Genomic DNA, 1,106,172 nt, shown 5'->3' with positions numbered 1-1,106,172 from the left:
GGGGGTGGAGTCTGTCTCTGTGAGAAGTGATCTCAGCGAGTGTGAGAGGACCTAGATGATGGAGAGTGTGATGAGGTTGAAGTATTATGGGTGGAGCTGCACATGGGGGGCGGTACTACAAAGGTCATCATTGGAGTCTGTTATAGGCCTCCCAGTGTTAATGAGGAGGTGGAGACTACGCTCCTCCCACAGATGGAAGGGGCGGGGACAGTGATAATAACCAACCCCAACTAGGAATGATGCTCGGCTGGACCTGGTCATAGAGGGCCAAACTAGGAATGATGCTCTGCTGGACCTGGTCATAGAGACCCCAACTAGCAATGATGCTCTGCTGGACCTGTGTCATAGAGGCCCCAACTAGGAATGATGCTCTGCTGGACCAGTGTCATAGAGGTCCCAACTAGGAATGATGCTCTGCTGGACCTGGTCATAGAGGCCCCAACTAGGAATGATGCTCTGCTGGACCTGTGTCAAAAAGGTCCCAACTAGGAATGATGCTCTGCTGGACCTGGTCATAGGGGCCCCAACTAGGAATTATGCTCTGCTGGACCTGGTCATCTCCAACCATGCAGAGATTATTATGAATGTCCATATACAGAACATCTGGGTAGCCGTGACCATAACATGATTTCATTTATTGTTAGCTGTAAACAGCGAGCACATACGGGGAGAATAAAAACGTTCAACTTTAAGAGAGCTAATTCTCCAAGGCTGAGAGCTGCTCTCCAAGACTTAGAATGGGAGGAATATTGGCATCGATGAACACAACACAGAAATGGGAGTTCTTCACAAAGACTGTATGACCTGGATTTACTATTGTGCCTGGGCGCATGTCCGTGGGCGTCTCCTGTGTGTGGAGTCGTCTGACAGCCGGCACTCGGTGGCGTCTCCTGTGTGTGGAGTCCTCTGACAGCCGGCACTCAGTGGCGTCTCCTGTGTGTGGAGTCCTCTGACAGCTGGCACTCGGTGGCGTCTCCTGTGTGTGGAATCCTCTGACAGCCGGCACTCGGTGGCGTCTCCTCTGTGTGGAGTCCTCTGACAGCCGGCACTCGGTGGCATCTCCTGTATGTGGTGTCCTCTGACAGCCGGCACTCGGTGGCGTCTCCTGTGTGTGGAGTCCTCTGTGTGTGGAGTCCTCTGACAGCCGACACTCGGTGGCGTCTCCTGTGTGTGGAGTCCTCTGACAGCCAGCACTCTGTGGCGTCTCCTGTGTGTGGGGTCCTCTGACAGCCGGCACTCGGTGGCGTCTCCTGTGTGTGGAGTCCTCTGACAGCCGGCACTCGGTGGCGTCTCCTGTGTGTGGAATCCTCTGACAGCCGGCACTCGGTGGCGTCTCCTGTGTGTGGTGTCTTCTGACAGACGGCACTCGGTGGCGTCTCCTGTGTGTGGAGTCCTCTTACAGCCGGCACTCGGTGGCGTCTCCTGTGTGTGGAGTCCTCTGACAGCCAGCACTCGGTGGCATCTCCTGTGTGTGGAGTCCTCTGACAGCCGGTACTCGGTCACGTCTCCTGTGTGTGGATTCCTCTGACAGCCGGCACTCGGTGGCGTCTCCTGTGTGTGGAGTCCTCTGACAGCCGGCACTCGGTGGCGTCTCCTGTGTGTGACAACCAGCACGTCCGTGGGCGTCTCCTGTGTGTGGAGTCGTCTGACAGCCGGCACTCGGTGGCGTCTCCTGTGTGTGGAGTCCTCTGACAGCCGGCACTCAGTGGCGTCTCCTGTGTGTGGAGTCCTCTGACAGCTGGCACTCGGTGGCGTCTCCTGTGTGTGGAATCCTCTGACAGCCGGCACTCGGTGGCGTCTCCTCTGTGTGGAGTCCTCTGACAGCCGGCACTCGGTGGCATCTCCTGTATGTGGTGTCCTCTGACAGCCGGCACTCGGTGGCGTCTCCTGTGTGTGGAGTCCTCTGTGTGTGGAGTCCTCTGACAGCCGACACTCGGTGGCGTCTCCTGTGTGTGGAGTCCTCTGACAGCCAGCACTCGGTGGCGTCTCCTGTGTGTGGGGTCCTCTGACAGCCGGCACTCGGTGGCATCTCCTGTGTGTGGAGTCCTCTGACAGCCGGCACTCGGTGGCGTCTCCTGTGTGTGGAATCCTCTGACAGCCGGCACTCGGTGGCGTCTCCTGTGTGTGGTGTCTTCTGACAGACGGCACTCGGTGGCGTCTCCTGTGTGTGGAGTCCTCTTACAGCCGGCACTCGGTGGCGTCTCCTGTGTGTGGAGTCCTCTGACAGCCAGCACTCGGTGGCATCTCCTGTGTGTGGAGTCCTTTGACAGCCGGTACTCGGTCACGTCTCCTGTGTGTGGATTCCTCTGACAGCCGGCACTCGGTGGCGTCTCCTGTGTGTGGAGTCCTCTGACAGCCGGCACTCGGTGGCGTCTCCTGTGTGTGACAACCAGCACTCGGCAGATCTTTATGGACTCTCATTGGATTTCCTTAGTTCTAGTGATTCTATTTTTGTTTCTTATCCTTTATAATTATTTCTGTGATGATTTTACTTATTTCAATATTTATTTTGACAGCTGAATGTAAAAATAAAGGTCTGCAAAAGTAAAAAAACTGTGTGGGGTCCCCCCTCCCATCCATACCAAGCCCTTCAGGGGTCCCCCCTCCCATCCACACCAAGCCCTTCGGGGGTCCCCCCTCCCATCCACACCAAGCCCTTCGGCTGTCCCCCCTCCCATCCATACCAAGCCCTTCAGGGGTCCCCCCTCCCATCCACACCAAGCCCTTCGGGGGTCCCCCCTCCCATCCACACCAAGCCCTTCGGGTCTGGTATGTATATTAATGGGTAACTCTACGCCGAAATAACAAAAAACAGTGTGGGGTTCCCCCAAAAATTCATACCAGACCCTTATCCGAGCATGCAGCCTGAAAGGTCAGGAAATGGGGAGGACGAGCGAGCGCCCCCCGCCCTCCTGAACCATACCAGGTCACATGCCCTCAACATGGGGGGGTGCTTTGGGGCAGGGGGGCTCACCCCCAAAGCACCTTGTCCCTATGTTGATGGCGACAAGGGCCTCTTCCCCACAACCCTGGCCGGTGATTGTGGGGGTCTGTGGGTGGGGGGCTTATCAGAATCTGGAAGCCCCCTTTAAAAAGTTTAAAGTTCAAGTTTAACAAACTTGACTGATTGATGTCACCAAGGAACCTTGATTAAGGTCATCAAGAAATCTTAACTGATGTCACCAAAGAACCTGATTGATTGAGGTCAGCAAAGAACCTTGATTGATTGATGGCACCAAGGAAAGTTGATTGATGTCACCAAGGAAACTGGATTGATGTCACCAAGGAAAGTTGATTGATGTCACCAAGGAAACTGGATTGATGTCACCAAGGAAAGTTGATTGATGTCACCAAGGAAACTTGATTGATGTCACCAAGAAATCTTGATTGATGTCACCAAGGAAAGTTGATTGATGTCACCAAGGAAACTTGATTGAGGTCACCAAGGAAACTTGATTGCTTGATGTCACCAAGGAAACTTGATTGATGTCACCAAGGAACCTTGATTGAGGTCACCAAGGAACCTTGATTGATGTCACCAAGGAACCTTGATTAATGTCACCAAGAAACCTTGATTGATGTCACCAAGAAACCTTGATTGATGTCACCAAGGAACCTTGATTGATGTCACCAAGAAACCTTGATTGATGTCACCAAGAAACCTTGATTGATGTCACCAAAGAACCTTGATTGATGTCACCAAGAAACCTTGATTGGTGTCACCAAGAAAACATGATTGATTGATGATGTCACCAAGAAAACTTGATTGAGCTCACCAAGAAAACTTGATTGATTGGTGTCACCAAGAAAACTTGATTGGTGTCACCAAGGAACCTTGATTGCTGTCACCAAGAAAGAAAACTCCATTAGTGTAGCATCACTGATGTCACCAAGAAGAAAATTCCACAAAGTTAGAAAGCTAGCAAACAAATAAGTAGACTTTTTTCTTCAGAGCTGAAGCATCCAACCACTTAAGATAATAGCAAAAAACAGAAGCTTGCTGGGAGCAGAAGGGGTTACACAGGGACTGGCTTATAGGTGTTCTGTTTGCTCGTGTCCAATACTACTGAAACTCAGTTCCCGGGCATTTTGGTGCAAGCCCTGCAGCCCATTGAAGACACAGGGACTTTTGGAGACATCAAGCCATGAACAACGCCATGGACTCTTGCCTCACAGAGGTATGACTGGGCAGCCACACTACTATAGTTAGCTAGGGGGAAAGATGTTGTTCATATTGAACTGTACACTGCAACCCATTCAGTGAAGGATCCTGGTGTGAAGGTATTCAAAGGGGTGAATAATGTTGGTTCTGGTGCATCTAAAGAACACGGGTGTGTATCGCACTGAGGGGTATAAAGTGACATTGTTATAAAAGGGTTGACTCGGCAAGACCAGGAGAGGAGTGTAGTTGCTATGGGTAACCAAGTGAAGGAACAAGCTACAAGCAACCAATTGTTAGGTGTGGTACCTGGTAAGGTGACATGTCCTCTGGTAGCGAGGGGCTCATTGTCTGGCTCCCTCTCTAGCGGTCGGCATCCAACAGAAACAAGATCCAAACTCCCCATTACAGAAATCTATGTCCTGGTCATGAGGTACGGGAAGGAAGGAGCATGCATGAGGTCCATGCTAGGTGCATGGTGGGACTCCATTCTGTTACTGGGAGTGAGGTAACAGAGGTACACTGGACTGGTGGAGTGGGCACAGGCTCAGCACGTCCCTCCTAATACAACATACAAGATACAGCATGTAGTGTCATGAGACAGGTCGCTTTTCAGAGGAACTCTGTGCTTTAATTCCCGCATTCAGTGAAGGTTCATCTCCAAGTCGGGGAACTGCCTTAGTGTTTGACTTTTCACATGACTGCGATCTCCACCTGGTCTCCGGACATCAATGAGCATGCTCCACCCGAAAGCGAGCAGGGCAAAGATGACCCTGCCCATAGGCGGCAGTATAACCTGCCTCCTGTGTCCCTCAATGGACAAGAAAGGAAAATACCTTAGTAGCTTAGAAGAAAGCTAGAGCCCCTGTCAGATTTTTATTTCTGTGCTCCTTGTAGAGTTCCCCTGACTTCCTGATTGGTAAATTGTTGTCAGGAGGACAGGAAGTGTAGGAAAATCTCTCAAAGGAGCCCCAGATAGTAAAAACCTGACAGGAGTTCTAATCCTTCCCCACTACATCCACAATTAATGGTTTGGTCTCCATTTGTAATTTAAATCTGCTTGACCCAGCCTACCTCTATGGTTACACCCTGAGTAGTAAGCCGGCCAAAACCCCGGACACCCCCCCCACCCCCCCCCCACACACACATTCACCAGGATACAAATCATTGTCATGTATTGTGTGTTAGAAGGAACAGACACCTCTGATTGTGGACGGAGGTCTGATCTGACCCTATTTAATAAACACAACACAACTGACTCCATGTAACCCGTCTGTCCAGTCACATCATCGATATATCGTGTCGTATACAATAAAGATTGTATCATTTGTGTCGGTGACTTTGTGCCGGGATAACATTGGTACTGTTGAAAAGCTAAGCGGTTATATAATGGGGATAGCTGGATCTGTGAGGTGCATTCATAGGCTTGCTGAGCGGATGTTTATACAAGATGGCTGCCGGGCCCCTCATCCAGGAAGATGTCCCTTGGTGGGGAAATATCTTCTTATCTTCCAGGATTGTCCTCAGACACTCACTCATTACTCTTCTGGCCCCAGATAATATTAACAACAGAAAAATGACTCAAAATTCACCACAGAGAGGTTTCGCCCTTCTTATTGTACAAAAAAAATAAACAGGTTGAGTAGTTTGAGTCCCCCTAGAAGTCCACTTCCCCCTCATACAGGAGGATTCCACTGAACACTGTCAGAGGCTCATCAGAATGAGCCAACTTTCCGGTCACCAGGTCAATGCAGACGGTGTCACCCGCACTCAGCTTGTTTTCTACGAGGGGCTTCTTCTCCAGGCTTTCTGGTTGGTAGCCCTCAGAGTCCACTCTGGCAATGCCCAAGTTGGATTTGGAGAGCACAGCTTCAATCTTTTCATCTTTGTAGCTAGTCAAGATGGTACTAAAGAAGTACATGCCTTCTATTGGGGCAGTGAAGATACCTGGGAAGAAAACGAACATGGCTAGTTTGGGGCAATTCACCACAATATCTCTTCCTCTCCAAACCACCACAGACAAGGACTTGCAGAAAATAATGTGGCCTGTACAAGGAAATAATCAGCCACTACTGCAACTCTTTATATAAGGTAGGCCACACCCACCACTGCAACTCTTTATATAAGGTAGGCCACACCCACCACTGCAACTCTTTATATAAGGTAGGCCACACCCACCACTGCAACTCTTTATATAAGGTAGGCCACACCCACCACTGCAACTCTTTATATAAGGTAGGCCACACCCACCACTGCAACTCTTTATATAAGGTAGGCCACACCCACCACTGCATCTGTTTATATAACATAGGCCACACCCACCACTGTCATTCATTGGGTCAGACAAAGTGTTTGCACCTGATGAATCCTCTTCCCACCTGCGGTAACCCTTGGTATACAGGCCCCACAAATCAGAGTCAGAAAGAAAGCCACAGTGACGTGTACCTGTGCAGCATACAACAGAACATTGAACAGGGATGTGAAGGGAACCCTATTGGTAATATTTCTTGGCCCTATGGGCACAATTCCCTCCAGATTATCGCATGAGTTAAGGCAGTCACATGACCACATCTCGCATGCAATACTGAAAATGTCAATTCACTTTTGCTAGTATGCGGCATTTCCCATAAATTGGAAAAACACTCAGGAAATCAAACATAAAAAGGCCTCACACCGCGGTCACATCAAAGCCGATTTAGAAATTGTGCGATGTACAGTGAAGATGTCGATTTCCTCACGATTTGCAAGACATCTGACACCGATATCTATGCAAATCGCCACAAATGTAGTCCATGTACTACTACAAAAATCAGTGTCAGAAACGCACCCATGTGACCGCTCTAATAGCAGACAATAGGGTGCGACTTGGCATATGATTTTCAAACCAACAACCCTAGCGTTGTGAGGCAGCAGTGCCAACCACTAATCCACGGAGCTGTGACACTAATCCTGCCTGTATATCTGTGGTGTGAATCAATCCTAGGTCCCTGGGCAAGGTCAGTGTAACTACCAGATATGTCCCATGTGACACAAATGTTGTGCTATGTTACCAATTCACATGTATGTTGGTTCTATGTATCCCAATACAAAGGATTACAATACTAATACAGGCGTACCTCGGGGTCCCAACGCCTCAGGGAATGTAATTTTCGGTTTACGAATGAAAATCCATTGAAAATAATGCCTCGGTGGACGGAGTGCGCATGCGCGGCCGACGGGACGGACATGTCCCCATGAGGCTCCGTCTCCCCGTCGGGTGATGGCGCATTACAACAGCAGGTCCTGGCCCGCAACCACTCAAAGGGGATCCGATCCCCATGGCAACCACCCCGGGGTCCGATCCGCCTGGGTCTGAGGCAGATCCTCAGCGTCAGGCCGTGGGAATCTGACAGGGGACTGTGTCCCCACTGTGAGCCGGCCATAAGCCTGCCCACCGCTGCACACAGCATACCGCGGTTGCGGTGAAGAGAGAGAGAGCAGGAGGGGCTGAGCACAGTATAACAGCCCCCCCCCTTAGCAAGCAGCAAAATGGTTAAAGGGGCACCCCGGCATCAGGTCCCCCCATCGACCAAAACTATTAAAGAGGCCTTGGCAAAGGCCTCCACAAAGATGGCCGCCGCTCCAACACGTGGAAGCAAGCAAGCAGCAGGGGCATATGCAGCCCTACAGGATCCGCAGCCCAGCCATCCCTGCACGTCTGAGGGTGAGTCCAACAATGAGACAGATGCCCCTGCACAAGCCCTGACACCTGACCTTACACCCCCTGACCTTTTATCATGATTTGAAAAAATGCTACACAAAGCTTTGAAGCAAACCTCGGACCGCATCACTGCCACGCTATCTAGGGAAATCCGTGAGCTAGGACAGCGCACTGCGGACCTAGAACAGAGGGTAGATGGTCTTGATGCTTCGCTTCAGACGCTTACGGATGACCTTGATCTTCTGCGTGACGAAAACGCTACATTATTAACACGACTGGAGGACTTTGAAAACTGAGCACGGCGCTCAAACCTGCGTATCCGTGGCCTTCCGGAAACGATTGTTGATGTCCAATCAACGATAACAGTTTTGTTCCAAGAGCTTGCTCCACCTATCCCAATTGACAGATTAGAATTGGATAGATTTCACAGGGCGTTAGCACCACGACGCGCGGATGGTCCACCACGCGATATTATAGCCAAGCTCCACTTTTTCCGTACCAGGGAGCAACTCCTGCAGGCTGCCGTAATGCAGAATCTCTACAGTTCCAAGGTCATACCTACCAATTGTTCCAAGATCTATGCCCATCTCCAAGCGCAGGGCAATGAAACCCCACCTACAAGTACTCCAACACCACGCTATACAATATAGGTGGAGCTTCCCCTTCGCAGTGCGTTTCCGATACCAGTCCCGAGATTACACCTGCAAGACTCCAGAAGACCTTTTAGACACCCTACGGATCCTGCAACTACATTCCCCAGCGACGTCTTCAGAAAACGCCAAGCGGAGGTCCCTCTCCACAAGTGCAGTTGAAGGTCAACTCAATTTCCACAAGCGGGGACGTTTTTCGTCTCCGGGCCTACCTTCGCAAGATACCATGGACTGAACAATATTCCATGCTTATTTTTCTTTTTCCTTTTTTTTCGCCACATGCATCGTAAGGTGTACTTGTTTAGTTATCACCATGGCGGTTACCACCGTAGTTATCCACTCTACCTTTCCCTGTTAAATTTTGGTTGCCCCAATATCTGGGGATTGTTCTACACCCCCCCTCCTGAGCTCCACTGTAGTTTATATTTGGGATCCTGGGTTCTGGCGGTTTGAGATACCATACCCTTACACCAACGTTATCCAACTAGCACTACTAGTGCCGCCTGAGTCTAGGACCCCTGATTTTCTTGAATGTTCTTTTTATACACCAGCTTTTTTTTTTTCTCTATCGGGACCTAGCCACCATTTATTAAATACGCAGCTGTCACCCTCACGGTCCGCGTACCTGCACACTCCACCCTAGCCCCTGTGTTATTGGTTATTTAATAACACTTGGGCTATTGTTCCCTGGCCAACCCTGATTCAGGGTGTCCTTAGGGAACCCACCTTTTAGGCCACAAATGGCCTTCTACACCCCTTCTTACCTGTTACCTTTCTCATACCGTACCCCTCCTCCTTCCTTCCAACATGACTCCATGACTTCGCACAACACGCTTCGCAACGCTCTCATCCCCTGCGGGCCTGTATCCACATATCAGCAGCATAGTACCACATGGACTTTGTATAGCCAGGCGCTGGGCAGTGCGAACTCCGCGTGTAGGCTCATGGATATCTCTGCAAGCCACTACCGACCTGAACTGTATCTGGATGGATGTGTTTTAATAAAGATCGTATCGGGCCCATTCAGATACAGACTGACACTGTTTAATCTAAGGGATGCTTGTACAGACAATGTACATACTACTAGGAGATGATAGTATGTAAAGGATGGGAAGTTCGCTCTCCACAGAGAGCTTATGGGGGAGTATTCCAGTATAGATAAGAGGAAAGGCTACACTCCAATAAGGATGTATATTCTGTGTATGGACAGTCCCTATACATTGTTGTGTGGGAGGGGATTGACCTGACCCTCATGTGGGGGAGCGTGTGTGTGCTTTTAATAAAACAGGAGTCTGGGGTTAGAGCCAGTCTCAGAGTGAATTAAAACTGCAACCTGAGAGTGTCATGTGATCATTCCTGGGTAACGGGAGCTCCATGTTCTCCACATATCAACAGAGCTAAACCAGTTGGAGGAGCAGGAATCGTGGAGTTAAGCTGCAGTCACGGTAAGCACGGTAAGCAAAATTCACATAGCTTTATGGGGGATTGCTGCGCATCCAACTGCGGGTACTCATGGTAAGGAAAAATTTGTTAAAAGCAAATTTCCAAGACACTCCACTGAGGAGGTCACTAAGGTCTTCTCAGAAGCACGCCTCACCACTTGCCCCTTTGACCCTGTCCCCACACAACTCCTCTGGTCACCCTCCTCCTCCATCCTATGCTCCCTCACCCACATCTTCAATCTCTCCCTCTCTACTGGTGCATTCCTCTCCCCCTAAAGCACACGCATATCACTCCCATACTCAAAAAACCCTCCCTGGACTCCACCGACCTGAACAACCTCAGACCCATCTCCCTGCTGCCATTTATTTCCAAACTCCTCGAGCACTTAGCCTACAATCGCCTAAGCGCCCACCTCACTGACAACAACCTCCTCGATCCACTACAGTCTGGCTTCTGTCCCCTACACTCCACCGAAACCGCCCTACTCAAAATCACTAACGACCTGCTAACCGCCGAAACTAATGGCCATTACTCAGTCCTCTTACTCCTTGACCTTTCTGCGGCCTTCGACACAGTTGACCACCCCCTCCTCCTTAATAAACTACACTCCCTCGGCATCAGAGACTCCGCTCTCTCCTGGCTCTCATCCTATCTATCCCAATGTTCCTTCAGCGTTTTCTATAACGCTACCACCTCCCCCTCTCTGTTGGGGTCCCCCAAGGCTCTGTCCTCGGGCCCCTTCTCTTCTCCATTTACACCTCCTCCTTCGGCAAACTGATACACTCCCACGGCTTCAACTATCACCTCTATGCCGATGACATGCAAATTTACCTCTCCACCCCTCGCCTCACCCCTTCAGTCTCTGCCCGTATCACCCACCTACTGAACGACATATCAGACTGGATGTCGCTCCATTTCCTCAAATTGAACCTTTCCAAAACCGAGCTTGTGATTTTCTCCCCAGCCCGCGCCCCCCACCCTCTCCTTCACGACCAACAACGCCACCATCAGTCCCACCCCGCAAGCCAAAGTCCTAGGTGTCACTCTAGACTCAAACCTGTCCTTCAAACCCCATGTCCAATCGTTGGCAAACTCATGCAGGATCCACCTCCGCAACATCTCCAAAATACGTACTTTCCTAACCCCAGACACTACTAAACAACTCGTTCACTCCCTTATTATCTCACGTCTGGACTACTGCAACTCCCTTTTCACTGGCCTCCCTCATCACAGACTATCCCCGCTTCAGTCTATCCTGAACTCAGCGGCCAGACTCATCCACCTTACCAACCACTCCGCCTCTGCCACCACCCCCCCTCTGTCATTCCCTCTACTGGCTCCTGATTGCCCAACGCATTAAATTCAAACTACTAACACAGACATACAAAGCCATTCATAACGCTGCCCCAAACTAACTCACCGACCTGATACCCAAATACCACCCTACCCGTAATCTTCGCTCCTCACAAGACCTCCTACTTTCTAGCTCCCTGCTCTCAACCTCCCATACATGACTTCAGGACTTCTCCAGGACTTCCACCATCCTCTGGAACTCACTATCCCAATCCATCAGACTGTCACCTACCCTCCTCACCTTAAGGCACACCCTGAAATCCCATCTCTTCAGGGAAGCCTACCCCACCCTCACCTAACAGCCAATCCCCTCCACTCCTCCTACCACTGCATCACCCACAGCCACTTCCTCCTGTACCACTATTCCCTCCCTCCTATTATTATTATTATACAGTATTTATAAAGCACCAATAGTTTGCTCAGCGCTGTACATTACAAAGGGGGACAGAACATGTGACAGAACAATACCAATACAATGCAATACATGAGGGGATCGAGGGCCCTACTCTTTCGAGCTTACAATCTAGGAGGGAGGGGATGGTCGCACAGGAGGAGATAGCTGTGGGGGATGGAGTGGTAGGAAGAATGGAGGAGGTCGGCAAGTTAGCAGAGGGTTGGGGTAGGCTTCCCTGAAGAGATGGGTTTCAGGGTGCGCCTAAAGGAGAGGAGAGTAGGTGATAATCTGATGGGTTGGGGCAGGGAGTTCCAGAGGATGGGTGACACCCTGGAGAAGTCCTGGAGGCGGGCATGGGAGGAGGAGACCAGGGAACTAGAGAGAAGGAGGTCTTGTGAGGAGCGGAGTGTGCGTGCTGGGCGGTACTTGGATATTAGGTCAGTGATGTAGTTCAGGGCAGTATGGTGGACGGCTTTGTACGTTAGTGTTAGGATTTTTAATTTGATCCGTTGCGCAATCGGAAGCCAGTGGAGGGATTGGCAGAGGGGGGTGGAGGACACTGAATGGAGGCCAGTGGAGGGATTGGCAGAGGGGGGTGGCGGAGACAGAGCGGTTGGAAAGGTGAATGAGTCTGGCAGCCGTATTCAGGATCGACTGAAGCGGGGATAGCCAGCGGCGAGGCAGGCCAGTGAGGAGGGAGTTGCAGTAGTCGAGTCGTGATATGATGAGGGAGTGGATGAGCTGTTTAGTGGTTTCTGGGGTTAGGAACGTGCGGATTTTGGCGATGTTGCGGAGGTGGAGTCTGCACGAGTTTGTTAAAGATTGGACTTGGGGCTGGAAGGATAGGTTGGAGTCCAGAATGACACCAAGTACTCTGGCCTGCGGGGCGGGTTTGATGGTGGCATTGTTGGATGTGATGGAGAAGTCAATGGGGGGTGGTGTCCGGGCTGGAGGGAAGACAAGAAACTCGCTTTTGGAGAGGTTCAGTTTAAGGAAGTGGAGCGACATCCAGTCTGATATGTCGCTCAGTAGGTGTGTGATTCGGGCGGAGACCGAGGAGGTGAGGTGGGGGGTTGAGAGATAGATTTGTGTGTCGCCGGCATAGAGGTGGTAGTTGAAGCCGTGAGAGTGTATGAGTTGGCCAAGGGAGGAGGTGTAGATGGAGAAGAGAAGGGGCCCAAGGATGGAACCTTGAGGGACCCCAACAGAAAGGGGGAGTAAGGGGGAGGTGGTAGCATTATAGGTAATGCTGAAAGAGCGTTGTGACAGGTAGGATGGAGCCAGGAGAGAGCAGAATCTCTGAGGCCGAGGGAGTGTAGTTTTTTGAGGAGGAGGGGTTGGTCGACTGTGTGGAAGGCCGCAGAGAGGTCAAGGAGTAGGAGCACTGAATAGTGGCCATTAGCTTTGGCGGTTAGCAGGTCATTGGAGAGTTTGAGTAAGGCAGTTTCGGTGGAGTGTAGGGGACGGAAGCCAGACTGTAGGGGATCGAGGAGGTTGTTGTCGTTGAGGTGAGAGCATAGGCGGGTGTAGACTAGGCGCTCAAGGAGTTTAGATGTAAATGGGAGATGGGTCTGAGGTTGTTCGGGTCATTGGGGTCCAGGGAGGGCTTTTTAAGTATGGGGGTGATGTGTGCATGTTTCAGAGGGGAGGGGAAAGTGCCGGAGGAGAGGGGGAGATTGAAGATGTGGGTGAGGGAGCGTAGGATGGAGGGGGAGGGAGGTTGTAGGAGTTGTGAGGGGATAGGGTCGAGGAGGCAGGTGGTGAGGCGGGCATCAGAGAGGATCTTGGAGACTTCCTCGATGGTAGTAAGGTCAAAGGTGCGGAGTGTTGGGGGAGCTTCAGTATGAAGAATGTAGGGTGGGGAAGTGGAGGTCAGAGCAGTGGTGAGGCCGTGGGAGAGGGGTGATGAAGGGGTAGCTGAGTGAAGGGGAACGGGGTTGGAGGGAGTTTGAGCAGCAACGAAGTCCCTGCTGGTTATGTCGAGGGGGAGGGAGGATGAGGGGGTAGCTGTGTGAGAGGGGACAGGTTGAGAGGGCATGTGAGTTGCGGCGATGTCCTTGCGGATTGTGTCAGTCTTGTTTTTGAAGTGATTGGCAATCTCAAGGGCAGTGAGTGAGGTGCTGGGTGGAGGTGGGGGTGGCGAGAGTAGAGAGTTGAAGGTGGAGAAGAGTCGGTGAGGATTTGAGGAGAGGGCCTTGATGAGGGTCAGGAAGTAGGCTTGTTTGGCTGTGTGGAGGGAGGAGGTGTAGGTGTGGAAGGCAGATTTGTAGCGGGTGAAGGCGTGTTGGGATTTGGTTTTGCGCCATAGTCGCTCCAGGGCACGACTGTGTCGTTTGAGGGTTTTGGTGTGATCAGTGTGCCAGGGCTGGAGCGGTCGGGGTTTGATGTTGCGTGTGGTTAGAGGCGCTAGTGAGTCAAGGGCTGTTGACAGCGTGTTGTTGTAGGCAGTCATAGCCAAGTCGGGGCAGGACAGGGGGAGGATGCTGTCATGGAGTTGATCAGTTGCAGAGTGGAGGGGGCAGGGTTAAGGTTGCGGAGGTTACGGCTGGTAGTAGTGTGACATTTGGAGGGGTAGGCGTTGGAGGACGAGGAGATAGAGAAGGTAATAAGGTTGTGGTCAGAGAGAGGGAAGGGGGTTTTAGTGAGGTTGTGGGGAGCGCAGCGGTTGGAGAAGACAAGATCAAGGATATTACCGTTGGAGTGGGTGGTGGATTGTATGCACTGTGCAAGTGCAAAGGAGGAGGTTAAGTGGAGGAGATGGGATGTGTCCGGGTTGTCGAGGTTGACAGGGATGTTGAAATACCCAAGGATGATGGTGGGTAGCTCAGAGGAGAGGAAGAAGGGTAGCCAGGAGGAGAAGTCATCCAGGAAGCAGGATATGGATCCAGGAGGCCGGTATATCACAGCAATCTTCAGGGGGGTTGGGGAGAATAGTCGGACGCAGTGGGCCTCGAAGGAGGAGAAGGATAGGGAGGGGGGGTTTGGGAGGACTTGGAAGGTGCTCTGTGGTGACAGGAGCAGACCAACCCCACCACCTTTACGACCGTTAGGCCTGGGTGAGTGGGTCCAGGTGAGACCTCCGTAGGAGAGTGCAGCAGGGGAGGTAGAGTCAGTGGGCTGGATCCAGGTTTCTGTGATCGCTAGGAGGTTGAGGGAGCGGGAAACAAAGAGGTTGTGGATGGCGGTAAGCTTGTTGCACACCGATCGGGCGTTCAGGAGTGCACATGAAAACAGGGGGGGAGATTTAGGGAGCAGGAGGACAGATACTAAGTTGTGGGGGTTGTGGCGGGACGTGGAGGTGGGAGGGTGTTGTGCGGGTGAGGGAGGTGGTGGAGGGCCAGGATTCGGGGAGATGTCTCCCGCGGTTAGGAGGAGGAGAAGGGTGAGAAAGGTGGCATGGGAGCGGGATGTGCAGGAGCGTGAGAAACTACTAGTGGAGGTGTTCGGGTCAGTGGGAGAGTGGAGTAATAGGAGGAGGTGGTGGGTGCCGTTGAGGGGTGAAGGAAGCAGTGAGGACACAATATACAATTGTTTGGGAGGGGCAGAGGGATATAGTGAATGGATTTTGGGAATGGAGGAGAGGAAAATGAGAAGGAGGAGAGGAAGAGGCATTTTGGGGAGGTGATGAGAGCAATAGTAGGGAGATGATAGCAATGAGGGGGAGATGTACAAGTTTTGGGGTGGAGCAGAGGGGTAAAGAAATGAGATTTGGGAACAGAGGATAGTAATATGATAAGGAGAAGAGGGGCGTATTATATAAAGGTACACGGAGTGGGACTCAGGCATGTAAGAGATGTTTCCCAGGGTGTTTGCTTGCAGTCTGTCCAGCGTGCAGTAGAGTTTCTTGCTGTTGTGTCTTCCTGCTGCTGAAGTTCTCCTGCTTTAGTTCAACTGCTGTGTTTAACTGCATCCCACTCCTTCAACACAGCACTCAATCAGAAGCAGCACCCCCATCAGAGACTGTGCCCCCCATCAGTGATCTCCCCCCATGAGCTGATCTAAATTTATAGGGAGATGCTCAAATGAGCATTCAACTCCACCCCAATTAGAAGCTGATAAGGATCACATGAATAGTGGGGGATGTTTCATTGGGAACAGGCTACAGTCATAAACCTGAGTGCAGCTGGAGGTGAGGAATGGTCAACATACACAAATATAAATACACCATTTGTTCTGAATTTAACAGGAGTCAATGCGTTTTCCTAGTTAAGAGCGGAGATAGGAGATAGATGCATTTACCCAGAGGAAAGAGCAAATAACAACAAAGGGCCAGAAGAGAACTAGGGAAATGAGGAAATAGAATTTGTTTCCCTAAAACTTGCTTAGCTTATGTATATATTGCTGACCATCAGATTTACAGAGCTATATTTCTTTTTACATAATTCGGACAACCCCTTTAAGGTTTTTTTAGGCATGTTATATCTTAAATGCACTTATGTGAATTAATAGTAATTTGGACTTTAAATTTGGTTAAAAACCCATAATATAAAAAAACCCGAAAAATTATTATTTTTTTATAAATTTGAAGACAATTTTGCAGTTTGAGGCAAATCATGACGTCTAAGAGTTTTTTCAATATTTTATTTGTTTTTCAATATTTTTTTATTTGTTTTCAGCACACCAAAATACATGGAAATTAGATGAAAATAATCAAACAGCTTTTTAGTCGCAGACCTGTGTAATAAGTAAGACACACAACAAGTAAAGCCCAACTTCAGCTAACGCTTCTACAGCAGTTACAGCAACAGGTTCTCTATAAGGTCCAACCCCCCATATGAATGACAACTGACAGTTGTGAGCACCCCCAGCAGTGTTATAGGATTTGCCCCAACCCCTCCAACTGCCATTTTTCCCTAAACACTTAGTCTTCAAAAGGAAGTACAAAAAAAAAAAACAATCTACTGGGAGGGACAACAAAAAATTAAAACAATGGGAGACTCAGAAAAAACAAAGCCTGCTCTGCTAATGACAGATTTCATTATTAATGTCATTAGTGATTTTGCCCATAGTTACACTTTGGTGCCAACGTTGTAATATTTCCAGGGAGAAGAAGTTTTCTTTACAAACTTTATACCAAAAAGAGATGTGTGCACTCAGAGTGATTACTGTGAACCCCAATCAGAGGAATGTCAGTCCCCCGGAAGAAGTGGTAGGAATATGACCGCACACTCAGCACTTTGTAAGTTCAGATCTCTGGCAGTTGTATTGTGTGATTAGTCTATGGAGAGGAGTAATAGCTGGAAAGAGAAAACATGGAACAAGGATTTCTGATCTTCACCTGATGGAATCCCATTTGGCAGAACCACATGGAACACAAGTGGCCAGCTGGGCTTACGTTTTACTGCTGAATACATCCCCTAAATCAGCAGTAACTCAGTATTGGAAGGCCTGCATCAGCTTGGGATGTTGTTTTCTCACTGAACAGAGACTTCTTTCTAGCTGGTGTCACAGTCGCAGACCTGCCTAAAAGGTTGTCATCCATGAGATGATATCCTACAACCTCACAAACACCCACTTTCCTCTCTATGATCACAATCTCATCACCTTCACAGTCTCCTCATCATCAAACACTTATCCCTCCAAGCAGCAATCACCTGCAGAAACCATCACAACTTGAACCCTTCTCCTTTCCACTCTGCAACTGACCAACTCTATGACAGAATCTCTCCCCTGACCTGGCCATTGCATTCTATAACAGTTCACTTTCATCCACATTAGACTCACTTGCTCCTCTAACCACATGAAGCATCAGGCCCCGACCATTACAACCTTGGCAGACTGACAACACCAGAGATCTTAAACGACATAGTCGTGTGCTGGAGCGAATGTGGCATAAAACCAAATCTCACCAAGCATTCACCCGATATAAATCTGCTTTCTTCACATACAATTCCTCCCTCCATGCTGCCAGACAAGCCTACTTTGTCACTCTCATCAATAGCTTGTCATCCAGTCCTCGTTGTCTCTTCTCTACTTTTAACTCTCTACTTTCTCCACCTCCACGTAGTACCTCACTCACTGCTCACGAGATTGCAAATCACTTCAAAAACAAGATTGATGCAATTCATAGGGGCATCTCCACTGCACAGACATCCATCCCACTTAGCATACCTTATACTAAACCTCCCTCAACACTTTCCTCTTTTGACCTTGCTACTACCGAAGAGGTCACTAAGGTTCTCTCAGAAGCCCGTCTCACTACCTGCCCCCTGGACCCTATCCCCTCTCGACTCTTCCGGTCACCCCCCTCTTCCCTCATCTGCTCCCTCACCCACATCTTCAATCTCTCCCTCTCTACCGGCGTATTCCCCTCACCTCTAAAGCATGCGCACATCACTCCCATACTTAAAAAATCCTCCCTGGACCCCACCAACCTGAACAACTTAAGACCCACCTCCCTGCTCGTTTACTTTTAAACTCTTAGAACGCTTAGTCTACAATTGCCTGAGCTCCTCCCACCTCACCGACAACAACCTTCTTGACCCTTTACAGTCTGCCTTTCGCTCACTACACTCCACTGAAACTGCCCTACTAAACCTCACTAATGATCTACTAACTGTTAAAACCAATGGCCACTACTCCGTACTCATCCCAACCAATGGCCACTGCTCCGTACTCATCCCAACCAATGGCCACTACTCCGTAGCCATCCCAACCAATGGCCACTACTCCGTAGCCATCCCAACCAATGGCCACTACTCCGTACTCATCGCAACCAATGGCCACTACTCCGTACTCATCCCAACCAATGGCCACTACTCTGTACTCATCCCAACCAATGGCCACTACTCCGTACTCATTCCAACCAATGGCCACTACTCCGTACTCATTCCAACCCATGGCCACTACTCCGTACTCATCCCAACCAATGATCACTACTACGTACTCATCCCAACCAATGGCCACTACTCCGTACTCATTCCAACCCATGGCCACTACTCCGTACTCATCCCAACCAATGATCACTACTCCGTACTCATCCCAACCAATGGCCACTACTCCGTACTCATCCCAGCCAATGATCACTACTCCGTACTCATCCCAGCCAATGATCACTACTCCGTACTCATCCCAGCCAATGATCACTACACTGTACTCATTCCAACCTATGGTCACTACTCCATACGCATCCCAACCAATGGCCACAACTCTGTACTCATCCCAACCAATGGCCACTACTCTGTACTCATCCCAACCAATGGCCACTACTCCATACTCATTCCAACCAATGGCCACTACTCCGTACTCATCCCAACCAATGGCCACTACTCCATACTCTTACTACTTGACCTCTCTGCAGCTTTTGATATGGTTGACAAATCCCTTCTCCTCAAAAAACTCCACTCAGTTGGCCTCCAAGACTCTGAACAAGCTCTGCAATAGGTAGGAGAACCAGGAGAGAGCAGAGTTAACTATAACTCTGCCTCCTCCTCTTCACTCCCTCTTTCCATAGGGGTACCTCAAGGTTCCGTTCTTGGACCCCTACTCTTCTACATCTACACCTCCTTCCCCTACTGCCATGGTTTTAAGTACCATCTCTATGCTGATGACACACAAATCTATATTTCTACTACTCACCTCGCCCCTTCAGTCTCCTCTCTCATTACTAACCTACTAAGCGACATATCAGAATGGATGTCACTCCACTTCCTCCAACTCAATCTTAACAAATCTGAGCTCTTAGTATTCCCCCCCAGCCTGTGCCCCCTCCCTGACTTCTCCATCAAGACCAATAACACAACCATCAGTCCCTCCCCCCATCAAAAAATGTCAAAACTCAGTTCATCCGATCATTACATTCCAGTTTGCTCACAGATTTTAGTTTGTTTCTTTTAAAGTAACATTTTAACTTTTCCCTTCTTCTCTAGCTTGTGGGATGACATTGGGGATGTGAAACAAACCTGTGACACCTGAAACTTCTTTAATATTCCTTTTCTTCCAGAATTTAATCAATGCAGAAATTTATGAAACCTCCGGTGATAGATTAGACTGGCATTAACTATAAAACTTTGTCACATTGAGAGCATTAAAATGGCTTCTCTCCAGTGTGCCTCCTCTGGTGTTTCATAAGATCTGACTTATATGTAAAAGCTTTATCACATTCAGAACACTGATATAGCTTCTCTCCAGTGTGAACCCTCTGGTGTCTGATAAGATTTAACTTCTGAGTAAAAGCGTTATCACATTCAGAACACTGATATGGCTTCTCTCCAGTGTGTATCTTCTGGTGTCTGATAAGATTTGACTTCACAGTAAAAGCTTTATCACATTCAGAACACTGATATGGCTTCTCTCCAGTGTGAATCCTCTGGTGTGGGATAATATGTGATTTATCTGTAAAAGCTTTATCACATTCAGAACACTGATATAGCTTCTCTCCAGTGTGAATCCTCTGGTGTGTGATAAGACTTGACTTCACAGTAAAAGCTTTATCACATTCAGAACACTGATATGACTTCTCTCCAGTGTGAATCCTCTGGTGTGTGATAAGATGTGACTTCAATGTAAAAGCTTTATCACATTCAGAACACTGATATGGCTTCTCTCCAGTGTGAATCCTCTTATGTCTGAAAAAATTTGACTTCTTTATAAAAGCTTTATCACATTCAGGACACTGATATGGCTTCTCTCCAGTGTGAATCTTCTGGTGTCTGGTAAGATGTGACTTCTGTGTAAAAGCTTTATCACAATCAGAACACTGATATGGCTTCTCTCCAGTATGAATCCTTTGGTGTCTGATAAGATCTGACTTCCGTGTAAAAGCTTTATCACATTCAGAACACCGATATGACTTCTCTCCCTTGTGAACCTTCTGGTGTGTAATATATTTTCTTTCCATTGTAAAATCTCCAAATAAGAAGTAGTTTGAAATGACTCCTCTTATTTATACTTAGTTGGACTTTATTGTAAAGTCATTGTCACTTCCAGAACACTGAAATTACTTTTCTCCTGCTGGATCAATGTGGAAGAGGATCCAAACCATGACTTTTAGAACACAGATATGACTTGTATCCCGTGTGAATCCTCCAGTGAACTGCAATAAAGACTTTCAGTCAATTAAGACATCCATATGTCTTGTTTTCCATGTGACTCAGCTGTATTCATGAAGACCAACATGACCGAAAACTTGGTTCATCAATCCACCTGTACAAAAAAAAAAAAAGAATTTTATATAAAGCTAATGGCCACTATTCAGTGCTCCTACTCCTTGACCTCTCTGCGGCCTTCGACACAGTTGACCACCCCCTCCTCCTCAAAATACTACACTCCCTCGACCTCAGAGATTCTGCTCTCTCCTGGCTCTTATCCTACCTGTCACAACGCTCTTTCAGCGTTACCTATAATGCTACCACCTCCCCCTCACTCCCCCTCTCTGTTGGGGTCCCTCAAGGCTCTGTCCTTGGGCCCCTTCTCTTCTCCATCTACACCTCCTCCCTTGGCCAACTCATACACTCTCACGGCTTCAACTACCACCTCTATGCCGACGACACACAAATCTATCTCTCAACCCCCCACCTCACCCCCTCGGTCTCCGTCCGAATCACACACCTACTGAGCGACATATCAGACTGGATGTCGCTCCACTTCCTTAAACTGAATCTCTCCAAAACCGAGTTTCTTGTCTTCCCCCCAGCCCGAACCCCACCCCCCATTGACTTCTCCATCACATCCAACAACGCCAATATCAAACCCGCCCTGCAGGCCAGAGTACTTGGTGTCATTCTGGACTCCAACCTATCCTTCCAGCCCCAAGTCCAATCTTTAACAAACTCGTGCAGACTCCACCTCCGCAACATGCAGACTCCACCTCCGCAACATGCAGACTCCACCTCCACAACATCGCCAAAATCCACACGTTCCTAACCCCAGAAACCACTAAACAGCTCATCCACTCCCTCATCATATCACGACTTGACTACTGCAACTCCCTCCTCACTGGCCTGCCTCCCCGCTGGCTATACCCGCTTCAGTCGATCCTGAATACGGCTGCCAGACTCATTCACCTTTCCAACCGCTCCGTTTCCGCCACCCCCCTCTGCCAATCCCTCCACTGACCTCCACACCCCTCTGCCAATCCCTACACTGGCTTCCGATTGCGCAACAGATCAAATTTAAAATCCTAACACTGACGTACAAAGCTGTCCACCATACTGCCCCGAACTACATCACTGACCTAATTTCCAAGTACCGCCCAGCACGCACACTCCGCTCCTCACAAGACCTTCTTCACTCTAGTTCCCTGGTCTCCTCCTCCCATGCCCGCCTCCAGGACTTCTCCAGGGTGTCACCCATCCTCTGGAACTCACTTCCCCAACCCATCAGATTATCACTCTCCTCTCCTTTAGGCGCACCCTGAAAACCCTTCTCTTCAGGGAAGCCTACCCCCTGCTATCTTGACCGACCTCCTCCACTCTTCCTACCACTCCATCCCCCACAGCTATCTCCTCCTGTACCACCATCCCCTCCCTTCTAAATTGTAAGCTCGAAAGAGCAGGGCCCTCAATCCCCTCATGTTTTGCATTGTATTGGTATTGTTCTGTCACATGTTCTGTCCCCCTTTGTAATGTACAGCGCTGAGCCAACTATTGGCGCTTTATAAATACTGTATAATAATAATAATAATAATAATAAAGGGCTACATAAAGTTGCTTTCTATTTTTAATGCTCATTACGAAATACATCTTATGAATAGAAAGAATATGTACAGCATTATCTACAGTATTTTTTAATCAAATGCTTTTATTAATAAAGTTTCTAAGTGCGCACAGTATTCCCAACATTCAGCCCAGACAATGGAGTCATACATTCTCACGTATAGGCAGTTGTGGCACTGTTACAGATCATACAGAACAATAACTTGCTTTGTCTATGGTGTCACTTTTACCTTTTATAAACAAATGAACAGAGAAAAGAAGAAACAGCCTAGAACAATTCAGCTGTACACGGCAAGTAACTCCCCCCAGTACATACAGTTGTGTTCAAAATAATAGCAGTGTGATGATAAAAGTGACTAAAGCTGAAAATCCTTCTAATAGCTTTTATTTCCATCCACACAAATGCATTGGGAACACGACACATTCTATTCCAAATCACAACATGAAGAAAAATATATCAAATTTGTGTTGTTCCTCTAAAAAAAATGGAAGAAAAGTGAATATTAGACGGTTCAAAAAAATCGCAGTGCTTGTATTCTTCTTTACAAACTCCAACATTCACTATATAAACTGAGAAATGTTTGAAGATTTTGCTTTCCTTTGAATGACTTCATGAATATTTGGTTGTAGTCGCACTGTTTCTGAGAACTGCTGTACATCTGTGTTGCATGGAGTCCCCCAACTTCTGGCCCCTGTGATCAGGTATTCCAGCCCAGGATGATTGGACCACATTCCACAGTTCTTCTCTATTTCTTGGTTTTGCCTCAGAAACTGCATTTTTGATGTCACCCCACAAGTTTTCTATTGGATGAAGATCCGGGGATTGGGCTGGCCACTCCATAACGTCCATCTTGTTGGTCTGGAACCAAGATGTTGCCCGTTTACTGGTGTGTTTGGGGTCGTTGTCTTGTTGGAACACACATTTCAAGGGCATTTCCTCTTCAGCATAAGGCAGCATGACCTCTTCAAGTATTCTGATGTATTCAAACTGATCCATGATCCCTGGTATGCGATAAATAGGCCCAACACCGTAGTATGAGAAACATCCCCATATCATGATGCTTGCACCACCATGCTTCACTGTCTTCACAGTGTACTGTGGCTTGAATTCAGTGTTTGGGGGTCGTCTGACAAACTGTCTCCGCCCACTAGACCCAAAAAGAACAATCTTACTTTCATCAGTCCACAAAATGTTGCACCATTTCTCTTTAGGCCAGTCAATGTGCTCTTTGGCAGATTGTAACCTCTTCAGCACACGTCTTTTTTCCAACAGTGGGACTTTGTGGGGACTTCTTGCAGATAGCTTGGCTTCACATAGGCGTCTTCTAATTGTAACAGTCCTCACAGGGACCGTCACACCTTCTTTCATCTTCCTGGAGCTGATTGTTGGCTGAGTCCGCCCCATTTTGGCTATTCTTCTATCCATTCCAATGGTAGTTTTTCGCTTTCTTCTACGTCTTTCAGGTTTTGGTTGCCATTTTAAAGCATTTGTGATCTTTTTAGCTGAGCAGCCGATCATTTTCTGCACTTCTTTATATGTTTTCCCCTCTCCAATCAACTTTTTAATCAAGGTACGCTGTTCTCCTGAACAATGTCTGGAACGACCCATTTTCCTCAGAATTTCAGAGAGAAATGCACTGTAACCAGCATGTACAACATTTGCTGCCTTCCTTCCTTAAATAAGGGCAATAATTGCCACCTGTTTATCAAAGAATGAATGACCTCACTAATAGAACTCCACACTGCTATTATTTTGAACACGCCCCTTTCAATGAGTGATTCAATGACACAGAATCAGCAGCATGCATGTCATGATTTTTGGGTCTGTTGGATTTCTATTACTCTACTACACCTGCTAGGAAATTATTTGCCATGTAGAAATATAATTTCTACCAAAAACTGTGATTGATCCGGTTAGTGATGTCTGACTGCTATTATTTTGAACACAACTGTACATAGAAAGCTGACACCGTTCAATGAGGCCCGTGTCTACAGGATCATACCCCAAGTATCAGTCTCCCATGTAGTCACCATTCAGTAGGATACAACTGGCCGTTCTCCTTCTATGGGGCTAAAAGAGCTAAGATTTTAAAAGCCTATGAAGAACTAACTAGGAGTGAGCAAGGAGTATCCAGCCAGTGCTGCCAGACATACATCTCCTGGGAGAATTACAATGTTGGTAAGTTAGTTTTCACATGTTAATGTGGAGATCACCTGCTCAATTCACTGGTGTCTGCTGGGAGTTTGAGATGATAGCCAAGATCGGGATATTTTTTATGGTCAAGCAGCCTCACTATTGCTATATGACTTGTAATAGGAGGAGGTGTAAATAATTCCTCCTCTATTGAGACCAAGAGGCACACCCGAGGAATATTGAACACCAACATTACAATACTGGTCATATTGTTCCACTTTTTGAATAATTTTGGACATCTCCAAAACGTGTATCAAATCCTCGACAACACCACTACAATTGGGGTCATAAGGGGAAATCCCTCCTGTCCTAGCTGAACAATTGAGCTGGAGTCCTGAAAGATCTATGCAAAAGAAATGACTGAGTTTCTGTGAAGAGGACAGAGAGATGAGAGGTATGGAGGTCACAATCACCTCCCACCACTCTCTCTTATTTTCTCTGTTTCCCATTTCTTTCTATAAGTCTTCGGTAAGAGTCAAAAGATGGGAATAAATAGATGAGAGATCATGCCTTTCCCACTGGTGTCATCTGAAGCCCATTAACAAGTGTGAGAGTGATGTGAAATCTGTATCTGATGGAAGTAGCAACCGATGGATGGGATCTAATGTGTCTACTAAGTCCCACCTGGTAAGATGTTGAAGTTGGGCAGCTATAATATAAAGTCTAACATTTGGTATTGCTAGGCCTCCTTGGTCTTCACCATACTGTAGAGTAGTGAGTTTGATTCTAGCTGACGGCTTCTTCTAAATGAGTTCCCCAAACTGGGAGTCTATACTGGAGAACCACTTACGAGGTGTCCACATGGGAGAATTGTGGAGTATATAGAGGAATTGTGGGGTCCATATCTTCTCTTGTTCATAGATGTTATTGGAAAGAGATAATAGTTTTATGTGTTTCCAGTGCCGGCATCTTCAGTGTGGGCACCCAGCTGTAACAGCTTGCGGCTTCATAGCCGGGTGCCCACTGAGCATGTGCGAGTATCTCTGTGCTTTGTGAATGGTCCTGTAGTCTTCTAGGACCTTTCATGTGTCCCAGAAGACTACAGGGAGGGAGGGGGGAGGACAATGTCCGCTTCTGATCACCTAGGTGATTGCAGCAGAAGTGGGAGCGGGTACCTGCCAATTTTGGTTACCCCCCCAAAAGGTGCCAGTGGGGTCCTTAACCACTTGCCTACCAGGCACTTATATCCCCTTCCTTACCAGGCCAATTTTCAGCTTTCAGTGTTGTCGCACTTTAAATGACAATTGCGCGGTCATGCAACATTGTACTCATATGAAATTTTTATAATTTTTTTTCACACAAATAGAGCTTTATTTTGGTGGTATTTACTCCCCGTTGGGTGTTTTATTTTTAGTGCTATAAACAAAAAAAGAGCAAAACATTTGAAAAAAAAGTTCTTTGTTTCTATTATAAAATTTTGCAAACAGGTCATTTTTCTCCTTCACTGATGTGCGTTGATGAGGCGGCACTGATGGGCACTGATAGGCAGCACTGATGGGCACTGATAGGCGGCACTGATTACACGGATTAGAGACTAACCGTTTTTATATTTCATGTATGCACTTTGAAACGTCAACTTGGGACGTTTATCACATCTATACTCCACCATACGCCTCAGTGCGTGCATTTATTTATGTCACTATAATTGATATGGAGATCATAGTTGGTCACTTTTATATTATCCATTGTATCTAGATACATTTCATTCATGATATTTATGATTTTACATTTTTTTCATACCTTTAGCGCTGCATGTGTTTTATTTATTATTGATTAGAGGGTTTTGAGGTTCTTACCTTTCATGCCAGCTGCTCCATTTCTATATTTATCCAGCGCTCATTTTATCTTATTGGATGAGGCAGCACTGATGAGCTGGCACTGTTAGGCGGCACTGATGAGCTGGCACTGTTAGGCGGCACTGATGAGCTGGCACTGTTAGGCGGCACTGATGATGGGAACGGATAGTCACTGATAGGCAGCACTGGTGGGCACTGACAGGCGGCACTGATGAGCTGGCACTGTTAGGCGGCACTGATGATGGGCACCACATGTGAAGGTGGGTAACTGCTTCATAGCAGCCATGGAAACAAGTCAGGGATTAGTATGGAATGAATGCAGTAATCTGGGCAGGGACCAGGTACCTGAGGGGAGAGGTCTTTCCTATAGGCAGCACTGGTCACACATATATATATTAGGGCATCAACTCTTGTCAGCGTCAGCTCTGAGGAAAGGGACACGTCCCCGAAATGCATCAGCAGGCTGACAGCACAACCAGTCGGACTCTCTGACATCAGTTTGGGCCATCACTGTGGCTTTTTAGGCTTTTTCATGTACATATTCTGTGATTATGTTTTTTGTCTTTTTTATTTTTTTTTTTTAAATAAAGCTTGGATAATGCGCTAGGTGTTTGCACCGCCTGTGTGACTTTTTTCTTTTTTACCAGAGCATGAGAGTTTTGTGGTTAGTCTCCATGGCTACTATATTTTGGGAGGATTTCCAAATGTAGATTTAAATCCCATTCCCACTTGGATGTATATGGTATGAAGTGTAAGGTGGTAGAGCTGGTAGCTGTGTATATAAGGTGGAAATCAAACCTCTGATATGGGGGTCACATTTACATACGTGTTCAAACCTTGTCATGTCTGGGAGGGAGGGGGTTGGTGTGTAAGTAGGAGGAACAAAAGTGATTGATCTGAAGATATCTAAAACTTTCAGGTCTAGATATTTTGTGGGAGTCACATAGGGTTTGGAAGGGTATAAAGGAGTCTGGTGTTGAACTAGACTAGCTCTAGGACAAGCATGAAAAGAAGATGGAGGCGTCCATGCCGGATAAAAGCCTGGATGGAGGAGGTATGCCATGAGTGGGTTATGGGGTGACTGTAAGGTGTATCAGAACTTAGACTGTCCCAGATAGATGGGTAGTGTTGAGTAATTGGGTGTTGGAGTGAGCGATGGTCTCTGGAGTGTAGCCATAGTAAATTGGCAACTGATAAGGGGTCACAATCTACTGACTCTATAGTGACACATGGGGGGGGGGGTCACTTTTACTGCGTGATATTTAGGGAGTTGAGCAAGATGTGCAGCTTGGAAATATTTTGCAAAGTTCGGAAGCCCCAGACCACTCTAAGTTTCGGTGAGGTACGGATAGACCTGAGCAGATGCAGTTTAATAGTGCCCCATACATAAGTGGTGCCGTGACACTAATATGCAGAGGAAAAAGGAAGGTATATATATGGGTAGGACCCAAAAAAGATATAATATTTTGGAAAGAATTGTCATTTTTTACAACCGTGATACAACCCATCCATGAGAGGGGTAGTCTGGACCAGGATGTCATAATATTAGTAAGGTGTGTTAACATAGGAGGGTAGTTAGTAGAATATAGAATATTGAGGTCTGCCATCAGCTTGGGTCCTAAATCAGGAATATATTGACTGGACCAAGAGAAGGGTGGAGGACGTTGTAGTTGTGACACAGTTAAGGAGGGTAGAGAGATATTAAGAGCTGTAGACTTTTTGGGATTCACAACCAGGTCCGAAATCACTGCAAATTGGTCCAGGCATTGGAGAAGGTTGGGTGCTGAGATCAAAGGAGAAGACATGAAGAGGAGATTGTCATCAGAGAAAAAGCATAACTTATGATGATGACCGCCAAGTTCTAATCCTTTAATATTTGTGTTAGTTCTTATCAGCTGTGCTAAAGGTTCATTCGCTAGAAAAGGAGGGGGGGGGGCAAGGGGCAGCCTTGCCTCATTCCCCTTTGTATGGAAATAAAGTCTGACTTGTAACCCACGTACCTCAAGTAAGCCCTTGGGGGGGTGTAAAGGGGTGATATCCATTGGAGTCAAAGGCTTTTTTTATGTCTAAGGAAAGGAAACAGCCGGGTATGCGGCGTATGCAAGCTGCATGTTCTAGCAAAATCACTCTGTGGTCTCGGCTTGGCAGTGGGGGGTTAAAACCCATCTGATCCTTGTGTATCAAGGTGCCTATGATGGAGTTCAGCCATGCAGATAGGATTTTTCTAGGATTTTAACATCCAAGTTAAGAAGGAAGATTGGTGTGTAATGAAGCCATGTGGTGTGATCTGATTGGGGTGCAGGTAGCATAGAAATGACTGCTGTTAGGGAGTCTGAGCAGAAAGAATAACCTTTGAGTAAGGCATTAAATGCATTAACCAATAAAGGTGGAAGGAGGTTAGTAAATATTTGGAATATAGGGCTGTAAGCTGTCTGGGCCAGGCCGCTTATTAGACTTTAGGGACTTGATGGAGTTCGGGACCTCAAGTTCTGTAATAGGTGTTTCCAGGGAAGAACATTGAGAAGCTGAGAGTGTTGGTAGAGATAGGCTTGAGAAAAGTCCAGTGGCCTGCGATTCATCATAGGAGCCGGTCTCAGAGTATAATTCTGCTAGATGTTTGTGGAAGACCTGTAATATTTTATTAGGATGGCTGGTGTGTGAAGTTTTTGTAATCTTTAAATGGACAAGTCTGTGTGTGTGGTCTGAGGTTCGCAGTCCCAGGGCTAGAAAAGTGTCAGGTTTGTTTGCGTTCATATAATGTTCATGCCTGGATTGGCGTAGAATTTTTTCATCTGATTCTGTCAAGAAAACACCTATTTCTAGCCTGGACTTGTCCAGGACAATCTATGAGAAGGTGAGGGGTCTGATTGGAAGGCTTTGTTGGCCTGGTGAAATGAGGTTTCTAAGCGGTGATGGATTGCTCGCTGTCCTTTCTTGAGATGTGAGGCTTGGCTGATACAGGCTCCTCTAATTACAGACTTATGGGCTTCCCAAAAGGTCAGGAGAGAGATGTCATCAGTTGTGTTATGTGTCAGGTATTCTTTGATGGCTAGTTCAATGTCCAGTCTGTGGGATGGGTGGGCCATTTAGACTCCATGTAGTGCTAGTTTGTTGGGGTACTAAGGAGGAGAGGGTCAAGAGGACAGCTTTGTGACCAGTCCAGGGGTAAGGTATGATGATTCAGGATAGGAGGGCTGGGGACATACCTCTAGTCAGAAATTTATGGTCAATGTGGAAGAAAGTTTTCTGTGGATATGAGTAGTATGTATAGTGTCTTCTAGCTGGGTTAGCTTCTTGCCATGTGTCTATGAGAGAGCGTTGTTGGAGTTGTTGCTGGAAGGAGGATGTGGATGGATAAGAGGTTATGGGGGTGTCACGGTATGGGAGCCTGCCAATTATTAATCCCCTTATTAATGCCTTGTATCACATGCCCTCAGAGTCCTGCTCTGTATTGTTCCAATTGTCCCCTGTGTCACTGGCCAAATGGTCTAATTAAATTACTCTGGACCCCTCCTCCCTTCCCCCTCATGCCAAATTCCTGAACTCTCTGGACAGGACCCATTGCCATGGTAACCCGACAGGAAGTATCCGGTTACCAGCTCAATACTTAAGAGAGAGCAAGGAAACCCCCCCCCCCGTGTGTTCTCCTGGCTGTGTGTGAGAGGTAAGGCTGTGCTGAGCGCCAGCTCCCCGTCCTCCTCCTCATCTCCTGGACTGTATGTGCTGCCTGGAATCCCTGCTCGGCTGTCCCCGTGAATCTGCCTGGATCTATCCCCTGCCTGGACTGAACCCCTTGTTCTCCGTGAGTACCTGCTTCCCCACTGTTACCTGAACTGTTACGGTGGTGACTCCAGGCACCCCTCTCCTGTGTCGGACTACCCCTGTTACAGGGACACCCCCTTGGCTCTCCTAGTGGACTATAAGTGGGTGGGGACCCTCGTTACCCTTTAGTGGCAAATCCACCCTGTCTGCCACCCCCCGTATTGAAGGACTGCCGTCTGTTTGTCTCAATAAAGCTTTGTGCATCGGTCATCCTCTCTGTGTGTTCTGTCCTGCCTTTCCTCCGTCACAGGGGGATTTGTCTAAAAAGGGATAAACTAGCTGATTGGAATTGCCACATAGTAAAAGTGTACCTAATTTATGGGAATCTATTACTTGTAGCAAATGGGAGTTATAATTACAATTGCTGCATAGTATGAAGCTATAGTGACCTCTGAGGTCAAGGAGGTGACCCATTAGAAAATATAATGGCTCTCTGGGTCCCAGATCCCTGCCTTGGGTGTAAAGGGAGTAGAGCAGTGGAAAGCTTTGAGTACACCTGTGTGTTTAGTTGCGGCAGAAGCCATATAAACCTGTGGGTAGGAAGAGCTGAGATATTTTGGCATATGGCTGGCACTGAAATGAGTCTCCTGCAGGCACACCCCATGTGCTTTGGCAGAGGCAAAGGATTTGAAGGCCTTCATTTTTTTATTCCCCGAACATTCAGGGTACGTATATTTATTGGAGCCATGATAAAGGACAGATGCAAAGCTGATTGTAGGTGTTGCATCATGGCGAGATCATCACCCCTGGGACAGGAATAAGAGAAAGAAAGGAAAAAAGAGGAAGAAGCAAGGTTAGTAAAGAGAGAAATGTCTGACAAAACAGGTCAGGAGGCCAAAAGGCCATGATGTGAAAACAGGTAGGTTGTCCATCTGTCTATGTCACTGGGATATAAATGGACGGGAAGAAAACAGTCCTGGGCAGGCCCAACTCGGGCTACCAAGGAAAATGTGGGGGAGCAGTGAACATCTTCAGAAGCCAAAGAGGCCAAAAAACAGGATATTAAACATCTGTTGTATAGAGGAGTCAGGCCAAGGATAGACTATTGGGATGAAGATGTCAGCCTGCAGATATAAGCAGTTGGTAAGTGTATGCATTGTTCAAAGAGGCTATGCTTGGCTGGGTATCATGGGCATTAAACAGCATTAGACCACAGCTGGATGAAAGGGTGATCCGTTTGTTATTTTGTTGTCCAGCTATTAGTAGAAGGTTTAGCTAACAGCATTGAGCTGTTAGTTGCAAAAATTGTAGAATTATACTACATATATATTTTGTTTACAAACGTTTTTATTTTTTAAGAAATAGACTTCAAAATGGCATTACAGCTTCAAATAGAATATACAAGAGAAACAAGGAACAACTGCAGTATTCATTTCAAAGTTGAAATTATGTAGAATAAAGGGAAAAAGAGAAAAGAAAAAAAAGAGAAAAGAAATTTAGTACATGAGCAATATAGGTAGAGAGGTAGGCAGAGTTATAAAACGATCAACAAAGTAACTCAATCAATCAAAGCATAAATGGTCCTTATTGATCTAGTAAATGCCTGTGAGTTCTCCAAAGTTCCCATTTTCTGTCAAAAAATGCATCTTATCCAATAGAGTATAATGAATTCTCTCCATGAGCATCACCGCATCAACTCTGCAGAACTGTGGTCAACGGTACTGTGAGGGATTTCCAATGTAGGGCAATAGCCCATAGGGTGGATATACAAATGCTATGGATTAGCCTCATAACCTCAGTCTGAACTCCCGAGATAGGGGCTCCCAGTAGGCAGGACTGCATAGACAGATGCACCGCAGCACCTGCCACTGCAGAGGCAACTTCAGAACCTTTGCGTCACACCAATGAGAGGCTTGGGCAGGCCCAAAATATATGCACTAGAGTATCAGCAAGGCCACAGCCCCAGAAACAAAGGTGGGACATCCCTGGATACATGGCGTGTAGTCTAGATGGGGTATGATACCATCTGGTTATTACTTTGAGGGCCGTCTCACGGACAGAAAGATCTAGAGCTCTTACACACATTATCCACCATGGAATCCCAATCCTCATCAAAAAAAGTGACATCACTATCAGCCTCCCATTTCTGTCTATAAAGAGGGGGTGAGGGAAAGAAAGGAACCATAAATTGGCGATACAAATCTGAAATAAGACCCCTGCCCCTAGGAGAGTCACGGCTAATACATTCAAAAAATGAAATCGGAGATGAAGACGTAAGACCAAAATGTGAATTAAAAAAATATTTAATCTGTCGATAATGATAATATTCACAAAGCAGAATACCAAAAAGTATGCGTAGCATCTCAAAAGTGATACAAGATCCTCCTCTCTGAAAGTCAGATAACCTAATAAAGGACCTATCATACCACCAACGGAATACCTGTGAAGATGAGAATGCTGCAATAAAATTTGGGTCACCAAAAAATGATGAACCTGGTGAGACAGGGGAGACAAGATTCAATTTAAGTTTATAACGGGACCAAAACATCAATGATTGGGCAACAATGGAGTTATAGAGCAATAACGAGCGGGGGGGGGGGGGGTATTTTGGACCATAATACACCTGGTAAATAGAAAGGATGTATAGACTGAGATTCAAATCTGATCCATGGGACCTGGGAAGTAATAGTCACCCATTGTGATAGCTGTGCGAAACGGGCTGACAGGTAGTAAAGCCAGAAATTGGGGAGACCAAGGCCTCCCACCCATTGTGACCGGTAGAGGACCGATGAAGTAAAATGAGGGCGTTTGTTACACCAAATAAAATTATTAATAATCCATTGAAAGCGATCTAAGAACGTTTATGAGACAGGGATTGGGAGTGATCTAAATAAAGTAATTTAGGGAAGACATTCATTGTTACTGCCGTGACTCTGCCCAAGAATGAGATAGGGGATCCATGCCAGATCTTCAATAGAGGTGAGAGGTGTGACACACATGGTGGCCAATTAGCAGCAAATAATTTTGAGTATCTGGGGGTGAGGTTTATACCTAGGTATGAAATCTGATCTGTGGTTCAACGAAATGGAAAAGAATTGCGGAGAGATGCACCCAGGGAATCAGGAACATTAATAGGCAGAACTACTGATTTAGTACAATTTACAGTAAGACCTGATACTGTTACAAAGTCATTCAATAATGAGCAGAAGTCAGGCAATGACACCAACAGTTTAGTAAGGAAAAGCATAACATCATCTGCATACATACAAATTGTGAAATGTGAACCAATAATGGGGAACCAGAAATGTCTGAGTGTGATTATTGCAATTGCCAAGGGTTCCAAAACAAGCGCCAATAATAAGGGTGAAAGAGGACAACCCTGACGGGTACCTCCGCCTAGTGTACAAAATACAGAATTGCAGCCTGGAAGTCTTATTCTTGTTTTGGGGGGAGTCATACAAAGCATGTACACCAGACAGAAATTCATCACTAAAGCCCATCTTCTGCAGTAATGAAAACAAGTATGGCCAGAGGACACTATCAAAGGCCTTGTTAATGTCCCGGCTCAGCAACAAAACTTCTTTAGAATGCAAATTGACGTCCTAAATAACATTTAATGTGAGAGGAATATTGTCCGTGATAAGTCTGCCTGGGATAAATCCCGATTGGTCTGGTGAGACCAAAGAGGAGATAATAGGGGCCAACCGATCTGCCAGAATGTGGCTAAATATTTTCAGATCATTGTTCATCACTGAGATTGGTCTATAGTTTTGAGGTAAATGATGGTCTTTCAGGGGTTTAGGTAATAGAGACAGGTTAGCCAAGAGTATCTCCTCAGGAAACCTACCGCCCTGCAAAACATCATTGAATAATGACATCAAAGAGGGAGCCAATGTAGGAGCAAAATGTTTATAATAACTGGCCGTGAACCCATCAGGGCCGGTGCTGTGGAAGTTCTGAGTGCGCTAATCACACAGGATATTTCCTTCAAAGTGCATGGGGCATTGAGAGAGGATATCTGAGAGGGTGAGAGAACAGGGAGGGGTATAGAATCAAGCCATGAGCCATTTAAGGAAGCAGAAGTTGGTTGCGGGGGAGCTAACAGGGTGGAATAAAATTTTTCAAAAATACCCAGGACTTCACGAGGAAGAGAGGAGATACTGCCGGATTTAGTACGTAACTTGTAGATATGTGGGGGTCGTATTGAAAGGTTTAATTTAAAAACCCTACTAGAGTAAAACCTTTTCTTACTCTCTGGGAATGTCCTCTTGTTATGGGCTGTACATTCCAGAGCCTCCTCGAGACCTGGACCAAAAAGATTATCACCAATAAAGGGTAAGGCACAAAGGTGCAGTTTGAATGCTGAGTTCCCTGCCCAGGTTTTTAACCAAAATGCCCTTTTAGCTGAATTCACTAGGGCAGAGTTTTGAGCCGCTAGCTTAACTGATTTGGCCGAGGCATCCACAAGGAAACCAACTGCTTTAAACAGCAAAGGAAATTATTTATTTATTTCAGGTACTTATATAGTGCTGTCAGTTTACGCAGCGCTTTACATATATATTGTACATTCCCATCAGTCCCCGTCCCCGAGGAGCGTACAATCTAAGGTCCCTAACTCACATTCATACATACACATACTAGGGACAATTTTGACATCAGCCAATTAACCTACCAGCATGTCTTTGGAGTGTGGGAGGAAACCGGAGTACCCAGAGGAAACCCATGCAGGCACAGGGAGAACATGTAAACTCCAAGCAGGTGGTGCCGTGGCTGGGATTCGAACCAACAACCCGAGTACTGCCAGATGGAAGTGCTAACCATTTAGCCACTGTGCTGCCCTATATTTCACGATTTGCTGCCTGGAGGTTCCTGCCAAAAGATGCGACTAACTGGGTAAGCCAGCATTCCAGATTTCTGGTGACACAGGTAGACGATAAAGTTGGCCTAAAGCTGATGGAAGTGGAATACCAGGCCCTGCGGAGTAAGACTTCACCCCTCTTATACATAGGGTCCTTCATGGCCCCCATATCTTCAAATGCTAAGTCCATCCTTTTAGAAACTTTAGATAAGGGGGTGTCTAATTTCTGAACCTTGTTCCATTGCTGGGACCCGTTATCCTAAAAAGGAAACCTCGTTTCAAGGTTACTTGAGAAAAAGGGTCTCCTCTCAGGGCTTTCCCATTCCTGCCTAATGGTATCAACCAGGGAACTATGGACTGGAAAGACACTAGTCTTTCTAGCATGCAAACCTTGATACATGAGGTCATGCTTAGATAGGCAAACATCCTCCTCCTCGATCTCTAAGGTTTTGTAGATAACTTTAAGGAGGTCGTCCACATCTTCCAGGGGCAATTTGTTCCTGAAACCTCTGGAGGAGCAAACTTCACCATCCTCCTCTTATGAGCATGAATCTACTCGTGAGGAAGCAAGAGACCTAAGATCCTCCTCCGGGTCCTCCCCCCCTCTTAATGCACCTGCTACCTACAAACCCACCGATTGGGTCCAAGGATCCAGTGGCGACTGCATTTTTCCAATGGGGATCTAAAGGATACACTACCACCTCCCCCCTCTCTGTTGGGGTCCCTCAAGGCTCTGTCCTTGGGCCCCTTCTCTTCTCCATCTACACCTCCTCCCTTGGCTAACTGATACACTCCCACAGCTTCAACTACCACCTCTATGCCGACGACACGCAAATCTATCTCTCGACCCCTCGCCTCACCCCTTCAGTCTCCGCCGAATCACCAGCCTACTGAACGACATATCAGATTGGATGTCACTCCACTTCCTTAAACTGAACCTCTCCAAAACCGAGCTCCTAGTCTTCCCCCCAGCCCGGACCCCACCCCCCACTGACTTCTCCATCACGCCCAACCATGCCACCATCAAGCCCACCCCGCAAGCCAGAGTACTTGGTGTCATACTAGACTCCAATCTATCCTTCCAGCCCCAAGTCCAATCGCTAACAAACTCAAGCAGACTCCACCTCCGCAACATCGCCAAAATCCGCTCGTTCCTAACCCCAGAAACCACCAAACAGCTCATCCACTCCCTTATCATATCACGACTCGACTACTGCAACTCCCTCCTCACTGGCCTGCCTCGCCGCTGGTTATCCCCGCTTCAGTCAATCCTGAATACGGCTGCCAGACTCATCCACCTCACCAACCGCTCCGCTTCTGCCACCCCCCTCTGCCAATCCCTCCACTGGCCTCCACCCCTCTCTGCCAATCCCTCCACTGGCTTCCGATTGCCCAACGGATCAAATTCAGAATGCTAACACTGACGTACAAAGCTGTCAATAGTTCTGCCCAAACTACATCACCGACCTAATATCCATCTACCACCCAAAACATATGTTTTGCTCCTCACAAGACCGCCTTCTCTCTAGTTCCCTGATCTCCTCCTCCCATGCTCGCCTCCAGGACTTCTCCAGGGCATCACCCATCCTCTGGAACTCCCTACCCCAATCCATCAGACTATCACCCACTCTCCTCTCCTTTAGGCGCACCCTAAAAACCCACCTCTTCAGGGAAGCATACCCCACCCTCTGCTAACTGCCGATCTCCTCCACTCCTCCTACCATTCCAACCCACAGCTTTTCCTCCCATACTACTATCCCCTCCCTCCTAGATTGAAAGCTCCAAGGAGCAGGGCCCTTGAACCCCTTGTGTATCACATTGTATTGTTATTGTACTGTCTCATGTACTGTCTCCCATTGTAATGTACAGCGCTGAGCGAACTGTTGGCGCTTTATAAATACTGTATAATAATAATAATAATAAAAGGATTGAAATGTAGACAACATGTCATCCTTAATGGAGGTGAGCACTTTATGGCAGGCTGTAAATGACTTATCCTTAATTAGGCTAGCCACACAATTGCAGCATAAGGGTTTTTCCCAAGCTGAACCCAATTTAGCTGCACAAACTGCACACTTCTTCTTGGGGGTCTGACTCTGCACCTTGTCCTGGGCTTTAACATACAATGAGCAAGAAAAGACACAATACAGAAAATAATCATCACAGGGCCCCTCATACAAAACCACTGTGCTGGGGGAGCAAGAAAAGGTAGTGTGCCCACCAGGGTCAGCAAGAGGGATCAGAGTCCCCAAGCTTACCTTAGAGGAGCCAGTGCCTGAAGGACCAGAGTCTGCCTGAGAAGTGCCAGCGCCTTCCATCCATCCCTCTTGGTGTAGAGCCAAAGGCTCTGCTGGGTCTGTACACAAGACTGGCTGCAGTGCTAATATGGAGACTGGAACCACGAGTCTCCGGCGCCTGTCAATGACGTCACCGCAGCCGTAACTTCCGGTTCCTGAACAGCACCCAGAAGTTGCGGGTACTTGCACGCCTGCTTGGCAGTCACTCTGCCCCATTGTGCATCGGATGCTGGAGCCCCCCCCCCCTCGGGAAGGACAACGACAGGCATCAAAGGTCCTGGACCCCTCATGACACCCCCGATGATGGTCATCATCCACTGAGGCATGGAAGGACATCAGGAGCGCAGCCCCACTTTTCCTGAAGGGATTGCGTTGAGCAGGAGGAAGTAAGCCAGACCAGGATCCACCAGCAACCTCTAGGGCCCAGGACTTCCAGACAATCAGTTCCTTGATGACTGCACCCATCCTTGCAGAGGAAACACTAAAAACTCAGGAGGGAGGCCTGGTGGTCCGCCTTTTATAGTACTGTGCTTATGTGTTTCCTGTCCCAGAGGGAGGAGCTCTGTCTCAGGAAGGCTGTCCTGGAGGACGTTTGGAGAAATGAACATTAGAATAACTGAGAGACAAAAGCCAGAAATAGATCAGTGGCTGCATGCACGCCTCATTGTTAGGCTGCAGGTAGAGAGGCAGAGATGAGGCAGGATTTATCATGAAATACAAATTAAAGTGTATTATTATCAAAACAGCCAAGAATATTTCACAAGGTCTGAAAAGTATGTAAGTCATCGAGTTATTCCCCAATTTAAGAAGAAGAGCATAACTGCAGGTAGTAAATGTAAGGGAGGAGTTGCAGATGATACGATGGTGGGTAGTATGTACAGGAGAGGAGTGCGGGGGGTATGACAGTGATCGGTATGTACAGGAGAGGAGTGCGGAGGTATGACAGTGATGGGTATGTACAGGAGAGGAGTACGGAGGTATGACAGTGATCGGTATGTACAGGAGAGGAGTACGGAGGTATGACAGTGATCGGTATGTACAGGAGAGGAGTGTGGAGGTATGAAAGTGATGGGTATGTACAGGAGAGGAGTGTGGGGGGTATGACAGTGATGGGTACGTACAGGAGAGGAGTGTGGGAAATATGACAGTGATGGGTACGTACAGGAGAGGAGTACGGAGGTATCACAGTGATGGGTACGTACAGGAGAGGAGTGTGGGAGGTATGACAGTGATGGGTATGTACAGGAGAGGAGTGTGGGAGGTATGACAGTGATCGGTATGTACAGGAGAGGAGTACGGAGGTATGACAGTGATGGGTACGTACAGGAGAGGAGTACGGAAATATGACAGTGATGGGTACGTACAGGAGAGGAGTACGGAGGTATGACAGTGATGGGTACGTACAGGAGAGGAGTACGGAGGTATGACAGTGATGGGTACGTACAGGAGAGGAGTACGGAGGTATGACAGTGATGGGTACGTACAGGAGAGGAGTACGGAGGTATGACAGTGATGGGTACGTACAGGAGAGGAGTACGGAGGTATGACAGTGATGGGTACGTACAGGAGAGGAGTACGGAGGTATGACAGTGATGGGTACGTACAGGAGAGGAGTACGGAGGTATGACAGTGATGGGTACGTACAGGAGAGGAGTACGGAGGTATGACAGTGATGGGTACGTACAGGAGAGGAGTACGGAGGTATGACAGTGATGGGTACGTACAGGAGAGGAGTACGGAGGTATGACAGTGATGGGTACGTACAGGAGAGGAGTACGGAGGTATGACAGTGATGGGTACGTACAGGAGAGGAGTACGGAGGTATGACAGTGATGGGTACGTACAGGAGAGGAGTACGGAGGTATGACAGTGATGGGTACGTACAGGAGAGGAGTACGGAGGTATTACAGTGATGGGTACGTACAGGAGAGGAGTACGGAGGTATGACAGTGATGGGTACGTACAGGAGAGGAGTACGGAGGTATGACAGTGATGGGTATGTACAGGAGAGGAGTACGGAGGTATGACAGTGATCGGTATGTACAGGAGAGGAGTGTGGGGGGTATGACAGTGATGGGTATGTACAGGAGAAGAGTACGGAGGTATGACAGTGATGGGTACGTACAGGAGAAGAGTACGGAGGTATGACAGTGATGGGTACGTACAGGAGAGGAGTACGGAGGTATGACAGTGATCGGTATGTACAGGAGAGGAGTACGGAGGTATGACAGTGATGGGTGTGTACAGGAGAGGAGTACGGAGGTATGACAGTGATCGGTATGTACAGGAGAGGAGTACGGAGGTATGACAGTGATGGGTGTGTACAGGAGAGGAGTACGGAGGTATGACAGTGATCGGTATGTACAGGAGAGGAGTACGGAGGTATGACAGTGATGGGTATGTACAGGAGAGGAGTACGGAGGTATGACAGTGATCGGTATGTACAGGAGAAGAGTACGGAGGTATGACAGTGATGGGTACGTACAGGAGAGGAGTACGGAGGTATGACAGTGATCGGTATGTACAGGAGAGGAGTACGGAGGTATGACAGTGATGGGTATGTACAGGAGAGGAGTACGGAGGTATGACAGTGATGGGTATGTACAGGAGAGGAGTACGGAGGTATGACAGTGATGGGTATGTACAGGAGAGGAGTACGGAGGTATGACAGTGATGGGTATGTACAGGAGAGGAGTACGGAGGTTTGACAGTGATGGGTATGTACAGGAGAGGAGTACGGAGGTATGACCGTTCCCAGGGAGGAGTATCTCAGGAAGGGTCTATACTCCACCATAACTCTGGTTCTCGGAGTGTCAGGTCCCAGCGGGTTCTCCTGGTGTCTCTCCTGTTATTCTGTCTCGGACACATCAGAGGAACATGGTGGGAGATCGGCCTGAATGTCCTTCCTAGGAGGGAATACCGGAGCCATTCTGAGGCCCATTTAATGGCCGGCAATGAGGAGGAAACCAACACTGAGAAGTAGATGCTGAGATATATACAGCACGGGGCAGCACAGTGGCTGAGTGGTTAGCACTTCCACCTGGCAGTACTCGGGTTGTTGGTTCAAATCACAACCATGGCACCACCTGCCTGGAGTTTGCATGTTCTCCCTGTGCTTGTGTGGGTTTCCTCTGGGTACTCCAGTTTCCTCCTACACTACAAAGACATGCTGGGAGGTGAATTGTCTCCGGTCTAAGTCGTCCCTAGTATGTGTATGTATGAATGGGAGTTAGGGCCCTTAGATTGTACGCTCTTCGGGGGCGGGGACTGATGGGAATGTACAATATAGATGTAAACTGACGGCGCTATATAAGTACCTGGAATAAATAATAATAATACACCCAGATCATCGATGACGAGGAGGAAGGTTCGGTCACAGATGATTGGTCCGTCTATAGCAGGGCCAGGAGCCGGGACCAGGAATAGGAGATCCACCTGACTTACCCGTGTGCTCTGACATGGAGGAGATCCCATGCTGGCCCTATGGTGGCCGTGTGTTCAGGATGGAGACCGACAATCACAGGACCTTCTGGAAGCCGATCTAAAATGGCTGATGGGAGGAACGTGTTCCCGGGACAGGAAGTGACACAAACAGGAAGTGACACAGACAGGAAGTGACTCCAGACAGATTTATACAGAGGCTGCAGCATGGAGAGCAGACACTAGATGGTGCTGGTCCAAAAATAGCTGAATAGCATAAAACAGGGGAAAAAAATGAAAAACAAAAGACGATGGCGGCTCGTAAACTTCTATTGTCAATGTATGCACAGTTATCACATTGCAGTGGATTAGATCTCCCTCCATTTTGTTGTAGCCCACCTGTCCTTCCTCCAGCGGCCATTTTCCCTTAGTCTAATACAATGTAGGTACAGTTATACACATTACAGTGCAGTGGATTAGATCTTTGTCCTCCATTTTGTTGTAGCCCACCTGTCCCTCCTCTGGCGGCCATTTTCCCTTAGTCTGAAAAGAATGCTGGCACATTTTGTCCCCTGATATTAGACATTAGCCGGGTGATTGTATACACACAGCGGGCAGATCTCAATCAATGTCACCCACTAGTCTATACTGTCACGGGGTTGGCCAGCCAATCATGTGGCTCCTATTCTGTCCTTCCAATGACCATTCCTAGTACATAGGACTCATCTTCCATACTACATTCATGATACAACAAGATGGAAACTCCCAATATACAGAGAAAATCTCCCATAAAATACATAGAAATCACATCTGCCCTAAAGAGCCATAAACATAAGAAGATTGCCCCCGACGCCCCCAGATTCATCTACAATACTAGCCAAGGTGTCATTGGTCCCCCTAATACACGGATAGTACCCCAATCCTGCATTCATACATGTGACAATACACCATGGATTCCTCCCGCTCTATATTATGTCTCCATACAAATCAGTCGCCATCCAATCCATCCATCTCACAAAAGCTCCAATACCCAGCAAATGTTTCCGTCTCCTCCTAGTAATAACCATGTGATCTCCATGAGAATAAAGCGCCAATTTGTGTCCTTATCCCCTCCCCCTACGCAGGATGTACACCCCTTCATGGCCACACCTCTTTATGTAACTGACAATTGCGCGGTCGTGCAACGCTGCACCCAAACTAAATATCCGTCCTTTCTTCACACAAATAGAGCTTTCTGTCGGTGGGATGTCATCACCTGCGCGCTTTTTATTTTTCACGCCATAAACAAAAAAAGACCAAAAATTTGGAAGAAAAACAATATTTTGTACTTTCGGCTATAAAATATATAAAGTAACCTCAAAGTTAGTTATAAATTTCACCAAAATGTCTCCCGCTCCATGTTTATGGGAAAAGGACCCCAATAAGTGGATATTGATTGCTGTGTGTGACCGTTATATCATCTGCAGACTATGGGGAGATCATGGGGTGTACACAGCTTGTACTTCTCACTGCACAGCACATTTCTGGGGGGCTAAGACACCAGGACACCCCCAATACCAGGACACCCCCAAATACCAGGACAGGACACCCCCAATACCAGGACACCCCCAATACCAGGACACCCCCAATACCAGGACACCCCCAATACCAGGACACCCCCAAATACCAGGACACCCCCAATACCAGGACACTCTCCAATACCAGGACAGGACACCCCCAATACCAGGACACCCCCAAATACCAGGACATGACACCCCCAAATACCACGACACCCCCAAATAGTAGGACAGGACAACCCCAATACCAGGACACCCCCATATAACAGGACATGACACCCCCAAATACCAGGACACCCCCAATACCGGGACATCCCCCAATACCGGGACATCCCCCAATACCAGGACACCCCCAAATACCAGGACACCCCCAATACCAGGACACCCCCAAATACCAGGACGGGACACCCCCAAATACCAGGACAGGACAAACACCCCCAAATACCAGGACGGTACAAACACCCCCAAATACAAGAGCAGTATAAACACCCCCAAATACCAGGACGGTACAAACACCCCCAAATACCAGGACAGCACAAACACCCCCAAATACCAGGACAGGACAAACACCCTCAAATACCAGGACGGGACACCCCCAAATACCAGGACAGGACAACTACCCCCAAATACCAGGACGGTACAAACACCCCCAAATACCAGAGCAGTATAAACACCCCCAAATACCAGGACAGGACCAACACCCCCAAATACCAGGACAGCACAAACACCCCCAAATACCAGGATAGTACAAACACCCCCAAATACCAGGACAGCACTAACACCCCAAATACCAGGACAGGACAAACACCCCCAAATACCAGGACAGCACAAACACGCCCAAATACCAGGACGGGACAGTACACACCCCCTGTGACGGGGGTAGGCAGGATAGTACAAACACCCCCAAATACCAGGACAGGACAGTACACACCCCCTGTGACGGGGGGGGGGGGCAGGACAGAAGACACAGAGCAGCTGATAAACACACAAAGCTTTATTGAAAGATGACAATCACTCAATTGGGGTCAGCAGGTAGCGTCTCAGTGCCTAGTGTAGGGGAAGAGCAGGGAGAGGGCCCAAAACAATTGTAATCCGGCCCCAGGGGGCAAAGTCAGAGTCTCTGGCAGTTTGTAATCCAAACAGGGAAGAGAAAGGGGGGAGAGTTCATGGACAGTCCATAGGGGAATAAAACGGGTGCAGACACTCACGGGTCCAGCAGGGATGTCCTGGCTCACAGCAGACGACAGCAGGGGGCGACCCTCCTCAGCACACAGCAACAGCGGGTAATCCGGGCCCCAGAGAATTAGAGTATAGGGGGGCCCACAACAGGCAGTCCTATCACACAGCAGCAGCGGATAATCCGGGCCCCAGAGTATTCAACAGAGTATAGGGGGGCCCACAACAGGTAGTCCTATCACACAGCAGCAGCGGGTAATCCGGGCCCCAGAGTATTCAACAGAGTATAGGGGGGCCAATAACAGGTAGTCCTAGCACACAGCAGCAGCGGATAATCCGGACCCCAGAGTATTAGGCAGAGTATAGGGGGGCCCACAGCAGGCAGTCCTAGCACACAGCAACAGCGGGTAATCCGGGCCCCAGATTATTAGGCAAAGTATTGTGGGGCCCACAACAGGTAGTCCTAGCACACAGCAACAGCGGGTAATCCGGGCCCCAGAGTATTAGGCAGAGTATAGGGGGGCCCAAAGCAGGCAGTCCTAGCACACAGCAGCAGCGGATTATCCGGGCCCCAGAGTATTAGGCAGGGTATCGTGGGGCCCAAAGCAGGCAGTCCTAGCACACAGCAGCAGCGGATAATCCGGGCCCCAGAGTATTAGGCAGAGTATCGTGGGCAAACTAAAAAATCCCAGCGCCAATCAAAGAAAGTGTACAATTATGCAGCTGTGCACCAGTGAAAACCACCAATAATGAATAACACAAAAAAAACAGCGCAAAAATTAAATAAAAAACAATCACAAATAAATGTAAAAAATATATATATAATATTTCAAACATAAGTCCTTATTCCCAATTCCCAAAAGTAGCCTCAAAGGCGTGCGTTCCAAATACCGGAAGTGACGTTGGACCACACGGTATTTGGAACGCACGCCGTCTTTTGCGGTTCAAGCGGCCATCTTAGAGGTGGAAAGCTGGTCATCCTCTACAGTGATTCTTAAAGCGTGAGATCCCTATATTTACAATTTGGAATCTTGTTCCTTTGAAGCCTTTGAGGCTACTAAACAAGGCCTGTTATTGTATGAAACATGTGAGTGTCCTTATTCTATGGATTTCTATGGTATTGAGTGGCAGGATTACACTATGTAGCCTTTCTTTCCTTGCACATGATTGAGGATTCCATGGAGAAGTAGAGTGGAGTCGATTAAATATATAAATTGTGCCGCGCTCCTGTGTATAAATAATTACAATATTCACTATTTCAAATGACAATCCAAAGTAAAAAAAAAAAAAATATGAAAAAATAATAAAATGATATATATACTTATATGTAGTGTATAAAATACAATTATCTTCTGCTTATAACACCATAAATAAATACCGCATACTGTGCTGGTGACAATAGTAAATAGTGATAGTGATAAAAACAATATATATATAAAGTGCTCATAGACAGTCCTCTTTCAATGTAAATTATGATGGTGCAATGCCGCTCCCATAATCCACTGCAGTGTGATTTTATTATGCCTCACCTCAGGTTTTGCCTTAAAAAAAAGGCAAAACTAGCTTTTTGTCCTTATAGGACTGCTGGGATGATCCTGGAGTGGAGTCGATTGCTGTATCTAAGCAGGGTGAAGAAGGAGATTTGAGTTCCTCTTGAGGGGCTATAGGATCCCTTATATCCTATGAGGCTTATTACTCCCCTCCATCTGGTGAGTGCGGTCAATATGATGTGTCACGTGGTGATCAGGTGGAAGCACATTTTGGAACATTGTCTTGAAAATCCTTTTGGGAAAATAAGGACTTATGTTTGAAATAGTATATATATATATTTTTTTTTTGCACAGAGTATCGTGGGGCCCAAAGCAAAGCAGTTCTAGCACACAGCAGCAGCGGATAATCCGGGCCCCAGAGTATTAGGTAGAGTATAGGGGGGCCCACAGCAAAGCAGTCCTAGCACACAGCAGCAGCGGATAATCCGGGCCCCAGAGTATTAGGCAGAGTATCGTGGGGCCCAAAGCAGGTAGTCCTAGCACACAGCAGCAGTGGGTAATCTGGGCCCCAGAGTATTAGGCAGAGTATCGTGGGGCCCACAGCAGGTAGTCCTAGCACACAGCAACAGCAGGTAATCCAGGCCCCAGAGTATTAGGCAGAGTATTGTGGGGCCCACAGCAAAGCAGTCCTTGGAGTATGGCAGCGTGCCCAGCAGGTAATAATACTGTAAATCCCGGGTAATACTGCAGAGTGTCAGCGAGTAATAATCCTCCCGATCCCGGTATTACTGCAGAGTGTCAGCTGGTAATAATCCTCCTGATCCCGGGGTCTTTGCAGAGTGGATGTGGGGGTCTTGCCTCCCCGCAGACCTCCCAGCTGCTGTGTAGCGGACAGAACGACCTGGGACGCTCCCCACCGGCCTTCTCAAGACCAGTGTAGGACGCTCCCAGTCATCCTGGCAACCGTGGGGCGGCTTCCGCATTTCCCGGCAACAAGGCACACCCCCATGACACAGGCGACGCTCACGAGAGTACGGCCTTTGTCAGTCGGCGAGTGCAGGAGCGGGAAACTCCTGTGCCAGCGCTGTACTCACCAGGGCCACGCGGCGTTGGGCTGACTGCCGCGGCCTGGAATATCCCTGCGGGGGGTCCGCCCCTTCTCCTGCTGGATGGCTGGAGAGGTGTGAACCTCACCGCAGGGAACTATCTCTCCCCCTCCAGCTGCTCTGGATAGAGACAGAGAGGTGACAGGAGTCACACCTCTCATCCTGGATGGCGGGGCTTCAAAGGGCCGTGACATGATGAGAGGGGGGAGAGGTGGGTGGAGCTGAGAGGAGGGAGAGGTGGGTGGAGCTGAGAGGGGGGAGAGCGCACAGCCTGGCACACCGTGACACTTGAGTTTGGTGTTGGGTCTGGTATGTTGGTTGGAGGAGGAAGCTTGACACTGGAGATCTCGTCACAAATTGTGTCCATCTTCTTGAAGTGACTGGCAATCTCCTGTGCAGTAAGTAAGTTGGTGGGCGGAGGCAGTGGGGGGCGGAGTAAGGAATTAAGGGTAGAGGAGAGTGACGAGGATTGGATGAGAGGGTCTTGATGAGAGTTGTAGTAGGTTTGCTTAGCAGCATGGAGGTTGGAGTTGTATTTGAGGACAACATGGAGCGGGAGACATTTTGGCCGAAATTTATAACTAACTTTGAGGTTACTTTATATATTTTATAGCCGAAAGTAAAAAATATTGTTTTTCTTCCAAATTTTTGGTCTTTTTTTGTTTATGGCGTGAAAAATAAAAAGCGCACAGGTGATGACATCCCACCGACAGAAAGCTCGATTTGTGTGAAGAAAGGACGGATATTTAGTTTGGGTGCAGCGTTGCACGACCGCGCAATTGTCAGTTACATAAAGAGGCGTGGCCATGAAGGGGTGTACATCCTGCGTAGGGGGAGGGGATAAGGACACAAATTGGTGCTTTATTCTCATGGAGATCACATGGTTATTACTAGGAGGAGACGGAAACATTTGCTGGGTATTGGAGCTTTTGTGAGATGGATGGATTGGATGGCGACTGATTTGTATGGAGACATAATATAGAGCGGGAGGAATCCATGGTGTATTGTCACATGTATGAATGCAGGATTGGGGTACTATCCGTGTATTAGGGGGACCAATGACACCTTGGCTAGTATTGTAGATGAATCTGGGGGCGTCGGGGGCAATCTTCTTATGTTTATGGCCCTTTAGGGCAGATGTGATTTCTATGTATTTTATGGGAGATTTTCTCTGTATATTGGGAGTTTCCATCTTGTTGTATCATGAATGTAGTATGGAAGATGAGTCCTATGTACTAGGAATGGTCATTGGAAGGACAGAATAGGAGCCACATGATTGGCTGGCCAACCCCGTGACAGTATAGACTAGTGGGTGACATTGATTGAGATCTGCCCGCTGTGTGTATACAATCACCCGGCTAATGTCTAATATCAGGGGACAAAATGTGCCAGCATTCATTTCAGACTAAGGGAAAATGGCCTCCGGAGGAGGGACAGGCAGGCTACAACAAAATGGAGGCGGGAGATCTAATCCACTGTAATGTGATAACTGCACAAACATTGATAACAGACTAAGGGAAAATGGCCGCCAGAGGAGGGACAGGCGGGCTACAACAAAATGGAGGACGAAAATCTAATCCACTGCACTGTAATGTGATAACTGTGTTTTTATTCATAACAGAAGTTTACGAGCCGCCATCATCTTTTGCTTATCAGGTTTTTCTCTGTTGTTTTATGCTATTCAGCTTTTTTGGACCAACACCCTCTAGTGTCTGCTCTCCATACTGCAGCCTCTGTATAAATCTGCTGAGTCACTTCCTGTTCAGTGTCACCACATCCAGGTCACTTCCTGTCCTGTGTCACTTCCTGTCCCGGGAACACTTTCCTCCTTTCGGCCGTATTAGATCTGCTTTCAGAAGGTCCTGTGATTGTCGGTCTCCATCCTGAACACACGGCCACCATAGGGCCAGCATGGGATCTTCTCCATGTCAGAGCACACGGGTAAGTCAGGTGGATCTCCTATTCCTGGTCCCGGCTCCTGTCCGTGCTATAGACGGACCAATCATCTGTGACCGAACCTTCCTCCTCGTCATCGATGATCTGGGTGTATTATTATTATTTATTCCAGGTACTTATATAGCGCCGTCAGTTTACATCTATATTGTACATTCCTGGAGCCTGTCCCCATACAACTCCTCCGGTCACCCCCCTCCATCATTCGCTCCGTCACTCACATCTTCAATCTCTCCCTCTACTGGCGCATTCCCCTCCCCCCTAAAGCATGCGCACATCACCCCCATACTCAAAAAGCCCTCCCTGGACCCCACAAACCTGAACAACCTCAGACCCATCTCCCTGCTGCCACTCACTTCCAAGCTCCTTGAGCACTTCGTCTACAATCGCCTGAGCGCCCACCTGTAACATACATGTAAGATTTGAGTGGATAAAGATTTGATCAGTAGAAATATGGAATCGTAGCCATAACAGGTGGAATGGATAGGATATGATCGATAGGCTGAAAGCCGGGCTTCTGGGATGTGACATGAAGGTGCAGACTGGAGTAGATGAGGCCACGCCCTCTCATTGTAAAGGTGTGTTCAGGAACAGTCTGGTCATTAAGGATGTATATTGAGCCCCTGGGCAGTAGGGAAATGAATGGTCATCAATGGATCTGGGATACAGATGTGTATGTATACACAATGACTCCATAGGCCTTACAGACTCAATCATCATTTAGCATGAGTCTAAAGCCCCGCCTCCTGGAGGTGACACTTCTTGTGTGTCAATCAGGTTATCACTTTCTGGGGAAACAGGTTTGGAGTTAAATGACAGCAGACTGTCTGCCTGAGGTGGAAAGCTCTATAGGTAATATTCACATCAAAGAAGTATGTTTCATCTCTCATAAAAGCTGAAATATTAGTTGCAGAGATATGAACATACTCCCTTCTTGTAGGCCATTCTGTGCGCTGCACTTGCATATGAAAATCATAGTTGTGGCTTGGGGGGAAAAGCCAGGAAAACGCAGGAAACGGTTAGGTGACGCTGGGTCGCGACCATTGAACAGTGTTTGGTACTGTCGTGATCGGGCTGATGCACTAGTGTCAGAAATCCAATCCCCGACTTGGTGTTCAGGCCAGTCTTGGCCCAATTGGACTTGGGCAGGTCAGCATCCACAGCATATTGTGGGCAGATGCAAGAGCCGCCCCCCATGGTCGGTTGGCCGAGGACTAATGTCCCGCCTATGTCCTAATCCGAATATATTGATTACACGGACATTTGGACACTTGTGATTCATATGGAGCTGGTTCGATTGACCAATGGATTGCTAAGTTTCTGGCTTGCTCCCTGTTGCGGCCGCAAATGCGCATCTCGATTAGCTAGTCGCTGTGGGCATGGCGTGTGAGGGACACGTGACAGGGTGATCGTTGACAGATCCTTGACACCACCTCACTGATAGCAACCCCTACAGTCTGGCTTCCGTCCCCTACACTCCACCGAAATCGCCCTACTCAAAATCACCAACGACCTGCTAACCGCCAAAGCTAATGGCCACTACTCAGTGCTACTACTCCTCGACCTCTCTGTGGCCTTCCACACAGTTGACCATCCCCTCCTCCTCCTTAATAAACTACACTCCCTGGGCATCAGAGACTCCGCTCTCTCCTGGCTCTCCTCCTATCTATCCCAACGCTCCTTCAGCGTTACCTATAACGCTACCACCTCCCCCTCACTGTTGGGGTCCCCCAAGGCTCTGTCCTCGGGCCCCTCCTCTTCTCCATCTACACCTCCTCCCTTGGCAAACTGATACACTCCCACAGCTTAAACTATCACCTCTATGCCCATGGTACACAAATCTACCTCTCCACCCCCCACCTCACCCCTTCAGTCTCCGCCCGTATCACGTACCTGCTGAACGACATATCAGACTGGATGTCGCTCCATTTTCTCAAATTGAACCTTTCCAAAACTGAGCTCCTGATTTTCCCCCCAGCCCGCGCCCCCCCCATCCTTTCCATCACAACCAACAACGCCACCATGAATCCCACCCTGCAAGCCAAAGTCCTAGGTGTCACTGTAGACTCCAATCTGTCTTTCCAACCCCATATCCAATCCCTGGCAAAATCATGCAGGCTCCACCTCCGCAACATCTCCAAAATACGTTCGTTCCTAACCCCTGACACTACTAAACTACTCGTTCACGCCCTTATTATCTCACGTCTGGACTACTGCAACTCCCTCCTCACCGGCCTCCCTCATCACAGACTATCCCCGGTTCAGTCTATCCTGAACTCAGCGGCCAGATTAATCTACCTCACCAACCACTCCGTATCTGCCACCCCCCTCTGTCATTCCCTCCACTGACCACTCAGTGTCCTCCACCCCTCTCTGCCAATCCCTCCACTGGCCTCCACTTAGTGCCCTCCACCCCCCTCTGTCATTCCCTCCACTGGCCTCCACTTAGTGCCCTCCACCCCCCTCTGTCATTCCCTCCACTGGCCTCCACTCAGTGTTCTCCACCCCCCTCTGTCATTCCCTCCACTGGCCTCCACTCAGTATCCTCCACCCCCCTCTGTCATTACCTCCACTGGCCTCCATTCAGTGTCCTACAACCCCCTCTGTCATTCCCTCCACTGGCCTCCATTCAGTGTCCTCCACTCCCCTCTGTCATTCCCTCCACTGACCTCCACTCAGTGTCCTCCACCCCCCTCTGTCATTCCCTCCACTGGCCTCCACTTAGTGTCCTCCATCCCCCTCTGTCATTCCCTCCACTGGCTCCCAATTGCCCAACGCATAAAATTCAAACTACTAACACTGACATACAAAGCCATTCATAACTCTGCTCCAAACTACCTCACCGACCTGATGCCCAAATATCACCCAACCCGTAATCTTTGCTCCTCACAAGACCTCCTACTTTCTAGCTCCCTGGTCTCCTCCTCCCACGCCCGACTGCAGGACTTCTCCAGTACTTTCCCCATCCTCTGGAACTCTGTAGACTGTCACCTACCCTCCTCACCTTTAGGTGCACCCTGAAAACCCATCCCTTCAGAGAAGCCTACCCAAGCCTCACCTAACAGCTGATCTCCTCCACTCCTCCTACCACTCCATCCCCCACAGCCACTTCCTCCTGTACCTCTACCCCTCCCTCCTAGATTGTAAGCTCGAAAGAGCAGGGCCCTCGCCCCCCTCATGTATTGTATTGTTACTGTATTGTCTCATGTTCTGTCCCCACTATAATGTACAGCGCTGAGCAAACCCTTTAGCGCTATATAAATACTGTATAATAATAATAATTCCTATCAATCCCCGCCCCCGAGGAGCGTACAATCTAAGGTCCTAACTCACATTCATACGTACACATACTAGGGAACACTTAGGAGACAATTCACCTCCCAGCATGTCTTTGTAGTGTAGAAGGAAACTGGAGTACCCGGAGGAAACCTACGCAAGCACAGGGAGAACATGCAAACTCCAGGCAGGTGGTGCCATGGTTGGGATTTGAACCAACAACCCGAGTACTGCCAGGTGGAAGTGCTAACCACTCAGCCACTGTGCTGTACCTTGCTGTATATATCTCAGCATCTACTTCTCAGTGTTGGTTTCCTCCTCATTGCTGGCCATCATTTGGGCCTCAGAATGGCTCCGGTATTCCCTCCTAGGAAGCACATTCAGGCCGATCTCCCACCATGTTCCTCTGATGTGTCTGAGACAGAATAACAGGAGAGACACCAGGTATGTATGGGAGAGGGGTGAGATGCTGGGAGGGATATTTATGGGGAGGGTGAAAAGCTGGGCGGGGATATGTATGAGGGAGGGGTGAGAAGCTGGGAGGGATGTGTATGGGGGATGGGTGAGATGTTGGGGAGGACTGTGTATGGGGGAGGGGTGAGAAGCTGGGAGGGGATATGTATGGGGGAGGGGTAAGAAGCTGGGAGGGATGTGAATGGTGGGAGAGGGGAGAAGATGGGGATTAATGTATATGGGGGAGGGGTGAGAAGTTAGGGAGGGATGTGTATGGGTTAGGGGTGAAAAGCTGGGGAGGGATGAGAAGCTAGGAGGGGATAAGTATGGGGTAGGGGTGAGAAACTGGGAGGGATGCGAATGGTGGAGGGGTGAGAAGTTGGGGAGGGCTTTTGTGACGGGAGTCACTTTGGGTGCGGGGCCCATGGAACAGCTCACTTTGAAGAGGTGGTGAGATCCCTGTCTCAGCTCCCCATATCCCTCTTATGTGTAAGTCACTCTGTGCCTGTTAGGGGTTCAGGGTGAGATGTCCTGACATTGTGTAAACATGTATAGGTGGGGTGGGGGGTTGTTTATTGTTTAATGCCATGTGGTTGCATCCCATTGTTCTATTGTCTGTCTGGCTTAGGAGCAAACTATTATGGGATGTATGTGTTTGTGTGTATTAGCTTAGTGGGGGGCGGGTCTCCAGCAGCCCTCCCTCCTGATAGGACTGTCTGCTGGTGTGAAGTTTTAATACCTGTGTGTCTCTTGTTACTAAATGTAGATTGCCCCGCCCTGTGTCATTATGCAGGGTGGGGGGACTGTCCCGAGTGTATATACAGTCAGGTCTATAAATATTGGGACATGGACACAATTCTAACATTTTTGGGTCTATACACCACCCCAATGGATTTGAAATGAAACAAACAAGATGGGCTTTAACTGCAGACTGTCAGCTTTAATTTGAGGGTATTAACATCCAAATCAGGTGAACGGTGTAGGAATTACAACAGTTTGCATATGTGCCTCCCACTTGTTAAGGGTCCAAAAGTAATGGGACAATTGGCTTCTCAGCTGTTCCATGGCCAGGTGTGCGTTATTCCCTCATTATCCCAATTACAATGAGCAGATAAAAGGTCCAGAGTTCATTTCAAGTGTGCTATTTGCATTTGGAATCTGTTGCTGTCAACTCTCAAGATGAGATCCAAAGAGCTGTCACTATCAGTAAAGCCATCATTAGGCTGAAAAAAACAAAACAAACCCATCAGAGAGATAGCAAAAACATTAGACGTGGCCAAAACAACTGTTTGGAACATTCTTAAAAAGAAGGAACGCACCGGTGAGCTCAGCAACACCAAAAGACCCGGAAGATCACGGAAAACAACTGTGGTGGATGACCAAAGAATTCTTTCCCTGGTGAAGAAAACACCCTTCACAACAGTTGGCCAGATCAAGAACACTCTCCAGGAGGTAGGTGTTTGTGTGTCAAAGTCACCAATCAAGAGAAGACTTCACCAGAGTGACTACAGAGGGTTCACCACAAGATGGAAACCATTGGTGAGCCTCAAAAACAGGAAGGCCAGATTAGAGTTTGCCAAACGACATATAAAAAAGCCTTCACAGTTCTGGAACAACATCCTATGGACAGAGGAGACCGACATCAACTTGTACCAGAGTGATGGGAAGAGAAGAGTATGGAGAAGGAACTGCTCATGATCCTAAGCATACCACCTCATCAGTGATCATGGTGGTGGTAGTGTCATGGCGTGGGCATGTATGGCTGCCAATGGAACTGCTTCTCTTGTATTTATTGATGATGTGACTGCTGACAGAAGTAGCCGGATGAATTGTGAAGTGTTTCGGGAATATTATCGGCTCATATTCAGCCAAATGCTTCACAACTCATTGGACGCTTCACAGTGCAGATGGACAATGACCCAAAGCAGACTGCAAAAGCAACCAAAGAAGTGGAATGTTCTGCAATGGCCAAGTCTATCACCTGACCTGAATCCGATTGAGCATTTCACTTGCTGAAGACAAAACTGAAGGGAAAATGCCCCAAGAACAAGCAGGAACTGAAGACAGTTGCAGTAGAGGCCTGGCAGAGCATCACCAGGGATGAAACCCAACGTCTGCTGATGTCTATGCGTTCCAGACTTCAGGCTGTAATTGACTGCAAAGGATTTGTAACCAAGTATTAAAAAGTGAAAATTTGATTTATGATTATTATTCTGTCCCATTACTTTTGGTCCCTTAACAAATTAAAGCTGACAGTCTGCAGTTAAAGCACATCTTGTTCGTTTCATTTCAAATCCATTGTGGTGGTGTATAGAGCCAAAAATGTTAGAATTGTGTCCATGTCCCAATATTTATGGACCTGACTGTATATTGTATCTGTGTTTAAATAATGTAGTCTACCTCCTGGTTTACTTCAGGACTGGTGTCTAGTCTTGTATGGGCGGCTGTGGTGTCTGTGGTCGGTGTTCGGAGGGGGAAGCGGTATTCTAACGGAAGTACTCAAGCGCAGTCTGGGTCGGTTCCGTTACAGCTGTGTATGGTGTAGGGGCAAGATGCTAAGGAAGATATATATGGGGGAGGGGTGAGAAGCTGGGGAGAGATGTGTATGGGGGAGGGGTGAGAAGCTCAGAAGGGATGTGTATGGGGGAGGGGGTGAGAAGCTGGGCAGTGATATATATGGGAAGTGGTGAAAAGTTGGAAGAGGATATGTATGAGGGAGGTTTGGGAAGCTTGGGGGGATGTGCATAGGGGAGGGATGTGTATGGGGGAGGTTTGAGAAGCTGGGGGAGATGTGTATGGGGGAGGGGTGAGAAGCTGGGGAGGGATGTGTATGGGGGAGGGGTGAGAAGCTGGGGAGGGATGTGTATGGGGGAGGGGTGAGAAGCTGGGGAGGGATGTGTATGGGGGAGGGGTGAGAAGCTGGGGAGGGATGTGTATGGGGGAGGGGTGAGAAGCTGGGGAGGGATGTGTATGGGGGAGGGGTGAGAAGCTGGGAAGGGATGTGTATGGGGGATGGGTGAGAAGCTGGGGAGGGATGTGTGTGGGGGAGGGGTGAGAAGCTGGGGAGGGATGTGTGTGGGGGAGGGGTGAGAAGCTGGGGAGGGATGTGTGTGGGGGAGGGGTGAGAAGCTGGGGAGGGATGTGTGTGGGGGAGGGGTGAGAAGCTGGGGAGGGATGTGTGTGGGGAAAGGGTGAGAAGCTGGGGAGGGATGTGTATGGGGGAGGGGTGAGAAGCTGGGGAGGGATGTGTATGGGGGAGGGGTGAGAAGCTGGGGAGGGATGTGTATGGGGGAGGGGTGAGAAGCTCAGGAGGGATGTGTATGGGGGAGGGGTGAGAAGCTGGGGAGGGATGTGTATGGGGGAGGGGTGAGAAGCTGGGAAGGGATGTGTATGGGGGAGGGGTGAGAAGCTGGGGAGGAATGTGTGTGGGGAAAGGGTGAGAAGCTGGGGAGGGATGTGTGTGGGGGAGGGGTGAGAAGCTGGGGAGGGATGTGTGTGGGGGAGGGGTGAGAAGCTGGGGAGGGATGTGTGTGGGGGAGGGGTGAGAAGCTGGGGAGGGATGTGTATGGGGAGGGGTGAGAAGCTGGGGAGGGATGTGTATGGGGGAGGGGTGAGAAGCTGGGGAGGGATGTGTATGGGGGAGGGGTGAGAAGCTGGGGAGGGATGTGTATGTGGGAGGGGTGAGAAGCTGAGGAGGGATGTGTATGGGGGAGGGGTGAGAAGCTGATGAGGGATGTGTATGGGGGAGGGGTGAGAAGCTAAGGAGGGATGTGTATGGGGGAGAGGTTAGAAACTGAGGAGGGATGTGTATGGGGGAGGGGTGAGAAACTGGGAGGGATGTGTATGGGGGAGGGGTGAGAAGCTGGGGAGGGATGTGTATGGGGAAAGAGTGAGAAGCTGGGGAGGGATGTGTATGGGGGAGGGGTGAGAAGCTGGGGAGGAATGTGTATGGGGAGGGGTGAGAAGCTCAGGAGGGATGTGTATGGGGGAGGGGTAAGAAGCTGGGGAGAGATGTGTATGGGGGAGGGGTGAGAAGCTCAGAAGGGATGTGTATGGGGGGGGGTGAGAAGCTGGGCAGTGATATATATGGTAAGTGGTGAAAAGTTGGGAGAGGATATGTATGAGGGAGGTTTGAGAAGCTGGGGGAGATGTGTATGGGGGAGGGGTGAGAAGCTGGGGAGGGATGTGTATGGGGGAGGGGTGAGAAGCTGGGGAGGGATGTGTATGGGGGAGGGGTGAGAAGCTGGGGAGGGATGTGTATGGGGGAGGGGTGAGAAGCTGGGGAGGGATGTGTGTGGGGGAGGGGTGAGAAGCTGAGGAGGGATGTGTATGGGGGAGGGGTGAGAAGCTGAGGAGGGATGTGTATGGGGGAGGGGTGAGAAGCTGAGGAGGGATGTGTATGGGGGAGGGGTGAGAAGCTGAGGAGGGATGTGTATGGGGAGGGATGAGAAGCTAGGGAGGGATGTGTATGGGGGAGGGGTGAGAAGCTGGGGAGGGATGTGTATGGGGAGGGGTGAGAAGCTGGGGAGGGATGTGTATGGGGGAGGGGTGAGAAGCTGGGGAGGGATGTGTATGTGGGAGGGGTGAGAAGCTGGGGAGGGATGTGTATGGGGAAAGAGTGAGAAGCTGGGGAGGGATGTGTATGGGGGAGGGGTGAGAAGCTGGGGAGGAATGTGTATGGGGAGGGGTGAGAAGCTGGGGAGGGGTGAGAAGCTCAGGAGGGATGTGTATGGGGGAGGGGTAAGAAGCTGGGGAGAGATGTGTATGGGGGAGGGGTGAGAAGCTCAGAAGGGATGTGTATGGGGGAGGGGTGAGAAGCTGGGCAGTGATATATATGGTAAGTGGTGAAAAGTTGGGAGAGGATATGTATGAGGGAGGTTTGAGAAGCTGGGGGAGATGTGTATGGGGGAGGGGTGAGAAGCTGGGGAGGGATGTGTATGGGGGAGGGGTGAGAAGCTGGGGAGGGATGTGTATGGGGGAGGGGTGAGAAGCTGGGGAGGGATGTGTATGGGGGAGGGGTGAGAAGCTGGGGAGGGATGTGTATGGGGGAGGGGTGAGAAGCTGAGGAGGGATGTGTATGGGGGAGGGGTGAGAAGCTGAGGAGGGATGTGTATGGGGGAGGGGTGAGAAGCTGAGGAGGGATGTGTATGGGGGAGGGGTGAGAAGCTGAGGAGGGATGTGTATGGGGAGGGATGAGAAGCTAGGGAGGGATGTGTATGGGGGAGGGGTGAGAAGCTGGGGAGGGATGTGTATGGGGAGGGGTGAGAAGCTGAGGAGGGATGTGTATGGGGGAGGGGTGAGAAGCTGGGGAGGGATGTGTATGGGGAGGGGTGAGAAGCTGGGGAGGAATGTTTATGGGGGAGGGGTGAGAAGCTGAGGAGGGATGTGTATGGGGAAGGGGTGAGAAGCTGGGGACGGGTATGTATGGGGGAGGGGTGAGAAGCCTGGGACGGGTATGTATGGGGGAGGGGTGAGAAGCCTGGGACGGGTATGTATGGGGGAGGGGTGAGAAGCCGGAGACAGGTATGTGTGGGTGTTCTATCTCTCCAATCTAAGCATTGATAGTGTGATCTCTGTAACTTACAGTTGTGATGAGATGGTGATAACTTCATCCTCAGTTGGATACCACAGTCTGTGACTCCATCGATAAGACATCTTGTAGATCTTGTGAAGTTTCTTCCATAAACTGAGAGAATCTTACAACAATGAACATTCGATCGGTCAAAAGATCATAATGTTTCTGCTTCTTGCCATGAGGCTAGAACTGCAATGCATTTCTGGGAAAGGGGGAGGGGCTATCTATACAACATTAAACCAAATAAACTTTAGTTCAAGTCCAATATAAATAATGAAGATCCTTTCCGGGAACATCTGCAAAACAAGAGGGAAGGGAAGAACAAAGGAAAACAATGCAAACATTCAGCATAATACTTGCAGATGTTGGTGTGGAAAGTCCAGGCTGAGACATGGAAATCCATATTCAGAGGAGAAGGCAGCAACATGCACCTTCCTTCTTACCTCCCTGTAATTCAGGTGGATGACTTGTCTTCCTCTTTGGTTCCTTTATAGGCCTGAAGTAAAGGTGTGCAGAACCTTCTTTCATGACTCTAACTTCTACCTTGCGTACCTTTCCATCGTTACTTGGCATAGTCTTTGTAATAAGAGCCATGGGCCAATGGTTACCATGGGAATCTGTCTCCTTCAAAACAACTACGTCTCCCACTTGTAGATTGGGTTTGCTAGTTTGCCATTTATTACGACTTTGAAGGGTAGAAAGGTACTCCATCTTCCAGCGATTCCAGAACACATTAGCAAGATGTTGAACCCGTCACCATTGATGCTTGTAAATGTTGGGGTAATCAAGTTCCTCTGTGGGAATAGTGGCTACCCCAGTTTTTTGGGTAAGAAGAGTGGCTGGAGTGAGCAACACTGGGAACTCGGGATCTGAGGACACAGGGACCAATGGCCTTGCATTGATTATAGCGGACACTTCTGCAAGAAGAGTGACTAAGATTTCATGAGTAAATTGAGAAGTTTTCTGGTCCAGTAGCATAGAGTCCAGGATCTTTCTTGCAACTCCAATCATGCGTTCCCAAGAGCCTCCCATGTGAGGAATGAGGTGGGTTGAGTTCCCATTTACACTTATTGCCATTCAAGAAGATCTCTATCTTTTCTGCTCCTGTAAAATGAGTCCCACAGTCAGATCTCAGGGACTTTACAGGTCCTCGTACAGAAACAAATCTTCTGAAAGCATTAATGATACAAGAAGAGTCCATTGATTCTATCACATCAATGTGCACTGCACCAATGCTCAAGCAAGTGAACAGCACAGCCCATCGCTTATTGTTAGCAACTCCGCCACGAGTTCTGCGTGTAACAACAGTCCAGGGGCCACATATGTCCATGCCAACATTAGTAAATGGTGCTTCAGTGCTTAATCAGTCAGCTGGCAACTCTGCCATTTGTTGTTGGGAAGCGGGAGTCTGACTGAAATACCCTAGTGCATTCGGGGTCCGGTTCCGTTACACTTCCCTCTTAGTTTTTGACACTTGATGCATTTGAGGAGTATGGACGATATACACCTTTTCATCCGGACGATCCAGAAACCTGCAGACCTTACTGCTCCCTCAGGAAAGTGATGACCTTGGTGCTGAACTTGCTCATGGAAATGTCTAACACAGCAGTAATGTGATGACGTCCTTGAATAATGAGGGGATTTATCTCTTCTCTGGATGAATCGGATCTTCCAATGTGACCACCGACTCACAATAGCTTGTTGTGATCAATTTCTGGAATTCATTTGCACAGAGAGCTATCCTTAGGTTGAGTCCTTTTGATATGTTAGCAATCTCTTGTGAGTACACTTCATGTTTGACACATTGAATAATGACCCTTTCTGCTTGAAGGACCTCCTCCATTGTAGGGGGGGGGCTTTACAGATGTGCCAGTTGTGACACTTTTTTCAGTGCTAGAGCTGTTTTCAAACTGATGAGCAATGTGAACAAGACGTGCAATGGCTCGTACAACAGAGGACCACTTAGAAAAACATTCAAAACGGTGAGGACTCAGCCCTGCCCTTGCTTTCATAGAGGTGTTGAGTGTGATGGTAACAGCTCTGATTTCCTTATCATATTCCGGATGAACCAGTTCAAAGGTGGAATTTGTTGAACTTGAGATAAGTTTATCATTCAAGAGTACTGGTGGATATAGCCAAGATGTGTCCAGAAATGCAGTGGTAGGTACTGCATGACTGCCGCTGTCAGCAGGGTTGAGGCTAGTTGGAACATAGTGCCATTGTTCAGGTGTAGAGAACTTCGTTATGCGTTCCACTCTGTTGCCGACATACATGTAGAACTGTCTGTGCGATTGTGTATATATACTAGCATTATTTTGCTGTCTGTATAAAAGTCAAAGGAGTCTATTTCAACATCTGTGTCAAGTTTTATGAGCTCAGCAATTTCCACAGCTGACACAGCTGCACTAAGTTCAAGCCTTGGAATAGTATGTGCATGTTTTGGTTTGAGCTTGGTCTTGCCCATGATAAATCCTACACCCACTTTACCGCTGGGATCCGTAGCTCGAAGATAAGCCACCGCAGCAAGGGCTTCATTGGATGCATCAGAGAAGACATGAATCTTTCTTCTGGTGGCATTCTTTAAGGATGCTTGTGTGTAAGAGCGTGGTATCTGGGGGAGTTCTAATTCTTTTAGAGACTGTTTCCAGGATTCCCACCTTTGTGGTTTCTCCTTGGGTAAGGGCGTATCCCAGTCTGAGCTTTCAGAAGTAAGTTGTCTCAGCAGTATCCTACCCTAAATGGTGAACGGTGTAATGAAACCTAAGGGATCATAAATGCTGTTCACTGTAGAAAATACTCCTCACTTTGTGAAGGGCTTGTCACAGGCTGATGCTTGAAATGTGAATGTGTCTTGTTTAACATTCCAAAGCAATCCAAGACAGCGCTGTGTAACAGGTCAGATCCTAGTTGGAATTTCTTCACACTGACAGCATGATCATCAGAAGGAAAGGCTATCATGATCTTGTCAATGTTAGAGATGATTTTGTGAAGTCTGAGGTTCGCAGTGGCAAGCATGTTCTGGGTTCTACTAAGAAGGTCAATAGCTTCTTCTTCATTGGGCAGAGATTTGAGTCCATCATCTACATAGAAATTAATTTCGACGAACTATCTTGCATCAGATCCAAATTCTTTCTCACCCTCTTGAGCTGTTTTCCTCAGTCCATAAATTGCTACTGCAGGAGAAGGACTGTTACTGAAAACATGTTCCTTCATTCGGTAGTCTATGACTTCATTGTTGGCATCATTATTGCGGAACCTGAGGAAGTTTCTGTAGTCTTCGCAGACGATGAAACAGTGGAACATCTGCTGAATGTCAGCCATAACAGCAATTTGCTCTTGTCTGAAGCGAAGTAAAACTCCTATGAGATTGCTGTTCAGATTAGGCCCAGTGAGAAGATTGTCATTGAGGGAGACACCTTCATGATGAGCACTTGAGTCAAAGACCACCCTAATCTGATCAGGATTGCGAGGATGGTAGACGCCAAAGCATGGTAGGTACCAACATTCTTCTCCTTCTGTAAGAGGAGGTGCAGGCTCAGCATGATCTCTCTCAAACACTTTCTGCATAAAGTCCACAAAGTGCTTTTTCATCTCAGGCTTCTGGTTCACACTGCGATTTAAAGAAACCGTGATTCTGCATGTACCTGTTGTTTGGTAGTCTCTTTCTTGGGGTACAAAATGGTAGAGGTGCTACTAACTATTGGAATCATCTTGGTAGAGCTCTTTACTCATGGTTTTCAAGAATTCTTTGTCTTCTATGGTAGCTGCCAACTCAATATCTTTAGTGGTTACCTCAGACACTGTGTTGCTGATGTTGTCATCCCAGAGATTAAGAACTTTCTTATTGTCTTGTATGATGGGCCGTTGTGCACCTTTTTTCAAACAGTCTTTCTTTCACGATATATTTATGTGGTCATTGTGCAGAACAAGTTGTTTGTCCATTTGACAGGACATGTGGTTTAAGGGGAAGAGACTGAGTAGGACCTCCTGTCCTGGTCTAGGCAGACATTGCCTATGATGACCCATCCTAGGTCCAGACATTGAGCATATGGTACATTGTGTGGACCGTTGATTTGATGACTAACTTTGTGCACCCTTAGAACTGAGCTCTTAATATTCCCTCCAGCCCGTGCCCCCTCCCCTGACTTATCCATCAAGATCAATAACACAGTCATCAGTCCTTCCCCTCATGCCAGGGTACTTGGTGTAATCCTAGACTCCCATCTGTCCTTTCAGTCCCAAATTCATTCACTGTCCAAATCTTGTAGACTTCACCTCCGCAACATCTCCAAGATACGGCCGTTCTTAACCTCAGAAACCACTAAGCAACTTATTCACTCCCTTGTTATATCTCGCCTTGACTATTGTATCTCCCTCCTCATTGGCCTACCTCATCGCAGGCTATCCCCTCTTTAGTCTATCATGAATGCTGCTACCAGACTCATCCACCTTACTAACTGTTCTGTATCAGCCACCCCTCTCTGCCAATCCCTCCACTGGCCTCCAATCAATGTCCTCCATCCCTCTCTGCCAATCCCTCCACTGGCTTCCATTCAGTGTCCTCCATCCCTCTCTGCCAATCCCTCCACTGGCTTCCCATTGCCCAACAGATAAAATTCCAAACAATAACAATAACATATAAAGCCATTTATAACTCTGCCCCAAATTTCATCACCTATCTTGTTTCCAAATATCACCCAAACCGTACTCTGTGCTCCTCGCACGACCTCCTGCTCTCTAGCTCCCTTGTCTCCTCTTCCCATGCTCCTCTCCAGGACTTCTCCAGAGCTTCCCCCATCCTCTGGAACTCTCTTTCCCAATTTAGCGCCTACTCTGCTCACTTTTAGGCGATCTCTGAAAACCTATCTCTACAGGGAAGCCTATCCTGCCCTCAGCTAATAATGGAATCTTTTACTCTTCCAACCAGTCCATCCCCCACAGTTACTACCTTTTGTACCACTAGCCCCTCTCTCCTCGATTGTAAGCTCCTGGGATCAGGCCCTCCTATCCCTCTTGTATTGAACTGTATTGTTGCTGTATTGTCTCCCATTATATTGCTTGATCTGGGCGCTCCCCGCCTTGTTTTGCCTCAGGAAGATTGTTTGTGAGCGTAGCAGAGTTGTGCGAATATTGATGAAGAGCTTGCACATGGTCATCACGGTCACACTCTATACATTTGATCGCTTTACAGTCCTTTGCAAAGTGTTCCGTGGAGGCACAGCATTTGTAGCAAACCCCAAATTTCCTCAAAAGTTCTTTACGTTCTTTGAGAGTTTTCTTTCTGAAGCCGATACATTTCTTAAGTGGATGTAGTTTGTTATGTATTGAACATTGGCGAGTTGGGTCCTCAATTCTCTTGTTTTGATCAGTCTTTTCAAGAACTGTAGCAGGTGCAGGTAGATCATTAGTCCTTTTCACTAACGCTGGATATCTACGGTCTCCGTGAGACATAAGTGTGTTCATAGGTCTTGGAGAGAGTGTACGGAGAAGGTTTGAGTCCCCATATGAGAAACTTGGGTCATTCTCAGTGTCTGCAATTCTTCTGATGAACTCACAGAAGTAGGAAAAAGGAGGAAAGGCAACTCTATATTATTCCTTATACTTTGATCCAAGCGCTGCCCATCTTTCTTGTATTCCATATGGTAGCTTGAGAAAAATAGGTTTGATGCTATGAGAGGTGTCAAGATAACTGAGACCAGGTAAGTTGATGTCAGAATTAGCAAGTTGAAGCTCTAATAGAATATCACGGAGTTCTTGAAGATTGCCATTAGCAGACATCCATGGAAAGCTTTGCAACCTTTTGAATAAAGCATCTTCAATGGCCTCTGGGCTGCCAAAGATATGTTCAAGTCTGCCCCAAGAAGCATTAAGGCCTGCAGCAGGGTTGTCAATATGAACTGTTTTGAGCCTCTTGATGCGTTCAGTAGACTGGGGACCTAGCCATCTGATGAGTAGATCTAATTCCTCAGTGGCATTGATGTCTAGGTCACTCATTGTGGCCTTAAAGTGGATTTCTAGCCTCTGTAATTTTCAGGCTTGTCATCAAACTTGGTGAGGCCTGTCTTAACAAGTTCTCTGAGGAGCATGTATTTAGCAAACTTTGACATGTCCGTGTTTTCTGATTTTGGGTGCATGACTGCAGGTGGAACAGAGTTGGTTGTGGCGGTGGACTTACGTGGAGTGACTTGGCAACATATGTTGCTGCTAAGTCATTCAGTACCAGCACTGGCTTAAAGTTCATTGGCATGTTTGTAGAGTAGTGCATTTGCTAGGAGGTACTGTGTTAGTGCCAAAGTATGATGGACGGTCTATTAAATACACACCAGTGTCTGCAGCTATCTGAGATGTTGCAGTCTGATGTATTGGAGGATATAAGGGAAAATTGTCTTGAGGTACAGTAGGTGCAGAGAAGAGACTGCTGTGACAGAAAGTTGACGTTCTGGAGAGGTGTGTGAAGAATCTGAGACATAAGATACAACTGAGTGTCTGGAACTGTTGTCTCTTTCGTTTTCACGAGCGGCTTGTTCTAAGACCCTTAACCTTTCCATGGCTGTGGCATGCTCACATTGTTTTTCCAAAACTTCCATTTCTGCCTTTTGCTGTGTGGCTTCAGCTTCTTTCTCTGCTTTCTGATGTGCGGCCTGAGCCTCCATTTCTGCTTTCTTTTGGGTGAAAGCTGCCTGAATTTTAGAAGCTTCAGCATCAGCACGGGCTTTTATTAGTTGTTGACTGAGTGTAGAAGACCTTGATTGTATGGATTTGGAAGATCTTGAGGAGCATCTAGTAGATGGAGAGCGATAAGATCTGGATTCATGGAGCTGTGTTATTCTCACTTCTGCCTTTGTCTTTGTTTGCACCACTACATTGTCTCTTTCAAGATTGAGCGCCTCAAAACTCATTAATTCTTCCAATGACCTTTGAGTGTTGTACCACTTTAGGAGAGCAATAGATTTAACACACAGTCTTTGATAATTCTCATAAGCAACATTCAATTGCTGGATAGCACTTTCTAGTTGTAATGGCTCATGAGATTGTTGGGAGGCAGCAGACAGGCATTTAACAGTATTAGTCCATAAGTCATTAATATTAGACAGCAATTCTAACTTGTCAGCATGAAGATTCTCTTGAATTTTCCAGGATGGTTTTTTTAAGCGTTTTGTATAATTCAGGGTTTAAGTCCTGCTCTGGATGAAGCGCTGATTGTGGTTGTGTATTAGTTTCCCCAGACTGTATATTACTTTTCTGAAACATCATGTTAGCAAGGAGAGGGGTTGATAGAAAGTTTACAGAGAAATGTATCAATTTTTCTGTGGGTGAGTTCAGGTTTCCTAGGCAATGATTGCAGAAAGGTTTTCTTTCACTTATAATTTCACAGACAAGCCATGTGCTAATGCATACAGATGCAGTGTATAAACTTGCAGTTGTAAGACATTCACATCAATAATTTGTCCTGACACTCATGGGTGTTATGCTGAGATATACTTGCAGACATGTACAGGCTTGTGTAGAGATGGTGGCACTCTCTGTAGCTGCTATATCCATCTATATAACATCTCACTGTGTGCAGATAGCAAGGATCCTGTGAAGACATTTCACTGATCTGTTGACTGTTCTGTCTCTCCAATCTAAGCATTGAAAGTGTGATCTCTGTAACTTACAGTTGTGATGAGATAGTGATAACTCCAATCTCAGTTGGATACCACAGTCAGTGACTCAATCGAGATGATCTCTTGTAGATCTTGTGAAGTTTATTCTATATACTAAGAGAATCTTACAACAATGAACATCTGATAGGTCAAAAGATCACAATGTGCTCTGAGACATGAGGCTTGCTGAAATGCATTACTGGGAAGGGGGGTGGGCTATCTATACAGCAGGAACTGAACCAGAGGAAAGGGAGGAGCAGAGACAAAATATAGAGAACACTGAAAGGCATATGACAGTCATGTGAAACATGATAGACATCCTGGTCCAAACTACCCCTCTCATGGATGGGTTGTATCACGGTTGTAAAAAATGACAATTCTGCCCAAAATATTATACCTTTTTTGGGTCCTACCCATATATATACCTTCCTGTTTCCTCTGCATATTTGTGTCACCCCACCACTTATGTATGGGGCACTATTAAGCTGCATCTACCCAAATCCATCCGTACCTCACCGAAACTTAGAGTGGTCTGGGGCTTCCGAACTTTGCAAGATATTTCCAAGCTGCACATCTTGCTCAACTCCCTAAATATCACGCAGTAAAAGTGACCCCCTCCCCCCATGGGTCACTATAGAGTCAGTAGATTGTGACCCCTTATCAGATGCCAATTTACTATGGCTACACTCCAGAGACCATCGCTCACTCCAAAACCCAATTACTCAACACTACCTGTCTATCTGGGACAGTCTAAAGTTCTGATAAAAACATGGAATCATGTCTGTCCCGCTAGGGGAGGGGTTATATGGGGCAGGGCCAGTGGAAGCTCTGTGATTGGCTGTGGGGGGGTCGGTTGGCTCTGAGGACACTTTCCAGCTCTCGGGATGTTGGCTTTGCTCAGCTGTCTACACAATTCTGAAGAGGGGCAGTAATATACTGCAACAGAGGCTTTACCACCCCCCACTGCAGTCTGACCACAGAGCGGGGGCAGCACAGGGTCCCCCCACTTCCCATAGACTTCTCTTATGTCCCTCATTTTTGGTGCCTTTTCTGAAAGTTCACCAAAGATGCCGCATGCAGGACTGCGGGGGAGGGGGGGTCAGAAAATGCATCAAAAACTCGTGATGTCATAGAAACCTATGGGGCATGGCGCGTACATTGGGCAGACCGCAGGGGGCAGTGTGAAAGCATTCTTATGTTTCTCCATGAAGGTCTAAGGGCCAGCTCACACTTGCTTTGCCCTCTGAAGAGTGATTTGGTTTTGGATCGCTCTTCAGAGGGCACATTACAGGCAGGGAGGTGTCATTATATGGCCTCCACACCTTCTGCTTGAACCCCTTCAGCCCCGCCCTGGCCTACCACACCCGCCCCATTTCCTGGAATCGGTGACATTGGCTGGGCCCGCTGATAGTGACAGTGGTGTCATTCCTGCCGCCGCACATAAACCCCCCTGGCTGAAAGGGGGGAGCAGGTCCATGGAGGTATAAGTGTGGCTGACCCTCGGGGTAGTACCGCCCCCCAATGAGCCCTGACTGTCCTGTCCCCATAATACAGCTTAGCCCATTCTCTGCTCTCCTCCCCCATCCCCCTCCCCCATACACTCTTCTCTTCTCCCGGACTGATCCCGCCATGTTTTCTCTGATCTCATACACGGTACAATCTGATTGGACAATCTCTTCTAGAATGACGGAAACTGTGTAATATGAGGACAAAGCTCAGCCAATCATTGTCTTTGTATCCAATCTGGCCTGTCCTTGTCCAATCAGATTGTACTGTGTATGGTCCCCTCCCATCCCCCACAGTCTCTATGAAGCCTGAACACAGGCCCCTCCCATTCTGTCATCATTCCATTACCATCCCCTGCACCGAAATGGGGGGTGTCCAGCAGGCGGTACTGCTCACCACAGGACATTCTTTCCTTCCAGTGACACCACCAACACAGGACATTCTTTCCTTCCAGTGACACCACCAACACAGGACATGCTTTTCTTCCAGTGACACCACCACCACAGGACATTTATTTCGTTCCAGTGACACCCCCAACATAGGACATTTATTTCCTTCCAGTGACACCAACACAGGACATACTTTCCTTCCAGTGACACCAACACAGGACATTTATTTCCTTCCAGTGACACCACCAACACAAGACATTGCTTTCTTTCCAGTGACACCTCCAACACGGGCCATTTCTTTCCTTCCAGTGACACCACCAACACGGGACACTTCTTTCCTGCCGGTGACACCACCAACACGGGACACTTCTTTCCTTCCGGTGACACCACCAACACGGGACATTTCTTTCCTTCCGATGACACCACCAACACGGGACATTTCTTTCCTTTCGGTGACACCACCAACACGGGACATTTCTTTCCTTCCGGTGACACCACCAACACGGGATATTTCTTTCCTTCCGGTGACACCACCAACACGGGACATTTATATCCTTCCGGTGACACCACCAACACGGGACATTTCTATCCTTCCGGTGACACCACCAACACGGAACATTTCTGTCCTTCCGGTGACACCACCAACACGGGACATTTCTGTCCTTCCGGTGACACCACCAACACGGGACATTTCTTTCCTTCCGGTGACACCACCAACACGGGACATTTCTTTCCTTCCAGTGACACCACCAACACGGGACATTTCTTTCCTTCCAGTGACACCACCAACAGAGGACATTTCTTTCCTTCCAGTGACACCACCAACACGGGACATTTCTTTCCTTCCAGTGACACCACCAACACAGGACATTTCTTTCTGCTGATTGTCTCTCTGTGGAAACCAATCATTCTCATCCAGGACTCTCTGGGTTTTCTCTATGGAAGAAACAAATACAGAGAGAGGTGAGCTGAGAGAGAACTCCACTTCTTTCAGTGTTTAGTCCCCGGTCACATGGGGTGTCACTCGGCATGCCATTTCCATGCTATGCTTCTTGCAGATCACAAGTCGCCCCCTACTGCCCACAATGACGGGTCATATCGGGGGGTGTGACTTGGTGGGAGTCGTAGCGATTTCTAAAGTCATCCCTGCACTACTATTGGTGGGATTGGCATAGACATCGGTGTCACTCCTGAAATCGCCATTTCCCCCGACTTGGAAATCGTACGACTTCACTGTAAGCTGGATGTGACCGGGGGGTTAGAGGACAAAACCGGGAACTCCGCAAATGAGGCGTCCCACCATGATTAGTGACACCATCTTTCCTTCTTTCTCTTTCCCTCTCAATTCAATGAGCTTTATTGGCAGGAACAAATGACATTGTAGCATTGCCAAAGTAGTTTGTATGGGAAGAGGGGAAATATAAAGGGGGAGGGGTCCATGGGAAGGATTATGAAGTCCTCAGTGTTTGATGTCCCTCTCAGTCTGTGGCATGGTGTCACATGTGGTGCAGCTATTTCCCCCATTGGCTCCTCTTCTCCCAGTAGAATTTGGAGTTTCCTCCTTTCTTCTATAGAAGTGAAGTCCGGGATGAGAGCGGAGAGTCTCTGGAAGTGAGTGTCCCTCACTGATGAGTACTTGGGGCCCCGTACTGTCCTCCTCCCTCTCTCCCCCCAGGTCCCAGAGGATGGCGGCCCATTCACAAAGTGCAGTGCGATTGGCCCATGAGCAGGAGGAAACCGGCTGTGGGGAGTCATGAGAAACGTGCAGTTCCTGGTGTGACCGGAGCCTGACCAGAAGAGTGATGAGAGATATGATCAAATACAATCTCATTACCTCCTCTGCTCACACTTCCAGCAACGTCTCCTCTATAATTCCTCCCACATGGAGCTTGCTGCTTGTGCCTGACATCACTTCCTGCCTGTGCCTGACCTCACTTCCTGATTGTGCCTGACCTCACTTCCTGCCTGTGCCTGACATCACTTCCTGTCTCTGTATATGTGTGATCACCACCTTGTGGAGCTCAGAAGAACGGCATCCTGATAAATGTAAGAAAATGAAACCAAACTGTAGGATGAGAGGAAGATTTATTACCTACTTCAGCTCCAGAATGTTTTACCCCCTTCATGACCAGGGAATTTTTTTTTTCTGTTCAGCACTGCACTACTTTAGCTGACAATTGTGTGGTCATGCTACACTGTACACAAGTTTCACTGATATAAATAGAGCTTTCTATTGGTGATATTTGATCACCACTGGGGGGGGGGGGGGTTATTTTTTAATTTTGAAAACAAATGATATCTTTTACTTTGTTGCCATGGGGATATGTGGAATTACACCCCAAAACACATTCTGCTACTTCTCCCCAGTATGAGGACACCCCAAGTGACAGACTTTCTGGCAGCCTTTCCACATACAGGTCCCAAAATCCAATGACCACTTTAAGGAGGCTTAGGCAACCATCTTGGGGTGGTAAAATATGAACCTGCAGCCACTTGCTGGGGATTTGGATTTTTAACAATGCTGCAGACGTGTTATTTCCCCCCACACTGCCCACCGCTATACAGCCGGGAGTGTGAGGACTTTAGTAAATCCGAATGTCGGCTGTCATGTGGAAGTGATACAAGTGGCTGTGAAGCCGCCTATCATTCCCACCATTAAGATGTGCCCCTCCCCATGACACCATGTTGGACAGCAGAGCCATGTGCTGCCATGGTGGGTGTCACTGGGAAGGACAGAGGGAGCTCAGCGGACCTCCTATACACAGACCAGGACATGACATGTACATTGGGGTGCCTACATAGGAACACAGTGATCCCCAAACACGTTACATATCAGCGCACACGCCGGAGGGAGAGCAATGATTGGAGCACCAGTGCTCCTGTGTAACTCTATACTGATGACCTGGAGGGGCTATTAAAGCGTTCCAAGTGCACACAGTGTTACGGCTTGACATGTTGGGAATCCCATTTCCTCGGCACAACCTCATCTTTTATATTTCACCAGAAAATAGGTCATGAATTGCATTTATGTGCTCAGAAATAAACGTTACTATATTGTTCCTGAAATGTTGCCTTTCATAAACTGTTGTGCTAATATCATGTAATATAGAAAATGACAACTCCCAACATTGTATTATATAGGGTGTCTGCTATCAAAGAATACATCAGATTTGGGGTTTTGTGATCTTCAGGACTAAAATGATTTTTAAAAGGTGTAAACAAAGAACAAAAAATGTCCCCAGGACTCCATGGACCCCTTCATTCCACGCCGTCTCCAGGAACCGGGAAACCACAGAGAAGCCAAGTGTCCCCCGACTTCCTCTCCAGGCTGGGATGTCACTCTGGTTGGCACCACCTACAGGGGAAGAAGCAGACTGCACCGGCCTACATCTGCTCTATGCTTTCTCTGATCAGGATGGCGGCCATTTCTCCCTAAACACAGAGCGCCCTAAAGGGGGGCGGTAAACGTAGTGCAGCATTGAGCCCCGTCCAGCTGTAGTGTAGACTTTGACAGGCTGCAGGCAGCGGGGCTGGACGCTGTACCTGTGCCTACCAGGTGTATTATAATGCCAGCATTGCACCCACAGGGGCCGGACCCCCCATGTACAAGGGGCCTAAGAGATACCATCAGCTGGTGTCCCATTCCACCAGACTCCTAGAACTGGAAGAGAACATTTTTGGGGGGATGTGTTGTAGAAGAACCCAGACCACGGTATTGTGCTGTGAAAATATCATCCAACTTTATTCATCATATATATGTGACACTTTAACAATGGAAGGAAAGAGATAGATTGTTTACATTTCAAGGATCTATTTATACCATTTATATCATCTATTATAAGAAATGATTAACATATGACACACCCCTCATTAATACCAGCCCCGCCCACTTATGTAACCATCAATCACACTACACATTGTACATATCTCTGCACACACCAGAGGGAGAGGAATAACTCGAGGGCCATCATTCATGGTTCACTATATAAACTGATGACTGTAAAGGCATTTAAAGCCTCACCTATGGACAATATTTGGTACTGAAGTTTGTCACCATTTCACAAGCACATGACATTTTAAAGCTTGACATGTTTGGTATCTATATACTTGATGCCAACCTCATCTTTCATTTTTCTTCAAATTGGGTCACATATTGTGTTTTTCTGAACTGGAATTATTGTTAGTGTTTTTTTACTGAAAATATGCATTTCATAGACAGCTGCGCTAATATTGTGAAACAAAAAATTGTAACCACCACCATTTTATTCTCCAGGGTCTCTGCTTTCAGAAAATAAAACACAATATTTAGGGGCTTTAAATAATCTTCTGTTCTAACAATGTGAATGTAATCATGTGCATAAACAAGCAAAATCAACTGGCAGCGAAAGACACAACAGCAACAATGTATACAATTATCATCAAATCTATAGTAGCAACTAATGGCCTAAGAAGCAAAGCCGCCATATTACTCAACCAAGTAAGTTCCAACTAAACCCATCCAAGAAAATGGATCCCACTTCCCCCCACCCAGGTGACTGTTGGAACTCCTTTACCTTGTGTAGATATCTCCTTCTGAGATCCTCATGATCTAATATAAATGTACAACACTCTCTGACACCAGTTTGTAGGCTCCGCCTTGATCTTCCGAGAGATAGTCAGCCGCCATGCAGTTCTGTGACACCACCTTAGGTGATGGAGCCACTTCTGCTGTCAGCTCTGCTATACCATCAATGGTGTCATTGGTTATCTGATCCATGACTCCAGTACACCGGTTCATCTTACTTATCTTAGATTACTTAGATTCCCCATCCCGTCTATGAAGGGCTCACTGCATAAAACATCTCCACTCCAGAGAAAATGTTTCCTCTCACTGGAAGGCCAGGGGAGTATTGGGAGAAATTGAGGCTTTCCCTTACAGATATGGGGGAGGGGCAACATAACCTAAAGTACAGCTATGGGTGGAATTGAAGGGAAGCCATTTTAGGGTGCTCCTTCCACACAAAAAGCAATGCATCTGGAAGGACTAGGAATCCATTGGACCAATGGGGATTAAACATTCTGCAATACATTGAGACACCATGAAATGTTACTGGCCTCTGATTGGCTTTCCTATTGTTAGTGAAGTGAGACTCCCCTTGTCGGTGTCATCAATGGAAAGAAACCATGTGAAATGTTTCCCCCAAATCCAAAAAGGTGACCCCCCTGGGTAGGTAGCCATCCTACTATTCCTAAAAACTAAAAAACTAGTAGTTGGAAGTCAATATAAAGCACTTTATACTGTTTTTAATTGATTATATATATATATGTACGTATTTTGTATTTTTTCTATTTTTGTATATGCATTTTGTAATAAATTTTGGATTAGACCTTATTGTTAAAAGTAAATGTGACCGACTTCCCTGTTGCCAATTACATGCACAGTCTATATAGCCGACGTATACAGGGTTGTTAAACAGTGGATATAACCATTACATGTTTTCACACAAACAACATCACAATTAGCAACATTGTCTCAATTTGACCAATACAGCTGTCCGTAATGATAGCTATAAAGGTTTGACCCCAAAAAGATGGCTGCGACCATACATACTTCAAGAAAATGGCGCCAAACTATTATAAAAGAAGTCCAGGCAAGGTGATTGTCCTATCACATCCCCCGGAAGAAGCCACGTGACCCTGTGGCGCAACGCATTGGGGAGGGGCTTTGACGTCACCACGGCAACCCAACTTCAGTAACGGCAGGTATAGACAGTGTGTGTAGACACACGGAGGAAGCCTGTCACATCCGCATTTAGCGGTTTTATCTATTACAAAGCGCATTGAAATGATTGACATGTGAGGTCATATAGAGGGCATTAAATAAATCTTTTTATTAAAACGATAAGGCACCAAATATCTCTTCTTTCTTCCACTATACTAACGAGGAGAAAAATAGGGAGATGGAGCCACATCCAGCATCAGAAGGAAGCAGAGATCATCATGTCCATACAAGCACTTTAGAAGTGACCAATCCAGGAAAACCCAGGGGAGGTCCAAAGGATCTCATCAATACAAACCTCTTAAAAGCTGTGTCAGCCCAGCAATAGGCTAACAAGAAGGTGAGCCCATAAAAGGGTCAATATTCAAGCAAGGATTTATTTCTACAGTTCCTTATATACAGCAATTACTATTGTGGACACGAATAGAATACTCCGCTATTATTCATAGACTTTGGACACCATTTCATTTTTACATTCTTTTTCATCTTTTCATTTTCAAAATTTTGTGATTATATTTCATTTATATTTTTTATTTTTATTTATGTTTTATATATTTTTCTATTATTCATATTTATTATTCATTTCTTATTTAAAAACAAAAATTCACACATATATATCCAGAAAATCTTTTTTCTGTACTTTATAAGGATTTCTCTTATTTTTTCATATGTGAATTATTCATGATAAAATCCAGCCAGTGTTTATTAATAACAATCTAATATATAATTTATATAGATATACCTTATTGTAAGGGCGCGGCCCTATCTATTAACTTACATTTTATCATCCTACTATTCCTGATAGGAGTTTGTAGTCCCTGCTACTACAGGAAACATGCGGGCGATCATTTACACCTTTTACAGCAGGACAGTAAATATCAGAACACAATTCAAACATCAGACCAACAGCAGGAAGTCTGCTAACTGAATGTGTAATGCAATCTGTCATTAGCATTCCCAGAGTTCCCTCTGCAACATAGTTGTATCAGCTGTTGGTCCTGTCTGTACATCTGTTATTTTCCCACCTTCTGTAACAGGGTGACAACCCTGATCATTCTGCAGGAACATTACACAGCAGCGTTGTCACCCTGTACAGGGAAGTCTTAGATAGATTATAAGTAAGACACACAACAAGTAAAGCCCAACTTCAGCTAACGCTTCTACAGCAGTTACAGCAACAGGTTCTCTATAAGGTCCAACCCCCATATGAATGACAACTGACAGTTGTGAGCACCCCCAGCAGTGTTATAGGATTTGCCCCAACCCCTCCAACTGCCATTTTTCCCAAAAGACTTGGCCTTCTACAGGAAGTACAAAAAAAATCTACTGGGAGGGACAACAAAAAAATAAAACAATAAGAGACTCGGAAAAGCAAAACCTGCTCTGCTAATGACAGATTTCATTATTAATGTCATTATTGATGTTGCCCATAGTTACACTTTGGTGCCAACGTTGTAATATTTCCAGGGAGAAGAAGTTTTCTTTACAAACTTTCCACCAAAAAGAGATGTGTGCACTCAGAGTGATTATTGTGAACCCCAATCAGAGGAATGTCAGTCCCCCGGAAGAAGTGGTAGGAATATGACCGCACACTCAGCACTTTGTAAGTTCAGATCTCTGGCAGTTGTATTGTGTGATTAGTCTATGGAGAGGAGTAATAGCTGGAAAGAGAAAACATGGAACAAGGATTTCTGATCTTCACCTGATGGAATCCCATTTGGCAGAACCACATGGAACACAAGTGGCCAGCTGGGCTTACGTTTTACTGCTGAATACATCCCCTAAATCAGCAGTAACTCAGTATTGGAAGGCCTGCATCAGCTTGGGATGTTGTTTTCTCACTGAACAGAGACTTCTTTCTAGCTGGTGTCACAGCCGCAGACCTGCCTGAAAGGTTGTCACCCATGAGATGATATCCTACAACCTCACAAACACCCCCTTTCCTCTCTCTGATCACAATCTCATCACCTTCACAGTCTCCTCATCTTCAAACACTTATCCCTCCAATCAGCAATCACCTGCAGAAACCTTCACAACTTGAACCATTCTCCTTTCCACTCTGCAACTGACCAACTCTATGACAGAATCTCTCCCCTATCCTGCCCTGACCTGGCCACTGCTGTCTACAACAGTTCACTTTCATCCGCATTAGACTCACTTGCTCCCCTAACAACATGAAGCATCAGGCCCCGACCATTACAACCTTGGCAGACTGACAACACCAGAGATCGTAAACGACACAGTCGTGTGCTGGAGCGAATGTGGCGTAAAACCAAATCTCACCAAGCATTCACCCGATATAAATCTGCTTTCTTAACATACAATTCCTCCCTCCATGCTGCCAAACAAGGTTCCTCAGAAGCCCGTCTCACCACCTGCCCCCTGGATCCTGTCCCCTCACAACTACTATGGTCACCTCTTCTTCCATCCCTTACATCTTCAATCCCTTGCTCCCTTAATCTTCAATCTTTCCATCTCTACTGGTGCCTTCCCCTCCCCTCTAAAGCATGCGCACATCACTCCCATACTTAAAAAGCCCTCCCTGGACCCCACCAACCTGAACAACTTAAGACCCGTCCCCCTGCTCTTGTTTACCTTTAAACTCCTAGAACGCTTAGTCTACAATCGCCTGAGCTCCCACCTCACCGACAACAACCTTCTTGACCCTTTACAGTCTGGCTTTCGCTCACTACACTCCACTGAAACTGCCCTACTAAAACTCACTAATGATCTACTACCTGCTAAACCAATGGCCACTGCTCCTTACTCTTACTACATGACCTCTCCACGGCTTTTGATACGGTTGACCATCCCCTCCTCCTCAAAAAACTCCACTCTCTTGGCCTCCAAGACTCTGCTCTCTCCTGGTTCTCCTCCTACCTATCGCAGTGCTCCTTCAGCAATACCTTTAACTCTGTCTCCTCCTCTCCACTCCCTCTTTCTGTAGGGGTTCCTCAAGGTTCTGTCCTTGGACCCCTACTCTTCTCCATCTACACCTCCTCCCTTGGTCACTTGATAAACACCCATGGCTTTAAGTACCATCTCTATGCTGATGACACACAAATCTATCTTTTTCCTCCTCACCTCACCCCTAAAGTCTCCTCTCGCATTACTACCCTACTAAGTGACATATCGGCATGGATGTCACTCCACTTCCTCAAACTCAATCTTTCCAAAACTGAGCTCTTAGTATTCCCTCCAGCCCATGCCCCCACCCCTGACTTCTCCATCAAGATCAATAACACAATCATCAGTCCCTCCCCTCATGCCAGGGTGCTAGGTGTAATCCTAGACTCCCATCTGTCCTTTCATTCCCAAATCCAATCGCTGTCCAAATCTTGTAGACTTCACCTCCGCAACATCTCCAAGATATGGCCGTTCTTAACCTCGGAAACCACTAAGCAACTTATCCACTCCCTTGTTATATCTCGCCTTGACAATTGTAACTCCCTCCTCATTGGCCAAACTCATTGCAGGATATCCCCTCTTCAGTCTATCATGAATGCTACTGCCATCATCCACCTTACTTACCGTTCTGTATCAGACACCCCTATCTGCCAATCCCTCCACCCCTCTCTGTCAATCCCTCCACTGGCCTGCATTCAGTGTTTTCCACCCCTCTCTGCCACTCCCTCCACTGGCCTACACCCCTCTGCCAATCCCTCCACTGGCCTCCACTCAGTGTCCTCCACCCCTCTCTGCCAATCCCTCCACTGGCCTACACCCCTATCTGCCAATCCCTCCACTGGTCTCCACTCAGTGTCCTTCACCCCACTCTGCCAATCCCTCCACTGGCCTACACCCCTCTCTGCCAATCCCTCCACTGGTGTCAGGGATCGCGGCCCCCCTCCCGGAGCATGCGCACTGGAGGCAGATCATGCCGGGACACAGGCACTAGGTCCCGGCGAGCCACGGCTGACAGGATGCCGCGCATGCGCAGTAGGAGCCGTGGGCACGCCTCAGGTGTCCAATGACAGCCGGGGGCGCATCCTGGCCGGCCAATGACAATGCAGGGCGCACTATTTAAAGATGACCTGCACTGTCACAGATTGCCGCAAGGTCTATCTGTGATCATGAGTTCCTGTACCTGTTAAGTGACCCTGATTGACCCTGACTACGCTGCCTTCTCCTGTGATTTGACCCAGATTGCCCTGACTACTCTGCCTTCTCCTACTCTGACCCCCCGGCTTGTCTGACCATTCTACGGACTGACTTACCCTGCTGACCCTGCGTGTGACCTGACTACTCTTCGCCTGCCAATTCGGTACTCCACTTACCCCCTCGGGACCACGGCCCGTGACCACCCTGCTAGGTCCGCCATCCTCTTCACATCTGGCTCTCCCGGTACCTGCATACGTCCCCGGAGGCTTCCTCTGCCACTGGTGGGCCTGCTCGGAGGTCGTGACCTGGCCCAGGTCTGTTACAAGTCCATCCCCACCATCTGGGGCCCTGGTGAAAGCACAGACCGGGCTTAGACTCCACGCTCTGGGTAGGTCTGTCAGCTGGCAGCCTGAGGCACCACCTGGCAGATCCTAACAACTGGCCTCCATTCAGTGTTCTCCACCCCTCTCTGCCAATCCCTCCACTGGCCTCCGCTCAGTGTCCTTCACCCCACTATGCCAATCCCTCCACTGGCCTCCGCTCAGTGTCCTCCACCCCTCTCTGCCAATCCCTCCACTGGCTTCCCATTGCCCAATGAATAAAATTCAAAACATTAACAAAAACATATAAAGCCATTTATAACTCTGCCCCAAATTACATCACCAATCTTGTCTCCAAATATCACCCAAACCGTCCTCTGTGTTTCTCGCACGATCCCCTGCTCTCTTGCTCCCTTGTCTCCTCCCCCCATGCTCGTTTCCAGAGCTTCCCCCATCCTCTGGAACTCTCTACCCCAATTTATCAGACTATCGCCTACTCTGCTCACTTTTAGGCGATCTCTGAAAACCTCTCTCTTCAGGGAAGCATATCCTGCCCTCAGCTAATAATGGAATCTTCTACTCTTCCTACCAGTCCATCCCTCGCAGTTACTACCTTTTGTACCACTAGCTCCTCCCTCCTAGATTGTAAGCTCCAAGGAGCAGGGCCTCCTATCCCTCTTGTATTGAACTGTATTGTTGCTGTATTGTCTCCCGTTATATTGTAAAGCGCTGAGCAAACTATTGGCGCTATATAAATCCTGTATAATAATAATAATATTAATGAGAGATGAAATGTGGAAAGCAGGCATTGATAATGGGAGAGGAGATGGAACGTAATGGGAGGATTGGACAAGGTGGGCTTAGCTGGAGACCTCAAACCTGGCTGATCAAGTATCAATAGTCAGAAGAACCTGGAATGGACTCTCCCACTGAGGCTTCAGAGACTTGGTAAGATGACAATAGACCCCATCCTAGTCTCTGGTACTGAGGCAGTGCTGGTCATGTATTACCTCAGGATCCAGAAATGAAGAAAATGCTTGGAAACACAACTCAGTTGGTGAATCATGAAAATGCATTGCATGTTCATTCAAAGCTCCATAAAAAAAGATAAAGATGAGAATCATGAGGGAAGCTGTTCAGTTATTGATGCTTATCTTAAAAAGATTGTCAAAAGATAAAATATTCAAATCCCTTCTAGTTGTGTATTGATGGAGATAAGCCCTAAACTCAGTTCATCCAATCATTACATTCCAGTTTGCTCAGATTTTAGTTTGTTTCTTTTAAAGTAGCATTTTATCTTTTCCTTTCTCTAGCTTGTGGGATGACATTGGGGATGTGAAACTAACTTGTGACACCTGAAACTTCTTTAATATCCCTTTTATTCCAGAATTTAATCAATGCAGAAATTTGTGAATCCTCCGGTGATAGATTAGACCGGCATTAACTGTAAAAGTTTTATCACATTCAGAACACTGATATGGCTTCTCTCCAGTGTGAATCCTCTGGTGTCTGATAAGATCTGACTTCTGTGTAAAAGCTTTATCACATTCAGAACACTGATATGACTTCTCTCCAGTGTGAATCCTCTGGTGTGTGATAAGATTTGACTTCTGTGTAAAAGCTTTGTCACATTCAGAACACTGATATGACTTCTCTCCAGTGTGAATCCTCTGGTGTCTGATAAGAGCAGACTTTACTGTAAAAGCTTTATCACATTCAGAACACTGATATGGCTTCTCTCCAGTGTGAATCCTCTGGTGTGCGATAAGATGTGACTTCACTGTAAAAGCTTTATCACATTCAGAACACTGATATGACTTCTCTCCAATGTGAATCCTCTGGTGTGTGATAAGACTTGACTTCTCGGTAAAAGCTTTATCACATTCAGAACACTGATATGGCTTCTCTCCAGTGTGAATCCTCTGGTGTGTGATAAGATCTGACTTCACTGTAAAAGCTTTATCACATTCAGAACACTGATATGATTTCTCTCCAGTGTGAATCCTCTGGTGTCTGATAAGATGTGACTTCACTGTAAAAGCTTTATCACATTCAGAACACTGATATAACTTCTCTCCAGTGTGAAGCCTCTGGTGTGTGATAAGATGTGACTTCTGAGTAAAAGCTTTATCACATTCAGAACACTGATATGACTTCTCTCCAGTGTGAACAATCTGGTGTCTGATAAGATGTGACTTCCGTGTAAAAGCTTTATCACATTCAGAACACTGATATGACTTCTCTCCAGTGTGAATCCTCTGGTGTCTGATAAGATGTGACTTCTGAGTAAAAGCTTTATCACATTCAGAACACTGATATGACTTCTCTCCAGTGTGAATCCTCTGGTGTGTGATAAGATGTGACTTCCGTGTAAAAGCTTTATCACATTTAGAACACTGATATGGCTTCTCTCCAGTGTGAAATCTTTGGTGTATTATAAGGTCTCTCTCGCTTATAAAAGTTTTGCCACATTCAGAACAATGATATGACTTCCCTCCATTGCAAGCCTTCTGGTGTGTGATATATTTTCTCTCCATTGTAAAATCTACAAACAAGTAGTTTGAAATGACTCCTCTTATGTATACTGGGGTTGGACTTTATTGTAAAGCCATTGTCACTTCCAGAACACTGAAATTACTTTTCTCCTGCTGGATCAAAGTGGAAGAGGATCCAAACCATGACTTTTAGAACACAGATATGACTTGTATCCCGTGTGAATCCTCCAGTGAACTGCAGTAAAGACTCTCAGTCAATTAAGACATCCATGTGTTTTATTTTCCATGTGACTCAGCTGTATTCATGAAGACAAAAAAGTCCTAAAACCTGGTTCATCAATCTACCTGTAGAGAAAGAAAAAAGAATTGTATATAAAAGGGCTACATAAAGTTGCTTTCTATTTTTAATGTTCATTACTAAATATATCTTATGAATAGAAAGAATATGTACAGCATTATCTACAGTATTTTTTTAATCAAATAGATTGTATTAATAAAGTTTCTAAGTGCGCACAGTATTCCCAACATTCAGCCCAGACAATGGAGTCATACATTCTCACGTATAGGCGGTTGTGGCACTGTTACAGATCATACAGAACAATAACTTGCTTTGTCTATGGTGTCACTTTTACCTTTTATAAACAAATGAACAGAGAAAAGAAGAAACAACCTAGAACAATTCAGCTGTACACGGCAAGTAACTCCCCCAGTACATACATAGATATCTGACACCGATCAATGAGGCCCGTGTCTCCAGGATCATACCCCAAGTATGGGTCTCCAATGTAGTTGGTCTCAGAGACTCCGCTCTCTCCTGGCTCTCCTATCTATCACAGCGCTCCTTCAGTGTTACCTATAACGCTGCCACATCCCCTTCACTCCCTCTCTCTGTCGGGGTCCCTCAAGGTTCTGTCCTCGGACCCCTCCTCTTCTCCATCTACACCTCCTCCCTTGGCCAATTGATAAACTCCCACGGCTTCAACTACCATCTCTATGCCGATGACACACAAATCTATCTCTCTACCCCTCACCTCACCCCCTCAGTGTCCAATCACATCACCAGCCTACTAAGTGACATATCGGACTGGATGTCACTCAACTTCCTCAAACTCAACCTTTCCAAAACTGAGCTTCTAGTATTCCCCCCAACCCGTGCCCCCCCCCCTCCCGACTTCTCCATCAAGATCAGCAACACTATTATTATTATTATACAGTATTTATATAGCGCCAACAGTTTGCTCAGCTGTACATTATAATGGGAGACAGTACACGGTGGATGAGTCTGGTTGCAGAATTCAGGATAGACTGAAGCGGGGATAGCCTGTGTTGGGGTAGGCCGGTGAGGAGGGAGTTACAGTAGTCAAGTCGTGATATAATAAGAGAGTGAATGAGTTGCTTTGTAGTTTCTGGAGTTAGGAACGTGCGTATTTTGGAGATGTTAGAGAGGTGGAGTCTGTATGAATTTGTCAGCGATTGGACCTGGGGCTGGAAAGACAGATTGGAGTCTAGAATGACACCTAGTACTCTGGCTTGCGGGGTGGGACTGATGGTGATGTTGTTGGTCCTGATGAAGAGGTCAGGGGGGCACGGGCTGGGGGGAAAACTAGGAGCTAGGTTTTGGCAAGGTTTAATTTGAGGAATTGGAGTCTGATATGTCCAGTCTGATATGTCCTTCAGAAGGCTAGTGTTACAGCTAGTGATTCAGGCGGAGACTGGAGGGGTGAGACGGGGAGTAGAGAGATAGATTTGAGTGTCATCATCATACAGATGGTAGTTGAAGCCGTGAGAGTGTATCAGTTGACCAAGGGAGGAGGTGTAGATGGAGAAGAGAAGGGGCCCGAGGACAGAACCTTGAGGGACCCCAACAGAGAGGGGGAGGTGGCAGCATTATAGGTAACACTGAAGGAGCGTTGTGATAGATAGGAAGAGAGCCAGCCAGGAGAGAGCGGAGTCTCTGAGGCCAAAAGAGTATAGTTTTTTGAGGAGGAGGGGGTGGTTGACCGTGTCAAAAGCTGCAGAGAGGTTGAGGAGTAGTAGCACTGAGTAGTGGCCATTGGCTTTGGCGGTTAGCAGGTCATTGGTGAGTTTGAGTAGGGCGGTTTCGGTGGAGTGTAGGGGACGGAAGACAGATTGTAGGGGATTGAGGAGGTTGTTGTCGGTGAGGTGGGAACTCAGGTGATTATAGACTAAGCGTGCAAGGAGTTGGGATGTAAATGGCAGCAGGAAGATGGGTCTTAGGTTGTTTAGGTCAGAGGGATCCAGGGAGGGTTTTTAAAGTATGGGAGTGATGTGCGCATTCTTCAGAGGGGAGGGCAATGTGCCAGTAGAGAGGGAAAGATTAAAGCTGTGGGTGAGGGAGCGTAGGATGGAGGAGGAGGGTGATCGTAGGAGTTGTGTAGGGACAGGGTCAAGGGGGCAGGTGGTAAGGTGAGCTTCAGAGAAGAGCTTAGTGATTATCAGTCCCACCCCTCATGCCAGGGTACTAGGTGTCATCCTAGACTCCAATCTGTCCTTTCAGCCCCAGGTCCAATCACTGACAAACTCATGTAGACTTCACCTCCGCAACATCTCCAAGATACGGCCGTTCCTAACCTCGTAAACCACTAAGCAACTCATTCACTCCCTTATTATATCACGCCTTGACTATTGTAACTCCCTCCTCACTGGCCGACCTCATCGCAGACTATCTCCACTCCAGTTCATCATGAATGCTGCTGCCAGACTCATTCACCTTACTAACCGTTCTGTATCAGCCACCTCTCTGCCAATCCCTCCACTGGCCTCCACTCAGTATCCTCCATCCCTCTCTGCCAATCCCTCCACTGGCTTCCAATTGCCCAGCGGATTAAATTGAAAACACTAACACTGAAGTATAAAGCCGTTCATAACACTGTCCTCAACTACATCACCGACCTTGTCTCTAAATACCACCCAAACCGTACTCTCCACTCCTCGCAAGACCTCCTACTCTCTAGCTCCCTTGTCTCCTCCTCCCATGCTCATCTCCAGGATTTCTCACGGGCTTCACCCATCCTCTGGAACTCCCTACCCCAAGCTATCAGGCTATCGTCTCCTCTGCTCACTTTTAGGCGCACTCTAAAAACTCATCTCTTCAGGGAAGCCTACCCCGACCCCAGCTAACTACTGGAATCCCCTACTCCCCCAACCACTCCATCCCCCACAGCTAATTACCTCTTGTACCACTATCCCCTCTCTCCTAGATTGTAAGCTCCAAGGAGCAGGGCCCTCTAATCCCTCTTGTACTGAACTGTATTGTTACTGTACTGTCTCCCTCCATAAAGTAAAGAGACCAAGAGGCACACCCGAGGAATATTGAACACCAACATTATAATACTGGTCATATTGTTCCACTTTTTGAATAATTTTGGACATCTCCAAAACATGTATCAAATCCCCGACATCAACACTACAATTGGGGTATTAAGGGGAAATCCCTCCTGTCCTAGCTGAACAATTGAGCTGGAGTCCTGAAAGCTCTATGCAAAATAAATGACTGAGTTTCTGTGAAGAGGACAGAGAGATGAGAGGTATGGAGGTCACAATCACCTCCCACCACTCTCTCTTAGAGTCAAAAGACTGGAATAAATAGATGAGAGATCATGCCTTTCCCACTGGTGCCATCTGAAGCCCATTAACAAGTGTGAGAGTGATGTGAAATCTGTATCTGATGGAAGTAGACACCGATGGATGGGATCTAATGTGTCTACTAAGTCCCACCTGGTAAGATGTTGAAGTTGGGCAGCTATAAAATAAAGTCTAACATTTGGTATTGCTAGGCCTCCTTGGTCTTCACCATACTGTAGAGTAGTGAGTTTGATTCTAGCTGACGGCTTTTTCTATATGAGTTCCCCAAACTGGGAGTCTATACTGGAGAACCACTTACGAGGTGTCCACATGGGAGAATTGTGGAGTATACAGTTGAAACTCGAAAAATTAGAATATGGTGCAAAATTTCATTCATTTCAGTGCAGCAACTGAAAAGGTGACACTAATATATGAGATAGACTCATTACATGCAAATCAAGATAGTTCAAGCCGTGATTTGTCATCATTGTGATGATTATGGCTTACAGCTCATGAAAACCCCCAATCCACAATCTCAGAAAATGAGAATATTGTGAAAAGGTGGAATATTCTCGGCTCAAAGTGTCCCACTCTAATCAGCTCATTCAGCCATAACACCTGCAGAGGGTTCCTGAGCCTTTAAATGGTCTCTTAGTCTGGTTCAGTAGAAATCACAATCATGGGAAAGACATCATCACTGACACCCTCCATAAGGAGGGAAAGCCTCAAAAGATAATTGCAGAAGAAGGTGGATGTTCCCAAAGTGCTGTATCAAAGCACATTAATAAAAAGTTATGTGGAATTGAAAAGTGTGGAAGAAAAAGGTGCACAAGCAGCAGGGATGACCACAGCCTGGAGAGGATTGGCAGGAAAAGGCCATTCAAAAGTGTTGGGGACTTTAACAAGGAGTGGACTGAGGCTAGAGTCAGTGCATCAAGAGCCACCACACACAGACTGATCCTGGACATTGTCTTGGAAATTCGCTCTAACGAATTTCTCCTTACCGTGAGTACTCGCAGTTGGATGCGCAGAAATCCCCAATAAAGCTGTGCGAATCTCGCTTACCACGACTGCAGCTAAACTACACGATTCCTGCCCTTCCAACTGATTTAACTTCTGTTGAAATGTGGGGGATGGAGCTCCCTATACCCCAGAATGATCACACAACACTCTCAGGATGCTGTTGGAATTCACATAGAGGAAGTTTTCATTCTCACCCTCTGGTTTTATTACAAATACACACACGCCCCCCACATGAATAAAGTCAATCCCCTCCCACAGAACAATGCAATGGGGAGTGCCTATACACAGGATGTACATTCCGATTGGAGCATAGCCTTTCCTATTATCTATCACTGGTCCTCCCCCATGAGCCCTCTGAGGTCAGCAGACTTCCTCCCCTTCCCCCCATGAGCCCTCTATGGAGGGCATACTTCCTGTCCTACTAGCTCCTATTGGTATGCAAATTCCTTGTACAAGCATTCCCTAGAAACATCAGTCTGTACCTGGATGGGCCCAATACGATCTTTATTAAAACACATCCATCCGGATACAGTTCAGGTCGGTAATGGGTTGTAAGATATGCATAAGCCTACACGCGGAGTTCACACCGCTTGGCGCCTTGCGTTATGAAGTCCATGTGGTACTATGCTGCTGATATGTGGATACAGGCCGGCGGCATTCGCATCGATTGCCGTGGTGGTATACACGCCGGTCTATAAGCGCAGATCTGCTATCTCATCCATTACCGAGCTGAGTACTGTAATACATACATTGTACATGCGCATGGCCCAATTGCAGCCTTCAGAGCTTTAATTATACACACCAGAGACATATGAATAACACGAATATATGACACATTTAAAGTTCAACCAACAATACAAAATTTCCATGACAACATGAACTTCAAATGTCGTATTCCTCTTGTCAAGCCACTCCTGAACAACAAACAATGACAGAAGCATCTTACCTGGGCTAAAGAAAAACAGACCTGGTCTATTGATCAGTGGTCCAAAGTCCTCTTTTCTGATGAGAGCAACTTTTGCATCTCATTTTGAAACCAAGGATACCGAGTATGGAGGAAGAATGGAGAGGCCCAAGGACCCCGAGTATGGAGGAAGAATGGAGAGGCCCAAGGACCCCGAGTATGGAGGAAGAATGGAGAGGCCCAAGGACCCCGAGTATGGACGAAGAATGGAGAGGCCCAAGGACCCCGAGTATGGACGAAGAATGGAGAGGCCCAAGGACCCCGAGTATGGAGGAAGAATGGAGAGGCACACACTGCAAGATGCTTGAAGTCCAGTGTGAAGTTTCCACAGTCTGTGTTGATTTGGGGAGCCATGTCATCTGCTGGTGTTGGCCCACTGTGCTTCATTAAGTCCAGGGTCACCACAGCCATCTACCAGGAGATTTTGGAGCACTTCATGCTTCCTTCCGCAGACGAGCTTTATGGGGATGCTGACTTCATTTTCCAGCAGGACTTGGCAACGCCCACACTGCCAAAATCACCAAAACCTGGTTCAATGACCGTGAGAAAGATGAGAGATATGAGACGGAACAATGCAGAAGAGCTGAAGGCCGCTATTGAAGCATCCTGGTCTTCCATAACACCTCAGCAGTGCCACAGGCTGATAGCTTCCATGCCACGCCGCAATGAACCAGTAATTGCTGCAAAAGGGGCCCAAACCAAGTACTGAGTACATATGCAGCTTCTACTTTTCAGAGGTGCGATATTGTTCTATGTACAATCCGTGTTTTATTGATTGCATGGAATATTCTCATTTTCTGAGATTGTGGATTTGGGGTTTTCATGAGCTGTAAGCCATAATCATCACAATGATGACAAATCACGGCTTGAACTATCTTGCTTTGCATGGAATGAGTCTCATATATTAGTTTCACCTTTTAAGTTGCTGCACTGAAATCAATGAATGAATGCACCAGATTCTCATTTTTCTTGTTTCACCTGTATACCCTGATCCCACAGATCACCTACCTCCCCCATATCCCAAAGATCACCTACCTTTCCCATATACACCCAGATCCCATGGATCACCTACCTCCCCTGCACTCACATATCCCACAGATCACCTTCCTGCCCATATACATGCAGATGCCACAGATCACCTACCTCCCCCATATACACAAAGATCCCACTGATCACTTACCTCCCCCATACACTCCAAGTTCCCATAGATCATCTACATCCCCCATGTGCACTCAGATCCCCTACCTCCCCCATATACAGACAGATCACACAGGTCACCTACCTCCCCATAATCACCCAGATCCCTCAGATCAGCTACCTCCCCCATATACATCCAGATCACCTACCTCCCCCATATACACCCAGATCCCACAGACCACCTACCTCCCCCATATACACCCAGATCACCTACCTACCCCATATACAGACAGATCACACAGACAACCTACCTCCCCATATACACCCAGATCCCACAGATCACCTACATCCCCATATACACCCAGATCCCACAGACCACCTACCTCCCCCATATACACCCAGATCACCTACCTACCCCATATACAGACAGATCACACATATAACCTACCTCCCCATATACACCCAGATCCCACAGATCACCTACATCCCCATATATACCCAGATCCCACAGATCACCTACCTACCCCATACATACACAAATCCCATATATCACCTACCTCTCCTTATACATCCAAATCCCAGAGATCACCGACCTCCCCCATATACACCCAGATCACCTACCGCCCCCATATACACCCAGATCCCACAGATCGCCTACCTCTTCCATATACACCCAGATCCCACATATCACCTACCTCTCCCATACATACACCCAGATCATCTACCTACAACATATACCCAGATCACCTACCTACAACATATACCCAGATCCCACAGATCACCTACCTCTCCCATACATACACCCAGATCATCTACCTACAACATACACCCAGATCCCACATATCACCTACCTCTCCCATACATACACACAGATCACCTACCTACAACATACACCCAGATCACCTACCTCCCTAAAACATAACCAGATCCCACAGATAACCTACCTTCCCCATACGCACGTACCTACTCCATATAAACCCAAACCCCACAGATCATCTACCTTCCCATATACACCCTCCACCCCTCTCTGCCAATCCCTCCACTGGCCTCCATTCAGTGTCCTCCACCGCTCTCTGCCAATCCCTTCACTGACCTCCACTCAGCGTCCTCCGCCCCTCTGCCAATCCCTTCACTGACCTCCGCCCCTCTCTGCCAATCCCCTCCCTGACCTCAGCTCAGCATCCTCCACCCCTCTCTGCCAATCCCTCCACTGGCCTCCACCCCTCTGTGCCAATCCCTCGACTGGCTTCCAGTAACCCAACCTATAAAATTCTAAATACTAACCACAGCATACAAAGCCGTCCACAACCCCGCCCCTAGATACCACTCAAAGTAAAACCAGGAAATAGACTGCTTTATTTTAACACAGACACAAGATATAAACATTCAAGGGAACAACCCACCTCCCTGCATATGGACACAGGACAGGGCAAACCACATCTAGAAACCAGAGACACATCAGCAGACACCCCCCACCAAGCCAATACACAAACACATACATCCCATAATAGTTTGCTCCCAAGCCAGACACACAATAGAACAATGGGATACACCACATGGCAGTAAACAATGAACAACCCCCCCACCCCACCTATACATGTCTACACAATATCAGGACATTCCACCCTGTACCCCTAACAGGCAAAGGATGACTTACACATAAGAGGGATATGGGGAGCTGAGACAGGGATCTCCCTACTCCTCCAACGTGAGCTGTGTTCCATGGGCCCCCACCCAAAGTCACTCCCATCACAGGAAGCACCTACAACAACAAATGGCAGAGTTGCCAGCTGACTGATTAAGCACTGAAGCACCATTTACTAATGTTGGCATGGACATATGTGGCCCCTGGACTGTTGTTACACGCAGAACTCGTGGCGGAGTTGCTAACAATAAGCGATGGGCTGTGCTGTTCACTTGCTTGAGCATTGGTGCAGTGCACATTGATGTGATAGAATCAATGGACTCTTCTTGTATCATTAATGCTTTCAGAAGATTTGTTTCTGTACGAGGACCTGTAAAGTCCCTGAGATCTGACTGTGGGACTCATTTTACAGCAGCAGAAAAGATAGAGATCTTCTTGAGTGGCAATAAGTGTAAATGGGAACTCAACCCACCTCATTCCTCACATGGGAGGCTCTTGGGAACGCATGATTGGAGTTGCAGGAAAGATCCTGGACTCTATGCTACTGGACCAGAAAACATCTCAATTTACTCATGAAATCTTAGTCACTCTTCTTGCAGAAGTGTCCGCTATCATCAATGCAAGGCCATTGGTCCCTGTGTCCTCAGATCCCGAGTTCCCAGTGTTGCTCACTCCAGTCACTCTTCTTACCCAAAAAACTGGGGTAGCCACTATTCCCACAGAGGAACTTGATTACCCCAACATTTACAAGCATCAATGGCGACGGGTTCAACATCTTGCTAATGTGTTCTGGAATCGCTGGAAGATGGAGTACCTTTCTACCCTTCAAAGTCGTAATAAATGGCAAACTAGCAAACCCAATCTACAAGTGGGAGACGTAGTTGTTTTGAAGGAGACAGATTCCCATGGTAACCATTGGCCCATGGCTCTTATTACAAAGACTGTGCCAAGTAACGATGGAAAGGTACGCAAGGTAGAAGTTAGAGTCATGAAAGAAGGTTCTGCACACCTTTACTTCAGGCCTATAAAGGAACCAAAGAGGAAGACAAGTCATCCACCTGAATTACAGGGAGGTAAGAAGGAAGGTGCATGTTGCTGCCTTCTCCTCTGAATATGGATTTCCATGTCTCAGCCTGGACTTTCCACACCAACATCTGCAAGTATTATGCTGAATGTTTGCATTGTTTTCCTTTGTTCTTCCCTTCCCTCTTGTTTTGCAGATGTTCCCGGAAAGAATCTTCATTATTTATATTGGACTTGAACTAAAGTTTATTTGGTTTAATGTTGTATAGATAGCCCCTCCCCCTTTCCCAGAAATGCATTGCAGTTCTAGCCTCATGGCAAGAAGCAGAAACATTATGATCTTTTGACCGATCGAATGTTCATTGTTGTAAGATTCTCTCAGTTTATGGAAGAAACTTCACAAGATCTACAAGATGTCTTATCGATGGAGTCACTGACTGTGGTATCCAACTGAGGATGAAGTTATCACCATCTCATCACAACTGGAAGTTACAGAGATCACACTATCAATGCTTAGATTGGAGAGACAGAACACCTATACATAGCCGTCCCCGGCTTCTCACCCCTCCCCCATACATACCCGTCCACGGCTTCTCACCCCTCCCCCATACATACCCGTCCATGGCTTCACACCCCTCCCCCATACACACCCCTCCCTCATATGTACCCGTCCATGGCTTCTCACCCCTCCCCCATACATACCCGTCCACGGCTTCACACCCCTCCCCCATACATACCCGTCCCCGGCTTCTCACCCCTCCCCCATACATACCCGTCCCCGGCTTCTCACCCCTCCCCCATACATACCCGTCCCCGGCTTCTCACCCCTCCCCCATACGTACCCATCCACGGCTTCACACCCCTCCCCCATACGTACCCATCCACGGCTTCACACCCCTCCCCCATACATACCCATCCACGGCTTCTCACCCCTCCCCCATACATACCCGCCCACGGCTTCACACCCCTACCCAGCTTCTCACCCCTCCCCCATACATACCCGTCCCCGGCTTCTCACCCCTCCCCCATACATACCCGCCCACGGCTTCACACCCCTCCCCCATACATACCCGCCCACGGCTTCACACCCCTCCCCGGCTTCTCACCCCTCCCCCATACATACCCGTCCCCGGCTTCTCACCCCTCCCCCATACATACCCGTCCCCGGCTTCTCACCCCTCCCGCACACATACCCGTCCCCGGCTTCTCAACCCTCCCCCATACATACCCGTCCACGGCTTCACACCCCTCCCCCATACATACCCGTCCACGGCATCACACCCCTCCCCCATACATACCCGTCCACGGCTTCACACCCCTCCCCCATACGTACCCGTCCCCGACTTCTCACCCCTCCCCCATACATACCCATCCCCCACTTCACACCCCTTCCCCATACATAGCTGTCCCCGGCTTCACACCCCTCCCCCATATGTACCCATCCCCGACTTCTCACCCCTCCCCCATACATACCCGTCCACGGCTTCTTACCCCTCCCCCATACACACCCGTCCCCGGCTTCACACCCGTCCCCCATACATACCCATCCCCGGCTTCACACCCCCTCCCCCATACATACCCGTCCACGGCTTCAAACCCCTCCCCCATACATACCCGTCCCCAACTTCTCACCCCTCCCCCATACATACCCGTCCCCGACTTCTCACCCCTCCCCCATACGTACCCGTCCCTGGCTTCTAACCCCTCCACCACATATATCTGTCCCTGGCTTCTAACTCCTCCGCCACACATATCCGTCCCTGGCTTCTAACTCCTCCCCCACACATACCCGTCCCCGACTTGTCATCCCTCCACCACACATACCCCTCCCCCATACACATCCCTCCCAAGCTTCTCACCCCTCCCCCATATATATCCCCTCCCAGCTTCTCAAACCTCCCTCATAAATATCCCTCCCCAGCTTCTCACTCCTCCCCCATATACATCCCTCCCAAGCTTCTCACTTCTCCCCTATACACATCCCTCCCCAGCTTCTCACCCCTCCCCCATATATATCCCCTCCCAGCTTCTCAAACCTCCCTCATACATATCCTCTCCCAACTTTTCACCACTTCCCCATATATATCCCTTCCCAGCTTCTCACCCCCTCCCCCATACACATCCCTTCTGAGCTTCACACCCCTCCCCCATACACATCTCTCCCCAGCTTCTCACCCATCCTCCATACATATCTTCCTTAGCTTCTTGCCCCTCCCCCATACACAGCTGTAACGGAACTGACCCCAGACTGTGCTTGATTACTTCCATTGGAATACTGCTTCCCCCTCCGAACACCAACCACAGACACCACAGCCGACCATACAAGACTAGACACCAGTCCTGAAGTAAACCAGGAGGTAGACTACATTATTTGAACACAGATACAAGATATATACACTCAGGGGACAATCCCCCCTCCCTGCATAATGACACAGGGCGGGGCAATCTACATTTAGTCACAAGAGACACACAGGTATTCAAACTTCACACCATCAGACAGTCCCATCAGGAGGGAGGGCTGCTGGAGACACCCCCCACCAACCAATACACACAAACACATACATCCCATAATAGTTTGCTCCCAAGCCAGACAAACAATAGAACAATGAGATGCAACCACATGGCATTAAATAATGAACAACCCCCCCACCCCACCTAGACATGTCTACACAATATCAAGACATCTCACCCTGCACCCCTAACAGGCACAGGATGACTTACACATAAGAGGGATATGGGTGCTGAGACAGGGGTCTCCCCACCTCTCCAAAGTAAGCTGGGTTCCATGGGCCCCGCACCCAAAAGCCCTCCCCAACTTCTCACCCCTCCACCATTTGCATCCCTTCCCAACTTCTCACCCCTCCCCCATACACATCCCTCCCAGCTTCTCACCTCTCCCCCATACACATCCCTCCTCAACTTATCACTCCTCCCCATATACAATAATCCCCATCTTCTCCCCTCTCCCCCCATTCACATCCCTCCCAGCTTCTCACCCCTCCCCCATACATATCCCTCCCAGCATCTCACCCCGCTCCCATACATACCTGGTGTCTCTCCTGTTATTCTGTCTCGGACACATCAGAGGAACATGGTGGGAGATCGACCTGAATGTCCTTCCTAGGAGGGAATACCGGAGCCATTCTGAGGCCCATTTAATGGCCGGCAATGAGGAGGAAACCAACACTGAGAAGTAGATGCTGAGATATATACAGCACGGGGCAGCACAGTGGCTGAGTGGTTAGCACTTCCACCTGGCAGTACTCGGGTTGTTGGTTCAAATCCCAACCATGGCACCACCTGCCTGGAGTTTGCATTTTCTCCCTGTGCTTGCGTAGGTTTCGTCCGGGTACTCCGGTCTCCTCCACTCTACAAAGACATGCTGGGAGGTGAATTGTCTCCTAAGTTGTCCCTAGTATGTGTATGTATGAATGTGAGTTAGGGCCCTTAGATTGTACGCTCCTTGGGGGCGGGGACTGATGGGAATTATTATTATTATACAGTATTTATATAGCGGCAGAAGGTTTGCTCAGCGCTGTACATTATAGTGGGGACAGAACATGAGACAGTACTGTAACAATACAATACACGAGGGGTGCGAGGGCCCTGATCCTTGGAGCTTACAATCTAGGAGGGAGGGGATGGTGGTACAGGAGGAAGTGGCTGTGGGAGATGGAGTGGTAGGAGGAGTGGAGGAGATTGGCAGTTAGGTGAGGGTGGGGTAGGCTTCCCTGAAGAGATGGGTTTTCAGGGTGCGCCTAAAGGTGAGGAGGGTAGGTGACAGTCTGAAGGATTTGGGAAGGGAGTTCCAGAGGATGGGGGAAGTCCTAGTGAAGTCCTGCAGTCGGGCGTGGGAGGTGGAGACCAGGGAGCTAGAAAGTAGGAGGTCTTGTGAGGAGTGAAGATTACGGGTTGGGTGGTATTTGGGTATCAGGTCTGTGAGGTAGTTTGGGGCGGAGTTATGAATGGCTTTGTATGTCAATGTTAGTAGTTTGAATTTAATGCGTTGAGCAATTGGGAGCCAGTGGAGGGAATGACACAGGGGGGTGGAGCCAGTGGAGGGAATGACAAAGGGGGGTGGAGGACACTGAGTGGAGGCCAGTGGAGGGAATGACAGAGGGGGGTGGAGGACACTGAGTGGAGGCCAGTGGAGGGAATGACAGAGGGGGGTGGAGGACACTGAGTGGAGGCCAGTGGAGGGAATGACAGAGGGGGGTGGAGGACACTGAGTGGAGGCCAGTGGAGGGAATGACAGAGGGGGGTGGAGGACACTGAGTGGAGGCCAGTGGAGGGAATGTCAGAGGGGGGTGGAGGACACTGAGTGGAGGCCAGTGGAGGGAATGACAGAGGGGGGTGGAGGACACTGAGTGGAGACCAGTGGAGGGAATGACAGAGGGGGGTGGAGGACACTGAGTGGAGACCAGTGGAGGGAATGACAGAGGGGGGTGGCAGAAGCAGAGTGGTTGGTGAGGTGGATGAGTCTGGTCGCTGAGTTCAGGATAGACTGAAGCGGGGATAGTCTGTGATGAGGGAGGCCGGTGAGGAGGGAGTTGCAGTAGTCCAGACGTGAGATAATAAGGGAGGGAACGAGTAGTTTAGTAGTGTCTGGGGTGAGGAATGAACGTATTTTGGAGATGTTGCAGAGGTTGAGCCTGCATGAGTTTGCCAACGATTGGACATGGGGTTGGAAGGATAGGTTTGAGTCCAGGGTGACACCCAGGACTTTGGCTTGTGGGGTGGGATTGATGGTGGCGTTGTTAGTCATGATGGAGAGTATGGGAGGGGGGCACAGGCTGGGGGGAAAATCAGGAGCTCGGTTTTGGAAAGGTTCAATTTGAGGAAATGGAGCAACATCCAGTTTGATATGTCGTTCAGTAGGTGGGTGATACGGGCGGAGACTGAAGGGGTGAGGGGTGGAGAGGTAGATTTGTGTATCATGGGCATAGAGGTGATAGTTGAAGCCGTGGGAGTGTATCAGTTTGCCAAGGGAGGAGGTGTAGATGGGGCCCGAGGACAGAGCCTTGAGGGACCCCAACAGAGAGGGGGAGGTGGTAGTGTTATAGGTAATGCTGAAGGAGCGCTGGGATAGATAGGAGAACCAGGAGAGGGCGGAGTCTCTGATGCCAAAGGAGTGCAGTTTATTAAGGAGAAGAGGGTGGTTGACGATGTCGAAGGCCGCAGAAAGGTTGAGGAGTAGGAGGACTGAGTGGTGGCCATTAGTTTTAGTGGTTAGCAGGTCGGTGATTTGAGTAAGGCGGTTTCGGTGGAGTGTAGGGCCGTTTCGGTGGAGTGTAGGGTGGTTTCGGTGGAGTGTAGGGGACGGAAGCCGGACTCTAGGGGATCGAGGAGGTTGTTGTCAGTGAGGTGGGTGTTAGGCGATCCTAGACTAAGCGCTCAAGGAGCTTGGAAGTAAATGGCAGCAGGGAGATGGGTCTGAGGTTGTTCAGGTCGGTGGGGTCCAGGGAGGGTTTTTTGAGTATGGGGGTGATGTGCACATGCTTTAGGGGGGAGGGAAATGCGCCAGTAGAGAGGGAGAGATTGAAGATGTGGGTGAGGGAGCGTAGGATGGAGGGGGAGGGTGACCGGAGGAGTTGTGTGGGGATGGGGTCAAGGAATGTACAATATAGATGTAAACTGACGGCGCTATATAAGTACCTGGAATAAATAATAATAATACACCTAGATCATCGATGACGAGGAGGAAGGTTCGGTCACAGATGATTGGTCCGTCTATAGCAGGGACAGGAGCCGGGACCAGGAATAGGAGATCCACCTGACTTACCCGTGTGCTCTGACATGGAGAAGATCCCATGCTGGCCCTATGGTGGCCGTGTGTTCAGGATGGAGACCGACAATCACAGGACCTTCTGGAAGCCGATCTAAAATGGCTGAGAGGAAAAAAAGTGTTCCCGGGACAGGAAGTGACACAGAACAGGAAGTGACACCGAACAGGAAGTGACTCCAGACAGATTTATACAGAGGGTGCAGTATGGAGAGCAGACACTAGATGGTGCTGGTCCAAAAAAACTGAATAGCATAAAACAGGGAAAGCTATCAAGTTATCTCATTACAGTGGATTAGATCTTTGTCCTCCATTTTGTTGTAGCCCGCCTGTCCCTCCTCCGGCGGCCATTTTCCCTTAGTCTGAGATGAATGCTGGCACATTGTGTCCCCTGATATTAGACATTAGCCGGGTGATTGTATACACACAGCGGGCAGATCTCAATCAATGTCACCCACTAGTCTATACTGTCACGGGGTTGGCCAGCCAATCATGTGGCTCCTATTCTGTCCTTCCAATGACCATTCCTAGTACATAGGACTCATCTTCCATACTACATTCATGATACAACAAGATGGAAACTCCCAATATACAGAGAAAATCTCCCATAAAATACATAAAAATCACATCTGCCCTAAAGGGCCATAAACATAAGAAGATTGCCCCCGACGCCCCCAGATTCATCTACAATACTAGCCAAGGTGTCATTGGTCCCCCTAATACACGGATAGTACCCCAATCCTGCATTCATACATGTGACAATACACCATGGATTCCTCCCGCTCTATATTATGTCTCCATACAAATCAGTCGCCATCCAATCCATCCATCTCACAAAAGCTCCAATACCCAGCAAATGTTTCCGTCTCCTCCTAGTAATAACCATGTGATCTCCATGAGAATAAAGCGCCAATTTGTGTCCTTATCCCCTCCCCCTACGCAGGATGTACACCCCTTCATGACCACGCCTCTTTATGTAACTGACAATTGCGCGGTCGTGCAACGCTGCACCCAAACTAAATATCCGTCCTTTCTTCACACAAATAGAGCTTTCTGTCGATGGGATGTCATCACCTGTGCGCTTTTTATTTTTCACGCCATAAACAAAAAAAGACCAAAAATTTTGAAGAAAAACAATATTTTGTACTTTCAGCTATAAAATATATAAAGTAACCTCAAAGTTAGTTATAAATTTCAGCCAAAATGTCTCCCGCTCCATGTTGTCCTCAAATACAACTCCAACCTCCATGCTGCTAAGCAAACCTACTACAACTCTCATCAAGATCCTCTCATCCAATCCTCGTCACTCTTCTCTACCCTTAATTCCTTACTCCGCCCCCCACTGCCTCCGCCCACCAACTTACTTACTGCACAGGAGATTGCCAGTCACTTCAAGAAGATGGACACAATTCGTGACGAGATCTCCAGTGTCAAGCTTCCTCCTCCAACCAACATACCAGACCCAACACCAAACTCAAGTGTCACGGTGTGCCAGGCTGTGCGCTCTCCCCCCTCTCAGCCCCACCCACCTCTCCCCCCTCTCATCATGTCACGGCCCTTTGAAGCCCTGCCATCCAGGATGAGAGGTGTGACTCCTGTCACCTCTCTGTCTCTATCCAGAGCAGCTGGAGGGGGAGAGATAGTTCCCTGAGGTGAGGTTCACACCTCTCCAGTCATCCAGCAGGAGAAGGGGCAGACCCCCCGCAGGGATGTGTCCGGCCGTGGCAGTCAGCATGGCCCCGGCAAGTACAGCATGGGATCAGGAGTTTCCTATGCCTGCACTCAGCGACTGAAAAAGGCTGTGCTCTCGTGAGCGTGGCCCATGTCATGGGGGTGTGTCTCGTTGCTGGGCAATGCGGCACGCCACCCCACGGTTGCTAGGATGACTGGGAGCATCCTACACTGGTCTTAAGAAGGCCGATGAGGAGCGTCCCAGGTCGTTCTGTTCACTACACAGCTGCTGGGAGGTCTGCGGTGAGGCAAGACCCCCACAGCCACTCTGCAAAGACCCCGGGATCGGTAGGATTATTACCAGCTGACACTCTGCAGTAATACCGGGATCGGGAGGATTATTACCAGCTGACACTCTGCAGTATTACCCGGGATTTACAGTATTATTACCCGCTGGGCACGCTGCCATACTCCAAGGACTGCTTTGCTGTGGGCCCCACAATACTCTGCCTAATACTCTGGGGCCCGGATTACCCACTGTTGCTGTGTGCTAGGACTACCTGTTGTGGGCCCCCCTATACTCTGCCTAATACTCTGGGGCCCGGATTACCCGCTGTTGCTGTGTGCTGAGGAGGGTTGCCCCCTGCTATCATCTGCTGTGAGCCAGGACATCCCTGCTGGGCCCGTGAGTGTCTGCACCCGTTTTATTCCCCTATGGACTGTCCATGAACTCTCCCCCCTTTCTCTTCTCTGTTTGGATTACAAACTGCCAGAGACTCTGACTTTGCCCCCTGGGGCCGGATTACAATTGTTTTGGGCCCTCTCCCTGCTCTTCCCCTACACTGGGCACTGAGACGCTACCTGCTGACCCCAATTGAGTGATTGTCATCTTTCAATAAAGCTTTGTGTGTTTATCATCTGCTCTGTGTGTTCTGTCCTGCCCCCCCCCCCCCGTAACAGGGGGTGTGTACTGTCCCGTCCTGGTATTAGGGGGTGTTTGTCCTGTCCTGCCTACCCCCATCACAGGGAGTGTTTGTACTGTCCTGGTATTTGGGGATGTTTGCACCATCCTGGTATTTGGGGGTGTTTGTCCTGTCCTGCCTACCCCGGTCACAGGGGGTGTGTACTGTCCTGTCCTGGTATTTGGGGGTGTTTGTACCGTCCTGGTATTTGGGGGTGTTTGTACCGTCCTGGTATTTGGGGGTGTTTGTACCGTCCTGGTATTTGGGGGTGTTTGTACCGTCCTGCCTACCCCCCGTCACAGGGGGTGTGTACTGTCCTGTCCAGGTATTTGGGGGTGTTTTTCCTGTCCACTACTGTCACAGGGGGTGTGTACTGTCCTGTCCTGGTATTTGGGGGTGCTTGTCCTGTCCTGCTTACCCCCCATCACAGGGGGTGTGTACTGTCCTGGTATTTGGGGGTGTTTGTCCTGTCCAGGTATTTGGGGGTGTTTGTCCTGTCCTGCCTACCCTCCGTCACAGGGGGTGTGTACTGTCCTGTCCTGGTATTTGGGGGTGTTTGTCCTGTCCTGCCTACCCCCCGTCACAGGGGGTGTGTACTGTCCTGTCCTGGTATTTGGGGGTGTTTGTCCTGTCCTGCCTACCCCCATCACAGGGAGTGTTTGTACTGTCCTGGTATTTGGGGGTGTTTGTACTGTCCTGGTATTTGGGGGTGTTTGTCCTGTCCTGCCTACCCTCCGTCACAGGGGGTGTGTACTGTCCTGTCCTGGTATTTGGGGGTGCTTGTCCTTTCCTGCCTACCCCCCGTCACAGGGGGTGTGTACTGTCTTGTCCTGGTATTTGGGGGTGTTTGCCCTGTCCAGGTATTTGGGGGTGTTTGTCCTGTCCACCCCAGTCACAGGGGGTGTGTACTGTCCCGTCCTGGTATTTGGGGGTGCTTGTCCTGTCCTGCTTACCCCCCATCACAGGGGGTGTGTACTGTCCTGGTATTTGGGGGTGTTTGTCCTGTCCTTGTATTTGGGGGTGTTTGTCCTGTCCTGCCTACCCCCCATCACAGGGGGTGTGTACTGTCCTGTCCTGGTATTTGGGGGTGTTTGTACCGTCCTGCCTACCCCCCGTCACAGGGGGTGTGTACTGTCCTGTCCTGGTATTTGGGGGTGTTTGTACTGTCCTGCCTACCCTCCGTCACAGGGGGTGTGTACTGTCCTGTCCAGGTATTTGGGGGTGTTTGTCCTGTCCACCCCCGTCACAGGGGGTGTGTACTGTCCTGTCCTGGTATTTGGGGGTGCTTGTCCTGTCCTGCTTACCCCCCATCACAGGGGGTGTGTACTGTCCTGGTATTTGGGGGTGTTTGTCCTGTCCTGGTATTTGGGGGTGCTTGTCCTGTCCTGGTATTTGGGGGTGCTTGTCCTGTCCTGCCTACCCCCCGTCACAGGGGGTGTGTACTGTCCTGTCCTGGTATTTGGGGGTGCTTGTCCTGCCTGCCCTCCATCACAGGGGGTGTTTGTACCGTCCTTATTTCAATGACCTCATTCTTCTCATGACTGCACTGTGTCTGGTATGGTGCTCTGTATATATATATAGTAAAGCATATAAACACTTCATACGTTAGGGACAGGGGCGTATTTACCGCAAACAAGGCGCTTGCCTTGGGCAGCATTTGTTAGGGACTCATGTGACAGGTGACAGAAAATGGGGACCAAGTGAGCTCAGCCATGGGATGGGAGAGAGTCTGTGGGCTTCTGGAGGGTGTAGAGGCCGACTCTGGTTCCCACACATGGGTGACACTGGGGATGGCTGGCTGCTTTATTTCCGGAGAGGTGCAGGTGAGTGCTAGAAGAACGCATCTCTAGAAAAGAACTATGAACTGTTTTGTCTCATAAACAGTGAAAGAAGTGGAGTTCTCTCTCAGCCGACCTCTCTCTGTGTTTGTTTCTCCCATAGAAAACCCTGAGAGTCCTGGATGGGAATGATTGGTTTCCCGTTTCCACAGACAGACAATCAGCAGAGCTCTGCATACAAAGAGTGGCGTTTTCTCACCGAGAGATGAAGAGATTTTGTCTCTTAGTTATAAAACTGGTTGGTTGGCTAATGACTGCAAACAGAGAAAGATTTGGGATTTGTTTCTGCTTCAACAAATGCCTGAATTAGTTCCAAGCAGGGGCGGACTGACAACTCATGGGGCCCCCGGGAAACAGGAGATCATGGGGCCCCTGGGAAACAGGAGATCACGGGGCCCCTGTGTCCTTGCCCACACTCAAAAAAGCCTATAAAAAAGGTACCAGGAGCATTTCATGGGGCCCCCTACTGACCCCGGGCAGTGCCCGAGTGCTGGAATGGCCAGTCCGCCCCTGGTTCCAAGTTACAAAAAGCAATGGAGCCGTGAAAAAAGCAAAACTTGGACAAAGACCAGAGACTCTGTTTGCTGACTTCTCCGGTAATGATGATGAGAGAAGTAAATGTATTTCCTATTCCATCCTGAGAACATGGAGGCGGGGCCTACAGCTTTCTGCAAATACTACAGGAATATTACAAAGGACGGTGTCAGCAAGGGCCGGCAGACCAAGGTCAGGGATGAGGAAGATGAATGTGCGGTACTCTCCCTGAACATATACCACAATGGCACCATCAGGGCACAAGGCACCCAGGAAAATTAGAGGTCTTCCCCTAAATTAAAGATCAGGCCAACATCTAGAAGGTACAACAACTGGCCACTGCCCCAGTCTATAACTGGCCTTCACAGGAACACATGGAAGGGCGACGCATGTCAGACAATAAAAGAGAACAATTCCCAGCTCAACGTACCAACCAGCCTGCAAACAAACCGCATTGTCCTGTCTAACAGTATGTGTTACACACAGGGGTTCAGTTAGCACACATTTACAAATACATGTAGAAGCTGCACAGCCTCTTTGCTGCACCCCGATATTCTGCACTTCCTAACTCTACACATTTTGAGAGCCCCCATAGTAGAGGCACATGTATTGGATGGATAGACCGAGGGCAGGTGAACCTGAGGGAGCCCACCCCTCCTTAAAGGTACAGGAGCGCACTGGACACCCAGCATATAGCACAATGGCAGCTAAGGTGTCCAGTGCGCCCCCCTCACCAACATCTAGAAGGATCTACAAACTTCAGATACAAATTGTGAGGAAAGATGCCAACTGAGACATTGTCCAAAGACATGCCTGCCTCATGTCCCAAATAGCAATGCCCCCCAACTCCTCATAGACTGCTTACCTCATATAGGGAGAGACATTGTACAATACATGGAATGACTTTATAGACAGGTGACATAAATGTAAGGCAGCCCATACATGCTGGGATTTTCTTTCCTGCAACCATGGAAAATGACTTGATTCCCCTATCCACATAGTAAGTATTGATGGGGCAATCCATCCCGTGGAGCGATTGTGTTCTCCCAGTGGCACTCCCAGCGTCTTGTAGGATAGACACAGGTCTGTCCTACAAGAAATTCCACCTACAATGTAACTATTCCAACAAGAAAATACTCAATTGATGGAAGAGACAATGACCCTGAAAACACAAATGCAGCTCCACAGTCAGGAAGACAAAGTGCCCCTCAAGGAACAACAGACCGGTGAGACTAATCAATGTCCAACAATGACCAAGACAAAGACCAGCGACAGCCAAGACAAGTCCGATAATCCTGAGACCACAGACAGACAATCACCAAACCACAAGAACAGACAACATACTCCTGAAATTGTCCTAATAATAGACTCCAATGGGAAATATCTAAACACCAAACGGCTCTTCCCAGGAAGAAGAGTCTCCAACATTCACCGTTCAACAATTGAATAATTAGTAGGAGTCATTAATAATCCATATTTCACCAACACCAAACATCTCATCATACACACAGACCCTAACATCATCCAGGGACAACAGGAAGTCATCGCCCACAAACTGTCACAACTAGCAGACATTGCACAGCAAAAATGTCCCCATTCCAAAGTAATCCTGTCCTCCCGACTTCTGAGGAAGGACACACCAAACACCATAATCCAACGTATCAACACAGAGCTGGCAGACAAAACCAGGTCAGAGCCTGCCATTCACCTGGCACACCATCCCTCCATATACCCCAACACCTGCTACACACCAGTCTCTTGCTGTTTCATCACATCAGCAGCAGTGCACCACAAGGACCAGCCAGCCTGCTCTGTTTATAGACCTGCTCAAGGTATGTGCTCTTGTTCCTGAACATTCTGCAGTCAGCACATCTGAACTGATTGCCCCGCTATCTGCTCCTGGCCTGACATGATCACCGGCCTTATCAATAAGACGCGGTCCCAAGGTGAATAAGACCGGGATCAATAAATTATCATCTTCTTGAGGAGCAGAAGACTTAAAGCGGAGCTCCACCCAAAAGGGGAAGTTCTGCTTTAAGGACTGCTCCCCCGCTCCCCATTAAGGATTGGCACCTTTGGGGGCGGGGGGAGGAGCGGTACCCGAATTTGACAGGTACCCGCTCCCACTTTCGGTCTTATCACCTGGGTGTTCAGAAACGGAAGGTGTCCTCCCTCCCTGAAGTCTTTTGGGACATGTGACAGGTCCCAGAAGACTACAGGACCATTCATGAAGCGAAGCACTACTCGTGAATGCACAGTGGGTACCCGGCTGTGAAGCCGCAAGCTATCACAGCCGGGTGCCCACACTGAAGATGCCGGCCTCCTGGAATACAGGACAACTGGTGAAACAGGCTGAGGGGGACACACCGCGGGACCGAGCGACAGGTAAGTGGCTGATTTTTAGAAGTCAGCAGTTACAGTTTTTGGAGCTGCTGACTTAGTTTTTGACAGGGTGAGGGGACTCCACTTTAAGCTGACCTCTCCACCATCACCTACGTCCTGGATTTTACCGGATGTGTGGGGCAAGAGCGAGGTATATCACCCTTGAGGCCACAATATACACAGAGTCCTATGTTGTGTTATAATCACAGATATGAACCCATCACTCATCAATGTCCTTACAGTGGTAGACTATGTCATCACAGATACGAGGCCTTCACTCATCAATGTCCTTACAGTGGCAGACTATGCCATCACAGATGTGAACCCTTCACTCATCAATGTCCTTACAGAGGTAGACTATGCCATCACAGATATGAACCCTTCACTCATCAATGTCCTTACAGTGGTAGACTATGCCATCACAGTTACGAACCCTTCACTCATCAATGTCCTTACAGTGGTAGACTATGCCATCACAGATACAAACCCTTCACTCATCAATGTCCTTACAGAGGTAGACTGTGCCATCACAGATATGAGGCCTTCACTCATCAATGTCCTTACAGTGGTAGACTATGCCATCACAGATACAAACCCTTCACTCATCAATGTCCTCACAGAGGTAGACTGTGCCATCACAGATATGAGGCCTTCACTCATCAATGTCCTTACAGTGGTAGACTATGCCATCACAGATGTGAACCCTTCACTCATCAATGTCCTTACAGTGGTAGACTATGCCATCACAGATGTGAACCCTTCACTCATCAATGTCCTTACAGTGGTAGACTTTGCCATCACAGATATGAACCCTTCACTCGTCAATGTTCTTACAGAGGCAGACTATGCCATCACAGATGTCAACCCTTCACTCAATGTCCTTACAGTGGTAGACTATGCCATCACAGATATGAGGCCTTCACTCATCAATGTCCTTACAGTGGCAGACTATGCCATCACAGATGTGAACCCTTCACTCATCAATGTCCTTACAGAGGTAGACTATGCCATCACAGATATGAGGCCTTCACTCATCAATGTCCTTACAGTGGTAGACTATGCCATCACAGATACGAACCCTTCACTCATCAATGTCCTTACAGTGGTAGACTATGCCATCACAGATACAAACCCTTCACTCATCAATGTCCTTACAGAGGTAGACTGTGCCATCACAGATATGAGGCCTTCACTCATCAATGTCCTTACAGTGGTAGACTATGCCATCACAGATACAAACCCTTCACTCATCAATGTCCTCACAGAGGTAGACTGTGCCATCACAGATATGAGGCCTTCACTCATCAATGTCCTTACAGTGGTAGACTATGCCATCACAGATGTGAACCCTTCACTCATCAATGTCCTTACAGTGGTAGACTATGCCATCACAGATGTGAACCCTTCACTCATCAATGTCCTTACAGTGGTAGACTTTGCCATCACAGATATGAACCCTTCACTCGTCAATGTTCTTACAGAGGCAGACTATGCCATCACAGATGTCAACCCTTCACTCAATGTCCTTACAGTGGTAGACTATGCCATCACAGATATGAGGCCTTCACTAGTCAATGTCCTTACAGTGGTAGACTATGCCATCACAGATATGAACCCTTCACTCGTCAATGTCCTTACAGTGGTAGACTATGCCATCACAGATATGAACCCTTCACTCGTCAATGTCCTTACAGTGGTAGACTATGCCATCACAGATATGAACCCTTCACTCATCAATGTCCTTACAGTGGTAGACTATGCCATCACAGATATGAACCCTTCACTCGTCAATGTCCTTACAGTGGTAGACTATGCCATCACAGATATGAACCCTTCACTCATCAATGTCCTTACAGTGGTAGACTATGCCATCACAGATATGAACCCTTCACTCGTCAATGTCCTTACAGTGGTAGACTATGCCATCACAGATATGAACCCATCACTCGTCAATGTCCTTACAGTGGTAGACTATGCCATCACAGATATGAACCCTTCACTCGTCAATGTCCTTACAGTGGTAGACTATGCCATCACAGATATGAACCCTTCACTCATCAATGTCCTTACAGTGGTAGACTATGCCATCACAGATGTGAACCCTTTACTCGTCAATGTTCTTACAGAGGCAGACTATGCCATCACAGATATGAGCCCATCACTCGTCAATGTCCTTACAGAGGTAGACTATGCCATCACAGATATGAGGCCTTCACTCATCAATGTCCTTACAGCGGTAGACTATGCCATCACAGATACGAACCCTTCACTCATCAATGTCCTTACAGTGGTAGACTATGCCATCACAGATATGAGCCCATCACTCGTCAATGTCCTTACAGAGGTAGACTATGCCATCACAGATACGAGGCCTTCACTCATCAATGTCCTTACAGCGGTAGACTATGCCATCACAGATACGAACCCTTCACTCATCAATGTCCTTACAGTGGTAGACTATGCCATCACAGATATGAGGCCTTCACTCGTCAATGTCCTTACAGTGGTAGACTATGCCATCACAGACATGAGGCCTTCACTAGTCAATGTCCTTACAGTGGCAGACTATGCCATCACAGATATGAACCCTTCACTCATCAATGTCCTTACAGTGGCAGACTATGCCATCACAGATAGGAGGCCTTCACTCATCAATGTCCTTACAGAGGTAGACTATGCCATCACAGATATGAACCCTTCACTCATCAATGTCCTTACAGTGGTAGACTATGCCATCACAGATATGAGGCCTTCACTCATCAATGTCCTTACAGAGGTAGACTATGCCATCACAGATATGAGCCCATCACTCGTCAATGTCCTTACAGAGGTAGACAATGCCATCACAGATATGAGGTCTTCACTCATCAATGTCCTTACAGCGGTAGACTATGCCATCACAGATATGAACCCTTCACTCATCAATGTCCTTACAGTGGTAGACTATGCCATCACAGATATGAGGCCTTCACTCACCAATGTCCTTACAGTGGTAGACTATGCCATCACAGATATGAACCCTTCACTCGTCAATGTCCTTACAGAGGTAGACTATGCCATCACAGATATGAGGCCTTCAATCGTCAATGTCCTTACAGTGGTAGACTATGCCATCACAGATATGAACCCATCACTCATCAATGTCCTTACAGAGGTAGACTATGCCATCACAGATATGAGGCCTTCACTCATCAATGTCCTTATAGAGGTAGACTATGCCATCACAGATATGAGGCCTTCACTCATCAATGTCCTTACAGTGGTAGACTATGCCATCACAGATATGAACCCTTCACTCGTCAATGTCCTTACAGTGGCAGACTATGCCATCACAGATATGAGGCCTTCACTCGTCAATGTCCTTACAGTGGTAGACTATGCCATCACAGATTTGAACCCTTCACTCATCAATGTCCTTACAGAGGTAGACTATGCCATCACAGATGTGAACCCTTCACTCATCAATGTCCTTACAGAGGTAGACTATGCCATCACAGATATGAGGCCTTCACTCGTCAATGTCCTTACAGTGGTAGACTATGCCATCACAGATGTGAACCCTTCACTCATCAATGTCCTTACAGAGGTAGACTATGCCATCACAGATATGAGGCCTTCACTCAATGTGCTTACAGAGGTAGACTATGCCATCACAGATATGAACCCTTCACTCATCAATGTCCTTACAGTGGCAGACTATGCCATCACAGATATGAGGCCTTCACTCATCAATGTCCTTACCGTGGCAGACTATGTCATCACAGATACGAGGCCTTCACTCGTCAATGTCCTTAAAGTGGTAGACTATGCCATCACAGATATGAGGCCTACACTCCTCAATGTCCTTACAGAGGTAGACTATGTCATCACAGATGTGAAGCCTTCACTCGTAAATGTCTTTTCGGTGGTAGACTATGTCATCACAGATATGAACCCATCACTCATCAATGTCCTTACAGAGGTAGACTATGCCATCACAGATATGAACCCCTTCACTCATCAATGTCCTTACAGTGGCAGACTATGCCATCACAGATATGAACCCTTCACTCGTCAATGTCCTTACAGTGGCAGACTATGCCATCACAGATATGAACCCTTCACTCGTCAATGTCCTTACAGTGGCAGACTATGCAATCACAGATATGAACCCTTCACTCGTCAATGTCCTTACAGTGGCAGACTATGCCATCACAGATATGAGGCCTTCACTCATCAATGTCCTTACAGTGGCAGACTATGCCATCACAGATATGAGGCCTTCACTCATCAATGTCCTTACAGTGGCAGACTATGTCATCACAGATATGAACCCTTCACTCATCAATGTCCTTACAGTGGCAGACTATGTTATCACAGATATGAACCCATCACTCATCAATGTCCTTACAGAGGTAGACTATGCCATCACAGATATGAGGCCTTCACTCGTCAATGTCCTTACAGAGGTAGACTATGCCATCACAGATATGAACCCATCACTCATCAATGTCCTTACAGTGGTAGACTATGCCATCACAGATATGAACCCTTCACTCATCAATGTCCTTACAGTGGTAGACTATGCCATCACAGATATGAGGCCTTCACTCATCAATGTCCTTACAGTGGTAGACTATGCCATCACAGAAATGAGGCCTTCACTCGTCAATGTCCTTACAGTGGTAGACTATGCCATCACAGATATGAACCCTTCACTCGTCAATGTTCTTACAGAGGCAGACTATGCCATCACAGATGTCAACCCTTCACTCAATGTCCTTACAGTGGTAGACTATGCCATCACAGATATGAGGCCTTCACTAGTCAATGTCCTTACAGTGGTAGACTATGCCATCACAGATATGAACCCTTCACTCGTCAATGTCCTTACAGTGGTAGACTATGCCATCACAGATATGAACCCTTCACTCATCAATGTCCTTACAGTGGTAGACTATGCCATCACAGATATGAACCCTTCACTCGTCAATGTCCTTACAGTGGTAGACTATGCCATCACAGATATGAACCCTTCACTCGTCAATGTCCTTACAGTGGTAGACTATGCCATCACAGATATGAACCCTTCACTCGTCAATGTCCTTACAGTGGTAGACTATGCCATCACAGATATGAACCCTTCACTCGTCAATGTCCTTACAGTGGTAGACTATGCCATCACAGATATGAACCCATCACTCGTCAATGTCCTTACAGTGGTAGACTATGCCATCACAGATGTGAACCCTTTACTCGTCAATGTTCTTACAGAGGCAGACTATGCCATCACAGATGTGAACCCTTCACTCAATGTCCTTACAGTGGTAGACTATGCCATCACAGATATGAGGCCTTCACTCATCAATGTCCTTACAGTGGTAGACTATGCCATCACAGATATGAACCCTTCACTCATCAATGTCCTTACAGTGGTAGACTATGCCATCACAGTTGTGAACCCTTCACTCATCAATGTCCTTACAGTGGTAGACTATGACATCACAGATATGAGGCCTTCACTCATCAATGTCCTTACAGTGGTAGACTATGCCATCACAGATGTGAACCCTTCACTCATCAATGTCCTTACAGTGGTAGACTATGCCATCACAGATATGAACCCATCACTCGTCAATGTCCTTACAGTGGTAGACTATGCCATCACAGATATGAACCCTTCACTCGTCAATGTCCTTACAGTGGTAGACTATGCCATCACAGATGTGAACCCTTCACTCATCAATGTTCTTACAGTGGTAGACTATGCCATCACAGATATGTGCCCATCACTCATCAATGTCCTTACAGTGGTAGACTATGCCATCACAGATATGTGCCCATCACTCATCAATGTCCTTACAGAGGTAGACTATGCCATCACAGATACGAACCCATCACTCATCAATGTCCTTACAGTGGTAGACTATACCATCACAGATATGAACCCATCACTCATCAATGTCCTTACAGTGGTAGACTATGCCATCACAGATATGAACCCATCACTCATCAATGTCCTTACAGTGGTAGACTATGCCATCACAGATATGAACCCTTCACTCATCAATGTCCTTACAGTGGTAGACTATGCCATCACAGATATGAGGCCTTCACTCATCAATGTCCTTACAGTGGTAGACTATGCCATCACAGAAATGAGGCCTTCACTCGTCAATGTCCTTACAGTGGTAGACTATGCCATCACAGATATGAACCCTTCACTAGTCAATGTTCTTACAGAGGCAGACTATGCCATCACAGATGTCAACCCTTCACTCAATGTCCTTACAGTGGTAGACTATGCCATCACAGATATGAACCCTTCACTCGTCAATGTCCTTACAGTGGTAGACTATGCCATCACAGATATGAACCCTTCACTCATCAATGTCCTTACAGTGGTAGACTATGCCATCACAGATATGAACCCTTCACTCGTCAATGTCCTTACAGTGGTAGACTATGCCATCACAGATATGAACCCTTCACTCGTCAATGTCCTTACAGTGGTAGACTATGCCATCACAGATATGAACCCTTCACTCGTCAATGTCCTTACAGTGGTAGACTATGCCATCACAGATATGAACCCTTCACTCGTCAATGTCCTTACAGTGGTAGACTATGCCATCACAGATATGAACCCATCACTCGTCAATGTCCTTACAGTGGTAGACTATGCCATCACAGATGTGAACCCTTTACTCGTCAATGTTCTTACAGAGGCAGACTATGCCATCACAGATGTGAACCCTTTACTCGTCAATGTTCTTACAGAGGCAGACTATGCCATCACAGATATGAACCCTTCACTCAATGTCCTTACAGTGGTAGACTATGCCATCACAGATATGAGGCCTTCACTCATCAATGTCCTTACAGTGGTAGACTATGCCATCACAGATATGAACCCTTCACTCATCAATGTCCTTACAGTGGTAGACTATGCCATCACAGATGTGAAGCCTTCACTTGTAAATGTCCTTACAGTGGTAGACTATGCCATCATGTCCTCCTCCTCCTAGACCTCTCTGCGGCTTTTGACACAGTCGACCACCCCCTCCTCCTTAATAAACTACTCTCCCTTGGCATCAGAGACACCGCTCTCTCTTGGTTCTCGTCCTATCTATCCCAACGCTCCTTCAGCGTTTCCTACAACGGCGCCACCTCCTCTTCCCTCCCCCTCTCTGTTGGGGTCCCCCAGGGCTCTGTCCTTGGACCCCTTCTCTTCTCCATCTACACCTCCTCCCTTGGCAAACTCATACACTCCCACGGCTTCAACTACCACCTCTATGCTGATGATACTCAAATCTACCTATCCACCCCTCACCTCACCCCCACATTCTCCGCCCGCATCACTCACCTCCTAAACGACATCTCTGACTGGATGTTGCTCCATTTCCTCAAACTCAACCTCTCCAAAACCGAGCTTCTCGTCTTTCCCCCTTCCCGTGCCCCCCCCCCCATCCTTTCCATCACTACCAACAACACCACCATCAATCCCGCCCAGCAAGCCAAGGTCCTTGGCGTCATTCTGGACTCAAACCTTTCCTTCCAACCTCATGTCAAATCACTCACAAATACATGCAGGCTCCACCTTCGCAACATTGCCAAAATACGCTCCTTCCTTACCCCAGACACCACTAAACTACTCGTTCACTCCCTGATTATCTCACGCCTTGACTACTGCAACTCCCTCCTCATCGGCCTACCCCAGTGCAAACTCTCCCCGCTTCAGACCATCCTGAACTCAGCTGCCAGACTCATCCACCTCACCAGCCGCTCCACCTCTGCCACCCCCCTCTGCCTCTCCCTCCACTGGCTCCCCATTGCCCAACGCATTAAATTCAAACTGCTCACTCTGACCTATAAAGCCATTCACAACACTGCCCCTAACTACCTCACTGACCTGATTCCCAAGTACCACCCTACCCGTACCCTTCGCTCTTCACAGGACCTCCTTCTATCTTGCTCCCTGGTCTCCTCCTCCCATGCACGACTGCAAGACTTCTCCAGGTCCTCCCCCATCCTCTGGAACTCACTACCCCAATCCATCAGACTGTCACCTTCCCTCCTCACCTTCAGGCGCTCCCTGAAAACCCACCTCTTCAGGGAAGCCTACCCCACCCTCACCTAACAGCCGCTGCCCTTCCCTCCTCCTACCACTCCATCCCCCACAGCCATTTCCTCCTGTACCTCTACCCCCTCCCTCCTAGATTGTAAGCTCGAAAGAGTAGGGCCCTCTTACCCCTTGTGTGCTGTTTGTAGTTACTGTACTGTTTCATGTATTGTCCCCCCTCTATTGTACAGCGCTGAGCAAACCCTTTGGCGCTATATAAACTCGATAAATAAATAAATAAATAAATAACCCTTCACTCATCAATGTCCTTACAGTGGTAGACTATGACATCACAGATATGAACCCTTCACTCATCAATGTCCTTACAGTGGTAGACTATGCCATCACAGATATGAACCCATCACTCGTCAATGTCCTTACAGTGGTAGACTATGCCATCACAGATATGAACCCTTCACTCGTCAATGTCCTTACAGTGGTAGACTATGCCATCACAGATGTGAACCCTTCACTCATCAATGTCCTTACAGTGGTAGACTATGCCATCACAGATATGAGGCCTTCACTCGTCAATGTCCTTACAGAGGTAGACTATGCCATCACAGATACGAACCCATCACTCATCAATGTCCTTACAGTGGTAGACTATGCCATCACAGATATGAACCCTTCACTCATCAATGTCCTTACAGTGGTAGACTATGCCATCACAGATATGTGCCCATCACTCATCAATGTCCTTACAGTGGTAGACTATGCCATCACAGATATGTGCCCATCACTCATCAATGTCCTTACAGAGGTAGACTATGCCATCACAGATACGAACCCATCACTCATCAATGTCCTTACAGTGGTAGACTATGCCATCACAGATACGAGGCCTTTACTCATCAATGTCCTTACAGTGGTAGACTATGCCATCACAGATATGAGGCCATCACTCATCAATGTCCTTACAGTGGTAGACTATGCCATCACAGATATGAACCCATCACTCATCAATGTCCTTACAGTGGTAGACTATGCCATCACAGATATGAACCCATCACTCATCAATGTCCTTACAGTGGTAGACTATGCCATCACAGATATGAACCCATCACTCATCAATGTCCTTACAGTGGTAGACTATGCCATCACAGATATGAACCCTTCACTCGTCAATGTCCTTACAGTGGTAGACTATGCCATCACAGATATGAACCCTTCACTCGTCAATGTCCTTACAGTGGTAGACTATGCCATCACAGATATGAACCCTTCACTCGTCAATGTCCTTACAGTGGTAGACTATGCCATCACAGATATGAGGCCATCACTCGTCAATGTCCTTACAGTGGTAGACTATGTCATCACAGATATGAACCCTTCACTCATCAATGTCCTTACAGTTAATCCACAAACATCTATCAGACCACAACCAACTACTTCTATATAAAATAAATCTTCAAACAAACCATCTCTAAACCTCCAGACTTATGTCTGCAACCTGCCACTATTATTTAAATGGTCCAAACAAACAGTCTACCACAAAATGCAGAAAGGTAACTGAAACTGAAAACAAAAAAACTGCCAGAAAACTACACCTATGAGGTAAGTGCACGAGGTGTGAACCCGGCAGCAAAGAACCTCCATAAAATATCACACACCATTGTAGAAACATCCCAGCTGAGAAAAGTCATCCACAAGAAACCATCCAACAAACAACCCAATAAATGGATCAACAGAGAATACAAAGCATTAAGGAACACCTTACAGACTGTCCATGGCATCCTACAGCAAGATACAAACACTGAGACCCCGACGACACCGACCTAAGGAGGGCCCATGGCATCCTATGGCATCCTACAGAAAGATACAAACACCGGGACCCCGACAACACCGACCTAAGGAGGGCCCATGGCATCCTACAGAAAGATACAAACACCGAGACCCCGACGACACCGACCTAAGGAGAGCCCATGGCATCCTACAGAAAGATACAAACACCGGGACCCCGACGACACCGACCTAAGGAGGGCCCATGGCATCCTACAGAAAGATACAAACACCGGGACCCCGACGACACCGACCTAAGGAGGGCCCATGGCATCCTACAGAAAGATACAAACAAATCCTTCCATAAATGTCCAAATCTCCCAGGAATAGAGATCTCATCTTACTAAACAAATCTGCTGCACCCGGACATAGGCTTTAGTTTTCTGTACCAGAGGTGACGGCACCTTATCAGGTAAAGTATCTGCTGGAAAATATAAAGATCCCCCTCCCCCCACTACTGACCTACCTGGTGGGAAGGGTGGTGGTTTCTGTATCTTAGGTAATGTATATAATAGCAGTGTAATGGGATGTTGTGTCCATAAATCCTCTGAAATATCCTTTGAAATGCCCCCCTTCCTCAGCCCTCCATCTAATATAGATCTCAATGTTCTCTGTAGACCTAATACAGGGTCACCTGACAATTTCTCATATACATGTAAATCAGATGATTGTCACATGACCTCATTGTCATCATATGCTGTGTCCAGAATGACAACCCATCCCCCTTATCAGCTGGCTTCATTGTTATATCTCCCCTTGCTGCTAATGATGACAATGCACCTTTCTCCTCAATGGTCCCATGATTAGGACATGACCCCATAGTTCCTGATTATAGACTGTCATACTTTACCATCCAAATGAAGGAACATTTCTGCTGCTGCATATGTAGTGGGTGGTGGAAACTTCCATTTTGTGTGTAAACCTCAGACAGACCTACTCAGTGGTGTGACTACAGATGATCCCTCAATATGGCCTCTCCAGGAATAATGTCCCTTCAATCTAATATTCCTGAAACATCTATACAAGTCCTGTGCCAACAAAACGTCATGATACCTTTAGGGCTAAAGCCCAAACCTTTCCCCAGAAGGTCCATCTTACCCAATGTCAGTCCAGCGGAGGTGAAGGTGACAATTCCGTCTATTCCTGTTGATGATGAATCATCTGTTGGGATGGTTGGATGAGTGGGAGATCCCTTGTTGCAGTGTTGGTGTTTCCTACCTCCCCTATGGCCGGATCTCTGCCGTTTCCTTGATTCTGATGGACAAAACGAGGCCAGTGTTGTCCCTCTATAGATCCTAATAAAGCTCCACCAGCAGAGGAGGGAAGTGATGGCTCAGAGGCTGTAGAAGAAGGTCTAGTGAGCAGTCTAGATGGACGAGGTGAGTCTTGTGTAGGTGGTGCTCCAAGAGTACGCCTGATTAGTAGACGTTTAGATGTTGGACTCCTTCAGCTGCTCGGCTGACAATGCAGACTGCAGTGTAGACTCCACCTGTGTGATCTGTACAGCCAGACCAGCTTCTTCCTTCTGGAGAAATGAGAACAATGGAGCTTTTGTTTAGGACTTGTGCAAACAGACCATTGGACTCCTCCCTGTCCGCAAACAGACCATTGGACTCCTCCCTGTCCGCAAACAAAGCTGGGTTCAGTTGGCCTCCCAGCCCCCTTGGAATACGCGGTGCTGTCTAATGTTCAGCTAAAGTTCTGCCATGTCACCCCAATGACCCTTGTCTTCTCAGGAGGATTTAGATCTGGTGTTATTTCCCCCCAAGAAAACCTCCATCTCCTCCACTAAAGACACCCTCTCTCCCCCACTAAAGACACCCTCTACACTGAGATCACCTCTTACCCATCATTTCCTGCACTAGGGGACACCCCTCCCCCTCTTACATGGAGCTGCAGTCGGAAACAGACAAGAAGCTGAAGAAGAAATGTCTGGAGAGATCAGGATGGAAGAAGCCATAGAGGGAGACTACTGGGGTCACAGCAGCTATTGAAGGGAGAGAGGGGAACCATGGGGGGGCAATGTGGTGTCACTAAGTGGGGGGGTACCATGGGGGGGCAATGTGGTGTCACTAAAAGAAAAGGAGAGAGGAACTATGGAGGACAATGTTGGGTCATCATAATGGAGGGGAGGAACTATGGAGGGCAATGTGGGATCATCATAATGGAGGGGAGGAACTATGGAGGACAATGGGGGGTCATCATAATGGAGGGGAGGAACTACGGAGGACAACGTGGGGTCATCATAATGGAGGGAAGGAACTATGGAGGACAACGTGGGGTCATCATAATGGAGGGAAGGAACTATGGAGGACAACGTGGGGTCATCATAATGGAGGGGAGGAACTATAGAAGACAACGTGGGGTCATCATAATGGAGGGGAGGAACTATGGAGGACAATGGGGGGAGTCATCATAATGGAGGGGAGGAACTATAGAGGACAACGTGGGGTCATCATAATGGAGGGGAGGAACTATGGAGGACAACGTGGGGTCATCATAATGGAGGGGAGAACTATGGAGAACAACGTAGGGTCATCATAATGGAGGGGAGGAACTATGGAGGACAATGTGGGGTCATCATAATGGCGGGGAGGAACTATGGAGGACAATGGGGGGGGTCATCTTAATGGAGGGGAGGAACTATGGAGGACAATAGTGGATCATCATAATGGATGGGAGGAAAATGGGAGGGTCATTCCAGAAACGTCTTCCATCATCTTTTCACTGCTAGAAACGTCTTCATTCCGGAAACGTCTTCCATCATCTTCTCACTGCTGGAAACGTCTTCATTCCGGAAACGTCTTCCATCATCTTCTCACTGCTGGAAACGTCTTCATTCCGGAAACGTCTTCCATCATCTTCTCACTGCTAGAAACGTCTTCATTCCGGAAACGTCTTCCATCATCTTCTCACTGCTAGAAACGTCTTCATTCCGGAAACGTCTTCCATCATCTTCTCACTGCTAGAAACGTCTTCATTCCGGAAACGTCTTCCATCATCTTCTCACTGCTAGAAACGTCTTCATTCCGGAAACGTCTCCCATCATCTTCTCACTGCTAGAAACGTCTTCATTCCGGAAACGTCTTCCATCATCTTCTCACTCCTGGAAACGTCTTCCATCATCTTCTCACTGCTAGAAACGTCTTCATTCCGGAAACGTCTTCCATCATCTTCTCACTGCTAGAAACGTCTTCATTCCAAAAACGTCTTCCATCATCTTCTCACTGCTAGAAACGTCTTCATTCCAAAAACGTCTTCCATCATCTTCTCACTGCTAGAAACGTCTTCATTCCAAAAACGTCTTCCATCATCTTCTCACTGCTGGAAACGTCTTCATTCCGGAAACGTCTTCATTCCCCATGAGGCTGTATTGTGTGTGCAGAGCGTCCCCACACCTTGTATGATATGACACAGAGCCCCGCCCACAGCATTCTATAGACGAAAGCAAGCTCCGCCCTGTGTCCTAACTCATTACACCGCACAACAGCGCCCCCCCCCCCCCCCACTGCACACCAGAGAACACGCATTCTACACACAATACCATGGGCTGTGTGCTGGGAATGAGCCCAATGAGTCCTTACACCCCCTCCCCCATACATACCCATCCTTGGCTTCTCACCCCTCCCCCATACATACCCGTCCCCAGCTTCTCACCCCTCCCCCATACATACCCATTCCAGACTTCTCACCCATCCCCGGCTTCTCACCCCTCCCACATACATACCCGTCCTTCGCTTCTCACCCCTCCCCCATACATACCCGTCCTTCGCTTCTCACCCCTCCCCCGTACATACCCGTCCCCGGCTTCTCACCCCTCCCCCATACATACCCGTCCCCGGCTTCTCACCCCTCCCCCGTACATACCCGTCCCCGGCTTCTCACCCCTCCCCCGTACATACCCGTCCCCGGCTTCTCACCCCTCCCCCATACATACCCGTCCCCGGCTTCTCACCCCTCCCCCATACATACCTGTCTTCTCACCCCTCCCCCATACATACCCGTCCCCGGCTTCTCACCCCTCCCCCATACATACTCGTCCTTCGCTTCTCACCCCTCCCCCATACATACTCGTCCTTCGCTTCTCACCCCTCCCCCATACATACCCGTTCTTCGCTTCTCACCCCTCCCCCATACATACCCGTCCTTCGCTTCTCACCCCTCCCCCATACATACCCGTCCTTCGCTTCTCACCCCTCCCCCATACATACCCGTCCTTCGCTTCTCACCCCTCCCCCATACATACCCGTCCTTCGCTTCTCACCCCTCCCCCATACGTACCCGTCTTCTCACCCCTCCCCCATACATACCCGTCCCCGGCTTCTCACCCCTCCCCCATACATACCCGTCCCAGGCTTTACACCCCTCCCCCATACATACCCGTCCACGGCTTCTCACCCCTCCCCCATACATACCTGTCCTCGACTTCTCACCCTTCCCCCATACATACCCGTCCACGGCTTCTCACCCCTCCCCCATACATACCCGTCCCCGACTTCTCACCCCTCCCCCATACATACCCGTCCACGGCTTAACACCCCTCCCCCATACATACCCGTCCACGGCTTCACACCCCTCCCCCATAAATACCCGTCCCCGGCTTCTCACCCCTCCCCCGTACATACCCGTCCCCGGCTTCTCACCCCTCCCCCGTACATACCCGTCCCCGGTTTCTCACCCCTCCCCCGTACATACCCGTCCCCGGCTTCTCACCCCTCCCCCATACATACCCGTCCCTGGCTTCTCACCCCTCCCCCATACATACCCGTCCCCGGCTTCTCACCCCTCCCCCATACGTACCCGTCCTTCGCTTCTCACCCCTCCCCCATACGTACCCGTCCCCGGCTTCTCACCCCTCCCCCATACGTACCCGTCCCCGGCTTCTCACCCCTCCCCCATACGTACCCGTCCCCGGCTTCTCACCCCTCCCCCATACGTACCCGTCCCCGGCTTCTCACCCCTCCCCCATACGTACCCGTCCCCGGCTTCTCACCCCTCCCCCATACGTACCCTTCCCCGGCTTCTCACCCCTCCCCCATACATACCCCTCCCCCATACATACCCGTCCCCGGCTTCTCACCCCTCCCCCATACATACCCGTCCCCGGCTTCTCACCCCTCCCCCATACATACCCGTCCCCGGCTTCTCACCCCTCCCCCATACATACCCGTCCCCGGCTTCTCACCCCTCCCCCATACATACCCGTCTTTGGCTTCTCAACCCTCCCCCATACATACCCGTCCCCAGCTTCTCAACCCTACCCCATACATACAAGTCCCCGGCTTCTCCACCCCTCCCCCCCCTACATACCCGTCCTTGGCTTCTCACCCCTCCCCCATACATACCCATCCTTGGCTTCTCACCCCTCCCCCATATATACCAATCCCCGACATCTCACCCCTCCTCCATACATACCCATCCCCGACTTCTCACCCCTCCTCCATACATACCCATCCTTGGCTTCTCACCCCTCCCCTATACATACCCGGCCCCAGCTTCTCACCCCTCCCCCATACATACCTATCCCCGACTTCTCACCCCTCCTCCATACATACCTATCCTTGGCTTCTCACCCCTCCCCCATACATACCCGGCCCCAGCTTCTCACCCCTCCCCCATACACATCCCTCCTCAGCTTCTCACCCCTCCCCCATACACATCCCTCCCAGCTTCTCACCCCTCCCCCATACACATCCCTCCCCAGCTTCTCACCCCTCCCCCATACACATCCCTCCTCAGCTTCTCACCCCTCCCCCATACACATCCCTCCTCAGCTTCTCACCCCTCCCCCATACACATCTGACATTCAGTTCCCAGAGCTCACCATCCTTCTCCCAAAAAATGATCCAATAGATCACCTACCTCACCTGTATGACCCAAATATCATCTACCTCCTCCACAAACAGATCCAAAAGACTACCTACCTCCCGGAACACAGATGACCCAACTCCCCAACAACCAGAGAGTTCCCAGACTACCTACCTCCACTGCACTCACAGATCACCTACCTCCCCTTCCCTCACAGATCACCTACCTCCACTGCACTCATAGATCACCTACCTCCCCTGCACTCACAGATCACCTACCTCCCCTGCACTCACAGATCACCTACCTTCCCCCATATACACCCAGATCCCACAGATCACCTACCTTCCCATATACACCCAGATCCCACAGATCACCTACCTCCCCCATATACACCCAGATCCCTCAGATCTCCTACCTCCCCCATATACACCCAGATCACCTACCTCCCCCATATACACCCTGATCCCACAGACCACCTACCTCCCCCATATACACCCAGATCACCTACCTCCCCCATATACACCCTGATCCCACAGATCACCTACCTCCCCCATATACACCCAGATCCCACAGATCACCTACCTCCCCCATATACACCCAGATCCCACAGATCACCTACCTCCCCATATACACCCAGATCCCACAGATCACCTACCTTCCCCCATATACACCCAGATCACCTACCTCCCCCTCATACATACCCAGATCACACATATCACCTACCTCCCCATATACACCCAGATCACCTACCTCCCCATCACCTACCTTCCCATATACACCCTCCACCCCTCTCTGCTAATCCCCTCAATGACCTCCACTCAGTGTCCTCCACCCCTCTCTGCCAATCCCCTCACTGACCTCCACCCCTCTCTGCCAATCCCCTCACTGACCTCCATTCAGTGTCCTCCACCCCTCTCTGCCAATCCCTCTACTGGCCTCCATTCAGTGTCCTCCACCCCTCTCTGGCAATCCCCTCACTAGCCTCCATTCAGTGTCTTCCACCCCCCTCTGCCAATGCCTCCACTGACCTCCATTCTGTGTCCTCCCCCTCTGCCAATCCCTTCACTGACCTCCATTCAGTGTCCTCCACCCCTCTCTGCCAATCCCTCCACTGACCTCTGCTCTGTGTCCTCCACCCCTCTCTGCCAATCCCCTCACTGACCTCCACTCAGTGTCCTCCACCCCTCTCTGCCAATCCCCTCACTGACCTCCATTCAGTGTCCTCCACCCCCCTCTTCCAATCCCTCTACTGGCCTCCATTCAGTGTCCTCCACCCCTCTCTGGCAATCCCCTCACTAGCCTCCATTCAGTGTCCTCCACCCCCCTCTGCCAATCCCTTCACTGACCTCCATTCAGTGTCCTCCACCCCTCTCTGCCAATCCCTCCACTGACCTCCGCTCTGTGTCCTCCACCCCTCTCTGCTAATCCCCTCACTGACCTCCACTCAGTGTCCTCCACCCCTCTCTGCCAATCCCCTCACTGACCTCCATTCAGTGTCCTCCACCCCCCTCTGCCAATCCCTCTACTGGCCTCCATTCAGTGTCCTCCACCCCTCTCTGGCAATCCCCTCACTAGCCTCCATTCAGTGTCCTCCACTCCCCTCTGCCAATCCCTTCACTGACCTCCATTCAGTGTCCTCCACCCTCTTTGCCAATCCCTCCTTTGACCTCCGCTCAGTGTCCTCCACCCCTCTCTGCTAATCCCTTCACTGACCTCCATTCAGTGTCCTCCACCCTCTCTGCCAATCCCTCCTTTGACCTCCACTCAGTGTCCTCCACCCCCTCTGCCAATCCCTCCACTGGCCTCCATTCAGTGTCCTCCACCCCTCTGCCAATCCCTCCACTGGCCTCCACTCAGTGTCCTCCACCCCTCTCTGCCAATCCCTCCACTGGCCTCCATTCAGTGTCCTCCACCCCCCTCTGCCAATCCCTCCACTGGCCTCCAATCACTGACCTCCACCCCTCTCTGCCAATCCCTTCATTGGCCTCCACTAACCCAATGTATAAAATTCAGAATACTAACCACACCTTACAAAGCCATCCACAACCCCGCCCCCGGCTACATCACCAACCTCATCCACAGATATTGCCCACATCGCCCGCTCCTCCCAAGGCATCTTCCTCTCTGGTTCTCTCATCGCCTCCTCCCTCACTCACCTCCAGAGCCTCTCCCATCCTCTGGAACTCCCTACCCCAGTATGTCCGGTCAGCCCCCACCCTGTCTGCCTTTAGGTGATCTTTGTAAACTCACTTATTCAGGGAAGCTCACCCCACCCCCACCTAAGGACTGTACTTGGTTTACCTCCACCAGACCATCCCCCGCAGCCATCACCTTCTGTACCACCTCCCCCTTCCTCTAGATTGTAAGCTCCACGGGCCGGGCCCTCCTATCCCTTCTGTACTGAAATGTATTGTAATTGTACCGCCCCCCTTATATTGTACAGCGCTGCGCAGACTGTTGGCGCCATATCCATCCTGTATAATAATAACAACATGGTGGGAGATCGGCCTGAATGTCCTTCCTAGGAGGGAATACCGGAGCCATTCTGAGGACCATTTAATGGCCGGCAATGAGGAGGAAACCAACACTGAGAAGTAGATGCTGAGATAGATATATATATATATATACATGTATACACGCAGATCGTCTATAGCCGGGACCAGGAATAGGAGATCCACCTGACTTACCCGTGTGCTCTGACATGGAGAAGATCCCATGCTGGCCCTATGGTGGCCGTGTGTTCACGATGGAGACCGACAATCTAAAATGGCTGAGAGGAGGAAAGTGTTCCCAGGACAGGAAGTGACACAGACAGGAAGTGACACAGACAGGAAGTGACATTCCCAGGAAGTGACACAGACAGGAAGTGGCATTACAAGGAAGTGACACAGACAGGAAGTGACACGTACAGGAAGTGCCACAGACAGGAAGTGACACAGACAGGAAGTGACACAGACAGGAAGTGACTCCAGACTGATAATACAGAGGGGGCAGTATGAAGAGCAGACACTAGATGGTGCTGGTCCAATTAGATAAACAAAATATAAAAACAAAAATTGATAAAAGAAGAGAAAAAAGGGGAAATGTGTGAAAGGAACACAGAAAAAGGACAAAGCACAAACCCCGCTGGGACTCCATGCTGTCCGCGCTGAACTGTTGGGGAACCAAAACAGTAAAAGGATGAAAATAACAAAGAAAAATCAATCAGAGGACAGAGCGGTGAGCGGGTTGTTGCTATTAGTGACGAGGTGAGCTGCGCTGTGTCCCGGATACAACACACGCCCACGGCGACTAGCTATCTCTGAGTGATCCTAAAGGGTCTGGATCAGAACTGGCCAGCAGATCGCCCTGCAGATCCACTTCATCCACTGGCCACCGACTTCCTACTGGAAGGGTACAGCAAACCTGTCATTGTGTTCTGTCATCATCTTCAGCCCCTGGCCATCTTCACCTGGTGGGTCTCTATTAGTTACCGCACCCAGATGTTTGAGCCTGGCATAAGGTCGTTCCTGGGTGATCGGTCAATGTTCCCCCATCATCCTGCAGACCTTCCTCTGCTGTGCACAGCAATGAATCCTCAATCATGATACTCATAGCTGTGGGGACAAAGGATAAATCCACAGAAGACTTTATTCCACCAGAAGTCATCCTCTGACCCGTGCCACACCCTTCTACTCTGTCCTCCTCAGCAGGATGTCTGTCAGCACAACACCTGAGCTCCTCCGGGCCAACATCAGATCTATCAGCCTGGAAGTCCTCAGTGATGTCAGCTGCAGCTCCTGAGGTGGAAGACACTGATTGGGCTGAATTTGCCCCAACATCCTGCAGACTTCACTCTGCAACACACAGAAATGAGTCTGCACTGGCAGCACCCGTGACTGTGGTGACAGAGGGGAAAGAGACAGGAGAAAGGATTCCACCAGGGGTTGTCCTCCGACTCACGTCACACACCAGGGCTTGTCCTCCGACCCACATCACACACCAGGGGTTGTCCTCTGACCCACGTCACACACCAGGGCTTGTCCTCCGACCCACGTCACACACCAGGGGTTGTCCTCCGACCCACGTCACACACCAGGGGTTGCCCTCCGACCCACGTCACACACCAGGGCTTGTCCTCTGACTCACGTCACACACCAGGGGTTGTCCTCTGACCCACATCGCACACCAGGGGTTGTCCTCCGACCCACGTCACACACCAGGGGTTGTCCTCCGACCCACGTCACACACCAGGGGTTGTCCTCCGACCCACGTCACACACCAGGGGTTGTCCTCTGACCCACGTCAAGCACCAGGGGTTGTCCTCTGACCCACGTCACACACCAGGGGTTGTCCTCTGACCCACATCGCACACCAGGGGTTGTCCTCCGACCCACGTCACACACCAGGGGTTGTCCTCCGACCCACGTCACACACCAGGGGTTGTCCTCCGACCCACGTCACACACCAGGGGTTGTCCTCTGACCCACATCAAGCACCAGGGGTTGTCCTCTGACCCACGTCACACACCAGGGGTTGTCCTCTGACCCACATCACACACCAGGGGTTGTGTTCCGACCCACGTCACACACTTCTACCCCGTCCTTAGCCGACCTTCTGTTGGCACAACACCTGAGCTCCTCTGGGCTGGCATCAAATATATCCACCTCTGGAAACTCAGTGCCGTCAGCCGCAGCTGCTGAGGGAGTAGAGTCAGATTTAAACCCTCACCGTATGGTCCCTCCTCTGTGCTTCACAGTCCAGGATCCAAAATGGCAGTACTGGTATCTGTGGTGACAGGGGAGCAGACAAAAGAAAACTTCCTCCCACAAGGGGATAGAGGCACACAATACGGGTCTATACTAGGACTTACTGAAACACAATGTGCCTCTTCACCAGGTACTTCAGAAGAACATTCTATTTCTTTACAAATGGGTAAAAAAACAAATTCCTGTTGCCTGTACATCCTCATCCTGCCATCCACTGCTGGTGGTCCCTCAGCCAGAACCCCAAGATCCTTCTCTTCTGCCATCAATTATTACAGCCTCAAGGGACTCAGAGCTATCTGCCACAGGTGCCAGGTGGACAACATTCTGAGGAGACCTCAGGCTCTTTGGGCCAGGTTCAGAGGGGTCTGACCTGAACTGATCAGCTCCCTCTTCAGACAGTTCCTCTGTAGCAGTGGGCAGGGGCCAGGGTGAGGATGACTGGTGGGCGCTGAGGGTCCTCACTGCAACAGAGGGAGGGTCTGCACTGCACACTTCTTGATATTTTACATCACACAACACATTGTCAGTTTCAGAGTCTGTTGTGGTTTTAAGTTCTTCCCCAGACCTTGACTCTAGAGAACCACTAGGGCCAGGACCTGGTACATGGTCATTCACCCCCTGACCCTCCCCAGAATTCTCAATGTGCACTGAATCACTCAACAGTACGTTACGTGAATCCGGGGCCTCAGGTGGAGATGTAGACCTCAGAGGGGCTGACTTTGGCTTGTTTTGGGCTACCAACTCCCCCAGGTCAGTACCCGACAGTATGTTAGTGGCATCTGTAGTTAGCACAGAAGTGACTCCTCCAACCCCACCCCTGTGATAACTGTGGCTTCCTTTGTAAACACATCCTCACAACTCCCCAATCCTGGAAGAGCTAGGACATCCTCAGGACCCGTATCTCAGAGTCCAGCTGAAACATTGTTACCTGCTGTAACAGGCTGCATGCTATCCACATGGCCTCCTTCATTGGTGGGATCTGCTCTGCCCACTTCTGTCACTTGACTTTCAGATTTTTGGATCAAAGAAACACAAGCCATAGGCACAGTAGGGATGGCTCCTCCACTCCGTATGACAACCATGGCTTCCAGTAAGATCACAGCTCAACTACCCTACCCCTACATTTATGTTACACCCCTCCCCCTCTCTGAGCTACAAGAATATGTATGACACCCCTACCCCTCTCTGAGCTACAAGAACATGGAGGACACCCCCTCCCCCTCTCTGAGCTACAAGAACATGGAGGACACCCCTCCCCCTCTCTGAGCTACAATAACATGAAGGACACCCAGCCCCCTCTCTGAGCTACAAGAACGGACACAGACAAGAAGCTGAATGAGAAACTTCTGGAGAGATCAGGAAAGAAGGGGGGCAATGGAGGGGGGTACAGGAGGACACTGGGGTTGGAGGAAAGGAACCATGAGGGGGCAATGTGGTGTCACTATGGGGGGAGCGGCAGTATAGGGAAGATCAAAAACAATCAGCTGATGGAGAACTTTTCACACAGGACGTCCTAAGAGAGAAACATTATAATCCCCCATACAGTGAAGGAAATGCATATTCGCTCCCCGGCTGATGCTGAACATTCGCCCCTCACACAGAAATGATCGGTCTAACAATGGAATGTTCGGTGTAACACTGAGAGACAGAATACAACAACAAATTCAGCAGAAATGCGTCTAACAAATGATGACTGATCTGCATGTTCATGAGGGAAAGAAGGATTTGATCCCCTATCATTCAGCAGGATTTCTGGCTCCCAGGTGTCTCTCATACAGGTAACAAGCTGAGATTGGAAGCAATCTCTTAAAGGGAGTGCTGCTAATCTCATTGTGTTCCCTGTATAAAAGACACCTGTCCACAGGAGCAATCAAACCATCAGATTCCAAACTCTCCACCATGGCAAAGACCAAAGAGCTGTCCAAGGATGTCAGGGACAAGATGGTAGACCTACACAAGGCTGGACTGGGCTACCAAACTATGGCCAAGCAGCTTGGTGAGAAGGTGACAACAGTTGGTGCAATCATTCACAAATGGAAGAAACACAAAACAAGTGTCAGTCTCCCTAGGTCTGGTGCACCATGCAAGGTCTCACCTCGTGGAGTGTCAATGATCATGAGAACAGTGAGGGATCATCCCTGAACTACACGTGAGGATCTTGTCAATGATCTCCAGGCAGCTGGGACCACAGTCACCAAGAAAACAATTGGTAACACACTACGCCGACAAGGACTGAAATCCTCAAGAAAGCACATGTCCAGGCCCATCTGAAGGTTGTCACTGAACATCTGAATGATGCAGAGGAGGACTGGTGGGAAGTGTTGTGGTCAGAGGAGACCAAAATCCAGCTCTTTGGCATCAACCCAACTCGCCGTGTTTGGAGGAGGAGGAATGCTGCCTATGACCCCAAGAACACCATCCCAACTGAGAAACATGGTGGTGGAAACATTCTGCTTTGGGGGTGTTTTTCTGCTAAGGGGACAGGACAACTGCACCGCAACAAAGGGATGATAGACGGGGCAATGTACCATCAAATCTTGGGTGAGAACCTTCTTCCCTCAACCAGGGCATTGAAAATGGGTGGTGGATGGGTGTTCCAGCATGACAATGATCCAAAGCACACGGCCAAGGCAACAAAGGAGCGGCTCAAGAAGAAGCACATTAAGGTCCTGGAGTGGCCTAGCCAGTCTCCAGACCTTCATCCGATTGAAAATCTGTGGAGGGAGCTGAAAATTTGAGTTGCCAAACGTCAGCCACCAAACCTTAAAGACTTGGAGAGGATCTGCCAAGAGGAGTGGGCCAAAATCCCTCCTGAGATGTGTGCGAACCTGGGGGCCAACTCCAGGAAACGTCTGACCTCTGTGATGGCCAACAAGGGATTTGCCACCAACTACTAAGTCATGTTTTGTGAAGGGGATCAAATCCTTCTTTCCCTCATGAACATGCAGATCAGTCATCATTTGTTAGACACATTTCTGCTGAATTTGTTGTTGTATTCTGTCTCTCAGTGTTACAGCGAACATTCCATTGTTAGACCGATCATTTCTGTGTGAGGGGCGAACATTCCATTGTTAGACCGATCATTTCTGTGTGAGGGGCGAACATTCCATTGTTAGACCGATCATTTCTGTGTGAGGGGCGAACATTCCATTGTTAGACCGATCATTTCTGTTTGAGGGGCGAACATTCAGCATCAGCCGGGGAGCAAATACACATTTCCTTTACTGTACATTGTATTATCCCTCCAACTGTATTGTATTACCCAGGAGGAGGGAGGGCTGTTGGAGGAACCCCCCCACCAAGCCAATACACAAACACATACATCCCATAATAGTTTGCTCCCAAGCAAGACACACAATAGAACAATGGGATGCAACTACATGGCATTAAACAATCAAAAAACCCCCCACCCCAATATTAGGACAGATCACCCTGCACCCCTAACAGGCACAGGGTGACTTACACATAAAAGGGATATGCGGAGCTGAGACAGGGGTCTCCCCACCTCTCCGTGGGCCCCCCACCCAAAGTGACTCCCATCGCAAATTGTTTTTTTTTTTAATTTCAAAACTGTTTTTGTTTATAGCACCAAAAATAAGAAGCGCACAGGAGATTAAATACCAAAAAAAGCACTATTTGTGTGAAAAAAGTGCATATATTTAATTTATGTATTGTATTGCACGACCGCGCAATTGTCAGTTAAACTAGCGCAGCGCTGTATAGCAAAAAAAAAGTCATAAATTCCATGATCTCCCCATAGTCTGCAGACGATATAACGGTCACACACAGCAATCAATATCCACTTATTGGGGTCCTTTTCCCATAAACATGGAGCGGGAGACATTTTGGTGAAATTTATAACTAACTTTGAGGTTACTTTATATATTTTATAGCTGAAAGTACAAAATATCATTTTTCTTCAACATTTTTGGTCTTTTTTTGTTTATGGTGTGAAAAATAAAAAGCGCACAGGTGATGACATCCAACCGACAGAAAGCTCTATTTGTGTGAAGAAAGGACGGATATTTAGTTTGGTTGCAGCGTTGCACGACCGCGCAATTGTCAGTTACATAAAGAGGCGTGGCCATGAAGGGGTGTACATCCTGCGCAGGGGGAGGGGATAAGGACACAAATTGGCGCTTTATTCTCATGGAGATCACATGGTTATTACTAGGAGGAGACGGAAACATTTGCTGGGTATTGGAGCTTTTGTGAGATGGATGGATTGGATGGCGACTGATTTGTATGGAGACATAATATAGAGCGGGAGGAATCCATGGTGTATTGTCACATGTATGAATGCAGGATTGGGGTACTATCCGTGTATTAGGGGGACCAATGACACCTTGGCTAGTATTGTAGATGAATCTGGGGTCGTCGGGGGCAATCTTCTTATGTTTATGGCCCTTTAGGGCAGATGTGATTTCTATGTATTTTATGGGAGATTTTCTCTGTATATTGGGAGTTTCCATCTTGTTGTATCATGAATGTAGTATGGAAGATGAGTCCTATGTACTAGGAATGGTCATTGGAAGGACAGAATAGGAGCCACATGATTGGCTGGCCAACCCCGTGACAGTATAGACTAGTGGGTGACATTGATTGAGATCTGCCCGCTGTGTGTATACAATCACCCGGCTAATGTCTAATATCAGGGGACAAAATGTGCCAGCATTCATATCAGACTAAGGGAAAATGGCCGCCAGAGGAGGGACAGGCGGGCTACAACAAAATGGAGGGAGATCTAATCAACTGTAATGTGATAACTGTACTAACATTGTTTTAGACTAAGGGAAAATGGCCGCCGGAGGAGGGACAGGCGGGCTACAACAAAATGGAGGAGGGAGATCTAATCCACTGCAATGTGATGTGTATAACTAAGAGAACATTGATATCAGACTAAGGGAAAATGGCCGCCAGAGGAGGGACAGGTGGGCTACAACAAAATGGAGGGAGATCTAATCCACTGTAATGTGATAACTGTGATAATAGAAGTTTACGAGCCGCCATTCTCTTTGGTTTTTCAGTTTTTTTTCTCTGTTGTTTTATGCTATTCAGCTTTTTTTGGACCAGCACCATCTAGTGTCTGCTCTCCATACTGCAGCCTCTGTATAAATCTGTCTGGAGTCACTTCCTATTTGTGTTACTTCCTGTCTGTGTCACTTCCTGTCCCGGGAACACTTTCCTCCCATCAGCCATTTTAGATCGGCTTCCAGACGGTCCTGTGATTGTCGGTCTCCATCCTGAACACACGGCCACCATAGGGCCAGCATGGGATCTTCTCCATGTCAGAGCACACGGGTAAGTCAGGTGGATCTCCTATTCCTGGTCCCGCCTCCTGTCCCTGCTATAGACGGACCAATCATCTGTGACCGAACCTTCCTCCTCGTCATCGATGATCTGGGTGTATTATTATTATTTATTCCAGGTACTTATATAGCGCCGTCAGTTTACATCTATATTGTACATTCCCATCAGTCCCCGCCCCCGAGGAGCGTACAATCTAGGGGCCCTAACTCACATTCATACATACACATACTAGGGACAACTTAGGAGACAATTCACCTCTCAGCATGTCTTTGTAGTGTGGGAGGAAACCTGAGTACCCGGAGGAAACCCACACAGCCACAGGGAGAACATGCAAACTCCAGGCAGGTGGTGCCATGGTTGGGATTTGAACCAACAACCCGAGTACTGCCAGGTGGAAGTGCTAACCACTCAGCCACTGTGCTGCCCCGTGCTGTATATATCTCAGCATCTACTTCTCAGTGTTGGTTTCCTCCTCATTGCCGGCCATTAAATGGGCCTCAGAATGGCTCCGGTATTCCCTCCTAGGAAGGACATTCAGGCCGATCTCCCACCATGTTCCTCTGATGTGTCCGAGACAGAATAACAGGAGAGACACCAGGAGAACCCGCTGGGACCTGACACTCCGAGAACCAGAGTTATGGTGGAGTATAGACCCTTCCTGAGATACTCCTCCCTGGGAACGGTCATACCTCCGTACTCCTCTCCTGTACATACCCATCACTGTCATACCTCCGTACTCCTCTCCTGTACATACCCATCACTGTCATACCTCCGTACTCCTCTCCTGTACATACCGATCACTGTCATACCTCCGTACTCCTCTCCTGTACATACCCATCACTGTCATACCTCCGTACTCCTCTCCTGTACATACCCATCACTGTCATACCTCCGTACTCCTCTCCTGTACGTACCCATCACTGTCATACCTCCGTACTCCTCTCCTATACATACCCATCACTGTCATACCTCCGTACTCCTCTCCTGTACATACCGATCACGGTCATACCTCCGTACTCCTCTCCTGTACATACCCATCACTGTCATACCTCCGTACTCCTCTCCTGTACGTACCCATCACTGTCATACCTCCGTACTCCTCTCCTGTACGTACCCATCACTGTCATACCTCCGTACTCCTCTCCTGTACGTACCCATCACTGTCATACCTCCGTACTCCTCTCCTATACATACCCATCACTGTCATACCTCCGTACTCCTCTCCTGTACTTACCGATCACTGTCATACCTCCGTACTCCTCTCCTGTACATACCCATCACTGTCATACCTCCGTACTCCTCTCCTGTACATACCCATCACTGTCATACCTCCGTACTCCTCTCCTGTACATACCCATCACTGTCATACCTCCACACTCCTCTCCTGTACATACCCATCACTGTCATACCTCCGTACTCCTCTCCTGTACATACCCATCACTGTCATACCTCCGTACTCCTCTCCTGTACATACCCATCACTGTCATACCTCCGTACTCCTCTCCTGTACATACCCATCACTGTCATACCTCCGTACTCCTCTCCTGTACATACCCATCACTGTCATACCTCCGTACTCCTCTCCTGTACATACCCATCACTGTCATACCTCCGTACTCCTCTCCTGTACACACAGATCACTGTCATACCCCCCACACTCCTCTCCTGTACATACCCATCACTGTCATACCTCCGTACTCCTCTCCTGTACATACCCATCACTGTCATACCTTCGTACTCCTCTCCTGTACATACCCATCACTGTCATACCTCCACACTCCTCTCCTGTACATACCGATCACTGTCATACCTCCACACTCCTCTCCTGTACATACCGATCACTGTCATACCTCCACACTCCTCTCCTGTACATACTACCCACCATCGTATCATCTGCAACTCCTCTCTTACATTTACTACCTGCAGTTATGCTCTTCTTCTTAAATTGTGGAATAACTCGATGACTTACATACTTTTCAGACCTTGTGAAATGTTCTCGGCTGTTTTGATAATAATACACTTTAATTTGTATTTCATGATAAATCCTGCCTCATCTCTGCCTCTCTACCTGCAGCCTAACAATGAGGCGTGCATGCAGCCACTGATCTATTTCTGGCTTTTGTCTCTCAGTCATTCTAATGTTCATTTCTCCAAACGTCCTCCAGGAGAGCCTTCCTGAGACAGAGCTCCTCCCTCTGGGACAGGAAACACGTAAGCACAGTACTATAAAAGGCGGACTGCCAGGCCTCCCTCCTGAGTTTTTAGTGTTTCCTCTGCAAGGATGGGTGCAGTCATCAAGGAACTGATTGTCGAAGTCCTGGGCCCTAGAGGTTGCTGGTGGCTCCTGGTCTGTCTTACTTCCTCCTGCCTGACGTGATCCCTTCAGGAAAAGTGGGGCTGCGCTCCTGATGTCCTTCCATGCCTCAGTGGATGATGACCATCGGGGATGTCCTGGGGGGTCCAGGACCTTTGATGCCTGTCGTTCTCCTTCCCGTGCGGGGGGGGGGGGGGGGTGGCTCCAGCATCCGATGCACAGTGAGGCCGTGACTGCCAAGCGGGCGTGCGCTTAGCCGCAACTTCTGGGTGCTGTCCAGGACCCGGAAGTTCTGGCTGCAGTGACATCATCGATGGGCGCCGAAGACTCGTAGTCCCAGTCTCCATAGCGACACTAGCATCTGGTTAGGCAGCCAGTCTGGTGTACAGACCCAGTAGAGCCTGTGGCTCTACACCAAGAGGGATGGATGGAAGGTGCTGGCACTTCTCAGGCAGACCCTGGTCCTTCAGGCACTGGCTCCTCTAAGGTAAGCTTGGGGACTCTGATCCCTCTTGCTGACCCTGGTGGGCACACTTCCTTTTCTTGCTCCCCCAGCACAGTGGTTTTGTATGAGGGGCCCTGGGCTGATTATTTTCTGTATTGTGTTTTTTCTTGCTTATTGTAGGTTAAAGTCCAGGACAAGGTGCAGAGTCAGACCCCCAAGAAGAAGTGTGCAGTTTGTGCAGCTAAATTGGGTTCAGCTTGGGAAAAACCCTTATGCTGCAATTGTGTGGCTAGCCTAATTAAGGATAAGTCATTTACAGCGTGCCATAAAGTGCTCACCTCCATTAAGGATGACATGTCTACATTTCACTCCTTTAGATCCCTGTTGAAAAATGCAGTCGCCACTGGATCCTTGGACCCAATCGGCGGTTTCGGAGGTAGCAGATGCATTAAGAGGGAGGGAGGACCCGGAGGAGGATCCTAGGTCCCTTGCTTCCTCACGGGTAGATTCAGGCTCATAAGAGGAGGATGGTGAAGTTTGCTCCTCCAGAGGTTCCAGGAACAAATTGTCTCTGGAAGATGTGGACGACCTCCTTAAAGCTATCTACGAAACCTTAGAAATCGAGGAGGAGGATGTTTGCCTATCTAAGCATGACCTCATGTATCAAGGTTTGCATTCTAGAAAGACTAGGGTCTTTCCAGTCCATAGTTCCCTGGTTGATACCATTAGGCAGGAATGGGAAAGCCCTGAGAGGAAACCCTTTTTCTCAAGTAACCTTAAAAGGAGGTTTCCTTTTTAGGATAACGGGCCCCAGCAATGGAACAAGGTTCAGAAATTAGACACCCCCTTATCTAAAGTCTCTAAAAGGACAGACAGCATTTGAAGATATGGGGGCTCTGAAAGACCCTATGGATAAGAGGGATGAAGTCTTACTCCGCAGGGCCTGGGATTCCACTTCCATCAGCTTTAGGCCACCTTTATCGGCTACCTGTGTCACCAGAAATCTGGAATGCTGGCTTACCCAGTTAGTCGCATCTCTCGGCAGGGACCTCCAGGCAGCAAATCCTGAAATAATTTCCTTTGCTGTTTAAAGCAGTTGGTTTCCTTGTGGATGCCTCGGCCAAATCAGTTAAGCTAGCAGCTTGAACCTCTGCCCTAGTGAATTCAGCTAAAAGGGCATTTTGGTTAAAAACCTGAGCAGGGAACTCAGCATTCAAACTGCACCTTTGTGCCTTACCCTTTATTGGCAATAATCTTTTTGGTCCAGGTCTCGAGGAGGCTCTATAATGTACAGCCCATAAGAAGAGGACATTCCCAGAGAGTAGGAAAAGGTTTTACTCTAGTAGGGTTTTTTGTCAAAAAACACATGCCCAGCAGGCTAAGGAGGTAAAGCCTAAGAAACATTGGACAGGGCACAGGAATAGGGGAAGAGGAGGAATCTTGTTCAATCCTCCTCAAGGCCCACCAAGTGTCATCTCAATGAATTGAACGTCCCAATGGAAAGGAGACTGGGGACCTTTCTCCCTCAGTAGGCTTCAATCTTCTCTAAACTGTACATCCTGGACTTGATCAAGAAGGGGTACAGGTTGGAGTTCAACTTCAGTCCCCCCGCCAGGTATCTGGTAACCCACCTTCCCAAGGATCGGGAAAGGGTGCAGGCCCTGCGTGTCCTAATTGGGGACCTGGTAGATCAGCAGATCCTTACCAGAGTTCCTCGGGACGAGCAGGGCAGGGCATGTTATTCCCATGTGTTTGTAGTAAAAAAACCCTCGGGCACGTGACCCTGAGAGCAGATTTATCATTATTAAAGGCACCCCCTCGGGTCGTAAACTCACGATCGCTAATGTCTATGCACCAAATTCGGCACAAGCATCCTTCTTTTCTCGAATTCAAAATTCTTGATAGGTTTCTATCCCCTCGTTTATTGGTGGGAGGTGATTTTATTTGGTAGCTAATCCCCTTTTAGACCAAAGCTCGTCCTCACCATCCTCCCAGGCCTTCCCAAAATCCATTACCAAAAAATTAGACACACTTCAACTGGTAGACTCCTGGAGGGCACATAATGTAGGAGCTAGAGATTATTCATTTTACTCCCACCCACATGACTCTTATGCTAGACTAGATTATATCTATTGCTCCCCCATTCTGCTGGCTAACTCTAGGAAAGCTTGCATTCATTTAAGCCCCTGGTCAGATCATAATATTATCGCGCTGTCTATCACTTTTATAGGTCTAGCCCCTACTCCCTACTCCTGGAGACTTAACGACTCTATGCTTACGGATACTAACACCCGCCATGAAGTAGTTACTTCCATTCAAGAATACTTTCAGTCAAACACAACTCCTGATATCTCCCCGGCCATCTTGTGGGTAGCCCATAAGGCGGTCCTGCGAGGCCACCTTATTTCCATGGCTTCTTCTAGAAATAGAGAGCGATGGAAACAAATTCAGAAACTTACCCGAGAATTAGAATCACATTATAGGGCTCATGATGGCAATCCATCTCTCCGTAATAAACCTTGATATCGCAAAAGCGTCTAGAACTGAATACTTTACTTTCCCAGAAAACTGAAAAAGCTCTACGTTGGTCAAAGGCCTCCTTTTTATTACATAGTAATTCAGCGTCTACTATGTTCGCATGGAAATTAAACCATTCAATACGACCCCCACATATCTACAAGTTACGTACTAAATCCGGCAGTATCTCCTCTCTTCCTCGTGAAGTCCTGGGTATTTTTTTAAATTTTTATTCCACCCTATTAGCTCCCCCGCAACCAACTTCTGCTTCCTCAAACGGCTCATGGCTTGATTCTATACCCCTCCCTGTTCTCTCACCCTCTCAGATATCCTCTCTCAATGCCCCATGCACTTTGAAGGAAATATCCTGTGTGATTAGCGCACTCAGAACTTCCACAGCACCGGCCCTGATGGGTTCACGGCCAGTTATTATAAACATTTTGCTCCTACATTGGCTCCCTCTTTGATGTCATTATTCAATGATGTTTTGCAGGGCGGTAGGTTTCCTGAGGAGATACTCTTGGCTAACCTGTCTCTATTACCTAAACTCCTGAAAGACCATCATTTACCTCAAAACTATAGACCAATCTCAGTGATGAACAATGATCTGAAAATATTTAGCCTCATTCTGGCAGATAGGTTGGCCCCTATTATCTCCTCTTTGGTCTCACCGGAGCAATCGGGATTTATCCCAGGCAGACTTATCACGGACAATATTCCTCTCACATTAAATGTTATTTAGGACATCAATTTGCATTCTAAGGAAGTTTTGTTATTGATAGTGTCCTCTGGCCCAGGGGCGGACTGACCATTCCAGCACTCGGGCAATGCCCAAGGGCCCAGGGTCAGTAGGGGGCCCCATGAAATGCCCCTAGTACCTTTTTATAGGCTTTTTTGGGTGTGCTTTGAGTGTGGGCAAGGACATAGGGGCCCCATGATCCTATATTGCCCGGGGGCCCCATGAGTTGTCAGTCCGCTCCTGCTCTGGCCATACTTGTTTTCATTACTGCAGAAGATGGTCTTTAGTGATGAATTTCTGTCTGGTGTACATGCTTTGTATGACTCCCCCCAAAACAAGAATAAGACTTCCAGGCTGCAATTCTGTATTTTGTACACTAGGCGGAGGTACCCGTCAGGGTTGTCCTCTTTCACCCTTATTATTGGCGCTTGTTTTGGAACCCTTGGCAATTGCAATAATCACACTCAGACATTTCTGGTTCCCCATTATTGGTTCACATTTCACAATTTGTATGTATGCAGATGATGTTATGCTTTTCCTTACTAAACTGTTGGTGTCATTGCCTGACTTCTGCTCATTATTGAATGACTTTGTAACAGTATCAGGTCTTACTGTAAATTTTACTAAATCAGTAGTTCTGCCTATTAATGTTCCTGATTCCCTGGGTGCATCTCTCCGCAATTCTTTTCCATTTCGTTGGGCCACAGATCAGATTTCATACCTAGGTATAAACCTCACCCCCAGATACTCAAAATTATTTGCTGCTAATTGGCCACCATGTGTGTCACGCCTCTCACCTCTATTGAAGATCTGGCATGGATCCCCTATCTCATTCTTGGCAGAGTCACGGCAGTAACAATGAATGTCTTGCCTAGATTACTTTATTTAGATCACTCCCAATCCCTGTCTCAAAAACGTTCTTAGATCACTTTCAACGGATTATTAATCATTTTATTTTGCGTAACAAACGCCCTCGTTTTACTTCATCGGTCCTCTACCGGTCACAATGGGTGGGAGGCCTAGGTCTCCCCAATTTCTGGCTTTACTACCTGTCAGCCCGTTTCGCACAGCTATCACAATGGGTGACTATTACTTCCCAGGTCCCATGGATCAGATTTGAATCTCAGTCTATACATCCATTCTATTTACCAGGTGTATTATGGTCCAAAATCCCCCCCCCCCTCGTTTTTGCTCTATAATTCCATTGTTGCCCAATCATTGATGTTTTGGTCCCGTTATAAACTTAAATTGAATCTTGTCTCCTCTGTCTCACCAGGTTCATCATTTTTTGGTGACCCAAATTTTATTACAGCATTCTCATCTTCACAGGTATTCCGTTGGTGGTATGATAGGTCCTTTATTAGGTCATCTGACTTTCAGAGAGGAGGATCTTGTATCACTTTTGAGATGCTACGCATACTTTTTGATATTCCGCTTCGTGAATATTATCATTATCGACAGATTAGACATTTTTTTAATTCACATTTTGGTCTTACGCCTTCATCTCCGATTTCATTTTTTGAACGTATTAGCCGTGACTCTCCTAGGGGCAGGGGTCTTATTTCAGATTTGTATCACCAATTTTTGGTTACTTTCTTTCCCTCACCCCCTCTTTATAGACAGAAATGGGAGGCTGATAGTGATGTCACTTTTTCTGATGAGGATTGGGATTCCATGATGGATAATGTGTGTAAGAGCTCTAGATCTTTCTGTCCGTGAGGCGGCCCTCAAAGTAATAACCAGATGGTATCATACCCCATCTAGACTACACGCCATGTATCCAGAGACATCCCACCATTGTTTCTGGGGCTGTGGCCTTGCTGGTACTCTAGTGCATATATTTTCGGCCTGCCCAAGCCTCTCATTGGTGTGGCACAAACATTCTGAAGTTGCCTCTGCAGTGGCAGGTGCTCCGGTGCATCTGTCTATGCAGTCCTGCCTACTGGGAGCCCCTATCTCGGGAGTTCAGACTGAGGTTATGAGGCTAATCCATAGCATTTGTATATCCACCCTATGGGCTATTGCCCTACATTGGAAATCCCTCACAGTACCATTGACCACAGTTCTGCAGAGTTGATGCGGTGATGCTCATGGAGAGAATTCATTATACTCTATTGGATAAGATGCATTTATTTGACAGAAAATGGGAACTTTGGAGAACTCACAGGCATTTACTAGATCAATAAGGACCATTTATGCTTTGATTGATTGAGTTACTTTGTTGGTCGTTTTATAACTCTGCCTACCTCTCTACCTATATTGCTCATGTACTAAATTTCTTTTCTCTTTTTCCCTTTATTCTACATAATTTTACCTTTGAAATGAATACTGCAGTTGTTCCTTGTTTCTCTTGTATATTCTATTTGAAGCTGTAATGCCATTTTGAAGTCTATTTCTTAAAAAATAAAAACGTTTGTAAACAAAAAATATATATTTAGTATAATTCTACAATTTTTGCAACTAACAGCTCAATGCTGTTAGCTAAACCTTCTACTAATAGCTGGACAACAAAATAACAAAAGAATCACCCTTTCATCCAGCTGTGGTCTAATGCTGTTTAATGCCCATGATACCCAGCCAAGCATAGCCTCTTTGAACAATGCATACACTTACCAACTGCTTATATCTGCAGGCTGACATCTTATTCCCAATAGTCTATCCTTGGCCTGACTCCTCTATACAACAGATATTTAATATCCTGTTTTTGGCCTCTGTGGCTTCTGAAGATGTTCACTGCTCCCCCACATTTTCCTTGGTAGCCCAAGTTGGGCCTGCCCAGGACTGTTTTTTTCCCGTCCATTTATATCCCAGTGACATAGACAGATGGATAACCTACCTTCTTTCTCTTATTCCTGTCCCAGGGGTGATGATGTCTCCATGATGCAACACCTACAATCAGCTTTGCATCTGTCCTTTATCATGGCTCCAATAAATATACTTACCCTGAATGTTCGGGGAATAAAAAAATTAAGGCCTTCAAATCCTTTACCCATGCCAAAGCACATGTGGTGTGCCTGCAGGAGACTCATTTTACTGCCAGCCATATGCCGAAATATCTCAGCTCTTCCTACCCACAGGTTTATATGGCTTCTGCCGCAACTAAACACACAGGTGTACTCAAAGCTTTCCACTGCTCTACTCCCTTTACACCCAAGGCAGGGATCTGGGACCCAGAGAGCCATTATATTTTCTAGTGGGTCACCTCCTTGACTCAGAGGTCACTATAGCTTCATACTATGCCCCAATTGCAGTCGTAACTCCCATTTTCTACAAGTAATAGATTCCCATAAATTAGGTACATTTTTACTATGTGGCAATTCCAATCAGCTAGTTTATCCCTTTTTAGACAAATCCCCCATAACCTCTTATCCATCCACATCCTCCTTCCAGCAACAACTCCAACAACGCTCTCTCATAGACACATGGCAAGAAGATAACCCAGCTAGAAGACACTATACATACTACTCATATCCACATAAAACTTTCTCCCACATTGACCATATATTTCTGACTAGAGGTATGTCCCCAGCCCTCCTATCCTGAACCATCATACCTTACCCCTGGATTGGTCACAAAGCTGTCCTCTTGACCCTCTCCTCCTTAGTACCCCAACAAACTAGCACTACATGGAGTCTAAATGGCCCACCCATCCCACAGACTGGACATTGAACTAGCCATCAAAGAATACCTGACACATAACACAAGTGATGACCTCTCTCTCCTGACCTTTTGGGAAGCCCATAAATCTGTAATTAGAGGAGCCTGTATCAGCCAAGCCTCACATCTCAAGAAAGGACAGCGAGCAATCCATCACCGCTTAGAAACCTCATTTCATCAGGCCAACAAAGCCTTCCAATCAGACCCCTCACCTTCTCATAGATTGTCCTGGACAAGACCAGGCTAGAAATAGATGTTTTCTTGACAGAATCAGATGAAAAAGTTCTACGCCAATCCAGGCATAAACATTATATGAACACAAACAAACCTGACACTTTTCTAGCCCTGGGACTGCGAACCTCAGACCACACACACAAACTTGTCCATTTAAAGATTACAAAAACTTCCCACACCAGCCATCCTAATAAAATATTACAGGTCTTCCACAAACATCTAGCAGAATTATACTCTGAGACCGGCACCTATGATGAATCGCAGGCCACTGAACTTTTCTCAAGCCTATCTCTACCAACACTCTCAGCTTCTCAATGTTCTTCCCTGGAAACACCTATTACAGAACTTGAGGTCCCGAACTCCATCAAGTCCCTAAAGTCTAATAAACGGCCTGGCCCAGACAGCTTACAGTCCTATATTCCAAAATATTTACTAACCTCCTTCCACCTTTATTGGTTAATGCATTTAATGCCTTACTCAAAGGTTATGCTTTCTGCTCAGACTCCCTAACAGCAGTCATTTCTATGCTACCTGAACCCCAATCAGATCACACCACATGGCTTCATTACACACCAATCTCCCTTCTTAACTTGGATGTTAAAATCCTAGAAAAATCCTATCTGCATGGCTGAACTCCATCATAGGCACCTTGATACACAAGGATCAGATGGGTTTTAACCCCCCTCTGCCAAGCCGAGACCACAGAGTGACTTTCCTAGAACATGCAGCTTGCATACGCCGCATACCCGGCTGTTTCCTTTCCTTAGACATAAAAAAGCCTTTGACTCCAATGGATATCACCCCTTTACACCTCCCCAAGGACGTACTTGAGGTATGTGGGTTACAAGTCAGACTTTTTTTCCATACAAAGGGGAATGAGGCAAGGCTGCCCCTCCCCCCCCCTCCTTTTCTAGCGAATGAACCTTTAGCACAGCTGATAAGAACTAACACAAATATTAAAGGATTAGAACTTGGCGGTCATCTTCATAAGTTATGCTTTTTCTCTGATGACAATCTCCTCTTCATGTCTTCTCCTTTGATCTCAGCACCCAACCTTCTCCAATGCCTGGACCAATTTGCATTGATTTCGGACCTGGTTGTGAATCCCAAAAAGTCTACAGCTCTTAATATCTCTCTACCCTCCTTAACTGTGTCACAACTACAACGTCCTCCACCCTTCTCTTGGTCCAGTCAATATATTCCTGATTTAGGACTGTAACAGAAGCGTAGGCAGGACAGAACACATGAAGAAGATGGGGAACACACAAAACTTTATTGAACTCTGAAAGACAATCAGAACAGTGCATGGCACTCCGCGACATGTGGCTCGTAGGGACACCCACAGTAAGTGGGCTCATGGGGACTCAACGGGACACTAGCTGTGGAGTCTGGCCTAGCACAGCTCCCACCCAGCTTTCTAGGGTCATCGGTGCACACAACAGGGACAGTTCAGGACACGGGGAAGGTTGGTGCGCACATCAGGGACCGTTCAGGACACGGAGGGGGTCAGTGCGCACAACGGACAGTTCAGGACATGGGTAGTCTGTGCACGCAACAGGGACAGTTCAGGACACGGGTAGTCTGTGCGCACAACAGGGACAGTTCAGGACACGGGGGAGGTCGGTGCGCACAACAGGGACAGTTCAGGACACGGGTAGTCTGTGCGCACAACAGGGACAGTTCAGGACACGGGTAGTCTGTGCGCACACCAAGGGCAGTTCATGGTTTCAAGGGACACTCACGGTAGGCGACTTGCTGATGCTCAGCAGCAGGCAGCTCTCAGGGAGGTAGGCGACTTGCGGACGCTCAACAGCAGGCAGCTTCCAGGGACCCTCAGCAATGGATGGCGGCCCTCACAGGGGCCAGCTTCTCAAGGGACAGCAGCGATTGTCAGTCTAGCGATCAGCAGCAGGAGCCCTCACAGCGGCCAGCTCCTCCAGGGTCTTAGCGATCAGCAGCAGGGGCCCTCGCAGCGGCCAGGAACAGCAGCGGGGGTAGCATGGCTGCGGGGTCTGACCTTAGAACAGGGGGGCTCATGCAGAGCGCTCAGCGGGGATGCCTGCGTAGGCCCGGTCCCCACCCTGACCTCCCACGACAGCAGTGGCGGCGGGCCAAGGGAGAGCGGCCGGACGGCATTAGGAGGAAGGGAGAGAGAGAGCAAGCCTGGTCTCACGCTGGCGTTTTTAAAAGCCGCGCACAACCTTTCCTCGTTGCAACGGCCGGCCCAGCGCCGCATTGCCGGGGTAACGAGGCATGCCCCCCTCACTCCAGCCACGCGCAGGGAGCGGGGCTTTTGTCTCTGGCGGGGTGCCGAGCGCGGGAAGCCCTGCACCTGCCGGGGACACACAGAGACCTCCCAGCGGCCCCCCGCCGGGATTTCCTGGTGAGGGGGGGTCTCAGTGGTCCCCTCCCTTCATCCTGCTTCACGGCTGTGTGCGGCGAGTGGAAAGAGAGTGAGCCGGGCGCACGTGACACTGATTCCCACCTCTCACAGGATGAGAGGGGGGAGAGGTGGGGAAGCTGCAGTGAGGGAGAAGAGCAAGCCTGGCACACCGTGACAAAGACCCAAGCTGATGGCAGACCTCAATATTCTATATTCTGCTAACTACCCTCCTATGTTAACACACCTTACTAATCTTATGACATCCTGGTCCAAACTACCCCTCTCATGGATGGTTGTATCACGGCTGTAAAAAATGACAATTCTGCCCAAAATATTATACCTTTATTGGGTCCTACATACAGTCAGGTCCATAAATATTAGGACATCAACACAATTCTAACATTTTTGGCTCTATACACCACAACAATGGATTTGAAATGAAACAACAAAGATGTGCTTTAACTGCAGACTGTCAGCTTTAATTTGAGGGTATTTACATCCAAATCAGGTGAACGGTGTAGGAATTACAACAGTTTGCATATGTGCCTCCCACTTGTTAAGGGACCAAAAGTAATGGGACAATAGGCTTCTCAGCTGTTCCATGGCTAGGTGTGTGTTATTCCCTCATTATCTCAATTACAATGAGCAGATAAAAGGTCCAGAGTTAATTTCAAGAGTGCTATTTGCATTTGGAATCTGTTGCTGTCAACTCTTAAGATGAGATCCAAAGAGCTGTCACTATCAGTGAAGCCATCATTAGGCAGAAAAAAAAACAAACCCATCAGAGAGATAGCAAAAACATTAGGCGTGGCCAAAACAACTGTTTGGAACATTCTTAAAAAGAAGGAACGCACCGGTGAGCTCAGCAACACCAAAAGACCCGGAAGACCACGGAAAACAACTGTGGTGGATGAGCGAAGAATTCTTTCCCTGGTGAAGAAAACACCCTTCACAACAGTTGGCCAGATCAAGAACACTCTCCAGGAGGTAGGTGTATGTGTGTCAAAGTCACCAATCAAGAGAAGACTTCACCAGAGTGAATACAGAGGGTTCACCACAAGATGGAAACCATTGGTGAGCCTCAAAAACAGGAAGGCCAGATTAGAGTTTGTTAAACGACATCTAAAAAAGCCTTCACAGTTCTGGAACAACATCCTATGGACAGATGAGACCGACATCAACTTGTACCAGAGTGATGGGAAGAGAAGAGGATGGAGAAGGAACTGCTCATGATCCTAAGCATACCACCTCATCAGTGATCATGGTGGTGGTAGTGTCATGGCGTGGGCATGTATGGCTGCCAATGGAAATGCTTCTCTTGTATTTATTGATGATGTGACTGCTGACAGAAGCAGCCGGATGAATTGTGAAGTGTTTCGGGAATATTATCGGCTCATATTCAGCCAAATGCTTCACAACTCATTGGACGCTTCACAGTGCAGATGGACAATGACCCAAAGCAGACTGCAAAAGCAACCAAAGAGTTTTTTATGGGAAAGAAGTGGAATGTTCTGCAATGGCCAAGTCAATCACCTGACCTGAATCCGATTGAGCATTTCACTTGCTGAAGACAAAACTGAAGGGAAAATGCCCCAAGAACAAGCAGGAACTGAAGACAGTTGCAGTAGAGGCCTGGCAGAGTATCACCAGGGATGACACCCAGCGTCTGGTGATGTCTATGCGTTCCACACTTCAGGCTGTAATTGACTGCAAAGGATTTGCAACCAAGTATTAAAAAGTGAAAATTTGATTTATGATTATTATTCTGTCCCATTACTTTTGGTCCCTTAACAAGTGGGAGGCACATATGCAAACTTAATTCCAACACCGTTCACCTGATTTGGATGTAAATACTCTCAAATTAAAGCTGACAGTCTGCAGTTAAAGCACATCTTGTTCGTTTCATTTCAAATCCATTGTGGTGGTGTATAGAGCCAAAAATGTTAGAATTGTGTTGATGTCCCAATATTTATGGACCTGACTGTGTGTGTATATATATATATATATATATATAATGTCACAATATAGGTGCTGCCAGGGTGCCCAAATCTGTTATATCTCCCTCCCAAATATAATACATTTCAGCCCCTCAAATAAAGTGCATTCCAGTCCCAGTTTCATTAGCCAGTTTCCCCCACTTCCCTTAGCACATTGCAATTTAATTAATAAAGCTCAGCTCCCATTTCAGTAGTTGTTTCCCCCCCTGTCAGGATGACCTTCCCCCCCTGCTACCTCTCGTCCTGCCGCGGGTCTTTGAAGCCGAGCCATGCAGGACAAGAGGTGCGGCTCCTCTCACCTCCGCCACTATCTTCTCCCCATCCTGCGAGGCCTTAGGGGAAAAGAGAGTGAGGTTCACACCTCTCTGCGGAGAGGTTCTGGACCTCGGTGTCAGAATGACGCCGCATGGTCCCGGGAAAGGCCTTGATCACGAGAGCACGACGCATGTCCAGGGGGCGTGCCTCGTTGCCGAGCAACAAGGCTCACCGCCCACCACTGCCAGGACGACCGGGAAGCGACCTGCATCGATTTAAGAGACTGATGCCGGGCTCTTCCTGGTCATTCATTTCGCTGCCAAGCCACCGAGGGATCCCAGATGAGGCGGGACCATCGTGGCCACTCTGCATAGACCCCCAAGGATAAGGGGAGCCTCCATAAGCTGCTGCTCTGCACTCCCCAAAGCTAAGGGGGAGAACCACGCCAGCTGCCCATCACAAGCCCCAGAGAAGGGGGAAACCTCCACAAGCTGCCACTCTGCAAGCCCCAAGGATAAGGGGGAGAACCACACAAGCTGCCCACTGCAAGCCCCAAGCTAAGGGGGAGAACCGCACCAGCTGCCCACCGCAAACCCCAGAGAAGGGGGAGACCTCCACAAGCTGCCACTCTGCAAGCCCCAAGCTAAAGGGGAGAACCACACCAGCTGCCCTCTGCAGGCATCGAGGACTCGGGGGGATTATTACCACGGACTATGCCACGCATACTCCGCTTTCAGGGCAAGTACCTGATATCATACTACCTTGCTCCCCTGTAGACCCGGGCACCCCTGTCAGATCTGTGAGTGTATGCTCCCCTGTTTTCCCTGAACTGTTCTTGTACTCCCTCTCCTCCTCCCTGTTTGGATTACAAACAGCTGTAGAGACTTAAACTTTGCCCCTGGGGCTGGACTACAATTATTTTGGGCCCTCTCCTTGCTATTTCCCATACTGAGCACTGCCACCCCCCTTGCAATCTCCCATTGAGTGCACATCTTGCTCAACTCCCTAAATATCACACAGTAAAAGTGACTCCCTCCTATGGGTCACTATAGAGTCAGTAGATTGTTACCCCTCATGAGTTGCCAATTTACTATGGCTACACCCAAGAGACCGTCGCTCACTCCAACACCCAATTACTCAACACTAACCATCTATCTGGGACAGTCTAAAGTTCTGATACACCTTACAGTCACCCCATGACCCACTCATGGCATACCTCCTCAATCCAGGCTTTTATCCGGCATGGATGCCTCCATCTTCTTTTCATGCTTGTCCTAGAGCTAGTCTAGTTCAACACCAGACTCCTTTATACCCTTCCAAACCCTATGTGACTCCAACAAAATCTCTACATCTGAAATGTTTAGATATCTTCAGATCAAACACTTGTATTGCTCCCACTTACACATGAACACCTCTGTCCTAGACATGACTAGGTTTGGACCCCCATGCCAGACTTGATTTCCACCTTATATGCACAGTTACCAGCTCCACCACCTTACACTTCCTTACCATATGCATCTAAGTGGGAATGGGATTTAAATCTTCATTTGAAAACGATTGGGCAGACATATGGTCTGCTGCAAAATCCTTCTCCCAAAATATAGTTGCTATGGAGACTAACCACAGCACTCTCATGCACTGGTACCTGGTCCCTGCCCAGATCGCTAAATTCATCCCTAATCCATGACTTGTTTATGTGGCTGCTCTGAAGCAGGTATCCACATGTGGTGGACCTGCCCAGTTGTTCAAACGTATTGGTGCAAAATATTCCATATGCCTGTAGTTCTTTATGAAGAAGTTACAGTATATATATCCATCCGGCCACTGCCTCATTTAATAACAAGCCCCAAGAAGTATACCTTATGATGCGGCTCCAAGCTATGGATGGAAGGAAAGGGATCACCCCACCGGCAAGTGAGAAGAGGGGAGCATGAGTCAGAGCGATTCCAGTGTCAGCCAATACAAGTAAAGGGATGGATGCAGTGTGACCAAGCCCAAGTGGGCGGGGTGAAATGCATCAGAAGGCGTGGCTAGAATGGCAGCTGAGGCCATTCCTCAACACTGGACTGGGATCAGTTGACCAGCGTCCATTCCTTTACTTGCGTAAGGCCCAAGAAGTGACACACTGGCAATTCAAACTACTCCTGTAGGTCACCATCACGGCTTAGCAAACCATAACGAAGGCCTGGAAATCCCCCCACCTCAGTACCACTGAAACTAAGAATAGCGTCACTCGAGCCACGATACATGTCAAAGTAGAAGCCGTCCTATTAGACAGAGTGCATAAAAATGAACAACTATGGCAACCATGGGTTGACCATTTCCTACCCTCAAACTCTGATGAAACCTTACTCTCTTTGTAGTCCTGAGTCCATTAGGTAACCCACTACTCAGTTGCTGCTCTATACAGGCACACACCCTCCCCCCTGGGGACCTCCTCTCCCCCCCCTTATCTGTACCCCTTTCTTCACTACTCTTGCTCTTATCTCTCCATTGCTCTCTTCCTTTTCACCTTTCCTCTCATTAGCTCTTTATCCCTTATGGGGTTTTCCCAATTGGGGCAACCTACACTATCAGTTTGAATTTTCAGTGAGGCGGACAGGTCACCCACTCGTCTGCCACTGGTATCTGCATACAGGTTGAAGTACTAAATCTATACTCCCACTGTGACATGCAAAAGTTGTTTCATCAGAAAAGAGGATTTGGACCACTGAGCAACAGACCAGGTCTGTTTTTCTTTAGCCCAGGTAAAACGCTTCTGATGTTTTGTTGTTCAGGAGTGGCTTGACAAGAGGAATACGACATTTAAAGCCCATGTCCAGGATCCGTCTGTGTGGTAGCTCTTGATGCACTTACTCCAGCCTCAGTCCACTCCTTGTGAAAGTCCCCAACACTTTTGAATGGCCTTTTCCTGACAATCCTCTCCAGGCTGCGGTCATCCCTGCTGCTTGTGCACCTTTTTCTTCCACACTTTTCCCTTCCACATAACTTTCTATTAATGTGCTTTGATACAGCACTTTGGAAACATCCAACTTCTTCTGCAATTCCCTTTTGAGGCTTTCCCTCCTTATGGAGGGTGTCATTGATGGTGTCTTTCCCATGATTGTGATTCATACTGAACCAGACTGAGAGACCATTTAAAGGCTCAGGAACCCTTTGCAGGTGTTATTGCTTAATTAGCTGATTAGAGTGGAACACTTTGAGCCGAGAATATTGCACCTTTTCACAATATTCTCATTTTCTGAGATTGTGGATTTGGGGTTTTCATGAGCTCTAAGCCATAATCATCACAATGATGACAAATCACGGCTTTGCATGTAATGAGTCTATCTCATATATTAGTTTCACCTTTTAAGTTGCATTACTGAAATAAATGAACTTTTGCACGATATTCTAATTTTTCGAGTTTCAACTGTATACTCCACAATTCTCCCATGTGGACACCTCGTAAGTGGTTCTCCAGTATAGACTCCCAGTTTGGGGAACTCATTTAGAAGAAGCCGTCAGCTAGAATCAAACTCACTACTCTACAGTATGGTGAAGACCAAGGAGGCCTAGCAATACCAAATGCTAGACTTTATTTTATAGCTGCCCAACTTCAACATCTTACTAGGTGGGACTTAGTAGACACATTAGATCCCATCCGATGGTGTCTACTTCTATCAGATACAGATTTCACATCACTCTCACACTTGTTATTGGGCTTCAGATGGCACCAGTGGGAAAGGCATGATCTCTCATATATTTATTCCAGTCTTTTGACTCTTGCCGAAGAATTATAGAAAGAAATGGGAAACAGACAGAGAAACAGAGAAAATAAGAGAGTGGTGGGAGGTGATTGTGACCTCCATACCTCTCATCTCTCTGTCCTCTTCACAGAAACTCAGTCATTTCTTTTGCGTAGAGCTTTCAGGACTCCAGCTCAATTGTTGAGCTAGGACAGGAGGGATTTCCCCTTATGACCCCAATTGTAGCCGTGATGTCGGGGATTTGATACATGTTTTGGAGATGTCCAAAATTATTCAAAAAGTGGAACGATATGACCAGTATTATAATGTTGGTGTTCAATATTCCTCGGGTGTGCCTCTTGGTCTCAATAGAGGAGGAATTATTTACACCTCCTCCTATTACAAGTCATAGAGCAATAGTGAGGCTGCTTGACCATAAAAAATATTCTGATCTTGGCTATCATCTCAAACTCCCAGCAGACAACAGTGGATTGAGAAGGTGAACTCCACACTAACATGTGAAAAATGAACTCTCCAACATTGTAATTCCCCCAGGAGATATATGTCTGGCAGAACTGGCTGGATACTCCTTGCTCACTCCTAGTTAGTTCTTCATAGGCTTTTAAAATCTTAGCTCTTTTAGCCGCATAAAAGGAGAACGGCCAGTTGTATCCTACTGAATGGTGACTACATTGGAGACCCATACTTGGGGTATGATCCTGTAGACACAGGCCTCATTGATCGGTGTCAGCTATCTATGTATGTACTGGAGGGAGTTACTTGCCGTGTACAGCTGAATTGTTCTAGGCTGTTTCTTCTTTTCTCTGTTCATTTGTTTATAAAAGGTAAAAGTGACACCATAGACAAAGCAAGTTATTGTTCTGTATGATCTGTAACAGTGCCACAACTGCCTATACGTGAGAATGTATGACTCCATTGTCTGGGCTGAATGTTGGGAATACTGTGCGCACTTAGAAACTTTATTAATCAAATCTATTTGATTAAAAAAATACTGTAGATAATGCTGTACATATTCTTTCTATTCATAAGATATATTTAGTAATGAACATTAAAAATAGAAAGCAAGTTTATGTAACCCTTTATATAGAATTCTATCTTTTTTTCTTTCTCTACAGGTAGATTGATGAACCAAGTTTGTGGGACATTTTGGTCTTCATGAATACAGCTGAGTCACATGGAAAACAAGACATATGGATGTCTTAATTGACTGAAAGTCTTTACTGCAGTTCACTGGAGGATTCACACGGGATACAAGTCATATCTGTGTTCTAAAAGTCATGGTTTGGATCCTCTTCCACATTGATCCAGCAGGAGAAAAGTAATTTCAGTGTTCTGGAAGTGACAATGGCTTTACAATAAAGTCCAACCCCAGTATACATAAGAGGAGTCATTTCAAACTACTTGTTTGTAGATTTTACAATGGAGAGAAAATATATCACACACCAGAAGGCTTGCAAGGGAGAGAAGCCATATCAGTGTTCTGAATGTGGCAAAACGTTTACAAGTGAGAGAGACCTTGTAGTACACCAAAGAGTTCACACTGGAGAGAAGCCATATCAGTGTTCTGAATGTGATAAAGCTTTTACAGGGAACTCAGATCTTAACAAACGCCAGAGGATTCACACTGGAAAGAAGTCATATCAGTGTTCTGAATGTGATAAAGCTTTTACACGGAAGTCATATCTTAACACACACCAGTGGATTCACACTGGAGAGAAGTCATATCAGTGTTCTGAATGTGATAAAGCTTTTACACGGAAGTCACGTCTTATCAGACACCAGATTGTTCACACTGGAGAGAAGTCATATCAGTGTTCTGAATGTGATAAAGCTTTTACTCAGAAGTCAGATCTTATCACACACCAGATGATTCACACTGGAGAGAAGCCATATCAGTGTTCTGAATGTGATAAAGCTTTTACACGGAAGTCACATCTTATCACACACCAAAGGAGTCACACTGGAGAGAAGCCATATCAGTGTTCTGAATGTGATAAAGCTTTTACTCAAAAGTCAGATCTTATCACACACCAGATAATTCACACTGGAGAGAAGTCATATCAGTGTTCTGAATGTGATAAAGCTTTTACAGTGAAGTCACATCTTATCACACACCAGAGGATTCACACTGGAGAGAAGCCATATCAGTGTTCTGAATGTGATAAAGCTTTTACAGGAAAGTCAGATCTTATCAGACACCAGAGGATTCACACTGGAGAGAAGTCATATCCGTGTTCTGAATGTGATAAAGCTTTTACACAGAAGTCACATCTTATCAGACACCAGAGGATTCACACTGGAGAGAAGCCATTTTAATGCTCTCAATGTGACAACTTTTACAGTTAATGCCGGTCTAATCTATCATCGGAGGATTCACAAATTTCAGCATAGATTAAATTCTGGAAAAAAGGAATATTAAAGAAGTTTCAGGTGTCACAAGTTAGTTTCACATCGCCAATGTCATCCCACAAGCTAGAGAAGAAGGGAGAAGATAAAATGTTACTTTAAAAGAAACAAACTAAAATCTGAGCAAACTGGAATGTAATGATCGGATGAACTGAGTTTAGTGCTTATGTCCATCAATACACAACTAGAAGGGATTTGAATATTTTATCTTTTGACAATTTTTTTAAATATAAGCATCAATAACGGAACAGCTTCCCTCATGATTCTCATTCTTTATCTTTTTTATGGAGCTTTGAATGAACATGCAATGCATTTTCATGATTCACCAACTGAGTTGTGTTTCCAAGCATTTTCTTCATTTCTGGATCCTGAGGTAATACATGACCAACACTGCCTCAGTACCAGAGACTAGGATGGGTTCAATTGTCATTTTACCAAGTCTCTGAAGCCTCAGTGGGAGAGTCCATTCCAGGTTCTTCTGACTATTGATACATGATCAGCCAGGCTTGAGGTCTCCAGCTATGCCCACCTTGTCCACTCCTCCCATTACATGTTCCATCTCCTCTCCCATTATGAATGCCTTCTTACCATATTTCATCTCCTCTCATTATTATTATTATTGTTATTATATAGGATTTATCTGGCGCCAACAATTTGCTCAGCGCTTTCAATATAATGGGAGACAATACAGTTCAATACAAGAGGGATAGGAGGGCCCTGCTCCTTAGAGCTTACAATCTAGGAGGGAGGGGCTAGTGGTACAAAAGGTAGTAAATGTGGGGAATGGACTGGTAGGAAGAATATAAGATTCCATTATTAGCTGAGGGCAGGATAGGCTTCCCTGAAGAGATAAGATTTCAGAGATTGCCTAAAAGTGAGCAGAGTAGGCAGTAGTCTGATAAATTGGGGTAGAGAGTTCCAGAGGATGAGGGAAGCTCTGGAGATGATCACGGGAGGAGACAAGGGAGCTAGAGAGCAGGAGGTCGTACGAGGAGTGGAGAATACGGTTTGGGTGATATTTGGAGACAAGATTGGTGATGTAATTTGAGGCGGAGTTATAAATGGCTTTATATGTTATTGTTAATGTTTTGAATTTTATCCATTGAGCAATGGGAAGCCAGTGAAGGGATTGGCAGAGAGGGGTGGAGGACACTGAGTGGAGGCCAGTGGAGGGATTGGCAGAGGGGGGTGGAGGACACTGAGCGGAGGTCAGTGGAGGGATTGACAGAGGGGGGTGGAGGACACTGAGTGGAGGCCAGTGGAGGGATTGGCAGAGGGAGACAGAGGACACTGAATGGAGGCCAGTGGAGGGATTGGCAGAGGGGGGTGGAGGACACTGAATGCACTCCAGTGGAGGGATTGGCAGAGAGGGGTGGCTGATACAGAATGGTTAGTAAGGTGGATGAATCTGGCAGCAGCATTCATGATAGACTGAAGAGGGGATAGCCTGCAATGAGGTCGGACAATAAGGAGGGAGTTACAATAGTCAAGGCGAGATATAACAAGGGAGTGAATAAGTTGCTTAGTGGTTTCCAAGGTTAAAAACGGCTGTATCATGGAGATGTTGCGGAGGTGAAGTCTACAAGATTTGGACAGTGATTGGATTTGGGACTGAAAGGACAGATGGGAGTCTAGGATTACACCTAGAACCCTGGCATGAGGGGAGGGACTGATGATTGTGTTATTGATCTTGATGGAGAAGTCAGGGAGGGGGCACAGGCTGGAGGGAATACTAAGAGCTCAGTTTTGGAAAGATTGAGTTTGAGGAAGTGGAGTGACATCCATGCCGATATGTCGCTTAGTAGGGTAGTAATGCGAGAGGAGACTAAAGGGGTGATGTGAGGAGGAGACTGAAGGGGTGAGGTGAGGGGTAGAAAGATAGATTTGTGTGTCATCAGCATAGAGATGGTACTTAAAGCCATGGGAGTTTATCAAGTGACCAAGGGAGGAGGTGTAGATGGAGAAGAGTAGGGGTCCAAGGATGGAACCTTGTTGGACACCTACAAAAAGAGGGAGTGAAGAGGAGGCGGCAGAGTTGTAGGTAATGCTCAACAAGCTCTGCGATAGGTAGGAGGAGAACAAGGAGAGAGCAGAATCTTGGAGGCCAAGAAAGTGGAGTTTTTTGAGGAGGAGGGGTTGGTCAACAGTATCAAAAGCCGCAGAGAGGTCAAGTAGTAAGATATGGAGTAATGGCCATTGGTTGGGATGAGTACGGAGTAGTGGCCATTGGTTGGGATGAGTACGGAGTAGTGGCCATTGGTTGGGATGAGTACGGAGTAGTGGCCATTGGTTGGGATGAGTACGGAGTAGTGGCCATTGGTTGGGATGAGTACGGAGTAGTGGCCATTGGTTGGGATGAGTACGGAGTAGTGGCCATTGGTTGGGATGAGCACGGAGCAGTGGCCATTGGTTGGGATGAGTACGGAGTAGTGGCCATTGGTTGGGATGAGTACGGAGTAGTGGCCATTGGTTGGGATGAGTACGGAGTAGTGGCCATTGGTTTTAGCAGTTAGTAGATCATTAGTGAGTTTTAGTAGGGCAGTGTCAGTGGAGTGTAGTGAGGGAAAGCAAGACTGTAAAGGGTCAAGAAGGTTGTTGTCGGTGAGGTGGGAGGAGCTCAGGCGATTGTAGACTAAGAGTTCTAATAGTTTAGAGGTAAATGGCAGCAGGGAGATGGGTCTTAAGTTGTTCAGGTTGGTGGGGTCCAGGGAGGGCTTGTTAAGTATGGGAGTGATGTGCGCATGCTTTAGAGGGGAGGGGAAGGCACCAGTAGAGAGGGAAAGATTGAAGATGTGAGTGAGGGAGCATAGGATGGAAGAAGGTACTGGGTGGAGGATGTAGGATATCATCTCATGGGTGACAACCTTTCAGGCAGGTCTGCGGCTGTGACACCAGCTAGAAAGAAGTCTCTGTTCAGTGAGAAAACAACATCCCAAGCTGATGCAGGCCTTCCAATACTGAGTTACTGCTGATTTAGGGGATGTATTCAGCAGTAAAACGTAAGCCCAGCTGGCCACTTGTGTTCCATGTGGTTCTGCCAAATGGGATTCCATCAGGTGAAGATCAGAAATCCTTGTTCCATGTTTTCTCTTTCCAGCTATTACTCCTCTCCATAGACTAATCACACAATACAACTGCCAGAGATCTGAACTTACAAAGTGCTGAGTGTGCGGTCATATTCCTACCACTTCTTCCGGGGGACTGACATTCCTCTGATTGGGGTTCACAATAATCACTCTGAGTGCACACATCTCTTTTTGGTGGAAAGTTTGTAAAGAAAACTTCTTCTCCCTGGAAATATTACAACGTTGGCACCAAAGTGTAACTATGGGCAAAATCAATAATGACATTAATAATGAAATCTGTCATTAGCAGAGCAGGCTTTGTTTTTCCGAGTCTCCTATTGTATTATATTTTGTTGTCCCTCCCAGTAGATTGATTTTTTTTGTACTTCCTGTAGAAGGCCAAGTCTTTTGGGAAAAATGGCAGTTGGAGGTGTCGTGGCAAATCCTATAACACTGCTGGGGGTGCTCACAACTGTCAGTTGTCATTCATATGGGGGGTTGGACCTTATAGAGAACCTGTTGCTGTAACTGCTGTAGAAGCGTTAGCTGAAGTTGGGCTTTACTTGTTGTGTGTCTTACTTATAATCTATCTAAGACTTCCCTGTACAGGGTGACAACGCTGCTGTGTAATGTTCCTGCAGAATGATCAGGGTTGTCACCCTGTTACAGAAGGTGGGAAAATAACAGATCTACAGACAGGACCAACAGCTGATACAACTATGTTGCAGAGGGAACTCTGGGAATGCTAATAACAGATTGCATTACACATTCAGTTAGCAGACTTCCTGCTGTTGGTCTGATGTTTGAATTGTGTTCTGATATTTACTGTCCTGCTGTAAAAGGTGTAAATGATCGCCCGCATGTTTCCTGTAGTAGCAGGGACTACAAACTCATATCAGGAATAGTAGGATGGGTACCTACCCAAGGGGGTCACCTTTTTGGATTTGGGGAAAACATTTCACATGGTCTCTTTCCATTAATGACACAGACAAGGGGAGTCTCACTTCACTAACAATAGGAGAGCCAATCACAGGCCAGTAACATTTCATGGTGTCTCAATGTATTGCAGAATGTTTAATCCCCATTGGTCCAATGGATTCCTAGTCCTTCCAGATAACATTTGCTTCTTGTGTGGAAGGAGCGCCCTAAAATGGCTTCCCTTCAATTCCACCCATAGCTGTACTTTAGGTGATGTTGCCCCTCCCCCATATCTGTAAGGGAAAGCCTCAATTTCTCCCAATACTCCCCTGGCCTTCCAGTGAGAAGAAACATTTTCTCTGGAGTGGAGATGTTTTATGCAGTGAGCCCTTCATAGACGGGATGGGGAATCTAAGTAATCTAAGATGAGTAAGATGAACCGGTGTACTGGAGTCATGGATCAGATAACCAATGACACCATTGATGGTATAGCAGAGCTGACAGCAGAAGTGGCTCCATCACCTAAGGTGGTGTCACAGAACTACATGGCGGCTGACTATCTCTCAGAAGATCAAGGCGGAGCCTACAAACTGGTGTCAGAGAGTGTTGTACATTTATATTAGGTCATGAGGATCTCAGAAGGAGATATCTACACAAGGTAAAGGAGTTCCAACAGTCACCTGGGTGGGGGGAAGTGGGATCCATTTTCTTGGATGGGTTTAGCTGGAACTTGGTTGAGTAATATGGTGGCTTTGCTTCTTAGGCCATTAGTTGCCTCTATAGATTTGATGATAATTGTATACATTGTTGCTGTTGTGTGTTTTGCTGCCAGTTGATTTTGCTTGTTTATGCACATGATTACATTCACATTGTTAGAACAGAAGATTATTTAAAGCCCCCTTTTATTTTCTGAAAGCAGAGACCCTGGAGAATAAAATGGTGGTGGTTACAATTTTTTATCACACAATATTAGCGCAGCTGTCTATGAAATGCATATTTTCAGTAAAAAACACTAACAATAATTCCAGTGCAGAAAAACACAATATATGACCCAATTTGATGAAAAATGAAAGATGAGGTTGGCATCAAGTATATAGATACCAAACATGTCAAGCTTTAAAATTGGCATGTGCTTGTGAAATGGTGACAAACTTCAGTACCAGATATTGTCCATAGGTGACGCTTTAAAAGCCTTTACAGTCATCAGTTTATATAGTGAACCATGAATGATGGCCCTCGAGTTATTCCTCTCCCTCTAGTGTGTGCAGAGATATGTACAATGTGTAGTGTGATTGATGGTTACATAAGTGGGCGGGGCTGGTGTTAATGAGGGGTGTGGTATATGTTCATCAGTTTCTTAGCATCCATGATATAAATGGTATAAATAGATCCTTGAAATGTAAACAATCTATCTCTTTCCTTCTGTTGTTAAAGTGTCACATATATATGATGAATAAAGTTGGGTGATATTTTCACCGCACAATACCGTGGTCTGGGTTCTTCTACAACACCCCCCCCAAAAATGTCCTCTTCCAGTTCTAGGAGTCTGGTGGAATTGGACACAAGCTGATGGTATCTCTTAGGCCCCTTGTACATGGGGGGTCCGGCCCCTGTGGGTGCAATGCTGGCATTATAATACACCTGGTAGGCACAGGTACAGCGTCCAGCCCCGCTGCCTGCAGCCTGTCAAAGTCTACACTACAGCTGGACGGGGCTCAATGCTGCACCACGTTTACCTCGTGTTTAGGGCGCTCTGTGTTCAGGGAGAAATGGCCGCCATCCTGATCAGACAAAGCATAGAGCAGATGTAGGCCGGTGCAGTCTGCTTCTTCCCCTGTAGGTGGTGCCCGACCAGAGTGACATCCCAGCCTGGAGAGGAAGTCGGGGGACACTTGGCTTCTCTGGGGTTTCCCGGTTCCTGGAGACGGCGTGGAATGAAGGGGTCCATGGAGTCCTGGGGACATTTTTTGTTCTTTGTTTACACCTTTTAAAAATCATTTTATTCCTGAAGATCACTAAACCCCAAATCTGATGTATTCTTTGATAGCAGACACCCTATATAATACAATGTTGGGAGTTGTCATTTTCTATGTTACATGATATTAGCACAACAGTTTATGAAAGGCAACATTTCAGGAACAATATAGTAACGTTTATTTCTGAGCACATAAATGCAATTCATGACCTATTTTCTGGTGAAATATAAAAGATGAGGTTGTGCCGAGGAAATGGGATTCCCAACATGTCAAGCCGTAACACTGTGTGCACTTGGAACGCTTTAATAGCCCCTCCAGGTCATCAGTATAGAGTTACACAGGAGCACTGGTGCTCCAATCATTGCTCTCCCTCCGGCGTGTGCGCTGATATGTAACGTGTGTGGGGGTCACTGTGTTCCTATGTAGGCACCCCAATGTACATGTCACGTCCTGGTCTGTGTATAGGAGGTCCGCTGAGCTCCCTCTGTCCTTCCCAGTGACACCCACCATGACAGCACCAGGCTCTGCTGTCCCACATGGTGTCAGGGGGAGGGGCATATCTTAATGGTGGGTGTGGGAATGATAGGCGACTTCACAGCCACTTGTATCACTTCCACATGACAGCCAACATTCGGATTTACTGAAGTCCACACACTCCCGGCTGTATAGCGGTGGGCAGTGTCGGGGAAATAACACGTCTGCAGCATTGTTAACAATCCAAATCCCCAGCAAGTGTCTGAAGGTTCATATTTTACCACCCCCCATCCTGGCACCCTAAGATGGTTGCCTAAGCCTCCTTAAGGTGGTCATTGGATTTTGGGACCTGTATGTGGCAAGGCTGCCAGAAAGTCTGTCACTTGTGGTGTCCTCATACTGGGGAGAAGTAGCAGAATGTGTTTTGGGGTGTAATTCCACATCTCCCCATGGCGTGTGCCAGAAATAGCTCATTAAATGACAACTTGGTGTAAATAGATTTTGTTTTTCATTTTCCAATAACTTATGGCAAACACTGTAAATGTTCCATGGACACAACATGCCTCTCAGCACATACCTTGGGATGTATCCTTCCCATAAAGGGGACATTTGGGGGTGTTTGTAAGGTCCGGGCATTTTACTGCCTCAAGAAATGTGATCGGCAGTCAGAAAGTAACAGCGACGTAAAAGCTGCATAAATTCCATTCTATATCCCATAGTTTGTAGACGCCATAACTTCACACAGACCAATCAATATCCATGGATTCAGCTATGCTTCTACCAAAGACACGGAGCAGAATACACGTTGTACTACATGTATGAAGAAATCTGATTTTATGGTGCCACGGATCCAACCCAGACGCACACGCCCACAGTGACTAGCTAACCAAGGCGCGCACGTGCAGCCATGACTTGGGGTAAGAGGGAATAAGGGGGAGTTAATCTGAATATATATACATATATAAGACCAGCCGTGATATACTATCACAGCCCGCACTACCTCTGGCCACCACTGGAGGGAGACTCCACTCCAATTCAACTGTCTGACCACACACACAGACAGACATGAATTTTATATACAATCTGGTGCACAATAAGGGTTGAGGAGCAGCCTAGCAATTAACACCCTTCTAGGATTCCTCCAGCTATCCTACAAGCTAGAACCCCGGTGTTAGTCCCTCTTCCACTGTCCACACACCCCCACACCAGACACACAATAAACGGTAGCTTGCCACCACCCAACAGTTTTTGACTGGCCTGCTGGGCCACCACACACACACAGATCTCCGTCTGGCAGACCTGTCACCCTTACAATATGCCAACACGCAGTGCAATTGCATCCAGATTGGCAAGGAACTTGACCGAGTATATAAAGACACTTCAATACAATACAATCTAATCTCTCCGGAGATATGAGCTCGAGCTTAAATACCCAGAAGTCACTTATTAATTTTATGATTTAATATCCTGAAAGTGGTCAGTGCATAAAATATGTACAAAGTATAAAAAGTTACAAATAATACACAAAATACAAGAAGACACACAATTGGCTATTGACTATAAAATAAACGGGAATAAAACAGAAATAAAACTTTTACCCAGAGTCATCCTGCGACTGGAGCAAGTCAGAGAAAGTCAGCAATCCGTCAGTCAATAGAACGGGCTTCATACGAATCACCACGTCCATATCTCAGGGTCCTCAATTTATGGGAATATGGACTTAGGCTGGACTTTACTCCTTGGCCAATCAACTTTGGGGGGGTGTTCCTGTACCAGACCACAGGACATTCTGGGTAGTGAAGTGCCCAAAGTCGATTGGACCAGGAACGGTTTGAATCACCATGTCAAGGACTGAATTTCCGACACCAGCGCATCAGTCCGATCGCGACAGTACCAATCACTGTTCAGGTGTAGCAATCAGGCACCCTAAAACCATTTCCTGCATTTCTCTGGGACCCCACATAGGCCACAAATATAGTTTTACATGCAGATGTAGCCTACAGGGTGTCCAATCAGAAGGAAGTATTTTCATTTTTTATGAGAGATGAAACATATTCCTTTGATCTACTGATATACTTCAAAGCTCTGGTCTCCCGCTGTGTCATGAAGCCAACCCGTCTAGAGCCATTTCCTTCCAGGTTTCCCAGGAGGTGACAAATCTTATTGGCACTTAGGTGTCACTTCCAGCCTGAGGAAGCTGCTCTGTCTTTTCAGATGCTAATGGGTGGGCACATGTCTCTGAGTACCTATGACTGAATATATGACTCAATACATCTTTAATAACAAGGAATGAAACTAAATTTACAATTACATATTACTACTGATCACATCTCAGCTACTCAAATCTACATTTATGTCACATCAATTCTGAACACATATTATTATAACATGGAATGCTAAATCTACATTGTCATATTTTCTACAGATCACATCTCAGCTACTCACATCTTACATGCACGTTACATATGGGATATGTTTTATAACAAAGTAGAAAATATAATTTTTTTCAGAATTAAAAATAAAACCCCCAGTAGTGTTTAAATACCACCAAAAGAAAGCTCTTATGTTAATTTAATTTGTGTACAGTGTTGCATGACCGCACAATTGCCAGTTAAAGTAGTGCAGTGCTGAACAGCAAAAAAATGCCCTGATCATGAAGGGGGTAAAACTTTTTGGAGCTGAAGTAAGTAATAAATCTTGCTGTCATCGTACGCAGTTTGGTTTAATTTTCTTACATTTCTCAGGCTGCCGTTCTTCTGAGTTCCACAAGGTGGTGATCACACATATACAGAGACAGGAAGTGATGTCAGGTACAGACAGGAATTGATGTCAGGCACAGATAGGAAGACATGTAAGGTAGAAGCAAGAAGTGATGTCAGACAGGAAGTGATGTCAGGTACAGACGGTAAGTGAGGTCAGGTAGATTCAGGAAGTGAGGTCAGGTACAGACAAGAATTGATGTCAGGCACAGACAGGAAGTGATGTCAGGAAAAAACTGGAAGTGATGCCAGGCACAGACGGGAAGTGAGGTCAGGCAAAGACCGGAAGTGATTTTGAGCACAGATGGGAAGTGATGTCAAGTACAGAAGGGAAGTGATGTCAGGCACAGACAGGAAGTGAGGTTAGGTATATTCAGGAAGTAAGGTAAGTTACAGACAAGTGATGTCAGGTACAGACAGGAAGTGATGCTAGGCACAGACAGGATATGAGGTCAGGTATATTCAGGAAGTGAGGTCAGTTACAGACAGAAAGTGATGTAAGGTACAGACAAGAATTGATGTCAGGCACAGACAGGAACTGATGTCAGGTACAGACAGAAAGTGATGTCAGGAACAGACGGGAAGTCATGCCAGCCACAGACGGGAAGTGAGGCAGGCACAGACAGGAAGTGAGGTCAGGCAAAAACATAAAGCTATGGTGGGCACAGATGGGAAATGAGGTCCGGCACAGACAGGAAGTGATGTCCTGAACATACAGGAAGTGATGTCAAGCAAAGACAGGAAGTGATGTCCGGCACAGAAAGGAAATTAGGTCAGGTATATTCAGGAAGTGAGGTCAGTTACAGACAGAAAGTGATGTGGGACACAGGTGCGAAGTGATGTCAGGCACAGACAGGAAGTGAGGTCACATACAGACAAGAATTGAGGTCAGGTACAGACAGGAAGTGATGTTAGGAACAGATGGGAAGTGATGCCAGGCACAGATGGGAAGTGAGGTCACGCACAGACAGGAAGTGATGTCAGGCACAGATGGGAAGTGAGGTCAGGCAAATACATAAAGTGATGTTGGGAACAGGCGGGAAGTGAGGTCGGGCACAGACAGATAGTGAGGTTGGGCTCAGACAGGAAGTGAGGTTAGGCACAGGCAGGAAGTGAGGTCAGGTATATTCAGGAAGTGAGGTAAGTTACAGTCAGAAAGTGATGTCAGGCACAGAGAAGAAGTGATGTCAGGCACAGACAGGAAGTGATGTAATGTACAGACAGGAAGTGATGTCAGGAACAGACCGGAAGTGAGGTCAGGCAAAGACAGGAAGTGATGTCAAGCACAGACGGGAAGTGATTTTGGGTACAGATGGGAAGTGATGTCAGGTACAGACAGGAAGTGAGGTCAGGTATATTCAGGAAGTGTGGTAAGTGACAGACAAGAAGTGCTGTGAGGTACAGACAGGACGTGATGTCAGGCACAAACAGGAAGTAAGGTCAGGTATATTCAAGGACTGAGGTCAGTTAAAGACAGAAAGTGATGTAAGGCACAGACAGGAAGTGAGGTCAGATACAGACAGGAAGTGAGTTCGGGCACAGACAGGAAGTGATGTCCTGAACATACAGGAAGTGATGTCAGGCAAAGACAGGAAGTGATGTCGGGCTCAGACAGGAAGTGAGGTCAGATATATTCAGGAAGTGAGGTAAGTTACAGACAGGAAGTGATGTCCGGCACAGGTGCAAAGTGATGCCAGGCACAGACGAGAAGTGAGATCAGGCAAGGACGGGAAGTGAGGTCAGGTAAAGACATAAAGCGATGGCGGGCTCAGACGGGAAGTGTGGTCAGGCACAGACAGGAAGAGATGTCAGGCTCAGACAGGAAGTGAGGTCAGGTATAATCAGGAAGTGAGGTAAGTTACAGACAGAAAGTGATGTAAGGTACAGACAAGAAGTGGTGTTAGGCACAGACAGGAAATGATGTCAGGCACAGACAGGAAGTGATGTCAGGCACAGACGGGAAGTGATGTCAGGAACAGACAGGAAGTGATGCCAGGCACAGACGGGAAGTGAGGTCAGGCAAAGGCAGGAAGTGAGGTAAGTGACAAACAAGAAGTGATGTCAGGTACAGACTGGAAGTGATGTCAGGTATAATCAGGAAGTGAGTTAAGTTACAGACAGAAAGTGATGCAAGGTACAGACAAGAAATGATGTTAGGCACAGACAGGAAGTGATGTCAGGCACAGACAGGAAGTGAAGTCATGTGAAGACAGGAAGTGATGTCAGGCACAGACGGGAAGTGAGGTCAGGCAAAGGCAGGAAGTGATGTCTGACACAGACGGGAAGTGATGTCAGGCAAACACAGGAGTTATGTCAGGCACAGGCAGGAGCAGAGCTAAGTGACAAAAAGAAGTGATGTCAGGTACAGACAGGAAGTGATGTCAAGCACAGACAGGAAGTGAGGTAAGTGACAAACAAGAAGTGATGTCAGGTACAGACATGAAGTGATGTTGGGCACAGACAGGAAGCAAGGTCAGGCACACACAGGAAGTGACGTCAGGCACACACAGGAAGTGACATCAGGCACAGACAGGAAGCTCCATGTGAGAGGAATTATAGAGGAGACATTGCTGGAAGTGTGAGCAGAGGAGGTAATGAGATTGTATTTGATCATATCTCCCATCACTCTCCCTTGTGTGACACCATATTTCTCTGTCCCTCTTTGCCCTGTAAATGTCCCTCTTTTCGGTGTGATGTACACACAGACATATGAACAGACAATAGAACGGCCCAAAGTCTTCATATGGCTCTCAGATTTCCCTCAGATTTCACATTATTTCCCGTATTGAAGTGAAAACTCGGATAGAAAAGTAATAGTGAGATCAGACATAAGTGGGTGTCACTGATCACATTGTCCCCAAACGTCACCCCAGATAAACGTTTTCCCGGTCAGGCTCCGATCACACCAGGAACTGCATGTTTCTTATGACATCCCACATGTGCGGTTACATGCATTCGCAGACTGGTTTTTTGCTCCCAGAGTCACATTTATGTGCATTGCGTTGTGTTTACTCACATTTACATGCGTTTATGCGCTCACAAAATCAGAAGCTTAAAGTGGTTGTCAAGATTCAGAATATTTAAATAACAAACATGTCAAACTTACCTGCTCTGTGTAATGGGTTTGCACATAGCCACCAGGATTCTCCTTTTCTCAGATCCCCCCCAGCGCTCCAGGCAAGATGCTTACTCTGGGGCACTCATATGTTCTCGCTCCCGAGCCACCTCTATGTAACTATGAGAAGCACAGAGCACGGTTTGACCCACCCCCACTCCCTCCTCACTGGCTGTGATTGATAGCAGTGGGAGACAATGGCTCCCACTTCTGTGTCTCAGCCAAAGAGGAGTCAGAGACCCCGGAGAACTTCTATTTTTGTGCACAGTGCTGGATCGGGATCAGATGAGTATAAGGGGGAGGAGCATCACACTGAAGGTAAAAATCTTCAGCCTCTAGATCCTCCCCCTTTAACCCCTCGCCTACTGGGCACTCTCACCCCCTTCCTGTCCGGGCCAATTTTCAGCTTTCAGCGCTCTCGCACTTTGAATGACATTTGCGCGGTCATGTAACATTGTAACCATTTGACATTTTTATCATTTTTTCACAAAAATAGAGCTTTATTTTTGTGTTTTTTAACCACTTGAGCCCCAGAGGATTTACCCCCCTTAATGACCAGGCCTTTTTTTGCTGTTTGGCGCTGCACTAATTCAAATGATAATTGCGCGGTCATGCAATGCTGTACCCAAACAAAATTTACGTCCTTTTCTTCACACAAATGGAGCTTTCTTTTGGTGGTATTTGATCACCTGTGCGCTTTTTATTTTCGGCGCTATAAACAAAAAAAACACGAAAATCTTGAAAAAAACCCAATTTTTTCTACTTTCAGCTATAAAAAATATATCGTAAACTCAAAGTTAGTCATAAATTTAAGCCAAAATGTATTCTGCTACATGTTTTTGGTAAAAAAAATCCCAATAAGTGTATATTGATTGCTTTGTGTGAACGTTATAGCGTCTACAAACTATGGTATAGATACTGTAATTTATGCCTTTTTTTGCTATACAGCGCTGCACTAATTCAAATGATAATTGCGCGGTCATGCAATGCTGTACCCAATCGAAATTTACGTCCTTTTTTTCACACAAATAGAGCTTTCTTTTGGTGGTATTTGATCACCTGTGCGCTTTTTATTTTTGGCGCTATAAACAAAAAAACACGAAAATCTTGAAAAAAAAACAATTTTTTCTACTTTCAGCTATAAAAAATATATCGTAAACTCAAAGTTAGTCATAAATTTCAGCCAAAATGTATTCTGCTACATGTTTTTGGTAAAAAAAATCCCAATAAGTGTATATTGATTGCTTTGTGTGAACGTTATAGCGTCTACAAACTATGGTATAGATACTGTAATTTATGCCTTTTTTTGCTATACAGCGCTGCACTAATTCAAATGATAATTGCGCGGTCATGCAATGCTGTAACCAATCGAAATTTACGTCCTTTTTTTCACACAAATAGAGCTTTCTTTTGGTGGTATTTGATCACCTGTGCGCTTTTTATTTTTGGCGCTATAAACAAAAAAACACGAAAATCTTGAAAAAAAAACAATTTTTTCTACTTTCAGCTATAAAAAATATATCGTAAACTCAAAGTTAGTCATAAATTTCAGCCAAAATGTATTCTGCTACATGTTTTTGGTAAAAAAAATCCCAATAAGTGTATATTGATTGCTTTGTGTGAAAGTTATAGCGTCTACAAACTATGGTATAGATAATTTGAAATTTACACAGCTTTTACTTTCTGACCGCCCATCACATCTCTTGAGGTGCTAAAATACCAGGATAGAACAAACACCCCCAAATGACCCCTTTTTGGAAAGCAAATCTCAGGGAGGGGGAGGGGGGGCCATTTTCTCCCGCTGCTTGTAAAGGCAATTCTGCAGCTAATTAACCACTAGGAATGCTTTTACATGAAAGCCCATTTCCGGCTGAAAAAAATAAAACCAGGATGATGCCTGCAGCTGCAGGCATCACCCTGGTATAACCATTCAAAGTCCAGTGATGTACCAGTACGTCACTGGTCCTTGTTGGGTGTATATGCTATGTTCTTTTTTTCTTTATGCAGCCTGTGGGCTGAATGAAAAAAAAGAGAAGAAATCTCTGCCAGAAAAAGTGTGTGGTATGCCCACCATTAGAAACCTCCCTCAATCCACCCACTTCTAATGGTGGGCACATATGAAATGTGCCAACAAATATAAAATATATATGCCGAAGCATGGGGGCCATCCACCCACTGGCCACCCCAGGCCCCCATGCTTTGGCATATATTTTCTTTTTTTTAACTGCGGATGAAAAATCTCATCCGACAGCACTGCACACACATACTTATGTCTATTCTGAAAGCAAGACCCTGTTGCTGTCAGAATAAACAGGTCAGTGCTGCAGTTTGACGTTCCTGCAAAGAAATCAACAAGGGTTAACAATAAAACATAAACTCAACAACTTTATAATGAAAAGTGTGTGGTGGTATGCCCACCATTAGAAACCTCCCTCAATCCACCCACTTCTAATGGTGGGCACATATGAAATGTGCCAACAAATATAAAATATATATGCCGAAGCATAGGGGCCATCCACCCACAGGCCACCCCAGGCCCCCATGCTTTGGCATATATTCTCTTTTTTTTAACTGCAGATGAAAAATCTCATCCGACAGCACTGCACACACCTACTTATGTCTATTCTGAAAGCAAGACCCTGTTGCTGTCAGAATAAACAGGTCAGTGCTGCAGTTTGACGTTCCTGCAAAGAAATCAACAAGGGTTAACAATAAAACATAAACTCAACAACTTTATAATGAAAAGTGTGTGGTGGTATGCCCACCATTAGAAACCTCCCTCAATCCACCCACTTCTAATGGTGGGCACATATGAAATGTGCCAACAAATATAAAATATATATGCCGAAGCATAGGGGCCATCCACCCAGTGGCCACCCCAGGCCCCCATGCTTTGGCATATATTCTCTTTTTTTTAACTGCGGATGAAAAATCTCATCCGACAGCACTGCACACACCTACTTATGTCTATTCTGAAAGCAAGACCCTGTTGCTGTCAGAATAAACAGGTCAGTGCTGCAGTTTGACGTTCCTGCAAAAAAATCAACAATGGTTAACAATAAAACATAAACTCAATAAAACAACTTTATAAGGAAAAGTGTGTGGTGGTATGCCCACCATTAGAAACCTCCCTCAATCCACCCACTTCTAATGGTGGGCACACATGAAATGTGCCAACAAATATAAAATATATATGCCGAAGCATAGGGGCCATCCACCCACAGGCCACCCCAGGCTCCCATGCTTTGGCATATATTCTGTTTTTTATAACTGCGGATGAAAAATCTCATCCAACAGCGCTGCTCACGCTGACTTATGTCTATTCTGAGAGCAAGTTCCTGTTGCTGTCAGAATAAACAGGTCAGCGCTGCAGCTGAAAGCATTCCTGCAAACAGAAATGGTTAACAATAAAACAACAATAAATCAGTGAAAGTCGAACAATCACAAAAATGACAACAACAAAAAAAACTATAACTATTTTTGGTTTTTACATTTTTTTATTTTTTTGGGGGGTATTTGTACTTTTATTTATTTTTTTTATTTTTTTTAACTTTTTTTTCCAAACTTCAAACATTTAAACAGCTGGTAGGGTCTCTCCAAATGCGATAGCCAGTTTCCTGACTACCGAACATCTTTTGAGACCCTGTGTAAATGTGCCCTGATCTGTGCCGTGCTGTACCCTATACTAATAGTTCACTAGTGTATGGTAGAGGCGGAAGCAGGGCTTGATGCAGAGGCCAGGTTGGCCAGGACAGGAGGGACAACAATAGCGGCTGTCACGCCTAATTCCACGTTTGCTGCAGACACGACATCTTTTTTGGGGTCTTCTTTGGGTTGGGGTACCAGGAATGGTATCGAGAAAATGTCTCTCATGCAGACGGCTAACTGCATCTGGGAGAGGGATTTGGGGCACAGCACCTTCTGGATACAAAAGGGCCCTGATGTTCTCTAACTGGAAATTTAGGTATGATCCACTATGTCCAGTTGCTTTATAGAGAACAAAAGCATTATATAGAGCCAATTGAAATAAATAAACTGACACTTTTATGTACCAGCGTTTGGATTTTCGGGAAACTAAATACGGCTGCATCATCTGGTCATTGAAGTCCACCCCTCCCATGTTAAGGTTATAATCGTGGACACAGAGGGGCTTCTCAACAACACCAGTTGCCGTGGTAATTTGGACGGTCGTATCTGCATGAATGGAAGACAGGAGGTAAACATCCCGTTTGTCCTTCCACTTCACTGTGAGCAATTCTTCATTTCTCAAGCAGGCTTTTTCCCCCTTTTTAAGACGGGTATTTACAAGCCGTTGGGGGAAGCCTCGGCGATTAGATCGCACAGTGCCACATGTGCAAATTCCCAAATTGAACAAATGTCTAAATAGTGGCACGCTTGAATAAAAATTGTCCACGTATAAGTGGTACCCCATGTGGAAATAGGATGACGCCAAGTCCCAAACTATCTTGCCACTGCTCCCCATGTAGTCTGGGCATCCGGGGGGCTCCAAGTAACTATCTTTTCCCTCGTAAATCCGAAACTTACATGTATAGCCTGTTGCCCTCTCACAGGTCTTATACATCTTGATCCCATATCTGGCACGCTTGCTGGGGAGATATTGTTTGATTACAAGGCGGCCAGAATATTGAATGAGGGACTCATCGATGCAGATGTTTTTCTGGGGAGTATACACATCTGCAAATTTTTGGTTAAAGTGATTTACGAGGGGCCGAATTTTGTGGAGCCGGTCAAATTCAGGGTCACCCCGAGGACGACTGAGTGAGTTGTCGTAGAAGTGCATAAAACGCATTATACTCTCATATCTATGCCTGGCCATGGCAGCAGAGAACACGGGCATGTGAACAAGAGGGTCGGTGGACCAATACAACCGCAATTGATTTTTATCATTAATGCCCATGTTGAGGGTTAGGCCCAAAAAAACTTTAAATTCGGAAACCGTAATGGGTTTCCATGCGAATGGTCTGGCAAGGTTTGAATTTGGGTTGGCGGCGATAAATTGGCGTGCATATAAATTGCTTTGATCCACAATCAATGCATAAAGATCTTCTGTGAAAAACAGCTCAAAAAAATTAAGGGGAGTATTTAAATTTGCTGTTTCCACCTGAATTCCGGGTTGGGCAGTGAATGGGGGAAGTACGGGTGCTGCAGAATTTGTGGGCTGCCAATCGGGATTTGCAAGCACATCCGGAAGGACACTAGGGGCTCTACGGGCCTGTCTGCGAATTCTTGGTGGCCGCGGGACACTACTTGTGCTCGCCACCGCACCAGCTTGTACTGCACTTATGGGACTCGCCACGTCACCAAGTGATACTGCAGTGCTGGTATGCCTACGACCAGGACGTACTAGGCCGCTGGTGCTCGCCAGTTCACCAAAAGATACTGCGGCACTAGTACTGGCACTCTGCTGCATATGAGAGTCATCATGCATTTGTACCACCTCAGCAACCTGTGAATGGGATCGGGTACGCCTGACCTTAGCAGGGACCACTTCCTCGTCGCCTGAGCTAGCTGTCAGGGTGCCGCTGCTGTCTATAGGTTCGTATTCTGAGCCTGATTCTGCCAGTGAGTCTTCCCCTTCGCTCTCACTTGACATGCTCAGAATCCTATAGGCCTCTTCACTAGTGTACCTTTGCTTAGACATTTTGGCCACTAAATTTACAGGTACCTAGTGCGACTCACGGGAAAAAGAGCGCCTGGCTGTCAGGGACTGCTTGAACCGCTACAAAAAATTTACCGACAAGTGCTAACAGATATCAGGCCTGATTCTGTGAACACTGCGGTTTTGTGTGTAATATGTATCAAGTGACAGTTATCTACTGACACTGCACTTGCCGGGGGAGAAGGGGGGGGCGTAGGGGCTAAACGCAGGTGCTGGCAGGTGTTGGGGCTGATCCCGCTAACACTGCGTTTTTGGGGATACTAAAGTAATGTGAATGCTGGTATAGCGCTGATCTGATCAAAGATATTGATCCAATCAGACACTATACTAGCAATGAAGGTTTAGCGTGCAAGTAAGCGTGTTCCTGGCAATCAAGGGGTCAAATGTGATTATCTGTGTACTAGCGGGCAAACTGGTGCTATCTGGGAGGGGCGCTAACACTATTGGAAGTCGCTAGCGACACTGATACAGTGATCAGTAAAAATTGGTTCACTGAGCAGTGACACTGGTGACAGGGCAGTGAAGGGGTCAACTCAGGGGGGAGGGGGGGGGGGCGATCAAGGGGTTAGACGGGATCACTGGTGTATTAGCGGGCAATCTGGCGCTATCTGGGAGGGGCGCTAACACTAACGGAAGTCGCCAGCGACACGGATACAGTGATCAGTAAAAATTGGTTCACTGATCAGTGACACTGGTGACAGGGCAGTGAAGGGGTCAACTCGGGGAGGGGGGGGGGGCGATCAAGGGGTTAGACGGGACTACTGGTGTATTAGCGGGCAATCTGGCGCTATCTGGGAGGGGCGCCAACACTAACGGAAGTCGCCAGCGACACTGATACAGTGATCAGTAAAAATTGGTTCACTGATCAGTGACACTGGTGAGAGGGCAGTGAAGGGGTCAACTCAGGGGGGGGGGGGGCGATCAAGGGGTTAGACGGGACTACTGGTGTATTATTGGGCAATCTGGCGCTATCTGGGAGGGGCGCTAACACTATCGGAAGTCGCCAGCGACACTGATACAGTGATCAGTAAAAATCGCTTCACTGATCAGTGACACTGGTGACAGGGCAGTTAAGGGGTTAACTGGGGGGGTGGGGGGGGAAATTAAGGGGTTAAATGGCTTTATTGGTGTACTGGGGGGCAAACTGGCGCTATCTGGGAGGGGCGCTAGCACTATTGGAAGTCGCCAGCGACACTGATACAGTGATCAATAAAAATCGCTTCACTGATCAGGTACACTGGTGACAGGGCAGTGAAGGGTTAACTGGGGGGGGGCAATCAGGGGGTTAAATGTGTCCTAGAGTGTGTTCTAACTGTTAGTGTAGTGTTTTACTCACGTTTAAATGTCTCTTCTTCTCTGTCTGGAACGGAATGTGTCCAGGCAGAGAAGAATGACATCATATCCTGCCCTGTGTAAATATCAACACAGGACAGGATAGGACAGGGACCGATCATCCGATTTCAGCCAGAAATCACTGGCTGAAATCTAATGATTGATCCCTCCTGGATCGAATCGGATCACCCGCGGGTCGGCGGGCGCGCGCGCGCGCCCCCTGCCCGCGAAAGTGTCGGGAGCGCGGAACCCGTTTTTAAACGTGGTTTTGCGCTCCACTGCCGCCCTGCACACGTATAAACACAGTGGCAGGGCGGCAAGCGGTTAATCACCATTGGGGGGGAGGGGAGTTATAAACAAAAAAAAATAGAAAAACATTTGAAAAAAAGTTTTGCTTTGTTTCTATTATAACATTTTGCAAACAGGTAATTTTTCTCCTTCACTGCTGAACTCGCCCCTGGGGGTGCGCTGGAGGGCATGTTCTGGAAGGACATCATATGATGCCCTCCCAGAACTGGGTAACCAGGGGTATAGCGTGGTCACAAAGTGGTTAAAGGCTTATCAATCCCACATCTCAATCTTTAATGTGCACCTGTATGGAGATCCCTCTTTGGATGTGATGATCCCTCTGCACTGTGCTGGACCGGTGGATGCCTAATTGGAGGAGCAGCTGCTGCAGCTATATAACCCAGGCATAAAACAACACAAACAGCACAAAATAATTTGTTAAACTGCTAGATCAATATGAAAAAATATGAATAAATAATATAAAAGTCCCACTCCAACATTCGTGAAGAAAAATATAATAAATTAAAAATAAATAAAATTAAAAAAAAAAAAACTTCATAAATATTCAGAAAGTCCTTTTTCCAAAGATATGTGCTTCCACCAAGAATTTGTGCTCAAACCAATATATACCGCACTCACCAGATTATGGTGATAAAAATGCCTTTTAGGTATTTTTGGGCTCCTAGACCCTTATGTCTCCAGATCTCCACTCCACCACAGGAAAGCTTTCCTTCAATCTCCAAGACCACCAAATTCCACTTCCCAGAGACACTCCATGCAATGTAGGAGAGACAAAATAACCTGGTGTAATACTGCAACACCCGGCTATATCACTCATCAAATACCAGGCCACTCACATCTTCAAAGATAAAAACCAGCATTTTAATTGTACAAATGGAATCCACAATCGTCACAAACTCCAGGGTAGTTTTCAGAGATCCCACAGTCAGCAGCAGAGGACAGCATGAGAAATCTCCACACAGAAGATGGCCCCCTGGAACGCAGCACACCGGCGTGCGTTCCACTCCCCGAAGTGATGTAGTACGTAGGACAGCGGAACCGGAAGTGCCAGAGACAGCACAGCGCCGTTTATATATTAAATACAGGATCCTCCCCTTTTATCTGATAGGTCATATACAAAATAGGAAAACCTTTATAGCTGTCATCCTCTACTATCGTGGGGTCTCTTTACATTGCGCCTTAGTTAGTATTGCATACATTTCAAGGGCACTCATTTTCTAACACCAAAAACTTTGCAATTACCAGAACCACCAACCTGCCGCCAACGTAACTGTGATGATGATGATGATGATGATGGTGATTTTGATGTAGAATCTAACATGTTGCTACAGAGGTTTAGAGAAAAAGGTTATAGAGAGGAAGTTCTGACCGACTCATTGAAACAGTTGAAAAAAATAAAGAGAGAAGACCTATGACGGGAGTGACTTTTGGGGGTGGGGGGACCCCTGTCTCCGCTCCCCATATTCCCATTATGTGTGAGCCACCCTGTGCCTGTTAGGGGTACAGGGTGGAATGTCCTAGTGTTGTGTAGACATGTATAGGTGGGGTGTGGGGGTTGTTCATTGTTTACTGCCATGTGGTTGTTCCATTGTTCTATTGTGTCTTGCTTGCCAGCAAACTATTATGGGATGTATGTGTTCCTGTATTGTCTACTGCCACCTGGTGTATCCCATTGTTCTATTGTGTGTCTTGGTTTGGTGGGGGGTGTTTCTGGCATCCCTTCCCCCTGATGGGACGGCCTGCAGATGTGTTTCCTGTTACTGGTTGTATTTCCCCGCCCTGTGTATATATCTTGTGTTTGTGGTAAAATAAAGCAGTTCACTTCCTGTCTTAAGAAGCCTGGTGCTGCCTCGTATGGTCAGCGATGGTGTCCGTGGATAATGTTCAGACAGGGAAGTCTAATGGAAATACCCTAGCGCAGTCGGGGTCCGGTTCCGTTACAAGACCTATTACAAAAGAAGGTAAAAGAAAATAATAAAGGGGATCTGGCCTTTATCACAGGTTATTCTAACCAATTCATATTAATGGAGATTATCATCAAGAATCACTGGCCTATTCTAAAAAGGGATGAGGTATTAAATAAGCTATTACCGAATAAACCGATTTTTATCTATAGAAAACCACCAACGTTAAGGAATAGATTGGTAAATAATGTTCCTGATGCACCATTGAGGTTGTCAACCTTTTTGGACAGGGTTGGTTTCTTCAAATGTGGAAGATGTCTGGCATGTAAAAACATGAAAGGTGATAGGAATAGGAGTTATACTAATTTTCAGTCATGCTCTAATGGACTGTCTTATAAAATTAAAGAATTTATTTCCTGTGATAGTACTTATGTTACCTACTTACTGGAATGTCCTTGTCATTTCCAGTATATAGGGGGAACCACTAGGAAATGATGTACAAGACTAGGAGAATTAGAAATATTAAAAAGTTAATAGTTAGTGATAGTTTGTCACATCACTATAGAATGTTTCATAATAGAGATCCATCATCTTTAAAGTTTTTGTGCTATTTGTGATGACTTTTGGACTGTTTATTAAGAAAAATTATATTATCCCAAATTGGGAATCCTAGCTGACTGTCAGGGGTTAACATCCTAGGTGGATTTCCAGTAACCTTATAAGAAATTACAAAAAACAACGAGTGAAAGAAATTTGAGATACAATGAGGCTAAAACACCACTATTTGAATGTCTGCAGGTGATCTAACTGTCAGAGCTTGGGATTGAACCTGGGCCTTCTGTGGTGATAAGCAATGTTCCTTCTCACTGAGCCACCTGGAATGCTGGACAGGTCCCTTGACAATTCTTTGGATGATCCTGCCTCGTTCCTGTTTCTCTTGAACCTTCAACTCCTTGTCCCTCCCATGAACTTCCTATAAAAGCCATGTCCATACACTTCCTCCTTGCCAGATAATTGTGCCTTACAGACAATATCCCGCTTATCGTTCCTGCTGCTGTCTACATCTTCGTTACCGACCTTTGGCATGCTACTGACTACGATTCTGCCTCATCCTAATCTACTACCATCTGTGACCGACCCTGGGCTTGTGACTGACTCCGCTTCCGTTTGATCCCTAAACTGTTTGATCCGCTATTGGTTTCCAGTTTGCTCATTCCCTGGTGGGGTGATTCTGAGATCTGCAACCTGGCATTCACACGCAGCCAAATCCATCTCCACCATTAGGAGCTCTGGGGAAGACCGGTGGATGCTTAGACCCCGCACCTCAGGTGAGCGTGCATCATTCCCAGGGGGACCCGCTGGTGTACTTATCCTGCTGCTTTCAGGTAAGCATTACACTGCTTTAGCAACGGGTCTCTGAACCTGACCCAGACCGTGACACAAACACAGATACCAGAATTGACAATTGTGGCATTAAGACCTTATTGTTTATAGCTCTCACAAAACCTTGGAAAGTGTGTGATTACCAAACAAAACCTCTGAACTGTCACAATCGGCTATTGAATACTGAGGTTTAACTCCAGTCCATTCTGTTTACCCTCATTCTCACACAATAGTGCAAGTAACTAGAAGTTTTCTCTGTCGCATATCCTCGAACCGTGCATTAAAACATAAAGTGAAAGTTGGGTCATTTAAAATATAAAGCTTGGTATATATCAACAGAAACATTATCAGAAAGTATATTACCAACACTTTTCCATCAAGGGAAAATCTATTCGATAAAGTTGGGTACTGCATCCCACTCAACTGAAGATTGAAGTGATAAAATATAAGATGGTTTGTGAATTGGGTCATTTCTATATTTCCAAAGGAAATCAGCTATTCCAATACAGTTCATATATCAGAAAAATGAGAAACCAAAAAGACATAAAGACATACTGTTTATATCAAAGGGCGAGCCATCATCAAGACCACCAATTAATTTGTAATACCTGACTGTCCCCAGTGGATAGGTTAGGAACATCTCTGGGTAAGCAAACTTCTCAACCAACCAACAAGTCCAATCAACAAGCCTGTTGGGAGGTCCCTCGGAACAAAGGACTAGTATGGTATAAAATGCCAAACACTTCAAATTGAGAACAATCTTCAAGACTTCTAAAATACTACTTCTTAAAAATTTCAAAACTACTTCTGAAAACTTCTGAACTTCCAACAACTTCTGATCTGCTAAAAACTTCTGCTACAACTTCTAAACTACTTCTTATCTACCCTGTTGCTACTATATACTGCACTATACATACTTGCTACCTGCGGCCATTTTGAGGAGAATTTCCAGCTGCCATTTTGTTTTGAGGACCATTTGAAGGAAAAAGATTTACACCAGAGACGCTGATGCTCATTTAAATTCTGGTGCCTGACTGCCCAGAACATTTTCTTTTCCCAACTGCGTCCCACTGGGAGGCCTCAAAATCAAGATTCTGGGAGTGGTGAGACTGTGCTAAAATACTGCAATTTCTTTGATATTTGAAACTTATTAAGATTTACAACATTTTATTGTAGGGGTAGGAATGTATTAAGGCTCTCTGAACAAAAATGAATGTAACTGTTTGAGTATTGGTATTGAGGTTATATACTGCATACTAAGTGATTTGTAGTGTTGTTGTGGTGCTAATTACACTGTTCAACAGGTAAAAAGTTTTGAGCATAAAATTAGCTAATCTTACATAATTTTGGGGTGCTGAAAACGAAAATGACCCTAAAAAATGTTGATTGGCTCTAGTTTCCATGATATATTCACCCATCTAATGACGTAAGCCATTCAAAATTATGATGCAACTTCAGCTGCATATTGCGCAATTGATACTGGTGACCAATAGAAAATGTCATGTATACTGAGATGATGCAATATTAGCCTTTAATTGCATCACTTCACTGCATAAAAGCTGCAGTATCTGTAGCTGATTGGAGTTCGTCTTTACATTTCGTTTTCTGCTTATATAGGCTACTCAGTAATGCCTCGAACTTGTGTGAATAAAGCAGATAATTTCTGCTATATCTGCGGTGAAATAACTTTTATCTCACAAAAAAGGAGGATAACAGGAATGATTAAGAAAGCCTACAACTTGTATTTTGGCTGCAAGATAGGAGACCAGGACAAGAGCTGGGCACCACATATATGCTGCAATTCTTGTGGGACGGCACTGGAGCAATGGTTGAATGGAAAAAAGGCATCTATGCCTTTCGCTGTGCCAATGATTTGGAGAGAGCCAACAGATCATGTTAGTAATTGTTACTTTTGTATGGTGCCTCCAATTGTAAAAGGGCTAAATAAGAAGAAAAAGTTATCTGTGCACTATCCAAATATTCCATCGGCAATACGTCCAGTTCCTCATGGAGAGGGGCTACCAATTCCTAAAGCACCAGAATCCTTCGTGGTTGAGTCAAGTGAGGAAGAACCTGAAGCGTGTAGTCACGTGCAGTTGTAAGAGATAGCCCTTTCCTCGAATACAAGAGAAAAGCCAAGAGAAGCAAAACCGACACAAACTGAAGACAAAACTAGTGAGAATCCTAAGTATTAAAATGATTCAACTTAGCTTATGGCTATAATTTTTCTTGGTAATCCTATGCAATATATTATGCCATTTAGGCTGTTATGTAGTCAATATCACTTGCTTTATATTTGTGGAAAGACATCTATCTATATAATTATTGTGCATTATGTAGTCATTACGCCTATAGTAGAAAACTTTCCGTTTACAGAAAAACTAGAGCCAATTGACAAATTTCATTGTTATATTTGAACTCAGAATGTGAAATTCATTAAGAAATGGATCCTTTTGTTTCCAAAACTGGCAAAAAATAAAAATTTATTGAACAGTGTTATCAGAGATACTTTCTTATTTCCCTACGGCCGCGGGAAATCGGAAATAATATCTGAAGCACTATAGGTTGCAACTAACCTCTCAAAATGTTGTTTTCCCTTATCTGATAATCATATTTTGTATGATAACATAGATATTAGCGTATTATATCTTTCATTGTGTGTACGAGTATATTCATCACCAGTATTTTGCGTTTGTATTAAGATATATATAATTATTTGTACATAAATGTATTTATCAAAAAGGCAAATTTTGTGTATATGGCACAAAATCATATTGGTGAAAGAACTCAAGGTATATTATTAAGTGGTGATCAAATTATTAAGGTGTCCAAATTATTGGTTTCTTAAATATTTGCCGTATTTTAACAGCTGGAGGCACTGCAATATTTATTTTAAGGGAGAGGACACCGCCTTAATTATTTAGAATAAAATATTACCTACAGTGGGGCAAAAAAGTATTTAGTCAGCCACCAATTGTACAAGTTCTCCCACTTACAAAGATGAGAGAGGCCTGTAATTGGCATCATAGGTAGACCTCAACTATGAGAGACAAAAGGAGAAAACAAATCCAGACAATCACATTGGCTGATTTGGAAAGAATTTATTTGCAAATTATGGTGGAAAATAAGTATTTGGTGAATATGAAAAGTTCATGTCAATACTTTGTTATATATCCTTTGTTGGCAATGACAGAGGTCAAACGTTTCCTGGAAGTCTTCACAAGGTTGGCACACACTGTTGCTGGTATGTTGGCCCATCCTCCATGCAGATCTCCTCTAGAGCAGTGATGTTTTGGGGCTGTCGCTGGGCAACACGGACTTTCAACTCCCTCCAAAGGTTTTCTATGGGGTTGAGATCTGGAGACTGGCTAGGCCACTCCAGGACCTTGAAATGCTTCTTACGAAGCCACTCCTTTGTTGCCCGGGCGGTATGTTTGGGATCATTGTCATGTTGGAAGACCCAGCCACGTTTTATCTTCAATGCCCTTGCTGATGGAAGGAGGTTTGCACTCAAAATCCATGGCCCCATTCATTCTGTCCTGTACATGGATCAGTCGTCCTGGTCCCTTTGTGGAGAAACAGCCCCAAAGCATGATGTTGCCACCCCCATGTTTCACAGTAGGTATGGTGTTCTTTGGATGCAACTCAGCATTTTCTCTCCTCCAAACACGACAAGTTGTGTTTCTACCAAAAAGTTCTATTTTGGTTTCATCTGACCATATGACATTCTCCCAGTCCTCTTCTGGATCATCCAAATGCTCTCTAGCAAACTTCAGATGGGCCCGGACATGTACTGGCTTAAGCAGGGGGACACGTCTGGCACTGCAGGATCTGAGTCCCTGGCGGCGTAGTGTGTTACTGATGGTAGCCTTTGTTACATTGGTCCCAGCTCTCTGCAGGTCATTCACTAGGTCCCCCCGTGTGGTCCTGGGATTTTTGCTCACCGTTCTTGTGATCATTTTGACCCCACGGGGTGAGATCTTGCATTGAGCCCCAGATTGAGGGAGATTATCAGTGGTCTTGTATGTCTTCCATTTTCTAATTATTGCTCCCACAGTTGATTTGTTCACACCAAGCTGCTTGCCTATTGCAGATTCAGTCTTCCCAGCCTGGTGCAGGTCTACAATTTTGCTTCTGGTGTCCTTCGACAACTCTTTGGTCTTCACCATAGTGGAGTTTGGAGTGTGACTGTTTGAGGTTGTGGACAGGTGTCTTTTATACTGATAACAAGTTCAAACAGGTGCCATTGATACAGGTAATGAGTGCAGGACAGAGGAGCCTCTTAAAGAAGAAGGTACAGGTCTGTGAGAGCCAGAAATCTTGCTTGTTTGTAGGTGACCAAATACTTATTTTCCACCATAATTTGCAAATAAATTCTTTCCAAATCAGCCAATGTGATTGTCTGGATTTTTTTTCTCATTTTGTCTCTCATAGTTGAGGTCTACCTGTCAGGAGCCACCGTGGCATGTGGCTCGGTGCAGGCACAGTGTGCCGGCTCGCACTGGTGTACGGGCACTAGGTCCTGGCCGGCCGCGGCGGAGACAGAACTTGCACATGCGCACTTGGGGCCGCGGGTGCGTGCCTGGCACCAATGACAGCGCAGGGCGCAGTATTTAAATCCGCTCTGCGCTGACCGTTTGGTCTATCCAGTGTTCCTGCTCCTGTATTCGTTGGTATTTGATCGTTGCTGACCCGGATTGTCCCTGACCGTGCTGTACTCTCCTGCTCTGACCCCTGGATTGCCTGACCTCTCTCTTGGATGCCCCTAATTTGCTCTGACCTCTTGTTGCTGACCCAGCGTGTGACCCGACCATTCTCTGCCTGCGGCCTTGTACTGCGCTGCCCCCACGGTTACCGACTCGGCCTGTCTGACCATGCTTCTGCTCATCCATCCGTCCTCCTTAGGCCCATCCACCTCTTCACATCAGGCTCTCAGTGTGCGGATCCCTCTACCACGGGTGGGTGTACTCAGGGGCCGTGACCTGGTCTCGGTCTGCTCCAAGTCCATCCCCACCATCAGGGGCCCTGGTGAACAAGCAGACTGGGACTAAGACTCTGTGCTCTGGGGAACCATATTCCATGGATTGCTAGAGGTACTGCAAGGTGGTTCATTACATTACCTATGATGCCAATTACAGGCCTCTCTCATCTTTTTAAGTGGGAGAACCTGCACAATTGGTGGCTGACTAAATACTTTTTTGCCCCACTGTAAACCACCACATATTGACAAAAAAAAAATGCCATGGAGAGGGGGTGATATGGTGAAATGTGTTTCCCAGAATGAAACTAAATGGATATACCAAATGGGTACATTAACACCCAAAGGGTTAAATGTAGACATTGATATAAACTGTTTCTTGTCTAATTGGTAAAAGCTATATCGGAGTGCATATTTTATTTTACCTCATTTTATTCTTAGTTTAATAGAAGTATAATATATATTTCTTATTTATTTTATTATTATTTTGTTTTTATATATTTTTAATTTTTATATTTGTATTTATTTTTATTTATTTTTCATGCAAATTTTTTCTTTTTATTATTATTTTTATATTTTTGTTTTTGTATTTTGATTTAAATGATTTTTTTTAAATTATTGTTTAATTTTAGCTTATTAGATTTTTTTTATTGTAAAAGGATAGAGTTAAAACTGGCAGGTTGGTGGTTCTGGTAATTGCAAGGTTTTTGGTGTTAGAAAATGAGTGCCCTTGAAATGTATGCAATACTAACTAAGGCGCAATGTAAAGAGACCCCACGATAGTAGAGGATGACAGCTGTAAAGGTTTTCCTATTTTGTATATGACCTATCAGATAAAAGGGGAGGATCCTGTATTTAATATATAAACGGCGCTGTGCTGCATGTGTGCTGTCTGTGATAACACCCATGGGAGGGGCAAAACGCATTGACGCACTTCCGGTTCTGCTGTCCTACGCACTACGTCACTTCCGGTGAGTGGAACGCACGCCGGTGTGCTGCGTTCCAGGGGGCCATCTTCTGTGTGGGAGATTTCTCATGCTGTCCTCTGCTGCTGACTGTGGGATCTCTGAAAACTACCCTGGAGTTTGTGACGATTGTGGATTCCATTTGTACAATTAAAATGCTGGTTTTTATCTTTGAAGATGTGAGTGGCCTGGTATTTGATGAGTGATATAGCCGGGTGTTGCAGTATTACACCAGGTTATTTTGTCTCTCCTACATTGCATGGAGAGTCTCTGGGAAGTGGAATTTGGTGGTCTTGGAGATTGAAGGAAAGCTTTCCTGTGGTGGAGTGGAGATCTGGAGGCATATTATAAGGGTCTAGGAGCCCAAAAATACCTAAAAGGCATTTTTATCACCATAATCTGGTGAGTGCGGAATATATTGGTTTGAGCACAAATTCTTGGTGGAAGCACATTTCTTTGGAAAAAGGACTTTCTGAATATTTTATGAAGTTTTTTTTAAACATTTTTTTATTTATTTTTATATTTATTATATTTTTCTTCACGAATGTTGGAGTGGGGCTTTTATATTATTTATTTATAATTTTTTCATATTGAACTAGCACTTTAACAAATTATTTTGCGCTGTTTGTGTTGTTATATTAATTTTTTGGTGTAGGTTTACACTTATGTACAGTAGCATTTAATTTGGAATTATATTACATTTTTTGGCGCTGGTGATTTATGTTTTTATATAACCCGGGCAGGCCACCTCATGGATATTTTATTAAATTTTTGCATTTTTCAAAACCTTGTGATAAAAATTAGATCTGCAAAATACCGTGCCTTTGATCAAATACTTTGGGGTGTCTACTTTCTAAAACAGGGTCATTTGGGAGGTGTTTGAACTTTCCTGGCAATTCAGGACCTCTGAAACTGGGATAGGTAGTAAGGAAGCGAAATATGACCTTTGAAAGCCTGAAGGTGGTTATTAAATTTTGGACCCCTGTACGTGGCTAGGCTTCCAAAAATGCTCTCACATGTGGTATCCCCAGGAGAAGTAGCAGAATGTGTGTTCGGGGTGTATTCCACATATATCCATGGCTTGTGTGAGAAATATCTCATCTCTGACAACTTTGTGTTAAAAAAAAAAAAATGTTTTTTGTAATTTTCTATAACATTTTTGGCAAAAAATAAAATCTTCCATGCACTCAACATGCCTCTCTGCAAATACCTTGTGGGGTCTACTTTGCAAAAAGGAGTCACCCCACATCCCATATACAAGGGGCCTAAGAGATACCGTCAGCTTGTGTCCCATTCCCCCAGACCCCTATATCTGGAAGAGGACATTTTTGGGGGGATGTGTTGTAGAAGAACCCAGACCACAGTATTGTGTGGTGAAAATATCATCCAACTTTATTCATCATATATATGTGACACTTTAACAACAGAAGGAAAGAGATAGATTGTTTACATTTCAAGGATCTATTTATACCATTTATATCATCTATGCTAAGAAACTGATTAACATATGACACACCCCTCATTAATACCAGCCCCGCCCACTTATGTAACCCTCTAAACATCCAAATCCCTGTAACTTCCCAGAAGACACTTTCATCTTTTATCCATAACAAGCTGATTGGGTACAAGAGAACCCCGAGCCCCTCCTGCTCATTCCCACACAACAAGTCCATGTCACCATCTACAAGGTGAGAGGACCTGAAGGAGAACAAGACTATGACCACCAGGACCATCGCCTGACTGAAGCCATGCTCACATTTCTTTCTAATGCTGCTTCTATGGTCTACTCAGATACAGATTTGGCAGATGTACAATCGTGTCTTCAAGGAGCTGATCAAACATGATCTGTGCTTGGCCATCTTTTTTGGGGACCAGAGGTGACATTAGGGGTCTGATAGACCTCTTGTGTTTCTTTAAAGAGGATCTGTGACCAGCAATATGTTATCACATGCGAGGCTATTAACCCCCTATATGGCAATAATAAAGTTCAGAGAAAGAAAAGTGTAAAGTAACACACTGTAAATGAAAAAACACACAAAACACATTTTAAAGCCCCCAGTTCCCGTATACATGAGCAATTGCAAGGGTTGGGTGCGGTTATGTAGGAAAACATCAATCACACTACACATTGTACATATCTCTGCACACACCAGAGGGAGAGGAATAACTCTAGGGCCATCATTCATGGTTCACTATATAAACTGATGACCTGTAAAGGCTTTTAAAGCTTCACCTATGGACAATTTCTGGTACTGAAGTTTGTCACCATTTCACAAATACGCACAATTTTTAAAGTTATACTTGATGCCAACTCAATATTTTATATTTCACCAAACAAACTGGGTCATATATTGTGTTTTTTGAGCATTAAAATGAACTTTAGTGGGATTTTTTACAGAAAATGTGCATTTCATAATGCACACTGTGGGCAGCACAGTGGCTAAATGGTTTGCACTTCCGCCTGGCAGTACTCGGGTTGTTGGTTCAAATCCCAACCACGGCACCACCTGCCTGGAGTTTGCATGTTCTCCCTGTGTCTGTGTGGGTTTCCTCCAGGTACTCCAGTTTCTTCCCACACTACAAAGACATGCTGGTAGGTGAATTGGCTCCTGTCTAAATTGGCCCTAGTATGTGTATGTATGAGTGTGAGTTAGGGATATTAGATTGTACACCCCTTGAGGGTTAGGGACTGATGTGAATGTACAATATATATGTAAAGTGCTGCGTAAATTGACGGCGCTATATAAGTACCTAAAATAAATTTGATAAACAGCTGAGCTAATATCCTATGACATAGAAAATGTCAACTACCACCATTATATTCTCCAGGGTCTCTGCTTCAGAAAATAAAACATGTTTGCGGGTTTCAAGTAATCTTGTGTTCTAAAATGTGAATGTAATCATGTGCATAAAAAAGCAAAGCCACCATATTACTCAAACAAGTTCCAACTAAACCCATCCAAGAAAATGGATCCCACTTCCCCCCACCCAGGTGACTGTTGGAACTCCTTTACCTTGTGTAGATATCCCCTTCTGAGATCCTCATGATCTAAAATAAATGGACAACACTCTCTGACACCAGATTGTAGACTCCGCCTTGATCTTCTGAGATAGTCAGCCACCATGCAGTTCTGTCACACCACAATAGGTGATGGAGCCACTTCTGCTGTCAGCTCTGCTATACCATTAATGGTGTCATTGGTTATCTAGTTATCTATTCCCTCCTAGATTGTAAGCTCCAAGGAGCAGGGCCCTCAAATCCATCTTGTATTGAACTGTATTGTTGCTGTATTGTCTCCCGTTATATTGTAAAGCTCTAAGCAAACTGTTGGCGCCATATAAATCCTGTATAATAATAATAATCTGTTCCATGACTCCAGTACACTGGTTCATCTTACTTATCTTAGATTACTTAGATTCCCCATCCCGTCTATGAAGGGCTCACTGCATAAAACATCTCCACTCCAGAGAAAATGTTTCTTCTCACTGGAAGGCCAGGGGAGTATTGGGAGAAATTGAGGCTTTCCCTTACAGATATGGGGGAGGGGCAACATCACCTAAAGTACAGCTATGGGTGGAATTGAAGGGAAGCCATTTTAGGGTGCTCCTTCCACACAAGAAGCAAATGTTATCTGGAAGGACTAGGAATCCATTGGACCAATGGGGATTAAACATTCTGCAATTATATTTAGACACTATGAAATGTTACTGGCCTGTGATTGGCTCTACTATTGTTAGTGAAGTGAGACTCCCCTTGTCGGTGCCAGTAAATATCAAAACACAATTCAAACATCAGACCAACAGCAGGAAGTCTGCTAACTGAATGTGTAATGCAATCTGTCATTAGCATTCCCAGAGTTCCCTCTGCAACATAGTTGTATCAGCTGTTGGTCCTGTCTGTAGATCTGTTATTTTCCCACCTTCTGTAACAGGGTGACAACCCTGATCATTCTGCAGGAACATTACACAGCAGCGTTGTCACCCTGTACAGGGAATTCTTAGATAGATTATAAGTAAGACACACAACAAGTAAAGCCCAACTTCAGCTAACGCTTCTACAGCAGTTACAGCAACAGGTTCTCTATAAGGTCCAACCCCCCATATGAATGACAACTGACAGTTGTGAGCACCCCCAGCAGTGTTATAGGATTTGCCCCAATCCCTCCAACTGCCATTTTTCCCAAAAGACTTGGCCTTCTACAGGAAGTACAAAAAAAACCCAATCTACTGGGAGAGACAACAAAAAATAAAACAATAGGAGACTCAGAAAAGCAAAACCTGCTCTGCTAATGACAGATTTCATTATTAATGTCATTATTGATTTTGCCCATAGTTACACTTTGGTGCCAACGTTGTAATAATTCCAGGGAGAAGAAGTTTTCTTTACAAACTTTCCACCAAAAAGAGATGTGTGCACTCAGAGTGATTATTGTGAACCCCAATCAGAGGAATGTCAGTCCCCCGGAAGAAGTGGTAGGAATATGACCGCACACTCAGCACTTTGTAAGTTCAGATCTCTGGCAGTTGTATTGTGTGATTAGTCTATGGAGAGGAGTAATAGCTGGAAAGAGAAAACATGGAACAAGGATTTCTGATCTTCACCTGATGGAATCCCATTTGGCAGAACCACATGGAACACAAGTGGCCAGCTGGGCTTACGTTTTACTGCTGAATACATCCCCTAAATCAGCAGTAACTCAGTATTGGAAGGCCTGCATCAGCTTGGGATGTTGTTTTCTCACTGAATAGAGACTTCTTTCTAGCTGGTGTCACAGCCGCAGACCTGCCTGAAAAGTTGTCATCCATGAGAGGAGATGAAATGTGGAAAGGAGGCATTGATAATGGGAGAGGAGATGGAACATGTAAAGGGAGGTGTGACATAAATGTAAAGATTTGAGTAGCTGAAATGTGACCTGTAGCAATATGTAATTGTAAATTTAGTTAATTCCTTGTCATTAAAGAAATAAGGTATTCGGAGACAGATGGTCATCAATTAGCATCTGAAAGGACCTAGCTTCCTCTGGAAGTGGCACCTGGGTGCTAATAAGATTTTCTCACCTATATGTAATCAGACTTTGCCATCTTCCTGAAGCTTAAAAGAGAAACGCAGACATTTCGGCTTCATGACACCAAGGGGGCTCGGAGCTGTCTAGGGAGCTCTAAAAGTATATACATACATCAAAAAAGTATGTTTCATCTCTCATAAAAGCTAAAATATTAGTTGCAGAGAGATGAAAATACTTTCTTCTGATGGGGCACTCTGTAGGCTACATCGGCATATAAAACTATATTTGTGGCCTATGTAGAATGCCAGGAAAATGCAGGAACTGGCTATGTGGCGCTGGAGTGTGATAGCAGAGCAGTGATTGGTACTGTCGGGATCAGACTGATGCACTGGTATCGGAAATTCAATCCCCGACTTGTTGATTCAAACCGGTCTTGGTCCAATTGATTTTGGGCAGTTCATCACCCAGAACAGCCTGTGGGCGGGTACAGGAACACCCCCCAGAGTCGATTGGCTAAGTACTAATGTCCAGCCCTCATCCATAACCTAACTGCCGATCTCCTCCATTCCTCCTACCACTCCATCCCCCACAGCCACTTCCTCCTGTACCACTATCCCCTCCCTCCTAGATTGTAAGCTCGAAAGAGCAGGGCCGTTGAACCCCTCGTGTATTGTTTTGTTACTGTACTGTCTCATGTACTGTCTCCCACTATAATGTACAGCACTGAGCAAACCTTTTGGCACTATAGAAATACTGTATAATAATAATAATACATAGCCCCATAAATTGAGGATCTGGACATTGTAATTCATATGGAGCTGGTTCAATCGACTAACGGATTACGGATTCTCTGACTTGCTCCAGTCGCAGGATAAATCTTGGTAAAAGTTTTATTTCTGTTTTTTATTCCCTTTTATTTTATAGTGAATAGTCAATGTGTGTCTTCTTGTATTTTTTATAACTTTCTATACTTTGCACATAGTTTATGCCCCACCCACTTTCAGGATATTAATCTTAAAATTAATAAGTGATTTCTGGGTATTTAAGCTTGGGCTCCTATCTTCGGAGAGATTATTATTATTATACAGTATTTATATAGCACCAAAAGGTTTGCTCAGCGCTGTACATTATAGTGGGGGACAGTACAGTAACAAAACAATACATGAGGGCCCTGCTCTTTCGAGCTTACAATCTAGGAGGGAGGGGATAGTGGTACAGAAGGAAGTGGCTGTGGGGGATGGAGTGGTAGGAGGAGTGGAGCAGATCGGCTGTTAGGTGAGGGTGGGGTAGGCTTCCCTGAAGAGATGAGTTTTCAGGGTGCGCCTAAAGGTGAGGATTGTAGGTGGCAGTCTGATGGATTGGGGTAGTGAGTTCCAGAGGATGGGGGAAGTCCTGCAGTCGGGCGTGGGAGGTGGAGATCAGGGAGCTAGAAAGTAGGAGGTCTTGTGAGGAGCAAAGATTACGGGTAGGGTATTTGGGTATCAGGTCGGTGAGGTAGTTTGGGGCAGCGTTATGAATGGCTTTGTATGTCAGTGTGAGTAGTTTGAATTTGATGCCTTGGGCAATCGGGAGATAGTGGAGGGAATGACAGAGGGGGGTGGCAGATACAGAGCGGTTGGTAAGGTGGATGAGTCTGGCCGCTGAGTTCAGGATTGACTGAAGTGGGGATAGTCTGTGATGAGGGAGGCCGGTGAGTTGGGAGTTGCAGTAGTCCAGGCGTGAGATAATAAGGGAGTGAACGAGTAGTTTAGTAGTGTCAGGGGTTAGGAATGGATGTATTTTGGAGATGTTACGGAGGTGGAGCCTGCATGAGCTTGCTAGCGATTGGACATGGGGTTAGAAGGACAGGTTTGAGTCTAGAGTGACACCTAGGACTTTGGCTTGCAGGGTGGGACTGATGGTGGTGTTGTGGGTTGTGATAGAGTGGGTGGGGGGGAGGTCGCAGGCTGGGGGGAAAATTAGCTCGGTTTTTGGAAAGGTTTAGGAAATGGAGCGACATCCAGTCTGATATGTCATTCAGTAGGTGAGTGATACGGGCGGAGGATGAAGGGGTGAGGCGAGGGGTGGAGAGGTAAATTTGTGTGTCATCGGCGTAGAGGTGATAGTTGAAGCCGTGGGAGTGTATCAGTTTGCCAAGGGAGGAGGTGTAGATGGAGAAGAGAAGGGGCCCGAGGTCAGAGCCTTGGGGGACCCCAACAGAGAGGGGGAGGTGGTAGCGTTATAGGTAACGCTGAAGGAGCGTTGAGAGAGATAGGAGGAGAGCCAGGAGAGAGCGGAGTCTCTGATGCCAAGGGAGTGTAGTTAATCGAGGAGGAGGGGGTGGTCAACTGTGTTGAAGGCCACGGAGAGATCAAGGAGTAAGAGGACTGAGTAGGGGCCATTAGCTTTGGCGGTTAGCAGGTCATTGGTGATTTTGAGTAGGGAGGTTTTGGTGGAGTGTAGGGGACGATTAGATTGTATTGTATTTTAGTGTTTTTATATGCTCGGTCAAGCTCATTGCCAATCTGTATGCAATTGCACTGCATGTTGGCAGATTGCGTGCAGATTGTAAAAGGTAACAGATCTGCCACACAGTGATGTGTGTGTGGTGTCCCAACAGACCGTTCTGTGGATAAACTGTTGGCTGGTGGCCAGCTACCGTTTGTGGTGTGTCGGTGTGTGGACAGTGGAAGAGTGATTAACACTGGGGTTCTGTAGGATAGCTGAAGGGATCCTAGAAGGGTGTGTGATTGCTAAGCTGCTCCTCAACTCTAATTAGTGCACCAGATTGTGTATAAGATTTGTATCTGCCTTTGTGTGTATTTAGCTATCCGGATTGGAGTGGAGTCTCCCTCCGGTGGTGGCCAAGAGGTAGTGCAGGCTGTGAAAGTGTATCATGGCCGGTCTTATATTCTGTTTTATTTTTTTTACATAATGTTTATTAGCAAATTACAAGGCATTTAAAATATACACTAAGTACATAGTAATACAGTGTGATAGAAAAAAGAGAAAATGCAATATATCACAATGGGCAAAAGCCATACATAGAGAGATGGTTAGGAAAACAAACAATTACAAATACAACAATTGCATAGCAAGTGATTTAAAATAAAGGTGTCTGGGGAGGGAGGAATAGTGGAGGAGGAATTGGACTGGAGAGAAATCGAGAGGTAATGTAGATACTGTCAAAGTTATCTGATGAACCTCCTGCCAGCAGGATTGGATACTTGGGCATGACCACCAGATATGGTGGAAAGACCCATCTGGTGCCCCAAATCTCCAACACTTGTTAGGCAGAGAGGGATTGTAGTAATGGATTCTAGAAGGGGTACGGTACCAACGGGAGGCCAGTTTGTAGCTGTTTTCTTGCGTTGATATGTAAATATTTGTATGTAAATATTTGATCCGAGTCCAAAGAGGAGAAATCTGTTTCCAGGTCCCTGCTCTAAGCTCTGCAGGGGGGGGGGTGCGTGTGTGTCATAATTCCCACCTCCAACTAGGAGGAGGTAGACTAATGAAATCAGATGCCTCTGGGGTTCGGTTTTAGAGCAAATAGATTCAAAGGGGGTAAGAGAACGGGTCCATTTATGACGGTGTTCATGTGTTTGCAAAAAGTGCCTGATTTGGAGGTAAGCCCAGAAGGGGAATGTACGATCTCTCATGCTGTCCACCAATGAAGAGTAAGGTTTCAATCGGCCCTTTTAGAAAAAGTGTTCAGCCTTCATCTGGCTACGTGGCCAATGTTGGGATAGAAAGGTCTTATGCATTCCTGGATGGAAGTCGGGATTTAAGCTGAGAGAGGTTAAGGGGTTAGGAGCATCCGAAATGGAGGCCAACTTGCAGGTCAAAGGGAAGAATTTCAGAGTAGATCCCAACAATGGGTGTGTGAGGAGGGCCTGAGGTGTGTGCTTTGCAAGAAGCCAAGGGATCGATGCTATAGGGAAGGGGGAAAATGAGTTCTCTAAATTCACCCAAGCTTTGGTGGTCGAATGAACGTGCCAATCAATAACTCTAGAAAGATGGCAAGCCCAATAGTAACGTTGTAGGTCAGGGAGTCTGATCCCTCCCTTAGATCTAGGGAGAACCAATTGTGAATACAAAATGCATGGACGCTTGTGAGTCCAAAGAAACAATGAGCACATTCTTCTACATGAGGTAAAAAAAGGCATGTGGTAGTTGAATAGGTAGGGTTTGAAAAAGATAGAGGAGGTGAGGGAATACGTTCATTTTGAGTATGGCAGCCCTCCCGGACCATGAGAAGCAAGGATGGTGCCACTTCGTAAGGTCGTCCTGAATTGATCTGAGAGCTGTGACAAAGTTTTTGGCATATAGGTCATTTAGGTAACGAGTGAGCTGGATACCTAGATAAGTGAGGGCCTCCTTTTCCCAATGGAACGGGAACCGGGATTGGCAAAACAATACCATGTCAGAGGAGAGAGTGATGCTAAGGGCATAGGACTTAAAATAATTAATTTTGAGATTCAAAAGATATTGAAAGAATGACAAGTCTTTCAGCAGATTGGGCAAGGAGGTTTGAGGATCCGCTAAAAACAGTAGGATGTCGTCTGCATAAGCAGCAATTTTGTATTCTTGAGCTGTTGCAGTAATGCCTTTGATGTCAGGATTCAAATGGATTTTGTGTAACGGTGGTTCTAATGATAGTACAAAGAGGAGCAGGGAGAGGGGACGCGTCCCATTCCCGAGGAGGAAGGGGTTCAATAGGTGGCCATTCACTCGAACCTGTGCCATTGGGCCAGAATAGAGGGCCATAATGAAGTTAAGCATTTGTTCTTTCAGACCGATCGCCTGCAGGGACGCCTTCAGATAGTCCCATGCCACTCTGTCAAAGGCCTTCTCCACATCCAAAAAGAGGAGGAACCCAGGGGTATTAGATATGTGAAGCCAGTGGAGGAGGTGAAGGGCCTTGGTGGTATTATCTCTTGCTTCTCTGCCAGGGATGAAACCCACTTGATCTAAGTTGATCAAGGAGGGGAGTAAGGGAAGGAGACGATTGGCAAGAATTTTTGCAAATATTTTGAAATCTACGTTCAAGAGGGATATGGGCCTATAATTGGATACCAAAGTTGCATCTTTATCCCCTTTGGGTATGACTGTGATGTGCACTTCTAAGAGGCGATGTTGTGGTGGGGGGGATGAGAAGAAGGTATTTAAGGCAGCGAGGAAAGGGTCGCTCAGGATGTCAAGAAATTATTTGTGGTAAGCTGCAGCAAAACCATCAGTATCCAGGCTCTTACCAGGTTTCAGTTGTTTGACAGCTCGCTGAAGCTCATCAGACATAATGTTTTGTTCTAAGGTTTCTGCCGTATCCTCAGGAAGTGCGGTGGGACTATAAAGATGAAGAAAGTCAGATATCAGAGGGGCCCTGGGTGTAACGGCGTTTTAAAACTGCTTGAAATGAGAAGCAATGTAGATGTTTGATGAGGCAACAGCACCATCCAGACCCCTGATTTTGTGGACTGTCATGCTCAACTTTTTTTTTTGAAGGGCTCTAGCTAGAAAACTCCCACTTTTATTCGCAAATTCATAGAATAGCTTTTGTGACAAAATATATCTACCTTTGGCTGCCTTGCCCACTTCAGTCAGGAGCTGAGAACGAGCAGGCGTGAGTTCAGTCAGTGTCAACACGGCTTGAGTATTGGATTCTATCTGTAAGAAGTTGTAGATGCTCTTGTCTGTCTCGTTTACATTTCATGGCTATGGCTATGAGGACTTCGCGTATGACACATTTATGTGCCTACCATTGCGTTAGAGAGGAGGTTTCTGAAGTTTGGTTTGTTGAGAAATAGTTAATTTGGAACAGATCTCAGTTTCAGTTGCTATGTCGGATAGAAGGGAAGTGTCCAGTCACCAGAACTTAGAGCGGGAGTGTTTTTTGGGGAAACGCAATGTCGTGGTCATGGTGGTGGTCCGAGAGAACCATCGGTTCTATGGAGGTGACGTGGAGGAGTGAGAGATCTACTTGCAATAAGAAAATGTATTCTATTCTGGAATATTTGTTGTGCCGTGGAGAAAAGAATGTGTAGTCTTTGACATTAGGGTTAAGCAGTCGCCAGGAATCATGGAGTTGTAGGTCCTGTAGGTGAGTGCAAATCCACCTAACAGCTTTGTATAGTAAAAAGGAGCTACCTGAGGAGGAGTCCAATAATGGGCATAAGGGGACATTCAGATCTCCCCCCAGAATCAGCATGCCTGTCTGGAAGGAGGAAAGGGAGGCAGTGATCGAGCGGACAAAGAATACCTGCTTGGTATTGGTAGCGTAGAGATTTGCAAGCGTGATGGGCCGATTAGCAAAAGTGCCTTTTAGAAACAAGTATCTGCCTTCGGGGTCCGGGAGTGAATCTGAAATTGTCAAGGGGAGGTGTCTTGCTATCAGAATGGCCACGCCCTTCAATTTAGCCAAAGGGTTAGCGGCATGATAAACAGTTGGGAAGCACGAGTTAAAGAGCTTGGGGATGGAATCTTGACAAAAATGTGTCTCTTAAAGAAAGAGGACATCCGCTCTTTGTATAAATATAGGTACTTTTCCAGACAACTGTCCTGATGGAGAGTTGGAGGAGGTCATGTCCAAAGTGTCGTGAATAATAAGCCTGGTGGACACTGGGAGTAAGGGAAGCGGGGAAGGATTGGAGAAGGAAGGGAGGGAAGGGGAGAAAAAGAAAAAAAAAACAAGAAGGGGGGGGAAGGAGGAGAGAGAGAGAAAGGAAAAAGAAAGTTGTCATTAAAAGGAAGTATTAACCGGCGGGAGGAATAGACCAGCTAGTCCACTTGTGAATGGGAGAGAAGGGTGAGAGAGGGGACAAGAAAAAAAAGGGGTAGAGGGAGAGAAAGTGAGGAGGGAAGGAGAAGGAGGAGAAAAAGGAAGTAGCCGGCTGAAGTCAGTAAGAGCTCACTGAGCCCACTGTGTGGGAAACGAGGTGAGTGTAGAACCAAAATGGGGGAGCCTGCCGCCTGGTGGATCCTGAGAAAAATAAGATGTGGGGACTGTAGAGGAAGGGAGAGGGCAGGGCAGTCAAGTCCATAAATATTGGGACATCGACACAATTCTAACATATTTGGCTCTATACTCCACCATAATGGATTTGAAATGAAACGAACAAGATGTGCTTTAACTGCAGACTGTCAGCTTTAATTTGAGGGTATTTACATCCAAATCAGGTGAACAGTGTAGGAATTACAACAGTTTGCATATGTGCCTCCCACTTGTTAAGGGACCAAAAGTAATGGGACAGAATAATAATCATAAATCAAACTTTCACTTTTTAATACTTGGTTGCAAATCCTTTGCAGTCAATTACAGCCTGAAGTCTGGAGCACATAGACATCACCAGACACTGGGTTTCATCCCTGGTGATGCTCTGCCAGGCCTCTACTGCAACTGTCTTCAGTTCCTGCTTGTTCTTGGGGCATTTTCCCTTCAGTTTTGTCTTCAGCAAGTGAAATGCTCAATCGGATTCAGGTCAGGTGATTGACTTGGCCATTGCATAACATTCCACTTCTTTCCCTTAAAACACTCTTTGGTTGCTTTTGCAGTCTGCTTTGGGTCATTGTCCATCTGCACTGTGAAGCGGCATCCAATGAGTTGTGAAGCATTTGGCTGAATATGAGCAGATAATATTCCCGAAACACTTCACAATTCATCCGGCTGCTTCTGTCAGCAGTCACATCATCAATAAATACAAGAGAAACAGTTCTATTGGCAGCCATACATGCCCACGCCATGACACTACCACCACCATGCTTCACTGATGAGGTGGTATGCTTAGGACCATGAGCAGTTCCTTTCCTTCTCCATACTCTTCTCTTCCCATCACTCTGGTACAAGTTGATGTTGGTCTCATCTGTCCATAGGATGTTGTTCCAGAACTGTGAAGGCTTTTTTACATGTCGTTTGGCAAACTCTAATCTGGCCTTCCTGTTTTTGAGGCTCACCAATTGTTTCCATCTTGTGGTGAACCCTCTGTATTCGCTCTGGTGAAGTCTTCTCTTGATTGGTGACTTTGACACACATACACCTACCTCCCAGAGAGTGTTCTTGATCTGGCCAACTGTTGTGAAGGGTGTTTTCTTCACCAGGGAAAGAAATCTTCGGTCATCCACCACAGTTGTTTTCCGTGATCTTCCGGGTCTTTTGGTGTTGCTGAGCTCACCGGTGCGTTCCTTCTTTTTAAGAATGTTCCAAACAGTTGTTTTGGCCACGCCTAATATTTTTGCTACCTCTCTGACGGGTTTGTTTTGTTTTTTCAGCCTAATGATGGCTTGCTTCACTGATAGTGACAGCTCTTTGGATCTCATCTTGAGAGTTGACAGCAACAGATTCCAAATGCAAATAGCACACTTGAAATGAATTCTGGACCTTTTATCTGCTCATTGTAATTGGGATAATGAGGGAAAAACACACACCTGGCCATGGAACAGCTGAGAAGCCAATTGTCCCATTACTTTTGGTCCCTTAACAAGTGGGAAGCACATATGCAAACTGTTGTAATTCCTACACCGTTCACCTGATTTGGGTGTAAATACCCTCAAATTAAAGCTGACAGTCTGCAGTTAAAGCACATCTTGTTTGTTTAATTTCAAATCCATTGTGGTGGTGTAAAGAGCCAAAAATGTTAGAATTTTGTCGATGTCCCAATATTTATGGACCTGACGGTATAGAACTTATATGCAAAGTTAGATAAGGTGGTGTAGCAGCCGTTCCCCGACAGAATGGGTAAGTTGTGATGTCTTAAGAAAGATTTGGAACTAAATGTATAAGGAATAACAGCAGTGAGAGGGATAGATGTTTGGGTATCACACACAGCGGTTTAGGGCAGGTAGATATCACATACGCGAGGGTGAGTGTACTGTAGGCTAAAACGTGAACTAGGAAAACCAAAATAGCAGACCAGGTATCAAACGCTCTGAGGTAGAGCTACAGGTGGCACTCCCCGCCCCCCCCCCCCAGGAGGAGGGCAAGCAGTACCACCATCTACCTAAGGCATTGGAGGTTAGATACATAACAATAACGATAACTTAGGGCGACCAGAATGTGAAAAATGACCAATTAGGCCGCCAGCATACAAGGCACTACACATTACATGAAGGGGAGGAAACAAAGGCAAGAAAACCATGAAATGTATCAGCATAGGCTCAGAAGGCATCAAGGGAGTCGAGCAGCACCTCAAATAGGTCTGGAGAGAGTGCCTAAGCACGCACCTGCAGGGGGAGAGGGATGGAAGGGAGCGGCCAGTGTCAAAGGGCCTGCTTAGGAAGATTATAGGCCTAGCACTATACGTGAGCATGGGATGGATGGAGATGCAAAAGTAGTAAAGGGATTACCAAACTCTTAAAGGGGATTACCATCCAGGGAGCCTATGGAGGTGATACTCGCTCACAGGTATAAAACAACAATGCAATAACACAAAGGAAAAATCCATGAGTCCCAATCCAAGTAGACTTGACAAGGGCCTCGTGGAAGGAGCTTAGAGGAAATGGAGACTCAGATGGAAGTCAGGTGGTTGCAGTCTAAGGTAGTAGTGGCAGTGCCACAGGGAGGCTTGCAGAGAAGAGAGGCAAAGTGAGACGGATCGTGGCGGATGGGCGAGGAATTGGAAGGCAGGGGGTTGCAGAGTGAGATCCAGGGAGCCTCCAAAAAGGTGTACAGATGATTGTATGCCGGAGTGTCAGGAAGTACAAGCTGGAGCAGGTTTGGGAGGGCTTTCAGGGTGGGGATTCTGAGGCCCCTAAGGGTAGTATCAGAGGAACAGGAGTTTTCCCGATAAACTTCGGAGGTGAGGTGTGATGTTCAGAAGCTGGTAGTAAGTTGGTAATGTGTTGTGGATGAGAGGGGCAGGAGCGAGAGGAGGTGCAGAACTCCTAAGCATCACAGCGAGACCTTCTGTGTGCAGGAAAAGCCATTGGGCTGGATGTGGTAGTAGAGCCCCTTTTGTGAGGTCTTGGAGGGGTCGAGGGAGCAGAGCGGCGTCGACAAGAAAGGTGGCCTTGCCACTTCATTGCACTGGTTTCCGGTTCCAGTTTCTGCGGCAGAAGGGATCTGCATATTCCTGTACCAGTCAGGAAGGTCCAGTAATGGTATTTCCAGAGCAGCACAGAAATTGAGCAATTCCTCTGGGAACCGCAGATTAGCAGTGCGCCCGTGCGGAAAGGCAGAAGGGGAATCGCCCCCTGTAGGGTATGTTGTGGGATCGGAGTGAGTCCATTAGGGGGCGGAGTTCTCTTCTTTGTTGTAGGGTCAGAGTGGAGAGATCAGATGTATTTCTGACCCCCGATACAAAAGGCGTCTTCTTTCTCTGGCGCATCTGTGGATATCTTTAAATGGAAAACTGGACAACATACTATGTCTCTTGGGGGAGGGTCGGTATCTCTGCCCCTGGGTTGGAGTTATCTATGTGCATGATCCATGTCAATAGGCGTCACAGGCAGGCGGGCCCAGCAGGTCATTAAAGAACGCCATGACTGTTCTTGAAATTTCGTTTGGTTCTACAGATTCTGGTACACCACGGATTCTGATGTTATGCCTGCGTCCACGATTGTCTAAATCCTCAATATGTCTATAGAATTCACGGATGCTTGAAGCGAGGGAGGCGATCATCTGCTGTAGTTCCACTATTGCGTCTGCGTTTTGTTTGGCAGAGAGTTCCACCCCTTCTAATCTGGTGCCCAGGGAGTGGAGGTCATCACGTAGGTCAGTAAGGGCAGTAGTGAATGTTATTTTAATGTCAGCTGCCACAGCATGTAGGTCTCTCAGCGATAAGGCATGAGATTCAGAGAGATCATGCTGTGGGACAGAGTCTGATGCTGTGCTCCGTGGAATGGCTGCAGAGGGGGAGAGGGGGATAACTGTGGTCTGTCCCTCTGCTGGGAGTGGAATAGCTCCTGTATATGCCGTGCTGACTGCTGATTAGGGACCCGTGGGGAGCAGGACCAGGCTCCAGAGGTGTTCCGGTCCGCTTTACCCATGTTTGTCTGCCCTGTGCTCACCCGATCCTCCATGCAAGGAAGCAGGATGTCTCTGGCCGGTGGGAGCTCCTAGCTTAAGCGGCCATCTCGGATCGCGGCAGAACATGCTCCCTCATACTGTTTTATATATTCAAAGTTAAGTCCCCCTTATTCCCTCTTACCCCAAGTCACGGCCGCACTTGCGCGCCTCGGTTAGCTAGTCGCTATGGGCAAGGCGTGTGGGTAAATCCGTGACAGGAGGATTGGAGAAGGTGAGCTTAGCTGGATACCTCAAGCCTGGCTGATCATGCATCAATAGTCAGAAGAACCTGGAATGGACTCTCCCACTGAGGCTTCAGAGACTTGGTAAGATGACAATAGAACCCATCCTAGTCTCTGGTACTGAGGCAGTGTTGGGCATGTTTTACCTCAGGATCCAGAAATGAAGAAAATGCTTGGAAACACAACTCAGTTGGTGAATCATGAAAATGCATTGCATGTTCATTCAAAGCTCCATAAAAAAGATAAAGATGAGAATCATGAGGGAAGCTGTTCAGTTATTGATGCTTATCTTAAAACAATTGTCAAAATATAAAATATTCAATTCCTTTCTAGTTGTGTGATTGATGGACATAAGCACTAAACTCAGTTCATCCAATCATTACATTCTAGTTTGCTCACAGATTTTAGTTTGTTTCTTTTAAAGTAACATTTTCTCTTTTCCAGCTTGTGGGATGATATTGGGGATGTAAAACTGAATTGTGACACCTGAAACTTCTTTAATATCTCTTTTCTTCCAGAAAATAATCTATGCTGAGATTTGTGAATCCTCCGGTGATAATTAGACCAACACTAACTGTAAAAGTTTTGTCACATTGAGAGCATTAAAATGGCTTCTCTCCAGTGTGAATCCTCTGGTGTCTGATAAGATTTGACTTATGTGTAAAAGCTTTGCCACATTCAGAACACTGATATGGTTTCTCTCCAGTGTGAATCATCTGGTGTCTGATAAGATGTGACTTCCTTGCAAAAGCTTTATCACATCCAGAACACTGATATGGCTTCTCTCCAGTGTGAATCCTCTGGTGTGTGATAAGATGTGACTTCTTTGCAAAAGCGTTATCATATTCAGAACACTGACATGGTTTCTCTCCAGAATGAATCATCTGGTGCATTATAAGCTCCCTCTTGGTTGTAAAAGTTTTGCCACATTCGGAACACTGATATGGCTTCTCTCCAGTGTGAATCATCTGGTGAGTGATAAGATGTGACTTCCTTGCAAAAGCTTTATCACATTCAGAACACTGATATGGCTTCTCCTCAGTGTGAATTCTCTGGTGTCTGATAAGATGTGACTTCTTTGCAAAAGATTTATCACATTCCGAACACTGATATGGCTTCTCTCCAGTGTGAATCCTCTGGTGTATTATAAGCTCCCTCTTGGTTTTAAAAGTTTTGCCACACTCAGAACACTGATATGGCTTCTCTCCAGTGTGAATCCTCTGGTGTTTGATAAGACTTGACTTCTGTGTAAAAGCTTTATCACATTCAGAACACTGATATGGTTTTTCTCCAGTGTGAACAATCTGGTGTCTGATAAGATGTGACTTCTCTGTAAAAGCTTTATCACATTCAGAACACTGATATGGCTTCTCTCCAGTGTGAATCTTCTGATGTGTGATAAGATGTGACTGCACAGTAAAAGCTTTATCACATTCAGAACACTGATATGGCCTCTCTCCATTGTGAATCATCTGGTGTGTTTTAAGATTTGCCTTCTGTGTAAAAGCTTTATCACATGCAGAACACTGATATGGCTTCTCTCCAGTATGAACTCTATGGTGTACTATAAGGTCTTTCTTGCATGTAAAGGTTTTGTCACATTCAGAACAAGGATATGACTTCTCTCCATTGTGAACCTTCTGGTGTGTGATATATTTTCTCTCCATTGTAAAATCTCCAAACAAGTAGTTTGAAATGACTCCTCTTATGTATACTTGGGTTGGACTTTATTGTAAAGCCGTTATCACTTCCAGAACACTGAAATTACTTTTCTCCTGCTGGATCAATGTGGAAGAGGATCCAAACCATGACTTTTAGAACACAGATATGACTTGTATCCCGTGTGAATCCTCCAGTGAACTGCGATAAAGACTTTCAGTCAATTAAGACATCCATATGTCTTGTTTTCCATGTGACTCAGCTGTATTCATGAAGACCAACATGACCGAAAACTTGGTTCATCAATCCACCTGTACAAAAAAAAAGTTAGAATTCTATATAAAAGGACTACATAAAGTTTCTTTCTATTTTTAATATATATATATATATATATATATCTTATGAATAGAAAGAATATGTACAGCATTATCTACAGTATTTTTTTTAATCAAATAGATTTTATTAAGAAAGTTTAAGTGCGCACAGTATTCCCAACATTCAGCCCAGACAATGGAGTCATACATTCTCATGTATAGGCAGTTGTGGCACTGTTACAGATCATACAGAACAATAACTTGCTTTGTCTATGGTGTCACTTTTACCTTTTATAAACAAATGAACATAGAAAAGAAGAAACAGCCTAGAACAATTCAGCTGTACACAGCAAGTAACTCCCCCCAGTACATACATAGATAGCTGACACCGATCAATGAGGCCCGTGTCTATAGCATCATACCCCAAGTATCAGTCTCCAATGTAGTCACCATTCAGTAGGATACAACTGGCTTGTTCTCCTTCTATGGGGCTAAAAGAGCTAAGATTTTAAAAGCCTATGAAGAACTAACTAGGAGTGAGCAAGGAGTATCCAGCCAGTTCTGCCAGAGAGACATACATCGCCTGGGGGAATTACAATGTTGGTAAGTTCGTTTTTCACATGTTAATGTGGAGATCACCTGCTCAATCCACTGTTGTCTGCTGGGAGTTTGAGATGATAGCCAAGATCGGGATAATTTTTATGGTCAAGCAGCCTCACTATTGCTATATGACTTGTAATAGGAGGAGGTGTAAATAATTCCTCCTCTATTGAGACCAAGAGGCACACCCGAGGAATATTGAATACCAACGTTATAATACTGGTCATATCATTCCACTTTTTGAATAATTTTGGACATTTCCAAAACGTGTATCAAATCCCCGATATCACCACTACAATTGGGGTCATAAGGGGAAATCCCTCCTGTCCTAGCTGAACAATTGAGCTGGGGTCCTGAAAGCTCTATGCAAAAGAAATGACTGAGTTTCTGTGAAGAGGACAGAGAAATGAAAGGTATCGAGATCAAAATCACCTCCCACCACTCTCTTATTTTCTCTGTTTCTTTGTCTGTTTCCCATTTCTTTCTATAAGTCTTCAGCAAAAGTCAAAAGAGTGGAATAAATATATGAGAGATCATGCCTTTGCCACTGGTGCCATCTGAAGCCCATTAACAAGTGTGAGAGTGATGTGAAATCTGTATCTGATGGAAGTAGCAACCGATGGATGGGATCTAATGTGTCTACTAACTCCCACCTGGTAAGATGTTGAAGTTGGGCAGCTATAATATAAAGTCTAACATTTGGTATTGCTAGGCCTCCTTGGTCTTCACCATACTGTAGAGTAGTGAGTTTGATTCTAGCTGATGGCTTCTTCTAAATGAGTTCTCCAAACTGGGAGTCTATACTGGAGAACCACTTACGAGGTGTCCACATGGGAGAATTGTGGAGTATATAGAGGAATTGTGGGGTCCATATCTTCTCTTGTTCATAGATGTTATTGGAAAGAGATAATAGTTTTACAAGGAGCTGATAACAATGTGATTGCAGGACTCACCAACAGTAAGTCAGAAGGGGTACAAGCCTTAGAGGTAACGTACAGGTTGTAATTTGTACAGTACAAACAATATCTTCATACATTAAAGTGGAGTTCCAGTGAAAATAAAAAAAAAAAAATAAAAGTCAGCAGCTGCAAAAACTGTAGCTGCTGACTTTTAAAAGACAGATACTTACCTGTCCCTCGATCTCGTGGTGTCCTCCCCGCAGCCTGTTTTACCGGCCGCCCTGTGTTCTCAGCGCCAGCATCTTCAGTGTGGGCACCCAGCTGTGACAGCTTGCGGCTTCATGAGCGAGTATCTCTGTGCTTTGTGAATGGTCCTGTAGTCTTCTAGGACCTGTCATGTGTCCCAGAAGACTACAGGGAGGGAGGGGGAGGACAACTTCTGTTTCTGATCACCTATGTGACTGCAGCAGAAGTGGAAGTGAGTACTTGTCAATTTCAGGTACTCCCCCCCTCAAAAGGTGCCAGTTCTTATTGGGGAGTGGGGTCCTTAAAGCAGGACTTCCCCTTTTGGGTGGAGCTCTGCTTTAACTTAAGCAAGAGATAACAGTGCTATAGTATCAAGGGAGGAGTGAATGTAGAGACTGGCACGTTATATACTCTATAATATCATTTCTGGTACTCTCACAGTGGGAGTATAGATTTAGTACTTCAACCTGTATGCAGATATCAGTGGCAGACGAGTGGGTGACCTGTCTGCGTCACTGAAAATTCAAACTGATAGTGTAGGTTCCCTCAATTGGGAAAACCCCCATAAGGGATAAAGAGCTAATGAGAGGAAAGGTGAAAAGGAAGAGGGCAATGGAGAGATAAGAGCAAGAGTAGTGAAGAAAGGGGTACAGATAAGGGGGGAGGAGAGGAGGTCCCCAGGGGGGAGGGTGTGTGCCTGTATAGAGTAGCAACTGAGTAGTGGGTTACCTAATGGACTCAGGACTACAAAGAGAGTAAGGTTTCATCAGAGTTTGAGGGTAGGAAATGGTCAACCCATGGTTGCCATAGTTGTTCATTTTTATGCACTCTGTCTAATAGGACGGCTTCTACTTTGACATTTATCGTGGCTCGAGTGACACTATTCTTAGTTTCAGTGGCATTGAGGTGGGTGGATTTCCAGGCCTTCGCTATGGTTTGCTAAGCCGTGGTGGTGACCTACAGGAGTAGTTTGAATTGCCAGTGTGTCACTTCTTGGGCCTTATGCAAGTAAAGGAATGGATGCTGGTCAACCAACCCCAGTCCAGTGTTGAGGAATGGCCTCAGCTGCCATTCTAGCCACACCCTCTGATGCATTTCACCCAGCCAACTAGGGCTTGGTCACACTGCATCCATCCCTTTACTTGTATTGGCTGACACTGGAATCGCTCTGACTCATGCTCCCTTCTTCTCACTTGCCGGTGGGGTGATCCCTTTCCTTCCATCCATAGCTTGGAGACACACCATAAGGTATACTTCTTGGGGTTTGTTATTAAATGAGGCAGTGGCCGGATGGATATATATACTGTAACTTCTTCATAAAGAACTGTAGGCACATGGAATATTTTGCACCAATACGTTTGAACAACCGGGCAGGTCCACCACATGTGAAGGTGGGTATGTGGTGGGTAACTGCTTCAGAGCAGCCACGAAAACAAGTCAGGGATTAGGACGGAATGAATGTAGCAATCCGGGCAGGGACCAGGTACCTGAGGGGAGTGGTCTTTGCTGTAGGCAGCACTGGTCGCACATATATATATTAGGGCATCAACTCTTCAGCTCTGAGGAAAGGGACACGTCCCCGAAATGCATCAGTAGGCTGACCGCACCACCAATTTGACACTCTGACATCAGTTTGGGCCATTGTGACGAACTGTCCCTTTCTGATAACATTTTGCCCTTTTTGTTCTGGTTTTCTCCCCTTGTTAAGTGGTCTTCCCATTCTCCCCTTGGTAAAGCTGTATATGTTTAGCAGCTGTTATGTAGACAGGCATTCTACACTGTTTGTTTAGGGAAATGTGACCTTGTAGTCTTTCACTTCTATAGAGTTCATTGTCAAGGTCCTACCTTTTCCCAGAGGTTATGCTGCTCCATGTGCTGGCATCCATCTTGGGTTTCTGCAGAGCATGGTGGGAGTCTTTTATGCCTTCAGTCCTCTGCGGTCCATCCCCCAGAGGGGTGTGGTTGATCACATATAAGCCTGTTGTCCGCACGTGCTCTTTGTATTCGTGTCTTGTGTGTTGGTGTTGCAACAAGCTCTGTTTATACTCTCGTGGCTCTCCTGGAAACTGACTCAGCTTTTGACTAGACTATTCTCTGTGTTTTCCATTTATCTGACCTCCTGTTGCTGAACCTGGCCTGTGACCTGTTATTCTTGTCTACCGTTCTGTTCCGTTTGTCTCGTTATTATCGACCCGGCGTGCCCGACTACGCTATTGTCTTATCTGGTTCCTACCAGCTACATGCCATTGGCGGTGACCATTACCACAGTTGGGGTGTCTCGGGGGCCGTGACCTGGTCCCTGGCTGCATCAAGTCCATCCCCACCATCAGGGGCCCTGGTGAAGGGCAGCCTGGGATTTAGACTCCGCGCCCTGAGGGACTCCGGTCTGTGGGTGGTGGTTGTCGTCAGTCGGTGCGTGACCCTGCCATTAGGCCTGCCTGTCCGTTCCACAGCTCCTGCCCTGACAGTTAATACTGTATTGTTGTGTTGTAGGGTTTTGTTGTGGGTGGGGAAAACCCGGTGCCAGGCTGTCTGGTGGGGGTGAAGCTGTATATACTGAACTCTGTTCAATAAAGATTGATTAATTTCACCCTACACGAAGTTCTGACTCGTGGTTTGGGATAGCGGGAAAGGATTGGTTTTGAGCTCTAATACATGCCTTGACAGAACACTGGAAGTCTAGCAGGACAATGGGACCATTGGCTAAGACACATCGCTTTGCACGAGGAAGCCTAGGCGGAATGGTTCTGCCACAATCATCACTGTGGCTTTTTAGGCTTTTTCATGTACATATTTTGCGAGTAGGTTTTTTGTCTTTTTAAATTAAGTTTGGATAATGCGCTAGGTGTTTGCACCGCCTGTGTGATTTTTTTCTTTTTTACCAGAGCATGAGAGTTTTGTGGTTAGTCTCCATGGCTATTATATTTTGGGAGGAGGATTTCCAAATGTAGATTTAAATCCCATTCCCACTTGGATGTATATGGTATGAAGTGTAAGGTGGTGGAGCTGGTAGCTGTGTATATAAGGTGGAAATCAAACCTCTAGCATGGGGGTCATATTTACATATGTGTTCAAACCTGGTGATGTCTGGGAGGGAGGGGGTTGGTGTGTAAGTGGGAGGAACAAAAGTGATTGATCTGAAGATATATAAAACTTTCAGGTCTAGATATTTTGTGGGAGTCACATAGGGTTTGGAAGGGTATAAAGGAGTCTGGTGCTGTGAAATTGTAAGTTTGAACTAGACTAGCTCTAGGACAAGCATGAAAAGAAGATGGAGGCATCCATGCCGGATAAAAGCCAGGATTGAGGAGGTATGCCATGAGTGGGTTATGGGGTGACTGTAAGGTGTATCAGAACTTTAGACTGTCCCAGATAGATAGATAGTGTTGAGTAATTGGGTTTTGGAGTGATTGACGGCCTCTTTGGTGTAGCCATAGCAAATTGGCAACTGATAAGGGGTCCCAATCTACTGACTCTCTAGGGACCCATGGGGGGGGGGTCACTTTTACTGCATGATAATTAGGGAGTTGAGCAAGATGTGCAGCTTGGAAATATTTTGCAAAGTTCGGAAGCCCCAGACCACTCCAAGTTTTGGTAAGGTACGGATGGACCTGGGTAGATGCAGTTTAATAGTGCCCCATACCTAAATGGTGGCATGACACTGTAATATGCAGAGAAAACAGGAAGGTATATATATGGGTAGGACCAAGGTATAATATTTTGGGCAGAATTGTCATTTTTTACAACCGTGATACAACCCATCCATGAGAGGGGTTGTTTGGACCAGGATGTCTGTCATGTTTCACATGACTGTCATATGCCTTTAAGTGTTCTCTCTATTTTGTCTCTGCTCCTCCCTTTACTCTGGTTTAGTTCCTGCTGTATAGATAGCCCACCCCCCTTCCCAGTAATGCATTTCAGCAAGCCTCATGTCTCATGAAGCAGAGCACAGTATGATCTTTTGACCTATGTTCATTGTTGTAAGATTCTCTCAGTATATGGAATAAACTTCACAAGATCTACAAGACATCATCTTGATTGAGTCACTGACTGTGCTATCCAGCTGAGATTGGTGTTATCACTATCTCATCACAACTGTAAGTTACAGAGATCACACTTTTAATACTTAGATTGGAGAGACAGAACAGTCAAAAGATCAGTGAAATGTCTTCACAGGATCCTTGATATCTGCACACAGTGAGATGTTATATATAGAGATGAGCGAATTATTCAAAAATTCGATTTGGCTGATTCGGCGAATTTCAGGAAGAAATTTGATTCGATGCGAATTTATTCGCTACGAAGTTAACTTATAAAAAGGGTTTCTAGGCTTCAGAGAGCCTTTAAATTAGTGCAGAACACTGTACCTTTAATTTAAATGCCCTTGGAGATGAGGAAGGAGAAGGAGAAGGATGAGAAGAAGGAGAAGGAGAAGGATGAGAAGAAGGAGAAGGATGAGAAGAAGGAGAAGGATGAGAAGAAGGAGAAGGATGAGAAGAAGGAGAAGGAGAAGGATGAGAAGATGGAGAAGGAGAAGGATGAGAAGATGGAGAAGGAGAAGGATGAGAAGATGGAGAAGGAGAAGGATGAGAAGAAGGAGAAGGAGAAGGATGAGAAGAAGGAGAAGGATGAGAAGAAGGAGAAGGATGAGAAGAAGGAGAAGGATGAGAAGAAGGAGAAGGATGAGAAGAAGGAGAAGGATGAGAAGAAGGAGAAGGAGAAGGATGAGAAGAAGGAGAAGGAGAAGGATGAGAAGAAGGAGAAGGAGAAGGATGAGAAGAAGGAGAAGGATGAGAAGAAGGAGAAGGATGAGAAGAAGGAGAAGGATGAGAAGAAGGAGAAGGATGAGAAGAAGGATGAGAAGAAGGAGAAGGATGAGAAGAAGGATGAGAAGAAGGAGAAGGATGAGAAGAAGGATGAGAAGAAGGAGAAGGATGAGAAGAAGGATGAGAAGAAGGAGAAGGAGGAGAAGAAGGAGAAGGAGAAGGATGAGAAGAAGGAGAAGGATGAGAAGAAGGAGAAGGATGAGAAGAAGGAGAAGGATGAGAAGAAGGAGAAGGATGAGAAGGATGAGAAGAAGGAGAAGGATGAGAAGAAGGATGAGAAGAAGGAGAAGGATGAGAAGAAGGATGAGAAGAAGGAGAAGGATGAGAAGAAGGATGAGAAGAAGGAGAAGGATGAGAAGAAGGATGAGAAGAAGGAGAAGGATGAGAAGGATGAGAAGAAGGAGAAGGAGAAGGATGAGAAGAAGGAGAAGGATGAGAAGAAGGAGAAGGATGAGAAGAAGGAGAAGGATGAGAAGAAGGAGAAGGATGAGAAGAAGGAGAAGGATGAGAAGAAGGAGAAGGATGAGAAGAAGGAGAAGGATGAGAAGAAGGATGAGATCACACTTTTAATACTTAGATTGGAGAGACAGAACAGTCAAAAGATCAGTGAAATGTCTTCACAGGATCCTTGATATCTGCACACAGTGAGATGTTATATATAGAGATGAGCGAATTATTCAAAAATTCGATTCGGCTGATTCGGCGAATTTCAGGAAGAAATTTGATTTGATGCGAATTTATTCGCTACGAAGTTAATTTATAAAAAGGGTTTCTAGGCTTCAGAGAGCCTTTAAATTAGTGCAGAACACTGTACCTTTAATTTAAATGCCCTTGGAGATGAGGAAGGAGAAGGAGAAGGAGAAGGATGAGAAGAAGGAGAAGGAGAAGGATGAGAAGAAGGAGAAGGAGAAGGGTGAGAAGAAGGAGAAGGAGAAGGGTGAGAAGAAGGAGAAGGAGAAGGATGAGAAGAAGGAGAAGGAGAAGGATGAGAAGAAGGAGAAGGAGAAGGATGAGAAGAAGGAGAAGGAGAAGGATGAGAAGAAGGAGAAGGATGAGAAGAAGGAGAAGGATGAGAAGAAGGAGAAGGATGAGAAGAAGGAGAAGGATGAGAAGAAGGATAAGGATGAGAAGAAGGAGAAGGATGAGAAGAAGGATGAGAAGGAGAAGAAGGATGAGAAGAAGGAGAAGGATGAGAAGAAGGATGAGAAGAAGGAGAAGGATGAGAAGAAGGATGAGAAGAAGGAGAAGGATGAGAAGAAGGATGAGAAGAAGGAGAAGGATGAGAGGAAGGAGAAGGATGAGAAGAAGGAGAAGGAGAAGGATGAGAAGAAGGAGAAGGATGAGAAGGAGGAGAAGAAGGAGAAGAAGGAGAAGGATGAGAAGAAGGAGAAGGATGAGAAGAAGGAGAAGGATGAGAAGAAGGAGAAGGATGAGAAGAAGGAGAAGGATGAGAAGAAGGAGAAGGAGAAGGATGAGAAGAAGGAGAAGGATGAGAAGAAGAAGGAGAAGGATGAGAAGAAGAAGGAGAAGGATGAGAAGAAGAAGGAGAAGGATGAGAAGAAGGAGAAGGATGAGAAGAAGGAGAAGGAGAAGGATGAGAAGAAGGAGAAGGAGAAGGATGAGAAGAAGGAGAAGGATGAGAAGAAGGAGAAGGATGAGAAGAAGGAGAAGGATGAGAAGAAGGAGAAGGATGAGAAGAAGGAGAAGGATGAGAAGAAGGATGAGAAGAAGGAGAAGGATGAGAAGAAGGATGAGAAGAAGGAGAAGGATGAGAAGAAGGATGAGAAGAAGGAGAAGGATGAGAAGAAGGAGAAGGATGAGAAGAAGGAGAAGGATGAGAAGAAGGAGAAGGATGAGAAGAAGGAGAAGGAGGAGAAGAAGGAGAAGGAGGAGAAGAAGGAGAAGGAGAAGGATGAGAAGAAGGAGAAGGATGAGAAGAAGGAGAAGGATGAGAAGAAGGAGAAGGATGAGAAGAAGGAGAAGGATGAGAAGAAGGAGAAGGATGAGAAGAAGGAGAAGGATGAGAAGAAGGATGAGAAGGATGAGAAGAAGGAGAAGGATGAGAAGAAGATCAGTTCTGTGACAGTTTCTGTCTATTTCTGACAGTTCTGTGACATTCACTCCATACAGCGGTTTCAACCGCTGTATGGAGTGAATGTCACAGAACTGTCAGAAATAGGCTATTTCTGACAGTTCTGTGACATTCCCTCCATACAGCGGTTGAAACATTGTATCTATTTGTTTCCATAAATGGATCCATTTATGGAAACAAATAGATACAATGTTTCAACCGCTGTATGGAGTGAATGTCCCAGAACTGTCAGAAATAGCGGAGCTCTGCAGATACACTTAGCGGAGCTCTGCAGATACACTTTTTGCCGGCTTGGAATTCTTCTTATTTTCATCCTACTTCTTCTTCTTCTTCATCCTCATCCTCTTCTTCTTCTGAGGATGAGGATGAAGAAGAAGAAGAAGTAGGATGAAAATAAGATTAATTCCAAGCCGGCAAAAAGTGTATCTGCAGAGCTCCTCTAAGTGTATCTGCAGAATAGAAGAGCTCTGCAGATACACTTTTTGCCGGCTTGGAATTATTCTTATTTTCATCCTACTTCTTCTTCTTCATCCTCATCCTCTTCTTCTTCTTCTGAGGATGAGGATGAAGAAGAAGAAGAAGAAGAAGTAGGATGAAAATAAGAATTCCAAACCGGCAAAAAGTGTATCTGCAGAGTTCCTCTATTTCTGACAGTTCTCTGACAGCTCCTTCACATGTACAGCGGTTGAAACATCTGTTTCCGAATGAAAACATCTGTATCCTAAATGGAAACAAATAGATACAATGTTTCAACCGCTGTACATGTGAAGGAACTGTCAGAGAAATGTCAGAAATAGCGGAGCTCTCTGCAGGGACACTTTTGCCGGCTGATCGGGAAAAATCCGATTCGCGCACCCGAAGTAGGCAAATATTCGGATTCGACGCAAATCAAATTTTTCCTGAAATTCGTATCGAATTCCACTTCGCCTGGTTCGATTCGCTCATCTCTAGTTATATAGATGGATATAGCAGCTACAGAGAGTGCAGTCATCTCTACACACGCCTGTACATGTCTGCAAGTATATCTCAGCATAACACCCATGAGTGTCAGGACAAATTATTGATGTGAATGTCTTACAACTGCAAGTTTATACACTGCATCTGTATGCATTAGCACATGGCTTGTCTGTGAAATTAGAAGTGAAAGAAAACCTTTCTGCAATCATTGCCTAGGAAACCTGAACTCACCCACAGAAAAATTGATACATTTCTCTGTAAACTTTCTATCAACCCCTCTCCTTGCTAACATGATGTTTCAGGAAAGTAATATACAGTCTGGGGAAACTAATACACAACCATAATCAGAGCTTCATCCAGAGCAGGACTTACACCCTGAATTATACAAAAGAGAAAAACGCTTAAGAAAACCATCCTGGAAAATGCAGGAGAATCTTCATGCTGACAAGTTAGAATCGCTGTCTAATATTAATGACTTATGGACTAATACTGTTAAATGCATGTCTGCTGCCTCCCAACAATCTCATGAGCCAATACAACTAGGGGGCGCTATCCAGCAATTGAATGTTGCTTATGAGAATTATCAAAGACTGTGTGTTAAATATATTGCTCTCTTAAAGTGGTACAACACTCAAAGGTCATTGGAAGAATTAATGAGTTTTGAGGAGCTCAGTCTTGAAAGAGACAATGTAGTGGTGCAAACAAACAAAGACAAAGGCAGAAGTGAGAATAACACAGCTCCATGAATCCAGATCTTATCGCTCTCCATCTACTAGATGCTCCTCAAGAGCTTTCAAATCCATATAATCAAGGTCTTCTACACTCAGTCAACAATTAATTAAAGCCCGTGCTGATGCTGATGCTGAAGCTTCTAAAATTCAGGCAGCTTTCACCCAAAAGAAAGCAGAAATGGAGGCTCAGGCCGCACATCAGAAAGCAGAGAAAGAAGCTGAAGCCACACGCCAAAAGGCAGAAATGGAAGTTTTGGAAAAACAATGTGAGCATGCCACACCCATGGAAAGGTTAAGGGGCTTAGAACAAGCCGCTAGTGAAAACGAAAGAGACAACAGTTCCAGACACTCAGTTGTATCTTATGTCTCAGATTCTTCACACACCTCTCCAGAACGTCAACTTCCTGTCACAACAGCCAAACTACTCAAAGTCTCTTCTCTGCACCTACTGTACCTCAAGATGATTTGCCCTTATATCCTCCAATACATCAGACTGCAGCATCTCAGCTAGCCGCAGACACTGGTGTGTATTTAATAGACCGTCCATCATACTTTGGCACCAACACAGTACCTCCTAGCAAATTCACTACTCTACAAACATGCCAATGAACTTTAAGCCAGTGCTGGCACTGAATGACTTAGCAGCAACATATGTTGCCAAGTCACTCCACGTAAGTCCACCATCACAACCAACTCTGTTCCACCTGCAGTCATGCACCCAAAATCAGAAAACACGGACATGTCAAAGTCTGCCAAATACATGCATCGCAGAGAACTTGTTAAGACAGGTCTCACCAAGTTTGATGACAAGCCTGAAAATTACAGAGGCTGGAAATCCACTTTTAAGACCACAATGAGTGACCTAGACATCAATGCCACTGAGGAATTAGATCTACTCATCAGATGGCTAGGTCCCCAGTCCACTGAACGCATCAAGAGGCTCAAAGCAGTTCATATTGACAACCCTGCTGCAGGCCTTAATGCTGCTTGGGGCAGACTTGAACATATCTTTGGCAGCCCAGAGGCCATTGAAGATGCTTTATTTAAAAGGTTGCAAAGTTTCAAGAACTCCGCGATATTCTATTAGAGCTTCAACTTGCTAATTCTGACATCAACTTACCTGGTCTCAGTTATCTTGACACCTCTCATAGCATCAAACCTATTGTCCTCAAGCTACCATATGGAATACAAGAAAGATGGGCAGCGCTTGGATCAAAGTATAAGGAATAACATAGAGTTGCCTTTCCTCCTTTTTCCTACTTCTGTGAGTTCATCAGAAGAATTGCAGACACTGAGAATGACCCAAGTTTCTCATATGGGGACTGTAACCTCCTCAGTACACTCTCTCCAAGACCTATGAACACACTTATGTCTCACGGAGACCGTAGAGGTCCAGCGTTAGTGAAAAGGACTAATGATCTACCTGCACCTGCTACAGTTCTTGAAAAGACTGATCAAAACAAGAGAATTGAGGACCCAACTTGCCAATGTCCAATACATAACTAACCACATCCACTTAAGAAATGTATCGGCTTCAGAAAGAAAACTCTCAAAGAACGTAAAGAACTTTAGAGGAAATTTGGGGTTTGCTACAAATGCTGTGTCTCCATGGAACACTTTGCAAAGGACTGTAAAGCGATCAAATGTATAGAGTGTGACCGTGATGACCATGTGCAAGCTCTTCATCAATATTCGCACAACTCTGCTACGCTCACAAACAATCTTCCTGAGGCAAAACAAGGCGGGGAACGTCCAGATCAAGCAGCACCCACCACCCCAGTGTTCTCTACATGTACAGAGGTCTGAGGAGAAGGATTCTGTGACAACTCCTGTGCAAAGATATGATTGGTCCGTGTATACCCCAAAGGTCAACCTGAAAAGGCCATAAGACTGTATACTATTCTGGATGATCAGAGTAACAGATCTCTTGCAAGAACTCAGTTTTTTGAACTGTTGAACATAAGTGGAGATGCTCTGCCTTATACTCTAAGCACTTGTTCCGGCACTACAGAAGTCTTAGGTAGAAGAGTCAGTGGTCTTGTAGTTGCTCCTCTGAATAACAATGTGGAAATATCTTTGCCCACTATCACTGAGTGCAACCAGATTCCAAACACCAAAGAGGAGATCCCTACTCCTGAAGCTGCTTATCACCATTCTCACTTAAAGCACATAGCCAGCCAAATACCAGCCCTCAATGAAAGTGCCGATATCCTGCTGTTACTCAGCCAAGACATTATAATTATTATTATACAGGATTCATATAGCGCCAACAGTTTGCTCAGCGCTTTACAATATAACGGGAGACAATACAGCAACAATACAGTTCAATACAAGAGAGATAGGAGGGCCTGATCCCAGGAGCTTACAATCTAGGAGAGAGGGGCTAGTGGTACAAAAGGTAGTAACTGTGGGGGATGGACTGGTTGGAAGAGTAAAAGATTCCATTATTAGCTGAGGGCAGGATAGGCTTCCCTGTAGAGATAGGTTTTCAGAGATCGCCTAAAAGTGAGCAGAGTAGGCGCTAAATTGGGATAGAGAGTTCCAGAGGATGGGGGAAGCTCTGGAGAAGTCCTGGAGAGGAGCATGGGAAGAGGAGAAAAGGGAGCTAGAGAGCAGGAGGTCGTGTGAGGAGCGGAGAGTACGGTTTGGGTGATATTTGGAGACAAGATAGGTGATGAAATTTGGGGCAGAGTTATAAATGACTTTATATGTTATTGTTATTGTTTGGAATTTTATCTGTTGGGCAATGGGAAGCCAGTGGAGGGATTGGCAGAGAGGGATGGAGGATATTGATTGGAAGCCAGTGGAGGGATTGGCAGAGAGGGGTGGCTGATACAGAACGGTTAGTAAGGTGGATGAGTCTGGTAGCAGCATTCATGATAGACTAAAGAGGGAATAGCCTGCGATGAGGTAGGCCAATGAGGAGGGAGATACAATAGTCAAGGCGAGATATAACAAGGGAGTGAATAAGTTGCTTAGTGGTTTCCGAGGTTAAGAACGGCCGTATCTTGGAGATGTTGCGGAGGTGAAGTCTACAAGATTTGGACAGTGAATGAATTTGGGACTGAAAGGACAGATGGGAGTCTAGGATTACACCTAGTACCCTGGCATGAGGGGAAGGACTGATGACTGCGTTTTTTTTTTTTTAATTTAAATATTTATTAAATTTTTCATATAAATACAAATACCCAAAAAAAGGGAAACAATTCACATATAAATAGGCATTTATAACATTAAACATTTATAACATTTCTACCTTTCCCCTACTAAAGAAAAAAAAAACTCTTTTATTTCCCATCCCACTACCCTCCCCTCCCACCCCTCACCCCCCCTCCTCCCCCCTCTGCAGACTCCAGCCCAATCTACTCTTTTGAGGCTTATTAATTTTTTTTACTAACACCCTAGTTCATATTTTCCTATATTTCTCTTTCAATCCTGCTCTTTCCCATTTTTCCCATCTCCTAAGATAGACTCTCATCCTATCTTCCTGCATATGGTATGATCTTTCCATTCTAGCTATCTGGTTTACTCTATTAATCCAATCTTCCTCCTTCGGTACCTCAGCTTTCCGCCAAAACTTGGGTATCAACCCTTTCGCCGCGTTCAAGAAGTACCAGATACCTGAGTCTTTATATTTATTTACAGATGTCTCCACATTGTGTAAGAGGCATGTCGTTGGGTCCAACCCTATGTCAATTTCGGTTATTTCTTTAATCAATTTGACTATTATCTTCCAAAAAGCCTGGATTTTCGGACATTCCCACCATATGTGAAACGCCGTGCCCATCTCTCCACATCCTCTCCAACACACATTTGAGTTTTCCCCATTCATCTTGTGCTCTACACACGGTGTAATGTGCCATCGTGTCACGCATTTATAATTAACCTCAACTTCTCTCATACTAACATTATCGTGTATCAATCTAAACATCTTTCTCTGTCTATCTTCATCAAACCCAACTCCCATATCTCTTTCCCATTTTGTGATAAAAGTTAGCTTTGTGTTTGTGTCTAATTCTGTGAGTATTCTATACACTTTTGAAATACCGTGCTTCCCATCCCTTCGTGTCTCTAACAACCTTTCAAACATATTCCACTCCTGTTTTATTCTTAAAGGTTTCGGTAGATTTCCAATAAAACATTTCAATTGATGATATTTCCACTCATCTATTCTAATAAAAATATCTCCCTTCTTCTCTATTAAATCTTTAAGTGGTCTCAATTCCCCCCCCACCAGAACATCTCTCAGTTGGGTATCCTCCTTTCTAAACCATCTCCCTGATATCTCACTCTTTCCCGGGGGAAAATACTCAGAGTTTGTGAGAGGCATTAATATAGAATTAAATTCCCATTTCATGTTTTTATGTAAATTGTCCCATATCCTAAGGACATTTAAAGTGTAAATACTTGTGCTTTCTTTAATTCCCCTGAACTGTGGTGGGACCCATATCATCTGGTTCAGTCTAATGCCACTAAGATCGTTTTCAATTGTTACCCAACTTTTCCCCTTATGGTTAAATGTCCAGTCAAAAATTCTTGCTAGAACCACTGCTTTATAGTATCTCTTGACATCTGGTAGACCCAATCCCCCTTTCTCTTTAGTCCTACTCAATGTTTCATATGCTATTCTGGGTTTTTTATTCTTCCATATGTATCTTGTTAACATTTTTTTCATTATCTTAAAGAAGGCTTCTGGGATTTTAATTGGTACCATTTGAAATCTATACAATATTTTGGGCATAATTACCATTTTGACTAGGTTTATACGTCCTATCCAGGATGGGTTTCCTCCTTCTAGTCTTTTTAAATCTTCCCTGATCTCGTTTATCAAAGAGATAAAGTTTAATCTATACAAATGCTTAGAAGAGGCAGTGAGTTTTATTCCTAGGTATTTTATCTCTTTTTCTCTCCATATAAAGGGGAATTCTTTTTGTAGTTTTTCTTTTTCATTCTTTGATATATTAATATTCAGAATCTCTGTTTTCGTTGGATTAATTTTTAAATTTGATAGTTCACCGTACTCCTTCAGGATCTTCATTATATTTGGGAGAGTTATTCGGGGATTCCCCACATAGAACAATAAGTCGTCCGCAAAGGCCGCTACTCTATGTTCTATGGATTCTATCTGAATTCCCTTTACCGATCCACTATTTCTTATTATTGACAACAGAGGTTCGAGTGACAATACATATAGCAGGGGGGACAGTGGGCAGCCTTGTCTTGTACCGTTAGACATTCCAATGGGTTCTGATCTCTCCCCATTTACCGTGATGATTGCAGTAGGCTCCCTATATAATTTACTTATCCACTCTCGCATTCTATCACCTATCCCCAACACTTTTAAGTTGTCCATCATAAAGCCCCAGTCCACTCTATCAAATGCCTTCTCTGCATCAATTGACAAGAGCACCACCGGGGCTTTCCCTTTTCTACTTTTCTGAATAAGCATCAGGGTTCTCAAGCCGTTATCTCTACCTTCTCTCCCCGGTACAAAACCCACCTGGTCTCTATGGATCCATTCAGGCATCAAATCCCTCAACCTGTTTGCTAACACCTTTGCATACAGTTTAGTGTCAGTGTTCAATAATGAGATAGGTCTGTAGCTGGAGCACTGAGATGGATCTTTTCCCTCCTTATGAATAAGTACCACATGGGCCTGTAGGGATTCTCTCCTCACTTCCATCCCACCTCCCAGAGCATTCATATATTTCTCCAGCTTGGGTAGCAGTACTTCACTAAATTTCTTATAGTACTTGACTGTATAGCCATCCGGGCCTGGGCTTTTCCCCCCCCCTGTGCTTTTTAATGCTATTTTAATTTCTTCCTGGGAAATTTCTGCGTCTAGGGAGTTCAACTGTGCTTCGCTTAGTTTTGGTAATCCCGCATTTTTTAAGTATGTCATCTTTTTTTTATTAATTCCCTCTTGAGCATCTTTTAGAGGGCCTTGGGGACTAATATTATATAACTTTTTGTAATACTCCGTGAACACTTTAATAATCTCTTTATTTGAGTGGACCAACTCCCCCTTTGAACTTTTTATCTTTTCTATATAGTTCCTGTTTTTCTTTTTATTCAAAGCTCTCATTAGATATCTTCCTGGTCTGTCTCCCCATCTATATCTCTCATTCAGAACCCTGTTGTATACTCTTCTCTTCTCCTCATCCATCAACCTCTCTAGCTCATCTTTTTTATCCAATAGCTTCTGTCTCGTATCTTTTGTTATTTTCTTCTTATGTATCTGCTCCAAGTCCAATATTTGATGACTGCGTTATTGATCTTGATAGAGAAGTCAGGGGAGGGGGCATGGGCTGGAGGGAATATTAAGAGCTCAGTTCTAAGGGTGCACAAAGTTTGTCATCAAATCAACGGTCCACACAATGTACCATATGCTCAACGTCTGGACCTAGGATGGGTCATCATAGGCAATGTCTGCCTAGACCAGGACAGGAGGTCCTACTCAGTCTCTTCCCCTTAAAACACATGTCCTGTCAAATGGACAAACAAATTGTTCTGCACAATGAACACATAAATAGATCATGAAAGAAAGACTGTTTGAAAAAAGGTGCACAACGGCCCATCATACAAGACAACAAGAAAGCTCTTAATCTCTGGGATGACAACATCGGCAACACAGTGTTCGAGGTAACCACTAAAGATATTGAGTTGGCAGCTACCATAGAAGACAAAGAATTCTTGAAAACCATGAGTAAAGAGCTCTACCAAGATGATTCCAATAGTTAGTAGCTCCTCTACCATTTCGTACCCCAAGAAAGAGACTACCAAACAACAGGTACATGCAGAATCACGGTTTGTTTCTTTAAATCGCAGTGTGAACCAGAAGCCTGAGATGAAAAAGCACTTTGTGGACTTTATGCAGAAGGTGTTTGAGAGAGATCATGCTGAGCCTGCACCTCCTCTTACGGAAGGAGAAGAATGTTGGTATCTACCATGCTTTTGTGTCTACCATCCTCGCAAGCCTGATCGGATTAGGGTGGTCTTTGACTCAAGTGCTCATCATGAAGGCGTCTCCCTCAATGACAATCTTCTCAATGGGCCTAATCTGAACAACAATCTCATAGGAGTTTTACTTCACTTCAGGCAAGAACCATTTGCTGTTATGGCTGACATTCAGCAGATGTTCCACTGTTTCATCGTCCACAAAGATTACAGAAACTTCCTCAGGTTCCGATGGTACCGCAATAATGATGCCAACGATGAAGTCATAGACTACCAAATGAAGGAACATGTTTTTTGTAACAGTCCTTCTCCTGCAGTAGCAATTTATGGAATGAAGAAAACAGCTCAAGAGGGCGAGAAAGAATTTAGATCTGATGCAAGACAGTTCATTGAAAGGAATTTCTATGTAGACGATGGACTCAAATCTGTGCCCAATGAAGAAGAAGCTATTGACCTTCTTACTAGAACCCAGAATATGCTTGCCACTGCAAACCTCAGACTTCACAAAATCATCTCTAACAGCGACAAGGTCATGATAGGCTTTCCTTCTGATGATCATGCTGTCAATGTGAAGAAATTCCAACTAGGATCTGACCTGTTACACAACGCAGTCTCGGATTGCTTTAGAATGTTAAACAAGACACATTCACATTTCAAACATCAGCCTGTGAGGAGTATTGTCTACAGTGAACAGCATTTATGATCCCTTAGGTTTCATTACACCGTTCACCATTCAGGGTAAGATACTGCTGAGACAACTTACTTCTGAAAGCTCAGACTGGGATACACCCTTACCCAAGGAGAAACAACAAAAGGTGGGAATCCTGGAAACAGTCTCTAAAAGAATTAGAACTCCCCCAGATACCACGCTCTTACACCCAAGCATCCTTAATGAATGCCACCACAAGAGAGATTCATGTCTTCTCTGATGCATCCAATGAAGCCATTGCTGCGGTGGCTTATCTTCGAGCTATGGATCCCAGCGGTAAAGTGGGTGTAGGATTTATCATGGGCAAGACCAAGCTCACACCAAAACCTGCACATACTATTCCAAGGCTTGAACTTAGTGTAGCTGTGTTAGTTGTGGAAATTGCTGAGCTCATAGAACTTGAAACAGATGTTGAAATTGACTCCTTTGACTTTTATACAGACAGCAAAATAGTGCTAGTATATATACACAATCACACAAGACGGTTCTACGTGTATGTCGGCAACAGAGTGGAACGCATAACGAAGTTCTCTACACCTGAACAATGGCACTATGTTCCAACTAGCCTCAACCCTGCTGACAGCGGCAGTCGTGCAGTACCTACCACTGCATTTCTGGATACATCTTGGCTATATCCACCAGTACTCTTGAATGATAAACTTATCTCAAGTTCAACAAATTCTACCTTTGAACTGGTTCATCCGGAATCTGATAAGGAAATCAGAGCTGTTACCATCACACTCAACACCTCTATGAAAGCAAGGGCAGGGCTGAGTCCTCATCGTTTTGAATGTTTTTCTAAGTGGTCCTCTGTTGTACGAGCCATTGCACGTCTTGTTCACATTGCTCATCAGTTTGCAAACAGCTCTAGCACTGAAAAAGTGTGTCACAACTGGCACATCTGTAAAGCCCACCCCCCCTTCCCCACACACACACACACCTTTGAGGAGGTCCTTCAAGCAGAAAGGGTCATTATTCAATGTGTCAAACATGAAGTGTACTCACAAGAGATTGCTAACATATCAAAAGGACTCAACCTAAGGATAGCTCTCTGTGCAAATGAATTCCAATAATTGACCACAACAAGCTATTGCGAGTCGGTGGTCGCATTGGAAGATCCAATTCGTCCAGAGAAGAGAGAAATCCCCTCATTATTCAAGGACGTCATCACATTAATGCTCTGTTAGACATTTCCATGAGCGGGTTCAGCACCAAGGTCACCACTTTCCTGAGGGAGCAGTAAGGTCTGCAGGTTTCTGGATCGTCCGGATGAAAAGGTGTATATCGTCCATACTCCTCAAATGCATCAAGTGTCAAAAACTAAGAGGGAAGTGTAACGGAACCGGACCCCGACTGCACTAGGGTATTTCAGTCAGACTCCCGCTTCCCACTTCCCGCTTCCCAACAACAAATGGCAGAGTTGCCAGCTGACTGATTGTCAGGGCTCCAGGGTATGACCAGAGGTATGTGAGCTGACGCAGGGAAATGCAGGCTTCAGGTATGTTATGAACAATAAGACAATTTATTAAAGACTAACAATACAAACATAATACAGTGCAAACGAACCAAACCACCCACAGATAACAATATATACAATGCAAGCGTCGTCAGGCAGGCCGGGTCAATAACAATCGGGCAGGTAGGAACAGGAGGAGCAGGCAGAGAGTAGTCAGGTCATGAGCCGGGTACAGCAACTAACGGGCAGGTAGATACAAGGGGTCAGGCAGAGAATGGTCGGGGTCACAAGCCAGGGATCAAACAGGAGAAGTCAGCAGAGGTCCGGATCAGGCAGGGTCAGCAACGAATCAGACAGGGACAGGGACAGGAATGCAGGTAACAAGGTACAGGGGCCCAGGAAAACACACACCAAGGCAGAGACTGCAGGTCTGGCCATCCCTTAAATACACCTGCATAATCAACTTCAGATGTTTGGCTGGCTGCAGGGTTGAGTCTCTGATTGCTGGGAGCACCCGCTGGCCAGCCCTGGTACTGAAGCCCACAAGGCAGGTGAGTCCCACCATTACTGGCAAGTCCATTCCTGAGAGAGGGTGTGTTGCACTTGTCTGCTGAGCTCCAGAAAGGCCCGAGAAGCCTGGGGCTAAAGTGCCCTGCCCAGCCCAGGCAGGATGGCGGATCCTGGGCCTGGGTCCAGCGAGGAGAAGGCCCTGGAGGGGCCTAGTACCGGCCTCTCTTTTCCACCAGTAGAGGACCTGGGAACGGCCCCTAGGAAGGGGGAAGTTTATTCTACCTACCGGGACCATGTGGCCGCTCGGGCCAGGTTAATAGAGAAGAAGGAAGCCAAGCTCCAGAAGCTGACTCTGGAGCTAAAGAAGCTCCGGTCATCCTACGACCGTGTATGGTCTACTAAGCGGCAGGCCATGAAACCGGACCTGGAGGCGCTGGAACTTTGTGTGTCACAGTAGGGGAGGTATGTGGCGGCGCTGCAGCGCCAGAGCGGCGTCCTAAGCGAGAAGTATCTGAATGAAGCGAGATTTAAGGCTGCAAGAAGCCGCAGTGTTGCGGCGATGCGGGGTCCGGTGGAGGAGGCCTCTTCGGTGGAGGAATTGTCGGGGGAGTTGCTGGTGGAAGGCGAGCAGGGGCAGGCTGAGCCCGCAGCACCCTCAGAGGAAATGGCATCTAAAATGGAAGACAGCGTGGTCGCAGGATCATCAGAGTCCCTCCCCCCTGGGCAGCTGCCTGTGGATTGGGGGACCCAGGTGGAGGAGGAGGAGATGGTGGGCGGATTGCAGTTCCTGGCAGAGGCGGTTGCAGAGCTGCATGGAGCCGACTTCAGGTTTACGTCCGAGGACTCAGAGGAAGAAGCTGAAAGTGATGTCATCCCCCGCAAGCCGGCTAAGCCGGTGGTGAAAGAGCATGCTGCCTTTGTCATGCTGCAACGCATCCCCAAGGACGTGTTGGCAAAGGCAGGGGAGCCACTGGAAGGGGAGCCACTGATTGTGTTGGTGAGATGGTTCTGGACACTGGGGTAGCGGGTATAATGCCTGCAAAATTGTCTGAGGTGCAGGTTAGCCCTACAGTCCTGGCTAAGGGTGTTTCCCCTCTGGTGGTGGTCCCACTAGGCCCCGCCCCTTTGGGGGGCATGGTGGCCTCTGGTGTGCAACCAGCAGGTCCCCCGGTTTCTCCTCAGGGGGCTCCAGGTTCTCAGGTCCAGGCTCCTGAGGGTCCGGCTCAGGTGGGTTCTCCTGCTGGTATGGGTGGTCCCCAGCCCCGGGCTCCCCCAGGTCATGGCTCATCAGCATCTGCCCCTTCAGTTGCTGCTGCTGGTGTGGCGGCTTCCCCTGGTCATGCCCCCTTGATGTTGAGTGCCCCTGGGGCTAGATCGGGGCTCAGTTACTCTGCTGCAGTTAGGGGAGGTCAGGGGTCACTGGGATCAGCCCGGGCAAGGGCAGGTAACCTACCCACTTCCGCCGCAAGGCGAAATGTTGTTCAGCTGAAACCCCCCCTTAGCAGGAGAGAGGTCGTAGACCGCATATTAGAAATGGGCTTCCATGCCGTGGATATTTTCGCGTTTATTGCTCCAGTTGGTACTGGAGAATATGACGTGTCCTTCATGCGGCCAGAATTGTTGGACCTCTTTTGGCAGAGGTATGAGGCCACCTAGCCCTAGGTGAGTGGGCCTAACCCCGAGGCTCGTCTCTTGCCAGTCCCTGATTAAAAAAATAACGGTGCTGGTGAGAAATGAATCCATCCCAGCATCAGATATTGTGGTCTGGCTAAGCAGATATGGGGATGTGATGGGGCCCCTTGGGAAGATCAAGGATGAGAGGGGAATATGGACAGGTGGGTGGACGACCACCGTCCGCTTAAAGGTGGTTGGAAATGTGCTCCTGCACATTCCCTCTTCTGCTTTTCTAGGGAAGGACCGCCTGATAATTTTTTATGCGGGTCAGCCGAGGGTCTGCCACCGGTGTGGGGGCAAGGGGCATTTTGCGGCCACCTGCCCCATCATTAGATGTTCCCTGTGTCAGGAAATAGGACACCTGGCCAGGGACTGCAATGTTATCCGATGCAATCTCTGCGGGGAGCTCGGGCATTCATACAACCAGTGCCCGGAGGCCCTCCACAACCTTCCAGTGGGGGAGCTTGAAGCAGAGTTGGATCGGATAGATGCTGAAGAGGCGGAGGCGGCATTGGAGAGAGCGGCTTCGGTTGCTGTGGCGGCCCTTGTGAGGGAAGGGGAGGTTTCTGTGGCCCCTCCTGTCTCTGTCCCCCCTGTTTCGTCTACCCCTTTGAAGTCCCCTGTTGTTCCCCCTTGTGTGCCGGTTCCTCCTCCCAGGAGTAAGAAACAGCTGAGGGAGGCTGCTAAAGGGGCCGGGATGGTTGAGGCTAGGTCTAGTCCCTCAGTGTCTGCTCCCCCCTTGCTCTTGCCGCTGCGGCAGAGTGGGAGGCCCGGTAGGGAGTCCCAAGGTTCTGCTCCAGTAGGGGCTCAGGTGGAGGAGGGGTGGTCCCTGGTGGGTAGGCGGAGTAAGCCAGTTTTGTCCTCAGCGGGGTCGGTGTCCTCTTTAGAGATGGGGGATGTGGCCCTGGGGAATAGGTTTGGGGCTTTGTCGGGGGAGGAGGAGGGGTCAGGTGATCCCGCTTCCCCGATAGAGGATGAGGATGCTGGGGGGTCTCTTAAGAGAGTGAAGGACCCTGCCAAGAAAGTCAAGAGGAGGATTAAGAAACGTCCCTCTCAATTATCTTAATGGCAGTTCCCGCTCCGATAAAGGTGGCAACCATTAATGTTGCCAGCCTGAAGTCTGTAAGTGCTAGAGAAACAGCCTTATTTTTGATCAGTGGGATGGAAGCTGATATTTTCTTTTTGCAGGAGACCAGGTTGCCCACCTTGGCTGATGTCCATCTGGCCAAGCGTGAGTGGAGGCGTGGGCCCTCCTACTGGTCTCTTGCGGCTGAGCTTTACAGCGGAGTTGCGGTGCTTTTTACCGGCATGGTAACGTGTCGGCGGATAATTGAGGTAGAGATCGGAAGATGTCTGATTCTGGATGTTCTCGTAAGGGGGCATGAGCTCCGTCTCATTAATATCTATGGCCCACAGTCCAAGTGGGACAGGAAGAACCTCTTTGCGAGGATTAAACCTTTCGGCAGAAGGTTCTCCCTGTTCAGGTGGTGGCGAGTGACATCCTTGGTGAGGTGGGGAAAATTCGGGGTCTTGAGAAAGACAGGCTGCGACGCAGAGCTTGGATGGAGGCGTGGAGGAACATCAAGCCTGTTGCTGCGGTCTGTTGATCTCGGGAGGTGGGAACTGTCCCTAGTTTCTGCCTTCAGCACTCCCTAGATTTTTGCGTTCGGATCTTTTTGGTAGCCTTTTGCATGGTAGGTTGTAGGGGTCAGACGTGGAAGATCTGCGGGTTCCTTAGCCCTCCCCTGTGGTGTATATAATAGTATGGTTAGGTCCTTTGTATATAGTTTAGGCCATATATAGGCCGTAAGCAGCAGGTTTGAATATGGAAATTGCATATGGTTTATGTTTTTGTCTGAGCCATGAAGGCTCTTAGTCATGTGGTCTCGGCCATAAAGGCCTTGTACTGTAAATATTGTATATAGTTTCCGTTTTTTCCTTTCAGGTTATGGACTTTTATTTATGAGCCGTTCAGGCTATGTTTGAGGTTTTTTTTTTTCCCAGGGACTGTTGGGACTTTTTAGTTTCCTTTCTGTTGAGTTTTGTATTTATTTATTTATATTTGTACTTTGATACATAAGTCTGATGGATATGTATGACATCAATACATAATAAAAAATCTCCATTCCTGACACTGATTAAGCACTGAAGCACCATTTACTAATGTTGGCATGGACATATGTGGCCCCTGGACTGTTGTTACATGCAGAACTCGTGGCGGAGTTGCTAACAATAAGCGATGGGCTGTGCTGTTCACTTGCTTGAGCATTGGTGCAGTGCACATTGATGTGATAGAATCAATGGACTCTTCTTGTATCATTAATGCTTTCAGAAGATTTGTTTCTGTACGAGGACCTGTAAAGTCCCTGAGATCTGACTGTGGGACTCATTTTACAGCAGCAGAAAAGATAGAGATCTTCTTGAGTGGCAATAAGTGTAAATGGGAACTCAACCCACCTCATTCCTCACATGGGAGGCTCTTGGGAACGCATGATTGGAGTTGCAAGAAAGATCCTGGACTCTATGCTACTGGACCAGAAAACATCTCAATTTACTCATGAAATCTTAGTCACTCTTCTTGCAGAAGTGTCCGCTATAATCAATGCAAGGCCATTGGTCCCTGTGTCCTCAGATCCCGAGTTCCCAGTGTTGCTCACTCCAGCCACTCTTCTTACCCAAAAAACTGGGGTAGCCACTATTCCCACAGAGGAACTTGATTACCCCAACATTTACAAGCATCAATGGTGACGGGTTCAACATCTTGCTAATGTGTTCTGGAATCGCTGGAAGATGGAGTACCTTTCTACCCTTCAAAGTCGTAATAAATGGCAAACTAGCAAACCCAATCTACAAGTGGGAGACGTAGTTGTTTTGAAGGAGACAGATTCCCATGGTAACCATTGGCCCATGGGTCTTATTACAAAGACTATGCCAAGTAACGATGGAAAGGTACGCAAGGTAGAAGTTAGAGTCATGAAAGAAGGTTCTGCACACCTTTACTTCAGGCCTATAAAGGAACCAAAGAGGAAGACAAGTCATCCACCTGAATTACAGGGAGGTAAGAAGGAAGGTGCATGTTGCTGCCTTCTCCTCTGAATATGGATTTCCATGTCTCAGCCTGGACTTTCCACACCAACATCTGCAAGTATTATGCTGAATGTTTGAATTGTTTTCCTTTGTTCTTCCCTTCCCTCTTGTTTTGCAGATGTTCCCGGAAAGAATCTTCATTATTTATATTGGACTTGAACTAAAGTTTATTTGGTTTAATGTTGTATAGATAGCCCCTCCCCCTTTCCCAGAAATGCATTGCAGTTCTAGCCTCATGGCAAGAAGCAGAAACATTATGATCTTTTGACCGATCGAATGTTCATTGTTGTAAGATTCTCTCAGTTTATGGAAGAAACTTCACAAGATCTACAAGATGTCTTATCGATGGAGTCACTGACTGTGGTATCCAACTGAGGATGAAGTTATCACCATCTCATCACAACTGTAAGTTACAGAGATCACACTATCAATGCTTAGATTGGAGAGACAGAACACCCACACATACCCGTCCAAAGCTTCTCACCCCTCCCCCATACATACCCGTCCACGGCTTCACACCCCTCCCCCATACATACCCGTCCCTGGATTCTCACCCCTCCCCCATACATACCCATCCCTGGCTTCTCACCCCTCCCCCATACATACCCGTCCCAGGCTTCTCACCCCTCCCCATACATATCCGTCCCCGGCTTCTCACCCCTCCCGCACACATACCCGTCCCCAGCTTCTCACCCCTCCCGCACACATACCTGTCCCCAGCTTCTCACCCCTTCCCCATACACATCCCTCCTCAGCTTCTCACCCCTCCCCCATACACATCCCTCCCCAGCTTCTCACCCCTCCCCATACACATCCCTCCCCAGCTTCTCACCCCTCCCCCATACACATCCCTCCCTAGCTTTTCATCCCTCCCCATACACATCCCTCCTCAGCTTCTCACCCCTCCCCCATACACATAACTCCTCAGCTTCTCACCCCTCCCCCATACACATCCCTCCTCAGCTTCTCACCCTTTTCCCATACACATCCCTCCCCAGCTTCTCACCCCTCCCCCATACACATCCCTCCCAAGCTTCTCACCCCTCCCCCATACACATCCCTCCCCAGCTTCTCACCCCTCCCCCATACACATCCCTCCCCAGCTTCTCACCCCTCCCCCATACACATCCCTCCCCAGCTTCTCACCCCTCCCCCATACACATCCCTCCCCAGCTTCTCACCCCTCCCCCATACACATCTCCCCCAGCTTCTCAAACCTCCCCCATACACATCCCTCCCCTATACATACCCGTCCCTGGATTCTCACCCCTCCCCCATACATACCCATCCCTGGCTTCTCACCACTCCCCCATACATACCCGTCCCAGGCTTCTCACCCCTCCCCATACATATCCGTCCCCGGCTTCTCACCCCTCCCGCACACATACCCGTCCCCAGCTTCTCACCCCTCCCGCACACATACCTGTCCCCAGCTTCTCACCCCTTCCCCATACACATCCCTCCTCAGCTTCTCACCCCTCCCCCATACACATCCCTCCCCAGCTTCTCACCCCTCCCCATACACATCCCTCCCCAGCTTCTCACCCCTCCCCCATACACATCCCTCCCTAGCTTTTCATCCCTCCCCATACACATCCCTCCTCAGCTTCTCACCCCTCCCCCATACACATAACTCCTCAGCTTCTCACCCCTCCCCCATACACATCCCTCCTTAGCTTCTCACCCTTTTCCCATACACATCCCTCCCCAGCTTCTCACCCCTCCCCCATACACATCCCTCCCAAGCTTCTCACCCCTCCCCCATACACATCCCTCCCCAGCTTCTCACCCCTCCCCCATACACATCCCTCCCCAGCTTCTCACCCCTCCCCCATACACATCCCTCCCCAGCTTCTCACCCCTCCCCCATACACATCCCTCCCCAGCTTCTCACCCCTCCCCCATACACATCCCTCCCCAGCTTCTCACCCCTCCCCCATACACATCTCCCCCAGCTTCTCAAACCTCCCCCATACACATCCCTCCCCTATGCACATCCCCCCAAGCTTCTCAAACCTCCCTCATACATATCCTCTCCCAACTTTTCACCACTTCCCATATATATCACAGCCCAGCTTCTCACCCCTCCCCCATACACATCCCTTCTGAGTTCTCACCCCTCCCCCATACACATCTCTCCCCAGCTTCTCACCCCTCCCCCATACATATCTTCCTTAGCTTCTTGCCCCTACACCATACACAGCTGTAACGGAACTGACCCCAGACTGCGCTTGAGTACTTCCATTATAATACTGCTTCCCCCTCCGAACACCAACCACAGACACCACAGCCGCCCATACAAGACTAGACACCAGTCCTGAAGTAAACTAGGAGGTAGACTACATTATTTGAACACAGATACAATATACAGTATATACACTCGGGACAGTCCCCCCACCCTGCATAATGACACAGGGCGGGGCAATCTACATTTAGTAACAAAAGACACACAGGTATTAAAACTTCACACCAGCAGACAGTCCCATCAGGAGGGAGGGCTGCTGGAGACCCGCCCCCCACTAAGCTAATACACATAAACACACACATCCCATAATAGTTTGCTCCTAAGCCAGACAGACAATAGAACAATGGGATGCAACCACATGGCATTAAACAATGAACAACCCCCCACCCCAGCTATACATGTTTACACAATGTCAGGACATCTCACCCTGCACCCCTAACAGGCACAGGATGACTTACACATAAGAGGGATATGGAGAGCTTAGACAGGGGTCTCCCCACCTCTTCAAAGTGAGCTGTTCCATGGGCCCCGCACCCAAAGTGACTCCCGTCACAAAAGCCCTCCCCTACTTCTCACCCCTCCACCATTCGCATCCCTCCCAGTTTCTCACCCCTACCCCATACTTATCCCCTCCTAGCTTCTCATCCCTCCCCAGCTTTTCACCCCTAACCCATACACATCCCTCCCTAACTTCTCACCCCTCCCCCATATACATTAATCCCCATCTTCTCCCCTCTCCCCCCATTCACATCCCTCCCAGCTTCCGACCCCTCCCCCATACATATCCCCTCCCAGCTTCTCACCCCTCCCCCATACACAGTCCTCCCCAACATCTCACCCCTCCCCCATACACATCCCTCCCAGCTTCTTACCCCTCCCTCAAACATATCCCCTCCCAGCTTTTCACCCCCCCATAAATATCCCTCCCAGCATCTCACCCCTCTCCTATACATACCTGGTGTCTTTCCTGTTATTCTGTCTCAGACACATCAGAGGAACATGGTGGGAGATCGGCCTGAATGTCCTTCCTAGGAGGGAATACCGGAGCCATTCTGAGGCCCATTTAATGGCCGGCAATGAGGAGGAAACCAACACTGAGAAGTAGATGCTGAGATATATACAGCACGGGGCAGCACAGTGGCTGAGTGGTTAGCACTTCCACCTGGCAGTACTCGGGTTGTTGGTTCAAATCCCGACCATGGCACCACCTGCATGGGGTTTGCATGTTCTCCCTGTGCTTGCGTAGGTTTCCTCCCGGTACTCCAGTTTCCTTTTACACTACAAAGACATGCTGGGAGGTGAATTGTCTCCTAAGTGTTCCCTAGTATGTGTACGTATGAATGTGAGTTAGGACCTTAGATTGTATGCCCCTCGGGGGCGGGGATTGATGGGAATTATTATTATTATTATACAGTATTTATATACCGCTAAAGGGTTTGCTCAGCGCTGTCCATTATAGTGGGGACAGAACATGAGACAGTACCATAACAATACAATACACGAGGGAGGGGTAGAGGTACAGGAGGAAGTGGCTGTGGGGGATGGAGTGGTAGGAGGAGTGGAGGAGATCGGCTGTTAGGTGAGGCCAGGGTAGGCTTCTCTGAAGGGATGGGTTTTCAGGGTGCGCCTAAAGGTGAGGAGGGTAGTTGACAGTCTGATGGATTGGAGTAGTGAGTTCCAGAGGATGGGGAAAGTACTGGAGAAGTCCTGCAGTCGGGCGTGGGAGGTGGAGACCAGGGAGCTAGAAAGTAGGAGGTCTTGTGAGGAGCAAAGATTACGGGTTGGGTGATATTTGGGCATCAGGTCGGTGAGGTAGTTTGGGGCGGAGTTATGAATGGCTTTGTATGTCAGTGTTAGTAGTTTGAATTTTATGCGTTGGGCAATTGGGAGCCAGTGGAGGGAATGACAGAGGGGGGTGGAGGACACTAAGTGGAGGCCAGTGGGGGGAATGACAGAGGGGGTGGAGGACACTAAGTGGAGGCCAGTGGAGGGAATGACAGAGGGGTTGTGGAGGACACTGAATGGAGGCCAGTGGAGGGAATGACAGAGGGGGGTGGAGGACACTGAGTGGAGGCCAGTGGAGGGAATGACAGAGGGGGGTGGAGGACACTGAGTGGAGGGATTGGCAGAGAGGGGTGGAGGACACTGAGTGGAGGCCAGTGGAGGGAATGACAGAGGGGGGTGGAGGACACTAAGTGGAGGCCAGTGGAGGGATTGGCAGAGAGGGTTGGAGGACACTGAGTGGTCAGTGGAGGGAATGACAGAGGTGGGTGGCAGATACGGAGAGGTTGGTAAGGTAGATGAATCTGGCCGCTGAGTTCAGGATAGACTGAAGCGGGGATAGTCTGTGATGAGGTAGGCCAGTGAGGAGGGAGTTGCAGTAGTCCAGACGTGAGATAATAAGGGAGTGAACGAGTAGTTTAGTAGTGTCTGGGGTTAGGAACGAACGTATTTTGGAGATGTTTTGCGGAGGTGGAGCCTGCATGATTTGCCAGCGATTGGACATGGGGTTGGAAAGACAGATTGGAGTCTACAGCGACACCTAGGACTTTGGCTTGCAGGGTGGGATTCATGGTGGCGTTGTTGGTTGTGATGGAAAGGATGGGGGGGGCGCGGGCTGGGGGGAAAATCAGGAGCTCAGTTTTGGAAAGGTTCAATTTGAGAAAATGGAGTGACATCCAGTCTGATATGTCGTTCAGTAGGTGGGTGATACGGGCGGAGACTGAAGGGGTGAGGCGAGGGGTGGAGAGGTAAATTTGCGTGTCATCGGCATAGAGGTGATAGTTGAAGCCGTGGGAGTGTATCAGTTTGCCAAGGGAGGAGGTGTAGATGGGGCCCGAGGACACAGCCTTGGGGGACTCCAACAGAAAGGGGGAGAGAGGGGGAGATGGTAGTGTTATAGGTAACGCTGAAGGAGCGTTGGGATAGATAGGAGGAGAACCAGGAGAGAGCGGAGTCTCTGATGCCGAGGGAGTGTAGTATATTAAGGAGGAGGAGGGGGTGGTCAACTGTGTGGAAGGCCACGGAGAGGTCGAGGAGTAGGAGCACTGATAGCTTTGGCAGTTAGCAGGTCGTTGGTGATTTTGAGTAGGGCGATTTCGGTGGAGTGTAGGGGACGGAAGCCAGACTGTAGGGGTTGCTGTCAGTGAGGTGGTGTCAAGGATCTGTCAACGATCACCCTGTCACGTGTCCCCCACACGCCATGCCCACAGCGACTAGCTAACCAAGACGCGCATTTGCGGCCGCAACAGGGAGCAAGCCAGAAACTTAGCAATCCATTGGTCAATCGAACCAGCTCCATATAAATCACAAGTGTCCAAATGTCCGTGTAATCAATATATTCGGATTAGGACATAGGCGGGACATTAGTCCTCGGCCAACCGACCATGGGGGGCGGCTCTTGCATCTGCCCACAATATGCTGTGGATGCTGACCTGCCCAAGTCCAATTGGGCCAAGACTGGCCTGAACACCAAGTCGGGGATTGGATTTCTGACACTAGTGCATCAGCCCGATCACGACAGTACCAAACACTGTTCAATGGTCGCGACCCAGCGTCACCTAACCGTTTCCTGCGTTTTCCTGGCTTTTCCCCCCAAGCCACAACTATGATTTTCATATGCAAGTGCAGCGCACAGAATGGCCTACAAGAAGGGAGTATGTTCATATCTCTGCAACTAATATTTCAGCTTTTATGAGAGATGAAACATACTTCTTTGATGTGAATATTACCTATAGAGCTTTCCACCTCAGGCAGACAGTCTGCTGTCATTTAACTCCAAACCTGTTTCCCCAGAAAGTGATAACCTGATTGACACACAAGAAGTGTCACCTCCAGGAGGCGGGGCTTTAGACTCATGCTAAATGATGATTGAGTCTGTAAGGCCTATGGAGTCATTGTGTATACATACACATCTGTAGCCCAGATCCATTGATGACCATTCATTTCCCTACTGCCCAGGGGCTCAATATACATCCTTAATGACCAGACTGTTCCTGAACACACCTTTACAATGAGAGGGCGTGGCCTCATCTACTCCAGTCTGCACCTTCATGTCACATCCCAGAAGCCCGGCTTTCAGCCTATTGATCATATCCTATCCATTCCACCTGTTATGGCTACGATTCCATATTTCTACTGATCAAATCTTTATCCACTCAAATCTTACATGTATGTTACAGGTGGGCGCTCAGGCGATTGTAGACGAAGTGCTCAAGGAGCTTGGAAGTGAGTGGCAGCAGGGAGATGGGTCTGAGGTTGTTCAGGTTTGTGGGGTCCAGGGAGGGCTTTTTGAGTATGGGGGTGATGTGCGCATGCTTTAGGGGGAGGGGAATGTGCCAGTAGAGGGAGAGATTAAAGATGTGAGTGACGGAGCGAATGATGGAGGGGGGTGACCGGAGGAGTTGTGAGGGGACAGGCTCCAGGAATGTACAATATAGATGTAAACTGACGGCGCTATATAAGTACCTGGAATAAATAATAATAATACACCCAGATCATCGATGACGAGGAGGAAGGTTCGGTCACAGATGATTGGTCCGTCTATAGCAGGGACAGGAGCCGGGACCAGGAATAGGAGATCCACCTGACTTACCCGTGTGCTCTGACATGGAGAAGATCCCATGCTGGCCCTATGGTGGCCGTGTGTTCAGGATGGAGACCGACAATCACAGGACCTTCTAGAAGCAGATCTAAAATGGCTGAGAGGAAGAAAGTGTTCCCGGGACAGGAAGTGACACAAGACAGGAAGTGACCTGAGAGGTGGTGACACTGAACAGGAAGTGACTCAACAGATTTATACAGAGGCTGCAGTATAGAGAACAGACACTAGATGGTGCTGGTCCAAAAAAGCTGAATAGCATAAAACAACAGGGAAAAAACCTGATAAGCAAAAGACGATGGCGGCTCGTAAACTTCTGTTATGAATAAAAACACAGTTATCACATTACAGTGCAGTGGATTAGATTTTCGTCCTCCATTTTGTTGTAGCCCGTCTGTCCCTCCTCCGGCGGCCATTTTCCCTTAGTCTGATATCAATGTTTGTGCAGTTATCACATTACAGTGCAGTGGATTAGATCTCTCGCCTCCATTTTGTTGTAGCCCGCCTGTCCCTCCTTCGGCGGCCATTTTCCCTTAGTCTGATATCAATGTTCTTGCAGTTATACACATCACATTGCAGTGGATTAGATCTCCCTTCATTTTGTTGTAGCCCTCCTGTCCCTCCTCCGGCGGCCATTTTCCCTTAGTCTGATATGAATGCTGGCACATTTTGTCCCCTGATATCAGACATTAGCCGGGTGATTGTATACACACAGCCGGCAGATCTCAATCAATGTCACCCACTAGTCTATACTGTCACGGGGTTGGCCAGCCAATCATGTGGCTCCTATTCTGTCCTTCCAATGACCATTCCTAGTACATAGGACTCATCTTCCATACTACATTCATGATACAACAAGATGGAAACTCCCAATATACAGAGAAAATCTCCCATAAAATACATAGAAATCACATCTGCCCTAAAGGGCCATAAACATAAGAAGATTGCCCCCGACGCCCCCAGATTCATCTACAATACTAGCCAAGGTGTCATTGGTCCCCCTAATACACGGATAGTACCCCAATCCTGCATTCATACATTTGACAATACACCATGGATTCCTCCCGCTCTATATTATGTCTCCATACAAATCAGTCGCCATCCAATCCATCCATCTCACAAAAGCTCCAATACCCAGCAAATGTTTCCGTCTCCTCCTAGTAATAACCATGTGATCTCCATGAGAATAAAGCGCCCATTTGTGTCCTTATCCCCTCCCCCTACGCAGGATGTACACCCCTTCATGGCCACGCCTCTTTATGTAACTGACAATTGCGCGGTCGTGCAATGCTGCACCCAAACTAAATATCCGTCATTTCTTCACACAAATAGAGCTTTCTGTCGGTGGGATGTCATCACCTGTGCGCTTTTTATTTTTCACGCCATAAACAAAAAAAGACCAAAAATTTTGAAGAAAAACAATATTTTGTACTTTCAGCTATAAAATATATAAAGTAACCTCAAAGTTAGTTATAAATTTCACCAAAATGTCTCCCGCTCCATGTTGTCCTCAAATACAACTCCAACCTCCATGCTGCTATGCAAACCTACTACAACTCCCATCAAGACCCTCTCATCCAATCCTCGTCACTCTTCTCTACCCTTAATTCCTTACTCCGCCCCCCACTGCCTCCGCCCACCAACTTACTTACTGCACAGGAGATTGCCAGTCACTTCAAGAAGATGGACACAATTTGTGACGAGATCTCCAGTGTCAAGCTTCGTCCTCCAACCAACATACCAGACCCAACACCAAACTCAAGTGTCACGGTGTGCCAGGCTGTGCGCTCTCCCCCCTCTCAGCTCCACCCACCTCTCCCTCCTCTCAGCTCCACCCACCTCTCCCCCCTCTCATCATGTCACGGCCCTTTGAAGCCCAGCCATCCAGGATGAGAGGTGTGACTCCTATCACCTCTCTGTCTCTATCCAGAGCAGCTGGAGGGGGAGAGATAGTTCCCTGAGGTGAGGTTCACACCTCTCCAGCCATCCAGCAGGAGAAGGGGCGGACCCCCCGCAGGGATGTTCCAGGCCGCGGCAGTCAGCCCAACGCCGCATGGCCCTGGTGAGTACAGCGCTGGCACAGGAGTTTCCCGCTCCTGCACTTGCCGACTGACAAAGGCCGTACTCTCGTGAGTGTGGCCCATGTCATGGGGGTGTGCCTCGTTGCCGGGAAATGCGGCACGCCGCCCCACGGTTGCCAGGATGACTGGGAGCGTCCTACACTGGTCTTAAGAAGACCGGTGGGGAGCGTCCCAGGTCGTTCTGTCCGCTACACAGCTGCTGGGAGGTCTGCGGTGAGGCAAGACCCCCACAGCCACTCTGCAAAGACCCCGGGATCGGGAGGATTATTACCAGCTGACACTGCAGTAATACCGGCATCGGGAGGAATATTACCAGCTGACACTCTGCAGAGACCCCGGGATCGGGAGGATTATTACCAGCTGACACTCTGCAGTAATACCGAGATTGGGAGGATTATTACTCACTGACACTCTGCAGTATTACCCAGGATTTACAGTATTATTACCCGCTGGGCACGCTGCCATACTCCAAGGACTGCTTTGCTGTGGGCCCCACAATACTCTGCCTAATACTCTGGGGCCCGGCTTACCTGCTGTTGCTGTGTGCTAGGACTACCTGCTGTGGGCCCCACGATAATCTTTCTAATACTCTGGGCCCGGATTATCCGCTGCTGCTGTGTGCTAAGACTACCTGTTGGGGGCCCCACGATAATCTGCCTAATACTCTGGGGCCCGGATTACCCACTGCTGCTGTGTGCTAGGACTACCTGCTTTGGGCCCCAGGATACTCTGCCTAATACTCTGGGGCCTGGATTATTTGCTGCTGCTGTGTGCTAGGACTGCTTTGCTGTGGGCCCCCTATACTCTGCCTAATACTCTGGGGCCCGGATTATCCGCTGCTGCTGTGTGCTAGGACTGCTTTGCTGTGGGCCCCACGATACTCTGTGCAAAAAAAAAAAATATATATATAATATTTCAAACATAAGTCCTTATTCCCAATTCCCAAAAGGATTTTCAAGACAATGTTCCAAAATGTGCTTCCACCTGATCACCACGTGACACATCATATTGACCGCACTCACCAGATGGAGGGGAGTAATAAGCCTCATAGGATATAAGGGATCCTATAGCCCCTCAAGAGGAACTCAAATCTCCTTCTTCACCCTGCTTAGATACAGCAATCGACTCCACTCCAGGATCATCCCAGCAGTCCTTTAAGGACAAAAAGCTAGTTTTGCCTTTTTATAAGGAAAACCTGAGGTGAGCGCATAATAAAATCACACTGCAGTGGATTATGGGAGCGGCATTGCACCATCATAATTTACATTGAAAGAGGACTGTCTATGAGCACTTTTTATATATATTGTTTTATCACTATCACTATTTACTATTGTCACCAGCACAGTATGCGGTATTTATTTATGGTGTTATAAGCAGAAGATAATTGTATTTTATACACTACATATAAGTATATATATCATTTTATTATTTTTTCATATTTTTTTTTTACTTTGGATTGTCATTTGAAATAGTGAATATTGTAATTATTTATACACAGGAGCGCGGCACAATTTATATATTTAATCGACTCCACTCTACTTCCCCATGGAATCCTCAATCATGTGCAAGGAAAGAAAGGCTACATAGTGTAATCCTGCCACTCAATACCATAGAAATCCATAGAATAAGGACACTCACATGTTTCATGCAATAACAGGCCTTGTTTAGTAGCCTCAAAGGCTTCAAAGGAACAAGATTCCAAATTGTAAATATAGGGATCTCACGCTTTAAGGATCACTGTAGAGGATGACCAGCTTTCCACCTCTAAGATGGCTGCTTGAACCGCAAAAGACGGCGTGCGTTCCAAATACCGTGCGTTCCAACGTCACTTCTGGTATTTGGAACGCACGCCTTTGAGGCTACTAAACAAGGCCTGTTATTGTATGAAACATGTGAGTGTCCTTATTCTATGGATTTCTATGGTATTGAGTGGCAGGATTACACTATGTAGCCTTTCTTTCCTTGCACATGATTGAGGATTCCATGGAGAAGTAGAGTGGAGTCGATTAAATATATAAATTGTGCCGCGCTCCTGTGTATAAATAATTACAATATTCTCTATTTCAAATGACAATCCAAAGTAAAAAAAAAAAATGAAAAAATAATAAAATGATATATATACTTATATGTAGTGTATAAAATACAATTATCTTCTGCTTATAACACCATAAATAAATACCGCATACTGTGCTGGTGACAATAGTAAATAGTGATAGTGATAAAAACAATATACATAAAAAGTGCTCATAGACAGTCCTCTTTCAATGTAAATTATGATGGTGCAATGCCGCTCCCATAATCCACTGCAGTGTGATTTTATTATGCCTCACCTCAGGTTTTCCTTATAAAAAGGCAAAACTAGCTTTTTGTCCTTATAGGACTGCTGGGATGATCCTGGAGTGGAGTCGATTGCTGTATCTAAGCAGGGTGAAGAAGGAGATTTGAGTTCCTCTTGAGGGGCTATAGGATCCCTTATATCCTATGAGGCTTATTACTCCCCTCCATCTGGTGAGTGCGGTCAATATGATGTGTCACGTGGTGATCAGGTGGAAGCACATTTTGGAACATTGTCTTGAAAATCCTTTTGGGAATTGGGAATAAGGACTTATGTTTGAAATATTATATACCGTATTTTTCACTCCATAAGATGCACTTTTTTCCCCCCAAAAAAGGGGGGAAAATGTCAGTGCGTCTTATGGAGCGAATATAAAGCGGCCTGTCCGAGATTTCTGCCGCCACCATGTCAGAATACCCGCTGTTGCTGTGTGCTAGGACTACCTGTTGTGGGCCCCCCTATACTCTGCCTAATACTCTGGGGCCCGGATTACCCGCTGTTGCTGTGTGCTAGGACTGCCTGTTGTGGGCCCCCCTATACTTTTCCTAATACTCTGGGGCCCGGATTACCCGCTGTTGCTGTGTGCTAGGACTGCCTGTTGTGGGCCCCCCTATACTTTTCCTAATACTCTGGGGCCCGGATTATTCGCTGCTGCTGTGTGCTTGACTACCTGTTATGGGCCCCCCTATACTCTGTTGAATACTCTGGGGCCCGGATTACCCGCTGTTGCTGTGTGCTAGGACTACCTGTTGTGGGCCCCACAATACTCTGCCTAATACTCTGGGGCCCGGATTACCCGCTGTTGCTGTGTGCTAGGACTACCTGTTGTGGGCCCCACAATACTCTGCCTAATACTCTGGGGCCCAGATTATCTGCTGTTGCTGTGTGCTAGGACTGCCTGTTGTGGGCCCCCCTATACTCTGCCTAATACTCTGGGGCCCGGATTACCTACTGTTGCTGTGTGCTAGGACTACCTGCTGTGGGCCCCACAATACTCTGCCTAATACTCTGGGGCCCGGATTACCTGCTGTTGCTGTGTGATAGGACTACCTGCTGTGGGCCCCACGATACTCTGTTGAATACTATAGAGCCCGGATTATCCGCTGCTGCTGTGTGATAGGACTACCTGTTGTGGGCCCCCCTATACTCTAATTCTCTGGGGCCCGGATTACCTGCTATTGCTGTGTGCTAGGACTGCCTGTTGTGGGCCCCCCCTATACTCTGCCTAATTCTCTGGGGCCCGGATTACCCGCTGTTGCTGTGTGCTGAGGAGGGTCGCCCCCCTGCTGTCGTCTGCTGTGAGCCAGGACATCCCTGCTGGACCCGTGAGTGTCTGCACCCGTTTTATTCCCCTATGGACTGTCCATGAACTCTCCCCCCTTTCTCTTCCCTGTTTGGATTACAAACTGCCAGAGACTCTGACTTTGCCCCCTGGGGCCGGATTACAATTGTTTTGGGCCCTCTCCCTGCTCTTCCCCTACACTGGGCACTGAGACGCTACCTGCAGTGCTGACCCCAATTGAGTGATTGTCATCTTTCAATAAAGCTTTGTGTGTTTATCATCTGCTCTGTGTCTTCTGTCCTGCCCCCCCCCCCCGTCACAGGGGGTGTGTACTGTCCTGTCCTGGTATTTGGGGGTGTTTGTCCTGTCCTGCCTACCCCCGTCACAGGGGGTGTGTACTGTCCTGTCCTGGTATTTGGGGGTGTTTGTCCTGTCCTGCCCCCCCGTCACAGGGGGTGTGTACTGTCCTGTCCTGGTATTTGGGGGTGTTTGTACTGTCCTGCCCCCCCCCCCCATCACAGGGGGTGTGTACTGTCCTGTCCTGGTATTTTGGGGTGTTTGTCCTGTCCTGGTATTTGGGGGTGTTTGTCCTGTCCTGGTATTTGGGGGTGTTTGTCCTGTCCTGGTATTTGGGGTGTTTGTCTTGTCCTGCCTACCCCCGTCACAGGGGGTGTGTACTGTCCTGCCCCCCCATCACAGGGGGTGTGTACTGTCCTGTCCTGGTATTTGGGGGTGTTTGTCCTGTCCTGGTATTTGGGGGTGTTTGTCCTGTCCTGGTATTTGGGGGTGTCCCGTCCTGGTATTTGAGGGTGTTTGTCCTGTCCTGGTATTTGGGGGTGTTTGTACTATCCTGGTATTTGGGGGTGTTTGTGCTGTCCTGGTATTTGGGGGTGTTTGTCCTGTCCTGGTATTTGGGGGTGTTTATACTGCTCTGGTATTTGGGGGTGTTTGTACCGTCCTGGTATTTGGGGGTGTCCTGGTATTGGGGGTGTCCTGGTATTGGGGGGTGTCCCGGTATTGGGGGTGTCCTGATATTTGTCGTGTCCTGGTATTTGGGGGTGTCCTGGTATTTGGTGGTGTCATGTCCTGGTATTTGGGGGTGTCCTGGTATTTGGGGTTGTCCTGTCCTGGTATTGGGGGTGTCCTGGTATTTGGGGGTGTCCTGGGATTGGGGGTGTCCTGTCCTGGTATTTGGGGGTGTCCTGTCCCAGTATTTGGGGGTGTCCTGGTATTTGGAGGGTGTCCTGGTATTGGGAGTGTCCTGGTATTTGGGGGTGTCCTGGTATTTGTGGGTGTCCTGGTATTGAGGGTGTCCTGTCCTGGTATTTGGGGGTGTCCTGGTATTGGGGGGTGTCCTGGTATTTGAGGGTGTCCTGGTATTGGAGGTGTCCTGGTATTTTGGGGTGTCCTGGTATTTGGGGGTGTCCCGGTATTGGGGGTGTCCTGGTATTGGGGGTGTCCTGGTATTTGGGGGTGTCCTGGTATTGGGGGTGTCCTGGTATTGGGGGTGTCCTGGTATTTGGGGGTGTCCTGTCCTGGTATTGGGGGTGTCCTGGTATTGGGGGTGTCCTGGTATCTTAGCCCCCCAGAAATGTGCTGTGCAGTGAGAAGTACAAGCTGTGTACACCCCATGATCTCCCCATAGTCTGCAGACGATATAACGGTCACACACAGCAATCAATATCCACTTATTGGGGTCCTTTTCCCATAAACATGGAGCGGGAGACATTTTGGTGAAATTTATAACTAACTTTGAGGTTACTTTATATATTTTATAGCTGAAAGTACAAAATATTGTTTTTCTTCAAAATTTTGGTCTTTTTTTGTTTATGGTGTGAAAAATAAAAAGCGCACAGGTGATGACATCCCACCGACAGAAAGCTCTATTTGTGTGAAGAAAGGACGGATATTTAGTTTGGGTGCAGCGTTGCACGATTGCGCAATTGTCAGTTACATAAAGAGGCGTGGCCATGAAGGGGTGTACATCCTGTGTAGGGGGAGGGGATAAGGACACAAATTGGCGCTTTATTCTCATGGAGATCACATGGTTATTACTAGGAGGAGACGGAAACATTTGCTGGGTATTGGAGCTTTTGTGAGATGGATGGATTGGATGGCGACTGATTTGTATGGAGACATAATATAGAGCGGGAGGAATCCATGGTGTATTGTCACATGTATGAATGCAGGATTGGGGTACTATCCGTGTATTAGGGGGACCAATGACACCTTGGCTAGTATTGTAGATGAATCTGGGGGCGTCGGGGACAATCTTCTTATGTTTATGGCCCTTTAGGGCAGATGTGATTTCTATGTATTTTATGGGAGATTTTCTCTGTATATTGGGAGTTTCCATCTTGTTGTATCATGAATGTAGTATGGAAGATGAGTCCTATGTACTAGGAATGGTCATTGGAAGGACAGAATAGGAGCCACATGATTGGCTGGCCAACCCCGTGACAGTATAGACTAGTGGGTGACATTGATTGAGATCTGCCCGCTGTGTGTATACAATCACCCGGCTAATGTCTAATATCAGGGGACAAAATGTGCCAGCATTCATATCAGACTAAGGGAAAATGGCCGCCGGAGGAGGGACAGGAGGGCTACAACAAAATGGAGGGAGATCTAATCCACTGTAATGTGATAACTGTACGAACATTGTATTAGACTAAGGGAAAATGGCTGCTGGAGGAAGGACAGGCGGGCCACAAAAAAATGGAGGGAGATCTAATCCACTGTAATGTGATAACTGTGCATACATTGACAATAGAAGTTTATGAGCCGCCATCGTCTTTTGTTTTTCAGTTTTTCCCCTGTTTTATGCTATTCAGCTATTTTTGGACCAGCACCATCTAGTGTCTGCTCTCCATGCTGCAGCCTCTGTATAAATCTGTCTGGAGTCACTTCCTGTCTGTGTCACTTCCTGTCCAGTGTCACTTCCTGTCCCGGGAACACTTTCCTCCTTTCAGCCATTTTAGATCGGCTTCCAGACGATCCTGTGATTGTCGGTCTCCATCCTGAACACACGGCCACCATAGTGCCAGCATGGGATCTTCTCCATGTCAGAGCACACGGGTAAGTCAGGTGGATCTCCTATTCCTGGTCCCGACTCCTGTCCCTGCTATAGACAGATCAATATTCTGGTGTCTCTTGTTACTAAATGTAGATTGCCCCGCCCTGTGTCATTATACAAGGAGGGGGGGGGATTGTCCCGAGTGTATATTTGTTCAAATCAACTAGTCTACCTCCTGGTTTACTTCAGGACTGGTGTCTAGTCTTGTATGGTCGGCTGTGGTGTCTGTGGTCGGTGTTCGGACGGGGAAGTGGTAGTCTAACGGAAGTACTCAAGCGCAGTCTGGGTCGGTTCCGTTACATTGGTGGCAAGGTTGTGCTTCCTGGCTGTGAACACGTCCAAACCACTACCGGGATTCAAGATCAAGAAAGTAGATGTCGGTCACCCCAGTGGAGATGTGGACCTGGCATCAGAGTTCCCGGGGCTGCTGCGGATCGTTCTTGCAGAATACCCCAGGACTGTGTCTGCGGATGAGTACCTGGAGCTCAGGCAGCGGATTCAGGTGGTGCTTTAGAGTGGAGCTCTCCAGGTTGCTGGTATGGACAAGGGCAAATGCTATCCAAGCACAGGGGAATGGGCCAGGGACCATCGGAAGTTACGGATGCCATTCCTGGGACCCCAGGAGCAATGGGTGACTGAATTGGACAGGCTGGTCCAGCAGGAGATAGAGCTGGACAACCGATATCGGTCTCTGTAATGGCATGAAAAGCAGAAATATTTAGGAGTGACAACAGAATGCTCTCCAGAGGGATAGGACTTTGGTGGTCCTGGATTGCTGTGGGAGAGCCTTACAAATCATTTTGTGTCTGGCAATGAAGGAGAACCTACCCTGGAGGACCTGCAAGAAGACAGAGAGGCTATGTTTGGTCTCACAGGGGTCTCAGAGCTTGAACCAGATCTGGAATACCTACTGATGAAAGAACCGGATCCGGAAAGGGCATACAGGCAACTGCTAAAACATGTTCAGCAGCATGCCCAAGAATCGGCAGTGGAAATTCCACAGATTGCTGTCCCCAAACCTGAAGTGCTGACTAAAGGGCAGAGCTCTGCTAGCCGCTGCCCAGCACTGGTAACATCTTCTGGGTTCCACGGACAGGAGATGGCAAATGCCTACTCCCAGATACCAGTTCCAGAGACTGGGGATTTGATTGACTTTTCTGCGGAGGAGGAACCAGCCATCGCGCCTCCAGCAGAAGAGCTGTCATCAGGACATGGCGTGGTTGACCTCTGCCCACAACAATCAGCACCGCAGGAGCTACAGGAAGAGGATGCAATCGGCACCTCACAACTGCATGAGCTGATGTCCGTGGATGGGACTTTGGTCTCCACTGACACAACCCCAGAAAAGGGTCTGGCATTGGGACAGGAGGATGTCAGCCTTACTTTGCGAACACTGGGGGATGTCCATCAAGTCAAAGTGGATGAGAATACAGTCACCACCTGGATACCCCAGGGATGCTGGGCAGTCGGCCCAGATCCCCCACAGCATGATGGAGTCGGCCCAGCCACCCTGTCTTCTCTCCAGTGGCTGAGAGGACTTCAGGGAGAAGGACCAGTCCGTACTTCTCCCCAGTGGCGGGTATGTTCTACGAGAGAGGCAGAGGTTGGCTGAGTGAGTATTGCTATGTTTGGGACAATTTGTTTGGGGTACTGTGTGGGTGCCGGCATTGGGGGACTGGAAGTACAGACTAACTTCAGAGTCAACCTGTTTGGGGTCCCCTGCCAAAAGGGGAGATATGTGATGGGAGTCACTTTGGGTGGGGGGCCCATGGAACCCAGCTTACTTTGGAGAGGTGGGGAGACCCCTGTCTAAGCTCTCCATATCCCTCTTATGTGTAAGTCACCCTGTGCCTGTTAGGGGTGCAGGGTGAGATGTCCTGATATTGTGTAGACATGTCTAGGGGGGGTGGGAGGTTGTTCATTGTTTAATGCCATGTGGTTGCATCTCATTGTTCTATTGTTTGTCTGGCTTGGGAGCAAACTATTATGGGATGTATGTGTTTGTGTGTATTGGTTGGTGGGGGGGTCTTCAGCGGCCCTCCCTCCTGATGGGACTGTCTGCTGGTGTGAAGTTTGAATATCTTTTGTGTCTCCTGTTAATAAATGTAGATTCAATACTGTATATATAATCCTCCTGCGCTCAATGGAGTCCCTCAAATACTAAGCGGCTAGCACTCAAACTGGTACCCAACAGTCAAAAGATCAATATCATGTGATAGGTTAGTGCAGCGCTACAAACATAAGAGCATAATAAATAACATATAATAATAGACACAATATGAATGGCACACATCTCATAGTGCAATAAGGTGACCATGTGATGATAAAACAGAATAGATGTGAACATATGTGGCCCAAGCCCCACTCAGTAATGTGAGAAGTGAGTACTATATAGGTATGATAAGTGAGTACACAAAGTACATCACACGATATGATGGCGCTCAGCTGAAGACAGTTAGAACACAATGTAGGTGAGAACACAGTAAGCTTCAAGTGGAGTCACATCGCTGTATAAACGTTCATTAGGCTATAAGGTGGTGCTCAAGCTCAAAGCAGTAGAAAATGCAATAAAGGTGATCACACGATAAACGTCAAGTGATGGTGAGTGACTCTCCTCCTGTGGCTACATTGCCCCCTCACCTCCACTCAGCAGCCCAAAGGGCCTGTACGGCTTTAAGATCACTCAGGATCTTGATCCAAAATTGCAGAAATCACCAGCAAGTCTCCCATGGACATCTCATGCGGTAAGGTAAGTAATCAGGGTACACTGGCTCCTGGTCTCAGCAGGATAAACCTCTCAATCGGGTGATAAAAGCACAGGAAGAATCTCTCAGAGCATATAAAGCCATACAATAGGTGCTTTTATTAAAAAAGTAAAGTTGTAAACTCACATGCTGTATAAGAAGCCACCATTCCATAGGGATGTATGGGTGTACTGCATGGGTTTCCTATTCACATTCAAGGTAGGCTAAGATGGCGGCCGTACCGGAAGTACGTCACCGCGGACCGGATGCTGCGTCACCGCGTATCTATGCGTTGCGTCACCGTCATGTGACTTCGTCAGGATCGTGACGACCATCACTTGAAGTTTATCATGTGATCACCTTTATTGCATTTTCTTTGTGTACTCACTTATCATACCTATATAGTACTCACTTCTCACATTACTGAGTGGGGCTTGGGCCACATATGTTCACATCTATTCTGTTTTATCATCACATGGTCACCTTATTGCACTATGAGATGTGTGCCATTCATATTGTGTCTATTATTATATGTTTTTTATTATGCTCTTATGTTTGTAGCGCTACACTAACCTATCACATAATAAATGTAGATTGCCCCGCCCAGGGTCATTATGCAGGGAGGGGGGATTGTCCCCTGAGTGTATATATCTTGTATCTGTGTTCAAATCAACTAGTCTACCTCCTGGTTTACTTCAGGACTGGTGTCTAGTCTTGTATGGTCAGCTGTGGTGTCTGTGGTCGGTGTTCGGACGGGGAAGTGGTATTCTAACAGAAGTACTCAAGCGCAGTCTGGGTCAGTTCCGTTACAGCTGTGTATGGGGGAGGGGCAAGAAGCTAAGGAAGATATATATATGGGGGAAGGGTGAGAAGTTAGGGAGGGATGTGTATGGGGGAGGGGTGAGAAGCTCAGAAGGGGTGTATGGGGGAGGGGGTGAGAAGCTGGGAAGGGATATATATATATGGGGGAGGGGTGAGAAGCTGGGAGGGATGTGTATGAGAGAGGTTTGAGAAGCTGGGGGGGATGTGTATAGGGGAGGGGTGAGAAGCTGAGGAGGGATGTGTATGGGGGAGGGGTGAGAAGCTGAGGAGGGATGTGTATGGGGGAGGGGTGAGAAGCTGAGGAGGGATGTGTATGGGGGAGGGGTGAGAAGCTGAGGAGGGTTGTGTATGGGGGAGGGGTGAGAAGCTGAGGAGGGATGTGTATGGGGGAGGGGTGAGAAGCTGGGGAGGGATGTGTATGAGAGAGGTTTGAGAAGCTGGGGGGGATGTGTATAGGGGAGGGGTGAGAAGCTGAGGAGGGATGTGTATGGGGGAGGGGTGAGAAGCTGAGGAGGGATGTGTATGGGGGAGGGGTGAGAAGCTGAGGAGGGTTGTGTATGGGGGAGGGGTGAGAAGCTGGGGAGGGATGTGTATGGGGGAGGGGTGAGAATCTCCCTACATCTCCCCCTCATTGCTGTCATCTCCCTGCTACTGCTCTCATCACCTCCCCACAATGCCTCTTCCACTCCTCATTTTCCTCTCCTCCGTTCCCAAAATCCATTCACTATATCCCTTTGCTCCTCCCAAACATTTGTATATTGTGTCCTCACTGCTTCCCTCACCCCTCTACGGCACCCACCACCTCCTCCTATTACTCCACTCTCCCACTGACCCCAACACCTCCACTAGTAGTTTCTCACGCTCCTGCACATCCCGCTCCCATGCCACCTTTCTCACCCTTCTCCTCCTCCTAACCGCGGGGGACATCTCCCCCAATCCTGGCCCTCCACCACCTCCCTCACCCGCACAACACCCTCCCGCCTCCACGTCCTGCCCCAACCCCCACAACTTAGTATCTGTCCCCCTGCTCCCTAAAACCACCCCCCCATTTTCATGTGCACTCCTGAACGCCCGATCGGTGTACAACAAGCTCACCGCCATCCACGACCTCTTTGTTTCCCGCTCTCTCAACCTCCTAGTGATCACAGAAACCTGGATCCAGCCCACTGATTCTACCTCCCCTGCTGCACCCTCCTATGGAGGTCTCACCTGGACCCACTCACCCAGGCCTAACGGTCGTAAAGGTGGTGGGGTTGGTCTGCTCCTGTCACCGCAGAGCACCTTCCGAGTTCTCCCAAACCCCCCCTCCCTATCCTTCTCCTCCTTCGAGGCCCACTGCGTCCGACTATTCTCCCCAACCCCCCTGAAGATTGCTGTGATATACCGGCCTCCTGGATCCATACCCCGCTTCCTGGATGACTTTTCCTCCTGGCTACCCTTCTTCCTCTCCTCTGAGCTACCCACCATCGTCCTTGGGGATTTCAACATCCCTGTCAACCTCGACAACCCGGCCACATCCCATCTCCACCACTTAACCTCCTCCCTTACACTTGCACAGTGCATACAATCCACCACCCACTCCAACGGTAATATCCTTGATCTTGTCTTCTCCAACCGCTGCGCTCCCCACAACCTCACTAACACCCCCTTCCCTCTCTCTGACCACAACCTGATCACCTTCCCTATCTCCTCGTCCTCCTACGCCTACCCCTCCAAATGTCACACTACTACCAGCCGTAAACTCCGCAACCTTAACCCTGCCCCCCTCCACTCTGCAGCTGATGAACTCCATGACAGCATCCTCCCCCTGTCCTGCCCCGACTTGGCTATGACTGCCTACAACAATGCGCTGTCAACAGCCCTTGACTCACTAGCGCCTTTAACCACACGCAACGTCAGACCCCGACTGCTCCAGCCCTGGCACACTGATCACACCAAAACCCTCAAACGACACAGTCGTGCCCTGGAGCGACTATGGCGCAAAACCAAATCCCAACAAGCCTTCACCTGCTACAAATCTGCCTTCCACACCTACACCTCCTCCCTCCACGCAGCCAAACAAGCCTTCTTCCTGATCCTCATCAAGGCCTTCTCCTCCAATCCTCGCCGACTCTTCTCCACCTTCAACTCTCTACTCTCGCCACCCCCACCTCCACCCAGCACCTCACTCACCGCCCTTGAGATTGCCAATCACTTCAAAAACAAGATTGACACAATTCGCAAGGACATCGCCGCAACTCACGCGCCCTCTCAACCCGTCCCCTCTCAAACAGCTACCCCCTCATCCCCCCTCCCCCTCGACATAACTTGCAGGGACTATGTCGCTGCTCAAACTCCCTCCAACCCCCTTCCCCCTCACTCAACTACCCCCTCATCACCCCTCTCCCATGGCCCCACCACTGCTCTGACCCCCACTTCCACCCCACCCTACATTCCTCATACTGAAGCCCCCCTAACACTCTGCACCTTTGACCTTATTACCATCGAGGAAGCCTCCAAGATCCTCTCTGATGCCCGCCTCACCACCTGCCCCCTCGACCCTATCCCCTCACAACTCCTACGACCTCCCTCCCCCTCCATCCTACGCTTCCTCACCCACATCTTTAATCTCTCCCTCTCCTCCGGCACTTTCCCCTCCCCTCTGAAACATGCACACATCACCCCCCTACTTAAAAAGCCCTCCCTGGACCCCAATGACCCAAACAACCTCAGACCCATCTCCCTGCTCCCATTTACATCTAAACTCCTCGAGCGCCTCGTCTACACCCGCCTATGCTCTCACCTCAACGACAACAACCTCCTCGATCCCCTACAGTCCGTCTTCCGTCCCCTACACTCCACCGAAACTGCCTTACTCAAACTCTCCAACGACCTGCTAACCGCCAAAGCTAATGGCCATTATTCAGTGCTCCTACTCCTTGACCTCTCTGCGGCCTTCGACACAGTCCACCACCCCCTCCTCCTCAAAAAACTACACTCCCTCTGCCTCAGAGATTCTGCTATCTCCTGGCTCTCATCCTACCTGTCACAATGCTCTTTCAGCGTTTCCTATAATGCTACCACCTCCCCCTCACTTCCCCTCTCTGTTGGGGTCCCTCAAGGCTCTGTCCTCGGGCTCCTTCTCTTCTCCATCTACACCTCCTCCCTTGGCCAACTCATACACTCTCACGGCTTCAACTACCACCTCTATGCCGACGACACACAAATCTATCTCTCAACCCCCCACCTCACCCCCTCGGTCTCCGCCTGAATCACACACCTACTGAGCGACATATCAGCCTGGAAGTCGCTCCATTTCCTTAAACTGAACCTCTCCAAAACCGAGTTTCTTGTCTTCCCCCCAGCCCGGACACCACCCCCCCATTGACTTCTTCATCACATCCAACAACGCCACCATCAAACCCGCCCCGCAGGCCAGAGTACTTGGTGTCATTCTGGACTCCAACCTATCCTTCCAGCCCCAAGTCCAATCTTTAACAAACTCGAGCAGACTCCGCCTCCGCAACATGCAGACTCCGCCTCCGCAACATGCAGACTCCACCTCCGCAACATGCAGACTCCACCTCCGCAACATCGCCAAAATACGCACGTTCCTAACCCCAGAAACCACTAAACAGCTCATCCACTCCCTCATCATATCACGACTCGACTACTGCAACTCCCTCCTCACTGGCCTGCCTCACCACAGGCTATCCCCTCTCCAGTCGATCTTGAATACGGCTGCCAGACTCATCAACCTTACCAACCGCTCCATCTCCGCCACCCCCCTCTGCCAATCCCTCCACTTGCCTCCACCCCCCTCTGCCAATCCCTCCACTGGCTTCCGATTGCACAATGGATCAAATTCAAAATCCTAACACTGACGTACAAAGCTGTCCACCATACTGCCCCGAACTACATCACTGACCTAATATCCAAGTACCGCCCATCACGCACACTCCGCTCCTCACAAGACCTCCTTCTCTCTAGTTCCCTGGTCTCCTCCTCCCATGCTCGCCTCCAGGACTTCTCCAGGGTGTCAGCCATCCTCTGGAACTCCCTGCCCCAACCCATCAGATTATCACCTACTCTCCTCTCCTTTAGGCGCACCCTGAAAACCCATCTCTTCAGGGAAGCCTACCCCACCCCCTGCTAACCTGCTGACCTCCTCCACTCTTCCTACTACTCCATCCCCCACAGCTATCTCCTCCTGTGCCACCATCCCCCCCCTCCTAGATTGTAAGCTCGAATGAGCAGGGCCCTCAATCCCCTCATGTTTTGCATTGTATTGGTATTGTTCTGTCACATGTTCTGTCCCCCTTTCTAATGTACTGTGCTGAGCGAACTATTGGCGCTTTATAAATACTGTATAATAATAATCTGGGGAGGGATGTGTATGGGGAAGGGGTGAGAAGCTAAGGAGGGATGTGTATGGGGGAGGGGTGAGATGCTGAAGAGGGATGTGCATGAAGAAGGGGAGAGAATCTGGGGAAGGATGTGTATGGGGGAGGGGCGAGAAGCTGAGGAGGGATGTGTATGGGGGAGGAGCGAGAAGCTGAGGAGGGATGTGTATGGGGGAGGGGCGAGAAGCTGAGGAGGGATGTGTATGGGAGAGGGGCGAGAAGCTGAGGAGGGATGTGTATGGGGGAGGGGCGAGAAGCTGAGGAGGGATGTGTATGGGGGAGGGGCGAGAAGCTGAGGAGGGATGTGTATGGGGGAGGGGCGAGAAGCTGAGGAGGGATGTGTATGGGGGAGGGGCGAGAAGCTGAGGAGGGATGTGTATGGGGGAGGGGCGAGAAGCTGAGGAGGGATGTGTATGGGGGAGGGGCGAGAAGCTGAGGAGGGATGTGTATGGGGGAGGGGCGAGAAGCTGAGGAGGGATGTGTATGGGGGAGGGGCGAGAAGCTGGGGAGGGATGTGTATGGGGGAGGGGTGAGAAGCTGGGGAGGGATGTGTATGGGGGAGGGGCGAGAAGCTGAGGAGGGATGTGTATGGGGGAGGGGTGAGAAGCTGAGGAGGGTTGTGTATGGGGGAGGGGCTAGAAGCTGGGGAGGGATGTGTATGGGGGAGGGGCAAGAAGCTGAGGAGGGATGTGTATGGGGGAGGGGCGAGAAGCTGAGGAGGGATGTGTATGGGGGAGGGGTGAGAAGCTGAGGAGGGATGTGTATGGGGGAGGGGTGAGAAGCTGAGGAGGGATGTGTATGGGGGAGGGGTGAGAAGCTGAGGAGGGATGTGTATGGGGGAGGGGTGAAAAGCTGAGGAGGGATGTGTATGGGGGAGGGGTGAGAAGCTGAGGGGGGATGTGTATGGGGGAGGGGCGAGAAGCTGGGGAGGGATGTGTATGGGGGAGAGGTGAGAAGCTGAGGAGGGATGTGTATGGTATCTATACTCCCACTGTGAGAGTACCAGAAATGATACTATAGAGTATATAACATGTTTCACTCCCTACATTCACTCCCCCCTTGATACTATAGCACTGTTTCTCTTGCTGAAGTTAAAGTAGAGCTCCACCCAAAAGGGGAAGTGCTGCTTTAACTAGTTGATGACCGCAGGTAGCCAAATGACGTCTGCACTGTGGCTGGCCAGTCCTGGTAGGCCGTCCTATGATGTCCTCCCAGAACGCGCTCTCCTGCGTGCCCCCCGTGATCTCCGTGATTGCCGTGTCCTATGACACGCTGGTCATCAGGAAATGCAATTGCCGGGTCTTGACTGCACTTTCCTCACCCTGTCAGAGCATGAGGAAAGTACTGCTGGCAGTTGTCAGAGGAGGGATCGGCATCGATCATTGATGATCAGTGCCTTGAGGATCGGTGCCCAGCAGAGCCACCTACCAGTGCCGCCCACAAGTGCCCAGCAGTGTCACCCACCTTTGCCCAGCAGTGCCGCCAGTCAGTGACCAGCAGTGCTGCCTATGAGTGCCGACTATCAGTACCCATCATCAGTGCTGCCTATCAGTGCCAGCTCATCAGTGTCACCTATCAGTGCCACCTATCAGTGCAGCCTCATCAACGCACATCAGTGAAGTAGAACAATTACCTGTTTGCTAAATTTTAAAATAGAAACAAACTTTTTTTTTTCAAATTTTTTGAAAAATGTATTAATGAATCTTAATGTATGAAGATATTATTTGTAGTGTACAAATTACAACCTGTATGTTACCTCTAAGGGTTGTACCCCTTCTGACTTACTGTTTGTCAAGACTCTAGAAGTAGCTCTATAGGTCCACAGTTTGGGGTTCCCTAGGGTGCGGGATCTAAGCTCCAGTCTGCTTGTTCACCAGAGCCCCTGATGGTGGGGATGGACTTGGAGCAGGCTGAGACCAGGTCGCGGCCCCCAGGTATGTCCAGGAGACCGCTAGTGTCACACACTTTAGTAGTGAGCCTGACGTGAAGAGGCAGAGCAGACCAGAGCAGGATGCGGATGGATCCGTGCGGCAGGTAGCGGAGTCAGACGGGCCGGGTTTTGTATTCAAGAAGGCAGAGAAGACCAGAGAAGTAGGCAGAAGGATAGTCGGGTCACAGGCCAGGTTCAGCAACAGGAGGTCAGAATGATCAGGAGCAGCCAGAAGAATATCCAGAGACAAGCCAGGGGTCAGGGCAGGAGAAGGTCAATGGTAGTCAGGAGCAGGCTAGGTTCGGCAACAGGAAACAACTCAGAGTCAGGAATCACAGGCAAAGGAATAAGACCATACGGCAATTTGGATCCTGCAGTGGCCAGTTTAAATAGCCCTCCCTGCGCCGAAAGGCGTGCCTAGGTCCTAGTGCCTGCCCGGTGCTGTCATTGGTGACAGGTGCGCCTGGGTCTTAGTGCCCGCCTGCCTGTATGTCTTATCGGGATGCTGCGCATGCACATATTCGTGCGATCTTCCCTGACATTGCCCCCCCCTTATGGGCAGCCTCTGGATGCCCATTTGGCTCCTCTTTTGCGGGTGACTGCAAAAAAATTCCTGAACTAGGTCTGTGGCATGAATATTCTGAGCTGGTTCCCATGAGTTTTCCTCCGGACCATACCCCTTCCACTTAATAAGGTACTGTGTCTGACCCCTCCTTTTCCTACAGTCCACAACAGCCTTGACCTCAAATTCCTCTTCCCTGTCCACGTCTATGGACTCGGCGCGCCTTGACCTATGACTAGGAAATGGATCGGGTACGGCAGGTTTCAACAGTGACACGTGGAAAACTGGGTGTACTCTAATGGACTCCGGAAGTGCCAATTCATATGTGACTTTAATTCTGTGTCTTATCAAGAATGGGCCCACAAACCTTGGTGCCAACTTCCTCGAAGGGCACGCCATCTTCAGATTAGTTGTAGCCAGCCAGACCTGGTCTCCCAGATGCAGAATCAGTTCTTCCCTTCTCTTTCTGTCGAAGACCCTCTTGTTGTCTTCCTGGGCTTTTGCGACCGCCTCTTGTAACAATTTATTGTTAGAGACAAAGAAATTTAGTATACTCTGAGCAGCAGGAATGGAAGTTTCTGGGACCAGGTCAGGTAAAAAGGTAGGGTGGAACCCATAGTTAGCAAAAAATGGTGATTGTTTAGTGGCAGAATGGCTAACATTGTTATATGCGAACTCTGCCAGAGGTAAGATTGCCACCCAGTAGTCTTGGAGGAAGGATGTGTAACATCTGATGTATTGTTCCAGGGTCTGATTGGTTCGTTCGGTTTGCCCGTTTGTTTGTGGGTGGTAGGCAGAGGAAAAGGATAACTTGATTTCCAGGTTTTCACATAGCGCTTTCCAAAATCTCGAAGTAAATTGTACCCTTCGGTCCGAGACAATGTTCACAGGAACTCCATGGAGTCTTACGATTTCTTTAATGAAAATCCGAGCAGTCTCAGAAGCAGAGGGTGTATTCCTTAGTGGCAAAAATTGGGCCATTTTTGATAACCGGTCCACAACCACAAAAATAGCAGTATGTCCTTGGGAAGGCGGAAGTTCCACTATAAAGTCCATGGATATCATTTTCCAAGGCCTATCAGGCACTGGTAGAGGTTTAAGTAAACCCCAGGCCTTGTTTCGAGTGGTCTTGTTCCGATTGCAGATGGCACAAGTCCTTACATATGTTTTGCAATCCTTAGCCATATTCGGCCACCAGAACAAGCGTTGGGCCAATTCCAATGTCTTGGAAACCCTGAAGTGACCTGCTTAATGGGTGATCATGGCAGTAACCCAGAACAAGAATTCGTGCCTCTTCGGGTACCAAAATTTGCTCCCCTTTCCATAAAAGCCCTTCCCTGTTTTGTACAGTGATTCCAGGTGGACTAGAGGCTCCTACTGAGGCCTGCTGCAATTGAGACAGAAGTTCAGACTTTAATAGCAAGAAATTCCCTGCTGGTAGATTGGTGTCCAGTTTTGGAGATTCTTTTGGATCCTTAAACATACGTGAAAGCGCATCTGGTTTAGTGTTTTTGAATCCTGGCCTGTAGGTGATGTGAAAAATGAATCTGGAGAAAAACAGTTCTCATCTAGCCTGGCGTGGTTTGTGACGTTTAGCAGTCCTTAAATATTCTAAATTCTTGTGATCGCTATATATCAGAATTGGATGTATGGCCCCTTCCAGCAGGTATCTCCATTCCTCCAGTGCTGTCTTTATTGCCAAGAGTTCTCGGTCCCCAATGTCGTAGTTCCTTTCAGCTGAGGTAAGTTTCCTAGAGAAGAAGGCTACCGGATGAATTAGTTCCTTCAGGCCTTTCCTTCATGAAAGAACTGCCCCTACTGCGTTTTAGGACGCATCTACTTCTAAGGTGTAAGGAAGAGAGGAGTCTGCATGGCTTAAGATGGGGGCTGCTGTGGAGCCTGAGCATGGCGGCAAGAGAGAGACTGATGTAGGATCTCCCTCTGTAAGGCAGTCACCTTCCCCTCAATACGCCCCGTGAATGCTGCTGGAGATGCCTAGGATGCCCTACCTGTAAGTGGGATCCCACCGGTGAAGTGGGGAGGACGGAGTGTCGTGGGTCGTTTGAGGTGGGATGGCTGGAGACTCCTGTCTGAGATAGAGAGCAGCTGGGAGCCCGGAGGATGCAGGGCGGCCACGTGACCCCCGCAAGGGATCTCTGGGAGGAAGAGAAGCCGGCCGGCATTTCCAAGCAGAAGGGAGGCATCGGCTTCTCACTGACAGCTGTGAGTGGAGACAGATACAAGCAGGACCCTGACACCACTTAACAGAGAAGCACTCTGCCTGCTATCTGTCAAAGAGATCAGGTGAAGGAAGAGGAATGTGACCTGGAGGAATCCCCTAGAAGGGAAACAAAGACAGACAACAGGGAAGGAACCTGGAGAATCGCCTCACTGAAAAAGCAGCTGGAAGGAGGGTGAGTGATAATGTCTGGACTGTATACTGATCCTGTATGTGGAATATAGAGGTTGAAGCAAAGAAGGAACACACGGAGGAATAGGGGGATTCCCAAGGGGACAGAAGAAAATTTTAATTCTCCCAAGGATAATTTTTAGCACAGGTCCTAGAGCTTAGAGAAAAGGGAATGAATTTATAACAAATATGAAGAGCAAAAATAGTAAAGGGAGTGGTCCCAAGCACCCCCAATCTGGAACGATTAGGAAATATACGTCCCAGGGAAATGTGACCCCAGAAAGATCTCAGGAGGCTTCTGAAAGGAGTATAATGGAAAACAGCCTAGATAAGAGCACCAGGTCTTCTGAGGAAATGAACAATAATAATCAACAAACATCAGAGGGAATAAAGTCAAGAGAAAATGAAGGAGAATTACAAATCCCAAATAAAAAGGAGATGGCCGAAATGTTTAAAAATCTGGAAAAATCTATTAAACAAGAGATGGGGATTATCCGGAACGATTTGGGACATTTATTATCCAGAGTAGAAGAAATGGAGGAAAAAATTAAAAAACATGCTCAAGCTATTCCAGAGTTAAAAAATCAGATAATGGAGATGAGGAAAGAACAATAAAAGCCGCAATATAACTTGGAGATACAAGGTAACAAGCATAGGAAACATAATCTTAGGATAAAAGGAGTCCCGGAGCTCACACAAGGAGAAGATTTAAAAGGGACAATATGTAAAATCTTAAACTCCATTACGGATAAACCCAGTACCGAGAAATATGAATTGGACAATGTATATAGGATAAGAAGGTTCCAACGGGATCGGGTGGAAGAGAAACCGAGAGATGTAGTTGTACAATTCTATAAATATGGAGATAGAGAAGAGGTATGGAAGAAGACAAAAGGAAGAGCCAGTATTATATATGGAGGAAAAAATATACAAATTTTTGCAGACCTGACAGCTGAAACATTGTGGAGAAAGAGATCACTGAAACCACTTCTAGAACAGATGAAAAAACAGAAGCCTGACGTGTTTAATGGGATGGAAGAATGGAGTCACTGCATACCTGAGATTTCCTGAAGAACTAAGAGACTTTTTTGATAAACTTAATATTCAGAAAATAGAGATCCCAGGTTGGGAGGAGGAAGAAGGGAGAAGTGCTATGAGAAAAGAGGAATGGCAGCTAGTTAGAAGGAGAAATAGAGAAATGACAGATAGGGGGGCATTGGGGGAAATGGAGGGAAGGTGAGCTGCACATGGTCAGAGACCAACCCCAGGGTTAAAAATCAAACGTGGCATTAGGTCCACAAATGATTAGAAGGCAAATAGTAGGACTAATGGGGGAGGGGAGGGGGGAGATGGGGACGGATGAGAGGGGGGGAATGGGGAGGTGGATACTCTGCGAGATAAGAGAAATAGGAAAGAGGAAGGGCAGGAGGATGAAGGAATTAAAAGGAGTAGGGTAAGATGGAAGAAATCCAATTTATAACATAATGTAAAGGGGTTGTGTTGTCCCGGGAAGAGATTTAGGTCTATTTAAAGAACTACAACATAGAACATCTTCGGTGGTATTTCTACAGGAAACACACTTAGAGGTGGAGTCAAAGGTTAGGCTGAAGACTAGATATTTCCCGACATGGTATTATGCGGACTCACCAATTAAAAGAGCAAAAGGGGTTGCTATAGGTTTCGCAAAGAATATAAGGTTTGAGGTGGAGAAGAGAATTGTGGATCCGGAGGGAAGGTTTTTGTTTTTGAGGGGTAAATTACAGAGAATTGAGTGTACAATAGCTAGTATATACTGTCCAAATAAGAAACCGGAGATATTCTTGAGAGGTGTATTGAAAAAATTGATGGATTTTAAAAGGGGTTGTATGATAATAGCTGGAGACTTTAATATCTGTATGGACCTGCGGATGGATACTACCTCCCATGTGAGAAGGGAAGAGAGCAGGTCCTTGAGATTATTAAAGAAACTGATGCATGAGTGTCAATTAGTCGATATATGGAGAATCAGGAATATGAAAGATAGAGACTATACCTTTTTTTCACATGTACATGAGATCTATTCTAGACTGGATTATATATTGGTAGAACATCGATTTATAGAGTCTGTAGTAGAAGTAAAAATCGAAGGAAGTACTCTGTCAGATCATGCCCCTGTTGCAATGAAGTCAAGATGGGGTAGAGAAGAGAGAGGAGGTTATGACTGGCGGATGAATGAGGCACTCCTTATGGATGAAGAGACCGATCGAAAGATCGAGAGGGAAATTAAATGTTTTTTTGAGGAGAATGAAACAGAGGATGTGTTGATTGCAACAGCGTGGGAGGCCCACAAAGCCTACATTAGAGGACTACTCATTGCAATAGGGGCAAAAAAGAAAAAAGAAAGGAGATTAATAGACTACTAAATGAAATATATGATCTCGAAAAGGCTCATAAAAGGGAAATGTTTAAAGAGATAATGCAGAAAATAATAAAGAAGAAAGAAGAACTAGAGAATGTAATGGAGGAGGAAAAGAAAAGAGTCTTTAACAAAGTAACAAGTGAAAGGTATAGATGGGGAGATAAGCCGGGAAAATATTTAATGAGAACTCTAAGGAAAAAGAAAAATAGGAATTATATAGAGAAAATAAGAAACCCTAAGGGTGAATTAGTGCACTCAACTAAAGACATCGCTAGAGCATTTAAGGATTACTATAATGAGTTATATAATATCATACCGCAGGATATAATAAATAAAACTGAAACAGTAAATAGAGAAAAAAGAAGAACATACTTAAAAGAGGCAGGTCTACCAAAACTCAGCGAAATACAATTGAATTCCCTAGAAGCAGAAATCACATTAGAGGAAATAAAAACAGCGTTAAAAGGTACTGCGGTGGGGAAAAGCCCGGGCCCAGATGGATATACGGTAAAATATTATAAAAAATATGGTGAGTTATTAATACCCAAGTTGAAGATATATATGAATGCTCTGGGAAATGAGATGGAAATGAGGGGAGAATCCTTACAGGCTAATATAGTCTTAATCCATAAAGAGGATAAAGACCCCTCGCAGTGTGCGAGTTATAGACCAATAGCGCTGCTGAATGTAGATACTAAATTGTATGCAAAGGTTTTGGCAAATAGACTGAAGGAACTGATGCCGGAATGGATACACGAAGATCAGGTGGGGTTTGTCCCAGGGAGAGAGGGCAGAGACAACGGTTTGAGATCACTGCTGCTCATACAGGAAGGTAAAAAAGGGAAAACCCCAATGATACTGATGTCAATTGATGCCGAGAAAGCATTTGATAGAGTGAGTTGGGGATTTATGATGGACACCTTGGAGGTGATGGGGATAGGAGATAGAATGAGGAAGTGGATCGGAAGGTTATATAGAGGGCCTACTGCCGCTATCATGGTTAATGGAGGAAGATCGGAGATTTTTGAGATGTCAAATGGTACAAGACAGGGATGCCCATTATCCCCACTGTTATATGTTCTATCATTGGAGCCACTGCTGTCTACGATAAGGAAGAACATAGATATAAAGGGAATATGGATAGGAGATAGAGAACATAAGGTGGCGGCTTATGCGGATGATTTGATGTTCTATGTTGGAAATCCCAGAATGTCACTTCCAAATTTGATGAAGATACTGAAGGAATACGGGGAATTATCAAATTTAAAAATTAACCCGACAAAAGCCGAAATCTTAAATATAAACCTTAAAAATAGTGAAAAAGAAAAAATACAAGGAGAATTCCCATTTGTTTGGAGAGATAAAGAACTAAAGTATCTAGGGATAAAACTGTCAGCCTTAACCAAGAATCTATATAAATCTAATTATATTTCACTATTAAACGAACTTAAGGAGGAGCTGAAGAGAGTGGGAGGTGGAAACCCGTCCTGGATAGGTCGCATAAATTTGATAAAAATGGTAATTGTGCCCAAAGTATTGTATAAATTTCAAATGATTCCAATTAAACTCCCAGAGACATATTTTAAAGAACTTAAAAAAATGATAATAAGATTTATATGGAGGAATAAAAAGCCTAGAATACGCTATGAAGTCTTGACTAGAAGTAAAGAAAGAGGCGGACTGGGTGTACCAGACTTTAAGAGATATTATAAAGCAGTGATAATGGCGAGAATTTTTGACTGGACTCATAATCCAGAGAAAAGCTGCGTCAAAATCGAAAATACACTGAGTGGATCAAATTTAAGCAAGATTATATGGGTGCCAGCACCATATAGGGGATTAGAGGAAAGCACAAGCACGTATACTTTTAATGTTTTGAGAGTGTGGGTAATGTTACACAGACAGAGGGGATGGGCTTTTAATTCACAGTTAATGCCACTAAGGAACACAAAATATTTTACCCCTGGGCAGGAAAACATTGCAGGAAAATGGATTATAAAACAAGAGGCACAACTGAGAGATATAATGGTTGGGGAGGAATTGGGATCATATGGAGAGCTGGAGAAAAAAAAGGGAAAAGTTTTCAATAAGATGGATAGATTCCGATATTACCAACTGAAACACAAGAGTGGAATCCATTGGAGAGATTGTTGGACGCACGGGGAGATGGGAGACACGGAATTGCAAAAATATATAAAATATTAACCGAATTAGACACTGATATAAAATTAATATATATAGAGAAATGGGAAAGAGATATGGGAAGGGAAATAGATGAGGAGGCGCAAAGGAAAATGTTCAGATTAATTCACGAAAATATTAGTATGCGAGAGGTGGAAAAAAATGACAAGTGTTTGGTGAGATGGCACATTACACCTAATGTAGAGCATGAATTGAATGGGGAGATTTCACGGATGACTTGGAGAGGTTGTGGAGAGATAGGTACGTGGTATCATACGTGGTGGGAGTGTTCAAGAATACAGGTGTTTTGGCGGAAAATAGTTTATTTAGTAAGGAAAATCACTAAAATTAATATTGGATTAGACCCAGAGTTATGTCTCCTCCATATCACAGAGCTTCCAGTGAAATTATATAAGGCCTTGGGGATATGGCATTACTTGAGTGCAGCGAAGAGTCTGATACGCAGGTTCTGGAAAAAAAGAGAGGTGCCAACAGAGGAGGATTGGATGGGCAGAGTGAACCAGATATGCGGGTTAGAAAGATTGTATTACATGCATATAGATAAGATGGAGATGTACAATACAAAGTGGAAAAAATGGGAAGAGTATAGAGAAAAAGTGAAATATATGAGGATATAACACCCCTTGAAATGGATTTAGAAATAACAGAAATGTATGGTGTGAAGGAGAAGAGAGAAAAACGCAGAGTGGGAGAGGTGGGGGGGGGTGGGGGTGGGAGGCTGAGGAGGGGGGAGGGGGGGAAGAGGGAGGGTTGAGGAGAGGGATTTAAATAATTTATGCAAATAGGAGGATATTGTCTAAATGTCATTTTAATAGAAATGTGAATATGATTTGTATTTTGACTGATAAACTAATAAACATTTATAAAAAAAAAAAAAAAGTGGGGGCTGCTGTGAATAATTTCTTCACTGTCTCAAAAGCCGTTTGCGCCTCTGGGGTCCAATGGAAGTGGACTCCTAACTTGGTGAGGTGAGTGATAGGTGAAATGAGGCCCGAAAAGTTCTTAATGAATTTCCAGTAGAAATTTGCAAATCCGATGAACCCCTGAACTCCTTTTTTGTCTGAGGGTACCGGCCATTCCAAAATTGCTGTGATCTTTTGGGGATCCATTGCATTTCTGGCAGTAGAGATGATCAGGCCCAGGAATGGAATGCTCTGTTGCTCAAAGTTGCATTTCTCTGCCTTAGCATATAGTCCATGCTGGCGAAGCCGTCCCAGAACGCATCTCACATGGTCTCGGTGTACCTCCAGAGATGCGGAGAAAATCAGAATGTCATCCAGGTAGATGTAATATATAAATGATGTAGCGCTGTAATAACTCATGAGTATGGTTATAAACATATCACTCTACTGACATCCAAAAGATAGCAATTGTGACATATATAAGTGATGTGTGCAATATAGAATACACTTATAAATATCCAAGTGATCATAAACAAGTGATCATATCATCATTGTCACACAGTGCTTCCCTATACAGGGTTATGCATCATCAGATAAGTGACTTATATAAACAATGGTGATAAAAAGTCCACTATATTCGGTGTCAAGTTGTGTCTCAAAAATCCACACAATGAAATGATCACACCATGTGCTGCTGTGCCAGTGCAGGTAGTGAGAAGTACTCCTATATGGCAGGCGTGCCCGCTCACTTTCCCCCTGCGACCCACAGGGGCCAAATAAGCCTCTTGGATCACCCTGGATCCTACACGATTTCTCCAGGCCAGAAATGACTCCACCACCTTCTATACTCTCTCCTCCTCCTTCCTCTATTCCTCTTTAGTCAGGCAATGGTAGGATGCTCATAAGTATGATGTTTGGGAATGCTGTGATTCACCAACCGTAGAGAAGTGCAACCATATATAAGTGTATTCTATATTGCACACATCACTTATATATGTCACAATTGCTATCTTTTGGATGTCAGTAGAGTGATATGTTTATAACCATACTCATGAGTTATTACAGCGCTACATCATTTATATATTAGATTTATTAGTTCTATCTTAAGGTGAGATTTGGATGTGAGCGGCTGTTCCTTTTACTCATCCTAGGAGACATAGAAGCGCAGGAGGATTTACATATATCATCCAGGTAGATGACAACAAAAACATCCAGGTAATCTCTGAAAATGTCATTAATGAAATGTTGGAAAGTAGCAGGCGCGTTGCATAACCCAAATGGCATGACCAGGTATTCAAAGTGGCCGAAACGGGTGCGGAAGGCCGTTTTCCATTCGTCCCCTTCCCGTATGCGGACCAGGTTTTATGTCCCTCTCAAATCCAACTTGGTGAAGATAGTGGCAGTCTTGAGTCTCTGGAATAGTTCAGGAACCAAGGGAAGGGGATACCGGTTCTTAACGGTAATCTTATTTAGTTTCCGATAATCCACGCAGGGCCGCAAGGACTTGTCCTTTTTTTCTACGAAGAATATTCCAGCTCCAGCTGGTGAAGTGGAGGGCCAAATGAACCCTTTCTGAAGATTCTCCTCGATATATTCCTTTAGAACTCCTAGTTCCCATTCAGAAAAGGGGAAGATCTGCCCAATGGAGATTTCAGACCCGGAAGCAAATCGATCGGACAGTCATAGGATCGATAAGGAGGAAGTGTATCTGCTCCCCGTTTACTGCATACGTCAAGATAGTCATGGTAAGCTGGAGGAATTGTTTGAGAGAGTTCCATATCAGAGTCCATGCACAGTAGGGTAGGTGGACCTGAGGATACCTTGGGCAAACAATGTTCCTGGCAGTAAGAAGAGGGAAATTGGATCGAGCCCGACTTCCAGTTAATTTGAGGTTTGTGTGCCCGTAGCCAAGGAAGGCCCAGTATGAGAGGAAACAGTTGGGGCAGTGATAGCATCTAGAAGTAAAAATTCCTGATGATGGTTGGTTACCGTAGTATGGATTGGTGGGGTCTCTTTGTCTACCAGTCCGGATTTAATACGGGTTCCATCAGCAAGAAAAATGTTTAACCAGTGTTCTTTTGGCAGTAATGGGATATGTTGTTGGGCAGCAAAGTTTAAATCTATGAAGCGGCTGCAGGCCACCGAGTCAATAATTGCCATCACTTACACAGTTCTTCCGGGATGCTGGAAGGAAATGGGAACAGCCAGGTGAGTTGAACTATTTGAACATGATGGAGGAGCAGCTGAAGAAACAAAGATGCACTTACGCAATTTAGCTGAGCAGGAATGCACATAATGGCCTGGTTCTCCACAGTATAAACAGAGGTTGTGGACCCGACATCTTTGGCATTCCTCGGTAGTTAGTGAAGGATGTATTAGCCCGAGTTGCAAAGGTTCCGGGGTATCCGTATCCTCAGAATCCCGGGTTCTAGCAGGGGGATTGTGCTGGGCTGGAAACTTGGGTAGCACCCAGGTAGGCCTCAGAGCTTAGTTGGATCTTTCCAACCTGCGTTCACGTAGCCGACGGTCAATCTGGATGGCTAACTCAATCAGATCTTCCAAGGAACCAGGTATGCCTACCTGAGCTAGCTCGTCCTTGAGGGGCTCGGCCAGGCCCAAGCGGAACTGATGTCGTAGGGCTGCATCGTTCCAGTTTGTGTCACCACTCCATCATCTAAAGTCTGAGACATAGTCCTCTGCTGCTTGGCGACCCTGTTGAAGCGCATGTAATGCTGTTTCAGCTGTAGTTGTCCGCTGTGGATCGTCGTATAGCTGGGCCATGACATTGAAGAATGTAGTCATGGTGTTTAGGTGTGGATGGTGACTCTTGAGCAGGCAGTGGGCCCAACCCTGAGGTTCTCCCTGCAGCAAGGAGATGATGAACCCCACCTTAAGAGTCTCTGTGGAGAAAGTTTGTGCTTGCAGGTCAAAATACAGCTGACATGCGTTTCTGAATGCCCTGAATTTACTTTGATCCCCATTAAATCGTTCTGGAGTAGGCACACAAGGTTAAGGTGAAGGTAACTGGACCACCGTACTAGTACGGGTTTCTGAGGAATCACTGGCCGAGGGAGAAGTAGCCGGATCTGTTGGTACAGAAGCGGGTGTAGCCAAGGTTTGGATACGTTCTTCCAAATGTGCATATCCATCCTGTAAGATCTTAACAGCCTGGGTGAGTGCGGTCAAATGATGACATATCTCATCCAGGGGAGAAGGTCTTCTTCCAGGCTCAGACATGGCCGTATGGTACTGTCACGACTCTAGCGGTAGCTCTATAGGTCCACAGTTTGGGGTTCCCTAGGGCGCGGGGTCTAAGCCCCAGTCTGCTTGTTCACCAGAGCCCCTGATGGTGGGGATGGACTTGGAGCAGGCTGAGACCAGGTTGTGGCCCCAAGGTATGCCCAGCTGCGGTGGAGGAGACTTCTAGTGTCACGTAATTTAGTAGTGAGCCTGATGTGAAAAGGCAGAGCAGATCAGAGCAGGATGCAGATGGATCCATGTGGCAGGTAGCGGAGTCAGGCGGGCCGGGTTTGGTGTCCGAAAAGGCAGAGCAGACCAGAGCAGCAGGCAGAAGCATAGTCGGGTCACAGGCCAGGTTCAGCAACAGGAGGTCAGAATGACCAGGAGCAGGCAGAAGAATATCCAGAGACAAGCCAGGGGTCAGGGCAGGAGAAGGTCAATGGTAGTCAGGAGCAGGCTAGGTTCGGCAACAGGAAACAACTCCGAGTCAGGAATCACAGGCAAAGGAATAAGACCATACGGCAATTTGGATCCTGCAGTAGCCCGTTTAAATAGCCCGCCCGGCACCGATAGGCACGCCTGGGTCCTAGTGCCTGCCCAGCGCCGTCATTGGTGACAGGTGCGCCTGGGTCCTAGTGCCCGCCTTCCTGTATGCCTTGTCAGGATCCTGCGCATGCGCAGATTCGTGCGCCGCTGCGATCTTCCCTGACACTGTTGTTGAGTCCTGCAATCACATTATGAGCTCCTTGTAAAACTAATATCTCTTTCCAATAACATCTATGAACAAGAGAAGATATGGACCCCACAATTCCTCTATATACTCCACAATTCTCCCATGTGGACACCTCGTAAGTGGTTCTCCAGTATAGACTCCCAGTTTGGGGAACTCATTTAGAAGAAGGCGTCAGCTAGAATCAAACTCACTACTCTACAGTATGGTGAAGACCAAGGAGGCCTAGCAATACCAAATGCTAGACTTTATTTTATAGCTGCCCAACTTCAGCATCTTACCAGGTGGGACTTAGTAGACACATTAGATCCCATCCATCGATTGCTACTTCCATCAGATACAGATTTCACATCACTCTCACACTTGTTAATGGGCTTCAGATGGCACCAGTGGGAAAGGCATCTATTTATTCCAGTCTTTTGACTCTTACCGAAGACTTCTAGAAAGAAATGGAAAACAGTCAGAGGAAATAAGAGAAAGTGGTGGGAGATGATTGTGACCTCCATACCTCTCATCTCTCTATCCTCTTCACAGAAACTCAGTCATTTCTTTTGCATTGAGCTTTCAGGACCCCAGCTCAATTGTTCAGCTAGGACAGGAGGGATTTCCCCTTTGACCCCACTTGTAGCTGTGATGTCGGGGATTTGATACGTGTTTTGGAGATATTCAAAAAGTGGAACGATATGACCAGTATTATAATGTTGGTATTCAATATTCCTCGGGTGTGCCTCTTGGTGTCAATAGAGGAGGAATTATTTACACCTCCTCCTATTACAAGTCATATAGCAATAGTGAGGCTGCTGTTTATTGACCATAAAAAATATCCCGATCTTGGCTATCATCTCAAACTCCAAGCAGACACCAGTGAATTGAGCAGGTGAACTCCACATTAACATGTGAAAAACAAACTTACCAACATTGTAATTCCCCCAGGAGATGTATGTCTGGCAGAACTGGCTGGATACTCCTTGCTCACTCCTGGTTAGTCCTTCATAGGCTTTTAAAATCTTATCTCTTTTAGCCCCATAGAAGGAGAACGGCCAGTTGTATCCTACTGAATGGTGACTACATTGGAGACCCATACTTGGGGCATGATCCTGTAGACACAGGCCTCATTGATCGGTGTCAGCTATCTATGTATGTACTGGGGGGAGTTACTTGCCGTGTACAGCTGAATTGTTCTAGGTTGTTTCTTCTTTTCTCTGTTCATTTGTTTATAAAAGGTAAAAGTGACACCATAGACAAAGCAAGTTATTGTTCTGTATGATCTGTAACAGTGCCACAACCGCCTATATGTGAGAATGTATGACTCCATTGTCTGGGCTGAATGTTGGGAATACTGTGCACACTTATAAACTTTCTTGATAAAATCTATTTGATTAAAAAAAATACTGTAGATAATGCTGTTCATATTCTTTCTATTCATAAGATATATTTAGTAATGAACATTAAAAATAGAAAGCAACTTTATGTAGCCCTTTATATAGAATTCTATCTTTTTTCTTTCTCTACAGGTAGATTGATGAACCAGGTTTTTGGGACTTTTTTGTCTTCATGAATACAGCTGAGTCACATGGAAAATAAAACACATGGGTGTCTTAATTGACTGAAAGTCTTTACTGCAGTTCACTGGAGGATTCACACGGGATACAAGTCATATCTGTGTTCTAAAAGTCATGGTTTGGATCCTCTTCCACATTGATCCAGCAGGAAAAAAGTAATTTCAGTGTTCTGGAAGTGAAAATGGCTTTACAATAAAGTCCAACCCAAATATACATAAGAGGAGTCATTTCAAACTTCTTGTTTGTAGATTTTACAATGGATAGAAAATATATCACACACCAGAAGGCTTGCAAGGGAGATAAACGATATCCTTGTTCTGAATGTGACAAAACTTTTACAAGCAAGAGATACTTTATAATACACCAAAGAGTTCACACTGGAGAGAAGCCATATCAGTGTTATGAATGTGATAAAGCTTTTACAGTGAAGTCACATCTTAATAGACACCAGAGGATTCACACTGGAGAGAAGCCATATCAGTGTTCTGGATGTGATAAAGCTTTTACACAGAAGTCAAGTCTTAACACACACCAGAGGCTTCACACTGGACAAAGGTCATATCAGTGTTCTGAATGTGATAAAGCTTTTACTCAGAAGTCACATCTTATCACACACCAGAGGAGTCACACTGGAGAGAAGTCATATCAGTGTTTTAAATGTGACAAAGCTTTTACTCAGAAGTCAAGTCTTCTCACACACCAGAGGATTCACACTGGAGAGAAGTCATATCAGTGTTCTGAATGTGATAAAGCTTTTACTCAGAAGCCACATCTTATCACACACCAGAGGATTCACACTGGAGAAAAGTTGTATCAGTGTTCTGAATGTGATAAAGGTTTTATTCAGAAGTCAGATCTTATCAGACACCAGAAGAGTCACACTAGAGAGAAGTCATATCAGTGTTCTGAATGTGATAAAGCTTTTACAGGGAAGTCACATCTTATCACACACCAGAGGAGTCACACTGGAGAGAAGTCATATCAGTGTTCTGAATGTGATAAAGCTTTTACACATAAATCACATCTTATCAGACACCAGAGGATTCACACTGGAGAGAAGTCATATCAGTGTTCTGAATGTGATAAAGCTTTTATACAGAAGTCACATCTTATCAGACACCAGAGGATTCACACTGGAGAGAAGCCATATCAATGTTCTGAATGTGATAAAGCTTTTACACGGAAGTCATATCTTATCACACACCAGAGGAGTCACACTGGAGAGAAGCCATTTTAATGCTCTCAATGTGACAAAACTTTTTCAGTTAATGCTGGTCTAATCTATCACCGGAGGATTCACAAATTTCAGCATAGATTATATTCTGGAAAAAAGGAATATTAAATAAGTTTCAGGTGTCACAAGTTAGTTTCACATCCCCAATGTCATCCCACAAACTAGAGAAGAAGGGAGAAGATAAAATGTTACTTTAAGAGAAACAAACTAAAATCTGAGCAAACTGGAATGTAATGATTGGATGAACTGAGTTTAGTGCTTATGTCCATCAATACACAACTAGAAGGGATTTGAATATTTTATCGCTTGACAATTTGTTTTAATATAAGCATCAATAACTGAACAGCTTCCCTCATGATTCTCATCTTTATTATGGAGCTTTGAATGAACATGTAATGCATTTTCATGATTCACCAACTGAGTTGTGTTTCCAAGCATTTTCTTCATTTCTGGATCCTGAGGTAATACATGACCAACACTGCCTCAGTACCAGAGACTAGGATGGGGTCTATTGTCATCTTACCAAGTCTCTGAAGCCTCAGTGGGAGAGTCCATTCCAGGTTCTTCTGACTATTGATACATGATCAGCCAGGCGTGAGGTCTCCAGCTAAGCCCACCTTGTCCACTCCTCCCATTACCTGTTCCATCTCCTCTCCCATTATCAGTGCCTTCTTTCCACATTTCATCTCTCATTGATATTATTATTATTGTTATTATATAGGATTTATATGGCGCCAACAGTTTGCTCAGCACTTTACAATATAACGGGAGACAATACAGTAACCATACAGTTTAATACAAGAGGGATAGGAGGGCCCTGCTCCTCAGAGCTTACAATCTAGGAGGGAGGGGCTAGTGGTACAAAAGGTAGTAACTGTGGGGGATGGACTGGTTGGAAGAGTAAAAGATTCCATTATTAGCTGAGGGCAGGATAGGCTTCCCTGAAGATATAGGTTTTCAGAAATCACCTAAAAGTGAGCAGAGTAGGCAATAGTCTGATAAATTGGGGTAGAGAGTTCCAGAGGATGGGGGAAGCTCTGGAGACGAGCATGGGAGGAGGAGACAAGGGAGCTAGAGAGCAGGAGGTCGTGCGAGGAGCAGAGAGTACGGTTTGGGTGATATTTGGAGACAAGATCGGTGATGTAATTTGGGGCAGAGTTATAAATGGCTTTATATGTTATTGTTAGTGTTTTGAATTTTCTCTGTTGGGCAATGGGAAGCCAGTGAAGGGATTGGCAGAGAGGGGTGGAGGACACTGAGTGGAGGCCAGTGAAGGGATTGGCAGAGAGGGGTGGAGGACACTGAGTGGAGGCCAGTGGAGGGATTGGCAGAGAGGGTGGAGGCCAGTGGAGGGATTGGCAAAGAGAGGTGGAGGACACTGAGTGGAGGCCAGTGGAGGGATTGGCAGAGAGGGTGGAGGCCAGTGGAGGGATTGGCAAAGAGAGGTGGAGGACACTGAATGGAGGCCAGTGGAGGGATTGGCAGAGGGGGATGGAGGACACTGAATGGAGGCCAGTGGAGGGATTGGTGGAGGACACTGAATGGAGGCCAGTGGAGGGATTGGCAGAGAGGGGTGGAAGATACTGAGTGGAGTGATTGGCAGATAGGGATGGCTGATACAGAATGGTTTGTAAGGTGGATGATATCAGCAGCATTCATGCTAGGCTGAAGAGGGGATAGCCTGCAATGAGGTCGGCCAATGAGGAGGGAGTTAAAATAGTCAAGGCGTGATATAACAAGGGAGTGAATAAGTTGCTTAGTGGTTTCCGAGGTTAAGAACGGCCATATCTTGGAGCTGTTGCGGAGGTGAAGTCTACAAGATTTGGACAGTGATTGGATTTGGGGCTGAAATGACAGATGGGAGTCTAGGATTACACCTAGCGCCCTGGTATGAGGGACTGATGGTTGTGTTATTGATCTTGATGGAGAAGTCAGGGAAGGGGGCACAGGCTGGGGGGAATACTAAGAGCTCAGTTTTGGAAAGATTGAGTTTGAGGAAGTGGAGTGACATCCATGCCGATATGTCACTTAGTAGGGTAGTAATGCGAAAGGAGACTGAAGGGGTGAGGTGTGGAGGAGACTGAAGGGGTGAGGTGAGGGGTAGAAAGATAGATTTGTGTGTCATCAGGATAGAGATGGTACTTAAAGCCATGGGAGTTTATCAAGTAACCAAGGGAGGAGGTGTAGATGGAGAAGAGTAGGGGTCCAAGGACAGAACCTGGAGGGATACCTACAGAAAGAGGGAGTGAAGAGGAGGAGGCAGAGTTAAAGGTAACGCTGAATGAGCTCTGTGATAGGTAGGAGGAGAACCAGGAGAGCGCAGAGTCTTGGAGGCCAAGAGAGTGGAGTTTTTTGAGGAGGAGGGGATGGTCAACCGTATCAAAAGCTGCAGAGAGGTCATGTAGTAAGAGTAAGGAGCAGTGGCCATTGGTTGGGATGAGTACGGAGTAGTGGCCATTGGTTGGGATGAGTACAGAGTAGTGGCCATTGGTTGGGATGAGTACGGAGTAGTGACGATTGGTTGGGATGAGTACGGAGTAGTGGCCATTGGTTTTAGCAGTTAGTAGATCATTCATTAGTGAGTTTTAGTAGGGTAGTTTCAGTGGAGTGTAGTGAGGGAATGCCAGACTGTAAAGGGTCAAGAAGGTTGTTGTCGGTGAGGTGGGAGGAGCTCAGGCGATTGTAGACTAAGAGTTCTAATAGTTTAGAGGTAAATGGCAGCAGGGAGATGGGTCTTAAGTTGTTCAGGTTGGTGGGGTCCAGGGAGGCCTTGTTAAGTATGGAAGTGATGTGCGCATGCTTTAGAGGGGAGGGGAAGGCACCAGTAAAGAGGGAAAGATTGAAGATGTGAGTGAGGGAGCATAGGATGGAAGAAGAGGGTGACCGTAGTAGTTGTGAGGGGACAGGATCCAGGGGGCAGGTAGTGAGACGGGCTTCTGAGAAACCTTAGTGACCTCTTCAGTAGTAGCAAGGTCAAAAGAGGAAAGTGTTGAGGGAGGTTTAGTATAAGGTATGCTAAGTGGGATGGATGGCTGTGCAGTGGAGATGTCCCTACGAATTGTATAAATCTTGTTTTTGAAATGATTTTCAATCTCGTGAGCAGTGAGTGAGGTACTGGGTGGAGGTGGAGAAAGTTGAGAGTTAGAAGTAGAGAAGAGACGACGAGGACTGGATGACAAGGTATTGATGAGAGTGACAAAGTAGGCTTGTCTGGCAACATGGAGGGAGGAATTGTATGTTAAGAAAGCAGATTTATATCGGGTGAATGCTTGGTGAGATTTGGTTTTACGCCACATTCGCTCCAGCACACGACTATGTCGTTTAAGATCTCTGGTGTTGTCAGTCTGCCAAGGTTGTAATGGTCGGGGCCTGATGCTTCATGTTAGAGGAGCAAGTGAGTCTAATGTGGATGAAAGTGAACTGTTGTAGACAGCAGTGGCCAGGTCAGGGCAGGACAGGGGAGAGATTCTGTCATAGAGTTGGTCAGTTGCAGAGTGGAAGGGAGAAGGGTTCAAGTTGTGAAGGTTTCTGCAGGTGATTGCTGATTGGAGGGATAAGTGTTTGAAGATGAGGAGACTGTGAAGGTGATGAGATTGTGATCATAGAGAGGAAAGGGGGTGTTTGTGAGGTTGTAGGATATCCTCTCATGGGTGACAACCTTTCAGGCAGGTCTGCGGCTGTGACACCAGCTAGAAAGAAGTCTCTGTTCAGTGAGAAAACAACATCCCAAGCTGATGCAGGCCTTCCAATACTGAGTTACTGCTGATTTAGGGGATGTATTCAGCAGTAAAACGTAAGCCCAGCTGGCCACTTGTGTTCCATGTGGTTCTGCCAAATGGGATTCCATCAGGTGAAGATCAGAAATCCTTGTTCCATGTTTTCTCTTTCCAGCTATTACTCCTCTCCATAGACTAATCACACAATACAACTGCCAGAGATCTGAACTTACAAAGTGCTGAGTGTGCGGTCATATTCCTACCACTTCTTCCGGGGGACTGACATTCCTCTGATTGGGGTTCACAATAATCACTCTGAGTGCACACATCTCTTTTTGGTGTAAAGTTTGTAAAGAAAACTTCTTCTCCCTGGAAATATTACAACGTTGGCACCAGAGTGTAACTATGGGCAAAATCAGTAATGACATTAATAATGAAATCTGTCATTAGCAGAGCAGGTTTTGTTTTTCCGAGTCTCTTATTGTTTTATTTTTTTGTTGTCCCTCCCAGTAGATTTTTTTTGTCTACTTCCTGTAGAAGGCCAAGTCTTTTGGGAAAAATGGCAGTTGGAGGGGTTGGGGCAAATCCTATAACACTGCTGGGGGTGCTCACAACTGTCAGTTGTCATTCATATGGGGGGTTGGACCTTATAGAGAACCTGTTGTTGTATGACAACGCTGCTGTGTAATGTTCCTGCAGAATGATCAGGGTTGTCACCCTGTTACAGAAGGTTGGAAAATAACAGATGTACAGACAGGACCAACAGCTGATACAACTATGTTGCAGAGGGAACTCTGGGAATGCTAATGACAGATTGCATTACACATTCAGTTAGCAGACTTCCTGCTGTTGGTCTGATGTTTGAATTGTGTTCTGATATTTACTGTCCTGCTGTAAAAGGTGTAAATGATCGCCCGCATGTTTCCTGTAGTAGCAGGGACTACAAACTCCTATCAGGAATAGTAGGATGATAAAATGTAAGTTAATAGATAGGGCCGCGCCCCTACAATAAGGTATATCTATATAAATTATATATTAGATTGTTATTAATAAACACTGGCTGGATTTTATCATGAATAATTCACATATGAAAAAATAAGAGAAATCCTTATAAAGTACAGCAAAAAGATTTTCTGGATATATATGTGTGAATTTTTTTTTATTTTAAATAAGAAATGAATAATAATTATGAATAATAGAAAAATATATAAAAAAATAAAAAATATAAATGAAATATAATCACAAAATTTTGAAAATGAAAAGATGAAAAAGAATCTAGAAATGAAATGGTGTCCAAAGTCTATGAATAATAGCGGAGTATTCTATTCGTGTCCACAATAGTAATTGCTGTATATAAGGAACTGTAGAAATAAATCCTTGCTTGAATATTGACCCTTTTATGGGCTCACCTTCTTGTTAGCCTATTGCTGGGCTGACACAGCTTTTAAGAGGTTTGTATTGATGAGATCCTTTGGACCTCCCCTGGGTTTTCCTGGATTGGTCACTTCTAATGTGCTTGTATGGACATGATGATCTCTGCTTCCTTCTGATGCTGGATGTGGCTCCATCTCCCTATTTTTCTCCTCGTTAGTATAGTGGAAGAAAGAAGAGATATTTGGTGCCTTATCGTTTTAATAAAAAGATGTATTTAATGCCCTCTATATGACCTCACATGTCAATAATTTCAATGCGCTTTGTAATAGATAAAACCGCTAAATGCGGATGTGACAGGCTTCCTCCGTGTGTCTACACACACTGTCTATACCCGCCGTTACTGAAGTTGGGTTGTCATGGTGACGTCAAAGCCCCTCCCCAACGCGTTGCGCCACAGGGTCACGTGGCTTCTTCCGGGGGATGTGATAGAACACTCACCGTGCCTGGACTTCTTTTATAATAGTTTGGCGCCATTTTCTTGAAGTATGTATGGTCATGGCCATCTTTTTGGGGCCAAACTTTTATAGCTATCATTACGGACAGCTGTATTGATCAAATTGAGACAATGTTGCTAATTGTGATGTTGTTTGTGTGAAAACATGTAACTGTTATATCCACTGTTTAACAACCCTGTATACGTCGGCTATATAGACTGTGCATGTAATTGGCAACAGGGAAGTCGGTCACATTTACTTTTGACAATAAGGTTTAATCCAAAATTTTTAACAAAATGCATATAGAGAAAAGAAAAAATCCGTACATATATATATAATCAATTAAAAACAGTATAAAGTGCTCTATATTGACTTCCAACTACTAGTTTTTTAGTTTTTAGGAATAGTAGGATGGCTACCTACCCAGGGGGGTCACCTTTTTGGATTTGGGGGAAACATTTCACATGGTTTATTTCCATTAATGACACCGACAAGGGGAGTCTCACTTCACTAACAATAGGAGAGCCAATCACAGGCCAGTAACATTTCATGGTGTCTCAATGTATTGCAGAATGTTTAATCCCCATTGGTTCAATGGATTCCTAGTCCTTCCATATACATTGCTTCTTGTGTGGAAGGAGTGCCCTAAAATGGCTTCCCTTCAATTCCACCCATAGCTGTACTTTAGGTTATGTTGCCCCTCCCCCATATCTGTAAAGGAAAGCCTCAATTTCTCCCATTACCCCCCTGGCCTTCCAGTGAGAAGAAACATTTTCTCTGGAGTGGAGATGTTTTATGCAGTGAGCCCTTCATAGACGGGATGGGGAATCTAAGTAATCTAAGATAAGTAAGATGAACCGGTGTACTGGAGTCATGGATCAGATAACCAATGACACCATTGATGGTATAGCAGAGCTGACAGCAGAAGTGGCTCCATCACCTAAGGTGGTGTCACAGAACTGCATGGCGGCTGACTATCTCTCAGAAGATCAAGGCGGAGTCTACAAACTGGTGTCAGAGAGTGTTGTACATTTATATTAGATCATGAGGATCTCAGAAGGAGATATCTACACAAGGTAAAGGAGTTCCAACAGTCACCTGGGTGGGGGGAAGTGGGATCCATTTTCTTGGATGGGTTTAGTTGGAACTTGGTTGAGTAATATGGTGGCTTTGCTTCTTAGGCCATTAGTTGCTACTATAGATTTGATGATAATTGTATACATTGTTGCTGTTGTGTCTCTTGCTGAGTTGATTTTGCTTTTTTTATGCACATGATTACTGTCAGGGATGCGGGTGTGACCAGAGATGTGTGTACTGACACAGGGAACGCAGGCCTCAGATATGGTATAAAGAAGACAATTTATTAAGACTAACAATACAAATATAAACACAGTGCACCAAACCCCAAGCTAACACAAATACATACAACAAGGTGAAACAAACCCAAACCTAAACTGATATAGATACACAGGTACATACACATATAGAGCACAACGTAGTCAGGCAGGCCGGGTCGATAACTATCAGGCAGGTAGGTACAGGAGGAGCAGGCGGACAGTAGTCAGGTCATGAGCTGGGTACAGCAACTAATGGGCAGGTAGGTACAGGGGGTCAGGCAGAGAATGGTCAGGGTCACAAGCCAGGAATCAAACAGGAGAAGTCAGCAGAGGTCAGGATCAGGCTGGGTCGGCAACAAGTCAGGCAGGAACAGAAATGCAAGTTACAAGATACAGGGGCCCATGGAAAATCACACACCAAGGCACGGAGTCTGGCCATCCCTTAAATACACCACCTGCAATCAGCCCCAGGTGATGGCTAATTGCCGAAGTGAACCTCTGGTTGTTGAGAGCACCCGCTGTCCAGCCCTGGTACTGCAGCCCACAAGGCAGGTGAGTCCCACCACTATTGGCAAGTCCATTCCTGACAATTACATTCACATTTTAGAACAGAAGATTACTTTAAACCCGCAAACATGTTTTATTTTCTGAAGCAGAGGCCCTGGAGAATATAATGGTGGTGGTTGCCATTTTCTATGTTACAGGGTATTAGCACAGCTGTTTGTCAAATGCATATTTTCTGTAAAAAACCCACTGAGATCATTTTAATACAAAATATACGACCCAATTTGTTTGGTAAACTGGAATTTTTGGAAGAAGGCATGTAAGGGGAGAAATTTCACACAGGAAGATATTAGATTGATTATTGATTCACTGGTTGGTACTACCTCTCAGTGGAATTGGGAAAATGTCCCCAGTATCAATAGACCCATAGTTCTAGGCACCACCAGCGCTACTAATTATGCCTTAAATACACAGGACGGAATTAATAGAATGTGGACTGAAATACAAACAGAAATAACAAGAGTTTTTAAAGCTAAATCCTCCCTACCCATTGCAGTAGCATGTAAACAGAAGAGTAGTGAAACGGTACTTCAGTTCTGGGTGAGATTTAAAAATGTTTGGAGTCACGAGGCGGGTCTAAGCATTACTAGAGACATGCAGTCTATTGATTCAAACATATATAAACAATTTGAAACCCCAATATATGTTAATGATCAAACAACAAATATCAGAATGGGCCACTTTGTCCATGGATGATTTTCAAACAAAAATCACCTAGAAAGATGCTGCAGGATGTTTTGAAATCCCCAGGGAAAAGGAGAAACCTGTCTCCTTCCATTACCAGGAGAGATACCAGGTGAATAGGGGTAGAGGCAGGGAAAGAGGATATAATAACAGGAAGAGGACAAAGATATTCTGATAGGACAAATCCCAGGGTAAGCTGTTTTAATTGTGGGGATCCAAATCACTGGTAAAGGGATTGCCCTTATGAGGACAGAATGCAAGATGAGAGACAATCACAAAGACCTGACCCCATTCCCCCCACTCCTTCCACCAGACCCAAAGTTAAGTTCCCCATTGATTGGAACTCCAATGAATGCCAATGAAGCTGCCCGGAAGGTGGGGACCCGGCATTTCCCATGATCTCTCTCCATTATATGGATCAACCTATGTTCTCACTCTGTGTGAATGACAGATACATCCCTTTTTTGGTTGATAGTGGCGCGACTTGCTGTACTATCATCAAGGAATATTGGAGAGGGGAAATTGTGAACGCTGAACCTTCTATGGGAATCAATGGGATCCCCACCAAGACTTCTAAAACACTAACCCTTCCCATCACAGATCCCGCGGGGGGAGGGTACCACTATATGGCATAGTTTCAGGATTATTACTGGCTGTCTGGTGAGTCTTTTAGGCAGAGATTTGATGGGGAAACTGAGGATAGGACTAACAGCATCCTTGTAGGGAGGACTTATGGTAAAATCAGAAAAAATTAAATTATATACCCCAGATGAAATAAACCCAAATTTCTATGTTGCCATGGGGGAAGCCCATTTCTCATAAACAATACCCCCTATCCAAATAGAAGGAGGAGGGCATGACACCTATTATTACACGGTTCCTAAAGGAAGGCATTCTAAGGGAAGTTATATCTCCCTACAACACACCCATACATCCAGTAAAGAAGAGTGATGGTAGTTATCATTTTATCCAGGATTTACGGGCAATAAATAATCTAGTGGTCCCCATTGCCCCGGTGGTGCCTGATGTGCCATCTCTGCTCACAACCATACCGTCTGATGCTGAATGTTTTTCAGTGATTGATTTAGCAAATGCATTTTTTAGCGTCCCTGTTGACGCAGAGACACAGCCCATTTTTGGTTTCTGTTTCCAGAACCGCCAGCTGACCTGGTGTAGAATGCCTCAGGGTTTTGTAGATTCCCCGGTAGTCTACGCAATTGTTCTCCAGGATACTCTGAGGGGGTGGACACCGGCCCATGGGTCAGTCCTGCTGCAGTACGTGGATGACATCCTCCTCTGCAGTTCTATGAAGGAGACCGGCCTGAGGGATGGGGAGAGTTTGTTGAAATGTCTTTTTGAAAGTGGACACAAGGTGTCAAAGAAAAAATTGCAGTGGTGTAAAGCAAGTGTCGAATACCTGGGCTTTGTGCTCACAAAGGGGGAAAGGAAAGTCAGTCCAAAGAGAGCTCTTATGGGTCTTGCCCACCCACAAACCAAGAAAGACATGCTCTCCTTACTTGGAGCCATTGGTTACTGCTAGAGATGAGCGAATCGAAGTAGGCGAAGTGGAATTCGAGTCGAATATTGGAAAATCCGAAAAATAGCCTACTTCGGACGCGCGAATCAAAATTTTTCCTAAAATGGCGGCAGACATGTGCGGCGACGGAGCGGGGATGTCTGGGAAGGCGCACAGACAAGGCGCGCTGACCCATAATGCATTCCTTAATGACATGTGATCGCATTAGCCAATCAGCAGCCAGGCAGCCAGCACTGTGTAATGGTCGAGCTATAAATAGCGGCCATTTTAGAATTCTTCATTTGCCTCCAGTCATTGAACAGAGGCAGACCGCTCTGTAATAGGGACAGAGTTAGGGCCACAGAAACGTTACTTGGGGACAGAGAAACGTTACTTAGGGACACAGAATTGTTAATGAGTGCCACAGAATCGTTATTTAGGGACAAAGAAACGCTAGTTAGGGCCACAAAATTGTTACTCAGGGACAGACAGAATTGTTACTGAGTGCCAGAGAATTGTTACTTAGGGCCACAGAAACTTTAGTTAGGGCCACAGAATTGTTACTCAGGGACAGACACAGAATTGTTACTGAGGGCCACAGAAATGTTACTTAGGGCCACAGAATTGTTACTCAGGGACAGACACAGAATTGTTACTGAGGGCCACAGAAATGTTACTTAGGGCCACAGAAACGTTAGTTAGGGCCACAGAATTGTTACTCAGGGACAGACACAGAATTGTTACAGAGGGCCACAGAACTGTTACTTAGGGCCACAGAAACGTTAGTTAGGGCCACAGAATTGTTACTCAGGGACAGACACAGAATTGTTACTGAGGGCCACAGAACTGTTACTTAGGGCCACAGAAACGTTATTAGGGCCACAGAATTGTTACTCAGGGACAGACAGAATTGTTACTGAGTGCCAGAGAATTGTTACTTAGGGCCACAGAAACGTTAGTTAGGGCCACAGAATTGTTACTCAGGGACAGACACAGAATTGTTACTGAGGGCCACAGAATTGTTACTTAGGGCCACAGAAACGTTACTCAGGAACACAGAATTGTTACTGAGGGCCACAGAACCGTTACTTAGGGCCACAGAATTGTTACTCAGGGACAGACACAGAATTGTTACTCAGGGACACAGAATTGTTACTGAGGGCCACAGAACCGTTACTTAGGGCCACAGAAACGTTACTCAGGGACACAGAATTGTTACTGAGGGCCACATAACCGTTACTTAGGGCCACAGAAACATTACTCAGGGACACAGAATTGTTACTGAGGGCCACATAACCGTTACTTAGGGCCACAGAATTGTTACTCAGGGACAGACACAGAATTGTTACTGAGGGCCACAGAACCGTTACTTAGGGCCACAGAAACGTTACTCAGGGACACAGAATTGTTACTGAGGGCCAAATAACCGTTACTTAGGGCCACAGAATTGTTACTCAGGGACAGACACAGAATTGTTACTGAAGGCCACAGAACCGTTACTTAGGGCCACAGAATTGTTACTCAGGGACACAGAATTGTTACTGAGGGACACAGAACTGTTACTTAGGGCCACAGAATTGTTACTCGGACAGACACAGAATTGTTACTCAGGGACACATAATTGTTACTGAGGGCCACAGAACCGTTACTTAGGGCCACATAAACGTTAATCAGGGACACAGAATTGTTACTGAGGGCCACAGAACCGTTACTTAGGGCCACAGAAACGTTAATCAGGGACACAGAATTGTTACTGAGGGCCACAGAACCATTACTTAGGGCCACAGAATTGTTACTCAGGGACAGACACAGAATTGTTTCTTGAGGGACACAGAATTGTTACTGAGGGCCACAGAACCGTTACTTAGGGCCACAGAAACGTTAATCAGGGACACAGAATTGTTACTGAGGGCCACAGAACCGTTACTTAGGGCCACAGAATTGTTACTCAGGGACAGACACAGACTTGTTACTGAGGGACACAGAATTGTTACTGAGGGCCACAGAACCGTTACTTAGGGCCACAGAATTGTTACTCAGGGACACAGAATTGTTACTGAGGGCCACAGAACCGTTACTTAGGGCCACAGAATTGTTACTCAGGGACAGACACATAATTGTTACTGAGGGACACAGAATTGTTACTGAGGGCCACAGAACCGTTACTTAGGGCCACAGAATTGTTACTCAGGGACACAGAATTGTTACTGAGGGCCACAGAACCGTTACTTAGGGCCACATAATTGTTACTCAGGGACACAGAATTGTTACTGAGGGCCACAGAACTGTTACTTAGGGCCACAGAATTGTTACTCGGACAGACACAGAATTGTTACTCAGGGACACATAATTGTTACTGAGGGCCACAGAACCGTTACTTAGGGCCACAGAAACGTTAATCAGGGACACAGAATTGTTACTGAGGGCCACAGAACTGTTACTTAGGGCCACAGAATTGTTACTCAGGGACAGATACAGAATTGTTTCTTGAGGGACACAGAATTGTTACTGAGGGCCACAGAACCGTTACTTAGTGCCACAGAAACGTTAATCAGGGACACAGAATTGTTACTGAGGGCCACATAACCGTCACTTAGGGCCACAGAATTGTTACTCAGGGACAGACACATAATTGTTACTGAGGGCCACAGAACCGTTACTTAGGGCCACAGAATTGTTACTCAGGGACACAGAATTGTTACTGAGGGCCACAGAACCGTTACTTAGGGCCACAGAATTGTTACTCAGGGACAGACACAGAATTGTTACTCAGGGACACAGAATTGTTACTCAGGGACACATAATCGTTGAATTAAAGAGTATGTCAGACAACATGCAGAGGAGTGGCAGAGGAGGCAATGTTTTAGGAGCGAGCAGACGTGGCAGCAGAGGAAGGGGTCGAGGCAGCACTAGTCGCAGCCAGAGGCCAGTGCTCCCGGTGTCATCCAGCGGTCGTGTCTCCACCGACAACCCTGCCGTCATCGATTGGTTGGCTCGGTCGTCTTCCTCTTCCCAGGTCACCTCTGACACCTACAGCCAACGGTCGGTGGGTACGTCAGACACAACCGTTAGTTGGCATGGCCCGGGAGCAAGCCCACTGAAATCACATGTCCTCTACCTGCCCCTGTCCTTTGCTGTTCCCTCACCAAGCGAAGTATCGCATGCTGTGGGCTCAGCCCCACTGTACAGTGAGGAAGAGCTAACAGAGGGCGGTCAGGAACGGGGGGAGACATCCGCCTCTTCAGCAGCCAGGCAAAGAAGTACTGGCGAGGAGAGTGGCTCGGTAGCCGGTCTAGAGACAGGTCTGTCTCCTGACCCAGACACAGCCGAGGGGGCTAGTAGTGAGGCGGAGACCCTACTTGATGATGAGGAGGTTGATCGCACTTGGCTGCCTCGTCGTCATCAGGCAATTTCTTCCGCATCATCAGGAGAAGAGGGTGCCAGCTTGGCAGCGAGCGAAACAGTCGGTGGGTTGCCCAGGAGGCAGCAGGGTCGCATCAGTGTCAGTGGAGCCAAATGACCACGGAGTAGAGCACCAGCTCCACTGCAGCCTACCACCACGGCCAGTAGTGGTGCCGGTGCGCACGGAGGAAGTAGCAGTCAGCCAGTGAGGAGTATCGGGGGCAAAGTTTCCTACTCGGCGGTGTGGCAATTTTTCGTCAAGCCGCCCGAGGAAGTAAACGTAGCCGTATGTCGACTATGTGGCCAGAAATGCAAGCGTGGCCAGGGGGCCCATGTTGGAACTACAGCGTTGCGTCAGCATATGCAGCGTCACCATTCGGTGGCCTGGGAAAACCGTGATAAAGATACGGCGGTTCTGCCTGCCCCAGCCCCCGCTCCATCACCCGCTCCGTTACTTGCTCCGTCACCCGACGACGTCAATCGCCCTCTATCAGCCAGTCAAGGCTCCAACACCTCTGCTGAGGGGAGTTGTCGCTCGTTGGCATCTTCCGCTCGTTCAGATGCTCCTTCTCCTGCTACTCCTCTTCTCGGATTCCGTCAACAGTCTTTCTTGGAATCCGTTTCCAAGAGACAACAGTTTGCGAGCACGCACCCGACGGTGCAAAAGCTGAACGTCCTCCTGTCCAAGTTGCTGGTGCTGCAGTCCCTCCCTTTCCAAGTGGTGGACTCAGCACCTTTCCGAGAAATGATGGCTTGTGCCGCGCCGCGGTGGAGAGTGCCAAGCCGTCATTTCTTCGCCAAAAAGGCAGTGCCAGCCTTGCATTCACATGTAGAAGAGATGGTGGGCCAGTCTTTGAGCATGTCGGTCTCTGCCAAAGTGCACGGCAGCGCCGACGTGTGGAGCTGTAACTACGGTCAGGGACAGTACATGTCATTTACGGCCCACTGGGTGAACGTGGTGCCGGCACAGCCGCACCAGCAACTTGGACAGGTCACGCCGCTTTTGCCTCCACGTTTGCACGTCCTTGGTCCAGCAAAGATGTCCGCCTCTACCACCTCTTCTTCCGCCGTGTCCTCAGCCGCCACCCCCGTGCCAAGTCCCATTACCCGACCGGCATATCACATGTGCAGGGCGCAACGGTGTCACGCTGTGCTGCACCTGGTATGCCTTGGCGAACGTAGTCACACAGGGGAGGAACTTCTCAGTGTAATGAACAGAGAAATCGACAGATGGCTGTCTCCGCGCAAACTGAAAATCGGAACCATGTTGACCGACAACGGAAAGAACATGGTGTCTGCTCTGCGTCAAGGAAGGTTGTGCCATGCGCCATGCATGGCTCACGTGTTCAATCTGGTTGTCAAGCGGTTCCTAAAATCCACCATCCCACTGCAAGACATCCTTAAAATGTCACGTAAACTTTGAATGCATTTCAGCCATTCCTACACCGCAAAGCACACCCTCCTTGAGCTGCAGCGGCAGAACGGAATTCCACAGCATCGCCTGATCTGCGACGTTGCAACAAGGTGGAATTCAACCCTACACATGTTAGACCGCCTTTACGAACAGCGAAAGGCCATCACCGATTTCCTGATGTTACAAGCGGATAAAGGTACTCCCCTGTGTAACTTCGATGTCAGCCATTGGCAGCTCATGCGTGACACCTGCCGCTTGCTCAGGCCCTTTGAGGAGGCCACGCTATTTGTGAGTCGGCAGGACTATGGGATGAACGACGTCATTCCTCTGTTGCACGTCCTGGAACAAATGCTGTTAACAATGGCTGGTCAGGGTGCGGTAGACGTGGCGCACAGATCTCAACGCCACATGACCCCTGTGGGGGCAGGACAGGAAGAAGAGGAGGAGGTAGAGGAGGACATTGGTGCTCAGGAATTATTGAGTGAAATGGGTGGTTTTTCCACTCAGCGGACAGGAGTGGAGGAGCAGGAGCATCTGGTAGAGGAGGAGGAGGAGGAGACAGAGGACCCAGACGCACCGTGGCAGTATGCTGTGGAGATGGAGGCAGGGAGTCCCTCGCATTCCTTGGCACAAATGGCCCATAGCATGCTCGGTTGCTTGCGTAGCGACAGCCGAATAATAACCATCAGACAGAGGGATGACTTTTGGCTGTCCACTTTGTTGGACCCTCGCTACCGTTCCAAAATGGTGGCCTTTTTCACACCTGCTGAGAGGGAGGCCAAAATAACGTACTATAAAAACCACCTATGTAGTCAGTTGGTCTCTGCCTTTGTGCGCCAACGTCCATCCTCAGACACTGTGGGCCCTGTGCGCTCGCGTTCCGCTGCCATGGCAGCAGGGGAGGGGTGGGGTGGTAGGAGCAGTGGCAGCTCCACCAGCAGCGGCTGCCTCAGTCTGCAGTCGATGATGAGTAGCTTTCTTCACCAGCGCAGTGAGGAAACTACTAACCAGCCGCAGCAGCAGCAGCATCAGGTAGACCTGGAGCAGGAGCTCAAACAACACCCTGCCAACCGAGGTAGACAATCCCCTTGACTACTGGGCAACGAAACTTGACCTTTGGCCCCAACTAGCTGAATTTGCCCTTGAAAGGCTGTCATGCCCAGCCAGTAGCGTGGCATCGGAGCGCGTGTTTAGTGCGGCAGGAGGTATTGTAACTCCGCGGAGGACACGACTGTCCACCCAAAGTGTGGAGAGACTCACGTTTGTGAAAATGAATCAGGCGTGGATTAGTCTGGATTTCAAACCACCAGTTCCTGACACAACTGACTAAATCCGCCATGAATCATGCCCCAAACATGTTAACTCTGCCATGTGCCACTTTCAAGTCTCCTCACACTGCTGGTGTGTTCCATTTTGTCATAGGGTGATGGCAGATTACGGGCCTCCCATTGCTGCTGCCAGGCCCCTAATCTGCCATGGGCCCCCGTACCGCCTCCTCATGCTGCTGCCAGGTCCAGAGTGTCTTATGGGTCCCTGTACGGCCTCCCATTGCTGCTGTCTCCATCGCCACACTCTGCCATGTGCCACTTTCAGGTCTCCTCACACTGCTGGTGGGTTCCATTTTGTCATAGGTTGCTGTATGGCCTCCCATTGCTGCTGCCTCCACCGCCACACTGTGGCTCCACACTCTGGTTTTGGCCCCGTGACTGCCCAAATGAGTGAAGTGTGCGGTGATTCTAAGATCGACGGCACTCATCTGCATGTCATACTGACTGACAGTATTATTTCTCTTCCCCAGCAGACTCCAAGGGCATTTATATTAAAGGTAGTGTTCTGCACTAATATAAAGGCTCTCTGAAGCCTAGAAACACCCTTTTTATAAGTTAAATTCGCAGCGAATATATTCGCATCGAATCTAATTTATTCCTCGAATTCGCCGAATCAGTCGAATCGAATGTTTGAATATTTCGCTCATCTCTAATAATTAATATTAATATGTGTGAATGGTCTTTTGACAAATGGTAGTATTACAATTCTTCAGACATAACTGAGACTGAAAAATATGAATAAGTTAAGCTGAGACAGTAAATACGGGTAAGTTAGCTGAGACAGTAAATATGGGTAAGTTAGCTGAGACAGTAAATATGGGTAAGTTAGCTGAGACAGTAAATACGGGTAAGTTAGCTGAGACAGTAAATACGGGTAAGTTGGCTGAGACAGTAAATACGGGTAAGTTAGCTGAGACAGTAAATACGGGTAAGTTAGCTGAGACAGTAAATATGGGTAAGTTAGCTGAGACAGTAAATACGGGTAAGTTAGCTGAGACAGTAAATACGGGTAAGTTAGCTGAGACAGTAAATACGGGTAAGTTAGCTGAGACAGTAAATATGGGTAAGTTAGCTGAGACAGTAAATATGGATAAGTTAGCTGAGACAGTAAATATGGGTAAGTTAGCTAGACCAGCTAAACCAGCTGAAGACTATATTTAGGCATAGCTGGTTAGAAGTCTCTAGTATATGTCAAGGGTATTAGGAGGACTCATTATAGATTTACTATTACATTATGTATTTTTATAGTATCTGTGTGTATTTAGTATACGTTTCTAATATTGATACATATATAGATTAGTGATTATACATTGAAGTTATATTATCATTTAAATATGAATAGCTGAGGTTACATCATCGGCTTACAATATTATGTACATCAGCATCCATATGTTCCTGTCCATCAAAACCATTCTGTGAGTGTCGTCCCCTCCCTTCTATGCCATACAAGGTATTACGAATCTCTCGCTATGACACACTCATTCTGCATATAAAGGACAGAGGACGGGAGCTCACACACACGCTAACACCGACACTCTGACACACACACATACATGTCTAGGACGTTCTGAGAAAACAACAGGTGCGTGCTGCAAGACAAATATCATCACTTCCATCTATTTCCGGCTTCTTCACAAAGTCTGGAAGGACAAGTAGAGCATGAGAAGGACAAGAACATGAAGGACAGAACAGCACATGGCCGGACTTCAATAACTAAAAATGGTGACTTTTTCTTTAAACTTCAGCTTGATATTTCTACAGTAGTTTTATCTACATGGAACTGTTCATGATACGCTTTACATTGTTATTTTACACCATTGTGTGATAGAATAAAATCACACTTTATTTTTATTTCAACGGCTCTTTCATTCATAATCGCCTCAAGACACTAAAAGAAGTATTATATGTGTCTAAAATCCAACAGGGGGTGGTAAAATATGAACCTGCAGCCACTTGCTGGTGATTTGGATTTTTAACAATGCTACAGATTTGTTATTTTTTGCACATTCCCCACCACTATACAGCCGGGAGTGTGAGGACTTTAGTAAAGTCTGATTTCATGTGGAAGTGATACAAATGGCTGTGAATCCGCCTGTTACTTCCATGAACATTGCTGCACTGTGCCCTGACCCCACCACCGGACAGCAGAGCATGGTCCTGTCATGGTGGGTGTCACTGGGAAGGGTGGCGGGAACTCAGTGGACCTCCTGTACACAGACCAGGAAGTGACATGTATGACGTGGATGACATCACTTCCTGGACTGGAGCTGTCATTCTCCGGGATCAGTGTCGGGGGAAGCAGCTGATGGAAGGTGGTCTGTGTTCCATCATCTGCAGTGGAGTAGACAGGAGACATCTACAGTCTAATATACCCCAGGGGTCTCCATAAAGAGAACCTGTCACCTACAGTTGTGTCCAAAATTATTCAACCCCCAATGCTGTAAAGGGGTTTAGGGACTATAGTGTACATTTGGAATTGTATTCAGAATCAAATCCTACAAGGACGTTGTAACTACCCAAATGCAACTAAAATGACATCAATTGTTTATGTAATACAGTAGTAAATGGTTCTTATGTGGTTTCTTCATTGCCACAATTATTCAACCCCTTAAAGACTACCACTCTGAAGAACAGAGGTTCATACAGGTGCTTTCCATCAGGTATTGAAAACACCTGTGGATGTCACCGAGCAGCAATCAAGCATAATAAGCACCAATTAGGCAGCTTTAAAATGACTGTGATACTCAGCTCCTTCTAGACATTTACTGGTGTGGTTACAAACATGGTGAAGGCAAGAGAATGGTCCAGGAAGACAAGAGAAGAGGTGATTTCTCTTCACAGGAAGGGCAATGGCTATAAGAAGATTGCAAAGATGTTAAACATACCAAGAGACACCTTAGGAAGCATCATTCGCAAATTCAAGGCAAAGGGCACTGTTGAAACGCTACCTGGTCGTGGCAGAAAGAAGATGCTGACTTCGACTGCTGTGCGCTACCTGAAGCGTAGAGTGGAGAGAAGTCCCCGTGTGACTGCTGAGGAACTGAGAAAAGATTTGTCAGATGTGGGTACAGAAGTTTCAGCCCAGACAATAAGACGCACACTGCGTAATGAAGGCCTCCGTGCCAGAACTCCCAGGCGTACCCCCTTGCTGTCTCCAAAGAATAAGAAGAGTCGACTGCAGTATGCCAAAAGCCATGTGGACAAACCACAAAAGTTGTGGGATAGTGTTCTGTGGACTGATGAAACAAAATTAGAACTGTTTGGGCCCATGGATCAACGCTATGTTTGGAGGAGGAAGAACAAGGCCTATGATGAAAAGAACACCTTGCCTACTGTGAAGCATGGTGGAGGGTCAATCATGCTTTGGGGCTGTTTTGCTTCTGCAGGTACAGGGAAGCTTCAGCGTGTGCAAGGTACCATGAATTCTCTTCAGTACCAGGAGATATTGGATGGAAACGTGATGCAGTCCGTCACACACCTGAGGCTTGGGAGACGTTGGACCTTTCAACAGGACAATGATCCCAAGCATACCTCCAAGTCCACTAGAGCATGGTTGCAGAGGAAAGGCTGGAACATTTTGGAGTGGCCATCGCAGTCACCAGACTTAAATCCGATTGAGAACCTCTGGTGGGACTTAAAGAAAGCAGTTGCAGTGCGCAAGCCTAAGAATGTGACTGAACTGGAGGCCTTTGCCCATGAAGAATGGGCGAAGATACCCGTAGATCGCTGCAAGACACTTGTGTCAAGCTATGCTTCACGTTTAAAAGCTGTTATAACTGTAAAAGGATGCTGTACTAAGTACTAAGATTGAATGTCACTTGGGGGTTGAATAAAACTGATAATGCTGTGAGCACAGAAAAGACATTTGTGGTTATTTCATTATAACTGTTATGTTATATTTGTCTGACCTACAAGTGCCTCTTTAATGTAAATGTAAGCAAGATGACTGAATGATCAAAAGCAATGTCAAACTGGCCAAAACACTCAATTTCAGTGGGGGTTGAATAATTTTGGACACAACTGTATATGCCATCATATAGGAGGCTATTGGTCCCCTACATGATAGCAATACAAGTTATGGACAAAATAAATAAAGTTTTAAGCATAGAAAGAGACACATTTTTTTTAATAATGTAAAAATGTTAGAGTCCCCCCTCCCCCCACACACACCTACAAAAACACGCACATTGGGGTGTATACATAGGAACACAGTGATCCCCACACACGTTACATATCAGCGCACACGCCGGAGGGAGAGCAATGATTGGAGCACCAGTGCTCCTGTGTAACTCTATACTGATGACCTGGAGGGGCTATTAAAGCGTTCCAAGTGCACACAGTGTTACGGCTTGACATGTTGGGAATCCCATTTCCTCGGCACAACCTCATCTTTTATATTTCACCAGAAAATAGGTCATGAATTGCATTTATGTGCTCAGAAATAAACGTTACTATATTGTTCCTGAAATGTTGCCTTTCATAAACTGTTGTGCTAATATCATGTAACATAGAAAATGACAACTCCCAACATTGTATTATATAGGGTGTCTGCTATCAAAGAATACATCAGATTTGGGGTTTAGTGATCTTCAGGAATAAAATGATTTTTAAAAGGTGTAAACAAAAATAAAAAAAATATGTAAAAATGTCCCCAGGACTCCATGGACCCCTTCATTCCACGCCGTCTTCAGGAACCAGGAAACCACAGAGAAGCCAAGTGTCCCCCGACTTCCTCTCCAGGCTGGGACGTCACTCTGGTTGGGCGCCACCTACAGGGGAAGAAGCAGACTGCACCGGCCTACATCTGCTCTATGCTTTGTCTGATCAGGATGGCGGCCATTTCTCCCTGAACACAGAGCGCCCTAAACACGAGGTAAACTTGGTGCAGCACTGAGCCCCGTCCAGCTGTAGTGTAGACTTTGACAAGCTGCAGGCAGCGGGGCTGGACGCTGTACCTGTGCCTACCAGGTGTATTATAATGCCAGCATTGCACCCACAGGGGCCGGACCCCCCATGTACAAGGGGCCTAAGAGATACCATCAGCTTGTGTCCCATTCCACCAGACTCCTAGAACTGGAAGAGGACATTTTTGGGGGGATGTGTTGTAGAAGAACCCAGACCACGGTATTGTGCGGTGAAAATATCATCCAACTTTATTCATCATATATATGTGACACTTTAACAACAGAAGGAAAGAGATAGATTGTTTACATTTCAAGGATCTATTTATATCATCTATGCTAAGAAACTGATTAACAGATGACACACCCCTCATTAATACCAACCCCGCCCACTCATGTAACCCTCTAAACATCCAAATCCCTGTAACTTCCCATGAGACACTTTTATCTTTTATCCATAACAAGCTGATTGGGTACAAGAAAAACCCGAGCCCCTCCTGCTCATTCCCACACAACAAGTCCATGTCACCATCTACAAGGTGAGAGGACCTGAAGGAGAACAAGACCATGACCACCAGGACCATCGCCTGACTGAAGCCATGCTCACATTTCTTTCTAATGCTGCTTCTATGGTCTACTCAGATACAGATTTGGCAGATGTACATTCGTGTCTTCAAGGAGCTGATCAAACATGATCTGTGCTTGACCATCTTTTTTGGGGACCAGAGGTGACATTAGGGGTCTGATAGACCTCTTGTGTTTCTTTAAAGAGGATCTGTGACCAGCAATATGTTATCACATGCGAGGCTATTAACCCCCTATATGGCAATAATAAAGTTCAGAGAAAGAAAAGTGTAAAGTAACACACTGTAAATGAAAAAACACACAAAACACATTTTAAAGCCCCCAGTTCCCGTATACATGAGCAATTGCAAGGGTTGGGTGCGGTTATGTAGGAAAACATCAATCACACTACACATTGTGCATATCTCTGCACACACCATTGCCGATGACATACTACTTTTTCTAACAGACCCACATATCATGTTACCTTATTTGCTACACGATTTCAAATTATTTCAGTATTTGGCCAACTTGAAAATCAACTTTTCTAAATCCCAAGCTCTTAATGTCTCATTAACTCCAGACATGATTAGACAAGCAAAATCAAATTTTCCTTATACCTGGCAGTCTGAGGCTATCACTTATTTGGGAATCCAATTGCCAACCCACCTTACGGAACTCGATGCCAAAAATTTTTTGCCCCTCTTACGTGACATCACCAAAGACCTTCAGACATGGAATAAACCTTGGTTCTCCTGGTTTGGTAGAGCAGCTATACTTAAGATGAACGTGCTCCCTAGAATACTATATCTACTGCAGATTATACCAATTCAATTACCAAACTCCTTCTTTAAATCATATAGAACGCTCTGTACCTCCTTTCTTTGGTATAATAAATGCCCAAGAATTAGCTTTATCCAACTTACTATGCCCAAGAAGAGTGGAGGTATTGGATTGCCGGATATTACCCGTTACTACAGGTCTCGTCACCTAGCTAGAATAGTAGATTGGACCACGAACCACATTCGTAAGGTTTGGGTTGGTGTGGAGGCTGATTTCTCAAAGATACCGCTTGCCACCTCCCCTTGGCTGAAAACCTCTCACATTCCTTCTGAGTTTCGGGAACACCCTCTTATAGGTCCCACTTTATGCTGTAGCTCTCAGTTGTTCCAGAAAAAAGAACTTTCGTCCTCTCCGAGCCCTCTAACTCCGATCAAAATGAATCCGGACTTTCTACCAGGGATGTCTCCGACCTTTCTCGCCGGATATAACCGTGAAGATAATCTAACAGTACGTCAATTCTTCAAAGATACTAAGCTCTTATCTAGAGAAGACATTACAAAGGCGTGGCCATCCCTTACACTAACGCCTTGGATGTATAGACAAATCCACCACTTTTTACGAAACTCCCCACATCTAAAGGATTATTCAAGGCTACTTACTCCATTTGAGAAACTCTGCTTTACAGACTTCCCCCAGAGGCATGTGATATGCAAGCTTTATTCCTATCTTGAAAGTGCCAATACATCTCAATCTCGGAAGACCTGTGAGGCCTGGATGCGTGATCTACAACTTCCAATGTCACCAGAGGACTGGGACCACATTTATGACCACATGCATAAAGGTTCCATATGTGTCTCTACACAAGAAAGCAACTATAAATTATTTTCCAGATGGTACAGAGTTCCGTCTGTGATTCATAGATTTGATCCTAACGTTCCGGATTTATGCTGGAGATGTTACCAGGCAACAGGTACACTTCTACATATATGGTGGGAATGTCCGCTGCTGCAGCCCTTCTGGAGAAAAGTTCTGGACATAATCGCACAAGTAACTACATACACCCTAGACTTTACCCCAGCACAATTCTTACTCCATCACTCCTCACTTCCTGTAAGGACTTATCGTAAGTCGCTTGCCTTACATATGATAAACGCGGCAAAGCAGTGTATTCCTGTTCATTGGCGATCAGCCTATATTCCCACCGTACGAGAGTGGCTTCTTAGGATCGTCAGGATCGCGGAAATGGAGGAGCTGATCTCAGTGGCAAAGGAACACCCCGAGAGATTCAGGAAGACTTGGGCTTGTTGTTCCAAACTACTAATACTTATCATGGTTTAATGAAGGAATGAACAAGAAGAGATTTGGAGATACGGAAAACCTTGAAAGCTTTCACCTCAGGAATAACTCCATAGATGGAGTCTAACCGAACCGTATCCTAAATTAAAGATAGAATCTGTGTCAGTTTGGCCGTTGCTTATTGATGTGACTGGTTTGGTTGCACTTACTTAATCATAAACCTCATCCTTCCCCCCCCTTTTTTTTTCTCTTCCTTCCCCTCTTCCCTATATATTTGTTTTTTGTGCTCCCCCCTCACCCCATTATGATATTACTTTTCATATTCCTCTTCCATTTACGTGCTCTTTTCTTTTCTTTCTCTCACACCTTTTTCATACTCTATTTAATCATATATTTCATAAGGAACAGAGTATTCATACATGTACAGGTGAGACGGTTATCTACAAAACTAACCTACATTTTTCGGATACGGATACATTGGACGTATATACCTTGAAATGACACTTTTGTCTTACTCTTCACAGTCCTGTTATCCGAGATCTCCCTACACAGTGGACTAGTGTGCAGCGTACTTCTCTAAATCACATACTGTTATCATTATTTCTACTGTTACATATTATGCATCTGCTTTATTGTAGGACTTTGTTTCAGGATGATCTACAATTTAATTCCATGTCTTGGTCCCGTCTGCATTACGGGAGAACATGTAAGAGGTACATTCGCGGACTGTGATCCGTATCTGTATATGATTTGTTAAGCCTTTCATATTTCAATAAAACTTTTTTGGAATAAAAAAAAAAATTCAAAACATTAACAATAACATATAAAGTCATTTATAACTCTGCACCAAATTACATCACCAATATTGTCTCCAAATATCACCCAAACCGTACTCTCCGCTCCTCGCACAACCTCCTGCTCTCTAGCTCCCTTGTCTCCTCCTCCCATGCTCATCTCCAGGACTTCTCCAGAGCTTCCCCCATCCTCTGGAAGTCTCTACCCCAATTTATCAGACTATCGCCTACTCTGCTCACTTTTAGGCAATCTCTGAAATCCTCTCTTTTCAGGGAAGCCTATCCTGCCCTCAGCTAATAATGGAATCTTCTACTCTTCCAACCAGTCCATCCCCCACAGTTAGTACCTTTTGTACCACTAGCCCCTCCCTCCTAGACTGTAAGCTCTGAGGAGCAGGGCCCTCCTATCCCTCTTGTATTTAACTGTATTGTCTCCCGTTATATTGTAAAGCGCTGAGCAAACTGTTGGTGATATATAAATCCTGTATAATAATAATAATGAGAGGAGATGAAATGTGGAAAGAAGGCATTGATAATGGGAGAGGAGATGGAACATGTAATGGGAGGAGTGGCCAAGGTGGGCTTAGCTGGAGACCTCAAGCCTGGCTGATGATGTATCAATAGTCAGAAGAACCTGGAATGGACTCTCCCACTGAGGCTTCAGAGACTTGGTAAGATGACAATAGACCCCATCCTAGTCTCTGGTACTGAGGCAGTGTTGGTCATGTATTACCTCAGGATCCAGAAATGAGGAAAATGCATGGAAACCCAACTCAGTTGGTGAATCATGAAAATGCATTACATGTTCAGTCAAAGCTCCATAAAAAAAGCTAAAGAATGAGAATCATGAGGGAAGCTGTTCAGTTATTGATGCTTATCTTAAACAAATTGTCAAAAGATAAAATATTCAAATCCCTTCTAGTTGTGTATTGATGGACATAAGCACTAAACTCAGTTCATCCGATCATTACATTCCAGTTTGCACAGATTTTAGTTTGTTTCTTTTAAGGTAACATTTTATCTTCTCCCTTCTTCTCTAGGTTGTGGGATGACATTGGGGATGTGGAACTAACTTGTGACACCTGAAACTTTTTAAATATCTCTTTTCGTCCAGTATTTAATCTATGCTGAGATTTGTGAATCCTCCGGTGATAGATTAGACCGGCATTAACTGTAAAAGTTTTGTCACATGGAGAGCATTAAAATGACTTCTCTCCAGTGTGAATCCTCTGGTGTGTGATAAGATGTGACTTCACTGTAAAAGCTTTATCACATTCAGAACACTGATATGGCTTCTCTCCAGTGTGAAGCCTCTGGTGTGTGATAAGATATGACTTCTGTGTAAAAGCTTTATCACATTCAGAACACTGATATGGCTTCTCTCCAGTGTGAATCCTCTGGTGTGTGATAAGATCTGACTTCCGTGTAAAAGCTTTATCACATTCAGAACACTGATATGACTTCTCTCCAGTGTGAATCCTCTGGTGTCTGATAAGATGTGACTTCTGAGTAAAAGCTTTATCACATTCAGAACACTGATATGACTTCTCTCCAGTGTGAATCCTCTGGTGTGTGATAAGACTTGACTTCCGTGTAAAAGCTTTATCACATTCAGAACACTGATATGGCTGCTCTCTAGTGTGAATCCTCTGGTGTCTGATAAGATCTAACTTATGTGTAAAAGCTTTATCACATTCAGAACACTGATTTGGCTTCTCTCCAGTGTGAACCCTCTGGTGTGTGATAAGATTTGACTTCAGTGTAAAAGCTTTATCACATTCAGAACACTGATATGGCTTCTCTCCAGTGTGAATCCTCTGGTGTCTGATAAGATCTGACTTTACTGTAAAAGCTTTATCACATTCAGAACACTGATATGACTTCTCTCCAGTGTGAACAATCTGGTGTCTGATAAGATTTGACTTCTGTGTAAAAGCTTTGCCACATTCAGAACACTGATATGACTTCTCTCCAGTGTGAACAATCTGGTGTCTGATAAGATTTGACTTCTGTGTAAAAGCTTTATCACATTCAGAACACCGATATGACTTCTCTCCAGTGTGAACTCTTTGGTGTACTATAAGGTCTCTCTCACGTGTAAAAGTTTTGCCACAGTCAGAACAATGATATGACTTCCCTCCATTGTGAACCTTCTGATGTGTGATATATTTTCTCTCCATTGTAAAATCTCCAAACAAGAAGTAGTATGAAATGACTCCTCTTATGTATACGTGGTTTGGACTTTAGTGTAAAGCCATTGTCACTTCCAGAACACTGAAATTACTTTTCTCCTGCTGGATCAATGTGGAAGAGGATCCAAACCATGACTTTTAGAACACAGATATGACTTGTATCCCGTGTGAATCCTCCAGTGAGCTGCAATAAAGACTTTCAGTCAATTAAGACACCCATATGTCTTGTTTTCCATGTGACTCAGCTGTATTCATGAAGACCAACATGACCGAAAACTTGGCTCATCAATCCACCTGTACAGAACGAAAAACAATTAGAATTCTATATAAAGGGCTACATAAAGTTGCTTTCTATTTTTAATGTTCATTACTAAATATATCTTATGAATAGAAAGAATATGTACAGCATTATCTACAGTATTTTTGTAATCAAATAGAGTTTATTTAGAAAGTTTCTAAGTGCGCACAGTATTCCCAACATTCAGCCCAGACAATGGAGTCATACATTCTCACGTATAGGCAGTTGTGGCACTGTTACAGATCATACAGAACAATAACTTGCTTTGTCTATGGTGTCACTTTTACCTTTTATAAACAAATGAACAGAGAAAAGAAGAAACAGCCTAGAACAATTCAGCTGTACACGGCAAGTAACTCCCCCCAGTACATACATAGATAGCTGACACCGATCAATTTTTTATGGTCAAGCAGCCTCACTATTGCTATATGACTTGTAATTGGAGGAGGTGTAAATAATTCCTCCTCTATTGACACCAAGAGGCACACCCGAGGAATATTGAATACCAACATTATAATACTAGTCATATTGTTCCACTTTTTGAATGATTTTGGACATCTCCAAAACATGTGTATCAAATCCCCGACATCACCGCTACAATTGGGGTCATAAGGGGAAATCCCTCCTGTCCTAGCTGAACAATTGAGCTGGAGTCCTGAAAGCTCTATGCAAAGAAATGACTGAGTTTCTGTGAAGAGGACAGAGAGATGAGAGGTATGGAGGTCACAATCACCTCCCACCACTCTCTCTTATTTTCTCTGTTTCCAATTTCTTTCTATAAGTCTTCGGTAAGAGTCAAAAGACTGGAATAAATATATGAGAGATCATGCCTTTCCCACTGGTGCCATCTGAAGCCCATTAACAAGTGTGAGAGTGTCAGGAATGGACTTGCCAATGGTGATGGGACTCACCTGCCTTGTGGGCTGCAGTACCAGGGCTTGCCAGCGGGTGCTCTCAGCAACCAGAGACTCACTCCTGCAATCGGCCATCACCTGAGGCTGATTGCAGGAGGTGTATTTAAGGAATGGCCGGGCCTGTGATCAGTGCCTTGATGTATGTTTCCCATGAGCCCCTGTATCTTGTTATCTGTGCCTGCTTTGATCCTGATCCTGTTGACTGTCTCCTGCACTGACCCCTGGCTCTTTACATGACTACTCTCTGCCTGCTCCTCCTGTACCTACCTGCCTGATAGTTACCGACCCGGCCTGCCTGACTATGCTTGTGTTCCCACACATAGTGGGACTAGCTTAAGGTTTGGTTTTGCGCTGTGTTCTGTGTATTGTGTAACCTTAAATAAATTATATTACTTTTACACCATCCTTGAGCCTGCGTTTCCCTGTGTCAGTCCACACATCTCTGGTCATACCTGGAGCCCTGACAGAGAGTGATGTGAAGTCTGTATCTGATGGAAGTAGCAATCGATGGATGGGATCTAATGTGTCTACTAAGTCCCACCTGGTAAGATGTTGAAGTTGGGCAGCTATAAAATAAAGTCTAACATTTGGTATTGCTAGGCCTCCTTGGTCTTCACCATACTGTAGAGTAGGGAGTTTGATTCTAGCTGACAGCTTCTTCTATATCAGTTCCCCAAACTGGGAGTCTATACTGGAGAACCACTTACGAGGTGTCCACATGGGAGAATTGTGGAGTATATAGAGGAATTGTGGGGTCCATATCTTCTCTTGTTCATAGATTTTATTGGAAAGAGATAATAGTTTTACAAGGAGCTGATAACAATGTGATTGCAGGACTCACCAACAGTAAGTCAGAAGGGGTACAACCCTTAGAGGTAACGTACAGGTTGTAATTTGTACAGTACAAATAATATCTTCATACATTAAAGTGGAGTTCCAGTGAAAATAAAAAAAATAAAAGTCAGCAGCTGTAAAAACTATAGCTGCTGACTTTTAAAAGATGGGCACTTACCTGTCCCTCGATCTCGTGGTGTCCTCCCCACAGCCCGTTTCACTGGCCGCCCTGTGTTTCCAGTGCCGGCATCTTCAGTGTGGGCACCCAGCTGTGACAGTTTGCAGCTTCACATCCGGGTGCCCACTGAGCATGTGCGAGTATCTCTGTGCTTTGTGAATGGTCCTGTAGTCTTCTAGGACCTTTCATGTGTCCCAGAAGACTACAGGGAGGGAGGGGGGAGGACAACCTCCGCTTCTGATCACCTAGGTGATTGCAGCAGAAGTGGGAGCTGGTACCTGTCAATTTCGGTTACCCCCCCAAAAGGTGCCAGTGGGGTCCTTAACCACTTGCATACCAGGCACTTACAGTGGGGATCGAAAGTTTGGGCACCCCAGCTAAAAATTTGTATTAATGTGCATAAAGAAGCCAAGGAAAGATAGAAAAATCTCCAAAAGGCATCAAATTACAGATTAGACATTCTTATAATATTTCAACAAAAGTTAGATTTTATTTCCATCATTTACACTTTCAAAATAACAGAAAACAAAAAAATGGCGTCTGCAAACGTTTGGGCACCCTGCAGAATTTATAGCATGCACTGCCCCCTTTGCCAAGCTGAGACCTGCCAGTGTCATGGATTGTTCTCAATCATTGTCTGGGAAGACCAGGTGATGTCAATCTCAAAGGTTTTTAATGCCCAGACTCATCTGACCTTGCCCCAACAATCAGCACCATGGGTTCTTCTAAACAGTTGTCTAGAAAACTGAAACTGAAAATAGTTGACGCTCACAAAGCTGGAGAAGGCTATAAGAAGATAGCAAAGCGTTTTCAGATGTCAATATCCTCTGTTTGGAATGTAATTAACAAATGGCAGTCATCAGGAACAGTGGAAGTTAAAGCAAGATCTGGAAGACCAAGAAAAATATCAGACAGAACAGCTCGCAGGATTGTGAGAAAAACAATTCAAAACCCACGTTTGACTGAACGATCCCTCCAGAAAGATCTGGCAGACACTGGAGTTGTGGTACACTATTCCACTATAAAGAGATACTTGTACAAATATGGTCTTCATGGAAGAGTCATCAGAAGAAAACCTCTTCTACGTCCTCACCACAAAAATCATCGTTTGAACTTTGCAAATGAACATATAGACAAGTGTAACGGAAACGGAACCCAGACCGCACTGAGTTTTTCTGTTATACTACAGCTTCCCCTGTCCGAACACCATCCACGGACCACACCCTGAAATCCCTCAGGAAAAAGACAGCACCCAGCTCTTCTTAAGACAGAAGCCAACAACTTTTATTGTACACAAACAACATGTTTTATACAGAGGGCGGGGAAAGACAACCAGGGACAGGAAACACATCATCAGCCCACCCTATCAGTGGGAAGGGCTACAGTATAGGCAGGAAACACCTCATCACCCCTCCCCATCCAACCAAGACACAGAACAATGGGATGCAGCCATGCGGCAAAGGACATTGACCAACCCCCACACCAATACACAAACAGTACATCCCATAATAGTTGGCTGGACAGGAAGGCACAGCACCATGGGGGGGAGCACATGGCAAACAGACAATGGACAGCCATGTGGCCTAGACAAAGGACAACACACTATACACAAGACTCAGACATTCACATACACACCCTGTACCCCTTAACAGGCACAGGGTGCCTTAAACATAATGGGAATTTGGGAGGATGATACAGAGGTCCCCCCACCCCCAAAAGTCACTCCCGTCACAACAAGTCTGATGCATTTTGGAAACAAGTTCTGTGGACCGATGAGGTTAAAATTGAACTTTTTGGCCGGAATGAGCAAAGGTACGGTTGGAGAAGAAGGGGCACAGAATTTAATGAAAAGAACCTCTGTCCAACTGTTAAGCATGGGGTTGGATCAATCATGCTTTGGGGTTGTGTTGCAGCCAGTGGCACAGGGAACATCTCACGAGTAGAAGGAAAAATGGATTCAATAAAATTTCAGCAAATTTTGGATGGTAACTTGATGCCATCTGTGAAAAAGCTGAAGTTTAAGAGAGGATGGCTTCTACAAATGGATAATGATCCTAAACACACCTCGAAATCCACGGGGGATTACATCAAGAGGCGTAAACTGAAAGTTTTGCCATGGCCTTCACAATCTCCTGACCTCAACATAATTGAAAATCTATGGATAGACCTTAAAAGAGCAGAGCGTGACAGACAGCCCAGAAATCTCAAAGAACTGGAAGACTTTTGTAAGGAAGAATGGGCAAAGATACCTCAAACAAGAATTGAAAGACTCTTGGCTGGCTACAAAAAGCATTTACAAGCTGTGATACTTGGCAAAGGGGGCAGTACAAGATATTAACTCTGCAGGGTGCCCAAACTTTTGCAGACGCCATTTTTTTGTTTTCTGTTATTTTGAAAGTATAAATGATGGAAATAAAATCTAACTTTTGTTGACATATTATAAGAATGTCTAATCTGTAATTTGATGTCTTTTGGAGATTTTTCCATCTTTCCTTGGCTTCTTCATGCACATTAATACACATTGTTAGCTGGGGTGCCCAAACTTTCCATCCCCACTGTATACCCCCTTCCTTACCAGGCCAATTTTCAGCTTTCAACGTTGCCACACTTTAAATGACAATTGCGCGGTCATGCAACATTGTACTCATTTTTATCATTTTTTTTACACAAATAGAGATTTCTTTTGGTGGTCTTTACTCCCCGCTGGGTGTTTTATTTTTTGTGCTATAAACAAAAAAAGAGCAAAAAATTAAAAAAAAAAAAAAGTTTCTTTGTTTCTATTATAACATTTTGCAAACAGGTAATTTTTCTCCTTCACTGATGTGCACTGATAGGCAGCACTGATAGGCAGCACTGATGAGGCGGCACTGATAGGTGCCAGTGGGGTCCTTAACCACTTGCCTATCAGGCACTTATACCCCCTTCTTTACTAGGCCAATTTTCAGCATTGTCGCACTTTAAATGACAATTGCGCGGTCATGCAACATTGTACTCATTTGAAATTTTTATCATTTTTTTTTTTACACAAATCGAGCTTTCTTTTGGTGGTATTTACTCCCCGCTGGCTGTTTTATTTTTGCGCTATAAATAAAAAAAAAAAGCAAAAAATTTGAAAAAAAAGTTTCTTTGTTTCTATTAAAATATTTCCAAACAGGTAATTTTTCTCCTTCACTGGTTGCGATAGGAGTCCCAGAGTGGCTGGTTCAGCCCCATAGTGTTGGTGCCCAAACCGGATGGGAGCTGGTGATTTTGTAATGACTTCCGACAGTTAAATAAAGTTACAAAGTTTGACACCTACCCCATGCCGAGGATAGATGAATTAATCGACCGTCTGGGAGCAGCCCGGTACATGACGACGCTCGATTTGACCAAAGGATATTGGCAGATACCCCTAGCTGAGTCAGCAAAGGAGAAGACTGCATTTGTAACCCCAGAAGGGTCATTCCAGTATAGAAGAATGCCGTTCGGGTTACAGAATGCACCGGCTACCTTTCAGCGCAAAATGGATCAAATTATTCGCCCCCATCAGAAGTATGCTGCAGCTTACCTGGACGATGTGATTGTCCATAGCGCAGATTGGGCCTCACATTTGCCAAAAGTTCAGGCTGTACTAGACTCAATACGGAAAGCTGGGTTTACGGCCAACCCAAAGAAGTGTATGATTGGACAGGCAGAGGCCAGGTACACCATTGGGAGAGGAGTAATAAAACCCCAGATCAACAAAGTTGAAGCGATAGAGTTGGCCACGCCCAAACAACAAGAAGCAGGTACGGGCATCTGATGTTGGCTTAGGAGCAGTGTTGTCCCAGGATTGGAAGGGGGAGGAGCACCCGGTAATCTACCTGAGCAGAAAGCTTAAGTCTCACAAGGAAAATTACACCACAATTGAGAAGAAGTGCTTATCAGTAAAGTGGGCTCTAGATTCCCTGCGGTACTATCTGCTAGGCAGACATTTTGACCTAGTCACGGATCACGCTCCCTTGAAATGGATGGCTCAAAATAAAGAGACAAATAGAAGGGTGAATAGGTGGGAAATGTGGATGCTTTATCCCGGGTTCATGCCTGCCTGGCTACTGGTGTTACAACCCCAAGGTTGAAACAAGAGGGGGGGTATGTGACAGTAGGCAGGTGAAATCACCTGGTTGCGTCCTGGATGGACGATACATCTGTCCAAGGTTTAGACTATATGGGGATTTGTTCCACTAGGGGGGAAGTGCTGAGTCCTTCAGCACTGAGGTAATGAGCCCAGCTGAAGATAGTGCGCTCATTAAGGCCTTTATAAAACTTCCCAGCCTGCTTAGGGAGTTGCTCCAACCTGGAACCAGATCTGTGCCTGAACTGACTGGGGAGCAACATCCTATCTGTGTGCAGTGAGACAAAAGCCTGTGTGGCTAAGCCTCCAACTAACAGGGGCTAGGTATAGCATCAGGCTATACCTGGTGGGTAGCTAGGGAAGCTATGTTGTACAGTAAGTATCCAAGTTGGCCAGGATTTGATGTTTCTTATTTTTTTTTACGTTTTTCTGTAAATATTGTAAATAAACTGCACCTTTTTGTTTTTTTCACCTCCACTGTTGTGCTGTGCCTGTGTTTTGTGTTGTGCACCCATCCAGGGGGTCACACACACCCACTGCCGAGCGAACCCCGTTACAGTGTTCAAACCTGGTCATGTCTGGGAGGGAGGGGGTTGGTGTGTAAGTGGGAGGAACAAAAGTGATTGATCTGAAGATATCTAAAAAGTTCAGGTCTAGATATTTTGTGGGAGTCACATAGGGTTTGGAAGGGTATAAAGGAGTCTGGTGCTGTGAAATTGTAAGTTTGAACTAGACTAGCTCTAGGACAATCATGAAAAGAAGATGGAGGCGTCCATGCCGGATAAAAGCCAGGAATGAGGAGGTATGCCATGAGTGGGTTATGGGGTGACTGTAAGGTGTATCAGAACTTTAGACTGTCCCAGATAGATGGGTAGTGTGACGGAGCGTAGGCAGGACAGAACACACAGAGTAGATGGCAAACGCACAAAGCTTTATTGAGACAAACAGACGGCAGTCACCGAATAGGGGAGTTCGTAGGGAGGGTGAATACGCCAGTCCAGGATGACACGGAAGGACCAACACACTTAAAGTCCAGACAGAGAGCCAAGGAAGAGTCTCTGTAGCAAGTAAAGTCTTCCCCAGCTCTGGGAGAAGGGGGGTCCTAGGCAGCCTTGGGACTCTGCCAAGCCTGGCCACAAAAGGTCCCGGCCACAGCTCTTGGGCTCCTTCCGTCAGCTACCCAGCGATGAATACCTCGGGAGCTCTGCATCAGCTTCTTAAAACTGGTTGGACCCCCCTAGTCACCTAGGCAACCGGGGGGGGGGCAGAGCTAGGGTGGCTCAAGCTTGCCTTAGGAATTCCTTTCATATTTGCAGGAGGGGGGAGGGGCATGGATGAGAGATGGCAGAGAGAGAGCAGGGACAGAGAAGGGGCGGGGGGGGGGAGGGCAGTTGTGACAGGTAGTGTTGAGTAATTAAGTTTTGCAGTAAGCGATGGTCTCTGGAGTGTAGCCATAGTAAATTGGCAACTGATAAGGGGTCACAATCTACTGACTCCATAGCGACCCATTGGGGGGGAGGGGTCACTTTTACTGCGTAATATTTGGGGAGTTGAGCAAGATGTGCAGCTTGGAAATATTTTGCAAAGTTCAGAAGCCCCAGACCGCTCTAAGTTTCGGTGAGGTACGGATGGACCTGGGCAGATGCAGTTTAATAGTGCCCCATACATAAGTGGTGCCGCGACACTAATATGCAGAGGAAACAAAAAGGTATATATATGGGTAGGACCCAATAAAGGTATAATATTTTGTGCAGAATTGTCATTTTTTACAATCATGATACAACCCATCCATGAGAGGGCTCGTTTGGACCAGGATGTCATAAGATTGGTAAGGTGTGTTAACATAGGAGGGTAGTTAGCAGAATATAGAATATTGAGGTCTGCCATCAGCTTGGGTCCTAAATCAGGAATATATTGACTGGACCAAGAGAAGGGTGGAGGACGTTGTAGTTGTGACACAGTTAAGGAGGGTAGAGAGATATTAAGAGCTGTAGACTTTTTGGGATTCACAACCAGGTCCAAAATCACTGCAAATTGGTCCAGGCATTGGAGAAGGTTGGGTGCTGAGATCAAAGGAGAAGACATGAAGAGGAGATTGTCATCAGAGAAAAGGCATAACTTATGATGATGACCACCAAGTTCTAATCCTTTAATATTTGTGTTAGTTCTTATCAGCTGTGCTTAAGGTTCATTCGCTAGAAAAGGAGGGAGGGGGAGGGGCAGCCTTGCCTCATTCCCCTTTGTATGGAAAAAAATTCTGACTTGCAACCCACATATCTCAAGTAAGGGAGGTGTAAAGGGGTGATATCCATTGGAGTCAAAGGCTTTTTTTATGTCTAAGGAAAGGAAACAGCCGGGTATGCGGCGTATGCAAGCTGCATGTTCTAGCAAAACCACTCTGTGGTCTCGGCTTGGCAGAGGGGGGTTAAAACCCATCTGATCCTTGTGTATCAAGGTGCCTATGATGGAGTTCAGCCATGCAGATAGGATTTTTCTAGGATTTTAACATCCAAGTTAAGAAGGGAGATTGGTGTGTAATGAAGCCATGTGGTGTGATCTGATTGGGGTTCAGGTAGCATAGAAATGACTGCTGTTAGGGAGTCTGAGCAGAAAGAATAACCTTTGAGTAAGGCATTAAATGCATTAACCAATAAAGGTGGAAGGAGGTTAGTAAATATTTGGAATATAGGGCTGTAAGCTGTCTGGGCCAGGCCGCTTATTAGACTTTAGGGACTTGATGGAGTTCAGGACCTCAAGTTCTGTAATTGGTGTTTCCAGGGAAGAACATTGAGAAACTGAGAGTGTTGGTAGAGATAGGCTTGAGAAAAGTCCAGTGGCCTGCGATTCATCATAGGAGCCGGTCTCAGAGTATAATTCTGCTAGATGTTTGTGGAAGACCTGTAATATTTTATTAGGATGGCTGGTGTGTGAAGTTTTTGTAATCTTTAAATGGACAAGTCTGTGTGTGTGGTCTGAGGTTTGCAGTCCCAGGGCTAGAAAAGTGTCAGGTTTGTTTTCGTTCATATAATGTTTATGCCTGGATTGGCGTAGAACTTTTTCATCTGATTCTGTCAAGAAAACATCTATTTCTAGCCTGGTCTTGTCCAGGACAATCTATGAGAAGGTGAGGGGTCTGATTGGAAGGCTTTGTTGGCCTGGTGAAATGAGGTTTCTAAGCGCTGATGGATTGCTCGCTGTCCTTTCTTGAGATGTGAGGCTTGGCTGATACAGGCTCCTCTAATTACAGACTTATGGGCTTCCCAAAAGGTCAGGAGAGAGATGTCATCAGTTGTGTTATGTGTCAGGTATTCTTTGATGGCTAGTTCAATGTCCAGTCTGTGGGATGGGTGGGCCATTTAGACTCCATGTAGTGCTAGTTTGTTGAGGTACTAAGGAGGAGAGGGTCAAGAGGACAGCTTTGTGACCAGTCCAGGGGTAAGGTATGATGGTTCAGGATAGGAGGGCTGGGGACATACCTCTAGTCAGAAATATATGGTCAATGTGGGAGAAAGTTTTATGTTGATATGAGTAGTATGTATAGTGTCTTCTAGCTGGGTTAGCTTCTTGCCATGTGTCTATGAGAGAGTGTTGTTGGAGTTGTTGCTGGAAGGAGGATGTGGATGGATAAGAGGTTATGGGGGATTTGTCTAAAAAGGGATAAACTAGCCGATTGGAATTGCCACATAGTAAAAGTGTACCTAATTTATGGGAATCTATTACCTGTAGCAAATGGGAGCAAATGACCCATTAGAAAATATAACGGCTCTCTGGGTCCCAGATCCCTGCCTTGGGTGTAAAGGGAGTAGAGCAGTGGAAAGCTTTGAGTACACCTGTGTGTTTAGTTGCGGCAGAAGCCATATAAACCTGTGGGTAGGAAGAGATGAGATATTTCGGCATATGGCTGGCACTGAAATGAGTCTCCTGCAGGCCCACCACATGTGCTTTGGCAGAGGCAAAGGATTTGAAGGCCTTAATTTTTTTATTCCCCGAACATTCAGGGTAAGTATATTTATTGGAGCCATGATAAAGGACAGATACAAAGCTGATTGTAGGTGTCGCATCATGGAGACATCATCACCCCTGGGACAGGAATAAGAGAAAGGAGGAGAGAAGTGGGGGAAGCAAGGTTAGTAAAGGGAGAGAAATGTCTGACAAAACAGGTCAGGAGGCCAAAAGGCCATGATGTGAAAACAGGTAGGTTGTCCATCTGTCTATGTCACTGGGATATAAATGGACGGGAAAAAAACAGTCCTGGGCAGGCCCAACTTAGGCTACCAGGGAAAATGTGAGGAAGCAGTGAACATCTTCAGAAGCCACAGAGGCCAAAAACAGGATATTAAACATCTGTTGTATAGAGGAGTCAGGCCAAGGATAGACTATTGGGAATAAGATGTCAGCCTGCAGATATAAGCAGTTGGTAAGTGTATGCATTGTTCAAAGAGGCTATGCTTGGCTGGGTATCATGGGCATTAAACAGCATTAGACCACAGCTGGATGAAAGGGTGATCCGTTTGTTATTTTGTTGTCCAGCTATTGGTAGAAGGTTTAGCTAACAGCATTGAGCTGTTAGTTGCAAAAATTGTAGAATTATACTAAATATATATTTTTTTGTTTACAAACGTTTTTATTTTTTAAGAAATAGACTTCAAAATGGCATTACAGCTTCAAATAGAATATACAACAGAAACAAGGAACAACTGCAGTATTCATTTCAAAGGTGAAATTATGTAGAATAAAGGGAAAGAGAAAAAAAACGAGAAAAGAAATTAAATACATGAGCAATATAGGTAGAGAGGTAGGCAGAGTTATAAAACGACCAACAAAGTAACTCAATCAATCAAAGCATAAATGGTCCTTATTGATCTAGTAAATGCCTGTGAGTTCTCCAAAGTTCCCATTTTCTGTCAAATAAATGCATCTTATCCAATAGAGTATAATGAATTCTCTCCATGAGCATCACCGCATCAACTCTGCAGAACTGTGGTCAATGGTACTGTGAGGGATTTCCAATGGAGGGCAATAGCCCATAGGGTGGATATACAAATGCTATGTATTAGCCTCATAACCTCAGTCTGAACTCCCGAGATAGGGGCTCCCAGTAGGCAGGACTGAATGGACAGATGCACCGGAACACCTGCCACTGCAGAGGCAACTTCAGAACCTTTGTGCCACACCAATGAGAGGCTTGGGCAGGCCCACAATATATGCACTAGAGTACCAGCAAGGCCACAGCCCCGGAAACAAAGGTGGGACGTCCCTGGATACATGGCGTGTAGTCTAGATGGGGTATGATACCATCTGGTTATTACTTTGAGGGCCGTCTCACGGACAGAAAGATCTAGAGCTCTTACACACATTATCCACCATGGAATCCCAATCCTCATCAGAAAAAGTGACATCACTATCAGCCTCCCATTTCTGTCTATAAAGAGGGGGTGAGGGAAAGAAAGTAACCAAAAATTGGTGATACAAATCTGAAATAAGACCCCTGCCCCTAGGAGAGTCACGGCTAATAGGTTCAAAAAATGAAATCGGAGATGAAGACGTAAGACCAAAATGTGAATTAAAAAAATGTCTAATCTGTCGATAATGATAATATTCACGAAGTGGAATATCAAAAAGTATGCGTAGCATCTCAAAAGTGATATAAGATCCTCCTCTCTGAAAGTCAGATGACCTAATAAAGGACCTATCATACCACCAACGGAATACCTGTGAAGATGAGAATGCTGTAATAAAATTTGGGTCACCAAAAAATGATGAACCTGGTGAGACAGAGGAGACAAGATTCAATTTAAGTTTATAACGGGACCAAAACATCAATGATTGGGCAACAATGGAATTATAGAGCAATAACGAGGGGGGGGGGAATTTTGGACCATAATACACCTGGTAAATAGAACGGATGTATAGACTGAGATTCAAATCTAATCCATGGGACCTGGGAAGTTATAGTCACCCATTGTGATAGCTCTGAGAAATGGGCTGGCAGGTAGTAAAGCCAGAAATTGGGGAGACCTAGACCTCCCGCCCATTGTGACCGGTAGAGGACCGATGAAGTAAAGCGAGGGCGTTTGTTATGCCAAATAAAATGATTAATAATCCTGTGAAAGTGATCTAAGAACGTTTTTGAGACAGGGATTGGGAGTGATCTAAATAAAGTAATTTAGGGAAGACATTCATTGTTACTGCCGTGACTCTGCCAAGAATGAGATAGGGGATCCATGCCAGATCTTCAATAGAGGTGAGAGGCGTGACACACATGGTGGGCAATTAGCAGCAAATAATTTTGAGTATCTGGGGGTGAGGTTTATACCTAGGTATGAAATCTGATCTGTGGCCCAACGAAATGGAAAAGAATTGCGGAGAGATGCACCCAGGGAATCAGGAACATTAATAGGCAGAACTACTGATTTAGTAAAATTTACAGTAAGACCTGATACTGTTACAAAGTCATTCAATAATGAGCAGAAGTCAGGCAATGACACCAACAGTTTAGTAAGGAAAAGCATAACATCATCTGCATACATACAAATTGTGAAATGTGAACCAATAATGGGGAACCAGAAATGTCTGAGTGTGATTATTGCAATTGCCAAGGGTTCCAAAACAAGCGCCAATAATAAGGGTGAAAGAGGACAACCCTGACGGGTACCTCCACCTAGTGTACAAAATACAGAATTGCAGCCTGGAAGTCTTATTCTTGTTTTGGGGGGAGTCATACAAAGCATGTACACCAGACAGAAATTCATCACTAAAGCCCATCTTCTGCAGTAATGAAAACAAGTATGGCCAGAGGACACTATCAAAGGCCTTGTTAATGTCCCGGCTCAGCAACAAAACTTCTTTAGAATGCAAATTGGTGTCCTGAATAACATTTAATGTGAGAGGAATATTGTCCGTGATAAGTCTGCCTGGGATAAATCCCGATTGGTCCAGTGAGACCAAAGAGGAGATAATAGGGGCCAACCTATCTGCCAGAATGCGGCTAAATATTTTCAGATCATTGTTCATCACTGAGATTGGTCTATAGTTTTGAGGTAAATGATGGTCTTTCAGGGGTTTAGGTAATAGAGACAGGTTAGCCAAGAGTATCTCCTCAGGAAACCTACCGCCCTGCAAAACATCATTGAATAATGACACCAAAGAGGGAGCCAATGTAGGAGCAAAATGTTTATAATAACTGTCCGTGAACCCATCAGGGCCGGTGCTGTGGAAGTTCTGAGTGCGCTAATCACACAGGATATTTCCTTCAAAGTGCATGGGGCATTGGGAGAGGATATCTGAGAGGGTGAGAGAACAGGGAGGGGTATAGAATCAAGCCATGAGCCATTTGAGGAAGCAGAAGTTGGTTGCGGGGGAGCTAACAGGGTGGAATAAAATTTTTCAAAAATACCCAGGACTTCACGAGGAAGAGAGGAGATACTGCCGGATTTAGTACGTAACTTGCAGATATGTGGGGGTCATATTGAATGGTTTAATTTCCATGCGAACATAGTAGACGCTGAATTACTATTTGTAATAAAAAGGAGGCTTTCGACCAGCGTAGAGCTTTTTCAGTTTTCTGGGATAGTAAAATATTCAGTTCTAGACGCTTTTGCGATATCATGGTTTGTTAAGTAGAGATGGATTGCCATCATGAGCCCTATAATGTGATTCTAATTCTCGGGTAAGTTTCTGAATTTGTTTCCACCGCTCTCTATTTCTAGAAGAAGCCATAGAAATAAGGTGGAAATAAAAACCCTACTAGAGTAAAACCTTTTCTTACTCTCTGGGAATGTCCTCTTTTTATGGGCCGTACATTCCAGAGCCTCCTCTAGACCTGGACCAAAAAGATTATCACCAATAAAGGGTAAGGCACAAAGGTGCAGTTTGAATGCTGAGTTCCCTGCCCAGGTTTTTAACCAAAATGCCCTTTTAGCTGAATTCACTAGGGCAGAGTTTTGAGCCGCTAGCTTAACTGATTTGGCCGAGGCATCCACAAGGAAACCAACTGCTTTAAACAGCAAAGGAAATTATTTATTTATTTCAGGTACTTATATAGTGCTGTCAGTTTACGCAGCGCTTTACATATATATTGTACATTCACATCAGTCCCTAACCCTCAAGGGGCGTACAATCTAAGGTCCCTAACTCACATTCATACATACACATACTAGGGACAATTTTGACATCAGCCAATTAACCTACCAGCATGTCTTTGGAGTGTGGGAGGAAACCGGAGTACCCAGAGGAAACCCATGCAGGCACAGGGAGAACATGCAAACTCCAAGCAGGTGGTGCCGTGGCTGGGATTCGAATCCAACAACCTGAGTACTGCCAGGTGGAAGTGCTAACCATTTAGCCACTGTGCTGCCCTATATTTCAGGATTTGCTGCCTGAAGGTTCCTGCCAAAATATGCGACTAACTGGGTAAGCCAGCATTCCAGATTTCTGGTGACACCGGTAGATGATAAAGCTGGCCTAAAGCTGATGGAAGTGGAATCCCAGGCCCTGCAGAGTAAGACTTCACCCCTCTTATCCATAGGGTCCTTCATGGCCCCCATATCTTCAAATGCTAAATCTATCCTTTTAGAGACTTTAGATAAGGGGGTGTCTAATTTCTGAACCTTGTTCCATTGCTGGGACCCGTTATCCTAAAAAGGAAACCTCGTTTCAAGGTTACTTGAGAAAAAGGGTTTCCTCTCAGGGCTTTCCCATTCCTGCTTAATGGTTTCAACCAGGGAACTATGGACTAGAAAGACACTAGTCTTTCTAGCATACAAACCTTGATACATGAGGTCATGCTTATATAGGCAAACATCCTCCTCCTCGATCTCTAAGGTTTTGTAGATAACTTTAAGGAGGTCGTCCACATCTTCCAGGGGCAATTTGTTCCTGGAACCTCTGGAGGAGCAAACTTCACCGTCCTCCTCTTATGAGCCTTAATCTAACCGTGAGGAAGCAAGAGACCTAGGATCCTCCTCCGGGTCCTCCTTCCCTCTTAATGCATCTGCTAACGACAAACCCACCGATTGGGTCCAAGGATCCAGTGGCGACTGCATTTTTCCAATATGGATCTAAAGGATACACTACCACCTCCCCCCCTCTTCTCCATCTACACCTCCTCCCTTGGCCAACTGATACACTCACACGGCTTCAACTACCACCTCTATGCCGACGACACGCAAATCTATCTCTCGACCCCTCGCCTCACCCCTTCAGTCTCCGCCCGAATCACCAGCCTACTGAACAACTTATCAGATTGGATGTCACTCCACTTCCTTAAACTGAACCTCTCCAAAACCGAGCTCCTAGTCTTCCCCCCAGCCCGCACACACACCCCCCCACTGACTTCTCCATCACGTCTAACAATGCCACTATCAGGCCCGCCCCGCAGGCCAGAGTACTTGGTGTCATACTAGACTCCAATCTGTCCTTCCAGCCCCAAGTCCAATTGCTAACAAACTCATGCAGGTTCCACCTCCGCAACATCACCAAAATCCGCACGTTCCTAACCCCAGAAACCACTAAACAGCTCATCCACTCCCTCATCATATCACGACTGGACTACTGCAACTCCCTCCTCACTGGCCTGCCTCTTAACAGGCTATCCCCACTTCAGTCAATCCTGAATACGGCAGCCAGACTCATCCACCTTTCCAACCGATCCATCTCCGCCACCCCCCTCTGCCAATCCCTCCACTGGCTTCCGATTGCCCAACGGATCAAATTCAAAATGCTAAAACTGACATACAAACCTGTCAATAGCTCTGCCCAAAACTATATCACCAACCTAATATCCATCTACCACCCAAAAGATATGTTTCGCTCCTCACAAGACCTCCTTCTCTCTAGTTCCCTGATCTCCTCCTCCCATGCTCGCCTCCAGGACTTCTCCAGGACATCACCCATCCTCTGGAACTCCCTACCCCAATCCATCAGACTATCACCCACTCTCCTCTCCTTTAGGCGCACCCTAAAAACCCACCTCTTCAGGGAAGCCTACCCCACCCTCTGCTAACTGCCGATCTCCTCCACTCCTCCTACCACTCCAACCCACAGCTTTTCCTCCCATACTACTATCCCCTCCCTCCTAGATTGAAAGCTCCAAGGAGCAGGGCCCTCGCACCCCTCGTGTATCACATTGTATTGTTATTGTACTGTCTCATGTATTGTCTTCCATTGTAATGTACAGCGCTGAGCGAACTGTTGGCGCTTTATAAATACGGTATAATAATAATAACAATAAAAGGGTTGAAATGTAGACATGTCATCCTTAATGGAGGTGAGCACTTTATGGCAGGCTGTAAATGACTTATCCTTAATTAGGCTAGCCACACAATTGCAGCATAAGGGTTTTTCCCAAGCTGAACCCAATTTAGCTGCACAAACTGCACACTTCTTCTTGGGGGTCTGACTCTGCACCTTGTCCTGGACTTTAACATACAATGAGCAAGAAAAGACATAATACAGAAAATAACCAGCCAAGGGCCCCTCATACAAAACCACTGTGCTGGGGGAGCAAGAAAAGGTAGTGTGCCCACCAGGGTCATCAAGAGGGATCAGAGTCCCCAAGCTTAACTTAGAGGAGCCAGTGCTTGAAGGACCAGGGTATGCCTGAGAAGTGCCAGCGCCTTCCATCCATCCCTCTTGGTGTGGAGCCAAAGGCTCTGCTGGGTCTGTACTCCAGACTGGCTGCAGTGCTAATATGGAGACTGGAACCACAAGTCTCCGGCGCCTGTCAATGACGTCACCGCAGCCGTAACTTCTGGTTCCTGAACAGCACCCAGAAGTTGCGGGTACTTGCACGCCTGCTTGGCAGTCACTCTGCCCCATTGTGCATCGGATGCTGGAGCCCCCCCCCCTCGGGAAGGACAACGACAGGCATCAAAGGTCCTGGACCCCTCAGGACACCCCCGATGATGGTTATCATCCACTGAGGCATGGAAGGACATCAGGAGAGCAGCCCCACTTCCCCTGAAGGGATCGCGTCGGGCATGAGGAAGTAAGCCAGACCAGGAGCCACCAGCAACCTCTAGGGCCCAGGACTTCCAGACAATCAGTTCCTTGATGACTGCACCCATCCTTGCAGAGGAAACACTAAAAACTCAGGAGGGAGGCCTGGTGGTCCGCCTTTTATAGTACTGTGCTTACGTGTTTCCTGTCCCAGAGGGAGGAGCTCTGTCTCAGGAAGGATGTCCTGGAGGACGTTTGGAGAAATGAACATTAGAATGTCTGAGAGACAAAAGCCAGAAATAGATCAGTGGCTGCATGCACACCTCATTGTTAGGCTGCAGGTAGAGAGGCAGAGATGAGGCAGGATTTATCATGAAATACAAATGAAAGTGTATTATTTTCAGAACAGCCAAGAATATTTCACAAGGTCTGAAAAGTATGTAAGTCATCGAGTTATTCCCCAATTTAAGAAGAAGAGCATAACTGCAGGTAGTAAATGTAAGAGAGGAGTTGCAGATGATACGATGGTGGGTAGTATGTACAGGAGAGGAGTGCAGGAGGTATGACAGTGATAGGTATGTACAGGAGAGGAGTGCAGGGGGTATGACAGTGATCGGTATGTACAGGAGAGGAGTGTGGAGGTATGACAGTGATCGGTATGTACAGGAGAGGAGTACGGAGGTATGACAGTGATGGGTACGTACAGGAGAGAAGTACGGAGGTATGACAGTCATGGGTACGTACAGGAGAAAAGTACGGAGGTATGACAGTGATGGGTATGTACAGGAGAGGAGTGTGGAGGTAAGACAGTGATGGGTACGTACAGGAGAGGAGTGTGGAGGCATGACAGTGATGGGTACGTACAGGAGAGGAGTGTGGGAGCTATGACAGTGATGGGTACGTACACGAGAGGAGTACGGATGTATGACAGTGATGGGTACGTACAGGAGAGGAGTACGGAGGTATGACAGTGATGGGTGTGTACAGGAGAGGAGTACGGAGGTATGACAGTGATGGGTGTGTACAGGAGAGGAGTGAGGAGGTATGACAGTGATGGGTGTGTACAGGAGAGGAGTACGGAGGTATGACAGTGATGGGTGTGTACAGGAGAGGAGTACGGAGGTATGACAGTGATCGGTATGTAAAGGAGAGGAGTACGGAGGTATGACAGTGATGGGTATGTACAGGAGAGAAGTACGGAGGTACGACAGTGATGGGTATGTACAGGAGAGGAGTACGGAGGTATGACAGTGATGGGTATGTACAGGAGAGGAGTACGGAGGTATGACAGTGATGGGTATGTACAGGAGAGGAGTGTGGAGGTATGACAGTGATGGGTATGTACAGGAGAGGAGTACGGAGGTATGACAGTGATGGGTATGTACAGGAGAGGAGTACGGAGGTATGACAGTGATGGGTATGTACAGGAGAGGAGTACGGAGGTATGACAGTGATGGGTATGTACAGGAGAGGAGTACGGAGGTATGACAGTGATGGGTATGTACAGGAGAGGAGTACGGAGGTATGACAGTGATGGGTATGTACAGGAGAGGAGTACGGAGATATGACAGTGATGGGTATGTACAGGAGAGGAGTACGGAGATATGACAGTGATGGGTATGTACAGGAGAGGAGTATGGAGGTATGACAGTGATGGGTACGTACAGGAGAGGAGTACGGTGGTATGACAGTGATCGGTATGTACAGGAGAGGAGTACGGTGGTATGACAGTGATCGGTATGTACAGGAGAGGAGTACGGAGGTATGACAGTGATGGGTATGTACAGGAGAGGAGTACGGAGGTATGACAGTGATGGGTATGTACAGGAGAGGAGTACGGAGGTATGACAGTGATGGGTATGTACAGGAGAGGAGTACGGAGGTATGACAGTGATGGGTATGTACAGGAGAGGAGTACGGAGGTATGACGTTCCCAGGGAGGAGTATCTCAGGAAGGGTCTATACTCCACCATAACTCTGGTTCTCGGAGTGTCAGGTCCCAGCGGGTTCTCCTGGTGTCTCTCCTGTTATTCTGTCTCGGACACATCAGAGGAACATGGTGGGAGATCGGCCTGAATGTCCTTCCTAGGAGGGAATACCGGAGCCATTCTGAGGCCCATTTAATGGGTATCAATGAGGAGGAAACCAACACTGAGAAGTAGATGCTGAGATATATACAGCACGGGGCATCACAGTGGCTGAGTGGTTAGCACTTCCTCCTGGCAGTACTCAGGTTGTTGGTTCAAATCCCAACCATGGCACCACCTGCCTGGAGTTTGCATGTTCTCCGTGTGGCTGTGTTGATTTCCTCCGGGTACTCCGGTTTCCTCCTACACTACAAAGACATGCTGGGAGGTGAATTGTCTCCGGTCTAAGTTGTCCCTAGTATGTGTATGTATGAATGGGAGTTAGGGCCCTTAGATTGCACGCTCCTCGGGGGCGGGGACTGATGGGAATGTACAATATAGATGTAAACTGACGGTGCTATACAAGTACCTGGAATAAATAATAATAATACACCCAGATCATCCCCTACACTCCACCGAAACTGCCCTCCTCAAAATCACCAACGATCTACTAACCGCCAAAGCCAAAGGCGACTACTCTGTCCTCCTTCTCCTAGACCTCTCTGCGGCCTTTGACACAGTCGACCACCCCCTCCTCCTTAATAAACTACACTCCCTCGGCATCAGAGACACCGCTCTCTCCTGGTTCTCCTCCTACCTATCCCAACGCTCCTTCAGCGTTTGCTACAACGGCGCCACCTCCTCTTCCCTCCCCCTCTCTGTTGGGGTCCCCCAGGGCTCTGTCCTTGGACCCCTTCTCTTCTCCATCTACACCTCCTCCCTTGGCAAACTCATACACTCCCACGGCTTCAACTACCACCTCTATGCTGATGATACTCAAATCTACCTATCCACCCCTCACCTCACCCCCACATTCTCCGCCCGCATCACTCACCTCCTAAACGACATCTCTGACTGGATGTCGCTCCATTTCCTCAAACTCAACCTCTCCAAAACCGAGCTTCTCGTCTTTCCCCCTTCCCGTGCCCCCCCCCCCATCCTTTCCATCACTACCAACAACACCACCATCAATCCCGCCCCGCAAGCCAAGGTCCTTGGCGTCATTCTGGACTCAAACCTTTCCTTTCAACCTCATATCAAATCTCTCACAAACACATGCAGGCTCCACCTCCGGAACATCTCCAAGATACGCTCCTTCCTTACCCCAGACACCACTAAACTACTCGTTCACTCCCTGATTATCTCACGCCTTGACTACTGCAACTCCCTCCTCACCGGCCTACCCCAGTGCAAACTCACCCCGCTTCAGACCATCCTGAACTCAGCTGCCAGACTCATCCACCTCACCAGCCGCTCCACCTCTGCCACCCCCCTCTGCCTCTCCCTCCACTGGCTCCCCATTGCCCAACGCATTAAATTCAAACTGCTCACTCTGACCTATAAAGCCATTCACAACACTGCCCCTAACTACCTCACCGACCTGATTCCCAGGTACCACCCTACCCGTACCCTTCGCTCTTCACAGGACCTCCTTCTATCTTGCTCCCTGGTCTCCTCCTCCCACGCACGACTGCAAGACTTCTCCAGGTCCTCCCCCATCCTCTGGAACTCACTACCCCAACCCATCAGACTGTCACCTTCCCTCCTCACCTTCAGGCGCTCCCTGAAAACCCACCTCTTCAGGGAAGCCTACCCCACCCTCACCTAACAGCCGCTGCCCTTCCCTCCTCCTTCCACTCCATCCCCCACAGCCATTTCCTCCTGTACCTCTACCCCCTCCCTCCTAGATTGTAAGCTCGAAAGAGTAGGGCCCTCTTACCCCTTGTGTGCTGTTTGATGTTACTGTACTGTTTCATGTATTGTCCCCCCTCTATTGTACAGCGCTGAGCAAACCCTTTGGCGCTATATAAACTCGATAAATAAATAAATAAATAATAATCATCGATGACAAGGAGGAAGGTTCGGTCACAGATGATTGGTCCGTCTATAGCAGGGACAGGAGCCGGGACCAGGAATAGGAGATCCACCTGACTTACCCGTGTGCTCTGACATGGAGAAGATCCCATGCTGGCCCTACGGTGGCCGTGTGTTCAGGATGGAGACCAATTCTGTTGGACCTTCTCGAAGCAGATCTAAAATGGCTGAGAGGAAGAAAGTGTTCCAGGGACAGGAGGTGACTCCAGACAGGAAGTGACACAAACAGGAAAAGACTCCAGACAGGAAGTGACTCCAGACAGATTTATACAGAGGGTGCAGTATGGAGAGCAGACACTAGATGGTGAAAAAGCAGAATAGTATAAAACAACAGGGAAAAAACCTGAAAAACAAAAGATGATGGCGGCTTGTAAACATCTTTTTTATCACCTTGACGTCATTGTCCCACTCTACAGGTTACATCACATCACGTGACTTCCTCAGGAGTTGGCCATCGGACGTACAACTGCCTATATATACTGTAATAATCCTCAATAGACTAATCGGGCGCCATTATGTTGTAGCCTGTCTGTCCCTTATTTGGTGGCCATTTTCCCTTGGTCTAATATAGTGTTTTTACATTACAGTGGATTAGATCTTCCTCCTCCATTTTGTTGTAGCCCACCTGGCCCTCCTCCGGTGGCCATTTTCCCTTAGTCTGATATGAATGCTGGCACATTTTGTCCCCTGATATTAGACATTAGCCGGGTGATTGTATACACACAGCGGGCAGATCTCAATCAATGTCACCCACTAGTCTATACTGTCACGGGGTTGGCCAGCCAATCATGTGGCTCCTATTCTGTCCTTCCAATGACCATTCCTAGTACATAGGACTCATCTTCCATACTACATTCATGATACAACAAGATGGAAACTGTTATAGAGTCATTGTACAAATCCTGTGACCCGACTTGTATCCGGGAATATTGCATGGCCTTCTACTTCCTGCTTCCTGTTCTATGCTGACCTGGATGCAGTTCTGTTGTACAACATGATTCCTCACACCAGCAGCTTGTGTTGTCTTCATTCCTGTACATGAAACATGGTGTCAGAAGTGACTGGAATCAGGACTGAGCCTCTTGTTTGGAGCGCAGCAGCTTTGGGAAACACAGGCTTGTGAACTACAGCCTGAGACTGAGGATTGTCTGAGATTTGATAGCTCAGAGGCTTCCTGACAATATGGCTGCCATGAATGGCATACCTCCCCCAGAGGGGATGACAATGAGTGGGGATTGGAGCAGCAATTGGGAATCTTTCAGAGCTGAATGTGAAGATTATTGTCTGGCTACAGGCTGGAATGAGAAATGTGCAGGAGTGCCGGCAGCAACTCTGAGAAGAGTCATGGGCAGTGAATGCAGGCATGTGTATAAACACAATGTGACCCTCACAGCAGATCAGCAACACAATGTTACAGCCATTGTAAATGTACTGGAAGATGATCTCATACCTGCTACAAATGTCATTTATGAAAGGGATGTGTTTGGATGCTGCAAACAAGAAGAGGGACAATCTTTGGATCACTTTGTTACACACTGGAGAGAAAAGGCAGCAACTTGTGAATATGGCACTCAGAGACCAATTGATAAGGGACACAATTGTTGTTGGTATAGCTAGCGAGAGAGCACACGCAGGCGCCTCCTAAGAGAACATGACTTCACTCTACACACAGCCATTGAGACGTGCCGTACAGCAGAGCTCACTGACAGACGTCTGAAAGTTATGGAACAGGACAGACAGCAGACCGACAGCATAAACATTGCAATGCAGCATGGCAACAGGAACAAACTGCAGCAACGCCCCCTGATGAGCACAAATACTGCCAACCCTACAGCTTGCAGATACTGTGGGACTGTGCATGAAAGAATTAAAGAGCCGTGTCCAGCTTATGGGGAGTCTTGGAAGTCTTGTGGAAGAACAAACCATTTTACTAACGTTTGTTTGTCAAGTAAACGACGGCCATCAATAGGCAAATGACACAACGTGGAGAACACATCCACATATGAGGAAGAGACACACCACTGAAGTTATAGACAGCAGTGATGGGCCTACCTCCCCCCACACAGATCACCTACCTCCCCCACACAGATCACCTACCTCCCCCCACACAGATCACCTACCTCCCCCCCACACAGATCACCTACCTCCCCCCACACAGATCACCTACCTCCCCCCACACAGATCACCTACCTCCCCACACAGATCACCTACCTCCCCACACACAGATCACCTACCTCCCCCCACACAGATCACCTACCTCCCCCCACACAGATCACCTACCCCCCCACACAGATCACCTACCTCCCCACACACAGATCACCTACCTCCCCACACAGATCACCTACCTCCCCACACAGATCACCTACCTCCCCCCACACAGATCACCTACCTCCCCACACAGATCACCTACCCCCCCCCCCACACAGATCACCTACCTCCCCCCCACACAGATCACCTACCTCCCCCCACACAGATCACCTACCTCCCCCACACAGATCACCTACCTCCCCCCACACAGATCACCTACCCCCCCCACACAGATCACCTACCTCCCCCCCACACAGATCACCTACCTCCCCCCCACAGATCACCTACCTCCCCCCACACACAGATCACCTACCTCCCCCCACACACAGATCACCTACCTCCCCCCACACAGATCACCTACCTCCCCCCACACAGATCACCTACCTCTCCCCACACAGATCACCTACCTCCCCCCACACAGATCACCTACCTCCCCCCACACCGATCACCTACCTCTCCCCACACAGCTCACCTACCTCCCCCCACACACACACCACTGAAGTTATAGACAGCAGTGAATTGATGGGCCTACCTCCCCCCACACAGATCACCTACCTCCCCCACACAGATCACCTACCTCCCCCACACAGATCACCTACCTCCCCCCACACAGATCACCTACCTCCCCCCGCTGTGCAATCCAGAGGAAAGAAATGGTTTGTCACTTTACATGTCAATAATAAGCCCCAATCCTGTCACCTCCATTCAGGAACAACGTGGGATGTAATGTGCTTCAGAGACAAAATGGTGTCAGCACCAGAAGCACGTCTACTGCCAAGTGACACCAGATTAAAGTTATACTCCGGTGCGATGATGAAATCTCTAGGGCTCTTCAAGACAGAATGTGCCATACGTGGACTAACACACAAGCTGGAGTGTGAAATTGTGGAAGCAGCCAAAAGCCACTGTTGTCTGGTCATCCTGTGAGCGTCTAGGGCTGAGACGTTTCTCCGTCCCTGCAGAGCGCAATGTGATGGACAATCTATCCAAGGGGCCCTTGACAAAACAACTGCTGATAAAGGAATTTAGTGATGTGTTTACTGGGCCAGTAGAATCTGTACCAGGGGAAGTTCATTTCCACCTTGATGTGAGTGTCCCTCCAGTCCAATGTGCACCACGCAATGTGCCGGTGGCATTAAAACAGGCAGTTAAGGCACAGCTTGACCAGTATGAGGCCAATGGACACTTGGCACCAGTGACTGACCCAACTGGCTGGATAAGTAACATGGTGACTGTAAGGAAGCCAAATACGCTGCGAATATGCGATGGATGGATGGATGGATGGATGGATGGATGGACGGATGGATGGACGGATGGATGGACGGATGGATGCATGGACGGACGGATGCACGGACGGATGGATGGACGGACGGACGGATGGATGGACGGACGAATGGATGGATGGATGCATGGACGGATGGATGGACGGAAGGATGGATGGATGGACGGATGAATGGATGGATGGACGGATGGATGGAAGGATGAATGGATGGACGGACAGATGGATGGATGGATGGACAGACGGACGGATGGACGGATAAATGGATGGATGCACGGATGGATGGATGGATGCATGGACGGATGGATGGACGGATGGACAGACGGATAAATGGATGGATGGACGGACGGATGGATGGATGGATGGACGGACGGATAGATAGACGGATGGACGGACGGATGAATGGATGGATGGACGGATGGATGGATGGAAGGACGGACGGATGGATGGAAGGACGGACGGATGCATGGACGGATGGATGGACGGAAGGATGGATGGACGGATGGATGCATGGACGGACGGATGGATGGACGGAAGGATGGATGGACGGACGGATGCGTGGACGGACGGATGGATGGACGGATGCATGGACGGATGGATAGATACGGACGGATGGATGGACGGATGGATAGACACGGACGGATAGACGGATGGATGGACAGATGAATAGTTGGATGCATGGACAGATGGATGGACGGATGGATGGACGGAGGGATGGATGGACGGATGGACAGATGGATGGATGGACGGACGGATAAATAGACAGATGGATGGATAGATGGATGGATGGACGGAAGGATGGTTGGACGGATGGATGTATGGACGGATGGATGGATAAATAGACAGATGGATGGATAGACGGACGGATGGATTGATGGATGGATGGATGAAAAATGCAAACTAAAAAATCCCCCAATAGCGTGATGCGGCTACAAAACGTTTCCTCCTCCAGCGACGCTCCCGATCCTCTCACATTATAACACGGAATAGAAAGCCTTCTTGTATAGAAATCACGACTCCACAAACCTGATTGGAACAATCAATTCTCAGCATTTGGTGAATGTGGATCCAAACGTTGTTGTCACAGAAGATGTGAGCACGCTGGAGGATTTATGATGTTTGAGTTACAGATCTATAACATTTTATTCACAATTTGTGGGACATTAGATTGTGCAATCAGATTGTACCGTGTATGGTCCCCTCCCATCCCCCAGAGTCTCTATGAAGCCTGAACACAGGCCCCTCCCATTCTGTCATCATTCCATTACCATCCCCTGCACCAAAATGGGGGGCGCCTAGCAGGCGGTACTGCTTACCACAGGACATGTCTTTTCTTCCAGTGACACCACCAACATAGGACATTTCTTTCCTTCCAGTGACACCACCAACACAGGACATTTCTTTCCTTCCAGTGACACCACCAACACAGGACATTTCTTTCCTTCCAGTGACACCACCAACACAGGACATTTCTATCCTTCCAGTGACACCACCAACACAGGACATTTCTATCCTTCCAGTGACACCACCAACACAGGACATTTATTTCCTTCCAGTGACACCACCAACACAGGACATTTCTATCCTTCCAGTGAAACCAACACAGGACATTCTTTCCTTCCAGTGACACCACCAAAATGGGACATTTCTTTCTGCTGGTTGTCTCTCTGTGGAAACCAATCATTCCCATCCAGGACTCTCGGGGTCTTCTATATGGAAGAAACAAATACAGAGAGAGGTGGGCTGAGAGAGAACTCCGCTTCTTTCAGTGTTTAGTCCCCGGTCACATGGGGTGTCACTCGGCATGCCATTTCCATGCTATGCTTCTTGCAGATCACAAGTCGCCCCCTACTGCCCACAATGACGGGTCATATCGGGGGGTGTGACTTGGTGGGAGTCGCAGTGATTTCTAAAGTCATCCCTGCACTACTATTGGTGGGATTGGCATAGACATCGGTGTCACTCCTGAAATCGGTATTTCCCCCGACTTGGAAATCGTACGACTTCACTGTAAGCTGGATGTGACCGGGGGGGTTAGAGGACAAAACCGGGAACTCCGCAAATGAGGCGTCCCACCATGATTAGTGACACCATCTTTCCTTCTTTCTCTTTCCCTCTCAATTCAATGAGCTTTATTGGCAGGAACAAATGACATTGCAGCATTGCCAAATCAGTTTGTATGGGAAGAGGGGAAATATAAAGGGGGAGGGGTCCATGGGAAGGATTATGAAGTCCTCAGTGTTTCATGTCCCTCTCAGTCTGTGGCATGGTGTCACATGTGGTGCAGCTATTTCCCCCATTGGCTCCTCTTCTCCCAGTAGAATTTGGAGTTTCCTCCTTTCTTCTATAGAAGTGAAGTCCGGGATGAGAGTGGAGAGTCTCTGGAAGTGAGTGTCCCTCACTGATGAGTACTTGGGGCCCCGTACTGTCCTCCTCCTTCTCTCCCCCCAGGTCCCAGAGGACGGCGGCCCATTCACAAAGTGCAGTGCGATTGGCCCATGAGCAGGAGGAAACCGGCTGTGGGGAGTCATGAGAAACGTGCAGTTCCTGGTGTGACCAGAGTCTGACCGGGAAAACGTTTATCTGGGGTGACGTTTGGGGACAATGTGATCAGTGACACCCACTTATGTCTGATCTCACTATTACTTTTCTATCCGAGTTTTCACTTCAATACGGAAATAATGTGAAATCTGAGGGGAATCTAAGAGCCATATGAAGACTTTGGGCCGTTCTATTGTCTGTTCATATGTCTGTGTGTACATCACACCGAAAAGAGGGACATTTACAGGGCAAAGAGGGACAGAGAAATATGGTGTCACACAAGGGAGAGTGATGGGAGATATGATCAAATACAATCTCATTACCTCCTCTGCTCACACTTCCAGCAAGGTCTCCTCTATAATTCCTCCCACATGGAGCTTCCTGTCTGTGCCTGACATCACTTCCTGTCTGTGCCTGATGTCACTTCCTGTCTGTGCCTGCCCTCACTTCCTGCCTTTGCCTGCCATCACTTCCTGTCTGTGCCTGACATCACTTCCTGTGTGTGTCTGACATCACTTCCTGTCTGTACCTGAAGTCACTTCCTGTGTGTGCCTGACCTCACTTCCTGTGTGTGCCTGACGTCACTTCCTGTGTGTGCCTGACGTCACTTCCTGTGTGTGCCTGACATCACTTCCTGTCTGTGCCTGACCTCACTTCCTGTTTGTGCCTGACGTTACTTCCTGTGTGTGCCTGACGTCACTTCCCGACTGTGCCTGACATCCCTTCCCGTCTGTGCCTGACCTCACTTCCCATATGTGCCTGACATCACTTCCTGTCTGTGCCTAACATCACTTCCTGTCTGTGCCTGACCTCACTTCCTGTCTGTGCCAAACTTTACTTTCTGTCTGTGCCTGACCTCACTTCCTGTCTGTGCCTGACATCACTTCCTGTCGGTGCCTAACATCACTTCCTGTCTGTGCCTGACCTCACTGCCTGTCTGTGCCTGACCTCCCTTCCTGCCTGTGCCTGACCTCCCTTCCTGTCTGGTCCTGACCTCACTTCCTGTCTGTACCTAACATCACTTCCTGTCTGTGCCTGACCTCACTTCCAGTCTGTGCCTGACCTCACTTCCTGTCTGTGCCTCACCTCCCTTCCTGTCTATGCCTGACATCACTTCCTGTCTGTGCCTGACATCACCTCCTGCCTGTGCCCGACATCGCTTCCTCTCTGGGCCTGACCTCACTTCCTGCCTGTGCCTGACATCACTTCCTGTCTCTGTATATGTGTGATCACCACCTTGTGGAGCTCAGAAGAACTGCAGCCTGAGAAATGTTAGAAAATGAAAACAAACTGTAGGATGACAGCAAGATTTATTACCTACTTCAGCTCCGGAATGTTTTACCCCCTTCATGATAAGGGTATTTTTTTGCTGTTCAGCACTGCACTACTTTAACTGACAATTATGCGGTCATGAAACACTTGGTGGTATTTGATCACCACTGGGGGGGGGGGGGGTTATTTTTTAATTTTGAAAACAAATGATATCTTCTACTTTGTTATAAAACATATCCCATAAAATCAGATTTCTTCATACATGTAGTACAACGTGTATTCTGCTCCGTGTCTTTGGTAGAAGCATAGCTGAATCCGTGGATATTGATTGGTCTGTGTGAAGTTATGGCGTCTACAAACTATGGGATATAGAATGGAATTTATGCAGCTTTTACGTCGCTGTTACTTTCTGACTGCCGATCACATTTCTTGAGGCAGTAAAATGCCCGGACCTTACAAACATCCCCAAATGTCCCCTTTATGGGAAGGATACATCCCAAGGTATGTGCTGAGAGGCATGTTGTGTCCATGGAACATTTACAGTTTTTGCCATAAGTTATTGGAAAATGAAAAACAAAATGTAATTTAATGAGCTATTTCTGGCACACGCCATGGGGAGATGTGGAATTACACCCCAAAACACATTCTGCTACTTCTCCCCAGTATGAGGACACCACAAGTGACAGACTTTCTGGCAGCCTTGCCACATACAGGTCCCAAAATCCAATGACCACCTTAAGGAGGTTTAGGCAACCATCTTAGGGTGCCAGGATGGGGGGGTGGTAAAATATGAACCTGCAGCCACTTGCTGGGGATTTGGATTGTTAACAATGCTGCAGACATGTTATTTCCCCCCACACTGCCCACCGCTATACAGCCGGGAGTGTGAGGACTTTAGTAAATCCGAATGTCGGCTGTCATGTGGAAGTGATACAAGTGGCTGTGAAGTCACCTATCATTCCCACCATTAAGATGTGCCCCTCCCCCTGACACCATGTGGGACAGCAGAGCCCAGTACTGTCATGGTGGGTGTCACTGGGAAGGACAGAGGGAGCTCAGCGGACCTCCTATACACAGACCAGGACATGACATGTACATTGGGGTGCCTACATAGGAACACAGTGATCCACACACGTTACATATCAGCGCACACGCCGGAGGGAGAGCAATGATTGGAGCACCAGTGCTCCTGTGTAACTCTATACTGATGACCTGGAGGGGCTATTAAAGCGTTCCAAGTGCACACAGTGTTACGGCTTGACATGTTGGGAATCCCATTTCCTCGGCACAACCTCATCTTTTATATTTCACCAGAAAATAGGTCATGAATTGCATTTATGTGCTCAGAAATAAACGTTACTATATTGTTCCTGAAATGTTGCCTTTCATAAACTGTTGTGCTAATATCATGTAACATAGAAAATGACAACTCCCAACATTGGATTATATAGGGTGTCTGCTATCAAAGAATACATCAGATTTGGGGTTTAGTGATCTTCAGGAATAAATGATTTTTAAAAGGTGTAAACAAAAATAAAAAATGTCCCCAGGACTCCATGGACCCCTTCATTCCACACCGTCTCCAGGAACCGGGAAACCACAGAGAAGCCAAGTGTCCCCCGACTTCCTCTCCAGGCTGGGATGTCACTCTGGTCGGGTGCCACCTACAGGGGAAGAAGAAGACTGCACCGGCCTACATCTGCTCTATGCTTTGTCTGATCAGGATGACGGCCATTTCTCCCTGAACACAGAGCGCCCTAAACACGAGGTAAACGTGGTGCAGCATTGAGCCCCGTCCAGCTGTAGTGTAGACTTTGACAGGCTGCAGGCAGCGGGGCTGGACGCTGTACCTGTGCCTACCAGGTGTATTATAATGCCAGCATTGCACCCACAGGGGCCGGACCCCCCATGTACAAGGAGCCTAAGAGATACCATCAGCTTGTGTCCCATTCCACCAGACTCCTAGAACTGGAAGAGGACATTTTTGGGGGGGTGTGTTGTAGAAGAACCCAGACCACGGTATTGTGGGGTGAAAATATCATCCAACTTTATTCATCATATATATGTGACACTTTAACAACAGAAGGAAAGAGATAGATTGTTTACATTTCAAGGATCTATTTATATCATCTATGCTAAGAAACTGATTAACATATGACACGCCCCTCATTAATACCAGCCCCGCCCACTTATGTAACCCTCTAAACATCCAAATCCCTGTAACTTCCCAGAAGACACTTTCATCTTTTATCCATAACAAGCTGATTGGGTACAAGAGAACCCCGAGCCCCTCCTGCTCATTCCCACACAACAAGTCCATGTCATCTACAAGGTGAGAGGACCTGAAGGAGAACAAGACCATGACCACCAGGACCATCGCCTGACTGAAGCCATGCTCACATTTCTTTCTAATGCTGCTTCTATGGTCTACTCAGATACAGATTTGGCAGATGTACATTTGTGTCTTCAAGGAGCTGATCAAACATGATCTGTGCTTGACCATCTTTTTTGGGGACCAGAGGTGACATTAGGGGTCTGATAGACCTCTTGTGTTTCTTCAAAGAGGATCTGTGACCAGCAATATGTTATCACATGCGAGGCTATTAACCCCCTATATGGCAATAATAAAGTTCAGAGAAAGAAAAGTGTAAAGTAACACACTGTAAATGAAAAAACACACAAAACACATTTTAAAGCCCCCAGTTCCCGTATACATGAGCAATTGCAAGGGTTGGGTGCGGTTATGTAGGAAAACATCAATCACACTACACATTGTACATATCTCTGCACACACCAGAGGGAGAGGAATAACTCGAGGGCCATCATTCATGGTTCACTATATAAACTGATGACCTGTAAAGGCTTTTAAAGCGTCACCTATGGACAATTTCTGGTACTGAAGTTTGTCACCATTTCAGAAATACGCACAATCAACATATACTTGATGCCAACCCAATATTTTACATTTCACCAAACAAATTGGGTCATATATTGTGTTTTTTGTGTATTAAAATTATCTTTAGTGGGATTTTTTTACAGAAAATATGCATTTGACAAATAGCTGTGCTAATATCTTGTGACATAGAAAATGGGAACTACCACCATTATATTCTCCAGGGTCTCTGCTTCAGAAAACAAAACTTTTGTGGGTTTCAAGTAATCTTCTGTTCTAAAATGTGAATGTAATCATGTGAATAAAAATGCAAAATCAACTCAGCAAAACACACAACAGCAACAATGTATACAATTATCATCAAATCTATAGTAGCAACTAATGGCCTAAGAAGCAAAGCCACCATATTACTCAACCAAGTTCCAGCTAACCCCATCCAAGAAAATGGATCCCACTTCCCCCCACCCAGGTGACTGTTGGAACTCCTTTACCTTGTGTAGATATCTCCTTCTGAGATCCTCATGATCTAATATAAATGTACAACACTCTCTGACACCAGTTTGTAGGCTCCACCTTGATCTTCTGAGAGATAGTCAGCCGCCATGTAGTTCTGTGACACCACCTTAGGTGATGGAGCCGCTTCTACTGTCAGCTCTGCTATACCATCAATGGTGTCATTGGTTATCTGATTCATGACTCCAGTACACCGGTTCATCTTACTTATCTTAGATTACTTAACATCTCCACTCCAGAGAAAATGTTTCTTCTCACTGGAAGGTCAGGGGAGTATTGGGAGAAATTAAGGCTTTCCCTTACAGATATGGGGGAGGGGCAACATCACCTAAAGTACAGCTATGGGTGGAATTGAAGGGAAGACATTTTAGGGTGCTCCTTCCACACAAGAAGCAATGTATCTGGAAGGACTAGGAATCCATTGGACCAATGAGGATTAAACATTCTGCAATTACATTGAGAAACCATGAAATGTTACTGGCCTGTGATTGGCTCTCCTATTGTTAGTGAAGTGAGACTCCCCTTGTCGGTGTCATTAATGGAAAGAGACCATGTGAAATGTTTCCCCCAAATCCAAAAAGGTGACCCCCTTGGGTAGGTACCCATCCTACTATTCCTGATATGAGTTTGTAGTCCCTGCTACTACAGGAAACATGCGGGCGATCATTTACACCTTTTACAGCAGGACAGTAAATATCAGAACACAATTCAAACATCAGACCAACAGCAGGAAGTCTGCTAACTGAATGTGTAATGTAATCTGTCATTAGCATTCCCAGAGTTCCCTCTGCAACATAGTTGTATCAGCTGTTGGTCCTGTCTGTAGATCTGTTATTTTCCCACCTTCTGTAACAGGGTGACAACCCTGATCATTCTGCAGGAACATTACACAGCAGCGTTGTCACCCTGTACAGGGAAGTCTTAGATAGATTATAAGTAAGACACACAACAAGTAAAGCCCAACTTCAGCTAACGCTTCTACAGCAGTTACAGCAACAGGTTCTCTATAAGGTCCAACCCCCCATATGAATGACAACTGACAGTTGTGAGCACCCCCAGCAGTGTTATAGGATTTGCCCAACCCCTCCAACTGCCATTTTTCCCAAAAGACTTGGCCTTCTACAGGAAGTAGACAAAGAAAATCTACTGGGAGGGACAACAAAAAAATAAAACAATAAGAGACTCAGAAAAGCAAAACCTGCTCTGCTAATGACAGATTTCATTATTAATGTCATTATTGATTTTGCCCATAGTTACACTTTGGTGCCAACGTTGTAATATTTCCAGGGAGAAGAAGTTTTCTTTACAAACTTTCCACCAAAAAGAGATGTGTGCACTCAGAGTGATTATTGTGAACCCCAATCAGAGGAATGTCAGTCCCCCGGAAGAAGTGGTAGGAATATGACCGCACACTCAGCACTTTGTAAGTTCAGATCTCTGGCAGTTGTATTGTGTGATTAGTCTATGGAGAGGAGTAATAGCTGGAAAGAGAAAACATGGAACAAGGATTTCTGATCTTCACCTGATGGAATCCCATTTGGCAGAACCACATGGAACACAAGTGGCCAGCTGGGCTTACGTTTTACTGCTGAATACATCCCCTAAATCAGCAGTAACTCAGTATTGGAAGGCCTGCATCAGCTTGGGATGTTGTTTTCTCACTGAACAGAGACTTCTTTCTAGCTGGTGTCACAGACACAGACCTGCCTGAAAGGTTGTCACCCATGAGATGATATCCTACAACCTCACAAACACCCCCTTTCCTCTCTATGATCACAATCTCATCACCTTCACAGTCTCCTCATCTTCAAACACTTATCCCTCCAATCAGCAATCACCTGCAGAAACCTTCACAACTTGAACCCTTCTCCCTTCCACTCTGCAACTGACCAACTCTATGACAGAATCTCTCCCCTGTCCTGCCCTGACCTGGCCACTGCTGTCTACAACAGTTCACTTTCATCCACATTAGACTCACTTGCTCCTCTAACATGAAGCATCAGGCCCCGCCCATTACAACCTTGGCAGACTGACAACACCAGAGATCTTAAACGTTTCAATACCGGGCAATTTTCCCCCTTACTGCCCAGGCCATTTTTCAGGTTTCAGCGCTCTCACACTTTGAATGACAATTGCGCGGTCATACAACATTGTACCCAAGCTAAAATTTTATCATTTTCTTCACACAACTAGAGCTTTCTTTTGGTGGTATTTAATCACCGCTGGTGTTTTTATTTTTTGCTAAATTAACAAAAAAAGACCAAAATTTTTGAAAAAAACACGTTTTTTTTGTTTCTGTTATAAAAGTTTACAAATAAATAATTGTTCTTCATAAATTTAGGCCGAGATGTATTCTGCTACATGTCTTTGGTGAAAATAACCCAAATTAGGATGTATTTTTTAGTTTGTAGGAAAGTTATAGAGTTCACAAACTATGGTATAGATCTGAATATTGATCAATCCTGAAGTACTGACAGCCAATCTAATTTCTTGAGGTCCAAGAATGTCAGAACAGTACAGATATCCCCCAAATGTCAGGACAGTACAGATATCCCCCAAATGTCAGGACAGGACAGATATCCCCCAAATGACAGAACAGTACAGATATCCCCCAAATGTCAGAACAGTACAGATATCCCCCAAATGTCAGAACAGTACAGATATCCCCCAAATGTCAGGACGGTACAGATATCCCCCAAATGTCAGGACAGGACAGATATCCCCCAAATGTCAGGACAGTACAGATATCCCCCAAATGTCAGGACGGTACAGATATCCTCCAAATGTCAGGACAGGACAGATATCCCCCAAATGTCAGGACGGTACAGATATCCCCCAAATGTCAGAACAGTACAGATATCCCCCAAATGTCAGGACGGTACAGATATCCTCCAAATGTCAGGACGGTACAGATATCCCCCAAATGTCAGGACAGGACAGATATCCCCCAAATGTCAGGACAGTACAGATATCCCCCAAATGTCAGAATAGTACAGATATACCTTTTGCAGAGTAGACAGTCCAACGTACTTCATAAGAGGAATGGCGAGTTTTTTGAAGTTGTATTTTTTTGTCATAATTTTTCGGAAAATTAAAAAATTAAAAAAATTATTTTCACTATTTTTTTTTTACATCCTGTCACCAGTGCAGTACAGCGTCATCATATAACTGGCATGGCGGTGAACAGGGACACTGACTGGTGACAGTATGAAAAAAAAACATTTTTTTTTTTTTTTTTTTATTATATTTAATTTTTTATTACATTTCTTTTTATTTTTTTTAAGATTTTTTTTCATATTTTACTATGACCAAAGTAGTACAATGTTACCATAGTAACATTGTACTACTTTGGGGAAGTGATCAGTATTTTTTTTTTTACACAATTTGCTTATAGCAAAGAATTACTTTGCTATAAACAAGCATTTAGCTGAATGACATCGATTCATTCAGCTTTTCTTTTTTTTTTTGTGCTTAGCTGTGATTTGGCCACAGCTAATCACATGACATGTGCATGTGATTAGCTGTGACCATTCACAGCTAGGCACTAGTATACAATGGATGGCATCATGAATGAAGCCATCCATCATGAATGAAGCCATCCATTGTATACAACTGTCATGTGACCTGCTGTGATTGGTCACAGCAGGTCACATGGTACCGGCAACGGGAGTCGGTACTCGGATCTGTCATCGGCCGTGTCCGAGGTGCACGGCTGATGACAGATTGCACTGCTGCGTCGCTCTGCATTAGCGCAAACGGCGCATGTGCGGGAGCACGCCAAATGGCGTGCACCCGGAATGCAGAGACTGTTTTGAAGCCGCCAAACGGCCATTGGCCGGGCGGCTAATGGTTAAACGACATAGTCGTGTGCTGGAGCGAATGTGGCATAAAACCAAATCTCACCAAGCATTCACCCGATATAAATCTGCTTTCTTCACATACAATTCCTCCCTCCATGCTGCCAGACAAGCCTACTTTGTCACTCTCATCAATAGCTTGTCATCCAGTCCTCGTTGTCTCTTCTCTACTTCTAACTCTCTACTTTCTCCACCTCCACCCAGTACCTCACTCACTGCTCACGAGATTGCAAATCATTTCAAAAACAAGATTGATGCAATTCGTAGCGGCATCTCCACTGCACAGACATCCATCCCACTTAGCACACCTTATACTAAACCTCCCTCCACACTTTCCTCTTTTGACCTTGCTACTACCGAAGAGGTCACTAAGGTTTCCTCAGAAGCCCGTCTCACTACCTGCCCCCTGGATCCTGTCCCCTCACAACTACTAGGGTCACCCTCTTCTTCCATTATATGCTTCCTCACTCACATCTTCAATCTTTCCCTCTTTACTGGTGCCTTCCCCTCCCCTCTAAAGCATGCGCACATCACTCCCATACTTAAAAAGCCCTCCCTGGACCCCACCAACCTGAACAACTTAAAACCCATCTCCCTGCTGCCATTTACCTCTAAACACCTAGAACTCTTAGTCTACAATCGCCTGAGCTCCTCCCACCTCACTGACAACAACCTTCTTGACCCTTTACAGTCTGGAATTCCCTCACTACACTCCACTGACACTGCCCTACTAAACCTCACTAATGATCTAGTAACTGCTAAAACCAATGGCCACCACTCCATACTCATCCCAACCAATGGCCACTACTCCATACTCATTCCAACCAATGGTCACTACTCCATACTCATCCCAACCAATGGCCACTACCCCATACTCATCCCAACCAATGGTCACTACTCCATACTCATCCCAACCAATGGCCACTACTCTGTACTCATCCCAACCAATGGCCACTACTCCGTACTCATCCCAACCAATGGTCACTACTCCGTACTCATCCCAACCAATGGCCACTACTCCGTACTCATCCCAACCAATGGCCACTATTCCGTACTCATCCCAACCAATGGCCACTACTCTGTACTCATCCCAACCAATGGCCACTACTTAGTACTCTTACTACTTGACCTCTCTGCAGCTTTTGATACAGTTGACCATCCCCTCCTTCTCAAAAAACTCAACTCTTTTGGCCTCCAAGTCTCTGCTCTCTCCTGGTTCTCCTCCTATCTATCGCAGCTCTCCATCAGCGTTACCTATAACTCTGCCTCCTCCTCTCCACTCCCTCTTTCTGTAGGGGTCCCTCAAGGTTCCGTCCTTGGACTCCTACTCTTCTCCATCTACAACTCCTCCCTTTGTCACTTGATAAACTCCCATGGCTTTAAGTACCACCTCTATGCTAATGACACACAAATCTATCTTTCTATCCCTCACCTCACCCCTTCAGTCTCCTCCTCACCTCACCCCTTCAGTCTCCTCCTCACCTTGCCCCTTCAGTCTCCTCTCGCATTACTACCCTACTAAGCGACATATCGGCATGGATGTCACTCCACTTCCTCAAACTCAATCTTTCGAAAACTGAGCTCTTAGTATTCCCTCCAGCCTGTGCCCTCTTCCCTGACTTCTCCATCAAGATCAATAACACAATCATCAGTCCCTCCCCTCATGCCAGGGTACTAGGTGTAATCCTAGACTCCCATCTGTCCTTTCAGTCCCAAATACAATCACTGTCCAAATCTTGTAGATTTCACCTCCGCAACAGCTCCAAGATATGGCCATTCTTAACCTCGGAAACCACTAAGCAACTTATTCACTCCCTTGTTATATCTTGCCTTGACTATTGTAACTCCCTCCTCATTGGCCGACCTCATCGCAGGCTATTCCCTCTTCAGTCTATCATGAATGCTGCTGCCAGACTCATCTACCTTACTAACCAATCTGTATCAGCCACCCCTCTCTGCCAATCCCTTCACTGGCCTTCACTCAGTGTCCTCCACCCCTCACTGCCAATCCCTTCACTGGCCTTCACTCAGTGTCCTCCACCCCTCTCTGCCAATCCCTCCACTGACCTCCATTCAGTGTCCTCCACCCCCCTCTGCCAATCCATCCACTGGCCTCCATTCAGTGTCCTCCACCTCCCCTGCCAATCCCTCCACTGGCTTCCCATTGCCCAACGGATAAAATTCAAAACATTAACAATAACATATAAAGTCATTTATAACTCTGATCCAAATTACATCACCAATATTGTCTCCAAATATCCCCCAAACCGTACTCTCCGCTCCTCGCACAACCTCCTGCTCTCTAGCTCCCTTGTCTCCTCCTCCCATGCTCATCTCCAGGACTTCTCCAGAGCTTCCCCCATCCTCTGGAATGCTCTACCCCAATTTATCAGACTATCGCCTACTCTGCTCACTTTTAGGCGATCTATGAAAACCTCTCTCTTCATGGAAGCATATCCTGCCCTCAGCTAATACTGGAATCTTCTACTCTTCCAACCAGTCCATCCCCCACAGTTACTACCTTTTGTATAACTAGCAGGGTCCTCCTATCCCTCTTGTATTTAACATTATTGTTGCTGTATTGTCTCCCGTTGTATTGTAAAGCGCTGAGCAAACTGTTGGCACTATAAATCCTGTATAATAATAATAATGAGAGGAGATGAAATGTGGAAAGAAGGCATTGATAATGGGAGAGGAGATGGAACAGGTATTGGGAGGAGTGGACAAGGTGGGCTTAGCTGGAGACCTCAAGCCTGGCTGATGATGTATCAATAGTCAGAAGAACCTGGAATGGACTCTCCCACTGAGGCTTCAGAGACTTGGTAAGATGACAATAGACCCCATCCTAGTCTCTGGTACTGAGGCAGTGTTGGTCATGTATTACCTCAGGATCCAGAAATGAAGAAAATGCTTGGAAACACAATTCAGTTGGTGAATCATGAAAATTCATTGCATGTTCATTCAAAGCTCCATAAAAAAAGATAAAGATGATACTCATGAGGGAAGCTTTTTGGTTATTGATGCTTATCTTAAAAAAAATTGTCAAAAGATAAAATATTTAGACAGGCATTAACTGTAAGAGTTTTGTCACATTGAGAGCATTAAAATGGCTTCTCTCCAGTGTGAACAATCTGGTGTGTGATAAGATGTGACTTCAGTGTAAAAGCTTTATCACATTCAGAACACTGATATGACTTCTCTCCAGTGTGACTCCTCTGGTGTGTGATAAGATGTGACTTCTTTGTAAAACTTTTATCACATTCAGAACACTGATATGACTTCTCTCCAGTGTGAATCCTCTGGTGTGTGATAAGATCTGACTTCTGTGTAAAAGCTTTATCACATTCAGGACACAGATATGACTTCTCTCCAGTGTGAATCCTCTGGTGTCTGATAAGATTTGACTTCACTGTAAAAATTTTATCACATTCAGAACACAGATATGACTTCTCTCCAGTGTGAATCCTCTGGTGTCTGATAAGTTGTGACTTCCGAGTAAAAGCTTTAACACATTCAGAACACTGATATGGCTTCTCTCCAGTGTGAACAATCGGGTGTGCGATAAGATATGACTTCCGTGTAAAACCTTTATCACATTCAGAACACTGATATGGCTTCTCTCCAGTGTGAATCCTCTGGTGTGTGATAAGATATGACTTCCATGTAAAAGCTTTATCACATTCAGAACACTGATATGGCTTCTCTCCAGTGTGAATCCTCTGGTGTGTGATAAGACTTGACTTTACTGTAAAAGCTTTATCACATTCAGAACACTGATATGGCTTCTCTCCAGTGTGAACAATCTGGTGTGTGATAAGATTTGACTTCTGTGTAAAAGCTTTATCACATTCAGAACACCGATATGACTTCTCTCCAGTGTGAACCCTCTGGTGTGTGATAAGATGTGACTTCACTGTAAAAGCTTTATCACATTCAGAACACTGATATGGCTTCTCTCCAGTGTGAACAATCTGGTGTGTGATAAGATATGACTTCACTGTAAAAGTTTTATCACATTCAGAACACTGATATGGCTTCTCTCCAGTGTGAATCATCTGGTGTGTGATAAGATGTGACTTCACTGTAAAAGTTTTATCACATTCAGAACACTGATATGACTTCTCTCCAGTGTGAATCCTCTGGTGTCTGATAAGATGTGACTTCTGTGTAAAAGTTTTATCACATTCAGAACACTGATATGACTTCTCTCCAGTGTGAACGCTCTGGTGTGTGATAAGACTTGACTTCCTTGTAAAAGCTTTATCACATTCAGAACACTGATATGGCTTCTCTCCAGTGTGAATCCTCTGGTGTCTGATAAGATCTGACTTCCATTTAAAAGCTTTATCACATTCAGAACACTGATATGTCTTCTCTCCAGTGTGAATCCTCTGGTGTGTGATAAGTTCTGACTTCTGTGTAAAAGCTTTATCACAATCAGAACACTGATATGACTTCTCTCCAGTGTGAACAATCTGGTGTCTGATAAGATGTGACTTCCATTTAAAAGCTTTATCACATTCAGAACACTGATATGGCTTCTCTCCAGTGTGAATCCTCTGGTGTCTGATAAGATGTGACTTCTGTGTAAAAGCTTTATCACATTCAGAACACTGATATGACTTCTCTCCAGTGTGAATCCTCTGGTGTCTGATAAGATCTGACTTCCATGTAAAAGCTTTATCACAGTCAGAACACTGATATGGCTTCCCTCCATTGTGAACCTTCTGGTGTGTGATATATTTTCTCTCCATTGTAAAATCTCCAAACAAGAAGTAGTATGAAATGACTCCTCTTATGTATATTTGGGTTGGACGTTATTGTAAAGCCATTGTCACTTCCAGAACACCGAAATTACTTTTCTCCTGCTGGATCAATGTGGAAGAGGATCCAAACCATGACTTTTAGAACACAGATATGACTTGTATCCCGTGTGAATCCTCCAGTGAACTGCAATAAAGACCTTCAGTCAATTAAGACACCCATATGTCTTGTTTTCCATGTGACTCAGCTCTATTCATGAAGACCAACATGACCGAAAACTTGGTTCATCAATCCACCTGTACAAAAAAAAAAAAATTAAAATTCTATATAAAGGGCTACATAAAGTTGCTTTCTATTTTTATGCTCATTACAAAATATATCTTATGAATAGAAAGAATATGTACAGCATTATCTACAGTATTTTTTAATCAAATAGATTTTATTAACTACCTGCCGACCGCAGATAACCGAATGACGGCTGCACTGCGGCCGGCCAGTTCTGGGTGGACGTCATATGACGTCCTCCCAGAACGCGCTCTCCTGCGTGCCCCAGGGGGCGCGCACCCGGCGATCTCCGTGATCGCTGTGTCCTACGGACACAGCTGATCACGTGATGTGGTAAAAGGCCAATCACAGCGGCCTTTTACCACGTGATCAGCGGTGTCCAATGACACGCTGATCAGAGGGAAATGCAAGTGCCGGTTCTCGGCTGCACTTTCCTCACGCTGTCAGATCGTGAGGAAAGTACTGCCGAGAACCGGCAGTTGTCAGAGCGGGGATCGGCACCGATCATCAGGGCACTGATGATCAGTGCCCTGATGATCGGTGCCCAGCAGTGCCACCCGCAAGGTCCGCCCACCTGTGCCCAGAAGTGCACCCACTAGCTCCGCCCACTTGTGCCCAGCAGATCACCCACCTGTGCCCAGAAGTGCACCCACCTGTGCCACTCTGCAGTGTCACACACCTGTGCCCAGAAGTGCCACCTACCTGTGCCCAGCAGTGCCACCCACCTGTGCCCACCAGTGCCACCCACCTGTGCCCACCCACCAGTGCTGCCCACCAGTGCCACCCACCAGTGCAGCCCAGCAGTGCTGCCAGTCAGTGCCACCAGTCAGTGCCCAGGGGTTGTGCCAGTCAGTGCTGCCAGTCAGTGCCCAGCAGTGATGCCAGTCAGTGCCGTCTATCAGTACCCATCATCAGTGTCACCTATCAGTGCCACCTATCAGTGCTGCATATTAGTGCCGCCTATCCGTGACACCTCATTAGTGCTGTCTATCAGTGCCGCCTATCTGTGCCACCTCATTAGTACTGCCTATCAGTGCCCTTTAGTACTGCCTATCAGTGCCCTTTAGTGCTGCCTATCAGTGCCCATCAGTGCCGCCTATCAGTGCCCATCAGTGCTGCCTCATCAACGCACATCAGTAAAGGAGAAAAAATACCTGTTTGAAAAATGTTATAATAGAAACAAAAAAACTTTTTTTTTTCAAATTTTTTGCACTTTTTTTATTTATAGCGCATAAAGTAAAGCGCCCAGTGGCGATGAAATACCACCAAAAGAAATCTCTATTTGTGAGAAATAAATGATCAAAATTTCATTTGGGTACAATGTTGCATGACCGCGCAATTGTCAATCAAAGTGCGGCAGCGCTGAAAGCTGAAAATTGGCCTGGGCAGGAAGGGGGTAGAAGTGCCTGGTAGGCAAGTGATTAATAAAGTTTCTAAGTGCGCACAGTATTCCCAACATTCAGCCCAGACAATGGAGTCATACATTCTCACGTATAGGCAGTTGTGGCACTGTTACAGATCATACAGAACAATAACTTGCTTTGTCTATGGTGTCACTTTTACCTTTTATAAACAAATGAACAGAGAAAAGAAGAAACAACCTAGAAACAACTGGTGCCATCTGAAGCCCATTAACCATTGTGAGAGTGTCAGGAATGGACTTGCCAATGGTGGTGGGACTCACCTGCTTTGTGGGCTGCAGTACCAGGGCTGGCCAGCGGGTGCTCTCAGCAACCAGAGACTCACTCCTGCAATCGGCCATCACCTGAGGCTGATTGCAGGAGGTGTATTTAAGGAATGGCCGGGCCTGTGATCAGTGCTAGAGATGAGCGAATCGAACATGACGAAGTGGAATTCGTTCCGAAGATTTGGAAAAATTCTATTCGCGACGAATCCGAAGATTAGCAAACTTCGGATGCACGAATCGAATTTTCCCAAAAATGGCGGCGACATGTGTGGCGACAGGAGAAAATGGACAGAGAAGATAGGGCGGGGATCTCTGGGAAGGCGCGCAGACAAGGCGCGCTGACCCATAATGCATTCGTGAGTCATGAATCATGACATGTGATCGCATTAGCCAATCAGCAGCCAGCCAGCCAGCACTGTGTAATGGTGGAGCTATAAATCGCGGCCATCTTAGAATTCTCCATTAGCCTCCGGTCATTCAAGAGAGACAGACCTCTGTGTATTGAGGGACAGAGTTAGGGCCACAGAGACTTTAGGGCCACAGAATCGTTACTCAGGGACACAGAATCGTTACTCAGGGACACAGAATTGTTACTCAGGGACACAGAATCGTTACTCAGGGACACAGAATCGTTACTCAGGGACACAGAATCGTTACTCAGGGCCACAGAAACGTTACTCAGGGACACAGAATCGTTACTCAGGGACACAGAATCGTTACTCAGGGACACAGAATCGTTACTTAGGGCCACAGCTATCAAAGAATCGAAAATTTAAAGTGACATACACCATTTTTTTTTTTGGTGGCTGTCGTGCACAGTTGGTGCTGCAGTTTGCCGATTGTGTACAATAAACTGACTTTCTGCTTCACAACCACTATTGTACGTTCAAAGAGTTAGATCCATTTACACGCCGGGTGGCGGTAATATTTTTTGGGTGATTAGTGCATTCCAGTGACATAAACGTACAGTTTCCAGCCAACGGCAAGCTGCAATTGACCGATTGTGCTAAATAAACTGACTTTCTGCTTCACAACCACTATTGTACGTTCAAAGAGTTAAATCCGGTTTTATTTTTGGGGTGCTTATTGAATTAAAGAGTATGTCAGACAACACGCAGAGGAGTGGCAGAGGAGGCAATGTTTCAGGAGCGAGCAGACGTGGCAGCAGAGGAAGGGGTCGAGGCAGCACTAGTCGCAGCCAGAGGCCAGTGCTCCCGGTGTCATCCAGCGGTCGTGTCTCCACCGACAACCCTGCCGTCATTGATTGGTTGACTCGGTCGTCTTCCTCTTCCCAGGTCACCTCTGACACCTACAGCCAACGGTCGGTGGGTACGTCAGACACAACCGTTAGTTGGCATGGCCCGGGAGCAAGCCCACTGAAATCACGTGTCCTCTACCTGCCCCTGTCCTTTGGTGTTCCCTCACCAAGCGAAGTATCGCATGCTGTGGGCTCAGCCCCACTGTACAGTGAGGAAGAGCTAACAGAGGGCGGTCAGAAACGGGGGGAGACATCCGCCTCTTCAGCAGCCAGGCAAAGAAGTACTGGCGAGGAGAGTGGCTCGGTAGCCGGTCTAGAGACATGTCTGTCTCCTGACCCACACGCAGCCGAGGGGGCTAGTAGTGACGCGGAGACCCTAATTGATGATGATGAGGCTGATCGCACTTGGCAGCCTCGTCGTCATCAGGCTATTGCTTCCGCATCATCAGGAGAAGAGGGTGCCAGCTTGCCAGCAAGCAAAACAGTCGGTGGGTTGCCCAGGAGGCAGCAGGGTCGCAGCAGTGTCAGTGGAGGCAAACGGCCACGGAGTAGAGCACCAGCTCCACTGCAGCCTACCACCACGGCCAGTAGTGGTGCCGGTGTGCACGGAGGAAGTAGCTGTCAGCCAGTGAGGAGTAGCGGGGGCAAACTACAGCGTTGCGTCAGCATATGCAGCGTCGCCATTCGGTGGCCTGGGAAAACCGTGATAAAGATACGGCGGTTCTGCCTGCCCCAGCCCCCGCTCCATCACCCGCTCCGTTACTTGCTCCGTCACCCGACGTCAATCGCCCTCTATCAGCCAGTCAAGGCTCCAACACCTCTGCTGAGGGGAGTTGTTCCGCTCGTTCAGATGCTCCTTCTCCTGCTACTCCTCTTCACGGATTCCGTCAGCAGTCTTTCTTGGAATCCGTTTCCAAGGGACAACAGTTTGCGAGCACGCACCCGACGGTGCAGAAGCTGAACGTCCTCCTGTCCAAGTTGCTGGTGCTGCAGTCCCTCCCTTTCCAAGTGGTGGACTCAGCACCTTTCCGAGAAATGATGGCTTGTGCCTAGCCGCAGTGGAGAGTGCCAAGCCGGCATTTCTTCGCCAAAAAGGCAGTGCCAGCCCTGCATTCACATGTAGAAGAGATGGTGGGCCAGTCTTTGAGCATGTCGGTCTCTGCCAAAGTGCACGGCAGCGCCGACGTGTGGAGCTGTAACTACGGTCAGGGACAGTACATGTCATTTACGGCCCACTGGGTGAACGTGGTGCCGGCACAGCCGCACCAGCAACTTGGACAGGTCACGCCGCTTTTGCCTCCACGTTTGCACGTCCTTGATCCAGCAAAGATGTCCGCCTCTACCACCTCTTCTTCCGCCGTGTCCTCAGCCGCCACCCCCGTGCCAAGTCCCATTACCCGACCGGCATATCACATGTGCAGGGCGCAACGGTGTCACGCTGTGCTGCACCTGGTATGCCTTGGCGAACGTAGTCACACAGGGGAGGAACTTCTGAGTGTAATGAACAGAGAAATCGACAGATGGCTGTCTCCGCGCAAACTGAAAATCGGAACCATGTTGACCGACAACGGAAAGAACATGGTGTCTGCTCTGCGTCAAGGAAGGTTGTGCCATGCGCCATGCATGGCTCACGTGTTCAATCTGGTTGTCAAGCGGTTCCTAAAATCCACCATCCCTTAAAATGTCACGTAAACTTTGCATGCATTTCAGCCATTCCTACACCGCAAAGCACACCCTCCTTGAGCTGCAGCGGCAGAACGGAATTCCACAGCATCGCCTGATCTGCGACGTTGCAACAAGGTGGAATTCAACCCTACACATGTTAGACCGCCTTTACGAACAGTGAAAGGCCATCACCGATTTCCTGATGTTACAAGCGGATAAAGGTACTCCCCTGTGTAACTTAGATGTCAGCCATTGGCAGCTCATGCGTGACACCTGCCGCTTGCTCAGGCCCTTTGAGGAGGCCACGCTATTCGTGAGTCGGCAGGACTATGGGATGAACGACGTCATTCCTCTGTTGCACGTCCTGGAACAAATGCTGTTAACAATGGCTGGTCAGGGTGCGGTAGACGTGGCGCACAGATCTCAACGCCACATGACCCCTGTGGGGGCAGGACAGGAAGAAGAGGAGGAGGTAGAGGAGGACATTGGTGCTCAGGAATTATTGAGTGAAATGGGTGGTTTTTCCACTCAGCGGACAGGAGTGGAGGAGCAGGAGCATCTGGTAGAGGAGGAGGAGGAGGAGACAGAGGACCCAGACGCACCGTGGCAGTATGCTGTGGAGATGGAGGCAGGGAGTCCCTCGCATTCCTTGGCACAAATGGCCCATAGCATGCTCGGTTGCTTGCGTAGCGACAGCCGAATAATAACCATCAGACAGAGGGATGACTTTTGGCTGTCCACCTTGTTGGACCCTCGCTACCGTTCAAAAATGGTGGCCTTTTTCACACCTGCTGAGAGGGAGGCCAAAATAACGTACTATAAAAACCACCTATGTAGTCAGTTGGTCTCTGCCTTTCTGCGCCAACGTCCATCCTCAGACACTGTGGGCCCTGTGCGCTCGCGTTCCGCTGCCATGGCAGCAGGGGAGGGGTGGGGTGGTAGGAGCAGTGGCAGCTCCACCAGCAGCGGCTGCCTCAGTCTGCAGTCGATGACGAGTAGCTTTCTTCACCAGCGCAGTGAGGAAACTACTAACCAGCCGCAGCAGCAGCAGCATCAGGTGGACCTGGAGCAGGACCTCAAACAACAGGCTTGGGCCTACTTGGACAGCACCCTGCCAACCGAGGTAGACAATCCCCTTGACTACTGGGCAACGAAACTTGACCTTTGGCCCCAACTAGCTGAATTTGCCCTTGAAAGGCTGTCATGCCCGGCCAGTAGCGTGGCATCGGAGCGCGTGTTTAGTGCGGCAGGAGGTATTGTAACTCCGCGGAGGACACGACTGTCCACCCAAAGTGTGGAGAGACTCACGTTTGTGAAAATGAATCAGGCGTGGATTAGTCTGGATTTCAAACCACCAGTTCCTGACACAACTGACTAAATCCGCCATGAATCATGCCCCAAACATGTTATTAGGGACAAATAGGCCGCTGTCTTTACAACTTTATAATTCCATGCAGTATATAGCCCTATCGGCCACTTTCTGGCATCCAGTTGCTGTAGCCCCCATCACCACACTGTGCCACGGGCCCCTGTACCGTCTTCTCATACTGCTGCCAGATCCATCCTCTGCCATGTGCGTCTTTGTCGTCTGCTCACGCTGCTGGGTTCCAGTTTTAAACCTAGGCCTGTGTATGGCTTCCGAATACTGCTGCCTCCACCGCCACCCTGCGCCATGTGCCACTTTCAGGTCTCCTTACACTGTTGGTGGGTTCCATTTTGTGATAGGGTGCTGTATGGCCTTCCATTGCTGCTGCCTCCACCGCCACCCTGCGCCATGTGCCTCTGTCGTCTGCTCACGCTGCTGACGGCTTCCGCTTTTTAACCGAGGCCTGTGTTTGGCTTCCGAATACTGCTGCATCCACCGCCACCCTGCGCCATGTGCCTCTGTCGTCTGCTCACGCTGCTGACGGCTTCCGCTTTTTAAACTAGTCCTGTGTATGTCTTCCGAATACTGCTGCCTCCACCGCCACCCTGTGCCATGTGCCACTTTCAGGTCTCCTTACACTGTTGGTGGGTTCCATTTTGTGATAGGGTGCTGTTTGGCCTTCCATTGCTGCTGCCTCCACCGCCACCCTGCGCCATGTGTCTCTGTCGTCTGCTCACGCTGCTGACGGCTTCCGCTTTTTAACCGAGGCCTGTGTTTGGCTTCCGAATACTGCTGCATCCACCGCCACCCTGCGCCATGTGCCACTTTCGGGTCTCCTTACACTTTTGGTAGGTTCCATTTTGTGATAGGGTGCTGTATGGCCTTCCGAATACTGCTGCCTCCACCGCCACCCTGCGCCATGTGCCTCTGTCGTCTGCTCACGCTGCTGACGGCTTCCGCTTTTTAAACTAGTCCTGTGTATGTCTTCCGAATACTACTGCCTCCACCGCCACCCTGCGCCATGTGCCACTTTCAGGTCTCCTTACACTGTTGGTGGGTTCCATTTTGTGATAGGGTGCTGTATGGCCTTCCGAATACTGCTGCCTCCACCGCCACCCTGCGCCATGTGTCTCTGTCGTCTGCTCACGCTGCTGACGGCTTCCGCTTTTTAACCGAGGCCTGTGTTTGGCTTCCGAATACTGCTGCATCCACCGCCACCCTGCGCCATGTGTCTCTGTCGTCTGCTCACGATGCTGACGGCTTCCGCTTTTTAACCTAGGCCTGTGTATGGCCTTCAATTGAAGCTGCTTCTGCTCCGCCACTCTGCCATTGGACTCTTGATAGTCGTCTCCCCACGCTGCTGCTGGGGGGACTTTTTAACATAGGCCTCTGTATGGCCTTCAATTTTAGCTGCTTACGCTCCGCCACTCTGCCATGGGCCCCTGTACCGCCTCCTCATGCTGCTGCCAGGCCCGTAATCTGCCATGGGCCCCCGTACCGACTCCTCATGCTGCTGCCAGGCCCGTAATCTGTCATGGGCCCCTGTACCGCCTCCTCATGTTGCTGCCAGGTCCACAGTGTGTCATGGGTCCCTGTACGGCCTCCCATTGCTGCTGTCTCCATCGCCACACTCTGCCATGTGCCACTTTCAGGTCTCCTCACACTGCTGGTGGGTTCCATTTTGTCATAGGGTGCTGTATGGCCTCCCATTGCTGCTGCCTCCACCGCCACACTGTGGCTCCACACTCTGGTTTTGGCCCCGTGACTGCCCAAATGAGTGAAGTGTGCGGTGATTCTAAGATCGACGGCACTCATCTGCATGTCATACTGACTGACAGTATTATTTCTCTTCCCCAGCAGACTCCAAGGGCATTTAAATTAAAGGTACAGTGTTCTGCACTAATATAAAGGCTCTCTGAAGCCTAGAAACCCTTTTATAAGTTAAATTCGCAGCGAATATATTCGCCTCGAATCGAATTTATTCCGCGAATTCGGCGAATCAGCCGAATCAAATTTTTGAATAATTCGCTCATCTCTAATCGGTATGTACAGGAGAGGAGTGTGGAGGTATGACAGCAATCGGTATGTACAGGAGAGGAATGTGGGATTTATGACAGTGATTGGTATGTACAGGAGAGGAGTGTGGAGGTATGACAGTGATCGGTATGTACAGGAGAGGAGTGTGGAGGTATGACAGTGATGGGTATGTACAGGAGAGGAGTGTGGGGGGTATGACAGTGATCGGTGTGTACAGGAGAGGAGTACGGAGGTATGACAGTGATCGGTATGTACAGGAGAGGAGTACGGAGGTATGACAGTGATCTGTATGTACAGGAGAGGAGTACGGAGGTATGACAGTGATCGGTATGTACAGGAGAGGAGTACGGAGGTATGACAGTGATCGGTATGTACAGGAGAGGAGTACGGAGGTATGACAGTGATCGGTATGTACAGGAGAGGAGTACGGAGGTATGACAGTGATCGGTATGTACAGGAGAGGAGTACGGATGTTTGACAGCTGTGGGTATGTACAGGAGAGGAGAGTGAAGGTATGACAGTGATCGGTATGTACAGGAGAGGAGAGTGGAGGTATGACAGTGATCGGTATGTAGAGGAGAGGAGTGTGGAGGTATGACAGTGATCGGTATGTACAGGTGAGGAGTACGGAGGTATGACAGCGATCGGTATGTACAGGAGTTGAATGTGGGATTCATGACAGTGATCGGTATGCACAGGAGTACGGAGGTATGACAGTGATCGGTATGTACAGGAGAAGAGTACGGAGGTATGACAGTGATCGGTATGTAGAAGAGAGGAGAGTGGAGGTATGACAGTGATCGGTATGTACAGGAGAGGAGTACGGAGGTATGACAGTGATCGGTATGTACAGGAGAGGGGAGTGGAGGTATGACAGTGATCGGTATGTAGAGGAGAGGAGTTTGAAGGTATGACAGTGATCGGTATGTAAAGGAGAGGAGTACAGAGGTATGACAGCGATCGGTATGTACAGGAGAGGAGTACAGAGGTATGACAGTGATCGGTATGTACAGGAGTTGAATGTGGGATTCATGACTGTGATCGGTATGTACAGGAGAGGAGTGTGGAGGTATGACAGTGATCGGTATGTACAGGAGAGGAGTGTGGAGGTATGACAGCGATTGGTATGTACAGGAGAGGAGTACAGAGGTATGACAGTGATCGGTATGTACAGGAGTTGAATGTGGGATTCATGACTGTGATCGGTATGTACAGGAGAGGAGTGTGGAGGTATGACAGTGATCGGTATGTACAGGAGAGGAGTGTGGAGGTATGACAGCGATCGGTATGTACAGGAGAGGAGTACAGAGGTATGACAGTGATCGGTATGTACAGGAGTTGAATGTGGGATTCATGACTGTGATCGGTATGTACAGGAGAGGAGTGTGGAGGTATGACAGTGATCGGTATGTACAGGAGAGGAGTGTGGAGGTATGACAGTGATGGGTATGTACAGGAGAGGAGTTGTCAGGGTAGGAGCTGAGGAACGGACAGGCAGGCCTAACAATGTAACGCACTGGCTGACGACAACCACCACCCACAGACCAAAGTCCCTCAGGGCGCGGAGTCTAAGTCCCAGGCTGCCCTTCACCAGGGCCCCTGATGGTGGGGATGGACTTGACGCAGCCAGGAACCAGGTCGCGGCCCCCGAGACACCTCAGCTGCGGTAATGGCCGCCGCCAATGGCGTGTAGCTGGTGGAAGAGACAAAAGAGTAGTCAGACAAGCCGGGTCAACAACAACAGGACAAAACAGTACAGGACAGCAGACGAGAATCACAGGTCACAAGTCGGGTTCAGCAACAGAGGGTCAGATCAAAGGAGAATACAAAGAATAGTCGAGTCACAAGCCGAATCAGAATACCAGGAGAGTCACGAGAGTCAGAACAGAGTAATAGCAACACAAAGACACAAGACACAAGTGCAAAGAGCATGTGCGGGCCACATATGTCATCAGCCACACCCCTCTGGGGGATGGACCACAGAAACCTGAAGGCCTAAAAGGATTCCCATCATGCACAGCAGAATCCAAGATGGACGCCAGCACATGGAGTAACATAACCTCAGGGAAAAGGTAGGACCTTGACAGTACCTCCTCCTCAAGGGCCCCTCCCCCTCCGCGGCTCAACAAAAGGTTTCTGAGGAAAGCGGGTATGAAAAGCGCAGAGGAGGGAAGGAGCATGGACATCCGCGGAAGGAACCCAGGAATGCTCCTCGGGACCATAACCGCGCCAATGAACCAGGAACTGTAATCGACCGCGCACCAATCGAGAGTCCAGGATCCGGCTCACCTCATACTCCTCATGACCGTCAACCCGGACAGGACGGGGCCGAGGAAGAGAGGTAGTGAAGCGATTGCAGATCAGAGGTTTCAACAGGGAAACATGAAAGATATTGGAGATCCGCATCCCAGATGGAAGGGCAAGGGCATAGGCCACCGGATTCACTTTGCGGAGAATGTGGAAAGGACCGACAAAACGGGGAGCTAGTTTGGGTGTGGGCACCCGAAGATTGAGGTTGCGAGTAGACAACCACACCCGATCGCCGACCTGGTATGAAGGAGCGGGAAACCGTCTGCGATCAGCCTGGAACTTCTGGCGCTGAGCTGAGTCCCTCAAGGCCCTCTGGATCTGCCCCCATGAAGAACGCAGGGCAGCAAGATGGTTCTCCACAGCCGGAATGTCCTGTGGTGAGAACCTCTCAGGTAATACCGCGGGTTGGAACCCATAGTTGGCCATGAAGGGAGACATCCCGGTGGAGGAGTTGACCGCCGAGTTCCTGGCAAACTCTGCCCACGGCAGGAGATCGGCCCAATCGTCCTGATGGTCTGAAATATAACACCGAAGGAATTGTTCTAAGGCCTGATTGGAACGCTCCGCAGCCCCATTGGACTGCGGGTGGTAGGCTGAAGAAAAGGAGAGATTAATACCCAACTGGGAGCAGAAGGCGCGCCAGAATCTGGACACGAACTGACTCCCGCGGTCTGAGACAATCACCTCGGGTAACCCATGCAGGCGAAAAATCTCCCTGGAAAAGACCGTGGCCAGTTCTTGCTCTGTGGGTAATTTCCTGAGTGGAATGCAATGGCACATCTTGGAAAACCGATCGACGATCATGAGGATGACCGTATGGCCCCGAGACACCGGGAGGTCTACAATAAAGTCCATCCCTTGATGTGACCAAGGACGCTCCCCATTGGGAATGGGTTGCAGAAGACCCAAAGGGAGATGCCGTGGAGACTTATTCTGGGCACAGATCGGACATGCCGCTACATAAGAGGCAATGTTCGCACGGAGGGTTGGCCACCAGAATAAGCGAGAGACGATCCAACACAGCTGGTTCTTCCCCGGATGCCCGGCAGTTTTGGCGTTATGGTAGGTACGCAGCAGGCGGGTGCGCAATCCCTCGGGTACGAAACATCTACCCTCCGGCTTCCCGGGAGGAGCATCAGTTTGAGCCGCCAAAATCTGCTCCCCAAGGGGAGAGGTCAGACTGGTGCGAATGGCAGCCAGGATCTGATCTGGAGGTATAAGTGAGATTGGCTCAGAGTCCTCTCTGGACAACTCAGAGTATTGCCGTGATAACGCATCAGCCCTGACATTCTTGGAACCAGGCAAATATGAAACCACATAGTTGAAGCGTGACAAGAACAGATAAAGAATGAGAGTGCAGCGCTAACCCAAATAGCGATTAAACATATGATAGACCACATATGATAGTGGATCAGTAAAATGTCAGTGTAAGTTCATCAGATGTGCTGAAAATGCATACAGTCTCCAGTATGTAAAAAACCAAAAGTAGTGACTTTCAGAAATGATAATAGCCAAATAATGCACTAACCAGATAGCACCAGGGGCAGGTCTTAAATGCTCCATGCGCTTTAATATGCGCTATCTGGTTAGTGCATTATTTGGCTATTATCATTTCTGAAAGTCACTACTTTTGGTTTTTTACATACTGGAGACTGTATGCATTTTCAGCACATCTGATGAACTTACACTGACATTTTACTGATCCACTATCATATGTGGTCTATCATATGTTTAATCGCTATTTGGGTTAGCGCTGCACTCTCATTCTTTATCAATTACTTTGGAGGTTCCCGAGGTGCCTTTTTGTGCAAGCAGCTACCGTACTTACACCTATACACTGCGCTCGATTTTATATATAGATTTTATATATAAGTGACAAGAACAGAGCCCATCTGGCCTGGCGGGGTGTCAATCTCTTGGCCTCCGAAAGATAAGTCAGGTTCTTGTGATCGGTAAGAATGAGGACCGGAACCGCGGAACCCTCGAGCAGGTGCCTCCATTCCTTGAGAGCCAGAATGATGACCAACAACTCACGATCTCCAATCTGGTAGTTGCACTCAGCCGAGGAAAGCTTTCTGGAGTAGAACCCGCAGGGAAGTAGGGGTCCATCAGGCGACTGACGCTGAGACAGGAGAGCCCCTACTCCCGCCTTGGAAGCATCAACTTCGAGGACGAAGGGCAACCCAGGATTGGGATGCGAAAGAATCGGAGCTGAAGCAAAGGCAGCTTTCAGAGCCTCGAAAGCTATGATGGCCTCGGATGGCCACTCGTGAGGGTTACTCCCCTTCTTGGTTAGGTCAGAGAGAGGCTTTGCCAATGTGGAGAAGTTCCTGATGAACTTCCGATAGTAGTTGGCAAAACCCAGAAAGCGCTGAATGGGCCGAAGACCATTGGGACGAGGCCACTGCAGAACCGCCGCAACCTTCTGAGGGTCCATGGAAAATCCCTCCGCGGAAATTATGTAGCCCAAAAAGGCAACCTGGGATCGATGGAACTCGCACTTCTCGAGTTTACAAAAGAGTCCGTTCTCATGCAATCGTTGCAGCACCTGCTTGACATCCTGGACATGGGACTCCATGGAGGTAGAGTAAACCAAGATGTCATCCAGGTAAACCACTACGCACTGATGCAACAAATCACGAAGGACATCGTTTATGAATTCCGGAAAAACCGCGGGCGCGTTACACAACCCGAAGGGCATCACCAGGTATTCGTAGTGCCCAGTTCTGGTGTTAAACGCGGTCTTCCACTCATCCCCCTGTCTGATCCGTACGAGGTTGTACGCCGCCCTAAGGTCGAGTTTGGTAAAGACTGTTGCTCCTTTAAGGTGGTCGAACAACTCAGAAATCAAAGGAATTGGATATGCATTTTTAATGGTAATCCGATTGAGACCCCTATAATCGATGCAGGGCCTCAATTCCCCACCTTTCTTCTTTACGGAAAAAAAACACGCTCCTGCTGGGGAAGTAGACTTACGAATGTGCCCCCGGGAGAGCGCATCCACAACGTACTCCTCCATGGCCTTATTCTCCGCAACCGAGAGAGGGTACACCCTGCCACGTGGAGGAGTGGCCCCGGGTTGCAAGGATATGGCGCAGTCGTAAGGACGATGCGGTGGTAAGGTACCAGCGCGTACCTTATCGAACACGTCCCGGTACTCCCCATAGTCGGTGGGCAACGCAGAGTCTGAGGAGGCACACAATACCTTAACCGGCCCCCGGATGCACCCGGCCCCACACTGTGGAGACCATGAGAGAATCTCGGCTGTTTGCCAATTGAAGGTTGGATTGTGCCTCTGGAGCCAGGGATACCCCAAAACCACTGAATAGTGTGGGGAAGAAATCGCCTGAAAACAGGCCAACTCCCTGTGAACAGCCCCAATGGCTACCTCTATTGGCAGAGTCTCGTGGGTAACCTGCGGCGGTTGCAGGGGCCTGCCATCTATTGCTTCGAGAACCAATGGGGCAGCACGAGCCTGCAAGGGAATGGAGTGCTGCGCAGCAAACGAGCTGTCCAAGAACAACCCACCGGCCCCAGATTCTACCAATGCCTGGGCCGTCACCGAGCCCCCCGTCCAAGAAAGGACCACGGTGATCAGTGGCTTATCCTTGCGGAACGCCGGGGACGAGGAAACTCCACCCAAGATCTGTCCCCGACATGATCTCAGGTGCGAGCGTTTCCCGGACGGACCGGACAAGACTGCCGAAAGTGCCCACCGAGGCCACAGTACAGGCAGCGACCCTCCCGACGCCGAGCGGCCCGCTCCCCCTCGGAAAGGCGAGCAAACCCCAGCTGCATAGGTTCCCCACCAGACAAGCTATCCCCAGGAGGCGTGGGAGGAGAGGGAGGAACGGGTGGGACAGAAAACGCAGGTGCCAGTCGATTGGAAGACCTCCGCAGGCGTTCCTTGAGTGAAGGCCTCTCCCTGAGCCTGGTGTCAATCAGGATCAGGAAAGAGATGAGCTCCTCCAACACCACAGGCAGTACCTTAGCTGCAATCTCGTCCTTCAATGTGTCAGAAAGACCATGGGAAAACGCAGCCACCAGAGCCTCATTGTTCCAACCGACCTCTGCCGCCAGGGTACGAAACTCTATGGAGTACTCGGCCACGGTCCGTGAACCCTGATGCATGGTCATGAGCAGCTTGGCCGCCGAGGCGGAACGAGCCGGTACGTCGAATACCCTACGGAAGGCATCGACAAAACCGGAAAAATCTTGAATCACCGGGTCGTTCCTCTCCCATAAGGGATTTGCCCAGGCCAAGGCCTTGTCTGAGAGTAGTGAAATTAGGAACCCCACCTTTGACCTCTCAGACGGAAAGGCGTGGGGTATTAATTCAAAATAAATACCCACCTGGTTGAGGAACCCACGACACTGACTCGGCTCACCCCCAAAGTGCTGTGGAAGAGGGGCAGAACCAGTCATACCTCTGGGCGCCGCTGATGCAGCCGTCGAGGTGGTGGACACAATAGGCGGAGAAGCAGCGGGAGAGACCACCGGAGCGACTACCGGCCTAATAGCACCAGGAGCAAGGTGTGCAGTGCGTGCAAGCAGAGTTTGCAACACCTGAGCGAACTGATCCAACAGGTGATCCTGTTGATCGAGTCTGGCGACTAGCATTGGGAGCGAAGGCGTACCTGCACCGTCAGGGTTCATGGCACTTGTGTAATGTCAGGGCAGGAGCTGAGGAACGGACAGGCAGGCCTAACAATGTAACGCACTGGCTGACGACAACCACTAGCCACAGACCGAAGTCCCTCAGGGCACGGAGTCTTAGTCCCAGGCCGCCCTTCACCAGGGCCCCTGATGGTGGGGATGGACTTGACGCAGCCAGGAACCAGGTCGCGGCCCCCGAGACACCTCAGCTGCGGTAATGGCCGCCGCCAATGGCGTGTAGCTGGTGGAAGAGACAAAAGAGTAGTCAGACAAGCCGGGGTCAACAACAACAGGACAAAACAGTACAGGACAGCAGACGAGAATCACAGGTCACAAGCCGGGTTCAGCAACAGAGGGTCAGATCAAAGGAGAATACAAAGAATAGTCAAGTCACAAGCCGAATCAGATACCAGGAGAGTCACGAGAGTCAGAACAGAGTAATAGCAACACAAAGACACAAGTGCAAAGAGCATGTGCGGGCCACAGGCTTATATGTCATCAGCCACACCCCTCTGGGGGATGGACCTCAGAGACCTGAAGGCATAAAAGGATTCCCATCATGCACAGCAGAATCCAAGATGGACGCCAGCACATGGAGTAACATAACCTCAGGGAAAAGGTAGGACCTTTACAGGAGTGTGGAGGTATGACAGTGATGGGTATGTACAGGAGAGGAGTGTGGGAGGTATGACAGTGATCGGTATGTACAGGAGAGGAGCACGGAGGTATGACAGTGATCGGTATGCACAGGAGAGGAGTGTGGGAGGTATGACAGTGCTGGGTATGTACAGGAGAGGAGTGTGGGAGGTATGACAGTGATGGGTATGTACAGGAGAGGAGTGTGGAGGTATGACAGTGATGGGTATGTACAGGAGAGGAGTACGGAGGTATGACTGTCAGGGATCGCGGCTCCAAGTGCAGCGACCGCGGCCCCTCTCCCAGCGCATGCGCACTGGCAGCAGATCACGCCGGGACACAGGCACTAGGTCCCGGCGAGCCTAGGCTGACAGGACGCCGCGCATGCACAGTAGGAGCCGCGGGCGTGCCTCAGGCGTCCAATGACAGCCGGGGGCGCATCCTGGCCGGCCAATGACAGTGCAGGGCGCACTATTTAAAGATGCCCTGCACTGCCACAGATTGCCGCAAGGTCTATCTGTGATCCTCAGTTCTTGTACCCGTTCTAGTGACCCTGATTGCCCTGACTACGCTGCCTTCTCCTGTGATTTGACCCGGATTGCCCTGACTACTCTGCCTTCTCCTATTCTGACCCCCGGCTTGTCTGACCATTCTGCGGACTGACTTACCCTGCTGATGCTGCGTGTGACCTGACTACTCTTTGCCTGCCGATTCGGTACCCTACATACCCCCACGGGACCATGGCCCGTGACCATCCTGCTAGGGCCCGCCATCCTCTTCACATCTGGCTCTCCCGGTACCTGCATACGTCCCCGGAGGCTTCCTCTGCCACTGGTGGGCCTGCTCGGAGGTCGTGACCTGGCCCGGATCTGTTACAAGTCCATCCCCACCATCAGGGACCCTGGTGAAAGCACAGACCGGGCTTAGACTTCACGCTCTGGGTAGGTCTGTCAGTTGGCAGCCTGAGGCTCCACCTGGCGGATCATAACAATGACATTGATCGGTATGTACAGGAGAGGAGTGTGGAGGTATGACAGTGATCATAATGTACAGGAGAGGAGTACGGAGGTATGACAGTGATCGGTATGTACAGGATAGGAGTGTGGAGGTATGACAGTGATCGGTATGTACAGGAGAGGAGTACGGAGGTATGAAAGTGATCGGTATGTACAGGATAGGAGTGTGGAGGTATGACAGTGATCGGTATGTACAGGAGAGGAGTGTGGAGGTATGACAGTGATCGGTATGTACAGGAGAGGAGTACGGAGGTATGACAGTGATCGGTATGTACAGGAGAGGAGTGTGGAGGTATGACAGTGATCATAATGTACAGGAGAGGAGTACGGAGGTATGAAAGTGATCGGTATGCACAGGATAGGAGTGTGGAGGTATGACAGTGATCGGTATGTACAGGAGAGGAGTGTGGAGGTATGACAGTGATGGGTATGTACAGGAGAGGAGTACGGAGGTATGACAGTGATGGGTATGTACAGGAGAGGAGTGTGGAGGTATGACAGTGATGGGTATGTACAGGAGAGGAGTACGGAGGTATGACAGTGATGGGTATGTACAGGAGAGGAGTTCGGAGGTATGACAGTGATCGGTATGTACAGGAGAGGAGTACGGAGGTATGACAGTGATGGGTATGTACAGGAGAGGAGTACGGAGGTATGACAGTGATGGGTATGTACAGGAGAGGAGTACGGAGGTATGACAGTGATGGGTATGTACAGGAGAGGAGTGTGGAGGTTTGACAGTGATCGGTATGTACAGGAGAGGAGTGTGGGGGGTATGACAGTGATCGGTATGTACAGGAGAGGATTGTGGAGGTATGACAGTGATTGGTATGTACAGGAGAGGAGTGTGGGGGGTATGATAATTATCGGTATGTACAGGAGAGGAGTACGGAGGTATGACAGTGATCGGTATGTACAGGAGAGGAGTACAGAGGTATGACAGTGATCGGTATGTACAGGAGAGGAGTACGGAGGTATGACAGTGATCGGTATGTACAGGAGAGGAGTGTGGAGGTTTGACAGTGATCGGTATGTACAGGAGAGGAGTGTGGGGGGTATGATAATTATCGGTATGTACAGGAGAGGAGTACGGAGGTATGACAGTGATCGGTATGTACAGGAGAGGAGTACAGAGGTATGACAGTGATCGGTATGTACAGGAGAGGAGTACGGAGGTATGACAGTGTTCGGTATGTACAGGAGAGGAGTGTGGAGGTTTGACAGTGATCGGTATGTACAGGAGAGGAGTACGGAGGTATGACAGTGATCGGTACGTACAGGAGAGGAGTACGGAGGTATGACAGTGATCAATATGTACAGGAGAGGAGTACGGAGGTATGACAGTGATCGGTATGTACAGGAGAGGAGTACGGAGGTATGACAGTGATGGGTATGTACAGGAGAGAAGTACGGAGGTATGACAGTGATCGGTATGTACAGGAGAGGAGTACGGAGGTATGACAGTGATGGGTATGTACAGGAGAGGAGTGTGGAGGTTTGACAGTGATCGGTATGTACAGGAGAGGAGTACGGAGGTATGACAGTTATGGGTATGTACAGGAGAGGAGATTGGAGGTATTGTGATGGATTTGGTAAAATGCCTATTTAGTTTCCTATTGAATATATATATACGCTATTTCTATGAGTTTTATAAATATTTACTTTTATACTTTAATACTATTTCTTTCCACATATTTATAAATGTTTAGCATGAATACATATGTTGTGTGAATATTTTCTGCCTGCTGGGCTTTGTGGTACTTTAAGAAATCCTTGCTTAAGAAATATTTGCTCACAGGAACAGACCCCCTCCCATCGTGTGATTTGGAAGACAAAAGAATGTTTTTCTCTTTTTAAGATAAGACTGAAGAAGATCACACCTATACCATGACGGAGATTGTTTTCGTGTAAAGTGACCAATCAAAGACTAATATAATGCTTATGCTGTTATCACGTGATGTTCGCATCATTTTTCATATATAAACTCACGGTTTCATTTCAATAAATTAGAGAGAAGTTTTCACAGACCAAAGGTGTCAGTGTGAGTTTCTTTATGTGCGCACATTCCACAAGCTGGCCAGCATCATAAATTAGGACAGGAACAGATAAGCACTGGATGATTAAGTCCATGACTAAAACAATTTGGTGCCGAAACCCGGGAACTGAATAATGAACCTGCAGCCAGCCGCCATGAAAAGGCGTTCTGTGTCAGTCAAACTGGACAGGCCGGAGAGCTTGATCACCTCTCGGAGCATGGTAAGATATATTTTGCTATCTTACCATTGCTTATCCTGTCTTTGTTGTTGATTCATACCTGTGCCTAGTACGGCTGCTAAAGGTCAATAAAGGCAGGTTACCTTGTATGCCCGGAGTTTATTTAAATCTACCTGCATGTGCTTATCTGTTACCTGGGTCTCTGTTGTGTGTTTTTATGTATCAGTCTTGAGGTGGAAGAGGAGTGGACCTACTGAGGGTTTTGACACATAATTTCTCTGGGTGTGTGGTAACCTTGTGTGTTGACCACAACAGAGGAGGTGTCGGATATGCCTCACGGTAGTGTGACAGCGGGTGCCCTAGCCATTTTTGGGGCTAGGAAGAGTTACTCAGTGATCTGTACTCAGAGCCCACCAAGATAGACTGCTATGTTATGTCCTAAATGTGTGTCTGTAAGCTAATGTTTGCCATTCATAACAGAAGGTTGGGGTTTGTTAAGGGTTAAGGAAAGTCTGGACAGCAGCCTGTGAAGTGTCTTAGATTTGTTAGGAAGGACCAGGGACAGGAGGAGATGGGTCAGACACTGATAAGACCCCTAGAAAGGAATGTTAGCACGTGACCTGGTTGCACAGAGGGAGGGGGAGCAGAATGTTAAAGGAATTAGTTAAGTTAGAAAGTATGTGGAATCAAAGATAAGGAGGTATGAGAAAAAAAAAAAAAGAGAAGAAAGATGTCTTAGTTGACAAACATGTGCTGAGGACAGCAAGAAGTTTGGTATAATGTAGCCGAAGTTATCCACAAAGAGTAGTGGACAGAACAGGTATTGCTACAGGGAAAAAAAAAAAAAAAAAAACTGTTTATGTGTACCATTAATGTGTTAAAATATTGAAAAGGATTACTGGCATGTCATATTGTGAAGGAAGTGAAGCAGTTAAAACAGTTATCTAAAGTAGCGAAAGTTTGTAAGCTGAAGGTCAGGACTGGCATAAATCATTGTAGGAACAGAGAGGAATGTTATGTGAAAAAAGGTTTGCTGAACGTGACAGAAGTTTGGTACAGAACTGGAAAAGTGTTGTATAAAGAAGGATAGTTGGAAGAAATTCAGGAAAATGGCAATTGTATAATGTATTTGTATCACAAAATTGTAAATGGAAGTGTGTGCTAAAACCACCGCCCTATGTTGGAATGTGGGGTGGAGGAGGGGAGGGACAGCACTGCCCTTCATCTATTGCCTACTTTATGCCCACCACCCCAGCCCTGCCCAGCCCACTTCCTGAAGGCAGCCATCTTGCTGCTCCTGCTTTGTCCCTTCCTGCCCTGCCCAGTACACTTCCTGATGGCAGCCATCTTGCTGCTCCTGCTTTGTCCCTTCCTGCCCAGCCCAGTACACTTCCTGGAGGCGGCCATATTGGTACACCAAATTAGACAAATGGAAGGCCAACGCCTTGAGTGAGCCGCCTCTACCCAGTGTGTCCGGTCTTACAAGTCAATGGTACATTCTACGTGGCACCGGATGTGCTGAGCAGAATCCCAAGTTGTCTATGGTCCACAGGACCCGAAGATATTGGACGTTTAAAAGGTACCCCCAATTATGGTGGAACTGAAGCCTGGAGCTCCCCTACCCAGGAAACCACAGTACCCACTGAAACCAGCGCAATCCAAGGCCATTTTGAAGCAGGTCAAGTCCCTTGTGGCAAATGGTGCACTCATACCTTGTTCCTCTCCATGTAATACGCTTTTGTTCCCGATAAGAAAAGAAGACACCCAAAGGAGAACCAGAGAAGTACAGGATGATACAGGACCTCCGAGCAGTGAATGAAGCCACTGTCTTAGAGACACCTATCGTTCCAAATCCCCACACTTTACTCACAGGGGTATCTCCAACAGCAAAGTAATTCACCGTGGTGGACCTGGCAAATGCATTCTCCAACGTTCCCTTGTATCCTCCCTGCAGATACTTCTTCGCTTTTATCCATGAGGGGCAGCAATACACCTGGGCAGTTATGCCACAAGGGGGCGCAAAATTCCCTGAGCCAGTTTGCCAAAGCCATGACCACCATACTGGGCACGTGGCAAAAGGAACATTCGGCAGTGGTCCTTCTTCAATATGTGGATGACTTTTCCTCTGTGCTGATGACCTGCCCACGGCTGAAGAAGCCTCAGAGAGTTTACTATGTTACTTGGCACACCAAGGCTGTAAGGCCTCTAAACCGAAGTTGCAATGGTGCTCTACAACAGTCGTATTCTTGGGCCACTGCCTCTCACATGGAACAAGGCATCTTACGGAGGAAAGAGTTAAGGCCATCCAGAACTTGCCACTCCCTTTAGGCCAGAAGCCATTCCATGCCTTTCTTGGCCTCATATCCTACTGTAGGTCATGGATTCCTGATGTTTCTTGGTTTATGCAACCACTCTACGATGCTCTCATGTCAGAGCCCTTCAATCTGTCCGAAGAGGCCGACTCCAATTTTTTGGCTCTAAAACGCTTATTTTCTTCAGCCCCAGCCCTAGGTCTACCAGACTACGAGAAACCTTTCAAACTGTTCATGTCTGAACGCCAAGGCCATGGCACAGGAGTATTGGCCCAGTCCCACGGAGACTGCCTACCATCCGTAGGCTACTACTCATGCCGTTTAGACCCAGTGGCTAGAGGAGCACCCTTGTGTCTGCGTGCAGTTTTCGCTGCTCCAGCTCTGCTGGATAAGACCTCTGATATCGTACTGGGATGAACTTGTTCTGGCACCGTATGCCATTGCTGCCATTTTAAACCAAGTCCAACCTAAACATTTGTCCACAGCGAGGCATCTTAGACTACAGTGTTCCCTCCACCTTCCTGATAACGTCACTCTCCTACGTTGCCAAACCCTGAATCCGGCCACTCTCCTCCCAATTGCTGAGGGGGGTAATGAAGGTAATGCAGAAAGTGGAGAGGATGATGGAGCCACTGAGCCTCATAATTGTCTTGAAGTGATGGAAATGGAAATCTTCCATCTCCCCACAGTGAGTGAAACACCTCTGCAGGATCCAGACTTCACTTTCTTTGTTGATGGTTCCAGATATGCAGATGAAGGAGGCACATATTACACAGGATTTGCGGTCACTACTGAAGACACAGTCCTACAGGCAAGAGCCCTATCGCCAGCAATATCTGCACAAGGAGCTGAACTTCAAGCACTCACAACAGCATGCCGGATGAATTAAGGAAAAAGGGCCAATATCTACACAGACTCCAGATATGCCTTTGGGATGGCCCATGACTTTGGACCCATATGGAAGGCAAGAGGATTTATGACTGCGGCAGGTACATCCATAAGACACGGAGCAGCCATTGGACGACTGCTGGAAGCACTCCTTCTACCCATTCAAGTGGCTATTCTGAAGGTAAAAGTTCATGGGAAATTAAACTCTTCAGAAGCCAAAGGCAATAATCTGGCAGATTTGGCGGCAAAACGAGCGGCCATGGGACCACCAGAAATGGAAGGAGAGGTGACCGGAGAGTGGGAACCAATGTTCACTTTACAGACCTTACCTGTGGACAGAAGCTACCTCAAGGAACTCCAAGAAGCAGCAAGTCCAGAAGAAAAAGAAAGCTGGAGACGGAGAGGAGCTATTCTCAAAGACGGTCTGTTTGAGTGCAACAAGAGGCTTTGTTTACCCAAGAATATGTTTCCAGCTGTAGTCCAGTGGGCACACGGAGCAGCCCATCTGTCAAAGAGCCTCATGAACTCTGTCATCAACAAGTACTATATAGCGCCTGGAATCACCACATCGACGAACAATTTTTGCAGAGCATGTGCCATCTGTGCAAAATGCAATCCGGGACGCACAGAGAAGACACCACAGAAACACTTGGCCAAACCCCTATACCCTTTTCATAGGATACAAATTGATCATATCCAGATGCCAAAGAGTGGGCGGTTGAGTACACCCTAGTGGTGTTGGACATGTTTTCCAGTTGGCTAGAGGCCTTTGCTGTAATTAACATGACTGCTAAAACAACTGTGAAGAAACTCCTCACTGAGGTTGTATGCAGATATGGGCTTCCAGAGGTGATAGAGAGTGACCAGGGCCCAGCCTTCACAGCTTCAGTAACCAAAGGAATATGGGCGGCATTAGGAGTCACTCTGGCGTTCCATACCGCCCATCACCCCCAAAGTAGTGGGAAAATAGAAAGAATGCTAAAAGTAGCCCAAGAGACTGGCATGAGTTGGCCAGACAGTCTGCTTATTGCCCTATTTAGTGTCAGATACACACCAAGAGAGAACACTCCCTGTCCCCTTATGAGATTTTGTTTAGCTCAGCCCCCAGACTTGGTTGTTATTTTCCACAACAGTTGCAATTACAATTTGATGTGTTAACTGATTATGTGACTGTATTATCACGTGAATTAACCCGTATCCATGTCCAAGTGTTTTCTCCATTCCAGATTCTGAGTCAGATACAGGAACTCACAGCCTATTACCCGGAGATTGGGTATTAGTAAAGACATTTATGAGGAAACATTCCCTTGAGCCAAGATATGATGGTCCATTCCAAGTTCTGCTGACCACAGCCCCTTCTGACAAGGTGGCCAGGAAGAACACTTGGATACACGCCTCCCACTGCAAGAAAGTCCCGAACCCTGAGGGAAAGGCGTCATCTACACCATGACAACTATGTTGTATATCCTTTTTCTAATGAGTCTGACAGAGGCTCAACAGGTGGATATCACCGAAATAGGTGACACCACTATATTTTGGTACAACTCATCCAACACTCATGTAGCTATTTTCACCTTTGATTTCTGTAGTATAGATCCCATGTGGTGCTATGACCATGATCCATATGATCTTGACACAACGAGCATGTTCCGATAGTAGTGACCAGGTATACATATGTGTCATGGATGATTACTGGGGACCAAAAGATTAGAATAAGATTGGAAGGGATTTGGACTGGTGAGTATGCCCTTGTAAAGGCCATTATGCCTCTCCACATCCTAGCAGAGAATACCCCTGACCCAACGCCTGGCCGTAGGAGGAAACGAAAAGCTCCTTCTGGTAGTTTTGACCCACATGTGTATATAGATGCCATTGGAGTCCCAAGGGGGGTGTCTAATAAATTTAAAGCCAGAGACCAAGTAAAGCAGGTTTTGAATCCCTGATTCCCATGATAACTGTTAATAAAAATGTAGATTAGATAAATTACATATACTACAACCAACAGAGGCTTGTGAATTACACCAGGGATGCCCTTCAAGGAATCGTTGACCAGTTAGCCCCCACATCCTACATGACATTCCAGAATAGGATGGCTCTGGACATGATTTTAGCAGAAAAAGGAGGTGTCTGTAAAATGATAGAAGGAACCGGAACATGTTGTACATATATTCCTGACAATACTGGCCCGAATGGTAAAATTACTCTGTCTATGAAGAAATTGGAAGATCTGTCAGTTGAGTTGAAAAAGAATTCAGGGATCACAGACTTGTGGGATCAATATTTCAGTTGGATGAGTGGGTGGCAAAAGATACTTGTCCAAATAGGGGTAATTGTACTAATAATTCTGATTCTCCTGGCCCTGGTTGTATGCTGTGTTATACCATGTGTGAGGAAATTGATGAGCAAAGCTGTAGACAACAGAACACCTACCTTCCTGAACCAGGACCAAGAGGATCCCCATATGATAGATGAAGAAAAACCTTATACCCCATTACGGTCCCTCCCCGCCAATAGTAATCTCACAATTTTGTAGGGATAGCATCTGACTTCCTTATGTACAAAGTCTGTGGCAAGGGGGGGGGGATGAAATAGTCATCACCTGTCTAACGTGCAGCATAAAAGAGTTCCAAGGTACATAAGGACAGATGAGCGAGGTCTTATAGGGACAGATGAGCGAGGTCTTATAGGGACAGATGAGCGAGGTCTTATAGGGACAGATGAGCGAGGTCTTATAGGGACAGATGAGCGAGGTCTTATAGGGACAGATGAGCGAGGTCTTATAGGGACAGATGAGCGAGGTCTTATAGGGACAGATGAGCGAGGTCTTATAGGGACAGATGAGCGAGGTCTTATAGGGACAGATGAGCTAGGCTTTATAGGGATAGAGAAAAATAGTCATTCTAAGGGGGGACTGTGATGGATTTGGTAAAATGCCTATTTCGTTTCCTATTGAATATATATATACGCTATTTCTATGAGTTTTATAAATATTTACTTTTATACTTTAATACTATTTCTTTCCACATATTTATAAATGTTTAGCATGAATACATATGCTGTGTGAATATTTTCTGCCTGCTGGGCTTTGTGGTACTTTAAGAAATCCTTGCTTAAGAAATATTTGCTCACAGGAACAGACCCCCTCCCATCGTGTGATTTGGAAGACAAAAGAATGTTTTTCTCTTTTTAAGATAAGACTGAAGAAGATCACACCTATACCATGACGGAGATTGTTTTCGTGTAAAGTGACCAATCAAAGACTAATATAATGCTTATGCTGTTATCACGTGATGTTCGCATCATTTTTCATATATAAACTCACGGTTTCATTTCAATAAATTAGAGAGAAGTTTTCACAGACCAAAGGTGTCAGTGTGAGTTTCTTTATGTGCGCACATTCCACAAGCTGGCCAGCATCATAAATTAGGACAGGAACAGATAAGCACTGGATGATTAAGTCCATGACTAAAACAGTATGACAGTGATCGGTATGTACAGGAGAGGAGTGTGGAGGTATGACAGTGATCGGTATGTACAGGAGAGGAGTGTGGAGGTATGACAGTGATCGGTATGTACAGGAGAGGAGTACGTAGGTATGACAGTGATCGATATGTACAGGAGAGGAGTGTGGAGGTATGACAGTGATGGGTATGTACAGGAGAAGAGTGTGGAGGTATGACAGTGATTGGTATGTACAGGAGAGGAGTACGGAGGTATGACAGTGATGGGTATGTACAGGAGAAGAGTGTGGAGGTATGACAGTGATTGGTATGTACAGGAGAGGAGTACGGAGGTATGACAGTGATCGGTATATACAGGAGAGGAGTACGGAGGTATGACAGTGATCGGTATGTACAGGAGAGGAGTGTAGAGGTATGACAGTGATTGGTATGTTCAGGAGAAGAGTGTGGAGGTATGACAGTGATCGGTATGTACAGGAGAGGAGTACGGAGGTATGACAGTGATCGGTATGTACAGGACAGGAGTACAGAGGTATTAGAGTGATTGGTATGTACAGGAGAAGAGTGTGAGAGGTATGACAGTGATAAGTATGTACAGGAGAGGAGTGTGGAGGTATGACAGCGATCGGTATGTACAGGAGAGGAATGTGGGATTCATGAAAGTGATCGGTATGTTCAGGAGAGGAGTGTGGACGGTATGACAGTGATCGGTATGTACAGGAGAGGAGTACGGAGGTATGACAGTGATCGGTATGTACAGGAGAGGAGTACGGAGGTATGACAGTGATCGGTATGTACAGGAGAGGAGTACGGAGGTATGACAGTGCTCGGTATGTACAGGAGAGGAGTGTGGGGGATATGACAGTGATCGGTATGTACAGGAGAGGAGTGTGGAGGTATGACAGTGATCGGTATGTACAGGAGAGGAGTACGGAGGTATGACAGTGATCGGTATGTACATGAGAGGAGTGTGGAGGTATGACAGTGATCGGTATGTACAGGAGAGGAGTACGGAGGTATGACAGTGATCGGTATGTACAGGAGAGGAGTACGGAGGTATGACAGTGATCGGTATGTACAGGAGAGGAGTACGGAGGTATGACAGTGATCGGTATGTACAGGAGAGGAGTACGGAGGTATGACAGTGATCGGTATGTACAGGAGAGAAGTGTGGGAGGTATGACAGTGATGGGTATGTACAGGAGAGGAGTGTGGAGGTATGACAGTGATCGGTATGTACAGGAGAGGAGTGTGGAGGTATGACAGTGATCGGTATGTACAGGAGAGGAGTACGGAGGTATGACAGTGATTGGTATGTACAGGAGAGGAGAACGGAGGTATGACAGTGATTGGTATGTACAGGAGAGGAATGTGCGATTCATGAAAGTTATCGGTATGTTCAGGAGAGGAGTGTGGAGGGTATGACAGTGATCGGTGTGTACAGGAGAGGAGTACGGAGGTATGACAGTGATCGGTATGTACAGGAGAGGAGTACGGAGGTATGACAGTGATTGGTATGTACAGGAGAGAAGTACGGAGGTATGACAGTGATCGGTATGTACAGGAGAGGAGTGTGGAGGGTATGACAGTGATTGGTATTTACAGGAGAGGAGTGTGGGGGGTATGACAGTGATCGGTATGTACAGGAGAGGAGTGTGGTAGGTATGACAGTGATCGGTATGTACAGGAGAGGAGTATGGGGGTTATGACAGTGATCTGTATGTACAGGAGAGGAGTGTGGAGGTATGACAGTGTTTGGTATGTACAGGAGAGGAGTACAGAGGTATGACAGTGATTGGTATGTACAGGAGAGGAGTACGGAGGTATGACAGTGATCGGTATGTACAGGAGAGGAGTACGGAGGTATGACTGTGATCGGTATGTACAGGAGAGGAGTGTGGAGGGTATGACAGTGATTGGTATTTACAGGAGAGGAGTGTGGGGGGTATGACAGTGATCGGTATATACAGGAGAGGAATGTGGGGGGTATGACAGTGATGGGTATGTACAGGAGAGGAGTGTGGAGGTATGACAGTGATCGGTATGTACAGGAGAGGAGTACGGAGGTATGACAGTGATGGGTATGTACAGGAGAGGAGTGTGGGGAGTATGACAGTGATTGGTATGTACAGGAGAGGAGTGTGGGAGGTATGACAGTGATTGGTATTTACAGGAGAGGAGTATGGGGTGTATGACAGTGATCTGTATGTACAGGAGAGGAGTGTGGAGGTATGACAGTGATTGGTATGTACAGGAGAGGAGTACGGAGGTATGACAGTGATCGGTATGTACAGGAGAGGAGTACGGAGGTATGACAGTGATCGGTATGTACAGGAGAGGAGTGTGGAGGGTATGACAGTGATTGGTATTTACAGGAGAGGAGTACGGAGGTATGACAGTGATCGGTATGTACAGGAGAGGAGTACGGAGGTATGACAGTGATCGGAATGTACAGGAGAGGAGTACGGAGGTATGACAGTGATCGGTATGTACAGGAGAGGAGTGTGGAGGGTATGACAGTGATTGGTATTTACAGGAGAGGAGTGTGGGGGGTATGACAGTGATCGGTATGTACAGGAGAGGAGTGTGGAGGTATGACAGTGATGGGTATGTACAGGAGAGGAGTACGGAGGTATGACAGTGATCGGTATGTACAGGAGAGGAGTGTGGAGGTATGACAGTGATAGGTATGTACAGGAGAGGAGTGTGGAGGTATGACAGTGATGGGTATGTACAGGAGAGGAGTACAGAGGTATGACAGTGATTGGTATGTACAGGAGAGGAGTACGGAGGTATGACAGTGATCGGTATGTACAGGAGAGGAGTACGGAGGTATGACAGTGATCGGTATGTACAGGAGAGGAGTGTGGAGGGTATGACAGTGATTGGTATTTACAGGAGAGGAGTGTGGGGGGTATGACAGTGATCGGTATATACAGGAGAGGAATGTGGGGGGTATGACAGTGATGGGTATGTACAGGAGAGGAGTGTGGAGGTATGACAGTGATCGGTATGTACAGGAGAGGAGTACGGAGGTATGACAGTGATGGGTATGTACAGGAGAGGAGTGTGGGGAGTATGACAGTGATTGGTATGTACAGGAGAGGAGTGTGGGAGGTATGACAGTGATTGGTATTTACAGGAGAGGAGTATGGGGTGTATGACAGTGATCTGTATGTACAGGAGAGGAGTGTGGAGGTATGACAGTGATTGGTATGTACAGGAGAGGAGTACGGAGGTATGACAGTGATCGGTATGTACAGGAGAGGAGTACGGAGGTATGACAGTGATCGGTATGTACAGGAGAGGAGTGTGGAGGGTATGACAGTGATTGGTATTTACAGGAGAGGAGTACGGAGGTATGACAGTGATCGGTATGTACAGGAGAGGAGTACGGAGGTATGACAGTGATCGGAATGTACAGGAGAGGAGTACGGAGGTATGACAGTGATCGGTATGTACAGGAGAGGAGTGTGGAGGGTATGACAGTGATTGGTATTTACAGGAGAGGAGTGTGGGGGGTATGACAGTGATCGGTATGTACAGGAGAGGAGTGTGGAGGTATGACAGTGATGGGTATGTACAGGAGAGGAGTACGGAGGTATGACAGTGATCGGTATGTACAGGAGAGGAGTGTGGAGGTATGACAGTGATAGGTATGTACAGGAGAGGAGTACGGAGGTATGACAGTGATCGGTATGTACAGGAGAGGAGTGTGGAGGTATGACAGTGATGGGTATGTACAGGAGAGGAGTGTGGAGGTATGACAGTGATGGGTATGTACAGGAGAGGAGTGTGGAGGTATGACAGTGATGGGTATGTACAGGAGAGGAGTGTGGAGGTATGACAGTGATGGGTATGTACAGGAGAGGAGTGTGGAGGTATGACAGTGATCGGTATGTACAGGAGAGGAGTGTGGGGGGGTATGACAGTGATCGGTATGTACAGGAGAGGAGTTCGGAGGTATGACAGTGATTGGTATGTACAGGAGAGGAGTACAGAGGTATGACAGTGATCGGTATGTACAGGAGAGGAGTACAGAGGTATGACAGTGATCGGTATGTACAGGAGAGGAGTGTGGAGGGTATGACAGTGATTGGTATTTACAGGAGAGGAGTGTGGGGGGTATGACAGGGATCGGTATATACAGGAGAGGAATGTGGGGGGTATGACAGTGATAGGTATGTACAGGAGAGGAGCGTGGAGGTATGACAGTGATGGGTATGTACAGGAGAGGAGTGTGGGGAGTATGACAGTGATCGGTATGTACAGGAGAGGAGTGTGGGAGGTATGACAGTGATCGGTATGTACAGGAGAGGAGTATGGGGGTTATGACAGTGATCTGTATGTACAGGAGAGGAGTGTGGAGGTATGACAGTGTTTGGTATGTACAGGAGAGGAGTACAGAGGTATGACAGTGATTGGTATGTACAGGAGAGGAGTGTGGAGGTATGACAGTGATCGGTATGTACAGGAGAGGAGTAAGGAGGTATGACAGAGATTGGTATGTACAGGAGAGGAGTGTGGGGAGTATGACAGTGATGGGTATGTACAGGAGAGGAGTATGGGGTGTATGACAGTGATCTGTATGTACAGGAGAGGAGTGTGGAGGTATGACAGTGATTGGTATGTACAGGAGAGGAGTACGGAGGTATGACAGTGATTGGTATGTACAGGAGAGGAATACGGAGGTATGACAGTGATTGGTATGTACAGGAGAGGAGTACGGAGGTATGACAGTGATCGGTATGTACAGGAGAGGAGTACGGAGGTATGACAGTGATCGGTATGTACAGGAGAGGAGTACGGAGGTATGACAGTGATCGGAATGTACAGGAGAGGAGTACGGAGGTATGACAGTGATCGGTATGTACAGGAGAGGAGTGTGGAGGGTATGACAGTGATTGGTATTTACAGGAGAGGAGTGTGGGGGGTATGACAGTGATCGGTATGTACAGGAGAGGAGTGTGGGGGTATGACAGTGATCGGTGTGTACAGAAGAGGAGTGTGGGGGTATGACAGTGATGGGTATGTACAGGAGAGGAGTGTGGAGGTATGACAGTGATCGGTATGTACAGGAGAGGAGTGTGGGGGGTATGACAGTGATCGGTATGTACAGGAGAGGAGTACGGAGGTATGACAGTGATTGGTATGTACAGGAGAGGAGTACAGAGGTATGACAGTGATCGGTATGTACAGGAGAGGAGTACAGAGGTATGACAGTGATCGGTATGTACAGGAGAGGAGTGTGGAGGGTATGACAGTGATTGGTATTTACAGGAGAGGAGTGTGGGGGGTATTACAGTGATCGGTATATACAGGAGAGGAATGTGGGGGGTATGACAGTGATGGGTATGTACAGGAGAGGAGCGTGGAGGTATGACAGTGATGGGTATGTACAGGAGAGGAGTACGGAGGTATGACAGTGATGGGTATGTACAGGAGAGGAGTGTGGGGAGTATGACAGTGATCGGTATGTACAGGAGAGGAGTGTGGGAGGTATGACAGTGATCGGTATGTACAGGAGAGGAGTATGGGGGTTATGACAGTGATCTGTATGTACAGGAGAGGAGTGTGGAGGTATGACAGTGTTTGGTATGTACTGGAGAGGAGTACGGAGGTATGACAGTGATTGGTATGTACAGGAGAGGAGTACGGAGGTATGACAGTGATCGGTATGTACAGGAGAGGAGTACAGAGGTATGACAGTGATCGGTATGTACAGGAGAGGAGTGTGGAGGGTATGACAGTGATTGGTATTTACAGGAGAGGAGTGTGGGGGGTATGACAGTGATCGGTATATACAGGAGAGGAATGTGGGGGGTATGACAGTGATGGGTATGTACAGGAGAAGAGTGTGGAGGTATGACAGTGATCGGTATGTACAGGAGAGGAGTATGGAGGTATGACAGTGATGGGTATGTACAGGAGAGGAGTGTGGGGGATATGACAGTGATCGGTATGTACAGGAGAGGAGTGTGGAGGTATGACAGTGAGCGGTATGTACAGGAGAGGAGTACGGAGGTATGACAGTGATCGGTATGTACATGAGAGGAGTGTGGAGGTATGACAGTGATCGGTATGTACAGGAGAGGAGTACGGAGGTATGACAGTGATCGGTATGTACAGGAGAGGAGTACGGAGGTATGACAGTGATCGGTATGTACAGGAGAGGAGTACGGAGGTATGACAGTGATCGGTATGTACAGGAGAGGAGTACGGAGGTATGACAGTGATCGGTATGTACAGGAGAGAAGTGTGGGAGGTATGACAGTGATGGGTATGTACAGGAGAGGAGTGTGGAGGTATGACAGTGATCGGTATGTACAGGAGAGGAGTGTGGAGGTATGACAGTGATCGGTATGTACAGGAGAGGAGTACGGAGGTATGACAGTGATTGGTATGTACAGGAGAGGAGAACGGAGGTATGACAGTGATTGGTATGTACAGGAGAGGAATGTGCGATTCATGAAAGTTATCGATATGTTCAGGAGAGGAGTGTGGAGGGTATGACAGTGATCGGTGTGTACAGGAGAGGAGTACGGAGGTATGACAGTGATCGGTATGTACAGGAGAGGAGTACGGAGGTATGACAGTGATTGGTATGTACAGGAGAGAAGTACGGAGGTATGACAGTGATCGGTATGTACAGGAGAGGAGTGTGTAGGGTATGACAGTGATTGGTATTTACAGGAGAGGAGTGTGGGGGGTATGACAGTGATCGGTATGTACAGGAGAGGAGTGTGGGAGGTATGACAGTGATCGGTATGTACAGGAGAGGAGTATGGGGGTTATGACAGTGATCTTTATGTACAGGAGAGGAGTGTGGAGGTATGACAGTGTTTGGTATGTACAGGAGAGGAGTACAGAGGTATGACAGTGATTGGTATGTACAGGAGAGGAGTACGGAGGTATGACAGTGATCGGTATGTACAGGAGAGGAGTGTGGAGGGTATGACAGTGATTGGTATTTACAGGAGAGGAGTGTGGGGGGTATGACAGTGATCGGTATATACAGGAGAGGAATGTGGGGGGTATGACAGTGATGGGTATGTACAGAAGAGGAGTACGGAGGTATGACAGTGATCGGTATGTACAGGAGAGGAGTACGGAGGTATGACAGTGATGGGTATGTACAGGAGATCAGTGTGGGGAGTATGACAGTGATGGGTATGTACAGGAGAAGAGTGTGGGAGGTATGACAGTGATTGGTATTTACAGGAGAGGAGTATGGGGTGTATGACAGTGATCTGTATGTACAGGAGAGGAGTGTGGAGGTATGACAGTGATTGGTATGTACAGGAGAGGAGTACGGAGGTATGACAGTGATTGGTATGTACAGGAGAGGAATACGGAGGTATGACAGTGATTGGTATGTACAGGAGAGGAGTACGGAGGTATGACAGTGATCGGTATGTACAGGTGTACAGGAGAGGAGTACGGAGGTATGACAGTGATCGGTATGTACAGGAGAGGAGTACGGAGGTATGACAGTGATCGGTATGTACAGTAGAGGAGTACGGAGGTATGACAGTGATCGGTATGTACAGGAGAGAAGTGTGGGAGGTATGACAGTGATGGGTATGTACAGGAGAGGAGTGTGGAGGTATGACAGTGATCGGTATGTACAGGAGAGGAGTGTGGAGGTATGACAGTGATCGGTATGTACAGGAGAGGAGTACGGAGGTATGACAGTGATTGGTATGTACAGGAGAGGAGAACGGAGGTATGACAGTGATTGGTATGTACAGGAGAGGAATGTGCGATTCATGAAAGTTATCGGTATGTTCAGGAGAGGAGTGTGGAGGGTATGACAGTGATCGGTGTGTACAGGAGAGGAGTACGGAGGTATGACAGTGATCGGTATGTACAGGAGAGGAGTACGGAGGTATGACAGTGATTGGTATGTACAGGAGAGAAGTACGGAGGTATGACAGTGATCGGTATGTACAGGAGAGGAGTGTGGAGGGTATGACAGTGATTGGTATTTACAGGAGAGGAGTGTGGGGGGTATGACAGTGATCGGTATGTACAGGAGAGGAGTGTGGGAGGTATGACAGTGATCGGTATGTACAGGAGAGGAGTATGGGGGTTATGACAGTGATCTTTATGTACAGGTGAGGAGTGTGGAGGTATGACAGTGTTTGGTATGTACAGGAGAGGAGTACAGAGGTATGACAGTGATTGGTATGTACAGGAGAGGAGTACGGAGGTATGACAGTGATCGGTATGTACAGGAGAGGAGTACGGAGGTATGACAGTGATCGGTATGTACAGGAGAGGAGTGTGGAGGGTATGACAGTGATTGGTATTTACAGGAGAGGAGTGTGGGGGGTATGACAGTGATCGGTATATACAGGAGAGGAATGTGGGGGGTATGACAGTGATGGGTATGTACAGGAGAGGAGTGTGGAGGTATGACAGTGATCGGTATGTACAGGAGAGGAGTACGGAGGTATGACAGTGATGGGTATGTACAGGAGAGGAGTGTGGGGAGTATGACAGTGATGGGTATGTACAGGAGAAGAGTGTGGGAGGTATGACAGTGATTGGTATTTACAGGAGAGGAGTATGGGGTGTATGACAGTGATCTGTATGTACAGGAGAGGAGTGTGGAGGTATGACAGTGATTGGTATGTACAGGAGAGGAGTACGGAGGTATGACAGTGATTGGTATGTACAGGAGAGGAATACGGAGGTATGACAGTGATTGGTATGTACAGGAGAGGAGTACGGAGGTATGACAGTGATTGGTATGTACAGGAGAGGAGTACGGAGGTATGACAGTGATCGGTATGTACAGGAGAGGAGTACGGAGGTATGACAGTGATCGGAATGTACAGGAGAGGAGTACGGAGGTATGACAGTGATCGGTATGTACAGGAGATGACTGTGGAGGGTATGACAGTGATTGGTATTTACAGGAGAGGAGTGTGGGGGGTATGACAGTGATCGGTATGTACAGGAGAGGAGTGTGGAGGTATGACAGTGATCGGTGTGTACAGAAGAGGAGTGTGGGGGTATGACAGTGATGGGTATGTACAGGAGAGGAGTGTGGAGGTATGACAGTGATCGGTATGTACAGGAGAGGAGTGTGGGGGGGTATGACAGTGATCGGTATGTACAGGAGAGGAGTACGGAGGTATGACAGTGATTGGTATGTACAGGAGAGGAGTAAAGAGGTATGACAGTGATCGGTATGTACAGGAGAGGAGTGTGGAGGTATGACAGTGATCGGTATGTACAGGAGAGGAGTGTGGAGGGTATGACAGTGATTGGTATTTACAGGAGAGGAGTGTGGGGGGTATGACAGGGATCGGTATGTACAGGAGAGGAATGTGGGGGGTATGATAGTGATGGGTATGTACAGGAGAGGAGCGTGGAGGTATGACAGTGATGGGTATGTACAGGAGAGGAGTACGGAGGTATGACAGTGATGGGTATGTAAAGGAGAGGAGTGTGGGGAGTATGACAGTGATCGGTATGTACAGGAGAGGAGTGTGGGAGGTATGACAGTGATCGGTATGTACAGGAGAGGAGTATGGGGGTTATGACAGTGATCTGTATGTACAGGAGAGGAGTGTGGAGGTATGACAGTGTTTGGTATGTACAGGAGAGGAGTACAGAGGTATGACAGTGATTGGTATGTACAGGAGAGGAGTACGGAGGCATGACAGTGATCGGTATGTACAGGAGAGGAGTACGGAGGTATGACAGTGATCGGTATGTACAGGAGAGGAGTGTGGAGGGTATGACAGTGATTGGTATTTACAGGAGAGGAGTGTGGGGGGTATGACAGTGATCGGTATATACAGGAGAGGAATGTGGGGGGTATGACAGTGATGGGTATGTACAGGAGAGGAGTGTGGGGAGTATGACAGTGATCGGTATGTACAGGAGAGGAGTGTGGGAGGTATGACAGTGATCGGTAAGTACAGGAGAGGAGTATGGGGGTTATGACAGTGATCTGTATGTACAGGAGAGGAGTGTGGAGGTATGACAGTGTTTGGTATGTACAGGAGAGGAGTACAGAGGTATGACAGTGATTGGTATGTACAGGAGAGGAGTACGGAGGTATGACAGTGATCGGTATGTACAGGAGAGGAGTGTGGAGGGTATGACAGTGATCAGTATGTACAGGAGAGGAATGTGGGATTCATGACTGTGATCGGTATGTACAGGAGAGGAGTGTGGGGGGTATGACAGTGATCAGTATGTACAGGAGAGGAATGTGGGGGGTATGACAGTGATGGGTATGTACAGGAGAGGAGTGTGGAGGGTATGACAGTGATTGGTATTTACAGGAGAGGAGTGTGGGGGGTATGACAGTGATCGGTGTGTACAGAAGAGGAATGTGGGGGTATGACAGTGATGGGTATGTACAGGAGAGGAGTGTGGAGGTATGACAGTGATCGGTATGTACAGGAGAGGAGTGTGGGGGGTATGACAGTGATCGGTATGTACAGGAGAGGAGTACGGAGGTATGACAGTGATTGGTATGTACAGGAGAGGAGTACAGAGGTATGACAGTGATCGGTATGTACAGGAGAGGAGTGTGGAGGGTATGACAGTGATTGGTATTTACAGGAGAGAAGTGTGGGGGGTATGACAGGGATCAGTATGTACAGGAGAGGAGTGTGGGAGGTATGACAGTGATGGGTATGTACAGGAGAGGAGTGTGGAGGTATGACAGTGATCGGTATGTACAGGAGAGGAGTACGGAGGTATGACAGTGATGGGTATGTACAGGAGAGGAGTGTGGGGAGTATGACAGTGATCGGTATGTACAGGAGAGGAGTGTGGGAGGTATGACAGTGATCGGTAAGTACAGGAGAGGAGTATGGGGGTTATGACAGTGATCTGTATGTACAGGAGAGGAGTGTGGAGGTATGACAGTGTTTGGTATGTACAGGAGAGGAGTACAGAGGTATGACAGTGATTGGTATGTACAGGAGAGGAGTACGGAGGTATGACAGTGATCGGTATGTACAGGAGAGGAGTACGGAGGTATGACAGTGATCGGTATGTACAGGAGAGGAGTGTGGAGGGTATGACAGTGATTGGTATTTACAGGAGAGGAGTGTGGGGGGTATGACAGTGATCGGTGTGTACAGAAGAGGAGTGTGGGGGTATGACAGTGATGGGTATGTACAGGAGAGGAGTGTGGAGGTATGACAGTGATCGGTATGTACAGGAGAGGAGTGTGGCGGGTATGACAGTGATCAGTATGTACAGGAGAGGAGTACGGAGGTATGACAGTGATTGGTATGTACAGGAGAGGAGTACAGAGGTATGACAGTGATCGGTATGTACAGGAGAGGAGTGTGGAGGGTATGACAGTGATTGGTATTTACAGGAGAGGAGTGTGGGGGGTATGACAGGGATCGGTATATACAGGAGAGGAATGTGGGGGGTATGACAGTGATGGGTATGTACAGGAGAGGAGTGTGGAGGTATGACAGTGATGGGTATGTACAGGAGAGGAGTACGGAGGTATGACAGTGATGGGTATGTACAGGAGAGGAGTGTGGGGAGTATGACAATGATCGGTATGTACAGGAGAGGATTGTGGGAGGTATGACAGTGATCGGTATGTACAGGAGAGGAGTATGGGGGTTATGACAGTGATCTGTATGTACAGGAGAGGAGTGTGGAGGTATGACAGTGTTTGGTATGTACAGGAGAGGAGTACAGAGGTATGACAGTGATTGGTATGTACAGGAGAGGAGTACGGAGGTATGACAGTGATCGGTATGTACAGGAGAGGAGTACGGAGGTATGACAGTGATCGGTATGTACAGGAGAGGAGTACGGAGGTATGACAGTGATCGGTATGTACAGGAGAGGAGTGTGGAGGGTATGACAGTGATTGGTATTTACAGGAGAGGAGTGTGGGGGGTATGACAGTGATCGGTATATACAGGAGAGGAATGTGGGGGGTATGACAGTGATGGGTATGTACAGGAGAGGAGTGTGGAGGTATGACAGTGATCGGTATGTACAGGAGAGGAGTATGGAGGTATGACAGTGATGGGTATGTACAGGAGAGGAGTGTGGGGAGTATGACAGTGATCGGTATGTACAGGAGAGGAATGTGGGAGGTATGACAGTGATCGGTATGTACAGGAGAGGAGTATGGGGGGTATAACAGTGATCTGTATGTTCAGGATAGGAGTGTGGAGGTATGACAGTGTTTGGTATGTACAAGAGAGGAATACAGAGGTATGACAGTGATTGGTATGTACAGGAGAGGAGTACGGAGGTGTTACAGTGATCGGTATGTACAGGAGAGGAGTACGGAGGTATGACAGTGATCGGTATGTACAGGAGAGGAGTGTGGAGGGTATGACAGTGATTGGTATTTACAGGAGAGGAGTGTGGGGGGTATGACAGTGATCGGTATGTACAGGAGAGGAGTACGGAGGTATGACAGTGATCGGTATGTACAGGAGAGGAGTATGGGAGGTGTGACAGTGATCGATATGTACAGGAGAGGAGTATGGAGGTGTGACAGTGTTTGGTATGTACAGGAGAGGAGTACAGAGGTATGACAGTGATCGGTATGTACAGGAGAGGAGTACGGAGGTATGACAGTGATCGGTATGTACAGGAGAGGAGTGTGGAGGGTATGACAGTGATTGGTATTTACAGGAGAGGAGTGTGGGGGGTATGACAGTGATCGGTATGTACAGGAGAGGAGTGTGGAGGTATGACAGTGATCGGTATGTACAGGAGAGGAGTGTGGGGGATATGACAGTGATCGGTATATACAGGAGAGGAATGTGGGGGGTATGACAGTGATGGGTATGTACAGGAGAGGAGTGTGGAGGTATGACAGTGATCGGTATGTACAGGAGAGGAGTACGGAGGTATGATAGTGATGGGTATGTACAGGAGAGGAGTGTGGGGAGTATGACAGTGATGGGTATGTACAGGAGAGGAGTGTGGGAGGTATGACAGTGATCGGTATGTACAGGAGAGGAGTATGGGGGGTATGACAGTGATCTGTATGTACAGGAGAGGAGTGTGGAGGTATGACAGTGTTTGGTATGTACAGGAGAGGAGTACAGAGGTATGACAGTGATTGGTATGTACAGGAGAGGAGTACGGAGGTATGACAGTGATCGGTATGTACAGGAGAGGAGTACGGAGGTATGACAGTGATCGGTATGTACAGGGGAGGAGTGTGGAGGGTATGACAGTGATTGGTATTTACAGGAGAGGAGTGTGGGGGGTATGACAGTGATCGGTGTGTACAGAAGAGGAGTGTGGGGGTATGACAGTGATGGGTATGTACAGGAGAGGAGTGTGGAGGTATGACAGTGATCGGTATGTACAGGAGAGGAGTGTGGGGGGTATGACAGTGATCGGTATGTACAGGAGAGGAGTACGGAGGTATGACAGTGATTGGTATGTACAGGAGAGGAGTACAGAGGTATGACAGTGATCGGTATGTACAGGAGAGGAGTACAGAGGTATGACAGTGATCGGTATGTATAGGAGAGGAGTGTGGAGGGTATGACAGTGATTTGTATTTACAGGAGAGGAGTGTGGGGGGTATGACAGGGATCGGTATATACAGGAGAGGAATGTGGGGGGTATGACAGTGATGGGTATGTACAGGAGAGGAGTGTGGAGGTATGACAGTGATCGGTATGTACAGGAGAGGAGTACGGAGGTATGACAGTGATGGGTATGTACAGGAGAGGAGTGTGGGGAGTATGACAGTGATCGGTATGTACAGGAGAGGAGTGTGGAGGTATGACAGTGATCGGTATATACAGGAGAGGAGTGTGGGGGGTATGACAGTGATGGGTATGTACAGGAGAGGAGTGTGGAGGTATGACAGTGTTTGGTATGTACAGGAGAGGAGTACAGAGGTATGACAGTGATTGGTATGTACAGGAGAGGAGTACGGAGGTATGACAGTGATCGGTATGTACAGGAGAGGAGTACGGAGGTATGACAGTGATCGGTATGTACAGGAGAGGAGTACGGAGGTATGACAGTGATCGGTATGTACAGGAGAGGAGTATGGGGGTATGACAGTGATGGGTATGTACAGGAGAGGAGTACGGAGGTATGACAGTGATGGGTATGTACAGGAGAGGAGTGTGGAGGTATGACAGTGATCGGTATGTACAGGAGAGGAGTACGGAGGTATGACAGTGATCGGTATGTACAGGAGAGGAGTGTGGGGGGTATGACAGTGATCGGTATGTACAGGAATGAATCAGATGAGGACAGGGGGGGTGATCGGCACGGTGGGGCAGCAATTACTGGAACCGATCCCCTGTACGGCTCTCTCTGCAGCAGCTGAAAGTCGGCTTCTTCTCCTCTCTCTGGCCGGATTTCAGCTGCAGATAGAGCTATACAAGGGATCAGTTCCAGTAATTGCCCCTCCCCCTTTGCCCCACCACCACACCAATCACCTTCCCTGTGCACCATATGTTTCCTTTTGCTGCCCGGGGCCCCCCACCGCTGCAGTACTTCCGGTTTCCCTCCTCTGCTTCCCTCCCACAGCTAAGAGCACAGGTCCTCTAAATATGTCACACTTACCAGCCCCTTATTTTCCTGAATGAACAGAATGATTGATCAGTACTGAGCACTCACTGTGTTCATTCCTAACTAAATCATATTAAACTTTTTTTGGGGGGAGGGGCCCTATCAGATTGGTTGTATGGGGCCCTGTTGTTTGTAACATCTTCCCTGTTCATACCCTCCACTTGATTATCTCCTCAATGTGAAGGAAATAGGAGTACAAGTGGAGGCAGTACAAAGGCCCCGGGGAGGAGATTGGTCAGGAAGGGTCTCTGCTCCACCATAACCCTGAATTCTCGGAGTGTCAGGACCCAGCTTCATACCCTCTTGTTCCTCTATCCCCTCAACCCGGAGGAAGTAGAAGTACAAGTGGAGCCAAAGCAATGGCTCCAGGAAGGAGTATCAGCATTCTGATGACATTTCTGGGTCTACGCTCCACCATAACTCTGGTTCTCGGAGTGTCAGGTCCCAGCGGGTTCTCCTGGTGTCTCTCCTGTTATTCTGTCTCGGACACATCAGAGGAACATGGTGGGAGATCGGCCTGAATGTCCTTCCTAGGAGGGAATACCGGAGCCATTCTGAGGCCCAAATGATGGCCGGCAATGAGGAGGAAACCAACACTGAGAAGTAGATTGTGAAGCCGGATTTACTGAAATCCTAGATCATCTCTATAGTTCCTCCAACATTTGGAGAACGTGGTGACCCTCTTTATCAAGCTTACAGACAGAGAGAGACAAATGCCGGCCATAGACGGGTCGAAAATCGGCCAATTTTTTGGCTAAAAAAAAAAAAAAAAAATCGGCAGATTTTTGCACTGTTAGTGGGTTAATTGGTTGGCCATTTTTTGGGTGGTTTTTGCAGTTTTTTTATTGGTCATGTTGGAAAAGTTGCGGCCGATATGGACAATCGGACAATTTTCTGGGAATAATGGGAAGAAGAAGAAAAAAAAGAAAAAGGAAGAAGAAGTAGAAAAAGGAAGAAGAAGGAAGAATGAAGAAGAAGACGATTGCAGACTGTCACATCTAGAAGAGGACATTTTATTCTGCTAAAGTGAATGGATCATCGGAATGGGAGACACCTGAATCCTTCCTATGAACTGGAAGTCCAGTCCGCAATTATATTTTACATGGAAAAGTCTTGCGGTTGCAACAAATGTATCCATTTGTATCCAAAAAAATATAAAGTATTTGCATTGCTGTCACATTGTATGGTGTGCTCCTCTGTCTCTGGTTTCCTGTCCCATTCTTTCGTGACCATTGGTGGCAGCATCCATGGCGGCAACGACCAATTATTTTGTTTATCAGCCGACAATTCAGCCGATAAATGACCTGTCTATGGCCTGCTAAAGTGATCGGGGCTACAGCACTAGGATGCCACACTGCTGACACCATACCGGTCCCGGCAGCCATCTTGGATCCCCATACTGGTCAGTGATTTCTGTTGATTCATTTATCTGGCTAATAAAGCCCCCTCTGCTCATACGGTATCACGTTATGGACCTCCTTTTTTCCTGAGCTCCTTTGAGCTCCCACTATCTACAGAGGAGGTGAGCCATCCAGGGACGGCTGATGTCGATTCCAGAGGGACACCAGATCTGACCAGACCTTTAAAGGGGATACCCTGTTACTTTGAGATTGATATCTCTAAATGCGCAGTGTGATTGCGCGTCTGGTGAGTGCGCAGTCTTTACACTTTCCCTTATCACCAACCATTTGGACCAGTCATTTGGATCCGGAAGACCCATAGACACCTTATTATTTGGACTATACCTGACACCGTGCACATGGTGGGTCACTGATTAGTGACGCAATACACTTTTATGTATGTATTTGCACTATGTCACTTTCTCACTTGTTTTTTAGGATTGTTATTTTCATATATTGATGTTTTATTATATTTAGAAGCTGTTTATTAGGCTTGACATATCATATGATGATGATGTTTAAGCACTACACCCTGCTATTATATTATTAAGGAATAGGAACCTGACTTACCTATGTGGTCTGAAGTGGAGGAGATCCCATGCTGGTGGCCGTGTGTATAAGATGGAGACGGAGAACCTGTTTGACTGGTTGGAACCAGCTGTAAAATGTCCGAAAACAGGGAAGTGTTTCATGTACAGGATGTAGCATTTCGTACATCTCACACTGGGATTTCCTGGGTTGGTCTCATAATGAGGAACATGAAAATAACTGATGAATACAGAGGGTGCAGTATGGAGAGCAGAGACTACACCGTGTTCCAAATGATTCTGCAAATGATATTTCCTCATTTCCCTCAATAATTGATGTAAATATCAGTCGGCAGAATTCTCAGGTTATCAGCTATGAAGAGGACAATTCACATTTTATTGAACAAACCTCCTAATGATAACAGGATTTGTGTTCCGGATTATTCCGCACAGGAAGTTTCCAAACACTTTCTAGGTTGTAAAGAACTGAAAATTGTCATTTGTTGTGTTTGCAGCAGATTTACTGAAATCAAAAGCTTTTCAATCAAACTTTTGCCAACATTGTAACTTTGTAAACATTTGAAGCGGTCACGTTACATTGTAACATAGGAGCCCTTATCTGATAGCAGATCACAAGTCTGGCATCCATTGAACTTGGCAGTTTTCGGACAGTTTCTGCTGGAATTTGTTTGCAAAATGTCAGAATAGCCTCCCAGAGCTGCTGTTTGGATGTAAACTGCCTCCCACCCTCATAGATCTTTTGCTTGAGGATGCTCCAATGGTTCTCAATAGGATTGAGGTCAGGGGAGGATGGAGGCCACACCATGACTTTCTCTCCTTTTATCCCCATAGCAGCCATTGATGCGGAGGTATTCTTTGCAGCATGAGATGGTGCATTGTCATGCATGAAGATGATTTTATTACGGAAAGCATAGTTCTTCCTTCTGTACCAGGGAAGAAAGTGGTCAGTCATAAACTCCACATACTTTGCAGAGGTCATCTTTACACCTTCGGGGACCCTAAAGGGGCCGACCAGCACTGTTCCCATGATTCCGGCCCAAAATATGACTCCACCACCGCCTTGCTGACGTCTCAGCCTTGTTGGAACAGGGTGGCCATCCACCAACCACCCACTACTCCATCCATCTGGACCATCCAGGGTCGCACGGCACTCATCAGTGAACAGGACTGCTTGAAAATGAGTCTTCATGTATTTTTCTGCCCAATGCAGCCGTTTCTGCTTGTGAGCATTGGTTAGTGGTGGCCGAATAGAAGGTTTCTGCACAGTTGCAGGACTCTGGAGGACTCTACACCTTGATGTCCGTGGGACTCCAGAGGCACCAGCAGCTTCAAATATCTGTTTGCTGCTATGTAATGGGATTTTAGCAGCTGCTCTCTTGATCCGATGCCTGGATCTGGCAGAAATCTTCCTCAATGTGCCTTTATCTGCACCAACCCGTCTGTGCTCTGAATCAGCCACAAATCTCTTCATAGTGCGATGATCACGCTTACGTTTTCCTGAAATATCGAATGTTTTCATCCCTCGTCCAAGGCATCGAACTATTCCACTCTTTTCGGGAGCAGAGAGATCCTTTTTCTTCCCCATATTGCTTGAAAATGGTGATCTGCTTAACCCCTCACCCTCCGGAGGATTTACCCCCCTTCCTGACCACGCCTCTTTTTGCTACTGAGCGCTGCACTAATTCAACGGACAATTGCGCGGTCATGCAACACTGCACCCAAACAAAATTTACATCCTTTTTTTCCCACAAATTGAACTTTCTTTCGGCGGCATTCGATCGCCTGTGCGGTGTTTATTTTTTGCACTATAAAAAAAAAGTCTGACAATTTTGAAAAAAAAAAACAATATTTTGGACTTTTTGCTATAAAACATGTCCATTAAAAAAATGTAAAAATCAAATTTAGTCATAAATTTTGGCCAAAATGCATTCTGCGACATGTCTTTGCTAAAAGAAAATCCAATACGTGTAAATTAATTGGTTTCCGCGACTTATGGCGGTGATCAGCGATTTATGACAGTGATCAGCGACTTATGGCGGTGATCAGTGATTTATGACAGTGAACAGCGACTTATGGCGGTGATCAGCGATTTATGACAGTGATCAGCGACTTATGGCAGTGATCAGTGATTTATGACAGTGATCTGCGACTTATGGCGGTGATCAGCGATTTATGACAGTGAACAGCGACTTATGGCGGTGATCAGCGATTTATGACAGTGATCAGCGACTTATAGCGGTGATCAGCGATTTATGACAGTGATCGGCGACTTATGGCGGTGATCAGCGATTTATGACAGTGAACAGCGACTTATGGCGGTGATCAGTGATTTATGACAGTGATCAGCGACTTATGGCGGTGATCAGCGATTTATGACAGTGATCAGCAACTTATGGCGGTGATCAGCGATTTATGACAGTGATCAGCGACTTATGGCGGTGATCAGCGATTTATGACAGTGAACAGCGACTTATGGCGGTGATCAGTGATTTATGACAGTGATCAGCGACTTATGGCGGTGATCAGCGATTTATGACAGTGATCAGCAACTTATGGCGGTGATCAGCGATTTATGACAGTGATCAGCGACTTATGGCGGTGATCAGCGATTTATGACAGTGATCAGCGACTTATGGCGGTGATCAGCGATTTATGACAGTGATCAGCGACTTATGGCGGTGATCAGCGATTTATGACAGTGATCAGCGACTTATGGCGGTGATCAGCGATTTATGACAGTGATCAGCGACTTATGGCGGTGATCAGCGATTTATGACAGTGATCAGCGACTTATGGCGGGACTGCGGCGGACATTGTGACACTGGGGGGGGAACTGACTTGGGGTCACTGACATCCTCCAATACAGTGATGAGTGCAAAAAAACAAAACCCTGCCACTACTAATGGCACTGGGGAGGAAGGGGTTCACTTTTGTATTCAGTGAAAGGGTTAACTGTGTGGGAGGAGTGTTTTACTAGGGGGCGGGGCGGGGCGGGGGTGTGTACTGCACAGGGACACGCTGATCCCGGGAGATAAAGTCTTCTCTCAGGATCAGCCTGCTCTGAACTGACAGATGACAGAGCTGCAATGTAAATACTGCCGCCGTGCTATCTGTCAGTGATTACCGGTAATCGCCTGGAGTCGGCGGGTAATGACCGGCTGGGATCCGGTGATGGCCTCCCGCTGCCTCCATCAACGGGACGGGTAGGGCGGGCACGTGCCTTGCGCACCCCCTACCTGTTTTGCACAGCGACGTTAAAAGACAGGTGCCGCTCTGACACAGTAAAAACACTGCGGCGGGTGACAAGCCGGTAATAATGGGGAACGCCGTCCTTTAGTAGATTTTCCTTCAGTTGGGCTCACCGGCCAATCTAATTATCTCCGGTGTCCCAGATTGTTTTCAGTGATCAAAAGAGCCCTGACACACAATGCCATCCATGAGTTACACTGAAAAACAAAAGATTTCATCTTTGTGACACTTAAATAGAGTTTGCAGAATAATGTGGAACGCGATGTAGATGGTGCCGGTCCAAATATTATTATTATTATACAGGATTTATATGGCGGCAGAAGGTGTGCTCAGCGCTGTACATTATAGTGGGGACAGAACATGAGACAATACAGTAACAATACAATACACGAGGGGTGCGAGGGCCCTGATCCTGGGAGCTTACAATCTAGGAGGGAGGGGGTAGTGGTACAGGAGGAATAGCTGTGGGGGATGGAGTGGTAGGAGGAGTGGAGGAGATCGGCTGTTAGGTGGGGGTGGGGTAGGCTTCCCTGAAGAGATGGGTTTTCAGGGTGCGCCTAAAGGTGAGGAGGGTAGGTGACAGTCGGATGGATTGGGGTAGTGAGTTCCAGAGGATGGGGGAGGTCCTGGAGAAGTCCTGCAGTCAAGCGTGGGAGGAGGAGACCAGGGAGCTAGAAAGTAGGAGGTCTTGTGAGGAGCGAAGATTACGGGTTGGGTGGTATTTGTGTGTCAGGTCGGTGAGGTAGTTTGGGGCGGAGTTATGAATGGCTTTGTATGTCAGAGTTAGGAGTTTGAATTTAATGCGTTGGGCAATAGGGAGCCAATGGAGGGAATGACAGAGGGGGGTGGAGTCAGTGGAGGGAATGACAGAGGTGGGTGGAGCCAGTGGAGGGAATGACAGAGGGGGTGGAGTCAGTGGAGGGAATGACAGAGGTGGGTGGAGTCAGTGGAGGGAATGACAGAGGTGGGTGGAGCCAGTGGAGGGAATGACAGAGGGGGTGGAGTCAGTGGAGGGAATGACAGAGGGGGTGGAGCCAGTGGAGGGAATGACAGAGGGGGTGGAGCCAGTGGAGGGAATGACAGAGGGGGTGGCAGAAGCGGAGCGGTTGGTGAGGTGGATGAGTCTGGCCGCTGAGTTCAGGATAGACTGAAGCGGGGATAGTCTGTGATGAGGGAGGCCGGTGATGAGGTCAACCGGTGAGGAGGTCGGCCAGTGAGGAGGTTGGCCGGTGATGAGGTCAGCAGGTGATGAGGGAGGCCAGTGATGAGGGAGGCCGGTGATGAGGGAGGTCGGTGAGGAGGGAGGCCGGTGAGGAGGGAGGTCGGTGATGCGGGAGGCCGGTGAGGAGGGAGGCCGGTGAGGAGGGAGGCCGATGATGAGGGAGGCCGGTGAGGAGGGAGGGCAGTGAGGAGGGAGACCGGTGATGAGGGAGATCGGTGAGGAGGGAGGCCGGTGAGGAGGGAGGCCGGTGAGGAGGGAGGTCGGTGATGCGGGAGGCCAGTGAGGAGGGAGGCCGGTGAGGAGGGAGGCCGGTGAGGAGGGAGGCCGATGATGAGGGAGGCCGGTGAGGAGGGAGGGCAGTGAGGAGGGAGGCCGGTGATGAGGGAGGTCGGTGATGAGTGAGGCCGGTGATGAGGGAGGCCGGGGAGGAGGGAGGCCGGTGATGAGGGAGGCCGGGGAGGAGGGAGGCCGGTGATGAGGGAGGCCGGTGATGAGGGAGGTCGGTGAGGAGGGAGGCCGGGGAGGAGGGAGGCCGGGGAGGAGGGAGGCCGGTGATGAGGGAGGCCGATGATGAGGGAGGCCGGTGAGGAGGGAGGGCAGTGAGGAGGGAGGCCGGTGATGAGGGAGGCCGGTGATGAGTGAGGCCGGTGATGAGGGAGGCCGGGGAGGAGGGAGGCCGGTGATGAGGGAGGCCGGTGATGAGGGAGGTCGGTGAGGAGGGAGGCCGGGGAGGAGGGAGGCCGGTGATGAGGGAGGCCGGGGAGGAGGGAGGCCGGTGATGAGGGAGGCCGGTGATGAGGGAGGCCGGTGATGAGGGAGGTCGGTGAGGAGGGAGGCCGGTGAGGAGGGAGGCCGATGATGAGGGAGGCCGGTGAGGAGGGAGGGCAGTGAGGAGGGAGGCCGGTGATGAGGGAGGTCGGTGATGAGGGAGGCCGGTGATGAGGGAGGCCGGGGAGGAGGGAGGCCGGTGATGAGGGAGGCCGGTGATGAGGGAGGCCGGGGAGGAGGGAGGCCGGTGATGAGGGAGGCCGGTGATGAGGGAGGTCGGTGAGGAGGGAGGCCGGTGAGGAGGGAGGCCGGTGAGGAGGGAGTTGCAGTAGTCCAGACGTGAGATAATAAGGGAGAAGCTGGAAAGTATAAATGCTGGGAAAAAAAATCTGCAAAAGAAAATGTATTGTGAGCTCCGGGAACAGGAAATGTACCATGACAAGCAACGTGTGTGACCAGTACATTGCAGCTGAAGAAGTGAGACCACAACACATAGCTGGGTGACCATCAGCAAGTTGTGTGTATCCAGAAATGAAATGGAACAATGATCCCGGGGGGGGGGGGGAATCACCCGTACATGAGGTGTGGATCCAGAAATGAAATGGAACAATGATCCCGGGGGGGGGGGAAATCACCCGTACATGAGGTGTTGTCTTGGAAATTCGCTTTACCGAATTTCTCCTTACCGTGAGTACTCGCAGTTGGATGCGCAGAAATCCCCCATAAAGCTGTGTGAATCTCGCTTACCACGACTGCAGCCAAACTACACGATTCCTGCCCATCCAAATACTTTGGTTCTGTTGAATTGTGGGTGATGGAGCTCCGTTACCCTGGAATGATCACACGACACTCTAAGGCTGGTTGCAATCCACATAAGGGCTGATTTTAGGCTCAGCTCTCTGTTTTATTAAGAATACACACATGCCCCCCACATGAATAAAGTCAATCCCTCCCACCGAACAATACAATGGGGATTGCCTATACAGAGGATGTACATTCCAATTGGAGCATAGCCTTTGCTATTATATATCACTGGTCCTCCCCCATGAGTCTTCTGAGGTCAGCAGACTTCCTCCCCTTCCCCCCTATGAGCCATCTGAGGTCATATTTCCTGTCCTACTAGCTTCTATTGGTATGCAAAATTCTCTGCACAAGCACTCCCTAAAAATATCAGTCTGTACCTGGATGGGCCCGATACGATCTTTATTAAAACACATCCATCCAAGATACAGTTTCAAGTTGGTAATGGGTTGTAAGATATGCATAAGCCTACACGCGGAGTTCACACCGCTTGCGCATTGCGTTATGAAGCCCACGTGGTACCATGCTGCTGATATGTGGATACAGGCCCACGGTCTACTGACAGCAGCATTCGCATGGAATGCCGTGGTGGTATACACGCCGGTCTATAAGCGCAGATCTGCCATCTCATCCATTACCGAGCTGAGTACTGTAATACATACATTGTACATGTGCATGGCCCAATTGCAGCCTTCAGAGCTTTAATTAAGCCACACGAGAGACATATGAATAACACGAATACATGACACATTTAAAGTTCGACCAACAATACAAAATTTCCATGACAGTGTGGATCCAGAAATGAAATGGAACATTGATCCCGGGGGGGGGGGGGGGATCACCCGTACATGAGGTGTGGATCCAGAAATGGAATGGAACAATGATCCCGGGGGGGGGGAGGGATCACACGTACATGAGGTGTGGATCCAGAAATGAAATGGAACAATGATCCCGGGGGGGGGGGGGATAACCCGTACATGAGGTGTGGATCCAGAAATGAAATGGAACAATGATCCCGGGGGGGGGGGAAATCACCCATACATGAGGTGTGGATCCAGAAATGGAATGGAACAATGATCCCGGGGGGGGGAGGGATCACACGTACATGAGGTGTGGATCCAGAAATGAAATGGAACAATGATCCCGGGGGGGGGGGGGATAACCCGTACATGAGGTGTGGATCCAGAAATGAAATGGAACAATGATCCCGGGGGGGGGGGGGATAACCCGTACATGAGGTGTGGATCCAGAAGGGGTGATGGTGAAGTAGAAATCTCCTCCTCTATAGGGATCAGGGATGTGATGGATGGCCATGCCATGGAGGTCATGGATTGGATGTTGGGCCCCCACACAGTGAGCAGTGAACGGGGGGTCATGACAAGTGATGAGAAGAGCTGCTCTGGGTTCGGTTCGGTTCTGCAGGGTTTGGGGAACACCAAAGATGTTTGGATGCCGAACCCGGAACCATCAAAATTAGGGTAGGTGATCTGTGTGTGGGGGGAGGTAGGTGATCTGTGTGGGGGGGAGGTAGGTGATCTGTGTGGGGGGAGGTAGGTGATCTGTGTGTGGGGGAGAGGTAGGTGATCTGTGTGGGGGGAGGTAGGTGATCTGTGTGGGGGGGAGGTAGGTGATCTGTATGTGGGGGGAGGTAGGTGATCTGTGTGGGGGGGAGGTAGGTGATCTGTGTGTGGGGGAGGTAGGTGATCTGTGTGGGGGGGAGGTAGGTGATCTGTGTGTGTGGAGGGGAGGTAGGTGATCTATGTGTGGGGGGAGGTAGGTGATCTGTGTGGGGGGGAGGTAGGTGATCTGTGTGTGTGTGGGGGGGGGGTAGGTGATCTGTGTGTGGGGGGAGGTAGGTGATCTGTGTGGGGGGAGGTAGGTGATCTGTGTGGGGGAGGTAGGTGATCTTTGTAGGTTGGGTAGGTGATCTGTGTGGGGGAGGGAGGTGATCTGTGTGGGGAGGTAGGTGATCTGTGTGGGGGGAGGGAGGTGATCTGTGTGGGGGGGTAGGTGATCTGTGTGGGGGGAGGGAGGTGATCTGTGTGGAGGGAGGGAGGTGATCTGTGTGTGTGGGGGAGGTAGGTGATCTGTGTGTGGGGGAGGGAGGTGATCTGTGTGTGTGGTGGAGGTAGGTGATCTGTGTGGGGGGAGGGAGGTGATCTGTGTGGGGGGAGGGAGGTGATCTGTGTGTGTGGGGGAGGTAGGTGATCTGTGTGTGGGGGGGGAAGTAGGTGATCTGTTTCGGGGGGAGGTAGGTGATCTGTGTGTGAGGGGGGAGGTAGGTGATCTGTGTGTGAGGGGGGGAGGTAGGTGATCTGTGTGTCTGAAGGGCAAGTGGTTAATATACTGATCAATCGCCATTTTGTTGTAGCCCTCCTGTCCCTTCTCTGGCGGCCATTTTCCCTTGGTCTATTATCAATGTTCTGTTATTACAGTGCAGTGGATTAGCTCTCCTTACTCCATTTTGTTGTAGCTCGCCTGTCCCTCCTCCGGAGGCCATTTTCCCTTAGTCTGATATGAATGTTGGCACATTTTGTCCCCTGATATTAGACATTAGCTGGGTGATTGTATACACACAGCGGGCAGATCTCAATCAATGTCACCCACTAGTCTATACTGTCACGGGGTTGGCCAGCCAATCATGTGGCTCCTATTCTGTCCTTCCAATGACCATTCCTAGTACATAGGACTCATCTTCCATACTACATTCATGATACAACAAGATGGAAACTCCCAATATACAGAGAAAAACTCCCATAAAATACATAGAAATCACATCTGCCCTAAAGGGACATAAACATAAGAAGATTGCCCCCGACGCCCCCAGATTCAGCTACAATACTAGCCAAGGTGTCATTGGTCCCCCTAATACACGGACAGTACCTGTTTCATGTACAGGAATGAAGACAACACAAGCTGCTGGTGTGAGGAATCATGTTGTACAACAGAACTGCATCCAGGTCAGCATAGAACAGGAAGCAGGAAGTAGAAGGCCATGCAATATTCCCGGATACAAGTCGGGTCACAGGATTTGTACAATGACTCTATAACGTCTCCCTTTTTTACATTCCATTCAAACCTTGTAAACAATGAAACTAAAACAGATCCTGAACAGTCTTGAACATGGCATGCTGTGTGACTGGTAGATACACTACAGATTGAGTCCATCTGGTGGTCTGGAAACTCGACCACTACGCAAGGCCACAGGGATTTTCCTGGGGAAACCCGTTCAGCTCCAGAAGGTGTTGATAAGGAGCGACCCTCTTTCCTGGCTGGTGTGTTCGGCAGAGAAGATCTTGTCGGGATTTGTGGCTGCATTATGTCATCCTCATTGTATCCCGATATGACAGCGGAGTTCTCTCTGCTTTGAGTATATGGTCCAGTAGGACTCGGGGCATTGAGCACCTCAGGAGGATCACGTGCAGGATGCTCATAGGCTTGTGTGGTGAATCGTTCTGCCCTTCGCAGGTCCACTCGATTGCGGCGGTAAAGACTGCCTTCTACATCCACAAGATATGATCGAGGAGCAACCCTCTGAACACAGGAACCCAGTCTCCAGAGACCGGTCCTGTCACCTGGAAGCGGCTTCATACGGATTGGCTCTCCAATGCTTAGTTCAGGTAAGTCTTTAGCAGACACATCGTATGACAGTTTGGCAATCTGTTTCCTCCTCTGCAGTTTCGCCGGGACACCTGTAACCACACAAGGATCAAGTAATTTGTTGGCCACAGGCAATGAAGTCTTCAGTCTCCTAGACATCAAGCGCTGTGCAGGACTACTGTCCATGCCGTCAGATGGGGTGTTCCTCCAATGTAGAATGGCCTTCCACGGATCAGTACCATCAAACTTGGCCTTCTTATAAAGATTCTTCACTATCTTGACAGCCGATTCCGCTTTGCCATTGGCTTGCGGGTGCCTCGGGGATGAGGTAACATGATCAAATCCCCAATCTGAAGAGAACAGTCTGAATTGCTCACATGCAAATTGAGGTCCATTATCCGAGATGACTCTATCCGGCTGGCCATAACATGCAAACTGTGCTTTACAACGCTTGATGGTAGTATCAGCAGACAGGTCAGGAAGTAGCTCAATCTACCAAAAGTCGGAATAGTGATCAACAATTAGTAGAAAGTCCTGCCCAGCATAATTCAGTAAGTCCATGCTTACAATTTGCCAAGGCCGGGTGGGCAGCACATGCGACATCATAGGTCCTTTCTGTTGTGCCTGCGCATATTCATTGCATGCCGAGCAACATCTAACAAAGTCTCTAATCTCGTTCTGCATGTTGGGCCAGTATAGGGTATCACGTGCTTGCCTATAGCATGCTTCTCCTCCAATGTGACTGGCATGAATACGAGTCAGCATCTCTGATCCTAAAGATTTAGGAATGATGACCCTTGGCCCCTTGTACAGTATACCATCTTGGATGGCGATTTCATCTCTGAAAGTCCAATATTCTCTCACAAGTAATGGGGCTTCCAACTTGGAATCAGGCCAACCGTTCAGAACAACATATTTAAGAGCCTGCAAACTCTCATCGGTTTCAGTGTGCTGTTTTATCTGAAGCAATCGTTGGTCCGTGACGTATAAATAGTCTGAATGATTAATCTGTGAGAGGACCTCCAGGTCCTGCTGAACATTACAAACTGTGTGTTGTGCATACTCAGGTGTACCACCTGCTGCTGTAGCTCTGCTAAGAGTGTCACTAATGTACATTTCAGGACCAGATTTATAGACAACATTTAGGCAATAGTTTTGTAACGTGACAACATGCTCTGTAGACGTTTGGGTGAACACAAAAGTGGTTTCTGGAAAATAGAAATCAGAGGTTTATGGTCAGTTTCTGCCGTGATCTCGTCGCGCCCATAGAAGTAGTGGTGAAAGCGCTGGCAGGCAAACACTATACTCAGACATTCCTCTTCTATTTGTGCGTAGTTTTGTTCGGTAGAGTCAGTGCCCTTGAAGCAAAAGCGATAGGCTGGCCAGCTTGCAATAGACAACACCCAAGTCCAGTTTTGCTGGCATCACTTTGAATAGTTACAGGTTTTGTAACGTCATAGTACTTCAGGACAGGTGTGTCCGTGACCAAGCGTTTGATGTCCTGCACTGCATTATCATGCTTAGGAAGCCAATGCCAAACAGCGTCCTTGTCCAGAAGCCTTCTCAATGGCTCACAGACCTCTGAGAGGTGTGGTACGAATTTTGCTAGGTAGGTAACAAATCCAATGAAGCGTTGCCGGGATTTCACATTTGCTGGCTGCTGCATATCCAGTATGGCTCTGATTTTTTCTGGGTCAGCCTTCAAACCCTCCCAGGTTAGAATGTGTCCATGAAAGGGGACTTCTTTGACCTTGAATTGCAGCTTTTTCATGCCAAGTCTCAATTTTACCTGCCTACAATGATTCATCAGTTCCAGCAGTTTGCCATCATGATCTTACTCTGCTTCCTCATCTGTGTCCCCACAGCCAACCACAAGGATGTCATCAGCTATTGGTTCAATACCATTGAGTCCAGCCAATAGTTCATGTTGTTTACGTTGATACACGTCTGGTGCAACTGATACTCCAAAAGGCAGTTTGAGCCATCTTTTCCTGCCCCACGGAGTCCAGAAGGTTGTCATGTAACTACTTGCATCATCCAACTTACACTGTAAAAATGCATCCCGGGCATCAACAAGTGTGAACAGACGTGCCTTAGGCAGCTTGTACAAAACATCCTCGAGAGTTGGCATGATGTAGTGAGATCGTCTCAGTGCCATATTTAAGAATTTGGGATCTATGCATATTCATAGCTTATTTGGCTTCCTTACAATCACCATGTTACTTATCAGCCAGTTGGGTCAGTCACTGGTGCCAAGTGTCCATTGGCCTCATACTGGTCAAGCTGTGCCTTAACTGCCTGTTTTAATGCCACCGGCACATTGCGTGGTGCACATTGGACTGGAGGGACACTCACATCAAGGTGGAAATGAACTTCCCCTGGTACAGATTCTACTGGCCCAGTAAACTCATCACTAAATTCCTTTATCAGCAGTTGTTTTGTCAAGGGCCCCTTGGATAGATTGTCCATCACATTAAGCTCTGCAGGGACGGAGAAATGTCTCAGCCCTAGACGCTCACAGGATGAGCCAGACAACAGTGGCTTTTGGCTGCTTCCACAATTTCACACTCCAGCTTGTGTGTTAGTCCACGTATGGCACATTCTGTCTTGAAGAGTCCTAGAGATTTCATCATCGCACCGGAGTGTAACTTTAATCTGGTGTCACTTGGCAGTAGACGTGCTTCTGGTGCTGACACCATTTTGTCTCTTAAGCACATTACATCCCACGTTGTTCCTGAATGGAGGTGACAGGATTGGGGCTTATTATTTACATGTAAAGTGACATTTCTTTCCTCTGGATTGCACAGCGCCCATCAATTCACTGCTGTATATAACTTCAGTGGTGTGTGTGTGGGGGGAGGTAGGTGATCTGTGTGGGGGAGGTAGGTGATCTGTGTGGGGGGGGGAGGTAGGTGATCTGTGTGGGGGGAGGTAGGTGATCTGTGTGGGGGAGGTAGGTGATCTGTGTGGGGGAGGTAGGTGATCTGTGTGGGGAGGTAGGTGATCTGTGTGGGGGGAGGTAGGCCCATCACTGCTGTCTATAACTTCAGTGGTGTGTGTCTCCTCCTCATATGCGGATGTGTTCTCCACGTTGTGTCATTTGCCTATTGATGGCCGTCGTTTACTTGACAAACAAACGTTAGTAAAATGGTTTGTTCTTCCACAAGACTTCCAAGACTCCCCATAAGCTGGACACGGCTCTTTAATTCTTTCATGCACAGTCCCACAGTATTTGCAAGCTGTAGGGTTGGCAGTATTTGTGCTCATCAGGGGGCGTTGCTGCACTTTGTTCCTGTTGCCATGCTGCATTGCAATGTTTATGCTGTCGGTCTGCTGTCTGTCCTGTTCCATAACTTTCAGACGTCTGTCAGTGAGCTCTGCTGTACGGCACGTCTCAATGGCTGTGTGTAGAGTGAACTCATGTTCTCTTAGGAGGCGCCTGCGTGTGCTCTCTCGCTAGCTATACCAACAACAATTGTGTCCCTTATCAATTGGTCTCTGAGTGCCATATTCACAAGTTGCTGCCTTTTCTCTCCAGTGTGTAACAAAGTGATCCAAAGATTGTCCCTCTTCTTGTTTGCAGCATCCAAACACATCCCTTTCATAAATGACATTTGTAGCAGGTATGAGATCATCTTCCAGTACATTTACAATGGCTGTAACATTGTGTTGCTGATCTGCTGTGAGGGTCACATTGTGTTTATACACATGCCTGCATTCACTGCCCATGACTCTTCTCAGAGTTGCTGCCGGCACTCCTGCACATTTCTCATTCCAGCCTGTAGCCAGACAATAATCTTCACATTCAGCTCTGAAAGATTCCCAATTGCTGCTCCAATCCCCACTCATTGTCATCCCCTCTGGGGGAGGTATGCCATTCATGGCAGCCATATTGTCAGGAAGCCTCTGAGCTATCAAATCTCAGACAATCCTCAGTCTCAGGCTGTAGTTCACAAACCTGTGTTTCCCAAAGCTGCTGCGCTCCAAACAAGAGGCTCAGTCCTGATTCCAGTCACTTCTGACACCATGTTTCATGTACAGGAATGAAGACAACACAAGCTGCTGGTGTGAGGAATCATGTTGTACAACAGAACTGCATCCAGGTCAGCATAGAACAGGAAGCAGGAAGTGAAAGGTTGTTGCTAGCCCCTGGCTATCTGTCTTGATCAGTCTGTTGAAGGTATGGACGTCCAGAAGACTGACTTCACCTAAGTAACAGACAAGTGCACAGAGTGATAGGTGAAATCAATCTACATTTTTTATTAGCGGGAAGAGGATTAATATAACAAAAAAGATAGGTGGGGGGCACAAAGTATCTGGGAAAAACGTAATTCTCAGTAATTGATTGGCTGAATACAAATACAAACATTTACGTCAATCCTGAATAATGATGAGAAGCAAAATGTAACTTTCCCAGGAATAAGGAATGTGTCTATAATATTACAAAACACTTATCTGCTACATACAATAGAATCTGGCTAGATACTTGTCAAGGCTGTGAACATGATCCTTCTCAGGCATTGTAATCAGTTCTAAGTAACAAACAATTATTTTCTCATGGGACAGAAATATTTGACATTTAATTGTATCATAACAGAAACAGGTGCTGTTAATACAAAGAAATAATTGGATACTATCACCGCCTCTACCAAGGCTAAGCTAAGATAAAAGATAGAAGAATATTGTGAGTGCAGTTCTGTAACACATAACTGACAGCATATTTTCATTACCTCACTCTGGGTATAATACAAAACAATCAACATGGAATATAAAATGGAGTGGGGGGAAAACAAAATGACAGACCTAAAAGACAGACATTTCCCTTCAGTTACTTTATATATTTTATAGCCAAAAGTACAAAATATTGTTTTTCTTAAAAATTTTTGGTCTTTTTTTGTTTATGGCGTGAAAAATAAAAAGCGCACAGGTGATGACATCCCACCGACAGAATGCTCTATTTGTGTGAAGAAAGGACGGATATTTAGTTTGGGTGCAGCGTTGCACGACCGCGCAATTGTCAGTTACATAAAGAGGCGTGGCCATGAAGGGGTGTACATCCTGCGTAGGGGGAGGGGATAAGGACACAAATTGGCGCTTTATTCTCATGGAGATCACATGGTTATTACTAGGAGGAGACGGAAACATTTGCTGGGTATTGGAGCTTTTGTGAGATGGATGGATTGGATGGCGACTGATTTGTATGGAGACATAATATAGAGCGGGAGGAATCCATGGTGTATTGTCACATGTATGAATGCAGGATTGGGGTACTATCCGTGTATTAGGGGGACCAATGACACCTTGGCTAGTATTGTAGATGAATCTGGGGGCGTCGGGGGCAATCTTCTTATGTTTATGGCCCTTTAGGGCAGATGTGATTTCTATGTATTTTATGGGAGATTTTCTCTGTATATTGGGAGTTTCCATCTTGTTGTATCATGAATGTAGTATGGAAGATGAGTCCTATGTACTAGGAATGGTCATTGGAAGGACAGAATAGGACCCACATGATTGGCTGGCCAACCCCGTGACAGTATAGACCAGTGGGTGACATTGATTGAGATCTGCCCGCTGTGTGTATACAATCACCCGGCTAATGTCTAATATCAGGGGACAAAATGTGCCAGCATTCATATCAGACTAAGGGAAAATGGCCGCCGGAGGAGGGACAGGCGGGCTACAACAAAATGGAGGAGGGAGATCTAATCCACTGCAATGTGATGTGTATATCTGCGAGAACATTGATATCAAACTAAGGGAAAATGGCCGCCGGAGGAGGGACAGGCGGGCTACAACAAAATGGAGGACAAATATCTAATCCACTGTAATGTGATAACTGTGCAATGATTTCTGACTAAGGGAAAATGGCCGACGGAGGAGGACAGAGGACTACAACAAAATGGCGATTGATCAGTCTATTAACCACTTGCCCTTCAGACACACAGATCACTTACCTCCCCACACACAGATCACCTACCTCCCCCCACACACAGATCACCTACCTGCCCCACACAGAACACCTACCTCCCCCACACAGATCACCTACCATAATTTCGTTGGTTCCGGGTTCGGCATCCAAACATCTTTTGTGTTCCCCAAACCCAGCAGAACCGAACCCAGAGCAGCTCTTCTCATCACTTATCATGACCCCCCGGTCACTGCTCACTGTGTTGGGGCCCAACATCCAATCCATGATCTCCATGGCATGGCCATCTATCACATCCCTGATCCCTATAGAGGAGGAGATTTCTACTTCACCATCACCCCTTCTGGATTCACACCTCATGTACGGGTGATCCCCCCCCCCCCCCCCCGGGATCATCGTTCCATTTCATTTCTGGATCCACACCTCATGTACGGGTGACCCCCCCCCCCGGGATCATTGTTCCATTTCATTTCTGGATCCACACCTCATGTACGGGTGATTCCCCCCCCCCGGGATCATTGTTCCATTTCATTTCTGGATTCACACCTCATGTACGGGTGACCCCCCCCCCCCCCCCCCCCCGGGATCATTGTTCCATTTCATTTCTGGATCCACACCTCATGTACGGGTGACCCCCCCCCCCGGGATCATTGTTCCATTTCATTTATGGATCCACACCTCATGTACGGGTGATCCCGCCACCCCGGGATCATTGTTCCATTTCATTTCTGGATCCACACCTCATGTACGGGTGATCCCCCGGGATCATTGTTCCATTTCATTTCTGGATCCACACCTCATGTACGGGTGATCCCCCGGGATCATTGTTCCATTTCATTTCTGGATCCTCTCCGGCCTCCCTCCTCACCGGCCTCCATCCTCACCGGCCTCCCTCATCACAGACTATCTCCGCTTCAGTCTATCCTGAACTCAGCAGCCAGACTCCTCCACCTCACCAACCGCTCCTCTTCTGCCACCCCCCTCTGTCATTCCCTCCACTGGCCTCCACCCCGCTCTGCCAATACTTCCACTGGCTCCACCCCCCTCTGTCATTCCCTCCACTGGCTCCACCCCCCTCTGTCATTCCCTCCACTGGCTCCACCCCTCTCTGTCATTCCCTCCACTTGCTACACCCCCCTCTGTCATTCCCTCCACTGGCTCCACCCCCCTGTCATTCCCTCCACTGGCTTCCACCCCCCTCTGTCATTCCCTCCACTGGCTTCCACCCCCCTCTGTCATTCCCTCCACTGGCTTCCACCCCCCTCTGTCATTCCCTCCACTGGCTTCCACCTCCCTCTATCATTCCCTCCACTGGCTCCACCCCCCTCTGTCATTCCCTCCACTGGCCTCCATCCCCCTCTGCCATTCCCTCCACTGGCCTCCACTCAGTGTCCTCCTCCCCCCTCTGTCATTCCCTCCACTGGCTCCCGATTGCCCAAAGTATCAAATTCAAACTCCTAACTCTGACATACAAAGCCATTCATAACTCCGCCCCAAACTACCTCATCGACCTGATACAAATACCACCCAACCCGTAATCTTCGCTCCTCACAAGACCTCCTACTTTCTAGCTCCCTGGTCTCCTCCTCCCACGCCCGACTGCAGGACTTTTCCAGGACTTCCCCCATCCTCTGGAACTCCCTACCCCAATCCATCAGACTGTCACCTACCCTCCTCACCTTTAGGCGCACCCTGAAAACCCATCTCTTCAGGGAAGCCTACCCCACCCCCACCTAACAGCCAATCTCCTCCACTCCTCCTACCACTCCATCCCCCACAGCCACTTCCTCCTGTACCACTACCCCCTCCCTCCTAGATTGTAAGCTCCCAGGATCAGGGCCCTCGCACCCCTTGTGTATTGTATTGTTACTGTATTGTCTCATGTTCTGTCCCCACTATAATGTACAGCGCTGAGCACACCTTCTGCCGCCATATAAATCCTGTATAATAATAATAATAATATTTGGACCGGCACCATCTACATCGCGTTCCACATTATTCTGCAAACTCTATTTAAGTGTCACAAAGATGAAATCTTTTGTTTTTCAGTGTAACTCATGGATGGCATTGTGTGTCAGGGCTCTTTTGATCACTGAAAACAATCTGGGACACCGGAGATAATTAGATTGGCCGGTGAGCCCAACTGAAGGAAAATCTTTATTAAACACAGCTCAGTATATACAGCTTCAACCCCACCCCCACCAGACAGCCTGGCACCGGGTTTTCCCCACCCACAACAAACCCCACAACTAACAATACAGTATGAACTCTATTAGAAGTGACAGACTACAAGGTCACATTTCCCTAAACAGTGTAGAATGTCTGTGAAACATGTCCAGCTTTACAAAGGGGAGAAAACCAGAACAGAAAGGGCAAAATGTTATCACACAGGGACAGTTCCTCACAAAGCTCCCCCGTTGTGTAACACCCACCAGACCCGGCGAGACCTTCAAACGGGTCCGCTTGGGGCTGGTCGGTTCAGAGGGTTACTTCTCCAACTCGGCTTGCCGGGACAACCCATCCGCGTTGGCGTTTTGCTTCCCCGGTCGGTACTGGATTGTAAAGTTATAGGGTTGGAGGGCCAAGCTCCACCAAAGCAGACGACCATTGTCCCCGGAGACCCGATTTAGCCGTACTAGGGGGTTGTGATTGGTGAGTACGGTGAAGGAGCGCCCGTACAGGTAGGGCTGCAATTTCTTGAGGGCCCATACTAAGGCAAGGCACTCTTTCTCCACAGCAGCGTAGGCCACCTCCCGGGGTAACAACTTTCTACTTAGGTAGGCCACTGGATGGTCGTTCCCGTTGTCCCCGATTTGGCTCAGAACAGCGCCCAATCCAAAGGTGGAGGCATCGGTGTGAACACAAAACCGTTTGGAAGGGTCAGGAGCAGCCAAAACGGGAGCATGGATTAGATCATGTTTGAGCTTTTGGAAAGCAGTTTCATACTCTGGGGACCACACAACCTGTCGTGGCAGATTCTTCCGGGTCAGATCCGTTAGGAGTTTAGCAATGGCGCTGTAGTTGGGGATGAATTTACGGTAGTACCCCGCAGTGCCTAGGAAGGCAAGGACCTGGGTCTTTGTTTGGGGAGTGGGCCAATTTGCTACCGCTTCCACCTTTGCAGGTGCCGGCCGTTGCTTCCCACATCCTACCCGATGTCCTAGATATTGGACCTCGGACACCCCAACGTGGCATTTGTCAGGTTGGATGGTCAGCCCTGCTTGCCCGATGCGATCAAGCACTTCCCTGAGATGTTGGAGATGATCCTCCCAACTATCACTGTAGATAGCTATATCATCTAGATAGGCGCAGGACAAGTCCTGCAGTCCATCCAGCAGCTTATCTACCATTCTCTGAAAGGTAGCCGGGGCATTCTTCATCCCAAACGGCATGACCCTGGACTGGTACAAGCCGAACGGGGTGATGAATGCTGACTTTGGTACGGCGTCCGCATCCAGCGGAATCTGCCAGTACCCCTTGCAGAGATCGATAGTGGTAAGATAATTACCTCTGGCCATCCGGTCCAGCAGCTCGTCTATCCGGGCATGGGGTATGCATCAGTCACGGTCCGGTCATTGAGCCTGCGGTAGTCCACACAGAACCGGACGGTTCTGTCCTTCTTGGGTACCAGAACTACTGGGGAGGCCCAGGGACTGTCAGAGGGTTCTATCACACCTAAATCTAACATTTCCTTAATCTCTCTTCTCATACCTTCTCTGATGGACTGAGGAACTTGGTAGGCTGCCTGCTTCAGGGGGGCCTGACCCTGCGTGTCTACCCGGTGGATAGTTGTGGTGGTGTAACCGGGCAAAGGTGATAACAGCCCTCGGTGTTCTTGGAGCAGTTGGCGGGCCTGTTCCTTGGGAGGCAGCCGTGTGCTGTTATCTACATCCGTTACACTCAGCTGGGACTGTCCGTCCCCCGGACCCCCGGCAGAAGAAGCCAGCAAGTGTTCCTTAACAAAATCATAATCCAAGCAGTAGCTGTCGGGTACAGTTCTGAATGCATCTGCAGCCCGACCGGTTAGCATGCTGCTCAAAATGGGGACCCGGTCTTGGGCTGCCACACCATGGATGGTGCACAACCGTTCAAAGTCCTGAAGAAAGCTGTCAATGTCCCCATCCGCCTCCGAGAAAGTTTTAAAAGCAGCGTAGGGAATTTTCTTTGGTCCGGTTGCAGTCTGGAGAAGGCGGGAGATAACCCTCTCCCAGACCAAGTCCTTGGTTGATGACCGGGAGTGACTAAGCCGCAGTCTAGGGCCTTGGAAATCTGTTTGGAGGTGGGAGCGCTGCCGAGCAGAGCCAAACGCCACTCCACCTCTTGTTGTAAATCCGAATGGTATAGGGGTCTCTGTGTGGTGCTAAGTGGGCCTGGTGTTTCAGGGGCTGATGAGCTGCTCTGTTCCTCTAACTCCTCCTGTGAAGCGGAGTTCACTTCTGGCAGAGCAGTGTTTGCTTCAAGCATAGCGGAGGGTGCATCAGGTAAAGTGCGGTGTGCATCCGCTTGGTCCAGGGCCATAATCTCATCCAACAGTTCCTCTCTGGTCTTGGAGCCAGCGATACCTCCCCGAGCAACAAGCAGGCTTTGGAGGGCTGGCTTCCGGAGGTCCCGTATATCCATCTGGCTGAGCAGGGATGTCTCCGTGAAAAAGATGGGATCCCGGTTGGTGGTTTGGACTTTCTCCGCAATGAGGAAAGATCCCACCGCTGCCAAACAATTGTGGCGGAACCGTTCCTCCTGGGCTTCCTCGTGCGGAGCGATATGTCCCACCCAATGGTTCTCTTTTCCAGCCAGTCTTCCAAGGCAGATATTATAGCTAAAAACCCTCCCTTTTGCTCTACCCAAAACCACGAGTCGGAACTTCCTGTAGGGTGATAAATGAATGAATTTTTATTAAACACAGCTCAGTATATACAGCTTCAACCCCACCCCCACCAGACAGCCTGGCACCGGGTTTTCCCCACCCACAACAAACCCCACAACTAACAATACAGTATGAACTCTATTAGAAGTGAAAGACTACCAGGTCACATTTCCCTAAACAGTGTAGAATGTCTGTGAAACATGTCCAGCTTTACAAAGGGGAGAAAACCAGAACAGAAAGGGCAAAATGTGATCACACGGGGACAGTTCCTCACACAGTGTTTTTACTGTGGCAGAGCGGCACCTGTCTTTTAACGTCGCTGTGCAAATAAGGTAGGAGGCGCCTGAGAGTCGTGTGCCCGCCCTACCCGTCCTGTTGATGGAGGCAGCGGGAGGCCATCACCGGATCCCAGCCGGTCATTACCCGCCGACTCCCGCCGATTACCGGTAATCACTGACAGTGTTTACATTGCAGCTCTGCTATCTGTCAGTTCAGAGCAGGCTGATCCTGAGAGAAGACTTTATCTCTCGGGATCAGCGTGTCCCTGTGCAGTACACACCCCCCGCCCCGCCCCCTAGTAAAACACTCCCCTCTCACAGTTAACTCTTTCTTTGAATAAAAAAGTGAACCCCTTCCTCCCCAGTGCCATTAGTAGCAGTGGCAGTGTTTTTTTTTTTTGCACTCATCACTGTATTGGTGTCACTGGGGATGTCAGTAACCCCAAGTCAGTTCCCCCCCAATGTCAAAATGTCTGCCGCAGACCCGCCATAAGACGCTGATCACTGTCATAAATCGCTGATCACCGCCATAAGTCGCTGATCACTGTCATAAATCGCTGATCACCACCATAAGTCGCTGTTCACTGTCATAAATCGCTGATCACCGCCATAAGTCGCTGTTCACTGTCATAAATCGCTGATCACCGCCATAAGTCGCCGATCGCCGCCATTAGTATAAAAAAAAAAAAAAAATCCCAGTATCTTTCCCGCCATTTGTAGACGCTATAACTTTCACGTAAACCAATTAATTTACACGTATTGGGATTTCTTTTAGCAAAGACATGTCGCGGAATGCATTTTGGCTGAAATTTATGACTAAATTTGATTTTTACATTTTTTTACTGGACATGTTTTATAGCAAAAAGTCCAAAATATTGTTGTTGTTTTTTTTTTTCAAAATTTTCAGACTTATTTTTGTATAGCGCAAAAAATAAAAACCACACAGGCGAGCGAATACCGCCGAAAGAAATCTCAATTTATGGGGAAAAAAAGGATGTAAATTTAATTTGGGTGCAGTGTTGCATGACCGCGCAATTGTCCGTTAAACTAGCACAGCGCTGTATAGAAAAAAATGGCGTAAATTGCAGTATCTACCCCATAGTCTGCAGACGATATAACGGTCACACAAAGCAATCAATATCCACTTATTGGGGTCCTTTTCCCATAAACATGGAGCGGGAGACATTTTGGTGAAATTTATAACTAACTTTGAGGTTACTTTATATATTTTATAGCTGAAAGTACAAAATATTGTTTTTCTTCAAAATGTTTGATCTTTTTTTGTTTATAGCGTGAAAAATAAAAAGCGCACAGGTGATCAAATACCACCGAAAGAATGCTCTATTTGTGTGAAAAAAAGCACGTGCATTTTGTTTGGGTGCAGCGTTGCACGACCGCGCAATAGTCAGTTGAATTAGTGCAGCGCTGAGTAGCAAAAAGAGGCGTGGTCAGGAAGGGGGGTAAATCCTGCGGAGGGGGAGGGGTTAAGCAGATCCCCATTTTCAAGCAATATGGGGAAGAAAAAGGATCTCTCTGCTGCCGAAAAGAGTGAAATAGTTCGATGCCTTGGACGAGGGATGAAAACATTCGATATTTCAGGAAAATGTAAGCGTGATCATCACACTATGAAGAGATTTGTGGCTGATTCAGAGCACAGACGGGTTGGTGCAGATAAAGGCACATTGAGGAAGATTTCTGCCAGATCCATGCATCGGATCAAGAGAGCAGCTGCTAAAATCCCATTACATAGCAGCAAACAGATATTTGAAGCTGCTGGTGCCTCTGGAGTCCCACGGACATCAAGGTGTAGAGTCCTCCAGAGTCCTGCAACTGTGCATAAACCTTCTATTCGGCCACCACTAACCAATGCTCACAAGCAGAAACGGCTGCATTGGGCAGAAAATACATGAAGACTAATTTTCAAGCAGTCCTGTTCACAGATGAGTGCCGTGCAACCCTGGATGGTCCAGATGGATGGAGTAGTGGATGGTTGGTGGAGGGCCACCTTGTTCCAACAAGGCTGCGACGTCAGCAAGGCAGTGGTGGAGTCATGTTTTGGGCTGGAATCATAGGAACAGAGCTGGTTGGCCCCTTTAGGGTCCACAAAGGTGAAAAGATGACCTCTGCAAAGTATGTGGAGTTTATGACTGGCCACTTTCTTCCCTGGTACAGAAGGAAGAACTATGCTTTCCGTAATAAAATCATCTTCATGCATGACAATGCACCATCTCATGCTGCAAAGAATACCTCTGCATCAATGGCTGCTATGGGGATAAAAGGAGAGAAAGTCATGGTGTGGCCTCCATCCTCCCCTGACCTCAATCCTATTGAGAACCTTTGGAGCATCCTCAAGCAAAAGATCTATGAGGGTGGGAGGCAGTTTACATCCAAACAGCAGCTCTGGGAGGCTATTCTGACATCTTGCAAACAAATTCAAGCAGAAACTGTCCGAAAACTCCCAAGTTCAATGGATGCGAGACTTGTGATCTGCTATCAGATAAGGGCTCCTATGTTACAATGTAACGTGACCGCTTCAAATGTTTACAAAGTTACAATGTTGGGAAAAGTTTGATTGAAAAGCTTTTGATTTCAGTAAATTTGCTGCAAACACAACAAATGACAATTTTCAGTTCTTTACAACCTAGAAAGTGTTTGGAAACTTCCTGTGCGGAATAATCCGGAACACAAATCCTGTTATCATTAGGAGGTTTGTTCAATAAAATGTGAATTGTCCTCTTCATAGCTGATAACCTGTGGTGGAACCGTTCCGCCTGGGCTTCCTCGTGCGGAGCGATATGTCCCACCCAATGGTCCTCTTTTCCAGCAAGTCTTCCAGCACTCTCCCAAGGCAGATATTATAGCTAAGAAACCCTCCCTTTTGCTCTACCCAAAACCACGAGTCGGAACTTCGTGTAGGGTGAATAAAGACTGACTCTTTATTAAACACATCTCAGTATATACAGCTTCAACCCCACCCCCACCAGACAGCCTGACACCGGGTTTTCCCCACCCACAACAAACCCTACAACTAACAATACAGTATGAACTCTATTAGAAGTGAAAGACTACCAGGTCACATTTCCCTAAACAAACAGTGTAGAATGTCTGTGAAACATGTCCAGCTTTACAAAGGGGATGAAACTGGAACAGAAAGGGCAAAATGTGATCACACAGGGACAATTCGTCACATTACTCCCCCGTTGTGTAACACCCGCCAGACCCGGCGAGACCTTCAAACGGGTCCGCTTGGGGCTGGTCGGTTCAGAGGGTCACTTCTCCAACTCGGCTTCCCGGGACAATCCATCTGCGTTGGCGTTTTGATTCCCCGGTCGGTACTGGTTGAGCTTCAGCAGGGGTCTCTGTGCCAAAAAGTGGAGACCAGGACTCCCAGATCATTTCCAAGGAGCACCTCAGCTGGCAAGTTCTGCATTACTCCAATTTCAACATCCCTGGCCCCGGCCCCCCAATCCAGATGAAGCCTTGCGGTAGGAATCCGGTAGACATGGCCTCCCGCTACCCGTAAAGCTACAGATCGCCCAGTCTTGGCCCAGTCTGGTACCAGTTGAGGTTGGACTAGGGTGAGTGTGGCCCCAGTGTCCCGTAATCCTTGGGCCTGACGGCCGTTAACATGGACAACCTGTTGGTGGTGTTGGCGATTGTCCGGGGTTGCAGCTTGGAGAGGGTTAGCCTCATGAAAGACCCCGATGTCCTCATCCTCGCTGGTAAAATTCCTCCATGAAGAGGCGGTGTCACTCGGGTGGTCCTGTAGAGAGTAGGCAGAGGCTCGGCCATAGGGAATGGTAGGTCGGTTGGAAGTGCCCCGAGGGGGTTGGCTGCTCTGGAGCCTTGGTGGATTCTGGGGGCAATGAATGCGGATGTGCCCTGTTTGGTTGCAGCCATAACAGCGTGGGCCAGACCACTTTGGGTCAGAAGGTGTGGGTGGTCTGAGGCATTCTCGGGTGACCGGAGTGGGCACCACTGGTTGTGGACGAGGTGCAGGGGGAATGGTGGGCTCTGTTAGCCTCCTGTTGTCCAGGTACTCATTTGCCCAGCGACTAGCGTCAGCTAAGGTTAGGGGGTGTTTGTCCCGGACCCAATGTCTAACATCCCCTGGAAGTCCATTGTAAAACTGCTCCAGTAACAGCAGTTGTAACAGTTCCTCCAGCTTGGTGATCTGACACCCTCTGACCCAGCTGCGGGCAGTGTGCTGTAACTGATGTCCCCATTCAGTGAAGGTGTCCTGGGATTTCTTCTTGAGTGTCCGGAACTTCAAGCGATACGCCTCTGGGGTGAGAGCGTAGCGGGCCAACAAGTGTTCTTTAACAAAATCAGAATCCAAGCAGTAGATGTCGGGTACAGTCCTGAATGCGTCTGCAGCCCGACCGGTTAGCTTGCTGCTCAAAATGGGGACCCGGTCTTGGGTTGCCACACCATGGATGGTGCACAAACGTTCAAAGTCCTGAAGAAAGCTATCAATGTCCCCATCCGCCTCTGAGAAAGTTTTAAAAGCAGCGTAGGGAATTTTCTTTGGTCCGGTTGCAGTCTGGAGAAGGCGGGAGGTAATCCTCTCCCAGACCGAGTCCTCGGTTGATGACCGGGAGTGACTAAGCCACAGTTGGGTGGCATCGTCCAGGGCCTTGGAAATCTGTTCAGAGGTGGGAGCGCTGCCAAATAGAGACAACCGCCACTCCACCTCTTGTCGTAAATCTGAATGGTATAGGGGTCTCTGTACGGTGCTAAGTGGGCCTGGTGTTTCAGGGGCCGATGAGCTGCTCTGTTCCTCCAACTCCTCCTGTGAAGCAGAGTTCACTTCTGGTGGAGCAGTGTTCGCTTTAAGCATAGCGGAGTGTGCATCAGGTGGAGCGGGGTGCGCATCCGCTTGGTCCAGGTCCATAATCTCGTCCAACAGTTCCTCTCTGGTCTTGGAGCCAGCGATACCTCCCCGAGCAACAAGCAGGCTTTGGAGAGCTGGCTTCCGGAGGTCCCGTATATCCATCTGGCTGAGCAGGGATGTCTCCGTGAAAAAGATGGGATCCCGGTTGGTGGTTTGGACTTTCTCCGCAATGAGGAAAGATCCCACCGCTGCCAACCAATTGTGGCGGAACCGTTCCGCCTGGGCTTCCTCGTGCGGAGCTATGTGTCACACCCAATGGTCCTCTTTTCCAGCAAGTCTTCCAGCACTCTCCCAAGGCAGATATTATAGCTAAGAAACCCTCCCTTTTGCTCTACCCAAAACCACGAGTCGGAACTTCGTGTAGGGTGAATAAAGACTGACTCTTTATTAAACACATCTCAGTATATACAGCTTCAACCCCACCCCCACCAGACAGCCTGGCACCGGGTTTTCCCCACCCACAACAAACCCTACAACTAACAATACAGTATGAACTCTATTAGAAGTGAAAGACTACCAGGTCACATTTCCCTAAACAAACAGTGTAGAATGTCTGTGAAACATGTCCAGCTTTACAAAGGGGATGAAACTGGAACAGAAAGGGCAAAATGTGATCACACAGGGACAATTCGTCACATAACCTGAGAATTCTGCCGACTGTTATTTACATCAATTATTGAGGGAAATGAGGAAATATCATTTGCAGAATCATTTGGAACACGGTGTAGTCTCTGCTCTCCATACTGCACCCTCTGTATTCATCAGTTATTTTCATGTTCCTCATTATGAGACCAACCCAGGAAATCCCAGTGTGAGATGTACGAAATGCTACATCCTGTACATGAAACACTTTCCTGTTTTCAGACATTTTACAGCTGGTTCCAACCAGTCAAACAGGTTCTCCGTCTCCATCTTATACACACGGCCACCAGCATGGGATCTCCTCCACTTCACACCACATAGGTAAGTCAGGTTCCTATTCCTTAATAATATAATAGCAGGGTGTAGTGCTTAAACATCATCATCATATGATATGTCAAGCCTAATAAACAGCTTCTAAATATAATAAAACATCAATATATTAAAATAACAATCCTAAAAAACAAGTGACATAGTGCAAATACATACATAAAAGTGTATTGCGTCACTAATCAGTGACCCTCCATGTGCACGGTGTCAGGTATAGTCTGTGGAATCGACATCAGCCGTCCCTGGATGGCTCACCTCCTCTGTAGATAGTGGGAGCTCAAAGGAGCTCAGGAAAAAAGGAGGTCCACAGCGTGATACCGTATGAACAGAGGGGGCTTTATTAGCCAGATAAATAAATGAACAGAAATCACTGACCAGTATGAGGATCCAAGATGGCTGCCGGGACCGGTATGGTGTCAGCAGTGTGGCGTCCTAGGGCTGTAGCCCCGATCACTTTAGCAGGTCATAGACAGGTCATTTATCGGCTGAATTGTCGGCCAATAAACAAAATAATTGGTCGTTGCCGCCATGGATGCTGCCACTAATGGTCACGAAAAGATGGGACAGGAAACCAGAGACAGAGGAGCACACCATACAATGTGACAGCAATGCAAATACTTTATATTTTTTTTGGATACAAATGGATACATTTGTTGCAACCGCAAGACTTTTTCATATAAAGTGCTTGCTGTGATATACCGGCCTCCTGGATCCATATCCCGCTTCCTGGATGACTTCTCCTCCTGGCTACCCTTCTTCCTCTCCTCTGAGCTACCCACCATCATCCTTGGGGATTTCAACAACCCTGTCAACCTCGACAACCCGGACACATCCCATCTCCTCCACTTAACCTCCTCCTTTGCACTTGCACAGTGCATACAATCCACCACCCACTCCGACGGTAATATCCTTGATTTCGTCTTCTCCAACCGCTGCGCTCCCCACAACCTCACTAACACCCCCTTCCCTCTCTCTGACCACAACCTGATTACCTTCTCTATCTCCTCGTCCTCCAACGCCTACCCCTCCAAATGTCACACTACTACCAGCCGTAACCTCCGCAACCTTAACCCTGCCCCCCTCCACTCTGCAGCTGATCAACTCCATGACCGCATCCTCCCCCTGCCCTGCCCCGACTTGGCTATGACTGCCTACAACAATGCGCTGTCAACAGCCCTTGACTCACTAGCGCCTTTAACCACACGCAACATCAGACCCCGACTGCTCCAGCCCTGGCAGACTGATCACACCAAAACCCTCAAACGACACAGTCTTGCCCTGGAGCGACTATGGCACAAACCAAATCCCAGCAAGCCTTCACCCGCTACAAATCTGCCTTCCACACCTACACCTCCTCCCTCCACGCAGCCAAACAAGCCTACTTCCTGACCCTCATCAAGGCCCTATCCTTCAATCCTTGCCGACTCTTCTCTACCTTCAACTCTCTACTCTCGCCACCCCCACCTCCACCCAGCACCTCACTCACTGCCCTTGAGATTGCCAATCACTTCAAAAACAAGATTGACACAATTCGCAAGGACATTGCCGCAACTCACACGCCCTCTCAACCTGTCCCCTCTCACACAGCTATCCCCTCATCACCCCTCTCCCTCGACATAACCCGCAGGGACTTCATCGCTGCTCAAACTCCCTCCAACCCCGTTCCCCCTCACTCAGCTACCTTTTCATCACCCCTCTCCCACGGGCCCCACCACTGCTCTGACCTCCACTTCCACCCCACCCTACATTCCTCATACTGAAGCTCCCCCAACACTCCGCCTCTTTGACCTTACTACCATCGAAGAAGTCTCCAAGATCCTCTCTGATGCCCGCCTCACCACCTGCCCCCTTGACCCTATCCCCTCACAACTCCTACGACCTCCCTCCCCCTCCATCCTACGCTCCCTCACCCACATCTTCAATCTCTCCCTCTCCTCCGGCACTTTCCCCTCCCCTCTGAAACATGCACACATCACCCCCATACTTAAGAAGCCCTCCGTGGACCCCAATGATCCGAACAACCTCAGACCTATCTCCCTGCTCCCATTTACATCTAAATTTCTCGAGCGCCTAGTCTACACCCGCCTATGCTCTCACCTCAACGACAACAACCTCCTCGATCCCCTACAGTCCGGCTTCCATCCCCTACACTCCACCGAAACTGCCTTACTCAAACTCTCCAACGACCTGCTAACCGCCAAAGCTAATGGCCATTATTCAGTGCTCCTACTCCTTGACCTCTCTGCGGCCTTCAACACAGTCGACCACCCCCTCCTCCTCAAAAAACTACACTCCCTCGGCCTCAGAGATTCTGCTCTCTCCTGGCTCTCATCCTACCTATCATTCAGTGTTATTATTAGTAAATCACTCTAAAAAATATCCCGTGTCAGCACACTTCACCCCTACCCTTAGAGGTGTACACAATATACAAATAATATGCTTAGTGATAGTAATAAATAATAATCTTATTCCCCAAATAGTGTAATCAATCAAAAAGTCCTATATCCAATAGTCCAAAAGTTTATAACAACCAAAGTCCCCTTCAAACAAAAATTATGTCCAAAAATTATCCAAAAATGGTGATATGCTCTTCAAAGTCTTGTAAAGGCTTGGTATACCTCAAAATAAAACAAAAAATAGAAACCACATAGTGCATTATCCTTAGTATAATAATTACATATAACTCATCCAGTGATAATTCACCAAAGTGAAACAAAAAAGTGTAAACAGCAAACGTGTGCCAATACACTATATATAGTGAAAAGCTGTGTAGGTGAATCACTCTTTAAAGTGCTTATAACACACACATAAATCACGTCTACTGCAGTAAGGAGTGAATACCCTTACCAATGTGTATATCATTTAAGGCTTTAGATAATCATCCCCAAGTAGGCTGTGTGATGGGACGAATAATATTCTGCCAGTATCCTCACTTTCACCTCCTCATACTCCAATGTGGATCCATCCACACTAGTTCCTCAGACCAATATCGCCATCCCGATAACGATATATATATATGTACATAAAAAAATATATAGTATAATACCGCCACACATTCGGATCACAAATTTTATTGGTGCTGCTTACAATGTAAAATCTTTCTTATCGCATGTTTGAAAGTATGAAAAACCTGAATGCCGTCCGTCGAGAAACCGGAAGTTGAGCGGCGGCCATCTTGGAGAGTGGAAGCAAGACTGTTTGTAGCGGTTTGGACTCTCCTAGACGGACGGCATTCAGGTTTTTCATACTTTCAAACATGCGATAAGAAAGATTTTACATTGTAAGCAGCACCAATAAAATTTGTGATCCGAATGTGTGGCGGTATTATACTATATATTTTTTTATGTACATATATATATATCGTTATCGGGATGGCGATATTGGTCTGAGGAAATAGTGTGGATGGATCCACATTGGAGTATGAGGAGGTGAAAGTGAGGATACTGGCAGAATATTATTCGTCCCATCACACAGCCTACTTGGGGATGATTATCTAAAGCCTTAAATGATATACACATTGGTAAGGGTATTCACTCCTTACTGCAGTAGACGTGATTTATGTGTGTGTTATAAGCACTTTAAAGAGTGATTCACCTACACAGCTTTTCACTATATATAGTGTATTGGCACACGTTTGCTGTTTACACTTTTTTGTTTCACTTTGGTGAATTATCACTGGATGAGTTATATGTAATTATTATACTAAGGATAATGCACTATGTGGTTTCTATTTTTTGTTTTATTTTGAGGTAAATCAAGCCTTTACAAGACTTTGAAGAGCATATCACCATTTTTGGATAATTTTTGGACATAATTTTTGTTTGAAGGGGACTTTGGTTGTTATAAACTTTTGGACTATTGGATATAGGACTTTTTGATTGATTACACTATTTGGGGAATAAGATTATTATTTATTACTATCACTAAGCATATTATTTGTATATCATTCAGTGTTACCTATAATGCTACCACCTCCCCCTCACTCCCCCTCTCTGTTGGGGTCCCTCAAGGCTCTGTCCTCGGGCCCCTTCTCTTCTCCATCTACACCTCCTCCCTTGGCCAACTTATACACTCTCACGGCTTCAACTACCACCTCTATGCCGATGACACACAAATCTATCAACCCCCCACCTCACCCCCTCGGTCTCCGCCAAATCACACACCTACTGAGCGACATATCCGATTGGATGTCGCTCCACTTCCTTAAACTGAACCTCTCCAAAACTGAGTTTCTTGTCTTCCCCCCAGCCCGGACACCACCCCCCATTGACTTCTCATCATGTCCAACAACTCCACCATCAAACCCACCCCGCAGGCCAGAGTACTTGGTGTCATTCTGGACTCCAATCTATCCTTCTAGCCCCAAGTCCAATCTTTAACAAACCCATTCAGACTCCACCTCCGCAACATCGCCAAAATCCGCCCATTCCTAACCCCAGAAACCACTAAACAGCTCATCCACTCCCTCATCATATCACTACTCAACTACTGCAACTCCCTCCTCACTGGCCTGCCTCGCCGCTGGCTATCCCCGCTTCAGTCCATCCTGAATACGGCGGCCAGACTCATTCACCTTTCCAACCACTCCGTTTCCGCCACCCCCTCTGCCAATCCCTCCACTGGCTTCCGATTGCGCAACGGAGCAAATTCAAAATCCTAACACTGATGTACAAAGCTGTCCACCATACTGCCCCGAACTACATCACTAACCTAATATCCAAGTACCGCCCAGGATGCACACTGCACTCCTCACAAGACCTCCTTCTCTCTAGTTCCCTGGTCTCCTCCTCCCACGCCCACCTCCAGGACTTCTCCAGGGTGTCACCCATCCTCTGGAACTCCCTGCCCCAACCCATCAGATTATCACCTACTGTCCTCTCCTTTAGGCGCACCCTGAAAACCCACCTCTTCAGGGAAGCCTACCCCACCCCCTGCTAACTTGCCGACCTCCTCCACTCTTCCTACCACTCCATCCCCCACAGCTATCTCCTCCTGTGCCACCATCCCCTCCCTCCTAGATTGTAAGCTCAAAAGAGCAGGGCCCTCGATCCCCTCATGTATTGCATTGTATTGGTATTGTTCTATCACATGTTCTGTCCCCCTTTGTAATGTACAGCGCTGAGCGAACTATTGGTGCTTTATAAATACTGTAAATTAATAATATTAATAATTCAGGTGTCTCCCATTCCGATGATCAATTCACTTTAGCAGAATAAAATGTCCTCTTCTAGATGTGACAGTCTGCAATCGTCTTCTTCTTCATTCTTCCTTCTTCTTCCTTTTTCTTCTTCTTATCATTATTGCCGGGAAAATCGTCTGATTGTCTATATCGGCTGCAACTTTTCCAACATGACCAATAAAAAAACTGTGCAAAAACCCCCCAAAAAATGGCCGACCAATTAACCCACTAACAGTGGAAAAATCTGCCGATTTTTTTTGCCAAAAAATTGGCCGATTTTCGACCCGTCTATGGCCGGCATTTGTCTCTCTGTCTGTAAGCTTGATAAAGAGGGTCACCACGTTCTCCAAATGTTGGAGGAACTATACTGCTGATCTAGGATTTCAGTAAATCCGGCTTCACAATCTACTTCTCAGTGTTGGTTTCCTCCTCATTGCCGGCCATCATTTGGGCCTCAGAATGGCTCCGGTATTCCCTCCTAGGAAGGACATTCAGGCCGATCTCCCACCATGTTCCTCTGATGTGTCCGAGACAGAATAACAGGAGAGACACCAGGAGAACCCGCTGGGACCTGACACTCCGAGAACCAGAGTTATGGTGGAGCGTAGACCCAGAAATGTCATCAGAATGCTGATACTCCTTCCTGGAGCCATTGCTTTGGCTCCACTTGTACTTCTACTTCCTCCGGGTTGAGGGGATAGAGGAGCAAGAGGGTATGAAGCTGGGTCCTGACACTCCGAGAATTCAGGGTTATGGTGGAGCAGAGACCCTTCCTGACCAATCTCCTCCCCGGGGCCTTTGTACTGCCTCCCCTTGTACTTCTATTTCCTTCACATTGAGGAGATGGAGAATCAAGTGGAGGGTATGAACAGGGAAGATGTTACAAACAACAGGGCCCCATACAGCCAATCTGATAGGGCCCCTCCCCCCAAAAAAAAGTTTAATATAATTTAGTTAGGAATGAACACAGTGAGCGCTCGGTACTGATCAATCATTCTGTTCATTCAGGAAAATAAGGGGCTGGTAAGTGTGACATATTTAGAGGACCTGTGCTCTTAGCTGTGGGAGGGAAGCAGAGGAGGGAACCCGGAAGTACTGCAGCGGTGGGGGGCTCTGGGCAGCAAAAGGAAACATATGGTGCACAGGGAAGGTGATGGGTGTGGTGGTGGGACAAAGGGGGAGGGGCAATTACTGGAAATGATCCCTTGTATAGCTCTATCTGCAGCTGAAATCCGGCCAGAGAGAGGAGAAGAAGCCGACTTTCAGCTGCTGCAGAGAGAGCCGTACAGGGGATCGGTTCCAGTAATTGCTGCCCCACCGTGCCGATCACCCTCCCTGCCCACATCTGATTCATACCTGTACATACCGATCACTGTCATACCCCCCCATACTCCTCTCCTGTATATACCGATCGCTGTCATACCCCCCATACTCCTCTCCTGTACATACCGATCACTGTCATACCCCCCATACTCCTCTCCTGTACATACCGATCACTGTCATACCTCCGTACTCCTCTCCTGTACAAACCGATCACTGTCATACCCCCCATACTCCTCTCCTGTACATACCGATCACTGCCATACCCCCCCATACTCCTCTCCTGTACATACCGATCACTGTCATACCTCCGTACTCCTCTCCTGTACATACCGATCACTGTCATACCTCCACACTCCTATCCTGTACATACCGATCACTGTCATACCCCCCACACTCCTCTCCTGTACATACCGATCACTGTCATACCCCCCACACTCCTCTCCTGTACATACCGATCACTGCCATACCCCCCATTCTCCTCTCCTGTACATACCGATCACTGTCATACCCCCACACTCCTCTCCTGTACATACCGATCACTGTCATACACCCCACACTCCTCTCCTGTACATACCGATTAGAGATGAGCAAATCGAACATGATGAAGTGGAATTCGTTCCGAAGATTTGGAAAAATTTGATTTGCGACGAATCCGAAGATTAGCAAACTTCGGATGCACAAATCAAATTTTCCCAAAAATGGCGGCGACATGTGTGGCGACGGAGAAAATGGACAGAGAAGATGGGGCGGGGATCTCTGGGAAGGCGCGCAGACAAGGCACGCTGACCCATAATGCATTCATGACATGTGATCGCATTAGCCAATCAGCAGCCAGCCAGCACTGTGTAATGGTGGAGCTATAAATCGCGGCCATCTTAGAATTCTCCATTAGCCTCCGGTCATTCAAGAGAGACAGACCTGTGTGAATTAAGGGACAGAGTTAGGGCCACAGAGACTTTAGGGCCACAGAATCGTTACTCAGGGCCACAGAATCGTTACTCAGGGCCACAGAATCGTTACTCAGGGACACAGAATCGTTACTTAGGGACACAGAATCGTTACTCAGGGACACAGCTATCAAAGAATCGAAAATTTAAAGTGACATACACCCTTTTTTTTTTTGGTGGCTGTCGTGCACAGTTGGTGCTGCAGTTTGCCGATTGTGCAAAATAAACTGACTTTCTGCTTCACAACCACTATTGTACGTTCAAAGAGTTAGATCCATTTACACGCCGGGTGGCGGTAATATTTTTTGGGTGATTAGTGCATTCCACTAATCTGCCATGTGCCACTTTCAGGTCTCCTCACACTGCTGGTGGGTTCCATTTTGTCATAGGGTGCTGTATGGCCTCCCATTGCTGCTGCCTCCACCGCCACACTGTGGCTCCACACTCTGGTTTTGGCCCCGTGACTGCCCAAATGAGTGAAGTGTGCGGTGATTCTAAGATCGACGGCACTCATCTGCATGTCATACTGACTGACAGTATTATTTCTCTTCCCCAGCAGACTCCAAGGGCATTTAAATTAAAGGTACAGTGTTCTGCACTAATATAAAGGCTCTCTGAAGCCTAGAAACACCCTTTTTATAAGTTAAATTCGCAGCAAATATATTCGGCTTGAAGCAAATTTATTCGGCGAATTCGGCGAATCAGCCGAACCAAATTTTTGAATAATTCACTCATCTCTAATACCGATCACTGTCATACCCCCGTACTCCTCTCCTGTACATACCGATCACTGTCATACCTCCACACTCCTATCCTGTACATACCGATCACTGTCATACCCCCACACTCCTCTCCTGTACATACCGATCACTGTCATACCCCCCATACTCCTCTCCTGTACATACCGATCACTGTCATAACCCCCATACTCCTCTCCTGTACATACCGATCACTGTCATAACCCCCCACACTCCTCTCCTGTACATACCGATCACTGTCATACCCCCCACACTCCTCTCCTGTACATACCGATCACTGTCATACCTCCGTACTCCTCTCCTGTACATACCGATCACTGTCATACCTTCACACTCCTCTCCTGTACATACCCATCACTGTCATACCTCCGTACTCCTCTCCTGTACATACCGATCACTGTCATACCTTCACACTCCTCTCCTGTACATACCCATCACTGTCATACCTCCGTACTCCACTCCTGTACATACCAATCACTGTCATACCCCCCATACTCCTCTCCTGTACATACCGATCACTGTCATAACCCCCCACACTCCTCTCCTGTACATACCGATCACTGTCATACCCCCCACACTCCTCTCCTGTACATACCGATCACTGTCATACCTCCGTACTCCTCTCCTGTACATACCGATCACTGTCATACCTTCACACTCCTCTCCTGTACATACCCATCACTGTCATACCTCCGTACTCCTCTCCTGTACATACCGATCACTGTCATACCTCCACACTCCTCTCCTGTACATACCGATCACTGTCATACCTCCACACTCCTCTCCTGTACATACCCATCACTGTCATACCTCCACACTCCTTTCCTGTACATACCGATCACTGTCATACCCCCCACACTCCTCTCCTGTACATACCGATCACTGTCATACCTCCACACTCCTCTCCTGTACATACCGATCACTGTCATACCCCCCACACTCCTCTCATGTACATACCGATCACTGTCATACCTCCACACTCCTCTCCTGTACATACCGATCACTGTCATACCTCCACACTCCTCTCCTGTACATACCGATCACTGTCAAACCTCCGTACTCCTCTCCTGTACATACCGATCACTGTCATACCTCCGTACTCCTCTCCTGTATGTACCCATCACTGTCATACCTCCACACTCCTCTCCTGTACATACCGATCACTTTCATACCTCCACACTCCTCTCCTGTACACACCAATCACTGTCATACCTCCGTACTCCTCTCCTGTACATACCGATCACTGTCATACCTCCGTACTCCTCTCCTGTACACACCGATCACTGTCATACCTCCACACTCCTCTCCTGTACATACCGATCACTGTCATACCTCCACACTCCTCCCCTGTACATACCGATCACTGTCATACCTCCGTACTCCTCTCCTGTGCATACCTATCACTGTCATACCTCCACACTCCTCTCCTGTACATACCGATCACTGTCATACCTCCGTACTCCTCTCCTGTACATACCGATCACTGTCATACCTCCACACTCCTCTCCTGTACATACCGATCACTGTCATACCTCTGTACTCCTCTCCTGTACATACCGATCACTGTCATACCTCCACACTCCTCTCCTGTACATACTACCCACCATCGTATCATCTGCAACTCCTCTCTTACATTTACTACCTGCAGTTATGCTCTTCTTCTTAAATTGGGGAATAACTCGATGACTTACATACTTTTCAGACCTTGTGAAATATTCTTGGCTGTTTTGAAAATAATACACTTTAATTTGTATTTCATGATAAATCCTGCCTCATCTCTGCCTCTCTACCTGCAGCCTAACAATGAGGCGTGCATGCAGCCACTGATCTATTTCTGGCTTTTGTCTCTCAGACATTCTAATGTTCATTTCTCCAAACGTCCTCCAGGACAGCCTTCCTGAGACAGAGCTCCTCCTTCTGGGACAGGAAACATGTAAGCACAGTACTATAAAAGGCGGACCACTAGGCCTCCCTCCTGAGTTTTTAGTGTTTCCTCTGGAAGGATGGGTGCAGTCATCAAGAAACTGATTGTTGAAGTCCGAGCCCTAGAGGTTGCTGGTGGCTCCTGGTCTGGCTTACTTCCTCCTGCCCGACGTGATCCCTTCAGGGGGAGTGGGGCTGCGCTCTTGATATCTTTCCATGCCTCAGTGGATCATGACTATCGGGGGTGTCCTGGGGGGTCCAGGACCTTTGATGCCTGTCGTTCTCCTTCCCGTGCAGGGGGGATCTCCAGCATCTGATGCACAGTGGAGCAGAGTTACTGTCAAGCAGGCGTGGGAGTAGCCGCAACTTCTGGGTGCTGTCCAGGAACCGGAAATTTCGGCTGCAGAGACGTCATTGATGGGCGCCGGAGACTCGTGGTTCCAGTCTCCATAGCCGCACTAGCATTTGGTTAGGCAGCCAGTCTGGTGTACAGACCCAGCAGAGCCTTTGGCTTCACACCAAGAGGGATGGATGGAAGGTGCTGGCACTTCTCAGGCAGACCCTGGTCCTTCAGGCACTGGCTCCTCTAAGGTAAGCTTGGGAACTCTGATCCCTCTTGCTGACCCTGGTGGGCACACTTCCTTTTCTTGCTCCCCCAGCACAGTGGTGTTGTATGAGGGGCCCTGGGCTGATTATTTTCTGTATTGTGTTTTTTCTTGCTTATTGTAGGTTAAAGTCCAGGACAAGGTGCAGAGTCAGACCCCCAAGAAGAAGTGTGCAGTTTGTGCAGCTAAATTGGGTTCAGCTTGGGAAAAACCCTTATGCCGCAATTGTGTGGCTAGCCTAATTAAGGATAAGTCATTTACAGCCTGCCATAAAGTGCTCACCTCCATTAAGGATGACATGTTGTCTACATTTCAATTCTTTTATTATTATTATTATACAGTATTTATAAAGCGCCAACAGTTCGCTCAGTGCTGTACATTACAATGGAAGACAATACATGCGATAGTACAATAACAATACAGTGTGATACACGAGGGATTCGAGGGCCCTTCTCCTTGGAGCTTACAATCTAGGAGGGAGGGGATGGTGGTACAGAAGGAAAAGCTGTGGGGGATGGAGTGGTAGGAAGAGTGGAGGTGATCGGCAGTTAGCAGAGGGTGGGGTAGACTTCCCTGAAGAGATGGGTTTTTAGGGTGCGCCTAAAGGAGAGGAGAGTAGGTGATAATCTGATGGATTGGGATAGGGAGTCCCAGAGGATGGGTGATGCCCTGGAGAAGTCCTGGAGGTGAGCATGGGAGGAGGAAACCAGGGAACTAGAGAGAAGGAGGTCTTGTGAGGAGCGGAGTGTGCGTTTTGGGTGGTATTTGGATATTAGGTCAGTGATGTAGTTTGGGTCAGAATTATGGACAGCTTTGTACGTCAGTGTTAGCATTTTGAATTTGATCCGTTGGGCAATCGGAAGCCAGTGGAGGGATTGGGAGAGGGGGGTGGAGGACACTGAGTGGAGGCCAGTGGAGGGATTGGCAGAGGGGGGTGGAGGACACTGAGTGGAGGCCAGTGGAGGGATTGGCAGAGGGGGTGGCGGAAACAGAGCGGTTGGTAAGGTGGATGAGTCTGGCCGCCGTATTCAGGATGGACTGAAGCGGGGATAGCCTGTGGCGAGGCAGGCCAGTGAGGAGGGAGTTGCAGTAGTCGAGTCGTGATATGATGAGGGAGTGGATGAGCTGTTTAGTGGTTTCTAGAGTTAGGAACGTGCAGATTTTGGCGATGTTGCGGAGGTGGAGTCTGCATGAGTTTGTTAGTGATTTTGTTAGTGATAGACGGTGACTGACCTTCCACAGGCCATAGCCAAGTTATTTAGATCTCTCCTCCCAGATCATGATACTGGATCTTTCGTCTGTGATCTCATTCATAGAGCTTTGTGCCCAAAGCCTCCTAATGACAAGCCACCTTGCGATATTGTCCTGTGTATGAAGGATTTCTTGACCAAAGAGGATCTCCTCAGAGCTGCTCGCAATACCCCAATAATCACCTTTGAGGGCTCAACTCTACAAAATCAGAATCTATTAGTAGTGCAGCGCTACGAATACATGTGCATATAAAATAATAGTAGTAAGGACATAGGTCCTAGATGGGAGATTCAATGAGTGTTATACCAATATATTGTGCCCCTTGTAGCAATTTGAACCTCATGCATAACAGGGGGTCAGTCTCATTGACACCTACAGTACAAAATAGATAAGTGTCCTATTAGGTGAAACAACAAAAACACTCTTCATGCAAGTGCTCCAAACTGCATGTGAATCCACAGTGATAGGGGTGCCCCCTCACCTTCCTGCCCAGGCCCCTCAGGACCATTGAGCTAAATATGCCTCTTTATAATCCTCCAAGGGGTGGAATCCTCCTTAACAATAATGATGAGACTCTCTCCTCCTCTGGTGGGTAGGTATCCAGACGCTGCCTCCTGATACTAGGACGGGTATCACTCCATACCCATCCCCAGTAAAGCAAAGAGATCCAATATAGTGTAAAATCATTTATTACAAAATGCCAAAGCTAAAATGCTTACTCACATTCCATCAGATGTAAACCGGCGTTTTCACCACACTATGGGTGTACTGCATGTGTGGGCAATGCTGGGGTGCACCAAGATGGCGTCCGCACCGGATATGACGTCACTACGTTGACCGCTCAGGCCCCTCCTACTGGTGTATCGACGCGTTACGTCATGATTGATACACGTGACGTCCTCAGGATATACCCTCAACTCTACAAATATTTCCGGATGTCTCCCCTGCCACGTTGGAGAGACGTAGGAAAATGAAGGAAATCACATCTACCCTTTTTTCAGCTCGCATTCGCTACAAATGGGGCTTCCCTTTTAAGCTAATAGTCCCTCATAATGGTAGCACCTATATAGCTACCTCTCTTCCTGGCTAAATTAGGCTTGGCGGACGCTCCGTCACCTCAACATCCACCGTCCACTCCTCGTGTGTCTCCCATTTGGCATACTCCATCTCCACGTAGGGATAGGAGGAGAATCAGACAGGAACCGAGATGAAGGGATTTTTCTTGTTTGTATCTCATACATCCTTTGGATGTTCTCTCGGTCATCGCTGAGATATCTATATATTCCTGATTATTATGTTTGCTTTTCTTTATATCTATCTGGATGTGTAAAAGATTAACAGAGGTCTTTGGACCTTTACTACACCGCCCGTTTGTTAATGTTTCCAAAACTCTTGGACACGTGACCTCACCCTGCCGCCTGGCATGGCCAGGGGTGTCACCGCCCAGTTGTGGGGTGGCAGCTCTGTTCTCCATGTCTTACGGCGACAGGGTTTGGGCCCGATTGGCCTTTTGATGTTTGATTATGTTTTTCAGGTATGGCAACTAGCCCACCTGATCCATGTTTATTAGCAATCCTCTTCATTGCAGGAGCTCTTAAAGCTCTACCTCTATTGCTTTATGTTTTTCTTTCTTTAAAAGCTTTAGTACATGATATTGTTTTTGCACCAGTTTGTGGATGTCCAGGCATCCATAATGGGGCCTGGATGCTCCATAAATTGATACTGAAGGCTGTAGCCTTGTCTGTTGTGGATTTGCATGTTCTACTGTCTAGACAAATAATATTAAGGGATGTCTTTCCAATGTATACCTTACTGCTGATAGATATAATGTTTGTTTCACATGGTAATCCAGTGTATTTCTCATAACGTCCAGGGTTTCAACTCACCAAATAAATGCAAAACAGCCTTTCTTCAATATAAGCGCCTAGGGGCTAAAATTATTTTACTGCAAGAAACCCATTTTGCAGTCGCTAAACACCCGACATATTTTCATAAATCCTACAAACAGGGGTTTTACACCTTACACTCTTCTAAAAGCAGAGGAGTGGCCATTGTTTTGCATAACTCATTTCCTTTCGAAGTTCAGCATTTTTATCGTGACCCAGAAAGTAGGTTTAATATTGTCAAAGGCACTCTCTCGGGTCGTGAACTCACAATCGCTAACATCTATGCAACAAATTCAGCGCAAGCGTCCTTTTTTTCTCAATTTTTCTAAATTCTGGAAATGTTTTTATCCACCCATCTATTGGTGGGTGGTGATTTCAACCTGGTAGCAAAAACCCTTTTGGACCGAAGCTCATCCTCGCCTTCCTCCCAGGCTTTCCCAAAATCCCTCACTAAAAGATTAGATGCTCTCCAGTTGGTGGATTCCTGGAGGGCGCATAATATAGGAGCTAGGGATTATTCATTTTATTCTCACCCACATGACTCTTATACTTAGATTATATCTACTGCACCCCCATTATACTAGCTAGTCTAGGAAAGCTTGCATTCACTTGAGCCCCTGGTCAGATCATAATATTATAGCCTTATCTATCACATTTATAGGGTTGGCACCTACCCCCTATTCCTGGAGACTTAATGATTCTATGCTCACTGATACTACATCTCGCCAGGAGTTGGTCGCCTCCATTCAGGAATACTTTCAGTCAAACACAACTCCTGATATATCTCCAGCCACGCTGTGGGTAGCTCATAAGGCGGTTCTACGTGGCCGCCTTATCTCCATGGCCTCTTCCAGAAACAGAGAACGGTGGAAGCAAATTCAGAAACTGACCCGAGAATTAGAAGCACATTATAGAGTTCACATTGGTAATCCGTCTCTTCTTAACAAACGGATGTTATCACAAAACCATTAGAATTGAATACTCGGCTTTCTCAGAAAACCGAAAAAGCTCTCCGCTGGTCGAAGGCCTCATTCTTATTACATAGTAATTCGGCATCCACTATGTTTGCAAGGAAATTGAACCATTCTCTGCGCCCCCCACATATCTATAAGTTACGCACTAAATTTGGCGCTCTTTCCTCTCTTCCTCAAGAAGTTCTGGGTATTTTTAAAAGTTTTTATTCCAATCTATTAGCTTCTCCACAATCAAATTCTGTTTCACCATCTGACTCATGGCTGGATTCTATACCCCTCCCTGCTCTCACACCCTCTCAGATAACCTCTCTCAATGCCCCCTGCACCTTGGAGCAAATATATCATGCGATTAACGCACTAAAAAGTTCCACCGCACCAGGCCCTGATGGATTTACAGCCAATTATTAGAAATACTTTGCCCCTACGTTGGCTCCCTTTATGATGACTTTATTTAATGTTGTTTTGCAGGGCGGTAGGTTTCCTGAGGAGATGCTATTGGCTAACATGTCTTTAATACCCAAACCCCTGAAAGACCACCATCTGCCCCAAAACAATAGACCAATCTCGGTGATGAACAACAATTTGAAAATATTCAGCCGTATTCTGGCGGATAGGTTGGCCCCTATTATCGCCTCTTTGGTCTCTCCAGACCAATCGGGTTTTATCCCAGACAGACTAATCACAGATAACATTTGCCTCACATTAAATGTCATTCAGGACGCCAATTTGCACTCTAAAGAAGTTTTGTTATTGAGTCTGGACATTAACGAGGCCTTCCATAGTGTCCTTTGGACTTATTTGTTTTCATTGCTGCAGAGAATGGGCTTTAGGGACGAGTTTCCATCTGGTATTCATGCCTTATATGATTCTCCTAAAACATGGATAAGGCTTCCCGGCTGTAACTCTGAATTTTTTACATTGGGCAGAGGTACCCGTCAAGGTTGTCCCCTTTCACCCTTACTATTTGCGGTAGTGTTGGAACCCTTGGCAATTTCAATAAGATCACACTTGGATATCTCTGGTTACCCATTATTGGTTTCGCATTTCAAAATATGTATGTATTCTGATGATGTTATGCTTTTCCTTACCAACCCGTTAATCTCATTGCCTAATTTATGTACAGTATTGAATGACTTTGCTATGGTATCAGGTCTTACTGTAAATTTTACTAAATCAGTGATTATGCCTATTAATATTCCTGATTCCCTGGGTGCATCTCTCCGTAATTCTTTTCCATTTCGTTGGGCCACGGATCGGATTTCCTATTTAGGTATCAATCTTACTCCCAGATACTCAAATATGTTTGCTGCTAATTACTCACCATGTGTGTCGCACCTCTCTACTCTATTGAAGATCTGGCATGGTTACCCTATCTCATTCCTGGGCAGAGTCACGGCAGTAACAATGAATATTCTGCCTAAACTACTTTATCTCTTTAGAGCACTCCCAGTCCCTGTCTCGAAAACGTTCCTAGACTGCTTTCAGCGGCTGATTAATAATTTTAATTGGCATAAAAAACATCCTCGTTTTACCTCATTGATTCTGTACCGATCGCAGCGGACAGGGGGCCTTGGTCTTCCCAATTTTTGGCTCTACTACCTGTCAGCCCTTTTTGCACAATTATCACAATGGGCGACTGTTAATTCCCAGATCCCTTGGATCAGATTTGAATCTCAATCTATATGTCCATTTTATTTGCCGGGTATCTTGTGGTCCAATATCCCCCCTCGATCGTTAATTACTTGTAACTCTATTGTGGCCATTCATTGACACTTTGGTCCCGATATAAATTTAAACTAAATCTGATCTCTTCTGTTTCCCCAGCTGTATCATTTTTTGGTGACCCTAATTTCATTACAGCATTTTCTCTTCCACAGGCGTTTCATTGGTGGTACGAGAGATCCTTTATTAGGTTGTCTGACTTTCAAAGAGGTGGATCTTATATTACCTTTAAGATGCTGCGCGCACTTTTTGATGTTGAGCTATGGGAATATCATCGTTCTCGACAGATTAGACATTTCTTCAACATACACTTTGGCCTCATACCTTCATCTCCGATTTCGTTCTTTGAACGTATTTGCCGTGACTCTCCAAGGGGCAAGGGTCGTAAAATTTTTATTCCACCCTATTAGCTCCCCCGCAACCAACTTCTGCTTCCTCAAACGGCTCATGGCTTGATTCTATACCCCTCCCCACTCTCACACCCTCTCAGATATCCTCTCTCAATGCCCCATGCACTTTGAAGGAAATATCCTGTGTGATTAGTGCACTCAGAACTTCCACAGCACCGGCCCTGATGGGTTCACGGCCAGTTATTATAAACATTTTGCTCCTACATTGGCTCCCTCTTTGATGTCATTATTCAATGATGTTTTGCAGGGCGGTAGGTTTCCTGAGGAGATACTCTTGGCTAACCTGTCTCTATTACCTAAACCCCTGAAAGACCATCATTTACCTCCAAACTATAGACCAATCTCAGTGATGAACAATGATCTGAAAATATTTAGCCGCATTCTGGCAGATCGGTTGGCCCCTATTATCTCCTCTTTGGTCTCACCGGACCAATCGGGATTTATTCCAGGGAGACTTATCACGGACAATATTTGCCTCACATTAAATGTTATTTAGGACGTCAATTTGCATTCTAAAGAAGTTTTGTTGCTGAGCCGGGACATTAACAAGGCCTTTGATAGTGTCCTCTGGCCATACTTGTTTTCATTACTGCAGAAGATGGGCTTTAGTGATGAATTTCTGTCTGGTGTACATGCTTTGTATGACTCCCCCCAAAACAAGAATAAGACTTCCAGGCTGCAATTCTGTATTTTGTACACTAGGCGGAGGTACCCGTCAGGGTTGTCCTCTTTCACCCTTATTATTGGCGCTTGTTTTGGAACCCTTGGCAATTGCAATAATCACACTCAGACATTTCTGGTTCCCCATTATTGGTTCACATTTCACAATTTGTATGTATGCAGATGATGTTATGCTTTTCCTTACTAAACTGTTGGTGTCATTGCCTGACTTCTGCTCATTATTGAATGACTTTGTAACAGTATCAGGTCTTACTGTAAATTTTACTAAATCAGTAGTTCTGCCTATTAATGTTCCTGATTCCCTGGGTGCATCTCTCCGCAATTCTTTTCCATTTCGTTGTGCCACAGATCAGATTTCATACCTAGGTATAAACCTCACCCCCAGATACTCAAAATTATTTGCTGCTAATTGGCCACCATGTGTGTCACGCCTCTCACCTCTATTGAAGATCTGGCATGGATCCCCTATCTCATTCTTGGGCAGAGTCACGGCAGTAACAATGAATGTCTTCTCTAAATTACTTTATTTAGATCACTCCCAATCCCTGTCTCAAAAATGTTCTTAGATCACTTTCAACGGATTATTAATAATTTTATTTGGCGTAACAAACGCCCTCGTTTTACTTCATCGGTCCTCTACCGGTCGCAATGGGCGGGAGGCCTAGGTCTCCCCAATTTCTGGCTTTACTACCTGTCAGCCCGTTTCGCACAGCTATCACAATGGGTGACTATTACTTCCTAGGTCCCATGGATCAGATTTGAATCTCAGTCTATACATCCATTCTATTTACCAGGTGTATTATGGTCCAAAATCCCCCCCCCCCCTCGTTATTGCTCTATAATTCCATTGTTGCCCAATCATTGATGTTTTGGTCCCGTTATAAACTTAAATTGAATCTTGTCTCCTCTGTCTCACCAGGTTCATCATTTTTTGGTGACCCAAATTTTATTACAGCATTCTCATCTTCACAGGTATTCCGTTGGTGGTATGATAGGTCCTTTATTAGGTCATCTGACTTTCAGAGAGGAGGATCTTGTATCACTTTTGAGATGCTACACATACTTTTTGATATTCCGCTTCGTGAATATTATCATTATCGACAGATTAGACTTTTTTAATTCACATTTTGGTCTTACGTCTTCATCTCCGATTTCATTTTTTGAATGTATTAGCCGTGACTCTCCTAGGGGCAGGGGTCTTATTTCAGATTTGTATCGCCAATTTTTGGTTACTTTCTTTCCCTCACCCCCTCTTTATAGACAGAAATGGGAGGCTGATAGTGATGTCACTTTTTCCGATGCGGATTGGGATTCCATGGTGGATAATGTGTGTAAGAGCTCTAGATCTTTCTGTCCGTGAGACGGCTCTCAAAGTAATAACCAGATGGTATCATACCCCATCTAGACTACACGCCATGTATCCAGGGACATCTCACCTTTGTTTCCGGGGCTGTGGCCTTGCTGGTACTCTAGTGCATATATTTTGGGCCTGCCCAAGACTCTCATTGGTGTGGCGCAAAATTTCTGAAGTTGCCTCTGCAGTGGCAGGTGCTCCGATGCATCTGTCTATGCAGTCCTACCTACTGGGAGCCCCTATCTCGGGAGTTCAGACTGAGGTTATGAGGCTAATCCATAGCATTTGTATATCCACCCTATGGGCTATTGCCCTACATTGGAAATCCCTCACAGTACCATTGACCACAGTTCTGCAGAGTTGATGCGGAGATGCTCATGGAGAGAATTCATTATACTCTATTGGATAAGATGCATTTATTTGACAGAAAATGGGAACTTTGGAGAACTCACAGGCATTTACTAGATCAATAAGGACCATTTATGCTTTGATTGATTGAGTTACTTTGTTGGTCGTTTTATAACTCTGCCTCCCTCTCTACCTATATTGCTCATGTACTTAATTTCTTTTCTCTTTTTCCCTTTATTCTACATAATTTCACCTTTGAAATGAATACTGCAGTTGTTCCTTGTTTCTCTTGTATATTCTATTTGAAGCTGTAATGCCATTTTGAAGTCTATTTCTTAAAAAATAAAAACGTTTGTAAACAAAAAAATATATATTTAGTATAATTCTACAATTTTTGCAACTAACAGCTCAATGCTGTTAGCTAAACCTTCTACCAATAGCTGGACAACAAAATAACAAACGGATCATCCTTTCATCCAGCTGTGGTCTAATGCTGTTTAATGCCCATGATACCCAGCCAAGCATAGCCTCTTTGAACAATGCATACACTTACCAACTGCTTATATCTGCAGGCTGACATCTTATTCCCAATAGTCTATCCTTGGCCTGACTCCTCTATACAACAGATGTTTAATATCCTGTTTTTTGGCCTCTGTGGCTTCTGAAGATGTTCACTGCTCCCCCACATTTTCCTTGGTAGCCTGAGTTGGGCCTGCCCAGGACTGTTTTTTTCCATCCATTTATATCCCAGTGACATAGACAGATGGACAACCTACCTGTTTTCACATCATGGCCTTTTGGCCTCCTGACCTGTTTTGTCAGACATTTCTCTCTCTTTACTAACCTTGCTTCCCCCACTTTTCTCCTTTCTTTCTCTTATTCCTGTCCCAGGAGTGATGATGTCACCATGATGCGACACCTACAATCAGCTTTGCATCTGTCCTTTATCATGGTTCCAATAAATATACTTACCCTGAATGTTCGGGGAATAAAAAAATTAAGGCCTTCAAATCCTTTGCCTCTGCCAAAGCACATGTGGTGGGCCTGCAAGAGACTCATTTCACTGCCAGCCATATGCCGAAATATCTCAGCTCTTCCTACCCACAGGTTTATATGGCTTCTGCCGCAACTAAACACACAGGTGTACTCAAAGCTTTCCACTGCTCTACTCCATTTACACCCAAGGCAGGGATCTGGGACCCAGAGAGCCGTTATATTTTCTAGTGGGTCACCTCCTTGACTCAGAGATCACTGTAGCTTCATACTATGCCCCAATTGCAGTCCTAACTCCCATTTGCTACAAGTAATAGATTCCCATAAATTAGGTACACTTTTACTATGTGGCAATTCCAATCAGCTAGTTTATCCCTTTTTAGACAAATCCCCCATAACCTCTTATCCATCCACATCCTTCTTCCAGCAACAACTCCAACAACGCTCTCTCATAGACCTATGACAAGAAGCTAACCCAGCTAGAAGACACTATACATACTACTCATATCCACATAAATCTTTCTCCCACATTGACCATATATTTCTGACTAGAGGTATGTCCCCAGCCCTCCTATCCTGAACCATCATACCTCACCCCTGGACTGGTCACAAAGCTGTCCTCTTGACCCTCTCCTCCTTAGTTCCCCTACAAACTAGCACTACATGGAGTCTAAATGGCCCACCCATCCCACAGACTGGACTTTGAACTAGCCATCAAAGAATACCTGACACATAACACAACTGATGACCTCTCTCTCCTGACCTTTTGGGAAGCCCATAAGTCTGTAATTAGAGGAGCCTGTATCAGCCAAGCCTCACATCTCAAGAAAGGACAGCGAGCAATCCATCACTGCTTAGACACCTCATTTCACCAGGCCAACAAAGCCTTCCAATCAGACCCCTCACCTTCTCATAGATTGTCCTGGACAAGACCAGGCTAGAAATAGATGTTTTCTTGACAGAATCAGAAGAAAAAGTTCTATGCCAATCCAGACATAAACATTATATGAACGCAAACAAACCTGACACTTTTCTAGCCCTGGGACTGCGAACCTCAGACCACACACACAGACTTGTCCATTTAAAGATTACAAAAACTTCACACACCAGCCATCCTAATAAAATATTACAGGTCTTCCACAAACATCTAGCAGAATTATACTCTGAGACCGGCTCCTATGATGAATCGCAGGCCACTGAACTTTTCTCAAGCCTATCTCTGCCAACACTCTCAGCTTCTCAATGTTCTTCCCTGGAAACACCTATTACAGAACTTGAGGTCCCGAACTCCATCAAGTCCCTAAAGTCTAATAAGCGGCCTGGCCCAGACAGCTTACAGCCCTATATTCCAAATATTTACTAACCTCCTTCCACCTTTATTGGTTAATGCATTTAATGCCTTACTCAAAGGTTATTCTTTCTGCTCAGACTCCCTAACAGCAGTCATTTCTATGCTACCTGAACCCCAATCAGATCACACCACATGGCTTCATTACACACCAATCTCCCTTCTTAACTTGGATGTTAAAATCCTAGAAAAATCCTATCTGCATGGCTGAACTCCATCATAGGCACCTTGATACACAAGGATCAGATGGGTTTTAACCCCCCTCTGCCAAGCCGAGACCACAGAGTGGTTTTGCTAGAACATGCAGCTTGCATACGCCGCATACCCGGCTGTTTCCTTTCCTTAGACATAAAAAAAGCCTTTGACTCCAATGGATATCACCCCTTTACACCTCCCCAAGGGCTTACTTGAGATATGTGGGTTACAAGTCAGACCTTTTTTTCCATACAAAGGGGAATGAGGCAAGGCTGCCCCCCCCCTCCTTTTCTAGCGAATGAACCTTTAGCACAGCTGATAAGAACTAACACAAATATTAAAGGATTAGAACTTGGTGGTCATCATCATAAGTTATGCTTTTTCTCTGATGACAATCTCCTCTTCATGTCTTCTCCTTTTATCTCAGTACCCAACCTTCTCCAATGCCTGGATCAATGATTTTGGACCTGGTTGTGAATCCCAAAAAGTCTACAGCTCTTAATATCTCTCTACCCTCCTTAACTGTGTCACAACTACAACACCCTCCACCCTTCTCTTGGTCCAGTCAATATATTCCTGATTTAGGACCCAAGCTGATGGCAGACCTCAATATTCTATACTCTGCTAACTACCCTCCTATGTTAACACACCTTACCAATCTTATGACATCCTGGTCCAAACTACCCCTCTCATGGATGAGTTGTATCACGGTTGTAAAAAATGACAATTCTGCCCAAAATATTATATCTTTATTGGGTCCTACCCATATATATACCTTTTTGTTTCCTCTGCATATTAGTGTCGCGCCACCACTTATGTATGGGGCACCATTAAACTGCATCTGCCCAGGTCCATCCGTACCTCACCGAAACTTAGAGTGGTCTGGGGCTTCTGAACTTTGCAAAATATTTCCAAGCTGCACATCTTGCTCAACTCCCTAATTATCATGCAGTAAAAGTGAATCCCCCCCATGGGTCACTATAGAGTCAGTAGATTGTGACCCTTTATCAGTTGCCAATTTAATAATGGCTACACTCCAGAGACCATCGCTCACTCCAATACCCAATTACTCAACACTACCTGTCACAGCTGCCCCCCCCCAGCCCCTTCTCTGTCCCTGCTCTCTCTCTGCCGTCTCTCATCCATGCCCCTCCCCCTGTCTTTGAAATTTGCTTTGAACAAATTTCTCCTTACCGTGAGTACTCGCAGTTGGATGCACAGAAATCCCCCATAAAGCTGTGCGAATCTCGCTGCAGCCGTATTACGCCTTCCACTTACCACAACTGCAGCTAAACTCCTCGATTCCTGCGCCTCCAACTGGTTTAGCTCTTTTGAGATGTGGAGAGAAAAGGAGCTCCTGTTACCTAAGAATAATCGGGCGACACTCTCAGGTTGCTGTTGGAATTCACATAGAGGCGGATCCAACCCCAGCCTCCGATTTTTATTTAAAAGCAGACACACGCCCCCCACATGAATAAGGTCAATCCCCTCCCACAGAACAATGCAATGGGGAGTGCCTATACACAGGATGTACATTCCGATTGGAGCATAGCCTTTCCTCTTATCTATCACCTGTCCTCCCCCCATGAGCTCTCTGAGGTCAGCAGACTTCCTCCCCTCCCCCCATGAGCCCTCTATGGAGAGCATACTTCCTGCCCTACAAGCTCCTAGTGTATGTTCATTCTCTGTACAAGCATCCCCTAGATTAAACATCAGTCTGTATCTGAATGGGCCCGATACGATCTATATTAAAACATCCATCCAGATAAAGTTCAGGTCGGTAGTAGTTGTAGAGATATCCATGAGCCTACACGCGGAGTTCACATTGCCTGGTGCCTAGACATATGAAGTCCATGTGGTACTATGCTGCTGATATGTGGATACAGGCCCGTGGCCTACCGCCGGAGGCATTCGCATCGAATGCCGTGGTGGTATACACGCCGGTCTATAAGCGCAGATCTGACATCTCATCCATTACCGAGCTGAGTACTGTAATACATACATTGTACATGCGCATGGCCCAATTGCAGCCTTCAGAGCTTTAATTATACACACGAGAGACATTTGAATAACACTCATATATGACACATTTAAAGTTCAACCAACAATACAAAATTTCCATGACATTCCCTCTTGCAAATATGAAAGGAATTCCTAAGGCAAGCTTGAGCCACTCTAGCTCTGCCCCCCCCCGGTTGCCTAGGTGACTAGGGGGTCCGACTAGTTTTAAGAAGCTGATGCAGAGCTCCTGAGGTATTCACCGCTGGGTAGTTGACGGAAGGAGCCCGAGAGCTGTGGCCTGGACCTTTCGTGGCCAGGCTTGGCAGAGACCCAAGGCTTCCTAGGACCCCCCTTCTCCCAGAGCTGGGGAAGTGTTTTGGTCCTTCCGTGTCATCCTGGACTGGCGTATTCACCCTCCCTTCGAACTCCCCTATTCGGTGACTGCCGTCTGTTTGTCTCAATAAAGCTTTGTGCGTTTGCCATCTACTCTGTGTGTTCTGTCCTGCCTACGCTCGTCACACTACCCATCTATCTGGGACAGTCTAGAGTTCTGATACACCTTACAGTCACCCCATAACCCACTCATGGCATACCTCCTCATTCCAGGCTTTTATCCGTCATGGATGCCTCCATCTTCTTTTCATGCTTGTCCTAGAGCTAGTCTAGTTCAAACTTACAATTTCACAACACCAGACTCCTTTATACCCTTCCAAACCCTATGTGACTCCCACAAAATATCTAGACCTGAACTTTTTAGATATCTTCAGATCAATCACTTTTGTTCCTCCCACTTACACACCAACCCCCTCCCTCCTAGACATGACAAGGTTTGAACACTGTAACGGGGTTCACTCGGCAGTGGGTGGGTGTGACCCCCTGGATGGGTGCACAACACAAAACACAGGCACAGCACAACAGTGGAGGTGAAAAAAACAAAAAGGTGCAGTTTATTTACAATATTTACAGAAAAACTTTAAAAAAAAATAAGAAACATCAAATCCTGGCCAACTTGGATACTTACTGTACAACATAGCTTCCCTAGCTACCCACCAGGTATAGCCTGATGCTGTACCTAGCCCCTGTTAGTTGGAGGCTTAGCCACACAGGCTTTTGTCTCACTGCACACAGATAGTATGTTGTCCCCAGTCAGTTCAGGCACAGATCTGGTTCCAGGTTGGAGCAACTCCCTAAGCAGGCTGGGAAGTTTTATAAAGGCCTTAATGAGCCCACTATCTTCAGCTGGGCTCATTACCTCAGTGCTGAAGGACTCAGCACTTCCCTCTAGTGGTACAAATCCCCATATAGTCTAAACCTTGGACAGATGTATCGTCCATCCAGGACGCAACCAGGTGATTTCACCTGCCTACTGTCACATACCCCCCCTCTTGTTTCAACCTTGGGGTTGTAACACCAGTAGCCAGGCAGGCATGAACCCGGGCTAAAGCATCCACATTTCCCATCTGAACTCCAGGGCGATGCTTTACCGTGAAGTTAAATTCTTGTAGGGCCAGGAACCACCTATTTACCCTTCTATTGGTCTCTTTATTTTGAGCCATCCATTTCAAGGGCGCGTGATCCGTGACTAGGTCAAAATGTCTGCCTAGCAGATAGTACCGCAGGGAATCTAGAGCCCACTTTACTGATAAGCACTTCTTCTCAATTGTGGTGTAATTTTCCTTGTGAGACTTAAGTTTTCTGCTCAGGTAGATTACCGGGTGCTCCTCCCCCTTCCAAACCTGGGACAACACTGCTCCTAAGCCAACATCGGATGCATCCGTCTGGACCACAAAGTCTTTTGAGAAGTCTGGTGAGTATAGAACTGGCTGGCTACATAAGGCCCTTTTTAAAGACTGAAATGCTGCTTCAGCCTCTGGGGGCCACTTAACCATGACTGACTCCTTCCTTTTTGTCAAGTTGGTTGGGGCACTGCCAGAGAAGCAAAATGGGGAATGAATTGCCAATAGTAGCCAGCAATACCTAGAAAAGCCCGTACCTGCTTCTTGTTGTTTGGGCGTGGCCAACTCTATCGCTTCAACTTTGTTGATCTGGGGTTTTATTACTCCTCTCCCAATGGTGTACCTGGCCTCTTCCTGTCCAATCATACACTTCTTTGGGTTGGCCGTAAACCCAGCTTTCCGTATTGAGTCTAGTACAGCCTGAACTTTTGGCAAATGTGAGGCCCAATCTGCACTATGGACAATCACATCGTCCAGGTAAGCTGCAGCATACTTCTGATGGGGGCGAAGAATTTGATCCATTTTGCACTGAAAGGTAGCCGGTGCATTCTGTAACCCGAACGGCATTCTTCTATACTGGAATAACCTTCTGGGGTTACAAATGCAGTCTTCTCCTTTGCTGACTCAGCTAGGGGTATCTGCCAATATCCTTTGGTCAAATCGAGCGTCGTCATGTACCGGGCTGCTCCCAGACGGTCGATTAATTCATCTATCCTCGGCATGGGGTAGGTGTCAAACTTTGTAACTTTATTTAACTGTCGGAAGTCATTACAAAATCGCCAGCTCCCATCCGGTTTGGGCACCAACACTATGGGGCTGGACCAGTCACTCTGGGACTCCTATCACAACCAGGTGATTTCACCTGCCTACTGTCACATAACATATGTAAATGTGACCCCCATGTCAGAGGTTTGATTTCCACCTTTATATACACAGCTACCAGCTCCACCACCTTACACTTCATACCATATACAGTTGTGTTCAAAATAATAGCAGTGTGTTGGAAAAAGTGACTAAAGCTGAAAATCCTTCTAATAGCTTTTATTTCCATCCACACAAATGCATTGGGAACACGACACATTCTATTCCAAATCACAACATGAAGAAAATACATCAAATTTGTGTTGTTCCTCTAAAAAAATATATAAACTGAGAAATGTTTGAAGATTTTGCTTTCCTTTGAATGACTTCATGAATATTTGGTTGTAGTCGCACTGTTTCTGAGAACTGCTGTACATCTGTGTTGCATGGAGTCACCCAACTTCTGGCCCCTGTGATCAGGTATTCCAGCCCAGGATGATTGGACCACATTCCACAGTTCTTCTCTATTTCTTGGTTTTGCCTCAGAAACGGCATTTTTGATGTCACCCCACAAGTTTTCTATTGAATGAAGATCCGGGGATTGGGCTGGCCACTCCATAACGTCCATCTTGTTGGTCTGGAACCAAGATGTTACACGTTTACTGGTGTGTTTGGGGTCGTTGTCTTGTTGGAACACCCATTTCAAGGGCATTTCCTCTTCAGCATAAGGCAGCATGACCTCTTCAAGTATTCTGATGGATTCAAACTGATCCATGATCCCTGGTATGCGATAAATAGGCCCAACACCGTAGTATGAGAAACATCCCCATATCATGATGCTTGCACCACCATGCTTCACTGTCTTCACAGTGTCCCGTGGCTTGAATTCAGTGTTTGGGGGTCGTCTGACAAACTGTCTCCGCCCACTAGACCCAAAAAGAACAATCTTACTTTCATCAGTCCACAAAATGTTGCGCCATTTCTCTTTAGGCCAGTCAATGTGCTCTTTGGCAGATTGTAACCTCTTCAGCACACGTCTTTTTTCCAACAGTGGGACTTTGCGGGGACTTCTTGCAGATAGCTTGGCTTCACATAGGCGTCTTCTAATTGTAACAGTCCTCACAGGGAACGTCACACCTTCTTTCATCTTCCTGGAGCTGATTGTTGGCAGAGTCCTCACAGGGAACGTCACACCTTCTTTCATCTTCCTGGAGCTGATTGTTGGCTGAGTCCTCACAGGGAACGTCACACCTTTTTTCATCTTCCTGGAGCTGATTGTTGGCTGAGTCCGCCCCATTTTGGCTATTCTTCTATCCATTCCAATGGCAGTTTTTCGCTTTCTTCCACGTCTTTCAGGTTTTGTTGCCATTTTAAAGCATTTGCGATCATTTTAGCGGAGCAGCCGATCATTTTCTGCACTTCTTTATATGTTTTCCCCTCTCCAATCAACTTTTTAATGAAGGAACGCTGTTCTTCTGAACAATGTCTGGAACCACCCATTTTCCTCAGAATTTCAGAAAGAAATGCACTGTAACCAGCATGTCCAACATTTGCTGCCTTCCTTCCTTAAATAAGGGCAATAATTGCCACCTGTTTATCAAAGAATGAATGACCTCACTAATAGAACTCCACACGGCTATTATTGTGAACACGCCCTTTTCAATGAGTGATTCAATGACACAGAATCAGCAGCATGCATGTCATGACTGTTGGGTCTGTTGGATTTCTATGACTCTACTACACCTGCTAGGAAATTATTTGCCATGTAGAAATATCATATGATGTCCTCCCAGAATGCGCTCTCCTGCATGCCCCCGGGGGCATGAACCTGGCGATCTCCATGATTGCTGTGTCCTATGACACGCTGGTCATTGGGAATTGCAGTTTCCGGTTCTCGACTGCACTTTCCTCACCCTGTCAGAGCAAGAGGAAGGTACTGCCAGCAGTTGTCAGAGGAGGGATCATCAGGGCACTTATGATCAGTGCCCTGAGGATCGGTGCCCAGCAGCGCCACCCACCAGTTCCGCCCACAAGTGCCCAGCAGTGCCACCCACCTTTGCCCACCAGTGCCACCCAGCAGTGCCGCCCGTCAGTGCCCAGCAGTGCTGCCAATCAGTGACAACTATCAGTACCCATCATCAGTGCCACCTATCAGTGCCGCCTCATTAGTGCTGCCTATCAGTGCCCATCAGTGCTGCCTATCCTTGCTGCCTATCAGTGCAGCCTCAGAAACGCACATCAGTGAAGGAGAAAAATTACCTGTTTGCAAAATATTTTAATAGAAACAAAGAAACTTTTTTTTCAAATTTTTTGCTTTTTTTTGTTTATAGCGCAAAAAATAAAACACCCAGCGGGGAGTAAATACCACCAAAAGAAAGCTCTATTTGTGTAAAAAAAAAGATAATATTTTCAAATGAGTACAATGTTGCATGACCGCACAATTGTCATTTAAAGTGCGACAATGCTGAAAATTGGCCTAGTAAGGAAGGGGGTATAAGTGCCTGGTAGGCAAGTGGTTAAGGACCCCAGTGGCACCTATCAGTGCCGCCTCATCAGTGCTGCCTATCAATGCCGCCTCATCAGTGTTGCCTATCAGTGTTTCCTATCAGTGCCACATATCAGTGCTGCCTATCAGTGTTGCCTATCAGTGCCACCTATCAGTGCCTCCTATCAGTGTTGCCTATCAGTGCCACCTATCAGTGCACATCAGTGAAGGAGAAAAATTACCTGTTTGCAAAATGTTATAATAGAAACAAAGAAACTTTTTTTGTTTGCTCTTTTTTTGTTTATAGCACAAAAAATAAAACACCCAGCGGGGGGTAAATACCACCAAAAGAAAGCTCTATTTGTGTAAAAAAAATGATAAAAATGAGTGCAATGTTGCATGACCGCACAATTGTCATTTAAAGTGTGGCAAAGCTGAAAGTTGAAAATTGGCCTGGTAAGGAAGGGGGTATAAGTGCCTGGTAGGCAAGTGATTAAGGACCCCACTGGCACCTTTTGTGGGGGTAACCGAAATTGACAGGTACCCACTCCCACTTCTGCTGCAATCACCTAGGTGATCAGAAGCGGAAGATGTCCTCCCCCCTCCCTCCCTGTAGTCTTCTGGGACACATGAAAGGTCCTAGAAGACTACAGGACCATTCACAAAGCACAGAGATACTCGCACATGCTCAGTGGGCACCCGGATGTGAAGCCTCAAGCGGTCACAGCTGGGTGCCCACACTGAAGATGCCGGCACTGAAAACACAGGGCGGCCTGTGAAACGGGCTGCTGGGAGGACACCACGAGATCGAGGGACAGGTAAGTGCCCATCTTTTAAAAGTCAGCAGCTACAGTTTTTGTAGCTGCTGACTTTTATTTTTTTTTATTTTCACTGGAACTCCACTTTAATGTATGAAGATATTATTTGTAGTGTACAAATTACAACCTGTACGTTACCTCTAAGGGTTGTACCCCTTCTGACTTACTGTTGGTGAGTCCTGCAATCACATTGTTATCAGCTCCTTGTAAAACTATTATCTCTTTCCAATAAAATCTATGAACAAGAGAAGATATGGACCCCACAATTCCTCTATATACTCCACAATTCTCCCATGTGGACACCTCGTAAGTGGTTCTCCAGTATAGACTCTTAGTTTGGGGAACTCATTTAGAAGAAGCCATCAGCTAGAATCAAACTCACTACTCTACAGTATGGTGAAGACCAAGGAGGCCTAGCAATACCAAATGTTAGACTTTATATTATAGCTGCCCAACTTCAACATCTTACCAGGTGGGACTTAGTAGACACATTAGATCCCATCCATCGGTTGTTACTTCCATCAGATACAGATTTCACATCACTCTCTGTCAGGGCTCCAGGTATGACCAGAGATGTGTGGACTGACACAGGGAAACGCAGGCTCAAGGATGGTGTAAAAGTAATATAATTTATTTAAGGTTACACAATACACAGAACACAGTGGAAAACCAAACCTTAAGCTAGTCCCAATATGTGTGGGAACACAAGCATAGTCAGGCAGGCCGGGTCGGTAGCTATCAGGCAGGTAGGTACAGGAGGAGCAGGCAGAGAGTAGTCATGTAAAGAGCCAGGGGTCAGTGCAGGAGACAGTCAGCAGAATCAGGATCAAAGCAGGCACAGATAACAAGATACAGGGGCTCATGAGAAACATACATCAAGGCACTGATCACAGGCCAGGCCATTCCTTAAATACACCTCCTGCAATCAGCCTCAGGTGATGGCGGATGGCAGGAGTGAGTCTCTGGTTGCTGAGAGCACCCGCTGGCCAGCCCTGGTACTGCAGCCCACAAGGCATGTGAGTCCCACCACCATTGGCAAGTCCATTCCTGACACTCTCACAATGGTTAATGGGCTTCAGATGGCCCCAGTGGTAAAGGCATGATCTCTCATATATTTATTCCAGTCTTTTGACTCTTACCGAAGACTTATAGAAAGAAATGGGAAACACAGAAAATAAGAGAGAGTGGTGGGAGGTGATTGTGACCTCCATACCTCTCATCTCTCTGTCCTCTTCACAGAAACTCAGTTATTTCTTTGGCATAGAGCTTTCTGGACCCCAGCCCAATTGTTCATCTAGGACAGGAGGGATTTCCCCTTATGACCCCAAATGTGGTGATGTCGGGGATTTGATACATGTTTTGGATATGTCCAAAATTATTCAAAAAGTGGAACGATATGACCAGTATTGTAATGTTGGTGTTCAATATTCCTCGGGTGTGCCTCTTGGTGTCAATAGAGGAGGAATTATTTACACCTCCTCCTATTACAAGTCATATAGCAATAGTGAGGCTGCTTGACCATAAAAAATATCCCAATCTTGGCTATCATCTCAAACTCCCAGCAGACACCAGTGGATTGAGCAGGTGATCTCCACATTAACATCATAGGTTTTTAAAATTTTAGCTATTTAGCCCCATAGAAGGAGAACGAGCCAGTTGTATCCTACTGAATGGTAACTACATTAAGACCCATACTTGGGGTATGATCCTGGAGACACGGGCCTCATTGATCGGTGTCAGCTATCTATGTATGTACTGGGGGGAGTTACTTGCCGTGTACAGCTGAATTGTTCTAGGTTGTTTCTTCTTTTCTCTGTTCATTTGTTTATAAAAGGTAAAAGTGACAACATAGACAAAGCAAGTTATTGTTCTGTATGATCTGTAACAGTGCCACAACTGCCTATACGTGAGAATGTATGACTCCATTGTCTGGGCTGAATGTTGGGAATACTGTGCGCACTTAGAAACTTTATTAATAAAATCTATTTGATTAAAAAATACTGTAGATAATGCTGTACATATTCTTTCTATTCATAAGATATATTTAGTAATAAACATTAAAAATAGAAAGCAACTTTATGTAGCCCTTTATATAGAATTTAAATTTTTTTTCGTTCTGTACAGGTGGATTGATGAACCAAGTTTTCGGTCATGTTGGTCTTCATGAATACAGCTGAGTCACATGGAAAACAAGACATATGGTTGTCTTAATTGACTGAAAGTCTTTATTGCAGTTCACTGGAGGATTCACACGGGATACAAGTCATATCTGTGTTCTAAAAGTCATGGTTTGGATCCTCTTCCACATTGATCCAGCCTCAGAGGACAACAGGAGAAAAGGAATTTCAGTGTTCTGGAAGTGACAATTGCTTTACACTAAAGTCCAAACCACGTATACATAAGAGGAGTCATTTCAAACTACTTCTTGTTTGGAGATTTTACAATGGAGAGAAAATATATCACACACCAGAGGATTCACACTGGAGAGAAGCCATATCAGTGTTCTGAATGTGTTAAAGCTTTTACACGGAAGTCACATCTTATCACACACCAGAGGATTCACACTGGAGAGAAGCCATATCAGTGTTCTGAATGTGATAAAGCTTTTACTCAGAAATCAAATCTTATCTCACACCAGATTGTTCACACTGGAGAGAAGTCATATCAGTGTTCTGAATGTGATAAAGCTTTTACTCTGAAGTTACATCTTATCACACACCAGAGGATTCACACTGGAGAGAAGCCATATCAGTGTTCTGAATGTGTTAAAGCTTTTACACGGAAGTCACATCTTATCACACACCAGAAGATTCACACTGGAGAGAAGTCATATCAGTGTTCTGAATGTGATAAAGCTTTTACAGTAAAGTCACGTCTTATCAGACACCAGAGGATTCACACTGGAGAGATGTCATATCAGTGTTCTGAATGTGTTAAAGCTTTTACACGGAAGTCACATCTTATCACACACCAGAGGATTCACACTGGAGAGAAGCCATATCAGTGTTCTGAATGTGATAAAGCTTTTACTCAGAAATCAAATCTTATCTCACACCAGATTGTTCACACTGGAGAGAAGTCATATCAGTGTTCTGAATGTGATAAAGCTTTTACTCTGAAGTTACATCTTATCACACACCAGAGGATTCACACTGGAGAGAAGCCATATCAGTGTTCTGAATGTGTTAAAGCTTTTACTCTGAAGTCAAATCTTATCACACACCAGAGGATTCACACTGGAGAGAAGCCATATCAGTGTTCTGAATGTGATAAAGCTTTTACAGTAAAGTCACGTCTTATCAGACACCAGAGGATTCACACTGGAGAGATGTCATATCAGTGTTCTGAATGTGTTAAAGCTTTTACACGGAAGTCACATCTTATCAGACACCAGAGGATTCACACTGGAGAGAAGTCATATCAGTGTTCTGAATGTGATAAAGCTTTTACACAGAAATCACATCTTATCAGACACCAGAGGATTCACACTGGAGAGAAGTCATATCAGTGTTCTGAATGTGATAAAGCTTTTACACAGAAATCACATCTTATCACACACCAGATTGTTCACACTGGAGAGAAGTCATATCAGTGTTCTGAATGTGATAAAGCTTTTACACAGAAGTCAAATCTTATCAGACACCAGAGGATTCACACTGGAGAGAAGTCATATCAGTGTTCTGAATGTGATAAAGCTTTTACAGTAAAGTCACGTCTTATCACACACCAGAGGATTCACACTGGAGAGAAGTCATATCAGTGTTCTGAATGTGATAAAGCTTTTACAGTGAAGTCACATCTTATCACACACCAGAGGATTCACACTGGAGAGATGTCATATCAGTGTTCTGAATGTGTTAAAGCTTTTACACGGAAGTCACATCTTATCACACACCAGAGGATTCACACTGGAGAGAAGCCATATCAGTGTTCTGAATGTGATAAAGCTTTTACTCAGAAATCAAATCTTATCTCACACCAGATTGTTCACACTGGAGAGAAGTCATATCAGTGTTCTGAATGTGATAAAGCTTTTACAGTAAAGTCACGTCTTATCACACACCAGAGGATTCACACTGGAGAGAAGTCATATCAGTGTTCTGAATGTGATAAAGCTTTTACAGTGAAGTCACATCTTATCACACACCAGAGGATTCACACTGGAGAGAAGTCATATCAGTGTTCTGAATGTGGCAAAGATTTTACACATAAGTCAGATCTTATCAGACACCAGAGGATTCACACTGGAGAGAAGCCATATCAGTGTTCTGAATGTGATAAAGCTTTTACACGGAAGTCAAGTCTTATCACACACCAGAGGATTCACACTGGAGAGAAGTCATATCAGTGTTCTGAATGTGATAAAGCTTTTACACAGAAGTCACATCTTATCACACACCAGAGGAGTCACACTGGAGAGAAGCCATTTTAATGCTATCAATATGACAAAACTTTTACAGTTAATGCCGGTCTAATCTATCACCGGAGGATTCACAAATCTCAGCATAGATTAAATACTGGACGAAAAGAGATATTTAAAAAGTTTCAGGTGTCACAAGTTAGTTTCACATCCCCAATGTCATCCCACAAGCTAGAGAAGAAGGGAGAAGATAAAATGTTTCCTTTAAAAGAAACAAACTAAAATCTGAGCAAACTGGAATGTAATGATTGGATGAACTGAGTTTAGTGCTTATGTCCATCAATACACAACTAGAAGGGATGTAAATATTTTATCTTTTGACAATTTGTTTAAGATAAGCATCAATAACTGAACAGCTTCCCTCATGATTCTCATTCTTTAGCTTTTTTTATGGAGCTTTGAATGAACATGCAATGCATTTTCATGATTCACCAACTGAGTTGTGTTTCCAAGCATTTTCTTCATTTCTGGATCCTGAGGTAATACATGACCAACACTGCCTCAGTACCAGAGACTAGGATGGGGTCTATTGTCATCTTACCAAGTCTCTGAAGCCTCAGTGGGAGAGTCCATTCCAGGTTCTTCTGACTATTGATACATGATCAGCCAGGCTTGAGGTCTCCAGCTAAGCCCACCTTGGCCACTCCTCCCATTACATGTTCCATCTCCTCTCCCATTATCAATGCCTTCTTTCCACATTTCATCTCCTCTCATTACTATTATTATACAGGATTTATATGGCACCAACAGTTTGCTCAGCGCTTTACAATATAACGGGAGACAATACAGCAACAATACAGTTAAATACAAGAGGGATAGGAGGACCCTGATCCTTGGAGCTTACAATCTAGGAGGGAGGGGCTAGTGGTACAAAAAATGTACTAACTGTGGGGGATGGACTGGTTGGAAGAGTAGAAGATTCCATTATTAGCTGAGGGCAGGATATGCTTCCCTGAAGAGAGAGGATTTCAGAGATTGCCTAAAAGTGAGCAGAGTAGGCAATAGTCTGATAAATTGGGGTAGAGAGTTCCAGAGGATGGGGGAAGCTCTGGAGAAGTCCTGGAGATGAGCATGGAAGGAGGAGACAAGGGAGCTAGAGAGCAGGAGGTAGTGTGAGGAGCAGAGAGTACGGTTTGAGTGATATTTGGAGACAATATTGGTGATGTAATTTGGGGCGGAGTTATAAATGACTTTATATGTTATTGTTAATGTTTTGAATTTTTTTTTTTATTATTCCAAAAAAGTTTTATTGAAATATGAAAGGCTTAACAAATCATATACAGATACGGATCACAGTCCGCGAATCTACCTCTTACATGTTCTCCCGTAACGCAGACGGGACCAAGACATGGAATTAAATTGTAGATCATCCTGAAACAAAGTCCTACAATAAAGCAGATGCATAATATGTAACAGTAGAAATAATGATAACAGTATGTGATTTAGAGAAGTACGCTGCACACTAGTCCACTGTGTAGGGAGATCTCGGATAACAGGACTGTGAAGAGTAAGACAAAAGTGTCATTTCAAGGTATATACGTCCAATGTATCCGTATCCAAAAAATGTAGGTTAGTTTTGTAGATAACCGTCACACCTGTACATGTATGAATACTCTGTTCCTTATGAAATATATGATTAAATAGAGTATGAAAAAGGTGTGAGAGAAAGAAAAGAGCATGTAAATGGAAGAGGAATATGAAAAGTAATATCATAATGGGGTGAGGGGGAGCACAAAAAACAAATATATAGGGAAGAGGGGAAGGAAGAGAAAAAAAAAAAGGGGGGGGAAGGATGAGGTTTATGATTAAGTAAGTGCAACCAAACCAGTCACATCAATAAGCAACGACCAAACTGACACAGATTCTATCTTTAATTTAGGATACGGTTCGGTTAGACTCCATCTATGGAGCTATTCCTGAGGTGAAAGCTTTCAAGGTTTTCCGTATCTCCAAATCTCTTCTTGTTCATTCCTTCATTAAACCACGATAAGTATTAATAGTTTGGAAGTGAGTCCAACAAGCCCAAGTCTTCCTGAATCTCTCGGGGTGTTCCTTTGCCACTGAGATCAGCTCCTCCATTTCCGCGATCCTGACAATCCTAAGAAGCCACTCTCGCACGGTGGGAACATGGTCTGATCGCCAATGAACAGGAATACACTGCTTTGCTGCGTTTATCATATGTAAGGCAAGCGACTTACGATAAGTCCTTACAGAAAGTGAGGAGTGATGGAGTAAGAATTGTGCTGGGGTAAAGTCTAGGGTGTATGTAGTTACTTGTGTGATTATGTCCAGAACTTTTCTCCAGAAGGGCTGTAGCAGCAGACATTCCCACCATATATGTAGAAGTGTACCTGTTGCCTGGTAACATCTCCAGCATAAATCCGGAACGTTAGGATCAAATCTTTGAATCACATACGGAACTCTGTACCATCTGGAAAATAATTTATAGTTGCTTTCTTGTGTAGAGACACATATGGAACCTTTATGCATGTGGTCATAAATGTGGTCCCAGTCCTCTGGTGACATTGGAAGTTGTAGATCACGCATCCAGGCCTCACAGGTCTTCCGAGATTGAGATGTATTGGCACTTTCAAGATAGGAATAAAGCTTGGATATCACATGCCTCTGGGGGAAGTCTGTAAAGCAGAGTTTCTCAAATGGAGTAAGTGGCCTTGAATAATCCTTTAGATGTGGGGAGTTTCGTAAAAAGTGGTGGATTTGTCTATACATCCAAGGCGTTAGTGTAAGGGATGGCCACGCCTTTGTAACGTCTTCTCTAGATAAGAGCTTAGTATCTTTGAAGAATTGACGTACTGTTAGATTATCTTCACGGTTATATCCGGCGAGAAAGGTCGGAGACATCCCTGGTAGAAAGTCCGGATTCATTTTGATCGGAGTTAGAGGGCTCGGAGAGGACGAAAGTTCTTTTTTTCTGGAACAACGGAGAGCTACAGCATAAAGTGAGACCTATAAGTGGGTGTTCCCGAAACTCAGAAGGAATGTGAGAGGTTTTCAGCCAAGGGGAGGTGGCAAGCGGTATCTTTGAGAAATCAGCCTCCACACCAACCCAAACCTTACGAATGTGGTTTGTGGTCCAATCTACTATTCTAGCTAGGTGACGAGACCTGTAGTAACGGGTAATATCCGGCAATCCAATACCTCCACTCTTCTTGGGCATAGTAAGTTGGGTAAAGCTAATTCTTGGGCATTTATTATACCAAAGAAAGGAGGTACAGAGCGTTCTATATGATTTAAAGAAGGAGTTTGGTAATTGAATTGGTATAATCTGCAGTAGATATAGTATTCTAGGGAGCACGTTCATCTTAAGTATAGCTGCTCTACCAAACCAGGAGAACCAAGGTTTATTCCATGTCTGAAGGTCTTTGGTGATGTCACGTAAGAGGGGCAAAAATTTTTTGGCATAGAGTTCCGTAAGGTGGGTTGGCAATTGGATTCCCAAATAAGTGATAGCCTCAGACTGCCAGGTATAAGGAAAATTTGATTTTGCTTGTCTAATCAAGTCTGGAGTTAATGAGACATTAAGAGCTTGGGATTTAGAAAAGTTGATTTTCAAGTTGGCCAAATACTGAAATAATTTGAAATCGTGTAGCAAATAAGGTAACGTGATATGTGGGTCTGTTAGAAAAAGTAGTATGTCATCGGCAATGGTGTGTGCAGAGATATGTACAATGTGTAGTGTGATTGATGTTTTCCTACATAACCGCACCCAACCCTTGCAATTGCTCATGTATACGGGAACTGGGGGCTTTAAAATGTGTTTTGTGTGTTTTTTCATTTACAGTGTGTTACTTTACACTTTTCTTTCTCTGAACTTTATTATTGCCATATAGGGGGTTAATAGCCTCGCATGTGATAACATATTGCTGGTCACAGGTCCTCTTTAAAGAAACACAAGAGGTCTATCAGACCCCTAATGTCACCTCTGGTCCCCAAAAAAGATGGTCAAGCACAGATCATGTTTGATCAGCTCCTTGAAGACACGAATGTACATCTGCCAAATCTGTATCTGAGTAGACCATAGAAGCAGCATTAGAAAGAAATGTGAGCATGGCTTCAGTCAGGCGATGGTCCTGGTGGTCATGGTCTTGTTCTCCTTCAGGTCCTCTCACCTTGTAGATGGTGACATGGACTTGTGTGGGAATGAGCAGGAGGGGCTTGGGGTTTTCTTGTACCCAATCAGCTTGTTATGGATAAAAGATGAAAGTGTCTCATGGGAAGTTACAGGGATTTGGATGTTTAGAGGGTTACATAAGTGGGCGGGGTTGGTATTGATGAGGGGCGTGGCATATTTTAATCAGTTTCTTAGCATAGATGATATAAACTGTATAAATAGATCCTTGAAATGTAAACAATTTATCTCTTTCCTTCTGTTGTTAAAGTGTCACATGTATATGATGAATAAAGTTGGATGATATTTTCACCGCACGATACCGTGGTCTGGGTTCTTCTACAACACATCCCCCCAAAAATGTCCTCTTCCAGTTCCAGGAGTCTTGTGGAATGGGACACAAGCTGATGGTATCTCTTAGGCCCCTTGTACATGGGGGGTCCGGCCCCTGTGGGTGCAATGCTGGCATTATAATACATCTGGTAGGCACAGGTACAGCGTCCAGCCCCGCTGCCTGCAGCCTGTCAAAGTCTACACTACAGCTGGACGGGGCTCAATGCTGCACCACATTTACCTCGTGTTTAGGGTGCTCTGTGTTCAAGGAGAAATGGCCGCCATCCTGATCAGACAAAGCATAGAGCAGATGTAGGCCGGTGCAGTCTGCTTCTTCCCCTGTAGGTGGCGCCAACCAGAGTGACATCCCAGCCTGGAGAGGAAGTCGGGGGACACTTGGCTTCTCTGTGGTTTCCCGGTTCCTGGAGACGGCGTGGAATGAAGGGGTCCATGGAGTCCTGGGGACATTTTTTGTTCTTTGTTTACACCTTTTAAAAATCATTTTATTCCTGAAGATCACTGAACCCCAAATCTGATGTATTCTTTGATAGCAGACACCCTATATAATACAATGTTGGGAGTTGTCATTTTCTATGTTACATGATATTAGCACAACAGTTTATGAAAGGCAACATTTCAGGAACAATATAGTAACGTTTATTTCTGAGCACATAAATGCAATTCATGACCTATTTTCTGGTGAAATATAAAAGATGAGGTTGTGCCGAGGAAATGGGATTCCCAACATGTCAAGCCGTAACACTGTGTGCACTTGGAACGCTTTAATAGCCCCTCCAGGTCATCAGTATAGAGTTACACAGGAGCACTGGTGCTCCAATCATTGCTCTCCCTCCGGCGTGTGCGCTGATATGTAACGTGTGTGGGGATCACTGTGTTCCTATGTATACACCCCAATGTGCGTGTTTTTGTAGGTTTGTGTGGGGGGAGGGGGGGCTCTAACATTTTTACATTATTAAAAAAAACGTGTCTCTTTCTATGCTTAAAACTATTTATTTTGTCCATAACTTGTATTGCTATCATGTAGGGGACCAATAGCCTCCTATGTGATGGTATATAGGTGACAGGTTCTCTTTATGGAGACCCCTGGGGTATATTAGACTGTAGATGTCTGCTGTCTACTCCACTGCAGATGATGGAACACAGACCACTTTCCATCAGCTGCTTCCCCAGCACTGATCCCGGAGATTGACAGCTCAAGTCCAGGAAGTGATGTCATCCACGTCATACATGTCACTTCCTGGTCTGTGTACAGCAGGTCCACTGAGTTCCCGCCACCCTTCCCAGTGACACCCACCATGACAGGACCGGGCTCTGCTGTCCGGTGGCGGGGTCAGGGCACATTGCAGCAATGTTCGTGGAAGTAACAGGCGGATTCACAGCCATTTGTATCACTTCCACATGAAATCAGACTTTACTAAAGTCCTCACACTCCCGGCTGTATAGTGGTGGGGAATGTGCAAAAAATAACAAATCTGTAGCATTGTTAAAAATCCAAATCACCAGCAAGTGGCTGCAGGTTCATATTTTACCACCCCCCTGTTGGATTTTAGACACATATAATACTTCTTTTAGTGTCTTGAGGCGATTATGAATGAAAGAGCCGTTGAAATAAAAATAAAGTGTGATTTTATTCTATCACACAATGGTGTAAAATAACAATGTAAAGCGTATCATGAACAGTTCCATGTAGATAAAACTACTGTAGAAATATCAAGCTGAAGTTTAAAGAAAAAGTCACCATTTTTAGTTATTGAAGTCCGGCCATGTGCCGTTCTGTCTTTCATGTTCTTGTCCTTCTCATGCTCTACTTGTCCTTCCAGACTTTGTGAAGAAGCCGGAAATAGATGGAAGTGACGATATTTGTCTTGCAGCACGCACCTGTTGTTTTCTCAGAACGTCCTAGACATGTATGTGTATGTGTCAGAGTGTCGGTGTTAGCGTGTGTGTGAGCTCCCGTCCTCTGTCCCTTATATGCAGAATGAGTGTGTCATAACGAGAGATTCTTAATACCTTGTATGGCATAGAAGGGAGGGGACGACACTCACAGAATGGTTTTGATGGACAGGAACATATGGATGCTGATGTACATAATATTGTAAGCCGATGATGTAACCTCAGCTATTCATATTTAAATGATAATATAACTTCAATGTATAATCACTAATCTATATATGTATCAATATTAGAAATGTATACTAAATACACACAGATACTATTAAAATACATAATGTAATAGTACATCTATAATGAGTCCTCCTAATACCCTTGACATATACTAGAGACTTCTAACCAGCTATGCCTAAATATAGTCTTCAGCTGGTTTAGCTGGTCTAGCTAACTTACCCATATTTACTGTCTCAGCTAACTTACCCATATTTACTGTCTCAGCTTAACTTACCCATATTTACTGTCTCAGCTTAACTTACCCATATTTACTGTCTCAGCTAACTTACCCATATTTACTGTCTCAGCTAACTTACCCATATTTACTGTCTCAGCTAACTTACCCATATTTACTGTCTCAGCTAACTTATTCATATTTACTGTCTCAGCTAACTTACCCATATTTACTGTCTCAGCTAACTTACCCATATTTACTGTCTCAGCTAACTTACCCATATTTACTGTCTCAGCTAACTTACCCATATTTACTGTCTCAGCTAACTTACCCGTATTTACTGTCTCAGCTTAACTTATTCCTATTTTTCAGTCTCAGTTATGTCTGAAGAATTGTAATACTACCATTTGTCAAAAGACCATTCACACATATTAATATTAATTATTAGAGATGAGCAATCGAACCAGGCGAACCGGAATTCGAGTTGAATTTCAGGAAATATTCGATTTGCGTCGAATCCGAATTGCCTACTTCGGGTGCGCGAATCGAACATTTCCCGATCAGCCGGCAAAAGTGTCCCTGCAGTGAGCTCCGCTATTTCTGACAGTTCTCTGACAGAAGGAACACATGTTTAGCGGTTGAAACATTGTATCTATTAGTTTACATTTAGGATACAGATGTTTCAACCGCTGTACATGTGAAGAAGCTGTCAGAGAACAGTCAGAAATAGAGGAACTCTGCACATACACTTTTTGCCGGCTTGGAATTATTCTTATTTTCATCCTACTTCTTCATCCTCATCCTCAGAAGAAGAGGATGAGGATGAGGATGAGGATGAAGAAGAAGAAGAAGAAGAAGTAGGATGAAAAGAAGAATAATTCCAAGCCGGCAAAAAGTGTATGTGCAGAGTTCCTCTATTCTGCAGATACACTTAGAGGAGCTCTGCACATACACTTTTTGCTGGCTTGGAATTAATCTTATTTTCATCCTACTTCTTCTTCATCCTCATCCTCATCCTCAGAAGAAGAAGAGGATGAGGATGAGGATGAAGAAGTAGGAACTCTGCACATACACTTTTTGCCGGAAACCGCTGTATGGAGTGAATGTCCCAGAACTGTCAGAAATAGACTATTTATGACAGTTCTGGGACATTCCTTCCATACAGCGGTTGAAACATTGTATCTATTTGTTTCCATAAATGGATCCATTTATGGAAACAAATAGATACAATGTTTCAACCGCTGTATGGAGTGAGTGTCCCAGAACTGTTAGAAATAGTCTATTTCAGACAGTTCTATGACATTCCCTCCATACAGCGGTTGAAACCGCTGTATGGAGTGAATGTCCCAGAACTGTCAGAAATAGACAGAAACTGTCACAGAACTGTCCTTCTTCTCATCCTTCTCCTTCTTCTCATCCTTCTTCTCATCCTTCTTCTCATCCTTCTCCTTCTTCTCATCCTTCTCCTTCTTCTCATCCTTCTCCTTCTTCTCATCCTTCTTCTCATCCTTCTTCTTCTCATCCTTCTCCTTCTCCTTCTTCTCATCCTTCTCCTTCTTCTGATCCTTCTCCTTCTTCTCATCCTTCTCCTTCTCCTTCTTCTCATCCTTCTCCTTCTTCTCATCCTTCTCCTTTTCCTTCTTCTCATCCTTCTCCTTCTGCTTCTCCTTCTCCTTCTTCTCATCCTTCTCCTTCTTCTCATCCTTCTTCTTCTCATCCTTCTCCTTCTCCTTCTTCTCATCCTTATCTTTCTTCTCATCCTTCTCCTTCTTCTCATCCTTCTCCTTCTCATCCTTCTCCTTCTCCTTCTTCTCATCCTTCTCCTTCTCCTTCTTCTCATCCTTCTCCTTCTCCATCTTCTCATCCTTCTCCTTTTCCTTCTTCTCATCCTTCTCCTTCTGCTTCTCCTTCTCCTTCTTCTCATCCTTCTCCTTCTTCTCATTCTTCTCCTTCTTCTCATCCTTCTCCTTCTTCTCATCCTTCTCCTTCTTCTCCTTCTCCTCATCCTTCTCCTTCTCCTTCTTCTCATCCTTCTCCTTCTCCTCATCCTTCTCCTTCTCCTTCTTCTCATCCTTCTCCTTCTTCTCATCCTTCTCCTTCTCCTTCTTCTCATCCTTCTCCTTCTCCATCTTCTCATCCTTCTCCTTCTCCTTCTTCTCATCCTTCTCCTTCTGCTTCTCCTTCTTCTCCTTCTCCTTCTTCTCATCCTTCTCCTTCTTCTCATCCTTCTCCTTCTTCTCATCCTTCTCCTTCTCCTTCTTCTCATCCTTCTCCTTCTTCTCATCCTTCTCATCCTTCTCCTTCTTCTCATCCTTCTTCTTCTCCTCATCCTTCTCTTTCTTCTCATCCTTCTCCTTCTCCTTCTTCTCATCCTTCTCCTTCTCCTTCTTCTCATCCTTCTCCTTCTCCATCTTCTCATCCTTCTCCTTCTCCTTCTTCTCATCCTTCTCCTTCTTCTCATCCTTCTCCTTCTTCTCATCCTTCTCCTTCTTCTCATCCTTCTCCTTCTTCTCATCCTTCTCCTTCTCCTCATCCTTCTCCTTCTCCTTCTTCTCATCCTTCTCCTACTTCTCATCCTTCTCCTTCTCCTTCTTCTCATCCTTCTCCATCTTCTCATCCTTCTCCTTCTTCTCATCCTTCTCCTTCTCCTTCTTCTCATCCTTCTCCTTCTCCATCTTCTCATCCTTCTCCTTCTCCATCTTCTCATCCTTCTCCTTCTCCTTCTTCTCATCCTTCTCCTTCTCCTTCTTCTCATCCTTTTCCTTCTCCTTCTCCTTCTCCTTCTTCTCATCCTTCTCCTTCTTCTCATCCTTCTCCTTCTCCTTCTTCTCATCCTTCTCCTTCTCCTTCCTCATCTCCAAGGGCATTTAAATTAAAGGTACAGTGTTCTGCACTAATTTAAAGGCTCTCTGAAGCCTAGAAACCCTTTTTATAAGTCATCTTCGTAGCGGAGAAATTTGCATCGAATCTAATTTCATACTGGAATTCGCTGAATCAGCCGAATCAAATTTTTCAATACTTCGCTCATCTCTATTAATTATGATTAATCATAAAAACCAAATATTTTGCAAGCTTGCCATCAATATAAGTGCCGAATCATAATTTTGATTTCTAATAAATCCTCCTTATTATGATTAGTCCATAATTAATTTTTAACCAATGCACACTTCATTCATGGCCCATACACACCGCCTTATTCCAAATGATCGTACATATTCTTCATAACTGGACGAACCAAAAATAACTTTCCTTCAAAACTCTATACCTTATCTTCAGTTTTTCTTACTATAAAAATTCTTAATCATAATGTTAATTTTAAATGATATATGATAATAATTAGAGATGAGCGAATTGAACCAGGCGAAGTGGAATTCGATTCGAATTTCAGGAAAAATTTGATTCGCGTCGAATCCGAATATTAGCATACTTCGGGTGCGTGAATCGGATTTTTCCCGATCAGCCGGCAAAAGTGTCCCTGCAGAGAGCTCCGCTATTTCTGACAGTTCTCTGACAGTTCCTTCACATGTACAGCGGTTGAAACATTGTATCTATTTGTTTCCATTTAGGATACAGATGTTTTTATTCGGAAACAGATACAATGTTTCAACCGCTGTAAATGTGAATGTCAGAGAACTGTCAGAAATAGAGGAGCTCTGCAGATACACTTTTTGCCGGTTTGGAATTCTTCTTATTTTCATCCTACTTCTTCTTCATCCTCATCCTCAGAAGAAGAAGAGGATGAGGATGAGGATGAAGAAGAAGAAGAAGAAGAAGTAGTAGGATGAAAATAAGAAGAATTCCAAGCCGGCATAAAGTGTATCTGCAGAGCTCCTCTATTTCTGACAGTTCTCTGACATAGAACTGTCAGAAATAGAGGAGCTCTGCAGATACACTTTTTGTCGGCTTGGAATTCTTCTTATTTTCATCCTACTTCTTCTTCTTCTTCATCCTCATCCTCTTCTTCTTCTGAGGATGAGGATGAGGAAGAAGAAGAAGAAGTAGGATGAAAATAAGAAGAATTCCAAGCTGGCAAAAAGTGTATCTGCAGAGCTCCGCTAAGTGTATCTGCAGAATAGAGGAGCTCTGCAGATACACTTTTTGCCGGCTTGGAATTCTTCTTATTTTCATCCTACTTCTTCTTCTTCTTCCTCTTCATCCTCATCCTCATCCTCTTCTTCTTCTGAGGATGAGGATGAAGAAGAAGAAGAAGAAGAAGAAGAAGTAGGATGAAAATAAGAAGAATTCCAAGCCGGCAAAAAGTGTATCTGCAGAGCTCCTCTAAGTGTATCTGCAGAATAGAGGAGCTCTGCAGATACACTTTTTGCTGGCTTGGAATTCTTCTTATTTTCATCCTACTACTTCTTCTTCTTCTTCTTCCTCTTCATCCTCATCCTCATCTTCTTCTTCTGAGGATGAGGATGAAGAAGAAGAAGAAGTAGGATGAAAATAAGAAGAATTCCAAGCCGGCAAAAAGTGTATCTGCAGAGCTCCTCTAAGTGTATCTGCAGAATAGAGGAGCTCTGCAGATACACTTTTTGCCGGCTTGGAATTCTTCTTATTTTCATCCTACTTCTTCTTCTTCTTCCTCTTCATCCTCATCCTCTTTTTCTTCTTCTGAGGATGAAGAAGAAGAAGAAGTAGGATGAAAATAAGAAGAATTCCAAACCGGCAAAAAGTGTATCTGCAGAGCTCCGCTAAGTGTATCTGCAGAGCTCCTCTATTTCTGACAGTTCTCTGACATTCACATTTACAGCGGTTGAAACATTGTATCTATTTGTTTCCATAAATGGAAACAAATAGATACAATGTTTCAACCGCTGAGCTCTGCAGATACACTTAGCGGAGCTCTGCAGATACACTTTTTGCCGGCTTGGAATTCTTCTTATTTTCATCCTACTTCTTCTTCATCCTCATCCTCAGAAGAAGAAGAGGATGAGGATGAAGAGGAAGAAGAAGAAGAAGTAAGATGAAAATAAGAAGAATTCCAAGCCGGCAAAAAGTGTATCTGCAGAGCTCCGCTAAGTGTATCTGCAGAGCTCCGCTAAGAAATAGCGGAGCTCTGCAGATACACTTTTTTGCCGGCTTGGAATTCTCCTTCTTCTCATCCTTCTTCTTCTTCTCATCCTTCTCCTTCTTCTCATCCTTCTCCTTCTTCTCATCCTTCTTCTTCTTCTCATCCTTCTCCTTCTTCTCATCCTTCTCCTTCTTCTCATCCTTCTCCTTCTTCTCATCCTTCTTCTTCTTCTCATTCTTCTTCTTCTCATCCTTCTCCTTCTTCTCATCCTTCTCCTTCTTCTCATCCTTCTCCTTCTTCTCATCCTTCTCCTTCTTCTCATCCTTCTTCTCATCCTTCTCCTTCTTCTCATCCTTCTCCTTCTTCTCATCCTTCTCCTTCTCCTTCTTCTCATCCTTCTCCTTCTCCTTCTTCTCATCCTTCTCCTTCTTCTCATCCTTCTCCTTCTCCTTCTTCTCATCCTTCTCCTTCTCCTTCTTCTCATCCTTCTCCTTCTTCTCATCCTTCTCCTTCTTCTCATCCTTCTCCTTCTCCTTCTTCTCATCCTTCTCCTTCTCCTTCTTCTCATCCTTCTCCTTCTCCATCTTCTCATCCTTCTCCTTCTTCTCATCCTTCTCCTTCTCCTTCTTCTCATCCTTCTCTTTCTTCTCATCCTTCTCCTTCTTCTCATCCTTCTCCTTCTTCTCATCCTTCTCCTTCTTCTCATCCTTCTTCTTCTTCTCATCCTTCTTCTTCTCATCCTTTTCCTTCTTCTCATCCTTCTTCTCATCCTTCTCCTTCTCATCCTTCTTCTCATCCTTCTCCTTCTTCTCATCCTTCTTCTCCTTCTTCTCATCCTTCTCCTTCTCCTTCTTCTCATCCTTCTCCTTCTCATCCTTCTCCTTCTTCTCATCCTTCTCCTTCTTCTCATCCTTCTCCTTCTCCTTCTTCTCATCCTTCTCCTTCTTCTCATCCTTCTCCTTCTCCTTCTTCTCATCCTTCTCCTTCTTCTCATCCTTCTTCTCATCCTTCTCCTTCTTCTCATCCTTCTCCTTCTTCTCATCCTTCTTCTTCTTCTCATCCTTCTTCTCCTTCTCATCCTTCTTCTTCTCATCCTTCTCCTTCTTCTCATCCTTCTTCTCATCCTTCTCCTTCTTCTCATCCTTCTCCTTCTTCTCATCCTTCTCCTTCTCCTTCTTCTCATCCTTCTCCTTCTTCTCATCCTTCTTCTCATCCTTCTCCTTCTCATCCTTCTCCTTCTTCTCATCCTTCTCCTTCTTCTCATCCTTCTCCTTCTTCTCATCCTTCTCCATCTTCTCATCCTTCTCCTTCTTCTCATCCTTCTCCTTCTCCTCATCCTTCTCCTTCTTCTCATCCTTCTCCTCATCCTTCTCCTTCTTCTCATCCTTCTCCTTCTCCTTCTTCTCATCCTTCTCCTTCTCCTTCTTCTCATCCTTCTCATCCTTCTCCTTCTTCTCATCCTTCTCCTTCTTCTCATCCTTCTCCTTCTTCTCATCCTTCTCCTTCTTCTCATCCTTCTCCTTCTCATCCTTCTCCTTCTTCTCATCCTTCTCCTTCTTCTTCTTCTCATCCTTCTCCATCTTCTCATCCTTCTCCTTCTTCTCATCCTTCTCCTTCTCCTCATCCTTCTCCTTCTTCTCATCCTTCTCCTTCTCCTTCTTCTCATCCTTCTCCTTCTTCTCATCCTTCTCCTTCTCCTTCTTCTCATCCTTCTCCTTCTTCTCCTTCTTCTCATCCTTCTCCTTCCTCATCTCCAAGGGCATTTAAATTAAAGGTACAGTGTTCTGCACTAATTTAAAGGCTCTCTGAAGCCTAGAAACCCTTTTTATAAGTTAACTTCGTAGCGAATAAATTTGCATCGAATCAAATTTCTTCCTGAAATTCGGCGAATCAGCCGAATCAAATTTTTGAATAATTCGCTCATCTCTAATAATAATATAATAATAATAATTAAATGATGTAATAATAATTAATGTAGTATATTTCCATATTTGAATAATATTTTAACTCTCCGGAAATATACTTTCCACTCTAAAATGTGTCATAAGTTTCTATTGCTCATACAAGAGTAATATGTTTCTTAACCTTTTAACAAAAGATATTCTATTAACTGGAATAAGTCTGTGAAGTATTAGCTAAAAAATATTCAGTATATGAATATGTAAAAAATAAAAAATAATAATAATATTATTATCCTAATATGGATGTAAGTATCAGAATAAGAGGATCATTAAAATGTATATGTGACCTATAACAATATTTTCAATAATAAATGATGTTATCACTAATAATAAATAGATTTCCTCTTGATGAATCTTTTCTTCATGCAATGTCTATAAAATATCTTCTTTAAGTTCTGTAAAGTAGAAACATTTTTGTTGAACGTGATAAATCAGTCACAAGTGTGAAGTATTGAGCTCTTGTTCAATCTTCTTCCCATATGAAGATCTCTTCTTTAACGTCCAAATTCCTTCACGTTGGCTTGTAGGAGATTGTTACGCTTCATATTTGATTTTAGATGCCATTTCTGTAAAGAAATGCAGTATCATTACTTTGGCACAAACATTACATTATTCTTACACCTTTTTTCAATAAATATGAAAGATTATGGAACAATCAGTTTATGAGGTTGGAACACATATTGTGAAGTAACATTACTTCCTATTTCCTTTTACAGAAAACTTCTATATATCAATCAAAATACTGTCCTAATCCTGTGTAAAATGACCTAAACTAGAATAGAAAAGTAGTGTGATATTTCGGTATGACAGGACGCAATATTTCATCATAGGTCATGACCGCAAAATCCCGTTTTACTAAACAAAGAAAGGTTTTGTATCACCCCAGAGATGACAAAGGATTATGCCTTTGTTCTCATCCCTATAATATTAGAAATATGCGTAGCTGTTTTCTGTGCTGATGTCATTATTCTGGTGTTAGAGTGTTCTTCAGTAGTACATGTGTTGCTGTGAATGTGAGGTAGAGACTTGTCTGATACAGCTGTACCTATCACAATGTGTTTGGCTAACAGTGCTCTTATCCACTGAGGATACCTTTCACCACATTCTCTGAATGTATCTTCCTCAAGAATTCTTCTTAGTGAACTGTCAGGAGACTGTAATATGGTACTGTGTGACTTCACTGTGCTTTCTGAAGCTTTGATTGCATAAAAGACACTTAGCCGTTGCAGTACCTCAGGTGTAAAAGTTCTTTCCAATGGTGATAAATCTCTGGAGAAGTAACTCATTTGTCTCAATTAAAAGAAGGTAATGAGAGACAAAGTTACTGAAATTGCATTATCAGATACATGAGTTTTCACAACAAAAGGAGCATTGGAACAAACCTCAATTGTACCTAATGCTGGCGCATTCTGCAAATCCTTTTTCAACACTTTTAAAGCATTGTTCTCATTTGGACCCCATTGGTCAACTAAGTTATTTTTACTTTTCAAAAGATGATATAATGGCTTAACTTTCTCTGCGAAACCATGTATAAACTCTTTGCAATGATTTATGTTTTTCAAAAATTGTTGCAATGATTTATGAGTTGTAGGAACTGGAAAGGCAGTGAGAGCTCTGACTGTTTCTTGTAATAATTGTCTCTTTCCTTGACTAATCTGCATGTGAAAGCATTTCACCTGACTTTTCATCAGCTGAACTCTTTCCGGGTTTAATTTTAGGCCTGCATCCTGTAACAACATAAATAACTCAGACAAAAGAGTAATATGTTCATTAACATTCTGCGTACTTCGCATAATTGTATTTACATGCTGAAAAATGCATTCTGGCCTTGAAAATGTTGATAGAATTTTTGCTATGGATTCATGGACTACACCATCACTGATGTCTAAACCAGCTACTAATCGAGTGAATGCATAGGTCTCTTTCTGAAACTTGAAAGCTAACTTGTATTGACAACTTTTAGCTAAGGGGATCGAAAAATGACTGTTATCGATTTCCAAAACAGAAAACACTTTGGATTCGGCCTTTAAATGCAACTTGATATTAGAATGATCCGGAACAACTGCTTTGTTATTTGTGATATGTTTATTCAGTGTCCTGAAATCAACTGACAAAGAATATGAATTGTCAGCATTTTTGATAGGCCAAATACAGTTTTTTACCACTGATTGTGTTTTCTTTAAAATGCCAAGTTGTACAAACTCTTGAATAATGGCAGAAAGTGGTCCTATTGATTCTTGTGGTAACTCATACTGATTTAGGGGTATAGGATCTTTTCCCTCAATATTCAATTCTGTATCTTTCAATGTTCCTATGTCATTTTTAAACTTTGACCACAAACTTGGAAAACGTTGTACCAATTCTTTTAAAGCACAATTACCATCAGTATCGGGCCATCTTTGTGCTGTAGACATTTTAGAGTTGAAACCAACATCACTGTATATAGAAGGATCCATTAACATTGATTTGGGCCTAGATGGATTCCTCCAAATAACTTTGGTCATAATATCAATAATCCACTTCTGCTTATTGATAAAATCAATGCCAAGAATATTCTCGGTGGCATTACTATACCAAATATCAATGTTAGTTTTTAGAGATGAGCGAATCGAATCAGGCGAAGTGGAATTTGTTTCGAATTTCAGGAAAAATTTGATTCGCGGCGAATCCGAATTTTTGCCGACTTCGGATGGTCAAATCGAATTTTTCCTGATCGGCCGTTTTCATCTCTTCAAAAGCCGGCAAAAATGTCCCTGCAGAGAGCTCCGCTATTTCTGACAGCTGTCTGACAGTTCTTTCACATTTCCAGCGGTTGAAACATTGTATGTATTTGTTTCCATTTAGGATACAGATGTTTTTATTAGGAAACAAATAGATACAATGTTTCAATCGCTGTAAATGTGAAAGAACTGTCAGAGAACTGTCAGAAATAGAGGAACTCTGCAGAAACACTTTTTGCTTACCTGGAATTATTCTTATTTTCATTCTTCTTCTTCTTATTTTCATTCTTCTTTTCATTCTTTTCATTCTTCTTTTCATTCTTCTTCTTATTTTCATTCTTATTTTCATTCTTCTTGTCATTCTTTTCATTCTTCTTTTCATTCTTTTCATTCTTCTTGTCATTCTTTTCATTCTTCTTTTCATTCTTCTTCTTATTTTCATTCTTCTTTTCATTCTTCTTCTTATTTTCATTCTTCTTTTCATTCTTTTCATTCTTATTTTCATTCTTCTTCTTATTTTCATTCTTCTTTTCATTCTTCTTTTCATTCTTCTTTTCATTCTTCTTCTTCTTTTCATTCTTCTTTTCATTCTTTTCATTCTTCTTTTCATTCTTCTTCTTATTTTCATTCTTCTTTTCATTCTTTTCATTCTTCTTGTCATTCTTTTCATTCTTCTTTTCATTCTTCTTCTTATTTTCATTTTTCTTTTCATTCTTTTCATTCTTCTTTTCATTCTTCTTCTTATTTTCATTCTTCTTTTCATTCTTCTTTTCATTCTTCTTCTTATTTTCATTCTTCTTTTCATTCTTTTCATTCTTCTTTTCATTCTTCTTTTCATTCTTCTTCTTCTTTTCATTCTTCTTCTTATTTTCATTCTTCTTTTCATTCTTCTTTTCATTCTTTTCATTCTTCTTTTCATTCTTCTTCTTATTTTCATTCTTCTTTTCATTCTTTTCATTCTTCTTTTCATTCTTCTTCTTATTTTCATTCTTCTTTTCATTCTTTTCATTCTTCTTTTCATTCTTCTTCTTCTCATTCTTTTCATTCTTTTCATTCTTCTTCTTCTTCTTCTTTTCATTCTTTTCATTCTTCTTCTTCTTCTTTTCATTCTTTTCATTCTTCTTCTTCTTCTTTTCATTCTTTTCATTCTTCTTCTTCTTCTTCTTCTCCTTCTTCTTCTTTGGCCCCGTGACTGCCCAAATGAGTGAAGTGTGCGGTGATTCTAAGATCGACGGCACTCATCTGCATGTCATACTGACTGACAGTATTATTTCTCTTCCCCAGCAGACTCCAAGGGCATTTAAATTAAAGGTACAGTGTTCTGCACTAATATAAAGGCTCTCTGAAGCCTAGAAACCCTTTTTATAAGTAAAATTTGCGGCGAATAAATTCGAATCGAATCAAATTTTTTCGGAAAATTCGGCGAATCAGGCGAATCGAATTTTTGAAAAATTCGCTCATCTCTATTAGTTTTCACTAGCCCAGGTACTTCAAACGTTACATTAGGCACCTGTCTAGCAGTGGAATGACCTGTATTATTAAAACCTTTTATATTACACATGGGTGAATTTGGTTTCACAGATATGTTTTCTCTGGTAAGGCTAATCTCAGATCCGCTGTCAATCAGAAATGTAATCTTTTTACCATTTAGTAATCCTTGTATAAATGGTCTTCCATTGTCATCCAATACAATTGGAGCAACAAATTCTAACGATATTGGGGATGAATGTGGACGTGATTCTACTTTTGGAACTGGCAATAAACCATTTGTGTCAGTGACAGCCCTTCTCACCATGTTGTCAGAACATTTGTTGCTAATCAAATTATGAATCTGTGTAACTGTTGAGGCATAAGGCAATTCAGTTAAATTTTTATCATTACACAACAAAGCAGGTTGTACAAAAGCTGCTTTTTCACGTTTTATTTCCATTTTCTTTATTTGTGAGTCCAGTTTAAACTTCCAACAATGCCGTCTGATATGACCTTGTTTATGACAGTGAAAGCATGTGGTATACTCATTATGACTCACTCGCTTGCATCTGTCGTTGTCATTCTTACTGGGACTTGTGGTTCCTGGCATGGCTGCTGTCTGACTATTTTTGTCACTTTGAATCACAGCTACCTCATAAGTGAGATTGCTATTTTTCAATTTTCTCCGAATTTTGTCAATGAAACTTACTATGTCATTCAGATTTTGTTTTTCCTCTGCTATGACAACGGTTACTGGGTCAAGATACTTGAATTTCTTTACAAAAGCTTTGATCATAGCTGAGTCTTCCTCATTTTCTACTCCAAATATAATTTTATATGCTTTGGAAAACTTATTTTTAAACTCAAAAGGGTCTTCGTCAGCAGTAGTCTGAAGTAAGTCTAGCATTTCTACAGAAGGTACGTCTTCACCTGTTGAACATAACAGTAATTGTCGCAGTCTGTCTGTCGCGTCACTATTTTTTTTCTGATATTTATCGTTAATAACAGAATTTTTAATTCGAGACATAAATTTAGTTGGTAGCCATAACGGAAATAAATAATTTATTTCATGATTTGGAAGCTGATGGCATTTGACATTCATTTCATACATTTCCATGTTGCTGTAGATATCTTTATCTGAATCATAAGCAGGGATGTCTTTTAAAACTTTCATTAATTGATTATTTATTTATTTTATCGAGTTTATATAGCGCCAAAGGGTTTGCTCAGCGCTGTACAATAGAGGGGGGGACAATACATGAAACAGTACAGTAACAACAGACAGCACACAAGGGGTAAGAGGGCCCTACTCTTTCGAGCTTACAATCTAGGAGGGAGGGGGTAGAGGTACAGGAGGAAATGGCTGTGGGGGATGGAGTGGTAGGAGGAGGGAAGGGCAGCGGCTGTTAGGTGAGGGTGGGGTAGGCTTCCCTGAAGAGGTGGGTTTTCAGGGAGCGCCTGAAGGTGAGGAGGGAAGGTGACAGTCTGATGGATTGGGGTAGTGAGTTCCAGAGGATGGGGGAGGACCTGGAGAAGTCTTGTAGTCATGCGTGGGAGGAGGAAACCAGGGAGCAAGATAGAAGGAGGTCCTGTGAAGAGCGAAGGGTACGGGTAGGGTGGTACCTGGGAATCAGGTCGGTGAGGTAGTTAGGGGCAGTGTTGTGAATGGCCTTATAGGTCAGAGTGAGCAGTTTGAATTTAATGCGTTGGGCAATGGGGAGCCAGTGGAGGGAGAGGCAGAGGGGGGTGGCAGAGGTGGAGCGGCTGGTGAGGTGGATGAGTCTGGCAGCTGAGTTCAGGATGGTCTGAAGCGGGGAGAGTTTGCACTGGGGTAGGCCGGTGAGGAGGGAGTTGCAGTAGTCCAGGCGTGAGATAATCAGGGAGTGTACGAGTAGTTTAGTGGTGTCTGGGGTAAGGAAGGAGCGTATCTTTGGCGATGTTCCGGAGGTGGAGCCTGCATGTGTTTGTAAGTGATTTGACATGAGGTTGAAAGGAAAGGTTTGAGTCCAGAATGACGCCAAGGACCTTGGCTTGCTGGGTGGGATTGATGGTGGTGTTGTTGGTAGTGATGGAAAGGATGGGGGGGAAAGGGGGAAAGATGAGAAGCTCAGTTTTGGAGAGGTTGAGCTTGAGGAAATGGAGCGACATCCAGTCAGAGATGTCGTTTAGGAGGTGAGTGATGCGGGTGGAGAATGTGGGGGTGAGGTGAGGGGTGGATAGGTAGATTTGAGTATCATCAGCGTAGAGGTGGTAGTTGAAGCCGTGGGAGTGTATGAGTTTGCCAAGGGAGGAGGTGTAGATGGAGAAGAGAAGGGGTCCAAGGACAGAGCCCTGGGGGACCCCAACAGAGAGGGGGAGGGAAGGGGAGGTGGCACCGTTGTAGGAAACGCTGAAGGAGCGTTGGGATAGATAGGACGAGAACCAAGAGAGAGCGGTGTCTCTGATGCCAAGGGAGAGTAGTTTATTAAGGAGGAGGGGGTGGTCGACTGTGTCAAAGGCTGCGGAGAGGTCTTGGAGAAGGAGGACAGAGTAGTCGCCTTTGGCTTTGGCGGTTAGTAGATTGTTGGTGATTTTGAGGAGGGCAGTTTCGGTGGAGTGTAGGGGACGGAAGCCAGACTGTAGTGGGTCAAGGAGGTTGCTGTCAGTTAGGTGGGCGCTTAGGCGATTGTAAACCAAGCGCTTAAGGAGCTTGGAAGTGAGTGGCAGCAGGGAAATTGGTCTGAGGTTGTTGAGGTCAGTGGGGTCCAGGGAGGGCTTTTTGAGTATGGGGGTGATGTGCGCATGTTTTAGGGGGGAGGGGAAGACGCCAGTAGAGAGGGAGAGATTTAAGATGTGGGTAAGGGAGCGGATGAGGGAAGAGGGGGGTGACCGGAGGAGTTGAGAGGGGATAGGGTCCAGGGGGCAGGTAGTGAGGCGGGCTTCTGAGAAGACTCTGGTGACTTCCTCAGTGGTAGTAGGGCTGAAGGAGTGCAGTGATGGGGGGGTTACGGTAGGCAGGGCCTTGGGTGTGGTGGGGGCAGTGCCGTTGCGAGGTCAGAGGAGGGGAGAGATGAGGGGGTGATGGAAGGGGGGAGGCTAGATGGGGAGGTAGATTGCAAGTTGACTATGTCCTTGCGGATTGCATCAATCTTGTTGTGGAGATGAGTGGCAATATCGTGGGCAGTAAGTGAGGTACTGAGTGGAGGAGGGGGGGGAGAGAGCAGGGAGTTGAAGGTGGAGAAGAGTCGGCGAGGGCAGGTAGAGAGGGTTTTGATCAGGTTAACGAAGTAGGCCTGCTTGGCGACGTGGAGGGAGGAGGTGTAGGGGGGGAGGCAGATTTGTAGAGGGAGAATGCATGAGGGGACCTGGTTTTGCGCCATAGTCTCTCCAACGCACGACTGCGACGTTTGAGGCATTTAGTGTGGTCGTTCTGCCATGGTTGGAGCGGTCTGGGTTTGATGTTGCGTGTGGTTAGGGGTGCCAGAGAGTCTAGGGTAGCTGATAGTGAGTCGTTGTACGCGGTGGTGGCTAGGTAAGAACATGACAGTGGAAGGATGCTGTCGTGTAAGCGGTCGGCAGCCGAGTGGAGGGGGGCCTGGTGCAGGTTGCGGAGGTTGCGGCTGGTGATGGTTTGGCGCACTGGGAGGGGGGAGTTAGGGGAAGGGGAGGTGAACGTGAGGAGGTGTGGTCAGAGAGAGGGAAGGGGGTGTTAGTGAAGTGGTTAAGGGTACAGAGGTGGGAGAAGACGAGGTCCAGGGTGTTCCCATTGATGTGGGTGGAGGATTGAGTGTATTGTGTGAGTGTGAAGGAGGAGGTTAGGTGGAGGAGTTGGGAGGTAGCTGGGGTGTTGTCGTTGATGGGGATGTTGAAGTCCCCGAGGATGATGGTCGGTAGCTCAGAGGAGAGGAAGAAGGGAAGCAGGCTATGGATCCGGGGGGCCTGTAGATCACTGCGATCCTTAGGGGGGTGGGTGAGAAGAGCCGGATGCAGTGAGCCTCAAAGAAGGAGAAGGTTAGGGAGGGGGGGTTATGGAGGACTTGGAAGGTGCTCAGCGGTGATAGGAGCAGGCCGACACCACCACCTTTGTGTCTGCTCAGTCTTGGTGAATGGGACCAGACGAGACCTCCATGGGAGAGTGCCGCAGGGGAGGTAGAGTCAGTGGCCTGTACCCAGGTTTTGATGATGGATAGGAGGTTGAGGGAGCGGGAGATAAAGAGGTCATGGATGGCAGTTAGTTTGTTGCAGACCGAACGGGCGTTCAGAAGTGCAACCGAGAGAGGGGGGATGGATACGGGGAGGAGGTGCACAGGTATGAGGTTGAGGGAGTTGCGGCTGCTGGCAGGAGCAGGGGGGTCCCTGGAGGGGGGGTTCCTGGAGGGGGGGTGAGGTGGTGAGGGGCCAGGGTTCGGGGAGATGTCCCCAGCGGATAGGAGAAGGGTGAGGAGGGTGGCATGGGAATGGGAGGTGCAGGAGCGTGTGGGTCTGGTAGTGGTGGCACGTGGGTCGACGGGGGAGTGGAGTACCAGGAGGAGGTGGTGAGTGCCGTAGTGGGGAGAGGGCAGAAGTGAAGGGGCAATGTAGAGCTGTTTTGGGGGGGTGGGCGGGTAGAGGGAGGCGATTTTTGGGATGGAGGAGAGGAAAACGAGGAGGAGAAGTGCAGGTGGCATGCTGGGGTGAGTGCAGTGCTGTTCGGGTCAGGGGAGGTGAAGGGATACGGGTCAGGGCGAGGTGATGTGGAGAGTCTGTATCACCATGGAGGAGTCCACTAGAGTCCTTCTGTAGGGGGAGAGTGGGAGTAAAGGGCAGCAGCAGGCTGGCTGCAATCTGTGGGTGCAGTATGCTGGCGTCCGAGGGGTCTTCAGTGGGTCCGGTGGATCGGCGAGTGGAGGGGTCGTAGGGTGCGATGTCTGGGGGTGTTGGTAGGCACGGCGTCTGGTGATGCTGGCGGCTCGGTGACTGGAGATGTTGAGGCCGGGCATCAGGTGCTGAGGGATCGGTGTCGGGAGGCGCAGAAGGCGCTGAAGGGCGCAGCGTCTGGAGGTGTTGAAGGGTCGTCGTCAAGAGGTGGTGTGGATCGACGTCTGGAGGTAGAGTGAGTTAGGACCAGGGTGCTGAGGGCCGCGTGGCAGGCTTGACTCCATCAGATAGGATAGGGCTCAGGGCTGTGTGGTGGTAGGTGCCCGGCTGCGTGGACCCCGGAGGGGAGCAGGGAGGCGCGGTGCGGGAGCCAGGGGTGCGGCAACGTCTCGATTTGCTGGGTGGTCCGGGTGTTGGGTGTCCAGAGGTGGTAGCTGGGTGCCCGGTAGCTGGGTGCTGGGTGTCCAGGGGTGGTAGCTGGGTGCCCGGTAGCTGGGTGCCCGGTAGCTGGGTGCAGGGTGTCCAGGGGTGGGTCCAGAACCGATGTATGGGCTGGGCAGCAGAGCAGCGATCAGTGGGCCTGAGCTGGTTCCTGGTGGTCAGGGATGGACACAGGGCTAGTGAGGAGGGCCCTGCGGAGGCTGGCAGGTCGGTGGGGATCGGTGGTGGCAGCTTACCCGTTCTGGTGGCGCCGCCGTGCAGGTATCCTGGGGTGGTCCTGGACTGCTGTGAGCTTGGTGGTCCTTGCTAGGCAGATCTTTGGTGGGGTGGTTGTTGTCGCCTTGCGTCAGGCTGCTGTGGCCCTGGAGATGGTGGAGAGGGTCAGGGGCCGCCTGGGGAGGACCACCCCGCTGTGTGTCAGAGGGCAGGAGCCGAGGGATGGAGCAGCGGCGCCGTGATTCGGCGGCGGTGTCGCAAGTCGGCCCGCAAATTAATCGAGGCCGCGGCTTCGCCGGTTGTAGTAGGCCGTGATTTCGGAGGGGGCAAAACTGCTCGGGACCCCTCCCGGATGCTTCACTAGGGGCCGCAGGTGTGTCGGGGCCCTCGTAGTGTCCGTTGCCGCCCGGATGGCAGCGGATTAGGCAGTGGGGCAACGGAGCTCTCTGATGGCATGTTGCTCCGTCACCATCTTGAAGACACATATAATGTATTTGCAACTTAAGTTTATTAACTTAAGTTAATCTTAAGTTTATTAAGATTATGTATTTGCAACTTAAGTTTTGCAGTTTTACATAACAATTCTTTATGTTTAATTTGTGTTTCGTCATCAGAGTCAATATCCGAACTTTCAGAGATATCGGACAGCTGTGGCTCTGATCTTGAATCACTCTGTTTGTCATCTGTGTTTATCATGGCAACCTGTTTACTGTCATTCTGCAGTCTTAACAAAAGATTTGTCTTTGAGTCAATTTGTTCCTCAAGATTCTCTATGTAATTACAAAAAATGTCACAGTTTGGGAAACTAAGAGCATCTTGAGACAAATTTTCATGCTTTTCTGTATTCTGTACAGTACTACATTCTGTCTCTTTTAATGTACAAGCTTTTTTAACAGATAAATCAACATTCAAAATTCAACATTTTGTTGCATATTCTTACTAAATTTAAGATGTTAGATATCTTTTTACGCTGTCTGTGCACAGTAAATCTAGATTTATCTATCTGAATATTGGCCTGTAAACATTCATTATACATATAGTGCCATAGCTGACTGTCTTCAGGATATAAAGAAACATCTTTAAACTCTAGCTTGCTTTCATTAACTAAGTCATCAATAAATTCCATAATTGTTACTCACCGAAATCAAAAGATTTTCTCGTTTGACCCGGCTCAGTCACTGGACCTCTCGTCCACGTCTGTTTAATCGCCTTTTCTGCTAGCTTCTTTTCACTGCGCTTTTCCCAGACTTGACAATCACAGAATTGTGCGTTCTCCCCCTTATCAAGGAATGGAAAACCGGAGAAAAAACTTTGGCGGAGGCTGGCTCACCAAAATGTTGGATTTTAGACACATATAATACTTCTTTTAGTGTCTTGAGGCAATTATGAATGAAAGAGCCGTTGAAAAAAAAAATAAAGTGTGATTTTATTCTATCACACAATGGTGTAAAATAACAATGTAAAGCGTATCATGAACAGTTCCATGTAGATAAAACTACTGTAGAAATATTGAGCTGAAGTTTAAAGATAAAACCACCATTTTTAGTTATTGAAGTCCGGCCATGTGCCGTTCTGTCTTTCATGTTCTCCTTGTCCTTCTCATGTCTTTTTGGGAAGAAACCAGAAATAGACGGAAATGATGATCTTGTCTTCAGTAAGCACCTGTTCCAGCTTCTCATACGTGTGTGTGCGTGTATGTCAAAGTGTCAGTGTTAGCGTGTGAGTGTCTCCCCTCCTCTGTCCCTTATGGACCTTTTTATGCAGAATGAGTGTGTCATAACGAGAGATTCGTAATACCTTGTATGGCATAGAAGGGAGGGGACGACACTCACAGAATGGTTTTGATGGACAGGAACACATGTATGCTGATGTACATAATATTGTAAGCCGATGATGTAACCTCAGCTATTCATATTTAAAGAATAATATAGCTTAAGAACATATCAATGTATAATCACTAATCTATATATGTATCAATATTAGAAACGTATACTAAATACACACAGATACTATTAAAATACATTATGTAATAGTAAATCTATAATGAGTCCTCCTAATACCCTTGACATATACTAGAGACTTCTAACCAGCTATGCCTAAATATAGTCTTCAGCTGGTTTAGCTGGTCTAGCTAACTTACCCATATTTACTGTCTCAGCTTAACTTATATATCTTTTGGTCTCAGCTATAATTGAAGAATTGTAATACTATTGGCTTCAGGCGTCTATTCAAACATATTAATATTAATTATGATTAATCATAAAAACCAAATAATTTGCAAGCTTGCCATCAATATATGTGCCGAATCATAATTTTGATTTCTAACACTGTGCCTTACATCACTTCCTGCCTGTGCCCGACATCACTTCCTGTCTTTGCCCGACATCACTTCCTGTCTTCCATAGAGATTTCCTGTCTCTGTAATTGTGTGATCACCACCTTGTGGAGCTCAGAAGAACTGAAGCCCAAGAAATGTCACAAGAAAATGAAACCAAACTGTACGATGACAGCAAGATTTATTTATTTCTACTTCAGCTCCGGAAAGTTTTACCCCCTTCATGACCGGGGTATTTTTTGCCATTCAGCACTGCCAATTGTGAGGTCATGCAACACTGCACACAAATTAAATTGATATCATTTTGCACACAAATAGAGCTTTCTTTGGTGGTATTTGATCAGCACTGGGATTTTATTTTTTAATACAAATGATATTTTTGATGGAATCCTTTTGCTTGGTTGACCTATATTAGTTTATAGGTCCATACTATGAGGTGAGCGGCCATCCTTATCCATAGGTGGAGGTGCAGATTTCACGGGGGAGCACTGCAGTCTTTCTGGAGCACATTCTATATCAAACACATTTATTCTAGCACAATATTTGATTGAACTGTCCCAATTATAAGGACTTTTATTGTATATTTTATATGTATATATGTACATGAATATGGCGTGTATGAGAGAGAGCAACACTGATTTTCAGATTGGATTAAATGATATCTTCTACTTTGTTATAAAACATATCCCATAAAATCAGATTTCTTCATACATGTAGTACAACGTGTATTCTGCTCCGTGTCTTTGGTAGAAGCATAGCTGAATCCGTGGATATTGATTGGTTTGTGTGAAGTTATGGCGTCTACAAACTATGGGATATAGAATGGAATTTATGCAGCTTTTACGTCGCTGTTACTTTCTGACTGCCGATCACATTTCTTGAGGCAGTAAAATGCCCGGACCTTACAAACATCCCCAAATGTCCCCTTTATGGGAAGGATACATCCCAAGGTATGTGCTGAGAGGCATGTTGTGTCCATGGAACATTTACAGTTATTGCCATAAGTTATTGGAAAATGAAAAACAAAATCTATTTACACCAAGTTGTCATTTAATGAGCTATTTCTGGCACACGCCATGGGGAGATGTGGAATTACACCCCAAAACACATTCTGCTACTTCTCCCCAGTATGAGGACACCACAAGTGACAGACTTTCTGGCAGCCTTGCCACATACAGGTCCCAAAATCCAATGACAACCTTAAGGAGGCTTAGGCAACCATCTTAGGGTGTCAGGATAGGGGGGTGGTAAAATATGAACCTGCTGCCACTTGCTGGGGATTTGGATTGTTAACAATGCTGCAGACGTGTTATTTCCCCCCACACTGCCCACCGCTATACAGCCGGGAGTGTGAGGACTTTAGTAAATCCGAATGTCGGCTGTCATGTGGAAGTGATACAAGTGGCTGTGAAGTCGCCTATCATTCCCACCACTGAGATGTGCCCCTCCCCCTGACACCATGTGGGACAGCAGAGCCCGGTACTGTCATGGTGGGTGTCACTGGGAAGGACAGAGGGAGCTCAGCGGACCTCCTATACACAGACCAGGACGTGACATGTACATTGGGGTGCCTACATAGGAACACAGTGATCCCCACACACGTTACATATCAGCGCACACGCCGCAGGGAGAGCAATGATTGGAGCACCAGTGCTCCTGTGTAACTCTATACTGATGACCTGGAGGGGCTATTAAAGCGTTCCAAGTGCACACAGTGTTACGGCTTGACATGTTGGGAATCCCATTTCCTCGGCACAACCTCATCTTTTATATTTCACCAGAAAATAGGTCATGAATTGCATTTATGTGCTCAGAAATAAACGTTACTATATTGTTCCTGAAATGTTGCCTTTCATAAACTGTTGTGCTAATATCATGTAACATAGAAAATGACAACTCACAACATTGTATTATATAGGGTGTCTGCTATCAAAGAATACATCAGATTTGGGGTTTTGTGATCTTCAGGAATAAATGATTTGGTGTAAAAGGTGTAAACAAAAAATAAAAAATGTCCCCAGGACTCCATGGACCCCTTCATTCCACGCCGTCTCCAGGAACCGGGAAACCACAGAGAAGCCAAGTGTCCCCCGACTTCCTCTCCAGGCTGGGATGTCACTCTGGTCAGGTGCCACCTACAGGGGAAGAAGCAGACTGCACCGGCCTACATCTGCTCTATGCTTTGTCTGATCAGGATGGCGGCCATTTCTCCCTGAACACAGAGCGCCCTAAACACGAGGTAAACGTGGTGCAGCATTGAGCCCCGTCCAGCTGTAGTGTAGACTTTGACAGGCTGCAGGCAGCGGGGCTGGACGCTGTACCTGTGTCTACCAGGTGTATTATAATGCCAGCATTGCACCCACAGGGGCCGGACCCCCCATGTACAAGGGGCCTAAGAGATACCATCAGCTTGTGTCCCATTCCACCAGACTCCTAGAACTGGAAGAGGACATTTTTGGGGGGATGTGTTGTAGAAGAACCCAGACCACGGTATTGTGCGGTGAAAATATCACCCAACTTTATTCATCATATATATGTGACACTTTAAGAACAGAAGTAAAGAGATAGATTGTTTACATTTCAAGGATCTATTTATAACATTTATATCATCTATGCTAAGAAACAGATTAACAGATGACACGCCCCTCATTAATACCAGCCCCGCCCACTTATGTAACCCTCTAAACATCCAAATCCCTGTAACTTCCCAGAAGACACTTTCATCTTTTATCCATAACAAGCTGATTGGGTACAAGAGAACCCCGAGCCCCTCCTGCTCATTCCCACACAAGTCCATGTCACCATCTACAAGGTGAGAGGACCTGAAGGAGAACAAGACCATGACCACCAGGACCATCGCCTGACTGAAGCCATGCTCACATTTCTTTCTAATGCTGCTTCTATGGTCTTCTCAGATACAGATTTGGCAGATGTACATTCGTGTCTTCAAGGAGCTGATCAAACATAATCTGTGCTTGGCCATCTTTTCTGGGGTCCAGAGGTGACATTAGGGGTCTGATAGACCTCTTGTGTTCTTTAAAGAGGACCTGTGACCAGCAATATGTTATCACATGCGAGGCTATTAACCCCCTATATGGCAATAATAAAGTTCAGAGAAAGAAAAGTATAAAGTAACACACTGTAAATGAAAAAACACACAAAACACATTTTAAAGCCTCCAGTTCCCGTATACATGAGCAATTGCAAGGGTTGGGTGCGGTTATGTAGGAAAACATCAATCACACTACACATTGTACATATCTCTGCACACACCAGAGGGAGAGGAATAACTCTAGGGCCATCATTCATGGTTCACTATATAAACTGATGACTGTAAAGGCTTTTAAAGCGTCACCTATGGACAATATTTGGTACTGAAGTTTGTCACCATTTCACAAATACGCACAATTTTTAAAGTTTTACATGTTTGGTATCTATATACTTGATGCCAACCTCATCTTTCATATTTCATCAAATTGGGTCATATATTGTGTTTTTTTATGCATTAAAATGATCTTTAGTGGGTTTTTTTTACAGAAAATGTGCATTTGACAAAAAGCTGTGCTAATATCCTGTGACATAGAAAATGGCAACCACCACCATTATATTCTCCAGGGTCTCTGCTTCAGAAAATAAAACATGTTTGCGGGTTTAAAGTAATCTTCTGTTTTAAAATGTGAATTTTATCATGTGCATAAAAAAGCAAAGCCACCATATTACTCAACCAAGTTCCAACTAAACCCATCCAAGAAAATGGATCCCACTTCCCCCCACCCAGGTGACTGCTGGAACTCCTTTACCTTGTGTAGATATCTCCTTCTGAGATCCTCATGATCTAATATAAATTTACAACACTCTCTGACACCAGTTTGTAGGCTCCGCCTTGATCTTCCGAGAGATAGTCAGCCGCCATGCAGTTCTGTGACACCACCTTAGGTGATGGAGCCACTTCTGGTGTCAGCTCTGCTATACCATCAATGGTGTCATTGGTTATCTGATCCATGACTCCAGTACACCGGTTCATCTTATCTTATCTTAGATTACTTAGATTCCCCATCCCGTCTATGAAGGGCTCACTGCATAAAACATCTCAACTCCAGAGAAAATGTTTCTTCTCACTGGAAGGCCAGGGGAGTATTGGGAGAAATTGAGGCTTTCCCTTACAGATATGGGGGAGGGGCAACATAACCTAAAGTACAGCTATGGGTGGAATTGAAGGGAAGCCATTTTAGGGCGCTCCTTCCACACAAGAAGCAAATGTTATCTGGAAGGACTAGGAATCCATTGGACCAATGGGGATTAAACATTCTGCAATACATTGAGACACCATGAAATGTTACTGGCCTGTGATTGGCTCTCCTATTGTTAGTGAAGTGAGACTCCCCTTGTCGGTGTCATTAATGGAAAGAAACCATGTGAAATGTTTCCCCCAAATCCAAAAAGGTGACCCCCTTGGGTAGGTAGCCATCCTACTATTCCTGATATGAGTTTGTAGTCCCTGCTACTACCGGAAACATGCGGGCGATCATTTACAGCTTTTACAGCAGGACAGTAAATATCAGAACACAATTCAAACATCAGACCAACAGCAGGAAGTCTGCTAACTGAATGTGTAATGCAATCTGTCATTAGCATTCCCAGAGTTCCCTCTGCAACATAGTTGTATCAGCTGTTGGTGCTGTCTGTACATCTGTTATTTTCCCGCCTTCTGTATCAGGGTGACAACCCTGATCATTCTGCAGGAACATTACACAGCAGCGTTGTCACCCTGTACAGGGAAGTCTTAGATAGATTATAAGTAAGACACACAACAAGTAAAGCCCAACTTCAGCTAACGCTTCTACAGCAGTTACAGCAACAGGTTCTCTATAAGGTCCAACCCCCCATATGAATGACAACTGACAGTTGTGAGCACCCCCAGCAGTGTTATAGGATTTGCCCCGACCCCTCCAACTGCCATTTTTCCCAAAAGACTTGGCCTTCTACAGGAAGTAGACAAAAAATATCTACTGGGAGGGAAAACAAAAAAATAAAACAATAAGAGACTCGGAAAAACAAAGCCTGCTCTGCTAATGACAGATTTCATTATTAATGTCATTATTGATTTTGCCCATAGTTACACTTTGGTGCCAACGTTGTAATATTTCCAGGGAGAAGAAGTTTTCTTTACAAACTTTACACCAAAAAGAGATGTGTGCACTCAGAGTGATTATTGTGAACCCCAATCAGAGGAATGTCAGTCCCCCGGAAGAAGTGGTAGGAATATGACCGCACACTCAGCACTTTGTAAGTTCAGATCTCTGGCAGTTGTATTGTGTGATTAGTCTATGGAGAGGAGTAATAGCTGGAAAGAGAAAACATGGAACAAGGATTTCTGATCTTCACCTGATGGAACCCCATTTGGCAGAACCACATGGAACACAAGTGGCCAGCTGGGCTTACGTTTTACTGCTGAATACATCCCCTAAATCAGCAGTAACTCAGTATTGGAAGGCCTGCATCAGCTTGGGATGTTGTTTTCTCACTGAGCAGAGACTTCTTTCTAGCTGGTGTCACAGACACAGACCTGCCTGAAAGGTTGTCACCCATGAGAGGATATCCTACAACCTCACAAACACCCCCTTTCGTCTCTATGATCACAATCTCATCACTTTCACAGTCTCCTCATCTTCAAACACTTATCCCTCCAATCAGCAATCACCTGCAGAAACCTTCACAACTTGAACCCTTCTCCTTTCCACTCTGCAACTGACCAACTCTATGACAGAATCTCTCCCCTGTCCTGTCCTGCCCTGACCTGGCCACTGCTGTCTACAACAGTTCACTTTCATCCACATTAGACTCACTTGCTCCTCTAACAACATGAAGCATCAGGCCCCGACCATTACAACCTTGGCAGACTGACAACACCAGAGATCTTAAACGACATAGTCGTGTGCTGGAGCGAATGTGGCGTAAAACCAAATCTCACCAAGCATTCACCCGATATAAATCTGCTTTCTTCACATACAATTCCTCCCTCCATGCTGCCAGACAAGCCTACTTTGTCACTCTCATCAATAGCTTGTCATCCAGTCCTCGTCGTCTCTTCTCTACTTCTAACTCTCAACTTTCTCCACCTCCACCCAGTACCTCACTCACTGCTCACGAGATTGCAAATCATTTCAAAAACAAGATTGATGCAATTCATAGGGGCATCTCCACTGCACAGACATCCATCCCACTTAGCATACCTTATACTAAACCTCCCTCAACACTTTCCTCTTCTGACCTTGCTACTACCAAAGAGGTCAACAAAGGTTTCTCAGAAGCCCGTCTCACTACCTGCCCCCTGGATCCTGTCCCCTCACAACTACTACGGTCACCCTCTTCTTCCATCCTATGCTCCCTCACTCACATCTTCAATCTCTCCCTCTCTACTGGTGCCTTCCCCTCCCCTCTAAAGCATGCGCACATCACCCCCATACTTAACAAGCCCTCCCTGGACCCCACCAACCTGAACAACTTAAGACCCATCTCCCTGCTGCCATTTACCTCTAAACTCCTAGAACGCTTAGTCCACAATCGCCTGAGCTCCCACCTCACCGACAACAACCTTCCTGACCCTTTACAGTCTGGCATTCCCTCACTACACTCCACTGAAACTACCCTACTAAACCTCACTAATGATCTACTAACTGCTAAAACCAATGGCCACTACTCCGTACTCATCCCAACCAATGGCCACTACACCGTACTCATCCCAACCAATGGCCACTACTCCGTACTCCTCCCAACCAATGGCCACTACTCCGTACTCCTCCCAACCAATGGCCACTACTCCGTACTCCTCCCAACCAATGGCCAATGGCCACTACTCCGTACTCATCCCAACCAATGGCCACTACTCTGTACTCATCCCAACCAATGGCCACTACTCCGTACTCATCCCAACCAATGGCCACTACTCCGTACTCATCCCAACCAATGGCCACTACTCCGTACTCATCCCAACCAATGGCCACTACTCCGTACTCATCCCAACCAATGGCCACTACTCCGTACTCATCCCAACCAATGGCCACTACTCCGTACTCCTCCCAACCAATGGCCACTACTCCGTACTCCTCCCAACCAATGGCCACTACTCCGTACTCCTCCCAACCAATGGCCAATGGCCACTACTCCGTACTCATCCCAACCAATGGCCACTACTCCGTACTCATCCCAACCAATGGCCACTACTCCGTACTCATCCCAACCAATGGCCACTACTCCGTACTCATCCCAACCAATGGCCACTACTCCGTACTCATCCCAACCAATGGCCACTACTCCGTACTCATCCCAACCAATGGCCACTACTCCGTACTCATCCCAACCAATGGCCACTACTCCGTAATCATCCCAACCAATGGCCACTACACCGTACTCATCCCAACCAATGGCCACTACTCCGTACTCATCCCAACCAATGGCCACTACTCCGTACTCCTCCCAACTAATGGCCACTACTCCGTACTCCTCCCAACCAATGACAACTACTCCGTACTCATCCCAACCAATGGCCACTACTCCGTACTCATCCCAACCAATGGCCACTACTCAGTACTCTTACTACTCGACCTCTCTTCAGCTTTTGATACAGTTGACCATCCCCTCCTCCTCAAAAAATTCAACTCTTTTGGCCTCCAAGACTCTGCTCTCTCTTGATTCTCCTCCTATCTATCGCAGCGCTCCATCAGCGTTACCTATAACTCTGACTCCTCCTCTCCACTCCCTCTTTCTGTAAGGGTCCCTCAAGGTTCCGTCCTTGGACCCCTACTCTTCTCCATCTACATCTCCTCCCTTTGTCACTTGATAAACTCCCACAGCTTTAAGTACCACCTCTATGCTAATGACAAACAAATCTATCTTTCTACCCCTCATCTCACCCCTTCAGTCTCCTCCTCACCTCGCCCCTTCAGTCTCCTCCTCACCTCGCCCCTTCAGTCTCCTCCTCACCTCGCCCCTTCAGTCTCCTGTCGCATTACTAACCTACTAAGCGACATATCGGCATGGATGTCACTCCACTTCCTCAAACTCAATCTTTCCAAAACTGAGCTCTTAGTATTCCCTCCAGCCTGTGCCCTCTTCCATGACTTCTCCATCAAGATCAATAACACAATCATCAGTCCCTCCCCTCATGCCAGGGTACTAGGTGTAATCCTAGACTCCCATCTGTCCTTTCAGTCCCAAATACAATCACTGTCCAAATCTTGTAGACTTCACCTCCACAACAGTTCCAAGATATGGCCGTTCTTAACCTCGGAAACCACTAAGCAACTTATTCACTCCCTTGTTATATCTCACCTTGACTATTGTAACTCCCTCTTCATTGGCCGACCACATTGCAGGCTATCCCCTCTTCAGTCTATCATGAAGGCTGCTGCCAGACTCATTCACCTTACTAACCATTCTGTATCAGCCACCCCTCACTGCCAATCCCTCCACTGGCCTTCACTCAGTGTCCTCCACCCCTCTCTGCCAATCCCTCCACTGGCCTCCATTCAGTGTCCTCCACCCCCCTCTGCCAATCCCTCCAGTGGCCTCCATTCAGTGTCCTCCACCCCCCTCTGCCAATCCCTCCACTGGCTTCCCATTGCCCAACGGATAAAATTCAAAACATTAACAATAACATATAAAGTCATTTATAACTGCCCCAAATTACATCACCAATATTGTCTCCAAATATCACCCAAACCCAACCCAAATCCTGTATAATAATAATAATGAGAGGAGATGAAATGTGGAAAGAAGGCATTGTTAATGGGAGAGGAGATGGAACATGTAATGAGAGGAGTGGACAAGGTGGGCTTAGCTGGAGACCTCAAGCCTGGCTGATCATGTATCAATAGTCAGAAGAACCTGGAATGGACTCTCCCACTGAGGCTTCAGAGACTTGGCAAGATAATAGACCCCATCCTAGTCTCTGGTACTGAGGCAGTGCTTGTCATGTATTACCTCAGGATCCAGAAATGAAGAAAATGCTTGGAAACACAACTCAGTTGGTGAATCATGAAAATGCATTACATGTTCATTCAAAGCTCCATAAAAAAAGATAAAGATGAGAATCATGAGGGAAGCTGTTCAATTATTGATGCTTATCTTAAAAAAATTGTCAAAAGATAAAATATTCAAATCCCTTCTAGTTGTGTATTGATGGAGATAAGCACTAAACTCAGTTCATCCAATCATTACATTCCAGTTTGCTCAGATTTTAGTTTGTTTCTTTTAAGGTAATATTTTATCTTCTCCCTTCTTCTCTAGGTTGTGGGATGACATTGGGGATGTGAAACTAACTTGTGACACCTGAAACTTCTTTAATATCTCTTTTCTTCCAGAATTTAATCTATGCAGAAATTTGTGAATCCTCCGGTGATAGATTAGACCGGCATTAACTGTAAACGTTTTGTCACATTTAGAGCATTAATTTGGTTTCTCTCCAGTGTGACTCCTCTGGTGTCTGATAAGATGTGACTTCCGTGTAAAAGCTTTATCGCATTCAGAACACTGATATGACTTCTCTCCAGTGTGAACCCTCTGGTGTGTGATAAGATCTGACTTTCCTGTAAAAGCTTTATCACATTCAGAACACTGATATGGCTTCTCTCCAGTGTGAATCCTCTGGTGTCTGATAAGATGTGACTTCCATGTAAAAGCTTTATCGCATTCAGAACACTGATATGACTTCTCTCCAGTGTGAATCCTCTGGTGTGCGATAAGATATGACTTCCGTGTAAAAGCTTTATCACATTCAGAACACAGATATGACTTCTCTCCAGTGTGAATCCTCTGGTGTGTGATAAGATGTGACTTCTCTGTAAAGGCTTTATCACATTCAGAACACTGATATGACTTCTCTCCGGTGTGAATCATCTGGTGTCTGATAAGATTTGACTTCAGAGTAAAAGCTTTATCACATTCAGAACACTGATATGGCTTCTCTCCAGTGTGAATCCTCTGGTGTGTGATAAGATGTGACTTCTGTGTAAAAGCTTTATCACATTCAGAACACTGATATGACTTCTCTCCAGTGTGAATCCTCTGGTGTGTGAGAAGACGTGACTTCACTGTAAAAGCTTTATCACATTCAGAACACTGATATGGCTTCTCTCCAGTGTGAACTCTTTGGTGTACTATAAGGTCTCTCTCGCTTGTAAAAGTTTTGCCACATTCAGAACAATGATATGACTTCCCTCCATTGTGAACCTTCTGGTGTGTGATATATTTTCTCTCCATTGTAAAATCTCCAAACAAGAAGTAGTTTGAAATGACTCCTCTTATGTATATGTGGTTTGGACTTTATTGTAAAGCCATTGTCACTTCCAGAACACTGAAATTCCTTTTCTCCTGTTGTCCTCTGAGGCTGGATCAATGTGGAAGAGGATCCAAACCATGACTTTTAGAACACAGATATGACTTGTATCCCGTGTGAATCCTCCAGTGAGCTGCAATAAAGACTTTCAGTCAATTAAGACACCCCTATGTCTTGTTTTCCATGTGACTCAGCTATATTCATGAAGATCAACATGACCGAAAACTTGGTTCATCAATCTACCTGTAGAGAAAGAAAAAAGAATTCTATATAAAGGGCTACATAAAGTTGATTTCTATTTTTAATGTTCATTACTAAATATATCTTATGAATAGAAAGAATATGTACAGCATTATCTACAGTATTTTTTTCATCAAATAGATTGTATTAATAAAGTTTCTAAGTGTGCACAGTATTCCCAACATTCAGCCCAGACAATGGAGTCATACATTCTCACGTATAGGCAGTTGTGGCACTGTTACAGATCATACAGAACAATAACTTGCTTTGTCTATGGTGTCACTTTTACCTTTTATAAACAAATGAACAGAGAAAAGAAGAAACAACCTAGAACAATTCAGCTGTACACGGCAAGTAACTCCCCCCAGTACATACATAGATAGCTGACACCGATCAATGAGGCCTGTGTCTACAGGATCATACCCCAAGTATGGGTCTCCAATGTAGTCACCATTCAGTAGGATACAACTGGCCGTTCTCCTTCTATGGGGCTAAAAAAGCTAAAGCTTTAAAAACCTATGATGTTAATGTGGAGATCACCTGCTCAATCCACTGTTGTCTGCTGGGAGTTTGAGATGATAGCCAAGATCGGGATATTTTTTGTGGTCAAGCAGCCTCACTATTGCTATATGACTTGTAATAGGAGGAGGTGTAAATAATTCCTCCTCTATTGAGACCAAGAGGCACACCCGAGGAATATTGAACACCAACATTACAATACTGGTCATATCGTTCCACTTTTTGAATAATTTTGGACATCTCCAAAACATGTGTATCAAATCCCCGACATCACCACATTTGGGGTCATAAGGGGAAATCCCTCCTGTCCTAGCTGAACAATTGAGCTGGAGTCCTGAAAGCTCTATGCAAAAGAAATGACTAAGTTTCTGTGAAGAGGACAGAGAGATGAGAGGTATGGAGGTCACAATCACCTCCCACCACTCTCTATTATTTTCTCTGTTTCCCATTTCTTTCTATAAGTCTTCGGTAAGAGTCAAAAGACGGGAATAAATAGATGAGAGATCATGCCTTTCCCACTGGTGCCATCTGAAGCCCATTAACAAGTGTGAGAGTGATGTGAAATCTGTATCTGATGGAAGTAGCAACCGATGGATGGGATCTAATGTGTCTACTAAGTCCCACCTGGTAAGATGTTGAAGTTGGGCAGCTATAATATAAAGTCTAGCATTTGGTATTGCTAGGCCTCCTTGGTCTTCACCATACTGTAGAGTAGTGAGTGTGATTCTAGCTGACGGCTTCTTCTAAATGAGTTCCCCAAACTGGGAGTCTATACTGGAGAACCACTTACGAGGTGTCCACATGGGAGAATTGTGGAGTATATAGAGGAATTGTGGGGTCCATATCTTCTCTTGTTCATAGATTTTATTAGAAAGAGATAATAGTTTTACAAGGAGCTCATAACAATGTGATTGCAGGACTCACCAACAGTAAGTCAGAAGGGGTACAACCCTTAGAGGTAACGTACAGGTTGTAATTTGTACAGTACAAATAATATCTTCATACATTAAAGTGGAGTTCCAGTGAAAATAAAAAAAAATAAAAGTCAGCAGCTACAAAAACTGTAGCTGCTGACTTTTAAAAGACGAGCACTTACCTGTCCCTCGATCTCGTGGTGTCCTCCCCGCAGCCCGTTTCACCGGCCGCCCTGTGTTTCCAGTGCCGGCATCTTCAGTGTGGGCACCCAGCTGTGACAGCTTGCGGCTTCACATCCGGGTGCCCACTGAGCATGTGCGAGTATCTCTGTGCTTTGTGAATGGTCCTGTAGTCTTCTAGGACCTTTCATGTGTCCCAGAAGACTACAGGGAGGGAGGGAGGGTGGGGGGGGGGGGGGACAACTTCCACTTCTGATCACCTAGGTGATTGCAGTAGAAGTGGGAGCGGGTACCTGTCAATTTCGGTTACCCCCCCAAAAGGTGCCAGTGGGGTCCTTAATCACTTGCCCACCAGGCACTTATACCCCCTTCCTTACCAGGCCAATTTTCAACTTTCAACGTTGCCACACTTTAAATGACAATTGCGCGGTCATGCAACATTGTACTCATTTTTATAATTTTTTTTACACAAATAGAGCTTTCTTTTGGTGGTCTTTACCCCCCGCTGGGTGTTTTATTTTTTATGCTATAAACAAAAAAAGAGCAAAAAATTAAAAAAAAAAAGTTTCTTTGTTTCTATTATAACATATTGCAAACAGGTAATTTTTCTCCTTCACTGATGTGCACTGATATGTGGCACTGATGAGGCAATACTGATAGGTGCCAGTGGGGTCCTTAACCACTTGCCTATCAGGCACTTATATCCCCTTCCTTACTAGGCCAATTTTCAGCATTGTCGCACTTTAAATGACAATTGCGCGGTCATGCAACATTGTACTCAATTGAAATTTTTATCTTTTTTTCTTTACACAAATAGAGCTTTATTTTGGTGGTATTTACTCCCTGCAGGTAATTTTTCTCCTTCACTGATGTGCGTTGATGAGGCTGCACTGATAGGCAGCAAGGATAGGCAGCACTGATGGGCACTGATAGGCAGCACTAATGAGGCGGCACTGATAGGTGGCACTGATGATGGGTACTGATAGTTGTCACTGATTGGCAGCACTGCTGGGCAAAGGTGGGTGGCACTGCTGTGCACTTGTGGGCGGAACTGGTGGGTGGCGCTGCTGGGCACCAATCCTCAGGGCACTGATCATAAGTGCCCTGATGATCCATCCTCTGACAACTGCTGGCAGTACCTTCCTCATGCTCTGACAGTGTGAGGAAAGTGCAGTCGAGAACCGGCAACTGCAATTCCCGATGACCAGCGTGTCATAGGACACAGCGATCATGGAGATCGCCAGGTTCATGCCCCCGGGGTCATGCAGGAGAGCGCATTCTGGGAGGATATCATATGAGATTTCTACATGGCAAATAATTTCCTAGCAGGTGTAGTAGAGTAATAGAAATCCAACAGACCCAACAGTCATGACATGCATGCTGCTGATTCTGTGTCATTGAATCACTCATTGAAAGGGGCGTGTTCAAAATAATAGCAGTGTGGAGTTCTATTAGTGAGGTCATTCATTCTTTGAGAAACAGATGGCAATTATTGCCCTTATTTAAGGAAGGAAGGCAGCAAATGTTGGACATGCTGGTTACAGTGCATTTCTCTCTGAAATTCTGAGGAAAATGGGTCGTTCCAGACATTGTTCAGAAGAACAGCGTACCTTGATTAAAAAGTTGATTGGAGAAGGGAAAACATATAAAGCAGTGCAGAAAATGATTGGCCGTTCAGCTAAAATAATCGCAAATGCTTTAAAGTGGCAACCAAAACCTGAAAGATGTGGAAGAAAGCGAAAAACTACCATTGGAATGGATGGAAGAATAGCCAAAATGGCGCGGACTCAGCCAACAATCAGCTCCAGGAAGATGAAAGAAGGTGTGATGTTCCCTGTGAGGACTGTTACAATTAGAAGACGCCGATGTGAAGCCAAGCTATCTGCAAGAAGTCCCCGCAAAGTCCCACTGTTGGGAAAAAGACGTGTGCTGAAGAGGTTACAATCTGCCAAAGAGCACATTGACCGGCCTAAAGAGAAATGGCGCAACATTTTGTGAACTGATGAAAGTAAGATTGTTCTTTTTGGGTCTAGTGGGCGGAGACAGTTTGTCAGACGACACCCAAACACTGAATTCAAGCCACAGGACACTGTGAAGACAGTGAAGCATGGTGGTGCAAGCATCATGATATGGGGATGTATCTTATACTACAGTGTTGGGCCTATTTATCGCATACCAGGGATCATGGATCAGTTTGAATCCATCAGAATACTTGAAGAGGTCATGCTGTCTTATGCTGAAGAGGAAATGCCTGATCACAGGGGCCAGAAGTTGGGGGACTCCATGCAACACAGATGTACAGCAGTTCTCAGAAACAGTGCGACTACAACCAAATATTCATGAAGTCATTCAAAGGAAAGCAAAATCTTCAAACATTTTTCAGTCTATATATTTTTTTAGAGGAACAACACAAATTTGATGTATTTTTCTTCATGTTGTGATTTGGAATAGAATGTGTCGTGTTCCCAATGCATTTGTGTGGATGGAAATAAAAGCTATTAGAAGGATTTTCAGCTTTAGTCACTTTTTCCAACACACTGCTATTATTTTGAACACAACTGTATATGGGATGAAGTGTAAGGTGGTGGAGCTGGTAGCTGTGTATATAAAGGTGGAAATCAAACCTCTGACATGGGGGTCACATTTACATATGTTATGTGACAGTAGGCAGGTGAAATCACCTGGTTGTGATAGGAGTCCCAGAGTGGCTGGTCCAGCTCCATAGTGTTGGTGCCCAAACCGGATGGGAGCTGGCGATTTTGTAACGACTTCCGACAGTTAAATAAAGTTACAAAGTTTGACACCTACCCCATGCTGAGGATAGATGAATTAATCGACCGTCTGGGAGCAGCCCGGTACATGACGACGCTCGATTTGACCAAAGGATATTGGCAGATACCCCTAGCTGAGTCAGCAAAGGAGAAGACTGCATTTGGAACCCCAGAAGGTTATTCCAGTATAGAAGAATGCCGTTCGGGTTACAGAATGCACCGGCTACCTTTCAGCGCAAAATGGATCAAATTCTTCGCCCCCATCAGAAGTATGCTGCAGCTTACCTGGACGATGTGATTGTCCATAGCGCAGATTGGGCCTCACATTTGCCAAAAGTTCAGGCTGTACTAGACTCAATACAGAAAGCTGGGTTTACGGCCAACCCAAAGAAGTGTATGATTGGACAGGAAGAGGCCAGGTACACCATTGGGAGAGGAGTAATAAAACCCCAGATCAACAAAGTTGAAGCGATAGAGTTGGCCACGCCCAAACAACAAGAAGCAGGTATGGGCTTTTCTAGGTATTGCTGGCTACTATTGGCGATTCATTCCCCATTTTGCTTCTCTGGCAGTGCCCCAACCAACTTGACAAAAAGGAAGGAGTCGGTCGTGGTTAAGTGGTCCCCGGAGGCTGAAGCAGCATTTCAGTCTTTAAAAAGGGCCTTATGTAGCCAGCCAGTTCTATACTCACCAGACTTCTCAAAAGACTTTGTGGTCCACACGGATGCATCCGATGTTGGCTTAGGAGCAGTGTTGTCCCAGGTTTGGAAGGGGGAGGAGCACCCGGTAATCTACCTGAGCAGAAAGCTTAAGTCTCACAAGGAAAATTACACCACAATTGAGAAGAAGTGTTTAGCAGTAAAGTGGGCTCTAGATTCCCTGCGGTACTATCTGCTAGGCATACATTTTGACCTAGTCACGGATCACGTTCCCTTGAAATGGATGGCTCAAAATAAAGAGACCAATAAAAGGGTAAATAGGTGGTTCCTGGCCCTACAAGAATTTAACTTCACGGTAAAGCATTGCCCTGGAGTTCAGATGGGAAATGTGGATGCTTTAGCCCGGGTTCATGCCTGCCTGGCTACTGGTGTTACAACCCCAAGGTTGAAACAAGAGGGGGGGTATGTGACAGTAGGCAGGTGAAATCACCTGGTTGCGTCCTGGATGGACGATACATTTGTCCAAGGTTTAGACTATATGGGGATTTGTTCCACTAGGGGGGAAGTGCTGAGTCCTTCAGCACTGAGGTAATGAGCCCAGCTGAAGATAGTGCGCTCATTAAGGCCTTTATAAAACTTCCCAGCATGCTTAGGGAGTTGCTCCAACCTGGAACCAGATCTGTGCCTGAACTGACTGGGGACAACATCCTATCTGTGTGCAGTGAGACAAAAGCCTGTGTGGCTAAGCCTCCAACTAACAGGGGCTAGGTATAGCATCAGGCTATACCTGGTGGATAGCTAGGGAAGCTATGTTGTACAGTAAGTATCCAAGTTGGCCAGGATTTGATGTTTCTTATTTTTTTTTACGTTTTTCTGTAAATATTGTCAATAAACTGCACCTTTTTGTTTTTTTTCACCTCCACTGTTGTGATGTGCCTGTGTTTTGTGTTGTGCACCCATCCAGGGGGTCACACACACCTTCTGCCGAGCGAACCCCAGTACAGTGTTCAAACCTGGTCATGTCTAGGAGGGAGGGGGTTGGTGTGTAAGTGGGAGGAACAAAAGTGATTGATCTGAAGATATCTAAAAAGTTCAGGTCTAGATATTTTGTGGGAGTCACATAGGGTTTGGAAGGGTATAAAGGAGTCTGGTGTTGAACTAGACTAGCTCTAGGACAAGCATGAAAAGAAGATGGAGGCATCCATGCCGGATAAAAGCCTGGATTGAGGAGGTATGCCATGAGTGGGTTATGGGGTGACTGTAAGGTGTATCAGAACTTTAGACTGTCCCAGATAGATGGGTAGTGTGACGGAGCGTAGGCAGGACAGAACATACAGAGTAGATGGCAAATGCACAAAGCTTTATTGAGACAAACAGACGGAAGTCACCAAATAGGGGAGTTTGCAGGGAGGGTGAATACGCCAGTCCAGGATGACACGGAAGGACCAACACACTTAAAGTCCAGCACCGAGAGCCAAGGGAGAGTCTCTGTAGCAAGTAAAGTCTTCCCCAGCTGTGGGAGAAGGGGGGTCCTAGGCAGCCTTGGGTCTCTGCCAAGCCTGGCCACAAAAGGTCCCGGCCATAGCTCTCGGGCTCCTTCCGTTAGCTACCCAGCGATGAATACCTCGGGAGCTCTGCATCAGCTTCTTAAAACTGGTTGGACCCCCCTAGTCACCTAGGCAACCGGGGGGGGGGGCAGAGCTAGGGTGGCTCAAGCTTGCCTTAGTAATTCCTTTCATATTTGCAGGAGGGGGGAGGGGCATGGATGAGAGATGGCAGAGAGAGAGCAGGGACAGAGAAGGGGCTGGGGGGGTGGGGGGGGGGCAGCTGTGACAGGTAGTGTTGAGTAATTAAGTTTTGGAGTGAGCGATGGTCTCTGGAGTGTAGCCATAGTAAATTGGCAACTGATAAGGGGTAACAATCTACTGACTCTATAGTGACCCATGGGGGGGGGGGGTCATTTTTACTGCATGATATTTAGGGAGTTGAGCAAGATGTGCAGCTTGGAAATATTTTGCAAAGTTCAGAAGCCCCAGACCACTCTAAGTTTTGGTGAGGTACGGATGGACCTGGGCAGATGCAGTTTAATAGTGCCCCATACATAAGTGGTGCTGTAACACTAATATGCAGAGGAAACAAAAAGGTATAGATATAGGTAGGACCCAATAAAGGTATATTATTTTGGGCAGAATTGTCATTTTTTACAATCATGATACAACCCATCCATCAGAGGGGCAGTTTGGACCAGGATGTCATAAGATTGGTAAGGTGTGTTAACATAGGAGGGTAGGTAGCAGAATATAGAATATTGAGGTCTGCCATCAGCTTGGGTCCTAAATCAGGAATATATTGACTGGACCAAAAGAAGGGTGGAGGACGTTGTAGTTGTGACACAGTTAAGGAGGGTAGAGAGATATTAGGAGCTGTAGACTTTTTGGGATTCACAACCAGGTCTAAAATCACTGCAAATTGGTCCAGGCATTGGAGAAGGTTGGGTGCTGAGATCAAAGGAGAAGACATGAAGAGGAGATTGTCATCAGAGAAAAAGCATAACTTATGATGATGACCGCCAAGTTCTAATCCTTTAATATTTGTGTTAGTTCTTATCAGCTGTGCTAAAGGTTCATTCGCTAGAAAAGAAGGGGGCGGGCAAAGGGCAGCCTTGCCTCATTCCCCTTTGTATGGAAAAAAAGTCTGACTTGTAACCCACATACCTCAAGTAAGCCCTTGGGGAGGTGTAAAGGGGTGATATCCATTGGAGTCAAAGGCTTTTTTTATGTCTAAGGAAAGGAAACAGCCGGGTATGCGGCGTATGCAAGCTGCATGTTCTAGCAAAATCACTCTGTGGTCTCGGCTTGGCAGAGGGGGGTTAAAACCCATCTGATCCTTGTGTATCAAGGTGCCTATGATGGAGTTCAGCCATGCAGATAGGATTTTAACATCCAAGTTAAGAAGGGAGATTGGTGTGTAATGAAGCCATGTGGTGTGATCTGATTGGGGTTCAGGTAGCATAGAAATGACTGCTGTTAGGGAGTCTGAGCAGAAAGAATAACCTTTGAGTAAGGCATTAAATGCATTAACCAATAAAGGTGGAAGGAGGTTAGTAAATATTTGGAATATAGGGCTGTAAGCTGTCTGGGCCAGGCCGCTTATTAGACTTTAGGGACTTGATGGAGTTCGGGACCTCAAGTTCTGTAATAGGTGTTTCCAGGGAAGAACATTGAGAAGCTGAGAGTGTTGGTAGAGATAGGCTTGAGAAAAGTTCAGTGGCCTGCGATTCATCATAGGAGCCGGTCTCAGAGTATAATTCTGCTAGATGTTTGTGGAAGACCTGTAATATTTTATTTGGATGGCTGGTGTGTGAAGTTTTTGTAATCTTTAAATAGACAAGTCTGTGTGTGTGGTCTGAGGTTCACAGTCCCAGGGATAGAAAAGTGTCAGGTTTGTTTGCGTTCATATAATGTTTATGCCTGGATTGGCGTAGAACTTTTTCATCTGATTCTGTCAAGAAAACATCTATTTCTAGCCTGGTCTTGTCCAGGACAATCTATGAGAAGGTGAGGGGTCTGATTGGAAGGATTTGTTAGCCTGATGAAATGAGGTTTCTAAGCAGCGATGGATTGCTCGCTGTCCTTTCTTGAGATGTGAGGCTTGGCTGATACAGGCTCCTCTAATTACAGACTTATGGGCTTCCCAAAAGGTCAGGAGAGAGATGTCATCAGTTGTGTTATGTGTCAGGTATTCTTTGATGGCTAGTTCAATGTCCAGTCTGTGGGATGGGTGGGCCATTTAGACTCCATGTAGTGCTAGTTTGTTGGGGTACTAAGGAGGAGAGGGTGAAGAGGACAGCTTTGTGACCAGTCCAGGGGTGAGGTATGATGGTTCAGGATAGGAGGGCTGGGGACATACCTCTAGTCAGAAATATATGGTCAATGTAGGAGAAAGATTTATGTGGATATGAGTAGTATGTATAGTGTCTTCTAGCTGGGTTATCTTCTTGCCATGTGTCTATGAGAGAGCGTTGTTGGAGTTGTTGCTGGAAGGAGGATGTGGATGGATAAGAGGTTATGGGGGATTTGTCTAAAAAGGGATAAACTAGCTGGCTGGAATTGCCACATAGTAAAAGTGTACCTAATTTATGGGAATCTATTACTTGTAGCAAATGGGAGTTATGATTGCAATTGGGGCATAGTATGAAGCTATAGTGATCTCTAAGTCAAGGAGGTGACCCACTAGAAAATATAACGGCTCTCTGGGTCCCAGATCCCTGCCTTGGGTGTAAAGGGAGTAGAGCAGTGGAAAGCTTTGAGTACACCTGTGTGTTTAGTTGCGGCAGAAGCCATATAAACCTGTGGGTAGGAAGAGCTGAGATATTTTGGCATATGGCTGGCAGTGAAATGAGTCTCCTGCAGGCCCACCACATGTGCTTTGGCAGAGGCAAAGGATTTGAAGGCCTTCATTTTTTTATTCCCCGAACATTCAGGGTAAGTATATTTATTGGAGCCATGATAAAGGACAGATGCAAAGCTGATTGTAGGTGTTGCATCATGGCGACATCATCACCCCTGGGACAGGAAAAAGAGAAAGAATGAGGAGAGAAGTGGGGGAAGCAAGGTTAGTAAAGAGAGAAATGTCTGACAGAACAGGTCAGGAGGCCAAAAGGCCATGATGTGAAAACAGGTAGGTTGTCCATCTGTCTATGTCACTGGGATATAAATAGATGGAAAAAAAAACAGTCCTGGGCAGTCTCAACTCGGTCTACCAAGGAAAATGTGGGGGAGCAGTGAACATCTTCAGAAGCCACAGAGGCCAAAAAACAGGATATTAAACATCTGTTGTATAGAGGAGTCAGGCCAAGGATAGACTATTGGGAATACGATGTCAGCCTGCAGATATAAGCAGTTGGTAAGTGTATGCATTGTTCAAAGAGGCTATGCTTGGCTGGGTATCATGGGCATTAAACAGCATTAGACCACAGCTGGATGAAAGGGTGATCCGTTTGTTATTTTGTTGTCCAGCTATTAGTAGAAGTGTCAGGGCTCCCAGGTGTGACCAGAGGTGTGTGGCTGACGCAGGGAAACGCAGACCTCAGATATGTGATAAACAATATAATTTATTAACACTAACAATACAAACATAAACGCAGTGCAATACTAAAACATAATACAGTGCAAACAAACACAACCAAACCACCCACAGATAACAGTACATACAAGCAAGCGTCGTCAGGCAGGCCGGGTCAATATCAATTGGGCAGGTAGGTACAGGGGGAGCAAGCGGAGAATGGTCGGGGTCACAGGCCAGGTTCAGCAGGTAGCAAGCAGCGTAGTACAGAGGGTCAGGCAGAGGGATGGTCAGGGTCACAAGCCAGGGATCAGAACAGGTAGCAAGCTGCGTGGTACAGAGGGTCAGGCAGAGGGACAGAAACAGGATGCAGGACAGATACAGGGCCCAGGACAAACACAACACCAAGGCAGAGTCTGCAAGTCTGGCCATCCCTTAAATACACCAGTATCATCAGTTCCAGGTGTTAGCTGGCTGAAAGGTTGAGTCTCTGATTGCTGGGAGCACCCGCTGGCCAGCCCTGGTACTGCAGATCAAAAGGCAGGTGAGTCCCACCATTGCTGGCCAGTCCATTCCTGACAAGAAGGTTTAGCTAACAGCATTGAGCTGTTAGTTGCAAAAATTGTAGAATTATACTAAATATATATTTTTTTGTTTACAAACATTTTTATTTTTTAAGAAATAGACTTCAAATGGCATTACAGCTTCAAATAGAATATACAAGAGAAACAAGGAACAACTGCAGTATTCATTTCAAAAGTGAAATGATGTAGAATAAAGGGAAAAAGAGAAAAGAAATGAAGTACATGAGCAATATAGGTAGAGAGGGAGGCAGAGTTATAAAACGACCAACAAAGTAACTCAATCAATCAAAGCATAAATTGTCCTTATTGATCTAGTAAATGCCTGTGAGTTCTCCAAAGTTCCCATTTTCTGTCAAATAAATGCATCTTATCCAATAGAGTATAATGAATTCTCTCCATGAGCATCACCGCATCAACTCTGCAGAACTGTGGTCAATGGTACTGTGAGGGATTTCCAATGTAGGGCAATAGCCCATAGGGTGGATATACAAATGCTATGGATTAGCCTCATAACCTCAGTCTGAACTCCCGAGATAGGGGCTCCCAGTAGGCAGGACTGCATAGACAGATGCACCGGAACACCTGCCACTGCAGAGGCAACTTCAGAAATTTTGTGCCACACCAATGAGAGGCTTGGGCAGGCCCAAAATATATGCACTAGAGTACCAGCAAGGCCACAGCCCCGGAAACAAAGGTGGGACATCCCTGGATACATGGCGTGTAGTCTAGATGGGGAATGATACCATCTGGTTATTACTTTGAGGGCCGTCTCACAGACAGAAAGATCTAGAGCTCTTACACACATTATCCACCATGGAATCCCAATCCTCATCAGAAAAAGTGACATCACTATCAGCCTCCCATTTCTGTCTATAAAGAGGGGGTGAGGGAAAGAAAGTAACCAAAAATTGGCGATACAAATCTGAAATAAGACCCCTGCCCCTAGGAGAGTCACGGCTAATACGTTCAAAAAATGAAATCGGAGATGAAGGTGTAAGACCAAAATGTGAATTAAAAAAATGTCTAATCTGTCGATAATGATAATATTCACGAAGCGGAATATCAAAAAGTATGCGTAGCATCTCAAAAGTGATACAAGATCCTCCTCTCTGAAAGTCAGATGACCTAATAAAGGACCTATCATACCACCAACGGAATACCTGTGAAGATGAGAATGCTGTAATAAAATTTGAGTCATCAAAAAATGATGAACCTGGTGAGACAGAGGAGACAAGATTCAATTTAAGTTTATAACGGGACCAAAACATCAATGATTGGGCAACAATGGAATTATAGAGCAATAGCGAGGGGGGGGGGGGGAATTTTGGACCATAATACACCTGGTAAATAGAATGGATGTATAGACTGAGATTCAAATCTGATCCATGGGACCTGGGAAGTAATAGTCGCCCATTGTGATAGTTGTGCGAAACGGGCTGACAGCTAGTAAAGCCAGAAATTGGGGAGACCTAGGCCTCCCGCCCATTGTGACCGGTAGAGGACCGATGAAGTAAAACGAGAGCGTTTGTTACGCCAAATAAAATTATTAATAATCCGTTGAAAGTGATCTAAGAACGTTTTTGAGACACGGATTGGGAGTGATCTAAATAAAGTAATTTAGGGAAGACATTCATTGTTACTGCCGTGACTCTGCCAAGAATGAGATAGGGGATCCATGCCAGATCTTCAATAGAGGTGAGAGGCGTGACACACATGGTGGGCAATTAGCAGCAAATAATTTTGAGCATCTGGGGGTGAGGTTTATACCTAGGTATGAAATCTGATCTGTGGCCCAACGAAATGGAAAAGAATTGCGGAGAGATGCACCCAGGGAATCAGGAACATTAATAGGCAGAACTACTGATTTAGTAACATTTACAGTAAGACCTGATACTGTTACAAAGTCATTCAATAATGAGCAGAAGTCAGGCAATGACACCAACAGTTTAGTAAGGAAAAGCATAACATCATCTGCATACATACAAATTGTGAAATGTGAACCAATAACGGGTAACCAGAAATGTCTGAGTGTGATTATTGCAATTGCCAAGGGTTCCAAAACAAGCGCCAATAATAAGGGAGAAAGAGGACAACCCTGACGGGTACCTCCGCCTAGTGTACAAAATACAGAATTGCAGCCTGGAAGTCTTATTCTTGTTTTGGGGGGAGTCATACAAAGCATGTACACCAGACAGAAATTCATCACTAAAGCCCATCTTCTGCAGTAATGAAAACAAGTATGGCCAGAGGACACTATCAAAGGCCTTGTTAATGTCCCGGCTCAGCAACAAAACCTCTTTAGAATGCAAATTGACGTCCTAAATAACATTTAATGTGAGAGGAATATTGTCCGTGATAAGTCTGCCTGGGATAAATCCTGATTGGTCCGGTGAGACAAAAGAGGAGATAATGGGGCCAACCGATCTGCCAGAATGCGGCTAAATATTTTCAGATCATTGTTCATCACTGAGATTGGTCTATAGTTTTGAGGTAAATGATGGTCTTTCAGGGGTTTAGGTAATAGAGACAGGTTAGCCAAGAGTATCTCCTCAGGAAACCTACCGCCCTGCAAAACATCATTGAATAATGACATCAAAGAGGGAGCCAATGTAGGAGCAAAATGTTTATATCTGGCCGTGAACCCATCAGGGCCGGTGCTGTGGAAGTTCTGAGTGCGTTAATCACACAGGATATTTCCTTCAAAGTGCAGGGGGCATTGAGAGAGGATATCTGAGAGAGTGTGAGAGTGGGGAGGGGTATAGAATCAAGCCATGAGCCATTTGGGGAAGCAGAAGTTGGTTGCGGGGGAGCTAATAGGGTGGAATAAAAATTTTCAAAAATACCCAGGACTTCACGAGGAAGAGAGGAGATACTGCCGGATTTAGTACGTAACTTGTAGATATGTGGGGGTCATATTTAAAGGTTTAATTTCTGTGCCAATATAGTAGACCCTGAATTACTATGTAATAAAAAGGAGGCTTTTGACCAACGTAGAGCTTTTTTAGTTTTCTGGGATAGTAAAATATTCAGTTCTAGACGCTTTTGCGATATCATGGTTTTGTTACGGAGAGATGGATTGCCATCATGAGCCCTATAATGTGATTCTAATTCTCGGGTAAGTTTCTGAATTTGTTTCCATCGCTCTCTATTTCTAGAAGAAGCCATAGAAATAAGGTAGCCTCGCAGGACCGCCTTATGGACTACCCACAAGATGGCCGGGGAGATATCAGGAGTTGTGTTTGACTGAAAGTATTCTTGAATGGAAGTAACTACTTCATGGCGGGTGTTAGTATCCGTAAGCATAGAGTCGTTAAGTCTCCAGGAGTAGGGAGTAGGGGCTAGACCTATAAAAGTGATAGACAGCGCGATAATATTATGATCTGACCAGGGGCTTAAATGAATGCAAGCTTTCCTAGAGTTAGCCAGCAGAATGGGGGAGCAATAGATATAATCTAGTCTAGCATAAGAGTCATGTGGGTGGGAGTAAAATGAATAATCTCTAGCTCCTACATTATGTGCCCTCCAGGAGTCTACCAGTTGAAGTGTGTCTAATTTTTTGGTAAGGGATTTTGGGAAGGCCTGGGAGGATGGTGAGGATGAGCTTTGGTCTAAAAGGGGGTTAACTACCAAATAAAATCACCTCCCACCAATAAACGAGGGGATAGAAACCTATCAAGAATTTTGAAATAAACGGGAAAAGAAGGATGCTTGCGCCGAATTTGGTGCATAGACATTAGCGATCGTGAGTTCACGACCCGAGGGGGTGTCTTTAATAATGATAAATCTGCTCTCAGGGTCACATGCCCGAGGGTTTTTTACTACAAACACATGGGAATAACATCCCGTGCCCTGCTCGTCCCGGGGAACTCTGGTAAGTATCTGCTGATCTACCAGGTCCCCAATTAGGACACACAGGGCCTGCACCCTTTCCCGATCCTCGGGAAGGTGGGTTACCAGATACCTGGCGGGGGGGACTTAAGTTGAACTCCAACCTGTACCCCTTCTTGATCAAGTCCAGGATGTACAGTTTAGAGAAGATTGAAGCCTACTGAGGGAGAAAGGTCCCCAGTCTTCTTTCCATTGGGACGTTCAATTCATTGAGATGAGACTTGGTGGGCTTTGAGGAGGATTGAATAAGATTCCTCCTCTTCCCCTATTCCTGTGCCCTGTCCAATGTTTCTTAGGCTGAACCTCCTTAGCCTGCTGGGCATGTGTTTTTCAACAAAATACCCTACTAGAGTAAAACCTTTTCTTACTCTCTGGGAATGTCCTCTTGTTATGGGCCGTACATTCCATAGCCTCCTCGAGACCTGGACCAAAAAGATTATCGCCAATAAAGGGTAAGGCACAAAGGTGCAGTTTGAATGCTGAGTTCCCTGCCCAGGTTTTTAACCAAAATGCCCTTTTAGCTGAATTCACTAGGGCAGAGGTTCAAGCCGCTAGCTTAACTGATTTGGCCGAGGCATCCACAAGGAAACCAACTGCTTTATACAGCAAAGGAAATTATTTCAGGATTTGCTGCCTGGAGGTTCCTGCCGAGAGATGTGACTGTGTAAGTCAGCATTCCAGATTTCTGGTGACACAGGTAGCCGATAAAGCCGGCCTAAAGCTGATGGAAGTGGAATCCCAGGCCCTGCGGAGTAAGACTTCATCCCTCTTATCCATAGGGTCTTTCAGAGCCCCCATATCTTCAAATGTTAAGTCTGTCCTTTTAGAGACTTTAGATAAGGGGGTGTCTAATTTCTGAACCTTGTTCCATTGCTGGGACCCGTTATCCTCAAATGGAAACCTCCTTTTAAGGTTACTTGAGAAAAAGGGTTTCCTCTCAGGGCTTTCCCATTCCTGCCTAATGGTATCAACCAGGGAACTATGGACTGGAAAGACACTAGTCTTTCTAGCATACAAACCTTGATACATGAGGTCATGCTTAGATAGGCAAACATCCTCCTCCTCGATCTCTAAGGTTTTGTAGATAACTTTAAGGAGGTCGTCCACATCTTCCAGGGGCAATTTGTTCCTGGAACCTCTGGAGGAGCAAACTTCACCGTCCTCCTCTTATGAGCCTGAATCTACACGGGTCCTAGGATCCTCCTACGGGTCCTCCCCCCCTCTTAATGCATCTGCTACCTCCGAACCCGCAGATTGGGTCCAAGGATCCAGTGGCGGCTGCATTTTTCCAACAGGGATCTAAAGGATTGAAATGTAGACAACATGTCATCCTTAATGGAGGTGAGCACTTTATGGCACGCTGTAAATGACTTATCCTTAATTAGGCTAGCCACACAATTGCAGCATAAGGGATTTTCCCAAGCTGAACCCAATTTAGCTGCACAAACTGCACACTTCTTCTTGGGGGTCTGACTCTGCACCTTGTCCTGGACTTTAACCGACAATAAGCAAGAAAAAAAACACAATACAGAAAATAATCAGCCCAGGGCCCCTCATACAAAAACAACTGTGCTGGGGGAGCAAGAAAAGGAAGTGTGCCCACCAGGGTCAGCAAGAGGGATCAGAGTCCCCAAGCTTACCTTAGAGGAGCCAGTGCCTGAAGGACCAGGGTCTGCCTGAGAAGTGCCAGCACCTTCCATCCATCCCTCTTGGTGTAGAGCCACAGGCTCTGCTGGGTATGTACACCAGACTGGCTGCCTAACCAGATGTTAGTGTCGCTATGGAGACTGGGACGACGAGTCTTCGGCGCCTATCAATGACGTCACTGCAGCCAGAACTTCCAGTTCCTGGACAGCACCCAGAAGTTGCAGCTAAGCGCACGCCCGCTTGGCAGTCAGGGCCCCACTGTGCATCGGATGCTGGAGCCCCTCCCCCCCCGCACGGGAAGGAGAACGACAGGCATCAAAGGTCTTGGACCCCCCAGGACATCCCTGATGGTCATCATCCACTGAGGCATGGAAAGATATCAGGAGCGCAGCCCCACTCCCCCTGAAAAGATCACGTCGGGCAGGAGGAAGTAAGACAGACCAGGAGCCACCAGCAACCTCTAGGGCCCAGGACTTCGACAATAAGTTCCTTGATGACTGCGCCCATCCTTGCAGAGGAAACACTAAAAACTCAAGAGGGAGGCCTGGTGGTCCGCCTTTTATAGTACTGTGCTTACGTGTTTCCTGTCCCAGAGGGAGGAGCTCTGTCTCAGGAAGGATGTCCTGGAGGACGTTTGGAGAAATGAACATTAGAATGTCTGAGAGACAAAAGCCAGAAATAGATCAGTGGCTGCATGCACACCTCATTGTTAGGCTGCAGGTAGAGAGGCAGAGATGAGGCAGGATTTATCATGAAATACAAATTAAAGTGTATTATTATCAAAACAGCCAAGAATATTTCACAAGGTCTGAAAAGTATGTAAGTCATCGAGTTATTCCCCAATTTAAGAAGAAGAGCATAACTGCAGGTAGTAAATGTAAGAGAGGAGTTGCAGATGATACGATGGTGGGTAGTGTGTACAGGAGAGGAGTGTGGAGGTATGACAGTGATCGGTAAGTACAGGAGAGGAGTACGGAGGTATGACAGTGATAGGTATGTACAGGAGAGGAGTACGGAGGTATGACAGTGATGGGTATGTACAGGAGAGGAGTACGGAGGTATGACAGTGATGGGTATGTACAGGAGAGGAGTACGGAGGTATGACAGTGATGGGTATGTACAGGAGAGGAGTACGGAGGTATGACAGTGATGGGTATGTACAGGAGAGGAGTATGGAGGTATGACAGTGATGGGTATGTACAGGAGAGGAGTGTGGGAGGTATGACAGTGATGGGTATGTACAGGAGAGGAGTGTGGGAGGTATGACAATGATGGGTACGTACAGGAGAGGAGTACGGAAATATGACAGTGATGGGTACGTACAGGAGAGGAGTACGGAGGTATGACAGTGATGGGTACGTACAGGAGAGGAGTACGGAGGTATGACAGTGATGGGTATGTACAGGAGAGGAGTATGGAGGTATGACAGTGATGGGTATGTACAGGAGAGGAGTACGGAGGTATGACAGTGATGGGTATGTACAAGAATGGAGTGTGGGGGTATGACAGTGATGGGTATGTACAGGAAAGGAGTGTGGGGGTATGACAGTGATGGGTATGTACAGGAGAGGAGTACGGAGGTGTGACAGTGATGGGTATGTACAGGAGAGGAGTACGGAGGTATGACAGTGATGGGTATGTACAGGAGAGGAGTACGGAGGTATGACAGTGATGGGTATGTACAGGAGAGGAGTACGGAGGTATGACAGTGATGGGTATGTACAGGAGAGGAGTACGGAGGTATGACCGTTCCCAGGGAGGAGTATCTCAGGAAGGGTCTATACTCCACCATAACTCTGGTTCTCGGAGTGTCAGGTCCCAGCGGGTTCTCCTGGGGTCTCTCCTGTTATTCTGTCTCGGACACATCAGAGGAACATGGTGGGAGATCGGCCTGAATGTCCTTCCTAGGAGGGAATACCGGAGCCATTCTGAGGCCCATTTAATGGCCGGCAATGGGGAGGAAACCAACACTGAGAAGTAGATGCTGAGATATATACAGCACGGGGCAGCACAGTGGCTGAGTGGTTAGCACTTCCGCCTGGCAGTACTCGGGATGTTGGTTCAAATCCCAACCATAGCAGCACCTGCCTGGAGTGTGCATGTTCTCCCTGTGCCTGCCTGGGTTTCCTCCGGGTACTCTGGTTTCCTCCCACACTACAAAGACATGCTGGGAGGTGAATTGTCTCCTAAGTTGTCCCTAGTATGTGTATGTATGAATGAATGTGAGTTAGGGCCCTTAGATTGTACGCTCCTCGGGGGCGGGGACTGATGGGAATGTACAATATAGATGTAAACTGACGGCGCTATATAAGTACCTGGAATAAATAATAATAATACACCCAGATCATCGATGACGAGGAGGAAGGTTCGGTCACAGATGATTGGTCCGTCTATAGCAGGGACAGGAGCCGGGACCAGGAATAGGAGATCCACCTGACTTACCCGTGTGCTCTGACATGGAGACGATCCCATGCTGGCCCTATGGTGGCCGTGTGTTCAGGATGGAGGCCGACAATCACAGGACCCTCCAGAGTCTTCCAGAAGCCGATCTAAAATGGCTGACAGGAGGAAAGTGTTCCCGGGACAGGAAGTGACACAACCAGGAAGTGACAGGGAGGAAGTGACTTCAGAAAGATTTATACAGAGGCTGCAGTATGGAGAGCAGACACTAGATGGTGCTGGTCCAAAAAAAGCTGAATAGTATAAAATAACAGGGAAAATAACCTGAAAAGCAAAAGACGATGGCGGCTCGTAAACTTCCTATTTAGCAGCTTGACGTCATTGTCCCACTCTACAGGTTACATCACATCACGTGACTTCCTCAGGAGTTGGCCATCGGACGTACAGCTGCCTATATATACCATTATAATCCTTAATATACTAATTGGGCGCCATTATGTTGTAGCCTGTCTGTCCCTTATTTGGCAGCCATTTTCCCTTGGTCTAATATAGTGTTTTTACATTACAGTGGATTAGATCTCCCTCCTCCATTTTGTTGTAGCCCTCCTGTCCCTTCTCCGGCGGACATTTTCTCTTAGTCTGATATGAATGCTGGCACATTTTGTCCCCTGATATTAGACATTAGCCGGGTGTTTGTATACACACAGCGGGCAGATCTCAATCAATGTCACCCACTAGTCTATACTGTCACGGGGTTGGCCAGCCAATCATGTGGCTCCTATTCTGTCCTTCCAATGACCATTCCTAGTACATAGGACTCATCTTCCATACTACATTCATGATACAACAAGATGGAAACTGTTATAGAGTCATTGTACAAATCCTGTGACCCGACATGTATCCGGGAATATTGCATGGCCTTCTACTTCCTGCTTCCTGTTCTATGCTGACCTGGATGCAGTTCTGTTGTACAACATGATTCCTCACACCAGCAGCTTGTGTTGTCTTCATTCCTGTACAGGAAACATGGTGTCAGAAGTGACTGGAATCAGGACTGAGCCTCTTGTTTGGAGCGCAGCAGCTTTGGGAAACACAGGTTTGTGAACTACAGCCTGAGACTGAGGATTGTCTGAGATTTGATAGCTCAGAGGCTTCCTGACAATATGGCTGCCATGAATGGCATACCTCCCCCAGAGGGGATGACAATGAGTGGGGATTGGAGCAGCAATTGGGAATCTTTCAGAGCTGAATGTGAAGATTATTGTCTGGCTACAGGCTGGAATGAGAAATGTGCAGGAGTGCCGGCAGCAACTCTGAGAAGAGTCATGGGCAGTGAATGCAGGCATGTGTATAAACACAATGTGACCCTCACAGCAGATCAGCAACACAATGTTACAGCCATTGTAAATGTACTGGAAGATGATCTCATACCTGCTACAAATGTCATTTATGAAAGGGATGTGTTTGGATGCTGCAAACAAGAAGAGGGACAATCTTTGGATCACTTTGTTACACACTGGAGAGAAAAGGCAGCAACTTGTGAATATGGCACTCAGAGACCAATTGATAAGGGACACAATTGTTGTTGGTATAGCTAGCGAGAGAGCACACGCAGGCGCCTCCTAAGAGAACATGAGTTCACTCTACACACAGCCATTGAGACGTGCCGTACAGCAGAGCTCACTGACAGACGTCTGAAAGTTATGGAACAGGACAGACAGCAGACCGACAGCATAAACATTGCAATGCAGCATGGCAACAGGAACAAACTTCAGCAACGCCCCCTGATGAGCACAAATACTGCCAACCCTACAGCTTGCAAATACTGTGGGACTGTGCATGAAAGAATTAAAGAGCCGTGTCCAGCTTATGGGGAGTCTTGGAAGTCTTGTGGAAGAACAAACCATTTTACTAACGTTTGTTTGTCAAGTAAACGACGGCCATCAATAGGCAAATGACACAACGTGGAGAACACATCCGCATATGAGGAAGAGACACACACCACTGAAGTTATAGACAGCAGTGATGGGCCTACCTCCCCCCACACAGATCACCTACCTCCCCCACACAGATCACCTACCTCCCCCCACACAGATCACCTACCTCCCCCCACACAGATCACCTACCTCCCCCCACACAGATCACCTACCTCCCCCCACACAGATCACCTACCTCCACCACACAGATCACCTACCTCCCCCCACACACACACCACTGAAGTTATAGACAGCAGTGAATTGATGGGCCTACCTCCCCCCACGGATCACCTACCTCCCCCCACACAGATCACCTACCTCCCCCCACACAGATCACCTACCTCCCCACACAGATCACCTACCTCCCCCACACACAGATCACCTACCTCCCCCACACAGATCACCTACCTCCCCCCACACACAGATCACCTACCTCCCCCCACACACAGATCACCTACCTCCCCCCACACAGATCACCTACCTCCCCCCACACACAGATCACCTACCTCCCCCCACACAGATCACCTACCTCCCCCCACACACACAGATCACCTAGCCCCCCCACACACACAGATCACCTACCTCCCCCCACACACAGATCACCTACCCTAATTTTGATGGTACCGGGTTCGGCATCCAAACATCTTTGGTGTTCCCCAAACCTGGCAGTACTGAACCGAACCCAGAGCAGCTCTTCTCATCACTTATCATGACCCCCCGGTCACTGCTCACTGTGTGGGGGCCCAACATCCAATCCGTGATCTCCATGGCATGGCCATCCATCACATCCCTGATCCCTATAGAGGAGGAGATTTCTACTTCACCATCACCCCTTCTGGATCCACACCTCATGTACGGGTGATCCCCCCCCCCCCCCCGGGATCATTGTTCCATTTCATTTCTGGATCCACACCTCATGTACGGGTGATCCCCCCCCCCCGGGATCATTGTTCCATTTCATTTCTGGATCCACACCTCATGTATGGGTGATTCCCCCCCCCCCCCCCCCGGGATCATTGTTCCATTTCATTTCTGGATCCACACCTCATGTACGGGTGATCCCCCCCCGGGAACATTGTTCCATTTCATTTCTGGATCCACACCTCATGTACGGGTGATCCCCCCCGGGATCATTGTTCCATTTCATTTCTGGATCCACACCTCATGTACGGGTGATCCCCCCCCCCCCCCAGGGATTATTGTTCCATTTCATTTCTGGATACACACAACTTGCTGATGGTCACCCAGCTATGTGTTGTGGTCTCACTTCTTCAGTTGCAATGTACTGGTCACACACGTTGCTTGTCATGGTACATTTCTTGCTCCCTGAGCTCACAATACATTTTCTTTTGCAGATATTTTTTTTTCCTTCCTTTTTCCAGCATTTATACTTTCCAGCTGCTGTGACGGGAGTGACTTTTGGGGGTGGGGTGACCTCTGTATCATCTTCCCAAATTCCCATTATGTCTAAGGCCCCCTGTGCCTGTTAAGGGGTACAGGGTGTGTATGTGAATGTCTGAGTCTTGTGTATAGTGTGTGTTCCTTTGTTCTCGGCCACATAGCTGTCCATTGTCTGTTTGCCATGTGCTACCCCCCATTGTGCTGTGTTTTCCTGTCCTGCCAACTATTATGGGATGCATGTGTCCCTGTATTGTCCTTGCCATGTGGTTGCCTATTGTTCTATGCCATGTGCTTCATCCCATTGTTCTGTGTCTTGGTTGGATGGAGAGGGGTGATGAGGTGTTTACTGCATCCTCCCAGTGATGGGGCAGGCTGATGATGTATTTCCTGTTCCTGGTTGTGTTTCCCCGCCCTCTGTATATATCCTGTGTTTTGTGTTAAAATAAATGGAGTTGGCTTCCTGTATTAAGAAGAGCTGGGTGCTGTCTATTTCCTGAGGGATTTCAAGGGTGTGGTCCGTGGATGGTGTTCGGACAGGGGAAGCTGCGGTATATTGCGTACCGGTTCCGTGACAGCTGCTCCTTATTATCTCACGTCTGGACTACTGCAACTCCCTCCTCACCGGCCTCCCTCATCACAGACTATCCCCGCTTCAGTCTGTACTAATCTCAGCGGCCAGACTCATCCACCTCACCAACCGCCCCTCTACTGCCACCCCCTCTGTCATTCCCTCCACTGACTCCACCCCCCTCTATCATTCCCTCCACTGGCCCCACCCCCCTCTGTCATTCCCTCCACTGGCTCCACCCCCCTCTGTCATTCCCTCCACTGGCTTCCACCCCCCTCTGTCATTTCCTCCACTGACTCCACCCCTCTCTGTCATTCCCTCCACTGACTCCACCCCCCTCTGTCATTTTCTCTACTGGCCTCCACTCCCTCTGTCATTCCCTCCACTGGCTCCACTCCCTCTGTCATTCCCTCCACTGGCCTCCACCCCCCTCTGTCATTCCCTCCACTGGCCTCCACCCCCCTCTGTCATTCCCTCCACTGGCCTCCACCCCCCTCTGTCATTCCTTCCACTGGCTCCACCCCCCTCTGTCATTCCCTCCATTGGCTCCACCTCCCTCTGTCATTCCCTCTACTGGCCTCCACCCCCCTCTGTCATTCCCTTCACTGGCTCCACTCCCCTCTGCCAATACCTCCACTGGCTTCCACCCCCCTCTGTCATTCCCTCCACTGGCTCCACCCCCTCTGTCATTCCCTCCACTGGCTCCACCCCCTCTGTCACTCTCTCCACTGGCTCTACCCCCCTCTGTCATTCCCTCCACTGGCCTCCACCCCCCTCTGTCATTCCCTTCACTGGCTCCACCCCCCTCTGTCATTCCCTTCACTGGCTCCACCCCCCTCTGTCATTCCCTTCACTGGCTCCCGATAGCCCAACGCATTAAATTCAAACTACTAACACAGACATACAATGCCATTCATAACTCCGCCCCAAATTACATCACCGACCTGATACCCAAATACCACCCAACCCGTAATCTTCACTCCTCACAAGACCTCCTACTCTTTAGCTCCCTGGTCTCCTCCTCCCACGCCTGACTGCAGGACTTCTCCAAGACTTCCCCCATCCTCTGGAACTTACTTCCCCAATCCATCAGACTGTCACCTACCCTCCTCACCTTTAGGCACACCCTGAAAACCCATCTCTTCAGGGAAGCCTACCCCACCCTCACCTAACTGTTGATCTCCTCCACTTCTCCTACCACTCCATCCCCCACAGTCACTTCCTCCTGTACTACTATCCCCTCCCTCCTAGATTGTAAGCTCCAAGGATCAGGGCCCTCGCACCCCTCGTGTATTGTATTGTTACTGTATTGTCTCATGTTCTGTCCCCACTATAATGTACAGCGCTGAGCAAACCTTCTGCCGCTATATAAATACTGTATAATAACAATAATATTTGGACCGGCACCATCTACATCGCGTTCCACATTATTCTGCAAACTCTATTTAAGTGTCACAAAGATGAAATCTTTTGTTTTTCAGTGTAACTCCTGGATGGCATTGTGTGTCAGGGCTCTTTTGATCACTGAAAACAATCTGGGACACCGGAGATAATTAGATTGGCCGGTGAGCCAAACTGAAGGAAAAACTACTAAAGGACGGCGTTCCCCATTATTACCCGCTTGTCACCCGCCGCAGTGTTTTTACTGTGTCATGGCGGCACCTGTCTTTTAACGTCGCTGTGCAAAACAGGTAGGGGGCGTGCGAGAGTATCTTTCCCGCCATTTGTAGACGCTATAACTTTCAAGTAAACCAATTAATTTACACATATTGGGTTTTCTTTTAGCAAAGACATGTCGCAGAATACATTTTATCCAAAATTTATGACTAAATTTGATTTTTAATTTTTTTTTACTGGACATGTTTTATAGCAAAAAGTCCAAAATATTGTTTTTTTTTTTCAAAATTGTCAGCCTTTTTTTTTATAGCGCAAAAAATAAACACTGCACAGGAGATCAAATACCACCGAAAGAAAGCTCAATTTGTGGGAAATAAAGGATGTAAATTTAATTTGGGTGCAGTGTTGCATGACCGCGCAATTGTCCGTTAAACTAGCGCAGCGCTGTATAGCAAAAAATGGTGTAAATTGCAGTATCTACCCCATAGTCTGCAGACGATATAACGGTCACACAAAGCAATCAATATCCACTTATTGGGGTCCTTTTCCCATAAACATGGAGCGGGAGACATTTTGGTGAAATTTATAACTAACTTTGAGGTTACTTTATATATTTTATAGCTGAAAGTAAAAAATATTGTTTTTCTTCAAAATTTTTTATCTTTTTTTTGTTTATAGCGTGAAAAATAAAAAGCGCACAGGTGATCAAATAACACCGAAAGAAAGCTCTATTTGTGTAAAAAAAAAAAAGGACGAAAATTTTGTTTGGGTTCAGCGTTGCATGACCGCGCAATTGTCAGTTGAATTATTGCAGCGCTGAGTAGCAAAAAGAGGCGTGCTCAGGAAGGGGGGTAAATCCTCTGGAGAGCAAGTGGTTAAGCAGATCCCCATTTTCAAGCAATATGGGGAAGAAAAAGGATCTCTCTGCTGCCAAAAGAGTGAAATAGTTTGATGCCTTGGACGAGGGATGAAAACATTCGATATTTCAGGAAAACGTAAGCGTGATCATCGCACTATGAAGAGATTTGTGGCTGATTCAGAGCACAGACGGGTTGGTGCAGATAAAGGCACATTGAAGAAGATTTCTGCCAGATCCATGCATCGGATCAAGAGAGCAGCTGCTAAAATCCCATTCCATAGCAGCAAACAGATATTTGAAGCTGCTGGTGCCTCTGGAGTCTCACGGACATCAAGGTGTAGAGTCCTCCAGAGTCCTGCAACTGTGCAGAAACCTTCTATTCGGCCACCACTAACCAATGCTCACAAGCAGAAACGGCTGCATTGGTCAGAAAAATACATGAAGACTCATTTTCAAGCAGTCCTGTTCACTGATGAGGGCCGTGCAACCCTGGATGGTCCAGATGGATGGAGTAGTGGATGGTTGGTGGACGGCCACCCTGTTCCAACAAGGCTGCGACGTCAGCAAGGCGGTGGTGGAGTCATGTTTTGGGCCGGAATCATGGGAACAGAGCTGGTTGGCCCCTTTAGGGTCCACAAAGGTGTAAAGATGACCTCTGCAAAGTATGTAGAGTTAATGACTGACCACTTTCTTCCCTGGTACAGAAGGAAGAACTATGCTTTCCGTAATAAAATCATCTTCATGCATGACAATGCACCATCTCATGCTGCAAAGAATACCTCTGCATCAATGGCTGCTATGGGGATAAAAGGAGAGAAAGTCATGGTGTGGCCTCCATCCTCCCCTGACCTCAATCCTATTGAGAACCTTTGGAGCATCCTCAAGCAAAAGATCTATGAGGGTGGGAGGCAGTTTACATCCAAACAGCAGCTCTGGGAGGCTATTCTGACATCTTGCAAACAAATTCAAGCAGAAACTGTCCAAAAACTGCCAAGTTCAATGGATGCGAGACTTGTGATCTGCTATCAGATAAGGGCTCCTATGTTACAATGTAACGTGACCGCTTCAAATGTTTACAAAGTTACAATGTTGGGAAAAGTTTGATTGAAAAGCTTTTGATTTCAGTAAATCTGCTGCAAACACAACAAATGACAATTTTCAGTTCTTTACAACCTAGAAAGTGTTTGGAAACTTCCTGTGCGGAATAATCCGGAACACAAATCCTGTTATCATTAGGAGGTTTGTTCAATAAAATGTGAATTGTCCTCTTCATAGCTGATAACCTGAGAATTCTGCCGACTGATATTTACATCAATTATTGAGGGAAATGAGGAAATATCATTTGCAGAATCATTTGGAACACGGTGTAGTCTCTGCTCTCCATACTGCACCCTCTGTATTCATCAGTTATTTTCATGTTCCTCATTATGAGACCAACCCAGGAAATCCCAGTGTGAGATGTACGAAATGCTACATCCTGTACATGAAACACTTCCCTGTTTTCAGACATTTTACAGCTGGTTCCAACCAGTCAAACAGGTTCTCCGTCTCCATCTTATACACACGGCCACCAGCATGGGATCTCCTCCATTTCAGACCACATAGGTAAGTCAGGTTCCTATTCCTTAATAATATAATAGCAGGGTGTAGTGCTTAAACATCATCATCATATGATATGTCAAGCCTAATAAACAGCTTCTAAATATAATAAAACATCAATAGATTAAAATAACAATCCTAAAAAACAAGTGAGAAAGTGACATAGTGCAAATACATACATAAAAGTGTATTGCGTCACTAATCAGTGACCCACCATGTGCACGGTGTCAGGTATATTCTGTGGAATCTACATCAGCCGTCCCTGGATGGCTCACCTCCTCTGTAGATAGTGGGAGCTCAAAGGAGCTCAGGAAAAAAGGAGGTCCATAACGTGATACCGTATGAACAGAGGGGGCTTTATTAGCCAGATAAATGAATGAACAGAAATCACTGACCAGTATGGGGATCCAAGATGGCTGCCGGGACCGGTATGGTGTCAGCAGTGTGGCATCCTAGTGCTGTAGACCCGATCACTTTAGCAGGTCATAGACAGGTCATTTATCGGCTGAATTGTCGGCCGATAAACAAAATAATTGGTCGTTGCCGCCATGGATGCTGCCACTAATGGTCACGAAAGAATGGGACAAGAAACCAGAGACAGAGGAGCACACCATACAATGTGACAGCAATGCAAATACTTTATATTTTTTTGGATACAAATGGATACATTTGTTGCAACCGCAAGACTTTTTCATATAAAATATAATCGCGGACTGGACTTCCAGTTCATAGGAAGGATTCAGGTGTCTCCCATTCCGATGATCCATTCACTTTAGCAGAATAAAATGTCCTCTTCTAGATGTGACAGTCTGCAATCGTCTTCTTCTTCATTCTTCATTCTTCCTTCTTCTTCCTTTTTCTACTTCTTCTTCTTCCTTTTTCTTCTTCCCATTATTGCTGGGAAAATCGGCCGATTGTCCATATCGGCCACAGCTTTTCCAACATGACCAATAAAAAAAACTGTGCAAAACCGCCCCAAAAAATGGCCGACCAATTAACCCACTAACAGTGCAAAAATCAGCCTATTTTTTTTTTTTTGCCAAAAAATCGGCCGATTTTCGACCCGTCTATGGCCGGCATTTGTCTCTCTGTCTGTAAGCTTGATGAAGAGGGTCACCACGTTCTCCAAATGTTGGAGGAACTAAACTGCTGATCTAGGATTTCATTAAATCCGGCTTCACAATCTACTTCTCAGTGTAGGTTTCCTCCTCATTGCCAGCCATCATTTGGGCCTCAGAATGGCTCCGGTATTCCCTCCTAGGAAGGACATTCAGGCCGATCTCCCACCATGTTCCTCTGATGTGTCCGAGACAGAATAACAGGAGAGACACCAGGAGAACCCGCTGGGACCTGACACTCCGAGAACCAGAGTTATGGTGGAGCGTAGACCCAGAAATGTCATCAGAATGCTGATACTCCTTCCAGGAGCCATTGCTTTGGCTCCACTTGTACTTCTACTTCCTCCGGGTTGAGGGGATAGAGGAGCAAGAGGGTATGAAGCTGGGTCCTGACACTCCGAGAATTCAGGGTTATGGTGGAGCAGAGACCCTTCCTGACCAATCTCCTCCCCGGGGCCTTTGTACTGCCTCCACTTGTACTTCTATTTCCTTCACATTGAGGAGATGGAGAATCAAGTGGAGGGAATGAACAGGGAAGATGTTACAAACAACAGGGCCCCATACAGCCAATCTGATAGGGCCCCTCCCCCCAAAAAAAGTTTAATATGATTTACTTAGGAATGAACACAGTGAGTGCTCAGTACTGATCAATCATTCTGTTCATTCAGGAAAATAAGGGGCTGGTAAGTGTGACATATTTAGAGGACCTGTGCTCTTAGCTGTGGGAGGGAAGCAGAGGAGGGAGGCCAGAAGTACTGCAGCGGTGGGGGGCCCCGGGCAGCAAAAGGAAACATATGGTGTACAGGGAAGGTGATTGGTGTGGTGGTGGGGCAAAGGGGGAGGGGCAATTACTGGAACTGATCCCTTGTATAGCTCTATCTGCAGCTGAAATCCGGCCAGAGAGAGGAGCAGAAGCCGACTTTCAGCTGCTGCAGAGAGAGCCTTACAGGGGATTGGTTCCAGTAATTGCTGCCCCACCGTGCCGATCACCCTCCCTGCCCACATCTGATTCATTCCTGTACATACTGATCACTGTCATACCTCCGTACTCCTCTCCTGTACATACTGTTCACTGTCATACCTCCGTACTCCTCTCCTGTACATACTGTTCACTGTCATACCTCCACACTCCTCTCCTGTACATACTGTTCACTGTCATACCTCCGTACTCCTCTCCTGTACATACCCATCACTGTCATACCTCCACACTCCTCTCCTGTACATATTGTTCACTGTCATACCTCCGTACTCCTCTCCTGTACATACCCATCACTGTCATACCTCCACACTCCTCTCCTGTACATACCGATCACTGTCATACCTCCCACACTCCTCTCCTGTACATACCGATCACTGTCATACCTCCGTACTCCTCTCCTGTACATACCAATCACTGTCATACCTCCGTACTCCTCTCCTGTACATACCGATCACTGTCATACCTCCGTACTCCTCTCCTGTACATACCGATCACTGTCATACCTCCGTACTCCTCTCCTGTACATACCCATCACTGTCATACCTCAGTACGCCTCTCCTGTACATACCCATCACTGTCACACCTCCATACTCCTCTCCTGTACATACCGATCACTGTCATACCTCCGTACTCCTCTCCTGTACATACCGATCACTGTCACACCTCCATATTCCTCTCCTGTACATACCCATCACTGTCATACCTCCACACTCCTCTCCTGTACATACCCATCACTGTCATACCTCCACACTCCTCTCCTGTACATACCCATCACTGTCATACCTCCACACTCCTCTCCTTTACATACCCATCACTGTCATACCTCCACACTCCTCTCCTGTACATACCCATCACTGTCATACCTCCGTACTCCTCTCCTGTACATACCCATCACTGTCATACCTCCGTACTCCTCTCCTGTACATACCCATCACTGTCATACCTCCGTACTCCTCTCCTGTACATACCCATCACTGTCATACCTCCACACTCCTCTCCTGTACATACCCATCACTGTCATACCTCCACACTCCTCTCCTTTACATACCCATCACTGTCATACCTCCACACTCCTCTCCTGTACATACCCATCACTTTCATACCTCCGTACTCCTCTCCTGTACATACCGATCACTGTCATACCTCCGTACTCCTCTCCTGTACATACCGATCACTGTCATACCTCCATACTCCTCTCCCGTACATACCCATCACTGTCATACCTCCACACTCCTCTCCTGTACATACCGATCACTGTCGTACCTCCAATCTACTCTCCCGTACATACCAATCACTGTCATATCTCCACACTCCTCTCCTATACATACCGATCACTGTCATACCTCCACACTCCTCTCCTGTACATACCCATCACTGTCACACCTCCGTACTCCTCTCCTGTACATACTTATCACTGTCATACCTCCACACTCCTCTCCTGTACATACCCATCACTGTCATACCTCCACACTCCTCTCCTGTACATACCCATCACTGTCATACCTCCACACTCCTCTCCTGTACATACCGATCACTGTCATACCTCCACACTCCTCTCCTGTACATACCCATCACTGTCATACCTCCGTACTCCTCTCCTGTACATACCGATCACTGTCATACCTCCGTACTCCTCTCCTGTACATTCCGATCACTGTCATACCTCCGTACTCCTCTCCTGTACATACCGATCACTGTCATACCTCCATAGTCCTCTCCCGTACATACCCATCACTGTCGTACCTCCGTACTCCTCTCCTGTACATACCGATCACTGTCATACCTCCACACTCCTCTCCTGTACATACCCATCACTGTCATATCTCCACACTCCTCTCCTATACATACCGATCACTGTCATACCTCCACACTCCTCTCCGGTACATACCCATCACTGTCATACCTCCGTACTCTTCTCTTGTACATACCGATCACTGTCATACCCCCCACACTCCTCTCCTCTACATACCGATCACTGTCATACCTCCACACTCCTCTCCTCTACATACCGATCACTGTCATACCGTCACACACAGATCACCTACCTCCCCCCCCACACACAGATCACCTACCTCCCCTCACACACAGATCACCTACCTCCCCCCCACACACAGATCACCTACCTCCCTCCACACACAGATCACCTACCTCCCCCCACACAGATCACCTATCTCTCCCCACACAGATCACCTACCTCCCCCCCACACAGATCACCTACCTCCCCCACACACAGATCACCTACCTCCCCCCACACACAGATCACCTACCTCCCCCCACACAGATCACCTACCTCCCCCACACACAGATCACCCCCCCCCCCCAAACACACAGATCACCTACCCTAATTTTGATGGTTCCGGGTTCGGCATCCAAACATCTTTGGTGTTCCCCAATCCCTGCAGAACCGAACCGAACCCAGAGCAGCTCTTCTCATCACTTATCATGACCCCCCGGTCACTGCTCACTGTGTGGGGGCCCAACATCCAATCCATGATCTCCATGGCATGGCCATCCATCACATCCCTGATCCCTATAAAGGAGGAGATTTCTACTTCACCATCACCCCTTCTGGATGCACACCTGATGTACTGGTGATCCCCCCCCGGGATCATTGTTCCATTTCATTTCTGGATCCACACCTTATGTACGTGTGATCCCCCCCTCCCCCGGGATTATTGTTCCATTTCATTTCTGGATCCACACTTCATGTGCGGGTGATCCCCCCCGGGATCATTGTTCCATTTCATTTCTGGATCCACACTGTGACGGGAGTGACTTTTGGGGGTGGGGGGACCTCTGTATCATCTCCCCAAATCATTATGTTTAACTCACCCTGTGCCTGTTAAGGGGTACAGGGTGTGTATGTGAATTTCTGAGTCTTGTGTATAGTGTGTGTTCCTTTGTTCTCGGTCACATGGTTGTCCATTGTCTGTTTGCCATGTGCTCCCCCCCCATGGTGCTGTGTCTTCCTGTCCAGCCAACTATTATGGGATGTACTGTTTGTGTATTGGTGTGGGGGTTGGTCAATGTCCTTTGCCATGTGTTTCATCCCATTGTTCTGTGTCTTGGGTTGGTTAGGGTGGTTCCCTGTAGCCCTTCCCACTGATAGGGCGGGCTGATGATGTATTTCCTGTTCCTGGTTTCCCCGCCCTCTGTATATATCCTGTGTTTTGTGTTAAAATAAAGAGTTGGCTTCCTGTTTAAGAAGAGCTGGGTGCTGTCTGCTTCCTGAGGGATTTCAGGGTGTGGTCCGTGGATGGTGTTCGGACAGGGAAGCTGCAGTATAACGGAATATACTCAAGTGTGGTCGGGTATCGGTTCCGTTACACACACCTCATGTACGGGTGATCCCCCCCAGGATCATTGTTCCATTTCATTTCTGGATCCACACCTCATGTACGGGTGAGCCCCCCCGGGATCATTGTTCCATTTCATTTCTGGGTCCACAACTCATGTACGGGTGATCCCCCCCCCGGGATCATTGTTCCATTTCATTTCTGGATCCACACCTCATGTACGGGTGATCCCCCCCCCCCGGGATCATTGTTCCATTTCATTTCTGGATCCACACCTCATGTACGGGTGATCATTTCTGGATCGACACAACTTGCTGATGGTCACCCAGCTATGTGTTGTGGTCTCACTTCTTCAGTTGCAATGTACTGGTCACACACGTTGCTTGTCATGGTATATTTTTTGTTCCCGGAGCTCACAATACATTTTTTTGCAGTTTATTTTCCAGCATTTATACTTTCCAGCTGCTCCCTTATTATCTCACGTCTGGACTACTGCAACTCCCTCCTCAGCGGCCTCCCTCCTCAGCGGCCTCCCTCCTCAGCGGCCTCCCTCCTCACCGGCCTCCCTCATCACCGGCCTCCCTCCTCACCGGCCTCCCTCCTCACCGGCCTCCCTCCTCTCCGGCCTCCCTCATCACCGGCCTCCCTCATCACAGGCTATTCCCGCTTCAGTCTATCCTGAACTCAGCGGCCAGACTCATCCACCTCGCCAACCACTCCGCTTCTGCCACCCCCCTCGGTCATTTTCTCCACTGGCTCCACCCCCTCTGTCATTCCCTCCACTGGCTCCACCCCTCTCTGTCATTCCCTCCACTGGCTTCCACTCAGTGTCCTCCACCCCCCTCTATCATTCCCTCCACTGGCTCCACCCCCTCTGTAATTCCCTCTTCTGGCTCCACCCCCCTCTTTCATTCCGTCCACTGGCCTCCACCCCCCTCTGTCATTCCCTCCACTGGCTCCATCCCCCTCTGTCATTCCCTCCACTGACCTCCACCCCCCTCTGTCATTTCCTCCACTGGCCTCCACCCCTCTCTGTCATTCCCTCCATTGGCTCCTGATTGCCCAACGCATCAAATTAAAACTCCTAACACTGACATACAAAGCCATTCATAACTCCGCCCCAAACTACCTCACCGACCTGATACCCAAATACCACCCTACCCGTAATCTTCGTTCCTCACAAGACCTCCTACTTTCTAGCTCCCTGGTCTCCTCCTCCCACGCCCGACTGCAGGACTTCTCCAGGACTTCCCCCCATCCTATGGAACTCCCTACCCCAATTCATCAGACTATCACCTACTCTCCTCACCTTTAGGCGCACCCTGAAAACCCATCTCTTCAGGGAAGCCTACCCCGCCCTTACCTAACAACCGATCTCCTCCACTCCTCACTCCATTCCATCCCCCACAGCTATTCCTCCTGTACCACTATCCCAGCAATGGGCAAACTACGGCCCGCGGGCCGTATACGGCCCAGCAGACCTTTTAATCCGGCCCGCGGAGCTAGGCTCCCGCTAGGCTCCTCTCACAGTCCGCCCTGTTTCCTATGAGGATCTGTACCCCCTCGACGTATCTGCGCATGTGCCGGAGATCGCCAATCGGCTGCTAATGCCTGAAACTGGCACATGCGCAGATACGTCAAGGGGGACAGATCCTCATAGGAGACGGATTTTCATGCTACACCGAACGGCGCGGGAACAAGAGGAGCGCGGAGCAAAGGTAAGTGAATTGACACAGGGGGGACATGGGGAATGAATTACTATAGGGGGGATGAATTACTATAGGGGGGATGAATTACTATATGGGGGATGAATTACTATGGGGGATGAATTACTATAGGGGGGATGAATTACTATATGGGGGATGAATTACTATGGGGGATGAATTACTATATGGGGGATGAATTACTATATGGGGGATGAATTACTATATGGGGGATTAATTACTATGGGGGATGAATTACTATATGGGGGATTAATTACTATGGGGGATGAATTACTATATGGGGGATGAATTACTATGGGGGATGAATTACTATATGGGGGATGAATTACTATGGGGGATTAATTACTATATGGGGGATGAATTACTATATGGGGGATGAATTAATATGGGGGATGAATTACTATATGGGGGATGAATTACTATGTGGGGGATGAATTACTATGTGGGGGATGAATTACTATATGGGGGGATGAATTACTATATGGGGGGGGATGAATTACTATGGGGGATGAATTACTATGGGGGATGAATTGCTCTATGGGGGATGAATTGCTATATGGGGGATGAATTACTATGGGGGACGAATTACTATATGGGGGACGAATTACTATGGGGGATGAATTACTATATGGGGGATTAATTACTATATGGGGGATGAATTACTATGGGGGATGAATTACTATGTGGGATGAATTACTATATGGGGGACGAATTACTATATGGGGGACGAATTACTATGTGGGATGAATTACTATATGGGGGATTAATTACTATGCTTACTATGGGGGAATATTACTATACTTACTATGGATGACACATACACAGCATTCATCTACTCTTGGTCAGGCCCCCGGGTCCAATATATGAACCCATTGCGGCCCTCAAGTCAAAAAGTTTGCCCACCCCTGCACTATCCCCTCCCTCCTAGATTGTAAGCTTCCAGGATCAGGGCCCTCACACCCCTCGTGTATTGTATTGTTACTGTATTGTCTCATGTTCTGTCCCCACTATAATGTACAGCGCTGAGCAAACCTTCTGCCGCCATATAAATCCTGTATAATAATAATAATATTTGGACCGGCACCATCTACATCGCGTTCCACATTATTCTGCAAACTCTATTTAAGTGTCAAAAAGATTAAATCTTTTGTTTTTCATTGTAACTCATGGATGGCATTGTGTGTCAGGGCTCTTTTGATCACTGAAAACAATCTGGGACACCGGAGATAATTAGATTGGCCGGTGAGCCCAACTGAAGGAAAAACTACTAAAGGACGGCGTTCCCCATTATTACCCGCTTGTCACCCGCCGCAGTGTTTTTACTGTAGCAGAGCGGCACCTGTCTTTTAACATCGCTGTGCAAAACAGGTAGGGGGTGCGCAAGGCACGTGCCCGCCCTACCCGTCCCGTTGATGGAGGCAGCGGGAGGCCATCACCGGATCCCAGCCGGTCATTACCCGCCGACTCCAGGCGATTACCGGTAATCACTGACAGATAGCACGGCGGCAGTATTTACATTGCAGCTCTGTTATCTGTCAGTTCAGAGCAGGCTGATCCTGAGAGAAGACTTTATCTCCCGGGATCAGCGTGTCCCTGTGCAGTACACACCCCCGCCCCGCCCCCTAGTAAACACTCCCCCCACACAGTTAACCCTTTCATCGAATAAAAAAGTGAACCCCTTCCTCCCCAGTGCCATTAGTAGTGGCAGTGTTTTGTTTTTGCACTCATCACTATATTGGTGTCACTGAGGATGTCAGTGACCCCAAGTCAGTTCCCCCCCAGTGTCACAATGTCCACCGCAGTCCCGCCATAAGTCGCTGTTCACTGTCATAAATCGCTGATCACCGCCATAAGTCGCTGTTCACTGTCATAAATCGCTGATCACCGCCATAAGTCGCTGTTCGCCGCCATTAGTATAATAAAAAAAAAATCCCAGTATCTTTCCCGCCATTTGTAGACGCTATAACTAGAGATGAGCGAATCGAAGTAGCCGAAGTGGAATTCGAGTCGAATATCGGAAAAATTTAGATTATAGCCTATAGCCGAAAAATAGCCTACTTCGGACGCGCGAATCAAAATTTTTCCGAAAATGGCGGCGGACATGTGCGGCGACGGAGCGGGGATGTCTGGGAAGGCGCGCAGACAAGGCGCGCTGACCCATAATGCATTCCTCAATGACATGTGATCGCATCAGCCAATCAGCAGCCAGCCAGCCAGCACTGTGTAATGGTCGAGCTATAAATAGCGGCAGACCGCTCTGTATTAGGGACAGAGTTAGGGCCACAGAAACGTTACTTGGGGACAGAGAAACGTTACTTAGGGACAGAGAACCATTACTCAGGGACACAGAATTGTTAATGAGGGCCACAGAATCGTTACTGAGGGACAAAGAAACGCTAGTTAGGGCCACAGAATTCTTACTCAGGGACAGACAGAATTGTTACTGAGTGCCAGAGAATTGTTACTTAGGGCCACAGAAACGTTATTAGGGCCACAGAATTGTTACTCAGGGACAGACACAGAATTGTTACTGAGGGCCAGAGAATTGTTACTTAGGGCCACAGAAACTTTAGTTAGGGCCACAGAATTGTTACTCAGGGACAGACACAGAATTGTTACTGAGGGCCACAGAACTGTTACTTAGGGCCACAGAAACGTTATTAGGGCCACAGAATTGTTACTCAGGGACAGACAGAATTGTTACTGAGTGCCAGAGAATTGTTACTTAGGGCCACAGAAACTTTAGTTAGGGCCACAGAATTGTTACTCAGGGACAGACACAGAATTGTTACTGAGGGCCACAGAATTGTTACTTAGGGCCACAGAAACTTTAGTTAGGGCCACAGAATTGTTACTCAGGGACAGACACAGAATTGTTACTGAGGGCCACAGAACTGTTACTTAGGGCCACAGAAACTTTAGTTAGGGCCACAGAATTGTTACTCAGGGACAGACACAGAATTGTTACTCAGGGCCACAGAACTGTTACTTAGGGCCACAGAATTGTTACTCGCACAGACACAGAATTGTTACTCAGGGACACAGAATTGTTACTGAGGGCCACAGAACTGTTACTTAGGGCCACAGAATTGTTACTCGCAGAGACACAGAATTGTTACACAGGGACACAGAATTGTTACTGAGGGCCACAGAACCGTTACTTAGGGCCACAGATTTGTTACTGAGGGCCACAGAACTGTTACTTAGGGCCACAGAATTGTTACTCGCACAGACACAGAATTGTTACACAGGGACACAGAATTGTTACTGAGGGCCACAGAACCGTAACTTAGGGCCACAGAATTGTTACTCAGGGACACAGAATTGTTACTGAGGGCCACAGAACTGTTACTTAGGGCCACAGAATTGTTACTCGCACAGACACAGAATTGTTACTCAGGGACACAGAACTGTTACTGAGGGCCACAGAACTGTTACTTAGGGCCACATAATTGTTACTCGCACAGACACAGAATTGTTACACATGGACACAGAATTGTTACTGAGGGCCACAGAACCGTTACTTAGGGCCACATAAACGTTAATCAGGGACACAGAATTGTTACTGAGGGCCACAGAACCGTTACTTAGGGCCACAGAATTGTTACTCAGGGACAGACACAGAATTGTTTCTTGAGGGACACAGAATTGTTACTGAGGGCCACAGAACCGTTACTTAGGGCCACGTAAACGTTAATCAGGGACATCAGAATTGTTACTGAGGGCCACAGAACCGTTACTTAGGGCCACAGAAACGTTAATCAGGGACACAAAATTGTTACTGAGGGCCACAGAACTGTTACTTAGGGCCACAGAATTGTTACTCGCACAGACACAGAATTGTTACTCAGGGACACAGAATTGTTACTGAGGGCCACAGAACCGTTACTTGGGGCCACAGAAACGTTAATCAGGGACACAGAATTGTTACTGAGGGCCACAGAACCGTTACTTAGGGCCACAGAATTGTTACTCAGGGACAGACACAGAATTGTTTCTTGAGGGACACAGAATTGTTACTGAGGGCCACAGAACCGTTACTTAGGGCCACATAAACGTTAATCAGGGACACAGAATTGTTACTGAGGGCCACAGAACCGTTACTTAGGGCCACAAAAACGTTAATCAGGGACACAGAATTGTTACTGAGGGCCACAGAACCGTTACTTAGGGCCACAGAATTGTTACTCAGGGACAGACACAGAATTGTTTCTTGAGGGACACAGAATTGTTACTGAGGGCCACAGAACCGTTACTTAGGGCCACATAAACGTTAATCAGGGACACAGAATTGTTACTGAGGGCCACAGAACCGTTACTTAGGGCCACAGAAACGTTAATCAGGGACACAGAATTGTTACTGAGGGCCACAGAACTGTTACTTAGGGCCACAGAATTGTTACTCGGACAGACACAGAATTGTTACTCAGAGACAGACACAGAATTGTTTCTTGAGGGACACAGAATTGTTACTGAGGGCCACAGAACCGTTACTTAGGGCCACATAAACGTTAATCAGGGACACAGAATTGTTACTGAGGGCCACAGAACTGTTACTTAGGGCCACAGAATTGTTACTCGCACAGACACAGAATTGTTACACAGGGACACAGAATTGTTACTCAGGGACACAGAATTGTTACTGAGGGCCACAGAACCGTTACTTAGGGCCACATAAACGTTAATCAGGGACACAGAATTGTTACTGAGGGCCACAGAACCGTTACTTAGGGCCACAGAATTGTTACTCAGGGACACAGAATTGTTACTGAGGGCCACATAACCGTTACTTAGGGCCACAGAATTGTTACTGAGGGCCACAGAACCGTTACTTAGGGCCACATAAACGTTAATCAGGGACACAGAATTGTTACTGAGGGCCACAGAACCGTTACTTAGGGCCACAGAATTGTTACTCAGGGACACAGAATTGTTACTGAGGGCCACATAACCGTTACTTAGGGCCACAGAATTGTTACTCAGGGACACAGAATTGTTACTGAGGGCCACAGAACCGTTACTTAGGGCCACAGAAACGTTAATCAGGGACACAGAATTGTTACTGAGGGCCACAGAACTGTTACTTAGGGCCACAGAATTGTTACTCGGACAGACACAGAATTGTTACTCAGGGACACAGAATTGTTACTCAGGGACACATAATCGTTGAATTAAAGAGTATGTCAGACAACATGCAGAGGAGTGGCAGAGGAGGCAATGTTTTAGGAGCAAGCAGACGTGGCAGCAGAGGAAGGGGTCGAGGCAGCACTATTCGCAGCCAGAGGCCAGTGCTCCCGGTGTCATCCAGCGGTCGTGTCTCCACCGACAACCCTGCCGTCATCGATTGGTTGGCTCGGTCGTCTTCCTCTTCCCAGGTCACCTCTGACACCTACAGCCAACGGTCGGTGGGTACGTCAGACACAACCGTTAGTTGGCATGGCCCGGGAGCAAGCCCACTGAAATCACGTGTCCTCTACCTGCCCCTGTCCTTTGCTGTTCCCTCACCAAGCGAAGTATCGCATGCTGTGGGCTCAGCCCCACTGTACAGTGAGGAAGAGCTAACAGAGGGCGGTCAGGAACGGGGGGAGACATCCTCCTTTTCAGCAGCCAGGCGAACAAGTACTGGCGAGGAGAGTGGCTCGGTAGCCGGTCTAGAGACAGGTCTGTCTCCTGACCCAGACGCAGCCGAGGGGGCTAGTAGTGAGGCGGAGACCCTACTAGATGATGAGGAGGTTGATCGCACTTGGCTGCCTCATCGCCATCAGGCAATTTCTTCCGCATCATCAGGAGAAGAGGGTGCCAGCTTGGCAGCGAGCGAAACAGTCGGTGGGTTGCCCAGGAGGCAGCAGGGTCGCATCAGTGTCAGTGGAGCCAAACGTCCACGGAGTAGAGCACCAGCTCCACTGCAGCCTACCACCACGGCCAGTAGTGGTGCCGGTGCGCACGGAGGAAGTAGCAGTCAGCCAGTGAGGAGTAGCGGGGGCAAAGTTTCCTACTCGGTGGTGTGGCAATTTTTCGTCAAGCCGCCCGAGGAAGTAAACGTAGCCGTATGTCGACTATGTGGCCAGAAATGCAAGCGTGGCCAGGGGGCCCATGTTGGGACTACAGCGTTGCGTCAGCATATGCAGCGTCACCATTCGGTGGCCTGGGAAAACCGTGATAAAGATACGGCGGTTCTGCCTGCCCCAGCCCCCGCTCCATCACCCGCTCCGTTACTTGCTCCGTCACCCGACGTCGTCAATCACCCTCTATCAGCCAGTCAAGGCTCCAACACCTCTGCTGAGGGGAGTTGTCGCTCGTTGGCATCTTCCGCTCGTTCAGATGCTCCTTCTCCTGCTACTCCTCTTCACGGATTCCGTCAGCAGTCTTTCTTGGAATCCGTTTCCAAGAGACAACAGTTTGCGAGCACGCACCCGACGGTGCAAAAGCTGAACGTCCTCCTGTCCAAGTTGCTGGTGCTGCAGTCCCTCCCTTTCCAACTGGTGGACTCAGCACCTTTCCGAGAAAAGATGGCTTGTGCCGCGCCGCGGTGGAGAGTGCCAAGCCGTCATTTCTTCGCCATAAAGGCAGTGCCAGCCCTGCATTCACATGTAGAAGAGATGGTGGGCCAGTCTTTGAGCATGTCGGTCTCTGCCAAAGTGCACGGCAGCGCCGACGTGTGGAGCTGTAACTACGGTCAGGGACAGTACATGTCATTTACGGCCCACTGGGTGAACGTGGTGCCGGCACAGCCGCACCAGCAACTTGGACAGGTCACGACGCTTTTGCCTCCACGTTTGCACGTCCTTGGTCCAGCAAACATGTCCGCCTCTACCACCTCTTTTTCCGCCGTGTCCTCAGCCGCCACCCCCGTGCCAAGTCCCATTACCCGACCGGCATATCACATGTGCAGGGCGCAACGGTGTCACGCTGTGCTGCACCTGGTATGCCTTGGCGAACGTAGTCACACAGGGGAGGAACTTCTGAGTGTAATGAACAGAGAAATCGACAGATGGCTGTCTCCGCGCAAACTGAAAATCGGAACCATGTTGACCGACAACGGAAAGAACATGGTGTCTGCTCTGCGTCAAGGAAGGTTGTGCCATGCGCCATGCATGGCTCACGTGTTCAATCAAGCGGTTCCTAAAATCCACCATCCCACTGCAAGACATCCTTAAAATGTCACGTAAACTGTGCATGCATTTCAGCCATTCCTACACCGCAAAGCACACCCTCCTTGAGCTGCAGCGGCAGAACGGAATTCCACAGCATCGCCTGATCTGCGACGTTGCACCAAGGTGGAATTCAACCCTACACATGTTAGACCGCCTTTACGAGCAGCGAAAGGCCATCACCGATTTCCTGATGTTACAAGCGGATAAAGGTACTCCCCTGTGTAACTTCGATGTCAGCCATTGGCAGCTCATGCGTGACACCTGCCGCTTGCTCAGGCCCTTTGAGGAGGCCACGCTATTCGTGAGTCGGCAGGACTGTGGGATGAACGACGTCATTCCTCTGTTGCACGTCCTGGAACAAATGCTGTTAACAATGGCTGGTCAGGGTGCGGTAGACGTGGCGCACAGATCTCAACGCCACATGACCCCTGTGGGGGCAGGACAGGAAGAAGAGGAGGAGGTAGAGGAGGACATTTGTGCTCAGGAATTATTGAGTGAAATGGGTGGTTTTTCCACTCAGCGGACAGGAGTGGAGGAGCAGGAGCATCTGGTAGAGGAGGAGGAGGAGGAGACAGAGGACCCAGACGCACCGTGGCAGTATGCTGTGGAGATGGAGGCAGGGAGTCCCTCGCATTCCTTGGCACAAATGGCCCATAGCATGCTCGGTTGCTTGCGTAGCGACAGCCAAATAATAACCATCAGACAGAGGGATGACTTTTGGCTGTCCACCTTGTTGGACCCTCGCTATCGTTCCAAAATGGTGGCCTTTTTCACACCTGCTGAGAGGGAGGCCAAAATTACGTACTATAAAAACCACCTATGTAGTCAGTTGGTCTCTGCCTTTGTGCGCCAACGTCCATCCTCAGACACTGTGGGCCCTGAGCGCTCGCGTTCCGCTGCCATGGCAGCAGGGGAGGGGTGGGGTGGCAGGAGCAGTGGCAGCTCCACCAGCAGCGGCTGCCTCAGTCTGCAGTCGATGATGAGTAGCTTTCTTCACCAGCGCAGTGAGGAAACTACTAACCAGCCGCAGCAGCAGCAGCAGCATCAGGTGGACCTGGAGCAGGAGCTCAAACAACAGGCTTGGGCCTACTTGGACAGCACCCTGCCAACCGAGGTAGACAATCCCCTTGACTACTGGGCAACGAAACTTGACCTTTGGCCCCAACTAGCTGAATTTGCCCTTGAAAGGCTGTCATGCCCGGCCAGTAGCGTGGCATCGGAGCGCGTGTTTAGTGCGGCAGGAGGTATTGTAACTCCGCGGAGGACACGACTGTCCACCCAAAGTGTGGAGAGACTCACGTTTGTGAAAATGAATCAGGCGTGGATTAGTCTGGATTTCAAACCACCAGTTCCTGACACAACTGACTAAATCCGCCATGAATCATGCCCCTGCCATGTGCCACTTTCAGGTCTCCTCACACACTGCTGGTGTGTTCCATTTTTTTGTCATAGGGTGCTGGCAGATTACGGGCCTCCCATTGCTGCTGTCTCCATCGCCACACTCTGCCATGTGCCACATTCAGGTCTCTTCACACTGCTGGTGTGTTGAATTTTTTGACATAGGGTGCTGGCAGATTACGGGCCTCCCATAGCTGCTGCCAGGCCCCTAATCTGCCATGGGCCCCTATATACCGCCTCCTCATGCTGCTGCCAAGTCCAGAGTCTCTCATGGGTCCCTGTACGGCCTCCCATTGCTGCTGTCTCCATCGCCACACTCTGCCATGTGCCACATTCAGGTCTCTTCACACTGCTGTTGTGTTGAATTTTTTGACATAGGGTGCTGGCAGATTACGGGCCTCCCATAGCTGCTGCCAGGCCCCTAATCTGCCATGGGCCCCTATATACCGCCTCCTCATGCTGCTGCCAAGTCCAGAGTCTCTCATGGGTCCCTGTACGGCCTCCCATTGCTGCTGTCTCCATCGCCACACTCTGCCATGTGCCACATTCAGGTCTCTTCACACTGCTGGTGTGTTGAATTTTTTGACATAGGGTGCTGGCAGATTACGGGCCTCCCATAGCTGCTGCCAGGCCCCTAATCTGTCATGGGCCCCTATATACCGCCTCCTCATGCTGCTGCCAAGTCCAGAGTCTGTCATGGGTCCCTGTACGGCCTCCCATTGCTGCTCTCTCCATCGCCACACTCTGCCATGTGCCACATTCAGGTCTCTTCACACTGCTGGTGTGTTGAATTTTTTGACATAGGGTGCTGGCAGATTACGGGCCTCCCATAGCTGCTGCCAGGCCCCTAATCTGCCATGGGCCCCTATATACCGCCTCCTCATGCTGCTGCCAAGTCCAGAGTCTCTCATGGGTCCCTGTACGGCCTCCCATTGCTGCTCTCTCCATCGCCACACTCTGCCATGTGCCACATTCAGGTCTCTTCACACTGCTGGTGTGTTGAATTTTTTGACATAGGGTGCTGGCAGATTACGGGCCTCCCATAGCTGCTGCCAGGCCCCTAATCTGCCATGGGCCCCTATATACCGCCTCCTCATGCTGCTGCCAAGTCCAGAGTCTCTCATGGGTCCCTGTACGGCCTCCCATTGCTGCTGCCAGGAGGCAGCAGGGTCGCAGCAGTGTCAGTGGAGGCAAACGGCCACGGAGTAGAGCACCAGCTCCACTGCAGCCTACCACCACAGCCAGTAGTGGTGCCGGTGTGCACGGAGGAAGTAGCAGTCAGCCAGTGAGGAGTAGCGGAGGCAAAGTTTCCTACTCTGCGGTGTGGCAATTTTTCGTCAAGCCGCCCGAGGAAGTAAACGTAGCCGTATGTCGACTATGTGGCCAGAAAGTTAAGCGTGGCCAGGGGGCCCATGTTGGGACTACAGCGTTGCGTCAGCATATGCAGCGTCGCCATTCGGTGGCCTGGGAAAACCGTGATAAAGATACGGCGGTTCTGCCTGCCCCAGCCCAGGGTTCCATTTTGTCATAGGGTGCTGGCAGATTACTGGCCTCCCATAGGTGCCGCCAGGCCCCAAATCGGCCATGGGCCCCCGTACCGCCTGGTCACGCTGCTGCTGGGCCCACAGTGTGACCTGGGTCCCTGTACAGCCTCCCATTGCTTCCACTCTGCCATGTGCCACTTTGAGGTCTCCTCACACTCCTGTGCTTTTCCATTTTGACATAGGTTGCAGGCAGATTACAGGCCTTCCATAGGTGCCGCCAGGCCCCAAATTGGCCATGGGCCCCCGTACCGCCTGGTCACGCTGCTGCTGGTCCCACAGTGTGACCTGGGTCCCTGTACGGCCTCCCATTGCTCCCACTCTGCCATGTGCCACTTTGAGGTCTCCTCACACTCCTGCGGTTTTCCATTTTGTCATAGGTTGCTGGCAGATTAGCGGCCTTCCATAGGTGCCGCCAGGCCCCATATCGGCCATGGGCCCCCATACCGCCTGGTCACGCTGCTGCTGAGCCCACAGTGTGATCTGGGTCCCTGTACGGCCTCCCATTGCTTCCACTCTGCCATGTGCCACTTTGAAATCTCCTCACACTCCTGCGGTTGTCCATTTTGTCATAGGTTGCTGGCAGGTTACAGGCCTCCCATAGGTGCCGCCAGGCCCCAAATCGGCCATGGGCCCCCGTACCGCCTGGTCACGCTGCTGCTGGTCCCACAGTGTGACCTGGGTCCCTGTACGGCCTCCCATTGCTTCCACTCTGCCATGTGCCACTTTGAAATCTCCTCACACTCCTGCGGTTGTCCATTTTGTCATAGGTTGCTGGCAGATTACAGGCCTTCCATAGGTGCCGCCAGGCCCCAAATCGGCCATGGGCCCCCGTACCGCCTAGTCACGCTGCTGCTGGTCCCACAGTGTGACCTGGGTCCCTGTACGGCCTCCCATTGCTTCCACTCTGCCATGTGCCACTTTGAAATCTCCTCACACTCCTGCGGTTGTCCATTTTGTCATAGGTTGCTGGCAGATTACAGGCCTTCCATAGGTGCCACCAGGCCCCAAATCGGCCATGGGCCCCGTACCGCCTGGTCACGCTGCTGCTGGGCCCACAGTGTGACCTGGGTCCCTGTACGGCCTCCCATTGCTGCTGCCAGGAGGCAGCAGGGTCGCAGCAGTGTCAGTGGAGGCAAACAGCCACGGAGTAGAGCAGCAGCTCCACTGCAGCCTACCACCACAGCCAGTAGTGGTGCCGGTGTGCACGGAGGAAGTAGCAGTCAGCCAGTGAGGAGTAGCGGGTGCAAAGTTTCCTACTCGGCGGTGTGGCAATTTTTCGTCAAGCTGCCCGAGGAAGTAAACGTAGCCTAATGTCGACTATGTGGCCAGAAAGTCAAGCGTGGCCAGGGGGCCCATGTTGGGACTACAGCGTTGCGTCAGCATATGCAGCGTCGCCATTCGGTGGCCTGGGAAAACCGTGATAAAGATACGGCGGTTCTGCCTGCCCCAGCCCAGGGTTCCATTTTGTCATAGGTTGCTGGCAGATTACAGGCCTTCCATAGGTGCCGCCAGGCCCCATATCGGCCATGGGCCCCCGTACCGCCTGGTCACGCTGCTGCTGAGCCCACAGTGTGACCTGGGTCCCTGTACGGCCTCCCATTGCTTCCACTCTGCCATGTGCCACTTTGAAATCTCCTCACACTCCTGCGGTTGTCCATTTTGTCATAGGTTGCTGGCAGAATACAGGCCTTCCATAGGTGCCGCCAGGCCCCAAATCGGCCATGGGCCCCCGTACCGCCTGGTCACGCTGCTGCTGGTCCCACAGTGTGACCTGGGTCCCTGTACGTCCTCCCATTGCTTCCACTCTGCCATGTGCCACTTTGAAATCTCCTCACACTCCTGCGGTTGTCCATTTTGTCATAGGTTGCTGGCAGATTACAGGCCTTCCATAGGTGCCGCCAGGCCCCAAATCGGCCATGGGCCCCCGTACCGCCTGGTCACGCTGCTGCTGGTCCCACAGTGTGACCTGGGTCCCTGTACAGCCTCCCATTGCTTCCACTCTGCCATGTGCCACTTTGAAATCTCCTCACACTCCTGCGGTTGTCCATTTTGTCATAGGTTGCTGGCAGATTACAGGCCTTCCATAGGTGCCGCCAGGCCCCAAATCGGCCATGGGCCCCCGTACCGCCTGGTCACGCTGCTGCTGGGCCCACAGTGTGACCTGGGTCCCTGTACGGCCTCCCATTGCTGCTGCCAGGAGGCAGCAGGGTCGCAGCAGTGTCAGTGGAGGCAAACGGCCACGGAGTAGAGCACCAGCTCCACTGCAGCCTACCACCACGGCCAGTAGTGGTGCCGGTGTGCACGGAGGAAGTAGCAGTCAGCCAGTGAGGAGTAGCGGGTGCAAAGTTTCCTACTCGGCGGTGTGGCAATTTTTCGTCAAGCCGCCCGAGGAAGTAAACGTAGCCTAATGTCGACTATGTGGCCAGAAAGTCAAGCGTGGCCAGGGGGCCCATGTTGGGACTACAGCGTTGCGTCAGCATATGCAGCGTCGCCATTCGGTGGCCTGGGAAAACCGTGATAAAGATACGGCGGTTCTGCCTGCCCCAGCCCAGGGTTCCATTTTGTCATAGGGTGCTGGCAGATTACGGGCCTCCCATAGGTGCCGCCAGGCCCCAAATCGGCCATGGGCCCCCGTACCGCCTGGTCACGCTGCTGCTGGGCCCACAGTGTGACCTGGGTCCCTGTACGGCCTCCCATTGCTTCCACTCTGCCATGTGCCACTTTGAAATCTCCTCACACTCCTGCGGTTGTCCATTTTGTCATAGGTTGCTGGCAGATTAGCGGCCTTCCATAGGTGCCGCCAGGCCCCAAATCGGCCATGGGCCCCCGTACCGCCTGGTCACGCTGCTGCTGGGCCCACAGTGTGACCTGGGTCCCTGTACGGCCTCCCATTGCTTCCACTCTGCCATGTGCCACTTTGAAATCTCCTCACACTCCTGCGGTTGTCCATTTTGTCATAGGTTGCTGGCAGATTACAGGCCTTCCATAGGTGCCGCCAGGCCCCATATCGGCCATGGGCCCCCGTACCGCCTGGTCACGCTGCTGCTGAGCCCACAGTGTGACCTGGGTCCCTGTACGGCCTCCCATTGCTTCCACTCTGCCATGTGCCACTTTGAAATCTCCTCACACTCCTGCGGTTGTCCATTTTGTCATAGGTTGCTGGCAGAATACAGGCCTTCCATAGGTGCCGCCAGGCCCCAAATCGGCCATGGGCCCCCGTACCGCCTGGTCACGCTGCTGCTGGTCCCACAGTGTGACCTGGGTCCCTGTACGTCCTCCCATTGCTTCCACTCTGCCATGTGCCACTTTGAAATCTCCTCACACTCCTGCGGTTGTCCATTTTGTCATAGGTTGCTGGCAGATTACAGGCCTTCCATAGGTGCCGCCAGGCCCCAAATCGGCCATGGGCCCCCGTACCGCCTGGTCACGCTGCTGCTGGTCCCACAGTGTGACCTGGGTCCCTGTACAGCCTCCCATTGCTTCCACTCTGCCATGTGCCACTTTGAAATCTCCTCACACTCCTGCGGTTGTCCATTTTGTCATAGCTGCTGCCTCCACCGCCACACTGTGGCTCCACACTCTGGTTTTGGCCCCGTGACTGGCCAAATGAGTGAAGTGTGCGGTGATTCTAAGATCGACGGCACTCATCTGCATGTCATACTGACTGACAGTATTATTCTCCAAGGGCATTTAAATTAAAGGTACAGTGTTCTGCACTAATATTAAGTCTCTCTGAAGCCTAGAAACACCCTTTTTTAAGTTAAATTCACAGCGAATTTATTCTACTCGAATCGAATATTGTCCACGAATTCGCCGAATCAGTCGAATCAAATTTTTCAATTCTTCGCTCATCTCTAGCTATAACTTTCACGTAAACCAATTAATTTACACGTATTGGGATTTCTTTTAGCAAAGACATGTCGCAGAATGCATTTTATCCAAAATTTATGACTAAATTTGATTTTTACATTTTTTTACTGGACATGTTTTATAGCAAAAAGTCCAAAATATATATATTTTTTTTTTTCAAAATTATCATACTTTTTTTTTATAGTGCAAAAAATAAAAACTGCACAGGCGATCAAATACCACCAATAGAAAGCTCAATTTGTGTGGAAAAAGGATGTAAATTTAATTTGCGTGCCGTGTTGCATGACCGCGCAATTGTCCGTTAAACTAGCGCAGCGCTGTCTAGCAAAAAAAATGGCATAAATTCCATGATCTCTCCCATAGTCTGCAGACGATATAACGGTCACACAAAGCAATCAATATCCACTTATTGGGGTCCTTTTCCCATAAACATGGAGCGGGAGACATTTTGGTGAAATTTATAACTAACTTTGAGGTTACTTTATATATTTTATAGCTGAAAGTACAAAATATTGTTTTTCTTCCAAATTTTTGCTCTTTTCTTGTTTATAGCATGAAAATTAAAAAGCGCACAGGTGATGACATCCCACTGACAGAAAGCTCTATTTGTGTTAAAAAAAGGACGTAAATTTTGTTTGGGTGCAGCGTTGCACGACCGCGCAATTGTCAGTTGAATTAGTGCAGCGCTGAGTAGCAAAAAGAGGCGTGGTCAGGAAGGGGGGTAAATCCTCCGGAGGGCAAGTGGTTAAGCAGAGCACCATTTTCAAGCAATATGTGGAAGAAAAAGGATCTCTCTGCTGCTGAAAAGAGTGAAATAGTTCGATGCCTTGGACGAGGGATGAAAACATTCGATATTTCAGGAAAACGTAAGCGTGATCATCGCACTATGAAGAGATTTGTGGCTGATTCAGAGCACAGACGGGTTGGTGCAGATAAAGGCACATTGAGGAAGATTTCTGCCAGATCCATGCATCGGATCAAGAGAGCAGCTGCTAAAATCCCATTACATAGCAGCAAACAGATATTTGAAGCTGCTGGTGCCTCTGGAGTCCCACGGACATCAAGGTGTAGAGTCCTCCAGAGTCCTGCAACTGTGCAGAAACCTTCTATTCGGCCACCACTAACCAATGCTCACAAGCAGAAACGGCTGCATTGGGCAGAAAATACACGAAGACTCATTTTCAAGCAGTCCTGTTCACTGATGAGTGCCGTGCAACCCTGGATGGTCCAGATGGATGGAGTAGTGGATGGTTGGTGGACGGCCACCCTGTTCCAACAAGGCTGCGACGTCAGCAAGGCGGTGGTGGTGTCATGTTTTGGGCCAGAATCATGGGAACAGAGCTGGTTGGCCCCTTTAGTGTCCCCAAAGGTGTAAAGATGACCTCTGCAAAGTATGTGGAGTTTATGACTGACCACTTTCTTCCCTGGTACAGAAGGAAGAACTATGCTTTCCGTAATAAAATCATCTTCATGCATGACAATGCACCATCTCATGCTGCAAAGAATACCTCTGCATCAATGGCTGCTATGGGGATAAAAGGAGAGAAAGCCATGGTGTGGCCTCCATCCTCCCCTGACCTCAATCCTATGGAGAACCTTTGGAGCATCCTCAAGCAAAAGATCTATGAGGGTGGGAGGCAGTTTACATCCAAACAGCAGCTCTGGGAGGCTATTCTGACATCTTGCAAACAAATTCAAGCAGAAACTGTCCGAAAACTGCCAAGTTCAATGGATGCGAGACTTGTGATCTGCTATCAGATTAGGGCTCCTATGTTACAATGTAACGTGACCGCTTCAAATGTTTACAAAGTTACAATGTTGGGAAAAGTTTGATTGAAAAGCTTTTGATTTCAGTAAATCTGCTGCAAACACAACAAATGACAATTTTCAGTTCTTTACAACCTAGAAAGTATTTGGAAACTTCCTGTGCGGAATAATCCGGAACACAAATCCTGTTATCATTAGGAGGTTTGTTCAATAAAATGTGAATTGTCCTCTTCATAGCTGATAACCTGAGAATTCTGCCGACTGTTATTTACATCAATTATTGAGGGAAATGAGGAAATATCATTTGCAGAATCATTTGGAACACGGTGTAGTCTCTGCTCTCCATACTGCACCCTCTGTATTCATCAGTTATTTTCATGTTCCTCATTATGAGACCAACCCAGGAAATCCCAGTGTGAGATGTACGAAATGCTACATCCTGTACATGAAACACTTCCCTGTTTTCGGACATTTTACAGCTGGTTCCAACCAGTCAAACAGGTTCTCCGTCTCCATCTTATACACACGGCCACCAGCATGGGATCTCCTCCACTTCAGACCACATAGGTAAGTCAGGTTCCTATTCCTTAATAATATAATAGCAGGGTGTAGTGCTTAAACATCATCATCATATGATATGTCAAGCCTAATAAACAGCTTCTAAATATAATAAAACATCAATAGATTAAAATAACAATCCTAAAAAACAAGTGAGAAAGTGACATAGTGCAAATACATACATAAAAGTGTATTGCGTCACTAATCAGTGACCCGCCATGTGCACGGTGTCAGGTATAGTCCAAATAATAAGGTGTCTATGGGACTTCCGGATCCAAATGACTGGTCCAAATGGTTGGTGATAAGGGAAAGTGTAAAGACTGCGCACTCACCAGACGCGCAATCACACTGCGCATTTAGAGATATCAATCTCAAAGTAACAGGGTATCCCCTTTAAAGGTCTGGTCAGATCTGGTGTCCCTCTGGAATCGACATCAGCCGTCCCTGGATGTCTCACCTCCTCTGTGGGAGCTCAAAGGAGCTCAGGAAAAAAGGAGGTCCATAGCGTGATACCGTATGAACAGAGGGGGCTTTATTAGCCAGATAAATGAATGAACAGAAATCACTGACCAGTATGGTGATCCAAGATGGCTGCCGGGACCGGTATGGTGTCAGCAGTGTGGCGTCCTAGTGCTGTAGACCCGATCACTTTAGCAGGCCATAGACAGGTCATTTATCGGTTGAATTGTCGGCCAATAAACAAAATAATTGGTCGTTGCCGCCATGGATGCTGCCACCAATGGTCACGAAAGAATGGGACAAGAAACCAGAGACAGAGGAGCACACCATACAATGTGACAGCAATGCAAATACATTATATTTTTTTGGATACAAATGGATACATTTGTTGCAACCGCAAGACTTTTCCATATAAAATATAATCGCGGACTGGACTTCCAGTTCATAGGAAGGATTCAGGTGTCTCCCATTCCGATGATCCATTCACTTTAGCAGAATAAAATGTCCTCTTCTAGATGTGACAGTCTGCAATCGTCTTCTTCTTCATTCTTCCTTCTTCTTACTTTTTCTACTTCTTCTTCTTCCTTTTTCTTCTTCCGATTATTGCCAGGAAAATCTGCCAATTGTCCATATCGGCCGCAACTTTTCCAACATGACCAATAAAAAAACTGTGCAAACCCCCCCCAAAAAAATGGCCCACCAATTAACCCACTAACAGTGCAAAAATCAGCCGATTTTTTTTTTTTGCCAAAAAAATCGGCCGATTTTTCGACCCATCTATGGCCGGCATTTGTCTTTCTCTCTCTGTCTGTAAGCTTGATAAAGAGGGTCACCACGTTCTCCAAATGTTGGAGGAACTAAACTGCTGATCTAGGATTTCAGTAAATCCGGCTTCACAATCTACTTCTCAGTGTTGGTTTCCTCCTCATTGCCGGCCATCATTTGGGCCTCAGAATGGCTCCGGTATTCCCTCCTAGGAAGGACATTCAGGCCGATCTCCCACCATGTTCCTCTGATGTGTCCAAGACAGAATAACAGGAGAGACACCAGGAGAACCCGCTGGGACCTGACACTCCGAGAACCAGAGTTATGGTGGAGCGTAGACCCAGAAATGTCATCAGAATGCTGATACTCCTTCCTGGATCCATTGCTTTGGCTCCACTTGTACTTCTACTTCCTCCGGGTTGAGGGGATAGAGGAACAAGAGGGTATGAAGCTGGGTCCTGACACTCCGAGAATTCAGGGTTATGGTGGAGCAGAAACCCTTCCTGACCAATCTCCTCCCCGGGGCCTTTGTACTGCCTCCACTTGTACTTCTATTTCCTTCACATTGAGGAGATGGAGAATCAAGTGGAGGGTATGAAGATTTATACAAACAGGGCCCCATACAGCCAATCTGATAGGGCCCCTCCCCCCAAAAAAAAGTTGAAAATGATTTAGTTAGGAATGAACACAATGAGTGCTCGGTACTGATCAATCATTCTGTTCATTCAGGAAAATCAGGGGCTGGTAAGTGTGACATATTTAGAGGACCTGTGCTCTTAGCTGTGGGAGGGAAGCAGAGGAGGGAAGCAGGAAGTACTGCAGCGGTGGGGGGCCCCGGGCAGCAAAAGGAAACATATGGTGAACAGGGAAGGTGATTGGTGTGGTGGTGGGGCAAAGGGGGAGGGGCAATTACTGGAACTGATCCCTTGTATAGCTCTATCTGCAGCTGAAATCCGGCCAGAGAGAGGAGAAGAAGCCGACTTTCAGCTGCTGCAGAGAGAGCCGTACAGGGGATCGGTTCCAGTAATTGCTGCCCCACCGTGCCGATCACCCCCCCTGACCTCATCTGATTCATTCTTGTACATACCGATCACTGTCATACCCCCCATACTCCTCTCCTGAACATACCGATCACTGTCATACTGCCCATACTCCTCTCCTGTACATACCCATCACTGTCATACCTCCGTACTCCTCTCCTGTACATACCGATCACTGTCATACCTCCGTACTCCTCTCCTGTACATACCGATCACTGTCATACCTCCGTACTCCTCTCCTGTACATACCAATCACTGTCATACCCCCCATACTCCTCTCCTGTACATACCCATCACTGTCATACCTCCATACTCCTCTCCTGTACATACCGATCACTGTCACACCTCCGTACTCCTCTCCTGTACATACCCATCACTGTCATACCTCCCCACTCCTCTCCTGTACATACCGATCACTGTCATACCTCCACACTCCTCTCCTGTACATACCGATCACTGTCATACCTCCGTACTCCTCTCCTGTACGTACCGATCACTGTCATACCCCCCACTCTCCTCTCCTGTACATACCGATCACTGTCATACCTCCACACTCCTCTCCTGTACGTACCCATCACTGTCATACCTCCACACTCCTCTCCTGTGCATACCGATCACTGTCATACCTTCACACTCCTCTCCTGCGCATACCGATCACTGTCATGCCTCCACACTCCTCTCCTGCGCATACCGATCACTGTCATACCCCCCACACTCCTCTCCTGTACATACCGATCACTGTCATACCTCCACACTCCTCTCCTGTACATACCGATCACTGTCATACCTCCACACTCCTCTCCTGTACATACCAATCACTGTCATAAATCCGTACTCTTCTCCTGTACATACCGATCACTGTCATACCTCCACACTCCTCTCCTGTACATACCAATCACTGTCATACCTCCGTACTCCTCTCCTGTACATACCGATCACTGTCATACCCCCCACACTCCTCTCCTGTACATACCGATCACTGTCATACCCCCCACACTCCTCTCCTGTACATACCGATCACTGTCATACCTCCACACTCCTCTCCAGTACATACTGATCACTGTCATACCTCCGTACTCCTCTCCTGTACATACCCATCACTGTCATACCCTCCACACTCCTCTCCTGTACATACCGATCACTGTTATACCTCCACACTCCTCTGCTGTACATACCGATCACTGTCATACCTCCGTACTCCTCTCCTGTACATAAAGATCACTGTCATACCTCCACACTCCTCTCCTGTACATACCGATCACTGTCATACCTCCGTACTCCTCTCCTGTACATACCGATCACTGTCATACCTCCGTACTCCTCTCCTGTACATACCGATCACTGTCATACCTCCGTACTCCTCTCCTGTACATACCCATCACTATCATACCTCAGGACTCCTCTCCTGTACATACCCATCACTGTCATACCTCCGTACTCCTCTCCTGTACATACCCATCACTGTCATACCTCCACACTCCTCTCCTGTACATACCAATCACTGTCATAAATCCGTACTCCTCTCCTGTACATACCGATCACTGTCATACCTCCACACTCCTCTCCTGTACATACCAATCACTGTCATACCTCCACACTCCTCTCCTGTACATACCCATCACTGTCATACCTCCGTACTCCTCTCCTGTACATACCGATCACTGTCATACCCCCCACACTCCTCTCCTGTACATACCGATCACTGTCATACCTCCACACTCCTCTCCAGTACATACTGATCACTGTCATACCTCCGTACTCCTCTCCTGTACATACCGATCACTGTCATACCTCCACACTCCTCTCCTGTACATACCGATCACTGTCATACCTCCACACTCCTCTCCTGTACATACCGATCACTGTCATACCTCCGTACTCCTCTCCTGTACATAGCGATCACTGTCATACCTCCACACTCCTCTCCTGTACATACCCATCACTGTCATACCTCCGTACTCCTCTCCTGTACATACCCATCACTGTCATACCTCCACACTCCTCTCCTGTACATACCGATCACTGTCATACCTCCGTACTCCTCTCCTGTACATACCCATCACTGTCATACCTTCACACACAGATCACCTCCCCCCACACACATCACCTACCTCCCCCCACACACAGATCACCTACCTCCCCCCACACACAGATCACCTACCCTAATTTCGATGGTTCCGGGTTCGGCATCCAAACATCTTTTGTGTTCCCCAAACCCTGCAGAACTGAACTGAACCCAGAGCAGCTCTTCTCATCACTTATCATGACCCCCCGGTCACTGCTCACTGTGTGGGGGCCCAACATCCAATCCATGACCTCCATGGCATGGCCATCCATCACATCCCTGATCCCTATAGAGGAGGAGATTTCTACTTCACCATCACCCCTTCTGGATCCACACCTCATGTACGGGTGATCCCCCCCGGGATCATTGTTCCATTTCATTTCTGGATCCACACCTCATGTACGGGTGATCCCCCCCCCGGAATCATTGTTCCATTTCATTTCTGGATCCACACCTTATGTATGGTTGATTTCCCCCCACCCCAGGATTATTGTTCCATTCCATTTCTGGATCCACACCTCATGTACGGGTGATCCCCCCGAGATCATTGTTACATTTCATCTCCGGATCCACACCTCATGTACGGGTGATCCCCCTCCCGGGATCATTGTTACATTTCATTTCTGGATCTACACCTCATGTACGGGTGGTCCCCCCCCCCCGGGATCATTGTTCCATTTCATTTCTGGATCCACACCACATGTACGGGTAATCCCCCCCCCCCCGGGATCATTGTTCCATTCCATTTCTGGATCCACACCTCATGTACGGGTGATCCCCCTCCCCCCGGGATCATTGTTCCATTTCATTTCTGGATCCACACCTCATGTATGGGTGATCCCCCCCCGGGATCATTGTTACATTTCATTTCTGGATCCACACCTCATGTATGGGTGATCCCCCCCCCCCGGGATCATTGTTCCATTCCATTTCTGGATCCACACCTCATGTACGGGTGATCCCCCCCCCTCATGATCATTGTTACATTTCATTTCTGGATCCACACCTCATGTATGGGTGATCCCCCCCCCCGGGATCATTGTTACATTTCATTTCTGGATCCACACCTCATGTATGGGTGATCCCCCCCTCCCCGGGATCATTGTTCCATTCCATTTCTGGATCCACACCTCATGTATGGGTGATCCCCCCCCCCGGGATCATTGTTCCATTCCATTTCTGGATCCACACCTCATGTACGGGTGATCCCCCCCCCTCATGATCATTGTTACATTTCATTTCTGGATCCACACCTCATGTATGGGTGATCCCCCCCCCGGGATCATTGTTACATTTCATTTCTGGATCCACACCTCATGTACGGGTGATCCCCCCCCCCCGGGATCATTGTTCCATTCCATTTCTGGATCCACACCTCATGTACGGGTGATCCCCCCCCCCTCATGATCATTGTTACATTTCATTTCTGGATCCACACCTCATGTATGGGTGATCCCCCCCCCGGGATCATTGTTACATTTCATTTCTGGATCCACACCTCATGTACGGGTGATCCCCCCTCTCCGGGATCATTGTTCCATTTCATTTCTGGATCCACACAACTTTCTGATGGTCACCCAGCTATGTGTTGTGTGGTCTCACTTCTTCAGTTGCAATGTACTGGTCACACACGTTGCTTGTTATGGTACATTTCTTGTTCCCGGAGCTCACAATACATTTTTTTGCAGATTTTTTTTCCAGCATTTATACTTTCCAGCTGCTCCCTTATTATCTCACGTCTGGACTACTGCAACTCCCTCCTCACCGGCCTCCCTCCTCACCGGCCTCCCTCATCACCGGCCTCCCTCCTCACCGGCCTCCCTCATCGCCGGCCTCCCTCATCGCCGGCCTCCCTCCTCACCGGCCTCCCTCCTCACCGGCCTCCCTCATCGCCGGCCTCCCTCCTCACCGCACTCCCTCCTCACTGGCCTCCCTCATCACCGGCCTCCCTCATCACAGACTATCCCCGCTTCAGTCTATCCTGAACTCAGCGGCCAGACTTATCCACCTCACCAACCGCTCCGCTTCTGCCACCCCCTCTGTCATTCCCTCCACTGGCTCCACCCCCTCTTTCATTCTCTCCAGTGGCTCCACTCCCCTCTGTCATTCCTTCACTGGCTCCACCCCCCTCTGTCATTCCATCCACTTGCTCCACTCCCCTCTGTCATTCCCTCCACCGGCCTCCACTCAGTGTCCTCCACCCCCCTCTGTCATTCCCTCCACTGGCCTCCATTCAGTGTCCTCCACCCCCCTCTGTCATTCCCTCCACTGGCTCCACCCCGCTCTGTCATTCCCTCCACTGGCCTCCACCCCCCTCTGTCATTCCCTCCATTGGCTCCCGATTGCCCAAAGCATCAAATTCAAACTACTAACTCTGACATACAAAGCCATTCATAACTCCGCCCCAAACTACATCACCGACCTGATACCCAAATACCACCCAACCTGTAATCTTCCCTCCTCACAAGACCTCCTACTTTCTAGCTCCCTGGTCTCCTCCTCCCACGCCCGACAGCAGGACTTCTCCAGGTCTTCCCCCATCCTATGGAACTCTCTTCCCCAATCCATCAGACTGTCACCAACCCTCCTCACCTTCAGGCACACCCTGAAAACCCATCTCTTCAGGGAAGCCTACCCCACCCTCACCTAACAGCCGATCTCCTCCACTCCTCCTACCACTCCATCCCCCACAGCCACTTCCTCCTGTACCACTATCCCCTCTCTCCTAGATTGTAAGCTCCAAGGATCAGGGCCCTCGCACCCCTCGTGTATTGTTACTGTATTGTCTCATGTTCTGTCCCCACTATAATGTACAGCGCTGAGCGAACCCTTTGGCACTCTATGTGACGGGAGCAACTTTTGGGGGTGGGGGGACCCCTGTATCATCTCTCCAAATCATTATGTTTAACCCACCCTGTGCCTGTTAGGGGGTACAGGGTGTGTATGTGAATGTCTGAGTCTTGTGTATAGTGTGTGTTCCTTTGTCTAGGCCACATGGCTGTCCATTGTTTGTTTGCCATGTGCTCCCCCCCATGGTGCTGTGCCTTCCTGTCCAGCCAACTATTATGGGATGTACTGTTTGTGTATTGGTGTGGGGGTTGGTCAATGTCCTTTGCCGCATGGCTGCATCCCATTGTTCTGTGTCTTGGGTTGGTTGGGGTGGTTCCCTGTAGCCCTTCCCACTGATAGGGTGGGCTGATGATGTATTTCCTGTTCCTGGTTGTGTTTCCCCGCCCTCTGTATATATTCTGTGTTTTGTGTTAAAATAAAGAGTTGGCTTCCTGTATTAGGAAGAGCTGGGTGCTGTCTGTTTCCTGAGGGATTTCAAGGGTGTGGTCCGTGGATGGTGTTCGGACAGGGGAAGTTGTGCTATAACGGAAAAACTCAGTGCGGTCTGGGTTCCGGTTCCGTTACATTGGTGGCAGCAATGGGATTGTGCTTCCAACCTGTAAACACATCCAAACCATCACCGGGATCCAAGAGCAGGAGAGGAGAGACAGATACCACCCGCAGCTATGGAAACAGAGGTCTTTTGGCGGATGCAGCAAGTGCTGGCTTATTTAGATGACCCGGTTTCTACATGGGAAGAGCGTGGATGGAGAAATACGTCTGTCCAACAGCTGGATGAGGGTGTGGAAGATGGAGCAGTCGGCACATCCCGCCAATTACAGATCCCAGGATGTATGGATCTAATGGATTTTTCGCTGGAGGATGTTATGGGTGATGAATCACCTGCAGTCTGGGACATCCAAACCACCACCAGGATCCAAGGTTCAGATAGCAGGAGAGGAGAGATACCACCTGCAGCTATGGAAACAGAGGTCTTATGGCGGATGCAGCAAGTGCTGGCGCATTTAGACGATCCTGTTTCTACATGGGATGAGCTTGGATGGAGGGACACGTCTGTCCAACAACTGGATGAGGGTATGGAAGATGAAGAAGTTGGCTCATCCCTCCAAGTACAGATCCCAGAATGCATGGATCTAATTGATTTTTCAATGGAGAACGTTGTGGGTGATGAGTCACCTGCAAAGTGCTGGCACTGGACTCAAGGGCCTCCAGCCCATGCCCTGGACATTTAGCCATTCCAGAGACCGGGGATTGTACTGACTTTTTTACTGATGAGGAACCAGCCGGGGAGCCACCAGCTGAAGCGCTGACAACCGGACAGAGGATCCAGGACCTCTGCCCCACACCTGTAATAGTTTCAGAGGCCCAGGGTGAGAAGGGAGAGGAGGTTGTTGTCCTCCCTCCCCCACAGTCAGCCAAAGTGGAGAAAACTCTTTTCCCTCCAAAGCCAGGATCTGTGCACCAGGGGGACAGTGACAGAGGAATGCCATCCCAGCAGCAGATCCACAGTCTGGGAGTGGAGAAAGGCAGCCTCCCTCCCTCCCCCACGGTTAGCCGGAGCAGATGTAGGGTCCCCAGCAGAAGCGCTGGCACCAGGGCAGAGTGCCGCTGGCCTCTGCCTAGCAACTACAGTCACCACTTGGATACCCCAGGGATGCTGGGTAGTCGGCCCAGATCCCCTACAGAAGGATGGAGTCGGCCCAGCCACCCTGTCTTCTCCCCAGAGGCTGAGTGGATTTCCGGGAGAAGGACCAGTCTGTACTTCTCCCCAGCGGCGGGTATGTTCTACGGGAGAGGCAGAGGTTGGCTGGGTGAGTAACGCTTGGTGTGGGACAATTTGCATGGGGTACTGTGTGGGTGCCGGCATTGGGGGACTGGAGGTGCAGACTAACTTCAGAGTACATCCGTCTGGGATCTACTCCTGCGTTGGGGAGATATGTGACGGGAGCGACTTTTGGGGGTGGGGGGACCCCTGTATCATCTCCCCAAATCATTATGTTTAACCCACCCTGTGCCTGTTTAAGGGTACAGGGTGTACATGTGAATGTCCCAGTATTGTGCATTTGTGTGTTGTCCTTTGTCTAGGCCACATGGCTGTCCATTGTTTGTTTGCCATGTGCTCCCCCCCATGGTGCTGTGCCTTCCTGTCCAGCCAACTATTATGGGATGTACTGTTTGTGTATTGGTGTGGGGGTTGGTCAATGTCCTTTGCCGCATGGCTGCATCCCATTTTTCTGTGTCTTGGGTTGGTTGGGGTGGTTCCCTGTAGCCCTTCCCACTGATAGGGCGGGCTGATGATGTATTTCCTGTTCCTGGTTGTATTTCCCCGCCCTCTGTATATATTCTGTGTTTTGTGTTAAAATAAAGAGTTGGCTTCCTGTATTAGGAAGAGCTGGGTGCTGTCTTTTTCCTGAGGGATTTCAAGGGCGTGGTCCATGGATGGTGTTCGGACAGGGGAAGCTGCAGTATAACGGAATATACCCAAGTGCGGTCGGGTACCGGTTCCGTTACACCATCTACATTGCGTTCCAAATTATTCTGCAAACTCTATTTAAGTGTCACAAAGATGAAATCTTTTGTTTTTCAGTGTAACTCATGGATGGCATTGTGTGTCAGGGCTCTTTTGATCACTGAAAACAATCTGGGACACCGGAGATAATTAGATTGGCCGGTGAGCCCAACTGAAGGAAAAACTACTAAAGGACGGCGTTCCCCATTATTAACCGCTTGTCACCCGCCGCAGTGTTTTTACTGTGGCAGAGCGGCACCTGTCTTTTAACGTCGCTGTGCAAAACAGGTAGGGGGCGCGCAAGGCACGTGCCCGCCCTACCCGTCCCGTTGATGGAGGCAGCGGGAGGCCATCACCGGATCCCAGCCGGTCATTACCCGCCGACTCCAGGCGATTACCGGTAATCACTGACAGATAGCACGGCAGCAGTATTTACATTGCAGCTCTGTTATCTGTCAGTTCAGAGCAGGCTGATCCTGAGAGAAGACTTTATCTCCCTGGATCAGCATGTCCCTGTGCAGTACACACCCCCGCCCCTTAGTAAAACACTCCCCCCACACAGTTAACCCTTTCATTGAATAAAAAAGTGAACCCCTTCCTCCCCAGTGCCATTAGTAGTGGCAGGGTTTTTTTTTTTTGCACTCATCACTGTATTGGTGTCACTGAGGATGTCAGTGACCCCAAGTCAGTTCCCCCCAAGTGTCACAATGTCCGCCGCAGTCCCGCCATAAGTCGCTGATCACTGTCATAAATCACTGATCACCGCCATAAGTCACTGATCACTGTCATAAATCGCTGATCACCGCCATAAGTCGCTGATCACTGTCATAAATCGCTGATCACCGCCATAAGTTGCTGTTCGCCGCCATTAGTATAATTAAAAAAAATCCCAGTATCTTTCCCGCCATTTGTAGACGCTATAACTTTCACGTAAACCAATTAATTTACACGTATTGGGGTAAAGACATGTCGCAGAATGCATTTTATTTTTTTTACTGGACATGTTTTATAGCAAAAATCCAAAATATTGTTTTTTTTTTTCAAAATTGTCAGACTTTTTTTTATAGTGCAAAAAATAAACACCGCACAGGCGATCGAATACCACCGAAAGAAAGCTCAATTTGTGGAAAAAAAGGATGTAAATTTAATTTGGGTGCAGTGTTGCATGACCGCGCAATTGTCCGTTAAACTAGCACAACGCTGTATAGCAAAAAAATGGTGTAAATTGCAGTATCTATCCCATAGTCTGCAGGCGATATAACGGTCACACAAAGCAATCAATATCCACTTATTGGGGTCCTTTTCCCATAAACATGGAGCGGGAGACATTTTGGTGAAATTTATAACTAACTTTGAGGTTACTTTATATATTTTATAGCTGAAAGTAAAAAATATTGTTTTTCTTCCAAATTTTTGCTCTTTTTTTGTTTATAGCGTGACAAATAAAAAGCGCACAGGTGATCAAATAACACCAAAAGAAAGCTCTATTTGTGTAAAAAAAAGGATGTAAATTTTGTTTGGGTGAAGCATTGCACGACCGCGCAATTGTCAGTTGACTTAGTGCAGCGCCGAGTAGCAAAAAGAGGCGTGGTCAGGAAGGGGGGTAAATCCTCCGGAGGGGGAGGGGTTAAGCAGATCCCCATTTTCAAGCAATATGGGGAAGAAAAAGGATCTCTCTGCTGCCGAAAAGAGTGAAATAGTTCGATGCCTTGGACGAGGGATGAAAACATTCGATATTTCAGGAAAACGTAAGCGTGATCATCGCACTATGAAGAGATTTGTGGCTGATTCAGAGCACAGACGGGTTGGTGCAGATAAAGGCACATTGAGGAAGATTTCTGCCAGATCCATGCATCGGATCAAGAGAGCAGCTGCTAAAATCCCATTCCATAGCAGCAAACAGATATTTGAAGCTGCTGGTGCCTCTGGAGTCCCACGGACATCAAGGTGTAGAGTCCTCCAGAGTCCTGCAACTGTGCATAAACCTTCTATTCGGCCACCACTAACCAATGCTCACAAGCAGAAACGGCTGCATTGGGCAGAAAAATACATGAAGACTCATTTTCAATCAGTCCTGTTCACTGATGAGTGCCGTGAGACCCTGGATGGTCCAGATGGATGGAGTAGTGGATGGTTGGTGGACGGCCACCCTGTTCAAACAAGGCTGTGACGTCAGAAAGGCGGTGGTGGAGTCATATTTTGGGCTGGAATCATGGGAACAGAGCTGGTCGACCCTTTAAGGGTCCGCGAAGGTGTAAAGATGACCTCTGCAAAGTATGTGGAGTTTATGACTGGCCACTTTCTTCCCTGGTACAGAAGGAAGAACTATGCTTTCCGTAATAAAATCATCTTCATGCATGACAATGCACCATCTCATGCTGCAAAGAATACCTCCGCATCAATGGCTGCTATGGGGATAAAAGGAGAGAAAGTCATGGTGTGGCCTCCATCCTCCCCTGACCTCAATCCTATTGAGAACCATTGGAGCATCCTCAAGCAAAAGATCTATGAGGGTGGGAGGCAGTTTACATCCAAACAGCAGCTCTGGGAGGCTATTCTGACATCTTGCAAACAAATTCAAGCAGAAACTGTCCAAAAACTGCCAAGTTCAATGGATGCGAGACTTGTGATCTGCTATCAGATAAGGGCTCCTATGTTACAATGTAACGTGACCGCTTCAAATGTTTACAAAGTTACAATGTTGGGAAAAGTTTGATTGAAAAGCTTTTGATTTCAGTAAATTTGCTGCAAACACAACAAATGACAATTTTCAGTTCTTTACAACCTAGAAAGTGTTTGGAAACTTCCTGTGCGGAATAATCCGGAACACAAATCCTGTTATCATTAGGAGGTTTGTTCAATAAAATGTGAATTGTCCTCTTCATAGCTGATAACCTGAGAATTCTGCCGACTGTTATTTACATCAATTATTGAGGGAAATGAGGAAATATCATTTGCAGAATCATTTGGAACACGGTGTAGTCTCTGCTCTCCATACTGCACCCTCTGTATTCATCAGTTATTTTCATGTTCCTCATTATGAGACCAACCCAGGAAATCCCAGTGTGAGATGTACGAAATGCTACATCCTGTACATGAAACACTTCCCTGTTTTCGGACATTTTACAGCTGGTTCCAACCAGTCAAACAGGTTCTCCGTCTCCATCTTATACACACGGCCACCAGCATGGGATCTCCTCCACTTCAGACCACATAGGTAAGTCAGGTTCCTATTCCTTAATAATATAATAGCAGGGTGTAGTGCTTAAACATCATCATCATATGATATGTCAAGCCTAATAAACAGCTTCTAAATATAATAAAACAGCAATATATTAAAATAACAATCCTAAAAAACAAGTGAGAAAGTGACATAGTGCAAATACATACATAAAAGTGTATTGCGTCACTAATCAGTGACCCGCCATGTGCACGGTGTCAGGTATAGTCCAAATAATAAGGTGTCTATGGGTCTTCCGGATCCAAATGACTGGTCCAAATGGTTGGTGATAAGGGAAAGTGTAAAGACTGCGCACTCACCAGATGCGCAATCACACTGCGCATTTAGAGATATCAATCTCAAAGTAACAGGGTATCCCCTTTAAAGGTCTGGTCAGATCTGGTGTCCCTCTGGAATCGACATCAGCCGTCCCTGGATGGCTCACCTCCTCTGTAGATAGTGGGAGCTCAAAGGAGCTCAGGAAAAAAGGAGGTCCATAGCGTGATACTGTATGAACAGAGGGGGCTTTATTAGCCAGATAAATGAATGAACAGAAATCACTGATCAGTATGGGGATCCAAGATGGCTGCCGGAACCGGTATGGTGTCAGCAGTGTGGCATCCTAGTGCTGTAGACCCGATCACTTTAGCAGGCCATAGACAGGTCATTTATCGGCTGAATTGTCGGCCGATAAACAAAATAATTGGTCGTTGCCGCCATGGATGCTGCCACCAATGGTCACGAAAGAATGGGACAAGAAACCAGAGACAGAGGAGCACACCATACAATGTGACAGCAATGCAAATACTTTATATTTTTTTGGATACAAATGGATACATTTGTTGCAACCACAAGACTTTTCCATATAAAATATAATCGCGGACTGGACTTCCAGTTCATAGGAAGGATTCAGGTGTCTCCCATTCCGATGATCCATTCACTTTAGCAGAATAAAATGTCCTCTTCTAGATGTGACAGTCTGCAATCGTCTTCTTCTTCATTCTTCCTTCTTCTTCCTTTTTCTACTTCTTCTTCTTCCCATTATTCCCAGAAAATTGTCCGATTGTCCATATCGGCTGCAACTTTTCCAACATGACCAATAAAAAAACTGCAAAAACCACCCAAAAAATGGCCAACCAATTAACCCACTAACAGTGCAAAAATCTGCCGATTTTTTTTTTTTTTTTTTAGCCAAAAAATTGGCCGATTTTCGACCCGTCTATGGCCGGCATTTGTCTCTCTCTGTCTGTAAGCTTGATAAAGAGGGTCACCACGTTCTCCAAATGTTGGAGGAACTAAACTGCTGATCTAGGATTTCAGTAAATCCGGCATCACAATCTACTTCTCAGTGTTGGTTTCCTCCTCATTGCCGGCCATCATTTGGGCCTCAGAATGGCTCCGGTATTCCCTCCTAGGAAGGACATTCAGGCCGATCTCCCACCATGTTCCTCTGATGTGTCCAAGACAGAATAACAGGAGAGACACCAGGAGAACCCGCTGGGACCTGACACTCCGAGAACCAGAGTTATGGTGGAGCGTAGACCCAGAAATGTCATCAGAATGCTGATACTCCTTCCTGGATCCATTGCTTTGGCTCCACTTGTACTTCTACTTCCTCCGGGTTGAGGGGATAGAGGAACAAGAGGGTATGAAGCTGGGTCCTGACACTCCGAGAATTCAGGGTTATGGTGGAGCAGAGACCCTTCCTGACCAATCTCCTCCCCGGGGCCTTTGTACTGCCTCCACTTGTACTTCTATTTCCTTCACATTGAGGAGATGGAGAATCAAGTGGAGGGTATGAGCAGGGAAGATGTTACAAACAACAGGGCCCCATACAGCCAATCTGATAGGGCCCCTCCCCCCAAAAAAAGTTTAATATGATTTACTTAGGAATGAACACAGTGAGTGCTCAGTACTGATCAACAATTCTGTTCATTCAGGAAAATAAGGGGCTGGGAAGTGTGACATATTTAGAGGACCTGTGCTCTTAGCTGTGGGAGGGAAGCAGAGGAGGGAAGCCGGAAGTACTGCAGCGGTGGGGGGCCCCGGGCAGCAAAAGGAAACATATGGTGCACAGGGAAGGTGATGGGTGTGGTGGTGGGACAAAGGGGGAGGGGCAATTACTGGAACTGATCCCTTGTATAGCTCTATCTGCAGCTGAAATCCGTCCAGAGAGAGGAGAAGAAGCCGACTTTCAGCTGCTGCAGAGAGAGCCATACAGGGGATCAGTTCCAGTAATTGCTGCCACACCGTGCCGATCACCCTCCCTGCCCTCATCTGATTCATTCCTGTACATACCGATCACTGTCATACCCCCCATACTCCTCTCCTGTACATACCCATCACTGTCATACCTCCAAACTCCTCTCCTGTACATACCGATCACTGTCATACCTCCGTACTCCTCTCCTGTACATACCGATCACTGTCATACCTCCGTACTCCTCTCCTGTACATACCCATCACTGTCATACCTCCGTACTCCTCTCCTGTACGTACCCATCACTGTCATACCTCCGTACTCCTCTCCTGTACATACTGATCACTGTCATACCCCCCATACTCCTCTCCTGTACATACCGATCACTGTCATACCTCCGTACTCCTCTCCTGTACATACCCATCACTGTCATACCTCCGTACTCCTCTCCTGTACGTACCCATCACTGTCATACCTCCGTACTCCTCTCCTGTACATACCGATCACTGTCATACCTCCGTACTCCTCTCCTGTACGTACCCATCACTGTCATACCTCCGTACTCCTCTCCTGTACATACCGATCACTGTCATACCTCCACACTCCTCTCCTGTACATACCGATCACTGTCATACCCCCCACACTCCTCTCCTGTACATACCGATCACTGTCATACCCCCCACACTCCTCTCCTGTACATACCGATCACTGTCATACCCCCCATACTCCTCTCCTGTACATACCCATCACTGTCATACCTCCGTACTCCTCTCCTGTACATACCCATCACTGTCATACCTCCGTACTCCCCCCTGTACATACCGATCACTGTCATACCCCCCACACTCCTCTCCTGTACATACCGATCACTGTCATACCCCCCACACTCCTCTCCTGTACATACCGATCACTGTCATACCCCCCATACTCCTCTCCTGTACATACCCATCACTGTCATACCTCCGTACTCCTCTCCTGTACATACCCATCACTGTCATACCTCCGTACTCCCCCCTGTACATACCGATCACTGTCATACCTCCACACTCCTCTCCTGTACATACCGATCACTGTCATACCCCCCACACTCCTCTCCTGTACATACCGATCACTGTCATACCCCCCACACTCCTCTCCTGTACATACCGATCACTGTCATACCCCCCACAATCCTCTCCTGTACATACCAATCACTGTCATACCTCCACACTCCTCTCCTGTACATACCGATCACTGTCATACCTCCGTACTCCTCCCCTGTACATACCGATCACTGTCATACCTCCACACTCCTCTCCTGTACATACCGATCACTGTCATACCCCCCACACTCCTCTCCTGTACATACCGATCACTGTCATACCCCCCACACTCCTCTCCTGTACATACCGATCACTGTCATTCCTCCACACTCCTCTCCTGTACATACAGATCACTGTCATACCTCCACATTCCTCTCCTGTACATACCGATCACTGTCATACCTCCATACTCCTCTCCTGTACATACCCATCACTGTCATACCTCCACACTCCTCTCCTGTACATACCCATCACTGTCATACCTCCACACTCCTCTCCTGTACATACTGATCACTGTCATACCTCCGTACTCCTCTCCTGTACATACCCATCACTGTCGTACCTCCACACTCCTCTCCTGTACATACCGATCACTGTCATACCTCCGTACTCCTCTCCTGTACATACCCATCACTGTCATACCTCCGTACTCCTCTCCTGTACATACCGATCACTGTCATACCTCCGTACTCCTCTCCTGTACATACCCATCACTGTCATACCTCCGTACTCCTCTCCTGTACATACCGATCACTGTCATACCTCCGTACTCCTCTCCTGTACATACCCATCACTGTCATACCTCCGTACTCCTCTCCTGTACATACCCATCACTGTCATACCTTCACACACAGATCACCTACCTCCTCCCCCACACACAGATCACCTACCTCCCCCCACACACAGATCACCTACCTCCCCCCACACAATCACCTACCTCCCCCCACACACAGATCACCTACCCTAATTTCGATGGTTCCGGGTTCGGCATCCAAACATCTTTGGTGTTCTCCAAACCCTGCAGAACCGAACCGAACCCAGAGCAGCTCTTCTCATCACTTATCATGACCCCCCGGTCACTGCTCACTGTGTGGGGGCCCAACATCCAATCCATGACCTCCATGGCATGGCCATCCATCACATCCCTGATCCCTATAGAAGAGGAGATTTCTACTTCACCATCACCCCTTCTGGATCCACACCTCATGTACGGGTGATCCCCGCCCCCCGGGATCATTGTTCCATTTCATTTCTGGATCCACACCTCATGTACGGGTGATCCCCGCCCCCCGGGATCATTGTTCCATTTCATTTCTGGATCCACAACTCATGTACTGGTGATCCACCCCCCCCGGGATCATTGTTCCATTTCATTTCTGGATCCACACCTCATGTACGGGTGATTTCCCCCCCGGGATCATTGTTCCATTTCATTTCTGGATCCACACCTCATGTACGGGTGATCCCCCCCCTCGGGATGATTGTTCCATTTCATTTCTGGATCCACACCTCATGTACGGGTCATCCTCCTCGGGATCATTGTTCCATTTAATTTCTGGATCCACACCTCATGTACGGGTGATCCCCCCCCGGGATCATTGTTCCATTTCATTTCTGGATCCACACCTCATGTACGGGTGATCCCCCCGGGATCATTGTTCCATTTCATTTCTGGATCCACACCTCACGTATGGGTGATTCCCCCCCCCGGGATCATTGTTCCATTTCATTTCTGGATCCACACCTCATGTACGGGTGATCCCCCCCCCGGGATCATTGTTCCATTTCTTTTCTGGATCCACACCTCATGTACGGGTGTCCCCCCCCCCCCGGGATCTTTGTTCCATTTCATTTCTGGATCCACACCTCATGTACGGGTGATCCCCCCCCGGGATCATTGTTCCATTTCATTTCTGGATACACACAACTTGTTGATGGTCCCCAGCTATGTGTTGTGTGGTCTCACTTCTTCAGTTGCAATGTACTGGTCACACACGTTGCTTGTCATGGTAAATTTCTTGTTCCCGGAGCTCACAATACATTTTTTTTTTTGCAGATTTTTTTTCCAGCATTTATACTTTCCAGCTTCTCCCTTATTATCCCACGTCTGGACTACTGCAACTCCCTCCTCACCGGCCTCCCTCCTCACCGACCTCCCTCATCACCGGCCTCCCTCCTCACCGACCTCCCTCATCACCGGCCTCCCTCCTCACCGGCCTCCCTCCTCACCGGCCTCCCTCCTCCCCGGCCTCCCTCCTCACCGACCTCCCTCATCACCGGCCTCCCTCATCACCGGCCTCCCTCCTCCCCGGCCTCCCTCATCACCGGCCTCCCTCCTCACCGGCCATCCTGCACCACCGACCATTCCTCCTCACCGACCTCCCTCATCACCGACCTCCCTCCTCACCGGCCTCCCTCCTCACCGCCCTCCCTCCTCACCGGCCTCCCTCCTCACTGGCCATCCTGCACCACCGACCATTCCTCCTCACCGCCCTCCCTCCTCACCAGCCTCCCTCTTCACCGACCTCCCTCCTCACCGGCCTCCCTCCTCACCGCCCTCCCTCCTCACCGGCCTCCCTCCTCACCGGCCATCCTGCACTACCGACCATTCCTCCTCACCGACCTCCCTCATCACCGACCTCCCTCCTCACCGGCCTCCCTCCTCACCGCCCTCCCTCCTCACCGGCCTCCCTCCTCACCGCCCTCCCTCCTCACCGGCCTCCCTCCTCACCGGCCTCCCTCCTCACCGACCTCCCTCCTCACCGGCCTCCCTCCTCACCGACCATTCCTCCTCACCAGCCTCCCTTATCACAGACTATCCCCGCTTCAGTCTATCCTGAACTCAGCGGCCAGACTCATCCACCTCACCAACCGCTCCTCTTCTGCCACCCCCCTCTGTTATTCCCTCCACTGGCCTCCACTCAGTGTCCTCCACCCCCCTCTGTCATTCCCTCCACTGGCCTCCACTCAGTGTCCTCCACCCCCCTCTGCCAATCCCTCCACTGACCTCCACTCAGTGTCCTCCACCCCCCTCTGTCATTCCCTCCATTGGCCTCCACTCAGTGTCCTCCACCCCTCTCTGCCAATCCCTCCACTGGCCTCCATTCAGTGTCCTCCACCCCTCTCTGCCATTCCCTCCACTGGTCTCCACTCAGTGTCCTCCACCCCCCTCTGTCATTCCCTCCGCTGGCCTTCACTCAGTGTCCTCCACCCCCCTCTGTCATTCCCTCCACTGGCCTCCACTCAGTGTCCTCCACCCCCCTCTGTCATTCCCTCCGCTGGCCTCCACTCAGTGTCCTCCACCCCCCTCTGTCATTCCCTCCACTGGCCTCCATTCAGTGTCCTCCACCCCCCTCTGTCATTACCTCCACTGGCTCCACCCCCCTCTGTCATTCCCTCCACTGGCCTCCACTCAGTGTCCTCCACCCCTCTCTGCCAATCCCTTCACTGGCCTCCACTCAGTGTCCTCCACCCCCCTCTGTCATTCCCTCCGCTGGCCTCCACTCAGTGTCCTCCACCCCCCTCTGTTATTCCCTCCACTGGCCTCCACTCAGTGTCCTCCACCCCCCTCTGTCATTCCCTCCACTGGCCTCCACTCAGTGTCCTCCACCCCCCTCTGCCAATACCTCCACTGGCCTCCACTCAGTGTCCTCCACCCCTCTCTGCCAATCCCTCCACTGGCCTCCACTCAGTGTCCTCCACCCCCCTCTGTCATTCCCTCCACTGGCTCCACCCCCCTCTGTCATTCCCTCCACTGTCCCCCACTCAGTGTCCTCCACCCCCCCTCTGTCATTCCCTCCACTGTCCCCCACTCAGTGTCCTCCACCCCCCTCTGTCATTCCCTCCGCTGGCCTCCACTCAGTGTCTTCCACCCCCCTCTGTTATTCCCTCCACTGGCCTCCACTTAGTGTCCTCCACCCCTCTCTGCCAATCCCTCCACTGACTCCACCCCCCGCTGTCATTCCCTCCACTCAGTGTCTTCCACCCACCTCTGTCATTCCCTCCACTGACTCCACCCCCCTCTGTCATTCCCTCCACTGGCTCCCGATTGCCCAAAGCATCAAATTCAAACTCCTAACATATGTTGTGTTCTGTTCTGAACTCTTAGTGGGTATAATGCGTCATTAGGGCATTATGTACAGGTATATTATGGAGTATTCACATAAGAGTTGGCTGCATATGGGTTTTTTTGGTCCCGTCTATGTATTTATTCATTTTATGTGATCTGTTTGAATCATGCATGATATAGTTAGGAGATGTATTTGTATGTATCTGGTCCACGTATGACTGCCAAGGTGCATCGTACATCTGCATTAAGTACCGAATATTGGGCTTCGAGAAAATGGACACCGTGGGTTGTCCTGTTGGATGATTGACACCCTGGTGGCCTATATAAAGTACGTATGTCATTATGGGCGGTTACCCTGATGAAGTCACGTGTTATAGGTGACGCAACGCGTTGGTCCGCCTTGACGACATTTGCGGTACGCGGTGACGTCACTTCTGACGTACGCGCCATATTGGGACTCCAGTTATACCCACAACCTAAGGACACCATGAGGGTGTATATCATGCGATAAATCATCTGTGGATATGTGAGTGGGCATTTTAAATATTATTTTTTACTGTATTGCGCTCGGGGAGATCTCTGTTTGTGTCTCTGAGCATTACCTGGTAGTAAGGAGTCACCATCATACAGCGGCTGGAGGTGTTCCTTTGGATGACAGTGTTTTTGATCTGGTATCAACTGTGGACCTGTAGACCGGTTGGCTCCTGAGGGATACATCCTATGTAAAACAAGGCACATTGGCCCTTGTGGTCAGTGCGGGGAGGAGGCACTCCGACCATTATAGGATTGTGGCACCAGTGGCACTTCCACGTTTTTCAAAGGCTCACAGTTGTTTGCTTGAAGTGGACTGTCTATTATTCACCAACATCACGTATTGTAGTGTGTTATATCTGCACCATCTATACAAGTCATACGTCACGTGTTGTCTGCCCCCTATGGGGTGCACAAGGGGATTAGCTCTCCTACTTTCTAGCTCCCTGGTCTCCACCTCCCACACCCGACTGCAGGACTTCTCCACGACTTCCCCCATCCTATGGAACTCCGTACCCCAATCCATCAGACTGTCACCTACCCTCCTCACCTTTAGGCGCACCCTGAAAACCCATCTCTTCAGGGAAGCTTACCCCGCCCTCACCTAACAGCCAATCTCCTCCACTCCTCACTCCATTCCATCCCCCACAGCTATTCCTCCTGTACCACTACCCCCTCCCTCCTAGATTGTAAGCTCCCAGGATCAGGGCCCTCGCACCCCTCGTGTATTGTATTGTTACTGTATTGTCTCATGTTCTGTCCCCACTATAATGTACAGCGCTGAGCAAACCTTCTGCCGCCATATAAATCCTGTATAATAATAATAATATTTGGACCGGCACCATCTACATCGCGTTCCACATTATTCTGCAAACTCTATTTAAGTGTCACAAAGATGAAATATTTTGTTTTTCAGTGTAACTCATGGATGGCATTGTGTGTCAGGGCTCTTTTGATCACTGAAAACAATCTGGGACACCGGAGATAATTAGATTGGCCGGTGAGCCCAACTGAAGGAAAAACTACTAAAGGACGGCGTTCCCCATTATTACCCGCTTGTCACCCGCCGCAGTGTTTTTACTGTGACATGGCGGCACCTGTCTTTTAACATTGCTGTGCAAAACAGGTAGGGGGCGCGCAAGGCGCGTGCCCGCCCTACCCGTCCCGTTGATGGAGGCAGCGGGAGGCCATCACCGGATCCCAGCCGGTCATTACCCGCTGACCCCCGCCGATTACCGGTAATCACTGACAGATAGCACGGCGGCAGTATTTACATTGCAGCTCTGTCATCTGTCAGTTCAGAGCAGGCTGATCCTGAGAGAAGACTTTATCTCCCGGGATCAGCGAGTCCCTGTGCAGTACACACCCCCGCCCCGCCCCCTAGTAAAACACTCCCCCCACACAGTTAACCCTTTCATCGAATAAAAAAGTGAACCCCTTCCTCCCAAGTGCCATTAGTAGTGGCAGTGTTTTGTTTTTTTTGGACTCATCACTGTATTGGTGTCACTGAGGATGTCAGTAACCCCAAGTCAGTTCCCCCCCAGTGTCACAATGTCCGCCGCAGTCCCATCATAAGTCGCTGATCACTGTCATAAATCGCTGATCACCGCCATAAGTCGCTGATCACTGTCATAAATCGCTGTTCACTGTCATAAGTCGCTGTTCACTGCCATAAATCGCTGATCACCGCCATAAGTCGCTGATCACTGTCATAAATCGCTGATCACTGCCATAAGTCGCTGATCACTGCCATAAGTCGCTGATCACTGTCATAAATCGCTGTTCACTGTCATAAGTCGCTGTTCACTGTCATAAATCGCTGATCACCGCCATAAGTCGCTGATCACTGTCATAAATCGCTGATCACCACCATAAGTCACCGATCACTGTCATAAGTCGCTGATCACTGTCATAAATCGCTGATCACCGCCATAAGTCGCTGTTCGCCGCCATTAATATAATAAAAAAAAATCCCAGGATCTTTCCCGCCATTTGTAGACGCTATAACTTTCACGTAAACCAATTAATTTACACGTATTGGGATTTCTTTTAGCAAAGACATGTCGCAGAATGCATTTTAGCCGAAATTTATGACTAAATTTGATTTTTACATTTTTTTACTGGACATGTTTTATAGCAAAAAGTCCAAAATATTGTTTTTTTTTTTTTCAAAATTGTCAGACTTTTTTTTATAGTGCAAAAAATAAACACTGCACAGGCGATCAAATACCACCGAAAGAAAGCTCAATTTGTGGGAAAAAAGGATGTAAATTTAATTGGGTGCAGTGTTGCATGACCGCGCAATTGTCTGTTAAACTAGCACAGCGCTGTATAGCAACAAAAAGGCGTAAATTGCAGTATCTCTCCCATAGTCTGCAGGCGATATAACGGTCACACAAAGCAATCAATATCCACTTATTGGGGTCCTTTTCCCATAAACATGGAGCGGGAGACATTTTGGTGAAATTTATAACTAACTTTGAGGTTACTTTATATATTTTATAGCTGAAAGTACAAAATATCGTTTTTCTTCAAAATGTTTGATTTTTTTTGTTTATAGCGTGAAAAAAAAAGCGCACAGGTGATGAAATAACACTAAAAGCTCTATTTGTGTAAAAAAAAAGGACGTAAATTTTGTTTGGGTGCAGCGTTGCACGACCGCGCAGTTGTCAGTTGAATTAGTGCAGCGCTGAGTAGCAAAAAGAGGCGTGGTCAGGAAGGGTGGTAAATCCTCCGGAGGGCGAGGGGTTAAGCAGATCCCCATATTCAAGCAATATGGGGAAGAAAAAGGATCTCTCTGCTGCCGAAAAGAGTGAAATAGTTCGATGCTTTGTTGCAATTCCAATCGGCTAGTTTATCCCTTTTTAGACAAATCCCCCATAACCTCTTATCCATCCACATCCTCCTTCCAGCAACAACTCCAACAACGCTCTCTCATAGACACATGGCAAGAAGATAACCCAGCTAGAAGACACTATACATACTACTCATATCCACATAAAACTTTCTCCCACATTGACCATATATTTCTGACTAGAGGTATGTCCCCAGCCCTCCTATCCTGAACCATCATACCTCACCCCTGGATTGGTCACAAAGCTGTCCTCTTGACCCTCTCCTCCTTAGTACCCCAACAAACTAGCACTACATGGAGTCTAAATGGCCCCCCCATCCCACAGACTGGACATTGAACTAGCCATCAAAGAATACCTGACACATAACACAACTGATGACATCTCTCTCATGACCTTTTGGGAACCCCATAACTCTGCAATTAGGGGAGCCTGTATCAGCCAAGCCTCACATCTCATGAAAGGACAGCAAACAATCCATCACCGCTTAGAAACCTCATTTCATCAGGCCAACAAAGCCTTCCAATCAGACCCCTCACCTTCTCATAGATTGTCCTGGACAAGACCAGGCTAGAAATAGATGTTTTCTTGACAGAATCAGATGAAAAAGTTCTACGCCAATCCAGGCATAAACATTATATGAACACAAACAAACCTGACACTTTTCTAGCCCTGGGACTGCGAACCTCAGACCACACACACAGACTTGTCCATTTAAAGATTACAAAAACTTCACACACCAGCCATCCTAATAAAATATTACAGGTCTTCCACAAACATCTAGCAGAATTATACTCTGAGACCGGCTCCTATGATGAATCGCAGGCCACTGGACTTTTCTCAAGCCTATCTCTACCAACACTCTCAGCTTCTCAATGTTCTTCCCTGGAAACACCTATTACAGAACTTGAGGTCCCGAACTCCATCAAGTCCCTAAAGTCTAATAAGCGGCCTGGCCCAGACAGCTTACAGCCCTATATTCCAAATATTTACTAACCTCCTTCCACCTTTATTGGTTAATGCATTTAATGCCTTACTCAAAGGTTATTCTTTCTGCTCAGACTCCCTAACAGCAGTCATTTCTATGCTACCTGAACCCCAATCAGATCACACCACATGGCTTCATTACACACCAATCTCCCTTCTTAACTTGGATGTTAAAATCCTAGAAAAATCCTATCTGCATGGCTGAACTCCATCATAGGCACCTTGATACACAAGGATCAGATGGGTTTTAACCCCCCTCTGCCAAGCCAAGACCACAGAGTGATTTTGCTAGAACATGCAGCTTGCATACGCCGCACACCCGGCTGTTTCCTTTCCTTAGACATAAAAAAAGCCTTTGACTCCAATGGATATCACCCCTTTACACCTCCCCAAGGGCTTACTTGAGATATGTGGGTTACAAGTCAGACTTTTTTTCCATACAAAGGGGAATGAGGCAAGGCTGCCCCTTGCCCCCCCCCCCCTCCTTTTCTAGCGAATGAACCTTTAGCACAGCTGATAAGAACTAACACAAATATTAAAGGATTAGAACTTGGTGGTCATCATCATAAGTTATGCTTTTTCTCTGATGACAATCTCCTCTTCATATCTTCTCCTTTCATCTCAGCACCCAACCTTCTCCAATGCCTGGACCAATTTGCAGTGATTTCAGACCTGGTTGTGAATCCCAAAAAGTCTACAGCTCCTAATATCTCTCTACCCTCCTTAACTGTGTCACAACTACAACGTCCTCCACCCTTCTCTTGGTCCAGTCAATATATTCCTGATTTAGGACCCAAGCTGATGGCAGACCTCAATATTCTATATTCTGCTAACTACCCTCCTATGTTAACACATCTTACCAATCTTATGACATCCTGGTCCAAACGACCCCTCTCATGGATGGGTTGTATCACAGTTGTAAAAAATGACAATTCTGCCCAAAATATTATACCTTTATTGGGTCCTACCCATATATATACCTTTTTGTTTCCTCTGCATATTAGTGTCGCGGCACCACTTATGTATGGGGCACTATTAAGCTTCATCTACCCAGGTCCATCCGTATCTTACCGAAACTTAGAGTGATCTGGGGCTTCTGAACTTTGCAAAATATTTCCAAGCTGCACATCTTGCACAACTCCCTAAATATCATGCAGTAAAAGTGACCCCCCCCCCCCATGGGTCGCTATAGAGTCAGTAGATTGTGACGCCTTATCAGTTGCCAATTTACTATGGCTACACTCCAGAGACCATCGTTCACTGCAAGACCTAATTACTCAACACTACCCCCCCCAGCCCCTTCTCTGTCCCTGCTCTCTCTCTGCCATCTCTCATCCATGCCCCTCCCAACTGTCTTGGAAATTCGCTTTAACGAATTTCTCCTTACCGTGAGTACTCGCAGTTGGATGAGCAGAAATCCCCCATAAAGCTGTGCGAATCTCGCTTACCACGACTGCAGCTAAACTACACGATTCCTGCCCATCCAACTACTTGTAGCTTCTGTTGAGATGTGGGGGATGGAGCTCCGTTACCCTAGAATGATCAAACGACACTCTAAGGCTGCTGTTGGAATTCACATAAGGGCAGTTTTCATTCTCCCCTTTGGTTTTATTACAAATACATACACGCCCCCCACATGAATAAGGTCAAACCCCTCCCACAGAACAATGCAATGGGGAGTGCCTATACACAGGATATACATTCCGATTGGAGCATAGCCTTTCCTATTATCTATCACTGGTCCTCCCCCATGAGCCTTCTGAGGTCAGCAGACTTCTCCCCTTCCCCCCATGAGCCCTCTATGGAGAGCATATCTCCTCCCCTTCCCCCCATGAGCCCTCTATGGAGAGCATATCTCCTCCCCTTCCCCCCATGAGCCCTCTATGGAGAGCATATTTCTTGTTCCAGCTCCTAGCAGTATGTTCATTCCCTGTACAAGCATTCCCTAGAAATATCAGTCTGTACCTGGATGGGCCCGATACGATCTTTATTAAAACACATCCATCCGGATACAGTTTCAGGTTGGTAATGGGTTGTAAGATATGCATAAGCCTACACGTGGAGTTCACACCGCTTGGCGCCTTGCGTTATGAAGTCCATGTGGTACTATGCTGCTGATATGTGGATACAGGCCCGCGGTCTACTGCCAGCGGCATTCGCATCGAATGCCGTGGTGGTATACACGCCGGTCTATAAGCGCAGATCCGCCATCTCATCCATTACCGAGCTGAGTACTGTAATACATACATTGTACATGCGCATGGCCCAATTGCAGCCTTCAGAGCTTTAATTATACACACCAGAGACATATGAATAACACTCATATATGACACATTTAAAGTTCGACCAACAATACAAAATTTCCATGACATTCCCTCCTGTTTTATCATATTCTCCTCGTGTCCCTTCTTGATCTTCTTCAGCTTGATGGGTGTAGTCTCAAAACCTCAAAGAGTTCCTGTAGTTGTCCCTGAGAATAAAGCTCCACGGGGTACCTGAAACAACAAGACCCGACGCAGACTCGACGCAAACAGGCTTGATTGAAGCAATGATCCTCAAGAGCGTTGGAACCTTCACTACAGGAAGGCTCTTGCAAAAACCACAAACAGACTTGTGGTATGAATAAGGCTTGTGATCCCACGGTGGTCTGGGGAGATCCAGCAGCAGATTCTCAAATTGCCCCTGCAGACAGGGCCACACAAGGCTGGTCTCGACCCAGACAGTTTTCCAAATCGCAGACACAAACCATGATGAGGCTTGAAGCTTGCTTGGAGGTCTTGGAGAATGTGGTCTTCAGAGAGATAAATTAGAGGGAAGCCAGGACGTAATCTGTAGAGAAGGTGGTTGGTTGGTGAGGTCTTCCTCCGATCAGTGGTTGGAGTGGGATCCCAGGAGCGGGCATGGAGATGTGGTCATCTGCCTGAGCTTGGCTTACACAGTCGATGAGGCAACAGGAACATCTCACCGCGGCATATAAGAGGCAGAGGAAAAAGAGAAGCATCAGGACATACACTCCCACTTCCTTCAACCAAGATCCGATGGAGAACAGGAGATCTCCCAATCCTCCCAAACCCTTGAACGGATTCCAACCCTCACTAGCTATAGCTCTAGCTTTTCCCTGTAGTTCACTAACTTTGTCCATATGGGCCTGGACCTTGTCATCGGTGTCTTCTATCCAAGTACAACAATCCTCTCCGATGAACTCACAGAACCCCCCTTTGGCGGCTAAAAGATAATCAAGGGCCATCTTCTCTTGAAGCACTAAAATTCCCATCTGCCGTTGTTCTTGGGCAATTTCTCTGACAGCCTCTACGGTCTCATTAAACATACTATCCACGATGACAGAAAAATTGTTCAGGCGCTTCATAAGTTCTATTCCCCAACCTGTCCATGAGGGGAACCAAGCCCATGCCTGGTCGCCCTCAGAGAACAGCTCCCTGCGAACTCTCCCTGCCATCCTTACCTTCTTGTGGACCATCAACTCTTCATGATCCATCACTACATAGGATGCTGGGACTAGCTTTATGAGGGCACACAAACCTTTCGTGTTCTGGGGAAATGTTCTATAGGCTGCCGAACCACACAGAAAATAGTATGGACCTGTCAGAGCAGAGCAGGAGGAGTTCCTCGTTCGGCCTCTGGCACTGAGCAACAATTGCACAGACTGGGGGATTGCTCCCTCAGTCTGCACATCACATCCGTCCCTCCAACAAATGTGGTCTGGTCGGTCAGTGTGGTTACTCAGAAGGGAAGTCTGGTTAGTCAGATTGACAGTTATACCTCCCTCACAGGTGGTAGTCCCAACAAACTTGTTACCTGTGCCAAAGCTGATGTTAAAGCACACCTGAGGGCTGCCTAGCTCTCCAGTTACCCATAATGGAGTAATGAGTGCCCTACAGGAGCTAGAGCTAATATTGGTGCTAAAACTGATGTTACCTGCTAGAAATGTGTCATTGAGTTCTACCGACAAATGTCTACGTGGGGGCTGACCAGGGGTCCCTTGCTTTTTCATGCCGACGCGGATGTCATATAGGGCATGAACAGCGGCCATTGCGGACATGTGATGACTGGGTGGGGGCTTAGAGCATACCCAACAGTTGGTTTTGTTGGCGGTTCTGGCTAACGCAGATGCATTTTAAATAAAAGGTTGGGGTATCTTCCGTCTTTTCCTCCGTTCACACACATGTAAGACATACAAACAAAAAGAAAAAGGAAAATGACACCCCTCATTCTCTGGTGTAGCTGAGAAGCTTCTTGCAGTGGCTTGCGTGCACCCAGTTGTTGTGTCCCTCGAGCTTGAGTGAGGTAGGTGTCGTCAGCTGGACTTGGTATGGTCCGGTGAACCGTGGCTTGAGTCCGGTTCTTTGATGTTTCTTTAGGACGACCCAATCACCTGGCTCAATAGAAAGAACACCCGTTATTGCATTTGGATCGGGGAGCGATTCGCGAACCTGATGGTGTATCTTCTGCAGCTCCCGTTGCAGAGATTGCACATAACCTGTAAGCTGTGAATGCAAAGACGACAACTGTTGAGGAAAGTACAACCCTGTTTTGGGAGGTCCCCCAAACAACACCTCGTAGGGTGACAGCCCATGTGGTTGCCGAAGGGCATTCCGGATGGAATAGGGGGCAATGGGGAGACACTCAGGCCAAGGTTTTTGGGTATCGGCCATGATTTTGGAGATCCTGTTTTTAAGGATTCCGTTAAGACGTTCAACCTTACCGCTACTCTCGGGGTGATATGGGGTGTGTCGCCGCTGACTCCAGTTCCACCAAAGAAATGCAGTCGTGTCCTTTGGAAGAGAGGTTAGTAGTGGACAAAGAAGACATGTTAGCAGAAGAGGTGTTAGTATTGTTAGTCGTGTTGCAAAATTCAGCACTGTCGTTGTTGTCCTCCCCCCCCTTCTCATCTTCCAACACAGGAAGAAGAGAAGCTGGGTTAAGAATAGTGCATCGTTTGATAGTGAGGTTAGTAGGGGTTAGGAGGGCTTTCCCCTGAGAGGGATACCTTGCCTTGGATGTCCTGTTTTTGCAATAATGTTCTTGCTGCACTGGTGTCGGTGAGGCAAGGGAGGGGATATTTGAATTCCTCTAGAAAAAGATGGATCTGGGCCGACACCGATTTGTCAACTTCCTATGAGAATTCATAGGAGTTACTTACCATGGTGGTCACAGGGGCGGAGGACTCATCAGGAATGAACTGCCACTGACCTTTAGGTAATTGGGGACAGTTCCTCCTCATGTGCCCCGTTTGGTGGCACTGGAAGCACCTGGGTGGGGGCCTATCCTTCCTGTGACCCAGATCCCTTGGTTTTTTGTGTGGGGTCTGGGACATAAGAACTTTGGCCTTGTCCTGTTTTCTTCTATCCATTTCCCTCTCTATTGCCGCAAGAGTGGAAAGGATAGCAGGGATAGACATCTCATTATATTTGGGTCGGGCCAGAACCAGCCTTTCCCGAATTTTAATATTGATGCCTTCCAAAAATTTGGCCCGCAACAGAATGTGCGTCGCGGTCACCTTTACCCCTTCAGTTGCAGCATCAGGTCCAACTTCCAGATCCGCATCCAGTGCCGTCTGCTTGGGACGGCGCCAGAAGCAGGCGTTTTCTTCATTAGGACCCTGGGTGAGCTTCATCATGTCCGTAGTAGAGGTAGCACCATACATTTCTGGAAGCTTTGCCTTTAGCTGTGTACAGAACTCTTTGCCCCCTGAAGTCATCTCCTCATGAGTGGTTATAGAGCACCCTGCAATCACTGTACTGGCCACTTCCATGCCCACCTTTGCCCGCAGGATCTGCGCACAATCTGACCCGCTCATACCATAGCTGAACTGGTTTTGTCCAAACATTCGAGCAAATCCTCTCGGATTTACTCGATAGTCCGGGAGCTCAGCCAGAATAGTGCGGATCTCTGCCGGGGTGAAGGGGACATGCCAAACTACCCGTTCCCCTAAAGTCCGTTCCCCCTGTGCATTGGGAGGACTTTCAAATTGCTGCACCCTGACTGGATAGGCCTCGGTCCGGGAAGAGTGCAAGGGCTGGCCCTTCATCGGTGGGCTTAGATTAACCACCTCGCTTACTGCACCTTCAGGTTTGAGGTCCCTCAGATCAGGGTATAGCTGGGGGGCAGGGGTCTGATCAGTGGTTTGTAGCGCTTTGATGCAATCCGCCCTATTTCTTAACCGGGTGTCTATTCCCCTTGATTCACAGATAGTCTGCAAATTGGTTGTTGAGTAGGCTTCATAGTTGGAAACAGAAGGAGCTGGGGTGAAGCAGGGAGAAGGGAGAGGTAGAGGTAGAGGCTGAGGCATAGAGACAGAAGACACAGAAGGTACATCAAGAGTGACGTCACTAGCAGAAGAGACAGGTGCAGTTATACTTATCTCAGCCACTGTTGGTTGTTGGGGAACCCCAGCAGACCCTGACCCTGCCTGCCTTAGTAGAGTCAGCCCTGAAAGATCTTCCTCCACCTCTGACACTGGATCCTCCTGTTTTATTCCCTCTGGAGGCCAGGTATACATCACCTGGTTCTTCCGGACAGACACCAGTTTCTGTATGCCCTGCTTCCCTAATTGGATTGACCTGTGAAGCCATAGCTGTGCGATCTCTAGTTCTGACGCCTGCATCCGTGGTCCAAATTCAGAGATGAATTTTTCCCACCTCCATGCGTCAAATGTACCTTCCCGGGGAATTTCCCATCTGGTACCCTTCGACCATTTATTCCACCTTTTGAGGGGTTCTGTAGACTTCCCCCCCAAACTCACCTTCATCAGTTGTGCAGCTGCCCTTACCCTGAAGAGGGCTGGTTCCCCCTCTCTCTTCATGGACTGACTACTGCCCATCGTGACTAGTCACTGGTATATATCCCGCGTCCGGGTACCTGTTTACCCCCTGGAGCACTCGGTGGGATCCTACCGAGAGGCCTGATTCCACCACTTTCCCAGCACAGCATAATTTATGTGATACTTATCGATCACCCGAAGCGCATCAAGTGGCGGTCAGACTGAGAGCACACCTCCCACTCCCACAGCGCAATTTATGTGATCCTGACCACCCGAAGTGTTTGTGGTAACTAGGCTAAGCGTTACACTTCCCTGGACCTCCCACTCCCACAGCGCAATTTATGTGATCCTGACCACCTGAAGTGTTTGTGGTAACCAGTAGAGATGAGCGAATTGAACCAGGCGAACCGGAATTCGATACGAATTTCAGGAAAAATTTGATTAGCGGCGAATCCGAATATTTGCCTACTTCGGGTGCGCGAATCGGATTTTTCCCGATCAGCCGGCAAAAGTGTCCCTGCAGAGAGCTCCGCTATTTCTGACATTTCTCTGACATTTCTCTGACAGTTCCTTCACATGTACAGCGGTTGAAACATTGTATCTATTAGTTTCCATTTAGGATACAGATGTTTCAACCGCTGTACATGTGAACGAGCTGTCAGAGAACTGTCAGAAATAGAGGAACTCTGCAGATACACTTTTTGCCGGTTTGGAATTCTTATTTTCATCCTACTTCTTCTTCTTCTTCAGCTTCTTCTTCATCCTCATCCTCAGAAGAAGAAGAAGAGGATGAGGATGAGGATGAAGAAGTAGGATAAAAATAAGAATAATTCCAAGCCGGCAAAAAGTGTATCTGCAGAGCTCCTCTAAGTGTATCTGCAGAATAGAGGAGCTCTGCAGATACACTTTTTTCCGGCTTAGAATTAATCTTATTTTCATCCTACTTCTTCTTCTTCTTCTTCTTCCTCTTCATCCTCATCCTCATCCTCTTCTTCTTCTTCTGAGGATGAGGATGAAGAAGAAGAAGAAGAAGAAGTAGGATGAAAATAAGAATAATTCCAAGCCGGCAAAAAGTGTATCTGCAGAGCTCCTCTATTCTGCAGATACACTTAGAGGAGCTCTGCAGATACACTTAGAGGAGCTCTGCAGATACACTTAGAGGAGCTCTGCAGATACACTTTTTGCCGGCTTGGAATTAATCTTATTTTCATCCTACTTCTTCTTCTTCTTCTTCATCCTCATCCTCATCCTCAGAAGAAGAGGATGAGGATGAGGATGAAGAAGAAGAAGAAGAAGTAGGATGAAAATAAGAATAATTCCAAGCCGGCAAAAAGTGTATCTGCAGAGCTCCTCTAAGTGTATCTGCAGCGCTCCTCTAAGTGTATCTGCAGAATGTCATTTATGGAAACAAATAGATACAATGTTTCAACCGCTGTATGGAGTGAATGTCACAGAACTGTCAGAAATAGACAGAAACTGTCACAGAACTGTCCTTCTTCTCATCCTTCTCCTTCTTCTCATCCTTCTCCTTCTTCTCATCCTTCTCCTTCTCCTTCTTCTCATCCTTCTTCTCATCCTTCTCCTTCTTCTCATCCTTCTCCTTCTTCTCATCCTTCTTCTCATTCTTCTCCTTCTTCTCATCCTTCTCCTTCTTCTCATCCTTCTCCTTCTTCTCATCCTTCTCCTTCTTCTCATCCTTCTTCTCATCCTTCTTCTCATCCTTCTCCTTCTTCTCATCCTTCTCCTTCTTCTCATCCTTCTCCTTCTTCTCATCCTTCTCCTTCTTCTCATCCTTCTTCTCATCCTTCTCCTTCTTCTCATCCTTCTTCTCATCCTTCTTCTCATCCTTCTCCTTCTTCTCATCCTTCTCCTTCTTCTCATCCTTCTCCTTCTCCTTCTTCTCATCCTTCTCCTTCTCCTTCTTCTCATCCTTCTCCTTCTCCTTCTTCTCATCCTTCTCCTTCTCCTTCTTCTCATCCTTCTCCTTCTTCTCATCCTTCTTCTCATCCTTCTCCTTCTTCTCATCCTTCTTCTCGTCCTTCTCCTTCTTCTCATCCTTCTCCTTCTTCTCATCCTTCTTCTCATCCTTCTCCTTCTTCTCATCCTTCTTCTCATCCTTCTCCTTCTTCTCATCCTTCTTCTCATCCTTCTCCTTCTCCTTCTTCTCATCCTTCTCCTTCTTCTCATCCTTCTCCTTCTTCTCATCCTTCTCCTTCTCCTTCTTCTCATCCTTCTCCTTCTTCTCATCCTTCTCCTTCTTCTCATCCTTCTTCTCATCCTTCTCCTTCTTCTCATCCTTCTTCTCGTCCTTCTCCTTCTTCTCATCCTTCTCCTTCTTCTCATCCTTCTTCTCATCCTTCTCCTTCTTCTCATCCTTCTTCTCATCCTTCTCCTTCTTCTCATCCTTCTTCTCATCCTTCTTCTCATCCTTCTCCTTCTTCTCATCCTTCTCCTTCTTCTCATCCTTCTCCTTCTCCTTCTTCTCATCCTTCTTCTTCTTCTCATCCTTCTCCTTCTCCTTCTTCTCATCCTTCTCCTTCTTCTCATCCTTCTTCTCATCCTTCTACTTCTTCTCATCCTTCTCCTTCTTCTCATCCTTCTTCTCATCCTTCTCCTTCTTCTCATCCTTCTTCTCATCCTTCTCCTTCTTCTCATCCTTCTTCTCATCCTTCTTCTCATCCTTCTCCTTCTTCTCATCCTTCTCCTTCTTCTCATCCTTCTCCTTCTCCTTCTTCTCATCCTTCTCCTTCTTCTCATCCTTCTCCTTCTTCTCATCCTTCTCCTTCTTCTCATCCTTCTCCTTCTTCTCATCCTTCTCCTTCTTCTCATCCTTCTCCTTCTTCTCATCCTTCTCCTTCTCCTTCTTCTCATCCTTCTCCTTCTTCTCATCCTTCTCCTTCTTCTCATCCTTCTCCTTCTCCTTCTTCTCATCCTTCTCCTTCTTCTCATCCTTCTCCTTCTTCTCATCCTTCTCCTTCTCCTTCTTCTCATCCTTCTCCTTCTTCTCATCCTTCTTCTCATCCTTCTCCTTCTTCTCATCCTTCTTCTCATCCTTCTCCTTCTTCTCATCCTTCTCCTTCTTCTCATCCTTCTTCTCATCCTTCTCCTTCTTCTCATCCTTCTTCTCATCCTTCTTCTCATCCTTCTCCTTCTTCTCATCCTTCTCCTTCTTCTCATCCTTCTCCTTCTTCTCATCCTTCTCCTTCTTCTCATCCTTCTCCTTCTCCTTCTTCTCATCCTTCTCCTTCTCCTTCTGCGGTTGAAACATTGTATCTATTTGTTTCCATAAATGGATCCATTTATGGAAACAAATAGATACAATGTTTCAACCGCTGTATGGAGTGAATGTCACAGAACTGTCAGAAATAGACAGAAACTGTCACAGAACTGTCCTTCTTCTCATCCTTCTCCTTCTTCTCATCCTTCTTCTCATCCTTCTTCTCATCCTTCTCCTTCTTCTCATCCTTCTCCTTCTTCTCATCCTTCTCCTTCTTCTCATCCTTCTTCTCATCCTTCTCCTTCTTCTCATCCTTCTTCTCATCCTTCTCCTTCTTCTCATCCTTCTTCTCATCCTTCTCCTTCTTCTCATCCTTCTCCTTCTTCTCATCCTTCTTCTCATCCTTCTCCTTCTTCTCATCCTTCTTCTCATCCTTCTCCTCCTTCTCATCCTTCTTCTCATCCTTCTTCTCATCCTTCTCCTTCTTCTCATCCTTCTCCTTCTTCTCATCCTTCTTCTCATCCTTCTCCTTCTTCTCATCCTTCCCCTTCTTCTCATCCTTCTTCTCATCCTTCTCCTTCTTCTCATCCTTCTTCTCATCCTTCTCCTTCTTCTCATCCTTCTCCTTCTTCTCATCCTTCTTCTCATCCTTCTCATCCTTCTTCTCATCCTTCTTCTCATCCTTCTTCTCATCCTTCTTCTCATCCTTCTCCTTCTTCTCATCCTTCTCCTTCTTCTCATCCTTCTCCTTCTCTTTCTTCTCATCCTTCTCCTTCTCCTTCTTCTCATCCTTCTCCTTCTTCTCATCCTTCTCATCCTTCTCCTTCTTCTCATCCTTCTTCTCATCCTTCTCCTTCTTCTCATCCTTCTTCTCATCCTTCTCCTTCTTCTCATCCTTCTCCTTCTTCTCATCCTTCTTCTCATCCTTCTTCTCATCCTTCTCCTTCTTCTCATCCTTCTCCTTCTTCTCATCCTTCTCCTTCTCCTTCTTCTCATCCTTCTCCTTCTTCTCATCCTTCTCCTTCTTCTCATCCTTCTTCTCATCCTTCTCCTTCTTCTCATCCTTCTTCTCATCCTTCTCCTTCTTCTCATCCTTCTTCTCATCCTTCTCCTTCTTCTCATCCTTCTCCTTCTTCTCATCCTTCTTCTCATCCTTCTCCTTCTTCTCATCCTTCTTCTCATCCTTCTTCTCATCCTTCTCCTTCTTCTCATCCTTCTCCTTCTCCTTCTTCTCATCCTTCTCCTTCTTCTCATCCTTCTCCTTCTCCTTCTTCTCATCCTTCTCCTTCTTCTCATCCTTCTTCTCATCCTTCTCCTTCTTCTCATCCTTCTTCTCATCCTTCTCCTTCTTCTCATCCTTCTCCTTCTTCTCATCCTTCTTCTCATCCTTCTCCTTCTTCTCATCCTTCTTCTCATCCTTCTCCTTCTTCTCATCCTTCTTCTCATCCTTCTTCTCATCCTTCTCCTTCTTCTCATCCTTCTCCTTCTTCTCATCCTTCTCCTTCTCCTTCTTCTCATCCTTCTCCTTCTTCTCATCCTTCTCCTTCTTCTCATCCTTCTCCTTCTTCTCATCCTTCTCCTTCTTCTCATCCTTCTTCTCATCCTTCTCCTTCTTCTCATCCTTCTTCTCATCCTTCTCCTTCTTCTCATCCTTCTCCTTCTTCTCATCCTTCTTCTCATCCTTCTCCTTCTTCTCATCCTTCTTCTCATCCTTCTCCTTCTTCTCATCCTTCTTCTCATCCTTCTTCTCATCCTTCTCCTTCTTCTCATCCTTCTCCTTCTTCTCATCCTTCTCCTTCTCCTTCTTCTCATCCTTCTCCTTCTCCTTCTTCTCATCCTTCTCCTTCTTCTCATCCTTCTTCTCATCCTTCTCCTTCTTCTCATCCTTCTCCTTCTTCTCATCCTTCTCCTTCTTCTCATCCTTCTTCTCATCCTTCTCCTTCTTCTCATCCTTCTTCTCATCCTTCTCCTTCTTCTCATCCTTCTTCTCATCCTTCTCCTTCTTCTCATCCTTCTCCTTCTTCTCATCCTTCTCCTTCTTCTCATCCTTCTCCTTCTTCTCATCCTTCTCCTTCTTCTCATCCTTCTCATCCTTCTCCTTCTTCTCATCCTTCTTCTCATCCTTCTCCTTCTTCTCATCCTTCTTCTCATCCTTCTCCTTCTTCTCATCCTTCTCCTTCTTCTCATCCTTCTTCTCATCCTTCTTCTCATCCTTCTCCTTCTTCTCATCCTTCTCCTTCTTCTCATCCTTCTCCTTCTCCTTCTTCTCATCCTTCTCCTTCTTCTCATCCTTCTCCTTCTTCTCATCCTTCTTCTCATCCTTCTCCTTCTTCTCATCCTTCTTCTCATCCTTCTCCTTCTTCTCATCCTTCTTCTCATCCTTCTCCTTCTTCTCATCCTTCTCCTTCTTCTCATCCTTCTTCTCATCCTTCTCCTTCTTCTCATCCTTCTTCTCATCCTTCTTCTCATCCTTCTCCTTCTTCTCATCCTTCTCCTTCTTCTCATCCTTCTCCTTCTCCTTCTTCTCATCCTTCTCCTTCTTCTCATCCTTCTCCTTCTCCTTCTTCTCATCCTTCTCCTTCTTCTCATCCTTCTTCTCATCCTTCTCCTTCTTCTCATCCTTCTTCTCATCCTTCTCCTTCTTCTCATCCTTCTCCTTCTTCTCATCCTTCTTCTCATCCTTCTCCTTCTTCTCATCCTTCTTCTCATCCTTCTCCTTCTTCTCATCCTTCTTCTCATCCTTCTTCTCATCCTTCTCCTTCTTCTCATCCTTCTCCTTCTTCTCATCCTTCTCCTTCTCCTTCTTCTCATCCTTCTCCTTCTTCTCATCCTTCTCCTTCTTCTCATCCTTCTCCTTCTTCTCATCCTTCTCCTTCTTCTCATCCTTCTTCTCATCCTTCTCCTTCTTCTCATCCTTCTTCTCATCCTTCTCCTTCTTCTCATCCTTCTCCTTCTTCTCATCCTTCTTCTCATCCTTCTCCTTCTTCTCATCCTTCTTCTCATCCTTCTCCTTCTTCTCATCCTTCTTCTCATCCTTCTTCTCATCCTTCTCCTTCTTCTCATCCTTCTCCTTCTTCTCATCCTTCTCCTTCTCCTTCTTCTCATCCTTCTCCTTCTCCTTCTTCTCATCCTTCTCCTTCTTCTCATCCTTCTTCTCATCCTTCTCCTTCTTCTCATCCTTCTCCTTCTTCTCATCCTTCTCCTTCTTCTCATCCTTCTTCTCATCCTTCTCCTTCTTCTCATCCTTCTTCTCATCCTTCTCCTTCTTCTCATCCTTCTTCTCATCCTTCTCCTTCTTCTCATCCTTCTCCTTCTTCTCATCCTTCTCCTTCTTCTCATCCTTCTCCTTCTTCTCATCCTTCTCCTTCTCTATCTTCTCATCCTTCTCCTTCTCCTTCTTCTCATCCTTCTCCTTCTCCTTCTTCTCATCCTTCTCCTTCTTCTCATCCTTCTCCTTCTCCTTCTTCTCATCCTTCTCCTTCTCCTTCTTCTCATCCTTCTCCTTCTCCTTCTTCTCATCCTTCTCCTTCTCCTACTTCTCATCCTTCTCCTTCTCCTTCTTCTCATCCTTTTCCTTCTCCTTCTTCTCATCCTTCTCCTTCTCCTTCTCCTTCCTCATCTCCAAGGGCATTTAAATTAAAGGTACAGTGTTCTGCACTAATTTAAAGGCTCTCTGAAGCCTAGAAACCCTTTTTATAAGTTAACTTCGTAGCGAATTAATTCGCATCGAATCAAATTTCTTCCTGAAATTCGCCGAATCAGCCGAATCAAATTTTTGAATACTTCGCTCATCTCTAGTAACCAGGCTAAGCGTTACACTTCCCTGGACCGCCCACTTGCACAGCGTAATTTATGTGGTTCTCATCACCCACTGTGTTTGGCAGGCCACACCGCACAATGATGAAAGTGGCTTTTCTCTCCCTGCACACAGTAGCTAACACAAGTCAAAACAAAAAGAGGGGTTCTTGGATGTTACTTCGGGGTCACTGGTTGGCCGAAAACCTGCTAACTGACCTTTAGGAAATTTGTGTAAAGAAAAAAACTTTCCTAATACACACAGAAAAACCCCTTTTCAACCTGAAAAACCGTTAAAAAGGACAAAGTGGATCCTTATGAAAAACACGGGACATTTCACAGTAAAACAATTACACAGAGGTAAACCGAAAAACTGCTCCAAAAGTAACCTTGTTGCTGACGCGAAAATCACTCATACCAGCACCGCTAAACGATCCACGTTATACACGCAATCTTCGCTGTAACTACCTAAAACCGTTTACACAAAAAGTCTGCTGGACGCGATACACGTGACGCAGCAGCTTAAAACAAACCCGCTTTACAATAAGGAACTACTTTTAACAAGAAAAACACAAGAAAAACATAATCACTATACAAGAAATCTATGTGCGAAAACCCAGACTTCACCGCGCTCACTAAATGTGGAACACGTGAGGGAAAAACTCGCTTAACATACTTTAAATTGGCTGGCAATACGCAAATTTAAAGCTAAAAGCAAACAAATTAAACTGTAAAAAATTTGGATTAAAAACACAATATGGGTCAAATGCATATAGAAAACTGCATATACATTGCATAGAGATTACTGCACATGTGGTAGTCAACAAAATGGCCACCAGAGAAAACACATGTGGTAGTCAACAAAATTGTCACCAACAGGGAAAGCACATGTGGTAGTCAACAAAATGGCCACCAACAGGGGAAGCACATGTGGTAGTCAACAAAATGGCCACCAACAGGGGAAGCACATGGGAACACTAGCCTCAAAATTGCCTCTAACCTCTTACATAAAACAGACTTTTGGACAGAACATACACTGAACAATTACACAACAATATACAGCACACATACAACACAATTTGGGCACAATCACAGAACGGACATAAAACACCAACATATCACACTAACATGCACATGTAACAGAAAGGACCCCCTGCTGCATGCTTGCTGGGAGCAGTAGTACCACAAAACATTGTACAGACTACATACACACAAAGATCTTACAACAGTTAATAATTAACCTAAACCTTTCAGCACTGTAATAATTACCTCACGTAGAGGGGGTAAAGCAATTACCACAGTACCTACAACCCGCAAATACTTACCTAAACTATGCAAAAACTTTTACCCTCTAAAACATATACCCGTTTAATTTTTGGTTGGAAGATTTTTAAACTTGACCAAATGCAGCCAACCAAACCCACCCCTCTGCTGCTCTCCGCAGAGACAAACCCTTGTCTTTCACCCACAAATCAAGATTTTAGGACAAAACTAGGTCCTTGCTAAGCGGTAATTCTTGTTAGCTAACAGAGAGCGAAATCAGCCACACGAACACGCAAAAAGCGATCCTCTTAATGGCAGAAAGACCTGAAATGTGCCGGCATACTTTTTGCTAGTTCATGATGGCTCATTCCCCCCTCGTGCTCGGTTAGCTATCCCAGAATACGCGTTAGTATCCACCAGGCTCGCCAAACTGTCTTGGAAATTTGCTTTAACGAATTTCTCCTTACCGTGAGTACTCGCAGTTGGATGCGCAGAAATCCCCCATAAAGCTGTGCGAATCTCGCTTACCATGACTGCAGCTAAACGCCACAATTCCTGCCCATCCAACTACTTTTAGCTTCTGTCGAGATGTGGGGGATGGAGCTCCGTTACCCTAGAATGATCACACGACACTCTAAGGCTGCTGTTGGAATTCACATAAGGGCAGTTTTCATTCTCCCCTTTGGTTTTATTACAAATACACACACGCCCCCCCCACATGAATAAGGTCAAACCCCTCCCACAGAACAATGCAATGGGGAGTGCCTATACACAGGATATACATTCCGATTGGAGCATAGCCTTTCCTATTATCTATCACTGGTCCTCCCCCATGAGCCTTCTGAGGTCAGCAGACTTCCTCCCCTTCCCCCCATGAGCCCTCTATGGAGAGCATATCTCCTCCCCTTCCCCCCATGAGCCCTCTATGGAGAGCATATCTCCTCCCCTTCCCCCCATGAGCCCTCTATGGAGAGCATATTTCTTGTTCCAGCTCCTAGCAGTATGTCCATTCTCTGTACAGGCATTCCCTAGAAATATCAGTCTGTACCTGGATACGAACTTTATTAAAACACATCCATTCGGATACAGTTTCAGGTTGGTAATAGATGTAAGATATGCATAAGCCTACATGCGGAGTTCACACCGCTTGGCGCCTTGTGTTATGAAGTCCATGTGGTACTATGCTGCTGATATGTGGATACAGGCCCGCGGTCTACTGCCAGCGGCATTCGCATCGAATGCCGTGGTGGTATACACGCTGGTCTATAAGCGCAGATCCGCCATCTCATCCATTACCGAGCTGAGTACTGTAATACATACATTGTACATGCGCATGGCCCAATTGCAGCCTTCAGAGCTTTAATTAAGCCACACGAGAGACATATGAATAACACTCATATATGACACATTTAAAGTTCGACCAACAATACAAAATTTCCATGACACCCCTCCTGCAAATATGAAAGGAATTCCTAAGGCAAGCTTGAGCCACTCTAGCTCTGCCCCCCCCGGTTGCCTAGGTGACTAGGGGGGTCCAACCAGTTTTAAGAAGCTGATGCAGAGCTCCCGAGGTATTCATCGCTGGGTAGCTGACGGAAGGAGCCCAAGAGCTGTGGCCGGGACCTTTTGTGGCCAGGCTTGGCAGAGACCCAAGGCTGCCTAGGACCCCCCTTCTCCCAGAGCTGGTGAAGACTTTATTTGCTACAGAGACTCTCCCTTGGCTCTCAGTGCTGGACTTTAAGTGTGTTGGTCCTTCCGTGTCATCCTGGACTGGCGTATTCACCCTCCCTGCGAACTCCCCTATTCGGTGACTGCCGTCTGTTTGTCTCAATAAAGCTTTGTGCGTTTGCCATCTACTCTGTGTGTTCTGTCCTGCCTACGCTCTGTCACACTACCCATCTATCTGGGACAGTCTAGAGTTCTGATACACCTTACAGTCACCCCATAACCCACTCATGGCATACCTCCTCATTCCTGGCTTTTATCCGGCATGAATGCCGCCATCTTCTTTTCATGCTTGTCCTAGAGCTAGTCTAGTTCAAACTTACAATTTCACAGCACCAGACTCCTTTATACCCTTCCAAACCCTATGTGACTCCCACAAAATATCTAGACCTGAACTTTTTAGATATCTTCAGGTCAATCACTTTTGTTCCTCCCACTTACACACCAACCCCCTCCCTCCTAGACATGACCAGGTTTGAACACTGTAACGGGGTTCGCTCGGCAGTGGGTGTGTGTGACCCCCTGGATGGGTGCACAACACAAAACACAGGCACAGCACAACAGTGGAGGTGAAAAAAACAAAAAGGTGCAGTTTATTTACAATATTTACAGAAAAACGTATAAAAAATAATAAGAAACATCAAATCCTGGCCAACTTGGATACTTACTGTACAACATGGCTTCCCTAGCTACCCACCAGGTATAGCCTGATGCTATACCTAGCCCCTGTTAGTTGGAGGCTTAGCCACACAGGCTTTTGTCTCATTGCACACAGATAGTATGTTGCTCCCCAGTCAGTTCAGGCACAGATCTGGTTCCAGGATGGAGCAACTCCCTAAGCAGGCTGGGAAGTTTTATAAAGGCCTTAATGAGCCCACTATCTTCAGCTGGGCTCATTACCTCAGTGCTGAAGGACTCAGCACTTCCCCCCTAGTGGAACAAATCCCCATATAGTCTAAACCTTGGACAGATGTATCGTCCATCCAGGACGCAACCAGGTGATTTCACCTGCCTACTGTCACATACCCCCCCTCTTGTTTCAGCCTTGGGGTTGTAACACCAGTAGCCAGGCAGGCATGAACCCGGGATAAAGCATCCACATTTCCCATCTGAACTCCAGGGCGATGCTTTAACATGAAGTTAAATTCTTGTAGGGCCAGGAACCACCTATTTACCCTTCTATTGGTCTCTTTATTTTGAGCCATCCATTTCAAGGGAGCGTGATCCGTGACTAGGTCAAAATGTCTGCCTAGCAGATAGTACCGCAGGGAATCTAGAGCCCACTTTACTGCTAAACACTTCTTCTCAATTGTGGTGTAATTTTCCTTGTGATACTTAAGCTTTCTGCTCAGGTAGATTACCGGGTGCTCCTCCCCCTTCCAAACCTGGGACAACACTGCTCCTAAGCCAACATCGGATGCATCCGTCTGGACCACAAAGTCTTTTGAGAAGTCTGGTGAGTATAGAACTGTCTGGCTACATAAGGCCCTTTTTAAAGACTGAAATGCTGCTTCAGCCTCCGGGGACCACTTAACCACGACCGACTCCTTCCTTTTTGTCAAGTTGGTTGGGGCACTGCCAGAGAAGCAAAATGGGGAATGAATCGTCAATAGTAGCCAGCAATACCTAGAAAAGCCCGTACCTGCTTCTTGTTGTTTGGGCGTGGCCAACTCTATCGCTTCAACTTTGTTGATCTGGGGTTTTATTACTCCTCTCCCAATGGTGTACCTGGCCTCTTCCTGTCCAATCATACACTTCTTTGGGTTGGCCGTAAACCCAGCTTTCCGTATTGAGTCTAGTACAGCCTGAACTTTTGGCAAATGTGAGGTCCAATCTGCGCTATGGACAATCACATCGTCCAGGTAAGCTGCAGCATACTTCTGATGGGGGTGAAGAATTTGATCCATTTTGCGCTGAAAGGTAGCCGGTGCATTCTGTAACCCGAACGGCATTCTTCTATACTGGAATAACCTTCTGGGGTTCCAAATGCAGTCTTCTCCTTTGCTGACTCAGCTAGGGGTATCTGCCAATATCCTTTGGTCAAATCGAGCGTCGTCATGTACCGGGCTGCTCCCAGATGGTCGATTAATTCATCTATCCTCAGCATGGGGTAGGTGTCAAACTTTGTAACTTTATTTAACTGTCGGAAGTCATTACAAAATCGCCAGCTCCCATCCGGTTTGGGCACCAACACTATGGGGCTGGACCAGTCACTCTGGGACTCCTATCGCAAGCAGGTGATTTCACCTGCCTACTGTCACATAACATATGTAAATGTGACCCCCATGTCAGAGGTTTGATTTCCACCTTTATATACACAGCTACCAGCTCCACCACCTTACACTTCATACCATATACAGTTGTGTTCAAAATAATAGCAGTGTGTTGGAAAAAGTGACTAAAGATGAAAATCCTTCTAATAGCTTTTATTTCCATCCACACAAATGCATTGGGAACACGACACATTCTATTCCAAATCACAACATGAAGAAAACTACATCAAATTTGTGTTGTTCCTCTAAAAAAATATATAAACTGAGAAATGTTTGAAGATTTTGCTTTCCTTTGAATGACTTCATGAATATTTGGTTGTAGTCGCACTGTTTCTGAGAACTGCTGTACATCTGTGTTGCATGGAGTCACCCAACTTCTGGCCCCTGTGATCAGGTATTCCAGCCCAGGATGATTGGGCCACATTCCACAGTTCTTCTCTATTTCTTGGTTTTGCCTCAGAAACGGCATTTTTGATGTCACCCCACAAGTTTTCTATTGGATTAAGATCCGGGGATTGGGCTGGCCACTCCATAACGTCCATCTTGTTGGTCTGGAACCAAGATGTTGCATGTTTACTGGTGTGTTTGGGTTGTTGTCTTGTTGGAACATCCATTTCAAGGGCATTTCCTCTTCAGCATAAGACAGCATGACCTCTTCAAGTATTCTGATGTATTCAAACTGATCCATGATCCCTGGTATGCGATAAATAGGCCCAACACCGTAGTATGAGAAACACCCCCATATCATGATGCTTGCACCACCATGCTTCACGGTCTTCACAGTGTACTGTGGCTTGAATTCAGTGTTTGGGGGTCGTCTGACAAACTGTCTCCGCCCACTAGACCCAAAAAGAACAATCTTACTTCCATCAGTCCACAAAATGTTGCGCCATTTCTCTTTAGGCCAGTCAATGTGCTCTTTGGCAGATTGTAACCTCTTCAGCACATGTCTTTTTCCCAACAGTGGGACTTTGCGGGGACTTCTTGCAGATAGCTTGGCTTCACATCGGCGTCTTCTAATTGTAACAGTCCTCACAGGGAACGTCACACCTTCTTTCATCTTCCTGGAGCTGATTGTTGGCTGAGTCCACGCCATTTTGGCTATTCTTCTATCCATTCCAATGGTAGTTTTTCGCTTTCTTCCACGTCTTTCAGGTTTTGGTTGCCATTTTAAAGCATTTGGCATCATTTTAGCTGAGCAGCCGATCATTTTCTGCACTTCTTTATATGTTTTCCCCTCTCCAATCAACTTTTTAATCAAGGTACGCAGTTCTTCTGAACAATGTCTGGAACAACCCATTTTCCTTAGAATTTCAGAGAGAAATGCACTGTAACCAGCATGTCCCACATTTGCTGCCTTCCTTCCTTAAATAAGGGCAATAATTGCCACCTGTTTATCAAAGAATGAATGACCTCACTAATAGAACTCCACACTGCTATTATTGTGAACACGCCCCTTTCAATGAGTGATTCAATGACACAGAATCAGCAGCATGCATGTCATGACTGTTGGGTCTGTTGGATTTCTATTACTCTACTACACCTGCTAGGAAATTATTTGCCATGTAGAAATCTCATATGATGTCCTCCCAGAATGCGCTCTCCTGCATGCCCCCGGGGGCATGAACCTGGTGATCTCCATGATCGCTGTGTCCTATGACACGCTGGTCATCGGAGTTGCAGTTTCCGGTTCTCGACTGCACTTTCCTCACACTGTCAGACCATGAGGAAGGTACTGCCAGCAGTTGTCAGAGGAGGGATCATCAGGGCACTTATGATCAGTGACCTGAGGATTGGTGCCCAGCAGCGCCACCCACCAGTTCTGCCCACAAGTGCCCAGCAGTGCCACCCACCTTTGCCCACCAGTGCCGCCCAGCAGTGCCGCCCGTCAGTGCCCAGCAGTGCTGCCAATCAGTGACAACTATCAGTACCCATCATCAGTGCCGCCTCATTAGTGCTGCCTATCAGTGCCCATCAGTGTTGCCTATCAGTGTTGCCTATCAGTGCACATCAGTGAAGGAGAAAAATTACCTGTTTGCAAAATGTTATAGAAACAAAGAAACTTTTTTTTTTACATTTTTTGCTCTTTTTTTTTTTATAGCACATAAAATAAAACACCCAGCGGGGAGTAAAGACCACCAAAAGAAAGCTCTATTTGTGTCAAAAAAATGATAAAATGAGTACAATGTTGCATGACCGTGCAATTGTCATTTAAAGTGTGGCAAAGCTGAAAGTTGAAAATTTGGCCTGGTAAGGAAGGGGGTATAAGTGCCTGGTAGGCACGTGTTTAAGGACCCCACTGGCACCTTTTGGAGGGGGGTAACCGAAATTGACAGGTACCCGCTCCCACTTCTGCTGCAATCACCTAGGTGATCAGAAGTGGAAGTTGTCCTCCCCCCTCCCTCCCTGTAGTGTTCTGGGACACATGAAAGGTCCTAGAAGACTACAGGACCATTCACAAAGCACAGAGATACTCGCACATGCTCAGTGGGCACCCGGATGTGAAGCCGCAAGCTGTCACAGCTGGGTTCCCACACTGAAGATGCCGGCACTGGCAACACAGGGCGGCCAGTGAAACGGGCTGAGGGGAGGACACCACGAGATCGAGGGACAGGTAAGTGCCTGTCTTTTAAAAGTCAGCAGCTACAGTTTTTGTAGCTGCTGACTTTTATTTTTTTTATTTTCACTGGAACTCCACTTTAATGTATGCAGATATTATTTGTACTGTACAAATTACAACCTGTACGTTACCTCTAAGGGTTGTACCCCTTCTGACTTACTGTTGGTGAGTCCTGCAATCACATTGTTATGAGCTCCTTGTAAAACTATTATCTCTTTCCAATAAAATCTATGAACAAGAGAAGATATGGACCCCACAATTCCTCTATATACTCCACAATTCTCCCATGTGGACACCTCGTAAGTGGTTCTCCAGTATAGACTCCCAGTTTGGGGAACTCATTTAGAAGAAGCCATCAGCTAGAATCAAACTCACTACTCTACAGTATGGTGAAGACCAAGGAGGCCTAGCAATACCAAATGTTAGACTTTATATTATAGCTGCCCAACTTCAACATCTTACCAGGTGGGACTTAGTAGACGCATTAGATCCCATCCATCGGTTGCTACTTCCATCAGATACAGATTTCACATCACTCTCACACTTGTTAATGGGCTTCAGATGGCACCAGTGGGAAAGGCATGATCTCTCATCTATTTATTCCAGTCTTTTGACTCTTACTGAAGACTTATAGAAATAAATGGGAAACAGAGAAAAAAAGAGAGAGTGGTGGGAGGTGATTGTGACCTCCATACCTCTCATCTCTCTGTCCTCTTCACAGAAACTCAGTCATTTCTTTTGCATAGAGCTTTCAGGACTCCAGCTTATTTGTTCAGCTAGGACAGGAGGGATTTCCCCTTATGACCCCAATTGTAGTGGTGATGTCGGGGATTTGATACACATGTTTTGGAGATGTCAAAAATTATTCAAAAAGTGGAACATTATGACCAGTATTATAACGTTGGTGTTCAATATTCCTCGGGTGTGCCTCTTGGTGTCAATAGAGGAGGAATTATTTACACCTCCTCCTATTACAAGTCATATAGCAATAGTGAGGCTGCTTGACCACAAAAAATATCACGATCTTGGCTATCATCTCAAACTCCCAGCAGACAACAGTGGATTGAGCAGGTGATCTCCACATTAACATCATAGGTTTTTAAAACTTTAGCTTTTTTAGCCCCATAGAAGGAGAACGAGCCAGTTGTATCCTACTGAATGGTGACTACATTGGAGACCCATACTTGGGGTATGATCCTGTAGACACGGGCCTCATTGATCGGTGTCAGCTATCTATGTATGTACTGGGGGGGTTACTTGCCGTGTACAGCTGAATTGTTCTAGGCTGTTTCTTCTTTTCTCTGTTCATTTGTTTATAAAAGGTAAAAGTGACACCATAGACAAAGCAAGTTATTGTTCTGTATGATCTGTAACAGTGCCACAACTGCCTATACGTGAGAATGTATGACTCCATTGTCTGGGCTGAATGTTGGGAATACTGTGCGCACTTATAAACTTTCTTAATAAAATCTATTTGATTATAAAAATACTGTAGATAATGCTGTACATATTCTTTCTATTCATAAGATATATTTAGTAATGAACATTAAAAATAGAAAGCAACTTTATGTAGCCCTTTATATAGAATTTTAAATTTAATTTTTTTTTTTTTTGTATAGGTGGATTGATGAATCTAGATTTCGGTCATGTTGGTCTTCATGAATACAGCTGAGTCACATAGAAAATAAAACACATGGGTGTCTTAATTGACTGAAAGTCTTTATTGCAGCTCACTGGAGGATTCACACGGGATACAAGTCATATCTGTGTTCTAAAAGTCATGGTTTGGATCCTCTTCCACATTGATCCAGCCTCAGAGGACAACAGGAGAAAAGGAATTTCTGTGTTCTGGAAGTGACAATTACTTTACACTAAAGTCCAACCCAAGTATACATAAGAGGAGTCATTTCAAACTACTTCTTGTTTGGAGATTTTACAATGGAGAGAAAATATTTCACACACCAGAAGGTTCCCAATGGAGGGAAGCCATATCATTGTTCTGAATGTGGCAAAACTTTTACAAGGGAGAATGACCTTATAGTACACCAAAGAGTTCACACTGGAGAGAAGCCATATCAGTGTTCTGAATGTGATAAAGCTTTTACAGTGAAGTCACATCTTATCACACACCAAAGAGTTCACACTGGAGAGAAGCCATATCATTGTTCTGAATGTGATAAAGCTTTTACACAGAAGTCAAGTCTTAACACACACCAGAGGATTCACACTGGAGAGAAGCCATATCAGTGTTCTGAATGTGTTAAAGCTTTTACTGAGAAGTCACATCTTATCAAACACCAGATTGTTCACACTGGAGTTAAGCCATATCAGTGTTCTGAATGTGATAAGGCTTTTACTCTGAAGTCACATCTTATCATACACCAGAGGAGTCACACTGGAGAGAAGTCATATCAGTGTTCTGAATGTGATAAAGCTTTTACTCTGAAATCAAATCTTATCACACACCAGAGGAGTCACACTGGAGAGAAGCCATATCAGTGTTCTGAATGTGTTAAAGCTTTTACAGTGAAGTCAAATCTTATCACACACCAGAGGAGTCACACTGGAGAGAAGTCATATCAGTGTTCTGAATGTGATAAAGCTTTTACTCTGAAATCAAATCTTATCACACACCAGAGGAGTCACACTGGAGAGAAGCCATATCAGTGTTCTGAATGTGTTAAAGCTTTTACAGTGAAGTCAAATCTTATCACACACCAGAGGATTCACACTGGAGAGAAGTCATATCAGTGTTCTGAATGTGATAAAGCTTTTACAGAGAAGTCAGATCTTATCAAACACCAGAGGATTCACACTGGAGAGAAGCCATATCAGTGTTCTGAATGTGATAAAGCTTTTACTCAGAAGTCAAGTCTTATCATTCACCAGATTGTTCACACTGGAGAGAAGCCATATCAGTGTTCTGAATGTGATAAAGCTTTTACACAGAAGTCACATCTTATCACACACCAGAGGATTCACACTGGAGAGAAGCCATTTTAATGCTCTCAATGTGACAAAACTTTTACAGTTAATGCCGGTCTAATCTATCACCGGAGGATTCACAAATCTCAGCATAGATTAAATTCTGGAAGAAAAGAGATATTAAAGAAGTTTCAGGTGTCACAAGTTAGTTTCACATCTCCAATGTCATCCCACAAGCTAGAGAAGAAGGGAAAAGATAAAATGTTACTTTAAAAGAAACAAACTAAAATCTGAGCAAACTGGAATGTAATGATTGGATGAACTGAGTTTAGTGCTTATCTCCATCAATACACAACTAGAAGGGATTTCAATATTTTATCTTTTGACAATTTTTTAAGATAAGCATCAATAACTGAACAGCTTCCCTCATGATTCTCATCTTTATCTTTTTTTATGAAGCTTTGAATGAACATGCAATGCATTTTCATGATTCACCAACTGAGTTGTGTTTCCAAGCATTTTCTTCATTTCTGGATCCTGAGGTAATACATGACCAACACTGCCTCAGTACCAGAGACTAGGATGGGGTCTATTGTCATCTTACCAAGTCTCTGAAGCCTCAGTGGGAGAGTCCATTCCAGGTTCTTCTGACTATTGATACATGATCAGCCAGGCTTGAGGTCTCCAGCTAAGCCCACCTTGTCCACTCCTCCCATTACATGTTCCATCTCCTCTCCCATTATCAATGCCTTATTTCCACATTTCATCTCCTCTCATTATTATTATTATACAGGATTTATATAGCGCCAACAGTTTGCTCAGCGCTTTACAATATAATGGGAGACAATACAGCAACAATACAGTTAAATACAAGAGGGATAGGAGGGCCCTGCTCCTCAGAGCTTACAATCTAGGAGGGAGGGGCTAGTGGTACAAAAGGTACTAACTGTGGGGGATGGACTGGTTGGAAGAGTAGAAGATTCCATTATTAGCTGAGGGCAGGATAGGCTTCCCTGAAGAGAGAGGATTTCAGAGATCTCCTAAAAGTTAGCAGAGTAGGTGATAGTCTGATAAATTGGGGTAGAGCATTTCAGAGGATGGGGGAAGCTCTGGAGAAGTCCTGGAGATGAGCATGGGAGGAGGAGACAAGGGAGCTAGAGAGCAGGAGGTTGTGCGAGGAGCGGAGAGTACGGTTTGGGTGATATTTGGAGACAAGATCGGTGATGTAATTTGGGGCAGAGTTATAAATGACTTTATATGTTATTGTTAATGTTTTGAATTTTTTTTTTTTATTCCAAAAAAGTTTTATTGAAATATGAAAGGCTTAACAAATCATATACAGATACGGATCACAGTCCGCGAATGTACCTCTTACATGTTCTCCCGTAATGCAGACGGGACCAAGACATGGAATTAAATTGTAGATCATCCTGAAACAAAGTCCTACAATAAAGCAGATGCATAATATGTAACAGTAGAAATAATGATAACAGTATGTGATTTAGAGAAGTACGCTGCACACTAGTCCACTGTGTAGGGAGATCTCGGATAACAGGACTGTGAAGAGTTAGACAAAAGTGTCATTTCAAGGTATATACGTCCAATGTATCCGTATCCGAAAAATGTAGGTTAGTTTTGTAGATAACCGTCACACCTGTACATGTATGAATACTCTGTTCCTTATGAAATATATGATTAAATAGAGTATGAAAAAGGTGTGAGAGAAAGAAAAGAAAAGAGCACGTAAATGGAAGAGGAATATGAAAAGTAATATCATAATGGGGTGAGGGGGGAGCACAAAAAACAAATATATAGGGAAGAGAGGAAGGAAGAGAGAAAAAAAAAGGGGGGGGTGGGGTTTATGATTAAGTAAGTGCAACCAAACCAGTCACATCAATAAGCAACGGCCAAACTGACACAGATTCTATCTTTAATTTAGGATACGGTTCGGTTAGACTCCATCTATGGAGTTATTCCTGAGGTGAAAGCTTTCAAGGTTTTCCGTATCTCCAAATCTCTTCTTGTTCATTCCTTCATTAAATCACGATAAGTATTAGTAGTTTGGAAGTGAGTCCAACAAGCCCAAGTCTTCCTGAATCTCTCGGGGTGTTCCTTTGCCACTGAGATCAGCTCCTCCATTTCCGCGATCCTGACGATCCTAAGAAGCCACTCTCGCACGGTGGGAACATGGTCTGATCGCCAATGAACAGGAATACACTGCTTTGCCGTGTTTATCATATGTAAGGCAAGCGTCTTACGATAAGTCCTTACAGGAAGTGAGGAGTGATGGAGTAAGAATTGTGCTGGGGTAAAGTCTAGGGTGTATGTAGTTACTTGTGCGATTATGTCCAGAACTTTTCTCCAGAAGGGCTGTAGCAGCGGACATTCCCACCATATATGTAGAAGTGTACCTGTTGCCTGGTAACATCTCCAGCATAAATCCAGAACGTTAGGATCAAATTTATGAATCACAGACGGAACTCTGTACCATCTGGAAAATAATTTATAGTTGCTTTCTTGTGTAGAGACACATATGGAACCTTTATGCATGTGATCATAAATGTGGTCCCAGTCCTCTGGTGAGATTGGAAGTTGTAGATCACTCATCCAGACCTCACAGGTCTTCCGAGATTGAGATGTATTGGCACTTTTAAGATAGGAATAACGCTTGGATATCACATAATTCTTGGGCGTTTATTATACCAAAGAAAGGAGGTACAGAGCGTTCTATATGATTTAAAGAAGAAGTTTGGTAATTGAATTGGTATAATCTGCAGTAGATATAGTATTCTAGGGAGCACTTTCATCTTAAGTATAGCTGCTCTACCAAACCAGGAGAACCAAGGTTTATTCCATGTCTGAAGGTCTTTGGTGATGTCACGTAAGAGGGGCAAAAAATTTTTGGCATAGAGTTCCGTAAGGTGGGTTGGCAATTGGATTCCCAAATAAATGATAGCCTCAGACTGCCAGGTATAAGGAAAATTTGATTTTGCTTGTCTAATCATGTCTGGAGTTAATGAGACATTAAGAGCTTGGGATTTAGAAAAGTTGATTTTCAAGTTGGCCAAATACTGAAATAATTTGAAATCGTGTAGCAAATAAGGTAACGTGATATGTGGGTCTGTTAGAAAAAGTAGTATGTCGTCGGCAAAGGTGTGTGCAGAGATATGTACAATGTGTAGTGTGATTGATGTTTTCCTACATAACCGCACCCAACCCTTGCAATTGCTCATGTATACGGGAACTGGAGGCTTTAAAATGTGTTTTGTGTGTTTTTTCATTTACAGTGTGTTACTTTACACTTTTCTTTCTCTGAACTTTATTATTGCCATATAGGGGGTTAATAGCCTCGCATGTGATAACATATTGCTGGTCACAGATCCTCTTTAAAGAAACACAAGAGGTCTATCAGACCCCTAATGTCACCTCTGGTCCCCAAAAAAGATAGTCAAGCACAGATCATGTTTGATCAGCTCCTTGAAGACACGAATGTACATCTGCCAAATCTGTATCTGAGTAGACCATAGAAGCAGCATTAGAAAGAAATGTGAGCATGGCTTCAGTCAGGCGATGGTCCTGGTGGTCATGGTCTTGTTCTCCTTCAGGTCCTCTCACCTTGTAGATGGTGACATGGACTTGTTGTGTGGGAATAAGCAGGAGGGGCTCGGGGTTTTCTTGTACCCAATCAGCTTGTTATGGATAAAAGATGAAAGTGTCTCATGGGAAGTTACAGGGATTTGGATGTTTAGAGGGTTACATAAGTGGGCGGGGTTCATATTAATGAGGGGCGTGGCATATGTTAATCAGTTTCTTAGCATAGATGATATAAACGGTATAAATAGATCCTTGAAATGTAAACAATCTATCTCTTTCCTTCTGTTGTTAAAGTGTCACATATATATGATGAATAAAGTTGGATGATATTTTCACCGCACAATAGCGTGGTCTGGGTTCTTCTACAACACATCCCCCCAAAAATGTCCTCTTCCAGTTCTAGGAGTCTGGTGGAATGGGACACAAGCTGATGGTATCTCTTAGGCTCCTTGTACATGGGGGGTCCGGCCCCTGTGGGTGCAATGCTGGCATTATAATACACCTGGTAGGCACAGGTACAGCGTCCAGCCCCGCTGCCTGCAGCCTGTCAAAGTCTACACTACAGCTGGACGGGGCTCAATGTTGCACCACGTTTACCTCGTGTTTAGGACGCTCTGTGTTCAGGGAGAAATGGCCGCCATCCTGATCAGACAAAGCATAGATCAGATGTAGGTCGGTGCAGTCTGCTTCTTCCCCTGTAGGTGGCGCCCGACCAGAGTGACATCCCAGCCTGGAGAGGAAGTCAGAGGACACTTGGCTTCTCTATGGTTTCCCGGTTCCTGGAGACGGCGTGGAATGAAGGGGTCCATGGAGCCCTGGGGACATTTTTACATTTTTTTTTATTTTTGTTTACACCTTTTAAAAATCATTTTATTCCTGAAGATCACTAAACCCCAAATCTGATGTATTCTTTGATAGCAGACACCCTATATAATACAATGTTGGGAGTTGTCATTTTCTATGTTACATGATATTAGCACAACAGTTTATGAAAGGCAACATTTCAGGAACAATATAGTAACGTTTATTTCTGAGCACATAAATGCAATTCATGACCTATTTTCTGGTGAAATATAAAAGATGAGGTTGTGCCGAGGAAATGGGATTCCCAACATGTCAAGCCGTAACACTGTGTGCACTTGGAACGCTTTAATAGCCCCTCCAGGTCATCAGTATAGAGTTACACAGGAGCACTGGTGCTCCAATCATTGCTCTCCCTCCGGCGTGTGCGCTGATATGTAACGTGTGTGTGGATCACTGTGTTCCTATGTATACACCCCAATGTGCGTGTTTTTGTAGGTGTGTGTGGGGGGAGGGGGGGCTCTAACATTTTTACATTATTAAAAAAAATGTGTCTCTTTCTATGCTTAAAACTTTATTTATTTTGTCCATAACTTGTATTGCTATCATGTAGGGGACCAATAGCCTCCTATGTGATGGCATATAGGTGACAGGTTCTCTTTATGGAGACCCCCGGGGTATATTAGACTGTAGATGTCTCCTGTCTACTCCACTGCAGATGATGGAACACAGACCGCCTTCCATCAGCTGCTTCCCCCGGCACTGATCCTGGAGATTGACAGCTCCAGTCCAGGAAGTTATGTCATCCACGTCATACATGTCACTTCCTGGTCTGTGTACAGGAGGTCCACTGAGTTCCCGCCACCCTTCCCAGTGACACCCACCATGACAGGACCATGCTCTGCTGTCCGGTGGCGGGGTCATGGCACATTGCAGCAATGTTCATGGAAGTAACAGGCGGATTCACAGCCATTTGTATCACTTCCACATGAAATCAGACTTTACTAAAGTCCTCACACTCCCGGCTGTATAGTGGTGGGGAATGTGCAAAAAATAACAAATCTGTAGCATTGTTAAAAATCCAAATCACCAGCAAGTGGCTGCAGGTTCATATTTTACCACCCCCTGTTGGATTTTAGACACATATAATACTTCTTTTAGTGTCTTGAGGCGATTATGAATGAAAGAGCCGTTGAAATAAAAATAAAGTGTGATTTTATTCTATCACACAATGGCTGAAAATAACAATGTAAAGCGTATCATGAACAGTTCCATGTAGATAAAACTACTGTAGAAATATCAAGCTGAAGTTTAAAGAAAAAGTCACCATTTTTAGTTATTGAAGTCCGGCCATGTGCTGTTCTGTCCTTCATGTTCTTGTCCTTCTCATGCTCTACTTGTCCTTCCAGACTTTGTGAAGAAGCCGGAAATAGATGGAAGTGATGATATTTGTCTTGCAGCACGCACCTGTTGTTTTCTCAGAACGTCCTAGACATGTATGTGTATGTGTCAGAGTGTCAGTGTTAGCGTGTGTGTGAGCTCCCGTCCTCTGTCCCTTATATGCAGAATGAGTGTGTCATAGCGAGAGATTCGTAATACCTTGTATGGCATAGAAGGGAGGGGACGACACTCACAGAATGGTTTTGATGGACAGGAGCATATGGATGCTGATGTACATAATATTGTAAGCCGATGATGTAACCTCAGCTATTCATATTTAAATGATAATATAACTTCAATGTATAATCACTAATCTATATATGTATCAATATTAGAGACGTATACTAAATACACACAGATACTATAAAAATACATAATGTAATAGTAAATCTAGAATGAGTCCTCCTAATACCCTTGACATATACTAGAGACTTCTAACCAGCTATGCCTAAATATAGTCTTCAGCTGGTTTAGCTGGTCTCAGCTAACTTACCCATATTTACTGTCTCAGCTAACTTACCCATATTTACTGTCTCAGCTAACTTACCCATATTTACTGTCTCAGCTAACTTACCCATATTTACTGTCTCAGCTAACTTACCCATATTTACTGTCTCAGCTTAACTTACCCATATTTACTGTCTCAGCTAACTTACCCATATTTACTGTCTCAGCTAACTTACCCATATATACTGTCTCAGCTAACTTACCCATATTTACTGTCTCAGCTAACTTACCCATATTTACTGTCTCAGCTAACTTACCCATATTTACTGTCTCAGCTAACTTACCCATATTTACTGTCTCAGCTTAACTTATTCCTATTTTTCAGTCTCAGTTATGTCTGAAGAATTGTAATACTACCATTTGTCAAAAGACCATTCACACATATTAATATTAATTATGATTAATCATAAAAACCAAATATTTTGCAAGCTTGCCATCAATATAAGTGCCGAATCATAATTTTGATTTCTAATAAATCCCCCTTATTATGATTAGTCCATCATTAATTTTTAACCAATGCACACTTCATTCATGGCCCATACACACAGCCTTATTCCAAATGATCGTACATATTCTTCATAACTGGACCAACCAAAAATAACTTTCCTTCAAAACTCTATACCTTATCTTCAGTTTTTCTTACTATAAAAATTCTTAATCATAATGTTAATTTTAAATGATATATGATAATAATATAATAATAATAATTAAATGATGTAATAATAATTAATGTAGTATATTTCCATATTTGAATAATATTTTAACTCCGGAAATATACTTTCCATTCTAAAATGTGTCATAAGTTTCTATTGCTCATACAAGAGTAATATGTTTCTTAACCTTTAACAAAAGATATTCTATTAACTGGAATAAGTCTGTGAAGTATTAGCTAAAAAATATTCAGTATATGAATATGTAAAAAATAAAAAATAATAATATTATTATCCTAATATGGATGTAAGTATCAGAATAAGAGGATCATTAAAATGTATATGTGACCTATAACAATATTTTCAATAATAAATGATGTTATCACTAATAATAAATAGATTTCCTCTTGATGAATCTTTTCTTCATGCAATGTCTATAAAATATCTTCTTTAAGTTCTGTAAAGTAGAAACATTTTTGTTGAACGTGATAAATCAGTCAGAAGTGTGAAGTATTAAGCTCCTGTTCAATCTTCTTCCCATATGAAGATCTCTTCTTTAACGTCCAAATTCCTTCACGTTGGCTTGTAGGAGATTGTTACGCTTCATATTTGATTTTAGATGCCATTTCTGTAAAGAAATGCAGTATCATTACTTTGGCACAAACATTACATTATTCTTGCACCTTTTTTCAACAAATATGAAAGATTATGGAACAATCAGTTTATGAGGTTGGAACACATATTGTGAAGTAACATTACTTCCTATTTCCTTTTACAGAAAACTTCTATATATCAATCAAAATACTGTCCTAATCCTGTCTAAAATTACCTAAACTAGAATACAAAAGTAGTGTGATATTTAGGTATGACAGGACGCAATATTTCATCATAGGTCATGACCGCAAAACCCCGTTTTACTAAACAAAGAAAGGTTTTGTATCACCCCAGAGATGACAAAGGATTATGCCTTTGTTCTCATCCCTATAATATTAGAAATATGCGTAGCTGTTTTCTGTGCTGATGTCATTATTCTGGTGTTAGAGTGTTCTTCAGTAGTGCATGTGTTGCTGTGAATGTGAGGTAGAGACTTGTCTGATACAGCTGTACCTATCACAATGTGTTTGGCTAACAGTGCTCTTATCCACTGAGGATACCTTTCACCACATTCTCTGAATGTATCTTCCTCAAGAATTCTTCTTAGTGAACTGTCAGGAGACTGTAATATGATACTATGTGACTTCACTGTGCTTTCTGAAGCTTTGATTGCATAAAAGACACTCAACAGTTGTTGTGCCTCTGATGTAAAAGTTCTTTCCAATGGTGATAAATCTCTGGAGAAGTAACTAATTAGTCTCTCATTACCTTCTTTTAATTGAGACAAAGTTACTGAAATTGCATTATCAGATACATGAGTTTTCACAACAAAAGGAGCATTGGAACAAACCTCAATTGTACCTAATGCTGGCGCATTCTGCAAATCCTTTTTCAACACTTTTAAAGCATTATTCTCATTTGGACCCCATTGGTCAACTAAGTTATTTTTACTCTTCAAAAGATGATGTAATGGCTTAACTTTCTCTGCAAAACCATGTATAAACTCTTTGCAATGATTTATGTTTTTCAAAAATTGTTGCAATGATTTATGAGTTGTAGGAACTGGAATGGCAGTGATAGCTCTGACTGTTTCTTGTAATAATTGTCTCTTCCCTTGACTAATCTGCATGTGAAAGCATTTCACCTGACTTTTCATCAGCTGAACTCTTTCCGGGTTTAATTTTAGGCCTGCATCCTGTAACAACATAAATAACTCAGACAAAAGAGTAATATGTTCGTTAACATTCTGCGTACTTAGCATAATTGTATTTACATGCTGAAAAATGCATTCTGGCCTTGAAAATGTTGATAGAATTTTTGCTATGGATTCATGGACTACACCATCACTGATGTCTAAACCAGCTACTAATCGAGTGAATGCATAGGTCTCTTTCTGAAACTTAAAAGCTAACTTGTATTGACAACTTTTAGCTAAGGGGATTGAAAAATGACTGTTATCGATTTCCAAAACAGAAAACACTTTGGATTCGGCCTTTAAATGTAACTTGATATTAGAATGATCCGGAACAACTGCTTTGTTATTTGTGATATGTTTCTTCAGTGTCCTGAAGTCAACTGACAAAGAATATGAATTGTCAGCATTTTTGATAGGCCAAATACAGTTATTTACCACTGATTGTGTTTTCTTTAAAATGCCAAGTTGTACAAACTCTTGAATAATGGCAGAAAGTGGTCCTATTGATTCTTGTGGTAACTCATACTGATTAAGGGGTATGGGATCTTTTCCCTCAATATTCAATTCTGTATCTTTCAATGTTCCTATGTCATTTTTAAACTTTGACCACAAACTTGGAAAACGTTGTACCAATTCCTTTAAAGCACAATTACCATCAGTATCGGGCCATTTTTGTGCTGTAGACATTTTTGAGATTTGAAACCAACATCACTGTATATAGAAGGATCCATTAACATTGATTTGGGCCTAGATGGATTCCTCCAAATAACTTTGGTCATAATTAGAGATGAGCGAATCGAACATGGCGAAGTGGAATTCGTTCCAAAGATTCGGAAAAATTTGATTCGTGACGAATCCGAAGATTAGCAAACTTCGGATGCACGAATCGAATTTTCCCAAAAATGGCGGCGACATGTGTGGCGACGGAGCGGGGATCTCTGGGAAGGCGCGCAGACAAGGCGCGCTGACCCATAATGCATTCATTCATGACATGTGATCGCATTAGCCAATCAGCAGCCAGCCAGTCAGCACTGTGTAATGGTGGAGCTATAAATCGCGGCCATCTTAGAATTCTCCATTAGCCTCCGGTCATTCAAGAGAGACAGACCTGTGTTTATTAAGGGACAGAGTTAGGGCCACAGAGACTTTAGGGCCACAGAATCATTACTCAGGGACACAGAATCGTTACTCAGGGACACAGAATCGTTACTCAGGGACACAGAATCGTTACTTAGGGCCACAACTATCAAAGAATCGAAAATTTAAAGTGACATACACCCTTTTTTTTTTTTGGTGGCTGTCGTGCACAGTTGGTGCTGCAGTTTGCCGATTGTGCAAAATAAACTGACTTTCTGCTTCACAACCACTATTGTACGTTCAAAGAGTTAAATCCATTTACACGCCGGCTGGCGGTAATATTTTTTGGGTGATTAGTGCATTCCAGTGACAGAAACGTACAGTTTCCAGCCAACGGCAAGCTGCAATTGACCGATTGTGCTAAATAAACTGACTTTCTGCTTCACAACCACTATTGTACGTTCAAAGAGTTAGATCCATTTACACGCCGGGTGGCGGTAATATTTTTTGGGTGATTAGTGCATTCCAATGACATAAACGTACAGTTTCCAGCCAACGGCAAGCTGCAATTGACCGATTGTGTACAATAAACTGACTTTCTGCTTCACAACCACTATTGTACGTTCAAAGAGTTAAATCCATTTACACGCCGGCTGGCGGTAATATTTTTTGGGTGATTAGTGCATTCCAGTGACAGAAACGTACAGTTTCCAGCCAACGGCAAGCTGCAATTGACCGATTGTGTACAATAAACTGACTTTCTGCTTCACAACCACTATTGTACGTTTAAAGAGTTAGATCCATTTACACGCCGGCTGGCGGTAATATTTTTTGGGTGATTAGTGCATTCCAGTGACATAAACGTACAGTTTACAGCCAACGGCAAGCTGCAATTGACCGATTGTGCTAAATAAACTGACTTTCTGCTTCACAACCACTATTGTACGTTCAAAGAGTTAGATCCATTTACACGCCGGGTGGCGGTAATATTTTTTGGGTGATTAGTGCATTCCAGTGACATAAACGTACAGTTTCCAGCCAACGGCAAGCTGCAATTGACCGATTGTGCTAAATAAACTGACTTTCTGCTTCACAACCACTATTGTACGTACAAAGAGTTAAATCCGGTTTTATTTTTGGGGTGCTTATTGAATTAAAGAGTATGTCAGACAACACGCAGAGGAGTGGCAGAGGAGGCAATGTTTCAGGAGCGAGCAGACGTGGCAGCAGAGGAAGGGGTCGAGGCAGCACTAATCGCAGCCAGAGGCCAGTGCTCCCGGTGTCATCCAGCGGTCGTGTCTCCACCGACAACCCTGCCGTCATCGATTGGTTGGCTCGGTCGTCTTCCTCTTCCCAGGTCACCTCTGACACCTACAGCCAACGGTCGGTGGGTACGTCAGACACAACCGTTAGTTGGCATGGCCCGGGAGCAAGCCCACTGAAATCACGTGTCCTCGACCTGCCCCTGTCCTTTGCTGTTCCCTCACCAAGCGAAGTATCGCATGCTGTGGGCTCAGCCCCACTGTACAGTGAGGAAGAGCTAACAGAGGGCGGTCAGGAACGGGGGGAGACATCCGCCTCTTCAGCAGCCAGGCGAAGAAGTACTGGTGAGGAGAGTGGCTCGGTAGCCGGTCTAGAGACAGGTCTGTCTCCTGACCCACACGCAGCCGAGGGGGCTAGTAGTGACGCGGAGACCCTAATTGATGATGATGAGGCTGATCGCACTTGGCAGCCTCGTCGTCATCAGGCTATTGCTTCTGCATCATCAGGAGAAGAGGGTGCCAGCTTGGCAGCGAGCAAAACAGTCGGTGGGTTGCCCAGGAGGCAGCAGGGTCGCAGCAGTGTCAGTGGAGCCAAACGGCCACGGAGTAGAGCACCAGCTCCACTGCAGCCTACCACCACGGCCAGTAGTGGTGCCGGTGTGCACGGAGGAAGTAGCAGTCAGCCAGTGAGGAGTAGCGGGGGCAAAGTTTCCTACTCGGCGGTGTGGCAATTTTTCGTCAAGCCACCCGAGGAAGTAAACGTAGCCGTATGTCGACTATGTGGCCAGAAAGTCAAGCGTGGCCAAGGGGCCCATGTTGGGACTACAGCGTTGCATCAGCATATGCAGCGTCGCCATTCGGTGGCCTGGGAAAACCGTGATAAAGATACGGCGGTTCTGCCTGCCCCAGCCCCCGCTCCATCACCCGCTCCGTTACTTGCTCCGTCACCCGACGTCAATCGCCCTCCATCAGCCAGTCAAGGCTCCAACACCTCTGCTGAGGGGAGTTGTCACTCGTTGGCATCTTCCGCTCGTTCAGATGCTCCTTCTCCTGCTACTCCTCTTCACGGATTCCGTCAGCAGTCTTTCTTGGAATCCGTTTCCAAGAGACAACAGTTTGCGAGCACGCACCCGACGGTGCAGAAGCTGAACGTCCTCCTGTCCAAGTTGCTGGTACTGCAGTCCCTCCCTTTCCAAGTGGTGGACTCAGCACCTTTCCGAGAAATGATGGCTTGTGGAGAGTGCCAAGCCGGCATTTCTTCACCAAAAAGGCAGTGCCAGCCCTGCATTCACATGTAGAAGAGATGGTGGGCCAGTCTTTGAGCATGTCGGTCTCTGCCAAAGTGCACGGCAGCGCCGACGTGTGGAGCTGTAACTACGGTCAGGGACAGTACATGTCATTTACGGCCCACTGGGTGAACGTGGTGCCGGCACAGCCGCACCAGCAACTTGGACAGGTCACGACGCTTTTGCCTCCACGTTTGCACGTCCTTGGTCCAGCAAAGATGTCCGCCTCTACCACCTCTTCTTCCGTTGTGTCCTCAGCCGCCACCCCCGTGCCAAGTCCCATTACCCGACCGGCATATCACATGTGCAGGGCGCAACGGTGTCACGCTGTTCTGCACCTGGTATGCCTTGGCGAACGTAGTCACACAGGGGAGGAACTTCTGAGTGTAATGAACAGAGAAATCGACAGATGGCTGTCTCCGCGCAAACTGAAAATCGGAACCATGTTGACCGACAACGGAAAGAACATGGTGTCTGCTCTGCGTCAAGGAAGGTTGTGCCATGCGCCATGCATGGCTCACGTGTTCAATCTGGTTGTCAAGCGGTTCCTAAAATCCACCATCCCACTGCAAGACATCCTTAAAATGTCACGTAAACTTTGCATGCATTTCAGCCATTCCTACAGCGCAAAGCATACCCTCCTTGAGCTGCAGCGGCAGAACGGAATTCCACAGCATCGCCTGATCTGCGACGTTGCAACAAGGTGGAATTCAACCCTACATATGTTAGACCGCCTTTACGAACAGCGAAAGGCCATCACCGATTTCCTGATGTTACAAGCGGATAAAGGTACTCCCCTGTGTAACTTAGATGTCAGCCATTGGCAGCTCATGCGTGACACCTGCCGCTTGCTCAGGCCCTTTGAGGAGGCCACGCTATTCGTGAGTCGGCAGGACTATGGGATGAACGACGTCATTCCTCTGTTGCACGTCCTGGAACAAATGCTGTTAACAATGACTGGTCAGGGTGCGGTAGACGTGGCGCACAGATCTCAACGCCACATGACCCCTGTGGGGGCAGGACAGGAAGAAGAGGAGGAGGTAGAGGAGGACATTGGTGCTCAGGAATTATTGAGTGAAATGGGTGGTTTTTCCACTCAGCGGACAGGAGTGGAGGAGCAGGAGCATCTGGTAGAGGAGGAGGAGGAGACAGAGGACCCAGACGCACCGTGGCAGTATGCTGTGGAGATGGAGGCAGGGAGTCCCTCGCATTCCTTGGCACAAATGGCCCATAGCATGCTCGGTTGCTTGCGTAGCGACAGCCGAATAATAACCATCAGACAGAGGGATGACTTTTGGCTGTCCACCTTGTTGGACCCTCGCTACTGTTCAAAAATGGTGGCCTTTTTCACACCTGCTGAGAGGGAGGCCAAAATAAAGTACTATAAAAACCACCTATGTAGTCAGTTGGTCTCTGCCTTTCTGCGCCAACGTCCATCCTCAGACACTGTGGGCCCTGTGCGCTCGCGTTCCGCTGCCATGGCAGCAGGGGAGGGGTGGGGTGGTAGGAGCAGTGGCAGCTCCACCAGCAGCGGCTGCCTCAGTCTGCAGTCGATGATGAGTAGCTTTCTTCACCAGCGCAGTGAGGAAACTACTAACCAGCCGCAGCAGCAGCAGCAGCATCAGGTGGACCTGGAGCAGGAGCTCAAACAACAGGCTTGGGCCTACTTGGACAGCACCCTGCCAACCGAGGTAGACAATCCCCTTGACTACTGGGCAACGAAACTTGACCTTTGGCCCCAACTAGCTGAATTTGCCCTTGAAAGGCTGTCATGCCCGGCCAGTAGCGTGGCATCGGAGCGCGTGTTTAGTGCGGCAGGAGGTAATGTAACTCCGCGGAGGACACGACTGTCCACCCAAAGTGTGGAGAGACTCACGTTTGTGAAAATGAATCAGGCGTGGATTAGTCTGGATTTCAAACCACCAGTTCCTGACACAACTGACTAAATCCGCCATGAATCATGCCCCAAACATGTTATTAGGGACAAATAGGCCGCTGTCTTTACAACTTTATAATTCCATGCAGTATATAGCCCTATCGGCCACTTTCTGGCATCCAGTTGCTGTAGCCCCCATCACCACACTGTGCCACGGGCCCCTGTACCGCCTTCTCATACTGCTGCCAGATCCATCCTCTGCCATGTGCTTCTTTGTCGTCTGCTCACGCTGCTGGGTTCCAGTTTTAAACCTAGGCCTGTGTATGGCTTCCGAATACTGCTGCCTCCACCGCCACCCTGCGCCATGTGCCTCTGTCGTCTGTTCACGCTGCTGACGGCTTCCGCTTTTTAAACTAGTCCTGTGTATGTCTTCCGAATACTGCTGCCTCCACCACCACCCTGCGCCATGTGCCACTTTCAGGTCTCCTTACACTGTTGGTGGGTTCCATTTTGTGATAGGGTGCTGTATGGCCTTCCATTGCTGCTGCCTCCACCGCCACCCTGCGCCATGTGCCTCTGTCGTCTGCTCACGCTGCTGACGGCTTCCGCTTTTTAACCTAGGCCTGTGTTTGGCTTCCGAATACTGCTGCATCCACCACCACCCTGCGCCATGTGCCTCTGTCGTCTGCTGACGCTGCTGACGGCTTCCGCTTTTTAACCGAGGCCTGTGTATGGCTTCCGAATACTGCTGCATCCACCACCACCCTGCGCCATGTGTCTCTGTCGTCTGCTCACGCTGCTGACGGCTTCCGATTTTTAACCTAGGCCTGTGTATGGCTTCCGAATACTGCTGCCTCCACCGCCACCCTGCGCCATGTGCCTCTGTCGTCTGCTCACGCTGCTGACGGCTTCCGCTTTTTAACCTAGGACTGTGTATGGCCTTCAATTGAAGCTGCTTCTGCTCCGCCACTCTGCCATTGGACTCTTGATAGTCGTCTCCCCACGCTGCTGCTGGGGGGACTTTTTAACATAGGCCTCTGTATGGCCTTCAATTTTAGCTGCTTACGCTCCGCCACTCTGCCATGGGCTCCTGTACCGCCTCCTCATGCTGCTGCCAGGCCCGTAATCTGCCATGGGCCCCCGTACCGACTCCTCATGCTGCTGCCAGGCCCGTAATCTGTCATGGGCCCCTGTACCGCCTCCTCATGCTGCTGCCAGGTCCAGAGTGTGTCATGGGTCCCTGTACGGCCTCCCATTGCTGCTGTCTCCATCGCCACACTCTGCCATGTGCCACTTTCAGGTCTCCTCACACTGCTGGTGGGTTCCATTTTGTCATAGGGTGCTGTATGGCCTCCCATTGCTGCTGCCTCCACCGCCACACTGTGGCTCCACACTCTGGTTTTGGCCCCGTGACTGCCCAAATGAGTGAAGTGTGCGGTGATTCTAAGATCGACGGCACTCATCTGCATGTCATACTGACTGACAGTATTATTTATCTTCCCCAGCAGACTCCAAGGGCATTTAAATTAAAGGTACAGTGTTCTGCACTAATATAAAGGCTCTCTGAAGCCTAGAAACACCCTTTTTATAAGTTAAATTTGCAGCGAATATATTCGGCTCAAATCGAATTTATTCCGCGAATTCGGCGAATCAGCCGAATCGAATTTTTGAATAATTCGCTCATCTCTAGTCATAATATCAATAATCCACTTCTGCTTATTGATAAAATCAATGCCAAGAATATTCTCGGTGGCATTACTATACCAAATATCAATGTTAGTTTTCACTAGCCCAGGTACTTCAAATGTTACATTAGACACCTGTCTAGCAGTGGAATGACCTGTATTAATAAAACCTTTTATATTACACATGGGTGAATTTGGTTTCACAGGTACGTTTTCTCTGGTAAGGCTAATCTCAGATCCGCTGTCAATCAGAAATTTAATCTTTGTACCATTTAGTAATCCTTGTATAAATGGTCTTCCATTGTCATCCAATACAATTGGAGCTACAAATCCTAACGATATTGGGGATGAATGTGGACGTGATTCTATTTTTGGAACTGGTAATAAACCATTTGTGTCAGTGACAGCCCTTCTCACCATGTTGTCAGAACAGTTGTTGTTAGTCAAAGTATGAATCTGTTTAACTGTTGAGGCATAAGGCAATTCAGTCAAACTTTTATCATTACACAACACAGCAGGTTGTACAAAAGCTGCTTTTTCACGTTTTATTTCCATTTTCTTTATTTGTGAGTCAAGTTTAAACTTCCAACAATGCCGTCTGATATGACCTTGTTTATGACAGTGAAAGCATGTGGTATACTCTTTATGACTCACTTGCTTGCATCTGTCATTGTCATTCTTACTGGGACTTGTGGTTCCTGGCATGACTGCTGTCTGACTATTTTTGCCACTTTGAATCACAGCTACCTCGTAATTGAGATTGTTATTTTTCAATTTTCTCCGGATTTTGTCAATGAAACTTACTATGTCATTCAGATTTTGTTTTTCCTCTGCTATGACAACGGTTACTGGATCAAGATACTTGAATTTCTTTACAAAAGCTTTGATCATAGCTGAGTCTTCCTCATTTTCTTCTCCAAATATAATTTTATATGCTTTGGAAAACTTATTTTTAAACTCAAAAGGGTCTTCGTCAGCAGTAGTCTGAAGTAAGTCTAGCATTTCTACAGAAGGTACGTCTTCACCTGTTGAACATAACAGCAATTGTCGCAGTCTGTCTGTCGCGTCACTATGTTTTTTCTGATCTTTATCGTTAATAACAGAATTTTTAATTCAAGACATAAATTTAATTGGTAGCCATAATGGAAATAAATAATTTATGTCATGATTTGGAAGCTGATGGCATTTGACATTCATTTCATACATTTCCATGTTGCTGTAGATATCTTTATCTGGATCATAAGCAGGGATGTCTTTTAAAACTTTCATTCATTGATTATTTGCAACTTAAGTTTTGCAGTTTTACATAACAATTCTTTATGTTTAATTTGTGTTTCGTCATCAGTCAATATCCGAACTTTCAGAGATATCGGACAGCTGTGGCTCTGATCTTGAATCACTCTGTTTGTCATCTGTGTTTATCATGGCAACCTGTTTACTGTCATTCTGCAGTCTTAACAAAAGATTTGTCTTTGAATCAATTTGTTCCTCAAGATTTTCTATAGAATTACAAAAAATGTCACAGTTTGGACAACTAAGAGCATCTTGAGACAAATTTTCATGTATTTCTGTATTCTGTACAGTACTACATTCTGTCTGTTTTAATGTACAAGCTTTTTTAACAGGTAAATCAACATTCAAAATTTTGTTGCATATTCTTACTAAATGTAAGATGTTAGATATCTTTTTACGCTGTCTGTGCACAGTAAATCTAGATTTATCTATCTGAATATTGGCCTGTAAACATTCGTTATACATATAGTGCCATAGCTGACCGTCTTCAGGATATAAAGAAACATCTTTAAACTCTAGCTTGCTTTCATTAACTAAGTCATCAATAAATTCCATAATTGTTACTCACCGAAATCAAAGGATTTTCTTGTTTGACCCGGCTCAGTCACTGGACCTCTCGTCCACGTCTGTTTAATCGCCTTTTCTGCTAGGTTCTTTTCACCGCGCTTTTCCCAGACTTGACAATCACAGAATTGTGCGTTCTCCCCCTTATCAAGGAATAGAAAACCGGAGAAAAAACTTCGGCGGAGGCTGGCTCACCAAAATGTTGGATTTTAGACACATACAATACTTCTTTTAGTGTCTTGAGGCGATTATGAATGAAAGAGCCGTTGAAATAAAAATAAAGTGTGATTTTATTCTATCACACAATGGTGTAAAATAACAATGTAAAGCGTATCATGAACAGTTCCATGTAGATAAAACTACTGTAGAAATATCGAGCTGAAGTTTAAAGAAAAAGTCACCATTTTTAGTTATTGAAGTCCGGCCATGTGCTGTTCTGTCTTTCATGTTCTTGTCCTTCTCATGTCTTTTTGGGAAGAAGCCGGAAATAGACGGAAATGATGATCTTGTCTTCAGTAAGCACCTGTTCCAGCTTCTCATACGTGTGTGTGCGTGTATGTCAAAGTGTCAGTGTTAGCGTGTGAGTGTCTCCCCTCCTCTGTCCCTTATGGACCTTTTTATGCAGAATGAGTGTGTCATAACGAGAGATTCGTAATACCTTGTATGGCATAGAAGGGAGGGGACGACACTCACAGAATGGTTTTGATGGACAGGAACATATGTATGCTGATGTACATAATATTGTAAGCCGATGATGTAACCTCAGCTATTCATATTTAAAGAATAATATAGCTTAAGAACATATCAATGTATAATCACTAATCTATATATGTATCAATATTAGAAATGTATACTAAATACACACAGATACTATTAAAATACATAATGTAATAGTAAATCTATAATGAGTCCTCCTAATACCCTTGACATATACTAGAGACTTCTAACCAGCTATGCCTCAATATAGTCTTCAGCTGGTTTAGCTGGTCTAGCTAACTTACCCATATTTACTGTCTCAGCTTAACTTATATATCTTTTGGTCTCAGCTATAATTGTAATACTATTGGCTTCAGGCGTCTATTCAAACATATTAATATTAATTATGATTAATCATAAAAACCAAATAATTTGCAAACTTGCCATCAATATAAGTGCCGAATCATAATTTTGATTTCTAACACTGTGCCTTACATCACTTCCTGCCTGTGCCCGACATCACTTCCTGTCTTTGCCCGACATCACTTCCTGTCTTCCATAGAGATTTCCTGTCTCTGTAATTGTGTGATCACCACCTCGTGGAGCTCAGAAGAACTGCAGTCCAAGAAATGTCACAAGAAAATGAAACCAAACTGTAGGATGACAGCAAGATTTATTTATTTCTACTTCAGCTCCGGAAAGTTTTACCCCCTTCATGACTGGGGTATTTTTTGCCATTCAGCACTGCCAATTGTGTGGTCATGCAACACTGCACACAAATTAAATTGATATCATTTTGCACACAAATAGAGCTTTCTTTGGTGGTATTTGATCAGCACTGGGGGTTATTTTTTAATACAAATGATAGTTTTGATGGAATCCTTTTGCTTGGTTGACCTATATTAGTTTATAGGTCCATACTATGAGGTGAGCGGCCATCCTTATCCATAGGTGGAGGTGCAGATTTCACGGGGGAGCACTGCAGTCTTTCTGGAGCACATTCTATATCAAACACATTTATTCAAGCACAATATTTAAATGAACTGTTCCAATTATAAGGACTTTTATTGTATATTTTATATGTATATATGTACATGAATATGGCGTGTATGAGATAGAGCAACACTGATTTTCAGATTGGATTAAATGATATCTTCTACTTTGTTATAAAACATATCCCATAAAATCTTCATTCTTCATACATGTAGTACAACGTGTATTCTGCTCCGTGTCTTTGGTAGAAGCATAGCTGAATCCGTGGATATTGATTGGTCTGTGTGAAGTTATGGCGTCTACAAACTATGAGATATAGAATGGAATTTATGCAGCTTTTACGTCGCTGTTACTTTCTGACTGCCGATCACATTTCTTGAGGCAGTAAAATGCCCGGACCTTACAAACATCCCCAAATGTCCCCTTTATGGGAAGGATACATCCCAAGGTATGTGCTGAGAGGCATGTTGTGTCCATGGAACATTTACAGTTATTGCCATAAGTTATTGGAAAATGAAAAACAAAATGTAATTTAATGAGCTATTTCTGGCACACGCCATGGGGATATGTGGAATTACACCCAAAACACATTCTGCTACTTCTCCCCAGTATGAGGACACCACAATGACCACCTTAAGGAGACCTAGGCAACCATCTTAGGGTGCCGGGATAGGGGGGTGGTAAAATATGAACCTGCAGCCACTTGCTGGTGATTTGGATTATTAACAATGCTACAGATTTGTTATTTTTTGCACATTCCCCACCACTATACAGCCCGGAGTGTGAGGACTTTAGTAAAGTCTGATTTCATGTGGAAGTGATACAAATGGCTGTGAATCCACCTGTTACTTCCATGAACATTGCTGCAATGTGCCCTGACCCCGCCACCAGACAGCAGAGCCCGGTCCTGTCATGGTGGGTGTCACTGGGAAGGGTGGCGGGAGCTCAGTGGACCTCCTGTACACAGACCAGGAAGTGACATGTATGACGTGGATGACATCACTTCCTGGACTGGAGCTGTCATTCTCCGGGATCAGTGCCGGGGGAAGCAGCTGATGGAAGGTGGTCTGTGTTCCATCATCTGCAATGGAGTAGAGAGGAGACATTCACAGTCTAATATACCCCAGGGGTCTCCATAAAGAGAACCTGTCACCTATATGCCATCACATAGGAGGCTATTGGTCCCCTACATGATAGCAATACAAGTTATGGACAAAATAAATAAAGTTTTAAGCATAGAAAGAGACACATTTTTTTAATAATGCAAAAATGTTAGAGCCCCTCCTCCCCCGACACACACCTACAAAAACACGCACATTGGGGCACCTATATAGGAACACAGTGATCCCCACACACACGTTACATATGAGCTGTGGTGGTTTATGTAAGGATTTATTCTACTTATAAAGGGCGTGTCCCTTTCCCTTAGATGAAATATTACAGTGCCTCTAGCCGTTAAAATATGGCAAATATTTAGTGAACCAATAATTTGGACACCTTGATAATTTGATCACCACTTATTATTAGACCTTGAATCCTTTTAGCCAGTATGATTTCGTACCATACACACAAAATTTGCCTTATAATAGATAAATATAAAAATTTATTTATGTACAAAAATTATATATATATTAACACAAAACGCAAAAGACTGGTGATGAATGAATACTGGTACACACGGTCAAAGATATATTATACCAATATTATACACAATACAATGTTTCTAAATAATGATAAACAAGATTACAATTTTTCTAGATGATAATGATTAAAAATTAAATCTAGTAATAACTGATAATTTAGAGTATCTCAGAGGTTATTTTCTCACAAACCGTGGCCATAAGAATGGGAGAAGATATTCCCTGATAAATTATACTCTAATTACTAAAATTTAATAATTTATGAAATATGTAAAATTTTCAATATGACACCAACAATATCTAACAGTAATACAGGATCTCTCTATATTTATGTGAACACCCAATACAGTTGTTATCACTCTAAGGTAATTCTTATCACTCTAAATAACAGAGGAAATCTGCAATACAATATTAGATGGACAGTCTCACCACACCCAGAATTTGGACTATGACACCTTCCCAGTGGATTCAGCTGGCAATGGAACGCCTTCAGAATGATGGCCACAGGGACAAGTGATAGATATGTAGTATAGTAGAGATTCAGAGGTTTAGAAGTTTAGTAGAAAGTTTAAAAAGTTTGAAAGGATGAAAGAGTGGTTATTCAGCAGGGATGGATTTCAGCCTCTTCAGTCAGTTTTCAGTCAGGTTCTTTTAGTCAGTTTTTCAGGGTTTTTTTTTTCTCCAGGTTTTTCAATCAGTCCTTTTTTTAGTGAGTTGCATGGCTTTTTATACCATCTAAACTATTGTTCTAAAAGACCCTCCCAACAGGCTTTTTGATTGGCCGGTCGAGAAATGTATGTACCTAAGCTATCTCTCACCTGTCCACTAGGTGGCAGTCAGGGCTCATAGAACAATTTGAGTATTTATGATGACTCACACCTCGGGAGAACCCAAGGTGATTTCAGGTATTAAATATACGTCTTATCCAGATATATATATTTGATTATACCTATAATGTTCTAAATAGGAACCATAGGAGATATATGTGTATTCAGTTATTCATTTCCCTGAAATACAAACGTGTGTGCAAGCATTTGTTTTCTGATATAAATTTCTAACTGATACCAATTCACCATATATCTTTCTTTTCATCATTTCATACTCAATTTAGTGGTATACCATCCTCAACTCTGCTGAATATATTTTTGTGTGTGAAACATACTCTTTATAACATCCCATTGATAATATGCTTTTTGATAATGTCTCTGTGGGTAGATATATCCAGTTCTTAGCTTTATATGTCCTAAGTTTAACCTTTTTGTTTTAGAAAAAAAATTCCCATGAGTAGGAAAGACCCTCTGTTTACCTGTCCATTGTGGAGGAGTTGGGGTAAACAACCAGTTATACTTGTAACCTTAGTGGATAATAGTATATTGTGACGGTTCGAGAAGTTTGTTTGTTCATCACACTCTCCAAGGTTTTGGGTGAACCTTCAGCCAGTTAGGTTTCCGTCTCATCATTGTTCTTTTGGTTAGGTGTGATGACTCAATGTTTAGAGGTCTAACGTCTTATTTGACTGTCTGATTAACTTTTGTAGATGTATTCTCCCCAACCCCAATATACAAATAGTATTTGTTGACATATGCACCTTTTAGTTAGTCTCATAGTCGCCAATTTAAACTACTCAGAATTGTCGGTCTTAGGCCACCTGTAGATAGTCAAACAGTCTATTGTCTCTGGAAAAAGTTCCCTTCACCCATTATCTGCATGTCTTTACTAGAGGGTCCTTTGAATTTCAACCAAAAAGAGTTAACCCTTAAGAGGCGGTTAGGCTGGTCTGCTGTTGAAATAAAGTTATGTTTTTGATAAATCTCTTCAAAAGGCACTACACAGCGCACACGCCGGAGGGAGAGCAATGATTGGAGCACCAGTGCTCCTGTGTAACTCTATACTGATGACCTGGAGGGGCTATTAAAGCGTTCCAAGTGCACACAGTGTTACGGCTTGAAATGTTGGGAATCCCATTTCCTCGGCACAACCTCATCTTTTATATTTCACCAGAAAATAGGTCATGAATTGCATTTATGTGCTCCAAAATAAACGTTACTATATTGTTCCTGAAATGTTGCCTTTCATAAACTGTTGTGCTAATATCATGTAACATAGAAAATGACAACTCCCAACATTGGATTATATAGGGTGTCTGCTATCAAAGAATACATCAGATTTGGGGTTTAGTGATCTTCAGGAATAAAATGATTTTTAAAAGGTGTAAACAAAGAACAAAAAATGTCCCCAGGACTCCATGGACCCCTTCATTCCACGCCGTCTCCAGGAACCGGGAAACCACAGAGAAGCCAAGTGTCCCCCGACTTCCTCTCCAGGCTGGGATGTCATTCTGGTTGGGCGCCACCTACAGGGGAAGAAGCAGACTGCACCGGCCTACATCTGCTCTATGCTTTGTCTGATCAGGATGGCGGCCATTTCTCCCTGAACACAGAGCGCCCTAAACACGAGGTAAACGTGGTGCAGCATTGAGCCCCGTCCAGCTGTAGTGTAGACTTTCACAGGCTGCAGGCAGCGGGGCTGGACGCTGTACCTGTGCCTACCAGGTGTATTATAATGCCAGCATTGTACCCACAGGGGCCGGACCCCCCATGTACAAGGGGCCTAAGAGATACCATCAGCTTGTGTCCCATTCCACCAGACTCCTAGAACTAGAAGAGGACATTTTGGGGGGGATGTGTTGTAGAAGAACCCAGACCACGGTATTGTGTGGTGAAAATATCATCCAACTTTATTCATCATATATATGTGACACTTTAACAACAGAAGGAAAGAGATAGATTGTTTACATTTCAAGGATCTATTTATACCGTTTATATCATCTATGCTAAGAAACTGATTAACATATGCCACGCCCTTCATTAATACCAACCCCGCCCACTTATGTAACCCTCTAAACATCCAAATCCCCGTAACTTCCCAGAAGACACTTTCACCTTTTATCCATAACAAGCTGATTGGGTACAAGAGAACCCCGAGCCCCTCCTGCTCATTCCCACACAACAAGTCCATGTCACCATCTACAAGGTGAGAGGACCTGAAGGCGAACAAGACCATGACCACCAGGACCATCGCCTGACTGAAGCCATGCTCACATTTCTTTCTAATGCTGCTTCTATGGTCTACTCAGATACAGATTTGGCAGATGTACATTCGTGTCTTCAAGGAGCTGATCAAACATGATCTGTGCTTGACTATCTTTTTTGGGAAACGGAGGTGACATTAGGGGTCTGATAGACCTCTTGTGTTCTTTAAAGAGGATCTGTGACCAGCAATATGTTATCACATGCGAGGCTATTAACCCCCTATATGGCAATAATAAAGTTCAGAGAAAGAAAAGTGTAAAGTAAAACACTGTAAATGAAAAAACACACAAAACACATTTTAAAGCCCCCAGTTCCCGTATACATGAGCAATTGCAAGGGTTGGGTGCGGTTATGTAGGAAAACATCAATCACACTACACATTGTACATATCTCTGCACACACCAGAGGGAGAGGAATAACTCGAGGGCCATCATTCATGGTTCACTATATAAACTGATGACTGTAAAGGCTTTTAAAGCGTCACCTATGGACAATATCTGGTACTGAAGTTTGTCACCATTTCACAAATACGCACAATTTTTAAAGTTTGGCATGTTTGGTATCTATATACTTGATGCCAACCCAATATTTTACATTTCACCAAACAGATTGGGTCATATATTGTGTTTTTTGTGTATTAAAATTATCTTTAGTGGGATTTTGTTACAGAATATAAACATTTGACAAACAGCTGTGCTAATATCCTGTGACATAGAAAATGGGAACTACCACCATTATATTCTCCAGGGTCCCTGCTTCAGAAAATAAAATGTTTGTGGGTTTAATCTTCTGTTCTAAAATGTGAATTTAATCATGTGCATAAACAAGCAAAATAAACTCAGCAAAACACACAACAGCAACAATGTATAAAATTATCATCAAATCTATAGTAGCAACTAATGGCCTAAGAAGCAAAGCCACCATATTACTCAACCAAGTTCCAGCTAAACCCATCCAAGAAAATGGATCCCACTTCCCCCCACCCAGGTGACTGTTGGAACTCCTTTACCTTGTGTAGATATCCCCTTCTGAGATCCTCATGATCTAATATAAATGTACAACACTCTCTGACACCAGTTTGTAGACTCTGCTTGAGCTTCCGAGAGATAGTCAGCCACCATGCAGTTCTGTGACACCACCTTAGGTGATGGAGCCACTTCTGCTGTCAGCTCTGCTATACCATCAATGGTGTCATTGGTTATCTGATCCATGACTCCAGTACACCGGTTCATCTTACTTATCTTAGATTACTTAGACTCCCCATCCCGTCTATGAAGGGCTCACTGCATAAAACATCTCCACTCCAGAGAAAATGTTTCCTCTCAATGGAAGGCCAGGGGAGTATTGGGAGAAATTGAGGCTTTCCCTTACAGATATGGGGGAGGGGCATCATCACCTAAAGTACAGCTATGGGTGGAATTGAAGGGAAGGCATTTTAGGGTGCTCCTTCCACACAAGAAGCAATATATCTGGAAGGACTAGGAATCCATTGGACCAATGGGGATTAAACATTCTGCAATACATTGAGACACCATGAAATGTTACTGGCCTGTGATTGGCTCTCCTATTGTTGGTGAAATAAGTGAGACTCCCCTTTTCGGTGTCAATAATGGAAAGAGACCATGTGAAATGCTTCCCCCAAATCCTAAAAAGTGACCCCCTTGGGTAGGTACCCATCCTACTATTCCTGATATGAGTTTGCAGTCCCTGCTACTACAGGAAACATGCGGGCGATCATTTACACCTTTTACAGCAGGACAGTAAATATCAGAACACAATTCAAACATCAGACCAACAGCAGGAAGTCTGCTAACTGAATGTGTAATGCAATCTGTCATTAGCATTCCCAGAGTTCCCTCTGCAACATAGTTGTATCAGCTGTTGGTCCTGTCTGTACATCTGTTATTTTCCCACTTTCTGTAACAGGGTGACAACCCTGATCATTCTGCAGGAACATTACACAGCAGCGTTGTCACCCTGTACAGGGAAGTCTTAGATAGATTATAAGTAAGACACACAACAAGTAAAGCCCAACTTCAGCTAACGCTTCTACAGCAGTTACAGCAACAGGTTCTCTATAAGGTCCAACCCCCCATATGAATGACAACTGACAGTTGTGAGCACCCCCAGCAGTGTTATAGGATTTGCCGCAACCCCTCCAACTGCCATTTTTCCAAAAAGACTTAGTCTTCTACAGGAAGTAGACAACAAATATCTACTGGGAGGGACAACAAAAAATAATACAATAGGAGACTCAGAAAAGCAAAACCTGCTCTGCTAATGACAGATTTCATTATTAATGTCATTATTGATTTTGCCCATAGTTACACTTTGGTGCCAACGTTGTAATATTTCCAGGGAGAAGAAGTTTTCTTTAGAAACTATCCACCAAAAAGAGATGTGTGCACTCAGAGTGATTATTGTGAACCCCAATCAGAGGAATGTCAGTCCCCCGGAAGAAGTGGTAGGAATATGACCGCACACTCAGCACTTTGTAAGTTCAGATCTCTGGCAGTTGTATTGTGTGATTAGTCTATGGAGAGGAGTAATAGCTGGAAAGAGAAAACATGGAACAAGGATTTCTGATCTTCACCTGATGGAATCCCATTTGGCAGAACCACATGGAACACAAGTGGCCAGCTGGGCTTACGTTTTACTGCTGAATACATCCCCTAAATCAGCAGTAACTCAGTATTGGAAGGCCTGCATCAGCTTGGGATGTTGTTTTCTCACTGAACAGAGACTTCTTTCTAGCTGGTGTCACAGCCGCAGACCTGCCTGAAAGGTTGTCACCCATGAGAGGATATCCTACAACCTCACAAACACCCCCTTTCCTCTCTATGATCACAATCTCATCACCTTCACAGTCTCCTCATCTTCAAACACTTATCCCTCCAATCAGCAATTACCCGCAGAAACCTTCACAACTTGAACCCTTCTCCTTTCCACTCTGCAACTGACCAACTCTATGACAGAATCTCTCCCCTGTCCTGCCCTGGCCACTGCTGTCTACAACAGTTCACTTTCATCCGTATTAGACTCACTTGCTCCTCTAACCACACGAATCATCAGGCCCCGACCATTGCAACCTTGGCAGACTGACAACTCCAGAGATCTTAAACAACATAGTCTTGTGCTGGAGCGAGTGTGGTGTAAAACCAAATCTCACCAAGCATTCACCAGATATAAATCTGCTTTCTTCACATACAATTCCTCCCTCCATGCTGCCAAACAAGCCTACTTTGTCACTCTCATCAATAGCTTGTCATCCAGTCCTCGTCGTCTCTTCTCTACTTTTAACTCTCTACTTTCTCCACCTCCACCCAGTACCTCACTCACTGCTCACGAGATTGCAAATCATTTCAAAAATAAGATTGATGCAATTCATAGGGGCATCTCCACTGCACAGACATCCATCCCACTTAGCATACCTTATACTAAACCTCCCTCAACACTTTCCTCTTTTGACCTTGCTACTACCGAAGAGGTCACTAAGGTTCTCTCAGAAGCCCGTCTCACTACCTGCCCCCTGGATCCTGTCCCCTTACAACTACTACAGTCACCCTCTTCTTCCATCCTATGCTCCCTCACTCACATCTTCAATTTTTCCCTCTCTACTGGTGCCTTCCCCTCACCTCTAAAGCATGCACACATCACTCCCATACTTAAAAAGCCCTCCCTGGACCCCGCCAACCTGAACAACTTAAGACCCATCTCCCTGCTGCCATTTACCTCTAAACTATTAGAACTCTTAGTCTACAATCGCCTGAGCTCCTCCCTCACCGACAACAACCTTCTTGTACCTTTACAGTCTGGCTTTCCCTCACTACACTCCACTGAAACTGCCCTACTAAACCTCACTAATGATCTACTAACTGCTAAAACCAATGGCCACTACTCCATACTCATCCCAACCAATGGCCACTGCTCCGTACTCATCCCAACCAATGGTCACTGCTCCGTACTCATACCAACCAATAGCCACTACTCCGTACTCATCCCAACCAATAGCCACTACTCCGTACTCCTCCCAACCAATGGCCACTACTCCGTACTCCTCCCAACCAATGGCCACTACTCCGAACTCATCCCAACCAATGGCCACTACTCCGTACTCATCCCAACCAATGGCCACTACTCCGTACTCATCCCAACCAATGGCCACTACTCCGTACTCCTCCCAACCAATGGTCACTACTCCGTACTCATCCCAACCAATGGCCACTACTCCGTACTCATCCCAACCAATGGCCACTACTCCGTACTCATCCCAACCAATGGCCACTACTCCGTACTCATCCCAACTAATGGCCACTACTCCGTACTCATCCCAACCAATGGCCACTACTCAGTACTCTTACTACTTGACCTCTCTGCAGCTTTTGATACAGTTGACCATCCCCTCCTCCTCCTCAAAAAACTGAACTCTTTTGGCCTCCAAGACTCTGCTCTCTCCTGGTTCTCCTCCTACCTATTGCAGCGCTCGATCAGCGTTACCTATAACTCTGCCTCCTCCTCTTCACTCCATCTTTCTGTAGGGGTCCCTCAAGGTTCTGTCCTTGGACCCCTTCTCTTCTCCATCTACACCTCCTCCCTTTGTCACTTGATAAGCTCCCATGGCTTTAAGTACCACCTCTATGCTGATGACACACAAATCTATCTTTTTACCCCTCACCTCATCCCTTCAGTCTCCTCCTCACCACGCCCCTTCAGTCTCCTCTCGCATTACTAACCTACTAAGCGACATATCAGCATGGATGTCACTCCACTTCCTCAAACTCAATCTTTCCAAAACAGAGCTCTTAGTATTCCCTCCAGCCTGTGCCCTCTTCCCTGACTTCTCCATCAAGATCAATAACACAATCATCAGTCCCTCCCCTCATGCCAGGGTGCTAGGTGTAATCCTAGACTCCCATCTGTCCTTTCAGTCCCAAATCCAATCACTGTCCAAATCTTGTAGACTTCACCTCCGCAACAGCTCCAAGATACGGCCGTTCCTAACCTCGGAAACAACTAAGCAACTTATTCACTCCCTTGTTATATATTGCCTTGACTATTGTAACTCCCTCATTATTGGCCAACCACATTGCAGGCTATCCCCTCTTTAGTCTATCATGAATGCTGCTGCCAGGCTCATCCACCTTACTAACCATTCTGTATCAGCCACCCCTCTCTGCCAATCCCTCCACTGGCCTTCACTCAGTGTCCTCCACCCCTCTCTGCCAATCCCTTCACTGGCCTCCATTCAGTGTCCTCCACACCCCCCTGCCAATCCCTCCACTGACCTCCATTCATTGTCCCCTACCCCCCTCTGCCAATCCCTCCACTGGCTTCCCATTGCCCAAAGGATAAAATTCTAAACATTAACAATAACATAAAAAGTCATTTTTAACTCCGCCCCAAATTACATCACCAATATTGTCTCCAAATATCCCCCAAACCGTACTCTCCGCTCCTTGCACAACCTCCTGCTCTCTAGCTCCCTTATCTCCTCCTCCCATGCTCATCTCCAGGACTTCTCCAGAGCTTCCCCTATCCTCTGGAATGCTCTACACCAATTTATCAGACTATCGCCTACTCTGCTCACTTTTAGGCGATCTCTGAAAACCTCTCTCTTCAGGGAAGCATATCCTGCCCTCAGCTAATAATGGAATCTTCTACTCTTCCAACCAGTCCATCCCCCACAGTTACTACCTTTTGTACCACTAGCTCCTCCCTCCTAGATTGTAAGCTCTGAGCAGCAGGGTACTCCTATCCCTCTTGTATTGAACTGTATTGTCTCCCGTTATATTGTAAAGCGCTGAGAAAACTGTTGGCGCTATATAAATCCTGTATTATAATAATAATGAGAGAAGATGAAATGTGGAAAGAAGGCATTGATAATGGGAGAGGAGATGGAACATGTAATGGGAGGAGTGGACAAGGTGGGCTTAGCTGGAGACCTCAAGCCTGGCTGATCATGTATCAATAGTCAGAAGAACCTGGAATGGACTCTCCCACTGAGGCTTCAGAGACTTGGTAAGATAATAGACCCCATCCTAGTCTCTGGTACTGAGGCAGTGTTGGTCACGTATTACCTCAGGATCCAGAAATGAAGAAAATGCTTGGAAACACAACTCAGTTGGTGAATCATGAAAATGCATTACATGTTCATTCAAAGCTCCATAAAAAAGATAAAGATGAGAATCATGAGGGAAGCTGTTCAGTTATTGATGCTTATCTTAAAAAAATTGTCAAAAGATAAAATATTCAAATCCCTTCTAGTTGTGTATTGATGGACATAAGCACTAAACTCAGTTCATCCGATCATTACATTCCAGTTTGCTCAGATTTTAGTTTGTTTCTTTTAAGGTAACATTTTATCTTCCCTTCTTCTCTAGCTTGTGGGATGACATTGGGGATGTGAAACTAGCTTGTGACACCTGAAACTTCTTTAATATCTCTTTTCATCCAGAATTTAATCTATGCTGAGATTTGTGAATCCTCCGGTGATAGATTAGACCGGCATTAAATGTAAAAGATTTGTCACATTGAAACATTAAAATGGCTTCTCTCCAGTGTGACTCCTCTGGTGTGTGATAAGATCTGACTTCACTGTAAAAGCTTTATCACATTCAGAACACTGATATGGCTTCTCTCCAGTGTGAATCCTCTGGTGTGTGATAAGATCTGACTTCACTGTAAAAGCTTTATCACATTCAGAACACTGATATGGCTTCTCTCCAGTGTGAATCCTCTGGTGTGTGATAAGACTTGACTGCACTGTAAAAGCTTTATCACATTCAGAACACTGATATGACTTCTCTCCAGTGTGAATCCTCTGGTGTGTGATAAGATCTGACTTCTGTGTAAAAGCTTTATCACATTCAGAACACTGATATGACTTCTCTCCAGTGTGAACAATCTGGTGTGTGATTAGACTTGACTTCACTCTAAAAGCTTTATCACATTCAGAACACTGATATGGCTTCTCTCCAGTGTGAACTCTTTGGTGTACTATAAGGTCTCTCTCGCTTGTAACTGTTTTGCCACATTTAGAACAATGATATGACTTCCCTCCATTGTGAACCTTCTGGTGTGTGATATATTTTCTCTCCATTGTAAAATCTCCAAACAAGAAATAGTTTGAAATGACTCCTCTTATGTATACTTGGGTTGGACTTTACTGTAAAGTAATTGTCACTTCCAGAACACAGAAATTACTTTTCTCCTGCTGGATCAATGTGGAAGAGGATCCAAACCATGACTTTTAGAACACAGATATGACTTGTATCCCGTGTGAATCCTCCAGTGAACTGCAATAAAGACTTTCAGTCAATTAAGACACCCATATGTCTTGTTTTCCATGTGACTCAGCTGTATTCATGAAGACCAACATGACCGAAAACTTGGCTCATCAATCCATCTGTACAAAAAAAAAAAATTAAAATTGTATATAAAGGGCTACATAAAGTTGCTTTCTATTTTTAATGTTCATTACTAAATATATCTTATGAATAGAAAGAATATGTACAGCATTATCTACAGTATTTTTTTTAATCAAATAGATTTGATTAAGAAAGTTTATAAGTGCGCACAGTATTCCCAACATTCAGCCCAGACAATGGAGTCATACATTCTCATGTATAGGCAGTTGTGGCACTGTTACAGATCATACAGAACAATAACTTGCTTTGTCTATGGTGTCACTTTTACCTTTTATAAACAAATGAACAGAGAAAAGAAGAAACAGCCTAGAACAATTCAGCTGTACACGGCAAGTAACTCCCCCCAGTACATACATAGATAGCTGACACCGATCAATTTTTTATGGTCAAGCAGCCTCACTATTGCTATATGACTTGTAATAGAAGGAGGTGTAAATAATTCCTCCTCTATTGACACCAAGAGGCACACCCGAGGAATATTGAATACCAACATTATAATACTGGTCATATTGTTCCACTTTTTGAATAATTTTGGACATCTCCAAAACATGTGTATCAAATCCTTGACATCACCACTACAATTGGGGTCATAAGGGGAAATCCCTCCTGTCCTAGCTGAACAACTGAGCTGGAGTCCTGAAAGCTCTATGCAAAAGAAATGACTGAGTTTCTGCAAAGAGGATAGAGAGATGAGAGGTATGGAGGTCACAATCACCTCCCACCACTCTCTCTTATTTTCTCTGTTTCCCATTTCTTTCTATAAGTCTTCGGTAAGAGTCAAAAGACTGGAATAAATATATGAGAGATCATGCCTTTCCCACTGGTGCCATCTGAAGCCCATTAACAAGTGTGAGAGTGTCAGGAATGGACTTGCCAATGGTGATGGGACTCACCTGCCTTGTGGGCTGCAGTACCAGGGCTTGCCAGCGGGTGCTCTCAGCAACCAGAGACTCACTCCTGCAATCGGCCATCACCTGAGGCTGATTGCAGGAGGTGTATTTAAGGAATGGCCGGGCCTGTGATCAGTGCCTTGATGTATGTTTCCCATGAGCCCCTGTATCTTGTTATCTGTGCCTGCTTTGATCCTGATCCTGTTGACTGTCTCCTGCACTGACCCCTGGCTCTTTACATGACTACTCTCTGCCTGCTCTTCCTGTACCTACCTGCCTGATAGTTACCGACCCGGCCTGCCTGACTATGCTTGTGTTCCCACACATATTGGGACTAGCTTAAGGTTTGGTTTTGCACTGTGTGTTCTGTGTATTGTGTAACCTTAAATAAATTATATTACTTTTACACCATCCTTGAGCCTGCGTTTCCCTGTGTCAGTCCACACATCTCTGGTCATACCTGGAGCCCTGACAGAGAGTGATGTGAAGTCTGTATCTGATGGAAGTAGCAACCGATGGATGGGATCTAATGTGTCTACTAAGTCCCACCTGGTAAGATGTTGAAGTTGGGCAGCTATAAAATACAGTCTAACATTTGGTATTGCTGGGCCTCCTTGGTCTTCACCATACTGTAGAGTAGTGAGTGTGATTCTAGCTGACGGCTTCTTCTAAATGAGTTCCCCAAACTGGGAGTCTATACTGGAGAACCACTTACGAGGTGTCCACATGGGAGAATTGTGGAGTATATAGAGGAATTGTGGGGTCCATATCTTCTCTTGTTCATAGATTTTATTGGAAAGAGATAATAGTTTTACAAGGAGCTCATAACAATGTGATTGCAGGACTCACCAACAGTAAGTCAGAAGGGGTACAACCCTTAGAGGTAACGTACAGGTTGTAATTTGTACAGTACAAATAATATCTTCATACATTAAAGTGGAGTTCCAGTGAAAATAAAAAAAAATAAAAGTCAGCAGCTGCAAAAACTGTAGCTGCTGACTTTTAAAAGACGGGCACTTACCTGTCCCTCGATCTCGTGGTGTCCTCCCCGCAGCCCGTTTCACCGGCCGCCCTGTGTTTCCAGTGCCGGCATCTTCAGTGTGGGCACCCAGCTGTGACAGCTTGCGGCTTCACATCCGGGTGCCCACTGAGCATGTGCGAGTATCTCTGTGCTTTGTGAATGGTCCTGTAGTCTTCTAGGACCTTTCATGTGTCCCAGAAGACTACAGGGAGGGAGGGGGAGGACAACTTCTGCTTCTGATCACCTAGGTGATTGCAGTAGAAGTGGGAGCGGGTACCTGTCAATTTCGGTTACCCCCCCAAAAAGGTGCCAGTGGGGTCCTTAATCACTTGCCTACCAGGCACTTATATCCCCTTCCTTACTAGGCCAATTTTAAACTTTCAGCTTTGCCACACTCTAAATGACAATTGTGCGGTCATGCAACATTGTACTCATTTTTATCTTTTTTTTTACACAAATAGAGCTTTCTTTTGGTGGTCTTTACTCCCCGCTGGGTGTTTTATTTTTTGTGCTATAAACAAAAAAAGAGCAAAAAATGTAAAAAAAAAAAAGTTACTTTGTTTCTTTTATAACATTTTGCAAACAGGTAATTTGTCTCCTTCACTGATGTGCACTGATAGGCAGCACTGATGAGGCAACACTAATGAGGCGGCACTGATAGGTGCCAGTGGGGTCCTTAACCACTTGCCTACCAGGCACTTATACCCCCTTCCTTACTAGGCCAATTTTCAGCGTTGTCACATTATAAATGACAATTGCGCGGTCATGCAACATTGTACTCGTTTGAAAATATTATCTTTTTTTTACACAAATAGAGCTTTCTTTTGGTGGTATTTACTCCCCGATGGGTGTTTTATTTTTTGCGCTATAAACAAAAAAAGAGCAAAAAAATTGAAATAAAAGTTTCTTTGTTTCTATTAAAATATTTAGCAAACAGGTAATTTTTCTCCTTCACTGATGTGCGTTGATGAGGCTGCACTGATAGGCAGCACTGATAGGCAGCACTAATGATGGGTACTGATAGTTGTCACTGATTGGCAGCACTGCTGGGCACTGACGGGCGGCACTGGTGGGCTGCACTGGTGGGCAAAGGTGGGTGGCACTGCTGGGCACTTGTGGGCAGAACTGGTGGGTGGCGCTGCTGGGCACCGATCCTCAGGGCACTGATCATAAGTGCCCTGATGATCCCTCCTCTGACAACTGCTGGCAGTACCTTCCTCATGCTCTGACAGTGTGAGGAAAGTGCAGCTGAGCACCGGCAACTGCAATTCCCGATGACCAGCGTGTCATAGAACACAGTGATCATGGAGATCGCCAGGTTCATGCCCCCGGGGGCATGCAGGAGAGCGCATTCTGGGAGGACATCATATGAGATTTCTACATGGCAAATAATTTCCTATCAGGTGTAGTAGAGTCATAGAAATCCAACAGACCCAACAGTCATGACATGCATGATTGGAGAGAGGAAAACATATAAAGAAGTGCAGAAAATGATCGGCTGCTCAGCTAAAATGATGGCAAATGCTTTAAAATGGCAACCAAAACCTGAAAGACGAGGAAGAAAGCGAAAAACTACCATTGGAATGGATAGAAGAATAGCCAAAATGGGGCGGACTCAGCCAACAATCAGCTCCAGGAAGATGAAAGAAGGTGTGACGTTCCCTGTGAGGACTGTTACAATTAGAAGACGCCGATGTGAAGCCAAGCTATCTGCAAGAAGTCCCCGCAAAGTCCCACTGTTGGGAAAAAGACGTGTGCTGAAGAGGTTACAATCTGCCAAAGAGCACATTGACCGGCCTAAAGAGAAATGTCCTACAATGAATCTTTCATTTGTCCCAGAAGACTACAGGGAGGGAGGGAGGGAGGGGGGAGGACAACCTCCGCTTCTGATCACCTAGGTGATTGCAGCAGAAGTGCGAGCTGTTACCTGTCAATTTCGGTTATCCCCCCAAAAGGTGCCAGTGGGGTCCTTAACCACTTGCCTACCAGGCACTTACAGTGGGGATCGAAAGTTTGGGCACCCCAGCTAAAAATTTGTATTAATGTGCATAAAGAAGCCAAGGAAAGATAGAAAAATCTCCAAAAGGCATCAAATTACAGATTAGACATTCTTATAATATTTCAACAAAAGTTAGATTTTATTTCCATCATTTACACTTTCAAAATAACAGAAAACAAAAAAATGGCGTCTGCAAAAGTTTGGGCCCCCTGCAGAATTTATAGCATGCACTGCCCCCTTTGCCAAGCTGAGACCTGCCAGTGTCATGGATTGTTCTCAATCATCGTCTGGGAAGACCAGGTGATGTCAATCTCAAAGGTTTTAAATGCCCCGACTCATCTGACCTTGCCCCAACAATCAGCACCATGGGTTCTTCTAAGCAGTTGTCTAGAAAACTGAAACTGAAAATAGTTGACGCTCACCAAGCTGGAGAAGGCTATAAGAAGATAGCAAAGCGTTTTCAGATGTCAATATCCTCTGTTCGGAATGTAATTAAGAAATGGCAGTCATCAGGAACAGTGGAAGTTAAAGCAAGATCTGGAAGACCAAGAAAAATATCAGACAGAACAGCTCACAGGATTGTGAGAAAAACAATTCAAAACCCACGTTTGACTGCACGATCCCTCCAGAAAGATCTGGCAGACACTGGAGTTGTGGTCACTATTCCACTATAAAGAGATACTTGTACAAATATGGTCTTCATGGAAGAGTCATCAGAAGAAAACCTCTTCTACGTCCTCACCACAAAAATCATCGTTTGAACTTTGCAAATGAACATATAGACAAGTGTACCGGAACCGGAAACCAGACCGCACCGAGTTTTTCTGTTATACTACAGCTTCCCCTGTCCGAACACCATCCACGGACCACACCCTGAAATCCCTCAGGAAAAAGACAGCACCCAGCTCTTCTTAAGACAGAAGCCAACAACTTTTATTGTACACAAAAAACATGTTTTATACAGAGGGCGGGGAAAGACAACCAGGGACAGGAAACACATCATCAGCCCACCCTATCAGTGGGAAGGGCTACAGTATAGGCAGGAAACACCTCATCACCCCTCCCCATCCAACCAAGACACAGAACAATGGGATGCAGCCATGCGGCAAAGGACATTGACCAACCCCCACACCAATACACAAACAGTACATCCCATAATAGTTGGCTGGACAGGAAGGCACAGCACCATGGGGGGGAGCACATGGCAAACAGACAATGGACAGCCATGTGGCCTAGACAAAGGAACACACACTATACACAAGACTCAGACATTCACATACACACCCTGTACCCCTTAACAGGCACAGGGTGCCTTAAACATAATGGGAATTTGGGAGGATGATACAGAGGTCCCCCCACCCCCAAAAGTCACTCCCGTCACAACAAGTCTGATGCATTTTGGAAACAAGTTCTGTGGACCGATGAGGTTAAAATTTAACTTTTTGGCAGGAATGAGCAAAGGTACGGTTGGAGAAGAAGGGGCACAGAATTTAATGAAAAGAACCTCTGTCCAACTGTTAAGCATGGGGTTGGATCAATCATGCTTTGGGGTTGTGTTGCAGCCAGTGGCACAGGGAACATCTCACGAGCAGAAGGAAAAATGGATTCAATAAAATTTCAGCAAATTTTGGATGGTAACTTGATGCCATCTGTGAAAAAGCTGAAGTTTAAGAGAGGATGGCTTCTACAAATGGATAATGATCCTAAACACACCTCGAAATCCACGGGGGATTACATCAAGAGGCGTAAACTGAAGGTTTTGCCATGGCCTTCACAATCTCCTGACCTCAACATCATTGAAAATCTATGGATAGACCTTAAAAGAGCCGTGCGTGACAGACAGCCCAGAAATCTCACAGAACTGGAAGACTTTTGTAAGGAAGAATGGGCAAAGATCCCTCAAACAAGAATTGAAAGACTCTTGGCTGGCTACAAAAAGTGTTTACAAGCTGTGATACTTGCCAAAGGGGGCAGTACAAGATATTAACTCTGCAGGGGGCCCAAACTTTTGCAGACGCCATTTTTTTGTTTTCTGTTATTTTGAAAGTATAAATGATGGAAATAAAATCGAACTTTTGTTGACATATTATAAGAATGTCTAATCTGTAATTTGATGCCTTTTGGAGATTTTTAAATCTTTCCTTGGCTTCTTCATGCACATTAATACACATTGTTAGCTGGGGTGCCCAAACTTTCGATCCCCACTGTATATCCCCTTCCTTACCAGGCCAATTCTCAGCTTTCAACGTTGCCACACTTTAAATGACAATTGCGCGGTCATGCAACATTGTACTCATTTTTATCATTTTTTTGACACAAATAGAGCTTTCTTTTGGTGGTCTTTACTCCCCGCTGGGTGTTTTATTTTTGCGCTATAAACAAAAAAAGAGCAAAAAATTAAAAAAAAAAAAGTTTTGTTTCTATTATAACATTTTGCAAACAGGTAATTTTTCTCCTTCACTGATGTGCACTGATAGGCAGCACTGATGAGGCGGCACTGATAGGTGCCAGTGGGGTCCTTAACCACTTGCCTATCAGGCACTTATACCCCCTTCTTTACTAGGCCAATTTTCAGCATTGTCGCACTTTAAATGACAATTGCGCGGTCATGCAACATTGTACTCATTTGAAATTTTTATCATTTTTTTTTTACACAAATAGAGCTTTCTTTTGGTGGTATTTACTCCCCGCTGGCTGTTTTATTTTTGCGCTATAAAAAAAAAAAAAAAAGCAAAAAATTTGAAAAAAAAGTTTCTATGTTTCTATTAAAATATTTTCCAAACAGGTAATTTTTCTCCTTCACTGATTGCGATAGGAGTCCCAGAGTGGCTGGTCCAGCCCCATAGTGTTGATGCCCAAACCGGATGGGAGCTGGTGATTTTGTAATGACTTCCGACAGTTAAATAAAGTCACAAAGTTTGACACCTACCCCATGCCGAGGATAGATGAATTAATCGACCATCTGGGAGCAGCCCGGTACATGACGACGCTCGATTTGACCAAAGGATATTGGCAGATACCCCTAGCTGAGTCAGCAAAGGAGAAGACTGCATTTGGAACCCCAGAAGGTTATTCCAGTATAGAAGAATGCCGTTCGGGTTACAGAATGCACCGGCTACCTTTCAGCGCAAAATGGATCAAATTCTTCGCCCCCATCAGAAGTATGCTGCAGCTTACCTGGACGATGTGAATGTCCATAGCGCAGATTGGACCTCACATTTGCCAAAAGTTCAGGCTGTACTAGACTCAATACGGAAAGCTGGGTTTACGGCCAACCCAAAGAAGTGTATGATTGGACAGGAAGAGGCCAGGTACACCATTGGGAGAGGAGTAATAAAACCCCAGATCAACAAAGTTGAAGCAATAGAGTTGGCCACGCCCAAACAACAAGAAGCAGGTACGGGCATCCGATGTTGGCTTAGGAGCAGTGTTGTCCCAGGTTTGGAAGGGGGAGGAGCACCCGGTAATCTACCTGAGCAGAAAGCTTAAGTCTCACAAGGAAAATTACACCACAATTGAGAAGAAGTGTTTAGCAGTAAAGTGGGCTCTAGATTCCCTGCGGTACTATCTTCTAGGCAGACATTTTGACCTGGTCACGGATCACGCTCCCTTGAAATGGATGGCTCAAAATAAAGAGACCAATAGAAGGGTAAATAGGTGGTTCCTGGCCCTACAAGAATTTAACTTCACGGTAAAGCATCGCCCTGGAGTTCAGATGGGAAATGTGGATGCTTTAGCCCGGGTTCATGCCTGCCTGGCTACTGGTGTTACAACCCCAAGGTTGAAACAAGAGGGGGGGTATGTGACAGTAGGCAGGTGAAATCACCTGGTTGCGTCCTGGATGGACGATACATCTGTCCAAGGTTTAGACTATATGGGGATTTGTTCCACTAAGGGGGAAGCGCTGAGTCCTTCAGCACTGAGGTAATGAGCCCAGCTGAAGATAGTGGGCTCATTAAGGCCTTTATAAAACTTCCCAGCCTGCTTAGTGAGTTGCTCCAACCTGGAACCAGATCTGTGCCTGAACTGACTGGGGAGCAACATCCTATCTGTGTGCAGTGAGACAAAAGCCTGTGTGGCTAAGCCTCCAACTAACAGGGGCTAGGTATAGCATCAGGCTATACCTGGTGGGTAGCTAGGGAAGCTATGTTGTATAGTAAGTATCCAAGTTGGCCAGGATTTGATGTTTCTTTTTTTTTTTTACGTTTTTCTGTAAATATTGTAAATAAACTGCACCTTTTTGTTTTTTCACCTCCACTGTTGTGCTGTGCCTGTGTTTTGTGTTGTGCACCCATCCAGGGGGTCACACACACCCACTGCCGAGCGAACCCCGTTACAGTGTTCAAACCTGGTCATGTCTGGGAGGGAGGGCGTTGGTGTGTAAGTGGGAGGAACAAAAGTGATTGATCTGAAGATATCTAAAAAGTTCAGGTCTAGATATTTTGTGGGCGTCACATAGGGTTTGGAAGGGTATAAAGGAGTCTGGTGCTGTGAAATTGTAAGTTTGAACTAGACTAGCTCTAGGACAATCATGAAAAGAAGATGGAGGCATCCATGCCGGATAAAAGCCTGGAATGAGGAGGTATGCCATGAGTGGGTTATGGGGTGACAGTAAGGTGTATCAGAACTTTAGACTGTCCCAGATAGATGGGTAGTGTGCCGGAGCGTAGGCAGGACAGAACACACAGAGTAGATGGCAAACGCACAAAGCTTTATTGAGACAAACAGACGGCAGTCACCGAATAGGGGAGTTCGTAGGGAGGGTGAATACGCCAGTCCAGGATGACACGGAAGGACCAACACACTTAAAGTCCAGCACCGAGAGCCAAGGAAGAGTCTCTGTAGCAAGTAAAGTCTTCCCCAGCTGTGGGAGAAGGGGGGTCCTAGGCAGCCTTGGGTCTCTGCCAAGCCTGGCCACAAAAGGTCCCGGCCACAGCTCTTGGGCTCCTTCCGTCAGCTACCCAGCAATGAATACCTCGGGAGCTCTGCATCAGCTTCTTAAAACTGGTTGGACCCCCCTAGTCACCTAGGCAACCGGGGGGGGGGCAGAGCTAGGGTGGCTCAAGCTTGCCTTAGGAATTCCTTTCATATTTGCAGGAGGGGGGAGGGGCATAGATGAGAGATGGCAGAGAGAGAGCAGGGACAGAGAAGGGGCTGGGGAGGGCAGCTGTGACAGGTAGTGTTGAGTAATTAAGTTTTGCAGTGAGCGATGGTCTCTGGAGTGTAGCCATAGTAAATTGGCAACTGATAAGGGGTCACAATCTACTGACTCTATAGCGACCCATGGGGGGGTAACTTTTACTGCGTGATATTTGGGGAGTTGAGCAAGATGTGCAGCTTGGAAATATTTTGCAAAGTTCGGAAGCCCCAGATCACTCTAAGTTTCGGTAAGGTACGGATGGACCTGGGCAGATGCAGTTTAACAGTGCCCCATACATAAGTGGTGGGGTGACACAAATATGCAGAGGAAACAAAAAGGTATATATATGGGTAGGACCCAATAAAGGTATAATATTTTGGGCAGAATTGTCATTTTTTACAATCATGATACAACCCATCCATGAGAGGGGTAGTCTGGACCAGGATGTCATAAGATTGGTAAGGTGTGTTAACATAGGAGGGTAGTTAGCAGAATATAGAATACTGAGGTCTGCCATCAGCTTGGGTCCTAAATCAGGAATATATTGACTGGACCAAGAGAAGGGTGGAGGACGTTGTAGATGTGACACAGTTAAGGAGGGTAGAGAGATACTAAGAGCTGTAGACTTTTTGGGATTCACAACCAGGTCCAAAATCGCTGGTCCAGGCATTGGAGAAGGTTGGGTGCTGAGATCAAAAGGAGAAGACATGAAGAGGAGATTGTCATCAGAGAAAAAGCATAACTTATGATGATGACCGCCAAGTTCTAATCCTTTAATATTTGTGTTAGTTCTTATCAACTGTGCTAAAGGTTCATTAGCTAGAAAAGGAGGGGGGTGGGAGGGGCAGCCTTGCCTCATTCCCCTTTGTATGGAAAAAAAGTCTGACTTGTAACCCACATATCTCAAGTAAGCCCTTGGGGAGGTGTAAAGGGGCGATATCCATTGGAGTCAAAGGCTTTTTTTTATGTCTAAGGAAAGGAAACAGCCGGGTATGCGGCGTATGCAAGCTGCATGTTCTAGCAAAATCACTCTGTGGTCTCGGCTTGGCAGAGGGGGTTAAAACCCATCTGATCCTTGTGTACCAAGGTGCCTATGATGGAGTTCAGCCATGCAGATAGGATATTTCTAGGATTTTAACATCCAAGTTAAGAAGGGAGATTGGTGTGTAATGAAGCCATGTGGTGTGATCTGATTGGGGTTCAGGTAGCATAGAAATGACTGCTGTTAGGGAGTCTGAGCAGAAAGAATAACCTTTGAGTAAGACATTAAATGCATTAACCAATAAAGGTGGAAGGAGGTTAGTAAATATTTGGAATATAGGGCTGTAAGCTGTCTGGGCCAGGCCGCTTATTAGACTTTAGGGACTTGATGGAGTTCGGGACCTCAAGTTCTGTAATAGGTGTTTCCAGGGAAGAACATTGAGAAGCTGAGAGTGTTGGTAGAGATAGGCTTGAGAAAAGTTCAGTGGCCTGCGATTCATCATAGGAGCCGGTCTCAGAGTATAATTCTGCTAGATGTTTGTGGAAGACCTGTAATATTTTATTAGGATGGCTGGTGTGTGAAGTTTTTGTAATCTTTAAATGGACAAGTCTGTGTGTGTGGTCTGAGGTTCGCAGTCCCAGGGCTAGAAAAGTGTCAGGTTTGTTTGCGTTCATATAATGTTCATGTCTGGATTGGCGTAGAACTTTTTCATCTGATTCTGTCAAGAAAACATCTATTTCTAGCCTGGTCTTGTCCAGGACAATCTATGAGAAGGTGAGGGGTCTGATTGGAAGGCTTTGTTGGCCTGATGAAATGAGGTTTCTAAGCGGTGATGGATTGCTCGCTGTCCTTTCTTGAGATGTGAGGCTTGGCTGATACAGGCTCCTCTAATTACAGACTTATGGGCTTCCCAAAAGGTCAGGAGAGAGGTCATCAGTTGTGTTATGTGTCAGGTATTCTTTGATGGCTAGTTCAATGTCCAGTCTGTGGGATGGGTGGGCCATTTAGACTCCATGTAGTGCTAGTTTGTTGGGGTACTAAGGAGGAGAGGGTCAAGAGGACAGCTTTGTGACCAGTCCAGGGGTAAGGTATGATGGTTCAGGATAGGAGGGCTGGGGACATACCTCTAGTCAGAAATATATGGTCAATGTGGGAGAAAGTTTTATGTGGATATGAGTAGTATGTATAGTGTCTTCTAGCTGGGTTAGCTTCTTGCCATGTGTCTATGAGAGAGCGTTGTTGGAGTTGTTGCTGGAAGGAGGATGTGGATGGATAAGAGGTTATGGGGGATTTGTCTAAAAAGGGATAAACTAGCTGATTGGAATTGCCACATAGTAAAAGTGTACCTAATTTATGGGAATCTATTACTTGTAGCAAATGGGAGTTAGGATTGGGATTGGGGCATAGTATGAAGTATAGTGACCTCTGAGTCAAGGAGGTGACCCACTAGAAAATATAACTGCCCTCTGGGTCCCAGATCCCTGCCTGGGGTGTAAAGGGAGTAGAGCAGTGGAAAGCTTTGAGTACACCTGTGTGTTTAGTTGCGGCAGAAGCCATATAAACCTGTGGGTAGGAAGAGCTGAGATATTTCGGCATATGGCTGGCAGTAAAATGAGTCTCCTGCAGGCACACCACATGTGCTTTGCAGAGGCAAAGGATTTGAAGGCCTTAATTTTTTTATTCCCCGAACATTCAGGGTAAGTATATTTATTGGAGCCATGATAAAGGACAGATGCAAAGCTGATTGTAGGTGTCGCATCATGGTGACATCATCACTCCTGGGACAGGAATAAGAGAAAGAAAGGAGAAAAGAGGGGGAAGCAAGGTTAGTAAAGAGAGAGAAATGTCTGACAAAACAGGTCAGGAGGCCAAAAAGCCATGATGTGAAAACAGGTAGGTTGTCCATCTGTCTATGTCACTGGGATATAAATGGACGGGGAAAAAACAGTCCTGGGCAGGCCCAACTCGGGCTAACAAGGAAAATGTGGGGGAGCAGTGAACATCTTCAGAAGCCACAGAGGCCAAAAACAGGATATTAAACATTTGTTGTATAGAGGAGTCAGGCCAAGGATAGACTATTGGGATGAAGATGTCAGCCTGCAGATATAAGCAGTTGGTAAGTGTATGCATTGTTCAAAGAGGCTATGCTTGGCTGGGTATCATGGGCATTAAACAGCATTAGACCACAGCTGGATAAAAGGGTGATCCGTTTGTTATTTTGTTGTCCAGCTATTAGTAGAAGGTTTAGCTAACAGCATCGTGCTGTTAGTTGCAAAAATTGTAGAATTATACTAAATATATATTTTTTGTTTACAAACGTTTTTATTTTTTAAGAAATAGACTTCAAAATGGTATTACAGATTCAAAAAGAATATACAAGAGAAACAAGGAACAACTGCAGTATTCATTTCAAAGGTGGAATTATGTAGAATAAAAGGAAAAAGAGAAAAGAAATTTAGTACATGAGCAATATAGGTAGAGAGGGAAGGCAGAGTTATAAAACGACCAACAAAGTAACTCAATCAAAGCATAAATGGTCCTTATTGACCTAGTAAATGCCTGTGAGTTCTCCAAAGTTCCCATTTTCTGTCAAATAAATGCATCTTATCCAATAGAGTATAATGAATTCTCTCCATGAGCATCACCGCATCAACTCTGCAGAACTGTGGTCAATGGTACTGTGAGGGATTTCCAATGTAGGGCAATAGCCCATAGGGTGGATATACAAATGCTATGGATTAGCCTCATAACCTCAGTCTGAACTCCCGAGATAGGGGCTCCCAGTAGGCAGGACTGCATAGACAGATGCACCGGAGCACCTGCCACTGCAGAGGCAACTTCAGAAATTTTGTGCCACACCAATGAGAGGCTTGGGCCGGCCCAAAATATATGCACTAGAGTACCAGCAAGGCCACAGCCCCGGAAACAAAGGTGGGACGTCCCTGGATACATGGCGTGTAGTCTAGATGGGGTATGATACCATCTGGTTATTACTTTGAGGGCCGTCTCACAGACAGAAAGATCTAGAGCTCTTACACACATTATCCATCATGGAATCCCAATCCTCATCAGAAAAAGTGACATCACTATCAGCCTCTCATTTCTGTCTATAAAGAGGGGGTGAGGGGAAGAAAGTAACCAGAAATTGGTGATACAAATCTGAAATAAGACCCCTGCCCCTAGGAGAGTCACGGTGTCAGGAATGGACTGGCCAGCAATGGTGGGACTCACCTGCCTTTTGATCTGCAGTACCAGGGCTGGCCAGCGGGTGCTCCCAGCAATCAGAGACTCAACTTTTCAGCCAGCTAACACCTGGAACTGATTATACTGGTGTATTTAAGGGATGGCCAGACCTGCAGACTCTGCCTTGGTGTTGTGTTTGTCCTGGGCCCTGTATCTGTCCTGCATCCTGTTTCTGTTCCTTTGCTGACCCTGCCTGATCTGAACCGCTGCTGACTTCTCCTGCTCTGATCCCGGCTCGCTCCTGACCATCCCTCTGCCTGACCCTCTGTACTACGCTGCTTGCTACCTGCTGAACCTGACCTGTGACCCCGACCAATCTCCGCTTGCTCCCCCTGTACCTACCTGCCCTATTGATATTGACCCGGCCTGCCTGACAACGCTTGCTTGTATGTACTGTTATCTGTGGGTGGTTGGTTTGGTTTGTTTGCACTGTATTATGTTTTAGTATTGCACTGCGTTTATGTTTGTATTGTTAGTGTTAATAAATTATATTGTTTATCACATATCTGAAGTCTGCGTTTCCCTGCATCAGTCACACACCTCTGGTCACACTCGGGAGCCCTGACACACGGCTAATACATTCAAAAAATGAAATCAGAGATGAAGGTGTAAGAGCAAAATGTGAATTAAAAAAATGTCTAATCTGTCGATAATGATAATATTCACGAAGTGGAATATCAAAAAGTATGCGTAGCATCTCAAAAGTGATACAAGATCCTCCTCTCTGAAAGTCAGATGACCTAATAAAGGACCTATCATACCACCAACGGAATACCTGTGAAGATGAGAATGCTGTATAAAAATTTGAGTCACCAAAAAATGATGAACCTGGTGAGACAGAGGAGACAAGATTCAATTTAAGTTTATAACGGGACCAAAACATCAATGATTGGGCAACAATGGAATTATGGAGCAATAATGAGCGTGGGGGGGGGGGGAATTTTGGACCATGATACACCTGGTAAATAGAACGGATGTATAGACTGAGATTCAAATCTGATCCATGGGACCTGGGAAGTAATAGTCACCCATTGTGATAGCTGTGCGAAATGGGCTGACAGGTAGTAAAGCCAGAAATTGGGGAGACCTAGGCCTCCCACCCATTGTGACCGGTAGAGGACCGAGGAAGTAAAACGAGGGCATTTGTTACGCCAAATAAAATGATTAATAATCCATTGAAAGCGATCTAAGAACGTTTTTGAGACAGGGATTGGGAGTGATCTAAATAAAGTAATTTAGGGAAGACATTCATTGTTACTGCCGTGACTCTGCCCAAGAATGAGATAGGGGATCCATGCCAGATCTTCAATAGAGGTGAGAGGCGTGACACACATGGTGGCCAATTAGCAGCAAATAATTTTGAGTATCTGGGGGTGAGGTTTATACCTAGGTATGAAATCTGATCTGTGGCCCAACGAAATGGAAAAGAATTGCGGAGAGATGCACCCAGGGAATCAGGAACATTAATAGGCATAACTACGGATTTAGTAAAATTTACAGTAAGACCTGATACTGTTACAAAGTCATTCAATAATGAGCAGAAGTCAGGCAATGACACCAACAGTTTAGTAAGGAAAAGCATAACATCATCTGCATACATACAAATTGTGAAATGTGAACCAATAATGGGGAACCAGAAATGTCTGAGTGTGATTATTGCAATTGCCAAGGGTTCCAAAACAAGCGCCAATAATAAGGGTGAAAGAGGACAACCCTGACGGGTACCTCCGCCTAGTGTACAAAATACAGAATTGCAGCCTGGAAGTCTTATTCTTGTTTTGGGGGGAGTCATACAAAGCATGTACACCAGACAGAAATTCATCACTAAAGCCCATCTTCTGCAGTAATGAAAACAAGTATGGCCAGAGCAGGAGCGGACTGACAACTCATGGGACCCCCGGGCAATAGAGGATCATGGGGCCTGTGTCCTTGCCCACACTCAAAGCACACCCAAAAAAGCCTATAAAAAAGGTACTAGGGGCATTTCATGGGGCCCCTTACTGACCCTGGGCCCTCGGGTGGTGCCCGAGTGCTCGAATGGTCAGTCCGCCCCTGGGCCAGAGGACACTATCAATAACAAAACTTCTTTAGAATGCAAATTGACGTCCTGAATAACATTTAATGTGAGACAAATATTGTCCGTGATAAGTCTGCCTGGGATAAATCCCGATTCCTCCGGTGAGACCAATGAGGAGATAATGGGGCCAACCTATCTGCCAGAATGCGGCTAAATATTTTCAGATCATTGTTCATCACTGAGATTGGTCTATAGTTTTGAGGTAAATGATGGTCTTTCAGGGGTTTAGGTAATAGAGACAGGTTAGCCAAGAGTATCTCCTCAGGAAACCTACCGTCCTGCAAAACATCATTGAATAATGACATCAAAGAGGGAGCCAATGTAGGAGTAAAATGTTTATAATAACTGGCCGTGAACCCATCAGGGCCGGTGCTGTGGAAGTTCTGAGTGTGCTAATCACACAGGATATTTCCTTCAAAGTGCAGGGGGCATTGAGGGAGGATATCTGAGAGGGTGAGAGAACAGGGAGGGGTATAGAATCAAGCCATGAGCCATTTGAGGAAGCGGAAATTGGTTGCAGGAGAGCTAACAGGGTGGAATAAAATTTTTCAAAAATACCCAGGACTTCACGAGGAAGAGAGGAGATACTGCCGGATTTAGTACATAACTTGTAGATATGTGGGGGTCGTATTAAATGGTTTAATTTCTGTGCCAACATAGTAGACGCTGAATGACTATGTAATAAAAAGGAGGCCTTCGACCAGCGTAGAGCTTTTCCATTTTTCTGGGAAAGTAAAGTATTCAGTTCTAGACGCTTTTGCGATATCATCGTTTTGTTAAGGAGAGATGGATTGCCATCATGAGCCCTATAATGTGATTCTAATTCTCGGGTAAGTTTCTGAATTTGTTTCCACCGCTCTCTATTTCTAGAAGAAGCCATAGAAATAAGGTGACCTCGCAGGACCGCCTTATGGGCTACCCACAAGATGGCCGGGGAGATATTGGGAGTTGTGTTTGACTGAAAGTATTCTTGAATGGAAGTAACTACTTCATGGCGGGTGTTAGTATCCGTAAGCATAGAGTCGTTAAGTCTCCAGGAGTAGGGAGTAGGGGCTAGACCTATAAAAGTGATAGACAGCACGATAATATTATGATCTGACCGGGGGCTTAAATGAATGCAAGCTTTCCTAGAGTTAGCCAGCAGAATGGGGGAGCAATAGATATAATCTAGTCTAGCATAAGAGTCATGTGGGTGGGAGTAAAATGAATAATCTCTAGCTCCTACATTATGTGCCCTCCAGGAGTCTACCAGTTGAAGTGTGTCTAATTTTTGGTAAGGGATTTTGGGAAGGCCTGGGAGGATGGTGAGGATGAGCTTTGGTCTAAAAGGGGGATAGCCACCAAATAAAATCACCTCCCACCAATAAAAGAGGGGATAGAAACCTATCAAGAATTTTGAAAAAAAAAAAAAACGGGAAAAGAAGGATGCTTGCGCCGAATTTGGTGCATAGACATCAGCGATCGTGAGTTCACGACCCGAGAGGGTGCCTTTAATAATAATAAATATGCTCTCACGGTCACGTGCCCGAGGGTTTTTTTACTACAAACACATGGGAATAACATCCCCTGCCCTGCTTGTCCCGGGGAACTCAGGTAAGGATCTGCTGATCTACCAGGTCCCCAATTAGGACACGCAGGGCCTGCACCCTTTCCCGATCCTTGGGAAGGTGGGTTACCAGATACCTGGCAGGGGGACTGAAGTTGAACTCCAACCTGTACCCCTTCTTGATCAAGTCGAAGATGTACAGTTTAGAGAAGATTGAAGCCTACTGAGGGAGAAAGGTCCCCAGTCTTCTTTCCATTGGGACGTTCAAGTCATTGAGATGAGACTTGGTGGGCCTTAAGGAGGATTGAATAAGATTCCTCCTCTTCCCCTATTCCTGTGTCCTGTCCAATGTTTCTTAGGCTGAACCTCCTTAGCCTGCTGGACCTGTGTTTTTCGACAAAAAACCCTACTAGAGTAAAACCTTTTCTTACTCTCTGGGAATGTCCTCTTGTTATGGGCTGTACATTCCAGAGCCTCCTCGAGACCTGGACCAAAAAGATTATCGCCAATAAAGGGTAAGGCACAAAGGTGCAGTTTGAATGCTGAGTTCCCTGCCCAGGTTTTTAACCAAAATGCCCTTTTAGATGAATTCACTAGGGAAACCAACTGCTTTAAACAGCAAAGGAAATTATTTATTTATTTCAGGTACTTATATAGTGCTGTCAGTTTACGCAGCGCTTTACATATATATTGTAGATTCACATCAGCCCCTAACCCTCAAGGGGCGTACAATCTAAGGTCCCTAACTCACATTCATACATACACATACTAGGGACAATTTTGACAGGAGCCAATTAACCTACCAGCATGTCTTTGGAGTGTGGGAGGAAACCGGAGTAAACAGAGAAAACCCATGCAGGCACAGGGAGAACATGCAAACTCCAAGCAGGTGGTGCTGTGGCTGAGATTCGAACCAACAACCCTAGTACTGCCAGGTGGAAGTGCTAACCATTTAGCCACTGTGCTGCCCTATATTTCAGGATTTGCTGCCTGGAGGTCCCTGCCAAAAGATGCGACTAACTGTGTAAGCCAGCATTCCAGATTTCTGGTGACACAAGTAGCCGATAAAGCTGGCCTAAAGCTGATGGAAGTGGAATCCCAGGCCCTGCGGAGTAAGACTTCACCCATCTTATACATAGGGTCCTTCAGAGCCCCCATATCTTCAAATGCTAAGTCTGTCCTTTTAGAGACTTTAGATAAGGGGGTGTCTAATTTCTGAACCTTGTTCCATTGCTGGGGCCCGTTATCCTCAAAAGGAAACCTCCTATTAAGATTACTTGAGAAAAAGGGTTTCCTCTGAGGGCTTTCCCATTACTGCCTAATGGTATCAACCAGGGAACTATGGACTGGAAAGACACTAGTCTTTCTAGCATGCAAACCTTGATACATGAGGTCATGATTAGATAGGCAAACATCCTCCTCCTCGATTTCTAAGGTTTTGTAGATAACTTTAAGGAGGTCATCCACATCTTCCAGGGGCAATTTGTTCCTGGAACCTCTGGAGGAGCAAACTTCACCATCCTCCTGTTATGAGCCTGAATCTAACCGTGAGGAAGCAAGAGACCTAGAATCCTCCTCCGGGTCCTCCTCCCCTCTTAATGCATCTGCTACCTACAAACCCACCGATTGGGTCCAAGGATCCAGTGGCAACTGCATTTTTCCAATAGGGATCTAAAGGATACACTACCACCTCCCCCCCACTCCCCCTCTCTGTTGGGGTCCCTCAAGGCTCTGTCCTTGGGCCCCTTCTCTTCTCCATCTACACCTCCTCCCTTGGCCAACTGATACACTCCCACGGCTTCAACTACCACCTCTATGCCGACGACACGCAAATCTATCTCTCGACCCCCCACCTCATCCCTTCAGTCTCCGCCCGAATCACCAGCCTACTGAACGACATATCAGATTGGATGTCACTCCACTTCCTTAAACTGAACCTCTCCAAAACCGAGCTCCTAGTCTTCCCCCCAGCCCGCACACACCCCCCCACTGACTTCTCCATCACGTCCAACCATGCCACCATCAAGCCCACCCCGCAAGCCAGAGTACTTGGTGTCATACTAGACTCCAATCTATCCTTCCAGCCCCAAGTCCAATCGCTAACAAACTCATGCAGGTTCCACCTCTGCAACATCGCCAAAATCAGCTCGTTCCTAACCCCAGAAACCACTAAACAGCTCATCCACTCCCTCATCCTATCACGACTCGATTGCTGCAACTCCCTCCTCACTGGCCTGCCTCTTAACAGGCTATCTCCACTTCAGTCAATCCTGAATAAGGCAGCCAGACTCATCCACCTCACCAACCGCTCCGCTTCTGCCACCCCCTCCACTGGCTTCTGATTGCCCAACGGATCAAATTCAGAATGCTAACACTGACATACAAAGCTGTCCACCATACTGCCCCAAACTACATCACCGACCTAATATCCATCTATCACCCAAAAGATATGTTTCGCTCCTCACAAGACCTCCTTCTCTCAAGTTCCCTGATCTCCTCCTCCCATGCTCGCCTCCAGGACATCACCCATCCTCTGGAACTCCCTACCCCAATCCATCAGACTATCACCCACTCTCCTCTCCTTTAGGCGCACCCTAAAAACCCATCTCTTCAGGGAAGCCTACCCCACCCTCTGCTAACTGCCAATATCCTCCACTCCTCCTACCACTCCAACCCACAGCTTTTCCTCCCATACGACTATCCCCTCCCTCCTAGATTGAAAGCTCCAAGGAGCAGGGCCCTCGCACCCCTCGTGTATCACACTGTATTGTTATTGTACTGTCTCATGTACTGTCTCCCATTGTAATGTACAGCGCTGAGCGAACTGTTGGCGCTTTATAAATACTGTATAATAATAATACTAATAATAATAATAAAAGGATTGAAATGTAGACAACATGTCATCCTTAATGGAGGTGAGCACTTTATGGCACGCTGTAAATGACTTATCCTTAAGTAGGCTAGCCACACAATTGCAGCATAAGGGTTTTTCCCAAGCTGAACCCAATTTAGCTGCACAAACTGCACACTTCTTCTTGGGGGTCTGACTCTGCACCTTGTCCTGGACTTTAACATACAATAAGCAAGAAAAGATACAATACAGAAAATAATCAGCACAGGGCCCCTCATACAAAAAACACTGTGCTGGGGAAGCAGGAAAAGGAAGTGTGCCCACCAGGGTCAGCAAGTGTGAGGGACCGCCGAGCGGCACCACTAGCACTCCACCGGTCAGGCGTGCCCAGAGCGCGGAATCTAAGCCCCAGGGTACTTGTTCACCAGGGCCCCTGATGGTGGGGATGGACTTGTAGTACCCTGAGACCAGGTCGCCTCTACTGAGCACACCTGTCAGTGGTAGGGGTGTCCGCCAGGGGTTCCAACCAGGGAGAGCCAAATGTGAGGAGGTCGGGTGACCCTGATGGGATGGATGGATGGATGGCTGAGCAAGTGCGTAGTCAGACAGGCCGAGTCGGTAATGTAGAGGACGGTAAGGTACAAGGGAGCAGGCAGAGAATCGTCGGGTCACACGCCAGGTCAGCAACAGGAGGTCAGATCTACAGAGGGGCATCCAGGGAGAGAGGTCAGGCAAGCAAGGGTCTGGGCAGGAGAAATCAGCAAGGTCAAGAGCAATCCGGGTCAATAACTTACAGTATACAGGTTCACAGGATCAGGAATGCAGGTAAGACCAGAAGGCAACGAAATGACAGCTCAGGGACCTTTAAATATCCCGCCCTGCGCTGCCATTGGTGCCCAGCGGGCGGCCGCGGCTTCTACTGCGCATGCGCGAACTCGAACGCCGCGGCCGGCCCGGACCTAGTGCCCGTGTACTGGGAGGAGCAGTGCGCCTGCGCCGGGACCATCGAGGGACGGATCGCGGGGATCCCTGACATTGCCCCCCCCCTACGGGCAACCTCCGGATGCCCACCCGATCTCTCCACCACGGGTGATCACAAAGAAACCTCCGGACAAGCCTAGGTGCATGGACATTATGGGCTGGTTCCCACGAATTGTCCTCAGGGCCGTAGCCCTTCCACTTGATGAGAAATTGGGTCTGGCCCCCCCTTCGACGGCACTTCAAGATTGCCTCCACCTCAAATTCCTCTTCCTCTTCAACCGTTACGGCCTCCGGGGGCCTGGATTCCCGTTCCGGGAAGGCATCAGGGACTACCGGTTTCAACAGGGACACGTGGAAGACAGGGTGGATCTTGAGTGTGTCAGGGAGAACAAGTTCATAGGCCACCTCATTGACCATCCGTTTGATGCAAAAAGGGCCTATGAATTTAGGTCCCAACTTCTTCGACGGGCAAAGCATCCTCAAGTTTGACGTAGCCAGCCAAACCTTCTCTCCGGGCTGCAACACCAGGTTCCCTCTTCGCTTCCTATTGAAAGCCTTCTTATAGTCTTCTTGGGCTTGACGGATGGCTTCCTGTAATTTCTTATTGTTGGAGGTGAAGAAGGTCAGTGCATCCTGCGTCGCTGGAATCGGGCATTCCGGGACCAAGTCCGGGAGGAAGACCGGATGAAACCCATAGTTGGCGAAGAACGGGGACTGCCCAGTTGCTGAATGGCAAGCGTTGTTGTACGCGAATTCTGCCAAAGGGAGGAGTGGCGCCCAGTCGTCCTGAGAGAATGATGTGTAGCATCGCAGGTATTGCTCCAGGGTCTGATTGGTCCTCTCGGTCTGGCCATTGGTCTGAGGGTGAAATGCCGAGGAAAGAGACAGCTTGATATCCAGGGCTTTGCACAGCGCCCTCCAAAACCGCGAGGTAAACTGCACCCCTCGGTCCGAGACGATGTCTTCGGGAACCCCATGCAGTCTAACGATCTCTCGAATAAAGACTTGTGCCGTCTCGGCTGCAGATGGAGTCTTCCGTAAAGGGATGAAATGGGCCATCTTGGATAAGCGGTCCACAACCACGAGGATTGCTGTGTGATCCAGCGAAGGAGGGAGCTCGACTATGAAGTCCATGGAGATTCTCTGCCAGGGCCGTTCAGGGATGGGCAATGGACGTAGCAGGCCCCATGCCTTGTTCCTTGAAGGCTTGTTCCGCTGGCAGATGGCACAGGAGCCCACGTAGATCTTACAATCCTTGGCCATGTCCGGCCACCAGAAGGAACGCCGGAGAAGTTCCAGGGTCTTGACCGGTCCAAAATGTCCTGCCAGTGGGTGGTCATGGCAATGTCCCAAGACTAAGGTTCGGGCATCCTCTGGCACCACAATCCGGTCCTCCCTCCATAGGAGTCCCTCCTTGTTCTGGAGGGGGGCCCCATCGGAGGTAGACATTGCTGTGGACGCCCTCAGGATCTCGGAGCGAAGGTTTGTCTGAAGGGCCAAGAAATTCCCTGCCGGAAGAATAGTGTCGGGCACTGGGATCTCCTTGGTGTCCTCATACATGCGCGATAATGCGTCAGGCTTCGTGTTTTTCGAGCCGGGCCTGTATGTGATGTGGAACTGGAACCTCGAGAAAAACAATGCCCATCTTGCTTGTCGTGGGCGTAGACGTTTGGCCGTCCTCAGATATTCCAGGTTCTTGTGGTCCGTGAATATCAGGATGGGATGGGAGGCACCTTCCAGCAGGTACCTCCATTCCTCTAAAGCGGTTTTGATAGCCAGTAGCTCGCGATCCCCAATGTCGTAGTTCCTCTCCGCCGGGGTAAGTTTCCGTGAAAAGAATGCTACTGGGTGAAGTAATTCCTTGGCGCCCTTCCGCTGGGAAAGGATGGAGCCAACCGCGTTTTCAGATGCATCTACTTCTAAGATGTAGGGCAGGGAGGCGTCGGGATGACCCAGAATGGGTGCCGAGGTAAATAACCTTTTTAGTGCCTCAAAGGCTTCCTGTGCCTCGGGCGTCCATCTGAATCGCGTCCCAAGCTTAGTTAATTGAGTGATAGGGGAGACCAGACCCGAGAAGTTCTTGATGAACTTCCGGTAGAAATTTGCGAACCCAATAAAACGTTGGACACTTTTCCTGTCCGTGGGTTCAGGCCAATCTAGGATCGCTGAGACCTTCTGAGGGTCCATTGCGACCCCCGTGGTGGAGATAATCAGACCCAGGAATGTAACGCTAGCCTGTTCAAAGCAGCATTTCTCTGCTTTAGCGTACAACCCGTGCTGCCGCAACCGCCCCAACACCTTTGTTACATGTACCCTGTGCTCCCCCAGGGAGGATGAGAAAATCAAAATGTCGTCTAAGTAGACGATGACAAAGATGTCCAGGAAGTCCCTAAAGATGTCGTTTACAAAGTGCTGGAAGGTGGCTGGCGCATTGCATAACCCGAAAGGCATGACCAGGTATTCAAAATGGCCGAATCGGGTGCGGAAGGCCGTCTTCCACTCATCCCCCTCCCTTATGCGAACCAAACTGTAGGCTCCCCTTAAGTCCAACTTGGTAAATACTACCGCAGCCTTTAAGCTCTGGAACAATTCAGGTACCAGAGGTAATGGGTAACGATTTTTAATGGTGACCCTATTCAGCTCCCGATAGTCAATGCATGGCCTCAAAGTCTTGTCCTTCTTTTCTACAAAGAAGATCCCTGCACCTGCTGGGGAAGTGGAGGGACGGATGAATCCCTTACGGAGGCTATCCTCAATATAGTCCTTCAGGGCCCCTAATTCCAGCTCAGAAAGGGGAAAAATTCGTCCGAACGGGATTTCAGAACCGGGCAACAGATCAATTGGACAGTCATATGGGCGGTGGGGGGGTAGAGCATCTGCTCCCCGTTCACTGAACACGTCAAGGAACTTGTGATAGGCTGCAGGAACCACTTGTTTCAGGCTGTCATCCCCCTCAGAGCACAAAAGAACCTGGGGGACCCCCGGGCCCGAAGTTCGACACAGTTCCCGACAATATGGGGAAGGGAACGAGACAACCCCAGTTTCCCAGTCAATTTGGGGGTTATGGGCCCGCAACCAAGGGAGCCCCAGAATGACTGGGAAAAGGGGTGATGCAATAGCATCCAGGCGGAGGAGTTCCCGGTGCTGACCGGCAATGGAAGTCATAATGGAAGGGGTCTCCTGGTTGACTACTCCTGACTTTATCCGGGAACCATCAGCTAAAAAGATATGAAACCCCTTCTCCTTTGGGCGGAGGGGAATACCCTGCTGGTGAGCAAAATTGATATCCACAAAACAGCTGCATGCCCCCGAATCAACTATGGCCGACACCTCCACGGTCCTTTCGGAAAGCTGAAAGGAGAGGGGAACAACTAAGTACTGGGACGGGGTCATATCGCCAACAGATAAAGAAGATGAAGTGAACTTACTCAGTTTCTGCGGGCAGGAACGCACCATGTGACCAGCTTCGCCGCAGTACAGGCACAGATTCTGGGAGCGTCTGCGCTGGCGTTCCTCAGGCGATAGTTTAGGCCGAGCCAGGCCTAGCTGCATGGGTTCGGGGGCATCTTCAGCCGGCAGGTTCTGGATGCTTGGCCTAGTATGTTGACCGGATCCCTGAAATGACCCCCAGGGATTTCCGCGACCCTGACCAGACCTCTCCAATCTGCGCTCCCGTAGCCTACGGTCAATTTTAATAGTGAGTGCAATCAAGTCCTCTAATATCTCGGGCACCTCTACCCGGGCGAGCTCGTCTTTCAGAGCCTCAGATAGGCCCATACGAAACTGGTGTAAAAGGGCGAACTCGTTCCAACGAGTGTCACCCATCCAGCGCCTAAAGTCAGAGGCGTATTCCTCAGCCGTCCGCCGACCTTGTCGGAGTGTGTATAACGTGGCCTCGGCCGAGGCCGCCCGTTGTGGGTCATCATATAAGATGGCCATAGCGTTAAAGAAGCTGTCGACCGAAATCAGGTGAGGGTCATTGTTTCCCCTTAGTCGGTGGGCCCAGTCTTGGGGTTCACCCTGCAGCAGGGAGACAACAAACCCCACTTTCACTGACTCTGTCAAAAAGGTCCGTGGCTGTAGTTCAAAAAAGAGAAGACAAGAGTCACGAAATGACCGAAAACGTGTGCGATCCCCATGGAAGCGCTCGGGTAAGGGTACTCGGGGTTCCGCCATAGGGAGTGATGTGGGAGGCCCAGGAGCCGGCTCGTGGGCTGCTGCGACTGGAGGTGCAGGAGCCGGGGCCTGTGAAACAGGAACAGATATGGTGCAGGCCTGAAACCGATTCTCGATCTGCAGACATCTGTCCTGTAATGTGTTTACAGCTTGCGTCAGGGTAGACAGGTGCCTGCACACCTCGTCCAATGGGGTGAGTCCTCCTCGAGGCTCAGTCATGGCCTTCTGGTACTGTGAGGGACCGCCGAGCGGCACCACTAGCACTCCACCGGTCAGGCGTGCCCAGAGCGCGGAATCTAAGCCCCAGGGTACTTGTTCACCAGGGCCCCTGATGGTGGGGATGGACTTGTAGTACCCTGAGACCAGGTCGCCTCTACTGAGCACACCTGTCAGTGGTAGGGGTGTCCGCCAGGGGTTCCAACCAGGGAGAGCCAAATGTGAGGAGGTCGGGTGACCCTGATGGGATGGATGGATGGATGGCTGAGCAAGTGCGTAGTCAGACAGGCCGAGTCGGTAATGTAGAGGACGGTAAGGTACAAGGGAGCAGGCAGAGAATCGTCGGGTCACACGCCAGGTCAGCAACAGGAGGTCAGATCTACAGAGGGGCATCCAGGGAGAGAGGTCAGGCAAGCAAGGGTCTGGGCAGGAGAAATCAGCAAGGTCAAGAGCAATCCGGGTCAATAACTTACAGTATACAGGTTCACAGGATCAGGAATGCAGGTAAGACCAGAAGGCAACGAAATGACAGCTCAGGGACCTTTAAATATCCCGCCCTGCGCTGCCATTGGTGCCCAGCGGGCGGCCGCGGCTTCTACTGCGCATGCGCGAACTCGAACGCCGCGGCCGGCCCGGACCTAGTGCCCGTGTACTGGGAGGAGCAGTGCGCCTGCGCCGGGACCATCGAGGGACGGATCGCGGGGATCCCTGACAGCAAGAGGGATCAGAGTCCCCAAGCTTACCTTAGAGGAGCCAGTGCTTGAAGGACCAGGGTATGCCTGAGAAGTGCCAGCGCCTTCCATATGTCCCTCTTGGTGTGGAGCCACAGGCTCTGCTGGGTCTGTACTCCATACTGGCTGCCTGTGCTAATATGGAGACTGGAACCACGAGTCTCCGGCGCCCGTCGCTGATGTCACCACGGCCGGAACTTCCGGTTCCTGGGAAGCACCCAGAAGTTGGGGCTACTTGCACGCCTGCTTGGCAGTCACTCTGCCCCAATGTGCATCGGATGCTGGAGCCCCCCCACACGGGAAGGAGAACGACAGGCATCAAAGGTCCTGGAGCACTCTGGACACCCCCGATGATGGTTATCATCCACTGAGGCATGGAAGGACATCAGGAGCGCAGCCCCACTTCCCCTGTAGGGATTGCGTCGGGCAGGAGGAAGTAATCCAGACCAGGATCCACCAGCAACCTCTAGGGCCAAGGACTTCCAAACAATCAGTTCCTTGATGACTGCACCCATCCTTGCAGAGGAAACACTAAAAACTCAGGAGGGAGGCCTGGTGGTCCGCCTTTTATAGTACTGTGCTTACGTGTTTCCTGTCCCAGAGGGAGGAGCTCTGTCTCAGGAAGGCTGTCCTGGAGGACGTTTGGAGAAATGAACATTAGAGTGTCTGAGAGACAAAAGCCAGAAATAGATCAGTGGCTGCATGCACACCTCATTGTTAGGCTGCAGGTAGAGAGGCAGAGATGAGGCAGGATTTATCATGAAATACAAATTAAAGTGTATTATTTTCAAAACAGCCAAGAATATTTCACAAGGTCTGAAAAGTATGTAAGTCATCGAGTTATTCCCCAATTTAAGAAGAAGAGCATAACTGCAGGTAGTAAATGTAAGAAAGGAGTTGCAGATGATACAATGGTGGGTAGTATGTACAGGAGAGGAGTGTGGAGGTATGACAGTGATGGGTATGTACGGGAGAGGAGTACGGAGGTATGACAGTGATCGGTATGTACAGGAGAGGAGTGTGGGGGGTATGACAGTGATGGGTATGTACGGGAGAGGAGTGTGGGGGGTATGACAGTGATGGGTATGTACGGGAGAGGAGTGTGGGGGGTATGACAGTGATGGGTATGTACGGGAGAGGAGTACGGGGGTATGACAGTGATGGGTATGTACGGGAGAGGAGTACGGGGGTATGACAGTGATGGGTATGTACGGGAGAGGAGTACGGAGGTATGACAGTGATGGGTATGTACGGGAGAGGAGTACGGAGGTATGACAGTGATGGGTATGTACGGGAGAGGAGTACGGAGGTATGACAGTGATGGGTATGTACGGGAGAGGAGTACGGAGGTATGACAGTGATGGGTATGTACGGGAGAGGAGTACGGAGGTATGACAGTGATGGGTATGTACGGGAGAGGAGTACGGAGGTATGACAGTGATGGGTATGTACGGGAGAGGAGTACGGAGGTATGACAGTGATGGGTATGTACGGGAGAGGAGTACGGAGGTATGACAGTGATGGGTATGTACGGGAGAGGAGTACGGAGGTATGACAGTGATGGGTATGTACGGGAGAGGAGTACGGAGGTATGACAGTGATCGGTATGTACGGGAGAGGAGTACAGAGGTATGACAGTGATGGGTATGTACAGGAGAGGAGTACGGAGGTGTGACCGTGATGGGTATGTACAGGAGAGGAGTGTGGAGGTGTGACAGTGATGGGTATGTACAGGAGAGGAGTACGGAGGTGTGACAGTGATGGGTATGTACAGGAGAGGAGTACGGAGGTGTGACAGTGATCGGTATGTACAGGAGAGGAGTACGGAGGTATGACAGTGATCGGTATGTACAGGAGAGGAGTACGGAGGTGTGACAGTGATGGGTATGTACAAGAGAGGAGTACGGAGGTATTACAGTGATGGGTATGTACAAGAGAGGAGTACGGAGGTATGACAGTGATGGGTATGTACAGGAGAGGAGTACGGAGGTATGACGTTCCCAGGGAGGAGTATCTCAGGAAGAGTCTATACTCCATCATAACGCTGGTTCTCGGAGTGTCAGGTCCCAGCGGGTTCTCCTGGTGTCTCTCCTGTTATTCTGCCTCGGACACATCAGAGGAACATAGTGGGAGATCGGCCTGAATGTCCTTCCTAGGAGGGAATACCGGAGCCATTCTGAGGCCCATTTAATGGCCGGCAATGAGGAGGAAACCAACACTGAGAAGTAGATGCTGAGATATATACAGCACGGGGCAGCACAGTGGCTGAGTGGTTAGCACTTCCACCTGGCAGAACTCGGGTTGTTGGTTCAAATCCTAACCATGGCACCACCTGCCTGGAGTTTGCATGTTCTCCCTGTGCCTGTGTGGGTTTCCTCCGGGAACTCAGGGGCGGGGACTGATGGGAATGTACAATATAGATGTAAACTGACGGCGCTATATAAGTACCTGGAATAAATAATAATAATACACCCAGATCATCGATGACGAGGAGGAAGGTTCGGTCACAGATGATTGGTCTGTCTATAGCAGGGACAGGAGCCGGGACCAGGAATAGGAGATCCACCTGACTTACCCGTGTGCTCCGACATGGAGAAGATCCCATGCTGGCCCTATGGTGGCCGTATGTTCAGGATGGAGACCGATTCTGTTGGATCCTCTGGAAGCAGATCTAAAATGGCTGAAAGGAAGAAAGTTTTCCAGGTACAGGAAGTGACACAGAGAGGAAGTGACACCAGACAGGAAGTGACACAAAACAGGAAGTGACTCCAGACAGGAAGTGACACAAAACAGGAAGTGACTGCGGACAGATTTATACAGAGGCTGCAGTATGGAGAGCAGACACTAGATGGATCTGATCCAACAAAATCTGAATAGTAAAAAACAACAGGGAAAAAACCTGAAATGTTAATGACGATGGCGGCTCGTAAACTTCCTATTTAGCAGCTTGAGGTCATTGTCCCACTCTACAGGTTACATCACGTGACTTCCTCAGGAGTTGGCCATCCGACGTACAGCTGCCTATATATACCATTATAATCCTTAATATACCAATCGGGCGCCATTCTGTTGTAGCATGTCTGTCCCTTATTTGGCGGCCATTTTCCCTTGGTCTAGTATCAATTTACATTTATCCCATTACAGTGCAGAGGATTAGATATTCGTCCTCCATTTTTTGCAGCCTGCACGTCCCTCCTCCGGCAGCCATTTTCCCTTGGTCTAGTATCAATTTACATTTATCCCATTACAGTGCAGTGGATTAGATCTTCGTCCTCCATTTTGTTGTAGCCGTCCTGTCCCTCCTCCGGCGGCCATTTTCCCTTAGTCTGATAGAAATGCTGGCACATTTTGTCCCCTGATATTAGACATTAGCCGGGTGATTGTATACACACAGCGGGCAGATCTCAATCAATGTCACCCACTAGTCTATATTGTCACGGGGTTGGTCAGCCAATCATGTGGCTCCTATTCTGTCCTTCCAATGACCATTCCTAGTACATAGGACTCATCTTCCTTACTACATTCATGATACAACAAGATGGAAACTCCCAATATACAGAGAAAATCTCCCATAAAATACATAGAAATCACATCTGCCCTAAAGGGCCATAAACATAAGAAGATTGCCCCCGACGCCCCCAGATTCATCTACAATACTAGCCAAGGTGTCATTGGTCCCCCTAATACACGGACAGTACCTGTTTCATGTACAGGAATGAAGACAACACAAGCTGCTGGTGTGAGGAATCATGTTGTACAACAGAACTGCATCCAGGTCAGCATAGAACAGGAAGCAGGAAGTAGAAGGCCATGCAATATTCCCGGATACAAGTCGGGTCACAGGATTTGTACAATGACTCTATAACATCTCCCTTTTTTACATTCCATTCAAACCTTGTAAACAATGAAACTAAAACAGATCCTGAACAGTCTTGAACATGGCATGCTGTGTGACTGGTAGATACACTACAGATTGAGTCTATCTGGTGGTCTGGAAACTCGACCACTACGCAAGGCCACAGGGATTTTCCTGGGGAAACCCGTTCAGCTCCAGAAGGTGTTGATAAGGAGCGACCCTCTTTCCTGGCTGGTGTGTTTGGCAGAGAAGAACTTGTCGGGATATGTGGCTGCATTATGTCATCCTCATTGTATCCCGATATGACAGCGGAGTTCTCTCTGCTTTGAGTATATGGTCCAGTAGGACTCGGGGCATTGAGCACCTCAGGAGGATCACGTGCAGGATGCTCATAGGCTTGTGCGGTGAATCGTTCTGCCCTTCGCAGGTCCACTCGATTGCGGTGGTAAAGACTGCCTTCTACATCCACAAGATATGATCGAGGAGCAACCCTCTGAACACAGGAACCCAGTCTCCAGTGACCGGTCCTGTCACCTGGAAGCGGCTTCATACGGATTGGCTCTCCAATGCTTAGTTCAGGTAAGTCTTTAGCAGACACATCGTATGACAGTTTGGCAATCTGTTTCCTCTGCTGCAGTTTTGCCGGGACACCTGTAACCACACAAGGATCAAGTAATTTGTTGGCCACAGGCAATGAAGTCTTCAGTCTCCTAGACATCAAGCGCTGTGCAGGTCTGTGACAGGACGTGTACTTATCCATGTGGATAGAGAACTTGGCTGATAATGGTGTATCCAGATCACCTTTCCATAATTCTGCTCCTGTGACGTCTGGATAATTCATCTCCTTCATCTGTTTTCAGGCATCAGTGTCTCACCTTGCAATAGTGTAGCCTACTTCCTCTGGTCAATAGCAGGAATAGACTGACCATTTTTAAACTCGGGCACTGCCCCAGGGCCAGGGGACAGTAGGGGGCCCCATGAGATGCCCCTGGTACCTTTTTCATAGGCTTTTTTGTTTGGGCAAAGACACAGGGGCCCCATGAGTGGTTAGTCCACCCCTGGCCAACAGTGAGAAAAAATAAATGAATGGACTATTGTTGTTATAGCAGTATTCAAGCATTCATTTATTTTTTAATGTGTTTTTTTTTTATTTTTTATATGATTTAAAATATATTTTCTAACATTTTTTGAAATCAAATGTTTTTTGTTTCACCAATAAAAGGGCCATGGCCTATTGTATCCTACTATCAAGTCATGTTTTGTATGTATCAAGATTTTTATGGCTAATATTTAGATTTATGTTGTGCTTATCCACTTGTCTGCAAGGTTTTACCTCCATGACGACAGCCTTTCTAGCTATTCATTACAGCGCTACTTTAACTGGTCATTGCAGAGTCATGTAATATTGTAATACAATTGAATTTGATTACCAATATATATATAAATATTATTTTTATTATTTATTTACTTTGTATTATTTTGCATCACCACTGTTTATTTTCCATGATAAATTGATTTTAAAGGCTTAAGTTCTTTCAGCTTCATGCATTGTATGCATGCATTACAAAAACATGTATGCTGCAGTACACCCATCCCTGCCAACCCCCCCCCCCACAATATTTACTTGATCCCCATTGATATCAATGAATGGCCACAACAGCCTTGGCTGTCCCTTTTCTCTGCCTTGTCATTGGCTCCCACTGCTGTAAATCCCAGGCAGTCATGTAATGAAGTAAGAGGAGGCGTGGCCAAGCCGTGGCCTGTGTGTGAATGGACACATGGACCATCATCTTGCCAATGCACCTGCTTGGGTGTCTCCATAGGAAGTTAAGTATCATTTTTTTTCTTAGTTTCAAAAGAAAATTAAACTTTCATATAGCTTTTGAAAAGACTGGAAATATGTAAAATTAAAAAATACTTTCTACTCTAAAAAAATCCTATTTCTTTAGATGAATGTAGGCAATAATGGATCATCCGACATGTCTTTAAAAAAAAAAAAACATTTTCTATGTGTTAGTAATTGGTTGGGGGGAACAATACAGTCTATAACTATGTTCTATACAATATATCTGATCATTCTTCAGTCATGATGAACTCTTGTCTTCTTTTTCTCGAGGCTCTAAAATGCCCAAATGATATCTGTATGGAAATTAGATTCTTTTTTTTTTCTTTTGTGAAACATTTTTGATTAACTAATTGCCAACAGCAGATAGCCGAATGACGGCTACACTGCGTCCGGCCAGTTCTGGGTGGACATCATATGACGTCCTCCCAGAACGCGCTCTCCTGGGCGCCCCCTGGTCTGCACACCCGGCGATCTCTGTCATCGCTGTGTTCTACGTACACGGCTGATCACGTAATGTGTTAAAAGGCCAATTATGCCTGGATTTCAGCACCTGATCAGCCGTGTACAATGACACACTGATCACCGGGAAATGCCATTGCAGGTTCTCTTTCCTCACGCTGTCAGAGCACCAGGAAAGTACTGACGAGAACCGGCAGTTGTCAGAGCGGGGATCGGCACCGATCATTAGGCCAGTGATGATCAGTGCCCAGCAGTGCCACCCACCAGTTACGCCCACCTGTGCCTAGCACTGCACCAATCTGTACACCCACCTGTGTCAGCCACCTGTGCCCAGCAGTGTACCCACCTGTGCCACCCACCTGTGCCCACCAGTGCCACCCACCTGTGCCCACCAGTGCCACCCACCTGTGTCCACCAGTGCCACCCACCTGTGCCCATCAGTGCAGCCCAGCGGTTGCGCCAGTCAGCGCCCAGCAGTGATGCCAGTCAGTGCCACCTATCAGTACCCATTATCAGTGCTGCCTATCTGTGCTACCTCATTAGTGCTGCCTATCAGTGCCATTGAGTGCTGCTTATCAGTGCCCATCACTGCTGCCTATCAGTGCCCATCAGTGCTGTCTATCAGTGCCCATCAGTGCTGTCTATCAGTGCCCATCAGTGCTGCCTATCAGTGCTGTCTATCAGTGCCCATCACTGCTGCCTATCAGTGCCCATCAGTGCTGCCTATCAGTGCTGTCTATCAGTGCCCATCACTGCTGCCTATCAGTGCCCATCAGTGCTGCCTATCAGTGCTGTCTATCAGTGCCGCCGATCAGTGCTGCCTCATCAACGTACTTCATTGACGGAGAAAAATTACCTTTTTTAAAAAAATTTATAATAGAAACAAAGCAATTTTTTTTTTTTTTTGCACTTTCTTTTTTTATATTGCAAAAAGTAAAGTGCCCAGCAGTGCTTAAATACCACCAAAAGAAAGCTCTATTTGTGAGAAAAAGATAACAATTTCATATGGGTACAATCTTGCATGACCGCGCAATTGTCATTCAAAGTGCAACAGCGCTGAAAGCTGAAAATTGGCCGGTAAAGAAGGAGGTATAAGTGCCGGTAGGGAAGGAGGTATAAGTGCCGGTAGGGAAGGAGGTACAAGTGCCGGTAGGTAAGGAGGTATAAGTGCCGGTAGGGAAGGAGGTACAAGTGCCCGGTAGGGAAGGAGGTATAAGTGCCGGTAGGGAAGGAGGTACAAGTGCCCGGTAGGGAAGGAGGTATAAGTGCCGGTAGGGAAGGAGGTACAAGTGCCGGTAAGGAAGGAGGTACAAGTGCCCGGTAGGGAAGGAGGTACAAGTGCCGGTAGGGAAGGAGGTACAAGTGCCCGGTAGGGAAGGAGGTACAAGTGCCCGGTAGGGAAGGAGGTATAAGTGCCCGGTAGGGAAGGAGGTACAAGTGCCCGGTAGGGAAGGAGGTATAAGTGCCCGGTAGGGAAGGAGGTACAAGTGCCGGTAGGGAAGGAGGTACAAGTGCCCGGTAGGGAAGGAGGTACAAGTGCCGGTAGGGAAGGAGGTACAAGTGCCGGTAGGGAAGGAGGTACAAGTGCCCGGTAGGGAAGGAGGTACAAGTGCCCGGTAGGGAAGGAGGTACAAGTGCCCGGTAGGGAAGGAGGTATAAGTGCCCGGTAGGGAAGGAGGTATAAGTGCCGGTAGGGAAGGAGGTATAAGTGCCGGTAGGGAAGGAGGTATAAGTGCCGGTAGGGAAGGAGGTAGAAGTGCCGGTAGGGAAGGAGGTACAAGTGCCGGTAGGGAAGGAGGTACAAGTGCCGGTAGGGAAGGAGGTACAAGTGCCGGTAGGGAAGGGGTTACAAGTGAATGTGGAAGAAACATATTATTATTATTATTATTATTATTATTATTAATAAATGTCCCCCGTGTAGTTCAGGGTCATCCTCTGACTGGTGGAGTCTGATCTTGTGTGCTGACTCTTGTCATTATCTTTTCATTTAAATTGAACTCATTTTTTTGCAACATTTAAACATGTAACATGTTAGGAACGTTGTGCTCACCCTTCAATGTTGTCCTACAAGATCATCAATTCCATCTGCTATCTGTTATCCTGTGTAATTCTTTATCCCCTCACTGACATGTCCTGTTTTATGTCATGCATTTAGGATGCAGGCTGCCGTGGCAACCAAACATTGGCTCAAACCCCCCTCCCCCCACAACCAGAGAGACACTGACCCCCCCCTTCAACCACAAAGAGAGCCTGACATTGAACAACAGGACCCCACCCCTACCCGAGAGAGCCCTCCACTACCACCACTCCCCATACACTGGCAACACCCCTCCCCCCACAACCAGAGAGACACTGACCCCCCCTTCATCCACAAAGAGAGCCTGACATTGAACAACAAGACCCCACCCCTACCCGAGAGAGCCCTCCACTACCACCACTCCCCATACACTGGCAACACCACTCACCACCCTTGCAACAGAGAAGACACTCACCTTCACGACTCTGGACACCACTGGGAACAGAGAAGACACTCGCCTTCACGACTCTGGACATCACTGGGAACAAGAGTCATGTTCTGCATACCCCATCAAGCATCTCCCACCTGGTCCCCATGCTGTGTGTGCCCCTTCTTTTGGGTGGGGGCGCTGCACCCCTAAACATTTCCTAAGCCACCCTGAAACATGCTTCCCTGGGCAAATGCCTTGTCTGCCTTGTGGTAAATATGCCCCTGCATTGACCTCCTGTTCTGAGATTTCAGTTGATGTGCAGTGGGTGAAGCAAAGTAATATTAGCCCTTTTGTAGGGCGACGCTGCCCCCCTGAAAAATACCCCCTAAGGCAAATGCCTTGTGATAAATACACCCCCGCCTGAAGTCACATATTATATCCATGTGGCATTTAGGTCCTGTACCTAACACCTCCCCCCTTCCCGTGCCAAAAGCAATGCTAATATGACATGTTGTCATTGACACGGGGCAAGCTGACATATTTGTGTTGTAGTGAAATCATGGCCACCGTCTAACCTTCTATGCATGTCAAGCTGTGCACTTGTATGGATGTCACATTGGAATCTGCAGCTTTGTCTGTGCAGCCACCGCATCACACTTGTCTTTTATAGGATTTCCTCATTGGGATGGAACACGGAATTCTTCATCATCATGTGTGTAAACACAGCCAGCACACGGGTCATGTCATCAAATATCCCCATCAACCAAAAAAAAGGGTTTTACAAATGTTTCTTGTTTGTGTTGTATTTGTGCTAAGTTCGGATGGCCATACATGACACAATTATGTCGCCTCTTTTTCCGTATAGACGGCCCTAGATTGGACATTTTTCTTCCAATGTTTTTATCATCCCCTCAAGTATGTGGTGCAACCATCTTACAGATTGTATGCCAATGACAAGGTTTGCTTCTGTATTCCCTAATAATATGTGTTCTGTATTACATAGCATTGTATCCCATATGGTCACATTTCTACATCAGGTTCATAAAACACGTTTCACCGCATTAACAGCCAATTCAGGTCCAATAACGACATGTTTGTTTACAGAGATGATGTCATGAAGATGAGGTAACACTAGGGGAAAGGCTGCTGATGAGGTCATCATCATACATATGTCTGCAGAAAGCAACACCTTGTCATAAGATCAACAGCTGCCATCTGCTAATTTCACCTCTTCAAAAACAAGACAAAATGTTTTTCTATCAGAATACTTCTCATTGCAATCCCAAGTAAACATTTCTCTTTACCATTGTGTCATTTATAAACTACATTAATGTCACATGCAGGGGCCAAATCACCATTTGGAAACTCAGCCAGTGCCCGAGGGCCCGGGTCAGTATGGGGTCCCATGAGATGCCCCTGGTACCTTTTTCATAGTCTATTTTGGAGTTTGGCCAAGGACACAATGGCCCCATGGTCCCCTATTGCCCAGAGGCCCCATGAGTTGTCAGTTTTCCCCTGGTAACATAGTACTATATGAAATGAACATTGATGAGACAATGTCACCCACCTTCGTCACCAACCTGTGCCCATCAGTGCCACCCACCAATGCTCATCAGTGCAGCCCAGTAGTTCTGCCACTCCTTGCCCAGCAGTAGCCCCAGTCAGTGACACCAGTCAATGCCGCCTAGCAGTGCCGCCTATCCGCGCCATCTCATTAGTGCTGTCTATGAGTGCCCTTCAGTGCTGACTATCAGTGCCGCCTATCATTGCCCATAAGTGATGCCTATCAGTGCCGCATCATCAACACACATCAGTGAAGGAGAAAAATTACCAGTTTTCACAATGTTTTAATAGAAACATAGAAATGTTTCGGGGGCACTATTATTGATTATAGAGCAAACAGTTAAACACACAGTGGAGAGTACATACCACGAAAAGAAAGTTGTATTTGGGACAAAAAATGATAAAACTTCAGATGGGTACAGTTCTGCATGAACAACCAATTGTAATTGAAAGTGCGACAGCGCATAAAGCTGAAAATTGTCGGGGGCAGGAAGGGGTAGAAGTGCCCTGTATGCAGGAAGGGAGTAGAAGTGCCCGGTGGGCAGGAAGGGGGTAGAAGTGTCCTGTAGGAAGGAAGGGGGTAGAAGTGTCCTGTGGGCAGGAAGGGGTAGAAGTGCCCGGTGGGCAGGAAGGGGATAGAAGTGCCCTGTAGGCGGGAAGGGGGTAGAAGTGTCCTGTAGGCAGGAAGGGGGTAGAAGTGTCCTGTAGGCAGGAAGGGGGTAGAAGTGCCCTGTAGGCAGGAAGGGGGTAGAAGTGCCCTGTAGGCAGGAAGGGAGTAGAAGTGTCCTGTAGGCAGGAAGGAGGTAGAAGTGTCCTGTAGGCAGGAAGGGAGTAGAAGTGCCCTGTAGGCAGGAAGGGGGTAGAAGTGTCCTGTAGGCAGGGAGGGGGTAGAAGTGTCCTGTAGGCAGGAAGGGGTAGAAGTGCCCTGTAGGCAGGAAGGGGGTAGAAGTGTCCTGTAGGCAGGAAGGGGGTAGAAGTGTCCTGTAGGCAGGAAGGGGTAGAAGTGCCCTGTAGGCAGGAAGGGGGTAGAAGTGTCCTGTAGGCAGGAAGGGAGTAGAAGTGCCCTATAGGCAGGAAGGGGGTAGAAGTGCCCTGTAGGCAGGGAGGGGGTAGAAGTGCCCTGTAGTCAGGAAGGGGGTAGAAGTGCCCGGTGGGCAGGGAGGGGGTAGAAGTGCCCAGTGGGCAGGGAGGGGGTAGAAGTGTCCTGTAGGCACGGAGGGGGTAGAAGTGCCTGGTAGGCAGGACGGGGATAGAAGTGTCCTGTAGGCAGGGAGGGGGTAGAAGTGTCTGGTAGACAGGAAGGGGGTAGAAGTGCCTTGTAGGCAGGAAGGGGGTAGAAGTGCCCGGTAGGCAGGAAGGGGGTAGAAGCTGAAAATTGTCGGGGGCAGGAGGGGGGTAGAAGTGTCCGGTGGGCAGGAAAGGGATAGAAGTGTCCTGTAGGCAGGAAGGGAGTAGAAGTGCCCGGTGGGCAGGAAGGGGGTAGAAGTGTCCTGTAGGCAGGAAGGGGGTAGAAGTGTCCTGTAGGCAGGAAGGGGGTAAAAGGGCCCTGTAGGCAGGAAGGGGGTAGAAGCACCCGGTAGGCGGGAAGGGGGTAGAAGTGCCCAGTAGGCAGGAAGGGGGTAGAAGTGCCCTGTAGGCGGGAAGGGGGTAGAAGTGCCCTGTAGGCAGGGAGGGGGTAGAAGTGCCCTGTAGGCAGGAAGGGGGTAGAAGTGCCCGGTGGGCAGGGAGGGGGTAGAAGTGCCCAGTGGGCAGGGAGGGGGTAGAAGTGTCCTGTAGGCACGGAGGGGGTAGAAGCTGAAAATTGTCGGGGGCAGGAGGGGGGTAGAAGTGTCCGGTGGGCAGGAAAGGGATAGAAGTGTCCTGTAGGCAGGAAGGGAGTAGAAGTGCCCAGTGGGCAGGAAGGGGGTAGAAGTGTCCTGTAGGCAGGAAGGGGGTAGAAGTGTCCTGTAGGCAGGAAGGGGGTAAAAGTGCCCTGTAGGCAGGAAGGGGGTAGAAGCACCCGGTAGGCGGGAAGGGGGTAGAAGTGCCCAGTAGGCAGGAAGGGGGTAGAAGTGCCCTGTAGGCGGGAAGGGGGTAGAAGTGCCCTGTAGGCGGGAAGGGGGTAGAAGTGCCCTGTAGGCGGGAAGGGGGTAGAAGTGCCCTGCAGGCAGGAAGGGGGTAGAAGTGCCCGGTGGGCAGGAAGGGGGTAGAAGTGCCCTGTAGGCAGGAAGGGGGTAGAAGTGCCCTGTAGGCAGGAAGGGGGTAGAAGTGCCCGGTAGTTAGGAAGGGGGTAGAAGCGCCCGGTGGGCAGGAAGGGGGTAGAAGTGTCCTGTAGGCAGGAAGGGGGTAGAAGTGCCCGGTAAGCGAGGGGTTAATGGAATTAGGTATCCATTCAATGTATCCTCTGATAATCATAGAGGCCATGAAATAATGTATCACTTTAATTCATGATACTGCAGAATGTGAAATTGTAGCCACTGAAATATCGGGGTGCCAATTGTGACCCCTAAATTGCTGTAACACGACCTACCAACCACAGACATCCACAACAAAACTACCACAAACAATTATTGACAGACTTCCGCCCCTTCTGCCATAAACAGCACCCCTACCAAAGTAACACCATCAAGTGACAGAACTGCAACTGCACTGACATCCGTGTGCCCATATGAATGGCGTAGCGTGCAAAGGTTATATATTGTGTACATGTGCCCCCTTTGTCATTCCCCCCCAGAAAGATCAGTCCCCCATGTAGATGTGCCCCCCTTGTCATTTCCCCCCAGCAAGATCAGTCCCCCGTGAAGATGTGCCCCCCTTGTCACTCCCTCCAGCAAGATCAGTCCCCCGTGAAGATCTGCCCCCCTTGTCATTCCCCCCCAGCAAGATCAGTCCCCCATGAAGATCTGCACCCCTTGTCATTACCCCCCCCTCACCCAAGGATCAGTACCCTGTGAAGATCTGCCCCCCATTGACGCAAACATCCCCCCTTAGCAATAAGCTCAGTCTCCCTTGCTGCAAATCCCCACCCCCATGTGACTGGCACCCACGTGTAACTGCACCACCAAAACATGTTATGGCCCCCCAATATCACTGATCCCCCCACATGTGACTGTACTTGCCATGTCACCCCCCAAGCAGCTTGGCGACATCAGGATCGTCAGCAGCAGTGATCCGAGGGATGTGACTCCTGTAATATCGGGATCGTCAGCAGCAGTGATCCGAGGGATGTGACTCCTGTAATATCAGGATCGTCAGCAGCAGTGATCCGAGGGATGTGATTCCTGTAATATCGGGATCGTCAGCAGCAGTGATCCGAGGGATGTGACTCCTGTAATATCGGGATCGTCAGCAGCAGTGATCCGAGGGATGTGACTCCTGTAATATCGGGTTCGTCAGCAGCAGTGATCCGAGGGACGTGACTCCTGTAATATCGGGATTGTCAGCAGCAGTGATCCGAGGGATGTGACTCCTGTAATATTGGGATCGCCAGCAGCAGTGATCCGAGGGATGTGACTCCTGTAACATCGGGATCGTCAGCAGCAGTGATCCGAGGGATGTGACTCCTGTAACATCGGGATCATCAGCAGCAGTGATCCGAGGGATGTGACTCCTGTAATATCAGGATCGTCAGCAGCAGTGATCCGAGGGATGCGAACCCTGTAACATCGGGATCGCCAGCAGCAGTGATCCGAGGGATGTGACTCCTGTAACATCGGGATCGTCAGCAGCAGTGATCCGAGGGATGTGACTCCTGTAATATCAGGATCGTCAGCAGCAGTGATCCGAGGGATGTGACTCCTGTAATATCGGGATCGTCAGCAGCAGTGATCCGAGGGATGTGACTCCTGTAATATCGGGATCGTCAGCAGCAGTGATCCGAGGGATGTGACTCCTGTAATATCGGGATCGTCAGCAGCAGTGATCCGAGGGATGTGACTCCTGTAATATCGGGATCGTCAGCAGCAGTGATCCGAGGGATGTGACTCCTGTAATTGCAATCCAGCATGAAAGGAGTTAACACTTTCTCAGAGCGAGATCGCTGATCGTCTGCTTATGCCTGAAACTGGCACATGCGCAGATACATCAAGGGGGGCAGATCCTCAGCTTCCATATCAGACTAAGGGAAAATGGCCGCTGGAGGAGGAACAGGCAGGCTACAACAAAATGGAGGAGGGAGATCTAACCCACTGCACTGTAATGTGATAACTGTGTTTCATTGATAATAGACCAGGAAAAAATTGCCACCAAAGGAGGTACAGGTGGTCTACAAGAAAATGTAGGAGGGAGATCTAATCCACTGCACTGTAATGTGATAAATGAGATATAAATGAAATTAGACCAAGGGAAAATGGCCACCAAATAAAGGACAGACAAGCTACAACATAATGGCGCCCGATTAGTCTATTTGGGTTTATAATGGTATATATAGGCAGCTGTACGTCCGATGGCCAACTCCTGAGGAAGTCACGTGATGTGATGTAACATGTAGAGTGGGACAATGACGTCAAGCTGTTAAATGAGAAGATTACGAGCCGCCATCATCTTTTGCTTTTCAGGTTTTTTCCCTGTTGTTTTATTCTATTCAGCTTTTTTTGTACCATCACCATCTAGTGTCTGCTCTCCATACTGCACCCTCTGTATAAATCTGTCTGCAGTCACTTCCTGTCTGGTGTCACTTCCTGTCTGTGTCACTTCCTGTCCTGAGAACACTTTCTTCCTCTCAGCCATTTTAGATCAGCTTCAAGAAGGTCCAACAGAATCGGTCTCCATCCTGAACACACGGCCACCATAGGGCCAGCATGGGATCTTCTCCATGTCAGAGCACACGGGTAAGTCAGGTGGATCTCCTATTCCTGGTCCCGGCTCCTGTCCCTGCTATAGACGGACCAATCATCTGTGACCGAACCTTCCTCCTCGTCATCGATGATCTGGGTGTATTATTATTATTTATTCCAGGTACTTATATAGCGCCGTCAGTTTACATCTATATTGTACATTCCCATCAGTCCCCGCCCCAGAGGAGCGTACAATCTAGGGGCCCTAACTCACATTCATACATACACATACTAGGGACAACATAGGAGACAATTCACCTCCCAGCATGTCTTTGTGGTGTGGGAGGAAACTATAGTACTTGGAGAAAAGGCACAGGGAGAACATGCAAACTCCAGGCAGGTGGTGCCATGGTTGGGATTTGAACCAACAACCCGAGTACTGCCAGGAGGAAGTGCTAACCACTCAGCCACTGTGCTGCCCTGTGCTGTATATATCTCAGCATGTACTTCTCAGTGTTGGTTTCCTCCTCATTGCCGGCCATTAAATGGGCCTCAGAATGGCTCCGGTATTCCCTCCTAGGAAGGACATTCAGGCCAATCTCCCACCATGTTCCTCTGATGTGTCCGAGACAGAATAACAGGAGAGACACCAGGAGAACCCGCTGGGACCTGACACTCCGAGAACCAGAGTTATGGTGGAGTATAGACCCTTCCTGAGATACTCCTCCCTGGGAACGGTCATACCTCCGTACTCCTCTCCTGTACATACCCATCACTGTCATACCTCCGTACTCCTCTCCTGTACATACCCATCACTGTCATACCTCCGTACTCCTCTCTTGTACATACCCATCACTGTCATACCTCCGTACTCCTCTCCTGTACATACCCATCACTGTCATACCTCCGTACTCCTCTCCTGTATGTACCCATCACTGTCATACCGCCACACTCCTCTCCTGTACATACCCATCACTGTCATACCTCCGTACTCCTCTCCTGTACATACCGATCACTGTCATACCTCCGTACTCCTCTCCTGTACACACCCATCACTGTCATACCTCCGTACTCCTCTCCTGTACACACCCATCACTGTCATACCTCCGTACTCCTCTCCTGTACGTACCGATCACTGTCATACCTCCGTACTCCTCTCCTGTACGTACCCATCACTGTCATACCTCCGTACTCCTCTCCTGTACGTACCCATCACTGTCATACCTCCGTACTCCTCTCCTGTACGTACCCATCACTGTCATACCTCCGTACTCCTCTCCTGTACGTACCCATCACTGTCATACCTCCGTACTCCTCTCCTGTACATACCCATCACTGTCATACCTCCGTACTCCTCTCCTGTACATACCCATCACTGTCATACCTCCGTACTCCTCTCCTGTACGTACCCATCACTGTCATACCTCCGTACTCCTCTCCTGTACGTACCCATCACTGTCATACCCCCCACACTCCTCTCCTGTACATACCCATCACTGTCATACCTCCGTACTCCTCTCCTGTACATACCCATCACTGTCATACCTCCGTACTCCTCTCCTGTACATACCCATCACTGTCTTACCTCCGTACTCCTCTCCTGTACATACCGATCACTGTCATACCTCCGTACTCCTTTCCTGTACATACCGATCACTGTCATACCTCCATACTCCTCTCCTGTACATACCCATCACTGTCATACCGCCCACACTCCTCTCCTGTACATACTACTCACCATCGTATCATCTGCAACTCCTCTCTTACATTTACTACCTGCAGTTATGCTCTTCTTCTTAAATTGGGGAATAACTCGATGACTTACATACTTTTCAGACCTTGTGAAATATTCTTGGCTGTTTTGAAAATAATACACTTTAATTTGTATTTCATGATAAATCCTGCCTCATCTCTGCCTCTCTACCTGCAGCCTAACAATGAGGCGTGCATGCAGCCACTGATCTATTTCTGGCTTTTGTCTCTCAGACATTCTAATGTTCATTTCTCCAAACGTCCTCCAGGACATCCTTCCTGAGACAGAGCTCCTCCCTCTCGGACAGGAAACACGTAAGCACAGTACTATAAAAGGCGGACCACCAGGCCTCCCTCCTGAGTTTTTAGTGTTTCCTCTGCAAGGATGGGTGCAGTCATCAAGGAACTGATTGTCGAAGCTCTGGGCCCTAGAGGTTGCTGGTGGCTCCTGGTCTGTCTTACTTCCTCCTGCCCGATGTGATCCCTTCAGGGGAAGTGGGGCTGCGCTCCTGATATTTTTCCATGCCTCAGTGGATGATGACCATCGGGTGTGTCCTGGGGGATCCAGGACATTTGATGCCTGTCATTCTCCTTCCCGTGCGGGGGGGGCTTCAGCATCCGATGCACAGTGGGGCAGAGTGACTGCCAATCTGGCGTGCGAGTAGCTGCAACTTCTGGGTGCTGTCCAGGTACCAGAAGTTCCTGCTGCGGTGATGTCGTCAACGGGCGCCTGAGACTCGTGGTTCCAGTCTCCATAGCAGCACTAGCATCTGGTTAGGCAGCCAGTCTGGTGTACAGACCCAGCAGAGCCTGTGGCGCCACCACAAGAGGGATTGATGGAAGGCACTGACACTTCTCAGGCATATCCTGGTCATTCAGGCACTGGCTCCTCTAAGGTAAGCTTGGGGACTCTGATCCCTCTTGTTGACCCTGGTGGGCACACTTCCTTTTCTTGCTCCCCCAGCACAGTGGTTTTGTATGAGGGGCCCTGGGCTGATTATTTTCTGTACTGTTTTTTTTCTTGCTTATTGTAGGTTAAAGTCCATGACAAGGTGCAGAGTCAGACCCCCAAGAAGAAGTGTGCAGTTTGTGCAGCTAAATTGGGTTCAACTTGGGAAAAACCCTTATGCTGCAATTGTGTGGCTAGCCTAATTAAGGATAAGTCATTTACAGCGTGCCATAAAGTGCTCACCTCCATTAAGGATGACATGTTGTCTACATTTCAATCCTTTAGATCCCTATTGGAAAAATGCAGCCACCACTGGATCCTTGGACCCAATCGGTGGGTTTGGAGGTAGCAAATGCGTTAAAAGGGGAGCAGGACCCGGAGGAGGATCCTAGGTCCCGGGTAGATTCAGGCTCATAAGAGGAGGACGGTGATGTTTGCTCCTCCAGAGGTTCCAGGAACAAATTGCCCCTGGAAGATGTGGACAACCCCCTTAAAGCTATCTACGAAACCTTAGAGATCAAGGAGGAGGACGTTTGCCTATCTAAGCATGACCTCATGTATCAAGGTTTGTATGCTAGAAAGACTAGTGTCTTTCCAGTCCATAGTTCCCTGGCTGATACCATTAAGCAGGAATGGGAAAGCCCTGAGAGGAAACCCTTTTTCTCAAGTAATCTTAATAGAAGGTTTCCATTTGAGGATAACAGGTCCCAGCAATGGAACAAGGTTCAGAAATTAGACACCCCCTTATGTAAAGTCTCTAAAAGGACAGACTTAACATTTGAAGATATGGGGGCTCTGAAAGACCCTATGGATAAGAGGGATGAAGTCTTACTCCGCAGGGCCTGGAATTCCACTTCCATCAGCTTTAGGCCAGCTTTCTCGGCTACTGGTGTCACCAGATATCTGGAATGCTGGCTTACACAATCACTTCTCTCTGCAGGGACCTCCAGGCAGCAAATCCTGAAATAATTTCCTTTGCTGTTTAAAGCAGTTGGTTTCCTTGTGGATGCCTCGGCCAAGTCAGTTAAGCTAGCGGCTTGAACCTCTGCCCTAGTGAATTCAGCTAAAAGGGCATTTTGGTTAAAAACCTGGGCAGGGAACTCAGCATTCAAACTGCACCTTTGTGCCTTACCCTTTATTGGCGATAATCTTTTTGGTCCAGGTCTTGAGGAGGTTCTGGAATGTACAGCCCATAACAAGAGGACATTCCCAGAGAGTAGGAAAAGGTCCAAAATGACTCCAGATCGTTGTGCAGGTCTGATCTGCAACTACAGGAAACGTTTGGTTGAGGTTATTGCTGCCAAAGGAGGGTCAACCAGTTATTAAGTCCAAAGGTACACATACTTTTTCCTCCCTGCACTGTGAATGTTTACATGTTATGTGCAATCAAACCATGGCAACATCTAATGTTTGTGTAGTATTATGTTCAGCAGACTGTGTTCTTCTATTGTTGTGATTTAGATGACGTTCAGAGCACATTTTATGCCCAATTCATGCAAAACTCCACGTATTCCCAAGGGGTTCACATACTTTTTCTTGCAACTGTAAAATGTCACAATATAGGTGCTGCCAGGGTGCCCAAATCTGTTATATTTCCCTCCCAAATATAGTACATTTCAGCCCCTCAAATAAAGTGCATTCCAGTCCCAATTTCATTAGCCAGTTTCCCCCAATTCCCTTAGCACATTGTAATTTAATTAATAAAGCTCAGCTCCCATTTCAGTAGTTGTTTCCCCCCTGTCAGGATGACCTTCCCCCCTTGCTGCCTCTCGTCCTGACGCGGCTTTTTGAAGCCGAACCACGCAGGACAAGAGGTGTGGCTCCTCTCACCTCCGCCACTATCTTCTCCCCATCCTGCGAGGCATTAGGGGAAAAGATAGTGAGGTTCACACCTGTCTGCGGAGAGGTTCTGGACCGCGGTGTCAGAATGATGCCGCACGGTCCCGACATCTGCACTGCATGCACAGGGAGTTCCCGCTCTTGCGGATGCCACCGGACAAAGGCTGCGCTCCGTGTCCAGGGGGGCGTGCCTCTTTGCCGAGCAACGAGGCTCACTGCCCACGGCCCGCCCGCCATTGCCAGGACGACCAAGAAGCGTCCTGCATCGGTTTAAGAGACCGATGACAGGCTCTTCCCGGTCATCCATTTCACTGCCAAGCCACCGAGGGATCCCAGATAAGACGGGACTCTTGTGTCCACTCTGCATACACCCCCCCAACGGATAAGGGGAGCTGCCGCTCTGCACACCCCAAAGCTAAGGGGGAGAATTATGCCAGCTGCCCACCGCAAGCCCCAGAGAAGGGGGAGACCTCCACAAGCTGCCACTCTGCAAGCCCCAAGGATAGGGGGAGAACTACACCAGCTGCCTTCTGCAGGCATCTAGGACTCGGGGGGATTATTACCATGGACTATGCCACGCATACTCCGGTTTCAGGGCAAGTACTTGATGTCATACTGCCTTGCTCCCCTGTGGACCCGGGCACCCCTGTCTGATCTGTGAGTGAATGCCCCCCTGTTTTCCCTGAACTGTTCTTGTACTCCCTCTCCACCTCCCTGTTTGGATTACAAACTGCTGTAGAGATTTTAACTTTGCCCCTGGGGCTGGACTACAATTATTTTTGGTCCTCTTCTTGCTATTTCCCATACTGGGCACTGCCACCCCCTTGCAATCCCCCATTGAGTGACTGCCATTTGTAATAATAAAGCTTTGTGTGTTTGCCATCTGCCTTGCGTGTTCTGTCCTGCCTACCCTCCATCACAATATACCTTCCTGTTTCCTCTGCATATTACAGTGTCATGCCACCACTTATGTATGGGGCACTGTTAAACTGCATCTACCCCAGTCCATCCGTATCTTACCGAAACTTAGAGTGGTCTGGGGCTTCCTAACTTTGCTAAATATTTCCAAGCTGCACATCTTGCTCAACTCCCTAAATATCATGCAGTAAAAGTGACCCCCTCCTATGGGTCACTATAGAGTCAGTAGATTGTATCCCCTCATCAGTTGCAAATTTACTATGGCTACACCCAAGAGATCGTCGCTCACTCCAACACCCAATTACTCAACACTACCCATCTATCTGGGACAGTCTAAAGTTCTGATACACCTTACAGTCACCCCATAACCCACTCATGGCATACCTCCTCAATCCAGGCTTTTATCCGGCATGGATGCCTCCATCTTCTTTTCATGCTTGTCCTAGAGCTAGTCTAGTTCAACACCAGACTCCTTTATACCCTTCCAAACCCTATGTGACTCCAACAAAATCTCTACCTCTGAAATTTGTAGATATCTTCAGATCAAACACTTTTATTGCTCCCACTTACACATGAACACCTCTCTCCCAGACATGACTAGGTTTGGACACATATGTAAATGTGACCCCCATGCCAGACTTTTGATTTCCACCTTATATGCACAGTTACCAGCTCCACCACCTTACACTTCCTTACCATATACATCCAAGTGGTAATGGGATTTAAATCTTCATTTGAAAGCGATTGGGCAGACATATGGTCTGCTGCAAAATCCTCCTCCCAAAATATAGTTGCTATGGAGACTAACCACAGCACTCTCATGCACTGGTACCTGGTCCCTGCCCGGATCGCTAAATCCATCCCTAATCCCTGACTTGTTTATGTGACTGCTCTGAAGCAGGTATCCACATTTGGTGGACCTGCCCGGTTGTTCTAACGTATTGGTGCAAAATATTCCATATGCCTACAGTTCTTTATGAAGAAGTTACAGTATATATATATCCATCCGGCCACTGCCTCATTTAATAACAAGCCCCAAGAAGTATAACTTATGGTGTGTCTCCAAGCTATGGATAGAAGGAAAGGGATCACCCCACCGGCAAGTGAGAAGAGGGGAGCATGAGTCAGAGCGATTCCAGTGTCAGCCAATACAAGTAACGGGATGGATGCAGTGTGACCAAGCCCTAGTGGGCGGGGTGAAATGCATCAGAGGGCGTGGCTAGAATGGCAGCTGAGGCCATTCCTCAACACTGGACTTGGTCGGTTGACCAGCGTCCATTCCTTTACTTGCATAATGCCCAAGAAGTGACACACTGGCAATTCAAACTACTCCTGTAGGTCACCACCACGGCTTAGCAAACCATAGCGAAGGCCTGGAAATCCCCCCACCTCAATACCACTGAAACTAAGAATAGTGTCACTCGAGCCACGATACATGTCAAAGTAGAAGCCGTCCTATTAGACAGAGTGCATAAAAATGAACAACTATGGCAACTATGGGTTGACCATTTCCTACCCTCAAACTCTGATGAAACCTTACTCTCTTTGTAGTCCTGAGTCCATTAGGTAACCCACTACTCAGTTGCTGCTCTATACAGGCACACACCCTCCCCCCTGGGGACCTCCTCTCCTCCCCCCTTATCTGTACCCCTTTCTTCACTACTCTTGCTCTTATCTCTCCATTGCTCTCTTCCTTTTCACCTTTCCTCTCATTAGCTCTTTATCCCTTATGGGGGTTTTCCCAATTGGGGAACCTACACTATCAGTTTGAATTTTCAGTGAGGCGGACAGGTCACCCACTCGTCTGCCACTGATATCTGCATACAGGTTGAAGTACTAAATCTATACTCCCACTGTGAGAGTACCAGAAATGATATTATAGAGTATATAACATGTTTCAGTCTCTACATTCACTCCTCTCTTGATACTATAGCACTGTTATCTCTTGCTGATGTTAAAGCAGAGCTCCACCCAAAAGGGGAAGTCCTGCTTCAACTAGTTGCCGACCGCAGGTAGCCAAATGACGACTGCACTGCGGCAGGCCAGTTCTGGGAGGCTGTCATATGACGTCCTCCCAGAATGCGCTCTCCTGCATGCCCCTGGGGGCGCACACCTGGCGATCTCCATGATTGTTGTGTTCTATGACACGCTGGTCATCGAGAAATGCAATTGCCGGTTCTAGACTGCACTTTCCTCACGCTGTCAGAGCATGAGGAAAGTACTGCCGGCAGTTGTCAGAGGAGGGATCATCAGTGCCCTGAGGATCGGTGCCCATCAGTGCCACCCACCAGTTCCACCCACAAGTGCCCATCAGTGCCACCCACCTTTGCCCAGCAGTGTCACCAGTCAGTGCCCAGCAGTGCTGCCTATCAGTGACTATCAGTACCCATCATCAGTGCCGCCTAACAGTGCCAGCTCATCAGTGCTGCCTAACAGTGCCAGCTCATCAGTGCTGCCTCATCCAATAAGATAAAATGAGCGCTGGATAAACATAGAAATGGAGCAGCTGGCATGAAAGGTAAGAACCTCAAAACCCTCTAATCAATAATAAATAAAACACATGCAGCGCTAAAGGTATGAAAAAAATGTAAAATCATAAATATCATGAATGAAATGTATGTAGATACAATGGATAATATAAAAGTGACCAACTATGATCTCCATATCAATTATAGTGACATAAATAAATACACGCACTGAGGCGTATGGTGGAGTATAGATGTGATAAACGTCCCAAGTTGGCGTTTCAAAGTGCATACGTGAAATATAAAAACGGTTAGTCTCTAATCCGTGTAATCAGTGCTGCCTATCAGTGCCCATCAGTGCTGCCTATCAGTGCCCATCAGTGCCGCCTCATCAACGCACATCAGTGAAGGAGAAAAATTACCTTCAATTTGCAATATTTTATAATAGAAACAAAGAACTTTTTTTTTCAAATGTTTTGCTATTTTTTTGTTTATAGCGCTAAAAATAAAACAGCCAATGGGGAGTAAATACCACCAAAAGAAAGCTCTATTTGTGTGACAAAAATGATAAAAATTTCACACGAGTACAATGTTGCATGACCGCGCAATTGTCATTTAGTGTGGCAACGCTGAAAATTGGCCTGGTAAGGAAGGGGGTATAAGTGCCTGGTCGGCAAGTGGTTAAGGACCCAACTGGCACCTTTTTGGGGGGGTAACCAAAATTGACAGGTACCCGCTCCCACTTCTGTAAGTGGCTTCCAGTTTGGGGAGCTCATTTAGAAGAAGCCGTCAGCTAGAATCAAACTCACTACTCTACAGTATGGTGAAGACCAAGGAGGCCTAGCAATACCAAATGTTAGACTTTATATTATAGCTGCCCAACTTCAACATCTTACCAGGTGGGACTTAGTAGACACATTAGATCCCATCCATTGATTGTTACTTCCATCAGATACAGATTTCACATCACTCTCACACTTGTTAATGGGCTTCAGATGGCACCAGTGGGAAAGGCATGATCTCTCATATATTTATTCCAGTCTTTTGACTCTTGCCGAAGACTTATAGAAAGAAATGGGAAACAGAGAAAATAATAGAGAGTGGTGGGAGGTGATTGTGACCTCCATACCTCTCATCTCTCTGTCCTCTTCACAGAAACTCAGTCATTTCTTTTGCATAGAGCTTTCAGGACTCCAGCTCAATTGTTCAGCTAGGACAAGAGGGATTTCCCCTTATGACCCCAATTGTAGTGGTGTTGTCGGGGATTTGATACACATTTTGGAGATGTCCAAAATTATTCAAAAAGTGGAACGATATGACCAGTATTGTAATGTTGGTGTTCAATATTCCTCGGGTGTGCCTCTTGGTCTCAATAGAGGAGGAATTATTTACACCTCCTCCTATTACAAGTCATATAGCAATAGTGAGGCTGCTTGACCATAAAAAATATCCCGATCTTGGCTATCATCTCAAACTCCCAGCAGACACCAGTGAATTGAGCAGGTGATCTCCACATCAACATGTGAAAAAACGAACGTATCAACATTGTTATTCCCCCAAGAAATGTATGTCTCTCTAGCAGAACTGGCTGGATACTCCTTGCTCTCTCTTAGTTAGTTCTTCATAGGCTTTTAAAATCTTAGCTCTTTTAGCCCCATAGAAGGAGAACGGCCAGTTGTATCCTACTGAATGGTGACTACATTGAAGACTGATACTTGGGGAATGATCCTGTAGACACAGGCCTCATTGAATGGTGTCCGCTATCTATGTACAGTTGTGTTCAAAATAATAGCAGTCAGACATCACTAACCGGATCAATCACTGTTTTTGGTAGAAATGATATTTCTACATGGCAAATAATTTCCTAGCAGGTGTAGTAGAGTCATAGAAATCCAACAGACCCAACAGTCATGACATGCATGCTGCTGATTCTGTGTCATTGAATCACTCATTGAAAGGGGCGTGTTCAAAATAATAGCAGTGTGGAGTTCTATTAGTGAGGTCATTCATTCTTTGAGAAACAGGTGGCAATTATTGCCCTTATTTAAGGAAGGAAGGCAGCAAATGTTGGACATGCTGGTTACAGTGCATTTCTCTCTGAAATTCTGAGGAAAATGGGTTGTTCCAGACATTGTTCAGAAGAACGGCGTACCTTAATTAAAAAGTTGATTGGAGAAGGGAAAACATATAAAGAAGTGCAGAAAATGATCGGCTGCTCAGCTAAAATTATTGCAAATGCTTTAAAATGGCAACCAAAACCTGAAAGACGTGGAAGAAAGCAAAAAACTACCATTGGAATGGATAGAAGAATAGCCAAAATGGCGCGGACTCAGCCAACAATCAGCTCCAGGAAGATGAAAGAAGGTGTGACGTTCCCTGTGAGGACTGTTACAATTAGAAGACGCCGATGTGAAGCCAAGCTATCTGCAAGAAGTCCCCGCAAAGTCCCACTGTTGGAGAAAAGACGTGCTGAAGAGGTTACAATCTGCCAAAGAGCACATTGACCGGCCTAAAGAGAAATGGCGCAACATTTTGTGGACTGATGAAAGTAAGATTGTTCTTTTTGGGTCTAGTGGGCGGAGACAGTTTGTCAGACGACCCCCAAACACTGAATTCAAGCCACAGTACACTGTGAAGACCGTGAAGGTGGTGGTCATGGTGGTGCAAGCATCATGATATGGGGATGTTTCTCATACTACGGTGTTGGGGCTATTTATCGCATACCAGGGATCATGGATCAGTTTGAATACATCAGAATACTTGAAGAGGTCATGCTGCCTTATGCTGAAGAGGAAATGCCCTTGAAATGGGTGTTCCAACAAGACAACGACCCCAAACACACCAGTAAACGTGCAATATCTTGGTTCCAGACCAACAAGATGGACGTTATGGAGTGGCCAGCCCAATCCCCGGATCTTCATCCAATAGAAAACTTGTGGGGTGACATCAAAAATGCCGTTTCTGAGGCAAAACCAAGAAATAGAGAAGAACTGTGGAATGTGGTCCAATCATCCTGGGCTGGAATACCTGATCACAGGGGCCAGAAGTTGGGGGACTCCATGCAACACAGATGTACAGCAGTTCTCAGAAACAGTGCGACTACAACCAAATATTCATGAAGTCATTCAAAGGAAAGCAAAATCTTCAAACATTTCTCAGTTTATATAGTGAATGTTGGAGTTTGTAAAGAAGAATACAAACACTGCAATTTTTTTGAACCGTCTAATATTCACTTTTCTTCCATTTTTTTAGAGGAACAACACAAATTTGATGTATTTTCTTCATGTTGTGATTTGGAATAGAATGTGTCGTGTTCCCAATGCATTTGTGTGGATGGAAATAAAAGGATTAGAAGGATTTTCAGCTTTAGTCACTTTTTTCAACACACTGCTATTATTTTGAACACAACTGTATGTACTGGGGGGAGTTACTTGCCGTGTACAGCTGAATTGTTCTAGGCTGTTTCTTCTTTTCTCTGTTCATTTGTTTATAAAAGGTAAAAGTGACACCATAGACAAAGCAAGTTATTGTTCTGTATGATCTGTAACAGTGCCACAACTGCCTATACGTGAGAATGTATGACTCCATTGTCTGGGCTGAATGTTGGGAATACTGTGCGCACTTAGAAACTTTCTTAATAAAATCTATTTGATTAAAAAAAATACTGTAGATAATGCTGTACATATTCTTTCTATTCATAAGATATATTTAGTAATGAACATTAAAAATAGAAAGCAACTTTATGTAGCCCTTTATATAGAATTCTTTTTTCTTTTTTTTTTTGAACAGGTAGATTGATGAACCAAGTTTTGGGTCATGTTGGTCTTCATAAATATGGCTGAGTCACATGGAAAACAAGACATATGGTTGTCTTAATTGACTGAAAGTCTTTATTGCAGCTCACTGGAGGATTCACACGGGATACAAGTCATATCTGTGTTCTAAAAGTCATGGTTTGGATCCTCTTCCACATTGATCCAGCAGGAGAAAAGTAATTTCAATGTTCTGGAAGTGACAATGGCTTTACAATAAAGTCCAACCCAAGTATACATAAGAAAAGTCATTTCAAACTACTTCTTATTTGGAGATTTTACAATGGAGAGAAAATATATCAGTCACCAGAATGTTCACAAGGGAGAGAAGTCATATCAGTGTTCTGAATGTGATAAAGCTTTTATAAAGAAGTCAAATTTTTTCAGACACCAGAGGATTCACACTGGAGAGAAGTCATATCAGTGTTCTGAATGTGATAAAGCTTTTACTGTGAAGACAAATCTTATCACACACCAGAGGGTTCACACTGGAGAGAAGCCACATCAGTGTTCTGAATGTGGCAAAGCTTTTATACATAAGTCATATCTTATCAAACACCAGAGGATTCACACTGGAGAGAAGCCATATCAGTGTTCTGAATGTGATAAAACTTTTACAGTGAAGTCACATCTTATCACACACCAGATGATTCACACTGGAGAGAAGTCATATCAGTGTTCTGAATGTGATAAAGCTTTTACACAGAAGTCAGATCTTATCAGACACCAGATGATTCACACTGGAGAGAAGTAATTTTAATGCTCTCAATGTGACAAAACTTTTACAGTTAATGTCGGTCTAATCGATCATCGGAGGATTCATACATTTCTGCATAGATTAAATTTTGGAAGAAAAGGGATATTAAAGCAGTTTCAGGTGTCACAAGTTTGTTTCACATCCCCAATGTCATCCCACAAGCTAGAGAAGAAGGGAAAAGATAAAATGTTACTTTTAAAGAAACAAACTTAAACAAACTGGAATGTAATGATTGGATGAACTGAGTTTAGTGCTTATGTCCATCAATACACAACTAGAAGGGATTTGAATATTTTACCTTTTGACAATTGTTTTTAAGATAAGCATCAATAACTGAACAGCTTCCCTCATGATTCTCATCTTTATCTTTTTTATGGAGCTTTGACTGAACATGTAATGCATTTTCATGATTCACCAACTGAGTTGTGTTTCCAAGCATTTTCTTCATTTCTGGATCCTGAGGTAATACATGACCAGCACTGCCTCAGTACCAGAGACTAGGATGGGGTCTATTGTCATCTTACCAAGTCTCTGAAGCCTCATTGGGAGAGCCCATTACAGGTTCTTCCGACTAGTAATACATCATCAGCCAGGCTTGAGGTCTCCAGCTAAGCCCACCTTGTCCACTCCTCCCAATACATGTTCCATCTCCTCTCCCATTCAATGCCTCCTTTCCACATTTCATCTCTCATTAATATTATTATACAGGATTTATGGCGCCAACAGTTTGCTCAGCGGTTTACAATATAACGGGAGACAATACAGCAACAATACAAGAGGGATAGGAGGGCCCTGCTCTTTGGAGCTTACATTCTAGGAAGGAGGGGCTAGTGGTACAAAAGGTAGTAACTGTGGGGGATGGACTGGTAGGAAGAGTAGAAGATTCCATTATTAGCTGAGGGCAGGATAGGCTTCCCTGAAGAGAGGTTTTCACAGATCGCCTAAAAGTGAGCAGAGTAGGCAATAGTCTGATAAATTTGGGTAGAGAGTTCCAGAGGATGGGGGAAGCTCTGGAGACAAGCATGAGAGGAGACAAGGGAGCTAGAGAGCAATAGGTTGTGAGAGGAGCTGAGAGTACGTTTTGGGTGATATTTGGAGACAAGATCGGTGATGTAATTTGGGGCAGAGTTATAAATGGCTTTATATGTTATTGTTAATGTTTTTGAATTTTATCCGTTGGGCAATGGGAAGGCAGTGGAGGGATTGGCAGAGAGGGGTGGAGGACACTGAGTGGAGGCCAGTGGAGGGATTGGCAGAGAGGGGTGGAGGACACTGAGTGGAGGGATTGGCAGAGAGGGGTGGCTGATACAGAATAGTTAGTAAGGTGGATGAGTCTGGCAGCAGCGTTCATGATAGACTGGAGCGGGGATAGCCTGCGATGAGGTCGGCCAATGAGGAGGGAGTTACAATAGTCAAGAAGGGATATAACAAGGGAGTAAATAAGTTCCTTAGTGGTTTCCGAGGTTAAGAACGGACGTATCTTGGAGATATTGTGGAGGTGAAGTCTACAAGATTTGGACAGTGATTGGATTTGGGACTGAAAGGACAGATGGGAGTCTAGGATTACACCTAGTACCCTGGCATGAGGGGAGGGACTGATGATTGTGTTATTGATCTTGATGGAGAAGTCGGGGAGGGGGCACAGGCTGGGGGGAATACTAAGAGCTCAGTTTTGGAAAGATTGAGTTTGAGGAAGTGGAGGGACATCCATTCCGATATGTCGCTTAGTAAGTTAGTAATGCGAGAGGAGACTGAAGAGGTGAGGAGTAGAAAGATAGATGTGTGTGTCATCAGCATAGAGATGGTACTTAAAACCATGGCAGAAGGGAGAGGAGGTGTAGATGTAGAAGAGTAGGGGTCCAAGGACGAAACCTTGAGGTACCCCTATGGAAAAAGGGAGTGGAGAGGAGGAGGCAGAGTTATAGTTAACGATGAACAAGCTCTGCAATAGGTAGGAGAACCAGGAGAGAGCAGAGTCTTGGAGGCCAACTGAGTGGAGTTTTTTGAGGAGGAGGGGTTGGTCAACCATATCAAAAGCTGCAGAGAGGTCAAGTAGTAAGAGTATGGAGTAGTGGCCATTGGTTGGGATGAGTATGGAGTAGTGGCCATTGGTTGGGATGAGTATGGAGTAGTGGCCATTGGTTGGGATTAGTACGGAGTAGTGGCCATTGGTTGGGATTAGTATGGAGTAGTGGCCATTGGTTGGGATTAGTATGGAGTAGCGGCCATTGGTTGGAATGAGTACAGAGTAGTGGCCATTGGTTTTAGCAGTTATATTATTAGTGGGTTTTAATAGGGCAGTTTCAGTGGAGTGTAGTGAGCAAAAGCCAGACTGTAAAGGGTCAAGAAGGTTTTTGTTGGTGAGTTAGGAGCTCAGGTGATTGTAGACTAAGCGTTCTAAGAGTTTAAAAGTAAACAAGAGCAGGGAGATGGGTCTTAAGTTGTTCAGGTTGGTGGTGTCCAGCGAGAGCTTTTTAAGTATGGGAGTGATGTGCGCATGCTTTAGAGGGGAGGGGAAGGGCCCAGTAGAGAGGGAGAGATTGAAGATGTGAGTGAGGGAGCATAGAATGGAAGAAGAGGGTGACCGTAGTAGTTGTGAGGGGACAGGATCCAGGGGGCAGGTAGTGAGACAGGCTTCTGAGAAACCTTAGTGACCTCTTCGGTAGTAGGAAGGTCAGAAGAGGAAAGTGTGGAAGGAGGTTTAGTATAAGTTATGCTAAGTGGTATGTGTTCCGTTCTCAAAACACTGACAATGTGTGGCTCTAAATGGACAGCTAAACCCTTGTCAGAATCTCCAGCAAACAGAAGCCCACTGCTTGTGTTGTCTACCAAAGAATCCAACTTTATTTTATAGGTGAAACTGAAACACAATACAATGACAGCATATCAGTATACATAGAATAACTAGTGTAACATAAATGACAGATGACACAGCAGAAAGGCACTTACAGGTGATGATGTCTCAAGCCCCTTGGGAGAGAAGCAAGCACACTGCATCCACAGTTAATAGAAGTCTAAAATGGCTGACGAACTTCATAAACCAAGAGTCACTTCCTGTCTGAGAGCTTACATATCCAGAGGAGAACTGCCATACATGTTTGCCACTAGATGGCCGTGGTACACTACATGTCCCATATAAGTAACTTTAATTCAATTAGCCTGTGAAGGCAACACAGTATGGATGTCTGTGCAGTGGCAATGCCCCTACGAATTGCATCAATCTTGTTTTTTAAATGATTTTTTAATCTCGTGAGCAGTGAGTGAGGTACTGGGTGGAGGTGGAGAAAGTTGAGAGTTAGAAGTAGAGAAGAGACGACGAGGACTGGATGACAAGCTATTGATGAGAGTGACAAAGTAGGCTTGTCTGGCAGCATGGAGGGAGGAATTGTACGTTAAGAAAGCAGATTTATATCGGGTGAATGCTTGGTGAGATTTGGTTTTACACCACATTCGCTCCAGCGCACGACTATGTCGTTTAAGATCTCTGGTGTTGTCAGTCTGCCAAGGTTGTAATGGTCGGGGCCGGATGCTTCGTGTTAGAGGAGCAAGTGAGTCTAATGTGAATGAAAGTGAACTGTTGTAGACAGCAGTGGCCAGGTCAGGGCAGGACAGGGGAGAGATTCTGTCATAGAGTTGGTCAGTTGCAGAGTGGAAAGGAGAAGGGTTCAAGTTGTGAAGGTTTCTGCAGTTGGTTGGGATGAGTACGGAGTAGTGGCCATTGGTTGGGATGAGTACGGAGTAGTGGCCATTGTTTTGGATGAGTATGCAGTAGTGGCCATTGGTTGGGATGAGTATGGAGTAGTGGCCATTGGTTGGGATGAGTACGGAGTAGTGGCCATTGGTTGGGATGAGTATGGAGTAGTGGCCATTGGCTGGGATGAGTATGGAGTAGTGGCCATTGGTTGGGATGAGTATGGAGTAGTGGCCATTGGTTGGGATGAGTATGGAGTAGTGGCCATTGGTTGGGATGAGTATGGAGTAGTGGCCATTGGTTTTAGCAGTTAGTAGATCATTAGTGAGTTTTAGTAGGGTAGTTTCAGTGGAGTGTAGTGAGGGAATGCCAGACTGTAAAGGGTCGAGAAGGTTGTTGTCAGTGAGATGGGAGCTCAGGCGATTGTAGACTAAGAGTTCTAATAGTTTAGAGGTAAATGGCAGCAGGGAGATGGGTCTTAAGTTGTTCAGGTTGGTGGGGTCCAGGGAGGGCTTTTTAAGTATGGGAGTGATGTGCGCATGCTTTAGAGGGGAGGGGAAGGCACCAGTAGAGAGGGAAAGATTGAAGATGTGAGTGAGGGAGCATAGGATGGAAGAAGAAGGTGACTGTAGTAGTTGTGAGGGGACAGGATCCAGGGGGCAGGTAGTGAGACGGGCTTCTGAGAAACCTTAGTTGACCTCTTTGGTAGTAGCAAGGTCAAAAGAGGAAAGTGTTGAGGGAGGTTTAGTATAAGGTATGCTAAGTGGGATGGATGTCTGTGCAGTGGAGATGCCCCTACGAATTACATGAATCTTGTTTTTGAAGTGATTTGCAATCTCGTGAGCACTGAGTGAGGTACTGGGTGGAGGTGGAGAAAGTTGAGAGTTAGAAGTAGAGAAGAGACGACAAGGACTGGATGACAAGCTATTGATGAGAGTGACAAAGTAGGCTTGTCTGGTAGCATGGAGGGAGGAATTGTATGTTAAGAAAGCAGATTTATATCGGGTGAATGCTTGGTGAGATTTGGTTTTACGCCACATTCGCTCCAGCACACGACTATGTCGTTTAAGATCTCTGGTGTTGTCAGTCTGCCAAGGTTGTAATGATCGGGACCTGATGCTTCATGTTAGAGGAACAAATGAGTCTAGTGTGGATGAAAGTGAAGTGTGAAGGTGATGAGATTGTGATCATAGAGAGGAAAGGGGGTGTTTGTGAGGTTGTAGGATATCATCTCATGGGTGACAACCTTTCAGGCAGGTCTGCGGCTGTGACACCAGCTAGAAAGAAGTCTCTGTTCAGTGAGAAAACAACATCCCAAGCTGATGCAGGCCTTCCAATACTGAGTTACTGCTGATTTAGGGGATGTATTCAGCAGTAAAACGTAAGCCCAGCTGGCCACTTGTGTTCCATGTGGTTCTGCCAAATGGGATTCCATCAGGTGAAGATCAGAAATCCTTGTTCCATGTTTTCTCTTTCCAGCTATTACTCCTCTCCATAGACTAATCACACAATACAACTGCCAGAGATCTGAACTTACAAAGTGCTGAGTGTGCGGTCATATTCCTACCACTTCTTCCGGGGGACTGACATTCCTCTGATTGGGGTTCACAATAATCACTCTGAGTGCACACATCTCTTTTTGGTGGAAAGTTTGTAAAGAAAACTTCTTCTCCCTGGAAATATTACAACGTTGGCACCAAAGTGTAACTATGGGCAAAATCAGTAATGACGTTAATAATGAAATCTGTCATTAGCAGAGCAGGCTTTGTTTTTCCGAGTCTCCTATTGTTTTATTTTTTGTTGTCCCTCCCAGTAGATATTTTTTGTCTACTTCCTGTAGAAAATCCAAGTCTTTTGGGAAAAATGGCAGTTGGAGGGGTTGGGGCAAATCCTATAACACTGCTGGGGGTGCTCACAACTGTCAGTTGTCATTCATATGGGGGGTTGGACCTTATAGAGAACCTGTTGCTGTAACTGCTGTAGAAGCGTTAGCTGAAGTTGGGCTTTACTTGTTGTGTGTCTTACTTATAACTCAGGTCTGCGACTAAAAAGCTGTTTGATTATTTTCAGCTAATTTCCATGTATTTTGGTGTGCTGAAAACAAATAAAATATTGAAAAAACTCCTAGACGTCATGATTTGCCACAAAATGCAAAATTGTCTTCAAATTTATAAAAAAAAAAAATTGGGTTTTTTTTTTTTATATTATGGGTTTTTAACCATATTTAAAGTCCAAATTACTATTAATTAATTCACATAAGTGCATTTAAGGTATAAAATGCCAAAAAAACATTAAAGGGGTTGTCCGAATTACGTAAAAAAAAATATAGCACTGTAAATCTGATGGTCAGCAATATATACATAAGCTAAGCAAGTTTTAGGGAAACAAATTCTATTTCCTCATTTCCCTAGTTCTCTTCTGGCCCTTTGTTGTTATTTGCAGGTAAACAATCTCTGCCCCTCCCTCCCTGCAAAGGGGGTGAATACATGTGCTGCTCTGAGTGACATGTCTGACTACTGAGGGTAAGCCTCAGCCCTGAGTCTGTGCTTCTAATGGTAGAAGGGGTCAATCTTTCCTGAAGAATCCAGTGGGTGGGATACCAAATACCCTTGTTTTCTGTGTCTATGGGACAGTCGAGACAGACAAAATCACTGGACCAAGAAGAGGTGACAGCCGAGGGTAACTTTGGTACCTTCCCATAAAGTTCTTCTACCACCTCTCCACATAAAATTGGGTTTGATGAAGCAATTTGTAAAATCACTTCCAAGAGACGGAGAATGCTTCAAATTCAAATGGTCACCAACTTTCCAGGCCTGTCGGGTAAAATTGAAGGAAGGTGTGTTCGTCGGACCAGACATTAGAAGGCTTAGAGTTGATCAAGAGTTTGTCAATACCATGACGGATCCTCACAAAGAAGGGTGGATTGCATTTAAAGAAGTCGTACAGAAATTTTTAGGCAATACCAAAGATCCTCACTACAAAAAGATTGTCAGACAAATGCTGAAAGCATTTCAAGCTTTAGGTTGCTTGATGAGTTTGAAAGTGCATTTCCTCCAGTCCCACCTTGACTACTTTCCTGAAAATTTGGGAGCTGTGAGTGAGGAACAAGGTGAACGAGTCCACCAAGACATTAAAGAGATGGAAAGGAGATACCAGGGAAAATGGTGCATTACAATGAGTAGTAGTAGTAGTTTTGAGGGGACAGGATCCAGGGGGCAGGTAGTGAAACAGGCTTCTGAGAAGACCTTGAAGACCTCTTCAGTGGTAGCGAGGTCAAAGGAGAAGAGTGTTGAGGGAGGTATGGTATGAGGAATGCTAAGTGGGGTGGGTGTCTGTGTAGTGGCGATGTCCCTAAGAATTGTGTCAATCTTGTTTTGGAAGTGGTTTTCAATCTCGTGGGCAGTGAGTGAGGCACTAGGTGGGGGTGGAGAAAATAGGGAGTTAAAGGTAGAGAAGAGCCGGTGAGGACTTGAAGAGAAGGTATTGATGGGAGTGTCAAAGTAGGCTTGTTTGGCAGCATAAAAGGAAGAAGTGTATGTTAGGAAGGCAGATTTATAACAGGTGAACGCTTGGTGGGATTTGGTTTTACGCCATATTCACTCCAGCGCACGACTGTGTCATTTGAGATTCCGGGTCTGGTCAGTCTGCCAAGGTTGTAGAGGTCAGGGCCTGATGCTTCATGTTGTTAGAGGAGCAAGTGAGTCTAATGTGGATGATATTTACTGTCCTGCTGTAAAAGGTGTAAATGATCGCCCGCATGTTTCCTGTAGTAGCAGGGACTACAAACTCCTATCAGGAATATTAGGATGGGTACCTACCCAAGGGGGTCAACTTTTTGGATTTGGAGGAAACATTTCACATGGTTTCTTTCATTAATGACACCAATAAGGGGAGTCTCACTTCATTAACAATAGGAGAGCCAATCACAGGCCAGTAACATTTCATCCCCATTGGTCCAATGGATTCCTAGTCCTTCCAGATACATTGCTTCTTGTGTGTAAGGAGCGCCCTAAAATGGCTTCCCTTCAATTCCACCCATAGCTGTACTTTAGGTGATGTTGCCCCTCCCCCATATCTGTAAGGGAAAGCCTCAATTTCTCCCAATACTCCCCTGACATAGTGCAAACAAAACCAACCCAAACCTCCAACAAATAACAATAGAAACAATACTAAGCGTAGATGTGCGGGCCGGGTTGGTAGCAAACGGGCAGGCAGGGCACAAGGAGCAGGCGGAAGAGTAGTTAGGTATAGCCAAAGTCAGGACAGGTGGAGTTCATTCAGAATCAGGGATCGAAGCAGAATCTGGATCAGGCAGAAAGTAGACAGGATGCAGGTACAGGGGCCCATGGGAAACATACACCAAGGCCCTGATCACAGGCCTGGCCATTCCTTAAATACACCTGCTGTAATCAGCCTCAGGTAATGGCTCATTGCAGGAGTGGTTGCTGAGAGCACCCGCTGGCCAGCCCTGGTACTGCAGCCTACAAGGCAGGTGAGTCCCACCACCACTGGCAAGTCCATTCCTGACAGGAAGTCGGGGTACACTTGGCTTCTCAGTGGTTTCCCGGTTCCTGGAGACGGCGTGGAATGAAGGGGTCCATGGAGTCCTGGGGACATTTTTTTATTTCTTGTTCACAACTTTTAAAAATCATTTTATTCCTGAAGATCACTAAACCCCAAATCTGATATATTCTTTGATAGCAGACACCCTATATAATACAATGTTGGGAGTTGTCATTTTCTATGTTACATGATATTAGCACAACAGTTTATGAAAGGCAACATTTCAGGAACAATATAGTAACGTTTATTTCTGAGCACATAAATGCAATTCATGACCTATTTTCTGGTGAAATATAAAAGATGAGGTTGTGCCGAGGAAATGGGATTTCCAACATGTCAAGCCGTAACACTGTGTGCACTTGGAACGCTTTAATAGCCCCTCCAGGTCATCAGTATAGAGTTACACAGGAGCACTGGTGCTCCAATCATTGCTCTCCCTCCGGCGTGTGCGCTGATATGTAACGTGTGTGGGGGTCACTGTGTTCCTATGTAGGCACCCCAATGTGCATGTCACGTCCTGGTCTGTGTATAGGAGGTGCGCTGAGCTCCCTCTTTCCTTCCCAGTGACACCCACCATGACAGCACCGGGCTCTGCTGTCCCACATGGTGTCAGGGGGAGGGACACATCTCAGTGGTGGGTGTGGGAATGATAGGCGGCTTCACAGCCACTTGTATCACTTCCACATGACAGCCAACATTTGGATTTACTAAAGTCCACACACTCCCAGCTGTATAGCGGTGGGGAGTGTTGTAAAAAAACACGTCTGCAGCATTGTTAAATATCCAAATCCCCAGCAAGTGGCTGCAGGTTCATATTTTACCACCCCCCCTATCCTGGCACCCTAAGATGGTTGCCTAAGCCTCCTTAAGGTGGTCATTGGATTTTGGGACCTGTATGTGGCAAGGCTGCCAGAAAGTCTGTCACTTGTGGTGTCCTCATACTGGGGAGAAGTAGCAGAATGTGTTTTGGGGTGTAATTCCACATCTCCCCATGGCGTGTGCCAGAAATAGCTCATTAAATGACAACTTGGTGTAAATAGATTTTGTTTTTCATTTTCCAATAACTTATGGCAAAAACTGTAAATGTTCCATGGACACAACATGCCTCTCAGCACATACCTTGGGATGTATCCCTTCCCATAAAGGGGACATTTGGGGATGTTTGTAAGGTCCGGGCATTTTACTGCCTCAAGAAATGTGATCGGCAGTCAGAAAGTAACAGCGACGTAAAAGCTGCATAAATTCCATTCTATATCCCATAGTTTGTAGACGTCATAACTTCACACAGACCAATCAATATCCACGGATTCAGCTATGCTTCTACCAAAGACACGGAGCAGAATACACGTTGTACTACATGTATGAAGAAATCTGATTTTATGGGATATGTTTTATAACAAAGTAGAAGATATCACAGGCAGGAAGCTCCATGTGGGAGGAATTATAGAGGAGACGTTGCTGGAAGTGTGAGCAGAGGAGGTAATGAGATTGTATTTGATCATATCTCCCATTACTCTCCTGGTCAGGCTCCGGTCACACCAGGAATTGTATGTTTCTCATGACTCCCCACAGTCAGTTTCCTCCTGCTCATGGGCCAATCGCACTGCACTTTGTGAATGGGCCGCATTGAAACACTGAGGACTTCATAATCCTTCCCATGGACCCCTCCGCCTTTATATTTCCCCTCTTACCATACAAACTGCTTTGGCAATGCTACAATGTCATTTGTTCCTGCCAATAAAGCTCATTGAATTGAGAGGGAAAGAGAAGGAAAGATGGTGTCACTAATCATGGTGGGACGCCTCATTTGCGGAGTTCCCGGTTTTGTCCTCTAACCCCCCGGTCACATCCAGCTTACAGTGAAGTCGTACGATTTCCAAGTCGGGGGAAATGCCGATTTCAGGAGTGACACCGATGTCTATGCCAATCCCACTAATAGTAGTGCAGGGACGACTTTAGAAATCGCTGTGACTCCCACCAAGTCACACCCCCCGATATGACCCGTCATTGTGGGCAGTAGGGGGCGACTTGTGATCTGCAAGAAGCATAGCATGGAAATGGCATGCCGAGTGACACGCCATGTGACCGGGGACTAAACACTGAAAGAAGCGGACTTCTCTCTCAGCCAACCTCTCTCTGTATTTGTTTCTTCCATAGAGAAAACCCAGAGAGTCCTGGATGGGAATGATTGGTTTCCACAAAAAGACAATCAGCAGAAAGAAATGTCCTGTGTTGGTGGTGTCACTGGAAGGAAAGAAATGTCCTGTGTTGTTGGTGTCACTGAAAGGAAATAAATGTCCAGTGTTGGAGGTGACTTCTCTGTAAAAGCTTTGCCACATTCAGAACACTGATATGGCTTCTCTCCAGTGTGAACAATCTGGTGTGCAATAAGATATGACTTCTTTGCAAAAGCTTTATCACATTCAGAACACTGATATGGCTTCTCTCCAGTGTGATTCCTCTGGTGTCTGATAAGGTTTGACTTCGATGTAAAAGCTGTGCCACAATTAGAACACTGATATGACTTCTCTACAGTGATATGTTTTGCCTCCATTGTCACATCCAGAACACTGAAATGACTTTTCTCTTGTCCTCTGAGGCTGGATCAATGTTGAAGAGGATCCAAAACTTTTATGACTTTTAGAACGTGGATCTGACTTGTATCCCGTGTGAATCCTCCAGTGAACTGCAATAAAGACTTTCAGTCAATTAGGACACCCATATGTCTTGTTTCCATGTGACTTAGTTGTATTTAGGAAGACCAACAAGACCGAAAATTTAGTTCACCCATCCACCTGTATAAAAAATAAATATCAGAATTCTATATAAAGGACTAAATAAAGGTTCTGTTAATTATTAAAATGTATCTGATACATAGAAAGAATATGTACAGCAATATAGAAATGTTTAATCAAATAGATTTGATTAGGAATGTTTATAAGTGTGCACAGTATTCCCAACATTCAGCCCAGACAATGGAGTCATACATTCTCACGTATAGGCAGTTGTGGCACTGTTACAGATCATACAGAACAATAACTTGCTTTGTCTATGGTGTCACTTTTACCTTTTATAAACAAATGAACAGAGAAAAGAAGAAACAACCTAGAACAATTCAGCTGTACACGGCAAGTAACTCCCCCAGTACATACATAGATAGCAGACACCGATCAATGGGGCCCGTGTCTACCCCAAGTATTGGTCTGTAAAGTAGTTACCATTTAGTAGGATGGAACTGGATCGGTCTTTTTTTTGTGGCTAAAAAAGTTAAACCTGTAAAGTGTCTGAAGACGTACCTGGGGGGGAGAAACACCCCGAATATCCAGCCAGTTCTGCCAGAGAGACATACAGTATCTCACAGAAGTGAGGCCCCCCCCCCTCACATTTTTGTAAATATTTGATTCTCTTTTCATGTGACAACACTGAAGAAATGACACTTTGTTACAATGTGACGTAGTCAGTGTACAGCTTGTATAACATGGAAATTTGCTGTCCCCTCAAAATAACTCAACACACCGCCATTAATGTCTAAACCGAAGGCAACAAAAGTGAGTCCCCTCCTAAGTGACAAGGTCCAAATTAGCCATTTTCCCTCCCCAGTGTCATGTGACTTGTTTGTGTTACAAGGTCTCCCCAGCTTCTCACCCCTCCCCTATACACATCCCTCCCAGCTTCTCACCCCTCCCCCATACATATCCCTCCCAGCTTCTCACCCCTCCCCCATACACATCCCTCCTCAGCTTCTCACCCCTCCCCCATACACATCCCTCCCAGCTTCTCACCCCTCCCCCATACACATCTCCCCCAGCTTCTCACCCCTCCCCTATACACATCCCTCCTCAGCTTCTCACCCCTCCCCTATACACATCCCTCCCAGCTTCTCACCCCTCCCCCATACACATCCCTCCCAGCTTCTCACCCCTCCCCCATACACATCCCTCCTCAGCTTCTCACCCCTCCCCCATACACATCCCTCCTCAGCTTCTCACCCCTCCCCCATACACATCCCTCCCCAGCTTCTCACCCCTCCCCTATACACATCCCTCCCAGCTTCTCACCCCTCCCCCATACACATCCCTCCCAGCTTCTCACCCCTCCCCCATACACATCCCTCCCAGCTTCTCACCCCTCCCCTATACACATCCCTCCCCAGCTTCTCACCCCTCCCCCATACACATCCCTCCTCAGCTTCTCACCCCTCCCCCATACACATCCCTCCCCAGCTTCTCACCCCTCCCCCATACACATCCCTCCCCAGCTTCTCACCCCTCCCCTATACACATCCCTCCCTAGCTTCTCACCCCTCCCCTATACACATCCCTCCTCAGCTTCTCACCCCTCCCCCATACACATCCCTCCTCAGCTTCTCACCCCTCCCCCATACACATACCTCCCAGCTTCTCACCCCTCCCCTATACACATCCCTCCCCAGCTTCTCACCCCTCCCCCATACACATCCCTCCCCAGCTTCTCACCCCTCCCCCATACACATCCCTCCTCAGCTTCTCACCCCTCCCCCATACACATACCTCCCAGCTTCTCACCCCTCCCCCATACACATACCTCCCAGCTTCTCACCCCTCCCCCATACACACACCTCCCAGCTTCTCACCCCTCCCCCATACACACCCCTCCCAGCTTCTCACCCCTCCCCCATACACACCCCTCCCAGCTTCTCACCCCTCCCCCATACACATCCCTCCCAGCTTCTCACCCCTCCCTATACACATCCCTCCCAGCTTCTCACCCCTCCCCTATACACATCCCTCCCAGCTTCTCACCCCTCCCTATACACATCCCTCCTCAGCTTCTCACCCCTCCCCCATACACATACCTCCTCAGCTTCTCACCCCTCCCCCATACACATCCCTCCTCAGCTTCTCACCCCTCCCCCATACACATCCCTCCTCAGCTTCTCACCCCTCCCCCATACACATCCTTCCCAGCTTCTCACCCTCTCCCCCATACACATCCCTCCCCAGCTTCTCACCCCTCCCCCATACACATCCCTCCCCAGCTTCTCACCCCTCCCCCATACACATCCCTCCCAGCTTCTCACCCCTCCCCCATACACATCCCTCCCTAACTTCTCACCCCTCCCCAGTTTCTCACCCATCCCCCATACATATCTTCTTTAGCTTCTCGCCCCTCTCCCATACACAACTGTAATAGAACTGACCCCAGACTGTGCTTGAGTACTTCCATTAGAATACCACTTCCCCCTCCGAACACCGACCACAGACACCACAGCCGACCATACAAGACTAGACACCAGTCCTGAAGTAAACCAGGAGGTAGACTACATTATTTGAACACAGATACAAGATATATACACTCAGGGGACAATCCCCCCTCCCTGCATAATGACACAGGGCGGGGCAATCTACATTTAGTAACAAGAGACACAAAGGTATTCAAACTTCACACCAGCAGACAGTCCCATCAGGAGGGAGGGCCGCTGGAGACACCCCCCCACCAACCAATAAACACAAACACATACATCCCATAATAGTTTGCTCCCAAGCCAGACAAACAATAGAATAATAGGATGCAACCACATGGCATTAAACAATGAACAACCCCCCACCCCACCTATACATGTCTACACAATATCAGGACATCTCACCCTGTACCCCTAACAGGCACAGGGTGACTTACACATAAGAGGGATATGGGGAGCTGAGACAGGGGTCTCCCCACCCTTCCAAAAGGGGCTGTGTTCCATGGACCCAGCACCCAAAGTGATTCCCGTCACAAAAGCCCTCCCCAACATCTCACCCCTCCCCCATACACATCCCTCCCAGCTTCTCACTCCTCCCCCATACATATTTTTCCCCCAACTTCTCACCCCTCCACCATTCACATCCCTCCCCAACTTCTCACCCCTTCCCCATACACATCCCTCCTCAGCTTCTCACCCCTCCCCCATACACATCCCTCCCCAGCTTCTCACCCCTCCCCTATACACATCCTTCCCAGCTTCTCACCCCTCCCCCATACACATCCCTCCCCAGCTTCTCACCCCTCCCCTATACACATCCTTCCCAGCTTCTCACCCCTCCCCTATACACATCCTTCCAAGCTTCTCACCCCTCCCCTATACACATCCCTCTCCAGCTTCTCACCCCTCCCCCATACACATCCCTCCTCAGCTTCTCACCCCTCCCCTATACACATCCCTCCCAGCTTCTCACCCCTCCCCCATACACATCCCTCCCAGCTTCTCACCCCTCCCCTATACACATCCCTCCCAGCTTCTCACTCCTCCCCCATACACATCCCTCCCAGCTTCTCATTCCTCCCCCATACACATCCCTCCTCAGCTTCTCACCCCTCCCCCATACACATCCCTCCTCAGCTTCTCACCCCTCCCCTATACACATCCCTCCTCAGCTTCTCACCCCTCCCCTATACACATCCTTCCCAGCTTCTCACCCCTCCCCCATACACATACCTCCCAGCTTCTCACCCCTCCCCCATACACATCCCTCCCCAGCTTCTCACCCCTCCCCCACACACACCCCTCCCAGCTTCTCACCCCTCCCCCCATACACATCCCTCCTCAGCTTCTCACCCCTCCCCCATACACATCCCTCCTCAGCTTCTCACCCCTCCCCTATACACATCCTTCCCAGCTTCTCACCCCTCCCCCATACACATACCTCCCAGCTTCTCACCCCTCCCCCATACACATCCCTCCCCAGCTTCTCACCCCTCCCCCACACACACCCCTCCCAGCTTCTCCCCCCTCCCCCCATACACATCCCTCCTCAGCTTCTCACCCCTCCCCTATACACATCCCTCCCAGCTTCTCAAACCTCCCTCATACGTATCCTCTACCAACTTTTAACCCCTTCCCCATATATATCCCTTCCCAGCTTCTCACCCTCTCCCCCATACACACCCCTCCCAGCTTCTCACCCCTCCCCCATACACACCCCTCCCAGCTTCTCACCCCTCCCCCATACACACCCCTCCCAGCTTCTCAAACCTCCCTCATACGTATCCTCTACTAGCTTTTAACCCCTCCCCCATACACATCCCTCCCCAGCTTCTCACCCCTCCCCCATACACATCCCTCCCCAGCTTCTCACCCCTCCCCCATACACATCCCTCCCAGCTTCTCACCCCTCCCCCATACACATCCCTCCCTAACTTCTCACCCCTCCCCAGTTTCTCACCCATCCCCCATACATATCTTCTTTAGCTTCTCGCCCCTCCCCCATACACAACTGTAATGGAACTGACCCCAGACTGTGCTTGAGTACTTCCATTAGAATACCACTTCCCCCTCCGAACACCGACCACAGACACCACAGCCGACCATACAAGACTAGACACCAGTCCTGAAGTAAACCAGGAGGTAGACTACATTATTTGAACACAGATACAAGATATATACACTCAGGGGACAATCCCCCCTCCCTGCATAATGACACAGGGCGGGGCAATCTACATTTAGTAACAAGAGACACAAAGGTATTCAAACTTCACACCAGCAGACAGTCCCATCAGGAGGGAGGGCCGCTGGAGACACCCCCCACCAACCAATAAACACAAACACATACATCCCATAATAGTTTGCTCCCAAGCCAGGCAAACAATAGAATAATAGGATGCAATCACATGGCATTAAACAATGAACAACCCCCCACCCCACCTATACATGTCTACACAATATCAGGACATCTCACCCTGTACCCCTAACAGGCACAGGGTGACTTACACATAAGAGGGATATGGGGAGCTGAGACAGGGGTCTCCCCACCCTTCCAAAAGGGGCTGTGTTCCATGGACCCAGCACCCAAAGTGACTCCCGTCACAAATGCCCTCCCCAACATCTCACCCCTCCCCCATACACATCCCTCCCAGCTTCTCACTCCTCCCCCATACATATTTTTCCCCCAACTTCTCACCCCTCCACTATTCACATCCCTCCCCAACTTCTCACCCCTTCCCCATACACATGCCTCCCAGCTTCTCACCCCTCCCCCATACATATCCCCTCCTAGCTTCTCCCCCCTCCCCAGCTTTTCACCCCTGCCCCATACACATCTCTCCCAGCTTCTCACCCATCCCCCATACACATTCCCCCCCCCAACTTCTCACCCCTACTAAGCTTCTCACCCCTCCCCCATACACATCAATCCCCATCTTCTCACCCCTCCCCCATACACATCAATCCCCATCTTCTCACCCCTCCCTCCCAGCTTCTCACCCCTCCCCCATACATATCCCCTCCCAGCTTCTCACCTCTCCCCCATACACAGCCCTCTCAGATTCTCCCCCCTCCCCCATACACAGCCCTCCCAGCTTCTCACCCCTCCCCCATACATATCCCCTCCCAGCTTCTCACCCCTTCCCCATACATATCCCCTCACAGCTTCTCACCCCTTCCCCATACATATCCCCTCACAGCTTCTCACCCCTTCCCCATACATATCCCCTCACAGCTTCTCACCCCTCCCCCATAGACATCCTCTTTCTACACGTGAGGGGGGTCTGTGAGGGGTGGTCACTTTGGGTGGAGGGTCCATGGAACCCAGCTCACTTTGGAGAGGTGGGGATACCCCTGTCTCCGTTCCCCATATCCCTCTTATGTGTAAGTCACCCTGTGCCTGTTAGGGGTACAGGGGGATCTGTCCTAATATTGTGTGGGGGTTGTTATTGAATGCCATGTGGTTGCATCCCATTGTTCTATTGTCTGTCTGGCTTGGGAGCAAACTATTATGGGATGTATGTGTTTGTGTATTAGCTTAGTGGGGAGGGGGTGTCTCTAGAATCCCTCCCCCCTGATGGGACTGTCTGCTGGTGTGAAGTTTGATTACCTGTGTGTCTCTTGTTACTAAATGTAGACTGCCCCGCCCTGTGATGTAATACAGGGAGGGGGGACTGTCCCCTGAGTGTATATATCTTGTATCTGTGTTCAAATAAAGTAGTCTACCTCCTGGTTTACTTCAGGACTGGTGTCTGGTCTTGTATGGGCGGCTGTGGTGTCTGTGGTCGGTGTTTGGACGGGGAAGCGGTATTCTAACGGAAGTAGTCAAGCGCAGTCTGGGGTCGTTTCCATGACATCCCCAAAAAGACTTGCAGCTGGAATTGCAGCCAAAGGGGGTTCTACAAAGTACTGACTCCGGGGGGCCAAATACAAATGCTGCCACACTTTTCACAGGTTTATTGGTCACAAATGTTGGAAACCATTTCTCATTTTCCTTCCACTTCACAATTCTGTGCCACTTTGTGTCGGTCTATCACATCCAATCCCAATAAATACATTGTAACATGACAACATGGGGGGGCATTTCAAGGCACTGTAACGTGTATTGCTATCATGTAAAGGACCAATAGCCTCCTATATGATGGCATATAGGTGACAGGTTCTCTTTATGGAGACCCCCGGGGTCTATTAGACTCTGGATGTCTCCTGTCTGCTCCACTGCAGATGATGGAACACAGACCGCCTTCCATCAGCTACTTCCCCCGGCACTGATCCTGGTCTGTGTATAGGAGGTCCACTGAGCTCCCGCCGCCCTTCCCTGTGACACCCACCATGACAGCACAGGGCTCTGCTGTCCCACATGGTGTCAGGGGGGGAGGGGCACATCTCAGTGATGGGAATGATAGGCGGCTTCACAGCCACTTGTATCACTTCCACATGACAGCCGACATTCGGATTTACTAAAGTCCACACACTCCCGGCTGTATAGCGGTGGGCACTGTGGGGAAATAACACGTCTGCAGCATTGTTAACAATCCGAATCTCCAGCAAGTGACTGGAGATTCAAATTTAACCGCCCCCCATCCTGACACCCTAGGATGGTTGCCTGAGCTGCCTTATGCTGGGCATGGAGCCAGGTGCGCAGTCATTGGTAATTGAGTAATATCTGGGTGGAGCCAGGTGCACAGTCATTAATATTAAAGTGGTATGTGGGTGGAGCCAAGTGCACAGTCATTAATAAGTTGGTATATGGGTGGGGCCAGGTGCACAGTCATTGATGATAAAGCGGTATGTGAGTGGAGCCAGGTGCAGTCATTGATAATAAAGCGGTATGTGGGTGGAGCCAGGTATACGGTCATTGGTAGTTGAGCGGTATGTGGGTGGCGCTAGGCGCATGGCCAATAGTAGTTGAGCGGTATGTGCAGGGGTGGACTGACAACTCATGAGGCCCCCAGGCAATAGGGGATCATGGGGCCTCTGTGTCCTTGACCAAACTCAAAAAGGCCTATGAAAAAGGTACCAGGGGCATCTCATGTGGCCCCCTACTGACCCCGGGCCCTCGGGCAGTGCCTTAGTTTCCAAATGGTCAGTCCACCCCTGGGTATGTGGGTGGAGCCAGGTGCACAGTCATTTTAAACGGCAAGTTGTGTCAGTTGCTTTTTTAAAAGTTATTGGAGCCCCAAAAACATTATTTGATAGCCCTCCTCCCCCAACCAATACTAATAAACATTTACCCCCCCCCCCACCTTGTGACACCAGATATACTCACCCAAGTCCCCCATACAGGTCCCTCACCTCTGGGTCCTGGTGGGGGAACTGCTGATCCAGCTCTGCGATTCCCCCCCTGAGATCATCTCTCCTCTGCCATCCCCCCGTGATGACATCATCCTCTTCTCTATTCTGAGAGGACCCCACTGGAGCCCATCCAATAGGGAGTGTCCGTGTCAGGCAGGCACCAATGTGGTCACCCAATGAAGGACCCAAAGCAGACTTGGGGTAGTCATGTGATCACAGATACAGGAAAGTATAAAAGGACTTTTACATTAGAGGGGTATTGTTTTCTTTAATAGACTGGTCAGATAGAGGGGGAGGAGTTTATCCAGGGGAGGAGTTTATCCAGGGGAGGGGCTGTAAAATATGACTTTACTTGGAAGATGATGTTTATTAACCACTTCCTGACCGCGCTCTAAATGAAAGATGGCTGCAGTGCTGCTCTCTCATTCTGGGAGGATATCCGTGGACGTCCCCCCAGAACAACGCCCCCCACATGGCCCCCTGGGGTCCTTCTGACACAGCTGATCACAGATTGTGGGGAAAAGCCAATCACAGCTCATCACTTGCCGGTTATTGAAATTCCTTTCCTTTTGTGCTGGCACAGCTGCCTATCAGTGACACCTCATCAATGCTCATCAGTGACACCGAGAAATGACCTATTTGCAACATTTCATGACACAAACTAAGAAAACCTTTTTTCCCAACATTTTCAGATTTCTTTCATTTATTTAACAAACAATAAACCCCTCAGAGGTGATTAAATACCACCAAAGGAAAGCTCCATCTGTGTGAAACAAATGATACAAATGTCAAAGGGGTGCAGTGTTCCGTGACGGAGTCATTGTCATCCAAAGTGCAACAGCGCTGAAATGAGTAATTCCACATCATTTCCGGGGCCTTTGCCTGGTGGAGAGAGACCCAGCCTAGAGATACTGTTTGCCCCGACTGATGACCAGAGACTGCGGACATGGTGCAGGAGACGACTGGAGACTGCGGACACAGTACATGAGGTGACCGGAGACTGCGGACACAGTACAGGAGGTGACCAGAGACTGCGGACACAGTACAGGAGATGACCAGAGACTGCAGACACAGTACAGGAGATGACCGGAGACTGCAGACACAGTACAGGAGATGACCAGAGACTGCGGACATAGTACAGGCGATGACCAGAGACTGCAGACACAGTACAGGAGATGACCAGAGACTGCAGACACAGTACAGGAGATGACCGGAGACTGCAGACACAGTACAGGAGATGACCAGAGACTGCGGACATAGTACAGGCGATGACCAGAGACTGCAGACACAGTACAGGAGATGACCAGAGACTGCAGACACAGTACAGGAGATGACCAGAGACTGCGGACACAGTACAGGAGATGACCGGAGACTGCAGACACAGTACAGGAGATGACCGGAGACTGCAGACACAGTACAGGAGATGACCAGAGACTGCGGACATAGTACAGGCGATGACCAGAGACTGCAGACACAGTACAGGAGATGACCAGAGACTGCGGACACAGTACAGGAGATGACCAGAGACTGCAGACACAGTACAGGAGATGACCAGAGACTGCAGACATAGTACAGGAGATGACCAGAGACTGCGGACACAGTACAGGAGATGACCAGAGACTGCAGACACAGTACAGGAGATGACCAGAGACTGCGGACACAGTACAGGAGATGACCAGAGACTGCAGACACAGTACAGGAGATGACCAGAGACTGCAGACATAGTACAGGAGATGACCAGAGACTGCGGACACAGTACAGGAGATGACCAGAGACTGCGGACACAGTATAGGAGATGACCACAGACTGCGGACACAGTACAGGAGATGACCAGAGACTGCGGACACAGTACAGGAGATGACCAGAGACTGCGGACATAGTACAGGAGATGACCAGAGACTGCGAACACAGTACAGGAGGTGACCAGAGACTGCAGACAGTACAGGAGATGACCAGAGACTGCAGACAGTACAGGAGATGACCAGAGACTGCAGACATAGTACAGGAAATGACCAGAGACTGCAGACACAGTACAAGAGATGGTCAGAGACTGCAGACATAGTACAGGAGGTGACCAGAGACTGCGGACATGGTGCAGGAGACGACTGGAGACTGCGGACACAGTACAGGAGGTGACCAGAGACTGCAGACAGTAAAGGAGATGACCAGAGACTGCAGACACAGTACAGGGGATGACCAGAGACTGCGGACACAGTACAGGAGATGACCAGAGACTGCGGACATAGTACAGGAGATGACCAGAGACTGCGGACATAGTACAGGAGATGACCAGAGACTGCGGACACAGTACAGGAGATGACCAGAGACTGCGGACATAGTACAGGAGATGACCAGAGACTGCGGACACAGTACAGGAGATGACCAGAGACTGCGGACATAGTACAGGAGATGACCAGAGACTGCGGACACAGTACAGGAGATGACCAGAGACTGCGGACACAGTACAGGAGATGACCAGAGACTGCGGACATAGTACAGGAGATGACCAGAGACTGCGGACATAGTACAGGAGATGACCAGAGACTGCAGACATAGTACAGGAGATGACCAGAGACTGCGGACACAGTACAGGAGATGACCAGAGACTGCAGACACAGTACAGGAGATGACCAGAGACTGCGGACATAGTACAGGAGATGACCAGAGACTGCAGACATAGTACAGGAGATGACCAGAGACTGTGGACACAGTACAGGAGACGACCAGAGACTGCAGACAGTACAGGAGATGACCAGAGACTGCGGACATAATACAGGAGATGACCAGAGACTGCGGACATAATACAGGAGATGACCAGAGACTGCAGACAGTACAGGAGATGACCAGAGACTGCAGACACAGTACAGGGGATGACCAGAGACTGCGGACACAGTACAGGAGATGACCAGAGACTGCGGACATAGTACAGGAGATGACCAGAGACTGCGGACATAGTACAGGAGATGACCAGAGACTGCGGACACAGTACAGGAGATGACCAGAGACTGCGGACACAGTACAGGAGATGACCAGAGACTGTGGACATAGTACAGGAGATGACCAGAGACTGCGGACATAGTACAGGAGATGACCAGAGACTGCAGACATAGTACAGGAGATGACCAGAGACTGCGGACATAGTACAGGAGATGACCAGAGACTGCGGACACAGTACAGGAGATGACCAGAGACTGCGGACACAGTACAGGAGATGACCAGAGACTGCAGACACAGTACAGGAGATGACCAGAGACTGCGGACATAGTACAGGAGACGACCAGAGACTGCAGACAGTACAGGAGATGACCAGAGACTGCGGACATAATACAGGAGATGACCAGAGACTGCGGACATAATACAGGAGATGACCAGAGACTGCAGACAGTACAGGAGATGACCAGAGACTGCAGACCTTTGAAGTGGGGGGGGGGGGGGTTGTGGAGCGGGTGCCCGAGTTTGGCAGGTACCAGCTTCCACTTCCGTTGTAATTGCCTAGGCGATCGGAAGCAGAGGTTGTCCTCCCCCCCCCCCAGTAGTGGGACACGTGACAGGTCCCGGAAGACTACGGGGCAATTCAAAAAGAGCAGCGCTTCTCGCACATGTGCAGTGGGCAGCTGGCATGTACAGGAGAGAACACGGGGAGACTTCTGAGGGAAAGGGTCGTGGCCTCTGCGTTTCATGCACCATTGGCCTTGAAGGATTGCCCAGGCCATATTTTGTGGGAGGGGCTACGTTTGTTAAATATGGAAAGGATTCCCTTGAAGTTTAGGGACCAGTCCTGGCTTGCGTTCAACGGCAGGCTCTACGTGAGGGGAAACCTGAAGTGCCGTTCTCTGGATGACCGTGGTTGTCCGAGGACGGAGTGGGGGGGCGAGGTGGAATCTATGGACCACTTCTTGCTTCAGTGTCCCTTCAACATAGAGGTGTATAAAGAGGTGGGGAGGGCTCTGGACATCCCCTTCCTGCACTGCATGTCTTATGCAGAGTGGGTATATGGGGCATTGGAAAGTCATGCTGGTTTTCATTTGAACACTCTTTTTTCTAGTTTGTCTAGTGACCCGTTACTACACATGGAATGCACGGTGTCAGGTTTCCATTCGGCAGAAGGTCCTTCCTGTTCAGGTGGTGGTGTGGAGGAGTGTTGAGGTATGACAATGATGGGTATGTACAGGAGAGGAGTGTGGAGGTATGACAGTGATGGGTATGTACAGGAGAGGAGTGTGGGGGGTATGACAGTGATGGGTATGTACAGGAGAGGAGTGTGGAGGTATGACAGTGATGGGTATGTACAGGAGAGGAGTGTGGGGGTATGACAGTGATGGGTATGTACAGGAGAGGAGTGTGGAGGTATGACAGTGATAGGTATGTACAGGAGAGGAGTGTGGAGGTATGACAGTGATGGATATGTACAGGAGAGGAGTGTGGAGGATATGACAGTGATCGGTATGTACAGGAGAGGAGTGTGGAGGTATGACAGTGATTGGTATGTACAGGAGAGGAGTGTGGAGGTATGACAGTGATGGATATGTACAGGAGAGGAGTGTGGAGGATATGACAGTGATCGGTATGTACAGGAGAGGAGTGTGGAGGTATGACAGTGATCGGTATGTACAGGAGAGGAGTACGGAGGTATGATAGTGATCAGTATGTACAGGAGAGGAGTGTGGAGGTATGACAGTGATCGGTATGTACAGGAGAGGAGTACGGAGGTATGACAGTGATGGGTATGTACAGGAGAGGAGTACGGAGGTATGACAGTGATGGGTATGTACAGGAGAGGAGTACGGAGGTATGACAGTGATGGGTATGTACAGGAGAGGAGTACGGAGGTATGACAGTGATTGGTATGTACAGGAGAGGAGTACGGAGGTATGACAGTGATTGGTACTTACAGAAGAGGAGTACGAAGGTATGACCGTGATGGGTATGTACAGGAGAGGAGTGTGGAGGTATGACAGTGATGGGTATGTACAGGAGAGGAGTACGGAGGTATGACAGTGATGGGTATGTACAGGAGAGGAGTGTGGAGGTATGACAGTGATCGTTATGTACAGGAGAGGAGTACGGAGGTATGACAGTGATGGGTATGTACAGGAGAGGAGTACGGAGGTATGACAGTGATGGGTATGTACAGGAGAGGAGTGTGGAGGTATGACAGTGATGGGTATGTACAGGAGAGGAGTACGGAGGTATGACAGTAATCGTTATGTACAGGAGAGGAGTGTGGAGGTATGACAGTGATCGTTATGTACAGGAGAGGAGTACGGAGGTATGACAGTGATGGGTATGTACAGGAGAGGAGTACGGAGGTATGACAGTGATGGGTATGTACAGGAGAGGAGTGTGGAGGTATGACAGTGATCGGTATGTGCAGGAGAGGAGTGTGGAGGTATGACAGTGATCGGTATGTACAGGTGAGGAGTGTGGAGGTATGACAGTGATAGGTATGTACAGGAGAGGAGTACGGAGGTATGACAGTGATGGGTATGTACAGGAGAGGAGTACGGAGGTATGACAGTGATCGGTATGTACAGGAGAGGAGTACGGAGGTATGACAGTGATGGGTATGTACAGGAGAGGAGTACGGAGGTATGACCGTTCCCAGGGAGGAGTATCTCAGGAAGGGTCTATCCTCCACCATAACTCTGGTTCTCGGAGTGTCAGGTCCCAGCGGGTTCTCCTGGTGTCTCTCCTGTTATTCTGTCTCGGACACATCAGAGGAACATGGTGGGAGATCGGCCTGAATGTCCTTCCTAGGAGGGAATACCGGAGCCATTCTGAGGCCCATTTAATGGCCGGCAATGAGGAGGAAACCAACACTGAGAAGTAGATGCTGAGATATATACAGCACGGGGCAGCACAGTGGCTGAGTGGTTAGCACTTCCACCTGGCAGTACTCGGGTTGTTGGTTCAAATCCCAACCATGGCACCACCTACCTGGAGTTTGCATGTTCTCCCTGTGCCTGCGTGGGTTTTCTCCAAGTACTGTTGTTTCCTCCTACACTACAAAGACATGCTGGAAGGTGAATTGGCCCCGGTCTAAGTTGTCCTTAGTATGTATGAATGTGAGTTAGGGCCCTTAGATTGTACGCTCCTCGGGGGCGGGGACTGATGGGAATGTACAATATAGATGTAAACTGACGGCGCTATATAAGTACCTGGAATAAATAATAATAATACACCCAGATCATCGATGACGAGGAGGAAGGTTCAGTCACAGATGATTGGTCCGTCTATAGCAGGGACAGGAGCCGGGACCAGGAATAGGAGATCCACCTGACTTACCCGTGTGCTCTGACATGGAGAAGATCCCATGCTGGCCCTATGGTGGCCGTGTGTTCAGGATGGAGACCGACAATCACAGGACCTTCTAGAAGCAGATCTAAAATGGCTTAAAGGAGGAAAGTGTTCCTGGGAAAGGAAGTGACACCAGACAGGAAGTGATAGACAGGAAATGATACAGGACAGGAAGTGACTGCGGACAGATTTATACAGAGGCTTTGGGAAACACAGGTTTGTGAACTACAGCCTGAGACTGAGGATTGTCTGAGATTTGATAGCTCAGAGGCTTCCTGACAATATGGCTGCCATGAATGGCATACCTCCCCCAGAGGGGATGACAATGAGTGGGGATTGGAGCAGCAATTGGGAATCTTTCAGAGCTGAATGTGAAGATTATTGTCTGGCTACAGGCTGGAATGAGAAATGTGCAGGAGTGCCGGCAGCAACTCTGAGAAGAGTCATGGGCAGTGAATGCAGGCATGTGTATAAACACAATGTGACCCTCACAGCAGATCAGCAACACAATGTTACAGCCATTGTAAATGTACTGGAAGATGATCTCATACCTGCTACAAATGTCATTTATGAAAGGGATGTGTTTGGATGCTGCAAACAAGAAGAGGGACAATCTTTGGATCACTTTGTTACACACTGGAGAGAAAAGGCAGCAACTTGTGAATATGGCACTCAGAGACCAATTGATAAGGGACACAATTGTTGTTGGTATAGCTAGCGAGAGAGCACACGCAGGCGCCTCCTAAGAGAACATGACTTCACTCTACACACAGCCATTGAGACGTGCCGTACAGCAGAGCTCACTGACAGACGTCTGAAAGTTATGGAACAGGACAGACAGCAGACCGACAGCATAAACATTGCAATGCAGCATGGCAACAAGAACAAACTCCAGCAACGCCCCCTGATGAGCACAAATACTGCCAACCCTACAGCTTGCAGATACTGTGGGACTGTGCATGAAAGAATTAAAGAGCCGTGTCCAGCCTATGGGGAGTCTTGGAAGTCTTGTGGAAGAACAAACCATTTTACTAACGTTTGTTTGTCAAGTAAACGACGGCCATCAATAGGCAAATGACACAACGTGGAGAACACATCCGCATATGAGGAAGAGACACACCACTGAAGTTATAGACAGCAGTGATGGGCCTACCTCCCCCCACACAGATCACCTACCTCCCCCCACACAGATCACCTACCTCCCCCCACACAGATCACCTACCTCCCCCACACAGATCACCTACCTCCCCCCACACAGATCACCTACCTTCCCCCCCCCACACAGATCACCTACCTCCCCCACACAGATCACCTACCTCCCCCCACACAGATCACCTACCTCCCCCCACACAGATCACCTACCTCCCCCCACACAGATCACCTACCTCCCCTCCCACACAGATCACCTACCTCCCCTCCCACACAGATCACCTACCTCCCCCCACACACAGATCACCTACCTCCCCCCACACAGATCACCTACCTCCCCCCACACAGATCACCTACCTCCCCACACAGATCACCTACCTCCCCCACACAGATCACCTACCTCCCCACACAGATCACCTACCTCCCCCCCACACAGATCACCTACCTCCCCCCACACAGATCACCTACCTCCCCCCCACACAGATTTCCTACCTCCCCCACACAGATCACCTACCTCCCCCCACACAGATCACCTACCTCCCCACACAGATCACCTACCTCCCCCCACACAGATCACCTACCTCCCCCCACACAGATCACCTACCTCCCCCCACACAGATCACCTACCTCCCCCACACACATATCACCTACCTCCCCCCACAGTTCACCTACCTCCCCCCACACACACACCACTGAAGTTATAGACAGCAGGGAATTGATGGGCCTACCTCCCCCCACACAGATCACCTACCTCCCCCCACACAGATCACCTACCTCCCCCCACACAGATCACCTACCTCCCCCCACACAGACCACCTACCTCCCCCAGACAGATCACCTACCTCCACCACACAGATCACCTACCTCCCCCCACACAGATCACCTACTTCCCCCCACACAGATCACCTACCTCCCCACACAGATCACCTACCTTCACCACACAGATCACCTACCTCCCCCACACAGATCACCTACCTCCCCCCACACAGATCACCTACCTCCCCCCACACAGATCACCTACCCCCCCCACACAGATCACCTACCTCCCCCCACACAGATCACCTACCTCCCCACACAGATCACCTACCTCCCCCCACACTCACACCACTGAAGTTATAGACAGCAGTGATGGGCCTACCTCCCCCCACAGATCACCTACCTCCCCCACACAGATCACCTACCTCCCCCCACACAGATCACCTACCTCCACCACACAGATCACCTACCCCCCCACACCGATCACCTACCTCCCCCCACACAGATCACCTACCTCCCCACACACAGATCACCTACCTCCCCCCACACAGATCACCTACCTCCACCACACAGATCACCTACCCCCCCACACCGATCACCTACCTCCCCCCACACAGATCACCTACCTCCCCCCACACAGATCACCTACCTCCCCCCACACAGATCACCTACCTCTCCCACACAGATCACCTACCTCCCCCCACAGATCACCTACCCCCCCCCACACACAGATCACCTACCTCCCCACACACAGATCACCTACCTCCCCCACACAGATCACCTACCTCCCCCCACAGATCACCTACCTCCCCCCACACAGATCACCTACCTCCCCCCACACAGATCACCTACCTCCCCCACACAGATCACCTACCTCCCCCACACAGACCACCTACCTCCCCCCACACAGATCACCTACCTCCCCCACACAGATCACCTACCTCCCCCACACAGATCACCTACCTCCCCCCACACACAGATCACCTACCTCCCCCCACACACAGATCACCTACCTCCCCACACACAGATCACCTACCTCCCCCACACAGATCACCTACCTCCCCCCACACAGATCACCTACTTCCCCACACAGATCACCTACCTCCCCCCACACACACTACTGAAGTTATAGACAGCAGTGAATTGATGGGCCTACCTCTCCCCACACAGATCACCTACCTCCCCCACACAGATCACCTACCTCCCCCCACACAGATCACCTACCTCCACCACACACAGATCACCTACCTCCCCCCACACAGATCACCTACCTCCCCCCACACAGATCACCTACCTCCCCCCACATACAGATCACCTACCTCCCCCCACACAGATCACCTACCTCCACCACACAATCACCTACCTCCCCCCACACAGATCACCTACCTCCCCCCACACAGATCACCTACCCCCCCCACACAGATCACCTAACTCCCCCCCACACAGATCACCTACCTCCCCCACACAGATCACCTACCTCCCCCCACACAGATCACCTACCTCCCCCCACACACACACCACTGAAGTTATATACAGAAGTGAATTGATGGGCGCTGTGCAATCCAGAGGAAAGAAATGGTTTGTCACTTTACATGTAAATAATAAGCCCCAATCCTGTCACCTCCATTCAGGAACAACGTGGGATGTAATGTGCTTCAGAGACAAAATGGTGTCAGCACCAGAAGCACGTCTACTGCCAAGTGACACCAGATTAAAGTTACACTCCGGTGCGATGATGAAATCTCTGGGGCTCTTCAAGACAGAATGTGCCATACGTGGACTAACACACAAGCTGGAGTGTGAAATTGTGGAAGCAGCCAAAAGCCACTGTTGTCTGGCTCATCCTGGGAGCGTCTAGGGCTGATACGTTTCTCCATCCCTGCAGAGCGTAATGTGATGGACAATCTATCCAAGGGGCCCTTGACAAAACAACTGCTGATAAAGGAATTTAGTGATGTGTTTACTGGGCCAGTAGAATCTGTACCAGGGGAAGTTCATTTCCACCTTGATGTGAGTGTCCCTCCAGTCCAATGTGCACCACGCAATGTGCCGGTGGCATTAAAAAAGGCAGTTAAGGCACAGCTTGACCAGTATGAGGCCAATGGACACTTGGCACCAGTGACTGACCCAACTGGCTGGATAAGTAACATGGTGATTGCAAGGAAGCCAAATACGCTGCGAATATGCAATGGATGGAGGGATGGATGGACGGACGGATGGATAGACGGATGGATGGACGGGCGGATGGATGGACAGGCGGATGGATGGATGGACGGGCGGATGGATGGACAGATGGATAGATGGACGGATGGATGGATGGACGGACGGATGGATGGACGGTCGGATGGACGGATGGATAGATGGACAGATGGATAGACAGATGGATGGATTGACGGACGGATGGATGGACGAATGGATAGATGGATGGATGCATGGACGGATGGATGGACAGATGGATGAACGAGTGGATGGACGGACAGATGGATGGATCGATTGACGGACGGAGGCCAATGGACACTTGGCACCAGTGACTGACCCAACTGACTGATAAGTAACATGGTGATTGTAAGGAAGCCAAATAAGCTACGAATATGCAATGGATGGACGGACGGATGGACAGACGGATGGATGGATAGACGGATGGATGGACGGGCGGATGGATGGACGGGCGGATGGATGGACAGGCGGATGGATGGACGGGCGGATGGATGGACGGATGGACGGGCGGATGGATGGACGGATGGATGGATGGACGGACGGATGGATGGACGGATGGATTGACGGGCGGATGGATGGATGGATAGATGGACAGATGGATAGACGGATGGATGGATGGATGGACGGACGGATGGATGGACGAATGGATAGATGGATGGACAGATGGATGAACGGGTGGATGGATGGATGGACAGATGTATGGATGGATGGACGGATGGATGGACAGATGTATGGATGGATGGACGGATGCATGGACGGACGGATGGATGGACGGATGCATGGACGGACGGATGGATGGACGGATGCATGGACGGACGGACGGATGAATGGACGGACGGATGGATGGATGGATGGACGGACGGACAGATGGACGGTCGGATGGACGGACGGATGGATGGATGGACGGATGGACGGATGGACGGACGGATGGATGGACGGACGGATGGATGGACAGATGGATGGATGGATGGACAGATGCATGGACAGACGGATGGATGGAAGGACGGATGGATGGATGGACGGACGGAAGCATGGATAGACAGATGCATGGACAAACAGACGGATGGATGGATGGATGGACGGATGGATGGATAGACGAATGGATAGACGGATGGATAGACAAATGGATAGAAGGATGGATGGACGGACGGATGGATGGACGGACGGATGGATGGATAGACGGATGCATTGACGGAGGGATGGATGGAAGGATGGATGGATGGTTGATGGATGGACGGATGGATAGACGGATGGTTGGATGGACGGACAGATGGATAGACAGATGGATGGATGGACGGATGGATAGACGGACGGATGGATGGACAGATGCATGGGCGGATGGATGGACGGAAGGATGGATAGACAGATGGTTGATGGACGGACGGATGGATAGACGGATGGATGGATGGACGGACAGATGGACGGATGGATGGATGAAAATGCAAAAAAAAAAATCCCCCAATAGCGTGATGCGGCTACAAAACGTTTCCTCCTCCAGCGACGCTCCCGATCTCACATTATAACACGGAATAGAAAGCCTTCTTGTATAGAAATCACGACTCCACAAACCTGATTGGAACAATCAATTCTCAGCATTTGGTGAATGTGGATCCAAACGTTGTTGTCACAGAAGATGTGAGCACGCTGGAGGATTTATGATGTTTGACTTACAGATCTATAACATTTTATTCACAATTTGTTGGACATTAGATTGTCCAATCAGATTGTACCGTGTATGGTCCCCTCCCACTCCCCAGAGTCTCTATGAAGCCTGAACACAGGCCCCTCCCATTCTGTCATCATTCCATTACCATCCCCTGCACCAAAATGGGGGGCATCCAGCAGGAGGTACTGCTCACCACAGGACATGTCTTTCCTTCCAGTGACACCACCAACACAGGACATTTCTTTCCTTCCAGTGACACCACCAACACAGGACATTTCTATCCTTGCAGTGACACCTCCAACACACGACATTTCTTTCCTTCCAGTGACATCACCAACACGGGACATTTCTTTCCTTCCAGTGACACAACCAACACGGGACATTTCTTTCCTTCCAGTGACACCTCCAACACAGGACATTTCTTTCCTTCCAGTGACACCACCAACACGAGACACTTCTTTCCTTCCAGTGACACCACCAACACAGGACATTACTTTCCTTCCAGTGACACCACCAACACAGGACATTTCTTTCCTTCCAGTGACACCACCAACACAGGACATTTCTTTCCTTCCAGTGACACCACCAACACAGGACATTTCTTTCCTTCCAGTGACACCACCAACACAGGACATTTCTTTCCTTTCAGTGACACCACCAACACGGGACATTTCTTTCCTTCCAGTGACACCACCAACACGGGACATTTCTTTCCTTCCAGTGACACCACCAACACAGGACATTTATTTCTGCTGATTGTCTCTCTGTGGAAACCAATCATTCCCATCCAGGACTCTCGGGGTTTTCTCTATGGAAGAAACAAATACAGAGAGAGGTTGGCTGAGAGAGAACTCCGCTTCTTTCAGTGTTTAGTCCCCGGTCACATGGGGTGTCACTCGGCATGCCATTTCCATGCTATGCTTCTTGCAGATCACAAGTCGCCCCCTACTGCCCACAATGACGGGTCATATCGGGGGGTGTGACTTGGTGGGAGTCGCAGCGATTTCTAAAGTCGTCCCTGCACTACTATTGGTGGGATTGGCATAGACATCGGTGTCACTCCTGAAATCGGTATTTCCCCCGACTTGGAAATCGTACGACTTCACTGTAAGCTGGATGTGACCGGGGGGGTTAGAGGACAAAACCGGGAACTCCGCAAATGAGGCGTCCCACCATGATTAGTGACACCATCTTTCCTTCTTTCTCTTTCCCTCTCAATTCAATGAGCTTTATTGGCAGGAACAAATGACATTGTAGCATTGCCAAAGCAGTTTGTATGGGAAGAGGGGAAATATAAAGGGGGAGGGGTCCATGGGAAGGATTATGAAGTCCTCAGTGTTTCATGTCCCTCTCAGTCTGTGGCATGGTGTCACATGTGGTGCAGCTATTTCCCCCATTGGCTCCTCTTCTTCCAGTAGAATTTGGAGTTTCCTCCTTTCTTCTATAGAAGTGAAGTCCGGGATGAGAGCAGAGAGTCTCTGGAAGTGAGTGTCCCTCACTGATGAGTACTTGGGGCCCCGTACTGTCCTCCTCCCTCTCTCCCCCCCAGGTCCCAGAGGATGGCGGCCCATTCACAAAGTGCAGTGCGATTGGCCCATGAGCAGGAGGAAACCGGCTGTGGGGAGTCATGTGAAACGTGCAGTTCCTGGTGTGACCGGAGCCTGACCGGGAAAACGTTTATCTGGGGTGACGTTTGGGGACAATGTGATCAGTGACACCCACTTATGTCTGATCTCACTATTACTTTTCTATCCGAGTTTTCACTTCAATACGGAAATAATGTGAAATCTGAGGGAAATCTGAGAGCCATATGAAGACTTTGGGCCGTTCTATTGTCTGTTCATATGTCTGTGTGTACATCACACCGAAAAGAGGGACATTTACAGGGCAAAGAGGGACAGAGAAATATGGTGTCACACAAGGGAGAGTGATGGGAGATATGATCAAATACAATCTCATTACCTCCTCTGCTCACACTTCCAGCAACGTCTCCTCTATAATTCCTCCCACATGGAGCTTCCTGTCTGTGCCTGACCTCACTGCCTGACTGTGCCTGACCTCACTTCCTGTGTGTGCCTGACCTCACTTCCTGTCTGTGCCTGACCTCACTTTCTGTGTGTGCCTGATGTTACTTCCTGTGTGTGCCTGACGTCACTTCCTGTCTGTGCCTGACCTCACTTCCCGTATGTGCCTGACATCACTTCCTGTTTGTGCCTGACCTCACTTCCCGTCTGTGCCTAACCTCACTTCCTCTCTGTGCCTGACCTCACTTCCTGTCTGTGCCTGACATAACTTCCTGTACCTGACATCACTTCCTGTCTGTCCCCCCATTACTTCTCATCTGCGCCTGACATCACTTACCATCTGTGCCTCACATTACTTCCTGTCTGTGACTGACATCCTTCCTGTCTGTGCCCAACTTCACTTCCTGTCTGTGCCTTACATCCTTTCTTTCTGTGCCTGACATCACTTCCTGTACCTGACCTCACTTCCTGTCTGTGCCTGACATCCTTCCTTTCTGTGTCTGACCTCTGTCTGTGCCTGACATCACTTCCTGTACCTGACCTCACTTCCTGTCTGTGCGCCACATTGCTTTCTGTCTGTGTCTGACATCACTTCCTGTCTGTGCCTGAGCTCACTTTCCGCCTGTGCCTGACATCACTTCCTGTCTGTGCTCAATATTGCTTCCCATCTGAGCCTTACCTCATTCCTGTCTGTGCCTGACATCACTTCCTGTCTGTGCCTGAGCTCGCTTCCCATCTTTGCCTGACATCACTTCCTGTCTGTGCCTGACATCACTTCCTGTCTCTGTATATGTGTGATCACCACCTTGTGGAGCTCAGAAGAACGGCATCCTGAGAAATGTAAGAAAATGAAACCAAACTGTACGATGACAGCAAGATTTATTACCTACTTCAGCTCCGGAAAATTTTACCCCCTTCATGACCAGGGAATTTTTTTTTTCTGTTCAGCACTGCACTACTTTAACTGACAATTTTGCGGTCATGCTACACTGTACACAAGTTTCACTGATATAAATAGAGCTTTCTTTGGTGGTATTTGATCACCACTGGGGGGGGGGTTTATTTTTTAATTATGAAAACAAATGATATCTTCTACTTTGTTACAAAACATATCCCATAAAATCAGATTTCTTCATACATGTAGTACAACGTGTATTCTGCTCCGTGTCTTTGGTAGAAGCATAGCTGAATCCGTGGATATTGATTGGTCTGTGTGAAGTTATGGCGTCTACAAACTATGGGATATAGAATGGAATTTATGCAGCTTTTACGTCGCTGTTACTTTCTGACTGCCGATCACATTTCTTGAGGCAGTAAAATGCCCGGACCTTACAAACATCCCCAAATGTCCCCTTTATGGGAAGGATACATCCCAAGGTATGTGCTGAGAGGCATGTTGTGTCCATGGAACATTTACAGTTTTTGCCATAAGTTATTGGAAAATGAAAAACAAAATTTCTTTAATTTACACCAAGTTGTCATTTAATGAGCTATTTCTGGCACACGCCATGGGGAGATGTGGAATTACACCCCAAAACACATTCTGCTACTTCTCCCCAGTATGAGGACACCCCAAGTGACAGACTTTCTGGCAGCCTTGCCACATACAGGTCCCAAAATCCAATGACCACCTTAAGGAGGCTTAGGCAACCATCTTAGGGTGCCAGGATAGGGGGGTGGTAAAATATGAACCTGCAGCCACTTGCTGGGGATTTGGATTTTTAACAATGCTGCAGACGTGTTATTTCCCCCCACACTGCCCACCGCTATACAGCCGGGAGTGTGAGGACTTTAGTAAATCCAAATGTCGGCTGTCATGTGGAAGTGATACAAGTGGCTGTGAAGTGGCTATCATTCCCACCATTAAGATGTGCCCCTCCCCCTGACACCATGTGGGACAGCAGAGCCCGGTACTGTCATGGTGGGTGTCACTGGGAAGGACAGAGGGAGCTCAGCGGACCTCCTATACACAGACCAGGACGTGACATGTACATTGGGGTGCCTACATAGGAACACAGTGATCCCCACACACGTTACATATCAGCGCACACGCCGGAGGGAGAGCAATGATTGGAGCACCAGTGCTCCTGTGTAACTCTATACTGATGACCTGGAGGGGCTATTAAAGCGTTCCAAGTGCACACAGTGTTACGGCTTGACATGTTGGGAATCCCATTTCCTCGGCACAACCTCATCTTTTATATTTCACCAGAAAATAGGTCATGAATTGCATTTATGTGCTCAGAAATAAACGTTACTATATTGTTCCTGAAATGTTGCCTTTCATAAACTGTTGTGCTAATATCATGTAACATAGAAAATGACAACTCCCAACATTGTATTATATAGGGTGTCTGCTATCAAAGAATACATCAGATTTGGGGTTTAGTGATCTTCAGGAATAAAATGATTTTTAAAAGGTGTAAACAAAGAATAAAAAATGTCCCCAGGACTCCATGGACCCCTTCATTCCACGCCGTCTCCAGGAACCAGGAAACCACAGAGAAGCCAAGTGTCCCCCGACTTCCTCTCCAGGCTGGGATGTCACTCTGGTCGGACGCCACCTACAGGGGAAGAAGCAGACTGCACCGGCCTACATCTGCTCTATGCTTTGTCTGATCAGGATGGCGGCCATTTCTTCCTGAACACAGAGCGCCCTAAACACGAGGTAAACGTGGTGCAGCACTGAGCCCCGTCCAGCTGTAGTGTAGACTTTGACAGGCTGCAGGCAGCGGGGCTGGACGCTGTACCTGTGCCTACCAGGTGTATTATAATGACAGCATTGCACCCACAGGGGCCGGACCCCCCATGTACAAGGGGCCTAAGAGATACCATCAGCTTGTGTCCCATTCCACCAGACTCCTAGAACTGGAAGAGGACATTTTTGGGGGGATGTGTTGTAGAAGAACCCAGACCACGGTATTGTGCGGTGAAAATATCACCCAACTTTATTCATCATATATATGTGACACTTTAACAACAGAAGAAAAGAGATAAATTGTTTACATTTCAAGGATCTATTTATACCATTTATATCATCTATTATAAGAAATGATTAACATATGACACACCCTCATTAATACCAGCCCCACCCACTTATGTAACCATCAATCACACTACACATTGTACATATCTCTGCACACACCAGAGGGAGAGGAATAACTCTAGGGCCATCATTCATGGTTCACTATATAAACTGATGACCTGTAAAGGCTTTTAAAGCGTCACCTATGGACAATATTTGGTACTGAAGTTTGTCACCATTTCACAAGCACATGACATTTTAAAGCTTGACATGTTTGGTATCTATATACTTGATGCCAACCTCATCTTTCATTTTTCTTCAAATTGGGTCATATATTGTGTTTTTCTGAACTGGAATTATTGTTAGTGTTTTTTTACTGAAAATATGCATTTCATAGACAGCTGCGCTAATATTGTGTGCCAAAAATTGTAACCACCACCATTTTATTCTCCAGGGTCTCTGCTTTCAGAAAATAAAACACAATATTTAGGGGCTTTAAATAATCTTCTGTTCTAACAGTGTGAATCTAATCATGTGCATAAACAAGCAAAATCAACTGGCAGCAAAACACACAACAGCAACAATGTATACGAATATTATCAAATCTATAGTAGTAATTAATGGCCTAAGAAGCAAAGCCACCATATTACTCAACCAAGTTCCAACTAAACCTATCCAAGAAAATGGATCCCACTTCCCCCCACCCAGGTGACTGTTGGAACTCCTTTACCTTGTGTAGATATCTCCTTCTGAGATCCTCATGATCTAATATAAATGTACAACAGTCTCTGACACCAGTTTGTAGACTCTGCCTTGATCTTCCGAGAGATAGTCAGCCACCATGCAGTTCTGTGACACCACCTTAGGTGATGGAGCCACTTCTGCTGTCAGCTCTGCTATACCATCAATGGTGTCATTGGTTATCTGATCCATGACTCCAGTACACCGGTTCATCTTACTTATCTTAGATTACTTAGATTCCCCATCCCGTCTATGAAGGGCTCACTGCATAAAACATCTCCACTCCAGAGAAAATGTTTCTTCTCACTGGAAGCCCAGGGGAGTATTGGAAGAAATTGAGGGTTTCCCTTACAGATATGGGGGAGGGGCAACATCACCTAAAGTACAGCTATGGGTGGAATTGAAGGGAAGCCATTTTAGGGCGCTCCTTCCACACAAGAAGCAATGTATCTGGAAGAACTAGGAATCCATTGGACCAATGGGGATTAAACATTCTGCAATACATTGAGACACCATGAAATGTTACTGGCCTCTGATTGGCTTTCCTATTGTTAGTGAAGTGAGACTCTCCTTGTCGGTGTCATCAATGGAAAGAAACCATGTGAAATGTTTCCCCCAAATCCAAAAAGGTGACCCCCTTGGGTAGGTAGCCATCCTACTATTCCTAAAAACTAGTAGTTGGAAGTCAATATAAAGCACTTTATACTGTTTTTAATTGAATATATATATATATGTACGTATTTTTTCTTTTTTCTATTTTTTGTATATGCATTTTGTAATAAATTTTGGATTAAACCTTATTGTTAAAAGTAAATGTGACCGACTTCCCTGTTGCCAATTACATGCACAGTCTATATAGCCGACGTATACAGGGTTGTTAAACAGTGGATATAACAGTTACATGTTTTCACACAAACAACATCACAATTAGCAACAATGTCTCAATTTGATCAATACAGCTGTCCGTAATGATAGCTATAAAGGTTTGGCCCCAAAAAGATGGCCACAACCATACATACTTCAAGAAAATGGCGCCAAACTATTATAAAAGAAGTCCAGGCAAGGTGATTGTCCTATCACATCCCCCGGAAGAAGCCACGTGACCCTGTGGCGCAACGCGTTGGGGAGGGGCTTTGACGTCACCACAGCAACCCAACTTCAGTAACGGCGGGTATAGACAGTGTGTGTAGACACACGGAGGAAGCCTGTCACATCCGCATTTAGCGGTTTTATCTATTACAAAGCGCATTGAAATGATTGACATGTGAGGTCATATAGAGGGCATTAAATAAATCTTTTTATTAAAACGATAAGGCACCAAATATCTCTTCTTTCTTCCACTATACTAACGAGGAGAAAAATAGGGAGATGGAGCCACATCCAGCATCAGAAGGAAGCAGAGATCATCATGTCCATACAAGCACATTAGAAGTGACCAATCCAGGAAAACCCAGGGGAGGTCCAAAGGATCTCATCAATACAAACCTCTTAAAAGCTGTGTCAGCCCAGCAATAGGCTAACAAGAAGGTGAGCCCATAAAAGGGTCAATATTCAAGCAAGGATTTATTTCTACAGTTCCTTATATACAGCAATTACTATTGTGGACACAAATAGAATACTCCGGTATTATTCATAGACTTTGGACACCATTTCATTTTTACATTCTTTTTCATCTTTTCATTTTCAAAATTTTGTGATTATATTTCATTTATATTTTTTATTTTTATTTGTTTTATATATTTTTCTATTATTCATATTTATTATTCATTTCTTATTTAAAAACAAAAATTCACACATATATATCCAGAAAATCTTTTTGCTGTACTTTATAAGGATTTCTCTTATTTTTTCATATGTGAATTATTCATGATAAAATCCAGCCAGTGTTTATTAATAACAATCTAATATATCATTTATATAGATATACCTTATTGTAGGGGCGCGGCCCTATCTATTAACTTACATTTTATCATCCTACTATTCCTGATATGAGTTTGTAGTCCCTGCTACTACAGGAAACATGCGGGCGATCATTTACACCTTTTACAGCAGGACAGTAAATATCAGAACACAATTCAAACATCAGACCAACAGCAGGAAGTCTGCTAACTGAATGTGTAATGCAATCTGTCATTAGCATTCCCAGAGTTCCCTCTGCAACATAGTTGTATCAGCTGTTGGTCCTGTCTGTACATCTGTTATTTTCCCACCTTCTGTAACAGGGTGACAACCCTGATCATTCTGCAGGAACATTACACAGCAGCGTTGTCACCCTGTACAGGGAAGTCTTAGATAGATTATAAGTAAGACACACAACAAGTAAAGCCCAACTTCAGCTAACGCTTCTACAGCAGTTACAGCAACAGGTTCTCTATAAGGTCCAACCCCCCATATGAATGACAACTGACAGTTGTGAGCACCCCCAGCAGTGTTATAGGATTTGCCCCAACCCCTCCAACTGCCATCTTTCCCAAAAGACTTGGCCTTCTACAGGAAGTACAAAAAAAAACAATCTACTGGGAGGGACAACAAAAAATAATACAATAGGAGACTCGGAAAAACAAAGCCTGCTCTGCTAATGACAGATTTCATTATTAATGTCATTAGTGATTTTGCCCATAGTTACACTTTGGTGCCAACGTTGTAATATTTCCAGGGAGAAGAAGTTTTCTTTACAAACTTTCCACCAAAAAGAGATGTGTGCACTCAGAGTGATTATTGTGAACCCCAATCAGAGGAATGTCAGTCCCCCAGAAGAAGTGGTAGGAATATGACCGCACACTCAGCACTTTGTAAGTTCAGATCTCTGGCAGTTGTATTGTGTGATTAGTCTATGGAGAGGAGTAATAGCTGGAAAGAGAAAACATGGAACAAGGATTTCTGATCTTCACCTGATGGAATCCCATTTGGCAGAACCACATGGAACACAAGTGGCCTGCTGGGCTTACGTTTTACTGCTGAATACATCCCCTAAATCAGCAGTAACTCAGTATTGGAAGGCCTGCATCAGCTTGGGATGTTGTTTTCTCACTGAACAGAGACTTCTTTCTAGCTGGTGTCACAGACACAGACCTGCCTGAAAGGTTGTCACCCATGAGATGATATCCTACAACCTCACAAACACCCCCTTTCCTCTCTATGATCACAATCTCATCACCTTCATAGTCTCCTCATTTTCAAACACTTATCCCTCCAATCAGCAATCACCTGCAGAAACCTTCACAACCTGAACCCTTCTCCTTTCCACTCTGCAACTGACCAACTCTATGACAGAATCTCTCCCCTGTCCTGCCCTGACCTGGCCACTGCTGTCTACAACAGTTCACTTTCATCCACATTAGACTCACTTGCTCCTCTAACATGAAGCATCAGGCCCGACCATTACAACCTTGGCAGACTGACAACACCAGAGATCTTAAACGACATAGTCGTGTGCTGGAGCGAATGTGGCGTAAAACCAAATCTCACCAAACATTCACCCGATATAAATCTGCTTTCTTCACATACAATTCCTCCCTCCATGCTGCCAGACAAGCCTACTTTGTCACTCTCATCAATACCTTGTCATCCAGTCCTCGTCGTCTCTTCTCTACTTCTAACTCTCTACTTTCTCCACCACCACCCAGTACCTCACTCACTGCTCACGAGATTGCAAATCATTTCAAAAACAAGATTGATGCAATTCATAGGGACATCTCCACTGCACAGACATCCATCCCATTTAGCATACCTCATACTAAACCTCCCTCAACACTTTCCTCTTCTGACCTTGCTACTACCGAAGAGGTCACTAAGGTTTCTCAGAAGCCCATCTCACTACCTGCCCCCTGGATCCTGTCCCCTCACAACTACTACGGTCACCCTCTTCTTCCATCCTATGCTCCCTCACTCACATCTTCAATCTCTCCCTCTCTACTGGTGCCTTCCACTCCCCTCTAAAGCATGCGCACCTCACTCCCATACTTAAAAAGCTCTCCCTGGACCCCACCAACCTGAACAACTTAAGACCCATCTCCCTGCTGCCATTTACCTCTAAACTATTAGAACTCTTAGTCTACAATCACCTGAGCTCCTCCCACCTCACCGACAACAACCTTCTCGACCCTTTACAGTCTGGCTTTCGCTCACTACTCTCCACTGACACTGCCCTACTAAAACCAATGGCCACTACTCCATACTAATCCCAACCAATGGCCACTACTCCGAACTCCTCCCAACCAATGGCCACTACTCCATACTCATCCCGACCAATGGTCACTACTCCGTACTCATACCGACCAATGGCCACTACTCCGTACTCATCCCAACCAATGGCCACTACTCCGTACTCATCCCAACCAATGGCCACTACTCCGTACTCATCCCAACCAATGGCCATCTGTACTCATCCCAACCAATGATCACTACTCTGTACTCATCCAAACCAATGATCACTACTCCGTACTCCTTCCAACCAATGGCCACTACTCCGTACTCATCCCAACCAACGGCCACTACTCCGTACTCATTCCAACCAATGGTCACTACTCCGTACTCATCCCAACCAATGGTCACTACTCCTTACTCATCCCAACCAATGGCCACTACTCCGTACTCATCCCAACCAATGGCCACTACTCCGTACTCATCCCAACTAATGGCCACTACTCCGTACTCATCCCAACCAATGGCCACTACTCCGTACTCATCCCAACCAATGGCCACTACTCCGTACTCATCCCAACCAATGGCCACTACTCCGTACTCATCCCAACCAACGGCCACTACTCCGTACTCATCCCAACCAACGGCCACTACTCCGTACTCATCCCAACCAACAGCCACTACTCCGTACTCATCCCAACCAACGTCCACTACTCCGTACTCATCCCAACCAATGGCCACTACTCAGTACTCTTACTACCTGACCACTCTGCAGCTTTTGATACGGTTGACCATCCCCTCCTCCTCAAAAAACTCAACTCTTTTGGCCTCCAAGACTCTGCTCTCTCCTGGTTCTCCTCCTATCTATTGCAGCGCTCCATCAGCGTTACCTATAACTCTGCCTCCTCCTCTTCACTCCCTCTTTCTGTAGGGGTCCCTCAAGGTTCCGTCCTTGGACCCCTACTCTTCTCCATCTACACATCCTCCCTTTGTCACTTGATAAACTCCCATGGCTTTAAGTACCACCTCTATACTAATGACACACAAATCTATCTTTCTACCCCTTACCTCACCCCTTCAATCTCCTCCTCACCTCGCCCCTTCAGTCTCCTCTCGCATTACTAACCTACTAAGTGACATATCGGCATGGATGTCACTCCACTTCCTCAAACTCAATCTTTCCAAAACTGAGTTCTTAGTATTCCCTCCAGCCTGTGCCCTCTTCCCTGACTTCTCCATCAAGATACGGCCGTTTTTAACCTCGGAAACCACTAAGCAACTTATTCACTCCCTTGTTATATCTCGCCTATTGTAACTCCCTCCTCATTGGCCAACCACATTGCAGGCTATCCCCTCTTCAGTCTATCATGAATGCTGCTGCCAGACTCATCCACCTTACTAACCATTCTGTATCAGCCACCCCTCGCTGCCAATCCCTCCACTGGCCTCCATTCAGTGTCCTCCACCCCCCTCTGCCAATCCCTCCAGTGGCCTCCATTCAGTGTCCTCAACTCCTCTCTGCCAATCCCTCCACTGGCTTCCCATTGCCCAACGGATAAAATTCAAAACATTAACAAAAACATATAAAGTCGTTAATAACTCTGCCCCAAATTACATCATCAATATTGTCTCCAAATATCACTCAAACTGTACTCTCGGCTCCTCGCACACCCTCCTGCTCTCTAGCTCCCTTGTCTCCTCCTCCCATGCTCATCTCCAGGACTTCTCCAGAGCTTCCCCCATCCTCTGGAATGCTTAACCCCTATTTATCAGACTATTGCCTACTCTGCTCACTTTTAGGCGATCTCTGAAATCCTCTCTCTTCAGGGAAGCCTATCCTGCCCTCAGCTAATAATGGAATCTTCTACTCTTCCAACCAATCCATCCCCCACAGTTACTACCTTTTGTACCACTAGCCCCTCCCTCATAGATTGTAAGCTCTGAGGAGCAGGGCCCTCCTATCCCTCTTGTATTAAACTGTATGGTTACTGTATTGTCTCCCATTATATTGTAAAGCGCTGAGCAAACTGTTGGCGCCATAAATCCTGTATAAATATAATAATGAGAGGAGATGAAATGTGGAAAGAAGTCATTGATAATGGGAGAGGAGATGGAACATGTAATGGGAGGAGTGGACAAGGTGGGCTTAGCTGGAGACCTCAAGCCTGGCTGATCATGTATCAATAATCAGAAGAACCTGGAATGGACTCTCCCACTGAGGCTTCAGAGACTTGGTAAGATAATAGACCCCATCCTAGTCTCTGGTACTGAGGCAGTGTTGGTCATGTATTACCTCAGGATCCAGAAATGAAGAAAATGCTTGGAAACACAACTCAGTTGGTGAATCATGAAAATGCATTACATGTTCATTCAAAGCTCCATGATAAAGATGAGAATCATGATGGAAGCTGTTGTTATTGATGCTTTTCTTAAAAAAATTGTCAAAAGATAAAATATTCAAATCCCTTCTAGTTGTGTATTGATGGACATAAGCACTAAACTCAGTTCATCCGATCATTACATTCCAGTTTGCTCAGATTTTAGTTTGTTTCTTTTAAGGTAACATTTTATCTTTTCCCTTCTTCTCTAGCTTGTGGGGTGACATTGGGGATGTGAAACTAACTTGTGACATTTTAAACTTCTTTAATATCTCTTTTCGTCCAGAATTTAATCTATGCAGAAATTTGTGAATCCTCCGGAGATAGATTAGACCGGCATTAACTGTAAAAGTTTTGTCACATTGAGAGCATTAAAATGGCTTCTCTCCACTGTGAATCCTAATGTGTGTGATAAGACTTGACTTCTCTGTAAAAGCTTTATCACATTCAGAACACTGATATGGCTTCTCTCCAGTGTGAATCCTCTGGTGTGTGATAAGATGTGACTTCTGTGTAAAAGCTTTATCACATTCAGAACACTGATATGGCTTCTCTCCAGTGTGAATCCTCTGGTGTCTGATAAGATTTGACTTCTCTGTAAAAGCTTTATCACATTCAGGACACTGATATGACTTCTCTCCAGTGTGAATCCTCTGGTGTGTGATAAGATTTGACTTCACTATAAAAGCTTTATCACATTCAGAACACTGATATGGCGTCTCTCCAGTGTGACTCCTCTGGTGTGTGAGAAGACTTGACTGACGTGTAAAAGCTTTATCACATTCAGAACACTGATATGGCTTCTCTCCAATGTGAACAATCTGGTGTATGATAAGATGTGACTTCTGTGTAAAAGCTTTATCACATTCAGAACACTGATATGGCTTCTCTCCAGTGTGAACAATCTGGTGTATGATAAGATGTGACTTCTGTGTAAAAGCTTTATCACATTCAGAACACTGATATGGCTTCTCTCCAGTGTGAACTCTTTGGTGTACTATAAGGTCTCTCTCGCTTGTAAAAGTTTTGCCACATTCAGAACAAGGATATGGCTTCCCTCCCTTGTGAACCTTCTGGTGTGTGATATATTTTCTCTCCATTGTAAAATCTCCAAACAAGAAGTAGTATGAAATGACTCCTCTTATGTATATGTGGTTTGGACTTTAGTGTAAAGTAATTGTCACTTCCAGAACACTGAAATTCCTTTTCTCCTGCTGTCCTCTGAGGCTGGATCAATGTGGAAGAGGATCCAAACCATGACTTTTAGAACACAGATATGACTTGTATCCCGTGTGAATCCTCCAGTGAACTGCAATAAAGACTTTCAGTCAATTAAGACATCCATATGTCTTGTTTTCCATGTGACTCAGCTGTATTCATGAAGACCAACATGACCGAAAACTTGGCTCATCAGTTCACCTGTACAAAAAAAAAAAAAATTAAATTTAAAATTCTATATAAAGGGCTACATAAAGTATTTTTCTATTTTTAATGTTCATTACTAAATATATCGTATGAATAGAAAGAATATGTACAGCATTATCTACAGTAATTTTTTTAATCAAATAGATTTTATTAGGAATGTTTATAAGTGTGCACAGTATTGCCAACATTCAGCCCAGACAATGGAGTCATACATTCTCACGTATAGGCAGTTGTGGCACTGTTACAGATCATACAGAACAATAACTTGCTTTGTCTATGGTGTCACTTTTACCTTTTATAAACAAATGAACAGAGAAAAGAAGAAACAACCTAGAACAATTCAGCTGTACACGGCAAGTAACTCCCCCCAGTACATACATAGACAGCTGACACCGATCAATGAGGCCCGTGTCTACAGGATCATACCCCAAGTATGGGTCTCCAATGCAGTTACCATTCAGTAGGATACAACTGGCCGTTCTCCTTCTATGGGGCTAAATGAGCTAAGATTTTAAAAGCCTATGAAGAATTAAGTAGGAGAGAGAGCAAGGAGTATCCAGCCAGTTCTGCCAGACATACATCTCCTGGGGGAATTACAATGTTGATACGTTCATTTTTCACATGTTAATGTGGAGATCACCTGCTCAATCCACTGTTGTCTGCTGGGAGTTTGAGATGATAGCCAAGATCGGGATATTTTTTGTGGTCAAGCAGCCTCACTATTGCTCTATGACTTGTAATAGGAGGAGGTGTAAATAATTCCTCCTCTATTGAGACCAAGAGGCACACCTGAGGAATGTTGAACACCAACATTATAATGCTGGTCATATCGTTCCACTTTTTTAATAATTGTGGACATCTCCAAAACATGTATCAAATCCCCGACAACACCGCTACAATTGGGGTCATAAGGGGAAATCCCTCCTGTCCTAGCTGAACAATTGGGCTGGAGTCCTGAAAGCTCTACGCAAAAGAAATGACTGAGTTTCTGTGAAGAGGACAGAGAGATGAGAGGTATGGAGGTCACAATCACCTCCCACCACTCTCTATTATTTTCTCTGTTTCCCATTTCTTTCTATAAGTCTTCGGTAAGAGTCAAAAGACTGGAATAAATAGATGAGAGATCATGCCTTTCCCACTGGTGCCATCTGAAGCCCATTAACAAGTGTGAGAGTGATGTGAAATCTGTATCTGATGGAAGTAGCAATCGATGGATGGGATCTAATGTGTCTACTAAGTCCCACCTGGTAAGATGTTGAAGTTGGGCAGCTATAATATAAAGTCTAACATTTGGTATTGCTAGGCCTCCTTGGTCTTCACCATACTGTAGAGTAGGGAGTTTGATTCTAGCTGACGGCTTCTTCTAAATGAGTTCCCCAAACTGGGAGTCTATACTGGAGAACCACTTACGAGGTGTCCACATGGGAGAATTGTGGAGTATATAGAGGAATTGTGGGGTCCATATCTTCTCTTGTTCATAGATTTTATTGGAAAGAGATAATAGTTTTACAAGGAGCTCATAACAATGTGATTGCAGGACTCACCAACAGTAAGTCAGAAGGGGTACAACCCTTAGAGGTAACGTACAGGTTGTAATTTGTACAGTACAAATAATATCTTCATACATTAAAGTGGAGTTCCAGTGAAAATTAAAAAAAAATAAAAGTCAGCAGCTACAAAAACTGTAGCTGCTGACTTTTAAAAGACAGATACTTACCTGTCCCTCAATCTCGTGGTGTCCTCCCCACAGCCCGTTTCACTGGCCGCCCTGTGTTTCCAGTGCCGGCATCTTCAGTGTGGGCACCCAGCTGTGACAGTTTGCGACTTCACATCCGGGTGCCCACTGAGCATGTGCGAGTATCTCTGTGCTTTGTGAATGGTCCTGTAGTCTTCTAGGACCTTTCATGTGTCCCAGAAGACTACAGGGAGGGAGGGAGGGGGGAGGACAACTTCCGCTTCTGATCACCTAGGTGATTGCAGCAGAAGTGGGAGCGGGTACCTGACAATTTCGGTTATCCCCCCAAAAGGTGCCAGTGGGGTCCTTAACCACTTGCCTACCAGGCACTTATACCCCCTTCCTTACCAGGCCAATTTTCAGCGTTGTTGCACTTTAAATGACAATTGCGCGGTCATGCAACATTGCACGCATATTAAATTTTTATCATTTTTTTTTACACAAATAGAGCTTTCTTTTGGTGGTATTTACTCCCCGCTGGGTGTTTTATTTTTTTGCCATAAACAAAAAAAGAGCAAAAAAACTTGAAAAAAAAAGTTTCTTTGTTTCTATTATAACATTTTGCAAACAGGTAATTTTTCTCCTTCACTGATGTGCGTTGATGAGGCTGCACTGTTAGGCGGAACTAATGAGATGGCACTGATAGGTGACACTGATTAGCTGGCACTGATAGTAGGCACTGATAGGCAGCACTGCTGGGCACTGACTGGCGGCACTGCTGGGCACTGACTGGAAGCACTGCTGGGTGTCACTGGTGGGCTCTGACTGGCAGCACTGCTGGGCACTGACTGGCAACACTGCTGGGCAAAGGTGGGTGGCACTGCTGGGCACTTGTGGGCAGAACTGGTGGGTAGCGCTGCTGGGCACCGATCCTCAGGGCACTGATCATCAGTGCCCTGATAATTGGTGCCAATCCCTATTCTGACAACTGCCGGCAGTACGTTTCTCATGCTCCGACAGCGTGAGGAAAGTGCAATCAAGAACCGGCAATTACATTTCCCGGTGACCAGTATGTCATAGGACACAGCAATCACAGAGTTCACCGGGGGCATGCAGGAGAGCGCGTTCTGGGAGGACATCATATGACGGCCTACCAGAACTGGCCGGCTGCAGTGCAGCCGTCATTTGGCTACCTGCGTTCATCAACTAGTTAAAGCAGCACTTCCCCTTTTGGGTGGAGCTCTACTTTAACTTCAGCAAGAGATAACAGTGCTATAGTATCAAGGGAGGAGTGAATGTAGAGACTGAAACATCTTATATACTCTATAACATCATTTCTGGTACTCTCACAGTGGGAGTATAGATTTAGTACTTCAACCTGTATGCAGATATCAGTGGCAGACGAGTGGGTGACCTGTCCGCCTCACTGAAAATTCAAACTGATAGTGTAGGTTCCCCCAATTGGGAAAACCCCCATAAGGGATAAAGAGCTAATGAGAGGAAAGGTGAAAAGGAAGAGAGCAATGGAGAGATAAGAGCAAGAGTAGTGAAGAAAGGGGTACAGATAAGGGGGGAGGAGAGGAAGTCCCCAGGGGGGGGAGGGTGTGTGCCTGTATAGAGTAGCAACTGAGTAGTGGGTTACCTAATGGACTCAGGACTACAAAGAGAGTAAGGTTTCATCAGAGTTTGAGGGTAGGAAATGGTCAACCCATGGTTGCCATAGTTGTTCATTTTTATGCACTCTGTCTAATAGGACGGCTTCTACTTTGACATGTATCGTGGCTCGAGTGACACTATTCTTAGTTTCAGTGGTATTGAGGTGGGGGGATTTCCAGGCCTTCGCTATGGTTTGCTAAGCCGTGGTGGTGACCTACAGGAGTAGTTTGAATTGCCAGTGTGTCACTTCTTGGGCCTTATGCAAGTAAAGGAATGGACGCTGGTCAACTGACCCCAGTCCAGTGTTGAGGAATGGCCTCAGCTGCCATTCTAGCCACGCCTTCTGATGCATTTCACCCCGCCCACTAGGGCTTGGTCACACTGCATCCGTCTCCTTACTTGTATTGGCTGACACTGGAATTGCTCTGACTCATGCTCCCCTCTTCTCACTTGCCGGTGGGGTGATCCCTTTCCTTCCATCCATAGCTTGGAGCCACACCATAAGGTATACTTCTTGGGGCTTGTTATTAAATGAGGCAGTGGCCGGATGGATATATATACTGTAACTTCTTCATAAAGAACTGTAGGCATATGGAATATTTTGCACCAATATGTTTGAACAACCGGGCAGGTCCACCAAATGTGGATACCTGCTTCAGAGCAGCCACATAAACAAGTCAGGGATTAGGGATGAATTCAGCGATCTGGGCAGGGACCAGGTACCAGTGCATGAGAGTGCTGTGGTTAGTCTCCATAGCAACTATATTTTGGGAGGAGGATTTTGCAGCAGACCATATGTCTGCCCAATCGCTTTCAAATGAAGATTTAAATCCCATTCCCACTTGGATGTATATGGTATAGAAGTGTAAAGTGGTGGAGCTGGTAACTGTGCATATAAGGTGGAAATCAAAAGTCTGGCATGGGGGGTCATGTTTACAAATGTGTCCAAACCTAGTCATGTCTAGGAGAGAGGTGTTCATGTGTAAGTGGGAGCAATACAAGTGTTTGATCTGAAGATATCTAAACATTTCAGATGTAGAGATTTTGTTGGAGTCACATAGGGTTTGGAAGGGTATAAAGGAGTCTGGTGTTGAACTAGACTAGCTCTAGGACAAGCATGAAAAGAAGATGGAGGCATCCATGCCAGATAAAAGCCTGGATGGAGGAGGTATGCCATGAGTGGGTTATGGGGTGACTGAAAGGTGTATCAGAACTTTAGACTGTCCCAGATAGATGGGTAGTGTTGAGTAATTGGGTGTTGGATTGAGCGACGGTCTCTTGGGTGTAGCCATAGTAAATTGGCAACTCATGAGGGGTTACAATCTACTGACTCTATAGTGACCCATAGGAGGGGCCCACTTTTACCGCGTGATATTTAGGGAGTTGAGCAAGATGTGCAGTTTGGAAATATTTTGCAAAGTTTGGAAGCCCCAGACCACTCTAAGTTTCAGTAAGGTATGGATGGACTGGGGTAGATGCAGTTTAACAGTGCCCCATACATAAGTGGTGGCATGACACTGTAATATGCAGAGGAAACAGGAAGGTATATTGTGACGGAGGGTAGGCAGGACAGAACACGCAAGGCAGATGGCAAACACACAAATCTTTATTAATACAAATGGCAGTCACTCAATGGGGGATTGCAAGGGGGGTGACAGTGCCCAGTATGGGAAATAGCAATGAAGGGGCCCAAAATAATTGTAGTCCAGCCCCAGGGGCAAAGTTAATGTCTCTACAGCAGTTTGTAATCCAAACAGGGAAGTGGAGAGTGGAGAGTGTAGCAAACTTGCTCATCAGAGTTGGACACGGAGTTCCCCTTTTTCTATTCCTCAGCCCTCATTCCCTACCCCCTCCCTTCCCGAGAGGCAAACGTGATCTCCTGACAGATGGTGTGGGTCAACCAGGTTAGGCATCCCTGGCTTGGTGCCAGCAGTCTGGGGAAAATGTAACCTTTCTCACCTACGTTCTGATAAGGCCAGCATTTCTCAGAGAATTGGGAAGCACTGACCCCAAAACTGTGTAAGTCCACACATCATAAAACTGACCAGCAATTAATGGAACATTCCTCAGGTCAACTGTATGTTTCATATCATGGAGTATGAAGCTGTCAGTTTAATTCAGAGTTCCCCTGACCCCAACCCCCCTTTCAGAGAGAGTTTTAAAAAGAGACAGGCTAGCAAGCCTGCGAGTGAGAGTTTTAAGAGAGATCTCCCAGCTAACATCGAAGGAGGAGATAAAGAATCATCCTGCTCTGCAACTTGGATCTGCAAACCCAGGCCAAGGGCAAGTAACTTAACCCTGTAATTTCCTTTTATCTCTGCTGTGTCTTTATATACATATATATATATTTTTTTGTGACATCTCTTTGTAAATATTTTATTGCACCTGTTTGACTCTTTTAGTAATAAATCTTTCTTTCTGAAAGTGTTAAACTGTTTTTAAGCGCTTACCTTCAATTCACGAATTCCTGCCTTTTGAAGAGACGCTACTGTGTTTGTTTACTCCCTGCCCAATTGTCCTGTAGGTGACTATATTGGACAGGTGACTTTTCAATCATTATAGTGTATTTCTGACAGAGTTTCCTTCTTCTCTGTACAACAAAAGTTTGAAAGGGTTAGTTGCGTAATTAACCCAACCCAGTAACAAGCGCATTCAGGCTGCAGGCACCGATTGTAGCCCATTAGCTGGACAATCGCTGTGCTGGGTGTAGCTGAATGTGGCCTGGTTACGAGCGTCACACCGCGGTTTTAGATCGGCCGGTCCTTCGGTCACGAGTTTGGTGAGAAGGTCTGGGGTCTGACGCCGTGGGCGTGACGTATTACTGTTAGTCGCGGTCGTGCGATTGTCGCATGTTGGTGGCGGCAACCGTGCGATCCGTGACAGAGAGGGAGTACAAGAACAGTTCAGGGAAAACAGGGGAGCATACACTCACAGATCCTACAGGGGTGCCCGGGTCCACAGGGGAGCAAGGTAATATGGCATCAACTACTTGCCCTGAAACCGGAGTATGCGTGGCGTAGTCCATGGTAATAATCCCCCTGAGTCCTAGATGCCTGCAGAGGGCAGCTGGTGTAGTTCTCCCCCTATCCTTGGGGCTTGCAGTGGGCAGCTTGTGTGGTGCTCCCCCTTATTGTTGGGGCTTGCAGAGTGGCAGCTTGCAGAGGTTTCCCCCTTCTCTGGGGCTTGCGGTGGGCAGCTGGCGTGGCTCTCCCCCTTAGCTTTGGGGTATGCAGAACGGCAGCTTACGGAGGCTCCTCTTATCCTTGGGGGGTCTATGCAGAGTGGCCACGAGGGTCCCATCTCATCTGGGATCCCTCGGTGGCTTGGCAGCGAAATGGATGACCAGGAAGAGCCTGGCATCAGTCTCTTAAACTTATGCAGTACGCTTCCCGGTTGTCCTGGCAATGGTGGGCAGGCCGTGGGTGGTGAGCCTCGTTGCTCAGCAACAAGGCACACCCCCCTGGACACGGGTCGCACTCTCATGAGCGCAACCTTTTTCCGGTGGCATCTGCAAGCGCGGAAACTCCCCGTGCATGCGGTTGCGGTTGCCGGGACCGTGCGGAGTCATTCTGACACCGCGGTCCAGAACCTCTCCGCAGGAGGTTCGCACCTCTCCGCAGAGAGGCGTGAACCTCGCTATCTTTTCCCCTAAGGCCTCTCAGGATGGGGAGAAGATAGTGGCGGAGGTGAGAAGAGCCGCACCTGTTGTCCTGCACGGCTCGGCTTCAAAGAGCCGCGGCAGGACGAGAGGCAGCAGGGGGGAAGGTCATCCTGACGGGGGAAACAACTACTGAAATGGGAGCTGAAGTGAAGTGAATTGGGGGAAACTGGCTAATGAAATTGGGACTGGAATGCACTTTGAGGGGCTGAAATGTACTATATTTGGGAGGGAGATATAACAGATTTGGGCACCCTGGCAGCACCTATATTGTGACATTATATATATATATATATATATATATACACACATACATACATACATACACACACACACACACACACACACATGGGTAGGACCCAATAAAGGTATAATATTTTGGACAGAATTGTCATTTTTTACAACCGTGATACAACCATCCATGAGAGGGGTAGTTTGGACCAGGATGTCATAATATTAGTAAGGTGTGTTAACATAGGAGGGTAGTTAGCAGAATATAGAATACTGAGGTCTGCCATCAGCTTGGGTCCTAAATCAGGAATATATTGACTGGACCAAGAGAAGGGTGGAGGACGTTGAAATGTGACACAGTTAAGGAGGGTAGAGAGATATTAAGAGCTGTAGACTTTTTGGGATTCACAACCAGGTTCGAAATCACTGCAAATTGGTCCAGGCATTGGAGAAGGTTGGGTGCTGAGATCAAAGGAGAAGACATGAAGAGATTGTCATCAGCGAAAAAGCATAACTTATGATGATGACTGTTGCAAAAGCGCGCATCAGAGATGGACACGGGTCAGCCATTTTGGTTTCAACCTTCATCTTGGCGAAGGGACTAACCATCCTAAAATATATTTTCCTGCATCCTCCCCCCTTTCCTCTCTGTTCAGCCACAGCGACATCTGGTTGTGGGTCACTGGCAGGCTAGAGCAGCAGGGGGCTCAGAGCTACAAAGCCCCCCAAGAGAGCCAGAGTCTCTCTGCCAGAGAACCTTTGTAATTTCTCACCTCGTAACTGAGATAAGGCAGCTTTTCCCAGGAATTGAAAGAAATTGTAACCTCATAAAACCAGCTCAGTGTAGGCGGCAGGATCAGATAACTTCTGGTAAAATCAGTTTTTCCCCTATGTTTCATATCTTGAAATATGGAAGACTTACATAAAAACTGGGCACCTCATCAGATAGCCAATGCACAGACTAACATTTTGATTGGTCACTCGTCCACCTCAGATCATCAGGGGAGCCAAAACATAGAACTTGTACACCGTGTAACATACAATTTCATAATTCATATCTACATGATCCTTAGACTTATCTGCATAATAAAACACCCGCGGAGTGATTGTCGCTTGTGCAGCTGGGAAGTTATAGGCCAGAAAATGAATTATGAAAGATGCTGGTTCTAATTTTGGGCTCCTCCTGCCAGTCCCTCCCTAAACAGAGTATTGGTCAGTTACTCAGAGCCACCCCCCTGCTGGGGGACTTTAAAAAACAGGCTAGCAGGCCTAAAAAAAAGTTAAAAGACATCTCCCAATTCTTAACATCAATATACCACCGGGGAGACCTTTTGCTCTGAAACGTGATCTGCTTCCATTCAAGGCTTAAATGACAAGTAACTTAACCCGTTAACTTCTCCCTGTTATCTCTTTGCTGTGCTGTTTTCTATATATCTTAGTTACATCTTTTCTGTAAATATTATTATTGCACGTTTGACCCTTTTAGTAATAAATCTGTCTTCTGAACGTGTTGAACTGTTCCTATAGCTCTTAATTGCAATTCACGAATCCCTGCCTTTGAAGAGATGCGACTGTTTGTTTTAACCTCTGTATAACCGGTCTGCAGACCGTTTTATACAGACAATTATTTCAATCATTATAGTGTATTAGCTGAACCCCGAGTTTCCTCTTTCTCTGATAAAAAGGAGGTGGTGGCAATGAATGGTTAATTGAGTGATTAACCTGACCCAGTAACAAGCGCTATCAGGCTGCAGGCACAGATTGTAGTCCATTAGCTGGAAAATCGTTGTGCAGGGTGCAGCTGGGTGTGGCAGTGTTACGCACGTCACATAGTGGTTTTAGATCGGCCAATCCTTCGGTCACGAGTTTGGTGAGAAGGTCTGGGGTGTGACGCCGCGATCATGACATATTGGACGTCGCGGTCGTGCGATCGTCGCATGTTGAGGGTGGCGATCATGCGATCCTTGACAATGACCGCCAAGTTCTAATCCTTTAATATTTGTGTTAGTTCTTATCAGCTGTGCTAAAGGTTAATTCGCTAGAAAAGGAGGGGGGCAAGGGGCAGCCTTGCCTCATTCCCCTTGTGTGGAAGAAAAGGTCTGACTTGTAACCCACGTACCTTAAGTAAGCCCTTGGGGAGGTGTAAAGGGGTGATATCCATTGGAGTCAAAGGCTTTTTTTATGTCTAAGGAAAGAAAACAGCCGGGAATGCGGCGTATGCAAGCTGCATGTTCTAGAAAAATCACTCTGTGGTCTCGGCTTGGCAGAGGGCGGTTTAAAACCCATCTGATCCTTGTGTATCAAGGTGCCTATGATAGAGTTCAGCCATGCAGATAGGATTTTTCTAGGATTTTAACATCCAAGTTAAGAAGGGAGATTGGTGTGTAATGAAGCCATGCTGTGTGATCTGATTGGGGTTCAGGTAGCATAGAAATGACTGCGGTTAGGGAGTCTGAGCAGAAAGAATAACCTTTGAGTAAGGCATTAAATGCATTAACCAATAAAGGTGGAAGGAGGTTAGTAAATATTTGGAATATAGGGCTGTAAGCTGTCTGGGCCAGGCCGCTTATTAGACTTTAGGGACTTGATGGAGTTCGGGACCTCAAGTTCTGTAATAGGTGTTTCCAGGGAAGAACATTGAGAAGCTGAGAGTGTTGGTAGAGATAGGCTTGAGAAAAGTTCAGTGGCCTGCGATTCATCATAGGAGACGGTCTCAGAGTATAATTCTGCTAGATGTTTGTGGAAGACCTGTAATATTTTATTAGGATGGCTGGTGTGTGAAGTTTTTGTAATCTTTAAATGGACAAGTCTGTGTGTGTGGTCTGAGGTTCGCAGTCCCAGGGCTAGAAAAGTGTCAGGTTTGTTTGCGTTCATATAATGTTTATGCCTGGATTGGCGTAGAACTTTCTCATCTGATTCTGTCAAGAAAACATTTATTTCTAGCCTGGTCTTGTCCAGGACAAATCTATGAGAAGGTGAGGGGTCTGATTGGAAGGCTTTGTTGGCCTGATGAAATGAGGTTTCTAAGCGATGGATTGCTCGTTGTCCTTTCTTGAGATGTGAGGCTTGGCTGATACAGGCTCCTCTAATTACAGACTTATGGGCTTCCCAAAAGGTCAGGAGAGAGATGTCATCAGTTGTGTTATGTGTCAGGTATTCTTTGATGGCTAGTTCAATGTCCAGTCTGTGGGATGGGTGGGCCATTTAGACTCCATGTAGTGCTAGTTTGTTGGGGTACTAAGGAGGAGAGGGTCAAGAGGACAGCTTTGTGACCAGTCCAGGGGTAAGGTATGATGGTTCAGGATAAGAGGGCTGGGGACATACCTCTAGTCAGAAATATATGGTCAAAGATTTATGTGGATATGAGTAGTATGTATAGTGTCTTCTAGCTGGGTTAGCTTCTTGCCATGTGTCTATGAGAGAGCGTTGTTGGAGTTGTTGCTGGAAGGAGGATGTGGATGGATAAGAGGTTATGGGGGATTTGTCTAAAAAGGGATAAACTAGCCAATTGGAATTGCCACATAGTAAAAGTGTACCTAATTTATGGGAATCTATTACTTGTAGAAAATGGGAGTTAGGATTGGGATTGGGGCATAGTATGACGCTATAGTGACCTCTGAGTCAAGGAGGTGACCCACTAGAAAATATAATGGCCCTCTGGGTCCCAGATCCCTGCCTTGGGTGTAAAGGGAGTAGAGCAGTGGAGCGCTTTGAGTACACCTGTGTGTTTAGTTGCGGCAGAAGCCATATAAACCTGTGGGTAGGAAGAGCTGAGATACTACCAACAAAGTAACTCAATCAATCAAAGCATAAATGGTCCTTATTGATCTAGTAAATGCCTGCGAGTTCTCCAAAGTTCCCATTTTCTGTCAAATAAATGCATCTTATCCAATAGAGTATAATGAATTCTCTCCATGAGCATCACCGCATCAACTCTGCAGAACTGTGGTCAATGGTACTGTGAGGGATTTCCAATGTAGGGCAATAGCCCATAGGGTGGATATACAAATGCTATGGATTAGCCTCATAACCTCAGTCTGAACTCCCGAGATAGGGGCTCCCAGTAGGCAGGACTGCATAGACAGATTCACCGGAGCACCTGCCACTGCAGAGGCAACTTCAGAAATTTTGTGCCACACCAATGAGAGGCTTGGGCAGGCCCAAAATATATGCACTAGAGTACCAGCAAGGCCACAGCCCCGGAAACAAAGGTGGGACGTCCCTGGATACATGGCATGTAGTCTAGATGGGGTATGATACCATCTGGTTATTACTTTGAGGGCCGTCTCACGGACAGAAAGATCTAGAGCTCTTACACACATTATCCACCATGGAATCCCAATCCTCATCAGAAAAAGTGACATCACTATCAGCCTCCCATTTCTGTCTATAAAGAGGGGGTGAGGGAAAGAAAGTAACCAAAAATTGGCGATACAAATCTGAAATAAGACCCCTGCCCCTAGGAGAGTCACGGCTAATACGTTCAAAAAATGAAATCGGAGATGAAGGTGTAAGACCAAAATGTGAATTAAAAAAAAGTCTAATCTGTCGATAATGATAATATTCACGAAGCGGAATATCAAAAAGTATGCGTAGCATCTCAAAAGTGATACAAGATCCTCCTCTCTGAAAGTCAGATAACCTAATAAAGGACCTATGTCAAGGATTTGTCAACGATCACCCTGTCACGTGTCCCCCACACGCCGCGCCCACAGCAACTAGCTAACCGAGACGCGTGCATACGGCCGCGACAGGGTGGTAAAGAGGGGATAATAAAGGGGATTTACACTTAAATATCTAAAACCGTATATAAGATCAGCCGTGATACCTTTTCACAGCCCGCACTACCTCTGGCCACCACCAGATGGAGACTCCAATCCAGCTGGTCGACCACACACTGGCAGATACGATCTTACATACAACCTGGTGCCCTGATTAGAGTTGAGGACCAGCTTAGTAATCACACACCCTTCTAAGGTCCCTTCAGCTATCCTAGCTTGAACCCCGGTGTTGATAAGCCTTCCACTGTCCACACACCCCCACACCAGACGCACCACGAAGGTAGCCTGCCACCACCCAACAGTTTATCCGCAGAACGGTCTGTTGAGACACCACACACACACAGATCTCCGTCTGGCCGATCTGTTACCTTTGCAATCTGCGTGCAATCTGCCCACTCACAGTGCAGTTGCATACAGATTGGCAATGAGCTTAACCGAGCGTTTTAAAGGCACTAAAATACAATACAATCTAGTCTCTCCAATCTAGTCTCTCCGAAGATATGAGCCCGAGCTTAAATACACAGAAGTTCACTAATTAATTTTAAGATTTAATTTCCCAAAAGTGGGAAGTGCATAAAATATGTACAAAATATAACAAGTTACAGAAAATACAAAAGATATAAGAAGACACACAAATGACTAATTACTATAAAATAAAAAGGGAATAAAAAGACAAAATAACACTTTACCCTGCGGCTGGAGCAAGCCAGAAACTTAGCAATCCATTGGTCGATCGAACCAGCTCCGTACGGATCACAAATGTCCAAATGTCCGTGTAACCAATTTATTGGGATTAGGACATGGGCGGGACATTAGTCTTCGGCCAATTGACCCTGGGGGAGGTGGTCCTGACCTGCCCACAAGAGGTACTGTGTATGGACCTGCCCAAGTTCAATTGGGCCAAGACTGCCATGAACACCAAGTCGGGGATTGGATTTCTGACACCAGCGCGTCAGCCCGATCGCAACAGTACCAAACACCATCAGACTGTCGCACCCCCGCGTCATCTAATCATTCCATGCATTTTCCTGGCTTTCTCCCCAAGCCACAAATATGATTTTCATATGCAAATGAAGCGTACAGAATGGCCTACAAGAAGGGAGTATGTTCACCTCTCTGCAACTAATATTTTAGCTTTTATGAGAGATGAAACATCCTTCTCTGATGTATGATGTACTTAAAGAGCTTTCCACATAAGGCAGACAGTCTGTCTGCTGTCCTTCACTCCAAACCTGTTTTCCCAGAAAGTGATAACCTGATTGACACACAAAAGGTGTCACCTCCAGGAACCTGGCTTTGGACTAATTTATGCTAATTGATCTGGATGGCTCTTATTCCTTCTGATGATGTACGTGTGATACGAAACGCGCGTCAAGGAGGAGCCCTTGCTAGCCGTGACGTCAAGCCGCCGGATCAAGGAGGTCCGGCGGCCACTCTTCTATACCAGCTGGTTAGTGTGTCCTTCATGATATCCTTAGTGCACAAGGATTGATTTTATTTTCATACTCATGTTAAGTGTTTTGCTCTAATATTCAATAAATCCGTTTTAAATTTGATTTAAATACTACACTATGGGTATTCCTTTTTGCTCCACATCGAGCATTTGATCCCTCAGGACCACCAGGTGACTATCCTAAGGCCCAGAGTAACGTTCAGCCTATCCTGTTTGGAGCCTGGTCTACCATAAGGAACCCCCAGATGTGTTACCCCTCATCACGGAACTACCTGTTCAGAGCTTCCTTCCATCTACAGCCGGAGTGATCCTTGGTGTATGAGATATAAACGCACAATTTAAATTGTGCTTCCGGTGAGTGCGCAATTTATTCATTTTTTCTGCACAACGCCGGACTATATACATCAGAAGGATCTTATCAAGATACATCTATCTGTGCTGTTTCAATTACTGGACTATATTGTACATTTATATTGTGCGTTCTCATTGTGAAGTAAAGCCGTGTGGAGTACACGTCATTACTTCCCCCCTTTGTTTTCATCTCGTGGGAAGGTCACATATAATATGTGTGGCCTACATTAGTTGACATTAAGTAAGGGATATCGCACTACCTCATATACTAGTGCAGTCATATATCATCTAGCGCTGCACTATTTGTTTTATACATCTTCACGGGGGACAGATCTTGGGGGGGAAATGACAAGGGGGGCAGATCTTCACGGGGTACTGATCTTGGGGGGGTAATGACAAGGGGGGCAGATCTTCACGGGGGGACTGATCTTGCTGGGGGGGAATGACAAGGGGGGCACATCTTCATGGGGGACAGATCTTGGGGGGGGGAAATGACAAGGGGGGCAGATCTTCACGGGGGACTGATCTTGGGGGGGTAATGACAAGGGGGGCAGATCTTCACGGCGGACTGATTTTGCTGGGGGGAATGACAAGGGGGGGCAGATCTTCATGGGGGACTGATCTAGCTGTGGTTATGGACAAGGGGGGCACATCTTCACGTGCCACATTATTGGTATCAGTTGGGGGAGGAATAGTGCCCCATGGTTGGTGTTAGTGGGATAAATAGTGCCCCATCATTAGTATCAGTGACACCAATGATGGAGCACTATTCCTCCCACTTACACCAAAGACACTTAACATGCTGACCCCTGCGCCAGGGTAGGTGCTGTTGCAGGCAGCATACCTGGTTGCAGCAGCACCATCTGCACAGCACACTTACCGGGCGGTCAGCTGTCCTCTTTCATTCACTCTGGCTGCTCCCTCACTCGATGCTGTGGGTCCGTTCGGCTCCGGCTCCTTGCATGTGATTGGCCGTCTGTGTGCCTTTCCTGAGCTACAGTTCTGTTGCCCAATCACCGGTGAGGAGGCGGAGCCGAGCAGCAGCGCGAACATGAAGTGAGGGAGCGGGCGGAGTGAATGAAGGAGCAGCGCTTCCTGGACTGCATCATCGTGGGACTGGGACACGGAACCAGGTAAGACACAGCAGACCCCTTCCCGCTCCGGTACACAGTGTCCTTTCCATTGGATGGGGTGGCGGCAGCACCGAGCCAACCCCCTAAAAAGTTCCACCCTAGGTAAATGCCTTGTTTGCCTCGCAACAAATTCGTCCCTGGGTACAGTGACATGGTAGGGGGAGAGTTCAAATTTGAGTGGGGCAATGATATGGGGGTTGGCAGTGATATGGGGGGGCATTACATATGAGGCACATTGACATGTGGTGGCAGTGACATGGTGGGGCTTGACATGGGGAGGACAGTGACATATGGTGTTGCCTGACATGGGGAGGACAGTGAAATGTGAGGGGGCAGTGACATGGGGAGGACAGTGACATGTGAGGGGGCAGTGACATGGTAGGTCCTGACATGGTGAGGAAAGTGACATATGGGCGGACAGTGACATGGTGGGTCCTGACATGGGGAGGACAGTGACATTGGGGGGTCAGTGACATGGGGAGGACAGTGACATTGGGGGGTCCTGACATGGGGAGGACAGTGACATGTGAGGGGGCAGTGACATGGTAGGTCCTGACATGGGGAGGAAAGTGATATATGGGCGGACAGTGACATGATGGGTCCTGACATGGGGAGGACAGTGACATTGGGGGGTCAGTGACATGGGGAGGACAATTACAATGACATGGGGAAGACAGTGACATTGGGGGGTCAGTGACATGGGGAGGACAATTACAATGACATGGGGAGGACAGTGACATTGGGGGGTCAGTGACATGGGGAGGACAGTGACATTGGGGGGTCAGTGACATGGGGAGGACAATTACAATGACATGGGGAGGACAGTGACATTGGGGGGTCAGTGACATGGGGAGGACAATTACAATGACATGGGGAGGACAGTGACATTGGGGGGTCAGTGACATGGGGAGGACAATTACAATGACATGGGGAGGACAGTGACATTGGGGGGTCAGTGACATGGGGAGGACAATTACAATGACATGGGGAGGACAGTGACATTGGGGGGTCAGTGACATGGGGAGGACAATTACAGTGACATGGGGAGGACAGTGACATTGGGGGGTCAGTGACATGGGGAGGACAATTACAATGACATGGGGAGGACAGTGACATGGGGAGGACAGTGACATTGGGGGGTCAGTGACATGGGGAGGACAATTACAATGACATGGGGAGGACAGTGACATTGGGGGGGTCAGTGACATGGGGAGGACAGTGACATTGGGGGGTCAGTGACATGGGGAGGACAATTACAATGACATGGGGAGGACAGTGACATTGGGGGGTCAGTGACATGGGGAGGACAATTACAGTGACATGGGGAGGACAGTGACATTGGGGGGTCAGTGACATGGGGAGGACAATTACAATGACATGGGGAGGACAGTGACATTGGGGGGTCAGTGACATGGGGAGGACAATTACAATGACATGGGGAGGACAGTGTGGTTGAGTTGTAGTCTGGATGTCGGTCAGTCTGTGTTGTCAGTTGCTTGTGCCCATGTTTTATGATCAGTTGTGGAGTGTTGCTCGTGTTTGCTAGGAGTCTGTGTTTTTGTTTGGGGTGCAGGAAATGTTTCATTTTGTCCTGTAATCAGGTTGAGGTGACGTGTGTCAGGTTGTCAGTCTGTTGTTTCTGTTCTGTTGGATTGGGATCATCCTTGGACTTCTGTAGGTAGATATGGGGGGGTGTCAGGCTGCTTGCGGTGTTGCTCTGTAATTCTTGGGTGTCATGGCCGGTGTGTTTAGTCTTCATGCTGTTGTATGTTACATTGTTCATGTATGTCTGTTATCCTGTGAAATATCATTGTTCTATTTGTTGGTTTCTAACTCTTCTCTTTGTTTTCTGTTTTAGGTCCAGGCTTTGTTCGCTGTATACAGCATTGTTGTTGCTATTGGGTGTGCCCTTGCAGATCTTCAATGGTCACATCAACCTGTGACAGGACGTGTACTTATCCATGTGGATAGAGAACTTGGCTGATAATGGTGTATCCAGATCACCTTTCCAGAATTCTGCTCCTGTGACTTCTGGATAATTCATCTCCTTCATCTGTTTTCAGGCATCAATGTCTCACCTTGCAATAGTGTAGCCTACTTCCTCTGGTCAATAGCAGGAATAGACTCACCATTTTTAAACTCGGGCACTGCCCCAGGGCCAGGGGACAGTAGGGGGCCCCATGAGATGCCCCTGGTACCTTTTCATAGGCTTTTTTGTGTGGGCAAGGACACAGGGGCCCCATGAGTGGTTAGTCCACCCCTGGTCAACAGTGAGAAAAAATAAATGAATGGACTATTGTTGTTATAGCGGTATTCAAGCATTCATTTATTGTTTAATGTGTTTTTTTTTATCTTTTATATGATTTAAAATATATTTTCTAACATTTTTTGAAATAAAATGTTTTTTGTTTCACCAATAAAAGGGCCATGGCCTATTGTATCCTACTATCTAGTCATGTTTTGTATGTATCAACATTGTTATGGCTGATAATTAGATTTATGTTGTGCTTATCCACTTGTTGTCTGCAAGGTTTTACCTCCATGACGACAGCCTTTCTAGCTATTCATTACAGCGCTACTTTAACTGGCCGTTGCAGAGTCATGTAATGTTGTAATAACATTGAATTTGATTACCAATATATATATAAATATTATTTTTATTATTTATTTACTTTTTATTATTTTGCATCACCACTGTTTATTCTCCATGATAAATTGATTTTAAAGGCTTAAGTTCTTTCAGCTTCATGCATTGTATGCATGTATTACAAAAACATGTATGCTGCAGTACACCCATCCCTGCCAACCCCCCCCCCACAATATTTACTTGATCCCCATTGATATCAATGAATGGCCACAACAGCCTTGGCTGTCCCTTTTCTCTGCCTTGTCATTGGCTCCCACTGCTGTAAATCCCAGGCAGTCATGTAATGAAGTAAGAGGAGGCGTGGCCAAGCCGTGGCCTGTGTGTGAATGGACACATGGACCATCATCTTGCCAATGCACCTGCTTGGGTGTCTCCATAGGAAGTTAAGTATCATTTTTTTTCTTAGTTTCAAAAGAAAATTAAACTTTCATATAGCTTTTGAAAAGACTGGAAATATGTAAAATTAAAAAATACTTTCTACTCCAATAAAATCCTATTTCTTTAGATGAATGTAGGCAATAATGGATCATCCGACATGTCTTTTCTATGTGTTATTAATTGGTTGGGGGGAACAATACAGTCTATAAACTATGTTCTATACAATATATCTGATCATTCTTCAGTCATGAGGAACTCTCGTCTTCTTTTTCTCGGGGCTCTAAAATGCCCAAATGATATCTGTATGGAAATTAGAATCTTTTTTTTTTCTTTTTTTTTTGTTGATTAACTAATTGCCAACAGCAGATATCCGAATGACGGCTACACTGCGTCCGGCCAGTTCTGTGTGGACATCATATGACGTCCCCCCAGAACGCGCTCTCCTGGGCGCCCCCTGGTCCGCACACCCGGCGATCTCCGTGATCGCTGTGTTCTATGTACACGGCTGATCACGTAATGTGTTAAAAGGCCAATTATGCCTGGATTTCAGCACCTGATCAGCCGTGTACAATGACACACTGATCACCGGGAAATGCCATTGCAGGTTCTCTTTCCTCACGCTGTCAGAGCACCAGGAAAGTACTGACGAGAACCGGCAGTTGTCAGAGCGGGGATCGGCACCGATCATTAGGCCAGTGATGATCAGTGCCTTGAGGATCGGTGCCCAGCAGTGCCACCCACCAGTTACGCCCACCTGTGCCTAGCACTGCACCAATCTGTACACCCACCTGTGTCAGCCACCTGTGCCCAGCACTGCACCAATCTGTACACCCACCTGTGCCCACCAGTGCCACCCACCTGTGCCCATCAGTGCAGCCCAGCAGTTGCACCAGTCAGCGCCCAGCAGTGATGCCAGTCAGTGCCACCTATCAGTGCTGTCTATCAGTACCCATTATCAGTGCTGCCTATCTGTGTTACCTCATTAGTGCTGCCTATCAGTGCCATTGAGTGCTGCTTATCAGTGCCCATCACTGCTGCCTATCAGTGCCCATCACTGCTGCCTATCAGTGCCCATCACTGCTGTCTATCAGTGCCCAGCAGTGCTGCCTATCAGTGCTGTCTATCAGTGCCGCCGATCAGTGCTGCCTCATCAACGTACATCATTGAAGGAGAAAATTTACCTTTTTTAAAAAATTGTATAATAGAAACAAAGCAATTTTTTTTTTTATTGTTTGCACTTTCTTTTTTTATATTGCAAAAAGTAAAGTGCCCAGCAGTGCTTAAATACCACCAAAAGAAAGCTCTATTTGTGAGAAAAAGATAACCATTTCATATGGGTACAATGTTGCATGACCGCGCAATTGTCATTCAAAGTGCAACAGCGCTGAAAGCTGAAAATTGGCAAAGAAGGAGGTACAAGTGCCGGTAGGGAAGGAGGTACAAGTGCCGGTAGGGAAGGAGGTACAAGTGCCGGTAGGGAAGGAGGTACAAGTGCCGGTAGGGAAGGAGGTACAAGTGCCGGTAGGGAAGGAGGTATAAGTGCCGGTAGGGAAGGGGTTACAAGTGCCGGTAGGGAAGGGGTTACAAGTGAATGTGGAAGAAACATATTATTATTATTATTATTATTATTATTAATAAATGTCCCCCGTGTAGTACAGTGTCATCCTCTGACTGGTGGAGTCTGATCTTGTGTGCTGACTCTTGTCATTATCTTTTCATTTAAATTGAACTCATTTTTTTGCAACATTTAAACATGTAACATGTTAGGAACGTTGTGCTCACCCTTCAATGTTGTCCTACAAGATCATCAATTCCATCTGCTATCTGTTATCCTGTGTAATTCTTTATCCCCTCACTGACATGTCCTGTTTTATGTCATGCATTTAGGGTGCAGGCTGCCGTGGCAACCAAACATTGGCTCAAACACCCCTCCCCCCACAACCAGAGAGACACTGACCCCCCCCCCTTCAACCACAAAGAGAGCCTGACATTGAACAACAAGACCCCACCCCTACCCGAGAGAGCCCTCCACTACCACCACTCCCCATACACTGGGAACAGAGAAGACACTCACCTTCACGACTCTGGACACCACTGGGAACAAGAGTCATGTTCTGCATACCCCATCAAGCATCTCCCACCTGGTCCCCATGCTGTGTGTGCCCCTTCTTTTGGGTGGTAATGCTAATATGACATCTTGTCATTGACACGGGACAAGCTGACATATTTGTGTTGTAGTGAAATCATGGCCACCGTCTAACCTTCTATGCATGTCAAGCTGTGCACTTGTATGGATGTCACATTGGAATCTGCAGCTTTGTCTGTGCAGCCACCGCGTCACACTTGTCTTTTATAGGATTTCCTCATTGGAAAGGAACACGCAATTCTTCATCATCATGTGTGTAAACACAGCCAGCACACGGGTCATGTCATCAATATCCCCATCAACCAAAAAAAAGGCTTTTACAAATGTTTCTTGTTTGTGTTGTATTTGTGCTAAGTTCGGATGGCCATACATGACACAATTATGTCGCCTCTTTTTCCGTATAGACGGCCCTAGATTGGACATTTGTCTTCCAATGTTTTTATCATCCCCTCCAGTATGTGGTGCAACCATCTTACAGATTGTATGCCAATGACAAGGTTTGCTTCTGTATTCCCTAATAATATGTGTTCTGTATTACATAGCATTGTATCCCATATGGTCACATTTCTACATCAGGTTCATAAAACACGTCCCACCGCATTAACAGCCAATTCAGGTCCAATAACGACATGTTTGTTTACAGAGATGATGTCATGAAGATGAGGTAACACTAGGGGAAAGGCTGCTGATGAGGTCATCATCATACATATGTCTGCAGAAAGCAACACCTTGTCATAAGATCAACAGCTGCCATCTGCTAATTTCACCTCTTCAAAAAAAAGACAAAATGTTTTTCTATCAGAATACTTCTCATTGCAATCCCAAGTAAACATTTCTCTTTACCATTGTGTCATTTATAAACTACATTATTGTCACATGCAGGGGCCAAATCACCATTTGGAAACTCGGCCAGTGCCCGAGGGCCCGGGGTCAGTATGGGGTCCCATGAGATGCCCCTGGTACCTTTTTCATAGTCTATTTTGGAGTTTAGCCAAGGACACAATGGCCCCATGGTCCCCTATTGCCCGGGGGCCCCATGAGTTGTCAGTTTGCCCCTGGTAACATAGTACTATATGAATGAACATTGATGAGACAATGCCACCCACCTTTGTCACCAACCTGTGCCCATCAGTGCCACCCACCAATGCTCATCAGTGCAGCCCAGTAGTTCTGCCACTCCTTGCCCAGCAGTAGCCCCAGTCAGTGACACCAGCCAATGCCGCCTAGCAGTGCCGCCTATCCGCGCCATCTCATTAGTGCTGTCTATGAGTGCCCTTCAGTGCTGACTATCAGTGCCGCCTATCATTGCCCATAAGTGATGCCTATCAGTGCCGCATCATCAACACATCAGTGAAGGAGAAAAATTACCAGTTTTCACAATGTTTTAATAGAAACATAGAAATGTTTCGGGGGCACTATTATTGATTATAGAGCAAACAGTTAAACACACAGTGGAGAGTACATACCACGAAAAGAAAGTTGTATTTGGGACAAAAAATGATAAAACTTCAGATGGGTACAGTTCTGCATGAACAACCAATTGTAATTGAAAGTGCGGCAGCGCATAAAGCTGAAAATTGTTGGGGGCAGGAAGGGGTAGAAGTGCCCTGTAGGCAGGAAGGGGTAGAAGTGCCCTGTAGGCAGGAAGGGGGTAGAAGTGTCCTGTAGGCAGGAAGGGGGTAGAAGTGTCCTGTAGGAAGGAAGGGGGTAGAAGTGTCCTGTAGGAAGGAAGGGGGTAGAAGTGTCCTGTAGGCAGGGAGGGGGTAGAAGTGCCCTGTAGGCAGGGAGGGGGTAGAAGTGTCCTGTAGGCAGGAAGGGGGTAGAAGTGCCCTGTAGGCAGGAAGGGGGTAGAAGTGTCCTGTAGGCAGGAAGGGGGTAGAAGTGCCCTGTAGGCAGGAAGGGGGTAGAAGTGCCCTGTAGGCAGGGAGGGGGTAGAAGTGCCCTGTAGGCAGGGAGGGGGTAGAAGTGTCCTGTGGGCAGGAAGGGGGTAGAAGTGCCCTGTAGGCAGGAAGGGGGTAGAAGTGCCCTGTAGGCAGGAAGGGAGTAGAAGTGCCCTGTAGGCAGGAAGGGGGTAGAAGTGTCCTGTAGGCAGGAAGGGGGTAGAAGTGTCCTGGAGGCAGGAAGGGGTAGAAGTGCCCTGTAGGAAGGAAGGGGGTAGAAGTGTCCTGTAGGAAGGAAGGGGGTAGAAGTGTCCTGTAGGCAGGGAGGGGGTAGAAGTGCCCTGTAGGCAGGGAGGGGGTAGAAGTGTCCTGTAGGCAGGAAGGGGGTAGAAGTGCCCTGTAGGCAGGAAGGGGGTAGAAGTGTCCTGTAGGCAGGAAGGGGGTAGAAGTGCCCTGTAGGCAGGAAGGGGGTAGAAGTGCCCTGTAGGCAGGGAGGGGGTAGAAGTGCCCTGTAGGCAGGGAGGGGGTAGAAGTGTCCTGTGGGCAGGAAGGGGGTAGAAGTGCCCTGTAGGCAGGAAGGGGGTAGAAGTGCCCTGTAGGCAGGAAGGGGGTAGAAGTGCCCTGTAGGCAGGAAGGGGGTAGAAGTGTCCTGTAGGCAGGAAGGGGGTAGAAGTGTCCTGTAGGAAGGAAGGGGGTAGAAGTGTCCTGTAGGAAGGAAGGGGGTAGAAGTGTCCTGTAGGCAGGGAGGGGGTAGAAGTGCCCTGTAGGCAGGGAGGGGGTAGAAGTGTCCTGTAGGCAGGAAGGGGGTAGAAGTGCCCTGTAGGCAGGAAGGGGGTAGAAGTGTCCTGTAGGCAGGAAGGGGGTAGAAGTGCCCTGTAGGCAGGAAGGGGGTAGAAGTGCCCTGTAGGCAGGGAGGGGGTAGAAGTGCCCTGTAGGCAGGGAGGGGGTAGAAGTGTCCTGTGGGCAGGAAGGGGGTAGAAGTGCCCTGTAGGCAGGAAGGGGGTAGAAGTGCCCTGTAGGCAGGAAGGGAGTAGAAGTGCCCTGTAGGCAGGAAGGGGGTAGAAGTGTCCTGTAGGCAGGAAGGGGGTAGAAGTGTCCTGGAGGCAGGAAGGGGTAGAAGTGCCCTGTAGGCAGGAAGGGGGTAGAAGTGTCCTGTAGGCAGGAAGGGGGTAGAAGTGTCCTGTAGGCAGGAAGGGGGTAGAAGTGTCCTGTAGGCAGGAAGGGGGTAGAAGTGTCCTGTAGGCAGGAAGGGGGTAGAAGTGCCCTGTAGGCAGGAAGGGGGTAGAAGTGTCCTGTAGGCAGGAAGGGGGTAGAAGTGTCCTGTAGGCAGGAAGGGGGTAGAAGTGTCCTGTAGGCAGGAAGGGGTAGAAGTGCCCTGTAGGCAGGAAGGGGGTAGAAGTGTCCTGTAGGCAGGAAGGGGGTAGAAGTGTCCTGTAGGCAGGAAGGGGGTAGAAGTGTCCCTGTAGGCAGGAAGGGAGTAGAAGTGCCCTATAGGCAGGAAGGGGGTAGAAGTGCCCTGTAGGCAGGGAGGGGGTAGAAGTGCCCTGTAGGCAGGAAGGGGGTAGAAGTGCCCAGTGGGCAGGGAGGGGGTAGAAGTGCCCAGTGGGCAGGGAGGGGGTAGAAGTGTCCTGTAGGCACGGAGGGGGTAGAAGTGCCCGGTAGGCAGGAAGGGGGTAGAAGTGTCCTGTAGGCAGGGAGGGGGTAGAAGTGTCTGGTAGACAGGAAGGGGGTAGAAGTGCCTTGTAGGCAGGAAGGGGGTAGAAGTGCCCGGTAGGCAGGAAGGGGGTAGAAGCTGAAAATTGTCGGGGGCAGGAGGGGGGTAGAAGTGTCCGGTGGGCAGGAAAGGGATAGAAGTGTCCTGTAGGCAGGAAGGGAGTAGAAGTGCCCGGTGGGCAGGAAGGGGGTAGAAGTGTCCTGTAGGAAGGAAGGGGGTAGAAGTGTCCTGTGGGCAGGAAGGGGTAGAAGTGCCCTGAAGGCAGGAAGGGAGTAGAAGTGCCCTGTAGGCAGGAAGGGGGTAGAAGTGTCCTGTAGGCAGGAAGGGGGTAGAAGTGTCCTGTAGGCAGGAAGGGGGTAGAAGTGTCCTGTAGGCAGGAAGGGAGTAGAAGTGTCCTGTAGGCAGGAAGGGGGTAGAAGTGTCCTGTAGGCAGGAAGGGGGTAGAAGTGTCCTGTAGGCAGGAAGGGGGTAGAAGTGTCCTGTAGGCAGGAAGGGAGTAGAAGTGTCCTGTAGGCAGGAAGGGGGTAGAAGTGTCCTGTAGGCAGGAAGGGGGTAGAAGTGCCCTGTAGGCAGGAAGGGGGTAGAAGTGCCCTGTAGGCGGGAAGGGGGTAGAAGTGCCCAGTAGGCAGGAAGGGGGTAGAAGTGCCCTGTAGGCGGGAAGGGGGTAGAAGTGCCCTGTAGGCGGGAAGGGGGTAGAAGTGCCCTGCAGGCAGGAAGGGGGTAGAAGTGCCCGGTGGGCAGGAAGGGGGTAGAAGTGCCCTGTAGGCAGGAAGGGGGTAGAAGTGCCCTGTAGGCAGGAAGGGGGAAGAAGTGCCCGGTAGTTAGGAAGGGGGTAGAAGTGCCCGGTAGGCAGGAAGGGGATAGAAGTGCCCGGTAAGCGAGGGGTTAATGGAATTAGGTATCCATTCAATGTATCCTCTGATAATCATAGAGGCCATGAAATAATGTATCACTTTAATTCATGATACTGCAGAATGTGAAATTGTAGCCACTGAAATATCGGGGTGCCAATTGTGACCCCTAAATTGCTATAAACAAGAGATCCCTGTGCTCAAATCCATACAGCTAGTGCATGCATTTATCCATCAGGTGCTAAAGGGGTGTAACCACATAAATTGCTGTAACACGACCTACCAACCACAGACATCCACAACAAAACTACCACAAACAATTATTGACAGACTTCCGCCCCTTCTGCCATAAACAGCACCCCTACCAAAGTAACACCATCAAGTGACAGAACTGCAACTGCACTGACATCCGTGTACCCATATGAATGGCGTAGCGTGCAAAGCGTTATATATTGTGTACATGTGCCCCCCTTGTCATTCCCCCCCAGAAAGATCAGTCCCCCGTGTAGATGTGCCCCCTTGTCATTTCCCCCCAGCAAGATCAGTCCCCCGTGAAGATGTGCCCCCCTTGTCATTCCCCCCAGCCAGATCAGTCCCCCGTGAAGATGTGCCCCCCTTGTCACTCCCTCCAGCAAGATCAGTCCCCCGTGAAGATCTGCCCCCCTTGTCATTCCCCCCCAGCAAGATCAGTCCCCCATGAAGATCTGCACCCCTTGTCATTACCCCCCCCCTCACCCAAGGATCAGTACCCCGTGAAGATCTGCCCCCCATTGACGCAAACATCCCCCCTAGCAATAAGCTCAGTCTCCCTTGCTGCAAATCCCCACCCCCATGTGACTGGCACCCACGTGTAACTGCACCACCAAAACATGTTATGGCCCCCCAATATCACTGATCCCCCCACATGTGACTGTACTTGCCATGTCACCCCCCAAGCAGCTTGGCGACATCAGGATCGTCAGCAGTAGTGATCCGAGGGATGTGACTCCTGTAATATCGGGATCGTCAGCAGCAGTGATCCGAGGGATGTGATTCCTGTAATATCAGGATCGTCAGCAGCAGTGATCCGAGGGATGTGACTCCTGTAATATCAGGATCGTCAGCAGCAGTGATCCGAGGGATGTGATTCCTGTAATATCGGGATCGTCTGCAGCAGTGATCCGAGGGATGTGACTCCTGTAATATCGGGATCCTCAGCAGCAGTGATCCGAGGGACGTGACTCCTGTAATATCGGGATCGTCAGCAGCAGTGATCTGAGGGATGTGACTCCTGTAATATCAGGATCGTCAGCAGCAGTGATCCGAGGGATGTGATTCCTGTAATATCGGGATCGTCAGCAGCAGTGATCCGAGGGAAGTGACTCCAGTAATATCGGGATCGTCAGCAGCAGTGATCCGAGGGACGTGACTCCTGTAATATCGGGATCGTCAGCAGCAGTGATCCGAGGGACGTGACTCCTGTAATATCGGGATCGCCAGCAGCAGTGATCCGAGGGATGCGACTCCTGTAACATCGGGATCGTCAGCAGCAGTGATCCGAGGGATGTGACTCCTGTAACATCGCGATCCTCAGCAGCAGTGATCCGAGGGATGTGACTCCTGTAATATCAGGATCGTCAGCAGCAGTGATCCGAGGGATGTGACTCCTGTAACATCGGGATCGTCAGCAGCAGTGATCCGAGGGATGTGACTCCTGTAACATCGGGATCGTCAGCAGCAGTGATCCGAGGGATGCGAACCCTGTAACATCGGGATCGTCAGCAGCAGTGATCCGAGGGATGTGACTCCTGTAATATCAGGATCGTCAGCAGCAGTGATCCGAGGGATGTGACTCCTGTAACATCGGGATCCTCAGCAGCAGTGATCCGAGGGATGCGACTCCTGTAACATCAGGATCGTCAGCAGCAGTGATCCGAGGGATGCGACTCCTGTAATATCGGGATCGTCAGCAGCAGTGATCCGAGGGATGTGACTCCTGTAACATCGGGATCGTCAGCAGCAGTGATCCGAGGGATGCGACTCCTGTAATATCGGGATCCTCAGCAGCAGTGATCCGAGGGATGCGACTCCTGTAACATCGGGATCGTCAGCAGCAGTGATCCGAGGGATGTGACTCCTGTAATATCGGGATCGTCAGCAGCAGTGATCCGAGGGATGCGACTCCTGTAACATCGGGATCGTCAGCAGCAGTGATCCGAGGGATGTGACTCCTGTAATATCAGGATCGTCAGCAGCAGTGATCCGAGGGATGTGATTCCTGTAATATCGGGATCGTCAGCAGCAGTGATCCGAGGGATGTGACTCCTGTAATATCGGGATCCTCAGCAGCAGTGATCCGAGGGACGTGACTCCTGTAATATCGGGATCGTCAGCAGCAGTGATCTGAGGGATGTGACTCCTGTAATATCAGGATCGTCAGCAGCAGTGATCCGAGGGATGTGATTCCTGTAATATCGGGATCGTCAGCAGCAGTGATCCGAGGGAAGTGACTCCAGTAATATCGGGATCGTCAGCAGCAGTGATCCGAGGGACGTGACTCCTGTAATATCGGGATCGTCAGCAGCAGTGATCCGAGGGACGTGACTCCTGTAATATCGGGATCGCCAGCAGCAGTGATCCGAGGGATGCGACTCCTGTAACATCGGGATCGTCAGCAGCAGTGATCCGAGGGATGTGACTCCTGTAACATCGCGATCCTCAGCAGCAGTGATCCGAGGGATGTGACTCCTGTAATATCAGGATCGTCAGCAGCAGTGATCCGAGGGATGTGACTCCTGTAACATCGGGATCGTCAGCAGCAGTGATCCGAGGGATGTGACTCCTGTAACATCGGGATCGTCAGCAGCAGTGATCCGAGGGATGCGAACCCTGTAACATCGGGATCGTCAGCAGCAGTGATCCGAGGGATGTGACTCCTGTAATATCAGGATCGTCAGCAGCAGTGATCCGAGGGATGTGACTCCTGTAACATCGGGATCCTCAGCAGCAGTGATCCGAGGGATGCGACTCCTGTAACATCAGGATCGTCAGCAGCAGTGATCCGAGGGATGCGACTCCTGTAATATCGGGATCGTCAGCAGCAGTGATCCGAGGGATGTGACTCCTGTAACATCGGGATCGTCAGCAGCAGTGATCCGAGGGATGCGACTCCTGTAATATCGGGATCCTCAGCAGCAGTGATCCGAGGGATGCGACTCCTGTAATATCGGGATCGTCAGCAGCAGTGATCCGAGGGATGTGACTCCTGTAATATCGGGATCGTCAGCAGCAGTGATCCGAGGGATGCGACTCCTGTAACATCGGGATCGTCAGCAGCAGTGATCCGAGGGATGTGACTCCTGTAATATCGGGATCGTCAGCAGCAGTGATCCGAGGGATGTGACTCCTGTAATATCAGGATCGTCAGCAGCAGTGATCCGAGGGATGCGACTCCTGTAACATCGGGATCGTCAGCAGCAGTGATCCGAGGGATGCGACTCCTGTAATATCAGGATCGTCAGCAGCAGTGATCCGAGGGATGTGACTCCTGTAATATCAGGATCGTCAGCAGCAGTGATCCGAGGGATGTGACTCCTGTAACATCGGGATCGTCAGCAGCAGTGATCCGAGGGATGCGAACCCTGTAACATCGGGATCGTCAGCAGCAGTGATCCGAGGGATGTGACTCCTGTAACATCGGGATCGTCAGCAGCAGTGATCCGAGGGATGTGACTCCTGTAACATCAGGATCGTCAGCAGCAGTGATCCGAGGGATGTGACTCCTGTAATTGCAATCCAGCATGAAAGGAGTTAACACTTTCTCAGAGCGAGATCGCTGATCGTCTGCTTATGCCTGAAACTGGCACATGCGCAGATACATCAAGGGGGGCAGATCCTCAGCTTCCATATCAGACTAAGGGAAAATGGCCGCTGGAGGAGGGACAGGCGGGCTACAACAAAATGGAGGAGGGAGATCTAACCCACTGCACTGTAATGTGATAACTGTGTTTCATTGATAATAGACCAGGAAAAAATTGCCACCAAAGGAGGTACAGGTGGTCTACAAGAAAATGTAGGAGGGAGATCTAATCCACTGCACTGTAATGTGATAAATGAGATATAAATGAAATTAGACCAATGGAAAATGGCCACCAAATAAAGGACAGACAAGCTACAACATAATGGCGCCCGATTAGTCCATTAAGGATTATAATGGTATATATAGGCAGCTGTACGTCCAATGGCCAACTCCTGAGGAAGTCACGTGATGTGATGTAACATGTAGAGTGGGACAATGACGTCAAGCTGTTAAATTAGAAGATTACGAGCCGCCATCATCTTTTGCTTTTCAGGTTTTTTCCCTCTTGTTTTATTCTATTCAGCTTTTTTTGTACCAGCACCATCTAGTGTCTGCTCTCCATACTGCACCCTCTGTATAAATCTGTCTGCAGTCACTTCCTGTCTGGTGTCACTTCCTGTCCTGAGAACACTTTCTTCCTCTCAGCCATTTTAGATCAGCTTCAAGAAGGTCCAACATAATCGGTCTCCATCCTGAACACACGGCCACCATAGGGCCAGCATGGGATCTTCTCCATGTCAGAGCACACGGGTAAGTCAGGTGGATCTCCTATTCCTGGTCCCAGCTCCTGTCCCTGCTATAGACGGACCAATCATCTGTGACTGAACCTTCCTCCTCGTCATTGATGATCTGGGTGTATTATTATTATTTATTCCAGGTACTTATATAGCGCCGTCAGTTTACATCTATATTGTACATTCCCATCAGTCCCCGCCCCCGAGGAGCGTACAATCTAAGGGTCCTAACTCACATCCATACATACACATACTAGGGACAACTTAGGAGACAATTCACCTCCCAGCATGTCTTTGTAGTGTGGGAGGAAACTATAGTACTTGGAGAAAACCCACAAAGGCACAGGGAGAACATGCAAACTCCAGGCAGGTGGTGCCATGGTTGGGATTTGAACCAACAACCCGAGTACTGCCAGGTGGAAGTGCTAACCACTCAGCCACTGTGCTGCCCCGTGCTGTATATATCTCAGCATCTACTTCTCAGTGTTGGTTTCCTCCTCATTGCCGGCCATTAAATGGGCCTCAGAATGGCTCCGGTATTCCCTCCTAGGAAGGACATTCAGGCCGATCTCCCACCATGTTCCTCTGATGTGTCCGAGACAGAATAACAGGAGAGACACCAGGAGAACCCGCTGGGACCTGACACTCCGAGAACCAGAGTTATGGCGGAGTATAGACCCTTCCTGAGATACTCCTCCCTGGGAACGTCATACCTCCGTACTCCTCTCCTGTACATACCCATCACTGTCATACCTCCGTACTCCTCTCCTGTACATACCCATCACTGTCATACCTCCGTACTCCTCTCCTGTACATACCCATCACTGTCATACCTCCGTACTCCTCTCCTGTACATACCGATCACTGTCATACCTCCGTACTCCTCTCCTGTACATACCCATCACTGTCATACCTCCACACTCCTCTCCTGTACATACCCATCACTGTCATACCTCCGTACTCCTCTCCTGTACATACCCATCACTGTCATACCTCCGTACTCCTCTCCTGTACATACAGATCACTGTCATACCTCCGTACTCCTCTCCTGTACATACCCATCACTGTCATACCTCCGTACTCCTCTCCTGTACATACCCATCACTGTCATACCTCCGTACTCCTCTCCTGTACACACCCATCACTGTCATACCTCTGTACTCCTCTCCTGTACATACCCATCACTGTCATACCTCCGTACTCCTCTCCTGTACATACAGATCACTGTCATACCTCCGTACTCCTCTCCTGTACGTACCCATCACTGTCATACCTCCGTACTCCTCTCCTGTACGTACCCATCACTGTCATACCTCCGTACTCCTCTCCTGTACGTACCCATCACTGTCATACCTCCGTACTCCTCTCCTGTACGTACCCATCACTGTCATACCTCCGTACTCCTCTCCTGTACGTACCCATCACTGTCATACCTCCGTACTCCTCTCCTGTACGTACCCATCACTGTCATACCTCCGTACTCCTCTCCTGTACGTACCCATCACTGTCATACCTCCGTACTCCTCTCCTGTACGTACCCATCACTGTCATACCTCCGTACTCCTCTCCTGTACATACCCATCACTGTCATACCTCCGTACTCCTCTCCTGTACATACCCATCACTGTCATACCTCCGTACTCCTCTCCTGTACGTACCCATCACTGTCATACCCCCCACACTCCTCTCCTGTACATACCCATCACTGTCATACCTCCGTACTCCTCTCCTGTACATACCCATCACTGTCATACCTCCGTACTCCTCTCCTGTACATACCCATCACTGTCATACCTCTGTACTCCTCTCCTGTACATACCCATCACTGTCATACCTCCGTACTCCTCTCCTGTACATACCCATCACTGTCATACCTCCGTACTCCTCTCCTGTACATACCCATCACTGTCATACCTCCGTACTCCTCTCCTGTACATACCCATCACTGTCATACCTCCGTACTCCTCTCCTGTACATACCGATCACTGTCTTACCTCCACACTCCTCTCCTGTACATACCGATCACTGTCATACCCCCCCACACTCCTCTCCTGTACATACCGATCACTGTCATACCTCCGTACTCCTTTCCTGTACATACTACTCACCATCGTATCATCTGCAACTCCTCTCTTACATTTACTACCTGCAGTTATGCTCTTCTTCTTAAATTGGGGAATAACTCGATGACTTACATACTTTTCAGACCTTGTGAAATATTCTTGGCTGTTTTGAAAATAATACACTTTAATTTGTATCTCATGATAAATCCTGCCTCATCTCTGCCTCTCTACCTGCACCCTAACAATGAGGTGTGCATGCAGCCACTGATCTATTTCTGGCTTTTGTCTCTCAGTCATTCTAATGTTCATTTCTCCAAACGTCCTCCAGGACATCCTTCCTGAGACAGAGCTCCTCCCTCTCGGACAGGAAACACGTAAGCACAGTACTATAAAAGGCGGACCACCAGGCCTCCCTCCTGAGTTTTTAGTGTTTCCTCTGCAAGGATGGGTGCAGTCATCAAGGAACTGATTGTCGAATCCCTGGGCCCTAGAGCTTGCTGGTGGCTCCTGGTCTGTCTTACTTCCTCCTGCCCGATGTGATCCCTTCAGGGGAAGTGGGGCTGCGCTCCTGATATTTTTCCATGCCTCAGTGGATGATGACCATCGGGTGTGTCCTGGGGGATCCAGGACATTTGATGCCTGTCATTCTCCTTCCCGTGCGGGGGGGGCTCCAGCATCCGATGCACAGTGGGGCAGAGTGACTGCCAATCTGGCGTGCGAGTAGCTGCAACTTCTGGGTGCTGTCCAGGTACCAGAAGTTCCTGCTGCGGTGATGTCGTCAACGGGCGCCTGAGACTCATGGTTCCAGTCTCCATAGCAGCACTAGCATCTGGTTAGGCAGCCAGTCTGGTGTACAGACCCAGCAGAGCCTGTGGCGCCACCACAAGAGGGATGGATGGAAGGCACTGACAGTACTCAGGCATATCCTGGTCATTCAGGCACTGGCTCCTCTAAGGTAAGCTTGGGGACTCTGATCCCTCTTGCTGACCCTGGTGGGCACACTTCCTTTTCTTGCTCCCCCAGCACAGTGGTTTTGTATGAGGGGCCCTGGGCTGATTATTTTCTGTACTGTTTTTTTTCTTGCTTATTGTAGGTTAAAGTCCAGGACAAGGTGCAGAGTCAGACCCCCAAGAAGAAGTGTGCAGTTTGTGCAGCTAAATTGGGTTCAGCTTGGGAAAAACCCTTATGCTGCAATTGTGTGGCTAGGCTAATTAAGGATAAGTCATTTACAGCGTGCCATAAAGTGCTCACCTCCATTAAGGATGACATGTTGTCTACATTTCAATCCTTTAGATCCCTATTGGAAAAATGCAGCCACCACTGGATCCTTGGACCCAATCGGTGGGTTTGGAGGTAGCAGATGCATTAAAAGGGGAGGAGGACCCGGAGGAGGATCCTAGGTCCCGGGTAGATTCAGGCTCATAAGAGGAGGACGGTGATGTTTGCTCCTCCAGAGGTTCCAGGAACAAATTGCCCCTGGAAGATGTGGACAACCCCCTTAAAGCTATCTACGAAACCTTAGAGATCAAGGAGGAGGACGTTTGCCTATCTAAGCATGACCTCATGTATCAAGGTTTGCATGCTAGAAAGACTAATGTCTTTCCAGTCCATAGTTCCCTGGTTGATACCATTAAGCAGGAATGGGAAAGCCCTGAGAGGAAACCCTTTTTCTCAAGTAATCTTAATAGGAGGTTTCCATTTGAGGATAACGGGTCCCAGCAATGGAACAAGGTTCAGAAATTATACACCCCCTTATCTAAAGTCTCTAAAAGGACAGACTTAACATTTGAAGATATGGGGGCTCTGAAAGACCCTATGGATAAGAGGGATGAAGTCTTACTCCACAGGGCCTGGAATTCCACTTCCATCAGCTTTAGGCCAGCTTTCTCGGCTACCTGTGTCACCAGATATCTGGAATGCTGACTTACACAGTCACTTCTCTCGGCAGGAACCTCCAGGCAGCAAATCCTGAAATAATTTCCTTTGCTGTTTAAAGCAGTTGGTTTCCTTGTGGATGCCTCGGCCAAGTCAGTTAAGCTAGCGGCTTGAACCTCTGCCCTTGTGAATTCAGCTAAAAGGGCATTTTGGTTAAAAACCTGGGCAGGGAACTCCGCATTCAAACTGCACCTTTGTGCCTTACCCTTTATTGGCGATAATCTTTTTGGTCCAGGTCTTGAGGAGGTTCTGGAATGTACAGCCCATAACAAGAGGACATTCCCAGAGAGTAGGAAAAGGTCCAAAATTACTCCAGATCGTTGTGCAGGTCTGATCTGCAACTACAGGAAACGTTTGGTTGAGGGTATTGCTGCCAAAGGAGGGTCAACCAGTTATTAAGTCCAAAGGTACACATACTTTTTCCTCCCTGCACTGTGAATGTTTACATGTTATGTGCAATCAAACCATGGCAACATCTAATGTTTGTGTAGTATTATGTTCAGCAGACTGTGTTCTTCTATTGTTGTGATTTAGGTGACGTTCAGAGCACATTTTATGCCCAATTCATGCAAAACTCCACATATTCCCAAGGGGTTCACATACTTTTTCTTGCAACTGTATAATGTCACAATATAGGTGCTGCCAGGGTGCCCAAATCTGTTATATCTCCCTCCCAAATATAGTACATTTCAGCCCCTCAAATAAAGTGCATTCCAGTCCCAATTTCATTAGCCAGTTTCCCCCAATTCCCTTAGCACATTGTAATTTAATTAATAAAGCTCAGCTCCCATTTCAGTAGTTGTTTCCCCCCTGTCAGGATGACCTTCCCCCCTGCTGCCTCTCGTCCTGCCGCGGCTTTTTGAAGCCGAACCACGCAGGACAAGAGGTGTGGCTCCTCTCACCTCCGCCACTATCTTCTCCCCATCCTGGGAGGCATTAGGGGAAAAGATAGTGAGGTTCACACCTGTCTGCGGAGAGGTACGAACCTCCTGCGGAGAGGTTCTGGACCGCGGTGTCAGAATGACGCCGCACGGTCCCGACATCTGCACTGCATGCACAGGGAGTTCCCGCTCTTGCGGATGCCACCGGACAAAGGCTGCGCTCCGTGTCCAGGGGGGCGTGCCTCTTTGCCGAGCAACGAGGCTCACTGCCCACGGCCCGCCCGCCATTGCCAGGACGACCAAGAAGCGTCCTGCATCGGTTTAAGAGACCGATGACAGGCTCTTCCCGGTCATCCATTTCACTGCCAAGCCACCGAGGGATCCCAGATAATACGGGACTCTTGTGGCCACACTGCATACACCCCCCCAACAGATAAGGGGAGCTGCCGCACTGCACACCCCAAAGCTAAGGGGGAGAATCATGCCAGCTGCCCACCGCAAGCCCCAGAGAAGGGGGAGACCTCCACAAGCTGCCACTCTGCAAGCCCCAAGGATAGGGGGAGAACTACACCAGCTGCCTTCTGCAGGCATCTAGGACTCGGGGGGATTATTACCATGGACTATGCCACGCATACTCCAGTTTCAGGGCAAGTACTTGATGTCATACTGCCTTGCTCCCTTGTGGACCCGGGCATCCCTGTCTGATCTGTGAGTGAATGCCCCCCTGTTTTCCCTGAACTGTTCTTGTACTCCCTCTCCACCTCCCTGTTTGGATTACAAACTGCTGTAGAGATTTTAACTTTGCCCCTGTGGCTGGACTACAATTATTTTGGGTCCTCTTCTTGCTATTTCCCATACTGGGCACTGCCACCCCCCTTGCAATCCCCTATTGAGTGACTGCCATTTGTAATAATAAAGCTTTGTGTGTTTGCCATCTGCCTTGCGTGTTCTGTCCTGCCTACCCTCCGTCACAATATACCTTCCTGTTTCCTCTGCATATTACAGTGTCATGCCACCACTTATGTATGGGGCACTGTTAAACTGCATCTACCCCAGTCCATCCGTATCTTACCGAAACTTAGAGTGGTCTGGGGCTTCCTAACTTTGCTAAATATTTCCAAGCTGCACATCTTGCTCAACTCCCTAAATATCATGCAGTAAAAGTGACCCCCTCCTATGGGTCACTATAGAATCAGTAGATTGTATCCCCTCATCAGTTGCAAATTTACTATGGCTACACCCAAGAGATCGTCGCTCACTCCAACACCCAATTACTCAACACTACCCATCTATCTGGGACAGTCTAAAGTTCTGATACACCTTACAGTCACCCCATAACCCACTCATGGCATACCTCCTCCATCCAGGCTTTTATCCGGCATGGATGCCTCCATCTTCTTTTCATGCTTGTCCTAGAGCTAGTCTAGTTCAACACCAGACTCCTTTATACCCTTCCAAACCCTATGTGACTCCAACAAAATCTCTACCTCTGAAATTTTTAGATATCTTCAGATCAAACACTTGTATTGCTCCCACTTACACATGAACACCTCTGTCCTAGACATGACTAGGTTTGGACACATATGTAAATGTGACCCCCATGCCAGACTTTTGATTTCCACCTTATATGCACAGTTACCAGCTCCACCACCTTACACTTCCTTACCATATACATCCAAGTGGTAATGGGATTTAAATCTTCATTTGAAAGCGATTGGGCAGACATATGGTCTGCTGCAAAATCCTCCTCCCAAAATATAGTTGCTATGGAGACTAACCACAGCACTCTCATGCACTGGTACCTGGTCCCTGCCCGGATCACTAAATCCATCCCTAATCCCTGACTTGTTTATGTGGCTGCTCTGAAGCAGGTATCCACATTTGGTGGACCTGCCCGGTTGTTCAAACGTATTGGTGCAAAATATTCCATATGCCTACAGTTCTTTATGAAGAAGTTACAGTATATATATATCCATCCGGCCACTGCCTCATTTAATAACAAGCCCCAAGAAGTATACCTTATGGTGTGTCTCCAAGCTATGGATGGAAGGAAAGGGATCACCCCACCGGCAAGTGAGAAGAAGGGAGCATGAGTCAGAGCGATTCCAGTGTCAGCCAATACAAGTAAGGGGATGGATGCAGTGTGACCAAGTCCCAGTGGGTGGGGTGAAATGCATCAGAGAACGTGGCTAGAATGGCAGCTGAGGCCATTCCTCAACACTGGACTTGGTCGGTTGACCAGCGTCCATTCCTTTACTTGCATAAGGCCCAAGAAGTGACACACTGGCAATTCAAACTACTCCTGTAGGTCACCACCACGGCTTAGCAAACCATAGCGAAGGCCTGGAAATCCCCCCACCTCAATACCACTGAAACTAAGAATAGTGCCACTCGAGCCACGATACATGTCAAAGTAGAAGCCGTCCTATTAGACAGAGTGCATAAAAATGAACAACTATGGCAACCATGGGTTGACCATTTCCTACCCTCAAACTCTGATGAAACCTTACTCTCTTTGTAGTCCTGAGTCCATTAGGTAACCCACTACTCAGTTGCTGCTCTATACAGGCACACACCCTCCCCCCTGGGGACCTCCTCTCCTCCCCCCTTATCTGTACCCCTTTCTTCACTACTCTTGCTCTTATCTCTCCATTGCTCTCTTCCTTTTCACCTTTCCTCTCATTAGCTCTTTATCCCTTATGGGGGTTTTCCCAATTGGGGAACCTACACTATCAGTTTGAATTTTCAGTGAGGCGGACAGGTCACCCACTCGTCTGCCACTGATATCTGCATACAGTTTGAAGTACTAAATCTATACTCCCACTGTGAGAGTACCAGAAATGATACTATAGAGTATATAACATGTGCCAGTCTCTACATTCACTCCTCCCTTGATACTATAGCACTGTTATCTCTTGCTGATGTTAAAGCAGAGCTCCACCCAAAAGGGGAAGTCCTGCTTCAACTAGTTGCCGACCGCAGGTAGCCAAATGACGACTGCACTGCGGCAGGCCAGTTCTGGGAGGCTGTCATATGACGTCCTCCCAGAATGCGCTCTCCTGCATGCCCCTGGGGGCGCACACCTGGCGATCTCCGTGATTGTTGTGTTCTATGACACGCTGGTCATCGAGAAATGCAATTGCCGGTTCTAGACTGCACTTTCCTCACCCTGTCAGAGCATGAGGAACGTACTGCCGGCAGTTGTCAGAGGAGGGATCATCAGTGCCCTGAGGATCGGTGCCCATCAGCGCCACCCACCAGTTCCACCCACAAGTGCCCATCAGTGCCACCCACCTTTGCCCAGCAGTGTCACCAGTCAGTGCCCAGCAGTGCTGCCTATCAGTGACTATCAGTACCCATTATCAGTGCCGCCTAACAGTGCCAGCTCATCAGTGCTGCCTCATCCAACAAGATAAAATGAGCGCTGGATAAACATAGAAATGGAGCAGCTGGCATGAAAGGTAAGAACCTCAAAACCCTCTAATCAATAATAAATAAAACACATGCAGCGCTAAAGGTATGAAAAAAATGTAAAATCATAAATATCATGAATGAAATGTATCTAGATACAATGGATAATATAAAAGTGACCAACTATGATCTCCATATCAATTATAGTGACATAAATAAATACACACACTGAGGCGTATGGTGGAGTATAGATGTGATAAACATCCCAAGTTGGCGTTTCAAAGTGCATACATGAAATATAAAAACGGTTAGTCTCTAATCCGTGTAATCAGTGCTGCCTATCAGTGCCCATCAGTGCTGCCTATCAGTGCCCATCAGTGCCGCCTCATCAACGCACATCAGTGAAGGAGAAAAATTACCTTCAATTTGCAATATTTTATAATAGAAACAAAGAACTTTTTTTTTCAAATGTTTTGCTATTTTATTGTTTATAGCGCTAAAAATAAAACAGCCAATGGGGAGTAAATACCACCAAAAGAAAGCTCTATTTGTGTGACAAAAATGATAAAAATTTCACACGAGTACAATGTTGCATGACCGCGCAATTGTCATTTAGTGTGGCAACGCTGAAAGCTGAAAATTGGCCTGGTAAGGAAGGGGGTATAAGTGCCTGGTAGGCAAGTGGTTAAGGACCCAACTGGCACCTTTTTGGGGGGGTAACCAAAATTGACAGGTACCCGCTCCCACTTCTGTAAGTGGCTTCCAGTTTGGGGAGCTCATTTAGAAGAAGCCATCAGCTAGAATCAAGCTCACTACTCTACAGTATGGTGAAGACCAAGGAGGCCTAGCAATACCAAATGTTAGACTGTATATTATATCTGCCCAACTTCAACATCTTACCAGGTGGGACTTAGTAGACACATTAGATCCCATCCATCGGTTGCTACTTCCATCAGATACAGATTTCACATCACTCTCACACTTGTTAATGGGCTTCAGATGACACCAGTGGGAAAGGCATGATCTCTCATATATTTATTCCAGTCTTTTGACTCTTGCCAAAGACTTATAGAAAGAAATGGGAAACAGAGAAAATAATAGAGAGTGGTGGGAGGTGATTGTGACCTCCATACCTCTCACCTCTCTGTCCTCTTCACAGAAACTCAGTCATTTCTTTTGCATAGAACTTTCAGGACTCCAGCTCAATTGTTCAGCTAGGACAGGAGGGATTTCCCCTTATGACCCCAATTGTAGCGGTGATGTCGAGGATTTGATACACGTTTTGGAGATGTCCAAAATTATTCAAAAAGTGGAACGATATGACCAGTATTGTAATGTAGGTGTTCAATATTCCTCGGGTGTGCCTCTTGGTCTCAATAGAGGAGGAATTATTTACACCTCCCCTATTACAAGTCATATAGCAATAGTGAGGCTGCTTGACCATAAAAAATATCCCGATCTTGGCTATCATCTCAAACTCCCAGCAGACACCAGTGAATTGAGCAGGTGATCTCCACATCAACATGTGAAAAAACGAACGTATCAACATTGTTATTCCCCCAAGAAATGTATGTCTCTCTAGCAGAACTGGCTGGATACTCCTTGCTCTCTCTTAGTTAGTTCTTCATAGGCTTTTAAAATCTTAGCTCTTTTAGCTCCATAGAAGGAGAACGGCTAGTTGTATCCTACTGAATGGTGACTACATTGGAGACTGATACTTGGAGAATGATCCTGTAGACACGGGCCTCATTGAATGGTGTCCGCTATCTATGTACAGTTGTGTTCAAAATAATAGCAGTCAGACATCACTAACCGGATCAATCACTGTTTTTGGTAGAAATGATATTTCTACATGGCAAATAATTTACTAGCAGGTGTAGTAGAGTCATAGAAATCCAACAGACCCAACAGTCATGACATGCATGCTGCTGATTCTGTGTCATTGAATCACTCATTGAAAGGGGCGTGTTCAAAATAATAGCAGTGTGGAGTTCTATTAGTGAGGTCATTCATTCTTTGAGAAACAGGTGGCAATTATTGCCCTTATTTAAGGAAGGAAGGAAGCAAATGTTGGACATGCTGGTTACAGTGCATTTCTCTCTGAAATTCTGAGGAAAATGGGTTGTTCCAGACATTGTTCAGAAGAACGGCGTACCTTAATTAAAAAGTTGATTGGAGAAGGGAAAACATATAAAGAAGTGCAGAAAATGATCGGCTGCTCAGCTAAAATTATTGCAAATGCTTTAAAATGGCAACCAAAACCTGAAAGACGTGGAAGAAAGCGAAAAACTACCATTGGAATGGATAGAAGAATAGCCAAAATGGCGCGGACTCAGCCAACAATCAGCTCCAGGAAGATGAAAGAAGGTGTGACGTTCCCTGTGAGGAATGTTACAATTAGAAGACGCTGATGTGAAGCCAAGCTATCTGCAAGAAGCCCCCGCAAAGTCCCACTGTTGGAAAAAAGACGTGCTGAAGAGGTTACAATCTGCCAAAGAGCACATTGACTGGCCTAAAGAGAAATGGCGCAACATTTTGTGGACTGATGACAGTAAGATTGTTCTTCTTGGGTCTAGTGGGCGGAGACAGTTTGTCAGACGACCCCCAAACACTGAATTCAAGCCACAGTACACTGTGAAGACCGTGAAGGTGGTGGTCATGGTGGTGCAAGCATCATGATATGGGGATGTTTCTCATACTACGGTGTTGGGCCTATTTATCGCATACCAGGGATCATGGATCAGTTTGAATCCATCAGAATACTTGAAGAGGTCATGCTGCCTTATGCTGAAGAGGAAATGCCTTTGAAATGGGTGTTTCAACAAGACAACGACCCCAAACACACCAGTAAACGTGCAACATCTTGGTTCCAGACCAACAAGATGGACGTTATGGAGTGGCCAGCCCAATCCCCGGATCTTCATCCAATAGAAAACTTGTGGGGTGACATCAAAAATGCCGTTTCTGAGGCAAAACCAAGAAATAGAGAAGAACTGTGGAATGTGGTCCAATCATCCTGGGCTGGAATACCTGATCACAGGGGCCAGAAGTTGGGGGACTCCATGCAACACAGATGTACAGCAGTTCTCAGAAACAGTGCGACTACAACCAAATATTCATGAAGTCATTCAAAGGAAAGCAAAATCTTCAAACATTTCTCAGTTTATATAGTGAATGTTTGAGTTTGTAAAGAAGAATACAAACACTGCAATTTTTTTGAACCGTCTAATATTCACTTTTCTTCCATTTTTTTAGAGGAACAACACAAATTTGATGTATTTTCTTCATGTTGTGATTTGCAATTGAATGTGTCGTGTTCCCAATGCATTTGTGTGGATGGAAATAAAAGGATTAGAAGGATTTTCAGCTTTAGTCACTTTTTTCAACACACTGCTATTATTTTGAACACAACTGTATGTACTGGGGGGAGTTACTTGCCGTGTACAGCTGAATTGTTCTAGGCTGTTTCTTCTTTTCTCTGTTCATTTGTTTATAAAAGGTAAAAGTGACACCATAGACAAAGCAAGTTATTGTTCTGTATGATCTGTAACAGTGCCACAACTGCCTATACGTGAGAATGTATGACTCCATTGTCTGGGCTGAATGTTGGGAATACTGTGCGCACTTAGAAACTTTCTTAATAAAATCTATTTGATTAAAAAAATACTGTAGATAATGCTGTACATATTCTTTCTATTCATAAGATATATTTAGTAATGAGCATTAAAAATAGAAAGCAACTTTATGTAGCCCTTTATATAGAATTATTTTTTCTTTTTTTTTTGTACAGGTAGATTGATGAACCAAGTTTTGGGTCATGTTGGTCTTCATAAATATGGCTGAGTCACATGGAAAACAAGACATATGGTTGTCTTAATTGACTGAAAGTCTTTATTGCAGCTCACTGGAGGATTCACACGGGATACAAGTCATATCTGTGTTCTAAAAGTCATGGTTTGGATCCTCTTCCACATTGATCCAGCAGGAGAAAAGTAATTTCAATGTTCTGGAAGTGACAATGGCTTTACAATAAAGTCCAACCCAAGTATACATAAGAGGAGTCATTTCAAACTACTTCTTATTTGGAGATTTTACAATGGAGAGAAAATATATCAGACACCAGAAGGTTCACAAGGGAGAGAAGTCATATCATTGTTATGAATGTGATAAAGCTTTTATAAAGAAGTCAAATTTTTTCAGACACCAGAGGATTCACACTGGAGAGAAGTCATATCAGTGTTCTGAATGTGATAAAGCTTTTACACAGAAGTCATGTCTTATCACACACCAGAGGATTCACACTGGAGAGAAGTCATATCAGTGTTCTGAATGTGACAAAGCTTTTACTGTGAAGACAAATCTTATCACACACCAGAGAAGTCACACTGGAGAGAAGCCATATCAGTGTTCTGAATGTGATAAAGCTTTTACTCAGAAGTCAAATCTTATCCCACACCAGAGGATTCACACTGGAGAGAAGCCACATCAGTGTTCTGAATGTGGCAAAGCTTTTATACATAAGTCATATCTTATCAAACACCAGAGGATTCACACTGGAGAGAAGCCATATCAGTGTTCTGAATGTGATAAAACTTTTACAGTGAAGTCACATCTTATCACACACCAGATGATTCACACTGGAGAGAAGCCATATCAGTGTTCTGAATGTGATAAAGCTTTTACACAGAAGTCAAGTCTTATCACACACCAGATGATTTACACTGGAGAGAAGTAATTTTAATGCTCTCAATGTGACAAAACTTTTACAGTTAATGCCGGTCTAATCTATCACCGGAGGATTCATACATTTCTGCATAGATTAAATTCTGGAAGAAAAGAGATATTAAAGAAGTTTCAGGTGTCACAAGTTTGTTTCACATCCCCAATGTCATCCCACAAGCTAGAGAAGAAGGGAAAAGATAAAATGTTACTTTTAAAGAAACAAACTAAAACAAACTGGAATGTAATGATCGGATGAACTGAGTTTAGTGTTTATATCCATCAATACACAACTAGAAGGGATTTGAATATTTTACCTTTTGACAATTGTTTTTAAGATAAGCATCAATAACTGAACAGCTTCCCTCATGATTCTCATCTTTATCTTTTTTATGGAGCTTTGACTGAACATGTAATGCATTTTCATGATTCACCAACTGAGTTGTGTTTCCTAGCATTTTCTTCATTTCTGGATCCTGAGGTAATACATGACCAACACTGCCTCAGTACCAGAGACTAGGATGGGGTCTATTGTCATCTTACCAAGTCTCTGAAGCCTCATTGGGAGAGCCCATTATAGGTTCTTCCGACTAGTATTACATCATCAGCCAGGCTTGAGGTCTCCAGCTAAGCCCACCTTGTCCACTCCTCCCATTACATGTTCCATCTCCTCTCCCATTATCAATGCCTCCTTTCCACATTTCATCTCTCATTAATATTATTATACAGGATTTATGGCGCCAACAGTTTGCTCAGCGGTTTACAATATAACGGGAGACAATACAGCAACAATACAAGAGGGATAGGAGGGCCCTGCTCTTTGGAGCTTACATTCTAGGAGAGAGGGGCTAGTGGTACAAAAGGTAGTAACTGTGGGGGATGGACTGGTAGGAAGAGTAGAAGATTCCATTATTAGCTGAGGGCAGGATAGGCTTCCCTGAAGAGAGAGGTTTTCACAGATCGCCTAAAAGTGAGCAGAGTAGGCAATAGTCTGATAAATTTGGGTAGAGAGTTCCAGAGGATGGGGGAAGCTCTGGAGACAAGCATGAGAGGAGACAAGGGAGCTAGAGAGCAATAGGTTGTGAGAGGAGCGGAGAGTACGTTTTGGGTGATATTTGGAGACAAGATCGGTGATGTAATTTGGGGCAGAGTTATAAATGGCTTTATATGTTATTGTTAATGTTTTTGAATTTTATCCATTGGGCAATGGGAAGGCAGTGGAGGGATTGGCAGAGAGGGGTGGAGGACACTGAGTGGAGGCCAGTGGAGGGATTGGCAGAGAGGGGTGGAGGACACTGAGTGGAGGGATTGGCAGAGAGGGGTGGCTGATACAGAATAGTTAGTAAGGTGGATGAGTCTGGCAGCAGCGTTCATGATAGACTGGAGCGGGGATAGCCTGCGATGAGGTCGGCCAATGAGGAGGGAGTTACAATAGTCAAGAAGGGATATAACAAGGGAGTAAATAAGTTCCTTAGTGGTTTCCGAGGTTAAGAACGGACGTATCTTGGAGATATTGTGGAGGTGAAGTCTACAAGATTTGGACAGTGATTGGATTTGGGACTGAAAGGACAGATGGGAGTCTAGGATTACACCTAGTACCCTGGCATGAGGGGAGGGACTGATGATTGTGTTATTGATCTTGATGGAGAAGTCGGGGAGGGGGCACAGGCTGGGGGGAATACTAAGAGCTCAGTTTTGGAAAGATTGAGTTTGAGGAAGTGGAGGGACATCCATTCCGATATGTCGCTTAGTAAGTTAGTAATGCGAGAGGAGACTGAAGAGGTGAGGAGTAGAAAGATAGATGTGTGTGTCATCAGCATAGAGATGGTACTTAAAACCATGGCAGAAGGGAGAGGAGGTGTAGATGTAGAAGAGTAGGGGTCCAAGGACGAAACCTTGAGGTACCCCTATGGAAAAAGGGAGTGGAGAGGAGGAGGCAGAGTTATAGTTAACGATGAACAAGCTCTGCAATAGGTAGGAGAACCAGGAGAGAGCAGAGTCTTGGAGGCCAACTGAGTGGAGTTTTTTGAGGAGGAGGGGTTGGTCAACCATATCAAAAGCTGCAGAGAGGTCAAGTAGTAAGAGTATGGAGTAGTGGCCATTGGTTGGGATGAGTATGGAGTAGTGGCCATTGGTTGGGATTAGTACGGAGTAGTGGCCATTGGTTGGGATTAGTACGGAGTAGTGGCCATTGGTTGGGATTAGTATGGAGTAGCGGCCATTGGTTGGAATGAGTACAGAGTAGTGGCCATTGGTTTTAGCAGTTATATTATTAGTGGGTTTTAGTAGGGCAGTTTCAGTGGAGTGTAGTGAGCAAAAGCCAGACTGTAAAGGGTCAAGAAGGTTTTTGTTGGTGAGTTAGGAGCCCGGATGATTGTAGACTAAGCGTTCTAAGAGTTTAAAAGTAAACAAGAGCAGGGAGATGGGTCTTAAGTTGTTCAGGTTGGTGGTGTCCAGCGAGAGCTTTTTAAGTATGGGAGTGATGTGCGCATGCTTTAGAGGGGAGGGGAAGGGCCCAGTAGAGAGGGAGAGATTGAAGATGTGAGTGAGGGAGCATAGAATGGAAGAAGAGGGTGACCGTAGTAGTTGTGAGGGGACAGGATCCAGGGGGCAGGTAGTGAGACAGGCTTCTGAGAAACCTTAGTGACCTCTTCGGTAGTAGGAAGGTCAGAAGAGGAAAGTGTGGAGGGAGGTTTAGTATAAGTTATGCTAAGTGGTATGTGTTCCGTTCTCAAAACACTGACAATGTGTGGCTCTAAATGGACAACTAAACCCTTGTCAGAATCTCCAGCAAACAGAAGCCCACTGCTTGTGTTGTCTACCAAAGAATCCAACTTTATTTTATAGGTGAAACTGAAACACAATACAATGACAGCATATCAGTATACATAGAATAACTAGTGTAACATAAATGACAGATGACACAGCAGAAAGGCACTTACAGGTGATGATGTCTCAAGCCCCTTGGGAGAGAAGCAAGCACACTGCATCCACAGTTAATAGAAGTCTAAAATGGCTGACGAACTTCATAAACCAAGAGTCACTTCCTGTCTGAGAGCTTACATATCCAGAGGAGAACTGCCATACATGTTTGCCACTAGATGGCCGTGGTACACTACATGTCCCATATAAGTAACTTTAATTCAATTAGCCTGTGAAGGCAACACAGTATGGATGTCTGTGCAGTGGCAATGCCCCTACGAATTGCATCAATCTTGTTTTTTAAATGATTTTTTAATCTCGTGAGCAGTGAGTGAGGTACTGGGTGGAGGTGGAGAAAGTTGAGAGTTAGAAGTAGAGAAGAGACGACGAGGACTGGATGACAAGCTATTGATGAGAGTGACAAAGTAGGCTTGTCTGGCAGCATGGAGGGAGGAATTGTATGTTAAGAAAGCAGATTTATATCGGGTGAATGCTTGGTGAGATTTGGTTTTACACCACATTCGCTCCAGCGCACGACTATGTCGTTTAAGATCTCTGGTGTTGTCAGTCTGCCAAGGTTGTAATGGTCGGGGCCGGATGCTTCGTGTTAGAGGAGCAAGTGAGTCTAATGTGGATGAAAGTGAACTGTTGTAGACAGCAGTGGCCAGGTCAGGGCAGGACAGGGGAGAGATTCTGTCATAGAGTTGGTCAGTTGCAGAGTGGAAAGGAGAAGGGTTCAAGTTGTGAAGGTTTCTGCAGTTGGTTGGGATGAGTACGGAGTAGTGGCCATTGGTTGGGATGAGTACGGAGTAGTGGCCATTGTTTTGGATGAGTATGCAGTAGTGGCCATTGGTTGGGATGAGTATGGAGTAGTGGCCATTGGTTGGGATGAGTACGGAGTAGTGGCCATTGGTTGGGATGAGTACGGAGTAGTGGCCATTGGTTGGGATGAGTATGGAGTAGTGGCCATTGGCTGGGATGAGTATGGAGTAGTGGCCATTGGTTGGGATGAGTATGGAGTAGTGGCCATTGGTTGGGATGAGTATGGAGTAGTGGCCATTGGTTTTAGCAGTTAGTAGATCATTAGTGAGTTTTAGTAGGGTAGTTTCAGTGGAGTGTAGTGAGGGAATGCCAGACTGTAAAGGGTCGAGAAGGTTGTTGTCAGTGAGATGGGAGCTCAGGCGATTGTAGACTAAGAGTTCTAATAGTTTAGAGGTAAATGGCAGCAGGGAGATGGGTCTTAAGTTGTTCAGGTTGGTGGGGTCCAGGGAGGGCTTTTTAAGTATGGGAGTGATGTGCGCATGCTTTAGAGGGGAGGGGAAGGCACCAGTAGAGAGGGAAAGATTGAAGATGTGAGTGAGGGAGCATAGGATGGAAGAAGAAGGTGACTGTAGTAGTTGTGAGGGGACAGGATCCAGGGGGCAGGTAGTGAGACGGGCTTCTGAGAAACCTTAGTTGACCTCTTTGGTAGTAGCAAGGTCAAAAGAGGAAAGTGTTGAGGGAGGTTTAGTATAAGGTATGCTAAGTGGGATGGATGTCTGTGCAGTGGAGATGCCCCTACGAATTACATGAATCTTGTTTTTGAAGTGATTTGCAATCTCGTGAGCACTGAGTGAGGTACTGGGTGGAGGTGGAGAAAGTTGAGAGTTAGAAGTAGAGAAGAGACGACAAGGACTGGATGACAAGGTATTGATGAGAGTGACAAAGTAGGCTTGTCTGGTAGCATGGAGGGAGGAATTGTATGTTAAGAAAGCAGATTTATATCGGGTGAATGCTTGGTGAGATTTGGTTTTACGCCACATTCGCTCCAGCACACGACTATGTCGTTTAAGATCTCTGGTGTTGTCAGTCTGCCAAGGTTGTAATGGTCGGGACCTGATGCTTCATGTTAGAGGAACAAATGAGTCTAGTGTGGATGAAAGTGAAGTGTGAAGGTGATGAGATTGTGATCATAGAGAGGAAAGGGGGTGTTTGTGAGGTTGTAGGATATCATCTCATGGGTGACAACCTTTCAGGCAGGTCTGTGTCTGTGACACCAGCTAGAAAGAAGTCTCTGTTCAGTGAGAAAACAACATCCCAAGCTGATGCAGGCCTTCCAATACTGAGTTACTGCTGATTTAGGGGATGTATTCAGCAGTAAAACGTAAGCCCAGCTGGCCACTTGTGTTCCATGTGGTTCTGCCAAATGGGATTCCATCAGGTGAAGATCAGAAATCCTTGTTCCATGTTTTCTCTTTCCAGCTATTACTCCTCTCCATAGACTAATCACACAATACAACTGCCAGAGATCTGAACTTACAAAGTGCTGAGTGTGCGGTCATATTCCTACCACTTCTTCCGGGGGACTGACATTCCTCTGATTGGGGTTCACAATAATCACTCTGAGTGCACACATCTCTTTTTGGTGTAAAGTTTGTAAAGAAAACTTCTTCTCCCTGGAAATATTACAACGTTGGCACCAAAGTGTAACTATGGGCAAAATCAATAATGACGTTAATAATGAAATCTGTCATTAGCAGAGCAGGCTTTGTTTTTCCGAGTCTCCTATTGTTTTATTTTTTGTTGTCCCTCCCAGTAGATATTTTTTGTCTACTTCCTGTAGAAAATCCAAGTCTTTTGGGAAAAATGGCAGTTGGAGGGGTTGGGGCAAATCCTATAACACTGCTGGGGGTGCTCACAACTGTCAGTTGTCATTCATATGGGGGTTGGACCTTATAGAGAACCTGTTGCTGTAACTGCTGTAGAAGTGTTAGCTGAAGTTGGGCTTTACTTGTTGTGTGTCTTACTTATAACTCAGGTCTGCGACTAAAAAGCTGTTTGATTATTTTCAGCTAATTTCCATGTATTTTGGTGTGCTGAAAACAAATAAAATATTGAAAAAACTCCTAGACGTCATGATTTGCCACAAAATGCAAAATTGTCTTCAAATTTATAAAAAAAAAAAATTGGTTTTTTTTTTTTTATATTATGGGTTTTTAACCATATTTAAAGTCCAAATTACTATTAATTAATTCACATAAGTGCATTTAAGGTATAAAATGCCAAAAAAACATTAAAGGGGTTGTCCGAATTACGTAAAAAAAAATATAGCACTGTAAATCTGATGGTCAGCAATATATACATAAGCTAAGCAAGTTTTAGGGAAACAAATTCTATTTCCTCATTTCCCTAGTTCTCTTCTGGCCCTTTGTTGTTATTTGCAGGTAAACAATCTCTGCCCCTCCCTCCCTGCAAAGGGGGTGAATACATGTGCTGCTCTGAGTGACATGTCTGACTACTGAGGGTAAGCCTCAGCCCTGAGTCTGTGCTTCTAATGGTAGAAGGGGTCAATCTTTCCTGAAGAATCCAGTGGGTGGGATACCAAATACCCTTGTTTTCTGTGTCTATGGGACAGTCGAGACAGACAAAATCACTGGACCAAGAAGAGGTGACAGCCGAGGGTAACTTTGGTACCTTCCCATAAAGTTCTTCTACCACCTCTCCACATAAAATTGGGTTTGATGAAGCAATTTGTAAAATCACTTCCAAGAGACGGAGAATGCTTCAAATTCAAATGGTCACCAACTTTCCAGGCCTGTCGGGTAAAATTGAAGGAAGGTGTGTTCGTCGGACCAGACATTAGAAGGCTTAGAGTTGATCAAGAGTTTGTCAATACCATGACGGATCCTCACAAAGAAGGGTGGATTGCATTTAAAGAAGTCGTACAGAAATTTTTAGGCAATACCAAAGATCCTCACTACAAAAAGATTGTCAGACAAATGCTGAAAGCATTTCAAGCTTTAGGTTGCTTGATGAGTTTGAAAGTGCATTTCCTCCAGTCCCACCTTGACTACTTTCCTGAAAATTTGGGAGCTGTGAGTGAGGAACAAGGTGAACGAGTCCACCAAGACATTAAAGAGATGGAAAGGAGATACCAGGGAAAATGGTGCATTACAATGAGTAGTAGTAGTAGTTTTGAGGGGACAGGATCCAGGGGGCAGGTAGTGAAACAGGCTTCTGAGAAGACCTTGAAGACCTCTTCAGTGGTAGCGAGGTCAAAGGAGAAGAGTGTTGAGGGAGGTATGGTATGAGGAATGCTAAGTGGGGTGGGTGTCTGTGTAGTGGCGATGTCCCTAAGAATTGTGTCAATCTTGTTTTGGAAGTGGTTTTCAATCTCGTGGGCAGTGAGTGAGGCACTAGGTGGGGGTGGAGAAAATAGGGAGTTAAAGGTAGAGAAGAGCCGGTGAGGACTTGAAGAGAAGGTATTGATGGGAGTGTCAAAGTAGGCTTGTTTGGCAGCATAAAAGGAAGAAGTGTATGTTAGGAAGGCAGATTTATAACAGGTGAACGCTTGGTGGGATTTGGTTTTACGCCATATTCACTCCAGCGCACGACTGTGTCATTTGAGATTCCGGGTCTGGTCAGTCTGCCAAGGTTGTAGAGGTCAGGGCCTGATGCTTCATGTTGTTAGAGGAGCAAGTGAGTCTAATGTGGATGATATTTACTGTCCTGCTGTAAAAGGTGTAAATGATCACCCGCATGTTTCCTGTAGTAGCAGGGACTACAAACTCCTATCAGGAATATTAGGATGGGTACCTACCCAAGGGGGTCAACTTTTTGGATTTGGAGGAAACATTTCACATGGTTTCTTTCATTAATGACACCAATAAGGGGAGTCTCACTTCATTAACAATAGGAGAGCCAATCACAGGCCAGTAACATTTCATCCCCATTGGTCCAATGGATTCCTAGTCCTTCCAGATACATTGCTTCTTGTGTGTAAGGAGCACCCTAAAATGGCTTCCCTTCAATTCCACCCATAGCTGTACTTTAGGTGATGTTGCCCCTCCCCCATATCTGTAAGGGAAAGCCTCAATTTCTCCCAATACTCCCCTGACATAGTGCAAACAAAACCAACCCAAACCTCCAACAAATAACAATAGAAACAATACTAAGCGTAGATGTGCGGGCCGGGTTGGTAGCAAACGGGCAGGCAGGGCACAAGGAGCAGGCGGAAGAGTAGTTAGGTATAGCCAAAGTCAGGACAGGCGGAGTTCATTCAGAATCAGGGATCGAAGCAGAATCTGGATCAGGCAGAAAGTAGACAGGATGCAGGTACAGGGGCCCATGGGAAACATACACCAAGGCCCTGATCACAGGCCTGGCCATTCCTTAAATACACCTGCTGTAATCAGCCTCAGGTAATGGCTCATTGCAGGAGTGGTTGCTGAGAGCACCCGCTGGCCAGCCCTGGTACTGCAGCCTACAAGGCAGGTGAGTCCCACCACCACTGGCAAGTCCATTCCTGACAGGAAGTCGGGGTACACTTGGCTTCTCAGTGGTTTCCCGGTTCCTGGAGATGGCGTGGAATGAAGGGGTCCATGGAGTCCTGGGGACATTTTTTTATTTCTTGTTCACAACTTTTAAAAATCATTTTATTCCTGAAGATCACTAAACCCCAAATCTGATGTATTCTTTGATAGCAGACACCCTATATAATACAATGTTGGGAGTTGTCATTTTCTATGTTACATGATATTAGCACAACAGTTTATGAAAGGCAACATTTCAGGAACAATATAGTAACGTTTATTTCTGAGCACATAAATGCAATTCATGACCTATTTTCTGGTGAAATATAAAAGATGAGGTTGTGCCAAGGAAATGGGATTCCCAACATGTCAAGCCGTAACACTGTGTGCACTTGGAACGCTTTAATAGCCCCTCCAGGTCATCAGTATAGAGTTACACAGGAGCACTGGTGCTCCAATCATTGCTCTCCCTCCGGCGTGTGCGCTGATATGTAACGTGTGTGGGGATCACTGTGTTCCTATGTAGGCGCCCCAATGTACATGTCACATCCTGGTCTGTGTATAGGAGGTCCGCTGAGCTCCCTCTGTCCTTCCCAGTGACACCCACCATGACAGCACCGGGCTCTGCTGTCCCACATGGTGTCAGGGGGAGGGGCACATCTCAGTGGTGGGTGTGGGAATGATAGGCGGCTTCACAGCCACTTGTATCACTTCCACATGACAGCCAACATTTGGATTTACTAAAGTCCTCACACTCCCAGCTGTATAGCGGTGGGGAGTGTTGTAAAAAAACATGTCTGCAGCATTGTTAAATATCCAAATCCCCAGCAAGTGGCTGCAGGTTCATATTTTACCCCCCCCCCCCTATCCTGGCACCCTAAGATGGTTGCCTAAGCCTCCTTAAGGTGGTCATTGGATTTTGGGACCTGTATGTGGCAAGGCTGCCAGAAAGTCTGTCACTTGTGGTGTCCTCATACTGGGGAGAAGTAGCAGAATGTGTTTTGGGGTGTAATTCCACATCTCCCCATGGCGTGTGCCAGAAATAGCTCATTAAATGACAACTTGGTGTAAATAGATTTTGTTTTTCATTTTCCAATAACTTATGGCAAAAACTGTAAATGTTCCATGGACACAACATGCCTCTCAGCACATACCTTGGGATGTATCCTTCCCATAAAGGGGACATTTGGGGATGTTTGTAAGGTCCGGGCATTTTACTGCCTCAAGAAATGTGATCGGCAGTCAGAAAGTAACAGCGACGTAAAAGCTGCATAAATTCCATTCTATATCCCATAGTTTGTAGACGCCATAACTTCACACAGACCAATCAATATCCACGGATTCAGCTATGCTTCTACCAAAGACACGGAGCAGAATACACGTTGTACTACATGTATGAAGAAATCTGATTTTATGGGATATGTTTTATAACAAAGTAGAAGATATCACAGACAGGAAGCTCCATGTGGGAGGAATTATAGAGGAGACGTTGCTGGAAGTGTGAGCAGAGGAGGTAATGAGATTGTATTTGATCATATCTCCCATCACTCTCCTGGTCAGGCTCCGGTCACACCAGGAATTGTATGTTTCTCATGACTCCCCACAGTCAGTTTCCTCCTGCTCATGGGCCAATCGCACTGCACTTTGTGAATGGGCCGCATTGAAACACTGAGGACTTCATAATCCTTCCCATGGACCCCTCCGCCTTTATATTTCCCCTCTTACCATACAAACTGCTTTGGCAATGCTACAATGTCATTTGTTCCTGCCAATAAAGCTCATTGAATTGAGAGGGAAAGAGAAGGAAAGATGGTGTCACTAATCATGGTGGGACGCCTCATTTACGGAGTTCCCGGTTTTGTCCTCTAACCCCCCGGTCACATCCAGCTTACAGTGAAGTCGTACGATTTCCAAGTCGGGGGAAATGCCGATTTCAGGAGTGACACCGATGTCTATGCCAATCCCACTAATAGTAGTGCAGGGACGACTTTAGAAATCGCTGTGACTCCCACCAAGTCACACCCCCCGATATGACCCGTCATTGTGGGCAGTAGGGGGCGACTTGTGATCTGCAAGAAGCATAGCATGGAAATGGCATGCCGAGTGACACGCCATGTGACCGGGGACTAAACACTGAAAGAAGCGGACTTCTCTCTCAGCCAACCTCTCTCTGTATTTGTTTCTTCCATAGAGAAAACCCAGAGAGTCCTGGATGGGAATGATTGGTTTCCACAAAAAGACAATCAGCAGAAAGAAATGTCCTGTGTTGGTGGTGTCACTGGAAGGAAAGAAATGTCCTGTGTTGTTGGTGTCACTGAAAGGAAATAAATGTCCAGTGTTGGAGGTGACTTCTCTGTAAAAGCTTTGCCACATTCAGAACACTGATATGGCTTCTCTCCAGTGTGAATCTTCTGGTGTCTGATAATCTTTGACATTGATGTAAAAGCTTTATCACATTCAGAACACTGATATGGCTTCTCTCCAGTGTGATTCCTCTGGTGTCTGATAAGGTTTGACTTCGATGTAAAAGCTGTGCCACAATTAGAACACTGATATGGCTTCTCTACAGTGATATGTTTTGCCTCCATTCTCACATCCAGAACACTGAAATGACTTCTCTCTTGTCCTCTGAGGCTGGATCAATGTTGAAGAGGATCCAAAACTTTTATGACTTTTAGAACGTGGATCTGACTTGTATCCCGTGTGAATCCTCCAGTGAACTGCAATAAAGACTTTCAGTCAATTAGGACAACCATATGTCTTGTTTCCATGTGACTTAGTTGTATTTAGGAAGACCAACATGACCGAAAATTTGGTTCACCCATCCACCTGCATAAAAAATAAATATCAGAATTCTATATAAAGGACTAAATAAAGGTTCTGTTAATTATTAAAATGTATCTGATACATAGAAAGAATATGTACAGCAATATAGAAATGTTTAATCAAATAGATTTTATTAGGAATGTTTATAAGTGCGCACAGTATTCCCAACATTCAGCCCAGACAATGGAGTCATACATTCTCACGTATAGGCAGTTGTGGCACTGTTACAGATCATACAGAACAATAACTTGCTTTGTCTATGGTGTCACTTTTACCTTTTATAAACAAATGAACAGAGAAAAGAAGAAACAACCTAGAACAATTCAGCTGTACACGGCAAGTAACCCCCCCCCCCATACATAGATAGCAGACACCGATCAATGAGGCCCGTGTCTACAGGATCATACCCCAAGTATGGGTCTGTAAAGTAGTTACCATTTAGTAGGATGGAACTGGCTCGGTCTTTTTTTTGTGGCTAAAAAAGTTAAACCTGTAAAGTGTCTGAAGACGTACCTGGGGGGGAGAAACACTCAGAATATCCAGCCAGTTCTGCCAGAGAGACATACAGTATCTCACAGAAGTGAGCCCCCCCCCCCTTAAATTTTTGTAAATATTTGATTCTCTTTTCATGTGACAACACTGAAGAAATGAAACTTTGTTACAATATGACGTAGTCAGTGTACAGCTTGTATAACATGGAAATTTGCTGTCCCCTCAAAATAACTCAACACACCGCCATTAATGTCTACACCGCCGGCAACAAAAGTGAGCCCCCCCCTAAGTGACAAGGTCCAAACTAGCCATTTTCCCTCCCCAGTGTCATGTGACTTGTTTGTGTTACAAGGTCTCTCCAGCTTCTCACCCCTCCCCTATACACATCCCTCCTCAGCTTCTCACCCCTCCCCTATACACATCCCTCCCAGCTTCTCACCCCTCCCCCATACACATCCCTCCCAGCTTCTCACCCCTCCCCCATACACATCCCTCCCAGCTTCTCACCCCTCCCCCATACACATCCCTCCCCAGCTTCTCGCCCCTCCCCCATACACATCCCTCCTCAGCTTCTCGCCCCTCCCCCATACACATCCCTCCCAGCTTCTCACCCCTCCCCTATACACATCCCTCCCAGCTTCTCACCCCTCCCCCATACACATCCCTCCCAGCTTCTCACCCCTCCCCCATACACATCCCTCCCAGCTTCTCACCCCTCCCATATACACATCCCTCCCCAGCTTCTCACCCCTCCCCCATACACATCCCTCCTCAGCTTCTCACCCCTCCCCCATACACATCCCTCCTCAGCTTCTCACCCCTCCCCCATACACATCCCTCCCAGCTTCTCACCCCTCCCCCATACACATCCCTCCCAGCTTCTCACCCCTCCCCCATACACATCCCTCCCAGCTTCTCACCCCTCCCCCATACACATCCCTCCCCAGCTTCTCGCCCCTCCCCCATACACATCCCTCCTCAGCTTCTCGCCCCTCCCCCATACACATCCCTCCCAGCTTCTCACCCCTCCCCTATACACATCCCTCCCAGCTTCTCACCCCTCCCCCATACACATCCCTCCCAGCTTCTCACCCCTCCCCCATACACATCCCTCCCAGCTTCTCACCCCTCCCATATACACATCCCTCCCCAGCTTCTCACCCCTCCCCCATACACATCCCTCCTCAGCTTCTCACCCCTCCCCCATACACATCCCTCCTCAGCTTCTCACCCCTCCCCCATACACATCCCTCCCAGCTTCTCACCCCTCCCCCATACACATCCCTCCCCAGCTTCTCACCCCTCCCCCATACACATCCCTCCCAGCTTCTCGCCCCTCCCCTATACACATCCCTCCCAGCTTCTCGCCCCTCCCCTATACACATCCCTCCCCAGCTTCTCACCCCTCCCCCATACACATCCCTCCCCAGCTTCTCACCCCTCCCCCATACACATCCCTCCCCAGCTTCTCACCCCTCCCCCATACACATCCCTCCCAGCTTCTCGCCCCTCCCCTATACACATCCCTCCCAGCTTCTCGCCCCTCCCCTATACACATCCCTCCCAGCTTCTCGCCCCTCCCCTATACACATCCCTCCCAGCTTCTCACCCCTCCCCCATACACATCCCTCCCAGCTTCTCACCCCTCCCCCATACACATCCCTCCCCAGCTTCTCACCCCTCCCCCATACACATCCCTCCCAGCTTCTCACCCCTCCCCCATACACATCCCTCCCCAGCTTCTCACCCCTCCCCCATACACATCCCTCCCCAGCTTCTCACCCCTCCCCCATACACATCCCTCCCCAGCTTCTCACCCCTCCCCCATACACATCCCTCCCAGCTTCTCACCCCTCCCCTATACACATCCCTCCCAGATTCTCACCCCTCCCCCATACACATCCCTCCCCAGCTTCTCACCCTTCCCCCATACACATCCCTCCTCAGCTTCTCATTCCTCCCCTATACATATCCCTCCTCAGCTTCTCACCCCTCCCCCATACACATCCCTCCTCAGCTTCTCACCCCTCCCCCATACACATCCCTCCTCAGCTTCTCGCCCCTCCCCTATACACATCCCTCCCCAGCTTCTCACCCCTCCCCCATACACATCCCTCCTCAGCTTCTCACCCCTCCCCTATACACATCCCTCCCAGCTTCTCACCCCTCCCCCATACACATCCCTCCCAGCTTCTCATTCCTCCCCCATACACATCCCTCCTCAGCTTCTCGCCCCTCCCCCATACACATCCCTCCCAGCTTCTCGCCCCTCCCCCATACACATCCCTCCCCAGCTTCTCACCCCTCCCCCATACACATCCCTCCTCAGCTTCTCATTCCTCCCCCATACACATCCCTCCTCAGCTTCTCACCCCTCCCCCATACACATCCCTCCTCAGCTTCTCGCCCCTCCCCCATACACATCCCTCCCCAGCTTCTCACCCCTCCCCCATACACATCCCTCCCCAGCTTCTCACCCCTCCCCCATACACATCCCTCCTCAGCTTCTCGCCCCTCCCCTATACACATCCCTCCCCAGCTTCTCACCCCTCCCCCATACACATCCCTCCTCAGCTTCTCACCCCTCCCCTATACACATCCCTCCCAGCTTCTCACCCCTCCCCCATACACATCCCTCCCAGCTTCTCATTCCTCCCCCATACACATCCCTCCTCAGCTTCTCGCCCCTCCCCCATACACATCCCTCCCAGCTTCTCGCCCCTCCCCCATACACATCCCTCCCCAGCTTCTCACCCCTCCCCCATACACATCCCTCCTCAGCTTCTCATTCCTCCCCCATACACATCCCTCCTCAGCTTCTCACCCCTCCCCCATACACATCCCTCCTCAGCTTCTCGCCCCTCCCCTATACACATCCCTCCCCAGCTTCTCACCCCTCCCCCATACACATCCCTCCCCAGCTTCTCGCCCCTCCCCCCTACACATCCCTCCTCAGCTTCTCGCCCCTCCCCCATACACATCCCTCCTCAGCTTCTCGCCCCTCCCTATACACATCCCTCCTCAGCTTCTCACCCCTCCCCCATACACATCCCTCCCCAGCTTCTCACCCCTCCCCCATACACATCCCTCCCCAGCTTCTCACCCCTCCCCCATACACATCCTTCCCAGCTTCTCACCCCTCCCCTATACACATCCCTCCTCAGCTTCTCACCCCTCCCTATACACATCCCTCCCCAGCTTCTCACCCCTCCCCCATACACATCCCTCCCCAGCTTCTCACCCCTCCCCCATACACATCCCTCCTCAGCTTCTCACCCCCCCATACACATCCCTCCTCAGCTTCTCACCCCTCCCCCATACACATTCCTCCTCAGCTTCTCGCTCCTCCCCCATACACATCCCTCCTCAGCTTCTCGCCCCTCCCCCATACACATCCCTCCTCAGCTTCACACCCCTCCCCCATACACATCCCTCCTCAGCTTCTCGCTCCTCCCCCATACACATCCCTCCTCAGCTTCTCGCCCCTCCCCCATACACATTCCTCCTCAGCTTCTCACCCCTCCCCCATACACATCCCTCCTCAGCTTCTCACCCCTCCCTATACACATCCCTCCCAGCTTCTCGCCCCTCCCCTATACACATCCCTCCCAGCTTCTCACCCCTCCCCCATACACATCCCTCCCAGCTTCTCACCCCTCCCCCATACACATCCCTCCCCAGCTTCTCACCCCTCCCCCATACACATCCCTCCCAGCTTCTCACCCCTCCCCTATACACATCCCTCCCCAGCTTCTCACCCCTCCCCCATACACATCCCTCCCCAGCTTCTCACCCCTCCCCCATACACATCCCTCCCCAGCTTCTCACCCCTCCCCCATACACATCCCTCCCAGCTTCTCACCCCTCCCCTATACACATCCCTCCCAGATTCTCACCCCTCCCCCATACACATCCCTCCCCAGCTTCTCACCCCTCCCCCATACACATCCCTCCTCAGCTTCTCACTCCTCCCCTATACACATCCCTCCTCAGCTTCTCACCCCTCCCCCATACACATCCCTCCTCAGCTTCTCACCCCTCCCCCATACACATCCCTCCTCAGCTTCTCGCCCCTCCCCTATACACATCCCTCCCCAGCTTCTCACCCCTCCCCCATACACATCCCTCCTCAGCTTCTCACCCCTCCCCTATACACATCCCTCCCAGCTTCTCACCCCTCCCCCATACACATCCCTCCCAGCTTCTCATTCCTCCCCCATACACATCCCTCCTCAGCTTCTCGCCCCTCCCCCATACACATCCCTCCCAGCTTCTCACCCCTCCCCTATACACATCCCTCCTCAGCTTCTCACCCCTCCCCTATACACATCCCTCCCCAGCTTCTCACCCCTCCCCCATACACATCCCTCCCCAGCTTCTCACCCCTCCTCTATACACATCCCTCCTCAGCTTCTCGCCCCTCCCCCATACACATCCCTCCTCAGCTTCTCGCCCCTCCCCTATACACATCCCTCCTCAGCTTCTCACCCCTCCCCCATACACATCCCTCCCCAGCTTCTCAACCCTCCCCTATACACATCCCTCCTCAGCTTCTCACCCCTCCCCTATACACATCCCTCCCCAGCTTCTCACCCCTCCCCCATACACATCCCTCCCCAGATTCTCACCCCTCCCCCATACACATCCCTCCCAGCTTCTCACCCCTCCCCCATACACATCCCTCCTCAGCTTCTCACCCCCCCATACACATCCCTCCTCAGCTTCTCACCCCTCCCCCATACACATCCCTCCTCAGCTTCTCGCTCCTCCCCCATACACATCCCTCCCCAGCTTCTCGCCCCTCCCCCATACACATCCCTCCTCAGCTTCTCGCCCCTCCCCCATACACATCCCTCCTCAGCTTCTCACCCCTCCCTATACACATCCCTCCCAGCTTCTCACCCCTCCCCCATACACATCCCTCCCAGATTCTCACCCCTCCCCCATACACATCCCTCCTCAGCTTCTCATTCCTCCCCTATACACATCCCTCCTCAGCTTCTCACCCCTCCCCCATACACATCCCTCCTCAGCTTCTCACCCCTCCCCCATACACATCCCTCCTCAGCTTCTCGCCCCTCCCCTATACACATCCCTCCCCAGCTTCTCACCCCTCCCCCATACACATCCCTCCTCAGCTTCTCACCCCTCCCCTATACACATCCCTCCCAGCTTCTCACCCCTCCCCCATACACATCCCTCCCAGCTTCTCATTCCTCCCCCATACACATCCCTCCTCAGCTTCTCGCCCCTCCCCCATACACATCCCTCCCAGCTTCTCGCCCCTCCCCCATACACATCCCTCCCCAGCTTCTCACCCCTCCCCCATACACATCCCTCCTCAGCTTCTCATTCCTCCCCCATACACATCCCTCCTCAGCTTCTCACCCCTCCCCCATACACATCCCTCCTCAGCTTCTCGCCCCTCCCCTATACACATCCCTCCCCAGCTTCTCACCCCTCCCCCATACACATCCCTCCCCAGCTTCTCACCCCTCCCCCATACACATCCCTCCTCAGCTTCTCGCCCCTCCCCTATACACATCCCTCCCCAGCTTCTCACCCCTCCCCCATACACATCCCTCCTCAGCTTCTCACCCCTCCCCTATACACATCCCTCCCAGCTTCTCACCCCTCCCCCATACACATCCCTCCCAGCTTCTCATTCCTCCCCCATACACATCCCTCCTCAGCTTCTCGCCCCTCCCCCATACACATCCCTCCCAGCTTCTCGCCCCTCCCCCATACACATCCCTCCCCAGCTTCTCACCCCTCCCCCATACACATCCCTCCTCAGCTTCTCATTCCTCCCCCATACACATCCCTCCTCAGCTTCTCACCCCTCCCCCATACACATCCCTCCTCAGCTTCTCGCCCCTCCCCTATACACATCCCTCCCCAGCTTCTCACCCCTCCCCCATACACATCCCTCCCCAGCTTCTCGCCCCTCCCCCATACACATCCCTCCTCAGCTTCTCGCCCCTCCCCCATACACATCCCTCCTCAGCTTCTCGCCCCTCCCTATACACATCCCTCCTCAGCTTCTCACCCCTCCCCCATACACATCCCTCCCCAGCTTCTCACCCCTCCCCCATACACATCCCTCCCCAGCTTCTCACCCCTCCCCCATACACATCCTTCCCAGCTTCTCACCCCTCCCCTATACACATCCCTCCTCAGCTTCTCACCCCTCCCTATACACATCCCTCCCCAGCTTCTCACCCCTCCCCCATACACATCCCTCCCCAGCTTCTCACCCCTCCCCCATACACATCCCTCCTCAGCTTCTCACCCCCCCATACACATCCCTCCTCAGCTTCTCACCCCTCCCCCATACACATTCCTCCTCAGCTTCTCGCTCCTCCCCCATACACATCCCTCCTCAGCTTCTCGCCCCTCCCCCATACACATCCCTCCTCAGCTTCACACCCCTCCCCCATACACATCCCTCCTCAGCTTCTCGCTCCTCCCCCATACACATCCCTCCTCAGCTTCTCGCCCCTCCCCCATACACATTCCTCCTCAGCTTCTCACCCCTCCCCCATACACATCCCTCCTCAGCTTCTCACCCCTCCCTATACACATCCCTCCTCAGCTTCTCACCCCTCCTCCATACACATCCCTCCCCAGCTTCTCACCCCTCCCCCATACACATCCCTCCCCAGCTTCTCACCCCTCCCCTATACACATCCTTCCCAGCTTCTCACCCCTCCCCTATACACATCCCTCCCCAGCTTCTCACCCCTCCCCTATACACATCCCTCCCCAGCTTCTCACCCCTCCCCTATACACATCCCTCCCCAGCTTCTCACCCCTCCCCTATACACATCCCTCCTCAGCTTCTCACCCCTCCCCTATACACATCCCTCCCCAGCTTCTCACCCCTCCCCTATACACATCCCTCCTCAGCTTCTCACCCCTCCCCTATACACATCCCTCCCCAGCTTCTCACCCCTCCCCCATACACATCCCTCCCCAGCTTCTCACCCCTCCCCTATACACATCCTTCCCAGCTTCTCACCCCTCCCCCATACACATCCCTCCCCAGCTTCTCACCCCTCCCCCATACACATCCCTCCCCAGCTTCTCACCCCTCCCCTATACACATCCTTCCTAGCTTCTCACCCCTCCCCTATACACATCCCTCCCCAGCTTCTCACCCCACCCTATACACATCCCTCCCCAGCTTCTCACCCCTCCCCTATACACATCCCTCCCCAGCTTCTCACCCCTCCCCTATACACATCCCTCCTCAGATTCTCACCCCTCCCCTATACACATCCCTCCCCAGCTTCTCACCCCTCCCCTATACACATCCCTCCTCAGCTTCTCACCCCTCCCCTATACACATCCCTCCCCAGCTTCTCACCCCTCCCCCATACACATCCCTCCCCAGCTTCTCACCCCTCCCCCATACACATCCCTCCCCAGCTTCTCACCCCTCCCCTATACACATCCTTCCCAGCTTCTCACCCCTCCCCCATACACATCCCTCCCCAGCTTCTCACCCCTCCCCTATACACATCCTTCCCAGCTTCTCACCCCTCCCCCATACACATCCCTCCTCAGCTTCTCACCCCTCCCCTATACACATCCCTCCCAGCTTCTCACCCCTCCCCCATACACATCCCTCCCCAGCTTCTCACCCCTCCCCCATACACATCCCTCCCCAGCTTCTCACCCCTCCCCTATACACATCCCTCCCAGCTTCTCATTCCTCCCCCATACACATCCCTCCTCAGCTTCTCACCCCTCCCCTATACATATCCCTCCCAGCTTCTCACCCCTCCCCTATACACATCCCTCCCAGCTTCTCACCCCTCCCCTATACACATCCCTCCCAGCTTCTCACCCCTCCCCCATACACATCCCTCCCAGCTTCTCATTCCTCCCCCATACACATCCCTCCTCAGCTTCTCGCCCCTCCCCCATACACATCCCTCCCAGCTTCTCACCCCTCCCCTATACACATCCCTCGCCAGCTTCTCACCCCTCCCCCATACACATCCCTCCTCAGCTTCTCACCCCCCCCATACACATCCCTCCTCAGCTTCTCACCCCTCCCCCATACACATCCCTCCTCAGCTTCTCGCTCCTCCCCCATACACATCCCTCCTCAGCTTCTCGCCCCTCCCCCATACACATCCCTCCTCAGCTTCTCACCCCTCCCCCATACACATCCCTCCTCAGCTTCTCACCCCTCCCCTATACACATCCTTCCCAGCTTCTCACCCCTCCCCCATACACATCCCTCCCCAGCTTCTCACCCCTCCCCTATACACATCCTTCCCAGCTTCTCACCCCTCCCCTATACACATCCCTCCCCAGCTTCTCACCCCTCCCCCATACACATCCCTCCTCAGCTTCTCACCCCTCCCCTATACACATCCCTCCCAGCTTCTCACCCCTCCCCCATACACATCCCTCCTCAGCTTCTCACCCCTCCCCCATACACATCCCTCCTCAGCTTCTCACCCCTCCCCTATACACATCCCTCCCAGCTTCTCACTCCTCCCCCATACACATCCCTCCCAGCTTCTCATTCCTCCCCCATACACATCCCTCCCAGCTTCTCATTCCTCCCCCATACACATCCCTCCTCAGCTTCTCACCCCTCCCCCATACACATCCCTCCTCAGCTTCTCACCCCTCCCCTATACACATCCTTCCCAGCTTCTCACCCCTCCCCCATACACATACCTCCCAGCTTCTCACCCCTCCCCCATACACATCCCTCCCCAGCTTCTCACCCCTCCCCCACACACACCCCTCCCAGCTTCTCACCCCTCCCCCCATACACATCCCTCCTCAGCTTCTCACCCCTCCCCCATACACATCCCTCCTCAGCTTCTCACCCCTCCCCTATACACATCCTTCCCAGCTTCTCACCCCTCCCCCATACACATACCTCCCAGCTTCTCACCCCTCCCCCATACACATCCCTCCCCAGCTTCTCACCCCTCCCCCACACACACCCCTCCCAGCTTCTCACCCCTCCCCCCCATACACATCCCTCCTCAGCTTCTCACCCCTCCCCTATACACATCCCTTCTAGCTTCTCAAACCTCCCTCATACGTATCCTCTACCAACTTTTAACCCCTTCCCCATATATATCCCTTCCCAGCTTCTCACCCTCTCCCCCATACACACCCCTCCCAGCTTCTCACCCCTCCCCCATACACACCCCTCCCAGCTTCTCACCCCTCCCCCATACACACCCCTCCCAGCTTCTCAAACCTCCCTCATACGTATCCTCTACTAGCTTTTAACCCCTCCCCCATACACATCCCTCCCCAGCTTCTCACCCCTCCCCCATACACATCCCTCCCCAGCTTCTCACCCCTCCCCCATACACATCCCTCCCAGCTTCTCTCCCCTCCCCCATACACATCCCTCCCTAACTTCTCACCCCTCCCCAGTTTCTCACCCATCCTCCATACATATCTTCTTTAGCTTCTTGCCCCTCTCCCATACACAACTGTAATGGAACTGACCCCAGACTGTGCTTGAGTACTTCCATTAGAATACCACTTCCCCCTCCGAACACCAACCACAGACACCACAGCCGACCATACAAGACTAGACACCAGTCCTGAAGTAAACCAGGAGGTAGACTACATTATTTGAACACAGATACAAGATATATACACTCAGGGGACAATCCCCCCTCCCTGCATAATGACACAGGGCGGGGCAATCTACATTTAGTAACAAGAGACACAAAGGTATTCAAACTTCACACCAGCAGACAGTCCCATCAGGAGGGAGGGCCGCTGGAGACACCCCCCACCAACCAATAAACACAAACACATACATCCCATAATAGTTTGCTCCCAAGCCAGGCAAACAATAGAATAATAGGATGCAATCACATGGCATTAAACAATGAACAACCCCCCACCCCACCTATACATGTCTACACAATATCAGGACATCTCACCCTGCACCCCTAACAGGCACAGGGTGACTTACACATAAGAGGGATATTTGGAGCTGAGACAGGGGTCTCCCCACCCTTCCAAAAGGGGCTGTGTTCCATGGACCCAGAACCCAAAGTGACTCCCGTCACAAATGCCCTCCCCAACATCTCACCCCTCCCCCATACACATCCCTCCCAGCTTCTCACTCCTCCCCCATACATATTTTTCCCCCAACTTCTCACCCCTCCACTATTCACATCCCTCCCCAACTTCTCACCCCTTCCCCATACACATGCCTCCCAGCTTCTCACCCCTCCCCCATACATATCCCCTCCTAGCTTCTCCCCCCTCCCCAGCTTTTCACCCCTGCCCCATACACATCTCTCCCAGCTTCTCACCCATCCCCCATACACATTCCCCCCCCAACTTCTCACCCCTACTAAGCTTCTCACCCCTCCCCCATACACATCAATCCCCATCTTCTCACCCCTCCCCCATACACATCAATCCCCATCTTCTCACCCCTCCCTCCCAGCTTCTCACCCCTCCCCCATACATATCCCCTCCCAGCTTCTCACCTCTCCCCCATACACAGCCCTCTCAGATTCTCCCCCCTCCCCCATACACAGCCCTCCCAGCTTCTCACCCCTCCCCCATACATATCCCCTCCCAGCTTCTCACCCCTTCCCCATACATATCCCCTCACAGCTTCTCACCCCTTCCCCATACATATCCCCTCACAGCTTCTCACCCCTTCCCCATACATATCCCCTCACAGCTTCTCACCCCTTCCCCATACATATCCCCTCACAGCTTCTCACCCCTCCCCCATACACATCCTCTTTCTACACGTGAGGGGGGTCTGTGAGGGGTGGTCACTTTGGGTGGAGGGTCCATGGAACCCAGCTCACTTTGGAGAGGTGGGGATACCCCTGTCTCCGTTCCCCATATCCCTCTTATGTGTAAGTCACCCTGTGCCTGTTAGGGGTACAGGGGGATCTGTCCTAATATTGTGTGGGGGTTGTTATTGAATGCCATGTGGTTGCATCCCATTGTTCTATTGTCTGTCTGGCTTGGGAGCAAACTATTATGGGATGTATGTGTTTGTGTATTAGCTTAGTGGGGAGGGGGTGTCTCTAGAATCCCTCCCCCCTGATGGGACTGTCTGCTGGTGTGAAGTTTGATTACCTGTGTGTCTCTTGTTACTAAATGTAGACTGCCCCGCCCTGTGATGTAATACAGGGAGGGGGGACTGTCCCCTGAGTGTATATATCTTGTATCTGTGTTCAAATAAAGTAGTCTACCTCCTGGTTTACTTCAGGACTGGTGTCTGGTCTTGTATGGTCGGCTGTGGTGTCTGTGGTGTCTGTGGTCGGTGTTCGGACGGGGAAGCGGTATTCTAACGGAAGTAGTTAAGCGCAGTCTGGGGTCGTTTCCATGACATCCCCAAAAAGACTTGCAGCTGGAATTGCAGCCAAAGGGGGTCCTACAAAGTACTGACTCCGGGGGGGCCAAATACAAATGCTGCCACACTTTTCACAGGTTTATTGGTCACAAATGTTGGAAACCATTTCTCATTTTCCTTCCACTTCACAATTATGTGCCACTTTGTGTCGGTCTATCACATCCAATCCCAATAAATACATTGTAACATGACAACATGGGGGGGCATTTCAAGGCACTGTAATGTGTATTGCTATCATGTAGGGGACCAATTGCCTCCTATATGATGGCATATAGGTGACAGGCTCTCTTTATGGAGACCCCCGGGGTCTATTAGACTCTGGATGTCTCCTGTCTGCTCCACTGCAGATGATGGAACACAGACCGCCTTCCATCAGCTACTTCCCCCGGCACTGATCCTGGTCTGTGTATAGGAGGTCCACTGAGCTCCCGCCGCCCTTCCCAGTGACACCCACCATGACAGCACAGGGCTCTGCTGTCCCACATGGTGTCAGGGGGGGAGGGGCACATCTCCGTGATGGGAATGATAGGCGGCTTCACAGCCAATTGTATCACTTCCACATGACAGCCGACATTCGGATTTACTAAAGTCCTCACACTCCCGGCTGTATAGCGGTGGGCACTGTGGGGAAATAACATGTCTGCAGCATTGTTAACAATCCGAATCTCCAGCAAGTGACTGGAGATTCAAATTTAACCGCCCCCCATCCTGACACCCTAGGATGGTTGCCTGAGCTGCCTTATGCTGGGCATGGAGCCAGGTGCACAGTCATTGGTAATTGAGTAATATCTGGGTGGAGCCAGGTGCACAGTCATTAATATTAAAGTGGTATGTGGGTGGAGCCAAGTGCACAGTCATTAATAAGTTGGTATATGGGTGGGGCCAGGTGCACAGTCATTAATAAGTTGGTATATGGGTGGGGCCAGGTGCACAGTCATTGATGATAAAGCGGTATGTGAGTGGAGCCAGGTGCAGTCATTGATAAGGCGGTATGTGGGTGGAGCCAGGTATACGGTCATTGGTAGTTGAGCGGTATGTGGGTGGCGCTAGGCGCATGGCCAATAGTAGTTGAGCGGTATGTGCAGGGGTGGACTGACAACTCATGAGGCCCCCAGGCAATAGGGGATCATGGGGCCTCTGTGTCCTTGACCAAACTCAAAAAAGCCTATGAAAAAGGTACCAGGGGCATCTCATGTGGCCCCCTACTGACCCCGGGCCCTCGGGCAGTGCCTTAGTTTCCAAATGGTCAGTCCACCCCTGGGTATGTGGGTGGAGCCAGGTGCACAGTCATTTTAAACGGCAAGTTGTGTCAGTTGCTTTTTTAAAGTTATTGGAGCCCCAAAAACATTATTTGATAGCCCTCCTCCCCCAACCAATACTAATAAACATTTACCCCCCCCCCACCTTGTGACACCAGATATACTCACCCAAGTCCCCCATACAGGTCCCTCACCTCTGGGTCCTGGTGGGGGAACTGCTGATCCAGCTCTGCGATTCCCCCCCTGAGATCATCTCTCCTCTGCCATCCCCCCGTGATGACATCATCCTCTTCTCTATTCTGAGAGGACCCCACTGGAGCCCATCCAATAGGGAGTGTCCGTGTCAGGCAGGCACCAATGTGGTCACCCAATAAAGGACCCAAAGCAGACTTGGGGTAGTCATGTGATCACAGATACAGGAAAGTATAAAATGACTTTTACATTAGAAGGGTATTGTTTTCTTTAATAGACTGGTCAGATAGAGGGGGAGGAGTTTATCCAGGGGAGGAGTTTATCCAGGGGAGGGGCTGTAAAAGATGACTTTACTTGGAAGATGATGTTTATTAACCACTTCCTGACCGCGCTCTAAATGAAAGATGGCTGCAGTGTGGCTCTCTCATTCTGGGAGGATATCCGTGGATGTCCCCCCAGAACAACGCCCCCCACATGGCCCCCTGGGGTCCTTCTGACACAGCTGATCGCAGATTGTGGGGAAAGGCCAATCACAGCTCATCACTTGCCGGTTATTGACATTCCTTTCCTTCTGTGCTGGCACAGCTGCGTATCAGTGACACCTCATCAATGCTCATCAGTGACACCGAGAAATGACCTATTTGCAACATTTCATGACACAAACTAAGAAAACCTTTTTTCCCAACATTTTCAGATTTCTTTCATTTATTTAACAAACAATAAACCCCTCAGAGGTGATTAAATACCACCAAAGGAAAGCTCCATCTGTGTGAAACAAATGATACAAATGTCAAAGGGGTGCAGTGTTCCGTGACGGAGTCATTGTCATCCAAAGTGCAACAGCGCTGAAATGAGTAATTCCACATCATTTCTGGGGCCTTTGCCTGGTGGAGAGAGACCCAGCCTAGAGATACTGTTTGCCCCGACTGATGACCAGAGACTGCGGACATGGTGCAGGAGACGACTGGAGACTGCGGACACAGTACAGGAGATGACCAGAGACTGCGGACACAGTACAGGAGGTGACCAGAGACTGCGGACACAGTACAGGAGATGACCAGAGACTGCGGACACAGTACAGGAGATGACCAGAGACTGCGGACACAGTACAGGAGATGACCAGAGACTGCGGACACAGTACAGGGGATGACCAGAGACTGCGGACATAGTACAGGAGATGACCAGAGACTGCAGACACGGTACAGGAGACGACTGGAGACTGCGGACACAGTACAGGGGATGACCAGAGACTGCGGACACAGTACAGGAGACGACCGGAGACTGCGGACATAGTACAGGAGATGACCAGAGACTGAGGACACAGTACAGGAGATGACCAGAGACTGCGGACACAGTACAGGAGATGACCAGAGACTGAGGACACAGTACAGGAGATGACCAGAGACTGAGGACACAGTACAGGAGATGACCAGAGACTGAGGACACAGTACAGGAGATGACCAGAGACTGCGGAAATAGTACAGAAGACGACCAGAGACTGAGGACACAGTACAGGGGATGACCAGAGACTGCAGACATAGTACAGGAGATGACCAGAGACTGCGGACACAGTACAGGAGATGACCAGAGACTGCGGACACAGTACAGGAGATGACCAGAGACTGCGGACACAGTACAGGAGATGACCAGAGACTGCGGACACAGTACAGGAGATGACCAGAGACTGCAGACAGTACAGGAGATGACCAGAGACTGCAGACCTTTGAAGTGGGGGGGGGGGGTTGTGGAGCGGGTGCCCGAGTTTGGCAGGTACCAGCTTCCACTTCCGTTGCAATTGCCTAGGCGATCGGAAGCAGAGGTTGTCCCCCCCCCCCAGTAGTGGGACACGTGACAGGTCCCAGAAGACTATGGGGCAATTCACAAAGAGCAGCGCTTCTCGCACATGTGCAGTGGGCAGCCGGCATGTACAGGAGAGAACACGGGGAGACTTCTGAAGGAAAGGGTCGTGGCCTCTGCGTTTCATGCACCATTGGCCTTGAAGGATTGCCCAGGCCATATTTTGTGGGAGGGGCTACGTTTGTTAAATATGGAAAGGATTCCCTTGAAGTTTAGAGACCAGTCCTGGCTTGCGTTCCACGGCAGGCTCTACGTGAGGGGAAACCTGAAGTGCCGTTCTCTGGATGACCGTGGTTGTCTGAGGACGGAGTGGGGGGGCGAGGTGGAATCTATGGACCACTTCTTGCTTCAGTGTCCCTTCAACATAGAGGTGTATAAAGAGGTGGGGAGGGCTCTGGACATCCCCTTCCTGCACTGCATGTCTTATGCAGAGTGGGTATATGGGGCATTGGAAAGTCATGCTGGTTTTCATTTGAACACTCTTTTTTCTAGTTTGTCTAGTGACCCGTTACTACACATGGAATGCACGGTGTCAGGTTTCCATTCGGCAGAAGGTCCTTCCTGTTCAGGTGGTGGTGTGGAGGAGTGTGGAGGTATGACAGTGATGGGTATGTACAGGAGAGGAGTACGGAGGTATGACAGTGATGGGTATGTACAGGAGAGGAGTACGGAGGTATGACAGTGATCGGTATGTACAGGAGAGGAGTGTGGAGGTATGACAGTGATCGGTACGTACAGGAGAGGAGTGTGGGGGGTATGACAGGGATGGGTATGTACAGGAGAGGAGTGTGGAGGTATGACAGTGATGGGTATGTACAGGAGAGGAGTACGGAGGTATGACAGTGATGGGTATGTACAGGAGAGGAGTACAGAGGTATGACAGTGATGGGTATGTACAGGAGAGGAGTACAGAGGTATGACAGTGATGGGTATGTACAGGAGAGGAGTACGGAGGTATGACAGTGATCGGTATGTACAGGAGAGGAGTACGGAGGTATGACAGTGATGGGTATGTACAGGAGAGGAGAGTGGAGGTATGACAGTAATCGATATGTACAGGAGAGGAGTGTGTAGGTGTGACAGTGATGGGTATGTACAGGAGAGGAGTACGGAGGTATGACAGTGATGGGTATGTACAGGAGAGGAGTACGGAGGTATGACAGTGATGGGTATGTACAGGAGAGGAGTGTGGAGGTATGACAGTGATGGGTATGTACAGGAGAGGAGTACGGAGGTATGACAGTGATGGGTATGTACAGGAGAGGAGTACGGAGGTATGACAGTGATGGGTATGTACAGGAGAGGAGTACGGAGGTATGACAGTGATGGATATGTACAGGAGAGGAGTACGGAGGTATGACAGTGATGGGTATGTACAGGAGAGGAGTACGGAGGTATGACAGTGATCGGTATGTACAGGAGAGGAGTACGGAGGTATGACAGTGATCGGTATGTACAGGAGAGGAGAGTGGAGGTATGACAGTGATCGATATGTACAGGAGAGGAGTGTGTAGGTGTGACAGTGATGGGTATGTACAGGAGAGGAGTACGGAGGTATGACAGTGATGGGTATGTACAGGAGAGGAGTACGGAGGTATGACAGTGATGGGTATGTACAGGAGAGGAGTACGGAGGTGTGACAGTGATGGGTATGTACAGGAGAGGAGTACGGAGGTATGACAGTGATGGGTATGTACAGGAGAGGAGTACGGAGGTATGACAGTGATGGGTATGTACAGGAGAGGAGTACGGAGGTATGACAGTGATGGGTATGTACAGGAGAGGAGTACGGAGGTATGACAGTGATGGGTATGTACAGGAGAGGAGTACGGAGGTATGACAGTGATGGGTATGTACAGGAGAGGAGTACGGAGGTATGACAGTGATGGGTATGTACAGGAGAGGAGTACGGAGGTATGACAGTGATGGGTATGTACAGGAGAGGAGTATGGAGGTATGACAGTGATGGGTATGTACAGGAGAGGAGTACGGAGGTATGACAGTGATGGGTATGTACAGGAGAGGAGTACGGAGGTATGACCGTTCCCAGGGAGGAGTATCTCAGGAAGGGTCTATACTCCACCATAACTCTGGTTCTCGGAGTGTCAGGTCCCAGCGGGTTCTCCTGGTGTCTCTCCTGTTATTCTGTCTCGGACACATCAGAGGAACATGGTGGGAGATCGGCCTGAATGTCCTTCCTAGGAGGGAATACCGGAGCCATTCTGAGGCCCATTTAATGGCCGGCAATGAGGAGGAAACCAACACTGAGAAGTAGATGCTGAGATATATACAGCACGGGGCAGCACAGTGGCTGAGTGGTTAGCACTTCCACCTGGCAGTACTCGGGTTGTTGGTTCAAATCCCAACCATAGCATCACCTGCCTTGAGTTTGCATGTTCTCCCTGTGCCTGCGTGGGTTTTCTCCAAGTACTGTTGTTTCCTCCTACACTACAAAGACATGCTGGAAGGTGAATTGGCTCCGGTCTAAGTTGTCCCTAGTATGTGTATGTATGAATGTGAGTTAGGGCCCTTAGATTGTACGCTCCTCGGGGGCGGGGACTGATGGGAATGTACAATATAGATGTAAACTGACGGCGCTATATAAGTACCTGGAATAAATAATAATAATACACCCAGATCATCGATGACGAGGAGGAAGGTTCGGTCACAGATGATTGGTCCGTCTATAGCAGGGACAGGAGCCGGGACCAGGAATAGGAGATCCACCTGACTTACCCGTGTGCTCTGACATGGAGAAGATCCCATGCTGGCCCTATGGTGGCCGTGTGTTCAGGATGGAGACCGACAATCACAGGACCTTCTGGAAGCCGATCCAAAATGGCTGAAAGGAGGAAAGTGTTCCTGGGAAAGGAAGTGACACCAGACAGGAAGTGACACAGACAGGAAGTGACTGCAGACAGATTTATACAGAGGCTGCAGTATGGAGAGCAGACACTAGATGGTGCTGGTCCAAAAAAAGCTGAATAGTATAAAACAACAGAGAAAATAACCTGAAAAGCAAAATACGATGGCGGCTCGTAAACTTCCTATTTATCACCTTGACGTCATTGTCCCACTCTACATGTTACATCACATCACGTGACTTCCTCAGGAGTTGGCCATCGGACGTACAGCTGCCTATATATACCATTATAATCCCTAATAAACTAATTGGCGCCATTATGTTGTAGCCAGTCTGACCCTTATTCGGCCGCCATTTTCCCTTGGTCTGATTTCAATTATATCTCATTTATCACATTACAGTGCAGTGGATTAGATCTCCCTCCTCCATTTTGTTGTAGCCCTCCTGTCCCTCCTCCGGTGGCCATTTTCCCTTAGTCTGATATGAATGCTGGCACATTTTGTCCCCTGATATTAGACATTAGCCGGGTGATTGTATACACACAGCGGGCAGATCTCAATCAATGTCACCCACTAGTCTATACTGTCACGGGGTTGGCCAGCCAATCATGTGGCTCCTATTCTGTCCTTCCAATGACCATTCCTAGTACATAGGACTCATCTTCCATACTACATTCATGATACAACAAGATGGAAACTGTTATAGAGTCATTGTACAAATCCTGTGACCCGACTTGTATCCGGGAATATTGCATGGCCTTCTACTTCCTGCTTCCTGTTCTATGCTGACCTGGATGCAGTTCTGTTGTACAACATGATTCCTCACACCAGCAGCTTGTGTTGTCTTCATTCCTGTACATGAAACATGGTGTCAGAAGTGACTGGAATCAGGACTGAGCCTCTTGTTTGGAGCGCAGCAGCTTTGGGAAACACAGGTTTGTGAACTACAGCCTGAGACTGAGGATTGTCTGAGATTTGATAGCTCAGAGGCTTCCTGACAATATGGCTGCCATGAATGGCATACCTCCCCCAGAGGGGATGACAATGAGTGGGGATTGGAGCAGCAATTGGGAATCTTTCAGAGCTGAATGTGAAGATTATTGTCTGGCTACAGGCTGGAATGAGAAATGTGCAGGAGTGCCGGCAGCAACTCTGAGAAGAGTCATGGGCAGTGAATGCAGGCATGTGTATAAACACAATGTGACCCTCACAGCAGATCAGCAACACAATGTTACAGCCATTGTAAATGTACTGGAAGATGATCTCATACCTGCTACAAATGTCATTTATGAAAGGGATGTGTTTGGATGCTGCAAACAAGAAGAGGGACAATCTTTGGATCACTTTGTTACACACTGGAGAGAAAAGGCAGCAACTTGTGAATATGGCACTCAGAGACCAATTGATAAGGGACACAATTGTTGTTGGTATAGCTAGCGAGAGAGCACACGCAGGCGCCTCCTAAGAGAACATGACTTCACTCTACACACAGCCATTGAGACGTGCCGTACAGCAGAGCTCACTGACAGACGTCTGAAAGTTATGGAACAGGACAGACAGCAGACCGACAGCATAAACATTGCAATGCAGCATGGCAACAGGAACAAACTGCAGCAACGCCCCCTGATGAGCACAAATACTGCCAACCCTACAGCCTGCAGATACTGTGGGACTGTGCATGAAAGAATTAAAGAGCCGTGTCCAGCTTATGGGGAGTCTTGGAAGTCTTGTGGAAGAACAAACCATTTTACTAACGTTTGTTTGTCAAGTAAACGACGGCCATCAATAGGCAAATGACACAACGTGGAGAACACATCCGCATATGAGGAAGAGACACACACCACTGAAGTTATAGACAGCAGTGATGGGCCTACCTCCCCCCACACAGATCACCTACCTCCCCCACACAGATCACCTACCTCCCCCCACAGATCACCTACCTCCCCCACACAGATCACCTACCTCCCCCCACACAGATCACCTACCTCCCCCCACACAGATCACCTACCTCCCCCCGCTGTGCAATCCAGAGGAAAGAAATGGTTTGTCACTTTACATGTAAATAATAAGCCCCAATCCTGTCACCTCCATTCAGGAACAACGTGGGATGTAATGTGCTTAAGAGACAAAATGGTGTCAGCACCAGAAGCACGTCTACTGCCAAGTGACACCAGATTAAAGTTATACTCCGGTGCGATGATGAAATCTCTGGGGCTCTTCAAGACAGAATGTGCCATACGTGGACTAACACACAAGCTGGAGTGTGAAATTGTGGAAGCAGCCAAAAGCCACTGTTGTCTGGCTCATCCTGGGAGCGTCTAGGGCTGATACGTTTCTCCGTCCCTGCAGAGCGCAATGTGATGGACAATCTATCCAAGGGGCCCTTGACAAAACAACTGCTGATAAAGGAATTTAGTGATGTGTTTACTGGGCCAGTAGAATCTGTACCAGGGGAAGTTCATTTCCACCTCGATGTGAGTGTCCCTCCAGTCCAATGTGCACCACGCAATGTGCCGGTGGCATTAAAACAGGCAGTTAAGGCACAGCTTGACCAGTATGAGGCCAATGGACACTTGGCACCAGTGACTGACCCAACTGGCTGATAAGTAACATGGTGATTGTAAGGAAGACAAATACGCTGCAAATATGGGATGGATGGAGGGACGGATGGATGGATGGAAGGATGGATGGACGGATGGATGGTCAGATGGATGGATGGGCGGATGGATGGATGGACAGATGGATGGATGGATGGATGGACAGATGGATGGACGGACGGATGGATGGATGGACAGATGGATGGACAGATAGATGGATGGACGGACGGACGGATTGATGGATGAAAAATACAAACTATAAAATCCCCCAATAGCGTGATGCGGCTACAAAACGTTTCCTCCTCCAGCGACGCTCCCGATCCTCTCACATTATAACACGGAATAGAAAGCCTTCTTGTATAGAAATCACGACTCCACAAACCTGATTGGAACAATCAATTCTCAGCATTTGGTGAATGTGGATCCAAACGTTGTTGTCACAGAAGATGTGAGCACGCTGGAGGATTTTTGATGTTTGAGTTACAGATCTATAATATTTTATTCACAATTTGTGGGACATTAGATTGTCCAATCAGATTGTACCGTGTATGGTCCCCTCCCATCCCCCAGAGTCTCTGTGAAGCCTGAACACAGGCCCCTCCCATTCTGTCATCATTCCATTACCATCCCCTGCACCGAAATGGGGGGCGTCCAGCAGGCGGTACTACTCACCACAGGACATGTCTTTTCTTCCAGTGACACCACCAACACAGAACATTTCTATCCTTCTAGTGACACCACCAACACAGGACATTTCTATAGTTCCAGTGACACCACCAACACAGGACATTTCTTTCCTTCCAGTGACACCACCAACACAGGAGATGTCTTTCCTTCCAGTGACACCACCAACACAGGACATTCTTTTCTTCTAGTGACACCACCAACACAGGACATATCTATCCTTCCAGTGACACCACCAACACAGGACATTCTTTCCTTCTAGTGACACCATCAACACAGGACATTTCTATCCTTCCAGTGACACCACAAACACAGAAAATTTCTATCCTTCCAGTGACACCACCAAAACAGGGCCTTTCTTTCCTTCCAGTTACACCACCAACACAGGACATTTCTATCCTTTCAGTGACAACATCAACACAGAACATTTCTATCCTTCTAGTGACACCACCAACACAGGACATTTCTTTCCTTCCAGGACACCACCAACACAGGACATTTCTATAGTTCCAGTGACACCACCAACACAAGACATTTCTTTCCTTCCAGTGACACCACCAACACAGGACATTTATATCCTTCCAGTGACACCACCAACACAGGACATTCCTTTTCTTCCAGTGACACCACCAACACAGGACATTTCTATCCTTCCAGTGACACCACCAACACAGGACATTTCTTTCCTTCCAGTGACACCGCTAACATGGGACATTCTTTCCTTCCAGTGACACCACCAACACGGGACATTTCTTTCCTTCCAGTGACACCACCAACACGGGACATTTCTTTCCTTCCAGTGACACCACCAACACGGGACATTTCTTTCCTTCCAGTGACACCACCAACACAGGACATTTCTTTCCTTCCAGTGACACCACCAACACAGGACATTTCTTTCCTTCCAGTGACACCACCAACACAGGACATTTCTTTCCTTCCAGTGACACCACTAACACAGGACATTTTTTTCCTTCCAGTGACACCGCCAACATAGGACATTTCTTTCCTTCCAGTGACACTGCCAACACAGGACATTCTTTCCTTCCAGTGACACCACCAACACAGGACATGTATTTCCTTCCAGTGACACCACCAACACAGGACATGTATTTCCTTCCAGTGACACCACCAACACGGGACATTTCTTTCTGCTGATTGTCTCTCTGTGGAAACCAATCATTCCCATCCAGGACTCTCGGGGTTTTCTCTATGGAAAAAACAAATACAGAGAGAGGTGAGCTGAGAGGGAACTCCGCTTCTTTCAGTGTTTAGTCCCCGGTCACATGGGGTGTCACTCGGCATGCCTTTTCCATGCTATGCTTCTTGCAGATCACAAGTCGCCCCCTACTGCCCACAATGACGGGTCATATCGGGGGGTGTGACTTGGTGGGAGTCGCAGCGATTTCTAAAGTCGTCCCTGCAATACTATTGGTGGGATTGGCATAGACATCGGTGTCACTCCTGAAATCGGCATTTCCCCCGACTTGGAAATCGTACGACTTCACTGTAAGCTGGATGTGACCGGGGGGTTAGAGGACAAAACCGGGAACTCCGCAAATGAGGCGTCCCACCATGATTAGTGACACCATCTTTCCTTCTTTCTCTTTCCCTCTCAATTCAATGAGCTTTATTGGCAGGAACAAATGACATTGTAGCATTGCCAAAGCAGTTTGTATGGGAAGAGGGGAAATATAAAGGGGGAGGGGTCCATGGGAAGGATTATGAAGTCCTCAGTGTTTCATGTCCCTCTCAGTCTGTGGCATGGTGTCACATGTGGTGCAGCTATTTCCCCCATTGGCTCCTCTTCTCCCAGTAGAATTTGGAGTTTCCTCCTTTCTTCTATAGAAGTGAAGTCCAGGATGAGAGCGGAGAGTCTCTGGAAGTGAGTGTCCCTCACTGATGAGTACTTGGGGCCCCGTACTGTCCTCCTCCCTCTCTCCTCCCAGGTCCCAGAGGATGGCGGCCCATTCACAAAGTGCAGTGCGATTGGCCCATGAGCAGGAGGAAACCGGCTGTGGGGAGTCATGAGACACGTGCAGTTCCTGGTGTGACCGGAGCCTGACCGGGAAAACATTTATCTGGGGTGACGTTTGGGGACAATGTGATCAGTGACACCCACTTATGTCTGATCTCACTATTACTTTTCTTTTCTATCCGAGTTTTCACTTCAATACGGGAAATAATGTGAAATCTGAGGGAAATCTGAGAGCCATATGAAGACTTTGGGCCGTTCTATTGTCTGTTCATATGTCTGTGTGTACATCACACCGAAAAGAGGGACATTTACAGGGCAAAGAGGGACAGAGAAATATGGTGTCACACAAGGGAGAGTGATGGGAGATATGATCAAATACAATCTCATTACCTCCTCTGCTCACACTTCCAGCAACGTCTCCTCTATAATTCCTCCCACATGGAGCTTCCTGTCTGTGCCTGCCATCACTTCCTGTCTGTGCCCAATATCACTTCCTGTCTGTCCCCAACATCACTTCCTCTCTGTGCCTGACCTCACTTCCTGTCTGGGCCTGACATCACTTCCTGTCTGTACCTGAAGTCACTTCCTGTCTGTGACTAACCTCACTTCCTGTCTGTGCCTGACCTCACTTCCTGTCTGTGCCTGATATCACTTCCCATCTGTGCCCGACATCACTTCCCATCTGTGCCTGATCTCATTCCTGTCTGTGCCTGAGGACACTTCCTGTCTGTGCCTGACATCACTTCCTGTCTGTGCCTGACCTCATTCCTGTCTGTGCCTGACATTACTTCCTGTCTGTGCCTGACATCACTTCCCATCTGTGTCCGACATCACTTCCCGTCTGTGCCTTACATCACTTCCTGTGTGTGCCCGAGGACACTTCCTGTCTGTGCCTGACCTCACTGCCTGTCTGTGCCTGACAACACTTCCTGTTTGTGACTGACATCACTTCCTGTCTGTGCCTGACATCACTTCCTTCCTGTGCTGGACCTCACTTCCTGTCTGTACCTGACATTATTTCCTGCCTGTGCCTGACATCACTTTCCTTCCGTGCCTTACATCATTTCCTACCCGTGCTGGACCTCACTTCCTGTCTGTGATTCACATCCCTTCCTTTCTGTGCCTGACATCACTTCCTGTCTGAACCTGACATCCCTTACTTTCTGTGCCTAACATCACTTCCTGTCTGTGCCTAACATCACTTCCTGTCTATTCCTGACATCACTTCCCTTTGTTCCTGACATCACTTCCCGTCTGTTCCTGACATCACTTCCAGTTTACACTTTATGTCACTTCCTGTCTATTCCTGACATCACTTCCCTTTGTTCCTGACATCACTTCCCGTCTGTGCCTGACATCACTTCCTGTCTCTGTATATGTGTGATCATCACCTTGTGGAGCTCAGAAGAACGGCATCCTGAGAAATATAAGAAAATGAAACCAAACTGTACAATGACAGGAAGATGTATTACCTACTTCAGCTCCGGAATGTTTTACCCCCTTCATAACCAGGGCATTTTTTTTGCTGTTCAGCACTGCACTACTTTAACTGACAATTGTGCGGTCATGCTACACTGCACACAAGTTTCACTGATATAAATAGTGCTTTCTATTGGTGATATTTGATCACCACTGGGGGGGGGGGGGGTTATTTTTTAATTATGAAAACAAATGATATCTTCTACTTTGTTATAAAACATATCCCATAAAATCAGATTTCTTCATACAGTTGCAAGAAAAAGTATGTGAACCCCTTGGGAATACGTGGAGTTTTGCATGAATTGGGCATAAAATGTGCTCTGAACGTCATCTAAGTCACAACAATAGAAGAACACAGTCTGCTGAACATAATACTACACAAACATTCGATGTTGCCATGGTTTCATTGCACATAACATGTAAACATTCACAGTGCAGGGAGGAAAAAGTATGTGAACCTTTGGACTTAATAACTGGTTGACCCTCCTTTGGCAGGAATAACCTCAACCAAACGTTTCCTGTAGTTGCAGATCAGACCTGCACAACGATCTGGAGTCATTTTGGACCACTCCTCTTCACAAAACTGTTTCAGTGTAGCAATATTCTTGGGATGTCTGGTGTGAATCGCTCTCTTAAGGTCACGCCACAGCATTTCAATCAGGTTGAGGTCAGGACTCTGACTGGGCCACTCCAGAAGGTGTATTCTGTGCTGTTGCAGCCGTTGTTTTGTTGAATTACTTGTATGCTTTGGGTCATTGTCCTGTTGCATCACCCATCCTCTGCGGAGCTTCAGTTGGCGGACAGATGGTCATACGTTTTCCTGCAAAATGTCTTGATAAACTCTGGAATTCATTTTCCCATCAATGACAACAATCCGTCCAGGCCCTGAGGCAGCAAAGCAGCCCCAAACCATGATGCTCCCTCCGCCATGTTTCACAGTGGGGATGAGGGTTTGATGTTGGTGTGCTGGGCCTTTTTTTCTCCACACATAGTGTTGTGTGTTCTTCCCAAACAACTCAATCTTGGTGTCATCTGTCCACAGTATATTTTGCCAGTAGTGCTGTGGAACATCCAGGTGCTCTTTTGCAAACTTCAAACGTGCTGCAATATTGTTTTTGGACAGCAATGGCTTCCTCCGTGGTGTCCTCCCACGTACTCCATTCTTTTTTCATGTTTTCCTTATTGTAGATGTGTCAACAAAAATGTTAGCATATGCCAGAGATTTCTGTAGGTCTTTAGCTGACACTCTGGGATTCTTCTTTACCTCATGCAGCATTCTGCACTGTGCTCTTGCAGTCATTTTTACAGAACGACAATGCCTAGGGAGAGTAGCAACAGTGCTAAACTTTCTCCATTTGTAGACAGTTTGTCTTACCGTGGACACATGAACATCAAGGCTTTTGGAGATACTTTTGTAACCCTTTCCAGCTTCATGCAAGTCAACAATTCTTGATCGTAGGTCTTCTGAGAGCTCTTTTCTGCGAGGCATGGTTCACATCAGACAGTGCTTCTTGAAACCAGTAAACCCAAAACAGGTGTCAGCAACACATCCAATATCATCACACTGATTGGAGTCAAGGTTGGCTCACTCCTGGCTCCAATTAGCTCTGGGAGAAGTCATTAAGCAAGGGCCTCACATACTTTTTCCTCCCTGCACTGTGAATGTTTACATGTTATGTGCAATTAAACCATGGCGACATCTAATGTTTGTGTAGTATTATGTTCAGCAGACTGTGTTCTTCTATTGTTGTGACTTAGATGATGTTCAGAGCACATTTTATGCCCAATTCATGCAAATCTCAACGTAATCCCAAGGGGTTCACATACTTTTTCTTGCAACTGTACATGTAGTACAACGTGTATTCTGCTCCATGTCTTTGGTAGAAGCATAGCTGAATCCATGGATATTGATTGGTCTGTGTGAAGTTATGGCGTCTACAAACTATGGGATATAGAATGGAATTTATGCAGCTTTTACGTCGCTGTTACTTTCTGACTGCCGATCACATTTCTTGAGGCAGTAAAATGCCCGGACCTTACAAACATCCCCAAATGTCCCCTTTATGGGAAGGATACATCCCAAGGTATGTGCTGAGAGGCATGTTGTGTCCATGGAACATTTACAGTTTTTGCCATAAGTTATTGGAAAATGAAAAACAAAATCTATTTACACCAAGTTGTCATTTAATGAGCTATTTCTGGCACACGCCATGGGGAGATGTGGAATTACACCCCAAAACACATTCTGCTACTTCTCCCCAGTATGAGGACACCACAAGTGACAGACTTTCTGGCAGCCTTGCCACATACAGGTCCCAAAATCCAATGACCACCTTAAGGAGGCTTAGGCAACCATCTTAGGGTGCCAGGATAGGGGGTGGTAAAATATGAACCTGCAGCCACTTGCTGGGGATTCAGATCTTTAACAATGCTGCAGACGTGTTATTTCCCCCCACACTCCCCACCGCTATACAGCCGGGAGTGTGTGGACTTTAGTAAATCCGAATGTCGGCTGTCATGTGGAAGTGATACAAGTGGCTGTGAAGCCGCCTATCTGTCAGGATCCAGGTGTTCTGCGGCATCGCGTCGGGGGGCGCATGCGCAGAACACCAACTCTCTCTACCCGGCGGGCGGTAGGACCTGGCCGCGCATGGCAGCGGCGGGGTTCGCGCATGCGCACTCGGGATCACGGACGCGCGTCTGACACCAATGACAGCGGGAGGCGGGCTATTTAAACGTAGGAACAGGTATGTTAGTTGCCCTTTGGTCTTGTATCTTGTATCCTGTATCCTGTTCCTGTGTGCTGTATACTCCGTTGCCGACCTCTGCTTGTTCCTGATCCTGCTCTTCTCCTGTTTAACCCCTGGCTTGCCTGACTACTCTTCTGTCTGATCCCTGGTACTGTATTTGCCCGCATCCTGCTGAACCTGGCTTGTTACCTGACTATTCTTAGCTCGCTCCTCTGTACCTCGCTGCCCGCATAATACCGACCCGGCCTGTCTGACCACGCATACCGTACCCGACCATCCATCCATCCATCCGGTTTGGATCAGACCAGTGTATCTGTCTGCCTCTTCCAAAGTAGATTCCGTTCCTGCACTCCCCTGTCAGTATTCTCTACCACCGCAGGACGCACTCGGGGGTCGCGACCTGGTCTCAGTCTGCACCAAGTCCATCCCCACCATCAGGGGCCCTGGTGAACAGCAGGCTGGGACTTAGACTCCGCGCCCTGAGAGCGTCCGTGCGGTGGGCTGCTAGAGACTCTGCCAGGCGGCATAACATATACAATGGATACAAAAAGTCTACACAACCCCTGTTAAAATGTCAGGTTTCTGCGCTGAAAAAAAATTAGACATACAAATCATCTCAGAACTTTTTCCACCTTCAATGTGACCTATAAAATCTATACAAATCAATTGAAAAACTATCTGTTGAATCCATTTGGAACCTATCAAATCCACTTAGAAATAGTGGATCTGGAACACAGAGAACCTCTTTCAGGACCTTCTCAAATAACAAAAACAGGGGAAAAAAAAAAAAAAGCAGTGGCCGATAGGTAAACCCCAACCATCTCCACCATATCCAGACAATGGGGAGATGTCTGCTCGAGGTGAAGTACCATTAGACACAGGGAAGGGAATGCAATCTGTCCATTAAGGTGAAAAGCAGAGACCAGTTTGGGTAAAAAAAAAGGAGATCCTTGGTCTCAAAACAACTTTATTGTGACGGCCACAAGTAAGATCACCTTGTGGGATAACAATGTCATAAATATGTCACAAATAGGTTCAGAATGTGGATCTTTGTAACATCAACAATACTAGCTGTAAAGACATTGGAAAGAATAACTGATTTTTAAAATAACAAACCGGCGTCTACTTACCTGTAGCTTTTGAACCACTTTAGCTACCGCAATTGGAATAGGGCTAAATGGGGGGGCGAGAATGTCAAACTTCTTGGGTGACGGTACATATTACTGAATTAGCAGCAAGAGAATGTTGAACGAGGACAGACAGGGCAGACATGTGAGCCTTGATAGTTCTAAGGGCTAAATATGTTTCTACCCCAAAAATAATGGAAATACATAATACGGCCCACCAAAAAAGCATTTGACAAAACCCCCAAAGAATCACTACAGCAAAAATAAATTTCTGCATACAATGATAAATAATGAAATTATAAGTTGGAGGAAGTCTGTGCAGACCCAGTTGGTCACTGTAGTGGAGCATCTGAATATTGTTGCTGCCCTAGCAATCCAGTGATGAGGAGGGTCAGCCATTTCCAGCAAAAGCTTACTCCCTGTGATGATTCCTGATAAAACTTGAATGCATGGCCGAGAGAGGAGTGACTTCAGAACCAATGGGCAAACCCCCATTCCTGTCAAGGGAGATGCAAAAAGCCTACTATGACCTGCCACTAGCTGATGCCAAGGATTATGCAATGCTAAATGAAGAGATTTTGGCCTGCCTGGGAGTGACTGTTGCTGTCCAGGCACACAGAATACGTTGTTGGAGGTATCGGACCAGCCAGTCACCATGTTCCCAAATGGAATTGCAACTTACCATGAAGTGGTTTCAGCTAGAAAAGCTGACAAGACCTCAGATTGTGAATGGAGTCATCATGGACTACTTGAGGGTGTTGATTAGTGAACTTCAGCACTGGGTCAGCCATGAAGAACCATTAGTGGTGGACCTACTGGTGGAACGGTACACCATAGTAGAGGAACTGCTTGGATCTGCCAAATCCTGAGGAGCCTTGCCAGTGCAGAGAAAGCCTTCACCAAAGCCAGGAACAAGCACTCACGAGTCAGGGAGCTACCATCCCAGAAGTTATGCTCCAGCACGAAAGAATGAGAATGTGTTGTGTTGGCAGTATCACTCCCAGGACCATATCCAGGCTCAGTGTACCTAAAGGAGGAGCCCATGAAGTGATAAGGGGGTGTCCTGCTACACTCAGAGTCTGTACTGCCTACCTGGATCTGAGGGGTGACTACAAAGTGACAGAGATAAATCAGCTTCAAGCCCAGGCATTACAGGACTCCAGTAGTAGGGTAACCTTTGTCCATAACAGAGTAATTGGGAGAGTGGGCCTCTAATTAAGACCCCACGGGTAGTATGCATATATATATATAGGGAAACTAAAGAATACCCACTGGTACAAGCGACTATCACTACTACCTGTATGTAAGGGAATTCCCGTGAGACGGCTGGCAATTAGAAATGCGCATGCACACAGAAATGCGCAATCATGCGCATGGTGAAGGTTGGCGCCAGATGGACTATTTAAAGGCTGCCTCTGCCTTTGCTGAGCGCTGACTGGTCTTCAGCTGTTCCCCGTTTCCTGCTCGATCCTGTGTGATTTCCTTGTTGCTCACCCGGCTTGTTCCTGACTCGACTCCTGATTACTCTCCTACTTGATACTTGTTCCTGACCTCAGCTCCTGACTTTGGCTTGCTTATGATTTGGTACCTCGCTGTCCGCCTGTTGATGACCCTGGCTATTCCTATGACATTGCTCCTGTCTCCCATCCCAGCTTCCTGCCTTGCTCTGGTGCACGCCTGGTGATCTACCACACCAGCTCTGCATATCACTACTGTTCCTGAATCGGTGGTCCATCAGTCTTTTAAGGACTCCAGCTGCAAGTGCTGCAAACAACATCTGCTGGCGCTCTTGTCCCCCTGGTCCCTAGACTCCCTCTGTTCCACCTCAAGTGAGGCCGACCTCGTCATTTCAGTCTCCAATCAGGTACGTGATACTGTGGCATGGATACCCAGGAGGTCAGGGTTGTACACAATCTGATATATGTCATCATAGTGGTACTGTCCTGTTTGTGGAAGTGTGTGTGTGTGCGTGTGCGTGTGTCCCCTATGCAGGTGATGGTTGGGGAGGATGTAGAGGGAACTTCCCCATTGTAGACTATGTCCAAAGATGATGGGGGAGGAGGTTCCTTAAGTCCTGCATATCCTGACCTGTAAATGTCAAGGGGAGCATTTGGTGCTGTCCAAATGCAGGACCCCACATTAAAAAAAAATGTCGGCAAACAAGTTATTGTGAATAATAGAGGATCAAAAGTGCTCAAAGCCAAAAGGAGATTTCTATAATTTGTGATGAATAAGGAATTGCTATGTTGAGTCAACAAAGTCCAGGGAAGTCAAAAACATAAAGAAGGAGTGCAACATATTGTTTTTGAGTATTAAATCAATACATATTTCCAATAAATATATCAAAAAATCAATATTAATAAACTTGTGAAAAACAGAAAATCGTGTGAAATCAAAATGTCATCCCGTGCTCATCATACAAAAAAATATATAATATAAAAAATATATAAAAACATTAATTAGTCTTCAATGAAAAAAATATATGTGACTTTTCCCAGTGATTCAAATCAAATCAATAATTCCAGGTGACTTCTTTAGTGAGTATAAGATGTGCGCTCACCTCCAGATTAGCCTGTAACAGGCTAATAATGCTTTTTGTCCACTCAATGGGACTGATGTTTGTTGCACTATATGAAGAGTGGTGGGTCCCTCTCAGGCTGCTTCCCGTCTGCCTTGTGTAGACCTGTTGTCCTCGAATGGCCAGTGACGTCGTAGCCCCTAATGAAGCCGCGTGACCAGCGGCGTAACACGTAGGGGAGGGGCTACGACGTCACTGGCCATTCGAGGACAACAGGTCTACACAAGGCAGGCAGTGCTTGGCATGCTGTTGATGTATTTTTGGTGATTTAAAAGCGTTTTTTACACTATTTAAATGTAAGTGCAACTGGTATTTTAATAAAGCACTGTTTTTAAAAAAATAAAGCACTATTTTTGGCAATTTTCTTTCCACTGAGGGGATTTTTCCAAGGAAAGGAAAGCAGGAGATAAGCAGTATGAGAGTAAGATCCCAGCAGGAGTAGGAGACGGGAAGCAGCCTGAGAGGGACCCACCACAAGCAGCTGCCGGCATCCTCCCCATATCACAATGATCAGCCGGAGATTCAGCAGCTATACAGCCACTCCATCCCTTCCACAATTGGAGGAAGGGGGTCCCCCCATCCCACTGTCACCTTTCCTGGCCTCTCCCATCCCACCGGGGAGCCGGGACTCATCCAACTGGTGGCATCCTGAGCACTGAGCAGACACAGAGGAACTGACGTTGTCCCTCCTTCTCTCTGACATCAGAACCCAGAACCAACCAGGATTCCATCCCTTCCACTTCTGCTTTGGTGACAACCTTGTTAGTGACACCACCAACACAGGACATTTCTTTCCTTCCAGTGACACCACCAACACAGGGACATTCTTTCCTTCCAGTGACACCACCAACACAGGACATTTCTTTCCTTCCAATGACACCACCAACACAGGACATTTCTTTCCTTCCAATGACACCACCAACACAGGACATTTATTTCCTTCCAGTGACACCACCAACACAGGACATTTTTATCCTTCCAGTGACACCAACACGGGACATTTCTTTCCTTCCAGTGACACCACAACACAGGACATTTCCTTCCAGTGACACCACCAACACAGGACATTTCCTTCCAGTGACACCGCCAACACAGGACATTTCTTTCCTTCCAGTGACACCACCAACACAGGACATTTCTTTCCTTCCAGTGACACCACCAACACAGGACATTTCTTTCCTTCCAGTGACACCAACACAGGACATTTCTATCCTTCCAGAGACACCACCAACACAGGACATTTCTTTCTGCTGATTGTCTCTCTGTGGAAACCAATCATTCCCATCCAGGACTCTCGGGGTTTTCTCTATGGAAGAAACAAATACAGAGAGAGGTGGGCTGAGAGAGAACTCCACTTCTTTCAGTGTTTAGTCCCCGGTCACATGGGGTGTCACTCGGCATGCCATTTCCATGCTATGCTTCTTGCAGATCACAAGTCGCCCCCTACTGCCCACAATGACGGGTCATATCGGGGGGTGTGACTTGGTGGGAGTCGCAGCGATTTCTAAAGTCGTCCCTGCACTACTATTGGTGGGATTGGCATAGACATCGGTGTCACTCCTGAAATCGGCATTTCCCCCGACTTGGAAATCGTACGACTTCACTGTAAGCTGGATGTGACCGGGGGGGGGGGGGGGGGTTAGAGGACAAAACCGGGAACTCCGCAAATGAGGCGTCCCACCATGATTAGTGACACCATCTTTCCTTCTTTCTCTTTCCCTCTCAATTCAATGAGCTTTATTGGCAGGAACAAATGACATTGTAGCATTGCCAAAGCAGTTTGTATGGGAAGAGGGGAAATATAAAGGGGGAGGGGTCCATGGGAAGGATTATGAAGTCCTCAGTGTTTCATGTCCCTCTCAGTCTGTGGCATGGTGTCACATGTGGTGCAGCTATTTCCCCCATTGGCTCCTCTTCTCCCAGTAGAATTTGGAGTTTCCTCCTTTCTTCTATAGAAGTGAAGTCCGGGATGAGAGCGGAGAGTCTCTGGAAGTGAGTGTCCCTCACTGATGAGTACTTGGGGCCCCGTACTGTCCTCCTCCCTCTCTCCCCCCAGGTCCCAAAGGATGGCGGCCCATTCACAAAGTGCAGTGCGATTGGCCCATGCAGGAGGAAACCGGCTGTGGGGAGTCATGAGAAACATGCAGTTCCTGTTGTGACCGGAGCCTGACAAGAAGAGTGATGGGAGATATGATCAAATACAATCTCATTACCTCCTCTGCTCACACTTCCAGCAACGTCTCCTCTATAATTCCTCCCACATGGAGCTTCCTGCCTGTGCCTGACCTCACTTCCTGTCTGTGCCTGACATCACTTCCTGCCTGTGCCTGACATCACTTCCTGGTTGTGCCTGACCTCACTTCTTGTCTGCGTCCGACATCGCTTCCTGTCTGCGCCCGACATCACTTCCTGCCTGCGCCCGACATCACTTCCTGTCTGTGCCGAACATTACTTCCTGTCTGCGCCTGACATTACTTCCCGTCTGTGCCTGACATTACTTCCAGTCTGTGCCTGACATAACTTCCTGTACCTGATATCACTTCCTGTCTGTCCCCCCATTACTTCTCATCTGCGCCTGACATCACTTCCCATCTGTGCCTGACCTCACTTCCCGTCTGTGCCTCACATTACTTCCTGTCTGTGCCCGACTTCACTTCCTGTCTGTGCCTTACATCCTTTCTTTCTGTGCCTGACATCACTTCCTGTACCTGACCTCACTTCCTGTCTGTGCCTGACATCCTTCCTTTCTGTGTCTGACCTCTGTCTGTGCCTGATATCACTTCCTGTACCTGACCTCAGTTCCTGTCTGTGCCCCACATTGCTGTCTGTGTCTGACATCACTTCCTGTCTGTGCCTGAGCTCACTTTCCGCCTGTGCCTGACATCACTTCCTGTCTGTGCCCGATATTGCTTCCCATCTGAGCCTTACCTCATTTCCTGTCTGTGCCTGACATCACTTCCTGTCTGTGCCTGAGCTCGCTTCCCATCTTTGCCTGACATCACTTCCCATCTGTGCCTGACATCACTTCCTGTCTCTGTATATGTGTGATCACTTGTGGAGCTCAGAAGAACGGCATCCTGAGAAATGTAAGAAAATGAAACCAAACTGTAGGATGACAGGAAGATTTATTACATACTTCAGCTCCGGAACGTTTTACCCCCTTCATGACCAGGGAATTTTTTTTCTGTTCAGCACTGCACTACTTTAACTGACAATTGTGCGGTCATGCTACACTGTACACAAGTTTCACTGATATAAATAGAGCTTTCTATTGGTGATATTTGATCACCACTGGGGGGGGGGTTATTTTTTAATTTTGAAAACAAATATCTTCTACTTTGTTATAAAACATATCCCATAAAATCAGATTTCTTCATACATGTAGTACAACGTGTATTCTGCTCCGTGTCTTTGGTAGAAGCATAGCTGAATCCGTGGATATTGATTGGTCTGTGTGAAGTTATGGCGTCTACAAACTATGGGATATAGAATGGAATTTATGCAGCTTTTACGTCGCTGTTACTTTCTGACTGCCGATCACATTTCTTGAGGCAGTAAAATGCCCGGACCTTACAAACACCCCCAAATGTCCCCTTTATGGGAAGGATACATCCCAAGGTATGTGCTGAGAGGCATGTTGTGTCCATGGAACATTTACAGTTTTTGCCATAAGTTATTGGAAAATGAAAAACAAAATCTATTTACACCAAGTTGTCATTTAATGAGCTATTTCTGGCACACGCCATGGGGAGATGTGGAATTACACCCCAAAACACATTCTGCTACTTCTCCCCAGTATGAGGACACCCCAAGTGACAGACTTTCTGGCAGCCTTGCCACATACAGGTCCCAAAATCCAATGACCACCTTAAGGAGGCTTAGGCAACCATCTTAGGGTGCCAGGATAGGGGGGTGGTAAAATATGAACCTGCAGCCACTTGCTGGGGATTTGGATTTTTAACAATACTGCAGTCGTGTTATTTCCCCCCACACTGCCCACCGCTATACAGCCGGGAGTGTGAGGACTTTAGTAAATCCGAATGTTGGCTGTCATGTGGAAGTGATACAAGTGGCTGTGAAGTCGCCTATCATTCCCACCACTGAGATGTGCCCCTCCCCCCTGACACCATGTTGGACAGCAGAGCCCGGTGCTGTCATGGTGGGTGTCACTGGGAAGGACAGAGGGAGCTCAGCGGACCTCCTATACACAGACCAGGACGTGACATGTACATTGGGGTGCCTACATAGGAACACAGTGACCCCCACACACGTTACATATCAGCGCACACGCCGGAGGGAGAGCAATGATTGGAGCACCAGTGCTCCTGTGTAACTCTATACTGATGACCTGGAGGGGCTATTAAAGCGTTCCAAGTGCACACAGTGTTACGGCTTGACATGTTGGGAATCCCATTTCCTCGGCACAACCTCATCTTTTATATTTCACCAGAAAATAGGTCATGAATTGCATTTATGTGCTCAGAAATAAACGTTACTATATTGTTCCTGAAATGTTGCCTTTCATAAACTGTTGTGCTAATATCATGTAACATAGAAAATGACAACTCCCAACATTGGATTATATAGGGTGTCTGCTATCAAAGAATACATCAGATTTGGGGTTCAGTGATCTTCAGGAATAAAATGATTTTTAAAAGGTGTAAACAAAGAACAAAAAATGTCCCCAGGACTCCATTGACCCCTTAATTCCACGCCGTCTCCAGGAACCGGGAAACCCCAGAGAAGCCAAGTGTCCCCCGACTTCCTCTCCAGGCTGGGATGTCACTCTGGTCGGGCGCCACCTACAGGGGAAGAAGCAGACTGCACCGGCCTACATCTGCTCTATGCTTTGTCTGATCAGGATGGCGGCCATTTCTCCCTGAACACAGAGCGCCCTAAACACGAGGTAAACGTGGTGCAGCATTGAGCCCCGTCCAGCTGTAGTGTAGACTTTGACAGGCTGCAGGCAGCGGGGCTGGACGCTGTACCTGTGCCTACCAGGTGTATTATAATGCCAGCATTGCACCCACAGGGGCCGGACCCCCCATGTACAAGGGGCCTAAGATATACTATCAGCTTGTGTCCCATTCCACCAGACTCCTAGAACTGGAAGAGGACATTTTTGGGGGGGGTGTTGTAGAAGAACCCAGACCACGGTATTGTGCGGTGAAAATATCATCCAACTTTATTCATCATATACATGTGACACTTTAACAACAGAAGGAAAGAGATAGATTGTTTACATTTCAAGGATCTATTTATACCATTTATATCATCTATTATAAGAAATGATTAACATATGACACACCCCTCATTAATACCAGCCCCACCCACTTATGAAATCATCACTCACACTACACATTGTACATATCTCTGCACACACCAGAGGGAGAGGAATAACTCTAGGGCCATCATTCATGGCTCACTATATAAACTGATGACCTGTAAAGGCTTTTAAAGCGTCCCCTATGGACAATATTTGGTACTGAAGTTTGTCACCATTTCACAAGCACATGACATTTTAAAGCTTGACATGTTTGGTATCTATATACTTGATGCCAACCTCATCTTTCATTTTTCATCAAATTGGGTCATATATTGTGTTTTTCTGCACTGGAATTATTGTTAGTGTTTTTTGCTGAAAATATGCATTTCATAGACAGCTGTGCTAATATTGTGTGATAAAAAATTGTAACCACCACCATTTTATTCTCCAGGGTCTCTGCTTTCAGAAAATAAAAGGGGGCTTTAAATAATCTTCTGTTCTAACAATGTGAATATAATCATGTGCATAAACAAGCAAAATCAACTGGCAGCGAAAGACACAACAGCAACAATGTATACAATTATTATCAAATCTATAGTAGGAACTAATGGCCTAAGAAGCAAAGCCACCATATTACTCAACCAAGTTCCAACTAAACCCATCCAAGAAAATGGATCCCACTTCCTCCCACCCAGGTGACTGTTGGAACTCCTTTACCTTGTGTAGATATCTCCTTCTGAGATCCTCATGATCTAATATAAATGTACAACAGTCTCTGACACCAGTTTGTAGGCTCCGCCTTGATCTTCTGAGAGATAGTCAGCCGCCATGTAGTTCTGTGACACCACCTTAGGTGATGGAGCCACTTCTGCTGTCAGCTCTGCTATACCATCAATGGTGTCATTGGTTATCTGATCCATGACTCCAGTACACCGGTTCATCTTACTCATCTTAGATTACTTAGATTCCCCATCCCGTCTATGAAGGGCTCACTGCATAAAACATCTCCACTCCAGAGAAAATGTTTCTTCTCACTGGAAGGCCAGGGGAGTATTGGGAGAAATTGAGGCTTTCCCTTACAGATATGGGGGAGGGGCAACATGACCTAAAGTACAGCTATGGGTGGAATTGAAGGGAAGCCATTATAGGGTGCTCCTTCCACACAAGACGCAATATCATCTGGAAGGACTAGGAATCCATTGGACCAATGGGGATTAAATATTCTGCAATACATTGAGACACCATGAAATGTTACTGGCCTGTGATTGGCTCTCCTATTGTTAGTGAAGTGAGACTCCCCTTGTCGGTGTCATTAATGGAAAGAAACCATGTGAAATGTTTCTCCCAAATCCAAAAATGTGACCCCCTTGGGTAGGTACCCATCCTACTATTCCTGATAGGAGTTTGTAGTCCCTGCTACTACAGGAAACATGCGGGCGATCATTTACACCTTTTACAGCAGGACAGTAAATATCAGAACACAATTCAAACATCAGACCAACAGCAGGAAGTCTGCTAACTGAATGTGTAATGCAATCTGTCATTAGCATTCCCAGAGTTCCCTCTGCAACATAGTTGTATCAGCTGTTGGTCCTGTCTGTAGATCTGTTATTTTCCCACCTTCTGTAACAGGGTGACAACCCTGATCATTCTGCAGGAACATTACACAGCAGCGTTGTCACCCTGTACAGGGAAGTCTTAGATAGATTATAAGTAAGACACACAACAAGTAAAGCCCAACTTCAGCTAACGCTTCTACAGCAGTTACAGCAACAGGTTCTCTATAAGGTCCAACCCCCATATGAATGACAACTGACAGTTGTGAGCACCCCCAGCAGTGTTATAGGATTTGCCCAGACCCCTCCAACTGCCATCTTTCCCAAAAGACTTGGTCTTCAACAGGAAGTAGACAAAAAATATCTACTGAGAGGGACAACAAAACATAAAACAATAGGAGACTCGGAAAAACAAAACCTGCTCTGCTAATGACAGATTTCATTATTAATGTCATTATTGATGTTGCCCATAGTTACACTTTGGTGCCAACGTTGTAATATTTCCAGGGAGAAGAAGTTTTCTTTACAAACTTTCCACCAAAAAGAGATGTGTGCACTCAGAGTGATTATTGTGAACCCCAATCAGAGGAATGTCAGTCCCCCGGAAGAAGTGGTAGGAATATGACCTCACACTCAGCACTTTGTAAGTTCAGATCTCTGGCAGTTGTATTGTGTGATTAGTCTATGGAGAGGAGTAATAGCTGGAAAGAGAAAACATGGAACAAGGATTTCTGATCTTCACCTGATGGAATCCCATTTGGCAGAACCACATGGAACACAAGTGGCCAGCTGGGCTTACGGTTTACTGCTGAATACATCCCCTAAATCAGCAGTAACTCAGTATTGGAAGGCCTGCATCAGCTTGGGATGTTGTTTTCTCACTGAATAGACTTATTTCTAGCTGGTGTCACAGACACAGACCTGCCTGAAAGGTTGTCACCCATGAGATGATATCCTACAACCTCACAAACACCCCCTTTCCTCTCTATGATCACAATCTCATCACCTTCACAGTCTCCTCATCTTCAAACACCTATCCCTCCAATCAGCAATCACCTGCAGAAACCTTCACAACTTGAACCCTTCTCCCTTCCACTCTGCAACTGACCAACTCTATGACAGAATCTCTCCCCTGTCCTGCCCTGACCTGGACACTGCTGTCTACAACAGTTCACTTTCATCCACATTAGACTCACTTGCTCCTCTAACATGAAGCATCAGGTCCCGACCATTACAACCTTGGCAGACTGACAACACCAGAGATCTTAAACGACATAGTCGTGTGCTGGAGCGAATGTGGCGTAAAACCAAATCTCACCAAGCATTCACCCGATATAAATCTGCTTTCTTCACATACAATTCCTCCCTCCATGCTACCAGACAAGCCTACTTTGTCACTCTCATCAATAGCTTGTCATCCAGTCCTCGTCATCTCTTCTCTACTTCTAACTCTCAACATTCTCCACCTCCACCCAGTACCTCACTCACTGCTCACGAGATTGCAAATCATTTTAAAAACAAGATTGATGCAATTCGTAGGGACATCTCCACTGCACAGACATCCATCCCACTTAGCATACCTCATACTAAACCTCCCTCAACACTTTCCTCTTTTGACCTTGCTACTGCCAAAGAGGTCACTAAGGTTTCCTCAGAAGCCCATCTCACTACCTGCCCACTGGATCCTGTCCCCTCACAACTACTACGGTCATCCTCTTCTTCCATCCTATCCTCCCTCACTCACATCTTCAATCTCTCCCTCTCTACTGGTGCCTTACCCTCCCCTCTAAAGCATGCGCACATCACTCCCATACTTAAAAAGCTCTCCCTGGACCCCACCAACCTGAACAACTTAAGACCCATCTCCCTGCTGCCATTTACCTCTAAACTATTACAACACCTAGTCTACAATCGCCTGAGCTCCCACCTCACCGACAACAACCTTCTTGCCCCTTTACAGTCTGGCTTTCCCTCGCTACACTCCACTGAAACTGCCCTACTAAAACGCCCTAATGATCTACTAATTGCTAAAACCAATGGCCACTACTCCATACTCATCCCAACCAACGGCCACTGCTCCGTACTCATCCCAACCAACGGCCACTGCTTCGTACTCATCCCAACCAATGGCCACTGCTCCGTACTCATCCCAACCAATGGCCACTACTCCTTACTCATCCCAACCAATGGCCACTACTTCGTACTCATCCCAACCAATGGCCACTACACCGTACTCATCCCAACCAATGGCCACTGCTCTGTACTCATCCCAACCAATGGCCACTACTCCGTACTCATCCCAACCAATGGCCACTACTCCGTACTCATCCCAACCAATGGCCACTACACCGTACTCATCCCAACCAATGGCCACTACTCTGTACTCATCCCAACCAATGGCCACTACTCAGTACTCTTACTACTTGACCTCTCTGCAGCTTTTGATAGAGTTGACCATCCCCTCCTCCTCAAAAAACTCAACTCTTTTGGCCTCCAAGACTCTGCTCTCTCCTGGTTCTCCTCCTACCTATCGCAGCGCTCCATCAGCGTTACCAATAACTCTGCCTCCTCCTCTCCACTCCCTTTTTCTGTAGGGGTTCTTCAAGGTTCTGTCCTTGGACCCCTACTCTTCTCCATCTACACCTCCTCCCTTTGTCACTTTATAAACTCCCATGGCTTTAAGTACCATCTCTATGCTAATGACACACAAATCTATCTTTCTACCGCTCACCTCACCCCTTCAGTCTCCTCCTCACCTCACTCCTTCAGTCTTCTCTCGCATTACTAACCTACTAAGCGACATATCGGCATGGATGTCACTCCACTTCCTCAAACTCAATCTTTTTAAAACTGAGCTCCTAGTATTCCCTCCAGCCTGTTCCCCCTCCCCCGACTTCTCCATCAAGATCAATAACAAAATCATCAGTCCCTCCCCTCATGCCAAGGTGCTAGGTGTAATCCTAGACTCCCATCTGTCTTCAGTCCCAAATCCACTGTCCAAATCTTGTAGACTTCACCTCCACAGCAGCTCCAAGATATGGCCGTTCTTAACCTCGGAAACCAGTAAGAAACTTATTGACTCCCTTGTTATATCTTGCCTTAACTATTGAAACTCCCTCCTCATTGGCCAACCACATTGCAGGCTATCCCCTCTTCAGTCTATCATGAATGCTGCTGCCAGACTCATCCACCTTACTAACCATTCTGTATCAGCCACCCCTCGCTGCCAATCCCTCCACTGGCCTTCACTCAGTGTCCTCCACCTCTCTCTGCCAATCCCTCCACTGGCCTTCATTCAGTGTCCTCCACCCGCCTCTGCCAATCCCTTCACTGGCCTCCATTCAGTGTCCTCCACCCCCCTCTGCCAATCCCTCCACTGGCTTCCCATTGACCAATGGATAAAATTCAAAACATTAACAATAACATGTAATTTGGGGCAGAGTTATAAATGAATTTATATCACCAATATTGTCTCCAAATATCACCCAAACCGTACTCTCCGATCCTCACATGACCACCTGCTCTCTAGCTCCCTTGTCTCCTCCTCCCATGCTCATCTCCAGAGCTTCCCCCCTATCCTCTGGAACACTCTACCCCAATTTATCAGACTATCGCCTACTCTGCTCACTTTTAGGCGATCTCTGAAAACCTCTCTCTTTAGGGAAGCATATCCTGCCCTCAGCTAATAATGGAATCTTCTACTCTTCCAACCAGTCCATCCCACACAGTTACTACCTTTTGTACCACTAGCCCCTCCCTCCTAGATTGTAAGCTCCGAGGAGCAGGGCCCTCCTATCCCTCTTGTATTGAACTTTATTGTTGCTGTATTGTCTCCCGTTATATTGTAAAGCGCTGAGCAAACTGTCGGCAGCATAAATCCTGTATAATAATAATAATGAGAGGAGATGAAATGTGGAAAGAAGGCATTGATAATGGGAGAGGAGATGGAAAATGTAATGGGAGGAATGGACAAGGTGGGCTTAGCTGGAGACCTCAAGCCTGGCTGATGATGTATCAATAGTCAGAAGAACCTGGAATGGACTCTCCCACTGAGGCTTCAGAGACTTGGTAAGATGACAATAGACCCCATCCTAGTCTCTGGTACTGAGGCAGTGCTGGTCATGTATTACCTCAGGATCCAGAAATGAAGAAAATGCTTGGAAACACAACTCAGTTGGTGAATCATGAAAATGCATTGCATGTTCATTCAAAGCTCCATAAAAAAAGATAAAGATGAGAATAATGAGAGAAGCTGTTCAGTTATTGATGCTTATCTTAAAAAAATTATCAAAAGATAAAATATTTAAATCCCTTCTAGTTGTGTATTGATGGACATAAGCACTAAACTCAGTTCATCCAATCATTACATTCCAGTTTGCTCAGATTTTAGTTTGTTTCTTTTAAGGTAACATTTTATCTTCCCTTCTTCTCTAGCTTGTGGGATGATATTGGGGATGTGAAACTAACTTGTGACACCTGAAACTTTTTTAATATCTCTTTTCTTCCAGAATTTAATCTATGCAGAAATTTGTGAATCCTCCGGTGATAGATTAGACCGGCATTAACTGTAAAAGTTTTGTCACATTGAGAGCATTAAAATGGTTTCTCTCCAGTGTGAATCCTCTGGTGTGTGATAAGATGTGACTTCACTGTAAAAGCTTTACCACATTCAGAACACTGATATGGCTTCTCTCCAGTGTGAATCCTCTGGTGTCTGATAAGATCTGACTTCTGTGTAAAAGCTTTATCACATTCAGAACACTGATATGACTTCTCTCCAGTGTGACTCCTCTGGTGTCTGATAAGATGTGACTTCACTGTAAAAGCTTTACCACATTCAGAACACTGATATGACTTCTCTCCAGTGTGAATCCTCTGGTGTCTGATAAGATTTGACTTTACTTTAAAAGCTTTATAACATTCAGAACACTGATATGGCTTCTCTCCAGTGTGAATCCTCTGGTGTCTGATAAGATCTGACTTTACTTTAAAAGCTTTACCACATTCAGAACACTGATATGACTTCTCTCCAGTGTGAATCCTCTGGTGTCTGATAAGATGTGACTTCTGTGTAAAAGCTTTATCACATTCAGAACACTGATATGACTTCTCTCCAGTGTGACTCCTCTGGTGTCTGATAACATGTGACTGCACTGTAAAAGCTTTACCACATTCAGAACACTGATATGACTTCTCTCCAGTGTGAATCCTCTGGTGTCTGATAAGATCTGACTTTACTTTAAAAGCTTTATCACATTCAGAACACTGATATGGCTTCTCTCCAGTGTGAATCCTCTGGTGTCTGTTAAGATATGACTTTACTGTAAAAGCTTTATCACATTCAGAACACTGATATGACTTCTCTCCAGTGTGAATCCTCTGGTGTCTGATAAGATGTGACTTCTGTGTAAAAGCTTTATCACATTCAGAACACTGATATGACTTCTCTCCAGTGTGAATACTCTGGTGTGTGATAAGACTTGACTTCCGTGTAAAAGCTTTATCACATTCAGAACACTGATATGGCTTCTCTCCAGTGTGAGTCCTCTGGTGTCTGTTAAGATGTGACTTTACTGTAAAAGCTTTATCACATTCAGAACACTGATATATCTCTCCAGTGTGAATCCTCTGGTGTGTGATAAGATATGACTTCTGTGTAAAAGCTTTATCACATTCAGAACACTGATATGACTTCTCTCCAGTGTGACTCCTCTGGTGTGTGATAAGACTTGACTTCCGTGTAAAAGCTTTATCACATTCAGAACACTGATATGGCTTCTCTCCAGTGTGAACTCTTTGGTGTACTATAAGGTCTTTCTCGCTTGTAAACGTTTTGCCACATTCAGAACAATGATATGACTTCCTTTCATTGTGAACCTTCTGGTGTGTGATATATTTTCTCTCCATTGTAAAATCTCCAAACAAGAAGTAGTTTGAAATGACTCCTCTTTTTGTATACTTGGGTTGGACTTTATTGTAAAGCCATTGTCATTTCCAGAACACATAAATTCCTTTTCTCCTGTTGTCCTCTGAGGCTGGACCAATGTGGAAGAGGATCCAAACCATGACTTTTAGAACACAGATATGACTTGTATCCCGTGTGAATCCTCCAGTGAGCTGCAATAAAGACTTTCAGTCAATTAAGACACCCATATGTCTTGTTTTCCATGTGACTCAGCTGTATTCATGAAGACCAACATGACCGAAAACTTGGTTCATCAATCCACCTGTACAAAAAAAAAAAAAATTAAATTTAAAATTCTATATAAAGGGCTACATAAAGTTGATTTCTATTTTTAATGTTCATTACTAAATATATCTTATGAATAGAAAGAATATGTACAGCATTATCTACAGTATTTTTTTCATCAAATAGATTTTTATTAAGAATGTTTATAAGTGCGCACAGTATTCCCAACATTCAGCCCAGACAATGGAGTCATACATTCTCACGTATAGGCAGTTGTGGCACTGTTACAGATCATACAGAACAATAACTTGCTTTGTCTATGGTGTCACTTTTACCTTTTATAAACAAATGAACAGAGAAAAGAAGAAACAACCTAGAACAATTCAGCTGTACACGGCAAGTAACTCCCCCCAATACATACATAGATAGCTGACACTGATCAATGAGGCCCGTGTCTACAGGATCATACCCCAAGTATGGGTCTCCCATGTAGTCACCATTCAGTAGGATACAACTGGCCGTTCTCCTTCTATGGGGCTTAAAAAGCTAAAGTTTTAAAAACCTATGATGTTAATGTGGAGATCACCTGCTCAATCCACTGTTGTCTGCTGGGAGTTTGAGATGATAGCCAAGATCGGGATATTTTTTATGGTCAAGCAGCCTCACTATTGCTATATGACTTGTAATAGGAGAAGGTGTAAGGAATTCCTCCTCTATTGACACCAAGAGGCACACCCGAGGAATATTGAACACCAACATTACAATACTGGTCATATCATTCCACTTTTTGAATAATTTTGGACATCTCCAAAATGTGTATCAAATCCCCGACATCACCACTACAATTGGGGTCATAAGGGGAAATCCCTCCTGTCCTAGCTAAACAATTGAGCTGGAGTCCTGAAAGATCTATGCAAAAGAAATGACTGAGTTTCTGTGAAGAGGACAGAGAGATGAGAGGTATGGAGGTCACAACCACCTCCCACCACTCTCTATTATTTTCTCTGTTTCCCATTTCTTTCTATAAGTCTTCAGTAAGAGTCAAAAGACTGGAATAAATATATGAAAGATCATGCCTTTCCCACTGGTGCCATCTGAAGCCCATTAACAAGTGTGAGAGTGATGTGAAATCTGTATCTGATGGAAGTAGCAACCGATGGATGGGATCTAATGTGTCTACTAAGTCCCACCTGGTAAGATGTTGAAGTTGGGCAGCTATAATATAAAGTCTAACATTTGGTATTGCTAGGCCTCCTTGGTCTTCACCATACTGTAGAGTAGTGAGTGTGATTCTAGCTGATGGCTTCTTCTAAATGAGTTCCCCAAACTGAGAGTCTATACTGGAGAACCACTTACGAGGTGTCCACATGGGAGAATTGTGGAGTATATAGAGGAATTGTGGGGTCCATATCTTCTCTTGTTCATAGATTTTATTGGAAAGAGATAATAGTTTTACAAGGAGCTCATAACAATGTGATTGCAGGACTCACCAACAGTAAGTCAGAAGGGGTACAACCCTTAGAGGTAACGTACAGGTTGTAATTTGTACAGTACAAATAATATCTTCATACATTAAAGTGGAGTTCCAGTGAAAATAAAAAAATAAAAGTCAGCAGCTGCAAAAACTGTAGCTGCTGACTTTTAAAAGATGGGCACTTACCTGTCCCTCGATCTCGTGGTGTCCTCCCCACAGCCCATTTCATCGGCCGCCCTGTGTTTCCAGTGCCGGCATCTTCAGTGTGGGCACCCAGCTGTGACAGCTTGCGGCTTCACATCCGGGTGCCCACTGAGCATGTGCGAGTATCTCTGTGCTTTGTGAATAGTCCTGTAGTCTTCTAGGACCTTTCATGTGTCCCAGAAGACTACAGGGAGGGAGGGGGGAGGACAACTTCCGCTTCTGATCACCTAGGTGATTGCAGTAGAAGTGGGAGTGGGTACCTGTCAATTTTGGTTACCCTCCCAAAAGGTGCCAGTGGGGTCCTTAACCACTTGCCTACCAGGCACTTATACCCCCTTCCTTACCAGGCCAATTTTAAACTTTCAGCTTTGCCTCACTTTAAATGACAATTGTGCGGTCATGCAACATTGTACTCATTTTTATCTTTTTTTTGACACAAATAGAGCTTTCTTTTGGTGGTCTTTACTCCCCGCTGGGTGTTTTATTTTTTGTGCTATAAACAAAAAAAGAGCAAAAAATGTAAAAAAAAAAAGTTACTTTGTTTCTATTATAACATTTTGCAAACAGGTAATTTGTCTCCTTCACTGATGTGCACTGATAGGTGGCACTGATAGGCAACACTGATGAAGCAGTACTGATAGGCAGAACTAAAGAAGCGGCACTGATAGGTGCCAGTGGGGTCCTTAACCACTTGCCTACCAGGCACTTATACCCCCTTCCTTACTAGGCCAATTTTCAGCATTGTCACATTATAAATGACAATTGCGTGGTCATGCAACATTGTACTCATTTGAAAATATTATATTTTTTTTTACACAAATAGAGCTTTCTTTTGGTGGTATTTGCTCCCCGATGGGTGTTTTATTTTTTGTGCTATAACCAAAAAAAGAGCAAAAAAATTGAAATAAAAGTTTCTTTGTTTCTATTAAAATATTTAGCAAACAGGTAATTTTTCACCTTCACTGATGTGCGTTAATGAGGCTGTACTGATAGGCAGCACTAATGAGGTGGCACTGATGATGGGTACTGATAGTTGTCACTGATTGGCAGCACTGCTGGGCACTGACGGGCGGCACTGGTGGGCAAAGGTGGGTGGCACTGCTGGGCACTTGTGGGCAGAAATGGTGGGTGGCGCTGCTGGGCACCGATCCTCAGGTCACTGATCATAAGTGCCCTGATGATCCCTCCTCTGACAACTGCTGGCAGTACCTTCCTCATGCTCTGACAGCGTGAGGAAAGTGCAGTCGAGAACCGGAAACTGCAACTCCCGATGACCAGCGTGTCATAGGATACAGCAATCGTGGAGATCGCCAGGTTCAAGCCCCCGGGGGCATGCAGGAGAGCACATTCTGGGAGGACATCATATGAGATTTCTACATGGCAAATAATTTCCTAGCAGGTGTAGTAGAGTCATAGAAATCCAACAGACCCAACAGTCATGACATGCATGCTGCTGATTCTGTGTCATTGAATCACTCATTGAAAGGGGCGTGTTCAAAATAATAGCAGTGTGGAGTTCTATTAGTGAGGTCATTCATTCTTTGATAAACAGGTGGTAATTATTGCCCTTATTTAAGGAAGGAAGGCAGCAAATGTTGGACATGCTGGTTACAGTGCATTTCTCTCTGAAATTCTGAGGAAAATGGGTCATTCCAGACATTGTTCAGAAGAACAGCGTACCTTGATTAAAAAGTTGATTGGAGAGGGGAAAACATATAAAGAAGTGCAGAAAATGATTGGCTGCTCAGCTAAAATGATGGCAAATGCTTTAAAATGGCAACCAAAACCTGAAAGACGAGGAAGAAAGCGAAAAACTACCATTGGAATGAATAGAAGAATAGCCAACATGGTGCGGACTCAGCCAACAATCAGCTCCAGGAAGATGAAAGAAGGTGTGACGTTCCCTGTGAGGACTGTTACAATTAGAAGACGCCGATGTGAAGCCAAGCTATCTGCAAGAAGTCCCCGCAAAGTCCCACTGTTGGGAAAAAGACGTGTGCTGAAGAGGTTACAATCTGCCAAAGAGCACATTGAATGGCCTAAAGAGAAATGGCGCAACATTTTGTGGACTGATGAAGATAAGATTGTTCTTTTTGGGTCTAGTGGGCGGAGACTGTTTGTCAGACGACCCCCAAACACTGAATTCAAGCCACAGTACACTGTGAAGACCGTGAAGCATGGTGGTGCAAGCATCATGATATGGGGATGTTTCTCATACTACGGTGTTGGGCCTATTTATCGCATACCAGGGATCATGGATCAGTTTGAATACATCAGAATACTTGAAGAGGTCATGCTGCCTTATGCTGAAGAGGAAATGCCCTTGAAATGGGTGTTCCAACAGGACAACGACCCCAAACACACCAGTAAACGTGCAACATCTTGGTTCCAGACCAACAAGATGGACGTTATGGAGTGGCCAGCCCAATCCCCGGATCTTCATCCAATAGAAAACTTGTGGGGTGACATCAAAAATGCCATTTCTGAGGCAAAACCAAGAAATAGAGAAGAACTGTGGAAGACTTGGTGGGCCTTGAGGAGGATTGAATAAGATTCCTCCTCTTCCCCTATTCCTGTGCCCTGTCCAATGTTTCTTAGGCTGAACCTCCTTAGCCTGCTGGGCCTGTGTTTTTCGACAAAAAAACCCTACTAGAGTGAAACCTTTTCTTACTCTCTGGGAATGTCCTCTTTTTATGGACTGTACATTCCAGAGCCTCCTCGAGACCTGGACCAAAAAGATTATCGCCAATAAAGGGTAAGGCACAAAGGTGCAGTTTGAATGCTGAGTTCCCTGCCCAGGTTTTTAACCAAAATGCCCTTTTAGCTGAATTCACTAGGGCAGAGGTTCGAGCCGCTAGCTTAACTGATTTGGCCGAGGCATCCACAAGGAAACCAACTGCTTTAAACAGTAAAGGAAATTATTTCAGGATTTGCTGCCTGGAGGTTCCTGCCGAGAGATGCGACTAACTGGGTAAGTCAGCATTCCAGATTTCTGGTGACACAGGTAGCCGATAAAGCTGGCCTAAAGCTGATGGAAGTGGAATCCCAGGCCCTGCGGAGTAAGACTTCATCCCTCTTATCCATAGGGTCTTTCAGAGCCCCCATATCTTCAAATGCTAAGTCTGTCCTTTTAGAGACTTTAGATAAGGAGGTGTCTAATTTCTGAACCTTGTTCCATTGCTGGGACCCGTTATCCTAAAAAGGAAACCTCCTTTTAAGATTACTTGAGAAAAAGGGTTTCCTCTCAGGGCTTTCCCATTCCTGCCTAATGGTATCAACCAGGGAACTATGGACTGGAAAGACACTAGTCTTTCTAGCATACAAACCTTGATACATGAGGTCATGCTTAGATAGGCAAACATCCTCCTCCTCGATTTCTAAGGTTTCGTAGATAGCTTTAAGGAGGTCGTCCACATCTTCCAGGGGCAATTTGTTCCTGAAACCTCTGGAGGAGCAAACTTCACCGTCCTCCTCTTATGAGCCTGAATCTACCCAGGACCTAGGATCCTCCTCCGGGTCCTCTCCTTTTAATGCATCTGCTACCTCCAAACCCACCGATTGGGTCCAAGGATCCAGTGGCGGCTGCATTTTTCCAATAGGGATCTAAAGGATTGAAATGTAGACAACATGTCATCCTTAATGGAGGTGAGCACTTTATGGCAGGCTGTAAATGACTTATCCTTAATTAGGCTAGCCACACAATTGCGGTATAAGGGTTTTTCCCAAGTTGAACCCAATTTAGCTGCACAAACTGCACACTTCTTCTTGGGGGTCTGACTCTGCACCTTGTCCTGGACTTTAACCTACAATAAGCAAGAAAAAACACAATACATAAAATAATCAGCCCAGGGCCCCTCATACAAAAAACTTCCAGTTCCTGGACAGCACCCAGAAGTTGCGGCTACTCACACGCTTGCTTGGCAGTCACTCTGCTCCACTGTGCATCGGATGCTGGAGCCCCCCCCGCACGGGAAGGAGAACGACAGGCATCAAAGGTCCTGGACCCCCCAGGACACCCCCGATGGTCATGATCCACTGAGGCATTGAAAGATATCAGGAGCGCAGCCCCACTCCCCCTGAAGGGATTGCGTCGGACAGCAGGAAGTAAGACAGACCAGGATCCACCAGCAACCTCTAGGGCCCAGGACTTCGACAATCAGTTCCTTGATGACTGCACCCATCCTTCCAGAGGAAACACTAAAAACTCAGGAGGGAGGCCTGGTGGTCCGCCTTTTATAGAACTGTGCTTACGTGTTTCCTGTCCCAGAGGGAGGAGCTCTGTCTCAGGAAGGCTGTCCTGGAGGACGTTTGGAGAAATGAACATTAAAATGACTGAGAGACAAAAGCCAGAAATAGATCAGTGGCTGCATGCACACCTCATTGTTAGGCTGCAGGTAGAGAGGCAGAGATGAGGCAGGATTTATCATGAAATACAAATTAAAGTGTATTATTTTCAAAACAGCCAAGAATATTTCACAAGGTCTGAAAAGTATGTAAGTCATCGAGGTATTCCCCAATTTAAGAAGAAGAGCATAACTGCAGGTAGTAAATGTAAGAGAGGAGTTGCAGATGATACGATGGTGGGTAGTATGTACAGGAGAGGAGTGTGGGGTGTGTGACAGTGATGGGTGTGTACAGGAGAGGAGTGTGGAGGTATGACAGTGATGGGTATGTACAGGAGAGGAGTACAGAGGTATGACAGTGATGGGTATGTACAGGAGAGGAGTGTGGGGTGTGTGACAGTGATGGGTATGTACAGGAGAGGAGTACGGTGGTATGACAGTGATGGGTATGTACAGGAGAGGAGTGTGGAGGTATGACAGTGATCGGTATGTACAGGAGAGGAGTGTGGGAGGTATGACAGTGATCGGTATGTACAGGAGATGAGTGTGTAGGTATGACAGTGATCGGTATGTACAGGAGAGGAGTGTGGAGGTATGACAGTGATCGGTATGTACAGGAGAGGAGTGTAGAGGTATGACAGTGATCGGTATATACAGGAGAGGAGTGTGGAGGTATAACAGTGATCGGTGTGTACAGCAGAGGAGTGTAGAGGTATGACAGTGATCGGTATGTACAGGAGAGGAGTACGGAGGTATGACAGTGATCGGTATGTACAGGAGAGGAGTTTGGAGGTATGACAGTGATAGATATGTACAGGAGAGGAGTGTAGAGGTATGACAGTGATGTGTATGTACAGGAGAGGAGTACGGAGGTATGACAGTGATGGGTATGTACAGGAGAGGAGTGTGGAGGTATGACAGTGATGGGTATGTACAGGAAAGGAGTACGGAGGTATGACAGTGATGGGTGTGTACAGGAGAGGAGTGTGGAGGTATGACAGTGATCAGTATGTACAGGAGAGCAGTACGGAGGTATGACAGTGATCGGTATGTACAGGAGAAAAGTGTGGAGGTATGACAGTGATCGGTGTGTACAGGAGAGGAGTGTGGAGGTATGACAGTGATCGGTACGTACAGGAGAGGAGTACGGAGGTATGACAGTGATCGGTATGTACAGGAGAAGAGTGTGGAAGTATGACAGTGATCAGTGTGTACAGGAGAGGAGTGTGGAGGTATGACAGTGATTGGTGTGTACAAGAGAGGAGTACGGAGGTAAGACAGTGATCGGTATGTACAGGAGAGGAGTGTGGGGGTATGACAGTGATCGGTATGTACAGAAGAGGAGTGTGGAGGTATGACAGTGATCGGTTTGTACAGGAGAGGAGTGTGGAGGTATGACAGTGATCGGTATGTACAGGAGAGGAGTGTGGGAGGTATGATAGTGATCGATATGTACAGGAGAGGAGTGTGGAGGTATGACAGTGATCGGTATGTACAGGAGAGGAGTGTGAAGGTATGACAGTGATGGGTATGTACAGGAGAGGAGTGTGGAGGTATGACAGTGATGGGTATGTACAGCTGAGGAGTGTGGAGGTATGACATTGATGGGTATGTACAGGAGAGAAGTGTGGTGGGTATGACAGTGATCGATATGTACAGGAGAGGAGTGTGGGGGGGTATGACAGTGATTGGTATGTACAGGAGAGGAGTGTGGGGGTATGACAGTGATCGGTATGTACAGGAGAGGAGTGTGGAGGTATGACAGTGATCGGTATGTACAGGAGAGGAGTGTGGGAGGTATGACAGTGATCGGTATGTACAGGAGAGGAGTGTGGGAGGTATGACAGTGATCGGTATGTACAGGAGAGGAGTGTGGAGGTATGACAGTGATGGGTATGTACAGGAGAGGAGTGTGGAGGTATGACAGTGATCGGTATGTACAGGAGAGGAGTGTGGGGGGTATGACAGTGATGGGTATGTACAGGAGAGGAGTGTGGAGGTATGACAGTGATGGGTATGTACAGGAGAGGAGTGTGGAGGTATGACAGTGATGGGTATGTACAGCTGAGGAGTGTGGAGGTATGACATTGATGGGTATGTACAGGAGAGAAGTGTGGTGGGTATGACAGTGATCGATATGTACAGGAGAGGAGTGTGGGGGTATGACAGTGATTGGTATGCACAGGAGAGGAGTGTGGGGGGGTATGACAGTGATTGGTATGTACAGGAGAGGAGTGTGGGGGTATGACAGTGATCGGTATGTACAGGAGAGGAGTGTGGAGGTATGACAGTGATCGGTATGTACAGGAGAGGAGTGTGGGAGGTATGACAGTGATCGATATGTACAGGAGAGGAGTGTGGAGGTATGACAGTGATCGGTATGTACAGGAGAGGAGTGTGAAGGTATGACAGTGATGGGTATGTACAGGAGAGGAGTGTGGAGGTATGACAGTGATGGGTATGTACAGCTGAGGAGTGTGGAGGTATGACATTGATGGGTATGTACAGGAGAGAAGTGTGGTGGGTATGACAGTGATCGATATGTACAGGAGAGGAGTGTGGGGGTATGACAGTGATCGGTATGCACAGGAGAGGAGTGTGGGGGGGTATGACAGTGATTGGTATGTACAGGAGAGGAGTGTGGGGGTATGACAGTGATCGGTATGTACAGGAGAGGAGTGTGGAGGTATGACAGTGATCGGTATGTACAGGAGAGGAGTGTGGGAGGTATGACAGTGATCGGTATGTACAGGAGAGGAGTGTGGGAGGTATGACAGTGATCGGTATGTACAGGAGAGGAGTGTGGAGGTATGACAGTGATGGGTATGTACAGGAGAGGAGTGTGGAGGTATGACAGTGATCGGTATGTACAGGAGAGGAGTGTGGGGGTTATGACAGTGATGGGTATGTACAGGAGAGGAGTGTGGAGGTATGACAGTGATGGGTATGTACAGGAGAGGAGTGTGGAGGTATGACAGTGATGGGTATGTACAGCTGAGGAGTGTGGAGGTATGACATTGATGGGTATGTACAGGAGAGAAGTGTGGTGGGTATGACAGTGATCGATATGTACAGGAGAGGAGTGTGGGGGTATGACAGTGATCGGTATGCACAGGAGAGGAGTGTGGGGGGGTATGACAGTGATTGGTATGTACAGGAGAGGAGTGTGGGGGTATGACAGTGATCGGTATGTACAGGAGAGGAGTGTGGAGGTATGACAGTGATCGGTATGTACAGGAGAGGAGTGTGGGAGGTATGACAGTGATGGGTATGTACAGGAGAGGAGTGTGGGAGGTATGACAGTGATCGGTATGTACAGGAGAGGAGTGTGGAGGTATGACAGTGATGGGTATGTACAGGAGAGGAGTGTGGAGGTATGACAGTGATCGGTATGTACAGGAGAGAAGTGTGGGGGGAATGACAGTGATGGGTATGTACAGGAGAGGAGTGTGGAGGTATGACAGTGATCGGTATGTACAGGAGAGGAGTTTGGAGGTATGACAGTGGTGGGTATGTACAGGAGAGGAGTGTGGAGGTATGACAGTGATAGGTATGTACAGGAGAGGAGTGTGGGGGGTACGACAGTGATCGATATGTACAGGAGAGGAGTGTGGAGGTATGACAGTGACCGGTATGTACAGGAGAGGAGTGTGGGGGGTATGACAGTGATTGGTATGTACAGGAGAGGAGTGCGGAGGTATGACAGTGATTGGTATGTACAGGAGAGGAGTGTGGGGGGTATGACAGTGATGGGTATGTACAGGAGAGGAGTGTGGGGGGTATGACAGTGATCGGTATGTACAGGAGAGGAGTGTGAAGGTATGACAGTGACTAATATGTACAGGAAAGGAGTGTTGGGGGTATGACAGTGATCGGTATGTACAGGAGAGGAGTGTGGAGGTATGACAGTGATCGGTGTGTACAGGAGAGGAATGTAGAGGTATGACAGTGATCGGTATGTACAGGAGATAAGTGTGGAGGTATGACAGTGATCGGTGTGTACAGGAGAGGAGTGTGGGGGGTATGACAGTGATTGGTATGTACAGGAGAGGAGTGCGGAGGTATGACAGTGATTGGTATGTACAGGAGAGGCGTGTGGGGGGTATGACAGTGATGGGTATGTACAGGAGAGGAGTATGGGAGGTATGACAGTGATCGGTATGTACAGGAGAGGAGTGTGGAGGTATGACAGTGATCGGTATGTACTTTCTGGGGTCCTTTCTGTTACATGTGCATGTTAGTGTGATATGTTGGTGTTTTATGTCCGTTCTGTGATTGTGCCCAAATTGTGTTGTATGTGTGCTGTATATTGTTGTATAATTGTCCAGTGTATGTTCTGTCCAAAAGTCTGTTTTATGTAAGAGGTTAGAGGCAATTTTGAGGCTAGTTGCTACCATGTGCTTCCCTGTGGGGGGCCATTCTAGTTTCTACCATGTGCTTCCCTGTGGGGGGCCATTCTGGTATCTACCATGTGCTCCTCTGTGGGGGGTCATTTTCTTGACTAACCACATGTACTCCTTTTGTTTGGTGGCCATTTTGTTGACTACCATATGTGCAGTAATCTCTATGCAATGTGTATGCAGCTTTCTATATGCATTTGACCCATATTGTGTTTTTAATCCAAATTTTTTACAGTTTAAGTTGTTTGCTTTTAGCTTTAAATTTGCATATTGCCAGCCAATTTAAAGTGTGTTAAGCGAGTTTTCCCTTCACGTGTTCCACATTTAGTGAGCGCGGTGAAGTCTGGGTTTTTGCACATAGATTTCTTGTATAGTGATTATATTTTTCTTGTGTTTTTCCTGTTAAAAGTAGTTCCTTATTGTAAAGCGGGTTTGTTTTAAGCTGCTGTGTCACGTGTTTCACGTCCAGCAGACTTTTTGTGTAAACGGTTTTAGGTGGTTGCAGCGAAGATTGCGTGTGTAGCGCAGATCGTTTAGCGGTGCTGGTATGAGTGATTTTTGCGTCAGCAACAAGGTTACTTTTGGCGCAGTTTTTCGGTTTACCTCTGTGTAATTGTTTTACTGTGAAACGTCCCGTGTTTTTCATAAGGATCCACTTTGTCCTTTTTAACGGTTTTTTAGGTTGAAAAGGGTTTTTTCTGTGTGTATTAGGAAAGTTTTTTCTTTACACAAATTTCCTAAAGGTCAGTTAGCAGGTTTCTGGCCAACCAGTGACCCCTAAGTAACATCCAAGAACCCCTCTTTTTGTTTTGACTTGTGTTAGCTACTGTGTGCAGGGAGAGAAAAGCCACTTTCATCATTGTGCGGTGTGGCCTGCCAAACACAGTGGGTGATGAGAACCACATAAATTACGCTGTGCGAGTGGGCGGTCCAGGGAAGTATAACGCTTAGCCTGGTTACCACAAACACTTCGGGTGGTCAGGATCACATAAATTGCGCTGTGGGAGTGGGAGGTGTGCTCTCAGTCTGACCGCCACTTGATGCGCTTCGGGTGATCGATAAGTATCACATAAATTACGCTGTGCTGGGAAAGTGGTGGAATCAGGCCTCTCGGTAGGATCCCACCGAGTGCTCCAGGGGGTAAACAGGTACCCGGACGCGGGATATATACCAGTGACTAGTCACGATGGGCAGTAGTCAGTCCATGAAGAGAGAGGGGGAACCAGCCCTCTTCAGGGTAAGGACAGCTGCACAACTGATGAAGGTGAGTTTGGGGGGGAAGTCTACAGAACCCCTCAAAAGGTAGAATAAATGGTCGAAGGGTACCAGATGGGAAATTCCCCGGGAAGGTACATTTGACGCATGGAGGTGGGAAAAATTCATCTCTGAATTTGAACCACGGATGCAGGCGTCAGAACTAGAGATCGCACAGCTATGGCTTCACAGGTCAATCCAATTAGGGAAGCAGGGCATACATAAACTGGTGTCTGTCCGGAAGAACCAGGTGATGTATACCTGGCCTCCAGAGGGAATAAAACAGGAAGATCCGGTGTCATAGGTGGAAGAAGCTCTTTCAGGGCTGACTCTACTAAGGCAGGCAGGATCAGGGTCTGCTGGGGTTCCCGAACAACCAACAGTGGCTGAGATAAGTATAACTGCACCTGTCTCTTCTGTTAGTGGCGTCACTCTTGACATACCTTCTGTGTCTTCTGTCTCTATGCCTCAGCCTCTGCCTCTACCTCTCCCTTCTCCCTGCTTCACCCCAGCTCCTTCTGTTTCCAACTATGAAGCCTACTCAACAACCGATTTGCAGACTATCTATGAATCAAGGGGAATAGACACCCGGTTAAAAAAACAGGGCGGATTGCATCAAAGCGCTACGAACCACTGATCAGACCCCTGCCCCCCAGCTATACCCTGATCTGAGGGACCTCAAACCTGAAGGTGCAGTAAGCGAGGTGGTTAATCTAAGCCCACCGATGATGCTGGGTCAGCCCTTGCACTCTTCCCGGACCGAGGCCTATCCAGTCAGGGTGCAGCAATTTGAAGGTCCTCCCAATGCACGGGGGGAACGGACTTTAGGGGAACGGGTAGTTTGGCATGTCCCCTTCACCCCGGCAGAGATCCGCACTATTCTGGCTGAGCTCCCGAACTATCGAGTCAATCCGAGAGGATTTGCTCGAATGTTTGGACAAAACCAGTTCAGCTATGGTATGAGTGGGTCAGATTGTGCACAGATCCTGCGGGCTAAGGTGGGCATGGAAGTGGCCAGTACAGTGATTGCAGGGTGCTCTATAACCACGCATGAGGAGATGACTTCAGGGGGCAAAGAGTTCTGTACACAGCTAAAGGCAAAGCTTCCAGAAATGTATGGTGCTACCTCTACTACGGACATGATGAAGCTCACCCAGGGTCCTAATGAGGAAAGCGCCTGCTTCTGGCGCCGTCTCAAGCAGACGGCACTGGATGCGGATCTGGAAGTTGGACCTGATGCTCCAACTGAAGGGGTAAAGGTGACCGCGACGCACATTCTGTTGCGGGCCAAATTTTTGGAAGGCATCGATATTAAAATTCGGGAAAGGCTGGTTCTGGCCCGACCCGAATATAATGAGATGTCTATCCCTGCTATCCTTTCCACTCTTGCGGCAATAGAGAGGGAAATGGATAGAAGAAAACAAGACAAGGCCAAAGTTCTTATGTCCCAGACCCCACACGAAAAACCAAGGGATCTGGGTCACAGGAAGGATAGGCCCCCACCCAGGTGCTTCCAGTGCCACCAAACGGGGCACATGAGGAGGAGCTGTCCCCAATTACCTAAAGGTCGGTGGCAGTTCATTCCTGATGAGTCCTCCGCCCCTATGACCACCATGGTAAGTAACTCCTATGAATTCTCATAGGAAGTTGACAAATCGGTGTCGGCCCAGGTCCATCTTTTTCTAGAGGAATTAAAATATCCCCTCCCTTGCCTCACTGACACCGGTGCAGCAAGAACGGTCCTGCGAAAACAGGACATCCAAGGCAAGGTACCCCTCTCAGGGGAAAGCCCTCCTAACCCCTACTAACCTCACTATCAAACGATGCACTATTCTTAACCCAGCTTCTCTTCTTCCTGTGTCGGAAGATGAGAAGGGGGGGAGGACAGCAATGACAGTGCTGAATTTTGCAACACGACTAACAATACTAACACCTCTTCTGCTAACATGTCTTCTTTGTCCACTACTAATCTCTCTTCCAAAGGACACGACTGCATTTCTTTGGTGGAACTGGAGTCAGCGGCGACACACCCCATATCACCCCGAGAGTAGCGGTAAGGTTGAACGTCTTCCGATACCCAAAAACCTTGGCCTGAGTGTCTCCCCATTGCCCCCTATTCCATCCGGAATGCCCCTCGGCAACCACATGGGCTGTCACCCTACGAGGTGTTGTTTGGGGGACCTCCCAAAACAGGGTTGTACTTTCCTCAACAGTTGTCGTCTTTGCATTCACAGCTTACAGGTTATGTGCAATCTCTGCAACGGGAGCTGCAGAAGATACACCATCGGGTCCGCGAATCGCTCCCCGATCCAAATACAATAACAGGTGTTCTTTCTATTGAGCCAGGTGATTGGGTCGTCCTAAAGAAACATCAAAGAACCGGACTTGAGCCACGGTTCGCCGGACCATACCAAGTCCAGCTGACGACACCTACCTCACTCAAATTCGAGGGACGAGACAACTGGGTGCACGCAAGCCACTGCAAGAAACTTTTCAGCTACACCAGAGAATGAGGGGTGTCATTTTCCTTTTTCTTTTTGTTTGTATGTCTTACATGTGTGTGAACGGAGGAAAAGACGGCAGATACCCCAACCTTTTATTTAAAATGCACCTGCGTTTAGCCAGAACCGCCAACAAAACCAACTGTTGGGTATGCTCTAAGCCCCCACCCAGTCATCACATGTCCGCAATGGCCGCTGTTCATGCCCTATATGACATCCGCGTCGGCATGAAAAAGCAAGGGACCCCTGGTCAGCCCCCACGTAGACATTTATCGGTAGAACTTAATGACACATTTTTAGCAGGTAACATCAGTTTCAGCACCAATATTAGCTCTAGCTCCTGTAGGACCCTCGTCAGTCCATTATGGGTAACTGGACAGCTAGGCAGCCCTCAGGTGTGCTTTAACATCAGCTTTGGCACAGGTAACAAGTTTGTTGGGACTACCACCTGCGAGGGAGGTATAACTGTCAATCTGACTAACCAGACTTCCCTTCTGAGTAACCACACTGACCGACCAGACCACGTGTGTTGGAAGGACGGATGTGATGTGCAGACTGAGGGAGCAATCCCCCAGTCTGTGCAACTGTTGCTCAGTGCCAGAGGCCGAACGAGGAACTCTTCCTGCTCTGCTCTGACAGGTCCATACTATTTTCTGTGTGGTTCGGCAGCCTATAGAACATTTCCCCAGAACGCGAAAGGTTTGTGTGCCCTCATAAAGCTAGTCCCAGCATCCTATGTAGTGATGGATCATGAAGAATTGATGATGGTCCACAAGAAGGTAAGGATGGCAGGGAGAGTTCGCAGAGAGCTGTTCTCTAAGGGCGACCAGGCATGGGCTTGGTTCCCCTCATGGACAGGATGGGGAATAGAACTTATGAAGCGCCTGAACAATTTTTCTGTCATCGTGGATAGTATGTTTAACGAGACCATAGAGGCTGTCAGAGAAATTGCCCAAGAACAACGGCAGATGGGAATTTTAGTGCTTCAGGAGAAGATGGCCCTTGATTACCTTTTAGCCGCCAAAGGGGGGTTCTGTGAGTTCATCAGAGAGGATTGTTGTACTTGGATAGAAGACACCGATGACAAGGTCCAGGCCCATATGGACAAAGTTAGTGAACTACAGGGAAAAGCTAGAGCTATAGCTAGTGAGGGTTGGAATCCGTTCAAGGGTTTGGGAGGATTGGGAGATTTCCTGTTCTCCATCGGATCTTGGTTGAAGGAAGTGGGAGTGTATGTCCTGATGCTTCTCTTTTTCATCTGCCTTTTATATGCCGCGGTGAGATGTTCCTGTTGCCTCATCGACCGTGTAAGCCAAGCTCGGGCAGACGACCACATCTCCATGCCCGCTCCTGGGATCCCACTCCAACCACTGATCGGAGGAAGACCTCACCAACCAACCACCTTCTCTACAGATTACGTCCTGGCTTCCCTCTAATTTATCTCTCTGAAGACCACATTCTCCAAGACCTTCAAGCAAGCTTCAAGCCTCATCATGGTTTGTGTCTGCGATTTGGAAAACTGTCTGGGTCGAGACCAGCCTTGTGTGGCCCCGTCTGCAGGGGCAATTTGAGAATCTGTTGCTGGATCTCCCCAGACCACCGTGGGATCACAAGCCTTATTCATACCACAAGTCTGTTTGTGGTTTTTGCAAGAGCCTTCCTGTAGTGAAGGTTCCAACGCTCTTGAGGATCATTGCTTCAATCAAGCCTGTTTGCGTCGAGTCTGCGTCGGGTCTTGTTGTTTCAGGTACCCCGTGGAGCTTTATTCTCAGGGACAACTACAGGAACTCTTTGAGGTTTTGAGACTACACCCATCAAGCTGAAGAAGATCAAGAAGGGACACGAGGAGAATATGATAAAACAGGAGGGAATGTCATGGAAATTTTGTATTGTTGGTCGAACTTTAAATGTGTCATATATGAGTGTTATTCATATGTCTCTCGTGTGGCTTAATTAAAGCTCTGAAGGCTGCAATTGGGCCATGCGCATGTACAATGTATGTATTACAGTACTCAGCTTGGTAATGGATGAGATGGCAGATCTGTGCTTATAGACCGGCGTGTATACCACCACGGCATTCGATGCGAATGCCGCTGGCAGTAGACCGCGGGCCTGTATCCACATATCAGCAGCATAGTACCACATGGGCTTCATAACGCAAGGCGCCAAGCGGTGTGAACTCCACGTGTAGGCTTATGCATATCTTACAACCCATTACCAATCTGAACTGTATCCGGATGGATGTGTTTTAATAAAGATCGTATCGGGCCCACCCAGGTACAGACTGATATTTCTAGGGAATGCTTTTACAGAGAATGGACATACTGCTAGGAGCTGGGAAATATGACCTCAGATGGCTCATGGGGGGGAAGGGGAGGAAGTCTGCTGACCTCAGAAGGCTCATAGGGGAGGAGGAAAGGCTATGCTCCAATTGGAATGTACATCTTGTGTATAGGCACTCCCCATTGCATTGTTCGGTGGGAGGGGATTGACTTTATTCATGTGGGGGGCATGTGTGTATTTTTAATAAAACCAGAGGCTGAGTCTGAAACCGGCCCTTATGTGGATTGCAACACTAGCCTTAGAGTGTCGTGTGATCATTCTAGGGTAACAGAGCTCCAATTCCCCCACATTTCAACAGAAGCTAACCAATTTGGATGGGCAGGAATCGTGTAATTTAGCTGCAGTCGTGGTAAGGGAGATTCGCACAGCTTTATGGGGGATTTCTGCGCATCCAACTGTGAGTACTCACGGTAAGGAGAAATTCGTTAAAGTGAATTTCCAAGACAGAGTGTAGAGGTATGACAGTGATCGGTATGTAAAGGAGAGGAGTGTGGAGGTATGACAGTGATCGGTGTATACAGGAGAGGAGTGTAGAAGTATGACAGTGATCGGAATGTACAGGAGAGGAGAAGGAAGGTATGACAGTATTCGGTATGTACAGGAGAGGAGTGTGGAGGTATGACAGTGATCGGTGTGTACAGGAGAGGAGTGTAGAGGTATGACAGTGATCGGTATGTACAGGAGAGGAGTACGGAGGTATGACAGTGATCGGTATGTACAGGAGAGGAGTGTGGAGGTATGACAGTGATAGGTATGTACAGGAGAGGAGTGTAGAGGTATCACAGTGATGGGTATGTACAGGAGAGGAGTACGGAGGTATGACAGTGATCGGTATGTATAGGAGAGGAGTACGGAGGTATGACAGTGATCGGTATGTACAGGAGAGGAGTGTGGAGGTATGACAGTGATCGGTGTGTACAGGAGAGGAGTGTGCAGGTATGACAGTGATCGGTATGTACAGGAGAGGAGTGTGGAGGTATGACAGTGATCAGTGTGTACAGGAGAGGAGTGTGGAGGTATGACAGTGATCGGTGTGTACAAGAGAGGAGTACGGAGGTAAGACAGTGATCGGTATGTACAGGAGAGGAGTGTAGAGGTATCACAGTGAATGGTATGTACAGGAGAGGAGTACGGAGGTATGACAGTGATGGGTATGTATAGGAGAGGAGTACGGAGGTATGACAGTGATCGGTATGTAAAGGAGAGGAGTGTGGAGGTATGACAGTGATCGGTGTGTACAGGAGAGGAGTGTAGAAGTATGACAGTGATCGGTATGTACAGGAGAGGAGAACGAAGGTATGACAGTATTCGGTATGTACAGGAGAGGAGTGTGGAGGTATGACAGTGATCGGTATGTACAGGAGAGGAGTACGGAGGTATGACAGTGATCAATATGTACAGGAGAGGAGTGTGGAGGTATGACAGTGATAGGTATGTACAGGAGAGGAGTGTAGAGGTATCACAGTGATGGGTATGTACAGGAGAGGAGTACGGAGGTATGACAGTGATCGGTATGTATAGGAGAGGAGTACGGAGGTATGACAGTGATCGGTAAGGACAGGAGAGGAGTGTGGAGGTATGACAGTGATCGGTAGGTACAGGAGAGGAGTGTGGAGGTATGACAGTGATCGGTATGTACAGGAGAGGAGTGTGGAGGAATGACAGTGATCAGTATGTACAGGAGAGGAGTACGGAAGTATGACAGTGATCGGTATGTACAGGAGAGGATGGTAGAAGTATCACAGTGAATGGTATGTACAGGAGAGGAGTACGGAGGTATGACAGTGATGGGTATGTATAGGAGAGGAGTACGAAGGTATGACAGTGATCGGTATGTGCAGGAAAGGAGTGTGGAGGTATGACAGTGATCGGTATGTACAGGAGAGGAGTGTGGAGGAATTACAGTGATCGGTATGTACAGGAGAGGAGTGTGGAGGTATGACAGTGATCGGTGTGTACAGGAGAGGAGTACGGAGGTATGACAGTGATCGGTATGTTTTGTAGAGGAGTACGGAGGTATGACAGTGATCGGTAAGGACAGGAGAGGAGTGTGGAGGTATGACAGTGATCGGTATGTACAGGAGAGGAGTACGGAGGTATGACAGTGATCGGTAAGGACAGGAGAGGAGTGTGAAGGTATGACAGTGATCGGTGTGTACAGGAGAGGAGTGTGGAGGTATGACAGTGATCGGTATGTACAGGAGAGGAGTGTGGAGGTATGACAGTGATCAGTGTGTACAGGAGAGGAGTGTGGAGGAATTACAGTGATCGGTATGTACAGGAGAGGAGTGTGGAGGTATGACAGTGATCGGTTTGTACAGGAGAGGTGTATGGAGGTTTGACAGTGATCGGTATGCACAGGAGAGGAGTGTGGGGGGGTATGACAGTGATTGGTATGTATAGGAGAGGAGTGCAGAGGTATGACGGTGATCGGTATGTACAGGAGAGGAGTGTGGATCTATGACGGTGATCGGTATGTACAGGAGAGGAGTACGGAGGTTTGACAGTGATCGGTATGCACAGGAGAGGAGTGTGGGGGGGTATGACAGTGATTGGTATGTACAGGAGAGGAGTGTGTGGGGATATGACAGTGATGGGTACGTATAGAAGAGGAGTGTGGGGGTATGACAGTGATGGGTACGAAAAGGAGAGGAGTGTGGAGGTATGACAGTGATCTGTATGTACAGGAGAGGAGTGTGGAGGTACAGTATGACTGTGATCGGTATGTACAAGAGAGGAGTGCGGAGGTATGACGGTGATCGGTATATACAGGAGAGGAGTACGGAGGTTTGACAGTGATCGGTATGCACAGGAGAGGAGTGTGGGGGGGTATAACAGTGATCGGTATGTACAGGAGAGGAGTGTGGGGGTATGACAGTGATGGGTATGTACAGGAGAGGAGTGTGGAGGTATGACAGTGATCGGTATGTAAAGGAGAGGAGTGTGGAGGTATTACAGTGATCGGTATGTACAGGAGAGGAGTGTGGAGGTATGACAGTGTCTTGGAAATTCGCTTTAACGAATTTCTCCTTACCGTGAGTACTCGCAGTTGGATGTGCAGAAATCCCCCATAAAGCTGTGCGAATCCCGCTTACCACGACTGCAGCTAAACTACACGATTCCTGCCCATCCAAATACTTTGGTTCTGTTGAATTGTGGGAGAATTGGAGCTCCGTTACCCTAGAATGATCACACGACACTCTAAGGCTGGTTGCAACTCACATAAGGGCTGATTTTAGACCCAGCTCTCTGTTTTATTAAAAATACACACATGCCCCCCACATGAATAAAGTCAATCCCCTCCCACCGAACAATGCAATGGGGATTGCCTATACAGAGGATGTACATTCCAATTGGAGCATAGCCTTTGCTATTATCTATCACTGGTCCTCCCCCATGAGTCTTCTGAGGTCAGCAGACTTCCTCCCCTTCCCCCCTATGAGCCATCTGAGGTCATATTTCCTGTCCTACTAGCTTCTATTGGTATGCAAAATTCTCTGCACAAGCACTCCCTAAAAATATCAGTCTGTACCTGGATGGGCCCGATACGATCTTTATTAAAACACATCCATCCGAGATACAGTTCAGATTAGTAATGGGTTGTAAGATATGCATAAGCCTACACGTGGAGTTCACACCGCTTGCGCATTGCGTTATGAAGCCCACGTGGTACCATGCTGCTGATATGCGGATACAGGCCCACGGTCCACTGACAGCAGCATTCGCATGGAATGCCGTGGTGGTATACACGCCGGTCTATAAGCGCAGATCTGCCATCTCATCCATTACCAAGCTGAGTACTGTAATACATACATTGTACATGGCATGGCCCAATTGCAGCCTTCAGAGCTTTAATTAAGCCACACGAGAGACATATGAATAACACGAATATATGACACATTTAAAGTTCGACCAACAATACAAAATTTCCATGACATTCCCTCCTGTTTTATCATATTCTCCTCGTGTCCCTTCTTGATCTTCTTCAGCTTGATGGGTGTAGTCTCAAACTTCAAAGAGTTCCTGTAGTTGTCCCTGAGAATAAAGCTCCACGGGGTACCTGAAACAACAAGACCCGACGCAGACTCGACGCAAACAGGCTTGATTGAAGCGATGATCCTCAAGAGCGTTGGAACCTTCACTACAGGAAGGCTCTTGCAAAAACCACAAACAGACTTGTGGTATGAATAAAGCTTGTGATCCCACGGTGGTCTGGGGAGATCCAGCAATAGATTCTCAAATTGCCCCTGCAGACGGGGCCACACAAGGCTGGTCTCGACCCAGACAGTTTTCCAAATCGCAGACACAAACAATGATGAGGCTTGAAGCTTGCTTGAAGGTCTTGGAGAATGTGGTCTTCAGAGAGATAAATTAGAGGGAAGCCAGGACGTAATCTGTAGAGAAGGTGGTTGGTTGGTGAGGTCTTCCCCCGATCAGTGGTTGGAGTGGGATCCCCGGAGCGGGCATGGAGATGTGGTCGTCTGCCCGAGCTTGGCTTACACGGTCGATGAGGCAACAGGAACATCTCACCGCGGCATATAAAAGGCAGATGAAAAAGAGAAGCATCAGGATATACACTCCCACTTCCTTCAACCAAGATCCGATGGAGAACAGGAAATCTCCCAATCCTCCCAAACCCTTGAACGGATTCCAACCCTCACTAGCTATAGCTCTAGCTTTTCCCTGTAGTTCACTAACTTTGTCCATATGGGCCTGGACCTTGTCATCGGTGTCTTCTATCCAAGTACAACAATCCTCTCCGATGAACTCACAGAACCCCCCTTTGGCGGCTAAAAGATAATCAAGGGCCATCTTCTCCTGAAGCACTAAAATTCCCATCTGCCGTTGTTCTTGGGCAATTTCTCTGACAGCCTCTACGGTCTCGTTAAACATACTATCCACGATGACAGAAAAATTGTTCAGGCGCTTCATAAGTTCTATTCCCCATCCTGTCCATGAGGGGAACCAAGCCCATGCCTGGTCGCCCTCAGAGAACAGTTCCCTGCGAACTCTCCCTGCCATCCTTACCTTCTTGTGGACCATCAACTCTTCATGGTCCATCACTACATAGGATGCGGGGACTAGCTTTATGAGGGCACACGAACCTTTCGCGTTCTGGGGGAATGTTCTATAGGCTGCCGAACCACACAGAAAATAGTATGGACCTGTCAGAGCAGAACAGGAGGAGTTCCTCGTTCGGCCTCTGGCACTGAGCAACAGTTGCACAGACTGGGGGATTGCTCCCTCAGTCTGCACATCACATCCGTCCTTCCAACACACGTGGTCTGGTCGGTCAGTGTGGTTACTCAGAAGGGAAGTCTGGTTAGTCAGATTGACAGTTATACCTCCCTCACAGGTGGTAGTCCCAACAAACTTGTTACCTGTGCCAAAGCTGATGTTAAAGCACACCTGAGGGCTGCCTAGCTGCCCAGTTACCCATAATGGACTGGTGAGGGCCCTACAGGAGCTAGAGCTAATATTGGTGCTGAAACTGATGTTACCTGCTAAAAATGTGTCATTAAGTTCTACCGACAAATGTCTACGTGGGGGCTGACCAGGGGTCCCTTGCTTTTTCATGCCGACGCGGATGTCATATAGGGCATGAACAGCGGCCATTGCGGACATGTGATGACTGGGTGGGGGCTTAGAGCATACCCAACAGTTGGTTTTGTTGGCGGTTCTGGCTAAACGCAGGTGCATTTTAAATAAAAGGTTGGGGTATCTGCCGTCTTTTCCTCCGTTCACACACATGTATGACATACAAACAAAAAGAAAAAGGAAAATGACACCCCTCATTCTCTGGTGTAGCTGAAAAGCTTCTTGTAGTGGCTTGCGTGCACCCAGTTGTCTCGTCCCTCGAGTTTGAGTGAGGTAGGTGTCGTCAGCTGGACTTGGTATGGTCCGGTGAACCGTGGCTCGAGTCCGGTTCTTTGATGTTTCTTTAGGACGACCCAATCACCTGGCTCAATAGAAAGAACACCTGTTATTGCATTTGGATCGGGGAGCGATTCGCGAACCCGATGGTGTATCTTCTGCAGCTCCCATTGCAGAGATTGCACATAACCTGTAAGCTGTGAATGCAAAGACGACAACTGTTGAGGAAAGTACAACCCTGTTTTGGGAAGTCCCCCAAACAACACCTCGTAGGGTGACAGCCCATGTGGTTGCCGAGGGGCATTCCGGATGGAATAGGGGGCAATGGGGAGACACTCAGGCCAAGGTTTTTGGGTATCGGAAGACGTTCAACCTTACCGCTACTCTCGGGGTGATATGGGGTGTGTCGCCGCTGACTCCAGTTCCACCAAAGAGATGCAGTCGTGTCCTTTGGAAGAGAGATTAGTAGTGGACAAAGAAGACATGTTAGCAGAAGAGGTGTTAGTATTGTTAGTCGTGTTGCAAAATTCAGCACTGTCATTGCTGTCCTCCCCCCCTTCTCATCTTCCGACACAGGAAGAAGAGAAGCTGGGTTAAGAATAGTGCATCGTTTGATAGTGAGGTTAGTAGGGGTTAGGAGGGCTTTCCCCTGAGAGGGGTACCTTGCCTTGGATGTCCTGTTTTCGCAGGACCGTTCTTGCTGCACCGGTGTCAGTGAGGCAAGGGAGGGGATATTTTAATTCCTCTAGAAAAAGATGGATCTGGGCCGACACCGATTTGTCAACTTCCTATGAGAATTCATAGGAGTTACTTACCATGGTGGTCATAGGGGCGGAGGACTCATCAGGAATGAACTGCCACCGACCTTTAGGTAATTGGGGCAGCTCCTCCTCATGTGCCCCGTTTGGTGGCACTGGAAGCACCTGGGTGGGGGCCTATCCTTCCTGTGACCCAGATCCCTTGGTTTTTCGTGTGGGGTCTGGGACATAAGAACTTTGGCCTTGTCTTGTTTTCTTCTATCCATTTCCCTCTCTATTGCCGCAAGAGTGGAAAGGATAGCAGGGATAGACATCTCATTATATTCGGGTCGGGCCAGAACCAGCCTTTCCCGAATTTTAATATCGATGCCTTCCAAAAATTTGGCCCGCAACAGAATGTGCGTCGCGGTCACCTTTACCCCTTCAGTTGGAGCATCAGGTCCAACTTCCAGATCCGCATCCAGTGCCGTCTGCTTGAGACGGCGCCAGAAGCAGGCGCTTTCCTCATTAGGACCCTGGGTGAGCTTCATCATGTCCGTAGTAGAGGTAGCACCATACATTTCTGGAAGCTTTGCCTTTAGCTGTGTACAGAACTCTTTGCCCCCTGAAGTCATCTCCTCATGCGTGGTTATAGAGCACCCTGCAATCACTGTACTGGCCACTTCCATGCCCACCTTTGCCCGTAGGATCTGTGCACAATCTGACCCGCTCATACCATAGCTGAACTGGTTTTGTCCAAACATTCGAGCAAATCCTCTCGGATTGACTCGATAGTCCGGGAGCTCAGCCAGAATAGTGCGGATCTCTGCCGGAGTGAAGGGGACATGCCAAACTACCCGTTCCCCTAAAGTCCGTTCCCCCCGTGCATTGGGAGGACCTTCAAATTGCTGCACCCTGACTGGATAGGCCTCGGTCCGGGAAGAGTGCAAGGGCTGACCCAGCATCATCGGTGGGCTTAGATTAACCACCTCGCTTACTGCACCTTCAGGTTTGAGGTCCCTCAGATCAGGGTATAGCTGGGGGGCAGGGGTCTGATCAGTGGTTCGTAGCGCTTTGATGCAATCCGCCCTGTTTTTTAACCGGGTGTCTATTCCCCTTGATTCACAGATAGTCTGCAAATCGGTTGTTGAGTAGGCTTCATAGTTGGAAACAGAAGGAGCTGGGGTGAAGCAGGGAGAAGGGAGAGGTAGAGGCAGAGGCTGAGGCATAGAGACAGAAGACACAGAAGGTATGTCAAGAGTGACGTCACTAACAGAAGAGACAGGTGCAGTTATACTTATCTCAGCCACTGTTGGTTGTTGGGGAACCCCAGCAGACCCTGATCCTGCCTGCCTTAGTAGAGTCAGCCCTGAAAGAGCTTCCTCCACCTCTGACACCGGATCTTCCTGTTTTATTCCCTCTGGAGGCCAGGTATACATCACCTGGTTCTTCCGGACAGACACCAGTTTATGTATGCCCTGCTTCCCTAATCGGATTGACCTGTGAAGCCATAGCTGTGCGATCTCTAGTTCTGACGCCTGCATCCGTGGTTCAAATTCAGAGATGAATTTTTCCCACCTCCATGCGTCAAATGTACCTTCCCGGGGAATTTCCCATCTGGTACCCTTCGACCATTTATTCCACCTTTTGAGGGGTTCTGTAGACTTCCCCCCCAAACTCACCTTCATCAGTTGTGCAGCTGTCCTTACCCTGAAGAGGGCTGGTTCCCCCTCTCTCTTCATGGACTGACTACTGCCCATCGTGACTAGTCACTGGTATATATCCCGCGTCCGGGTACCTGTTTACCCCCTGGAGCACTCGGTGGGATCCTACCGAGAGGCCTGATTCCACCACTTTCCCAGCACAGCGTAATTTATGTGATCCTGACCACCCGAAGTGTTTGTGGTAACCAGGCTAAGTGTTACTTCCCTGGACCGCCCACTCGCACAGCGTAATTTATGTGGTTCTCATCACCCACTGTGTTTGGCAGGCCACACCGCACAATGATGAAAGTGGCTTTTCTCTCCCTGCACACAGTAGCTAACACAAGTCAAAACAAAAAGAGGGGTTCTTGGATGTTACTTAGGGGTCACTGGTTGGGCAGAAACCTGCTAACTGACCTTAAGGAAATTTGTGTAAAGAAAAAACTTTCCTAATACACACAGAAAAACCCTTTTTCAACCTGAAAAACTGTTAAAAAGGACAAAGTGGATCCTTATGAAAAACACGGGACGTTTCACAGTAAAACAATTACACAGAGGTAAACCGAAAAACTGCGCCAAAAGTAACCTTGTTGCTGACGCAAAAATCACTCCTATCAGCACCGCTAAACGATCCACGTTATACACGCAATCTTTACTGCAACCACCTAGAACCGTTTACACAAAAAGTCTGCTGGACGTGGAACACTCGACACAGCAGCTTAAAACAAACCCGCTTTACAATAAGGAACTACTTTTAACAGGAAAAACACAAGAAAAACATAATCACTATACAAGAAATCTATGTGCAAAAACCCAGACTACACCGCGCTCATTAAATGTGGAACACGTGAAGGGAAAACTCGCTTAATACACTTTAAATTGGCTGGCAATACGCAAATTTAAAGCTAAAAGCAAACAAATGAAACTGTAAAAAATTTGGATTAAAAACACAATATGGGTCAAATGCATATAGGAAACTTCATGCACATTGCATAGAGATTACTGCACATTTGGTAGCCAACAAAATGGCCACCAAACAAAAGGAGTCCATGTGGTTTAGTCAAGAAAATGACCCCCCACAGGGAAGCACATGGTAACACTAGAATGACCCCCCACAGGGAAGCACATGGTAACACTAGAATGACCCCCCACAGGGAAACACACGGCAGACTCTAGCCTCAAAATTGCCTCTTACATAAAACAGACTTTTAGACAGAACATACACTGGACAATTACACAACAATATGAAGTACACATACAACACAATTTGGGCACAATCACAGAACGGACATAAAACACCAACATATCACACTAACATGCACATGTAACAGAAAGGACCCCCTGCTGCATGCTTGCTGGGAGCAGTAGTACCACAAAACATTGTACAGACCACATAACACAGATCTTACAACAGTTAACAATTAACCTAAGCCTTTCAGCACTGTAATAATTACCTCACGTGGAGGGGGTAAAGCAATCACCACAGTACCTACAGCCCACAAATACTTACCTAACACTATGCAACAACTTTTACCCACTAAAACATATACCCGTTTAATTTTTGGTTGGAAGATTTTTAAACTTGACCAAATCCAGCCAACCAAACCCACCCCTCTGCTGCTCTCCGCAGAGACAAACCCTTGTCTTTCACCCACAAATCAAGAGTTTAGGACAAAAAATGAGGTCCTTGCCAAGCGGTATTTCTTGTTAGCTAACAGAGAGCGAAATCAGCCACACGAACACGCAAAAAGCGATCCTCTTAATGGCAGAGAGACCTGAAATGTGCCGGCATACTTTTTGCTAGTTCATGATGGCCATTCCCCCCTCGTTCTAGGTTAGCTACGCAAGAATACGCGTTAGTATCCACCAGGCTCGCCAAACTGTCTTGGAAATTCGCTTTAACGAATTTCTCCTTACCGTGAGTACTCGCAGTTGGATGTGCAGAAATCCCCCATAAAGCTGTACGAATCCCGCTTACCACGACTGCAGCTAAACTACACGATTCCTGCCCATCCAAATACTTTGGTTCTGTTGAATTGTGGGAGAATTGGAGCTCCGTTACCCTAGAATGATCACACGACACTCTAAGGCTGGTTGCAATCCACATAAGGGCTGATTTTAGACCCAGCTCTCTGTTTTATTAAAAATACACACATGCCCCCCACATGAATAAAGTCAATCCCCTCCCACCGAACAATGCAATGGGGATTGCCTATACAGAGGATGTACATTCCAATTGGAGCATAGCCTTTGCTATTATCTATCACTGGTCCTCCCCCATGAGTCTTCTGAGGTCAGCAGACTTCCTCCCCTTCCCCCCTATGAGCCATCTGAGGTCATATTTCCTGTCCTACTAGCTTCTATTGGTATGCAAAATTCTCTGCACAAGCACTCCCTAAAAATATCAGTCTGTACCTGGATGGGCCCGATACGATCTTTATTAAAACACATCCATCCGAGATACAGTTCAGATTAGTAATGGGTTGTAAGATATGCATAAGCCTACACGTGGAGTTCACACCGCTTGCGCATTGCGTTATGAAGCCCACGTGGTACCATGCTGCTGATATGCGGATACAGGCCCACGGTCCACTGACAGCAGCATTCGCATGGAATGCCGTGGTGGTATACACGCCGGTCTATAAGCGCAGATCTGCCATCTCATCCATTACCAAGCTGAGTACTGTAATACATACATTGTACATGGCATGGCCCAATTGCAGCCTTCAGAGCTTTAATTAAGCCACACGAGAGACATATGAATAACACGAATATATGACACATTTAAAGTTCGACCAACAATACAAAATTTCCATGACAACAGTGATCGGTATATACAGGAGAGGAGTACGGAGGTATGACAGTGATGGGTATGTACAGGAGAGGAATGTGGAGGCATGACAGTGATCGGTGTGTACAGGAGAGGAGAACGGAGGTATGACAGTGATTGGTATGTACAGGAGAGGAGTGTGGAGGTATGACAGTGATCGGTATGTAAAGGAGAGGAGTTAGGAGGTATGACAGTGATGGGTATGTACAGGAGAGGAGTGTGGAGGTATGACAGTGATGGGTATGTAAAGGAGAGGAGTGTGGAGGTATGACAGTGATAGGTATGTACAGGAGAGGAGTGTGGAGGTATGACAGTGATGGGTATGTACAGGAGAGGAGTGTGGAGGTATGACAGTGATCTATATGTACAGCAGAGGAGTATGGGAGGTATGACAGTGATCGGTATGTACAGGAGAGGAGTGTGGGAGGTATGATAGTGATGGGTATGTACAGTAGAGGAGTGTGGGGGGTATGACAGTGATCGGTATGTACAGAAGAGGAGTGTGAAGGTATGACAGTGAACAATATGTACAGGAAAGGAGTGTGGGGGGTATGACAGTGATCGGTATGTACAGGAGAGGAGTGTAGAGGTATGACAGTGATCGGTATGTAAAGGAGAGGAGTGTGGAGGTATGACAGTGATCGGTGTGTACAGGAGAGGAGTGTAGAAGTATGACAGTGATCGGTATGTACAGGAGAGGAGAACGAAGGTATGACAGTAATCGGTATGTACAGGAGAGGAGTGTGGAGGTATGACAGTGATCGGTGTGTACAGGAGAGGAGTGTAGAGGTATGACAGTGATCGGTATGTACAGGAGAGGAGTACGGAGGTATGACAGTGATCGGTATGTACAAGAGAGGAGTGTGGAGGTATGACAGTGATAGGTATGTACAGGAGAGGAGTGTAGAGGTATCACAGTGATGGGTATGTACAGGAGAGGAGTACGGAGGTATGACAGTGATCGGTATGTATAGGAGAGGAGTACGGAGGTATGACAGTGATCGGTATGTACAGGAGAGGAGTGTGGAGGTATGACAGTGATCGGTGTGTACAGGAGAGGAGTGTGGAGGTATGACAGTGATCGGTATGTACAGGAGAGGAGTGTGGAGGTATGACAGTGATCGGTATGTACAGGAGAGGAGTACGGAAGTATGACTGTTATCAGTGTGTACAGGAGAGGAGTGTGGAGGTATGACAGTGATCGGTGTGTACAAGAGAGGAGTACGGAGGTAAGACAGTGATCGGTATGTACAGGAGAGGAGTGTGGAGGTATGACAGTGATGGGTATGTACAGGAGAGGAGTGTGGGGGGTATGACAGTGATCGGTATGTACAGGAGAGGAGTGTGAAGGTATGACAGTGACTAATATGTACAGGAAAGGAGTGTGGGGGGTATGACAGTGATCGGTAGGTACAGGAGAGGAGTGTAGAGGTATGACAGTGATCGGTATGTACAGGAGAGGAGTGTGGAGGTATGACAGTGATCGGTGTGTACAGGAGAGGAGTGTAGAGGTATGACAGTGATCGGTATGTACAGGAGAGGAGTACGGAGGTATGACAGTGACCGGTATGTAAAAGAGAGGAGTGTGGGGGGTATGATAGTGATTGGTATGTACAGGGGAGGAGTGCGGAGGTATGACAGTGGTTGGTATGTACAGGAGAGGAGTGTGGGGGGTATGACAGTGATGGGTATGTACAGGAGAGGAGTATGGGAGGTATGACAGTGATCGGTATGTACAGGAGAGGAGTGTGGAGGTATGACAGTGATCGGTATGTACAGGAGAGGAGTGTGGAGGTATGACAGTGATCGGTATGTACAAGAGAGGAGTGCAGAGGTATGACAGTGATGGGTATGTACAGGAGAGGAGTGCGGAGGTATGAAATTGATGGGTATGTACAGGAGAGGAGTGTGGGGGGTATGACAGTGATCGGTATGTACAGGAGAGGAGTGTTGGGGGGCATGACAGTGATCGGTATGTACAGAAGAGGAGTGCGGAGGTATGACAGTGATCGGTATGTACAGGAGAGGAGTACGGAGGTATGACAGTGATCGGTATGTACAGGAGAGGAGTGCGGAGGTATGACAGTAATGGGTATGTAAAGGAGAGGAGTGTGGGGGATATGACAGTGATGGATATGTAAAGGAGAGGAGTGTGGAGGTATGACAGTGATCGGTATGTACAGGAGAGGAGTGTGGGAGGTATGACAGTGATGGGTAGGTACAGTAGAGGAGTGTGGGGGGTATGACAGTGATCGGTATGTACAGGAGAGGAGTGTGAAGGTAAGACAGTGAACAATAAGTACAGGAAAGGAGTGTGGGGGGTATGACAGTGATCAGTATGTACAGGAGAGGAGTGTGGAGGTATGAGAGTGATCGGTGTGTACAGGAGAGGAGTGTAGAGGTATGAAAGTGATCGGTATGTACAGGAGAGGAGTATGGAGGTATGACAGTGATCGGTGTGTACAGGAAAGGAGTGTGGGAGGTATGACAGTGAATGATATGTACAGGAGAGGAGTGTGGAGGTATGACAGTGATCGGTATGTACAGCTGAGGAGTGTGGAGGTATGACAGTGATCGGTATGTACAGGAGAGAAGTGTGGGGGGTTTGACAGTGATCGATATGTACAGGAGAGGAGTGTGGGGGGTATGACAGTGATCGGTATGTACATAAGAGGAGTGTGGGGGAATGACAGTGATGGGTACGAAAAGGAGAGGAGTGCGGAGGTATGACGGTGATTGGTATGTACAGGAGAGGAGTGTGGATCTATGACGGTGATCGGTATGTACAGGAGAGGAGTACGGAGGTTTGACAGTGATCGGTATGCACAGGAGAGGAGTGTGGGGGGGTATGACAGTGATTGGTATGTACAGGAGAGGAGTGTGGGGATATGACAGTGATGGGTACGTACAGAAGAGGAGTGTGGGGGTATGACAGTGATGGGTACGAAAAGGAGAGGAGTGTGGAGGTATGACAGTGTTCTGTATGTACAGGAGAGGAGTGTGGAGGTACAGTATGACGGTGATCGGTATGTACAGGAGAGGAGTGCGGAGGTATGACGGTGATCGGTATATACAGGAGAGGAGTACGGAGGTTTGACAGTGATCGGTATGCACAGGAGAGGAGTGTGGGGGGGTATAACAGTGATCGGTATGTACAGGAGAGGAGTGTGGGGGTATGACAGTGATGGGTATGTACAGGAGAGAAGTGTGGAGGTATGACAGTGATCGGTATGTAAAGGAGAGGAGTGTGGAGGTATTACAGTGATCGGTATGTACAGGAGAGGAGTGTGGAGGTATGACAGTGATCGGTATATACAGGAGAGGAGTACGGAGGTATGACAGTGATGGGTATGTACAGGAGAGGAATGTGGAGGTATGACAGTGATGGGTATGTACAGGAGAGGAGTGTGGGAGGTATGACAGTGATGGGTATGTACAGGAGAGGAGTATGGAGATATGAGAGTGATCGGTATGTACAGGAGAGGAGAACGGAGGTATGACAGTGATGGGTATGTACAGGAGAGGAGTGTGGAGGTATGACAGTGATGGGTATGTAAAGGAGAGGAGTGTGGAGGTATGACAGTGATAGGTATGTACAGGAGAGGCGTGTGGAGGTATGACAGTGATGGGTATGTACAGGAGAGGAGTGTGGAGGTATGACAGTGATCTATATGTACAGCAGAGGAGTATGGGGGGTATGACAGTGATCGGTATGTACAGGAGAGGAGTGTGGGAGGTATGATAGTGATGGGTATGTACAGTAGAGGAGTGTGGGGGGTATGACAGTGATCGGTATGTACAGAAGAGGAGTGTGAAGGTATGACAGTGAACAATATGTACAGGAAAGGAGTGTGGGGGGTATGACAGTGATCGGTATGTACAGGAGAGGAGTGTAGAGGTATGACAGTGATCGGTATGTAAAGGAGAGGAGTGTGGAGGTATGACAGTGATCGGTGTGTACAGGAGAGGAGTGTAGAAGTATGACAGTGATCGGTATGTACAGGAGAGGAGAACGAAGGTATGACAGTAATCGGTATGTACAGGAGAGGAGTGTGGAGGTATGACAGTGATCGGTGTGTACAGGAGAGGAGTGTAGAGGTATGACAGTGATCGGTATGTACAGGAGAGGAGTACGGAGGTATGACAGTGATCGGTATGTATAGGAGAGGAGTACGGAGGTATGACAGTGATCGGTATGTACAGGAGAGGAGTGTGGAGGTATGACAGTGATCGGTGTGTACAGGAGAGGAGTGTGGAGGTATGACAGTGATCGGTATGTACAGGAGAGGAGTGTGGAGGTATGACAGTGATCGGTATGTACAGGAGAGGAGTACGGAAGTATGACTGTGATCAGTGTGTACAGGAGAGGAGTGTGGAGGTATGACAGTGATCGGTGTGTACAAGAGAGGAGTACGGAGGTAAGACAGTGATCGGTATGTACAGGAGAGGAGTGTGGAGGTATGACAGTGATGGGTATGTACAGGAGAGGAGTGTGGGGGGTATGACAGTGATCGGTATGTTCAGGAGAGGAGTGTGAAGGTATGACAGTGACTAATATGTACAGGAAAGGAGTGTGGGGGTATGACAGTGATCGGTAGGTACAGGAGAGGAGTGTAGAGGTATGACAGTGATCGGTATGTACAGGAGAGGAGTGTGGAGGTATGACAGTGATCGGTGTGTACAGGAGAGGAGTGTAGAGGTATGACAGTGATCGGTATGTACAGGAGAGGAGTACGGAGGTATGACAGTGACCGGTATGTAAAAGAGAGGAGTGTGGGGGGTATGATAGTGATTGGTATGTACAGGGGAGGAGTGCGGAGGTATGACAGTGGTTGGTATGTACAGGAGAGGAGTGTGGGGGGTATGACAGTGATGGGTATGTACAGGAGAGGAGTATGGGAGGTATGACAGTGATCGGCATGTACAGGAGAGGAGTGTGGGAGGTATGACAGTGATCGGTATGTACAGGAGAGGAGTGTGGAGATATGAGAGTGATCGGTATGTACAGGAGAGGAGTACGGAGGTATGACAGTGATTGGTATGTACAGGAGAGGAGTGTGGCGGGTATGACAGTGATCGGTATGTACAGGAGAGGAGTTTGGAGGTATGACAGTGATCGGTATGTACAGGAGAGGAGTGTGGAGGTATGACAGTGATGGGTATGTACAGGAGAGTAGTGTGGAGGTATGACAGTGATAGCTATGTAAAGGAGAGGAGTGTGGAGGTATGACAGTGATAGGTATGTACAGGAGAGGAGTACGGAGGTATGACAGTGATGGGTATGTACAGGAGAGGAGTGTGGAGGTATGACGGTGATCGGTATGTACAGCAGAGGAGTATGGGAGGTATGACAGTGATCGGTATGTACAGGAGAGGAGCGTGGAGGTATGACAGTGATGGGTATGTACAGGAGAGTAGTGTGGAGGTATGACAGTGATAGGTATGTACAGGAGAGGAGTGTGGAGGTATGACAGTGATGGGTATGTACAGGAGAGGAGTGTGGAGGTATGACAGTGATAGGTATGTACAGGAGAGGAGTGTGGAGGTATGACAGTGATGGGTATGTACAGGAGAGGAGTGTGGAGGTATGACGGTGATCGGTATGTACAGCAGAGGAGTATGGGGGGTATGACAGTGATCGGTATGTACAGGAGAGGAGTGTGGGAGGTATGACAGTGATGGGTATGTACAGGAAAGGAGTGTGGGGGGTATGACAGTGATCGGTATGTACAGGAGAGGAGTGTGAAGGTATGACAGTGAACAATATGTACAGGAAAGGAGTGTGGGGGGTATGACAGTGATCGGTATGTACAGGAGAGGAGTGTAGAGGTATGACAGTGATCGGTGTGTACAGGAGAGGAGTGTGGAGGTATGACAGTGATCGGTATGTACAGGAGAGGAGTATGGAAGTATGACAGTGATCAGTGTGTACAGGAGAGGAGTGTGGAGGTATCACAGTGAATGGTATGTACAGGAAAGGAGTACGGAGGTATGACAGTGATGGGTATGTATAGGAGAGGAGTGTGGAGGTATGACAGTGATCTTTGTGTACAGGAGACGAGTGTAGAGGTATGACAGTGATCGGTATGTACAGGAGAGGAGTACGGAGGTATGACAGTGATCGGTATGTACAGGAGAGGAGTGTGGAGGTATGAACAGTGATATGTATGTACAGGAGAGGAGTGTAGAGGTATCACAGTGATGGGTATGTACAGGAGAGGAGTACGGAGGTATGACAGTGATTGGTATGTACAGGAGAGGAGTGTGGGAGGTATGACAGTGATGGGTATGTACAGGAGAGGAGTGTGGAGGTATGACAGTGATCGGTATATACAGGAGAGGAGTGTGGGGGGTATGACAGTGATGGGTATGTACAGGAGAGGAGTGTGGAGGTATGACAGTGATCTGTATGTACAGGAGAGGAGTGTGGAGGTATGACAGTGATGAGTATGTACAGGAGAGGAGTGTGGAGGTATGACAGTGATCGGTATGTACAGGAGAGGAGTATGGGGGGTATGACAGTGATCGGTATGTACAGGAGAGGAGTGTGGGAGGTATGACAGTGATGGGTATGTACAGGAAAGGAGTGTGGGGGGTATGACAGTGATCGGTATGTACAGGAGAGGAGTGTGAAGGTATGACAGTGAACAATATGTACAGGAAAGGAGTGTGGGGGGTATGACAGTGATCGGTATGTACAGGAGAGGAGTGTAGAGGTATGACAGTGATCGGTGTGTACAGGAGAGGAGTGTGGAGGTATGACAGTGATCGGTATGTACAGGAGAGGAGTATGGAAGTATGACAGTGATCAGTGTGTACAGGAGAGGAGTGTGGAGGTATCACAGTGAATGGTATGTACAGGAAAGGAGTACGGAGGTATGACAGTGATGGGTATGTATAGGAGAGGAGTGTGGAGGTATGACAGTGATCTTTGTGTACAGGAGACGAGTGTAGAGGTTTGACAGTGATCGGTATGTACAGGAGAGGAGTACGGAGGTATGACAGTGATCGGTATGTACAGGAGAGGAGTGTGGAGGTATGACAGTGATATGTATGTACAGGAGAGGAGTGTAGAGGTATCACAGTGATGGGTATGTACAGGAGAGGAGTACGGAGGTATGACAGTGATTGGTATGTACAGGAGAGGAGTGTGGGAGGTATGACAGTGATGGGTATGTACAGGAGAGGAGTGTGGAGGTATGACAGTGATCGGTATATACAGGAGAGGAGTGTGGGGGGTATGACAGTGATGGGTATGTACAGGAGAGGAGTGTGGAGGTATGACAGTGATCTGTATGTACAGGAGAGGAGTGTGGAGGTATGACAGTGATGAGTATGTACAGGAGAGGAGTGTGGAGGTATGACAGTGATCGGTATGTACAGGAGAGGAGTACGGAGGTATGACAGTGATCGGTATGTACAGGAGAGGAGTGTGGGGGGTATGACAGTGATCGGTATGTACAGGAGAGGAATGTGGAGGTATGACAGTGATCGGTGTGTACAGGAGAGGAATGTGGAGGTATGACAGTGATCGGTATGTACAGGAGAGGAGAGTGGAGGTATGACAGTGATGGGTATGTACAGGAGAGGAGTGTGGAGGTATGACAGTGATAGGTATGTACAGGAGAGGAGTACGGAGGTATGACAGTGATCTGTATGTACAGGAGAGGAGTGTGGAGGTATGACAGTGATGAGTATGTACAGGAGAGGAGTGTGGAGGTATGACAGTGATCGGTATGTACAGGAGAGGAGTACGGAGGTATGACAGTGATCGGTATGTACAGGAGAGGAGTGTGGAGGTATGACAGTGATCGGTGTGTACAGGAGAGGAGTGTGGAGGGTATGACAGTGATCGATATGAACAGGAGAGGAGTGTGGAGGTATGACAGTGATTGGTATGTACAGGAGAGGAGTGTGGGGGGTATGACAGTGATTGGTATGTACAGGAGAGGAGTGCGGAGGTATGACAGTGATCGGTATGTACAGGAGAGGAGTGTGGGGGGTATGACAGTGATCGGTATGTACAGGAGAGGAGTACGGAGGTATGACAGTGATCGGTATGTACAGGAGAGGAGTGTGGAGGTATGACAGTGATCGGTATGTACAGGAGAGGAGTGTGGATGTATGACAGTGATCGGTATGTACAAGAGAGGAGTGCAGAGGTATGACAGTGATGGGTATGTACAGGAGAGGAGTGCGGAGGTATGAAATTGATGGGTATGTACAGGAGAGGAGTGTGGGGGGTATGACAGTGATCGGTATGTACAGGAGAGGAGTGTGGGGGGGCATGACAGTGATCGGTATGTACAGGAGAGGAGTGCGGAGGTATGACAGTGATCGGTATGTACAGGAGAGGAGTACGGAGGTATGACAGTGATCGGTATGTACAGGAGAGGAGTGCGGAGGTATGACAGTAATGGGTATGTAAAGGAGAGGAGTGTGGGGGATATGACAGTGATGGATATGTAAAGGAGAGGAGTGTGGAGGTATGACAGTGATCGGTATGTACAGGAGAGGAGTGTGGGAGGTATGACAGTGATGGGTAGGTACAGGAGAGGAGTGTGGGGGGTATGACAGTGATCGGTATGTACAGGAGAGGAGTGTGAAGGGAAGACAGTGAACAATATGTACAGGAAAGGAGTGTGGGGGGTATGACAGTGATCAGTATGTACAGGAGAGGAGTGTGGAGGTGTGAGAGTGATCGGTGTGTACAGGAGAGGAGTGTAGAGGTATGAAAGTGATCGGTATGTACAGGAGAGGAGTATGGAGGTATGACAGTGATCGGTGTGTACAGGAAAGGAGTGTGGGAGGTATGACAGTGAATGATATGTACAGGAGAGGAGTGTGGAGGTATGACAGTGATCGGTATGTACAGCTGAGGAGTGTGGAGGTATGACAGTGATCGGTATGTACAGGAGAGAAGTGTGGGGGGTTTGACAGTGATCGATATGTACAGGAGAGGAGTGTGGAGGTATGACAGTGATCGGTATGTACAGGAGAGGAGTGTGGGGGGTATGACAGTGATCGGTATGTACATAAGAGGAATGTGGGGGAATGACAGTGATGGGTACGAAAAGGAGAGGAGTGCGGAGGTATGTCGGTGCTCGGTATGTACAGGAGAGGAGTGTGGATCTATGACGGTGATCGGTATGTACAGGAGAGGAGTACGGAGGTTTGACAGTGATCGGTATGCACAGGAGTGGAGTGTGGGGGGGTATGACAGTGATGGGTATGTACAGGAGAGGAGTGTGGGGGTATGACAGTGATGGGTACGTACAGAAGAGGAGTGTTGGGGTATGACAGTGATGGGTACGAAAAGGATAGGAGTGTGGAGGTATGACAGTGATCGGTATGTTTAATTAGAGGAGTGCGGAGATATGACGGTGATCGGTATGTACAGGACAGGAGTACGGAGGTATGATAGTGATGGGTATGTAAAGGAGAGGAGTACGGAGGTATGACAGTGATCGGTATGTACAGGAGAGGATTGTGGAGGTATGACAGTGATCGGTATGTACAGGAGAGGAGTGTGGAGGTATGACAGTGATGGGTATGTACAGGAGAGGAGTACGGAGGTATGATAGTGATGGGTATGTAAAGGAGAGGAGTACGGAGGTATGACAGTGATCGGTATGTACAGGAGAGGATTGTGGAGGTATGACAGTGATCGGTATGTACAGGAGAGGAGTACGGAGGTATGATAGTGATCGGTATGTACAGGAGAGGAGTGTGGGAGGTATGACAGTGATCGGCATGTACAGGAGAGGAGTGTGGGAGGTATGACAGTGATCGGTATGTACAGGAGAGGAGTGTGGAGATATGAGAGTGATCTGTATGTACAGGAGAGGAGTACGGAGGTATGACAGTGATTGGTATGTACAGGAGAGGAGTGTGGCGGGTATGACAGTGATCGGTATGTACAGGAGAGGAGTGTGGAGGTATGACGGTGATCGGTATGTTTAATTAGAGGAGTGCGGAGGTATGACGGTGATCGGTATGTACAGGAGAGGAGTACGGAGGTATGATAGTGATGGGTATGTAAAGGAGAGGAGTACGGAGGTATGACAGTGATCAGTATGTACAGGAGAGGATTGTGGAGGTATGACAGTGATCGGTATGTACAGGAGAGGAGTGTGGAGGTATGACAGTGATGGGTATGTACAGGAGAGGAGTACGGAGGTATGATAGTGATGGGTATGTAAAGGAGAGGAGTACGGAGGTATGACAGTGATTGGTATGTACAGGAGAGGAGTGTGGCGGGTATGACAGTGATCGGTATGTACAGGAGAGGAGTTTGGAGGTATGACAGTGATCGGTATGTACAGGAGAGGAGTGTGGAGGTATGACAGTGATGGGTATGTACAGGAGAGTAGTGTGGAGGTATGACAGTGATAGGTATGTACAGGAGAGGAGTGTGGAGGTATGACAGTGATAGGTATGTACAGGAGAGGAGTACGGAGGTATGACAGTGATGGGTATGTACAGGAGAGGAGTGTGGAGGTATGACGGTGATTGGTATGTACAGCAGAGGAGTATGGGAGGTATGACAGTGATCGGTATGTACAGGAGAGGAGTGTGGAGGTATGACAGTGATGGGTATGTACAGGAGAGTAGTGTGGAGGTATGAGAGTGATAGGTACGTACAGGAGAGGAGTGTGGAGGTATGACAGTGATGGGTATGTACAGGAGAGTAGTGTGGAGGTATGACAGTGATAGGTATGTACAGGAGAGGAGTGTAGAGGTATGACAGTGATAGGTATGTACAGGAGAGGAGTACGGAGGTATGACAGTGATGGGTATGTACAGGAGAGGAGTGTGGAGGTATGACGGTGATCGGTATGTACAGCAGAGGAATATGGGAGGTATGACAGTGATCGGTATGTACAGGAGAGGAGTGTGGAGGTATGACAGTGATGGGTATGTACAGGAGAGTAGTGTGGAGGTATGACAGTGATAGGTATGTACAGGAGAGGAGTGTGGAGGAATGACAGTGATGGGTATGTACAGGAGAGGAGTGTGGAGGTATGACGGTGATCGGTATGTACAGCAGAGGAGTATGGGGGGTATGACAGTGATCGGTATGTATAGGAGAGGAGTGTGGGAGGTATGACAGTGATGGGTATGTACAGGAAAGGAGTGTGGGGGGTATGACAGTGATCGGTATGTACAGGAGAGGAGTGTGAAGGTATGACAGTGATGGGTATGTACAGGAGAGGAGTGTGGAGGTATGACAGTGATCGGTATGTACAGGAGAGTAGTGTGGAGGTATGACAGTGATAGGTATGTACAGGAGAGGAGTGTGGAGGTATGACAGTGATGGGTCTGTACAGGAGAGGAGTGTGGAGGTATGACGGTGATCGGTATGTACAGCATAGGAGTATCGGGGGTATGACAGTGATCGGTATGTACAGGAGAGGAGTGTGGGGGGTATGACAGTGATCGGTATGTACAGGAGAGGAGTGTGAAGGTATGACAGTGAACAATATGTACAGGAAAGGAGTGTGGGGGGTATGACAGTGATCGGTATGTACAGGAGAGGAGTGTAGAGGTATGACAGTGATCGGTATGTAAAGGAGTGGAGTGTGGAGGTATGACAGTGATCGGTGTGTACAGGAGAGGAGTGTGGAGGTAAGACAGTGATAGGTATGTACAGGAGAGGAGTGTAGAGGTATAACAGTGATGGGTATGTACAGGAGAGGAGTACGGAGGTATGACAGTGATCGGTATGTATAGGAGAGGAGTACGGAGGTATGACAGTGATCGGTATGTACAGGAGAGGAGTGTGGAGGTATGACAGTGATCGGTGTGTACAGGAGAGGAGTGTGGAGGTATGACAGTGATCGGTATGTACAGGAGAGGAGTACGGAAGTATGACAGTGATCAGTGTGTACAGGAGAGGAGTGTGGAGGTATCACAGTGAATGGTATGTACAGGAAAGGAGTACGGAGGTATGACAGTGATGGGTATGTATAGGAGAGGAGTGTGGAGGTATGACAGTGATCTTTGTGTACAGGAGACGAGTGTAGAGGTATGACAGTGATCGGTATGTACAGGAGAGGAGTACGGAGGTATGACAGTGATCGGTATGTACAGGAGAGGAGTGTGGAGGTATGACAGTGATATGTATGTACAGGAGAGGAGTGTAGAGGTATCACAGTGATGGGTATGTACAGGAGAGGAGTACGGAGGTATGACAGTGATCGGTATGTACAGGAGAGGAGTGTGGGAGGTATGACAGTGATGGGTATGTACAGGAGAGGAGTGTGGAGGTATGACAGTGATGGGTATGTACAGGAGAGGAGTGTGGAGGTATGACAGTGATCGGTATATACAGGAGAGGAGTGTGGGGGGTATGACAGTGATGGGTATGTACAGGAGAGGAGTGTGGAGGTATGACAGTGATCTGTATGTACAGGAGAGGAGTGTGGAGGTATGACAGTGATGAGTATGTACAGGAGAGGAGTGTGGAGGTATGACAGTGATCGGTATGTACAGGAGAGGAGTACGGAGGTATGACAGTGATAGGTATGTACAGAAGAGGAGTGTGGGGTTTATGACAGTGATCGATATGTACAGGAGAGGAGTGTGGAGGTATGACAGTGATCGGTATGTACAGGAGAGGAGTGTGGGGGGTATGACAGTGATTGGTATGTACAGGAGAGGAGTGCGGAGGTATGACAGTGATTGGTATGTACAGGAGAGGAGTGTGGGGGGTATGACAGTGATGGGTATGTACAGGAGAGGAGTATGGGAGGTATGACAGTGATCGGTATGTACAGGAGAGGAGTGAGGAGGTATGACAGTGATCGGTGTGTATAGGAGAGGAGTGTGGAGGTATGACAGTGATTGGTATGTACAGGAGAGGAGTGTGGGGGGTATGACAGTGATTGGTATGTACAGGAGAGGAGTGCGGAGGTATGACAGTGATCGGTATGTACAGGAGAGGAGTGTGGGGGGTATGACAGTGATCGGTATGTACAGGAGAGGAGTGCGGAGGTATGACAGTGATGGGTATGTACAGGAGAGGAGTGTGAAGGTATGACAGTGATAGGTATGTACAGGAGAGGAGTGTGGAGGTATGACAGTGATAGGTAAGTACAGGAGAGGAGTACGGAGGTATGACAGTGATGGGTATGTACAGGAGAGGAGTGTGGAGGTATGACGGTGATCGATATGTACAGCAGAGGAGTATGGGAGGTATGACAGTGATCGGTATGTACAGGAGAGGAGTGTGGAGGTATGACAGTGATGGGTATGTACAGGAGAGTAGTGTGGAGGTATGACAGTGATAGGTATGTACAGGAGAGGAGTGTGGAGGTATGACGGTGATCTTTATGTACAGCAGAGGAGTATGGGGGGTATGACAGTGATCGGTATGTACAGGAGAGGAGTGTGGGAGGTATGACAGTGATGGGTATGTACAGGAAAGGAGTGTGGGGGGTATGACAGTGATCGGTATGTACAGGAGAGGAGTGTGAAGGTATGACAGTGAACAATATGTACAGGAAAGGAGTGTGGGGGGTATGACAGTGATCGGAATGTAAAGGAGTGGAGTGTGGAGGTATGACAGTGATCGGTGTGTACAGGAGAGGAGTGTAGATGTATGACATTGATCGGTATGTACAGGAGAGGAGTACGGAGGTATGGCAGTGATTGGTATGTACATGAGAGGAGTGTGGAGGTAAGACAGTGATAGGTATGTACAGGAGAGGAGTGTAGAGGTATAACAGTGATGGGTATGTACAGGAGAGGAGTACGGAGGTATGACAGTGATCGGTATGTATAGGAGAGGAGTACGGAGGTATGACAGTGATCGGTATGTACAGGAGAGGAGTGTGGAGGTATGACAGTGATCGGTGTGTACAGGAGAGGAGTGTGGAGGTATGACAGTGATCGGTATGTACAGGAGAGGAGTACGGAAGTATGACAGTGATCAGTGTGTACAGGAGAGGAGTGTGGAGGTATCACAGTGATGGGTATGTACAGGAAAGGAGTACGGAGGTATGACAGTGATGGGTATGTATAGGAGAGGAGTGTGGAGGTATGACAGTGATCTTTGTGTACAGGAGACGAGTGTAGAGGTATGACAGTGATCGGTATGTACAGGAGAGGAGTACGGAGGTATGACAGTGATCGGTATGTACAGGAGAGGAGTGTGGAGGTATGACAGTGATATGTATGTACAGGAGAGGAGTGTAGAGGTATCACAGTGATGGGTATGTACAGGAGAGGAGTACGGAGGTATGACAGTGATCGGTATGTACAGGAGAGGAGTGTGGGAGGTATGACAGTGATTGGTATGTACAGGAGAGGAGTGTGGAGGTATGACAGTGATCGATATATACAGGAGAGGAGTGTGGAGGTATGACAGTGATGAGTATGTACAGGAGAGGAGTGTGGGAGGTATGACAGTGATTGATATGTACAGGAGAGGAGTGTCGAGGTATGACAGTGATCGGTATGTATAGCTGAGGAGTGTGGAGGTATGACAGTGATCGGTATGTACAAGAGAGAAGTGTGGAGGTATGACAGTGATCGATATGTACAGGAGAAGAGTGTGGGGGGTATGACAGTGATCGGTATGTACAGGAGAGGAGTGTGGGGGTATGACAGTGATGGGTACGAAAAGGAGAGGAGTGTGGAGGTATAACAGTGATCTGTATGTACAGGAGAGGAGTGTGGAGGTACAGTATGACAGTGATCGTTATGTACAGGAGAGGAGTGTGGAGGTATGACGGTGATCGGTATGTACAGGAATGGAGTACGGAGGTTTGACAGTGATCGGTATGCACAGGAGAGGAGTGGGGGGGGAATAACAGTGATTGGTATGTACAGGAGAGGAGTGTGGGTGTATGACAGTGATGGGTATGTACAGGAGAGGAGTGTGGAGGTATGACAGTGATCGGTATGTACAGGAGAGGAGTACGGAGGTATGACAGTGATCGGTATGTACAGGAGAGGAGTGTGGAGGTATGACAGTGATGGGTATGTACAGGAGAGGAGTGTGGAGGTATGACAGTCATCAGTATGTACAGGAGAGAAGTGTGGGGGGTATGACAGTGATCGGTATGTACAGGAGAGGAGTGTGGAGGTATGACAGTGATCGGTATGTACAGGAGAGGAGTGTGGAGGTATGACAGTGATCGGTATGTACATTAGAAGAGTACGGAGGTATGACAGTGATCGGTATGTACAGGAGAGGAGTGTAGAGGTATAACAGTGATTGGTATGTACAGGAGAGGAGTGTGGGAGGTATGACAGTGATCGGTATGTACAGGAGAGGAGTGTGGAGGTATAACAGTGATTGGTATGTACAGGAGAGGAGTGTGAGAGGTATGACAGTGATTGGTATGTACAGGAGAGGAGTGTGGAGGTATGACAGTGATGGGTATGTACAGGAAAGGAGTACGGAGGTATGACAGTGATGGGTATGTATAGGAGAGGAGTGTGGAGGTATGACAGTGATCTTTGTGTACAGGAGACGAGTGTAGAGGTATGACAGTGATCGGTATGTACAGGAGAGGAGTACGGAGGTATGACAGTGATCGGTATGTACAGGAGAGGAGTGTGGAGGTATGACAGTGATATGTATGTACAGGAGAGGAGTGTAGAGGTATCACAGTGATGGGTATGTACAGGAGAGGAGTACGGAGGTATGACAGTGATCGGTATGTACAGGAGAGGAGTGTGGGAGGTATGACAGTGATTGGTATGTACAGGAGAGGAGTGTGGAGGTATGACAGTGATCGATATATACAGGAGAGGAGTGTGGAGGTATGACAGTGATGAGTATGTACAGGAGAGGAGTGTGGGAGGTATGACAGTGATTGATATGTACAGGAGAGGAGTGTCGAGGTATGACAGTGATCGGTATGTATAGCTGAGGAGTGTGGAGGTATGACAGTGATCGGTATGTACAAGAGAGAAGTGTGGAGGTATGACAGTGATCGATATGTACAGGAGAAGAGTGTGGGGGGTATGACAGTGATCGGTATGTACAGGAGAGGAGTGTGGGGGTATGACAGTGATGGGTACGAAAAGGAGAGGAGTGTGGAGGTATAACAGTGATCTGTATGTACAGGAGAGGAGTGTGGAGGTACAGTATGACAGTGATCGTTATGTACAGGAGAGGAGTGTGGAGGTATGACGGTGATCGGTATGTACAGGAATGGAGTACGGAGGTTTGACAGTGATCGGTATGCACAGGAGAGGAGTGGGGGGGGGAATAACAGTGATTGGTATGTACAGGAGAGGAGTGTGGGTGTATGACAGTGATGGGTATGTACAGGAGAGGAGTGTGGAGGTATGACAGTGATCGGTATGTACAGGAGAGGAGTACGGAGGTATGACAGTGATCGGTATGTACAGGAGAGGAGTGTGGAGGTATGACAGTGATGGGTATGTACAGGAGAGGAGTGTGGAGGTATGACAGTCATCAGTATGTACAGGAGAGAAGTGTGGGGGGTATGACAGTGATCGGTATGTACAGGAGAGGAGTGTGGAGGTATGACAGTGATCGGTATGTACAGGAGAGGAGTGTGGAGGTATGACAGTGATCGGTATGTACATTAGAAGACTACGGAGGTATGACAGTGATCGGTATGTACAGGAGAGGAGTGTAGAGGTATAACAGTGATTGGTATGTACAGGAGAGGAGTGTGGGAGGTATGACAGTGATCGGTATGTACAGGAGAGGAGTGTGGAGGTATAACAGTGATTGGTATGTACAGGAGAGGAGTGTGAGAGGTATGACAGTGATTGGTATGTACAGGAGAGGAGTGTGGAGGTATGACAGTGATCGGTATGTACAGGAGAGGAGTACGGAGGTATGACAGTGATTGGTATGTACAGGAGAGGAGTGTGGTGGGTATGACAGTGATCGGCATGTACAGGAGAGGAGTTTGGAGGTATGACAGTGATCAATATGTACAGGAGAGGAGTGTGGAGGTGTGACAGTGATGGGTATGTACAGGAGAGGAGTGTGGAGGTATGACAGTGATAGGTATGTACAGGAGAGGAGTGTGGAGGTATGACAGTGATGGGTATGTACAGGAGAGGAGTGTGGAGGTATGACAGTGATCGGTATGTACAGGAGAGGAGTATGGGGAGTATGACAGTGATCGGTATGAACAGGAGAGGAGTATGGGGAGTATGACAGTGATGGGTATGTACAGGAGAGGAGTGTGGGAGGTATGACAGTGATGGGTATGTACAGGAGAGGAGTGTGGGGGGTATTACAGTGATCGGTGTGTACAGGAGAGGAGTGTGAAGGTATGACAGTGAACAATATGTACAGGAAAGGAGTGTGGGGGGTATGACAGTGATCGGTATGTACAGGAGAGGAGTGTAGAGGTATGACAGTGATCGGTATGTACAGGAGAGGAGTGTGGAGGTATGACAGTGATCGGTGTGTAAAGGAGAGGAGTGTAGAGGTATGACAGTGATCGGTATGTACAGGAGAGGAGTACAGAGGTATGACAGTGATGGGTATGTACAGGAGAGGAGTACGGAGGTATGGCAGTGATCGGAATGTACAGGAGAGGAGTGTGGAGGTTTGACAGTGATCGGTGTGTACAGGAGAGGAGTGTAGAGGTATGACAGTGATCGGTATGTACAGGAGAGGAGTACGGAGGTATGACAGTGATCGGAATGTACAGGAGAGGAGTGTGGAGGTATGACAGTGATCGGTGTGTACAGGAGAGGAGAGTGGAGGTATGACAGTGATAGGTATGTACAGGCGAGGAGTGTAGAGGCATCACAGTGATGGGTATGTACAGGAGAGGAGTGTGGGAGGTATGACAGTGATGGGTATGTATAGGAGAGGAGTACGGAGGTATGACAGTGATCGGTATGTACAGGAGAGGAGTGTGGAGGTATGACAGTGATAGGTATGTACAGGCGAGGAGTGTAGAGGTATCACAGTGATGGGTATGTACAGGAGAGGAGTGTAGAGGTATAACAGTGATCGGTATGTACAGGAGAGGAGTACGGAGGTATGACAGTGATTGGTATGTACAGGAGAGGAGTGTGGAGGTATGACAGTGATAGGTATGTACAGGAGAGGAGTGTGGAGGTATGACAGTGATGGGTATGTACAGGAGAGGAGTGTGGAGGTATGACAGTGATCGGTATGTACAGGAGAGGAGTACGGAGGTATGACAGTGATCGGTATGTACAGGAGAGGAGTGTGGAGGTATGACAGTGATATGTATGTACAGGAGAGGAGTGTAGAGGTATCACAGTGATGGGTATGTACAGGAGAGGAGTACGGAGGTATGACAGTGATCGGTATGTACAGGAGAGGAGTGTGGGAGGTATGACAGTGATTGGTATGTACAGGAGAGGAGTGTGGAGGTATGACAGTGATCGATATATACAGGAGAGGAGTGTGGAGGTATGACAGTGATGAGTATGTACAGGAGAGGAGTGTGGGAGGTATGACAGTGATTGATATGTACAGGAGAGGAGTGTCGAGGTATGACAGTGATCGGTATGTATAGCTGAGGAGTGTGGAGGTATGACAGTGATCGGTATGTACAAGAGAGAAGTGTGGAGGTATGACAGTGATCGATATGTACAGGAGAAGAGTGTGGGGGGTATGACAGTGATCGGTATGTACAGGAGAGGAGTGTGGGGGTATGACAGTGATGGGTACGAAAAGGAGAGGAGTGTGGAGGTATAACAGTGATCTGTATGTACAGGAGAGGAGTGTGGAGGTACAGTATGACAGTGATCGTTATGTACAGGAGAGGAGTGTGGAGGTATGACGGTGATCGGTATGTACAGGAATGGAGTACGGAGGTTTGACAGTGATCGGTATGCACAGGAGAGGAGTGGGGGGGGGGAATAACAGTGATTGGTATGTACAGGAGAGGAGTGTGGGTGTATGACAGTGATGGGTATGTACAGGAGAGGAGTGTGGAGGTATGACAGTGATCGGTATGTACAGGAGAGGAGTACGGAGGTATGACAGTGATCGGTATGTACAGGAGAGGAGTGTGGAGGTATGACAGTGATGGGTATGTACAGGAGAGGAGTGTGGAGGTATGACAGTCATCAGTATGTACAGGAGAGAAGTGTGGGGGGTATGACAGTGATCGGTATGTACAGGAGAGGAGTGTGGAGGTATGACAGTGATCGGTATGTACAGGAGAGGAGTGTGGAGGTATGACAGTGATCGGTATGTACATTAGAAGACTACGGAGGTATGACAGTGATCGGTATGTACAGGAGAGGAGTGTAGAGGTATAACAGTGATTGGTATGTACAGGAGAGGAGTGTGGGAGGTATGACAGTGATCGGTATGTACAGGAGAGGAGTGTGGAGGTATAACAGTGATTGGTATGTACAGGAGAGGAGTGTGAGAGGTATGACAGTGATTGGTATGTACAGGAGAGGAGTGTGGAGGTATGACAGTGATCGGTATGTACAGGAGAGGAGTACGGAGGTATGACAGTGATTGGTATGTACAGGAGAGGAGTGTGGTGGGTATGACAGTGATCGGCATGTACAGGAGAGGAGTTTGGAGGTATGACAGTGATCAATATGTACAGGAGAGGAGTGTGGAGGTGTGACAGTGATGGGTATGTACAGGAGAGGAGTGTGGAGGTATGACAGTGATAGGTATGTACAGGAGAGGAGTGTGGAGGTATGACAGTGATGGGTATGTACAGGAGAGGAGTGTGGAGGTATGACAGTGATCGGTATGTACAGGAGAGGAGTATGGGGAGTATGACAGTGATCGGTATGAACAGGAGAGGAGTATGGGGAGTATGACAGTGATGGGTATGTACAGGAGAGGAGTGTGGGAGGTATGACAGTGATGGGTATGTACAGGAGAGGAGTGTGGGGGGTATTACAGTGATCGGTGTGTACAGGAGAGGAGTGTGAAGGTATGACAGTGAACAATATGTACAGGAAAGGAGTGTGGGGGGTATGACAGTGATCGGTATGTACAGGAGAGGAGTGTAGAGGTATGACAGTGATCGGTATGTACAGGAGAGGAGTGTGGAGGTATGACAGTGATCGGTGTGTAAAGGAGAGGAGTGTAGAGGTATGACAGTGATCGGTATGTACAGGAGAGGAGTACAGAGGTATGACAGTGATGGGTATGTACAGGAGAGGAGTACGGAGGTATGGCAGTGATCGGAATGTACAGGAGAGGAGTGTGGAGGTTTGACAGTGATCGGTGTGTACAGGAGAGGAGTGTAGAGGTATGACAGTGATCGGTATGTACAGGAGAGGAGTACGGAGGTATGACAGTGATCGGAATGTACAGGAGAGGAGTGTGGAGGTATGACAGTGATCGGTGTGTACAGGAGAGGAGAGTGGAGGTATGACAGTGATAGGTATGTACAGGCGAGGAGTGTAGAGGCATCACAGTGATGGGTATGTACAGGAGAGGAGTGTGGGAGGTATGACAGTGATGGGTATGTATAGGAGAGGAGTACGGAGGTATGACAGTGATCGGTATGTACAGGAGAGGAGTGTGGAGGTATGACAGTGATAGGTATGTACAGGCGAGGAGTGTAGAGGTATCACAGTGATGGGTATGTACAGGAGAGGAGTGTAGAGGTATAACAGTGATCGGTATGTACAGGAGAGGAGTACGGAGGTATGACAGTGATTGGTATGTACAGGAGAGGAGTGTGGAGGTATGACAGTGATAGGTATGTACAGGAGAGGAGTGTGGAGGTATGACAGTGATGGGTATGTACAGGAGAGGAGTGTGGAGGTATGACAGTGATCGGTATGTACAGGAGAGGAGTATGGGGAGTATGACAGTGATCGGTATGTACAGGAGAGGAGTGTGGGAGGTATGACAGTGATGGGTATGTACAGGAGAGGAGTGTGGGGGGTATTACAGTGATCGGTGTGTACAGGAGAGGAGTGTGAAGGTATGACAGTGAACAATATGTACAGGAAAGGAGTGTGGGGGGTATGACAGTGATCGGTATGTACAGGAGAGGAGTGTAGAGGTATGACAGTGATCGGTATGTACAGGAGAGGAGTGTGGAGGTATGACAGTGATCGGTGTGTAAAGGAGAGGAGTGTAGAGGTATGACAGTGATCGGTATGTACAGGAGAGGAGTACGGAGGTATGACAGTGATCGGAATGTACAGGAGAGGAGTGTGGAGGTATGACAGTGATCGGTGTGTACAGGAGAGGAGTGTGGAGGTATGACAGTGATAGGTATGTACAGGCGAGGAGTGTAGAGGCATCACAGTGATGGGTATGTACAGGAGAGGAGTGTGGGAGGTATGACAGTGATGGGTATGTATAGGAGAGGAGTACGGAGGTATGACAGTGATCGGTATGTACAGGAGAGGAGTGTGGAGGTATGACAGTGATCGGTGTGTACAGGAGAGGAGTACAGAGGTATGACAGTGATGGGTATGTACAGGAGAGGAGTGTGGAGGTATGACAGTGATCGGTATGTACAGGAGAGGAGTGTGGAGGTATGACAGTGATCGGTATGTACAGGAGAGGAGTGTGGAGGTATGACAGTGATCGGTATGTACAGGAGAGGAGTACGGAAGTATGACAGTGATCGGTATGTACAGGAGAGGAGTGTGGAGGTGTGACAGTGATGGGTATGTACAGGAGAGGAGTGTGGAGGTATGACAGTGATAGGTATGTACAGGAGAGGAGTGTGAAGGTATGACAGTGATGGGTATGTACAGGAGAGGAGTGTGGAGGTATGACAGTGATCGGTATGTACAGGAGAGGAGTATGGGGAGTATGACAGTGATCGGTATGAACAGGAGAGGAGTATGGGGAGTATGACAGTGATGGGTATGTACAGGAAAGGAGTGTGGGAGGTATGACAGTGATGGGTATGTACAGGAGAGGAGTGTGGGGGGTATTACAGTGATCGGTGTGTACAGGAGAGGAGTGTGAAGGTATGACAGTGAACAATATGTACAGGAAAGAAGTGTGGGGGGTATGACAGTGATCGGTATGTACAGGAGAGGAGTGTAGAGGTATGACAGTGATCGGTATGTACAGGAGAGGAGTGTGGAGGTATGACAGTGATCGGTGTGTAAAGGAGAGGAGTGTAGAGGTATGACAGTGATCGGTATGTACAGGAGAGGAGTACGGAGGTATGACAGTGATCGGAATGTACAGGAGAGGAGTGTGGAGGTATGATAGTGATCGGTGTGTACAAGAGAGGAGTGTGGAGGTATGACAGTGATAGGTATGTACAGGCGAGGAGTGTAGAGGCATCACAGTGATGGGTATGTACAGGAGAGGAGTGTGGGAGGTATGACAGTGATGGGTATGTATAGGAGAGGAGTACGGAGGTATGACAGTGATCGGTATGTACAGGAGAGGAGTGTGGAGGTATGACAGTGATCGGTGTGTACAGGAGAGGAGTACAGAGGTATGACAGTGATGGGTATGTACAGGAGAGGAGTGTGGAGGTATGACAGTGATCGGTATGTACAGGAGAGGAGTGTGGAGGTATGACAGTGATCGGTATGTACAGGCGAGGAGTACGGAAGTATGACAGTGATCGGTATGTAAAGGAGAGCAATGTGGAGGTATGACAGTGATCAGTGTGTACAGGAGAGGAGTGTGGAGGTATGATAGTGATCGGTGTGTACAAGAGAGGAGTGTGGAGGTATGACAGTGATAGGTATGTACAGGCGAGGAGTGTAGAGGCATCACAGTGATGGGTATGTACAGGAGAGGAGTGTGGGAGGTATGACAGTGATGGGTATGTATAGGAGAGGAGTACGGAGGTATGACAGTGATCGGTATGTACAGGAGAGGAGTGTGGAGGTATGACAGTGATCGGTGTGTACAGGAGAGGAGTACAGAGGTATGACAGTGATGGGTATGTACAGGAGAGGAGTATGGGAGGTATGACAGTGATTGGTATGTACAGGAGAGGAGTGTGGAGGTATGACAGTGATCGGTATGTACAGGAGAGCAGTGTGGAGTTATGACAGTGATCGGTGTGTACAGGAGAGGAGTACGGAGGTAAGACAGTGATCGGTATGTACAGGAGAGGAGTGTAGCGGTATCACAGTGATGGGTATGTACAGGAGAGGAGTGTGGAGGTATGACAGTGATCGGTGTGTATAGGAGAGGAGTGTGGAGGTATGACAGTGATTGGTATGTACAGGAGAGGAGTGTGGGGGGTATGACAGTGATCGGTATGTACAGGAGAGGAGTACGGAGGTATGACAGTGATGGGTATGTACAGGAGAGGAGTGTGAAGGTATGAAATTGATGGGTATGTACAGGAGAGGAGTGTGGAGGTATGAAAGTGATGGGTATGTACAGGAGAGGAGAACAGAGGTATGACAGTGATCGGTATGTACAGGAGAGGAGTGTGGAGGTATGACAGTGATTGGTATGTACAGGAGAGGAGTGTGGGGGGTATGACAGTGATCGGTATGTACAGGAGAGGAGTGCGGAGGTATGACAGTGATGGGTATGTACAGGAGAGGAGTGTGAAGGTATGAAATTGATGGGTATGTACAGGAGAGGAGTGTGGAGGTATGAAAGTGATGGGTATGTACAGGAGAGGAGAACAGAGGTATGACAGTGATCGGTATGTACAGGAGAGAAGTGTGGAGGTTTGACAGTGATCGGTATGTACAGGAGAGGAGTGTGGAGGTATGACAGTGATCGGTATGTACAGGAGAGGAGTACGGAGGTATGACAGTGATCGGTATGTACAGGAGAGGAGTGTGGAGGTATGACAGTGATCGTTATGTACAGGAGGAGTGTGGGTTGTATGACAGTGATCGGTATGTACAGGAGAGGAGTGTGGGGGGGCATGACAGTGATCGGTATGTACAGGAGAGGAGTGCGGAGGTATGACAGTGATCGGTATGTAAAGGAGAGGAGTACGGAGGTATGACAGTGATCGGTATGTACAGGAGAGGAGTACGGAGGTATGACAGTGATCGGTATGTACAGGAGAGGAGTGCGGAGGTATGACAGTGATGGGTATGTAAAGGAGAGGAGTGTGGGGGATATGACAGTGATGGATACGTAAAGGAGAGGAGTGTGGAGGTATGACAGTGATCGGTATGTACAGGAGAGGAGTATGGGGGGTATGACAGTGATCGGTATGTACAGGAGAGGAGTGTGGGAGGTATGACAGTGATGGGTATGTACAGGAGAGGAGTGTGGGGGGAATGACAGTGAACAATATGTACAGGAAAGGAGTGTGGGGGGTATGACAGTGATCGGTATGTACAGGAGAGGAGTGTGGGGGATATGACAGTGATCGGTATGTACAGGAGAGGAGTACGGAGATATGACAGTGATCGGTATGTACAGGAGAGGAGTGTGGAGGTATGACAGAGATGGGTATGTACAGGAGAGGAGTGTGGGGGGTATGACAGTGATCGGTATGTACAGGAGCAGAGTACGGAGGTATGACAGTGATGGGTATGTACAGGAGAGGAGTGTGGGAGGTATTACAGTGATCGGTATGTACAGGAGAGGAGTATGGGGAGTATGACAGTGATTGGTATGTACAGGAGAGGAGTATGGGGAGTATGACAGTGATCGGTATGTACAGGAGAGGAGTGTGGGAGGTATGACAGTGATGGGTATGTACAGGAGAGGAGTGTGGGGGGTATTACAGTGATCGGTGTGTACAGGAGAGGAGTGTGAAGGTATGACAGTGAACAATATGTACAGGAAAGGAGTGTGGGGGGTATGACAGTGATCGGTATGTACAGGAGAGGAGTGTAGAGGTATGACAGTGATCGGTATGTACTGGAGAAGAGTGTGGAGGTATGACAGTGATCGGTGTGTACAGGAGAGGAGTGTAGAGGTATGACAGTGATGGGTATGTATAGGAGAGGAGTACGGAGGTATGACAGTGATCGGTATTTACAGGAGAGGAGTGTGGAGGTATGACAGTGATCGGTGTGTACAGGAGAGGAGTGTGGAGGTATGACAGTGATCGGTATGTACAGGAGAGGAGTGTGGAGGTATGACAGTGATCGGTATGTACAGGAGAGGAGTGTAGCGGTATCACAGTGATGGGTATGTACAGGAGAGGAGTACGGAGGTATGACAGTGATGGGTATGTACAGGAGAGGAGTGTGGAGGTATGACAGTGATCAGTGTGTACAGGAGAGGAGTGTGGGGGGTATGACAGTGATCGATATGTACAGGAGAGGAGTGTGGAGGTATGACAGTGATGGGTATGTACAGGAGAGGAGTATGGAGGTATGACAGTGATCGGTATGTACAGGAGAGGAGTGTGGAGGTATGACAGTGATGGGTATGTACAGGAGAGGAGTGTGGAGGTATGACAGTGATCGGTATGTACAGGAGAGGAGTGTGGAGGTATGACAGTGATGGATATGTACAGGAGAGGAGTATGGAGGTATGACAGTGATCGGTATGTACAGAAGAGGATTGTGGGGGTATGACAGTGATGGGTACAAAAAGGAGAGGAGTGTGGAGGTATAACAGTGATCTGTATGTACAGGAGAGGAGTGTGGAGGTATGACAGTGATCGGTATGTACAGGAGAGGAGTGTGGAGGTATGACAGTGATCGGTGTGTATAGGAGAGGAGTGTGGAGGTATGACAGTGATTGGTATGTACAGGAGAGGAGTGTGGGGGGTATGACAGTGATTGGTATGTACAGGAGAGGAGTGCGGAGGTATGACAGTGATCGGTATGTACAGGAGAGGAGTGTGGGGGGTATGACAGTGATCGGTATGTACAGGAGAGGAGTGTGGAGGTATGACAGTGATCGGTATGTACAGGAGAGGAGTACGGAGGTATGACAGTGATCGGTATGTACAGGAGAGGAGTGTGGAGGTATGACAGTGATTGGTATGTAAAGGAGAGGAGTGTGGGGGATATGACAGTAATGGATACGTAAAGGAGAGGAGTGTGGAGGTATGACAGTGATCGGTATGTACAGGAGAGGAGTATGGGGGGTATGACAGTGATCGGTATGTACAGGAGAGGAGTGTGGGGGGTATGACAGTGAACAATATGTACAGGAAAGGAGTGTGGGGGGTATGACAGTGATCGGTATGTACAGGAGAGGAGTGTGGAGGTATGACAGTGATCGTTATGTACAGGAGAGGAGTGTGGGTTGTATGACAGTGATCGGTATGTACAGGAGAGGAGTGTGGGGGGGCATGACAGTGATCGGTATGTACAGGAGAGGAGTGCGGAGGTATGACAGTGATCGGTATGTACAGGAGAGGAGTACGGAGGTATGACAGTGATCGGTATGTACAGGAGAGGAGTACGGAGGTATGACAGTGATCGGTATGTACAGGAGAGGAGTGTGGAGGTATGACAGTGATGGGTATGTAAAGGAGAGGAGTGTGGGGGATATGACAGTGATGGATACGTAAAGGAGAGGAGTGTGGAGGTATGACAGTAATCGGTATGTACAGGAGAGGAGTATGGGGGGTATGACAGTGATCGGTATGTACAGGAGAGGAGTGTGGGAGGTATGACAGTGATGGGTATGTACAGGAGAGGAGTGTGGGGGGTATGACAGTGAACAATATGTACAGGAAAGGAGTGTGGGGGGTATGACAGTGATCGGTATGCACAGGAGAGGAGTGTGGGGGATATGACAGTGATCGGTATGTACAGGAGAGGAGTACGGAGATATGACAGTGATCGGTATGTACAGGAGAGGAGTGTGGAAGTATGACAGTGATGGGTATGTACAAGAGAGGCGTGTGGGGGGTATGACAGTGATCGGTATGTACAGGAGAGGAGTACGGAGGTATGACAGTGATGGGTATGTACAGGAGAGGAGTGTGGGAGGTATGACAGTGATCGGTATGTACAGGAGAGGAGTGTGGGGGATATAACAGTGATCGGTATGTACAGGAGAGGAGTACGGAGATATGACAGTGATCGGTATGTACAGGAGATGAGTGTGGAGGTATGACAGTGATGGGTATGTACAGGAGAGGAGTGTGGGGGGTATGACAGTGATCGGTATGTACAGGAGAGGAGTACGGAGGTATGACAGTGATGGGTATGTACAGGAGAGGAGTGTGGGAGGTATGACAGTGATCGGTATGTACAGGAGAGGAGTACGGAGGTATGACAGTGATCGGTATGTACAGGAGAGGAGTACAGAGGTATGACAGTGATCGGTATGTACAGGAGAGGAGTATGGGGGGTATGACAGTGATCGGTATGTACAGGAGAGGAGTGTGGAGGTATGACAGTGATGGGTATGTGCAGGAGAGGAGTGTGGAGGTATGACAGTGATGGGTATGTGCAGGAGAGGAGTATGGGGGGTATGACAGTGATCGGTATGTACAGGAGAGGAGTGTGGACGTATGACAGTGATCGGTATGTACAGGAGAGGAGTATGGGGGGTATGACAGTGATCGGTATGTACAGGAGAGGAGTGTGGAGGTATGACAGTGATCGGTATGTACAGGAGAGGAGTATGGGGGGTATGACAGTGATCGGTATGTACAGGAGAGGAGTACGGAGGTATGACAATGATTGGTATGTACAGGAATGAATCAGATGAGGGCAAGGAGGGTGATCGGCACGGTGGGGCAGCAATTACTGGAACTGATCCCCTGTACGGCTCTCTCTGCAGCAGCTGAAAGTCGGCTTCTTCTCCTCTCTCTGGCCGGATTTCAGCTGCAGATAGAGCTATACAAGGGATCAGTTCCAGTAATTGCCCCTCCCCCTTTGCCCCACCACCACACCCATCACCTTCCCTGTGCACCATATGTTTCCTTTTGCTGCCCGGGGCCCCCCACCGCTGCAGTACTTCCGGGTTCCCTCCTCTGCTTCTCTCCCACAGCTAAGAGCACAGGTCCTCTAAATATGTCACACTTAACAGCCCCTTATTCTCCTGAATGAACAGAATGATTGATCAGTACCGAGCACTCACTGTGTTCATTCCTAACTAAATCATATTAAACTTTTTTTGGGGGGAGGGGCCCTATCAGATTGGCTGTATGGGGCCCTGTTGTTTGTAACATCTTCCCTGTTCATACCCTCCACTTGATTCTCCATCTCCTCAATGTGAAGGAAATAGAAGTACAAGTGGAGGCAGTACAAAGGCCCCGGGGAGGAGATTGGTCAGGAAGGGTCTCTGCTCCACCATAACCCTGAATTCTCGGAGTGTCAGGACCCAGCTTCATACCCTCTTGCTCCTCTATCCCCTCAACCCGGAGGAAGTAGAAGTACAAGTGGAGCCAAAGCAATGGCTCCAGAAAGGAGTATCAGCATTCTGATGACATTTCTGGGTCTATACTCCACCATAACTCTGGTTCTCGGAGTGTCAGGTCCCAGTGGGTTCTCCTGGTGTCTCTCCTGTTATTCTGTCTCGGACACATCAGAGGAACATGGTGGGAGATCGGCCTGAATGTCCTTCCTAGGAGGGAATACCGGAGCCATTCTGAGGCCCAAATGATGGCCGGCAATGAGGAGGAAACCAACACTGAGAAGTAGATTGTGATGCCGGATTTACTGAAATCCTAGATCAGCAGTTTAGTTCCTCCAACATTTGGAGAACGCGGTGACCCTCTTTATCAAGCTTACAGACAGAGAGAGAAAGACAAATGCCCGCCATAGACGGTTCGAAAATCGGCTGATTTTTTGGATACCCTGTTACTTTGAGATTGATATCTCTAAATGCGCAGTGTGATTGCGCGTCTGGTGAGTGCGCAGTCTTTACACTTTCCCTTATCACCAACCATTTGGACCAGTCATTTGGATCTGGAAGACCCATAGACACCTTATTATTTGGACTATACCTGACACCGTGCACATGGCGGGTCACTGATTAGTGACGCAATACACTTTTAAGTATGTATTTGCACTATGTCACTTTCTCACTTGTTTTTTAGGATTGTTATTTTCATATATTGATGTTTTATTATATTTAGAAGCTGTTTATTAGGCTTGACATATCATATGATGATGATGTTTAAGCACTACACCCTGCTATTATATTATTAAGGAATAGGAACCTGACTTACCTATGTGGTCTGAAGTGGAGGAGATCCCATGCTGGTGGCCGTGTGTATAAGATGGAGACGGAGAACCTGTTTGACTGGTTGGAACCAGCTGTAAAATGTCCGAAAACAGGGAAGTGTTTCATGTACAGGATGTAGCATTTCGTACATCTCACACTGGGATTTCCTGGGTTGGTCTCATAATGAGGAACATGAAAATAACTGATGAATACAGAGGGTGCAGTATGGAGAGCAGAGACTACACCGTGTTCCAAATGATTCTGCAAATGATATTTCCTCATTTCCCTCAATAATTGATGTAAATATCAGTCGGCAGAATTCTCAGGTTATCAGCTATGAAGAGGACAATTCACATTTTATTGAACAAACCTCCTAATGATAACAGGATTTGTGTTCCGGATTATTCCGCACAGGAAGTTTCCAAACACTTTCTAGGTTGTAAAGAACTGAAAATTGTCATTTGTTGTGTTTGCAGCAGATTTACTGAAATCAAAAGCCTTTCAATCAAACTTTTCCCAACATTGTAACTTTGTAAACATTTGAAGCGGTCACGTTACATTGTAACACAGGAGCCCTTATCTGATAGCAGATCACAAGTCTGGCATCCATTGAACTTGGGAGTTTTCGGACAGTTTCTGCTTGAATTTGTTTGCAAGATGTCAGAATAGCCTCCCAGAGCTGCTGTTTGGATGTAAACTGCCTCCCACCCTCATAGATCTTTTGCTTGAGGATGCTCCAAAGGTTCTCAATAGGATTGAGGTCAGGGGAGGATGGAGGCCACACCATGACTTTCTCTCCTTTTATCCCCATAGCAGCCATTGATGCAGAGGTATTCTTTGCAGCATGAGATGGTGCATTGTCATGCATGAAGATGATTTTATTACGGAAAGCATAGTTCTTCCTTCTGTACCAGGGAAGAAAGTGGTCAGTCATTAACTCCACATACTTTGCAGAGGTCATCTTTACACCTTCGGGGACCCTAAAGGGGCTGACCAGCTCTGTTCCCATGATTCCAGCCCAAAACATGACTCCACCACCGCCTTGCTGACGTCGTAGCCTTGTTGGAACAGGGTGGCCGTCCACCAACCATCCACTACTCCATCCATCTGGACCATCCAGGGTTGCACGGCACTCATCAGTGAACAGGACTGCTTGAAAATGAGTCTTCATGTATTTTTCTGCCCAATGCAGCCGTTTCTGCTTGTGAGCATTGGTTAGTGGTGGCCGAATAGAAGGTTTATGCACAGTTGCAGGACTCTGGAGGACTCTACACCTTGATGTCCGTGGGACTCCAGAGGCACCAGCAGCTTCAAATATCTGTTTGCTGCTATGTAATGGGATTGTAGCAGCTGCTCTCTTGATCCGATGCCTGGATCTGGCAGAAATCTTCCTCAATGTGCCTTTATCTGCACCAACCCGTCTGTGCTCTGAATCAGCCACAAATCTCTTCATAGTGCGATGATCACGCTTACGTTTTCCTGAAATATCGAATGTTTTCATCCCTCGTCCAAGGCATCAAACTATTTCACTCTTTTCAGCAGCAGAAAGATCCTTTTTCTTCCCCATATTGCTTGAAAATGGTGCTCTGCTTAACCCCTCCCCCTCCGGAGGACTTACCCTCCTTAATGACCACGCCTCTTTTTGCTACTCAGCGCTGCACTAATTCAACTGATAATTGCACGGTCGGGCAACGCTGCACCCAAACAAAATTTACGTGCTTTTTTTCACACAAATAGAGCTTTCTTTCGTTGGGATGTCATCACCTGTGCGCTTTTTATTTTTCATGCTATAAACAAAAAAAATCAAAAATTTTGAAGAAAAACAATATTTGTTACTTTCAGCTATAAAATATATAAAGTAACCTCAAAGTTAGTTATAAATTTCACCAAAATGTCTCCCGCTCCATGTTTATGGGAAAAGGACCCCAATAAGTGGATATTGATTGCTTTGTGTGACCGTTATATCGTCTGCAGACTATGGGAGAGATACTGCAATTTACGCCTTTTTTTGCTATACAGCACTGCCTAGTTTAACGGACAATTGCACGGTCATGCAACACTGCACCCAAATTAAATTTACATCCTTTTTTTCCCACAAATTGAGCTTTCTTTTGGTGGTATTCGATCGCCTGTGCGGTTTTTATTTTTTGCACTATAAAAAAAAGTCTGAGAATTTTGAAAAAAAAACAAAACAATATTTTGGACTTTTGCTATAAAACATGTCCGGTAAAAAAATGTAAAAATCAAATTTAGTCATAAATTTCGACCAAAATGCATTCTGCGACATGTCTTTGCTAAAAGAAATCCCAATACGTGTAAATGAATTGGTTTACGTGAAAGTTATAGCGTCTACAAATGGCGGGAAAGATAGTGGGATTTTTTTTTTTAATTATACTAACGGTGGCGAACAGCGACTTATGGCGGTCATCAGCGATTTATGACAGTGATCAGTGACTTATGGCGGTGATCAGCGATTTATGACAGTGAACAGCGACTTATGGCAGTGATCAGCGATTTATGACAGTGAACAGTGACTTATGGCGGTGATCAGCGATTTATGACAGTGATCAGCGACTTATGGCGGTGATCAGCGATTTATGACAGTGATCGGCGACTTATGGCGGTGATCAGCGATTTATGACAGTGATTAGCGACTTATGGCGGGACTGCGGCGGACATTCTGACACTGGGAGGAACTGACTTGGGGTTACTGACATCCCCAGTGACACCAATACAGTGATGAGTGCAAAAAAAAACACTGCCACTGCTACTAATGGCACTGGGGAGGAAGGGGTTCACTTTTGAAAGGGTTAACTGTGTGAGGGGAGTGTTTTACTAGGGGGCGGGGGTGTGTACTGCACAGGGACACGCTGATCCCGGGAGATAAAGTCTTCTCTCAGGATCAGCCTGCTCTGAACTGACAGATGACAGAGCTGCAATGTAAACACTGCCGCCGTGCTATCTGTCAGTGATTACCGGTAATCGCCGGGAGTCGGCGGGTAATGACCGGCTGGGATCCGGTGATGGCCTCCCGCTGCCTCCATCAACGGGACGGGTAGGGCGGGCACACGACTCTCGGGCGCCTCCTACCTGTTTTGCACAGCAACGTTAAAAGACAGGTGCCGCTCTGCCACAGTAAAAACACTGTGTGAGGAACTGTCCCTGTGTGATCACATTTTGCCCTTTCTGTTCTGGTTTTCTCCCCTTTGTAAAGCTGGACATGTTTCACAGACATTCTACACTGTTTAGGGAAATGTGACCTTGTAGTCTTTCACTTCTAATAGAGTTCATACTGTATTGTTAGTTGTTGGGTTTGTTGTGGGTGGGGAAAACCCGGTGCCAGGCTGTCTGGTGGGGGTGGGGTTGAAGCTGTATATACTGAGCTGTGTTTAATAAAGAGTCATTCATTATTCACCCTACACGAAGTTCCGACTCGTGGTTTTGGGTAGAGCAAAAGGGAGGGTTTTTAGGTATAATATCTGCCTTGGGAGAGTGCTGGAAGACTTGCTGGAAAAGAGAACCATTGGGTGGGACATATCGCTCTGCACGAGGAAGCCCAGGCAGAACGGTTCCGCCACAATTGGTTGGCAGCGGTGGGATCTTTCCTCATTGCGGAGAAAGTCCAAACTAGCAACCAGGACCCCATCTTTTTCACGGAGACGTCCCTGCTCAGCCAGATGGATATACGGGACCTCCGGAAGCCAGCCCTCCAAAGCCTGCTTGTTGCTCGGGGAGGTATCGCTGGCTCCAAGACCAGAGAGGAACTGTTGGATGAGATTATGGCCCTGGACCAAGCGGATGCACACCGCACTTTACCTGATGCACCCTCCGCTATGCTTGAAGCAAACACTGCCCTGCCAGAAGAGAACTCCGCTTCACAGGAGGAGTTAGAGGAACAGAGCAGCTCATCAGCCCCTGAAACACCAGGCCCACTTAGCACCACACAGAGACCCCTATACCATTCAGATTTACAACAAGAGGTGGAGTGGCGTTTGGCTCTGCTCGGCAGCACTCCCACCTCCAAACAGATTTCCAAGGCCCTAGACTGCGGCTTAGTCACTCCCGGTCATCAACCAAGGACTTGGTCTGGGAGAGGATTACCTCCCGCCTTCTCCAGACTGCAACCGGACCAAAGAAAATTCCCTACGCTGCTTTTAAAACTTTCTCGGAGGCGGATGGGGACATTGACAGCTTTCTTCAGGACTTTGAACGGTTGTGCACCATCCATGGTGTGGCAGCCCAAGACCGGGTCCCCATTTTGAGCAGCAAGCTAACCGGTCGGGCTGCAGATGCATTCAGGACTGTACCCGACAGATACTGCTTGGATTATGATTTTGTTAAGGAACACTTGCTGGCTTCTTCTGCCGGGGCTGCCGGGGGACGGACAGTCCCAGCTGAGTGTAACGGATGTAGATAACAGCACACGGCTGCCTCCCAAGGAACAGGCCCGCCAACTGCTCCAAGAACACAGAGGGCTGTTCTCGTCTTTGCCCGGTTACACCACCACAACTATCCACCGGATAGACACGTAGGGTCAGGCCCCCCTGAAGCAGGCAGCCTACCAAGTTCCTCAGTCCATCAGAGAAGGTATGAGAAGAGAGATTAAGGAAATGTTAGATTTAGGTGTGATAGAACCCTCTGACAGTCCCTGGCCCTCCCCAGTAGTTCTGGTACCCAAGAAGGATGGAACCATCCGGTTCTGTGTGGACTACCGCAGGCTCAATGACCGGACCGTGACTGATGCATGCCCCATGCCCCGTATAGACGAGCTGCTAGACCGGATGGCCAGAGGTAATTTTCTTACCACTATCGATCTCTGCAAGGGGTACTGGCAGTACCAAAGTCGGCATTCATCACCCTGTTCGGCTTGTACCAGTCCAGGGTCATGCCGTTTGGGATGAAAAATGCCCCGGCTACCTTTCAGAGAATGGTAGATAAGCTGCTGGATGGACTGCAGGACTTGTCCTGCGCCTATCTAGATGCTATCTACAGTGATAGTTCGGAGGATCATCTCCAACATCTCAGGGAAGTGCTTGATCACATCGGGCAAGCAGGGCTGACCATCCAATCTGACAAATGCCACGTTGGGGTGTCCAAGGTCCAATATCTAGGACATCGGGTAGGATGTGGGAAGCAACGACCGGCACCGGCAAAGGTGGAAGCGGTAGCAAATTGGCCCACTCCCCAAACCAAGACCCAGGTCCTTGCCTTCCTAGGCACTGCGGGGTACTACCGTAAATTCATCCCCAACTACAGCGCCATTGCTAAACCCCTAATGGATCTGACCCGGAAGAATCTGCCCCGACAGGTTGTGTGGTCCCCAGAGTGTGAAACTGCTTTCCAAAAGCTCAAACATGATCTAATCCATGCTCCCGTTTTGGCTGCTCCTGACCCTTCCAAACGGTTTTGTGTTCACACAGATGCCTCCACCTTTGGATTGGGCACTGTTCTGAGCCAAATCGGGGACGACGGGAACGACCATCCAGTGGCCTACCTGAGTAGAAAGTTGTTACCCCGAGAGGTGGCCTACGCTGCTGTGGAGAAAGAGTGCCTTGCCTTAGTATGGGCCCTCAAGAAATTGCAGCCCTACCTGTATGGGCGCTCCTTCACCGTACTCACCGATCACAACCCCCTGGTATGGCTAAACCGGGTCTCCAGGGACAATGGTCGTCTGCTTCGGTGGAGCTTGGCCCTCCAACCCTATAACTTTACAATCCAGTACCGACCGGGTAAGCAAAACGCCAACGCGGATGGGTTGTCCCGGCAAGCCGAGTTGGAGAAGTAACCCTCTGAACCGACCAGCCCCAAGCGGACCCATTTGAAGGTCTCGCCGGGTCTGGCGGGTGTTACACAACGGGGGAGCTTTGTGAGGAACTGTCCCCGTGTGATCACATTTTGCCCTTTCTGTTCTGGTTTTCTCCCCTTTGTAAAGCTGGACATGTTTCACAGACATTCTACACTGTTTAGGGAAATGTGACCTTGTAGTCTTTCACTTCTAATAGAGTTCATACTGTATTGTTAGTTGTGGGGTTTGTTGTGGGTGGGGAAAACCCGGTGCCAGGCTGTCTGGTGGGGGTGGGGTTGAAGCTGTATATACTGAGCTGTGTTTAATAAAGATTTTCCTTCAGTTGGGCTCACCGGCCAATCTAATTATCTCCGGTGTCCCAGATTGTTTTCAGTGATCAAAAGAGCCCTGACACACAATGCCATCCATGCGTTACACTGAAAAACAAAAGATTTCATCTTTGCGACACTTAAATAGAGTTTGCAGAATAATTTGGAACGCGATGTAGATGGTGCCGGTCCAAATATTATTATTATTATACAGGATTTATATAGCGGCAGAAGGTGTGCTCAGCGCTGTACATTATAGTGGGGACAGAACATGAGACAATACAGTAACAATACAATACACGAGGGGTGCGAGGGCCCTGATCCTGGGAGCTTACAATCTAGGAGGGAGGGGATAGTGGTACAGGAGGAAGTGGCTGTGGGGGATGGAGTGGTAGGAGGAGTGGAGGAGATCGGCTGTTAGGTGAGGGTGGGGTAGGCTTCCCTGAAGAGATGGGTTTTCAGAGTGCGCCTAAAGGTGAGGAGGGTAGGTGACAGTCTGATGGATTGGGGTAGGGAGTTCCAGAGGATGGGGGAAGTCCTGGAGAAGTCCTGCAGTTGGGCGTGGGAGGAGGAGACCAGGGAGATAGAAAGTAGGAGGTCTTGTGAGAAGCGAAGATTACGGGTTGGGTGGTATTTGTGTGTCAGGTCGGTGAGGTAGTTTGGGGCGGAGTTATGAATGGCTTTGTATGTCAGAGTTAGGAGTTTGAATTTGATGCTTTGGGCAATCGGGAGCCAGTGGAGGGAATGACAGAGGGGGGTGGAGGACACTGAGTGGAGGCCAGTGGAGGGAATGACAGAGGGGGGTGGAGGCCAGTGGAGGGAATGACAGAGGGGGGTGGAAGCCAGTGGAGGGAATGACAGAGGGGGTGGAGAGAGTGGAGGGAATGATAGAGGGAGGTGGAAGCCAGTGGAGGGAATGACAGAGGGGGGTGGAAGTCAGTGGAGGGAATGACAGGGGGGTGGAGCCAGTGGAGTGAATGAAAGAGGGGGTGGAGCCAGTGGAGGGAATGACAGAGGGGGGTGTAGCAAGTGGAGGGAATGACAGAGGGGGGTGGAGTCAGTGGAGGGAATGACAGAGGGGGTGGAGCCAGTGGAGGGAATGACAGAGGGGGTGGAGCAAGTGGAGGGAATGACAGAGGGGGTGGAGCCAGTGGAGGTATTGTCAGAGGGGGTGGAGCCAGTGTAAGTATTGGCAGAGCGGGGTGGAGGCCAGTGGAGGAAATGACAGAGGGGGTGGAGCCAGTGGAGGTATTGTCAGAGGGGGTGGAGCCAGTGGAAGTATTGGCAGAGCGGGGTGGAGGACAGTGGAGGAAATGACAGAGGGGGGTGGCAGAAGAGGAGCGGTTGGTAACGTGGATGAGTCTGGCTGCTGAGTTCAGGATAGACTGAAGCGGAGATAGTCTGTGATGAGGGAGGCCGGTGAGGAGGGAGACCGGTGGGGAGGGAGGCCGGTGATGAGGGAGGCCGGTGATGAGGGAAGCCGGTGAGGAGGGAGGCCGGTGAGGAGGGAGGCCGGTGAAGAGGGAGGCCGGTGAGGATCCAGAAATGAAATGGAACAATGATCCCGGGGGGGATCACCCGTACATGAGGTGTGGATCCAGAAATGAAATGGAACAATGATCCCGGGGGGGATCACCCGTACATGAGGTGTGGATCCAGAAATGAAATGGAACAATGATCCCGGGGGATCACCCGTACATAAGATGTGGATCCAGAAATGAAATGGAACAATGATCCCGGGGGGGGGGATCACCCGTACATGAGGTGTGGATCCAGAAGGGGTGATGGTGAAGTAGAAATCTCCTCCTCTATAGGGATCAGGGATGTGATGGATGGCCATGCCATGGAGGTCATGGATTGGATGTTGGGCCCCCACACAGTGAGCAGTGATCGGGGGGTCATGATAAGTGATGAGAAGAGCTGCTCTGGGTTCGGTTCGGTTCTGCAGGGTTTGGGGAACACCAAAGATGTTTGGATGCCGAACCCGGAACCATCGAAATTAGTGTAGGTGATCTGTGTGTGGGGGGAGGTAGGTGATCTGTGTGTGGGGGGAGGTAGGTGATCTGTGTTTGGGGGGAGGTAGGTGATCTCTGTGTGGGGGGGAGGTAAGTGATCTGTGTGAGGGAGGTAAGTGATCTGTGTGAGGGAGGTAGGTGATCTGTGTGTGGGGGGAGGTAGGTGATCTGTGTGTGGGGAGGTAAGTGATCTGTGTGTCTGAAGGGTAAGTGGTTAATAGACTGATCAATCGCCAATTTGTTGTAGTCCTCTGTCCCTCCTCTGGCGGCCATTTTCCCTTAGTCAGAAATCATTGCACAGTTATCACATTACAGTGCAGTGGATTAGATCTTTGTCCTCCATTTTGTTGTAGCCCGCCTGTCCCTCCTCCAGTGGCCATTTTCCCTTAGTCTGATATGAATGCTGGCACATTTTGTCCCCTGATATTAGACATTAGCCGGGTGATTGTATACACACAGCGGGCAGATCTCAATCAATGTCACCCACTAGTCTATACTGTCACGGGGTTGGCCAGCCAATCATGTAGCTCCTATTCTGTCCTTCCAATGACCATTCCTAGTACATAGGACTCATCTTCCATACTACATTCATGATACAACAAGATGGAAACTCCCAATATACAGAGAAAATCTCCCATAAAATACATAGAAATCACATCTGCCCTAAAGGGCCATAAACATAAGAAGATTGCCCCCGACGCCCCCAGATTCATCTACAATACTAGCCAAGGTGTCATTGGTCCCCCTAATACACGGATAGTACCCCAATCCTGCATTCATACATGTGACAATACACCATGGATTCCTCCCGCTCTATATTATGTCTCCATACAAATCAGTCGCCATCCAATCCATCCATCTCACAAAAGCTCCAATACCCAGCAAATGTTTCCGTCTCCTCCTAGTAATAACCATGTGATCTCCATGAGAATAAAGCGCCAATGTGTGTCCTTATCCCCTCCCCCTACGCAGGATGTACACCCCTTCATGGCCACGCCTCTTTATGTAACTGACAATTGCGCGGTCGTGCAACGCTGCACCCAAACTAAATATCCGTCCTTTCTTCACACAAATAGAGCTTTCTGTCGGTGGGATGTCATCACCTGCGCGCTTTTTATTTTTCACGCCATAAACAAAAAAAGACCAAAAATTTTTAAGAAAAACAATATTTTGTACTTTTGGCTATAAAATATATAAAGTAACTGAAGGGAAATGTATGTCTTTTAGGTCTGTCATTTTGTTTTCCCCCCACTCCATTTTATATTCCATGTTGATTGTTTTGTATTACACCCAGAGTGAGGTAATGAAAATATGCTGTCAGTTATGTGTTACAGAACTGCACTCACAATATTCTTCTATCTCTTATCTTAGCTCAGCCTTGGTAGAGGCGGTGATAGTATCCAATTATTTCTTTGTATTAACAGCACCTGTTTCTGTTATGATACAATTAAATGTCAAATATTTCTGTCCCATGAGAAAATAATTGTTTGTTACTTATAACTGATTACAATTAGAGATGAGCGAATTATTCAAAAATTCAATTCGGCTGATTCGGCGAATTCGTGAAAAAATTTTGATTCGAGTCGAATATATTCGCTGCGAATTTAACTTATAAAAGGGTGTTTCTAGGCTTCAGAGAGCCTTTATATTAGTGCAGAACACTGTACCTTTAATTTAAATGCCCTTGGAGTCTGCTGGGGAAGAGAAATAATACTGTCAGTCAGTATGACATGCAGATGAGTGCCGTCGATCTTAGAATCACCGCACACTTCACTCATTTGGGCAGTCACGGGGCCAAAACCAGAGTGTGGAGCCACAGTGTGGCGGTGGAGGCAGCAGCAATGGGAGGCCATACAGCACCCTATGACAAAATGGAACCCACCAGCAGTGTGAGGAGACCTGAAAGTGGCACATGGCAGAGTGTGGCGATGGAGACAGCAGCAATGGGAGGCCGTACAGGGACCCATGACACACTGTGGACCTGGTAGCAGCATGAGGAGGCGGTACAGGGGCCCATGACAGATTACGGGCCTGGCAGCAGCATGAGGAGTTGGTACGGGGGCCCATGGCAGATTACGGGCCTGGCAGCAGCAATGGGAGGCCGTACAGGGACCCATGACACACTCTGGACCTGGCAGCAGCATGAGGAGGCGGTACAGGGGCCCATGACAGATTACGGGCCTGGCAACAGCATGAGGAGTCGGTACGGGGGCCCATGACACACTCTGGACCTGGCAGCAGCATGAGGAGGCGGTACAGGGGCGCATGACAGATTACGAGCCTGGCAGCAGCAACTTGGACAGGAGGACGTTCAGCTTCTGCACCATCGGGTGCGTGCTCGCAAACTGTTGTCTCTTGGAAACGGATTCCAAGAAAGACTGCTGACGGAATCCGTGAAGAGGAGTAGCAGGAGAAGGAGCATCTGAACGAGCGGAATATGCCAACAAGCGACAACAGGGGCCCATGACAGATTACGGGCCTGGCAGCAGCATGAGGAGTCGGTACGGGGGCCCATGGCAGATTACGGGCCTGGCAGCAGCAATGGGAGGCCATACAGCACCCTATGACAAAATGGAAACCCACCAGCAGTGTGAGGAGACCTGAAAGTGGAACATGGCAGAGTGTGGCGATGGAGACAACAGCAATGGGAGGCCGTACAGGGACCATGAGACACTGTGGACCTGGCAGCAGCATGAGGAGGCGGTACAGGGCCCCATGGCAGATTAGGGGCCTGGCAGCAGCTATGGGAGGCCCGTAATCTGCCAGCATCCTATGACAAAATGGAACCCAGCAGGAGTGTGAGGAGACCTGAAAGTGGCACATGGCAGAGTGTGGCGATGGAGACAGCAGCAATGGGAGGCGGTACAGGGACCCATGAGACACTGTGGACCTGGCAGCAGCATGAGGAGGCGGTACAGGGGCCCATGGCAGATTAGGGGCCTGGCAGCAGCTATGGGAGGCCCGTAATCTGCCAGCATCCTATGACAAAATGGAACCCAGCAGGAGTGTGAGGAGACCTGAAAGTGGCACATGGCAGAGTGTGGCGATGGAGACAGCAGCAATGGGAGGCGGTACAGGGACCCATGAGACACTGTGGACCTGGCAGCAGCATGAGGAGGCGGTACAGGGGCCCATGGCAGATTAGGGGCCTGGCAGCAGCTATGGGAGGCCCGTAATCTGCCAGCATCCTATGACAAAATGGAACCCAGCAGGAGTGTGAGGAGACCTGGAAGTGGCACATGGCAGAGTGTGGCAATGGAGACAGCAGCAATGGGAGGCCGTACAGGGACCCATGAGACACTGTGGACCTGGCAGCAGCATGAGGAGGCGGTACGGGGGCCCATGGCAGATTAGGGGCCTGGCAGCAGCAATGGGAGACGCCCGTAATCTGCCAGCAACCTATGACAAAATGGAACCCAGCAGGAGTGTGAGGAGACCTGAAAGTGGCACATGGCAGAGTGTGGCGATGGAGACAGCAGCAATGGGAGGCCGTACAGGGACCCATGAGACACTGTGGACCTGGCAGCAGCATGAGGAGGCGGTACAGGGGCCCATGGCAGATTAGGGGCCTGGCAGCAGCTATGAGAGGCCCGTAATCTGCCAGCATCCTATGACAAAATGGAACCCAGCAGGAGTGTGAGGAGACCTGAAAGTGGCACATGGCAGAGTGTGGCGATGGAGACAGCAGCAATGGGAGGCCGTACAGGGACCCATGAGACACTGTGGACCTGGCAGCAGCATGAGGAGGCGGTACAGGGGCCCATGGCAGATTACAGGCCTGGCAGCAGCAATGGGAGATGCCCGTAATCTGCCAGCAACCTATGACAAAATGGAACCCAGAAGCAGTGTGAGGAGACCTGAAAGTGGAACATGGCAGAGTGTGGCGATGGAGACAGCAGCAATGGGAGGCGGTACAGGGACCCATGAGACACTGTGGACCTGGCAGCAGCATGAGGAGGCAGTACAGGGGCCCATGGCAGATTACAGGCCTGGCAGCAGCAATGGGAGATGCCCGTAATCTGCCAGCACTCTATGACAAAATGGAACCCAGCAGCAGTGTGAGGAGACCTGAAAGTGGCACATGGCAGAGTGTGGCGATGGAGACAGCAGCAATGGGAGGCCGTACAGGGACCCATGAGACACTGTGGACCTGGCAGCAGCATGAGGAGGTGGTACGGGGGCCCATGGCAGATTAGGGGCCTGGCAGCAACAATGGGAGACGCCCGTAATCTGCCAGCAACCTATGACAAAATGGAACCCAGAAGCAGTGTGAGGAGACCTGAAAGTGGCACATGGCAGAGTGTGGCGATGGAGACAGCAGCAATGGGAGGCGGTACAGGGACCCATGAGACACTGTGGACCTGGCAGCAGCATGAGGAGGCAGTACAGGGGCCCATGGCAGATTACAGGCCTGGCAGCAGCAATGGGAGTCGCCCGTAATCTGCCAGCACTCTATGACAAAATGGAACCCAGCAGCAGTGTGAGGAGACCTGAAAGTGGCATATGACAGAGTGTGGCGATGGAGACAGCAGCAATGGGAGGCGGTACAGGGACCCATGAGACACTGTGGACCTGGCAGCAGCATGAGGAGGCGATACGGGCGCCCATGGCAGATTAGGGGCCTGGCAGCAGCAATGGGAGACGCCCGTAATCTGCCAGCACTCTATGACAAAATGGAACCCAGCAGCAGTGTGAGGAGACCTGAAAGTGGCACATGGCAGAGTGTGACGATGGAGACAGCAGCAATGGGAAGCCGTACAGGGACCCATGAGACACTGTGGACCTGGCAGCAGCATGAGGAGGCGGTACAGGGGCCCATGGCAGATTACAGGTCTGGCAGCAGCAATGGGAGACGCCCGTGATCTGCCAGCAACCTATGACAAAATGGAACCCAGCAGGAGTGTGAGGAGACCTGAAAGTGGCACATGGCAGAGTGTGGCGATGGAGACAGCAGCAATGGGAGGCGGTACAGGGACCCATGAGACACTGTGGACCTGGCAGCAGCATGAGGAGGCGGTACGGGGGCCCATGGCAGATTAGGGGCCTGGCAGCAGCAATGGGAGACGCCCGTAATATGCCAGCAACCTATGACAAAATGGAACCCAGCAGGAGTGTGAGGAGACCTGAAAGTGGCACATGGCAGAGTGTGGCGATGGAGACAGCAGCAATGGGAGGCGGTACAGGGACCCATGAGACACTGTGGACCTGGCAGCAGCATGAGGAGGTGGTACGGGGGCCCATGGCAGATTAGGGGCCTGGCAGCAGCTATGGGAGGCCCGTAATCTGCCAGCATCCTATGACAAAATGGAACCCAGCAGGAGTGTGAGGAGACCTGAAAGTGGCACATGGCAGAGTGTGGCGATGGAGACAGCAGCAATGGGAGGCGGTACAGGGACCCATGAGACACTGTGGACCTGGCAGCAGCATGAGGAGGCGGTACAGGGGCCCATGGCAGATTAGGGGCCTGGCAGTAGCTATGGGAGGCCCGTAATCTGCCAGCATCCTATGACAAAATGGAACCCAGCAGGAGTGTGAGGAGACCTGAAAGTGGCACATGGCAGAGTGTGGCGATGGAGACAGCAGCAATGGGAGGCCGTACAGGGACCCATGAGACACTGTGGACCTGGCAGCAGCATGAGGAGGCGGTACGGGGGCCCATGGCAGATTAGGGGCCTGGCAGCATCTATGGGAGGCCCGTAATCTGCCAGCACTCTATGACAAAATGTAACCCAGCAGGAGTGTGAGGAGACCTGAAAGTGGCACATGGCAGAGTGTGGCGATGGAGACAGCAGCAATGGGAGGCGGTACAGGGACCCATGAGACACTGTGGACCTGGCAGCAGCATGAGGAGGCGGTACGGGGGCCCATGGCAGATTAGGGGCCTGGCAGCAGCAATGGGAGACGCCCGTAATCTGCCAGCAACCTATGACAAAATGGAACCCAGCAGGAGTGTGAGGAGACCTGAAAGTGGCACATGGCAGAGTGTGGCGATGGAGACAGCAGCAATGGGAGGCGGTACAGGGACCCATGAGACACTGTGGACCTGGCAGCAGCATGAGGAGGCGGTACGGGGGCCCATGGCAGATTAGGGGCCTGGCAGCAGCTATGGGAGGCCCGTAATCTGCCAGCATCCTATGACAAAATGGAACCCAGCAGGAGTGTGAGGAGACCTGAAAGTGGCACATGGCAGAGTGTGGCGATGGAGACAGCAGCAATGGGAGGCGGTACAGGGACCCATGAGACACTGTGGACCTGGCAGCAGCATGAGGAGGCGGTACGGGGGCCCATGGCAGATTAGGGGCCTGGCAGCAGCTATAGGAGGCCTGTAATCTGCCAGCATCCTATGACAAAATGGAACCCAGCAGGAGTGTGAGGAGACCTGAAAGTGGCACATGGCAGAGTGTGGCGATGGAGACAGCAGCAATGGGAGGCGGTACAGGGACCCATGAGACACTGTGGACCTGGCAGCAGCATGAGGAGGCGGTACGGGGGCCCATGGCAGATTAGGGGCCTGGCAGCAGCTATGGGAGGCCTGTAATCTGCCAGCATCCTATGACAAAATGGAACCCAGCAGGAGTGTGAGGAGACCTGAAAGTGGCACATGGCAGAGTGTGGCGATGGAGACAGCAGCAATGGGAGGCCGTACAGGGACCCATGAGACACTGTGGACCTGGCAGCAGCATGAGGAGGTCAATTCTGTGTCCCTCAGTAACAATTCTGTGTCCCTAAGTAACGTTTCTGTGTCCCTAAGTAACATTTCTGTGTCCCTAAGTAACGTTTCTGTGGCCCTAACTCTGTCCCTAATACAGAGAGGTCTGCCTCTCTTGAATGACTGGAGGCAAATGGAGAATTCTAAAATGGCCGCCATTTATAGCTCGACCATTACACAGTGCTGGCTGGCTGGCTGCTGATTGGCTAATGCGATCACATGTCATGAATGAATGCATTATGGGTCAGCGCGCCTTGTCTGCGCGCCTTCCCAGACATCCCCGCTCCGTCGCCGCACATGTCGCCGCCATTTTAGGAAAAATTTTGATTCGCGCATCCGAAGTCTGCTAATTTTTGGATTCGGCGCGAATCGAAATTTTCCTAATATTCGAAACGAATTCCACTTCGCCATGTTCGATCCGCTCATCTCTAATTACAATGCCTGAGAAAGATCATGTTCACAGCCTTGACAAGTATCTAGCCAGATTCTATTGTATGTAGTAGATAAGTGTTTTGTAATATTATAGACATTCCTTATTCCTGGGAAAGTTACATTTTGCTTCTCATCATTATTCAGGATTGACGTAAATGCTTGTATTTGTATTCAGCCAATCAATTACTGAGAATTACGTTTTTCCCAGATACTTTTTTGTTATATTAATCCTCTTCCCGCTAATAAAAAATGTAGATTGATTTCACCTATCACTCTGTGCACTTGTCTGTTACTTAGGTGAAGTCAGTCTTCTGGACGTCCATACCTTCAACAGACTGATCAAGACAGATAGCCAGGGGCTAGCGACAACCTTTCACTTCCTGCTTCCTGTTCTATGCTGACCTGGATGCAGTTCTGTTGTACAACATGATTCCTCACACCAGCAGCTTGTGTTGTCTTCATTCCTGTACATGAAACATGGTGTCAGAAGTGACTGGAATCAGGACTGAGCCTCTTGTTTGGAGCGCAGCAGCTTTGGGAAACACAGGTTTGTGAACTACAGCCTGAGACTGAGGATTGTCTGAGATTTGATAGCTCAGAGGCTTCCTGACAATATGGCTGCCACGAATGGCATACCTCCCCCAGAGGGGATGACAATGAGTGGGGATTGGAGCAGCAATTGGGAATCTTTCAGAGCTGAATGTGAAGATTATTGTCTGGCTACAGGCTGGAATGAGAAATGTGCAGGAGTGCCGGCAGCAACTCTGAGAAGAGTCATGGGCAGTGAATGCAGGCATGTGTATAAACACAATGTGACCCTCACAGCAGATCAGCAACACAATGTTACAGCCATTGTAAATGTACTGGAAGATGATCTCATACCTGCTACAAATGTCATTTATGAAAGGGATGTGTTTGGATGCTGCAAACAAGAAGAGGGACAATCTTTGGATCACTTTGTTACACACTGGAGAGAAAAGGCAGCAACTTGTGAATATGGCACTCAGAGACCAATTGATAAGGGACACAATTGTTGTTGGTATAGCTAGCGAGAGAGCACACGCAGGCGCCTCCTAAGAGAACATGACTTCACTCTACACACAGCCATTGAGACGTGCCGTACAGCAGAGCTCACTGACAGACGTCTGAAAGTTATGGAACAGGACAGACAGCAGACCGACAGCATAAACATTGCAATGCAGCATGGCAACAGGAACAAACTTCAGCAACTCCGCCTGATGAGCACAAATACTGCCAACCCTACAGCTTGCAGATACTGTGGGACTGTGCATGAAAGAATTAAACAGCCGTGTCCAGCTTATGGGGAGTCTTGGAAGTCTTGTGGAAGAACAAACCATTTTACTGACGTTTGTTTGTCAAGTAAACGACGGCCATCAATAGGCAAATGACACAACGTGGAGAACACATCCGCATATGAGGAAGAGACACACACCACTGAAGTTATAGACAGCAGTGATGGGCCTACCTCCCCCCACACAGATCACCTACCTCCCCCCACACAGATCACCTACCTCCCCACACACAGATCACCTACCTCCCCCCACACCGATCACCTACCTCCCCACACACAGATCACCTACCTCCCCCACACAGATCACCTACCTCCCCCACACAGACCACCTACCTCCCCCCACACAGGTCACCTACCTCCCCCCCACACAGATCACCTACCTCCCCCCACACACAGATCACCTACCTCCCCCCAACACAGATCACCTACCTCCCCACACAGATCACCTACCTCCCCCCACACAGATCACCTACCTCCCCCCACACAGATCACCTACCTCCCCCCACACAGATCACCTACCTCCCCCCACACAGATCACCTACCTCCCCACACAGATCACCTACCTCCCCCCACACAGATCACCTACCTCCCCCCACACAGATCACCTACCTCCCCCCACACACACACCACTGAAGTTATAGACAGCAGTGAATTGATCGGCGCTGTGCAATCCAGAGGAAAGAAATGTCACTTTACATGTCAATAATAAGCCCCAATCCTGTCTCCTCCATTCATGAACAACCTGGGATGTAATGTGCTTCAGAGACAAAATGGTGTCAGCACCAGAAGCACGTCTACTGCCAAGTGACACCAGATTAAAGTTATACTCCGGTGCGATGATGAAATCTCTAGGGCTCTTCAAGACAGAATGTGCCATACGTGGACTAACACACAAGCTGGAGTGTGAAATTGTGGAAGCAGCCAAAAGCCACTGTTGTCTGGCTCATCCTGTGAGCGTCTAGGGCTGATACGTTTCTCCGTCCCTGCAGAGTGCAATGTGATGGACAATCTATCCAAGGGGCCCTTGACAAAACAACTGCTGATAAAGGAATTTAGTGATGTGTTTACTGGGCCAGTAGAATCTGTACCAGGGGAAGTTCATTTCCACCTTGATGTGAGTGTCCCTCCAGTCCAATGTGCACCACGCAATGTGCCGGTGGCATTAAAACAGGCAGTTAAGGCACAGCTTGACCAGTATGAGGCCAATGGACACTTGGCACCAGTGACTGACCCAACTGGCTGGATAAGTAACATGGTGATTGTAGGGAAGCCAAATACGCTGCGAATATGTATAGATCCCAAATTCTTAAATATGGCACTGAGACGATCTCACTACATCATTGTAAGAAATCAAATTTATGATTCGGCACTTATATCGATGGCAAGCTTGCAATATATTTGGTTTTTATGATTAATCATAATTATTATTAACCTCCCTAGCGGTATGATTATGTCAGTATTTCTGTGCTAAAAGCGGTACATTTTTTTCAATGGAAATTTGTTGTTTTTTTATTGTAGGCCTGTAATTCTTAGGAATAACTCCCCGAAATCTTTTTAAACAAGAGTCTAGTAGACATATTTGGTGCAATAAATTTTAATAAATTAAATCATAAATTATAATATAATAAAAAAATAATAATATAATAATAAATTAAATAATGTAATCAAATAAAACACACGGAACTCTGTCCAAACAATATTATACAGACACTGCATTTTTTTTTAGTAAACATGTGTGGTAAATTTTGAAACATGGGACTGCACAAAGTCCGACATCGCAATCAGGACAGTGGAACCTTGTTTCCTTGCAGATTTTTTTTCCACTGTTATCTCTCCGAGAGCAGCATACCACACACATCCTGGTAGGTGCTGCCTTTTTTTGGGTTGGTGGGATGTGGTCCATAAAATGACGTCCAGTTAGACGTTCTGGGTTGACAACTTCCACAGAACGTCGTCCGGGTCTACCCACAGACACTGATGGCGTTTGGTATTTCAGGAAGATGGATTCCACCAATTTCCATATAAAGTCAGCATGAATCACAGGCTTTTCACTGTGTTTGCGGAACAGAATGTATGCATTCCACAAACACTGCTCCAGAAGATGCCGGAAAATCTTTTTATAATACTTTCTCTGCTGCTTTCTCATCGTAGGATAAAACGTCATAGCTTGGTCAGCTCTTTCGACACCTCCCATGGTTTTGTTGTAGTCCATGACAACCTGCGGCTTCTGGATGTTTTTGCCACCTTTTGTTTGGACCATCACTGTGGAGGCATTGTGAATGGTACTCATCAGGCACACATCCTTCTTGTCCCGCCATCTCAGCGCAATCATTTTGCCTTTCTGCCAGGCAACTAATTCTCCCAACTTTAGTTTGTTTTTTCCAAACGTGGATGGCAGGTTATGCCGGTTAGCCCGAACGGTTCCGTAGGCATCCGTTTTGTTTTGAAGAAGAACCTCGTAAAGTTCTGGCGAGGTGTAAAAATTGTCCGTCATTATGCAATAGCCTTGGTTTAGCAGAGGCTCGATTAGTGACAGGACAGATGATGTTGCCAGTCCGTAGCTGCTGTACTTAGGATTGAATTTTGTTCCTTTGCCGGTGTATATAACTGCGTTCCAGATGTAGCCGGTACAGGATTCGCACAGCAGATAGGATTTCACGCCAAATCTTGCTCTCTTGGACGCAATGTACTGTATCCAGCTGAGCCTTCCTTTGTAGGCCATTAGACTTTTGTCTACGCTGATATCCCTCTCTGGCACATAGCTCTGCTGGAAATTTCGTACAATTACTTGGTAGAGTTCCCAAATTTTTTTTAGCTTGGGAGCTGGATGACTTGTTTCATCAAAATCCTCATTATTTGCGAAGTGCAAATATTTCATAATGAGGGAAAAATTGTACTCCGACATGACAGTGCTAAAGAACGGCGTGGCGAGCATTTTATTGGTGGTCCAGTACCACTTCTGCAGCGGTTTCCCACCACTCCTTGCAGAATAATTAGGCCGAGAAACAGCCAAATGTCAAATGCCAAATGTCATCTTTGGTGACAGGCTCCCACTTTCTGCTGCGTGAAAACCGGCTCTGAGGAGCACCCATTTGTTGCGCTGCGTACCGGTTTGTCTCCGTCACAATAATTTCAATGACCTCATTGGTCATAAACAATTCCAAATATGCCAAGGGATCGTCACCTTCAACATGTATTTTCATACCGGGTGTGCCGGTAAACGGAAACCTTGGCGACGCTGGTGTATCACAATCAATAGTGCACCATGTGCGCAGATCACTCACGTCCATCTCTGATTCGCCGCTATCTTCACTTTCGGTGTCAGATGATAAATTGCCACATGATTCGCTATCACCCGATTCAAGCAGCTCCTCACTGTCGCTGTTCGCTAGCTCATCGTAAACCGCTTTATTGCTAGCGAGGCGCTTTTTGGAAGCCATGAGCGCAAAATGGCACAAAATTGTTTTTAGTCACAAAAACTGCACTATGGCTATATTCACAGGTGGAGTTACAATGTATGCACAGAGTAACACTTTATTTTTGAATGTTAGCTATTTTTATAATTCCCGCCTCCCACAAGCCCCGCCCCCCCACGGCACGTCAGACTCGTGCTGATCATACTGATCAGCGTGCAATAGACGGGAACCAGAGGAGCAGGGAAGCGGGGAAGGAGACTGGTGACGGACGGAGGGGATGGCTGCAAGTAGCGCAGGACCAGGGACACAGATCGGCACCAGGTAATATTATTGTGGTCAGCCCGAGTCTAGCTTGGGGTTACCGCTTTTGACAGCTGCATTTTACCCCGAGCCAGACTCGGGAATACCGCTAGGGAGGTTAATATGTTTGAATGGACGCCTTACTTACACCAATGAGAGTATTATTTAATTCTTCAGTAAAATAGGTGAGATATAGCTATAGATGAGACTGAAAAATATGAATAAGTTAAGCTGAGACAGTAAATATGGGTAAGTTAGGTGAGACCAGCTAAACCAGCTGAAGACTATATTTAGGCATAGCTGGTTAAAAGTCTCTGGTAGTAATATGTCAAGGGTATTAGGAGGACTCATTATAGACTTACTATTACATTATGTATTTTTTATAGTATCTGTGTGTATTTAGTATACGTTTCTAATATTGATACATATATAGATTAGTGATTATACATTGATATGTTGTAAAGATATGTTCTTAAGTTAAATATGAATAGCTGAGGTTACATCATCAGCTTACAGTATTATGTATATCAGCATGTGTACCTGTCCATCAAACATCACATATATAGCGTCCACTTTCTTTTATGAAATGGCTTTGCCAAGCAGTAATAATTTCCATAAAAGGTATTAAGATCATTAGGTACGACACTTGTTCCTATATAAAAGGTCCATAAGGGACAGTGGAGACACTCACACACTAACACTGACACTTTGACACACACACACGTCTGAGAATCTTCTGAATAGCTGGAACAGCTGCATACTGAAGACAAGATTGTCACTTCCGTCTATTTCTGGTTTCTTCCAAACGTCTCATGAAGGACAAGAAGAAGATGGACGTTGCACATGGTCAGACAGTTATAACAACAATAGTGACTTTTTCTTTAAACTTCTGCTTGATATTTCTACAGTAGTTTTATCTACATGGAACTGTTCATGATACGCTTTACATTGTTATTTTACACCATTGTGTGATAGAATAAAATCACACTTTATTTTTATTTCAACGGCTCTTTCATTCATAATCGCCTCAAGACACTAAAAGAAGTATTATATGTGTCTAAAATCCAACAATCATGCCAACTCTCGAGGAAGTTTTGTACAAGCTGCCTAAGGCACGTCTGTTCATGCTTGTTGATGCCCGGGATGCATTTTTACAGTGTAAGTTGGATGATGCAAGTAGTTACATGACAACCTTCTGGACTCCGTGGGGCAGGAAAAGATGGCTCAAACTGCCTTTTGGAGTATCAGTTACACCAGAGGTGTATCAACATAAACAACATGAACTATTGGCTGGACTCGGTGGTATTGAACCAATAGCTGATGACATCCTTGTGGTTGGCTGTGGGGACACAGATGAGGAAGCAGAGCAAGATCATGATGGCAAACTTCTGGAACTGATGAATCATTGTAGGCAGGTAAAATTGAGACTTGGCATGAAAAAGCTGCAATTCAAGGTCAAAGAGGTCCGCTTTCATGGACACATTCTAACCTGGGAGGGTTTGAAAGCTGATCCAGAAAAAATCAGAGCCATACTGGATATGCAGCAGCCAGCAAATGTGAATTCCCTGCAGCGCTTCATTGGATTTGTTACCTACCTAGCAAAATTCCTACCACACCTCTCAGAGGTCTGTGAGCCATTGAGAAGGCTTCTGGACAAGGACGCTGTTTGGCATTGGCTTCCTAAGCATGATAATGCAGTGCAGGACATCAAACGCTTGGTCACGGACACACCTGTCCTGAAGTATTATGACGTTACAAAACCTGTAACTATTCAAAGTGATGCAAGCAAAACTGGACTTGGGTGTTGTCTATTGCAAGCTGGCCAGCCTATCGCTTTTACTTCAAGGGCACTGACTCTACCGAACAAAACTACGCACAAATAGAAGAGGAATGTCTGAGTATAGTGTTTGCCTGCCAGCGCTTTCACCACTACCTCTATGGGCGCCACGAGATCACGGCAGAAACTGACCATAAACCTCTGATTTCTATTTTCCAGAAACCACTTTTGTGTTCACCCAAACGTCTACAGAGCATGTTGTCACGTTACAAAACTATTGCCTAAATGTTGTCTATAAATCTGGTCCTGAAATGTACATTAGTGACACTCTTAGCAGAGCTACAGCAGCAGGTGGTACACCTGAGTATGCACAACACACAGTTTGCAATGTTCAGCGGGACCTGGAGGTCCTGTCACAGATTAATCATTCAGACTATTTATACGTCACAGACCAACGATTGCTTCAGATAAAACAGCACACTGACACCGATGAGACTTTGCAGGCTCTTAAATATGTTGTTCTGAACGGTTGGCCTGATTCCAAGTTGGAAGCCCCATTACTTGTGAGAGAATATTGGACTTTCAGAGATAAAATCGCCATCCAAGATGGTATACTGTACAAGGGGCCAAGGGTCATCATTCCTAAATCCTTAAGATGGGAGATGCTGACTCGTATTCATGCCAGTCACATTGGCGGAGAAGCATGCTATAGGCAAGCACGTGATACCCTATACTGGCCCAACATGCAGAACGAGATTAGAGACTTTGTTAGCTGTTGCTCGGCATGCAATGAATATGCGCAGGCACAACAGAAAGGACCTATGATGTCGCATGTGCTGCCCACCCGGCCTTGGCAAATTGTAAGCATGGACTTACTGAATTATGCTGGGCAGGATTTTCTACTAATTGTTGATCACTATTCCGAATTTTGGTAGATTGAGCGACTTCCTGACCTGTCTGCTGATACTACCATCAAGCGTTGTAAAGCACAGTTTGCACGTTATGGCCAGCCGGATAGAGTCATCTCGGATAATGGACCTCAATTTGCATGTGAGCAATTCAGACGGTTCTCTACAGATTGGGGATTTGAGCATGTTACCTCATCCCCGAGGAACCCGCAAGCCAATGGCAAAGCGGAATCGGCTGTCAAGATAGTGAAGAATCTTTGTAAGAAGGCCAAGTTTGATGGTACTGATCCGTGGAAGGCCATTCTACATTGGAGGAACACCCCATCTGACGGCATGGACAGTAGTCCTGCACAGCGCTTGATGTCTAGGAGACTGAAGACTTCATTGCCTGTGGCCAACAAATTACTTGATCCTTCTGTGGTTACAGGTGTCCCGGCGAAACTGCAGCGGAGGAAACAGATTGCCAAACTGTCATACGATGTGTCTGCTAAAGACTTACCTGAACTAAGCATTGGAGAGGCAATCCGTATGAAGCCGCTTCCAGGTGACAGGACCGTTCGCTGGAGACTGGGTTCCTGTGTTCAGAGGGTTGCTCCTCGATCATATCTTGTGGATGTAGAAGGCAGTCTTTACCACCGCAATCGAGTGGACCTGCAAAGGGCAGAACGATTCCCTGCACAAGCCTATGAGCACCCCGCACGTGATCCTCCTGAGGTGCTCAATGCCCCGAGTCCTACTGGACCATATACTCAAAGCAGAGAGAACTCCGCTGTCATATCGGGATACAATGAGGATGACATAATGCAGCCACATATCCCGACAAGTTCTTCTCTGCCAAACACACCAGCCAGGAAAGAGGGTCGCTCCTTATCAACACCTTCTGGAGCTGAACGGATTTCCCCAGGAAAATCCCTGTGGCCTTGCGTAGTGGTCGAGTTTCCAGACCACCAGATAGACTCAATCTGTAGTGTATCTACCAGTCACACAGCATGCCATGTTCAAGACTGTTCAGGATCTGTTTTAGTTTCATTGTTTACAAGGTTTGAATGGAATGTAAAAAAGGGAGACGTTATAGAGTCATTGTACAAATACTGTGACCCGACTTGTATCCGGGAATATTGCATGGCCTTCTACTTCCTGCTTCCTGTTCTATGCTGACCTGGATGCAGTTCTGTTGTACAACATGATTCCTCACACCAGCAGCTTGTGTTGTCTTCATTCCTGTACATGAAACAGGTACTGTCCGTGTATTAGGGGGACCAATGACACCTTGGCTAGTATTGTAGATGAATCTGGGGGCGTCGGGGGCAATCTTCTTATGTTTATGGACCTTTAGGGCAGATGTGATTTCTATGTATTTTATGGGAGATTTTCTCTGTATATTGGGAGTTTCCATCTTGTTGTATCATGAATGTAGTATGGAAGATGAGTCCTATGTACTAGGAATGGTCATTGGAAGGACAGAATAGGAGCCACATGATTGGCTGGCCAACCCCGTGACAGTATAGACTAGTGGGTGACATTGATTGAGATCTGCCCGCTGTGTGTATACAATCACCCGGCTAATGTCTAATATCAGGGGACAAAATGTGCCAGCATTCATATCAGACTAAGGGAAAATGGCCACTGGAGGAGAGACAGGAGGGCTACAACAAAATGGAGGAGGGAGATCTAATCCACTGCAATGTGATGTGTATAACTGCGAGAGCATTGTATTAGACTAAGGGAAAATGGCCGCCCGAGGAGGGACAGGTGGGCTACAACAAAATGGAGGAGGGAGATCTAATCCACTGCACTGTAATGTAAAAACACTATTTTAGACCAAGGGAAAATGGCCACCAAATAATGGACAGACAGGCTACAACATAATGGCGCCCGATTAGTTTATTAGGGAATATAATGGTATATATAGGCTGCTGTGCGTACAATGGCCAACTCCTGAGGAAGTCACGTGATGTGATGTAACATGTAGAGTGGGACAAAGATGTCAAGCTGCTAAATAGGAAGTTTACGAGCCGCCATCTTCTTTTGCTTTTCAGGTTATTTTCCCTGTTGTTTTATACTATTCAGCTTTTTTTGGACCAGCACCATCTAGTGTCTGCTCTCCATACTGCAGCCTCTGTATAAATCTGTCTGGAGTCACTTCCTGTCTGGTGTCACTTCCTGTCCGGGACTTCCTGTCCGGGGAACACTTTCTTCCTTTCAGCCATTTTAGATCGGCTTCCAGAGGATCCTGTGATTGTCGGTCTCCATCCTGAACACACGGCCACCATAGGGCCAGCATGGGATCTTCTCCATGTCAGAGCACACGGGTAAGTCAGGTGGATCTCCTATTCCTGGTCCCGGCTCCTGTCCCTGCTATAGACGGACCAATCATCTGTGACCGAACCTTCCTCCTCGTCATCGATGATCTGGGTGTATTATTATTATTTATTCCAGGTACTTATACAGCGCCGTCAGTTTACATCTATATTGTACATTCCCATCAGTCCCCGCCCCCGAGGAGCGTACAATCTAAGGGCCCTAACTCACATTCATACATACACATACTAGGGACAACTTAGGAGACAATTCACCTCCCAGCATGTCTTTGTAGTGTGGGAGGAAAATGGAGTACCTGGAGGAAACCCACACAGGCACAGGGAGAACATGCAAACTCCAGGCAGGTGGTGCCATGGTTGGGATTTGAACCAACAACCCGAGTACTGCCAGGAGGAAGTGCTAACCACTCAGCCACTGTGTTGCCCCGTGCTGTATATATCTCAGCATCTACTTCTCAGTGTTGGTTTCCTCCTCATTGCCGGCCATTAAATGGGCCTCAGAATGGCTCCGGTATTCCCTCCTAGGAAGGACATTCAGGCCGATCTCCCACCATGTTCCTCTGATGTGTCCGAGACAGAATAACAGGAGAGACACCAGGAGAACCCGCTGGGACCTGACACTCCGAGAACCAGAGTTATGGTGGAGTATAGACCCTTCCTGAGATACTCCTCCCTGGGAACGGTCATACCTCCGTACTCCTCTCCTGTACATACCCATCACTGTCATACCTCCGTACTCCTCTCCTGTACATACCCATCACTGTCATACCTCCGTACTCCTCTCCTGTACATACCCATCACTGTCATACCTCCGTACTCCTCTCCTGTACATACCCATCACTGTCATACCTCCGTACTCCTCTCCTGTACATACCCATCACTGTCCTACCTCCGTACTCCTCTCCTGTACATACCCATCACTGTCATACCTCCACACTCCTCTCCTGTACATACCCATCACTGTCATACCTCCGTACTCCTCTCCTGTACATACCCATCACTGTCATACCTCCGTACTCCTCTCCTGTACATACCCATCACTGTCATACCTCCGTACTCCTCTCCTGTACGTACCCATCACTGTCATACCTCCGTACTCCTCTCCTGTACATACCCATCACTGTCATACCTCCGTACTCCTCACCTGTACATACCCATCACTGTCATACCTCCGTACTCCTCTCCTGTACGTACCCATCACTGTCATACCTCCGTACTCCTCTCCTGTACGTACCCATCACTGTCATACCTCCGTACTCCTCTCCTGTACGTACCCATCACTGTCACACCTCCGTACTCCTCTCCTGTACATACCGATCACTGTCATACCTCCGTACTCCTCTCCTGTACATACCCATCACTGTCATACCTCCCACACTCCTCTCCTGTACATACCCATCACTGTCATACCTCCGTACTCCTCTCCTGTACATACCCATCACTGTCATACCTCCGTACTCCTCTCCTGTACATACCCATCACTGTCATACCTCCGTACTCCTCTCCTGTACATACCCATCACTGTCATACCTCCGTACTCCTCTCCTGTACATACCCATCACTGTCATACCTCCACACTCCTCTCCTGTACATACCCATCACTGTCATACCTCCGTACTCCTCTCCTGTACATACCCATCACTGTCATACCTCCGTACTCCTCTCCTGTACGTACCCATCACTGTCACACCTCCGTACTCCTCTCCTGTACATACCGATCACTGTCATACCTCCGTACTCCTCTCCTGTACATACCCATCACTGTCATACCTCCCACACTCCTCTCCTGTACATACCCATCACTGTCATACCTCCGTACTCCTCTCCTGTACATACCGATACTAAGGGATTGTATAAACGCAGTGCAGTCATTGACCAGACAGGCTTTGTGTAAGCTGAGCTTTGTTCAACCCATACTGCAGACATGGTCAGACTTGTTGCACCCAGCCTCAGTCAGCTTACAACGTCATTCCTCCGCTCAAGGCACTCTTCCTACATCCCCGACAGCACCCCCAATGACGGCCCAGTATACTCTGCTAACTACCACATACCAGTCCTCTGCTCCCACTCGCTGCACCTATCCTTTCTTTAACCCTGTAAAGAAGTCCTCTGTAGCAACTGCTCCCTCCTCTGTTCCATCTTCCAGCTCTTCTCTGTCCTCAGCTGCTCCATTCGTTTGCAGACCTGCGTTTACTTGCAGTGCCCCAGTAGTTAAAACCAGAAAAAAGCGAAAATTCTTTCCAACCAGTACCATGCTGCCAGTATCCAAACCGGTGAGCCTGCCGTCTGAGAACCTGCCTTCCGTGGTTCAGCCTGGTGCCTTGGTGCCCACAATTCAGCCTGATGTCTTTACCCAGCCTGATGCCTCTACCCAGCCTGATGAACTGATCCAGCCTGATGATCCTATTATGCCAGGTGACTCGGAGCCCACTGTCTTGCCAGATGACTTGGTGCCCGCAGTCGATCCAGACGATCCGGTACCTGATGACCCGGTGCCCGCTGTCATGCCTGGTGACCCGATGCCCGCTGTCGAGCCAGACGATCCAATGCCTGATGACCCAGTGCCCGCTGTCATGCCTGGTGACCCGATGCCTGCTGTTGAGCCAGACGATCCAATGCCTGATGACCCAGTGCCCGCTGTCATGCCTGGTGACCCAATGCCCGCTGTCGAGCCAGACGATCCGGTACCTGATGACCCGGTGCCCGCTGTCGTGCCAATTGACTCAGAGCCCACTGTCGTGCCTGGTGACTCGGTGCCCACTGCCTTGCCAGATGACGCGGTGCCCGCTGTCAAGCCAAATGACCTGATGCCTGGTGACCCGATGCCCGCTGTCAAGCCAGACGATCCAATGCCTGATGACCCAGTGCCCGCTGTCATGCCTGGTGACCCGATGCCCGCTGTCGAGCCAGACAATCCAACGCCAGATGACCCGGTGCCCGCTGTCGATCCAGACGATCCGGTACCTGATGACCCGGTGCCCGCTGTCATGCCTGGTGACCCGATGCCCGCTGTCAAGCCAGACGATCCAATGCCTGATGACCCGGTGCACGCTGTCGATCCAGACAATCTGGTACCTGATGACCCAGTGCCTGCTGTCATGCCTGGTGACCTGATGCCCGCTGTCGAGCCAAATGACCTGATGCCTGGTGACCCGATGCCCGCTGTCGAGCCAGACGATCCGGTGTCTGACCCAGTGCCCGCGGTCATGCCAGTTGACTCGGAGCCCACTGTCGTGCCTGGTGACTCGGTGCCCACTGCCTTGCCAGATGACGCGGTGCCCGTTGGCGAGCCAAAAGACCTGATGCCTGGTGACCCAGTGCCCGCTGTCATACCTGGTGACCCGATGCCCGCTGTCGAGCCAGACAATCCAATGCCTGATGACCCAGTGCCCGCTGTCATGCCTGGTGACCTCGATGCCCGCTGTCGAGCCAGACGATCTAGCGCCAGATGACCCGGTGCCTGCTGTCGAGCCAGACGATCCGGTACCTGATGACCCGGTGCCCGCTGTCGTGCCAATTGACTCAGAGCCCACTGCCGGGCCTGGTGACTCGGTGCCCACTGCCTTGCCAGATGACGCGGTGCCCGCTGTTGAGCCAAATGACCTGATGCCTGGTGACCCGATGCCCGCTGTTGAGCCAGACGATCCAATGTCTGACCCAGTGCCCGCGGTCATGCCAGTTGACTCGGAACCCACTGTCGTGCCTGATGAACTGGTGCCCGCCACTCCGCCTGGGGGCCTGGTGCCTGCCGCCCCTCCTGGGATTCCGGCGCCCGCCGCTCCGCCTGGGGGCCCGGTGCCTGTCGCTCCACCTGGGGGCCCAAAGCCTGCCGCCCCTCCTGGAGGCCCAGAGCCTGCCGCTCCACCTGGGGGCCCGGCGCCCGCTGCTCCACCTGGGGGCCCGGCGCCTGCCGCTCCACCCGGGGGCCCGGTGCCTGCCACCCCTCCTGGGGGCCCGGTGCCTGCCACCCCGCCTGGGGGCCCAGTGCCCGCCGCCCCGCCGCCCCGCCTGGGGGCCCTGTGCCTGCCGCTCCTCCTGGGGGCCCTGTGCCGCTGCCCGGAGTCCAGCCCGATGTGCCGCTGCCCGGAGTCCAGCCCGATGTGCCGCTGCCCGGAGTCCAGCCCGATGTGCCGCTGCCCGGAGTCCAGCCCGATGTGCCGCTGCCCGGAGTCCAGCCCGATGTGCCGCTGCCCGGAGTCCAGCCCGATGTGCCGCTGCCCGGAGTCCAGCCCGATGTGCCGCTGCCCGGAGTCCTGCCCGATATGCCGGTCTTTGATATCCCGCCAGTTACCAGACCCGGGCGGTGGAACATTTTGCCCAACTAGGACTGTTTGGAGCGTCCTGAGGCCGCTCCTTGAGGGGGGGGGTACTGTCAGGAATGGACTTGCCAATAATGGTGGGACTCACCTGCCTTGTGGGCTGCAGTACCAGGGCTGGCCAGCGGGTGCTCTCAGCAATCAGAGACTCAACCCTGCAGTCAGCCAAAACACCTGAGGCTGATTGCAGGTGTATTTGAGGGATGGCCAGACCTGCAGTCTGTGCCTTGGTGTGTGTTTTTCTATGGGCCCCTGTATCTTGTTACCTGCATTCCTGTTCCTGTTCCTGCCTGACTGACTCGCTGCCGACCCTGCCTAATCCGGACCTCTGCGGACTTCTCCTGTTTGATCCCTGGCTTGTGACCCCGACCATTCTCTGCCTGACCCCCTGTACCTACCTGCCCGTTAGTTGCTGTACCCGGCTCGTGACCTGACTACTCTCTGCCTGCTCCTCCTGTTCCTACCTGCCTGATTGTTATTGACCCGGCCTGCCTGACGACGCTTGCATTGTATGTATTGTTATCTGTGGGTGGTTTGGTTTGGTTCGTTTGCACTGTGTTATGTTTTAGTATTGCACTGCGTTTTGTATTGTTAGTATTAATAAATTATATTGTTTATAACATATCTGAAGCCTGCGTTTCCCTGCGTCAGTCACATAGCTCTGGTCATACCCGGAGCCCTGACAGACAGAGAGTTGTCTAGCTCTGTGATTCCTATGATGGCTTTTCAGAGAGCATTTGACGGGAAGTGAGGAAGCATTGTATCGTCACCTCAACACCTGCTTTAGCTTGCTTGGCTTATAGGTACAGGGACTGCTAAAGGTGATGATAAACTGAGCTATATTCTCTGACCCCTCATATGGAGGCCAACATAAAAGTCTTAAAAAGACTCAAAATGCCTGTTAGAAAATACCTTGGGGTGGTTACTTTCCAAAATGGGGTCATGGGGCCTCCAAAATAAGTGATAGGTCGTCAGGAAATTTGGTGTGTAATTTATGCCCTCGGAGAGCCTGACCGTGCTTTTTTAGTTTTGGTCCCCCTATGTGGCTAGGCTGTGAAAAAGTCCCCATACTCTAGAGGAGTAGCAGAATGTGTTGTGGAATATATTTCTAAGTACGCCTACAATGTTTGTTAGAAATATCATAATAATTGAGAACATTGTGTAAAAATATATATTTTCTTTTTCTTTTCTGCATTTTCAAAAAAAACTTTTGATGAAAAATGACCAAAAAAACGTATTACTTATTACGTGCTTCAGAAAATACATTGGAGTTTTTGCTTTCCAAAATGGGGTCATTTTGTGAGAGTTTCCACTGTCCTGGTGCTCTGGGCAGCCAAATATGTGATTGGTAGTCATGAAATTAGTGTAGATGTGTAATTTATGCTCCCTGAAAACCGCAATGTGTTCCTTGGATTTTGGACCCCTCTATGCATCTAGGCTGTGAAGTCTCACACATGTGATATCCCCATACTCAGGAGACATAGCAGAATGTGTTTTGGGGTGTCAGTGTAAGTATGTCTATGCTGTGTGTGAGAAATAACTTGCGAAAATGATACCTTTGTGAAAAGAAAATTTGTATTTAAAGGATAAGTTCACATTTGAGAGCGTGTTGCATGTTCCACCCGTTTTTAGGGTGTAACATGTTCCCACTCCTGCAGCTGCTCCCCATTCTGCTGCCTCTAGTAATGGCAAACCGGGTATCTTCTCCCCGAAATCGCTGTCACTGGTCTAAGAAAACGGCCTCCATGCAGGGTTCTGACATCATCCTGTGAATGGGAGAACTACAATTACTGACAGCCCTTGCGGCTGCTGACTTCTAGTTCTCAATGAACTAGCAGGGAGCTGCTGAGTGCTCTAGAAAGTTCATTGTCTCTCCTGTCAGTGTGTAACTGCCTGCGAGTACCAGGTATTAGCAGACGGTTTACACTGACAGTATGCAGGAGTCCTGCATGGCATCTGCCACCTGCTGATCGGGGGTGCAATGCTTTCCAGGATCCCAGGGAAAAATAATAATAATTGCACATTTTTCTGCCTTCAAAAGATGTGCATTTATTTTTTTTAATCCTTTAATTTCTTCATTTTCCAAATAATTGAGACAAAAATTACAACCTCCAAAAGGTCATTTGAGGGAATTTGTACTGTCCTAATATTTGGGGGGATTTGTGCCGTCCTGACATTTGGGGGGATTTGTACCGTCCTGACATTTTAGGGCCCCAAGAAATGAGATGGACCGTCAGTACATCAGGACTGATCCATTCCCAGATCCATCCCATGGTCTGTAGTCTCTATGACTTTCACACAGAATAAATACACTGATTTGGGCGATTTTACCAAATATCGCAGAATCTGTTTTGGCCTAAATTTATGAAGAAAGATTATTTATTTACTAAGTTTTATCCCAGAAACTAAGAAATACATTTGTTTATAAATTGTAAGTTCCGTATTTTTTGCTTATTGAGGGAATATGGAGCGGCCGGCCCTGTATTCCTCCCGTCGCAGCGTTAGGATACCAGGCCGGCCGCTCGGTTGCTCTCTGCAGCAGATGCTGCTCCTCGGTCCAGCGGTGTCCTCATCACCGCTGGTTTCACTTACCGTCTTGTTCAAACAATTTTATTAACAATAAACCAGAATGACACAAACAAGGAGACAGTACTAATGTACAGTGGACATTGAAGTGGCAGTAGGACATAAAAAATGAATGAAGGTCACAGTGCAAATGTCTATACATTTCTGACAGAAACAGGTAGTTAAGAGTTGATAGCAAATGACGTTATTGTTTTGGCCAATCAGAGTAGTGTCTTGCAAGAGCATTAAAGAAATAGGGGGAAGTTTGGAGGGGGGTCAGGCAGGGGTGTAAGGGGGGGAAGGGGAAGAGGAACAACAACGATGACTCCATGAGCATTCATCAAGTTTACAACAGCCCCTACGTGCTGCGTACGAAGGGCTATTGACAATATCCATGGAGCACAATACACAAATCAAGGGAGAAGGAGTGATTCGTCAAAGTTAGGCGGGAGGAAACGCTCTACCCAGGGGCTCCATATGCGCAAGAATTTAGGGATCGTGTCAAGAATTGTGGCTTCCACCTTTGCATGTATCATGGCTTGTGTTATTCTGGTTTTGACGGCCGCAATACTTAGGGTGGGGGATTTCCAGGATTTCGCTATAATCTGCTTAGCTGCCGTCATAACTTGCATAAGGAGCTTGAATTCTGAATTGGAGATGCCAGGAGGGCATTGATTGAGTAGGGCTGTTGTTGGGTCGGGTCGTAGAGTGATAGTGCTAAGTGTAGATATCATGGTGAAAATTTCATCCCAAAACATTCGGGCTACTGGGCAGTCCCACCACATATGGTAGTATGTTCCTGGGTCCGTACAGCCTCTAAAACAGTTGGGCGAGTAATTAGGGGTAAATTTTGCGATTCTTGCTGGGACCAAGTACCAGCGGGTTAAAACTTTATAATTTGTTTCCAATGCTACAATGTTCTGTGAGGATGATTTTGTGTTAGCCCAAATGTGGTCCCAATCAGATGGTTCGAATCTCTTGCCTAAATCCATTTCCCACCTATGGGTATACAGAGGGGGGAACGTGGTAATCGAAGTAGTGAGGAGTGAATATAAGCAGGAGATAAGCCCACGTCTATGAGGGTCTTTGCAATACGCTCGTTCAAAGAGAGACATGGCATCTGGCCGATTGGTTATTGTAGCGTAGGGGGCGTAAAAGTGTTGTAGCTGCAAGTATCTGAATATCTCGGAGGCTGGGAGGCTATGTGTTTCCCGCAGTGAGGCAAAGGATTTAAACTTATTCCTCTGTAGGAAATGATGTGTACGGAGCAAATTAGCAGAGGACCAGGCTTTGAATAATAGGGGTGTCTGCCAGGCCGGGGGAAAAGCTGGGTTTTGGAGAAACGAGAGCATAGGATTATGTAGTGATTGGAGGAGAAAACAAGTTTTCAGTTTATCCCATAAGCATAAAAAAGTGAGAAGTAATGGGGTTGGTTATAGAACGGCGGTCTATTGGCCTCAACCAGAGTAAGTTAGCTGTAGATAAGGGGTCACATTCTATCGATTCAAGGGCAACCCATTGAGGGTTTATAAAGGTTGCATGATATTTAGGTAACTGGGCTAAATGCGCTGCTTGATAATATTTGCTGATGTCTACCTAGACCTCCATTGAGCTTAGGGCGATAGAGGGTGGTGCGAGGTATACGAGGACGAGTATTACCCCATACATAGGAAAAGATGCGACACTGCAGTGTGCGGAGGTAGTGGGGGGGGGGGGGACTGGGACTGGGAGGACTCTAAATAGATATAGGATTTTTGGGAGGATTGACATCTTGATAACTGCTATTCTGCCTAGCCATACGAGGGGAAGGGAAGACCATTTGGTCAGAAGGGCAGAAAGATGGTTTAGCATCGGAAGATAGTTAGCTGCATAAAGGTCTGATAACTTAGGAGTCAGTTTGATTCCTAAGAAGGGGATATGACACTGTGACCAAGGAAATGGTAAAATCTGCTTCAGATGCATCAGTTCTATAGGGGGGAGAGAAATGTTGAGTGCTGTTGATTTATTGGGATTTATTATTAAACCAGAGAGCGAGCCAAACGCCTCGAGAAGCCGGAGTAGGGAAGGAGAGGAAGTCAATGGAGATGTGAGAAAGAGCAAGACGTCATCCGCAAAGAGACATAACTTATGATGTGTGCCCCCTATCTCGAGTCCCCTAACATCTGGGTTAGCTCTGATTAAGAGGGCCAGAGGCTCTATAGCCAAGGCAAAGAGCAAGGGGGACAGAGGACAGCCCTGTCTCGTGCCTCTAGAGATCGGAAACTGAGCTGACCTGTGCCCCAGATACCTAATTCTGGCCGAGGGCTCTCGATATCTAAGGACAGGAAACAGGCAGGAATATTGCGAGACCTGGCTAAATTTGCCAAAAGGGATGCACGCCTGATGCTTGTCTAGTTGGGATAAAGCCCACTTGGTCGTTATGAATTAGAGAGCCAATACACAGGTTAAGACGTGAAGAGAGGATTTTTGCTAACAGTTTGATGTCAATGTTGAGGAGAGAGATTGGCCTATAATTGGACCACTGCGTATCGTCAGAATTCGGCTTTGGGATCATTGATAAGTTTGCTTGCACTGTTTCATGGTTGAAGGTTTGGCCAGATAGTAAAGTGTTAAAAGCATTAGTGAGGATAGGTGTGAGGAGATGAGCAAATTTTTTATAATAAGTGGCTGAGAAGCCATCTGGTCCTGGGCGTTTATGTAGTTTTAGACTTTTAATAGCATCTCAGGTTTCGGCTGGGGAAATGGGTCGCTCAAGTGTCGCTAATTGGCACTCTGAGAGTTTCGGGAAAGAAATGGAAGTTAGAAGGGTATCAGCTTGTGCAGGGTTAAAAGTTGTGTAAGAAGAATAAAGCTGTGACAAGTGTTTATGGAAAGTCTGTAGAATGTGTTCTGGGTTACTGGTGAGGTTGCCAGAAGAGATGCGTATCCGGATAGGTCTAGTGAGCTGGTCGAGCCTGCAAAGTGAGAGGGCCAGGAATGTATTGGGTTTATTTGCCCTAGTATAATATTTGTGCCTAGATCTACGTAGTGAGAGTTCCGCTTGATCTGTGAGAAAGAGATCTAGAGCCAATCTAGATCGCTCCAGGGCCTCACGGTTGGTAGGCATAGGAGCCGCCTGGAAGGCTTGATGGTAACGATCATATGTTAGCTCCAGTGAGATACGTTGTTGTCTTTTGGTTTTATTTAAGAAGGATGCTTTGCTAATGCAAGACCCTCGCAATATTGGTTTATGCGCTTCCCATAACAGGAGAGGGGAAATATCAGGCAATTGGTTAAGAGAAAAATAGTCTTTAAGGGCTGCTTCGATTTCTAGACAGTGAGCTGGATTTGCAAGCAGGTTATCGTTAATGATCCAAGAGGATTCAATGGGGGATGGGGCTAACGAGGTCATAGTCGTGAATACGGCACAATGGTCAGACCAAGGGATTGGAATTATTTCAGAAGTCAGGAGCCGGGGGGAAGAGGCGGTGGTAATGAAAATATGATCTATCCTGGAGAATGACTGGTGGGGGTGAGAATAGAAGGTGTATTGGCGTTTAGTCGGGTTGAGTTCCCGCCATGTGTCTATCAAAGAATAACGTTGTAGTATGGCTTGGAAGGTTTGTTTAGAGGCAGGGACAGGGGATGGTTGAGGAGATTTGTCGCAAAAGGGATATATTACACTGTTAGAGTCTCCGTTAACAATTAGAGTTCCGCGCTTATGGTGGTCTATAACCGAGAGTATGTGGGAAAGGAATGGTAAGGGGTCTTGGTTTGGGGCATAGTATGCAACAATGGTAACATCTACGTCTAGGAGTTGCCCTGCTAACAGGAGGTAACAACCCTCCAGGTCTTTGATTTCGGTGCCTAGCGTGAAAGGTGCTGTGCAATCGAAGGCAATCAGTACCCCCCTGCGTTTGGTGGTGGCAGAGGCTGTATAGACCTGAGGATATCGAGGGCCAAAAAACTTAGGGGTGGAGTTGGGAGTGAAGTGTGTTTTCTGTAGACAGACCACGTGAGCTTTAAGTGTAGCAAAGGTTCGGAAAGCCTTATTACGTTTCTGTGGAACATTAAGGCCCTGTACATTCAGGGTAAGAATATTTAACGAGCCCATGGGGAAAGTGCATAGTGGTTTGGAGAGCATGGCACTACTGCCCGGGATGGAGCCTGACGATTCCTGTGGGGGATGAGAACGTTGCGGAGTATGTTGCGCAAAGTCATGGAGTCATGTTGGGAGGAGGGAGGAGGGGTACGGTATGAGAGAGGTAACATGAAAGAAGGGGTGTAGGAGGCCATTTGAGGCTTAAAAGGTGGGTTCCCAAGGACACCCTGGATCAGGGTGGTCTAGGGAGCATTAGTAGCCCAAGTGTTATTAAATAACTAATAACACAGGGGCTAGGGTGGAGTGTGCAGGTATGCGGACCGTGAGGATGACAGCAATGTGATTAATAAATGGTGGCGAGGTCCCGGTAGAAAAAACAGGTGTATATATATATATAAAAAAAAAAAACATCTGAGAAAATCAGGGTGTCCCAGACTCAGATGGCACTAGCAGTACTAGTGAGACATCTTGGGTGTAGGGGTGTGGCATCGCATGCCGCCAAAGCCTAGGCTCCCAAGCTAAAATGGAGCCCAGGAAGGGGGGTGCAGAACAATCCCCAGGTTGCGGGGCAACCAAAATTTAACAGGTAGAGGGAGAAAGGATATCAATGGTGTTAACCGCAATGATAGTCAAAAAAGTACACCGTTTGGTGTGTGTGGCAAAAAAAGGAAAAAAAAAAGATAAGCATTCAGTCCATGGTATCTTGTGAAGATAGGCCCGGAGACAAAAAACGCCCTGTTTTGTGGAGGCTGAGTTGACCTTCAGTTGTACGTGCGGGGAAGGACTTCCGCGGCGAGCAGGATGTGGACCTCCGCTTGGCGCTTTCTGAAGGCGTCGCTGGGGGATGTAGTTGTAGGATCTGCAAGGTGTCTAAAAGGTCCTCTGGAGTCTTGCAGGTGTAATCTCGGGTCTGGTATCGGAATCGCACTGCAAAGGGGAAGCTCCACCTATATGGTATAGCGTGGTGTTGAAGTACTTGTAGGTGAGGTTTCATAGCCCTGCGCTTGGAGATAGTTGTGGGGCATAGGTCTTGGAATAATTGGTAGGTATGACCCTGGAACTGTAGAGATTCTGCATTATGGGCAGCTTGTAGGAGTTGCTCCTTGGTACTTAAAAAGTGAAGCTTGGCTATGTCACGTGGCGGACCATCAGTGCGTCGTGATGCTAATGCCCTGTGAACACTATCCAATTCTAATCTTTCGATTGGGATAGCTGGGGCAAGCTCTTGGAACAGAGCTGTTACCATTGATTGGACATCGACAATCGTTTCCGGAAGGCCACGGATACGTAGGTATGAGCACCATGCTCGGTTTTCAAAGTCCTCCAGTCGTGTCAATAGTGTTGCGTTTTCATCACGCAGGAGATCAAGGTCATCCGTATGTGTCTGAAGCGAGGCGGCAAGACCGTCTACTCTCTGTTCTAGAGTGCGTTGTCCTAGTTCACGGATTTCCCTAGATAGCGTGGCAGTGATGCGGTCTGAGGTTTGCTTCAAAGCTTTGTGTAGCATTTTTTCAAAGCGTGACAATAGATCAGGGGGTGTAAGGTCAGGCGTCAGGGCTTGTGCAGGGACATCTGTCTCAGTGTCAGACTCACCCTCAGACGTGCAGGGATGGCTTGGCTGTGGATCCTGCGGAGCTGCATATGCCCCTGCCGCCTGCTTGCTTCCATGAGCTGGGGAGGTGGCCATCTTTGTGGAGGCCTTTGCCAGGGACTCTTTGATTGTTTTGGTTGAAGGGGGGACCTGGTGCCGGGGTGCCCCCTTAACCATTTTGCTGCTTGTCAGGGGGGGCTGTTATGCTGATCTCAGCCCCCCTGCTCTCTCTCCTCAGCCTCAACAAGTCCCCTGTTGGATTTCTCCAACCTGCTGCGGAGGATCCGCTGTAGACCAGGGTGGATCAGACCCTGGGAGGGTTGCTTCGGGGATCTGATCCCCCCAGGCTGTATTGCGGGCCGGGACCCACTGCTCCTCGGCACTGTCACCCGACGGGGAGACGGAGCCTCATCGGGACAGGTCCGTCCCGCCGGTCGTGCATGCGCACTCTCCCCGGCGCCGGCATCCTTAGTGTGGACACCCGGATGTGACATCATGTGGCTTCACAGCCGGCTGCCCACTGCACATGTGCGAGAAGCGTTGCGCTTTGTGAATGGCCCCATAGTCTTCTCGGACCTGTCACATGATCGTTTTTCAGAGATCGCCTAAAAGTGAGCAGAGTAGGCGATAGTCTGATAAATTGGTGTAGAGAGTTCCAGAGGATAGGAGAAGCTCTGGAGAAGTCCTGGAGACGAGCATGGGAGGAGGAGACAAGGGAGCTAGAGAGCAGGAGGTCGTGAGAGGAGTAGAGAGTACGGTTTGGGTGATATTTAGAGACAAGATTGGTGATGTAATTTGGGGTGGAGTTATAACTGGCTTTATATGTTATTGTTAATGTTTTGAATTTTATCCGTTGGGCAATGGGAAGCCAGTGGAGGGATTGGCAGAGAGGGGTGGAGGACACTGAATGGAGGCCAGTGGAGGGATTGGCAGAGAGGGGTGGCAGATACAGAATGGTTAGTAAGGTGGATAAGTCTGGTAGCTGCATTCATGATAGACTGAAGAGGGGATAGCCTGCAATGAGGTCGGCCAATGAGGAGAGAGTTACAATAGTCAAGGCGAGACATAACAAGGGAGTGAATAAGTTGCTTAGTGGTTTCCGTGGTTAGGAACGGCCATATCTTGGAGATGTTGTGGAGGTGAAGTCTACAAGATTTGGACAGTGATTGGATTTGGGACTGAAAGGACAGATGGGTGTCTAGGATTATACCTAGTAATCCTGTTATTGATCTTGATGGAGAAGTCAGGGGAGGGGCACGGGCTGGGGGGAATACTAAAAGCTCAGTTTTGGAAAGATTGAGTTTGAGGAAGTGGAGTGACATCCATGCCGATATGTCACTTAGTAGGTTAGTAATGCGAGAGGAGACTGAAGGGGTGAGGTGAGGAGGAGACTGCAGGAGTGAGGTGAGGGGTAGAAAGATAGATTTGTGTGTCATCAGCATAGAGATAGTACTTAAAGCCATGGGAGTTTATCAAGTGACCAAGGGAGGTGGTGTAGATGGAGAAGAGAAGGGGTCCAAGGACAGAACCTTGAGGGACCCCTACAGAGAGAGGGAGTGGAGAGGAGGAGGAAGCATTATAGGTAATGCTGAAGGAGCGCTGCGATAGGTAGGAGGAGAACCAGGAAAGAGCAGAGTCTCAGAGGCCAAGAGAGTGGAGTTTTTTTGAGGAGGAGGGGATGGTCAATCATATCAGAAGCCGCAGAGAGGTCAAGTAGTAAGAGTACGGAGTAGTGGCCATTGGTTGGGATGAGTACGGAGTAGTGGCCATTGGTTGGGATGAGTACGGAGTAGTGGCCATTGGTTGGGATGAGTACGGAGTAGTGGCCATTGGTTGGGATGAGTTCGGAGTAGTGGCCATTGGTTGGGATGAGTACGGAGTAGTGGCCATTGGTTGGGATGAGTACGGAGTAGTGGTCATTGGTTGGGATGAGTACGGAGTAGTGGCCATTGGTTGGGATGAGTACGGAGTAGTGGCCATTGGTTGGGATGAGTACGGAGTAGTGGCCATTGGTTGGGATGAGTACGGAGTAGTGGCCATTGGTTGGGATGAGTACGGAGTAGTGGCCATTGGTTGGGATGAGTACGGAGTAGTGGCCATTGGTTGGGATGAGTACGGAGCAGTGGCCATTGGTTGGGATGAGTACGGAGCAGTGGCCATTGGTTGGGATGAGTACGGAGCAGTGGCCATTGGTTGGGATGAGTACGGAGCAGTGGCCATTGGTTGGGATGGTTGGGATGCGTACGGAGCAGTGGCCATTGGTTGGGATGAGTACGGAGCAGTGGCCATTGGTTGGGATGAGTACGGAGCAGTGGCCATTGGTTGGGATGAGTACGGAGCAGTGGCCATTGGTTGGGATGAGTACGGAGCAGTGGCCATTGGTTGGGATGAGTACGGAGCAGTGGCCATTGGTTGGGATGAGTACGGAGCAGTGGCCATTGGTTGGGATGAGTACGGAGCAGTGGCCATTGGTTGGGATGAGTACGGAGCAGTGGCCATTGGTTGGGATGAGTACGGAGCAGTGGCCATTGGTTGGGATGAGTACGGAGCAGTGGCCATTGGTTGGGATGAGTACGGAGCAGTGGTCATTGGTTGGGATGAGTACGGAGCAGTGGCCATTGGTTGGGATGAGTACGGAGCAGTGGCCATTGGTTGGGATGAGTACGGAGTAGTGACCATTGGTTGGGAGGAGTACGGAGTAGTGGCCATTGGTTGGGATGAGTACGGAGTAGTGGCCATTGGTTGGGATGAGTACGGAGCAGTGGCCATTGGCTGGGATGAGTACGCAGTAGTGGCCATTGGTTTTAGCAGTTAGTAGATCATTAGTGAGGTTTAGTAGGGTAGTTTCAGTGGAGTGTAGTGAGCGAAAGCCAGATTGTAAAGGGTCAAGAAGGTTGTTTTTGGTGAGGTGGGAGCTCAGGCGATTGTAGACTAAGCGTTCTAATAGTTTAGAGGTAAATGGCAGCAGGGAGATGGGTCTTAAGTTGTTCAGGTTGGTGGGGTCCAGGGAGGGCTATTTAAGTATGGGAGTGATGTGTGCATGCTTTAGAGGGGAGGGGAAGGCACCAGTAGAGAGGGAGAGATTGAAGATGTGAGTGAGGGAGCATAGGATGGAAGAAGAGGGTGACCGTAGTAGTTGTGAGGGGACAGGATCCAGGGGCAGGTAGTGAGACGGGCTTCTGAGAAAACCTTAGTGACCTCTTCGGTAGTAGCAAGGTCAAAAGAGGAAAGTGTTGAGGGAGGTTTATTATAAGGTATGCTAAGTGGGATGGATGTCTGTGCAGAGGAGATGTCCCTACAAATTGTCTAAATCTTGTTTTTGAAATGATTTGCAATCTCGTGAGCAGTGAGTGAGGTACTGGGTGGAGGTGGAGAAAGTAGAGGGTTAAAAGTAGAGAAGAGATGACGAGGACTGGATGACAAGCTATTGATGAGAGTGACAAAGTAGGCTTGTCTGGCAGCATGGAGGGAGGAATTGTATGTTAAGAAAGCAGATTTATATCGGGTGAATGCTTGGTGAGATTTGGTTTTACGCCACATTCGCTCCAGCACACGACTATGTCGTTTAAGATCTCTGGTGTGGTCAGTCTGCCAAGGTTGTAATGGTCGGGGCCTGATGCTTCATGTGGTTAGAGGAGCAAGTGAGTCCAGTGTAGATGACAGTGAACTGTTGTAGACAGCAGTGGCCAGGTCAGGGCAGGACAGGGGAGAGATTCTGTCATAGAGGCGGTCAGTTGCAGAGTGGAAAGGAGAAGGGTTCAAGTTGTGAAGGTTTCTGTGGGTAATTGTTTGCTGCTTGGAGGGATAGGTGTTTGAAGATGAGGAGACTGTGAAGGTGATGAGATTGTGATCAGAGAGAGGAAAGGGGGTGTTTGTGAGGTTGTAGGGAGTGCAAAGATGGGAGAAAACAAGGTCTAATGTATTCCCATCAGAGTGAGTGGAGGACCGTATACATTGTGCTAATGCAAAAGATGAGGTTATGTTGAAGAGTTGGGATGTAGCCGGGTTGTTCACATTAATAGGGATGTTAAAATCTCCGAGAATGACAGTGGGTATTTCAGAGGAGAGAAAGTATGGGAGCCAGGTGGAGAAATCATCAAGAAAGCGGGACACGGGTCCAGGAGGCCGATAGATCACTGCAATCCTCAGAGAAATGGGAGAAAACTGCCGGATGCAGTGGGATTTGAAAGAAGAGAATGATGGAAAGGGAGGGTTAGAGAGGACTTGAAAGGTGCTCAGTGGGGATAGAAACAAACCAACTCCACCACCTTTCCAACCACTGGGTCTGGGTGAGTGGGTCCAGAAGAGGCCTCCATAGGAAAGTGCTGCGGGGGAAGTAAAATCTGCTGCTTGAAGCCAGGTTTTTGTAATTACTAGTAGGTTAAGGGAGCGGGAGACAAAAAGGTCATGGACAGAGGTGAGCTTATTACAGACAGAGCGGGCATTCCAGAGCGCACATGAAAAATGGAGTGTGGTTTTGGGAGCACGGGGACCGATATTAAATTGGGTTGATTGCAGCTATTCCGGGAGGAAAAAGGACACCTGGTGTGGGGGTGAGATACTGGAGGACAAGGGTTTGAGGAGATATCCACAGAGGTTAGGAGAAGGATGGTGCCTGGTGTGGGGGTGAAATGGTGGAGGACCAGGGTTTGGGGAGATATCCCCAGAGGTTAGGAGAAGGAGGGTGCCTGGTGTGAGGGTGAAATAGTGGAGGACCAGGGTTTGGGGAGATATCCCCAGAGGTTAGGAGAAGGAGGGTGCCTGGTGTGGGGGTGAAATAGTGGAGGACCAGGGTTTGGGGAGATATCCCCAGAGGTTAGGAGAAGGAGGGTGCCTGGTGTGGGGGTGAAATAGTGGAGGACCAGGGTTTGGGGAGATATCCCCAGAGGTTAGGAGAAGGAGGGTGCCTGGTGTGAGGGTGAAATAGTGGAGGACCAGGGTTTGGGGAGATATCCCCAGAGGTTAGGAGAAGGAGGGTGCCTGGTGTGGGGGTGAGATACTGGAGGACAAGGGTTTGGGGAGATATCCCCAGAGGTTAGGAGAAGGAGGGTGCCTGGTGTGAGGGTGAAATAGTGGAGGACCAGGGTTTGGGGAGATATCCCCAGAGGTTAGGAGAAGGAGGGTGCCTGGTGTGGGGGTGAGATACTGGAGGACAAGGGTTTGGGGAGATATCCCCAGAGGTTAGGAGAAGGAGGGTGCCTGGTGTGGGGGTGAAATAGTGGAGGACCAGGGTTTGGGGAGATATCCCCAGAGGTGAAGAGAAGAAGGGTGAGGAAAGTAAGATGGGAGCGGGATGTACATGAGCGCACATGCCTTCCACTCCTGGTGTTTGGGTCAGCAGGAGAGTGAAGTATCAGCAGGAGGTGATGAATGCAGTAGTAGGGAGATGGTAGCAGTGAGGGGGAGATGTACAAGTTCTAGGGTGGAGCAGAGGGTTAAAGAAGTGAGATTTTGGGAACACAGGATAGTAATATGAAGAGGAGGAGTAGAGGGGATATATTACAAAGGTACATGGAGTGGGACTCAGACTGAAAATGTTTGGAAAAAAAGTTTTCTTAGTTTCTGTCATGAAATGTTGCAAATAGGTCATTTCTCGGTGTCACTGATGAGCATTGATGAGGTGTCACTGATAGGCAGCTGTGCCAGCACAGAAGGAAAGGAATGTCAATAACTGGTGATGAGCTGTGATTGGCTTTTCCCCACAATCTGCGATCAGCTGTGTCAGAAGGACCCCAGGGGGCCATGTGGGGGGCGTTATTCTGGGGGGACGTCCACGGATATCCTCCCAGAATGAGAGAGCCGGACTGCAGCCATCTTTCATTTAGAGCGCGGTCAGGAAGTGGTTAATAAACATCATCTTCCAAGTAAAGTAATCTTTTACAGCCCCTCCCCTGGATAAACTCCTCCCCCATGATAAACTCCTCCCCCTCTATCTGAACATTCTATTAAAGAAAACAATACCCCTCTAATGTAAAAGTCCTTTTTATACTTTCCTGTATCTGTGATCACATGACCACCTCGAGTCTGCCATTGTTTACTTCCTGGTTTGGGTCCTTCTTTGGGTGACCACATTGGTGCCTGCCTGACATGGACACTTCCTATTGGATGGGCTCCAGTGGGGTCCTCTCAGAATAGAGAAGAGGATGATGTCATCACGGGGGGATGGCAGAGGAGAGGTGATCTCAGGGGGGGAATCGCAGAGCTGGATCAGCAGTTCCCCCACCAGGACCCGGAGGTTAGGGACCTGTATGGGGGACTTGGGTGAGTATATCTGGTGTCACAAGGTGGGGGGTGTAAAGGCTTATTAGTATTGGTTGGGGGAGGAAGGCTATCAAATAATGTTTTTGGGGCTCCAATAACTTTTGAAAAAGCAACTGACACAACTTGCCTTTGAAAATGACCATGCACCTGGCTCCACCCACATACCGCTCAACTACCAATGACCGTGTACCTGGCTCCACCCACATACCGCTCAACTACCAATGACCAAGCACCTGGCTCCACCCACATACCACTTAATGACTGTGCACTTGGCTCCACCCACATACCACTTTATTACCAATGACTGTGCACCTGACTCCACCCACATACCACTTTATTACCAATGACTGTGCACCTGACTCCACCCACATACCACTTTATTACCAATGACTGTGCACCTGACTCCACCCACATACCACTTTATTACCAATGACTGTGCACCTGACTCCACCCACATACCACTCAATTACCAATGACTGTGCACCTGGCTCCACGCCCAGCATAAGGCAGCTCAGTCAACCATCCTAGGATGGGGGGCGGTTATATTTGAATCTCCAGCCACTTGCTGGAGATTTGGATTGTTAACAATGCTGCAGACGTGTTTTTTCCCCACATTGCCCACCGCTATACAGCCGGGAGTGTGAGGACTTTAGTAAATCCGAATGTCGGCTGTCATGTGGAAGTGATACAAGTGGCTGTGAAGCCACCTATCATTCCCACACCCACCACTGAGATGTGCCCCTCCCCCTATTACACCATGTGGGACAGTGGAGCCCGGTGCTGTCATGGTGGGTGTCACTGGGAAGGGTGGCGGGAGCTCAGCGGACCTCCTGTACACAGACCAGGAAGTGACATGTATGACGTGGATGACATCACTTCCTGGACTGGAGCTGTCATTCTCCGGGATCAGTGCCGGGGAAGCAGCTGATGGAAGGCGGTCTGTGTTCCATCATCTGCAGTGGAACAGACAGGAGACATCCAGAGTCTAATAGACCTCGGGGGTCTCCACAAAGAGAACCTGTCACCTATATGCCATCATACAGGAGGCTATTGGTCCCCTACATGATAGCAATACACATTACAGTGCCTTGAAATGCCCCCCCATGTTGTCATGTTACAATGTATTTATTGGGATTGGATGTGATAGACCGACACAAAGTGGCACATAATTGTGAAGTTGAAGGAAAATGAGAAATGGTTTCCAACATTTGTGACCAATAAACCTGTGAAAAGTGTGGCGGCATTTGTATTCGGCCCCCCGGAGTCAATACTTTGTAGGACCCCCTTTGGCTGCAATTCCAGCTGCAAGTCTTTTTGGGGATGTAACGGAACCGACCCCAGACTGCGCTTAACTACTTCTGTTAGAATACCGCTTCCCCGTCCGAACACCGACAACAGACACCACAGACACCACAGACACCACAGTAGACAAAGCAAGTTATTGTTCTGTATGATCTGTAACAGTGCCACAACTGCCTATACGTGAGAATGTATGACTCCATTGTCTGGGCTGAATGTTGGGAATACTGTGCGCACTTATAAACTTTATTAATAAACTCTATTTGATTAAAAAATTACTGTAGATAATGCTGTACATATTCTTTCTATTCATAAGATATATTTAGTAATGAACATTAAAAATAGAAAAATACTTTATGTAGCATTTTAATTTTTTTTTTGTACAGGTGGATTGATGAACCAAGTTTTCGGTCATGTTGGTTTTCATGAATACAGCTGAGTCACATGGAAAACAAGACATATGGATGTCTTAATTGACTGAAGTTCATTTTTGCAGTTCATTGGAAGATTCACACGGGATAAAAGTCATATCTGTGTTCTAAAAGTCGTCATGGTTTGGATCCTCTTCCACATTGATCCAGCAGGAGAAAAGTAATTTCAGTGTTCTGGAAGTGACAATGGCTTTACAATAAAGTCCAACCCAAGTATACATAAGAGGAGTCATTTCAAACTACTTGTTTGGAGATTTTACAATGGAGAGAAAATATATCACACACCAGAAGGTTCACAATGGAGGGAAGTCATATCATTGTTCTAAATGTGACAAAACTTTTACACGCAAGGGACACCTTATAGTACACCAAAGAGTTCACACTGGAGAGAAGTCATATAAGTGTTTTAAATGTGATAAAGCTTTTAAACAGAAATCATATCTTATCGTACACCAGAAGGTTCACACTGGACAGAAGCCATATCAGTGTTCTGAATGTGATAAAGCTTTTACAGTGAAGTCAAATCTTATCAGACACCAGAGGATTCACACTGGAGAGAAGCCATATCAGTGTTCTGAATGTGATAAAGCTTTTACACAGAAGTCAGATCTTATCCCACACCAGAGGATTCACACTGGAGAGAAGTCATATCCATGTTCTGAATGTGACAAAGGATTTAAAAGGAAGTCACATCTTATCATACACCAGATTGTTCACACTGGAGAAAAACCATATCAGTGTTCTGAATGTGATAAAGCTTTTACAGTGAAGTCAAATCTTATCAGACACCAGAGGATTCACACTGGAGAGAAGCCATATCAGTGTTCTGAATGTAATAAATCTTTTACAGGAAAGTCAGATCTTATCAGACACCAGAGGATTCACACTGGAGAGAAGCCATATCAGTGTTCTGAATGTGATAAAGCTTTTACACAGAAGTCAGATCTTATCAGACACCAGAGGAGTCACACTGGAGAGAAGCCATTTTAATGCTCTCCATGTGATAAAGCTTTTACAGTCAATGTTGGGCTAATCTATCGCCACAGGATTCACAAATTTCAGCATAGATTAAATTCTGGAAGAAAAGAGATATTAACCCCCCTGGCGGTATTCCCGAGTGTAGCTCGGGGTAAAGTTTCAGTACCACAAGCTGTAACCCTGAGCTACACTCAGGAATACACTGCAGTGTTGCTCCGGGATCCCTCGATCACTTACCTTGTTCTGCGCTCCCACGATGTCCCTCCTGCAGTGTCCCCTATAATGTCCTGCGGCGGATGCCGGCATCTGTCATCTGGGTTCCGTCTCCTGCGAGTGTCGGGACGTACGGGGGATGGAACGGCGGGAAATTTGAAAATGAAAAAAAGTGACATTCACTAAATACACTAAAATCACATAGTATTCCATTCCTGTATCAAACCATTTCACATATATTTTGTCCCGAGTGCTTTGTCTGGCACCCTGCCTGCATTTTTACTGTTCTTTCTGCTTGGAAACTGAGAAACGTCCATGGCGTCCAAAAAGTGTCCCTTTAGGTCAAAATCAGTTTTAGACCGGCTAGAGAACAGCGATAGTAAATCAGAACCACTTGCAGAATTGAGTGATAATGATTTGTTGGGGAAATTCATCATCAGACACTGAAAACAATTTTTCGACTGAGCTCAGCGATGTGCGAACTTGGCGCTCTATTTCACATTTCAGTGTTTTTGGTTTGATTATATTATTTAATTAAATGTATTATTATATTATTATTTTTTATGATTATTTATTAAATTATTTTGTTTATTATTAAATGAATAATAATAATAAATTATTATTTATTAAATGATTTTGTGTTTCAAATTTTATCCTACCCAGGATATTTACTAGACTCGTGTTCGGAAAGATTTCAGTGAGTTATTCCTAAAAATTACAGACCTACAATAAAAAAAAATACATATTTCCCTGCAAAAAAGTACCACTTTGAGCACAGAAATATGGACAATATCAGACCGCTAGGGAGGTTAAAGAAGTTTCAGGTGTCACAAGCAAGTTTCACATCCCCAATGTCATCCCACAAGCTAGAGAAGAAGGGAAACAATAAAATGCTACTTTAAAGGAACAAACTAAAATCTGAGCAAACTGGAATGTAATCATCGGATGAACTGAGTTTAGTGCTTATGTCCATCAATACACAACTAGAAGGGATTTGAATATTTTATCTTTTGACAATTTTTTTTAAGATAAGCATCAATAACTGAACAGCTTCCCTCATGATTCTCATCTTTATCTGTTTTATGGAGCTTTGAATGAACATGTAATGCATTTTCATGATTCACCAACTGAGTTGTGTTTCCAAGCATTTTCTTCATTTCTGGATCCTGAGGTAATACATGACCAACACTGCCTCAGTACCAGAGACTAGGATGGGGTCTATTATCTTACCAAGTCTCTGAAGCCTCAGTGGGAGAGTCCATTCCAGGTTCTTCTGACTATTGATACATCATCAGCCAGGCTTGAGGTCTCCAGCTAAGCCCACCTTGGCCACTCCTCCCATTACATGTTCCATCTCCTCTCCCATTATCAATGCTTCCTTTCCACATCTCATCTCCTCTCATGGATGACAACCTTTCAGGCAGGTCTGTGTCTGTGACACCAGCTAGCAAGAAGTCTCTGTTCAGTGAGAAAACAACATCCCAAGCTCATGCAGGCCTTCCAATACTGAGTTACTGCTGATTTAGGGGATGTATTCAGCAGTAAAACGTAAGCCCAGCTGGCCACTTGTGTTCCATGTGGTTCTGCCAAATGGGATTCCATCAGGTGAAGATCAGAAATCCTTGTTCCATGTTTTCTCTTTCCAGCTATTACTCCTCTCCATAGACTAATCACACAATACAACTGCCAGAGATCTGAACTTACAAAGTGCTGAGTGTGCGGTCATATTCCTACCACTTCTTCCGGGGGACTGACATTCCTCTGATTGGGGTTCACAATAATCACTCTGAGTGCACACATCTCTTTTTGGTGGAAAGTTTGTAAAGAAAACTTCTTCTCCCTGGAAATATTACAACGTTGGCACCAAAGTGTAACTATGGGCAAAATCAGTAATGACATTAATAATGAAATCTGTCATTAGCAGAGCAGGTTTTGCTTTTCCGAGTCTCCTATTGTATTATTTTTTGTTGTCCCTCCCAGTAGATTGTTTGTTTTTTTTTCTACTTCCTGTAGAAGGCCAAGCCTTTTTGGAAAAATGGCAGTTGGAGGGGTCGGGGCAAATCCTATAACACTGCTGGGGGTGCTCACAACTGTCAGTTGTCATTCATATGGGGGGTTGGACCTTATAGAGAACCTGTTGCTGTAACTGCTGTAGAAGCGTTAGATGAAGTTGGGCTTTACTTGTTGTGTGTCTTACTTATAATCTATCTAAGACTTCCCTGTACAGGGTGACAACGCTGCTGTGTAATGTTCCTGCAGAATGATCAGGGTTGTCACCCTGTTACAGAAGGTGGGAAAATAACAGATCTACAGACAGGACCAACAGCTGATACAACTATGTTGCAGAGGGAACTCTGGGAATGCTAATGACAGATTGCATTACACATTCAGTTAGCAGACTTCCTGCTGTTGGTCTGATGTTTGAATTGTGTTCTGATATTTACTGTCCTGCTGTAAAAGGTGTAAATGATCGCCCGCATGTTTCCTGTAGTAGCAGGGACTACAAACTCATATCAGGAATAGTAGGATGGGTACCTACCCAAGGGGGTCACCTTTTTGGATTTGGGGGAAACATTTTACATGGTTTATTTCCATTAATGAAACCAACAAGGGGAGTCTCACTTCACTAACAATAGGAGAGCCAATCACAGGCCAGTAACATTTCATGATGCCTCAATGTAATTGCAGAATGTTTAATCCCCATTGGTCCATTGGATTCCTAGTCCTTCAAGATGATATTGCTTCTTTTGTGGAAGGGGAGTTCTAAAATGTCTTCCCTTCAGTTCCACCCATAGCTGTACTTTAGGTGATGTTGCCCCTCCCCCATATCTGTAAGGGAAAGCCTCAATTTCTCCCAATACTCCCCTGGCCTTCCAGTGAGAAGAAACATTTTCTCTGGAGTGGAGATGTTTTATGCAGTGAGCCCTTCATAGACGGGATGGGGAATCTAAGTAATCTAAGATAAGTAAGATGAACCGGTGTACTGGAGTCATGGATCAGATAACCAATGACACCATTGATGGTATAGCCGAGCTGACAGCAGAAGTGGCTCCATCACCTAAGGTGGTGTCACAGAGCTACATGGTGGCTGACTACCTCAGAAAATCAAGGCGGAGTCTACAAACTGGTGTCAGAGAGTGTTGTACATTTATATTAGATCATGAGGATCTCAGAAGGAGATATCTACACAAGGTAAAGGAGTTCCAACAGTCACCTGGGTGGGGGGAAGTGGGATCCATTTTATTGGATGGGTTTAGTAATATGGTGGCTTTGCTTTTTTATGCACATGATTAAATTCACATTTTAGAACAGAAGATTACTTGAACCCTGCAAACATGTTTTATTTTCTGAAGCAGAGACCCTGGAGAATATAAATGTGATAGTTGCCATTTTCTATGTCACAGAATATTAGCACAGTTGTTCTCAAATGCATATTTTCTGTAAAAAAACATACTAAAGATCATTTTAATACACAAAAAACTCAATATATGACCCAATTTGTTTGGTGAAATATAAAATATTGTGTTTACATCAAGTATATAGATCAGAAACATGTCAAACTTTAAAAATTGTGCGTATTTGTGAAATGGTGACAAACTTCAGTACCAGATATTGTCCATAGGTGACGCATTAAAAGCCTTTACAGGTCATCAGTTTATATAGTAAACCATGAATGATGGCCCTAGAGTTATTCCTCTCCCTCTGGTGTGTGCAGAGATATGTACAATGTGTAGTGTGATCGATGTTTTCCTACATAACCGCACCCAACCCTTGCAATTGCTCATGTATACGGGAACTGGGGGCTTTAAAATGTGTTTTGTGTGTTTTTTCATTTACAGTGTGTTACTTTACACTTTTTTTTCTCTGAACTTTATTATTGCCATATAGGGGGTTAATAGCCTCGCATGTGATAACATATTGCTGGTCACAGATCCTCTTTAAAGAAACACAAGAGGCCTATCAGACCCCTAATGTCACCTCTGGACCCCAAAAAAGATGGTCAAGCACAGGTCATGTTTGATCAGCTCCTTGAAGACACAAATGTACATCTGCCAAATCTGTATCTGAGTAGACCATAGAAGCAGCATTAGAAAGAAATGTGAGCATGGCTTCAGTCAGGCGATGGTCCTGGTGGTCATGGTCTTGTTCTCCTTCAGGTCCTCTCACCTTGTAGATGGTGACATGGACTTGTGTGGGAATGAGCAGGAGGGGCTCGGGGTTCTCTTGTACCCTATCAGCTTGTTATGGATAAAAGATGAAAGTGTCTTCTGGGAAGTTACAGGGATTTGTATATTTAGAGGGTTACATAAGTGGGTGGGGTTGGTATTAATGAGGGGTGTGTCACATGTTAATCAGTTTCTTAGCATTGATGATATAAATGGTATAAATAGATCCTTGAAATGTAAACAATCTATCTCTTTCCTTCTGTTGTTAAAGTGTCACATATATATGATGAATAAAGTTGGATGATATTTTCACCGCACAATACCGTGGTCTGGGTTCTTCTACAACACATCCCCCCAAAAATGTTCTCTTCCAGTTCTAGGAGTCTGGTGGAATGGGACACAAGCTGATGGTATCTCTTAGGCCCCTTGTACATGGGGGGTCCGTCCCCTGTGGGTGCAATGCTGGCATTATAATACACCTGGTAGGCACAGGTACAGCGTCCAGCCCCGCTGCCTGCAGCCTGTCAAAGTCTACACTACAGCTGGACGGAGCTCAATGCTGCACCAAGTTTACCTCGTGTTTAGGGCGCTCTGTGTTCAGAGAGAAATGGCCGCCATCCTGATCAGACAAAGCATAGAGCAGATGTAGGCTGGTGCAGTCTGCTTCTTCCCCTGTAGGTGGCGCCTGACCAGAGTGACATCCCAGCCTGGAGAGGAAGTCGGGGGACACTTGGCTTCTCTGTGGTTTCCCGGTTCCTGGAGACGGCGTGGAATGAAGGGGTCCATGGAGTCCTAGAGTTCAAAATTTTTTTTTTATTTTTTGTTTACACTTTTTAAAAATCATTTTATTCCTGAAGATCACTAAACCCCAAATCTGATGTATTCTTTGATAGCAGACACCCTATATAATACAATGTTGGGAGTTGTCATTTTCTATGTTACATGATATTAGCACAACAGTTTATGAAAGGCAACATTTCAGGAACAATATAGTAACATTTATTTCTGAGCACATAAATGCAATTCATGACCTATTTTCTGGTGAAATATAAAAGATGAGGTTGTGCCGAGGAAATGGGATTCCCAACATGTCAATCAAGCCGTAACACTGTGTGCACTTGGAATGCTTTAATAGCCCCTCCAGGTCATCAGTATAGAGTTACACAGGAGCACTGGTGCTCCAATCATTGCTCCCCCTTCGGCGTGTGCGCTGATATGTAACATGTGTGGGGATCACTGTGTTCCTATGTAGGCACCCCAATGTACATGTCAAATCCTGGTCTGTGTATAGGAGGTGCGCTGAGCTCACTCTGTCCTTCCCAGTGACACCCACCATAACAGCACCAGGCTCTGCTCTCCCACATGGTGTCAGGGGGAGGGGCACATCTCTGTGGTGGGTGTGGCAATGATAGGCGGCTTCACAGCCAATTGTATCACTTCCATATGACAGCCGAGATTTGGGTTTACTAAAGTCCTCACACTCCCGGCTGTATAGCGGTGGGCAGTGTGGGGGGAAATAACACGTCTGCAGCATTGTTAAAGATCTGAATTCCCAGCAAGTGACTGGAGATTCAGATTCCCCCCCCCCATCCTGTCACTGTAAGATGGTTGACAAAGCCTCCTTAAGGTGGTCATTGGATTTTGGGACCTGTATGTGGCAAGGCTGCCAGAAAGTCTGTCACTTGTGGTGTCCTCATACTGGGGAGAAGTAGCAGAATGTGTTTTGGGTGTAATTCCACATCTCCCCATGGCGTGTGCCAGAAATAGCTCATTAAATTACATTTTGTTTTTCATTTTCCAATAACTTATGGCAAAAACTGTAAATGTTCCATGGACACAACATGCCTCTCAGCACATACCTTGGGATGTATCCTTCCCATAAAGGGGACATTTGGGGATGTTTGTAAGGTCCGGGCATTTTACTGCCTCAAGAAATGTGATCGGCAGTCAGAAAGTAACAGCGACGTAAAAGCTGCATAAATTCCATTCTATATCCCATAGTTTGTAGACGCCATAACTTCACACAAACCAATCAATATCCACGGATTCAGCTATGCTTCTACCAAAGACACGGAGCAGAATACACGTTGTACTACATTTATGAAGAAATCTGATTTTTATGGTGTCACAGATCCAACCCAGACGCACACACCCACAGCGACTAGCTAACCGAGGCGCGCACGTGCGGCCATGACTTGGGGTAAGAGGGAATAAGGGGGACTTAATCTGAATATATATACATATATAAGACTGGCCGTGATATACTATCATAGCCCGCACTACCTCTGGCCACCACTGGAGGGAGACTCCACTCCAATCCAGCTGGCTGACCACACACACGGGCAGACAGACAATCTGGTGCACAATAAGGGTTGAGGAGCAGCCTAGCAATTAACACCCTTCTAGGATTCCTCCAGCTATCCTACAAGCTAGAACCCCGGTGTTAGTTCCTCTTCCACTGTCCACACACCCCCACACTAGACACACAACAAAAGGTAGCTTGCCACCACCAAACAGTTTTTGACTGGCCTGCTGGGCCACCACACACACACAGATCTCTGTCTGGCAGACCTGTCACCCTTACAATCTGCCAACACACAGTGCAATTGCATCCAGATTGGCAATGAACTTGACCGAGTATATAAAGACACTTCAATACAATCTAATCTCTCCGGAGATCTGAGCCCGAGCGTAAATACCCAGAAGTCACTTATTAATTTTATGATTTAATATCCCAAAAGTGGGCAGTGCATAAAATATGTACAAAGTATAAAAAGTTACAAATAATACACAAAATACAAGAAGACACACAATTGGCTATTGACTATAAAATAAACGGGAATAAAACAGAAATAAAACTTTTACCCAGAGTCATCCTGCGACTGGAGCAAGTCAGAGAAAGTCAGCAATCTTTCAGTCAATAGAACGGGCTTCATACGAATCACCACGTCCATATGTCAGGGTCCTCAATTTATGGGAATATGGACTTAGGCTGGACATTACTCCTTGGCCAATCAACTTTGGGGAGTGTTCCTGTACCAGACCACAGGACATTCTGGGTACTGAAGTGCCCAAAGTTGATTGGACCAGGAACAGTTTGAATCACCAAGTCAGGGATTGAATTTCCAACACCACGCATCAGTCTGATCATGACAGTACTAATCACTGTTTAGCTGTCTCAATCAGGCACCATATAACCATTTCTTGCATTTTACTGGGACCCCACATAGGCCACAAATACAGTTTTACATGCAGATGTCGCCCACAGAGTGTCCAATCAGAAGGAAGTATTTTCATCTCTCTGCAACTATTTTAGCTTTTATGAGAGATGAAACATATTCCTTTGATCTACTGATATACCTCAAATCTCTGGTCTCCCGCTGTGTCATGAAGCCAACCCGTCTAGAGCCCTTTCCTTCCAGGTTTCCCAGGAGGTGACAAATCTTATTGGAACTTAGGTGTCACTTCCAGCCTGAGGAAGCTGCTCTGTCTTTTCAGATGCTAATGGGTGGGCACATGTCTCTGAGTACCTATGACTGAATATATGACTGAATACATCTTTAATAACAAGGAATGAAACTAAATTTACAATTACATATTACTACTGATCACATCTCAGCTACTCACATCTGTACATTTATGTCACATCAATTCTGAACACATCTTATATTATTATAACATGGAATGCTAAATCTACATTGTCATATTTTCTACAGATCACATCTCAGCTACTCACATCTTACATGCACGTTACATATGGGATATGTTTTATAACAAAGTAGAAAATATCAATAGTTTTCAGAATTAAAAAATAAAACCCCCCAGTGGTGTTTAAATACCACCAAAAGAAAGCTCTTATGTCAATTTAATTTATGTACAGTGTAGCATGACCACACAATTGCCAGTTAAAGTAGTGCAGTGCTGAACAGCAAAAAAAATGCCCTGATCATGAAGGGGGTAAAACTTTCCAAAGCTGAAGGAGGTTATAAATCTTCCTGTCATCGTACGCAGTTTGGTTTAATTTTCTTACATTTCACAGGCTGCCGTTCTTCTGAGTTCCACAAGGTGGTGATCACACATATACAGAGACAGGAAGTTATGTCAGGCACAGACAGGAAATGATGTCAGGTACAGATGTCAGGGATGTCAGACAGGAAGTGATGTCGGGCACAGACGGGAAGTGAGGTCAGGTTTATTCAGGAAGTGAGCTAAATTACAGACAGGAAGTGAGGTAAGGTACAGACAAGAAGTGATGTCAGGCACAGACAGGAAGTGATGTCAGGTACAGCCAGGACGTGAGGTCAGGCAAAGACAGGAAGTGATGTTGAGCACAGATGGGAAGTGATGTCAAGTACAGAATGGAAGTAATGTCAGGTACAGACGAGAAGTGATTTCAGGAACAGACATTAAGTGAGGTCAGGTATATTCAGGAAGTGAGGTAAGTTACAGACAAGTGATGTCAGATATAGACAGGAAATGAGGTCAGGTACAGACAGGAAGTGATGTCAGGAACAAACGGGAAGTGATGCCAGGCACAGAGGGGAAGTTATGTAGGACACAGACAGGAAGTGAGGTCGGGCACAGACAGGAAGTGATGTCAGGCACAGACAGGAAGAGAGGTCAAGCAAAGACAGGAAGAGATATCTGGCTCAGACAGGAAGTGATGTCGGGAACATACAGGAAGTGATGTCGGGCACAGACAGGAAGTGAGGTCAGGTATATTCAGGAAGTGAGGGAAGTTACAGACAGGAAGTGATTTAAGTTACAGACAAGAAGATGTCATGTACAGACAGGAAGTAATATCAGGCACAGACAGGAAATGGGGTCAGGTATATTCAGGAAGTGAGGTCAGTTAAGGCATAAAGTGATGTAAGGTAAAGAAAAGAAGTGATGTCAGGCACAGACAGGAAGTGAGGTGAAGTACAGACATGAATTGAGGTCAGGAACAAACAGGAAGTGAGGTCAGGCACAGACAGGAAGTGATGTTAGGCACAGACGGGAAGTGAGGTCAGGCAAAGACATAAAGCGATATCGGGAACAGGCTGGAAGTGAGGTCGGGCACAGACATGAAGTGAGGTCAGGTAAAGACATAAAGCAATGTCGGGCACAGAGGGGAAGTGAGGTCCGGAACAGGCAGGAAGTGAGGTCAGGTAAAGACATAAAGCGATGTCGGGCACAGATGGGAAGTGAGGTCGGGCTCAGACAGGAAGTGATGTCAGGCACAGACAGGAAGTGATGTCAAGCTCAGGCAGGAAGTGAGGTCAGGTATATTCAGGAAGTGAGGTAAGTTACAGACAGGAAGTGATTTAAGTTACAGACATAAAGTGATGTAAGGTACAGAAAAGAAGTGATGTCAGGCACAGACAGGAAGTGAGGTCAGGTACAGACAGGAAGTGAGGTCAGGAACAAAGGGGAAGTAAGGTCAGGTACAGACAGGAAGTGAGGTCAGGAACAAAGGGGAAGTGAGATCAGGCACAGACAGGAAGTGATGTTAGGCACAGATGGGAAGTGAGGTCAGGCAAAGATATAAAGCAATGTCGGGAACAGATGGGAAGTGAGGTCGAGCACAGACAGGAAGTGAGGTCAGGTAAAGACATAAAGCGATGTCGGGCACAGACGGGAAGTGAGGTTGGGTTCAGACAGGAAGTGAGGTAGGGCTCAGACAGGAAGTTATGTCAGGCAAAGACTGGAAGTGATTTCGGGCTCAGACAGTAAGTAAGGTCAGGTATATTCAAGAAGTGAGGTAATTTAAAGACAGGAAGTGATTTAAGTTACAGACATAAAGTGGTGTAAGGTACAGAAAAAAAGTGATGTCAAGTAAAGACAGGAAGTGAGGTCAGGAACAAACGGGAAGTTAGGTCAGGCACAGACAGAAAGTGTGGTCATACAGAAAGGGATGTAAGGTACAGACATGAAGTGATGTCATGTACAGACAGGAAGTGATGTCAGGAAGACAGGAAGTGATGCCAGGCACAGACGGGAAGTGAGGTCAGGCAAAGACAGGAAGTGATGTCGAGCACAGACGGGAAGTGATTTTGGGTACAGACGGGAAGTGATGTCAGGCACAGACAGGACATGATGTCAGGCACAGACAGGTAGTGAGGTCAGGTATATTCAGGAAGTGAGGTCAGATACAGACAGGAAGTGATGTCCGGCATAGACGGAAGTATATTCAGAAAGTAATTTAAGTTACAGACAGGAAGTGAGGTCGGGCACAGAAAGGAAGTGATGTCAGGCACAGAAAGGAAGTGATGTCAAGCTCAGACAGGAAGTGAGGTCAGGTTTATTCAGGAAGTGAGGTAAGTTACAGACAGGAAGTGATTTAAGTTACAGACATAAAGTGATGTAAGGTACAGAAAAAAAGTGATGTCAGGCACAGACAGGAAGTGATGTTAGGCACAGATGGGAAGTGAGGTCAGGAACAAATGGGAAGTGAGGTCAGGCACAGACAGGAAGTGATGTTAGGCACAGACGGGAAGTGAGGTCAGGCAAAGACATAAAGCGATATCGGGAACAGGCGGGAAGTGAGGTCAGGTAAAGACATAAAGCAATGTCGGGCACAGACGGGAAGTGAGGTCGAGCACAGACAGGAAGTGAGGTCATGTAAAGATGTGAAGGGAGTGACTTTTGGGTGTCGGGGGACCACTGTATTATCTTCCCAAATCATTATGTTTAAGTGACCCTGCGCCTGTTAGGGTACAGGGTGTACATGTGAATGTCCAAGTCCTGTGTATAGTGTGTGTTCCTTTGTTCTCGGCCACATGGTTGCCCATTGTCTACTGCCATGTGGCTATTCCTTAGTTCTATTGTGTCTTGCTGGCCAGCAAACTATTATGGGATGTACTGTTTGTGTATTGGTGCGGGGGTTGGTCAATGTCCTTTGCAGCATGGCTGCATCCCATTGTTCTGTGTCTTGGTTGGATGGGGAGGGCTGATGAGGTGTTTCCTGTCCCTGGTTGTCTTTCCCCACCCTCTGTATAAAACATGTTGTTTTGTGTAAAATAAAGTTGAGTTGGCTTCCTGTTTTAGAAGAGTTGGGTGCTGTCTATTTTCTGAGGGATTTCAAGGCTGATGTCCGTGGATGGTGTTCGGACAGGGGAAGCTGTGGTATAACGGAAAAACTCAGTGCGGTCTGGGTTCCGGTTCCGTTACAAAAGACATAAAGTGATGTCGGGCACAGACGGGAAGTGAGGTCGAGCACAGACAGAAAGTGAGGTCAGGTAAAGACATAAAGCGATGTCGGGCACAGACGGGAAGTGAGGTCGAGCACAGACAGGAAGTGAGGTCAGGTAAAGACATAAAGCGATGTCGGGCACAGACGGGAAGTGAGGTTGGGCTCAGACAGGAAGTGAGGTCCGGCTAAGACAGGAAGTTATGTCAGGTATATTCAGGAAGTGAGGTAAGTTACAGACAGGAAGTGATTTAAGTTACAGACAGAAAGTGATATAAGGTTCAGACATGAAGTGATGTTAGGCACAGACAGGAAGTGAAGTCACGTACATACAGGAAGTGATGTCAGGCAAAGACAGGAAGTGATGTCATGTACAGACAGGAAGTGATGTCAGGAACAGACAGGAAGTGATGCCAGTCAAAGATAGGAAGTGAGGTCAGGCAAAGACAGGAAGTGATGTTGAGCACAGAGGGGAAGTGATGTCAGGCACAGACAGGAAGTGAGGTCAGGTAAATTCAGGAAGTGAGGTAAGTGACAGACAAGAAGTGATGTCAGGTACAGACAGGACATGATGTCAGGCACAGACAGGAAGTGATGTAAGGTATATTCAGGAAGTGAGGTCAGTTAAGACAGGAAGTGATGTCCGGCACAGACAGGAAGTATATTCAGGAAGTGAATTAAGTTACAGACAGGAAGTGAGGTCGGGCACAGAAAGGAAGTGATGTCAGACACAGACAGGAAGTGATGTTGGGAACATACAGGAAGTGATGTCAGGCACAGACAGGAAGTGAAGTCTGGCACAGACAGGAAGTGACGTCAGGTTTATTCAGGAAGTGAGGTAAGTTACAGACAGGAAGTGATATCAGGCACAGACAGGAAGTGTTTCAGGCAAAGATATAAAGCAATGTCGGGCACAGATGGGAAGTGATGTCGGGCACAGACAGGAAGTGATGTCAGGCACAGACTTGAAGTCCGGTCGGGCACAGACAGATAGAGATGTCAGGCACAGACAGGAAGTGATGTCGGGCTCAGACAGAAAGTGAGGTCAGGTATATTCAGGAAGTGAGGTAAGTTACAGACAGGAAGTGATGTCAGGAACAGACAGGAACTGATGTCAGAAACAGACGGGAAGGGAGGTCAGGTACAGATGGGAAGTGATGTAAGGCAAAGACGGGAAGTGAGGTCAGACACAGACAGGAAGTGATGTCAGGTAAAGACAGAAAGTGATGTCAGGCACAGACAAGAAGTGAAGTCAGGCAAAGACAAAGTGATGTCGGGCACAGACAGGAAGTGATGTCAGGAATAGACAGGAACTGATGGCAGAAACAGACGGGAAGGGAGGTCAGGCACAGATTGGAAGTGATGTCAGGCACAGACGGGAAGTGAGGTCAGGCACAGACAGGAAGTGATGTCAGGCACAGACAGGAAGTGATGTCAGGCACAGACAGGAAGTGATGTCAGGTAAAGACAGAAAGTGTTGTCAGGCACAGACAAGAAGTGAAGTCAGGCAAAGACAAAGTGATGTCGGGCACAGATGGGAAGTGATGTCAAGCACAGTCAGGAAGTGATGTCAGGCACAGATGGGAAGTGATGTAAGGTAAAGACTGGAAGGGATGTCTGGCACAGACAGGAAGTGATGTCAGGCACAGACGGGAAGTGATGTCAGGCACAGACAGGAAGTGATGTCAGGCACAGACAGGAAGTGAGATCAGGCACAGACAGGAAGCTCCATGTGGGAGGAATTATAGAGGAGACGTTGCTGGAAGTGTGAGCAGAGGAGGTAATGAGATTGTATTTGATCATATCTCCCATCACTCTCCCTTGTGTGACACCATATTTCTCTGTCCCTCTTTGCCCTGTAAATGTCCCTCTTTTCGGTGTGATGTACACACAGACATATGAACAGACAATAGAACGGCCCAAAGTCTTCATATGGCTCTCAGATTTCCCTCAGATTTCACATTATTTCCCGTATTGAAGTGAAAACTCAGATAGAAAAGAAAAGTAATAGTGAGATCAGACATAAGTGGGTGTCACTGATCACATTGTCCCCAAACGTCACCCCAGATAAACGTTTTCCCGGTCAGGCTCCGGTCACACCAGGAACTGCACGTTTCTCATGACTCCCCACATGTGAGGTTACATGCGTTCGCAGGACGTTTTTATCATCGGGAAGCACAGGTGATCAGAGGGGCCAGACTTGTATTTTGCTCCCAGAGTCACATTTATGTGCGTTGCATTGCGTTTACTCACATTTACATGCGTTTATGTGCTCACAAAATCAGAAGATTAAAGTGGTTGTCAAGGTTCAGAATTTTTAAATAACAAACATGTCAAACTTACCAGCTCTGTGTAATAGGTTTGCACAGATCCACCAGGATCCTCCTCTTCCCGGTTCCCCCTACCAGCGCTCCAGGCAAGATGCTTACTTTGGGGCACTCATGTGTGCTCACTCCCGAGCCGCCTCTATATAACTATGAGAAACACAGAGCACGGTCTGACCCACCCCCACTCCCTCCTCACTGGCTGCTGTATCTCAGCCAATGAGGAGTCAGAGACCCTGGAGAGCTTCTATTCTTGTGCACAGTGCTGGATCGGGATCAGATAAGTATAAGGGGGAGGAGCATCACACTGAAGGTAAAAAACCTTCAGCCTCTAGATCCTCCCCTTTAACCCCTCGCCTACTGGGCACTGTCACCCCCTTCCTGTCCGGACCAATTTTCAGCTTTCACCGCTCTCGCACTTTGAATGACAATTGCGCGGTCATGTAACATTGTAGCCATATGAAATGTTTATCATTTTTTCACACAAATAGAGCTTTCTTTGGTGGTATTTAATCACCGCTGGGGGGGAGGGGAGTTATAAACAAAAAAAAAAGAGAAAAACATTTGAAAAAAAAAGCTTTGCTTTGTTTCTATTATAAAATTTTGCAAACAGGTAATTTTTCTCCTTCACTGATGTGCATTGATGAGGCCGCACTGATGAGGTGGCAAGGATAGGCAACACTGATGTGCATTGATGAGGCACCACTGATAGGACGCATTGATAGCCATCACTGATGAGATGGCAATGATTGGCAGCACTGATGGGCGCTGATAGGCTGCACTGATGAGGTGACACTGGGGGGCATTGATGAGGAGGCACTGATATGCAATGATGGTCACTGATAGGCGGCACTGCTGGGTGGCACTTGCAGGGGGCACTGATGGGTGGCACTGCTGGATCCTGGTGGGAGGCACTGCTGGGCAGCACTGCAAGGCACTGATCATGAGGGCCCTGATGACCAGTGCTGATATATGCTTTGATATCTGCTGGTTACCGATAACCAGCAACTGTATTTACTGCTTGATCTGCTCTGTCATTGGATACAGCTGATCACGTGATAAAAGGCCACATCATCACTTGATCAGTTGTGTCCGTAGGGCTCAGTGATCACAGATGTTGCCAGGTGCTCACCCCTGGGGGTGCGCTGCAGTGCATGTTCTGGAAGGACGTCATATGATGCCCTTCCAGAACTGGGTAACCAGGGGTATATTGGAGAATATATAATTGGAGGAGCAGCAGCTGCAGCTATATACCCCAGGCAGGCCGACGCATGGATTTTTTATTTCATTTTTGCATTTTTCAAAATCTTTTGATAAAAATTAGATCTGCAAAATACCGTGCCTCTGATCAAACACTTTAGGGTGTCTACTTTCTAAAAAAGGGTCATTTGGGAGGTGTTTGCACTTTCCTGGCAATTCAGGACCTCTGAAACTGGAATAGGTAGTAAGGAAGCTAAATATGACCTTTGAAAGCCTGAACGTGGACATTAGATTTTGGACCCCCTTACGTGGCTAGGCTTCCAAAAATGCTCTCATATGTGGTATCCCCAGAAGTAGCAGAATGTGTGTTGGGGGTGTAATTCCACATATATCCATGGCTTGTGTGAGAAATATCTCGTCTCTGAAAACTTTGTGTAAAAAAATAAAATCTTGCATGCACCCACATCCCATGTACAAGGGGCCTAAGAGATACCATCAGCTTGTGTCCCATTCCACCAGACTCCTAGAACTGGAAGAGGACATTTTTGGGGGGATGTGTTGTAGAAGAACCCAGACCACGGTATTGTGCTGTGAAAATATCATCCAACTTTATTCATCATATATATGTGACACTTTAACAACAGAAGGAAAGACATAGATTGTTTACATTTCAAGGATCTATTTATACCATTTATATCATCTATGCTAATAAACTGATTAACATATGACACGCCCCTCGTTAAAACCAGCCCCGCCCACCTATGTAACCCTCTAAACATCCAAATCCCTGTAACTTCCCAGAAGACACTTTCATCTTTTATCCATAACAAGCTGATTGGGTACAAGAGAACCCCGAGCCCCTCCTGCTCATTCCCACACAAGTCCATGTCACCATCTACAAGGTGAGAGGACCTGAAGGAGAACAAGACCATGACCACCAGCACCATCGCCTGACTGAAGCCATGCTCACATTTCTTTCTAATACTGCTTCTATGGTCTACTCAGATACAGATTTGGCAGATGTACATTCGTGTCTTCAAGGAGCTGATCAAACATGATCTGTGATTGACCATCTTTTCTGGGGTCCAGAGGTGACATTAGGGGTCTGATAGACCTCGTGTTTCTTTAAAGTGGATCTGTGACCAGCAATATGTTATCACATGCGAGGCTATTAACCCCCTATATGGCAATAATAAAGTTCAGAGAAAGAAAAGTGTAAAGTAACACACTGTAAATGAAAAAACACACAAAACACATTTTAAAGCCTCCAGTTCCCGTATACATGAGCAATTGCAAGGGTTGGGTGCGGTTATGTAGGAAAACATCAATCACACTACACATTGTACATATCTCTGCACACAGCAGAGGGAGAGGAATAACTCTAGGGCCGTCATTCATGGTTCACTATATAAACTGATGACCTCTAAAGGCTTTTAATGCGTCACCTATGGACAATTTCTGGTACTGAAGTTTGTCACCATTTCACAAATACGCACAATTTTGGCAAGTTTGGTATGTTTAGTATCTATATACTTGATATAAAAACACAATATTTTACATTTCACCAAACAAATTGTGTCATATATTGTTTTTTTAGCATATTAAAATGATCTTTAGTGGGTTTTTTTACAGAAAATATGCATTTGATAAACAGATGTGCTAATATCCTGTGAGATAGAGAATGGAAACTACCACCATTATAGTCTCTGATTTAGAAAATAAAGCATGTTTGTGGGTTTAAAGTAATCTTCTGTTCTAAAATGTGAATTTAATCATGTGCATAAAAAAGCAAAGCCACCATATTACTCAACCAAGTTCCAACTAACCCCATCCAACAAAATGGATCCCACTTCCCCCCACCCAGGTGACTGTTGGAACTCCTTTACCTTGTGTAGATATCCCCTTCTGAGATCCTCATGATCTAATATAAATGTACAACACTCTCTGACACCAGTTTTTAGACTCCACCTTGAGCTTCTGAGAGATAGTCAGCTGCCATGCAGTTCTGTGACACCACCTTAGGTGATGGAGCCACTTCTGCTGTCAGCTCTGCTATACCATCAATGGTGTCATTGGTTATCTGATCCATGACTCCAGTACACCGGTTCATCTTACTTATCTTAGATTACTTAGATTCCCCATCCCGTCTATGAAGGGCTCACTGCATAAAACATCTCCACTCCAGAGAAAATGTTTCTTCTCACTGGAAGGCCAGGGGAGTATTGGGAGAAATTGAGGCTTTCCCTTACAGATATGGGGGAGGGGCAACATTACCTAAAGTACAGCTATGGGTGGAATAGAAGGGAAGACATTTTAGGGTGCTCCTTCTACACAAGAAGTAATATCATCTGGAAGGACTAGGAATCCATTGGACCAATGGGGATTAAACATTCTGCAATACATTGAGACACCATGAAATGTTACTGGCCTGTGATTGGCTCTCCTATTGTTAGTGAAGTGAGACTCCCCTTGTCGGTGTCATTAATGGAAAGAAACCATGTGAAATGTTTCCCCCCAAATCCAAAAAGGTGACCCTCGTCGGTAGGTAGCCATCCTACTATTCCTGATATGAGTTTGTAGTCCCTGCTACTACAGGAAACATGCGGGCGATCATTTACACCTTTTACAGCAGGACAGTAAATATCAGAACACAATTCAAACATCAGACCAACAGCAGGAAGTCTGCTAACTGAATGTGTAATGCAATCTGTCATTAGCATTCCCAGAGTTCCCTCTGCAACATAGTTGTATCAGCTGTTGGTCCTGTCTGTAGATCTGTTATTTTCCCACCTTCTGTAACAGGGTGACAACCCTGATCATTCTGCAGGAACATTACACAGCAGCGTTGTCACCCTGTACAGGAAAGTCTTAGATAGATTATAAGTAAGACAACAAGTAAAGCCCAACTTCAGCTAACGCTTCTACAGCAGTTACAGCAACAGGTTCTCTATAAGGTCCAACCCCCCATATGAATGACAACTGACAGTTGTGAGCACCCCCAGCAGTGTTATAGGATTTGCCCCAACCCCTCCAACTGCCATTTTTCCCAAAAGACTTGGCCTTCTACAGGAAGTAGTAAAAAACAAACAATCTACTGGGAGGTACAAAAAAAAATAATACAATAGGAGACTCGGAAAAACAAAACCTGCTCTGCTAATGACAGATTTCATTATTAATGTCATTAGTGATTTTGCCCATAGTTACACTTTGGTGCCAACGTTGTAATATTTCCAGGGAGAAGAAGTTTTCTTTACAAACTTTACACCAAAAAGAGATGTGTGCACTCAGAGTGATTATTGTGAACCCCAATCAGAGGAATGTCAGTCCCCCGGAAGAAGTGGTAGGAATATGACCGCACACTCAGCACTTTGTAAGTTCAGATCTCTGGCAGTTGTATTGTGTGATTAGTCTATGGAGAGGAGTAATAGCTGGAAAGAGAAAACATGGAACAAGGATTTCTGATCTTCACCTGATGGAATCCCATTTGGCAGAACCACATGGAACACAAGTGGCCAGCTGGGCTTACGTTTTACTGCTGAATACATCCCCTAAATCAGCAGTAACTCAGTATTGGAAGGCCTGCATCAGCTTGGGATGTTGTTTTCTCACTGAACAGACTTCTTTCTAGCTGGTGTCACAGACACAGACCTGCCTGTAAAGTTGTCGCCTATGAGAGGAGATGAAATGTGGAAAGAAGTCATTGATAATGGGAGAGGAGATGGAACATGTATTGGGAGGAGTGGACAAGGTGGGCTTACGTGGAGACCTCAAGCCTGGCTGATCATGTATCAATAGTCAAAAGAACCTGGAATGGACTCTCCCACTGAGGCTTCAGAGACTTGGTAAGATACAATTGGACCCCATCCTAGTCTCTGGTACTGAGGCAGTGTTGGTCATGTATTACCTCAGGATACAGAAATGAAGAAAATGCTTGGAAACACAACTCAGTTGGTGAATCATGAAAATGCATTACATGTTCATTCAAAGTTCCATAAAACAGATAAAGATGAGAATCATGAGGGAAGCTGTTCAGTTATTGATACTTATCTTAAAGCAATTGTCAAAGATAAAATATTCAAATCCCTTCTAGTTGTGTATTGATGGACATAAGCACTAAACTCAGTTCATCCAATCATTACATTCCAGTTTGCTCAGATTTTAGTTTGTTTCTTTTAAGGTAACATTTTATCTTCTCCCTTCTTCTTTAGCTTGTGGGATGACATTGGGGATGTGAAACTAACTTGTGACACCTGAAACTTCTTTAATATCACTTTTCTTCCAGAATATAGTCTATGCTGAAATTTGTGAATCCTCCGGTGATAGATTAGACCGGCATTAACTGTAAAGGTTTTATCACATTGAGAGCATTAAAATGACTTCTCTCCAGTGTGAATCCTCTGGTGTCTGATAAGATCGGATTTCCCTGTAAAAGCTTTATCACATTCAGAACACTGATATGGCTTCTCTCCAGTGTGAATCCTCTGGTGTGTGATAAGATCTGACTTCACTGTAAAAGCTTTATCACATTCAGAACACTGATATGGCTTCTCTCCAGTGTGAATCATCTGGTGTTTGATAAGATGTGACTTCTGAGTAAAAGCTTTATTACATTCAGAACACTGATATGACTTCTCTCCAGTGTGAATCCTCTGGTGTATCATAAGGCTTGACTTCCTTGTAAAAGCTTTGTCACACTCAGAACACTGATATGGCTTCTCTCCAGTGTGAACAATCTGGTGTGTGATAAGATGTGACTTCCGTGTAAAAGCTTTATCACATTCAGAACACTGATATGACGTCTCTCCAGTGTGAACAATCTGGTGTATGATAAGATCTGACCTCTGAGTAAAAGCTTTACCACATTCAGAACACTGATATGGCTTTTCTCCAGTGTGAACAATCTGGTGCCTGATAAGATGTGACGTCCGTGAAAAAGCTTTATCACATTCAGAACACTGATATGGCTTCTCTCCAGTATGAACTCTTTGGTGTACTGTAAGGTCTCTCTTGTGTGTAAAAGTTTTGTCACATTCAGAACACTGATGTGGCTTCCCTCCATTGTGAACCTTCTGGTGTGTGATATATTTTCTCTCCATTGTAAAATCTACAAAAAAAGTAGTTTGAAATGACTCCTCTTATGTATACTGGGGTTGGACTTTAGTGTAAAGCCATTGTCACTTCCAGAACACTGAAATTACTTTTCTCCTGCTGGATCAATGTGGAAGAGGATCCAAACCATGACTTTTAGATATGACTTGTATCCCGTGTGAATCCTCCAATGAACTGCAGTAAAGACTTTCAGTCAATTAAGACATCCATATGTCTTGTTTTCCATGTGACTCAGCTGTATTCATGAAGACCAAAATGTCCCAAAAACTTGGTTCATCAATCTACCTGTAGAGAAAGAAAAAAGTTAGAATTCTATATAAAGGGCTACATAAAGTTACTTTCTATTTTTAATGTTCATTACTAAATATATCTTATGAATAGAAAGAATATGTACAGCATTATCTACAGTATTTTTTTTAATCAAATAGATTTTATTAAGAAAGTTTATAAGTGCGCACAGTATTCCCAACATTCAGCCCAGACAATGGAGTCATACATTCTCATGTATAGGCAGTTGTGGCACTGTTACAGATCATACAGAACAATAACTTGCTTTGTCTATGGTGTCACTTTTACCTTTTATAAACAAATGAACAGAGAAAAGAAGAAACAACCTAGAACAATTCAGCTGTACACGGCAAGTAACTCCCCCCCAGTACATACATAGATAGCTGACACCGATCAATGAGGCCCGTGTCTACAGGATCATACCCCAAGTATGGGCCCCCCATGTAGTCACCATTCAGTAGGATACAACTGGCCGTTCTCCTTCTATGGGGCTAAAAGAGCTAAGATTTTAAAATCCTATGAAGAACTAACTAGGAGTGAACAAGGAGTATCCAGCCAGTTCTGCCAGACATACATCTCCTGGGGGAATTACAATGTTGGAGAGTTCATTTTTCACATGTTAATGTGGAGATCACCTGCTCAACCCACTGGTGTCTGCTGGGAGTTTGAGATGATAGCCAAGATCGGGATACTTTTTGTGGTCAAGCAGCCTCACTATTGCTATATGACTTGTAATAGGAGGAGGTGTAAATATTTCCTCCTCTATTGACACCAAGAGGCACACCCGAGGAATATTGAACACCAACATTACAAAACTGGTCATATTGTTCCACTTTTTGAATAAATTTGGACATCTCCAAAACATGTATCAAATCCCCGACATCACCACTACAATTGGGGTCATAAGGGGAAATCCCTCCTGTCCTAGCTGAACAATTGAGCTGGAGTTCTGAAAGATCTATGCAAAAGAAATGACTGAGTTTCTGTGAAGAGGACAGAGAGATGAGAGGTATGGAGGTCACAATCACCTCCCACCACTCTCTCTTATTTTCTCTGTTTCCCATTTCTTTCTATAAGTCTTCGGTAAGAGTCAAAAGACTGGAATAAATATATGAGAGATCATGCCTTTCCCACTGGTGCCATCTACAGCCCTTTAACAAGTGTGAGAGTGATGTGAAATCTGTATCTGATGGAAGTAGCAATCGATGGATGGGATCTAATGTGTCTACTAAGTCGCAGCTGGTAAGATGTTGAAGTTGGGCAGCTATAAAATAAAGTCTAACATTTGGTATTGCTAGGCCTCCTTGGTCTTCACCATACTGTAGAGTAGTGAGTTTGATTTTAGCTGATGGCTTCTTCTAAAGGAGTTCTCCAAACTGGGAGTCTATACTGGAGAACCACTTACGAGGTGTCCACATGGGAGAATTGTGGAGTATATAGTTGAAACTCGAAAAATGAGAATATGGTGCAAAAGTTCATTTATTTCAGTGCAGCAACTTAAAAGGTGAAACTAATATATGAGATAGACTCATTACATGCAAAGCAAGATAGTTCAAGCTTCATTGTGATGATTATGGCTTACAGCTCATGAAAACCCCAAATCCACAATCTCAGAAAATGAGAATATTCCATGCAATCAATAAAACAAGGATTGTACATAGAACAATATCGGACCTCTGAAAAGTAGAAGCATGCATACTCAGTACTTGGTTTGGGCCCCTTTTGCAGCAATTACTGCCTCAATGCGGTGTGGCATGGAAGCTATCAGCCTATGGCACTGCTGAGGTGTTATGGAAGACCAGGATGCTTCAATAGCGGCCTTCAGCTCTTCTGCATTGTTCGATCTCATGTCTCTCATCTTTCTCTTGGCAATGCCCCATAGATTATCTATGGGGTTCAGGTTAGGCGAGTTTGCTGGCCAGCCAAGCACAGTAATCCCACGGTCATTGAACAAGGTTTTGGTGCTTTTGGCAGTGTGGGCGGTGCCAAGTCCTGCTGGAAAATGAAGTCATTATCCCCATAAAGCTCGTCTGCAGAAGGAAGCATGAAGTGCTCCAAAATCTCCTGGTAGACGGCTGTGTTGACCCTGGACTTAATGAAGCACAGTGGACCAACACCAGCAGATGACATGGCTCCCCAAATCAACACAGACTGTGGAAACTTCACACTGGACTTCAAGCATCTTGCAGTGTGTGCCTCTCCATTCTTCCTCCATACTCGGGGTCCTTGTGCCTCTCCATTCTTCCTCCATACTCGGGGTCCTTGGGCCTCTCCATTCTTCCTCCATACTCGGGGTCCTTGGGCCTCTCCATTCTTCTTCCATACTCGGGGTCCTTGGGCCTCTCCATTCTTCCTCCATACTCGGGGTCCTTGGGCCTCTCCATTCTTCCTCCATACTCGGGGTCCTTGGGCCTCTCCATTCTTCCTCCATACTCGGGGTCCTTGGGCCTCTCCATTCTTCCTCCATACTCGGGGTCCTTGCGCCTCTCCATTCTTCCTCTATACTCGGGGTCCTTGCGCCTCGCCATTCTTCCTCTATACTCGGGGTCCTTGGGCCTCGCCATTCTTCCTCCATACTCGGGGTCCTTGGGCCTCTCCATTATTCTTCCATACTCGGGGTCCTTGGGCCTCTCCATTCTTCCTCCATACTCGGCGTCCTTGGGCCTCTCCATTCTTCCTCCATACTCGGGGTCCTTGTGCCTCTCCATTCTTCCTCCATACTCGGGGTCCTTGTGCCTTTCCTTTCTTCGTCCATACTCGTGGGTCCTTGGGCCTCTCCATTCTTCCTCCATACTCGGGGTCCTTGGTTTCCAAATGACATGCAAAAGTTGTCTCATCAGAAAAGAGGATTTGGACCACTGAGCAACAGACCAGGTCTGTTTTTCTTTAGCCCAGGTAAGACGCTTCTGACGTTGTTTGTTGTTCAGGAGTGGCTTGACAAGAGGAATACGACATTTGAAGTTCATGTCCAGGATCCGTCTGTGTGTGGTGGCTCTTGATGCACTAACTCCAGCCTCAGTCCACTCCTTGTGAAAGTCCCCAACACTTTTGAATGGCCTTTTCCTGACAATCCTCTCCAGGCTGTGGTCATCCCTGCTGCTTGTGCACCTTTTTCTTCCACACTTTTCCCTTCTATATAACTTTTTATTAATGTGCTTTGATACAGCACTTTGGGAACATCCAACTTCTTCTGCAATTACCTTTTTGAGGCTTTCCCTCCTTATGGAGGGTGTCAGTGATGGTGTCAGGTCAGCAGTCTTTCATATGATTGTGATTCCTACTGAACCAGACTGAGAGACCATTTAAAGGCTCAGGAACCCTTTGCAGGTGTTATGGCTTAATTAGCTGATTAGAGTGGGACACTTTGAGCCGAGAATATTCCACCTTTTCACAATATTCTCATTTTCTGAGATTGTGGATTTGGGGTTTTCATGAGCTGTAAGCCATAATCATCATAATGATGACAAATCACGGCTTGAACTATCTTGCTTTGCATGTAATGAGTCTATCTCATATATTCGTTTCACCTTTTCAGTTGCTGCACTGAAATAAATGAACTTTTGCACCATATTCTCATTTTTCGAGTTTCACCTGTATAGAGGAATTGTGGGGTCCATATCTTCTCTTGTTCATAGATTTTATTGGAAAGAGATAATAGTTTTACAAGGAGCTGATAACAATGTGATTGCAGGACTCACCAACAGTAAGTCAGAAGGGGTACAACCCTTAGAGGTAACGTACAGGTTGTAATTTGTACACTACAAATAATATCTTCATACATTAAAGTGGAGTTCCAGTGAAAATAAAAAAAAAAATAAAAGTCAGCAGCTACAAAAACTGTAGCTGCTGACTTTTAAAAGACGGGCACTTACCTGTCCCTCGATCTCGTGGTGTCCTCCCCGCAGCCCGTTTCACCGGCCACCCTGTGTTTCCAGTGCCGGCATCTTCAGTGTGGGCACACAGCTGTGACAGCTTGCGGCTTCACATCCGGGTGCCCACTGAGCATGTGCGAGTATCTCTGTGCTTTGTGAATGGTCCTGTAGTCTTCTAGGACCTTTCATGTGTCCCAGAAGACTACAGGGAGGGAGGGGGGAGGACAACTTCCGCTTCTGATCATGTAGGTGATTGCAGCAGACGTGGGAGCAGGTACCTGTCATTTTCGGTTACCCCCCAAAAGGTGCCAGTGGGGTCCTTAACCACTTGCCTACCAGGCACTTATACCCCCTTCCTTACCAGGCCAATTTTCAGCTTTCAGTGTTGCCACACTTTAAATGACAATTGTGTGGTCATGCAACATTGTACTCATTTTTATCTTTTTTTTTAGACACAAATAGAGCTTTCTTTTGGTGGTATTTACTCCCCGCTGGGTGTTTTATTTTTTTTGTGCTATTAACAGAAAAAAAGCAAAAAAGTTTGTTTCTATTATAAAATTTTGCAAACAGGTAATTTTTCTCCTTCACTGATGGGCGTTGATGAGGCTGCACTGATAGGCAGCACTGATAGGCAGCACTAATGAGGACGGCACTGATAGGTGACACTGACTGGCAGCACTGCTGGGCACTGACTGGCGGCACTGCTGGGCACTTGTGGACGGAACTGGTGGGTGGCGCTGCTGGGCACCGATCCTCAGGGCACTGACCAGTGCCCTGATGTTCCCTCCTCTGACAACTGCAGGCAGTACTTTCTGACAGCGTGAGGAAAGTGCAGTCAAGAACCGGCAATTGCATTTTCCGATGACCAGCGTGTCATAGGACACAGCAATCACGGAGATCACGGGGGGCATGCAGGAGAGCGCGTTTTGGGAGGACATCATATGACGGCCTCCCAGAACTGGCCGGCTGCAGTGCAGTCGTCATTTGGCTACCTGCGGTCGGCAACTAGTTAAAGCAGCACTTCCCCTTTTGGGTGGAGCTCTGCTTTAACTTCAGCAAGAGATAACAGTGCTATAGTATCAAGGGAGGAGTGAATGTAGGGACTGAAACATGTTATATACTCTATAATATCATTTCTGGTACTCTCACAGTGGGAGTATAGATTTAGTACTTCAACCTGTATGCAGATATCAGTGGCAGACAAGTGGGTGACCTGTCCGCCTCACTGAAAATTCAAACCGATAGTGTAGGTTCCCCCAATTGGGAAACCCCATAAGGGATAAAGAGCTAATGAGAGGAAAGGTGAAAAGGAAGAGAGCAATGGAGAGATAAGAGCAAGAGTAGTGAAGAAAGGGGTACAGATAAGGGGGGAGGAGAGGAGGTCCCCAGGGGGGGAGGGTGTGTGCCTGTATAGAGTAGCAACTGAGTAGTGGGTTACCTAATGGACTCAGGACTACAAAGAGAGTAAGGTTTCATCAGAGTTTGAGGGTAGGAAATGGTCAACCCATGGTTGCCATAGTTGTTCATTTTTATGCACTCTGTCTAATAGGACGGCTTCTACTTTGACATGTATCGTGGCTCGAGTGACACTATTCTTAGTTTCAGTGGTATTGAGGTGGGGGGATTTCCAAGCCTTTACTATGGTTTGCTAAGCCGTGGTGGTGACCTACAGGAGTAGTTTGAATTGCCAGTGTGTCACTTCTTGGACCTTATGCAAGTAAAGGAATGGACACTGGTCAACCGACCCCAGTCCAGTGTTGAGGAACTGCCTCAGCTGCCATTCTAGCCACGCCCTCTGATGCATTTCTCCACACCCACTTGGGCTTGGTCACACTGCATCCATTCCGTTACTTGTATTGGCTGACACTGGAATTGCTCTGACTCATGCTCCCCTCTTCTCACTTGCCGGTGGGGTGATCCCTTTCCTTCCATCCATAGCTTGGAGACACGCCATAAGGTATACTTCTTGGGGCTTGTTATTAAATGAGGCAGTGGCCGGATGGATATATATACTGTAACTTCTTCATAAAGAACTGTAGGCATATGGAATATTTTGCACCAATACGTTTGAACAACTGGGCATGTCCACCAAATGTGAAGGCTGGTAATTGCTTCAGAGCAGCCATGAAAACAAGTCAGGGATTAGGATGGAATGAATGTAGCAATCCGGACAGGGACCAGGTACCTGAGGGGAGAGGTCTTTACTATAGGCAGCACTGGTCACACATATATATATTAGGGCATCAACTCTTGTCGGCTTCAGCTCTGAGGAAAGGGACACGTCCCCGCAATGCATCAGCAGGCTGACCGCACCACCAGTCGGACGCTGCCATCTGTTTGGGCCATCACTGTGGCTTTTTAGGCTTTTCCATGTACATATTTTGGATGTTTTTTGTCTTTTAAATTTTTTTTTTAAATAAAGCTTGAATAATGTGCTAGGTGTTTGCAGCACCTGTGTGATTTTTTTCTTTTTTGCCAGGACATGAGAGTTTTGTGGTTAGTCTCCATGGTGGTGGAGCTGATAGCTGTGTATATAAGGTGGAAATCAAACCTCTGACATGGGGGTTACATTTACATATGTGTTCAAACCTAGTCATGTCTGGGAGGGAGGGGGTTGGTGTGTAAGTGGGAGGAACAAAAGTGATTGATCTGAAGATATCTAAAACTTTCAGGTCTAGATATTTTGTGGGAGTCACATAGGGTTTGGAAGGGTATAAAGGAGTCTGGTGTTGAACTAGACTAGCTCTAGGACAAGCATGAAAAGAAGATGGAGGCATCCTTGCCAGATAAAAGCCTGGATGGAGGAGGTATGCCATGAGTGGGTTATGGGGTGACTGTAAGGTGTATCAGAACTTTAGACTGTCCCAGATATATGGGTAATGTTGAGTAATTGGGTTTTGGAGTAAGCGATGGTCTCTGGAGTGTAGCCATAGTAAATTGGCAACTGATAAGGGGTCACAATCTACTGACTCTATAGCTACCCATTTGGGGGGGGGTCACTTTTTCTGCATGATATTTAGGGAGTTGAGCAAGATGTGCAGCTTGGAAATATTTTGCAAAGTTCAGAAGCCCCAGACCACTCTAAGTTTCGGTAAGGTACGGATGGACCTGGGCAGATGCAGTTTAATAGTGCCCCATACATAAGTGGTGGGGTGACACAAATATGCAGAGGAAACAAAAAGGTATAGATATAGGTAGGACCCAATAAAGGTATAATATTTTGGACAGAATTGTCATTTTTTACAATCATGATACAACCCATCCATGAGAGGGGTAGTTTGGACCAGGATGTCATAAGATTAGTAAGGTGTGTTAACATAGGAGGGTAGTTAGCAGAATATAGAATATTGAGGTCTGCCATCAGCTTGGGTCCTAAATCAGGAATATATTGACTGGACCAAGAGAAGGGTGGAGGACGTTGTAGTTGTGACACAGTTAAGGAGGGTAGAGAGATATTAAGAGCTGTAGACTTTTTGGGATTCACAACCAGGTCCAAAATAACTGCAAATTGGTCCAGGCATTGGAGAAGGTTGGGTGCTGAGATCAAAGGAGAAGACATGAAGAGGAGATTGTCATCAGAGAAAAAGCAAAACTTATGATGATGACCGCCAAGTTCTAATCCTTTAATATTTGTGTTAGTTCTTATCAGCTGTGCTAAAGGTTCATTCGCTAGAAAAGGAGGGGGGGGGGGGCAAGGGGCAGCCTTGCCTCATTCCCCTTTGTATTGAAAAAAAGTTTGACTTGTAACCCACATATCTCAAGTAAGCCCTTGGGGAGGTGTAAAGGGGTGATATCCATTGGAGTCAAAGGCTTTTTATGTCTAAGGAAAGGAAACAGCCGGGTATGTTAAGAAGGGAGATAGCCAAGATTAAGCCATGTAGGGAGTCTGAGCAGAAAGAATAACCTTTGAGTAAGGCATTAAATGCATTAACCAATAAAGGTGGAAGGAGGTTAGTAAATATTTTGGAATATAGGGCTTTAAGCTGTCTGGGCCAGGCCGCTTATTAGACTTTAGGGACTTGATGGAGTTCAGGACCTCAAGTTCTGTAATAGGTGTTTCCAGGGAAGAACATTGAGAAGCGGAGAGTGTTGGTAGAGATAGGCTTGAGAAAAGTTCAGTGGCCTGCGATTCATCATAGGAGCCGGTCTCAGAGTATAATTCTGCTAGATGTTTGTGGAAGACCTGTAATATTTTATTAGGATGGCTGGTGTGTGAAGTTTTTGTAATCTTTAAATGGACAAGTCTGTGTGTGTGGTCTGAGGTTCGCAGTGCCAGGGCTAGAAAAGTGTCAGGTTTGTTTGCGTTCATATAATGTTCATGCCTGGATTGGCGTAGAACTTTTTCATCTGATTCTGTCAAGAAAACATCTATTTCTAGCCTGGACTTGTCCAGGACAATCTATGAGAAGGTGAGGGGTCTGATTGGAAGGCTTTGTTGGCCTGATGAAATGAGGTTTCTAAGCGGTGATGGATTGTTTGCTGTCCTTTCTTGAGATGTGAGGCTTGGCTGATACAGGCTCCTCTAATTACAGACTTATGGGCTTCCCAAAAGGTCAGGAGAGAGATGTCATCGGTTGTGTTATGTGTCAGGTATTCTTTGATGGCTAGTTCAATGTCCAGTCTGTGGGATGGGTGGGCCATTTAGACTCCATGTAGTGCTAGTTTGTTGGGGAACTAAGGAGGAGAGGGTGAAGAGGACAGCTTTGTGACCAGTCCAGGGGTAAGGTATGATGGTTCAGGATAGGAAGGCTGGGGACATATCTATTGTGACAAACAGTCCCTTTGTGATCACATTTTGCCCTTTCTGTTCTGGTTTTATCCCTTTGGTAATTGGTCTTCCCATTCTCCCCTTGGTAAAGCTGTATATGTTTAGCAGATGTTATGTAGACAGGCATTCTACACTGTTTGTTTAGGGGAATGTGAACTTGTAGTCTTTCCCTTCTATAGAATTCATACTGTATTGTTGGGTGGTAGGGTTTTGTTGTGGGTGGGGAAACCCCGGTGCCAGGCTGTCTGGTGGGGGAGGAGGGGGGGGGGTGAAGCTGTATATACTGAGCTGTGTTTAATAAAGATTCATTCATTTCACCCTACACAAAGTTTTGACTCGTAGTTTGGGATAGCAGGGAAGGATTGGTTTTGAGCTCTAATACCCGCCTTGACAGAGCGCTGGAAGACTTGCCAGAAAAGGGGACCATTGGCTGAGACGCATTGCTCTGCATGAGGAAGCCCAGGCGGAATGGTTCTGCCACACCTATAGTTAGAAATATATGGTCAATGTGGGAGAAAGTTTTATGTGGATATGAGTAGTATGTATAGTGTCTTCTAGCTGGGTTAGCTTCTTGCCATGTGTCTATGAGAGAGCGTTGTTGGGGTTGTTGCTGGAAGGAGGATGTGGATGGATAAGAGGTTATGGGGGATTTGTCTAAAAAGGGATAAACTAGCCGATTGGAATTGCCACATAGTAAACGTGTACCTAATTTATGGGAATCTATTACTTGTAGCAAATGGGAGTTAGGACTGCAATTGGGGCATAGTATGAAGCTATAGTGACCTCTGAGTCAAGGAGGTGACCCCCTAGAAAATATAACGGCCCTCTGGGTCCCAGTTCCCTGCCTTGGGTGTAAAGGGAGTAGAGCAGTGGAAAGCTTTGAGTACACCTGTGTGTTTAGTTGCGGCAGAAGCCATATAAACCTGTGGGTAGGAAGAGCTGAGATATTTCGGCATATGGCTGGCAGTGAAATGAGTCTCCTGCAGGCACACCACATGTGCTTTGGCATGGGCAAAGGATTTGAAGGCCTTAATTTTTTTATTTCCCGAACATTCAGGGTAAGTATATTTATTGGAGCCATGATAAAGGACAGATGCAAAGCTGATTGTAGGTGTCGCATCATGGCAACATTATCACCCCTGGGACAGGAATAAGAGAAAGAAAGGAGAGAAGTGGGGGAAGCAAGGTTAGTAAAGAGAGAGAAATGTCTGACAAAACAGGTCAGGAGGCCAAAAGGTCATGATGTGAAAACAGGTAGGTTGTCCATCTGTCTATGTCACTGGGATATAAATGGATGAAAATAAACAGTCCTGGGCAGGCCCAACTCGGGGCTACCAAGGAAAATGTGGGGGAGCAGTGAACATCTTCAGAACCTACAGAGGCCAAAAAACAAGATATTAAATATCTGTTTTATAGGAGTCAGGCCAAGGATAGACTATTGGGAATAAGATGTCAGCCTGCAGATATAAGCAGTTGGTAAGTGTATGCATTGTTCAAAGAGGCTATGCTTGGCTGGGTATCATGGGCATTAAACAGCATTAGACCACAGCTGGATGAAAGGGTGATCCGTTTGTTATTTTGTTGTCCAGCTATTGGTAGAAGGTTTAGCTAACAGCATTGAGCTGTTAGTTGCAAAAATTGTAGAATTATACTAAATATATATATTTTTTTGTTTAAAACATTTTTATTTTTTAAGAAATAGACTTCAAAATGGTATTACAGCTTCAAATAGAATATACAAGAGAAACAAGGAACAACTGCAGTATTCATTTCAAAGGTGAAATTATGTAGAATAAAGGGAAAGAGAAAAAAAAGAGAAAAGAAATGAAGTACATGAGCAATATAGGTAGAGAGGGAGGCAGAGTTATAAAACGACCAACAAAGTAACTCAATCAATCAAAGCATAAATGGTCCTTATTGATCTAGTAAATGCCTGTGAGTTCTCCAAAGTTCCCATTTTCTGTCAAATAAATGCATCTTATCCAATAGAATATAATGAATTCTCTCCATGAGCATCACCGCATCAACTCTGCAGAACTGTGGTCAATGGTACTGTGAGGGATTTCCAATGTAGGGCAATAGCCCATAGGGTGGATATACAAATGCTATGGATTAGCCTCATAACCTCAGTCTGAACTCCCGAGATAGGGGCTCCCAGTAGGCAGGACTGCATAGACAGATGCACCGGAGCACCTGCCACTGCAGAGGCAACTTCAGAAATTTTGTGCCACACCAATGAGAGGCTTGGGCAGGCCCACAATATATGCACTAGAGTACCAGCAAGGCCACAGCCCCGGAAACAAAGGTGGGACGTCCCTGGATACATGGCGTGTAGTCTAGATGGGGTATGATACCATCTGGTTATTACTTTGAGGGCCGTCTCACGGACAGAAAGATCTAGAGCTCTTACACACATTATCCACCATGGAATCCCAATCCTCATCAGAAAAAGTGACATCACTATCAGCCTCCCATTTCTGTCTATAAAGAGGGGGTGAGGGAAAGAAAGTAACCAAAAATTGGCGATACAAATATGAAATAAGACCCCTGCCCCTAGGAGAGTCACGGCTAATACGTTCAAAAAATGAAATCGGAGATGAAGGTGTAAGACCAAAATGTGAATTAAAAAAATGTCTAATCTGTCGATAATAATAATATTCACGAAGCGGAATATCAAAAAGTATGCGTAGCATCTCAAAAGTGATACAAGATCCTCCTCTCTGAAAGTCAGATGACCTAATAAAGGACCTATCATACCACCAACGGAATACCTGTGAAGATGAGAATGCTGTAATAAAATTTGGGTCACCAAAAAATGATGAACCTGGTGAGACAGAGGAGACAAGATTCAATTTAAGTTTATAACGGGACCAAAACATCAATGATTGGGCAACAATGGAGTTATAGAGCAATAACGAGGGAGGGGAATTTTGGACCATAATACACATGGTAAATAGAACAGATGTATAGACTGAGATTCAAATCTGATCCATGGGACCTGGGAAGTAATAGTCACCCATTGTGATAGCTGTGCGAAACGGGCTGACAGGTAGTAAAGCCAGAAATTGGGGAGACCTAGGCCTCCCGCCCATTGTGACCAGTAGAGGACCGATGAAGTAAAACGAGGGCGTTTGTTACGCCAAATAAAATTATTAATAATCCATTGAAAGCGATCTAAGAACGTTTTTGAGACAGGGATTGGGAGTGATCTAAATAAAGTAATTTAGGAAAGACATTCATTGTTACTGCCGTGACTCTGCCAAGAATGAGATAGGGGATCCATGCCAGATCTTCAATAGAGGTGAGAGGCGTGACACACATGGTGGCCAATTAGCAGCAAATAATTTTGAGTATCTGGGGGTGAGGTTTATACCTAGATATGAAATCTGATCTGTGGTCCAACGAAATGGAAAAGAATTGCGGAGAGATGCACCCAGGGAATCAGGAACATTAATAGGCAGAACTACTGATTTAGTAAAATTTACAGTAAGACCTGATACTGTTACAAAGTCATTCAATAATGAGCAGAAGTCAGGCAATGACACCAACAGTTTAGTAAGGAAAAGCATAACATCATCTGCATACATACAAATTGTGAAATGTGAACCAATAATGGGGAACCAGAAATGTCTGAGTGTGATTATTGCAATTGCCAAGGGTTCCAAAACAAGCACCAATAATAAGGGTGAAAGAGGACAACCCTGACGGGTACCTCCGCCTAGTGTACAAAATACAGAATTGCAGCCTGGAAGTCTTATTCTTGTTTTGGGGGGAGTCATACAAAGCATGTACACCAGACAGAAATTCATCACTAAAGCCCATCTTCTGCAGTAATGAAAACAAGTATGGCCAGAGGACACCATCAAAGGCCTTGTTAATGTCCCGACTCAGCAACAAAACTTCTTTAGAATGCAAATTGGTGTCCTGAATAACATTTAATGTGAGAGGAATATTGTCCGTGATAAGTCTGCCTGGGATAAATCCGATTGGTCCGGTGAGACCAAAGAGGAGATAATGAGGCCAACCTATCTGCCAGAATGCGGCTAAATATTTTCAGATCATTGTTCATCACTGAGATTGGTCTATAGTTTTGAGGTAAATGATGGTCTTTCAGGGGTTTAGGTAATAGAGACAGGTTAGCCAAGAGTATCTCCTCAGGAAACCTACCGCCCTGCAAAACATCATTGAATAATGACTAGAGATGAGCGAATCGAAGTAGCCGAAGTGGAATTCGAGTCGAATATCGGAAAAATTTTGATTCGCGCCGAATCCGAAAAATAGCCTACTTCGGACGCGCAAATCGAAATTTTTCCGAAAATGGCGGCGGACATGTGCGGCAACGGAGCGGGGATGTCTGGGAAGGCGCGCAGACAAGGCGCGCTGACCCATAATGCATTCCTCAACGACATGTGATCGCATCAGCCAATCAGCAGCCAGCCAGCACTGTGTAATGGTCGAGCTATAAATAGCGGCCATTTTGGAATTCTTCATTTGCCTGCAGTCATTGAACAGAGGCAGACCGCTCTGTATTACGGACAGAGTTAGGGCCACAGAAACGATACTTGGGGACAGAGAAACGTTACTTAGGGACAGAGAATTGTTAATGAGGGCCACAGAATCGTTACTTAGGGACAAAGAAACGCTAGTTAGGGCCACAGAATTGTTACTCAGGGACAGACAGAATTGTTACTGAGTGCCAGAGAATTGTTAATTAGGTCCACAGAAACTTTAGTTAGGGCCACAGAATTGTTACTCAGGGACAGACACAGAATTGTTACTGAGGGCCACAGAACTGTTACTTAGGGCCACAGAAACTTTAGTTAGGGCCACAGAATTGTTACTCAGGGACAGACACAGAATTGTTACTGAGGGCCACAGAACTGTTACTTAGGGCCACAGAATTGTTACTCGCACAGACACAGAATTGTTACTCAGGGACACAGAATTGTTACTGAGGGCCACAGAACTGTTACTTAGGGCCACAGAATTGTTACTGAGGGCCACAGAACTGTTACTTAGGGCCACAGAATTGTTACTCGCACAGACACAGAATTGTTACTCAGGGACACAGAATTGTTACTGAGCGCCACAGAACTGTTACTTAGGGCCACAGAATTGTTACTCGCACAGACACAGAATTGTTACACAGGGACACAGAATTGTTACTGAGGGCCACAGAACCGTTACTTAGGGCCACAGAATTGTTACTCAGGGACACAGAATTGTTACTGAGGGCCACAGAACTGTTACTTAGGGCCACAGAATTGTTACTCGCACAGACACAGAATTGTTACTCAGGGACACAGAACTGTTACTGAGGGCCACAGAACTGTTACTTAGGGCCACAGAATTGTTACTCGCACAGACACAGAATTGTTACTCAGGGACACAGAATTGTTACTGAGGGCCACAGAACCGTTACTTAGGGCCACATAAACGTTAATCAGGGACACAGAAATGTTACTGAGGGCCACAGAACCGTTACTTGGGGCCACAGAAACGTTAATCAGGGACACAGAATTGTTACTGAGGGCCACAGAACCGTTACTTGGGGCCACAGAAACGTTAATCAGGGACACAGAATTGTTACTGAGGGCCACAGAACCGTTACTTAGGGCCACAGAATTGTTACTCAGGGACACAGAATTGTTACTGAGGGCCACAGAACTGTTACTTAGGGCCACAGAATTGTTACTCGCACAGACACAGAATTGTTACTCAGGGACACAGAACTGTTACTGAGGGCCACAGAACTGTTACTTAGGGCCACAGAATTGTTACACGCACAGACACAGAATTGTTACTCAGGGACACAGAACTGTTACTGAGGGCCACTGAACTGTTACTTAGGGCCACAGAATTGTTACTTAGGGCCACATAAACGTTAATCAGGGACACAGAATTGTTACTGAGGGCCACAGAACCGTTACTTGGGGCCACAGAAACGTTAATCAGGGACACAGAATTGTTACTGAGGGCCACAGAACCGTTACTTAGGGCCACAGAATTGTTACTCAGGGACACAGAATTGTTACTGAGGGCCACAGAACTGTTACTTAGGGCCACAGAATTGTTACTCGCACAGACACAGAATTGTTACTCAGGGACACAGAATTGTTACTGAGGGCCACAGAACCATTACTTAGGGCCACATAAACGTTAATCAGGGACACAGAATTGTTACTGAGGGCCACAGAACCGTTACTTGGGGCCACAGAAACGTTAATCAGGGACACAGAATTGTTACTGAGGGCCACAGAACCGTTACTTGGGGCCACAGAAACGTTAATCAGGGACACAGAATTGTTACTGAGGGCCACAGAACCGTTACTTAGGGCCACAGAATTGTTACTCAGGGACAGACACAGAATTGTTTCTTGAGGGACACAGAATTGTTACTGAGGGCCACAGAACCGTTACTTAGGGCCACATAAACGTTAATCAGGGACACAGAATTGTTACTGAGGGCCACAGAACCGTTACTTAGGGCCACATAAACGTTAATCAGGGACACAGAATTGTTACTGAGGGCCACAGAACCGTTACTTAGGGCCACAGAATTGTTACTCAGGGACACAGAATTGTTACTGAGGGCCACAGAACTGTTACTTAGGGCCACAGAATTGTTACTCGGACAGACACAGAATTGTTACTCAGGGACACATAATCGTTGAATTAAAGAGTATGTCAGACAACATGCAGAGGAGTGGCAGAGGAGGCAATGTTTTAGGAGCAAGCAGACGTGGCAGCAGAGGAAGGGGTCGAGGCAGCACTATTCTCAGCCAGAGGCCAGTGCTCCCGGTGTCATCCAGCGGTCGTGTCTCCACCGACAACCCTGCCGTCATCGATTGGTTGGCTCAGTCGTCTTCCTCTTCCCAGGTCACCTCTGACACCTACAGCCAACGGTCGGTGGGTACGTCAGACACAACCGTTAGTTGGCATGGCCCGGGAGCAAGCCCACTGAAATCACATGTCCTCTACCTGCCCCTGTCCTTTGCTGTTCCCTCACCAAGCGAAGTATCGCATGCTGTTGGCTCAGCCCCACTGTACAGTGAGGAAGAGCTAACAGAGGGCGGTCAGGAACGGGGGGAGACATCCGCCTTTTCAGCAGCCAGGCGAAGAAGTACTGGCGAGGAGAGTGGCTCGGTAGCCGGTCTAGAGACAGGTCTGTCTCCTGACCCAGACGCAGCCGAGGGGGCTAGTAGTGAGGCGGAGACCGTACTTGATGATGAGGAGGTTGATCGCACTTGGCTGCCTCGTCGTCATCAGGTAATTTCTTCCGCATCATCAGGAGAAGAGGGTGCCAGCTTGGCAGCGAGCGAAACAGTCGGTGGGTTGCCCAGGAGGCAGCAGGGTCGCATCAGTGTCAGTGGAGCCAAACGTCCACGGAGTAGAGCACCAGCTCCACTGCAGCCTACCACCACGGCCAGTAGTGGTGCCGGTGCGCACGGAGGAAGTAGCAGTCAGCCAGTGAGGAGTAGCGGCGGCAAAGTTTCCTACTCGGTGGTGTGGCAATTTTTCGTCAAGCCGCCCGAGGAAGTAAACGTAGCCGTATGTCGACTATGTGGCCAGAAATGCAAGCGTGGCCAGGGGGCCCATGTTGGGACTACAGCGTTGCGTCAGCATATGCAGCGTCACCATTCGGAGGCCTGGGAAAACCGTGATAAAGATACGGCGGTTCTGCCTGCCCCAGCCCCCGCTCCATCACCCGCTCCGTTACTTGCTCCGTCACCCGACGTCGTCAATCACCCTCTATCAGCCAGTCAAGGCTCCAACACCTCTGCTGAGGGGAGTTGTCGCTCGTTGGCATCTTCCGCTCGTTCAGATGCTCCTTCTCCTGCTACTCCTCTTCTCGGATTCCGTCAACAGTCTTTCTTGGAATCCGTTTCCAAGAGACAACAGTTTGCGAGCACGCACCCGACGGTGCAAAAGCTGAACGTCCTCCTGTCCAAGTTGCTGGTGCTGCAGTCCCTCCCTTTCCAACTGGTGGACTCAGCACCTTTCCGAGAAATGATGGCTTGTGCCGCGCCGTGGTGGAGAGTGCCAAGCCGTCATTTCTTCGCCATAAAGGCAGTGCCAGCCCTGCATTCACATGTAGAAGAGATGGTGGGCCAGTCTTTGAGCATGTCGGTCTCTGCCAAAGTGCACGGCAGCGCCGACGTGTGGAGCTGTAACTACGGTCAGGGACAGTATATGTCATTTACGGCCCACTGGGTGAACGTGGTGCCGGCACAGCCGCACCAGCAACTTGGACAGGTCACGACGCTTTTGCCTCCACGTTTGCACGTCCTTGGTCCAGCAAACATGTCCGCCTCTACCACCTCTTTTTCCGCCGTGTCCTCAGCCGCCACCCCCGTGCCAAGTCCCATTACCCGACCGGCATATCACATGTGCAGGGCGCAACGGTGTCACGCTGTGCTGCACCTGGTATGCCTTGGCGAACGTAGTCACACAGGGGAGGAACTTCTGAGTGTAATGAACAGAGAAATCGACAGATGGCTGTCTCCGCGCAAACTGAAAATCGGAACCATGTTGACCGACAATGGAAAGAACATGGTGTCTGCTCTGCGTCAAGGAAGGTTGTGCCATGCGCCATGCATGGCTCACGTGTTCAATCTGGTTGTCAAGCGGTTCCTAAAATCCACCATCCCACTGCAAGACATCCTTAAAATGTCACGTAAACTGTGCATGCATTTCAGCCATTCCTACACCGCAAAGAACACCCTCATTGAGCTGCAGCGGCAGAACGGAATTCCACAGCATCGCCTGATCTGCGACGTTGCAACAAGGTGGAATTCAACCCTACACATGTTAGACCGCCTTTACGAGCAGCGAAAGGCCATCACCGATTTCCTGATGTTACAAGCGGATAAAGGTACTCCCCTGTGTAACTTCGATGTCAGCCATTGGCAGCTCATGCGTGACACCTGCCGCTTGCTCAGGCCCTTTGAGGAGGCCACGCTATTGGTGAGTCGGCAGGACTATGGGATGAACAACGTCATTCCTCTGTTGCACGTCCTGGAACAAATGCTGTTAACAATGGCTGGTCAGGGTGCGGTAGACGTGGCGCACAGATCTAAACGCCACATGACCCCTGTGGGGCCAGGACATGAAGAAGAAGAGGAGGTAGAGGAGGACATTTGTGCTCAGGAATTATTGAGTGAAATGGGTGGTTTTTCCACTCAGCGGACAGGAGTGGAGGAGCAGGAGCATCTGGTAGAGGAGGAGGAGGAGGAGACAGAGGACCCAGACGCACCGTGGCAGTATGCTGTGGAGATGGAGGCAGGGAGTCCCTCGCATTCCTTGGCGCAAATGGCCCATAGCATGCTCGGTTGCTTGCGTAGCGACAGCTGAATAATAACCATCAGACAGAGGGATGACTTTTGGCTGTCCACCTTGTTGGACCCTCGCTATCGTTCCAAAATGGTGGCCTTTTTCACACCTGCTGAGAGGGAGGCCAAAATTACGTACTATAAAAACCACCTATGTAGTCAGTTGGTCTCTGCCTTTGTGCGCCAACGTCCATCCTCAGACACTGTGGGCCCTGTGCGCTCGCGTTCCGCTGCCATGGCAGCAGGGGAGGGGTGGGGTGGTAGGAGCAGTGGCAGCTCCACCAGCAGCGGCTGCCTCAGTCTGCAGTCGATGATGAGTAGCTTTCTTCACCAGCGCAGTGAGGAAACTACTAACCAGCCGCAGCAGCAGCAGCAGCATCAGGTGGACCTGGAGCAGGAGCTCAAACAACAGGCTTGGGCCTACTTGGACAGCACCCTGCCAACCGAGGTAGACAATCCCCTTGACTACTGGGCAACGAAACTTGACCTTTGGCCCCAACTAGCTGAATTTGCCCTTGAAAGGCTGTCATGCCCGGCCAGTAGCGTGGCATCGGAGCGCGTGTTTAGTGCGGCAGGAGGTATTGTAACTCCGCGGAGGACACGACTGTCCACCAAAAGTGTGGAGAGACTCACGTTTGTGAAAATGAATCAGGCGTGGATTAGTCTGGATTTCAAACCACCAGTTCCTGACACAACTGACTAAATCCGCCATGAATCATGCCCCTGCCATGTGCCACTTTCAGGTCTCCTCACACACTGCTGGTGTGTTCCATTTTTTGTCATAGGGTGCTGGCAGATTACGGGCCTCCCATTGCTGCTGTCTCCATCGCCACACTCTGCCATGTGCCACATTCAGGTCTCTTCACACTGCTGGTGTGTTGAATTTTTTGACATAGGGTGCTGGCAGATTACGGGCCTCCCATAGCTGCTGCCAGGCCCCTAATCTGCCATGGGCCCCTATATACCGCCTCCTCATGCTGCTGCCAAGTCCAGAGTCTCTCATGGGTCCCTGTACGGCCTCCCATTGCTGCTGTCTCCATCGCCACATTCTGCCATGTGCCACATTCAGGTCTCTTCACACTGCTGGTGTGTTGAATTTTTTGACATAGGGTGCTGGCAGATTACGGGCCTCCCATAGCTGCTGCCAGGCCCCTAATCTGCCATGGGCCCCTATATACCGCCTCCTCATGCTGCTGCCAAGTGCAGAGTCTCTCATGGGTCCCTGTACGGCCTCCCATTGCTGCTGTTTCCATCGCCACACTCTTCCATGTGCCACATTCAGGTCTCTTCACACTGCTGGTGTGTTGAATTTTTTGACATAGGGTGCTGGCAGATTACGGGCCTCCCATAGCTGCTGCCAGGCCCCTAATCTGCCATGGGCCCCTATATACCGCCTCCTCATGCTGCTGCCAAGTCCAGAGTCTCTCATGGGTCCCTGTACGGCCTCCCATTGCTGCTGTCTCCATCGCCACATTCTGCCATGTGCCACATTCAGGTCTCTTCACACTGCTGGTGTGTTGAATTTTTTGACATAGGGTGCTGGCAGATTACGGGCCTCCCATAGCTGCTGCCAGGCCCCTAATCTGCCATGGGCCCCTATATACCGCCTCCTCATGCTGCTGCCAAGTGCAGAGTCTCTCATGGGTCCCTGTACGGCCTCCCATTGCTGCTGTCTCCATCGCCACACTCTGCCATGTGCCACTTTCAGGTCTCCTCACACACTGCTGTTGTGTTGAATTTTTTGACATAGGGTGCTGGCAGATTACGGGCCTCCCATAGCTGCTGCCAGGCCCCTAATCTGCCATGGGCCCCTATATACCGCCTCCTCATGCTGCTGCCAAGTCCAGAGTCTCTCATGGGTCCCTGTACGGCCTCCCATTGCTGCTGTCTCCATCGCCACACTCTGCCATGTGCCACTTTCAGGTCTCTTCACACTGCTGGTGTGTTGAATTTTTTGACATAGGGTGCTGGCAGATTACGGGCCTCCCATAGCTGCTGCCAGGCCCCTAATCTGCCATGGGCCCCTATATACCGCCTCCTCATGCTGCTGCCAAGTGCAGAGTCTCTCATGGGTCCCTGTACGGCCTCCCATTGCTGCTGTCTCCATCGCCACACTCTGCCATGTGCCACTTTCAGGTCTCTTCACACTGCTGGTGTGTTGAATTTTTTGACATAGGGTGCTGGCAGATTACGGGCCTCCCATAGCTGCTGCCAGGCCCCTAATCTGCCATGGGCCCCTATATACCGCCTCCTCATGCTGCTGCCAAGTGCAGAGTCTCTCATGGGTCCCTGTACGGCCTCCCATTGCTGCTGTCTCCATCGCCACACTCTGCCATGTGCCAATTTCAGGTCTGCTCACACACTGCTGTTGTGTTGAATTTTTTGACATAGGTTGCTGGCAGATTAGCGGCCTTCCATAGGTGCCGCCAGGCCCCATATCGGCCATGAGCCCCCGTACCGCCTGGTCACGCTGCTGCTGGGCCCACAGTGTGACCTGGGTCCCTGTACGGCCTCCCATTGCTGCTGCTAGGAGGCAGCAGGGTCGCAGCTGTGTCAGTGGAGGCAAACGGCCACGGAGTAGAGCAGCAGCTCCACTGCAGCCTACCACCACAGCCAGTAGTGGTGCCGGTGTGCACGGAGGAAGTAGCAGTCAGCCAGTGAGGAGTAGCGGGTGCAAAGTTTCCTACTCTGCGGTGTGGCAATTTTTCGTCAAGCCGCCCGAGGAAGTAAACGTAGCCGTATGTCGACTATGTGGCCAGAAAGTCAAGCGTGGCCAGGGGGCCCATGTTGGGACTACAGCGTTGCGTCAGCATATGCAGCGTTGCCATTCGGTGGCCTGGGAAAACCGTGGTAAAGATACGGCGGTTCTGCCTGCCCCAGCCCAGGGTTCCATTTTGTCATAGGGTGCTGGCAGATTACAGGCCTCCCATAGGTGCCGCCAGGCCCCAAATCGGCCATGGGCCCCCGTACCGCCTGGTCACGCTGCTGCTGGTCCCACAGTGTGACCTGGGTCCCTGTACGGCCTCCCATTGCTTCCACTCTGCCATGTGCCACTTTGAAATCTCCTCACACTCCTGCGGTTGTCCATTTTGTCATAGGTTGCTGGCAGATTACAGGACTTCCATAGGTGCCACCAGGCCCCAAATCGGCCATGGGCCCCCGTACCGCCTGGTCACGCTGCTGCTGGGCCCACAGTGTGACCTGGGTCCCTGTACGGCCTCCCATTGCTCCCACTCTGCCATGTGCCACTTTGAGGTCTCCTCACACTCCTGCGGTTTTCCATTTTGTCATAGGTTGCTGGCAGATTAGCGGCCTTCCATAGGTGCCGCCAGGCCCCATATCGGCCATGAGCCCCCGTACCGCCTGGTCACGCTGCTGCTGGGCCCACAGTGTGACCTGGGTCCCTGTACGGCCTCCCATTGCTGCTGCCAGGAGGCAGCAGGGTCGCAGCAGTGTCAGTGGAGGCAAACGGCCACGGAGTAGAGCAGCAGCTCCACTGCAGCCTACCACCACAGCCAGTAGTGGTGCCGGTGTGCACGGAGGAAGTAGCAGTCAGCCAGTGAGGAGTAGCGGGTGCAAAGTTTCCTACTCGGCGGTGTGGCAAGTTTTCGTCAAGCCGCCCGAGGAAGTAAACGTAGCCTAATGTCGACTATGTGGCCAGAAAGTCAAGCGTGGCCAGGGGGCTCATGTTGGGACTACAGCGTTGCGTCAGCATATGCAGCGTCGCCATTCGGTGGCCTGGGAAAAACGTGATAAAGATACGGCGGTTCTGCCTGCCCCAGCCCAGGGTTCCATTTTGTCATAGGGTGCTGGCAGATTACGGGCCTCCCATAGGTGCCGCCAGGCCCCAAATCGGCCATGGGCCCCCGTACCGCCTGGTCACGCTGCTGCTGGGCCCACAGTGTGACCTGGGTCCCTGTACGGCCTCTCATTGCTTCCACTCTGCCATGTGCCACTTTGAGGTCTCCTCACACTCCTGTGCTTTTCCATTTTGACAGGTTGCTGGCAGATTACAGGCCTTCCATAGGTGCCGCCAGGCCCAAAATTGGCCATGGGCCCCCGTACCGCCTGGTCACGCTGCTGCTGGTCCCACAGTGTGACCTGGGTCCCTGTACGGCCTCCCATTGCTTCCACTCTGCCATGTGCCACTTTGAGGTCTCCTCACACTCCTGCGGTTGTCCATTTTGTCATAGGTTGCTGGCAGATAACAGGCCTTCCATAGGTGCCACCAGGCCCCAAATCGGCCATGGGCCCCCGTACCGCCTGGTCATGCTGCTGCTGAGCCCACAGTGTGACCTGGGTCCCTGTACGGCCTCCCATTGCTCCCACTCTGCCATGTGCCACTTTGAGGTCTCCTCACACTCCTGCGGTTTTCCATTTTGTCATAGGTTGCTGGCAGATTAGCGGCCTTCCATAGGTGCCGCCAGGCCCCAAATCGGCCATGGGCCCCCGTACCGCCTGGTCACGTTGCTGCTGGGCCCACAGTGTGACCTGGGTCCCTGTACGGCCTCCCATTGCTTTCTCTCTGCCATGTGCCACTTTGAGGTCTCCTCACACTCCTGTGCTTTTCCATTTTGACATAGGTTGCTGGCAGATTACAGGCCTTCCATAGGTGCCGCCAGGCCCCATATCGGCCATGGGCCCCCGTACCGCCTGGTCACGCTGCTGCTGAGCCCACAGTGTGACCTGGGTCCCTGTACCGCCTCCCATTGCTCCCACTCTGCCATGTGCCACTTTGAGGTCTCCTCACACTGCTGGTGTGTTCAATTTTTTGACATAGGGTGCTGGCAGATTACGGGCCTCCCATTGCTGCTGCCAGGCACGTAATCTGCCATGGGCCCCCGTACCGACTCCTCATGCTGTGACGTTGCAACAAGGTGGAATTCAACCCTACATATGTTAGACCGCCTTTACGAACAGCGAAAGGCCATCACAGATTTCCTGATGTTAAAAGCGGATAAAGGTACTCCCTGTGTAACTTAGATGTCAGCCATTGTCAGCTCATGCGTGACACCTGCGCTTGCTCAGGCCCTTTGAGGAGGCCACGCTATTCGTGAGTTGGCAGGACTATGGGATGAACGAGGTCAAATCGGCCATGGGCCCCCGTACCGCCTGGTCACGCTGCTGCTGGGCCCACAGTGTGACCTGGGTCCCTGTACCGCCTCCCATTGCTCCCACTCTGCCATGTGCCACTTTCAGGTCTCCTCACACTCCTGCTGGTTTCCATTTTGTCATAGGTTGCTGTATGGCCTCCCATTGCTGCTGCCTCCACCGCCACACTGTGGCTCCAAACACTGGTTTTGGCCCCGTGACTGCCCAAATGAGTGAAGTGTGCGGTGATTCTAAGATCGACGGCACTCATCTGCATGTCATACTGACTGACAGTATTATTTCTCTTCCCCAGCAGACTCCAAGGGCATTTAAATTAAAGCTACAGTGTTCTGCACTAATATTAAGTCTCTCTGAAGCCTAGAAACACCCTTTTTTAAGTTAAATTCACAGCGAATTTATTCGACTCGAATCGAATATTGTCCACGAATTCGCCGAATCAGTCGAATCAAATTTTTCATTTCTTCGCTCATCTCTAATAATGACATCAAAGAGGGAGCCAATGTAGGAGCAAAATGTTTAACCGTTTCAATAACGTGCAATTTTACCCCTTCCTGCCCAGGCCATTTTTCAGGTTTCAGCGCTCTCACACTTTGAATGACAATTGCGCGGTCATACAACATTGTACCCAAACTAAAATTTTATAATTTTCTTCACACAACTAGAGCTTTCTTTTGGTGGTATTTAATCACTGCTGGGGTTTTTATTTTTTGCTAAATTAACAAAAAAAGACCAAAATGTTTGAAAAAAACACGTTTTTTTTTGTTTCTGTTATAAAAGTTTACAAATAAATAATTATTCTTCATAAATTTAGGCCGAGATGTATTCTGCTACATGTCTTTGGTGAAAATAACCCAAATTAGGATGTATTTTTTAGTTTGTAGGAAAGTTATAGAGTTCACAAACTATGGGATAGATCTGAATATTGATCAATCCTGAAGTAATGACAGCCAATCTAATTTCTTGAGGTCCAAGAATGTCAAAACAGTACAGATATCCCCCAAATGTCAGGACAGTACAGATATCCCCCAAATGTCAGGACAGTACAGATATCCCCCAAATGTCAGGACAGTACAGATATCCCCCAAATGTCAGAATAGTACAGATATCCCCCAAATGTCAGGACAGTACAGATATCCCCCCAAATGTCAGGACAGTACAGATATCCCCCAAATGTCAGAACAGTACAGATATCCCCCAAATGTCAGAACAGTACAGATATCCCCAAATGACCCCTTTTTGCAGAGCAGACAGTCCGATGTACTTCATAAGAGGAATGGCGAGTTTTTTGAAGTTGTATTTTTTTGTCATAATTTTTCGGAAAATGAAAAAATTAAAAAAATTATTTTCACTATTTTTTTTTTTACATACTGTCACCAGTGCAGTACAGCGTCATCATATAACTGGCATGGCGGTGATCAGCAACACTGACTGGTGACAGTATGAAAAAAAAATATATATTTTTTTTTTTTTTTTTTTGTGCTTAGCTGTGATTTGGTCACAGCTAATCACATGACATGTGCATGTGATTAGCTGTGACCATTCACAGCTAGGCACTAGTATACAATGGATGGCATCATGAATGAAGCCATCCATTGTATACAACTGTCATGTGACCAGCTGTGGTTGGTCACAGCAGGTCACATGGTACCAACAACGGGAGCCGGTACTCGGATCTGTCATCGGCCGTGTCCGAGGTGCACGGGCAGTGACAGATCACACTGCTGCGTCGCTCTGCAACCGCGCAAACCGCGCATGTGCGGGAGCACGCCAAATGGCGTGCACCCGGAATACAGGAGCACATTTCAAGCCGCCAAACGGCCATTGGCCGGGCGGCTAATGGTTAACTGGCCGTGAACCCATCAGGGCCGGTGCTGTGGAAGTTCTGAGTTTGCTAATCACACAGGATATTTCCTTCAAAGTGCAGGGAGCATTGAGGGAGGATATCTGAGAGGGTGTGAGAGCGGGGGGGGGGTATAGAATCAAGCCATGAGCCTTTTGAGGAAGCAGAAGTTGGTTGCGGGGAGCTAATAGGGTGGAATAAAAATTTTCAAAAATATCCAGGACTTCACGAGGAAGAGAGGAGATACTGCCGGATTTAGTACGTAACTTGTAGATATGTGGGGGTCGTATTGAGAGGTTTAATTTCCGTGCGAACATAGTAGATGCTGAGTTATTATGTAATAAAAAGGAGGCCTTCGTCCAGCGTAGAGCTTTTTCAGTTTTCTGGGATAGTAAAGTATTCAGTTCTAGACACTTTTGCGATATCATGGTTTGTTACGGAGAGATGGATTGCCATCATGAGCCCTATAATGTGATTCTAATTCTCGGGTAAGTTTCTGAATTTGTTTCCACCGCTCTCTATTTCTAGAAGAAGCCATAGAAATAAGGTGGAAATAAAAACCCTACTAGAGTAAAACCTTTTCTTACTCTCTGGGAATGTCCTCTTGTTATGGGCCGTACATTCCAGAACCTCCTCAAGACCTGGACCAAAAAGATTATCACCAATAAAGGGTAAGGCACAAAGGTGCAGTTTGAATGCTGAGTTCCCTGCCCAGGTTTTTAACCAAAATGCCCTTTTAGCTGAATTCACTAGGGCAGAGGTTCAAGCCGCTAGCTTAACGGATTTGGCCGAGGCATCCACAAGGAAACCAACTGCTTTAAACAGCAAAGGAAATTATTTATTTATTTCAGGTACTTATATAGCGCTGTCAGTTTACGCAGCGCTTTACATATATATTGTACATTCACATCAGTCCCTAACCCTCAAGGGGCGTACAATCTAATATCCCTAACTCACATTCATACATACACATACTAGGGACAATTTTGACATCAGCCAATTCACCTCCCAACATATCTTTGGAGTGTAGGAGGAAACCAGAGTACCCAGAGGAAACCTATGCAGGCACAAGGAGAACATGCAAACTCCAAGCAGGTGGTGCCGTGGCTGGGATTCGAACCAACAACCCGAGTACTGCCAGGTGGAAGTGCTAACCATTTAGCCACTGTGCTGCCCATATATTTCAGGATTTGCTGCCTGGAGGTCCCTGCTGAGAGATGCGACTGGGTAAGTCAGCATTCCAGATTTCTGGTGACAAGGTAGACGATAAAGCTGGCCTAAAGCTGATGGAAGCGGAATCCCAGGCCCTGCGGAGTAAGACTTCATCCCTCTTATACATAGGGTCCTTCATGGCCCCCATATCTTCAAATGCTAAGTCTGTCCTTTTAGAGACTTTAGATAAGGGGGTGTCTAATTTCTGAACCTTGTTCCATTGCTGGGACCTGTTATCCTAAAAAGGAAACCTCGTTTTTAGGTTACTTGAGAAAAAGGGTTTCCTCTCAGGGCTTTCCCATTCCTGCTTAATGGTATCAACCAGGGAACTATGGACTGGAAAGACACTAGTCTTTCTAGCATGCAAACCTTGATACATGAGGTCATGCTTATATAGGCAAACATCCTCCTCCTCGATCTCTAAGGTTTCGTAGATAGCTTTAACCACCTCCCGTCCGGCCGTTGCATATAAACGGCCGGACAGTGGCAGTGCAGGGTCGGGTGGCCGTTTATGAACGGCCTCCCCTCACCCTGCTTGTGCGCGCTCCCTGGGAGCGCGCAGCACCACGATCCGGTGCCCGCTGTGTCCTCCGGACACAGTGAAACACCGATCGTCGGACGGGACCTCTGTACGAGGTCCCGATCATGTGATCACTGATTGGCCAATCAGTGATCACATGCAAAGTAGTAAGCAAAATGTCACTTGTGACATCATTGCTTACTACATGTGAAATCTGTGAATGATCACAGAGGTCACATGGTACAGGGCTATTCACAACAGCCTTGTACCATGTGACAAGCTGTGATCAATCACAGCTCACTCAGTACTTCTCAATGAGAAAGAGAAATGATTGCTTTTACATCCTATATGGGTGTAAAAGCAATCAGTGTAAAAAAAAAAAAAAAATCTTCACCACCCCCCACAAGTAGTACAGTGTCACTGTACTGCTAGGGTGACAGTATGTAAAAAAATTAATAAAAAATAATAATATAATAAAATAAAAATGTAAAAAAAAGTTTAAAAATTATAATTTTTGGTTATAAACTAATTTGTTTTGTTTTTTTTTTTACTAAAAAGATAGCGGAATAAATTTTGGCAAAGATTTATGATGAAATATAATTTATTTGCAAAATGTTATAAAAAAAACACTTTTACATAGCAAAAAAAATAAAAATCCCAGCGGTGAATAAATACCACCAAAACAAAGCTTTATCTGTCTCAAAAAAATGGTAAACATTTAATTTGGGTACAGTGTTGCATGACTGCGCAATTGTCATTCAAAGTGTGATAGCGCTGAAAGCTGAAAATTGCCCTGGTCAGGAAGGGGGTAAAAGTGTCCGGTCTGGAAGTGGTTAAGGAGGTCGTCCACATCTTCCAGGGGCAATTTGTTCCTGGAACCTCTGGAAGAGCAAACTTCACCATCCTCATCTTATGAGCCTTAATCTACCTTTGAGGAAGCAAGAGACCTAGGATCCTCAGGGTCCTCCTCCCCTTTTAATGTATCTGCTACCGACAAACCCACCGATTGGGTCCAAGGACCCAGTGGCGACTGCATTTTTCCAATAGGGATCTAAAGGATACACTACTACCTCCCCCCCACTCCCCCTCTCTGTTGGGGTCCCTCAAGGCTCTGTCCTTGGGCCCCTTCTCTTCTCCATGTACACCTCCTCCCTTGGCCAACTGATACACTCCCACGGCTTCAACTACCACCTCTATGCCGACGACGGGCAAATCTATCTCTCGACCCCCCACCTCATCCCTTCAGTCTCCGCCCGAATCACCAGCCTACTGAACGACATATCAGATTGGATGTCACTCCACTTCCTTAAACTGAACCTCTCCAAAACTGAGCTCCTAGTCTTCCCCCCAGCCCGCACACCACCCCCCACTGACTTCTCCATCACGCCCAACCATGCCACCATCAAGCCCACCTCAGAAGCCAGAGTACTTGGTGTCATTCTGGACTCCAACCTATCCTTCCAGCCCCAAGTCCAATCTTTAACAAACTCATGCAGACTCCACCTCCGCAACATGCAGACTCCACCTCCGCAACATCGCCAAAATCCGCACGTTCCTAACCCCAGAAACCACTAAACAGCTCATCCACTCCCTCATCATATCACGACTGGACTACTGCAACTCCCTCCTCACTGGCCTGCCTCGCCGCTGGCTATCCCCGCTTCAGTCCATCCTGAATACGGCTGCCAGACTCATCCACCTTTCCAACCGCTCAGCTTCTGCCACACCCCCTGCCAATCCCTCCACTGGCTTCCGATTGCCCAACGGATCAAATTCAGAATGCTAACACTGACGTACAAAGCTGTCCACCATACTGCCCCGAACTACATCACTGACTTAATATCCATCTACCACACAAAAGATATGTTTCGCTTCTCACAAGACCTCCTTCTCTCTAGTTCCCTGATCTCCTCCTCCCATGCTCGCCTTCAGGACTTCTCCAGGGCATCACCCATCCTCTGGAACTCCCTACCCCAATCCATCAGACTATCACCCACTCTCCTCTCCTTTAGGCGCACCCTAAAAACCCATCTCTTCAGGGAAGCCTACCCCACCCTCTGCTAACTGCCGATCTCCTCCACTCCTCCTACCACTCCAACCCACAGCTTTTCCTCCCATACCACTATCCCCTCCCTCCTAGATTGAAAGCTCCAAGGAGCAGGGCCCTCGAACCCCTCGTGTATCACATTGTATTGGTTTTGTACTGTCTCATGTATTGTCTTCCATTGTAATGTACAGCGCTGAGCGAACTGTTGGTGCTTTATAAATACTGTATAATAATACTAATAATAATAATAAAAGGATTGAAATGTAGACAACATGTCATCCTTAATGGAGGTGAGCACTTTATGGCACGCTGTAAATGACTTATCCTTAATTAGGATAGCCACACAATTGCGGCATAAGGGTTTTTCCCAAGCTGAACCCAATTTAGCTGCACAAACTGCACACTTCTTCTTGGGGGTCTGACTCTGCACCTTGTCCTGGACTTTAACCTACAATAAGCAAGAAAAGACACAATACAGAAAATAATCAGCCCAGGGCCCCTCATACAAAACCACTGTGCTGGGGGAGCAAGAAAAGGAAGTGTGCCCACCAGGGTCAGCAAGAGGGATCAGAGTCCCCAAGCTTACCTTAGAGGAGCCAGTGCTTGAAGGACCAGAGTATGCCTGAGAAGTGCCAGCGCCTTCCATATGTCCCTCTTGGTGTGGAGCCACACGCTCTGCTGGGTCTGTACTCCATACTGGCTGCCTGTGCTAATATGGAGACTGGAACCACGAGTCTCCGGCGCCTGTCAATGACCTCACCACGGCCGGAACTTCCGGTTCCTGGACAGCACCCAGAAGTTGCGGCTACTTGCACGCCTGCTTGGCAGTCAATCTGCCACATTGTGCATCGGATGCTGGAGCCCCCCCCGCACGAGAAGGACAACGACAGGCATCAAAGGTCCTGGACCCCCCAGGACACCCCCAATGATGGTTATCATCCACTGAGGCATGGAAGGACATCAGGAGCGCAGCCCCACTCCCCCTGAAGTGATTGCGTCGGGCAGGAGGAAGTAATCCAGACCAGAATCCACCAGCAACCTCTAGGGCCCAGGACTTCGACAATCAGTTCCTTGATGACTGCACCCATCCTTGCAGAGGAAACACTAAAAACTCAGGAGGGAGGCCTGGTGGTCCGCCTTTTATAGTACTGTGCTTACGTGTTTCCTGTCCCAGAGGGAGGAGCTCTGTCTCAGGAGGGATGTCCTGGAGGACGTTTGGAGAAATGAACATTAGAGTGTCTGAGAGACAAAAGCCAGAAATAGATCAGTGGCTGCATGCACACCTCATTGTTAGGCTGCAGGTAGAGAGGCAGAGATGAGGCAGGATTTATCATGAAATACAAATTAAAGTGTATTATTATCAAAACAGCCAAGAATATTTCACAAGGTCTGAAAAGTATGTAAGTCATCGAGTTATTCCCCAATTTAAGAAGAAGAGCATAACTGCAGGTAGTAAATGTAAGAGAGGAGTTGCAGATGATATGATGGTGGGTAATATGTACAAGAGAGGAGTGTGGGGGGTGTGACAGTGATCGGTATGTACAGGAGAGGAGTGCGGAGGTATGACAGTGATCGGTATGTACAGGAGAGGAGTGTGGAGGTATGACAGTGATGGGTATGTACAGGAGAGGAGTGTGGAGGTATGACAGTGATCTGTGTGTACAGGAGAGGAGTACGGAGGTATGACAGTGATGGGTAGGTACAGGAGAGGAGTGTGGAGGTATGACAGTGATCGGTATGTACAGGAGAGGAGTGCGGAGGTATGACAGTGATCTGTATGTACAGGAGAGGAGTACGGAGGTATGACAGTGATCTGTGTGTACAGGAGAGGAGTGAGGAGGTATGACAGTGATCGGTATGTACAGGAGAGGAGTACGGAGGTATGACAGTGATCGGTATGTACAGGAGAGGAGTACGGAGGTATGACAGTGATCGGTATGTACAGGAGAGGAGTGTGGGGGGTATGACAGTGATCGGTATGTACAGGAGAGGAGTGTGGAGGTATGACAGTGATCGGTATGTACAGGAGAGGAGTGTGGGGGGTATGACAGTGATCGGTATGTACAGGAGAGGAGTGTGGAGGTATGACAGTGATCGGTATGTACAGGAGAGGAGTGTGGGTGGTATGACAGTGATCGGTATGTACAGGAGAGGAGTGTGGAGGTATGACAGTGATCGGTATGTACAGAAGAGGAGTGTGGAGGTATGACAGTGATCGGTATGTATAGGAGAGGAGTGTGGAGGTATGACAGTGATGGGTAAGTACAGGAGAGGAGTGTGGGTGGTATGACAGTGATCGGTATGTACAGCAGAGGAGTGTGGGTGGTATGACAGTGATCGGTATGTACAGGAGAGGAGTGTGGGTGGTATGACAGTGATCGGTATGTACAGGAGAGGAGTGTGGGTGGTATGACAGTGATCGGTATGTATAGGAGAGGAGTAAAGATGGTATGACAGTGATCAATATGTACAGGAGAGGAGAGTGGGGGGGTATGACAGTGATCGATATGTACAGGAGAGGAGTATGGAGGTATGACAGTGATCGGTACATACAGGAGTACGGAGGTATGACAGTGATGGGTACGTACAGGAGAGAAGTACAGAGGTATGACAGTGATCGGTACGTACAGGAGAGGAGTACGGAGGTATGACAGTGATCGGTACGTACAGGAGAGGAGTACGGAGGTATGACAGTGTTCGATACGTACAGGAAAGGAACGTACAGGAGAGGAGTGTGGAGGCATGACAGTGATCGGTACATACAGGAGTACGGAGGTATGACAGTGATGGGTACGTACAGGAGAGGAGTGTGGGTGGTATGACAGTGATGGGTATGTACAGGAGAGGAGTGTGGGTGGTATGACAGTGATGGGTATGTACAGGAGAGGAGTACGGAGGTATGACAGTGATGGGTATGTACAAGAGAGGAGTACGGAGGTATGACATTGATGGGTATGTACAGGACAAGAGTACGGAGGTATGACAGTGATGGGTATGTACAGGAGAGGAGTGTGGGGGGTATGACAGTGATCGGTATGTACAGGAGAGGAGTACGGAGGTACGACAGTGATCGGTATGTACAGGAGAGGAGTACGGAGGTATGACAGTGATCGGTATGTACAGGAGAGGAGAGTGGAGGTATGACAGTGACCGGTGTGTACAGTAGAGGAGTACGGCGGTATGACAGTGATCGGTGTGTACAGGAGAGGAGTACGGAGGTATGACAGTGATGGGTACGTACAGGAGAGGAGTGTGGGGGGTATGACAGTGATGGGTATGTACAGGAGAGGAGTACGGAGGTATGACAGTGATGGGTATGTACAGGAGAGGAGTGTGGGGGGTATGACAGTGATGGTTATGTACAGGAGAGGAGTACAGAGGTATGACAGTGATGGGTATGTACAGGAGAAGAGTACGGAGGTATGACAGTGATCGGTATGTATAGGAGAGGAGTACGGAGGTATGACAGTGATGGGTATGTACAGGAGAGGAGTACGGAGGTATGACAGTGATGGGTATGTACAGGAGAGGAGTATGGAGGTATGACAGTGATGGGTATGTACAGGAGAGGAGTGTGGAGGTAAGACAGTGATGGGTATGTACAGGAGAGGAGTGTGGAGGTATGACAGTGATGGGTACGTACAGGAGAGGAGTGTGGGAGGTATGACAGTGATGGGTACGTACAGGAGAGGAGAACGGAGGTATGACAGTGATGGGTACGTACAGGAGAGGAGTACGGAGGTATGACAGTGATGGGTACGTACAGGAGAGGAGTACGGAGGTATGACAGTGATGGGTACGTACAGGAGAGGAGTACGGAGGTATGACAGTGATGGGTACGTACAGGAGAGGAGTACGGAGGTGTGACAGTGATGGGTATGTACAGGAGAGGAGTACGGAGGTATGACAGTGATGGGTATGTACAGGAGAGGAGTACGGAGGTGTGACAGTGATGGGTATGTACAGGAGAGGAGTACGGAGGTATGACCGTTCCCAGGGAGGAGTATCTCAGGAAGGGTCTATACTCCACCATAACTCTGGTTCTCGGAGTGTCAGGTCCCAGCGGGTTCTCCTGGTGTCTCTCCTGTTATTCTGTCTCGGACACATCAGAGGAACATGGTGGGAGATCGGCCTGAATGTCCTTCCTAGGAGGGAATACCGGAGCCATTCTGAGGCCCATTTAATGGCCGGCAATGAGGAGGAAACTGAGAAGTAGATGCTGAGATATATACAGCACGGGGCAGCACAGTGGCTGAGTGGTTAGCACTTCCTCCTGGCAGTACTCGTGTTGTCGGTTCAAATCCCAACCATGGCACCACCTGCCTGGAGTTTGCATGTTGTCCCTGTGCCTGTGCTGGTTTCCTCCGGGAACTCAGGTTTCCTTCTACACTACAAAGACATGCTGGGAGGTGAATTGTCTCCGGTCTAAGTTGTCCCTAGTATGTGTATGTATGAATGTGAGTTAGGGCCCTTAGATTGTACACTCCTCAGGGGCGGGGACTGATGGGAATGTACAATATAGATGTAAACTGACGGCGCTATATAAGTACCTGGAATAAATAATAATAATACACCCAGATCATCGATGACGAGGAGGAAGGTTCGGTCACAGATGATTGGTCCGTCTATAGCAGGGACAGGAGCCGGGACCAGGAATAGGAGATCCACCTGACTTACCCGTGTGCTCTGACATGGAGAAGATCCCATGCTGGCCCTATGGTGGCCGTGTGTTCAGGATGGAGACCGATTCTGTTGGATCCTCTGGAAGCAGATCTAAAATGGCTGAAAGGAAGAAAGTTTTCCCGGTACAGGAAGTGACACCGAGAGGAAAAGCCACCAGACAGGAAGTGACACAAAACAGGAAGTGACTGGGGACAGATTTATACAGAGGCTGCAGTATGGAGAGCAGACACTAGATGGTGCTGGTCCAACAAAATCTGAATAGTATAAAACAACAGGGAAAAAACCTGAAAAGCAAAAGACGATGGCGGCTCGTAAACTTCTATTATGAATAAAACACAGTTATCACTTTACAGTGCAGTGGAGTAGATATTTGTCCTCCATTTTATTGTAGCCCACCTGTCCCTCCTCCAGTGGCCATTTTCCCTTAGTCTGATATGAATGCTGGCACATTGTGTCCCCTGATATTAGACATTAGCCGGGTGATTGTATACACACAGTGGGCAGATCTCAATCAATGTCACCCACTAGTCTATACTGTCACGGGGTTGGCCAGCCAATCATGTGGCTCCTATTCTGTCCTTCCAATGACCATTCCTAGTACATAGGACTCATCTTCCATACTACATTCATGATAAAACAAGATGGAAACTCCCAATATACAGAGAAAATCTCCCATAAAATACATAGAAATCACATCTGCCCTAAAGGGCCATAAACATAAGAAGATTGTCCCCGACGCCCCCAGATTCATCTACAATACTAGCCAAGGTGTCATTGGTTCCCCTAATACACGGACAGTACCTGTTTCATGTACAGGAATGCAGACAACACAAGCTGCTGGTGTGAGGAATCATGTTGTACACAGAACTGCATCCAGGTCAGCATAGAACAGGAAGCAGGAAGTATAAGGCCATGCAATATTCCCGGATACAAGTCGGGTCACAGTATTTGGACAATGACTCTATAACGTCTCCCTTTTTTACATTCCATTCAAACCTTGTAAACAATAAAACTAAAACAGATCCTGAACAGTCTTGAACATGGCATGCTGTGTGACTGGTAGATACACTACAGATTGAGTCTATCTGGTGGTCTGGAAACTCGACCACTACGCAAGGCCACAGGGATTTTCCTGGGGAAATCCGTTCAGCTCCAGAAGGTGTTGATAAGGAGCGACCCTCTTTCCTGGCTGGTGTGTTTGGCAGAGAAGAACTTGTCGGGATATGTGGCTGCATTATGTCATCCTCATTGTATCCCGATATGACAGCGGAGTTCTCTCTGCTTTGAGTATATGGTCCAGTAGGACTCGGGGCATTGAGCACCTCAGGAGGATCACGTGCGGGGTGCTCATAGGCTTGTGCAGGGAATCGTTCTGCCCTTTGCAGGTCCACTCGATTGCGGCGGTAAAGACTGCCTTCTACATCCACAAGATATGATCGAGGAGCAACCCTCTAAACACAGGAACCCAGTCTCCAGAGACCGGTCCTGTCACCTGGAAGCGGCTTCATACGGATTGCCTCTCCAATGCTTAGTTCAGGTAAGTCTTTAGCAGACACATCGTATGACAGTTTGGCAATCTGTTTCCTCCGCTGCAGTTTCACCGGGACACCTGTAACCACACAAGGATTAAGTAATTTGTTGGCCACAGGCAATGAAGTCTTCAGTCTCCTAGACATCAAGCGCTGTGCAGGACTACTGTCCATGCCTTCAGATGGGGTGTTCCTCCAATGTAGAATGGCCTTCCACGGATCAGTACCATCAAACTTGGCCTTCTTACAAAGATTCTTCACTATCTTGACAGCCAATTCCGCTTTACCATTGACTTGGGGATGAGGTAACATGCTCAAATCCCCAATCTGTAGAGAAACGTCTGAATTGCTCACATGCAAATTGAGGTCCATTATCCGAGATGACTCTATCCTGCTGGCCATAACGTGCAAACTGTGCTTTACAACACTTGATGGTAGTATCAGCAGACAGGTCAGGAAGTAGCTCAATCTCCCAAAAGTCAGAATAGTGATCAACAATTAGCAGAAAATCCTGCCCAGCATAATTCAGTAAGTCCATGCTTACAATTTGCCAAGGCCGGGTGGGCAGCACATGTGACATCATAGGTTCTTTCTGTTGTACCTGATATTTTCATTTCATGCCGAGCAACAGTCTCTAATCTCATTCTGCATGTTGGGCCAGTATAGGGTATCACGTGCTTGCCTATAGCATGTTTCTCCTCCAATGTGACTGGCATGAATACGAGTCAGCATCTCCCATCTTAAAGATTTAGGAATGATGACCCTTGGCCCCTTGTACAGTATACCATCTTGGATGGCGATTTCATCTCTGAAAGTCCAATATTCTCTCACAAATAATGGGGCTTCCAACTTGGAATCAGGCCAACCGTTCAGGACAACATATTTAAGAGCCTGCAAACTCTCATCGGTTTCAGTGTGCTGTTTTATCTGAAGCAATCGTTGGTCCGTGACGTATAAATAGTCTGAATGATTAATCTGTGACAGGACCTCCAGGTCCCGCTGAACATTGCAAACTGTGTGTTGTGCATACTCAGGTGTACCACCTGCTGCTGTAGCTCTGCTAAGAGTGTCACTAATGTATCTTTCAGGACCAGGTTTATAGACAACATTTAGGCAATAGTTTTGTAACGTGACAACATGCTCTGTAGACGTTTGGGTGCACACAAAAGTGGTTTCTGGAAAATAGAAATCAGAGGTTTATGGTCAGTTTCTGCCGTGATCTCGTCGCGCCCATAGAGGTAGTGGTGAAAGCGCTGGCAGGCAAACACTATACTCTGACATTCCTCTTCTATTTGTGCGTAGTTTTGTTCGGTAAGAGTCAGTGTCCTTGAAGCAAAAGCGATAGGCTGGCCAGCTTGCAATAGACAACACCCAAGTCCAGTTTTGCTTGCATCACTTTGAATAGTTACAGGTTTTGTAACGTCATAGTACTTCAGGACAGGTGTGTCCGTGACCAAGCGTTTGATGTCCTGCACTGCATTATCATGCTTAGGAAGCCAATGCCAAACAGCGTCCTTGTCCAGAAGCCTTCTCAATGGCTCACAGACCTCTGAGAGGTGTGGTAGGAATTTTGCTAGGTAGGTAACAAATCCAATAAAGCGCTGCAGGGATTTCACATTTGCTGGCTGCGGCATATCCAGTATGGCTCTGATTTTTTCTGGGTCAGTGTAAGGAACCACCTGGCGGGGCCTCTAGTAACCCATGGAATAGGATTCCCCAGAGCGCAGAGTCTAAGTCCCAGTCTGCTTGTTCACCAGGGCCCCTGATGGTGGGGATGGACTTGCAGCAGACAGAGACCAGGTCGCGGCCCCTGAGTACACCCACCCGTGGTAGAGGAATCTGCCAGAGGTATCCACAGGATGAGAGCCTGATATGAAGAGACGGATGGATCCGAGTGGGATGGATGGATGACTGAGAAGAAGCGAGGTCAGACAGGCCGGGTCGGTAACTGTGGGGACAGCGAGGTACACGGCTGCAGGCAAAGAATAGTCGGGTCACTCGCTGGGTCAGTAACAGAAGATCAAATCCAAAGGGGGCATCCGAGAGAGAGGTCAGGCAAGCCAGAGGGTCAGAGCAGGAGAATTCAACACAGTCAGGGACAATCTGGGTCAGCAACGATCAAAATACAGAGACTTCAGGAACAGGAACACAGGATAGACCATACGGCAACCGGTGTCAGTGCAGAATGGATTTAAATACTGCGCCCTGCACTGTCATTGGTCCCGAATGCACATGCGTGAGTTCCGTCATTGCCGTGGCCGGCCAAGACCTAGTGCCCGCACACCAGTGCAAATTGGCACACTGCGCCTGCTCCTGACAGTCAGCCTTCAAACCCTCCCAGGTTAGAATGTGTCCATGAAAGGGGACTTCTTTGACCTTGAATTGCAGCTTTTTCATGCCAAGTCTCAATTTTACCTGCCTACAATGATTTATCAGTTCCAGCAGTTTGCCATCATGATCTTGCTCTGCTTCCTCATCTGTGTCCCCACAGCCAACCACAAGGATGTCATCAGCTATTGGTTCAATACCACCGAGTCCAGCCAATAGTTCATGTTGTTTACGTTGATACACCTCTGGTGCAACTGATACTCCAAAAGGCAGTTTGCGCCATCTTTTCCTGCCCCACGGAGTCCAGAAGGTTGTCATGTAACTACTTGCATCATCCAACTTACACTGTAAAAATGCATCCCGGGCATCAACAAGCGTGAACAGACGTGCCTTAGGCAGCTTGTACAAAACATCCTCGAGAGTTGGCATGATGTAGTGAGATCGTCTCAGTGCCATATTTAAGAATTTGGGATTTATGCATATTTATAGCTTATTTGGCTTCCTTACAATCACCATGTTACTTATCCAGCCAGTTGGGTCAGTCACTGGTGCCAAGTGTCCATTGGCCTCATACTGGTCAAGCTGTGCCTTAACTGCCTGTTTTAATGCCACCGGCACATTGCGTGGTGCACATTGGACTGGACGGACACTCACATCAAGGTGGAAATGAACTTCCCCTGGTACAGATTCTACTGGCCCAGTAAACACATCACTAAATTCCTTTATCAGCAGTTGTTTTGTCAAGGGCCCCTTGGATAGATTGTCCATCACATTGCGCTCTGCAGGGACGGAGAAACGTATCAGCCCTAGACGCTCACAGGATGAGCCAGACAACAGTGGCTTTTGGCTGCTTCCACAATTTCACACTCCAGCTTGTGTGTTAGTCCACGTATGGCACATTCTGTCTTGAAGAGCCCCAGAGATTTCATCATCGCACCGGAGTATAACTTTAATCTGGTGTCACTTGGCAGTAGACGTGCTTCTGGTGCTGACACCATTTTGTCTCTGAAGCACATTACATCCCACGTTGTTCCTGAATGGAGGAGACAGGATTGGGGCTTATTATTTACATGTAAAGTGACAAACCATTTCTTTCCTCTGGATTGCACAGCGCCCATCAATTCACTGCTGTCTATAACTTCAGTGGTGTGTGTGTGGGGGGAGGTAGGTGATCTGTGTGGGGGAGGTAGGTGATCTGTGTGGGGGGAGGTAGGTGATCTGTGTGTGGGGGGAGGTAGGTGATCTGTGTGTGGGGGGAGGTAGGTGATCTGTGTGGGGGGAGGTAGGTGATCTGTGTGGGGGGAGGTAGGTGATCTGTGTGTGGGGGGAGGTAGGTGATCTGTGTGGGGGAGGTAGGTGATCTGTGTGGGGGGAGGTAGGTGATCTGTGTGGGGGGAGGTAGGTGATCTGTGTGGGGGGAGGTAGGTTATCTCTGGGGGGAGGTAGGTGATCTGTGTGGGGGAGGTAGGTGATCTGTGTGGGGGGAGGTAGGTGATCTGTGTGGGGGGAGGTAGGTGATCTGTGGGGGGAGGTAGGTGATCTGTGGGGGGAGGTAGGTGATCTGTGTGGGGGAGGTAGGCCCATCAATTCCCTGCTGTCTATAACTTCAGTGGTGTGTGTCTCTTCCTCATATGCGGATGTGTTCTCCACGTTGTGTCATTTGCCTATTGATGGCCGTCGTTTACTTGACAAACAAACGTTAGTAAAATGGTTTGTTCTTCCACAAGACTTCCAAGACTCCCCATAAGCTGGACACGGCTCTTTAATTCTTTCATGCACAGTCCCACAGTATTTGCAAGCTGTAGGGTTGGCAGTATTTGTGCTCATCAGGGGGCGTTGCTGCAGTTTGTTCCTGTTGCCATGCTGCATTGCAATGTTTATGCTGTCGGTCTGCTGTCTGTCCTGTTCCATAACTTTCAGACGTCTGTCAGTGAGCTCTGCTGTACGGCACGTCTCAATGGCTGTGTGTAGAGTGAAGTCATGTTCTCTTAGGAGGCGCCTGCGTGTGCTCTCTCGCTAGCTATACCAACAACAATTGTGTCCCTTATCAATTGGTCTCTGAGTGCCATATTCACAAGTTGCTGCCTTTTCTCTCCAGTGTGTAACAAAGTGATCCAAAGATTGTCCCTCTTCTTGTTTGCAGCATCCAAACACATCCCTTTCATAAATGACATTTGTAGCAGGTATGAGATCATCTTCCAGTACATTTACAATGGCTGTAACATTGTGTTGCTGATCTGCTGTGAGGGTCACATTGTGTTTATACACATGCCTGCATTCACTGCCCATGACTCTTCTCAGAGTTGCTGCCGGCACTCCTGCACATTTCTCATTCCAGCCTATAGCCAGACAATAATCTTCACATTCAGCTCTGAAAGATTCCCAATTGCTGCTCCAATCCCCACTCATTGTCATCCCCTCTGGGGGAGGTATGCCATTCATGGCAGCCATATTGTCAGGAAGCCTCTGAGCTATCAAATCTCAGACAATCCTCAGTCTCAGGCTGTAGTTCACAAACCTGTGTTTCCCAAAGCTGCTGCGCTCCAAACAAGAGGCTCAGTCCTGATTCCAGTCACTTCTGACACCATGTTTCCTGTACAGGAATGAAGACAACACAAGCTGCTGGTGTGAGGAATCATGTTGTACAACAGAACTGCATCCAGGTCAGCATAGAACAGGAAGCAGGAAGTAGAAGGCCATGCAATATTCCCGGATACAAGTCGGGTCACAGGATTTGTACAATGACTCTATAACAGTTTCCATCTTGTTGTATCATGAATGTAGTATGGAAGATGAGTCCTATGTACTAGGAATGGTCATTGGAAGGACAGAATAGGAGCCACATGATTGGCTGGCCAACCCCGTGACAGTATAGACTAGTGGGTGACATTGATTGAGATCTGCCCGCTGTGTGTATACAATCACCCGGCTAATGTCTAATATCAGGGGACAAAATGTGCCAGCATTCATATCAGACTAAGGCAAAATGTCCGCCGGAGAAGGGACAGACAGGCTACAACATAATGGAGGAGGGAGATCTAATCCACTGTAATGTAAAAACACTATATTAGACCAAGGGAAAATGGCTGCCAAATAAGGGACAGACAGGCTACAACATAATGGCGCCCGATTAGTCTATTAAGGATTATAATGGTATATATAGGCAGTTGTACGTCCGATGGCCAACTCCTGAGGAAGTCACGTGATGTGATGTAACCTGTAGAGTGGGACAATGACGTCAAGGTGATAAATAAGATGTTTACAAGCCTCCATCATCTTTTGTTTTTCAGGTTTTTTCCCTGTTGTTTTATACTATTCTGCTTTTTCACCATCTAGTGTCTGCTCTCCATACTGCACCCTCTGTATAAATCAGTCTGGAGTCACTTCCTGTCTGGAGTCTTTTCCTGTTTGTGTCACTTCCTGTCTGGAGTCACTTCCTGTCCCTGGAACACTTTCTTCCTCTCAGCCATTTTAGATCTGCTTCGAGAAGGTCCAACAGAATCGGTCTCCATCCTGAACACACGGCCACCGTAGGGCCAGCATGGGATCTTCTCCATGTCAGAGCACACGGGTAAGTCAGGTGGATCTCCTTTTCCTGGTCCCGGCTCCTGTCCCTGCTATAGACGGACCAATCATCTGTGACCGAACCTTCCTCCTCGTCATCGATGATCTGGGTGTATTATTATTATTTATTCCAGGTACTTGTATAGCGCCGTCAGTTTTCATCTATATTGTACATTCCCATCAGTCCCCGCCCCCGAGGAGCGTACAATCTAAGGGCCCTAACTCACATTCATACATACACATACAAGGGACAACTTAGACCGGAGACAATTCACCTCCCAGCATGTCTTTTGTAGTGTAGGAGGAAACCGGAGTACCCGGAGGAAATCAACACAGCCACACGGAGAACATGCAAACTCCAGGCAGGTGGTGCCATGGTTGGAATTTGAACCAACAACCCAAGTACTGCCAGGAGGAAGTGCTAACCACTCAGCCACTGTGCTGCCCCGTGCTGTATATATCTCAGCATCTACTTCTCAGTGTTGGTTTCCTCCTCATTGTCGGCCATTAAATGGGCCTCAGAATGGCTCCGGTATTCCCTCCTAGGAAGGACATTCAGGCCGATCTCCCACCATGTTCCTCTGATGTGTCCGAGACAGAATAACAGGAGAGACACCAGGAGAACCCGCTGGGACCTGACACTCCGAGAACCAGAGTTATGGTGGAGTATAGACCCTTCCTGAGATACTCCTCCCTGGGAACGGTCATACCTCCGTACTCCTCTCCTGTACATACCCATCACTGTCATACCTCCGTACTCCTCTCTTGTACATACCCATCACTGTCATACCTCCGTACTCCTCTCCTGTACACACCCATCACTGTCATACCTCTGTACTCCTCTCCTGTACATACCCATCACTGTCATACCTCCGTACTCCTCTCCTGTACATACCCATCACTGTCATACCTCCATACTCCTCTCCTGTACATACCCATCACTGTCATACCTCCGTACTCCTCTCCTGTACATACCCATCACTGTCATACCTCCGTACTCCTCTCCTGTACATACCGATCACTGTCATACCTCCACACTCCTCTCCTGTACGTACCCATCACTGTCATACCTCCGTAATCCTCTCCTGTACGTACCCATCACTGTCATACCTCCGTACTCCTCTCCTGTACATACCCATCACTGTCATACCTCCACACTCCTCTCCTGTACATACCCATCACTGTCATACCTCCGTACTCCTCTCCTGTACATACCCATCACTGTCATACCTCCGTACTCCTCTCCTGTACACACCCATCACTGTCATCACTCCTCTCCTGTACATACCCATCACTGTCATACCTCCGTACTCCTCTCCTGTACATACCCATCACTGTCATACCTCCGTACTCCTCTCCTGTACATACCCATCACTGTCATACCTTCGTACTCCTCTCCTGTACATACCCATCACTGTCATACCTCCGTACTCCTCTCCTGTACGTACCCATCACTGTCATACCTCCGTACTCCTCTCCTGTACGTACCCATCACTGTCATAACTCCGTACTCCTCTCCTGTACGTACCCATCACTGTCATACCTACACACTCCTCTCCTGTACATACCCATCACTGTCTTACCTCCGTACTCCTCTCGTGTACGTACCCATCACTGTCATACCTCCCACACTCCTCTCCTGTACATACCCATCACTGTCATACCTCCGTACTCCTCTCGTGTACGTACCCATCACTGTCATACCTCCCACACTCCTCTCGTGTACGTACCCATCACTGTCATACCTCCCACACTCCTCTCGTGTACGTACCCATCACTGTCATACCTCCCACACTCCTCTCCTGTACGTACCCATCACTGTCATACCTCCGTACTCCTCTCGTGTACGTACCCATCACTGTCATACCTCCACATTCCTCTCCTGTACATACCCATCACTGTCATACCTCCGTACTCCTCTCCTGTACATACCGATCACTGTCATACCCCCCGCACTCCTCTCCTGTACATACCGATCACTGTCATACCTCCGTACTCCTCTCCTGTACATATTACCCACCATCGTATCATCTGCAACTCCTCTCTTACATTTACTACCTGCAGTTATGCTCTTCTTCTTAAATTGGGGAATAACTCGATGACTTACATACTTTTCAGACCTTCTGGAATATTCTTGGCTGTTTTGAAAATAATACACTTTAATTTGTATTTCATGATAAATCCTGCCTCATCTCTGCCTCTCTACCTGCAGCCTAACAATGAGGTGTGCATGCAGCCACTGATCTATTTCTGGCTTTTGTCTCTCAGACATTCTAATGTTCATTTCTCCAAACGTCCTCCAGGACAGCCTTCCTGAGACAGAGCTCCTCCCTCTGGGACAGGAAACACGTATGCACAGTACTATAAAAGGCGGACCACCAGGCCTCCCTCCTGAGTTTTTAGTGTTTCTTCTGCAAGGATGGGTGCAGTCATCAAGGAACTGATTGTCTGGAAGTCCTGGGCCCTAGAGGTTGCTGGTGGCTCCTGGTCTAGCTTACTTCCTCCTGCCCGACGCGATTCAGGGGAAGTGGGGCTGCTCTCCTGATGTCCTTCCATGCCTCAGTGGATGATAACCATCATCGGGGGTGTCCTGAGGGGTCCAGGACCTTTGATGCCTGTCGTTGTCCTTCCCGAGGGGGGGGGGGGGCTCCAGCATCCGATGCAAAATGGGGCAGAGTGACTGCCAAGCAGGCGTGCAAGTACCCGCAACTTCTGGGTGCTGTTCAGGAACCGGAAGTTACGGCTGCGGTGACGTCATTGACAGGCGCCGGAGACTCGTGGTTCCAGTCTCCATATTAGCACTGCAGCCAGTCTGGAGTACAGACCCAGCAGAGCCTTTGGCTCCACACCAAGAGGGATGGATGGAAGGCGCTGGCACTTCTCAGGCATACCCTGGTCCTTCAAGCACTGGCTCCTCTAAGTTAAGCTTGGGGACTCTGATCCCTCTTGATGACCCTGGTGGGCACACTACCTTTTCTTGCTCCCCCAGCACAGTGGTTTTGTATGAGGGGCCCTGGGCTGATTATTTTCTGTATTGTGTCTTTTCTTGCTCATTGTAGGTTAAAGTCCAGGACAAGGTGCCGAGTCAGACCCCCAAGAAGAAGTGTGCAGTTTGTGCAGCTAAATTGGGTTCAGCTGGGAAAAACCCTTATGCTGCAATTGTGTGGCTAGCCTAATTAAGGATAAGTCATTTACAGCCTGCCATAACGTGCTCACCTCCATTAAGGATGACATGTTGTCTACATTCCAATCCTTTTATTATTATTATTATTATACAGTATTTATAAAGCTCCAACAGTTCGCTCAGCGCTGTACATTACAATGGGAGACAGTACATGAGACAGTACAATAACAATACAATGTGATACATGAGGGGTTCGAGGGCCCTGCTCCTTGGAGGGTGGGGTAGGCTTCCCTGAAGAGGTGGGTTTTTAGGGTGCGCCTAAAGGAGAGGAGAGTGGGTGATAGTCTGATGGATTGGGGTAGGGAGTTCCAGAGGATGGGTGATGCCCTGGAGAAGTCCTGGAGGCGAGCATGGGAGGAGGAGATCAGGGAACTAGAGAGAAGGAGGTCTTGTGAGGAGCGAAACATATCTTTTGGGTGGTAGATGGATATTAGGTTGGTGATGTAGTTTTGGGCAGAGCTATTGACAGGTTTGTATGTCAGTGTTAGCATTTTGAATTTGATCCGTTGGGCAATCGGAAGCCAGTGGAGGGATTGGCAGAGGGGGGTGGCGGAGATGGATCGGTTGGAAAGGTGGATGAGTCTGGCTGCCGTATTCAGGATCGACTGAAGTGGGGATAGCCTGTTAAGAGGCAGGCCAGTGAGGAGGGAGTTGCAGTAGTCCAGTCGTGATATGCTGAGGGAGTGGATGAGCTGTTTAGTGGTTTCTGGGGTTAGGAACGTGCGGATTTTGGTGATGTTGCGGAGGTGGAACCTGCATGAGTTTGTTAGCAATTGGACTTGGGGCTGGAAGGATAGATTGGAGTCTAGTATGACACCAAGTACTCGGGCCTGATAGTGGCATTGTTGGATGTGATGGAGAAGTCAGTGGGGGGGTGTGTGCGGGCAGGGGGGAAGACTAGGAGCTCAGTTTTGGAGAGGTTCAGTTTAAGGAAGTGGAGTGACATCCAATCTGATAAGTTGTTCAGTAGGCTGGTGATTCGGGCGGAGACTGAAGGGGTGAGGCGAGGGTTCGAGAGATAGATTTGCGTGTCATCGGCATAGAGGTGGTAGTTGAAGCCGTGTGAGTGTATCAGTTGGCCAAGGGAGGAGGTGTAGATGGAGAAGAGGGGGGGAGGTGGTAGTGTATCCTTTAGATCCATATTGGAAAAATGCAGTTGCCACTGTGTCCTTGGACCCAATCGGTGGGTTTGTCGTTAGCAGATGCATTAAGAGGGGAGGAGGACCCGGAGGATCCTAGGTCTCTTGCTTCCTCACGGTTAGATTCAGGCTCATAAGAGGAGGACGGTGAAGTTTGCTCCTCCAGAGGTTCCAGGAACAAATTGCCCCTGGAAGATGTGGACGACCTCCTTAAAGTTATCTACAAAACCTTAGAGATCGAGGAGGAGGATGTTTGCCTATCTAAGCATGACCTCATGTATCAAGGTTTGCATGCTAGAAAGACTAGTGTCTTTCTAGTCCATAGTTCCCTGGTTGATACCATTAAGCAGGAATGAGAAAGCCCCGAGAGGAAACCCTTTTTCTCAAGTAACCTTGAAAGGAGGTTTCCTTTTTAGGATAACAGGTCCCAGCAATGGAACAAGGTTCAGAAATTAGACACCCCCTTATCTAAAGTCTCTAAAACGACAGACTTAGCATTTGAAGATATGGGGGCCATGAAGGACCCTATGTATAAGAGGGATGAAGTCTTACTCCGCAGGGCCTGGGATTCCACTTCCATCAGCTTTAGGCCAGCTTTATCGTCTACCGGTGTCACCAGAAATATGGAATGCTGGCTTACCCAGTTAGTCGCATCTTTTGGCAGGAACCTTCAGGCAGCAAATCCTGAAATATAGGGCAGCACAGTGGCTAAATGGTTAGCACTTCCACCTGGCAGTACTCGGGTTGTTGGTTCGAATCCCAGCCACGGCACCACCTGCTTGGAGTTTGCATGTTCTCCCTGTGCCTGCATGGGTTTCCTCTGGGTACTCCGGTTTCCTCCCACACTCCAAAGACATGCTGGTAGGTTAATTGGCTGATGTCAAAATTGTCCCTAGTATGTGTATGTATGAATGTGAGTTAGGGACCTTAGATTGTACGCCCCTTGAGGGTTAGGGACTGATGTGAATATACAATATATATGTAAAGCGCTGCGTAAACTGACAGCACTATATAAGTACCTTAAATAAATAATTAATTTCCTTTGCTGTTTAAAGCAGTTGGTTTCCTTGTGGATGCCTCGGCCAAATCCGTTAAGCTATCGGCTCGAAACTCTGCCCTAGTGAATTCAGCTAAAAGGGCATTTTGGTTAAAAACCTGGGCAGGGAACTCTGCATTCAAATTGCACCTTTGTGCCTTACCCTTTATTGGTGATAATCTTTTTGGTCCAGGTCTCGAGGAGGCTCTGGAATGTACAGCCCATAACAAGAGGACATTCCCAGAGAGTAAGAAAAGGTTTTACTCTAGTAGGGTTTTTATTTCCACGTTATTTCTATGGTTTCTTCTAGAAATAGAGAGCGGTGGAAACAAATTCAGAAACTTACCCGAGAATTAGAATCACATTATAGGGCTCATGATGGCAATCCATCTCTCCGTAACAAACCTTGATATCGCAAAAGCGTCTAGAACCGAATATTTTACTATCCCAGAAAACTGAAAAAGCTCTACGCTGGTCGAAGGCCTCCTTTTTATTACAAATACTAATTCAGGGTCTACTATGTTCGCATGGAAATTAAACCTCTCAATACGACCCCCACATATCTACAAGTTACGTACTAAATCCGGCAGTATCTCCTCTCTTCCTCGTGAAGTCCTGGGTATTTTTGAAAAATTTTATTCCACCCTATTAGCTCCTCTGCAACCAACTTCTGCTTCCTCAAATGGCTCATGGCTTGATTCTATACCCCTCCCTGCTCTCTCACCCTCTCAGATATCCTCTCCCAATGCCCCATGCACTTTGAAGGAAATATCCTGTGTGATTAGCACACTAAGAACTTCCACAGCACCGGCCCTGATGGGTTCACGGCCAGTTATTATAAACATTTTCCTCCTACATTGGCTCCCTCTTTGATGTCATTATTCAATGATGTTTTGCAGGGCGGTAGGTTTCCTGAGGAGATACTCTTGGCTAACCTGTCTCTATTACCTAAACCCCTGAAAGACCATCATTTACCTCAAAACTATAGACCAATCTCAGTGATGAACAATGATCTGAAAATATTTAGCCGCATTCTGGCAGATAGGTTGGCCCCATTATCTCCTCTTTGGTCTCACCGGACCAATCGGGATTTATCCCAGGCAGACTTATCACGGACAATATTCCTCTCACATTAAATGTTATTCAGGACGTCAATTTGCATTCTAAAGAAGTTTTGTTGCTGAGCCGGGACATTAACAAGGCCTTTGATGGTGTCCTCTGGCCATACTTGTTTTCATTACTGCAGAAGATGGGCTTTAGTGATGAATTTCTGTCTGGTGTACATGCTTTGTATGACTCCCCCCAAAACAAGAATAAGACTTCCAGGCTGCAATTCTGTATTTTGTACACTAGGCGGAGGTACCCGTCAGGGTTGTCCTCTTTCACCCTTATTATTGGCGCTTGTTTTGGAACCCTTGGCAGTTGCAATAATCACACTCAGACATTTCTGGTTCCCCATTATTGGTTCACATTTCACAATTTGTATGTATGCAGATGATGTTATGCTTTTCCTTACTAAACTGTTGGTGTCATTGCCTGACTTCTGCTCATTATTGAATGACTTTGTAACAGTATCAGGTCTTACTGTAAATTTTACTAAATCAGTAGTTCTGCCTATTAATGTTCCTGATTCCCTGGGTGCATCTCTCCGCAATTCTTTTCCATTTCGTTGGGCCACAGATCAGATTTCATATCTAGGTATAAACCTCACCCCCAGATGCTCAAAATTATTTGCTGCTAATTGGCCACCATGTGTGTCACGCCTCTGACCTCTATTGAAGATCTGGCATGGATCCCCTATCTCATTCTTGGGCAGAGTCACGGCAGTAACAATGAATGTCTTCCCTAAATTACGTTATTTAGATCACTCCCAATCCCTGTCTCATAAACGTTCTTAGATCACTTTCACAGGATTATTAATAATTTTATTTGGCGTAACAAACGCCCTCGTTTTACTTCATCGATCCTCTACCGGTCACAATGGGCGGGAGGCCTAGGTCTCCCCAATTTCTGGCTTTACTACCTGTCAGCCCGTTTCGCACAGCTATCACAATGGGTGACTATTACTTCCCAGGTCTCATGGATCAGATTTGAATCTCAGTCTATACATCCGTTCTATTTACCAGGTGTATTATGGTCCAAAATCCCCCCCCCCCCGCTCGTTATTGCTCTATAATTCCATTGTTGCCCAATCATTGATGTTTTGGTCCCGTTATAAACTTAAATTGAATCTTGTCTCCTCTGTCTCACCAGATTCGTCATTTTTTTTGGTGACCCAAATTTTATTACAGCATTCTCATCTTCACAGGTATTCCGTTGGTGGTATGATAGGTCCTTTATTAGGTTATCTGACTTTCAGAGAGGAGGATCTTGTATCACTTTTGAGATGCTACGCATACTTTTTGATATTCCGCTTCGTGAATATTATCATTATCGACAGATTAGATATTTTTTTAATTCACATTTTGGTCTTACGTCTTCATCTCCGATTTCATTTTTTGAACGTATTAGCCGTGACTCTCCTAGGGGCAGGGGTCTTATTTCAGATTTGTATCGCCAATTTTTGGTTATTTTCTTTCCCTCACCCCCTCTTTATAGACAGAAATGGGAGGCTGATAGTGATGTCACTTTTTCTGATGAGGATTGGGATTCCATGGTGGATAATGTGTGTAAGAGCTCTAGATCTTTCTGTCTGTGAGACGGCCCTCAAAGTAATAACCAGATGGTATCATACCCCATCTAGACTACACGCCATGTATCCAGGGACGTCCCACCTTTGTTTCCGGGGCTGTGGCCTTGCTGGTACTCTAGTGCATATATTTTGGGCCTGCCCAAGCCTCTCATTGGTGTGGCACAAAATTTCTGAAGTTGCCTCTGCAGTGGCAGGTGCTCCGGTGCATCTGTCTATGCAGTCCTGCCTACTGGGAGCCCCTATCTCGGGAGTTCAGACTGAGGTTATGAGGCTAATCCATAGCATTTGTATATCCACCCTATGGGCTATTGCCCTCCATTGGAAATCCCTCACAGTACCATTGACCACAGTTCTGCAGAGTTGATGCGGTGATGCTCATGGAGAGAATTCATTATACTCTATTGGATAAGATGCATTTATTTGACAGAAAATGGGAACTTTGGAGAACTCACAGGCATTTACTAGATCAATAAGGACCATTTATGCTTTGATTGATTGAGTTACTTTGTTGGTCGTTTTATAACTCTGCCTACCTCTCTACCTATATTGCTCATGTACTTCATTTCTTTTCTAGTTTTTTTTCTCTTTCCCTTTATTCTACATAATTTCACCTTTGAAATGAATACTGCAGTTGTTCCTTGTTTCTGTTGTATATTCTATTGGAAGCTGTAATGCCATTTTGAAGTCTATTTCTTAAAAAATAAAAACGTTTGTAAACAAAAAAATATATATTTAGTATAATTCTACAATTTTTACAACTAACAGCTCAATGCTGTTAGCTAAACCTTCTACCAATAGCTGGACAACAAAATAACAAACGGATCACCCTTTCATCCAGCTGTGGTCTAATGCTGTTTAATGCCCATGATACCCAGCCAAGCATAGCCTCTTTGAACAATGCATACACTTACCAACTGCTTATATCTGCAGGCTGACATCTTCATCCCAATAGTCTATCCTTGGCCTGACTCCTCTACCAAACGGATATTTAATATCCTGTTTTTGGCCTCTGTGGCTTTTGAAGATGTTCACTGCTTCCTCACATTTTCCTTGGTAGCCTGAGTTGGGCCTGCCCAGGACTGTTTTTTTCCCGTCCATTTATATCCCAGTGACATAGACAGATGGACAACCTACCTGTTTTTACATCATGGCCTTTTGGCCTCCTGACCTGTTTTGTCAGACATTTCTCTCTCTTTACTAACCTTGCTTCCCCCACTTCTCTCCTCCTTTCTCTTATTCCTGTCCCAGGAGTGATGATGGCGCCATGATGCCACACCTACAATCAGCTTTGCATCTGTCCTTTATCATGGCTCCAATAAATATACTTACCCTGAATGTTCGGGGAATAAAAAAATTAAGGCCTTCAAATCCTTTGCCTCTGCCAAAGCACATGTGGAGGGCCTGCAGGAGACTCATTTCAGTGCCAGCCATATGCCGAAATATCTCCGCTCTTCCTACCCACAGGTTTATATGGCTTCTGCCGCAACTAAACACACAGGTGTACTCAAAGCTTTCCACTGCTCTACTCCATTTACACCCAAGGCAGGGATCTGGGACCCAGAGAGCCGTTATATTTTCTAACGGGTCATTTGCTCCCATTTGCTACAGGTAATAGATTCCCATAAATTAGGTACACTTTTACTATGTGGCAATTCCAATCAGCTAGTTTATCCCTTTTTAGACAAATCCCCCATAACCTCTTATCCATCCACATCCTCCTTCCAGCAACAACTCCAACAACACTCTCTCATAGACACATGGCAAGAAGCTAACCCAGGTAGAAGACACTATACATACTACTCATATCCACATAAAACTTTCTCCCACATTGACCATATATTTCTGACTAGAGGTATGTCCCCAGCCCTCCTATCCTGAACCATCATACCTCACCCCTGGACTGGTCACAAAGCTGTCCTCTTGACCCTCTCCTCCTTAGTACCCCAACAAACTAGCACTACATGGAGTCTAAATGGCCCACCCATCCCACAGACTGGACATTGAACTAGCCATCAAAGAATACCTGACACATAACACAACTGATGACATCTCTCTCCTGACCTTTTGGGAAGCCCATAAGTCTGTAATTAGAGGAGCCTGTATCAGCCAAGCCTCACATCTCAAGAAAGGACAGCGAGCAATCCATCACCGCTTAGAAACCTCATTTCATCAGGCCAACAAAGCCTTCCAATCAGACCCCTCACCTTCTCATAGATTGTCCTGGACAAGACCAGGCTAGAAATAGATGTTTTCTTGACAGAATCAGATGAAAAAGTTCTACGCCAATCCAGGCATAAACATTATATGAACGCAAACAAACCTGACACTTTTCTAGCCCTGGGACTGCGAACCTCAGACCACACACACAGACTTGTCCATTTAAAGATTACAAAAACTTCACACACCAGCCATCCTAATAAAATATTACAGGTCTTCCACAAACATCTAGCAGAATTATACTCTGAGACCGGCTCCTATGATGAATCGCAGGCCACTGGACTTTTCTCAAGCCTATCTCTACCAACACTCTCAGCTTCTCAATGTTCTTCCCTGGAAACACCTATTACAGAACTTGAGGTCCCCGAACTCCATCAAGTCCCTAAAGTCTAATAAGTGGCCTGGCCCAGACAGCTTACAGCCCTATATTCCAAATATTTACTAACCTCCTTCCACCTTTATTGGTTAATGCATTTAATGCCTTACTCAAAGGTTATTCTTTCTGCTCAGACTCCCTAACAGCAGTCATTTCTATGCTACCTGAACCCCAATCAGATCACACCACATGGCTTCATTACACACCAATCTCCCTTCTTAACTTGGATGTTAAAATCCTAGAAAAATCCTATCTGCATGGCTGAACTCCATCATAGGCACCTTGATACACAAGGATCAGATGGGTTTTAACCCCCCTCTGCCAAGCCGAGACCACAGAGTGGTTTTGCTAGAACATGCAGCTTGCATACGCCGCATACCCGGCTGTTTCCTTTCCTTAGACATAAAAAAAGCCTTTGACTCCAATGGATATCACCCCTTTACACCTCCCCAAGGGCTTACTTGAGATATGTGGGTTGCAAGTCAGACTTTTTTTCCATACAAAGGGGAATGAGGCAAGGCTGCCCCCCCCCCTCCTTTTCTAGCGAATGAACCTTTAGCACAGCTGATAAGAACTAACACAAATATTAAAGGATTAGAACTTGGCGGTCATCATCATGAGTTATGCTTTTTCTCTGATAACAATCTCCTCTTCATGTCTTCTCCTTTGATCTCAGCACCCAACCTTCTCCAATGCCTGGACCAATTTGCAGCGATTTCGGACCTGGTTGTGAATCCCAAAAAGTCTACAGCTCTTAATATCTCTCTACCCTCCTTAACTGTGTCACATCTACAACGTCCTCCACCCTTCTCTTGGTCCAGTCAATATATTACTGATTTAGGACCCAAGCTGATGGCAGACCTCAATATTCTATATTCTGCTATCTACCCTCCTATGTTAACACACCTTACCAATCTTATGACATCCTGGTCCAGACTACCCCTCTCATGGATGGGTTGTATCACGGTTGTAAAAAATGACAATTCTGCACAAAATATTATACCTTTATTGGGTCCTACCCATATATATACCTTTTTGTTTCCTCTGCATATTAGTGTCACCCCACCACTTATGTATGGGGCACTATTAAACTGCATCTACCCAGGTCCATCCATACCTTACCGAAACTTAGAGCGGTCTGGGGCTTCTGAACTTTGCAAAATATTTCCAAGCTGCACATCTTGCTCAACTCCCCAAATATCACGCAGTAAAAGTTACCCCCCCCCCCCATGGGTCGCTATAGAGTCAGTAGATTGTGACCCCTTATCAGTTGCCAATTTACTATGGCTACACTCCAGAGACCATCGCTTACTGCAAAACTTAATTACTCAACACTACCTGTCACAGCTGCCCTCCCCAGCCCCTTCTCTGTCCCTGCTCTCTCTCTGCCATCTCTCATCCATGCCCCTCCCCCCTCCTGCAAATATGAAAGGAATTCCTAAGGCAAGCTTGAGCCACCCTAGCTCTGCCCCCCCCCCCCCCGGTTGCCTAGGTGACTAGGGGGGTCCAACCAGTTTTAAGAAGCTGATGCAGAGCTCCCGAGGTATTCATCGCTGGGTAGCTGACGGAAGGAGCCCAAGATCTGTGGCCGGGACCTTTTGTGGCCAGGCTTGGCAGAGAACCAAGGCTGCCTAGGACCCCCCTTCTCCCAGAGCTGGGGAAGACTTTATTTGCTACAGAGACTCTCCCTTGGCTCTCTGTCTGGACTTTAAGTGTGTTGGTCCTTCCGTGTCATCTTGGACTGGCGTATTCACCCTCCCTACCAACTCCCCTATTCAGTGACTGCCGTCTGTTTGTCTCAATAAAGCTTTGTGCGTTTGCCATCTACTCTGTGTGTTCTGTCCTGCCTACGCTCCGTCACACTACCCATCTATCTGGGACAGTCTAAAGTTCTGATACACCTTACAGTCACCCCATAACCCACTCATGGCATACCTCCTCATTCCAGGCTTTTATCCGGCATGGATGCCTCCATCTTCTTTTCATGCTTGTCCTAGAGCTAGTCTAGTTCAAACTTACAATTTCACAGCACCAGACTCCTTTATACCCTTCCAAACCCTATGTGACTCCCACAAAATATCTAGACCTGAACTTTTTAGATATCTTCAGATCAATCACTTTTGTTCCTCCCACTTACACACCAACCCCCTCCCTCCCAGACATGACCAGGTTTGAACACTGTAATGGGGTTCGCTCGGCAGTGGGTGTGTGTGACCCCCTGGATGGGTGCACAACACAAAACACAGGCACAGCACAACAGTGGAGGTGAAAAAAACAAAAAGATGCAGTTTATTTACAATATTTACATAAAAACGTAAAAAAAAATAAGAAACATTAAATCCTGGCCAACTTGGATACTTACTGTACAACATAGCTTCCCTAGCTACCCACCAGGTATAGCCTGATGCTATACCTAGCCCCTGTTAGTTGGAGGCTTAGCCACACAGGCTTTTGTCTCACTGCACACAGATAGGATGTTGCTCCCCAGTCAGTTCAGGCACAGATCTGGTTCCAGGTTGCAGCAACTCCCTAAGCAGGCTGGGAAGTTTTATAAAGGCCTTAATGAGCGCACTATCTTCAGCTGGGCTCATTACCTCAGTGCTGAAGGACTCAGCACTTCCCCCCTAGTGGAACAAATCCCCATATAGTCTAAACCTTGGACAGATGTATCGTCCGTCCAGGACGCAACCAGGTGATTTCACCTGCCTACTGTCACATACCCCCCCTCTTGTTTCAACCTTGGGGTTGTAACACCAGTAGCCAGGCAGGCATGAACCCGGGATAAAGCATCCACATTTCCCACCTATTTACCCTTCTATTGGTCTCTTTATTTTGAGCCATCCATTTCAAGGGAGCGTGATCCGTGACTAGGTCAAAATGTCTGCCTAGCAGATAGTACCGCAGGGAATCTAGAGCCCACTTTACTGATAAGCACTTCTTCTCAATTGTGGTGTAATTTTCCTTGTGAGACTTAAGCTTTCTGCTCAGGTAGATTACCGGGTGCTCCTCCCCCTTCCAATCCTGGGACAACACTGCTCCTAAGCCAACATCGGATGCCCGTACCTGCTTCTTGTTGTTTGGGCGTGGCCAACTCTATCGCTTCAACTTTGTTGATCTGGGGTTTTATTACTCCTCTCCCAATGGTGTACCTGGCCTCTGCCTGTCCAATCATACACTTCTTTGGGTTGGCCGTAAACCCAGCTTTCCGTATTGAGTCTAGTACAGCCTGAACTTTTGGCAAATGTGAGGCCCAATCTGCGCTATGGACAATCACATCGTCCAGGTAAGCTGCAGCATACTTCTGATGGGGGCGAATAATTTGATCCATTTTGCGCTGAAAGGTAGCCGGTGCATTCTGTAACCCGAACGGCATTCTTCTATACTGGAATGACCCTTCTGGGGTTACAAATGCAGTCTTCTCCTTTGCTGACTCAGCTAGGGGTATCTGCCAATATCCTTTGGTCAAATCGAGCGTCGTCATGTACCGGGCTGCTCCCAGACGGTCGATTAATTCATCTATCCTCAGCATGGGGTAGGTGTCAAACTTTGTAACTTTATTTAACTGTCGGAAGTCATTACAAAATCACCAGCTCCCATCCGGTTTGGGCACCAACACTATGGGGCTGAACCAGCCACTCTGGGACTCCTATCGCAACCAGTGAAGGAGAAAAATTACCTGTTTGGAAAATATTTTAATAGAAACAAAGAAACTTTTTTTTCAAATTTTTTGCTTTTTTTTTTATTTATAGCGCAAAAATAAAACAGCCAGCGGGGAGTAAATACCACCAAAAGAAAGCTCGATTTGTGTAAAAAAAAAATGATAAAAATTTCAAATGAGTACAATGTTGCATGACCGCGCAATTGTCATTTAAAGTGCGACAATGCTGAAAATTGGCCTAGTAAAGAAGGGGGTATAAGTGCCTGATAGGCAAGTGGTTAAGGACCCCACTGGCACCTATCAGTGCCGCCTCATCAGTGCTGCCTATCAGTGCTGCCTATCAGTGCACATCAGTGAAGGAGAAAAATTACCTGTTTGCAAAATGTTATAATAGAAACAAAGAAACTTTTTTTTTTTTTTAATTTTTTGCTCTTTTTTTGTTTATAGCACAAAAAATAAAACACCCAGCGGGGAGTAAAGACCACCAAAAGAAATCTCTATTTGTGTAAAAAAAATGATAAAAATGAGTACAATGTTGCATGACCGCGCAATTGTCATTTAAAGTGTGGCAACGTTGAAAGCTGAAAATTGGCCTGGTAAGGAAGGGGGTATACAGTGGGGATGGAAAGTTTGGGCACCCCAGCTAACAATGTGTATTAATGTGCATGAAGAAGCCAAGGAAAGATGAAAAAATCTCCAAAAGACATCAAATTACAGATTAGACATTCTTATAATATGTCAACAAAAGTTAGATTTTATTTCCATCATTTACACTTTCAAAATAACAGAAAACAAAAAAATGGCGTCTGCAAAAGTTTGGGCACCCTGCAGAGTTAATATCTTGTACTGCCCCCTTTGCCAAGTATCACAGCTTGTAAATGCTTTTTGTAGCCAGCCAAGAGTCTTTCAATTCTTGTTTGAGGTATCTTTGCCCATTCTTCCTTACAAAAGTCTTCCAGTTCTTTGAGATTTCTGGGCTGTCTGTCACGCTCTGCTCTTTTAAGGTCTATCCATAGATTTTCAATTATGTTGAGGTCAGGAGATTGTGAAGGCCATGGCAAAACTTTCAGTTTACGCCTCTTGATGTAATCCCCCGTGGATTTCGAGGTGTGTTTAGGATCATTATCCATTTGTAGAAGCCATCCTCTCTTAAACTTCAGCTTTTTCACAGATGGCATCAAGTTACCATCCAAAATTTGCTGAAATTTTATTGAATCCATTTTTCCTTCTACTCGTGAGATGTTCCCTGTGCCACTGGCTGCAACACAACCCCAAAGCATGATTGATCCAACCCCATGCTTAACAGTTGGACAGAGGTTCTTTTCATTAAATTCTGTGCCCCTTCTTCTCCAACCGTACCTTTGCTCATTCCGGCCAAAAAGTTCAATTTTAACCTCATCGGTCCACAGAACTTGTTTCCAAAATGCATCAGACTTGTTGTGACGGGAGTGACTTTTGGGGGTGGGGGGACCTCTGTATCATCCTCCCAAATTCCCATTATGTTTAAGGCACCCTGTGCCTGTTAAGGGGTACAGGGTGTGTATGTGAATGTCTGAGTCTTGTGTATAGTGTGTTGTCCTTTGTCTAGGCCACATGGCTGTCCATTGTCTGTTTGCCATGTGCTCCCCCCCATGGTGCTGTGCCTTCCTGTCCAGCCAACTATTATGGGATGTACTGTTTGTGTATTGGTGTGGGGGTTGGTCAATGTCCTTTGCCGCATGGCTGCATCCCATTGTTCTGTGTCTTGGTTGGATGGGGAGGGGTGATGAGGTGTTTCCTGCCTATACTGTAGCCCTTCCCACTGATAGGGTGGGCTGATGATGTGTTTCCTGTCCCTGGTTGTCTTTCCCCGCCCTCTGTATAAAACATGTTGTTTGTGTACAATAAAAGTTGTTGGCTTCTGTCTTAAGAAGAGCTGGGTGCTGTCTTTTTCCTGAGGGATTTCAGGGTGTGGTCCGTGGATGGTGTTCGGACAGGGGAAGCTGTAGTATAACAGAAAAACTCAGTGCGGTCTGGGTTCCGTTTCCGTTACACTTGTCTATATGTTCATTTGCAAAGTTCAAACGATGATTTTTGTGGTGAGGACGTAGAAGAGGTTTTCTTCTGATGACTCTTCCATGAAGACCATATTTGTACAAGTATCTCTTTATAGTGGAATAGTGTACCACAACTCCAGTGTCTGCCAGATCTTTCTGGAGGGATCGTTCAGTCAAACGTGGGTTTTGAATTGTTTTTCTCACAATCCTGCGAGCTGTTCTGTCTGATATTTTTCTTGGTCTTCCAGATCTTGCTTTAACTTCCACTGTTCCTGATGACTGCCATTTGTTAATTACATTCCAAACAGAGGATATTGACATCTGAAAACGCTTTGCTATCTTCTTATAGCCTTCTCCAGCTTTGTGAGCGTCAACTATTTTCAGTTTCAGTTTTCTAGACAACTGTTTAGAAGAACCCATGGTGCTGATTGTTGGGGCAAGGTCAGATGAGTCTGGGCATTAAAAACCTTTGAGATTGACATCACCTGGTCTTCCCAGACAATGATTGAGAACAATCCATGACACTGGCAGGTCTCAGCTTGGCAAAGGGGGCAGTGCATGCTATAAATTCTGCAGGGTGCCCAAACTTTTGCAGACGCCATTTTTTTGTTTTCTGTTATTTTGAAAGTGTAAATGATGGAAATAAAATCTAACTTTTGTTGAAATATTATAAGAATGTCTAATCTGTAATTTGATGCCTTTTGGAGATTTTTCTATCTTTCCTTGGCTTCTTTATGCACATTAATACAAATTTTTAGCTGGGGTGCCCAAACTTTCGATCCCCACTGTAAGTGCCTGGTATGCAAGTGGTTAAGGACCCCACTGGCACCTTTTGGGGGGGTAACCGAAATTGACAGGTACCAGCTCCCACTTCTGCTGCAATCACCTAGGTGATCAGAAGCGGAGGTTGTCCTCCCCCCTCCCTCCCTGTAGTCTTCTGGGACACATGAAAGGTCCTAGAAGACTACAGGACCATTCACAAAGCACAGAGATACTCGCACATGCTCAGTGGGCACCCGGATGTGAAGCTGCAAACTGTCACAGCTGGGTGCCCACACTGAAGATGCCGGCACTGGAAACACAGGGCGGCCAGTGAAACGGGCTGTGGGGAGGACACCACGAGATCGAGGGACAGGTAAGTGCCCATCTTTTAAAAGTCAGCAGCTATAGTTTTTACAGCTGCTGACTTTTATTTTTTTTATTTTCACTGGAACTCCACTTTAATGTATGAAGATATTATTTGTACTGTACAAATTACAACCTGTACGTTACCTCTAAGGGTTGTACCCCTTCTGACTTACTGTTGGTGAGTCCTGCAATCACATTGTTATCAGCTCCTTGTAAAACTATTATCTCTTTCCAATAAAATCTATGAACAAGAGAAGATATGGACCCCACAATTCCTCTATATACTCCACAATTCTCCCATGTGGACACCTCGTAAGTGGTTCTCCAGTATAGACTCCCAGTTTGGGGAACTGATATAGAAGAAGCCGTCAGCTAGAATCAAACTCACTACTCTACAGTATGGTGAAGACCAAGGAGGCCTAGCAATACCAAATGTTAGACTTTATTTTATAGCTGCCCAACTTCAACATCTTACCAGGTGGGACTTAGTAGACACATTAGATCCCATCCATCGATTGCTACTTCCATCAGATACAGACTTCACATCACTCTCTGTCAGGGCTCCAGGTATGACCAGAGATGTGTGGACTGACACAGGGAAACGCAGGCTCAAGGATGGTGTAAAAGTAATATAATTTATTTAAGGTTACACAATACACAGAACACAGCGCAAAACCAAACCTTAAGCTAGTCCCACTATGTGTGGGAACACAAGCATAGTCAGGCAGGCCGGGTCGGTAACTATCAGGCAGGTAGGTACAGGAGGAGCAGGCAGAGAGTAGTCATGTAAAGAGCCAGGGGTCAGTGCAGGAGACAGTCAACAGGATCAGGATCAAAGCAGGCACAGATAACAAGATACAGGGGCTCATGGGAAACATACATCAAGGCACTGATCACAGGCCCGGCCATTCCTTAAATACACCTCCTGCAATCAGCCTCAGGTGATGGCCGATTGCAGGAGTGAGTCTCTGGTTGCTGAGAGCACCCGCTGGCAAGCCCTGGTACTGCAGCCCACAAGGCAGGTGAGTCCCATCACCATTGGCAAGTCCATTCCTGACACTCTCACACTTGTTAATGGGCTTCAGATGGCACCAGTGGGAAAGGCATGATCTCTCATATATTTATTCCAGTCTTTTGACTCTTACTGAAGACTTATAGAAAGAAATTGGAAACAGAGAAAATAAGAGAGAGTGGTGGGAGGTGATTGTGACCTCCATACCTCTCATCTCTCTGTCCTCTTCACAGAAACTCAGTCATTTCTTTGCATAGAGCTTTCAGGACTCCAGCTCAATTGTTCAGCTAGGACAGGAGGGATTTCCCCTTATGACCCCAATTGTAGCGGTGATGTCGGGGATTTGATACACATGTTTTGGAGATGTCCAAAATCATTCAAAAAGTGGAACAATATGACTAGTATTATAATGTTGGTATTCAATATTCCTCGGGTGTGCCTCTTGGTGTCAATAGAGGAGGAATTATTTACACCTCCTCCAATTACAAGTCATATAGCAATAGTGAGGCTGCTTGACCATAAAAAATTGATCGGTGTCAGCTATCTATGTATGTACTGGGGGGAGTTACTTGCCGTGTACAGCTGAATTGTTCTAGGCTGTTTCTTCTTTTCTCTGTTCATTTGTTTATAAAAGGTAAAAGTGACACCATAGACAAAGCAAGTTATTGTTCTGTATGATCTGTAACAGTGCCACAACTGCCTATACGTGAGAATGTATGACTCCATTGTCTGGGCTGAATGTTGGGAATACTGTGCGCACTTAGAAACTTTCTAAATAAACTCTATTTGATTACAAAAATACTGTAGATAATGCTGTACATATTCTTTCTATTCATAAGATATATTTAGTAATGAACATTAAAAATAGAAAGCAACTTTATGTAGCCCTTTATATAGAATTCTAATTGTTTTTCGTTCTGTACAGGTGGATTGATGAGCCAAGTTTTCGGTCATGTTGGTCTTCATGAATACAGCTGAGTCACATGGAAAACAAGACATATGGGTGTCTTAATTGACTGAAAGTCTTTATTGCAGCTCACTGGAGGATTCACACGGGATACAAGTCATATCTGTGTTCTAAAAGTCATGGTTTGGATCCTCTTCCACATTGATCCAGCAGGAGAAAAGTAATTTCAGTGTTCTGGAAGTGACAATGGCTTTACACTAAAGTCCAAACCACGTATACATAAGAGGAGTCATTTCATACTACTTCTTGTTTGGAGATTTTACAATGGAGAGAAAATATATCACACATCAGAAGGTTCACAATGGAGGGAAGTCATATCATTGTTCTGACTGTGGCAAAACTTTTACACGTGAGAGAGACCTTATAGTACACCAAAGAGTTCACACTGGAGAGAAGTCATATCGGTGTTCTGAATGTGATAAAGCTTTTACATGGAAGTCAAATCTTATCAGACACCAGATTGTTCACACTGGAGAGAAGTCATATCAGTGTTCTGAATGTGGCAAAGCTTTTACACAGAAGTCAAATCTTATCAGACACCAGATTGTTCACACTGGAGAGAAGTCATATCAGTGTTCTGAATGTGATAAAGCTTTTACAGTAAAGTCAGATCTTATCAGACACCAGAGGATTCACACTGGAGAGAAGCCATATCAGTGTTCTGAATGTGATAAAGCTTTTACACTGAAGTCAAATCTTATCACACACCAGAGGGTTCACACTGGAGAGAAGCCAAATCAGTGTTCTGAATGTGATAAAGCTTTTACACATAAGTTAGATCTTATCAGACACCAGAGGATTCACACTAGAGAGCAGCCATATCAGTGTTCTGAATGTGATAAAGCTTTTACACGGAAGTCAAGTCTTATCACACACCAGAGGATTCACACTGGAGAGAAGTCATATCAGTGTTCTGAATGTGATAAAGCTTTTACTCAGAAGTCACATCTTATCAGACACCAGAGGATTCACACTGGAGAGAAGTCATATCAGTGTTCTGAATGTGATAAAGCTTTTACACGGAAGTCAGATCTTATCAGACACCAGAGGATTCACACTGGAGAAAAGCCATATCAGTGTTCTGAATGTGATAAAGCTTTTACACAGAAGTCATATCTTATCACACACCAGAGGCTTCACACTGGAGAGAAGCCATATCAGTGTTCTGAATGTGATAAAGCTTTTACAGTGAAGTCACATCTTATCACACACCAGAGGATTCACACTGGAGAGAAGTCATTTTAATGCTCTCCATGTGACAAAACTTTTACAGTTAATGCCGGTCTAATCTATCACCGGAGGATTCACAAATCTCAGCATAGATTAAATACTGGACGAAAAGAGATATTTAAAAAGTTTCAGGTGTCACAAGTTAGTTCCACATCCCCAATGTCATCCCACAACCTAGAGAAGAAGGGAGAAGATAAAATGTTACCTTAAAAGAAACAAACTAAAATCTGTGCAAACTGGAATGTAATGATCGGATGAACTGAGTTTAGTGCTTATGTCCATCAATACACAACTAGAAGGGATTTGAATATTTTATCTTTTGACAATTTGTTTAAGATAAGCATCAATAACTGAACAGCTTCCCTCATGATTCTCATTCTTTAGCTTTTTTTATGGAGCTTTGACTGAACATGTAATGCATTTTCATGATTCACCAACTGAGTTGGGTTTCCATGCATTTTCCTCATTTCTGGATCCTGAGGTAATACATGACCAACATTGCCTCAGTACCAGAGACTAGGATGGGGTCTATTGTCATCTTACCAAGTCTCTGAAGCCTCAGTGGGAGAGTCCATTCCAGGTTCTTCTGACTATTGATACATCATCAGCCAGGCTTGAGGTCTCCAGCTAAGCCCACCTTGGCCACTCCTCCCATTACATGTTCCATCTCCTCTCCCATTATCAATGCCTTCTTTCCACATTTCATCTCCTCTCATTATTATTATTATACAGGATTTATATATCACCAACAGTTTGCTCAGCGCTTTACAATATAACGGGAGACAATACAGTTAAATACAAGAGGGATAGGAGGGCCCTGCTCCTCAGAGCTTACAGTCTAGGAGGGAGGGGCTAGTGGTACAAAAGGTACTAACTGTGGGGGATGGACTGGTTGGAAGAGTAGAAGATTCCATTATTAGCTGAGGGCAGGATAGGCTTCCCTGAAAAGAGAGGATTTCAGAGATTGCCTAAAAGTGAGCAGAGTAGGCGATAGTCTGATAAATTGGGGTAGAGACTTCCAGAGGATGGGGGAAGCTCTGGAGAAGTCCTGGAGATGAGCATGGGAGGAGGAGACAAGGGAGCTAGAGAGCAGGAGGTTGTGTGAGGAGCGGAGAGTACGGTTTGGGTGATATTTGGAGACAAGATCGGTGATGTAATTTGGTGCAGAGTTATAAATGACTTTATATGTTATTGTTAATGTTTTGAATTTTTTTTTTTATTCCAAAAAAGTTTTATTGAAATATGAAAGGCTTAACAAATCATATACAGATACGGATCACAGTCCGCGAATGTACCTCTTACATGTTCTCCCGTAATGCAGACGGGACCAAGACATGGAATTAAATTGTAGATCATCCTGAAACAAAGTCCTACAATAAAGCAGATGCATATTATGTAACAGTAGAAATAATGATAACAGTATGTGATTTAGAGAAGTACGCTGCACACTAGTCCACTGTGTAGGGAGATCTCGGATAACAGGACTGTGAAGAGTAAGACAAAAGTGTCATTTCAAGGTATATACGTCCAATGTATCCGTATCCGAAAAATGTAGGTTAGTTTTGTAGATAACCGTCACACCTGTACATGTATGAATACTCTGTTCCTTATGAAATATATGATTAAATAGAGTATGAAAAAGGTGTGAGAGAAAGAAAAGAAAAGAGCACGTAAATGGAAGAGGAATATGAAAAGTAATATCATAATGGGGTGAGGGGGGAGCACAAAAAACAAATATATAGGGAAGAGGGGAAGGAAGAGAAAAAAAAAGGGGGGGAAGGATGAGGTTTATGATTAAGTAAGTGCAACCAAACCAGTCACATCAATAAGCAACGGCCAAACTGACACAGATTCTATCTTTAATTTAGGATACGGTTCGGTTAGACTCCATCTATGGAGTTATTCCTGAGGTGAAAGCTTTCAAGGTTTTCCGTATCTCCAAATCTCTTCTTGTTCATTCCTTCATTAAACCATGATAAGTATTAGTAGTTTGGAACAACAAGCCCAAGTCTTCCTGAATCTCTCGGGGTGTTCCTTTGCCACTGAGATCAGCTCCTCCATTTCTGCGATCCTGACGATCCTAAGAAGCCACTCTCGCACGGTGGGAACATGGTCTGATCGCCAATGAACAGGAATACACTGCTTTGCTGCGTTTATCATATGTAAGGCAAGCGACTTACGATAAGTCCTTACAGGAAGTGAGGAGTGATGGAGTAAGAATTGTGCTGGGGTAAAGTCTAGGGTGTATGTAGTTACTTGTGCGATTATGTCCAGAACTTTTCTCCAGAAGGGCTGTAGCAGCGGACATTCCCACCATATATGTAGAAGTGTACCTGTTGCCTGGTAACATCTCCAGCATAAATCCGGAACGTTAGGATCAAATCTATGAATCACATACGGAACTCTGTACCATCTGGAAATTAATTTATAGTTGCTTTCTTGTGTAGAGACACATATGGAACCTTTATGCATGTGGTCATAAATGTGGTCCCAGTCCTCTGGTGACATTGGAAGTTGTAGATCACGCATCCAGGCCTCACAGGTCTTCCGAGATTGAGATATATTGGCACTTTCAAGATAGGAATAAAGCTTGCATATCACATGCCTCTGGGGGAAGTCTGTAAAGCAGAGTTTCTCAAATGGAGTAAGTAGCCTTGAATAATCCTTTAGATGTGGGGAGTTTCGTAAAAAGTGGTGGATTTGTCTATACATCCAAGGCGTTAGTGTAAGGGATGGCCACGCCTTTGTAACGTCTTCTCTAGATAAGAGCTTAGTATCTTTGAAGAATTGACGTACTGTTAGATTATCTTCACGGTTATATCCGGCGAGAAAGGTCGGAGACATCCCTGGTAGAAAGTCCGGATTCATTTTGATCGGAGTTAGAGGGCTCGGAGAGGACGGAAGTTCTTTTTTCTGGAACAACTGAGAGCTACAGCATAAAGTGGGACCTATAAGAGGGTGTTCCCGAAACTCAGAAGGAATGTGAGAGGTTTTCAGCCAAGGGGAGGTGGCAAGCGGTATCTTTGAGAAATCAGCCTCCACACCAACCCAAACCTTACGAATGTGGTTCGTGGTCCAATCTACTATTCTAGCTAGGTGACGAGACCTGTAGTAACGGGTAATATCCGGCAATCCAATACCTCCACTCTTCTTGGGCATAGTAAGTTGGGTAAAGCTAATTCTTGGGCATTTATTATACCAAAGAAAGGAGGTACAGAGCGTTCTATATGATTTAAACAAGAAGTTTGGTAACTGAATTGGTATAATCTGCAGTAGATATAGTATTCTAGGGAGCACGTTCATCTTAAGTATAGCTGCTCTACCAAACCAGGAGAACCAAGGTTTATTCCATGTCTGAAGGTCTTTGGTGATGTCACATAAGAGGGGCAAAAAATTTTTGGCATAGAGTTCCGTAAGGTGGGTTGGCAATTGGATTCCCAAATAAGTGATAGCCTCAGACTGCCAGGTATAAGGAAAATTTGATTTTGCTTGTCTAATCATGTCTGGAGGTAATGAGACATTAAGAGCTTGGGATTTAGAAAAGTTGATTTTCAAGTTGGCCAAATACTGAAATAATTTGAAATCGTGTAGCAAATAAGGTAACGTGATATGTGGGTCTGTTAGAAAAAGTATGTCATCGGCAATGGTGTGTGCAGAGATATGTACAATGTGTAGTGTGATTGATGTTTTCCTACATAACTGCACCCAACCCTTGCAATTGCTCATGTATACTGGAACTGGGGGCTTTAAAATGTGTTTTGTGTGTTTTTTCATTTACAGAGTGTTACTTTACACTTTTCTTTCTCTGAACTTTATTATTGCCATATAGGGGGTTAATAGCCTCGCATGTGATAACATATTGCTGGTCACAGGTCCTCTTTAAAGAAACACAAGAGGTCTATCAGACCCCTAATGTCACCTCTGGTCCCCAAAAAAGATAGTCAAGCACAAATCATGTTTGATCAGCTCCTTGAAGACACGAATGTACATCTGCCAAATCTGTATCTGAGTAGACCATAGAAGCAGCATTAGAAAGAAATGTGAGCATGGCTTCAGTCAGGCGATGGTCCTGGTGGTCATGGTCTTGTTCTCCTTCAGGTCCTCTCACCTTGTAGATGGTGACATGGACTTGCTGTGTGGGAATGAGCAGGAGGGGCTCAGGGTTCTCTTGTACTCAATCAGCTTGTTATGGATAAAAGATGAAAGTGTCTTCTGGGAAGTTACAGGGATTTGGATGTTTAGAGGGTTACATAAGTGGGCGGGGCTGGTATTGAGGGGTGTGTCATATGTTAATCAGTTTATTAGCATAGATTATATAAATTGTATAACTAGATCCTTGAAATGTAAACAATCTATCTCTTTCCTTCTGTAGTTAAAGTGTCACATATATATGATGAATAAAGTTGGATGATATTTTCACCGCACAATACCGTGGTCTGGGTTCTTCTACAACACATCCCCCCAAAAATGTCCTCTTCCAGTTCTAGGAGTCTGATGGAATGGGACACAAGCTGATGGTATCTCTTAGGCCACTTGTACATGGGGGGTCCGGCCCCTGTGGGTACAATGCTGGCATTATAATACACCTGATAGGCACAGGTACAGCGTCCAGCCCCGCTGCCTGCAGCCTGTCAAAGTCTACACTACAGCTGGACGGGGCTCAGTGTTGCACCACGTTTACCTCGTGTTTAGGGCGCTCTGTGTTCAGGGACAAATGGCCTCCATCCTGATCAGACAAAGCATAGAGCAGATGTAGGCCGGTGCAGTCTGCTTCTTCCACTGTAGGTGGCGCCCGACCAGAGTGACATCCCAGCCTGGAGAGGAAGTCAGGGGACACTTGGCTTCTCTGGGGTTTCCCGGTTCCTGGAGACGGCGTGGAATGAAGGGGTCCATGGAGTCCTGGGGACATTTTTACATATTTTTTTTATTTCTTGTTTACACCTTTTAAAAATCATTTTATTCCTGAAGATCACTAAACCCCAAATCTGATGTATTCTGTGATAGCAGACACCCTATATAATCCAATGTTGGGAGTTGTCATTTTCTATGTTACATGATATTAGCACAACAGTTTATGAAAGGCAACATTTCAGGAACAATATAGTAACGTTTATTTCTGAGCACATAAATGCAATTCATGACCTATTTTCTGGTGAAATATAAAAGATGAGGTTGTGCCGAGGAAATGGGATTCCCAACATGTCAAGCCGTAACACTGTGTGCACTTGGAACGCTTTAATAGCCCCTCCAGGTCATCAGTATAGAGTTACACAGGAGCACTGGTGCTCCAATCATTGCTCTCCCTGTGGCGTGTGCGCTGATATGTAACGTGTGTGGGGATCACTGTGTTCCTATGTATACACCCCAATGTGCGTGTTTTTGTAGGTGTGTGTCGGGGGAGGGGGGCTCTAACATTTTTACAATATTAAAAAAAATGTGTCTCTTTCTATGCTTCAAACTTTATTTATTTTGTCCATAACTTGTATTGCTATCATGTAGGGGACCAATAGCCTCCTATGTGATGGCATATAGGTGACAGGTTCTCTTTATGGAGACCCCTGGGGTATATTAGACTGTAGATGTCTCCTGTCTACTCCACTGCAGATGATGGAACACAGACCACCTTCCATCAGCTTCTTCCCCCGACACTGATCCCGGAGAATGACAGCTCCAGTCCAGGAAGTGATGTCATCCACGTCATACATGTCACTTCCTGGTCTGTGTACAGGAGGTCCACTGAGCTCCCGCCACCCTTCCCAGTGACACCCACCATGACAGGACCATGCTCTGCTGTCCGGTGGTGGGGTCAGGGCACATTGCAGCAATGTTCATGGAAGTAACAGGCGGATTCACAGCCATTTGTATCACTTCCACATGAAATCAGACTTTACTAAAGTCCTCACACTCCCGGCTGTATAGTGGTGGGGAATGCGCAAAAAATAACAAATCTGTAGCATTGTTAAAAATCCAAATCCCCAGCAAGTGGCTGCAGGTTCATATTTTACCACCCCCTGTTGGATTTTAGACACATATAATACCTTTTAGTGTCTTGAGGCGATTATGAATGAAAGAGCCGTTGAAATAAAAAATAAAGTGTGATTTTATTCTATCACACAATGGTGTAAAATAACAATGTAAAGCGTATCATGAACAGTTCCATGTAGATAAAACTACTGTAGAAATATCAAGCTGAAGTTTAAAGAAAAAGTCACCATTTTTAGTTATTGAAGTCCGGCCATGTGCCGTTCTGTCCTTCATGTTCTTGTCCTTCTCATGCTCTACTTGTCCTTCGAGACTTTGTGAAGAAGCCGGAAATAGATGGAAGTGATGATATTTGTCTTGCAGCACGCACCTGTTGTTTTCTCAGAACGTCCTAGACATGTATGTGTATGTGTCAGAGTGTCGGTGTTAGCGTGTGTGTGAGCTCCCGTCCTCTGTCCCTTATATGCAGAATGAGTGTGTCATAGCGAGAGATTCGTAATACCTTGTATGGCATAGAAGGGAGGGGACGACACTCACAGAATGGTTTTGATGGACAGGAACATATGGATGCTGATGTACATAATATTGTAAGCCGATGATGTAACCTCAGCTATTCATATTTAAATGATAATATAACTTCAATGTATAATCACTAATCTATATATGTATCAATATTAGAAACGTATACTAAATACACACAGATACTATTAAAATACATAATGTAATAGTACATCTATAATGAGTCCTCCTAATACCCTTGACATATACTAGAGACTTCTAACCAGCTATGCCTAAATATAGTCTTCAGCTGGTTTAGCTGGTCTAGCTAACTTACCCATATTTACTGTCTCAGCTAACTTACCCATATTTACTGTCTCAGCTAACTTACCCATATTTACTGCCTCAGCTTAACTTACCCATATTTACTGTCTCAGCTAACTTACCCATATTTACTGTCTCAGCTAACTTACCCATATTTACTGTCTCAGCTAACTTACCCATATTTACTGTCTCAGCTAACTTACCCATATTTACTGTCTCAGCTAACTTACCCATATTTACTGCCTCAGCTTAACTTACCCATATTTACTGTCTCAGCTAACTTACCCGTATTTACTGCCTCAGCTTAACTTACCCGTATTTACTGTCTCAGCTAACTTACCCGTATTTACTGTCTCAGCTAACTTACCCATATTTACTGTCTCAGCTAACTTACCCATATTTACTGTCTCAGCTAACTTACCCATATTTACTGTCTCAGCTAACTTACCCATATTTACTGTCTCAGCTAACTTACCCATATTTACTGTCTCAGCTAACTTACCCATATATACTGTCTCAGCTTAACTTATTCCTATTTTTCAGTCTCAGTTATGTCTGAAGAATTGTAATACTACCATTTGTCAAAAGACCATTCACACATATTAATATTAATTATGATTAATCATAAAAACCAAATATTTTGCAAGCTTGCCATCAATATAAGTGCCGAATCATAATTTTGATTTCTAATAAATCCTCCTTATTATGTTTAGTCCATAATTAATTTTTAACCAATTCACACTTCATTCATGGCCCATACACACTGCCTTATTCCAAATGATCGTACATATTCTTCATAACTGGACCAACCAAAAATAACTTTCCTTCAAAACTCTATACCTTATCTTCAGTTTTTCTTACTATAAAAATTCTTAATCATAATGTTAATTTTAAATGATATATGATAATAATATAATAATAATAATTAAATGATGTAATAATAATTAATGTAGTATATTTCCATATTTGAATAATATTTTAACTCTCCGGAAATATACTTTCCATTCTAAAATGTGTCATAAGTTTCTATTGCTCATACAAGAGTAATATGTTTCTTAACCTTTTAACAAAAGGTATTCTATTAACTGGAATAAGTCTGTGAAGTATTAGCTAAAACATATTCTGTATATGAATATGTAAAAAATAAATAATAATAATAATATTATTATCCTAATATGGATGTAAGTATCAGAATAAGAGGATCATTAAAATGTATATGTGACCTATCACAATATTTTCAATAATAAATGATGTTATCACTAATAATAAATAGATTTCCTCTTGATGAATCTTTTCTTCATGCAATGTCTATAAAATATCTTCTTTAAGTTCTGTAAAGTAGAAACATTTTTGTTGAACGTGATAAATCAGTCACAAGTGTGAATTATTAAGCTCCTGTTCAATCTTCTTCCCATATGAAGATCTCTTCTTTAACGTCCAAATTCCTTCACGTTGGCTTGTAGGAGATTGTTACGGTTCATATTTGATTTTAGATGCCATTTCTGTAAAGAAATGCAGTATCATTACTTTGGCACAAACATTACATTATTCTTACACCTTTTTTCAACAAATATGAAAGATTATGGAACAATCAGTTTATGAGGTTGGAACACATATTGTGAAGTAACATTACTTCCTATTTCCATTTACAGAAAATTTCTATATATCAATCAAAATACTGTCCTAATCCTGTCTAAAATTACCTAAACTAGAATACAAAAGTAGTGTGATATTTAGGTATGACAGGACGCAATATTTCATCATAGGTCATGACCACAAAACCCTGTTTTACTAAACAAAGAAAGGTTTTGTATCACCCCAGAGATGACAAAGGATTATGCCTTTGTTCTCATCCCTATAATATTAGAAATATGCGTAGCTGTTTTCTGTGCTGATGTCATTATTCTGGTGTTAGAGTGTTCTTCAGTAATACATGTTGTGCTGTGAATGTGAGGTAGAGACTTGTCTGATACAGCTGTACCTATCACAATGTGTTTGGCTAACAGTGCTCTTTTCCACTGAGGATACCTTTCACCACATTCTCTGAATGTATCTTCCTCAAGAATTCTTCTTAGTGAACTGTCAGGAGACTGTAATATGATACTGTGTGACTTCACTGTGCTTTCTGATGCTTTGATTGCATAAAAGACACTTAGCCGTTGCAGTACCTCAGGTGTAAAAGTTCTTTCCAATGGTGATACATCTCTGGAGAAGTAACTAATTAGTCTCTCATTACCTTCTTTTAATTGAGACAAAGTTACTGAAATTGCATTATCAGATACATGAGTTTTCACAACAAAAGGAGCATTGGAACAAACCTCAATTGTACCTAATGCTGGCGCATTCTGCAAATCCTTTTTCAACACTTTTAAAGCATTATTCTCATTTGGACCCCATTGGTCAACTAAGTTATTTTTACTCTTCAAAAGATGATATAATGGCTTAACTTTCTCTGCGAAACCATGTATAAACTCTTTGCAATGATTTATGTTTTTCAAAAATTGTTGCAATGATTTATGAGTTGTAGGAACTGGAAAGGCAGTGATAGCTCTGACTGTTTCTTGTAATAATTGTCTCTTTCCTTTACTAATCTGCATGTGAAAGCATTTCACCTGACTTTTCATCAGCTGAACTCTTTCCGGGTTTAATTTTAGGCCTGCATCCTGTAACAACATAAATAACTCAGACAAAAGAGTAATATGTTCGTTAACATTCTGCGTACTCAGCATAATTGTATTTACATGCTGAAAAATGCATTCTGGCCTTGAAAATGTTGATAGAATTTTTGCTATGGATTCATGGACTACACCATCACTGATGTCTAAACCAGCTACTAATCGAGTGAATGCATAAGTCTCTTTCTGAAACTTAAAAGCTAGCTTGTATTGACAACTTTTAGCTAAGGGGATCGAAAAATGACTGTTATCGATTTCCAAAACAGAAAACACTTTGGATTCGGCCTTTAAATGTAACTTGATATTAGAATGATCCGGAACAACTGCTTTGTTATTTGTGATATGTTTATTCAGTGTCCTGAAGTCAACTGACAAAGAATATGAATTGTCAGCATTTTTGATAGGCCAAATACAGTTATTTACCACTGATTGTGTTTTCTTTAAAATGCCAAGTTGTACAAACTCTTGAATAATGGCAGAAAGTGGTCCTATTGATTCTTGTGGTAACTCATACTGATTAAGGGGTATGGGATCTTTTCCCTCAATATTCAATTCTGTATCTTTCAAAGTTCCTATGTCATTTTTAAATTTTGACCACAAACTTGGAAAACGTTGTACCAATTCTTTTAAAACACAATTACCATCAGTATCAGGCCATCTTTGTGCTGTAGACATTTTAGAGTTGAAACCAACATCACTGTATATAGAAGGATCCATTAACATTGATTTGGGCCTAGATGGATTCCTCCAAATAACTTTGGTCATAATATCAATAATCCACTTCTGCTTATTGATAAAATCAATGCCAAGAATATTCTCGGTGGCATTACTATACCAAATATCAATGTTAGTTTTCACTAGCCCAGGTACTTCAAATGTTACATTAGGCACCTGTCTAGCAGTGGAATGACCTGTATTATTAAAACCTTTTATATTACACATGGGTGAATTTGGTTTCACAGCTATGTTTTCTCTGGTAAGACTAATCTCAGATCCGCTGTCAATCAGAAATTTAATCTTTTTACCATTTAGTAATCCTTGTATAAATGGTCTTCCATTGTCATCCAATACAATTGGAGCTACAAATTCTAACGATATTGGGGATGAATGTGGACGTGACTCTATTTTTGGAACTGGTAATAAACCATTTGTGTCAGTGACAGCCCTTCTCACCATGTTGTCAGAACAGTTGTTGTTAGTCAAAGTATGAATCTGTGTAACTGTTGAGGCATAAGGCAATTCAGTTAAACTTTTATCATTACACAACACAGCAGGTTGTACAAAAGCTGCTTTTTCACTTTTTATTTCCATTTTCTTTATTTGTGAGTCAAGTTTAAACTTCCAACAATGGCGTCTGATATGACCTTGTTTATGACAGTGAAAGCATGTGGTATTCTCTTTATGACTCACTTGCTTGCATCTGTCGTTGTCATTCTTACTGGGACTTGTGGTTCCTGGCATGGCTGCTGTCTGACTATTTTTGTCACTTTGAATCACAGCTACCTCGTAAGTGAGATTGCTGTTTTTCAATTTTCTCCGGATTTTGTCAATGAAACTTACTATGTCATTCAGATTTTGTTTTTCCTCTGCTATGACAATGGTTACTGGATCAAGATACTTGAATTTCTTTACAAAAGCTTTGATCATAGCTGAGTCTTCTTCATTTTCTACTCCAAATATAATTTTATATGCTTTGGAAAACTTATTTTTAAACTCAAAAGGGTCTTCGCCAGCAGTAGTCTGAAGTAAGTCTAGCATTTCTACAGAAGGTACATCTTCACCTGTTGAACATAACAGCAACTGTCGCAGTCTGTCTGTCGCGTCATTATGTTTTTTCTGATATTTATCGTTAATAACAGAATTTTTAATTCGAGACATAAATTTAATTGGTAGCCATAACGGAAATAAATAATTTATTTCATGATTTGGAAGCTGATGGCATTTGACATTCATTTCATACATTTCCATGTTGCTGTATATATCTTTATCTGAATCATAAGCAGGGATGTCTTTTAAAACTTTCATTCATTGATTATGTATTTGCAACTTAAGTTTTGCAGTTTTACATAACAATTCTTTATGTTTAATTTGTGTTTCCTCATCAGAGTCAATATCCGAACTTTCAGAGATATCGGACAGCCGTGGCTCTGATCTTGAATCACTCTGTTTGTCATCTGTGTTTATCATGGAAACCTGTTTACTGTCATTCTGCAGTCTTAACAAAAGATTTGTCTTTGAATCAATTTGTTCCTCAAGATTTTCTATAGAATTACAAAAAATGTCACAGTTTGGGCAACTAAGAGCATCTTGAGACAAATTTTCATTCTTTTCTGTAATCTGTACAGTACTACATTCTGTCTCTTTTAATGTACAAGCTTTTTTAACAGGTAAATCAACATTCAAAATTCAACATTTTGTTGCATATTCTTACTAAATTTAAGATGTTAGATATCTTTTTACGCTGTCTGTGCACAGTAAATCTAGATTTATCTATCTGAATATTGGCCTGTAAACATTCATTATACATATAGTGCCATAGCTGACTGTCTTCAGGATATAAAGAAACATCTTTAAACTCTAGCTTGCTTTCATTAACTAAGTCATCAATAAATTCCATAATTGTTACTCACTGAAATCAAAAGATTTTCTCGTTTGACCCGGCTCAGTCACTGGACCTCTCGTCCACGTCTGTTTAATCGCCTTTTCTGCTAGGTTCTTTTCACCGCGCTTTTCCCAGACTTGACAATCACAGAATTGTGCGTTCTCCCCCTTATCAAGGAATGGAAAACCGGAGAAAAAACTTTGGCGGAGGCTGGCTCACCAAAATGTTGGATTTTAGACACATACAATACTTCTTTTATTGTCTTGAGGCTATTATGAATGAAAGAGCCGTTGAAATAAAAAATAAAGTGTGATTTTATTCTATCACACAATTGTGTAAAATAACAATGTAAAGCGTATCATGAACAGATCCATGTAGATAAAACTACTGTAGAAATATCGAGCTGAAGTTTAAAGAAAAAGTCACCATTTTTAGTTATTGAAGTCCGGCCATGTGCTGTTCTGTCTTTCATGTTCTCCTTGTCCTTCTCATGTCTTTTTGGGAAGAAACCAGAAATAGACGGAAATGATGATCTTGTCTTCAGTAAACACCTGTTCCAGCTTCTCATACGTGTGTGTGCGTGTATGTCAGAGTGTCAGTGTTAGCGTGTGAGTGTCTCCCCTCCTCTGTCCCTTATGGACCTTTTTATGCAGAATGAGTGTGTCATAACGAGAGATTCGTAATACCTTGTATGGCATAGAAGGGAGGGGACGACACTCACATAATGTTTTTGATGGACAGGAACATATGGATGCTGATGTACATAATATTGTAAGCCGATGATGTAACCTCAGCTATTCATATTTAAATGATAATATAACTTCAATGTATAATCACTAATCTATATATGTATCAATATTAGAAACGTATACTAAATACACACAGATACTATTAAAATACATAATGTAATAGTAAATCTATAATGAGTCCTCCTAATACCCTTGACATATACTAGAGACTTCTAACCAGCTATGCCTAAATATAGTCTTCAGCTGGTTTAGCTGGTCTAGCTAACTTACCCATATTTACTGTCTCAGCTTAACTTATATATCTTTAGGTCTCAGCTATAATTGAAGAATTGTAATACTATTGGCTTTAGGCGTCTATTCAAACATATTAATATTAATTATGATTAATCATAAAAAACAAATAATTTGCAAGCTTGCCATCAATATAAGTGCTGAATCATAATTTTGATTTCTAACACTGTGCCTTACATCACTTCCTGCCTGTGCCTGACATCACTTCCTGCCTGTGCCCGACATCACTTCCTGTCTTTGCCCGACATCACTTCCTGTCTTCCATAGAGATTTCCTGTCTCTGTAATTGTGTGATCACCACCTTGTGGAGCTCAGAAGAACTGCAGTCCAAGAAATGTCACAAGAAAATGAAACCAAACTGTACGATGACAGCAAGATTTATTTATTTCTACTTCAGCTCCGGAAAGTTTTACCCCCTTCTTGACCGGGGTATTTTTTGCCATTCAGCACTGCCAATTCTGCGGTCATGCAACACTGCACACAAATTAAATTGATATCATTTTGCACACAAATAGAGCTTTCTTTGGTGGTATTTGATCAGCACTGGGGGTTTATTTTTTATTACAAATGATATTTTTCATGGAATCCTTTTGCTTGGTTGACCTATTTTTATAGGTCCATACTATGAGGTGAGCGGCCATCCTTATCCATAGGTGGAGGTGCAGATTTCACGGGGGAGCACTGCAGTCTTTCTGGAGCACATTCTATATCAAACACATTTATTCTAGCACAATATTTGATTGAACTGTTCCAATTATAAGGACTTTTATTGTATATTTTATATGTATATATGTACATGAATATGGCATGTATGAGAGAGAGCAACACTGATTTTCAGATTGGATTAAATGATATCTTCTACTTTGTTATAAAACATATCCCATAAAATCAGATTTCTTCATACATGTAGTACAACGTGTATTCTGCCCCGTGTCTTTGGTAGAAGCATAGCTGAATCTGTGGATATTTATTGGTTTGTGTGAAGTTATGGCTAGAGATGAGCGAATCGAAGTAGCCGAAGTGGAATTCGAGTCGAATATCGGAAAAATTTCGAATACGAAAAATAGCCTAATTCGGACGCGCGAATCAAAATTTTTCCAAAAATGGCGGCTGACATGTGCGGCGACGGAGCGGGGATGTCTGGGAAGGCGCGCAGACAAGGCACACTGACCCATAATGCATTCCTCAATGACATGTGATCGCATCAGCCAATCAGCAGCCAGCCAGCTAGCACTGTGTAATGGTCGAGCTATAAATAGCGGCCATTTTGGAATTCTTCATTTGCCTGCAGTCATTGAACAGAGGCAGACCGCTCTGTATTAGGGACAGGGACAGAGTTAGGGCCACAGAAACGATACTTGGGGACAGAGAAACGTTACTTAGGGACAGAGAACCATTACTCAGGGACACAGAATTGTTAATTAGGGCCACAGAATCGTTACTTAGGGACAAAGAAACACTAGTTAGGGCCACAGAATTCATACTCAGGGACAGACAGAATTGTTACTGAGTGCCAGAGAATTGTTACTTAGGGCCACAGAAACGTTATTAGGGCCACAGAATTGTTACTCAGGGACAGACAGAATTGTTACTGAGTGCCAGAGAATTGTTACTTAGGGCCACAGAAACGTTATTAGGGCCACAGAATTGTTACTCAGGGACAGACAGAATTGTTACTGAGTGCCAGAGAATTGTTACTTAGGGCCACAGAAACTTTAGTTAGGGCCACAGAATTGTTACTCAGGGACAGACACAGAATTGTTACTGAGGGCCACAGAACTGTTACTTAGGGCCACAGAACTGTTACTTAGGGCCACATAATTGTTACTCGCACAGACACAGAATTGTTACTCGCACAGACACAGAATTGTTACTGAGGGCCACAGAACTGTTACTTAGGGCCACAGAATTGCTACTCGCACAGACACAGAATTGTTACTCAGGGACACAGAATTGTTACTGAGGGCCACAGAACTGTTACTTAGGGCCACAGAATTGTTACTCGCACAGACACAGAATTGTTACTCGCACAGATACAGAATTGTTACTGAGGGCCACAGAACTGTTACTTAGGGCCACATAATTGTTACTCGCACAGACACAGAATTGTTACTCGCACAGACACAGAATTGTTACTGAGGGCCACAGAACTGTTACTTAGGGCCACAGAATTGTTACTCGCACAGACACAGAATTGTTATTCAGGGACACAGAATTGTTACTGAGGGCCACAGAACTGTTACTTAGGGCCACAGAATTGTTACTCGCACAGACACAGAATTGTTACTCGCACAGACACAGAATTGTTACTGAGGGCCACAGAACTGTTACTTAGGGCCACAGAATTGTTACTCGCACAGACACAGAATTGTTACTCGCACAGACACAGAATTGTTACTGAGGGCCACAGAACTGTTACTTAGGGCCACAGAATTGTTACTCGCACAGACACAGAATTGTTACTCGCACAGACACAGAATTGTTACTGAGGGCCACAGAACTGTTACTTAGGGCCACAGAATTGTTACTCGCACAGACACAGAATTGTTACTCAGGGACACAGAATTGTTACTGAGGGCCACAGAACTGTTACTTAGGGCCACAGAATTGTTACTCGCACAGACACAGAATTGTTACTCGCACAGACACAGAATTGTTACTGAGGGCCACAGAACTGTTACTTAGGGCCACAGAATTGTTACTCGCACAGACACAGAATTGTTACTCGCACAGACACAGAATTGTTACTGAGGGCCACAGAACTGTTACTTAGGGCCACAGAATTGTTACTCGCACAGACACAGAATTGTTACTCAGGGACACAGAATTGTTACTGAGGGCCACAGAACCGTTACTTAGGGCCACAGAATTGTTACTCGCACAGACACAGAATTGTTACTGAGGGCCACAGAACTGTTACTTAGGGCCACAGAATTGTTACTCGCACAGACACAGAATTGTTACACAGGGACACAGAATTGTTACTGAGGGCCACAGAACCGTTACTTAGTGCCACAGAATTGTTACTGAGGGCCACAGAACTGTTACTTAGGGCCACAGAATTGTTACTCGCACAGACACAGAATTGTTACTCGCACAGACACAGATTTGTTACTCAGGGACACAGAATTGTTACTGAGGGCCACAGAACCGTTACTTAGGGCCACATAAACGTTAATCAGGGACACAGAATTGTTACTGAGGGCCACAGAACCGTTACTTGGGGCCACAGAAATGTTAATCAGGGACACAGAATTGTTACTGAGGGCCACAGAACTGTTACTTAGGGCCACAGAATTGTTACTCGCACAGACACAGAATTGTTACTCAGGGACACAGAACTGTTACTGAGGGCCACAGAACTGTTACTTAGGGCCACAGAATTGTTACTCGCACAGACACAGAATTGTTACTCGCACAGACACAGAATTGTTACTGAGGGCCACAGAACTGTTACTTGGGGCCACAGAAACGTTAATCAGCAACACAGAATTGTTACTGAGGGCCACAGAACTGTTACTTAGGGCCACAGAATTGTTACTCGCACAGACACAGAATTGTTACTCGCACAGACACAGAATTGTTGCTGAGGGCCACAGAACTGTTACTTAGGGCCACAGAATTGTTACTCGGACAGACACAGAATTGTTACTCAGGGACACATAATTGTTACTCAGGGACACATAATCGTTGAATTAAAGAGTATGTCAGACAACATGCAGAGGAGTGGCAGAGGAGGCAATGTTTTAGGAGCGAGCAGACGTGGCAGCAGAGGAAGGGGTCGAGGCACCAGTATTCGCAGCCAGAGGCCAGTGCTCCCGGTGTCATCCAGCGGTCGTGTCTCCACCGACAACCCTGCCGTCATCGATTGGTTGGCTCGGTCGTCTTCCTCTTCCCAGGTCACCTCTGACACCTACAGCCAACGGTCGGTGGGTACGTCAGACACAACCGTTAGTTGGCATGGCCCGGGAGCAAGCCCACTGAAATCACGTGTCCTCTACCTGCCCCTGTCCTTTGCTGTTCCCTCACCAAGCGAAGTATCGCATGCTGTGGGCTCAGCCCCACTGTACAGTGAGGAAGAGCTAAGAGAGGGCGGTCAGGAACGGGGGGAGACATCCGCCTTTTCAGCAGCCAGGCGAAGAAGTACTGGCGAGGAGAGTGGCTCGGTAGCCGGTCTAGAGACAGGTCTGTCTCCTGACCCAGACGCAGCCGAGGGGGCTAGTAGTGAGGCAGAGACCCTACTTGATGATGAGGAGGTTGATCGCACTTGGCTGCCTCGTCGTCATCAGGCAATTTCTTCCGCATCATCAGGAGAAGAGGGTGCCAGCTTGGCAGCGAGCGAAACAGTCGGTGGGTTGCCCAGGAGGCAGCAGGGTCGCATCAGTGTCAGTGGAGCCAAACGTCCACGGAGTAGAGCACCAGCTCCACTGCAGCCTACCACCATGGCCAGTAGTGGTGCAGGTGCGCACGGAGGAAGTAGCAGTCAGCCAGTGAGGAGTAGCGAGGGCAAAGTTTCCTACTCGGTGGTGTGGCAATTTTTCGTCAAGCCGCCCGAGGAAGTAAACGTAGCCGTATGTCGACTATGTGGCCAGAAATGCAAGCGTGGCCAGGGGGCCCATGTTGGGACTACAGCGTTGCGTCAGCATATGCAGCGTCACCATTCGGTGACCTGGGAAAACCGTGATAAAGATACGGCGGTTCTGCCTGCCCCAGCCCCCGCTCCATCACCCGCTCCGTTACTTGCTCCGTCACCCGACGTCGTCAATCGCCCTCTATCAGCCAGTCAAGGCTCCAACACCTCTGCTGAGGGGAGTTGTCGCTCGTTGGCATCTACCGCTCGTTCAGATGCTCCTTCTCCTGCTACTCCTCTTCTCGGATTCCGTCAACAGTCTTTCTTGGAATCCGTTTCCAAGAGACAACAGTTTGCGAGCACGCACCCGACGGTGCAAAAGCTGAACGTCCTCCTGTCCAAGTTGCTGGTGCTGCAGTCCCTCCCTTTCCAACTGGTGGACTCAGCACCTTTCCAAGAAATGATGGCTTGTGCCGCGCCGCGGTGGAGAGTGCCAAGCCGTCATTTCTTTGCCCAAAAGGCAGTGCCAGCCCTGCATTCACATGTAGAAGAGATGGTGGGCCAGTCTTTGAGCATGTCGGTCTCTGCCAAAGTGCACGGCAGCGCCGACGTGTGGAGCTGTAACTACGGTCAGGGACAGTACATGTCATTTACGGCCCACTGGGTGAACGTGGTGCCGGCACAGCCGCACCAGCAACTTGGACAGGTCACGACGCTTTTGCCTCCACGTTTGCACGTCCTTGGTCCAGCAAACATGTCCGCCTCTACCACCTCTTTTTCCGCCGTGTCCTCAGCCGCCACCCCCGTGCCAAGTCCCATTACCCGACCGGCATATCACATGTGCAGGGCGCAACGGTGTCACGCTGTGCTGCACCTGGTATGCCTTGGCGAACGTAGTCACACAGGGGAGGAACTTCTCAGTGTAATGAACAGAGAAATCGACAGATGGCTGTCTCCGCGCAAACTGAAAATCGGAACCATGTTGACCGACAACGGAAAGAACATGGTGTCTGCTCTGCGTCAAGGAAGGTTGTGCCATGCGCCATGCATGGCTCACGTGTTCAATCTGGTTGTCAAGCGGTTCCTAAAATCCACCATCCCACTGCAAGACATCCTTAAAATGTCACGTAAACTGTGCATGCATTTCAGCCATTCCTACACCGCAAAGAACACCCTCATTGAGCTGCAGCGGCAGAACGGAATTCCACAGCATTGCCTGATCTGCGACGTTGCAACAAGGTGGAATTCAACCCTACACATGTTAGACCGCCTTTACGAGCAGCGAAAGGCCATCACCGATTTCCTGATGTTACAAGCGGATAAAGGTACTCCCCTGTGTAACTTAGATGTCAGCCATTGGCAGCTCATGCGTGACACCTGCCGCTTGCTCAGGCCCTTTGAGGAGGCCACGCTATTCGTGAGTCGGCAGGACTATGGGATGAACGACGTCATTCCTCTGTTGCACGTCCTGAACAAATGCTGTTAACAATGGCTGGTCAGGGTGCCGTAGACGTGGCGCACAGATCTCAACGCCACATGACCCCTGTGGGGGCAGGACAGGAAGAAGAGGAGGAGGTAGAGGAGGACATTGGTGCTCAGGAATTATTGAGTGAAATGGGTGGTTTTTCCACTCAGCGCACAGGAGTGGAGGAGCAGGAGCATCTGGTAGAGGAGGAGGAGGAGGAGACAGAGGACCCAGACGCACCGTGGCAGTATGCTGTGGAGATGGAGGCAGGGAGTCCCTCGCATTCCTTGGCACAAATGGCCCATAGCATGCTCGGTTGCTTGCGTAGCGACAGACGAATAATAACCATCAGACAGAGGGATGACTTTTGGCTGTCCACCTTGTTGGACCCTCGCTACCGGTCCAAAATGGTGGCCTTTTTCACACCTGCTGAGAGGGAGGCCAAAATTACGTACTATAAAAACCACCTATGTAGTCAGTTGGTCTCTGCCTTTGTGCGCCAACGTCCATCCTCAGACACTGTGGGCCCTGTGCGCTCGCGTTCCGCTGGCATGGCAGCAGGGGAGGGGTGGGGTGGTAGGAGCAGTGGCAGCTCCACCAGCAGCGGCTGCCTCAGTCTGCAGTCGATGATGAGTAGCTTTCTTCACCAGCGCAGTGAGGAAACTACTAACCAGCCGCAGCAGCAGCAGCAGCATCAGGTGGACCTGGAGCAGGAGCTCAAACAACAGGCTTGGGCCTACTTGGACAGCACCCTGCCAACCGAGGTAGACAATCCCCTTGACTACTGGGCAACGAAACTTGACCTTTGGCCCCAACTAGCTGAATTTGCCCTTGAAAGGCTGTCATGCCCGGCCAGTAGCGTGGCATCGGAGCGCGTGTTTAGTGCGGCAGGAGGTATTGTAACTCCGCGGAGGACACGACTGTCCACCCAAAGTGTGGAGAGACTCACGTTTGTGAAAATGAATCAGGCGTGGATTAGTCTGGATTTCAAACCACCAGTTCCTGACACAACTGACTAAATCCGCCATGAATCATGCCTCAAACATGTGCCACTTTCAGGTCTCCTCACACTGCTGGTGTGTTGAATTTTTTGACATAGGGTGCTGGCAGATTACGGGCCTCCTATAGCTGCTGCCAGGCCCCTAATCTGCCATAGGCCCCTATATACCACCTCCTCCTGCTGCTGCCAGGTCCAGAGTCTCTCATGGGTCCCTGTACGGCCTCCCATTGCTGCTGCCTCCATCGCCACACTCTGCCATGTGCCACTTTCAAGTCTCCTCACACACTGCTGTTGTGTTGAATTTTTTGACATAGGGTGCTGGCAGATTACGGGCTTCCCATAGCTGCTGCCAGGCCCCTAATCTGCCATGGGCCCCTATATACCGCCTCCTCATGCTGCTGCCAGGTCCAGAGTCTCTCATGGGTCCCTGTACGGCCTCCCATTGCTGCTGTCTCCATCGCCACACTCTGCCATGTGCCACTTTCAGGTCTCCTCACACACTGCTGGTGTGTTGAATTTTTTGACATAGGGTGCTGGCAGATTACGGGCCTCCTATAGCTGCTGCCAGGCCCCTAATCTGCCATGGGCCCCTATATACCGCCTCCTCATGCTGCTGCCAGGTCCAGAGTCTCTCATGGGTCCCTGTACGGCCTCCCATTGCTGCTGTCTCTATCGCCACACTCTGCCATGTGCCACTTTCAGGTCTCCTCACACACTGCTGTTGTGTTGAATTTTTTGACATAGGGTGCTGGCAGATTACGGGCCTCCCATAGCTGCTGCCAGGCCCCTAATCTGCCATGGGCCCCTATATACCGCCTCCTCATGCTGCTGCCAGGTCCAGAGTCTCTCATGGGTCCCTGTACGGCCTCCCATTGCTGCTGTCTCCATCGCCACACTCTGCCATGTGCCACTTTCAGGTCTCCTCACACACTGCTGGTGTGTTGAATTTTTTGACATAGGGTGCTGGCAGATTACGGGCCTCCTATAGCTGCTGCCAGGCCCCTAATCTGCCATAGGCCCCTATATACCGCCTCCTCATGCTGCTGCTAGGTCCAGAGTCTCTCATGGGTCCCTGTACGGCCTCCCATTGCTGCTGTCTCCATCGCCACACTCTGCCATGTGCCACTTTCAGGTCTCCTCACACACTGCTGTTGTGTTGAATTTTTTGACATAGGGTGCTGGCAGATTACGGGCCTCCCATAGCTGCTGCCAGGCCCCTAATCTGCCATGGGCCCCTATATACCGCCTCCTCATGCTGCTGCCAAGTCCAGAGTCTCTCATGGGTCCCTGTACAGCCTCCCATTGCTGCTGTCTCCATCGCCACACTCTGCCATGTGCCACTTTCAGGTCTCCTCACACTGCTGGTGTGTTGAATTTTTTGACATAGGGTGCTGGCAGATTACGGGCCTCCCATAGCTGCTGCCGGGCCCCTAATCTGCCATGGGCCCCTATATACCGCCTCCTCATGCTGCTGCTAGGTCCAGAGTCTCTCATGGGTCCCTGTACGGCCTCCCATTGCTGCTGTCTCCATCGCCACACTCTGCCATGTGCCACTTTCAGGTCTCCTCGCACTGCTGGTGTGTTGAATTTTTTGACATAGGGTGCTGGCAGATTACGGGCCTCCTATAGCTGCTGCCAGGCCCCTAATCTGCCATGGGCCCCTATATACCGCCTCCTCATGCTGCTGCCAGGTCCAGAGTCTCTCATGGGTCCCTGTACGGCCTCCCATTGCTGCTGTCTCCATCGCCACACTCTGCCATGTGCCACTTTCAGGTCTCCTCACACTGCTGGTGTGTTGAATTTTTTGACATAGGGTGCTGGCAGATTACGGGCCTTCCATAGCTGCTGCCGGGCCCCTAATCTGCCATGGGCCCCTATATACCGCCTCCTCATGCTGCTGCTAGGTCCAGAGTCTCTCATGGGTCCCTGTACGGCCTCCCATTGCTGCTGTCTCCATCGCCACACTCTGCCATGTGCCACTTTCAGGTCTCCTCACACTGCTGGTGTGTTGAATTTTTTGACATAGGGTGCTGGCAGATTACGGGCCTCCTATAGCTGCTGCCAGGCCCCTAATCTGCCATGGGCCCCTATATACCGCCTCCTCATGCTGCTGCCAGGTCCAGAGTCTCTCATGGGTCCCTGTACGGCCTCCCATTGCTGCTGTCTCCATCGCCACACTCTGCCATGTGCCACTTTCAGGTCTCCTCACACTGCTGGTGTGTTGAATTTTTTGACATAGGGTGCTGGCAGATTACGGGCCTCCCATAGCTGCTGCCAGGCCCGTAATCTGCCATGGGCCCCTATATACCGCCTCCTCATGCTGCTGCCAGGTCCAGAGTCTCTCATGGGTCCCTGTACGGCCTCCCATTGCTGCTGTCTCCATCGCCACACTCTGCCATGTGCCACTTTCAGGTCTCCTCACACACTGCTGTTGTGTTGAATTTTTTGACATAGGGTGCTGGCAGATTACGGGCCTCCCATAGCTGCTGCCAGGCCCCTAATCTGCCATGGGCCCCTATATACCGCCTCCTCATGCTGCTGCCAGGTCCAGAGTCTCTCATGGGTCCCTGTACGGCCTCCCATTGCTGCTGTCTCCATCGCCACACTCTGCCATGTGCCACTTTCAGGTCTCCTCACACTGCTGGTGTGTTGAATTTTTTGACATAGGGTGCTGGCAGATTACGGGCCTCCCATTGCTGCTGCCAGGCCCGTAATCTGCCATGGGCCCCTGTACCGCCTCTTCATGCTGCTGCCAGGTCCAGAGTGTCTCATGGGCCCCTATACGGCCTCCCATTGCTGCTGCCAGGAGGCAGCAGGGTCGCAGCAGTGTCAGTGGAGGCAAACGGCCACGGAGTAGAGCACCAGCTCCACTGCAGCCTACCACCACGGCCAGTAGTGGTGCCGGTGTGCACGGAGGAAGTAGCAGTCAGCCAGTGAGGAGTAGCGGAGGCAAAGTTTCCTACTCTGCGGTGTGGCAATTTTTCGTCAAGCCGCCCGAGGAAGTAAACGTAGCCGTATGTCGACTATGTGGCCAGAAAGTCAAGCGTGGCCAGGGGGCCCATGTTGGGACTACAGCGTTGCGTCAGCATATGCAGCGTCGCCATTCGGTGGCCTGGGAAAAACGTGATAAAGATACGGCGGTTCTGCCTGCCCCAGCCCAGGGTTCCATTTTGTCATAGGGTGCTGGCAGATTACGGGCCTCCCATAGGTGCCGCCAGGCCCCAAATCGGCCATGGGCCCCCGTACCGCCTGGTCACGCTGCTGCTGAGCCCACAGTGTGACCTGGGTCCCTGTACGGCCTCCCATTGCTCCCACTCTGCCATGTGCCACTTTGAGGTCTCCTTACACTCCTGCGGTTTTCCATTTTGTCATAGGTTGCTGGCAGATTAGCGGCCTTCCATAGGTGCCGCCAGGCCCCATATCGGCCATGGGCCCCCGTACCTCCTGGTCACGCTGCTGCTGAGCCCACAGTGTGACCTGGGTCCCTGTACGGCCTCCCATTGCTTCCACTCTGCCATGTGCCACTTTGAAATCTCCTCACACTCCTGCGGTTGTCCATTTTGTCATAGGTTGCTGGCAGATTACAGGCCTTCCATTGGTGCCGCCAGGCCCCATATCGGCCATGGGCCCCCGTACCGCCTGGTCACGCTGCTGCTGGGCCCACAGTGTGACCTGGGTCCCTGTACGGCCTCCCATTGCTTCCACTCTGCCATGTGCCACTTTGAAATCTCCTCACACTCCTGCGGTTGTCCATTTTGTCATAGGTTGCTGGCAGATTACAGGCCTTCCATTGGTGCCGCCAGGCCCCATATCGGCCATGGGCCCCCGTACCGCCTGGTCACGCTGCTGCTGGGCCCACAGTGTGACCTGGGTCCCTGTACGGCCTCCCATTGCTTCCACTCTGCCATGTGCCACTTTGAAATCTCCTCACACTCCTGCGGTTGTCCATTTTGTCATAGGTTGCTGGCAGATTAGCGGCCTTCCATAGGTGCCGCCAGGCCCCATATCGGCCATGGGCCCCCGTACCTCCTGGTCACGCTGCTGCTGAGCCCACAGTGTGACCTGGGTCCCTGTACGGCCTCCCATTGCTTCCACTCTGCCATGTGCCACTTTGAAATCTCCTCACACTCCTGCGGTTGTCCATTTTGTCATAGGTTGCTGGCAGATTACAGGCCTTCCATTGGTGCCGCCAGGCCCCATATCGGCCATGGGCCCCCGTACCGCCTGGTCACGCTGCTGCTGGTCCCACAGTGTGACCTGGGTCCCTGTACGGCCTCCCATTGCTTCCACTCTGCCATGTGCCACTTTGAAATCTCCTCACACTCCTGCGGTTGTCCATTTTGTCATAGGTTGCTGGCAGATTACAGGCCTTCCATTGGTGCCGCCAGTCCCCATATCGGCCATGGGCCCCCGTACCGCCTGGTCACGCTGCTGCTGGTCCCACAGTGTGACCTGGGTCCCTGTACGGCCTCCCATTGCTCCCACTCTGCCATGTGCCACTTTGAAATCTCCTCACACTCCTGCGGTTGTCCATTTTGTCATAGGTTGCTGGCAGATTACAGGCCTTCCATTGGTGCCGCCAGGCCCCATATCGGCCATGGGCCCCCGTACCGCCTGGTCACGCTGCTGCTGGTCCCACAGTGTGACCTGGGTCCCTGTACGGCCTCCCATTGCTTCCACTCTGCCATGTGCCACTTTGAAATCTCCTCACACTCCTGCGGTTGTCCATTTTGTCATAGGTTGCTGGCAGATTAGCGGCCTCCCATAGGTGCCGCCAGGCCCCATATCGGCCATGGGCCCCCGTACCGCCTGGTCACGCTGCTGCTGGGCCCACAGTGTGACCTGGGTCCCTGTACGGCCTCCCATTGCTTCCACTCTGCCATGTGCCACTTTGAGGTCTCCTTACACTCCTGCGGTTTTCCATTTTGTCATAGGTTGCTGGCAGATTAGCGGCCTTCCATAGGTGCCGCCAGGCCCCATATCGGCCATGGGCCCCCGTACCGCCTGGTCACGCTGCTGCTGGTCCCACAGTGTGACCTGGGTCCCTGTACGGCCTCCCATTGCTGCTGCCAGGAGGCAGCAGGGTCGCAGCTTTGTCAGTGGAGGCAAACGGCCACGGAGTAGAGCAGCAGCTCCACTGCAGCCTACCACCACAGCCAGTAGTGGTGCCGGTGTGCACGGAGGAAGTAGCAGTCAGCCAGTGAGGAGTAGCGGGTGCAAAGTTTCCTACTCGGCGGTGTGGCAAGTTTTCGTCAAGCCGCCCGAGGAAGTAAACGTAGCCTAATGTCGACTATGTGGCCAGAAAGTCAAGCGTGGCCAGGGGGCCCATGTTGGGACTACAGCGTTGCGTCAGCATATGCAGCGTCACCATTCGGTGGCCTGGGAAAACCGTGATAAAGATACGGCGGTTCTGCCTGCCCCAGCCCAGGGTTCCATTTTGTCATAGGGTGCTGGCAGATTAGCGGCCTTCCATAGGTGCCGCCAGTCCCCATATCGGCCATGGGCCCCCGTACCTCCTGGTCACGCTGCTGCTGGTCCCACAGTGTGACCTGGGTCCCTGTACGGCCTCCCTTTGCTTCCACTCTGCCATGTGCCACTTTGAGGTCTCCTTACACTCCTGCGGTTTTCCATTTTGTCATAGGTTGCTGGCAGATTAGCGGCCTCCCATAGGTGCCGCCAGGCCCCATATCGGCCATGGGCCCCCGTACCGCCTGGTCACGCTGCTGCTGAGCCCACAGTGTGACCTGGGTCCCTGTACCGCCTCCCATTGCTTCCACTCTGCCATGTGCCACTTTGAAATCTCCTCACACTCCTGCGGTTGTCCATTTTGTCATAGGTTGCTGGCAGATTACAGGCCTTCCATTGGTGCCGCCAGGCCCCATATCGGCCATGGGCCCCCGTACCGCCTGGTCACGCTGCTGCTGGTCCCACAGTGTGACCTGGGTCCCTGTACCGCCTCCCATTGCTTCCACTCTGCCATGTGCCACTTTGAAATCTCCTCACACTCCTGCGGTTTTCCATTTTGTCATAGGTTGCTGGCAGATTACAGGCCTTCCATTGGTGCCGCCAGGCCCCATATCGGCCATGGGCCCCCGTACCGCCTGGTCACGCTGCTGCTGGTCCCACAGTGTGACCTGGGTCCCTGTGCCGCCTCCCATTGCTTCCACTCTGCCATGTGCCACTTTGAAATCTCCTCACACTCCTGCGGTTGTCCATTTTGTCATAGGTTGCTGGCAGATTAGCGGCCTTCCATAGGTGCCGCCAGGCCCCATATCGGCCATGGGCCCCCGTACCGCCTGGTCACGCTGCTGCTGGTCCCACAGTGTGACCTGGGTCCCTGTACGGCCTCCCATTGCTGCTGCCAGGAGGCAGCAGGGTCGCAGCTTTGTCAGTGGAGGCAAACGGCCACGGAGTAGAGCAGCAGCTCCACTGCAGCCTACCACCACAGCCAGTAGTGGTGCCGGTGTGCACGGAGGAAGTAGCAGTCAGCCAGTGAGGAGTAGCGGGTGCAAAGTTTCCTACTCGGCGGTGTGGCAAGTTTTCGTCAAGCCGCCCGAGGAAGTAAACGTAGCCGTATGTCGACTATGTGGCCAGAAAGTCAAGCGTGGCCAGGGGGCCCATGTTGGGACTACAGCGTTGCGTCAGCATATGCAGCGTCGCCATTCGGTGGCCTGTGAAAAACGTGATAAAGATACGGCGGTTCTGCCTGCCCCAGCCCAGGGTTCCATTTTGTCATAGGGTGCTGGCAGATTAGCGGCCTTCCATAGGTGCCGCCAGTCCCCATATCGGCCATGGGCCCCCGTACCGCCTGGTCACGCTGCTGCTGGTCCCACAGTATGACCTGGGTCCCTGTACGGCCTCCCATTGCTTCCACTCTGCCATGTGCCACTTTGAGGTCTCCTTACACTCCTGCGGTTTTCCATTTTGTCATAGGTTGCTGGCAGATTAGCGGCCTCCCATAGGTGCCACCAGGCCCCATATCGGCCATGGGCCCCCGTACCGCCTGGTCACGCTGCTGCTGGGCCCACAGTGTGACCTGGGTCCCTGTACGGCCTCCCATTGCTTCCACTCTGCCATGTGCCACTTTGAGGTCTCCTTACACTCCTGCGGTTTTCCATTTTGTCATAGGTTGCTGGCAGATTAGCGGCCTTCCATAGGTGCCGCCAGGCCCCATATCGGCCATGGGCCCCCGTACCTCCTGGTCACGCTGCTGCTGAGCCCACAGTGTGACCTGGGTCCCTGTACGGCCTCCCATTGCTTGCACTCTGCCATGTGCCACTTTGAAATCTCCTCACACTCCTGCGGTTTTCCATTTTGTCATAGGTTGCTGGCAGATTACAGGCCTTCCATAGGTGCCACCAGGCCCCAAATCGGCCATGGGCCCCCGTACCGCCTGGTCACGCTGCTGCTGGGCCCACAGTGTGACCTGGGTCCCTGTACCGCCTCCCATTGCTCCCACTCTGCCATGTGCCACTTTCAGGTCTCCTCACACTCCTGCTGGTTTCCATTTTGTCATAGGTTGCTGTATGGCCTCCCATTGCTGCTGGCTCCACCGCCACACTGTGGCTCCAAACACTGGTTTTGGCCCCGTGACTGGCCAAATGAGTGAAGTGTGCAGTGATTCTAAGATCGACGGCACTCATCTGCATGTCATACTGACTGACAGTATTATTTCTCTTCCCCAGCAGACTCCAAGGGCATTTAAATTAAAGGTACAGTGTTCTGCACTAATATTAAGTCTCTCTGAAGCCTAGAAACACCCTTTTTTAAGTTAAATTCACAGCGAATTTATTCGACTCGAATCGAATATTGTCCACGAATTCGCCGAATCAGTCGAATCAAATTTTTCATTTCTTCGCTCATCTCTAGTAGGTACCCATCCTCATATTCCTGATATGAGTTTGTAGTCCCTGCTACTACAGGAAACATGCGGGCGATCATTTACACCTTTTACAGCAGGACAGTAAATATCATCCACTCTAGACTCACTTGCTCCTCTAACAACACGAAGCATCAGGCCCTGACCTCTACAACCTTGGCAGACTGACCAGACCCGGAATCTCAAATGACAAAGTCGTGTGCTGGAGCAAATATGGCGTAAAACCAAATCCCACCAAGCGTTCACCCGTTATAAATCTGCCTTCCTAACATACACTTCCTCCTTTTATGCTGCCAAACAAGCCTACTTTGTCACTCTCATCAATACCTTCTCTTCGAGTCCTCGCCGGCTCTTCTCTACCTTTAACTCTCTACTTTCTCCACCCCCACTGCCACCTAACGCCTCACTCATTGCCCACGAGATTGCAAACCACTTCCAAAACAAGATTGACGCAATTCGCAGGGACATCGTCACCACACAGACACCCACCCCACTTAGCATTCCTCATACCATACCTCCCTCAACACTCTTCTCCTTTGACCTCGCTACCACTGAAGAGGTCTTCAAGGTCTTCTCAGAAGCCCGTCTCACTACCTGCCCCTGGATCCTGTCCCCTCACAACTACTACGGTCACCCTCCTCTTCCATCCTATGCTCCCTCACTCACATCTTCAATCTTTCCCTCTCTACAGGTGTCTTCCCCTCCCCTCTAAAGCACGCACACATCACTTAAAAAACCCTCCCTGGACCCCAACCAACCTAAACAATCTAAGACCCATCTCCCTGCTGCCATTTACCTCTAAACTCCTAGAACGCTTAGTCTACAATTGCCTGACTTCCTCCCTCACTGACAACAACCTTCTCGACCCTTTACAGTCTGGCTTTCGCCCCCTAAACTCCACCGAAACTGCCCTACTAAAACTCTCTAATGACCTACTAACTGCAAAAACCAATGGCCACTATTCAATAGTCCTACTACTCGACCTCTCTGCGGCTTTTGACACGGTTGACCATCCCCTCCTCCTCAAAAAACTCCACTCTCTTGGCCTCAGAGACTCCGCTCTCTCCTAGTTCTCCTCCAATTTATTGCAGAGCTCCTTCAGTGTTACCTATAATGCTGCCACCTTTTCTTCACTCCCTCTCTCTGTAGGGGTCCTTCAAGGTTCTGTCCTTGGACCCCTTCTCTTCTCCATCTACATCTTCTCCCATGGTCACTTGATAAACTCCCATGGCTTCAATTACCATCTCTATGCTGAAGACATGCAAATCTGTCTACCCCTCATCTCACCCCTTCAGTCTCCACTCGCATTACTAACCTACTAAGTGACATGTCGGCATGGATGTCACTCCACTCCCTCAAACTCAACCTTTCCAAAACGGAGCTCTTAGTATTCACCCCAGCCTGTGCCACCTCCACTGACCTTACCATAAATATCGGTAACACAATCATCAGTCCATCCCCTCATGCCCCAGATCCAATCCCTGACAAAATCATGTAGACTACACGTCCGCAACATCTCCAAGATACGACCGTTCCTAACCCCGGAAACCACTAAGCAACTTATTCACTCCTTTGTTCTATCACGCCTCGACTATTGTAACTCCCTCCTCATTGGCCGACCTCATCGCAGGCTATCCCCACTCCAGTCTACCATGAACGCTGCTGCCAGACTCATCCACCTTACTAACCATTCTGTATCTGCCACCCCTCTCTGCCAATCCCTCCACCCCTCTCTGCCAATCCCTCCACTGGCTCCCGATAAAATTCAAAACACTAATACTGACATATAAAGCCATCCACAACACTGCCCCAATTTACATATCCGATCTTATCTCTAAATATCACCCAAACTGTACACTCCACTCCTCGCAAGACCTCCTACTCTCTAGCTCCCTTATCTCCTCCTCCCATGCTCATCTCCAAGACTTCTCCAGGGCGTCACCCATCCTCTGCAACTCCCTACCCCAATCTATCAGACTATCACCTACTCTACTTACCTTTAGGCGATCATTGAAAATCTATCTCTTCAGGGATGCCTATCCCGCCCTCTGATAATTCTGGAATCCTCTACTCTTCCAATCAGTCCATCCCCCACAGTTACTACCTACTGTACCATTCACTCCTCCCTCCTGGATTGTAAGCTCCAAGGAGCAGGGCCCTTAAATCCCTCTTGTATTGAACTGTATTGTTACTGTATTGTCTCCCACTATAATGTAAAGTGTTAAGCAAACAGTTGGCGCCATATAAATCCTGTATAATAATAAAAATAATATCAGAACACAATTCAAACATCAGACCAACAGCAGGAAGTCTGCTAACTGAATGTGTAATGCAATCTGTCATTAGCATTCCCAGAGTTCCCTCTGCAACATAGTTGTATCAGCTGTTGGTCCTGTCTGTAGATCTGTTATTTTCCCACCTTCTGTAACAGGGTGACAACCCTGATCATTCTGCAGGAACATTACACAGCAGCGTTGTCACCCTGTACAGGGTAGTCCTAGATTACACAGGTCTGCAAAAATATTTTTTTCAAGAGTTGTTTTGGTTATTCCATGTAATCTTTATGTTTTTTGGTGCGTTGAATCCAAAAATAACCTCCATTTTGTCATAGTACATCACGTTTCCTGACAATTTAGGTAAATATGTTAAAAAAGGCAATACCTCAAAATAAATGGAAATAGACTTATAAAATTAAATTTTTATTACTATTATTTCATGAAAATCCTTTTTTGAACTGAAATGAGCTCACCTACACACAATAAACTCGATTCTTCTTTCCCGTGAGGCTCCTCTTGGTGCATTTACGCTTGTGAGTAGCATCTGGAATGTCTCTCTGAAGCATCCAACAGCAGTCTGCCATCATTGTAATGCTCCATTTTCCCTGGTATCTCCTTTCCATCTCTTTAATGTCTTGGTGGAACCGTTCACCTTGTTCCTCACTCACAGCTCCCAAATTTTCAGGAAAGCAGTCAAGGTGGGACTGGAGGAAATGCACTTTCAAACTCATCAGGCAACCTAAAGCTTGAAATGCTTTCAGCATTTGTCTGACAATCTTTTTGTAGTGAGGATTAGAGATGAGCGAATCGAACCAGGCGAACCGGAATTCGATACGAATTTCATGAAAAATTTGATTCGCGGCGAATCCAAATATTTGCCTACTTCGGGTGCGCGAATCGGATTTTTCCCGATCAGCCGGCAAAAGTGTCCCTGCAGAGAGCTCCGCTATTTCTGACATTTCTCTGACAGTTTCTTCACATGTACAGCTGTTGAAACATTGTATCTATTAGTTTCCATTTAGGATACAGATGTTTTTATTCGGAAACAGATGTTTCAACCGCTGTACATGTGAAGGAGCTGTCAGAGAACTGTCAGAAATAGAGGAACTCTGCACATACACTTTTTGCCGGTTTGGAATTCTTATTTTCATCCTACTTCTTCTTCTTCTTCTTCATCTTCATCCTCATCCTCAGAAGAAGAAGAAGAGGATGAGGATGAAGAAGAAGAAGAAGAAGAAGAAGAAGTAGGATGAAAATAAGAATAATTCCAAGCCGGCAAAAAGTGTATCTGCAGAGCTCCTCTAAGTGTATCTGCAGAATGTCATTTATGGAAACAAATAGATACAATGTTTCAACCGCTGTATGGAGTGAATGTCACAGAACTGTCAGAAATAGACAGAAACTGTCACAGAACTGTCCTTCTTCTCATCCTTCTCCTTCTTCTCATCCTTCTTCTCATCCTTCTCCTTCTTCTCATCCTTCTCCTTCTTCTCATCCTTCTCCTTCTTCTCATCCTTCTCCTTCTTCTCATCCTTCTTCTCATCCTTCTTCTCATCCTTCTCCTTCTTCTCATCCTTCTCCTTCTTCTCATCCTTCTCCTTCTCCTTCTTCTCATCCTTCTCCTTCTTCTCATCCTTCTCCTTCTCCTTCTTCTCATCCTTTTCCTTCTTCTCATCCTTCTCCTTCTCCTTCTTCTCATCCTTCTCCTTCTTCTCATCCTTCTTCTCATCCTTCTCCTTCTTCTCATCCTTCTTCTCATCCTTCTCCTTCTTCTCATCCTTCTCCTTCTTCTCATCCTTCTTCTCATCCTTCTCCTTCTTCTCATCCTTCTTCTCATCCTTCTCCTTCTTCTCATCCTTCTTCTCATCCTTCTTCTCATCCTTCTCCTTCTTCTCATCCTTCTCCTTCTTCTCATCCTTCTCCTTCTCCTTCTTCTCATCCTTCTCCTTCTTCTCATCCTTCTCCTTCTCCTTCTTCTCATCCATTTCCTTCTCCTTCTTCTCATCCTTCTCCTTCTCCTTCTTCTCATCCTTCTCCTTCTCCTTCTTCTCATCCTTCTCCTTCTCCATCTTCTCATCCTTCTCCTTCTTCTCATCCTTCTCCTTCTCCTTCTCCTTCTCCTTCTTCTCATCCTTCTCCTTCTTCTCATCCTTCTTCTCATCCTTCTCCTTCTTCTCATCCTTCTTCTCATCCTTCTCCTTCTTCTCATCCTTCTCCTTCTTCTCATCCTTCTCCTTCTTCTCATCCTTCTTCTCATCCTTCTCCTTCTTCTCATCCTTCTTCTCATCCTTCTCCTTCTTCTCATCCTTCTCCTTCTTCTCATCCTTCTCCTTCTCCTTCTTCTCATCCTTCTCCTTCTTCTCATCCTTCTTCTCATCCTTCTCCTTCTTCTCATCCTTCTTCTCATCCTTCTCCTTCTTCTCATCCTTCTCCTTCTCCTTCTTCTCATCCTTCTCCTTCTTCTCATCCTTCTCCTTCTTCTCATCCTTCTCCTTCTCCTTCTTCTCATCCTTCTCCTTCTTCTCATCCTTCTTCTCATCCTTCTCCTTCTTCTCATCCTTCTCCTTCTCCTTCTTCTCATCCTTCTCCTTCTTCTCATCCTTCTCCTTCTTCTCATCCTTCTTCTCATCCTTCTCCTTCTTCTCATCCTTCTTCTCATCCTTCTCCTTCTTCTCATCCTTCTCCTTCTTCTCATCCTTCTCCTTCTTCTCATCCTTCTCCTTCTCCTTCTTCTCATCTTTCTCCTTCTCCTTCTTCTCATCCTTCTCCTTCTCCATCTTCTCATCCTTCTCCTTCTTCTCATCCTTCTCCTTCTCCTTCTCCTTCTTCTCATCCTTCTCATCCTTCTCCTTCTTCTCATCCTTCTCCTTCTCCTTCTTCTCATCCTTCTCCTTCTTCTCATCCTTCTCCTTCTCCTTCTTCTCATCCTTCTCCTTCTCCTTCTCCTTCCTCATCTCCAAGGGCATTTAAATTAAAGGTACAGTGTTCTGCACTAATTTAAAGGCTCTCTGAAGCCTAGAAACCCTTTTTATAAGTTAACTTCGTAGCGAATAAATTCGCATCGAATCAAATTTCTTCCTGAAATTCGCCGAATCAGCCGAATCGAATTTTTGAATACTTCGCTCATCTCTAGTGAGGATCTTTGGTATTGCCTAAAAATTTCCATACGACTTCTTTAAATGCAATCCACCCTTCTTTGTGAGGATCCGTCATGGTATTGACAAACTCTTGATCAACTCTAAGCCCGCTAATGTCTGGTCCAACGAACACACCTTCCTTCAATTGTGCCCCTGACAGGCCTGGAAAGTTGGTGACCATTTGAATTTGAAGCATTCTCCATCTCTTGGAAGTGATTTTACGAATTGCTTCATCAATCCCAATTTTATGTGGAGAGGTGGTAGAAGAACTTTATGGGAAGGTACCAAAGTTACCCTCGGCTGTCACCTCTTCTTGGTCCAGTGATTTTGTCGGTCTCGACTGTCCCATAGACACAGAAAACAAGGGTATTTGGTATCCCACCCACTGGATTCTTCAGGAAAGATTGACCCCTTCTACCATTAGAAGCACAGACTCAGGGCTGAGGCTTACCCTCAGTAGTCAGACATGTCACTCAGAGCAGCACATGTATTCACCCCCTTTGCAAGGAGGGAGGGGCAGAGATTGTTTACCTGCAAATTATTATTATTATTATACAGTATTTATAAAGCGCCAATAGTTGGCTCAGCGCTGTACATTACAAAGGAGGACAGAACATGTGACAGAACAATACCAATACAATGCAAAACATGAGGGGATTGAGGGCCCTGCTCTTTTGAGCTTACAATCTAGGAGGGAGGGGATGGTGGCACAGGAGGAGATAGCTGTGGGGGATGGAGTGGTAGGAAAAGAGGAGGTCGTCAAGTTAGCAGGGGGTGGGGTAGGCTTCCCTGAAGAGATGGGTTTTCAGGGTGCGCCTAAAGGAGAGGAGAGTAGGTGATAATCTGATGGGTTGGGGCAGGGAGTTCCGGAGGATGGGTGACACCCTGGAGAAGTCCTGGAGGCGGGCATGGGAGGAGGAGACCAGGGAACTAGAGAGAAGGAGGTCTTGTGAGGAGCGGAGTGTGCGTGTTGGGTGGTACTTGGATATTAGGTCAGTGATGTAGTTCAGGGCAGTATGGTGGACAGCTTTGTACGTCAGTGTTAGGATTTTGAATTTGATCCGTTGCACAATCGGAAGCCAGTGGAGGGATTGGCAGAGAGGGGTGGCGGAAACGGAGCGATTGGAAAGGTGAATGAGTCTGGCAGCCGTATTCAGGATGGACTGAAGCGGGGATAGCCAGCGGTGAGGCAGGCCAGTGAGGAGGGAGTTGCAGTAGTCGAGTCGTGATATGATGAGGGAGTGGATGAGCTGTTTAGTGGTTTCTGGGGTTAGGAACGTGCGGATTTTGGCGATGTTGCAGAGGTGGAGTCTGCATGAGTTTGTTAACCGCATGCCGCCCAGCCACTGTATATGTACGGCGGCAGGGCGGCACTCACAGGCAAAACCATGTTTTAAGACATGTGTTTTGTAAACAAATAGGGGGCGCGCGAGAGGCGCGCTGCCGCCCTATTTGTCCTGTGGATCACCGCCGCAGATGTCAGTCGCCGGGTCACAGCCGCTCCTTAGTGGCTATGTCCCGGCGATCGGCGGCAATCAGTGACAGTGAGCAAAGCTGCAGTAGCTGTGCTGTCTGTCACTTCCTTCTTAGCTCGAGGATGAGCTGATCGAGAAAGAGGAGTTTCTCTTTCTCAATCAGCCTTGTCCCGCCCTGGACACACCCCCGCCCCCTAATAAAACACTCCCCTCACTCCTATAACCATTCCCTACAAAATAAAGTTAACCCCTTCCTCCCCAGTGCCATTAGTACAGTGTCAGTTTTTTTTTTTGCACTGATCACTGTATTAGTGTTTTTGGGGATGTCAGTGACCCCAAGTCAGTACCCCCCAATGTCAAAATGTCCGCCGCAGTCCCGCAGTCCCGTCATAAGTCGCTGATCACTGCCATAAGTCCCTGATCGCCGCCATTATTAGTATAAAAAAAACCCTAAAAATCCCAGTATCTTTCCCGCCATTTGTAAACGCTATAACTTTCACGTAAACCAATTAATTTACACGTATTGGGTTTTTTTTTTTAGCAAAGACATGTCGCAGAATGCATTTTGGCAGAAATTTATGACTAAATTTGATTTTTGCATTTTTTTTTTTTACTGGACATGTTTTATAGCAAAAAGTCCAAAATATTGTTTTTTTTTCCTCAGAATTGTCAGCCTTTTTTTTTATAGCGCAAAAAATAAAAACCGCACAGGTGATCAAATACCACCGAAAGAAAGCTCAATTTGTGGGGAAAAAAGGATGTAAATTTCATTTATGTACCATATTGCATGACTGCGCAATTGTCTGTTAAACTAGCGCAGCGCTGTATAGCAAAATGAAATGGCGTAAATTGCAGTATCTATACCATAGTTTGTAGACGCTATAACTTCACACAAAGCAATCAATATACACTTATTGGGATTTTTTTTTACCAAAAACATGGAGCAGAATACATTTTGGCCTAAATTTATAACCAACTTTGAGTTTACTATATATTTTTTATAACTGAAAATAAAAAATATTGTTTTTCTTCAAAATTTTTGGCTTTTTTTTTGTTTATAGCATGAAAAATAAAAAGCGTACAGGTGATCAAATTACACCGAAAGAAAGCTCTATTTGTGAAAAAAAGGACGTAAATTCCGTTTGGGTGCAGCATTGCATGACCGCGCAATTATCAGTTGAATTAGTGCAGCGCCGAGTAGCAAAAAGAGGCGTGGTCATTAAGGGGGGTAAATCCTCTGGAGCTAAAGTGGTTAAAGATTGGACTTGGGGCTGGAAGGATAGGTTGGAGTCCAGAATGACACCAAGTACTCTGGCCTGCGGGGCGGGTTTGATGGTGGTGTTGTTGGATGTGTTGGAGAAGTCAATGGGGGGTGGTGTCCGGGCTGGAGGGAAGACAAGAAACTCGGTTTTGGAGAGGTTCAGTTTAAGGAAGTGGAGCGACATCCAGTCTGATATGTCGCTCAGTAGGTGTGTGATTCGGGCAGAGACCGAGGGGGTGAGGTGGGGGTTGAGAGATAGATTTGTGTGTCGTCGGCATAGAGGTGGTAGTTGAAGCCGTGAGAGTTTATGAGTTGGCCAAGGGAGGAGGTGTAGATGGAGAAGAGAAGGGGCCCGAGGACAGAGCCTTGAGGGACCCCAACAGAGAGGGGGAGTGAGGGGGAGGTGGTAGCATTATAAGTAACGCTGAAAGAGCGTTGTGATAGGTAGAATGAGAGCCAGGAGAGAGAAGAATCTTTGAGGCCGAGGGAGTGTAGTTTTTTGAGGAGGAGGGGGTGGTGGACTGTTTGGAAGGCCGCAGAGAGGTCAAGGAGTAGGAGCACTGAATAGTGGCCATTATCTTTGGTGGTTAGCAGGTCGTTGGAGAGTTTGAGTAAGGCAGTTTTGGTGGAGTGTAGGGGACGGAAGACGGACTGTAGGGGATCGAGGAGGTTGTTGTCGTTGAGGTGAGAGCATAGGCGGGTGTAGACTAGGCGCTCGAGGAGTTTAGATGTAAATGGGAGCAGGGAGATGGGTCTGAGGTTGTTCGGGTCATTGGGGTCCAGGGAGGGCTTTTTAAGTATGGGGGTGATGTGTGCATGTTTCAGAGGGGAGGGGAAAGTGCCAGAGGAGAGGGAGAGATTGAAGATGTGGGTGAGGGAGCGTAGGATGGAGGGGGAGGGAAGTTGTAGGAGTTGTGAGGGGATAGGGTCGAGGGGGCAGGTGGTGAGGCGGGCATCAGAGAGGATCTTGGAGACTTCCTCGATGGTAGTAAGGTCAAAGGTGCAGAGTGTTGGGGGAGCTTCAGTATGAGGAATGTAGGGTGGGGTGAAAGTGGAGGTCAGATCAGTGGTGGGGCCATGGGAGAGGGGTGATGAGGGGGTAGCTGAGTGAAGGGGAACGGGGTTGGAGGGAGTTTGAGCAGCGACGAAGTCCCTGCGGGTTATGTCGAGGGGGAGGGAGGATGAGGGGGTAGCTGTGTGAGAGGGGACAGGTTGAGAGGGCGTGTGAGTTGCGGCGATGTCCTTGCGAATTGTGTCAATCTTGTTTTTGAAGTGATTGGCAATCTCAAGGGCAGTGAGTGAGGTGCTGGGTGGAGGTGGCGAGAGTAGAGAGTTGAAGGTGGAGAAGAGTTGGCGAGGATTGGAGGAGAGGGCCTTGATGAGGGTCAGGAAGTAGGCTTGTTTGGCTGCGTGGAGGGAGGAGGTGTAGGTGTGGAAGGCAGATTTGTAGCGGGTGAAGGCTTGTTGGGATCTGGTTTTGCTCCATAGTCGCTCTAGGGCACGACTGTGTCGTTTGAGGGTTTTGGTGTGATCAGTCAGCCAGGGCTGGAGCGGTCGGGGTTTGATGTTGCGTGTGGTTAAAGGCGCTAATGAGTCAAGGGCTGTTGACAGCGTGTTGTTGTAGGTGGTCATAGCCAAGTCGGGGCAGGACAGGGGGAGGATGCTGTCATGGAGTTGATCAGCTGCAGAGTGGAGGGGGAAGGGTTAAGGTTGCGGAGGTTACGGCTGGTAGTAGTGTGACATTTGGAGGGGTAGGCGTTGGAGGACGAGGAGATAGAGAAGGTGATCAGGTTGTGGTCAGAGAGAGGGAAGGGGGTGTTAGTGAGGTTGTGGGGAGCGCAGTGGTTGGAGAAGACAAGATCAAGGATATTACCGTTGGAGTGGGTGGTGGATTGTATACACTGTGCGAGTGCAAAGGAGGAGGTTAAGTGGAGGAGATGGGATGTGTCCGGGTTGTCAAGGTTGACAGGGATGTTGAAATCCCCAAGGATGATGGTGGGTAGCTCAGAGGAGAGGAAGAAGGGTAGCCAGGAGGAAAAGTCATCCAGGAAGCGGGATATGGATCCAGGAGGCCGGTATATCACAGCAATCTTCAGGGGGGTTGGGGAGAATAGTCGGACGCAGTGGGCCTCGAAGGAGAAGGATAGGGAGGGGGGTTTGGGAGGACTCGGAAGGTGCTCTGTGGTAACAGGAGCAGACCAACCCCACCATCTCTACAACAGTTGGGCCTGGGTGAGTGGGTCCAGGTGAGACCTCCATAGGAGAGTGCAGCAGGGGAGGTAGAGTTAGTGGCCTGGATCCAAGTTTCCTTAATCGACAGGAGGTTGAGGGAGCGGGAAACAAAGAGGTCGTGGATGGCGGTAAGCTTGTTGCACACCGATCGGGCGTTCAGGAGTGCACATGAAAATGGCGGGGAGATTTAGGGAGCAGGGGGACAGATACTAAGTTGTGGGGGTTGCGGCGGGACGTGGAGGCGGGAGGGTGTTGCGCGGGTGAGGGAGGTGGTGGAGGGCCAAGATTGGGGGAGATGTCCCCCGCGGTTAGGAGGAGGAGAAGGGTGAGAAAGGTGGCATGGGAGCGGGATGTGCAGGAGCGTGAGAAACTACTAGTGGAGGTGTTGGGGTCAGTGGGAGAGTGGAGTAATAGGAGGAGGTGGTGGGTGCCGTAGAGGAGCGAAGGAAGCAGTGAGGACACAATATACAAATGTTTGGGAGGGGCAGAGGGATATAGTGAATGGATTTTGGGAACGGAGGAGAGGAAAATGAGAAGGAGGAGTGGAAGAGGCATTGTGGGGAGGTGATGAGAGCAATGGTAGGGAGATGATAGCAATGAGGGGAGATGTACAAGTTTTGGGGTGGAGCAGAGGGGTAAAGAAATGAGATTTCGGAACAGAGGATAGTAATATGATAAGGAGAAGAGGGGCGTATTATATAAAGGTACACGGAGTGGGACTCAGGCATGTAAGAGATGTTTCCCAGGGTGTTTGCTTGCAGTCTGTCCAGCGTGCAGTAGAGTTTCTTGCTGTTGTTGTGTCTTCCTGCTGCTGAAGTTCTCCTGCTTTAGTTCAACTGCTGTGTTTAACTGCTTTGCACTCCTTCAACGCAGCACCCCCATCAGAGACTGTGCCCCCCATCAGTGATCTCCCCCCATGAGCTGATCTAAATTTATAGGGAGATGCTCAAATGAGCATTCAACTCCACCCCAATTAGAAGCTGATAAGGATCACATGAATAGTGGGGGATGTTTCATTGGGAACAGGCTACAGTCGTAAACCTGAGTGCAGCTGGAGGTGAGAAATGGTCAACATACACAAATATAAAACACCATTTGTTCTGAATTTAACAGGAGGCAATGCGTTTTCCTAGTTAAGAGCAAATAACAACAAAGGGCCAGAAGAGAACTAGGGAAATGAGGAAATAGAATTTCTTTCCCTAAAACTTGCTTAGCTTATGTATATATTGCTGACTAGAGATGAGCGAAGTATTCAAAAATTTGATTCGACTGATTCGGCAAATTCGTGGAAAATATTCGATTCAAATATATTCGCTGTGAATTTAACTTAAAAAAGGGTGTTTCTAGGCTTCAGAGAGACTTAATATTAGTGCAGAACACTGTACCTTTAATTTAAATGCCCTTGGAGTCTGCTGGGGAAGAGAAATAATACTGTCAGTCGGTATGACATGCAGATGAGTGCCGTCGATCTTAGAATCACCGCACACTTCACTCATTTGGCCAGTCACGGGGCCAAAACCAGTGTTTGGAGCCACAGTGTGGCGGTGGAGGCAGCAGCAATGGGAGGCCATACAGCAACCTATGACAAAATGGAAACCAGCAGGAGTGTGAGGAGACCTGAAAGTGGCACATGGCAGAGTGGGAGCAATGGGAGGCGGTACAGGGACCCAGGTCACACTGTGGGCTCAGCAGCAGCAGCGTGACCAGGCGGTACGGGGGCCCATGGCAGATTTGGGGCCTGGCAGCACCTATGGGAGGCCTGTAATCTGCCAGCAACCTATGACAAAATGGAAAACCGCAGGAGTGTGAGGAGACCTCAAAGTGGCACATGGCAGAGTGGGAGCAATGGGAGGCGGTACAGGGACCCAGGTCACACTGTGGGCTCAGCAGCAGCATGACCAGGCGGTCCGGGGGCCCATGGCAGATTTGGGGCCTGGCAGCACCTATGGGAGGCCTGTAATCTGCCAGCAACCTATGACAAAATGGAAAACCGCAGGAGTGTGAGGAGACCTCAAAGTGGCACATGGCAGAGTGGGAGCAATGGGGGGCGGTACAGGGACCCAGGTCACACTGTGGGCTCAGCAGCAGCGTGACCAGGCGGTACGGGGGCCCATGGCAGATTTGGGGCCTGGCAGCACCTATGGGAGGCCTGTAATCTGCCAGCAAACTATGACAAAATGGAAAACCGCAGGAGTGTGAGGAGACCTCAAAGTGGCACATGGCAGAGTGGGAGCAATGGGAGGCGGTACAGGGACCCAGGTCACACTGTGGGCTCAGCAGCAGCGTGACCAGGCAGTACGGGGGCCCATGGCAGATTTGGGGCCTGGCAGCACCTATGGGAGGCCTGTAATCTGCCAGCAACCTATGACAAAATGGAAAACCGCAGTAGTGTGAAGAGACCTCAAAGCGGCACATGGCAGAGTGGGAGCAATGGGAGGCGGTACAGGGACCCAGGTCACACTGTGGGCTCAGCAGCAGCGTGACCAGGCGGTGCGGGGGCCCATGGCAGATTTGGGGCCTGGCAGCACCTATGGGAGGCCTGTAATCTGCCAGCAACCTATGACAAAATGGAAAACCGCAGGAGTGTGAGGAGACCTCAAAGTGGCACATGGCAGAGTGGGAGCAATGGGAGGCGGTACAGGGACCCAGGTCACACTGTGGGCTCAGAAGCAGCGTGACCAGGCGGTACAGGGGCCCATGGCAGATTTGGGGCCTGGCAGCACCTATGGGAGGCCTGTAATCTGCCAGCAACCTATGACAAAATGGAAAACCGCAGGAGTGTGAGGAGACCTCAAAGTGGCACATGGCAGAGTGGGAGCAATGGGAGGCGGTACAGGGACCCAGGTCACACTGTGGGCTCAGCAGCAGCGTGACCAGGCGGTACGGGGGCCCATGGCAGATTTGGGGCCTGGCAGCACCTATGGGAGGCCTGTAATCTCCCAGCAAACTATGACAAAATGGAAAACCGCAGGAGTGTGAGGAGACCTCAAAGTGGCACATGGCAGAGTGGGAGCAATGGGAGGCAGTACAGGGACAAGGGTCACACTGTGGGCTCAGCAGCAGCGTAACCAGGCGGTACGGGGGCCCATGGCAGATTTGGGGCCTGGCAGCACCTATGGGAGGCCTGTAATCTGCCAGAAACCTATGACAAAATGGAAAACCGCAGGAGTGTGAGGAGACCTCAAAGTGGCACATGGCAGAGTGGGAGCAATGGGAGGCGGTACAGGGACCCAGGTCACACTGTGGGCTCAGCAGCAGCGTGACCAGGCGGTACGGGGGCCCATGGCAGATTTGGGGCCTGGCAGCACCTATGGGAGGCCTGTAATCTGCCAGCAAACTATGATAAAATGGAAAACCGCAGGAGTGTGAGGAGACCTCAAAGTGGCACATGGCAGAGTGGGAGCAATGGGAGGCGGTACAGGGACCCAGGTCACACTGTGGGCCCAGCAGCAGCGTGACCAGGCGGTATGGGGGCCCATGGCAGATTTGGGGCCTGGCAGCACCTATGGGAGGCCTGTAATCTGCCAGCAACCTATGACAAAATGGAAAACCGCAGGAGTGTGAGGAGACCTCAAAGTGGCACATGGCAGAGTGGGAGCAATGGGAGGCGGTACAGGGACCCAGGTCACACTGTGGGCTCAGCAGCAGCGTGACCAGGCGGTACGGGGGCCCGTGGCAGATTTGGGGCCTGGCAGCACCTATGGGAGGCCTGTAATCTGCCAGCAACCTATGACAAAATGGAAAACCGCAGGAGTGTGAGGAGACCTCAAAGTGGCACATGGCAGAGTGGGAGCAATGGGAGGCGGTACAGGGACCCAGGTCACACTGTGGGCTCAGCAGCAGCGTGACCAGGCGGTACGGGAGCCCATGGCAGATTTGGGGCCTGGCAGCAGCTATGGGAGGCCTGTAATCTGCCAGCAACCTATGACAAAATGGAAAACCACAGGAGTGTGAGGAGACCTCAAAGTGGCACATGGCAGAGTGGGAGCAATGGGAGGCGGTACAGGGACCCAGGTCACACTGTGGACCCAGCAGCAGCGTGACCAGGCAGTACGGGGGCCCATGGCAGATTTGGGGCCTGGCAGCACCTATGGGAGGCCTGTAATCTGCCAGCACCCTATGACAAAAAATGGAACACACCAGCAGTGTGAGGAGACCTGAAAGTGGCACATGTTTGGGGCATGATTCATGGCGGATTTAGTCAGTTGTGTCAGGAACTGGTGGTTTGAAATCCAGACTAATCCACGCCTGATTCATTTTCACAAACGTGAGTCTCTCCACACTTTGTGTGGACAGTCGTGTCCTCCGCGGAGTTACAATACCTCCTGCCGCACTAAACACGCGCTCCGATGCCACGCTACTGGCCGGGCACGACAGCCTTTCAAGGGCAAATTCAGCTAGTTGGGGACAAAGGTCAAGTTTCGTTGCCCAGTAGTCAAGGGGATTGTCTACCTCGGTTGGCAGGGTGCTGTCCAAGTATGCCTAAGCCTGTTGTTTGAGGTCCTGCTCCAGGTCCACCTGATGCTGCTGCTGCTGCGGCTGGTTAGTAGTTTCCTCACTGCGCTGGTGAAGAAAGCTACTCATCATCGACTGCAGACTGAGGCAGCCGCTGCTGGTGGATCTGCCACTGCTCCTACCACCCCAATCCTCCCCTGCTGCCATGGCAGCGGAACGCGAGCGCACAGGGCCCACAGTGTCTGAGGATGGACGTTGGCGCAGAAAGGCAGAGACCAACTGACTACATAGGTGGTTTTTATAGTACGTTATTTTGGCCTCCCTCTCAGCAGGTGTGAAAAAGGCCACCATTTTTGAACGGTAGCGAGGGTCCAACAAGCTGGACAGCCAAAAGTCATCCCTCTGTCTGATGGTTATTATTCGGCTGTCGCTACGCAAGCAACCGAGCATGCTATGGGCCATTTGTGCCAAGGAATGCGAGGGACTCCCTGCCTCCATCTCCACAGCATACTGCCACGGTGCGTCTGGGTCCTCTGTCTCCTCCTCCTCCTCTACCAGATGCTCCTGCTCCTCCACTCCTGTCCGCTGAGTGGAAAAACCACCCATTTCACTCAATAATTCCTGAGCACAAATGTCCTCCTCTACCTCCTACTCTTCTTCCTGTCCTGCCCCCACAGGGGTCATGTGGCGTTGAGATCTGTGCGCCACGTCTACCGCACCCTGACCAGCCATTGTTAACAGCATTTGTTCCAGGACGTGCAACAGAGGAATGACGTCGTTCATCCCATAGTCCTGCCGACTCACGAATAGCGTGGCCTCCTCAAAGGGCCTGAGCAAGCGGCAGGTGTCACGCATGAGCTGCCAATGGCTGACATCGAAGTTACACAGGGGAGTACCTTTATCCGCTTGTAACATCAGGAAATCGGTGATGGCCTTTCACTGCTCGTAAAGGCGGTCTAACATGTGTAGGGTTGAATTCCACCTTGTTGCAACGTCGCAGATCAGGCGATGCTGTGGAATTCCGTTCTGCCGCTGCAGCTCAAGGAGGGTGTGCTTTGCGGTGTAGGAATGGCTGAAATGCATGCAAAGTTTACGTGACATTTTAAGGATGTCTTGCAGTGGGATGGTGGATTTTAGGAACCGCTTGACAACCAGATTGAACACGTGAGCCATGCATGGCGCATGGCACAACCTTCCTTGACGCAGAGCAGACACCATGTTCTTTCCGTTGTCGGTCAACATGGTTCCGATTTTCAGTTTGCGCGGAGACAGCCATCTGTCGATTTCTCTGTTCATTACACTCAGAAGTTCCTCCCCTGTGTGACTACGTTCGCCAAGGCATACCAGGTGCAGAACAGCGTGACACCGTTGCGCCCTGCACATGTGATATGCCGGTCGGGTAATGGGACTTGGCACGGGGGTGGCGGCTGAGGACACGGCGGAAGAAAAGGTGGTAGAGGCGGACATCTTTGCTGGACCAAGGACGTGCAAACGTGGAGGCAAAAGCGTCGTGACCTGTCCAAGTTGCTGGTGCGGCTGTGCCGGCACCACGTTCACCCAGTGGGCCGTAAATGACATGTACTGTCCCTGACCGTAGTTACAGCTCCACACGTCGGCGCTGCCGTGCACTTTGGCAGAGACCGACATGCTCAAAGACTGGCCCACCATCTCTTCTACATGTGAATGCAGGGCTGGCACTGCCTTTATGGCGAAGAAATGACGGCTTGGCACTCTCCACCGCGGCGCGGCACAAGCCATCATTTCTCGGAAAGGTGCTGAGTCCACCAGTTGGAAAGGGAGGGACTGCAGCACCAGCAACTTGGACAGGAGGACGTTCAGCTTTTGCACCGTCGGGTGCGTGCTCGCAAACTGTTGTCTCTTGGAAACGGATTCCAAGAAAGACTGTTGACGGAATCCGAGAAGAGGAGTAGCAGGAGAAGGAGCATCTGAACGAGCGGAAGATGCCAACGAGCGACAACTCCCCTCAGCAGAGGTGTTGGAGCCTTGACTGGCTGATAGAGGGCGATTGACGTCGGGTGACGGAGCAAGTAACGGAGCGGGTGATGGAGCGGGGGCTGGGGCAGGCAGAACCGCCGTATCTTTATCACGGTTTTCCCAGGCCACCGAATGGCGACGCTGCATATGCTGACGCAACGCTGTAGTCCCAACATGGGCCCCCTGGCCACGCTTGACTTTCTGGCCACATAGTCGACATACGGCTACGTTTACTTCCTCGGGCGGCTTGACGAAAAATTGCCACACCACCGAGTAGGAAACTTTGCCCCCGCTACTCCTCACTGGCTGACTGCTGCTTCCTCCGTGCACACCGGCACCACTACTGGCCGTGGTGGTAGGCTGCAGTGGAGCTGGTGCTCTACTCCGTGGCCGTTTGGCTCCACTGACACTGCTGCGACCCTGCTGCCTCCTGGGCAACCCACCGACTGTTTCGCTCGCTGCCAAGCTGGCACCCTCTTCTCCTGATGACGCGGAAGAAATTACCTGATGACGACGAGGCTGCCAAGTGCGATCAACCTCCTCATCATCAAGTAGGGTCTCCGCCTCACTACTAGCCCCCTCGGCTGCGTCTGGGTCAGGAGACAGACCTGTCTCTAGACCGGCTACCGAGCCACTCTCCTCGCCAGTACTTCTTCGCCTGGCTGCTGAAAAGGCGGATGTCTCCCCCCGTTCCTGACCGCCCTCTGTTAGCTCTTCCTCACTGTACAGTGGAGCTGAGCCCACAGCATGCGATACTTCGCTTGGTGAGGGAACAGCAAAGGACAGGGGCAGGTAGAGGACACGTGATTTCAGTGGGCTTGCTCCCGGGCCATGCCAACTAACGGTTGTGTCTGACGTACCCACCGACCGTTGGCTGTAGGTGTCAGAGGTGACCTGGGAAGAGGAAGACGACCGAGCCAACCAATCGATGACGGCAGGGTTGTCGGTGGAGACACGACCGCTGGATGACACCGGGAGCACTGGCCTCTGGCTGCGAATAGTGCTGCCTCGACCCCTTCCTCTGCTGCCACGTCTGCTCGCTCCTAAAACATTGCCTCCTCTGCCACTCCTCTGCATGTTGTCTGACATACTCTTTAATTCAACGATTCTGTGTCCCTGAGTAACAATTCTGTGTCCCTGAGTAACAATTCTGTGTCTGTCCCTGAGTAACAATTCTGTGGCCCTCAGTAACGGTTCTGTTGCCCTCAGTAACAATTCTGTGTCCCTGAGTAACAATTCTGTGTCTGTCCCTGAGTAACAATTCTGTGGCCCTAAGTAACGGTTCTGTGGCCCTCAGTAACAATTCTGTGTCCCTGAGTAACAATTCTGTGGCCCTAAGTAACGGTTCTGTGGCCCTCAGTAACAATTCTGTGTCCCTGAGTAACAATTCTGTGTCTGTCCGAGTAACAATTCTGTGGCCCTAAGTAACGGTTCTGTGGCCCTCAGTAACAATTATGTGTCCCTCAGTAACAATTCTGTGGCCCTAAGTAACGGTTCTGTGGCCCTAAGTAACAGTTCTGTGGCCCTCAGTAACAATTCTGTGTCCCTGAGTAACGTTTCTGTGGCCCTAAGTAACGTTTCTGTGGCCCTCAGTAACAATTCTGTGTCCCTGAGTAACGTTTCTGTGGCCCTAAGTAACGGTTCTGTGGCCCTCAGTAACAATTCTGTGTCCCTGAGTAACAATTCTGTGTCTGTCCCTGAATAACAATTCTGTGGCCCTAAGTAACGGTTCTGTGGCCCTCAGTAACAATTCTGTGTCCCTCAGTAACAATTCTGTGGCCCTAAGTAACGGTTCTGTGGCCCTCAGTAACAATTCTGTGTCCCTGAGTAACAATTCTGTGGCCCTAAGTAACGGTTCTGTGGCCCTCAGTAACAATTCTGTGTCCCTGAGTAACGTTTCTGTGGCCCTAAGTAACGGTTCTGTGGCCCTCAGTAACAATTCTGTGTCTGTCCCTGAGTAACAATTCTGTGGCCCTAACTAACGTTTCTGTGGCCCTAAGTAACAGTTCTGTGGCCCTCAGTAACAATTCTGTGTCCCTGAGTAACGTTTCTGTGGCCCTCAGTAACAATTCTTTGGCCCTCAGTAACAATTCTGTGTCTGTCCCTGAGTAACAATTCTGTGGCCCTAACTAACGTTTCTGTGGCCCTAAGTAACAGTTCTGTGGCCCTCAGTAACAATTCTGTGTCCCTGAGTAACGTTTCTGTGGCCCTCAGTAACAATTCTGTGGCCCTCAGTAACAATTCTGTGTCTGTCCCTGAGTAACAATTCTGTGGCCCTAACTAGCGTTTCTGTGGCCCTAAGTAACGATTCTGTGGCCCTCAGTAACAATTCTGTGTCCCTGAGTAATGTTTCTCTGTCCCCAAGTAACGTTTCTGTGGCCCTAACTCTGTCCCTAATACAGAGCGGTCTGCCTCTCTTGAATGACTGGAGGCAAATGAAGAATTCTAAAATGGCCGCCATTTATAGCTCGACCATTACACAGTGCTGGCTGGCTGGTTGCTGATTGGCTAATGCGATCACATGTGATTAATTAATGCATTATGGGTCAGCGCGCCTTGTCTGCGCGCCTTCCCAGACATCCCCGCTCCATCGCCGCACATGTCGCCGCCATTTTAGGAAAAATTTTGATTCGCGCATCCGAAGTATGATAATTTTCGGATTCGGCGCGAATCGAAAATTTTCCAATATTCGAAACGAATTCCACTTCGCCTACTTCGATTCGCTCATCTCTATTGCTGACCATCAGATTTACAGTGCTATATTTCTTTTTACATAATTCGGACAACCCCTTTAAGGTTTTTTTTGGCATTTTATATCTTAAATGCACTTATGTGAATTAATTAATAGCAATTTGGACTTTAAATTTGGTTAAAAACCCATAATATTAAAAAAAAAACCAAAAAATTAATTTTTTTTTATAAATCTGAAGACAATTTTGCATTTTGTGACAAATCATGACATCTAAGAGTTTTTTCAATATTTTATTTGTTTTCAATATTTTTTTATTTGTTTTCAGCACACCAAAATACATGGAAATTAGATGAAAATAATCAAACAGCTTTTTAGTCGCAGACCTGAGTTATAAGTAAGACACACAACAAGTAAAACCCAACTTCAGCTAACGCTTCTACAGCAGTTACAGCAACAGGTTCTCTATAAAGTCCAACCCCCCATATGAATGACAACTGACAGTTGTGAGCACCCCCAGAAGTGTTATAGGATTTGCCCCAACCCCTCCAACTGCCATTTTTCCCTAAAGACTTAGTCTTCTACAGGAAGTAGAGAAAAAAAACAATCTACTGGGAGGGACAACAAAAAATAAAACAAAAGGAGACTCAGAAAAACAAAGCCTGCTCTGCTAATGACAGATTTCATTATTAATGTCATTACTGATTTTGCCCATAGTTACACTTTGGTGCCAACGTTGTAATATTTCCAGGGAGAAGAAGTTTTCTTTACAAACTTTCCACCAAAAAGAGATGTGTGCACTCAGAGTGATTATTGTGAACCCCAATCAGAGGAATGTCAGTCCCCCGGAAGAAGTGGTAGGAATATGACCGCACACTCAGCACTTTGTAAGTTCAGATCTCTGGCAGTTGTATTGTGTGATTAGTCTATGGAGAGGAGTAATAGCTGGAAAGAGAAAACATGGAACAAGGATTTCTGATCTTCACCTGATGGAATCCCATTTGGCAGAACCACATGGAACACAAGTGGCCAGCTGGGCTTACGTTTTACTGCTGAATACATCCCCTAAATCAGCAGTAACTCAGTATTGGAAGGCCTGCATCAGCTTGGGATGTTGTTTTCTCACTGAACAGACTTCTTTCTAGCTGGTGTCACAGCCGCAGACCTGCCTGAAAGGTTGTCACCCATGAGATGATATCCTACAACCTCACAAACACCCCCTTTCCTCTCTCTGATCACAATCTCATCACCTTCACAGTCTCCTCATCTTCAAACACTTATCCCTCCAATCAGCAATCACCTGCAGAAACCTTCACAACTTGAACCCTTCTCCCTTCCACTCTGCAACTGACCAACTCTATGACAGAATCTCTCCCTTGTCCTGCCCTGACCTGGCCACTGCTGTCTACAACAGTTCACTTTCATCCACATTAGACTCACTTGCTCCTCTAACACGAAGCATCAGGCCCCGCCCATTACAACCTTGGCAGACTGACAACACCAGAAATCTTAAACGACATAGTCGTGTGCTGGAGCGAATGTGGCGTAAAACCAAATCTCACCAAGCATTCACCCGATATAAATCTGCTTTCTTCACATACAATTCCTCCCTCCATGCTGCCAAACAAGCCTACTTTGTCACTCTCATCAATACCTTGTCATCCAGTCCTCGTCGTCTCTTCTCTACTTCTAACTCTCAGCTTTCTCCACCTCCACCCAGTACCTCACTCACTGCTCACGAGATTGCAAATCATTTCAAAAACATGATTTATGCAATTTGTAGGGACATCTCCACTGCACAGACATCCATCCAACTTAGCATACCTTATACTAAACCTCCCTCAACACTTTCCTCTTTTGACCTTGCTACTACCGAAGAGGTCACTAAGGTTTCTCAGAAGCCCGTCTCACTACCTGCCCCCTGGATCCTGTCCCCTCACAACTACTACGGTCACCCTCTTCTTCCATCCTATGCTCCCTCACATCTTCAATCTCTCCCTCTCTACTGGTGTCTTCCCCTCCCCTCTAAAGCATGCGCACATCACTCCCATACTTAAAAAGCCCTCCCTGGACCCCACCAACCTGAACAACTTAAGACCCATCTCCCTGCTGCCATTTACCTCTAAACTATTAGAACACTTAGTCTACAATTGCCTGAGCTCCCACCTCACCGACAACAACCTTCTTGACCCTTTACAGTCTGGCTTTCGCTCACTACACTCCACTGACACTGCCCTACTAAAACTCACTAATGATCTACTAACTGCTAAAACCAATGGCCACTACTCCGTACTCATCCCAACCAATGGCCACTACTCCGTACTCATCCCAACCAATGGCCACTACTCCGTACTCATCCCAACCAATGGCCACTACTCCGTACTCATCCCAACCAATGGCCACTACTCCGTACTCATCCCAACCAATGGCCACTACTCCGTACTCTTACTACTTGACCTCTCTGCAGCTTTTGATATGGTTGACCAAGCCCACCTCCTCAAAAAACTCCACTCAGTTGGCCTCCAAGACTCTGAACAAGCTCTGCAATAGGTAGGAGAACCAGGAGAGAGCAGAGTTAACTATAACTCTGCCTCCTCCTCTCCACTCCCTCTTTCCATAGGGGTACCTCAAGGTTCAGTTCTTGGACCCCTATTCTTCTACATCTACACCTCCTTCCCCTACTGCCATGGTTTTAAGTACCATCTCTATGCTGATGACACACAAATCTATCTTTCTACTCCTCACCTCACCCCTTCAGTCTCCTCCTCACCTCGCCCCTTCAGTCTCCTCTCGCATTACTAACCTACTAAGTGACATATCGGCATGGATGTCACTCCACTTTCTCCACCTCAATCTTAACAAAACTGAGCTCTTAGTATTCCCCCCAGCCTGTGCCCCCTCCCTGACTTCTCCATCAAGACCAATAAGACAACCATCAGTCCCTCCCCTCATCAAAAAATATCAAAAGATAAAATATTCAAATCCCTTCTAGTTGTGTATTGATGGAGATAAGCACTAAACTCAGTTTATCCGATCATTACATTCCAGTTTGCTCACAGATTTTAGTTTGTTTCTTTTAAAGTAACATTTTATCTTTTCCCTTCTTCTCTAGCTTGTGGGATGACATTGGGGATGTGAAACAAACCTGTGACACCTGAAACTTCTTTAATATTCCTTTTCCTCCAGAATTTAATCAATGCAGAAATTTATGAAACCTCCGGTGATAGATTAGACCGGCATTAACTGTAAAACTTTGTCACATTGAGAGCATTAAAATGGCTTCTCTCCAGTGTGAATCCTCTGGTGTTTGATACGATATGACTTCACTGTAAAAGCTTTGCCACATTCAGAACACTGATATGGCTTCTCTCCAGTGTGAATCCTCTGGTGTCTGATAAGATTTGACTTCCCTGTAAAAGCTTTATCACATTCAGAACACTGATATGGCATCTCTCCAGTGTGAAGCCTCTGGTGTGTGATAAGATTTGACTTCTGAGTAAAAGCTTTATCACATTCAGAACACTGATATGGCTTCTCTCCAGTGTGAATCCTCTGGTGTGTGATAAGATAGGACTTCCGTGTAAAAGCTTCATCACATTCAGAACACTGATATGACTTCTCTCCAGTGTGAATCCTCTGATGTCTGACAAAATTTGACTTCTTTATAAAAGTTTTGTCACATTCAGAACACTGATGTGGCTTCCCTCCATTGTGAACCTTCTGGTGTCTGATATATTTTCTCTCCATTGTAAAATCTCCAAATAAGAAGTAGTTTGAAATGACTCCTCTTATGTATATTTGGGTTGGACTTTATTGTAAAGCCATTGGCACTTCCAGAACACTGAAATTACTTCTCTCCTGCTGGATCAATGTGGAAGAGGATCCAAACCATGACTTTTAGAACACAGATATGACTTGTATCCCGTGTGAATCCTCCAGTGAGCTGCAATAAAGACTTTCAGTCAATTAAGACATCCATATGTCTTGTTTTCCATGTGACTCAGCTGTATTCATGAAGACCAACATGACCGAAAACTTGGTTCATCAATCCACCTGTACAAAAAAAAAGAAAATAATTCTATATAAAGGGCTACATAAAGTTGCTTTCTATTTTTAATGTTCATTACTAAATATATCTTCTGAATAGAAAGAATATGTACAGCATTATCTACAGTATTTTTTAATCAAATACTTTTATTAAGAAAGTTTCTAAGTGCGCACAGTATTCCCAACATTCAGCCCAGACAATGGAGTCATACATTCTCACGTATAGGCAGTTGTGGCACTGTTACAGATCATACAGAACAATAACTTGCTTTGTCTATGGTGTCACTTTTACCTTTTATAAACAAATGAACAGAGAAAAGAAGAAACAGCCTAGAACAATTCAGCTGTACACGGCAAGTAACTCCCCCCAGTACATACAGTTGTGTTCAAAATAATAGCAGTGTGTTGGAAAAAGTGACTAAAGCTGAAAATCCTTCTAATAGCTTTTATTTCCATCCACACAAATGCATTGGGAACACGACACATTCTATTCCAAATCACAACATGAAGAAAATACATCAAATTTGTGTTGTTCCTCTAAAAAAATGGAAGAAAAGTGAATATTAGACGGTTCAAAAAAAAAAAAAAAAAAAAAAAAAAAAAAATCGCAGTGTTTGTATTCTTCTTTACAAACTCAAACATTCACTATATAAACTGAGAAATGTTTGAAGATTTTGCTTTCCTTTGAATGACTTCATGAATATTTGGTTGTAGTCGCACTGTTTCTGAGAACTGCTGTACATCTGTGTTGCATGGAGTCACCCAACTTCTGGCCCCTGTGATCAGGTATTCCAGCCCAGGATGATTGGACCACATTCCACAGTTCTCTATTTCTTGGTTTTGCCTCAGAAACTGCATTTTTGATGTCACCCCACAAGTTTTCTATTGGATTAAGATCCGGGGATTGGGCTGGCCACTCCATAACGTCCATCTTGTTGGTCTGGAACCAAAATGTTGCACGTTTACTGGTGTGTTTGGGGTCGTTGTCTTGTTGGAACACCCATTTCAAGGGCATTTCCTCTTCAGCATAAGACAGCATGACCTCTTCAAGTATTCTGATGGATTCAAACTGATCCATGATCCCTGGTATGCGATAAATAGGCCCCACACCGTAGTATGAGAAACATCCCCATATCATGATGCTTGCACCACCATGCTTCACTGTCTTCACAGTGTACTGTGGCTTGAATTCAGTGTTTGGGGGTCGTCTGACAAACTGTCTCCGCCCACTAGACCCAAAAAGAACAATCTTACTTTCATCAGTCCACAAAATGTTGCGTCATTTCTCTTTAGGCCGGTCAATGTGCTCTTTGGCAGATTGTAACCTCTTCAGCACACGTCTTTTCTCCAACAGTGGGACTTTGCGGGGACTTCTTGCAGATAGCTTGGCTTCACATCGGCGTCTAATTGTAACAGTCCTCACAGGGAACGTCACACCTTCTTTCATCTTCCTGGAGCTGATTGTTGGCTGAGTCCACCCCATTTTGGCTATTCTTCTATCCATTCCAATGGTAGTTTTTCGCTTTCTTCCTCGTCTTTCAGGTTTTGGTTGCCATTTTAAAGCATTTGCAATCTTTTTAGCTGAGCAGCCGATCATTTTCTGCACTTCTTTATATGTTTTCCCCTCTCCAATCAACTTTTTAATCAAGGTACGCTGTTCTTCTGAACAATGTCTGGAACGACCCATTTTCCTCAGAATTTCAGAGAGAAATGCACTGTAACCAGCATGTCCAACATTTTCTGCCTTCCTTCCTTAAATAAGGGCAATAATTGCCACCTGTTTTTCAAAGAATGAATGACCTCACTAATAGAACTCCACACTGCTATTATATTGAACACGCCCCTTTCAATGAGTGATTCAATGACACAGAATCAGCAGCATGCATGTCATGACTGTTGGGTCTGTTGGATTTCTATGACTCTACTACACCTGCTAGGAAATTATTTGCCATGTAGAAATATCATTTCTACCAAAAATAGTGATTGATCCGGTTAGTGATGTCTGACTGCTATTATTTTGAACACAACTGTACATAGATAGCTGACACCGTTCAATGAGGCCTGTGTCTACAGGATCATACCCAAAGTATCAGTCTCCAATGTAGTTACCATTCAGTAGGATACAACTGGCCGTTCTCCTTCTATGGGGCTAAAAGAGATAAGATTTTAAAAGCCTATGAAGAACTAACCAGGAGAGAGCAAGGAGTATCCAGCCAGTTCTGCCAGACATACATCTCCTGGGGGAATTACAATGTTGGTAAGTTAGTTTTTCACATGTTGATGTGGAGATCACCTGCTCAATCCACTGGTGTCTGCTGGGAGCTTGAGATGATAGCCAAGATCGGGATATTTTTTATGGTCAAGCAGCCTCACTATTGCTATATGACTTGTAATAGGAGGAGGTGTAAATAATTCCTCCTCTATTGAGACCAAGAGGCACACCCGAGGAATATTGAACACCAACATTACAATACTGGTCATATCTTTCCACTTTTTGAATAATTTTGGACATCTCCAAAATGTGTATCAAATCCCCGACATCACCGCTACAATTGGGGTCATAAGGGGAAATCCCTCCTGTCCTAGCTGAACAATTGAGCTGGAGTCCTGAAAGATCTATGCAAAAGAAATGACTGAGTTTCTGTGAAGAGGACAGAGAGATGAGAGGTATGGAGGTCACAATCACCTCCCACCACTCTCTCTTATCTTCTCTGTTTCCCATTTCTTTCTATAAGTCTTCGGTAAGAGTCAAAAGACTGGAATAAATAGATGAGAGATCATGCCTTTCCCACTGGTGCCATCTGAAGCCCATTAACAAGTGTGAGAGTGATGTGAAATCTGTAGCTGATGGAAATAACAACCGATGGATGGGATCTAATGTGTCTACTAAGTCCCACCTGGTAAGATGTTGAAGTTGGGCAGCTATAATATAAAGTCTAACATTTGGTATTGCTAGGCCTCCTTGGTCTTCACCATACTGTAGATTAGTGAGTTTGATTCTAGCTGATGGCTTCTTCTAAATGAGTTCCCCAAACTGGGAGTCTATACTGGAGAACCACTTACGAGGTGTCCACATGGGAGAATTGTGGAGTATATAGAGGAATTGTGGGGTCCATATCTTCTCTTGTTCATAGATGTTATTGGAAAGAGATAATAGTTTTACAAGGAGCTGATAACAATGTGATTGCAGGACTCACCAACAGTAAGTCAGAAGGGGTACAACCCTTAGAGGTAACGTACAGGTTGTAATTTGTACAGTACAAATAATATCTTCATACATTAAAGTGGAGTTCCAGTGAAAATAAAAAAAAAATAAAAGTCAGCAGCTACAAAAACAGTAGCTGCTGACTTTTAAAAGACGGGCACTTACCTGTCCCTCGATCTCGTGGTGTCCTCCCCGCAGCCCGTTTCACCAGCCGCCCTGTGTTTCCAGTGCCGGCATCTTCAGTGTGGGCACCCAGCTGTGACAGCTTGCGGCTTCACATCCGGGTGCCCACTGAGCATGTGCGAGTATCTCTGTGCTTTGTGAATGGTCCTGTAATCTTCTAGGACCTTTCATGTGTCCCAGAAGACTACAGGGAGGGAGGGGGAGGACAACTTCTACTTCTGATCAACTAGGACAGTGATGGCGAACCTATGGCACGCAGAGCCATCTCAGTGGGCACGCCAGGAGGAAGAGAGGAAGAGGAAGAGAACGCGCTCTCCTGCGCACCTCCGGAAGCGCGCACCGGGCGATCTCCGTGATTGCTGTGTCCTGCGGACACAGCTGATCACGTGACATGGTAAAAGGCCAATCACAGCGGCCTTTTACCACGTGATCAGCCGTGACCAATGACACGCTGATCACCGGGAAATGCAAATGCCGGTTCTCGGCTGCACTTTCCTCACGCTGTCAGATCGTGAGGAAAGTACTGCCGAAAACCAGCAGTTGTCAGAACAGGGATCGGCACCGATCATCAGGGTCACTGATCATCAGTGCCCTGATGATCGGTGCCCACCTGTGCCACACACAAGTTCCGCCCACTTGTGCCCAGCAGTGCGCCCACCTGTGCCCAGCAGTGCGCCAACCTATGCCCAGCAGTGCACCCACGTGTGCCCAGCAGTGCGCCCACCTGTGCCCAGCAATGCACCAACCTGTGACCAACAGTGCGCCCACCTGTGCCCAGCAATGCACCCACCAGTGCCCACCTGTGCCGCCCACCTGTGCCCACCAGTGCCACCCACCAGTGCTGCCAGTCTGTGCCACCAGTCAGTGCCCAGCGGTTGTGCCAGTCAGTGCCCAGCAGTGATGTCAGTCAGTGCCACCTATCAGTGCTGTCTATCAGTACCCATTATCAGTGTCACCTATCAGTGCCACCTATCTGTGACACCTCATTAGTGCTGCCCATCAGTGCCACCCATCAATGATGCCCAGCAGTGCCGCCGGTCAGTGCCGTCTGTCAGTGCCTCCAGTTGGTGCTGTCAGTGCCGCTTATCAGTGCCCATCATTTCCTGCATATCAGTGCATCATCAGAGCATCCTCATCAATGCTCACCAGTGCCGCCTCATCAGTGCTACCTATCTGTGCCGCCTCATCAATGCCCATCAGTGCTGCCTATCAGTGCAGCCTCACCAACGCACATCAAAGAAGAAATATTACCTGTTTGCAAAATTTTAGAATGGAAGCAAAGGAAACCTTTTATGTTTTTAATTTTTTGCTCTTTTTTCATTTATAGTGCAAAAAATAAAACACCCAGTGGTGATTAAATACCACCAAAAAAAGCTCTATTTGTGTGAAAAAATGATAAAAATTGCATATGGTTACAGTGTTGCATGACCGCACAATTGTCTTTGTTAAGTGCAACAGCACTGAAAGCTGAAAATTGTCCTGGGCAGGAAGGGGGTAGAAGTGCCCGGTAGGCAAGTGATTAATTCCAGTGTTGGCACTTTGAAATAAAAAAGTTGGTTTTGTGTTGCAGTTTGGGCACTCGGGCTCAAAAAGGTTCGCCATCACTGACCTAGGTGATTGCAGCAGAAGTGGGAGCGGGTACCTGTCAATTTCGGTTACCCCCCCAAAAGGTGCCAGTGGGGTCCTTAACCACTTGCCTACCAGGCACTTATACCCCCTTCCTTACCAGGCCAATTTTCAGCTTTCAGCATTGTCGCACTTTAAATGACAATTGCGCGGTCATGCAACATTGTACTCATATGAAATTTTTATCATTTTTTTCACACAAATAGAGCTTTCTTTTGGTGGTATTTACTCCCCGATGGCTGTTTTATTTTTAGTGCTATAAACAAAAAAAGAGCACAACATTTGAAAAAAAAGTTCTTTGTTTCTATTATAAAATTTTGCAAACAGGTAATTTTTCTCCTTCAGTGATGTGCGTTGATGAGGCTGTACTGATGGGCACTGATAGGCGGCACTGATTACACGGATTAGAGACTAACCGTTTTTATATTTCATGTATGCACTTTGAAACGCCAACTTGGGACGTTTATCACATCTATACTCCACCATACGCCTCAGTGCGTGTATTTATTTATGTCACTATAACTGATATGGAGATCATAGTTGGTCACTTTTATATTCTCCATTGTATCTACATACATTTCATTCATGATATTTATGATTTTACATTTTTTTCATACCTTTAGCGCTGCATGTGTTTTATTTATTATTGATTAGAGGGTTTTGAGGTTCTTACCTTTCATGCCAGCTGCTCCATTTCTATGTTTATCCAGCGCTCATTTTATCTTATTGAATGAGGCAGCACTGATGAGCTGGCACTGTTAGACGGCACGGATGATGGGTACTGATGATGGGTACTGATGATGGGTACTGATGATGGGCACTGATGATGGGCACTGATGATGGGTACCACATGTGAAGGTGGGTAACTGCTTCAGAGCAGCCATGGAAACAAGTCAGGGATTAGGATGGAATGAATGCAGTAATCCGGACAGGGACCAGGTACCTGAGGGGAGAGGTCTTTGCTATAGGCAGCACTGGTCACACATATATATATTAGGGCATCAACTCTTGTCAGCTTCAGCTCTGAGGAAAGGGACACGTCCCAGAAATGCATCAGCAGGCTGACAGCACCACCAGTCGGACTCTCTGACATCAGGTTTGGGCCATCACTGTGGCTTTTTAGGCTTTTTCATGTACATATTCTGTGAGTAGGTTTTTTGTCTTTTTTATTTTTTTTTAAATAAAGCTTGGATAATGCGCTAGGTGTTTGCACCGCCTGTGTGACTTTTTTCTTTTTTACCAGGACATGAGAGTTTTGTGGTTAGTCTCCATGGCTACTATATTTTGGGGGGAGGATTTCCAAATGTAGATTTAAATCCCATTCCCACTTGGATGTATATGGTATGAAGTGTAAGGTGGTGGAGCTGGTAGCTGTGTATATAAGGTGGAAATCAAACCTCTGACATGGGGGTCACATTTACATATGTGTTCAAACCTGGTCATGTCTGGGAGGGAGGGGGTTGGTGTGTGAGAGAAACAAAAGTGATTGATCTGAAGATATCTAAAACTTTCAGGTCTAGATATTTTGTGGGAGTCACATAGGGTTTGGAAGGGTATAAAGGAGTCTGGTGCTGTGAAATTGTAAGTTTGAACTAGACTAGCTCTAGGACAAGCATGAAAAGAAGATGGAGGCATCCATGCCGGATAAAAGCCTGGATTGAGGAGGTATGCCATGAGTGGGTTATGGGGTGACTGTAAGGTGTATCAGAACTTAGACTGTCCCAGATAGATGGGTAGTGTTGAGTAATTGGGTTTTGGAGTGAGCGATGGTCTCTGGAGTGTAGCCATAATAAATTGGCAACTGATAAGGGGTCACAATCTACTGACTCTATAGTGACACATGGAGGGGGGGGGGTCACTTTTACTGCATGATATTTAGGGAGTTGAGCAAGATGTGCAGCTTGGAAATATTTTGCAAAGTTCAGAAGCCCCAGACCACTCTAAGTTTCGGTGAGGTACGGATGGACCTGGGCAGATGCAGTTTACAGTGCCCCATACATAAGTGGTGGGGTGACACAAATATGCAGAGAAAACAGGAAGGTATATATATGGGTAGGACCCAATAAAGGTATAATATTTTGGGCAGAATTGTCATTTTTTTACAATCATGATACAATCCATCCATGAGAGGGGTAGTCTGGACCAGGATGTCATAAGATTGGTAAGGTGTGTTAACATAGGAGGGTAGTTAGCAGAATATAGAATATTGAGGTCTGCCATCAGCTTGGGTCCTAAATCAGGAATATATTGACTGGACCAAGAGAAGGGTGGAGGACGTTGTAGTTGTGACACAGTTAAGGAGGGTAGAGAGATATTAAGAGCTGTAGACTTTTTGGGATTCACAACCAGGTCTAAAATCACTGCAAATTGGTCCAGGCATTGGAGAAGGTTGGGTGCTGAGATCAAAGGAGAAGATATGAAGAGGAGATTGTCATCAGAGAAAAAAGCATAACTTATGATGATGACCGCCAAGTTCTAATCCTTTAATATTTGTGTTAGTTCTTATCAGCTGTGCTAAAGGTTCATTCGCTAGAAAAGGAGGGGGGGGGGGAGGGGCAGCCTTGCCTCATTCCCCTTTGTATGAAAAAAAAAGTCTGACTTGTAACCCACGTACCTCAAGTAAGCCCTTGGGGAGGTGTAAAGGGGTGATATCCATTGGAGTCAAAGGCTTTTTTTATGTCTAAGGAAAGGAAACAGCCGGGTATGCGGCGTATGCAAGCTGCATGTTCTAGCAAAATCACTCTGTGGTCTCGGCTTGGCAGAGGGGGGTTAAAACCCATCTGATCCTTGTGTATCAAGGTGCCTATGAGAGTTCAGCCATGCAGATAGGATTTTTCTAGGATTTTACCATCCAAGTTAAGAAGGGAGATTGGTGTGTAATGAAGCCATGTGGTGTGATCTGATTGGGGTTCAGGTAGCATAGAAATGACTGCTGTTAGGGAGTCTGAGCAGAAAGAATAACCTTTGAGTAAGGCATTAAATGCATTAACCAATAAAGGTGGAAGGAGGTTAGTAAATATTTGGAATATAGGGCTGTAAGCTGTCTTGGCCAGGCCGCTTATTAGACTTTAGGGACTTGATGGAGTGCAGGATCCTCAAGTTCTGTAATAGGTGTTTCCAGGGAAGAACATTGAGAAGCTGAGAGTGTTGGTAGAGATAGGCTTGAGAAAAGTTCAGTGGCCTGCGATTCATCATAGGAGCCGGTCTCAGAGTATAATTCTGCTAGATGTTTGTGGAAGACCTGTAATATTTTATTAGGATGGCTGGTGTGTGAAGTTTTTGTAATCTTTAAATGGACAAGTCTGTGTGTGTGGTCTGAGGTTCGCAGTCCCAGGGCTAGAAAAGTGTCAGGTTTGTTTGCGTTCATATAATGTTTATGTCTGGATTGGCGTAGAACTTTTTCATCTGATTCTGTCAAGAAAACATCTATTTCTAGCCTGGTCTTGTCCAGGACAATCTATGAGAAGGTGAGGGGTCTGATTGGAAGGCTTTGTTGGCCTGATGAAATTTAGTACATGAGCAATATAGGTAGAGAGGTAGGCAGAGTTATAAAACGACCAACAAAGTAACTCAATCAATCAAAGCATAAATGGTCCTTATTGATCCAGTAAATGCCTGTGAGTTCTCCAAAGTTCCCATTTTCGGTCAAATAAATGCATCTTATCCAATAGAGTATAATGAATTCTCTCCATGAGCATCACCGCATCAACTCTGCAGAACTGTGGTCAATGGTACTGTGAGGGATTTCCAATGTAGGGCAATAGCCCATAGGGTGGATATACAAATGCTATGGATTAGCCTCATAACCTCAGTCTGAACTCCCGAGATAGGGGCTCCCAGTAGGCAGGACTGCATAGACAGATGCACTGGAGCACCTGCCACTGCAGAGGCAACTTCAGAAATTTTGTGTCACACCAATGAGAGGCTTGGGCAGGCCCACAATATATGCACTAGAGTACCAGCAAGGCCACAGCCCCGGAAACAAAGGTGGGACGTCCCTGGATACATGGCGTGTAGTCTAGATGGGGTATGATACCATCTGGTTATTACTTTGAGAGCCGTCTCATGGACAGAAAGATCTAGAGCTCTTACACACATTATCCACCATGGAATCCCAATCCTTATCAGAAAAAGTGACATCACTATCAGCCTCCCATTTCTGTCTATAAAGAGGGGGTGAGGGAAAGAAAGTAACCAAAAATTGGTGATACAAATCTGAAATAAGACCCCTACCCCTAGGAGAGTCACGGCTAATACATTCAAAAAATGAAATCGGAGATGAAGGCGTAAGACCAAAATGTGAATTAAAAAAAGTTTAATCTGTCGATAATGATAATATTCACGAAGTGGGATATCAAAAAGTATGCGTAGCATCTCAAAAGTGATATAAGATCCTCCTCTCTGAAAGTCAGATGACCTAATAAAGGACCTATCATACCACCAACGGAATACCTGTGAAGATGAGAATGCTGTTATAAAATTTGGGTCACCAAAAAATGATGAACCTGGTGAGAGAGAGGAGACAAGATTCAATTTAAGTTTATAACGGGACCAAAACATCAATGATTGGGCAACAATGGAATTATAGAGCAATAACGAGCGGGGGGGGGGGATTATAGACCATAATACACCTGGTAAATAGAACGGATGTGTAGACTGAGATTCAAATCTGATCCATGGGACCTGGGAAGTAATAGTCACCCATTGTGATAGTTGTGCGAAACGGGCTGACAGGTAGTAAAGCCAGAAATTGGGGAGACCTAGGCCTCCCGCCCATTGTGACCGGTAGAGGACCGATGAAGTAAAACGAGGGCGTTTGTTACACCAAATAAAATTATGAATAATCCATTGAAAGTAATCTAAGAACGTTTTTGAGACAGGGATTGGGAGTGATCTACATAAAGTAATTTAGGGAAGACATTCATTGTTACTGCCGTGACTCTGCCCAAGAATGAGATAGGGGATCCATGCCAGATCTTCAATAGAGGTGAGAGGCGTGACACACATGGTGGCCAATTAGCAGCAAATAATTTTGAGTATCTGGGGGTGAGGTTTATACCTAGGTATGAAATCTGATCTGTGGCCCAACGAAATGGAAAAGAATTGCGGAGAGATGCACCCAGGGAATCAGGAACATTAATAGGCAGAACTACTGATTTAGTAAAATTTACAGTAAGACCTGATACTGTTACAAAGTCATTCAATAATGAGCAGAAGTCAGGCAATGACACCAACAGTTTAGTAAGGAAAAGCATAACATCATCTGCATACATACAAATTGTGAAATGTGAACCAATAATGGGGAACCAGAAATGTCTGAGTGTGATTATTGCAATTGCCAAGGGTTCCAAAACAAGCGCCAATAATAAGGGTGAAAGAGGACAACCCTGACGGGTACCTCCGCCTAGTGTACAAAATACAGAATTGCAGCCTGGAAGTCTTATTCTTGTTTTGGGGGGAGTCATACAAAGCATGTACACCAGACAGAAATTCATCACTAAAGCCCATCTTCTGCAGTAATGAAAACAAGTACGGCCAGAGGACACCATCAAAGGCCTTGTTAATGTCCCGGCTCAACAACAAAACTTCTTTAGAATGCAAATTGACGTCCTGAATAACATTTAATGTGAGAGGAATATTGTCCGTGATAAGTCTGCCTGGGATAAATCCCGATTGCTCCGGTGAGACCAAAGAGGAGATAATGGGGCCAACCGATCTGCCAGAATGCGGCTAAATATTTTCAGATCATTGTTCATCACTGAGATTGGTCTATAGTTTTGAGGTAAATGATGGTCTTTCAGGGGTTTAGGTAATAGAGACAGGTTAGCCAAGAGTATCTCCTCAGGAAACCTACCGCCCTGCAAATCATCATTGAATAATGACATCAAAGAGGGAGCCAATGTAGGAGCAAAATGTTTATAATAACTGGCCGTGAACCCATCAGGGCCGGTGCTGTGGAAGTTCTGAGTGCACTAATCACACAGGATATTTCCTTCAAAGTGCATGGGGCATTGAGGGAGGATATCTGAGAGGGTGAGAGTGGGGAGGGGTATAGAATCAAGCCATGAGCCATTTGAGGAAGCAGAAGTTGATTGCGGGGGAGCTAATAGGGTGGAATAAAAATTTTCAAAAATACTCAGGACTTCACGGGGAAGAGAGGAGATACTGCCGGATTTAGTACGTAACTTGTAGATATGTGGGGGTCATATTGAAAGGTTTAATTTCCGTGCAAACATAGTAGACCCTGAATTTCTATGTAATAAAAAGGAGGCCTTCGACCAGCGTAGAGCTTTTTCAGTTTTCTGGGAAAGTAAAGTATTCAGTTCTAGACGCTTTTGCGATATCATCATTTTGTTACGGAGAGATGGATTGCCATCATGAGCCCTTAAATGTGCTTCTAATTCTCGGGTAAGTTTCTGAATTTGTTTCCACCGCTCTCTATTTCTAGAAGAAGCCATAGAAATAAGGTGGCCTCGCAGGACCGCCTTATGGGCTACCCACAAGATGGTCGTGGAGATATCGGGAGTTGTGTTTGACTGAAAGTATTCTTGAATGGAAGTAACTACTTCATGGCGGGTGTTAGTATCCGTAAGCATAGAGTCGTTATGTCTCCAGGAGTAGGGAGTAGGGGCTAGACCTATAAAAGAGACAGCGCGATAATATTATGATCTGACCAGGGGCTTAAATGAATGCAAGCTTTCCTAGAGTTATCCAGCAGAATGGGGGAGCAATAGATATAATCTAGTCTAGCATAAGAGTCATGTGGGTGGGAGTAAAATGAATAATCTCTAGCTCCTACATTATGTGCCCTCCAGGAGTCTACCAGCTGAAGTGTGTCTAATTTTTTGGTAAGGGATTTTGGGAAGGCCTGGGAGGATGGTGAGGATGAGCTTTGGTCTAAAAGGGGGTTAGCTACCAAATAAAATAACCTCCCACCAATAAACGAGGGGATAGAAACCTATCAAGAATTTTGAAATAAACGGGAAAAGAAGGATGCTTGCGCCGAATTTGGTGCATAGACATTAGCGATCGTGAGTTCGCGACCCAAGGGGGTGCCTTTAATAATGATAAATCTGCTCTCAGGGTCACGTGCCCGAGGGTTTTTTTACTACAAACACATGGGAATAACATCCCCTGCCCTGCTCGTCCCGGGGAACTCTGGTAAGTACCTGCTGACCTACTAGGTCCCCAATTAGGACACGCAGGGCCTGCACCCTTTCCCGATCCTTGGGAAGGTGGGTGTAAGGGACCGCCCGGCGGTACTACTAGCACTCCACTGAATAGGCGTCCCCAGCGCACGGAGTCTAAGTCCCAGGGTGCTTGTTCACCAGGGCCCCTGATGGTGGGGATGGACTTGGAGCTCCCTGAGACCAGGTCGTGACTACCGGGTGCGTCCGTCAGTGGTAGTAGTATGCGCAAGGGGCTCCCACGGGGAAGAGTCTGATGTGAGGAGGTCAGAAGACCCCGCTGCACGGGATGGATGGATGGATGAGCAGGGTCAGACGGGCCGGGTCGGTAACAGAGAGGGCGGCTAGGTACAAGGCAGCGGGCATAGAATGGTCGGGTCACACGCCAGGTCAGCAACAGCAGGTCAAATCCAATAGGGGGCATTCAGGAGAGAGGTCAGGCAAAGCAAGGGTCAGAATAGGCGAAAACAGCAAGGTCAGGTACAATCCGGGTCAATAACTTACAGGGTACAGGTTCACAGGATTCAGAATGCAGGAAAGACCAGAAGGCACTGAATGACAGCTCAGGGTCGTTTAAATATCCCGCCCTGCGCTGCCATTGGTGCCCAGCGGGCGGCCGCGGCTTCTACTGCGCATGCGCGAACTCGAACGCCGCGGCCGGCCCGGAACCAGTGCTCGAGTCCCTGCGCCGGGCGGCATACTGCGCCTGCGCCGGGACCAACGCGGCGGGGATCGAGGGGATCCCTGACGTTGCCCCCCCCTACGGGCAACCTCCGGATGCCCACCCGATCTCTCCACCACGGGCGATCGCGAAAGAACCTCCGGACAAGTCTGGGTGCATGGACATTATGGGCTGGTTCCCAAGAATTGTCCTCAGGACCATAGCCCTTCCATTTGATAAGGAATTGGGTCTGGCCTCCCCTCCTTCGACACTTCAGGATTGTTTCAACCTCGAACTCTTCTTCTCCTTCGACCGTTACCGCTTCCGGGGGTCTAGATTCCCGGTCAGGGAAGGCATCTGGGACCACAGGCTTCAGAAGGGACACATGAAAGACCGGGTGGATCTTGAGCGTGTCAGGGAGGGCGAGTTCATAGGCTACTTCGTTAACCATCCGTTTAATGCAGAAGGGGCCTATAAATTTGGGTCCCAATTTCTTTGACGGGCAAAGCATCTTTAGATTGGACGTCGCCAGCCAAACCTTCTCCCCAGGCCGCAATACCAGATCTCCTCTCCGTTTCCTGTTGAATGCTTTCCTGTAGTCTTCCTGGGCACGACTGATGGCCACTTGAAGCTTCTTATTGTTCGCAGCGAAGAACGTTACCACATCTTGTGTTGCTGGTACTGGGCATTCTGACACCAAATCCGGGAGGAAGACTGGGTGAAAGCCATAGTTGGCGAAGAACGGGGACTGCCCTGTTGCTGAGTGGCGGGCGTTGTTATACGCAAATTCCGCTAAAGGAAGAAGTGGCATCCAGTCATCTTGAGTAAACGAGGTATAGCATCTTAAGTATTGCTCTAAGGTCTGATTGGTCCTTTCGGTTTGACCGTTAGTTTGAGGGTGGAACGCAGAAGAGAGAGATAATTTGATGTCCAGGGCTTTGCACAGGGCTCTCCAGAATCTGGACGTGAACTGGACCCCTCGGTCCGAGACAATGTCTTCGGGGACCCCATGCAACCTGACTACCTCACGAATGAAGACTCGCGCGGTCTCGGCCGCCGAGGGGGTCTTCTTCAACGGGATGAAGTGGGCCATCTTGGACAAGCGGTCCACGACTACCAGGATTGCCGTGTGGTCTCGGGATGGCGGAAGCTCGACTATAAAGTCTAGTGAGATCTTTTGCCAAGGCCGTTCAGGAATAGGTAAGGGTCGCAGCAGACCCCAAACCTTGTTTCTTGAGGGCTTGTTCTTCTGGCAGGTGACACAGGACCTGACATAGCCCTTACAATCTTTAGCCATGTCTGGCCACCAGAATGAGCGTCGGAGAAGTTCCAGGGTCTTTTCTGGGCCAAAGTGCCCCGCCATTGGGTGGTCGTGGCAATGCCCCAAGACCAGGGTTCGAGCTTCTTCCGGCACCACAATTCGATCTTTCCTCCATAGGAGTCCCCCCTTGTTCTGGAGCGGCCCTCCGCCTGGGGTAGAGAAGTTTGTGGATGCCTCCATTAGCCTGGAACGAAGGTCCGACTGAAGGACCAAGAAGTTACCCGAGGACAGGATGGTGTCAGGTACTGGGGTCTCCTTGGCGTCTTCGTACATCCGTGATAACGCATCCGGCTTAGTGTTCTTTGATCCCGGCCGGTACGTAATATGGAAGTTGAATCTTGAAAAGAATAGTGCCCATCTCGCCTGTCGCGGGCGTAGACGCTTGGCAGTTCTCAGATACTCTAAGTTCTTATGGTCAGTAAATATTAAGATGGGGTGCACCGCACCTTCCAGCAGGTACCTCCATTCCTCTAACGCCGTTTTGATCGCTAGTAGCTCACGGTCACCGATATCATAGTTCCTCTCCGCTGGGGTCAGCTTCCGTGAGAAGAACGCTACCGGGTGGAGCAGTTCCTTGGTGCCTTTTCGTTGGGAGAGGATGGAGCCTACCGCATTCTCCGATGCATCTACCTCCAAGATGTAGGGCAGAGCGGCGTCTGGGTGACCCAAAATGGGTGCCGAAGTGAACAGCTTCTTTAAGACTTCGAAAGCTCCCTGCGCTTCTGGTGTCCATCTGAATCGGGTTCCCAGCTTGGTTAGCTGAGTAATGGGGGAGAACAGACCCGAGAAGTTCTTGATGAACTTCCGGTAAAAATTTGCAAAGCCGATGAATCGCTGGACGCCTTTCCTGTCTGTGGGTTCAGGCCAATCCAGTATTGCAGCGACCTTCTGGGGATCCATCGCGACCCCCGCGGTGGAGATAATCAGGCCCAAGAAGGCAATGCTGGATTGTTCAAAACAACATATTTCTGCCTTGGCGTACAACCCATGCTGCCGCAACCGCCCCAATACTTTTGCTACATGTATTCTGTGTTCCCCCAGAGACGGGGAAAAAATCTGAATGTCGTCTAAATAAACGATCACAAAGACATCCAGAAAGTCCCTAAAAATATCATTTACAAAATGTTGAAACGTGGCCGGAGCATTACACAACCCGAACGGCATGACCAGATATTCAAAATGACCGAAGCGGGTGCGGAAGGCCGTCTTCCACTCGTCCCCCTCCCTTATGCGAATCAAGTTGTACGCCCCCCTCAGATCCAGCTTGGTAAAAACTACTGCTGACTTTAAACTTTGGAACAGCTCAGGTACTAATGGTAGTGGGTAACGTTTTTTTATCGTGACCCTGTTCAATTCCCTGTAATCGATACATGGCCTTAAGGTTTTGTCCTTCTTTTCAACAAAGAAGATTCCCGCCCCCGCCGGTGAAGTGGAGTGGCGGATGAACCCCTTCTGGAGGCTGTCCTCGATATATTCCTTTAGGGCCCCCAATTCGGGCTCCGAAAGGGGGAAGATTCGCCCAAAGGGAATTTCTGAGCCGGGTAACAGGTCAATGGGGCAGTCATAAGGGCGGTGGGGGGGTAGAGTATCAGCTCCCCGTTTGCTGAACACATCTAGAAACCCATGGTAGGCCGCAGGGATTACTTGTTTTAATTCAGCTTCCCCCTCAGAGCACAGGAGGATTTGGGGGGTCCCCGGGCCCGAAGTGCGGCAGTATATCCGACAGTATGGGGAAGGGAACGTGATTACTCCGGTCTCCCAGTCAATCTGGGGGTTATGGGCCCGTAACCATGGGAGCCCCAGAATGACTGGGAAGAGGGGTGAGGCTATAGCATCCAGGCGGAGGAGTTCTTGGTGCTGGCCGGCAATGACAGTGGTGATGGAGGGGGTTTCCTGGTTCACTACCCCCGATTTTATTCGGGAACCGTCGGCCAAATAAATATTGAACCCCTTCTGTTTCAAGTGAAGGGGAATACCCTGCTGGTGAGCAAAATTAATATCCACGAAGCAGCTGCATGCCCCAGAGTCAATTATGGCCGATACTTCCACGGTCCTTTCTGGAAGCTGAAAGGAAAGGGGTACCACTAAGTATTGGGATGGACCAACATTGCCAAGGGATAAGGAAGAAGAGGTGCACTTACTCAGTTTCTGCGGGCAGGAACGCGCCATATGACCAGCTTCTCCACAATAGAGGCACAGGTTCTGGGATCGTCTGCGCAGATGTTCCTCTGGGGATAGTTTAGGCCGTGCCAGGCCGAGCTGCATGGGTTCGGGGTTGTCTCCAGGTGGCCGGTTTTGGATGACTGGCCTAGGTGTTTGACTGGGACCCTGAAATGATCCCCAGGGATTTCCATGACCCTGGCCGGACCTCTCAAACCTGCGTTCCCGCAGTCTACGGTCAATTTTAATGGTCAGTGCTATTAGGTCCTCTAAAGTCTCAGGTACCTCCACCCGGGCGAGCTCGTCTTTCAGGCCGTCTGATAGGCCAACACGGAACTGATGCAGGAGTGCGAACTCGTTCCAGCGAGTATCCCCCATCCACCGCCTAAATTCAGATGCGTACTCCTCCGCCGCTCGGCGGCCTTGCCGGAGTGTGTACAGAGTAGCTTCAGCAGAAGCTGCCCGCTGCAGGTCATCATAAAGGATGGCCATAGCATCAAAAAAACTGTCAACCGAACCCAGGTGAGGGTCATTTTTTCCCCGTAATCGATGGGCCCAGTCTTGGGGTTCACCCTGCAGGAGGGATATGACGAACCCCACCTTCACGGATTCAGTCAAGAAGGTTCGGGGTTGTAGCTCAAAATAGAGGAGGCAGGACTCGCGGAATGATCTGAACCGTGTGCGGTCCCCGTGGAAACGTTCTGGTAAGGGTACTCGGGGGTCGGCCGCCGGGAGTGGTGCGGATGCCCCAGACACCAGCACAGGGGCTGCTACAGCTGGAGATGTGGGGACCGCGGCCTGTGGGGCAGGAACGGATATAGTGCAGGCCTGGAATTGAGTTTCAATCTGCTGACATCTATCCTGCAGGGCCGATACGGCCTGTGTCAAATTGGATAGGTGCCTGCAGATCTCCTCCAGCGGCGAGGGACCTCCTCTAGACTCAGTCATGGCCTTCTGGTACTGTAAGGGACCGCCCGGCGGTACTACTAGCACTCCACTGAATAGGCGTCCCCAGCGCACGGAGTCTAAGTCCCAGGGTGCTTGTTCACCAGGGCCCCTGATGGTGGGGATGGACTTGGAGCTCCCTGAGACCAGGTCGTGACTACCGGGTGCGTCCGTCAGTGGTAGTAGTATGCGCAAGGGGCTCCCACGGGGAAGAGTCTGATGTGAGGAGGTCAGAAGACCCCGCTGCACGGGATGGATGGATGGATGAGCAGGGTCAGACGGGCCGGGTCGGTAACAGAGAGGGCGGCAAGGTACAAGGCAGCGGGCATAGAATGGTCGGGTCACACGCCAGGTCAGCAACAGCAGGTCAAATCCAATAGGGGGCATTCAGGAGAGAGGTCAGGCAAAGCAAGGGTCAGAATAGGCGAAAACAGCAAGGTCAGGTACAATCCGGGTCAATAACTTACAGGGTACAGGTTCACAGGATTCAGAATGCAGGAAAGACCAGAAGGCACTGAATGACAGCTCAGGGTCGTTTAAATATCCCGCCCTGCGCTGCCATTGGTGCCCAGCGGGCGGCCGCGGCTTCTACTGCGCATGCGCGAACTCGAACGCCGCGGCCGGCCCGGAACCAGTGCTCGAGTCCCTGCGCCGGGCGGCATACTGCGCCTGCGCCGGGACCAACGCGGCGGGGATCGAGGGGATCCCTGACAGTGGGTTACCAGATACCTGGCGGGGGGACTGAAGTTGAACTCCAACCTGTACCCCTTCTTGATCAAGTCGAAGATGTACAGTTTAGAGAAGATTGAAGCCTACTGAGGGAGAAAGGTCCCCAGTCTTCTTTTCATTGGGACGTTCAAGTCATTGAGATGAGACTTGGTGGGCCTTGAGGAGGATTAAATAATATTCCTCCTCTTCTCCTATTCCTGTGCCCTGTCCAATGTTTCTTAGGCTGAACCTCCTTAGCCTGCTGGACCTGTGTTTTTTGACAAAAAACCCTACTAGAGTAAAACCTTTTCTTAATCTCTGGGAATGTCCTCTTGTTATGGGCCGTACATTCCAGAGCCTCCTCGAGACCTGGACCAAAAAGATTATTGCCAATAAAGGGTAAGGCACAAAGGTGCAGTTTGAATGCTGAGTTCCCTGCCCAGGTTTTTAACCAAAATTCCCTTTAAGCTGAATTCACTAGGGCAGAGGTTCAAGCCGCTAGCTTAACTGATTTGGCCGAGGCATCCACAAGGAAACCAACTGCTTTAAACAGCAAAGGAAATTATTTCAGGATTTGCTGCCTAAAGGTTCCTGCCGAGAGATGCGACTAACTGGGTAAGCCAGTATTCCAGATTTCTGGTGACACCGGTAGCCAATAAAGGTGGCCTAAGGCTGATGGAAGTGGAATACCAGACCCTGCGGAGTAAGACTTCATCCCTCTTATCCATAGGGTCTTTCAGAGCCCCCATATCTTCAAATGCTAAGTCTGTCCTTTTAGAGACTTTAGATAAGGGGGTGTCTAATTTCTGAACCTTGTTCCATTGCTGGGACCTGTTATCCTAAAAAGGAAACCTCGTTTTAAGGTTACTTGAGAAAAAGGGTTTCCTCTCAGGGCTTTCCCATTCCTGCCTAATGGTATCAACCAGGGAACTATGGACTGGAAAGACACTAGTCTTTCTAGAATGCAAACCTTGATACATGAGGTCATGCTTAGATAGGCAAACATCCTCCTCCTCGATCTCTAAGGTTTCATAGATAGCTTTAAGGAGGTCGTCCACATCTTCCAGGGGCAATTTGTTCCTGGAACCTCTGGAGGAGCAAACTTCACCATCCTCCTCTTATGAGTCTGAATCTACCCGTGAGGAAGCAAGAGACCTAGGATCCTCCTCCGGGTCCCCCCCCCTCTTAATGCATCTGCTACCTCCGAACCCGCCGATTGGGTCCAAGGATCCAGTGGCGACTGCATTTTCCCAACAGGGATCAAAAGGATTGAAATGTAGACAACATGTCATCCTGAATGGAGGTGAGCACTTTATGGCACGCTGTAAATGACTTATCCTTAATTAGGCTAGCCAAATAATTGCGGCATAATGTTTTTCCCAAGCTGAACCCAATTTAGCTGCACAAACTGCACACTTCTTCTTTGGGGTCTGACTCTGCACCTTGTCCTGGACTTTAACCTACAATAAGCAAGAAAAAACACAATACAGAAAATAATCAGCCCAGGGCCCCTCATACAAAAACCACTGTGCTGGGGGAGCAAGAAAAGGAAGTGTGCCCACCAGGGTCAGCAAGAGGGATCAGAGTCCCCAAGCTTACCTTAGAGGAGCCAGTGCCTGAAGGACCAGGGTCTGCCTGAGAAGTGCCAGCGCCTTCCATCCATCCCTCAGGGGGTAGAGCCACAGGCTCTGCTGGGTCTGTACACCAGACTGGCTGCCTAACCAGATGCTAGTGTCGCTATGGAGACTGGGACCATGAGTCTTCAGCGCCCATCAATGACGTCACTGCAGCCAGAACTTCCGGTTCCTGGACAGCACCCAGAAGTTGCGGCTACGCGCATGCCTGCTTGGCAGTCACTCTGCCCCAATGTGCATCGGATGCTGGAGCCCCCCCCCCGCACAGGAAGGAGAACAACAGGCATCAAAGGTCCTGGACCCCCCAGGACATCCCCGATGGTCATCATCCACTGAGGCATGGAAAGATATTAGGAGCGCAGCCCCACTCCCCCTGAAGGGATCACGTCGGGCAGGAGGAAGTAAGACAGACCAGGATCCACCAGCAACCTCTAGGGCCCAGGACTTCCAAACAATCAGTTCCTTGATGGCTGCACCCATCCGTCCGGAGAAAACACTAAAAACTAAAGAGGGAGGCCTGGTGATCCGCCTTTTATAGTACTGTGCTTACGTGTTTCCTGTCCCAGAGGGAGGAGCTCTGTCTCAGGAAGGCTGTCCTGGAGGACGTTTGGAGAAATGAACATTAAAGTGTCTGAGAGACAAAAGCCAGAAATAGATCAGTGGCTGCATGCACACCTCATTGTTAGGCTGCAGGTAGAGAGGCAGAGATGAGGCAGGATTTATCATGAAATACAAATTAAAGTGTATTATTTTCAAAACAGCCAAGAATATTTCACAAGGTCTGAAAAGTATGTAAGTCATCGAGTTATTCCACAATTTAAGAAGAAGAGCATAACTGCAGGTAGTAAATGTAAGAGAGGAGTTGCAGATAATACGATGGTGGGCAGTATGTACAGGAGAGGAGTATGGGGGGTATGACAGTGATCGGTATGTACAGGAGAGGAGTACGGAGGTATGAAAGTGATCGGTATGTACAGGAGAGGAGTACGGAGGTATGACAGTGATGGGTATGTACAGGAGAGGAGTACGGAGGTATGACAGTGATGGGTTTGTACAGGAGAGGAGTACGGAGGTATGACAGTGAAGGGTATGTACAGGAGAGGAGTGTAGAGGTATGACAGTGATGGGTATGTACAGGAGAGGAGTACGGAGGTATGACAGTGATGGGTATGTACAGGAGAGGAGTGTGGAGGTATGACAGTGATCGATATGTACAGGAGAGGAGTACGGAGGTAAGACAGTGATGGGTATGTACAGGAGAGGAGTACGGAGGTATGACAGTGATGGGTATGTACAGGAGAGGAGTACGGAGGTATGACAGTGATGGGTATGTACAGGAGAGGAGTACGGAGGTATGACAGTGATGGGTATGTACAGGAGAGGAGTGTGGAGGTATGACAGTGATGGGTATGTACAGGAGAGGAGTACGGAGGTATGACAGTGATGGGTATGTACAGGAGAGGAGTACGGAGGTATGACAGTGATGGGTATGTACAGGAGAGGAGTACGGAGGTATGACAGTGATGGGTATGTACAGGAGAGGAGTGTGGAGGTATGACAGTGATGGGTATGTACAGGAGAGGAGTACGGAGGTATGACAGTGATCGGTATGTACAGGAGAGGAGTACGGAGTTATGACAGTGATGGGTATGTACAGGAGAGGAGTGTGGAGGTATGACAGTGATGGGTATGTACAGGAGAGGAGTACGGAGGTATGACAGTGATGGGTACGTACAGGAGAGGAGTACGGAGGTATGACAGTGATGGGTATGTACAGGAGAGGAGTACGGAGGTATGACAGTGATGGGTATGTACAGGAGAGGAGTACGGAGGTATGACAGTGATGGGTATGTACAGGAGAGGAGTATGGAGGTATGACAGTGATCGGTATGTACAGGAGAGGAGTACGGAGGTATGACAGTGATGGGTATGTACAGGAGAGGAGTACGGAGGTGTGACAGTGATGGGTATGTACAGGAGAGGAGTACGGAGGTATGACAGTGATCGGTATGTACAGGAGAGGAGTGTGGAGGTATGACAGTGATGGGTATGTACAGGAGAGGAGTACGGAGGTATGACAGTGATGGGTATGTACAGGAGAGGAGTACGGAGGTATGACAGTGATGGGTATGTACAGGAGAGGAGTACGGAGGTATGACAGTGATGGGTATGTACAGGAGAGGAGTACGGAGGTATGACCGTTCCCAGGGAGGAGTATCTCAGGAAGGGTCTTTACTCCACCATAACTCTGGTTCTCGGAGTGTCAGGTCCCAGCGGGTTCTCCTGGTGTCTCTCCTGTTATTCTGTCTCGGACACATCAGAGGAACATGGTGGGAGATCGGCCTAAATGTCCTTCCTAGGAGGGAATACCGGAGCCATTCTGAGGCCCATTTAATGGCCGGCAATGAGGAGGAAACCAACACTGAGAAGTAGATGCTGAGATATATACAGCACGGGGCAGCACAGTGGCTGAGTGGTTAGCACTTCCACCTGGCAGTACTCGGGTTGTTGGTTCAAATCCTAACCATGGCACCACCTGCCTGGAGTTTGCATGTTCTCCCTGTGCCTGTGTGGGTTTCCTCCGGGTACTCTGGTTTCCTCCCACACTACAAAGACATGCTGGGAGGTGAATTGGCTCCTAAGTTGTCCCTAGTATGTGTATGTATGAATGTGAGTTAGGGCCCTTAGATTGTACGCTCCTCGGGGGCGGGGACTGATGGGAATGTACAATATAGATGTAAACTGATGGCACTATATAAGTACCTGGAATAAATAATAATAATACACCCAGATCATCGATGACGAGGAGGAAGGTTCGGTCACAGATGATTGGTCCGTCTATAGCAGGGACAGGAGCCGGGACCAGGAATAGGAGATCCACCTGACTTACCCGTGTGCTCTGACATGGAGAAGATCCCATGCTGGCCCTATGGTGGCCGTGTGTTCAGGATGGAGACCGACAATCACAGGACCTTCTAGTAGCCGATCTAAAATGGCTGAAAGGAAGAAAGTGTTCCCGGGACAGGAAGTGACTCAGACAGGAAGTGACACCAGTCAGATTTATACAGAGGCTGCAGTATGGAGAGCAGACAGTAGATGGTGATGATGCAAAAAAAGCTGCATAGCAAAAAAAAGGGAAAAATCTGAAAAACAAAAGACGATGGCGGCTCGTAAACATCTATTATGAATGAAACACAATTATCCCTTTACACTGCAGTGGATTAGATCTCCCTCCTCCATTTTGTTGTAGCCCGCCTGTTCCTCCTCTGGTGGCCATTTTCCCTTAGTCTGAGATCAATGTTCTCGCAGTTATACACATCACAGTGCAGTGGATTAGATCTCCCTCCTCCATTTTGTTGTAGCCCGCCTGTCCCTCCTCCGGCGGCCATTTTCCCTTAGTCTGATATGAATGCTGGCACATTTTGTCCCCTGATATTAGACATTAGCCGGGTGATTGTATACACACAGCGGGCAGATCTCAATCAATGTCACCCACTAGTCTATACTGTCACGGGGTTGGCCAGCCAATCATGTGGCTCCTATTCTGTCCTTCCAATGACCATTCCTAGTACATAGGACTCATCTTCCATACTACATTCATGATACAACAAGATGGAAACTGTTATAGAGTCATTGTACAAATCCTGTGACCCGACTTGTATCCGGGAATATTGCATGGCCTTCTACTTCCTGCTTCCTGTTCTATGCTGACCTGGATGCAGTTCTGTTGTACAACATGATTCCTCACACCAGCAGCTTGTGTTGTCTTCATTCCTGTACATGAAACATGTTGTCAGAAGTGACTGGAATCAGGACTGAGCCTCTTGTTTGGAGCGCAGCAGCTTTGGGAAACACAGGTTTGTGAACTACAGCCTGAGACTGAGGATTGTCTGAGATTTGATAGCTCAGAGGCTTCCTGACAATATGGCTGCCATGAATGGCATACCTCCCCCAGAGGGGGTGACAATGAGTGGGGATTGGAGCAGCAATTGGGAATCTTTCAGAGCTGAATGTGAAGATTATTGTCTGGCTACAGGCTGGAATGAGAAATGTGCAGGAGTGCCGGCAGCAACTCTGAGAAGAGTCATGGGCAGTGAATGCAGGCATGTGTATAAACACAATGTGACCCTCACAGCAGATCAGCAACACAATGTTACAGCCATTGTAAATGTACTGGAAGATGATCTCATACCTGCTACAAATGTCATTTATGAAAGGGATGTGTTTGGATGCTGCAAACAAGAAGAGGGACAATCTTTGGATCACTTTGTTACACACTGGAGAGAAAAGGCAGCAACTTGTGAATATGGCACTCAGAGACCAATTGATAAGGGACACAATTGTTGTTGGTATAGCTAGCGAGAGAGCACACGCAGGCGCCTCATAAGAGAACATGACTTCACTCTACACACAGCCATTGAGACGTGCCGTACAGCAGAGCTCACTGACAGACGTCTGAAAGTTATGGAACAGGACAGACAGCAGACCGACAGCATAAACATTGCAATGCAGCATGGCAACAGGAACAAACTGCAGCAACGCCGCCTGATGAGCACAAATACTGCCAACCCTACAGCTTGCAAATACTGTGGGACTGTGCATGAAAGAATTAAAGAGCCGTGTCCAGCTTATGGGGAGTCTTGGAAGAATTGTGGAAGAACAAACCATTTTACTAACGTTTGTTTGTCAAGTAAACGACGGCCATCAATAGGCAAATGACACAACGGGGAGAACACATCCGCATATGAGGAAGAGACACACACCACTGAAGTTATAGACAGCAGTGATGGGCCTACCTCCCCCCACACAGATCACCTACCTCCCCCACACAGATCACCTACCTCCCCCCACAGATCACCTACCTCCCCCCCATACAGATCACCTACCTCCCCCACACACACACACCACTGAAGTTATATACAGCAGTGACTTGATGGGCGCTGTGCAATCCAGAGGAAAGAAATGGTTTGTCACTTTACATGTCAATAATAAGCCCCAATCCTGTCACCTCCATTCAGGAACAACGTGGGATGTAATGTGCTTAAGAGACAAAATGGTGTCAGCACCAGAAGCACGTCTACTGCCAAGTGACACCAGATTAAAGTTATACTCCGGTGCGATGATGAAATCTCTGGGGCTCTTCAAGACAGAATGTGCCATACGTGGACTAACACACAAGCTGGAGTGTGAAATTGTGGAAGCAGCCAAAAGCCACTGTTGTCTGGCTCATCCTGTGAGCGTCTAGGGCTGAGACGTTTCTCCGTCCCTGCAGAGCGTAATGTGATGGACAATCTATCCAAGGGGCCCTTGACAAAACAACTGCTGATAAAGGAATTTAGTGATGTGTTTACTGGGCCAGTAGAATCTGTACCAGGGGAAGTTCATTTCCACCTCGATGTGAGTGTATCTCCAGTCCAATGTGCACCACGCAATGTGCCGGTGGCATTAAAACAGGCATTTAAGGCACAGCTTGACCAGTATGAGGCCAATGGACACTTGGCACCAGTGACTGACCCAACTGGCTGGATAAGTAACATGGTGATTGTAAGGAAGCCAAATAAGCTACGAATATGCATAGATCCCAAATTCTTAAATATGGCACTGAGACGATCTCACTACATCATGCCAACTCTCGAGGATGTTTTGTACAAGCTGCCTAAGGCACGTCTGTTCACACTTGTTGATGCCCGCGATGCGTTTTTACAGTGTAAGTTGGATGATGCAAGTAGTTACATGACAACCTTCTGGACTCCGTGGGGCAGGAAAAGATGGCGCAAACTGCCTTTTGGAGTATCAGTTGCACCAGAGGTGTATCAACGTAAACAACATGAACTATTGGCTGGACTCGGTGGTATTGAACCAATAGCTGATGACATCCTTATGGTTGGCCGTGGGGACACAGATGAGGAAGCAGATCAAGATTATGATGGCAAACTGCTGGAACTGATGAATCATTGTAGGCAGGTAAAATTGAGACTTGGCATGAAAAAGCTGCAATTCAAGGTCAAAAAAGTCCGCTTTCATGGACACATTCTAACCTGGGAGGGTTTGAAGGCTGACCCAGAAAAAATCAGAGCCATACTGGATATGCCGCAGCCAGCAAATGTGAAATCCCAGCAGCGCTTCATTGGATGTGTTACCTACCTAGCAAAATTCCTACCACACCTCTCAGAGGTCTGTGGGCCATTGAGAAGGCTTCTGGACAGGACGCTATTTGTCATTGGCTTCCTAAGCATGATAATGCAGTGCAGGACATCAAACGCTTGGTCACGGACACACCTGTCCTGAAGTACTATGACGTTACAAAACCTGTAACTATTCAAAGTGATGCCAGCAAAACTGGACTTGGGTGTGGTCTATTGCAAGCTGGCCAGCCTATCGCTTTTGCTTCAAGGGCACTGACTCTACTGAACAAAGCTACGCACAAATAGAAGAGGAATGTCTGAGTATAGTGTTTGCCTGCCAGCGCTTTCACCACCACCTCTATGGGCGCGACGAGATCACGGCAGAAACTGACCATAAACCTCTGATTTCTATTTTCCAGAACCCACTTTTGTGTGCACCCAAACGTCTACAGAGCATGTTGTCACGTTACAAAACTATTGCCTAAATGTTGTCTATAAACCTGGTCCTGAAATGTACATTAGTGACACTCTTAGCAGAGCTACAGCAGCAGGTGGTACACCTGAGTATGCACAACACACAGTTTGTAATGTTCAGCGGGACCTGGAGGTCCTGTCACAGATTAATAATTCAGACTATTTATACGTCACGGACCAACGATTGCTTCAGATAAAACAGCACACTGAAACCGATGAGAGTTTGCAGGCTCTTAAATATGTTGTTCTGAACGGTTGGCCTGATTCCAAGTTGGAAGCCCCATTACTTGTGAGAGAATATTGGACTTTCAGAGATGAAATCGCCATCCAAGATGGTATACTGTACAAGGGGCCAAGGGTCATCATTCCTAAATCTTTAAGATGGGAGATGCTGACTCGTATTCATGCCAGTCACATTGGTGGAGAAGCATGCTATAGGCAAGCACGTGATACCCTATACTGGCCCAACATGCAGAATGAGATTAGAGACTTTGATAGCTGTTGCTCGGCATGCAATGAATATGCGCAGGCACAACAGAAAGAACCTATGATGTTGCATGTGCTGCCCACCCGGCCTTGGCAAATTGTAAGCATGGACTTACTGAATTATGCTGGGCAGGATTTTCTACTAATTGTTGATCACTATTCTGACTTTTGGGAGATTGAGCTACTTCCTGACCTGTCTGCTGATACTACCATCAAGCGTTGTAAAGTACAGTTTGCACATTATGGCCAGCCGGATAGAGTCATCTCGGATAATGGACCTCAATTTGCATGTGAGCAATTCAGACGGTTCTCTAAAGATTGGGGATTCGAGCATGTTACCTCATCCCCGAGGCACCCGCAAGCAAATGGCAAAGCGGAATCGGCTGTCAAGATAGTGAAGAATCTTTGTAAGAAGGCCAAGTTTGATGGTACTGATCCGTGGAAGGCCATTCTACATTGGAGGAACACCCCATCTGAAGGCATGGACAGTAGTCCTGCACAGCGCTTGATGTCTAGGAGACTGAAGACTTCATTGCCTGTGGCAAACATATTACTTGATCCTTGTGTGGTTACAGGTGTCCCGGCGAAACTGCAGCGGAGGAAACAGATTGCCAAACTGTCATATGATGTGTCTGCTAAAGACTTACCTGAACTAAGCATTGGAGAGCCAATCCGTATGAAGCCTCTTCCAGGTGACAGGACCGGTCGCTGGAGACTAGGTTCCTGTGTGCAGAGGGTTGCTCCTCGATCAGATCTTGTGGATGTAGAAGGCAGTCTTTACCACCGCAATCGAGTGGACCTGCGAAAGGCAGAACGATTCATCACACAAGCCTATGAGCATCCTGCACGTGATCCTCCTGAGGTGCTCAATGCCCCGAGTCCTACTGGACCATATACTCAAAGCAGAGAGAACTCTGCTATCATATCGGGATACAATGAGGATGACAATATGCAGCCACATATCCCGTCAAGTTCTTCTTTGCCAAACACACCAGCCAGGAAAGAGGGTCGCTCCTTATCAACACCTTCTGGAGCTGAACGGATTTCCCCAGGAAAATCCCTGTGGCCTTGCGTAGTGGTCGAGTTTCCAGACCACCAGATAGACTCAATCTGTAGTGTATCTACCAGTCACACAGCATGCCATGTTCAAGACTGTTCAGGATCTGTTTTAGTTTCATTGTTTACAAGGTTTGAATTGAATGTAAAAAAGGGAGATGTTATAGAGTTATTATGCAAATCCTGTGACCCGACTTGTATCCGGGAATATTGCATGGCCTTATACTTCCTGCTTCCTGTTCTATGCTGACCTGGATGCAGTTCTGTTGTACAACATGATTCCTCACACCAGCATCTTGTGTTGTCTGCATTCCTGTACATGAAACAAATATCTCGTTTCTGACAACTTTGTGTAAAAAAAAATAAATGTTTTTCTCCCTACGTCTTCCAGGACAGCCATCTGAGACCTAGAGCTCCTCCCTCTGGATCAGGAAACACACCATCCCCCATGCCTTTAAAAGGTGGGCCTCCGGGCCTCACATCCAGTTTTTTAGTGAGCCGGAAGGATTCACGCTGTAGGAGCCAAGGTGATCCTCGCACTATCAGGAAGGCTGGCCTGGAAGGGTGTAGTGCGGTCTGTTACCTCCATCCCCGGTGCCTTCCACGTGGTGGGGCTGGCATCTGGTGGTGTCCTTCAGGCCCAGGTGGGTAACCGGCACTGGCACGAGTCTCTGGGGGCTTACCCTGATCGTTTTCTCTCCTCTGACCCGGCATTCAGTTGAATGTGCAGGGGAGAGGTGGGACTTCCGGTTGGGCGCGGCCTTGCCTTCCAGGAACCGGAAGTAGTAGGGCGGATGCGCTCCACAGGCCGGAAGTCCACCAGTGACGTCAGCGCCGGGCGCCGGAGACGCGGCTCCGGTCTCCAGAGGTGCAGGCACCACCAGGGGAATTAAAAGCTGGTGGGCGTGCGGAGCGGCGGCGCTGTCTCCACGCCAGGGGGACAATGGAAGCTGGTCCTTCGCAGGCTGACCCCGGTCCTCGTACCGGCTCCTCCCAGGTAAGCTTGGGGAGGCTCCCCTTTATGCTATATCCCTGGGGGGGGTTTTAAGAGGTCCCTTAAGTCCCCAAGGTTGTGGGTGTTAGGCACGCTGCAGTTTTTTTCCCATCACTGGGTGCAGTGGGGGTCCTGGGATATTGTTCTTCTCGGGTGCCTGGTTTTGTTTTTGTCATTTCTTTTTTAGACTAAAACACAGGACAGGACCCCGGTACAGGCCCCAAAGAGGAGATGTGCAGTGTGTGCAGCCAAGTTAGGCGCAGGATATGAGAAGCCCTTATGCCGCAACTGCATTGATTGTCTTGTTAGAGACAAATCTTTTACGACATGCCATAAAGTTTTGTCCTCTATTAAGGAGGATATGTCAGCAACTTTTCAGGCGTTTCGGTCCCTTCTTGATAGGGTTCAGTCTCCTTTGGAGATAGGTTCGCAGTCTGCATTGGGGATAATACCCTCCCGGCAGGTAGTTCCAGAAGAGGAGACAGAGGAAGATGTTCCTCGATCTGGGCGTCCTCCAAATTAGGTTCAGGGTCCGAGGATGAGGAAGCCCCCACCTCTTCAGGCTCTAAGTATAGATTGGCCCTGGAAGAGGTGGATGAGCTTTTAAAGGCAATTTATGAGACTCTGGAGATAGAGGAGGAAGAAGTGACCTTGTCGAAGCATGATCTCATGTATCAAGGGCTTCATGCTAAAAAAGTCAGGGTTTTTCCGGTCCATAGTTCCTTGGTTGAGACTATCAGACAGGAGTGGGAAAGCCCGGAGAGGAGGCCCTTCTTTTCGGGTGCCCTAAAGAGGAGATTCCCCTTTGATGATGATCCCTCGCAACCCTGGAATAAGGTTCCAAAGTTGGACGCCCCTTTGTCCAGGATTTCAAAGAGGACGAATCTGGCCTTTGAGGACATGGGGGCCTTAAAGGACCCTATGGACAAGAGGGGGGAAGTTTTGTTGCGAAGAGCCTGGGAATCCTCTTCAGTCAGTTTGAAGCCAGCTCTGTCGGCGACTTGCGTGGCCAGAAATTTGGAGTGCTGGTTAGCCCAACTACAGAATCACCTAGCAGGAACCTCGAGGCAGCAGATTCTAAAGTCGCTACCGTTGCTTTTGAAGGCCGCGGGGTTTTTGGTGGATGCCTCGGCAGAATCAGTCAAGCTCGCGGCCAGGTCTTCAGCCCTGGTTAATTCCGCTAGGCGAGCTTTGTGGTTAAAGACCTGGGCAGGGGATTCAGCATCTAAGTTACGTTTATGCGCATTGCCATTTTTGGGGGATAACCTTTTTGGCCCAGGCCTGGAGGAGGCTCTCGAGCGTACGGCAGATAGAAAAAAGGCCTTCCCAGAGAGTAGAAAAAAGGTCTTTCCTAGGAAAGCCTTTCGGCCTAGAACCCAAGTGCTTCCGAATAGAGAAGTTCAGCCAAAAAAGCATTGGACAGGGCATAAAAACAGAGACCGGGGAGGGATATTATTCAATCCTCCTCAGGGATCCTCCAAGCCCCAATGACTTAGATGGCCCGGTAGGGGGAAGGTTGGGGTCCTTTCTCCCTCAGTGGGCTTCTATATCCCCGAGCCCCTTCATTTGGAGCCTGATTCAGGGAGGCTACAGGGTAGAGTTCGAGGACTGCCCTCCAAACAGGTTCTTGGTTACCGATCTTCCCAAGGACCGCAGGAAGTCTCAGGCGTTATGGGGTCTTATAGGGGAATTGGTGGACCAGAGAGTTCTGGTGCAGGTGCCTCAGAACGAGCGGGGTTCAGGATGTTATTCACACGTCTTTGTTGTGGGAAAGCCTTCAGGCAAATTCAGGTTAATCCTGAATCTACGCTCCCTAAATCAGGCTCTAAAGTACAAACGCTTCAGAATGCAATCAATTTATTCTGTAAAGAATATCCTGTTCCGGGGGTGCTTCATGCCCACAGTGGACTTGAGAGATGCTTACTTTCACATTCCCATCCATCAGACAAGTCAGAAGTTCCTGAGGTTGGCCATAAGGATAGGGTCGCAGACTTTCCATTGGCAGTTTCGGGCCTTGCCCTTCGGTCTAGCATCGGCTCCCAGGATCTTTACGAAGGTTTTAGCAGAATATCTGGTTCCCCTGAGGCTGAGATCAATCTTGGTGGTTCCTTACCTGGATGACTTGCTTTTGGTGGCCGGGTCTCGGCAACAGTTGCTCGAGCAACTGGGAGTAGCCCAGAATCTCCTGCAGGGTCTGGGCTGGCTCATCAACAGGGAAAAGTCGTCTCTTATACCCGCACAGAGGGTGGTTTACCTAGGGTACGAGATCTCTTCTGTAGAGGGAAAGATTTTTCTGCCACGAGAAAAGATCGCGAAGATGAATCGGGTGTTGTTAGGGTTGCAGTGCAACCTGCCTGTTTCAGTGAGGGAAGTCGCAGGGGCAGTGGGTCTCATGACATCCTGCTTTCCGGCGGTTCCATGGGCGAGATTTCACCAAAGACCGCTCCAGGCCTTCTTGTTAAGGGAATGGGACGGAAATGTCTCAGATCTGGACCGGCTGGTCCGGCTTCCGTCCAGAGTCAAGAGATCTCTGTGGTGGTGGCGAAAGGAGAGAAACTTGACCAGGGGTCTGGATTGGAGGCCATTGGATCCACTCATTTTAACCACAGACGCCAGCAGTTTTGGTTGGGGAGCTCATCTACAAGGGAGAACGGCCCAGGGGAGGTGGTCCCGGGAGGACTCCTTAAAGCCCTCAAATCAAAGGGAGCTGTTGGCGGTTTGGAAAGCCTTGGAGGTTTTTCAGGCAGGGTTGAAGGGCCTTCATGTGCAGGTTCGTTCAGACAACATGGCAACAGTAGCGTATGTGAACAAACAGGGGGGGACAAGGAGTCCTTCGCTGCAGAGGATCGCAGGCGATATTCTGACCTGGGCAGAACAGAATCTGCGATCAATTTCGACGGTACACTTAAAGGGTTCTCAGAATTCGCTTGCGGTTTTCCTGAGCCGACGGCCATTCTCCCACGACGATTGGTCACTCAACCAGGAGGTATTTCAGGAGTTGGTGTCCAGGTGGGGGAAACCGGAGGTGGATCTTTTTCCGTCACGGGAGAACAGGAGGGTCGACCAGTTCTTTTCCCTAAACTCGCGAGAGCAGAGCTTGGGGATAGACGCTCTGTCGACCGCTTGGGATTTCGAGCTGGCCTATGCGTTCCCTCCAATCAGGCTGATTCCGGCGGTCCTGCAAAAATTTTTAGGGGAAAGGTCGGATCTACTCTTGATCGCACCTTTTTGGCCGAGAAGCCATGGTTTTCCCTACTGAACAGGCTGGCTTCAGCTTGCCCGTATCCCTTGCTGGACAGGGCAGATCTGATTGCGCAGGGTCCTCTTCTGCATCCGCGAGTCAAGACGTTACGGTTGATGGCTTGGTTTTTGAGGAGCAGATCCTCAGAGCCAGGGGGTTCTCTGATCAGGTAGTAAAGACTTTGGTGAGCTGTCGCAAGCCGGTAACCAGAGCCATTTATTCAAAGGTCTGGAAAAGATTTACCTCGTGGTGTTCGGACAGACCAGGGCCCCTGGACATTCTGATGGTTTTGGATTTTTTTCAGGAGGGGGCCGATAGGGGACTCTCGATCAGCACCTTGAAAGTACAGGCTTCTGCTTTGAGTATTTTTTTGCAGTGCTCTTTGCAACAAAATCCCTTCGTAGTAGATTTTTTCAGATCTCTCTCCAGGGCTAGGCCTGCTAAGGTGGGAGGTTGTCCGAGTTGGGATCTGTCCCTGGTCCTAAGGGCTTTGGTCCGAGAACCTTTTGAACCTTTAGAGGAGTCAGCATTCAAGTTTTTAACCTTAAAAATAGTTTTTTTGGTAGCAATCACATCGGCCCCTAGGGTGAGTGAGCTACAAGCACTCTCTATTAGGGAGCCTTACTTGACCATTCTTAAGGATAGGGTTGTGCTTAGGACTGATCCGGGATTTCTTCCTAAGGTATCCTCCTCTTTTCACAGGTCACAGGATATTGTTCTGCCGACGTTTTGTTATTCCTCTGAAGGTAAAGAGGAAGAAAGGCTAGGGTTGCTGGATGTAAGGAGGAGTCTTATAATTTATTTAGACAGGTCCAGGGAATTTAGGAAGTCGGATTCCCTTTTTGTTTTGTTTTCAGGGCAGAGAAGGGGGTTGGCAGCATCTAAAGCCACGATAGGCAGGTGGATTAGGCTGGCAATTGGGGAATCTTACAAGGTCTTGGGGATTCCGCCTCCTTTTGTTAAGGCCCACTCAACTAGATCCTTGGCAGTGTCCTGGGCGGAGAGAGCCGGGGCTTCGCCGGAGGAAATCTGTAAGGCAGCCACTTGGTCGAGGTTTTCTACCTTTGTGAAGCATTATCGCTTGGATATCCTGTCAGATAAGGAACAGGCATTCGGACGCAAGGTCCTCCAGGCGGTGGACCCACCCTAAGGGGGTAAGTTCTCGTTTATCGTCTCAGATGGCTGTCCTGGAAGACGTAGGGAGAAAACCAGAGTTAGACTTACCGGTAACTCCTTTTCTACGAGTCTTCCAGGACAGCCGGTAATTCCCACCCTTCAAATGTACAACCAAGGGAGTTAAGGTTGACTGCATGGAAATGTATTTACCTATATTTGTGTCTTTCAGTGGCTTCCGCTAGTTCTCTTTTAATAACTGGATGTGAGGCCCGCCTTTTAAAGGCATGGGGGATGGTGTGTTTCCTGATCCGGAGGGAGGAGCTCTAGGTCTCAGATGGCTGCCCTGGAAGACTCGTAGAAAAGGAGTTACCGGTAAGTCTAGCTCTGGTTTTTGTAATTTTCTATAACATTTTTGCCAAAAAATAAAATCTTCCATGCACTCGACACGCCTCTCTGCAAATACCTTGTGGGGTCTACTTTGCAAAAAGGAGTTACCCCACATCCCATATACAAGGGGCCTAAGAGATACCATCAGCTTGTATCCCATTCCACCAGACTCCTAGAACTGGAAGAGGACATTTTTGGGGGGATGTGTTGTAGAAGAACCCAGACCACGGTATTGTGTGGTGAAAATATCATCCAACTTTATTCATCATATATATGTGACACTTTAACAACAGAAGAAAAGAGATAGATTGTTTACATTTCAAGGATCTATTTATACCATTTATATCATCTATGCTAAGAAACTGATTAACATATGACACACCCCTCATTAATACAAGCCCCACCCACTTATGTAACCCTCTAAACATCCAAATCCCTGTAACTTCCCAGAAGACACTTTCATCTTTTATCCATAACAAGCTGATTGGGTACAAGAGAACCCCGAGCCCCTCCTACTTATTCCCACACAAGTCCATGTCACCAGCTACAAGGTGAGAGGACCTGAAGGAGAACAAGACCATGACCACCAGGACCATCGCCTGACTGAAGCCATGCTCACATTTCTTTCTAATGCCGCTTCTATGGTCTACTCAGATACAGATTTGGCAGATGTACATTTGTGTCTTCAAGGAGCTGATCAAACATGATCTGTGCTTGACCATCTTTTCTGGGGTCCAGAGGTGACATTAGGGGTCTGATAGACCTCTTGTGTTTCTTTAAAGAGGATCTGTGACCAGCAATATGTTATCACATGCGAGGCTATTAACCCCCTATATGGCAATAATAAAGTTCACAGAAAGAAAAGTGTAAAGTAACACACTGTAATTGAAAAACCACACAAAACAGATTTTAAAGCCCCCAGTTCCTGTATACATGAGCAATTGCAAGGGTTGGGTGCGGTTATGTAGGAAAACATCAATCACACTACACATTGTACATATCTCTGCACACACCAGAGGGAGAGGAATAACTCTAGGGCCATCATTCATGGTTCACTATATAAACTGATGACCTGTAAAGGCTTTTAAAGCGTCACCTATGGACAAATTGTGGTACTGAAGTTTGTCACCATTTCACAAATACGCACAATTTTTAAAGTTTGGCATTTTTGGTATCTATATACTTGATGCCAACCCAATATTTTATATTTCACCAAACAAACTGGGTCATATATTGTGTTTTTTGAGCATTAAAATGAACTTTAGTGGGATTTTTTACAGAAAATGTGCATTTCATAATGCACACTGTGGGCAGCACAGTGGCTAAATGGTTAGCACTTCCGCCTGGCAGTACTCGGGTTGTTGGTTCAAATCCCAACCACGGCACCACCTGCCTGGAGTTTGCATGTTCTCCCTGTGCCTGTGTGGGTTTCCTCTGGGTACTCCTGTTTCCTCCCACACTACAAAGACATGCTGGGAGGTGAATTGGCTCCTGTCTAAATTGTCCCTAGTATGTGTATGTATGAATGTGAGTTAGGGACCTTAGATTGTACACCCCTTGAGGGTTAGGGACTGATGTGAATGTACAATATATATGTAAAGCGCTGTGTAAATTGACGGCGCTATATAAGTACCTAAAATAAATTTGATAAACAGCTGAGCTAATATCCTATGACATAGAAAATGGCAACTACCACCATTATATTCTCCAGGGTCTCTGCTTCAGAAAATAAAACATGTTTGCGGGTTTCAAGTAATCTTGTGTTCTAAAATGTGAATGTAATCATGTGCATAAAAAAGCAAAGCCACCATATTCTTCCAACTATTCCCATCTAAGAAAATGGATCCCACTTCCCCCCACCCAGGTGACTGTTGGAACTCCTTTACCTTGTGTAGATATCCCCTTCTGAGATCCTTATGATCTAAAATAAATGGACAACACTCTCCGACACCAGATTGTAGACTCCACCTTGATCTTCTGAGATAGTCAGCCACCATGCAGTTCTGTGACACCACATTAGGTGATGGAGCCACTTCTGCTGTCAGCCCTGCTATACCATCAATGGTGTCATTGGTTATCTGATCCATGACTCCAGTACACCGGTTCATCTTACTTATCTTAGATTACTTAGATTCCCCATCCCGTCTATGAAGGGCTCACTGCATAAAACATCTCCACTCCAGAGAAAATGTTTCTTCTCACTGGAAGACCAGGGGAGTATTGGGAGAAATTGAGGCTTTCCCTTACAGATATGGGGGAGGGGCAACATCACCTAAAGTACAGCTATGGGTGGAATTGAAGGGAAGCCATTTTAGGGCGCTCCTTCCACACAAGAAGCAAATGTTATCTGGAAGGACTAGGAATCCATTGGACCAATGGGGATTAAACATTCTGCAATTATATTTAGACACTATGAAATGTTACTGGCCTGTGATTGGCTCTACTATTGTTAGTGAAGTGAGACTCCCCTTGTCGGTGCCAGTAAATATCAAAACACAATTCAAACATCAGACCAACAGCAGGAAGTCTGCTAACTGAATGTGTAATGCAATCTGTCATTAGCATTCCCAGAGTTCCCTCTGCAACATAGTTGTATCAGCTGTTGGTCCTGTCTGTAGATCTGTTATTTTCCCACCTTCTGTAACAGGGTGACAACCCTGATCATTCTGCAGGAACATTACACAGCAGCGTTGTCACCCTGTACAGGGAAGTCTTAGATTATAAGTAAGACACACAACAAGTAAAGCCCAACTTCAGCTAACGCTTCTACAGCAGTTACAGCAACAGGTTCTCTATAAGGTCCAACCCCCCATATGAATGACAACTGACAGTTGTGAGCACCCCCAGCAGTGTTATAGGATTTGCCCCAACCCCTCCAACTGCCATTTTTCCCAAAAGACTTGGCCTTCTACAGGAAGTACAAAAAAAAACACCAATCTACTGGGGGGGACAACAAAAAATAAAACAATAGGAGACTCAGAAAAGCAAAACCTGCTCTGCTAATGACAGATTTCATTATTAATGTCATTACTGATTTTGCCCATAGTTACACTTTGGTGCCAACGTTGTAATATTTCCAGGGAGAAGAAGTTTTCTTTACAAACTTTCCACCAAAAAGAGATGTGTGCACTCAGAGTGATTATTGTGAACCCCAATCAGAGGAATGTCAGTCCCCCGGAAGAAGTGGTAGGAATATGACCGCACACTCAGCACTTTGTAAGTTCAGATCTCTGGCAGTTGTATTGTGTGATTAGTCTATGGAGAGGAGTAATAGCTGGAAAGAGAAAACATGGAACAAGGATTTCTGATCTTCACCTGATGGAATCCCATTTGGCAGAACCACATGGAACACAAGTGGCCAGCTGGGCTTACGTTTTACTGCTGAATACATCCCCTAAATCAGCAGTAACTCAGTATTGGAAGGCCTGCATCAGCTTGGGATGTTGTTTTCTCACTGAACAGAGACTTCTTTCTAGCTGGTGTCACAGCCGCAGACCTGCCTGAAAAGTTGTCATCCATGAGAGGAGATGAAATGTGGAAAGGAGGCATTGATAATGGGAGAGGAGATGGAACATGTAAAGGGAGGTGTGACATAAATGTAAAGATTTGAGTAGCTGAAATGTGACCTGTAGCAATATGTAATCGTAAATTTAGTTAATTCCTTGTCATTAAAGAAATAAGGTATTCGGAGACAGATGGTCATCAATTAGCATCTGAAAGGACCTAGCTTCCTCTGGAAGTGGCACCTGGGTGCTAATAAGATTTTCTCACCTATATGTAATCAGACTTTGCCATCTTCCTGAAGCTTAAAAGAGAAACGCAGACGTTTCGGCTTCATGACACCAAGGGGGCTCGGAGCTGTCTAGGGAGCTCTAAAAGTATATACATACATCAAAAAAGTATGTTTCATCTCTCATAAAAGCTAAAATATTAGTTGCAGAGAGATGAAAATACTTTCTTCTGATGGGGCACTCTGTAGGCTACATCGGCATATAAAACTATATTTGTGACCTATGTAGAATGCCAGGAAAATGCAGGAACTGGCTATGTGGCGCTGGAGTGTGATAGCAGAGCAGTGATTGGTACTGTCGGGATCGGACTGATGCACTGGTATCGGAAATTCAATCCCCGACTTGTTGATTCAAACCGGTCTTGGTCCAATTGATTTTGGGCAGTTCATCACCCAGAACAGCCTGTGGGCGGGTACAGGAACACCCCCAGAGTCGATTGGCTAAGTACTAATGTCCAGCCCTCATCCATAACCTAACTGCCGATCTCCTCCATTCCTCCTACCGCTCCATCCCCCACAGCCACTTCCTCCTGTACCACTATCCCCTCCCTCCTAGATTGTAAGCTCGAAAGAGCAGAGCCGTTGAACCCCTCGTGTATTGTTTTGTTACTGTACTGTCTCATGTACTGTCTCCCACTATAATGTACAGCACTGAGCAAACCTTTTGGCGCTATAGAAATACTGTATAATAATAATAATACATAGCCCCATAAATTGAGGATCTGGACATTGTAATTCATATGGAGCTGGTTCAATCGACTAACGGATTACGGATTCTCTGACTTGCTCCAGTCGCAGGATAAATCTTGGTAAAAGTTTTATTTCTGTTTTTTATTCCCTTTTATTTTATAGTGAATAGTCAATGTGTGTCTTCTTGTATTTTTTATAACTTTCTATACTTTGCACATAGTTTATGCCCCACCCACTTTCAGGATATTAATCTTAAAATTAATAAGTGATTTCTGGGTATTTAAGCTTGGGCTCCTATCTTCGGAGAGATTATTATTATTATACAGTATTTATATAGCACCAAAAGGTTTGCTCAGCGCTGTACATTATAGTGGGGGACAGTACAGTAACAAAACAATACATGAGGGCCTTGCTCTTTCGAGCTTACAATCTAGGAGGGAGGGGATAGTGGTACAGAAGGAAGTGGCTGTGGGGGATGGAGTGGTAGGAGGAGTGGAGGAGATCGGCTGTTAGGTGAGGGTGGGGTAGGCTTCCCTGAAGAGATGAGTTTTCAGGGTGCGCCTAAAGGTGAGGATTGTAGGTGGCAGTCTGATGGATTGGGGTAGTGAGTTCCAGAGGATGGGGGAAGTCCTGCAGTCGGGCGTGGGAGGTGGAGATCAGGGAGCTAGAAAGTAGGAGGTCTTGTGAGGAGCAAAGATTACGGGTAGGGTATTTGGGTATCAGGTCGGTGAGGTAGTTTGGGGCAGCGTTATGAATGGCTTTGTATGTCAGTGTGAGTAGTTTGAATTTGATGCCTTGGGCAATCGGGAGATAGTGGAGGGAATGACAGAGGGGGGTGGCAGATACAGAGCAGTTGGTAAGGTGGATGAGTCTGGCCGCTGAGTTCAGGATTGACTGAAGCAGGGATAGTCTGTGATGAGGGAGGCCGGTGAGTTGGGAGTTGCAGTAGTCCAGGCGTGAGATAATAAGGGAGTGAACGAGTTATTTAATAGTGTCTGGGGTTAGGAATGGATGTATTTTGGAGATGTTACGGAGGTGGAGCCTGCATGAGCTTGCTAGCGATTGGACATGGGGTTAGAAGGACAGGTTTGAGTCTAGAGTGACACCTAGGACTTTGGCTTGCGGGGTGGGACTGATGGTGGTGTTGTGGGTTGTGATAGAGAGGGTGGGGGGGAGGTCACAGGCTGGGGGGAAAATTAGCTCGGTTTTTGGAAAGGTTTAGGAAATGGAGCGACATCCAGTCTGATATGTCATTCAGTAGGTGAGTGATACGGGCGGAGAATGAAGGGGTGAGGCGAGGGGTGGAGAGGTAAATTTGTGTGTCATCGGCGTAGAGGTGATAGTTGAAGCCGTGGGAGTGTATCAGTTTGCCAAGGGAGGAGGTGTAGATGGAGAAGAGAAGGGGCCCGAGGTCAGAGCCTTGGGGGACCCCAACAGAGAGGGGGAGGTGGTAGCGTTATAGGTAACGCTGAAGGAGCGTTGAGAGAGATAGGAGGAGAGCCAGGAGAGAGCGGAGTCTCTGATGCCAAGGGAGTGTAGTTAATCGAGGAGGAGGGGGTGGTCAACTGTGTTGAAGGCCACGGAGAGATCAAGGAGTAAGAGGACTGAGTAGGGGCCATTAGCTTTGGCGGTTAGCAGGTCATTGGTGATTTTGAGTAGGGAGGTTTTGGTGGAGTGTAGGGGACGATTAGATTGTATTGTATTTTAGTGTTTTTATATGCTCGGTCAAGCTCATTGCCAATCTGTATGCAATTGCACTGCATGTTGGCAGATTGCGTGCAGATTGTAAAAGGTAACAGATCTGCCACACAGTGATGTGTGTGTGTGGTGTCCCAACAGACCGTTCTGTGGATAAACTGTTGGCTGGTGGCCAGCTACCGTTTGTGGTGTGTCGGTGTGTGGACAGTGGAAGAGTGATTAACACTGGGGTTCTGTAGGATAGCTGAAGGGATCCTAGAAGGGTGTGTGATTGCTAAGCTGCTCCTCAACTCTAATTAGTGCACCAGATTGTGTATAAGATTTGTGTCTGCCTTTGTGTGTATTTAGCTATCCGGATTGGAGTGGAGTCTCCCTCCGGTGGTGGCCAAGAGGTAGTGCAGGCTGTGAAAGTGTATCATGGCCGGTCTTATATTCTGTTTTATTTTTTTTTTACATAATGTTTATTAGCAAATTACAAGGCATATAAAATATACACTAAGTACATAGTAATACAGTGTGATAGAAAAAAGAGAAAATGCAATATATCACAATGGGCAAAAGCCATACATAGAGAGATGGTTAGGAAAACAAACAATTACAAATACAACAATTGCATAGCAAGTTATTTAAAATAAAGGTGTCTGGGGAGGGAGGAATAGTGGAGGAGGAATTGGACTGGAGAGAAATCGAGAGGTAATGTAGATACTGTCAAAGTTATCTGATGAACCTCCTGCCAGCAGGATTGGATACTTGGGCATGACCACCAGATATGGTGGAAAGACCCATCTGGTGCCCCAAATCTCCAACACTTGTTAGGCAGAGAGGGATTGTAGTAATGGATTCTAGAAGGGGTACGGTACCAACGGGAGGCCAGTTTGTAGCCGTTTTCTTGCGTTGATATGTAAATATTTGTATGTAAATATTTGATCCGAGTCCAAAGAGGAGAAATCTGTTTCCAGGTCCCTGCTCTAAGCTCTGCAGGGGGGGGGGGTGTGTGTGTCATAATTCCCACCTCCAACTAGGAGGAGGTAGACTAATGAAATCAGATGCCTCTGGGGTTCGGTTTTAGAGCAAATAGATTCAAAGGGGGTAAGAGAACGGGTCCATTTATGACGGTGTTCATGTGTTTGCAAAAAGTGCCTGATTTGGAGGTAAGCCCAGAAGGGGAATGTACGATCTCTCATGCTGTCCACCAATGAAGAGTAAGGTTTCAATCGGCCCTTTTAGAAAAAGTGTTCAGCCTTCATCTGGCTACGTGGCCAATGTTGGGATAGAAAGGTCTTATGCATTCCTGGATGGAAGTCGGGATTTAAGCTGAGAGAGGTTAAGGGGTTAGGAGCATCCGAAATGGAGGCCAACTTGCAGGTCAAAGGGAAGAATTTCAGAGTAGATCCCAACAATGGGTGTGTGAGGAGGGCCTGAGGTGTGTGCTTTGCAAGAAGCCAAGGGATCGATGCTATAGGGAAGGGGGAAAATGAGTTCTCTAAATTCACCCAAGCTTTGGTGGTCGAATGAACGTGCCAATCAATAACTCTAGAAAGATGGCAAGCCCAATAGTAACGTTGTAGGTCAGGGAGTCTGATCCCTCCCTTAGATCTAGGGAGAACCAATTGTGAATACAAAATGCATGGACGCTTGTGATTCCAAAGAAACAATGAGCACATTCTTCTACACGAGGTAAAAAAAGGCATGTGGTAGTTGAATAGGTAGGGTTTGAAAAAGATAGAGGAGGCGAGGGAATACGTTCATTTTGAGTATGGCAGCCCTCCCGGACCATGAGAAGCAAGGATGGTGCCACTTCGTAAAGTCGTCCTGAATTGATCTGAGAGCTGTGACAAAGTTTTTGGCATATAGGTCATTTAGGTAACGAGTGAGCTGGATACCTAGATAAGTGAGGGCCTCCTTTTCCCAATGGAACGGGAACCGGGATTGGCAAAACAATACCATGTCAGAGGAGAGAGTGATGCTAAGGGCATAGGACTTAAAATAATTAATTTTGAGATTCAAAAGATATTGAAAGAATGACAAGTCTTTCAGCAGATTGGGCAAGGAGGTTTGAGGATCCGCTAAAAACAGTAGGATGTCGTCTGCATAAGCAGCAATTTTGTATTCTTGAGCTGTTGCAGTAATGCCTTTGATGTCAGGATTCAAATGGATTTTGTGTAACGGTGGTTCTAATGATAGTACAAAGAGGAGCAGGGAGAGGGGACGCATCCCATTCCCAAGGGGGAAGGGGTTCAATAGGTGGCCATTCACTCGAACCTGTGCCATGGGGCCAGAATAGAGGGCCATAATGAAGTTAAGCATTTGTTCTTTCAGACCGATCGCCTGCAGGGACGCCTTCAGATAGTCCCATGCCACTCTGTCAAAGGCCGTCTCCACATCCAAAAAGAGGAGGAACCCAGGGGTATTAGATGTGTGAAGCCAGTAGAGGAGGTGAAGGGCCTTGGTGGTATTATCTCTTGCTTCTCTGCCAGGGATGAAACCCACTTGATCTAAGTTGATCAAGGAGGGGAGTAAGGGAAGGAGACGATTGGCAAGAATTTTTGCAAATATTTTGAAATCTACGTTCAAGAGGGATATGGGCCTATAATTGGATACCAAAGTTGCATCTTTATCCCCTTTGGGTATGACTGTGATGTGCACTTCTAAGAGGCGATGTTGTGGTGGGGGGGATGAGAAGAAGGTATTTAAGGCAGAGAGGAAAGGGTCGCTCAGGATGTCAAGAAATTATTTGTGGTAAGCTGCAGAGAAACCATCAGTATCCAGGCTCTTACCAGGTTTCAGTTGTTTGACAGCTCGCTGAAGCTCATCAGACATAATGTTTTGTTCTAAGGTTTGTGCCGTATCCTCAGGAAGTGCGGTGGGACTATAAAGATGAAGAAAGTCAGATATCAGAGGGGCCCTGGGTGTAACGGCGTTTTAAAACTGCTTGAAATGAGAAGCAATGTAGATGTTTGATGAGGCAACAGCACCATCCAGACCCCTGATTTTGTGGACTGTCATGCTCAACTTTTTTTTTTGAAGGGCTCTAGCTAGAAAACTCCCACTTTTATTCGCAAATTCATAGAATAGCTTTTGTGACAAAATATATCTACCTTTGGCTGCCTTGCCCACTTCTGTCAGGAGCTGAGAACGAGCAGGCGTGAGTTCAGTCAGTGTCAACACGGCTTGAGTATTGGATTCTATCTGTAAGAAGTTGTAGACGCTCTTGTCTGTCTCGTTTACATTTCATGGCTATGGCTATGAGGACTTTGCGGATGACACATTTATGTGCCTACCATTGCGTTAGAGAGGAGGTTTCTGGAGTTTGGTTTGTTGAGAAATAGTTAATTTGGAACAGATCTCAGTTTCAGTTGCTATGTCGGATAGAAGGGAAGTGTCCAGTCACCAGAACTTAGAGCGGGAGTGTTTTTTGGGGAAACGCAATGTCGTGGTCATGGTGGTGGTCCGAGAGAACCATCGGTTCTATGGAGGTGACGTGGAGGAGTGAGAGATCTACTTGCAATAAGAAAATGTATTCTATTCTGGAATATTTGTTGTGCCGTGGAGAAAAGAATGTGTAGTCTTTGACATTAGGGTTAAGCAGTCGCCAGGAATCATGGAGTTGTAGGTCCTGTAGGTGAGTGCAAATCCACCTAACAGCTTTGTATAGTAAAAAGGAGCTACCTGAGGAGGAGTCCAATAATGGGCATAAGGGGACATTCAGATCTCCCCCCAGAATCAGCATGCCTGTCTGGAAGGAGGAAAGGGAGGCAGTGATCGAGCGGACAAAGAATACCTGCTTGGTATTGGTAGCGTAGAGATTTGCAAGCGTGATGGGCCGATTAGCAAAAGTGCCTTTTAGAAACAAGTATCTGCCTTCGGGGTCCGGGAGTGAATCTGAAATTGTCAAGGGGAGGTGTCTTGCTATCAGAATGGCCACGCCCTTCAATTTAGCCAAAGGGTTAGCGGCATGATAAACAGTTGGGAAGCACGAGTTAAAGAGCTTGGGGATGGAATCTTGACAAAAATGTGTCTCTTAAAGAAAGAGGACATCCGCTCTTTGTATAAATATAGGTACTTTTCCAGACAACTGTCCTGATGGAGAGTTGGAGGAGGTCATGTCCAAAGTGTCGTGAATAATAAGCCTGGTGGACACTGGGAGTAAGGGAAGTGGGGAAGGATTGGAGAAGGAAGGGAGGGAAGGGGAGAAAAAGAAAAAAAAAACAAGAAGGGGGGGGAAGGAGGAGAGAGAGAGAAAGGAAAAAGAAAGTTGTCATTAAAAGGAAGTATTAACCGGCGGGAGGAATAGACCAGCTAGTCCACTTGTCAATGGGAGAGAAGGGTGAGAGAGGGGACAAGAAAAAAAAGGGGTAGAGGGAGAGAAAGTGAGGAGGGAAGGAGAAGGAGGAGAAAAAGGAAGTAGCCGGCTGAAGTCAGTAAGAGCTCACTGAGCCCACTGTGTGGGAAACGAGGTGAGTGTAGAACCAAAATGGGGGAGCCTGCCGCCTGGTGGATCCTGAGAAAAATAAGATGTGGGGACTGTAGAGGAAGGGAGAGGGCAGGGCAGTCAAGTCCATAAATATTGGGACATCGACACAATTCTAACATATTTGGCTCTATACTCCACCATAATGGATTTGAAATGAAACGAACAAGATGTGCTTTAACTGCAGACTGTCAGCTTTAATTTGAGGGTATTTACATCCAAATCAGGTGAACAGTGTAGGAATTACAACAGTTTGCATATGTGCCTCCCACTTGTTAAGGGACCAAAAGTAATGGGACAGAATAATAATCATAAATCAAACTTTCACTTTTTAATACTTGGTTGCAAATCCTTTGCAGTCAATTACAGCCTGAAGTCTGGAGCGCATAGACATCACCAGACACTGGGTTTCATCCCTGGTGATGCTCTGCCAGGCCTCTACTGCAACTGTCTTCAGTTCCTGCTTGTTCTTGGGGCATTTTCCCTTCAGTTTTGTCTTCAGCAAGTGAAATGCTTAATCGGATTCAGGTCAGGTGATTGACTTGGCCATTGCATAACATTCCACTTCTTTCCCTTAAAACACTCTTTGGTTGCTTTTGCAGTCTGCTTTGGGTCATTGTCCATCTGCACTGTGAAGCGTCCAATGAGTTGTGAAGCATTTGGCTGAATATGAGCAGATAATATTCCCGAAACACTTCACAATTCATCCGGCTGCTTCTGTCAGCAGTCACATCATCAATAAATACAAGAGAAACAGTTCTATTGGCAGCCATACATGCCCACGCCATGACACTACCACCACCATGCTTCACTGATGAGGTGGTATGCTTAGGACCATGAGCAGTTCCTTCTCCATACTCTTCTCTTCCCATCACTCTGGTACAAGTTGATGTCGGTCTCATCTGTCCATAGGATGTTGTTCCAGAACTGTGAAGGCTTTTTTACATGTCGTTTGGCAAACTCTAATCTGGCCTTCCTGTTTTTGAGGCTCACCAATTGTTTCCATCTTGTGGTGAACCCTCTGTATTCGCTCTGGTGAAGTCTTCTCTTGATTGGTGACTTTGACACACATACACCTACCTCCCAGAGAGTGTTCTTGATCTGGCCAACTGTTGTGAAGGGTGTTTTCTTCACCAGGGAAAGAAATCTTCGGTCATCCACCACAGTTGTTTTCCGTGATCTTCCGGGTCTTTTGGTGTTGCTGAGCTCACCGGTGCGTTCCTTCTTTTTAAGAATGTTCCAAACAGTTGTTTTGGCCACGCCTAATATTTTTGCTACCTCTCTGACGGGTTTGTTTTGTTTTTTCAGCCTAATGATGGCTTGCTTCACTGATAGTGACAGCTCTTTGGATCTCATCTTGAGAGTTGACAGCAACAGATTCCAAATTGAAATAGCACACTTGAAATTAATTCTGGACCTTTTATCTGCTCATTGTAATTGGGATAATGAGGGAAAAACACACACCTGGCCATGGAACAGCTGAGAAGCCAATTGTCCCATTACTTTTGGTCCCTTAACAAGTGGGAAGCACATATGCAAACTGTTGTAATTCCTACACCGTTTACCTGATTTGGGTGTAAATACCCTCAAATTAAAGCTGACAGTCTGCAGTTAAAGCACATCTTGTTTGTTTAATTTCAAATCCATTGTGGTGGTGTAAAGAGCCAAAAATGTTAGAATTTTGTCGATGTCCCAATATTTATGGACCTGACGGTATAGAACTTATATGCAAAGTTAGATAAGGTGGTGTAGCAGCCGTTCCCCGACAGAATGGGTAAGTTGTGATGTCTTAAGAAAGATTTGGAACTAAATGTATAAGGAATAACAGCAGTGAGAGGGATAGATGTTTGGGTATCACACACAGCGGTTTAGGGCAGGTAGATATCACATACGCGAGGGTGAGTGTACTGTAGGCTAAAACGTGAACTAGGAAAACCAAAATAGCAGACCAGGTATCAAACGCTCTGAGGTAGAGCTACAGGTGGCACTCCCCGCCCCCCCCCCCCCCCCAGGAGGAGGGCAAGCAGTACCACCATCTACCTAAGGCATTGGAGGTTAGATACATAACAATAACGATAACTTAGGGCGACCAGAATGTGAAAAATGACCAATTAGGCCGCCAGCATACAAGGCACTACACATTACATGAAGGGGAGGAAACAAAGGCAAGAAAACCAGGAAATGTATCAGCATAGGCTCAGAAGGCATCAAGGGAGTCGAGCAGCACCTCAAATAGGTCTGGAGAGAGTGCCTAAGCACGCACCTGCAGGGGGAGAGGGATGGAAGGGAGCGGCCAGTGTCAAAGGGCCTGCTTAGGAAGATTATAGGCCTAGCACTATACGTGAGCATGGGATGGATGGAGATGCAAAAGTAGTAAAGGGATTACCAAACTCTTAAAGGGGATTACCATCCAGGGAGCCTATGGAGGTGATACTCGCTCACAGGTATAAAACAACAATGCAATAACACAAAGGAAAAATCCATGAGTCCCAATCCAAGTAGACTTGACAAGGGCCTCGTGGAAGGAGCTTAGAGGAAATGGAGACTCAGATGGAAGTCAGGTGGTTGCAGTCTAAGGTAGTAGTGGCAGTGCCACAGGGAGGCTTGCAGAGAAGAGAGGCAAAGTGAGACGGATCGTGGCGGATGGGCGAGGAATTGGAAGGCAGGGGGTTGCAGAGTGAGATCCAGGGAGCCTCCAAAAAGGTGTACAGATGACTGTATGCCGGAGTGTCAGGAAGTACAAGCTGGAGCAGGTTTGGGAGGGCTTTCAGGGTGGGGATTCTGAGGCCCCTAAGAGTAGTATCAGAGGAACAGGAGTTTTCCCGATAAACTTCGGAGGTGAGGTGTGATGTTCAGAAGCTGGTAGTAAGTTGGTAATGTGTTGTGGATGAGAGGGGCAGGAGCGAGAGGAGGTGCAGAACTCCTAAGCATCACAGCGAGACCTTCTGTGTGCAGGAAAAGCCATTGGGCTGGATGTGGTAGTAGAGCCCCTTTTGTGAGGTCTTGGAGGGGTCGAGGGAGCAGAGCGGCGTCGACAAGAAAGGTGGCCTTGCCACTTCATTGCACTGGTTTCCGGTTCCAGTTTCTGCGGCAGAAGGGATCTGCATATTCCTGTACCAGTCAGGAAGGTCCAGTAATGGTATTTCCAGAGCAGCACAGAAATTGAGCAATTCCTCTGGGAACCGCAGATTAGCAGTGCGCCCGTGCGGAAAGGCAGAAGGGGAATCGCCACCTGTAGGGTATGTTGTGGGATCGGAGTGAGTCCATTAGGGGGCGGAGTTCTCTTCTTTGTTGTAGGGTCAGAGTGGAGAGATCAGATGTATTTCTGACCCCCGATACAAAAGGCGTCTTCTTTCTCTGGCGCATCTGTGGATATCTTTAAATGGAAAACTGGACAACATACTATGTCTCTTGGGGGAGGGTCGGTATCTCTGCCCCTGGGTTGGAGTTATCTATGTGCATGATCCATGTCAATAGGCGTCACAGGCAGGCGGGCCCAGCAGGTCATTAAAGAACGCCATGACTGTTCTTGAAATTTCGTTTGGTTCTACAGATTCTGGTACACCACGGATTCTGATGTTATGCCTGCGTCCACGATTGTCTAAATCCTCAATATGTCTATAGAATTCACGGATGCTTGAAGCGAGGGAGGCGATCATCTGCTGTAGTTCCACTATTGCGTCTGCGTTTTGTTTGGCAGAGAGTTCCACCCCTTCTAATCTGGTGCCCAGGGAGTGGAGGTCATCACGTAGGTCAGTAAGGGCAGTAGTGAATGTTATTTTAATGTCAGCTGCCACATCATGTAGATCTCTCAGCGATAAGGCATGAGATTCAGAGAGATCATGCTGTGGGACAGAGTCTGATGCTGTGCTCCGTGGAATGGCTGCAGAGGGGGAGAGGGGGATAACTGTGGTCTGTCCCTCTGCTGGGAGTGGAATAGCTCCTGTATATGCCGTGCTGACTGCTGATTAGGGACCCGTGGGGAGCAGGACCAGGCTCCAGAGGTGTTCCGGTCCGCTTTACCCATGTTTGTCTGCCCTGTGCTCACCCGATCCTCCATGCAAGGAAGCAGGATGTCTCTGGCCGGTGGGAGCTCCTAGCTTAAGCGGCCATCTCGGATCGCGGCAGAACATGCTCCCTCATACTGTTTTATATATTCAAAGTTAAGTCCCCCTTATTCCCTCTTACCCCAAGTCACGGCCGCACTTGCGCGCCTCGGTTAGCTAGTCGCTATGGGCAAGGCGTGTGGGTAAATCCGTGACAGGAGGATTGGAGAAGGTGAGCTTAGCTGGATACCTCAAGCCTGGCTGATCATGCATCAATAGTCAGAAGAACCTGGAATGGACTCTCCCACTGAGGCTTCAGAGACTTGGTAAGATGACAATAGAACCCATCCTAGTCTCTGGTACTGAGGCAGTGTTGGGCATGTTTTACCTCAGGATCCAGAAATGAAGAAAATGCTTGGAAACACAACTCAGTTGGTGAATCATGAAAATGCATTGCATGTTCATTCAAAGCTCCATAAAAAAGATAAAGATGAGAATCATGAGGGAAGCTGTTCAGTTATTGATGCTTATCTTAAAACAATTGTCAAAATATAAAATATTCAATTCCTTTCTAGTTGTGTGATTGATGGACATAAGCACTAAACTCAGTTCATCCAATCATTACATTCTAGTTTGCTCACAGATTTTAGTTTGTTTCTTTTAAAGTAACATTTTCTCTTTTCCAGCTTGTGGGATGATATTGGGGATGTAAAACTGAATTGTGACACCTGAAACTTCTTTAATATCTCTTTTCTTCCAGAAAATAATCTATGCTGAGATTTGTGAATCCTCCGGTGATAATTAGACCAACACTAACTGTAAAAGTTTTGTCACATTGAGAGCATTAAAATGGCTTCTCTCCAGTGTGAATCCTCTGGTGTCTGATAAGATTTGACTTATGTGTAAAAGCTTTGCCACATTCAGAACACTGATATGGTTTCTCTCCAGTGTGAATCATCTGGTGTCTGATAAGATGTGACTTCCTTGCAAAAGCTTTATCACATCCAGAACACTGATATGGCTTCTCTCCAGTGTGAATCCTCTGGTGTGTGATAAGATGTGACTTCTTTGCAAAAGCGTTATCATATTCAGAACACTGACATGGTTTCTCTCCAGAATGAATCATCTGGTGCATTATAAGCTCCCTCTTGGTTGTAAAAGTTTTGCCACATTCGGAACACTGATATGGCTTCTCTCCAGTGTGAATCATCTGGTGAGTGATAAGATCTGACTTCCTTGCAAAAGCTTTATCACATTCAGAACACTGATATGGCTTCTCCTCAGTGTGAATTCTCTGGTGTCTGATAAGATGTGACTTCTTTGCAAAAGCTTTATCACATTCCGAACACTGATATGGCTTCTCTCCAGTGTGAATCCTCTGGTGTATTATAAGCTCCCTCTTGGTTTTAAAAGTTTTGCCACACTCAGAACACTGATATGGCTTCTCTCCAGTGTGAATCCTCTGGTGTTTGATAAGACTTGACTTCTGTGTAAAAGCTTTATCACATTCAGAACACTGATATGGTTTTTCTCCAGTGTGAACAATCTGGTGTCTGATAAGATGTGACTTCTCTGTAAAAGCTTTATCACATTCAGAACACTGATATGGCTTCTCTCCAGTGTGAATCTTCTGATGTGTGATAAGATGTGACTGCACAGTAAAAGCTTTATCACATTCAGAACACTGATATGGCCTCTCTCCATTGTGAATCATCTGGTGTGTTTTAAGATTTGCCTTCTGTGTAAAAGCTTTATCACATGCAGAACACTGATATGGCTTCTCTCCAGTATGAACTCTATGGTGTACTATAAGGTCTTTCTTGCATGTAAAGGTTTTGTCACATTCAGAACAAGGATATGACTTCTCTCCATTGTGAACCTTCTGGTGTGTGATATATTTTCTCTCCATTGTAAAATCTCCAAACAAGTAGTTTGAAATGACTCCTCTTATGTATACTTGGGTTGGACTTTATTGTAAAGCCGTTATCACTTCCAGAACACTGAAATTACTTTTCTCCTGCTGGATCAATGTGGAAGAGGATCCAAACCATGACTTTTAGAACACAGATATGACTTGTATCCCGTGTGAATCCTCCAGTGAACTGCAGTAAAGACTTTCAGTCAATTAAGACATCCATATGTCTTGTTTTCCATGTGACTCAGCTGTATTCATGAAGACCAACATGACCGAAAACTTGGTTCATCAATCCACCTGTACAAAAAAAAAGTTAGAATTCTATATAAAAGGACTACATAAAGTTTCTTTCTATTTTTAATATATATATATATATATATATATCTTATGAATAGAAAGAATATGTACAGCATTACCTACAGTATTTTTTTTAATCAAATAGATTTTATTAAGAAAGTTTAAGTGCACACAGTATTTCCAACATTCAGCCCAGACAATGGAGTCATACATTCTCATGTATAGGCAGTTGTGGCACTGTTACAGATCATACAGAACAATAACTTGCTTTGTCTATGGTGTCACTTTTACCTTTTATAAACAAATGAACAGAGAAAAGAAGAAACAGCCTAGAACAATTCAGCTGTACACAGCAAGTAACTCCCCCCAGTACATACATAGATAGCTGACACCGATCAATGAGGCCTGTGTCTACAGGATCATACCCCAAGTATGGGTCTCCAATGTAGTCACCATTCAGTAGGATACAACTGGCTCGTTCTCCTTCTATGGGGCTAAAAGAGCTAAGATTTTAAAAGCCTATGAAGAACTAACTAGGAGTGAGCAAGGAGTATCCAGCCAGTTCTGCCGGAGAGACATACATCTCCTGGGGGAATTACAATGTTGGTAAGTTCGTTTTTCACATGTTAATGTGGAGATCACCTGCTCAATCCACTGTTGTCTGCTGGGAGTTTGAGATGATAGCCAAGATCGGGATAATTTTTATGGTCAAGCAGCCTCACTATTGCTATATGACTTGTAATAGGAGGAGGTGTAAATAATTCCTCCTCTATTGAGACCAAGAGGCACACCCGAGGAATATTGAATACCAACATTATAATACTGGTCATATCATTCCACTTTTTGAATAATTTTGGACATTTCCAAAACGTGTATCAAAATCCCGATATCACCACTACAATTGGGGTCATAAGGGGAAATCCCTCCTGTCCTAGCTGAACAATTGAGCTGGGGTCCTGAAAGCTCTATGCAAAAGAAATGACTGAGTTTCTGTGAAGAGGACAGAGAAATGAGAGGTATCGAGATCAAAATCACCTCCCACCACTCTCTTATTTTCTCTGTTTCTTTGTCTGTTTCCCATTTCTTTCTATAAGTCTTCAGCAAGAGTCAAAAGAGTGGAATAAATATATGAGAGATCATGCCTTTGCCACTGGTGCCATCTGAAGCCCATTAACAAGTGTGAGAGTGATGTGAAATCTGTATCTGATGGAAGTAGCAACCGATGGATGGGATCTAATGTGTCTACTAAGTCCCACCTGGTAAGATGTTGAAGTTGGGCAGCTATAAAATAAAGTCTAGCATTTGGTATTGCTAGGCCTCCTTGGTCTTCACCATACTGTAGAGTAGTGAGTGTGTTTCTAGCTGATGGCTTCTTCTAAATGAGTTCTCCAAACTGGGAGTCTATACTGGAGAACCACTTACGAGGTGTCCACATGGGAGAATTGTGGAGTATATAGAGGAATTGTGTGGGTCCATATCTTCTCTTGTTCATAGATTTTATTGGAAAGAGATAATAGTTTTACAAGGAGCTGATAACAATGTGATTGCAGGACTCACCAACAGTAAGTCAGAAGGGGTACAACCCTTAGAGGTAACGTACAGGTTGTAATTTGTACAGTACAAACAATATCTTCATACATTAAAGTGGAGTTCCAGTGAGAAAAAAAAAAAATAAATAAAAGTCAGCAGCTGCAAAAACAGTAGCTGCTGACTTTTAAAAGATGGGCACTTACCTGTCCCTCGATCTCGTGGTGTCCTCCCCGCAGCCTGTTTTACCGGCCGCCCTGTGTTCTCAGCGCCAGCATCTTCAGTGTGGGCACCCAGCTGTGACAGCTTGCGGCTTCATGAGCGAGTATCTCTGTGCTTTGTGAATGGTCCTGTAGTTTTCTAGGACCTGTCATGTGTCCCAGAAGACTACAGGGAGGGAGGGGGAGGACAACTTCTGTTTCTGATCACCTATGTGACTGCAGCAGAAGTGGAAGTGAGTACTTGTCAATTTCAGGTACTCCCCCCCTCAAAAGGTGCCAGTTCTTATTGGGGAGTGGGGTCCTTAAAGCAGGACTTCCCCTTTTGGGTGGAGCTCTGCTTTAACTTCAGCAAGAGATAACAGTGCTATAGTATCAAGGGAGGAGTGAATGTAGAGACTGGCACGTTATATACTCTATAATATCATTTCTGGTACTCTCACAGTGGGAGTATAGATTTAGTACTTCAACCTGTATGCAGATACCAGTGGCAGACGAGTGGGTGACCTGTCTGCGTCACTGAAAATTCAAACTGATAGTGTAGGTTCCCCCAATTGGGAAAACTCCCATAAGGGATAAAGAGCTAATGAGAGGAAAGGTGAAAAGGAAGAGAGCAATGGAGTGATAAGAGCAAGAGTAGTGAAGAAAGGGGTACAGATAAGGGGGGAGGAGAGGAGGTCCCCAGGGGGGAGGGTGTGTGCCTGTATAGAGTAGCAACTGAGTAGTGGGTTACCTAATGGACTCAGGACTACAAGGAGAGTAAGGTTTCATCAGAGTTTGAGGGTAGGAAATGGTCAACCCATGGTTGCCATAGTTGTTCATTTTTATGCACTCTGTCTAATAGGACGGCTTCTACTTTGACATTTATCGTGGCTCGAGTGACACTATTCTTAGTTTCAGTGGTATTGAGGTGGGGGGATTTCCAGGCCTTCGCTATGGTTTGCTTAGCCGTGGTGGTGACCTACAGGAGTCGTTTAAATTGCCAGTGTGTCACTTCTTGGGCCTTATGCAAGTAAAGGAATGGACACTGGTCAACTGACCCCAGTCCAGTGTTGAGGAATGGCCTCAGCTGCCATTCTAGCCACGCCCTCTGATGCATTTCACCCCGCCCACTAGGGCTTGGTCACACTGCATCCATCCCTTTACTTGTATTGGCTGACACTGGAATCGCTCTGACTCATGCTCCCCTCTTCTCACTTGCCGGTGGGGTGATCCCTTTCCTTCCATCCATAGCTTGGAGACACACCATAAGGTATACTTCTTGGGGTTTGTTATTAAATGAGGCAGTGGCCGGATGGATATATATATACTGTAACTTCTTCATAAAGAACTGTAGGCATATGGAATATTTTGCACCAATACGTTTGAACAACCGGGCAGGTCCACCACATGTGAAGGTGGGTATGTGGTGGGTAACTGCTTCAGAGCAGCCACGAAAACAAGTCAGGGATTAGGACGGAATGAATGTAGCAATCCGGGCAGGGACCAGGTACCTGAGGGGAGTGGTCTTTGCTGTAGGCAGCACTGGTCGCACATATATATATTAGGGCATCAACTCTTCAGCTCTCAGGAAAGGGACACGTCCCCGAAATGCATCAGCAGGCTGACCGCACCACCAATTTGACACTCTGACATCAGTTTGGGCCATTGTGACGAACTGTCCCTTTCTGATAACATTTTGCCCTTTTTGTTCTGGTTTTCTCCCCTTGTTAAGTGGTCTTCCCATTCTCCCCTTGGTAAAGCTGTATATGTTTAGCAGCTGTTATGTAGACAGGCATTCTACACTGTTTGTTTAGGGAAATGTGACCTTGTAGTCTTTCACTTCTATAGAGTTCATTGTCAAGGTCCTACCTTTTCCCAGAGGTTATGCTGCTCCATGTGCTGGCATCCATCTTGGGTTTCTGCAGAGCATGGTGGGAGTCTTTTATGCCTTCAGTCCTCTGCGGTCCATCCCCCAGAGGGGTGTGGTTGATCACATATAAGCCTGTTGTCCGCACGTGCTCTTTGTATTCGTGTCTTGTGTGTTGGTGTTGCAACAAGCTCTGTTTATACTCTCGTGGCTCTCCTGGAAACTGACTCAGCTTTTGACTAGACTATTCTCTGTGTTTTCCATTTATCTGACCTCCTGTTGCTGAACCTGGCCTGTGACCTGTTATTCTTGTCTACCGTTCTGTTCCGTTTGTCTCGTTATTATCGACCCGGCGTGCCCGACTACGCTATTGTCTTATCTGGTTCCTACCAGCTACATGCCATTGGTGGTGGCCATTACCACAGTTGGGGTGTCTCGGGGGCCATGACCTGGTCCCTGGCTGCATCAAGTCCATCCCCACCATCAGGGGCCCTGGTGAAGGGCAGCCTGGGATTTAGACTCCGCGTCCTGAGGGACTCCGGTCTGTGGGTGGTGGTTGTCGTCAGTCGGTGCGTGACCCTGCCATTAGGCCTGCCTGTCCGTTCCACAGCTCCTGCCCTGACAGTTAATACTGTATTGTTGTGTTGTAGGGTTTTGTTGTGGGTGGGGAAAACCCGGTGCCAGGCTGTCTGGTGGGGGTGAAGCTGTATATACTGAACTCTGTTCAATAAAGATTGATTCATTTCACCCTACACGAATTTCTGACTCAAGGTTTGGGATAGCAGGAAAGGATTGGTTTTGAGCTCTAATACATGCCTTGACAGAACACTGGAATTCTAGCAGGACGATGGGACCATTGGCTAAGACGCATTGCTTTGCACGAGGAAGCCTAGGCGGAACGGTTCTGCCACAATCATCACTGTGGCTTTTTAGGCTTTTTCATGTACATATTTTGCGAGTAGGTTGTCTTTTTAAATTAAGTTTGGATAATGCGCTAGGTGTTTGCACCGCCTGTGTGATTTTTTTCTTTTTTACCAGGACATGAGAGTTTTGTGGTTAGTCTCCATGGCTACTATATTTTGGGAGGAGGATTTCCAAATGTAGATTTAAATCCCATTCCCACTTGGATGTATATGGTATGGAATGTAAGGTGGTGGAGCTGGTAGCTGTGCATATAAGGTGGAAATCAAACCTCTAGCATGGGGGTCACATTTACATATGTGTTCAAACCTTGTCATGTCTGGGAGGGAGGGGGTTGGTGTGTAAGTGGGAGGAACAAAAGTGATTGATCTGAAGATATCTAAAACTTTCAGGTCTAGATATTTTGTGGGAGTCACATAGGGTTTGGAAGGGTATAAAGGAGTCTGGTGCTGTGAAATTGTAAGTTTGAACTAGACTAGCTCTAGGACAAGCATGAAAAGAAGATGGAGGCATCCATGCCGGATAAAAGCCTGGAATGAGGAGGTATGCCATGAGTGGGTTATGGAGTGACTGTAAGGTGTATCAGAACTTTAGACTGTCCCAGATAGATAGGTAGTGTTGAGTAATTGGGTTTTGGAGTGATTGACGGCCTCTTGGGTGTAGCCATAGCAAATTGGCAACTGATAAGGGGTCCCAATCTACTGACTCTATAGGGACCCATGGGGGGGGGGGGTCACTTTTACTGCATGATAATTAGGGAGTTGAGCAAGATGTGCAGCTTGGAAATATTTTGCAAAGTTCGGAAGCCCCAGACCACTCTAAGTTTTGGTAAGGTACGGATGGACCTGGGTAGATGCAGTTTAATAGTGCCCCATACCTAAATGGTGGCATGACACTGTAATATGCGGAGGAAACAGGAAGGTATATATATGGGTAGGACTAAGGTATAATATTTTGGGCAGAATTGTCATTTTTTACAACCGTGATACAACCCATCCATGAGAGGGGTCGTTTGGACCAGGATGTCTGTCATGTTTCACATGACTGTCATATGCCTTTAAGTGTTCTCTCTATTTTGTCTCTGCTCCTCCCTTTCCTCTGGTTTAGTTCTTGCTGTATAGATAGCCCACCCCTCTTCCCAGTAATGCATTTCAGCAAGCCTAATGTCTCACGAAGCAGAGCACAGTATGATCTTTTGACCTATCATGTTCATTCTTGTAAGATTCTCTCAGTATATGGAATAAACTTCACAAGATCTACAAGACATCATCTTGATTGCGTTACTGACTGTGCTATCCAGCTGAGATTGGAGTTATCACTATCTCATCACAACTGTAAGTTACAGAGATCACACTTTTAATACTTAGATTGGAGAGACAGAACAGTCAAAAGATCAGTGAAATGTCTTCACAGGATCCTTGCTATCTGCACACAGTGAGATGTTATGTAGATGGATATAGCAGCTACAGAGAGTGCCACCATCTCTACACAAGCCTGTACATGTCTGCAAGTATATCTCAGCATAACACCCATGAGTGTCAGGACAAATTATTGATGTGAATGTCTTACAACTGCAAGTTTATACACTGCATCTGTATGCATTAGCACATGGCTTGTCTGTGAAATTATAAGAGAAAGAAAACCTTTCTGCAATCATTGCCTAGGAAACCTGAACTCACCCACAGAAAAATTGATACATTTCTCTGTAAACTTTCTATCAACCCCTCTCCTTGCTAACATGATGTTTCAGGAAAGTAATATACAGTCTGGGGAAACTAATACACAACCATAATCAGCGCTTCATCCAGAGCAGGACTTAAACCCTGAATTATACAAAACGCTTAAAAAAACCATCCTGGAAAATTCAAGAGAATCTTCATGCTGACAAGTTAGAATTGCTGTCTAATATTAATGACTTATGGACTAATACTGTTAAATGCCTGTCTGCTGCCTCCCAACAATCTCATGAGCCAATACAACTAGGGGGCGCTATCCAGCAATTGAATGTTGCTTATGAGAATTATCAAAGACTGTGTGTTAAATCTATTGCTCTCTTAAAGTGGTACAACACTCAAAGGTCATTGGAAGAATTAATGAGTTTTGAGGAGCTCAATCCTGAAAGAGACAATGTAGTAGTGCAAACAAAGACAAAGGCAGAAGTGAGAATAACACAGCTCCATGAATACAGATCTTATCACTCTCCATCTACTAGATGCTCCTCAAGAGCTTTCAAATCCATACAATCAAGGTCTTCTACACTCAGTCAACAACTAATAAAAGCCCGTGCTGATGCTGAAGCTTCTAAAATTCAGGCAGCTTTCACCCAAAAGAAAGCAGAAATGGAGGCTCAGGCCGCACATCAGAAAGCAGAGAAAGAAGCTGAAGCCACACACCAAAAGGCAGAAATGGAAGTTTTGGAAAAACAATGTGAGCATGCCACAGCCATGGAAAGGTTAAGGATCTTAGAACAAGCCGCTAGGGAAAACGAAAGAGACAACAGTTCCAGACACTCAGTTGTATCTTATGTCTCAGATTCTTCACACACCTCTCCAGAACGTCAACTTTCTGTCACAGCAGTCTCTTCTCTGCACCTACTGTACCTCAAGACAATTTTCCCTTATATCCTCCAATACATCAGACTGCAACATCTCAGATAGCTGCAGACACTGGTGTCTATTTAATAGACCGTCCATCATACTTTGGCACCAACACAGTACCTCCTAGCAAATGCACTACTCTACAAACATGCCAATGAACTTTAAGCCAGTGCTGGTACTGAATGACTTAGCAGCAACATATGTTGCCAAGTCACTCCACGTAAGTCCACCGCCACAACCAACTCTGTTCCACCTGCAGTCATGCACCCAAAATCAGAAAACACGGACATGTCAAAGTTTGCTAAATACATGCATCGCAGAGAACTTGTTAAGACAGGCCTCACCAAGTTTGATGACAAGCCTGAAAATTACAGAGGCTAGAAATCCACTTTAAGGCCACAATGAGTGACCTAGACATCAATGCCACTGAGGAATTAGATCTACTCATCAGATGGCTAGGTCCCCAGTCTACTGAACGCATCAAGAGGCTCAAAGCAGTTCATATTGACAACCCTGCTGCAGGCCTTAATGCTGCTTGGGGCAGACTTGAACATATCTTTGGCAGCCCAGAGGCCATTGAAGATGCTTTATTCAAAAGGTTGCAAAGCTTTCCATGGATGTCTGCTAACGGCAATCTTCAAGAACTCTGTGATATTCTATTAGAGCTTCAACTTGCTAATTCTGACATCAACTTACCTGGTCTCAGTTATCTTGACACCTCTCATAGCATCAAACCTATTTTTCTCAAGCTACCATATGGAATACAAGAAAGATGGGCAGCGCTTGGATCAAAGTATAAGGAATAATATAGAGTTGCCTTTCCTCCTTTTTCCTACTTCTGTCAGTTCATCAGAAGAATTGCAGACACTGAGAATGACCCAAGTTTCTCATATGGGGACTCAAACCTTCTCCGTACACTCTCTCCAAGACCTATGAACACACTTATGTCTCACGGAGACCGTAGATGTCCAGCGTTAGTGAAAAGGACTAATGATCTACCTGCACCTGCTACAGTTCTTGAAAAGACTGATCAAAACAAGAGAATTGAGGACCCAACTCGCCAATGTCCAATACATAACAAACTACATCCACTTAAGAAATGTATCGGCTTCAGAAAGAAAACTCTCAAAGAACGTAAAGAACTTTTGAGGAAATTTGGGGTTTGCTACAAATGCTGTGCCTCCACGGAACACTTTGAAAAGGACTGTAAAGCGATCAAATGTATAGAGTGTGACCGTGATGACCATGTGCAAGCTCTTCATCAATATTCGCACAACTCTGCTACGCTTACAAACAATCTTCCTGAGGCAAAACAAGGCGGGGAGCGCCCAGATCAAGCAATATAATGGGAGACAATACAGCAACAATACAGTTCAATACAAGAGGGATAGGAGGGCCTGATCCCAGGAGCTTACAATCAAGGAGAGAGGGGCTAGTGGTACAAAAGGTAGTAACTGTGGGGGATGGACTGGTTGGAAGAGTAAAAGATTCCATTATTAGCTGAGGGCAGGATAGGCTTCCCTGTAGAAATAGGTTTTCAGAGATCGCCTAAAAGTGAGCAGAGTAGGCGCTAAATTGGGAAAGAGAGTTCCAGAGGATGGGGGAAGCTCTGGACAAGTCCTGGAGAGGAGCATGGGAAGAGGAGACAAGGGAGCTAGAGAGCAGGAGGTCGTGCGAGGAGCGCAGAGTACGGTTTGGGTGATATTTGGAGACAAGATAGGTGATGAAATTTGGGGCAGAGTTATAAATGGCTTTATATGTTATTGTTATTGTTTGGAATTTTATCTGTTGGGCAATGGGAAGCCAGTGGAGGGATTGGCAGAGAGGGATGGAGGACACTGAATGGAAGCCAGTGGAGGGATTGGCAGAGAGGGATGGAGGACATTGATTGGAGGCCAGTGGAGGGATTGGCAGAGAGGGGTGGCTGATACAGAACAGTTAGTAAGGTGGATGAGTCTGGTAGCAGCATTCATGATAGACTAAAGAGGGGATAGCCTGCGATGAGGTAGTCCAATGAGGAGGGAGATACAGTAGTCAAGGCGAGATATAACAAGGGAGTGAATAAGTTGCTTAGTGGTTTCTGAGGTTAAGAACGGCCGTATCTTGGAGATGTTGCGGAGGTGAAGTCTACAAGATTTGGACAGTGAATGAATTTGGGACTGAAAGGACAGATGGGAGTCTAGGATTACACCTAGCACCCTGGCGTGAGGGGAAGGACTGATGACTGTGTTATTGATCTTGATGGATAAGTCAGGGGAGGGGGCACGGGCTGGAGGGAATATTAAGAGCTCAGTTCTAAGGGTGCACAAAGTTAGTCATCAAATCAACGGTCCACACAATGTACCATATGCTCAACGTCTGGACCTAGGATGGGTCATCATAGGCAATGTCTGCCTAGATCAGGACAGGAGGTCCTACTCAGTCTCTTCCCCTTAAACCACATGTCCTGTCAAATGGACAAACAACTTGTTCTGCACAATGACCACATAAATATATCGTGAAAGAAAGACTGTTTGAAAAAAGGTGCACAACGGCCCATCATACAAGACAATAAGAAAGTTCTTAATCTCTGGGATGACAACATCAGCAACACAGTGTCTGAGGTAACCACTAAAGATATTGAGTTGGCAGCTACCATAGAAGACAAAGAATTCTTGAAAACCATGAGTAAAGAGCTCTACCAAGATGATTCCAATAGTTAGTAGCACCTCTACCATTTTGTACCCCAAGAAAGAGACTACCAAACAACAGGTACATGCAGAATCACGGTTTCTTTAAATCGCAGTGTGAACCAGAAGCCTGAGATGAAAAAGCACTTTGTGGACTTTATGCAGAAAGTGTTTGAGAGAGATCATGTTGAGCCTGCACCTCCTCTTACAGAAGGAGAAGAATGTTGGTACCTACCATGCTTTGGCGTCTACCATCCTCGCAATCCTGATCAGATTAGGGTGGTCTTTGACTCAAGTGCTCATCATGAAGGTGTCTCCCTCAATGACAATCTTCTCACTGGGCCTAATCTGAACAGCAATCTCATAGGAGTTTTACTTCGCTTCAGACAAGAGCAAATTGCTGTTCCACTGTTTCATCAAGAGCAGATGTTCCACTGTTTCATCGTCTGCGAAGACTACAGAAACTTCCTCAGGTTCCGCAATAATGATGCCAACAATGAAGTCATAGACTACCGAATGAAGGAACATGTTTTCAGTAACAGTCCTTCTCCTGCAGTAGCAATTTATGGACTGAGGAAAACAGCTCAAGAGGGTGAGAAAGAATTTGGATCTGATGCAAGACAGTTCATCGAAATTAATTTCTATGTAGATGATGGACTCAAATCTCTGTCCAATGAAGAAGAAGCTATTGACCTTCTTAGTAGAACCCAGAACATGCTTGCCACTGCGAACCTCAAACTTCACAAAATCATCTCTAACATTGACAAGATCATGATAGCCTTTCCTTCTGATGACCATGCTGTCAGTGTGAAGAAATTCCAACTAGGATCTGACCTGTTACACAACGCAGTCTTGGATTGCTTTGGAATGTTAAACAAGACACATTCACATTTCAAGCATCAGCCTGTGACAAGCCCTTCACAAAGTGAGGAGTATTTTCTACAGTGAACAGCATTTATGATCCCTTAGGTTTCATTACACCGTTCACCATTTAGGGTAGGATACTGCTGAGACAACTTACTTCTGAAAGCTCAGACTGGGATACCCACTTACCCAAGGAAAAACAACAAAAGGTGGGAATCCTGGAAACAGTCTCTAAAAGCATTAGAACTCCTCCAGATACCACGCTCTTACACACAAGCATCCTTAAAGAATGCCACCACAAGAGAGATTCAGGTCTGCTCCGATGCATCCAATGAAGCCATTGCTGCGGTGGCTTATCTTCGAGCTACGGATCCCAGCGGTAAAGTGGGTGTAGGATTTATCATGGGCAAGACCAAGCTCAAACCAAAACATGCACATACTATTCCAAGGCTTGAAATTAGTGCAGCTGTGTCAGCTGTGGAAATTGCTGAGCTCATAAAACTTGAAACAGATGTTGAAATAGACTCCTTTGACTTTTATACAGACAGCAAAATAATGCTAGTATATATACACAATCGCACAGACAGTTCTACGTGTATGTCGGCAACAGAGTGGAACGCATAACGAAGTTCTCTACCCCTGAACAATGGCACTATGTTCCAACTAGCCTCAACCCTGCTGACAGCGGCAGTCGTGCAGTACCTACCACTGCATTTCTGGACACATCTTGGCTATATCCACCAGTACTCTTGAATGATAAACTTATCTCAAGTTCAACAAATTCCACCTTTGAACTGGTTCATCCGGAATCTGATAAGGAAATCAGAGCTGTTACCATCACACTCAACACCTCTATGAAAGCAAGGGCAGGGCTGAGTCCTCACCGTTTTGAATGTTTTTCTAAGTGGTCCTCTGTTGTACGAGCCATTGCACGTCTTGTTCACATTGCTCATCAGTTTGCAAACAGCTCTAGCACTGAAAAAAGTGTGTCACAACTGGCACATCTGTAAAGCCCCCCCCCCTACAATGGAGGAGGTCCTTCAAGCAGAAAGGGTCATTATTCAATGTGTCAAACATGAAGTGTACTCACAAGAGATTGCTAACATATCAAAAGGACTCAACCTAATGATAGCTCTCTGTGCAAATGAATTCCAGAAATTGATCACAACAAGCTATTGTGAGTCGGTGGTCACATTGGAAGATCCGATTCATCCAGAGAAGAGAGAAATCCCCTCATTATTCAAGGACGTCATCACATTACTGCTCTGTTAGACATTTCCATGAGCGAGTTCAGCACCAAGGTCATCACTTTCCTGAGGGAGCAGTAAGGTCTGCAGGTTTCTGGATTGTCCGGATGAAAAGGTGTATATCGTCCATACTCCTCAAATGCATCAAGTGTCAAAAACTAAGAGGGAAGTGTAACGGAACCGGACCCCGAATGCACTAGGGTATTTCAGTCAGACTCCCGCTTTCCGCTTCCCAACAACAAATGGCAGAGTTGCCAGCTGACTGATTAAGCACTGAACCACCATTTACTAATGTTGGCATGGACATATGTGGCCCCTGGACTGTTGTTACACGCAGAACTCGTGGCGGAGTTGCTAACAATAAGCGATGGGCTGTGCTGTTCACTTGCTTGAGCATTGGTGCAGTGCACATTGATGTGATAGAATCAATGGACTCTTCTTGTATCATTAATGCTTTCAGAAGATTTGTTTCTGTACGAGGACCTGTAAAGTCCCTGAGATCTGACTGTGGGACTCATTTTACAGGAGCAGAAAAGATAGAGATCTTCTTGAGTGGCAATAAGTGTAAATGGGAACTCAACCCACCTCATTCCTCACATGGGAGGCTCTTGGGAACGCATGATTGGAGTTGCAAGAAAGATCCTGGACTCTATGCTACTGGACCAGAAAACTTCTCAATTTACTCATGAAATCTTAGTCACTCTTCTTGCAGAAGTGTCCGCTATAATCAATGCAAGGCCATTGGTCCCTGTGTCCTCAGATCCCGAGTTCCCAGTGTTGCTCACTCCAGCCACTCTTCTTACCCAAAAAACTGGGGTAGCCACTATTTTCACAGAGGAACTTGATTACCCCAACATTTACAAGCATCAATGGCGACGGGTTCAACATCTTGCTAATGTGTTTTGGAATCGCTGGAAAATGGAGTACCTTTCTACCCTTCAAAGTCGTAATAAATGGCAAACTAGCAAACCCAATCTACAAGTGGGAGACGTAGTTGTTTTGAAGGAGACAGATTCCCATGGTAACCATTGGCCCATGGCTCTTATTACAAAGACTATGCCAAGTAACGATGGAAAGGTACGCAAGGTAGAAGTTAGAGTCATGAAAGAAGGTTCTGCACACCTTTACTTCAGGCCTATAAAGGAACCAAAGAGGAACACAAGTCATCCACCTGAATTACAGGGAGGTAAGAAGGAAGGTGCATGTTGCTGCCTTCTCCTCTGAATATGGATTTCCATGTCTCAGCCTGGACTTTCCACACCAACATCTGCAAGTATTATGCTGAATGTTTGCATTGTTTTCCTTTGTTCTTCCCTTCCCTCTTGTTTTGCAGATGTTCTCGGAAAGAATCTTCATTATTTATATTGGACTTGAACTAAAGTTTATTTGGTTTAGTTAATGTTGTATAGATAGCCCCTCCCCCTTTCCCAGAAATGCATTGCAGTTCTAGCCTCATGGCAAGAAGCAGAAACATTATGATCTTTTGACCGATCGAATGTTCATTGTTGTAAGATTCTCTCAGTTTATGGAAGAAACTTCACAAGATCTACAAGATGTCTTATCGATGGAGTCACTGACTGTGGTATCCAACTGAGGATGAAGTTATCACCATCTCATCACAACTGTAAGTAACAGAGATCACACTATCAATGCTTAGATTGGAAAGACAGAACACCCATACATACCCGTCCCCGGCTTCTCACCCCTCCCCCATACATACCCGTCCCAGGCTTCTCACCCCTCCCCATACATATCCGTCCCCGGCTTCTCACCCCTCCCGCACACATACCCGTCCCCAGCTTTTCACCCCTCCCGCACACATACCTGTCCCCAGCTTCTCACCCCTCCCGCACACATACCTGTCCCCAGCTTCTCACCCCTTCCCCATACACATCCCTCCTCAGCTTCTCACCCCTCCCCAGCTTCTCACCCCTCCCCATACACATCCCTCCCCAGCTTCTCACCGCTCCCCATACACATCCCTCCCTAGCTTCTCATCCCTCCCCCATACACATCCCTCCCTAGCTTCTCATCCCTCCCCCATACACATCCCTCCCTAGCTTCTCATCCCTCCCCCATACACATCCCTCCCTAGCTTCTCATCCCTCCCCCATACACATCCCTCCCCAGCTTCTCACCCCTCCCCCATACACATCCCTCCCCAGCTTCTCACCCCTCTGTCATGGAAATTTTGTATTGTTGGTCGAACTTTAAATGTGTCATATATTCGTGTTATTCATATGTCTCTCGTGTGGCTTAATTAAAGCTCTGAAGGCTGCAATTGGGCTATGCGCATGTACAATGTATGTATTACAGTACTCGGCTTGGTAATGGATGAGATGGCAGATCTGCGCTTATAGACCGGCGTGTATACCACCACGGCATTCCATGCGAATGCTGCTGTCAGTAGACCGTGGGCCTGTATCCACATATCAGCAGCATGGTACCACGTGGGCTTCATAACGCAATGCGCAAGCGGTGTGAACTCCACGTGTAGGCTTATGCATATCTTACAACCCATTACCAACTTGAAACTGTATCTTGGATGGATGTGTTTTAATAAAGATCGTATCGGGCCCATCCAGGTACAGACTGATATTTTTAGGGAGTGCTTGTGCAGAGAATTTTACATACCAATAGAAGCTAGTAGGACAGGAAATATGACCTCAGATGGCTCATAGGGGGGAAGGGGAGGAAGTCTGCTGACCTCAGAAGACTCATGGGGGAGGACCAGTGATAGATAATAGCAAAGGCTATGCTCCAATTGGAATGTATATCCTCTGTATAGGCAATCCCCATTGTATTGTTCGGTGGGAGGGATTGACTTTATTCATGTGGGGGGCATGTGTGTATTCTTAATAAAAACAGAGAGCTGAGCCTAAAGCCGGCCCTTATGCGGATTGCAACCAGCCTTAGAGTGTCGTGTGATCATTCTAGGGTAACGGAGCTCCATCACCCACAAATTCAACAGAACCAAAGTATTTGGATGGGCAGGAATCGTGTAGTTTGGCTGCAGTCGTGGTAAGCGAGATTCGCACAGCTTTATGGGGGATTTCTGCACATCCAACTGCGAGTACTCACGGTAAGGAGAAATTCGTTAAAGCGAATTTCCAAGACAGTTTGGCGAGCCTGGTGGATACTAACGCGTATTCTTGCGTAGCTAACCTAGAACGAGGGGGGAATGGCCATCATGAATTAGCAAAAAGTATGCCGGCACATTTCAGGTCTCTCTGCCATTAAGAGGATCGCTTTTTGCGTGTTCGTGTGGCTGATTTCGCTCTCTGTTAGCTAACAAGAAATACCGCTTAACAAGGACCTCGTTTTTTGTCCTAAACTCTTGATTTGTGGGTGAAAAGACGAGGGTTTGTCTCTGCTGAGAGCAGCAGGGGGGGTGGGTTTGGTTGGCTGGATTTGGTCAAGTTTAAAAATCTTCCAACCAAAAATTAAACGGGTATATGTTTTAGTGGGTAAAAGTTGTTGCATAGTGTTAGGTAAGTATTTGTGGGCTGTAGGTACTGTGGTGATTGCTCTACCCCCTCCACGTGAGGTAATTATTACAGTGCTGAAAGGCTTAGGTTAATTGTTAACTGTTGTAAGATCTGTGTTATGTGGTCTGTACAATGTTTTGTGGTACTACTGCTCCCAGCAAGCATGCAGCAGGGGGTCCTTTCTGTTACATGTGCATGTTAGTGTGATATGTTGGTGTTTTATGTCCGTTCTGTGATTGTGCCCAAATTGTGTTGTATGTGTGCTTCATATTGTTGTGTAATTGTCCAGTGTATGTTCTGTCTAAAAGTCTGTTTTATGTAAGAGGCAATTTTGAGGCTAGAGTCTGCCGTGTGCTCCTCTGTGGGGGGTCATTCTAGTATCTGCCATGTGCTCCTCTGTGGGGGGTCATTTTCTTGACTAAACCACATGGACTCCTTTTGTTTGGTGGCCATTTTGTTGGCTACCAAATGTGCAGTAATCTCTATGCAATGTGCATGAAGTTTCCTATATGCATTTGACCCATATTGTGTTTTTAATCCAAATTTTTTACAGTTTAAGTTGTTTGCTTTTAGCTTTAAATTTGCGTATTGCCAGCCAATTTAAAGTGTGTTAAGCGAGTTTTCCCTTCACGTGTTCCACATTTAGTGAGCGCAGTGAAGTCTGGGTTTTTGCACATAGATTTCTTGTATAGTGATTATGTTTTTCTTGTGTTTTTCCTGTTAAAAGTAGTTCCTTATTGTAAAGCGGGTTTGTTTTAAGCTGCTGTGTCGCGTGTTTCACGTCCAGCAGACTTTTTGTGTAAACGGTTCTAGGTGGTTGCAGTAAAGATTGCGTGTATAATGTGGATCGTTTAGCGGTGCTGATAGGAGTGATTTTTGCGTCAGCAACAAGGTTACTTTTGGCGCAGTTTTTCGGTTTACCTCTGTGTAATTGTTTTACTGTGAAACGTCCCGTGTTTTTCATAAGGATCCACTTTGTCCTTTTTAACAGTTTTTCAGGTTGAAAAAGGGTTTTTCTGTGTGTATTAGGAAAGTTTTTTTTCTTTACACAAATTTCCTAAAGGTCAGTTAGCAGGTTTCTGCCCAACCAGTGACCCCTAAGTAACATCCAAGAACCCCTCTTTTTGTTTTGACTTGTGTTAGCTACTGTGTGCAGGGAGAGAAAAGCCACTTTCATCATTGTGCGGTGTGGCCTGCCAAACACAGTGGGTGATGAGAACCACATAAATTACGCTGTGTGAGTGGGCGGTCCAGGGAAGTCCTGGTTACCACAAACACTTCGGGTGGTCAGGATCACACAAATTGCGCTGTGGGAGTGGGAGGTGTGCTCTCAGTCTGACCGCCACTTGATGCGCTTCGGGTGATCGATAAGTATCACATAAATTACGCTGTGCTGGGAAAGTGGTGGAATCAGGCCTCTCGGTAGGATCCCACCGAGTGCTCCAGGGGGTAAACAGGTACCCGGACGCGGGATATATACCAGTGACTAGTCACGATGGGCAGTAGTCAGTCCATGAAGAGAGAGGGGGAACCAGCCCTCTTCAGGGTAAGGACAGCTGCACAACTGATGAAGGTGAGTTTGGGGGGGAAGTCTACAGAACCCCTCAAAAGGTGGAATAAATGGTCGAAGGGTACCAGATGGGAAATTCCCCGGGAAGGTACATTTGACGCATGGAGGTGGGAAAAATTCATCTCTGAATTTGGACCACGGATGCAGGCGTCAGAACTAGAGATCGCACAGCTATGGCTTCACAGGTCAATCCGATTAGGGAGGCAGGGCATACATAAACTGGTGTCTGTCCGGAAGAACCAGGTGATGTATACCTGGCCTCCAGAGGGAATAAAACAGGAGGATCCAGTGTCAGAGGTGGAAGAAGCTCTTTCAGGGCTGACTCTACTAAGGCAGGCAGGATCAGGGTCTGCTGGGGTTCCCCAACAACCAACAGTGGCTGAGATAAGTATAACTGCACCTGTCTCTTCTGTTAGTGACGTCACTCTTGACATACCTTCTGTGTCTTCTGTCTCTATGCCTCAGCCTCTACCTCTACCTCTCCTTTCTTCCTGCTTCACCCCAGCTCCTTCTGTTTCCAACTATGAAGCCTTCTCAACAACCGATTTGCAGACTATCTGTGAATCAAGGGGAGTAGACACCCGGTTAAAAAACAGGGCGGATTGCATCAAAGCGCTACGAACCACTGATCAGACCCCTGCCCCCCAGCTATACCCTGATCTGAGGGACCTCAAACCTGAAGGTGCAGTAAGCGAGGTGGTTAATCTAAGCCCACCGATGAAGCTGGGTCAGCCCTTGCACTCTTCCCGGACCGAGGCCTATCCAGTCAGGGTGCAGCAATTTGAAGGTCCTCCCAATGCACGGGGGGAACGGACTTTAGGGGAACGGGTAGTTTGGCATGTCCCTTTCACCCCGGCAGAGATCCGCACTATTCTGGCTGAGCTCCCGGACTATCGAGTCAATCCGAGAGGATTTGCTCGAATGTTTGGACAAAACCAGTTCAGCTATGGTATGAGCGGGTCAGATTGTGCACAGATCCTACGGGCAAAGGTGGGCATGGAAGTGGCCAGTACAGTGATTGCAGGGTGCTCTATAACCACGCATGAGGAGATGACTTCAGGGGGCAAAGAGTTCTGTACACAGCTAAAGGCAAAGCTTCCAGAAATGTATGGTGCTACCTCTACTACGGACATGATGAAGCTCACCCAGGGTCCTAATGAGGAAAGCGCCTGCTTCTGGCGCCGTCTCAAGCAGACGGCACTGGATGCAGATCTGGAAGTTGGACCTGATGCTCCAACTGAAGGGGTAAAGGTGACCGCGACGCACATTCTGTTGCGGGCCAAATTTTTGGAAGGCATCAATATTAAAATTCGGGAAAGGCTGGTTCTGGCCCGACCCGAATATAATGAGATGTCTATCCCTGCTATCCTTTCCACTCTTGCGGCAATAGAGAGGGAAATGGATAGAAGAAAACAAGACAAGGCCAAAGTTCTTATGTCCCAGACCCCACACGAAAAACCAAGGGATCTGGGTCACAGGAAGGATAGGCCCCCACCCAGGTGCTTCCAGTGCCACCAAACGGGGCACATGAGGAGGAGCTGTCCCCAATTACCTAAAGGTCGGTGGCAGTTCATTCCTGATGAGTCCCCCGCCCCTATGACCACCATGGTAAGTAACTCCTATGAATCCTCATAGGAAGTTGGCAAATCGGTGTCGGCCCAGATCCATCTTTTTCTCGAGGAATTAAAATATCCCCTCCCTTGCCTCATCGACACCGGTGCAGCCAGAACAGTCTTGCGAAAACAGGACATCCAAGGCAAGGTACCCCTCTCAGGGGCAAACACACCGACGGTAGGTCTCACAGGTCAAACAGTGTCTCTACAGTCCACCAAACCACTCCATTTCAGGTTAGGTCTGCACACTGAGGCTGTCAGGTCAGTGCTGGTCTCAGATGACGTCCCCATCAATCTTTTGGGAGCGGACATCTTGTCAGACATTCAAGCTGTTATTGAGTTCACCCCATCGGGTGTTGTGGTGAGTAGTGCCCTGTCGGAAGAAAGACTGTGCACATTGTTGGCCCTACCTTATCTCACCGAGGCTACATATTGTCTGGAGTTGGACGTATTGGCTGAAGTTGACCCCAAAGTTTGGGCAGCAGATAAATATGATGTGGGTCTCTTACCGGTACCTCCAACTACAGTCAACATCAGACCAGGAAGCGTGTTACCACAACTACCACAATATCCTTTAAGTGTAGCTCAAATGGACAGCCTAAAAACCCAGATCGACCATTATCTACAGATAAAGGTCCTCACCCCAACCCAGTCGCCATGTAACACACCATTATTCCCAGTAGCAAAAAAGACAGCACCTGGTCAACCGACCACCTACCGGCTGGTACATGACCTGAGAGCGGTAAACAAAATCATCATCAGTGATGCCCCTTTGGTGCCCAATCCACACACCCTGCTGGCAACCGTACCACCCAATGCAAAATTTTTTACCGTCATTGATCTGTCAAACGCGTTTTTCTCGGTACCCCTGGATCCCCAGTGTCAGTACCTTTTTGCCTTCTCCTTCCAGGGCCGACAACTTACCTGGACCCGTCTCCCCCAGGGAGCAGTAACCAGTCCCTCGGAATACAGCTGCAAGCTGAAAATCGTGTTAGATCAGTGGACCCCAATGAATCCAGAGGTGGTGTTGTTACAGTATGTTGATGACTTGCTCCTCTGCTGTCCCACTAAAAAGGATTGTTATCAACATACTGTTTCATTACTCAACCATCTGGCGTCAACGGGCAACAAGGCCAGCAAGGAGAAATTACAACTCTGCCAGGAAAAAGTCATCTTCTTGGGGCATTGTATTTCTCAGGGCACCAGGCACCTAACAACCCAAAGAGTGCAGACATTGCAAGACCTAAAGAGACCCAAAAACCACCGTCAGCTGAGAGCCGTCCTCGGCCTTATCAACTACTGCAGAGATTGGGTCCCCAACATCTCGGACAAACTTGGTCCCCTGTATGAGCTGACATCCAAAACACCATTTCAAATGTCAGATGACGACTGGTCAACTCTTCAAGATTTGACTCAGGAACTCTCAATAGCACCAGCCCTAGGTCTACCCAACTATGACCTACCTTTCTACCTTTTCTGTCATGAAAGTCAGGGCCATGCAACCGGAGTACTAACCCAACTTCACGGAACCAAATACCGCCCCATCATGTACCTATCGACCGCTCTGGACCCAGTCATCAAAGGGTCCCCGGGTTGTGTGAGGGCAGTGGCTGCTTGTGCTGTCCTTGTCCAAAAAGTGGGTGACATCGTTTTGGATTCACCCCTCACACTCTACACTCCGCACTCGGTGCAAGAGATCCTAAACCAGGTCCAAACTAAACATCTCTCTGCAGCAAGATTGACCAAATACGAGGTAGCCCTCCTAACTCCTACTAACCTCTCTATCAAACGATGCACTATTCTTAACCCAGCTTCTCTTCTTCCTGTGTTGGAAGACGAGAAAGGGGGGGAGGACAACAACGACGGTGCTGAATTTTGCAACCCGACTAACAATACTAACACCTCTTCTACTAACATGTCTTCTTTGTCCACTACTAACCTCTCTTCCAAAGGACACAACTGCATTTCTTTGATGGAACTGGAGTCAGCGGCGATCAGCCCAGTGAAGGAAACGCCAATACCGGAAGCGAAAAATCTTTTTGTCGATGGGTCCAGGTACTACACCCAAGACGGTAAGCCACACACTGGTTACGCGGTCACGACGGAAAGTGACGTTGTGGAAAAGGGCTCTCTGAACGCACATATGTCAGCTCAGGAAGCTGAGCTGTGGGCACTGGCCAGGGCATGTGAGTTACATGAAGGTCAGAGGATTAATGTTTATACGGATTCGAGGTACGCGTTTGGTATTGCACATGACTTTGGTCCCATCTGGAAAGCGAGGGGATTTCTCACAAGTTCAGGTAAACCGGTGAAGCATGCAGAACTGATTGACAGGTTGTTCATTGCCTTCGGCCTGCCACGGGAGATTGCTGTTCTTAAGGTGAAAGCTCATACCACTGAGACTAGTGTGGAGGCATGTGGAAACGCTTTGGCAGATCGGTCCGCAAAGGCCGGTGCACTGGTTCAAGAAACGGGGGTTCTGATGCTGGCCATCCCTTCAGAGGTTTCGTTAGACGAGTTTAAAAAACTGCAATCGCAGGCGGGTTTGCAGGAGAAGGCTAGATGGACAGCAGCAGGAGCCTCCCAAGGGTCGAATGACATTTGGTGCCTGAACAAAAGATGGTGTTTGCCAAAGTCCCTTTTCCCCATGATGGCCCACTTGGCTCACTACCCTGGGCACCAATCTAAGACGGCTATGTGTGCGTTGGTAGACGAGCATTGGATTGCACCTGGGTTCAGTACTGCTGCAGCTACCTTTGCAGCTTCTTGCCTAGTCTGTGCCCTACACAACCCTGGCAGAACGGTAGTAATACCCCAAAGGCACTCACCAAAACCTGAACGCCCCTTCCAACGCATCCAGATCGATTACATCTCGTTACCAAAGAGTGGGCCGTACGAATACGCCTTGGTCTGTGTAGATATGTTTTCAGGCTGGCCTGAAGCGTGGCCCGTCACATGTGCCAACGCTAGTACCACGGCGAAGAAAATCCTGTCTGAGGTTGTGTGCCGCTGGGGTCTACCTGAAACCATCGAGTCCGATAGGGGGTCACACTTCACTGGACAGATCTTTGCAGAGGTATGTAAAGCCCTTCACATCAACCAAGGGCTACACACCCCGTATCACCCCGAGAGTAGCGGTAAGGTTGAACGTCTCAACGGAATCCTTAAAAACAGGATCTCCAAAATCATGGCCGATACCAAAAAACCTTGGCCTGAGTGTCTCCCCATTGCCCTCTATTCCATCCGGAATGCCCCTCGGCAACCACATGGGCTGTCACCCTACGAGGTGTTGTTTGGGGGACCTCCCAAAACAGGGTTGTACTTTCCTCAACAGTTGTCGTCTTTGCATTCACAGCTTACAGGTTATGTGCAATCTCTGCAACGGGAGCTGCAGAAGATACACCATCGGGTTCGCGAATCGCTCCCCGATCCAAATACAATAACAGGTGTTCTTTCTATTGAGCCAGGTGATTGGGTCGTCCTAAAGAAACATCAAAGAACCGGACTCGAGCCACGGTTCACCGGACCATACCAAGTCCAGCTGACAACACCTACCTCACTCAAACTCGAGGGACGAGACAACTGGGTGCACGCAAGCCACTGCAAGAAGCTTTTCAGCTACACCAGAGAATGAGGGGTGTCATTTTCCTTTTTCTTTTTGTTTGTATGTCTTACATGTGTGTGAACGGAGGAAAAGATGGCAGATACCCCAACCTTTTATTTAAAATGCACCTACGTTTAGCCAGAACCGCCAACAAAACCAACTGTTGGGTATGCTCTAAGCCCCCACCCAGTCATCACATGTCCGCAATGGCCGCTGTTCATGCCCTATATGACATCCGCGTCGGCATGAAAAAGCAAGGGACCCCTGGTCAGCCCCCACGTAGACATTTATCGGTAGAACTTAATGACACATTTTTAGCAGGTAACATCAGTTTCAGCACCAATATTAGCTCTAGCTCCTGTAGGGCCCTCACCAGTCCATTATGGGTAACTGGACAGCTAGGCAGCCCTCAGGTGTGCTTTAACATCAGCTTTGGCACAGGTAACAAGTTTGTTGGGATTACCACCTGCGAGGGAGGTATAACTGTCAATCTGACTAACCAGACTTCCTTTCTGAGTAACCACACTGACCGACCAGACCACGTGTGTTGGAAGGACGGATGTGATGTGCAGACTGAGGGAGCAATCCCCCAGTCTGTGCAACTGTTGCTCAGTACCAGAGGCCGAACGAGGAACTCCTCCTGTTCTGCTCTGACAGGTCCATACTATTTTCTGTGTGGTTCGGCAGCCTATAGAACATTTCCCCAGAACGCGAAAGGTTCGTGTGCCCTCATAAAGCTAGTCCCCGCATCCTATGTAGTGATGGACCATGAAGAGTTGATGGTCCACAAGAAGGTAAGGATGGCAGGGAGAGTTCGCAGGGAGCTGTTCTCTGAGGGCGACCAGGCATGGGCTTGGTTCCCCTCATGGACAGGATGGGGAATAGAACTTATGAAGCGCCTGAACAATTTTTCTGTCATCGTGGATAGTATGTTTAACGAGACCGTAGAGGCTGTCAGAGAAATTGCCCAAGAACAACGGCAGATGGGAATTTTAGTGCTTCAGGAGAAGATGGCCCTCGATTATCTTTTAGCCGCCAAAGGGGGGTTCTGTGAGTTCATCGGAGAGGATTGTTGTACTTGGATAGAAGACACCGATGACAAGGTCCAGGCCCATATGGACAAAGTTAGTGAACTACAGGGAAAAGCTAGAGCTATAGCTAGTGAGGGTTGGAATCCGTTCAAGGGTTTGGGAGGATTGGGAGATTTCCTGTTCTCCATCGGATCTTGGTTGAAGGAAGTGGGAGTGTATATCCTGATGCTTCTCTTTTTCATCTGCCTTTTATATGCCGCGGTGAGATGTTCCTGTTGCCTCATCGACCGTGTAAACCAAGCTCGGGCAGACGACCACATCTCCATGCCCGCTCCGGGGATCCCACTCCAACCACTGATCGGAGGAAGACCTCACCAACCATCCACCTTCTCTACAGATTACGTCCTGGCTTCCCTCTAATTTATCTCTCTGAAGACCACATTCTCCAAGACCTTCAAGCAAGCTTCAAGCCTCATCATGGTTTGTGTCTGCGATTTGGAAAACTGTCTGGGTCGAGACCAGCCTTGTGTGGCCCCGTCTGCAGGGGCAATTTGAGAATCTGTTGCTGGATCTCCCCAGACCACCGTGGGATCACAAGCTTTATTCATACCACAAGTCTGTTTGTGGTTTTTGCAAGAGCCTTCCTGTAGTGAAGGTTCCAACGCTCTTGAGGATCATTGCTTCAATCAAGCCTGTTTGCGTCGAGTCTGCGTCGGGTCTTGTTGTTTCAGGTACCCCGTGGAGCTTTATTCTCAGGGACAACTACAGGAACTCTTTGAAGTTTGAGACTACACCCATCAAGCTGAAGAAGATCAAGAAGGGACACGAGGAGAATATGATAAAACAGGAGGGAATGTCATGGAAATTTTGTATTGTTGGTCGAACTTTAAATGTGTCATATATTCGTGTTATTCATATGTCTCTCGTGTGGCTTAATTAAAGCTCTGAAGGCTGCAATTGGGCTATGCGCATGTACAATGTATGTATTACAGTACTCGGCTTGGTAATGGATGAGATGGCAGATCTGCGCTTATAGACCGGCGTGTATACCACCACGGCATTCCATGCGAATGCTGCTGTCAGTAGACCGTGGGCCTGTATCCACATATCAGCAGCATGGTACCACGTGGGCTTCATAACGCAATGCGCAAGCGGTGTGAACTCCACGTGTAGGCTTATGCATATCTTACAACCCATTACCAACTTGAAACTGTATCTTGGATGGATGTGTTTTAATAAAGATCGTATCGGGCCCATCCAGGTACAGACTGATATTTTTAGGGAGTGCTTGTGCAGAGAATTTTACATACCAATAGAAGCTAGTAGGACAGGAAATATGACCTCAGATGGCTCATAGGGGGGAAGGGGAGGAAGTCTGCTGACCTCAGAAGACTCATGGGGGAGGACCAGTGATAGATAATAGCAAAGGCTATGCTCCAATTGGAATGTATATCCTCTGTATAGGCAATCCCCATTGTATTGTTCGGTGGGAGGGATTGACTTTATTCATGTGGGGGGCATGTGTGTATTCTTAATAAAAACAGAGAGCTGAGCCTAAAGCCGGCCCTTATGTGGATTGCAACCAGCCTTAGAGTGTCGTGTGATCATTCTAGGGTAACGGAGCTCCATCACCCACAAATTCAACAGAACCAAAGTATTTGGATGGGCAGGAATCGTGTAGTTTGGCTGCAGTCGTGGTAAGCGAGATTCGCACAGCTTTATGGGGGATTTCTGCACATCCAACTGCGAGTACTCACGGTAAGGAGAAATTCGTTAAAGCGAATTTCCAAGACACCTCCCCCATACACATCCCTCCCCAGCTTCTCACCCCT

General features: G+C 47.1%; 10 protein-coding genes and 2 long non-coding RNA genes across 12 annotated transcripts; 6 read left to right on the top strand and 6 right to left on the bottom strand.

The window, feature by feature from the left end:
- Positions 1–19,474: 19,474 nt before the first annotated feature.
- LOC149470484 (uncharacterized) lies at positions 19,475–20,838 on the bottom strand. Its single transcript, XM_089663378.1, has one exon. The coding sequence runs from the start codon at positions 20,536–20,538 to the stop codon at positions 19,726–19,728; it is 813 nt and encodes a 270-aa protein (XP_089519504.1). The 5' UTR covers positions 20,539–20,838; the 3' UTR covers positions 19,475–19,725.
- Positions 20,839–79,523: 58,685 nt separating this feature from the next.
- LOC149470483 (uncharacterized) lies at positions 79,524–120,494 on the bottom strand. The gene is made up of 3 exons (XR_016308633.1): positions 120,406–120,494; positions 113,009–113,435; positions 79,524–79,826 (listed from the first exon to the last, which is right to left on the bottom strand). It is a non-coding gene; the product is annotated as an uncharacterized LOC149470483 (long non-coding RNA).
- A 70,458-nt stretch (positions 120,495–190,952) lies between these two features.
- LOC149470482 (uncharacterized) lies at positions 190,953–195,406 on the bottom strand. The gene has a single exon (XM_089663325.1). It carries the CDS (start codon positions 195,221–195,223, stop codon positions 194,159–194,161), a length of 1,065 nt encoding a protein of 354 aa, XP_089519451.1. The 5' UTR covers positions 195,224–195,406; the 3' UTR covers positions 190,953–194,158.
- A 40,375-nt stretch (positions 195,407–235,781) lies between these two features.
- On the top strand, positions 235,782–261,379 carry LOC149470481 (uncharacterized). The gene is made up of 2 exons (XM_089663343.1): positions 235,782–235,894; positions 259,729–261,379. The coding sequence occupies exon 2, from the start codon at positions 260,033–260,035 to the stop codon at positions 261,011–261,013; it is 981 nt and encodes a 326-aa protein (XP_089519469.1). The 5' UTR covers positions 235,782–235,894; positions 259,729–260,032; the 3' UTR covers positions 261,014–261,379.
- A 20,587-nt stretch (positions 261,380–281,966) lies between these two features.
- Positions 281,967–287,615, bottom strand: LOC149470480 (uncharacterized). The gene is made up of 2 exons (XM_089663413.1): positions 287,273–287,615; positions 281,967–287,020 (listed from the first exon to the last, which is right to left on the bottom strand). Exons 1-2 carry the CDS (start codon positions 287,355–287,357, stop codon positions 286,377–286,379), a joined length of 729 nt encoding a protein of 242 aa, XP_089519539.1. The 5' UTR covers positions 287,358–287,615; the 3' UTR covers positions 281,967–286,376.
- Positions 287,616–428,894: 141,279 nt separating this feature from the next.
- Positions 428,895–431,569, top strand: LOC149470479 (uncharacterized). The gene has a single exon (XM_089663280.1). The coding sequence runs from the start codon at positions 429,108–429,110 to the stop codon at positions 431,094–431,096; it is 1,989 nt and encodes a 662-aa protein (XP_089519406.1). The 5' UTR covers positions 428,895–429,107; the 3' UTR covers positions 431,097–431,569.
- Positions 431,570–459,389: 27,820 nt separating this feature from the next.
- On the bottom strand, positions 459,390–951,130 carry LOC149470476 (uncharacterized). Its single transcript, XM_089663270.1, has 8 exons — positions 951,023–951,130; positions 916,623–917,639; positions 792,174–793,386; positions 697,682–697,691; positions 695,285–695,867; positions 664,544–664,549; positions 597,566–597,921; positions 459,390–467,043 (listed from the first exon to the last, which is right to left on the bottom strand). Exons 2-8 carry the CDS (start codon positions 917,339–917,341, stop codon positions 466,346–466,348), a joined length of 3,585 nt encoding a protein of 1,194 aa, XP_089519396.1. The 5' UTR covers positions 917,342–917,639; positions 951,023–951,130; the 3' UTR covers positions 459,390–466,345.
- On the top strand, positions 638,322–652,117 carry LOC149470478 (uncharacterized). Its single transcript, XR_016308634.1, has 2 exons — positions 638,322–639,260; positions 650,919–652,117. It is a non-coding gene; the product is annotated as an uncharacterized LOC149470478 (long non-coding RNA).
- LOC149470477 (uncharacterized) lies at positions 725,119–738,859 on the top strand. The gene is made up of 2 exons (XM_089663436.1): positions 725,119–725,428; positions 737,493–738,859. The coding sequence occupies exon 2, from the start codon at positions 737,799–737,801 to the stop codon at positions 738,435–738,437; it is 639 nt and encodes a 212-aa protein (XP_089519562.1). The 5' UTR covers positions 725,119–725,428; positions 737,493–737,798; the 3' UTR covers positions 738,438–738,859.
- Positions 951,131–958,336: 7,206 nt separating the features above from the next.
- LOC149470473 (endogenous murine leukemia virus Env polyprotein from Emv-2 locus-like) lies at positions 958,337–1,105,926 on the top strand. Its single transcript, XM_089663303.1, has 2 exons — positions 958,337–958,456; positions 1,103,173–1,105,926. Exon 2 carries the CDS (start codon positions 1,103,336–1,103,338, stop codon positions 1,104,758–1,104,760), a length of 1,425 nt encoding a protein of 474 aa, XP_089519429.1. The 5' UTR covers positions 958,337–958,456; positions 1,103,173–1,103,335; the 3' UTR covers positions 1,104,761–1,105,926.
- LOC149470475 (uncharacterized) lies at positions 977,957–979,673 on the top strand. The gene is made up of 2 exons (XM_089663426.1): positions 977,957–978,243; positions 978,496–979,673. Exons 1-2 carry the CDS (start codon positions 978,159–978,161, stop codon positions 979,137–979,139), a joined length of 729 nt encoding a protein of 242 aa, XP_089519552.1. The 5' UTR covers positions 977,957–978,158; the 3' UTR covers positions 979,140–979,673.
- LOC149470474 (uncharacterized) lies at positions 1,076,565–1,081,022 on the bottom strand. The gene has a single exon (XM_089663334.1). It carries the CDS (start codon positions 1,080,837–1,080,839, stop codon positions 1,079,775–1,079,777), a length of 1,065 nt encoding a protein of 354 aa, XP_089519460.1. The 5' UTR covers positions 1,080,840–1,081,022; the 3' UTR covers positions 1,076,565–1,079,774.
- Positions 1,105,927–1,106,172: the final 246 nt, after the last annotated feature.

The sequence above is a fragment of the Staurois parvus genome, unplaced genomic scaffold (genome assembly GCF_062004578.1).
Source record: "Staurois parvus isolate SC_StPar_1 unplaced genomic scaffold, SC_StPar_1.0 ptg000042l, whole genome shotgun sequence".
In the NCBI taxonomy this organism is placed as follows: domain Eukaryota; kingdom Metazoa; phylum Chordata; class Amphibia; order Anura; family Ranidae; genus Staurois; species Staurois parvus.
The sequence above is the reverse complement of the archived record's forward strand: the minus strand, read 5'-3'. Positions and strand labels throughout refer to the sequence as shown.

Coding starts and splice junctions, on each gene's coding strand:
- LOC149470480 (XM_089663413.1), bottom strand. CDS start 287,357: ATGGAGAGAAAATATATCACACATCAGAAGGTTCACAATGGAGGGAAG. Junction 287,021..287,272: donor CTGTGGCAAAACTTTTACAC/GTGAGAGAGACC, acceptor AAGCTTTTACAG/TAAAGTCAGATCTTATCAGA.
- LOC149470473 (XM_089663303.1), top strand. CDS start 1,103,336: ATGAGGGGTGTCATTTTCCTTTTTCTTTTTGTTTGTATGTCTTACATG.
- LOC149470477 (XM_089663436.1), top strand. CDS start 737,799: ATGGAGAGAAAATATATCAGACACCAGAAGGTTCACAAGGGAGAGAAG.
- LOC149470479 (XM_089663280.1), top strand. CDS start 429,108: ATGGAGAGAAAATATATCACACACCAGAGGATTCACACTGGAGAGAAG.
- LOC149470484 (XM_089663378.1), bottom strand. CDS start 20,538: ATGGAAAGAAAATATATTACACACCAGAAGGTTCACAAGGGAGAGAAG.
- LOC149470474 (XM_089663334.1), bottom strand. CDS start 1,080,839: ATGGAGAGAAAATATATCACACACCAGAAGGTTCACAATGGAGAGAAG.
- LOC149470482 (XM_089663325.1), bottom strand. CDS start 195,223: ATGGAGAGAAAATATATCACACACCAGAAGGTTCACAATGGAGAGAAG.
- LOC149470481 (XM_089663343.1), top strand. CDS start 260,033: ATGGATAGAAAATATATCACACACCAGAAGGCTTGCAAGGGAGATAAA.
- LOC149470476 (XM_089663270.1), bottom strand. CDS start 917,341: ATGGAGAGAAAATATATCACACACCAGAAGGTTCACAATGGAGGGAAG. Junction 793,387..916,622: donor AGGATTCACACTGGAGAGAA/GTCATTTTAATG, acceptor TCACAATGAAAG/GAAGTCATATCATTGTTCTG. Junction 467,044..597,565: donor TCTTATCACACACCAGAGGA/GTCACACTGGAG, acceptor TACACCAAAGAG/TTCACACTGGAGAGAAGCCA.
- LOC149470475 (XM_089663426.1), top strand. CDS start 978,159: ATGGAGAGAAAATATATCACACATCAGAAGGTTCACAATGGAGGGAAG. Junction 978,244..978,495: donor CTGTGGCAAAACTTTTACAC/GTGAGAGAGACC, acceptor AAGCTTTTACAG/TAAAGTCAGATCTTATCAGA.